The sequence below is a fragment of the Strix uralensis genome, chromosome 17, assembly GCF_047716275.1.
Source record: "Strix uralensis isolate ZFMK-TIS-50842 chromosome 17, bStrUra1, whole genome shotgun sequence".
Lineage (NCBI taxonomy): Eukaryota > Metazoa > Chordata > Aves > Strigiformes > Strigidae > Strix > Strix uralensis.
This window is the reverse complement of record NC_133988.1, coordinates 9,280,063-10,315,072: the sequence shown is the minus strand read 5'-3', so window position 1 is coordinate 10,315,072 and position 1,035,010 is coordinate 9,280,063. Positions and strand designations below refer to the sequence as shown.

Genomic DNA, 1,035,010 nt, shown 5'->3' with positions numbered 1-1,035,010 from the left:
TCTAGCATACAATGACTCATGTCCTTGGGGTGCCCATTTCTTTCCTATAAACAAGAGTCTAGACAAGTAACTCAGATGTAGACATCCACAATTAGATGTCTACATTTGGACAGATGAATTCTGCCTCTAATGTTCAACCAGAAATCAACCTACAAGCTATGCCAAAGACAGCTCTGGTTGATAGCCACGATAGGGAAGAGAAACAGGGTCATTCATTCTTTTTGATGGTGCATAGCTCCCTGCACAAAACGCTTAAAGCGCTAGCTAAAAGATTAACCATCCTGTGAATGGCTGCGATAGTACTACTGGAACAGCAGCAGGGACCAGTAAAAGGAGATTCATTATTGCAACTATTTTTCTAACCTGCACCTGTGTCTAATTAACTGGTGTCAGATTCCTTTTCAATCAAAGGCATTTGGCAAAAGGAAGCAAAAGTCAAACGAGTTTGTCATGCGATCTCCTCTCAGGGTGGGTTGTTAACGGCACAGATGGGCATCTGGCCATGGGCTTCCACTCCCCCAGACTTGAGAGGCCACAAGAAATGCTGGTGCCAAGTCTCTTGCTAATCCCAAGGGTCCCTTCTACTGTCAGCAGAGCTGGTGCTGTGCTTTCCAGTATGGGGCTCTTGGGAGTCCCTGGGAGCTGGGGTAGCTGGGAGGATCTTGTGATGCTTTATGAACCAATAATCTGGACAAAAAGTCAGGTCAGACCACTGGGAAGGCTTTTTTGGCAATTTAAAAGTGTTTCTCGTTTCAGCCTGTCAGTCTGATTTCCTACAGCTCATACATTCACACTGTCTGTGTCTCCCTCAACAACTTTGAACTCATTGAGCAATTTCAGCCAAATTTGACAGAGAGATAACAGCCTCAGAGACGATTCAGTTCCTCAAAGGTTTGCAAAAATAGACATCCACGTAAAGGAGAGAGATGTTATGAGTAACCTCAACTGAACAAAAGGCTGCAACCTGTGCTCAGCCCTGATAAAACACTGGAGAATCCATGAGGGAAAGAGCTATTGCAGGTCCCTCAGACCCCAACCTTGGGGACAGTTTTCCTAAACTCCTCAGCAACCCAGACACACAGCCCCAGAGCAAACCAGGCTCAGTTCAACCTGGCAGCCATAGAGCCTCAGGGTTTTTCTCCAAGTGCTTTTGGTAACAATCAGCTGAAGTTTCAAGGCAGAGTCATCTAAAATTAAGAAAAACAGTTTCAAATGTGTAAATTCAGGACATTTATCTCACTGAGCTGAGTTTTGGAAGGGAAAGGTAAGTATTTTCTGATTTAAAGCACTTGATGGCAAGGTTCCCCAGCAGGTCCTGCCATTGCACCCCTCAGGGCAGTGGCTGCCTGGACAGCATCTCCCAGGGAAGCACCATCCCTGGCCAAGCCTGGTCAGGGAGCACCTGCAGCCCTCACTGCTGGCACTGCCAAGTCAATGTCCCTGCCCTGGGTGGAGATCCAGGAGCTGCTGGCTGTCCTTTCCACACCCTGCTGAGCAGGGAAAGTTGGGGGGCTGTCACCAGGCTCCCAGTGCCACTGAGCTTCAGCTGTGCTTTGGGTCCCTCAAAGATCTCTGTGTCCTCTGCCAACAATTTGCAGTGACTGCAGGAGGTGCCTCGCAGCTCAGCAGAGGCCCTGGGGAAGCTCTCTTGCTTCCCACTTGTAAGGGGTGAGCAGACAGGAGGCTGCCGGCACCACAGCCACAAACTCAGGCAGGGGTCAGGGAGCCCTGCAGAGAGGAGAAGCTGGAAGGGGAATGCAGCTCTCAGTCAGGTTGGCACCATGGGAGTCAGGCTAATCAGGCTCATAGGTTTGCCACGGTTGTGGATGAAAAGGAAAAGCTCCATGTCAGCAGGGAACTTTGCATGCTGTTGGCCATATTCTCCATGGCTCGCTCCCCAGCGAGAGACAGGTGTCTGGCTGTAAAAGCAGAGCTGCTCCGGGAGCCGAGGGATGGAGGGAGTCAGTGCTAAGTTACAGCTGGATGCTCCTCATGTAGGGTGGTGGGGTGCCATTCCCTGTGCATGCCAAAGGAACTTGCCTGCAGGAAAAGGGCAGCTAAAGAGTGAAAAATAATTCCCTTTCCCAGCATCAGAACCATGGACACTCCCAAGTCAAGGCTAGGAGACAACAAAAAACACAGCTCTGTGTCTTCCCCTCCTGGCCCAAGTGCTGGGAGTGACACCAACTCCGTCAGGCCAGCATCAGGGTTTCGTTCTGGGGAAACATGATTTTATCAGCCTGTACAAAACCTTGCAACGTCTGGGCACAGGAGAGGCAAGAGCTGTGAGAATGAGGACTGAGAGGGAAGAAATCTGCAGCATCGTCTGATTTACGTTGACACCTCTCAACCCTCCCCTTTCTCTTCCCACACCACCCAAAGCTGTAGCACCTGCAAAAGCCCCCAAACAGCTCTGTTGTCCTGAAGGAAGCAGTCACTATAAAATGACAAGCACAGGGCTCCACTTCCTCAGTTGCTGCCCCTTGAAAGACCACAGCCGTCCAGCTGGTCTGTGTCTGGGAAATTCCTCTGGTCTGCCCCTCTGGTGACCCCCAAGCAATCCATTTTTATTCCCTGTCTGACCTTATCACTCCCACAGGTAGCAGAAGCCGGAAAAAGCCAGAAACATGTGCTTGCAGTGGCTGCCACAGTTTTGGCAAAACACAAAATGGCATCAGAAGTGGGGGGCTGACTCTGAGGGAAGAAGCACATAAAAAGCTCCAGACATCCTGAAGTGCTCAGACAACGTGAAGGCAGACTGTCGGCCACCCTGAGAAAACACAGATAAGCCAGAAACCCACATCTCCTGCTTGCCAGGGCTCTGTGAGCTGGAGGAGAGCTCAGCCACTCTACAGCCAGAGCTGCCTGCTTGCCAGACACTCCTAACCAGCAGCCAGCGGAGCAGTGGGTGGAGGGGCGATGCTCTTTCTGGGCGCCACCTCTGTCATTTAGATACACACCACACAGACATCAAATTATTTTCAATACATCATTTTCCCCCCAGCACAGCTTCTCCTGCAGTTCAAGTAGCACAAGTGGTGCATCCTGCTACTTCATTTGTTTTAAATGAGGTCTGCATTGTCATTACAGAAACAAGCCTCTCTCCCCTTCACAGCCATAACGTTAATGGACAGGACCAAAACCCCAAAGAATACGAGACCCTCACTCCAGCTCTGCAGCAATGCCATTCCATTCAAAACGACAGGGTACCAAAGATCACACCGCGTTCAGCTGTGATCTTTCAGATCTCTTTCAGATGGCCACCCTGGGCCCAGAGCTCCCTGCTACCCTCTGTTCCTAGGCGGCATCACCATCTTTGATGACACATCAGAGCTACAAAGTATCCTCTAAAAACCATATGAGAGGTGGGTTGCACTCAACCAGGGGAGCAGCGATGGGAGAACCTGCTGGTAGGGTGCAGAGCGTGCACGCATGTGCGTGTGGGAGACTGGGTTTACAACAGTGGCTTTTAATGGTTTCTTGCACACTGTTCTGCTGATTGATAGCTTACCACGGAGCTGTTAACACAGCAATATCCCAGCCCTATTTACAGACATCTCTGCACATTTACTTTGTCACAAGTAAACTCTGCACACGGCAATAAAGCTTAAGGTAATGACTTCTTCAGCACAAAGCCAGCAATTTCCTGTCAGCTTGGTTTACAAATGGCTAACTCCGGGGTTAATTTTCAACTGTGGCTCCAAAGATGGCTATGCAAAGTGGGGATGAGGGAAGGAAGAAACTCCAGGCTGGGCCACTTGGAGCTGTAGCATCCCTGCTCTGAAGGATGAACAGGATGGGGCAAATCTACCCCGTGCTCCTGTGTCCTTGCCCACAGGCACACCATTTTGTTCTTTTTCCATCAGCAGGAAAGCAAGTGAAAGCCAACTCCAAGTCTCAGGCTAACTTCCACAGGTTAATGTTTTCATGCATCCTTCTCAAAGCCAACTTTGCTGCTACACAACTGAGAAGACAGTGCCATGACATGAGGGGAGACAACAGTGGGTTTCTCCTCCAGAGGTCTTTCTGAGGGAGAGGCATGGAGCCAGGCATCTCAGCACGCTTCCTGCAGCGTCATGCAGCAGTACCAGTGTGACTGGGACAGGCACTGTAACCCACACTACCACTAGCACTCCCGCTAGCAGCAGTTCCACCAGCCCTGACAGCTATGCGTGGGGGTTATGGCACTACCAGCAGCAGAGCAGACCAGCAGCCTGAACAAATCTGTGAGTACCTGTGTGGGCTTCAACGCCCTTCTCTGGAGCCTGCGGAAACAGGGCAGTGAAGCCCTAAACCAGCGAGCTGGGATGCAGATAACCTGCACACACTCACTCCAGCCATCTCATTCCTGGCATGAAAGAAAACAAAGCAGGTATTATTCTCTCTCCTGCCTGCATCAACCTTCACGTGCTGAAACTAGGAGCTTAACATCTCCAGTCTCCTTCTATAATTAGTGCAGAGAGAGGATCTCTGAGAACAGGAGTCTATTTTAGGTGTTGTGAGTCACCTTCCAGAGACGCGTATCTTTTTTTGCACTGACCATATAGAAAGATCTGAAAGTAGATACCTAAAATAGATTGTATAAATATGCATTGAAAGCTTGGAGTACACTGCCCTTTAACTGGGTTATGATGTTCTTCCTTAACAAGGGTGTGAAAACACTTTGTCACATTGAAATATAAACCACTGCACCTAGGAAGGCTGTCAACAGTCAACGCAGGCACAGAGGGGACAAGATGATGCTGGAGGAGTTTTTGCAAACCATCTTGGTCCAGCATCCTAGTCCCACTGGAAAACACCAAACTGCTCTGCCCTTGCCTTGGTGTGTCTTGCTTTCCTGCACAGACACTGAACTGTGAGAAAATGGCTTTGCTATCATTGAAAAGGAGGGAAAAATTAATTCCATCTGTGAAAAAAGGCCCAAAGGATCAAGAGCTCCTCTTGGCTCTGTCTCCAAAAGGTAGGTCTGTATGTAATGTTTTCATTTTTGGCCATGGCTAAAAGGAGAAGAAACTGAAGATGGGAAAAGGCACCCTCTTGATACAGTCCTGCTTATTTGTGGAGGACGTGGCATTAGGGGAAAAGCTGCAGTGGAGCTTCAGAGGTTTTCCATACTACAACCCAGGGACTGGAGGCTTCTCCTTTCCCCCTCATCTTCCAAGTTTTTTTTATTTTTTCCACTGAATGTCCCTCTGCCGTTTCACAACATTTTCAGAACCAAAATTTGCATTGTTTAGAGGAATCCTGTCTGTTTGCAAAAGCCCAGTCCTTAACCTTTTTTGCTTATTCTTATCGAGATCTTGCTTCCCATTGTTTCATTTCTATCTAGAAACCACTCAGTCTCCTGTTTCCCTTATGAGCTATTGTATTTGTTTCCTTTTTCTGCCCTTCCTGATTTATCATACAGCAAGATACTCCTTTACCATCCCAGTTTCCATGAAGGTTCCCTCAGCGCCTTCTATAAACACTTCAAAGCTTTAGAGAATGAACCACGCTTTGGCTCTGCATCCTCTTAAACAGCTCACTGAATATGCTTCTTGTTATTTTTAAGAATCTGTTATAATTAAACCCCAGTAAGAAATCTGCCACCATTGTGGGGGATAGCACATTAATCAAAGACACAGGCCTCTCCCCAGCTGCCTGGGCAGGGCCCAGCCTGGGATTGATAAATTGCACCTGGAGGTAACTAATAAATCTGAGAAGTCATTTGCTTTTTATGAACAGGAATGGTGGGGGATCCAGCTGCTGAAGGAATTTGGGTGGAAGAAGAGCAGTGCCTGGAGCTCCTGACACCTTTCCTGTCCTATTCCCCTGCTCCCTGGTGCACCTGATGTCTGCCCGCAGACCCGCCACCAAGCAGAGCAAGTCCTGCCATGCTGGGATGGGAAATACTTAAATTAGGCTCTGGGCTTTTTTTTGGAGGCACGTAGTAGGAGCACAGCTAACACATCCTCTGCAGGCACAGAGCCCGCAGTGGTGGTGGCGTGGCCGAGCACTGCATTAGTCACCCTGGAGGGAAGGATGTGCTGGGGCTACAGCACTGCCCCAGGACACCACGACGCTGCAGTCCTACCCGGGGCTTAGCAAACTGGAGACACTTTCTCCAATTGTGCCTGCCTGTGCTAGAGGAGGAATTTCACTGTTCTCGGTGCAGCAGGGAAGCTCCTCGCAAGGGGTGAGGCTGGACTCGGACGTGGTGTCCTAGGACTCCCCAGACATTGCTGCCTTCCTCCTCACCATGGCCCTGAGCAACAGTCCCTGTTCCCATGCTCTATTTGAGTATTATCTCAGAAGCTTGGGAAATATATTCCTCACTCTCCTTGGATGGAAATACTTTTATGATGCCCACATCATAAAAATTTGCAAAAAAATAGGATAAATCATTAATTACGTATCTGGTCCTAGACAATACTGCAACGGATTCCTTTTAAAAGCATAGGGGTCAAGAAAAACCCATCTGCTGTAGTACTGCCCAAAATATCATTTCCTGTTTTCTCCAGATCACAAACTCCCCGTGGTAAGCAGCCCTTCATACCTATGCATCTCACAAAGCTGAACACATGGTCACTAGCAAACACACACCCACAACCTACACTTCAGAGATTTGGAAGGGAGGATCAGAGTCAGGACATGATCACAGGAGAGATCAGGCAAGACATCGGTTAAAATATTTCCTCCCTCTCCCTTCCTTCTCTTTTCATGTGAACATCATTAGGGCAGCCTGGAAGAGCTTTCCTGACACAAGCAGCAGTTTCTCCAGAAAACCAGGAACACGCGTGGGCAGCGTGGTTCAGCTCCTGGGTGCAGAAGGAGCAGGCTCCTGGCATCCACTTGACCCATCGTGGGAAACAAATGTTCTTCCCTGATATGGGGGTGTATAAGACATTAGAGCACAATTTAGACGTTGAACCTCAAATCACAAAGCTGCATTAAAGCCTGTATTTCCCCACTCACCTCGCTGCAACAGGGGATTGGGAAACTCGTTTTGAAATTCAGAAGTGGTTGGGGTTAAGTGCTTCACGCCGAGAAAGAGGCAATCGTTATTCTGCTCCCCTTATTCTGTTCCTGGCTTTGTTGGCCTCTCCTGGGGCTCTGATTCATTGGATACCAAAAAGGATCTCTGCTCTCTAAATGTCCCTTTTTCAAAACCAATCTCTCTCTGGGCAGGGAGGATGAAAGAAGAGTCTCTTCTGCGCCTGTCAGTGCCACGCCTGGAGGATAAATCTGTCCCCTCCCCTGGGACATCAAGTACAGAGCTGGTTTATGTGGTGTGACCCCACCATGCCTACCATTAGGTGCAGAGCATCCGGGCTAAAGCACCCACAGGGAACATGCTCTTACTGTGATGGTTATGCTGGTAGACACCAGTGAGACAGAGCATTTTGATCCCACTGTGGCCCAGCTCAGGGCAGCGGTGGCAGGAGAAGTCCCAGGAGAGCTGCCAAAACAGGGTCTCTTGCCCTGACCGATGTGGAAATACACCCCTCACCCTGGGGGAAGCACTGCATGGCCAGAACATCCCTGTCCTCTCCCCTGCACAAGAAACCCACAGCAGTGCTATGCTGCTGATCCCCCCAGCCTCCTGCTCTAAGGAGAACCACAGCACCGAGCAATACATCCCGCTCATCCAGAGCTGCGCAGAGGCACAGCAGATTGGGATGCCATATCCAGAGAGAGGTCTCATAGCACTCCTGGTCCATCTCTGGTGTCCACAGCACATTTGTCATCATGGAACATCAACCCAAAATCCACCCCCTTGGCCACAATCAGCAGCTGTGACTTTTTTTCCCCTTTCCTAGACAGGGCTGCTCTGATATTTGTTCATAAAATGTGCTGTGTATAGCATCAGAGGGGGATTGCTTACTGCCAATTACTACGTTAAAGTTCAAGTGGAACGATGTACTAATTGCCTTGTTATAGCTATTAAAGTTACATTATGCAAGCAAGGCACTCTTAAGAGTATCTACATGCTGTATGGTGATACATGAGGTATAACATGATCTGCTAAGAAGTGATTGCTGATACTGTCATAGCCTCTTTAATAATGTATAAATTATATTTTATATATTATCTAGGACTATAATAATAGTTATATATATAAAAAAAGAATAGAAACTTTCAAGCTCAAGGTTTGCCAGGGGGATCTGCAAGCTACTGAAAGCAACTGGTCTCTCACTGCCTAGCCACAAAAGCACTAACACTGTTCTGAGCAAATCCACACTCCTGGAAAGCACCAAATACAGCAAGAAGTACCACTCCCACAAAGAAGGGGAGAGGAGACATCTCATCTCTTCCCAGCAACATGACAACTGAGGGCTGCCTTACTGGCTGGCAACAGGCCAGCCCAGGCATTCCAGTGATCCCTGCCTTCCCAGGGTCCGACCCTCACTGGAGGGTTTCAGACATACGTGTGTAAGGGAAGCCTGGTGAGATTTAATGCAAGTCTAAGCTCTCTCTTGCATCTTTGCGGGGAGCTAATTCACTGCCTCTTAGAGGGCTTACAGGCAGACAAATGTGAGAGCTGCTGAGGGGATTTGCAGCTGTTGGGGACCGAGGTGATGTGAATGGCACCATGGCTTTTTGCAGCCAGGGGAAGAAAAGAGCCTGCTGTCTCCCCACTTCCCACTATCATGGCCAAAACAACCTCCTGGATCACGGCCAGATGCTTAGCTGGAGTCATCTCTGCTGTTCAGACACTGCATGAAGGTGCTGAACTATTAATAGGAGTTAACTAACTATTCCCTCACAGCAATGTTTATGAAAGGCAGGATGAAAGGAGATAAAATCAACTTTAAAAGGCAGCTGTAGGGTTTTATCCTCAGTTAGGTTCACTTACAAGCTCTCTTATAACTGCTTATAACATTTTTCTGCAGCTCCAGCTATACTCCTTGCACAATTCTTATAGACTATCTTTGTGGTAAGGCCGTTCCTTGGTCAGATACATACAGAAGTGCTTAACAGCTGAAACAGGAGTCCAGCTTCCAAAACCAGTTCAAACTAGAATGGGTTCTGTGTCTATAAAATGCCTCCCCAAGCTGGAGGCCATTTTGACCCAGAAACCTAAAGACCTGGAGCAAGATGGAGATGAAGAGCATAACATGCCCATGCTGAAGAAGTGGGTTCCTCTGTCTCCCGCACTGTTCAGCAGGTACCTCTGTCCCTTGCACAGCTCCCAGCTGGCAGGAGGCAGCTCTACCTCTCCCAGTCCTCCTGTGGGGTCCAGATGTGCTAAATAACCACAAGCCCTGGTTGCTGCCACCCCGCTGGTCTCCAGAGGATGCTATATGGCCAGAGAGGTTTCAGGCCCCTCCATGTATCAGCAGATATCTCACTTGCTGTTACAGGACCAGTGTAAGGACAAAGATCTCGGTCTCTCCTCCTTGAAAGGCTCCTTTCTCAGGTTGAGTAGACCAGCAGAGCAAACACTGTGGCCAGCAACTTCCATTGCAGCTGGCTGAAAGTTTTTAGAGATTAAGGGAAATAATATGGAGAAAAAAATCTCCTTTCTGTGCCAGAAAAGCACACAGCCAAAAGCTTTTCACCATGCAGCAGAGGATGAGGATTTGGGGCACCTATTCTAACACCCAGTAAAATCAGTGGAAATATTTGCTAATTATTTCAGTGGGCCCAACTAAGGGAAGACTAGTGCTTATGGAGTCCTTTAACCCTAAACTCAACTCTCCAAGAGCCAATCTGATCAGATTTCTACTTCTGTGTTTTTCTGAGGGATTGATTGGGAAGAAGAGGCAGATAAGAGCTGGGTTTCAAAAAATGATCATTGTTTTCTTTCTATTTGAAACTGTAGCTTAATTTTATTAGTAACTCAGGCCTGGTACAGCATTGGTACCAGATAGCACTGTGCAGGCTGGCTGGTCTCACCACTGAAGTGCAATCCTTTCAGTTTTTATAACATCGCATCAAAAAGAGGCCAGAGCAATGAACTCATTTTGGCTTAATCTTTAATAGGACATCTGAGAAAAAGTGTGAGAAGAAAGCAGCATTTTACAGAGAGAGTAATGAGAGATTCAATAATACTCAGGTCTAAATATGAGCTCCTCTAGACTATTCAAGTTAAGCTCCAGTCTGGATACATTTTATAGAGACTATGCATCATGCTAGACATAAATTACACTATAAATAGGCAACTTTTAGCAAGGAAATAACACTGCAAGCTAACCAAACAAACGGCTTCTGCACAGCTTCAACTCCAGTTTTGACTCTCTTGTTACCATGGCCCAAGCCTTTGCTCGGCCTCACCACAGCACATGGAGACTCCAATAGCAGCATGACTTAGTGCACAGAAGCTCACACCTGTGTGGCCGTTTGTAGGGCTGAAGCTGACTCCCCTCAAGCCCCCAATAAATCTGAGGTGATCTGGAGCAGGTGTTCCTGCGCACTCTCAGAAAGGCAACAAATCCACCCAGAGTCAGCAGGACTCATGCTGGTACCTCTGCAGTCCGAGAGATTAAAGCAATATGCCAGCAGGCCTTTTATAACGCATCAGTGTGTGCTTTAAAGCCCCGCAGGGGCACACTAACTCAATTACCACGCGATGTGGACTCCTCCACAAACCCATCCCCTAATAATGAACAGACCTGCAGGTTCCAAATCTTTAAGGGGAAGGAAAACACCACCAAATAGATTAGCTCCACAGTTGTGCTGTTAATTATGGGTCATTTAGTTCAGTTAATCAATAGGCAGAGTTCTTTAACCCGCTAATTATGCCAAACTGCTTCTACAATGAGCAGGTTTGCTGCTAGTTGTTAACCATGAAGGGATAATATTTCACTGTAAAGATAAGCAGGTCCCAGTCCTCAGACAAATGTTTTGCAGTTTGAGTTTGCATTGTCACTGGCTGCAATTTAACCCATTCCACACCAAACAGAGACTGACAGTGGAACAAAAAGGTACCAGCATCACTGGCTTCTCAGTCCTAAACCACCAGGGTAAATATCTGGTCATCTCCTTGAGTGAATCATTCAGATCATTTACTCTCCAAATCCCTCCTTGCTCAGGCTAAATAGGAGCTAAATATTATCTATGCAAACCAACCAGCTGAACTTCTTGGTGGTAGCCCAGGTAAAGCCAACCAGCCTGTGTTGCCTTTCAAGCTGAAGATATAGATCCCTCCTTTGCTTTGCCAGGCAGTTGCATGAGACTGTGTCCTGGAAGAGGCAGGAGTCTGGAGAGCCAAGCCATATCCTCCGTTCAGACCCTCAAAGAGCAGATTAGCATGCAGAGGAGAAGGTCTAGGCTCTCAGTTTGTCAAAACAGATAAAAGGTCAAGACAACCTCCTGTTACTTGTATTTGTTTAGAAAAAATAATAGATTTTGTTTCACACTTGAAGAACTGATTACTGGATTCAAGGCCCCTGTTGAGGTCATTAAATAGTTATTGCAATAGAGCAAGATAAGAGCTGAGCAATAGCAAAAGTTTGTAGCTGAATTTCCTGGATTTTTTTTTTTAACAGAACAACACAATCCATGCTTGGGCTTTGCTAGCAAATTGCTTTAGCTGAAGAATAACAGCTTGCTGAGTTAGCATCCTCAACAGAGCATGCTCAGAGATGCTTCCCTCTGGCAAGTCGGGGTCTCTCTCTGCTCACAATGTTGGGGTTTCAGACTTCCCTCACCTGAAGGTCTTCACTCCCAGTCCCAGAGGATAACAACAACATCCCATCAGCTCAGTGACTGTCCTCAGTGCTGCCACTGACTTCTGTATGACTGTAATATAAGCCACAGTTCCTGTCCTGCTTGTATCCCCTATTTTTATTTCCCCATCTTATTTCCCCTTTTGGATCCCCATCTACTGGCAAATCAGACTGGCTTTTGCTGCTTGAGAAAGTCCATTAATAGAGCATTATTGTAATAAAGAAATGCAAATGCAAGCTTTGGCAGTAAGCATTTGCTAAAAATTTATCTCCACGGGAAAGTCATACTGTTATAACTACACCAGGATGACTAATACAGTTTGATGTTGTTGTAAAAACACAACTAAAGACAACAAATAAGCTATACCAGTAGTATTAGCCATCTTTAACTAAGAGAGAGTTGAGTGCATCGATATGACCATTCAGAACAACTTCAGATTAAATCACTGCATGTTTAATTCAGCCCATTACACCAGTGCAAAACTTGCATGTTCTCCATATCTTAATAACAGAGAAAGTTTGAAGTTTGCTGCCTGGGATGATGCAACAGCAGGTGGCCACAAGCTGTCTTGTCACCTCTGTTCACATCTCTGATGACCTTTTTGGGACCAATTCACTGCATTCTCAACCACAACAGACCTCAATAGCTACAAGCAAGCAAAAGTTTGTTGCAGATAGAAGTTTTATCTTTGCTCCCCATCACCTTCTTTTGGGCACATGGGAGCTGTATTGTTTTAAAAAGAAACAAGGCTTAACTTCAACTTTTGTCTGCAACCAGCTTTCTAAAATATATTGTTGGAGTGCAAACTTTATGTAAGCTTTTCAGTTTTAGATTATATTTTCTAACCTACTCACATGTAAACATTAAAAAGATTGCAGTGTTGACTGGAAAAAAATGAAACACAAACTTACAGAAAAAAAGGGCTTTGCCGAATCATAAAAATCTTAGAGAACTGATAAGGTTTGTATCCTGAAATTGCTTGTAACCAGCTGCAGCAATTTGTTGTTGAAAAACAAGGTGCTATGAGAAAGGTCTGCAGTCAGATTCCAGGGAAGTTGGGCACAACTGCAGGATCAGATTCCAATCTAATTCTGGGTTTACTCTGGAAAAAGTGCTATTGAGATTTAAAATCACTACTTGGTAGTACTATAAAACACCATACATTCCCACATGCAACTGATTTACTAAACCTTCAATGCATCTGCCAGGAGCTGGAATTTCAACCTAGAAATTTGGAAGCAGAAGCTTAATAGTTTGTGTTAAAAAAAAAAAAAAAAGGACTGTTTTTACTCAGATCACTAGAAAACAATGGGATAAGGAGTATTCCTTTGGGACATGTGGTGCTAGATTGCAGATGTGATTCACAGAGACATTCAATCAGATGGCACATCAAAAGCAATGGTAAATTACACGTCTTCAATAAAAAAAACCCATTAAGTCATAGATACTTGGCCATAGAGGAAGGCAATTAGACTTCAGCATTATTTGTTAAACTACCGGCACAAGATGATACAGAGTGAATTTTTTGCAATAATAGCCATTCCTGGTCATTCATTTTGGAGAGAATAAATCTGTCACTTGAGTGAAAACAATTGACAGCACCATTTATTACCTTGCATGCTTCAGAATAACAGCACAATTTACATGTTGCCCTTTGGCACTGGGACTCTCAGCTTGCTTAGAAACAAAGCAAAAATATCTATAGACCTGGTAGCAAGGATTTAAGCAGCAGCTGACCTTATGTGGTTTATTTAAACTTCTATAACGGTGCAGTCCTGTTCAGCCCCTGGTTATAAGAGAAATAGTTTCTTCTGGAGAATCCACAGCCTTGAGACTCTGAAACACAGAGGGTCATGCAGAGGTCTCTGTATCTGATAGTTCAGAGAGTAACATTTTAGCTCTGATCCTCTGAGACGTCTCCTGGGAATTAAAGATATTTGGTTTCCTTTCAGAAGCTTTAAAGGACTGGGTCCATCAGAAAGAAGGAAATTTTCCCCTAGCTCATGAAAATAGCTCTTTGTGCTACATCTTAGCTTTCTTTTTCATACAAAGGCGGCCAGATCCTTGGTACATCCAAGCCATTTAGCCCACTGAAAAACAAGCCAACAAAACCTATGGGGAATGTTGTGTTACTGGAATAGAAAATACTCAGCTAAAAAATTCTCTGAAAGTCCTAAAATGCTGCCCTTTATAGTAACATCTTTGCAGTATTAGCTGTTGCCTGGTGTTTCTTTTTAAGAAGGTTAATAGGTTTCCTATGACACCTGTTACAAATGCATGAGACACACTCAAATTTGGGATTAATTATAATGAAGTCTGCAGAAAATTTTGAAATGCCATTTTAAAGAGATATTTGGCTTCTTGAATCCAACAGAAATATTTAGGTTGAGAGCTATTATAAACCTCTGTCAAGCACTTCTGTATACTTCAGCAGCAAAATGCCATCCAGAATGGATCAACTGGAAAATATTTTACATTCACCCTTATGGGATTAAACCGGGATTTCAGGTCGATGAACGGATGTTCATCACAGCCAGGTGCTGGCGAGGCTTGCTCTCTGTTCAGGAAGGTCTCCACAACTCCAGAACACTGATGCAAGAGCCAAGACATACAGCTTTTCCCAACACAAAACTGCTCAATTTAGCGATGTCCATTCCAGCTCCCAAAGGTTCACACTGCTCTTCCCTTTGGTGACAGTCCCGAGTCCACAGAAAGGGCAGGCCAACACCTTGTAACTCTCTCTCTCATTACACTTCAGAGTGGGCTATTATATTTATTTTAATTTTCCCCCACTGTTTGAGTGTGCACAGCAAGGTCAAGAGACTGACCATTTATTAGGGAGCTATATTATTCCCAAGCACTATTTTGCACATTGTAAAATCCCAGGGAGATTAATACAGCTGGTTGCAGCATTTATATTCTTAACAAAAACCTTGTGCCTTTGTACCTTATCCTGCAGCACCCTGGTCTTTGTAGAGCTATGAAGAAACTGTCACACTGAAGTGTCCTATGCTTGGCATTGGGACATAGTTATAAGAAAGAAAATGAGATCTTGGATTTCAGGTATCTTAACAGACGGCTTCAGCCCTTTGCTGTTACAGAACATTTGCAAAGATCCACTCTATATTGGGTTTCTTAGACTTTTTTTTCCTATTTTAATTCCTGGAGACGCTAACATATAATCAAAATGTCTTTTTTTCCTTTTTCTTTCTTTTATAGTTGTCATCAATCTGTAGTTATGTTGTCAAATAAACTGCTGATACAGGTATATCATTTACTGTAATTTCTAGCAATGTTGAGAGTGGAGTTTCATTTTTTTTCCCTTTAAACACTGCAGCATAAAATTTCACCTGACTCACATGTCGGTTCAGAGCTCAAAAATACCCTAATCTAAAACCTCCATTTGAATGAATTGAATGACCAAGAAACACATCAGAGGGACCTGGACAAACCAGAGCCATGAAACCCGCTGTCCATAGCAGCAGAACAGAAACCACAGATGAACCACAACCCCTTGTTACAAACAGCAAACATCTGGAGGTTTAAACCTCTCCCACTCCAGTAAAGTCAAGAAGACTTTAGCTAGGAGTTATTTAACCATTTGTTCCAATATTCAGAAGATACTGCTTCTCTTCATAAGAGCCAGGGTAAGACAGTGTAGATGGTTCTTGTTTTTACATTGCTCTTTTTGCACAGCCAAAGGTGCAAATGTTTGGGGACCCCATGTAATGGGAGCTTTGGTTTTGTTTTCTCCAGGCCAAAAGTGTTTGTTCACTTCCTCAGATCTGACACAGGGATTCTGAAGAGGAATTATACCTAGTCTGGACATAACTTTACAAGGTGGAAGCTAGATCTCCTCACATTTAGTATTCTCTTAACCAGGCCTAAAATTCTTTATCCTGTTCCCTTCCTTGTCTCTTGCTCCATATCTGCTGCCTTCTTAAAACAGAATTTGGCAATGGATAAAACAGTACAATACCAGGCTTGTGGGGCAAACAGAGGTCACATACCCTATCACTGTCTATGGAGTCTAAAAGCAGAGTACTTAGTGTTATTAGCTTTTCTGCATGAGTGATCAGTTCCAAATTGGACATATGAGTGCCATGGACAGACGGATAAAAGTAGCATTTATTTTTTCTGAATAGGCTGTTTACTACTTACTTGTGACTGCAGTAGCAGACTGCAAGCTATACTTCAACGATATGCTGCTATCATATTTTGTGATAAGGCTGAAACCATTAGGCAGACAATAAATAAAAAACAGGAGAAGTGCTCATGTAAATGCTAGGGGAATAGTTTAAGGCAAGCTGGACATCTGTTTAGAGAGATGACGACCCTAAATCATATCCTTGTTCCCAGGGCTATTCCTGCTACATCCCTGCAGGGATATGTAAAGATATAAAATAGATTCCTACCTATTTTAGGTAAGTATTGTAGGGTCCAGCTCCACCCACAAAGACTTCACCCAAAAGGCTTTGCAACAGAGGGATCAAACACACTCAGAAATAACAAAATGTCCAGTTCTTACACAGATTTCCTTGACAGCCCTCAGTGAAGGATGATATCCTTTGTTTTACAAATGGGGAAACCAAGTTACAGTCATGCTCTACCCAGCAGCACAGCCAGAGTTTCCCTATGTACTGCCCATCAGCAGAATTAAAAAAAAAAAAAAAACAACAAAAAAACCAAACTAACTCTGACACTAACACCCACACACCCTGTAAAGCGACAGGAAATTATGGCCTGGCTTTGACATAGAGTCTTCTCAGGGCCTTTTGCTGTTCAGATTACCTTTCTTTGAATCTGAAAAGTTTCTGTTTCCTGGGGAGAGGGGCAGGTGCATACAACAGGGGGACTTCTTACCAGTTTAGGACTAAACAATTGCTCCTGGATGTTACTATGAGGCCTATCGCAGCCCTTATTCAGTCCTCCCTATTCTCAAGTGTCTAGAAGGAACTGAAAGAAGTTGTGTCCTGGGATCAGGGAAATCAGAGCAGAGCACTGCCTTGAGTCCGGTCATGGCTTCTTGCAGCATGAGAGAGACACCCGTTTCTTTAAAATACTCCCTCAGCTTCTTTTTTTTCTTGTTTCACTTCTCTTCTCTGCCCTACTCTTTGACACTGAAGACCTCACGTCAGGACTTTAAAACCCAGAAGCCAGCAGCCAGACAAGCTCAGGTCACTTCTCCTACACACAGCCCAGCACTGGGGCACACTTGGGTGGCTGCCTGGCCCAAGGGGTTTAGCAGGAGCATCTGCTTCACCACAGCAGGTGAAGCATGAAACATCCAAAGTGGTCTGAAATTCACTGCTTTGCTGCGCCTCAGATAATTCTTTTTATAAGCAGTGTCCTTTTCATGTGGCAAGCATGTTGACGTACACTAACATGTCTAAGTTACTTTGCTTCAGAAAGGTCTTTCCCCCACCTCTACGCCCACTAGGAAACCATCCCACAGAGTCTGAGGGTCAGTGTTCCACATCTGAGCACAGTGGACACCAAAGGAGCAGCACAAGAGCCAGACTCTGTATAAAAGAGGGCACAGAATTTCCTTTCACCAGGAGCTTCCACTTAAATCATCCTAAATCCACTGAAATCACACCCAAAGCCAAACAACACCCCCTTTTAACACCAGGATTTTTTTTTTTCATTTTTAGATTAACTTGAAAAAAATCACTATTCAAAATGAGGAAAAATATTTCCATTTCAGATGACTTTACAAGTTGCTCCAAGTCATTTGCAGCTCAGCAATTTGAAATGTCTGCTCTTGCAAAGCTGTCTGCATTTTTTGGCACAGCTTAGTTTTCCGCTGCAAATCCCATGCGATTAATCTATTCTTCAGAAAGTGAAAGGCAAATGAGGAAGTCCAGTTGCAACAGAAACCTATGGGAATCTTTTTGTGAGTTTTAATAGGAACTTCCCTGTAAGAGGCTGTGCTGGTCAGCCTTTTGTATCCCCAGATAGCAAAATTCCCAGCTCTGGCTCACCAGCACAGCCTCTTACAGGGCACATATAAACGAGAACCATACCCAACAGACCTGAGTCTGAGCGGTGATGGTTAATTATCATGGCTGCCCCTCAAGGCTGATCAATAAATGAATACAAACAGGACACGCATTGCACCGACCATATGTGCGATGCATCTTTTATGGGAGCCACAACTAACGGTGTGCCGGGGTCTGGCGGTTTGCTTAACGCACCCCACGTGCAGACCACCCACACGCTGCAGCCTATTAGACTCGCGCATGCCAGTGAGGGTCAGGTCTGCTCCGGGGAGATTAGAAAATCTCCTCAGGAGCACGTGTTCCTCTCAGCTTCATCCCCAACTGCAGAGACAGCATAAACCATAGGAGACAACGTCAAGGGAGAAAGTCTACCCGGGTCTCAGATAAATCACAGGAACAAGACACTTCACGGGTCACCTTGCTCAGTTCCCTGGACAACCGCAGCCGTTGCTACCACAAGGCTTTCACCTCGACTGAGCGACTGCCTCCAGCACTCATCCTGGAAGAGCTTGTTAACAAAACAAGCCCATCAGCGCCGCTGTTCTCCAAGCCAGACACTTGAATCATACAATCATAAATAGGGCTGATTGAATCATAACTAACGTGCTCGATAGTTTTTGCTGCTCACTCTCCTTTTGTCTCACAAAATGGGGAAAAAAGGGGTCTTGGAGGTAAACCAAGAAGCCCATGACATGTCGTCACAGCCTCAGAGGTATTAGTGGGATGTGCTGGCCAGCAAATATGCTTCTTGTAGCGCAGTGTAAAACAAGTTGGTTGTATCATGTCCTGTGTGCCTGCATGCTGTGGTGAGGGCCCCAATGCAGGCAAACTCTGAGGTCAGCAGGCAGGGGCCCAGGTGGGAAACATGCAAGGGAGGGAGGGGGGCAGGATGGTGCAGGACAACCCATACTGGGCTGTTCAACTAGGGCTATATGAGAATCATGGTGAAAGCATACTTTCTGGCTATAACCAGAAAGCCAGAACCATAGTAAGTCATAAAAATGAAGGCAACTGCTAAAAATCAGCAACAGCTAGGATAACAAGCTTCATTTCTTCATCCATAAAACAAGGACAATAATATTTCCTTACCTGACAGGTAAAACATTTCCATGGCTCTTCAGTTATTGGGTCAAGAGCATCTTCTGGGACCCAAGCACCATCAATACTCAGAGAAACAAAGGCTCTTGCCCTGAAGAGTAACAGGCAGGGCAGCTGCAGGCACAGCTGCAGGCACAGCCCCAGCCCTGGGCATCAGGCACCTTTGTGGAGATGGTTCAAGACCGAGACAGATCATCATCCCATGGGTACTGCCTGTCTCAACAGGGCCCATAGCCAGGCAGGGCTGTGGTAGGGCTGGAGACACCCTACAACACCAGTGGGGAGGGAGAGTGGCCCCAGGCAGAGCTGAAATAGGCTCCTGGAGCCCCAGGTGGGGCCCATCAGGGCCATCAAGGCTTATTAATGCCCATCAATCAGATGCAGGAGAAGCTCTTACACAGTTATCTAAAAGCAACTACAGTGAAACCAACATGATATGCAAGAGCCACCCCAACCACAGCAGTCCCCATACAAGACATAAGCCACCATACCATAGGGCCACTTCTCCCATTTAGCATGTCCTATTGCACCCAGCCCAGGCTTCGGTGCAAGGGGGAATCCAAAAATGCAAGTGGGTTTCTAATCCCATAAGCAGCCTAACTGAAAGGAGGAGATGAACAGCCCTACTACATCAGGTTTTGAGAAACAGACCCAAAACTGCTGATGAGGTTGTTTTCATGAATAGCAAATTAATGATAGGTTTTTGGAAGTCAAATTGGTATGGGAAGAGATGGATTTTCCAAAATGTCAGAACATTTTGTTTCAACATTTTTCAAAATGAAAATGTTGACATTTTGCAAGAAAAAAACTAATTTAGAATTTAGTTTAATGTTAAATGTAGATTCATCAATAGGAAAACTCAAGAAAATAATCCATTTTATGTCAAGCATTTTAGAACTTAGCTCAAAATTAATTTGAGGTTGAGATTTATTTAATTAATTGAAACCTTCTGTAAAGTACAGGTTTCAGCTGGCCTGAAGCAATACAACCCAGTCTACACATTCAGGCATGAGATAGAAATTCTACATTCAAATTAATGGAAGGAGGGAGAAGATAAAGCAGCCTGAAAGAGTGGCACTTACTGAGACACAAGGAACAGGTTGGGAGAGGGAATGAGATGTACATAACTGAACAGTGCAGATCACAGGAGAGAATATTCTAAGCAAAGAAAATGATGTAGAAGTGCATAGACCCCACTGGAAGGGGATAGAGGATTTGGCATTATAGGGGAAAAAATGGGGTGCAGAAGACGACAAGGTGCTTTGCAAACATGTCTTAAACCCCACGCATCCTCAGGCTAAGCCCAGCTTCAGAAGATATAAATGTTTAAATAAACATGAGTCAATTTATTATTCCTCTGTGTTTCAGATCTTCCTCACCTTCTGCCTGGCTCATTTACTGCAATTAAATGCTTGTAAACAGATTATACCCTGAAAGCTACATTTTCCTGGTAAGTGGTCACCTTAGCCTCTTCTGCTTTGACTGTGGCTAATATTCCCCAGGTCACACTATAATCACTAAGCAATGGGACCAAAGTGAATTACTAGGTCACCTGGTTGAACAAAACTATCTCCAGTATCCAAACCACACATGTCGCTGTGCTTTGCTGGTTCCTGTGACAAGCACTGCTTATGCAGTCAGAAAAAAATTTAGTAATGTCATAATTCCTAAAAATCTTAACAAAACTTGCCCTGAACACAGAACACACGCTGCTGTATTAAACTAGTAAGTGCAATAATGAACTCTACACTCATCTAGTTTTACTTTCTTGTTGATTATGGCGTTGTGCACGTTGTGAAACCAGCAAAGTGGAGCCTACTGTGAAATGATGTAATTTACTGGAAACCTAGATAAGGTTCTCCAAGCCATTCTAAGAACTGGGGTTTGATTGCCTTGTTTTTAACTCAGTCTGAAATAAGCTTCATCACAACTTATACAGGCAGGGGGGAACTGCATGAGCAGCTAGAGGAACCGTTAACAAGACTGACTTTTTTAATGCTTTGTTTGGTTTTAGTGTCAAGGTCTGATCTGAAATACTACTGACAGGGACAAAGTTTATTATGGCTTCTCAAATGGGAAGCAAGTTTTGAGGTGGTGTAGATGAGTGTAACTCCACTGAATCAAGTGGAGTTACCAGTTTATAGTAATTGGTAGTCTTAGTCTGTATTTTCTGTCCTCTCTAACACTGACTCTGCCAAACTGCATTGATTGTCTCTACTAGAAAATACAATAAAAAAATTAAAAAAAAAAAAAACAACGTAGGGGAGAATAAAATTCATTCTACATTTATGTTAGGAGATCCTGCTCTCTCCTGAACATGATTAAGCAGGCCATTTCTCTCCTTATTTATGTAGTCCTCCTCTCCCTCCCAAAATCCACAAAATATCTCTGCAGAAATGAGTAAGAAAAGGAGTTGCCATGAAAAAGAATACCTTGCCTGAACTGAGCTTGCAACATGAGTTTCATAGCTAAGTAGTGTGCCCTCATGGGTTGACCTGCCTACATCCCTTTGGAGAAGCAATCTGAAAATAAAGACCTGTGAACTCCCCCAGACCATGCTTTCCTTGACCATCAAAACCTAGCAGCAGAGAGGGAAAAGGAGGTTATTGCATGCAAGCCACTACAGGAAGCCAGATCTTTGTTTTTACATAATCATCTCTATTCTGAGCTTTATGAAAAGTTTGTAAAAGGGAAGGAACAGAAAGTCACAGTGACAATGCAACGAAAACAAAGAGATAGAGTGCGGTACTTAGTGGTGTTTACCTGCTCCAATAATTCTGATCCCAGGGCAGAGCGCTGAAGATTAGCTCCAGACCTCATTAGGCAGGATAGAATTATGTGGGTTAACAAAGTAATACTCTTGGCTTTCTTTTGCATTTTAAAAGTGGCTTGAGACCTATAAAATCCCTTTGAATTTTATTAAAAGTCTTCCACAATAATTTTTCATCCTGCAGCCCAGTTGAGCTGAACTAATAAATTAACATGTTATCTGTGTGGATATCCATTAGAGCTTCAAATGAAGATTGTTAGAACCAAAAAACCTAACAATGCTGGTTACAACTAGGGAGGAAGTTGGTCCACCAAGTAATGGGCACCAAGGATAATGAACGAGGGACACATCTACCCCATGAACCCACAGGAGATGGGCAGCATGAAGAGTAGCATCTCTAGCTGCCAAAATGTCAGGCTTTGGATGCCCTGAGCAGGCAGCTGGAGGCAGGGAGAGCTAGGCAGAAACCCACCTGAATTGAGTATGTTTGAAAGTCTCAGTGAAGGCTCATTAGGTTTATTCTTACTGCACAGTCCAGGTGAGTTTTCGCTCATACTGAACCAGTACTCGTTGCCCACATGCATGTCCTGGCCACAAATGAACTCTGCTTTTCAATTGAGTTGTCTGCCTCAAACCTTGCTAAGTGCAAAAAGGCCACAACATGAACATAAATCACACAAGTTTCTAGTTGGTACAGCTCCAGGCAGTGCAGTGGCAGACATGGTTTGGAGTGGTGTATTCATACTTGGCATCAGCTTCTCCTGAGTCTTTTGATTTCTTCCTCACACACTTCAGGATTTCTGACCAAAATATCAGTGCAAGTAGAGTGTAATGCTTTTTTTGCTGTTTTGCAAAGCTCACAAACAAGCAAACTTAAAAAAATGAAGCCAGGATGTAAAAAACAGGTGTGACATGGAAAGCAGATGCTGGGAGATCGTCTTTTTAATAAGCTTCATCAGCCCAAGTGCTATTTGCTCAGTGAAAGCTGGTAGGATGCTGGTTACACCTCTCGCTGTCCTGATCAGTGAGCAGAGAAGGGTGATGCGTGGCTGGATCTGAAACTCATGGGGGTAACTGAAGCACACTGCAAGGGCAGAGCTGCCACAGCCCCCAAGCTCCCCACGCCGGTCCTGAGCAGAGACCCAGGACTGTGCACCAGCCACGAGGCTCTGGCTGCTGGGAAGCTGCACGCTGCTTCCCACTTCCAGAGGTTTCTCCTGCAAACCAAAGGACCTGGAGGGGCCGCAATGAAGAGGGGGTTAAAAAGGCTTTATACAAACACAAATTGAGCCTTCAACAGTCCTGACCACCAAACAGAACCAAACACCTTCTTTGAAGGGAAAACCACCATGCAGACATGCTTCCATCTTCTTGTCCATGCTTCTTTACCCTGCCCTATCACTGCAGGATGCATCTTTCTCCCCACATCCCTGCCTTTCCAACCTCCTCCTTTTTCCTTCTCCCTGATTTGTGTCCCCTCTTGAAGGAGTATTTGGGTCACCAATTGCCTAAGCGAGCAGGAGCCTGAGGGCTAATTAAGCACCAAAATTGACCAAGTATGTGCAGGCAGGAGAGTGCAAAGGTAGGCTAATTTACTTTCTCTTCAAAATGTTTTCCAAGGATTATTTTAAACCTCCCAACTGCTCTGATTCCCACAACCCTGTCTCTGAAAGGACGGGCAGCCGGGCAGCCCAGCAGCCAAGGTGCATCCCACAGGGTGCTGTGCAGCCAGACACTGCTCTGCTGCGAGCTGCCAGTGTTTCGGCTTCCCTCGGAGCAAACTACTCACAAGGCAGGGATTTAAAGAAAATGTCATCACACACTGCCTGGTTCACTGAGCCACAGCAGCTTGGTTGTGCTTCCCTGGACTCTTTACCTTAGACAAGACCCAGCTCCCTCTTCCAGGGCTCTAACCACACATTCGTTCCTGCAGCCCCCACCCACGTCAACACCACCCCGACATTAATGCAGACATGGGTTGTTCTTCCCCAGAAGAAAAAAAGCTCCTGCCTGAGCTGAGCCTCGTGATGTGCTACCCAAAGTGAATTTCAAGATACATCTCCAAGCTGCTACTCTTACCCTGGGGTCATACAGACACCATTTTAGTATGTCTTTATTTCCAGCCTTCCTCCTCTTCATCTAATTCCCTTTCACCTCCCACTCCTATCCTTTATTACTCCTTTTCTTTTCTAAGAGTAAAAATGTTTCTTTTACTCTCAATCTCTGTTCCTTTCCTCCTGTCATTCCCTTCATGTCTCATCCACGATGATATTTTTGTTCGTGCAATAACTAGTTTGCTCTTTCTCCTCTTCCCGCTGGGCTACTTTGATCTACTGTTCCTATGTCTGTTTTACACATTCCTTTTCCTCCCTCCAAAGACACATCAGTCTATTTCCCGTCCCCTCCTCCTTACTCATGTCTCTTTTCCTGCTCTGATCTATTCTTGCTGTACCAAACTTGTTTCATGTGTAGACAGTTTTAAAACCTGCTCTGCTGCCCTGATAAGCATTGCAGTAAGTGCTGGAGGATACAGTCTGTCAGTCCAGTCACCCTAAACCAACACAGGATGCCACTTTAACACCCTGCCTTAGCCATGCTTTATTAAGAAGAACACCTGACTCCCAAAGGAAAACCTAACCCAGGGAGCAGTTAGGACGATAATCCCTCGGTCACTTCAAGTTCAACAGATCACATTGCAGCACAAACGTGGAAGGGTCTCTGGGGACCCGTCCCAGTCACTGCCCAGATCTTCGGCAGGAAGGGTGCCAACCAAGAGGAATGTCCTTTTCATTGTCCATAATCAAGAAAATTCCCTGAAAAGGAATAAAATTCACTTGCAGCTTCATAGGACCGTGAAGAGAGGAACTTTTAGAGCTGTGTACTCTTAGTTACAATAAATCACAGCAAGATTTTGTGTCAAGCAGCAGGGAGCCTGCTGGCCTCCCGCTACGGGAAACCTGAGGGTGGAAATTACTCTTCCCCTCTACATGACAGCCATTTACTAATCTGTCCCTTGCCCTGAGAATCTGTAAGTAAGGAGAAACAAGAAAAGTCTAAAAATCATGCTTCTGTGCCAAACAAGACATTAGCACTTTCTACAACGTCTCCTGATGAAAATTCACTTCTACCTGACCTGTCCACTGTGGGGAGAAAGGAGGTAAACAGCAGGAGCAAACGGCATGGGAACTGCTGTAGCATCCCCTCCCGAGACTGAATAATGTTTCCTCAGGGGCAGGCACTGCGAAACAGGGCCTTTTTCAGCCCGAGCATTTGGACGCAGAGCACAAATGCCATTTGGTGCCCAGCAAGTGCCCCCTGGGCATTAGAGCTAGCTGCTAGGGTGTTTGCCCAGCTGCCTTACCTCCAGGGTTTGATGAGCAGCACTTAAACTGAAGGTTACAACAGAGCATTTTGGCCACTTTAATTCATACAGCATCATCCAGGGATTTCATTAATGCTGCAGAGCTGTGGGACTGGCACAATGTTGGCATTCAGGCCTGCAAAAGAGAAAAGAGGCTTCCTTCATTTTCACTTGTTCCCAAGTGGAGAATATGGGAATGAAGGGACGTGCTTGTTGTGATAGGACTGGTTTATCAGCGAAGTGAGTCCAAGTTTAAAGACCCAGTTGATAACAAATGAAACATACTGTCAATTTGCTAGAGCTTTTGCAGCGTCAGTCTCAGAAACCTGGCATTGTTTCTTATACCTTCCACAACTATGTGAGAATCAGCCTTTCCCAAGATAACTGCAATGAGAGCCATGATGAGGCCAAGTTTTCCTCCCTGATCTCCAGCCCTGAATCCTTCAGGCTCGCCAATGACAGCAACCTGCAAGCAAGCTCTGTGTGCTCTCAAGCACCCATGAAATAATAAAGTGGCCACAGCAATTTTTATGTCATTGCAAAGGTTAGGTGCAGGCTGCCCTTTGCATGCCCCAAATCCAAACCTGGTTTGTGTCTGAGTGTGGGGAAAAAAAAATAAAAAATGAGATGAAGCAAGTCTCAGCAATTGCTTCACACACACACACAGTGCGTTGTTCAATAGTAATGGTCTGAAATGTTGTATTTCCACAATGCTGTAACAGCATCACTTAGAGTCATTACATGAGCATAATGCAGTTCAATTTGGCAGCATGAGGTCTGCCTTGGCTTTTTTAGTATAGAAAGGAAGAACTAGAAGCCTTGTGAACTTTTGTAAGCCCATCCTAAATAATTTCACTGAAATATAAATTACTATGCCTAAAGTCAGCTCAATCTCCAGGAAATTAAATTAGCCCACTTATAGAACAAATATAGTTATTTCTACATACAGGGGAACAGTTCAAGTACCTGACAAACATCTATTGCCACTTTGACATCCAACTGCGCCTGCTGCAAGTGGGCACAGGTCTCCTGTGTCATAGATGCCATCTCTATGGCCATGTCTCAAATGTTCTAAGGAATCTAAAATGTCACAAGACACCTACATTTTGGCACCTGATTCACTCCCACATCACACTGCAATAGCAGGTGATGTAACATGATAAACCTCAGCATGGAAAATCTCTCCTCTGCATGATTCCCAGCTTGCCTCTGACAGGGAGCTCATCTCAGAAAATTACCTCCTGGTACCTAGCCAGTTGATTTAACCAAAAAGGCATAATAAATATTAAACAGTCTATGTATGTATGGCATAGATATAGCATATATTTGTGCCTCCCCTTTGAGGTTCTACTTACCAATAGTGAGCAAATTCTGTCCTTGGACGTATAGTGAAAACCTGTGGACTGAGATCAGACTATAGTCAAGGGCAGCATTTGTTCATAAATTGAAGTGACACAGGTTAATGGAGAAGAAAGATAATTTCTTTATCTGAATCTGAACAGATCTTGTAATATAAGAAAAAAACCTTAACGTGGTGCTGATGGCAAATATAAGTAGATACCTTAATAGCTATCATCACTGACTGAACCATATGAATACGTAACACAATTGCTGTGTTAGAAAACAGTTTTTGACCTGTCAGTAGGATTTCATTTTGAACTCAGCACTAGCCACAAAAACCAAGTCTTTTGAACTTGTAAAGATGTATACACTGCACATGCAGTGAACTTCTAGCCTTGAGGCTGAATGTTGCCTTATTTGGTGAAAATTGATTAGATTTGTCAGGTGAATAAAATTCTTTATTAAATTTGCCTGGTTGAAAGTATGCCTGTGTATTTTACTTTTTCATTAGAGCGTCACTGAATTTGTCTGAAGTAGTTAAGAAAATCTTAAGTGATACATCAGTAACAATTGGACCAAACCACAGCAGAAACCCCCCAGGAGAACATGCTTTGCCTATGAAACTGAAGTCTAAATGCTGCTGGTTTATATTTCTCCCCACCAGAGGGGAGCAGAAAAGAAATTAGGCTAGAAAAATGGGGTTTTTTTAAAAAGAACGGGAAAAAAAAAACCTCAAAACCACCTCTCCTCACTCATGCACACAGACACAAACACTGGCAGGAGGGACAGCACAAACATTTCAGAATTAGCTGTGAAGTTCAGCAACAAATGTTGGACCAGGGCGCTCAGCAGAGCTGCCTGTTTGCCCACCCCTCTCCTGCTCCCACCACCCTCTCTGCGCAGAATGCATCCAATGTCCTACTCCTGGGAAGTTAATTTCAGTTGCCCTGGTCTGATTTCTAATTATGATGCCAGGATGCATGGTCATAAATTTCCTATGGGATACTCATTATATAAAACATATGAATGTGCTGTAATCAGGCGTATTTGTTGCTATGGAAAAACACAGCAAGCATGCAGAGCCTTCTGTGTGGCATCTTTAGTGTCCCTGCACTCGGAGTACTCGGATTCCTTGGCAGCACATGGCATAGCAACATGTTATGTGACACAAAACCCGAGGACATTACAAGTTTCACCTGAAAAACTTGCAGGCCTCGTTAGCCTGTTGCATCTTCAAGGGGTGTTAGACTTCATGATTCTGTTTTATTTATTCCCTTTTAAAACAAAGGGACCAAAGAAAAGTATCACAGGCAGCACAAGGTTGAAAGTGTGAAATTTCTCTCCTCCTTCCTAAAACCTGTTGTCTTCCTCACATAGATAGATATATATACACACACACTGGCTACATCCATTTTAGGATGTGAAACAGGATTGCTGGACCATCTAGTCACACCTTTACATGCCATGGTTATGCAGGGCTCAGCATGGCTTTCCCTGTGCCCAGGTAAGTGAGTATTAGCCTGAATGCCACATAGGGCAATGCCCAGGTAGGACATGCTGTGCTAAGGAGAAAAAGAAAAAAAAAAGGAAAAAAGGAAAGAAAGTCACCATGCTTATTAATTAAATCCACTGCTAGCCCCTTCTGCAAGAGGCTGGTGGATGTAGGGAGGGTGCCAAAGTGCAGTCCTCTCTATGCTACCAAATTAAATGGATCTTGGTGGTGCATGGAAACGCTCAGCCCATTTGTTTTATGCCTCCCTTATTTTAAAACACTTAACCCGCCACCCAAGCCTGCAGTGCCGGAGCACATTCCTCAGGGGTTTGCACAGTCTCCATAGAGAGGCAGGGACAGCAGCGAAGCCATCTCACTCCATAGCCTGCTCCACCTGCTCCTCCAAAGAGATGGGGAGGCAACACTCACTTCCATCATCTTTAAAAAACACTCAGGTCTGTATTTCTGGAGGCTTTGACCCAGAGACAGCTTTTTCTGACACTGTGCTTGAGGCGAGAAGGGAGATGGTGTACCTGCAAAGAACTGCCAGTTGTCTACTGATAGCTGGAGCGTTGGCCATGTGAAAAGCCATGGGAGGTGCTGAGCATCGCAGCTGCCACCATCTCGGTGGCGAAACAGGCATCCTTAGCAGTGCACTCCTTATTCCTGCAAGAAAATTAGTTGCAATTCTGGGAAATTCCTATACCTCCTTTTGCAGCAGGTGAATTAGAATATATTGTCTGGAAATAAAGAGAGTCAAGAAGGCTTAAGCTGCCATAATAACCACTTCTGCTTAAATATTTAAATGTTAAATGCAGGTGTAATGAAGAGTGGAGTGTTTTTTCCTCCAAAACATGAGTTTACTCATATCACAGCAGCACCCACATTTCTGTCCACCTCAGGCTGGAGGAGAGTGTCACTAAGCCGGGCTGCCACCAACTATTTCAGTGATTTCTATCAAGACTAACAACTCCTACTTCAGTAGAAGGATTTTGGAACAGTAGAAGTGTGTGTGTGTGCATTGAGAGGTGTTGAAGCCACCAGGCTCAGAGAGATACTCTGCCTTCCCCTTCCTCTGCTCCCATTTCCTAGCCTGAGCTCCCCAGCAGTAACACCATGCTATGAAACCCAAGGATGGGGCTGCCCAAGCTGTGACAGCCTCTTCTGCAAACAGCCAAAGCAGGACCCCACCAGACTGTTACAGATTTTCACTCACTCTTCCTCAAAATGAATCAATCCTTGTCCAATCCCCCTGTATATAGGAGTGAGGATCCCTTCAGAGGGATCAGGAACATGGAAGTGGCACCAGGAGCTGCAGCAAGGCAGGGAATGAAGGAAACAAGTTCTATACACACACTGAAGATGCACCAGCCATGCAGCTCTTGCCCTCACTGCTGGATTTGGCTGACTGAGCTGAGAAACCCTGTCAGGTAGAAAATCCAAGCAAGTAACAAATGGAGACCTCCACATCTGTGTGGCCCACACACAAGTTAACAGAAAGGGACAGTCTTTCCATCAGTCCTCTGTTGGCATGGCCAACAACCCACCAGAGAGATGTGGGTCCTCCCAGATCCAGCAGGGTCAGCCCAAACTGGTGCTGCTGGTTGACTTTTGCTAGCCTGCATGCAATAAGTTGGGAGAGTTGGGAGCAGGCCAGTTCTTATGGATAATACTAAACAGGTTTCTCACAGTGCAAACCTCATCAGAGAGAGAGGCTTGGCTTTGCTCAAAGTCTGGCTGCCCAGAGGGGAACACACAGCCGATGAGGGACACAGCCATTCGGGGAACCCTGTAGCATTGCTGCCTTTCTTCTGCTTATTCTCCTCTGAGCATCTCAGGTACTCCACAAAATCAGATTAATACCACCAGTCCTATTGCTTTTGGAGACTGGCAGATGGTGAGGGGGAAGACTAACAGGGTTCCTCTGAGTCACAAATGAAGTAGTGAAAAAGGCGGAGCTTAGTTCAGGCTTGCCACCCCGCTGGGAGAGGTGGCGTTTCCTCCAGCCCATACACTCCTAACCACAGCCTCCCAACCATCTTCTCCAACACATGGGCAGAACCACTGCGATACTGTGCATGCAGAGAGCAAACTGAAGGTAAGCAGGAGCTTCGGCTTGATTGACACTTCCCATTAATTCTGAAGAAATTTTCTCTCACCCAAAGAAGTTGCGTTTCATTTACCTGCTAGCTCCTCCAGTCTACAATGCATATTGAGCAGGCGCCATTACCATATATTTGTACAGCACCTCACACAATGCCATCCCAACATCCTAGGTGGTATAAAACATAAGCCTACTAACTTCATAAAAATTTATCAGCATCTCAAGCTCGTCTCTCCAGAACAAGTGCACTGATGAAAGCTAATGTCTCTACAAAGAGGCTGTGATATAAAACCAAGCTGACAACAGACCAGCGACTGCCACGCTCCCAAGCCCCTGGCAAGTGGGCAGGTTAATGGTGAAGTGTTATTCATCATACTTGAAGGAAAACTGTTCAAAACATTCTTGGTTTTGTTAGTGTAGCTTTTCATGATGCTTATAAATGAGGAAATTGACAAGAAATGTGAATACATAATTTCTCAAACAAAACACACATAAAAGAGTGAAATTCCCCTCCTACTTCAAGGGAAAAGTGTCTCATTCGCTGATGCCAAATACTGATTTAAAACACTGACAGATACAGACCACTAAAACTTCCCGTAATGAACTGTGGTTTTCAGTGTTGGTAAGAAACCTCAAAACACAACAGGAAATGAGGCAAAGGTTTTGTTTTGTTTCCCCTACTGTTGCTTTTATAAAGGGGAAATTGTTATCGTTTATTTCTAAATCCGTAACTCAGAAAAAAAGATCTGATCTTCCCATCCCTCCCTCCCCAACACAAGCCCCTCCATGCTCCCATGCACACACGTGTCTGCAGGATCAGCAGCAAAACTGGTACAGGTCTAGGTCATGCCAGGTGTAAATGAAAGCAGAAGCTCGAGTGCTGATTTACGGTCTTTCAACTACTGCTTTTTTGGGAAAAAAATTTGCAAAAACATTTTTCCTCTGTGTCAGTTGTATCTTGTCAGCAGCGCTGCCATTGTTCCTGTTGGGGGCTTTGGTTTTAATAGTTTTGGGGGGCTTTTTTACTCTCTGATGAATGTTTTTAATATTTCTGCTACAATGTTTGATAATTCTACAGAGCTTTTCTTTCCTCAAGCAGAGGAAACTCTGACCTAAAACGTTTTGAAGAAGTGATTTTTGTCTTGCCTTTTTCTGCACGTGCAGCCTCCTCACACTTCTCAGTGCCTCCTTCCCAACCCAATGGCTTGATAATGAAATTGCAGCATAAAGCAAATGTGATGAAGCATAGAGAGGTAAGAGCTTTTAAACCCATGCAGTCACCGGAGAGAGCTGGAGAGCGCAGCAGGTTGCTGTACTACTGCACCCGTTTCACACGCTGGATAACTGAGCATCAACTCATAGAAGAAGTGAAAGGAGCTATCGCGAGTTCTCTTATTTCTTGCCCGAGGGTGTCCATGGTGGCAGCTATTGAGACAGTACCAGTAAATACATACTGAAAAAAATACCCAAAAAGATAACACTCATGTCTGCTTTTAATTTCTGGACCATGCATCAAATCTTCCCTGACTTCAACGCTTAAAATTGGTCACAATTTCATGATTCTTATAGACTTCTTCAATGCTGAATCGAGGGTGAATACACATATTTGAGGTCTTGGAGGCTGATCAGACTTCTGGGCTATCCAAGTTTGCAAAAGTTGAAGTATAAAATCTACTTTCTGCAATAGTTTGTGCCTAGATAATTTTGAAAATCCATAGAAATATTGCAGACAGTGTTTCCCCAACTGCATTCAAATCAGCTATGAATCTGAACTATTAACTAAGGCAATATTAGCACACACATAGCAGAGCAACTATTGGCAGTAGTAGTCTGCCTGTGTCACACAGCACATATTCTCAAAGGACAGCAAATACACAGCACCAGTGCTCTGAAGCAAGTGGGAGTGTTGCTATCCCGTGAACAGGATTAAGCATAAGCAGTTGTAGTCAGGGAAGGGGGAAAAAAAATTAGCTTGGTTTTGAGGACAGAGTCAAATGAAAGAGCCGTAAAGATCCCAGGGCTGCGTCACTGTGGTAATTCAGCCAGAAGGTGCCATAAATAAGGTCTGGAGGCCAGGATACATTAAGGAAGCATGAAGACAGTTTTCCCAGGGATAGAGATGGTAATCTCCGCTCAGCTGCAAAGGGCTGCAGCTGCTGAATAATTGCTTCAATACCAGTGGTTTGAGAGAGCTTATCAGCCTGCCCTGTTCTGTCCTTGGAGTGGGAGGTTAAGATCCAGGCACAGAGACAAATTTAGAGGGACAAAGAAATGATAAGTAGAAGGAAGAGGAAGGCCCCCGTTTGCTTCCATTACACTTTTAGTTTAGAGAGATAAGGATCCTCCTCTTTTTGTCGGAAGAATAAAAGGGAAGTGGATTAGCTGTGTTGGCCAAGATTTTCCTCTTGGACCCAGAGGGAGCAGCAAGCAGCAAGCTCTCTCTCCTGATGACCAACTACTGCTGTGGCATTAATGATACCAACTGTCCTAGAGGTGAGCAAAGCCTCTTCCAAATAGGGACTCACCCCAATGTAGCTTCTTCCTATTTAAGGTGAAACAATCATTGGTTTCTACCACTTTTGCCAGATCAGATGGGAATTTTTTTAGCAAGAAATAGCATAGATTTATTAGCTGGGGCACAGCAGTGAGCTGATACCACTCTACAGCTTCCAGATAACAATAAAGCAATGCCCAGCAGTTCAGCACACAGTTCAACTGCATCTGTTCCAGCCTGAAAGAAAACATCTAAGAGCATTAAAAATAAAAAAATATACACCTTTTAAAACTGCACCCATCTGCAGTGAGACAGAAGGCAGGTAGGTGGGAAGAGGGAACCCAAAAGATCCAATGAAGATAACCTCTCCTTTTGTTTCCAGGAGGAAAATATACAACAGTGTATTGTGCTAATGCAGCACTATTGTGCTTAGAAAGTACCTTTTCAGTGGATTCTCCTCTTTTGGCAGCAGGACTGCACCCTGCTTCTGGGCTAAAAAGTTTTGGAGTGATGGGAGCCTCTTACCTGCAGGGCACAGGGAGCAGGCAGCAGGCAGCCCCAGTGCCCTCGCCCTGGGACCTCCCACTTAGCTTCACCCCTGGGAAGAGTCCTGTGGATGGGCACAGCAGATATCTTAGAACAACATTTTTTAGTGGTTATCCATGGTTACACTCGATTTTGTCAGACAGTACAGCACAGCGATGATGTCACTTCCTAAACCACACTTTAGCATAATTCTTAGGTGTCTTGGTAAATCTCATTGAACTCACAGGAAATTAAGCAGATGATTATCTAATCAAGAACACAAACAGCAATAATTTTCCCTTATCTGCCCATCAGCCTAGGATCTCAAAGCAATTTAAAGAATGAGTCAAGACATGTAGCTAATCTCCAAGAGATGGTACTGTGCCCATTTTACAGGTAGGGAAACCAAGGCACACAGTTTCCAGGCAGAGATAAGCATGCTTTCCCATTACACTGTCAACAGACTCGTTGCAACCAACAGGATTACTGTTGAAAAGGGAGGATTTGTCTCATGACTGAAGGGAATAGAGATGGCCCTGAAAGTCTGCATCGTTACACACGAAAGCACGGATCAGACAGGAAAAAACCTAAAGAGCACCAGCTTCTCAGTGCGACAACAGGTCTGCCTCTTACAACCACATACAGAAAGTCTTTCTCTCTTGATGAATAAGTACATATATATGTTCCTCTTTGAAATTCATTCTTACATTGCACTGTTGACTTACCGGCCCTCTGCGGCAAGGAGGGGGTGATGGATTCACATTAATGTGCATCCTGGGAAGCAAGCACATCCCCAGGGGAACAGCATGATTCATTTTTAATGATACTTCCCCGAGTCTGTAGGCCCCATAAGCCAAGAATTACAAGCCTTGAAAGTCATCATCACTGACTGAGCTGTTGTTGGTGAAGGAGGGTTTCCAGCCCAAGTGGGAGTCGTTACAGCAGAGGGATCATTTTAAACTAAGTGACAAGAATATATTAGGGGAAGGAAAATTACACTTTTCAACAACTGAGGAAAATAAAAAACCACTTCCTGCCAGAAATTCTGATTCAGAAACAAGACAAGAAGGCAAATTGCTTCCCCCTGTCTATACTGCATGGAGCAAACCTACACACTAGGTCAGAGGCCTAGCAAGAGCCTGAGGCTAAACTAATTATTGTGATTTGCTCGTCTTTTGTAATTAATCTAGGAAAGGCTTAAGGCTGTTAGCAGCTTTAAAGAAGTAAATCTGAAGGACCAATTAATTAAAAACAGCAGTGCTTAATGAGGACCTTTTGGTTCTCTCATGTTGATTGTTATATTTGTTGAAAGTTAGGTTTCCGCTGTCTGTCAGATCTTGTCTGGTCTTGTAAAATAGATCTTCTTACTTGGTGCTTAACCACTTGACACTGGAACAAAAGCTTTCGATTACAAAGCAATTTGTGGGGATTATAATGGAATGAGCTACACCCACGCTCCCTGATTTAACAATCAATTTGAAGCAATGTTCAGTTCAACCAAGAAGCCTTAACAACCCTGAAACTACAATTTGGATCTTCTGGTTCCTCTCCTCCAGGCTGGACCCCACAGGTGTTAACCATAGAGGTAGGTTGAAGCATGCACCTGAAATCTTCTTTTGAAAACAAAAATATGGATGTGCTTTTCCTTACTCAGTCTTGTCTTAAATTGGCAATTAAGCACCCATCTCTCTCCACATGTTCTGTGTAAGTGTAAACCTAGTGCTGACCAGGAGAATCATGGCTTGCTTTAACGCCGAAGTGAATTTCAGCTGAGCACCACAGAGATACAGTCATGGCTTTGTCTCCTTACACCTGACATCACATAGCCAACAGTCAAACCATGAAAGTGAGCTTGCACCCCTGGGTCTGCTGTTACTACCAGAGTCCTCCCTCTGATGTAAATGCAGTTGGGTGCCAGAGAAACAAGAGAGATGTTATGGAGGTCACAGTGAGCAGTTAAGAGAACTGTTCAGTTCTGTTTCTGCTACTCTTTTGGGCCTGGTACGTTTAGGACATCTTATGCAATTTTCTTATACATGTAGAAAGATGTTGATGTTTTAGTTTGTTTAATCAGGGGAACAAGTAATTCACCCCAAGAACATCTATTTTTCGTTTCTATTTCTGTGGATCTATGAACCAAGTCCTAACAGCAGAGCTCTGTCATGGGAGAAAACCTGGACCAATGTGCTGCCTGAGCATCTTACAGAGAAAAATGATATTATTCACCAAGTGAATGAGGCACCTGTCATTGGCAGAGACCAGGACCCTCTGACTATTTGCTGTCCTTATGTAAGAGATGCAAAAATGCTTTGTGCTGGTAAAGAGAAACTAGGAAAAGGAGTATACAAGTTTGAAAGCAGTAAAGATCAGGTTATCAACTTAGCCCAGTAACAGCCCTTTGTGAACAAAATTGGACTATTTTGCTTGGCAAGATAGAGGAAACATATCCACGCTATTCTCCTTCAGACACCTTCTCTGTCATCTGTCCCCACAGCTAGCGTTTTTCACATGCAGCAAATTAATTTTACATTCTCAGCAGGCATCCCTTTTAGAGACCAGCCAACTTCCTGATATTTTGTGTTCAGTTTTATATCAGCAGATCTATTTTAAATAAAAAGCTATGTGTTTTACAAAACATGAGTGCCAGTAACACAGAGGAAGAATGTGACATTTTTCTCCCCAGGATATTTTGACTGACACATGAAAAAGTCTATAATCTTACATAGGCTCAAGCTGCTCATGTTGACATCCAAATGTTTGGTGAAAAAGAGCTTGATTGCCTTCCCTGAAAGGTGTAGGCTTCTGATTTAGTCTCTCCATCCCAGAAAAAAAAACACAACTGACCTCAAGCTCTTTCTCAAGGTATTTTATTTTATTCACCTGTCACAAATGCAGCAGGTGAACTGTCTTTCTGCTGCTTAACCAAGTCTCTGCACAATATCTTGTTTATTTTCATCACATTCTCACACTACCAGCTGCACATCAGAGCCAGCTGAGCCCATCCCAAAAGCCATGTCAACTCATTGTTCAGCTTGGTGGAAATGCTCTAGCTTTTACAATTACTTGATCCTTAGCTCAATAGGCTCCATAAAAGCTATACAGCTGTGATCCCTCACCATGCATGGAGATCCACCATCCTGCTGGAGAATCAGTCACCCCCTGTAGAAAGGAAGCACCTAACTTGTCCATGGAAGTGAGAAGGCCTTCCCCATCCCACATAACCACTGTCCTGCCTCATCTCAACATGATTCAACTTCAAAGTCCTCCCAGACAACAGCATGCACTCTCCTTGGAGCCTTCTGTAAAATTATCCAAGCTCTAAACAAGAGCCATATTAAAACTTTATTAATTTCTGGTATCCTTATGGCTCTGCACTTAAGTGAAAGCACTCCAACACCAAGACAAAAAAAACATCCCCCAAGGGTTTTTCCCCAAACACCACAGTGGAAACTCCATGAGCTTTGAGTCATTGTTTCAAACTGATTGTTTCACAGGTGATTGGGAGAAACAGAGGCTGAATTCACCCCCCAGCACCTGCAGGGCATGGAAAATCTGCTGGAACTGGATTTCACTGTGCAGAGAACCCCAAAATCAACTCTGTCTCCCACCAATGTGCAGGTAGATGTGTTACCAGTGTGAATAAGATTACCTTCTCTCCAGGATTATGAATGAACACAGATTTCAAACTGACCCTTGTGTACACGTCAGCATTTATGAGTTAAGTTTATGGCTGAGCCATATCAGCACATAAGACAGGAACTAATATATGAAAGTGAAAGGGCTTATTTTTCAGTGCAGAGAGAGGTCTTCTGTTCATGCTTCAGACTAGGTTCATGTGGATATGTTTTCTGAGGGAACTGATAGGAAAAAAAATTGCACCTCTTCTGATCCATTGGAGTGCAGGTACCCATCATCAGCTGTGACTTAGATCCTGGGTTTGGACATGGGTAAGACAATTTTGAAAAATTGGAAAACTGCAGAGCTAGAAGAGGTTGCTAGAGTCACAGCAGGGTTACTGCTTGAAAGGACCAGGGCTCTAGGATTAAACTTTGAGCCTCTCGTGGTCACTTAGCTGTGGTTAACCCTGGATTTTGGTTTAGTTTATTGTAAGGAAAAAAAAAAGGGGGGGGGGACAGGGGGAAAGGACAGTTCGCTGGTGAGAAACAGGGCTAGCCTGAATGATGAGTCTGGCAAAACCATAATGCCTACATTTAATGTTAGTATAAGCACAGTGGGCATCACTGGACACGAACAGCCTGAGAGCTGCCAGGGGTTGGTGCTGGGAAGGACTGGATGTTTATACGTGCTCTGGGACCTGCTTCTTGCAGAGTTCCTGGTTTGGGAAAGAAAATATTTACACACAAGCTTTCCCCTGTTTAACTCCATGTCCCCCGGCCCTGCAAGTCTTGGCTCTAATCCATCTCGGCACCCATGGAGCCGTCCCCATGCCATGATCAGGCTCAGACAGGGCCCTCAGAGCTGCCTTACTCCAGACCCCATGTCTTTTTCAGCCCTCCCAGACAACAGGAGCAAGTACAACCTGCCACAGAGCAGATAAACGGACAGAGGTGGAGTCAACAATTTTCATCTGTTGATATTAAATAACAAAGCAGACTGAATGCCTCCACCACAATGCAAACAGAAGCCTTGCCCTGCATTTTACCTTCACTTTCCGAGGGATACTGGGTTTTTTCAGCTCAGAGGCATGAGAGGGAGTATGAGCTATTTAGCTGAGTGTTAAAAATTAAAGTCACTTTAAGATATTTCTCCTCTTGGCATAGGTTTCCAGCAGATCTCAGCTTGCTGCTCTCAGCAGCTTTACATACACAGACACCAGCCTCAAAAGCCTGGGGAGAAGCATTTTAGACACCCATGCCTGGTGAAGCCTGTGATGAGGGTAAAAATGACCGCCTACAGTGTGCAACATTGACCTTGGCATTACATCCCATGTGGGTGCCCATGGCTGTGACCACCACCAGCCCAGACATGGCTGCAGACCTCCAAGGAGCATTTGAAGAGGAATGGGCTGAATAATGATCATGACAGCCTCTCCCTCATTAAAAAATATGAGATCAGGAAGATCTCTGAAGACAACCAATAGCTAACACACCTTCTCTCTTTCAACAGTTCAAGCTGAATGTCCCAAACAAGGAAGTTCAACCACTGCGGCACTTCATACTGCTACCCTTCCATTTTCTTGTAGCATAGGGAAAAAACATTTCTAGGCATGCATGGATCCACAAAAATGTTTGGATAACTTGTCCCCATTTATTTCACCCATATAAACAAGAACATTTAGGATTACAGTCACATGAACTTCTGGCAGTAGCCATAACTGCCCTAGTTACTTCCTAAGAGATGGTCCCCCCCTTTCAAGAAGAACCTGGGGAACCTCCTTGCCAGCCAGGGTGAGCCTGTACTTGATGCTGTGGATTCTGCCTTTATTAACCTTTATAGCACCACAGGCCATCACATTGCCTGGAAATAAGATGAGGTTTTCTTCACGTCAGAGGCCTGAAGCTCAGGTCATTAGTAGCAGGCAGAGAAGGGGGAGAGGTTAGCCCTATGGAGAAATCCCTCCTCCCCTCAAAACTCAGCCTGGCCACACACCAGTTTTTCTCCCCAGTTGTGGTTTTTTATCTCGTGGCCATGTAGTGAACTGGGTTATCAAACTGATCCATTATAAACTGTGTATATACAAATTTTCAACTTCCCAAGCATGAATGCAAGACAGGCAGAAGGCTGGCAGGTTGATAATCACTCCAGCTAGAGGGCTTAACAGCCCCTGTCCACAGTGACTGGGAAAGGAACAAAAGATCCTGGTCCAGCAACATTAATTTCTTGTTTGTTTAGTTCAACTTAATAAAGACCGTGACAGCATCTAGCTGCTTCTAAACAGAGGGGTCAGAAGTGCATGAATATCTGATTAGTTGAGTATTATCCCTCTAGATCTGGACCTCAGCAGCTCTCTAGGATTGGGATTTTTCCATATTCACTTCAGAGTAGGACCCTGCTGGGAATGAGGGAATCCAGTGCTTGCTAGAAATGTTGATCTCAGACTCCCTGCAAATCAAAGCAGAGAAAAAAAAAAAAGTGTGTAATGTTTGTTCTTCCCATAACTCAAAGTATATAAAAATCTAGTAAGATATTCAGGAAAGGAATATCTAAATGCTGTCTGTCTTATGCAGGACAAGAACACTTGCTTGGAAGCAATCAGAAGATGCTTGATAACATGTTCGCAGCTATGTCACTAGTGACCTATCAGTCTCCTTACATATGAAGATAGATGTCAAGGCTGAGCCACTGTGTATTCTTGAGATACAAAGGAGAATACTTTGAAAAGTAGTCCCAGAGCACTCCAGTCGTCACCATGAGATGAAGCACAATAAGACATCTGAAAAGCTGTGGCAGTTGTTTTATGTCTGATATGTGTTTTTGTGAATAGCAGCTTCGGTAATTTATGTTCCCTGTTGAAAAGCTTTTTGTAGCCTTAATACACACAGTGGTTAACCCTTCTACTTCTCAGTTCAGGAATCTGTATAAGTCACTGAAGACAAATAGCACTATCCTTGGCTCTGTCTCCAGCGTCCTTTTCACATCTACACACTAACATCCCTTATTTTCCATGTGTGTAGACTAGCTGTGTCCCTGAAGCATGGAAGATACCCCAAAAGAAGTATCAACACCTGACTTTCTCTACTCTTCTGCAGCCTAGCCCTCCCTCAACATCCTTCATTTCACTCCTTTGGGGCTCCCTCCTCTCCTTCCCGAGGAATCCATCTTTTACCTTTGCTGTTTGTACAAACACTGCCATCCAACCCTTCCTGCAAACACTTTGCAGGGGATCAATTCTCTAAAGATCAATTCAACACAGTTTCCAGTCTTTCTTGGGAAATACAGGTTTTGCAGCATGACCTCTACAAATCATTCCCAGGTACAAAGAAACTTAAGTTGTACCCAGCAGCAACTTTTTAGTTGGTGGGATCTCAACAGAAATATTTACAGTAGTTTTGCATGCGTGTGCACATGAATAAAATGCAGGAGATGATTAAAAGAACAATATCATACAAAACAAGAACAGAGTGGATAATTCCTTATCACAATAATACCAGTAGGACAAGAATATTTAGTCTTATATGCTGGAAAACAAGAAAAACATCCTTGCCTTGTAAAGGATACTATCTCTTGCCTATGCACCTCTCTCCACCCTCAGCCTGCATTGGTCTGTGCCCGACTTTGCGGGCTTGAGACAGTCAGTGAAGCCCTCACAGATGGCTCATGCAGGGACACAAGATGCACAGAGATCCTCTAAGGTGTTTGCATGTCAATGGAAAAAAGGGATATAATAACAAGTTTGTATGATGTCTGCAGCTGCCTCTGTTGCATCGTGCTGCCACTGCATGTCACTGTTAAGACAGAATGGCAATGAATGACAGGGATTTTAGGGAAAGCTATAAAATTCTGGTGGAGATGGACCCCACAGTCCTCAAGAGTTGTCCCTGGTTGTACCTTAATCAGCCCCACTCTCCTAATGCAAGAGTAAGATTGAAGACTTGAGGCCTCACACATTTGGGCTAAGCTGAAAGCAGCCACAGAATAAAAACACATGCTTGGAAGAGAGAAAAGGTGGGAAAATAGATATGAGAAGAATGCCAGAGGGAAGGACAAAGAGCAATGGTTAAAGATCACTTGCAAGCAGAGCTGAAGTTAAATCGTTACCTCTGCCAGTGTCTATCAGCAATGAGGTCCTTCTGAATTTCATAGCAATATAACAACAACATCTGTTTCTCTGCTAACAAAAATATATCTCAGTCTGCTCAAAATTAATAGGAACTAAATAGGGACCAGTCCTAGCTACACCTTGCTGGTGTGTTGGCAGCCCACCAGAACAATGACTCAAGTGCATTGTAGTAACACAACCTAAAAAAGGCATTATCAGAATTGTCCCTCTCTACTCCTGTCCCTGCAGCCACAGGAGACCTTTGCTCGAGTGCAGGTACTAGATCATCTTGTGATTGGCCTTCTGCATTGTCCTCATTTCTAGTTTATGAGATCTGGGAGACTCATTTGAGATTAAACAAAGGACTAAAGATTAGGTGTTCTGTAATTTAGTACTTCCTTTGCCTGCTTTATGTTTAGCAGGTTTTGGCAGAGAAAAGGAACAGCAGAAGCCAAGATGGGCTCTTTCTGTGAATCCACATGACCTAACCAGAAACCAGAGCATGTCACTTGTCTCTAGTTAGCAAGCCGAACTTTTATCCAGGCTCCCCTTCTAAACACTACACTTGTATTCATTTTGCCATTGAGCCATGTGGTTGTTTAACTAGACTCATGGAAAACACATTAAAAAATAAACCATAGAGCAGATCCAGATGTTTTGAAATGCTAAACTTAGTGCCTCACACTCTTCCCTCCTCATCCAGCTTAAAAAAATTCCTAAAAAACTCAAAAGCATTCCTGAGCTGGCTTGTAATGAGCCATTACTTCATACTAAAAAGTATATTCCAACACAGACTTAAATAATCAATCTTTTAGCCATAAACACAATTACCAAAACACTTTGAAGGTTTGGATCAACTTCATGAAAGGATAAAAATTCTTCTCTCTCTTTCTTAAGACTCTTGTTTCCAATAAAAATTAGTTTTCACATTGAAAATATACACACAGAGGCAAGATAATACCTTGAGATTGGTACTCATGCAGATGCAGCAGGCAAGGAAGGCTTGCAGGAAAGGAGGCAAAGGCACTTTGCACCTGATTTTCAAGGTGTTATGGACAAGGCAGGAGAAACCAAGCTCAGCAGCACTGCCTTGCTCAAACCATGCAGTAAGCACAAACACACTTGTCCTTAACCAACTTAATTAGCACTCATAATCCATTTTACAGGCACAGATTGGAGCTAGAGGGCCATAGGGCACCCCTACCACTGCTCTTATTTGAAATCCCTGAAGACTTTTACCTCCCATGTAAGTCTGCATTTCTTAAAACCCTTCTGTTTTTGAGAACCTCCGTTTCAAAAAGTTAGTGCACAGTGCCTCCATTACTAGATCAGTATCCACTACATCAGACAGCCCTCACTCACTTTTAATCAAACAAAATTCAATGGCCCAAAAAAGAAGAGCAAAGAAGCTGCTGACAGAGCCATCTGCCCTGCCAGGCAGCCAGGAGCCTACATCCACCACAAACGTGCATGGCTTCCTCATGACTTCTGGAGAAATATTCACATGCTTCAGTTCCTTGAAAGAGAAGATACAAAGATCTTAACTACTGGCAGGATCAAGCCCTGCTTAATACCGTGAAAATGGGAAGGAAGAAAGTAAACCTTTGCTAATTCTGCTCAGTTATGGAGTCAGCTTCCATTTACACATTACTCCTTCCTTCCACTTCTATTTCCAATGCAAAGATTTTTAACGTGATCTTGTTCCCTTGCGCTGGCCAGGAACCACCTCAATTCCCTCCTTATACCACAAGTCAGACTCATAGTTAAATAACTTCTAGGCCAGAATCAGTTACATCATTTTTCCCTCTTCTTTTCCACATATTCTCTAACAGTTCCCAAGCTCTACCCCTATAATATCGCTTCCTATAGTTTTCAGGCAGTCTGAGAAACAATGGAGATCATGATTTATTTTTTATAATCCTAGACACAGTAATTGAAGCCTTACATCCCTGAAAAGTAGTTGAGGGTTATTCACTGGATTAATATGTCAAGTGCATTAATATATCCAGCCTTACATTCAGCTATGAGAAGCTTTACTGGGAAAGACATTAAGACTAGGTCACCAGGATAAGACAGTTGAGGTGATGGCCATCCTCTGTGTCCCTCAGGCCCAGTTTTCAGGCTTATTTATGCACAAATACCAAGAATGAGCTAGTGAGTCAGCATGCTCGGGTGCTTTTGAGAATTCCCTTAAGGTACTCATCACCAGCTATAAGCACTTCACTATCTTTGAAACCTTGACTCACAAGATCTTCTTTACATATGGAGGACAGGAGCCCATAAGCCATCTAAACTTCCTAGACAAGAAGGTGTTTCTAATCCACAAAATGACCTCGCTTCAGAATCATTCACTGAGATACATTAAGATCTAGACTGACAATAGGTTTTATGCTTTAAAAAGAAAGGGGAAAATTGTGTTTTTCTAATAACGCTTGCATCAAATTTGTCTTTAAAATGTTCCTAATATCACAAATTTGGTCATGTCTGTGTATCCTCTTCTGCACCTCCTCTCCCTCTTGCCCCCCAACCCATTTAGAGGTGTTGCTTTATCCAGACCAATTTGTGACTGGTGTAAATTTTATATGCATCAGTGAAGATTTCCCCAATAGGTTTTACTTAACAAAAAAGAAGTGTCCCAGCCCACCTGCCAAAGCATTTCTTCGGGATCTGGGCCTTTGAGACTTATCTTAACTACATGTTGCAGATCAGCTTTAAAATCAGCTCCAAAACATTTGGAAATTATTACAGTCCACTAGCTCTGTAATTATAAAAAGCTGAAATTACTTTGAAGCTTCAGTTAGAGAAGAGTAATGCTGCAATTACTCGGAGCCATTTGCAACCTGATTATCAATGAGGGTCATATGTTCATATCTGTGCATAAACCTGAACCACTGAAGGGCTGGACACTATGAACCACATACCTCCAGGCATCCCTTGTTAATATGCTGCCCCATAAAGCAATCTTCTATAAACTAAGAAAATAATATATTATATGCTGGTTTAATTGTTAGTTACAGTTTCCTTGTAAAGCAGCATATATAAGAGGGCACTGTGAAAAGCTGGTATGTTTTATAGAGGAGGCCAGCAAATTATGGCTCAGCTGTATGGAAATGATTAGCACCTGCGTATCTGTACAAAGCAGCAAAGTTTAGAAACCATGATCTCAGCTTTTGGCAGAATGAAGAGCCTGAAAGGTCTTAAGTTTTCCTGGGCAATAAATCCAGTGATTACTGAGATTAACTTAACTGCTATCATTTTTTTGTAGCAGCATACTCGGATCTTGCCCAGTCAGGCACAAGTCTTAAAGGTATTGCTTGTTGTGGACAGGAAAGATAAGTCACATAGGAAGACTATGACACATACTCACAGGAGTAGACCTTAAGTCTGATATACATGCTGAGTAATCAAAAACTGACAGATTTTAGAAGTGTTTATGATGAGAGTAATTTCTTCAGTAAAAATCTATTTTTCATTAAAAATGGAAACTGTTCTCTCCAAATGTTTTTTTAAAAATATATATACACACACAGAAGTAAATTCACACTGCCAGTATAGAAAAACCTTTCAGCAATTTACTGACAAGCAAATACTTTTGGCAGATATTCTAACAAATGCAAAAATACAATTCAAAATAGTTCCTATGTAAAAACAGCAGTTTGTTTTGGGGAGGGGGGTTGTTTTGTTCATTGCTTGGTTTGTTGGTTTTGTTTGTTTGTTTTTTTTTTTTTACTCTGTTGGATTCATTTTGATTACTATTATTCGTGTGATGGAAAGTAAAAACCTAACTATGAAAGTAAAGATTGCAGAATTAAGGTCCCTTGAGTTATTTGGTCCCTTTCAGCAGAACACTACAATCAAGGGGGTATTTTTCCCAAGAGGAAGGTATTGCGCAAGGGCCACCGCAAGGCCTGTTTGTGAGGGCTGGTGCACGGCCACTTGGGTTGCACCCACCCCACGTGGCATGCAGGAAGACTAACTCAACAGGAAATCTGCTAGGTCATAATATTCATTTATTCTCCGTTCATATATGCTGTAATTTAGAAAAAAAACAGCTGCTGCTGTGGTAACAGTGCTGGCTAGAAGCAGACAGGACCATGAGCTGTAAAAACTAGGCAGAACCACCTGTCTTCTCTCACATAACACACATGCAGTGAGGAAGGAGGCAGCTTTCCCATCCAGTCACTTCTTGCAAGTTTGGTTCCAATTCTTACTGATGTGCAGCCCTTCTTCACCAGTAGGGCTGCATGGGCATCGCAGGAAGGTCCTAAACTCTTGTGTATTATTAATACTGACCATCTTGGAGAGTGGAAAATGTCATTCTTCTGCCTATAAGTGCCAGGGAGATGATGAGCTTAGTAGGAAGCAGAAGAAAACAGCAGGATAAAGACATCTCCAGCTCTCACCGCCTGCAGGGAGCTGGAGTAAGACCTGGCATCAGCCTTGGTGCTGCTCATAGGGGCTGTTGGTGCTCTTTGAACAGCTGAGCCCTTCACAGCAGCGGCTGTTTGACTCCAGCTCACAGCCTCACCCAGCTCACACAGCACATACAGGGTTCAGCACCCAACCAGTCCCCCCAGCCTAACACACTTCTGCAGCATTAAGCAACACACCATGGCCCCAACACCATTGCAAACATCCCTTAACTAACACCTACAAACTCCTTCAGCTCAGAGGAGAGCTCAGGCAGACGGGGCGTTACTCGTGCCTTCAACTAGACATCTCTTAAGAAAGAATAAAAGACAGTACTTTCTCCCTGGGTAATACTGCCACTTTCACTTAATTAAAATCTTTTAATAGGCATCTCCCTCCCTCACACCTCCCTGTTAGCAGACATCTTATTCAGAGTAGGAAGATTAACAACATTTTCGTTACTTTGATGTTATCCAGAACAAATTAAAAATTAAATTAATCTAGTTAGTCACTTCTATAGTACAATGCCTTTTGTGTTATGTTACTAGTTGGTAAATTTTTTTTGTAGCCTGACACCCAAGCTAGAAAGTAATTGGATATGTTTTATAGCATTCAGATCTTCTGCATTAATGTAACACTGTCTTAAAGCTTTGAATCAAAATCATGAAATCACAGGTATTTAGAAGCAGGAATAAAGTCTCCCTATTCCACATTGTTATGCAAAATTATTGAGATCACTGTTTTGCAGATCTGTTTATCCCAGGGGCTTATTTCAATGCCATGTCCTGTTGTTTGGTAGCTTGACTTTGAACCAGATCTGATATGGCATCACAGCAAACGAAAACTCAGCCTGTCAGCAGTAGGAGAACCACTCGGATGTGTCACTAAGACTGCCAGATTAATAGGGGCTTGAAAAATTAACATTTTTTAGAAGATCTTGTGTGTGGAAAGTACAGAAAAGGACGGGAACAAGAGAGGGTATGAAAATAAGCCAAAACCAAACAAATCTTGTTTGCTTACCTTTAAAAAAAAAACCCACACACAAATTGGGATAGGATCTTTTTGTTTTCTAGTAATGCTGCAGAGGTGTTCGTGATTTTACCCCACCTTTTTATACTGTCTGTGCATTCCACCATCAGCCACAAAACAACTGCACACTAAAAAGTTCATTTCACCTCATTTTACACTTAAAAAAAGGACTCTATGGACTTGGTCCATTTTAAGTTCATAGTCATCAAAAGGTTAGTACCTACAACCAGACCTTACCCTTGTTCTGACTTGCCCTGGCTCAGAGGAACTTATTTACTGTCAGGTTAAATCAGATCCCCACATCCATCTAATTGCAGATCCTGTTCCTGACCTTGCGTGGCAGGATGTGTCTCAGAGGAAGAGTCAAGGACTCTGTTGCAGCAGACGGAAAGGCAGCTGCCCTTGCCAAGGCTCCTCTAGCAGCAAGACTACAGATCCAAAATCATTCAAGCTGTTCCAAATCTGAACAGCCTAAATTGCAAAGCCAGGGCGTGACACGGTAAGGAAGTGACCAGCTGGAGGTCCGTGGTCCAACACTCTTGTTCAGAGCAGCTCCGATTAGATCAGGCTGCTCAGGTCTGTGTCCAGGTAAATCCTGAGCATCCCCAAGGGTGGAGAACCCAAATCCTCTCTGGGCCCCAGTTTCAGTGTTTGACCACCCTCATGGGGTAAAAATAATAAAATAGCAGCAGCTCTAATATTGGGAGGTCAGTAAAGGGATTTAACTGTTGATTTTTTATCAAATGTGCAATCTGAAGAAGTGATGGTGTAATTGCGTTACTGCCTGAACTCCCTGACCTCTGCTGAGCAGGGCTGCCGAGAACATGTGCACAAGAGGGGAAGAGAAACTATTTGGAGAACATCTTTGCTTGCTGCCCATTTGGTTGCTGAGGGGTAGGTTGTGCCTCTCCCTTCCCGTAGAAACAAGCTGTTGTTTCACTCCTCCGATAAAGCTGTTGGTTTGGTAAATCCAGCATCGAGATACAGAGAGTTCAACAGTGCAACAGTTCACGGGGCGAGCTGTGAAGCATGCCCATCAGCAGAGACAGCTCCTGCAGAAGTGACTGCTCAACCCGTTTCTATTAAAAATATTCACAAGAGCTGCTCCCTCTCCATGCGGGTATTTAGATGCTACTTTCTTCCCCTGACAGAAGTGTTTTCCTCCCCATAGCTCAGAGCAGAGGATAAGACTCGTGAGGTGGGAACTGCACCTATTCCTGTTAACAGACTTCTTACTGTAAGTTGAACCACACTTTTCATCTTCAAATACTTTATCTGGTCCTAGCAGTGGGGGAAACTGGCTCCTTCTTTTTGTTCTCCCATTTTGAATAGAAAAATGAAGTAATGGGGAAGTACCTCCCCAGCAGCAGCACAGCCACATCAGCTTGAAGCAAGCTACCAGGTTTAAGCCCAGTTTTTTAGAGAAATCAGATTTGTGGGCTTAACAGGCATTTCTGTGCCCATGTCTGTCTCTCTCTGCCCCTGTCTGAGCGCCCAGACATCAACCCCCAGCTCTGACAGGCCCCCCCAACAGTGCAAGTCATCCCCCAGCCCTCCTCTCATCCACCACCTCCTGTGGTTTTCCTCATCTCTCTGCAGAGCAGCTGTCCCTCACCGGGGCCACGAAGCTGCACCTCTGCCACCACATTTTCTCATCTTTATATAAAGGCACGATCTCTTCCTCCCAAAGGTAACCATGAGACTACAGTAACACTTGAAAATGAAAAAGCCTGTAAAAGTTACAGTAATTAGAATTCCATTTTAATTCTTCTGCACAGGGGAGGGAGAAGAGGTCTCTGGCACATGTTTTCCCACTGCCACAACAGTTCATGCATTGTGTTATAAAATTTTTCAGTGCCATTTATTTTTATTTGGCCTGTGAAATACTTTGGGGAAGGCCTTCTCGTAAATGGCCCATAAAGTTTGACAGGAACTAAACCTCCCACTGTTTTTGTGACTGATATAAAAAAGAACCAACTTAGTTGGCACCCTTAATGCATGTTTTATGGGAAAAGGAAGACTGTCCCTCTGTACAAGCAGCCAATTCCTGAGCAGACCAAGTTCAGTCCTGTAAGCATCTTTTGTGGCCTTTTATGAGGTAAGGCTTTCCCTATAAAGTTCTGGCCTCACCACAAATCCACTTCCCTCTGGGCTCATCCATTAATAAGCACTTTCATTAAAATTCCACCTTTCTTAGAGAAACAGCCAAGCTAATTTAACAGGAAATTGACTTTCTCCGTGACCCTCGCATCTTGGACTGCAGCGACACAAGCCAGTGTTGGCCAGAGACATCCTGCCCATTAACATTTCTCCTCCGTGCATCTATTTGCAAAAGCCACATGTTTCCTTACACTGTTTGGGTGAAGAGGAAACAGGAAGGTCTCGGGACAGTCACTCTGAAGATGCAGTTGCTTTCAGAGAAACACCTAGAACTGATTAACCCATTGCATCTTCTGCTATCACCAACCTCCAAGGGAGCATGACATAGCCCTGAAAACACACAGGAATAATGATGGAGCTCAAAAGGACCAGGAGCAAATAACGGTGGCACTGGTCTGAGGGTTACTGTTCCAGTCAAACACGCAGAAGATGGACAGCAAAAAGAGAGATTAAGCAAGGGACAGAGTCACACAGAGTGTTAGCAGACATCTAGCTCTCAGTCCACTGCACACAGTCATCATCCTCCTGGAGGTGTTAATATATCACTAGCAAAAGATCAATCCTATAGAAATAAAGAAAAACCCCAACCTATGACACAGACTATATTCCAGAAAATAAATTTCATCAGCATGCCAATACTTTATGAGCAGAGAAGGAGGCTGAGTTCATCAAATACATTATCTGCATCCTGCATATTGGCAAACTTATAAGAATTAAGAACTTTTTTGGCTTTATTGTAAAAATCCATTTTATTCTCTCTTGGCTTCCAAGACAAGCTTTCAGGTGGAAGGCTGTACATAACACCACTGTATTTAGAAATGAGAAACCAGAAATGACACTGACTCCATCTGTCCATAAAAAAAACATAGCATAAAAAATTCCATTTGAATTTATTTTGCATTCTAGTGACGTATCTGTCTGCATTTCACAAGAAAATGTCCAGGGAAAATGACAGGTTTATTTTTAGCCTTTCTTTAATCTTTGCAGAGCATGGAGCAGATTGCAACCCATCATGAGTGTCCCAAACTAGGCTGAGATATGCTGCTGAAAAAGAATGGGTTTGGATTGACTGTCATACTGCAAAGATATGGAGATGTTCTTAACAACCAGCCCCACTCCAGCTATAAGAAATTTGATCATATGCATTTCATTCTCAGTGTCACATATAAGTGGGAGATACATTTGTCACTGGATAATACATTCAGAATTAACAAGAAGAACTTGTCAGGTTTTGGCTGCAACCACTGAAGCTAAAGCCTAGAGCGAAATAAACTGTCAGATCAGGGCTTTGTTAAAAGGATTAAACCCATTCTTAAGGGTGGAGCTGTGGAAAAGCTTTTAAGCTTTATATTTACACCTGAAAGGTTTTAAACTGGGATTCTAACAAAGACTGACACGAAACAAATATTTTAAAAAACAACAGCTAATCTGACCTGGCGAGCAGGACCATCTCCAGAATCAGCTGCGTTGGGAACGTGCGCTGAGCAAACACCGCCGAGAAACCCTGGATCTGTCAAGCGGTCACTAATTATCGGCCACATTTTTTGGCATCTGCTCAAGTTGCTGTAGAATCAGTAACTGTTTTGTAAGTTAGCCTCATTACAGACCTACTACAGTAATTGATTTGCACAGTGGCCATGTGGTAACTCATAAAACTTTGCACAGGGGTCCCAATTCTGCAAATATTTCCTCCTGCACTTACAGGGAACAAAGCACCCTCTGGAAGTCAATGAGTTCAGCCATGCCCCCAGCCTGCAAGCAAGCATTAGGAGGGTCAGATCATTGCATTGCAGCCTTTATACCACAGAAAAAAAGGTTTTCCTACATTCAATTAATTACAAAATTGCACCACATGATACCCTTGTGAATGAAGTAGGTGTTACTGTAGCACTCATTTTGCAGTTAGGGAAGCAGAGCTATGACTCAGGGGTGCAGTGAGCAGCTCAAGGTCACACAGTAGCTCAGTCATAAATAGCCCCCAGGTGCCCCACTTGCCCAACTCTGAGCTTTCTCACACTGCTTCAACAGTATCTTGGGAGCTCGACTTCAGCTTCAGAGAGGTTTTGAACCCACTCAGTATCCACCCTGTCCTGCATCTTCTTCACCCAGCCTGCTCCAAACCGTGATGCCCTGTGGATCATCACCCTCCTGCCACCTCTTGGTCCTCAGCTGGTCGAGCCAGGCACAGGCATCTCCTTACGGGCATTGGGGTAAGGAAACGAGTAATAACGGGCACTGGGTGAGATGCAACAAGCAGGATAACAACGCAAATGTGGCAATGCATAGCAAATAACACAAACTGTGCAGCAGGGAGGCTGACAGACACCAGAGCAGCCCACACTCATGGCTGGCTGCTGCTTGCTGGGAAGAGACTGTCAGGGTTCCCCTACCTGGGTCCAAAAAAGGCACATCAAGAGAGCAATCTGGAAGCAAACAAACTGAGGAGGTACCTGCAAGTCAAAACATCCTTCTACAGCTCTAATAAAAAAAGCTCCTACTAAAGAGACCACAAATCCAGTTGTCAGATGAAAGACTCCACTATCACATGTAACCTGGAGGCAAAAGCTTCATAGCACTTCAGTAATCTATGAGCCTCTTACATCTATATCATCCATCAACTAAGGCCAGGCTGGGTGGGGCTTTGAGCAGCCTGGGCTACTGGAAGGTGTCCCTGCCCATGGCAGGGGGTTGGAACTAGATGATCTTTAAGGTCCCTTCCAACTCAACCATTCTATGGTTCTATGATCAGTAAAACAGGAAGGTGGGTCATTCAAACGTCTTGCAAATCCCAGGCACTCAGTTAAAGATTTTCAGCTAGCTGAGAGTCAGCTTTTCCTCATCTATTTGGGCTCAAGGCAAGATTTCTGGGCTCTGCAGTTCTGGGAGCTTATGGGAGTTGAGCTGTACAGGACTGGACCCCAAGGAAGAAGAAAGTACCAGCTGCAGACCCTCTGACTTTGCAGAGGCTACAATCCAAGGACAAAGAGCTGGAACAAGTCTGCATCACACAAGTCAAATGTTTTTCTAAACGTGCCATAAAATGAATCCTGATAAGACTGAGGTTTAGTGATTCTGAGAGACACCAGATAGTATAGCATCAATGATCTGGGATCACAAGAACTGAAGTCTAATCTCATTATGATATTGCTATAGTCATCTAGAAATATGAACAAGTCTCTTAAATTCTCTGTGTGTCTCTCCAACATGATAGGATATGTCTCTACTGATGTCATCTGTCCAGATTATTGACTCATCAGAGCACAGCCTGTTGTTCCTCAGCAGTGCAACACTACGTAATGACCAGTATTAGATATGAGATTGCTGTCAGAGGCTATCTACTACGGGCTCCACGTTAGGTAGTGTAGACATTACTAAATCATCTTAAGAAATATATTTGTTTTTTTAAAGCAAATCTGAAGCCAATTTTGGTCCAAAGAGGCTCATTTGCCCCACCTGGGAGGAAAGGCACTGTGTCATCACACATCTTCTGGTCATCAGACAGGCTATGAAGCATCAAACCTCCCAACAACTTTAATCATTATGTACCACAACTGTGCACTATCACTCCTTGTGTAAAGCTCTGCTGTTACCTCTCCTGCTTTTTACACCAACCTGCTTGAGGGCTGGGGGATGGGGTGCTTTTTTTAATATTTGAACTCAATTGCGATAAGTACTATACACTCACTGAAATATCAATATACCCCTGGTGACCATCCCTGCCAGGTAATTAGGTTTGTTGCTTTCACAAAAATGAAAGCAAATAAAATAAAAAAAGTGTAATTATGGTTTGGAGAGCACTGATCTCAATTTTTCTGTTCTCAAAAGTCCTCTAGGGAAACAAAGAATGAGAGCTACATATTGATTTCATCCTCCTGACACTCACACACAAGACTTGCTGGAAAACAGGACCCCTTGCTAGAAACCACCACTGTCCTCAGCTCCCCCAGGGAAACAGGGAGGGGGAAGCAGAAGTGAAGGCACTTGAGTTTAAAAGGGAAAAAATAGAGAAGGGAAAAAAAAAAAAAGAAAAAGGGCAACAGTTTCAGCTTTCATTATAAGCACTGTTATATCAACAATGGCTGGGGAACAAAGGAAGCCATTTCCACTAGTTCCTGCTTCAATTAGTTATTTGAACTAGTGAAGATTGTGCCACTTTATCTCCCCCTTGTAACATAATCATTGTATTTTACATCTCATGAGAAAAAAGGCCTGCCAGAGGACGTTATCTGGCTCTGGGTCATACATCACAGGAGATAACATCGTTATTCATGTCAAAAGGGATGATCAAGGTCTTCCTGTTTTATCAGCGATTAGCCAGGAAAGAAAAGCTGCTGCTGCTGCTCTTGGCAGGTAGCCAGGCGCTGTATGAGTATTACCATAGCAGTGCAGCCGGCATCACTCACCGTGCAACTGTGCTGGGCTTTAGAGCCACACAGAAACGGCTCTTTCAAAACCATTAAAATCCTGGCTAATAGGGAAGGCACTGAGCTTTCATTAGCCAGCAGCAGCAGGAGATGGCCTCCTTGAAGAGAGGGTCTGATCCTGCTCTTACCTGCAAGACTTGTGCTCTGGCACACGCTACCATCTACCTCACTAGAGTTAAGACAGAGGGAAGGTGGCAGCCAAGACAGGCTTTTAGCAACTTAGGATGGTCTGGGAGGCACCTAAGTCCCTCAGGCTTGAGTCAGACTGCTCTCTTCACCCCCTTGGCTGTTGCCATCTCCTTTCTTTCCATCTGCTGTTTGTACCATTCTTTCTCATTCTCCCCCCACATGATATTGCATTAAAGCTGGGGCAGAGCTCAGCCTCTGGCTTTGCCGTTCACTGAATTATTCCACTTCCCAAGCACCTTCCCTTGAGCTTGGAGCTCTTCACTCCTGAATGCTTAGCGTTTTCCCTATTTAAACATCTCAAGCAGTTTACCTACTGTCTAAGAGTAACAGTAAAACCTACCCACCTTATCCCAGCTACAAGCCCAAAGGGACTTAGAATTTAGTGCCTTATGCCTCATATGCTAACAAAAAGAAGAAAAATGCTGCTATTTGAAAAATATACCATGTTGAACTACAGAGGTACATTCCACAGTGGCTTCCTGAAGTGACTTAGCTTTACGAGCCTGATGTAGGGTTCATTGAACCAAGAAAGTCTTTCCACTTACTGGCTGAGTTCCACACTGTATCCTTTGGCAGTAACACAGCATCATGGAAATTCAGTGCCCCAGATCACCAGGCAAGATTCATCTGAACAGGCTTTTATTGTCTTCTCCCACCCAATTGACAATAGAGAAGTCCATTCACCATTAGTACTGTCATAAGTCAAAGCACACAGAAGATCGTGTGCCTGAGCCAAATAATTCACTGAAGACCAAATCTGTACAAGATTCAAATGTTGCTAAAATGCAAAAATCAGCAGTGTGATTAACAATCAGAAAAGCATGCAAGGGATACACAGCATCCTACTTTGGGGAAAAAAACTACCTTTGAGTGCACATTTTGGATAGATCCATTGTGTGGGTTTTATACCTCTCCCCAGATCATCTATCATTGGCCGGAGATGAGAAAAGACAGACAGGAATTACTGTATCAAAACACTCCGATAGTTATTCCAACTATTTCAACAACAGTTACTCCAGCTCAGAGCCTAACACACAATTATGTTGTTGCAGCAGCCACCCTGAAACTGGAAGAGTGTTAATAGCAAAACAAAGTGTGAAACAAAACTTATTAAACCTTGCAATACGTTAAAAATAATAACAAAAGAAATCTGAGACCAAATACCATTTCCCTTCAAAGGGAGATAAAATTAAAAATGACTCAGCAACTATGAGTCAGGACAGGAAACTTGTCATGGAGCCAATGATTGTAGCTCCAGTGGAAATGGGCATGAGGGTTCCAAATTGCTGTCGCTTGCATGCTCATCGTTACCAACGCTGCCAAACATGATGCATGACCTGTCTGCAGAGCCGCATTGGACAAACTCACCATGAAAGACTTGAGAAAGTCAGACATTCCTCCAGATGAGTTATGAAAAGGAAACGTAACCGCTCAAACAGACCACAAAAATAAGCCAGGTTAAGCCAACACAGCCGGGGCACTTGCAGGTCACACAGTTAAACAGAAAAACAGCAAGAGTTTGGGGGCAGAGTTTTTTTAGAAGACTGGGCAATGACCTGTTCCTGTCTCAGACGCTGATCTCAGAGCAGTGCTTTCCTCCTGCCCACCCACAAGGCTAAGGTTATAATATAAAGAAACTGTCCCCAGGTGGTAGGCAAAGGGTACCCTGAGCCTTCCAGTGCTCTTGAGTCTGGACACAAAAGGACTTTAACTGCAGGACATCTTGTCTGACAGCCGAGTCATCAGAGCCATGGCTTGAGACTGCTACAAAACTCATGAAACCAGGGTTGGGAGCAGCACCCTGACACCCACTGGAGGTTGGGGTACCCCAGCGCAGCTCAGACCCAGGCCCTCTTCCAGTGCCCCCTCCTGCTCCCCACAGCACAAGAGCAGGACGTCCTTACTGCCTCTGCATCTTGGGGGCACATCATGCCCAGGACCAGGGGAAGTCTCCACTGGAATTTTGCTCTGTAACCCTTTGCTGATGTTCAAGCTGCTCATTAGGTAAATCACGGGAAACTGAGCTGTACAGAGGGAAGCTACCGCCAGTGTCAATCATCAGGACTAAGTCAAGCTGATAGTTGGGCTTCCACCCACAGACATCCTGGGCAAAATATTCAGTCTTCATGAACTCCATTTACTAGAAATCATGGGATCCAAACTGGGAAAGGCTGGCAAGTAAACTCATGAGTGGTTAGCAAACCCTGCACTGTTCTTTTGGAGAAAGAGCCAGGAGATCACTGTCTAGATAGAAGAATTCATAAAGTTTTACTACAGAGATCATATAAGCCCTGCAGCCTTTAATAAAGCAATTGTAATTACAGAGAATTATTATTTTTTTCAATCAAACGTTTCAAGTAGCAGATATATAAAAACACAGTTGCACAAGCTGCCAAAAAGAAATCAAGCAAAATATGTAACTCTCCCAGTAATTAACATTCATTAGGGGTAATTTGCATGTGATCCCTCATCAGATCTAGAAATGCCAACCCTGAAGAACTGCCCAGTTTGTCCTTTGGGCATACTACCCTTGCTTATATCCTGTCAAACCTTATATCTAAAGACCTCAAAACACCAGCAGAAAGGCAAGGTACTTGCCGCCACAGGAGGATTCTTATCAAGTGTGTAGCAAACTCCTTACAGAGCACAGCAGCAGAAGCTACAAAGCAAAACCCATATCTGAACTCTATTAATTAGTTGATATATCATGAGCGTATTCTAATCTTCATTTTCTCTCCAAAGGTGGTCCAGATCATCCCTCTGGTAGAGTCCTCCCAGGAAGCAAAGCCTCTCGAAGGATTTCCCCACCGCCCCTCGAGCAGTTTCCCACGGCCCTCAGCCCTGCACGTCCCACCAGGAACGCCACCGCCCGCAGAGCTCCAGCCCTGCAGATGGGGCCCACAGCCCCCGCTTAACTGGTTCAGCATGACTGCTGGGGTCTCTCCGGGAGTGAAGCCAGAAGCACTGGGGCTGGATCCAACCTGGCAGGGCCAACCTGAGTGCAGACCAGCCCCTGATCTGAGCTGGAAAGGTCTGTCACAGATAACTGCTTCTACAACCGCCCTAGAAAAGATTTTTGGGGTTGTGTAATGGATATTCAAATACCAGGGAGATGAAATCCATCTGCAAGGGTTTCTTGTGGAAGAATTGTGCACTATAGAAACTGTACATACTGCTCCTAGCCAAAAGTGTTATTTTGCATGGGCTGCACCACACATGGATATTTTTATTGCTACACTTCATAAAATAATACTGAAGTTTCCTGGAAGATACTGTTTCACATGCCACCAACAAACACAAAGCTTGCTCCAAGCAACTCCTGACACATATGCAGAGGAGGAGAAAAAATTAAAAATCATCTAGAGCCTTTTCAAAAGCCGGATCTTCCATGCATTGCAGAGATAAGAGCCATGACTTGCAATGGATGAGACCATCACTGGAGTCCTGCTCAGGCAGAGTTTTCCCAGAAAACCACAGCCTCACTCCATCAGGGGTTTTTCTTGGATCTCACAAAGAGTGTAGGACAGTTTCCCTCATAATGTTCCAGATACACCATGCCAACAACATGGTTCCCATTGCTACCCGACAGCTCCCACCTATAGTCATTCTGTGACTGTTATAGCCAAAGGGGAACAGGAGGGACTCTCCAGGTGGAAAAAACATTCCTCAGTGTGCCAAAGTCCTCATGGGTAATCAACCCCCTCTACTCACACTCCTCACCCTGTGATTTTCACTTCTAGTCCTGTGATAGTCATAAATCAACAGCGCAGAAGAGGTCCCCATCATCTGAGCCCACACCCACGTTTCAGCCCAGCCTGCTTGCAGGGACATTGTTCACCAACACGGTTTCATATCCTGAATCTGCTCCACAGCAGCCCCAGCAATTGATGTTTCTGTCCCAACTCCAGACCTGGAACACCATCCCCCAACCAACTTCACCAGCACTGTGAGGGTCAGCATCAGTAGAGTTAGCCCAGCAGCTTCAGCTGGTAGCAGAGGAAATGCACTTTAAAAAAAAGCAGTATTTTAAATAAATGCAGAGCGATGGCTGTTCAGAAGTGCTGCTATTAGGCAGCAGCCTGAAGAAAAACAATGTCTGGTGAAAAAGCATTTTAAAGTGGTGCTTGTTTATTCACTGATTTCTTAGGTGATTATCAGCTTGGCATGGGTTAGCAAGGCATATCAGGGCTCTAAAAAATTACTTTCAAGTCTCATACTGTGACAAAACAATAGCTGGCTAATAATGCAATGACTTTTAAACCACACTTAACAGGGGATATTAATGAAAATATTCCCTAACTTCTAAATTACTGATATTGATTATATCTGTGTAATGAGGATAGATAGGATTTCAGCTTGAGAGTTAACCCAATTGCTGAAATAATTGATTGGAGATGAAAACACTTCCCTAAATCAGTTACCTTTTGGTTCTTTAGAAATGTTGACTTTGAAACACATTAACAGATTACCAAGATCTTAAAGAACATCCCAAATTCCTCCTTCATGTTTCAGCATAGTGGGTATTTCCTCAAAGATTTCTTTGTAATTTTATTACAAGTGTTTCACACATAAGAGTATGGATCAAATAACTAAGTCTGAGAAGCTGTTAATTTTGTGACCTTTAATTGAAATTTTTACGACTGAAAATCTGAGGATCTAACTACGGAAAAAAAATAATCTACAATTAATGTGTTTCCTTAGGAGCCAGAGGAAGACTAGAAGAGACTAGTGCAAAAAGAAATAATCATCATAAGCATAGGCGTGCAAGATTTCTTTAACCTGTTATTAAATGATTATTACATTTGAATCCTTATAATGTCATAGAACAAATTACTAGGACGACAGGGTCATTGTCCCATTGTTGCTGGATAGTGCTGCCAGCACAGTTAATAACTCCCTCACAGATCCAAATGCAGATACTGGAAAAGAGGAGACTTATCTTTGCAAGTGTACAAATGGGGGGAAACTAAAATAGTGCTTATCCATGTCTCTGAAATAGAAGCACAGATTTATCAAGCCTTTCTTCTAAGAATGCATTTGCCAGAGAGCCATAATGCCTTGAGATTAATTATTCCGAATAAAAATTATGGAGTGTGACACTAAGTAGTATTGATTCCCTGCTCAGTTGCTGTCCTAGCCTTATTTGTTGCTCCTGCCTCAGATCCCCTTGGCTTTTCCTTTGCTCTACTTTCACCTAGAGTTCATCCACAAAATAAAAGAGTCTACAAATACTTAATTTCTAAGTACCTATTTTATCCGAGTTGCCTATAATAAAGAACTTGAAAATAGCATGCTCCAAAAATTAAGCTCACTTCCTCCACTCCCTTTACTGATCTGACATGGGTAGTACAAACCTCTAAAACTTTAACATTTGGGAAAGCAGGGCCAGGAGTGATGGGAACCACAACGGCGGCCGCAGGCAGCCCCAAAGTCTGCAGGGTCTCCTGCCCTTGGGGTGCCATGCACAGCTCCCTGACATGGAGCAGCTGTGCAAAGCACTGCCCCAGCCCAACTTCCCATGGGACAGGGGCTGTGCTGCCTTGCCAGGGCAGCCCCCTCCCCAGAGAGAGCATCCCTCAGTCCGTGGGAGGTGTGGGGCAGCGGAGGAGCAGGCAGCTTTGGGCAGGAGGCATCACAGCCTCAAATGGCCTCAGCACACAGCTGCTGGATGGAGAAATTCAGAGCAACCACACAGCCCCATTCAAATCTGGCCATAGTTTTCCACAATTACATTCCTACAAACCACCAGTTTTAGGACTATGACCAAGACCAGAAGCTCCGTGACTTTCCCTTCAGCACTAACCAATTTGGATTTTAAAGATTTATTTTTTTAAGTAGCCCCCCAAAAGCTCTGCCAATATTTAGGGGAGGAGGGGACGCATCATGGGGAGGGAGGTGTTTAAGATAACAGTGAAGATCTGTGCAGCTTTTTTTGCTCAAGACTTAGCATACACGATCAGTAGCCAGGGAATAATTTATTGACAAAATTTGTGGCAGATCAGACAAGGTGTTTGTGAGATATAGGACTTTGAAAAATGAGGTGCAATTCAGCCTTTGAAATATTCCTCTAACAATTTATCGTAGAGCCATATCTCAAAACCTACTTGGCCTAGAAACTTCAAGTTTGTTTTATTCAAGAGTCCTTGGCTAGATTCAGTGCACAAGAATACTTCAGATAAGGTCAAAGTCTTATTTACTATAGGATTCCCCCCCCCCTATTTTTTTTTTCCCCTTAGGCCATCAAACATTCCTTCAGTTTGGAAAAAGACTGTAAGACAGGCTTTGCCAGGATTTTGGCAGGGGTTAGTTTTTGCATGGGGCATGGACACAGACGTACTAGCAGTGTTCAATTAGCTCAACTTCCAGAAGATTAATACTTGCTCCCCAACTAGTCACCGGAATCTGCACATGCTGGCACTTGATTCACTCTTGCTGGAGCAGAGACCAATTTTGTAAACTACATAAGCCAAAAATCACTCACGTTCAGAGATTGCACACATCAGCCCAATCATCGGCCTTTCCGCACTCCGACTGCGGAGGGGTTCTCCAGGACCAGAACAAGAGATTTCCAGAGAAGTATCACACTATTTTAAGAGAAAGAAGAAAACCCTTGGGTGCAACATTTGCTATCAAGGTTTTCTACATGCATCATGTCTTAAATGCTTAACTCCAGCTTCATCTTCAAAGTGTCACAGATCTGCACAGCAATCAGTCCACTGGAGCCAGATCTTTGTCAGCTCAGATATTCTGGTTACACTCAGGATGTGTCTAGGTAGGAAAATTTATCAGCATAAGCAGAGAGCATCAGTTCAGCTTCATGATTACATGGGACAGGTTTTACCCAGAACAGGAAAGGAAGTTGGAAGTAGAGTTTCCAGAATTTTATTCCATTGCAGCTATTTTTAGAAAGACAAAAATACAAAGCCTGCAACTGCTGAAAGCATAACTTCATCACAGGTTTGTGGAAGTTAATTTAGTTCATTACAGACTTTTGAAAAAAATAGCAAACTCAAAAGTTCTACAAGTTTTCCTCACAGCATGACATCTCCACTTAGTTTCAAACATTTAGAGAGATGCCTTAGCTCAGCTCACCTCTCTGATATCAGCACTAGCTTCTGGCTGATAAAAGGCACTCAAGCTCCTGGAGTCAGGGTAGCAAAAGGAGAGGGACAACAGCCAGCCCCTTCTCAGTGCATCAGAGGACATCACCCAGCTTTCCCAGTCAATGCTTTGGCTGAGAGCCCAGGCTTCAGGCTCCTCTCCTCCACCACAAGCTCAAGGAACAGAGACTAGGACTAAGATCAGAACATCTTCTCTGAACCTTTTAATCACTCCCATAAGTAGTCCCCTGCCTGCTTCACCTGTCCCTCATCTGTATTTGCCCTGGACCAACATTGGCTGTAAATTGCCATCAGTAGCAGATGGATTCAATTTCTTTTGACCTTACAATTTCAATAATCAGGTAGGCTTTTCACCTGTCAGCTACCTTGACAAGCAAATTGATGTTGTAAATAGAAAAAAAACAGCAAGGAGGAGGGGAAGATAGTAGAAGGGGTGAGGAATGAAAAGCCTTTTCCTATCTTGGCCCAGGTGAGTGTTTCAAATTGGCAGCAGCAGTAAGGGAGTTACCCAGGGTTACCATGCGATGACTTGAGTATTAACAAGCATCCTTGCATTGTTTTCATCCATAATGTATAATTAACCCCTTGGAGCCAATGAGTCTGGCAGTGTCATTGTTAGGGCTGATGTAAAAGGCGGTGTGGCATGTTGCACTGGGAATTCCTAGCAGCCCACCATCAAAGGTTTAATCATATGCAATTTATGCCTTTGCAGTTTATTATATATTGGAGCTTGCTGGAACCTCTCCTGTTATCGTGTACCAACATGCAACAAATCTGTGTAATCTCCAGTTGAGTGCATTGTCTCACAAGTGCCCTTTTTTCCATAGAAAAAAAGCAGTAACAAGATATTTTTAAACAGTCTAGACTGTAAATTGAATAGGAGGAGGCGGAGGCTGAGAATGAAAGATATGAATGTAGCTCCTTTAATATAGGACAGCACATACACATAACTTTAACTCTTGCAGCTGTTTTGGAGCACCCAGAGGGAAATCTGAACACAGAGGTTTAACTTTTCTGAGCTCTAAAATGCTTCTCTTAAATATTACTTTTCCCAGATGCTATTTCTTAATACCCAATATATGCATTGTGCCAGCAGGTAAACAGATTAGGTAACAACAGAGAAACATTTATTAAGATACATACTCCATAGCAGCAGGAAACTGCTGGGACTCAGTTTTTATAGTGATGGTGTTAGCTCGAAGAAACTCTGAGCTCTGAGTCCCTCAGTGCTGATTGCTGCACATCTGCCCTGAGCACATCCCCCAGCGCTTCCTCCCAGACTTCGGTGTTTGGTGGTTTTGACACGACTTTACTTTTGTTGGTTGGTTCATTGATGACTTTTTTTGCCTCCACTGTATGTTGAATGGGTACATATAAATTTCAGCTGATCTACAGACAGAGAAAAGTAGCTTCTCTCTTGGCTCCAACACTGGTTCTGCACTCGTCCATCCCCATGCACAAGACTGATGAATTGAGCCTGGGGAAAGTCATGAGATTAGCCCAAACTTTGCTTTTGAAAAAATAACAGATTCCAGCCATATGGGGACATCACCCTCTGGCTCTTTTTTCACACTGGTGTTAGTGATGTACCTATAAAAGACAAGACAAAGACCAAAAAAAACCAAAACAGGAGCCAAGATTTTCACATAATCAGTTAAGTCAAGAAGTTGGGATTTAAATATTGCAGAAAATCTCACGAAGCTCGCACTCTGGTTAGCAGCAAACTGGGGAAACTGAAATATCTTTAGTTCCAAATCCAAAAGTTAATCATTCAAAGTACTTTATTGGTTTAAAACAGTCTGCTGTGACACCTGCACCCAAGACAGCCCTGCCTGGACCACCATCTGATCCACAGAAAGCAGGCAGATGACAGGGAGGAAAAATGCAATATTATGTTACAGATGAAGAACAAGAAAATTAAGTGACTTGTTTTAAATCACAGGCAATATATAACAGAAATGGGGACTGAATTTAGACATCGTAAACTGTCATTCAAGATTATTGGCATAAAGCTGACGCTCGGTGCCAGAGAAAAGCACAGGAAAGTCACCCTGAAGTCACAGTGTTAGAAATGACAGGACGGCTCCCAGATAACATATGCAAATAGGTCTTTATTGCAAAATGTAGCAGGATGTTTTTCACATTATCACCTTTCAAAGGTAAGGTCTCAGTACAGACAGGGATGCTTCCAAATAGAGAGGGTTTACTGATACTTGTTCTCAGCAAACACTGAGCGAGGAGTTTATCTTCACTGTAGCGATGTGACTGAAGGACTGGGATCGCATTATCTTCATTCAGGACTTGGAGTGACACAGTAGCTCCTCCAGCAATGACTAGATAGCAGAATCACATGGCGTAACATCTGCTGTGGGAAATGCCTTCTCGGGGGATGACTCGGCTCTTCTGCTTTCCAATCTGCAGAGGGAAAGGGAAGACATTTCAGATTAGACCTGTTAAGGTTAATATGTGGAGAAACCATTGATACACCATGGACTACTTCCTATGACATGCTTGTCCTGAGCAGGTTAAGGTGAATGCTCCTCTCTGGGTGCCCTTTAGTGTGGATTGGACAAATGCCCATCAGGAAAGGTCTGGGTAAAAAATTACTCCTGTGTCAGAAGAGGGGGACAGGTTAAAGGACCTCCCCAGGCTTTCTCCAACCACACTGTTCAGCAAAGGGACCTTTACACAAAGATGAGAGAACAAGTCCATCGCAACAATTACAAAAACTACACTGAAAAAGGCAGTAAGTGACAAGAGACTACCCCATGGAACTGGGTACAAGCCCTGATGATGGCTCATTCATGATGGATGTTTTCTTCTTGAAGTCTGTTCTTATTTAAAAATAGAAGATCAGATCTGGGCTAAACCTGAGCATCCCAAAGGTGAAGATTTGCAAAATACTTCTCCAACCTCTGTCTCATCCCATTTACAGGGCGGACAGTGGCTGCCCCAGTGTGGGGAGTACCGAAGGGAACATCCCTCAGACAAATGCTGAGAAGAGAGAGCTGCTGGGCCCTGCAGCCCCACTGGATTTTTGGCAGCAGGAGTAAAGGTGTCTTGAAATTATGGAAAACAGTCAATACTGTTGAATGCTTGTGGTAAAAAAAAAGTTGCAAAGAATCCAGCCAAGCAGGCATATTGCTCAGTTCCCACTCAAAATCCATCTCACACATCCCTCCTATAGGGCTGTGCATCGTATCTTTAAATCTTGTATAACCACCTCCTTTCTTCCTGCAATATTGTGCTGCGGATGTCTGTGCCGTGCTACCAGGGCATTTTCCCTGGTGGGTGGGAATGAATTATGTATTCATTGCTCCACAATGCAAACTCTCACGGCAGAGGAAGCAGAGGTCACGAAGACATCGTTTGCCACCGCTAACCCTCAACTAGGCTTTCACACTGGAAGGTGGGGTTTGAGCAAATATCCTCGATTCCCACCCCAACACGCCCTCCCGGCTGGATTTACATCAAAAAGCAAACGCAAGAGGCTAAACCGCTTGATGTAATCAGGCAACAGCTGTAAAAGGAGAAGCAGCAGTGGGCTGCTGGGGAGCGCTGGAATGCCATTCATCTCAGCTGGGGCTGTAAGCGAAGCCAGCTGCTGCTTAGAGGTGGTCTGGAGGGTTTTGTGGGGACCAGCCCACCTCTCCAGCATTTTATCCGCTGCAAGTTGGATTCCAGTCACAGCTCTTGTCTTCTGCTCCACAGCCAAGTGTGAAGTCCTTTGTATCCCTCCTAGGATGGTCAGAAAATGAGGGAAGATGCTGAGAGGTGGTAAATTGCTCAGCAATGTAGCCATGCCCCCTCCTCCTGCACCCTCATCTGCAGAGCAACAATGTCCCATTCGCTGCAGGGGTGACCTCCCCACCCCACGGTGGCTCGTCCCCAGGGCGGTGGGAAACACCAGGGTCTAGAAAACCCAGGTTCAGTACCAGAAGAACTGTTCGGCAAGTTTTTCAATGATGGGTGAGTTTTCACCATAGCGTTATCGCTATGAATAAAGACAATTTAAGAACATGGCAATTGCTTCAGACAACAAGAAGTTATTTCTCAGTGGGATGTTCACTTGCTTTCTCCCTGATGTTAGGAATAGTCTAAACTTCTGGCCCAATGTCTCCCTCACATTTTGCACTTCAATTCTCTTTCTAAACCTGGCAATTTAGGCTATTCCAGCAAGAGATGCAAACAAGAAACCTCAGCTCATCCCTGTCCTAGATGTAGTTAATTGCCTCTGAGCAGAGATGACTCCACCAAGAGAGAAAAAAACAGTCTATAAGCTAAAAGCCCTTATTCTGATTTTTGCAGACTTCTCACACATCTTTTTTCCACTCCTTTGAACAGCTACTGTCACATCAAAGTTCATAACATCAAAGTTCATAACAGAGCTATCCACCCAGGAGCTAATAATTCACATATCTCACAACCAGGAAGTAATTTGGGCTTTAACCTCTCCTTTCTGGGATCCACGTTAACAAACCACTCTTCCCGAATCATTCCTTGCATATCCAAGCAGTCTCCCTTTGCTGTGAGAAAGGCCATGGTTAGTTGAAGAAACACTAAGAGGAAGTAAGTCATTAAACTCGAAACATTAAAAAAATCCAACCCATATTCAGTTTAGGATAAGCAGAACTGTTGTAATCTCGATTGCTTTGGTTTCCGTTGCCAACCCTGCAGACACACACACCCAGAAATCAAACATTCCTCTGCACTTCAGAGGAGGGATTGTGACAGAGCAAAAGTGGGGTTTGTGGGTGTGTTTCACTATCTCTCCTTAAGCCTATTCTGTTGGCATCTATTAAGAAATCACCACACATTATTAAGATATCTCTTAATTAGCATTAGCTACATTACACTCCAATTTTTTCATAGGCAAAACAGATTTCTTTGCAGCTGTGTAATATCAATAAGTGCTCTGTGAGATGAACCTCAACCTCATGTATGTTCAGCTTAGAAAGAATTGCAGCTTAAATTTGAAGTGTCCGTCATGCAGAAGGAGACCTGATACAGAAACTGTACTTTTCCATTATGTTCTGGCTGCTCCCTAAAGGCGAGTGCAATGTACAGACCTTCAGCTGAGCAGAGCACCTCCTAGGAAAGGGTATGGAAGCTATTAAAGTTTAAAATGCAATCATGTGCATGAAAGAGAGGTCATTCCTTCACAACACTTTGAGTTCATGCAAAAGAAGAAAAAGGGAAAGTATCTCAGCTGATTAGAATAGGTCAATGGAAAAGGAATAGAAAACTGGAGAGGTGGGGGAGAGATCCCAAAATAACTTGGGCTGCAGTGAATGTCACTTGGTGTCCACACGATGCTCAGCCAGCACAAGGAGCCAGCAACCCGGTCATGACACAGTGACCACTGGCACATCACTTACCCTCTCCCGGCCTCAGCTTCCCCAGAAAAGATGGGTGAGAGCAGGGCAGGGTTACACACCAGCTTTGCACAGGGGTAGGATTTTCTTCATGACCGTTAGCATTTCAAGGTGAAAAATGCAAGATAAGAAGCAGCTCACATGCAAATAGCCATCCACCCATCAGGGGCCAACCTCTGTCTTGCCCCTGTGCCAAGCTGCTTTCCCACCTCCCACCCTTCCCACAGCTCGTCCCTGCTGCCCACTCCCCCTGAGCACACCCGTCCCATGCATGGCCCAGCGGGAGGAAAGACTAAAACATGAGAGGGATAGAGGCTTCACTTGGGGGATATTTTTTTTTTTTTTTAATTCTACAATGCCCTCAGCTGAATTTTGTGTGTCCCTCACCAAAGGTGATGAAAGACAGGGGAGTGGAAGGATGCAATCAAACTCTCAGCTATTCCACATGTGCAGCTCAGATGGAGCAGGTCACAAGAGGCAACCTGCTATATTAATACAAGCAGAACACACAGTGACAGAGATGAGGGATAGCCTCACACACGTTCCATCACTCCCTTCCTCACCCTCCACCTCTACAAAACTTTTCCACAGAGATATGCATGTTATTTTTTAACAGCCAAGCCCCAGAGAAATGGAGGGAAATGGTGAACTGTGACTCTCCAGCAGCATAAATATCTACATGTATTTTTCATAAAATAATTCATTCTTAACCCAGGTCTCTGTCAAGCTCCAATGTTGGTTGAAACTTGGAGAAGCAATAATTTATAATTATGAACAATAGCAAACAAACAGCTTCTTCAGCATCTGCCATTGCTTTTGAAAAAAATATATGCAAAACCCCAGGAACCTCGAGATGTCAACTGAAGAAACTTGCTAGTATGAGTTTCCCCATCAATCAGAGTGACCAGTGCATCTAACCACAGCTCAGAGCAGCAGAAAACAAATGCCTCCAAGAAGCTGCTCTGTAGTTGCTCTGGTGACTAACAGCTCAAGGGAAAAAAAAAATTTGCAAGCAATTTATGAGTGGAAAAAAAAGGTAACACTTGAATATTATTCATTGGAAATTATTCATGCTCTTTTTCATGCAAGTAGTCTGTCCATTCATCAAAATTTTTGCTCCATCCAGGGCTGGGAAACAAGCTGTTACTCATTTTTATTTTCTTGTATTGCACTCAAGGTATAATATATAAGGAAAGTCATATTCTGCTGGTACACAAGCAAGGGACAGAATTACAGAGAAGCAAAGCTGCAGGCAGCAGAGCCATGGGGCTGCAGGAGCTCTCCCGGGGAAAGGGACGGCATTGGTGGGGGGTAAATTCACCAAGGAAGGGCTATTGCCTATGTAAGGGGAAAAAGTGAGGCTTCAGATTGCACCCCTCCTTCAAAAACTGTGACTTCTGAAATGTGGTCAGTGGAAAGCAGGGTGCAGCAGTGGGACCCTGCCATCGCCCGCAGCCCTCCAGCACCCCACACCAGCACAGAGGGTCCCAGCACCCTGGGAAGCCTCCTTGCACCCAGCACATGGCTCAGAGTTTAAGGGCATGATGCCTCCCCTCCTCTGCAAACCCTGGACACTCAGCCCTGTCTTTGGGGAGACAAGAGAGTGACATGGTGAAAGAGTTCAGTTTTCCCCTGGGTGGTCAGAAGCACCTTGGCCCCGCTGTGTCAGGGCAGCGGTCGGCGGTGTGTGCACAAGGCAGACACATGCACCTGCACACAGATTGAGTCATTGCATGTGGCAGGTACAGACGGGTCTGCGCATGCATAATTATTCAATCTACATTTGTGATAATTGCCTGGGCGAATCCGGCACGCAGGCGGCTGTTATCCTGGGCTTGTTAGACTGCTGGTATTTAAAAAAAAAAAAAAAGTCAGACTTGCTTATGCATTCCTGTTTTGTTGTTTTTCCATTTCATTGATTAAAATGTGAGAGTGAATTTAGCCTTAATGAATGTCAAGGACTCTCTTGCTGGAAGTAAAACTAGCTCAGGCAGTGTTCTGCAAACTTTCCACGCTGGGCTCTGCCAAGGCAGAGCATCCCCACTTGCCGAGCTCCCTGCCCCAGCCCAGGCTGCCGGCGGGTCAGGACACCCTGTGACAAGGATGCTGGCTCCCCAGCACTGCCGCATCCCAGCCTGGTTCATCCCCATGTGCTTGGGCTGCTCACCACCGGGGAGAAGCCAGGCAACCCAACGGGACAACAAGCCAACCCAGGCTTGCACGGAGGCGTCACGTAGAGAAGCCGTGACCATCACTCTGCTCCCGGAGCACTGACCCAGCACAGCCCCGGCCTGGCCAGAGACAGGCAGCTCCCGTTCTGCTCTTACAGAGTGAAATGTTTACCTATAGCCCTGCCTTTCTGCAGCAGCTGGAAAGTAGACTGAAATACAGGAAACATGACATCATTTGCCTTCTCCCAGCACAAGATAGATTAGCTGCTTTGTAAGGGGAAGCAGTGGTGAGAAATACACACCCCCAGCAGTAAATTCCACTATTACAGAGACACATTTATTGGGAGATAACAAAAGAAAGCTGCTTCTGCAGTGACTTTTTGGATAGAAAAAAGGAGACATCTATTTTATTCTTTTGAAGTAGATACTGTGTAGGAAATGGCTAGCTTTTTACAGCTGGCTGTGTTTTCAGCTATAGCTTTCCCCAAACCTGCTCCTGAAGCTATGTGCTATATGAGTCACTCCATCAAATAAAGAGCAATAATAAGTTATTGTGAGCACCAGGCTTTTAGATTTCTCAGTCTCCTCATCTGAAGAATAAAAATTACCCCCCTCCTGACTTCTTAACTTTGTTGGCCAAACTTTAAAGCTGTGGCTGAAAACCAAGCAAAAGTACCGAGCATGCTACTGTAGTGCAACTGGTTTCATGTAGTTCAAAGTCAACATTCCTGGGTTCATTTCCCAGCCCTACCATGGCCTTTTCTTTTCCTTTTTTTTTTATTAAGCCTTCAGCGAGTCATTTGATGAGTTTCTCCTCTGTAAAACAAGCCTGTCCTGAAGGACACCAGAAGGTGCAGAAATTCATATGACCAAATTGCTTTAAATGGTTCTTTGCTTGTATATAAAACCAAACAAATGGATAATGAAATCAGTTACTTCTTTCTGAAGAGATTAAAATTTAAACTAAATGTAACCCCTCCATGGACCTCACATCCAGCAATTTTTTTAAGATAGAGTGGGAAGATCGTCCGATCAGGGTCTTTGAAAGGTCAGGTTGGCCCCACCAAGGTGCTTCTGGTCAGCCTGGGTTAGTTAGGTTGAGTTCACCATAGGAAGATTTAACAGATTTTCTTCATTCAGGCTCTTTCTATGCTGGTTTCTGCATTTTCCTGTTCCTCATACCAAAATCTCCCTCGTATTACCCAGCTCAATCCCTGCACCTCTGCTCCTCACTTGGCTTGGATGGCTGTGGACAGGATGAAATGTCCCATCAGTGCCTCTGCAGAGAGGACAGGCAATTTTGGTGCTGCTTTGGGTGGTGAAGGCAACTGTGTTTGTCTGCAGCAGCTGATATAGCCCCAAGCCTTGTGCTTCACACCCACAGAGAGAAAGGAAACCACCTCTCCTGATGCCTCTGCACAAACCACTAATTCCCACAGAGCCGGGGAGCCTGCCAGGAAGGAGTTTTTTCAAGAGAGCAGATCCTAGCGAGGTCTGATTTCTAGCTGGGAAATGCATTATGCATCTGGTACCTTGGGGAATCTGTGGAGAAGGCTGAGAGAGGCTGGCAGTGGGTAGCTATTAAATATATTGCAGCTATTATTATTATTACTTTTGAGAAGGCAGGCACCAGGATATCATTGAGGAAGGAATATAAGCAAAATATAAGCAGCACATAGGAAATTAAACCATCTTCAGAAAGCAACCCAGGGAAATGCAAAACCAAAGTAAAACTACCTGGAACAGGCAATTTTTCTGCAAATGTTTCCACATTCACCCCATCGCCTGCTCCTCAGCCACAATCAGACCCCCATTTTGCACTAGAGTGGAGTGTTTAAACCTAGCAGAAATCCAGCAAAAGTGAAGGTTATGTGCACAGTGTGAGATTTTGTAGCCAAAAGAGCTCGTTGACTCCAGGCATCCCTGGGTCAGAGATACGTTTGTACAGATTTGGTTGGAGTTATTTTGGGAAGGATGCTGGCTTGTTCTCAGTGGCTGTGCTCATGGGAATATGCAGGACCACGATACCCTGAACCGTGAATGTTGGTTCATGCAGATCAAAGTTGCCATATCCCTGTAGGGCTGCCGTTTAGCAGAGGGAGGAGGTGGTCCAGGGGCAGGAGCAAGCAAACTGCAGAACAGGCATTCATTCCCTGGTTTTGGCAGGAATACTTCCTTAAATGCAGTATTTCCTTAGAAATAAGAATTAAGGCTATTTAATAATACCCATTTTAGAGTCAAAGGCTCCATCCAAAGCCCTCTGAGGAGGAGAGAGAGATACCCAGTGTGCCTGAGACTCAGCCCACAGTGCATGTTGCTCTCCTGATTTATTGAAGACTGAAGTTCACAATCCCAGGGGATCCCCAACAAAGAACAAACCAAATTAAGGCTGCTACCTTTGGAAATCAGATTTCAAGACAATTAACTACTGCAAAAAGATTGCTGTTTGCATCACAGTCCCTAAAACTGCAAAATTCTGCCTATTATTATTCCTCAGGGATGCTGCGGTAGTGCACATTTCTGTTAATACAAATAACCCTTTCCACCCATAAATATCCTTCTGGCTTTCAGAGATCCCTCAACTTTTTCCGATAATGTCCTATTCTACTGCTCTAAGAAAAACATACACCAAAAGAGCATCCTTATTACTCCTACTTGTAAAAATTGTCATAGGAAAGTAGATACCACATGATCTAAACGCTGTACTTGATGGAAGTCAATCACTACATTGTCACTTAAAATATGATGGCATTCAGGGACTCATGTCAAAATCTGGATCTCCCTGTGCATAGGGCGATGTGGACTTCCAGCAGATAACCCCTATACAAAAAGAAGAAGGAAATGGAATAAAGGTGTGTTGAAAGCACACCTTTATTCCATTATGTTGAAAGAAGAACTTTAGACATGTTCCCTCTCCTTTCTTCTAAGGAAATCAATGGAACTATTGTCACCCTTTTCAAAAGCAGGAAGATCAGGCCTTTCACTGAACGCAACAAAACAGAAAGAAACACACTTTCCCTTCCCTGGAATACTGCGTTCTGCTCGGCCAGCCTAGCCACTCTGCAAAAGGCAGGCAAAACAGCTGCCAGCTGCGGCATGTTGGGACCACACCACAAAGGCCAGTTCAATGAGAAAATTCAATATACGTGACTTTACAGCAGCCAGGCCCAGCTCAGGTGGTCAAACTTTTCTGGATACTTGACAAAGCCCTCCCCCTCTTGCCATGGCAGAGCTGAGGACAGATGTTTGCCACCCACCTCCCTCTTGTACTCCTAGGGACAAGAAAGTATATGGAGGTAAAGCTCTTCCTATGTTTCTTTTCTTTTTCAAAACTCTATTTCCCAAGGAATTCCAAAACAAAGTTGCTTTTATTCCAAGTTAGATTGGAAGTTTTCAAATGGAAATGACGATGATGGTGAAACACACGCCGGGCTCCAGTGCAGACGGGCCCTTGGCAGCTGGAAATCTGGTGCTTCCTTCGCTGGAGCAGCACAGGGCATCTTTTGTTTCACACAGCACATCACACTGGCAATCTTATATCTGCCACCTGCTATTATTTTTATGGGCTTTTGATGAATGAACCATTGCCTACTTTATCAGATATTTGCTTCCACAAGATGGTAATGTGTGCTTCTACTGAAGCTACTCAGGGAGGTTAATGCACCGCATCCTGCTGCAGAGAAAGGCAAAATCCCAGACGCAGCTTCCAGCGTGCAGGAGATGCAGTAGTTCTCCATCTCCAAACTGCAAGTACTCCTGTCCAGTGAAGTGTGCAGTGAGCAGGCAGCTGTAGCCTCTCCCCCAAAGGTGGCCCTGCTGAGTAGGTGTCCACAGCAGGAGGGTCCCACTGGGAGCTCTCACACAGCTCTCCTCTACCCGCTCCATCACAATATTCATGTGCCTTTGGTCATCAAGGTGTTATCAAAGTGAAGGGGGCTGTGAGCTCCACCATGGAGCAGCTCCATCCCCTGCTAATGGCGCAAGCTGGCAGCAGAGCCTGTCCCAGGGAGAGCACAGCTCAAACCAGCCCTGCGCCGATGCCTGCACCAACGGCCAGCTCCATCCTGGCCACCCTGCAGCTCCCCAGCGCTCCCACCAGCAGCTTTGCCAGCACATCCCTTCATCAGCACTTCATGTGTTCAGCAACAGAAATTAAACTTTCTTTCATGAGGCTTGTCTGGCCCCGGGCTTGGTTTGTGGGCAGGTCAAGGCTTGTGAAAGACGGCCTAATTGACTGCAGGGTATTTGGTGCTGGCGTGTGGCTTGTTAAACCAGGCAGGGATTTCGTCTTCCTTCCAACTTCCTTTGAAAAACCCAGCCCCAAGGTTTCTCTTTCCCTAGCTCACACAAAGGGAAATTTGGGAGAGGATCTGAGGCAGTCAGATCTGCCTGCGTGGGGTTTTAGAGATCTGCCTAGTCCGTACAGCATCCTTCTCTCTATGGCATGGGCTGGAGTGACGTTGCACTTGGTCAAATGCTATTCCCCTTTTATCTTTTAATTTCCAGCCCTGCAAACAAGTACATCTGCCAGGCTGCATGTAAGCAGAATAATGGGTTCTCTGGCCAGCAGGAAGGTATGACTCATTAATTGCTTTACACCACAGTATAAAAAGCCATCAGTGTCTGCTACAGTCAATCTCCTTGTAGAAAAGACATATTTGGATTGTATTTTTCAAAAGAAGCTGCTGTGTGCCCTGCCACTGTTTGCTATGCAAATTTTGGTGTTAATTGCACCAAAATGAGAAACATATTACTTAAATCAGTGCACTCTTCAGATGGGCATCGGTGCGTGTGTGTGATATTCTGCCAGATGTTATTTTATTACTGCAGTTTAATACCTAACCATCTGCTTCCTTCTTATTTTGTCATGGTTTGTATTCTCCCTGGGACCTCTTTTCTGTTACACTGGCTTTTATCATCTGCATTATGTATTAGTATGGCCAAGGCTAAAGGCTGGCAGTATCCCGAGCACAGTATTTGTGCAGAGAAGCAAATGAGCAGCAGATCATTAGACCCTGGAACTGATACTCCAATTGGACCAAAGAATGAAGTTGATAACAAAAAAGAGATAAAATCAGAGTTGAATGTTTGGGGATTAGCTATCGTGATCCCAACTGATATAGAGCACACCACACTCTTGCAAACACCTTTCAACTTGCAGCACCCTGTAGTTTAAAAAAACATAATATTTTGAAGCCTATGAGGGATTGACTGGACAAAATATTCATTTATTTGAAATTAGGTTTGTTGCTCCTTTCTCTTTCCAGACTTCTCAGTGCTGCAAATGCCCAAACACAGACAAAAAGAAGAGACAGGAACAGGGATTTTAGCTCGACTTCCCTGTTGCTCAGCACCATGTTACTGATTTGAGCCTGGGCAACTTGAGGGCTCTGAAGTGCATCGAAGCAGCAGCACAGCTGCTAACGCTGTGGTTGCATAAGGGCAAGTGAGAACACAAGGCAGTGGAAAATGGAAGAGAATCTATGAAGATGAACGCTTCCACATTTCAGGAGGATAATACTGTTAACAACAGCTAGGAGAATGCAAAACCCATTTGAACATAAATGTTCCCAGGCGTTCGCCCAAACACAGTGAACAACAATTAGAATTACAGGACATTTACCTCGGATGTACATACTCATATCTGAACTGCTTCAATCCCACCTCATAAACTAAATTCTTCACTCACTGAAAATAACATATACAATGTCACATAGCTACTCTGCAGAGGTCTTTATCAAATCTCATTTTTGTCAGATAGGGCCATATTTCACTGCTTACAATGGTGGTTCTGAATATCTTCTTGATATACTTTAGAAGTAGCTTCAGTAATTTTCCCACGTAGGGCCAGGGAAAGGAAGATACTGAGCCAAGTAGTCACAGGGACACAGAAATGAAAGCAGCAGTCAGAAGGAAAATCTCTTTCCTATTTCTCTTTCATTTTTTAAGACAACTACAGAATGCTTTAATTTTTTCAGATCAATTTTACTGGGACATTTTCAAGGGTTTTCATGACTTACCAAAAGCCAGGAGCCCTAATTAGCAGTACAGGGGCTGGCCACCTTTCCCTCACTCAGTCTAGGTCTTGGAGGCATTTCAACATTTCTGCTCCCATGAAGGAGTGAGATTGTTCAGATAATTCATTTTACCAACACATAAAGCAATATTTTCAATAATTCTGTCTAGTTTCTTGCCATTTTATTGTCTAGTAAGAGAAAATGAATAAAAATGACCTGACCTTTTGTTAGTAAAATTCTACTAGGCTACACATAATATTATCTAGCACTTCATATCTTCAAAGCATCATACAAATACAAAGTAATGGATCCACATGGTAACTGTCCATTACAATAAAGAGCAAAGAGCACAGCATTTCCAGCAAGTATCAGAAGCACAAGGTTTAGGCCTATCCACGGTATAAATCTCATTGGTTTGGGGGATTGTGTCACACCAGAACTGTGCCCCTGCCATGTTATACCAGTTTGCCCAGTGGTGTTATAGTTGTGCTGTGAACACAGTCCTGTGAAGGCCATAAAGCAAAACTAGCTGCATAACAGTAACCCGTTTCTGGCTCCCTTTCAGTTAAGAACAAAATTAACTTTCAATTGATTAGGAATTAAAAGCATGACAGGGAATATAACCCAAATGCACTGCTAAACAGAGAACGGACCTGAGCAGCAGAAGCTCCTGCCTCCAACCTTTATAGCTATTAACCCTGGCATGAATTTTTATTTAGTGTTAATTAGGGGACTGGCAGCAAAAATCAATTAATTAATTAATTACATCTCAGATCTACTGGAAAGCATAATGGAAATCAAAGGCAGCTAGATTATCCTGCATCCATGGAGGAAAGTCTGCTGCAACAGCTCTGGATAATGGCACTCCCTTTTTCTTTAAGTGTAAAGAAATAAGTGTTTAGACAAAAAAAAAAAAAAAAAAAAATTCTGAACAAGATCATTTCTCCTAGCTGGAAACACCAAACCCTTCCTTGTCTTGGCCCATCCATCAGGACAATATCTATCCCTGGCTCCTGCTTTCATTTTTGCCTCTGGAGCTCTCGAATCCTGGGCATTTCTTGCACCAGTCCTGCAAAGTTCACCCTCCTCCTGCCTGCTTACAAAACACTGTCCACAAACTACCCCACAAGTTCAGGTTACAAGACCTCTGGAGAAGGTCCAGAAGGTCCCCGAGGGCAATGTTTCTGCAGGACTCAAAAGGAGATAACAGCACATGTTGCCATCGCCCTGGCCACATCCCTCTGGAGAACACACACATTTTGCTATTTCATCTATTTCAACAAAATTATGTACTGAGTTTGGGTTTGCTTTGGTTTTTAATGCCCAAGGTACAATTAGCTAACTAACATTACTGACAGTGATTAGTGGGTGTTAATTACAATAGAATTTCTGTCAAATTACATGGTGCATAAACATGGCCTGACAAACTAGTGCAATTTTTAGAAAAGAGGGAGCGAGCAGAGGGGCTGGTAGAGCCTGTGCTGCTGGCAGGCATCTCGCAGGCAAAGGCAGGGCAAAATGCAGCCATCAATTAACACATCACCCATCTTGTGCCATATTTCAGACAAGTAGCTTCCACAGAGGGATTTTTATTTGGGCAGGACAATAACATTTGGCCTTTATGGTTTCAAGATATGAAAATGAAGATGTGAGAAAGTGCACGTGTTTGTGGTGAGTGTCAAGAGCCGCCCAGCTTGAAAACATCCTGCTGCTACAGCTTTTGTGCCATGGAAAACATCAAATCTCATTGCCCAGGATGTTTGAGAACAGCTGGTTAACAAGGTCTTGCATGTCCTAATTCAAAGTATTTTGATGGAGTTAATCAAGAGATACCGTCGCCCTAATTGCTCTCCCAGCTTGCCCAGGCGCGTGCTGGGGCCAGACCAGCTCGCTCGGGGAGGACGAGGCGAAGGGGAGCATTGCCGCAAGCCTCCGCCAGTGGCCCTATTGCTCAGCCCATTTATCAGTGCCACCGCAGAGAATAAATATTTATAAATGGTGTGTCAGCTCTAATGTGATAAATTATCTCCAGTCATCACATAGATGGTTCAAGATGTGTTAAGCCGGTTTTAAACATTTGGTTAAGAAAACGTCTGAGAGAGGAGTTGAAGGGGGAGAAAGAAGAAAAAAAAACAACACGTGTGTGCCAAAAAGAGAAGGACAAAACATTTACCCGTTTGACACTGTACCATATTTCTTGCCCCAGGTTTGTGAAGTGCAAGTAACCTGCCGAAGTACATTAAAACTCTCTTGACTAACCCCAGTTTATTGTAAATATTACAGCAAATCCATTGTAAACAGCAGCAAGAGGCTTTTGGGAACCCATTAATCAAAATAAACTGCTCTGGAAAATGCCTCTGCTCAGCTTGTTTAACTAGTGCTGCAGCTCTATACTGCATAGCTGATTTCAAAATATACAATTTATTGCCTTGGATGTCTTTGCTCAGAGCTAGATCTAAATTCCTCTGGGTGCTTTAACATACAGTTAATCAAAGCACAATGCCACCCCTATCATATTTACAATCTGGCAGGCAATTAGTCAATAATAAATAAAATGCATTGGAAAGACAAATGATATTACTGTGTATGTATCAATGGGCTTATAGGCTCAAAAGATTTATCAGTACCACTGGAGAGAATAAATATTTATAAATGGATGTGTCACTCATAAAGTGATAAACTATCTTCAGTCATCACATGAAGAATGCATATTTTCAAGTTGACATACTTTATTATCTACCTAATCACTTTTCAAAAGGTGTTTTTCAACTTTATTAGCCGTACTTAACAACTGGAGGAACTTATTGTCATCATCACTGAATTGAGCCTGTACAGCAAAGCCCCACTCAGGATTTCCACTGCAGGTTGTAGAGAGAATAAAAAATTTTCTTTGTTGTTGTCCTTTGGCCCCAAATGAGTACTTAATGTCCTGCAGACCCTCTTTCTGTGAGTAGAACCAGTCAAAAATATTAAAAAACATAACCTTCCCCCAAATGAAAATTTTAACATTCAGAATGTTTAAATTTCAAATGCCATTGATGTGCAGATATTGGAAACCCATCGGGAGTCAAAACATGTCTATTAGTTCTACCATGGTTCCCTACTGACAGGGAGCAGGATTTAAAACATTGGTACAAAGAAGTATCTTTCCCTCCGATTCTTTTCTCACCATCTCCAAAACCAGGAGCCCTGCTTATACCTAGTCCTGCTAATTTAAATGAGTGACATAGTGTCAGAACTAAGTATGTGTTTTAAAACCCACCATTTTTTTGTATGAATATTTAAATAGGAGTGCTTTTTAGGAAAGTAGCTTGTGTTAGCAAAAGTGTGAATGAAGTTATATTTGTATAAAATGTTTACACTATAGCTATATTTGTGGAGAAGATTTAAACCAATATAACTGCATCCACACTTAGAAATGTTCACAGCAATAACACAGGAAAGAGTAACTCTTTTCTGCTTATATCCTCACAAACAGATCATTAGTTAATGATTAACTCAGCCTTATTTATTTATAGAACTTTGATTTTCATTTTATGTTATTATATTTTATTTATTGACTGAAAAGCTAAAGGAGTATATTCTATAATATCTATACAACTGTTCTAAGACCATTAATAACACAATAACTAAGCTTTAGCTTAGAAGAAAAAACAAAAAAACAAAAAAACAGCACAAGGGCTAGGTGCTTGAGTTAGTCCAGCCAGGCACTGCAATCCTGCAAAGACAGATGTTTCCACGTTTGCCTGTGCGCTCGGCTGCTGTACCTCTGGGTTTCCCTGCCTCAGGGGATGGAGCTGTACTTGGCTTGCACATTGAAGCTTGTGAGTAAGCAAAGGAAACTGGATATTCTCCACATTTGCAAATCTACCATGCCAGTTAGACCTGATAAAATTTTAAATGCTCCCTTGAATAAAGTTTTTTAAATGCTGCTGTTGTTATCCCACTCATTTTACATTTGTGTTTGGCAGTGAATGCCATTAGTGAACATTCAGTGTCAACAGTGTCATGATGTTGCTCTTAGAGATGTGTCAAGTACTGTAGCGTGATCTTGTTGCATTTAAAATTAACCACAGTAGTAAGACTGTGCCAATTTCTTGCATTAGATCCAGAATGAAGCCAGCAAATGTGTCAGGTGCACAGAGCATGTTTTAAGAATAAACAAGCAACAAAAGAAACTCCTTTCTTCTGCTGCTTTTTTCTTTGCACCACGTCTTGTCACACAAATTAATTGTTAGGTAAAAAGCCTTTCTTCTGCTCTGCTGTACTGAACAGTTTGCTTCTGCAAGGAGAAAGCAGAGATGGTAGCTAGTTAAATGGCCCTAGACCCCTGGGAATCCTGTAAGACAGCCACTTAAAACCCAGTTTTAACTTGTTTCTCATTCGTTATCCTTCAAAGAACCTAACTTTGGAGGCAGACAAAGAATTTAGATAAACCAATGCAGATTTGGTTACGTAGGAAAAGAAGTGTATTTTAGAAGTGTGTTGCCCAGGCCATGTTAGTTAACAGATTTCATTTTAAATGTGCTTTTTGTCCTGATGTAGTCACAGAGTTTTTCTCTGCAAATCATTTCTCAGACTAAATCTTCAGTTTCTTGGAAACCACATGACTGATGGTCCTCAATGCTCAAGCTCGAGATAATCTATTGCACTTTAGCTGCAGAGTTGCCCACTCAGCATTATACATGACTCTAGTTTACGCCACTTGTTTTACAAGGTATAATACCAGCTTTACATCTTTTGTAGCTGAAGCTCTGACAATTTTTTCCCTCTATGATTCAGACTGGGGGAAAGAAATGCATTTGTTGAATTGAGAAACACTCATGTTAAACTATTTTCATCTTGCTTGTTCACATGAAAATACTTAAGATAGAAACCCTGAAACATGTGTGCAGAACTAGGGTTGTGGCAGAGACCTGGCACATCAAAAAATCAAAAGCAGTTTGCCCAGGGTCGCCCAGGGCTGGTGGCAGGACTGGTATAAGACCCAGAGCCACACCAGCCCCACCCATGGCACCACTCACGTTTTGATGGAGCACTGGTTAGCTGCAGTTTCCATTGCAGCAGTTAAAAGGTCCCAAGCAATCATCACAGACTTTTTTTTCAGTTTGCCTGTGTGTTTCTATCAAAACACCTTTATCAAAATCTGGGTCATGTGAATATTCTTACACCCCACTGGCTTCTCAGCAAGCAAACGATCTCCAGGCACCACCCTTTCCAGCTGTGTGGCAGTGGCAAGGTCCTCCATGGGACATTGTATGTGTGTTCTGCTGGGGAATATCTGCTTCTGCCTCGCTTCTCATCCAGCTTTGGGTCTCCACTGGTGTTAGTGCACCCACGAATGCCTGCCCTGTCCTGGGAATTGCTCTTCAGCAACAGCCTTGACAAACACCAGACTCGGCTCTTCTCCAATACCACTCCCTATGCGCTCTTCTTTGCATTGCTGCTGGCTGAGACAACCCAGCTGTGTGTCTGGGGGTACAGCTGAACCTGTGAATAACTGCCTAACCCCACACTCACTGTTGTCTGCTGAGACGTCCCAAGCCATCAGACCCACAGTGACAAACGTCCCTGTGATCCTCAACAACCATGTGCTTTGATATTCTCTTACAAGCAGCAGCCCCAGCTCACAGCGGTGCTCCTCAAGTCAGCAAAGGTTTTTAACGGGATGAATATTGCTAAAACACCATCACGTCGAACAAAACTCCTCCAGTCGGTGGAGTGAAGCGACCAAGCAAAGAGAAGGGTCCCACAAACAGCATCACTGTCCACAGCATGGTCTTCCCCAAAAGACTTTGAGTTGTAAGAAGGAGGCTTTGGCAAGTCCAGCCACCTTAAAAACTTTTGGAAAAAAATCCAACTCTGCTCTTGTTTCATAACAGAGTGCTGGAGACCAGCTCTTCCTAATAATGCTTCTTACTCAATCAGGGTATCATTACATCATCAACTGGAAAAACTGCTAGAGCGGGGTCACCCCGGTCCTAGGGCCCTGCCCAAAGCCCTGCCCAGCTCCCGCAGAACCTGTCTGAGTGCAATGGAGGAGCTCACCCGGAGTTAAACCCCGCTGCTTTCACCTGCGGCACACAGCCGGGCTCTGGCAGGCTGCCCGTGTAGGACAGGCACCGCCACGCGTGCCAGGGCCTGCCAGAGCGGGGCGGGGGGCTCCAGGGGCCAGGTCAGCCCCACCCCACCTGCGAGCACAGCCTTGTTTAATACAGCTGGGATGAGGCTTGGTCATTGTCTAATCCAATGGAGCTGTTTCCTAGAGATGAGAATGTTTTTGAGGGCTTGCAATAAAACAAACCGCTTGAGGCAAAATAACAAAACGGGGAGTATGAGCTCTTCCATTGGGTTATCTGAAGTTAATTCTTTGAAAATAGCAGGCTTTCATCTAACTGCATCTCACCAAAATATTTCCAAGACAGATATCAAGCAACCTACAACAAATGACCCGGGAACTTAGGTTAGAGCCAAAATTCCAGGAAAAATCTGAGCACAGGGAATAGTGGCTCAGCTCATCCATGGAAGAGGAGACTACTTATGCTGTGAAAGGTTATTTGGGTATTTAGTAACACCAAAATGTTCTTTCAAGTTCAAGATTTCTTGGCCAAAGATGTCTGTTGGATAAGGCAATGTCAAGACTCAGAAGGACATTTGAAGGAGCTTACAGCAGCATGCTATGCAACCAGTATTTTACTTCTAGTAGTTGAGCAAAATTGCAAACAGCTGGTGGATTGTTGGAACATTTTAAAACATTTCTTTCAAGGTACTTTATTGCTTTCTGAAAAATAAATACACATGCCACACATTCCCCCTTTTGCAGACACATTGAACGTGTATCCCAAGGACCATTTTTTAGTTAGTGAGTTTCAAAGCAAAATCTCTGTTCTGATTTCTCTACAGCAGTGGGACTCAATTTTATTTCTTTTTTTCCCTGCAGCCTGGTAGTCCCTCTTTACCAGGTGAACAAGTGCCTTCCTATATCACAAAGGAGGAGAGAGTGATCACAATGCAGTTGTGTTATCGTTGTGCTCACACCCCCTCCTGGGCCATAGCCCCACCGCAGAGCAACCCAGCTCAGCAGGAACTGACAAGGGTTTTCTAAAAGGTGAGTGAAAAAAACTGATTACTTTATGCATGAGGGATTTGTTTCAACTGCTGCTGTGACGACTCCCCAGAGGTCCTAAAAGCTAAGGATAGATTTTGAAAACTGCTTTCTTGCATGTGGAGGGATGAAGTGATGACTGCACTGTTCAATTCCCTATAGCAAAGGTCAGGAATAGAAAGGCAAAAATAAAAATCTCAGCTCACAAATTGTCTCCCCTTGTGAATGTCTTGCCAAAGCCTGCCCCAAATCCTTCCTGTCCCTCCCTTCATTTGTCATTGCTGAGAACATAAACATCCTCTCCATCCCACAAGGCCATCTCCATCCTCCAAGCAAGCCTGGATCCACACTCTGCTCATCCTCCTGTAGATCTGCACTGGTACCAGGTAGCATCTTTTACCTCTCAGTCTACAACACTTTAACTGCGGTGAACCAGTAGGTACCAGATGGAGACAACCAAAGACAAGGTGAAGCGACCCTCCAAGGCAAAGGGCACAGAGTCAATGGCAGACAGCTGCTGGAAACACTGCGACCAGTGGGGGATACGGTGCTGCACACCATGCATTTTAACACACAGTTTAATTGAATTCATTATGAGAACCACATCCCCACATTATGAATACCATACGGTATTTTGCAGCTGTGGTCGTAACTCAGCTTCATCAAAAACCTGCAGTGGCTAGGAACGAGCAATAGCAATGGCATGTAACTTTTTCAGAGAATATAGTACAGTATATGGCTACAGGCAAGTACATGCAAAGTCAAGAATAAAGTTGGGGGCTTCAATTTTCTTAATTTTAATGGCAGTTTTGACCTATCAGAAGCAGTGACTCTCTTGATTATGGGTAAAAAAAAACATATATATGTAATAATTAGCAAATACAAACACTGAAAGTACAAGGTCAGTGTTATTAATTTACCTATAGGTGTGTTACCTCAATGACAGTTCCCAGATTGAACAGTTCCAAGATCTGATATTGCCACAGGGCCATTCCACACTCAGTCCCTCTTGTCTTCTCTCCTCTCCATCCTTTTCTCTATTCTCAGAAAACGGCTATATGCAGCATCAGAGACATGTTGGAAACAAGGAGCAAGTCCTCACAGTCCAAGTGCTTTAGCACAGGGGCAGCTGTTACCTTGGGATAACGGGGTCAATCCTTTATAAAGTGAACTTCATAAAATCATCATTCTGTCTGGAGTGACACGTAAAGACATTGCGACAGACCTCATGCAGACTTGCCACAACATGTGACATATTTCCATAGATTTCAGTTAATAAGGCTTTACTGAGTTCTCCTGCCTCCACATGCTCAGTCAGGGGCCTTCTGAGGATGTGGGGGGCTGTCCCCCTGCTCACAGGGATGAGCACTCGGCAAGTCCGGCTGAGTGCTAGAAAGGGCTGGTAGGTGAATGTTACATGATCTTTTACAGGGCAATGGTAATGCTTTCTCTTTTCCATCATACAGCAACTAAATGTTTGTATTAACATGGTAATGAATATCTTGTGTTTCCCCTCTATTCTATGATATCAGTCTCTAGAGCCCTCCCCAGCACATGCACATTCTCATCTACTTAAAAAAAACCTCCTGTTTGATCCACAGCAGTTAAAAAACATTACAGGCAGTGACCAGAAATCCTTTCTCTATCTTTGTCCTATGATAAAACTTTGTTCAGCAAGCCAAAGGCCAAAACCCTGAAATTTCAACTTGTTCTGATTATCCTTCTTTCTTTACAGCCTTTTTCTTTTCCCTGTTTCAGAAGTGCAGTTGTTTCCAGCAGCTCTCTGCTGCCTTGCATTAGGTGAGGGGCTCTTCAGGAGGTAACCACAGTTCCCTTAAATTGAGAGGGGCCGGAACTGAAAAAATTCAGAGGTTTAACAGGACTTAGATCTGAAGATTTAGTACAAGACTCTCTGAAGACTGAGAAAAGGAAATTTCACAGAATGGGTGTTACAAAAAAGAAAAAAATCTGTCATCAGTCTAATTTGATAACCAATTTGTCTCAGCCATGCTCTCACCCTTGGCTTTTGAAATGAATGTTCTTTGGAGACAAATGTCAGCAAGCCAGCCTGGAGTGTGAAATCCATCCCAAGCACAGCCACCAGATGTGTTTGCTTTATGAACCTCTGATTTCCTGAACCTCTTGGTTAAAAAGCATGTGTCTCTATTACTCAAGATCAGGAGCAGCAAATTCAGTGGCTAACGATCAAGCCATAGTTATTTCCTGCGAAGTTTCATCAGATGAGGTTATTCATCTTGGATTACATGCTCAATTCAAACAGTTTGAAATTTTCCAACAATTATTTGGTTCACAGACTCACTACCTGGATGCAAAATAATCTAATATGGTTATCATTTTCAGGTGTAAATGTTCAGTAATGAACTCAAACTTGTCTTCTATTAAAGTCTCACAGCCAAGCCTATGAGACTCATTAATCTCTAGAAACACAGACTTCCAACGCAAACTATAAAATTATCCATTTGAGGCAAATCCTAAATCCCTAAGCCACACATGTGCATCAGAAAAGGCTTGATTTATATGGTTGTAAAACTCTTGCAGGAAGCATACACTCTTTGACTTATAAAGAAAGCTAGAAAGAGGAAGCCCGCTTCATTTGCAAATTCAGCATGCAAGATCGCGAGCAACATTCTCATCTTCCCTGCAAAACAATTTTTAACATCATTGCACCAACCAACATTGCATATGTGCCTGTATTTATAGAACTTGCTGGTATTTCTATCATACCAAGGTTTACATTTAGTATTTTAGCTCATGCCACCTCTTGCTCACACAGCACATGGGGGAGATGTCCCCTCTCCTGGGGGCTCACAGCCCCAGACAAAAAGCTCTGGGGTGAGCAGCTCCCCGCAAAGAAACACTGACAAATCCAGGGTGACCACAGATGCCCCAAATCCAAGTTCAGTACCATGTTTTTAAACTTCATCTGTCTAGTTATTTGTTACAAGCACCCATTTTTACAGAAAGCAGGTTGGATCCATATAGGGTAGGAATCTATAATTTTTTACACACCTCACTCCAGACAAAAGAGCTGAACTGCTCATCCATACCTCCCTCATTTAGTTCCTTACATCTGGGAGTGAGGGTTGTGCAAGGCCCCCATTCATTTCATATCCTCACATTTTGGGACTGGATGCATTTCTCCCGGCGAAGGACACGCTGCGGGGAGGAACCTGTTCAGCAGCACAAACACCACTGAACCAGACCTAGACAGGGCACTGCAACTGGTACCGTGACAGTTTCCCCATCCAGCTCCCCCCTTGACAAAGCCCTGCCTTTCCACTTATTTCTTACCTCCTTTCCACCGTTGAGAACCATTCCCGCTCCAAAAGGCAAGAGAAGCACGGGGGATGCTACTCTTTTTACAGCTTATCTGAGAGCACAGCACAAAGGCAGGCCGAGGCAACCTCAGTGCAAATTGATGACCAGGCAATAAACCTGTCTTTAGATAAGTAGAACAGTTTGCATATGCTTCTGTGCGTGCACCTGCCTGTTCAGCGAGTCATCACTCATTTCACAGCTCATTTCGCTGACTGTGGTCTAAAGGTTTTATCTTTTTAATTGGGCAAACAATACACACCTTGTCTTTGCACATAAAGTCCAGTACTAACGTGCATGACTCCTACAAGTTGGTGGTTTGGTTTTTTTCAATCAGCTCTTAGTAATGCTGTACATTTAAGGTGGACATGTTCTCTTTTTTGATGGTTCCCTATCTGTAATGCAAATACTCAGATTTCTGCAAAGATTTTGATTCTGCCTGAGGCGAATCTTCAAAAGCCCGTGTCAGTGTCCATTAAAGCCCAGGGGGAGAGTCCCTTTGATTTCAAATGATTTTGGGATGGGGCCAACAGCATTAAAAAGCAAAGACAAAAACTGTGAGTCCCCCCTCACTCCCAAGCAAGGAGTCCAAAGCAGATGAAGAGCAGCAGAAATTTAGCAGTTATCCTACATCATGTGGTTTCTCTGGGAAACGATTGGGGTTTTTTATAATACACAGGCAGCGCATTACACAGAGACAAGGTTTAACATCTCCCGCAGAGGCCAGCAGAGTTAATGTAGTTTATACCAGCCACAGTCTTGGCCTGAGGGAAAAGCTAACGCAAAGAGCAGATGAAACTGGTCAAGCAGAGCACAGTCCTCCGGCAGTTGTGTTCCCCTATCTTCTTCTACACTTTGCATTGCTCACTGCTCTTAGGGGTTTAAATCCCATCCCACAGGGTTGGGTGGCAGGGCCCTGACACGGGGACGCACACCGGTCCCGCTCAACCAGCCTGTGGCTGCAGAGCAATGCCGACAGCCACACCACGGCCTGCCAACTGGCTCTGCACAACCAAACTCTGATCTGGGGCTCCTGCTTGAGCTACCAAGGTTCTGGCATCAGCACAAACGCAACCAGACCTCAACCGAGGCCACCACGGAGAGGATGAGCACCCATCCCTGCTGCAGCTTGGGCCAACGCGGCAGGAGAGTACTGCTCAACCCCCCCGCTTCCCTACACACACACACTTTGCAGCATGATTAGTTTTTGGCGAAGACACGCTGAATGTAGGGGGCGAAAAGTGCTGTCTTTGTTCTAGGATGCAAATGAGCATCTTTTTTAGAAGCTGAGAAAGAGCCCCAACTAACAAAAATTGCGCATTGACTGAAATAAGCCAGGCTGCCTTTCAGATGTAGACTTCAGACAGAAAATGAAACGTATCAAAGTGTCTGATTTGACGTGGCTTGCAGCTGCAAGGCAAAGCGACTGTCCCATTTTTTTCCCCCGAGGCGAACACTCAAGATTTTCTTGATCTTATCTTTGTCTTTCTATAAGTCTTTGAAAACCATCTGTAGAGATTCATAAAGGGTATTTGTGTTTTAAGTAAACTGCAGAAGTGATCTATACCGAACAGATGGAAACAAATCAAAAAGCTTAACGGGATGCAGAAAAACAGCAACACTTAGAAAAATACTAGATATGAATGAGTAGGCAGGTTGTCTCCCGTTTGTATTACATTTGGTATAGCATCTCTTTCCCCTAGCTCTCCCTGCAACCCACATGGTCCACTCTCACCCCTCTTCTCCTGTCCTCGTTCATGGGCTGCAAAATACTTCCCGGCTGCGTTTGCTCTTCTGGACGAGCATCCCTTCAATGGGAATTGTTCAGCTCCTCGGCAGAGCCCAAACACCCACCAGGAGCCCTTAACGCAGCTCCCTCGGAAATAGATTGCATTTGACAGCAAAGGGCTCTGATTTTTCACGGCTTGCCAAAACATTGCTGAACAGATAAGGTGGGGGAGAAGAGTGCTACAAATCAATCCCTGGCATGCTCGGGGATTGTGCGCTTGTTTGTTTGTTCAGGGTGATGTTTTTTTCTGACAGCGGATTTCAAAGAAGCCCAAAACTGCTTCCTCAGTACCAGCTTTTCATAGAAGACACAATAAGGTGCAAAATGATGTGTGTTACTGGAGTGAGTGGGCGTTAATGGGACTTCCTGAGCGTACTAACAAAACCCACAGAGAAAAAGAGAAAAAAAATACAAATTTTCCCCAGTGTTTCAGCTGCAGCCCTGCATATTTTCTCCTCTCCCCATTACTCAGAGCCCTACATGCCCATTTTGAGGAGGCTGCCATGATACTGCTGGAGAGGATCTGCCCTAGTTCAGCTCAGTTGTTGTAACCCCGAGCAAAAACCCTGCTTAGCCACATATTCACTGCAAAGTTTGTGTATCAGTGTAGCTCTCACTTTGCAAAATTCCCAGCAGCAGATCTGCAGAGGCTGGTCCCTGCTAACACGAAGTCTGGGCCATATAATCCCCCCCATAAATTTATCAGCCTCCATCATAAAACCTCACAGGCTCCACACGTACATTCAGACACACCATCACTGCACAGCTGTTTCATAACCTCAGCCCTCCAGTGGTAGCAATATCTGTTTTATTTCCAGCTTACATTTATTAATGGCCAGTTTGTACCTTCCACCCCCACCTCATTTCTTTTCTCACCCGTCCCTAACAAGCCTAAGGCAAAGGTTAAGGTAAATCCCAGATGGGAGACCTGGGGATGGAGAAGACGAATGGGAGTTACATCAAAGCACTCCTCCTGCTTTGTTTCTGTAGGATGTTACATGACAGAAGTTCAAGATAAATGTGTGTTTCTGTTGAGCTACTTAATTTATTATGAAGCCAAGACACAGGTTCTGCCTTAAGCATCTCGAGAGGAGGGTGATCTTACCCTGCAGTCCCATCTAGTTCCCAGGATGGACACTAAGGACAGCCCTGTCCCTTTAGAGTCTGGGAACACACTTTGGTTGGTGTCTGCAGACACAAAAAAAGGGCACAAGGACCCACTTCAAATGAAGAAATGACAGGGTATGCTCCAACCCCACATCATCCTTCCCCCACTGAGATGAAGCTCTAGTGCTTATAAACTATGGGCTAAGCTCAGTGCAGACCCAGATGCGCTCCTGCTGCTGTCAAGGGGAATTCACCTTTGACTTTGCAAGAGCTGAGCTAATGCCGAAAGCATCTGAAAACTCAGTTCCCCTCTCAATGACAGGAGGCAGAGCTGGAGCAAATCCTTGACATCCCTCCTCTCCCTCAGCATGGTGCTGGGGCCACAGGGCTCCAGCATGAGCAGATGTGGGGACAGAGTGATGCATGGGCAGCTGTGGTGGGAAAGGCCCTTCAGCTGACCATGTCTACCCACCAGCCTCTGGGGAAATCACCATGCTGTGTACACACTATTTCTCATCAGCTCTCTTAGACATCACCCAAGGGAATGAAACATTCCTACATATTTCTCTGCTCCTCCCAGAGGGGGCTCGCTGCCCTCCACTCAGCCACACTGCCTGCTCCAGAAGGGAACAGGCAAAGACCAACTTTCACCCTTGTCCATCAGGCCACACTCATGAGACCATGTGTGAATGACGTCTAGGACATTGTCAGGCTGAATATATCTTTTTTCCCCTGACCTGGAGTTTAGCCATCTCAAAGCTCTGCCTCCTGAGCAAAGCATGAGGCATCCCATGCTGCGGCCCTGATGGACCTTTGGTATTTGGATCTGTGTAAGTGCAGATTCCCAGTTCTATCCACCTACCAGCCTAGAGAGCCTTGCACACAAAAATAGAGGCAATACTGTGACTGATATTTTTAGAAAGGGAATGCATATGTAAATTATTCCCCTGAAAATGTCTCTGTGCGTCAGACTCTCCCCTGATTCAGAGAACATCCCTTCTATCTTTTCCTCAAGTACACACTGCGTACAGCAAAGCTTAACATCTCAGGGAATCTGGTGGCGGAGAAGGTTGCTGCAAAAGTGATTCATCTATCACATCTTTCACAGCTTCGGTAAACTGGAACAGTGCGAATTTCTCTGCCCCCGGTCTTGGCTGCTCGAGAGCTCACCAACTTCTCTTCCATTCACAGCTTCATGCGCGCGCAGCGAAAAGCTAGGAGCGCTGCTGGTTTCCTCACCTCCGCATCCCCAGCCTCCTGCCGTATGCTTCCTGCTGAGGATGCCGTCAGAATCCAGACAGGCCCATCTGGTGGGAACGCTTCCCCGGTCGGCGGCTCAGAGGCTGCAGGATGATATGACTCTTTGCTGGCGCAGTGGCAGGGCGGTGAGGAGCACCAGCAGCCCTCTGCGTGCACAAGCTGGAGCAGCTCATGGGAGATTCCAGCGCTGAGACTATCCCACCAGCAAGAGCTGAGCTTGCACTAGGGCTGCTCAGCCCCAGGCAGACCAGACATCCCACCCATGCTGCGCGCTGGGGAAACAGAACCTCCCAAGAGGAGGAGGCACTCGCAGCCACCAAAACACGCCGCCGTGTTCTTCCACCCCCTCACACACATGATCTCCATCAGTGTCATCTGCCCAAAACTCTTCCGGTCCTGGAGGCCACTCAGCAGCTAAGGCAGGGCAGGAACGCATGCACCAGCAGGCATCTTGCCAGTGCCCTGCGCCTTGGGAAGTAAACAGCACAGTCCCCGACGTTATGTTCGATCACTGTCCAGAAGCTATTAGGAAGCTAATTAAAATGAATAGATCACTTAAGTATTCAGAGTTCATATCCCATTAATTCAGCAGCGCAAGATACAGAGAGAAAGACAAAGGCTGAAGAGAAGGCCAAGGACTGTACAGCAATATTCCTTGGTGTGGATTTTTTCCCCCCTTTCTTGTAATACAAAAGATAAGTCTGTCTCCTGGCTTATCTAGATACATTTGTAAAGATTAAAAACACACTTCTTTGCCTTTGCATTCTGCTGTAAATGATTAGCCCGTGGTATCGTTAAGCAGGGCACTCTGCCAGCCTTAAGGTTCTTATTTAAGACACAAAGACAGGGAAATTCAGAGCAAAACCTGCTGCTGCCTGCGCGGGACCAGCCAGCCAGGCAGGACCCTCCCATTCCCCTGCCCTCGTAGGCAGATGGGGAGGTGGTGCTGCACATGAGCAGCAACGTGGCCCCAGCTCTAGAGGAAAGGCTGGCCCCAATTCCTGCACCAGGAGGGGGGAAATAAAAGCATTTTCCAGCTTGCTATTTGGGAATAGGGACATCAGTAGGCAGGCAAGGAGGTGGCTCAATGATCTTACCTCCAAGAGCCTGCTCATGCAAGGCTGGCTACAAGGCAGGAGCAGCAGTCTCAAAGCCTTGGGCAGGACTGAGGGAGGTGCCCCATGGAGAAATGCCTGTCCCCAAGCATGTCCCAAAAACCCAGCTCAGCAGGAACGAGTAGACTGCAAAAGGGGGTCAGATAGCTCAGAGGGTGGGAAATAGGATCACAATGCTCTAGAACACACACTGAAAAATAGCTGTTGGGTACCCTCAGGACAGTCCTGCATTGTAAGACTTCGATATTTCTCTCTTGGAAAGATCTGTTTGCAATGGTTCAACATGGCACCCAAAAGAGAAAAAAATTCAAGAGCGGGTATGGTCCAGATCCCCACCTCTCACTGAAGGTTTAATCCTGCTTTATCACTCCAAAGTTCACTCCTCACGTCTCTTTTTAAAACTGACATTGCAGACACCTCTAAGTCTTCTGTATCTCCCTGAAACTCTGAGTCAGAAAAACTCAGCTACAGGCAATCTGTTGAACAACATGTCTGTTTGTACCCCAAAAGCCTGCGGTCATAGTCATATGTTTTGGAGCTCTTCAGCTTAAGAAAACCTAACCCAAGGAAATGCATTTCTCTGTCACATTCCAGACCAACACAAATTAATGTATTGGCATTAAAAGACCATGAAAAATGGGGTTAATTATGGAAACGATGACCTTTATATAGAGAAGCTCAGCCATGGGCTGCTATCATACATCATAATGTTAGGAAGAGCCACTTACTGACTCACAACAGCAAATAATAAATAATAAATAATAAATCCATCAACCTAAATTGAACCTTGTATAATGTACGCCTGACAAACCATAGATTAATTTGACTAATCCATCATTTGTTAATCCTTCATCCCCAAGAAATGCATGTAAGTGCTACAACTGCGACATCTGAGTCTATTCTTACGGGCACAGTGACATACGGGTACAGTCATCCAGAAGCCCATCAGCTGAGTTTCCCACCTTTAACAAATACTGCCAAAGCGTTGCAGATTCCACATTTCAAAGGTAAGTAACTGGAGCATCAAAAGATCTGGATTTATGAAGCCACAAAAATAATCAAGTTTTTATATCATCAGTAACGAAGACAATTATACTAAACTTAGCACATTGTTTGCACTATATAAATAATAAATGCTAATATTCAATGTTAAAGGAAACTGGAGCTGTAATCCATACTATTAGTTTGATACAATGAAGCTCATTGTACAAAAGCTTTCGTGTTAGGGTGATGTCCTTGACAAAAGGAGAAAATTAAGAGGATTTTTAGCTTTTAAATCTATTTTATCCTGAGGCTGTTTAGGGTTTTACAGCTGTAGGATAGGTTACACAGGAGACCTGGGGAGCTGTAGGTGGAGAAGATACAGCAGAGGTGGATGTGATCACTTTACTAGAAGTATTGGAAACTGGTAATGTATTTCTGTAGCCACTAAGTGCAAAATGGTCCCAGAAAAGAATAACCGCTAGAGATTAAGAGAAATTAAAATCTCCCAAACTTTCTGTGGGAACGAGCAGCGGCTGCATCAAACTCAGTCATGTCCAGTTCTGCCCCAAGACCCAGGAGGCGAAGGTGTAAACCAGCACCTGGTACTGAGCTCTGCAGCCGGAGAGCATCAGGGGAGTGGGCAGGAAGGAAAGCGCTCCCCAGGCACCCTTGCAACTCAGATCCACCCAACTTGTCAGGTTAGGGGGAAAATTTTACACAGAATTTTCCAGTACTAGAGAAATCCAGCAACTTTTCCACTGTTCATACTGAATGACAAGTTCCACGGAGGTGGTACCTAAAATACTCACTTATTAAAACTGTTATTAGACAGAAGAAGTATGTCTGGAAATCTGTGCCTAGTTTTAAAGAGAGAGCCAAGAAGCAAACAATGGAAATAATATTTTCCCTCCCCAAACAGATTACTCTAATGTTAAGTTGTTTCGCAGTGCTCCTGTCAAATCTAATTAATCTGTTCTTTTCAACAGCACTTGTATGTGCTTTAACTGTCGAGTGACACCATGAAGTGACAGTGCCAAACTTGCCCGAGAGCTGCAGTGGGACCCTGCAGCTCTTTTCCATTCAAAATTAATCCCTCTCACATTTACACTCAGCCAGTGCATCGCTACTACTTGATCTTCACCGAGCAGATTGGTGCGAGTGTGCAGGGCTGCAGGGGCTGGTCCTTTCCTGACACAGGGATGAGGGGTGTTGCACCACGAGGATGCCTGTTCTGGCATTAGCCCAACAAAAAAAACTTGAAAAACATTCCAGAGATGGCAGGAGCAGCGAGGACAGCAGGAGGGTCATGTTTTGCTGCTGTCCTTGGCAGCCAAGAACAGCAAGTTGCATTGATTCTGCCCCACCACAGAAGTCTCCATCCCCAAGTGCTGAATATAGTTTGAAAGAAAAAGCTTTCCAATAAGCAAGGCAGGAGAGATGGGTGGAGGATGGACACCACAGGCAACATAAATCCAACCAAGACAAGACCTTTGCTACATCTCAGCAAGAGGGCAATGCACTCCTAACGGAGTCTTTAGGGTAGAATTGCAAAGTATTGACATGCATAATACGTGGAGTAATGGCTGAAAGCTGGAAACCATGGGTTAATGGAAGAAAGCACCAGAGTCACCTGTGTCAAATGCATATTTAATGTTCTCAGAGGACAGCTATGCCAACTGCTCAGCAGCCAGGAACTCATTCTTAAGTACTGTCATAAGCTTGTGAACTAGTTCATAAATAATCATCAAATGAAATGATTTATGGATTTGCTGAACTAAAGCTTTCCTACCTCTGCTCTTCCTCCAGCTCCCCCTGGATGGCTGGGAGAGGAGGGCAGCAGGGACAGGGACGCAGCTAAGCTGCAAGAGTTGGGCTGAGGTGGTTGCGTGCAGGTTTAAAGGTACGTTGTGCTTTGTGAAGGTGAAGGCCAGTGTGGACAGCTGGGCCTGACACATGGATACCCAGGGGACTGGGCTCGTGGGGGACCACAGGACCCTCCTTGGCTCCTGGTGGCCATGGTCTCACCTGACACCCACCCCAGGCCAGGCTGCTCCTGCCCCGCACAGCATCCTTCAGGTTCCAGCTTGTGCCAGGCTGGGAAAACATATCCTGAGGTGGTGATGGTTGAATTATTATCTGGGCGCCAATCTCAAAAATCCCAATCTCTTTTCCTCAGTTATCCCTTTACTCAGAACAGCCAGATCAAATATAAACTGACACACTCAGGTGTTATATGATTATCACTATATAAATAAATGTCATCACATTTAAATCACAATCTGATCTAACTTTGAGGTCAATCCAGCTTTAAGCAGGAGGTTGGACTTCATGACCTGGAGAGGTCCCTTGCAACCTAAATTATTCTGTGATCCAGTGATTTTTCCTTGACAGAAATTTTCTGTCTCTTTTAACAGTATTAACTTATTGCAAGTCACAAGAAAAAGGTTTAATAACGGGTACCTCCTCCTTTGAAGCTGCTTTGGATTCAAAGCTTTAGGGGAGGTAAATACATTTAAAAGGGATTGCAGCCTTTAAAGGAGGGCACAGGCTGCCATGCTGTAACACTCTGCACAAGGCAGGCGCCTGGTTCCATACGCATTACTATTTGATTTTATAATGGCATCCAATCACTTTTCATAGCATGGAAGTCACAGACTTACAAAATGTGCTATATTTTTTTCTAGCTGCTAACACCCAAATTACTTCCAGTGATGTGCAGGGTACCCTCCTCTTCCGAGGGAGCACCAGTCTGTTCCCAGCAGCATATTTATATTATATTTATAAAAACTTTGGGCCACGTCATTACTGTGGTGCAGAGGATCCCTTGTTAAGGGACCCCAAGAACAGCCTTTCTCTTACCAAAATCAGGGGTGTCCCCACAGCCCCATCTGCACCACGGCACGAAGCCACCCCAGCTGCTGCAAGGATCAAGCCAAGCTTGTGTCAGGCTTTGATGTTCCCAGGTGGAAGAAGCTTTAACGGTGTGGTAGAGTGTTGTTTTTACACAAGATTTATCAGTACAGTTAACATACCGCCACAGAGCTGCTATTTGAGCATGCCCTGAATGTTAATAAGCACACATAAGACAGGCTGCTGCTGCAGGTACATGCTAACATTCACCTTCAAAGAGCTTTATAAACATTAGCTCGGCGGGTCTCACCTCCGTCTCCTGAAGGAGAGCTCAGCTCCGTTTTGCAGGGAAGGAAGGGAGTGCAGAGGTCATGGACAGGCTTTGCGATGGGCATGGGAGAGCAAGGATTCAAAAGAGATTTAAGTATCTTATTTTCACACAGACATTTATATAGGGCTTATACATTGTACTGCCTGGAGGAACCTTGTACTTCAGCATATGAGAGTTTTGGTGGGTTAGGATATATTTTATTCCAAGCTGTGTAATTTCTCAATATCCGACAGGATGAGCTGTTCTGTAAAATACAGTTCTCAAACAGAAGCTTTGTCAAATTTTAAGGGAGAGACATCAATGAATCCCCACTGATATCCCAGGGAGATCAAACAGGAGGCTAGAAAAAATAAAGCAGAAGTCATCTGGGGTCCTTTGGGGGGAAAACTATCAAAGTATCATAGGAAAATATAAAGCTTGATTGGGTATCAAGAGGTCATCCGGTCCAGTGTTTCTCAACGTTTAAAAATCACTTAACTCCTTCATTTAGAAGTCACAGACTACTTTGTGCACTGCCTGCTCAACTGTCTTACTTGCAAACCTAACCAATATTTGAATCAATGCTGAAACATGGTTTTTTTAATTCTCCCATTTTCTTTTTTCAATTCCTGTATGATTTATCCTTTCCTGGTTGTCTTATGAGCTGCCCTGTGATGTCCTGGGGACACTCCTGGCCTGACCTTCCCAAATCATGTGTCCCATCAAAGCCACCCACACCAGCCCAAGACACAATGGGGCTCCCTCCAGTGACCTCCCTGTTGCCTCCCCCCCTCCATCTGACAGCTCAGCTGGCCACCAGAGTTCAGGGCTCCTGTGGTTTGCCTGACTCACCTTTGTAGTCACTGCACACAGACATCCTCTGATGTTGCCCCATTATATGTTTTTAAAATTAGAGCATCCCTTAATATACCTCTTGTCAAAATATTTCCAGCTTCTTCTGAGCAGAGCTGGGATGAATAAGTCTAACAAAAGCAAATAGGTCTTACTAGGTTTTCAAAGAAAGATTGCTCCGAGATACAGGAGTCATCCCCAAACCTCTCTGGACAGCATATTTTACAGATCCAGCCATGCCCAGAAATAGAAAAGCCCAGCAATTCAAATAAATACTATGCCTCTAATCCTTTGTAGCTTACTATCCTACCCAAATTTGACTGTCTCCTGAGCTATAGGCAAGATTTATCACTACCAGACACAGAGAGAAGATATTTTGTGCAGCCTCTGTACAAGATCCTCCTGATCTCCCCCAGAGCCAACACCACTTGTTCTAAATCTCAGTCTGGGACTATGAGCACAAACCATCCACCCATCAGGACGCACATCCTTTGGGATGACACAAAGCAGCTATTTTTCATATTCAGGCACAAAAACATCCACCCATCAGGCTGTATGACCCTTTGGGATGACACCAAGTGGGTATTTTTTCATATTCAGACAAATGGAAGCGAGCATTTCACACACCTTTCCCACACCTCCTCCCCGGAGCAAACCCAGCTCATCCAACTTCTCTCAACCACAGGAACAACGATTCTGTGTGGCTTGTGTATGTAACTAATGCACTGAGGTCTGTTTTTTGTTTAAATAGCTGTGAAAAGCACTGTGTGTGTTTTACCCAGAGATATATTACACTTGATTAGGCGGTGCGCTGGAGCGCGAATGGTACAACAGGAGACGGACGTGCTTAACTAGCGGTTTCAGCCTGCGCTCTGGTATGGGGAGGTCAAGGGAAAGATTAACTATATCTGACTGCCGTGTCAAAACACTCAATTGGAGCATTTATAAACCCACAGAACTAGTTGCCTCAGTCGGCAGAGCAGATTTATTTCCCTCCCTGTAGCTCCCGCAAAGCAAATCAGGGCACTTGCCAAGGCCAGGTTTGCTTTCGGCTCCTTCCAAAAGGCAGAGAGATCTGAAAGGTTCAGATAGAGGTGTGCAGGTTTCAAAGCCTGGCTCTTGTCTTCAGCCAGAAAGTAAATCTGTGGGGAAAGATGGTGATTTTCAATTGCCTGTGGTGGGTGACCCACAGCCAGGTAGACTTCAGTTCTGGAAGTAGTCTGTCTAAACACTATTTTAACAGAAAAATAAAAATTCCTGTTTCCCTGCTTTTCAACAGGTGTAACACACACATAGTAATTTCTGTTTTACACTCAAAACTCTTGTGAAAAGAGTCTTACTTTTCACATGTTAGGGAAGTTTCGTTTTATTGTTCTATAGAATTTTAGAAATGTCATTCTGTGCAAAACAAGTTGAAGGCAACCCCTGAAGAGATGTCCCCAAAGGAGCCCTCCCACTACCAAAATCAGCATCCTTTCAGGATACAATGTCTTAAATTCACGGTTAGATTAGGAACTGTATGTACAGCTCTTGGGGTGCAAGTCTAGCCCTTTTCATCTCATTATACATCTCCACTGAAACAGGTTGAGCCGTGCACAGTGTGAGCGTACGACCGCAGCGTGTGGCCGCTGTAATCAGGATTTGGACAACTGGGATCACTTTTTTTTTTTTTTTTAAACATAGCTTCAGCTTTACAACACACATTTGACCAAGGAAAAAGGCTTTGCTTCTCTTCTACTCCCAAATTCAATAATACTTTCTCAGCACACAGACTGAATTCTGTCCAAGTTGTTGTCACCTCAAATTGCTCCCCTTTTCCATGTCAAACTCAGTGGCCACTAACTATTATGCAATGACAGCTCATTCCTCCCTATTTCATCTGTGGTGTCAGCATCAAGGTCAGAGCTGGAGATGTCACTAGCGTTTGAAGAAAAATGTGTTAAACATCCAGAGTCAGCTACTGGAGAGCACGTGTGTTCTGCATCAAACACATTGCAAGTACTTTAAGGAGCCACTGTTTCCCATGCTCTGCAAAAGCAAGTTTTTATGTATTTCAAGCCTGTAAAGATCAAATTTGGGTCCAGGGATAGGACCAGTGCGTCCAAGAGGTACCAAGACTAGAAGAACTCCTCCTGCAAACCTTCCTATGTGTTTCTTAGCCTACTCCAGGCCACGTGGACTCCTCAGCTCAAACCAGCCACTGTTCAAGGGTTCCTGCTCTACATCCTGCTGCACAATGCAGATGTACCTGTGTTACCCTGGCAGAAGACAGAACTTCTCCACTCCAGTCACAGGAATGTTTCTGGGTTGAGACCGTCTGGATAAACCAGATGCTTCAGCACCCTGAGCTATGCTGCAGGGGTGCAATTTTGTTTTTAAACTGCACTTAGCAGCGTTCTGACTTGCAGGTTTCACTTTTTAATAGTAAACACATTTTGTAGGTGCCAGAGAACATTTCAAAGCATTTCAGTGGAGTCCTTTTACCTTCACAGCCTGGGGGCACATACACTAAAACAACAGCTGAAATCCAATTACTGAGGAATATTCTCAAGTGCATTTCCATAGGTAATTTGTTAGTCTGTTGGAACATGTAAAGTGATTTTTCTCCACTTCTTGATGCTGTACCTCGGGCGTCTCAGTTGAAGATTTCTATCCAAATTGCATAGTAACTACCACTGAAAAGGAATCCACATGACCGCCGCCTTCTCTGGTGGAGCAACCTGCCAGCATCTTCCAAGACCCAGCCCTTACCTATGATTTGACAAAAAAAGTCATCAGCCAGCCACACTGTAATGCCTGCTACCATCTGAGCTCCTCATTGCCTAATCAGTTTGATGCATAAAGACATAAGAAGCCTAAAAGTATTTTTCCGTCAGCATCCTGTTTATTGATTTAGCAAAGAGCTGACACAGATGTACAGTTCTAGAGACAAGCCGTAATGCAATCCCTTCATCTGCTGTCACTCAAAATCACACAAGCTGGCTGCTGCCATAAGGGGAGGAGTGGCCATCCAGCTCATTTTGGTACTGTCAAACAACCCAGCCATGAGCTTTGCCCTCATTAGGGAGATATTCCCAGATTGACACCATATCTGCACTGTACACGCCATCACGGTACATCTAACGTTGTGCCCAGAAATCTCCCACTCTGTGGGTACACACAGCACCAGCCATGACGTCCTTCCCTCCTCCTAGCAACTGAAGAAAAGGAACCATGGCATGAACCAACCCAGGTGCTACCACCACGATGGCCCCGCTTGGGTTGGCCTCACACCCCATTGGCAACCCCAAGTTTACCTCCCAGCCAAGTCAGTAATATAGGACAGGTTCAAAGCATGGGCTGGTCTCCAAGGGAGACAGCTTGAGAGCATCATCCAGTCCATTCACAAGTCAGAATTATTACCACTGGTGAGATATCATAGAAAAAGGGTCTATTTTCAGAAAGAGAGAAAAATTAAATAGAGAAAGTTTGGGTCAAAGTGACAAGGAACATAATCAGAAAAGAGCATAGATGAACTGCCTGTGAGTTCTACAGATAATTCAGGGCAAATTAAAGCATCTGAAATCCTGCTGAGAGTCACTGATTTAGAATTATGAAGTTAACTTACAGCAATCATTTTCTATATGAAAGCAATTACGGATGGGTTAAAAGCTTCTGTTATTATGGTTTGTGTATGGCTGCCACACAGGGTTCAATCTCCTAGGATGAAATTTTAGCCATCGTGAAAAGCTACTACATCTGGTACACCAAATCTTGTTCACCCATCAGAAAGTCATTGAACATTATCCATTTTATTAACCAATGCAAATGCAGACAGCCAGGGAGAGGTAGATAGAGAACATCCTGCTCGCCAATAAAACACATACACACAAATCACCATGGTTCACTTCCCAAAATAATCACACAGGCTCAAATGCGCAGCTGTGATGAATGGCAAATTTCCAAGTCTTAATGCATCAGAAAGCAGAACCGTTTGAAGTGGTCATCTCTTGAAGGGAAGGGAAAAGTCAAGGCAAAGCTTGTGAGAAACCTGCAAGCGCAGGGCCGTCCCCAGGAATAGCCTGGTAGTGCTTGCAGGAAGGCCACCAGCCATGGTGGCAGTGACCTCCTCCATCTGCTGTCTTGCTGCTATCGGGGCAGAGCCTCAAAAGCACATCCAACAGCAGTTCACAGTGAGGCTGCTCCTGTGAAACAAGGTGATGGCAGAAAGAAACAGGCTGGGACCTGGCTCACAGCCACTGGCAGGAGGAAAGGGGTCACTTGGGATCTGGTGGCACAGCCCCTCCTGGGAGAGATGATCCACATCTCCATTGCCTCCAGAGTGAGGAGCCAGCAACCCATCAGCAACACTGCCTGCCCTGCTGGCACCTAAGCCAGCCCCAGTCCTGCAGCAGTTTTGCATAGCAACAGCTTGCAAATGGAGCTGACGAAACCACTTACCAAAACAATCTATTATACTGAGCCTCTTCCTTCTTTTTTTTCTTAATTGGGCTTTATTTCTTGTTTGGTGTTTTCTGTGCAGTTAAATGAGTTGACAGACCTTTTGTTTCTGGAATGAAAATGAGATTTTGACTGCGACATGCATGGCAATGAGCCAAGGGTGTAAGGGTACCTCCATCACGCATCTTGAAGGATAAGATTTGGAAGAGAAGAAGAAGAAAAACCTGCCCGAGACCTGGTAGAAACCAAACAGTCAGGTGATCTGTCAGTAGGTGTAACAGTGTAGATATTTGGATTTCTCCTGCTGCAAAGTCTATGGGAGCAGGAGAGGTGTGAAGTGGCATCCAGCCTGGCCCCTGTGCCAACCCCTCCAGAGGCAGGGAGCAGCCTTGGGGCACTGCAGCTTCATTAGGTTAACAGGGCAGGGAGGCACTTGCTCCACAGGGGCCAGGAGGGACTCAATACAAGGCTCTGATGGCCAGCATGGATCCATAATTGATGTTAGCTGTTATAATAAATGAAATTTAGTAGCTAAACTCAGAGGGTTATAATAACAACACTGAACTCAGCAGCGTTGGAGAGGCAATGAGAAAGCAAGGCTTGCTGCATAATGCATGAGGGGGGAACCCACAGTATTGACAGTAAGAGCTCAATGCTGGTTACAAAGAGGTTGGAGTCAAAGATCCTCATTGGATTCAATGGAGCCTGAGTCCTAATGAGGAGATAGGGCAGCTCATTCTCATTACAGCAATCTTCCACTCCATCTTTCCTGATGGGAACCCAGATTCTGATCCTCTTGCTCACCCTAAGGGTGAGTGCAGCAATCTTTTGGCAGGAGGACTATAAGCCTGCACACAGGGATCCCTCAAAAGTATTTCTGTGCCCTCCTCCTAATTTCATTAGTGCAAGAAAATCTCTAAATGTGCTACACACAGCCACTTCCTGCAGCCCTTGGACAACTTTAGGTGTTGGTTCCCTCCATAGGTTCCCATCTCAAAGGTAAAGGTGGTAAATAAGTGAAACACAAAGCTTTGCATTCCTAGAAATCCTGTTAAGGTGCATTTGGACTCAGGATTTCTCTATTCCCACCTCAGAAGCTCCATTCAAAGAGATATATTTTGGGGAAAAACCCCAAAGCTGGCCATAAAAATTGATAAACGATCACTGGGAAGCAACAGGAGAACAAACTCAATCTTTTTCCCTTTCTGCTCATCTTTTCTATGGAAGTTTTCAATGGCATAGTCAACACAAGAAATTGCACCTATTTAGCACTATTGATCCAGCTTACTTCAGTAACAAACCACATTAAGTTAAAATCAATACCAGCCACTCTTAAACTGATTTAAGAGTGTCCACACAAAGGGGCTCACACCAATTTAGTCAGATCTGTTTTGTAACTAATTTAGTCAAAACATGCGATCTAGGGGCTGAGCTGCACTCTGAACAGCTTGGAGGCATTAATTCCCAGGGTTCAAAGGCAATAATTCCCAAGTCTCATCAATGGCTCTCAAGGGACAAGACATGAAAGGTTAAGTGTCACTGACCAATGTCCATCTTTCTTGGCGAAGCATACAGGTCTCCCTGCCTCCAAAAGCCAAAGAGCTGGGGAGGAACCCAAGGACCTCAGGGTTAATTTATTTCTACAGCTCAAACTTTGCTTTAAAAAAGAAAAAAAAAACAACCCACCAAACTGAAGATACTGGAGACAAACAGATCAGAAAGCTACATTTTATTTCTCCCCCTGGAATATTTACTCCACAAGATATGTGCATTGTAGATAGCTTTGCCTACTATAAATCCACGAGTGCTGTGCTTTGCAGTTCATTTTGCAGCAATATCCAAGTGACCAAGGTTAGGAAACATAACACAGGAAAGAGTTTGAGAGTGCTGTATATCACAATAGCTTGGCTGTGTTTTGACACCTTTTGCTGGTTTAATATCTAAGGGTCTGTATGTGTGCAGAAGAGGCTTGAGGTGAGCACTGAGGAGTGGAGCACAAATTTCATCATACGCCATGACATCACAGGCAACTCTTTGAGCCAGTCTATAAATCTCCTTAACAAGAAGGAGGGGAAAAGGATTCTTACTTCAAAGGACATGAGGTTTTAATGTTTGATCAAGTGTAAGCTTGGGGGTCTCCACCAGACACAAGCCCTGGCTGCCAGGGAAAGGCCACAAGAAGATATTTGGTGTTACCCTTCCTGGCTATGGGAAGGCAGCCTAGGCCCTGCAAGGTCCTTCCACTCCTGTGCCTCAGCCTCCAAGAAGTTGACACGCTGTGAGGAAATCAGTAAAAATTAGCTTAGACCTGAGTTTCAGAGTGAAACTTTATCAAAAGTTTGTTCAGGACTTGTGGATTTTTGGGGCAAACATTGTTGGGCTGGAGCAATGCTGGTTCATCTATGGCAGTGGAGAGAGGAGGAAAGCAGATTCCCCTTCCCATGCCTATTTGACATGAGAGAAAAATAAGAGGCTTATTTGGAAAGGTCCAATGGTGACCAAGTTAGTGATTTTAAGACAGCATGAGGAAATAAAAAAAAAATCTCTCCCTGAAGTTTTACTTAAAACACCACAATTTGCCTCTTCCAAGACACAGCAGGTAAAGCTCAAAGCTCATGTGTTGCACTATTAGCTGGCACAGAAGGAGCAAAGCCCCTCTGTCTCCAAAGAGCAGGGAAGATTGAACCAAGTGCGTGATCTCCCAGCACACAAGAACTTCAAGAAATCCTTCAGGAAATAAAGATCAAGTTCCAACTTTATCTTCTTGCAATGAAGATGAACAAAAGGCCTAGGTACAAAAAGAAAAGCATAAAGTCCAAAAATATTGCCTTCCGGGTTCTTTTATACTTTGGAGAATAATGTGGAAGTACAGGGCCAGTATTTTTTGTTTGATTTAAAATGAGAATCTAAGTTTTAGTTGTCCCTGGGTTCATGGTGGTAATGGATGTGGGATGGTCTCTAGAGTGCCTGCACAATGCTGTCAGCCCCACAGAGGTAACCTCCTACCAAGTCCTTCGACCAGGAGAGCCACACATCTCTAGTCTCTAATCCATGTTAATTTATTTCTCCTTCTGCCTCCTTTCTCCCCACTCTTGCCCTGGAGCTGCAGGCATTGTCTCCCATCCTTATTCGTTACCTTGGGAGATCAGGATCAGCCAACCCACTAAAAAACCTCTGAAAAATCAGGAAATGCCACACTTAGCTGCTGCTCATCCACCTACAAAATATGCATGTTCAGACATCTTCTCACCTAAACTGCTTTTAAACCTGCCATTCAGAAGTGGTTTGGGGTTTAAATTTCAGGCTGTAATTCTGCTTTGTGATATTCTGGATACCTGGAAAGATTTTGAAGCAATTTTCCTTTCTCTTACCAGGTAATAATTTGTTTCACAGAAAGGCTCAAGCGTCCTACTTATGTCATTGAATTAAACACAGAGATGTTTTGGAAACAGAATTAAACCTTTTTCCTTTTTTAAAAAAAAAATATTTATTTTAAAGCCTCAGGCACTTAGACTTAGCCTTCATTGTTCCATAAAAATATAAGGAATGGATTTTTTCCCAGAGTAAATAAATAAGGTAAAGAAAACATCACGTTCCACACTTTGTTGCTACGTATAGAGCATCCCCAACGAGGGACAAATCTTGCTGAGATATCCTGCCCAGGGTCTCCAATGGCAACAGGCACTCGGGCCCCAGGAGCTGAGCAGGGTTTGGTACTTGCAGCCCAGGCTCCAGGGCAAAGGAGTCCCCCCCCATACACCATCATATCTCCACATTAACTGCTCCAACCACCATTACTAAGTGCCGAAGCCCATCCTCACGCTGGAAGCACACATTTGGGCAGAGTAGCCTTTGCCTTTCCCCAATGATGCACTGAAGCCCTTATTTAGCCGGCAAAACGTTCACGATCCTGCTCACTGCAGAGACCACAATGGAGCTGGAAGAGCTGGCATCTGTCATCAGGTTTAATACTCCAGCTGGAAGACCGAGCCAAGGCTTTGCAAGCCGTAACGCACGATGACAAATTTCAGATCAAGGACACTGACCACGTGGCCATGACTGCCATCAGAGGTTTATTGGCAGGGAAAGCCAGCGCGTGGCTCGCACAGCCATTTAAGGCCTTCTCTGATGCAGAGAAGGAAAGAAAATCCCATCTGGTAGGTGCTCTGATGCAGGGAAACACAGATTAAGAGGCTTCCTCTGGTGAAGGAAATCTTTCCAAATATAAGCAAAAAAACCCTCACGCCCTTATCAACACAAAGCCCACATTTGTTAAAGGTTCTGCCACTCTGAAGAGCATCCTCACTGCCAAATGCTAAGGCCAACTGCATTGATGGTGGTGAGAGGGTGACATTTAGTCCAGTATCTTCCACTGAAGTATATAAATACATTTTTGCAGTGCCAAGTGCACTTTGAAACAGGAAGACTTAAAACCCAATTGCAAAATATGCTGTGTGCAGTGATAAGAAATTAATCTATTTTCACTATCTAATCTAATGCATGTGGCAAGGCTCCTGCTGCCCTGCTGGACCCACTCTGGGCTAATCTGGAATAGCCCAGTACACTCCATACAGGTCACTCTGTTTCTGCTTTCCCCAGAGCCACAGGAGCAGCTGGAATGGGAGAAACCTGCAAACACTCCAAAACAATCCCTCCAAGTCCAGTATCTGAACCCCCCAACAGTCTTCGTGGTGTTCACCACCAGCCCTTAATTCAGTTTGATTCTCAGAAAATGCCACAAGACAAGTCGTTTTTGCATTGTCCCAGCAAAAGTAACAACAACATCAAAAAAAAGAGATTGGGGTTTGTGGTTTCAAAAGAAGTGCTTAAGTGCCTATCAACCACATCCTCATGATCCTTTCTGCTCTCCGTTTCCGATTGAGCTAAATACATTTAAACTTTCCTGAAGTCTCCTTGCAGCAAAGTCTCACCCAAGGGCTCAGACTCACTCAGGACATTGCAGGGGTTGGTGTCTCCCATTATTTTCTTTTCCTTCCCCTGCTGTGAAGGTCTAATATTATCAGCTCTCTTCAAGGCATCCCTTACACACAGCCTGTGAAAGTGCACTTGCTGCTGGTCAGCCAGCCAGGAAGGAGTTTATAAGTCAAAGACCTAGAGAAGAGACACTGTCAGGTTGAGGTGGAAGGAGGGAGAAATAATCCTTTCTGCGATGATTTTGCTGTAGTTCAGGATGACAGTGCACAAGAGGCCACAGGAGAGGCAGAGGCTGTGCTTGAGGTCACAAGTCCCTCTGCCCACCATCCCTGCTTACTCCCCCAACCTGCTGAGCATCCTCAAAGACATAAAAGCTCACATCTGCCTTTAAATTCACACTGCACAAGGAACCACCAGCCTTGATCCTGCTCCTGACATGTGTGTACCATGCAAAGGAGTTTCTGGTACCTGGGAGGAGGCCCCATTAGCTGCCAGCATCCACAGGACTGAACCCAAGCAGGCTGCAGTGGTGGACTCCTGCCTCTCTCCTGCACTGTGGTCATTTGTCAGCCCAGAGAATAGGGACAAGCCCAGACCACTGCTCTTCCACCTCAGCACCCCACTGTGGGCAGCTCAGGCCAAGCCCTGGGAGAAAGGGACAGAAACTGACCCAGACCTCATGTTGCGGCCCTGAGTCAGCAGCTGAGGAGGACAGCGATCAGCTCGAGGGCACCTGCTTCTATTTGCAGCGCTACGATTGATTCAGCATAAGAGGTTAAGAAAGTGGTTTTACCACATCCTGGCAATACAGGGATTTAAGAAATTTTTAAAAAGCCTTTAACTAAGATTTGTTTAATTAGGATTTGCAAAGCACTGAGAGATACTCAGGCACCACTGAGTGCAGACTAACATCATCACACGCTAGTCACCAAGTGTCAAGATGTAGAGAGTTGCCTATGAAGAGGCACTTGGTTCAACAAAAGCACATGCCTACACCCTACCCTCAGCAGGCTAAGCACCTCCTTGCTGTTTCACTGATCCTGGGGGTACTCCTGGGAGCATGAGGGTTGGATTTACTAAGAGATGTGATGCCTCCAAATGAAAGGCCCAGTTTGGTTGGGGTCTGAATGCACCCTGGATGGGGGCTTTGGATGGGTGATAGCTGACCAGATCAGGCCTCCATGGTCCAGGGGCATCTTTGGTTTCTCAAGCTGCTTCAGCTGATGAAACAAAGTAACTTGCCTTTGAGACGAAACACCAGGGGAAGAGGAGTTTCTCCAGCCATCCTGCCTCAAGACTAAATGGTGTCTTCTCTTTTCCTTACCTTCGAAGCAATAAATGCAAGAGAGGATTTATTGCTTTTTAACAAGTACCACAGAACATCCATTTCATTAATTTACACGGAGGTGGGGGGAGGAGATGCCAGTTCAATAAATTCTCCCAGACTATTGCTTTGAAACAAACAACTCTGCAGATCCGGGCTGTGGATGTCACAGCAGAGGCTTTTATCCAAATGAGCTATGCATTCAACAGAATGACTAAAATGCTTCAAGAAAATAAAAAAAAAGAAAAAAAAAAGAAGAGGGTGGAGACAAAGAAGCCGCTCTCTACAAAAGGCAACGTATCACTGACACGTTGTTTGAACTCCCAGTGGTGTATTAAAAAAATAAAAATAAAACCCCTCTGAACCACAGCTGCATCCTTAGCTTGCACTGCTGTGTTATTTTAGCTTGAAGGGAAAAACGACATTTGCTAATGCCTTTTTCTTCTCTCTTCCCCCCACCCGGAGAGGAAAAAGCGTTTGTTTTTCTTACGCCCAGTGTTTACTGTGCGGATGGTGTGGCTTCACTCCCTTGGGACTGGAGAGAAAGGGAAGAGTGTTTGGAGAGGGGTGGCTTCAGGGAGGGATCCTTCCCCTCTGATTTACTGGCAAAGCTGGAGCAAATAAAAGGGATAGTCTTTCCCCCACCCGGAGCACAGCAGGGCTGCAGATGTGAACAGTGAATACAAAATCCCGCCTGAGCCCACAGCATTTCTATGACAATAGAAAATAAATAGCTCCATATTTGTTTATTTAGTTAACTTCTGAAGGATTCATTTTGTGCTACTGAAGAAAAGGAAATTAGGATGAGATGAGGGTGACTGGGCGGCCCTGCAGACCCCACTGCTGCTGACACCAATCCTTACCACAAAGCTCAATGCTCTCCTGACTGTGTCACCCCGAGGAAACCTGCAGGGACATGGTGCTGGCCCTTTGCAGAGCTGCCTCAAGGCAATCAAACACATCCCAGGCATGATGTCAGAGTGTGAAGTGCCCCAGGCCGAGGGGCAGGTGTTTCTCCTTGGCCACCCAGGCACTCATCCCAGCTTTGCCATTTTGTGACCTGCAATCACCACACCCATCATCACACCTGCACAGCTATACAGGGTCAGCAATACATAACCAAATTGTCAGTGTACAACAGGGTGGCTGGGGGGTACCTAACATCAACTATTTGGTGTCCAGGGGCACCCCAACACTCATGCTGCTCCCTACAGACCACCACTGTAGAGAGGTTACAGGAGCACCTTCACCCCAGGGAAGGGTGGGCTGAGGATGGGATGCAGCTGGAATGGGGATGCAGGGTGGGACAGGGAGTGTGATGGGTGCCTCTGTGCATCATGAGGGGAACCCCCCTTCCCTGCACAAATGGCTGTACAATGTCAGAAACTAGGGCACAAAGACACTAAAGGAGCAGAGGCAAAAGGATGGAACAGTGAAACATCAATCAAGGTTACCCAGTCAGTTTGGAGTAAAGTCAGGACAAGAAATTTTATCTACTGGCACCTACTGTAATGCTGGTTTCCATTAGATTATGGCCTAATGACTTGCACTTTAATTATACAAGCTTTGAGCTTCCTGGTTTCCATTTTGCCTTTCCATTTCATATCACTTCTCTCTTACAGAAAGAAAACTAGAGGCAGACAAATACCAACATGTGCAAACACATCCTTACCTTTGCCATCCAGAAGAACACATCAGACAAATCCGACATCAGTAGCTCAAACACATACTGCTCTCTCCCCATGTTATTCTCAATGCATTTTATCAGGAGCAAGCCTTTCATTTACACACCTATTTCTAACATCCAAATCAAAGACTTCATCTTTATAATAAATAAATAAACCAAGAAAACAAACAAAAAAATTACAGTGAAGGTAGCTGCCCCTACACTGGAGATGAGCAGTCAGTCTCACCAGTGCTCCAGATCCATCTGAGGCTTTTCAGGATTAGGACTCAAGTCTCAGAAAAATCACTGTCAGATTTATTGAAGGTACCTAAGTATCAGGAGAAGCAGCAGGGCACTGGGGGACTGTCCCAAATAACCCCCAGGGCAGGGAGACGCCGACCTGCTGGGTTCCTGCAAAGCCTTATGAAACACCCATTGGCATTTCAAACACGCCCTGTCCTCCACAGGCCTCTTGGAAATTAGTTGTGTTTCCTCCAACCCAATATACTGCATTTCATGGGTTTTTTATATCATTACCAGAAAATTAACTCCATTTAGACCCATACCCGAGGGATTTTCCATTCCCGTTCAGGCCCCTTGCCTCTTACCCCAGGTCTGCACGGCTTGCGGGCACAGGCAGCCACTGTCCTCAGCAACCTCTAAAGGCAAATATTGAAGGTAAGGCTTGCAGGCATTTGTTTAAACAATTGGCAAATACACGACTCTTATCAGAAAGTGTTCTGTTTGATCTGTTTTACCATCAGATGAGAGTAAAACCAGAGGGTTTTGCTAAAAAGTGTACAAAAATATTATTTTTCCCCCAATAATCACTTTTTAAATTTTCTAGTTATAAAAAGAAGAATTATTCTTTTTATTTTTGAAGGGAGATTTTCTGATGTGTTCCAGACTTGGTTTTTAAAATCTTCCCACAAATACCGACATTTCTGCTGCTTCCAATTTCTACCGTGTTCATCACTGCAGTATCTAAGCACCTCACAAATCTCAATTAACCTCCGTCATCCTGGGAGGTAAAAACATATTAATAATCCTGTCTCAGATATGGATAGACCAAAGCAGTGAGTGAACGGGGCCAACATTTCACAGCGAGTGCCGAGGGACAGTCCCTTGCTGACACAGCCTGGTTTGGGGAGGTAAATGGGAGTTTCAGGGATCTGCACCTTCCCAGCGGCGTGTCAGGAGCACACAACACAGCAAAGCAGCTCCAGGAGCTGGTGGCAAAGCCAGTTCAACTGGAATATGGAGGCTAATTACATCTTAGTATCCTCATGGAAATATTTCTGCTCAACCAGATGCAACACCTAAACCACCAGATCAGTTTTTCCAGAAGTCTTACAAGTTTTGAAACCAAAATTGCTGCATTTTAACCCTAAATTCAATCCTATTGATTTCTTTGCCCCCCCAACTTTTCATATGCTCTAATATGAATCCCAACACCACTCCCTCATGAATTTTACTGGGCTGATCTACACAGGATCTGTACGATAACAAGTTGCTGCTATTCTAATTTCACAAGCAAGGACTGGAGCACAGACAAATTAATCCTGTTAGCTGTTAGCATGCACATCTTGGGCACAATGAGGAGGGGGACACCCCAAGTCAGAGACTCAACTTAACATCCATTCAGCTGTTCTACAATTCCTGAGGTATCAGCTGGGATTTGACCATGTAACTACTTGAGCAAAGATAGGGGGCTCTAATACAACCTTCAAAGAGACAATATTACATGGCTGCTTCCTATATCACGCAAAGATAGTACTAACAGGTTTTTAAATTATGCATTATAAAAGAAGGCAACGTGAGATTAAGGCTACTTGTATTTTCTCAACAGAAACTTTCAGTCTTTTTACAGCAGCTTTGACACAGAGTTTAAGGCTCACAGAATTACAGTTACTCTGGTTTATTACCCCTCTGACCCTCTCAAAAGGCAATTTCTGAGGTTATAAAGCCACCTAAAATGTAACGCGTGTTACCTTACTCTTGTCTTCCTAGGAGCGTTAGCCCATGAAACACAACAGCAGGCAATCTCCAAAGCCTTGTCCACAATCAGCAGAGTCTGATCAGAGATAACTTGGAGACAACATGTTCCACTTTTTGGGGTCACACACCTGGATAAGACATCACCATACAGCAACACAGAAAGTCCACCCATTCACCTCCCACAGACCAGGCTGATAACTTCTTCTGCCACCTTAAATAGGAGATTACCAGCTTCTCTTCTACTGACCACAGCCTCCCATACTTCCTCTCCTCATTTGTTATAAATGAGGTACATCCCAGCCAATTAGCTAATTATTAAACCTAACTTCCAGGGCTCAGAAGCTTTTAGGACACTGGTTTCCAAGCTAAGATTAAACCTGCTTCCAGCCAGCTTCCCATATGTTTCAGCATAGCATATGTTTTTGTCTCTGAGTGGCTCTGCTGCCCTTCTCGCAGTTCTGGGGTAATGCATGACCAGGGGCTGTAATTTCCCCAGCCCGGTGCCCACCGCAGTTACTGCTCTCCCTTTATCTCTCCTTGCTGCAATAGATAAACACCAACACAAGGAACCAGAGTTCTTGGTCCCCTGCCAAAGTCCCTTCCTCTCTGCAAATTGCCTGGAAGGAGGTTTGTCACACCAGCCTTTGCACTGCCTTTTTTCTTTCATTATTTTTTTTTCAAATCCTGCTCTGACTCCTAGAGTCCTTTCCCCCCTCCCCAGCCCAACCTCTTTGCAGCTCCATGATCCATACTCTATCGCATCTGCTGCCTTTGCAGGCGCTCCCCTCTCACAGGGTGTGCGGTTTCCCTCACCTGCTCGTTTGACACGCTGTAAGCCTTCCGTTTGCTAAGCTTAGAGATTATTCTGCCAGCCAGGAAACCATGTGAGATGATTGGTGGCGAGACCCAAACTGAAAACAAAACTCGAGACAAAAGCATTCAAAGAGACTGCAAAACTGCTCAGATTAACATCAGGCGACAAAGAGGCTTTTACAGGCAGGCCAGCAGCACACAGGCTGCCTTCCCTTAGTTGTCACTGCAAAATGAATTTGCTGATCTCAGGTGCCAAGGAAAAAAAAAAAAGAGCTTGATCCAAAGAGAAAATCCTACTAAAACTGGCCTTCAGCTGGGGCAGGAAGGGGTGGGCTGGCAAAGCCAGAGCTACTCTCCCCAGCAGCAGCCAGCTGAGAAGCTGAGCCCCGTTCCCCATCCTCCCCCTGCCCCAGGGATGCTCATTTTTATTTCTCTGTCTGGAGCAACATCATGACTTACATTATTTGCCTGTGGAAGAAAATAAGTATTTCGCTTCTCTTTTTCCTCCAGCACTCGGGTGGGACGGCAGCGAGGGCCACTGGGCTGATGTCCCCTTGGCAGCATCAGGCGCCCAGGGAGGAGATGGGAGCTCAGCCCAGCACATGCTGTGTGGGGTGGGAAGGGTAATTCACTGTGGATGTTGGTCAGCAAGATGTGACTGCCTCGAGTTAAAAGCAGAAACATTTTAATAGAAAATGTGCCTCTGAGTCATGATGCTCCAGGGACCAGTGGTGTACTCCCTTATCCACCAGCCTTGCTCAGGGACTTTCTTAAGGTCAGGATCTGGGCTTAAAATTACCCAGCTGTGAACAGAATAAACACTTGGTCATGTTTGCTCGCTCGAGCTAAAGGTGAGTCACTCGTAATAACTTTCAGAGGGAAAATTATGTGAGTAATACTTTGAGAAAAAAGGTATGAAAAATACGGAGAGAGAGATTTGTGATGTATTTAATAATCACGAGCCCTTGCAGAATCATGATCCTCTCAGAGAACTGTTCCTAATGCTCACCATCATTTGATTGCACTGCTCTGGAGCGTGCTAACCCTAAAATGGTCTGCAAATACATTTGTGTCGCTCAGCCCTATCTGTGTTTAGAGAGCGTCTTGGAGAACACATTAAACACTTCAGCTGCTAAAGCGAGTGTCAGTGCCATCCCAAGAGCCTCTGAAGTAAATGATGTCGTTAACCTCATCATGGGAATACTCCTATTCATCTCCTGGCTCTGTGCAAACCTGCTTTGCTGCACCAGAGCCACAGGTGTCAAAGTCTGTGTGTTGGCACATTTTCAGCAGCTCACAGCAGCCGGGGGAGAGCTGTGAGGCCGGACCCTGCTGCTGGCTTCTGCTGAGCTGTAAATGGAGGAGCAGGCGGGAGATCCCGGCCAGAGCTCCCTGCTGCCAGCGCTTGCCTCTCCGCCTGCCAGGATCTCCCCAGCACCACCGGGCTCCTGCGGCCACCGCGCTTGCAGCCCGGCAGAGCAAAGCCAGGCCAGCACATCATCCCGGGTGGCTGAGCCCGGGCCCTGTGTGATAACCTCAGAGCAGGCAGAGAAATGCCTGCTGCTGGCTTATTCCCCTAAGGCTTTGTACAGGGATAGCACATGGAAAACCTGCATCTTTTCCAAGGAAAATACCTCAAAAAAACTGTTTTTCTGCAGAGAAAACGTGAAAGTTGTGGCACAGGGGTCAGAGGACCCACAACACATGCGGGTGGGTGTCTGTGTCTCCAGGGTGAGGTGTACTCTGATGGCAGTGCCCCAGAAAGACAGGGGACGATGGCACACAGCATCGACTGGGCCAGTGCCCTGGTGAAACACAAACACCCGCAGCACTCGCTGAGAGCCCAGCTCAGGGCACGGGCAGCATCTCCCTGCACAGAGCTAGGCACTGCTCCCCACCACAGCGCTGCCTTCGCCTCCCTGGCACCCAGGTTCACCCCCTGCATCTGCTGGTGGTGCCTGTACGCACACCCAGGCAGTGCCAAGGCGTGACTGTGCCAGGCGGGCTCTGCAGTGCTGGTGCGGCAGAGACGGGCACAGGTGAAGTGGTGACATGCCTACAGCTATGGCTGGCAGCTTGGGGTCACATCCACACTGCACAGCTCCCCAGGGGCTAAGCTCAGCTCTGTGGGAAGCAACATCCCAGCGCTAACAACTATTTTGATATGCAGCACTGTACTAAGCCCAGTGAGGCAATGCTATTGCTGCCAAGAAGCAAAAAAAAAAAAAAAAAAAGGTTTCCATGGCTATTGTATCCCATCGGCTCTTCTAATCTCTTCAAATATAACTGTTCCTTAGAAGGTTTATTGTTATTATTAATGTACATAAAATGCATCCTTCTGTGCCATACCTTGTTTCATACATCAGACTGTGTTTTGTGCTTTTTCTGCACAGATAAGAAGGGATGTGCTGTACTTCCAGCCGGCACTCTGGAAAGTTTGACAGGGGCAGCAAGCTCTTGGTTTCCCTGGCCACCATCCCCAGGTTAATGTGTTTGTAAGACAAACTGTGGTTAGAAGCTTAAGGGCAGGCCCTAGGGATAACACTTTGGAAGTGAAGGCGTTCACTTCTGGATGGACGAATAGAAAACAGGCTATAGGTAACCTCAAGAGCAAGCGGAGATCTGCAACATTTCTAAGACCAAAACCGGGACTTGGAGCCATGAGAAGACTGAGGGCAGGTGGAGCATTTGTCTCAGTGAGTGGTGAAGCGGGGGCATCCTGGGTGCTCCTCTCCTACAGCTCTTGTGGTGTGCCATGATCTGGTCTTGAAGGCTGGCCAAATCCCTGGAGAAGCTCAAGTGTCAGCTCTGCACATCAAGCCTTGAGCTTACTAACATGTTTTAAGTTTGGATTTACAGCATGTTAAAGCCTCGTGGGGGGCTGAGAGAAGGCTGAGCCGTGGGCACACGTGTACCAGAGCATCTCTCCAGCCCCGGGTGCAGAGCTGCAGGGGCCCCAGCCGTGGCACGGGCAGATCCTGGTGCACAGCCCTGCCCTGCTGTTGCGGGTATGGGCTGTGCACGGCACAGGGAGCTGGTCCGCTCGAAGCCATCAGCTTTTCATCGCTGCCCGCCCTTGTTACTTTGCGCCAGGAGGCCTTGCTAACGCTGCTGGGCAGCAGGACTCCTGACACGGCTGTAATGTAATTTTGCATGTGTTAATTTCATTTCTTGTCTTTGCTTAATATCAGTTATTATTCTGCTGAGATCGTAACCAGGAACGGGTGAAGCTAGTTCAGAGAAAATAGCCAAGCCCATGCCTTTCATTTCCCCTCTCCTCCCAGCTGCTGTGACCTTTGCCCATTATTAGAACCAAAATTGAAATAAGCCTTTTCTTTCTGAAGCTGTGAAATACTCAGCTCTGAGTCAAATTCATGGAACAAGGGAACTGATTCAGACAGCCACAAGCTATTGTTTCAGTTCCACCTTAAAGCAGTTCCAGCTCTGTCAGCTCTTTTCTTTTCTCCTTTTAAAATGCAGCTGGGAGCAGCCCAGTAAGAGGCCACTTGACACCAGGGATGGAGGCACTGGGCTGCCCCTGGCTCCTTCCAAAGCCCCCATGTGCCCAGAGAGCACTGTGGCAAGCAGCAGCACACACCTCCCACACCATCCTGCCCAGGCAGCCCCTCCCCATCACTCAGGGGACAGATCCTGTCCGTTGCCACCTTGCTAGGAAACCAGCACTGTCCTATGGCAAATATTGGGTGGGTGGTTCCCAAGGCATGAGCTGGTCCTTTGGAGCAGGGGGAAATCACTTCATGGTTTTAAAAGCTCCCAAAAATGCCAGCAGCTGGTACGTTATCCCTTGGAGAAGTGAAGAAGCCCTACTCAAAGGACTGCTCTGTACAGTCTCACTCCACTGTGGCACACATACTACTAGTCACCACTATGACAAACTCTGCTTGGACATCAGTGCAACCTGCGCAATTCCTGGATGAGGGCTAATTGCATCAGCATAAGCATTTTTTTCCAATCTCACCATATTTCTGAACCACAGGTTTGTACTGGTACGGAGATCTTAGTATAGCTACACCCATACTCAATTCTCCAGAGTAGGTAAGCCAAGCCCCTAGGAAGAAGGCTATTATGGGTTCTCTGAGTCACTGTGTGCTTTCTCCAGTTGTACTTAAACCTGATACTGATCCACACTTTTGTTGAAAGCAGAAATTAAGCAGATGAACAAGTAGCTAGGAAGGCACTTTAAAGGCTTTTTCAAAGGTGATTTCAAAATATTTTCCAACTCGGCATTCTTTACTGTAAATACACCAGCCAGGTCTCCAGGGGCCTTTGGGTAAGAAGATCAGTGTTGTAAAGAAGCATCTCCTCTGCCAAAGTCTGATATTTGAGGCACTCCTACTTGCAAAATAACACAGGCACCTGTTGTTTGTTTTGGCAATTCTGAAATCACAGTGTTCCCATAGACTCCACACACGCACCGGGTCTGGGAGAGCCCTTGCTTTCAGTACTGGAAGAAATAGTGTTATTGAAATAAAATAATCCTCAAGGTTTCTGAGTGGTTTAGTAAAGATTGCATGGAAAAATTACAGTGCAACTGTCAAATAGTTGAGATTCAGGCCTAAAGGCCAAGAAAGTTGTCTGTTCTTGTCTTCATTGGAAGGAAAGCATGCTAGCCATGACGACATCTGAGCACAGCTGCTGGTACGCTCAGCAGTTCTTGACAAGGAAAGGTGGGATTTGCTTTTGGAGAACCCTTTGCTACCCAGCCCCATGGAATTCTCCCAAGTAACATGGGACCTACCCATCCCACAGGTGTTTTATGGCCATCTACACACAGGACGTGATTCATCTCCAGGCCACAGTGGGCTCAAGTCAGTATGATGGTCCAGATTTGGACATTCAACGGTGAATTCAGGAAGCTGAGCGGTCCTGCCCAGCTCTGGCAATGCTGTGGGTGCCAGTGGGTACAAGGGCTCAGGGAGGCAGAGCATCCTGCAAAGCCAAGCAGAAAACCTTAATGCAGAGAACACTTATGCTGACTCTGGGGCATGGGTGTAAGATTTCTCTTCTTAGCATCTCCTGTGGGTCATAGTTTGAAGCCAGTAGGAGATGCACCCACACAACCTGCTGGCAAAACAGACAAAACCCAGATACAAACCCAGCTTTAAAACCACTAAGAGCTAGTGCTGGTACACATGCGTGCAGACTTGAAGACGTGTGGGTGCAGAACTGTGGATTTGGGGTAGGCAGGGGGACTCTCAGCACCACACTAGGGAGGATGAAACAATGTCTGCAACGAGGGTTTTTTATCCTCTTCCAGAAAAAAAAGCAAGACACATGGGTGTTAACTGCAGAGTCATTTCTGAAATAACCTGTTACTTTAACACCCAGCTTCTTGCCTGAAACATGTTTGTTTTGTACAGTGTTTATGCAGAAAAAATTTTCAGACACCCAAGACAGTTGTGATTACTCACCTTAATGTTCAGCATTTATCCATATCTATCTCACGGTAGTTAACATACGCAAGTCAGCCAGGCTTAGCAAATCTTTGCCCTTTTCTGCATTATTGATCTGACATTTCCTCTGGAGTATTTCAACTGAGAATTAAATTAACGCCGTATCTATGGACATTACCTAGTTAAAACAGACCAGCTGCATGGACTGGCACACCCTTTGTTTAGTCAATCACAATCTCCCTTTTATTAATTCATGAAACCTTGTTGTTATTTCTTAAAAGTGGAAGATGCCATTAGCAATGCTAATGAAAACTACCAGACTCATTACGCCCAGTGCTCTCCAGACAACCCCGAAAGAGTTCTCTCCATCCTATGGAGGCCCTGTTCTGTAATTCCCAGGCAATAATAACAACATGTTGTTTGTTTTTCATCAGACATATTCTTGGGAGAAGATAAGCCTAGACATTAACCGTGTCAAGACCAGTACCAGCCCACTGCTAAGTTTGGGGCATCTCCAGGGGTACCCAGGAACAGCCCCACATTAGTCCTGGCACCATGGAGAAGACAGCATGGGTGTGAAAGGCATCATCTCAGCTCTTTCCCTCACTTCCCACGTTCTCTTTTCAAGCTTAAACTATCCAGTTATTTCCATGGTTAAATATTCATTTTCCCTTTTGCTTTTATGTCACAGAAATGCCATCGAAGGATCAGCAGGAAAAACAAATTACTTAGAAAAGACTGTTTGGCCTGAGGAAGAGGTGTCCTCAGCGTAGACTCAACCGCCTTCCCGGATTTACAGGGCTTTCTTTGGTATTTAATAAAGATTGCTGTTCTGACAATAAAGAGAAACATCTGCTGTCTGGCCTGCTTTAACAGCCTTTATTTTTTCTTCTTAAAAGAGCAGTTTGGATTGATTAAGACTTAAGCAAGTATTTTATACTTTGATACATCCCCAGCTTGTTGAAATCTTACCTGAAATCTTAAAAAAAAACCAACCAACTACCAAAACAAACCACTACAGTAAATGAATGTCTGGAGGACACGTGAAAGCCCAGAGACTTCAAAGAAGCACTTTCAAGGCTGAAGACTGGATCTAAAGACCTTTATATTGCTCCAGCCACAAATGAGGCCTTCAGATGGGGTCTGGGCAACATGCTGGAGCTTCACTCTCACAAAGCTCTGTTGCAGCCAAGGGAAGTCACAGTTTATACACACACACACCTCATGAAGACCAAACTGGGGTACGATCTCCAGGCTTTGACTCTGGCTGATCTTCTACCGGGCTGAAAAGCAAAGCATCCAAGAGCTACATGTTGCTGGATGACTTAGAGACGTCATAGGAGAAGCCAATGCTCTAACCCCTGCAGAACTGAGGCTTAAGATTGGAACAAGATGAATTTTAAGTTTGAGGAATGATAGTAAACATATAATAAAGAAAACAAATGATGCTTTTTATCACATATAAAGCTCTGAACAGGAATCAGTCCAGACTTGTTGGCTCCAAGCATAAAATACCTGTAGGTAAATAAAAATCCTTATGCCACATGTATTGCCTTGGGTTATTCCTCCAAGGAATACCTAAAAAGGCGTTTCTGCTGTAAGATTTCACTTGCTTCTTTTAAACTCTTTTACTTTTCATTTGCAAAAAGGAAAGCTACAACGGAAGATAAATGTTAATGTTGGTAAATGCACTGTGCTGTGTAAAGTCATGTAGTATTCAGGCAGATGATGGCTCTCTGTAAAAGTGCTCCAGAGGAGAGAAGATCAGGCTTAGGGCTGATTTGATGCTCATACACGCTCCAGGTTGCTGCTCTGCAACCCCATCGGGACTAGTCATGGGGCAAGGGATCAAGCACACGCAAGTGTGTGCAGCCTCTGAGCTATAGTGAGAGACAGTCCTCATGCTTAAAACTCAGCACCTGAATAGCCCTGCTCAGCAAAAAAAATCTTCTCCATTTCAGAGATAGGGAAATGATGTGCTACACTTCCTCGCACAGCTTAGCTGATGCAGTTTAGGAATAATCCGCCTTGCTTCTGCTATCAAATAAAAAAAAATTCATTGCCTCTACACACCCGAAGCTTCCAGTTATGTCAAAGCAGGTGGTACATTTTGCAAATATGCACTGGGGATTAGGCTGGGACCACTAAACTTTCACTTGTAAGATAAGAGATAGTTAAAGCTCAGGTCTCCAGAGGTACAAGGCAGATGCATTCCCCTGACGCTGCCCAGCTACAGCCCCTCTAGCCCTCCATGCTGTGAAACCCCCAGGCAGACCCACTGCCTGGCATATCGCCTCCCACCCACCACGGGCACCACCCTCACCCAAGCCCTCTACATTCTGCTTCCCCCAATGATTGTCCCTGTGTTAGCACAGATGTTTAATTCATTCTCATCCTATAGTTTAATTGCTGAAATCATGTTATAGGACTGAAGGACACAAAACATACAAACCAAATCCCTGGAAACATCAAAACACCCAACCACAATCCACTTCTTTTTGCACTTACTGTCATTTTCTTGCTCTGAACAGATTTGCTGAAGATTTAAACCCTAATCTGTGCAACATAACATTATCTACAGTGTTTGTATTTGTATGATTCTGTGGTTAGAAGTAGACTTTGGCTCCCAGGGGAATTCCCTAACACAATTTGATTGTGTCTGTTCCAAATAACTGCACACTAGTTTTTTTACACAGAGAAAAGATTTTGGGTTTTTTTAAAAAAAAAAAAAAAATAAACCAACTGATTTTTGGTGCTTGACCCTGATGCTTACCCTGGATTTCAGAACTGCAAAGCAGCAAAGGCATCTGTCAACTTTGCCAAAGGGCCTCATCCAGGTGCCCAAAACAAAGTGCACAAAGTCTCTGGTCACTGCTGTAAAAGCTACTCAATGGTGTATGTCCCACAAGCCTTCTCCAGCACAGCCAGGCTCCAGGCTGGGGGAAGCTACCATGGCACCATGTGAAGTGCGGGCTGTGCTCTGTGACCTGGCTGGCAGCGCCTGCTCACATGAGCAGACTTCATGATCAGGCCATAATTCACACACGATTACAGAGACAGTCAAATTATGCCAAATTATGCCAAGCACAGAGCAGATCCTCAGCTGGTATAAATCAGTGAGAGTCCACAGACCCCATTCATACACCAGCCCAAGATGAGACGTCTCTGAATCACTTTGCACCAAAAATGCAAGTAGTAAAGCGCAGACCCTAAACTGTTACCAATTAATGTCTTTTTTATAATATGCTCAAAATGAAATGGTCCACGTCAGGAGTGTTATCCTGAAATGGAAGAGCACATGCCACTCCTATGGTCACAGTCTCCCTTTTTCTTTATCTTGGGCTTCTGACTCCTTAATCTGTTGTGGAATGTCATTTAATTAAGCATTTTCAGGGTTCACTCTAGGCCGTGGGATTATGCTGTAAGCAGGCAATGCTGGCCTGAAGTTGTGATAATTAAGGCCACAAAGGACAGCTTGGCACATTGTCTAATCAGGGAGCCAACATAAATATGCCAGAGCTGGTACTAAATATTTCCAGGGTAGAAGAATTCCGACTTACTAGATGGGATTTCCCCTAATAACACAAGGAATAGAGAAATTAAAAAAAAAAAGGTGCATTTTTCAGTTAAAATAAATTAAAAAGGAAATAAAAGACATTAGAAACATTCTGGACACTACAGTACCTGCCCAAGTTTATAGCCTTTAACAAGGGATTACTGAACACTAGAAATAGGAAGAGCTGGCCGGCGTATGGCACTGCTGTCTTCTGCGCCCCAGCTCCAAACCAGACCTCAACCTTTGGACTGGTAAGCAGCTCCTCAAGGCCAAACCCTCCCGCTAACAGGACTTAGTGCAGTTGGGCTGGTCCGAGGGAGCTGCCAGCATGCCACCAGGGCCGGCTGCTCCCGGCCCCACAGGTTCCGCGACACCTCCCCTTCACATCTGCTCAGCTGAAGCGGAGTGTGGCCCAGGGCTGCAGCTGGTGAGCACTGGTGCCTTTCCACCAGCCCCACAAAGCAGTCACTTCCTTCCAGATCAGGGCATCAGGGAGAGCAGGGCAGCAGGCAGCTGTGTCCTTGTCACACATGTTGGGTGACCTGGGGGAAGTAAAAGAACAAACAGCCTCCCAGGGTCCAGGGTGTTCACTTACCAGGTACCTCTGTACAGTCATTTACTGCCCATCAATGTCTCTGGAAGGCCCAAGTACACTCATGGTTCACACAAAGCCAAAGAACCTCTTCTTCCAACACTGCAGATGCAGAGGTGTTTTTTGTATTCCTGCCTTCACTTCCTACCTTCAGCTCCAGCTGAGCTGCCCAGACTGCTCCCTAGGCATCACCTCTTCTCCTATCTGTTCTCCATTCTCTCCTTCCCACTCCAGGCCTGTACTCCACACCGTTAGACTGTGCAGATTCAGGCAAATGCCTGGGAAAAAAAGACAGAAAACCTCAGCACAAGAGACCACTGCCCACCTGGCAAGGTTCCATGTTGGTGATACCCATCCACTCCCAGCCTAGAGTTGGTACCTGGGCACCACCTCCAGGCATTTTCCCCTGCTCCCTACTCCTCCCTCGGGATGGGAATTTACACAACATGGTGTTTCTCTTACTGATAATCCTGTCTGCTTTCCCACTTTGCTTGGGCTTCTTGTGTGCTGACAGATTTGCTTTATCCTTCAACATGCTTAAACACAGCAGATAGGTGCAACCAGCTCTGCTACCTGCTTGGAAGTCTGTGTTATGGGTATACTATGAACCCTTACAGAAATGTCTTTGAAAATTAACAAGTGTGACACTGCAGTTTTGGTTTCAAGGGCTTCTATTGTTCCCAGTATTGCCAGACATGAAAAGTTCATATAATACAACAACACAGTTCAGGGCATTACAGAGGAAAAAGGGGAATGATGCATTCAATTTAACCAATGTGAATATGAAAGGAAGACAAAAAGGCTGGTTTAAAAAAAAAAAAAAGAACAGACAAATAGGAGAGCACCGTATAATCTAGGCATAATTTCATGTAATAGTCTACCCTGGTTGCTAAACTGCAAATTTTACAGGACAGGGAGAAACTTGTATGTCCCCTGATTGTACAGCACCTAGCACAGACAGGGCTGTGGTCTGTCTGATCAGATGCATCAGCAGATCGCACAGCTGCAACCCAAATGAAGACTTACAGGAGCCAGGTCATTCTCCTCCTTTTATGTGCACCTGAGCAAAACATAAACCAGACTTGAAATAAGCAATATTCTCCCTTTTTGTTTTCTGCCAAGCAGGCCATGGAGCCAATAGCTTCAGGGCTGCGAAAGCAGCGTTACTTCCCCCAGCGTCTCCTCATTAGAAAGGTCTCCTGAAACACGCTTGGTGTCATATCCATTTAGCATCAGGTGACAGCCATTTTCTTCTGTAACATTCATTTTAACAGTGGTATTATTACTTTTACTTGAGTGCTTTGATTTAAGCCACAGGAGATGTCACAAATTAGTGTTTACAAAACTTAACACGAGGGGGCTGTCAGTACTTGCTTGAAGACGAGGATTTAGACAGTTGAGACCCCATTGCGGAGGTAGCAGACTAATTACAGGAGCCAGGATAGAGAAGGATTCCAGACCTAAGTGCCACCTCAAGCAGAAGTGGAATTAATGATGCTCAGAGTGCAGCTTAGAAGCACACTGGACTGAACCGTCCCTTTTATTTTTTTTCTTTGTTTTTTGGGGGTTTTTTTGTTTGTTTTTTGGTTGGGTTTGGTTTTTTTTTACATGCAGTGCAAAAAAGAATTAAAAGAACAGAGTAAAAGACTCCAGTGAAACGTTCCATCTGCTTACAGCAACGTACATCCTGACACTGCCTGTTACATACATGAACACACTTAAATCATAAGCATCTCTCAGCTAACCTTACTCAAAAAAACAGCACAAGAGTTACGTGTTGCAAGGGAACAGATTCCAAGAGGGTTTGAATAAATAAATTGTGTGGTGATTCAAGGAGAAGATACAAATTCACTGATACTACCTGTTAGTCAGGAGATTTTGTTTTCTAGCAGTTAGCTATCCAAGTGGAAGAAATCTATTTTGCATTTGGGAAAGTCTGAAAAATATATATAGCTGCTATGACTAATAAACAGTCAGGAGAAATGCAAATTTTATAAAAGTATGATATTCAAAATCCTTCAAAGTAGAAGTACAGAAGACATCAGTGTGCAGAGGAATGCAGAGTATCCCTTAGAAACACCGCGCTCCTAAGAGGCACTTCAGCAAAGCAAGGTATTCCCATTTTCACCATTAATGAACAAAACCATGCCACTAAAACCACACTAGTTTTAATTCCCAGCAATGAGAAGTTTTATACAGTGCAGACTTATTTGTGAAATGAACACTCCATCTCAGAGCCACCGATGCAGTGGAAGGTCCCATCAGAAATCTCCTCTTCAGCCTTTCATCATGATTCATTGCACCATTCAGTGCAAATCACAAGCTACAAAACTGCATTATCAGTACAGCTCATTTTAATCAATTCAAGGTACTGATGTTTAAATATCTCCTGCACTAAAAAGCAATTGCTGTTTAGACCCAAGTGTTTTATTTTTTTTTAAGAAATCATTATAACATTCTCATAATTGCTTATCTCTCAGAGGAAGATAACACAGACACAGCTGCTATTTCATAGGACATTTTGTACATGTAGCTTGAACAGTTACATCTGAAATACAGCAGAGATTCTCTCTAATTCAGGAACCTATTTATTGCTGACTGTTGTGTGACAGTGCCGCGGCCTTAGTTACACTCACAGCAGAGGTATTTATACACTGTGATTTGCCTAAGGACTGCTTCCTCTGCTGGGTCCCCGTTCAGCAAAACATTGCAATAGATGCTCAAGATCACGCTCAAGTGATTTGCTGAAGAGGGCTGAGAATCTCTGTGGTGCCTTTGGGGAGCTGTTTTCCTCTAGCTGTGCCTCCCCTGATTTCTCCCAGCCAGCCACACAGAGCACCTCGTACCTGCCCCTCCAGCCACCTCTGCTCAGCGTGGGTGGGTTCAGCCCTCGTCATTGCCCCCACGCTCACCCTTCAGGCCGCAGACCCGCCTCTCTAATAGAAAACCTCAGGAAAATATCTGTGTGGTAGATAAGGTCACATAATGCTGCTGGGGTCAACAGCAATCTCTGTCTGGATTTTAAAGAGGAAATATGACCTTGCCTTGAAATTGAATATAACCCTTGTCCATAGGTAAGTCAGCGCTTCCTTCTGCCTATAAAAGGGGATGTTACTTCCATACTTGACAAAGCCACACCAGCAAGGGTACTTCTCTCCAGGAGTGCTCAAATATGAGTGGCTGGGACCAGGACAGCACCCACAAATAAATACACTAAGTCGTCTTATCAGTGGAATATTGACTCCCACAGGGTCCCCTGAGGGCTTCTCTCCCATATTTGCATCCCCTTTTTTTTCTGGGTGCCTGGCCCTGTCCTGCCTCTCAGCTGAGCAGGGAGGGGATGCTCTTCCAGGATACTGTACCCCTGCAGATAGCAGCACCCCCAAGGAGGGTCCCCAGAGTGTCTTTGCCTTTCCCACCTCCCCAGGGAGCAGGCAAATTCCATATCAGCAGCTTTTGATGCAGTGTCTGCTCTAGTGAATACATTCAGAGACTCTGGGAGATTGCAATTCACATTTCAATCAGTGATTAGAGACCCCAGGAGCCTTCCAGGAGCCAAGATTACCCACCTTCTCACAAGTAATTAAATGCCTTTAGTCTGATGTGACCCAAGATACAGATGTCCAGCTCCATAGTACACACTTCTCAAGGCACAGACCTTGCCCATGTGACCAAACCCTGCCTCCCATCCTTTACCACAAGCAGGCACAGAGCTAAACACAGTGCCCAAGCACCAGGTTTGGGAACAACCAAGACATGATGGACCATCAAGATCATCCATCTTCCATGTAGTACAGGCCATAGGGCTTCCAAAAATTAATGCCAGTGGAAAACCAGAAATATCTCTTAGGAAAACATACCTGATGACATTACTATTGCTAGTACTGGAGAATCCACTGGTTCTGACGTTCTTCCAGTGGTTAATTATCTTAACTTTTAAAAATGTGCACCATTTTTCCCCTGACAGAAAGCTATGCTGACAAATCAGTCAAGCTAATCAGTGCCCTGACTCACTAACATCTAAGAACAGGAGAAAGAGATGAGATAAAATACATGGGTAATACAGGTTCTAGAAAACTACAGATAAAAATACCCTGAAAACTAGGTTAAATTACCAGGAAGATAAAGCACATTAGGAAACAGGAGGGTATGAATCAATAATTTACATTTCAGAACAGTTACTCAGACATTTACAAGAGCTTTCAAATGCCTGTCTCCCTCATCCCTCTCCAAAACTTGACCCTGACAGTGATCCCCAGCAATTTCCTCAGAACTGAAGTAATTCTTTCAGCCACTTGAAATTTGCTATACAGGAACATGGTAGGTGAAGGGAAAGAGAGAAAATATTGGGGGGAGGAGAGGATCCAGGATCTCACCTGATTGCAATTGTTGCCACCAACACAGTATAGTGATTTCCCACCACTTATAATTTAAATAAACTGCTAATGCAGTTCTACTGCTAAACATTGTACTTAATAACACAAAGGCTCCCTAATGTCGTTAACACAGCTGGACTGCCAGCTCCGAAATGTCAGCTTTCTTCCCTACACTGCGAAAGCTCTACTGTTAATTTTGACATCTGGTTTTTAGTGAGATGCATTTCTTGAAGAACAAATGCACACTGACAAATCTGGGCCCCTCTGTGTATTTTGGTAAATTGCAATCCATTATGAATATATATCTTCCTATAATGAAATGTTAGCTTTGCAGTTGTAATGCAAGCTGTCCAAGTATCTGGTGGGAACATTTAATAACAATAATATTTTGCTGAGGGTAACACAGCTACCTCATTTAGGTATTCTTAATACACTCTCCTGGATGAGTTTTTTCCCCAATATATTAACAGTTTAATAGTACACAGGTGAAAGCAACTAGGTGATATTGAGATAAGAAACTGCTCCGGCAGCTTAGAGCCTCTCTGCAGAGGAAGCAGAACATTGACATGTCTGCAGTGGTTCCCACCGGGACCTTGCTGACAGCAAATATCATGGATCAAGACAGTCCTAAGAGGATGCACAGCTCAATTACTGTACACTGCTCGCCCCTGAGTGTGGTTTGAGAGCCTGGCCACATGTCCCAAGGATCTGGGGGCCATGATGGGTGCATTGAGCATGTCCTTCCCTTAGGGAAATAACCTGCTTTCTAACACTGCAGAGAAAAAGAGTCCTCACTCTTAGATTATAAACTTTTTTTTTTTCTCCTTCATTTAGCCCAAAAGATTCTGAACACAAAATTAGCAGATCCTGATCTGTCACAGAGGGGATTGACAGAATGTGTGGGGTATGCTTGAGACAGGGATACCACAGTCACTGTATGCCCAATGCAGCACTGGTGAGCCTGGGTGCTCGCTGTGCCTCAGGACCGTATCTTCAAACACTGCTTCCAAGCAACTCTGCACCAGCAGCTGAAGCATTGCTTGCAGTCAAGACAAAATACTCTGAGCTGCATTTAGGCCTGACCTAAACTGAGATCCACTTGCATCAGTTGGCTCAGTTTGACTTGGCCCTGGATATATATCCCAGTACATCATCTCTTGTTAACAGAATAATCTTCCAAAGGACTTAGTGGCAGTCTGGTGGCACACTCACTCCCTCCCATTTCAGTGGGGCTGGCTGCATTCTGCTGACCTAGATGAATATCTGGTGACAGGAAAGATCAGCAATGCTTTGTCTTACAAGATCACATTGCTTAAGCACAAGTCTCCAACAAACAGCAAGTCAGCACAGAGCTGCCCTCCCCAGCTGGAAACGCTGCTCCAGTCCTTGCCCGAAGGCAGCCTGCAAAGGCAGCAGGTGCTAGAAGTCCAGGGTGAGCATCTGACCTGCACCTACAGCCAGCATGCATGCAGGGGCTAGTCAAGAGCATGAAGTTGCAGTGGTGAGCTTCAGACCCAGAGGAGAGATGATAAAAAACAGAATCGGGATCTGTATAGTGCACAGACCCAGATACCTAAAATACCACGCTCAGAGAGCGCTAGCCTCAGATGCACACATACACCAGATTGGGGCCAAGGAGAGGAGAGCAGACCAGGAGAGCACTCCGGAAAGTCCAGCTGACTCAGCTGTTCAGCAAAGTTAGTCAGAAGCTTTCTGAGCACAAGCAAGTTTGCAAAGCAAAAAGCAAGCACCAGCATGGCAGATCCAGCTCTTAGCAGCAGGCTGGAAACCTGGCTGCCCCCTCTATTTAACATCATGTTCTGCTGTATTGCAAGGTTATTTAACTTAGCCCAAAACTTCAGGAATATCTGACTCTACCTGGTATCAAGGATTCTGATGGAAAAAAATGAAAAAGAGACAGCTGTTGAGTAAATCATGGCAAGTTATGACAAAAAAAAAATCCACAGTGAGGCCTAGACAGGAGATAAACAGACCAAAGAGATACTTAGACACAAGCATAATTTGTAATCCCATTCATTTCACAAGAATTGCTCTCTATTTTAAATTATATAAAATAAAAATAAATTATAGCATCTAGAAGGAGAACCTCAGGAAGTCATTAAAACGTTTGATGCTGTTTATAATCAAAAAAGACACACATGTAGCTGGGAGAAGGCAACTCAGCAACATGGGTGCTACAATGCCTGAGATTTATGAGCAGGCTTGGTATGGGGCAGAGGGGAGTTTCCCCAAAAACTCTACATGCAGACTGTATACAGCAGCCATGCAGAGTTTTGCATGACAGCTCAATGCAAATATAAATCCCAGGTTCTCATTTCTTCTAAATTACTCACCATGTTTTGCTCTAGCACATAAAATTTGGAGTGCTAACCAATACGTATCAAGACTCCAGATATTTAAATCTAGAAGGAATCAGGACCTGGGCTTTTTCATGTCAAACTGGGACCTCATCCAGCTACTGGAACAGTCCTGATCCTAGTTCAAAAGCAGTTTGCACCGTCTGTTATTACTGTCAAATTTATTATTAGAGTATTGGCTTGTGTTGTATCTTAAAGGGCTACTTCATAGAAGAGATGCAAAGCTCACAGTGGAAAGACTTAACTGACATTAGGGAACTGGATGAGGGCCCTAGTGAGTGGAAGAGAATTAATATTAATTCGTAACTTTCCTATTTGAGCATGACATGCCCCCAGGCTTGCTGCTTGTCTTAGCAGAATCACTATCTCCTGTTTAGGCATGACAATATTTGTCAAGTGTAATGCTCATTAGTCTGCTGTGTGGTCAGGCTAGCAGTGTATAAACACTCTGAAAGATCAGGTAGGGACTAAAGGTCTGCTCTTTGTGGTCAATTATAGCCATCAACATTAATGATGCCACCATGGAGAGCTATACAGGGAGAAGAGCGAGAAGTGCTTTTCCAAGGTTAGTTTTGACAATGTACCTTGGCTACAAGGAGCTGGCAATGAAAAATGTAGTGTGCACCTCCAGCCTCTGTCTAAGCCTCTCAGTGATTTATATCAAGAATAGTCTAGTGGCTTTTTTTTTTTAAATACCCGAATAAAAGACAAGCTTTCTAACCTGAAGTGCATTCTCTTGTATTCTTCAGGATTCACACTGTTGATGATACTTAAACCTGATGTTTAATCAAAGAGAGAAAAAGCAGCACAGGTGCTGATGAAAGTTTCCCACTCTGCCTTCGTTTTTGACTCTACATTTTCCCCCCAAACCCTAGGATTTCCCAAATCTGAGATTTTAACTTTATTTGCTTGGAGAGAGTTCTTGTCCCAGTTCCTACATGAACTGGGAAAAACAATAAGGTTTATTTTCCCCCTTGAAAAATTACATGCAGTGTTTTTTTCTTTTTATTTATTATTAAAATGGGGCTATAGGTTTGCAGATCTCTTTTTAAAAGAGAAAAATAAAAAAATCACTTAATTCTTGCAAAAGCAGAAAGCCTTGGCAATATTTAAAAATATTCAAAGAAAAAAAAAAGTCACTGGTGCAAAACCAATTATATGGATAATCATCCTCCACTGGCAATATCCCGTTTACTACCAAAGAAAAAGGACCACTCGTCAGCCCTCTGCTGCCAGCCCATTGAAGGGTAGAGCTTCAGTGAAAGCATCATCAATGAAAGCAGAAATAGCATGAGCTTTTGAAATCTGTATATAGTTCCCCAAGCCTGCTGGAGCACTATAAATACAAATGAGTGAGAGACAGCAATAGCATGTCCTGAAACCCCGGTGAAATTTGGCATATGCCTAACTGTCTCAATGAAACCTATCCATAGAGAACTAGGTAAGCATGGATAATCCCAATTAAAAAAGTAAACCTAGAAATATATAGTCCAGCCCTTCCTTAAGCAGGAAATGACTTAAGCACATGCTCAATTTTAAGCAGGACTTAAACAGTAACTAAGTTTAGGACAGGTTTAATGCTTTGCTGAAGTGCTTTGATCAGAGTCATCATTTGTTTAACCTGTGACCATTGATTTCAATTTAATTGGCATCCATCATCTTTGTCAGTGCAGTGTAATAGAGCACTAATATTGGGGTCCTGGCTATATTCCATCCATTTAATTGCATTTGTCTGCCTAAACAGAGCCCTACCTGTAAGGTTATTTATGTACTTGTCCACGGAGCAGACTGCACAGCAAACAGTAGCATTCAATATTTGATGCATTCTCTAAAAAAGAAAACCACATTTTCTGTAAGTGAGGTGTAGCTCAGTCAGTAATTCAAACTCTCAGCATCCATGAAATCCTGCAATCCATTTATGCCTGCTTTGTAGAACTGACGTTTGCTTGGTGGTCTAAAGCCTTTTATTTTTCTCTTTTCCTTTCCAGCATGTGCTCTTGTACTTACCAGGGCACTTACAGTATTATTTAGGTTGCTGCCTGCGATATTTTCAAGCTACTAGAAGACAGTTTCTTAGACATTTTCATAATGTTTTGAAATGCTGATGAGGATTTAGCATTAAAATTAATGGCAGCCAGCCGTGGTCTTTCAGATGTGAAAGACTGTGCAGTATTTTCCGGGAAAAAAGGGGGGGCCAGGGGGGAGAAGAATGGAGATATAAATAGCCAGTCTTGCTTTTCTCCAGGCAGGATCCTTTTAATCATGTAAAATAGATTTTAAAGATTAAAGACTCTAGGCTCTGTTCTGCCTTTGCTCATGTCTCGTATCACCAATTTTTTGTATGTAATTTGAATGAAAAAGGACACACATGGTGTTTTCATTTGCATTACCCCAAACTGGAATTTCCCCTTGAAGAACATGGCCCCTGCCTCCTCTGCAGTGAGGAGAAAACCACCATACCTGGGTGGAACAACACGAAACAAGAGAAAAACCAATTCCAGATCATTACCCTACTTCTTGGACCTGGAACCTCGTTTTGTTGAGATTCAGTTTAGAGCTATGTCTTATAAACTGAAAATTAGACAGAAGAATTACTGGTCCAACAGCTATATCTGTATATGTATGAGCTGCAGTCCCAGATTTCATCCAGACATCATCACAATGCACATGGAAAAACCTGCACTAATTGAAACAGGAGCATCAGCACTGGGAAAACTGGCTGCACCGGGGAGCGAGATCTCTCTCTGCACTGGTCAGAAACTTCAATGATACCAGAGGGGATCTGCAAGATCTGCCAAAGGTGGAGGGTGGAGGGGAAAAGCCCAGCTCCACAGAGAAAAGGTGAATCAAAGTTCTCCTGCAGGAAAAACGTGGCCTGGCAAAAAGCCAGAGGGGATGCTGGGAGGACAGAGTAGGCCAAAGAACTGGAAATCTGGGGCAGAATAGACTGTCCGTGCCCATCAACAGTCCGTTGACAGAGCTGGAACCAAGAGTCTTCCTTCATCTGTCACTGGCATGATAAACCCTGTTTTGCCACATCACTCCCTCTCACCAAGGTACACAATGCAACAGGATTTGCATCTCAACACAGGTCAGACTTCATTCTTAAATTTACTTTTCTAATGCAAGTTGCAATCAATTCCTCTTGCACATTGACTAAAGAGTCCTTTCTCCAACTTACACTCCTCAGACTTGCAGCTATAGTCCCACCTGATTTCCGGTTGTGACTCTCTCCTGGAGCAGGAAGTCCCTCATCTCCTCCAAGATTCTGATGCCAACAAAAATCAATGCTGGGATGTATTGATTTTATAATTTGTACTTGTACTTCTCAAGTTAAGTACAGGACATCTGGATAATTCTCTTGGATTACATTTATAAATACCCAAAACATCCTAACTTTGTTCCATATGCTAAAATACCAATGGCCTCATCAGCAAAGAGCATGAAGCATTCCTTAAGGGACCACCAAAAGCCATCAGCTGAGAACAAATATTCTTTCCACCAGCTATGCTTTAATATTCATAAGCCAATGAATAGAAAGGAAACAAAGGACAGTGTTCATCAGATACAAACCAATAAATCTTCCTAATGGCATCTGGAATTCAACTGGAAATCCTGGCCAAACCTGAGACAGTTTTCTGGTGGGCTTCATCTCCATGGGTTTGAAGAGTAGAGTCCTGTATTCCATACAATTACTCTGCCATGCACACGGCCTATGGAAAGAGAGAGAGATACCCAAGAGCAGAAAAGCAGCATTTGAATCATCATTCTAAGCAGTGCCTTCTTGTTGGGACAGTATGGTTAGAGTGCAAATAAATGAATGCAACTATTACAAGAAAATAATACATGCTTGTAATTGCAATGAAAGACTTTGTCTTGACAGCCCTGAAAATGAAAGTTCACAAAGCACATATAGTGTGGGAAGTGCCAGCATAAACCTCCCACACATGCCTCCACCAGTGTAACCAGGGGATAAGGGCAGTGTGTTCCTGGTCTCTTGGCCTCCTTCTACCTCTCTGCTGAAAGTGGCCACCAGTGTTTTCAATTAATTCCAGGTGGTTTTGTACCACAGGCACTGATCCACTTGGAGCTGAACCAAAACCACTCCCCTCACTGCACAGATAGCACACATACTCCACTCACTCCCAGCCTGCAGATCTGTTTCAAGGTCCTGACCCTAGTTTTTAAAGCCCTTAATAGGCAAGGGCCTAATGAACCTTGGATACTGCTTCTTATTCCACAATCCAAAGAAACAGCCATGCAACACTCGGCTTGGGGAAGAGTGGCTGGAAATCTGCCTGGAGAAAAAGAACCTGGGGTGCTGGTCAACAGCCACCTGAATAGGAGCCAGCAGTGTGCCCAGGTGGCCAACACCATCCTGGCTTGTATCAGAAATAGCGTGGCCAGCAGGACTAGGGAAGTGATCGTCCCCCTGTACTTGGCATTGGTGAGGCTGAACCTCGAACACTGTGTTCAGTTTTGAGCCCCTCACTACAAAACAGACACTGAGGTGCTGGCACATGTCCAAAGAGCAGCAATGAAGCTGGTGAAGGGTCTGGAGCACAAGTCTTATGAGGAGCAGCTGAGGGAACTGGGGTTGTTCACCCTGGAGAAAAGGAGGTTCAGGGGAGATCTTATTGCTCTCTACAACTGCCTGAAAGGAGGCTGTAGTGAGGTGGGTGTCAGTCTCTTCTCCCAGGTAACAAGCGATAGAACAAGAGGAAATGGCCTCACGGTGTGCCAGGGGGGGTTTAGACTGGATATTAGGAAAAATTTCTTCACTGACAGGGTTGTCAAGTATTGGAACAGGCTGCCCAGGGACGTGGTTGAGTCACCATCCCTGGAGGTATTTAAAAGACATGTAGATGTGATGCTTAGGGACATGGTTTAGTGGTGGAATTGGCAGTGCTAGGTTAATGGTTGGACTTAATGATCTTAAAGGTCTTTTCCAACCTAAATGATTCTGTGATTCCATGATTGCTCTGCCTAAGCGAGCTCAGCGTGAAACCCTCCTAGTTTTCTGCATCCAAGCCTCCTGCCACCAAAGTCACAGCCATGTCTTCTAGCAAGACACTCATCTGCAGTCCTGCTGCAGCCTTCTTCACTATTGCTGCTGCAGTATTCATTAAAAATTAGTACAAGATAAAGAAAAGCTAGATTTTAGAAAAAGACATTTCTTCATGTCTTTGCAGAAAACAGTCATGGTGAGACCATGTCCCCAGGAGCAAAAGGAGAGGGACACTTTTTCTTAAGTTGTAAGAAAAATAGGGTTGGGAGAGAACTTGAGAGGTCAGTGCCTCATCCCTGTTGGGCTAGAGCAAGAGCAGCTCAGGTACAGAGCCCTGACGAGCAGCTCTGCAGTTAAGAGGACTTTGTGTCCAGAGCAGCACAGCCAGAGTCCTCACAACATGGCCCATCCTAGCAAGTTTTGGCAGATGAAAGCAAAGGCAGCACTGTTTGTGGGGAATCTTTATGCTTGGTTAGGACCAAGACAACATGCAGCTGAAAGAAGAAATTCCCTATTACTGATGTATTAATGCTCCCTGGTTTGCTTATCAGCCTCTTCTCACTCTTCCACATGCAGCCTGAGCTTTTTCTGCTATACAACTATGAATAAAAAGGTAGAATTAGCCTGCATCTCAACACTGATTTGAAAGCTTGTCTGTATCTCCATCCTCCTTGCCACACACTATTTCATACTTTAATATCAACTTTAAAATAGATTAGAGGCTGATGAGCTGAAACAAATCCAGCTCATTACTCCTACAGCACTAGCACCACTCTCCCCATAGTCTTCCTTCTCCTTCATATCCATCCTCCGTTTGCCTCTATCTTCACCACCTGCACCATCCCTTCGGCATCAGTGTAAAGCACTTGCTCAGCCAGTGTGATGACCCACAGCAGGGTGCTTTGGGCAGGCACCCACACCTTCCAGTAACCCACCAAGCACATCGTATGCTGAAGCCCTTGTCTTGCCAAGTAACTCATCCTGCTGCTCCTAACCTTTGAACTTCGGCTGGTCACATTGGGTCATTCTAGACAGCATGTTCATCTGCTTTCATATCCTGCTCTGTTTTGTAAGTTCAGGTTCCTTCAAAAGAATAAGCAGTAATTATTGCAGCCACACCTATACTGGAAATGCCTGTGCAATGATCTGTAGTTCACGCTCACAAAGAAAACAAAAGCTGTAGAGAAATAAGCATCTATTCACTTTGAACTTCGGTATCTGGTCCTTTTCTGCAGCAGGGACCTGATTCTTTGAAACACTGAGCTGCCATAGCCCCTGAGGGACTTGAGTTTCTTCTCACACATGCAAATATAAATCAGAAGTCACTCTGTTGAAGCCAAGTGAATTACACAGGTGTAACCTCAGTGTGACAGAGAGGGCTCATGGATGTCAACAGAGACTGGAACAGGTGCCCTTTCATTTTTCACATGGTGATTTTTCATTTTCAGCCACTTGGTTTTGCACAGCTACAATAGTACATATACAGCTGTGATGCAATAGGACAGGATGGCTGATATTTAGGAGCAATCACACACTTAGATCAATGCACACTGCAGGTATTCAGCTGGAACCAAATGTGTTGGAAGCAACGTAAACCCCAGGGGACTTGTTCTCTAATCAATAAACACAAGGAACATGTGCCACTGAGTTATTGCTGCAGTGTTAATTGTAGCTATACAGGATATTTTTTTTTTTGCATTGTTAAAGAAACAGACATCTTCAAGAACTATGGCTTTTACAAAACAGACGTGAAATACATTTCTATTCACTTCTCTGATGTTTTCAACTTTAGGAAAACATATAACCTCATTAGAAGCTCTCAGTGCTGCCTCATGAAGGAGAAAGTGAAGTTCATAGTGCTTCCAATCCCCTGGTTTACCACAAGTGACATTTAAGCGGTCACCTGGGGAAAAATCCCAATGGGAACACTGACAAAGCTTACCATTTGAAAAAGGTCAGACCTTCTCTTCTAGTTCTGTATAGATGGTGTTGACCTTAAAAACCTCCCAGTCTTAGTCCCCCTCCTCATAAGCATATGATGGAGCAGCCAGTTAGGGCAATTCTGCCCAGGTGGAGATGCAGGACATCATTGCTTCCCAGAATTTTCTTGCTCCTTGTTTTCCTTTTGACAAATTATAGATAAATCCACTCATCTGCAAGCAAGTGCTCAGGAGTATCAGCAGCACAGGCACCAGCATAGGAGCACCAAGCAGGGCACAGACTGCGGTGGGAAGAGAGTTGCCTCTCTCCAAGGTGACTGTCTTGAAAACAGATGACAAAAACGCAATAGCATTCAAAACCCTAGTGGGCAGGGCATTCTGTATAAGTGTAATAGAAAAAGGAGGATTTGCAAAGACTAGCTTTAACCAAGGCAATTCAGAGCAGAAATTGCCATTTAGCACCTCTGATTCAGCCTCTGGAAGAGCCTATTAGATACAGACACTACAAAAACTAGTCTTATTCAGCTGAAGTTAGCTTTGAGAGACCCCTCATTTCACTGATTCAAGACCCCTCCTCACTCATCATTTATGTAGAGAAACAAAGGGTAGGCAGATGGAGAAATAAGATTTCCACCCTGCAGATGGAAATTAAACCTCTGGTATCACCTTGAGCACAAGGTCACATAAGGATCTCCTAGCAGAAGTCAAACCCAGATTCATGAAGTTCTAGCTCAGGACCTTAATTATGAGTTATTAATTATATCCTTCTTCCTAACGTGATCCTCTTCATCTGAACCTGTAAGTATTCAGTGCTATCTAACTCCTCAACTTTTCTGAGAATTGTCACCCTAGCACCAGGTTGCCAAAGTAAAGCTAGCACCACACCAGGTAGCTGGATGTGAATATAGCTCCCTCCTCCTTATCAGTACAACTATCAGAGGCTGATCCTCCACACAAGGCTTCAGAAGAGTAGACTTCCAACTGAGTCATCCCGTGGGATGAAACAGGACAGCCCACAGTGGTAATCCCAAATGCTGCAGTATGCTAGAAAATCAGTCCCTAGCTGCTGCAGTCATGAAAATACAATAAACATGCCCTATGATTCCATTTTTAGTCGCTTTTCAATGCAGTGCTGCAGTTTGTCAGTGTTTCTTGTCCCAGCTGGAACAGATGAATTGCTGATGCTTTTTAGGACCATTGGCAGATGAGCACAATAGAAACATCGCTCAGATATTGATGACTAATGCACACAGAACGTTTCCAAAAACTGTGTTGCCATCGCAGCTAAACAAAGTGTACTAAATTAACATTCACATGGAAGGAGAGGAGCTCATTTCCACATATTCAGCATTTAAATGAACCTATGGCACCACTGCGAAACTCAGCTGAAACCAAAAACTGGCCATGGTTCTCTTGAAAGTTTCATAGACCTCCATAACCCTAACTCAGGTTTCAGGTTGGCAGCAGAGCCCGGAATACCTCACAGAGTTTGGGATTTCATTATAGAAATTTCTAGCAGCTACTAGGAGAGCTGCTCTTGGGTCACAGACCTCCAGACCTCCAGATATCATTCTCACTTTAAATTATTGTTGCCTTGCTATAAAAAGTGACATGTATTACTTGTAAGGCAGTCTAGCACATTTCAAATCTCACAGAAGTCTTTTACCAGCTCAAACAGATTATATCATCTTCATGGGAAACCTCCTAGGACTAGAAGTAACCTGCTGGAGTATGGTACAAGCCAGGGCTAACCTGCAAAAATAGAAAATCCTTGCAATGGCTGAAAATGCCACCACCACAAGAATTAAAAGCACAGAAAAAAAGAACCTAATGTAGACTGAAAAAACCCCAACCAAACAACAACCAACACATCTAACAGCAAGACAATGGAGCTAACAGACTGACTAATAAAGCTAAAGGAAGAGCCCTCTGTCTGGAACAGGATTAAGTAGATGACTCATGAAGGAGTTCTATTGCTGTCATGTCTGACTAAACCTTATACCAAAGTCCAGATACAAAATGATCTGACTTGATGGACAGTTAGAGCAGTCAGAGGGAACCAGCACCCCCAACTTCAGTTCCCAGCTCTTGCAGTCAGTTCAGCATTCCTACACAAGTGATCCATCCACTTAAAAAATTATAAGCAAAAATGATTGGTTTTCCTGCCCTGTGTGCTCTTAAACTTCCTATTATAACAATAACAAAACTTAGAAATGCAAAAGCAGAACATAGACCATTTCAAGTCTCCGAGATACAGCGCTGCTTGCTTTGTGGCTGAAGTGTCTAAACATCTGCTGCTTCTTAGACATTTTGAAGATTGATATTTTAATGCACTAAAAAATTGTCTTGAATACTTTTTTCTAAACCCCTATTCAGGTTATAGTTTGTTCTTCAGATACAAACTGACAAACAGCAGATCTCAGTATCTCTGGCCGTGTATTTAATGGTACTAAACATGATCACCCTTAGAGCAGTTTTTTGTAAGGATTTCTATTATCTTTATTCAAGTAAAACTTTTATTGACTCAGTGTGATTTTTGCAATGCCATCAAGAAATTAAGAGCCCTAGATACTGACTCGTACTTCATCGATAAATACCTATCATTCTTCTTCAAACAGGAATATCACCTCTGTACTCCTGGTTATCACAACTGCTGAAATCCAAACAGGGTGGATATATTTTAACAACCTAGCCTGACACACACTGTTTGAAAGCTCCCTTCCAACAGACTGAACCCATATTCATGAAATTAGTGAGGGGGAAGAGAAGAGAACAGGAAATGCTCTTGAAAATAGGAGAATAATTGAATGTTTTTATACATCTCATGGATTTCTGCTTCATTAGCTTAGGGAACAGTGCCTTTAATGTAACTAACATGTGGCAACCACAGGGTAACCACAGTGAGTAAATCTGTCCTGCAGGAGGAAGCTAAAATGCAGCAGGGTTTGCTTCAACTGCTAGGAAAGAATCAAAAAACCTTTTTAGTACTGGTTGCAACTGGGGGTGGAGGGGAGGAGAACTGACAATACACTAATAGTGACAGCTGAAAACAGAAATTTCTCAGCATTTGTGGGTGGGGGAATCAAACAGGTCCCAGCATCCTGTCAATGTTCCTGCTCATGCTCCAGATATGTTCATGTTGAAAAAAAAAAGCAAAGCAATAGATCTGAAAGGGAAAGGCTTGACTTGGTCTTAAACAACATAAATATATTTAATAACAGCAGTTAATTATAACATGTTCAGAGATGCAGGCATTTATGTGCAAAAACCATACAAGCTAGAGGAATTGCAGAAAGGCTGTGTGGCTCAAATTACCTTATTGCTGGGAGATCACAGTCGGTTTCACTGCTCTCCTTCAATATTCCCATCAGGACTGCAGCTCCCTTGCTTTGTTCCCCAGACAGCCCATCATTTAACAGATGTCCAAAGTAAATCATGATCATTTGGTAGGTTTTGGGAATAGAAGCTAGATGGAAAAATCACAGTCTAATAAAACAATCAAAAAAGTACCAGCACATTACAGGCCATTTTAAAATAAATTAGGGTATCTTTTAAATCTCTACACAACAGTTTGTATTTTAAATCAAAAGACTATGTCATTGACTTTCCCCTGAGTAATCTAAGTGATAGGGCTCTCTGAGGTGCAGTAATAGGATGTAAGCGAAGAAGTGGGTATTATTTTACCCGTGCTGTGATAATCTGAATGCATCACTGCCCAGCATCATAAACAGTGAAGTGAGAAGTACGAACAGCACTTTCAAAACCCCCATGCATTTGGGGACTGTAGGAGGGGGTGGGGGACCAGGTCTCCAGTGAGAGAGAATGTAAACATTTAAAACTAAAGCAGAAACATAATATTGTTTAACATCTAAAGGACAGGAAAACTATAAAAGCTTGCTTGTCACCTCTCCAAGAAGGAAAAAAAGCAAGGCAGAAGTAATGTCAAGAAATAACATTGCAAGCAGAGAGTGCAGTTCTTAATAATGAGCAGTATTTTAAAGATCTTGAAGTTTTGCACTGAGACACTATAATTAAGGAAAGAAATGAAGGCTTACCAGTTACCGTCTGTCTGGAGCAGGGAGGGAGCCAATACTATAGGATCTCTTCTATGGAGTAATACACACTGCAGAAGTATCAAGAAGAAAAAAAAGTAAAAAAAACATTACAAACAACAGCCACCCCAGAGGTCACACACTGTTTTCCTTCTCTTTTCCAGACAACCAGAAGGATTTCCTCCTTCACCCCCCAGAGCAAGCCCTGGGCACAGCCCCCTTCCTGCAGCCAGCTGCCTTGGAGAACAGCCACTCCCGGGATGGAGCCTGGCCACCTCTGCCCAGCATCCCACCACCTGCATGGGGAGAGGGCTGCTCGAGGCTTCATTTGAATTCTATCAGGAAAGGGAAACCAAGCCTTTAAACTGCCACTCACACACAGACGGGGGTGAACAATGCAACCAGCTGAGACCAGGATTATTTAAAGGAAGACTCAGCTCAGATCTGCGTTGAACTAATAAGGACAAAAATTATTTTTAAAGCAAGAAGACAGAGAAAAGGATCATTATATGTAATTATTTTAAAGAACCATTTTAACATCCTTTTCAGTGTGAACTGTGCAATTTAACGCCACAAAAACTGAGGAACCCACAGAGGTTTCTCTTCCTGGAAAAGGATTCTTCCACAGAGATTTCTTTCCCAGGAGATAGGTGTATCTGCTCACCTACCTGCATCCTCCACAGCCCTCTTAGAACTGTGCAGACACTGCCCAAACAAGGCACACAGCTCCCTCCTCCTTCTCTTGGTTTGCAAAAATATTTTGTGTGTTGGCCCACAGACAACGGGGATCAAGGAGAATAGTCACCGTGCAGGGAAGATACGCCTGTTCCTCTGCACCAGCTCTGGAAAACAAAAAGGTGGCAACTGATAATCACATGCAACAGTTTTTTCATTTTTAAGTTCCCCACCATGACAACTGGAAGTGCTTTCACAAAAGCTGCACCAACAGCATGTTGCCCTATGCAAAGCTCCTGCTTTTCTCCAGAACACCCCTTCACTCCTCCTCACTTTAATCCACAGTACAATGATCCAGTGTTGCAGGCCTGCATTTATTTGCAGGTCATTCCAAATTTATTTTTCTTATGCCTTCCACGGAGAGGGTGGATAACACTACATAGAACTTATGTGTCAGCAGGATCCAAAGAAAAATCCAGGTACAGCTTCAACAGGATATATAGCTGCACTGAAAAAACCCCTTATAGCCTGATCTGTGAATTGCTCCCAAATTACTAAGGGTGATTGGATCTGAGAAACATAATAGCTTTGTACACCAAGCCAGTCCTCCTTTGACTCCAGATGCAAAATTACCATTTTTCTGCTGAAAGGATGATTTCATGCCATAACTTGCATGACTAAGGTTTTCAGAGAAGACTTTTGTTTAGATGAGGACAAGAGATGCCCTGAGGCTTGTATTGTAATGTTATATGGATATATAGATAGGGAAAGAAATTTTTTGTTGAGCTGAGGGAGTGGTGTGATTTTTATCTGCATGATTACTTACTGACAGACGCTGGGAACAGCGAGATTCTTCTTGACCTTTTTTCACCCCTGCCTGGTTTCAAACTTAACAGCCATTCTGCCTTTGCAACACCTGGGTATCACGGGCAGCCTGATCTGCAGCTGGTTTCTCTGTGTGCCCACCGCCATTCGGCTGGCCACTGTGCTATCTTTAAAATAGAGCTGTTGTCCACTTGAAATCCAATCTACAGCTCTAGGAAAAAGAAAAAAAATCATCTGGGGCTGACAATGGTCCCAAAGGAAAGTGGTCAACAGAAAAGCTTCTTCTGTGCTGGTATTTTTAAAAGCTCCTGGGATTTGCCCTCCACTTGCATTATTAAATAAGCTTGCACTTGCATTGCTTTCAATATACTTTCAACCTCCAGCTAGAGTAATCTGCATTACAAAGCAACCTGCACAGCTCTGGGTACAACAGTGGTTGGATGGTCACCAGGAAAGCACTGTGCATGCTGATGCTCTCCCCCATTCACCACGTCTATGGTGGGTGTAGTCCCTTCATTAATGCATGACAAACAGTCATTCGATAGCAAGTGGTGCTGCAGGGATATGATTAACTCTCCCAAGGCACTTCAGGAACATTGTAGGAAACTTCATTGTGTGTCTTGTCTGAGGCTATTCACTGTTCTTCTTGTCTTCTACTTGAGACAGTAGATCTTAGTTCAGATTACTAGATAGCTGTAAAACTCTATCTCAGCCTAAAAATTAATTTCTCAGCAATTTCTGAACTCAAGAGCAAGCAAGAGATTGGATGGTTTTGATTCAGTACTGTCTCAAATAGACTCACTAAAAGGATAGCTAATCATGATAACTATAAAGCCTTTTCATCCACAGATCTCAAACCAATTCAGAAAATGAGAAGTTGTTGCCATTTTACAGACAAGAAAGGACAAATGTAACTGGCTTTCAAGGTATGACATGTAACCTTCAACTTCTGGTTGAGGAAAGCTGCAGTAAGGCAGAAGACTGTTGTGTAAAGACCCTTATCTGCTTCCTCTTCTATAACCCACTCCTGTCACCACTGGAGCCAGCATACTGATCCAGGACTGCAGTAGTTTGGTTACACAGACAAAAAGAAAATGCCTGTTCTCCAAGTCTGCAGCTCCACACATTATTCCTCCCCTCTGATATCCCAGATCAGAAACCTTGAGCTTGTCTTTAAATATAAGCATCATCTCAGGGTCAACCAACTGATTCTCCAGCAGCAATATAAAGACAGACAACAGTCAGCTATGCCAGTGAACCTGAGCCATAAACAAGGTGTGTAAGTGGCATGGTATTTCACAATATTGACTGTCATTTTTTTGTGATATATCATTTCATGGAATACTTTGTTTTGTCCATCCATTTAAGCTTCAAAAGATTCTAGCCAGAAATATATGAGTGAGCACACTTAAGTGCAACAGCTATAGTTTAAGTGACATAATTCAACAGTACCATTACAAAAAACACCTGATAGCTGGCCAAAAAAACCCAGCCTATTAATTCAAGTAAATGGGGTAAAGAAATAGAAAAAAAAAAATGAAAGTAAGTATGCACCTAAAATTTATTCTAGCTCTAGAAGCTTCTAAATATTAAAGAAATATTTTCCATCGAGTTTCATTGCTAGCAACATTTGAAGAACCCTCTTTCATCATAGGTTGACAATTTGAAAGGTTTCAATTTTTTTTCTCCTACTTATGCTTTTAAACTGTCCATGATACAGCACAGTGTCACAGTGGCGCTGTGTTGAGGTGATAGAACCCTCTGTTAGTTTAAGCTTAAGGATTGTTCACACTTTCAGCCTTGTCTTTATTCAGGTACAGGAAGGGAAATAAACTTCTTGGATTTTACTCCACATTTCAAAATACCAAAGCCATCCAAACAAGAGCTCCTTGTGTACAGGGCAAAGTCTTTGTTTTGACTGGCACCCAGGAGGAATTATGACATACTATCATCAAAGCAAACTCTGCAGATTATAGGGTAAGCAAAACAAGTTTTCTCAGTTTTCCAAGTTTTCTCATCATACAAGTATCTTCGTAATTAAACAGGTAAAATATATAGGAGTTACAACTTTGGAACCAATGTAGCAAACTGGCTTAAAAAAAAGTAACTACCATCCACACAGAAGATGTTTCCTGAGCATATGAAAAGCATATGCAATTTATTATATATATACTTTTAAATAAAATTCTATCTGATTTTGTAGACATGTATACACATAATAGAACTATTTAACACTTACACCCACATCACAGTCACATATGTGCACAAATGCACTGTTCTGCGGTGGAAGAATGCATTTTTCTTTGCATAGTTCTGTATAGGAGCTACTAATCTGTCATAAATTTCATCTTAGCATTAAGTTTAGTATTTGTGCCTTGGAAAGAGGTGCAGTTCTGAAGCTTCAAAAACTTTGAGAACCAAGGTAAAACTATTAAAGTTTCATTTAACCCTAACACTGCATGGAAACCTTTGGGTTGATTTTCGGAGAGATGTTTCTTTGGGAAAAAAAAAAATGTCATGGCTCTGTAGTTATTAATCACAGATATTAAAAGAGTATGAATTTGAAATATTCATGTAAGCTTCCTTAAACCTTACAAAAACTTGGAAGATGCAACAAACCAATCTGAATCAGATATCACAAAATAAATATTGGGCACACACCAAAACTGAGGTCTTTGCGAATGTCATTGTCTCTTTCCCCAGCATATCATCATCGTGACAAGATGACTAGGGCAGCCAGATACTGTCACTATATCTCCAAATGAATAACGTAACAGGTAAGGACAAAGAGTGAAGATTTTTAGTCAAAATGCAAACAAGAAATTCCATATTTTCAAAAGTCTGGTTTTCATCAACTTTGACTTCCATTGGTTTCTTACCTCTCAAACATTTGCTTTTCATAATTCCGCTGTTCTAACAAAGATCTTTTAAAGTGTATTTGTAAAGATATACAGGTTCTTCGTCAAAGCTTCTATTCTAATCTGGGAACTTTAATTTTCGGAAAAGCCGGTGCCTTAGTGGTGCGGAAGCATCAAGATGAAGGTTCAGTGAACTCAAGGTCAATAAGTCATGCATTTCTTTTGACTAGTATTTGTTCTTGACAAGCAAGCTGCTCACAAATCCCTTTTGCAAGTTTAAGGCTCTGTGTAGCCTGCAGAGACAAAATTAGAATATAAACATCTACTCACTAGAGAAAACAAGGGAGTTATTGTCACTGTAAAGAAGGAGACATCTAAACCATACCCCTCTGCATTAATTCCATTATTGTGCACAGGCAAGCTGACAGTTATACCACCGAGTAAACTGCAGTTATCTAGTCAAACGATCATTTAATGTGCTTTATTTTACTTTTTCTAAAGAAAATTGATTTCTTGCTATTTATGTTCAGCGTATTTCATTGTGCTGTGATTATAAACTAGACTGAATGCATTTCCACTGGCTCCCTGCAAAGTGTATTTTACAATCCTTCCTGTTTGTACAATGCAAGATGTCTTTTTTAATTGCCAGTCTTTTTTTTTTTTAAGTAGGATGCATGCTTGTTTGTTTACTCAGAAGCTCTGAAACAGCTAGGCTGGACTCCAGTCTTCAGACAAGTTGCTATGAGATATGGAAGGAAATATCCCCAATAATGATGTTTGCTATGTAAATGACAAAACTGCCTACAGCCCATTAAACTTCATCAAGGCTTTGCAGATATTTGAAGTTTAACTTGTAAGGACAATTCCTAGGGCAGGTTCTGGGTCATAATTGTCACTTGTGTCACATCAGGTGTTCTGTTGTATTCTGTTGTACGATACAGCACCTGGAGGCCCGCAGTCAGGCACGGGACACGAGGACAGCTGGGTGGGCTGCCTGCCTAAGGGGACAGTGACCAACAGCACTGCTGGAGTTGGCCAAGGCTGCACAGCAGGAGCCCTGGGACTGAAACCCGTATTTCCAGATCCTTTCTCCCACACATCCAATTATCCCCCTATCTCTGCACTACTCTTCCAGTGCACAAAAGTGACATGAGATGACAAGAGAGGGAGTGCTACAGCAAACAGTGTTTGTGCTGAAGAAAAAGCAAGGCATGGCCCAATGCTACAGCCAGACAGCACAGCCCTGTGTGTGACAGACCCCGGACTGAGTGGGGTCCTGGCCACCACAGCCCCACCACCGACACCTGGACCTGCAGCACCAGGAGAAACATCTATATTGCAGGAGGCAGCATGCAGCTTAGCAGGGGATTTTCAGGGGGATTGTGCAAATTACTTCATCTCTGAGGGAAAGAAGTGATCCCCTACTTGAGAAAGGGCAAACTTTCCAGCTCTCCTCAAGTACTGCTAATGTAATTAGTTTAACCACCCCCAGGTTGAGAGCCTTTTAAGGACAGGCATTTAGGCACAGGTTTTGAAACACGTTCAACATCCTGTGAGTTTTTTTTTTCTTTCCTTCCCACATCTCAGTATGTAAAACCTTATTGCTGTGGAAATAAATGTGTGAAAAATCAATCAGAGACCTTTGCAAGCTATTAAAAACCTAACATAGCATTACAGGTTTACCACCAGCAGTTAAAAAGAGGCTCTCTATGAAACTGTGTGGGAAATATTCCACATGACACAAGGATTTTGACAGACATACAGAGTATTTTGAATAATCCATCAACTATTTACCTAGAAAACCACAGTCACTTTCACAAATACATAACTCTATAAATATTATTTCACTGCTGATGTTTTACTATCCTTTCTTGGTAAAACCATCTCATGTAAAAACATTTGCTTGAAGGGAGGGGTTGGACTTCATTGTAAATATCAATTGTTAAAAAACAAACAAAGGAAAATGTAGGGGGTTTATTCCCACCTACTCTTAACTGCCTGTTTGCCTTGTCTGTGATACTAGTCATTGCTTCTCAGATATGAAAAAATACCTTTCTTCTGCTGCCTGCTTCTATTCCACCCATGCTGTGGAGGAGCAGAAGAGGAGCCCTGGGGTCTGCGTGGCGCAGGCAGGAGCACATCCCTGTCCTGGGCAACTTCGCCACCCAACACAGCATTGCAAGTGCTGGTGAGTAGCCCCACAGCACACGGCAGGTAAGGATAACATGATGTGCTTTCAGTGGAAGTTCAGATTTCTGCCTCCTCCTTAAACACCTGAACACCTTACCCAGCTGTGATCCCTGCTCTCCAAACACTGCCCTGACCACTGTAACCTGCTGTCCCTTCTCCATGCTTTCTGCAGATATGGGGCATTTGACACAGAGCAATTCCTATGCCAGCATCTTACCCTAGTTTCAAAGAACAAGGGAGTAAGTTTGGATTTCAGTATTACCCCTGTAATACTGTGAAGACTAAAAGACCTTTTCTACCTGACTCCACTGAAGATCTGCAGGAGGCATCCTGTCCACCTTGCAGCTGGATGCACAGCAGATCCTGTATCAGAGATGCTACTGTCCTGATCACCTCTAGCATCTCCCAGACAACCCTGAAACTCTCAGGAAAAGAAGGATCTTGGCAGCTGAAAAGTTGACAGAGCTGCCCCCCTGCTGCCCCCAGTTACAAGGAATTTTCTTGGCTGCTCATACAGAAAATTCATGAAATCTGTAGTGAATAGCAGGGAACAGAGGTCAGCAAAAATACGAGAGTCACTTCATCAGCACGAGTGTCAGCCCTTTGCCTACAGTAAAAAGTAAGTTTATCACAGCTTAACTCAACAGGGACAAATCTACATTTGAAAGAATGAAAAAGGAATAAACTCACCTTAATCCAGTCTTGCAAAACCCTGCTCTCATACATCCCAGCTGCCCAGACTGGAGAGTGTTACAACACCTTTGCAGGACGCATTTAATCAGCAGCGTGACCTGACCTGTTCTGCAGGGAGAGCCCTTTATGTACACTTTCCAGCTCTGACCTGTGCTGCAGCATTGCTGGAGCTTACTCTACCGTTACAGCACACTTTTCCATCACAGAAGCAGCGTATCCTGTGTGGCATGGGCCATTAGCTCTCTCTGAGCTCAAAGCAGCACTAGCTAACTCCAACCACCTCAGCCACGTTCCTCTTTTGGTTAGACAGAAGAACACTAGCACTCTAAATAATGCCTTTCAAATTCCCAGATAAGCCTTTTTAACGGATCCTCCCTAAAACAACTGCTTCTAGAAACAGACTCTTTGCTGGTTAGATGCATTTCCCAGAATTCTCAAAGGCAAATAGCTGAAGAGGGGGTACGCCAGACGAGCACATTAAGCTCGGCATGAATTTGTGTGTGTACTTTATTTTGCAGACAAGTCATTAACAGAGCTGTTTTCCAGTCAGATTAAGAGAAAAATCCAAGAGCTGTAAAGTTGAACTTGCAGGCCCTGATTCTCTGTAGAATTCTAGTGAAAATTTCTACTAAAGCAAGGGTATGTGAGAGCCAACCTCACCAAAATCACCAGGACCTTGTCCATCAGCCTCAAAAGACCTAAAGGACATAACATACCATCTCATTTAGTGACCATGATAGTGGAGCTATTCCCAGGAGAGGTCCAATTGCAAGTGAGAACTATGGGGAGTTGTGAGAAAATGGTTCTCCCAGGCTCTGGGTTGTTTTAAGAAGAAACCCTCCCATCTCTTGGCCACAGCTCCACTTCTTCCAGGTCTGTGAGGAAGCTTACATTGCTGATGGCACTGAGCTCATGTAAGTGTCAGTTATTTTGGAGTCTCTCCAGAGAGAAATATTTTGACAGTCATATTCTGTTCATTATTCTTCCAAGAGAGGAAATATGCACATCGTTATCTAAAGGAATACAGTCAGCCCACCATGCTCTTGCCTGACTGGCTTACTTATCTTGATAAATGCCGGCTAAGATCAGGACTTAGTGCCATTAGATGTGTCTAAAACATGAAGTTGTCATTACCATGTCAGCACCAAGGATTGTTTCCAACTGTGATAATGGTGGGGCCACATTTTGAACAAAGACAGATTTTACTCTGAAATGGCCTACCACACCAGCTGGTTTCCATTACAGCACAGGGACCTTTTGCTCATGATTATGAGCTTCACCGTTATGGTGGGGTTTTTAATTGGAAACCAGAAATATCCTCCCAATCTATGACTCATATTGGACCTAGCAAAGAGTTACCTCATGGTTAGGGGCTTGGCGAAGTTGAAGTCTGCGACAGCTCAAAGATCTTTGATCCAAAGCCTGAGAAGCACTGGGTTAAGTAAGGAGCTCCAGACTGCAACCAACCCTGCCACACAGATCCCGCGTTCTGGTCCCCCCATGCTGTCACACACCATCGGCAGCAGCATGTGCACCACGTACATAGAGTTAATGAAACACAATGTTGATGCAAGAACACATCTTATCCATACCACTTTTTTGACGCTGATCTTCAAAGCACAGGTTAGCTCTAAGGTAAGTAGTTTCATACCAACGGTGAGACAAGAACAACTCGAATTCATGCTGACCTGACTCAGCCCAACATTTAAGCAAAACACTTAAGTACTTCCCTGTCCAGCAAAACACTTAAATATGTGGTTTAATTTATAAAAGGTAAGCAAATGTTTATGTGCTTTGGACTGTTGAACTGACAACTATTATACCAACTGCTATATATGTACATATAATTATGTATAGACAACTGTTGTTAAAAATATATCTATAGCTGTTTTTAATCTCAGTTTTTAAGGATTCTCAGTGGGTTTGTAGAAACTACATACCCCTGCAAACAAGCATAATTACATACATCATTCAAGTTGCTTTCCATTTTTCCTAGCAGAGATCTGTCCCTGCAAGGCAGCAAACTGTGCTTTATTCCCCTAAACCAGCACCAGAAGCTGTGTCATGTTTCTGTTCCCATCAGACTGAGTGCAGAAGATTTCACATGAATATAGATTTATGACTTGCTGCTTGAAAATGTGCAATGTCAAGTGTCCCACTGAGGTTTATTGAGTTGGCTGTGGCAGCATCTACTACCCAGTGCAGTATGACCATTTCAGACTTTAATCCTGCCTAATCCTGTTCCACAGGGTTTCATATTTCCCCCCCATCCTCTTTGCCTGACAATTTTGGCATCTATACCACACACATTTTGTTACTTATATTGAAAGTTAAGATCAGGACTTTTGCAACCACAGGGTTTGTCTGAGATGCAAGACAGCACCTTGTATTCTCACCTCTGAGTTCCGTCCAATCCCACCTCAAACCACTTTGATTCAGTTGTACTGAAAGCTCCCCACATTTTGCTCAGTTTACACTTCAGTTGGTGGCATCTCTTATTTATGCTACATTGTAATGCAAATTGTTTGCAGCTCTTCAGCATAACAATACAAAGATTTCAGAGGAAGTAGAAATCATGTGCCTTTTCTTTTGATATTTTTTTTCCTTATAGCAAAGCAACAAGAGTTAACTTACTGTCACTAGAATAAAAGCAGGTTTTTTTTAAAAAAAAGTAATTCATTTCCTAGTAAATACATGCAGCTTTAGATGTAATTTGTTGAATTGCCTCACTACCTCTACAGGGTTAACATCAGGTGGAAGCTTGCCTTTTGCTTGAATAGGAACTGCCAGTTTTGGAGCAGGCGCTGGCATCCTCCCCGCTCTGTGGAGGGGAAGTGCTTTTGAGGTCCCCAGGCCCACAGAGGCCACAGGCTTGCTGCAATTCTTTAATTGCCAAGTGTAACATTTAAAAATGTTTTGTTTGCATAAAGGAGGCAATTATGCCTGTATTTCTTCTAAAATGGGGAGAACCCACAAAGAGCACAAGACTTAAAGGGGAGACAGTGAAACGGTCTTGTAAACAACTTCCAGTGGAGACAGTGTATTGCACACTACCAATACTCCAATCCCTAGAAAAACGACACGGTTCCTGAAAACACTTACAGGCACTGCAAGGTGATAATGAACTTCAGAGACTGCAACAGCATCATTTGAAAAGCTAGATATGTATCTTAAAGCTGGCTTCAGGGCAAGTATAATTAAGCAAACCAAAGAGAAAGACAAATAACCACAGAGAAACAGCTCCTTGTTTGGAATATGGCAATTTATGTTCCCAAGTGTGCAGCAGTAAGAAAGGAAGTTGTTCCTATCCCAACAATGTCCGATAGCCCCTTGGTTAAGGCAAAACATGCAAAGGTATCTTAAGGACCAACTAGAAAGTTTCAAATGGAAAATACCTGTGTCTGCATTTGGTAAGAGCTTCCCAAGCCACAAGGCTATCAGTCCATGATTTTAGACTAAAGCTTTCAAGGAGCCTGTAAGACAACTGGAATCCAACCTCCCCAACTGAATGACATTGAATCTGGTACTTCTTTTGGCTCTGAGAACAGTAGTGTTTCAGACCCTTCCCATTAAACTCAAAGGGTTCAGGAGATTCACTGATAGTGATTTTGGAGCACCTAGATAAGAATCTATTCAGTAGGTAACGCAAAGTTGTTCTCACACCTTTCAAGACATATTTGGAGCAAACCACAGGAGAGAGGAAGGATGGCCCACCACCATGGCTGCTAGCTGGGACAGGGAAGTCAGAGTTCATTTCCCCGGTCTGCTACCAGCTACGAGTCACGCTTCCTCTTTCTGCTTGGGTAAGTCATCTGTGCAGTTAGAGGGACTGTGCTAATAGTAATCCTTTGCCTTCCAGACTACTTGTGATTAGCTACTGCAAGCTTCCCAGTCCCATAGAGGCCTTGAACTAGAAGTGTTCATGATAGATCAGATATCATCAGATAGATAGAAGTATACATGATAGATCAGAACAGAACGGATTTTACCATGAAAGCAGCTGTGGATATTACACAGGAATAGAGTGCAGTTAATATGCTCCAAAATCATTCCACAATCATATGCTGTCACTATTGAACAACTGGAAAATATAGATAGATACATATTTTTATGTCTTGAACTTTCTTCTTTTGACAAAGCACTTTTGCTGAGAATTTTGGAAGGTTGCTACACTACTCTTACTTTGTTCAAGTGTCCCCTGTGACAACCATATCCTGGAGTGTATTAGAGTTTAAAAATACAGCAGCAAGATAAGCAGTGGCAGGAAGATAGAGGAATTCAGAACTTTGAGACTCAGAAGAAAAGATATTTCTAATCTCTGCTGAAAACATAAGACAAAGTGGATAAGGCAGACAAGCACAAGGAGGCTGTTACAAACAGGAGGAGAGGCTGGAAAGAGGGAAAGGAGGAAGGGAGGGGGAGCTTCTCGCACCAGCAAGTGAGCTTGATAGCAAGATGAGAGAGAGGTCACAGCAAGACAAGTATAGCAAGCAAGTAGAGCTCCAGAGAGATACAGTCTAGAAGACAGGTCAGGGCAAGTCTGTGTCTATGCTTTGCTTTGTTCTTATTTTTGGCTTTCCACATACCTTCAAAAGGCAAGATTATCAGATAAGAATTGATGGGACACCATTAAGACAGAAGGTTTTTCCAGCTCTATTGTGTGCATGACATTCCTTCCCCTATGGTCTCCAGAGATCTCATACATCTGGATATGTAATTTGCAAAGCACGCACACAGAACTACACAACGATGCTGCCTTTGGTTAGGAATTTGATCAAAGGTGCAATTTCAAGTGGATGTTTAATAGCCTCATAGTGTTTCTTTACCATGGGATCGTACAGCCCAGCCTGTAACACACACTTCTGTGCTATCAACAGGTGCTGGGAAGCATGCCAATGTCCCTCGTCTCACAAAAAGCTTCTGCCTTTCCTGATGGTGTTCATGCACTGTGGGGTAAAGGAAATTCTAGACCTTCACTGCTGCAAGGCAGGAGATTCAGCCATCTCAGCTAAAGAATAATAATTGGTACCAGATGCTGATTTCCTGAGGGCTAGTTCTACAAGAACATAATATATTGGAAGAAAAAAAAATGCCTATGTCACAGCAATGTCCTGGGAATTAAGGAGAGATGTAAATGGAAAGGCTGGTTTCCACTGCAGCATTCAGGAGTGCCATATTTCTAAAGGTCAGAAAAACCTGCATAATCAACATGGGAAAAAATATTGGTGTATAACTGTTGGAAAAAAGAATCAGCAACCATGCAACTGTATAATAGTATCACCAGTAATGCTACCAAGATGAAAGAGGACCTGATGTTGTTAACTTGCTGAATACATATTAAGACACTAGCAGAAGAGATGGGAGGGAACTATTGTTCTAAGATTTCAGCTGGTCTTTTACAGGAACGTACCAATTTCTCCCTTCTCTGTACTTTCTTCCCATTCACCTTCACAGTGAATGATCTCCAACAGTTTCATTCCAAGTTGTCCATCATATTCACTAAATTTTGACCATTTATGCCTTGCATTAAAATTAGTTTAGACTGCTTAATTGTAAAGAAACTCAAACTCTGACATTGCCATATGGGCTCAGGAGGACAGTACTGGAAAATTGCTCAGCACCCCGTTTCTTGAAGAACTTCTCCAATTAACACACGCATGATACCCAAACGCTTAGCACAAACACATACCATGAGCTGCTTCTCCCCCAGCAGTAGGCCAAACAGAGGACACAGGAGACAGCAGAAGCTATGACACGGCTAAACCTAAGGGGCATAGGAAGAAGCCAGGAACATGGCAGAGATATGCATAACGATGTCAGAGATAGAGGCAAGTGACAGCAGGGATATAGGGAAGATGGCAGAGCTGAGGATACGCCAAAGGAAAAATCATAGGGAATATGAAAAGGCTGCTGAGACTGCTGCAGTGGAGAAGCACACAGAAGATTGGTCAAAACCCCATTGCTCGTGCAACAGCTCCTCTCTTATCGTTTAATATTCAGTGCTATTTTATAGCAGCAGGATATCCCTGACTCTTCCTCTGCTTTGGAATGTAAATAGCAGCTGTCTCTGTATTTTGTTGGTGCAGAGGCATGCTGTAGGCATGCTCTGTCTGTGCTATCAGCAGGGCCTCTCAGGAGGCAGTCAGGAGAAAGCCTGGTTTGTTAATCTTGACAGGGCTTAGGAGAGAGATCAGATTTGAACAGTTCAGCATCAACAAGACTCGGATAATTCCAGACATACAGAGAAGAGCTTTAAGTACCTAAGGAACCCTCTTGGTGGTGATACTCAGCTGCTTATGGAGGTAGGCAGGAGCAGTGAGGATTATCCTTTTGGATTTAGGTGCCTAAATTCTTCCTCAAGTTCCTCCTTAGGCACCTATTCCTTTCTGTAAATCCAGTGCTCAAGAAAATCACTGCCCCTTCTTTTCCCTGTCCATGGAGCAATGGTTAAAAATACCTGACTATCCGAATAAATCCAGGCATCCTGAAGCCTCATTTGCTCTTTGTAGTCTCACAGCTGACCTTAGTACAGTAGGGTGATATCCTACAGAAACAGGCAATTGTGCAAGGAACAAACAACTACAGCAGGAGAACTAAAAAACAGAAATTTTAAAAAATAACAAGGACTGATCTACTTCTGTCCTAGTGAAGTGTATCACATCATTGCTGCTGACCCTGGGATTACCTCTGAATTCCCATCAGATTGGCTTCAATCACAAAATTGAGGTTTAGAGGGCTACTCATCATTTTTCCCTTTTTACTGAAATTTGGGCCCAAGAAGCCCCCACAGGAACATTTTCTAATATCTTCTCTCCTTTACTAATTATAAAGGAGTAGAAATATTAAGATCCCCTTGCTAGGAACCTGAGGATTCCTGCAGAGCTTGTTTCAATGTAAATCTCCTTAGTAACAAAGGAAATGGAGGGGAAAAGAGAAAGAGAGGAGTCTGCACAGAATCCGCAGCCTGCCTCTCTAGGGGTGTTTGCTGCCATGCTGCTCCAGAGACGATTTAGCCTCTCCCCAGTCAGCACCCCTCACAGCTCCTAACTTCTGGCAAGGATCATCCAAGGGGAGTGTTTGGTTTTGTTTTGTTTTCCAAAGTTCTCAATGAGGTATCAGCTGTTCTTTAAAGAGATTATGGTGGGAGCATTCCTAGCACATTGACTCCACTGTGCAGCCAGCATTGCAATTAAATGGCTCAGAGGTGCTTTCCAAGGATAAACTGTGCCAGAGATGACAACATTTCCTCACCAAAGAGGGGAGAATCTAATAAAAAATAAGGATAGAGAAAAACTGCTCTAGCTCTACAGCTATTATTAGTGTCTCAGAGCATTGTCACTGCTTTGCCTGTGCTGTCAGATGTCACTTTGCATCAGTTCTGGGCAATGCTCGGAAGAAAAATGGTGGCACTCATTTAATTCTGCAATGCATGACTGGGTTCTGCAACAGGGCCACACAGAGGGTTAAGTGACCTCTGAATACTGGGGGGAGCACTGCTCAACAAGTTCAGCTGGGCTCTCCAATAATTTATGCAAGCACCTTTTTGCATAGGCTGGCAATTTATAGTAATTTATACCTTCCTACAGCTGCTCTTGCAAAGCATAAAACAAGTACTTACAAACAAGTTCCAGCACTCAGTCCTACCATCTCCTAAATCAGCTCACTACTGAGCTGGCAATCCAAATGGGGAAAAAAAAGACAACCGAGGCAAGTCAATGACTGACATATAATGGACACTCACACCTTGGGGCACAAGCTGTGCAGTGCTTGCAACCCAAGCCTGGGCCCACGAGCGCCGTGCATAACGCAGCAGCAAACTCAGCCAGCAACAGCACAGCTAAATCCCCACACCTACCTTCTCTGGCAATACACTTTTCCATATTCCTTCTGCTTATTGCAGGATCACCCTTATCATCAGCACTTTTTTCCCCATTTTTTTTCAGGGACAGCTTCTTCGGATAAAGCTGAGCAACTTTGCCTCAATGAGGAATTCAGCACCCAGCAGACACTGACTATACTTTTTTCTGCTTTGAGGAAACATGTTACGAACATCCTTTGCACTCTCTCACAAGAAATCCAGATTGCTACATGCTCTTTTTCACTGCTCAGGATGACTGAATAGTTAAGTTCATTTTGCTGACCATGTGGCAGTTTACTTTGAACTATATATATGAGCAAAGTTAATCAGAGTTGACTCAGGACCTACACTCATCCTATAGCATTCTCATTACATACTTCTAAATGTCTGCCTTCACTCTGAACTGAAAGCCACATCCACCAAGAAAAAAAACCTAGTTTTTCTTCTCATCTTAGTCATCTGCCAACATGCTTTGTTTGCTGTAGAAGAACACAGTATTGTTTAACACCTAGCTAAATGCAAGTTAAAATGGCAGCTTCAGGGAAAAAAAAAAAAAAGAAAAAAAACCCGAGGTGTTAGTGATTTATTAAAGTGGACTGAAATCACAACTTAACATCCAAGCTGTAGACAGATCCTGTATTCTTGGGGTGAATTTTGGGAAGTTAATTTAACTCCTTCTTTCAAAATATCTATTAGCTATTCAACACACTTGATGTGACTGAGAGCAGTGTCATGCTGACAGCTGCAAGATTTTAGCCAGATTTGTAGATCAGAGTACCTGATGGATTACACTTCTAAGTACCTGCATAGCTCTGAAGCTCAAATTGACTGTCTGATAGTATTCTTTCTGTCCTACTGCATTGGAAAGCTTGGCTTTGAGGAAAACCTTTCATTGTTTTGACCAGTGTCTAAGTCTCAGAACATAAAGAACTCTTCATTGAGGAGAATGATATTTGCTTTTTTTTTTCAGAAGACAACAAAGACAGCTATGCATACACACATGCTGTGATGTAACATTAGGAAAATCAGGGATTGACTGAAGTCATCTTTGTACACAGACAACACCTGATTCACTGGGAGAAGTTAATGCACTGGGATGAGTTCTCTGTGGTCATCCTAGAGGAGGAAGACAGCTGTGACAGTTGCTTGATGAGACAGATCCCACAGCTCCCATTTCATCAAGGGTGCAGTCCTCTCCATCTGTTGGGCACTGCATTACAAGTTTATTACTGGCCTTGTCCAGTTATTTTGAGAGTCAAAAGCTCCACTAAGCATCTTTTTTTCCACTAGACCAAAGAAATGAAAAACCCCAGAACTATGGGAGAAGGAAATAAAAAAAAAAAATCTCAGGCACAAGTCTTTGAGCTGTTAAGTACCACTGGGGAAATCTTAGGTTACAAAGCACAAGCAAAATTTAATGATCATCCAAAGATACAAGTGTGGAAGCATCTGAAGTCCAACATCAGGACTAAATTCTTTGAGAGGCAGGCTGCTTTGTTTCCAAGGTCTGAATTTGTATATCTTTTTTAGCAGCAATACTACCAGTAATGCTTTTCCCTTCCCCCAAGAAAAAGCAGTAATGCCTTCTTTAATTTGTTTTCTCTTAGCTGTTGCCTTTGGGCTTTTCAGAGTGACACAGAACTCTAAGCAAAGTTACACCAACTTCAAATCCCCTTCCTTCAGTTTAATCACAGCTAAGGAAGCTTGAGCAACAAGCTCACAAAAGCAACCTCAATCCCAAGTGTAAAAACAAACAAAAAAAAAAAAGAAGGGTGAAGTATCAAGTGCATCAGAAGTCTGCCAGACAGAAAGCAAATGGCTAAATTCATAGAGGTGGTTCCTGCTTACAGAATAGCTGCTCAGCTCCAGCTATTTCATTAGCATCGCTCTAAAGGGTCCTAGGGACTTTCTTTTTGAGGTGTACACAATTCAGAGAGCTGAAAGATCACTGTAATTTGGCCTATGAAAAATGAGTAGGTGTTCATAGTTCATTTCCCAATAGAGAAAGTCATGCTCATCACAGAAACCATCATCATGCACAGAACTAATAGCCACCCAGCTTGGCAGACACACCCATGCACATTAAGGAAGCCTTGCAGTGCACTGGATTTTACCACATATGAACAAGAGACTTTGGTTACCAAAGCTGTCAGTAAGGCATGGGGTTTCTTTCAGATCTACAATCAGGTGAAAAAAAATAATGATGTTACAAGTACAAACAACCAAAACCAGACTCCTGGAACCACATAACAAATTAAAAACTACCAAGTATTCCCAAAGAACCCCCCTGCTCCCAGATGAGCTGGAATAAAAAACATACTGGAAGAGTCATAAACACAAAGAGGAAAAACTCAAGGATATGGGGAGAGGATGCAAAGCTAACAAAATGTTGAATAAATAGAATAAAACATGCTGCTGCTTATCTGACTGAGTAACATCAGCTGCTGTCAAAGGGCAAAGGCTGGATAGGACTTGATATTTTCCCATTCCTGCTGTAGGCAAAGGAGAGCACAAGGCTTGGGAACGGCACAGCATCAGCTCTTGGGTTTCCAACTCTTAGTTGTGAGCCTATGCAGGGACTCTGCCTTAAACCCATGCAAAGTCTTAGAAAACCTCAGGGCCCCTCTAGAAGACCATTTAGCAACTGACTTCTGCTTGGATATTGCCAAAATAAACTGAAGTCAAAATTAGACATGGCTGAGTCCAATTTCACCTTGATTAGTATTTACATAACGCACAGGGAAATGTGAGAAGAGCGCATAAATAATGTACTGTTTGTTGCAGACGTCTCAGGAGGAGACTTCTCAGCTGTAGTACTGATCCTCATGCACACACCATCTCACTCTGCAGAGACCCCAAATTTTCTTCTCTTTATGCACAGAAGTAAACTTCCAGAAGCTGAGCCACACAGGTTGGGTTGCAAACTGGTGCTTTAGTACACCAGTGGGTCTAGCAGTCAGAGAGCCGCATTCTGGGTAAGAGCCTCATAGGGAAAAAAACTAATGATGGAGAGTTTCCAGATCTGGTTAATTTAGAAGACATCCTCCATTTCCTTAACGTCTTTACTCTTAGTGGACTTGATGTTTCTGACTACACTCCCAGGAAATGTAAACATGGGAGAGGCTGGCTGTTGGATTTTTTGTCCTGTTACACTACCACTGCTCATCCACCCAGTCTTAATACAAGTTGGGGGGGGACTCCAAAACAAAACTGGTACCTGGGATGACTCAGCACTTTCTGAGGCGGGCGCACAATACGATATTATTCAACAGCTACAAGGAGTCTGTGCCACCTGTGAGAATAAAGTGCAAATAGTTTCTCTTCCCTGTTCTCATTCTTTTCTTGTTGGAGGAAGGGTTTTAACTTCATGCCCAGTCCATGTGGGTAAAGGCAGAGGGCATCTGGTCATGTCTTCTTTTCTACCCCTTGGTGAACATTGTTAGGAAAATAATTCCAATACTTACTTTGATTTGAAAAGACATTTCCACTTAGCCTATTTTGACCTTACTGAACCTTTTTTTTTTTAAACACACTGCACTGCTCCCCAAAACACCTCAGTCAAGCAACAGCTATATCTGATCCTAGTTTGCAGCTTGCTAGGTCCTGGTAAGCCACCAGCAGACCTTCAACCCACTTCATGAAAAATGGTTGGGTGGCAAAACTAACGGGTGGTTGGAACCTATGGTGTACCTCCGCTTGTTTACAGCCATAAAGCAAAGTACCTGAGGAGATTGCTATTGTAAAAAAGACATCTAAACATGCAACACAGCAAATATCCTCTGATAAGAGACTGATACTGAGCCAGCAAGAGAAGTAGCTCAAAGATTCACCACTGTTTTCCTGATGCATCCATGTCTCATAAGTTTGCAGCAAACAAATGTCATTCTCAAGCATACTGTTAGGAAAGATTGCTTAAAATTAATTAGCTTAGTAACAATGACCTGTCATTATGCTACTAAGTCACCAGCATGAGCACATAAGTTACAGTGACAGCTCAGGGTATAAAATAAGTGCCTTTATATTGAAATTTGCAAAGTGCCTAGCAGTCAAATGCCAATCTATTCACTTCTGGTAATATCGCGTAGTTTCTTCTTTATAGACTGTTCCAAACTCCCCCACAAAGATATGACTTATTTTACTACAGAGAAGTCTTTCTACTTCATACACTGACCGTGCCCGAATTTAGAAAGCTTTTTAAAGTGTATTTTAAAAAGTGTACAGCATTGATTCAGTCAATATCAAGTTGAACATGAGATTTAGAACATGACATTAGAAAAAGCTGAAGGTAATAAAAACCAAAAATTCTCTCTTGGGTGACTTACCTAGGGATGCACAATAAACCAAAGGTAAGGACCGAATTCTGAGGGGCAAGAACATCAGCAGTTCCCACATTCAGCACTTTACAAGATTTCCCCAGTAGAGAAGGAAATAGTTATTGCTATAATTATTTCATAGTTCCAGTCAGCTGCATTCAGTTGTACTATTATATTCCAATGGCAGGAAAATGGAATACAGTAAACTATAAATATCTGTCAGAATTCCTTTGAAAGGACAACAGTTAATTGCATAGCTTGATCTCCTGCCGTGCAGAGCTTGCATTTCAGGTTAGAAAGGTACAGATTGTTATTGATTTAATTCTCTTGAAACATGTGTGGTATAAAACTGTTCAAAAGACTTATGGGGGAGAAATATATGCTTCCAAAGGAAGTTCTATAGCACAAGATTGTGGCGGGCTACCTTCTTGTAAAATGCTTTCTGAAATTCAATACACCCCCTTCCAAAGGCCCTCAGTCCCCTCATAAATTGAGGCTCCTTGCTTCCTTTGCAGAAGTGAAATTAAATCAGTGAATCAGATGAAGAACAACAAAAGATTAGCAATAGTATGAGGCGCATGCAAAAAATAGTCCTCTGTGTTAAGACTAATTCAGTCCTTATTACACACTCACTCTAACAGTGAGTGATCCATTTCAATCTTTATTGTTTTCCTTTTATTTAGCTTCCAGTTCTACCTTTCTCTTTGCAAAACTATTCCAGGCAGTCAGGCCAACATTTTAACTATTATATTCTCCCAAATATCTTTGAGCCCACTTCTGATTTAGCTCGTGTGAAGTTGGTCTGACCACCCAAAGACATTAGGACATACAACTGTACAATAATTTGTTAAGCCTTGCCCATTCTGGGAATAAATTCCCCATTATAGCCGTTGACAACAGTGAGGGTGAAGCCCTGTTTAACACTTCTCCAGCTCACCTACTTTCTACGAAGGGTAACCTGACCCAGTATAAATTATATATCATTGTGATTTTGCCAGTCTACATTTGTGTTTAGCCTGCTGCTGGTACACAGGGAGCCAAGATCCCCAGTGCAGAGAAGCCTTTATTAGCAAGTTCCATAGACACTAGTAAACTCCTTGCTCCCAGATACTGTAATTAAGGTGACACATCTTCCTGATGGTTGCTTTAAAGAGACAAAGTATTAACAGAGGAAATACTGCAGAAACATTTTAGCACCTGTTTATCATAAGTATCTGACCACGTGTTAAGTTACATTTGCACACCCTGCCAGCCTTTATTAGGAGAGGTCTGGAATTGTAGATTGTCAGATATATCTTCTCCAAGTTAGTTTTTACTAGCTTTCCCCCCCATTTCCAGGCTTAGAACAGAAAAGCATATTCACAGTCTTAATTGTCAGGTTTTCCAAGGTGGGTGGCTGGATGTTTTTTTGTTTGGTTGTTTTTTTAAGAGTTTTTTCTTTCAGCTATTAGCTGATTGATAATAGACACAGAGATTAAAATGAAATGTATTACTTGAACAAATTTAAGAGTAAAATGAGTGCAACCTACAACACACTTGGAAAGAGAAGCAACTTCTAGCCAAAGAAAATTACCAACAGTTGCAATGGTTGCACCTAATAAATGCAATTGAGAAGATTTTCACTTAGTCACCCCTAAATACCATGTACCGCACAACACGTTGAGCACTGAAGAAGATGGCTATACACTAGTAACGTTCTAAAAGCAAATAAAAGAATCATTACATAGATCACTGAACCAACAGGATTTAGGCATACCTAGTCAAGCAAGACATAGTATTAGCTACCGATCACTACGCTGCAGGGCCTGACAACAGACATGGCAGTTTTCAGACTTTACACATATGAAGCAAGAGGCAACGCATACTCTGCAAGGCTTACAGCCTCCTGAAATCTGACCCACGCGTATGCAAATCCCCGGGTAGAGAGCATCAAACTTCATAAGGCTGCAGGCAGGAGTCAGAGCCTGCCCACATGGAACGAGTTCGACTGCTAGAACCTGAGGGAGATCAGACAGGCAAAAAAATACAGGCAACAACCTAGGTAGGAGAAGGGTGGGGAAAGTTTTACCAAGATGAAGTAGGCAAGAAAGAATCTCTGGAGAAGAAAAAAAAAATATAGAGATTTAAGATAACAGACAGTAACAGTAGACAGGATGCAAATGGGGAATTCTTCCAACAGATTTTTACCACACAGGATCTCAGGAAGCACTTGTGTTCACCACTGCATAGGTGAGGAAGACAGACTACTGAGAAGTTATGGGAGAGGAATACTGGGGTTTTGGCTCTGTATCTCCATTTTCCCAGTCTAAAATAAAGATAATAACATCCTGTCCTGAAACAATTTCAACAGCTAAATAAAGTATATATGGTCAAGTAAAATTAAGTTATCATTATTAACTATTACTTTCTCTCACCCATGATATCAGATGAAAATTTGGTTTCTCTGAAGAAAAAAAGAGCATCATAAGAACTACCATTCATACTACTATTACTCATGAAAACATAAAGCATCAATATCTAACTACTACAGATAGACCTGAACTTTCTTTTCTTAATAAAATTCCCTCCCCTCTTCTTTGCCCCCTCTGAACAGAAACAGGTAATTCCTTTCTCATACACTGGCTGCACCATAGCTGAGGCTGGAAGCCCAGACCCACAAAACCCCCGACCACGCTGTTCTCACCACATCCCTGCCTGGCAGGGAGACTGAGTACCCCAGAGCTGCCCCCTCTGGGCTAGGGGGTTGTAACCCTACCCCCTCCTTTATGCCTTCTCAGGCCAGGAAAATCACCCCCATGTCAGCACATGGAAGCAGTTAGTAAACGAGGGGAGGGTCAGATCCAGCCCTTTACACATTGATTGCAAGGGCACACTTTCTCCCAAAGGGGAAAAAAAAAAAAAAGCATATTTGAACCCTTAAAGAAATTACGATGAAGCTGATTTATTGGGGTGATTTAGATCTGTTAAAACAAATTTAATTTTGAATACAATTTTATATCAATTAACAGAGTCTCACAAGTGTAGCCATTAAGGAACCTCTTTCCAAAACCAAAGCCAAATATTCAAGATTTATGAGACTGACTTGCCATATTGGAAGTAACTAATTATTCGTAATGAGTCTTTGTACTCTGACAGTGATTATGTATTTTCAGTGCAAATGACCATGATGAAGCAAGTGATAAAGGCAGCCCATGTTTGTGGAAGGGATACCAAGCAGTTAAGGCCTGATCATTTCAGCAAAGTATTGGGGCAGCAGTGGGAGAAACAACAGAAAAGAGCTAAGCCCAGCAACGCAAAAAACCAGCTCATTTAACGTCTTGAAGTACATTCTGGTGCATGTCAGAACTGCAATGAAAGCCTGTGGTCTCTTTTTATTGCCTTAAGCAATTTTGTATTCAGTTTATTTATTCTGACCTCTTGGTTGTCCTTCCACCTTGGATGTGATAGCCTTTAACAGAGCAAGGCCTCACAGATTCATCTTGCAGTGTTTGCAACAGACTGTGGAGTACGTTTGGGGTGAGAAGAACAACACAGATTTGGGGCCTGATTCTCATCGGCACTGAAGTTTCTTCACCTTGCTGTCGGCACGAGGCATATTGCAGCCCTGCTTCCAGTTCCACAGGATGAAGGAAACGTCTCTGGATTACTATGCTTGGATTAAACTCCCTGGGATTCCCAAAATGATAGACAGGGACTAGGTAGATTTTCACATCGCCTCAGGCTACAGAGAATACAAAAGCACCGCCTTTCTCCTCTTTTCATAACTTCCAGTCCTGCCCCAGACACGGGAATAGAGTAATTGAGAACAAAGTCCCTGTTCCAGTGCAGTGTTCCGGCGCCAGCGAGGTTAATGTCCAGGGGCAGGCTCGTGGCGAGAGCAATGCCATGTTTACTGCTATGGTAGCTGCTGTTCCGATGCTGTACTCACTCAAGCTACGAACAAGGGTCTAATTTCTGATGCTCAAAAAGCAAAGGCATAGCAAGTTGGTCATTAAAATCTGCAGCAGCATGCATGTGATTAAAATGTTAATGTCAATATTGTAATCAAGGTCTGACTCACAGGACAGCTGGTAAGAGACTTGATCTGTATTGCTTAGCACCAGTCACCTGATGCAGACCAGGGTTACAAAAAGGTTGTGCCCCATCACATGGCAGGGATTGGCATTCACTGGCTCATGTGGCTAGCTGTGGGCTGGGTGCTGAAAAGGGAAAATCAGATCAAACACAGACACAATATCAATAAGTTCAGCTACGCCCGCACTCCAGCAAGAAGAAAGCTTTTCTATAAATTTTCTTGGCATCATCTAAGCTGCAGCTCTGTTGCAAAGGTCCTCGAGTGTCTCCTGCCCACCCGCAGTGCTGCTGCTAGGTTGTCCTCCTTCCTTGTCTCACTGGCCCATGTCTCTTGCTTCTTTTGGAATTTTCTGTGCTAGTTTCTATCTAGCTGAGTTTTATCCATTTAAGCCCATGGTAAATTTTGCCTGGTGTTGTCTAAGCACCGAAAGAGCTATAGTCTGCAAAGCTTCTTTTCAGTAAATTCAGGATTAATGAAGAAGGCCTCTCTATTGTTGGAATGTCTAATACAATTATGAACTGAATGAACGGACTAGGCAGCAGTGGAGGGCTCCCAGGTTCGTGGCAGGGAATTGTCTGTTTTAACATCCATCTGTTTTCATTCCCTCTGATCCATTATCATTCACCTAGAGTTATAACATGATGAATATCATTGTGCAGAAAGCCATTTGATGCTGGGGGGAAAAAAAAAAATCACCGTAGGTCTGCCTTCTATTGAAAATGTGAAATTGCCTTGGTGGAAGGAAAGGCACGACTGATTCAGAGATGCAGTTTCAAATAGAGGCATCTTTTCACATGTGGGTTGTTTGATTTTGTGAATTCCTTTGGATGACCCTTCTGCTGCGCCTTTCAACAAAAATATACATATATACAAAATTGAGGATAACTATGGATAATCATAGTGCTGCTGAATTTGTGGAATTAACTGAAAAAGCCCAACTGCATTCACAACTTTCCCCAGAAGGCACCTTCGGTTTACGTTCACAGTGACATTATACTCCTGTATGCAAACACGTAAGAGGGATGAGAATCTTGATGACCCTGCTGCCAGGAAATAAAGAAAAGAACTTTACAGGCAATTTCCACTGTCCTTGTTGGTCAGCAAATTTGGAAGTGAATGAAAAAAAGAGAACTAGAAATGCATGTTAATGATGGAGGACCTAAAGCACGATGGGACTAAAATGAGTGCTACCAAGAGAAACTGTTAAAAATTCCCCAGTTTATCTTTTTTAATGACTTACCCTTATGATGCATTTGTAAGCAACATAGAAATTACCTTGTAAATTAAAGGACAGGCTCACAAATGTAAAAATAGCTTATTGAACTCAGCGTAAGTGCTCGTTTCTAGAAAGTGACTCTTAAAATATTGGTAAAGCAAATACAGTTGTTAAGTTCAATCCATTGTTTAACTGGGTGTATCTAAACTCCAGATCTTTCGTTAACACCATCCCCTGGATCTTGGTTGTAGCTTTAAAATACCATACATCTAAAAAAATTGTAGTACTGTCCCTTAAAGAAACAGGAGGAGAGAACACACCCCACTGGAAACCCACAGTCCAGCAAAACCCACAGCAGATAACTGCCTGACTCCCCACTAGCCTGTAATTACCCGAGGAAGCAGCTAGACTTAGCTATCTTCCTTGTTTAATTGGCACGCAAAAGATTATAGGATTTTATTAGGGCACAAATGACACCGATACAAATGTGATTGAGGCATGCAATGCATGACTGACTATTTGCATTAAGAGGCTTTGTACTACACATGGGATTTCTACCTTTGGTTTTAAATTGCTTAAATTTAAATGATGTTCCTATGCTACTTTTTAAAAGGATGGTATTTATTTTAGCTCTTGTTTAAGTAAGGTAGGGCAAAGCCAGACACCAGAAACCCTTCTAAAAGGGCCTGTTGGGGCTAGGTGGAAGGAGGCTAATTTTCGACTGCTCTGTTATTACAGTTAGTTCAGGAATATAAGAAAACCAAGGAAGAGCAGGCATTGCGGTCCCCACGGCAAAGGCTTTGATGGGTGTGTTAAGACACCCAGCTACCGGCCCGCCGCTGCTGGGGCCACTGGCCTGAGGAAGCCACCAACCCTGGCGATGACTGAACTGGAACACAAGTGGGAGCAGGTGGCAGGAGACTTTTTTGGCTTCCCTTCCTTCCACAGCTCCCGCTAACACTGAATCTTCTTCACAGAATTTTCCCTGCTTATTTATGAAGCTCGGTGGACTTCTTGAGGTTTTATTTCACAGAATCCTTCTAACTTCTCTCATCCAGAACTGGAGACTACCCCCCAGGAAGGCGAACGCAGCTGAAGACATAAAGAATTAAGCCAAGTCAGTCAAATGGAGCAAAGCCAGGCACACACAAGGAAGGGAGTACCCCGGAGTGATGGCAACGTGCAGTACTATCTGACTGTGTGCAATAAAAGACGATAACAGGAGGATTAGGTCCTGCTACCACTGCGATACGTGGGACAGGCCGTGCTCTGCGCTGGGGCCCTGATCCAGGGACACCTCCCTCGGCGCTGGCCCTGGGGCTGGGCACTGCACAGCTGCTCCGTCGGGCACAAAGCCGGTCCCTGTCCCAGGGAAGTGCCCTGGGACCAAGCCCTGGCCGAGGGGATCCTGGAGAGAGGGCCCGAAGCAGCAGGGAATCGAGAAGGGAACTGCAGCCTCCTCCTGTGTTGCAGAGCTTGAACGAGACCTCAGCAAGATGGATGGGTGGGGAGCAGGGGCGAATGAGCGGGAAGGGTCCCCTGCCTCCATGACCCTGGCCTTCACCCTGGGGCCCCTTGTGCTGCTCCATGTCCCACCTACAGCTCTGGCTGCGCTGCTCCTCTGCCCCTTCACCTTTATCACCAGCTTGTCCCCTAACGTGTCCCTTGAACGCCAGGTTGTTCCCCGGCTCATCCCTCAGCTCTTCCCATGTACCTCAGCTCCTCCTGTGTCCCTCAGGTTGTCCTCAACCCCCAACTCATCCCTCAGCCTGTCCCTCGTCCCTCAGCTCGTCCTTTAACCCCCAACTCATCCCTCAGCTCATTCCACGTCCCCGGCTCAACCTTTGACCCCCAACCTGTCCCTCAGCCCACCTTCGCCTCTCGCCTCATGTTTTAACCCCCAACCCCCTCCCGCAGCGAGCCCCTGGTCCTACTGCTTGTCCCCAGATCGTCCCTTGTCCCCAGCTCGCCCCCCCCCCCCCCCCCCCCGTCCCCTCCACTCGGCCCTCGGCCCGGCCAGCCCCTCTCGCCGCCCCGCTGATCTGCCGGAGGTGCCCCCTTCCATTTCCCGGCGGCTCAACCGGCCCCGTGAGGCGAGAGCGGGGCAGGGGGGGTCGCCGGGCCCGCGGCAGGGAGGAGCTGCGGGAGCCGGGCCGGGGGGGCGGAAACTTTTCTCGGCGGCGGGGGCGAGGGCGGGCGGCGGCGCCCCCCCCTACCCCCGCTTCCCGCTGAGGCGAGGCGAGGCGAGGCGGGGGGGGAACACGGTGGCGCGGCGGCGGCGGGGCGGGAAGGAGGAGGAGGAGGAGGAGGAGGAAGGGGGGGGGCCGGGGGCACGGCCGGGCCTGCGCCGGGGAATGACGCGCAGCTGGCAGCCCTGCTCATGCGCGGCCGGCCGGGCGGTGCTAGCGCCGCGTCCCAGCTCGGGGAGAATGGGGCGGCATCCGGGCAGCGCCGACTGAGCGGCTTCTGGGGGCCGGGGCTGCGCCGCGCCGCGGGCGGCCGGGCTGGGGCTGGGGCGGGCGAGCGCCATCCGGCAGCGGGCGGCGGCGGGGGCGCCGCGCCGCGCCGGCGGGGGGCTGCGAGCCGCCGGCGGCGCCCGGCGAGGAGGGGTCGGCGGCGGCGGCGGCGGGCGGCGGCGGCGGCGGGCGGCGGCGGGGGCTGCCCAGGGATTGTCTCGCTCGCTCCGCGGCAAGAAAGTTGGGCGGCGAGCGCGGCGGCGGCGGCGGCCCCCCCGGCGCGGTGCGCGGCGGCCGGAGCGGGGCCCCGGAGCGGCGCTGCCCCCGGGGAGGGGGCGCCGCGCCTGGATTATCCCGAGCTGGGTCGAGCCTCCTGGATCTGCCTCTCTCCTCCGCGCCGAGTGAATCCGAGGTGTCCTCGTCCTGATCCAGATAGATTCCCCCCCCACACTCTTTTTTTTTTTTTTTTTTTCCTCCCCTCCTCTTCCCGTCTCTGCTTTTTTGGGGGGTGGGGGGGGCGGGGGGTGGAAATTTGTCAAGGTCATTCCGTGGATTTAATATTTTTTTGTGTGTGTGTGCCGCTCGCCCCACCGCCACCGCCACCCAGCCTTGCTCTGTGGATTATCATCGCCCTGGATCCGAGGGTCTGAACAGCAGGATTTTTTGTTGTTGTTGTTGTTGATGATTATTTTTTTTAATTATTATTATTATTATTTTTAAGGGCTCCGGGGTCTGGAGAGGGGAAGCGGTGAGTTGGAGGGGGGCGACTTTTCTCTCCCCTCGCGCCCCCCCCGCCCCCACCCCCCCCCGCGCCCGGCCTTCGCCTTTTTTTATTTTTAATTATTATTATTATTATTTTTAAATATTTTTTTAAAAAAAATTCGCTTCTTCTTCGGCAATGGATGGGAAAATCCGGCAGAGCCGGAGGTCGAGGTCGCAGCGGGACCGCGTGCGGCGGCGGGAGGCGGCGGCCCGCGACCCGCGGAACCAGAGCCCTTCCTCGGGCTCCGAGAAGGAGCCGAGCCCCGGCAAGGAGAACGGCGGCCAGAACTGCACCGCCCCGCGGGGCCCGCCGCCCGCCGCCCGCGCCGCCCGGCCCCCGCGCCGCCGCCGCCGCGAGTCCAGCTCCCAGGAGGAGGATCTGATCGATGGCTTCGCCATAGCCAGCTTCAACACCCTGGAAGCCCTGGAGGTAAGAGCGGAGGGGGCCGGCGGTGGGGGGGGCTCTTCCCGCCCGTGGAGCCGGGGGGGGGGGGAATGGAAAGGGGGGGGGGGGGGGGAATTAAAAAAAAAAAAAATGAAAAAGGAAGCGCGGCGCTTTCAGGCTGCTGAATTTTGCAAATAGCAATTAATGTGCATTAATCCTGGTGTCAGCCCGGAGGGATCGCGGGGCTGCGGTCGGGAGGGTGACGAGCCAGCCCGGGTGCTCGCAGCCCCGCTGGCAACTTGCTGCCCCCCGCTCCCCCCCTTTCCCTTCCCCAGCCCCCCCCCCCGTCTCCCTCCAGCTCCGGCTGGTGTTAACTATCACTTAGGGCAAGTCAAATGTTTGTTTGGGGTTTTAATTGGCTGGCGGAGGTCTGCAAAATATTCCTGGCGTGTTGGGATGGTCCGGTATTGTTGTGAATGGTGGAGCTTCCCCCTCCCACCCTCCTTCCTTCCCCCCCCGCCCCCCCCCGGCTCGAGGAGTTTGTGTTTGCATTGCCAAAATGTTACTTTATCTGTCTCCAGAGATTGTTAGCAAATGGCTAGTGTTTGACATTTTGTGGAAAAGAGATGTTTAAATGGATAATAATCCCTTGGTTGTAATTCCCATTTTTGAAGTAATTGAACAAATTCTTCATCTCTTGTTGACTGTACATATTTTTCTGGTGTTAATAGGCTGGCAAAAAATATTGCTTGTCTAACTTATTACAAACAATATTTGCTGAGCAAATACTGCCTGCCTTGTCTGAGCTAAGTTAAGCAGAGCAGGAAATTTAATATTTTCAGAGGGGCATTGACAAACTGAGACTTTGGCTTTTGATTTTTGTTTTGTTTGTGTACGAGGGGAAGAAGTGAGTTGTTGAGAGAAAGCACCTAACAAGTTGCTTGATGGATGTAATAACTTGAATTCCCAGTAAATATGAGCAATCCTGGTGCTTTTACCCGCTTTCTTTGACACACCGTGGTAAAAACGTGGGCAAAGTTTTGGGTGCTCTCCCTGCTTCACGTTTCCTGTCAGTTGTGTATCTATTAACCTGTGTTACAGTGATGAAGGGTTCTGTGCAGGCTAATGAATAATCTCAGATTTGCCCTGGGATCTCTGACATCTTTGGCTCAGACTTTGAGATCCCATTTTGTTCGCGGGCTTTGCTTCTCCCCAGCCCACTCCTCCTGCCACACAGGCCTCTGGGCTCTCGTGGCATCGTGGCTATCGGGAGTGTTTTGCTCGTAGAACCAAGTTCTCAAAGTCCCGGAGATGGTCCCTGCGCTCCCACGGAGGTGTCAACCCTGGCCTTGGCCATCTACCCTGGCGTCAGGGCGATGAAACCTTTGCTTGGGGAGGCTGAGCTTCTGCTCAGGAGGGACGTTTATTTAGCCCAGCAGCCCCTGAGCAGTGCTAGGTGTGTAGGTGCCTGAGTGGGAAGATGATTTGTGTTAGCTTGGAGATGGCTATTCTTTGGCCTTTCGCGGCATCATTTGTGGGGTGTTGTCCGAAAAGGAAAGCCAACTACTTTGTCTACACAGAACTGATAATAAGTGAGCAATCTGCTTTCGTGTGCTTCTAAAACAAGCCATAGAGCTGTCTATATCTTCTTTTTTTTCTTGGGCATGCTCTTAGTCAAATATGCATCAGCAGATAGGTCCAATTAAACCTCTGAGTCTCTACTGAGCTGTCAGTGAAGAAAGTAAAATTCATCTTCCTGCAGAAATTTTCTACCATGATGAGCACATTATCAGGAAATAGAATTCAAATGATAGTGCAGTCCCTCCAGGGCTGACGGGGAAAACTCCGGGCTTTTCAAATGGGATAAGCCTTGTTATCAAATCAACCAAGCTGTAACCTTGATAATAGGGTGCACAAGGGTAGAAGGTGACCTTAAACTTCTGCTGCCCCCAAGAACATCTGTCTGTGGAAACACTTCTGTTTTTTCTTTAAAAAAACCCTAAATATATGTCTTTATGAAACTGTCCCCTTTCAGACTCCTGCAAAATACTTCAGTACCACATGAAATGAATTGATTTCTACTGTATTTACCAGCATGCAAGAGAATGGGTACACCTCAGCATCTCGGGTGGTAGTTGGCACCTCGGAGGGAATACTGCGAGCAGAATTCACCCGTGTCTCAGGTGCTGAACTGGGAGGTGTGTTGTGTTCGAGGTCATCGGAGAGCCCTGAGGATCGTGTGCGTTTCCTAAATCCCACTAACACTAAAAAGGAGAAAATACTCTACTTTGTGTAGATTTTTCCATGCAGCGCCGCCTTTGACCATGGGTGATGTCTGGCAGATTTGATGAAGCAGCAAGGGAAGGGGATTATTAAGGCAAAACTACTTTTAAAGCAGTATACGCCCATGTAAATGACTGCAACGGCAAGGTCATTTTGCGTGGTGTGGAGCTGTGTTCTCTTGTGAACTTGAATGCGACAGGTGGTTTTCTTCTGCTTTGGAGGAGATTTGTATTTCAGCATGTATTTGTTTAAGAGTACTTAAAATCTGCTGTGATGATATTTTGAAAATAAATAAGAATTGAAACCTTCTATGTTCATGAGGGGGGAGAAAGAGTAAAAGTGAGTACACAGCCTAGGGACAATACTGAACTGAGAAGTCTGTTTTATTTAATTTCTAATCTTAAAAGGAGCTTTTGTTGCATATGTGGTAGGTCGTTGTGATCCTTTCTTGTGTTGTTCTTCTAGGTTGGTTTGTCACTTGATGTTACATTGATCTGTGATTATGTTTAATAGGCTAGCTAAGCTTTGGGCTTCCCCTTGGAAATTAAATTTCTCAATGGTTAGGCAGAACTTAATGGTAGAAGCATTTGGGAGAGGTAAGGTGGTTTTTTGTTTGTTTTTCTTTTTATCTCAAAATACTGTGATTTCCCCTTCCCTGCTGAAGAAAATTCTCACCACTGGTGTTCTGGTAAATAAAGGGCACTTTATAGAATAGTGATATATATATTCTTCCTTTGTGCTAATGTGGGGGTATAAGCAGTTAAGGTTAATACTGAGGGGTGGCTTTATGAAGTATCCTTTAGCTTTTTGGTGTGAATTTTAAGCATTCTGGGTTTTGATTTAACTCATGTGGCAATATTTCCTTTGGCAATTGTCATCTGAAAATAGTGTGTCTTGTTTCTGTGATACTTGTGACCTGACTTATGGATCCCTTATCCTACCATCTTTCACATAAAGACAGAGTTGATATATAGATTTATATTTTAAATTAAGGAAACTAAAAAAAAAAAAAAAAGCCCACAGACCAAACCAGCAGCAGCCTCTTTCTGTGCATAAGAAGTTAAAACTTCCCCCTTCCCTTCCTTCCCCTGAATCTTCTTGTATAAATCCGGCTCCAACTCAGGTTATGTGCAGCTGATGGGTGTGTAGTGGTGTTCCGTTTTGTTTAATACCCAGCCACTGAACATGACTTTGGAGTTAATAACCTGGAAAGTTAGTTTGCCCTGACCTGCTGGCTTGAGGTGGTCAGCAAGATGGGCAGCTACTGGAAAACCATCAGGTGCTGCCCAGGAGATGGTTCCAGTGCTGGGCTCAGAAAAGCTGGCGGGCTGAGAAATGGGGGATTTCTCACCGCCTTCCAAAATGAATGGTATGTATGTGAGCATGTGTGTATATTCATTACGTTCAGACGAAGCTGCTAATTATTCTTGAAGGTGATTGGTGAATCAGAGCGAGAGAATCTAAATGAGTGAGTCGGTAGTTGAGGGCTCTCTCTGATCATAGCTGTTCCTTTCAAGTATGAAAAACAGCGCTAAAAGGGAACTTCATCAGAATGTTAATGAATGCGATCTTTGAGAGCAATTGTTCTCCCAAAGTAGTTGGAAAGACAAGGGGTTGTGTTTTCTTTTTGACTGTTGTTTATCGTTTTTACAGATTCCAGCAAAGGTTTGGAACGCTGTATGGAAATTTTAACTTTCCTGGTGTGTGTGTGTGTGTATGGGTTTTTTAGGAGTGCTTAATCTATTTATAGAATCTCAGGGAGAATCCACTCGTCAATGTGTGTGGAGCGACGCATTGTACAGAAGTAGATCCCTGAGCTGAAAAGAGGCAGACCTTGACTTCGTGTTGAAGTGCTGATGCTGCCCTTACAAGCTGCGTTAGGGCCCAGCTGCATCTGGTCGCAGACCCTAAGGAGATTAATACTTTGCCCACTCTTAACTTTTGTTTGTATCCGGAGGTCTGGCAGTGCTAAATCGCAGTCCCTTCTCTGCTGTTTGCACTTGAGTGGAGCAGAGTTTAGAAAGCCTGATGGTGATAGTAGACTTCTGGACAGAATCCATAAGTTCTTCAGCTGTTATCTTGATAAGGCTGTTTTCACATGTGTGTTGTACACTGTGCTGTTACTGTTGCTCTGATCTCTCATTGATAAGAAAACCAGTGTATTTAACTGCAGCTTCCTGTTCCAAAGGTTTTGTTCTAGTTCCACTGACCTAGCTATGTAACTTCTCATTTATCATCATATCTCTGTATATGTATTTTACAGCTTAGTTTTTTCCATAGCTAGTCTTGTGTTTTAAAACAAGTTTCTAGATATTTAAGTATTTTTCCCTTCTACTTAATTGTCAAATGATGGTGTATCAAGTTGGTGTTTCTGATGGCTGCTTATTCCTTTAAAAAAGTGCTTTTAACCTCAGGAAAGCTAATGATTTTCTGGATGGTGCTCTAAAAGCTCTAAATGCCTTTTGGTTTTCCTGGAGGCTTGTTACTCTCCATTGATTTGTTCTCCTAGCTGTTGATTTTTTACATCTTGTCCGAAGCGGGTACTTAAGGTATTTTTGTTGTTGTTAAGGAGTAAGAGGTGGTTAAGGCAGAGCTAAAACAGAGGGGCGACCTCTGGAAAGCCTGAAGTATCTGCTCATTCGGGGCAGGAACTGAGGGGAGCTCAGGGCCCTGCAAACCAGAGCCGGGTGGCGGGCAGTGGTGAGGAAGGATCCAGCTCGTTTGTCGGAGCTGGAGTTCTCTACCTCATCAGTAAAACAAACCTGCCGGGATCAACGGGCGTATTGCACACAGGAGAGCGAGCTGCACAACAGGAGTGACTGGGTGTGCGCCGGTACAGCCCCCGACTGGGGCGATGCCTGCAGCCTGGGTCAGGGCACCATTAGGGCATTTAACGTGGCTCCGTGGCATCGGAGGAAGCAAGCAGCTTGCTTACCTGAGACCTGGCTGTGAAAATCCCAGCCAAGCTCAGGGGTCACCCTCATCACGACCTGAGGTCTCACTTTTAGCTCAGACTGCACTTGACCCTGTCTGTCTGGGTTTTTTTGAAAGACCTCTTGATATCTTAACAATTTTTCCAAAATAGTTTCCTGTAGCGTAACTGCTCAGCTTTCTTCAGCAGTCTGAAACCTGGGGTAAAACGTGAGATGAAGCTTGCTGAAATGGCAAGTGGACCATCCACCACAGAGAAATTAAGGAGATATAATTAATTAAAAAAATTGAATAGATCATATTTAATAAATATGATGTACTCTGTATTGCACAGATAAGATCTTTTTTAATAAAAGGGATATAATAAAATTAGTGTTCCACTTCATCCAAATAATAGATAATATTGGATCCAAATTAATGTTTACTTGCAGTAGTGCATTTGACTTCTTGTCTGGTAAGAACTGAAAACTTTACTGTCCTCTCGGTATGCTAACAAGCTGCACTTTTCAGTGTTTATCTCCATTATTTCACAGAATGAGACTGACTATCACAACGTTACTTTCTGGGAAAATAACAGTGAACAAGGACACCGGGTAGGATGAGATCAGCCTGGCATATTTCACTTTGTTTCTTTGATAGATTCCTGCTTGCTCTGCAGAAGGGCTGATGTATAGCACAACTGTACCTCTTTAAAAATTCATATAGGTACAGAGTTACAATACCCTGGCTGGAGACAGTTCCACTGTTGTGAAGGTTTTGGGGTGTGTTGTTTTTTTTTTCTCTCACTTGCTGTTTCTTGGCGCAAGGTGTTGCGTTCTCCAGGCACAGCCACTGCAGGCTGCTCCCCCTGCTTCAGGCTTAACTAGACCTGGTGGGCTTTGGTCCTAAACCTGTGTGCACCTTGGCTGGGGAAGGTGCTACTGGGATGTGCTTATTGCTTCAGCTTCTCTAGCTTCTGGTCTTTGTCTTGGTGATCCAGGTTGTGGGGAGCTCAGTGTCGTTTGTCTGCAGCGCTACAGCAAGTACTCGAGAGCGGACGGTATCAACAGAACCGAAACACTGTGTCCTGCTTGATGCAGTATTTTTTTTTTAAAATAAAGATTTGAAATACAGTATGTAGGACGTGCATCTTGGTATCAGTTGGGAACATCCAGCTGTAAGTGAGAACAATTTCCAATTCACTGCACTTTAATGCCTCCAGTTTATCACGGTAAAGGTATAAAAGAGTTTTATGTAGGTGAAGTGGCTCTTGCTGTTTAAATATCTTCTGGCTCTGCCGTGTTCAGCACAACAGGGGCTGTGACCGCTCCAGCCATGCTCCTCACATAGAGAAGAGTTGGAGCGCTATTTTACCGGCCCTGTTCCATCTCCTTGAAAAACAGTCTCTTTTCCAAAACTAACAAACTATTAAGAATACTGATTCTCCTTTCAGCATCTGAACAGTCCTTATGTTATTAATCCAAAATGTTTAAAATGGAGGAGAGGGTTAAACAGCTTCCGAGCTGCCTAGGCAAAACACAGCCTGTGTTAGTTGTTGGTCCAGTTCCTCTGGTGCGAGCAATTGGGAAAGCTGGGCAGGTACCAACTGCGCAGGCTGCAGGGCTCTCCCACCCTGTGCCCAGCCAGGCCAGCAGATGTGTCAAGCCCTAATGACAGGCAAATAGGTGCATGTCAATTTTTGTAGCTTAATTATTTTGTGCTGAGTGATTGGATCCGAAGTTCAGAAATACCTGGTGAAAAGGAGTGCAGGGGCAGCTATGTGCATAGCGCTTGCATGATCCAAGATGAATGGAGAGCATTTCCTTTGTAGCTCTGTCTTGCTTCAAGCCAAAAAGGGACTAAACTTGAACAAAAGTTGCATCTGCAAGGTCAGTGGTTGGCATGGATAAGGGGATTGAAGGGATCAGAATGATTTCCCTGCACTACTGGCTGCAAAACATGGGCTTATGGCACCATTCCTGTCTCTCCCTTTGTGCTCAGAGCAAAGCTTTTTTAATCTTGTACTGGCTATCTATAGTTGTGCCACACAAACATGGCAATTTGAAGTCAAATGTTCTATTTTGGGGACTGCCAGGCACTGTTGACAGGGCAAGGGAGCTGCGCTTGGGCTCCTCCATGCAAAGCCTGCCTTTGCTCTCTTCTGAACAGGTTGCGATAGAGAGGCATTCAGAAAAAAAATAAAATATATATAGTGCACTATTAGCTTAGTCTAAACATGAAGTTTAGAGTGTTTGTAGTGGGATGTCATCACATTATCTTCCTCTCCAACAGATGTTCTTTCTAGCTTCATAAAAATATGACTGTAATTGTTTGGTGGGGTGTTTTTCCAATTTTAAATATAGATTGATTTATTCTGATGCTAGCGTATCCCTGATCTAGCCTGTACTTAGTGAGGAGATGCTTAGGTTAGGAGGAAGCGTGCAGCCCAAGTTGGGAAACAAATGGTAATTTTAGGGCTTCTGGCTATTCAGCAGGCTGCTGGACACCAGGCTCATTTCTTTAACCCCTCCTGTTGTTAGTGAGGCTGCAGTTTCTTTCCTGGTAGCTCATATTTGTACAGAGGAGCTAAAACCCCACAGAGTTTTAAGGGAAGAAACATCTCGAACCTTAGCTGATGCACTTGATGTCATTGTAATGAATGTATTATTGCTGTTGATTTTTTGGTAGCTCATAAATGTCTCTTGCGCTGCTGTCGAAGAGGATGCGCAGCCTCTTTATTCCACTTAGCCTGAGCACATACTTGCACTCAGGGGGAGCGAGGCTCAAGATAGTATGCGGCTAAGAGATGTTTATGGAATCAGTCAAACTTGATATAAAATAATTATGGTGTTTTGACAGCTTGTTAATAACTTGCAACCATTGGAAGAAATGGAATTACAGCATTCTTGGTCCTTGATGGAACCTTGGCATTTCTTTCAGATTGTAAAATTAAAGAAAAAATGTGAAAGCCATTAAAATAGTTGGATGTGGTGCCTGGGAAAAATGATGGCTGCTTAATTGAAAAAATGCTTCATTCTGGTTGAAGTTCATTGCAGTTCAGTTCTGCCCACTTGCCTGTATCTGTAATGGAGAAGGAAGAGGGCTGATTCCCCCAAAATCTGTCTGGGAGGGGGTTTTTGATGTCACTCAGTTCTTCATCTTATCTGTGAATGAAGTGGAAGGAAATCCTAGCGAGCATTAGACATGAGAGAAAAGTCTTGTCACCTGTAATGACTAAAATCCCCTGAAGTGTTGCCAGCGTGTACTTTAGGAATCATATAATTATATGATTATTGAAAGAGACATAAAAGACCTCATGGCAAAAACCTTAGAAAGGGAGAGGGAGGGAATCCGTATGCAAATGAAGATACACAGAATTTGCTGTCTCTCCCTTTTTTTTTTTTCCCTAGTTATTTTTCAGTCCAAAGCTCAGTAATTGCTTTTATGGGGATTACTTAATAAAACTGGGGCATGCAAAGGAAGGAGAAATTGTTTATGCCGCGTCACAGGGCTGGCATGCAATCCTATGGAGTTCGAGTAAAAATGGATTTTTAAAAGTAAAGCTGCAAAGTGCGTTTTCTGCTAACAGAAAATAGCTATTTGTTGTAATGTTAGCCTACAATAAAAGTGTTTTTGTGGTCTGGCGGTTAGCAGAGGGGTCCGGAAGTTGAGATAACGGGGTTTTCTTTCTGACTCTGCCACAAGTTTCCTCTCTGAGCTCTGGGCAAGTCCTTTCATTGCTGCCTGTGTCACTTCGGCCGCCAGTGGCATTGCTTGGGTACCTGATGAGAGGCTGGGTTTGCTGCTCAGGGAGACTCAAGTCACCTCTCTGACTTGAGGGAACCGTCTCTTGTCTTTCAACTCTGGTATGTGTAACTTGAAATGCTGGCTGTGTTTGTGCAGGAGCTGATGGGAGAACCTTGGATGAAAGAGCTGCTCATGCCGTTGGTGCTTAGGAGCCACGGTGGTATTCCCTGCTTTGCTGTGTTACGGAGTGGGGAAGTGCTTCTCTGTGGTGGGATGCTCCCAGGGAGGGGTTTTGCGTGGGTGCAAGCACAGCACACTGCGATGCTGCTCGTGGCCATGTGCTGGATGTTATAATGGGGAGCGAGTACCTGCATTGGTGTCTTCTGGCCTCGTTTGTCACTGTGGTAGCTTGCAGCCAAAGTCAAAATCTTCCTGTGTGAACTGCTAGTGAAATGTTTCCCCTCTGCCCCATCTCAGGTTCATGTGTGGTGTGCAGGTGTCTTTCACGTGGGATGTACTGACCAGCGCAGTGCCCCTCTGAGTGTGCTATGCTCTGGGTACCACTGTAAGTGTAAACTTAGTATGAGATTTTCCCAAGCTTTGGTTTTCTACCTCCTCTTAGAGTTAAAATACAGACCCTGACTTACAGGTTCTTAAGTTCTCCTAGGCCTCATCAGTCCTTACCGATGCTCTGAATTTATAATCTTGCTTCTCACAGAAACACTCATTCATGCACTTACTAGGAAACTCTCCTGATGCAGAACTGACCCATATCTCAAGAGAGGTTTTGTTGCAAGATAGGCAAAAACCTCCTTCCTTTTTTCTCAGACTTTACTAAAGCACTCGCTGCATTTGAAAGAAAAAAAAAAAAAAAAAAGAAGAAAAAAAACCCCCCACCATACTGCTATTAGTGTCAAGTTACTGAATATTTTGCAAGATCTCTCCAGGAAAAAAGAGCACCATTTACTCTGGTATTCTAAATAGTACCAAGTTGTGATACAAGTTTGCTAGTGTGATTTTTAGCTGAAAATGACAATGGTTTTTCAACCAGATGGATTCTATAACTTGCCTGCTATCAGCTCATCCATCAAACTCCACAGATGTCTGTATGTTCATTATAACGTACACATGATAATGTTGATTACACCAAACAAACTGATAACCCTATTAAAGCCCTATTAAATGCTCCCTGGGCAGCCCCCCCCCCGGTGTGTGTTTGGCAGTGAGGGGAGTGGGTGGGGGTTCTGTTTGCAGGCTGTCCCTGCAGGTACTAGATGGGAGTTTGGAGTTGAGCTACCTTCTCAGACCTTTCCATTGCTGTTGAGGTGGTTGCATCTGTGGGATCGACATAACTTTTGTAGAGAGAACCATTTTGAGATGACTTTGGTACAGGCACTGACGTTTCAGATGCTGTTTGTATCGGGAAGAGGGTTAATGAAACAGAAATGAGAGGCTCTGGGCTGCACATGGTCTGTAACTTGATTTCATACAGTTCATGACTTTACTTCCACATCACTGGATGACACGAAGTCACATAGGGTATGTGACTTGGAAATTCAGATTTTATCTGCATCTAGGCAAAAGTGCTTGCAGGGCTTGATCAGGTTCCCATGCCTGTTACAAAGTCTCTATGAGTTTTAGGCTTTTTGCAAGAAAAGATGATCTTTTTAGCAGCTGTTGGATAGGAGGTTGTCTAGAGCCTCGTGGTAACATCAAACCCAATTGCCTCAGAAAATGAGCTTGTGTTTTGGCAGATGGAGGACATGCCTTTTCCAAAACAGGTTATGAACTGCTATAACAGGGGCCTGTGTAAACTAATGTAAACTCCCAGGTGATACCTCAGATAAACAACTATATGTAGTTTGTTTTCTTCATAGGTTCCCAAGAATTATTTCTGAAGTTGGTCTTTTTAAAAAACCCAAAATGTTTACACAAGCTGTTTCCAGACAGAGTACGTTTGGTTTCTTAGCTTCAGCCGTGTTGTGTCCTGAGAAATGCATTAATGGGTTGTGAAATCTCTGAGCGTATTGCCTGGTTTTCCTCCACCCAGGCGGAGCTCAGGGTTGTCATTGCTGGGCTTATGAAGTTCCTGGTCTCTAGGCACGTATTGCTCTTGTGCTACAGCTTCAAGGTAAGTCATGCTACTGGATTTTAAGACCTTGAAATTATTTCTCTTGATTATTGCAATCTGTTGCATTGCTCAGATGAAGCAGGCATGTCTGGGTTTCCAGGACAGGAGTGAGGTCTCTGCTGGTTTCCTGATCAGTGCTTCCTGGTCAAAAGAGATCAGTGGATTTTCTTCACCACTGCCAAAATGCTGCAGACATTCCAGGGCCAGGAATGTCATCATCATCGGGTTACTGAGTTTCTGCCTGAAGGTCAGCTAGCTGTCACTGTTACTAAATAGCTGTTTGCTGATATATGTTTGTGGTCTGCACTCATACACCATGTCTGGTTACATGTCTTCAGTGTAGTTTTGGCATAAAGATATGTGGCCCGAACAGGGGCATGTTTTATGATACTTCTCTGTAACTGTGTTTGTAAGGTTGGTACAACCTGTAAGGGTATTAATTTGACCTCGGAAAGGACAGGATGTAAACTGCTGGTGTTTCTGTGTTAGGTACAATGTACTGGTCATATAAAATCAAGTTATATGGTTTACTCAATGGTTCAGGTGTGTTGCCAGAAAGATGGGGTCTTTCTTTTTAACCCTTACATAGCAATTGGCAGGTTTTACTGCCACCGCTTTACTGTGGTTGCCTGGAGATGGGAGGTCTGCGCACTGTACCAGGAATACCAAAAGACGACCCATTTGAACATGGTGGCATTGGGAAACAAGCAAGTCATGTGGAGTTATTGCATTAAAACGGGTAAGCTCACGTGCTGGTCTCAAACTTCAACCGAGTTTAGTTTTCAGGAAATGCCAGGTCTGAGTTGAGTGGAAACAGGCAGCAAAAACTATCAGGAAGCTGTTGGTGGGCTGTGCTGCCGTGGGGCTGGGAGCCAGAGGGGCCAGGCTGTCCCCACCGGCTGTGTCACCTGGGGCTGGGTGGGTGTCTGCTTCCCCGGTGTGCCCGTCCTCCGCAGCGGGGGTGATGTGGCCAGCACCTGGGCACGGTCTGGTGAAGCGTGGCAAGATGCTGTAATGCGGAGCATGCTTCAGCATTAGGGCTAGTAAATGGGCGGCTTCTGGCAGTGTGCTTCCAGGAGGTAATAAAGCTTGCCTTCATTTGGAGTATTTTTTGGTTTGATTTTTATGTAATTCTGATTTTCCGCTAATTACCAGTAGGTGAATTTTCACTGTTTCAGTGCGCTTACCTGGGCAAAAAGGAGCAAGTACTGAGGAAGGGGAATAGATTTTTGTCTCAAGCAATAGATGAATTCTTTTTGTTCTTTTACATCTCTTTCCTTTTGTGCATGTGTGTGTTAAAATTCCCATTCCTTGTTTGTAAATGTTTAGCAGATGAAGTCACTGGTGTTTTTCCTAGTATTACGTTTGTGATGTTCATAACATAAGCAAAATGGGATTCTTCACTCAGTCTCTGTTGAACACTATAGGAATAATGAGTCTGTGCCTAAAGGGTAAACCCAGACACAAAAAGCATGCCAATAAGAACACAGACCTGGGGGGGGAAAAATACAAAGAGTAGCTTATTTTACCAATTTTACTACAGCATGCTTGTACATATTTAGGGATTGGGAGGGGATTAATCATGGTGTAAGACTGGTCTTTCTGATGGTAGGGAGCAGAAAGTGGTGTGTGTGTGGGGGGGTCTCCCTCCCCCATGGTGGAGAGATGCTCTGGGGAGAGTGGCAGCTTGCGGCAGTGCAGTGGAACCAGTGTGTTGCTGGGAGCAGGGCTGAAAGTGAAAAAGCATGGGGGAAAAAAAATCAGCTGGCTTTGTGTCTTCATGGTGAACAAGCCTTTTAGAAAAGAGTAAATGCTGGTGTCTTGCAACGTATTCCTGATGCTGGTGAAAGGAACAGAAATAGGCTGGAGATTTTCCTGACTGGTGAATCGACATCCCGTTGCTTGTGCTTCCCGGGCAGCTGCCAAACTAGAAACATTCAAATGGCTTTTTCTGAGGGCTGCAGGTTCCTTTTAAGAAGACCAGAATTTGGGTTGCAGCTGAATCATAAGGTAAAACCTTTTCAGTGACATACAGAAGTCTTTTTTTTTTTTAGACTTTCTAGTTCTTCTAATAATACATTGTCAAGCTTTAAAGCTGAATGAACTTTAAATATCATCTGTGTTTAACAGCATTTAATCTTTCTGTTTTCTGTTTTGTTCAGCCTGAACAAAGAAATAGTGTCATAGTCTCTTTAGACTATGGTCATTGAAATGGTTTGTCTCTATTTTTAAAGAAAGAATGAAAATTTGGCTGCCTAGTTACTTAGTGCTACTCCTTTTAATGTTGAAAGTTCATCCTTTGCCCCCACTCATCTTAATGTAGATTTTTCTAAACATCACCTAAACATGTGTGTCTAAAAGACCTAATTAGTGTTGGTATTTCAGTATCTGGGCTTACAATTTAGCTTTTTTAATAGGGCACCTGGGTATCAGCACTAAATGTGAAGAAAATTGAACCTATACCCAAAGTAAATGCATGTAAATTTAATTGGGGATGGTGAAAAAACAACCCTAAAACTTCAGACTGAATTATTTGTGGAGCAGTGCTTGTCCTGTGTTCAGTGTGCCCCGTGGAGGGAAGGGGGAAAATGGTATTTAATTAGTGCTTAAGTAATACCATACTCACGTAGCTTTATGATTTTTAGAAAAACCTGCCTAGACAAACACATCCTGGCTGGGGCAGATATCTGTTTGGTCGATATTATTTTAAGTCTGATAAAGCATTGTTCACACTTTTCCTGGAATGTAATATGGGAATAAACGGGAAACCCAATCTCTTTAGTACTGCGTGTTGCACAGACAGGCTGTGCTCTGATACAGGGATTTATTTCATGTGTGGTGGCCTAGACATGAAGCAAATGTGTAGAAAAGGGAATTATGTAAAATTGAAAGTGACAATTATGCAAACATTCCAGTTGAGGAAGAAGTAAATTCTTCTTTTTCCATGTGCTCAGCTTCAGAGCTAATGAGCAGCCTGTTGGGGTTTTTGGTCTGTGTGCTTGTATCTGTCATATCTCTCTCATCTCAGCTTCTTCTAGTTTCGTTTTCTTTTTTTTTTTTTTTTACTTTGACCTTATTTTCCCTTTTGTTTCATGGAGTCGTTCAATCTTTGTACCGCAGGGTTTGTTTACCTTGCCAGAGAAAACGTTAGCACCCTTCCATTTAGGAGCCCAGGGCTGCCATCCTCAGCCCCTCACAGCACAGTGCCATGTCCTTCACTCTGTACCTGGGTACAAGAACATGGTGACTGACAGGGTCCAAATCCCTTTATTGAGATCTTCTTTTTTTTTTTTTTTTTTTTTGTAAGGGAGGGGAAACTAGTGAGAGAAGAAACAAGCTGTGAAAATAGCTCTGTATTTAGAGAGACACCCTTTTGCAAAGCTAAATGACTTGATCTTCCACACTGCTGGGTAATTCCCACGCTTGCAGAAATAGGGACAGGGAGCTGGGGCTGTGACCACTTTAATTTGACATAAGTATGTGTTTCTGCTGAAGGGGATGGTCCTTTTCTGCCCTGGCTACATGTCCCAATTACCTCCCTTGTGCCAGCACTAGCATTTGTGGTGCCAGGAAAACTAGTTCCCTGGTTCCTTGATCTGGCTCACTGCATAGCCGCACAAATGCCCTTCTGGCACAGGGGAGGCAGGACGCAGGGCAGAGGGGGATGCGGATTGGTTGAAGAAACCCTGCAAATATGGCCTGAGCTTTTGTAGCAGGATTACAGCTACATGTTCTTTCCATGTTCCAGGTCATCTTCTAAGTCGAGGGTCCGCTGGAATGGGTGGTGTAAGATGATGATGGTCCTTGAATGACTCTGGTCTCAGTTAAGTTTGTGAAGTTGGGATGATGTGGTCATATATGGGGTAATGGGGAGTGGCTGAAGGTAGAAAGGATTACTTGGAAAGATAAAACCTTACTTGTGAGTTAATTGCTCTGAAAACCCAGTTTCTACCTTGTTTTCACTGATTAGTTTCAATGTGACAGGGAGAAAGAAGAGAGAAGCTTTTGTTTGTGCTTGGTCGGGTGCTTGGAGTGGATGAGGTATCTAACCCTCTTGATGGCAGAAGGTTTAAAAGTAGTTCAGTCTGTAAATCGCATTTGTAGCTCAGTTCACACAAGAATTCCTTTTTTTTTTTTTAGCCTTCTGTTCTTTTTTTCTCCTCCTATCTTTCTGTAGTGTATCCTGTGCATGTGTTGTATAAAGGAGAAGCCTGTATTGGATATTAAATCCAAAGAGTGGGGGAAGAAGCAGCTCCTCTCATCAGTGTCATTTTCCCTGCTGTAATCCCACTGAGAGATTGAAGAAAGTGTCAGGAGGATAAGATCAGTGTTTGAGCCCAGCTAAATGCTGGCTCTGCTGTAGAAAATGCTTTTAATGGAGGCTGGTTGTGTGGGGAGGGTGAGAAAATTGCATGTAAATTGTGCAAATTTCTAAATAAAAAGCATTTAATTGCATTAAAAGAGGGGGAGGGACACTCTTGTGTGCACATCGGAGACTTCAGTGAGCATAAGTAACCTCTGTGGCACAGTAGTCATTGACCTTGTCAAATCATGCCATTGGAGGTCATGTGTGGTGAAGTGGGTTGCCACAGGGGATTAGCACATCTGGGCAGAGGGTTTTTATATCTGAGCGTGCATGCCAAATCCCATCTCCAGCAGCGCATATGGATTCATCAGAAAACGCAAGGAGAGAGAAGATGGGAAAGCACCTGCCAGAAATGCATGGGAGAAACCTGTCTGGAGCCAGGGCTTTCCTGACCCCAGTTGCAGAAGAGGCAGTTGGTTATGCCCTGGACTCCCAGCTCCAGTGGGAAGATGGACTTGAAATTGAACTATAGGAAAGCCACAAGCTTCCCTCAGTAATCTCATAATTAGGTAGTGTCGGACACAGGACTGTCTTTTTGCTTTGGTTTCCCCTATAGCTTCATGTGTGCAAACATTCTTTTACATCCTGCCTAGAGCTGTTGGTTTGGTATGAGCAAGTACAGCTTTGTGCAGCTGGGAGGCTGATTTGCCTGTGTACTTTTTAAGGTCAAGCACTTACATTTTGGGCTGAAAATATGAATAGAATATGGTGTTTGGTTATAAATCTCAAGATAAGAAATGATGGTGGTATATCAACTCCTATGTAGGACTTAACAGTTACTGTCTAGATTAATGAAGATATTAGGCCCATTTCACAGATGGGAATGCCTGAAGCACAGGGAAAGCAAATAATTACTAGCAACTGATCCATTTGCTCTGTGCCTAGAAGGGAGAATATTCAAGGCTTTAACTTTCCTGCTTTATTGAAGTGTTTAATAGAAAGCTTGCTGGCATGGCATCATTGAAGTCTAAACATTTGAGTGTGAGGTTTTATACAGAGCTGTTCTGCTTTGCCTCCTATATTCTTCTACAGTTCTGCCTGAGTTGATTTAATTTCATATCCCACGAAGAAGGCATTAGAATAAAATTATCAATACTTCCAGCAGGAAAATAATTGGTATCTTAGTAGGTAAAAGTGGCATTGAAGTTGAGTTGTGTTTGCCAATAACGGAAATCATTTGTCACTGATTTCCATTGCCTCCTGGATGAGGGGAGAAATGACTAATGCTTTGCTCCTGCCTTAGTTGTGAGAACCTGGAATGAAGCTGGCTGTAGTTAATAAAAGACTAAATGGTGATGTTTTTTTATATTTGTGCTAAATTTTTGCTAGGTGGGAAAACCTGGGAGTTCTGTAAAGTTATGATTTTTTCAGAAGGTACTGTTCGCATAACATCAGGAAAATGATGATGAAGGTTGGTTGTTGAAGTTATTCTGTTTGGGAGAGAATACCTGTCCTGATGGATGGTCAGGCTCGCAAGTGGCATTGGTGACACACAGCAGAGATGTAACCCATGCTGGGGTTTTCGGCGTTGGCTTCTAAAGCTTCTTCAGAGGATACACGGTTCCCTACACAGATGTGTTTAAGGCTGCCGGGAATGGGTGTGGTTTTTGTAGTCACCTTTAGAAGTTGTCCCTTGACTTCCTGCCAGGGACTGTGGGGCACACATGAAAGTCTGGATTTGTGTCGCAGCAGTGGTAGAGCCCTGGATGGAGCCTGGGTTCTCCTGCTTCCCGCTTTGTTACAGTACTTACTGTACCATATTGCATCTGAAATACTAGGTTGGACTTGGAGAATTAAGTGGAGCAATTATGAAGCGGAGGAAAAAAATACTTATGTGGTGGCTGTGATAGATTAGTCATTTTGTACCTCCAAATAGCCAATTATTCCTCTGACTGGCTTTTATCTGACCAATTTGCATGTGCAGTCATGGTAACTGGTTTGCAGATTAGGCGCAGAATTTCACGTGGATCTGATGTCGTGTTTTGGTCTTGTATGCTTGGTGCTCCCTGGAAGCAAAATGCACGGATGAGGGTTTCTGTGTAACTGATTACCATTAGCTGCTTTGTATTTTTTCACTCTCAAAGCCTTTTCACACTTGAAGGAAACAAGATGGCTCACTTTTATTGTAGTCTTTTTTTCTTTTTTTTTCTTTATTTCTTTTTTTTTTTGTATGTGACTGGACGATGTAAAATGGTCCCAGCTCTGTAGAAGCTGCAGCACAGATTTCATTTATATTGGCATTCTCGGCTGCGTAGTTTGAGAACGCATTGTTTGAGGGCTGAGAGCTCACTGGAGCTGCACTGTATTTCAGAAGATATATGAAAGGGAAAAAAAAAACAAACTGGAGGAAAGAAGGAAAAATAAACTGAAGCAGCATGGAGTGACCAAGGGTGAAATCCTGCCTTGCTGAAGCCGGTGTCAAAACTCTCAGTCTTCACTGCCACCAAGTTTCCATGTCTGCAATCTGATTTTGATCTCAACTCCACTGGTGTGCTAAAAATTAACAAACGGTGATAGATTTAATATTGCACACCTAGAGAGCTAAGTGAAATCTTAATTTGAAGAATAATAATTATTCAGGTAGCTGAATTTTTGCTAGTAGGTTAAATATAAGCTCTGTTTCTGTTGGGAATTTGTGACAATTTAGCGTGCTGTGGACTTTGTAGAATCTCTGATATGAACCATCTTTGAAGTGGAGCAGTGGTCTAAAATATTTGCCAACAGCCACCTAGCTTCTTAAAAGCTTTATTTGCTTCAAATAAGCAAGCCTTTTTTAAAAACAAACACACAAAAACCAGTTTGCAAGTGCAAGAATAAGAAGATACTTTTTCAAAAGCGATTTTTGATTTTTTTTTTTTTCTTTTCTCATATGGGCTCCAGCAACTCAGCTGTAGTTACCTTGGTCTCTGGTGCTGCGAAAGACAAATTAAGCTAATAAAACAGTATCTTCCAACGTCATACAAATAAATTAGCTAATCTGTATGCAAGTTTCTTGCTATGCCAAATTTAAACTGCTCAAGCATTTCCTCTTTTCATGAGAGGTAGAGGTTTTTATAAATGTAACCTTTTCAAGGGTCTGTGAAACAATGCCTTGTCAAGCATTCAGCAGTCTTCTGCTGGATTCACAGAATAAAGATTGTAGGTTGGGAAGTATTTTAAGGAAATTATATATTTATTTTGTCATGAAAACTTCATATGAAACTCATAATAAATTTGTGCCTTAGAAGGTGGGTTCCAGAGAGATAGTTGTATCCACCTCCTTCTGCATGGTGTTACCCAACTTCATTGGCAGCTGAAGGAGTTTCTTGTTTTGCATTATATACTAATCATATACTAGTTATTATAAAGTGTATGTGTATACACATCCATGCACAAGCATATGTGTTTTCTCTCTTCCACGTGCTTAAAATAGTTGGACCTATTGTAGGTTTCTTGTAAACTCCTGTTTGTTCCTCTGCCTGTTGTTTTGGGACTGACCTCTGATGGCATAGCTCTTTTTTTTTTTTTTTTTTTCCAACAGAGGAGCACCTGTGAAGTCTCCTGGTCTTGCATAAAACCTACTGTTCAAATAATTACAGGTGCACAAGCACCTAGTTGAAGTTCTCTGAGCTGTTTAAACTTGTGAGGCTTTTCATGTCCTGCTTATTCAACATCAGTGTGTAAGATTTTAATAAAACTGGGTGTGAAATTTAATTTTTGCAAGTATTTTCTCTTCATTGGCTTCTCAAGAGCCCCTCCAAAGTACTTTCAGCACAGCTTGGCAGGGGGGCTGGAAAAAATCAGAGTTGAAAACTGGGGCATGTCACTTTTTCCCTCGTCTAGATAAGTTATTTAATCTCTGTTCCTCTGTTTCTTCTGTAAAACAAGGATAACTTATCTCACGGTACTTCTACTGCTTAGTAGTTGTAAAACCCGCATGCAGGATCTTTTTGATAGGAAGTACATTAAGATTAAAGTACACAGTGTTTTGTTCTGAAGAGTTTGAGGATGAAATTTATAGGCAACCGTAAGCTGTGTGTTTGTTTATGATAAAATTGGGAGATGAAGTATAAAGGAACAGACAGTGGTACTGGTCGTGTAACTTGCAGCTTTACATTACAAATAGGCTCTTGTTTGTGGTGATAAAGGCAAGAAATCCAGTGTATTTTACTAGCTGCAAACAGCTACATGGGGTAGAGCTTTTCACTCCGTAAAAATGAGCTTTTTCTCATTCTCAGATCAATCTCTCAGCTGTTCCTGTTAAAAGGGTCTTCTCTCCACCTGTTTAGTAACTGTGAATTTTTGTTACTGTAACAGTAAAAAGCATATTTTGCTGCTGAACATTCTTCGGCTGTTGATGTTCTCTCCTCCCCCACCACCTTCTCTATTCTCAGGATTTAGTTTGCGAAATTCCCCCCTGCCAATTCTTTGGCTTAATCAGTTGGAAAGTGCAGACAGCAGCATAGCAAGGCAATAGGTTGCTCTCGATGATCATATTTTCCCCACTAACTGTTCTCTGCCTCTCCTTGGTTCTGTAAAATGCTTTTGAATTCATCCTTTCTCCCAAGCGTATGCAGCTCTGGCATCGCTCGCCGATGCAGCCGGGGCTGCTGAAGCCCATGAGAGCGCCTTGCAGAGCTTCCCCGAGCAGAGTCCTTCCCGTGCGTGCTGCCCTCCGGATCTCTGCGTCTCATCTTCCGGAGGTCTGCCAAGTGAAGTAGAAACCTTGCTGTATGCGCACAGGGATTTAATTTCTTTTTTTTCCACCCCCAGCTCTTCTGGATATTGTGTAAATATTGTGGGGGGACGAGGTTTGTGTGGATGCTGAAGAATTTTGGAGGGGGAAGTTGGCTTGGTGGCCTTAGGGTATGATTTTATAACCGATAGCTGCAGATGTCTCTTCACTTCTCTCTAATGGATCCACTGTCTTAAAGCAGTTTGGTGACAAGACTCAAAATTGATTTTTAATCTTCCATGAGGGAAAGATGAAAAACTGAAAGACAGTTTCTCCTTCAGACTCTACACTTGGATATTTCTGGATGTGTATCTGTGGGTTGTTCTTCATTCCCAGCCCCTTCCACAAACACAACTCATCATCTTGTGCCATGGATTGTTCCCTTGTGGTTTTCAGCCAGAAAATCTCAAAGGCTTTTCATACCTGCTTAGGGGACTTGTTAATAGTACTGGGCTGCCGGGGCAGGTGTCCTGGAAGGCTTTTCAATGGTGGATCAAAAGTAAAAACAAACCAAGACAGAATTAAGAAAAAAAAAAACCCACCCAAGTTGCATAATGCATATAATCAAGATTATGAGCAGTTTACTTCCTGAGAACTCAAACTGGTGCACTGTTTAATCCATGATGTGGGTTAAATGTGCATAAGAGAGATTGTGCTAGTACAAGCCTTGGATCTTGGGAAACAAGCAAATTATAGTTTAGGCAGCTGTGTGAATGGCTACTATAAAAAGAGCAGAGGGCCATGTTACTGGGGTTGTGGCTGGAATAACCAGGAGAGTTATGCATGGAGGTACTATAATAATTACTGCCAGGGCTGGTCTGCAGCCATGTAAGTCCTTGTATTTAAAAAAAAAAAAAATTACATCCATAGCATGGTATTAACATGTTTGCATCAAACCAGTGTGTCTGGGCTAGGGCGCTGTCTCTAGGCCCTGCTAGAGCTCTAGATCACTGCCTAAAGAGGGAATCTTCCAACGGCAGAGGAGCAGCAGAGGGAAATACTCCTTTGGGACTTGATTCCTATTATTTTGCTGATACCTTTTTAATAAATCCCGACAAAGAGCAGCAGAGTGCCCAGCTGTAGAGAAGCAGGCAGTGGTGGTTGGTCTGTAGGTCAGTGTGTGGGGGGTGTACACATGCAGTATATTGTTGCTGGTCATTTTGTTCATTCTCTGTGTTGTTGAATTCTCCATCTCTCTCTGCTTTCCATGTACATCATAGATGGGGAAATTGCAGGGAGAGTTGCACAAAGCTGCCTTTCTTGTCATTTCTGCTTAAATCTCACGTGACAGTTGGACAGAAGCTGTTTTCACTGCTTGAAGTGAGGGGGAGGTGAAATGGGTGGTGGATTTTTAAAGAAAACTATATATACTTATTTTTCTGCATGCAGGCGGCTTGTGTTTGTGGTGATGTGGGCAAGGAAGCACCTCATTACGCAATCTATATCGGATCTATAGCGAAGAGAGCTCGATTTCCTCCTGCGTACAGATTTATCCCCCTTGTCAAGTGAGTTTGGATGCCCCAGTGAGTTATAAGCCCCTTCTGACAAAGGGAATTGATTCTGCCTTTCCTTCCCGACTGGGGGAGCTGGCTGCAGTGGGAACACAGGGTGTATTTTGCCTTTTTACTACTTTTTTTTTTTTTTATTTCTCTTTTTCCATCCCTTTAGTGGGACGTTAGGCACAGGGCGGAGGAGTTTCTGAATCACATTAATTGCTTGTGACACCACTCCGGGCTCTCTCCAGAGCTGACCAGCCAGGGCCAGTCATCTCCCCTTCTGGGCTTGCATTGCAGCCTGAACTGTTCACTCTCATGAGAATTGGAAAAAAGCACAGTTTAACTGTGACTGGGATTTCCTGGCTTGAATGCAGGAGCCACAGTCCTGCCTTCCCTGACGGGGACCAGCCAGGCAAAGCCTCGCCATCGCGGCGGGTCGGTGATGCCATCGCGCCGTGCCCTGGCCTGGGCTTTGCAGCTGCACGGTGCAGATTAGCAAACTGCAGGAAATGGCAGGGCTGGCTTCCTCCATCTGCTGCTGCCTCGCCCCTGTCACCCTCCCCACGGTGGGAGGTGTGTGCTGCGCTGCCGGGGGGGTCGGGGCCGCCTCAGAGGTGGCGTGGGCATGCTGGGGCGTGTGTGGACCTGCCACGGCCAAAACCGAAGGGCAGCGAGCTGAATTACAGTAAATATTGAAAGAATAGAGAACTAGCCATGCTTGTCCCCCCAGTCCATCACCTCCTTCACCGTGAGGTTGGTGGTTTGCAGGAGGGGGGCTGGCTCAGGGTCGGGCATTGCTCCCACTGCCAGGGAGCAGGATGGAGATGAAGGAGCCTGAATAAAATGTGCAGGCTGCAGGCTAAAAGCAGAAGTGGAGCTGACCCCCAGGTGCTCGAGCTCCAAGGAAGTTCCTGGTCAGCCCTCCCGGCAGTAGCATGGTGTCTGCCTTGCGCTTGGCATCGCGCAAGGTCCAGCAAGCCAAGGCAAGGGCTGGTTGCCCGGTGGTCCTCCAGCCACTGTCTCTTGGGCTGGACTGCAGACAACAGGTCTGTCTTCAACGTGTTGCTTAGTGCTAGGTTTAAGTCAGTCAGCCCTCTGGCTATATGTCCTGATTTCCTGGCATTGTGGCCACAAAAGTTTGAGCATGAGAGGTTGGGTGCGGACAGGCACAGCGGGGGCAAGCTGGGGGCATGGCTGTGCTGCTGGACCTGGGTGGCAGGGACCACATCGGTCTGGCCCTCCTCTTGCTGTTGCAGCAGCTGTAAAGGAACTAAACCTCAGATTTGTGGTTGTGTTTTAAAGTCACACACTCTTCAGAGTAGCAGGTAGGGCTGATATACTGTACTGTATGGGGGAAAGAGAGGAGCAGTTGACACAGGTGTTTCACATCCAGTTGTCTGCAGTGTGATAGTCCTAGAGATGCACCATCTCTTAACTGTAAATAATTAAAAATAAATTTACTTCCTTGTTGATTTAGATCTCCGCATCCCTGGACTTTGGGCAAGTTCAGGTCTAAAACTGAGCATTTATAATGTTGCAGAATCTTCTTTTCTCTCATGTTTCTGGCACTTCTTGATTGTTGCCACCCCTGCCCTGTCTCTCCCCCTGGCTGGTGAACTTGTTCCACCACTTCGCTCCCTCCGAAGGGTGTGGAGACACACGGGCTGGGCTGCAGCTCGCTTAACGGGCTTTGGCTGAGCCAGGAACCAGGCTTTGTGCAAAGGCTGCGAGCGGGTAATGTTATACCAGGCTGGCATTTGTGTTCCCTGGGTTCAGAAAGACACACGGTGTACTGCTGGCTGTTGGGAACAGGCGGGAGAATGAGGGCCATTGTTTGCCAGGGGATAATGTCTGCACAGTGTGAAAGTCAGCTGGAGACTTGACACAAGAGAGTTGCAGTGTGCACATGCACGTGGTGCGTGAAGCCCTCGGGACAGCCAGTGCTTCTGTCTGTGTGCGTATCTTCTGGTGTGGTCCTCTTCCTCCTGGGTGGGGGTCAGACACGCTTCGGCAAGTCCAGGTCTGTTCAGTTGAGTTGGCAAGTCTGACTACATATGTGGTATCTAATACGATATTTAATGGGAAGGATGGATGATCAATTTTAGTTTGGTTTATTTTAAGTTGCTTTCATGCATGCGCAGGGAAACCAACTTAGAAGAGGAGAGGGAACAAAGGTTATCTTGCACACACACCAAAAAAGCATGGCAAAAATACATCGAAATCGCACTGATTTTCTTTACTGCTATGGCTTCATTGGACTAGAGAGGAGATGGGAACCTGAGAGAGGTATATTGAAGAGATGACCTTGTGGAGTCCAAGGGAAAAATAATTTCTCGAAAAGCTTACAGTTACTTATTAAAAGTTGTCACCTTTTCCCACACCTCTCTTCAAATCTTTCTCCTGTTGTTTTTGGGGTTTTGTTTGGTTGTTTGTTTTTTAAAATCAATCTTGTAGGTTTGTTTTTGGTGTTTGGTGTTTGGTTTTCTTTTTTTTTTTTTTGCTGGCTTATTTGCTGGCTGTAGGTATGTGTCACTTGTCTGTTCTCTCTCAGTCCTGTTCTCCCTGGTCATCTAAAACCTCCTTTGGCAGGAAGGAGCATTAAGCAGTAGAGACACAGGCACGTGTGAGTGAACAGCAGGAAGGGATTTGAACATTGTTGCATGGTTTGAAAAATGGTGATCTTTCCCCCAAAGGATTGAGCTCTCAAACCTGAATCTGGCAATCCCCCTAAATTGGACTCAGCTTTATCTGGGAACAATAAAACCAGCAAATTTTCAAAACCTTTTGCTAATGGCTTACTGAGTGAAGATCAATAGAGATGCCGAGAGGAGCCAGGCCTGGAGAAAGAACGTATAATGCAAGCTGCCTGATTAATTTGCTCTAGAGAATAAAAGCCTTCGGAGACGAGAACAGGGTATAAAAATAAGCAGTTATAGACTTCCTATCCACTGAGTAGAAAATGTTAACTTCTTCAGTCTGGTAAAAGGTTTCCAGCATTAGTTTTGTAACGACATAGTATATTTAGTGTAAGAGGGAATAGTCAGAGTATGGCTGAGGCCCGTGCCTATTCCTCTGCCACCCAAAGCCATCTGTGTGTCAGGCACGCACTGGAAAGGAGATGTGTTGGCTTCAAAACTGGAGTATATATCTGCTTCTGATCCTCAGGTTAGGCTTATGATTTCAATTGTCAGTGCAGGAGTTCAGATAGTCCTGACTAAACGATAAGCTGTTTTCTTCTGGTTTTGGTCGTTTCAGTCTGTATTTAAAAATACTGTTTTTTGAGGAGAACTAAGTAGTCATCTCTGTTCTCTGAGTCACTTTTAACCATCTTTGTTGGGCAACCACATCTGGGATGGAGCATGTCATTGGGTGAGTGGCCTGAAGTTGAAGATGTCTGGTGAACAAAGAAGCCATTAGGAGTGTGTGTGCGCTTGCTTCTCAAACGCCTCTAATTCAGAGGACTGCATCCTTCCCAAGCCAAGTAACTTGCGTGCTCGTGGTGTTATTGGATTTTCTTCTTGATGGCTCAGGTTAGAGAAAAGACAGTTTTCCAAAAGAAAAGAACTTCACAGAGGCTGCTTTCTTGCATTCTCCTTTCTTGCCGTGATGCCCGTGCTCAGGCCATTGCTGGTGAGGAAGGGAAATCAGGAATTTTCCCACAGGTATTTTGGCCAAGAGACTGAAGTTAATGTCTTCCTTCTGCTTAGAAAGGTTTCTTAATCACAGGTGCCCAGAACTTCCAATTTATGTCCTGGTGGTACTTCTCCAGCAGCAAAGGTGTATGTATGGTGGTGGTTGAGTAAATCCTGGAGTGAATACGTGGGCTTCCTGCAGGACTCTGTTTCCACTGAGAAGAAAAATGTTATCCTAAAATCTTGTGTTCGTGTTTGTTCTCAAGCTACTTAACATGCATGGTTTATTTTTAGAGAAAACAATGTCAGCCAGATTTGTGCTAATTGTTGGCAACAGTATGTTAGCCCCTCAAATGCTGACAGGGAGACAATGTTTGGTGATTGCAGCCATGCAAAGCTAAAAATGACTTTAATTAAACAATCATGAAGTATACTATGCAATGTAGGAGTTGAACAGTGGGGTTTTTGGTTTGGAGTTTTATTTATGTAGTTGTTTCACTCAGCTGATTGCAGGTGTTGTGTGACAAATTGGATCTTGTTGTGTTTTGCCTTTAATTATTATTCCTGAATATATGAAAAAAAACCCGAAACCCTATCGTCTCTGAATTGGTGACCTGTTTCTCTCCTCATCCCTCCTCCCCCTTTGCTAGCATTGTAGTTACTTCACGCTTTAATTCTTTTATTTTTGGCCTTTTTTTTTATTTTTTTATTTTTAAATTTGCTGTAGTAGGGTTTTTGGTAGCGTTTCTTTGGTTGCATTTTGACAGATCAGTTTTTTCTTCTTTGAATGTTTGAAGACTTCAGCTCACTTTGTAGTGCTGAGATCAGCTGAGTGCCAAACACTGTGTGTTGTTTTGTTTTTTTCTTGCTTTGTGTGTGAAAGCAGAGCAGGTTGGGTTGCAGCTTTCCTGAGGGCCAGATTGTGGTGTGCAGCACGGATAGGTCCCTCACCTTCCTCATAAGCTTCCCTTCCTCCGTTGGGTCTGGGGCGGGCCTACAGGTATGTTGCCTCCCACTGCTCAGGCTTCAGTGAGTCCTGAGAAGGCACTTAATTTTTTTTTTTTCTTGTGGGAAGGAGGAAACAAAACCTATTATTTGGACTTGTCACTTGCTCATGGTGGAAACTTTAGGGGCAAAGAAGTGGTTGATGCCCATTGCTTTTTGTGTGTCACTAGTACCCTGGTGAAGCTCGTGGGCAGCTGGCTGGTTGTCTCGCTCCGTTTTGTGTAAGCAGCTAGTGCTGCTGGCTTGCAAAAGTGACTCAAGTCATTAGGATGCTTTGAAGATGCTGCGCTATGTGGTAGCAGTGAGAGTGGGAACTGAGCTGCAAACCAGCAAACCTGTGAAATCAGCCTCTCTTCAGGCTGTGCTTGTAATGGCCTCGGGCTCCCAGCTCCTTTCAAGATAGAAATCGGCCTCTTCTATCTTTTGCTACAACTGCGAAGATGTTAGTGGTGTGTCAGACATGCTGCAAAGAGAAAAGGTTTCTGGCTGCTGCCAGCCTGCCCGTGGCTCTGAGTGCCACCAGCTCTTTGCTCTTTTTGTCCAGAATTGAACACCACAGTGTTCAAAAGTCTTTATTTTCCTATATTTGCCTTACTGGCAAAGGACAACAAAGCTGGCTAATTTCCAGTAGCATCTATTTCCTGTAGCCTTTTGCTTTTGGACAAGTCGCCTGTAATTCACTGCACCATCACCCAGCTTTGACTTCCCTGTAGTGGTTTGTGGTCATGGCTTTTCAGCTGCTGTGCGATATATGCAGCGTGGCTCTTTTGCTGATTTCCTTGGCTCTTTTTACAAATGAGATGGCTGCTCAGATATAAAATAGTGTATATATCCTATATATAAATTGAGTGGCAGCCCCTCAAGAAAAAGATATTCAGTGAGCATTGGATGGATGGATGTTTTGGCAAAGAAGGGGTTTTAAAACTTCTGTGGGATGCCTAGCTTCAGCAAAGGGTGTTTGTGTGTGTGATCAGTGGCCTTTTGATGGAGAGAATCAGAGCAGCTTGTCCTTTTTGGGCTGCAAAGGCAAGAAGCAGCACAGCTTTTGTCACCCTCACTTAAAGTGTTTAAGATGATGTTAACACTCCTGGCTGAAAATTCAGTTTAAAGTAGCTCTGAAAGGGTAAATCTGTATGGAGGGCTGGGCTCTGTGAGTGATACATGTAAGAGTGTCTTACAAAACTTGAAGGAGAATAAATTGGTATTACTGGAGGCCAACAAACTAGAGGATAATCGTGATGTTACTGATCATCGTGTCTGGCTAGTCTTGCATATGTACAATGGATTTGTGCTGTCGTATTTTGAAATGTATTTTCTGTGTCTCTACTTTTTTTTTTCCTCCAATCAAACTATTTTCTGTGCTGCTTTTTTTTTGTTTTAACCTAATATGTGACCCAATGAACATCTTGAGTATTGTTTCCCTGGCTCACAAGGAGTGTAAAAAATGCTCCTCTGAGTGATGGGGTGGTGTGGAGGAGCTCCACAGTGTTTCCCACTGCTGAAACCCCCGAGAGCCTGGCTTGGCCTTTGCAGGAAGAGGAGCATTTGTTGTCTGAGGACATACAAATAGTTGCTGTGCAGCCAGTGGAATTACCAACTGACTAATTTGGAAGTGTGCATAGGCACCATGTGGTTTATTGTCAAGTTTCATTATAATTTCGCAAAATCTTAATAAGGAAGTTTGGAAAGGGGAAAAAAAAAAAGCACACTCAGGAATGATAAATGTTCTCCAAAGTAATATTATTAAATTTATTTTTAATTTAATTTTTCTTTAAATCTGTATATGCTTGTAGAAGTTGATGCTTCTGACTCTAGGGAGGTTCTTGTTAACAGCCCTGTGGTCCTGTTGATGGCAATTGTAGTAAATGAATTTTAATAAATACAAAATTATGATTCTGTTGCACTTCCCCATCCCTATGGAAATACAACTGTGATTTGGCCTGAAACACACCTTTTTACTTTTGTTCTATAGAATAATGAGGCTTATGGGGCTGTTTTTTTCTCTTTTTCTTTTCCTTGAGAAATCAATTATGTATTTTATGTGATGCCAGAGTAAACAGTGCATTCCAGAGCAGAGCAAAGAGCACAGCAGCTTGACTCTGATTCCAATGTTGCGTCTTGTCTACCTTAAATCTCTAGCCATTTTAAAACCACTTAGAATTAATTATCTAGGCTTTAAAGCTCCCCTTCTCTGGCTCCTGCCTACAGTAGCCAGCCACAGAAAAGAGAACTTGGATATAAATAAATGGTGTTGCATTGCATTCTCTGGTTTGAAGACATCTTTTTTTCCCCTTCATTTATAGCCTTTCAAGTGGAATTGCCTATTGAAATGTGACTATTGGTGTTGAATCAAGTGGCAGGGCTCCACGAGGCTTCAGAGTGCTGTGCAGTGACAGTGCAGAGGAAATTAGGTGTTTCAAAGAACTGAACAAATTAGAAGGCAGAGAGCGCTTCTTATGGCATATTAAAATAGCACAGTTTTAAAGGGCCTTTGAACTTATTTTTCAGCGGCTGGGTCAGAAACACGCTGTTTAGCTTGACAAAACTACTCTTTCCCCTTTTGTTTCCTTGCATTTCTGGATTGAGGGGAAGCAAGAAAGGAGACTTCATATAAAAGCAAGCTGGCCCAAAACCTTAAATCAGTTGGGTTTGTTGGGGTTTCTTAAATATTCTTTCAACACCATTAGCATTGGTCATATATTTCTTAATTCTTGCTTTGCTGTGGTGATTATTAAACCCTTTTGCTGGCCACAACTCCAAACACTTCAGTGCCTGCTATTGGCTACTGGAGTTTCTTCCTGAAGGGAACTGTATTTGCATAATGCCTTTAGAGCATCTTCAGAGCAGTTTGCAGTTCAGTTCATTATTGGTATAAGCTGGTTTTATTCATGAATGATGGCTAAGTTACCCCATTCTACCTCTGTCCACCAGTATCTATTTTTAATTTAAAAAGTGTAAAACAAGCGCTCAGTAAGGAAGAGGAGTTAGTTCCCTGTTTTGTTTGTGCATGAATATGTGCTAGAGAAAATACAACGCAGGAGAAGGGCTTGTTTGTAGTCAGAGGAGCTGGATGTGCTGGCTCCTCATGCAGTGGATTGTGTAATAAAAACCCAACACCCCAAAGAAACCTACCAGTGCCTGATGAAGATGGGCAGTATGAATATTTTGGCCCATATTAATATTAGCTGGCACCAGTATTGTTTGTAAATAGATGATTCCTTGATAAAGAGGGGAGAGCATGGAAGGGAGAGTAACAGTGCCCACAGCAGGGTAAATGCTTACAGGGGGATGTTGCTGTGAACCTGTTTTAACCTCTCTTATCCCTCCTCCCATCTTTCCACTAAAATGCCAAGCCTGCTGTGGCCATCTTTGATCAAACAGCTTTTATTTTCATTCTTTACTGTGAGAAACTGCTCCAATTTTAGTAAGGCGGTGGGTAGAAACAAACTAAGAAACTACTTGGTTGGAGGAAACATAGCATATCCCAATTAGCCAGAAGAGGCAAGAAGAAAAACATTGAGAGCAAACCCAAGCAAGCAGCCAGGAAAGCCGGCACTGTTTATTTTTGGCAGGAGCTGCTGAATGGAAGCTGCTTGTAGTTAATGCTGTCGGTGGCAAGACGCAGCCAGGGTCAGGTTACAGCTCTGATTCAGTGACCAGTAAATGGTTTTCCTCTTTCTCTCCCCTTGTTTTCTCCCGTTCTCCTTTTGCATAGACCGTTGGAGGACTTCTCTGTGCCTTCCTGGCCCTGGGTGCCCTAGGAGGAAGGTGCTGGGGTGGTGAAATAATTGCCAGCAAACCCAGCAGCTTAGTAGCTGTTGCACATTGAAGAGGGGTGCAGGTATGCCCATTGTACTGATCCTGACACCGAGAGAGCTGCTTGTATTTCAAAGCATTGCAGCTGCAAGCTTTACAGGGAGAGCCAACTGGGCCAGTGCTGCTTTGACAAACGGGGCAGGAGCTGCTGAAATGGCTTCTAGCAGCAGCTTTATGGTGTTGGATGGCCACTGAGATCCAGAGTCTGTACACAGATCCAAGCTGGGCAGGTATAAAATCAGCATGCGTACAGTGTATTAAATAGATCATGTCTTGTAATGACAGAGTTTGATCACAGCAATGTGTAGAAATGAAGGCTTTTCATGAGTGAAATACCCTGTTGAAAGATAAATAGAGGAATTGCTTAACAAAACAATTGGGAGATGTGCTGGAAGACAGAAAATGCATTTTCAAGTGGGTGGAAAAAGAGCCCTTTTCTTTGCCTATGTGTGTCCTCCATTCCCTGTGTGTCTCGCCTCTGTTATCCATGCAGCTGGGTGGTTGTTGCTTTCCGTGGGGCAAAGTTAAACCAGGAAATATTTCATTGCACACTGGAGCTGATGAGAGGGGTCTGGGAAGCTCAGACTTCCTTCCTCACATCAGTAAGCAAGGGTTGGGATACCTTTTGCACCATGTGTGACCTCTCCCATTTCTGCACCTGGCCTGAGTGCACTGTTTTCATGTTGTGGTATTAAGCTCTTTCCCACCAATGTTTGCAGTTGTCTGACCATTTTTAAAGCATGCTGGTGCAGAAGGAAGGTATGGTGGGGTGTGTAGGGCAGCATTACACCAGGAAAGGCTCTCAGTAGCTGTTACTGTTGCCATTACAATTGGCCAAATCTTGGGTAGCCTTTTAAGAAGTACAGCCAGAAGCATGTGCAAGTATAAATCCTAAAATAAGTAGTGAAGCTGTTGCATCTCATCACATGGAGAACAGCTATTTTCCTGTGCAGCCATCTGAAGATGGCTTTATTCTTGGTGGAAAGTTTCGCTTCCCAGCATGTTGAGTTTGGGGTTGTGTGTGGGGCGCGTCCCTTACCCCAGTTGCATGGGGGGATCACGTGCAGCTGGCCTGGGTGTGCAGTGGGGCCAGGTGAGCTGGTGGACGCTGCGGGCCTGGCAGGGTGAGGACTTGACACCACGGTGCGTTTCTGTCACACCTGAAGGACTTGACCTCCAGGACAAGGTCTCTAAAATTGCCACAGGGTGCAGCAATTTCAGAGTTGCTTTTTGTTTGCTCCTGTCTGGAATCTTGAAAGGAGATAAAAGTCAACCTAAAAAAACAACTCAAGAACAAACAACAACTAACCCCCCTCCCCAAACCCAAGCAAACAAAAGCCCCTACCACCCACAAACAACAAAAAAACACCCCAAACAATTTAAAAACTAAGTTTCATTATTGTCTCCCTCCCTCAGCTGCTCTATTGCTTGTTTTCTTTCAAGGAGGAAAAACCCAAAGCATAATTTGTCTACATTTGTAGATTACAAGAGACTCCTCTCAAAACACAATATGGAGTAGTTTAAATATAATTTTGCAAGGTAAATAGTTTCCCTTAGTCTTCCAGTGCAACCACTTTAAATACTTGTATTCCCCCTTCTGCAGTTCCTGGATTGAAGCGGCAAAGAAAAATCCCCCAGCAGCTTCCACTGAAATGTGAGCAGAGATCTATTACCCAGCCCAGGGTCTGGTGTTTTTGTTAATACCTTTTGCTACAGTGTTACAGTTCATTAACACCAAGTTGGGAAGTTTTAAATCCAGACAGCAAATACTTGCTAATTAGAGTTAATGGATAGCTTGTTGCAGCTATAATCTTCTGTTTTGTTTTAATGACTTTAAACCCCCCCCCCCACATTTTAAGAAGTCACTTTTTGTGTGGCAGAACTATTGGAAAATTGGTCATCTCCTGGCAGGGAATGTCTGTGTTATTTTTCTTTCTACTCTCTACAAATCAATGATTATAACTAGTTTTCTCCTTATGGTTCCCTTTTTGGCAACTGTGCAAAAGTTCAGATATGAAATACAGCATTTACATTTCTGTGTGAAAGTGCAAAATTGAGATGCATTGGCTGTAGCGCTGGAGAGCCCTGCTGCATTTTTCATATTCCCATTTAGTGAGAAGCAAAGATTAGCTGCAGCTCAGTCATCCTGCAACATTTCTGGAAGTAACTGAAAATCCATCTAATTGCTAAGCCAAAAACTAATAAAAAGCACATATGTGCAACTCTCACAAAGGAGAGCAGCTAAAGATTGGAAGGCTATTGTAATCTTATCTCAGTGGGGAAAAAATTAAGGATTTATTTGGCTCAAGTTATTCTCTTTGTCTGCTTAGCTGTGTCTGATGAGAATCAATAATGACCATCTTGGTACAGAAATGGTGTTTGATTAAATTCTCTCCTTTTCTCTTTGGGCACTCACTCGCGTTGCTGGGATGGACTCTTGGTAGCGGGGACGGGTGAACTCCATTAGCCCGGCTGGCTGACAAAACCCTGGTACGTGGCACTGAAGCTGAAATTTGAGAACCGCTGTTCTTGGGTTTTAGCAACCTGGAGGAAGCCGAGGTTTGGGTGGAAGGTGGCCGTGTGCTCCCCGCGTGTGGTGCTGCTAGAAGCAATCCTTGTAAACCTGGGGGCTCACACCAGCAGACCGAGCTTTTGCTGCCATGGGTTACTTTCAACCCACCTTCTGTCATGGCTGCTGAGAGGTTTAAGTTTTACATAAAGGGACTGAGTTTTCCTAAATGCTTCTCATTAGTGCTGGCACAATAATGTGCCTTTTTCCTAAGATTAGGAACTCCAGCCTTTTGAATGATACCCTTTAAATACTGGAGGCTCTTTCATTTTGAGATCCGGTCACATTGATGTGAATGGAGTTACACCTGTTTAACACATACATTGCTGACTTAAACTTGTAAATTAAGGGAAGGAAGGTTAGAGAGTAAATAAATATATTGATATGTTCCCTTCAATACACATACCTGAGCCAGAAGTGAGTTTCCACTGGTGGCAGCTCATTGAGTTGATCGACTTCATTCGAACACATTGGCAGTGCCCCCCATAAGTGGGGGGACTAAACAATAACTCGACAATTTAAATATTGAAACAATTGCTCTTTACTACTGGAAAAAATATTGAATTACTTGCTTTTTAAAGGAAATATGTCGAAGCTCTGGATGGAAATGGCTGGTGGTGTCTGTTTCTGGAAAAACCAATGTGCTGAGCAGTAACCAGCAGCTACATTTGTTCCTTTCAAAGCATCTTCTGGAAGAGCTGGTTGGGAAGAAGTGTGTCAGACACACTTGTGTGAGGGAATCTGATGCTCCTAACTGGGCACGCGAATATTCACGTACTTAAGAACTGAGTTTAAAGTTTAAAAGGCAAGTGTAACTGTTGAGAAAGCAGATGTATTACTTTTAGTTCAGTTGTGCAGAGACTTCTGTCATGTTTACAGTTAAGGAAATGGGAAGTCCTGTGGGAAGTTGGGGGTAGTACTTGGAAACATGTCGTGGCTCTCTGCTGGATCAAGGCTAATGCCACATTCCTTTTTTTTTTCCTACTAATATTTTGTTGGCCAAAAAACTAAAAATTGCATGAAAATTGTACAGCAGTGCTTCTAGTTGATTTCTTATTCACAAAGTGCTGGAGTGATTCCTAGATTTTCTGGTAAGCTGTTGAAATGACTCTCATTTCACTGCTGCTACTGTAAACCTTGCTAGTGAGACAAAACAAGAATTTACTTTACCCAGAGCTTGGATAAACCACCATGGTGTCCCTGCAACACCTGACCCCAAACTCTCACGGTGTAGCCCAGTTGCCTGTTCTCCCCATGCACGTGTTGTACTGGGTCTCATCTCTGTGCTTGTTTGCAACTTCCAGCTGAGTCAGGAGTTACCCCATCCTACTGCCTAAAGCCCATAGTGCAGCCCTCAGGAGGTGCCAGCTTTGAATGTCGTTTGCCTTTTTTTTTAAAAAAAAAAAGTCAATTTGCCATATATTGCATTCATTCTATGAAGAGGAATAAACCGTGCTACAATATCATGTCCTATAAATGAGCCTGTGTAATCTTTTCATTCCCTTTAGTGAGCTTCACCCGTTCTTTGGAGCAGATGGGAGATTGCCTGGCAAGGCTCAGGGAGGGTTTGTGCTGGCCACTGCTCAAAGCACTTTTGGGCCTTTTGAAAGTGGAATTAAGACTTAAAGAAATGGTGTAGTTTGTTGGCAGAAAACACAATGACGTACTGCGTTTTCTGCGAGCACCTTACCTCATTTCTTTAGCAGAGATTCCAGTTCTAGAGCAGTGAACCCTAATAAACTTGAGCTTTCTCTGGTTTCTTGGTTTTAGGGTTGCATGCTGTAACTGTAGAGACAGAGATGTCAGAGCTACTCTAGGAGCAAAACGCTAGCTTCATCGGGCATTAAATTCAAAACAGCATGTGTTGCGCTGAAATATTCCTTTGTCTGGGCACTGCTCAGAGTCAAAAGTAGATGGGAAATGAGCTATTAGAGCTAAAATAAGTAGGAACAGTTATTTTTTAATTTGCAGCAGGTAAAATAGAGCTTCAACAACTCTTACTTAGTTTCTTGGGGTTTTTTGTTTTGGTTTTTGTGAGGGTTTTCTTCTGGTGCCAGTGGCACACATTCTGGAGAAGCAATAGGGAGCATTAATAATTGAGGAGCTTCCCTAGCTTTGCTTTCAACCAAGCTGTTTATGAAAGGCATAGTACTACACACAGCCAATACAACGTGTTTGGGAAGACAGAGGGTGTTGAACTAAGGCAGAAAAGTGCGGTTTGTATCTGAACTAGTCGAGCGGTGCCTTGCAGCTGTGACCAATTCCAGGGCCTTGCTGTGCTTGCTTTGCTGTTGAAGGCAGGGGACAGCTTCTCCCCCAAGGAGCTTGCAGTCCATGTGGGTAAGGTGGCATTCCTGCCTTTGCTTCCAGAAGCAGAACAAAGGCATGGACTCGTGAAAGTAACTTGTCTGCCATTGCAGGTTGAACTTGGTGTTGTGATTTCCCTGTCCAGCTACTCCTTGGAGACTTCCCTGCACAGCTAGAGGCAGCTCAGACTTTTGAATATATTTTTTACTAATTGCATTACTTTTGCAGCAAAATATTATGGCAGAGGTTTAGTCGATGAGGATTGCCGTGTATGTGACTCCTTCAGACTTGCTTTTGGAAGTCTGTCTGAGGTGGAAGGCAGTGAAATGTGTGTCTCAGAGAGGATTATTTCCCTCCCGCCTGCCTTTGAACAGGTTGGGTTTGATGGCTGAGGAAATGACAGTCTGACTTGTCTGTAAGGTCAGTGGGATCCAAGCGCTTTCTGTTAAATCTCTGTTTCTAATATTTTCAGAAGTTCTTGAATTTGGTCCAACTCTCATTTCCTAGTTTGTCAGGAAATTGTTTTGCTGCTTTATTGAATGAACTGCAAAATAATCCCGAGGACGGGAAAATGTCTTAAGGAGAGTCTCAGCAATGCTTTAGCTGCTGGTGCCTGGTAAAACTGTGTGTATATCAAAGGTATGCATCTAGCTTTTTTATCCTTATTGCTTTCAGCAATGATATTAAATTGATTCTCAGGCAACTGGAAAATGCTAGGTGGAAGTTCGTCAATAGATGCACAGCAATATCTCTCCATCCATACCAGCAGGACCCTGGTTGATGGAGGAGCCGCTTTAGGTCCATCGAACTCTGAGTGCAGCAGAGGAAAAACTGCTGTGAAGTTGTTCTTCCTCAGAGATTTAGTGGAAGGTTTATGAGCTGTGTTGATGATCTTTTTCTTAATCCTCCTGGGCTGCTGTTTTGAAGTTGGATTATGGCTGGTTTTGGTGTTGGCCTTTTGGAGCGTGTGTTCTTCTGAATGTGAGTCTGGCCTTCCACCTCTATGGCCAAGGAATGAAAAACAGCCCATAAGGAATTTCACATTTTACATCAGTGTAAATGACTTTTAATTTACACTATTATGGAAACAAGATCTCTTAGTTTTCCTCCCCTTTCATGGGTCATACTTGGTATTTGCTTTATTATGTGTTCTCCGATAGTGTCCCACCCTCTTGCTGCATAACTTGTTTTCCTGGAGGCTGGACCTGCCTCTAGTTGAAAATATTGCCAAGCCAAAACTAAATAGCTGGCTCAGATTAACTGCTAGAAAATGCTTCTACTAAATCTGTGTAGGAGGATAGAAAGGGAGAGGCTGTATCCTGGCTGCAGAATAATGCAGAAATCATAAGATAAGTAACTTCCAGTAAGTAGTAAACTTTTTCACTAAGTTGGTATTAAAAAATGTGAAAAAGTGACAAAATAATAGTGCACTTTCAGTATTGTCCTCCTTCTCTGCACTGGCCAGGCTTCTGCTGTGCCTGCCAAAGCCCAAGCTTCATAGAATAGATGCTTTCTTAAAATAAAGCTGTATTGAAAACCAGTGAGAGGCTTTAGTGATACTAAACCCCCACCCAGATATGAAATGCTCAAAGGGGTTTTTGTTTTTGTTTTTTTTTTCCTGTTGTGGTAAAACTGTTAATGTGATTGGGGAAATTAGGGAAGGGGTTGGAACTTGAACGTTTATTTTTAGAAACACTCAGCCTTTTGATGTTTTATTGCTGAGGTGAAAGTGGTACTTCTGAAGTGCTGCTGAGGAGCCGGGTCTGTCCCCTCCTGTGCTGTGTACGAGTCCAGAACAATACGCAAGGCCGGTGCCAGCAGCCTTTTAAGGGAGACGGTGGCTGAGGACAGCCCAGACATCCTGCAGCAAAGCTCTTCCAAAGGGTTAAGTAGTCTCCAAAGAAATGTCCCCTTTGAGATGCCACTGTCTGATCCCAGCCACAAGCAGCTGTGTAAAAACCCACTGTCATTTACCCAGTTCTTGCTGCAGGGAGGCTTTTGTTTTTGGTGTACGACTTGGTGGACGCCTTAGGAAGGGTGTGAAATTCCCTCCCAGTACCAGTTTTGGAGCATGAGGGAATGAACTTTGCATCGGGGCTTGCAGCCCATGCAGTGAAGCAAAGCCACATTACTTCCCTGGAGCCAGATGCAGTAGAAACAAACCTGAAATAGAAACTCTAGGTGATCAGATAATGTATTATAAGAGTTTTTGCCACAAATGTTGCTCATCCTGGGCTTCTTGGTGTTTAGCATCGCCCTCCTCTCTGCGCCTCCTGCTTTCCCCTCTCGATTTGCAGCTCGTTGAAGCTCCGGATGGAAGCTGATACAGCATGTCAGCTTGGAGAGTCAGCAAAGCTGGACTCCATCACCGGTGCGCTACCACGGGTGACGTTTGGAAGGAACATTTATGTGACAGTTAGATAGCCCCTGGTTTCATCCTGCTGTCAGCCTGAACGATGCAAGTCTGGGCAAATCCATGGGGAGCGAGGTGTGGCTCAGCAGGAGAGCTCTGCTCTGTGTCCATACCAGGCAGTCCTGCTTATGTTGAATATTCCTGTTTCTAAAGCACTACAGCAATCTAAAAGTGTGTGCCGTAGCTTTGCCTATTGGTATTGCTCTAGGTAAGAGTTCTCTCTAGGCTTATCTCTATCCCTTCTAAGCAGGGACGTGTCAGACCTTAATTCCCTTCGGTCCGTGTCATTGAACCGCAGCATCTCATTTTATCCCGTTATACAGAGACTTAAGAAAGATGGAGCCATCTGAGTGCTGCAAGAGTGCTGGGGCTGGACAGGAGGGGTGCTCCGGGAGGATCTGCCTGAGCTTCTGATGTGGGTTTCTGGTATTTCTTTTCAGTCAAAGGGGTTCCTGCTCCATCTGTACGTAGGCTTCTCTCTGAGCTGAGCCTTGGTGCTTGTGCTCCATGAATAAAGAGCTGCTGTGTTGCTTCTGGGATCCTTAATATAATGCTAGGAGCTGTCTGATTTATCTTTTGCCTTTCAGATAATTCCTCAAACTTTAAGAAGTCTCAGCATAAATTTAATGGTGAAGGAACCTCATGTTACACAGAGCCAAAGCTGTTTTGCAGGAAGAGTTCATGCTTTAGCTTCTGCAAGATTTTGCAAAGTAGAGGGAAGAGAGGGGGGTGTGTGTGTACATCTGTCTATCTGAGATGTGGATGCCCCAGATGCCTCCCAGGTGCCCCAAGATGGTGTGGATTTCGCCATGGTCTGGTGCTGGTGAAGGTGCAGGAAGAGGTTTGGTAAGCTCTGGCCTGAGCTGGCGTGCAAAGTGTTTCAGATAAGTGCGTCTGTGGACTGTGATCAAAAGAAAAAAAGGTGAGGAAAAAAAATGTTTAACTTTAGAATCAGGTGAGCTGGGTTTCACAGAGAGCTCTGGATTTCAGAGCTGACTTGGATATCTCTTTAATTGTGCAGGGTTTTATATTCCTCTTGCTGAAAAGGGAAGGAAACCACCATTATAAGGGTTAATTGTTTGATAGGGTTAATGGCTCTGTCAGCTCACCTGACCTGGTGGTCCTAGTGGCTGCCAGTCATGGTGTAAATGAACAACTCACCTGCAAAGAGTCATCACATGAACTCTCACAGAAAATGAGTGGATCCTGCCTCATTCTGCCCAGAATACTTGCTATTAGCTGATGAGGAAGGAGCTGTGCTGTTTCAATATTTTGCCCTTTCATCAGCCCAGGCATCACAAATTTTAGTTCAACCTCCAAGGAATGCTGGAGGAATTCAGAAATCCTTCGTCACTGATACAAACCCCAGAAAAATGTCAGTGAGAAGACATGCTTGGTTGTCCTCCAACAATGAGACATACATTAGGTCCTGCTGTTGCTGCTTGTGCTCTGTAAACATCTACAGAAGGCAAGTTGAATTGTAATAAGAAGGAACTAGGATTTTTCTAAATATATTCAGTAAATAGAAAATATGATTTCCTTCTCCTTTTTCTGTTTGGTGGCTTGGATATCCAGCTCATACATATTTGATGAAATTAAGTATATTTATTCTGAATAAGTATATCAGATTTTTTTGTCTTTGCTTGAACTCTGTAGTAGGAAAGATGGGCGCACATCCTACTCTTCTTTTTTTTTTCCTGATGGGGAAAACAGTATGCTAATGAACCAAAGACAAAAATACTCTTTTATCAGTCTGAGAAGCTAGATCAGTGCAGATAAAAATAATAATTAATTTTTTTTTTTTTTAAAAAGCCTTACCATTAGAATTACCCTGGCAGAGTCCAAATTACAGCTTGCTTAATAAAGGGCATTGCAGTGGAAGAGGCTTTAAAGATCAAGTCCAGTTCCATGTGAGAGATTTACCTTCTGGGTTTCCTTTGACCCTTGGAGCAGTTTGTAGTAGTGGATTTCCTTCATCTGGCTTGCCCTCACTGTCCATGTGCTGTACAGTATGCTGCCGGATTGTAATTCTCTCAGTAATAAAATACTTTGTCGTAGAAATCTTCACACAAGCACTGGTGCAACGCTGCTGTGGAGCTGGCAGACATGGGCTGTGATGACTGTTGACTTTTTTTAAAGCGTTATTAGAAGGCTGAAAGAGAAAAGAACCACTAATATCTCTTCAAGCAGTGGCCAAAACCCAAGGGAGGAAGACTAGAGGTACACACAAAGGTCATAGTTAAACACTTAATAGGATTTGGTGGATTTTTTTTTTTTCTCTCCAGATTGATTCTCTTAATTTTTCTGGGGTCTCTAAAGAGCTGTGCCATTCTTCAGTGAAGTTAAAACCAATTAGGGCAGAAGTTCTGACTTAGACTTTGAATTTTCAAGTTAAAACTAAGTTACAGATAGCTTTCAAGGTCAATATGTGGTTGCATGCTATGAAATTTAATTGATATTTTTCTTCCCTAAAGCATTGACATATTAGCAGGCAGCTCATCACTTGAATAGAACTCCCCTGGACATCATTAGATTTAACCTGGGACGCTTTATCTCTGAAGGACTTGTATTCAGATTTTAAATGCTTGCTTTTTCCAGAAGTAAGTGATAAATTCTACTTGATGTTTCCAAAGTAAAGTATGCACAATGAGAAATAGAGGAGGAAGAGGGATTTAAGTGTGGGAGTGCACACACGTAATACGGAGCAGAAATGTTTTAGAAGGAAAAAGATCGGGGAGCTGCCATTAAAGCTTGTAAGAGAAAAACAAAGCAGAGAGTTTAAATGCATAAATATCGCCAAGTTAGAAGTAATTTTATGTTAAAATGTTTTAATGTAAAATAACAGCATTGTCATTACTGTGCTTTATAAATGGACAAAATGCTTAGAGATCAGTCCCAAGAGTATTAATGTATGTATAGAGAACAAGCACTGTTTGTCCTCAAAAGAGCACATTTTGGGGACCATTTAAATACCGTAAAGGTAATATGCAAAAAGCGCTTGCCCTCTTCAGAGATTTGGACTCTTTTCAAGTTTTGCTCTGAGCATCTAAGCAAAACATTCCAGATCATTAATCAATTTATGCTTAAGTCCAAGTTTTTCATAGCTAATAAGATTTTTCCAGAGTGGACAGTACCTGAACAGTGCATTTAGTATAATAACATACAATAACAGAAAAATGATGTGCGAGCCAAATGTTATGTGATTCCTATGCTGGACTCTGTCCTATTTATTCCTGGCAAGAGATCACGTACCATAAGGGAGCGGTGATGCTTCCAGAAATCTGTGGCACGTGATGTGTTTTTCTCCACTGAGGCACGAGGCGATGTGCCATGAAATGTCAGCTCCCTCTCTGTTTCACAAGCGAGTTTGTTCGTTCAAGGGAGACAGCAGCATTTGTAATTAGGCAGGTGAAATCACTGGGAGGAGCATCCTGTGCCCTTTCCAAAGGGGGTCAAGGTTTTGTGTGCGTAATCAAAAATATAACGTAATTTGTATTTATGTTGCAAGTTAGAGTGAGCAAAACCCTGGCCTGTGAGCAGCCAGAGAGCAGAGGGGTTTTATTTTCTTACATAGTCAAGCGAAAGGAACAATACCTCTTTTATGTTGATAGCCAGGATTAAATTATTCTTGGTCTCATTATTAAATGAAGCATATGATTAAATATTGAAATGAAGACTATTATTTTTCATATCTGCATTGGAATGAGGAAAAGAAAAAAAGCCCATACGGATGAGTCAGTTCCTGTATCCAAAGCAGTGGGGGAGATGGGAGCTGTTTCCATACAGACATCCTAGGTTTGGAGCCCGGGGGGGAGGAGATGTTTACATGTGATTGGGAGGAACGTGCATTAGTTACTCCATATCACAGCTGTGCAGGTGGAACAGTGCACCTTAAGTAGGTGCATCACCAAGACCATCAGTGCTTGGCATTATGCTCTAGGAGCTGGTGCTTTTTCTCAAAGGGATCCTGTCCCTGGGAGCCTGAGAGATAATGATCTCCCAGAAGACCCAATTTTCTACTGCTGACTTATATACTCTCATACCTCTTACAGTAGATGCTGGCTCAAAATGTACATGTAAGTGGATAAATAAATACAGTAATATTTTGTTGCTGCTGTGGTAGGTTGTAGAGATCCCAGTGAGGTTAGTGCTGTGCTAAATCCTCCTCTACAGGGTTGTGTTTCACTCAGCTGCCCCAAGAGCTGTGTCCCAAGGGTCTGCAGAGCAAAAGTGGTGGACAAAAAGGAAAGATTATTAACCCTGAACTGCAGGAGTTGTGCTTCTGGTCCTCGGTTTGCAGGTACAGTTTTCTGAAGCCATGTGAAAGGCTTCCCAGAGGTTTGAACCCATTCTCTTGTTTATGGTATGGCTATGGGTGTGTGCACATAAACAAACAAACAAAAAAACCCAACAAAACACCACCAACCCAAAACAAACCCCACCAAATCTTGCAGTGTATTTCTGCTTTTGGGTGGTAGTAAATGTACTTCTTGACCATAAACTGCAAGCAAAGAAGTGAATTTGGTAGAAGTATGCCTGAGGGAGATGTGGTATTTCTAGAGAATTAAGAATATCATAAGGGATAGAGATTGGGAGGGCAAGTAAAATTGTCAGGCATGATTCTTGATCTGTTTAGATTTACATATATGAATCAGTCTGGGGAAACTTGGGAACCTGGGCTGACATACAAACAAACAAAAAATTCTTATAGACACAGACAGTGATGTTTCGGCAATTTGTGTGCTACCAAACCTCTTCATAGAATTTGCTTGTTTCCGAGATAGTATTTATACAAGTAAACAAAATGCACTTAGGAGTGCTTTGGATGGCAGCTGAATTACATTAACAGCACTTCCTAATGGCAGTGGTCTGTCTTGCTTGGTTTAGTCTGGTCTCTGTATTCGTTCCTATGTTAAGGTGGTTAAAGCAGAATGACGCTTTTCCCCTAAATGTAACTAGAAATTTTTAATAGATTTCCCTGATGTGCCCACAGTTCTTGAGGAGTTTCCCTTGTGCAATTACTGGCCTTTTTCACATGACTAAAAAAATAAGAATTCGAAATGACAGAGGAAATCTGTGGATCAGATTTGAAATTCATGCCGTTTTATGTTATGCATGACAGCTTGCAATGTAAGCTGAGTGAACAGAAAAACTTCATCTTGTTGCAATGTACCATTATCAACCTCCATCTCTGAAGGTGCATCTCTGCCTTGCATTGCTCCCAATTCCCAACAGCTGGGGTTAGAGGGGAGAACATGTGAGAATCTTGGTCTTTTTTTCAAATGTTAGAAAAGTCAAGCTCTCTTGACTCCAGCCATAGTAAAGTGCATGAAAGTTTGCTTCTTACAACAGCTTCAGTGTTTCTATTTCTGCCAGATCTCAGAGGTGTGATTTTGGCTGCTGCTGCTGCAACCCCGCATGGCCTGATGGCTCAGAGCTTTTGATTTCACTCAGCCCATCACTGTCCCCTCCCAAGCCTTAGTCCACTCTGTCTTTCTGCAGCCTCCATATTTGTGGTCTTCCCTGAAATGGGGAGGAGGAGCTTTCCAAATCATCACAAGGATTATTTCAGTAATGAATGAAGCTGTACTAATTGCCAGAAAAACACAAGAGTTAGTAGCACAGAAATATCTGTATTGTATAAGGCTTCTTTTTGCAGCAATGGTGTATTGAAGTGTACTGCTGCTCTTTGCACAGTTCACTGCTTGTTTGGTAAACTTACAGCTATTATAAGTATTTAGTTTATGGCTGCATTGATGGTGCTATTAATAGTCTAACTTGGTCGGAATGAGTGGAAGTTGATGCAGAAGTACAGATAGGCCTTACCCAGGCTCCATTTTGTTATTTTTATTAGTGACAGATGTATTTTGTTGGCATGCTGTCCCACACAGCTGAATTGCATCAAATTCCTCATGCTCTTGGAACTATACTTCAAAAAAAAATAAAAATTGTTCTGACTCTAGAGCTGAATTTTAGATTGAGTCTACTGGGTTGTTTGTGTAATCACTTAAAAGTTTATCCCTAACTTGCTGAGCAGTGTTTATAAATCAGATTTCAGTAAAGTTTGCAGTGTCAATAAACCTCACAAATGACTTGGCAGTCGGCTTTTGAACTCTCAGTGGGCAAAGTAACAGACGCAGTCGTTCTTGCGTCACGCGTGTTACTGAAATGTCCTGTTAGACAAGTGTGTAGAGTTGCAGTTTTTTGTGTGTTTTCCTGTGATTGGGACCTCGTGAGTTTTTGTAGCTGTCCAAGGACCATCCACTGCTGTGTTTGTTCACATCTTTAAGGAAACCTGCCATGGGCTGATAGCATTGATTCCAAACTGGCAAGTAATGGAGCAGATCAAATACACCAGGGATGCTCTGGTCTTCCAGAAATTAAAGTTTTCATTATAGAAATGTGGACATGGGAGACTATTAATTTTGTTCTCTTGACAGTTGTTACTAAACCCTACTTATTTCATGTGGTCTCAATTATTTTCAATTTTGTCACTTAGTGCACTGGAGGTCTGTGGAAAAAAAAAAAAAAAAGCCCAGTCACTCTAGAAGCTACTGACAGATTTGAAATCGTTTTAAGAGGGGAGACTTGGGTTTGTTTCTGCTACATCTGATGATAAAATGTCCATAATGAAACTACCATTCACAGTGTTGAAACATGCACCTTTGCAGCTTGCCTGCAGACTTGGGCAGACGGCATTGCGGTGTTTATATCGGAGCTTCCTCTTCTGAGGTTTTCATAACTGTAAGTAGAAGCAGAATGTTTTTGCTTATGTGCTAGCACCATTTCTAGGTGGAAAACGGTGTGAAAAGGAGACCTTTTTTCCAAGTCTGCAGTGGGGATTTCCTAAGCACGTGTAAGTCTGAGTTAGGAAACCATAAAGGGGAAGGTCTGGAAGATAAGATCCTTTTGTTTCTATTAATGCTTGGGAGGAGGCTTCCCAAGATGCTTGCAGCGAAGAGCATGATGGATTTTATTTTAAAGCTATGTCGCATTTAACTTTATTGCTCAGCTGAAAATATCCCAGTGCTAAAGCAAACGAAACTCAATTTTTTTTTCCCCTCCTGTTTCTGCATTGCTGGTTTGATCCCTAGATATAGAAGATCAGCAGAAATCCCCCACCATTTAAAAGGATTAGAACTGGCTGGTGAGATTTCGGCTGTAGAATTAACTGGTGGGAGCAGTTTTACGGTAATAAGGGACAGGTCAAATGCATGGACGAGTTGTGTGTTTCTGCAAGTTGCAGTGGTTCTTCAGCACATTTCTGTAGTCTTGCCTGGTCAAGATGTGCTTTTATACTTTTTGTTGAGCTTCACATTTTTGTTTTTGTTAAACTTTCCTCCTTAGGTGGCACTTGTACTTCAATTACTCATATTGCCTTGTACCTCCTTACTTACCTATCTTAGGCTGAGTAGTCCCTTCCCTTCCAAGAGCGATTCCCCATCTGCTTTGCTGGTTGTCCCTCTGCTGTGGAACCTGTTCAGCTGGTGATAGTGATTAATGACGGCACCAAGCGTGGTTGTCTTGATTCTTATTTTTTCTGGCACACACGCACAAACTGAAAGGCTGAGGGGTCTGGCAGGACTCACAACGGCAGCTTTTCAATTTGCTACGTTGCCTGCCACCACTCTCATACTTGCAAAACTTCTCTGTATTTCTTGGAGCAGTAACACAATGCTTATCTAAAATGGTATGGTAATGCGGAAGGGAAGAGTTTGAGCTGTTCAGGATGTGGGTGGCTCTGGTTAGCCAGGAAAGCAGAGGTGCCTGGCATGGGGGAAGGATCCTCACTGCTTATTTTTTCTTCCAAAACTGTTTTCTGTGTGTCATTGCAGTTTTCCCCTTTCCCAGACAGTCAGTGGAAGGAGAGGCTCAAAATCTCATGCTGCTAGATCCTGCTTTCAAAACTGGCTGAATCTGATTCCTTAGTCTTTGCTTGTAGGTTTGGGAAGTCAATGGGACTTGACTGTACCCGAGTACTCCTCATCTTGTTAAGTCTGGAACTTAAATTATTTTGTTAGAAATGGAAGTGAAACCTTATGGGTTTGAGTTATTTCCTAGAACTTTATCTTTTTATTCTCAGCTCATGTTCTAGGTAACCTTTTGGTGCCATCAGTAGACCTAACCAAACAGTTCCGTTATATTAATTCAAGCTATTTTTGACATCAGTATTAAGCCAGGATGTTTAAGGAGAATGTCAATCAAACTAACTTCGGACAACCTTTGTCCTCATATGACTGACTAACTCTAATCTAAAGAGGCCTGTGACCACTTCAGTGGGTGATCTGTGAGTCAGTCCTGTGGTGGCATTATCTGGATCTGTGTGTGGCTGCCCATGACGGTAATTAACCATGCACAGCATCCCTAATTTTGAAGGGCTACAAAGATACGTTTTCTGTAACACAGCTCTAGATGTCAGAGAAACTGTTGGGAACTGTCTTGAGGGAAGCAAGAGAACTGAAATGGGTTTACTAAATTAAGTGTGGGCTTATGTCTCTGTGCAAGGGGTTGGAGACCACCTTCTACAAGGATGAAGGCACCCATCTTGCCGTCCTTGCAGTTAGCATGTGAGCTCTTTGGAAAAAATTCAAGTTGAGAAGCCATCCAAATTTCCACCTTTCAGAAAGTATCCTGCAAAATTGGCTCCAGTTACTGCATTCTGGGGTTGGCTTCTGGTTACTATTGGGGAAGGGGGATTCATTTAGTTTTTAGTTTGGGTTTTATTTGCTAGTCATCTGAAATAGGGATCCAAACCTTCTCTGGCTTGGGTTAAAAAAGACCTGTCCTCAAAACCGAATAATTTTTTGGCTGTACTTTGCTTACTATATGTATGAGCCAGAAAAAGCTCTTCACTCTCAGAATTCCACCAAGCCATCTGAAGAGTGAAGTTTCTGGTGATTTGAGTGTCTGTCTCTTGATGTGTATATTGAGCCAAATCTAGTAGTGCAGTTTTTTCTGTATAATGGCAGATTGATGTACGCTGGTTTTGTCATAGATGCTGCTGTATTTAGGGATTGGCGAAAGTACATGCACTTTTTATGCAATATTAAATATAACTTATGAGATAAGATATTAATTTGGGTTAATGTGTCCAGTTTTGTAATTAATTTTAGGGAGAAAATCCTTATAATAAAAGACTGTTGTACACTTCAAGAACTATCCTGAAATGACTAGGTCAGCGGAGATTTACATATCCAAAAATATGAATTAACTATTCATCTTAATTGACTGCAACATAATTTTTCATTTTTAGAAATGGAGTATTGGCTAAGGCATAGAGCTTGGGAGCTCTGAATGCAGTTAGTATTATCAGTTAGATTTTTACAGATATGAAACTGAGGCAAAAAGTAAGCAATTTGCCTGAGGTCAAATAAGAAATATGTGACAGTTACTGGTGTCTCCTTATTCTTTGCTTGCCTTGTCTGCTATTTTTTTTTTCTTTCAACCTTTTCATAGCACCTAGCACTCAGATTTTGATTTAAGCCTTTAGCCTTTGATTTAAGAGTACAGGAGCTACTGTAACATGGTAATGCAGAGCCCTTGGAGTCTCTTGGCGTGTAATAATCATCATTTGGACGAAAGTAGCAAGAGGATTGCAAACACTCTAATTCCTTTTCTCATGCTGTCTGCTGTCTTGCTAATAAATTCACAAAGCTTATATGATTAAAAACTTGAGAACCTGGTGCACTCCATGTGCTCTAATTAAAAGTGGTGGAAAACTTGAAGCTTTCTTTGAAGGGCCATAAATATCTGAAGGTGGCTTTGAAAGTTGGTTGTTGGCAGCAGAGGACAGGCCCGCGGCACCATCATGGGGTTTGCTGCAGGAGCAGGATGTGGTTCCGTGCTGATTGTACCTGGCCGCCGCCTCTGCAGCTCCAACTGTCGCATTCATCTTGGTGCAGCAAATGGCTTACTGAGTCAGAAGCATCTCAGTTTGACCATGTATTTTTGTACAGTACTGCAGTGGGTCACTGACTGTGATGTGGTTGAGTTACTGAAGTGAATAAAAGAGGCGTTAGTAAAAATCAAGTGGTTTTCGCTAGCATCTAGTCCATGTAAGTGGTATGGTTGCATGGTGAGAGTCCGTTCTGGTGGTTCCAGATTTAAAAACACTTTATCCTTTGCCACCTGATCCAAGGATGGGACTTCCATCTTCCCTCTGTGAAGTGATGCGCTGCAGGAGTTGCACTCCTCCTGTTTGCTCTAACCACTGGCTGGTGCCTCAGGGCTGTCTGTGCTGTAGTGCAGGCTCAGTGGCACTGAGGGAAAGGGGGGGGAAACCCCAACATACTAAGTTTTAATGAAATGGGAGCAGTGTTCAGTTAGGAGCAATGGGTAGCTGGAGTCTTTGCTGTGGTTGGGCAGCCTGATCTCTGTCCAGAAGCTGGGTGATGCTGTAGCTGTGGGTGAGGTGATGGTGAAGGCTGGAGTCCACTGTAGTGTTCAGTGCTGGCCATCACCCCTCAGTCAGTGAAAGCCATCACTGCCCTCCTTGTATAAGGAGATTGAAGTAAATCAATGTCAGGCTGTCCCCAGCCCTCCAAATTTCACTGCTTGGCTTTAACCACAGCACTGTTGTCCCTCTCAATTGGGTCTACTCTTGATTTACTAAAAGAAATAAACAGAATTTCAGCTTCGCGTTGGTGCACAGCCTGCTGTCTGGGAAGAACTGTGTTGAGGAAATTGCCTGATAAACTCTGGCTTCTTGGCTGTTAACCTGAGCTGACTAATGCTGAATGAATTGCCTCTGTACAGCAGAAGCCTTCCAGGCTCTCCTTCCAGGATCGATCCTTCAGCTTGTTTAGTAGCACAAAGTGCGGTGGCTATGGCACGTGCGTGGCTCAGGGTGACTCTCCGTTAGGATGCAACACGCTGTACTTAAAGGAGCATGAAAGTCCAACTGTGAGTGCTGGTACTTAGCCCTGCCCTGAATCCCAGGGAACCAGAAGACAAGTACCCTGATCTGCTGGAAGCTTGATTTTATTAAACAGTAATCAGCAGCGGATATGTGAGCATAATTTACGGAGTATCAGAAGGTCTTTTTAAACATTTTACTGAATTAAAAAAGAAAAACTGCCATGCACGGTTTTATTGTTTCTTTATGAAATACAGCTGTTGAATTTGTATTTTCTCTTATTATAATCACTGTCCCCCAGCCATCCATCATTACATCTCTCTAGAGTCATGATTGCTCCCCAGTCTCCAGTATTAAAAACGCATCAGAAGAGTCCAGTTGGAATTTTCCAAGCATGCGTGGCATCTTGGCATCACAGTTCTCATTAATTTTTGTGACATTAAGGGTTGGGATCCCACAGGCAGTCTTTTGGAAATATTTACTTTCCATGAAGAAAAAAGCAGTGAGGGAATTTCTGCCTCCCAACTCTTTTTAATTTTTTTTTTTTTTATTTTTACTTTTTAAAGCAAATAGAAGCAAGCACTTCTGTTCTGTTAAACCATTTGTGGAAGCTCCCCTCCAGCAGTAAATGGGAGCTGGTGTTGTGGTTGGGAGCCTGTAGCTGGCACGCTGAATGCTCGAGTTAAAGCAGCATCTCTGCAGGTACATATTTAAAACTAAAATATTACAGCAAGTTAAAACAACTTTGGCAGCATGTGCAAATTACTTGGCAAAAGTGTTAATTTCCTTGTTAAACGTCGTAGCAGAAAGGGCCTTTGATCCCAGCAGCCTGTTGGGAGTCCTTCCTAATTGTTATCAAACTATCCTGTAGCTTTAAACAGATAAGACCTAATTAGCTAAAGTGGTGTTGCGTTTTTCAAAATAAAGAGTGCCCTCTCAATGTTAGGCACCTGTGTTTCTGCTCTTTCAGCTAGAATTACATATTTGGCTCTCTGCCCAACATATGACTTTAAGTGAGGGCTGGTATCCTGTGGCAGTCGGTGGCTTCCAGCAGTGGAGGAGAGGGGACTGTGGCTCACATTTCCCATGTGGCCCAAGCACAGCGTACGAATGACCTCCTTCATATGCGAGTCATGAATTTAAACATTTTTAATGACAGAAATATGAAGGGCTGATATAAAAGTATCTCTTTGCGTGTGTGCTGTCCTTTGCACTTGTGAAAAGGAAAAGGGGAAAATTACGTTGATGGAGTAAGGTCTGACTTCCTTGCCTTAATGTAAAGAGTCTTCTCCACTTCAAAAGATGACTTCAATGAATAATTCGAAATCTCCTGTACTACTTTTAACCTTACGCTATTAGTGAGGCCACCACAGAGGAGGAGGAAGGAGAGAGAGAGGTTAGAAATGCAGTATTCTTTGGTCTCCTTCACCCATCTGCTTCCAATGGGAAAACTGAAGCATTAAGGATTTGGTTCAACACCTGTTAGGTTACTCAAGTAAATAGAAAGACTTTACCAGATGTTTAAGAAGAAACATATGGCAGGCAGGGAAGGAGAAACTGTGCCAATTTGTCTGTTTAATCAATCAAACTTGTAACAATCAATGCTATTGTCCATACCCTTAATAAATAATTGTTCCCATGAAATTCTGTTTAATGCAATGTAGAACTTCATTGATTGCCCATGGCAGTGGGCAGAATGAAGGATGCAGTAGGTTCCCTTGCTGATGGTACAGAGCTTTTGGATTTTTCTTGCCCCATGTTTTTAAGTCCCAAACAAAAAAAAAAAATCAATTCTGGGAATAGATCGAAACAGGATTCATAACCACCTGCACGGTTTTGAGAGGTCACCTGTAATTTAGTTACAAAGAGTATCAGGGAAAGGAAAGAATATAGGTTTAGTTTTGCAAGGTATTTTGTGAAGGTGGATGCTGATTCCTTTAAGTTCTGAAGCTTAGGTTCCTTCTTGATTTATTTTTTTCTTAAATATATAAACCAGATATTAAAAAAAATGTTTTGTTTTCATCACAGGCTACCACCAATTTATCTAGAAAAATGCTGTGTGAATCTAGGGGAGCTCCTCTAGTGATGTGATTTGGGTGTAAAAGACTATGGTTTTCAGTGGTTTCCTGGAGAAACACTTTACACCAGCTCCCATCAAAGATGGTTTTAATCTAGGCACCTTCCAGGATCAAACCCTGAGTGTCTCACCTGGCCAGCAGTGCTCTGGCTGTGTCCTTCAGACTTTGGCCATCGGTTGAAGAAAACGAGCAAGTTCAGGATGCTTTCTTAGTCATACAAATGTGGATCATGTTAGGATAAGCAACTTGTCATTAGAGGCAGGGCACAGTTCAGCTCCTGACGTTATCTCACAGTAGTACACCTTCTGTCGCATCGTAATGATTAATCACAGCCTTGTTCCATGTGTTACCAGGCAGCCAGCATTTGCTTAACAGTCAGTAACTACTACACATACTCTGCTGGCTTAATCCCTAGTGACTGTTTTCTAATGCTAACCGTGCTGAACAATAGGATATCATGACAGTTTGTGATTGATCCTCTTCCCCCCGCCCCCCCCCCCCCCCCCCGCCTTTGCAAATAATTGGGAATTTCCCTATTTGAGATGCTTACTTAGCTGTCTTTTACTATGGGTGGTTAAGCACTGCACTGGTTGCTGCCATTATCGAATAACTTTTAACTCTTCTCTAATTCAGTATTTGGCCAAGTTGAAAATTAGGGTATTTCCTTTCTGTAAGGTCACTGCGTGCATGTGAATTGGTTGGTAGCTAACTACTAGGTCAACCAGAGGGGAGTATTTGGAGCTCAGGCTGCTCAAGTTTGCTTCAACTTCCCTGTATAGCTCATCAGCTCAGCCCTTTTCAGGCACTGGAGAGGGTGAGGGAGGCTGAAGGACCTTGTGTCTCTAAAAAGTCTCCATGAACGTCTTTGGATAACAGCTCTGCAGTCTTTTCTTCATTAAAATGCAGATCGAACTAGTTTTACTCTGTTTAGGAAACAAAAGAACAGTGAATATGCAGTTTGTAAAAGGGGAGTCAGGGTTTGTCTTGGTCTCCACCACCTGAGATGAATAGGAGAGCTCTTCTCCATAGGATGTAGGAACAGAATGATTTTAAAAGGCACTAAAGTCACCTAATGACAATATTTTTCTTAACATACCTTTTTGCTGATGTCATGCAGAGCATTATAGGAAAAAAACTTGTTTAGACCCAGATCAGTGTATACTTTAGCTGTCAAGCTCTTTGTGAACATGGCGATTATTAAGTGAAGCATATGCTGATCCGGGTCTAAATATGCTTTTCCTCTGTTGTCTGACACTGTGTTAATTAAAACATCTCTTTGCTGTAGAGGCTGATAGTGGCAAGTGGCATCTCATTTCCTTAGCGAAGCTCTGCTCAGGTTGGGCACTGCTGCCCCAAAGGGGTGTGGAGGGCGTGCGGAGCCTGGCTCTCCTTCAGCTGAACTGTCTTCACACTTCATGCCTTTGACCAAAATGTAATTATTAGTGGAGAAATTGGTTAAAAAACAGCTTTTGAGAAAAGCTGAAGTTTGTGGTGGAGTGCTCCAATCTAAATGATTTAGGGCCATTTCTTCCCTGTCCTCTGCTCTGCTGTGGCTTGATTTTCTAGGAACAAAAGATGCCAGGAGGTGGAAGGAGAGAGGACTGCGTGCCGCCTTCTTTTTTCCCAACGTCATATAATCTCCTTAATTTTCTTTGGATAAACCGATTCTCATTTCCTGGTATTTCAAGACACCTCTTTTCAAACTGCTGGAGGCAATATGTCCACAGAATTCCATTTTGGAATAATGAAATTTTATGTTTTGCACTAGGAGCAAAATTATGCCCCTGTAGAACTTTTAATTTTTCTTTTTTCTTCTGACTTTCGGAATGTCTGAAGTAGGCTTTCCTGCTTTAATCCAGATTATTGGGATTTGCTTATATATCAGATGCAAATCTCTTTGCATCCATAATCCTTCTTTATAAACTGTTGTTGACTTTTCTGTTGACTTTTTTTAAATTTTATGCACTATCTCAGTGGGTACATATATCCTGAGGCTTAAATTTTTGAAAAGTGCGTCCTGAGTGAGTTGAGACAAATCTGTGCTAATATGGCTTGACAGTCTGTTGTGAGGTTTGGAGGAGGGTTGTACTAAAATACAGTATCTACCCTGTCTAAGTTTTGCATTTTCTCAGAGATAGAAGGATGAAAAGTTTGTCCCTGCTTTAAAGATCTTTTTTTGTTTGTTCACTAGACTTTATTTGACACCCAGAAGGTGCTGTGGTCTGAGATAATAAATACTTGCTTCTGTATTCACTTGTTGAAGAAAGTACAAGGTGTCTACAGTGCTTGAGAAGATGTTGAGGATGGGGGTAAGGAGGGGCTCAGTGCTGGAGCTGTTGTGGTTACTCCAGTAGCTTGTGTATCACTTCCCTTGCTGGCTGGTCCCGTGTGTTTGAGACTTGACTGCAGGTCCAGGGGCAGGAGGTAAAGTTGAGCCTGTGGCTTATCCAGTGTAAATGGGATCCGAGGGTGCTACAGCTCAGTGTTTTCAAGGAGAGTACAATGTGATTCAAATCTATAAGGGTCATAACAGAGTTCTGTAACTGAAATCATTCTGAAGAAAGCTGGATTTAGAATGTGTATTAAATAATTTGTGAGACAGTGGAAAATATCGCTTCTGTGGTTGAAAGAAGAAAAGCAAAGATGAAGATGTTGCAGAGTCTGATTAATTTGTGATCTGATGCCTTGCTGCCCTTTGCTACGGAGGAAAAAAATCCCTGGGATGACTTATTAAATGATTAGTTTTATCTTTGTGTAGTTGGCTGATTGCAGTACAATAAGTAATTTTGTTGCTATTGCTGTTTAAAATTACAGCATGATCTGGAGTAGAACACAAGTAGAACAGAAACAGGGTAAAACTTAATAGCACTAAATGCTATGATTAGAGAATGAAAACAAAAACAAACAGGAATTATGATACATGCAGAGACAGAAGATGATTGTGGCATTTGATCAAGGATGGCTAGTCCTCTGGGATGGTATGGATATGGGAAAGACAGCAAATACTGCCAGGCAGGATCTCTATTGTGACTGGGAGATCTCAGCTGGAACATTGTGTTCATCTCTGTCATATGTGTTTAAAAAAAAAAAAAAAAAGCATATAAGTAAGAATAGGCCCCCTGAAGTGTATGTAGGTATTGGGTGGTGAAGGCAGTAGAAAAGCCAAGCATGGTAATTCCAGAGCGTGGGGCAGAGAGGAGACACCATTGATGGAGGGGATCTCCTGGAGCCAGAGGTGAGCCTGAAGAACAGGCTGGAATTACAGTCCATGATTAAAATTTGGGTTGGAAATTGGATGTTGGGCAACAGCAGCATGATAGGAGTGATGGCAGCAAGAAGCAGCTGATTGAGCTGTGGAGGTGGATGTGGGTAAGGTGGTGTTGGGAGCCAGCTGGACCTGCTGATAAGTATGGCCTGGTATGTGCTCCGAGGGTGGGTGCGAGCCCCCCCTGACTCATGGATAAGGTCACGCTGAGGCATTGTGTTTGACTCTTGGCGCAGGAGTGTGTTAGGTGGCAAGAGGAGGGCTCTTTAAATTCTTTAAAATTTAGTGAAATGCTTATTGCCCTCAGGTGCCTTCTGTCTTTCCATGAAAGGCTTCTTTCAGGGCACTTCAATCCTTTTTTCTTCTCTTTTCATTAGGGTGTGTAAAAAATATTTTTTAATAATAAAAAGATCATCTGCTGCTCTAAGAGAATTTTGCCTTCTACTTCAGTGCATCTCCACCTTTGACCATTCCTTTGTGTTCTGGTGCAAATAGTGTAGTTCATCTCAGTCTTTTAGAAGAGGTGACTTAATACCTTTGGTTTAAGAAAGCAAGTCATGGCTTTAGTGTCTTTCATGTGTAAAAATCTGTCTTGCAGACTGATCTGTTAGGACTAAGGAGGGACATAGCTAGCATTCGATGTAAAACATGTGGGCAAAAGTGGTTTGAAGCTGTTGTTCTTGCTGTGGTAACTGTGGTTGTGTAGATCGTACAGCATTAAATAATCCCTGGATTTGGGAAACTGAGGGGTCCCAGTTTCCCTAGCAACTGATCTGGAAAAGGTGGTGGAAAATAAATCTGCCCCCAAACCCCTTTAGTTCCCTTTCTGCCAGGAGCTGGGGATTAGGGGCAGAGTCATGTAGCCCTGCAGAGGTGAAGCCTGTGGAGGTTGGTTGTTTCTCAGCTCGTGCTGCCAGAGACCTGCTGCAGCCTGGCAGAGGTGACGGGATAGAAGTCACCCCTCTTTCTCTGTGGCCGGTGGCCTCCAAGTCAGGATTTGGGGTGTAACCAGACCTCTCTGCCAAAACCAGCTGACTCTGTGCAAAGAGCCTCGCTTCACATCCAGGGTGAGCTTCTGCAAGATGAACTTTTGTTAATCGAACAGTACTTGGGATTGAATGCAGGGTGGGACAGTCCCTCCTGCTCCTCTGTTTATGGAGGTGAAGTTTGATTACTTTAATAATCTGCATTTAGTTACTCCTAAGGGAAAAAAAGCTCATCTAACCCCAAGTATCGGTGATCCTCATGACTGATTCTGTTTCTTGAAGTAGGTAGAGCAATATGGAACAGATCTATCAACAACTGCGCTTAACAGCATCTTCTGTGTTTGGTGCTTTTATAATAGGAAAAAAAAAACAACAAAACAACCCATATTTTTATCTTAACTAGAGTGCATCTAATTAAAAACAAAAAAAAAGACATCCAGATTGTAATAGCAAAATATGCTTTAATCACAGTGTGACCCTTTTATAATGGTTTTCCTGTCATAAGTGTAATTGCTGATGCTTTGATACTTCCACCAGTGTGGCTTACAAAAGTTGCAACATGAATATAGAAAGGATGTGTACTAAGTTTTGCAGTTTTAAAAACATCAAAGCAAATCTATGACACTGATTTTTATTCTTTTGTTGTTCATCTGCATAGTCTTGCATCTATAGGAAAAGCAGATAGTGACTAACAGCTTGTGAATACTTAGGAGAGTGGTTTGGGGGTTAGTACAAGGTGAAAACACTAAGCAGTTTCCCAAGATCTATTATGTTTTTACATGCAGCTCCTTACCTTTTAAGGCAGCTGTTATAATATTTAAAAGCTAACTTTTGCTGTTCACGTTGTTGTAGGACAATTCCCTTGTGTTGTGACAACAGCAGAAATGCTGACGTGTTGTCAGCAGAATTTCATTGCGTGAGATCCTTAAACAAAGTTAGGGACTTCTGTGCCATTTCCCTCTGACACGTAGTTTTATCTCCTACCTTGCAGTGGTCCAGCCTTCCTTCCTTTATGTCCATCTTGCAAGATGCTGTGTGAATTGAAGGAGATTTGGTAGTAATAAGCTTGCTAGGGTTTTTTTCCTGGATGGTAGGAATTTATCATAAGTGTAATGAAAATCTGCTCCTGATGGCACTGTCCAAAAGCAACCTCAAACATTAAGCATTGTAGCCCATTAATGTGCTTGGGGCGAGACAGCAGTATTTCTCCCATCTCCTTGATGAAGAGCTTAAATGACGTTGTTACTAATTCCTTTTCTAGAAAGTGTGACTCTTCCCGCATATTTATCCCTGTCTGTGTGAGGGAGCAGCTTCCTACCGCCAGGGAGTTGCAGCACGCAGGCTGTCAGTTTGTGAGGCAGACAATTGAATCAAGGCACTAAAACATGCCACTCCAAAGCTGTTTAAATCATTGTAATGCGAATTATGAATTTATTACAATACATATTACCTCAGGGGACAGAGAGGGAAGGGAGATCTGAAGGGGCTGTTTGTAAACATGTAAAACAATAAGTGTTTCCTGCGTTGTCACCGCGACAGGGAGCTCGCCTGCTGAAATAAAACCTCAATAGATGTGTACACAGGCAGCAGCTCACCTGAGGCCACATGGCTCTTGGTGGGTCAGGTAACAGACTGCTTAACCAAAAAAATAAAAAACCAAAACCAAACCCCAAACAACAACAAAAAACCCTCTGTAGATTTGAAGGTCATTGATTTTTATTTTTATATCCTACTCCCAATTTGTTCCTCAACAGTGACCATCTTTATCTCCCCCTTCCCATCTTTGCCCCCCACCCCAGCATTTCTTCTCCCCTGCAAACAGCCCTGCAGCTGCTCACCTCTGGCTGTGCCCGATCCCCACGGAGCTTTTGCAGCTGGGTATTGTCAAGTGAGCAGCAGGAGCGTGCCCAGGAAAGCGCTGAAACGGTCACACTGAAGGCATGAGGTTGTGGGGTACACACACGTGAGAGCGGTGCTTGCTCCGTGCCTGCAAACCAAGTAGTGCTGAATTCAAAGTCCTGGTTCATTTTTTCCCCAGCTACACTGGGGATGTTGGCAGCCCGTGGCACCATACATCTGCTTCTGCTGTTGTTTGAGCTGGTGCGCCATCAATTTAATGCTGGTTTGGGTAAGGTTTGGAAGCACTGGTGAGCTCAAGCCCCTCGCTGTGCCGCCAGACTTGGCTGCAAGCGTGTGAGGGGCAGCTCAAGCTGCAGGTCTGTTGTGAGAGCCCGGTTAGCCTGAACAGTGAATCTTTCTTGCGTTGTTTGGCTTTCCTCCTGCTGAGGGTATCACGTCACGTAGCCCGTGCAGCAGTGAATGTATAAAGTGGAGTGAGTTTTGATAAGAGATTTCCTGAAAAACATTGATAGGGCTTTCACTGGCCCAAATTGCTTCCCTACGAAAGGGGTTTTTGGTGCCAGGAGAGCCAGTTACGACCATGTGCTATGATGTTCTCCACTGCACAGCTGGTGGAGCCCAAATCCCAGTTCCTGCAGTGAGCCCTGTGTCCTGCCAAGGGGACCAGATCTCCGAATGTCACAGTATGCCGTTTGTGGAGCAGAAGTGCCATGCTGTTGGAAGGCCTAACGTGTCCTGTGCTTTGGACAAGCTGCCACAAACAGAAGAGGTAGCTGAGGCTGGAAGCACACACCTTTTGGGGAGCATCACAAAAAGTACATGAACACTCATAATTTCTCTAAACAACGTTTTTGAGTGTAAGTGGTGGTTGGTTTAGGTTTTTTGTTAGGTTTTTAGCAGCAGTGCTGATCCTTGGTGTCTAACAGTGGGAGCCTCAGCTGTGACTTTTTTCAGATCTTTGAAAGGTGAAAACACAAGCAGCTGCCTTCCCCACCTTCAGGTCTTCACTCCATCAGCGGGCTATCTGCTCAAAAGAAGATGGGCATCCCCCAGTGGTGTAGCGTCCTACTAGCCACTCCATACAATTTATTGATGAACAGTGGTGGGATAATAAATTTTAGTCATTACTGGCCAGGACAACATAACAAAGGAACCAGAAGCTTACAAAGGGATGGCACCATATCCCATTACTTTTGCAGTTTGAGAAGCAGCGTGCTTCAAGTGAGCTCTGAAGGGGACGGTGCTGATTGATGTGGAGGTAATGATTTATAAAGTGGAGAATCTAAACTTAGTGCAAGCTGCATTGCCAGCATGTTGGCTGTCCTTAAAGGACTCCTGAATATGCTGCATTGCAAGACTGCAGCAATTTGGCTGCAAGCTATATTTAGCCTATTTATTCTTTGTTGGTGTATAATGTGCAGTTCAGTGGAAAACTTGGTCTCTCCAGAAAGGAGATTTGAACTGGAGTCAAGACAGGGAAAACACCATCTGTCTAGAAAACATTTTTCTTAAGTGATTTGAAGGGAAAGGCTATATATGTAAGATATATGTGCATGTTGCTTGGTTTGCTGCTTGGGTCTTCTTGTTTAAAGTTTTTTCTTTTTTTTTTCTTCAGTGATCTTCTATGCTTCATTTATTAAATCCTTTTAAAAATACAAATGGAAAAAATCACTTTGTAGTTCAGCTCTTTAGACCAACTCTTTAGTAAGAAAATGTAATTTTTTTTCTACTTAGTGAACCACTCCAGTGTTAGGGTAAAAATCAACTGTGTTTTGAGGACGAGATTATTCATGTTGGAAGCACCCTTAAACGTTGAACAAGGATTAGCCCCCTTGTGTTAAGGAACAGAAAAGAGCAACAAATACTGTCTCTGTTTTAAAGTGCTTACAGTCTGGATTAAAGGTTTGCAAACTCAATTGGTCATCGTGATCAGTACCAGGCTCTCCGGTGGCTCCCAGCAGTTCATGCATGCAGGAAATATTTGTGCTCTGCCTTGCCAAGGAATGTGTGCCATCACTTGGAAATTAGTTCAGGCATTACCTCTGGGAAGTGTCTGTAGGCCAAGATGTACTCCCCTGGGATTTCCTGCTTTTAAGAGACATAATCTGGCCGAATTGATCAGACCCCAGCCTGTGGACTTGCTCTTTGGCTGAACGGGGCTCTGTGCTGACCTTTAGGGCACAACGTGAGGCTTTGTTGTGGAAGTTTTGGTCCGGAAGGGGCTAAATCCATGATTTCTCAGGTGAAGAAAGTTGGGTGGGAGGGTGTTTTTTTGGAGGGCTTTTGGTTGATGAACTGTTGATCTCGTTTGGGGAAAACGGATTGAAGAAACGACACTGTGTGAATGAAATAGGGATAGAGAGAAGATGGCATCTTTTCATGCATTAGCTCTAGAAATAAAAAGACTTTAAATGCCACTTGATCTTAAAAATCATTTCTTAATTATTAAATTCTTGAGCATTATTTGACTAATTGGGAAACGCAGTTGTGTGTAACTTGAATGACCCATCACGCTGTTAACCCTCCTGGAGATGGTCCTGAGCAGCCTGCTCTGGCTGACCCTGCTGTGAGCAGGGCTTGGGCTAGATGGTTCTGTCCAACCTCCACTCTTTGGTGATTAAAGCAGATACTCAGTGTTGGAAATTAGAGCCTGATCACCTTTTCAAATAGGTAATACAACAGATGTTCTGATGTTGGCTAGTGGGGAAAAGATAAATTCTGATAGCTCTATTATATACTGTATTTTCTAAGTTCATACAGTGTGCCTAGATAATGATACAGGTATCTTGAAATACTGATGTAAACTGACTGTACAAATAAGTTCTGGGTAGACCATACACGGAACAAAATTCCACCTCTTCCTTATGAGTTTAAATAGGCAGAGTCTTTATGCTGATAACATTTTCTTAGATAACATTTTCTTAGTTTTAATAATGTTATATATGAAATATTGCTTTTATGACTGTGCAGTATCTTTTTATTCTGTTTCTTGGGTGTCTGTTCATCTGTCTCCATAATTATATTTTACTTCCTGGAATTATGCAATCCATCAATGTCAGGAAGGGCAGGGTGGCTAAGGGTTGCTCTAAGACTCATCAGACAAATGCAATGCATTTCTGGCAGTTAAAATTGTATCCTTATTAAAATTGAGAAATTTCTTCTCCCTACCCCTCCCCAACTTACATGATGAAAAAAACCCTTCATAAAATAGAAATCTCAATTTCTTATCGTGGTTTTATAAGTTTAAAATTTAATTTAAAATAGCCCGTGCTGAATATTTTTAAATGACTTGTTCTTTGGCTTTGATACAACATGCAAATATCAAAGAGTCTGGCCATAATGATGCTTGATTGCTGCCTGGCTTTTCTTGCTCTGGAGTCTTGCTGTGGGAGAACTGAAGTTGTGCTTGGGGAACGTTACAGCAGCGCTGACTGCAGTGAGCTGGGGAAGTAATCGGCCCCTGAAATGCATGTGTGGATAAGTGCTGTAGGAAATGCCTCTGTGCTTAAAGAGGTGAAAAGCAGAAACTGGAGCATGGTACACTTCTTGAACAGCCTAAGTTGTACATGGTGGCTGTTAATGGCCAGCTTAAAAAAAAAAAATTAAAAAAAACATAATCCAAAAAGATTTCTGAAGTTTTCTTTTTTTAAAAAATGAGTATAGTTTGTACCTTACTTCACATATGCTAGGAAAGACTGAATATCTTGGGAATTTAAATGTCTTAGGAATTTAGATGGAAAATATCTTGGGAATTTAAAATGGAAAATGCAAGGGGCTGGAGTTCAGGAATGTACTTTGACATATCATAGTCTGTGTTCACCTCTGTCTTCTACCGAAGTGAATCTGTATCCATATTGGCCTGGCAGGTATTGGGAAAAAATGATGTGAGTTGGTTTTGATGCAAAAGATGCTTTTTGGAAGTCAGTCTTAATTTAATGCTGCTACAGAACCAGGTTCATTCAGGCAATCTTACAAATACGTTATTGTGATATTAGTCCACCGCTGGAGAGCCAGGTGCCTCTTGCCATGGAACAGGCTACTAAGTCTTAGGAAACCAAACCAGCAAGGTCTTGACCTCACTTGGCACTTTAAGAAAGTTGTGGTGATAAAGATGAACAGCAGGAATGCTACAATGCTGGTTTTGGTATAAATCTGCCTCTATGAGCTGTAGTGCTTTTGAAGCCCATTTCAAGATATGTAATCTAGATGAGGCAGTGTTTTGCCCCAGAGGTCAGTGTTTTTTGAGTCTGATGCACTTTATTCTACTGGGGAAAAAAAAACCTGAATTTTTAATTTGTGATGAAATGGTGGATTTTTTTCCCCACCTTTTATTTTCACAGGGTGGTGAATATTGAGCAAGCAGGTGCTGTTCTCTGACTCTCCTTCAGCCTTTGCTATGCACAGATACTCGCACATCAGACTGGATATCAGCATAAAGTGCAAATCTATAAATTATAGAGGCGTGGTGATAAATGGGAGAGGCTGCAGGTGCACTTCAGTGCTGAAGTCTATTAAATACTTGTAGCTGAGGGTTTTCTCCTCTTCCCTTTTCTTCCCCAACAGTTAAGCATAAAGGCCTTGGGCTTTGCTTCCACCTCCTTGAATTCTTCAGAGTGCACATCACAGTGTCTTTAAACAGTGCGAGATGTGTTGGGGAACTGAAGGCATTAGGGGAGCTCTGGGATTTATTGGCAGATTGACAACCTGATAGACATGCTCCCTTTCTTTGTTTGTCCCTCTTTGATACTTTCCTTTTCACTCTCCAAGGGGAGGGAGGCAGTCCCACCGTAACGCTAAATGTCTTCAGCATTTCTGCTCTGCAAAATGCTTTATCTTGGTTTAAGATTTTTTTTTTTAAAGTCTGAAGTTCACCTTATCCTTAAAGGTGCATAATTTACCAGGCCTCTTGTGATAGCTTTGTGTCTTGCAGAGAAACTGAAATGGGAACTGAGCTCATTAAAACTAAATTAGTTTAAAAAAGAAAAAAACTTTCTCCTTCGTGTGAATGCTTGCAGCTAATATGAAAGCCTAAGATGCTGCTGCTTTGTTGGTGTGAGGATAGAAAATGAGGTGATATCTCAGGAAACTGAATATCTCTCACGATCTGTGTTGAGTGGTGCTTAGTTTCAGGCCAGATAGACTACAGAGAGGTTGGTTATATGGGTAAGATGGGGATTTAAATCCAGTTCTCACCTCTGATGTTTCACAGGTTATCTTAATCTCCCTGTGCTTCCCTTCCCAAGGTTTTTAACAGGAGTAACAAAAAGTTTCTCTGTCACTTGCATCTGTTCTGCCTTTTCATTTAAAAGATACTTAAATCCGGGAGTGCTGCATGTATGCTTGTATGTCCTGATCGCATCTACACACTACTGCTGTGCGAAGAGCCTGATAGCTGTGTCAAAGTTTTCACCCCTAAAATTGGGGCACATACCAATCATAGCAATTTATTTTAACCTATATAAGATGACACAAAACGCTGACCCTCAGTATTAGTTTACTCTTTTGCCAGCCTTGACCTACCCCCACGCTGCAGCACAGAGCTGAGCAGTGCCAGCCGATATTGCTTACCCTGGATCCTCTGTCTGCAGCAGATAATGCCTCAAAGCTCCTTCCTCCTGTGCATTTAAAGTACACAGCCATATTAGAAGATTAAGTTACTTTGAACACGAACAGCTCCCCGTATTGTAACTCGGGCTGTTTTTCACTTTGTTCCACTTAAGATATTGCCAAGACTCGCTGTGACTTTTTTTCCCCATGAAGTAGATTAAGAGCATGAAATTGTTTGGTGCTGGATAATACAGTAACCATGGGGCTACGTTGTTATGTATTAGGCAGACGTAATTTTTTCTTGACATTTTGGACTTCAGGTGAGTTGGTTACTGTGGGTTGGTTGGTTTGTTTTGGGGGGTGTGGGTGTTATTTCTGCTACTTATTTCTTTTTTTGTAGAGCTTCTTTCCTGCCTGGCTTTATACCTCACCAAACTGTCAGATGAGGGATTAATACATTTGGTAGAGAAGTTAGACCATTAATTCCACAAGACGTTTTTAGTGGTACTTCAAGATCTCAATTTGATAGGAAGGACTGGTTAGAGAAGGAAACCATCTGATCACTTCAGATTGAGCAATTAACTACTTAACAGCTGGAAAAAAGGTTGCGAGTGATGTGATTCTTCACACCAGCAGCACTTAGCTATTCCATCCACAGTTTTAAAATGCTTTGAACAGGAGATTAGTATCTTGCTCATTTTGCAGATGAGCAAACAGAAGTACAGAGGGGAGATGAATAGGCTCAAGCAGCAGGTCAACAGCAGAGCCAGAAGAATGAATCCCGGCTGCCTAAATCCGATCTGTTAGAGCTGAGGCAATAATGTTTCCCTTAGGATTGTTTCCTCTGCCAGTACTGACAGGGCCAAAATTTTCAAGGTGGTTCTATTTTTCTCATTTTTGAAATTTTTTTTTTTCCGCTCTTTTATAGGCGGGTGTTTGTGAATGAGATCCTTGGAGAGAGAGTGTATGTCCCATAGTTTCCAAAAACATGAGGCCCCCTGGTTCAGGCTAGAATGCAGCATGTGTCATCTTTGCCATACCTATTGCATTGTTTACAGTAATAAAGAGCAAAGACAAAATGCTTCTTTACATGCTTCGGAGAACTAGTTTGTTTGAGCCTTGGACGGTTACTGAACCCCAGTTCAGTATGCCAGTTGCCTTTTCCACATCCTTGGTGACATTTTGCAGCAGATCTGGAAAGGGGAGCAATGGGAGTGGGGCTCTACTGCTTTATAAATTGTGGAGGCAGCCAGTTGTGCATCCTGCACGGTGGTGGGAGCCAGGAAACTTCCCGTTCTCCTCCTGGCTCTTATGCTGCCTGCGCTTGGGCAGATCAGCTCAGTTTCCCCTGCCTCTGTACTCCTGGGGCTCTGGTCTGATGTAGCTGTTCCATGGCACTGATTCACCGTTAATCATGAACCTGCAGCTAATTTGGAGTTTGAGTTTGGCTATGGGAGTTCATCCAGGCTCTGCTTCTCACTCGAAGTCTTGCTGTTCCCCTTGCTCTGTTGTTCTTTAGCTAGGTTTAAAATATATATTGTTGCTGGCATTTGAATCCATATCTGCTCCCAACATATGCTATTGGCACAATACCAACAGATGCTGTTAAGCAGTATCAAATCTGAAAGTGCAGCTATGTTCTGAAGTGTGACTCTGTGAAAATGGCACCGTAGGGTTCCTCCTGTGTGTCTCGGTGATTTACACGTTAAGTTCTCTCTTAAACAATCAACATCTTTTACTTTTTGTTTTTAACAGTCAATCCTGACAAACTAAACTTGTAATTGGAGTTCATTTTAAGGGAAGTATCAGCGGGGCTGGTGTATGGTTCCTACTCCTGTCCTGGCTCACAGCTCCTGTCCTCCCCCCTCTTGCTGTCTCAGCTGTGCAGTGTGGGAGCTCTCAGGGCTGGGAAAGGGGTGTTTATCAGTGCTATAGGATTCAGGCTTCTCTTGCAGGTTATAAATATTTCCATTTTGCTATTTAGTAACAAGTTGGTCATGCATCATTTGAAACTCTCTTAAAAATGCAAAATCCATTTGGGGGGAAGAGAAATTTTAGAAATGTTAACAATCAGCATTGTCAAAAGTAGGGTTTTACTTAAAAGACAAAATAAAAGTAAATGAACACTGAGTTAATATTCTTCTTCTCCTCTTTCCATCCTTATTCTCCTTTTGTTTGTTTGAGATTAAATGATTATAAGCAAACTTACTGCACAACTGACTCTTTGCTTATTGTTCCTCCTCCTATGAAGTGCAGTGCCATCTGGCACATGGACAAGTGGGGAAGATTGATGGCTAACAAAGAGCACCATTCATTTTCTCCTACCAGATTTGGACAGAAAGCAAACGTTTTTAATCAAATCTATATGTTTCCAAGGAATATTGGCTGCTGAAAATTTGCCAACAGCTGAATTTCCCCCCTTCCCTGCCCTGTGAGAATTATATCCTGCCAGGCTGATTCATGGATGGGACAGTATGGATGCTTTTCCTTTTGTGCATCGTTTCCTTTTGTATTATTGAGAGAGCAGTAAGGTAAAGGGCTGTTGGTGCTGAGAAGGGAGAAAAGTGGGAACGGTTATGTGCTGTAGTGCAAATAATCTTAAAATGTAAGAGTATAGTTCTTTTAATGGCCTTGCAATGAATCATGCAAGACAACTGTCTGAACAAAACACACAGTTGCTTTCAATGAAGCAACCAAAACATCAGTGGAAAGTTTGCCTGCAGTGGTTTTTCATTTTTCAGAGAAAAATGAATGATTTATGGATTCCCTCTACCATCCCATCTTCTCTCAATAATTATGCAGTCATGGGATAATAAAGGAATTTAGGATCCATGGGTCAGAGGGAATTCAGCCGTGGTGCTCAGCTGGGAGAGGGAGATTCAGCTTTTCCTGGAAGGAAGGGCGGGCTGACTCGTAGTACGGAGCAGCTGAGCTGCAGTGTGCCGTGGAAACCTGGACCTCTTGGGTTAGGGAGCTTGGGGGACGTTCTGGGAAGTAGTTTGGCTTCACCGGAGGGGAAGGTCATCAGCTGTACAACTCGAGAAAGGACGTGGTTAAGGAAGAGATGATGTATTTTTCTAGGGTTCAAGGAGTATTGTCTCTGTTTAAATATTACTGCAGCTGCTGGATGGACGCTGGCCTTGCTTAGCTGTGTTTCTTCGCTAGGCACACATAATGAGAGGGTCTTTTGCTTTATGCTAAGATACAAAAAGGAAAAAAAGGACTTGGATGTTTGAATATTAAATTCAGATGCCTTTAATAATACCTATAAATTAATAGGATTTCATGCACAGCATTCAAAAGTATTGTAAAGAGAATGTGGGATATGTAAAGATAAAATGGATTTTGCAGTGCTTTATAGCTGTGGAAAAAAATTATTTTCGTTTTGATTTTTTTAATATATTTTTTCCCTTTGAAGTCTAATAATGGAGTTAATTAGCTCTAAGCACGTGGATTTGAAGCTTTGAAAATGATCCTTTCATTTCAGTGTTACTGAATCTTCTGGAAAGTTGCATCCACAGGTACACCACCTTGCCATGGCATATGCAGCCTTGTACAACGTACACGTGTGTGCATGTGGAGGCAGTGACTGTAGCTCAGACAGCTGGACTTGAAGAAGGACCTCTCCTTTTTTAATATTGGAAAAGTTCATGCTGTTATAAAACAAAGTCTCTTGATAAGTATCTGATGTCCTAGTTCCCTAGTTGGGAAGTCTTGGCAGTGCTTTCCCCTGCTAGTTCTTATCTGTGACTTGAGTAAATAGATGATGATGATGATGAGGCACTGTGGAAGCACTGGCCCTGAAACTGCTGAATCAATGATCAGACCCTCTGGGCAGCAGGAACCTTTCCTTGGTGTTTACCCTGCAGCAGGAGCCCTGCTGCCTTCCTGCCGGAGGAGGACACTGATGTAACCTCACTTCAGACAGTGCTAATTTCAAGAAGAGTTTACGATGTTTTGCATGGTTACGTTTTCCTTGGATGTCATCACTCCTTCGCTCCTTCGGATTGAACACAGAGTTGCGGATACTTGGCTGTAGTGTGCCCAAGGGTTAATCACAGCTTGTTGAAGACAGTGCTAAAATTGCCTGTCCCTTCTGCTTTGCTGCAGTGCTGGTAGGAGGCACAGCTTGAAACTGTGCTGCAGGTCTGAGCCTGGGGTGTCCTGGGCCAGCGCTGGGGCTCAGAGCTGGGGTCCCCTGGCCGGGTGAGAGCATCTGCAGGGGCTCTGGCAACTGTGACGGAGGGGAGGAGAGAGGGCTCTGCTGCATGGTGTTTGAAGGAGAAATAAAACCAACTGAGAGAAGGGAGTGACTCTGTTGACACAGAAAGTTTCCAACTGTTATATTTATATAACAGTTCAGAGCTTAAATTGCTCTTGAAGCAGGCAGATTTATATCCCTTCCAAGCCTTGCTGCGTACTGTTCCCCTCTTCTTTTCTTCCTGCCGCTATAAATTTGGATCCTCTTGTTGATATAAATATTCTGTCTTTTAAAGAATTTTACTAAACTTTGTGGGCACTGAATCAAGCCTCATGGGCTTTGCTCTGCAGTGGGTGATTAAGTTTTTCCTTTATCACTCTTTAATTTGCTGCCTCTTGAATATTTCCTTGCTCCTTTTTTACATAATAGGAAAGTGTCTAAAGAAAATGTATTTCAGATATAAGGACATCTGGCATTTGTGTTTGAAAGAGAAAGCTTGTGTTTCTCTGCTTTAAGATGGTTGGTAGAACGAGAGTGGCTCTGAAGAGAGCAACATGACCAGGAAAGGGTTTGGGGTGGAAATGTGCATATTCCCTTCTCTCTTAAAACGTGCTAATGCAGCCCCTTAGCAGGACAAAGGTGAGAAGCAGTGGCAAAACTTGAAAGGTTTTATTTTTGCTCTTCTATGAATCTCCACAAAGGCTTTAATAAATGAATCCAGTGATGCTGCTAAATGCTCCTCTGGGGATGCCTCAAGCCTTTCAGTCCCCAGGAGAACGCAGAGTCCCTGCTCCTGGGGTCCGGCAGTGCTGTGCCAGGCTGGGGACAGCTTTGACAAGTGCTCCTTGGGGTAACCCACAGGACTTCAGTTTGTTGAGGGGCTTGGTTTGATGGGTGGGAGCTGAAAACGTTCTAGCACTGTGAAAAGAGGGCTCTCATAATCTTCATGTCTGACAAACCCATGGGTGGGCTGGGCAACCCACATGAAGCTGCACTTGGGGTTGGGTGCTGGGGTGTCTATCCACCCTCTCCTGACTGGCATTAGTGATGGTTTTCATGTCTTAAATGTGTATTTAACTGGCAGCGTGGCTAAGCAAGCTGATGTGCAAGCCTGTAGAAGTGAAGGGGAGGCTTTCCATTGTCTTCAGTGGGTTGTGGATTAAGTCTCGGGAGAATAATAATATCATGGTTTACTTGGCAGTAACAACGCTAGCAGTGCTGTCTGACTGCAGACAATAAACTGAGCAAGTTATGGAAAACATGATAGCCCTCTCCTGAACAGGAGGAGAGTCACTCAGACGTGAAAGCAATCCATTTTGCATACTGTTTCTGTGGGAACTTTCAACAGGGTATCCTGACATATGGCTTCTATGTAGATGAAGTGCCAGACCTTAACTAGATAAAGATATAATGAAACTTTAAGTGAAATCACTCAGAGCAAAGTATGGAACCTTTTTTGAAAGTTCCCAGATAGGTACCTGTCTGCACGTTTGAGGTGCAGAGCTCTGGCACAGAGATGCTTGTTGCATGTGAGTTGCGTTAGCTGGGAATCATGAGTTTGCTGAAGTATGCAGGGCTGGGCACCAGAAACCTTCTTGCTGTAAGATTCTCCCTTTAACAGTCTTGCTCTGAACCTGGTGGTGTGGTTTGTCAAGTCTGGGGAGGGATGTTCTTCTTATTTTAAGTTGTTTCATACAAACATACTGCATCTTTTCACCATTATGGGTGTGCTCTTGCTGATTAAACCTGCTGTCATCAGACATCTCTAACGATCGATTGAGGAAATGCTCTGGTTTTGATGCTGAGTTAATGAAGTGGACTCTCAAGCATCAGCATGCTTCCTGCAGAGGGATGGAAGCAGAGCAGCGTTTGAATATTCATACAGGTTTAGTTTCCAGCGTAGCTCCTCCTTCCCCATATGATGGGGGAGGTCTCCTTCCTCTGTTTGCTGAATCTTGTTTTCCTGTATAAATCTTGGATAGCTTCATGCAGGAATCAGAGAAGTGAGGGGCATAGGGGAAAGAAGCAGCATTTAAATAATACCTGTCTTGGTTAAGCAGGACAGCTACATGTGAATAGCATGAATAACAACTGCTTTTATTGCACACCACAATGTAGTCTCTCTGGCACCTTGTTTTAATATCACTGATCAAAGCTGTTCGATATAGGGGAGGTCGAGTTTCTGGTTGCTGACCTTTCCAGCACAACCCAGCTGGCAGGGGAGACCTTAGGCTGGCACAGGTATGACAGGGTTGCTGAAGGAGCAATGCACAGCAGAGAGGTTTTGGTGGCATGGAGGAGAAGGCAGGGAGTCAAGTCTTGTTTGCTTCATATCCTTTGACAGAATTGCATATTTATTCTTTAAAAGAAAAAAGGAAATAAAGAAAAAAAAAACCACCAACAGAAAACAAAAGAAAATATTACTTGCTGCAGCGGGTTACTGATAGCCTGTGTTTTCCTGGATATTAGTGCAGCTCCCAAGGCAAATGACTGGGGAAGAGCGAGCATGGCTGAGCAAAAGGCTGATTCTGTGCCACGGATGCAGGCCTTGATGTCACCTCTTGTTCACTGTAATTCGGTGTTAGTTAAACAGTTTGAGGCAGGAGCAGAAATTCCCAAGTTGTCTGTTCTCTAACGGTCCATTGACCACCAGCCTTCAGAAGAGCCCCTCATGAGCAGGCTGGGCTTGGTCTCCATTTGTGGCAAAGCCCATCTAGTCAGCAATTGCGTGGAGCAGATGCCTGCAGCATGGGAATGGGACTCGGGAGGCAACTGGTGGCAGGAAGATGAATGCAAATCCCCATCACCCAAGCCCTCAGATCACCTTTCTTCATGGGAGCAAGTCTCATACCCAATAACACAAGTTTTTTGGGGAGGGCTCAAAACAGTGGATGAATCTCATTAAGCCTATAAAATTTTGGAAAGGGCATAATTTTTGTTATTTGAGCAGAAGTGCTTGATGTATTCATCAAGAAGAGTTCTTGTGAGGCAGCAATCTTGGGACTTCGATGTAACTTAGATTGGTCTCTGCATGAGACATCAGCATGCATGTGGTTGTTGCTGACTTACTGACTTGGTGTTTGTCCAACTAGTGTGAGTATTTGTGGCCCTGTTGGTTGGTTTCTGTCTTTTGTGGATGGCAATCTGAAATATAGAGCTGCTTCAAAAAAAAAAGGCAAGAAAAGACCATTATGTTGCATGCTTATTTGAAATCGGGTGTGGAAGACTGAACAGAGATTAAGCCAGTGTTTTTTAAACTGGAAGAGTGCAAATCCTCAAGGAACCCAGTAGTCTGATCCTCAGAGGTAATTAGTAGGTAGCCCTATTAATTTTAATGGCAGCTCTGAGCCGTTAAAGCCTGGCTATTGCCTCTATATTTTAAATATTATTAAATGCTACATACTTTAAGTACTTCATTGCTCTCATTTAAGAAAAAAGTCAGCTTGTTCATTGGGTGCCTCATTTAAAAATATTTTTAGCGCCTGTTGGAAAACGGGTATGCTCTTCTGGGAGGAAAGTTGCTATTAGGGTAATTGTACTCCTGTGCTGCTCACAGCTTCAGGGAAATCCCTTCAGTCTGTACTTGGTGAGAGGCACCAGGTGATGATGATGTATGTTGATAATCCTTGGCTTTGAACATCTCTCCAGAAACAAAGCTGTACCACAACACAGCATTTGAGTGACGGATGCTGGAAGTGTCATGCGGTGCCACAAGAAGTCATTTGATACTGGAGCAGGGATAAGTGGTCCTGCCAAGTTTTAACAGCCTTTTATTTCTTTGGCTGGTAGGTCCAATTCTTGGGTGGCAGAGGGTGCTTTGAAAGGATCCCCCTCGGCATTTCCAAAAGTTCTCATGTGTTTGCGTGTCTTATGTCTGCTCTTACTCCCTTGCTGCTCCCAAGCAGGATCCTGGAATTCAAATTGAGCTTGTGACACATGTTTAAAAATACCCTGGGAAATACAGTTGTTTTGAAGACCTCATTCTGCGTGGGGTTGTACCAGCAGCTGAGGAGGTTTGTGTGCAAGGACGATGATGACCTGTTGAGGGGAGGACACTGTGGCTCGCTGTCCTTGGGCTGGCAGTGCACTGCACGGGGATGTGACCTCCGTGTGGGTTTGGGAGTGGAAGTGAGGAGTATTTAATCTTCCCCTGGTGCTCTGTGGCATGTGAGGTGAGATGAGTTAGAAACCCTTAGTCATTCCTTAGTGATTTCTTTGAGGAAGCCGTGGCAGCCTGTCAGATCCCAAGGCTGTTTGACATCCACAGTGCAACATTAATTGCTTTTCAAGTGGAATAGATTAGAGCATTTCCTAGGCTTTTATTTATTTTATTCCTATTTTATTCTGGGTCACGTTGTGAATGGAGCCACCTGGGGCCATGCCCCAGAAATGCCCGGCTGCCTTCCAGCTCGCCCCTGCGTGCAGCAGGGTTGGCATTGCCATGGGACCCTCTGTGAGGAGCTGGTCAGTATTTGCCAGGTATTTTTAGGGCACAGGGTAGTCCCAAGCACTCCCGGTGTGATGTGAGTAAGAGATGTTTGAGAGCGTTGCTGTGTTGAAGACAGATGGGCATGGTGTGAGCAAATGTCCTTGTGGGAGGGAGGAAGAATGAATTGCGGTGGCAGCCTGCATGGTGCCCAGAAATCTCTTGCAGAGGGAAACTGCTCAAGTGCTGATCTTTTTGTACTTGCTTCAGGTGTAAAATATGTGCTGCAGCTTCTCCCCCTAGTACCAGTGTCCTTCCACGTCTCCCTTTTACTTGAATGTGTGTAAAGTGTTTCAAAACCAGCCTATTCTTTCTGTGTTGAAGGGTTGGAAGAGAGGGTAGTAAAAACAAGCCACTGCCATTTCCAAGCAACCTTATTTGTCTGGTGCTGAAACTTACTGCTGCCTGCAGCTTCCTGCCTTTACAAATGGCTGTTAAAGCAAAAAGTGAGCCATCTTGTATGCAGCTTTGGATGAATGTCTCCCTTTGCCTTCCACCCTTAGGAAGCAGGCTCCCAGTGTAGTTTACATGTATTATGCCAGCTGATTTTGTATTAACATAAAACCCCACCCATGCTGTTATCTTCCGAGGGATGCATTTTGAAGGTAGCTAATACTGGAACATCTTCACAGGCTCACGACGGGATGCTGAGTTACTCCAAGACGTTGCACTCGGCGTTTAGCTGGCACTCCACCGAACACGTTGATTTTAGTTGAGCAGATGTCTGTTAATCTTTGTGAGAAGCTACCTTGCCATTCTATCAAGCACAGTGCAGAGGACAGATGTTTGATGAAAGCGCTGAAATATTTAACTAGGATATTTTTCCCCCTGCAGCCGAGATTGCTTGTTGTGCCTATTAATCTTTTACGAGACTTGCATCTGCTCAGAGGTAGGTTGTCTCAGGCTTTGGATGAACTTTGTGTGTATGTGCATGGTTTGAAACAGTGGTATAATGAACAAACATGATGTGTATATGAATAAATTGAATGCATAAAGCAGATGAATTAATCCCTCAGTTGTAGAAAGTCTCTTCCAATAACAATAATAAAAAAATACTATAGTGCTCTTTCTCCTATGGGTGTTTACTCCTCTCTTTCAGGGGTGTCTTTACCCTCTGGTCTGTGTAATTAAGATTTCAATTGGCATGTCCTTAAAGAGAGCTTGTCCTTTCACATGCACAGTCTTGTGAAGCCTGGATGCAGTATTGCTAGGTAATGCAGAGCTTGCCTGTCCAGCAGTCCCTTTCCTCCTAGTCTCATTATTAGCACGCTTGGTTAGATCATCTGGTGGGTGAAGCCCTTGCTGGGTTAACAGAAGGGAAAAGGAAAGGCTAATTAACCACTCATCCCAAGTTAGCAGCTCTCTTGTTTATGAAGAATTTATTTTCAGCGAAGACAGTACCTTTCTGTAATGCTTAATTCTTCTGCATGAGCTTCTAATCAGAGCCACTTGTGTTTTCGTTTCCTCTTGTTATAACAGTTACACTTTTGCCATAGCTGGTGACTGAAACACCATAAATGTCGTGGATAACATGGCAGATTGAAAAAGTAAAGAAACCACATGCATGCAAAACTCCCCCCCCACCCCCGGAATAGCCTTGTTGGACATTATTTTATACACTATTTCACTTCAGAAGAAAAACCCTCCCTAATTAATACTTAATAAGGATTAATACTTGTAATTAAAAAGCTCTCTGAAACACATTTTTTCCTTTGCTGCTGCTGACTTAATGGCCCATAGTTTTTTTTCTGGTCTGTTCTAGCCTGCTTTTCTTTAAATGTTGCAATTCTGAGCTTAAAGTCCAGTATTGTCTTTTAAATACCTCATGGATGTAATCCAGTTTTTGTTTTCTTTAAAATTAGTTGGCTTATGCATTCCCCCCCTTTCTTTTCTCCATGTGTTAACTGAATCAAAGTAAAATGGAAAATTCTCACATAGACCCATCTAACTTCCTCCTTCTCCAAATAAATGATAAGTTATTCACTCTGTATTTTTAGAAGAGTAACACCAGTTTGAAAATAATTTAGCACAGTCAGAGCTTTACTAACCACTTCGAGAACATTTTGGGGCAATCCCATAAGATGATGGTGTATGATGATAATTATGCTTTGGCAGTATAGGCCTATTAGATGAGCAGCTCAAGCTGAGACACTTATATCCAGTCTGTGCTTTAAGGTCTGGGATTAATTCCGTTTTAAGGTCTGGGATTAATTCAGTTTTAAGAAATAAGTTTTCTTCTCTGCATATATTGTATTTTATATGCAAGATTAGTTTGCTTAGTCTGTAAAATTTGCTAGATATTTTCTGTTTGTGTGAACCTGCCTAGTTTGAATGATCTTGTTCATGTCACATAAAGTGACTAAAGTCCCAGCGATGTCTTGTGAGTAAATCTTCTCAGAAAATGTCCTCACTTAATTGTAATCAAAAATTAATTGTTCAGCTGTCTGTCATCTTTTTTCATGCCTCACGTATTCTGCCCAGTAACATTCTTCTTCCATATGATTCATTAGTCTTCAGATTGCTTAAAAATATCCTGGACAAGGAAGACATGTTAGCAAAGTCGTAACTATATTGGCGGATGAAAATAATCTCTTCTCAAGTGTCTGTGTACGTGCCAAGATCACATCATGCATACAGAGAATAAATGAGTGGGCTTGTGAATGAACAGGCTTTTGAAGGGCTTCTTTTGTTAATCACTAGCAAAATTGGTCAGAGAGCTTACAGAGTTTAAGGAAAAATCCAATGGACGTTGTTCAGAATTTTTATCAGCTTTTACTCATCATCGCGATGCTTTTTTTAATGTAAGAACTACTTGTCACTCCTGTGAAACCTCTTGTTCTGGACCTCAAATCAGCTGTCACAATGCACATAATAGCTTGATAGTCCTAAGTCTTGAAGGCTGTTCAGGTTAAGTAAAAGCTAGTAAACTCTTTGGAGTTATTAACAGAATTGCTTTATTAATCTTGTCAGATAATTACAAATTTATTGTGGCCTGCTTAGCTGACATGCACATCTCCCTCATGACAGTGCTGTGGGGCAGCCCCTGAATGTTTGCTATGTAAAAATAAGTAGGATTTTCTAAACCATTGGTATTGCCTGGGAGGAAAAAATCCGCAGTAGGGAAATCGTGATTCTTACTTGAAGCATAATTGTTTCATTGTGACTTGCCATGATTTTCTTGTTTTGCAAATCAGGCCCAGTTGAGGAAGAGGGATGGGAAGAGAATCCCAGCAGAGCTGCCACCGGGAGCTGGAGGGCTTGGGAGGCTGGCTTGACAGCTCTCTTATATCTGCTTGGGAATGACTGCTCTGCTGGTGGTGTTTACCTGTTTTTATGATGGGTGAGCAAAACGTGGGGTCTTGGCTTTAGCTTAGGAATAGAGGAAATGACAGAATTGACAGAATTTGTCTTAAATGGTGAATGCGGTTGTGTGTACCATTCATGCAGAATACCATGCAGCTTTAAATACAGTCATTTTGTTACATCAAGGAAAGGGAAGAGATGGAAAAAGTCTTGGGGACCTGAAGTGTGACCTCAGACCTATTTATATGCATTAGGTCTCCATCTGTTCTACAAACATTTAGGAGCGGGCGTGAGTCACAGTGTTGCAGTCAGCGGGACCGGCTGTGCCTCAGGTGTGTGTGTGTGTCTGTGTTTGCAGGATTAGTCTTCAGTTGACGTGACTGGTTAATGGATCTCACTTTGGCAAAATAATAGTGTGTGTCAGGCTTTCCTTTTGGTTACCTTCATAGGTTATTATGTAGGACAGCCAAACTGTCTTTCTAAATATGGTGAGATTTAGTACAAGGAGTACTAAAGGAGTACAAGGAAATTAAAATGGAAAGCATAAGCAAGGCAGGCATTTATAAATGATTGAACTAAATTATACTCACTAGAATGAGCTGCAGCTGTGACAGCGATGTTTCTTTCTTCAGGTAAATAACATTACCCATCATTACTGGTTATGCTAAAAGGCCATAATTCCATGTTAACATGCCTTATTGCAGCCTGATAAGTCATAGCCTAATCTCCATTACCAGACTGCCCATAAATATTAGAGATATGTGGTACGCGGAAGGTAAGCAATGAAACCTGGGTTTGATGTAGCAGTATCAGTGTTGGCTGGCCTCTGACAGGACAAAGCTGAGTCATTTTAGATTAAGCAATTTCTGTAATGTATAAGATGACTTTTCATTTTTATTTAATTAGGTATAAAGCTGTATTGTCACCTATTCACCTTTTTTAAAGAAAACACCAATTTTGTTCCAAAACGTCTTGATGACTTTTGCGCATGAGGAAATACAAACAAGTTTCAGCTTTAAGGTTGTGAGTGTGTTGTGGTGTTGTACCACAAATGCAATACCACTGTTGTTTTCAATTCAGTCAGTTACTGCTTTTTGTGGACAATAAAACCACAGGCTGTTGAAATTATATGGTATAATAATGGAGTCAAATCCACATGCTCAACTGATCCTGTGTGGTTTTGACATTTTATTAAATTGATGAGTAGGTAAAAGGTTGGAAATGATTTTTTTTTCCCCTTGCTGCTAGAGATTGAGAGAAAACAGAGCAGCACAAACCCTGCCAGCTAACTAGTTCTAGAAAACATAACTGGCATTTTTCCTTCTTATTGCCAAAGCAGTTGAGGATGAACTTCCTTGTGGATGGTGTGGAAGTAAATGACAGTGTAGTCCCTTCAGTTTGAACTTCTTAGCTTTTGAATTCATGGTGAATTTCAACCACTCTTTGTTTATTACAGAAACATTTAGACTGAAGTTGAAATCAATGGATTAGCTTTGTTTTGTGACCCTTTCAAAAACATTGCATGTCAAATCCGCTGAAACAATTTCCATTGAAAAGCTCAGTGCCTTTTTTTCCTCTCCCTATTCTACATGGCAGAATGTGCAAGAGCAGCATTTTTAATATTTTGAAGTAACAGGAATGGCAAAAAGAAGTTTGATACTGTTACGTGACTAACCACAGGTGACTGTCTTCCCAACTCTGCTGTCTGTTCCTTAAAGTTATAATAGAAAGAGCAGCACACAGATGTCTTGCAGAACCTCATCCCTGGGATGGGGTGGGAAAGGGAGTGCTCCATGATATATCTAAAAGGTAAGTAATTATGGGTTCTAATGGAGCAAAAGCTGACCAGTAATCAGAAAAATCCTGTCTGGGAGAAGGGGAAGAAGAAACTTGAGACACAGGCGTGTGAATATATCAGCACGGAACAAGTTAGGGCTTGAACTCAGAAAAGACCTGTGGTAACTAGCTGTGTGCAGTGAACACAGGGAAGCCTGTCCATCTCCCCCAGCTGCGGAGGTCACTCTGGATTTGGGGACGACATTCACAGCAATGTCATGATGGATATACATGTGGTATTTTCCCTGGGAAAGAAGTAGTGTGCACAGCATCGTTTTGAAGACAACCGTGGTTTTGCAGAGAGAAAAGTGAAATTTATTCCCATCACTGTTGCGTGTTTTCCTCTGATTCAGATGTGAATTTTGCTGTTTTTTCATTGTTCCCTGTTACCATTCTGTGCTTTCAAAGTTTGCTTTCCCTATCTCAGATTTATTGAGGGAGCATGAGGGAAAAATGAAATGAAGCAATACATTTTGCTTGTTGTCGTTTTGCTGTCAGTTGAGTCGTAGTGGTACCATTAGTCATTTTATGGCACATTACCTTACCTGGGTGAGTTTTGCTCCCCTCTCAGTGTGTTTGACTGAATTTTTAAACATGTATTTGTGGGTTGCCGTACATCCTGAGGCTGGAAAGTGTGCTTTTTATAAGTTCAGCTACTTTTTGAGCTTTCAGAGCTTTCTTCCTCTCACCCCCCTTCCTATCAGTCTGTATTTGTGAGAGTTCTCTGGGGCTGGAAGTGAGCTTTATCTTTGTTGACACAATTAGTTGGTTCACAGTGTGAGCGTGACAGCAACTGTGCACAGGTCTGGTGGAATGCAATTACAGAGCAACCACAGATCCCCGAAGAAAACTGTAATAGTGAAGATGACCAGGGAATCTTTATTTCTGCAGAGCTCTGCACCATAGGGGTGTATGTGACAATCCCAAAGCTTATTTTACTTGCATGAACATTCAGAACAGTTGACTTTGCCACATTTATCTTGGTAGCATCCAGTTCTGTTCCTAACCAAGGTGATCACTGTCATAGATGCTCAGTGAAGCTACTGGTGAAGTCCAGGAGACTTTGCTTCAGGTGGCTAGAGATGATGCTGAGCACAGTATGCTATGTGCTTTCCTACTCCTTCCTTGCAAACTCCAAATACAGCAGAAATTTTGCATGAACTTTATATAGCTTCTTAAAAGAAACTAAAATTTTTTTTCTGTGTGTGGAGCTGTGGAGTCTTTTGTGTGTCTGCATGCAGCTTATGATTCCTATTAATAATAATTGGTTTATAAAATGCGGTTACTGGAATTGGCAAGCATGTATTGGCAACAAGGCAACACGATAGTCAAGGAGTTGAATGCAAGCAGCAGGCTGTTAATGCACCCCTACAGTATCCTTATTTGTGCACTTTCAAATTATTATCTTTGGACTATACTTGCATTAATTGCCTGTTGGGTTCAATTGCTAGAAGCATGAAGATCCCGATAGCAAATAACTGGCTGATTTGGTAGTTGTATTGGTTAAAACAGAAGTGTTAAAAATTTTTTCACTGAGAACTTTTGGCTGAAGACTACAATTACAGATCATAGACTGGTTCTAAAACCTGACTCTGCTGGTTAGGGGAGTGTTAAGTATGTCTCTAATCATAAGTTTGATTTTGAGCATTTCTTATTGTGTTCATTCATCTGCAGCTGAAGACTGAGCAATACCTGTGTAAAGCTTTTAGTAAATCACAACTAAAGGGCAGGCAGTGAAGAACTTAAAAGCGGAGAAGGAGAGCATATAGGTCAAATGAACTGTCTTTTTGCCCAAAGTGAAGTTGCAGGCCAGGGTTTCTGTCTCCTCCACCAACCGCCAGGCTTCTCTAGATCCACCTTTCTTGAAAGTAAAACTTAATTTGTTTCCCTCCTCTCCCCCCTCGACCATGAATCATACTGCTGTCTCCCTTGGCGTGAACCCACAAACTGTGTCTCCACAAAGTGCAAGATCAGACCAGTCCGGAAACTTAGGCTGTCAAGTTCAATTTAAAGAAAGAGGATTTTTATTTAGTTTGGTTTCTTCAAATGTGAACATCAGGAAGACAAGCCAATGGCATCTACCACATTATTGCTATGTTGTGTTTAGGGTTATAAAGCTTACTGTAATACTAACACAGACTGGCATCTGTTTTGTTTTAGCTTTAGTGATTGAAAATTACCAAAAAGCATCATGCTTTTGAGACAAGAGTCAGATAATATGGGGGAAGGGTCAGCCGAGAAGCCCATTCAACATGGGACTGCTACCCCTACTAAAACGTCTCTGTGGGTGACTTGGATGCTAGTAAGGAACTGGCATGTTGGTTTGGAGGAAAATTCTTTTGAACATAGACAGTAATTTCATAATTAGCCCTTAAAATTACATGGTAGTGAAAACTCGGGAAACATTAAAGATCGCAAACATTAAAGCATCTGGTTTATATTTTAGCTATTTTCATCTTGATCCCTCTTGCTGCCCTCAAAAAAGGAAGTGAAAAAGATTTGTGTGCTTTGAGTTAGTGTGAGGACTAGTTAGAAGGGTAAATATGATTAAAAGCAGCTACTGAACTAGCCATAAGCACAGGCCATGGGGATGCTCTTAAAGGACAGTGAATTATTTTTGCACAGTTAGAAGCGTGTGTGCACTGAATAGGCAGATTTCATCTTCACTGTGTTTAATACTCACTGATGTAAAGTTTAGTCCAGGTAACATCATTTTCAAACATCCATTGATAGAACAGTAATACTTGTACAGAGTACAGGACTTCCTGTCTCTTAGGATGAGCTTTGTGAATTCACAATTAAAAAAAAAGTCTGGAGGCTTGCTAAAAGGGATGTAAAACTCCCTTGTATGTAATCCTCTCCACTTAGAATTTTTTTTTTTCTACTTTTCCTTGTGGTAAAAGCCTGTTGCTGAATGAAGAGGCAGAGAATGATGACACTGGACTAAACTGTTGTACCAAATTACCAACATTTAATCTTGCTTCCCCCTGCCACCACCTTGTTTTCCTTACTTGGAAGCTGGAAGTTGTTTAAGGGTAGATCCCTATTTTTTGGCAGTCCACTTGCCTGAGTTGCACGTACACAGCTAGTTTAGGAACATGTAGAAATCCTTCTTTTCAGACATGGGCATTCTAAACCAGCTCAGTTCCTAATTATAAGGCCACTTAAGCTTAAACTGTTTGAAGTGTTTTTAGAGCTTGTCCACAGGAGACTGCACCTATTTACTATGTTATTCTAAAATTGCACCTTTCTGTTTAAGTAGGTGGAACCACATGGCTGGATCAAGCCTTATAATTATCCTCCACCTGCCAAGAATGTCTGTGTCCAAACGAAGTTACAGCCTGAAGCTCTGTAGGCTGGAGCTGTTTGGGACTTCGTTTCTGTCTCTGGTACTTGAGAAGAGGCTTCTTGTCATGTAGACTTACGAATAGTTTTTAGCATCCGCATTGATAATTGACTAGACTGATGAGTCACAGATCAAAAAAAATCAGGAAAATCAATTTAGCAGTCTTTACCTTTGTATTATAGAGAAGGAAGAAACAACTTAATTGCTTTTCTATAATAGTAGTGGTGTTTTTAAAATTATGTTGAAAAACATTTGCATTAATGTTTAGTCTAAACAGTGTTTAAGGTATTTTCTAATTTCTTCTGCCTGTATAGATTTTATTTTTAAATGTCAGTTTGCTTTTCTGTAAAATTAAGTGTAAGGTGATGACTAACATCACAGCTTTACCCAACAACTTACACATTTGCATATTTGTAGTGCCTTCAATCAAACAAAAAAAAAAAGACTAGGTAGGAAAAATCCTTTTGGGGAATGCATGAAATTCAGCAAACATGTTATCTGCCGAATTGTAATGTTCCCATCAAATCCATGTGGATTTCTTGCCTTTGTTTAGTTTTTTTGCCTCTTGGGAGTGTCTGCGTGAGACTTGGAAGCCCAGCTCTGCCTCAGCTCTAAAGGAAAGAACGGAGTTGCGTCCTTCCTTCTGGAATAGATACTACTCGTGAAGAACCCAGGGCCATTAAGTCCTTAGTCTGGAATACCTAATGGAGTAGGCAGTTTCTGGCACTGAAGAGAAAAATGCAAAATAGCACTTTTCCTTGGATCTGTAATTGCACGCACATGGTGATTATTCATGTGACAAACAGAAGTGTAGAAAGTTAGCAGTGGAAGCTGAACCTCTGGCATGCAGATCCCGCCTGGGGTTTGTAGTGCCAGCAATGGGCATGTCCTGAGCTGTGTAACACAGCAGAAAGCCACCTGCTTGGTTGTGAATCCATTTTCTTTTTGGCTTTGACACAGGCGTGTGTAACTTACTGAATGTGCACTCAGGTGCTCTGGGTTTTGCCATTCTGCCACAAAGCTGCTGGTCAGTAATTGCGAGGTGTAGCCAAGACAGCCGAAACGTGATGAAGGTACGTCAAGGTGCTGTGACTTGACTGTGTTTAACACCTTGTTGAAAGAGCAGTGAGATGCTAAAATTATTGATCTTGTCATCACGGTACTTTCCTGCCCCTTGTCATGTTTATGACCATTCTACTTACAGGAGTATTTTAAAGCTCTGAAACATGAACACTTAGTTCATGTATTGCTTGAAAACATCATAGCAAGATCACGTATTTGTGCATGACAGTTGAGCAAAACTAGGCTAGTGACATCTCCAGCCCAAATTTTTGTTCTTACTGTCTCCTCTCAGTTCAGACAGCACTTAAACCCCATGCTTTGCAGGAAGCCCTTTTATTTACTGGAATCTGCACCATGCTACCTGCTGAACTGGTTACTGGCCGCTGGGATGTTAACCTGTTGAGTTTAGATAAAGTGGGGTATTTTCTGACGGCTGACACTGTTCAAATGTCTCAAATCCACAAATTCCTCTTCCAGGGAAGAAAGTGTGTAATAGATGTACCTCATCTTTTACAGCGTGATCTAGGCTGTCATGGTGGTTTAGAAATAAAATGTATTAATTACTGTTCATAACACTACCATTATTATTTGCGTTATTTATTCACAGCTGCTTTGGTCTGCCTTTTTTCATCTCAGCGGTAGTGCAAGGGGCACCATAAAACTCGTGATTTGAAGTGCTGGTGGGGAGGGGTGAGCTGGGGCAAAGGGAAGTTCCTCCATGTGGAACAAACACAGCACGTGAGGGTGATTTCTGCTGGGAAAAGGGCAAGGGAAGGGAGTGGAAAAAAAAGATGAAATGCGTTTGAGGCCAGGAGGGCCTCTTTGTTTAAACAAACTTTTGTAGTTTAAAAAAAAACCCCAAACCCACCAAGAAAACTAGGTTAAAAGAGGGGAGGGTACAATGAAGGGAGTTGGAGGGTAAAAATGTGAATTCAGCAGCGCAGGCGTGAAGATCTGGCAGTCTAAAATGGGGTGGAATTGCTGTGCATCCAGCCCAGGCAGTAAGGTGGGGGTTTCAAACTTAACCAGAGCCATTCAGCTGCTGTGGCAAATCTGGTGCCTGCCTGGGAGAAAGCCTGGGATTTTTGGTGCATGCCTTGCTTGCTGGGTGCTGCAAAGATCCCAGCTTGAATGTGTGCCAGGCAGGGAATGTTTTTAAATGAGTGTGCAGATAGAGACTGTACCCCAGTTTCAAAGGGGCAGTAAGTGGAAAAAAAATCTGCCTGACCTGCTGCTATGAGAGGGAGCTTTATTCCAGGCAGACTTTTAAAATACATATTTCCAATACATATTCCCAGCATTTATCAGAGAGCATGCCTTGAGCCAAGTTATGATGCTTCTCAGGTTTTTGTTCCCAGGGCCAACCCACCCTCAATGTTCATTACCAAATAAAAGCGCCGCATGACCCACACACTTGGCTAGCGGTACCCCAGCCATCTTGTTAGAATTTGAGGTAATAGTACAACTTGCATAGATTTCCTAAGCAAGCTCAGTAATTTTATGTTTGGAGAGTTTGAGCCAACTGGTCCTACTTCCAAGAGAAACACTGTGTGTTCACCCACTTTACCTTTAAAACAAAAGAGAAGAGGAAAAGGGTTTGTATGGCTTGTGTTTTGTAGTCTCTCCCATGGGCCTGCGTAACTGCCCTCCTGAAATTTCTTTTACGATAGAATAGTGGCTTTCAACTTTTTTCTTCTTGAGTTCCCTTAAAGTAAAGTAAAAAGAAATCACTGAGGTGCTAGTCCCAGTGGAGGGAATTTAACCTTACTTGGTGATTGGCTTGTGTTGTTTGTAGTTATCTTTTGCAGACTCTTCCGGAATTACTCAAACTACTGCAAACTGGAAATCAGTGCTGTAGAAACTTAGATGACTGCTCCAATGACATGGCTTCTGTACCCTCTGAAAGGGATAGGTTGACTCTACCATCTTCTCATCCATCCCAGCTTTAGGTTTGTGAAAAGGCTGGGAGGAATCTGAGGGTTGCTGGTAGACTTTACCAATTTGAAAAGGCTAAGGGGGAAGCGAATGTGCCTGAAGCAGCCTCTGGGGATATCAATGAATGAACATCTGGTAAAAATTAAGTATTACTTACTGCAATAAAAAAGCAAAATGCAAGGTGGCTAACAGCCAGTAGATGGCTGATGATACAGAGTGGATTGCATTCTGCAAACTGTGCGGCGGTCTCTCCTGCTGCCTTTACCTTGAGCCTTACAAGCCTATATATAGCACAGATACTACCTCCTGTCATTTCTTGGGCTTTCCCAGCCCCATTTAAATAGCTCTTCTCTAGCAGTCAGGCATCTGCTTTCTGAAGTCCTAACTAGTACTGTGAAGTGACTTGTGACCATGACAGATGATTGATAAAAACATGTATTTTATTTAGGTGGTCAAATTTGGATGCCTTTTAGGAAGCTGATCTTCATAGGAGGAATTTTCAGAAAGTCGGGTCCCTGATTGTAAAAAGGGCCAAAGATGAGTTTTAAGACTGGTAAAAATAGTCATCTGGTATTAAAATAGCTTTCTTAAACACTGCATCCTCAGCTGATGGGTCCATTCAGTTTCTGGCTTTCAGTCTGTATGTATGAACTTTCTTGATGCTTTCTTTTGTACCTTGGCCAAAATTGTTTCAAATCATGGTGAGTCTTTATCAGTTTTACTGGATTAAGATAACAATTCTGTTTACAATGTAGCAAAGTTAATTGTTAAGGAACCAGAAGGTCTGGGTTTCTAAGGAACTTCAGAATTTTCTAAAGAGCTTAATAAAATAATTTTGGTAAATTGACAGTATTCTCTATTAAAACAAATTAGACAAATCATGTGTTCACTGCTGTCAAGTGTCAACAGTGGCTTGATTAATGCAAAGTAATGTTGTCTGGCTGATTGTCTGTAGCTGTCCATAAAATCTTGAATTTGAATTTGGGTTTGTACATTAATGAGCTAGGGAGCATTTTTCACTCTTGAACGATGGTCCAGCTCCAGATTTTGACCGCTAATCAGAATTTGGAAAAATGAACGCTAAATGATTTGATTTGGATGTGCTGTCTCTGCCGAGGGAGAGAACACTCTGTTCTTGCAAGTGCTTTTCAGCAAGGGGTTTTGCTTTGCCCAGTGTCTTTAGAGATGGCATGTCATGCTTCAGGCCAGGGCACTTTGCCTAACCAGTGCCCCACACTTCTAGCTCTGTCCCACCAGCCCATCCCACCACCAGTCCGGAAGACTGGTATCTCAAGAAAGGTTCATATAAGCCTCTGTTTCATGATTATTCTTTTAACATATAATGGTGTAAAGCCATTTTGATGGCAAAAGCAAGCCACAGAAATGCAGCTTATGGGCCATACTTGAAGTGTTTAGCAGCAGCTTTTGATGTCTCTTTCATGCACTTTTCTTTTTAGATTAAACTGCAGAGAATTGTGCTTACTTTTAAGCAAGTATAGGGGATGACAGAACACGATGAAATGTCGTCTTTGCATATAGTTATACAGTTGCATGACTGTAGTCATATTTTGCACATGTAATTTCTGTAGTTGATGAGAATTATTTTGCTGGAAGCTATTTCTACTGAATGTTGGCCTTGGGTATTTGGTATATCATTCTGTGCTTATCAGAAGGACGTTCTGGTTCCCACACAAGATGAGAGTTCTGTTTCATGTGATCAATTTTATATGCTGTCGCAGAGCAAGCAAGGTTCATTTACAGTACTTGGTCACTGATGCACCTGAGCTGACTTCTACAAACCTGCCTGGGTAATTATTTGAAAGAGTATTTAGTGCCCCAAACGTATGATGTACTTGCCAAATACAGGAAAAAATATTTACTCTGAAAAGCATCTTTCAGGTGCACTGTGTGTCAATCCCTATTAATTTCTAGTCTTTCTCACTTTCCAGCTGATCCTTCACCAATTTAAATAAATTGACCTTTGGTGTTTTTGAGATAGGAATAAAGATGCGACTAAAATGTCATGAAAACTGTTGGGTTGACTCTAGGGATCTCTGCACCATGTTATCTTTCCTTTTATCTAAAACTCTGTTCTGATGTGCTTTGATCTTTGAGGATTTTTAAAACATGCTTTTTTTTATGTGCAAATGGCCACTAAAAAGTTTACAGATTCACAGCATGTGTGCTGTGTAAGGCTCTCTCAAGACTGCTTTTGATATGTGACTATATCCACAAAAAAATCCTTGAGCCCCTAAGCAAGCTTACTTTGTGTGATAATACCTGGGTCTTACACAGTGTGTTTTGTCTCTGGGTATTGAGGCTTTTTAAGGATTTGGTTTAATTTTCTTCATTTTACAGATAGGGGGAGGGAATGGGAACTGGGAAATAGTTGTTTAGGCATGGGAGTGGGGAGAGAAGAAGAAGGAATAATTTCCATTTCCAGAAGGGCTGGGAAATGGATGCATGAAGAGCTTCTGCCATGCCTGAAAACCCAGTCTTGTACTCTATAGTATTGCATATGTTTTTTCTCCTGGGCATGCAGGCCTACAGCTGATGAGATATATGATGTCTGGTGTTTGGTTTACATGAACATTTATTTTTATTTTGCAAAGGTTTTTAGTATCTCATGAAGACATGTTTATTGTGCCTTAAAATCCAATTTTCCCTTGCATGATTTTCAGCCTCTGGAGGACTTTTAATATCTCAGTCGAAACCAAAGCCTGGTCTTTCTGTTTGGTTCTGGCAGACATTACAGAGGCTAAACAAAGAAAAAAAATCTGTGGAGCTTTTCTGTTTATTTGTAGTGTAGCCTTATTTGGGTTCTGGTGAAACAGGAATATGGTGTAAGACTGCAGCGTTTGCAGTACAAGTGGTGGTGGAGGAGAAATAGGAGGAAGGTTATTACCTCTTTCTGATTGCTCATTTAGACTACGCATCCTAGTAGCTGAACAGTCATGTGCTTAACTAATTTGTTGTAAAACAAGGCTAGCTGACAGCAATATTCTAAGGAATCTTAGCTGGAAACAGTCATGCAAATTACTTGGCACCTTTCAGTGACCAACAAAGCCATTAGTTTCCTTGGAGAATATGGAGAGGAGCATTAATTAAATCAACAGGAATGGACAAAGAAAGGAGTGGTAGATAAGCAGCTGTTCAGAGAGAAGGAAAAAAAAAAATCATCAAGCAGGACCCATGATTTGGGAGGAAAAGGGAGATCCTTTAAATACTTGGATAGTGGCATCCAGTAGTGAGACCCCCTTCTGCCCAAATCTTTCCAGCACACTCTTTTCTAGAGACTGAGATCAGGGAAGCAAGCACTGATCTTGGTGACCCTTCTCTGCTGATGCCTTCCCTCCCTGGCACCTCCTGAGAACTGGCACAGCTTTCCTGCACCAGCCGGCATGTCTATCCTGCCATCTGTACTGCATGCAAAGAGGCCAAGGTGCCAAATTTCAGCCAGGGTCTGGAGAGAGACTTGTTCTGTTTGGGGTGGGAGACTGAGCAGAAATGGAGCTCCTCCCCACACACCTTCCAGCCTGCTTTTCTGTGCAGGGTGCTGCCTGCTTTTCTGGAGCGTGTCTGGGTGACGTGGGGTGAAGATGGTGCACGTAGCCTGGAGCTGCTGCCCAATTAGTGTGTGGGTCCCTCAGTTAATCTCTTGAGTCAGGCAGAGCAAGGAACTCGAATAGTGAGGAGGCAGAGAAAAATCGTGATATAGTGAGGAGAGTTACAGCCCTGATACGTTCTTCTTTTGCTCCTCTTCACCTGCTAGCTGTTGGCTCTGTTTTTTCCCAGTGCACTGCTCAGAGCTGCTATAAACTGCAATCAAACTTGATCTTGCCAAATGCAAGTTAAAATGTCGGAACATTTCTCAAATCCTTTTTTAAAACTACAAACTTCTAAGGCACTTTCCCTCCAGTATTTTCTCCTCTTTATTCTTTCTTCTGTGATTCATGAAGTGACCCAGTGCTCCTGTGCATAAAAAAAAAATGCAAGCATTATGTTCATAATGCGTAAGATCACACAGAGCTACTTTTTGCTGGCACATATGTACAAGCTCCTATTCTGCATATTGGAATATTTTCATGCTAGCTTCCAAAATTCATGAGCAAGGGCAAGCTAGGTTTTTGTGTTGGACAGAAATCAAAGGATCTGGAAACGGAGCCAGTGACTGTAGAATAAAAGCAATTATCACATGCAACAGTATGTAAATGTGTTTATTAAGAATGTGTATGTCCCTTGTTAGTGTGTATCTTACTGCCACGGTATCTTTGATTCTGACAATGGTCTTGTGAAACATGATAGTGCTGTTTTTCCCGTTTTGCAAAGTTTCATCCTAAATAACTTCCCCTTCAAATTAATTCTCTTGGCCCCCCTTCAGACATACTATTATTTTCTTTTCTTACCAGCCATCTAGTGATGTGGTTGACCTTGGTTTTCATATCCTGCAGGCCAGATCAACTACTTCCTGAAAAATATTTGACCAAGGGGAAATGCAAGGCAGGGCAGATATTTCTAACATGTTCTGCTTTCTGCGCCCAAGCTGGATGGTGATGAGGCAGAAGCAGGTTGTGGAATAGCCTCAGAGGCAGTGGCAGCAGTGGGGATGAGGAGGAAATTCTCTTTTGGAAATATTTCAGTGCTGCCTCTATGTTTAAAAGCAAACACCCCACACCCCCACAATAAACAGAAACAGGGTGGTGTGTATGTAGTGGGCAAGGGAGGTTTGCTATACCTAGGTAACAAACAAAATCTGACTGACAGCTGGTTAAAGACACACGTGGTGCAGTGCAGGGGTGCTCCCTAGAAACATTTTCTGAAGCACTGGGAGAGGTTTTGTTGTTGTCTTTACCTTGAACCGCAGCTGTGCAACATCTGTTGTTTTAAAAGCACATACCTGTCATTAAGTATACATAATTAAACTTAATTTCATTTGAAACTCTGTTTAATTTCTTATAATGACTGCACAGGCCGGTTTTTTCTTCTATGGGGAAACTTTGTTTAGGAATATGCTTACAGCAAGCAAGTCTGTCCTAAAATGTAAGAGCAGCAGAGCTTTTGGCCTTGAAAAGAGGGTGAAGATTTCTCAAGAAAACACCTTCCACTTGATAACATGTTTCTGGCAGGAAAGATTTCTCCATGTCACAAAGTCTGGCTGATCCAACCAAACATCCCATTCACGTAGCAATACTTTAAAGGGAGTTAAATAGATCATCTGTCTCGGGTTTGCTGCCAGAGCCTGTGCTTTAAAGCGAGGGGTCAGCCTCTCTGTGCCTGTCTCCTGTGGCCACCATACCGGCACTGCTGAAATGCAAACGCGTGGCGTCTGCGGAATTCATCTCCATTCCAACTTGTGAAAGCTGTCCTGAAGGCTGGAAACAGGATAGCAGTGAGCTCGAGCCAGGGTGGCTTTGGGAGAAGGGGGAAAGTAAATAAAAAGCACAGACTGCAGCTCAGGATATAAAAATCCCTTCCTTCCTGTAAGCAGTGGTGCAGGGACTGCGATCGGCGCAGGGACTGGTGTTCACCCACTGGTGACTTTCCCAGCAGCTGTCATAATGTTATTCTTTTCAGCAGCCTCTTTTGTTTTTGTTAAGAAATTATTTCAAACATTTCAGCCTTGATCCTGTGAGAAGGAATTAAAAGTTTTGGCAGCTGGGCTTCATCCACCCCTCCCTTCCCTCCCCCCAAAAACACCCCTTATGGAGCTTTGGCCTTAATTACTGTCTGCAGCGTCCCGGGCACTGGATGGACGCAGGGCGGCCGAGGGGCTGAGCGATGCCTGGGTGAGTGGAAATGGCAATGCCCTGCGGTGAAACAGCTGTAATAGACTTTCCTGCTGTGAGTGAGGGAGCTCTTAATAAGAATTGAAGGCTTATTCTTGCTGTGGGATACAGTTCAAAAGCCAGTGCAGATTGTCATGGGGTCTTGTGCTGGGGATGTGCTGGCACCATGGTGGGTGCTGGGAAAGCTCTGCTCTGGAGGATGGCTCACAGGTCCCCATCCCCAGCAAACGGGGCCTTGCTTCTGCAGTGCTCCCTCCCTTCAGGAGTCCTGCTGTCAGCCTGTCTCTGGGCCACTTTGTCCATCCTGGAAATGCTGTGAATCTGGGGTCTTCATGTGCCAGGGGACTGTGGCAAGCGTGTGGGGAGGAGAGCAGTGAGAGGTGAGTTGCTGTGGTGGCTGGGATGAAATACAAAGTTTGTGAGGGAAAACTGCCAGGGTTGTATTTGAGGATGAAACTTGGAGCGTGTACGTGCGTGCAGGAGGGGAGAAGAAGGGAGCAGTGCTGAGAAATAAAGACTTGACGTAGTGGGGTGCATGTGGAAATGGGCGGGTGGAGACAGGAGCGTGAGGTAAAGCCCTTGAGCCAGCCGGGCAGGCAAACACCGCCCCAGAGCTGCTGAAAACGCGGAGCCAGGCAGCTTCTGCAGGGAGGTTTGTCTCGGAGCTGGTAGGGTCCTGTGTGGGTTTGGGAGGCCATGCTGCTCTGCAAAATGGAGCAGGTTTCGAACCATCTCTGTGATACCTGCAGCAGCTGTCTGCAGGTATCAACTGCAGACCGAGGGCGCTAAGAAACTGTCAGTGAAAGCACAATAAGGACGCTCAGGTCAGCTGGTATGAAATGGAAAAAATAGAAGAGGGAAAACAAATGCAACCGGGAGAGGAAGGGTGTGTTGTTTCTGTTGGAGTGGTGCTGCTTCCGCAGCATGTACGGGGAGTGGATGCGCTTCTGTGGCACTTGGGGATCATCAGTCTCTGGAGATCTTTCTTCCTTTTCTTTTTTCCCTCCAGTTAATTTCACGCAAAAGGTCATGGCCTAATGTGGTCATGGCTGATTTGCAAATCCCTGCCCAGCCTTTCCCTGGTCAGGAGGATTGTGGATTGTTGTGCTTTCAGGCCTGTTTGCTCAGGGCCTCGGTTTGACTCCAGTCCACCTGCTTGTTATTCATACTGGCAAAAACTGTTCTCTGCACTTTTGCCTGAAGTTAGGTTGTGATTTTTCTTGTTTTTGGAGTGGTTTGCCTCTTTGCTGATATAAGTTAGACAGGGAAATGTAATCAATCAGCATAGTAATTGCCTGTTTAGCATTGATGACAGTTGAGAGATTGCCGCCTTGCATTTCACAGGTCCTCTCTGGTGGAGGCAGAGCTCAGAGGTCAACACCCTCTGACTCCAGGGATCCACTCCCTGGGGAACATGTGGCTTTTTTGGGGGGAATACAGGGGGAGTTTAACTTGTATTGCTTATTGTCCCAGTGTGGTGTCCTTGAGAAGAATGGCAGTAGTGGGACTTTGTGGGATCGTGGCTGGCTGCTTGGCTAGCACATCATCATAGGAAGTGCTTCCAGGACAAATTGTAGTGGGATCATGGTCAATTGATGTCTCAAGTTACTTGGAGATTGAAAGGTGGTATTTTCTTCTCTTTGGAAAGGTAGCATGGGGGATGTCATGCAGAATTTCAGCTGACAGGGAACGTATGTTGTAAACTCTCTCTTGAATATGTCTCTGAAGAGGAGGACCAGTGCCTTGAAACAAAGGGAAAGGACAGCTTGCCTATAGGACATGTAAAAGTCAAGTAGTAACATCAGCTGGTAAGCAGACTATTAAGAATGTTTCAGGTACATATGCTTCCTGTGATACTATTTTCAAAGTCATTGACTTTGTCAGGTAGGAAGACTCTAGAGAGTTTTGGTGAACCTACTCGTCTTGTCCATCTGCATACCATCTCTCTGTCTGGCAGATGTTTACAGCATTGTCCCGAAGTCCCTTTTCAAAAAGCCATCCAAATAAATGGCAGTTCCTGCGGAGAAGCCATTTCCAATCATTGATCAGTGAACCACATAGTTCTGCTTCTATAAAAGCACTACTTCTGCTAGTTGCAATGCTAGAAACATGTTAAAAATGTACGGTTTTGTCCCTTCCCCCCTTTTTCCTTGACAGCTGCTAAGTGGTGATCCCGGACAGTTAACTTACACTGCCATTATCAGCAGGAGCTGCCTGGTTGTGTTGAGCAACCACCAAAACCTCATACATTCTTCCAACAATTCGGTTTCAGAAGTTCTCCAGACAACAATGTAATAATAAAATACGAAATCAACAAACACTGCTTGAGATCATGACAGAAAAATAAAATAATGAAAAGGTCAGTAAGTGGCATTAAAATGTAAAATCTGAGAGTATATAAAAACAAACAAGTTTTTGGACGGAAAACATTGAGTGGATTTGAGCACACCAGAAACCTGAGCTCCAGTCCAGATGCCTGCAGTTGACTGTGTCCAATTAAATCGGGGGCATGTCTCGTTGGTAAGCAGTTCTCAGTAATACCGGTATGAGCGGTTTTGTGTTTCTCATTCCCACACACGTGATGTGCTCTACTAGTGTAAGGTTTCTAAGATGGCTGAGCTCTTCCACACCGGTGGAAGCTGTCTGGTTCCCTTCCCCTACACCAGTTCAGGCAACTGGTTGATCCTTGGGTGGCTGTGAGCTGTTTTGTGAAACCTCAGTGTCAGTTGTGCCAGTCCAAGATAGTCTCCTCCCCCTCGATATTTTTTTTTTTTTAAATGTGAAATGAGGGTGTTAATTCCTTCTGCTATTCTTCATTTCCTGATCTGAATGGATGTTGAAATAGTTGCGCTGCCACAACTTGCAGCAGGGAGCATACAGTGGCATGAGACCGGGCATGGGGTGGGCAGCAGAGGAAAGGGAGAGAGCGTGACAGGAACTGCTGTAAGCCACTGTTACTGCCAAACACATCACATCACCGAACCACAGCCTAAGTGCTACTGAAAGATTCAATAAATATTCAACAGCAGAAATATGTCCATTGTGAATTAAATCAAAAAGAAAATAGTTAATGCAGATTTGGACATCCGGTAGGAGGGTGTCTGTAGCTTGCTGCAGAATTGTTCTTAACAATTGAATGTTTTTCTGCTTATTGTTCACATTTCCAGTGGAAGTTTGCCTTTAAACAGGTTTCAGAAACGAAATTTCAGTCTTTTGACTATTTAACACTTTAAAAAAAAAAAAAAAGACATTTCCATTGCAGTCTAAACAGAGCAGATAAGCACATCTTAAACTACTGAGTGTCATTAAAAAGCAGCTGATGAGGATTTTACTGTGGGTCTTTGCATGTTGTCATGGTCATTGTAGAGTCTTTTTTTGGGGATATAGGAGTATACATCATTAGGTAGTATACAGAAACTAAGACAAGATATGGCTCTAGAAATTACATTGAAATGCTGCATCTAAACTAGCCAAGCCTAAAGGATAAAACTTGTCAGGTCCCTTTTTTGAAGACTCCTTAGACCCGTGGGTTACATAAGAAATGAGTCGCCAGGTTTCCTACCTTGCTGACTCCTGGTCTGATCAACGAGGATGCTTGCTCCCTCCTGCCCAGCTCCAAAGGCCCTTGGTGAACACCAGATTGCAGAGCAGGTGCTATGTGACTCTTGCTCTCTAGCGAGGTGATGGAGTGCATTTGCTTGTGTTTTGCAGCAGTAGTTCATTTGTCTTATAATTTAAGTAGGTTCCTTGTTCTCTGAGAAGGTTTATTCCCCCCCCAATCAAAACCCCATCCTGTGTCTTTATCCATCCAATTTTCACTACTGTGAAGTAGTTGGCACGACGCTGCATGGCAGTAGGAAGCCATGCATTGCCAGAAGGCTGGCAGGTATTTTTAGCATAGCCTGTTTGGCAAGGAAAGAGAAGAGTGTCCCTCTTTCACCCCTGAAAGGAACAAGGACTGCAGGCTATGGTGTAGTTGGATGGTGCTCGGCTGTTGCTTTTTAAAGTCTTATTGGGGTAACTGGTTGCCTTCACCTATTGTTTGTAAAGAAATGTTTAATGCATGGATGCTCCAATTGCCACAGCTGTCTTAGCTTTTGCCTTTCCCTGTCTGTCTCTCCCTATTTTTTCCTCTCTTTGTCTCAAATTAGCACCACAATTAAAGTGTGAAGCCTGCTGGCAGCTAACTAGTAATTACTGTACAATGAAAGAGAGGAACATCTGTCAAAGCTAGGAGAAGATAACAGCTGTAATTGATTGCCACATCATGGAGGTTGACCACCAGCAGATGGCTGGGGCCAGTTTTTAATAACCGATCACAGCAGTGGTCCCAGGGATTCGGTGTGACTCTTCTGAGGTGACTGTCTGTGAATTACACCTGTTCAGAGGCAACCACGCAAGGCTCCATCCTTTTGCTTCCTTTATTTGATTTTACTTATTTATTTTTAAATCTACACTCACCTCTGAAGCCATACCACAGAGCAGCATATGCCACTGCTCTCGCTAGGCAGGGAGTAGCAGGGAAGAGCGAGTGAGGCACTGGAGCTGCAAGCGATGGCTCCATGGGAATTGGCAACACTTGGCGCTCTGCGGCACAGGAAGTGCCTCCAGTCACTGAAGCACTTGCGAAGCACAGAAGCAAGTTCAAATTCACTGCAAAATAGAGGGATCCCTTCAGAGGCAAGCTTTTAAAAAGCAAATGAAGGGGGGAACCATTTGCTGCAGAACATGGGGCTAAATCGCTTCAAGTAATTGCCCTGTGGTGTGTGTCCCCCAATTCACAGCTCCTGCTTTCAGCTCCTGTATTGTGTCTCGATGGCAGAGCTGACAGGAAAAGGTCTGAGTTTATTACGGCATTGCAATTCATAAAACCTGCAGACTAAGACTAACCGAGGAACTGTCATTGTTTCCACTACAATGTTGGCCCTCTATCTGGCTGCATTGTTAGAGCATGTTTGTGGGACATTCTCTCCTACACTAGAAATGTTGCTAAAGAGAATGAATAATCTGGAGAGAAGGTTATAACTTTTACTACACATAATGACACTTGCTTTGTGGTAGCAACGAGATAAGGCTTGAGGAATCACATCTGTCCTTATTCTGCAGTGTTCCTTTTCTAGTCACATACATACAGAAAGCACATGGGATTTTTCTTTTCCGATGTTTTCAGACCCAAAGGAGTAAGTGTGTATGGCAGGGGGTTTGGAAGAATCTTCTGTTGTTTTCCAAGAGAAAGCAGTATGTCTCAATGTAAATGAATTGCAGAGACTGGATGTGCATCCCAAACTCTGCAGAGAACCTGAATAGCTGCTGCCATTCAGCTCTCCTGGTGTTCAGTCATAGGGTTAATTGTTAAACAATTAGTGCTGCATTTCAAAGGCAATAAGACAAATTAGCTCAGGTATCATGAGCAGTTTCACCTTGCACACTACCCTCCTCCCATCCTTGCAGTGACTCAGTTGGACAGAGCTTCCTGGGTTATTGTGTAAAACAGCAGCTTGTTTTAAACAGTGCAATCTGTCATTAATTCAGATAATAAATCACAGCATAAGAACAAGAGTCTTGCAAGATTAACATCTACAATCAATTGGGAATTACAACATTGGCTTTCATAGGCAAAGCTGATCGTTAAGTCATGGAAAATTTATTACCTTACAAATCTGCTTATAAAAAGTGTTGACTTGAAACCTTTATAGATTGTACTTACTATTATCAGATATTCACAGTTTTTTGATGAGAGGTTAAATAACTTCAGTTGTGCTTTGCATTTTCATTGAATTACAAAAAGCGATGGGCAATTTTCTAGGGTAGACTGAAATTTTTATGGAATGATCCTATTCAAGTATGCAGTTCTTGTGAATCACAATCCTGTTAGCATGACAATACCCATGTTAAATGTCAGAGGAGGCCAAAAACATATTGTTAAGTGTGCAAACAAATCTTCAAACCATTTTTGCTGGTGCAAACTGAACTGAGATGTATTGTTTTTCCTTTGTCTGCAATGGGAGAAATCTGTTGGAGCTGTAAGTCAAGGCTTTCATATCCTGTAGTAAGAAAAGAAAGTCTGTGGAAGTTTTGTGTTAAGAAAAACATTAGATCTCTATGCAAAATAAAACACAGTCCAAAGAACATATAGTACAGTGAGTCCTGGATCTGTTGTGTTAGTTTGGAGCTTTCTTCATCCTTAAAATTAAGTACCTGCTTAAGTGAGAACACGGATTCTGCACCTTAAGTATCAGTGTAATTTCTGTTCAAAAGAACTAGAAGGTAACAGGACAGCGTGTACGTGATGTTAGATTTTTCTGATGTGGAGAACATGTAGTCTTAAATTTAATTGGAAGTGTTACTGGATATTGCAGTGCCAGCTCGCCCTGAATGAGATTGAACAGCTGAAAGCTGGAGATAACTAAGTTTCTGTGTTGTTGGGGTTTTTTTTAAGATGGATTTTTTAAATAGTTGCAGCATTTTTTAAAAAAATGTGTTGATGTACAGATATGATCCTGGTTAACTGGTCACTTAGCACCTGTTTAGGTGTGTAGGAGCCGTTTCCTACCTTGTAGACAGGGTGCTTTTCTGGGCTGGAGTGTTTGTGACCCCCAGGAGAGATATCTAGAGGATCCTAACCCAAGTGTTGGTGTCTGTCCTAACCTGATTTGGGAAATGCCCCCCCCCCCTTTTTTTTTTTTTTAATATATCTTGTCTCTTGCTGTATAACCACACAATTTTTTAGTAACAGGAGAGCTACAGATTAAGGTGGAAGCTGGCGCGAAGGCTGCAGTCGGTGACTTAGAGGCTCAGCGTTTAGGCGCAGGCTCTGGAGCCCAGCTTGGCAGCGGCTGAGGGCAGGAGAGGAGGTGATGTCAGCATCTGGGGCGCGTGCCAGTTCGGTGCCATTCCCGCTGCACGCCGGCCTCGCAGCCGTGCTGGCAGCGGTCTCCACAGAGAGTGCAAGAAAGTGAAGAAATGGAGGGGGAGGGCGGAGGATGCAGGGAAAATAGCTTTGAAAAAAGAGAAGAAGAGAGAGCAAAGCAGGAATCAATAAGTGAAGAAGAGCCTTTATGCTGTGTGGACAGGGTACGGTACCAGCTGGGACTACCTGAAGCCCTTGCGCAGCGTCAGAAATCAATTCCCCATCCATTCACCCCTGTGCCTTGTTGGTGGCACCTCGGGGTTAGTGTCCTTTGCATTTATATGCATTCCAGAGTGGTGGAGACAGCAGCAGCCAGCACACTTGACATGGAGAGCCCCTTTGTGCTCCTGACTCCCGCGTGAGCAGCAGGTCAGCGAGTGAGCAGAGTTTGAATAAGCAGCCCTTGTGTCTTCATATGTCTCTCTGATCCCTTGAACAAAACCAGCATACGAAAGGCAGTAAGGCAATGTGAAGGCCTCCTAAATGTCACCGTAATGTCAGCAGCACTGGGAGCAGAGCAGCCTCCAAAGAGCAGAAAGCTTTGTAATATTTATAGAAACAGAATATGTTAAAAATACATTTGCCTGTTACACTTCAACCTTTTGGAGTCCTCACTCCTTTCAACTCTGGGAGTGGGTGGTGAGTTGAGAGTCTCTGCATGTGTTTCAGGTTGGGTTTAAGTTGTCGCAGCCAGTCTGGGATCCTAGCAAATGCTAGAAATCTGAGAGTTTGGTAATTTTGTAAACCAGGGAACAGGCATGATCCTTCTACCGAAAGAGCTCAAAGTCTTTTAGAATAAGCCTTTGCTATCTTTCTCCATGCAAACATGAAGGCCCATGGCACCCACTTTTTGTTTGCAAAACGAGGGTAAATGTGGTGCAAAGCAGATATTGACTTCTCTCCTACCATATAATACATGGGATACCTGGCACCCAGGCCTCTGTCCCTGGAAAACCCTGTTTTGTCTCTCTGTAGCTTGGACTCTGGAACTGACTGCCGAGAACAAAGCAGACCTGTCTGCTTGTTTTTGCAGAGCCTGCTGCCTTTAGCTGCACTATCATCATGGTACGTCTTGTCACCATGATCACAGGCACCTAATGCTTTTACAGCATAACAAAATGGACCTGGAAAACAACCAGGAAATGGAGTGAGAGAATGCTGTGAAATTATCGTAGATAAACCTATCTCTTGCCCCATGTGGTGCAGGAATCCTAGCGATGGCTCTGCTCTTCCACGCTGCCTGTCAAACAACAGTGGTGGCTGTGAGCAGGCAGTGTCCCTGACCCAAACGGTCCGCGGTGTTTCCTGGCACAGCCCCAGCCCGTTCGAACAACTGGCAGATCAGGTCCACGTGTTGCGGGGAGCAACTTTTGCTGTTGGCACTGTTGAAAGCCCTGACACTTAAGGACATCAGACCAGACCCTCACCCAGACTGATCACCTTAAGTCATGGGCGCCTGTGCAACAAAATAAATATTTCCTTTAGCAAGGAACAATTGCTGTTTCTCCCCTTGGTTTGTTTGTTCTTTCCTTGCTTTTGATTTCTTGCTCTATTCCTAAGGGTCAGTGCTTCTCCAGCTTAGGGGAGCACCCTTTCAACATGGTCAGTCAGCAGCACATCCAGGAATGCTAAAAGACACATTACTGCCTAACAAATGCTGTGAATCGCTCTCCTTTTCCTCCCCCCTCCCCCATTCCAGCTCTTAGTTGTTTAAATACCTGATGCTTCTGGCCAGGGGAGGCTGGAAGATGCATTGATTTCTGATTTCCAGCTTGATGCTACAGAAACCTGGGCTAGCTGTTCCCATTTACCTGAGCTTTGTTTCAGTGAGGTGGGAAGAATATCTCCAATCCTACTAGGTCTATGTTGTTTGGGTTAATGAGGCAGCCTCTGTGTTTTAGAGTGCAGTGTTAAGGCTAGATATGACATATTCCATTGGGGGAGTAGGAAATCGTTCTTTTGTTCTGTGTGTTTGACATTACACAACATTTCCTGGTACCACATTTGCTGCTGTGCTGCCCGCCTCTCACTGATGTCGTCTTGTGTGTAGCAGCATGCTGGTACAGCAAAGCACTTACTGCCCCTACTTGCTCAAACCATATGTTTTGCAAAGGCATTTTCTCTCTCCCTCCCCACTGTTCTGATCAGGAAGGGTCCAACAGAACATGTAACAGCTCTTGCTGGTTTCCCAGCATAATAAAGTCATTGAAAGAGACACCACTTTAATATAGTGGACTGAAAACTGCCAGAGCTCAGACCGAAACCCTGTTCGTGCATTGCCGTCACAGCAGGCAAGCCCAGAATCTGGGGCAAGGCAGCTGGCCAAAGGTGGTAACCACATGAGCCATCCTGAATCCCGGTTAAATCTGCCGTTGTTCGTGGGTTAACACAGTAATGTTTTTACATTCCTTGCTCCCTCTCACCATCACTGCTCACACAGGAGCTGAAAATCCAACCCAGTGAGCGTGGCTTTGTTTTACTTGCTTGGGGTGGCTGCAGTGAATGGATGGAGCAGTGCTGCTTTAGTGGATTAATAGTGTTTCTCAGCAGTTAGTGGGCACTTTGATTACAGTGCTTTTTTTTTTTTTTTAATGACCACTTGACTGCAGGTGGTGAAGGATGGCTTTAAAATGTCCTTTTAAAATTACTTTCAGACTCCACAGAGAAATATAAAATTGTACTTTCCCCCCTTCCAACAGAGCTCTAGCAGTGCTGTGTTACCTGCTTGTGGCATATAGAAACACATGCACCTTTTTGATATGTCTTTTTTATCAGTCTCCTCTTGTGTGTTTTTTTCCCTGTGGGCAACTAAATTACTCTGGAGGGAGGAGGAGGAGGAAGATTAGCGAAACGAGTGTTTATCCGTCTTAATTAGTGCTCTGTTGACAGAAATTATTTTGAGTATTTGCTGCACAGTAGTTACTGTTCATGTAAATATTTTTTTTTTACTTTAATTGACGTGTTTATTTCTTGCACTAAGTTATTGGTGTGACTGGCTACTGATTTCTTTTTGCAACCAGACACTTGGTGGTTTTTTTGGTCAATCACTTGCCCACCATTTACCTGCAGGGTTCCCAGAGGCAGTACAGATTGTGGCTGTTCAAAGCAGGGGAGCTGAGCTCTGGGAAGAAGCTGAGTTCACCTGTTTGTTTTTGGAGTACCACTGACAGCGGTTTGGAGCTGCATTGCAGCCCTTGATCATGAACATAGTGTGACTGTACCCAGGGTGGCTGCAGGACGCTTCAAAGAAAAAAGGTGGCAGATATTTTGTCTGCAGAATTAAACCATTTTGTGTCAGGGCCTCAACTCTGTATGTTGTCAGACGGTAGAAAATGATGGTCAGAAGGGCTTGAATGCTGAGCAAAGCCACTCCTTGTTTTCACTGGGTTTTTTTGGAAGATTCCACTAGCTTGATTCATTAATCCTCTGATGCATGTGAGAAGTTTTGTAGCGAAAGCTCAGCTATTCTGCAGCTTGGAGGGGAAGTAAAGTACCTAATGGAGTTGAAAGGGATTTGTGGATTTGCTTGGATCTTGTACTGTGTAAAAACAATCGAGCTCTTCTAGCTCATAACTTTCTGGAATAGGTGCTCAAAAACTGCTGTGGAGTTCGGCAGGGGACTGACAACATGCTTCTTCAAGAGCAGTATGCGTTAAGGAATGGTATACATTGATGTCCATCGATGAGCCTGCTGGTGCTCATAAGTATCTCCTCCTCACAAGCTAGAGGTAGTGTTCAGTGTAAAATTCTCTGCAAAAGCTCTTTTGTAGCATTGTGGTGGTGTAGAAGTGGTGCACCAAAGAAAATGGAAATTGATAATACGATGCAATGTTAATGTGTGAAGAGGCAATTTTCTCCACACACTTAAGAGAAAAGGTGTCCATGTAGTGTCAGACTGGGTTTAAGTTGTTCTTGTCACTAGTGGTTGGTTTAATCTCAGGGCTTTATTTTTCTGACTCTGAAGTGAAAATAGTACATGGCCATGGAGGTGGAAGGTTGCCATCACTAATGCTTGCAGAAGTCCTTACGTGGAGGATACTATAATAGATGGTAGGTGGTATTATACTAACAACTTCCGACCACAATCTCTGCCTGTCCTGTAGTCCCCTATCTCCCCACTCTCTGCTTTGGGTTTTTAAAGAAATGTGGCAGGACCATTTCAATTTTGAACAGAACTTCTCAAATCTGGTGGGGAAAAAAAAGCCTGCCTCCGTGGTTTGCTGACTCCTTGGGTAATGTCCCTTTAAAGCAGCAGCTGCTGCCAAGGTCTGGACGCCGTGGTCACTAAATCATTTAGAGCTGTGCTGTAGCTGAGGGCTTCCAGCTTCGCCTTTTGTTACTGTCACACAGTGGGACCTGGAAGAGAGCCAGGGCTGCGGGCGCCTATTGTGCAGGAAAGCCGCACATCTGCAGTAGAAGACGAAAACTGGATGTCAGCTGCCTGAGCAAAACTTCTCAAAAGTGGTGTCGTAAGGCCCTGAAAAGGGGGCCGGCAGGTTGTTTTTTTTTCTTCTTGGTGCAGCCGGGCTGTTCCGGCGTGTTTTGAATCCTGATCTGTTTCTGGGTTTTTAAGCTGTACCTTTCATTTTGGTGGAGGGGATGATGGTGGTAACAGAAGCGTGGCCAGAATCTTTATAACTGTAATAGACTGCAACAAAAGGTCTATTCACTTCTTGATGAACCAGGGATTTACGTGCATTAGTCCCCACTCTCTGCGGAGAGGGGAAGACTGCCCGATGAATGGAGAAAATTCCTCTATTCTGTGCACCCCTCCTATCGCCCCCCCACACCAAGTCAGTCCGTGCTGTCTGACAGGGCTGTTTACTAATTGGGAAGCAGCAAACTCTGTGCTTGGGTTATGGGGGAATGGAGTGTTTCTGCTCTTTGCTTTCTTGAATGTTCACACACAGCATCAGGAGCTCTTTTATTTATTTTCGCTTTCTATTAATTTTAATTTTCCGTCCAAATGTGTGCGAACATAAATTAAGTAGGGGTGGGTTTACATCACAGCCAAGATACTTGTTAAATGAAATTTGTGTATAATGTGTGTATACATAGTACAGAAACAGCATGCTTGTCTCATTAGTGCAGTCAGAAGTAATTGCTCTGAGTCTGAACATCTATGTTGTAGCAATGCCCGCAAGATTTTAAAAAAGGTCCATGCTGCTGGATGCTGTATGAACGTGTGCAGCCTGTCTCAAGGACAACATTTGCAGTGGTAAAACAGCGAATAATAACAGGGTGGAGTAAGCAAAAGTGAATGGGTTTAAGAGCTTACTCAAAAGTTCGAAAGAACTGGGTTTTTTTCCTTGAGTCAAGAGAGTAACTATTTCTTACAATGTATTTCTCAACTCATCTCACCTCTCAGTACTTCCTCAAAGAATCTTTTCCTAAGAGATCCTGAGGTTTGACGTAATCCACGGAGTCAGTTTTCATGTAGTGAGTGGGCTGAACCCACACGTTGCATTTCAGGGGGTGGCTGGGCTCCTGCTGGCCACGGCATGTCCAAAGCCGTGGCAGGGCAGCGTGGTTATGGGGGAGACTGAGCGTGGAGCTTGGCCTGTCACAGAGCTGCTTGTGGATCTCTGCCTTGAGCTCCTGATTCAACATTTGAAATAGCCGAAGCTACTGATGCAAAACGTCTTGTGAATAGTGTGGAGGCCAAATTTGCTTTATTGCAGAGTTTTTCTGAGAGCATGTGTTGACTGGGGAGGATTGTTCAAAATAGCAACGTATCTGTATGATATGTGGTGTAATACAGAGGAAGACACCAACTTCTGTGGCATCCAGCCTCTTCCTGTCAACTAGAGCTGAAGAGGGTCTGACCCTTGGCGTGTGCTGCAGTCCTTTTGTACTTGTAGAAGTCTGGTGGGGGAGGATAGGAAGGAGAAGTGCGGCTTTCCTTTAAAAACAAAGTGGAGGACAGGAAGGAACAGCTGGTCTGTAAGCAGCCTTCTACTGATGCAAATATATTTTCCATTAAGACACTATTGGGAACCATGTACCCACACTAAGGGAAGAGCTGTAGTGTACTTGCTTTGGGGCTGGAAGAGTGTCTTTATCCTATTTCCATAGCACTCGGCTTTGGGAGCTCCTCCTTCATTTGGCCTCCTGCATGCTGCCAAAATACGAATATATTTCTAGGGACATGGGAAAGACTCAAGTTCTTCATTCCTACCAAAAGCAAGTTCTCTGAACCGTCTCCTTGGGCAGGCATAGAATGATTCACATTTTTGTTTCTTCTTTTAACGTTTGAGTATGACCCTGTGCTACAGTTCATGAAGTCAAAGCTGTGAATCCCCACTCCCCTGAGGTTTTGTACTAGCTGTCTTCATCTCTGGGATAATATGCCAAGAAAACTCTCTGGATTTATGAAACCACAGCCTGACTGGATTATGCTAGCAGTATATTTGGAAATGCAATTGGTCTCTTGAAACCAAAAATAACAGTGCGCTATCTTTCATATGGCTCTCATACTGCTGATACAGCTAATGATTAGAGAAGATTTGGAAAGATTTATAGCAAATCATAAAAATAAATCTGAACTGAAGTAATAATTCAAGAGCAACCTTCGGTAAGTCTAGGCACGTCATGTTTTCTTGATTAGAGGTCACTCAGCCTTCATACTTTCTCGCTATAGTCAGTTAATTCTGTACAGCCTGCATGTTAGTGTTCTCCATCCAGTCTAACCAAACTGAAGCTTTATCTTTGAAGGGATTATGTTTTGCAGCACTCAGACAGTCTACTTTTATAGTTACTGACAGCTGTAGTTGAATTTTGGAAGGTGGATTAGTCCGCTTCCCTTCCTTCTACCTTGCCTCAGCATAGCTCACCTGCAGTACAGATGAATATAGCTGTGTTGGGTATTGGCAGAGACATTGCAGAGGCACCAGGGAATCCAGCACAACAGGCTGATCACTTGAGCTCTAGTTAGTATGATAGTATTTTGGTTGCAAACATGCTGCCATGATGCCTAAAACACCAGACAGAAATCTGCTAGGGGAACGAGAAGTTTGATGCTAAAATTGAGGATAGTGTAGTCTACAGTGGGCTTTCATTTCTGAAAGAAACAGCCATGTTTTGGTCTTGAGGATCATCCTACTACTAACAACGCTTAAATGGGTCTTAATAAGCAGTAGTTGAAACAGGAGCCCCCCTGAATTACTGTTGTGTTCATCTTCCTAATTGCTGGCCGTGGGAGGGGGTGCGGGATGTGCGTGTTGGTGGTTAACGATGTGATGGTCCATAGCTGATACTGGCAGCCAGGGTCTTTAGATTATGCAAACGACCAATGCATTATTAGTGAGGCACTGTTCAATTTTTAATGCAGTACATGGAAGCATAGTGATATTACTGCCATTATTTAATTAGAAAGTTGTCTGGGTAACCATTTCAATCCTACTTTGAATTTTTGCATGTTAATAACTGCTTTATACAAAGTTGGGAGTGCCCGGTTTTAATAACATCACATGTGTAAATACTGTTGTCTTCAGATTGCTGAGACCTTTTAGCAATACTGAGGGGAGCGAAGCAGTCTGTATACAAATGTTTAAACTTCATTCTGACCTTGTAAATCCTGTTTTCTCCCCAAGTGCAAATCTGGTGCAATGCAAACAGCAGTGCTTCGAAAATAACCCTAATTAGCAATTAGCTGCAATAAATCAAGCTTGGATGGTGTGCTCAGTGCTGTTGAATTTGATACTATATTATGGCACAAGTTGTGTAATAGACATTTAACTGCTTTAGCTTGTAGTGCTGCTTTTCTCACATTAAGTAAAATATCTAAATGTCATGTGAGTTTCAGCAGCAATTTAGTTGATCATATATACACTTCTCGTTTAGTGGAGACATGCTTTCTGCATAAAGATAACAGATAATCTTAGATAACTGTGTGCTTCTGAGGTACCAATGTCTTTATTCAGTATTAATAAATACAAAAATTCAGCCATTCTGGTTTCCTTCTGAAACGCATCAGGTTTTAAATACAATGACTCCCGATACCAACCAGAAAAAGCGAGAGTCATTAGAGGGATCTGAGGGCTAATTGGGCTTATAAAAAGGGAAATGGTATTTTGATGATGTTCTAACCAGAATGATAAGTGCATTTTTATAGCCCTGGATACATGAGTTTTCTAAGGTCCCTTAGAAGTAACTGGAAAGCTATTCAGCATTTTATAACATGTCCTATGCTCTTCGTAAGTATTGGAGATTCGATTCTTTTCTGAAAACAAGAATCTGTGTTTTTTGAATCAAACCTTTAGTGGTTCTGGGTCTGCTGGTGGTCTCAGGTGTGGAAAGATGGCAGCAGTCACCACAGCAGCAGTGAAATGACTCCTTAGCATGTGATTAAAAAAATGATTTAAAATTTAATGTTCTTATAAATCGCTTTTAATTTTCCATAGCGATGAAGGATTAACTCACTTTTTGTACAGCTGTAGGGCTCTGGCTGTGTGACTCCAGTGGTGTGTGGGGTCTGCAAGGAACAGCAAAACTACTGCTGTCCCCTGAGCCCCTTGGGTAGAGAATTGCCCTACAGCTGTCAACTTCAAGGAGGTGACTGTGAGTCAGTCGGCAATGGTACCCTGGAAGCTGAGTAACTAATGGATACTACACCAGCAGATTTTCATTCCTGTGATAGTAATTTAAGGGTGGAGTGTTTTGCTTTCAGTGTTTTTTTGTTTTGTTTTCTTCTGGCTAGTTTGGACATTTATTGCACAAGCAAGTTCTTATTTACTCACTCTGAATATGTCTTTGAAACTTCACGTCACTGTTTGATCAGTGGTTTGATAACACAAATTCGGATTTTTGGGGAGTTTGCCATAGATTTTGCAAATTAAAATGTCAGTATAATATCTAAATAGTAAATACTAATGAATCAATGTCTTTAAAAGCAGTAATAGTAATAGAACTTTACACTTTACATACATAGTATTTTACACAACAGTTGTTTTGTTCAGCACTTCTGTAAGCTAGATAAATATTGCTATTAGGCATCTGGGTCAGGTGCTGAGACTAGGACCCTTTTCCATCGATTTCCAATCTCATACCTCCGTTAAAAGATTACATTGACTGGATTTATCTTTATTTAAATTTCCCACAATGTGAGCAGTGTGGCCTGATATTACATTCAGGGCCTCTAAAATGGCCATAATTCATCTTCTGACTTGGTGAGACACTGTGCTTTCTTTTGTTTAAAAAAAGTCAATATTATATTATTGTGCAGGAAAAGATGACATTAGTGTCTCTTACACCTTAGTTTCTTTGAAAGGGAATGTAATTATTGGTAGTAATTAAGATGCTGGATCCCTAATTTATCACTAGCTATGCTCTCAGTGTAGTTTACCTAATTCCTTTTTTGATTTTTATCTATGCCTTACAGAATAATAATGCTATTCTTATCGGTCACTGTTCAGTTTATGGATGGATTGTGCATTGCTGCAGTTGTATCAAGGCAAGAATGGTACTGTTGTGTCATGAAGGGGCAGTGAAAAGCAGGTGACCTGAGGTCTGATTTTGATTGCAGTTGCAAGAACTCTTGGTGACTCTGTGCTAGTGGGTAAGGAAAAGCATTGCGTATTGCATGATCAAGTAGCAAAACTGATGGTTTCTTTTTGTGACTTAATGAACTTTGGGGAGTCGGAGAAGAGTCAAGGTGCACTTGCAAGGAAGTCCAATAAAAAATTTAATTCCAGATGGACAGGTGGGAAGGCTCTTTTATGGGGTGAAATCTGTGAATTGGAAAAGCAGAACAAATTAGGGTGATGATTTAATCAACGTGCAGTGGCTTTTAATTTGAAGTAAGTGTTTCCTCTGGGACTGTTCTAAAATCTTTTGCTCTTATCATTCCTTATTGTTTCTGCTGAGTTTTCCTGTATGTCATCACTCTGAGGAGGCCTGTTGTAACTTTAAGGGTGAGCAGCTGCTTTTAGGACAAGCTGCTGTTGTGCTGGTCCAGGAGGTGTCTGTGGTACTGACTCCAACAGAGCTGCCTGCTTGGAAGGGCACCAAGGTTTCCTGTGTGGCTTCCTACCCCCTGTTGTACTCTTCCATATACTATAAGGTAGGTTTGACTGAGTTCATTAGTCAAATTATATTCTCTGCAATAACCGAGTGTTAGGATTTACACCAAGCTAACAGGAGCGTCATCTTTCTCTTCATGTTTTCGGTGCTCTGTTAGTGTGCTTTGTATTTGTATGCAAAGACCTTCTCAGTGTACTTAGAAGACAGGTAGTTTCATTTTGAACACTACTTTAAAAGACGCTGGCTCTTATTCAAGTAATAAGTGAAATCCCTTAACAACTCCAAGCTTAACCTGGAATTTGTGTTGTCTTCTCCATAATCTTACTCCACCCATAACTGATTGTATGTCATGTAGTAGCAAAGATGCTGATAGCATTGTCAGCACCAGCTGTCTCTCTTTGCAGCCGTTTCTTGTACTGAATTATTTACTACTGGGATTTATGCTATGTATATAGTGTAAAAGTTTTATCACAGCAATTGTGCATGTAAACTAATACTGGCCACAGAGATGGTCTCCAAAGTGTTGGAAGAATGCTGAAGGAAAGGAGTTTGATTTAATTGGTTTTATCTGTGGCTACAGATTCATTAATTCTTCTCTTTATCTGTAGTTTAACAAATAATCATTCTCCATAATTTGACACATTATATGTCTGAGTAATTATGTTCTAATTCTGGAATCTCTTAACTGCAAGGTATAGTTTCACAAAAGGTTTGGGTTTTTTATTGACTGTAGGCACACTTCTATGGGATCTTTTTTTCAATTGAATGTAAGGGTTCCCAGTACTGTAAAACTTCAGAGTCATATGTGTTTCTTGTTCAGGCAGTGAAACAGGAATGAGCAATGAAGAGAAGAATGAAAGGATTGAAGGGCAGCTGTTAGCCAAAAATCTTAGGTTAGTGCTTTCGATGCAGCCAGCAAGGATCACACTACTTAAACTTTAGCTGAACTGAAAGGGAGGAGGGTATCTGACTCATAAAATTCCAGCGTGTTATATTGAAACATAAGTAGGAGATTTAAGTAGTTGAATGTACCTGTGATTAGCATCGGTTTTTTTGATGACTCTTTTCTGGATATCTTTCTTTAATTGAAGAAAGCGCTTAAGTGCGTCCATTAGGTGGCTGTTACAATAGTTCAGTACTTCTCCAACGCGAAAGTCAGCAGATATTTTAAAAATAAAAAAATCCAATTTATTAATGGCTTAAAATGTAGTGAGTGCAACCCTAGCCAGGAGTGTCACTGAAAGCATGGTCACCATGCCTCTTGGGTGGAGGATCTGAAGTGCTTTTGTTGTAGGTTTAAGGCCCATTGTTCACTGATGCTTTCCTGGGTAAAGGACTCATATTGTCTTACTAAATGTGCTCAATTACAGTTGCCTCCCTTATATTTGTACAGATTATTTCCAGTAATCCTGTTGTTTGAATGTTCATTTAGGTGACAAATCTCATTGTTTTTCCACTGGGCAGTTATCTGGCAAGACTGAGAGTGCTTGAAGAAAACACTGATGTGACAGTAAAGCCAAAGGTGCCTGGTGCATTAGGTCATTTTTAAGGAGTTTGAAAATATTAGCAAATGCACAAACCAGCAGCTTTATATGCTTTGCCAAAGCAAGCATTTGTTAGTTGCCAGATATATTGGAAATCTTCAGAGGAGAAATGCCTGCTCTTCTGTCCTCCTCAAAAAGGCTGGTGTAAGGGCTGTGTTAGCTGATATTATCAAAGATAATACATTGCAGAGCTTAATATTCGTCTAAAATGTATTTCCTAAAGATGATGTGCTCTGATTTTATTGTGATGTTAACATCTTGCATCTATTAAGACCTGGACTTGTTATGAGATGCTGGACACATTCCCAACCATGTAATTTGATACTGTTTTATTTGACAAACCAAGGGTATGTAGCTCGCAGTTGCCACGGTGCAAGTGGTAAGTGATAAATCACAGGTGTGGTGCTTAGCTGGGAACTGCTGAAATTGTTTCCAGTAATCTTCAGAGTATGTGGAGGTGGTGGTGGAAAGCAGACTTTCAAGCCTATTTGTTGGGGGTGGGAGGGAAACAACTGAGGAGAAACCTCAGTGCCATTCCTGTGTGTGTGCATAGGGGCTGGAAAGCCAGTTGCATCTTTTCACCTTTATGGGAGTTGGACTTTTTTATTACGTGGGATAATACCACTTTTAATTTAGCTATCTGGATAAATTTCTAAGAATTGCACTGCCTTCAGTTTTAGAGAGATGAAGGAGATTTATTTTCTTGTACTTGAACCATGCTAAATGGACATTAAAAAATACAGCTTCTGTCAGTGCTTGGGACAAGGCGAGGGCAGGTATGTACACAGCCTTGCGTGTGTACCCGCGCAAACTCGGGATTTTTTTCTAAGTATGTTTGCCAGGGTAATCTTTTTTTAAAAGTAGTGCGTGAGGACTTATTTATCCAGTAGTCTTCAGGCAGGAGTACTCGGAGATTAGTGTCACATCCTCCTACAGAGTCCATAAAGAAATAGCAGATCATAGGTAATAAATGTTCTTCTCTGCCAGAGGAGTTCAGAGAGGGAAATGCGTGATGTGATCCAGAGGTGGACTGTCCTTTAGTTATTAAAACTGACGTAGAGAGCCCTTTATGCAATGAAGTTGTCCAGTGTGGATTTGAATGGTAGTATTATTTCTGTTTAAAATTCTGTGGGAGGGCTGTCCTGAGGAAGAATCTGTTATTGCCTTGCTTGTTAACAGGAAATGTGCTTCACTACCAATGGGAAGAATTTGGTTCTTTGGAGACGTCCTATTAAATGCTTTAGGGAAAAGGTCATACACGATGTGTTCATTTCCTTGGTATAATTCCCTATCACCAGTGCCATTAAATGCACCATTACCAGCTATCTTATGTAAATGATTTTTCCAGTCTTTTCTCTTAGTTCAAAATACCCTTTTGGAGGGCTCTTGATTAGTTGAACTCAATTTGCTCAAAGGTTAGCATGTTAAATTGGTATTTGGTTTTCATTAACCTGTGCAGTAATATCTTGTCATTAGGAAAGGCCTTTTGCAGGGTCTCCATCATCATTCATTCCTTGCAGCTAGGTGCTTTGCTTTTTCTTCTTTTCTATCTGATTCATGCTGTCAAGGATGCTGCCTTAAAAAACAGCTTGTCCTTTGTATCACGTAAGAAAAAACTCTATGGCAGCATGTTAACCCAGGAGTGTACTGTGTAGTGGGTTCAGTTAGCAACATCTGTTCCATTCTGGAATTTTTTTTAGTTAGTATTGAATTAAGTTTTGGCGAGGTGTTATCATCCTTACAGTTCCTTAAGATAAGAGTATTTATTGCTTTGCTGACCAAGGCACAGCTGAGTGATCAAAAACAACACTATAAAGAAAGAAATCTGGGGAAACTGGTCATTTTTTCTTAGTGGCAGACTTTCAAGAGACACGGACTAGAAAATCCAAAATATACTGCTAAGAAAAGAATTTTTTTCTCCTCTTAAATGTGACAGCTTGCATGTATGTCTGCAGTAAGGAACGTAAAGGCACAGTTCTAAACGTATGGTTGCAGTAGACTTTTGAATAATGCTTGGGCTATCTATTACCCTGTAATTGCTACCTATCAAAAATGCATTGTATTAATATGACTGATCATCTTAGGTGGTTCAGGCATCTCCTGCTCCTGTTCTGCCCAATGCCTCATTTTGAAGTACAATCATGTTTCTTCCTCCCGGTGCATCTCTCTCCCTCATACCAAATGATAAAAGCAACATATTTGAACATAAATAAAATTAATGGAGCAATAAAACAAAAGAAATTGTATTCTACTAAATCCTCTCTGTTTGCTTTGCTTAAAAAACCAATACGTTACTCTAGGGATAAAGAAAAGCAGCACAAGACAAGTGTTGAATCAAGTGAGTTTCTTATGTGCTTTCCATCTCAAAAGAGGGAAGCATTCATTTGAAACGCTTGCTGTAAGAAAGCAAAACCAGCAAGTTAGGTTTTGGTGCCCAAGACTGACTGTAGGATATGGAGGGAGGCTTTTTCCAATTCTGAACAAAAGTCAAAGTTGTTGGAGAGGAAAGATGGCGAATTCCTGTCTTCATGGAAAATATGAATAATAGCATTTTTCTCTTGTAGACTGGAAATTCAGCCTATTCATGATTTATTAATTGTATCAACTCACCAGTTCTGGCTGCAGATACTGTCTTGAGCTTTGCATAACAAAAGTATATAATATTTAAATTATAATTCTTTAAATTATGTTTAAAATAATAGTGCTTGTAGAAAGATGTGTGACGGTAGGCAACTTCCTCCCACCCCCTCCTTTATTAGTAATTTAACAATTAGAATATGTGCCTCTAGAGTTGCAGCAGGAATCATGTTTTAGCTGAAGTGCTGCAGGTTGGCGTCGTTTCTTAATGAAAGCTGGTGACCAAACCAACTTCAGGAGTGGCAGTATGGCATTCTCTAAGGTCTTTTGGCTATGAGATTGTTGTTCCCTCTGACAGAATTTCTCTGATACACTTGATGTCTTTAGATTAACTCTGTTCTTCTGATCTGCCTGCAAAGACATTAATTGAAGGACTGTACTAAGGTAGAGGGAAGGAATAAGGTTTTTTCAGGGCTGCTTCTTAAGAAGAAACAGCAGCTGCCCTCCAAGAGAGGGCTCAGGAGAGGGGGTCATCCTGCTGTCCTCACCCACCTCTTGGGGGGCTACAGGCGAGGCAGACCCAGACTTGTCCTGGAGGCGCACAGAGAGAGGAATTGAAGCACATGCGCTTCAAGTTTGAATCAGGTTAAGATGTAATTTGAATGCTGTAGGAGTCTGAATTTTCTGTGCAAAGCTCTGTTGGATTAAAAATCATAGAAAAAATAGAAAAAGTATAAAAAACAAAACTTGCTCTTACCTTACAATAAATACAAGAACAGAAACAAGCCAATCTATTATGCTTCATTAAACAGGGATTTAGAAATCCCCTTAATGATTTTTTTCAGTTCATTTACCAAATTTTTGTTGTCTTTCTTTTTTTTCGGTTAAATTACACAAGTTTGTTATTACACTTGAATAATAGCAAAAGAAAGAAAACAGAACCTGATTAAAATGTGAATTTCCTGGGGAATGTCATTTCACCAAAAGAATCAACTTTTGTATTTTGAGGTGTCACAGTATTAGATGCACATGTGTTAGTGTCTATGATATGAATAACGTATATTAGAATTTTGTTTATATATAAAGTTAGGTTGGTTTGAAATGGAAAAAATATTGCTGAAGCTCGTGACCTTACATAGGTGAAGGTTTAAGGCATCTTTTTTTCCTTTTACTTCTTAATCTCATTTCTGATTGTTTGTTCTGCATTTGCCCTTTCACTCCTAAGAAAGGTTTCACTTTTTCCGTGCTACTACTGGCACTGACAGAAAGTGCAAAATTTGTCTTCTGTGTTGCAGAGGCCCTGTGCTGTATTCATTTAGCAGTTTTAGCCTTTCTGCTTAGGCTAGGTAAGCAGCTTGTTCCCAAAACACCAGCAGAAACACCAAGGATGATGAGGATGCTCTCCCTGCCCCCCAGAAAACTTGTGCTATAAAGAACTTGGGAAGTGGATCTAAACCAAAGCCCGGAAAAATACTGTCCAAAAACTGACTGTCCTCTGTCGAATGAGCACTGAGTGAAGCTCGGAGTTTCAACCTTAATTAGTTTGAAGCAAGATGTCATAAAGTAATTGGGCTCGGCTTAGAAGAATTGCCTGGGATTGTTTCAGGCCAAACTATCAAGAGCAAAGAGTGAAGCAATAGCTTATTGAATCTAAAACCCGAGATCAGTGTTGATACATCTACATTCCAGTTTAAAGAGCTCTTAAAATCACTTTCTTGTGTGCCTCTCAGCAGCACTGTGTGGGCAAATATATTATTTTAAAGAGTTTGCTTAGGGATGTAAATATGTGCTTTTTATGAATAAAGTATTTTTCTAAGTTGCGTGGCTCTGTCCCATGTCGGAGGGCTGGTTGCAGAAGCCCAGACGGCTTCGTCATCCTGGCCGCATGGCAGAGAGCATGGCAGGGACCGGGTCCTTGAACGGGGCTCCTGGCTTCTCCAGTAACCCAAATAGCAGCCGACTGAATGGGAGTCTTCAGGGAGGGGCAGGGGGGAAATGTCATGTGGAAAATAATTTGCAGAGCAGACACTATGCATCAATTTTTCCTATTGCCACGCTCCAAATTCACTGGGTCTTTGGGTGTGTTTTTTGTTGTTTTTTTCTTTTTAACATTGCCTTTTGAGAACACAAGGCTTCCTCTGGTGGAGGGCTGAAGCTAGGTCAACTTAAAGAAAAATAAATCCATTGCTAAATATTAGGCCAAAATATATTAGTATGTGGTTTAGATTAATCTGTCTCGCCTGTGCAGCATGCAAGGCATCCTTGGTTAGCCATGTAAATAGGGCCTTTATTAGTGGCCTGAGTTCTGCTGTCTCCCCACCCAGCTCTCAGGTGCTGAAGCCCTTCGGGGAGAACTTGGCAATTAATGCTGACTCTGAGTCGGGTATGGCTCCCCTGTTCCACCCTAAGCCCATGGGGCATGGGAGTAACTTCTGGGAGAGCTGGAGTGGGACATGGGGGTGTTGACAGCAAGCGGAGGGTGCAGGGCATAGGCTGGAGTTACACTGCGTAAGCAAGACTTGGCATGTGTCTTAAAAATTTTAGAGTGCAGATTGTGATAGGGATTACTTTGTTTGTGCCTCACTCTTCAGCTGCACTTGGAGGAAGGTAGATCAGCTCTTCTGTGCTTTTATTGGTTTTATTCTCCTTTAAACCACTTTTGGAAAGGCAGAATCAAAGCCTAACTTGAGAGCAGCCAGGAAACTGAAGCAAAACAGTTGCAGGCTTAAGCTTTCAGCAGGAACAGCTGGCATAGGCACGTGTCCAGGCAAGTGACATCTTGACTTGGAAAGGCACATGCCACTTCTGGTTGGGGTTGTGTCGGGATCCTGGGGCCAGTCCTAAAGTTTTGAACCCTGCAGAAGTTCCTCTTATGCCAAGAGCTGGGCTGGGCAGGATCGTGTTGAAACAGCTCCATCTATTTCTTTCCCCCAGGGTGCTGTTTTCATCCATCTCCTGTCCCTGGAAGGGAGAAACTTGATTTTTTTTTTTTTTTTTTTTTTTTTTTTGCCTGTTTGGAAGAGGAGGGGAGGACTGGGCTGTGTTGGGAGAAGGCCAGGTCAGGAGAGAAGGGCTTGGTATGTGTTGTGATACAAAACAACAAAAGGGGAACATATTCCCATATCAGCGGCAGCAGAGCTGTTTGTAACTGTACTCCTGTGTCTGTCACCCCTGGTGATCAGAATGATTTCAGCCACTCGCTGCAGAGTGAATGAAAGTGGATTTTCTCTTTCCTGCATGTATTCAGTGCAGAGCTCTGATTTTGTCATATTGGTGTACTTGATGGCATATCATTGTTCTTGATATGTGTGTAGGAATTGGCATATGAAGGTATGCCTTCAAAGACAAACGTGTTGGAGATAGTTAACACTATGTTTGCTTTTCCCTAATGAAATGTGATAAGCAATAATTTAGATCTGAGGTTTTCAGAACAGTTAGTACAGATAAGGCATATGAATGTTTCTGAGAAGGAAATTAGGTGCCTGATTCCCTTGGGCCTTTGCTGTGGATTAGTTATACAGCTTTAAGTATGTTGGTGAATTTAGTGGTGAAAACTCTGTGGGATTTATGTGTGAATTTGGTTGTGTGTAGTGTACCTTGTTACTCAGTGCTCAGTAATGCAAGTTTTACTAGTGAATTCTACTATATTATATCAAACCTAGGCTTGCCAAAACTGTGGATGCCAGACTTTATTGAAGAATCGGAGTTTAAAAAATTGTAAAACCTGATCATTCATGTTTAAGACTTTCCTGTTTTGCAAAGCTGTTTCATCCTCCTAAAACTGGTCTCTCAACCATCACACTTTCCCAAGCCTTCTGGATCAAAGCTTGCTTCCTCCAAAGCACTGGTTTGTGTATTACCAGGGAGCAGTGGGGATTCTGTTTCTTCCATGCAGTGCTATCTCAGCATCTGGAAGGAACACTTAACCTTTTTGGGCTAGAATCTGTGGATAATTGAAAGTTCATTAAGAAAAGCAAGTTTGTGTGTGCTCTAGAGCAGTGGATGTGTAGGAAAATTCTTAAGGTGTCCTCTGGAAAATTGGCAGGAGGTCTTTATTAATCCGGCAGGCCATTTATTTGTTGCAAGATTTCTGGACAAAAGTAAAGGAATATGAAATAGGTTGTGTTAGGAACTAAAAAAATCCCCTCCCCTCACATGTCCTCTGTTACGAATTTAAACTGAACCCAAAATACCATTTGTATTTTATATGTGTTCATTTCTTTTGTTCTTCTTATGTTGACCAGAAAAGAACCTTTCATGGGAGTTCAGAGAATTTATTTTAAACGATGTATTATTTACACAGTGGTAATGGCTCCTTTGTAAAGATGTCTTTTGAAACTTTTTAGCATGCATATTATCATTCAAATTCACACACAGAGACTATTTAAAATTTGTATTACAGTGTACATATGTATTTAGGGGCTTGTGTATATTACTTTATCCTAATGGGTAATCCATCTTTTCACTGTGTATTTAGGGACACTTAAATCCATGGATTATTCAGCAGTTGAGCATGCACATTAGCTTTGCAAGCTGAAATTCAGGTGAAATGTTACTGTGTTTAAAAAGAAAAACACACCCCAAAAATGAGGAATAAATTAGCTTGCTTTGCACTGATGTTGGGGAGGTGGACTCTTTAAGAATCAGTCCATATATATTTTGCACCTAGAGCTATTTCCTTTATGTCAGGAAAAAAAAAAAATTAAAGAAAAAACCCTCTCAGTAAGAAGTAGTGCTCTTACTCCTCGCCCATGTTCTCTTTGCATTTCCTTCAGGTTCCAGACAAACGACGAGGAACCTAAACAGTTTTAATTTAAGAAAGGAGGTTTCTCTTAATTCTTGGCAGTAGCTCTGCCTACTAGGAAAGCAGAATAGCATTTTCTTTGTCAAAGCTGCTGTCATTTGAAGTAGTGGGAATTGGCAGATTTGGAAAATGCTACTTTACGTAGACTTATTTTTCAGGCTTCAGTCTGGTCACCTTTTGGATGGAGTAATACCAATGACAATCTTAGTTCTGATCTCATTTTGCACACGTGTTTTCACTGAGACCAAGAAGAAACATGTTAAGGCTTGCTTGCTTTTTTTTTTTTTTTTTAAAAAAAACAGCCTACAAAAGCAGAACTGCTTGACACTTCATGGAAAGCTTTGCTGTCTAGAAGTAATACAAATTCTGCGTTTCTCTCTGTTAGCTTGTTTACTTCCACGAGTGCTAACATGAAACCAGAATCTTTCTCTCTGGAGAATTTGTCTGCTTCTGGGGCAGTCTTGAAATTTAGATAACGATCAATGCTGCTTGTTCTTCAAGGAACACAAAGCAGCAGCTACCAGGTAATAGTGGGCTGGTATCTTGTTTGTATTTAACAAAGCATATCTTCATATTTGTGGTGGGTCAGGCTTATGCAATAGAAAGGTACAGGCAGGGAAGCAGACTCCCGGCAGCTTGCGAGGCAGCTCTTTCCCCTGCTAAATCATCCTTCGCACAGAGGAGCAGTGTGTTCTCCTCGGGACACTGCCTCCCACCTGAGTAGCTGCTTGTTCTAGGCTTTCAGTGTTTTTTTTAAAGGGTGCTAATCCATGACAGCTGCAACTGAATTCAGGACTGGAGTGGTGGCTGTAGTCCACTAATTTTTCTTAAAAGAACTGTGACTATTTTTGCTCTGAAGTCGCTTCAAGTATTGGGTGAATGCAGGAATGGTACAAAAGCTGGTGAGCAGCTAAAAGAACTGGAATATAGCAATTGCTTCAGTTGTGGTAGCAGAACTGAAGTTTACAAGCAGTGCGCAGGTGCAAAGGAGTGTCTTGCAAGCCTTGGACAGCAGCCTCTGTGCCTTGCCTGCAATCCGCCTAAAATCAACTCTTTGATATGCAAAAAGAAAATGGATTGGATTCAACCATCCGAGACAAGGCAGTTCAGGCAATGAACACTCAAGCAGAGAAAGCAAGCATGTCCTGAAGAATGAGCCACTTGTACCTACTGAAGTCAAGCAAGCAGATGTCTTTCTGCTCACTTATACTCCACAGAACGGTATTTGCTGCTGTATAAGCAGCTATGCAAGCCAGTTTCTAGAGTATCTTTTCATCAAATGGCACAAACCTTCTAATCAGCACAATCTATTTCAAGGAGGAGGAAGACATACAGCAGAAAAAAAGCAAAGCAGTAGCTTGTACTAAGTCTACAGACTTGGGACATGGCCTCAGCCAAAGCTTGTGCTGGCCCTCTGTAGATGGGGAATTGCAGTTGCTGCCATCTGAAACATTGGAACTTGCATCTGTGTCTTCCTGGGTTTTGGGGGGTTGTTTTTTGCCTGGGATATCTTTTGATTATCCTTCTGACTATGTAGTTTTCTAGTACTTGTGTGCACCCAGAATTTCTACTGGTGGTAACAGAGAGACTGCTATCATAGCAATATTTTTCAGCTCCAGGCTGTTACTTAGTCCGCTATGAACCATGGATAGAACAGAACAGACCATCAGTCCTGCTGATAAGAGCAAATGCTATTCCCCTGGAGTCTCTCTTGCTGGAAGTAGCTGAGCTTAGTGAACACCCAAACTAAAAGTCACCGTTCTGGTCTTTTGATTTTTGACATAAACACTGTAATTAACTTTTGATCACCATCAATTTTCACATGCCTAATTCCACAGAAATATTAATGTAAGGTAGCAAAGGTACAGACATTTATCACTTCTCAACCAAGTAATGTATGGATGTATATCCTGCAAAGTGCTTTAGCTTTTTGACACCAATGTGTTATTTAACATTTTCCCAAAATCTCATAAAGCAGTGCTGAGTGGAGAGGCAGTGATACCAAGGCATAAAGTGTCAAGCTTTTGACTGTCTTTAAAGGGTCATTTTGATGGCTGTCTCCAAACCCCAGCTGTTCTGAATTAAATACTGTTAGGTAGATGTTACAGAATTTGTCTTCTGCATGAGCAGAGAGAAGTTTTCCACCCCCACTTTTCAGCCTGCTATTACCACTACAAGCGGCTTGTCATCCTACACTTCTTAAGGAAGCCAGATTTTTGGCTTGGGTTCAAACATATGTTTCTCTGCTGCTGCCTGTGTGCTCTCTGATCTGCCATTAGAAACCAGTTTCAACTGATGCTCTTCCCTGAATTTCCTTCCCCCACTCCTGAAATGTTACAAGCATGTATGAAGTGTGACCAGTGAATTGACAAGAAAATTCACGTCTCTTCAGACCACTGAGCTTTTGTATTTTATGGCCACTGAATAGATTTGTCAATCTGTTAAAAAAAAATCTATAGCAAAGTTATCCTAGACATCAGGAACCAGTACTAAAGAAGAAAGGCACTCTATTTATTAATAGCAGTATTATTATTATTTAAAGATTTAATGGAGAAATGATAGACTGTCCATTGGCTGCAGTGTGTGAGTTTCAAGAGCTTGAATTCCCATGTTAGCAATTTGTACGGGTTTGTGATGCTTTCTAGTCTGTGTGAATGTGACCTGCATCTAAATGAAAGCAGCTGGTGAAGGCATGAAGTGGAAAGCACGGTGTTTAAACGCATAAAGACTGGCTGCTCCAGTGGGCAGACAGTGTCCTGGGACCTTTGTGTTCTCAGCTTTTGAAAGTTTTAATAACCAGTTTGGGGGAGTAGTTAAAGCAGCAGAGGCTTTGTCCTGTAAATTTGTAACTGTGCTGTGCTCAGATTGTTTCAGCTTGTAATGCAGTGTCAACGAGAGGATGCTCAGTGGGGTTACTGGAGATGTGTTTTAAGAAAAGACCTCTACCTGGGGGGAAAAAAAATGAGTAAAAGAAAAAAAGAGAAAAATCCCAACAAAAAACCTAAACCCCAGACTTCTGCCACGGCTATGTGAGAGGAGGCTTAAACTTGGTGAGGTCCCAAGTCAGCTAGCTGAGGCATGAGGGACAGAGAGTAGTTAGTACTTTATTTACCCAGTTAGGAAATACTAGAGGATTTAGCAGCTGCTTAATTGTGTGAAGTCGAGGTTTATTATAAGGTTTGGGTAGTCCTCCTTTTTTTTGATTTTGTTATAGGTAACTTCAAAAGTTTCATTAAAGAAGAAAAAAGGCCACTTCCAAAGTCCCAGTGCTCTGTGGGAATTTCCCAAATTACCAACTTTTAGAATCTCTCTCCATGGAGGTCCTGCCTCTGTAAATAAACCTGCTGCTTCTCCCCACTGATCAATGATTGCAACTTGCAGTGAGTGCTGCTGGGGTTCTTACACTGCCCATCAATCTCAAATTTGAGGCCGGGCTTTGCCCTGGCACTTAGCTGTCAGCTCTGGGAACCTGGCCCTTCAGGGCCACTGCAGGAAGGCTTTGTTCCTTGTGTTCCTTGTGTTCCTTGGTGGTGATAAACTCCTCCACAGTGGACACTGTGTTACAGTAATTGTGGAGGACTTGATTCATTGACTAGGCTCACAGTGACTTCACTGAGCCATTTCTCACCCTAATTTCTCTAGTCCTGAATCTGCACCTTTCAACAGAAAGCAGCTATCAAATGAACAAAAACAGAAATTCAAGGAAGAGTAAGTTAAAACTTTGCAGTTTTAAATCTAGATCTTCTCCCAAATTTGGGGAGTACAGGGTCACCTCTAGCAGTTTTTAGTGGATTTGTTCCAGCAATCAGAAGAACATACCCCCTCCTGCTGCAGCATGCATTTGCCAGACTGCGGAGTTCCCTGGAGCCCTCGCCTTACCTGGTCTGGGCATCACCTCTCTGTTCCTACCTGCTAGCTGCTAGCAGGTGGATCACAGCTTAATCTTCCTGTAACACTGAAACAGCAGGAAGCATTTCTGCCAAAATGAGGCATTTTCAAGAATTTATTTATTCAGGACTAAGATTTCCAAGACGCCATGTAAATACACAATAGTGGATGTGGGTACATTGATATGTTTTCATAAGGCTTTGAAAAGACTTTTAAGTAGATGTTGAACAAAGGTTGTAAGCTTTGTTGAAAGTATTTGAGAAATATTGGAAGAAAACAATTAGATCAGGTTTGGTTTTCAGGGAGGGTGGGTTATTTTTTTTTTTAAGAGATATGCTTTGTATGTGTCGATTAGCAAGGTTTGTTCATAAACCGATACGCTACCACAGTATTTGAAATTTTTGCAACAGAAAAAAGCTTCAGTTAGCTCTATAGCCTTTCATTCAAGTAAACAATAGTGTGCATAGCCAAAAATTTTGCTAGCAGGCAAAAGCCTGTTTTTACTGATGCTGCGACAAACAATGTTAATTATATCAATGAATCAACAGTGTACGTTTACTCCAGATCTCTGAGAGCTCTCAGACTGACCGGGGGGGCATTGTTTGCAAATACGGCACTGTTGTCCAGGGGTTCCTGCAGTTTAAGGGGTTTCATTACTCTCTTTTGATCACCCCTTCTCCCTCTTTTGTTCTTGTTTTGTTGCTGTTGATGTTCTCTGTGGTTGAAGGGGGTGTTGTTGATTTAGGGGAGGATTTTTGAAAGAAATAAGGATAAATATTTTCCAGATTATGTCAAAATCTGATACGTTTTTCAGCAATCTGATGTTTCAGGATAGAAGCAGGGTGGAAACATTGTGCTTCAACAGGCTCATCACAGTGATTTATGTAATGTTATTCTTGCAGTTAAATGCCTAATCTGCCAGATGATGCAGTTGCATGCTTAGATACATTTTCCAAAATCTTAAATTTTTTTGTTCTGAAGGAACAGTAGTAGCAAGTTGATTGGAAAGAACAACAGAAGGAAACAACCATTTGAAAAATCCATGCTCTCTTAAGTCCCAGGAGTGAGTGTGAGCAGGGCCTTGGCAACTTTTCTTTTGGCAGCATCATCCCACCGCGTTGCCTTGGGCAGTGGTCTATCAGATTTCCAGACAGCAGCAGCAGCTCTAGCTGGCAGACTTCAATGTGTTGCCTGAAGTGAAGGGAAGACTTTTCAGGAAGCGAAGGTGGATAGTCTTGAAGTCCTTAGCAGTAATAAGAGATGTTTATTACTGAAGAAAACTCTGTTGGGATTTCTTTCATTTGTGCCTTTGGTCTAAAATTAATTTAAGTGTAGCTCTGAAAAGGTGGAAGGCTTTGTGGTTGGAAATGCCAGTCAGGAGGAAAATGGAAAGGACTTGTTCAGGAACCAGAGCTCTTGACTCTGACAAACCCTTGTCTTTTTGTTCCACTGACCCTCTCCAAGCTTACATACGAATGTTTATTTCTTCCAAGTGTTCCTCCTGACTTGACCTTTTGCCTGTACTGGTAAAACACTGTCCAGGTCCTTCTCATCTCTTGATGGCTTCAAGCCTCTCATTGCTGACCTCTTTGGCATAGATATTATACCTTCCCTTTGCACAGTTGCTCAAGACACAATTTAGACATGATCTCTCTAGTTTATCTCTGGCTGTGCCATCCCTAGAGTTGCTGCATTTGATTAAAAAGAGGAAGGGGACCACCTTCAGAATTACTATGTGTGAGTAGCAGACAAGGTTTGTCCTAGAAAAGTCCATGTATTTGCTGAGTGTGGAGATCTCCACTGAATCACTTATTCATTCTTCCATTACCCGGCCTGCCTTGGCTGCAGGTGTTCTGATATCAAAAAGGCTGGTTACTCTACTGGTGGCAGTACATGTTTGCTTTATCTTTAACCTGACAAGCCATTTGTGCTCCAGGGCATGTGTAAGAAGAATTAAATGCAAACAGCCAGAGTCCTCTGCAGGTTAGAGACAAGAAAGATAGTGCAAAGGGATTAAGGATTAAAGGGACAACAGCCATAAGCGGGATGGAAGGTTCATTTATGCACTTGGCTCCAACTAGATAAATATTTATGAGCAAAGGGAATGGATGGTTGTAAGAATGTCTGCGGTTTGTATAAACAGAGCAAATATAAAATTCTTGAAGATTTTGGCACTATTGACGTTCAGAGGTTGTTTTTCTTCTTAAGCAGTTTGAAGGAGTTAGGAGCGCAGATCCCATTAAAGCCCTCATTAACTAGATATTTATGGCCCTTCCAATTATCTTCTAAAGTTTGAAAACATTGTATTTCTTGGTTGAGCTGTACTTGATATTTGATACTCATTTCACTTGCTTCTCTTCAGAGTAAGTTTTCTATTCATGGATTTTCCCCACAGTATGTATATAATGTGCCACCCTTACTGCACAGTGTATTTGCCATTTATTGTGTAGATACTAGCAGAATAAGTAGTAGAATAAGTGAGAGGGCTCTTTGACCTGGAATTTTTTTTTTTTTTAAACAAACAAAAAGAAGGCATTGAGGGGAGCGGGAAATCTGCTGGTAATGGAGGCGAAAGGAAGATTCTTTGAAAATGAGATGGTGACACTAGTCCAAATTCCAGTGACTTCAGGGAGATACTTGGGTAAAGGCTGTGGAGAAGTGAGGCGCATTTATTGTTTGCCTTGAAGTATTAAATGATTATGAAAGCATATGCCTGCACTTAATGATTTGCTGCTTTGGCTTCCTGACTGGCAGCAGTCACTTGTGCAGTCTCGAGTGTCTAGGTTGGATTTCACTTGCCAACTTTTGCTAGACAAGATAAAGGATTTTCAATGACGTGGCTGAAAACATTGGCAAGCATCAAGAAAGCTCATTTATATAATTTTTGTGATAAGTTGTCTTATGAATATATTCAAAACCTCATTTTGCAGAGAGAGTCAAATCATCACTGCAGGAGTGTTTAAACAAAAACTTTACATGGGACAGACATGCAGTTGTAGCACTTTCAGAGCTATTACTGGAGCTAAAAGGAAAATGAGGAGCTTTGCCTGGCCTGTATCGCAGACTTGCTTCAAGAAGTCCTCATGGCTGTTCCTGTCAGGCAGGATAAGGGGCTTGTCAGTTCCAGTGACACAAAAGCCACTGAAAAATGACACAGCCAAATTTGCCAAGTACTTTCTTTGGTGTTCCGACAGTAGTGGTGGAGAAAATGTAAGGAAGAAAAATCCCCAGTGAGCATGCAAACTCCTTGCAGAGTTGTGTGGGCCTGACATGAGAGAACTGTTGGCTTCCCCTGGGCTGGATGTTGTAGCAAAGCTCCCAGTCTCTGCTGTGGGACCTGCATGTCCAGGCTCACTGCCTGCTCCTTGGCAGGAATAGCCTGGCGTAAGCCAGGTACAAAGAAAAGCAACACCCTGCTTCGTCCTCGGGATGTGTTTGGTGGTGGGGTTAAGGTGCTATTCAGGCTCTTCTACTGTGTGATACGCAGTGTTGCCTTTAAAAATGCCATTTTATATTGATTTCCTACACCCTTGCATGAATTTATCATTAACAGCTTTATCATGTTGTATGTGTGAGAAATTCTAGGTTGTCACCCCTGGGAAGTTTATCCAGGGCTATCTTTATAGAGCTTTGGGAAGTGGGAAAGGAAATCTAAGCAGGGATTTAATTTCTCTACATGTGGAGGAATTAGAGACACCTATTCTGCAGCTAATCTTAGGTTTTCTTTCTGCTTAAATTTGATGGCATGCCTTTTATTTCCAGCCTCAGAACAGAATCTTAGCACTGGCAGGGACTGGTCAGACATAACCTCACTATTTTGTAGATGAAGTTGCTTTTGTTTTCATTGGTGTCATTGATCCATTAATGTTACCTGGGTGCTGTAATTCTTCATGCTTCAAAGGCACAACATTTATTCGGCTGGATTCTGTATCAGATGGGTTTTTGTGTGGTGGTATAAACTTGTTGAGGAATTGGGTTGCTAACCATAACTGTCCAGGGACCCTAGCTTGGATCATCAGTCATCATAAGGAAGGACAAACCCCTCTGAGACAAAGAAGGATGTGCCTTGCTCCTGAGTCATCCCCCCTGTCTTTGTGTGCAGGTAAAACAGCAGACCAGAAATCTTTCTAAAAATGTCTCACTAGTGCAGAGAATAGGCATCTTTCTTCATATTATGCACAGGCAGCAAAAATATATTTCACTTTATTCCTTGCACTGGCTGTTTAGACCCCTGAGTAGCGTTTGAAGTATGTGGTTTCCAGGTCTTCGGTTTGGAGTGCCTCAAGATCAAAGTTATTTTAAAGGTTAAGCTACATGTGATATTATGCTATCAGGAGCACTTCCTAAAGAATAAAATTCGCTTTGATTTGAGAACGAGTAGCAATTTAAGAGACAAATGGTAGAAATTTTCATTGACTTCTGCACTGTGCCAGTGTGGCAGCGCTGCCGGGAGGAAGAGCAGTGCAGTGGCAGGCACTGGAGTCAGGAGGATGAATTCTGAGTTTTAGAAACAGAGTTCAGCTGTGTCTGTTGAGATATTATGCTGTTTCTTTAGAGCGTTCCTTGCGTCCCTTTTTGTGTGTCCATCAGGGACTTACCTATAACAGGGCTTGTGGAAACAATGTTGGCTGTAGCTGTGGCTTTTTGAAGAGGCTATGGAGCAGCAGAAAGAGTTGGCAATTATGATATTTTGATATAGAGAAATGTAATGTAAGCACAGAATGAGGAGTGTGAGGTCTAGTCCATGGCAAGTGGAGGTACTGGCTGGTCTCCTGATGCATCATTTTGTGGAGATGTAGGAGGGGTCTATTTCAGCACTGCACCTCACCATCTTGTCTGGATGCTCTCCTGCCCCTTCTCCATCAGAGCAGCAAGCCCTCATTTACAGTGTACAGTTCTCTAGGATTTAGAAGAAACTATGGAATAACCTCAGAAAATAACTTGTAATATTACAGATCAGCAAGCATACTCTTAAACCACCTAATTTTCTTTAAGTAGGGCTGCAAAGCATGGTTGCCCTGTGCAGCTGGGTGGTGGGGGTGTGAAGTTTACAGCTGCACGGTGGAGCTGACTGAGCTCATGCTGGGGCTGCTCGACTCTGTGTAAGCAACGGGCCACGTCTTGCACGGTCTTGTAGCTCTGCTGTCGTGCTCATTTGGAGAGCGTTGTTCTCGCTGCACTTAAATCTCCTTGCATTACAGATAATCTAATTCTATCATGTTAGGATTAGGGGACCCCACTGAGAAGAGTTAAGAGGACCAGCTGCTTTATGCTTCAAAGGCACAACCCTGGTTTGTCTAATCTGGAGAAGGCCACCCTACATAACCCTGAGGAGTTTCTTCTGGGAGCAGGAGCTTTCCCTTCCTCTGCTGGATGTGCTGCCAGTGCTCCTCCCAGGCACACTCCTGTGGCAGCTTTGTGACAGAGCCTCCAGTAACAACCACCACACGTGCAGCTCTGCTCTCTGGAGGGACCGTGGCAAAGCAGGCAGCTGGATGTGCTGGAAGTGTTTAAGGCCAGGTTGGATGGGGCTTCGAACCTGGTCTAGTGGAAGGTGTCCCTGCCCATGGCGGGGGGGGTTGGAACTAGATGATCTTTAAGGTCCTTTCCAACCCAAACCAGTCTATGAGTCTATGTGGACCCTTAGACAATTAAAATAAACTTTATCTGCATGGTAATTGGTAGCTCTATTTTTCTCTGAGATCTGTTGCACTCTATTCTGTAAACCCCACGTATTTCATTCAATATAGTTTGAAGTTGAGTGGTTTCGTCACAGCGTTATTATTTTGTTAATGCAGATATTTAATAGAAGCAGCATGAGAACTGGTTTCAAAATTGTCTAACTGGAAGGTTTCAAAATAGGGCAGGCAAAAAAGAAGCAGCTTTCAGAAGGTATGTTTGTAGTAGGTCCTTAGCATAGCACTATTTAACTTATTTTAATCAGTGACCTGGAGGGAAAAAGAAATAAAGCCATTACTCATAAAGTCCTCAGATAACACACAGTTTAGGTGGAGTGCAAGATAAGGAACAGGACCTGAGTGACTGGGATTGCTTTGTGAACAGTGTGTTCTGATGCAATGAAATGCCATATTCTAGAGGCAAAATGAGGGCCCTTCTTGTATAATGAGGGAGATGGAGGAGGGATAGCTGTCTCCTGAGAAATGGCTATCCTGAAAGAGGCTTGGGTGTCAAGACAGATAAACATCTGAACTTGAGTTTTCACAGCCTGGCTGTGCCCAAGTTTGAAATCCTTGAATATATAGACAGGGAAGTACTGAGCTGAGTAGGTCTAAGGTGGTTTTGTAGCCCTGTATTTGGCACTGGCACAAGTGTAACCTGAATACTGTGTCCTGTCCTGGCGCTTGCAGTTCGAGAAGGATGTTTAGAAATTGGAGGGACTTCAGAAAAGTGTCATGAGAACTGTTAAAGAATCAGAAAATCTGTCTCACAGGGAAGGGCTCCAGGAGCTCTGTCTGTTTTATTGTAGGAGGGTAAGGGGTGACACGATTACAATTTATAACAGCCTGTATAAGGAAGAGAAATTTGATAATAGAGAGCTCTTCAGTCTGGCAGTCAAAACCGTAATGAGATCCAGTGGCTGGAAGGCTGTAACATTGATACATTTAGACTAGAGATAAGCTGCAAAATTTTACCAGGTTGAATAATTAATGACTGTAGCAGTTTATCAAGGGCTGTGATGACTCCTTCATCTCTGGATATCTCTGAACTGAACCTTTTTAAACAAGAGGCTGTGTTTCAGTCTGGGATTCAGACAAGTCCGGTGGCCTGTGTTGTGATAGTGTACCTGCAATGAGGAGTCTTGAGGCATTAGATTTTTATGTTAAAACAGTCTGGGGATGAACTCTGTCCTTATTTACACCCAAAGAGTCAATACTGCTGCCAGGGTATGTGAATTTTAAGAGTGCTTTGTGCCCTTGCCATTTTTCTGTGTTGTTCTCAAAGGTCCTGAACTGTTACAGCTTGCAGGTGCTGCTACAGCTCTGGCTAGGAAAAGTGCATTTTTGTGGTTAGTTATATACCAGAGGGAAGTGGACCTCTCTTTCCCTGTCATGCTGCTACTTCTCAAGATTCAAAACCGCTGGAGAAGCAGCGTTTGCTGTTTTTTCCAGGATGTTGCAGTTATATTCTGTAAGCTGATGGATGCTCAGTAGGAACTTCTGAAATGGGAGAGATGGGGACACTTAGGACCTTTGATGCATTGGTCCCTTTTGTTTGCAGTGAGGAGGGTTTGTATTGAACTACACTGATATATGTTTGTGCTGAAGAGTTATCTGAGCCTTCACTTTTTACCTAGCTGTAGAGGATCCTGCCTGCTTGCCTCCGTCTCCAGCATTTCAGGGGAATATATTAGCAACTGACATTAATGTTGTTGAGGAAACATTGTAATATAGGTGCATTAAAATTGCTAGAGCTCTAAGCACTCTAATCTCTTACTGCTTTATGAGGTTTGTGCTTGTTTTGCTTATATGTCACCAAGTGGGTCATGACTCAAATTTAGCCAGTGCTGTTATTAATGCCGGAGCAAGTCTTCAGCAGGCTATTTTTAGCAATCAGGGCTGTTGTTAAGAGCTTGCAATTGCTAAAAATGCCTTGGAATGATTTCACAAGCGATACTGTCTGTGGTGGAATTTGCGCACCAGCTGTCTGTCTTCAGGCCAGTTGATTGTGTTGACACGTATTCCCTGTGATTTGTCATCTCTGACTCCCGCTTTGCGATGGCTGTGACAGGCATGCTATCAGTGTCTGATGGGAGAGAGTGAATGAGGGGGGAAGTGACAGCAGCAGCCTCATTACTGACAGCTTGGGAAACACTGAGATCGCAGAGAGGACTTTGGCCTTTGCTGATACTTGATTTTTCATTTACCACCACGTCTTGTGAAGCGCACCTCGTTGCTGCCATCATCCCCGAGAAGTATCCGTTCCACAGCTGAGGCCTTTTCTTGGATCCCCTCAGCGATATTTTAAACATTTTCCGGAATTATGTGGCTTCTTCCAGGCAGAACAGTTGCTGAGCTTTATTTTGTTGAGAGTGATCTTCTATCCTAAAGTAGTGGTTCTCATGTAAGCCAAATTTTTGGAGAAAGAATGCCCCAGAGAACAAGACTTAAAAGTGGGATCACTGAAAACTGCAGTTCTGTGTTTGACTTGGCTACTAACTTCTTGTGTAGTCTGACCATGTTTGATTCAGTTTTGCTAGGAGAATGACAGGATAAAGGAAAGGTATGAGGTTGGTACATGAAGTGATTAAATTATTAAAATTGATTACCTACTGTATATCCTGGGTAGCTTTTAACCTGCAAAATAAAAAAAGACTTGCTAATAGTTTTAAGTGCCCTCACTCCCATAAACATAATACAAGTAGGCGTGAAACTACACCTGTGACTGTTTTCTTAGTGAAATTACTAGTTCAGTTAGTGAAATAAAAGGGTGTTAACTCTTATCCAGGGATTTCAAGGTGTTGAAGTCCTGGAAATACAGAATCATGGCTTGCCTTTGTGTTTTGCGGCTGAGAGGTGAATCAAGGCTGCTGTGACTATGAATTAATTTCAGCTTTTCTGTTTTATAACAAAACCACTGATGAATGCAGTCAGTACAAAAGTTTGAATTCGAAGACCTTCAAAGCAACCATTTGCCTATTGTCTCTAGAGTTATAATCTGAAATACCCCACCAATTTTTTTAATGTTACACATACGTGGATTTCAAGTAAGTGTAAAAATATGCGAGGGAGGCAAATAGGCAGCCAGTAATGATTTATAATGCTGTAGTCTTTTTGCCTCCAGAGACCTTCATTCAAATCTTGGCCTGAGCCTGAAGAGGAAATGGGTTTGGTTTTAGACTAATTCTTAGTGGATTTTTGTCCACGTTACAAATGATGTGCGGCTTATCTGGCAGTCAGAAACCTTCCTTGAGTAAAGGCTGACTTAGAGAATGTGTTTCAGTAAGGCTTAATGGGGAAATGTGTCTGTCTGGATGAAGCTCTGACCAGTTTTGCATCACTTGTCTTTATAAGCACTAAGTTTGGCAGGTATTTAAAAAAAAAAAAAAAGCGGGGAGACACACAAACTGTTAATAGGGGTGTATTTATAATTTGCTATAGAAGAAAGTACAGTCTCTCATCAGAAGTCTGTAACGGTGTTTGTACCATCTTGTTTTTTATATGTAGTATTGTATTTCTGTTCTTCAGCTCGTGAGTTTTGCCACATGAGAGAGCCTCTGTTCTAGCACAAAGGGATCTTTTTCTTTCTGTGTCAATCAGAGCTAGACACAGAGTTGTCTGTCCTGAAGGTGAAGGGACTACACCAGCAGCAATAAGTAATGCTTGAAAGTCCTGTGCACATGGCTCCTAAATAATTCAGTTGGCAGGTAGCTTGCAATTCCACTCGCTCTTCAAAATGAGTGCATTATCTGAGAGCCTGCTTGAGGCTCTTTGCTTCTGAAGTCATGAAAGTGTTTTCAGAGGAAGGTATGTGAGTTGTGCCTAAAATAATTTATGCCAAAAAGAGCTTTTGGGACAAGAAATGTTTGAAACCTTAAGCCACAGGGAGGGTGCTGCCTCACATTGTGAAGGTGATGCAGAGGGCTCTCAGCCCCAGTCCCTGCACAGGGCCACTGGGGACCTGCACAGGGTCTTTGTTTCTGGCTGCTCAACAGCTGGATTTCTTTGTGGGCAAACTTGCTGGAGAGCTCAGATCTGTTTTCTTTAGTGTGCATGCAAACAGGGTGGGAGGCGGTGGGGTGGAAATGCATCAAATTCCTGCACTACCCTCAGAAGAAAGACATCCTTCTTAGCCCAGCTGTTTGAAAAATGATCTTTATTTCCTTTACTATTCCCTTTCCAATATCTATATTCTCTCCTTCTCAGCACTTCCCTTGCAGTGATTTATCCATTTTTACCTTGGCTGAAGGCTGAGATTAACTCTGTGTGTGTGTGGACTGCACAGACAGCCTCAAATTATGTATTTCAATATTAGGGAAGGGTCCCAAATGAAATATTCTGGGAAGCAAGCAGCAAGGGGAGAGAAAGCAGGCAGGAAAGGTATGTTGGACTGACTGACTGAGCAACTTGTCAAAAATTCTGTGATACAACCACCCCTGCTGCCAGGGAGGTGAGCACGGACCTATTTTCAGGATTCCCCTCAATTTCTTTGTCACTTGGTAAATTAACCTTCTAGTATGAATCCAGACACTCAGTGCTGGGGAATGAAGAAAAGCAGATTTATGAAGTTGTTAATTGGCAACTTCAAGTGGCAGTTTTGCAACTGGTTGTCTCTGTGTACTGGGATCAGGGTGGTCTGAAGCTGTACAGATAGTTGGACATCTTTAATTTTCAACATGTTAATATGACTAATTTATGAACTAATTATTTGTGAGTGCTGCCTTTCATTTTTGCAAATCTTTGTGGCCCAAAGGTTCGCTTCAGATATGAGTTGGTGATCTCTAGGAACTGAGCTACCTGGATTTTTCCTTGAGTTGATGTTGGATATGTAATGGTTCATTTATTTAACAGATTATTTATACCCTGTGGGTTTGTCTGTTAGGAGTGGTGTCTGTGATGAAAAAAGAAAAGTCAGTAGTATACCTTGATGGATTAATGTGAAGTCAAGTGCATCAGGCATGCTAAAGCAGGTGCATCTATTGCTTCTAAAAGTGTTTGCTGTTTAGTTATCACTATGCAACTCTTGAGTTTGTGCTAATTTATGAGTTTATCCATTTAATCTGTTATAAAGAGATTCAGACCCAGATTTTTGTGTATTGTTCTTTTATACCCCCTTAAAATTAACATTTTTCCATTCACTCAAGTCATAAGTCACCATGGCATATTCAGAGCATCAGGAATTGCTTTTGATAGAAGGAACTTATAAAAAGGTGCAGTGATAGGAATTTCTTATTCAGATTTCTAGCCACTTAATATAAGCTCTGACTGATAAGAGTGACTGGAAATAAGTATATACATTTTACTGCAGTGTCCTTAAATATCCTTAACACTTGAGCAAAGGCCTATAAGTTTATTTAAAGAATATGAGAGCACTTGGATTTGGTGACCTTTTTCAGTCAAACTCTGATGGAGCTTCATCATGTTTTCTGAATGAGATGATTTGACCTTTTTCAGGAATTTAAAACCTCTGGGCCCAGAAGAAGAATTCAAAAAATCTACTTTTTTCAGAGTAATTATAATTATGTAGGTAGATGTAGCAGTGCCATTTCTTTTTTAATTGGAGTAATTTGATCTACACAAATACGTGCAGATTCTCAGCATTATTAAAGCAGGCTCAAGTGAAAGAAAATTCCTGGGGTGGTTCTTGTTGAAAGCAATTGCAGAAAATGCGTTTTTTCACAATATACCAGTTTTTGTCTTTATTTTTGTCACAGTTAAAATGCTTCCCTATGGAAACCAGATGGGGGTAACCAGCATGGTTATTTACACAAGTAACTTAAAACACATCAGAAGAAAAGATAGTCTGTGGCACATGCATTACTGTGCAGGATCAAGCTTTGCAGGCAAACATCCATTTTTTTTCCCCATGAGGAGGTTACAGGGGTCTTAATGAAATCCTGTTTCCTCACTGTTTAGGCCAAACACAAGGTGTTTTACAGCTACTTCTGTAAAAGTATTCTTTGGGGGGAGAATGAAATCCACACTGCTGAGTGAGTGAATTCAGCTGGACTAGAAGATAGCCTCTTCCTCAGCTGCACACCAGTACTTTGCTTGCTTGTTTTAAGTCTATAACCATTAATAAACCCCCTAACTTTTGTGTGGTTAGCTTTAATTCAGAGTTCTCCTTTGTAAAATTTTGTTTTTACTTTCTTCATCTCTGTAACCAACAAGCTGCACTGATCCTTTCTGTATACCCAGATTCATAATCTATTGTTGAAAGTGTTATCCTTTGCTTCTAGGGATCAGATGTCAAAAGCAGAGAGTTTGGGATTCTCTCTTTTTCTTCAGACTGCTGTAGTGCTGGTTGATACTGTGGTTTTTTTCTTCAATGGATGTAGGATAAATCACTCTCTTCCTTAAGTACTTATATAGCCTGTCTGAAAATTCTGTAGCCAACATAATGGTTTTAACTTTGTAATGAAGGGTTACTCTTCTTGTATCAGATAAGAAACAAAGGCAGAGAGACTAGGGATGCAGATTCATTATCCCTGTGGGATTTTGCTGCAGCAGCTGAAGGTGATTTAACTGTGATCAATTTATAGTTTACAGTAATCCATCAGGTTATGAACCGCAGGGGCTGTGGGCTGGGTAAACTCTCTTCTGTCAGCTGACTTGTGGAGTGGTAAATTCCAGTAGAAGGGCAGGGAGGAGTCAGCTGATAGCTCTTTTGGCCACTGTAATTAAATCTAGCAGAGATCACAGATCCAGAGCATTAAGGATGCACCTGTGCATCATTCAGTGCTGAGACTCACATAGCTGAAGGGATAACCCAGCTAGCTCGGCGTGGTGATCAGTAGCTTGCTCTTGGGAGTAGTACCCAGTTCAGGACACCTGCACTGCTGCGGCAGTGCCACAGATGGGTACATTTTCTGTGTCAGTTTTGCACCTTCCATTCACAGGCTGTTGTGGTGGTGTCCTATGGCTGTGGATGGAGTGGCCAGCTTGAAAGGAGGCCACTGCACATCGCAGTCCTGTGGTGCCTGCCAGCATAACCAGCATCACTTGAACCAGTCATGAAATTGTCCCAACCAAGCCCAAAACTTTGTGACTTTCAGATGTTGGTATTCCAGAAGCCTTGTACCTGCCTTTCTGCCAGGTGCTTTTTCTGCCTGGAGCCTTGGGAGGAGCTTTGGTAATCATTTTCCTGCAATGGCCCTGAAATTTCAATCTCAATTACTTTCAGCTGCACTTCTCTGAGAACCGTGCTTCCACAGTACATGCTAAATTGTTTGGAAGGACTACATATGCCTCAGGATCAAAATGCAACAGGAAACGTCAGCAGCATGTCTAAATAAACATCTCTGTCTCTCTTACAAGAGTGTTTAGCAGCTCTGTTGGTAGATGTTTCTATAAAATGTTAAATATTGTGCTTTCCAGACCTCCAAAATGTTTGTGATCTGGTAAATAGAAAAGGACAGGGAAACAAGCTAAGGAAGGTATGTTCAAAGAACAGGAGAGCCCTAAAGAATTAGTGGTTCTTCAGAAACAAAGAGTGAAATTGGGGCCTGGGAATGAGTATTTCATTGATAACACTGGGTTTTTAAATTAGTTATTACTCAGCTGCATTGTTTTACGTGTGTAAAAATACAGAAGGCAGTAGTGGTTGGTTTAATGCAAGTAACGAGCTTTGTGACTGTTCTGCAAGTTTCTATATGCATTTTTGTGTCAGTAGCCTGATGTGTTTATCTACCAAGTATTAGAAGTGCAAAACCTGAAGAGAATGTAGTGGGTTTTTTTTTTCTCCTTGTCATCCCTTGCCTTCTCTTAAAATGCTAATTTATTTTTCCTAATTATTTTTGTTTAGGTGTGCTAAGGGGTGAAGGGCTTACTCTTTCTTTTTACAGTTCCCCTTTGTGTTTTCTGTCTCTTCATTCCTTCATCACACAGTGTGTTTCAACTCGACCTCAGGGTATCATTTGTTGAAAAACTTTTCAGTGACTTTGCTGACTGAGGCAGTCATGGACACCTCGTCCTCTGCTTCTCAAGTTCTGCTGTCTGCTGCAGGGTGTCAGTACTGTCTCTGTGGCTACCTGGTGAACTGGGTCAGCAAACTGGTCCAGTTCACTGTGCTGCTGCCCAAATGTTTGTGCTGGTGCTGCGTCAGGGACTGCTAAAGCCATTTAGAGTTGTCCCACGGGTGACTGCATTGCCCCTTCAGCTGGGAAGGAAGGAGAAAGGCTTCCCCAAGGTCATCCCCAGCAGGTCAGGGCACAATTGGGATGGTAGCAGGGGTGACGCTTCAGAGCCCTTGCACCAGCACCTCCTCGCTGGCCGGCAAAGACAATTAGGGCCTTAATTCTAATCTCCTTGGGTGCTTCTGCAGCCTGTTTTTCTTTCAAATGCTTTAAATGCCAGACCTGTGATACCTTGAAGTACCATAAAGTAAGATTAGATAAGGGGAAGTAGCAAGTGTGGGGTGAGGGCAAAGCTAGTGGAAGTTCCTGAACGAAACCTTTGCATGGGGCCGGTGGGGCGGCGCAGGCTTGGCGCCGTGCGGGGAGCAGCGGGGCCATTTCTCCACACCTTTGTCCCCTGTTTCTTGGCTCTGGAAGGAAGCACCACACCACTTGTCGTGGTTCATGCTTGAGGCAGGCGCTGGGATGCTGAAGCCAGAGATCAGGCTAACAGTTAGGGGCTAGAGCTGGGAGGAGGTATGTCACTGGGGTTTTTATCACCTGCAAATTTGAGGAAGGGATAATTGGCTCATTTTGTAAAGCCAGCTAATCTCTGTGAATGAAAAGCAGGTCAGACTCAGAACAAAGTTTGACTGCTTTGTGTAAAATACTAGGTTTTTAGAAGTGTTTAAATATTTATTTTCCCATCTGTTTTACAGTTGCCAAACAGATTTGCTAATGGCTTAAAATTTCAAGACTGGAACAAGGGGTTAACTCCAAAACTCATGACTCCTTTTGGGTTTGGCCTGTAAACTTTAAGATCCTTTTTACAAGAACTTATTATTTGTTTGTTGCCAAATGTACTTATTTATTTGTTCACCTGAATTGTTGGAATAATAAGAAAAAAATCAAGGTTAATTCTTTGTTGTTTGTAACAGATGTAATTGGGATTGCTAGCTAATGAACTTCCAGTATTTTAACATGTACATGAAATTTTCACAATGAGCTCATGAGGGAATTTAAAACAAGGATGAAGGATTTTCCCTGTGGCATCTTTGGAGAAGGTGCTATAAGCATGCAGTCTGTCAGGATAGTGGAGGATAGTTAATTCAGAAGAAAAATGATGTAGAAAAATGATATTTTTGTCTTCAGAGTTCCCAAAGACTTTGTTCTTACTCAAAAGTTTCCCATTCACTTGAAACTTCTGCGTGAAATACCCTTTTTTGTGCAGAGGAAGTGACTTTCTGCTGTGCTAGGTTAAAAACTTAAGGATTGAAAACCGCATATGGTTTATATGCAGTGTTTTGAACTGTACTGACAGATAGGAAACAATCATAAGGACTTGTGTGATCCTGTCAAGTATTGCAGCAAAGAGGAAAGACGCAAAACCAACTCTTAGGTGCCTTCAGTCTTTAAATGAAAGAATTGTGAATGATATGTGGGAGTTTGGTGGGCTTCAGTATTTAAAAATGACCATCTTGCCTTGGACCATCGCTCTGAGTCACCCCTACTTGGTGTGTTTGCATTTGTTAAAAGATACGTTCTGGTCTCTGTGGCTTTGAAATTTTGGATATCTAGAAAAGAGGAGTTGTGTTTCTCTTAATTTGTGTTTATGACAGCGCTTTCCATTTTGCTCTGTTTCTGAAGCAACGATGACAGCTACAGTTTTAAAGTTGTTTTTAATCCCCCAACCTTGACGGAGCTGGGTTTTTGGTGTGTCAGAGGATTGCTGATTTGAATGGACTCTCCTGTTGGATCCACAGTGTGATCATATCAGGCTAGCCTATGCTCACTTGCGTCTCCTGGTTTTGGGACAGTAACCTTCGGGAAGATGACAAGGTGGGTAGGTGGGTCTGTGTTTTCTTAAACTGTAATAGCCATTTTGTCAGATTCTTCAGTGATTCCTGGGGTTTTTTTGTGTTGGCATAAACTGAGTTCATCATTGTTTTCTCTTCTCCACAACTGTGATTCTCCTTAGCTCAGTGGAGCTAACAGCTGTGTAAAACCATGTAGGTGAATGTTAGATGTGATATGAGACATCCCACTTGGTCTCTTGGACAGATTTCTGTTTGTGCTGTTATCTGAATATTCTCATTTCCTTACTGCCAAATCATCCCTTAATGCTAGAAACTGAATCTAGGAGAATCTGTACATTTTGTACTGGTAGGGGGGAGAAAGAAAGAGTGGCCTGTGTCGTAGCTGGGAAGCCAAGCTTTAAGGAGTTCTAAGTTGTGGAATAACACGTTGGTTTTGACTGCAGTGTGATGCCAAGAGAGCGTCATGCAAGAGTGAATGTAAAAACAGAGGTGGAAAAATCAGGCTTTTGAATTTAGGGATTAGCTTTGGGTCAGGAGAGGGAATTTGATACCCTCTGCTTCAAATCTACACCAGGAAAAGCATTTTGCATTTGGTTTGGTGGTTTGGTGGTTTTTTTTTTTTTTTTTTTTGTACCATTGGCAATGGTTTCTACAAACAAAGCAAATGTTTACTTGGATCTCACGTGTACAAGAAATTCTCAGCCCTCATATTGCCCTAAAGTCACTTAACTGGCCTCGTGTTTCCAGTGTGCTTAGCCGGCTTTGCAAACTCTGAAGAGATTTAAAGTCCGAGTTGCTGCACTGATCTGTCAGCCAGGAGTCTCTTCTGTCCTCTTTGTATACATATGCCCATGCTAGCCAGATGGTGCTGGATTTGGGTGCCGTCCAAAGCAGCGCATTAGAAAGGCCAGGTTATGTGTCATATTTCAGAAGCCAAGAAGAGCTGCCAGTTCTACTCTTTTGGTAACAAGCAGCTTGACTTAATATATTGATCATGTTGGGCTTGCTATTCTCAAGCTGATTTTATCAGAGACACTCAAAAGGATATAAGGTAGAAGCTGTACAAAGCCCACCTGTTGCCTCTAATATCTGCTAATATCTGCATTTGCATTTACTGTGTGTCCTAGAAAAATCTGCTCTCTACCAGCAACATGAGATCCTTTCTAGTGTCAGAAGGGGATTTTGATGCTGTTTGACTGTCGGTTCTCCTGGAGCACAGTATAATGGAGGAGCTGGGAGATGCAGATTCTTCTCCTAGTTTTGCCAAAGGAATGATGGTTGATTTTCGGGCAAATTGCTTTGTATTTGCTGATTTCTTATTCTGTAAAATAGAGGTCAGAATGCTGATTCCCTTTGTGTCGTGCTTTAAGAATTGCTAATGAAAAAGGCCTGATTAAAGCCAAATGGTGATGTTATTTATAAATTATGAAAGAACTTTACCTCACCTTCTTGGCATGCTTTTTTATTTATTTTGCTAGAGGAAGGCTTTCCCTAATAGGATGTGAAAGCCACAAACCTCATCTGTATCAATAACAGTAATGTGTGGAGAGTGAGATGTGGTGTGGAAAGAGAGATGAGGGATGAACTGCCATTGAGCGCATGTTAATGAACATGGCCTTGCGCTCCCCAGGCTGCTGCTTTCTGTGGGATGGGTGGATGTTTAAGCTGGTTTTTCTGGATTTTAAAGTCTTTATACTGTCAGTCTGTAAGGTTTGAGAAGACATTTACTTCTGGCATCATTGCAAAAAGGGTGCTGGTCTCCTGGTCACCTGCTTTTACAGATCCTGCTGAAACCTGAGAAGTAACGCTTATAATTTTGCTCTGTCACTGTAGGGACCTTGGGAAATCCATATCTTTCACTGGAAACAAATACCTGGAAACTCCTGTGTTTTAAAGCCCTTTCTGCTTTAGTGTGAGCACGACTGGTCTGATGTGTGAAATTTCCTCTTCTGCCCTTTTATCTGCTTTTTGAAATGTAGTATTCTTGATATTATCTTTTTGTCTGCAGTTTTACTATCATAGGGTCCCTGAATTCCTTGACAAGAGCTGCTTTACACATGAAAGTGACATTATCAATGGCTACAAGAGAGACATTGTGGCTTGTTGGGTGCCAGGTTTGGGAATAGGGTGCGGGGTTTGTGAGTAGGGCCGAGGCGCTCGGGGTGGGCAGAGCCGTCGGATTTTGCAGATATCAGCGGCACTCTGTCGCTTAGCAACAGCCTCCCGAGATGGAGGTGGCAGTGAGGATGCTTGCCCTGCCGCTGAGCATCGCCGCGCTCCACCTGGCCACGGGCTTCACACTCGTGCGTGGGGTCACGCTGCTCGGGTGCGATGTGCCACGGGAATGGGTGGGCACCAAGAGCCTCCTGGGTTACCACTGTGAGGGGGATTAGAGCTTTATTAATAAACAGTAGTTGTGAAATGCTTTTACAGCTCTTTTTCATCTTGAAAGTTCTTTTTATCGTAACACCTTTGAGAGAGATGTGCTGCAATTCTTACCTGGTTTTATGAGCACTTTTAAAACCCATTTTTAAACCAGGTATCTTGCATATGGTTGCACTGAGAGTTGGTGTCAGAGCCTGGATGAGAATTCAGGATGTGCTTGTTCTTCATTGCTCGTGCTGTTGTAGCAGTGAGAGTTGTTAGGTAGTGTGTGTGTGTGTGATATAATTGCCATGTCAGCTTTTCTGTTTCTGGTTATCTACATAAGGAAGCAGATAGCTGGTGGAGATGTCAGCTGTGATGTGGCTTATTAAGAGCTACAAGACAGAAGTAATCACAAGAAGCCCTGCTTCCATGCAGGCTGTTCTCTAGTGTCTCTGGTTGCATCTGTTCTGTCTTAACCCTTCTCACATTGACTGGATTTTTTTTCGTTCTTGCCAAAGAATTATGCCTGTTTGAACAAATAAATACTGTGTGCATGGTGCTGGATTTGGGTGCTGTCTGTGTTTCTCGCTCTGTGATGTTTACCTTTGACAAGGTGCTGTGATCAGTAAATGGGAAGCAAAGTGAAGCCCTCAGAGACATGAACCATGAGATGTACAAGAGCCCTTAACTAATTTGAGTGGGTTAGCAGTGATGAAAGTTTCTGCTCTGTACCACGTTTGAATTCCCTATTGCGTTTCAAAATGGAGGGCTAGCAGCAAATGGAAAATCTTGCATGAATGCCCCTTTCTCTAGGCTCTGACTGGGAAAGCCTTGCTCCAGACAGGAGGAAAACCGGTCCTACAAACGAGCCAGCCTTTGGTTTCAGGTCTGTGAAGTGCAGATAGAGGTTTCTGGATCTGAAAACTAAACGTGAAGAGAAACTTGAAATTTAGCATGGGTTGAGGAAATGGTTGCAAAGAGGCCCAGCTTAGCACTGCTTGGATGGGGGAAAACCCCAATCCTCTAAACATCATGGAAAGAGAGTAGCAAAGCCGATGAAAACTTGTTCCACTTGCTCTGGATTTGGTGAGGAGGAGTGATTGACGGCACCTGCTCTGCTGAGGTCTTTCTCTGCAGTGGGTTATTGTCCTGTCAGCTCTGCCTGCCTGAGGCCTTATTTGACATGCTTGGATAAGTGGATCACATCATTTTGATTCTGCACATGTTCTCCTCTCCACAGCTTGCTGGTTTTTTTCGCTCTTGAGCTTTAATTGTCTCCTGTTCTGGTAGTGTTTGCTTGGTTACTTCTTCCTTAGCGGCAAGTGAGACTAACCAGACAAAAGTACCGATCCTCCTTTTTTCTCAGGAACCTTAATGAATGTGCTGATTTATCTGTTCCTTATTGTATCACATGTTGCAAACTGATGTACCCGAGAATTGGTGGTATCGTTTGTCAGTCTCATAAAAGGTCTGTCTTCCCATTAGCACTGCTCTTGCCCTCTCTTTCTTGCTTTCAATTTCATCTCCCAGAGGAAACTGGGATGGAAATGCGAATGAAATATGGGTTTCCTTTTTAAAAAGAAAATAAACCAAACCTTAAGGGCTTCCTATTGGAATGTGATGGGATTGGAGTCCTATCTCTTATCCTTTGAAAATCCCAGCTGGAATTATTTAATGTCAAAGCATGGAATTTCCCAGTGTGAAATTCATTGCTGGCTAAGGATGCACTGGGGATTAGAGAGACATCACTCTGCCAGGGTAGCGTTGCTGTCACCGCAGGAGACCTCACTCGCACAAAGGGACGTTGCTGGTCTGTCCTGCTTCAAAGCTGAATCTTGGGGATGAGATTCTTCAATTCCCATTGAGGTTACATGCTGTGTGACTGACAGCTGGATTTGGGCAGAATAAACCAGAGTGGGTAAGACTTTGCACTGCCTGGGAATAGAGAGAAAAAAAATGAGAGACAAGAGCAAAACATAATTTGCTGATTTTTGTTATTTGGTAATGGTGTAGTTTGCTGGTGCACTTCCAAAACTTCCCTAAGACCGCTTCAGAGCTGAGTGATTTTGCTCGTTTGACTGCATGATAAAAGGGTCAGATTGGATGATTACAGTGATTTCTTCTAGTAATAAATTAAAAATCTATGGCACGGAAGCCTGATGTCTTGCAAAGCTTTAGGTTAGATAACACTCTCCTTAGGAGGAAACTCTAACTTTTGGAGGGTGTCTTCTCAGTTTCAAAGTAGTTACATAAAGGAAAAACAGGAGCATATTCAGACAGTACACTGGGTAACCACTAAATGCTTTGATCAAAGATGATTATTTTAAGTAGGCATCAATGTCTGTATGTTAGGGATCTATAAAGCACTTAAGCAAAATATGAGCTGATAGCTGCACCAAATAGTGCAGCCAGTTAACAAGGTGCAGCTTTGTTTCTGAGACTCATAAATCAACAGTGGTTTAGGTGATGGAGGGAGAGAGAGGAGCAACTCACTGTCACATTAAAAGAATAGCCTTTCTGGCCTCTTTTTCTAAACTGTTGATCTCCTCATAAAAGAGGATTTGCCCTGCTGTTCTAATAAGAGTTGTAAAATAATATATGTGTAATTAGAATTTAATAATGATTTGTGTGACTGGATCTACAGCATAAGCTGGTTCAACTGATTGTGTAACCTTTGCATTGTGTTCATTATCTAATGTTGAAATAACAGCTGGAAGTTGAGAGACTGACATGCAGTTTTAAAATTACAGAGCTTGAAATTGCTGCTGTCTGTAAACATATGAAAATCTATTAATGACCTTTGAGCTCTCTGATTGAAAAATGTTTTGTAACATGGAACACATCAAAATTGCCTGCTACTATGGTGTATATTTCCCCTTTCTCAGTGATTGCCTAGGATATAAATGAATGTTTCGTTCCTGACACAGATATCGGAATATTTTGAACTATTCTAGGAAGCCCTAAGGATATATGGAAACATTTGGTTGCTTGTTGTTTGTTCTAGCAAACCAGTTATAGATGAGCTGCTCATGAGCACATGGTGTGCTAAGCCACTCGACATGGGAGAACATAGCTGCTGGCGAGACTGACAGCTGTGGGCCTCTGTTGTGCAATACATTTCTCCAGCAGCATGTTTGAGGAGGATCAAGGGTGACGAGGGTGGCACAGATGCACCGTCCTGGACTTTTCATTAGTGCATGTGACATTTAGATATTTAGAAACGCATTTTCATCCTGCTAGAAGTCACCTCACTCACAGATTTTCCCCTTAGGTTGAAGTAATATGCTATGGGCAGCTGTTTCTGCCGATGACTGACTTCTACATATTTCTTGTTGTTGGATCAATTATATTTCTTCTCATTTGCTTCCTAGCCAAAGAAACTACCAGAGGACTAATTAATTACTACACATTCTAGACCTGAACTGAAAATTGTTGCCTACCACTGAGGGCAACTGTGGAGTTGGTAAAAAATGCCTCTAGTGTCATAGTGTTTAAACATAAATTAATTTATCATGCATCACCAGGGATCAGGATATGGCTGTTTTTTCTTCTGGAGACTCTCACCCCTGCAGTAGAGTTGGCACAAGTGAATTTGAAAGCGTTCATCTCCTTCAGCACAGTGTTCATTTGCTTTGTGCAAGCTGTGTCAAACTGCAGTTGAAGCTAAGCTTGCAGTCTGCTGTGCTGTGGCTGAAGAACATTCATACCTCGGTTCTGCAGCGTCTTTGGGAACGACACCCTTCCTAGGATCGTGGTAATAAAGAGTGTAGTCGGGAGGCAGAGTCTCAAAACGTCCGCAGCTACTTGCGGAGCGAACGTGTTTGAGGCTGTCACCACAGGGGAGATTCATCTGGAGCTTTCATTCTGTAGGTGCTACTGCCTTAAGAGCAGTACATTTTTCATGGCTATGTTTTAAAAGTATGTATCATAAAATGAGTGGAGACAACACATGTGATTGAATCAGGGATCCTAGAAAATAAATTAAAACTTTGTATTTGTATTTAGCGGGTAGAAGCTTTGAATTAATTAAGCAATTAGACCTGAGATTATTGAATTCATAACCAAGCTACATAAGGTTATAGCTATATCTTTTAAGTCTCAAATATGAAGCTATTCACATGGTAGTCAGTACAATCATAACGTGGTTGCTATATGCTTTGCACTATGAAGATCAAAACTTTCAGTGCAGAAGTATAGATGGAGGAGACCCATTTAGGTTTCTGCTTTTGGTAAATGAGCCATATGCCCAGTCCATCTGCCCAGCCTCAGGTTGGCTCAACTCCGTTTCCAGAGTCCAGCTCATGGAAGCATGACATCTCCCTCAGCAGAGGTTGAAGTAGTGGTGTCTTCTCCTTTTGTTATCAAGTTTGAAGATAGAGCCAGTATTTAAGCATTCCTGTCCATAGTGGCAAATAGGCTGGAGGCATATGTACTCAACAGTACCTTGCTGTTTTTTCTGACTAGTTTAGCTGAAAATTGGTAATGGTGAAAGCATCCAGCTGCCATACCAGTTTGTGCAGGTAGAATCCCCATGCCTTTTCCTTTGGCAGCCTGAGGCCAGCTGGTGCAGCTGGAGGCTGGGGGTTGTATTACCTTCCTGGCAAGATTGGAAATGAGTGATGAAATGGCACATCTGGCTTCAAGCAAGGAGCAGCTTCTTCAGGTCCTAATTCACTCAATGGGAGCTGTTTGAATTCAATATGAGTGCCTGTTTAAATAATCTGGGGAGAAGGGGAATTAGTCCAGATTAAGTGTCTAAAGGCTGCTCTGTAAACAAGCTTGTGATTGCTGCTTATCAGCAGCATGGGCCCAGCAGTGTCATTGAATGTTGGCACACTCGAGGAATGTCTTCCCAAAACACTGTACCGTGCCGCTTACTGACTGGATACTTTCGGAAGTCAATTGAGATTGATGTCCCCCAGATCACATTCTTTAAAATGGAGGTGTTATTCATAGTCTCACTTGTGAAACGTTGGGCAGTGCGAGGGCAGTGTGTGGTGGTGCTGCCATCCTGATTGTTCCTTGTCGGCAGGGCACTCCCCCAGACGATGGGAGTTTGCAGGAGGCATGCACTCTGTGCTCAGCATTCGTACCCAGCCGTGTGGCGATGCCGCTCAAATAAGTTGAAGTAGGTGCTGTCAGATTAAGCACAAGCTCTTTTCGAACTCCTTCATGCACTACATGAACTGGGCAGGCTGAGCTCCCAGTCCTGGCTGAAAGCAGCTTCAGCCGAAACATACTTTTATCTGCTGTGAAAGCTGGGCAGGTTGGCCTTGTGGTGCATGAACAGCAGCGCTTTTCAGCGCTCCTGCAGCCTGTAAAAGCTGGGCAGGCTGGGCTTGCAATATGCCTCATTTCATCTACCTGAAAATGGTGCCCCAGCTTCTCTTCAATCATTTAAGCTCCCCTGCTCTCTGACACACTTTCCGCTGACAGTAATTCTGCGAGCACTCGTCGGGCATTTACTGCCATCACTAGAGGAAATACTGATGGCTTAAAATGGGATCATTTCCTTTCTGATGGACAGCAAGCACCTGTGGGAGTTTTAATAGCTGTACAGTATGTCTGTTAGTAGGTAGCGAGGAAGACGGGTACAGTTCTCTGCAGTGAGGCACCCGCAGGCTCTGAAGAGGAAATTGGAGGAGAGGGAGAAAGCCACGGCTGGCTTCCTGTTGAGCTGGCAAAGTGCGGCTTAAAACGGTAGATTTTGTGTATCCGTTTCCCCAGTGGGTGATGGTGGAGAAGGTTTATACCAAAAACATGGACAACCATATGCTCACATTCATGGAGATTTCCTTGACCTCTTACTAAAGAGAAGGTATTTGCTTTATACATTCTTACTTGTATTGTCCCTAAGTTACTTTTAAATACTGTTTCTAGGTTCTTGGTACTACCAGGAGGGTGTGGGCTGTTTTATATCTTGAGTAATTGAGAACGAAGAGCACAGTACCAACTCCCTTCTCCCCAACTTTTTAAAACAATTACTGCTTAGCACTTTATTCAGGTTTCATGCAAGTAAAAAGACCGTTCAAAACCTTGTAAAATCATTGTGGATTGAAATGCATTTAAAAGCAGAGTGATACTGACCTTCCCTTATGTAATTTTTGGCTACATTGTGTTGAGGTAACATTTGTCCAAGGTGTCTCTACTTGGTATGGTGTCTTCAAGGTCCTAGCAGCAAAGGTCTTAATTCTTGGGAGACAGAACAAGTGGGCATTAAGTGGAGTACCGGCAGCTTGCTCTTCACAGGTGACAGGAACGCAGCCTCTGGTAATAAATTTGACTGTTTCAATTACAGTGAGTTTCTTGGTTCATCCGCTTTTATTTTTAAGTTAAATCATGTATCATAAACCTGCAAACCAGTGGCAGCTTCAAATGTCGTAACATTTCCAAAGCTGTCTTGTCAAAAAGTCATCTTATTCTTGAGCTAACCATGTGACAGGGTCAGAGCAAACGTGATGCATTTTAAAAAGCAAGACCCAAGCTCATCTGGAATATGTCAGCTACAAAAGGAGAATTGCAGTCTAAGGTTAAACAAGCAAGGATTTCATTTGCAATCATTTTAATTGATATTGATTGCATTGCTTGAATGTAGGGTCAAAGCAGGAGAGTGACTTCAAATCTAGACTGTTTTTTGCCTTTTAAAGAAGCTTTAGTGGGTTTGGCTGAAAGGCTAGGGGCTTGAGTTACAGTTTTAGTGAAGTTCGCAGAGGGGGAGGAGAGAGGGCAGGAAAGTAAAACAAACAGGTGTGTGTCGTATTACAGGAAAAGTGAGAACTTCCCCATCTGTGAGAACTACAGCCTGCCGACTGGAGATGCCACCAGAGTGTCTCCCAAAGTGCCCTGAGCTCTGGGGAGGGCGCAGCCAGGCTGGCCTGCTGCCAACGAGGAGCTGCTGTGCTGAGCTGCCGGCCAGTCCTACCTCCGTGGCTTCTTCCCCTTCACTGCCCTCGCTGCATGCTCCTAGCCCGTAGCTCTGCAGAGCTGAGCTCCCAAAGTTCTCCTCCCATCACTGAAGTGTGCTCCTGCTCATTTTTAAGATGTCCACATGGATTTGCTGCCTGTTCACCACGTAGAGTTCAAATTCAGTCACCTTGGTGTGGTCCTACTTGATAGCCTCTAGTAGAGTTACTTTCTATCCCATTCCTTTTTTCTTCCTTTTTTCTCTCCTTATTATTCACCTCTTGTCATTTGCCTATTGGCTACTCATTTTTTCCTGTGCTGGCTCCTGTTCTCACACTGGTGTTTCTCTCTATGGACCCATCTTCAAATCTGTGCCTTAAAGCTAATTTCTTTCATGTATGTTTCTCATGTATATCTCCAATATTATCTTTCCAACTGAATTACTGTCTCCTGTGTCACCTTTATGCAACTAAATGGACAGCAGATTTCCCTTAGTAGTGATCCCGTCTGTATTTGTAACGTGCTTTGTCTACTTAGAAACCACAAGACTATTAAGTCAGCATTTGTTTCTATGTTGGTTCTATAAACTGGGTATCAGGTCAATAGAAATAATTTAAAAGTAACCTAATTAAAAATAAATCTGTTTCAGTTCTTCTCTGAGCCAGGATCTCTCCCTGAACTATTAAACAAACACGTTTGACAGCCCTACTGCTAATTGCGTTATAAAGTTGATATAAGAAGAGATGGTGCTTAGATCCTCAGGGGCTTTTCCATTGCAATTTTGCCAAGAGAAGCTGGAGGCAGAAACAAGGACAAGCAGGGTCAGTTTTAGATACAGCAGTGGGTTTTTTATTTCCTTTGCGTGGATCCTTCTCCTGTTTGATGTTCAGTGGGATATTTCGTGTTCCCCAACTTAAGGAGTAAGTGCTGCAGTGAAGAGTTGTGGAGAGAGAAGCTGGAGGCTGTTTCCCTTCTGGGAAATCAGCCCATATAATCTTGTAAAGTCGGCAGAGGCAGTCTGGCAGGAGCAGAGTGTAACCAGTCCTTGGCTGCGTGTCTGAGCCTTGCAGTGTCCGATGGGCCCTGGGGATGGGGGATTGTAATGGACTTGATTTTGCACTAGGGCTGCATTTCAAACGGATGCTTGAGGGCTGAGGGTAGTTATTTTATTAACTGTAGGTGTTATTTTTGTCCTCTGCACCCCAGCAGCACTCTTGAGGTTTTTCATCTAGCTGTGTGGGTTTTGCACTTTTTTTCAGGTTCTTTTAAGTGTTCCCTGTGTATGAAAGGTATTTACAACCCCAGCCTCCCCCTACATGCTTTCTGAGATCTCAAAGAGCTGTGTAAACTCAGAGGATTAAGGCAGAGTTTGAGCTGGGCTGAGCAAACAGGCAGTGATAACTCCAGCCAGCGGATGGCTGTGGATGTGAGCTTGTGCCAGGGTCCTCCAGGGCTGATCGTTATTTCCTGATCAAACAGACAGCGTGGAGTCTGCTGTGCAGAAGTGTCTTGCTGTGGCATTTTAGGGGTAAGAAGGGTCTCATTCCAGAGCCGAGGGCTGTGCACCTGTATTATTCACAGTTTTATAAACTGAGCAGTGTGCACCTTGAGTGTCTTTGGAGGTTGCAGCTGTGCCTCAGTGACAGAAAAATGTCTTTTCGGGAAGGAGTATTCCCAGAGATTACGGGTGTCACCAGCTATGCTGCAAGCAGAGTTGCAGTTGCATAACTTTAAGTAGCTTGGGCCAAATAGCGATGAAAATAATTCAGAGATTTTTATTGTGGACTCCTGAAATCTGTTGCAGAGTCTAGGTTGCATACTTGGGTTGTAAGTCTGTGCTGAGGTCTTTCCCAGTGGATCTTCACAGCTACTGGTGTGCAGGGTATTTCAGGTAGAGCTGGAGGGGGTACCACAATTACATTTTCAACTGAAGTGTTCTTTGTATCTGTATATCCAAATAATCAAATGGAGAGATAAAATCTGTATGTATCATGGAGTAACTGCCAGGAAAGAGGCTCTAAAGAAAGGTCTAATTCTTCCTTATCTGTAACCATGCAGCCAATTAGAACCATCTGCTCTCCGTCTGCAGCCCAGACAGACGAGGGGCTGCAGATGGAGAGGCTGTAGCCTGCCCTGGAAGGTGTGAGAGAGATTCCTAAGTGAGGACAGGTAGGAGACAGCCCTGAGAGCAGTGAGTAGTAAGGAACAAAATAGTTTTGTACATTCTGGAACAAGATTTGGCAATCTCTTTCCTGGAACCAAGAAGAGAGAATGGGCCTGGATCCACCAGCGTTCCCTGGAGAAGGGGATTTACTGGCCCTGACAGCAAAGGTAGCCAGGTCTGCTGACTCCTGGGTTGGGCAGAAACCCCAAGGCCTTTGGGGTTTGGAGACCTTTTGACTTCAAGGCCTGACTTCAGACATTGTTTCTGTGTGAACCCCTAGGCCCTAGGCTTTACATGACGTGCAAAGGGCAAAAATAACTGCTGGTCTGGGCTTGTCTGGGGGGAAGGCTCCAGTGCAGCAGTTTGTCAGAAGACCAGTCTCACCTTCCAGCTGGGACTTCTGGATTAAAGTTAAGGTGCATCAATAAATGTTGTTCACTGCAGTGATGTCCTGTACATTCTGTATGTGGTTAAATTTTCCAGCAATTGCCTGTGCATAAGCACAGATGCACATCCAAAAATAGCAAGCTCTTGTGCTAAGTGAGGTCCCCAACTTGGAGGTCATAAACTCTAGTAAAAGAGCAATCGCTGGAAGGCCCTTTTAGCAGAGTAAATAGAAAGGAAACAAAGGAGGCAAGAACAGAAACCCCATTAGCCCCCTCCTGTTCTCTTCCTGAGGCTGCAAAGAGGTCTGCATTTAGCAGCATAGAAAACAGCCCCACTGTCACCCTCTGTCAGTAAGGAGAAGCTGAGTTCAGTGTCCTGCGTTCCCAGAAAAAGCAAAGTCCTGTGAGCTGCATCCTCTGCTGAAGTGGGGAGGAACGGGACTGTGGAATTGGTTTTCTTGTCATGCGGCTGAGAAACTTGGCTCCTTCCCCATGGCTGCCCCAGACATGCTGTGAGGCTGAGGATGCCTCCCTCTGCCTTCCTCCTGCCGGAGGCAAGCAGCAGCCTTGGCTGCCAGGCTTGGGTCTTAATTCACGGCTGTTTGGAAAGTGCTTGAGATTCTTGGATGCAAGTGGCACTACAGGTGAATGCATTATTTGCTTGGCTTTGATCCAGCTATGACTGTATTCCCTGAATTAATTTTGCTAGTAGCTCAGTGATGAGACAAACCTTAAACCTCCAAACAAAATGGGGATAAAAAGCTAAATTTCTAAGTAGGGAATTTTGTAGGTTTCAGTAAGGGGAAAACCAGAAATTTCCAGACTAGTTACGTGGTGAAGTGAATCATCTAAAACCTGCAGTGAATGTGCTGTGGGTACTGAGGGAAGCCTCTCCCTAAGGCATTAATGGAGGCCCAATCCCCATGTGAAGCCAGCTAGAATTTAAACCAAAATGGCCATTTACTGCCTTTGAAAGCATTTTAAAAGCGAGTATTACACGCTGAGCCAGGAGTGCATTATTTGCTGGTGCTCTCAGGTGGTGTCATTCCCCTGCCACAGCTTCCCTTCTCCCTTATTGGGGGCCCATGTCACCTCATGCAGCATCGTGCATGTGTCTGCTGTCACGTTGCAGCTGCATCTGGCTTTATGAAGAAGTGCACATTCTTGGTGACTTCTGTTTCTAATGTTTTGCTGAGTATCAGTTAACAGATGTCATTTCCATTGCACTAGTTTCTGATTAGTTACTAAAGCTTAGCATTTTGATTTCTGTTTCAGCAACCTCCCAGTAAATAGGACAATGTGACCTTCTTTAAGTGGCATCTCGAACTGCTGCTTTAGAGTGTTATCTTAAATCTAAAACCCAAAGTGAGCATCTAAACACTAATTTGTATTCCTTGTTTTATCATTCATGGAGAATAATGCCAGACAATCATTTTCCTTGCTCTTTCACTAGTTAAGGACTTGGCAAGCTGAGCTGTATTTTGTTGTGTTCTGCGCCTCTGAAACAGTGTTGTTTATTTTAATTTTGGGGTAGGGGTTGTATCTTTGAGAGTTCTGCAACTTGCTGTATATCTGTGTGCTTTAAGAGGAGCTTGCCAGCCACACGGGACCCCTGTACAATGTGTACAGAGATTGGGTGCTGGCTAATTGAGCCTGGGTTGGAATAGGAAACAGCTGTATGTATTTTATTGTCGTGATTCAAATTTCAGTGTCTCTGTGACCCTGAAGTGTCAGTGCATCATCTTGCTTCACAGGGAAGGGTAACTTTAAGCAGTGAGTGATTTGGAGTGGAATCAGCATGTTGCACACTGAGGCAGTCAATTCACTAATTAAACGAGAGCTGGGGGAAGTAATCTAGAGCAATCAGCAGGGCATTTCATCCCAATTCCTAATTTTCTTTTTTGTTGGGCTTTAGTTTTTGAGAGACTAGAGAGCTAATGATTTTCATGAGCTCTTTTGCAGTACTGAAGGTGTGTGCGTCGACGTGAGCAAGTTGTATTGCGAGCTTCATTCACGTAGGATACAAATATCCATGATGTAATTGCTTGAGTCAGAAGGAAGGCATTTAGAAAAAGTGGGATGAGGCATTTCAGAACATTTCTGTGGCTGAAGTTGACAAATTTTGCCATGGTAAACAGTGCTTTTAAGGTATCTCCTAATCTAATGTATTTACCTCACATAAAAAAATAATTCGGATAGAGATTCTGCAAAACATTCTAAGAACAGTTTTTACCCTTGAGCGGTTAATAAAAAGCATTGGGGAAAAAATTTATCTAACTGTAGTGAACTAATGTCATAGTGATTTGGCATATTATTTCTTAAACTCTTTTTCTGTGTGGTGTGTGTAGGGGTAGAGGTTGATACATTGTCACCACGAGTGCAGCTTTCAGTCCTCAAAGATGCCAGGGATAGCAGTAGTAATTCCCTTCTCTGATCTCACTTCCTATGTTAATCATTATGACATGACATACCCGCTTTTAAACTGTGCTTAGATTGTATGTTATAGTCCTGATTCAGGGCAGACACTTAACACTTAGAAGTGTTCAACCTCTGTTATGTGTTGAGATCCCATTGATCTCGGCTTGCTTATTGAATGCATGGTAGGCTTTAGAAGTGCATTCCTCCATATGAATGCTGCTGTGAATCAGAGACTGTCAGGCCCAAGGGGGGTCTGATGTGCTGCTTTCTGAGATCAGAAACAAAAAAAAATAAAACCCACCTCTGTTTCAGCTGAACAGTTAAAGGTTTTCCTTCAGGATGATGATTTGTTCATGTGCTGTTGACGTATGGTTCCTGAATTAATATGAAGCAAACTCATTTTCATAACCAGTTCCAGCATCTCTGAAATTAATCAAACACATAGCCTGGAGAGTATTCATCCTAATCTAATCTAAAATTACTGTTTGCATTGTGCGTGCCTAATTATTCATCTTAAGTCATCTCTGGAAAGAACATGCTGTCTTGTTTGTGTTTTTATTCAATATTTATACTGCTTAATTCTTAAAAGTAGTCTCAAAGAACTTAAAGACCTTACTATTTTTTTTTCCTCCTTTACAGAAGGACATGTCGCTAAAGCCTCAGGAGCGAAAGGAGAAATGGGAGAGGCATCCAGGAAAGAAACCTAGAGAATCTGAAAACTGTGTGTCTGCTGAGCCGAGTGAAAATGGCCATAACAATGATGCTGGGAGCTCTGAGAGAGAGGCAGAAAGAGGCAAAGAACGGATGAAGAAGAAACTTCCTTTGAAGCTATCCAAACAGGTAGGGACATTATTTCTCATCTGAAGTGACTGTATCGTGACATTGGCCACTGTGAAGTGTTGTCCTGCTGGTAGGTTGGGGTTGTTAATGTAACTGGCTTCTCTGGTAACTTGTGCTGGTGAACACAATGTCTCTTGCTAGACTTCTGGCCAAGTGCACAATTCCTGTGTTGTGGGCAGGTTTCATAAACTAAAATGGAAGACCAGGTGTACGGGGTGATGCAGGAAGGAAGGTGCTGAATTCCCTCTTACTCTGCAACAGTGAGGCAGTGTGGTAATTCACCCCATTGGTTTGTGGCTCTTACACATAGAAATCATCGATCGGATCATAGGCTTCTTGGGTGAAGACGTGCTTGTTAGTGTGCACCTAGGGGTTGCAGACGTGAATATGTCCATCTCATGAATCAAATTCATGTGCCTCCAAAACAGTATGTTGAGAAGGAGAATAGTCAAGTATTTTAGAAGTGGAAAGTCAGTTTGGAGGAAGTTGTGCTGTGGGGAGTCTTTTCCCTGTGCCCTTCTAAAATGTGGTAGAGCATTAATGAATTAAGAGTTGTCATGCTGCAGGGGACGATTGTGGAGACTCCCATCTGAACCACAGTGTGTACAGAGCCCGGGAGGTGACAAAGAAGAGGTACTGTGGCTGGCAGGCTATTTATCACTTAGCTGCTGCTCAGCAGGGAGATTTGTTGGTGACCCAGTGCGCATTCATCGGTTTGAAATCCACATGGCCCAGCAGCCTGTATCTATGAGCAAACACTTTCCCAGTTGTCCGTTAGCATGGTGCCAAATGGCAGCGAGCGCGAAGACCAGTGTACTTGAACCTTTAGTATTTGTTCTGAGCTAAGATGTACAGTATGATGAAAAACTATAGTTCTCTGTGATGCAGAAAAAGATCTATTTAACCCAAGCACACCTTCTGTTCTGTGAAACTAGTTCTGTATGTGTGCCAGACAACAAAAGATTGAATTGTCCAGTTCCTGGAAGTGTTTTTTCAGACTTTCAGTATTTTAGGGTTTGAAAGGATGGTGAAGGTTATCTAATGTAACACTCTGCATAACTCCACCACACACATTCTTTCGTGATTGTCTTGTAGCATCTTCATTCAGAAGGGCTCATCACATTTTATGTTAGAAATTCTAATGGTCTGGTGGTGGCCCCACTCTTCTGATGGCTAATTGTTCTCATTAACAAATTAGCAGACTTCTGTTTTCTTCCTTTTGATTTAAAAAAAATAGTTGGAATAATTCCGTACAAATAACTTATGTAAAGATGTTAGTACTCTTACGCTTGCAAACATTTAGGTAGAAAATCATGTGGCCATGTGCTCCTAGCAAAATATTTGCTAGGTTTGTTTTCTTTTTATTCCCCAAAGTGATACCAAATATTTTGGTTTTAGACTCCTCGGTGTAGATGTAGTTAAAATATATCAAGTTTCATGTTTGTTTTTGCTAGTAGTTGAGTTGATAGGGTTTCAATTCCCCTCTGGTTACAGGTGCAATGAGTTTTTGCACAAATATTCACTCTGTGCAGATGAAAATTACTTTTTATTATGGGTGAATAGATGCACATTTTAGTTTCGATTAAAGTTTGAGTAACTGCGATCCTTGTCTTGGCATCCAAACCCACAAAATGCTATGCATGTATTTCACCAGAAGTCCTTGGCTTTGATTTAAAATGTTTAGAAGCAATAGTGCTGGATAGTAAGTATTCCTGCCTGGTGTTTACACCAGGATTCTGGCATTGTGCTTTGTCAGCTCCTCTGCCTTTGTAAAGCTGCTGTTGTGTCAGGTTTTTTTATTTACCTGAAAGGGACCCAAACACCAATCTAGTGATCCTTGCAAAGTGTACATAAAGCTGGCTCACTTCCCGTTCTGGTCCCCGGAGTAACCTTACAAATGCTCATGTTGATGCAACCGAGAGTGGTGCAGTTTGAGTATGGAAACAAGTTGCACCGCAGGAGGTCATTAGGTCTCAGTCGCCACCAAAAACTCTCTAACGTGTAAGGCTGGCTTGGGTAAATACTGCCTTTCTACGGGTTAGAGAGTTGTTCCTTCGGGTCTAAAGTTACACTGCAGGGAGTTCAGTGCGTTTCTGGTATTTGCGCCGTTGTGGATGTGTGGGGCCACGCTCTGCTGGGCAGCGGGGAGGTCCACTCTTCCTGGAGCTGGGGTGAGCCAGTTCCTTACCTGCTGCAGGGGAGGAAAGGTTGTTAATAATGACATCTTCTACATGAAATTTAAAATTAAGTTTCAAGTAGTTGTGGTCTCTAGGGATTTCTTGACACTTCCTTAGAAACCTTTGGGGTAAGAGGTTTTGTTACACTGGCCAAACTCCAGTTTCTGTAATTATATGCTGCTGCCTTAGTTTACCAAAAATTTAGATTACTTGTATTTCAGCTCTGAAAAATGAGGACATTGCTACCTGTTTCTTCTGGCTAGTAGTTGGCTGCCATCAATGATTAAATAGGGTCTTTGCTGCCACATTCATGAAAACCTGAATTCATATTTCATTGTTTAATCTTTTTTTTTTCCTGTAAGTAACAAACTCCAAAAAGAGCAAGGAGCTTGCACAAAGAGTATAAAATAAAACCTGTGATGAGTGACTCATTAATACATGGTGCCTCTTTAAACAAGTCACACTTAGAATTAATCTTTTATTGAAAAGGGAGTTTTTTTAAATGCCTTTTATTATTCTAGCTGATGTAGTTGTGAAAACCAGACAAATTTTCAGGTCTGTAAGGTTGATGAAAGTAGCAGCAAAATCTAAGCTAGATAAACTAGGCTATTCTTAGTTCAAACTAATTATGCAAATAATATAGACAAGTTCAATAATTTTTCTTTAATAACCACAAAGTTCACACCTAGAATTCTGGCATTTCCTGCCAAGCTGTCTAGACAAATTGGCTGTAATATTAAGTTTCCTGGAATTTGGGGGTGATTTTTGCGTCTCAGGGTTATTAAACATAGATTTATACCTAATTTGGAAAGCTTACTGTAATTAATGCTAATTATATTGAGATGTTGCTTAGAAATAACTGTTCAATTTGAAGCTTTCCTTATACTCTCATCCCTTCTCTTCACAATGCTACTGAATTGTCATCTTTTCTATGCAGCCTCCTCTAACAAATCAAATTGGGCATTATAATTATGGCATTCTGCTAATCCTTGTAGAGAGGTGCGAAGTGGTAAGCTGATTTGAGTGCCAGGTTGTCTGCTTTGTTTAGAAAATTAGATTAATATTTCACTCCTTTTGACAAAGCAGTCAGATTCCTATTTGCTCCTGAATATTTGGTTCTTCTGTACCTTAGGGTATGGGGAGAGGGTTGTGAGAGCCAATCTGTCCTTTCCAGCCTATTACTCTGTGTATAAAAGTCATTCAAACACATTTATTTCCTGCTGTAACCAAGCAGAGGGAAAATAGGGCATTTCAAATAGTCATAGGTCCTTTGGCCAGAAATTTGTCAGGATTTGGGGCTGTTCTCAATGCATGTGCACAGGGAAAGGTGATGGCTTGAAACTGCTACTCTACGCTGGGAATCAGCAAAACCTCTCACAGTCATCAGGAGTATGTCAAGGAATGAGAAAGTGATTAAAGTTCTGACACTTTAGTGTAGCCAGAGTGGCCTGTAGTAAAGCTTGCACCTTTGTAAGCGTGTAGTTGCCTCCAGCATGGGAACATTTGTTGGAAATTGAGTCATTGCCTGTTTTAAAAGCCATGTCCAAGACTAATGCAGGTTTGTGGAAGGGAATCCCCAGCGCAGCTGAGACAGTACACGTCGGGGAGGAGCCCATCACCTCTTTAAAGAATTCCTCTATGGTTGGATGTATAGTTCACTATAAGAGGAACATAGAAATAAGAGGTACGTAGAAGGTGAAAACTCTTACTTCCAGTTACACTTCCTTGTGTTGTCCTAAGTCATTCTTCTAGTTTTCGGAGAGTCACCCTTTGAACTTTGAATCTGTCTTTCATTAGCCTTAGCTGAGCTGGTTTTCTCTTTTCTGGATTCAGTTTTGGAGTTGTTTATTCCTATGAGTGTCTGAGCTGCCTGGGGTCACCCTGCATGTAGAACAGTGCGGTTTTTTCTGAGCTTCAGGACCCATTGTCATCTCTGTATGTAGACTAAAAATGGGCTGACCTCCTGAAAAGAGTTGGGGCTAACAGGAAAGAGTTGCCGATATTTCAAGTTGACTTAACCTCAAGCTCTGTGGTTAGTCAGCTCGGAGCATCACGGTGTATTGAATATGTTTAGATGTTAAATGCGGCTGTAATAACACTCTGTTCTGCAAATAGTCATTTGTCACGAAGATGAGTGTCTTACACCTCCTCCTTCCTTTTCTCACCCACTGTTTAAATCACCCAAGATGGGGAAGAGTCTCAAAGAAGCTGAGGAGAACAGGGTGGTGTAGCACGTATTTAGTGCTCATAAATAGCGTGCTGGGTTTGGAGCATGGGAGGAAAGGGCAAGAAAGCTAACGCTGTCATGTTGCTCTGGAGGTGTGACATCTCTGTGACTTCAGCAGAGCTCCCTGGAGGGAGGGAAAGCAGAGTTAATTCCTGTGTCTCATTCACCCCCAGCCTTTGTCAAACTGCTGAGTGTTATTGATGATTAATGTATATTATTGCTGTGGCTCTTGCTGGACTGGAACTGCTAAATTACATTAACATGTTTGATTACCTATTCATGTGATTTTTCTGTGATGCTCATCAGCTCGTTATCCAACATTCATTGATGAATATAACACCCTCCCTGCGCCACCCCCCCACCCCCCACCCACACCAGAAGAACACTGCTCTGTGTTACTGCTGATCTGAGCTAAAGGTGATACACTAAGTAATTTTCCATCCTGGATGCACATTGGATCTTCTGATGTCTAGGTGAAAATTGATAGCTTGTCTTCAAACCAGTTACATACCCTTGGCCCCATTTGGTGTGTGGTGGTGGTACTGAAAGGCTATGGGGCTTTTCCCAAGGTAGAAAGAAACAGTTCCTACTCGTCTCACTGATGAAATACCTTGTGTGCAAAACTTCCTTTGGCATCATACTCCTTGTGCTGATGGTTGAGCAGCAGAAGTACATAGCTGCTTGATTTTCATTTGTATTTTTCCAGATAATGATAAACGGTAAATTGAAAACTTGGATGTGCTTTTGAAGCCACTAGTGAGCTGAAGGCAGAGCGTTTGCTCAGTGATGCAGAGATTGGAGACTGAAACATACCTTTCTTAGCTGAGGTTCAGCAGCCATGTAGGATAGCGAGTCCAAAAAATAACCTTTGGAGTCTTTGTCTATGGGCCAGAGAACAGGTATGGATATGCCTGTCCTTCCATGTCTTAATAATGTAGCTCTTGGAAGCTCAGTTGTGTCTAAGAGGGTCTAAATACAACAGTAACTTACTCTATTACTTTCAGCATCTCAGGCTATTAAAAGCAAATGAATTCTAGGCAGCCAACTTAAAAAAACAAAAAACAAAAAAAAAAAAGGAAAGGTTGTCTTTAATGTGGGTTTTGGGGATTGGTTTGGTTTGGTGTGTGCTGCTTTGGTGTTTGCATTTCACTGCTTTTGAACACTGAAATTATACAAACCGGTTTCATTTAGTTTCTAATTCATGTTACCCTTTTCCTTAGCAGATATTGTTATTTAAATGTTCTTTGAAACTAAACAACAAAGCAAAAGGAAAAAAAAAGGCCATTTTCTTTTAATCAGGAAAATGTTGCTTCATGTATTGCTTAAAGCCAGGATCCATTTCTACCTTTGTAAGTACAAGAATCTGGACATGAAAGCTCTGTACCAATTAGTTTTGAGCATGCATTTATGATTGCTAGGAGAGTTGGGCTGTTAACACAGAGCATGTTATCTGCGTGAAGCTTCTCTACCACTGACTCCAGCCAGGCTGTCTGGAAATGCGGGGAGGTGGCTTCGGTTGGTGCTTTGGTTCCCTTCGGCTCAAGCCAAGGACGGCGGCGGAGGCCGGTTCCGGCGAGGCGTGGTGCTCTGATTCAGCAAGGCCTTCTCAAGCACGTGCTCGCTTTTGAACATGTGAACGGTCTTTCTGGCTTCAAAGCTCTTAATGAGGTTGTAGTGCCGGGGCCTGGTCCCGGGGGGGATTTTGGAGGAGGTCCTTATTTCCAGCTGAGTAGGGCCGTACGGCACAGACACAGATGGCCTTGCCTTGCTCTCTCACGCTAATCTGCAAGTGCAGAGACTTCACAGCTGCCTGGGAAACCACTGGGGAGTAACGGTGCAAAGTACTGAAATGGGCAATACAGTATTTAGTCATTAGGTTTGCTAATCCAAGGCCTAAAATCAGCCTCATTTCAATCAATAGCAATCTGTTTGCACTGTCAGGAACTAATTTAAAAATCTGCTTTAAGTCCTGGTTAGGTACTTGGTATTCTGTTTTCTGCATCAAAGTAGAGGGGAAGCAGTGGGCATAACACAGCAGTGGCAGGAGGAGGAAAAATCCTTTGTAAATAAATACTGGATGTTTATTTCCCAAATGAAACCCTGCTATTACAAAGAAGTTTTTGCTAAATTTATCCAAGAATTCATCAAGTTTCTTGGAAGTGGCTGCAGAGCCCACTCTGCAACAGAGGGGGAATTTTGCAGTGTGTTTGGTTTCTTTTCTTTAAAGTGCTGTCCAAACATTAGACAATTAAGGTTTGCATTCTAGATGTGGCACAAGTAACTTCATCGTGGGATTGCAGCCATCTTTTGAGAACTGCAGCACAGCTTCCATAACTGATCTCTGTAGCATCCTGTGCTTCAGGAGGAGTAGTGCGAAATAGTGCCATAAAACCACTGGGAACTATGGCAGGAGAAAGTTGTTGTTTAAGCTGGAAAAATGATTCTCAAAACCCTCTGCAGTTCTGGTAGGAAAACGTAAATTGAGGAGACCATATTTTTTAGAATTGGGGTGGGGGAATCCAAATGTTTTTAGACAATCCTGAAGCATGAAACAGAAGCGTATGCTGGATTTTACTACACTGCAAATACTATTTTCTGAACAGAGTCACGTAAAGTGTGTTTTGGCGGCTGGAAGTGTTGTATGTAGGAGAATGTGGTTTTGTGTTTTTCACTGATGTAGTGAAATACTTATTCACTTGTCTGGACAGGTGGGTTTCCCTTTTGTAGCTGACCCTCACTTGCCAGTATTGCTGCTCCTTGTGCCCTACTTGTCCCTGCTCTTGTAGGACTCCCCTGATCCTCCCAGAGAGGCTCAGCCGCCTCTGAGCGCAGCTCCTTGCCGTGCCCCAGTCCAGGAGTGCAGCTGGGGGATGCTGGCTCCATGCGGGGTTGAGCAGGCCTTGCTCACCTGGACCAGCACCCTACTGCCAGGGGCTTTGCTCCTGCTTGGGTGGGGACTGCTCGGGGGTGGCAGAGCCAAGCAGAGTTTGGGTGGCAGTGGGGATGGCGATGCAGTGTCTTGCCATGTGCTCTCTGCTCCCTGCTTTGTATTTAAGGATCATAATGCTGTTACGATGGTATCGACCCTCAGAACAGGACCCTGAGGCTTTGCCTGCAGCATTGGCTTCTACCTCCTTTGTCTCTGCTTTTCTACTTCTCCAAAATTACCGTCTGTCCCCACTCACCTCTCCCACTTAACAGCACTTGGGCAACAGCAATCTGTTCAGGCCTCCAGATGGCTGCTGGCATTTCTAACGTGTTAGAGAAGGTCTGGGGAGCACTGTGATTAAAGTACTAGGTGCTACCAGTGCTTTCTCTGTGTTGGGACTTCTTACGCTACCTCTAGTGGAGCTGAACCACAACGTCTTCAGGGGTCTTATGTCTCCATCTCAGTTCCCCATCTGAGAAGATGTGATAGCTGCAAACCCAGTAAAGTGTGGCCAAACAGACCTCGGTAACTCGAGACGTGCACAGACATTTCGTAAACGGAGCAATCCGGAGGAAGCTGCTCAAAGCAGCTCTCATCTCGCAAGATTTGTCCCTAGCAAACAGGGAAGACTTGACCTGATATTCCTGGCATTTTCAAAGTTTAAAAAGGTCAGAAAATTTAAGTGATAGGAAGATAGTTAGTTCACACTGCTACAGCGTAAGAAAGTTATGTTGTATGCATGTGAAGAATCAAACCAGTTATAAAACCATGTTTTAAAACTCCTGCAGGTCATCTTTAACTTCTCCATCTGCAGTTAGATGGCTGATAAGGACCTTAGGTCACATTTGCTTAAATATAGCCTTATACAAGAGCAGGAAAAAGAAACAAAGCGATCCTCTCTTCTCACTGATGTTCACTAAGTAGCTGTGAATGAATCTCATTACAATGGCTTCTTTTGAAAGGGAGAAATAAAAAGGAAATTTCATTGCTAACAACTTATGTGGCATCAGACGCTATAAAAAAGGTTGTTGTTGGTCATTGGTTACATTGTTATGAAAGAAGAGCTAAATGGTTTGTAATTTAGAGAAGGGGATTTAATTACACGAAGTAATTTACAGGAAGCTATAACCACTTGTATCTTTTTCTCTGTTGAATTTAATTGGTGGACACAATGCACAAAGTCTTCTTTCTTTTCCTTCTTCCCTCCTCTCTCTTTTTTTTTTTTTTTTTATTTGTATATTTGCTTTTGGAGAAGAGAAGGCACCAAGATAGAGCACTTGTGTTGTGTCTCGTGATTTTAGCAAATTGAAGAATGGAGAAAGACAGTACTGTTTGAATGGTGCTCTGTCTCCGGCTAGTCCTGGTAGTGTGTGCTGTTTGAAGAGATTTAGAGCCTTGTCTGGAGGTTTTTTTGTACATCTCTTCGTGATGGTGACATAGGGCACGTTCTGGGTGTCCTATGAGCTGTGTAGAGCCCTTTTCCTGGGTGTAATGCAGATGCTGCAGAAGAGGCTAGGACCTAGAAGCAGCTGAAGCAGCCATGGTCTTTTTGCATGTTTTTCTGGTTTGTACAACAAGTTTCTGAAGGGTTATTCCATCTTGATTTAAGCACTAGCTGCCTAATATTTTCGTTAGCTTTGCACAAGGGTTTGGGATCTGTTACCTAATTGTAGCCCCCATTCTTAAGCTTACACCAAATGTCTGCGGTAAAATGCAAAGCCTTTGAATGGCAGCAGGTAGAGCGTGGTTCCTTATGATCATCCCTGTAATTTTTGGGATGATCACAGGTATTTTTCTGGGGTGTGTGAAACAAGCGTAGTAGATGTAAATGGACAATATTCTTCCTCTAGTATGCTTATCACTATAATAACTAAACCATCTGTGCAGCTCCAGTCTAAATCTGAGCTGATTTAAAACAAACATAAGAATGACATCCCAATGTCACTTGTGGTTGAGGCAGAATAAATATCTTTTTCATGAGGTACTGTCACTTTCAACATGCAGAACTGCTCCTTGCCTACTGCTGGCCATGGATTTCCATTTCTGCAAGAGTCTGCTGGGATCAGTGCACCAGGAGCTGTAGCAGAATTGCTTTGGCAGTTGCCAGTCTTTGCCTGAAGTCATTTAATGGCACTGGTCCAGCTCACTTGGCTTTCCTCGTGGAAGTGTATCAAAGATGATGCTGTTTTCCACCTCTCAGTTGCTCTCGCCTCACAAACTGCAGCCTCGGGCAGTGTTACCCACATCCCTCGACCTCTTCTCAGTGTGGATTCTGAAGGGAGCTAATTTTCATACTTCTGCCTGATGGATGGTTTACACGAGCTGTTGAGAATATACACAGCTTGAGTAAGCGTGTCTTTGGTTTGAAGACAACTCTTAGGTAAAATAAGCACTTATTTTTTTCCCTTTAGTCCTTCAAGCAAAGTTATTAGTAGTTCTTCAGGTGAATGCCATTGCACTATTTATTTGGCAATGTCAGTCCATGAAACCCATGCTATTTTCTCTAACGTTTTGTCTAAAAGAAACTGAAGAATTAAATAGAGCCAGTAGGGGTTTGTGATAGATTTAAAGCTCTTCCAAGCTTATTGTTTCAGGGAGTCCTAAGGCATAGTCAGGTATGTATGTATCTTTTAACTGAAGACTTGAAATATGCCCTGTCTTTATGTAGGTTTTTTTCAGCTGTTAGCACTGTAAATGGATTCTAAAATTTTTCTGAAGTTGAGCCCTGAACTTAATTTTTTCTTTTTTAAAGCCTAGCAAGGAGGATATTCTGAATGTTAAGTTTAGGAATTATCATATAAACTCTTATTATCATTATATGCAAAAGGGTGGTGGGTTTTTTTGGTTTTTTTTTGTTTTTTTGTTTTTTTTTTTTTTTCTGGTAGCTTCCTCAATTTTGTTTCTTTGCAGTTGGAGTTGTTGAGATTACAAAGCAAAGAATTATTTTGGTAGCTGCTGGATTCTGAAAGTTAGCATCTAAAGTCAATTATGTAAATATTTGCAGGTTTTTTAATTTAAAAACAAATCTTTTGTCTCCACCCTTCCTTCCACATTCCATTTTCTTCTCGTTAAAGGCTTTGATTTTGGCACTAGGGAAAGGAGCAGAGGCTCAATTCTTCCTTCAGCTGCAGATCCAATGCAAGTTAAAGTTGAAGACTAGTAATAGGTTTCATTTTGCACTCTCTAATGTTTCCTCTTATAGCCCTGCTTGACTCATTGACACTGAATAGTAAAAACAAGGAAAAAAACCTTCTCCAGGGGAAACCTTATCCACTGGAATAGTATTGCTAAAAGAATCCAAGGACGAGGTAATGGATCAAGTAGTGGATGCTGTCCAGGGCAGCTAGAATAACAGTGCCGTGATGAATAGCCCTCTGATGCTGTAATATTGCAGCCTCCTGAAAGGTGGTGCTGGATCTCATAAAGTTGTCTTTCTGTTGGTTCTCAAAACTTCCAAGTGACCGTAGGGCAATATTTTGTAATTTAACATGACATCTATTGGCTGTAGTGTGAGCCATAGGTATCTTTTTGGAGTTAGTGCTTCAGTTCTTTAGGATGGAAGATGGAAATACTTCAGCTGGTCAGATAGGTCTGCCGTGGAGTAAATCTGCATCCTTAACATGAAAAAAATAGATGTGCTTTCCGGTTATTTTTCAGATCGTATGTAGCAATATCAGTGTATAAAGGTGTAAACAGGGATGACACAAAGGAAAAAAGTCATATTACAAGTGTTGCCTGAATTGAAATTTTCGAACTTGCTCCCCGTTTGTACGTGTGCTCTTTTTTTCCAGGTGCATACTGCCAAAACCAATAATATAAAAGTAAAAAAGTTATTCTTTGCTTACCACATAGGAAATAATTCCTACGGAGAACAAAAGTCTAGATCCACAAAACCTGAAACCCATTCTGAAGAGCTGAATTCAGTGTTTTCCCAGCACGCGTGCGTGCTCCCCTGTAAGAGGGGCTGGCAGTACGGCCCTGAGCGTTACTGGACGTGGTGGAGTAATGGCTGCATGCCATTTTAGATTGCTTCCCCCTTTTCGTCTCTTGCTTTCCTTGCGACTGGCTCATTTTGTTCATAAAGCAGCTTGTAATTGAGTGTTTGACAAAGAAGTGTTTACAAGCAGTGTTTCTTGTGCATAACTGCCTAGCTGAGGGGAATAACAATTTGGGTCTGAATTTCAGCCCTCCTTTGTCACTGTCGTATCATCATCGGTGGTGGTGCTGTCTCTGCTTAAAGCGAAAGATGGATTAAAATTGTTTTAGGGTATGGCACCAGAGTGGGAATCCATGCTCTTTGTAGAAGCTTGTGACTGTTCCTTGCGGCACATGCTCGTTCTTTGTTAGTGTCTTGGTTTTGAACCACACCAAGGTGTGTGCTAATTACCATGTGTGGTGACTTCTGGGTTTTTAGAGGTGGAGTCTGCTAATTTAGGGGGAATTTTATTCCAGTCGTATAAAATGTAAAGGTTGGAGTATTGCCAGTTTTTAAGCCTTTTCTCTAGCCATCGTGTGGGGTGAGATGCTGTAGACTGTCGCTGTCCTAATCTGGGAACATGATTGGAGTTCAGTCTTCACATGTTGAAACCTACAGTGCAGATGGGACCTGTGTTAGCAAAATAAAAGTCTCATTTAGCTATCGCTCAGAAAGAAAAGGACTCTAGGATCAAGCTTTTTAGTTGAGGCAGCATGTGGGTGTTTCAATTGTCCATGCCAAAACCCTTCTGCAAATTATGCCAACTGGGCAGGGTGTGGAGAGAACAGAAGCAATGAAGTTATGCATGAGTAAGGAACAGCTCAGGCTTTATTTAGACCCATTATATGTCATTTGCAAAGGGTACTCTTTCTTTTTTTGGGGTGGGGGTGGCGGGGGCATGTCTTTTAAAGGGGCTGCTCATTCTGTGGTTGCAGGAATTACCATGTTTAATCAGAAGTGATGGGAATCGATGCATAGCAAATAAGCAAAGACAGTCCCAAGAATCATCAACTAATAGCTGGAGGCACCCGGAGCTCCCATTCGACTCCAAGTTGTGGGGCTGAATAGGGCAGTTCCCATTAACGTCAGTGCCAGTCTGTGACTAAAACCCGCACGTAGAGATGAAAAGAAATCACAACATATGAAGCAGAAGTCATGCAGTCAGGCATGAGTAAGAGTGGTACTCAGCCATTTTGGCCAGTGATATTAACTCCTTCCCTGCTGCTGCTTGAGTGCAAGCAAGAAGTGATTTCTGTAGCAAGTCTACTAATACCAGGTTTGCTTTTCTGGGTGTAGTCGTTACTTAATGGTTGATACTGCTCTGTTGACCAAAAATAGGTAAAACAGTGGCAACTTCACTGACAAACCAGGAGTAGGTGAACGCAATGTCTGCACTGCTAGGGGCATCTCTGAATTAGTGTTATTGCTCATTAAGGTGCTCTGGCCATAGCAATGTACTGAATTGTTAAATTCTTGTATAAAGAAGACCACACGACACTCACATCCAGACTGCCTTTTATTTGTCCTCACGCAAAATAGCTTTGGAGGTATTTTGCTAACACATCTTCCCAATCCCTTTAGCCTTGTTCTGAATCATCCTCATGCATTGAGTAGCTTGGTAAATAAGCAGTATGTTTTTATATGCCTGTACAAATGCTGGTCTCTTACAGTCCTTTGCAGCTAGATATTCCCTCCCTGTTTACCTGACTTGTCAAGAGCAGAGGGAGAAGAAAAATGTCTTTGTGACAGCTTTTTTTTTTTTTCCTTACAGTGAAGCAAAGGAATAAAGGGATTATTTTTTTTCCCCAGACAGTCTACCCACAGCAGCAGCACCAGGGACCTCTAGTAAATTGATCAAGGGACACATTTGACCTTAGGGCTGCTTGTTAGAGAACATTGTTATAGGCACGTTGTAATAGCAGATGTAATAAAGTCTACATTGTCCCAGAGAAAAAAAATAAGTGGGTTTTGTGGGGCTTTTTTTTTGTGTGTGTGTGTGCGTGTTATTTAGTAGAAACTGAATTGTTGTCTGGCAACCTTGGGTCACCTCAAATAGGCATAAGCCTAAGGCAAAGCCAAAGGCAGATGAGTTACAGAGTAAGTTGTATGGGAGCTTGACAAATACCTGGTTGTTATTATTTATTGAAACTGAGAGCACAGGGAAGAACTGGGTTTATGAAAAATTATTTCAATTACAAAATGAAAAAGAAAGTGTGAGTTGTGTCAAGAAGTTCACAGTGATGTAGACCCTGGAGGCTTGCACTTCGGTAGCTGTGCCAAATAGGAGTATTAACCCGTTAACTGGAAGAGAAGCATTCATGCATACTAGGCTTCTGGTCCTGAAGAGCTTGGAACAGCAGCTGTTGGATATTCCTCAGAACCACCCCGCAGATCAGGGTTGGATTAAGAGCATTCAGAAGTGTGAGCTCTTACAGACTTGTGAAGTCTTTTGGTAAGAGCCAGCTTTGTTTAAAAAAGAGAGTAAACTCTCCGCTGCTCAAATTTTGTAAACACAAATAAAAAAAGATGCTCTTAGAAGAAATTACCACCACAAGGATTCAATTAGTTGAGAGCCTCAATCCCAGTGACTTGTTGATGATACAATGTGCTCCTCACTCACTTAAGCATTTACATAAATCCCATTTGCCAGTTTACTCTTAATTCCATTTTTGTATTCTGATACCTCTTATTAGAATAAATGCGTTTCTTCTATTTTGATAGATCCAGGCAAATAAAATGTGCAAGCTGTTGTAAGATGCATGTTGTGCTCCGTTAATGGGACTCAAAAATAGGATTTCTGATCATTTCAGAGGCTTCCTTCTGTGGCATGATGTGCTTATTTTCCTAATGGTTATTATTTATTTATTTTGGCAGAATGTCTTTAACTCACATTGATAATGACAGGAATTTCTACTGCTTCAGCTGTATTCATTTGCAGAATGTTAAAAACTGAGACTTTTTTTCAATATTCAGCACCACGTGACTTAGATTGATCATGTATATCCTGCCATTCGAAGACCTGTTGAGATGTACTATAATTGCTTAAGGTGTATCTGCTAAAACAGCTTAATCTGAAAGGCTTTTTTAGTTGTTTTATGCAACAAAGGCTATTAATACAACTACACGAATGAGAGCCCTCAGTTAGTTCCTAGTTAAGTATTGACATACTTGTTGACTGGAAGCTTGTTCTGACAGATTAGAATTTAATCAGTAAAAGACAATCTTTTCCTTCTACCTATCCAAAAAATTAGCTGTTTCCAATGCTGAACTGCGTACGTTAAAATAAAAACTAAACAAGTGATATGATCTTTTTCATTATCAGATACTAGCTTTCATCTGGTAGTCACTCCGTAAGGAATTAAGATCTGTGTGATATTTATATTTCTGAATTGAATAGGAATCTTGATCTCGATGGAGGAATTGAATAGGAATCTTGATCTAGCGCGATGGTAGTTAGTATCTGAGGGTTTTTTTTCTCTGTTTCCAGACACTGCAGACACGTAATTTTAAAACCCTTTTCCTCCTCCTCCTCAAAAAATAACTCTGTCTGGGAGAGGAGGAGAGGCTGTATTCCTGCCAGTAGCGCTAATTGGTGAAGTTGTTGAGGTTAAAGGATTTATGCTACCGAGTTCTGCCACTAGATTTTTGGGTAACAGGGTAAATTACTTATCCATCCTTTGTCTGCTTGTTTATCTATAATGTGCAGATAATAATTTTTACTTCCTTTTTAAAATGCTTGCAATATACAGAAGAAAAGTAGTAGGGGACATGATGATTATTTTATTACCATACAGGAAAATACAAGGCTGTTTTTTCAACCTAAAGAAGGAAGGGAGGAGGTCACTGCTGTAGGAGTCTTGGTCTTGCTAGCAAGATTTAAGGGACAGGTCTTAAGCTGTGAAACATCATACAGAGACTTGACTAGATTTGGAAACAGCACTGCCACATCAGCTCAGAGCTGACCCAGAGTCCAACAAACCAGTTGAGATGGAGGACATCAGAGAAGTCACTCCATCCAAGCTAGTATTTCTGCATCATGCCATGTGAATGTGCCACATGAGGTGCCCAGGATGGATGCCAGCTTCAGTTTCCAAGAGCTTGCTAGAGGTGCTGAGCACTGTTCAATAATTCAATCCACGAAGAACCTTGCAGAAAGCTCCAGCAATTGCTGAGGATGATCTAATGCTGGTATTAATCATCGTCTCATGATTGAGAACTAGGTGTGAATACTGAGGGTGTTTCCACAGTACAAACCCAGGGAAGGATCTTGATAGCAAACTTGCTGGGCCAGTTTTCTAGCCTAAGCGTTTTCTTTTTCTTAATTATAAACCCTCCAAAGGTCTTCTAGGGTGAAGAGCTGGTTAGAAATACCAAGTGTATAATTTTGTGGTTTTCTGTCTTTAGTAACTGGCTTCTTGGGAAGCTTTAGGAAGGAATAGATCTACTTATGTATGCTTGAGAAAGGGCTCAGGTATCTATTACTCTGAAATAGCCCCACTTGATTATGCAGCTTAGAGTATGAGACGTACATAAAGCTGATTGCAGTGGGCTAAAAAGGGATGTCAAAGCCCTGGCTTGCCAAGAAAAACATTTTCTGCAATTCAGTATGAATTCATCCCTTTTATTTTTCCCAGCAGTGGGATTTGTTTACATACTGCTTTTAGCTCAGAGACCGAGACCCAGACCTTCACCTCCAGTGTGGTCTTCTGATCCTCCCTGGAGTGACTGCCTAGGAGACCTTTGCCTTTCCCTCACTGACCTCAGGTGGGAAGAGGCAAGAGGAGTTGCTAAGGTCCAGCTAGGTGTAAGGGTGGTAGATTGGTGCTTCCAGGGGGTTTGACATCCAAAAGATTTTCCTTAACAGAAGACAGGGGAATAGCAGCTGCCAGTGAGTTCTGTTGACACCTCCAGTGTTGGTGGGTTACATTCTGTTTTCTGAAACTAACTGGAGAATATTCCAAATTCCTAAAATTCTGCCTGCCTGGCAAAATCAGGGGGGAGTGTGGCATTACTAGCCATGTGAATGATTGCTTAATTTAGCAACAAGTTATGAATATTCAGTGGCATAGGCTTCAGCAGAGAGGAGGAACAGGGATGCAAGCCCACAGGGATCCAAGCTTGTTAACCTTTGCTGCCTTGGGCTCTACTACCCTGTCTGTGTGCTACCTGGAAGGAAGTCGTTGCAGGTGCATTCATCCATGCCACAACTGAACCTTCATTTTGCTTTATAGATGTTCCCTTGGAGCTGCTCATGTGGAAGTGGGACAGTTGGGCTTTGTGTGAATGCGAATGCATGTGCATGTCTGTCAAGTTTACTCTCGCAGCTTAACCATAAATTCATTACATAAAGCTTGTTTGTCACACATGACTTTAAAGATCCACAGGCCAGTCTCATGTAATAATTCCAATGTCCATTTCAACTACACTGAGGTAGGGGCTGCAGTTTACTGAAGACCTAAGCACAGAGGGTGAATGTGGCATATGATGGGAATCTTGCTTCTAACCCGGTGCTGTAGCTGCCTTGATTGAAGCACCAGGAGGTCAAGTGACTTGTCAAAGGTTGCACAGTGAGGGAGCAACTCCGCTGACATTTGATACCAGGAGCCTTCTGTTTCCCAGTCTGCTGCTGATTTACACTTTCATCCTCCAGTACACATAACTGCTGCTTGAATTAAGCTGTGACACATCTTCACATCAGTGTAAAATTATTTCAAGTTAGACCTTGCAAAGAGATGTCATTCCTTCCACAAACGCTGCGTAGGTTTAGTCCGTTCCCACCTGGTTCGTATGCTAGTTCAGCACCACTGACTAATAAATTACAATTATTGAGGTATCAATTCATCATGTCTCAGCGATGGTGTTGCCTGTTCCACTGCATTGACCGAAGCCCTTTGCTGGCTGGCTAATGTACTGCAGTTTTACTCTTTCTCGTCCCATAATGATGGGATCCCTTGTACCAATTTGAATCTTATTAGATTGCAATTAATTTCTCCCTACTCCAAACTGAGGCTGAGTCAAGTGCTGTTCAGTGTTGAACTTACCACACAGATATATCAAAAGGGTGAAGTGCTTAGGAAGAACCCAGCCTGAGCAATTTTTTAATCTGTGCCTCCTGTTCCCCATCTCCCCTGATTGCAGTAATTAGCAAACCAAATTCATAGCTCTGGGAGCACCAGTGTGAGCAAGTGAGGGGAAGAAGAATATAACTGGATGCTTTAAGAATGAATATCAGAAAGGGGAACAGAAAGTTGGACTTGTGGGGGAGGGATATGTCCTTTTAGATATAAAAGGTTTTAATTTGTGCTTCAGTGGGATATTCTACTGTAAGACTTGGTGAGCTGGCTTTGTTTTGCAGTGAGTTATTTAATGCTTGGACAGTCCTGCTACAGGATACATGGAGGAGCCCGTTCAAGCTTTGCTTCGATGTTCAGGGTACAAGAGCGTCTGTGCAAGGTTAGTGCTATGATAGGATCGTTCTTTCACCGGCAGCGCAGGTGCAGGGGTAGCCTCATGGGTGCAGTCATCACTGGACCGGGTGCATTGCAAACTCCTCTCCAATAGGGAAGTACTCGGGGCCTTGGGAGCTAGTGAGAAATCTGTAAATGTTCTTCCTAAGCTCTGACTCTATAAGCATCCTGAGAACACCAACGCATGGTGCAGTCACCTGGAGTATAGAAAAAAGTAAAGTTGCTCCACTGAGGAAAACTGAAAAAAAACAGCTTGGGGCAAGAGCCCACATCTGCCCTTCTTGCTTGTCAGTGCAGTGCTTGAGCTATGCTTTCAATGCTACAGAAATATTTAAATGTCAGCGTGCAGCCATAAAACAATAGTTTTGTTTTATGATTTAAGCTCAGATTTCAGAGAAGGAACTTGACTGCACTATCACAATGCGGTTTCTACTGGATAAATTGATCCTTGGAGGCAAACTAGATTAATACTAGGAGGAGACAGATTTAGAATTTGCCCTTCTCTGTGGTTTCTATAAACTGAGGAATACTTCTGGGCTCTTTGTTGCTCTAGCAATTTTCTCTCTGTTGGATGATGACCCTTTCAATAAGTGGTCATCCACATTGAATTTTTCTGACTCAGAGCTTAAAATACAGGGAGTTTTATTGACTATGAATTCCCATACTGTAGCTTGACCTCGCTGTCAGCTTTCTTTGGAGACTATACAGAGATTTCAGCTAATGCCAAAGGAAGCCATTCACCTTTTAAGCTTGCTTTTCCCTGGCTCGTAATCTACATCTGAGTGAAATATAAAGTATTGGTTATCTCTTATCTGCAAAGCTTCAGTAAGCTCTGGGCTACGTGTGCGCTACCCAACAGCTGTAATGCTGCTCTGCCAGGCACTCGAACCGCCACGCCGCTTCCTGGAGAGAGGCAGTTTTGGGGGTAGGCAGTTTTTGGGGTGGGCAGTTTTGAAGACAAAGTGGACATAGTGCTTTAGTTTTACTTCCAGCATATTATGGCCCATAGGGATCTATTTCTTGCAGTAGGTAGTAAAAGAGATTTAATCAGATTTGCTTGTTGTTATACATTTAGATACATGTTGCACATGTATGATTAAAAAACCCTAAATAATCAGTTACAGTCTTTCTGTTCATGCAGATTTCTGAAGTAGCTGAGACTATTTTGAAATGAAGGTGATACTAGCTGTCCATACATGTCAGATAGATACATTTAGAAGTGGTATTTTATATTAGGGAGAAGCTAATTGGTGTTTGTAGGGTGTTTGGCAGTGTGTTTTTGTTTGCTTACCCTTACAGATTGCTTCTCGTGAGCTGTACTTGAGTATTAAAATGGGTTCAAGCCACTAAAACCAGTACATGGTGGGTTCTTGAGAGCCAAGCTGGGATATGCTTTCAGATTCTATTTTGAAAAAGCATTCTGCTTGAGGAAAGAAGCCCATGTTAGTTAACCTTGCAGAATATTTTGTATTTACATGTAAGCTTTGAAAAGTTACTGTCTTTCATTAACGTACGCTTGCCGTCACATATTACATTATGAGTCTCCTCGGTGCAGTAAAACCTTCAGAAAAGAGAATGGATAGAAACTCAAATGTAAATCTAAACAAGGAAAAAAAGTGTTACATATTATTATTTACCATTTGCATTTGAAATCTCACGTTACATTTGTTCCAATTTTTGTTGGGCTTTCATTGAGAATTTACAGTGCTCTGGGGATATTAGCACAAAAAAGTGACTTGAGGTTGTGTATAAAGGAGAAGGAGGGAAGGAAGGGGGGAGACAATTTTGGCTGATGCAAAGAAATTGAGAAAGCTTCTACTGAACTATAATTCTAGCATTTAGTTTGAGAGGTTGAAATGGGTTTATCTCTAATTTTGAGGCAGGCACTTTGAACACCCTGTGCTGATTTGCTCCTTAATCAAAGTAATTTTGTTCTACTGCGTAGATTTACCATGTCTTACTATTGTAAGTGGATAAAATAATACCTCTAAACAAGGCTTCTTGAAGTCACTAAAAGTTGATGTCTGTGTGTAGTTGTGGTTTTGGGGTCTTTCCACTGGCTATAAATGTTTCACCCTAATTTATACTACATAAAAATCCCCTTTAGGTACTGACACAATCATACATGGAAGAAGGATGGCTTCTTGATTATACTGCTTGAGTGGGGTACAAAAGGCATGTGGGTCATCTGTAGATCCACATGTGACCGTCAGCAGGTTATTTAAGGTACTCTGCTCCTTACTATTTCCTGTCTGAAAACAGGCATAATATCTTCCTATTACACACAGAAGTTGCAAGCTGACATTTTGTGACCATTAGGTACTCTTGTATTGATGAGAGGCTTGGACAGCATATAAAGGAAACCATTCTAACCTTCCATGTGCCAGTGGCAGGAATTTGACTTTCAAAGACTCCCATCAGAACAGACCTAATATAAAGCTATTAAATCTACATCTCAGATTAAAAAAAGAGTAAATGCTCTTGATGGTTGGTCAAGGGTACAAATGGCAGTCTCTGGACCCCATCAAAAAAGTTATAAAATCAAGCTTGAAAAAAATGACGGTTTTCAAAGCATCTTGCTAGATATGTTTGTGTGGGGATTTCATGCTGGGCTTCTGTTTTGAACTTACTCGCTGCTGGAACAGGGCTGGTTAGCAAAGGAGAGGTTGTGACTTTACAACTGCGTACATGGGCTGAATGCAGCCTGCAAGAAGCATAGGGATTTTTGTCTGTACTTGAAAGATATCTCTTGATGATGGATCCTCTGATTTAATCTTAAAAAAAACCAAAACCAAAACCAAACAAAAAAACAAAACGCAGGGGGATTAGGTCCATCAGCCTCACACGCACTGAACTGTGCCCTCTTCAGCAAGTGGAGGTACTTGAGAAGGGAAGAGCAGCGCAGCACAGATAAGCACATTGAGATGAAGCTCCAGGGAAGCAGTGCACGGCCAGGTCTCTGTTTTCATTCTGGGCTTTGAATGATACATTTCCCTGCCTTGGCTCCGTATCTGCCACCTTCTCCTCCTCCTGAGCATTGCTTTGTCTTATGAGCTGCCCCAGTGACTTCACTGAGCATTTGAGTCTGGCTCTGTGAGCCAGCTTGCAGTCAGAGGACTTATTTTTACAGTTTACATCACTGGAGAATCTGGCCTGTGTCCCCCTCTTTGCAGTTCTGCCTTCCCATGTTTTACCAGGGATGTGAAATGCAGAACGTTTCCTAACATGCCCTTGATGGTTTCTGCCTGTATTTGTCTGGTTGGATAGGGTGTAGGGGTTGTGTGCATTGATTGCTGACCATTTGAAATGTTCAGCTCTTCCAATTGCTTGAATTTTTTATAAATACTAAATCTCTGCATAAATGATCTTGTACAACTTCTACAAAGCATAAAAGAGGAGAGGTTAAATTGAAAATGAGGTATATTGGACTTCAGAGCACAAAGATAAATACGTATTTAAGTCGAAGTTTAAATGAATAGTTCCTGTGGATATGTACTAGTGAGTTCAGAGGGTAATTTTTTTTTAGCCTTAATGTATTCCATTCTGGCTGTGCAGATCTAATTAGTGCTAGCAGCACTGAAAGGACTGTGGCTCTATCGGTTGGGTAGGCAAACTGTGGAAGGCAGAAGGAAACCAGATTCGATGTTCTGGTCTTTTTCCCCATTTGTCATTAAGCTTCATTCATCTAAGTCCTGTCAACTTGCTGATGTTTTCTGTCAGTGGCCTGGCCAAGGAGGCTATTCTGTATGCTCCATAAAACCAGGACATCAGTGTGAAAGGTGGGTTCTCTAATATACTACACAGTAGTAAAACTTGAATTTTTATTTGGGTTGGTGTTTTTTTTTTTTTTTTTTTTTCTTTTTGTTTATGACTTCTCCTGAGCTACTGACTCTTTGGGTAAGTGATGCATGAAGAAAGTAAGTGATAGACAAACTTGTTTTGTCTTTGGGGTTTTTTTGTTAATGTGTCTTCAAAAGGATGTGACATCTTTTGTTCCTCTGCAACTTGACATGTCCAGTTTGGTTTCTTACAGAAGTAATAGACTTTGTATAGGTTCATTTGTGCTCTTCTAAGGGGCTGTGTTTGGAAAACACATCTTCCAGAGAGGAAATTTTTCAAGAATACTGCTGGGTACTTTTACAGTAACACACAGCTTGTGAATATCCTCAAAATGCAGAGGTATTTTCAGGTCAAAGATGGCTTAAAAAAGTAAAAAAGACCATTACATCGTATAAGAATCAATTGATTATGATTACTGCATTGTTCTATCATCAATTGCAACCATTTGCAAGTCAGCATAGTTGTGTAGCTATAACAAAAATGGAAATTAGGCCCATGGCTTTTGAGAGTTCCAGTGTCCTTGTTTTGCAAGCAATCATAAATTGTCTTTAAAAGATAAACCAATGAATGATTTAGGTTTTGATATAGAGATAAGGAAAAGAAGTCCTGTATGTTGGTTGTTCAGAGGTACCAAACGTGATGCTCAGAATCGTAATACTGCCCTGAAAATAGATGATACTTCAACATAAAATGTTTAAATCTTTATACTTGCCCTTTAGGTAAGTAGCTTTCAACTCCTGCAGTTATGAGGGCTGCTAAAAATGCTTTATTAAAGGAAGAAAATTTAGATTTTTCAGATCACATGACTCCAGGGGGTTGAATTTGAGAAAAATCTACTAAATATCAGAAGACTGCCAACTCTCTTGAGTTAATGAATGTGTTCTCCCATCACAATGGTTGTGCTTCATTTTGCATTATAATGTTGTCTAACAGCAAGTGGCACTTCTGATTCTTTTGTAATTTCCAAGCAAAATGCTGTTTGCAAAATAAACATGCTGAGAGTTTCCTAAAGCTAATGTCATCAGCAAAAGTGAACTGTGTAGCTAGGTCAGTTCTTTGGTGGAATAGAGAAGGGTGGGTTCTCTTAATAGATGCTGCACAGATGTGAGCCCCAAATTGTTTTCTTCCTTCCTTAAGCTTGAGCAGACTGCAGCTGTGCTATGTCAATTTATTGCTGTGCGGTGGAGAATGAAGCAAAACCTCTTCCTACTTTGCTGCTTTTCAACACAGTTGACAGCAAGATAAAGCAGAATTGCTGTGCTGCTGTTGCTAGAGCACTTCTGTGGTGGAATGGCCTGAGGAGGGCTGCTACCACACAGAAAGGTTTGAGCACCGGCTCAGGACAGATCCTGTAAATGGAATTGAACATTTTTCCTTTGTATCAACCCTCCTTAGGGTGAACTAATATATTATATAATTGTATTAATAATATATTAATATAATAATATGATTAGTAATATAATACAAATACATTATATATTATAAGATATAATAAACTGGGGGGCAGTAATGCAGTGACCTGGCATCTCTTCTTTTAATGCTAGACCAATTCAGGCCAGAAATTCATGTAGTAGTGAAGCTTGTGTAGCAATGGGCCAACTTAATTGGGATGTGATCACAGTTCTCTTCAGCCAAGATTGAGTTTCGTGTTCAGGGAAGCCTTCAAGATTTAAGGGGAAGTGTCATTAATGAGCATTCTTGCTTTCACCTCTTCACACATGCTGTGAAGTTTAGCTGCCTTGTGTTCATGAAATGCTTCCCTGTATTAGATGAAAAGCTTGAAGCTTGAGTACAGCACGGAATTGCTGGTAATAATCAACTAGCTACAAAATTTACCTTTTGTCATTGATTTCTTAGTCTTCTGCAGAAAAGTTCATAATTATTATTGTAGTGTTGCAGGTGGGAAAAATGAAGGCAGGCTCGTGATGGGTGCTGGATTAGTTGTGGGTATCCAGCAAGCAAACAGGGCAATTAGAAACGGAGTGCCGGTCTCCTATATTCTGTTACTCTGATGGACTGCATTTCCTCACTGTTAGTAAGCCTGCATTACAAATGGAGATAACTTTCAAGAGGGAAACCACAGGAGAGCAGTCAGCCATATAGTGGTATTTGAGTTTGTTCCTACACATGGGCGATAACTGCTGGTAGTTAGATAGCACTGTAGGAAAACTGCGGGTAAACGTTGATTCATGTTTTTAAGGGTATCCGCTGTGTGAGCGGGGGAGGTACTGAAGTTGTCTCTGTGCATGTGTGTAGGAGGGATATTAAAGATCCAACTTGTCAGGGTGTAAATTCATGCCATAATGAAGAAAAGAGAACACTCAAATTGGAGGCTTGCTTTATGGTTAAATTCCCGTGGTGCATCGGTGAGACAACGAAGATGATGCAAACCTAATACTGAGGTGGTGTGATGCAGAGAAACTAGAAAGGAAACCACAAAACCCTGCTTTCAGTTCAAATTAGAGCAGTAGTGGCAGTGAAGATTCATGTCTTTTGAGAAGGCTTCAGTCGTAGGCAGGTTAGAGGGACTTGTCTACAGGTCAGGATGCTGGACCTGGCAGACTGTTGGTAAAATTGATCTAAAACACGGAATGAACTGTCTTAAACGTTTGCATGTAATCTGCTGAACTTTCTTGGAACAGAAGTTGTAGAAAGAAAAGGGAACTAGGACAAAAACTAGTTAGCAGCTGTCAACAAACCGTGACAGAGTGGTGCTTATATTTTAGGCTTCTGCTGTTCTTATAGAGCACATGCCCGTGCACATCACCAGCACACCCTGCTTGGAAAGAGCAAATGGCCCAGGCAGTCCTGTATGCAATGTCTGCCATTGGCACGCAACTGCTCCATGATATCTTTTGGTGACTTAACTAAATATTTATGGCACGAACCACAAGCCATCCAAGCCAGTCAGACCCAGTCTGGAAGAGCTGAAAATATGACAGCATGAGTAAGTACCGTTTGAGAGTATCAAAGAGCTATAATAATGTGGATAGCATTACATTAGAAAACCAAGGTGGGAGGATTACATGAAAGCAAAACACACAGACAGGCCCCAAGGGGAGACCATCCACCACAAAGGATAATTTCCTGCGGGATTCAGACCCAAGAGCACATTCCTCTGAGGCTGCTTTAAAGCATCCAGGCAAGACATCTAAAGAGAGAGAAAAATTTATAATGCTTAAACAACTGTGTATAGCTGGAGCAGATGCAGCAATGCCTGGTCTACAGCTCTATCCTTTCGTCTGGACTCCTACATGTTTTCCTCCCTGTGATCTCCTTCTCAACCTAAGAAGGATGGGGTTTTTTGGTTTGGGTTTTGGTTTGATTCCCCCCTCCCCCCCCGCCCCCTTCAGGGAGAAAAGAGGGAAACATCTTTCATTTGTGTTTTGCTTTTGCTATGTAGGCAGTGCTGCAGTCAGATCCAGGCTGTTTCCTGGGAATTGCTTTGACTTTGCAGGACAGCATGTGGTGTTACTGCAGCTTTTGCCGCAAAACTGGAAGGCTTTTCAAAGTGTGTTCAGCACTTGTTCCTGGTGGTTGTCAGACCCAAATTCAATAACTAGTATTTTTCATCTTCCCCCCACGCACCCATCCCCAAGTTAGCGGTCTTGAGTAGATGATGTTTACAGCCCTTTCCCCCAGACATTCCTTGGAGTAACCTAATCCCACACAAGCTTGTATATGTGCCTGTACATGTAGCGTCTGTATACATTAACAAAAAGGGTAATGTACAGTCTTGGACATGGCAGGTTTAGACTCTTTGCAAAGCTGTTACCCTGCTTTGCCCTTTAGTGTTTGTGTGAAGGGGCAGGAGGAGAACGCTAGCTGTATTTTCTCCTTTTTTCTCCCTGTAGCCCATGATGAAAACACAGCAGGACTGTGAAGTTCAGAGGTGCTGCTGTTACAGACACAGTGCCCTGGCAGGAGTGGAAGGAGAGCTGGGGGGGTGTGTGTGGGGCACAGGTTTTTCACGTGTTTGCAGAAGACAGCAGGATCTGAGTGTGTGGGTTTCTGCATGGACAAAAGCTGTAGTGCAGTTTGTCATTTCAGCTTCAGGCCTCTGGGAACAGAGAGACTTTTATTATGGGGAATGTGCTGGGGAAGGAGCAACAGCATTTAAAAAAAAAGTCCAGTCCCTCTGTGTGACAGTAAAATATTCAGAGAAATATGTGCTCTTTATGCAGTAGGCATCCTGAAACAAGGCATTGGCACCTCTATAATACAGAAACTGAAGCAAGATGTTTGGAAAAGACAGATAGACAGCTGGTTTGTGCCCAACTTGTGGTTGTACGTAATCCATCACTGCCAGGCCTGAAAACAAGCAGGAGCTCACAGGCACTGACTTCCTGGCACCGTGTCTATTCAGCAAAAGCTCAGTGGTGGCACGAAGCTTTTCAGGGCTGTAGAGAGATGCAAACAATCACTTCATTCTCCCTTCACTGGGGAAACTGCTGGTAGGTGGAAGCAGCTGAAGTCTTTGGGCTGCTGCAATTCTTCAGAAGCCAGGAGTCGGATGTATTTTTCCTTGTGATAAATCAGCACCGACACACGGGCCGGCTGGTGGGATAACTAATGTTTTAAGGGAAAAGGTGAATGAAGAAGGAGGATGGGGCATAGGGGCAGGAGGTTGTGTTAAAAAGTTTGCTCAAAACTTTTTCAACCATTCTTGCACAAAATTTGTTCGCTAGCTTTTTTTTGTTATTGTTGTTCCAGAAGCCTGTAATGTGATAAAAATTCCTTCTGGCCGTAGTGCCCATATTGATAGTTCCTGCTGCACTCTCAGTGGTGATGACAGAGCAGTTTATGGGACCATGCAGTCAAGAGCTATGTCTGCTTTAAAATATCTGTCTTTTTGCCATGAATCTTGGGACCAGTTTGCTCCTTGTTATGTCATTTGTCTGGATTACAGAATTCAGGCATGGCCACCAGGCTTTCTCGTAGCTTATGTGAAGGCTATAGCTTGGATACGCATAGTCATGTGTTGTGTTTGTGTGTGTGAACTGAAATTGGTGACTGTGACGTTTTTCTGGGTGGTTTTTGTTTTTATAAGGACCGTAATACAGCCCGTAGTGCCATGTGCTTCAGAGCATGTTGAAGGCCCTAGAAAGGTGCCTGTAGGCTATGGAGGATTTGGAACATGGCCAAATGTCTTTTAATTGCAGATTTCATGTATTTGTCTTAAAATCATTGCTACTGATTGTATGTTCAGGCCTGCTAGTGATCTAACAGACAACAGGGAAATATCCTCTTTTCCCAATATTGTGAATGATGATGTGAGGAGGCGTTTTTGTGCTGGGTACAGCACAGAATAGGACTGGTGTGTGGTGCTAACTTCAGGTGTCTGATATGGACAGTTACAGCTTTTGTAAAATAATAGCAAAGATTTTACAAAATCATGTCATTAAATATCCTATTACAAGCCCTAAAGGCAAAGTATAGAACCATAGAAAGGGCTTAATTCGATATTTTTTTGCTTCTGAGTCCAAACTTCAACATTTAGCACTGTACCTGTGCTGCCTCGTACAGTTCCTCTCACTGTGTTACGTAAGCTGAATAATGTGCCCCTTCCCTACAACGGATGAATACAGTATTTGGGTAATTATTGCATAAACTCCTTAGCTCCGTGGACTTCAGTGTAACTATTGATGTATGTGGGGTTCACTCTTTGTTGTTTCAAAAACAGTGGTCTCTGGGAATTGGGGTTTGATTTTCCCATAACCCTCCTCCCCAACATACTATACACAAATACTGCACAATCCCAGTGATCTTCAATGACTTTCTTGCATTTTATTTAAGCATGTTTATGACAGCTTCTCCTGGTTTGGAAGGATGGTTGATAATAACGTTCGTTCCAGTAAAACTTGACACAAACAAACAAGCAATTCTGCAAGAAATCCTGCTCAGAAAAACATGGTAAAAAATACAAAGCCTATGATACAGTGTCTTTTCCTTTGGCAGTAATTGTTCTGCTCTTTGTATTATCTTACACAACATGACCACACCACCCGCTGCTCTAACTTTTGAAAAAACAAAACTGTTCATCCATGAGCCAAGAGGAAGCAGAGTGATTCTAAACTTGTAGAGGAAATTACTTTTTCAGTAGGGCTACTTACGACTGAATGAACTTCTCTTCATCTGCAGTGTGACATTGATCAACCTCTGCAAAATTTCTATTACCCACAGGTGTCCTCAGGGCTCTTGATAGAAGCTGAAATGCTAGATGTGGATGCTGGTGGGTCCAAGTGCGTGCTGGTGGACTCTGCTGAGTTGTTAGTCTCCAGAATGGTGCTCTGGTAGGCACAGGCATAGGATTTCATAGCAGGAAACCCGGGGACAGGACTCCTGGCATCTTTACTGCCCTAAAATAGGCTGCCTGGCCTTCAGTCAGCTACATGGTGCTGCCAACCTAAAAACCACATCCCAGCTGTATGCAAACGAAGCAGAATTATGGCAAAACTGTAGTGCTTGGTCTTCCTAATGCTTTAACTTGGGACAGATGTGTGTGTTAGTTGATTAAGACATCCCTTTTTTTTTGTTAACTGCTTTTTATTTTAGCAGTTAAAAACATCTCAATTCCCAGGGCTTTTGCTGGAAAATTCTCCCACACACAGTCTTATCACACATCCTCCCTCATTCTCACTTTGCATCCACCATGAAACGACAGTTTCCCAAAGGGGAATTCACCTTAACGGTTGCTAAGTTGTTTATTTCACTGGGTCCCTAACACCCTGCAATTTCCCCGCAGACAACTGGAGGGTTTAATTTGTGATATGTCTCTGGTGGGCTGTGTCCTGCCTTTGTAGGGGACAGAGCATGTAATCTAATAGGTGGTTTGTTTGCTTTTCTCTCAAAGTGCTATAGTCATGTATCTGTTGGAATACGTTTTCAGATTTTGAGGATAATGAATGTTAACAAATCACTGGAAGTGAAAATAAAAATAGAGAAGGAAAGTAGGTGAGATACCACTGCAAGCTTGTCTTGTGCTTTGTGGATCTTTTTTTAATAGCAAAAAGAAGTGACATCAGCTCTGCTGCAGGCATGAATTAAAGATGAGAACTTAATAAAACTTGTTGGAGGGGAGAGGGAGGAAGGAAAGTGGAGCTAAAGCAACGATGTCTTTATTTTTAAGCAGACAGCACCACCTCTGCTTCAGCTCTTTGAGATGGTGATGGAGAATAACAAAAAGCAGCATCCGAAGTAGTCTGTGAATCAAAAGTGCCCTCTGCTGGGAAAATCCTGCATGAAGGAGCATTTCCAGACAGCGTTTCCAGTTGATACCCAAACGCTTAATTACCCTTTTTGCTCGGGAAGAGGCTGGATATAATCCAGGACGCTCTCAGCAGTTGCCTTTGCCATTACATGCCCGGTAGGGATTGCAGTCTGAACATGTCACTGGGTATTGGTGGAGTCTGTGATTTCATTAGGGTTTGACATCATGTGTGTGTGGTTGCTCAGTCACTGGTCTGTTCGTTATGAACAGAAAACACGAATTTGCATTTGCAATATTGCCACATGAAAGATAAGAATCTGGGTGCGAATACTGTGCAGATAACATCACTCTTGGCAAAGAAACAAGTGATAAAAAGGGGATGGAGTTAGGAAGGAGCCTTCAGTTGCCCTGATTTAAGTCTTGTTTGTTTTACGTGAGCAGCATTGCTGAAACATGCAGCGTCAATGCCAAGCTACATGCTCCTCCAGCAAGCCCTTTTTCTTCCAAGGCTCCCGACCTCGAGCACAGGCACTACCTGAGTCTGAACCTGGAGGCGAGTTGGTTGCCACAGCAGGAATATTCATGTGATCTCTGTCAGTCAACCCAGTGGTTCTTGTTTCTATATCTTCTTTCATCTCTTACATGGGACTGTGTAGAGCAGGCTTCAGTGGTGGAGAATGAAGGGCTGTGGGGAATATATTGGTGTGAGTGACCATAAAGCATATCAGGAGGTAAGTGCTCAGATGTTTCCCGTAGGATCATGGGGTTCTGTGGGTGTCCAGCCTTCCTGCAGCATGGCTCTTCGAAAGTTGCTTGCAACCTGGACCTCCTTCAAATTTAGAAAAGGTCCAGGCTCCATCTGCATGCAGGTCCCATGGCACAAACCTGTTACTTTGAGAAATAAACTACTTGCATGCAGAAATATGGCACTTACCAGTTAGATCCTTGCTGTAAGTTGAACTGCTGGCCTTCTCCAGCTAGATGTTACTGTTCTGATCCCTCAGTCCAGTGCCTTTGAGGAACATGTAGAAGCGCTATCGAGAAAAATCAACAAAGAACAATAAAAATCCTACTAAAAACATCAACTTGAGTGCACAAGGTTTTAGCTGTTTAGTACTCTGTTCTGAGCATCTTTAGCGATTTCAGTGACAAGGGCTGTTTCTTATCCAATTAAAATAATTTATCTTCACATCTGGAGCAAAAAGGAATTGATCTATCTTGTTATTTGTCATCACAAAAGACTGTTTTAGAAAATGAATAGTCAGAGATATAAAAACAGCAAAAATCAGAGTGAAAGATAAACTGAACTTAAAAATACAGTTAGCACTAGTATGCTATTCCTGCCCCTTGGGAAGAGAAGCTGCTGTATGATGCATCATGTTGGTGTTATATAGCAGCAAGGAGTGATATTGATGAATTCTGAAGGAAGAGCTGGCCAGGAAAGGAGGGAAATAATCCTTGTGGCTATGAAACAAGCTTGAAATCCTCAGGGATTTGTAGCGGAAGCCTTTTTCCTCAAAGGAGCTGTAGCGCTAGTGTCCCAGGTTTCAGTGTGCTGGCAATGGTTGACTTTGGCAGTCAGGAGTTTTTCCTCTAATTGTCTGTGAGAAGCCTTTGATTGTTCTGCCTGCGCTCGTGGGTGGGAAGGCAGCTTTATTTAAGGAGGAATAAATATTTATTCTCTTAGAGCGCTTGCCACAGCTGCTGCTTTGCAAGAAGATGGTGGTTTCAGTTAGAAGCGAGTCATGCAAACTCTCGGCTTTTATGAATTTGCACCTGCTGAGCTGTGGTTTGGGTCTGAATGAATCTAAAATCTCAGAGGCAAAGTTCACCAAAGTGGTAAGTTTTGACTGTCTAAACCCGGTGAATTGTTCATTCCTTTCTCCCAGTACCATGAAATTACCACCTAAATCGCCTGCCTGCACTCTGAGTGGATTTCTTAGTAAATTTGGCAGACTTGTCAGGTGCGCAGCAATTATTTGACCTGTTTTCAGATTTGATTTCAGAGGAATTGTAGAGCTAAGTCTTGTTATCTGTAATATCTGTTAATTTAGACACAGGGGGTTTTGGTGCCTAATTCAAATAATTTATTGTATTGACAGGGTGATTTCTGTTTCTTTCTATTTACAGCTAGAAATAGTAGTTTTGAACTACATGAAATGCCTCTGTTTGGTGTAGAGAGCTGTTATCTGTGAAACCTACTTATCATTAAATGTCATATTAAGCGTTAGAGTGCATGCAGTGCTTGGTAAAATGGTGGACTTGAGTCAAATGAGGATTGTGCAGGAAGTATTTACATTATACATATGCTCTTAATGGCATTTGGTTTCTTAGTTACTGGGTATTTGTTGGCTGTGATTGCTGCCTGTATTGGCACTTAATGCTGTTGATGACTTCTGGATCCAGAAATTCATGAAGTGTCATTTTAGGAGTTGTAGGAATAGAGAAATGTACTGTAGACAAAGTATGAGTTCAAATGCCATGAATGAAGGATTTCTGTAATTGGTTTGCTTCAGAAGAGGGGAATTTAAGTGTCTTTTTAATAGCTACTTTTTAATCCACTGCAGTTTCTTTCTGCCTCTCCGTGCATGCTTCCCAGAGGGTTTTTTGATTCTAACATAGAAATTAAAGATTCGTTACCTCTTCCAGGTAGTGAATGTGAATCAAAAAAGTGAGATTAAAAAAAGGTGATTAAAAAAAGGGAAAAGCCCCATATCATAATAATATCATGCTTATTTCTAAGTAATATTTGGTGCGTTCAGAAGGAAGAGTGACAATAATGTTTTCAGAGAGATTTGGTACTCAGTTCAGAGCCAGGATACAGTTGTAATGGAGAGGCTTACACGGGGCTGCTGGAAAAAGGCACCTGCTGATGAAAGCCTCTCCAGCATGGTGTCCTGGGACCACACGTGCCTCTTCCTCTTCCCTTGTGGGAACTTTCTGAATAGTCCATGTTGGTGCATGCAAGATAGATGAGTCATGTCCGCCTTGAAAAGGGAAAAACACAGCAGCTGGCAGTGCCCAAGGGGCAATCCCAGCCTCATGTTCCATTTCTTGTCTCTCCCAGCAAAGAGCAGAGCTTTAGCAGCTTAGTGCCCGCAATTGTGGGTTAATTGGGTGTGTGCTTGGGTGGGTGGCCTTGCATCAGCGGAGAGGAAAGCAGAGGTGATGGAGAGGAATGGCTTTGTACAAACTGCATCAAAGGCTGCTGGTGTTTCTATACTGTAACAGAATTTGGTTTCTTAATGCACACTGGAGTTTCCTGGAAAAGGTACAGGGAGTGCTTTTAGTCGCAACACAGGCATCAAAGTGGAGATCTGCACCTGGTGATGGGAACATGCACAATTGAAAGGTTTTTTAAAAAAATGGATTTGTTTCCTGTGGTCTTCTCATCTGGAAAAGAAGCATATTGCTTTCTTAACACCTTAGTGAAAGGGGATATATTTCAAGGGTTTGATCCATTCGTTCAGAGTACCTGTTTAGTTGACAAATCAAAGGAAACCCAGCTGAGAGAACTGCCTTGCAATCTCAGCATGGATCTGACGTGTGAAGCGAGATCTGTAAAATGACTCTTCTTGTTAATCTGTCTCATTAGCAAGATGGGGGGCTGTACGTGATGCATAGTGTTCCCTTTCTGTTGTTCCCCATGTCGGTGATCTCTAAATATGAGAAACAAAATATCCTCTGCATAAAGAGTCCCTGAAGGCAGTTGTTCCACTTGTGTTTCTCATCTTTGGACCTTACTCCCACATTTCTGCACGGAAAAACAATTGTTTGTCTGTTTGTCTCTGTAGAAAGTAACAGATCACAAAGCCACACTTTTTGTTCTTTTGTCAGTATTTCAGCATGGGATTCCTCCACAGAGTAAGTTTAATGTTTTAAAAATCCTAAAAGCTGAAGCAGGACACAGTGCTGTCTCTGCCCCTTGCCAGGAAAGTGAGGGCAGCCTGCCCCTTCGGGCTGTGCACTGGCTGAGGTCAAACTCGCTTGTCTCTTCCAGTGCTTTTCTTCTTTCCAGTTTCTGGTTAAATGAGGCCATCCTGATAAAGGAATGCCATGTACTCTTGGTGTATCTGGTTGGTTTGTTTTTTAAAAAGTCTGTTGAATTTTTTCATATTTCACTAGTACTTTTAAAAGGAAAAGAAAAATACCTACAGTGGTCTTCATTATTTTGGTCCTGATTCTTTTCAAAGAGGTTTTTCTAGTAAGAAGTCCTGCTGTGTACAGAGAGTTTAATAGTGTTTGGTCATTAAAAATAAACTTTAAGAGGAAGTTAAATTTTAGGAATTTCCTCTTATGGTGAAATAACAGGTTTTGCTTGTGATAGAGCGTTACAATTACCAGTGCTTTCCCGCTCCTCCTCAGGACATGTACATTGGTCTGCAGCAAAACGTGCAGATGGGGAGGCAGAGGAAAGGGAGACTGAAATGTTTGGTTACTTTGTTTGATGTTGAGACAGTGAGATAGATCTGGAAGTCTATGATGAAGATCTTTTTGGTTTGGACATTCAAAAATGAGCAGAACAGAGGTGTTGCAAAATGCACCGCAGGTCTCTGACTAACCTGCACTACTTTTATTTGCAGACACAATGCTCTGTCTCTGTCCACACTTCTGACACCCTTTCTCCCTCATGTCCTCCCATTGCCCTAAGTTAATTCCTGCTGGTCTGGTCCTAGCTCTGCTCCCTGGCTTCTTCTTTCTCAAACATCCTGCCCTTTGAGAAATGAAGTGTCTGATGAACATTATGAACACATCGATGTGCCATCAACTAATCTGGATGAAGCCGTGTCATCCAAACAGTGTCAGTAGAACGGGAATTTGTGAGAGTGCCCTGGAGTTGTCACATGCGTAGGAAGCCTCATGTTTTGGAGGAATGGTGGTCATTTACCAGAAGAATCCTGGAAAGTAAAATGAAGAAAGCAGCAAATATAACACTTAAGTTTAAGCATGGTTGAGTGTGAAACCAATTAAACTTAAGTTGGTTTCTAAGCATAACCTGAGCCACAAAGTGTTTCTGGAGCACCGTTTTATCTATTGATATCTATATTGGTGAGCATCCCCTGCTTAGTGACCTTGCCTGGCTGTAGGGCCTTGTTTGCTGTTGAATGTGAAGTGCTGATTGAGAACCAGTCCAGCTGGTGACTTGGTCTCTTTCTGGTTGAACTGGTATTTGCAAACATTCAAGGATTAGCAGGGTTGTGATTTCCAGAGTGTTTCCCTCCAGAGGGGAAAGCTGCAGCCTTGGATCTATAGCACATTCGTGGAGTGCTTAAGCACACCTTCTGGGGCAGGATCCTTGCTGTCAGGGCACATTTAAAACAAGATGCTTAAACGTTTCTGAAGCTGCTGATTATTGAACAGAAACCTGAGCTCAAGAAAGCTATTAGTATGCTATACTAGACTTGTTCTCTCGCTTAATGTGAATAACTTTATTTAAAATTGATGCTGGTAAGAACTGGGAAAAGCTTTCTGAGAGAGGTTTTTTCTTGCTGTTAGAATAACCTCATTTCAGGCTCCACCGTGAGACTTTGTGGCAGCTCCTCTTCGTTGGAAGGTTGCCCCAGGTGACTTACGGTTCATGCACTCTTGTAAGTGCTGTTAATTTGTGAGGTTTCAGTGGTTAGACTGAGCTGCTAAGTGGGCTCTGAGCAGATAATGAGGTCAAGCAGGGAAGAGACAGAAGAGTCCTGCAGGTTCCCACTTGGCATTTGCACCCAGGTTGCACGTTTTATGGAGATTTTGTCCTAAAAGCAAAGTTCCTGTAAAGTCGTCATTTTGCAGAGGTGATTTGCAATACTTGTTCAAACCTGAAAACAAACCTAGTTGTCATGCTCAGTGCAATACCGCTGTTGAGATCACTGCTGTCATGCTGAAATGCAAATTTGCTGGTGTTGGTTTTGGATCATTTTGTGCTGCATTAGAATGAAGAAGCCTCTCAAATGCTGATCCTTCTTCTCTGAGGGGTTTTACAAGATAAGTTGCACCATTAGTAAATTGAAATAGCATTGTGGAATAGCACTGCTTAGAACGTTTTATAAAGAAAGGAGATTAATGAAGCATAGGAGGGTGCAAAACTAGATGTAGAAGAAACATTATTGTCATTTATTTGGTCTCAAATACAATACTTGGAGCAGTTTGCAAACAATTGTCTCCTATATTTTACCCTAACCAGCTCCCTGACTTTGATTTTATAATAATCTTCATATTATAATTATACCACAGAAGTCCTAGGTTACACAAGGAATTTTATATCATTTCTGGGATTTCCTATATCCATTATATTCACTCTGAAAGTTTCAAATACAGTCATTCAGCATATTGTAAGAAAGGAGGTAGCTATGAGTATCTCCTGAGAGGCCCTCTATTTGCGTCTTGATATGGGTGCATGACCCTACGCTCTTCAGAGTTGACAGGAGCGGAGCCTTCAGTGGATGTTAAGTCAAACCAAGAGTTTAAGGAAAGTCCCTCTGTTTCTGGCAGCACGCCAGCACTCCTATTGATTGAAGCTTTTCATGTAATGCTGAATTCTTGCAGAAGTTACTCTACTGTTTAACTTTCAGGTGGTAATTTTAGTGTGACTGCTGATAGAGTATAAAGTTAAACGCTAATGGAGGATCAAGATCATCTTTAAATCTGCTCCCTGCAGGTCCGGATACAAACAGAGTATCCTGCAAGAGGGAACTTGCAGCACTGGCTCTGGTGTACAGGCAGCTGCTCATTCATAGATGAATAGACGTTACTTGAAGAAACTAGGTCTTGAAAGAATCTCTATTTCTGAAGGCATGATATGATTTTAAACAGCTGTCTTATTGACCCAAGTGAGTAAAACTTCTGTCTTTTTTTAATAGACCGATGAGAACATGCCTATTCAGTAATACTGCAGATGGCAAATGTTTCTGTACTATGCAAAGGCTGTTGGGCGAAGGTGACCGTGGTAGTCATAAGATGTTTTCTGTAATAGCATTCTGTGGTTTCAAAATACACTTTTACGCTCCCTTGACACTTACTTTTTCAGTGCTTAGGGTTTCATTAACATTGTAGTGATATCTTCGGTTAGATTTAATTTGCATACAGCATACTTGCTTAAAAAGGGGTACGTGGCCGAGTCTTTTGTTGCTTTTTGGCTGATGGGTCTTTCCTCCTGAGTTACACAGAACAACGCTACCCTCAGCTGCAGCTCAGTAAAGAGAGTAATTCAACTTTGTGCTGTTTCACTTTCCATTAACTTCTTTCAGAGGGAGGGATTTGCATTGTGTCAACCTCCTGTTCTGTAAGTGCAAATACACACATAATAAATGGATCACATTGTGACTGTGGGTCTTGCCCAAGAATATGCTGGATGATGGTATAATTTGGATTTTTAATACATGAATGAGTCCATACTGGGAGACAGGGCATGGTAGTTAGCATGCCTGCATGTGAGAGCTGAGTGGGGTACAGGGAGGCTGTGGATGTTTTGAAAGTGAAAAGAAGTTGCTCAGGTTTGGTGTGATTAAAAACAGTTGACTGTTGGAGCAATTGAAGGGAAGGATGCTTGAGGTAGCAGGGAGCTTTGTAGCAGCCTTGCAATGGCAGGGGAGGTAAATGACATTGACGTTGCTATAGCGAAGGATGCGCAGCGCAGTCCTGGACAAGTGCTTCACCTGTGTGGAAAGAAAAGAGAGAAAATTAGTACAGTGAAGCAGAAAATGTTCTAAAAACAGTGGTTATGGGAACACGATGGCAGTCTTAAGTTGAAAACAGTACTCTGCTTGTGGCCTGGTGCCAGAGTTCAGTGGCAAGGTGGGATGCAGAAAATAGGAAAAACATTATTTTAGCAGTGGTGAGCTTGAAACAGTTGCAAGGGACAAAGATTGAGGCATCCATCTGTGCATGGTCTCCGTTGAAACATTAGCTGAATTTTGCATGCAGGTGAAGTTACCCAGAAACTCAGGTGAAGAATACTAAAGGGGTTAAAGAACAGCTTTGGGCTGTTAGCAGTGTCTCAGCAGTGCGTGGTACTCTGAGCTAGCTCTGGAGTCATCCTTTTGGGTTTACAGGGCACACAGGTTTGCAGAGGCACAACTCTGCTCTCTTGCGTACCCAGCCAAGGCATGAATGTGTTTCTTCTACCACAAGTGGTGGTTCAAGTGCCCCACTGAGTTCTGCGAGGAATGCAGCTCTCTTCACCCTCTCTGGGCTGAGCTTGGAGAGCAGCTCATCACATGAACCACTGTCCTTAGGTCTGGGGAGCTGGGCATGTAAGAAAGTTTGTACTCTGCTTTGCTCAGGAGCTTGCTTAAATAAAGTGGGAAAAGTTGTTTAAAAAAAAGTTATAAATAAAGAAATATCTATATAAAAAATAATTCATCCACCCTGCAAAACCCTTTACTGTCAGTGTTATTTATAGGTAGCGTATCAGAATCCCCCTTAAGAGGTGGGAACTGATGACACTAAGCAAATTGCAGCCCATTGCAGAGGTTTTTTTTATTTACATTGAACTACTGATGCCTAGAAAATAGAGGAGGAAGCTTAACTATTGCCAGCTGAAGTCATAGTGCTTGTTAATACCAGGTTTTGGATGTTAAAGCATATATTGCCAAAGTAAAAATGTGGCAACCTTGTTCTGTTTGCCTTGTTTGTTGGCTGTTGCCAAATGTTAGTCATAGGCTACTACAGCAGTAAACTCATTTTCTGAGTTCCTTCTTTCTGAAAGTATAACCACTTTCTACAACCTTCATAAGTTTTAATTAAAAGGAGCATGTAATGATTTTGGGATTGAATCCAATTTCATATGCTGTTTAAATCAAGAAATAAAATTATTTCCATCAGGCTTTTAGTTCAAGGTTTGTAACTGCTGGATCATTTCCTTTTTCATCAGTTTTTGAGTTTTAAAATGGCTTATGAACTTTAGTGAAATCATTTAGAAATGGATTTCATGCAGAATAGTTAATAAATGAATAGCACAGCCATGTAGTGAAATGAGTCTTGTTTGCATCTCAAGCAGCACAAATTTAAATAAAATGCAGGGCTTTGCATAACAGCATTTGTTTTTAATGTCAGCAGTGTTTTTCAAGCCACCTCCAATATCCTTCATTTTTCACAGGGATATCTTTGGCAGCAAGGAGGATTTTCAGGGGCTGATTTGAGGTACATAATTGGAGCCGTAAGACTACACACACAAAGTGTCACTTAATGGATGAGGCTCATTTAATTGTAGGCTGCTCAGAAATAACCTGAGAAACACTTCACTGGTAGCTAATGCAGAGGTGTAATTAGACTTCTACATAAGTGTAATTAGGCTGATTGCATAGAAAGAAAGAGAGTTCATAAGGTTTTTTAAATGTGTGCAGAGTAATTTTGTCTCAACTGTCTTCTACCTAAGCTTCTGCTGTATTTGTGTTGGACTTAAATAAATAAGTACATTGCTCTTTAGCTAGCAGTTACCTATAATCTTCTGTCCTTCCACAGTGGGGTTTTTTTGTTGTTTGTTTTTAAGTAAAGCTGGATCACAGCTGTGCCCAAGCCAGGTTTTTCTATGGGAATTTGCCTGGTGCAGGCATGTGTGTGATTTTTTTTTTTTTTTTTTCCTTTCTTTCCCTACTGTTCAATAACTTTTAAGTTGGCTGACTTAAACCAGGTGGGAAAAGTCCGATAGACCTCTTAAAAATGAAAGGTAAATAAGTGTCTGAGGAATGGAGAGAGATCCTATATTTGCTCCCCATAAGAAACCCTACACGTAGGAAAGAGACTGCAGCAGAGGTTCACTGACGTGTTCAAGGGGGGAGAGACATCTGAGCTGCAGCTTCAGCTTTCCCAACGAAGAGCAGCTTCAGCTGGAGCTCATGCCACCAGGGTAAGTTACTCTGCAACAGATGATTAAGAAGCAGGACACTGGTCCATATGGAAGTCAGCTTGGTTAGATCTGGGGCTCAGCGCAAAACCTGAATATAGGTGAAGGAGGAGTTCCTGTCAGCTTCTCTTATATCCACGTATGTTGCAAATTCCAGCTCGGTTACCCTGTAGCTATTTCCTAACCTGAAACCAGTCACTGCGGGCACTGAAACTGCAGCTGAATGTGATTCCACTCAGGCCTACACACAAACCAGGAGGAATTCTTAGATCAGAATAAAGGGGTGTGTGATGCCACCAAGCTCCCCGCCGTGGCTGCCTCACTGAGGACAAATCATTTGCCTCAGTGCATCACCACTAGTCTTTGATTTTGCTTTTGTGGGGAATACAAAGAAAATGAGTGAAAAATTAGTACTTCCAGATCTTTTTTTGAGACTTTTTCGTAGTACTATTTTGCCTTCTATATTTATTGAAGAACGTGCTGTCCAGCTAAATTGAGTAGATCATTCCCTTACTAGTTATTTATCCAGTATGCCTCATGGAAGCCTAAACTAATGCAGTCCCTAACTGGCTAATAGTATAGATTCAGAGAATGTGAATTTGTTCCTTATTTTCTTCTCGTAACACTTAAATACATTTGTAACAATATTTTATTCTAATATCCTCCAAATAGCAAATACAGGATGTAGAAAAAAACTATTTCCTTTGGTTTTTCTTTCAAATTGTTGAAATAACCATAAATACTGCTTGTGTGTGTATATATATGTGTATGTGTATATACAGACATGTCTGACTTTTAAAATATGTATTTAAATGTTCTTGGAACTATCCGTGTGTTTTCATCTTGTATGGTCCTGGTATAGAAGTGCATCAGTATAGGGAGGCAAATGTAAAATATCAATCCAGTTACCCCTGCAATGCTGACAGTTCATTCTTTGCTGTCAGAAGATCACCTTTTGGCAAGCTGTAGAATGGGAGAGCAGTTTTTTAAAAGATTAGCACTTGTATGGAAATCTCTGTATTTGCTTTGAAATGCTTCCTACATTAATAATTTTCTTGCAGTTATCATCTTTAGACAGAGTTGTTCCCTGGGAGTAGATTGCTGTACATATTCCATACAGCACTGAGATAAGATAGCTTCTGGTTTTACCAGCCTTTTTTTTGAGAAATGCTGTCTAGGATTTTTCTACATTTGTCTAAGTGCTGGTAAAGAAAAGGAGAATGTTTGCAGTAATCAATAGTTGTTGCAAGTTGTGAGCATATAGAAACCCAGAGGAAATGTAGCTCTGAATTAGGAGCATAAAATACAGGACTATTTCAATCAGTATCTAACAAGGGAAACGATTGCTACTAAAACAAGCGAATGTGCTGCACAGGTGAGAGTCACTGAGGGGATGCTGTGGGTTTCTTTATATCAGTATGAATCAAAAAGTGAAAAGCCTTTTGACTGTATTGCAAGTTCTCTGGATTCAGCATAACTGATGAACAGAGATAAACTGGCAATGTTGAGTGCTTATGAGCTGATGTTTTAATGCAAGAAACCCACATTCTAATCAAACATGCAGGCTGTGTTCCTGCTTCTGCTCCCAGTGTCCCAGTGCCTGGCTGGCCCAGATCCCCTCTTTGGACTAAGGGGCACAACTCTTCTTAATCTTCACTTTGGAGAGGATGAACTAGAGACAGATGAATTAGTAGCTTTCTATGTCCACTGTGGATCAGTTCATCCATACTTCCAAGTTATTTACTTTCCTACTGTGAACAAAGTTAAGGGAAGTTCCAGCATCGTTTTGCCGGGTGCATTCTTACATAGGTAAACAACTTACGTGAAAAATTAGTCTTCCAAAGAAGTACCTTAAGTTTGCTAATTTATATTTCCACACTAGAGTATCTCTGAATGCTTTTGTGGAGTAAAGCCCAACATATGGCTTATAGTTGATTATAAAATACAGACACTTCTGTGTAGGTATCTGGCTCCATTCTTTTGCTTGCTTGGTAATGACCATAACTGTTCTGTCTGACAGCTGTGCAGTGACTGTACAAAATGAGATGGTGGATCCGGTCCAGCTCCCAGAGTGCCAGCATCTGTACTCATTGGCTCCATTTTTCTTTTGGCAGTCCTAACTGAGAAACCGGTGATTAATTCAGCAGAGAGAATGAAGCTGAAGCCTGACCCTTAGAAGAGCTGCTGCTAGGTCAGCAGAGAGGCACACTGGTGTGTTGGGAAAGTTCGCGCCTTCACATCTCATACTGTATTTTTCTGTGTGTAAATATGACTTCAACATCCTAGAACATCTGTGCAAGAGCAGGGGCAGTTTCTCTCTGAAACCTTTGGATGCAGTGGTGCCTTGTGTCACAACAGAATGGCCCACAAGCTTGGGCATCTCTGTGATGGGCTTTGTCTTTGCTGCAAAAACAGAAAGAGAGGGAAGAGTTCCCATAACTAAAGTTAGAGCACAAGGAAACCAGATTGGAAGAAGTCATGTGCAGCTTGGGGAGGGATCTGATGAAGCAGCTGGGGAGGTAGTAACAGGAGGTGTGTGGTATGGAAAGGAGGGAAGAGGAGAAGCATATCTCCTATACCCTCATCTTGTTTGTGTTGGATTATGTGCCTGTTGCTGTCTCCTGCTAGTCCAGCTTGCTCCTATATGACCCTTAATTCCCAGATTTCCCTTCTCCACTTCCATTTTTATTTACTTTCCTGGTTACCATGGGTTGTACTGAGCGATGAAAAAGCAGGACTTCGTACATGCTTTGATACTGGATAGTATTTATGCCATGTGGGCTTAAAAACCAGAGCTAGGTGTTTGTTTCACAGGCATTTGGTAAATATTTATTTTCGGTCCTGAATTGGTCACATGTCTTAAGGATTTGGTCAGGAATCTTCTGCTTAACTTTGGTGGTTTTCAGAGGACTTTTGGCTCCCAGTTGTTTCTTCATCAAAGATAATGGGAAGGAACGTAGAAAAGTGCTGTCCTGAGCTGCTCTAACAGGCTGGTACTTATGGCTGTTCAGCTACCTTTAGCTGAGGCTCTTAGGCTAAATGTAGCTTGTTCTGTAGGTTTCTTAAGTGGTAGCATTTATTATCTGCCAGGTGCTAGTAAGTTGTGTGATTACAACTGCTTGTTTGTCTTTGCCCTCTAGCTCAGATAGCTCTTCTAGGCCTTGGTAAGTGAAGAAACACCATCTGGCTGCTGCTGCAGGATGCTGGGAGATTTCTGTCTTTCAAATCTTTCGAGCTGGAGTCTTTTTTTTTTTTTTACTTTTTAGAAAGCCTAAGGACTCTTCCAGCTCCGTTTTCCCCTTATTTCTTTCTGAGCTGGAGAATGTCTCTTACCCTCTTACTTACAGCCACTTGCTCCAGGCATGCGTTGTCAGAGAGTGTTAAGAGCAGACATAGCTTTTCAGGGTTACTGCCTCCCTGGTCTCCTGGTAATTCAGAGATTATCCTGGTGGTAGCACATTGAAATGTCTGACAGAGAATTGTTTTTCTGAAACAGATGCAGATGTTACGAGGCTGATCAAAGGTGAGGGGGGTTCTGTATTTCCCCAACGTACAGAGCACATAGGTCTGTTTTCAAGAGGAAAAGCCCCTCTTCAATGAGGTGTGTGTGTCAAATGAAAAGTTGCGTAATAGCAACTCAAACCTGACCAGGTTTTTGGGTTTAAATTAATATTTATACCAAGAGGGAGAGAGAGAAATAGATATAATTGCTATTACTATGCAGAGCTAAAGGTAGCAAGCAGTGAATGAGCTGGGGGAGCAGCAATATTTGAGCAGGTCGATTCGCATCTCTCTGCCTGCTCTGCAGCTGCATTAAAGATGTTTTTTATAAAATATCTATTCTCAGTCTAACGAGGTAATGTATCCATCCCTCCATATATCTAAAGCTGCCGTAATGATAGGCAGTGTAACTTCATGAAGCAGATGTAATAACATAAACGGAAAAATTGCTCAGGACATAGGGGTTAAGGGTGAGCTCTGTGGGTGGGAAATGTTTGTGCTCTTCGCTGTGCCTTTGTATAATGGTGGCTGCAAACCGCCTTCATGAGTTGTTTTTCCCCATCCATCCTCCAGTGGGGAAAACAGGATATTATTTTCCCTTGAGAAATACCAAGTGTTTGAAGCCTCACCCATCTCCTTGTGTTAGAGGCTTTTGGTGGCACAGTTTGTGGAGGAACTTGATGATGAGCTTCCAAGAACATGCTTGAAATACAGCTCGTGCAGTCCTGAGCGGAAAGTATCTCTGGCTCTGCTTTCAGGCTCCTGTGGTGTGAGGATTAAAGCTGGCTTGGAGAATGACAAATCTGTTTTGTTGCAGCTTCTGAGATTTCAAAGTTTGTTTTGGTTCAATGTTGCAACAAAAGAAAAAGCTTTTGAATGTTGTTTGCAACATAAGCTTGTGTTGAAACACCTCATTTTGGACAGCATCAGTGAGGATCAGCCAAGTAGCTATCAGTACGTAACATGGCTGAGGACAGCTCTGTGTTAGAAGCGAAGAGAATGTGCAAGTGTTCATTGTATTTTATTTGCCTGGCCTTTTCCTTTAATGTAGCAGTTTTGTTGTCAGGGAAAATAACATTCTTGCTTTGTTGGCCAAAAATAGCCACTTAACAGCCACCTCCAGAAAAGTTTGCTCCTTAATGCTATATGGGGTGTATTTATTGCATATACTTTTGGAGCAAGGTTTTATATAGGCTGAGCTGGCACTGCTGCAAAGCAGCACTCCTGCCTCTTTCCAGCTGGATTTCTTCCTAATGCCTGTTGCTCCCTGGTGGCAGAACAACTGGGGATTAGGTTCATAGTGAACTGGGGATTTTGTTCTTTTGGTTTGGGATTTTTGTGGGGGTGTGTGTGTGTGCGTTTTTGGGGCCGTTTGGTTTTAGCCACACCAGTTTCCTGATGTGCACCATCACTTTTGCTGGGGTGCAGGAGCAGCAGTGACCTGGAGGAGTAAGGTTCTGCATTTCTGGCCACTGTGTTGGCTTGTGTGACATTGAAATATATGTGAAATTATGTCCCTAAGGTTGCAGCACACACCAATATTTTATACTTATTAACCTCTTGAAGTTGAGAGATTATTGGTATGAATAAATCTTGGCAGGATAGAGGATTTGGAGGAGAGGAGGATAAATTATATTTAATTAAAAAAAAAAAAATATATGTATCTCCAACCAGCAAGCCCCCAGTATGCTGCTTGGAGCTGCCTTACCCATCCGCAACAGTTTACAAGAGCTAAAACAATCACAGGCTGTGGTGTGTGATTGCAGGTTTGTGATATGAGGATTTAAGCAATACTATTCCACTCTTTGTGGACAAAACCACCTGCAATTTTAACAGCACCTTAAAGAGTTTTTAGTTTTTGGGCAGTACAAGCTATGACAAGTCATGACTTCTTCAATTAAAATCAATAATGATGCAAGATAAATAAAAGATTTAGCAGGTGGGTGGTCTAGCTGGTAAATTGATTTTCTTTGGGTACAGGTGAACGTGCATGACAGTACCTCCATCATTAAATAATTTCTGTGATGAGACACACAATCAGCTTTATTAATGTGACTATTCTTGTAGACTTCTAACATAAATCAATGCCTGCTGGAAAGCGTCGCGTAATTGGTTAGAGATGTCAAAGCAATATATTAGAAAGCAGTTTACTAATCTTTGCCAAGTGGATTAAAAAGTGTGTTGACTGTAGAGAAGTAGTAAGAGTTTGTACTCTCCATTTCAGAGTAAAATCAAAGTTAAGTTTACACAGGTTTAACAAAAAAAAAATAAATCTACAGGATTAACATCTTTCCTGCGTTGGTGCTACTGTAGCTTGAATGTGTGATCAAAAGCAAGATTGTATTGTTTTAGTGGCACAACTGAACAAAGTTCTGGATACTTCACGTTTGCTAATTGTTTTCAACTGTGGAAAGATCACAAAGGGACTGGGATATTGTGAATCAAGCTGGTTAATATTACACTAGAAACGATAAGATATGAGACTGAAAAGTCCCTGAGTCTTTACCTTCCTTATCTCTTATCACTCTCCTTAATAGTTATAGTTTTAGATTAAATAACCTCTCATATAATAAAATAATTTACAGTTTATTGGTGCATGATAGAATTTTGCTTCCTATTGTCATTTATTGAGCTTTCAAAAACGTCAAAGGTCAGTCTTTTTTTTGTCCTTTGTGGCAAGCGCTTTTCAGTTCACAAATAAGAATGTTGCTACTTTAAAGATACTGATTTCCACTTTCCTGATCAAGGTTTATAAGAGAATAAACCAGAGGAAAGGACTTTGAATCTAACAGGTAGGATTAGAAGCCAAACACACTTTATTCAGGTTGCTGTGCCTTTCTCTGTGGCTTTAAGAGCTCATTTCTCACCTCAGTTTACTCCTCTGCAAAATGTAAAGACTCAACCATGTACTTTCCTTACTATGGCTCTAACTGCTGGTTAAACATTTTTAAAGATTTAGGGGATGGTAAGTCCTCAGTGTTAATAATTAACCTGTCTCTATAACTGTCCTGTATTGTAGCTTTCACTTCTCCAATTTTTACCTTTTTCTTTCATTGTTAATCTTTGTGACTTTCATTACTTCTTGTTCTCTCTAGTGGACAGTGCAGGGTTGTGTTAGCACAAATAATCATGGACTCTGGCGGTGTGGGAACTTCAGCCACACTATGTCTGGGCAAAATGGACTTTCTGTGGCAGTCAGTGAAAACGAACCTGGTGAATTGTGGCTGTGTGTAGCTGAACATGGGAGATATGAGGGAAATGGTTCTGGTCCTGCCCTCCTCTTTAGTTTCTCTGTTGTGTGGGTGCAGCCAGCATGTTTTGACTGCTTGATTTCGGTTTGGTGGGGTGGTGAAAGGCAGAAGTGCTTTGATTTATTATTTTTTTTCTTTTCTTATTCTTTCCCTTATTTTCCAACTTTCTTTTAGTGGGGGTGCTAGTTTTTGTTTACAAGACTGTGCTGTACTTTGGAGATCCCAAATCTGTTTTCAATCCTTGTATTACTCACAAACCACTCTCTAGTTATCTTACTGGAAAATGAAAATATACTGTGAACTCCTAATTGCTTAAAGCCTGATTCTTGCATATGGCAGATCTTCATCTGAAGGAGAAGCCCGAAGTGCTCAGTGACAATAGACTCATCCTCTGCTGGGAGATTCTGCACTGTAACACTATACATTGAAAAAGAGCCCTTCATTTTGTAACAGCATTGATTAAGTCTATCTTTCTTATCTGGCATCTACTGAGTGCAAACATCAACCCTGTTTTTCCTTCACAAGGGTCCTAGCCATTACTGAGCATCAAACCATGTTGTATCTCATGTTTTATCTGACTGCTTCTTAATGTGTAGGGAAGCCTTCCTCCTCAAATCAAACAGATGCTGCTTTAGTTTCCTTTGCAGGTTTCCGAATTCCCTCTCTGCCTGTGGAAGCCATGCCACCAGCTCAGCAGGGATTATTCTGCCTTCCCTTTTCCCCTCCTCCTCCTGTACCTTCAGCTTAAAAACCAAGAAAAGCCAAGCCCCATGAAGGCAACAAAATGACACAATTCTTTACTGTACAGGTTTGCCAGTGTTACATTGCATCTTTAAATTGTAGGTGTAGGTCTTTTAGGGAAGCATGTTCTCTGCTGAGATGTGTACACCATCTGGTGAGTCTCTGTCCCGATACCGGCCATTGTATGCTGCCATGCTGCACACATTAATAACGATAACAAATGAGGCTGTTCCTCCCTCTCCCTGTGCTCATGGGCTCTTGATGGGTTATTCTCTGCTTGACCTCCTGATGCAACCGTCAGGAAGTACTGATGGTGGTGGTAGGGCTTTTGACATGGGACATCTGTCTGCTACGAACTGGAGAGCAACTCATTTCATGTAAACTGCCTCACAGCTGTGCAATACCTTCCTGGAGTGGAAAGGTTTTAGGTTGCGTTGGCTGTAGCTCACGTTGAGCTGCTTCATCTGTATTCCAGTCTCCTGTTGAAGCATAGTAAACCTGTGGTACTGAAATAGCAGTTACATTACATTGACTAGTAAATAGAAATGAACTAGTTAATATTCTCCTCTTTGGGGGGGAAAAAAAAAAAAAAAAAAAGATTAGTCTCTCTGTAATTAAGGTCTTCGAGACTTCCAAAGGAATAAAATACAAATTGTATTTCCAAATCCTCTACCAATTTGTGAATCATATTAGTATTGATCAAGACATGTCGTATGGTACAAAGCATTGAGTGGGTGCTTAGGGTGACGATTGTGGTGTGCGATTCTCTGAATACAAAATTTGTGTTAATGAAAACATTACTGGAGCCTGCGGAGTTAAGATCACGAATGAGAACAAGAGTTCTGATTCTCAGCTGTTCCAACATACAGCAGATGGTTAACTTGCCTTCTAAATCTTTGCACAAATTGGATAAATTCTCAGGACTACCCGTGATCTTTCAACCCATTTCCAGTTTTTTGAGTGCTAGTAAAAGAAATTTGCAAATCAGTTCCAGGCTGTGGAAAGGGAAGCATTTTGCGATAGTGAGAACACGTGAGTCAGAAATAAGACCTCAGATTCTGACCTGCAGCATTTTGCCTACTGCAGGTTTGTTTGCTAGAAGCTGGGAATCTTGTCCTTGAGGTGGCTGTGAAGTGAGCTGTTTAATGCTTATTCTCTTATAGTTTTGGATGAAGTGCAGTATAGAAATGCTTAGTCTTGACATTCTTCAAATTATCCCAGCAACACTATGAGAAATAATGTTATTCTAAGTTATCCTTTCTTGTAATATCAGTACTAATTTCAGTTGCTCTGAAATTTTTTGTTCCTAGTCTCTCACAGAATCTGAGTTTTGCTTCAGCATTTCTCATGCATTTTCTTTTCTTTTATTTCCTTCACAAGGAATTCAATTTGCTGCAGTAAAATAATCTTAGTACTGAAATAATAGATATATTCAAGTATGAATTACCTTGGTGGCAATAAAGGACAGGTTTTTATTGCTTGCTTATCAAGAAGGGTTTGTGTTTATGAGTTCTCTGAGTTGTAAGTGCATTACATTAGCACTAAATTTAACCTGACTTGGTAACAACAGCATACATAGGTAATCCATGAAGACAGTACAGATTTATGTGGCAAAGATTAAAAAAAAAAAAAAAAGGAAGAAATTGATGGTTTTTCTTAGCAAAGAAGCTGTCAGTAGTATTGAAGGAATAGATGAGTAGCTCTTTTTAAAGATTTTAATGAAAAAAAAACACCCAGCTAATCAGTAGGAAAGTTCTTTTCGATTGAGACCATTCCTAGTTATCTGAGGAGGACATCAGGCTGCAGCACGGGAAGGCGGTGTGGTACCAGGAGCTGAGGTGGCAGGATTCTCCTCAGAGCACAGCTGATACCTCATGCAGCATTTTCAGCAGCCCCCAGATTTTTAGGGCTTGTTTACAAGGAGAAATGACCCGAAAGAAGTTCCTCTCTTAGCAGTTTACGTATATACAGTGTAGTAAAGTGAACTTGAAAAGGCTCCTATATCTGAAAGGAATATCACACATATAAATTCATATCCTGCCTCAATTTGGAGTCATTTCTGTCTGTAGTCAAGCTGTAAGAATTGTGAGCAGCAGTGGCCAAGCTGCGCTTAACAAAACTCTGAGGAAGAGTGTGTGCTTGGCAGCAGAATAGTAAGAAGATGTCTTTTCAGCTTGTAAGAAAAATCTTACATTGATTACCTTTGGTGATGGCACAGAGAGAAGCAAGGTTTATGCTCTCAAAACCTAGCGAATTCCATTTTTCAGGTTATTTTATAATATCTGATGAGATAAATGTGTTAGAAGGAACTTTCGTATGTCGAGATTAGGAGCATGGATTGACCAGGACTGTGTAGTTTAAAGTGGTGAGTGAGTAGTTTGACTGCTTCTGTTGAATTTTTTAAAAGTCATCATTCATCTAGTCCTGTGATAGTACTGACAGCTGCTTTGTAATCTGAAAAACCTGATTTGAATAAAAAAATCAAGAGGGTCTCTTGCTTGTGTTAAGTAACTCTTCACCAGCCTGTCCCTGGAAACAGAGGAGACTGGGTAACGTAAAGTACAGCTTGCCAACTGTCAGCAGCTCAACACCTGAAATTCTTCTGATCCTTTTTGATTTAGGAATTTACTTGTATGAATGTAAATACAAACAGTTGCATTTAATTTCATGACAGTTATTCCAGAAAAAAGCATGAATAATCTCAGAAGAAACCTGCTTCTCTGTATCCATCTGGCTACCATTTATGTGGTTACTTTCCAGTGCCACTGCTGTAAACTTACGGATGGAAGGTGATCTAATAATGATATCAACTGTTAAGCAACAGTTAATTAGATGATTGTTAATTAAGTTCATTTAAGTTACAGGCAGTAAGTTGGATCCAACCTGTTCTGTTTGAAGGGGCTTTTGTTACTTTGCCAGTAAGAAGGCAAGGGGCTGTGGTGTGGTACGTAACAACCGCAGAAGGAGGAATAACTCGTTTTGTGTGGACAAATGTGCCTTTTGAAGGGAGCTTTAATAACTGTATTAGTCAAACAAAAATACTTACATTTGTGTGCTTCAGAAGTGCCCTTGTTCACGCAATCCTTTATACAAGCAACGTGAGCTAATATTTTTAGACAACTGCTGATAAAAGGTACATGTAAGGAAATCTGAATTCTTCCTAATTTATTACTCTTTTTTTGTTTTCATTTGTTAATTTGGTTAACTAAATCATCGTCTGGCAGTAACAGCAGAAATTGTCTCTGTTGATAGAATTTAAATGTGATTCCAGTGACTGTGCAAATATCCCCTGTGCAGAAGCCCGCCGTGCTCACTTGCAAAGCCTCTTGACCTTCATTTTGTTGCTGAAGTGCAGGAAGCTGCATGTGAGCAGATGCACTGGGGGGGGCTCACGCAAGGTAAACGCTGCTGTGTCAGGCTATTGATTCGTGCAGGTGGGCACGAGTGAGGGCCTCTGATGGCAAAAGCTGGGTCGATGGGATATTTGTCGGGTTCAGCAGGGTTTTGTAGGGGATTTTTTCCACATGCCTTGCTCTTGAGGTAGGATTTTGCTTCCAAGGGCAGACAAGGAGGAAGCAAGTCGACAAAGTCTGAGCAATGTAGCTTTAATTGAAGTCATACGTCTCGATGGAGCAGAGGTAAAAAGGAGGAGACCATATGGTGTAACCTTTATTTTTGTTAGGTTCTCTGATAAGCTGTTGATTTGATAAGAAATGCTACTCCATTGGCTGAGCTCACAGGGTGCAGTTGTTCTCTGATAAGCATGTGTTTACTGTCTGCCATAAATGCCTGAAGTGACAGTTTATGGCAGGTTGGATTGGATGTTTTAAATGCTGAGTGGATGTATCATAACTGTGCTTTCACAGGCGAGTTTGCTGTGCACTCAGGTTGCTTGAAGAAACGGGTTGAACTGTAACATTCATTTGTTCTTGAAGCAAACCAGTTGGACCCAGGGGTAATGCACAGTCTTTGCTAATATTATACAATAGAGACCCATTTGAATACAATATCCAGGCCCAATAACCCCTCCAAAGAAGCATGGAGGAGAAACACAAAGATGATGTGTATCTTGGTACAAACTACATGTCTTTTCAGAACTAGATGACTGTTTTCTCCTTTGTGTTAGATCTTCATGCTATCTGGATCTTGATGTGGCCTCCTTTAGATCGATATTCAAACACATCACACATCAAGATTTTCAAAGCTAGTAAATCAGTTAACTTCTGGTGCGGTTCCCTGATGCCAGAGGCCCAGTACTGTCCTAGTTGGAGGTATTCAGGAATGAAAAAATGAAATGATTAGTCTTCACACTGTAAGAGAAAGGAAGGAACTCATCACTCTTTGGCCTAGTGAAGGATAAGGGTTGCATGTTATATTTATATGTTCTGTTCCTACTTGAGCTGGGTAATTTTTCTGAAACTCAAGATATATTTTTTCTGATTAAAATCTGAAGACACTCTATTATTTCTATAACCACATTTAAGTCTTGTAATTTAAACAAATTAGTTTGCATTTCACATGTCAGACACAATGATTTATAGAGGAAAATGGGTTTTTGCATCTGTTTTGTCTCTTGATTCATTAAGTTTTGATTGAAGAAAGTTTTTGAAATAGGGTGTAAAGGAATTTTCCATCCTTAGTGAAAAGATTTCTTGGTTTTTGCAGCATCTGGTTGGGGTTTTTCTCTCCCTGTGTGCATATGCCAAGAAATCTTCAATTCCCTTTCCTGATTTTGAAAGTTCAACCTGAGGGAATTGAGCAATTTCTCTAGTTTACACCATTCACTTTCTGTTCATATGAAGACAACAGCTCTGACAAAGTCAGTTATGGCACCACAGAAGGGACGCAGTTGCAGTTTACTCCAGGAACTTTCCTCTGGTTACTCGAGTAACTTTAGTAGCTCTGGCTGCTGTTTCTGATGCACTTGTAGATGCTGGGTGTGCCCAGGGCAGTTGCACAAGAGCCGTACTCGGCTCCCCGGCCTTGTGGGAGCTGTGGAAAGCTGAGAGTAAACTCGGATGGTTCTAAAGCTTCTCTGTCCTGTCTTATGTACATAAACATTATGTGATATAGGCAAGTTGCTGCTTGGTTTTGGAGACACAGGAATGTGTTAGTAGCTTAATATCATTTTGCTGCTCCAGCATAGGAGAGAAATAATGAGGAATTGTATCAAGGCAGTGTCTAGTGTCCAAAAGAAATTGCATCAGATCAACTGATGCTTCTGTCCAGTTGAGGTAGCTGGTTTTGTTTTGGTTTTGGATGTCACTTGCCAGCTACATTTAATATGCATAAGTGTTTTCAGATGTCACATCAATCAAAGTCTGGCCTGATATAAGAAGTCTGTTGCAGGCAAAAATGGAGAAAAAGATACTGGATTTTCTGGCCAGTGAATGATTTTGGAAGAAGAGACATTGAGCTAAAAGGCTCCTGAGCTAATCCTGCCTCGTGGTATGTGGGTGAGATTTTCAAGGTGAAAATCCCAGAGGGCTACAAATAAAATATTTCTGTTGTGTTACACCCAATTACACCAGGGCCAAGGCCTCATGTTTGCTGCCTTTGATTTCCCTCTCTTTTCCCACGCAGCAGCTTGTGACAGATGTAGCCACCACTTTTAATGATGGACCTTTGTCAAACCAGGGAAAACGGCCACTTGAATTCACAGAGAAAATAATGAACCTTTTGATTAAGCAAGCCGGCATTGGTGGATGGGCTGCACACGCCAAAGGGGAGAGCTCAAAGGGCACCTGCCCGTAACAGAGGCGATGGCAGGAAGTGCACCCGGCTGTAAGAGAGAAAAATTGGCCCTGTGTTTGGAAAGAACAGAGGAAGCGAGATTAGAGGTTAAACTGGAAAGAGTGTTAAAATATTCTCAGTGTATGATGGCTGTAGCTGTGGATTTAAATTGCTGAAATTACCTTGTCAGGATGCCTTATCAGCTGCTGTTCTAGTGATTGTTTGGTTTAGATAAGAACTCGAGTGTGATAAAACCTTGATAACAGTTTAGAGATTACAGCTCTTTTGAAACTGCTGGCACTTGCTAGGGGCTCACTAAGCTGCCGAGAAGCTACGGTTGGATTTATTCCACTGCGTTTGTTTTTCCCCTCTGCCCCCCTTTTCTTCTTTTTGTTTAAGTGCTTAAGCTCTTGTTTTGGATCTTTGTTATTTTGAGACACGCAGCCTCTTCTGCGCACTTTCTGGAAACTGTGCATGTGTGTAGAGGAGGTCACCCGTGCTGAGGAGTGGAAGTGAATGCTGAGGGGAAGAAGAAAAACAAGGTACTCTTGCTATCTGATCCTATTTAAGTGCACTGAGCTGCGCACAGAGTTTCAGAAGCTATGAAGTGGATGCAAAAGGCTCGGTTGTTCAGTGTCCTTGGTAACATTCTCCTGGTACTTCCCAAAATACAAAGTTCCTATAAAAGCCTCTAAGTATATGACAGTTCATGTAATGGGGATGTTTGTGGCAGTATATTTGTGTTGCTTATACTAGTTTTGATTGTTATGTTTTGGGTTTTGTGATTTTGTGGGTTTTTTAGATAGAGGCTAGTAGCAAACCTCCAGTTGAACTCATCCCATATGTACATACTGAATGGGACAGAAGCAGGGTTATGGAAACCAATGGGGTATTTTTGTCTGATTCTTATTGAAAGTGATTTTATATGGTATGGTAGCATGGCCTTATTTTGATTCTGCCTTTCTTCTAATACATCGCGCACTCAGCAGCTTTTGCACATTTGAAAGTGCATGCTGCTTAGTTTTTCAAAATAATGGATTTGTTTTTCATGTGAATATAATTTGAAATGAGGAAGCAGAGAAACTGTGGAACTCTGATGAGCAATAGAGAAAATACTGAAGTTGTAGGGCTATGGTTAGAAAATGGGAATTCAGAATGAATCTTCATGGTGAAAACCCTTTGTAGTGTTCTTTGCTTAGCCTTTATAGTAAAGCAGTGCATCCAGGCATTCCTTGTTTACAGATGTGTTTTTAGCCTGTCTAGCCAAAGGATAAGCTTAAAATATTATGAAATAAGCATGGGGAAGAAGTGTCTGCTGAGATAATTACATGTCTTGTGTGTTAATTGTATTTACAAAATTCTGAAATAATCTGTGAGTGGTCACAGTTAAACGTTTCTTGGTTTGGTAGGCACTAGAGCTGTTGGCATTACACCAGTTTGGTTCTCCTGCCTAAAAGCATGGCCTTTTTAAACAGTGTACAGATGACTACATGGTATTGCCAGCACAGCAGGACAGTTGTAATTCTCATACCAAGCAGCATTTGTAACATACTGATGTGTAACAAATACTACTGTTCTTATATGAGTATTAAGAGGAGTGTCTTGTTGGTAAGACTGGATCTTCACCTTGCCTTTTACAATGCTGTGCTGCTGCGTTTACCAGACGACATATTTTTGTCCTGTGGTTTATAAGGGTGCGGCTCTGCCGGGAGCTGTGGCAAGCAGGGCATGGGGATTGCAACTGTTGAGCCTGGTGGGGATCTAACTGGTGAGTATTTACAAGTTGTATGTTTTTATATTGCATCTGCAAGAGTGGAGAAAAGATTATTTGGGACAATATGTGAGGAAGCCTTAACTGAGCTTTATGGTCCGGGCTAAAATATGTGCTAATATATTCATCGTTGAGCCCCCACATTGAAGGTGTTGAGAAGCTGGATGGTGCAGAGCTGGAAGGTGTTGGCTGCTAGTGCTGTTCATCAAACCAAAGAGTCTTGAGATGTCAAGGTGTTTGCAACTCTTACCTACTTCCTGTAGTGTGCTTGAATTTGTTTTTGTATTTTGTTGTGGTTTTTTGACTTGGTGTTTGTGATGAGCAGATTTTGTGTAGCTTACTGATTTTTCTTTAGTAGCAAATCCAGTGTATCCTCTGTTCCACTGTTCAGCCTGATAACATGCTAAGTGTGCTCTGTTTGGCGCAGGCACAACATGTTCTATAAATTCCACAACAAAACTTTGGACCACATCAGTTTGACTGTCTGGGAATATGTAAATAATTGCAACACAAAAGTACCGGGGAAAACTGTACTCTGGATTAACCAGATTTTGCTTTGTTGTTGGTTTTGTTTTTGGTTTTGTTGGGGTTTTTTTTCCCCTTGTTTTTAACCTGGAATGCTTCATTTTTTTCCTGTAATATGGGAGGAACCTTTTTGGCAGTTGATTTACTGAATGTACACCCATGTATACTTGCAATTGCTGAAACATGTAATCTAAAAGCACCGGTAAGAGAAATTAGCAGTTAAGAGGCTGATCATTCTGTGCATATCTCAAAACATTAGTTTTAGGAGATGATTGAGCTAAAACTTTTTTGTTTATAAGTGGATGATAGCATACACTTGGCAAGTTTTTAATAGGGCAGCATTTGTGTTGGAGCTCTGGTTCCTGTCCAGGAACAGATTAATTTTTGAGATAGTGAAGACTGGGTTTCTGATGTGATGATAGTTTGTTGATTTTTGTATTACTTAGAATGTTTCCCATATGAGTACCTGAGAGGCATGGTGTAAACCATCTCTAGCCCTAGAAGAGATGACACTAGGTAAATAGGGCAGTTAAGGTTGGAAGAAAGAAAATCATCAGACTATTTTTAGAAATACTGGACTCAGGTGTAGGGTGACTACATGATTTCCTTAGGGTTGTGCAGGAGGCCTGTGAAAGAGTGATGAAGCAAAAGATGAACCATAGCAGAAGTACAGCTCCAAACTATTCGAGTCATCATATCTAATCAAATAATAGGAATGAACAAATAAGCTACCCAGCAACTGAGATACGTAGTAGTGGGTTAGATTCTTCTTGATTGTGTTCAGGTGCTCATGGGATATATTTTCAAGTCTGTTTTTATGACCTGAGACTGTACACTTTGTTTTTTGACATTTCTTTTGTTCCAGCAAATTTCAGACCTTAGAGGATGCCTCACAACAAAACAAAGAGCTGGCAGCATTGCCTTTCTTTGGGAAACTGTGGAAATATCCCAGGCTTGTTCCAGCAATACTCTTAGTTTGAGGTTTAATACTGTCAGTATCAGCCCACACTTGCATCACTTGAGTAGATGTGGGCTGGGACTGGTAAGAGCAAGGAGCTGCTGGCCACTGCATGGTGTGGGGATGGTCAGAGCCTGGAGCTTGCAAGAGAACATGCAAAGAGAAAGTTGGATGGCTTTTACCACCTGGATCAAACTGTGTGTGAGAATTGCAAATGAAGCCTAAGTGAGCTGCCATGGCCATTTGGTCTGTTTTGGAGTAATTGACAGCTGGTTAATCTTCCATCAGAAGATTGCAGTCAATGGCTTGGGTGAAAGTAGTTCTTGTGGCTGTCCTCCCTTCAAGATACAGTTTCACAGAGCTCCTGTGGATAGTGTCTCACTGATTCCTGTGCAAGAAGAGGTTATCAAAGCTCTGGCAGGGCGTTTCAAAGAATTCTTTGCAAAACACAGAGGTTTCGCTTTTTACCCTGCAGTTTCATTTTAAACCTCAGCTCCATTTCAGGTGATGCTGAAAGTGAAACTCACCTAGTTCGTCTGGGCTGGAACAGCTACCAAAGAAAATTGCCCAAATCGCGTATAGCTTGCATGCAGAGACCTAGGATAAGGAAGACAGATGATGGATCATTCTCCCAGTTCTTGAGAAGCAGCTTATGGAGCGTTACAGTTCTGCAGCTGCAAGACCTAGACATCCCTGCTACATTCTGCTGTTGCTAGCTGGATGTTTCAACTCAGGACTATTACAGAAGGGGACATCAGCTTACTGTTTCCTTCCTGACGTTCTGCTTTGGCAGTTAGGAGGTAAACTCTACATTACCTCTTGTGATTTGGTGCTGATAGTGACAGGACAGTGCCATCCCTTCATCTAGAGCCTGCCTTTGGATTACTACTATACTATTCTTTAAAATATTTACATTTCCTAGGTGCAAGTAATTCCATTATTGTTCTCTACCACCACAAATGCAGTAATTTAAGTTACACAGACAAAGCAAACATAAAGGTGTTAATGCCAACCTCTGTTGTTACTCTGGACCCTAGCACCACACCTGTCTGAAGGAAAGGGTGGTGACAGAACTACATCCCCTCGGGTTTATTCATCGTCCTTTGTATGTGTGTGAAAACAGATCATATATACGAAGACAGTCTCACTAGTGAAACCACAGTGCTCATCCTAAATGCATAGAGGCACAGAAGTTATGACTCTAAAGATCTGTTTTGTGACCTGCTGGTCACCTTTCTTATGTCTCTTAAGAAGTGAACAGTCTTACAGTAAAAATTAAATGCAGTGACAGTGCTCAGAACAGCTTCAAAGTGGCCTAGCTAATTTTGGGTTTGAGTTTGACCCCAGAAGCAGTTCAGTTGCATGGGATGTCAGGCTTACATCTTGAAGATCATGACTAAACCACATCAATTTATTTAGCCACAGTGAAGAATTTGAATTATTCTGGGTTGGGTGGGGATTTTTTTTTCCTTATAACCTCTCAAGAAAGGCAAACTTTAAGCTACCACACACAGCTGGTGTTTCTAATAAGACACAGATGTGTTTTGGGATCTCTCCCATCTCCTGCAACATTTAAATGTAGATAAATAGAACTTAATCAGCTATAAATAACAGCATGTCATGCCTGTGGATCACTAACCTTCTCTGGGACTCCCATAGGACTAGGGTTAAGCTTAATTACTTCAGTCTACTACAAACAAGAGAATAATCAGCTGTTGGATATTGCATAGGGGAAGGTGGAGGGAGCATAAAGAAGCAAGTCAACATCCATAGCCAGTGACGTGATGCCCCGGCGTTCAGTGTGGGATATTTGTAATGTTTTGAGGCCAATGGGATTCTTTTATTCCCTGTTTTGGATTCAGTGCACTGGAGGTTTAACGTCAGTACTGCATGTGTGAGTGTTGTTTTAAAAACAAACAAACTCAGGAGGCACCTATGAACTCTTTTTTCCTCCCTTTAAGGGATATTTTCTTCCCCCTTAGGGATGACTGCTCAGATTTGCTGGAATAAAAAGGTGGTGATTGTGGCTCTTTAACTCTCTTGTAGATTAAGGAAAGTTATTCCTCTGTGGCCATTGCATACTGCTAATTTAGGAGGGCAGGCTGGTATGTCTGGTCTGGAGTATGGTGACCATCAGCCACAGGCAGTTCTCCTAGGTTGGGGGGGTCAATGTCTGTCAGCTCCCAGCACCAGGAACCGGGTGTCTGGCCAGGCTGGCCTGCAGAGGAATGTGTTGTGGGGCTGCTCTCTTCCAGCAGCTTTCTGCTGAAGCAAATGTGAGAAGATGCAGGTGAAACCAGAGAGACCCATCTTCCATCACTGCCAGGTTCTGCTCTTCCTGTCCAGGCGTTACTCAGCACAGCACTCTGGTATCCCCTGTGCTTTTACCAGCTGCTCTGTGTCCCATGGAATATAAATACCATAGGTTACCATGGATCAATAATGAAAACAGCTGCTGTAGAGGCAATGCCATGTTTATATATGGAGTTGTTTTTAATCCTCTAGCACTCAGTGCAGACTACTATCATCTTTTGACCCTTTTTGAAATGTAGGCTTTCAGCCTCTTGTCTGCCTCTGTGTGATTGTCACACCTCTTGATGTTGCACTTGAGCTGAAATATCTACAATATGCAGTCACTAATAAGTTGTCTTGAAGTATTTTATATGTTAATATGGACATGATGTGCCAGTTTGAACAAGACGATGTCCTTTGACCTTCACTCAACACAGCCTGGTTTCCCCAGTTAGCAGTGACCATTGCCATCGCTCTTCCAAATGGCAAGCCATGACAAGGGAATCTGTCATGTCCCAAACTGCTCAGTGTTCCCATTTGTATTGATATAAGTGAAGTACATTTTTGCTTAGTAATTTATTTGTTCTTTGATACGTTTTTGGTTAATTGTCACTTCTCTCAAAGAGCACTGGTGAGAAGATATTTCCTAGACATTTTTCCATGTTAGCTTCTTGCATGATAGTAAACAGGTTCTGTGATTTGCATAACCTTTTCCCAGCTACAGTCAGTTTGAGCTATAGATTTGGTTTTTTACAGTAGATCTGATTTATAGCAGAGTTATCCCCACCCCATGTATCCGCTCTAGGGTGCGGCAAGTGTCTGGCAGGTGAAGCTGGGGAAGCCTTGGGCAATTCAGCCAGGAACTGAGGGCAGTCTTTACCAGCTCTCCTCAACAAAAAGGCCTCGCAAGGGCTGTCTGAAAGAAAAACGGCAGTGCTTTGGCATTCATGGTTTGATTTGTGGTCTAGATTACATGCAGTTCAGCTGCACTGGAGTCTGGGTTGGGCTTGCCTCAACGCTGCATGGGTTTCAATGTTTGCTGCTGACCCTGCACCCCTTTTTCTTTTCAAAGCAAGGGCAGGTATTGGGGTGTACAGTTAACAAAAGATTGCCTGTTTGCCTTTTTCTCTTTTCTTGTGTCCCTGTAAGTTGCATTTCCTTCATGGAAATGTAATTAAAACATTTATCAGGGGGGAGAGCCAGCGCTGAAGGGCCGCCGCTGTGGCATGGAGGCCGCCTTGCTGGGGGAGAGCTGCCCGCGGCCCCTTCCCGCACGCACTCCTCGCTTGTTTGATTTCCCCTGCTGCGAACCAGGCTCAGGAAGACAGGGGAATATTTATTTATAAGCTGTCTGTACAGATGTTTTCATTGTGGTTTGCGGTGCATTGGTGCCACTTAGTGGGGGGAGAATTGAATTGACAGCTTTAACAGTTCAGGGGAAAACAAGGAGAGCTGGGTTTCATATTCCAGCCCCACATTCCACCCCCCCAGCAGTATCTTTGCAGTGTAAAGACAAATTCAAGTCTTCTGCTAGCCACAGAGCTGTTATGGGTACTGGAGTTGGCTGCTGGCGGAGTAGTGCTGGCAGGCTGGACATGCACTGACCCTAGTCCCAACAGAGGAAAGCTGCACTGAAAGCACTGCTGAATATTAGGCTAAATAGTCTGGCTTTGCTGATAGAAAAATTTAATCCAGCCATGCCTTGTGTTATGCAAGGTTTTGGCAGGCTTAAAAATCATTCTCTCTCTGTGTTATGATTTCCACTATTTTAGGTGTAATGGGAAGAATGATGGAATGGGATGGTGCTAGCTCTGATTCCAGTTTTGGAGGAGCCAATCTATACAAAATGTTACCAGTGTTTATTCAAAATAATTTAGCTAGATTTTCTATTGACTTTCCCACAGAAAGGCCTGTGGGAAAAAAGAAAATCCTGTGCTGTGATATTTGTAAGCAACCTATTCTGCTCCCCCAAATAAATGGTTATGGTTAACTAATGGTACCTGGAAAGAGTCACGGATGTCTGCTGTTCGCAGTTATAGAAATGGCCATCAGCCACAGACCTCTGCATGAGCCTGGAGTTTCACTGCAAGGTTGCAATGGAGCATGTTGCACTCACAGTGCTTTGCAGAATCCTCGTTTTGTACGGGGGGTGTACAGTCGTGGAAAAGGTTCTGCGTTGTCAAGATGCTTAAGAACATCTTGTGTTTGATAGATATCTATGTATTTTTGTCTCATGTAGGAAAGGACACTCTAGGGTGTTTTTACCTTGAGTTGAATTGAATTACTGAATTGCTTTTTTGTTTTTTTCCACATGGGCTCCTTACCTTGTTGAGTTGTTTCTCTGTGTTCCTCTGCTGGGTGTGCAGCATGAGGTGCCCCAGGGCTCCAGGCAATCTGAGCCTGGTTTGCAATTCTTCCACGTGGGGAACTGCTGCTAATTTTAGTGAAATTTCTGGGCATGGAACAGTTACACTTTCAGTCCTTAAGAAAACATACCATGACCAAGGACAGTGCTTACTGTCCTTAATCATAGCCACTGCAGCTTTCATCTTAGCTAGTCGCATTACCTTCCGCAGGAAAAGCAGCACTTTGCAGAGGTCGGCAGGTCCCACCTCCTGAAGCCTTTCCAGGAGGCCTTGGTAACCTCCTTCGTGTGCCACGGTGCTCTTGGCTGCTACAGGAGGGCGATGAACGCCGGCTTGGGTGGGTGTCCAGCCGTACCCCCCACACGCTGCCCGTCGCGCATGCCCGTTCCTTCCAGTCTGTGCAGCTGCCAGGCTGACAGCTCCCGGGTGATATGCGTGGGGCACCAATATTTGCATCTTCTACCTCAGTTTTGAACCTGTTTGTCTCTCTTGCGCTTTCACCAGAGGGCACTGCACAACATGTTGCAGCCTAATAAATAACCTCTTAACCTGCTTAGCTGCTTTATGCTCAGTGGCATGTTTTACAACGTTACCTGGAGTCCTTGAATGCTGGTTCCCATGGCAACCTGATATAGCATTTTTATTCTTTATTACTATCACTGTTTTATTGCTGCCTTGTTCAAATGTGCTGTCATCTTTATTTTGCCTTGGTGTGCGTGCGCGTGTGTGCGAGCCACAAATCTGTTTCTAAAAATTATATTATTAAGCCATTTAGTGAACTTGGAAAAAGGGTGATGATCTGTCACTGTTGATTTAATATTAAATGGAGAAGCACGCCATAAATGGAAACAAACTAGAAACAAAAAATAAACCAGCAACCCAGATATTAGTGCAGACAGGTTAGGATGTTTGATTGAAGTGCAAATAGTTGGGTAAAATCAAATTTGTAGGGGAACATTACAGCCTTAATTTCTGTGGGAGGGCATGCTGAGAGTGTCCCGATGTTCTTAAGAGCGTGTCCTGATGTTCTTAAGAGCGTGTTTTGGCCAAAGGTGGTCGTGGGAGCAAGGACCTGAATTGTTTTAAGGTGAAGCTTGAAACGTTTACTGAAGGAACTGTACAGCCCAATAGGGAACAGCCAGAAACTAAGCTGCATCAGGTGGTGGATAACTCATTGTTTGCACCATATTTATGCTATATTAATTCTGTGGCTGACGTGTCCTGCTTCTCTTCAGGGGCCAAGAACAATTCTTTCATCTGGACTTGGTGATAACTGGGCTTTAGGAGTGGGGGCAGGAGAATCACCTTTGCTGAAGGAGTGGAGCTGTGGAGCTAGAGATGGGTGTGCTAGTCCTCCCAGTGCCTAGTTGCTAAAATCAACTGTTGACAGATTTGATGTTGGGAAGGAAGGTGGGATTAACAGGGGCCCTGGGGAGAGGGTTTCCTTTCCTTCTTAGTGCAGGGCACAGTCCTTTCACTAGGATTGTTTGGGGATTTTACCTAAAACATGTTTTTTTGCTGTTGCAGGAGATAATGGGTGATGGGGGTTCAGGGGAGCTGAAATGCATTTCTTTCAGGAGAGCTGCCAGGACTTAGCTGGGGTGCTAGCAGCTCCCTTTGGGAGGAGCAGTGGGTAGTCTGGCTCCCTGCAGGACATGCCCCGCTGAAGCCTGGGTGGTGGGGGCTGTTTGGGGCCAGCTAATCACAGCCGACGGCAGGATGGGATTTTTCTTCAGGGCAAAGCCTGCATTTCTGGGAATGGCAAAGCAAACAGAGTTAAAGGCAGTGTGATCTTGTGCATACAGGAGCCAGCTGGCAAGCCCCAGATAACAGATATCTTTCTAAGCACATGTTAGGAGCAGTGCTGTTTTCAATGGCTCCCTTGTACATGCTGTCGTCTTCCTTCCCTACTCTAAGTATTAGGGGGCTGCTATAAAAATATTTGTTCTTTCTTAGCTCCTCTAAGTCACTCTTTCCTATCGACTGCTACTGTGCAGCTAAGCCTGGCAGTAGGATATAAGTATCCCCTGTGCAGAGAGAGGATGTTGAAAGGACTGGGGTCAGAGCTGGCTCCTCGAGGGTGATCTCCCCTGTTTAAGGAATTGAGAGGCATCATTTGGAAAGGTATAAATTATCTAGGACAGCACATAGAATTTTACAACCTGTACTTAAATCCTTCATTATATCTTGTGCCAGCAGCAAGGCGGATTCTGCAGCCTTTTTTAAGGACACTAACCTAGAGATTCAGATGCTTTGGAGGATGTGTCTGTCCTTCCAGAAGAGTCTGAGATTCCCCCCCTCCTGCCCCTTCATTCTTTGCAAATTCCTCTATTTTGTGGTGATGCTTTGTAGCAGGACAGGTTTGGTTGTGAGACTTGACAGGGAAATCTCTTCAAAGTGCTTGAAGTAAGCCCTCGTTCATCTCCAGAACAGATATAAACTGATCTGTAACTGGAATTCCATCCTGGGTTGGGAAATTTAAGGAATGAGTCTACCTGGGCAGAACAGCTTTTCTAAAGTAACACTTCTAGATTGGCAGAGTGCTGATTATTAAGAAGAAATGTAGGGAGAGTAGCATGGGGAAGATAATGGGTTTCCAGGAAGCAGATTTCAGACAGCTCAGAGCTACGGTCTTGGCAAGCTGCTCGGAGTGAAAGGGAAGTTTAGGAGAGTTGAAAGTTTCTTAGAGAAGCAAATTTAATGGTGCAAGTATGAACTCCCTTAATGGAGAGGACAGATGGGAAACGCAGTAAGAGATTACTTTAGCTAAATCACAGGCTTTTTAACGACCTGAAACTCAAAAGCAACATGAAAAAATTGGAGAGTAGGTCGAACTATTGAGAACAATTTTAGCGTGAACATGCAAAGAAAAATGAGAGGGCCAAAGTCCAAATGAGCTACAATTGGCAAAAGACATAAAGGGCAGCCAGAGGGGTTTCTATAAATGCATTTGTAGCAAGAGCTGGGCCTAGCAATGAGTCCACTGCTCAGTGGAAAGGAAAAGCTCTCAAAAGATGGACTTGAGAAAGCAGAAGTGTTGAATGACTTTTTTATCCTTTCTTGTTCTTCCTGAGAGGGTCAGCTGCAGCCACGCAGCCAGCATGCTATCAGGAAAGAGGGAAAGAATAGGTTTGAATACTTAAGTTAGCAGAGCCTGGAGGAATTCAGCTCCGGGTAGTTAGAAGACTGGCTGAAGCGATTTCAGTGCCATTAGTAATAATCTTTGAAAATCTGTGGAGGACAAATGAGGCTTGAGAAGATTGGAGAAAAGAAAACTTAATGGGATATCTTTCAAAAGGGGAGAAAGGGGGAGGAGCAGTAGGCTGGGAAAGCTGTAATGCTGAGAGAATTTTTTTCAGAACAGTATGATAAAGATGATCAAGTTTTTTCTAAGCACATGGAAGGCAGCAGTCCCTGGAGGAGCTGGAGACCTCCAGCTCCAGCCGTAGGCATTACTTCCATTAATACTTGGATGACACACTAGAGAGCAGGGATATTCACTTTGCAGATCATGCTAAGCTGAGACAGGTACAAGCACAGCTAAGTTCAGGACTAGGATTCAGGGGGATCTGAAATAATAGAAACGGTCTGAAAAAAATAGGTTACAGCTTAGCAGTGCTAAGCAAAGAAGGAATGAATGGCCGTAAAAGACCAGAACTGGTCAGGTACCTGTTCTGCCAGAAGTTGTAACAGAAAGTGTGCATAGAGGGTTTCAGGATTACAGCAGATCACTAAATATGTCTGGATCTGCAATGCCATCTTGTTAATAGGGGAAAAAAAATAATCATTGGGACATAGAAATATGGTTTGCTATAAAATATTCAAGGTATTCTGTTCATTTAATTCAGTTCTGGTGATGGGTGCAATATGTTTAGTTCTGAATGTCACTGTTCAAGGAGGATACTAGCTGTCAGAAGAGACATTAGGAAAAATTTGCAACAAGAAGGCTAGTTAAGCATGGGGACCAGTTTCCCTGGAGAGGCTGCAGCTGAAATGAAGCAAGAGTACCCTCAGGTGATTTTTCAGCCCAAGATAAGATTTTTTTTTTTTTTTTTAAAAAAAACCCATTCTTTTACCTCATAGCAGAAAAGCTGAGAGATTTATTCATGCCCAGGGAGTAGTAGTGATAAGTAAATGAAAATACAGAATTCTAACTTAACTGGAAAAAAGAGAAGCTTTTTTTTGAACGTGCAAGTAACCAGGTAAGACACAAGCTTTTGGGCATTTAATGAAAAGACTGTGTACCTGGGAGCTGCTTTTTCTTCTTTTTTTGACCCCCAGTAGCCCAGCTGGGTAATAATAGTAAAGGTCCAAAGTCTCCCTGTAACTTTCAGTTGCCTGGGATCCTTAGATTGTTACAGTTGAAGCATCATCAAAACTGTAAAATATTTGTCTTCTTTGTGTACTTGAAAATGAATTTTTTTAATTTTATACTGTTGTTTGAATGTTAGTGAGACAGATCCCTAATTTAAATACTGCAGTTTTGCATGAAATGCGAAAGTATGGTGTGTGGAAATTCTTTGGTCTGTTGTTGATTTTTCATATCTCCTGTCTAGCTCTAAGGGTGCCTGAAGACCTATGAAAACATAAAAACCCAAATAGACAGAAATTAATACCAAGTTCTTCAAAAGGGAAATGGAGAATATAAGTGGTGTCTGGGGTGACATCAACATTTGGATCCCTGTCTTTCAGTCTGAAATCAGGCTTAGGATGGAGATGAAATAGCATCCAAGAGTTTTCATGACAGGAAGAGTCTTCAGACATCAGAAGACTCTTTAATTATGGGCAGAGTGATTCATTCAGTGGTCAGCATCTGTATCTCATTAAAATATGAAATCCTTTACTGTTTCTCCTTTAAATATGAAGGTATCCCTGCTTTATCTTTTTTGGCTTAGCAGAGCTATATTTTATGTCAGATCATTGCAGCGTACCTTTCGAGTGAGCCTGAGTTATGTGCAGATTATTTAATGCTGAAAATGTTGAGCAAATGTAATTCACCTGTGTCGCTTTCTCCAGAATCTTTTCTCCTTCAGCAACCAAGCACAGCAGAAAAGCAGCTTGAAATGAAATTGGAGGATTAATTTCAAATTATTTGGGGAATGGGTGTAATCAATAAAAATAAGCTATTGTTTGTGGTTTTCCCTGCTGAGCCCTAATCAACAAGTGAGGATTTTCCTGAAGCAAACTATCTCAATGGGCCCAACCCAACTCCTGCTAAAATTGATCAGGGAAAAAAAAAATCTCCCATAGACTTCAATCAGAGCAGCTGGCTTTGAACTGACTTTTATTGTGGTAGGGAAATATGCATTTTGTCTGCAAGAGACTGGCCATAAATACCTGTGCAGATGAATACATCTGCAGCTTGGTACAACAGTATGAAGCTGCATGAGGGTCAGGCAAGATAATCAGGAGGTGAAAGCCTTTCGTTAGGCCTTCCTTTCCCCCCACCTCACCAGAAATAAACTGCCAGGTATATTTTGCATCAATAAGGAGGATTTTCAGGCTAAAAGGGTCATCATAACTTGCCAGGATTTCGCCCTTTTTTCCGCCATTTTGCTGTGACTTTTTAGATTTTTGAAAGGGAGGGTGAGCAAACACACAGAATTTTACAAGAAGTTAGAACCAATTAAGTATTTTCAGTTTTCTTACATCAGTTGTGATTAGTGCAGGAGTGTTCTACTCTACTGCCTCTTTCCAAAATGCATTAAGGCTGTCAGATGTAAATTGGGGGCATCAAAGCACTTTCTGCATAGGGTTATGAGCTGGTCTGTAGTGCAGATTGCTCTGAGTTCTCCCCATGTGTTCAGTGCCAAGCACAAATTGCATTTTAAAAGCAATATTTTGTTTGGCCAGCGTGTATTAATCTAACTGTATTCAGCAGCTGTGAGGTTAAATTCTGGTTTGCCAGTTGGCTTTAGGGTTTGAAAGAGAAACAGCAGCAACAGGTTTCTCAGCCTTGCCTGTGATAAAGTGATGCTGGAAGGAGTGGGAGAGGAGAGAGTGTAGAGATGCCTTAATTTATCAAGGGCAAGCACTTAGCCACACAGCCATTTGTCGCTGTTCGGTGGGTGTTATGATCGGCCCAGAAATACCAAAAAGAGGGAGAGCTAGGTGGAAAGTTGGGTCAAAAATATATAAGGAGCTGGAAAGAGGGCTGGCTGCCAAAATCTGTGGTGTTACAGTTGGCCCCCAGCTTTGCTCCTTGCTTGTCTTGGCGCTCTAGTTGCAAGACAAATATATTTGTTTTACTGTTGTTCGTGAAATCTGGCTGGCTGCATAGCGAATGGTGCAAAGCAGTAGGGAGACTTCATCTCATGAGTCATCTGTGAATGGGGAGTGGGACAGGAGGGTAATGATTTAGGTCATGCAGGCTGGGCCGTGAGGTTTTTGATGCTCTTTTTCATAAGCACTTCAGCAGTAAGAAATAGCCGCAGGATGAAGCCTTCTATTATGCAGACTGGGGCAGCAATACTCTGCTGGTGTGGGTCTGGCTGATAAAGCAGAGAATTTGGGATGAACCTCAAGTAGTTTCCTGTTCTCACAAGGGGAAGCAGGTGTGGGGAGTAGGAGGAAGAATGGTTGGTGGTTACAGCATCCTGATTCAGGAGATTAAGTCTCCTTGAAGCAGCAAAGAGCTGAATTTAGTCTCTGAGTCTTGTTCTTTATCTGTGTAACAGAAATAATGCCAATGCCCAGCTCGCCAGAGCACTGTGAGGATAAATCCATTGAGGACTCTGAAGTGCTCAGATAAATACCTGCGAGAGCACAGGGAGGCATTTGTGCTTGTATGAGGGATAAGTGCTTTATTAGTAATGACCCGGAAAGGACAGAACTACTTGCAGGTATAGTAAGCACAAGCAAGTACCTCCTGTAGTTGACAGGCTCTTGGTATAAATCATTTGTGGAATAAATGACACAAGAGAATTCATGCTTCCTAGAGGAGAAGGAAAGAAGTCTCTGCTGAGCTTAATAAAAATGAAAATTTGGTAATGGATAATACAAGTCTAGAGGGGGTCACAGTCTGCTTGACAGGAGCTGTAAGGTCACAGATTAAATAGGTGCCCAAGTCGGTTGCAGCAATATACAGGAGATTATTGAAGGAAGATGCATCCTGGGAATCCTTCCCGCAGAACAGCAAGATCTGGGATAGCTGTAACTGTGGGTTTGCACAGCAGAACTCCAAGGAATAATTGCAGAAGAAAACTTAACAGCATATTTGACATCGTGTCTTTAAAACAGCCAGGGTGACTTCCAGGATCATCTTCTTTTGAACTTTTTGAAGGTCCCTGTAAAATAGGGCAGGAGGAGCTTGCTCTGTGCTCTGCCAGCCCCACAGAGTCTCATGAGCCCGAGGCCGTGCTTCCAGCATGATCCCAGCTTACAGGGAGAGGGTCCCCGCTCCCTCTCTTGTGCTTCTAGCCACATGTTCCCTTTCCTCCCAGCCACTAGCATATGTGCTCATAACTGCTGCAGAGAGCTCAACCAGCCAAAAGCTAACATGATAAAAAAAAGAAATTAGTTTCTTTTGGGCTAATTTCCTGAATTGTCTCACCACTTAGTCATAAAGGTACTGGTGCAAGAGAGAAGGTGGGAACATATGGCTGGCGGCAAAGGGAAGAGTGGGAATTGGTTGGCTTGTAACTTCCATCAGCTAAAGCTGCCGTGGGACTGTCACGTCTGGGCTGTTACGGCTCTGTCTCCTTGAAATGGAAGAAATGCATCAAACCGAAGTCAGGAGTTCCTTTCGCGTGTGGCAGCACACAGACCGCTGCTGCACCGTGGTGCTGCTCTGTCTAATCTTTCCCCATGCGTCAGAGCTATCAGCATGCTTTTTGCGTGCCATATTTCAGTAAGGGAGCATTGGAGGCAGCATCCTTCCCATGTTCTTCTAAAAAGTGGGTCAGCTGGGGAGCAACAAGCAACTGCTGCTGCATTGCAGTGACCACAACCTAGAAGAGATAGAGGAACGTACCTGGACAGGTTCTGTTTGCGAAAAGCCATTAATTTTAGCTCATTAAACCACCAAGCCTCCAAATGCTGTGAAGTTGAGGTCAGGAAGTAGCTGTAAATTGAGTGACTGGAAAGGAAACCCAATTAGCTGCTTGCTGTTTTTCCGGAGTTCCCGCATGGAGGTCATGCAGATGTTCGTCATAGCAAAAGGCCTCCAAGTTGGTGCACTTTATCTCAATCGATACAGACTTTCACTCTCCTGCAGTGATGTTCCCTGGCACTTACCTTTAACTGTAAAAAGAAATTATTTGAGAAAAGGCCTCTTTTCTATATAGCTATTTTTTTCCCATTATAATAGTTCAGCCTTCTTCTGCTAGTCTAATTCCTCCTACTCTCCAGGATTCGCATTCTTCAGGCATATAACAACTGCTACCAGTTATTTTCCCCACTGTGATCACTGCAGAGCCAAGTTATACATCTCATGTTTTAGAAATTTTCTTTTAAAAACATGTTACTTCAACTCCAGTAATAGGGGTTGGTTTTTTTCTTCCAACAGCTTTATTAGTGTCTAAAAAACAGGCCAATGTACAGAATTAAGATCACTCATACCAGAGAGGTGCTGTTCTCTCCCTTCTCCACACGATGATGGCTTGTCCGTATTCAGCCACAATTTTGCTTGCCCAGGCACTCCACCATGTCATGCTGCGTACCCCTGCCTAGACTGGTTTTTTTCCCCTCACCATCTGGGAGGACTGTATGTGCAGGATGCACTCACAGTTGTTGAGACACAAAGCCACAACCGGCTACTTCTTGCATTACGTCGCTGTGTAACTGTGTTGGTAAGATGCTTGCTGGCCTGGTAATCTCACAGCTAAGCCCAGGGGTTTTCAATTCAAGAATGAAAGTTTTGCTATTACCCTGAAAACAGAAGCATAGATGGAATTAATTTGGAAAGAGCTTCGTGTAAAATTTTTATATGCCATCCTGCTGCCAAGATATCTTGCCAATTGGGTGGCAGTAGCATGGTTTTAAACTTCTCTCTCTGTATACAAACATGATGACTTAACCTCTTCCTCTTTATCCCTGAACAAAAGAAAAAGCTGATGATCTGAACAGATGTTTTGCAAATAGCTGGCTAGTGGTGCAGTAGGGAAGCAATGTGGTCTTTGAACAAAGCTTTGTCATTTGCCCTGGGTGTTTCCTGTCTGTATGCTACCTCATCTTATGCCTAGACGGGTCCCTTTTCCAAAGGGCAGAGATCGCAGAGAGAATCCAAAACAAGAGAAGTTCACAACAGGAAAAGCTGGCAGCTCGTGCCTGATTGTCAACAGCCTTGTTGAGCCCTCAGGAGGATGGGAGAAAAACCATCTCAAGCCAAGCTCTTGGGGATGGCAGTGGGAGAAGATGACTTGGGTACTAATGGTGGGAAGGCAGCAACAGAGAGGAGAAAGGGGTGGAGACCTGGAATTGCACCGTGTGCCCTGGACAGAGGGGCAAAAGGTTTTGCATATGCACCAGTGAGTGAGAATCAGTCTGCCAGGTTGGTTATGGTGGCTTGAATGGCTCCTTCCTCGTGTGGCGTGAGGAGGAAGCCAGGGCTCTCCTAGACTTCCTTAATCCAGAGAAATTGCAGCAATTTAGCGACATCATTTTCTGAGTACACATAGTTAAACTGGTGCAGTCCGTTAGCATGAACGCTCAAATTGGTTTAAGAGTGGCTGATACAGATCAAATGTATTGGAACTAGCTAATTTGAGAGTGTCCGCGCAAGGGGGTTACGCCAATTTAACATCATCAATTTAGACGCCAGTAGTTGCATTAGTGCAGTGTTTGAATGCAGACTGACAGGGAGAGCAACTAGGAAACGGCTTGAAGAGGCATTTTTCACTGAAACAGTGTGTAAAGCTACTAAAATTAATAAAATATTTGAGTTTTTATTTATAGCATAAAATTGTGGTATCATCTCACAGGGACTTGATCTTTCTGGGGAAAGAAGGGATCTTAATTTTTGTTTTTTAAAGAAAGAGTAGGGGAAGTGCATAATTTATGTATTTCATGCTTGTATATCCAAAAACCTTTCAGAAAAATTCTCCCAAAAATTCAAATCTTAAGACTCTGATAGATTCGGGTCTGGATGACAGTCAGGCGTCCAAGCATGTGGGATTATAGTCTAAATGAAGAATTAAGTATAACATTTCTGCACACACGTGTGGTTGACATCCCTCAAGGTTGCTATCATGCCTAACTAAAGTTGTTTTTTTATGCAATATATTTTTTTCTTCCTACACTTGAGCTATCTCTTCCCTTCCTCCCCCTGCGCTTCCCTAACTACAATTAAAATGTTGACACCTGGCTTGGCTCTGCAGATTAGGATTTGATTTTCTGTAATTATATGTTATCGCTCACATTCAGTAGCAATTTTACCTTCTGTACAGTATGATAACACTTATTAATTCAATAAAAGAAATCAATTCACAGGCAATTTCAAAATGTAACACCTTGGTAACTGAGTACTAACCAATCAGATTATGCATCTGACATTGTGCCTTGTCATTTAATCAGTAATGGGTGATTGCAAAAGCAGATATATGTCAGATGTTAATTAAGAATAACACAGTTTGGGACCAGAATGTTAGCAGTGCCTGTTTTGTTATGATGCTGTGCTGAATATAGCTAATATTTGACTTGCACTTAAGTATTATTTACAGTAAATGGAACGATAAGGATATTTATTCTGTCTCTGTGTTCCGACAGATGTATTAAATTTTCTTTTTAATCAGTGGAACATACTGAGTGTTAATGGACCGCCGCACAGTACGTGTCTGTGTATGTGGGATGTGGAGGTGGTTTTGTTTATAGTGAACATGCTCTGTCTTATCTTCTAGAAAGTTATATAGTCTTGTTTTCCCATGGCTTTTTTTTATCTTCTTAAAGTGTTTTACTTGGCATCTGCCAATCAACTCTTTCCATCAGGTTATTGTTATAGTGTTGAAAAATAAATGTGAAAGCCGTGGGTATGCAACGCCTCTGAATGTGCTGAAACCCTTCCCGCCTCTCCCTCCTTGTCCCTTGCGGCAGATACCAAGTGAAATGCCATCCCCTTCACCAGTGACCCTGGCCCTGTCTGGAGTCTACTTAACTCTGGACAGGTAACTGGTGTCACCTTTCACTCCATTTACACTTGCCATTTTCTCCCCTTCAGGATGTCTTAAGCTCCAACCTCATGGTTGTTCACAGGGCTTAAACTAGAACTTGTTCCCCTCCTTGCTTTGGACCTTCCCGGATCCGTTTGGTTGGGATTGACCACGTTGTCTATCCTAATCTTCAGCCACAGTTCAGGGCTGCTTGACGGGCACTTGGTGCCAGATTCCCAGCGCTTTCACTGGCAATGAAGGATAGGCAGGACCTGGCCCTTAATTTTATATCTTTACTTTAAAGACCCATTTGTTCTGTGTGATTAGGATGTATTAGTCCAGTTAAATTAGGATGAGAACAGGTGAAATATGCCTGAAATTGGCATTTTAGCTTAGTCAAATGTTATCATGCTGACACAACCTTCCTTTCCGATTTGTAATTAAGTTAGAGCCAAGGCCACCAGCTATTAAACTCTACAAAGGAAATGTATAAGATGCAAGGAATCTACGATAAAGTTGTAAGCTTCAATTAGATGGCACCAGCCCAGGGTCCTGAGCTTTCATTGGACACTTACCTAATTTTATTATAACAGCAGAATTCTAAATGAGCAGCTCTGGGGCATAGTCTATTCATTTAACAGTCTGAATATTCATTAAATCTTAGAAATTGGCGTTAAAGTTTTGTTTTTAGCAACTTATTCATTGAAAGAGGGAGGCACATTCAGCATTAGATCACTTATATTTTCTGTTTGGTAAACCATTTTCTTTCAAAGCTTGCCTAAAAGGTGGCAATTCCTACAAGCTGTGGTAAATTTAAGTGATTCACTAATGACTGATAAAGCAACACAGAGCTTTTAAAATCATTTGCTGTGAAATTTCAGCAAGGAAAGAGCTGTCCCTTCTGCCCCAAGATATCGTTGATTTCAGGATTAAAGGTGGAGATGTCAATGGTGGAGGTTTTTTACATTTTTTTAACAGTAGTTTGTCTTCCCCTTACTCCATTTTACCAACAGACAAATGCAATGTTAGTTTATCTAATTTATTTTAAAAAACTCATAGTTGCATATTACCATCTTTTCTTCTCCTGTGGTTTTGCAGAAGTTGTTGTTGCTTCAAAATAATATTCTTTTGTGTCATTCTCTGTATCATGATTTCATACTCGGTATTACAGGATGGGTACTTGTTTGGGTTTCTCCTTTCATTATTACCCCTCTATATAATTGAACCAGTCTGAACTTCAGTGATTTAAGCAGAGCTCTGTGACAACTCATATCCTGATGTGTGAATTTTGGCTTATTACTTGAGTATGGCTTTCTTGAACTTCTAAGGAAGCAGAGTGTTTATTTTCAAATGTGCATGCCAGTAATGAAGCAATCCTATATTTTGCCATAACTAATGAGTATATCTGGAGACTGCCCAACCCTTGGAAACTGTCAGTTTTTAAACTGTGTTGTTACACTAAAGTTTAGGAAATACCCTGTCCCTTCAAGAGGTCTTACTGGGCTGTATTATGTATTTCTATAATGAAGAGATAATTATGACCATAATTCTAGCTTGAAAAAGTGTAATTTAAGCTTTTTTATTGTTAGAATTTTCACCTCTAATTTGGATTTTACTGCAAGTTTTCTCAATGCCCTTAAGAAGGTGGAAAAAGGTTTCTCTTGAAGAGTCGTTTTCATTAGTTTACATTCTGCTGCTTCTCCTGTGCGCAGGGAAATCTGACTAGCAAAGGTTCCCAAATTGTCCTTCTGCAGAAGGAAGGTGGTGCTCAAAATTTTGATGGATCAATCCATTTATTAAAATACCCACAGACTCCACACCCGGAATGGTGAAATGATAATACATCTTAGAATCTTAGAATCATCTAGGTTGGAAAAGACCTTGAAGATCATCTAGTCCAACCATTAACCTCACACTGACTGTTCTCAACTCCACCAGATCCCTCAGCGCTGGGTGAACCCGACTCTTAAACCCCTCCAGGGATGGGGACTCCACCACCTCCCTGGGCAGCCCACTCCAATGCCTAACAACCCCTTCTGGAAAGGAATACTTCCTAATATCCAGTCTAAACCTTCCCTGATGCAACTTGAGGCCATTACCTCTTGTCCTATCACTTGTTACTTGGTTAAAGAGACTCGTCCCCAGCTCTCTGCAACCTCCTTTCAGGTAGTTGTAGAGGGCGATGAGGTCTCCCCTCAGCCTCCTCTTCTCCAGACTAAACAACCCCAGTTCCCTCAGCCGCTCCTCGTACGACATGTGCTCCAGACCCTTCACCAGCTTCGTTGCCCTTCTCTGGACACGCTCGAGTAATTCAATGTCCTTTTTGTAGCGAGGGGCCCAAAACTGAACCCAGTCATCGAGGTGTGACCTCACTAGTGCCGAGTACAGGGGTAAGATCCCTTCCCTGTCCCTGCCGGCCACGCTATTTCTGATACAAGCCAGGATACCATTGGCCTTCTTGGCCACTTGGGCACACTGCTGGCTCCTGTTCAGCCGGCTGTCAATCAACACCCCCGGGTCCCTCTCTGACTGGCAGGTCTCCAGCCACTCCTCCCCAAGCCTGTAGCGCTGCTGGGGGTTGTTGTGGCCGAAGTGCAGCACCCGGCATTTGGCCTTATTGAAACTCCTCCAGTTGGCCTCAGCCCATCGCTCCAGCCTGTCCAGGTCACTTTGCAGAGCCTCCCTACCCTTGAGCAGATCAACACTCCCACCCAACTTGGTGTCATCTGCAAATTTACTGAGGGTGCACTCAATCCCCTTGTCTAGATCATCAATAAAGATGTTAAACAGGAGTGGCTCCAAAACCAAGCCCTGGGGGACACCACTTGTGACCAACCACCAACCAGATTTAACTCTGTTCATCAGAACTCTTTGAGCCTGGCCATCCAGCCAGTTTTTTACCCAGTTTTTTGCCCATCCAAGCCTCGAGCAGCCAGTTTTGCCAGGAGAATGCTGTGGGAAACGGTGTCAAAGGCCATGTCAAGCTAAGAATGTGAAATTATCCCCCAGTAAATGTTTTTAATAAGTTACTGTATATTAAGAGCTTTGGTTTTGCTGTATGAATTTTCTTAAGGGGAAGAAAACAGTAACAAAATATTGAGTTGGTTCGAGCTGGATTCTTTGACATAGAATCAGATCATTATTTCTTTTCTTCACTAGCTTCTTATTTTCACAAGTTAATGAAGAGCTAGCTATCTGGTTTTTGGCAACTTGTAACAGTGCTTTTTTTTAACAGGGTCTGCTACTTGTGATGTACTTCCTAATCTGTATTTTCTTCAAAGGGAACCGATAAAAAGAAGGGACCTATTACAATAACATGTTCTTAACCTTTCCATAGTGTTGAATTACTGCTTCTACTGAATAGGAAACCAATCTATAACTTGAGGGGAGCAGGACCAAACACCCAATAAACATGTGTAAAATAAAGCGTTCTACAGATTTAGTGGGCAGGGGCAGGGTAAATGACTGACCCAGCAGCCTCACTGGCGAGGCACCAAGACTGGTAGGGCTTTGCTTCCCATAGTTCCTCCTCTGAAACAGAGCCTGGGTGCAAAGCATGACCCTGGTGTTTTCATGGCAGGGTGTAATTGATAGTTAAGTTGATCTGGAAATAATATGCAACTACTGAAATTAGGTCAAGCTGCTGGTTTGGCTGTGATAGAGGAGACTTGTATTTATTCTTTAAAAAGGGATTTATAATGGGATTCTCTGCATGTTTGTGCATATTGAAGGAGAAGCAAATCATGGGCTGCAGGGTTTGATCAAGCTGGGACAGAACAGTGATTTTTAAAAGGCAGTGCTGGCAGAAGCGGTGAAAATTTTATGAAGGCACAAGTAACCTCATGTCACACAGGGATTATTCCTTTAATGTGTTTATGCCTTTATCAAGGATGGAATGGCTTTGTTGCCTAGCTATATAGCATTAACTTGCTACTATCTGAGAAATAATACCCATTAGTAAGTTCTGACTTATGTATTTATTTCCCATGTTCCTTATCTGGTGTAAGTTGATATAAATCCTTCTCCCGCCAAATCACAACATGGATGAGTTTCCTCTGGCAAAAACTGATACTGCAGCTTGTCCTTTAGCTCTCGGGCCTCACGGGTGTAACATCAGTGGTTTGACCTCTTTCCGTTCAAAGAATAACGTAAGCATTGCTATCTGTAGAGATGCATGATGACAGAGTAATCATACTTGTACTGAAGATTACCGTGCTTTTGGCAGTCACAGATAAATTCATCCTCACAAACTGAGCATAATAACATTATGTATAGCTGGTTTCTATTTAAGAAAAAAAAAAAGGGGGGAGGGGGCAACAGCAGAGATAAATGTGCCTAAGGTCAGAGCTAGAGGTAGAACTTGGCTCTGTGTCGTGTATGCTAACCCCAGTGCTGTCTTGTCTGCTCAACGACCGTCTTGTGTTATGCTGGATAAGCAGATGTCCTGGAGAATTAGGGATCGCTGTTGTGGGCCTGATGGCAGGAGTCCAATCTGCGCTTTGACATGGAGGTTTCGCCTCTATTACAACTCCGTATGTGTGTTTTCCTGCCAGGGGATTTCATAGAAATGACTGCTAGACGTTGAGATGAGTGAACCTCCTCAAGGTCACTTTCTTCTGTGTGTAGGTAGCATTACACTGCTACTCTTGCAACCGGTCACTAGTCGAGTTTTCCTAAAGCTGCATGGTGAAGAACATAAGGATTACAGAGCTGAGAGTCTTCACCCAGCAGGACCTATACGTGCCAGTGGAACTGGAACTCAACATAAAGACATTTAGAAAACACTTTTAAGTACATATATTCCTTTCTTATATTTAAATTTGACTATCACACATCACAAGTTTTATCTCAGTAGTTTCATGACCACTAAGAAGGTTCACTAAGTTTGGGGAGCTGTCTGTCCTGTATTGGTTGAACTGACTTAAGTAACACACATATAATCCGTTAGAAGGCAAGTAAAATTTTGACCTGTAATAAGCCCTGCGCTTCAACAAATAGCGTTTCAAGACCTCAGCATTCTGAAATATATTTGGAAGGATGCAATGTAGATCTTAAAATGCATGGTTGATTTAGTTTAAGCTGTGATATTAAAGATGGATAAAGCCAGAAATAAGCTCTCACTTTCAAGGTCATTATTTCTCAGTTCTAGGTCATTTGATATATTTGCCAGCATACTGCAGGCTCTGAGAGCTGAGTAGCTGCTTAGCCATGGTAACAGTTTTACTTTACCCCACCCAGTATTGCTGCTGATTGGTAGAGTAAAACCTGGCTTTCAGCCACGACGTAGGGGCACAGAGACATTTAATGGCAAAACTGGAATCTCTCCTTTCTATTGAAGCATGAGATTTGTCAAAGAATACTGTGAATTTTTACCACACTAGTTCAAACAGGCTCTTTTTCACCTGGTTTCTCTATGGGAAATCAGAAATCCATCATAGCACCAAAGCACTTCATTTTAAGGCAGTCTCTAGGACTCCTGAGGAGATGGAATAAACTTGGATTGAATTAAAACCATATTGTGAAAGGTGGTCATTGTCCTACTCCATGTGTTTCCTGAATTCACTTGGGAAGATGTCTAGGAGAAGAAGGAAAGGACTTGATACTGTAAGTTGTCATCTGGGGAACATAATTACTGGGGTACTTCTTTCTTTAAGGGAGCTGTACTCCAGAGTTCATCAAATAATTAAAATTAGTGCTTAAAATGCTGACCATTGCATAACTATTCCTGTCTCAGCTACGCAAGGAATCTGTCTCCTGCCTTTCTGCCAGCACCCCTTCTTCCCTTTCACTTACCCTTCCTATCTGTCATGCTCTGCAGCAGTGGGTCATTACTGAGATCTCAGTGTGTTGCTGAGAAGATAAAGGGGTTCTGGAAGACCCAGGGAAAAATGCCCGGGATGAGAAATGGTATGGCACTTAGTAGGTGACAGCAGTAAGTAGATTACATGATGGGTCATTTGCTGTGAAGTACCTATTGCAGAATCTGTCCCCTACATAGGTCCCACTTAAGTCTTTACAGTGAGGCTTTCAGAGGTCTTAACTGGTGTGTAAACCTTGTGGTGGTCCTCTGCATGCAGCTGTAGTTAATCCTGAAACTGTGTTCCAGGTTGTTCTTCTCATCAGAGAAGTAGGGAGAAAGCAATTTTGTGGGAGGATGGGAGAAGGCTCTGCCTTCCCACGCGTGACAGCCACCCTGTGGTTTCCGGGCTGTCTGGGGAAGGAAGAAGGGTGGTGGCTGCAGGGAGGTTTAGGAGAGCAGCAGCAAAGTTGAATCACTGCAGCTCTTCTTAGGGCTGTAGCTAAAACTTTCAGAGATTTGAAGTTCGTATGACCAATCTGAGAGACTCCCCTGCCAAACTGTGTGATGAAAACCAGAGCAGATGATGTCAAGGCTCTCTTACAGATGTCCCCTGCGCAACCACCACCGCTCTTGGATTGATCATAAGGAATTAAAGAGCTTTCACAGCAGCTAAGCAGGGGTGTGCGTCTTTCATAGTACCACGAGCTGCTTACGTGATTTATGTTTCCATGGTATATCAGGAACAAAGAAGCCTGGGTACAAAGCCTGTTTGAAAATTGATCCTCAGTGAAATGGGAATTTACAAATGTGGCGTGTTCTTCTCAAAAATAAAATTGAGCTTTACCCATATTACTATTAAAGTATAAAGCTTTAATTATGCCCTAAATCCACTCTTTTAGCTGGGGGGCTCACATGATTAGCAGCAAGAAAAAAAAAAAAAGGCATCTGGAGAGGCTGTATGGTGCCGTGTTTTCCCATATGTGAAATTTTATACAGTACAAATTATTAAACACCAAACCTCCGGAGAAAGATTGTAATGAAAAATTTAGCACTCCCCCATCAGACTGCGACTAATTTGCCTTCTGACTAGATCTGAAAGAACAGGGGGCTGTGCTGGGGGTATTCCTTGATGAGTAGCTGGCAAGAGGAAACAAGTAGTATTATAATATGGTGCAACAGGAGCAGCAGTGTGACACTTCTGTGGATAGCCTCACCGAGAGACAGTTAAGGTAAAAATAAAGAAAAAACAAAGCACCATTTTCAATCAAGGCCTGTGGGAGCGTATCCCATTCTCTCTATTTTGATTTTGGCCTGAAGCTCCCAATTTTCATCTTGCAACACTTCTTTCTAATAAAGATGTACAGTAGAGAGGAGAGAGGCGACCTGGAACGGATGCTGTCTGGCTCGTACGTTGGGCGGTCCTGTCTCACTGTCGCATGCGGGCATATGTGCACCTTCCCCCTACCCTTCTGCCGCTCACACCTATTCCCCTGCTCAGGGGATTCTGCCCGCAGCACACCACAGTCAGACCCTGAAATGTGCAATTCTGCACACTCTGGGGCTTCAGATCTGAGAGCACGAGCAGCTGCTCAGGAACCTGCACTGCACCGAACACTGGCAGGGCTGGGCTGGGGATCCCCCCTTCTCAGCCCCCTGCACTGAGCACAGAAACATGGGAGATGGGGCAGTTTCTGGCGTGTGAGCGCTGCATTTTAAGTATTTGCACAGATGGAGTGCTCTTCTGAAATACACCATCAAGCCATGACTGAGAGGCACGTCAGATCCATGCCACTGCTTGTCCAGACTACAGATGCCAGTGGCCTCTAAGTAGTGGCAGGGACTGTTCCCCAGGAAATTGTGATGGGGTTTATAGAAATATGCAGCAAATAGTTGAATGTCCCTCTGCCTGTTTTACATTTTTGTTTGTAGAAGAACATTAGTTAGCATTTTCTTTAAAATTGTTTATGAAGAGTTTTCCCTTTTTTCCTCCTTTTTTTTTCTTCTTTTCTTCCCCTCTTTTTCTTTAAGTTCAGACCTGAAGAATTTTGAAGGCATGTTATCAGCTTGATAGGTCAAGTAAAAGGATGGTAAAGCTAGCCTGATGTGACCAGAGGCACCCACTGTGTGATTCTCTGTGATTAAGCATTGTTACATTGTGCTAGGTGCTTATTACAATTAAATTCTTCCTTGCCAGACCAGCCTGCGTCATCGTGATTGTCACTGTGGGAGAACTGAGGCTGTGCAGCAATAGGCTGGGTACTCCAAGGGCACTCGCCTTTTTCTGGCCTTTTTTCCCCCCCATGCTTCTTGCTAACAAAAGAAAGGCCTCATGTGACCCTATGTGCAGTTTATAATGTCTTGTTATAGCTGAAACATGTTTTTAACAACAGAGTAGTAACCTTGTTACATGCAGTGTGTCCCATGGCTCCGAAAGCCCCTGAGTCCCCAGTTTCCTGGAAGAACTTCCCTCACCATCCCTAAGTTCATATTTGCCCCTAAAAGCCAGGGATCGGTTTTGCCTGGATGCTTCAGAAGGAAAGGGCTGTAGGCACAAAACCCCCTCTCCCCACCGAGTCAATCTAAAATCCAGATTTTACAGTTTAAATCCAAGAAAACTCAGCACCGGCAGATTGCTCTTGGCCCCTGCCTGGCAGGGTGTTGATTAATAATTTGAACCTGCAAATCCTCTTTCAACTTCTGTGAAATCTAAATTGTCCATCTGAGGCTTGCTTCTTTCAAAACAATTCTACTGTGATTTTCACTGCTAGCATAATTCTTTGTAAAATAGATAACCCTGTCAGTGGCAAAGCTGCGCTGCACACCTGGAAGGCAGCACAGCTGCCTGAGTGCTGGTGTACAAATGTGGAGAGCAGGAGATAACTGGAGGAGATCAGAATTTAAACTTAGTTCAGTTCAGATGTATCCAGCTGTATTCCACTTCCTTTGTGCTATATCATATATATTTGTTTCAAGAGATTTTTTTTTTTTTTAATGCTGAAATTTTGAGAGAACATGAGAGATTGGAATCTCAATGCCTTTAGGAGTCAAGGTACCTGAGGCACTTGAGAAAATCTCAGCTTTAGGGCTCACCAGAAGATAATAGTGCAGCCACTTACTCAAGCAAGGCACTGTTTGATCCTGCTCCTGCATTCTCTTTGTGGGCAGAAGGAGCTGGGCTTTTTGGGATGAAACAACAGAAGTTTCTGTGAGATGAGTTATGGGCTTTTCCACAGGTGGGCTGTGAGGTGGGAGTGTGCTGGTCCTGCTAGGTGGATGGTGTTTAGAAAGGACAATACCAAGTGTTGACGAACGTGGCATAGTTTGTGAGCTTACTCTGTTATGAAATACTTTCATGTTTTATGCTTACCTATTCTGTCTCCTTTTTATGGTTTCAGGAAAAGGATATAATTTTACTCTTGCATGAGTGTAAATCCACAGCAATTCTATTAATGAAAGAAAAAAACCAAAACACCTGGTTATAGAAACCGTGAGAAAAAGAATCACCTCTGGTGTTTTTTAAAAAGGACCTTGTTTGCCCAGCAATTCAATATTGCTCTATCATCTCAATAATGAGAGTTCAGCTAGTAATGGCAGCACATTACAAAAAAGGCTGTACAATTTAAGCATGTTGTAAATCCAACTAATAAGTATAAATTGATTTTTAAGGGGAAGAAATGTGCATGAAACTAGTCTTTTACCATATGTTTCAACTCTACCAGAAACCTTACTTGAATGGTATTTCAATGTGCTTTACCTATTGTGTTGCAAACTTTTTCAGACTCTGTCAAGTTGTACTAAAGCTTTTAAAATACAGATGGTGGTAAAATCCCCAGTGGAAAACAGACTTCTATTTCAAACTTCAGTTCTGTTTTTTTCTCTTCTAGTTCATAGCAGATTTTGACAGATCAGAAGAAATATTCACAGCTTGATGCAGCTGGATTCTTCTTTGGCATGAGCAGAAACATCTGGCCCCAAAACAGTGCATTTTACCAAAGAGCCAAAATACATGCACATGCATCTGTTGTGTTAATATATTTTCCTGTGAACTCAGATGTTAATTGCTTTGTTTTGCCGAGACAACAGTGTTGGTTCAGTGAATAAGATTGTTTCCTTTAGTCCTCTGTTAATGGTTTCCTTTAGTGGTAATGTTGTTTTAAATAGGAAACTGTCAGGTACATTGTGAATAGCTATAAGGTAAAGTGTTTTCAGCAAAGATATTTATAGTGCAATGGTATCTAGACATGTACTGTTATATAGAATTTGCATATCGACCAAGACAATTATTAGCAGAAAAGCTCCACGTGAGACAAGTTTTATATCTCTAGGAGACATGTTCAATTTTTGCATCATCATTTTAGAGGCTTTTGCCATTTCCACTTTCTACTTCTAGTGTCCTCTTGCTGCTCATCCACAGGCAGCAACAAGGGAATATTAAAGATCTGAATAATTACCTGGTTATCTAGCTCTACCCATAGTTCCGCATTGGTGAATTTTGTTATTTTGGGCTTTGTTCCTTCTCCCACGCTTGCTCTTACAGGAAGGGCTAGGGTTCAGAGAAGTCCTTTTGCTGACTTTTGGTCTCTGGATTGAGCTTTCAGTTTTGTTCCCCTTGATTATAGCAGTTGTGGGCCCCACTGTTGCTTGTAAAGATCTCATGGTGTGACAGATCTTGGTCATTTCCCAAATCTGTATCCAAGGTACTTCAAAGCCTCCTGCCTTCAGTCAGTATTCAGACACAGGTCTTTCTGCCCAGAATAAAACCTCATTGTCCCCTGTGTCAAGAGCAGTCCTGAATCCCGTTGTATCTTCCCAGTAGCAAAGGCATGCTCCTTTACCCCTTTTCCACAAAACCTTCCTGCTGATGGCTTCATTTTTTCACACTTTAACTCTGTGCCTCTTTTTACTAAAATATTTCCTGTGGAGGTGCGGGGTTTCCGTGCAGTATCCAAAAAAGCATCAATTCTGGGGTTTTTGTTTTGCTTTCTCAGCAAGCTTTGCTCTGTTAACATTATATTTTCTTTTTAAGAAATAATTCCTTACGCATCATCCAGGGAGAATGATCCTGTGATTAAGTTACACGATGGTTGCTGTTAGAAGCTATAGTGCGGTTTTCTCTATAGATGTAGTCCTAGCCTTATCCCAGGTCCATTGCTTGATGTTCCCAAAGTTACCTGATCTTTTCATTCCTTCTGAGAAACTGGGACGATAATACTACCCACTGCGCATCCTTGCTGTTTAAACTTCATGGGTATTTGCAGAGTATTTAGAGATGCTCTCAGGAAATATTAGTAGGATCATTAATAAATGCATCTTGCTATTGCTACGTTATCCTCTAAGGTGCTGTTTGTGTAACTCTAGACTTTCCCACTGAACAAGTAGAGTAAACAGGTGCTTATTACTGTTTAAAATACCTTCCTGAACCAAATGTGACAAGAAAGATAAGCATTTCCTGCAGCTAAGACCATTCTTATGGGAAGGACTGCAGCAATCTAAGTTAACTGGGCTGTTACTTTATTTTGCTTTAAAAGCTGCTAGTTCCAGTTCAAGTTAAACTGATTTGTGACTTATCGAACCTGAACAAAACTAAGGTTTGCTTTAAAGCTTGATAAGCATGCTGTACACCATTCACAGTGGTTTCAATCAGCTTCAAATCAGGCTTTTAATTAAACAAGTGGACTTGTTTATTGTGATGCTTGACAAGCCTTTGTGCCCTCTGTGAAATGATGCAGGCGCAATGGCTTGAGTTTCTCTGGGCCTGCCTTAGGCGAGTTTTCTGCTCTGAATGCAGCTCGGCCACAAGCACAGCCCGACTCCTTTCTGAAAGGCACCAGCGCAGCTTTGCTCTCCAGAATCAGTGAGGAGAGGATGTCTCACTTCACAGGGAGCAATTCAGACCAGCTGGGTAACCTTCAGTAGATGGTATATCTGCCTGGTAGTTACTCTGCAGTTTGCCCTTTCAGCCCTATCAGGATGCAGTTTACACATTTGGAGGATCATGGCCTTCCAGCTGCAGGGAGAGGATTACTCTTCAGCAGGGCGTGCTAGTGTGATCTGTTTTTTTTTCTTTTTTTGTCTGTAACCATCACAAGAAGAACGATCTAAGCCAAACAGTTTGGGGTTGTATTTTGGAGGCATACAAGTCAGGAAGAGCACTCAGAACAAGGACACTTGAGTTAGCTTCTCTGTCATGACAGAAAACACAGTATGAAATCCAGATCCTGTTTTTCGCTCTGAGCTACATATTGCTTCAGCCAGTCCTTTTGTGTCTGAGAATTTTAAAAACTACAGTTGTAGGGAAAATATAGTTAGTGCCAAGCCACTCTTGTGTTGCACATCGTGAGAATACAGTATAGGCCAACAAGAAGCATTTTCCTCCATCATAAATTGATGCAGTCTGTGTTATGTAGGAAGAAGGTAGGGCAGGCTCTCAGTCTATCTTTACTGAGTTTTCTGTGTGTTCTTTACTTCTTTGGATCTTTGGGTAATGCCCTGTGTCCCTTGATGATAGCAAGCGTCAACCAGCTATTTCACAGAGCTCTGGGCTTAGCCTAACAGCAGTGCTGCCTTTTAAAGGACTGCTTCCTGTTCCTCAGCTGCAAATGTTAATCTCGAAGTTCAGTGATCATTAGCTAAAATAATTGTCACCCCTTTGTAGTTATTTAGGGCTGAAAATCACCAAAGGGTTTCACTGTAGCTGCTTCAGCTGTCATTATTCTTAGATTTTTGTTTTCTTCAGGATGTCAAACAGCAAACAGGATGTCCCATGGGCATTTAGAGGAAATTGCTTCTGTGTTTCTTTGTGGAGCTGGCTGTGCTTGCTCTGGTAGTTTATAACACTGTTTTTTCAAATCAAAAAACTTGCAGTGGTGGTGTAGGATCTTATGGTCTTACTGAAAGTTTCCTTGACAACACTAATGTCTTGACTGATCACAATGGGTGATCACAACCAGACAGCAATGATGTTTCAGATTGCCTCTGCTTCAAGTGTGCAGCTTTCCAGGCCTCTAGAGGTGTAAGGTTTGCTCTGATTTTTGCCAGAGTGGCTTGGTTCACCTGCTGGTGCGGGGAGCCTGAAGAAAATGGCTCTGGTTCTTGTTGGGACTTAACTGAAGCAGCTGTGGATAGCTTGGCACTGCGGGTGACAAGGGACAGTTGACTGGGGATCAGAGACCTCTGCAAGGGAGAGGACAGGTCCCAGGACATCTAGACAGAGTGCAGGTAGGGACTTGGTAGAGTTTGGGTTAGCAATAAAAGCAAATTAGAAAAAGGTAGAAATTGGAGTAAAAATATTCATGGTGCTGTGGGGAGGATTGTCTCCGCTTTGCTAAATTCACATCATACCACAGCTCGTGACAACCATCCATCAGTTCCCTCTGCATTGAAGTGGTGGTTCTCTTGCCTTTAACGCCAGCTTTTCCCCCAGCTGCTGCTATGCTGGAGCCTTGCTTCTAAGTTTTACGGGATCTTCAGATATAACAGGGACGTGATTGTGGGCTGGTTTGTGGAATGGCTGAAAACACGTGATATTAGGTCTAATCCCGTGTATGTGAAAGACTGTAGCTGTGTCCTGTGATTTAAACTATGCCTCTCTAGCTTAACCTTATGCCAGTGCTGGGCAAAAAATAGTGGTTGGGTCTCTGTTTGGCGTCCGTTTCTGCTACATGCGAGTTCCCTGTTCAGATGAGCTGAGGCCAGGGTGTGACTGTACTGCTGAGGGTAGGGTATGAGCTTGCGGCTCTGTCTGCTCAGTGCTGTGATCTTTGACAGCAGTTTCTGTAAAATTCATCATTCCCTGGGCAGCCTTTGTATTTATTTATTTACTTTGTTTCTTTTCTTTTTTGCACTTTATTAATTGCATGTGTGGCTTTATCTGGAAAAAATTGTATGCAATTTATGCATGCCTACAGTAGCATATGTTTTATATATTGGGTTTATAGGGATGGTACTGATTCCTGAATTAATTTGAACAGCAAATTGTTGTTGTATCTGCACACAGTATGTCTTTTCTTTTTTTAACATGTATTATATGACACACATCTGGTGGTGTTTTAATTGTGTTATTGTGGTGCCTCAGAGTCCTAGTAATGAATTTGAAACCCTACTGTACTAAGCATGGGGTTTTCACATGGGATGCTTGAAGGGTTTGAGTGAATTGTTGAGCGAGATTGTGGATGCTTTTGTCCCTGCCTTGAACTACGGACTAGAACCCACAGGGTTTGTAGGATGCCATTATAAATCCTCCTTCGCCATCAAGTAGCATCAGGATGGTAACTTTTGTTCCCAGCTCTAAGTAAGGAGATATCTGCAGTGCATCACACCTGGATAAATTGCTGGCAATTTTTGCTTTTTCTCATGGCAGTTTGATTGATCTCTGTGATCCACATAAGAAGGACTTGGAGCAATTCAGGACAACTATCCAAGTTTGTACTACAGATTAGACTGTAGCTGCTGTGGGTTGTCAGTTGGGAAGAGCTTTGCCTTGCTGTCTTACTGGGGAGGCTGTAGACCAAGCCAGCCTTCCAAAATCATTCCTGTCAATGCTGTATCCAAGAGAAAGTGGCCTCTCTTCCCTTACTCAGGGGTTGCATTAGTTCCCTTTGGTTGTAGCGTTATGCTGGAAGATCATATGGAGGTGCTTGTCCACTGTGACCCTCCCAGCTTTTCCTGAGCACCTCTGTTCGGCAGTGTAGTCTCTCTTCATTCCTCATAATCATAGTGCAGCTCTGCCTTGGGGTATGTTTTTTCTAATGAGGTGTGTTTTTCAAGGAATCCAAGCTGCTGCCTAAAACTGCTTTCCCCTCCTCTCATTTATTTCTAAACAGGTATTGTTGGCATCTATGAATTTTATCTGCAGTGGCTTTGATAATATTTTTCTAAGATATTGATGGAACTATTGAATAACTGCAAGCCTTGTTTAAATCTTTTCACCTTCTGTAGCAAACACTAATGATTATTTATTGACACTACTTTTTGAGAACTTAGCTGATATGTTCCCTGATTAAAATATGCTTTATTGATATTTATATAGCACTAATTTTTATCATAATGTCTTGCATCAAAGCATCAGAAAGAGTGCATCAAGAATCCTAAATGTATCACATTTATCCAGTTTCCTTTTCAACCAGACTTATCAAAGAAAGGAAACCAGGCTTAGTCAAGAACGTTAATTTTCCAGAAAACCTTGTTGACTGAAATAGTTTAGTTCAGTCAATTGAATCTAGTATTGGGTTTTTTTCTTCTGTTTAAGCCTGGTATCATGGCAATGTGCCTATAGCTGCCCAGCCAGTCCTGGTTGTTCCTTTGAATATTTCTCCGATACTTGACTTTCTTCAGCTTTCTCAGTGGCTATTCCAAGATCTATTTAAATATCTGTGTGCACATGATCTCCCATTCTAGGGTTTGTGCAGTAGGTCTGGATTTTGTTCTTAGCAAATGCTGTTCAATATCCTCCTTTTGTTATCAGAAGACTGAGAAATGAGTCTGTTTTCTTCCCAAGGACAAAGCAGAACTGCATTGGGTGTTTTGCCTGACATCATTAGTAATGTGTTTACCTTGCTTTTTGGGATCTTCTCCTACTAAAACACCTTTTGTCTTCAATTCCAAACCTTTGCTTTTGGTGGGTAGTGTAGTATTACTCGAAGAGAAATACTGTAGTATACAGAGAGATTTTTCTTGGTTGAATTTCCTAATATATTTTGAAACATCTCCTGCAGCTTTGGACAATTTAATATGTATATTAAATCTACTTTTGCTGTGAACATCACAGCTGTTGATATTAGCCTTTAATAGATGGTATCTGTATGCATAGATGGCAGCAGTGTTAAAGCTGTCAATTCTGATTGCCTCCTACATGGTGTTTAAAAGCATTGTGTAAACTCAGTCTGATTTAGTCCGTTGGCTCCAGCTGAACACAGCTCTCTCCTTGCTAAATGGATGCTTAGTCAATCACACCTCTGTCCTTCTCGGAGTTACTTCCCTTGCAGTGATCCTTTCGATATGGTCAGCTGCACTGCTGTTGGTAACACTTGATGCATCTGTTGTAAGAGTCCTGAGCTGATCTTTAGCATATCCATTTCTTTCCCATCGCAAAAAAAATGTGCAAAATCAACTTCTCTTTTGATGCATATTGGGTGGCATTTTATAGCTGAGAACCACAGGTCTGAATCACCTTAATGTGAAACTTGAAGCTACAAATCTTATTTTGTAACTTGCTCAGAGGCTTTCAGCTCTCTTGTGGAGTATTTATTGGATGCTATTCCTTTAGACCTGTCACTAAATTAAAGTCTAGTTAGGGCATCCGATTCTGGTTGAGCATTACAGCTGGTGCAGTGATTATTAGGTGCTGCCTTTTTGTTGATGGTGATTGTGTCTGTCCCTTGTCCAGCTGTGGTTTCATTGTCATCCCCCAGCTTTACAGGCTGCTCCTCTTCAGTCACCAAGTAGTGTGTGTCTTTTTTTTTTTTGTGCTTACAGGTGCCTTCATTTATTTATAAACACAGACTAAGATGCCCCAATATGTTTATTTTATTTCTCAGGGTTTTCTTCACTGAGGGAGTGTGGGGAGTCCTGATGTTTTTTCTCAGGCAGTTGCTTATAGTTTACCTTCACAACAGGACCTGATAAATCATCATGGGTGGTGGGCACTGTTTCATTATGTGTTGTGCTGGTTTTGTGCTGTAGCCCATGAATCTTAAAATTGCATGTTACCCCTTTATCGCCTTGCCTGCCTCTCCAGACTGCCTCTCCAGACAGCCCCGAGGACCCTGTTGTGGAAGGCAGCATTTAGCTAAATTGGTTAGGAATGCTATTTACCCTTCACCAGTCAAAGTCTCACTCCTGCACACACGCTAGCTAGCTGTAACCTAAGCAGGTCTACACTGACACAGTTTATCACTGACGTATGTCAAACCCAGATTTTCCCAGCTGTCTACTACCATCTGCCAAGTACGGCTGGGGGCATGCAGAGTGCAGTTTGCTATGCAGGCCTGATGGCAGCTGTAAAATCGAGCAGTTTTGCCTGCTTAAGCACCAGCTCTTTTCCAAAATAAGCATTAGCTCTCGTATCACAGTGAGTCTCCCGATCCTGAGAGCGCAGGCCGTCGCAGGGAAGCGGTGCCGGCTCTGCTCCCCAGCCGCGGCCACCTGCCAGCCAAGAAGCTGTGAAAAATCTTTGCGGCAGTTCCAGTGCATCAGTTGAGCTGCAGAAATGCCAACCCAGATGCTCCTTATGGCCTCTCTGTGCTGGGCACTAATGAAAAAGGCTTCTCCAGTCTCCAAAGGGCACTGGCCCACTCTTTTGGCTGCACCACTCAAAAACTGTGAGATCAAATGTAGTTTCTCTCTAGTTAGGTATTTAGAAAAGCAAAACAAGTCCACCAGTGTTCAGCAGAGTCTGCGTGAGCACTGCAGAAAGCTTGGGGCTGCCATGCACCACTGCAGTCATAGCGTGAGAAGTGCTTTTTATCACTAGCAGTACGTACGGCAGGGTAGACAGAGATATAAGACCAGACCTGGAGAAGTGTCTTTCAGAAGGCTAGAGCTGAGCTCATCGTAGTATGGTACCCTGGCTTATCAGAGCGCCATACAGGAACTCTTCCAAGAACTGCACCAAATGAGTGGGTTTCATTTGGTTTTAAAAATGTAAGATGACCTTTATGATTAGTTGCAAGATTTAATATGAAAAGTTAGGTTATTAATGAGTAGTTCATGTTGCTCAGGTAGCTGAGAAACTGGCAATAGCTTTTAAGTATTTTGATTTTGCACTAACACCCCTTTTTATTACAGTAAGTTGTTGTACTTGCCTTCCTGTAGCAGCCAACTCTGACAGCTTCTAAGCAGAGAAATCCTCTGCTAACATCAGTTCAATTTCTCTGCATCCCAGAGAGAGGTGAAAATTAACCAACATGTTACAGACTGCTGCACTGCAATACAGGTTATTTAAGTAACTTATCCAGAGGAAACAGGTAAGCCAGGATTAGAAACCAGAAGTCTGCATACCAGTCAAATTTATAAACTCATACAACTTTCTGAACGAATGTGGTTGGTTTTGGGTTTTTTTAAAAGGACTAATTTCCTTCTGTATCATAACTTAACAATGCTGCTCTTTTCCTCTTCATCACAGTAAGTAAAAACGGACATGTCATATTTAAAATGAGTTATAGCTGAAATAGCCGATCACAACATCCACAGCAGCACCACCCAATTAGAAAAACTACCCTAATCTAACCTGATGCTAGTGTCATTTTTTAAAATGAATCCTACTTCAATCATAAAATCCTCGGTCCATAACATTGCTTTCTATGCCATATGCCCTTATTTAGAGGAAAAAAAATGATTGCACCCTTAATTCAAAGGGAACGTTTCCCTCTGAGCCAGAACTCAATAAAATGTATCAAAAAAATTGTGGAAAAGGGCAAGCAAAGAAAATCAAATTGCAGCGTGTGAAACGATTTAAGGAGGGACCTGGGGAATACATAATCTCCAAACTGCCAAGTTAGAGCAAGTATAAAATATACAAACAAGCCTGATATTTTTCCCAGTTGATCTCATTATGAGGTATGCTTGGGATAGATAAATTTTGTTAGCATGCATTAAGGCTGGATTTTCAAGGAAACAAGTCAGAAGTAATGTGTTTAGCTGATTCCACCTTGTTTTGATACATGGGTCTTTTCAGGTTTAAAGAAGTACATTTTTAAAGCCAAATGGTTTGTTTTGTTTCAAGCATTAAAACCAAAGGCAACTGGGTGACTTTTTTTTTCCCCCCTTCTGGAAAACAGACGTTTATAATTTCAGCGTGCTCTTTAATCACTGGGGTAGAGCTCTGTGCAGTATGTTTCACTGCCACTTATTGTTGCCTGCTTAAAATACACTGAACTAGCCTTGAGTGCAATCCCTTAACAGACTGCTTCGTCCACAAATAGTACTTTTTCCAAGTCTCCAATATATTTTAATTAAATTGTCCATTTGTATTTATTAAGGCAGTTTACTGTCTCCTGCTGCAGAAAGCTGCTACTGTTGATAGTCTAACCAAGAGAAACATGAGCTTATCTGGGAGTTGATAATAAAATGCAAGCATATGTTAGCAAAAAAGTCTTCCCAAAATATTGTTTAAGCATCATTTTCATGTTTGTTGGGAAGGGAACAGGCCATACAATTAGTTTTGGTAAGTTTTTGGAACAGTTGCTCTTAACAATTCTTGTAGCCATGGGGAATCATAATCTTTGTTAGTATGAAATGTTATCTGCAGAAAATTTTTCTTCCTTACATTGACCCTATAGAAAGTTGAAAAAGGGTCCTTTGGCAGACCAGATGATAAAGTCATTACACGCTGACGAGATGTAAATGGTGTTCAGCAGCATTAGTTTAGATAGATGAGCATGATAAGGTGGATTCATCTCTATCTCTGGCAATCTGAAAGCTTGGACCTAAATTCTGGGACTTGGACGCCTCTCAGCTGTACCTACTTATCTTCAAGTAGCTTCTGCCAAAATAGATTTGCTATGAAGTCAGTAAACTCCTAAATCTGAAGGTTGTGTTTGGTCTGTCCTTTCTCTCAGGACAAATGAAAGTTGATCTTCCAGAGCTCTAAAAGGAATTAAACTTTTTCTTGAGAAGTTCATGTGTTCCTGAAATGAGGCAGCTTGGCTCAGTGCTGTGTGGAGCTCTTTGCCCCTTCAGATCTGGAAGGGCTTCTTTGGTTTTTTGGGACCATTCCCTGCTTCCCAAGTGTAGCACAAAGTAGGTGGGTGCCATTCCTGCCGGCATTTGTCATCTGGCAGAGGTGAGAGGATTAGTGGATTAATAGATGCATCTGAGCCACCAGAACAGGCATCTCCGAGATGAATATTTGAATTATGTCTCTCCCGGAGGGCGCTGCTTTCTGTCTTGCCTTCAGAAGAGCACGGAGGGAGGTTGTTGGGAGTTTCTTTTCCCGCAATGTGTGTATGCAGGACCCATTTTGTAAAAAGTAGACACAAACCCAAGCAATGGCAAGAGGTTTAAAATCAGACTGCTGTGACTTTAAGAGCGAGAAAAAAAACTGTTAAGGAAGGAAAATAAAAATCCCACAGCCTGTTGTAGCAGCTGTAGCTTCAGATCGTGTGGAAAATGAAGGCAGATGATTCAATTTGGCCTGTGCCCCGAGTACATTTCCAAATGCTTCTGTGTGTGCGCAAGATAATGAACAAATATATTGAGATGGCACAAGATCAGTCCGAGTTTGCCGCTGCGCAAGCCGTGGAGCTCCCAGTAGGAGCGCACTAGCTGTGCTGGGTTAATGGGGGTGAGGGTCGGGAAGCCCAGCACCTTTCAGAACAACTTAAGAAAAGAATTTGTCTCCTTTTGCCCCAGGCTCCCCGTGGCACTCAAACGGAGCTTGTGATAAATCGAAGTGTATTTATTAATAATGAGCAGGGGCGGCGTGCCCGTGATTTGAAAATAGGTGCGCCAAATAAAAATGTGCTTTCTTCTGACATCAGAAAAGCTTAAGTAAATGGAGAGCAGGCTGATCTATTATGATTAAAAAGCAGGGGCTGAGAGCCAGCATAGTGGTAATGAAAAAGCCTTTTTAGGGAAGCAAGACCTGTTCTGCCCATTCATATATTCTTCCGCCCTTGCCCCATAAGAAGAAATAGGGAGGGGGGAGTTGGATGGGAGAGATGAAAAGGCAGCAGCAGTCCAGGATAGCTGAACTGGACTTTAATGAGAGCTGGAGTTATTACCGGAATGAGTTATGATATTTAATCATGCTACATGATGTCCAACAGCGCAAGGTTCATAATTCTTGGCTCCGAACGTGGCTTGGGACTGTCCTCAAGCACCTGCAGCATGCAAATTGATCATGGCCTTACAAACCCTCTGTACCTTGCCCCCTGTCGTTCCTTGCCAAGCCAGCCCGCTCTGCAGTGCTGGCCCGCTCCCACAGAGCTGGAAATGGTGTCTTTCATGTTCTCAAACACAAATCTGTAGTTTGTGGTAAAAACTGAACCGTAGCTATTGCAGATAGTCGGGATTGCCTACCACCAGCTTTTCTCTGCGGTATGTGGTGTTGTCAGGTGTGTTATTTATCTTGTGGGAGGCTGCGTTGGTCTGGGTTTTAAGCAGCCTTGGGTTTAATTAATGCTTTTGGAGAATTCTGTTAACTTCAGTGATGAAATAGTCTCTGCTTGAGCAAAACTCTGGCATCAATTTAATGTTTCAGTGAATACATACTGACATGAATGTCTTGCTGACTTAGGATTTGGGTGAGAGCAGGATTTGGCCTTTGGAAGAGATAAATTACCAAATAACTTCAGTTGTTCCCTTGTGCCTTTTTCTTTGTTCCAGCTCAGCTGTCCTGAAGTGACACAGTAGTCAACCTACATTTAAGAAAAGATTCCCTCCCCCGCCCCCCTCCCCAGACCTCAGGAGATGAGGCTGAGCAGCACCTTTCAAGACTCTCTCTTGCTAACCTTTGGGCATTGGGGTTATTTTGAGACTTTTTGCCTCTCCGATGACTCCTAAAATATTTTGAGCAGACCTAAAGGCAACGCAATCAAACATACTCAAATTTGGCCCACATATGCTTCTACCTGCTGTTTCCTGAGCTTCTGTTTCAGCTCTGTTACGCTGACTGGAAAATGCCGTCTGGCAGGGCCTGGAGCGGGGCCTTCTCTGCTGTCAAAGCAGAAAATAGCAGCGGGCTGTGTGGGTACTTCCAGACAGGCAAAGTCAAAAAACTGGAGAGAGGGTTCCTTCCTAAATGCTGCTTGCTAGCGATTTTAATGTTTTCCTGTAACAGTAGTAGGGCAGCTTTATCCACGTGGAAAAGCAGCTTCTCTGACAGTCCTCCTCTTCTTAAGCCTACGTTTAGATGGGTTATTTGGCTCCTCTACCTGAGGTATTTAATAATGGTGATTGGTGTTGCTCTAATGTCTGTGTAAGTCTCTGGCAGTGTGTTGTACAAGAGGATAATGGTGTGTTTTGTGTATGAATTTGAGGAGTTGCTTGTTTGGGTCTATTCCATGCCGGGACAACCATGACATCCCCAGGCTGGGGCTGGGAGCCTACCTCGCCTCTGGCCCACAGACCCTTTGTGGACTCTAAAAAAAATAATAATCTTTTCAAAGGGAGAGGAAACTATTTTTTATGGTAAAGCTCAATCGGGGAACATGGTCAGGAGGAATTTCTGCAACTCAAGCAAAAACACCTAGAGAAAATCACTAGAAATCAAGCAGCCAAACCAGAAGCAACTTTGAGAAAGAAGCTTTTGACCAGTTTGCTAATACCCAGGTCTGCAGAGAGTGCCCGTGAAACCAATGCATCCATTTAGCAGAACAACTTGTCCTCCTAGTTGGGTCCTGCATGTGGCTCATTAGGGTAATTACTGATGAATTAAGGCAGCTTGGCTCAGCACTCCGGCCGCGGGTGTGCGGGCTCCCCTGCTGGCAGGCAGCAGGTGTAAATGAACAAGATCTGTCAAAAAGGCTGATGACCCTCTTAATTCACAGCAGCAAACTGGGGACAGAGGTAGTGCAGCAAGTTTAATAATTGATATTTACTTGGAAAGGTTAATGGCAGCAGTGATGCTTCTAATTTGCTTGCCGGTGCAAGACCTTGTCAGGTCAAATTGTCTCAATTTGTTACCGTGGGTGTAGGTGTAGTTTTCCTTTAATGAAATTTGGAGAAAAGAAACAGGTGGTGTTGGGAGCGGACTGTAACTCAAGAAAAACAACAAAAGGTTGGAGTCTGGTTGGGTGAGCCTGTGCTAACTTTAAACAGCTGGCAGTTTAGTCCTTTTGAATAATATTGGCGAACATTTGCGCTTGGGAAGGTGAAAGGATTTGGAATGGTGTAATTTATTTTTCCTTTAATTTGCAGCTGTCTAGGAGTTGTTTAGGTCAAAAGTGTAATAATTTTGACAGGCTTTGATGTGTTACTAGGTGGGAGTGCTAGGGTTATGGATCAGAAATCAGAAAGCTGCAAAATTCAATGGGTATTTCTGTATTGTATTTAGGGAACTTGTAATTTTGTCCTGCAGTAGTTAAGTGGTTCCTATTTCAGGGAGAAACAAAGCACCTGCTGGGTCTGGAAGCTTTAAAATTGGCAGGTTGGATACTTTACATCCAAGAGTTTTGGAAGAGCTGGCTGATGACTGGGAACCAGTAGAGTTGGGTTTTGGGTAAGGGTAGGAAGATGCAGATGACAGAAGAAAGCTGGAGTGCCAGTGTTTTCGAAAGGCTGTAATTAATGGCGTATTACCATTTGTCCTATTGGCTTGGCATCGATCCTAGGCGAGATAATGGGATAGCTGAAATCACAATTGGTTAATAAAGACCTAAAAAAAGAGTAAAATAAGTGAATGACAATCATTTTATGTATTTGGAAAAAAAACTTATCAAATTTACTTAATTATATGTGGGACTAAAAATTTGATGGATAATGGCCACAGTATTCATGTACTATAGTTAGATTTCTGTGCTTGATGCTATTGGCCTTTTTATTAAGGAAACAGACAGTGTGGATTCAACATGATGGATTGCAAGTGGATTATTTCTTGCCTTTATGCCTGATGCTGGTAGTTGCGAATGCAGGCTCACTGCTGGTTGGAAATGCTTCTAGCAGATCCCAGCAGGGATTACCTCTTGTTGCTGTGTTGTTTGAACATTTTGACATAGGAATAAAGATGAAAAATTGGTCCTGATAAAAGTTTGCAGGTGAGCAACATATTGGAAAGGTGGTTTACAATGAATGAGACAGGACACTGATGCAGAGAGCGGTGGTGGTGTGATGAGATGTCTGTGAGCAAATTTGTATTTCTAACACTTCGATGTGGTTGAGCCTAAGAGTCTTATCCTGAGGAAGAAGGTGTCTTGATGAGGTGTAAGGTGGCAGAAAGGCATGCAGAGTAAGGACTTCAATCAGAAATGTACCGTTGTTTGAACATAAGCATGATATTTTCCCTGTCTTCTTCTATGTAAGCCTATACAGGGCTGTGCACTCCAGACTGGATGAGTACTGGAGCTCGTTCTCCATATAGTATCCCGAGTGTTGTGTTAAAATATTAATAGACTGTGGGGCACTTAGCTGGCAGCGATATGAAGCATCCATGGGAGTGTAGTGATCAGTGTGCTCCTGGGACTCAGGTAGTGCCTGTGTTGATTGTGCTGCAGTGGAAAGGCCGCTTGAACGTGCTGGGGTTAGAGCACCATGAGCAAACCCTGCTACCTATTGAGACTGCAGTGAGACAGGACAGAAAGAAACAAGGGGATTTTATTGCCATTAAAAGTACCAATTTGTACAAGCCGACATTTTAAATAGTATAATTTAAATGGAACCAAACTGATATGAATAGAACCTATTAATAAATTAAACACTTCTTTCTACCCAATATTTCACAAGGGAATTAGCAGAATAATTTGTTAGTAAATGAGCCCAGGAATGAAGCTGTGAATGACATATCTGTCCTATCCTTCTCCCCCTGTAACACACTTTGCAGATGTAAGCGGAAAGTTGCTGTGGTTTCTAACATTGGTGCCTCTCACTTATGTACAAACACAAGCACAACTTCAAGTGAAGAAAGAAGGATGATTTAGTGGTTGGAGAACCAGTGTTGGCTGTAAGAGTTAATCATGCTCTACTTCAGATTTTGTGTGTTATCTCAAGCAAGTTGTTTCAGGCCAGTATCCCTCACGGTATTTAGGCACTTGGCCGTAATGCTGGTACTGACCTCTCAGTGCAGTTACTGGGGGTAGCCCCGAGGCACATCTCTGGACTAGGAACTGGAGACCAGGTCATTGGGTCAGCGGTGGCCCGGCAGCAAGTGGCAGTGCTTGAACACCAGCATCACAGTTGAGGTTTGCTAGTAGCAAAGAGTGAAGGAGGTTTATCTGTCCACTTCCCTCTCGCGTTGGGCCCTAGGACTCTGGCACAGCTTGCCTGCTTCCAGGATTGCTAAAAGCACCCCTTCCCTCACATGTTAGCAAAAGGGAGTATGGACACACGTGGTCAAGCACAACTTCAGAGAAGCCCCATGCATTCAGAAGCATTCTCTCCACAGTGCCGTGGGCATAGGAGTGAAACATTGACTAAATCGCTGTCGGCAACCTCGGGAACAGGTGGCAGAGCAGTGCTTGAAAATCTCCTTTTTCCCCCCTCCTTCTTCTCCCTCTAGATGAAGGTCCCTACAAGCAGAAGTGGCAGAAATAGCGAGGAAGACAGCATCAGGGAGGCCACAAGCTCTCAGCGGAGCAGCTCAAGGGACCGTCTCAGTGATGTAAGTACCATTCAGGAGAAAGCCTCGCTTCATTGCAGCAATTCCCGCTGCTGACATGGCTTTTCATAAATCTTGCTGAACAAATGTTGGCATCCAGAGGTCACTGTGTAATAACTTTTTTTTATGTCATGATTGAGTGTTATGGCATAAGTGGTTGAGCTGCCTTGCAAACACTATAATCATGGTGCAAATAATATGATAAGCGAAAGATCAGAGATGGGAAAACAAAATGGAATTGTTATTCCTCGGGGAAGAATGGCTTGATGTTTTGTTTTGTTTTCTCAAAGAAGTTGTGTTAAAAAGCTTTTTACAGTATCTTTGGGTTTAGCTACTGCACATAATCACGTAGTTTGGGTGCAAAGTCAGTTCATCTAATTTTATGCTTCCTGCCTCCAAGTTATGAAAGGTTTTTGGGGGAAAGCTGTCTTTCTCTCAGGAAATTCGATGGTACGTTGAGTGAAATGTTATGATAAAACAAAAGCAAACGGTGCCTTAGTGTGTAAACACACAAATGGGCTTTTGAGTCACCAAGAAATCAATGGCAGTGCTGGGATAATTTTATATGAAGGCTTTTTGTGTTAGCAATTAGCATTTCGCCTTCATTAAAACATGATTTTTTACTAATTAGGACCTTTCCCGTTAGGAGAGATTTAAATGAAGAACAATAATCAAACGCTGGCACAAGCATGTCTGAAATATTAAATTTGCCATTTCAATGGCAAGCCACAGAAATCCCAGAGCGAGTGGTTTTCATGTTGAGTTCTATTAATGTAAAATATGCTTCATAACTAAAACCTGTCACAGAAAACGGCTCACACCAGCTAAATTCAATTGGACAGTTAATTTAGCTTTAAAATTGAAAACACTACCTCCGCTTCAGGATGCAAAATGAAGAGGGGGGGAAAGCCTTTGATAAGTGTAATGTATTTGCTATTAAGGCTTTCAGAGCCCATTCTACAGGAGGAGAAGGGAGAAAAAGGGGAAAAAATGGCTCCCACAAATGTGTTTAAAAGCTGAAAGTATTTATTAAAAATGTCAGCAGAAAAGTGCTTTTGGCAGATTAAAGCGGGATTCAGCTTGACAGCTCTGACAGGGAAATGTGACGGGGGAAAATTCTCTCTACATGTTTGGAGTGTGAATGGGGCGCTGTAAACAGCCGACGCGGTGGGAGGAAGAGAAAAATAACGTGTCCTGTGATCTGCTTCCAGGATTGCGAACCCACGCGCCGCAGTGGGGAAAGTCAGCAAGGGGGGGGGCCCTTTGGACAAACTCCCTTGCTGTGGGGCATCTTTGACTGTGTTATTAGTCAATAATGATCGTAATTTTATATATACATATATTTATGTAATTCTCTCCTCCTCCCCTTGGCCACTCTTGACAGGTATGTGAGCAGGGGCACCTGGTAGCATTGCTGTACCATAATGTGGGGCCGTGGAGGAGGAATAACATATTCAGACCTAGTGATTAGCTTAGGTCAAAGCCTTAAGTGGTCTTGGAAACTTCTTGTTAAGCTGATGCACTTCCAGTTTTTTCTTCTTCTTTGCCTTTGCCCCCAAATTTGCAGGCTGAGCCTGCAGGAATTGAGTCTGAGTGCCTAATTCCTGAAAAATCTTCAAAGCTAGTTCAGCAGCCAGTGAAATTCAGTAGGAAATAAGCACTCTGCTCTTTTTTAGTCAGTGGGGACATTGGACAGTGCCTGAAGGCCGGGTCGCACTTCAGAGCTTTGCTGAAGCTGCTCTTGTGACCTGGCGACCCAGTGCAAATGAGAATTTTTCAAATTAGTAATTAAACTGTTTGAAAAGTAAGGTTCATGAATCACAGAATGCTCTTCGTTCATTATTTGACGAGTGCAATTTAGCTTTAATTACGTATAACGCTTCCTCGCGTACTAGTAAATGTTCTTTAGTCTATTTAGTGACTGTCAGAAAGTCTTAGGTAGTCCCACGGGTGCAATTGGATGTTTTTCCCCATTTGCGTGCAAAGGAATAAGGTGGCAGACTTTTTCTTTTTGAAGAGGGGGAGCAGGGAAGGGGACAAAAGACAACGACATGCTACTGAGTGTCAGTGCCTGCAGGATTTTCTGTCCAGCCGTGCCTGGTCCCTGTATGGCTCTGAAGCTGTACTTCCCAGCATGCTGTTTAAATAGATGGTGTGCAGCTGAACTTACACAACCCCTGATGTGTGGCACTGAGGATTAAAAAGCCACAGGGCAGTAAGGACGTAAAGGGAAGATGGGGACGTTTTTTCCTTGTGGTTAGCGGTTACAAATCGAGGCTGTAGCACAGGGCTGTGCTGGGATGGCCACCTGTCCTTGCAGACGGATGCTCTGCGACAGGAGGCACCTGGGCTGTTTCTTGCTCTCCCCTGAGTAGCTCTCCTGCTGTTTCTTGGTGCATTTGGCCTTCGGGACTGTTTTTCATGCTGCCTTTCCCTCCCATCTCTTTCCCCATTAACTTGGGTGAACAATGGAGTAAATGAGGCAGGAGGTGGCAGGTTTGGCTGCTGTACGGCAGCACACAGCAGGTGTGGTGGGAAATATGTGTATGAAAGTGTCGACTATAGCGTTCAGCGTTGCCACCTTAGGAGCACTGGAGTCTTCCCTCCAGCTTCATTGTCGGTCTCCATTTAGAAGGCGCTATTATGAACAGCTTAGCTCCTCTGTGTGATTTGTTTCTTGAGGTGACTTGTTCAATGGGATGCCAGCAAGTTGTTCTTTATTTACATTAATGCATGTCATTAGTCTCTAATGGACCATGAAGTCAAGAGGTGGCCTGGTCTGTCGTGAAATAATTGCACTCTAAAGAAAACTGAAGCAAATGATTGATTATGTCTCGCACACACACAGAGCCATCGGTCTGTCCACAACAAAACCCAGAGCGTTTTGCTGCTTCTTTGTCACAATGAAACTTCTGTGGGGAGAGAGTGCTACAACTTCATAGTAAGACAGCAATTGTCTGTCTTGTATAGTACGTCTTTCCAGACATTACACTGAGTGCCATTTATTATGGGTCATTGGGGAAAAAAGTGCTTATTATGATCTAGTGAAATCATCTCTGGCTGCAGAGTTTTGATTTGTTGAGGCTGGTCTCTTCTTTGGAATGATGAAATTTAGGAGCAGAAAAACAGAGAAGTTTTAGCCCAGGTTTGCACAGCAGATGGTGTGATGTGGGGGAGAGGGGATGGGAATTTGCCACTTGTTTATGTTCCCAGTGTTGATGTAAAATTCCCTTAAAATCTACTACAAAGCTGACATCCCTATTACACATGTACTCTCAGGTCTTCTACAACCAACACAGAGTCAACAGCCTTTTTCCAAAATGGGATTTTCCTCTGCTGTCTTTCATAGCGAGGTAATTGGAAGTTGCCAGAGAATTAAGAGCCAGATAAGCCATATTGCTGTTTTGTTGTGTTGACCCAAGTAAAGTGGAAGGCTTGGGCATTTTGTTTTGGTTTTTCCCCATGTTCCATAATTGTCCTAATCTTTTCTGATGTCCTGAACAGTCCAAAAATCCACACAGAGCCTTGTATAATGGCTTGAAAAAAAGGTTTTTATCTTTTTCTTGACCCATCAGCTTAAGAACTGCCTGCTTTTTAATGGATTTTCTCCCTCACTAAATTGAATGGATCGTCCCTCATTATCATTTAAATAGAAGCCTCACTCCCTGTGAACATGGAAAATTTGAATGTGGTAGTAGAGCTGTGATAATTTGAAATATTCGGAAGGTGGGGGCAAGGAGGGGGCGCAGGCGGCAGAGTGCAGAATTGCTGAATGTAATTGTCATGGATTCTCAATTTTGTTGCCACAAGATGGGAAAATAGACTAATAATTGTCTTCCAACCCTAGTAGAATAGTTGCCCTAGTTAGCTGAAGCTAACACTCTAATTGTCATGGGGGCACAGAGATGAATGAGGATGTATGCAGGGCACAGCCAGGGCTAAATTGAGTGATATACTAAGGCAAAGAGCAAATTGGCAATTATTGGCCCAGCTGAAAAGGTTGGCAGGTGTGCTGCTTTCTCACGAGCCCTTAGGGGGAAATTGGAAATATAAAATATCGACCATAAATACTCACTGATTAGGAAATATGTTGCAAGAGGTGCTGGCCACTTACGAGTCAAAAGTCTCCTTTTCAAGGGATTGGCTTCAGCTGTGCATAAAACCAGCAAGCGCTGCTACCAAGTTGTTCAGAGCTTTTCCTTCTCCTCCCCATCCCCCAGGCTATCTTTTCTAATTTTCCATCATCCTATCCTCATATGTTTGTTTGTTTTTCTTTAAGCATAATAAACGAAAAGCAGTCTTTTAGGAAATGCAGAGATTTTCCTCTCTCTAAATGTTCTTTGATAAGTGTTTAGCATATTGTATAGACTAGATATAAAATTCTCTCTCTGGTAGATGAATACAAAATAACTTCTGTGATTTCTAATTCAAACAGTTCACTGTGATCTGCTTTTCTTTGTGTGCCATCACAGGCAGTATCTCCCCCTTCCTTCCTACTTTCTGTACCACACTTCCCCTCCTGGGGCAAAGGGATTAAAGCAGCAGCTGGATACAAAGCAGCAGGTCTGTTACGTGTGCCTCAGGCTGAAGTACCTTGCCAGAAGCATGATCAAATGAGCCTCTGAAGTGAGAATTGGCCCACAGTCGCACCACAGGTCCATGTTTATCTGCTTTGCAAACTTTGGAGCATGTGGGATGCCTGGTCTTGGCTCTGGGCAGGGTGGCGGTGGGACAGCAGAGCTGGGCATGTCTCAGGCCAGGAGCACCCTCAGTGCAATAGTCAGGGATGTTACTGAGTGCGTTGAAGGAGTTTTTTGAAAAGCCTGGGATGGCAACATGTGGACTGCAAACTCTTTGTGGCACATGCTGTCCATTGTTCCCCGCGTATAACACACTAGAATCTGATCCCCAGTTTGAAGAGTGGAATAAGAGCATTGTAGAGCTTAGCAAAATAAAGGTAGCAACAGGATAGTTTCAAAACCTCCTCCTCAAACCATGAGTTTTGGGAAACTAGTTTGAATATACATACTAGGGTTATGAAACTTTTCAAGTCACATTCTTCTGAAAGCAAAAATCCATGTCCCTTCAGCATGCTATCTACTTTTATCTTTGTGTCCTTCAAAATACCAAATGCTTGCATGAAAACCGCTGCAGCAGAAGTCGTGAGCAAAGTGGTAATGACTTGCATGAAATTTCAGGTAGTAAAGCATAACTAGGAAGAAAGAAAATCTGGAGAAGTTTTTGTGAAGTTGATCAAGGGGTGATGGTTTGAATGGGAGCAGCATTTGTGCATGTTCCATGCACTTTGGAAATTTGAGGTCTTTTCATACTGTTCCTGGCTTACTATATGCAGTTCGTTCATTCCTGGTCAGTCTTTCCTTCTGCTGTCTATGGCCATTGGCTGTCCTGTACCTTATCAAGCCATTTAGAGATGTTTAGAACTTGTGTATTTTGATACCTTACTGAATTGGTTTTGCAGTATTTCCAAGCGTAACCCCCTTTGTTTATCCAACATCATAAAATAAGTGAATTAAAGAAGGAACACATTCAAGTTCTTCATGACATCCAAAATCATTCATCATGTATTGTGGTTATCTTGTCAGGTTCTGGTTTCTAAGCTAAGTGAACATCAGATGCACTCTGTGACCTTTGCCAAGTCAATTGAACTCATTGTATTAACAGACAGGAGTGTGACTATGGAAATTAATTGCGTTAAGAGACTCTGTGTTAAGGTCTGGGATATTTTCTGCCCTTGGCCCTTTTTGCCCTCCTCCCCACTTACTCCTCTCATTCCAAGACATTTGAGTTTTTTAAGGGACTTGCTTGGAAAGAAATCACTAGATTTCTCCAATATTCAAAGCTGAACCAATATTCTGTTGTTGAATGTTCTATAAATGACAAAGTGAATGGGTAAAAGTGCATGCTTCTTTGTGCCTCGGTCCTGTCTGACTGCAGATTTGGGGTAACTGAGAAATAGCGGAAGGCAGGTAAAGCTGAGGAGAGTTTTCATCCTGAACAAATGCTCTAAGGCATAATTAAAAAATAGTTCTCTCCGTATTATTGATTAACTCTGCTGAGTGCTAACAACCAAATCAGGCTTGCGGCATTGGGCTCTGTGATAAGTTTTGGCCTGTGACTTGGCAAGGCAAGATTAGGCACTAAATAGGAGCTGGGAAGTCTGCCTCAGTTCCCTCCTCTGCTGGGGACTCCTCAGGTGACACTGGGCATGGCTCAGTTTCCACGCTAGCATGGGGGTGGCATTAATGGTAGTGCTAGGAGGCACTTCTGAGGTACTGTCCTGTGCCCACACAGGAATAGCTGTTTGCCCCATAATGGATATTTCAGCACCTTACTTGGAGGTACTTCATATACTTTTGGTTTCAGCCAACAAAAATGGCACCTATCAGAAAAGCTGGAATGAACTCTTGACATTTCTGGAATATGTTAATTTAGGTCCTTTAGCCAAAAAGGAGGGAAGTGAAATCTAAAAACAAGAGCTGATTTTGAGGTTGTGCTGCCATCACCTGCTTTTATCTAATCCCCTTATAGTTAGCTCATATATCAAGGATACAAAAGATCCAAGCTGAAACTTGCCCGACCCATTGAGAGTGGCGAATTGGCTTGAGGTGTCCTATTACCTTGGTTATTACTGGATTTTAAAGCCCTTCTTACTGTCTGCTTAGTTCAGTACATAACCCAATGACTTTAAGAAACTGAACAGAGGGTGTCTTGATTTCTTTTGCATTGTGAGAGCAGTGGAAGGCCATGCTTTTATTTATACAAGGGCAATAACTTTTCCTATCAATTTAATAGACGATCTTGGAAAACCTGCTGAAGGTTATTGGTGAGATTTTGTCATGATTTTCTTTTCTAAATTGCAATCACAGTATTTATCAGGAATAAAGGAAGAAATCTTTTAAATACAGTTGCAGATTGCAGTCTAACTCAAACTCTCAAGGACATCGGTGGGTGGATAGTAGAGTCTTTCAACAGTAAGATCTTGTCTTTGCTGCCAGAAAGGTGTATTTTTTTATATCCAGTGTAATTAACGTGAGAGCTATCCCAAGGTAGAAATAATTCACTCTGTGACATAACTGAAATGTCTTGTCTGTGCTGTCTGGTTTTGTTTTTAACCTTGGGCTTGAAAGGAACCAAAAATCTTTAGTTGTAAAAGAGCACATCATCTGCAAAATATTATAAGCCATTTATCTTTATGCACCAATGCCATCTAGCACTGTAGTTCCACTTATGTGTCATTAAATGCACAGACCACACTCATTTTGCCCCTAACTAGTAACAGTCTCCCTTAGAAACCCAGGGTATTCCAGACAGTGCTGAAGGAGGCGTGAGAGGCACAAAAGCCTGTGCTCAAGCCAGGCAGAAAGGGTCTCTGCCCTCCCTGAGGGTCTGCTCAGGATTGCTTCACATGGCAGCGGCAGGCAATGGGAGCAGCAGCTGCAGGCTCGGCGTGGATGCGTGTGCCGCGGTGGCTGGTCCGGAGGGCTGGCAGAGCGCGCCCGCTGGCCCCCGCCTGCTCTGAGCGGGCAGCACTCGGGTCGTGTGGGCTTTTGGAAAGGCACGACATAGCAGCTGTTTCTGCATCTGGCTGCAGAGAGTTGGCCAGGTAGGGTCACGATCCTATTTGAATTGCATGTTTGGCTGCATCTTTCCTGCCTGCGATGCTTTTTTCAGATGGTGTTTGAAGGCCAGAACTGGGCCTGCTTGGGGGCCTGGGTTGAAGCAGTAAGAGCTGGTTTGGGTTTTGGTCTCGGGTGAACCGATGCTACCAGGCAGGTGCTGTGCTGGACAGTGCAGCACTAACATGAATCTGTTTAGCTGTGTACCACGGTGACCATCGTACCCTGCTGCCTGAGGATTCAGACAAGGAGAAAATTGACCAAAATAGCAAATAGACTATTTTGAGAATAAGAATTTTATGACAGCCCTCCATGTAAGTGCTCCTATCCTGTAGGTAAGAGCCTCTGTAAGTCATTCCAGCTGAAGATTTGCCCCAGTAACTGCTCTTGCCAGACAAGCACTCATTCATAGTCAAAGGAGGTTTCTTCAACTTTGGGTAGATGCCAAGTTAAACTTCCACTAAGATTTCTTATATTTGCAGCCACAATTGATTACTTTTCTCATTATTTGATCTTGATATAGAGACATATGGATTGAGCTGTGTTTATATCAACTCCCAAAGATTTTTTTTTTGCTTTAGGAACATCCATCACAGTTGCACGCAAACTGTTCTGCTCTGGCATTCATAGCTGATATTAGCTGGGGCTTTCAAAGTTTCTACATGTGGTAGTTGGTATGGATCCCCCTAAAGAGCCCGCAGTGTTCCCAGCTAACCAAGAAAGCAATAGCGGTTTGTTAGATGTGCAGAAAAATGCATGCAAACTGCTCTGGAGAGTGTGGGACATGGCTGTGCATAACTGTTGGAAAGGATTTTACGAGTTGAATCCAAAGTATTCACCAGTTACTAACTTTATACATGCAATAAAAATCCGGGGGGGGGGGTGGGGGGGGACGACGACACGACGACAACTCTTCCCCCCCCCCCCCCCCCCGATTTCCAGGAAATTTAATGTTAAAACTTGTAAGGAAGGAAGAAGTTCTTAGATGTGAGAAATGCCAAAGTAAATTGCCATTTAGTTTTAATTATTTCTCTTGAAGACTTTATTCAGCAACTGTTTTTATTGTTCTCTACTCAGTGGTTTTAAATCAGTGGTCTGCAGATTCCTGGGGCTCTTGGACAGCTTGGGATGCCTGAAAGTTATCTAAGAAAAGCAGGTCTGTTGTTAGCATGTTTGAGTTTGGTGTCCAAGGGTCTGCTCCATCCCGGGAAAATATTTTGGGTGTGCACAAGACTCAAAGATTGAAAATAACTGTTAAAGTGAAAATGCTCAGAGAGGCTGTTTCCCTAGAGAGAAGCTTCTAATGAAACCTCTTGTTTCTGTTTTTGGTTGTTATTTCCAATTTGTTAGACCTTGTCAATCTTTGTTAAATCTGAGTTGATTGTGGGGGTGGAGAGAGTGAGAACTGCCACCCTTTCTCCTTTCCTTCTCCTGCCTCTCGAAGCAGGTAATTTGCCCTCTCCTCATTTCTATGTGTACTCTGGGTGAACTGCCTGATCAAGCTATGCAAAGTGTCAGAACAGGTAATTATGTTCAGCTGTTCAACATACTTATGTAGATAGCAGGATACTGTTACTAACCTTTTTTCTATACAAGGCTGAATCCCATGACTCGTTTGGATGTTTTTGTAAAAGTATTAGAGGGACAGATAGGTTTGTCTTAGTTTCTCAAAAACAAAGATAAATGCTACTGCCCTTCATTTCAGCAGTCAACATCTTTATTTCTGGGCAGTTTACATTAAAGAGATTTATAAATAACTCTCTAGTTATTTTGTAGTGTTTGAAAGCAGAGGCCAAATCAATGTGCAGTATGCAAAAGGCGGAAAGTTAAACACTGTTAGCGTTATTGCTATCTTGGACTCCCCTGTGAGAGCTGTCCTTCTCCTGCAGAACAGAGGTCTCCTGAGCTACAGCAGGACAGAGGTGCAGGCGTTACATGCCAGGGATGGGGGCTGGCACCCAGCCGCACACTGGCTGCAGACCTGTGTGTAAGACCTGTGAAGAGCTGTGCCACAGCTTTTCTTCCATCTGGCACCCTGGTTCCTGTGCCAGCTGGTGAGGTGGTTAATGGGGAGCCCTCCTCCCTCCAGCAGCACACTTGCTTAATTGTAGGGCTTTGCTGTTCTCTCTTCTTCGCTTTGGAAACTTTCTTCCACAGGCACTTGGCTGGCAAATTGCTTTTCTGGTGTCTAGGGCAGTTGTAAGACGGTGACCCAGAGCATGCATGGACAGACCAGCGAGACAGACAAGTCTTCCATTCAGTGCAGAGGTCTGGAAAGGTTTCTGCATGTATCTAGGTATCTTCTGATCAAAAGGTTTGCAAACTGGAGTACAAAGGAACTGTTATCTTACTGGTGGAAAATTACAAGTATTTGCAGTAGCCTGCAATCAGTTTGCATCAATCTCTTTGGGGGTATTGTGCTATTGTGGTGATTTAGTAACACGATAACTTCTGGCGCTGCTGCAAAAAGACAAACCATCCTCAAGATCAACCTGCAACAATTCGGTGTTTTTGTTCAAGCTTTGGTACCCACTAGAACATCAGTCTTGGAAACGGGACTGCTAACACTCCCTGAATCTTGTTTAATAAAATCACGTAGCGAGGTCATCATGATTATAAATCACACTTGGAAATTGGCCTGCGGAGTACTTGCTGGGTCATGTGGTGTCATGTGCCACCACTGTTCCCGGCTTCTTTTTAATTTCCGAAAAGAAGGCATATAGCAGCAGCTGTAGATAGAGGTGGAATTCATTTAGCTGCTTCGAGAAAGCCACTGCCAGTGAAAAACAGCAGCTTGACAGTCTTAGGTCGTAGAGAAGGGAAAGAGATCCAAGTGACTGGAGATGGTGTAATGAAAAGGAAAAGAACCAAATGATTTGGCAGTGTGTGAAAGAGGTAAGGATGTGGTAGAGAAAGGAACAGGAGGAGCTGAAATGAAGAGCAGGAGTAAACAATGTAATTTAACTTATTCAAAAGGGACAGAATGCTTATTAAAGCTCTGAGAGATGATAAATTAGTGCTTTGCTGCTATTGTTGTTTCAGATAGAGTTGTCATACGGTAATACTGCAGCAGGGAAGGCTTGGAGGCTCATGAATTCAGAGAGGGGAATGGAAAGTGGGATATATGGTTACATGATCGAAAGTTGGAGTTGATGAGGCAAAATGTGCAGCCCTGATTCAGGAGACCATCCTTACGCACACGTGCTGTTCCTTGGAAGCTGCCATTACACCCTGAGAGGGATGGTTCGAAATGTGTGCTCTGCTGCTGTGGAGACATATCCCATGCTGAGAGCTTGTACCTTAGTTGGGAGGTGCTGTCAAAGCCCTGCTCTAGCTTATGAAACCCTTGGCTGAAATAGCCCCGGAGCCCTCACCTGGAAATGCTCTTTTGCTGTTACTCCTGTGGCAGCACACAGAATGTCAGAAGATCATTTGAGGCACTCTGGTTGTGAAGTTTTCCCCTAAGGAATACTGGGCTGGGGGAGGGAATCGCAAAATGATTCTTATCTTACATTACGCAGAATCGCTTGCATTACTTACTGTGGCATATTGTTTCCTCCCACAGAGTTCTGCTCAATCGCTTTCAGGAAGAGGCTACTCCGTAAGTCATTTTACAGCTAATTCTTTCACTTCTGTTGATGTTGATTGCAGAGGTTTACACTACCTATTGCATATCCACTGACATGAAAGAAATGCAGAACATAAAAATAGGGTTAGAGTACAGCACTATCGTGCACCTGGCAGGGGACAGCCCTGACATGTGAGAGCGCATTAAGAGTCTGGGGGCTTCTTCAATTTAATTTTATACTTATAGGGAGGGTTTTGTTGTTGTTGTATAATGGATTTCAGCTAGATAGTCACCTCCTGAAAATTAAGACATGAGTGGGGAGAGTTTTCAACACCAGTGGCAGATACTTCCCTCCTCTTCTCCCTCCTCTATACAGGTTTTCATTTGTGCATTAAATGCAAGAATCAAAGACAAAATTACTCCGTTTTAAGAAGAACTGTGACCCTCACCAGTGTGAACAAAAAAAGTCAATATTCTCTTATTGACAAGCTCTGATTTAAAAAACAAGCTCCCTTGTTTTCAGAGGAGGGTGTTGCTGGTGTTTTCTTCGCAGGAGTGCCATAGGTACCAGTGTTCTAGGGCTGGTGTTACAGGGCCAGGACGTGTCTGCATGTGTATGCAATGTAACAGTGATGTTTAATTGACCATTTCTGTTCACATGTACCTTACTTGTATGTGCAATAATGACATTTCTTCATGTAGAGGTGATACAATTATTCATTTATTTTGGGTATCTTTGTTGCTCAGCTGTCCAAAAAGGCAGGCACATAGACCTTATTGTATATATTAATAAGGACATAGGAGAGGTGGTGAGTGGCTTAGCAACGTCAACATGAAAATTCGTGAAACTGCATTGTATCTGACTCTCCTAACAAATGTATGGTGTATAGATATCTGTTATGATACCCTGGTTGTTCAGTCAGTAAGTCAAGTATTATCCTCGTTGCTAGTGCAAAGGTTGTAGATGAAGGAGTATGGTAATCTCATATGCAAAACTGAACAAGAATCTCTCAGTCCAGCTAACAATTCCTGCCTACACTTATTGACAGTAATTGCTTTTTTTCATGACCTCTGCCATGATAAAGTTTGCCTTCTAGGTGAATGGTCCCAAACTCTGTTTCTTACCAAGAGCTGTAACTGCTCATTTTTCATAGACCAGAAAAAGGGTGGATTTTATATACTTCAGGAAGTTGATGTGGAGATCTGGTATGCATTTTTTTTAGCAATAATCACATGAATTATTTTCTTTCAATAATTTATGTTGTATGTTTAGAGTTGTATGATGGAACCTGTGAGCTCCTACCCTGTGCTGTGCGCACAGAGAAGTTGCTAGGCAGTGCAGAATTTATGGTCTGATTTCATAGCGACACTGTCGCATGCAATCATACATATTATCAGAAATTCATAATACAAGACTAAGTACATTTTAATCATAAAGCCATTACAAAACAATACATGACTTGAAAAGTCTTATGGTTTTAATGAAATAATGTCACAAATTTTTAGACAGTAATGACCCATGTCTCCCAAGTATCCTCCTGTCTAAATCTTTCCAGCATTCCAGGTGAGTATCATTATTTAATTCATTGAGTGATGAGGAATGTTTGCTCTAGGACCAGTTGAGTGCTGCTTCCCATACACATGAACAGTTGGATTCACCTAAGCTTCTAAAGGCAGATGCTGTATCTTCTATTTGTCTGTAAAATGCCATGCATGCCTGTGGCACCACATAAATAATAATGAATCATCTTCACAGATTTTATGACTGAGGGCATGGTTTGGGAATTAAACAATTTCCCACTGGCTATAACATAGGTTGCGAAATCTTAATGGGAAAAGGCCAAAGAATTCTTTTTAGAGTCTCAAGGCCAATAAATCACAGGACTGTTTTCCTCCATTGCTGGCTGTTAAGAAATTTACTTTTGTCTCTCAGAGAAATTATTTTGAGAAAATTTCTAGCTCCTTCTCTGTGCATGTGTGGGGATTAGGTTCTTTTATTTAGCCAACCTATAACTTCTCAAGGGAGGTAAGAGCTTTCTGCATGCCAAGGCAGTATTTTGAGATCATGAGGAGTGTGAGCTAGGGTTGCTTTTCCTTATGGGTTGTCATTTTCCCTATTAAACTGCCTTCTGCCTCACTATGTACCAGCTGTTGAGGCTGACCATTTCCCTTAAGACTCCGATGCTGCTCTAAATTGATTTAGCATAAGGCAGAGACTATCACTTCCAGCACTGCCAGACCTCACTGGCCCAAACCTGCATTGGAAGCTGACTCTCCCAGGTGGTAGAGAGATGTTCAAACCACCAGTTCAAGACAACTGGCCCCAGACCAAGGGTTGTCCATAATGTCTTGTAACAGTTTTCATTTTCTTATGAAAGCAGCTGTATATGAAACACTAAGTCAGTGTTTTGGCTCTGCCCCTGTTTACATCAAATAGGTTGTTTGCCAGACATGATGAAAGCAAGATAAAAATTAGTGCTAGCAGGAGGCATGATGGAGACACCGTTCTTGTACTGAGTGCTCCTCCTGATATCTGTGCACGGCTTGTGTTGTGGAAGACTGTCACTTGTGGAATGATGATATATATTGTTACTCGGTGAAGTTCTTGTACTGGGTTTCATAAGCAGCTGTTCTAATACCACAAAATATTTTGTGCGTGTTCATTTTTAATTAGCTCGTTTCAAATCTGCACGCTTCACCATTCACTTGCTTCAGCCATCCTTGCAGAGATGTTTGCTTTCAGAAACGTTTGTAGACAATGCGTATTTGCAGAAAGAGGACCTAAAACCTGTGGTAGTAATCTTGTATGAAAAATCTCAATCCAAGGTTCAGCTCATCCAGCTGGGCTGCAGAGAAGGCAAGCAAGGCCTGTCTGTGCAGCCAGAGCAGGCTAGTATTGAAAACCTCGGCAAACGATTTGTATATAAAGTACAGACTCTAGAACTAAAGTTAAGAAGAGAACTAAATGCAAGTGTCTAAATAATAACTCCTGAGTGTCGAATATTCCAACAACTTCATTGACTTCAGGCTTCCCATGGAACATTAAGTGCCTAAATAAGGACCATGCTTGAAATAACTCTGTGAAATTTCAGTCTCCATTGAAGTTACCACATAACCTCTGGTTAACTTCAGCTGCACATAGATTTAAACTGTAGCCTCAAAAATAGTGTTAACAGTGACTTGGCACATAGTTTCACGGTATCTGTAGATATTGCAGAAAAAATTTCATATAAATCTATTTCCCAAAATAAAGTTTTGAATGGCATTTACTTTTACTTGGATAACATGAGACATATCTATGTCTGTACTGCTTCTGCAAGCTCCTTATCTCATCAGTAGCATGTGTTTCATATCCTTATCTTGTTAAATGTATACTTCCGCTGTGCTGAGAAATAGAATGCTAGTTTGTTTATGGAGGTTAATATCTTACTCCCTTTATGACTTGATGGTTACATATGTGTGATAAACTACTCTAGTCATTTGTCACACTTCCTGCACGTACAAATGAGATTAGTGGTTTTAGTCAGAAAGGTCTGTCTGTCCTCTGAGCAGACAAAACAGATTTTCTTCCAGGTGACAGGGTGTGAGGCCTGTCTACCTGGAAATGCACTGATTTGTTAAAAAATAAGCAGAGAATTAGAAATTAGCTCTATGTTGAGGTTTCTATATATCACTGATATATATCCACCCTGAGGACCATGTTTCAAATTTATTTCTGATAGTTTAGTCAATTTAGGACCTAACACAGAAAACAGTTACAATGAACATAAAATCTGTAGGTAGTTTGTTATTAATGGCTAAAAAGTCGCAATTGTTTATAAGGTTGAGCACATGCTATAGACAAACCCAAGCTGCAGTTGAACTTGACTCAGTTTTGTAGAGAGCATGGAAAAGGCTAGAACTGGGAATATGTGGTAGCTTAAAAAAATAAACAAAAAACCTCTTCCAGTAAATTATGTAGTTTATTTATAGAGCATCTGTGCAGCTGTTCCTGTTCTGAAATGGAGGGGGCTAAAATGTGGGAGTGAATAAAAGAGTCAACTTGAAAGCATATGGTAAATGGATAGTCAGTGAACCAACCTGTCTGAATGTACCTTGGAACAAAAGTACAGGAGGATGAGATGTCTTTGTTTGGTTTTATTTGTTCTTGGAAGATTTTTTTTTTTTTTTAAATAAAACCAGTAACATAGACTTGGCAACAACAGCAGCTGAATTTTATTCTGAGCTTCTGTAAAATATCAAAGTCTTTGCAGCCTAGTCAAATCCCTGGCAGCTCATCAAATTCTGTTGATTTTACATCTTCCTTGTTGAGCGCCGGAAACCAGTGTCTCAGATAACTTAGACTGCAGCTCATGGATAGAAAGAAACATGCAAAATTCCATAAGGCTTGCAGAGACACTTGGGTCATCCAGAATCAACTCCGTGCTATCTGCAACCTTCTTTCCTTCTTGGTGACGTAGCCTGAGAGTGATTGTCTTGTTACTTGGATGAAGCTGGAACCTGAGGTGGTACAGGCAAGCACTGGTTAGGCTTTGAGCACCCTGAGCCCAGCTGCACTGTCTGCCTGGACCTCAGTCTGCTCCTTCCTGACTGTTTCTCTCCAGTTGTATTGTTGATTCTTTGAACTGGCTTTCCAGTTGCTGGTGATGATCTTTACAGCCTTCCAGGACTCCTCTCCTGTGCTGTGTGCTTGATGTTGCTGTGCAGTGGGCTGTCACCCAACACAGCTGCCCGTAACCACCTTACCCCTGCCAGATCTTTTTAGCTTGTACCAATGAGCCCACTTGCCGGGACAGCGAGTACTGAGCTGTAATTCCCCTGATTTACAGCACAGAGATAGTGTCCAGTGCAACGAGCTCCATGGGAAGGAGGACCGATATGAATGACTGCGAAGTGCTAGGTAATCATCTGCCTAGGAACTGTTGACTCTTTGCAGGTTTATATACACCCTGTAAAGCTCTTTTCACGGCCTGTTTTAGTTTTGTGCCAGCTCAATGCAGTTCTGTGAAACCCTGAAACAGATGGTCCCCGCTAAGGAGGCTGTTCCCACGCCAGAAATCCTCGGTGCATGCACAGGCAGGTTCACTGGTTCAGTGTAATGGTTACAGAAGCTTGCTGAAGATCATGCCAGCAGCATTCCCCTGATCCGCTCTGTGCTTCAAGGATGCACTTGTGCTCTTAGGCTGGGGACCAAATTGTCAGACTTGGAAAAGCACCTTCAACACCATCTTTTCTGTACAGAGCTGAAGTCAGTACCACCTCCTACATGGAGGCTGGTCCAAGACCCCAGGTGATGATTATATGCCTTGCCATCTTTGAGACTGCCATGGAGAAACTGGTGTCCTGAGAAGGATAAATTTCTATGTAAAGATCAACAAAATTATTACTGTGAAACATATAACACTTCTGTTTGGGAATTCTTTAGTGTGCTTCAGCTCATGGGTATGGAAGCATGCTCAGTGACCAGAGGCAAACTTGGATTGTAACTGATGGGGTTTTTCCACCTGCCGATTTGTCATACACTAATGAAAAATCTCTTCTCTGTAGGTAGGTAACATTTCTTAGCTGGGCTGGAAAATTCATTGTATTTTAGGACCCCTGATAAATTAGCATTTTTTCCTTGCCAAAAATCAATATTGGAAACAAGGCTCTTGTTATGAATCTAAAACTGCTTGAGCTGGAGCCAAAGTTAAATGATAAAAGTGAATTTAATATGTATTTCCTACAATAATGTGCCTGTGGGCTGGCAACATGAGCAAGACTTTCTGGACAAGATTTATGAATAGCAGAGTAATAATTCCAAAATAAGTATCAATCTCATTTTGCCATAATGCCAAGTATAAAAGAGGGACTCTAATTGTCTTTTTCTTTTGGACAAGAAAAAGAATGGCTGATAGGTCCCCTTCAGGTGGAGCAATACTCTGTCTTCTTTGAAGACAGATACTCAGTTAGAAAAAGAAAAGAAAAAGGGACTATAATCAAGTGTGTGGCTTGAAAAAGCAATGACAGTACAAAGGATTAAAAAAAAAAAAAGAAATAATAATATGTAATAGAAATAGAAATAATTTTGAAAGGAGTTCTCCCTCTAAGATATCAGAAATTTTAGAGTGCCAGGGATATAATGGTGGGTGTCAATCCAAAGCGTTTAACTTCTGCTGCTTTTCTTTTCAATTGTTCCTAAATAGCCCCACTTTACAAGAAGTATCCCCATCTTTGAATTCACCTGGTCAAGCTGAGCTCACTGAGTAAAGAGTTTGTTTGCCCTGAGTGCTGTGTGGGATGGAGCCAGGTTGCTGTAAGCCAGCCAAGGAGCTATCCCATAACCCATGAACTCAAATGCTGTTGAGTAATTAGTGCATATATTATTCCAGATCTGTGGGAGCTCTTGGGGGTTTTTGAAATGTCCCATGAAAAGTGTAAGCAGAAGTACAAACATAAGTAAATTACATACTTCAGCTTTACAAATACTGAAGTCCGTGAACTTCCTTACAACACATTTTCCTTTAGAAGTTCCCTTTTCTGAAAGTCTGTTTCTTCTTAGTTGACCTCTGCTTTTAATTAGGATGAAAAGTCACATAAATTTTCACTCATCTCCACAGCCATAAGTAAGTACAAAGGGCCCTCTCTGGCTGAATTTCAGTCTGCCTGAACCAGTGGTCTTGGCAGAGGGGGCTGCCTAGGAGGCTTCTGGCGCAGCTGTGCCACCAGTGGTCCCCCTTTGTCCCGGCGGCCGGAGCAGGGTGGGATGATGCTGATTTCCATAAACCCCCCAGCTGCAGAAGTGCAGCCAGCCAACACCGCAAGCCCTTGTGAACCCCTTGAGAGATGGAGCATATGACTTCTGTGTGATTTTTGCCCACATTTTTAATCTCCCCTGCCATTGCCCTCAGCTCGGCTCGAGGCAGTGGGGGGGAAACAGATCTCTAATCTGACTAGAAAGACACTATTGTTATACAGACACATCCCCCAAAATTCCCAGGGCTCCTTGGCTTTTGGGGTAGGATAACCTCACTGTCACTGGCCTTGCACGCTAAAATGAAGAGTTGTCCTAAATCCATCTTGAATTCACCAGCCTGGAAAGGATTACATCCTGCTGAAGAGGAAAAGCAAAGGATTTTGAGAATATCTGATCTTTATTTCTGGACCTTTTTGATTAAGACTGTCCTGAGGCAGTTGTGTCATATATATGCTGTAGCTTTCTTTGTGTAATAGGGCAAGGTATTTGCTTGTCTGTCTCGGCTGTTTTCACATTGTTATTTGCTCTCATGGCTCTCTTTCCTTACAATCCATTGCCTTGTTTTAACTTTCTTTCCTTTCCTTTTACCGAAACAGACAAAAAGATGATTAAAACAGACAGTTGATTAGAACCAGGGCTTCTTACCTGATGAGGACAGTGAACAGGGGTTAAGTGTGGGGCCTCTTGGGGGTTTTGCTTTTGATTTTTCTTTAATTCTCTTATAAGACTAAATAGTCTTATGCAGTGAGAATTGGCAGTGCTAGGGTTTTATAACTAGAAAAGGGGTTAAAATAACCCATTTCTGAGGACTGCCAGAGCATGCTGGTGTTTGTTGTGCTGGGTGCTGCGGTAGGTTCCTCAGAGGAAATTCATGGGGTGAGGGAACAGGGGTTCACGCTCTTTTGTTTCATCTCATATCTCAATATGCCCTTGCAGAAACCTGCACCCAAAACCACGGAGTCTAAGGGGAGCAGCAGAGGAAATAACAGCGCTGCAAACTCAGAATGCTATTGTAGAAATAAAAGACAAACAACATGTTTTGTTGGCCTTACTAGTAGGTGAGCAAGTGAGAACAAGGAAAAGGGGTCAAGTGCATGAACTTTTTGGGTGTTACTGGCGTTAGAGAACACCATCCATCATCTTAAAGCAGTATGTAATTTAAAAAATGTAATTGTGCAGCTTGGTGGAATACCCTGTTGTATTTATGCTCAGGGACTAACTGCTTATCAATCCCAAAATGGTTTTCCCTGTGTTAAACTGCAATGAAATAAACTAGACTAGAGAGGATAAGTTGTTTGAGTTGGTGATAAAGCTAGTCACTGCATATCCAGAGTGTAAGAAGAGCTTCCTGTAGGTTGGCGGTCTTTACTCAATTTCATCACTTGCATTTTTTCCTTGTCTCTTTTATTTATTTATTTATTTATTTTAACTGGGGTATGTTATTAAAGGCTACAGAGATATCTTTAATTTCTTCCCTGTCCTAACAGAAGACAAAGATGCAACTTTAATTTAACAAAACAGCAGATGCAATCCTAAGTCAGATCTCACACCAAAGAAAGCTTTTGGTAACATGCTGAAGGTGTGGTGGCTCTGCTGCGAAAGCTGCAAATGGTGGGGAAATCTGCTGTAGGCTGAGGTTTCTCTCATTCTCGCTTCATGTTTCAGCCTGGCTGCAATATAGCTGGCTGCTAAAATGTAAATATATTGGGGCATGTAGATGTGTCTGAAGTGGAAAGGCAGCACTCCTCCATTCCCAAGGGGTGAGAAAACAGAAGTGGCAACATGCTTGCTTCTGTAAGAAGGTGGTTTAGGGAGGAGCCCAGGGCTCCTGGGCTGCCTTTCCAGGAATGGTTACACTACTGCTGCAAGAGTGAAAATCGTTGCTGAAGAGACTGGATTTTTCATCTGCAGCACTTGCTTTGCTGGAAGAGGAGCATTCAGATGGAAACCCTGGTCAGCAATGTGAAATGTTTCTTACACAAGGTCAGTGTTTTCACTTCCCGCTGCCTTGGTGTTTCAGCATCGCAGTTCCTTGTGGTCAGCTCCAGCCCCACTCACCACGGCATGCCGATAACATTTCAGAAAAGTGTCCTTTCTCCTTCTTTTAGCAAATAAATAAAGTGTAAGAGACTCCTTACATAATGTAAAAGGACCAAATGCAACTCTAGAAAGCCAGGGAATGCAGGGTAAAAGCAGAAATGTAAATGAATCCATACAAATCACACAGGGGTGGGAGACCTTTGCAATACCATTTTGCAACTGATAAGGCCAAGTACCCTCTGCTTTTTCCTCAGCTCTTTGTTGTATTAAATGGCGTTAGGGAGGCGGTGGTGCAATTCTGAAATTCAGGCATTGCCATACCCAAAAGTTGGTCATTGTAAGTCTTGTTTTAAAACCTGTTGATCAATGAGACTAATTTCATGGAGAAATTTTTAACTTCCAGTTCAGAATACCCAGTGTTTCAGCTTAGTTTTCAAGTGATTGTAGCTGTTTTCTCATTTTTCAGCTCATCACAGGTCAGGAACTCAAAGGCATTGAGGTTGAGTAAAACAGTTGTTCATCACTCTGAGCTCTGCTTTGTTTTTGTGGGAATTGTCTGCTTCTGTAGCACCTTGGTTTCATTACTTTTTTTAAAGTTTGGTTTACTAACCTGCTCTTGGAACAGATAAAACCACCAAAGCAGCTTTTTAATTAGCCCTGTGGTCCATCCGGTGTGTATGTGCTAACATCTTGGCTGTACAATGTACTTCCAATGAAAGGGAACTGTCTGCCATAGAGTCTTGTAACCTTGAGGTCAGTTTTGAGCTCAAAATTGCTTTTGATTATGGCGTTAGTATATGTCTCAAAAAATAATAAAAAACCCAGCAAGCACTGGTGGTCCTTACATGGTGCAGCAGTGTTATACACTCAAATGGTATCACATCTAGATATTGGAATTAATGGTTTTATTTATAGGTTCTTTCCAGATGCATCACTGCGCTACTGGTTGTGAATATTCAGAGTTTTGCAACCAGTACAATGGAAAATTAACATACAGTTAGATCATTGTGGACACATCTGCAGTGGTTTCTACAGGAATGTAGCCTGATTCATACCTTTACTGTCTGCATTTCATCTCTGTGCTGTATGATGGATAAGACTTTGTGTGCCTGAACACTTATGCCCTAGATCTGTAGTATAGTGAGGAATTTTCTTGTCTGATTAAGTCACCACATGTGTTCTCCAGAAAGCCTCATGACATTGGCAGTCATGTTAGGACTGTGTAGATGCTAGGTGTTTGCAAACCTCATTTCAGTTTTTCAGAGTGGCACTTTGCTATCTGTAAGCAGGAGGAAGTTTTGGGTTTGATTCAGTAGCTATCAGGTGTGGTTCTCAGGTTTTCTGGGCGTGGTCATACTAGATGTTGGAATGGTTTGTGCTACCCGTGAAATCAGCTAATCAAAGAGGGACAATTTTTGGACATACTGTAGCAATTAGAGTGCTGTAGATGAAGGATGGCATAGCCTGCATAGTGTGTGCTTTTAACTCATGCAGCATCATACTCAGACCAGTTGGTAATTACCAAAGGAAAAAATTGTTACATTGAGGTGGGTAAAACATACACCACTTTTAATAGATTGACAAAACACTGCAATGGTTAACTGCTTTATTTTGCCTTGTATCCCATACACTCTACAAATAGTTAGAGCTGAGCAAGTAAAAACGTAACTGTTGTCTGTGGGGTTTTACCCTACCTTCACTTGCGGAATATGGTTTAATACTACTTTTCTTCAAAATTGTTTGCGGTGAACTGATTTCCATGTATCATCAGATAATTGGGACAACTGTTAGAACTCCAAAAGCGATGTCCCGTTACGTGACCAAAGCTGCCACATGCCCTTCTTTCTGCCACCTAGTTAAGGACACCAAGTGGTGTCAGTGAGAGGTTTCTTACTGACTTCACTAGGATCTTCAGGCTCAGGGCAGCAGCAGCATGAACAGCTGAGAAGCTCAACTTAATGGGATACTTTTAATGAATCAAAGAGTCAAAATTTTTTTCTCAAAATCACTCATTTAAAAGTCTTTTCTCTGTAAGTTTTCTTCGTACCAAAACACAAACAGGTGTTGACACAAGCGTGATTGTAAGGCTCGTGATCAAAGTTAGATCAGACCTCCTCTTCCAGATTGTGAAACACATTTTCCCCACTGTATTCGTGTTGCTCTTCCAAAGCTGCTTAGTAGCATTTAGGCCAAGTAGCACACTGGTTTAAGAGAAAAAGAGCTTGAAGCATGAAGATTAGGATATCACAGTGAAGATGCCCAAGGCCACTAAGCACTGTGTAACTGGCAGGCATCAAGTTGTAACAGCTGGAGGGTGGTCACAGACTTCTTCTAAGCATCTTTCCCTCCCCCTAAGGACTTGCTGTTCTCTGGAGAGCCCTAATTCGGTTCATTTCTAGAGAGCTGGGGAAGAGAGTGGTAGAGAGTAATAAATGGTCCCTTGAAAACAGGAGTCAGTAATACAGGCCACATGACGACCTAGACAGCCTATTTAACTGCAGCCAGTTTCCTGCTGAAGATTCATTTCTAAGAGATTGTGAGAGCACTCGAACAGGAAGCTGCAACTTCACCATACGGTTTCGGTATCAGTGTGTTATCTGTGGTCATTCCCCTCTACAGCTTGCGGCTAGCTGCTGGTTAGCAGAGAAAGACACTTTGAGCTGAGCTGGCATCAGTTCCCACCTACTTAATCAGTTAAGTTGTGAGCCGTGTGGTTAGCTCGAATCCCCTGGTTGTTTTGTGGATTGCCAGTGACAGGAAGGTGGAGATGCATTGAGTGGTTTAGACAGGAATAGCTTGGTTATCTGATGGTCACCCCAGAGACTGATAAAATTATGTGAGCTCTTTTCTGAGAAGACATCAAAAAAGCAGAAACTGTTGTCTCTAACCACCTGAAGAGTTTACAACGTCAAGGGAAATTTTGCTTATCTTAAAAGCCTCAAAACTGTTAATCCATCTTCACCGCTGCAGACCGCAGCAGTACCTTAGACTCTCGGTGCACAGAATGAAGCTAACAGACCATCGCGTGCAAAGCTGTAAAATCTTACTGGGGAAATGTTATAGTTCAGATCTTCCAAAATTACTTTGGCACCTCAAATTTGGAGGTGAACAACTTGAAAAATACATGAGAGGAACCAGTCTTTTCCAAGGGTGTATGCTCCATATTTTTAGAAAAGTTGGCCTTTTGAGGCCATCACATTGTCAGGAGTTTGGGCATGCAAACTGGTGAGTCAGTGTAGCCTGTCTGGTGAGCCAGGACTAATCTGAAGCCAAAATGGTGCTGGCTGTGACATGAGCTTGCAAAGGTTAAAACAGGGAAGGTGGTCATATCCTTAGGACCGCTTAGGGTACTTGGTTTGGTTTTGTCATATATTTGCTGAGCAAACCTCAAGATTAGAGTGGACAAGCTCCAGAGAGAGACCTTGAGCAAATGTGAGGTTTTAAATTAGTACTTTCAAAGAAGCCTTGGGCAGGTTCAAGTGCCTGAGTTTCTTTAACCTTAAAATGGGATAATGGTACTCGCCTCCTTCGTACATTGAGATGTACAGATGAAGAGTGTTTTACTGAGTATTTACTAAAATAAGTAAGGTAGTTCTGAACAGAAGGTCCACCTAATTTTTGTGTCTTGTGCCTGGAGTATAAGGAGCTCTGTGCTGCTTGTCCCATCTCCCTATCTGACCATTCCTCTCCTCAAGCCAGGCCTCTCAGCTTCTGTCCCACCGCCCCAGCTCCCTTGCTGCAGGTGCCCGTCCTGGCAGTGGCTGATGTTCTGCAGATGCTGCAGAGCAAGTGTGGGGCAGGCAGTGCCTCCCATTGGCACAAGGGGCTGGAATGTCTTACACCCATGGGGGAGAGGCTCCCATGGCCCATCCAGAGCCCTTGCACCCATCGGGGCCATCACACTAGCATGGGGGGCTCTAGCCCCTTCCTTGCTGCTGACCTTGAAATAAAAGCAAAGGTGGGCTCTGCAGCAGGGCTCCAGCAGCACAGCCTCACCCTGTACCTGCACGTCGTCAAAAATTCATACTGAATTTGCGCAATCTAATGTGTGATTTGTAGCTGTAACGATCATCGTAACGAAATCTTGTTTGTCTGTTGGTTTTGTTCAGGTTTTGAAATAAAGCCTACGTGTTTGTAAGGGCATGTGTCTGTACAGGAGGCATGTAAGATGCTTTTGTCTGCTTAGGTTGCTTGGCTCAGCCTCTGTCAATGACAACCATAACAATCAGTGCATTTTTGACTCAAAGCTATTTCCTTTCCTGGTGCAGATTATGTCTGGTATGCATAACGTGTTAATTTAACAAAGCAGTTCTTTTGATACAGCTTTAATTTTTTAACAACAGCTCGGAGGCAATGATGTACAGATTATATAGTGTCAGTTTCCCAATTAAAGTTTTACAGGAAAATACTCTGGTTTTGCTTTAAGCCTGTGTTGAATTCTTCCTTCTGGCACTTGTGCAAATGGAAACTGTGCTATTGCAAAGCATCCATTTGAAAACTTGAAATATTTATTGAGGCTGCATTGAATACTGAAGCAGGAATCTTCCTGTAGGCTTGTTGATGTCTGTCATAGGCATATATTTTGTAATTAAATGTCTGGAAGCTTGTGTGTGTGTGGTTGGTTTCTTGTGTTTTTTTTTTTTTTGCAGGTTTTGTTGTTGTTACGCTGTTTTTCCTGAGAAATGTATTTAATGCATCCCTTTTAAGAGTTCCTATGAAATCTTATCCAAGGCAAGACCGCATCTTTGATGTACAGCAATGAAGCTCCTACTAATTGTTCTGCAGAACACTGAGGAGGTGGCCAAACTGCTGCCCTTCCTAGAATGTCAGACCTTATGATGACCATTCCTGCAGCATAACGTGACTGTTTGGAGGATATGGGATGGAGAGCACCTGAAGCAACTAGAAGAAAATATTTCATTCTTAAAACATTATACACAAAATATATTTTCTTTTTCTTTCCCTCTCTCTCCCCTTCTTCTTCCAAACTCTTTGTCTTGGATAATATCAGGTCAGGTCAGGACTTTTCCCATCTGTATCAACTGGAAACATCAGGGACTGACTATATCCAAAATTGTCTGCTGGTCTAGGAAGGCCTGTGACCCAGAGTGTGCTCCAAGGGATGAGGTTGTGTGGAGCATAAGCTGAAACTCAAAGGGCAAAGCAACATAGCACTGGCATTAGACCAGGAGTCGTCAGCTCCAGTGACAACAGGACATGCCACTGTGTGGCTGCAGAACCAAATGCCTGATGGCATCTCCCTTGCGCCCTGGTCTCTGGTGTCCTGGTGACACTCTCGGGAGTACTAGCCACTGCTCAGTCTGACCAGAGCCACATCCCAGCTCGGAAGAGTCTCACCCACCTGGAAGTTGTGTGATGACTAGAAGAACTGGAGTATCAGATATCTAATTTAGATTAACCTGCAGCCTGCAATAGCTTTAGTTATTGCCCAGATTTGCAAAGAAGCATGGTAGTATGATCTCCACAATTGCATCTAAATCTAGCCATTAGTGGGGAAAGTACAGCTGCTTTTACTGAATAGCAAGCATGATCTCTGAACCTACGACGACCCAGCAGGCTGTGGCTGGGGCAGGCAGCTTCTCTGCCTTCAGAATGTGCTGAGAGTCTGAAATATTCTCTGCTGCCAAAGTGCCAAGGAAGCCACCTGGCCCACTTTGAAACCAAATGCTGCAGTCTCATGTGTTTATCACTTTCCTTGTTTTCCTTCTTTTTCTATTTCCAACCAATCTCTTTGGATTAGTCCTACTGCTAGATAATTATGACTTTCATATCTTCATCTTTTTCTCAAGCTTGGCTGCATTATTTTTGGGCAGCTATTTAAGACTTTCATTATTTTTTTAAAACATATTGTGTCCTTATTTGCATATTTGCATTTCAGAACAAACAAACAATGATATTTCTCACAGTACATCATTCTTCAATTATTTTTCTTAACAAATAGAACTTTTTCAGGCATGCCAGAATCAGCTCCATTATATGAATCCTATTTATGGATCCTATTTAGAGCATTGGAAGGGAGGGAATTAAAGGGGCTGTTTCCACAAACACTGTATCTGGTGCCATGTGAGAAGGTAGGGTAAGAATTGGTTAATACTTCAAGGAAATTACAGTAGCACTCTAGAAGAAGGGCCTTTCTCTCTCTCTTTCTCTCTCTCTCTTTCTCTCTCTCTCTTTCTCTCTCTCTCTTTCTCTCTCTCTCTTTCTCTCTCTCTCTTTCTCTCTCTCTCTCTTTCTCTCTCTCTCTCTTTCTCTCTCTCTCTCTTTCTCTCTCTCTCTCTTTCTCTCTCTCTCTCTCTTTCTCTCTCTCTCTCTTTCTCTCTCTCTCTCTTTCTCTCTCTCTCTCTCTCTTCTCAAATTTGCTATGTTATTTCCTTCATCAGACACTGGAACAGAGATCGAGGACCTAAGCAGAAGGGCAGAAGGCCTGGGGAGCTGGGCTGGGTCTGAAGGATGAGTGGCACCATATAGAAATCCTTAGTCAGCACTAAAGAGGATGAACACACAAATCTGTTGTGTTGCTGCGGTATGATGATTTTTTCATATACTTGATATGTATATGAAAAAAAAATAGGCATTTAGGTGGGAAATAAAAGCCAAGGCATTCATTATCAAAACCAAAAGAAATTGATTCTGCAGCAGTGTTTTATTTCAGTGACTTTATTTGTATAATGGCAAATGATCGATGTAAAGTTAATGGTTTTATCTGAAGGATGTTAGCACAAGCTGACAATTAGTCTCTGCATTGCTGATGGGCTTCACTGTGGTTTGTGCAGAGAGCACAAGTATTGTGGGCAGCGTAGCCTGTCAGGCCCCACTTCATCCATAAATTTGGTAGGTTTTAAAGCATCTTGAGGGAAGGGAGGAACAGCAAAGCAACCCAGGGATTTTGGAAGGTGTTTCTGCTGAGTTCCTCAGTTGAATGGTCGCCACTGAGCTGTTGGGTTGGCAGGATTGATGTGATAGTTGCCTTTTGGAACTGAATGCTGAAATTTGAATAGTCTTGCAAATATAAAGGAAATCAGTTCCTCTAAAGCTTCCAGTACTACTGCAGCGTTGAATGAGAAAAATAGTGGAAGTTGTTTTAGGCAATGTAGTTTAAATGAAGTGTGGGTGTTCAAACATGCATGAAGAGCAATGCAAATGAACTTTAGATTAATGTGGTGTTTAGGAAGAAGGAGTTTGGCATGTTTTTAGCTAAAGTGTCCACATGCTACGCATCTTGTTGGCCCAAAGTGCTATGACACAACTGTGCATCAGTGACTGGCGGTTTACAGTTTCTGTTCGGGTGGTTGGGTCAGCAGTCAAAACCGGCTCACTGGGAAGATCAAAGAGGAGGGCAGGTTCTCAAAAGAGAAAGAAAAATTAGAAGGGCAGTTTGCAGTTTCACATTAATTTTCTTCATTGCTATACTGGACAGCCGGGGAAAGTGAGTAGAGGATGATTGCGTGAAAGGGTTGAGTAATGTTGAAATGTGCAGAAACAAAGCTGCTGTGGAGGCTGCCTGCCAGCTCTTGGGTGCGGGGCCAGTGGGATGGATCGTAATTTGTGAGGTGTGCAAATGGTTCGGTGTCTGAACAGCACATTTGGCACCTACCAGTTTTATCGAGAGTTTTTTAGGGGCAAGGAAAGGGGGCTTTGGAGGTTTTTTGCTTTGTTTTACTTGAAGAACGGAGTGAGAAAAAGAGATCCTCAATAAGACTAGTTTGTGCTTCACCTCATGGATGTTTTACACCTGATCTGATCAAAACCTTATCTCTGATCTGTCTTTGCCTTGGGCAAACATCCTTGTGCGTATTCTGTTCAGGTAGCTCTTTACCTCACTGGCCTTGGACAATGAGCGGGAGAACTGTAGGATTTTTTTTTTTTTTTAATCTTTGTCAATGAGAGCAGTAGGAAGTTGCAGGAATCCCAAGAAAGCCCAGTATATAGAGGGAGTGGGTCTTTGCCGGCTAAGCAGGACCACAGCGTGGCTGTGGCTTGCGGCTTTACTGAGCGTGGTGTTTTTCTCTCACCAGTACCCTCTCAAGTTGATTGATTTTGTCAGAATTTGCTTTAAAAGAAATAAATTCTTATCAGTGGTTGTGAAACCTAAGGCAAACATGTCATTGAAAATAAGCTTACAGGGTTTTGATCAAGATCTCATGAATTGAGGTTTTCAGACATTTAAATGTGTTTGATTGCTGTAAAGCTGGAAGCGCAGGTAGGAAGGACTCGTAATTAAAGTTGCATTGTGAGAAGCCAGATTCAGAACTTCATGGAGCCTTGCTGTTGGCATTTTTTGATTTCAGACTTGTAGTAATGTGCTTTTAATATTTTTGGAGTTTCAGTTTGATCAAAGTCTGTTGCCCTTTTACACAAACCTCCTTTATAATGGTAGGCTTCTCTCACCTCACTTAGTCTTGCTGGTGGTTTTCAACCTCTTACAATTTGCAAACACCTTAAGAGAAACACCACTAAAGTTGCAGAGCCCTATATTTTAAATTTAAGGCCATCTTGACCACAGGCTTGCTTTTCTTAGCTACCATTTTACAGCTCATTTCAGAAGTACTCAGCAAAGCCGGAGCTCTGATGTCCCAGGGCTGAAAACCAGCAGCTTGATGCGGTGGGGCCATTTCTGACTCCTGTCTCTGAGCACTGCTGTAGCATGAATACAGACTGTGCAAACCACGTTTTACAGAAGTTTTTTTCGATAGCAGTGTATCTTCAACGTCAGTGCAGGCTCTGTCTACCGCAGCAGGCTTTCTTCCTTCTGACTGGAGTTGAGGTCGGATTTCTTTGGATATTGTGGTAGTCTCTGACGCCTGTTTAATTTTGTTGGAGAGGTATTTTTGTGACACCATGGTGCCGTGAGAGTTGTAAATGATTCCGTTACTCAAGTAGACTTTATAATTTGTTTGGAAAAATTGCTTTCTAGTGAAACTCAGCCTGAAAGTTAACATGTTCATTAGTCACTGAAGTGGCCTACAGTAGCACAACTTGCAGATTATTTTACAATATATACTTTTCTGGTTGCTTGCACAAATGTAATACAAAAGTTGCTTTTATATTAATCTTTAAAGTTGCAGCCTTGAATGCTTATAATTTCGGCATCCTGAATGTTAACCAACAAAGGAAGTATGGTTTTGTGTTCAAAGCCAGGAGGAGGAGACAGGAGGTCTGTGTTGTATTCCCAGCACTCCTATAATCTTGCTCTGCGATCTCGGGCATGCTGTTTGCTGTGCCTCAGTTAACTCACGTATGGGGCGGGGAGACCTTCGGGGTGCATTGACAGGTCCAGTTGTGTGAAGGCTTTAATGGTCTGTGGCATCTGTCTGTGGAAAAATGTAATATTGTTCAGAGTGCAGGAATCCGTGGGTTTAATAAGTTATCCCAACGGTTAAAAATGGCATTTCTTCCACTTCTGTCCAGGGCCAGCATCTGCCGTGAACTTCTTAATCTTCAATGTTATTTTCCCCCTTTTATATTTTTATATTTTGCACACTGGAGCTCGAGGAGACAGGAATTTCAGAATTGGTGTAAGTACAGGTGATGGTTTGCCCTTGAATCCCGCCTGTTCCTCTTGGGTATCCCAATGTGTAAGGTTACCTCTCCTCAAAAAGTTCCTGCAGAAGCCTGGCACATTGTGTTACAGATGGCCCCTTATTAACTCTGAATTTCCCCAGTTTCTTTGCTTTTCCAGGTTTGAGTTAGACGGCTTGATGTTACTTCAGAGCCGTCCTTTTGATGGCTGGAAACGATAATAGCCTGTGTCATCTGCCCTTTAGATGGAAGGGTTATGCCTCGTCCTTTATTCCTCAGCTCTCCCTACAAAACCCGTCCCACAATGCACCCGAGCCGCTCGCAGGTGTTCCCGTGGATCTGCCCTCTCACATGCACCGCAAATTAGTAACAGAAGCTAATGGCCCAGCATGCGGCCATCAAAGGGCTGACAATTCCAGCCTTTCCAAAGGGCCCTTTATGTCAAAGCCCCCCACGAGACCTGTCCGGCTGAAAAGACTATTTGTCTGTCCCTGTGTGCGGGCCTGCTGCAGCGCCGCGGCCGGCTGCTGGCCTCACGCTGCGCCCCTGACTGTTGCTGCTAGCAACAGATAAAAATCACTGTTAACCACAGCGGGGCCCACAGCACATCAATCATCTGGCCCAGATAAAGGCCCCGGGCCTTTGGCCCTATCCTTCGGTTGTTTCTAAATAATTTCCAGTGGCTGAGCATGCTATGGTGTAGGCTGGGTAATTCAGTCCAGAAAACTTCATTTCACTAAAAATGCTTTGATTCTTTTTTTTTTTTTTTTAAAGACTGTTTTTGTTCAAATAGATGTTTGTTTCGAAAGGGGGAATTTAACTGATGAAAGGGATGCTGTGAAAGTTCAGAGTGAGAATAATAAATAAAACTGTGTGGTTAAATGTAAAGTACAACCAAACGGGGAGCAAAAAGAATTAGCATTTACCAGGAGTAACAAAGCAACTTCGCACTTTAGAAGTCGCCTCTCTCTGCTACAGCATCGTTCAGCTTCCTGAATTTATATATATTTAAATAGAGATTAATCTTTATATATGGATAACATCATTTCCACCACACCTTTATTAAAGAGATTTATAGCCGGGGATCAAATTACACTTTTAATACAGCCTACTTGATTTTTTGGTAGCAGCAAATCATATTTGTAACTCCAAATAACTAAACAAATTTGACAGTAGCAAATTTTCTCCTTGACACAGCTAATTCTTCATCCTGTCTTAATGTTCTGCTGTAAAGCCATAAGAAATTGTGATGCTTAGAGCCTGACAGTCATAGGTTTTGTTCTTGCCACTTAGCAATCCTTCAAAGAAGAAACCATTGCAATTTAAATTGAGGGACATCACAGGCTCGATAGCAGGGAAACGCTCTCTGTAGATAAGCCCTGTTTTGCAATCTTGCTGGCTTGTGCTGTAAGAATAGGGAGGTAGGATATGGTGGAGTATTGAAGGTAAAATTGAGTGTTAGGTAGCAAATAAAATCTCTGTGGAAACCCTAAAAATTAAATCTCAGTCAGCCTGCCTTCTGCACAAGCATCTTTGCATACTAATTGCATGGGCCTTTGTATTATTGTAGATACTAATTACCACTAGTTCTCAGTGGGAATTGGACACCTAATTCTCTAATGCTGCTTTTAACCTCCCAGCTTACAAGCCTTGCATTTCAAGGTACCTCGATCCTCCGGGTATCTTCCAAGTACAGGCTTGATCCAGCACATGTGCACTGCTGCTGTTTAGGTGACGAAGAATCTTGCAAAAATGTGCAGCGTAGGCAAACATCTCTTGGATGGATATGATCATAGACTTCAGCAACAGCTGGAAAGGTTGGCTGAACAGCAATTCCTCTCTGAGTCTGCTGGAGTCATAACACAGAAGCTGGTTTACTTTATTGCTTCTTATTGCTCGTATGGCTATGTTTAGGCTAAAAGGGACAGTTAAAAAGAGTTAAATTCTCACCTGACTGGTATTAATGGGAGCTGAGCCTGTGCTTTAAGCTGGACAGGACTTCATCCAGAGTGCAGTAACAAAGCGCTGAGCTTCTGAAATATGACTTGTTGCTTTGTGGAACAAAGGTGGTATGTATTTCATACTTCACTGGATGAATATGATATATGTGAAGAATTTGAGAAGTTTTCTGTAGGAACAGAAAAGACATTAGCCTGACAAAATATACTTGTGCAGTATGTCCTTCAGTATCTTCTCTGAAAACAAAACAAATTTTAAGATTGATCCTGATGGATTTTGAAATAGGTAACAGTAAAATATTTTTCAGCCAGCAAGGTCACTGTAAACACTGGCATCAGATCTGAATGATGTGCCACTACCCTGTTTCCCCTTCTGCTTTTTTGCTTTTTAACTCCTATGTAATGCTGCCTAGAGAAATAATGCAGAGAATGACAGAGAAGGGTAGGCTTAAATAACCCTGAGGGTGCTTATCTTCCTTGGCATTAACTTCATATCCACATTCATTATGTGAATGGGCCAGAGAAACTGTTTCTGTGACAAATTGGAGTGCAGGGTAGGTTGAACAGACTCAGTTCAATTTTAGGTAATGGTATACAATCATCTATATGGCGATGCGCAATGCATGGTGTAGTCCCTCATTTAGAGAAGTTTGAATGCATAAAGCCCTATAAGAAACACTGTGATAACTCAGTTTCTTATTTTTAGGAAGAGTTGCAGTGCATACAATTAGCTCCTCCATTCCTTCCCCTCCCTTCTTTTAATAACACCAGTAGAGCTTTCCTCCATCTCTAATACTGCCTTGTCAGGGTTGAACTTTCAACGTAGTTGCCGTTGCAAGGAGGATGGGGAGTACGTGAGAGATCCTGAGGCGGGAGATCGACAGGCACATTGACATAGCCATTATTATTCCATGGCAGACAGAATGGGTTACTCTTCCATTGCACTGCTGCATGCATATATCAGACAAAAGACAGTTTCAATTTGAATGGAAAGATGAGTGGAGTTGGTACATTGCTGCGAGCCGCATGATACTTGGGCAGAGTGGCCTCCAGAATCTTAACTAACATGGCTGATACTTGCTATATAGCATGGCTAGTGTTTTGCTGAAAGGTTGCTTGTGGAAAATGTAACAGCACTTGTTGATAAATGTTCTTCATGCTAATTGACCACCGTGTTTGCAGACAGATGCGCTGACCTAGAGCTTCCCACATGCTCGTGCAGATCCCTAAGATGGGCTAATTAACTTCTCCATCTTCATTTCCATGGCAAAACCTGCTAAACAGAGTTATGCAGAGAAAGAAAACATTGGTCTGCAAGGAGGAGGAGACCCAGGTTGCATATAATTTGTGTGTTAAGAAACAGCCAACACTGGGTATCTTCCTTCAATGGGAAGACACAAAATTTCCTCTTTAATGAGTAGATGAGAGTACAATAAACAATAAGGAATGGTCAGAAAGTCAAGACGTTTCCCCTACCAATTTTTAGATTATGTAATTTTATAGAATTGAGGCTCTCAATTCTTTAGTAGTAACAGCATTTTTAAAATTTATTTGCCCTCAGTAAGCTGATAGCAGTAGTCCTACCCTAGACTTAGCTTGGGGTCTTGTTTGGGCCAGATCTAGCAGATGGTAATCTCGGAGATAGTTCCTCTGAAGCGAAACAAATTACTCAGGTGAGCAAATGGAGTAAATGCTCACCCAAACTCAGGAAGCTGTCATGCCTTGCTATCTAAAGGCACCCTCCAGTCGCTCATTGCAGGCCATGCAGGCCCTGCACTTCACAGGATTTTGGATCACATCTGAGGTCTGCAACTGTAAACAGTCATGAGGTGTTGAACAAATGGCATTTCCTGTTCAAGTCTAAGCTAATATGTAAGACAAATACTCTGTGATAGTGGAAAAAAGCATGTTATCCTTGTGCCTTAATAGGATGCCATTCCTTGGAATGGAATAAGTGCTCTTTTTGTAGAACTTAGAAGATATAAGAGAGCTTCTTGGTTTTCTATGCAAACTAGGCCATGACTTTTGAACAGCATTATGAGTTCTAAACAGCAGCTAATATGTGCTGACATAATCTATTACTCACAGATGTGTTGTAGGTGTCTCTCAAAAGTGTGCTCTGACACCCACCCCATATTGGTTCTATTTATTTTTCATATATGGTGGAATGTCGAAAGGGAATCCAGAGCCAGTTCCCTTCAAGGATCCCTCTGAACTTCTAGACATCAGCAAAACCAGGAAGCTTCATCCTGCTTTTTAAGGCTTGTCTGATAGGTGCACTATGAGAATAATTTTAATCACAGTGGCCACTGCTGGGCATGGGAAGGTTTACTTTAATTTTTTTAATTAGATACAGATCTGCTGGCAAGATTTTCTTCAATTCGTGTTAGATTGATGCCTGACTTGACCTAAACAGTTCATAACTGTCATAACTTTCCAGTGTTACTGCCTTAGTTTAATGGTGTCCACTGGTTATTGTATGCTGTGCATTACCCTATCGATCGCCATCCTGCTCAGGGTTTCTAATTATATGAGAAGATGAGACGATGTTGTTGTACCTGGCGTCTTTCCAATCTGGGTGTGCTAACGTTGCAGCCTGTCTCATCATTTCTTTGAACGTGGTGTTGATTCCACCACCTTGTGTGTTTAAATTATTGCTAAATTGCAGTGTTTTGAAGCCACAGGAATATTGCTTAAAGAACTCTTCTCATAAAACAGCTCATTAATATGTGTGCTATTCAGGGTTTGCCAAAAGTTTTGTGGTCTGTCTTGCCTCCTCCACTCTTCACTCCTCTCTGCCATCAAAATGTCTGCAGGAAAGTGTGGGCAAAATTCATTCCCCTGTGGCTGTTTCAAGCTACACAGTTCGGGCTCATCCTTTGATCCCTCCTCATGACTTTATTTCATTATCCCTTAAGTATAAGGAGGAAAGTTAATGACATCATAAAAACTAGAACTCTATAAAAGATGTTTCTGCTGATTTACTGCCAATGTACTAGCAGCATGTCATATAACTGCCCATTAAAGATGGTGAGTTGCTCTCCTGCCTGCAGCTTTCCTTATCACCAGCCCTTTTATTTATGACCAGATTATAGGGATTGGGTGTGCACAGTAAAACATAAAACTTATTTTTATCATGCATATAATTAACCCTTTAATTATGGAATTAAGTTGCATCCATCCTCCTTTTTTATTTAAAAAAGTATTATTAAATATCCCTGTTTGTCTTCAAAGACCTTAATTTGTTGCTGAGAGAATGCAGTTCCTGGTTTCTGGTTATACAATATCTGTCTTTCCTTTTCCAAGCATTACCTAAACAATTCTGATCAGTGAAGAGGCTGAGAGAGATAGTAGAAGCTTTCTTACTTAGATGAACAAAATCAAAATTTTCCTGTTCAAGGAAGCTGAATTTGGTCTATGGAAACTCTGATCTTCTTGCTTGCCTACTTCTTAAACTTCCATCTCTTTATGCATCCTTTCTCCAGCCCCTTAGAATCATAGTCAGCTTGGTAAGTAATTATGTGAGACCACATTTCCCGTCACAGATTCCATCACCACACTCACTGTAACAGTCGATTTGGCTGGTCCTGCAACTTTAGGCTTGCTCTTTATGCAGCGCAGCGTGTGTGCTTCTGTAATACCCTTCCCATTGGACTCAGTGCCTGCTGTTTTCAAAGAAAGCTTGTAATTTTGGCTACCAGTAATGATTTTGAATGCCAAACACCCCCTCCTTCCCACCTACAACTCTAGATACTTGAAGGTAAACTTCATATTCTGAAAGCAAGGCTTCTCTTAAAGTATCTCAAGTTGTAGACAGGGCTGGGGGAAAGGTTGGGTGTTCAAAGTGATTCATTGCTCCTGAGAACCTTGGCCAGTGAAGTCCCTTGTTTAAAATTAATCACGTTCCTTGTGCACCAGGCATCTTCTATTAATGCAATTGTAATGGTTTGTTTGCTAGATACTGGTATTGGAGTCTCGGGAATGCACTGTGATCAACTTTATACATTATTAAAAGCTGTTTGTCTTTTTGTCTTTTACTCAGTTAGTTGTTCTGATTTCATTTTGCTGATCATAAATTGCTGACAAAGAATAGGCATTCCTCAAGTGAAAAACAAGAACAAAGCTTTCTGTTCATACCATCTCTATTACCCAGGCTTTATATTAATACCTACATAGTTCTTGAGAACATCTAAGAACAAATGTTCTTTAATGGCTGTTTTCCTGGGGCTTTCCTTGGCTGTAGTATGAATTTAGGATTTCCATGTGCAGTGCTGATAGGCTGTTGTGGGGCTACAGATTTGTCACTTGTCTCAACTGGGGAAATCTCTCTGATGGTTTCAATTGTTTTGAGCTGGTTTCCTCCTCCTTCCAGGAAAGAGAGGGAAATGTGATGTATGATTGCATAAGCTTGTTTTTACTCGTGTGAGTGATGGAGTAGGAGAAGTTCCAAATGAGGAAGTCATAAAGAAAAGTAATAAAGGAAGGAAGCAATGAATTAAGCTCCCAGTGCTTTGTTGTATGGCTGTGATTTATAAAGACATATTTATTTATTTATTACAGAAGGAATTCCATCTCTGCATAGAGTAAGACGAATAATAATGTTTAAAAATAAAGTATTACTGTGTCCATACTGGACCTTGGCTGCCTGTGATCAGCTCACATTCATTTTATTTAAGATACAGTAGATGTCTCTAATCTGGCAATAGCACTGATGCTGAAAGCCTAGGCAATAACAGTTTTATTTTTGGTATATCCCCATTTTATGAGAAGTAAAGAATAGCAAGTACCACGCTGTTCTGAGGAAAAGGTATTGAGCATGAAATATATTCTTAATTACAAAACTGTTTTAGTTGATCTGATGGCTTTAAATGATGCAGTACAACGCTGTTGCCTTCGAGGCAAACCTTGGTACTTGTATAGCTCCATAATAGGTGGGCGTTCAAATTGAATGGAGACTTCCCAGGTCCCTGGATGTCTAAGCCTGAGATTCAGAACCTGTCGAACAGGCAAGGGAAGCCTTTTGCATGAACCTGTCTTTACATACTGGTTTTAAGGGTGATGATAGCTCAGTTCATTGGTTTAATGAGAAAAGGCCTTCTAAATCATAAAGGTTCGGTATTCCATGTATGCCGTGGACCAGGTATTCCAGGAGCTCCCCCCCCCACCCCTCCTTGTCTGGGCTTCCAAAGATCTTGTACTCATTGAAAGCTTAATTAATTAATGAGTAATCAGTTCTCAGCTCTAGGGTATCAATTTGAAGGAAAAATTGATTTTCAAACCCAAATGTCTTAGACTATTTATATTCTGAAACTACTGTGCATGTCATAGTCCTATTTAGAAAAGTGTCCAACTCCACTCAAGGGTAGGCAGCCTGAGGAATAAATTAATTCTTACCCATCAGAGGAGGAGTATTACTGAGAAGCTTTGAATATCAGTGTGCTAGTGAGAAGGAAGCTTGTGATTCTTATACCTGAATCAAAATTGGCCAAGTATTTAAAATGCACATTTCATTGCTGCCAGACATTTACCGAGCATGAACATTAATAGGATGAGAGGGAAAAAAATTAGAGGTTCAACAATAATTCGAAGTTCTCTGTTTATAATGTGAGAAATCATCAATTAATTCCATACCTGGAATAAAACATGCCCTAAGGCTTACCATCTGCCCACATTTAAACTTGAAGATAATAGATTTGGAAGAGAAATTTGTAATTATTTGCTAGGTGGTTCTGATTAATTTACAAGGAAAATTGCTAATACCGATAGTGTATTACCCTGGGGCCAAGTGGAAATCACAATATTGCAGAAAGGGATAACATGTAAATGATGGCTTGTGCGTTATCTGTTAGGCTGATTGGAGAGTCTGATTATTTTTCTTAAGCCACTAATGGATGCATATAAGATTAGAGTGTGCTTTGGACAACATGACTATAATTCTCACCTAACAGGCTGTAGAAAATAGGAAGTAAATATAGCCCAGTGGTATTCTTAGAAATTAAAAATGCTAAAGGCTAGATTATGAAATTATAATAGATTTACACCAGTGTGACTGAGATCAGAATCTTGCCTTGTAGCACTGAAAAATACATCTATGGAGTGATCTATAATAGAAGCCTTGGAAATTATCATATAGGGAATGCATGCAAGCAGTCTACTCTGGCAACCACCTGTGTGCTTTAAAGACATGCTGAAAAAGCCATTGTAGAGTTTTGCATTAAGTTCAAGTTGAAACAGGCTTTGCTGGACTATAGCCCCGTGGCTATGGAAGAAGATAATTTACCTGGAACTCTAAAATATTTATTTTTGGCTGCTATTTACTCGCTTTAGAGAACACTGTGGACCTTCTGTGCACCATTACAATTACAGCTGCACGATTCAAGACTGACCTTTAAAAAGAGTGTGAATTCTGTGTTGCCAAGGTACAACTGGTAGAGCAAAAGGCATGTGTGATGTACGTAGTGCTACAATAACAGAAGAAAATGGTAAGGTAAGGCAGAAAACCCCTCTCTCCACGGCTGCTGGCCAGAGTTACTGCCATCAGTTTTGCTGCTTCTCCAGTTCTCTTCTGCTCCTATGTGGTTTACTCAGTGCTAGCAAAAAGTGAATGGAAAATGATTCCTAAAGGATTATAGGCGGGTCTTTAAATTTGGGTAAAACTGCCTCATCCCTTTAAAACAGCAACAACCACCCAAGCAGTATCTCCTTCCCTATGATAGAGTTCTCTGCCTGTGTGGATTTACCAAGAACATGTCTCCCTGCAATTCTTCATTCCCTATTGTCTGTCCCCTCCACCACCCCCCTAAATAAAATTTCAGTACAGCACTCCATATGAAAAAAATGAAGAAACTGAAGCAAATCATTACCAGTAAGGTATTCTCTGGCTGGGGGTGGGGGTTGTAAGCAGTAGTATTGCTATTTCTTTTCTATGATCTTTGTGCTGGCTCATACTTAAATGCTGTAGGGATCATTAGCCATAGATGTTATCAGTTGATGCCTAACAACTGTGTCTTATATTGTTTCAGAGACTGTAAATTTTCACTTAATGGAAAAAAATGTTGCATGTATGCGTAACAGAAGGTTTGAGGCTTTATGCTGATATCAAGTAAATAGGTCTGAGGTTCACCTTCATGTGATAGTTGAACCATTCACTTTTCCTCTCCCTCCCTAAAAAGTGGTGTAATTCAATGCAGCCGGTGAGACACCCACATTCAGAGGGCAGGATGGCTGGACATTGGTCATGGAAACGGTTGCAAGCCAATTTCCCATTAAATGCAATCATGAGACCTCTGCACCATGGTAGGGTGAAATCACAGCTGCCAGATGAGGTGTGCATTAGATTTTGAAATTCCCCTGTTTTGCTTTAATTTACACAGAATATTCTTGTATTCTGAAGTGCAACACCTTTGTGATCTGCTTTCAGTAAATAACAGCTCTTGTGCAGCAGCTCTTGGCGTATTCAAGAAAAATAATATTACCATGAGCAACGTTTCTGCTGGATACAGAAATTATAAGCTTTAAAGGAACACAGTAAAAATTTAAGGCCTTGGTGCTCATTTTCAAATTGATATCTTGTCCCATACCATCAAGATCATATGACATTCAAATAAAATAATAAACGTGCCCAGTGTGTTTAGTTAATACAAAATAAATGTTTCTTCAGCAATGGACCACCTTGCTAATTTTTTATTGTAAGTGATAATTGAAATTCTCACGTTATCCTGGAGGATTCAAGTGATTATTGTCTTAATATAAAATACAGGTCCTTGGTACATCACTGAGACAATCTCATGTAGCTGGGCTCAAGCCAGGAAGCAGAGCATGTTGGAGCCGTATGCTCAGCAGCTCATATGCATACCCTTGTGCCTGGTGACTGTACACAGCATCTCCCTCAATTTCATCAGACCAAATAAGTTATGAGTCTTAAGCCTCTGACAGCCTGCTGCATTTTTAGAGGGAAGAGGTATCAGTCGTAACAGAGGAAACAACAGATTGGAATAGGTTCTTGTTTTCCTTTTCTGTTTCCCCATCTTGTGTTTTCTCTCTCATTGTCGAACTTTCCCTTACCTCATCCCTTCTGCTGTGAGCTCTCCTAGCTGCCACTCATCTTTAAATAGTCTTGATAACTTGCAATATCAGTTTTGTGCTGGTGGAGTGTTGCCATACGCCAATGTAAGTTGTCAGTGAGCATCTGAAGCCGTCAGTGGATCCACGCTTCCCAAGTCCTGCCGCTGTGTGAGCCAGAAAGCCTTCCCTGATGCCCCTGCCTTCCCCCGGGACAAGGCACTGTGTGTGCTCTCGGGATGTAGCTGGTGGGCAGGGACAACCGTGCTGGCATCAGACCTTGCAGTGATCCTGGCAGGGATCGGGGCAAGAATTTATTTCCATGGTCAAGTCCCTAATTTAGAGGAGAGCTGGTGGACCAGAGGCCATGACAGCACGCAGAGACAGGCTCCAGGGTGTGGGGTTGTCCCCGTGCTGTGGTTTAAGTCCATCAGCTGTCCGGGCTCCTCCTCGCTCTGCTCTCTGCCATGGCTGCGGTGCAGGGGAATTGCGTCCGCCTGGCAAAATGCTTGGGAGATGAGTGCTGCGAGAGGGCGTCGCGTCTGTCTCATTCTGCACAAACTTTGGCAGTGGGTTCGGTAATGATTTCCCCTGATTTAATTGTTCAGACAACTGTCTATTTACCATCAGTATTTACAGAGCTTTCACTGAAGCTAAACAGACATATGCTCTTTTCACTGTCACGGTGTCAGGAAAGTTGCAGACATTTCATTTCTAACACTTCCTTTTATTGTCCAAAAACTGTTCTGGAGAAACTGGAAAGGGCTACCTGCCAGTTGCATTGTCTTGCCTGGATCCTCTTAGTTACGCTTCAGCCTTTCATTTTCATAGAGTTTTATCTGAGCATAATGTAAATTTTTTTTTTTTCCTCTGGTTACTTTTTAATTAATATCCTGTAACTGCTTCAAACTTCGGAGGAAAGTGTTTTTTGATTTCTCTTTTATCGGGTAATTTTAATTATTCACACCATTGACTTCATTAAGTTAAAACACCGTAATATTATGTGTGAAACAATGATCTTTGGAACAAGAGAAAAATTATTCCTACATTTTTTGGAAGCAAAATGGCTGAAGTGCCACTGAAGCCAAGCGTCCCTGCTGCAGACAGACAGATGCTAGGTGACCCGTGCTCTGCAGTGTCCTGATGGGTGATGCCCACAGTTTTCCCTCCTCTGCACTGACCTGGGGGATTAAATACAGATTGACATTGCATGAGTTCCTGCTTCTGTTTGTACTTTTTCATTTCTGCTCCATAGCTATGAACCTAAACCAAAGTGTTGATAGGCGCAAAGGGGGACACTGGAAGCAGAGTGGTGAGTTTGCTGTGTGATTACTGATGTTCATCATCCTGTAGCATCCTGAAATGTCGGTCAGTGGAAGATCTTTGCTTTAGCAAAACACTTTTAGCTTTCAAACTTGGGCATCTCAATACAGGAAGCTCATGTCTCAATTATGTCTCACAGCATCAAAAATTAAAATCTTCTAACTAGCCAAATCATAACCTCCTATTGTTGTGAAATACACATTCTTGACAGTATTGCAAATGAAAACAGGAAAATATGGTATGAAGAAGCATTGTTCCAGCAACTTCAGTGCTCCTTCAGTTGGATTTATTTAGGTGTTGCCTGTGGATTTGGTCATTTTAAAGTTCCTGTTGTTTTTAGTAATTATGTTTATTGTGGCAACGTGTAAGGATCACGCTTGCATTAAATGCTGAGTCCTGCGATGTTCAGGACTGTGTTGTCCTGTTCAATTCTGCTTAACTTCAGCCACTTGTCATCCTGTCATTTTTGAAACTGGCTGCCAAAGTCATTAGCACCTTTTAATAATTGTTTGTATAGGTGCTTATCATTATAGAAGTACCAGTGTCTAGTCTTCTTGTGCCAGTGCAGCTCGGGTACAGATGAGATGTTAAAATTAGCGTCATCTAGGAACCAAATAACCTCTGGTCCATGCCAAATCCAGTTCAGAAGCGATGGGGCAGAGCAGTTCTTACAGCCCTCCCAGGTGGATGTGCAGCAAGTGGGCAGCTTCATTTCTGCCAGCAGAGGAAGAGCTGAAGCTAACGATTGTGGTCCTGACTGGCTGCAGGCAAGGTGCATGGTGGTGGCAAGGCTCTCCTGCTAACACAGCCGTGCACTCACGGGCACAGGGTTACTGTCCTGCGTCTGCCAGGCGAGCCGCCCTTCTCCCTCAGTCGTGCAGGGGCCCTCTCTGAGCCATGTGTGCTATTTCGGAAACAAGCGGCTTAGTTCAGCTGTATTAGCACTGTATCAGTAGATATCTGTTCCAAGTAGATTAAAATGTTTTTTAAAAAGTCGTGGTGAGAGCTCCTGTCTTCCGTAGATGGGTTTTGTCTTTTGAAGTAAAATTAAGCACTGCAAATTGCCCATTAGTCATATAACAAGTCAGGTCTGAAGAGCCGCTGGGTCCTGTGCCCTGAAATCCTTTATCAAGCAAACAAGAAAATTAGACTTCCAAGCTAATTTGACATTTAAATATATATATAAACAGGCAAGTAAGTATGTCCAAATCAGTCCTTGAAAAATGTGTTTTGAACTACAGAACATTTCTATCCTAGCAGAATGACAGTTAAAACATTGCTGTTAAAGCAGTAAACGGAAATTTCAGTTGCTTGTCAAAACAAGCAGCACTTTCCTTCTGTGGAGTGTAAGATGCTGAACAATAGGCAGCACCTTTCAAAACGGCATCTTCATTATACAGTCAGGTTTCTAATGTAATTTTTTTCATCCACGAATAGTGTATTATTTCTCCATAACACTTTATAATAAGTGGACATTAAATTAATGCTACATGACAATGGAATTCTTGCAGAATTATGTACTACCCCAAGATGAGTGCTAAAGGAATTTGGTATGATTAAAAGGAGACAGTGGAAATGGAAGAAGGGGGATACCGATGGCTTATTGCAGGCGCCTCAGCTGAGCTGAGAATAACAGGACTGTTCAAGGGTTGCAAGCCTGAGGGAGGGCTAAGGAAATCCACAAGCCCAAACCTGAATCAAACCATAAATGTTAGGACTTATTTTCTGACTCAGGTTTTTGGAAAAATGATTAATATTCTTTGTTACATTCTTGCGACTTTAATCATTAAAATAACTTTGTCTTCATTGTGAGCAGGATGCTCATGTCAATTTGGCTCCATGGATCAGTGGCTGTAAGAAGCCGTAGCCAAGGGGAGAGTTTGGTCCCATGTGTCACGCGAGGATCCCCCAGCTGTTCCCACCAAACCTGCCTGTCAGTTTGCTCCCAGACCCTGATCTGTGGGGACATGGCTGGCTCCTTTCCTGAGGTCACCTGGGCACAGTTGACACGACAGGCGACTTCAGTGCCCACTCTAGCCCAATAACACTGGGCCTTGTTCCTCCAGGTTTGCTTCCCACACTATCCCAGTGCGCCCCGTCCTGCCCAGCAATCCCTCCCGCAGCCCAGCGTGGGCAGCGCGCAGCCTTGGCTGTGTGTTTCAGGAATACCACCTTGGTAGGCTGCAACATAGCGCTCTGGTTTTCATGCACTTGAAACCAAAACAGACAGGAGAAAACCATAGTTGTCTGATGTCGGTGGGGAGATCATTTCAATTCCTGAGGAGATCAGTGATCAGGCTATGCCATGTGTAAAACCTTCACTGCCAAGAGACCTGCTTTCTTCCCCTTCCTCCTATCCAGGGTATTGAGTTGCAGCATCCTGATGAAGTGTATTTTTAAGAGGAAATAAGAACCAGACATGAAGAAGAAACAGCAGAAGCATTTGCTGTCATCTTTAACATGATGGAGTCACTTGGGCTTTATGGCTGGAGAGGACAGGAGGAAAATCTTGTGTTCATCTCTTCCATACAAAGCTGAATTACAAGTAATGGAGAGTCCTGTCTCTCTCCATTCCCATTGCCCATCCCATTGTAATGCCTCTGAAAGTACCAATTTTAATCCAAGTGAGGACTCAAGAGCAGCATATTCATGGAAAAAAATAATAGATGTCTTTCTCATGAGTATTATTAACAGCCAGTGGCAGTCAATAGGCGATTTTCTTGTATGCTACAAAGCAGTAGCAGATAGTTAGCAGAGCAAGCACGCTGTATCATCATCCCTGCAGAGAACAGAAGTAGCAGACAGTTTTCTTCCTTCATGGCAAACAGCCTGTAAATGAAATCTTCTCTCTGAAGACATAGCAGAGGCCAGATGGGAGAGGAAACCTAACCTGGAGTGTAAAAGCGACATCCTGCTGCTGACTTCTTGGAGGACAACAAACAGACAGAGGCAGCCTTTGACCAGCTCAGCTGGTGGTAGGTGCTGATGAATATTTGGGCAAAAGGCAGTGAGTGCCACTGTTTCATGCCACCAAGACATATTTCAGTCTGCTGCAGGAACCATTTCCTCACTGGTGCTGCAGTGAGCATCCCTTTCTCTCCTGGGGCTGCAGTGACACTGGCCTTGGGGGAACCTGCAAGGCTCATCCTTTCCACTAAAGAAAGGAAGATTTGAATAGTTCAGTCCAGGGAACAGAGCCCTATTTGTCTAAAGGGGTGGTGCTTTCTGTTCCCAGATCTGATTTATCCCCAACCCTTACAAGAAGAAACTGGCACCATACTTCTGTGTAGCCTGAGTGCAGGCTGTGGGAGCAGGTGTATAATTGGTTCCCTGTTTTGCCGAGCTGTGGCCTTCCAGAAAGAGTCCCTGCATTTGTGCAGCACTTGGTAATAGTTCTCAAACTCAATCCCAAAAATCTCACTTTGGTTTGGAGTAATCATAAAAATGAGCTTCTTTAAAAATAAATAAATAAAGCTCATCCTTGTTAGCAAGTGCTACCTGAGGCTGTCAAATAGCCACACTGACAGGATGTTCTGTTTCCACAAAGCTGTCTGTATTCAGAAGGGTATAATGTGCAATTCACAGGCTTGGCTGCTGCTTTCCACCTTTTCCTGAAAGAGATGTAGTCTCCTTGTGAGCAGATGTTACTAAATCAGTCTACCCTGAACCCTTTATGAAGTCTTTCAGGTAACTCATCCTTCTCTCTCCTGTTTGATGCTCTGAAATAGATTTTTTTTAAACACCCACATTCAACCAAGAAATACTACAAATAATTTAGATAGTATAGAGCTCTTTCTTCTTGGTGCCTTAAAGTTAACAATGCCTGCCAATGGTGTACTCATGGCAAATAAATATCAAAAATAGGATAGTCTGAAAGGATGTCTCAGAAAAGGAAACAGAGATAGACAGAGATACAAAGATAAGCAGGTACAAAGAAACATCACGAGCTAATTATTTTCAGTGTATTATCAGGGATGAATTGCATATACATCATGTGCAGTTACCTTCCTGTGAACCAGAAAGTATAGATTAGTAGCAGACATATCTGGTAGGTCTTGACGGTCCATTGGGCTGATCAATAACATCAAGTCCTATCTTCCTTTTCTCTAGATTAAAATAAAAATGCCTTGCAGTTTGGTGGGCACCTGAGCTGGTGTGAGAGCAGAGGCAGGGCTCTGGGCCAGCCTCCGTGAGGACTGTTAAACACTTTCCGTGACAGGTTTGCCTAACTTGTGTAGCAAGTATTACTGGACAAATAGTAACAGCAGGAAACATAATAAACATTACTTGAAAGGGTTTGGATCAGCAGGGTTTTTGTTTTTAACCGCATGGCAGTAAATGCAACATATTGTGAAGGAAAAACTAACAGTATTTAATACATACCTGCTAACAGATATTTGCTGTATAATCTCATAAAAGGACAGTATGGTTCAGTTTAGGGTTGCGAGAAAAGAAGTTCCTTCTTCCCAATGTTTTTCTTAGGAAGTACCTTTGCCTTTCATGCTAAATTGTAATATTTTTGTTTCGTGGTGAAGTCTGAGCTATGTCCGTGGAATTTTCCAAGCTTTCCTCCTTCACCGTGCATCTCAGCCCCGAGCCCGGGTCGGCTTAGGGCTGTGTGTGAAGCAAAGCCTGGGGCCATGTGCTTGGCCTGCCCCTTCTCTGCCCACTGTCTGTGTTACCGTTGGTGAAGAAGGTGCCATTCACAGATTACGTTGTCTTTTCCATCAAAATGCAGATGCTTCTCATGCTGGTAGTTGATTTTCTTTCCCTGTACCCAGTCTTTCATTTTCTGGCATTCCCAGGTCCTGGCCTACATCTTCCCAACTGAGGCTATCTAGAAGGATGCTTTTATAACTTATGATGCTGAACTGGAGTTGACAATGCATGGGTTCAGTTTCTGGCTGTTCAGTGAAATCTTTTGTTTAATTGTAGACAAGTCAATTAACTTTTCTGGTCTAGATCCACAAGACACTGAGCTGATAAATCCCTATTGGTTATACCTACTTGTCCACCCATAAAATGAGTTGAACTTCTCTACTTGAACAGGTGACTTTGGGATAAATTGTTTGTAGATGCTAAAGACTTTTGAGAAAGGGAACTGTGAAAGGGGAGATAAAGGTGAGCTAGGAAATAGGGTGGGCCTGGGAATCTCAGCTGTACGTTGTGTTTCTAGCGCTGCTGCTACTTGTTAAGATGACTTGGTAACCAGGTTTTGTAAAACTTAGATTCTGAGCTTCACACAGTGAGATCTTTGAATTAGACTGAGTGATGAACTTTCTATCAGTTGCCAGTATCATTAATGCTGAAGTGATACAGGACATTTCACCTATATAGCTTCTCATTTGTTTTACAAACTGCATTACTACATAGCAAATCTGATCCTGGTTTGCTAATTCTTCTTCCACCCCTATTAGGAGATACAGGTGAAGTAAATGAAAAGCACAGTTTCTTCCCCATTGCCTTATTCTGGGCTGTGTTCTCTGGTCTGTGACTTGGGAAGTAAAGGTCAGGATGGTTCATTGCCTCTCTCAATCTTTTTTGCTTGTAAGTTTACGCTTTCTTCCTCCAATTCTCCTTGAATTTCAAAAACCAATGGGCCAGGCCTTTAGCTGGAGTAAATTGTCATAGCTCCATTGATTTCAACTGAGTATGTCAGCTTTCACCAGTGAAAAATCTGTCCTGTAAGCTGAAATGATTAACTTACAAAAACATTTGATTATCACATTTGTAGTTTTCTATTGTTTTAATGTACTGTGACAGTCTTCAGAAGGATGATAGCTCACGATTGAATTATCTTTTTGTCTGTTTTTAAAATTTTATTATTTTTTGTTCTCTTGTCATGGGAGATCTTTCTCTGTGTTCAAAAGATTTGTTTCATAGTGATGATGCTTTGCAAATGCTGGTGAAATCCTGGCTGCGGGGGAGTCAAATAGGACCTTCTCCTTTATAGTTATCACTTTAAACCTCTATCCATAAATGACTGGGTTATGATTTGTACTGTACCTGCCCTTTATCTGCAAGTAATGCACAGTGATGTGGGAATGCTTGTGAGTTTTGGTTTTTGCACAACAGACCAGGTCAGCAGCAGAGATAAATGGGCTACGTTGTCTTTATTTCACACCAGTTAAGAATCTGGATCAACCTATAGAAATGACTGTGGAAAAATTTTGATGTAACGTAATCCTACTTCCGTGTCAAAAGCAATTGGGCTGATTTGATGAAGACTGTTTACAAAGTACTGTGTAATGGTAGTGAATGTGTTGTTAAAGGAGACTGTGTCTCCTGTCATACTGCGCCATGTTCGGCTCCAGCTATTTCCCTACAGAGCTGAGTTTGAGTCAGGAATGACAAAGAAAAATATGGTAATTTTATGCTTGGATTTCTTGTACACAAGGAAAAAAAAAATAGTTTTACCTGTGCTTAGTACTTGGAGGAAGTAATTATTCTGGTTTTATGCAATACCTTTCCCCACACCGAGCACCGAGTGACACAGGGCATTCGTCATTTGCCGTTTGACCTGGTTTTTATAGAACATACTTAAATGCAGTTTAATTTCATCAAGATTTATTCACAGTAAATTTCCAATTATTACTCATGTCTTAACGGCTTCATCCAGAAAGCTTGAAGCTTTTCCCCAGCATATCATCAGATGTTCTTTAGCACTATAAAATTAGTTAGAAAGTAATTTTCTTAATTTGGTTTCTTGCAACCAAATAAATGAAAATCCATCTCCAGCTGAAGCTGCGGGATTTAGGGTTTTCCTTTATTAAAGAGAAATGATAATCTATAAAGTAGGAATGTGGCTAGGGACGAATATTAACTACTAAAAGGCTTATCTGCCATAATATCTTAGAGATGCTTCGGCAACTAGCGATTCCCCATTGACATTTTTTTATATATTTTGCTTGCAGCAGAAAATAGGACAACTCTTATGTATCCTAAGGAAAAAATGGAGGATTTGGTTAAACACCATCTCTTCTGCGTGTCTCGTGATATGCTGGAATAAAAACAGCAAGGACCCTGATTTAATATAAGTTTGACACCAATTCATGGAAGCATTTAAGCATTTCCTTAAGTACATTCTTGTTCAACAAAACACTTAAAATGTGTTTAGCTCCAGGCACTTTCTTTAGGTCCTCTTAATTTTAATGAAATTTAAGCATGTGCCTAACTTTAAATAGATGCTTAACAGCTTGGCTGAGTGGAGTGCTGCATTTTAGATATGTGACACTGGTGTTCTTTTTTTCCTGGTGAAAAGAGAAACAATAATTCCCCATGGATACAATTACTAAAAGACATTGAGACATGCTGTGATTGACTGCAGATAGAGGGAGCAAAATGACATACTGCAGGTGTTGCTGACAGAAGTTGAAGTGAAATTAGACTCCACCTTTCAATCTGCTTATGAAGATTTCTTGCTGTTTCCATCCTAAGGCAGATAAAATTGTGATAGGTAGATATGATACTAAACGTACACCAAACACAGAGCTGTGTTGGAAGTGTTTTATCTAAAAATCAGTCAGTGGTCCATCATTTGATGACTAGTCCAAGCCAAGACTTTGGGAAGCCTCTAGCCATGACAGTAAGCAGTCTAATCTTCTAGACAAGAAACTAGAGAAACCCCTAGGGTTTCTCCTTATTTTAGACATGTGACTTCTGTTTTTACTGGAGGGGGCTTGCTGGTCACTAGGGTTACTGCAGCAACAAATGTATGAGCTTGCTGAAGCTTGACCCCAGGTCTGAAATCCCATACTCCTCCAAAGCCTTGGGTGCCTTCGATCCTGTCTGAGTGAGGCTCAATTTTGAAGTCTCAGGCTCCCTCCCAGTGTCAGTATTCACAGTGTGAACCCTATTCCTATGGAATAAGGCCCTGTCACTTTACTCTGTCATCTCTTTGTCAAATTTTCCATGTTTTGTTGATTGACAACATTATGTAAACTGACCTCAAGCCATTTCCATAAGCACAGACTATAATCAGGGCACTCAGCAGCCAACGTTAACCATGCCAGCTCCCTGTCTTCTGCAAAGAAATACATAAAATGTGATAATGAGTAAATGAAGTGTGAAGGCTTTCCTTCCTCTGATTTATGTGCAGAAGTGTTTCTAATTTTCCTGATGTTATCTCCCTTTACAGGATATAATTACCTGATTTACTTGATTGCCTTCTGGGAATATTTTTTATAAATTGACTTAAAATTGTTTATACTGTTGCAAACTGATAATTTCATAAAGTACCTGCTAATCTGCTTGAGTTGTTTGTTGTATTTTATTTTGTATTTTTCCTCTTTACCCTTCATTACTCCATTTGTAGTTATTATGGGAAGTTGATACCATGCTTTGGACTAAGCTGAAAGTAGAATAGATTGTCAAGAAAGTAGAATAGATTGTCAAGACTTTTCATGTCGTTGTCTCAACATGTTACTGAGAATAAACTCCCTTACTTCACTTTACCAAACAAAACCAGGGCTTTAACTTTTAGTATACATCACAGCACCTCAGGAGGTCTTAAGAAAAGGTGTCCATGTGAAATGTGGTGTATAAGATCCCTTGTATCATTAGTTCAGTTCTATTCAAACAGATGTTGGTGAGAAGTCCTCTGGCTTCACCTCTCTTAAGTTCCTAAAATCTGAAGGCTGCGACTGAGCAAGAAAACACATTTCCACTGTCCTTGCAGACACTGAGGAAGGGAACTTCAGGAGCAACTCTCATACTTCCTTGAAGTTCATGACTAGACAATAATCCCGGGCTTTTTTATTTCCAATCATTACATGGACACAGGGTAGTGCTTTATCCTGTGAAATACATAAAGCCATATTTGGGAACAAACAAACTAGCAGGTTGAAAAGCATCAAGTATTGGGTTTGTATTTTACATTTCTAAATGGCTTGTAGATGTAATCCTTGTGGTTACCTCAAAGATCTTTGTATTTTCAGAGAGGAAAGCGATTTCTGGAGGTATTTTACGTGCACTTTATTCCACTGCTGAGAACTCTGTGTTTCTCCTCGGTGGTAGTGATGCCTCCCTGGTACTGTGGCAAATTGGTCGTTTGGCCCAGTCCTGGCTAGCATCTGTTCTGGTGGTTTCACCTCTCACGCTAAGTCTCTGGCTCTCATTTTCATATTTCATCCTATTCTACACTGTGCCCATTACCCTGGCGTGAAAGCACCTGCGCTACAGAGGTGCCAGATATAGAGATGCTTTCAGCTATCTCAGGGCCAAGTTTATGTGAAGATCCCCATGGTGAAGGGGTAAATGGACACACCGCAAATCAAATGTTATTGATTGTGGTGGTGTTTCAGTAGCTTTTAGTACTTTTATATTGCGTTTGTGACTTCAGATGTGTTACAGTTAGAGAAGAGCTAGCAACTGTTTGGTGGTGTTAAAGAGAGGGATAATTATGATTTTATTTAATAGCTCTTCTAACATGCTGTTCTATCTTATTACCATAAACTGAGCACTAAGCAAAGTGAAGAAGCCTCTTCGTTATTCCACTCGCTGTGTTTATTGTTATTGTGCACATACCCCCCTGCCAGAGATGCCTTTCGGTTGATAGCTTGCATTTGTTCAATGATACTTTACCTCCAGCACTCCCAAAATGGCATCTGTTGCCCGGAGGCCACATGCTCCTCCCATACAGGCAATTGTGCGATCTGTAAATAGCTATTAGACTGGCATGGCCTAAATTAACTGCAAATTGACAACTCAATTGTAAAACAAAAAATGACCTAGTAATTAACAGGATATTTCCATAAAGGCATAATTACCATTTAGCAGGGCGCTATTTGTACTTCCCTTTATTCTAATAAACCCTTAGTCCTTTTTTCACTCTTCTGCAACAGAAAATATTATTGTTCCCATCTTTATCAATTTTGCAACTTGACTTTAGAAGAATAAATGAGGATGAGTGAGTAGTCAGTCTCTGTCCTCCCCTTCCCTCTCCTGTAGGAAAGAGACAAGTTTGTACTGAACAACCTTTCCTTAGCAGGGGTTTGGTTTCTTTGTTTTAACTTGGCGATAGCATCTTAACTCTGCTGTCAAAGTTAAAGGCTTCCCTCCTTTTGTCACTTACAATCAATGGTGTGTTTGGCTCTCCCGGCAGCTCTTCCCCACCCCCTCGTCCCTTCTCCTCCTCCAGCCCAGGGAAATAATGGCACTGATGAGCTCTTATCTTTTTGTCACACTCCTGCCAGCAGAGGAGACAAATTGATTTATGTATGTGGCATCCTACTCCTGATAGTGCCATAATTTACCACTAAATATTGCTTTGACACAATAGTTTTGTAACAAATACATAATGCATATTGCTCTACTTTCCCTCCACCTCAATCGGTTTTTGAATTAATGGAGTGAGACTCCCTCAATTCAGAGGAATCTCATGTCCAACGCCAGCGTGGAGCCTCACAGAATACCAATCTGCTGCCTCTCCTCTTTCTCTGCTTAGTGTCACCTTGAAATGAAGCTGGCTCCCCCATTAGGTTTTTTTCCCCTTCCTTGCACTGTCAAATGAGGCGGTTCTTCACTCCTTCACAAGGAGCAATGCTTTACTCAAAAAGGCCTGACTTGATTTATTAGATAAAGAAAGAAATTGTGTAAAAGGCTGAAAGGCTTTGCATGTCCTTGCACAGAGCTGAAGTGTTACACTGGAGCTTGCAATCGCTGGTTTCATTAAACTGGAGCAACGCACTTGGAAATGCAAAATCCTTTTTGAATAAAAAGGACAGGCTCTTTCTGTCTGGCTTGATTGATATACTGTTTCTGCCTCCCGTCCTCACTGCCACAGAAGAACATATCCCACAAAGGGGATTCTGCATCCTCAGTAATTATTCGGGCAAGTGAACAGTTCAGCGCTGATGTTCAGCGCTGATTTTTTTTTTTTTTTTTAACAATACCATCCATAGTGGTTATATCACTAAAATCATCCTCGTGTTTTCTCATCACTTGCTTTAAGAACAAAAAACAGAAGCAAAGGTGAAATTGGGAAGTGCAGGGGTTGGAGGCTGTTCAGAATATGTGGTGTGAAATGCAGGCTTAAGCTGGAAGCGAGACAAACTGGGCCTGGTTGACAAGCAGGAGGAGTATGATGGCTTTGTCTCCCCCCTTTTTTTTTTTTTTTCCTTTTGCTGGTGTACGTCAGACCTAACTAGTTTTCCCCAGTTAACTTTATGGATACTTTAAAAAAAAAAAAGAGGAGAGAGATATTTCTTTATCTGTATTACTCTGTAAATATTTTGAAGTGCAAAAGAGTCTGTGCCCCCATAACAACATTTGAAATTATTCTGCATTTATATGATGAGCAGTCTGCTGAGGCTAGCAGAAACCATTTTGCCCTCCAGATTGGTCTGTAAGTTGCCATGATTCCCAAAGCCTGCAGACATGATGAAAGCCGTGGCATTTTTATTTTTGCCTGTTTTCTGCGTTGCCCCCTTTCTCTCCTACTGACTTGCCATTTCTTCTTTACCAGCCAGGGGATGGAAAACCTTGAGGTGTGGAGGAGAAGTGGGAGCAGCAGCTGCTTACCAAATCCATTGGTAACACAGGGCAAGCCTGGCAGGGGCTGAGATGTCATATTTAAAGCTAAGCATTTTTGTGTTGGTTAGAGAATTCAGGTGTCCTACCCCACCTCCCTCATCCCTTCTTGCAGTTCAAAGCAACCATGCACCTGCTTTGTGGCAATTACCCTACACATGTGCTGCTAATAATGGCTGTTTGCTCCCTGCAGGTCTCATATTAATTTTCAGTCAAACTACGCTATTGAAAGAGAGGAACTTCTGAAATGATTATGGGTTGTAAACTCTATCTGGCAAATTACTACATATTTCTAGCACAGTTTCAGTTGTCAGAGATACTTCTCAGCCTGTATGCTTCCAAACAGTCCTATCAATTATGTTTCTTTTGACGTCTGAGTGGAGCTACTGTCAGCTTGCTTTGCAGCAGTTTCTCTTTGCTTTTGCAGCTTGCTTGTGTAACCAAGTACGAGAATCCCAGGGGAGTCTGAATCCTAAAACAGTCATAAATGAAAAGTTCTGTTTTGTATGATATTTTATTTTCTAGCTGTGTGAGAGGTTATTTACAGGCAGGTCAGATTTGAATTTCATATGATCGTGGAAAATAGAGATGGAAAAGAGAGTCTGTCTAAGTTTGTGCACTTGCAGATAATCACACTGTGCCCCACTGTGCATGTGCAGCCTGGCTGCCGATGGCCAAAGCAGCAGCAGCCATTCTGTGTGTCACTGGGAAGGTTGCTGAACTCTTGCAGTCACTCTAAACTGTCTTTTATTTAATGAACCTGCTTATTTTTCCATTATACACAAGACAAAATAACAACCTTAGTATTTCCCCTTTTTAGGTGTCTACATTATTCAGTATATTGTTAGTTGTAGTTTTTCTCAGCATTGTTATAGTGACAACATACTTCCACTCCAGTGCTGCATTCTTGCGTGGCTATTGCTGTCAAGGCCTTCTCGTTCAATCCATTTTGTCATAAGTCATGAGCAGATTGCTTCAGTTCCCTAATTATTTTTGCTGTTTGATTCTCTCCAGTTGAGTAACATCATTGTAATTCAGGAAGGTCTGTTGCTGACCGTGGTCTTCAAGCAGTGTCAAAGCTGTTAGACACAGAATGATGGATTCTCGTCTTCTCTGTCATGTAGTGCCTGGTCATACGTCACAGTGATACATCATTGCTGTAAGTTTTTTAAATCAGAGTATTGACCTGAAAATGTATGACCCAACCAGGTAGTCTTAACTAAGACTGATATTAATGCTTGTGATTTGGAAACAGAAGACAGCAATATTGCAGCATTGCATGTATATGTCAAACAGGTTATTTGTTCTGGATGAGTGAAGGAACAGAATTCTGCGAGGCTACTGTAGGTGTATGCTGAGAATGTGGTACTGAACACAAACCTTTTGATGTTTTAACCAGCCTTTACTGCTGCACATTTCGTGCTTTTATTGTCTTTTCTCTTTTGGGGGAAGGTCTATTGCAGCATCTTTGGTTTGTACCGTTTTATTACTTGACCCCAGGAATTGTCATGTTGTCAGATTCTCATGCATTTCAGGAGGGATGCTATTAGATGTGATTCCTTTAACAAACTCAAGAGCTAGCAATGTGTCATTACACACAGCCAAGAAAATTTGTTACCTGAGCCCAATAGCATTTATAGATGTGGGATATTAGTATTTCTTTCAATTTCCTCATTTATGAAATGCAGAAAGCAGCGCTGATGAGAATTATGTGCAGTATTTAACAAAGACAAGACTGTCAAATACTGGATTACTGCAGTTTTCTTAAATCTCTTTTCTCCTTGAAAATCATAGCATCAATTTACTATAAACATTGCCTAAGTAACCAACACTGAGCCAACTCCTTCCATTCCTCTCGTCTGAGAAATCCCTTCTTAAATTGCTCACTAAAATTATAGCATTTAGGGAAAGGGAAATAGCTCACAGTCATCAACATTATCTCTTCAATCTTAAGAATACCAGTGTCTTATCACTCAGGCAGTTGTTGAGCAATTCATTTCTCTGCCTCTATGCAAGAGGAAACAAAACAGCTGGGTGCCTATGAGAAACATTCATTATAATGCCAGAGTAATTAAGAGGTTCTCTTAAATGATAACTTTGCTGAGCTTTCAGATGTTCCTAAAGTAGGATGTCTGCTAAGGTTACAATGCACAGGCTACATTATTGTCAGAGTTGGTTAATTACTGTCCTACAAATCATTAAAGTTTAAAAGAGGAGCAGTGCTGGTTGCTACTAGTTTTGTGTGTGTTTAGAAGTACAACATCACAGAAGAGAGCAACGATGAAGGCAGTGAGCATCTCGTACATTTGAGAGGTTTGATAGGATCTACACTACTCACAAAAAACCCAATAGACCTCTTGCTTTAAACCATGTATTAGTCTGTATCTCCTCCTCCAGTTCTCTTTCATGCATTTCATGTCCAGCAACTATGATCAAGATTTGATTTTGCCACAAGGAAAAGAGGCGAAGTTGGAAACTGTTGTTTATTAAGCGAGTGATTCTAATTCCCAGGATTACTCTGTGTGACTGCAGGTAATCCCCAGTGAAGGTTTTAGTTGAGATTGTCAACTAGATCCTTAGTTGTTCCCAGAAGAGTAATGCGGATGACATTTACCTTTGGCTTTAGAGTTAAGGATACATGCATATGCTAGTCTCCCTGCTTTCTCCAGTTTTATCACTTCTTGCTGCTGAAGGGAAGTCTAGAAGATGTTTTCCTACCCACATGGTTATACTAATTTTGTGCAAAATTGTAATCCAGATCACAAGAATCTGAATTCTAATCGACATCTTTTAAAATTAATAGCTTTCTGAAAGCAGCCTTTCCCACTTCTCACAGTAAAGGTCTCCCTCCTTTGGTATGGGTGAGGTAAATCAGCTTGCTCCTCACAAAATTGTCCAGAATTTGGCACATGTCAGGAAGCTACCAAGCCTTTGAAGTACAAACAACAGCAAAGTTATTTGTGCTGTGGTTCATGGCCACCTTAATATTTCCAATCAGGGGTACTGACAGTTCAAGTACAATGCAGCCAAGTGCACTGTCTAATAAGGTTGTATAATTTTGATATAACAGCCTAGCTCTGTTGTACTATTAAAGCTTTAAAATATTAATGCTCGTTAATGGTGTCACTCAGCCATTTTATATGATTAGTTTTAAGTCTCTCTTGGGTAGGCAAGAAGGGGAATTTTTAATGAAATGTTCCCTGCTCATCTGACCTGCTGTATTACTGCATGAATGCCATTTTTATGAGGCAGGTTTATGACGTTCATTACTCTGCTCCTTGAGCCACTTCATGGCTGCTGTAATTTTTAAAGAAGAGATAAAAATAAGTCAGTTCTTTCTTTGCAGTCAAGAAGCTCTGCATTCTAGCTTTGACCTTTAAGCTGTCATGCATGGATTAATCACATTTCAGCTGGAGATTGTTTTAGACTTAATACTAGCGGTGGACTGATTAGCTTACTTGCCTTACTGGCTACCTCTTAAGGAGGTTTGTCAATGATTTAGACAAAAAAGACATATTCCAAATAGTTCTGTTTCTAACCTGCCATCTTTGTGTATGTATGTACATTCACATAGGTATACTTGCACATGTCAAATCTACGTGATAATGCATACATTTTGTACATAGATATCCTTAGTACTGCAACCACGGGTTGTTAGGACAGAAAACAGTGAGTTGAGCAGCACTGGAACAGGAACCAAAATTCCTGAGTCCCACTTCAGAGCTGTAACTAAAGAAGTTTTTTCTTTGGGAAAGGGAAAGAAACTAAAAAGAAAAAAAAGCCCAAAACATCAGCACTTGCACAGCTGTTTCCAGGTGAAATGGTATCATGTTGTTATCTACTCTAAATGGGATCAGAAGTTTAACTGCAGCCAGCAGTTGCGTACAGAAATTTGGCAGAACAATAGCATGGAGCTGCTGCCGTTATTAGCAGCAGCATAAGGTTTATGACCTTTGATAAGCAAATCTGGTGGGAACACTACAGTGAAGTACCCAGGACTGGCAAAAATAGGGTATTTTATGTTTCAGTGATCATTTAAAGGAAGTTCTTGAAGCAGAAAGAGAAAAAAAGAGATACCTCCTTCAGAATCACAGGGTGGAAGAGGGAACTCTGCCGTCGGAAGGTGCAAAGACATAAGGAAAGCCTTGAACATGCTAAGTGAGAAATTAAAAAATCTGAGGAGTCCTTAACTTTTATAACAGAACAGTTGTTTTCCTTTTGGTGTCAGAACATTCCTGTAAGCACGGGAAAGTACACTTGCTTCCTAAACCAGATGTTTTGAGGATGTAAGTGAGAAATCGCATTGTAAAATCTTCACTTACATAGTGAGAGCTGTAGTGTTAAGTTACAGTAAGTAAAGTTTTTAACCAATATATAAAGTTTGCATGTGTTTTCTTGTTAAAAAGATCTTTCACTTCAGTGTAACATAGCTCTTTATTAGCCAAATGGGTAAAGACTATGGCTCAGATCATCAGGAGCTGTTGGGAAAAGACGAGAAGGGTGAAGTCGCTTGGTGACCTTCCTGCTGCCACTGTGAAAAGTGTCAAAGACCAGCCAGCATGACCATGGCAAGTGTTCAGGTGGAGAAATACAGAAATGAGAATGACAGAAGAGACTAGAGAGTCACAAAGCTCAGTCTGGGTCTCCTGCACAGAGGAGCAACGCAACATCCTTGTGATGTGTTGTAGTGTGAAATAAATAGAGACCATAGCTTGTCAAACTGCAGATAAAAGGCTTCCTTTTACTGGGGGTTTCGGGGTGATAAAATAAATCATGACAGCAAGTCAAATGGTTTGTGCATTCAGCTAGAAGAACGCTGTGATAAAAATAAAGCTGCATAATACATGTTATGTAGATGTACTTTACTGTTTTATACCTGTATATCAATGGAAGGTGAAGATATTTTATTCCAGCTTCTAAAATTTCTATTTGCAAATGGCTGGATGAGCTTTCTCCGTGATGCCATTGCATTCGTGTGGCCTTCTGAAAGCTCCTTTCTCTCCCTCAGTGCCCTGCTGCCTCCCTGATATTGCACTGATTTGGGGTGGGGGTTTGAAGAAATACTACTGCAATATAGTAGCTGAATTTTTCTTAAATATTTAAGAACCCTAGTTTTCATTTGTGATGGCAATTTGAGTAACGGTACAGTGTATCACTGCAGTACATGGTATTACGTAGCGAAATACAAGGCTCTAAAATACACTAGAGTCCTGGTTGAGAAACAAACGTATTATGCATGCATACATCTGCTTTTACTAAAGTGACAGGTACTAACTGTGCTGCTCTCCTCTTCCATTCACCTTTTTAATATGATTATCTGACTGTTTCAACAGAGCATAATTTGAAGAATGGATTATATACTGAGCATTCTTAATAAGACATGATAAAAGAGCAATTCATTTACTCCTCCCCTAAGTTTCACATGAGCTGACTGAAATTTCTGCTGGTGCTTCTTTTGTGGAAAAAACAAATATCATCAGTGCTGGGAATTAGTCTCAAGCATCCTGGTTTCTTACCTTTACAGGTAATGAGACAGAGCATCACATCAATTAGATTCAAAGGAGGGATGGTAAGATTAATCCTGTGTTATGGACAAATTGAGTTGTTCATATATGGGGCCCATTATTATGGAAGCGGGTTAAAATAAGAAACCTGAAATTCCCTTATGTTGGTCCCTTTCCCGTAAGGAAGATGTTCAGTGCGACAGGGATGGCCTTGGTACAGCTGAGGATGAGGTCAGGAATATGATACTTCTCCACTCAGAGCACAGACCATCTTACCTGTCATTGTCCCTTGATGATAATGTTTAACCACATCAACTCTTGCATTTGAAGCCCTGGTAGCTTAATCCTGACCTTTTTTTTTTTTTTGCTGAAAATGATGGTGCAATGATTTCCTCTAAAAGTCAGCAGCTGTAGCTTTATCCTTTTCTCACTTTACCTACCATTGAGATCTCTGTAAAAAGCTTTCTCAGGAAAGGTTATGAAAGAGGTGAGGTACCTAGACAATCTTTTATTGGACAAACTGCTGTAGCTGGAGAAAACAGACAAGCCCTCCTTTAGGTCTGGAGCAGAAGTGTCAGACTGCATGCTGAGTGCAGCTTGGGAACAGGTAAATGGGATGAGCTTATTGTATTCTACAAGCCTCTAGTCTTATTTAAAAAAAAAAAAAAAAAAAAAAACCACAAAAAGTAAAAGAGTATGGGGAAGCAAAAAGAAATCCAGCTTAATTCATCATGTGGAGGCTCACAATATGGCATGTTTTTGTCTTACTAGGTTCTCGGAAGGCATTAGGTGTTTCATGCAAACACTAGGCAAAACATGTGCCACATTGTTCAAAGCACTCCACTCATCCTCAATCTGTGAGGGATCAGCTCTTCATGAAAACAGAATAATTATCTTAGCATGGACAGGGAAGTGGCTTAGTGTTAAGTGACGCAGAAAGTAACGGCTTTGCATGCTGAAATACCTATTTTCCTCACAAAAATGCCACGCTCCTCCCTGACCATGATAGTTTCTTCCTCCCCTTATTAGCGGTGGGGGATCTATAGTGGAGTGCTAAACCTGATGCAGGTAGCGCTGCATTACAGCGCACTTAAAAGTATATAGTCAGATACATAACAGAATATCAATCTAATGGAATTATGAAATCAAGAAAATTGGACGTGCAAACTAGTCAAACACCCAGTCCTGCATACATAGTCTTTATCTAAACATTCACTTCTGTGTTTTCCCTGTTGCAAACATTGTAAAATCTTCACAGTGTGACCTTAGACAGGGTACTTGCTGTCTGTGCCTGGTTACCTCCTATACAAATGCAAATACTGCCAGTATTTGCAAAATGCTTTTTGATTCTTGTTGGGAGCTTTGCAAGGGCAACTTTCTAACAATTAATTATTTTACGTGATATACATGCTTTTATTTGTACATTGTACTCTTATCATGGTATGAAGGCTCCTAAATACATTGCGGCACACTGTGTTCCCTCTGCAGGCACCAGAAAAGAAATGTGTGTCTGTTCTGTGTCGTGTATGACCCTCCCAAGAGAGTGAGGCAGTGCGGGTTTCTGCTATACCATGGACAACATGAGAAAAGAGTGCTAATACTGCAGCAGCAAAATACATTTTTAGAAAGACAAGTGCTGTATTGCAGTCCCTCCCTTGTCTGGATCCTGGAGTCATGCTCTCCAAGGGACCCTCCCTCCACAATGAGTTGCCTGTATGTGTACCTTACACTTACATATGCTCATAAAATGATTCTAAAGGCAGACTTTGTTCTCTGTTACTTCCCACTTTCTAAACAGTGCCTATCACCCCCTTCCTCCAATAAAATAATCCTGGAAGCCAGGCTAATTGTGGTGGCCTTCCCCTTGAACTGTATATCATACAGCTGTCTCTGAGACAGCCATAAATTCCAGCATTTATGTACCCTGAGCTTCCAAGTATCTTTAACTTTTATTGGAAAAGACAACATTAAATTACAGAGTCTGAGTAGATCTCCTCCTCTCCTCCCATCTGGCAAGAAGCTGCCCTGCATTTTCATGTTGTATCCTGTGGGCGAAGCTTGCACGGACCTTTGATGAGTTCAGTCAGTCTCCTGAGGTTACATTTTCTTCCATGATATTGAGCATTTATCAACATGTGGGACCTTCATTTACATCTACCCTGTTGTTGCTCTCATAAATACACCCCGTATCAGTACCTTAGTTTGAAGGACTGGTAGGAAGCATAGTTCTCTGTTGCAGTAGATGAGCTCTATTGCTAAGGCACAGAATGCAGAAGTGTTGTCTTTGTGGTGCCGGCACCTATCAGCACACTGCTAATTAACTCGACGTTATTTATACCTCACTTCTTGAAGTCTGGAACACAACCCTTCCATTTTAATTTGAAGCCTAATCTTGAAGCTGAAAGATAAAACCAAAACATTACATTTTCATGTAGATATCTGTTAGGAAACAATTTGGGCAACAATTAAGATACAGTAAGAGGGGGAAAAATTCCTCATGAGGCATGTCTTTAAGGAAGCACCAGAAGATACTTTTTTCAAACTTACAGTAATTTTTTGGGCACACTGAAGCTGAAACACCAAAGAGATGTGGCAAGCAGCTAGGGCTCATTTCATCAGTGTTTTACTGAAGTTTGTACCGGTTGTCTTTCATGGCTTCCCTGCTCTGGCCAAGCATTGTGTATTTTGGATTTAAAAGGAATTAAATGTCTATTTGGCATTGTCTAGAAAGAAATTACCCTCTGTGGACCAAATGTCTGGAAAATTCTGTTTATGCTGCCACCAGTTATCATTCATTGAGGGCTCCTCATAGCCAGGGCCTCTGTGTACTAGAAATCTTTACACCAGTTATTGCCAGTGGGCCGTTCTCTACCATATTAATGTCAAGAGAGACCTTGGAGACATCCGTGTGTGCCTCATAGGACTGTATCTTGTCTAGCACAGTGTTTGGGGACTCTCTCTCTGTCTTTTGCCCAGTGACTGCCCTTGGTGGAGAAAACCTGCATGGAGTGGTGGGGGAAATGGGCTTGACCTGTCCCTGGCTTGGTGGTGGTTTTTCTGCCTGTGATGGTTTTTCTACCTGTTACTCTGTGTCACTGGAGTTTTCATTTGCATTTGATTTGGAATTTTAAATTGTAGACATTTTGAAATATGGAAAGTGCTTTAGAAGAGAGTTCTCCTTGTCTACTTCTTTTTCTGAGTTTTGTTAACGTTATTCTTAGGATTAGTCTTGAGTCTAATTAACTAAAATTTAAATCAGGTTGTTTTTACAAGGAAGTAGCATTAATTTGCTTAACTAGCTAGTGGGCAATATTGTTTGTTATACAAGGTGAGCTTTTTTTAGTTACTAAAGAGGCAGAGTTTGTGCATAATGGCAGCTTAATAAAAGGTGCACTTGGACAAATGGTGAAGCTTTTGGGAGGACAGGCAGTTCAAGTCACTTGTGTTGTAATTGCTGAGAATATGTGCAGATCTGTCATGTAAACAAAGGAATAAGGTGTTGCACTGAGTAAGGCAGTGAACTACGCCAACATGCTGGAAATGTAGAGGTGTTTTAATATATAGAAAAAAGTTTTGCCCACACTGGTAACAATGTATATGACCTCTCAGGAGAAGGTTGAAACAAGGGGACATACCTAGTTTGCACTAATGATAAGATTCTTGAGGAAAATGTTATTGAACAGCGTCCTCACAAAAGTGATTACCTGCCTGGGATTTCCATCCTGTCAGGGTCAGCTGAGTGTGTCTGCAAATGCCAATTCATACACCCAAAGAGGGATACGGTGTACCCTTGTTTGGTTTCCGTAAGCTATGATCATTGTTCACGACGTGAGTGTTGATCTGGTGTGTTACAGGTGCCCCATAGCTAGAGTCTGCAAAGGGCATGGTGCTTTCCACCCCTACCCTACAGACCCTTGGCTTTGCTCGTGCTGCAGCAATCCATGCTGTTCGTTGCAAAGGTTTCTGCTTTCATTCCTGGGATGTTGGCAAAAATGGCAGCAGGACATTCACAAACAAGACTTTGAACTAAAATGGAGGTGGGCGTCAGTCCTGCCTGGGGATCTAGCCTGGTGCATGCCTGTAGAGTGACTTCTTCCTCCCACAGCCATGGGCTCCCGATATTTCAGGAACTGTCTGCTAGAGCCACTTCCGTTTCCACGATGTTAAATTGTTCTGCATTTCAATTGTATTGCCTAATAATTAGCATCCTGTTGAGCTACATGTTTGTAGGTCAGCTGCACTTATTAGTAGAGAGTACCAATCATAAATGTGTCTTATTTTGTAATGGGAAATTCTGCGCTGCACATGCAAGTAAAGTATTCACTGTAGCTGCTTATTAGTAATTATCATCACTCCATATCCTATGTTCTCTCTAAGCGTTATATTGTTGCTTCATAATTCTATTTCACCACTCAGAAAAGTGGATGGGCAGAGGAGTCAGAAAATCCTCCTTATCTTCTTTACCAAATTATATTTTAAAAGTAAAAATCGCAAGTTAAACTTCATCTTTAGCTTACAATACTGTTCTCCTATCATGTATGCTGAAGATGGATATTTTACTTAAAGGGGTTGTAGACAGGTTAACTGACTTCTGACAGTAAAAATGTATGTTTTTCTTGGAAGTCCTAGATTCTAAAACTGATTCAATTGTTCTAAATTTGGAGGAAGCTGCGCTCTGTTTTCCCTTTAGAGCTCTCCCATATGCTAATGCTTATTTTATATCATAAATATGCAGCGACAGCACTCGTGGGTTTTCTCTTTTTTCACACCATACATTATGTTACATGTTTCAGAGCAGAATTCATCATTTATACTCTTGAGTGACTGAAAGGATGCTCAGTGCCATGCACAAGTTGTTTGGGTTGTCCCTGTCAGATACTGGTGGCAAATGCCTGCACAGGATAGAGGCAAAGGCTGGCTGTGTGGCTCTTGGAGGATCTACTTATTTCTAGTTTATGTCTTTTGACTAGATTTTAAATTTACTGCAGTGATTACATATTCTCCATTAAAAAAGCAGGGGAAAAAACCAAACAAAACAATAAACACAGCAATGTGAAATGAGAACTTGGTCTAGAAAGTCACACCAGGAGGCAGGGCGAAGGAGAAACAGGAATAGCCAATCTGAGCAATTTGCTGGAGCTTCCCTTTTATTTCCAGTATAACAAGCTGTAGGTCTTGCTTCCAAAGTACTTGTTTAATTACAGCTTCAAGAACATAAAGACTGTTATTATTTTAATGGAAGGAGCTGAGACTGAAATAAAACTGAGCTGGGCCCATGTCTTTTCCTGGCAACTTGTAATTTCATGGATGGAAAAAACACCTGTTCAGTGGGGAATCCTTATCATTATGTTTTAGATTTCCCCATTAATTTATTTTACAGTCTTTAAGCACATATACAGATGGAAAGCAATCACGTTTAAGGCCTCTCATCACTCTCGCCCTAGGAATTATGGTGGGGATGTCACTTCTTCATTAATTTACCACAGGCAGGCTCAGGATTTACCTGTGCAGCGAGTGCTCGCTCGGGAGCAGGGGGACACAGGAGCGTGGGCTCGAGGGCACTGGGCACAAGTGATCTCCATCCATGGCAGGAGGTCACCTGCAGCTCCAGCTCTGCACCCTCGTCAAGATTAAAATCTTGATCTTCAGCTAGAACCACCTATCCAGAAGTTATAAAAGCTGGACTTTTCGCTGAAATAGTTCCAAAAAATTAAATTCAGAACAGGACCTTTGTGTCCTTGTAGGCTGAATTAAGCAGCATTTGATTTTATAGGTGGCTGCCTTTAGAGCCAAACCCCAGGGCAGGGTTTCAGGACACGATGTTCCCCGGTTTCTGGCAATAGCAGGGAGGCAATGTCAGCCACAGCACAAAGGTGAGCTCTGCCCCTGCGGCTGCACAAAGTGTGAGACTTGGAGCATAAACAAGAGAATTTCCTGGAGCTAGTGGTTGGAGTCGCAGCCATTAGGCTGGATTTGAATGAAAGCAGCAAATCTATGAAGAGCTGAAAAAGGTGGTTTGGTTCTTTGGTCTTTTTTCTATAGAGGAATATATGGTTATATGTTTTATGCTGTAGAAGTAGAATAAGGTGTGAACATTGAACTGGAGTGACTCTTTGCAGGACCAAAGACATCTGGAGATGAAGGCTGAACCCAGTTTGGCTTGGAGTGATTAGCTTGTATTACAAATCACATAATGAGATAAGGTGATCATGGGGTCTCCCCAGCTCGGGGAGCTCCTAATGTGATACAGAGATTTCCACTTTCACTGGCCAACTCAGATGAGTATCAGTTAAAAATTGTAGCTACCCGATGGCTGTTGAACATTCAAAACGCAATGCGCTGGGGGTAGCACGCTGTGTCCCAGCAGCTGGGTCGTTGTTGTTACCCAGAAACTTCATCAGTGGGGCTGGCCCCATGGCAGCTGGGCTCTGCTCTTGCCCTGAAGCATGTCTCTTCACTTCGGCCAGAGTCAGGAGAGCTTTGTCAAGGAGCAGCTGCCGTAGTTCCGAGCTAGCTGGCACGGACATGACCACATGGCAGCAAGGGAGCAAGAACCTCCCATGTGTGTGGTGAATTTTGTGCCACTTCTCCAAGTTCAGGCACTAACAACCTCAAAGGTACCGTGTGGGCAACAGGTCATGGTGCGGTTGCACTGGTGGTACCCTTCCTTGAGCAGGGCTTGGTAAGGCAGAGGATGGTGCTTGTTGTAGGATAAACTGACGTGCTGCTATTCTAGCAATTTGCTGTTAATAAATTTGCATAAAAATTAAAACAAAGAGTATCTATGCTACCTGATGATCATTTGACTCCACGTAAAATCCCTGACAAGGAGGAAAGTCATTTGTTGTGGGGGGAGAGCAGGGAGGCTTCTCTTATTTCACCCTCCACTCCTTCATTCCTCTTCTAATAAAGAAAATCACTTTTCTTTGTCACCATTTTAATGATTCCCAGGGTGCTTCACAGCACAGACATAAATCTGGAAATCAGCTCTCAGAAAGAATGAGAGATTTCTCTTCTCTAAATCACAAAAGTATGCTGAGCTCTTTGTAAATCCCCACAACAATGTAATTGCGGTTCTCCCATCATTATGTGGAATGTTTTTGGTGGCTTGTTTACAAGCTAAATAAATAGCTGCACAAAACATCTGGAACCACAGTATGTCTTAAAAGGCTGCTTTTAGCAGAGCTTAGAATCTCGGTTATTACTGGTCTTGAGTCTTTCTGATCTGATTGGGATATATTAATAGACTGTATGGAAATATTTGCCTGAAATATGATTAATGCTCTTAATTATTCATAGTTAGAATGATTAGTGCTTTATGGAAAAACTGCATTGATCTTTCTGTATATTAAAAAACCTCACGCAAAACCGAGGCATAACTTCCTTGTTCCTGGATGGTTCCACTGTCCAGTTGATATCAACTACCTACAAGTACAGGGGGTTAGGGCGGAACCAGGAGTATGAGATATGTAAGAACATTTGTTAAAATCTTAGGAGGTGCCTGCAACCAGTAAACTCTTGGGATCCCAGTGGTTTTGCCTGGTAGGCTTTGTACTGCAGAGCAGTGGGTTGGTTTTTTTTAGCCCTGGAAAGACATTTATAAAGAAGAGAAGCTAAAATTTTTAAAATTCAAGCTAATCCATTGAAGCTTAGCAGATCAGTTTTTGTAATAGTAAATAGTAATAATAGGCTATGGCAGGCAGCTTAGTCTCTCATGAAGTCTTGGCTGAAGCATCATGACTAACCCTCCACTGCATCCATCAGCTCACAGTAATTGTATGTTTCTCGGCTACAGAATCTTCGGTGCTGATTTTGAACTTTGCACATTTATGGTTTTGAACCCAGTGTTTTACATCCCCTTACGTTTCTGCAAGCGTAGCGGAGCAATCCCATTTCAGCAAACTTTTTAAGCTAGGTGGGAAAGCATGTAACTAGGTAAACATCTTCCTTTGTTGCAGGAGGAACATGCTGATTTTTCTCAGCCTGTGATTCATTCAGTTACCTTTGTATGGTCCTATGTGTTACATGATGTTGGGTGGGCATTTTGGCTCTGTAGGAGATAGGGTCTGGAGTGGCTTCTACAGCCGTGCCTGTGGTCCAGCTCAGCTGGAGACCTGGCCCTGCCCTGGGGATGCCCCTGCGCTCTGAGTAGATCAAAACAATTACCATTTGAGTTCTGCAACATCCAATATAAGTTTTAGTTCCAGCGCTCATGTAAGGACTTAGTAAATCAATGTGAAATGTATGATAGTTACTGTACTGGTAAATCATGTTGCCTGGGTCATTGCCCACATTAGCCTAACACAGTAGCTCTTGTGATTTGTATGGGGTTGTCAGTGCAATGCTGTGTCTGGTACAGGTCTGTGCATTGTTTTCAGACCCAAAAAGAAATCGTGAGTAGACTGTCACAGAGCAAAAATTCTCCCCTGTGTTTTGGGAATGGTTGTATTCATCAAAAATGACTGTTCAAACCCAGAGGCAAACCAGAGCACAGAACTACATGAGAACACTGTGAAAAACTTTCAAAGGTAAGGGCAGAGAGTTGCTGGGGTAGATCACCATTGTTCCAGCAAAGAGCAGGTGGTAGAGGAAGGAGGGACTACATGGTCCCATCCAGAGTTGTGATTCTGTGAACACTGCAGGGTGATGAAGTTCTTCCCAAAAATCCCAGTTTAACTAGTCAAAAGCCAAAGTTGGGTAGCAGGGCCTGGAGGCTGCTACTTCTCACTGAGTGTGTGCTTCATTTTACTAATTTACTGGGGCTTCAGGAAACATCTTAGATTCTCATCAAAGGTTGGACAGTTCTCTACTGTACTCTTTTTTGGTAAAAAGTTTGTTGTCATTGCAGTTGTTTGAGGGTTTCTCTTTCCCCTAATACAGAAGGGGATGATGGCCTCCGAGAGTAAGTTCTAGAACAGCCAGGAAGCTTTCAGATGATAGACCAATCTTCAGAAGACTTTGTATAACTGTGAACCATTTGCTGGAGTTACCAAATGTTGAGAGAGGGGAAAATTGGCAGATTCCTGTCCTTGTCACATGCAGTGAAAAAGGTTTGACCCAGAAACCTTAAATACTTTTCCCTATCAGGTATTTGGGAACTGTTGTGGCCCGCTTGTGGCCCTGTGAAAAAAAATTAATAAACTGAATAAAAACAAAACAACTGAGATTAATATGTGATTAAAACAAGCTTTTCTAGGCTTAGCGCTAGTTCTTGTGCTGGTTTTTGAATACAATGGAAATTGCACCGTAAATTTTACATGCAACATTGAGAGAATAATACTAACAGTATGTTTGATGGTCTTTTACACTGCAATTAACAGAGAAAGATTGCTTTGGGGAAGGGTTTTCCCTTTTAAATACAACATTTCAGGATGGAATAAGACTTTGTTTACTAGTCTGGTATTGAAATGATTACTTTTAAAGCGTGACTTGAGCAATCATGATTGCCTCCTGCGATGAAGGGGGAGAGAATGAAATTCCCATTTCTAGCAGAGGAAAGTCTCTTTCCTTGTGTCGCTTGAAGGATCTGTTGTGCTTGGCCGCATTAATTGAGTCCTACTGATTTTGAAAGTTTTGCTTTTCAAACTTGAGAAGAGCTGCACCAGTTGTGAATTTTACGAGGAAAAATCTGTTACAGAATAGGCCTAAAAGGGAAAAAAAACCCATGTCTGTCCGGGCTGACCAACTGGCACAGGCTTTCGTAGTAGTAAAAAGGGTAATTTTCAGCCACATGGGCCAGGGAAGATCCAGAGCTGGACTTTTTTCTTCCTTCTTTCAGAAGACTTTGGAGACATCTAAAATAAGCCACGGTTCAGTCCAAAAAAATAGCCACTCAAAAATCATTTCCATCCGTGGCCAGGGGTATGTCATATTCAAGTTTACTGGAGCTCTGTGGAAAGCCTATGGACTTGTCAAAAAAAAAAAAAAAAAAAAAAAAAAGGGGGGGGGGGGGAAATTTACCTCATCTCCTCTTTCTTCAAACCACCCCTTCTTTCATGCGCCTTCCCAAATCTGTCATAAAAGGTATCCCAAGGTGGTTGTTAGTGAGCTCCCCTCATGAGAGATGATTAAAGCCAGATGAGACAGAGCCCCGAAACACAGTCCCTTTGTTAGAGAAAACAAAGGCCTTGGTAATTGGATTCACATTGAGTGAGGCACTTAAAACAGCAAAGTAACAAGAAAAATCTGCCGGGTTATGTCATAACTGCCAGGGTGGGTGTTTTGTTATTTTAAAAGAGCATGACCGTCTCATTTTTTTACTAGCTTAGTCTGGTATATTGAAGTGGAAGATTAAAAAAAAAATAATATCCCCAATTGTAACATATTTTATACAACCGACAGAGAGAGTTTGGGACACAGAAAGCAATGGAATACGAAACAGGTCACTGCGCCAGTGCAATAGCTATAAAGCAAGGAGCTATTTTTATCTGTTTGCCAACGTTGCAACATGTTGCGTAGGATATGCCCTCCGTGAGCCTTCGGCGGGGGCAAAGAGTCAACCCCAGCGTATCAGTCATCCTTAAACCTCATTTGTTGGCTCATGTATAAACTATTCAGCTTCCAGTTGGCCTATAGAGTCATTTTCCATAGCTCAGGAGCAGGCATGTACAGATGGGAACTAGTTGTCACCATCTTCTGCTGTGTTTGGGGAAAAAACTAATAAATACCAAATTGAAGGGAGACCTGAGCTGTCTTACGGATTTACTGCAGACGTGCGTGTCTTCCAGACCTTTTATCATCGATTTTGCTCTGAGCACTAATGGTACAAGGAACAGCTGAATGTGCCAGGTTATTGGGTCTCCAAAAAAACAGGTTGGTGTTACTTACGGAGGTGCTAGTGAGATCTTGCAGGAAGGATGTGAAGTGGCTTTCAAGAATTGCTTTTCACTGTGTCATGGCAAACAATTTTAGATTTAATATGCAAATGTCTGCCAAAGAAAAGTATCTGGTTTGGCAAAGACTGATTTATTCCATCATAGGCTCCAGAGTAAAAATAAAAACAACTACAGAAAAAAATCTGCTCTGAAGATCCCAGCGCCTATAAAAGATTAGTCTTAAGAAGAGTTAGCAGAGTGTTGAAAAATGTCGTGTCTTGTTTTCCATTGAAACTTGGCTGGCAATCTTGGACAGAAAACCCAGAATCACATAGTCTAACACCCGCAAAGCTCAGCACTTTTCAGCTCAGATTAAAACACTTGTAGTCATCTGCTTGCTTGTAGCAAAGGTGTGATACACACAGCTCCTGGGAAGAGTGACCAGGAAGATTACCAGGTCAGTCATTAGCGAAGGGGTAATACTCATTCCTCACTTCAGAGATGGTGGAGATCCTTTTTTATTAAAATTTTTCAATGCCTCCTGGGGATTAAGGCACCCAGTTTCCATTCATTTAAATTAAGCATCCAGATCCCACTGGTAGCTTTGGAAAAACACAGCTTTCCTGCCTCACAGTTAATGTACCTGTAGTTCAGAGGTTTTGATCTGGATCCCAAAATCCCCAGCAGGAGTTGTAGCTCACGAACTGGGCAGGAGAGGTTCAGCATGAGGCCACAACAGGTTTTGCAAATGTAGTCAAATTCATTCCCTTTATCAGGCCACTGAGATGATGGATAGCTGGAGGATAGGGTTTTCTTCTCTTTTTTTTTTTTTTTTTTTTTGCATAGGGTTTACTCTCCCTTGAAGTAGCTGAATGAGCTGCAGCTTTTGTGCTCCACAGTGTGTCTGTCTTTCCTCAGCAGCATGGTCACTTGTCTGAGCTCTCAGTGCTTCTTCACCATCTCTTTCCAGACCTGAGTTCTTCTGGAGGTCTATCAGCAGCAGCCTTTCCCTGTGCTGGGCTCTCTTGGTTCTCATTCAACCCCTGGGTTTAAGCTCCCAGGAAAAGAAAGAGAAGATATCTTTGTAAGACTAAAGAGTTCCCACTTCTTTCTTCACTTAGATGGGAAAAGACCAAAGGGATTTTAATTCTTCTCTTCTCGCCCTTGCTGACTCTGAGAATGGAAGGAGAAAACTACCAAAGCTGCTGTTTGGCTGAGTTGTTCCAGGATTTAGAGCCTAAAGCCATGTCTCATTTCTGTAAGGCCCTCATGCTCTGTTGATAATCTCTGAACTGTTTCTTCAGGGATGAACAAACCTCAGTCACTGAGTGTGAACTGAAAAAAAAAGTGCTAGGCTGGTGCTGATTTTGCTGGAGCTGTGAATGGAGGCTGGTGTATTCCACCAGGGTATAGAGGTATTTCCCTCCTACATGTGTTGTTACGTCTCTGCTCTTGGTCCAGCACAAGCATAATTTCCCAAGACTCTTCTGAAGGAACAATTGTGAATACAACCCTTAAATTCTAACCGAGCCCTTGTATCTTAGGTCTTCATAGGGTTAGTATGATACAAATTAAACCTAACCTGTAAATCAATTTGACAATTGCTCAAAATTGGCTGGGGGTAGTAGTTGAAACCCACCTCTACAACGGCTGCAAATGAAGGAGTTGCAGAAGCTCATGCATTTGGGGAGCATCCAAGGGAGAGCAGGGTGATCAATGGACTCTCATCTGAGAGAGAAAATGGGAGAGCAGAAACGAGTGCCACAGCCTTTGGACAGTCTTCCCAGCCTTGTCCCCTGTGATTCAGGTGTATCAGGCAACCCCTCGGTATGTTGAAAGCAGAGAAGGCATAACACATTTCCATACCAGCCCCAATTAGAAATACCAATAGCAGGATAATAAACAGTTCAGCATCTAGAATCGTTCTGGGGAGGAGGGAGCCACAGCGCTTCTCATTGCTGCAAACCCATTCTACATTTGTCTCCAGTCGGGCTTATTGCTCACAGAAACCTGAACTGCCTGTAATGCACCAGATGTGCAAAAAGAGCAGCCGTTCCTCTTGCTATCATAGGCAGCCACACTTACAACAACAGCGACTTGTGCTTTGATTGCTTGTCTAAAACTAAAATTCAATTATGCAGTGCAGGCAGGCTTTGCTGTGACACAGAGGGTTAGAAATTAATGTTAACACTGTTTCTGGTTAAGACTTTTTGTGTTGATAAATAATTCATAAGGCAGTTAGCTCTTTGAGTCTGACAACACAAGAATATATTAATACAGTAGACTCAGCTAAAGGTCAGCCCTGAACAGTGAAGCATCTGAGCCATCTTTTATTCATTTTCTGACACAGACTCATTAATTATTACCGCATTTGAAGGTCTGCACGGGAAAAGTGCTAATGAGAAAAAGGATATTGGGTTTGATATCTGACGCTCACTCTTTGAAATGACTTTAGATTAAAAAAAAAAGGAGAGTGGAGAGAACAATACAAAACAGGCCAGGTAAGACCTTTTCTTTAATAAAAACTAAAATAAAAAAATGAAAGACTAAAGATAGAGTTGGGAGACATTATTCAATCAAAAACAGACGCTACTGGGTTGCAAGTTGGAGTGGCTGATGGATGATGAAGTTTCTAAGAAAGCATTAATATAGATGTGATTAAAAGATGTCCCTTTTTAGGTGAGATGTAGTTGTTTTGAATCTTGTTTGTTGCCTTCAGGTTTGTTTTCCACATTTTTCATCTTGGCTGACCATTTACCTTCCTACACTGTTTACGATCTCCAAATGAGGTTGGCTCTGGCTTTGTGCTGTTGTTGCCTGATGTTTTTCCATGCCATGCTGTTTTTAAATACCTTACAAAACCTACCTTGGTACACTCATCCGTGCAGCCATCTACCCCAAAAGATTGTTACTTTTCTCCTTTAGACCAGTTTCCGATCTGTGCAATCATGTGTCCTTGTGTGTCTGTCTCTACTTCCCCCATTTTAATAATTTTTTTAAGCCCATCAGTGAGTTGGTCCATCAAATTGGAGGAACAATAAACATCTCAAAACCGGTAAAGTCTTGCAGTGTTTGTGAGGGAAAAAATAAAAGAACTCATCTTCAGTATTCCTACTAGGGGAAATGTTGAAGCTTAAGTTTATGCCTTATTTAGATATCAGAGAATTTGCACAAGAAGAAACTCTAAGCACAGGCCAAAGGCAACAGGGCCTCATTAGGAATTCTGCTTGGGGAAGTGTCCATAAGGTGCGGGGTGTGAGCAGAACTCTGTTTATCCATAAGACAAATGAGATAGCCTCATGCTTTCAAATTCATTAACACAGGTGTGTCTTTATATTTATTAACAATGTGCAGGAACCAGATCTTTAGTGACTGCTATAAATCAGTGCAGTTTATGGAATTCAGTGGGACTGTGATGGTGCTAGCTTGATGTGTGTATACAACTTGAAAAAATATATACTTCCATCTCCTGGACTTCCAAATAATGGCTTATCTTTAACATCAGGTTAAAGTCAGGCCACCAATATAACCGATAATCTTTACTGCTTACTGCGTGTTTCCATGGAGTTACTCAGGAAATACAGCAGGCTTGCAGAACTGCACTGCTTACATTATTTTGGTCTATGAAACATTTCTTATTTACATAGTGCAGCCTGTGTTTTGAGGTGATACTATGCCTGTGAAAGAGGTAATCTAAGGTTTTATGTGTGCTAGTAGAGAAATAGAAACCTGTCTTGTATGGGCAGAAATAAATGATCTATCTATTTTGAGTTTCAATTAATCTTGCTCAGAAAAAATACATTTTCTTTAACTAGGATGAAGTGGATGCTTTAAAAATAAAGCTTTTCTCCATGCAATCAAAATTGTACTAAAAGATACACCCATTATTGATGTGAAAATTGAACCACACTGAAATACAGTTATAATACTGTGGGTTTGACGTAATCATTGAAGAGAGCACAGCAGTTGAGACCAAAACTCTGCCTTTAGCTTTCATGCTACTGTGCCTTGGTACTGCTCGGTGTGTAGGAGGGGAGAGCCCAGTTCTAATACTGGAGCATAATTCAGGGATGTCATACTTCATCACAGGTAATCCCATCTGCCCAGGGGAGTTTACAAAAACATCTTGTCTTTTCACACAGTGAAACATCCTCACCTTCTCAACCTCATTGCAAACCTAAAACTTCCAGTACAGGGTCACCTGCTGCAGAAGAGCATTTTAGACTCCTGAAAATAAGTACATTTATTTGTTGAAAATGACAGGACTGTGTTTTCTTCCTAAATTAAGGTAAAATTTAAAAGTTTTAAGGTAAATGTTACTCACCTTAAGTCACCTAATTTTTCAAGAAGGCTTTGAAACAGAGTCCCACTTCTCTTCTACTGATGGATAATAGCTGCTGGTAAAATGTTAGAGACCTTCCCTTTGTCAGACCTCGGCTGAGTAAACTGGCAAACTATTCACTAAACCAGTGAATGATGTTTCAAGGCTGTGAAAATATTAGCATGTAATGTAACATCTCTGGAAATGTAATGTTTGCTACAGCTGTGTATAAATTTGTTTAATGGGTCTCTAACTCACCATCAGACTCATAAAGGCAGCCACTGTACAGGCTATTAGGCTGCAGTAACTTAATTGCTCGTTAATTGGGTAATTAGTGCTTTGTTTTGCTTTAAAGCCTAAACACTCATAAAAAGTGAATTAGCTGAGTAAACAAGAATGGAATTTTCATGATATGCTGTCCCAGTTATTGCACATAATTAATCAACCTTTTATTATCATTCCTTTTTCTTTTTTTTTTTTTTCCTCCTGGTGCCTGCCTCAGGTAGGTTGGGTAAACATCCCACTTCAAGCCCCAAGGAAAGCGCCCCAAGTATATCTCATTAAGCTGAGGCTGGTACCAACATTCCATGGTAACAGGCAGTTTGTGTACAGCCCCAGCCTGCTGAGCTGGTGTGCTGACCCCAGCGCCGCTCTCACCTCTCTTCCCCCAGAAGTAGAGAGGTTCATGGGCAACTCAAGTGGCTGGGACCTGGTGGAGCCAGGTGGCTCTTAGGTGGGAAGTTGTACGAGAAAGGACTAATTTACATCTTCCCATTTCCCAGCATACGTAGTGTTCAGTTGCTTAGCTCAGACTAATCTACCAGAAATGTAAATGAAAACCTAGCAGCCTGGAAAACTGGTTTATTTAACCAAAATGTGCATTAACATGAAACTGTTGCTGTACTACTTTAGGTATTTGGGCAAGAGATGGGCTTGCAAATGAATGCAGTTAGCAGAAAATGTTCCTCCCATCTTTAACACAGGTAGTTAAACTAAATATTGAACGAGGAAAAAGTTAATGGAAAGCCTGTTTGCACCCAACTATTAGAGGCTTAATTTGCACTCCCAAACAGGATTGCAGCCCCCTCATCCCTGCCAGGGGCACACAGAGTCTTGAACACCAGAAGGATTGCAATTGCTTGCACTGCTTAAACAGTGAGCATCCTTAATTGGGAGTGCGGCCTTTGCTCTAACGAGTGGTTGCATTAGTGCTGTAGGTGCTCCATGGTGCTCTTTCTTACATTTCTGGGCCTGACTGTTTAATGATGTCTTAATTGGCTTTGAGAACTCCTCAAGAAGAGGAGAGCAGGAGAGAAGGAGAGAAAGGAATTGGTGCATGTTTTTTTATATTAATTCTTGCTTTAGAGAAAATTTTGAAAGGAGGAAAACTGACATAGAATATTACTCTTGTAGAGCAATATTACATGTAGAATTTTACATATGAAGGACATTTAGGTTCCAATTTAAAGTGATGGAAATTAATGCTGGATTTCCACGTTGAAGGGAAGTTAAATATTTACTGGTAGAAGCTAATGTCATAGTTGCCTGAGCGTGCATTGAGTAAGGCTAAAGGATTTGGCTCACAAAGAGAGCCCAAAGCGCAATTAAAGTGTGAGTCCCAGTAACTTTTATATTTGGCACTTGTGGTCAGATGTTGATACTAAATATAAGCAGAACTTTACTGTAAAAATTAGACCTCTTTTATTGCAGAGCAATTGAGGTTTTATGAAGAATGGCACCAATCCATGGAGACTTTTTCTTAGTGAGATGATAAAGGGAACAGCTGCAAAGTTTGACACGTAGAAAGTTTAAGTTAGAAATCTTTGATCTGGTTGGATCTATGAAGTTAACCGCTTCTTTCATGCAGCACGTTTTCCAGATTCAACACTGTCTATGGTTGCTTTCTTGGCTGTGCTCTGTATGGTCCTCAGTTAACGAAGGGCTAAATGGTCTGTGAATGAGAGCACCAGGCTGTTCCCTCCAACGTTGTAGGTCGGCTGTGGATGGCCTCCTGGGAGCAGAGTTTCTTAGAGATCTGGTTTGGTGTGTGCTTTCATTTAAAACCCATCTGCCAATAACGTAAAGAAGTTTGCGACGTAGATATTGCTGTACTAGAAGAGATTAGAGCATGGTTGTGGTTAGCTGGTGGTGTGACTGTGGTTTTTTAGCATTCAAAATGCCGGTGGAATACGGCATTTCATTGATTGTGAGTATGGCTGAAGCAAAAGGGAGGACTGGCCAAATTTAGGAACTTGGTGTCTGGGGTTTCAACAACCGAATGAAACCTATGTTGGTTGTCTCTTACAGACCTGGCATTTCTTGAAGTCACTAATTAAGGAATAAAAACTCTCTTTTTTGTTGACTGCAGTAAGTCCACTAGACCATCACTTTTGCTTCTTGAGACATTTGACCATACAAAACCTATAAAAACTCAGGAAAGAGACTGACTGCTGTTATGAAAAGAATTAGAGGAAAACTGAATGAGTGACCTTAATGAAAAAATTGAGGCTATTTGAAATACCTTGTCTCTCTGCTACACTTTTATTATGTATGCTGCAAAATTCTCTACAAAAATGCTGACTTTTAAAAAACATGTGTGAAAGGTGTGTAATTTTTTCCACGTAATCCTATACCCTTACCATTATTTTTTTTAAGTAGCATTCCAGATAAGTTTTGGAGAATTGCAGAAAATGTATTCTATAATTTGTTCTATTCATGTACTTTGAGGGTTATTTTTCCCTTTTGCAGGGATTTTTCCAGTCTACAATGAAATACTGGCTCCGCCAAAACTGTACTGGAATTTTTGAAATTGGCTGAAGGTGTAAATGCCTGGAATTAACAAGTTTCAGCCTTTTTTTTATGAACATATATTAAGCTATGTGTAAAATATATATTTCTACCAAATAACGATTTATCATGCAGGCTGCAGTGTCTGGCACACGCTGCAATGAGTAGACGGCAGGTTTCCCGTTAACCACTGCTTGCCTCTGCACGTGAAAGACGTACATCCACGTTCATCCCAAACAGAGTGCAAATTTGTAAAGCAGACTACTGCCGAAGTGAGGCAAACTTGATTTATTGTTTCACAGCTGCATAAGTTCTTCTTGTGTTTTGGAAACTTCACTTGCTCGGTAGCTATTGAGAAGGAGACAGGGAAAGGAGACACCGGTGCTCAGCGAGTTGTGCACTTTCTGTCTCTCTTGATGTGACAGTCTATTAGTAGCAGTCAACATCCAAATTGGAACCTCTCTGGTGAAGACAGTCTTTAAACCTGAAGCTTCTTGTGTTTTTTGCCTTTGATGAGCACACAAATACACACGCTCACACACATAACTAACCAAGTGAAAGGTAGGTGTCAGGTTTAACCTGTAGTCCGTTGGCCAAATGAAAAATTCTCTCGCTTTCACTCAGGAACTTAGTTGTTACTCCACTTTCTCTGTTTTTCAGGATTGTATTTTCCCTTTTTCATTTGTGAATTACCTTTCTTGAAAGCACAGTTCATCATGGAAAAACTTTGTAGCAGGATGCCTTGTGTTCCTTACCAAAATTGAGCTTGAGAAAAAAAGTGAGCATTGATAGAGCTGGGGTGGGAGGGTGTTTGTGACCTGGAAAATGGCACTAACTTTTTTGTCGACTAAGTGCTCTAACAGGGATCAGTGAGGTTACTGGCAGGCTTGTTATTAGATGGGGCCACCTAGTAACGAAACCAGAGAAATCGCAGTGGGGCACAGCATTGCCATAGAAGAGTTATTGTCAGTGATTCACCCAGATGTCAGGCAAATGATGGGGTGGGATTCTTGTTTTTCAAACATCCTCCCCTCAACCCTGTAGACCAAACTGAGGAAGCCAAAAAAGACAAGCATGCAGACATTTCCTTTCCCTCCCAGCTCTTCTGGTGTGATAGAGTGGTTCAGCTTGATGTTATCATCTTTATTATTGCTAGTATAATAATAAGGGTGGCATGGTGGGGATACAGCCCTCTGCAGACAGTCCCACCCTTGGAAGGCTGTGACATTGTTTGGCAGCTGCCTCGATCTCTCTGTTTCAGGGAGTTTTCAGAAGGACTGTAAGAGATGATAAAGGCTGACAGAGAAGATGAAGCTGATAAATAGTTGGAAAATTTTCACATACAAAACCCAGCAAATCTGAAAACAGAGCCACGGCAACAGAAAGATTTATGTATTATGTATTGAAAAATACAAGCATAGCATGCTTTGTAAATGCTGGATCTCCAGCTCTCCTGAGCTGGGGTTTACAGTCTATTAAATTACTCTGGGCCACAATCTGTTAGAATAAATCGTTTGCATAGCACCTTTGGAGCTCACTGCCAAGCAGAAAAAAAAAAAGAGACTACTTTTCCTCTGAAAAGCTTGCAGCCTGACCAGTGACGATTCACAAATGGGGCAGTGGTTCAGGAGAGAGGAGGCAGAAAAATTATTAGGAAGGGGGACAGCAAAGGAAGCTTGCCTGGGAAGGTTGGTTTGTATAGTGGCTGTGGTAAAGGACAAGAGTTGGGGCTGTTGGGGTAACTGAAAGATGAGGAGAGAAGATGCTGCTGGAACCTATTTAAAAAAAAAAAAAAAAAAAAAAGAAGAGAACAGGAGGGGATTTCTATCTTTTAGACTACACGGGATCAAATGCACTACTACTCTGAATAATGCCCTCGTTTAGCTCAGTTGTGTGATGGATTTGAAGCTTCAAAACATAAATGAAACTAAGGGCCTAGATAGCCTAATGCTGTTATAAATTTTGAAGACCTAGTTTCAAATATGATTCAGGAGCCTTAGTGAAATGCGTTTGGGGATCTCGGCTCCATCCCTGTCGGGTAATTGCGCACATCACAGAAACATCACATCCTGGCATGACGCTGGTGCTCTGCCAAATGGAGGCTCCAAGGCTACAATAGCAAGGGCAGCTGCAAATTGTGATTTAGGAATGTTGGCTGGGAGATGTGGAGGCAGAGTCTACAAAGTTTCTGCCTAGAAAGCATTTGAAAAAAGGAAAGAAAAAAAATCTCCAAGTTAATTCTCTCTTATGGAAAAAAGCATGTTGGAAAAGAGGCGAGTACTTTGTGAAATTGCCAGTGCCCTATTTTCCTGCCTTATAAAACTTCTGGCAAATACATCACCTGTATTTCCCTCCCCTTTCAGATTACGTGTAGTGTGTTTGAAATATTTTTAAAACATTTTCCAAATCACAAAATTAAAAAGGAAGAAAAAAGGTTGAATAAAATCTACTAGGTTGAAGATGAAATACTGGCCTAATGCATAGCAAAAGTAGCTGCATCCATTAATTTTGCTATTCTGAAACTCATGGTCACTCTCTGATTGTGTCCACCACTTGGGATTACTGACATTTTTCTCTGTCATCCAAAAATACAGAAAAACTTGGGCTGCAAACATCCTCAACTCTGTTTGAGTAGCTCTAATTTACATGACTTAGGTAGGCGTAAAAGATGAGAAATGACCTTTTCAACATGACTTCAGATATTAAAACGATCTTACAATCTTATTATCATGAGAACATTTCGCAGAGTATTAAGCTCAATAAATTACCTTTTCCCCAAGCTGCTAACCCTCGATCCCTCAGGGGCAGCTGCAGCAACGATGTTGGTTCACGGCCTTCTTATTTTAGCTGAATTGCTTAATTGGTATGTGTTCTACATCCCCGATTGAGTATTTGGAGCACAAATGAAGGTTAGAACCTTTGCGCTAGTTATCGACTGGAAGAAAATTGATTCACGCTCAGGAGTGCAGTTGGGAGACGATTCACAATCCTCCTTAGGAAGGAAAGATCCTGCTCTTTTCTTTTTCCCTAGATCTCTTGCAAAGGTCACTCCAACTGAACACAGTCATATTTTTGGTTTGGTGGTTGCTTTTTTTTGACACAGCAAATCACCGTTGTAGAACCTGAGTCTTAGTTTCCCAGATGTATTTGTTGCTGAACTTGAAATTGTGGTACTGTGGGTGCTGTCCTTCCCTCCCTTTGCATCCCCCTGGTCTTTGCACCTGCATTTGTTCTCCAGGAGACCCTGCTGTGTGGGACATCTATGGAAAAACAACTTATAATTCCCCAAGTGTTCTCCACCTCTTTTGGATTCAAGAGAGGTGAGGAAAGGGTTATGGAAGCACATCACTGTTTCAGCTCCAACCTCAAGAAAGTCACCTATAAGGTTCCAAGGACATGTTTCCATTGTGCTGAACATCTTTAGTTCAGTGAGTGAAAATAAATCCTTAAGTAAAGGTCTTTCAAGAGCAAGTTCAGGAATGCCAGAGAGTGACAGCAAAATTTACCAAATTGCCGTTCTGAACAAATTTAAACTAAATTCACGTATCTTGTGTTGCCTAATAATTGCTCTTGTCTTTGCAATATGATCAAGTCCTTCTGTACATCAACTGCTACAAATGCCTTTGTTTTTCTGTGATCTTTGCCGCAAGAACCTGAGCTTTCTTGTGGCTTGTATTAATAGAAACATCAAAATGGCATAGATTCTGCTTTCTTTTTAATGTTCATTAAAGGGCAAACATGTGACTTAGCCAGCTTCAGCAAGATTCCCTCCGGCTCCCTGAGCATGCCAAAAAGAGAGACAAGGCAGCCAAAGCAAGAGGCATTCCTGGACTACAGTGCATGTTACACATAATCCAGAAGGGAAATGGAAAGAAAAAGCTTAAAAGTCAGACAGACACGGAGGGGGCAGCAGGATGTCAGCTCAGCATGTTGACATGCCACAATCTGTTAGCTCAGTCTCATTAATGTGGAGGCCAGTGAGAAAGGAGATAGACAGGATTGGAGGAAGAAATTTGGCAGCATCAAATAAACCCAGATACAGGCACTGAGATACCGTGAGATGCTTCATCTGAGGAATGTAGTAAAATTGGAATAGAGCTCAACTCTTCAATTCATCCGTCAGGAGTGTGCAACCTTGAGTGTTTTGTTCAGTGGGTGGTAACTAATCTAAGAATTGTTTGGTTTTCCCCATTGCACCAAGGGACAAAAATACAGTAGAAATTGTGATTTTTGTATAATACATGACCCAGTGCTATGTGAGAGTCCATTTGCCGTGCCAGCTCTTGCCTCCATAATCTGTTCAACCCGTGGGCTCTGTAGGGTTTGCATGGGCTTTTGGATACCATCCAAGAGTTGGTAGCTTTCCCAGGCACTGTATAGGTTGAATGTTTGTAGAGGCTTGAGCAAGTGAGACTGCTGATACCATAAAGGTGACTTCAGTGTGGCCATTGTCTGAAGATACATAATTGCCATAGTCTGAAGGAGCATATGGGAAGGCTGGAAGTTTTTTTGTTTGGCCACTTGCCTTTATTTCTCGCATTTTGTAGCACCCTTTGCTTTGATTGAAAGCCTTTTGATGTCATTGAGAGTCTTAAAACTTGTGATAAGCATCACGATAGTTTAAATATATACAGAAATATAAATATAGAAATTCAGATTTTTTTCTTCTTCTGGTAAAAGAATAAGTGTTTTAGGTACTTGCATACAAATTCCTGTGGAAACCTAATAGAAAATGATCCACCGTGTAGAATGTAATACAGAAAGATATTACTGTCCTAGAAATCTGTAAGGTAAAAATATAAAAAATTAACTACAAATCTCTGTCAGCATTTAGAGATGTCAACAGTCTGTAGTTCTGTTCAAGTCCTGTGGACGTCTCAGTTTGTCTGTAGATTTACCCTGAGCAAGTTGTGTATTATCTTTATTTTAACACAGCTAAGATTTCAGAGCCAAAGTCAAATATCAGCATGATCAGTGACTGACCACAAAAATAAGTAAATGGAGCACTCCCCTGATTTTTGGCACTTCTGAAATGTTTTTCTTGGTATTGTTTGGAAGAGTCTCTTGGGAGCTTCAGAATGAAAACGTTTCCTTATATTTTTCTCTTCCATTAAGTCTGGCGCTGAACTGGAGGGTTACTCTAGACTGTCAAACTGTTAGTGTTTGAGGTTTTTTTGTTTCAGGGGTTTTTTTTGAGAAAAGAAAAAAGCTTTAAATACTGTCTTTAAAATTCTCTTACATCCCACACACATACAGTTAAAACAAGATTGGAGACAGATCATGGCTTAAGCAGAAAAAACAGTATTTGCTTCGTATGTTGCAATACTTATCCAACCTTGGCTTGTAGTACCATGCTGAGCTGATAGAAACAGCACATAGTTAAGCAAATGCTTTCTTTCTAATATCACCACATGTGGGGATATGAAGTGCCCACATGTCTGTTGTAGGTTGGTCCAGATCTCCTGTGCTTGCAGGAGGTGGAAATTTCACCTTTTCCTATGGAGACACCCCTCCCAGGGAGAAGTAGGCACAAGGGCCAGTCATGCTTCCCCAGGGTTTTCCCCAAGGAATCCTTCAAACGTGAGTATGTTAGGAAGCACGGGAGAGATGCACTTGTCTCATGCTGGAAGCAAACACGATGACCTGTCCCGTCCCCAGCACAAGGCCCTCCTGATCGACCACGCACTCTTCTGTGTTGGCTTGGCGACAGGAAAGAAAATTCAGCTCTGATCTTGGGCCTTGGAAACTTATTGTCAGGTTTCTCTCCTTCCCGAAGAAAAAATACACACACACATGGATTTTCTGTGGTCTAAACATATTTATAACTCTTCTAATAACCGGTAGGGTTATCCTGCCTGGGTCTGTGCTACGACATGGCTGCGGTTCATTTTGCCATTCTGACAAAAGCAGTATAGTCCTTAAACCACTTGAGATCTCTCTTCCCAGAAAAGAAATATGTTTGTTATTAGGCTGTGTAGGGGAACATAAATAATTGTATTGGGAGTGAGATAATATTTGTAGCTTTTATTTATATTGTGAATGCTTGCAGCGAAAGGTCTAAGGAGCAAACGAGCAAATACCTTCTTTTTCCAGTGTCTGTATCATGCACATTGTCTGAGGATACCAGACATCGATTCTATAACTTACAAGTTATAGAAAAGCTAACTGTAAATATGTCAACATTTTCTCTGTCATCCCAGAACACTCAATAATCTCTTAGATAACTTGGATATAAGCCAGGGAGTGCCGTAGCAATAAGGTCCAAGGCTTTGAACTTGATTCAAAATTGTATGGAAACTTAGTGTCAAACGTGAAGATTTTGATGTTCTTGCAGTAAGTTCTCTTGCCAAAGGGACAAATTCCAATATTTTATATTACCTAGGATTTTTTGAGTGCTGTACACCTCATGTCTAATATGCCATCAATTCTGTGACCTACACAACAGCATTGCAACTGCAGTCCACTTTACCTTCCCTCCTGACTGTGTCCTTGGGCACTGCCTCAGTTTCACCCCAGATTTTTACCTTTTATACATAGATCTTTAATATGAAGAGAAAGCCGTTCATGTATGAAGTTTCCAAGCTTTCTGCATCAGTGAAAACACCAAAGTGGTGGCAACTTGAAGGTCAAGTGATGGAGGCATGTGACACTTTGGGGACCTTTTGGGTTTATTTCCACCATCTTGAAACTTAGCCCATTCAATGGTGATGAGTCTTCAACTGCCTCTTCAAGGCAAGAGGCATCGTTGTTAACTTAAGCGTATTAGTGCAGGGATGAGAACGGGTCCCATCTTTCTTGAACACGTTTTTCCCTTGTGCCTCACAGTTTGTGTGCTGCAGTCCTTGAAAGGAATAGCCAAGTTCCTAAAAGACAGGAGTCCTGGTTTTTCCCCAAGGGCAGTGGGGAAACAAAAACACCACAGATTCTCAGCATCTTTGCAGCAGTGCCCAGGCTGAGCTGAGGGCATGAACTCCAAGGGGAGATGGGAGCGGAAGCGTCCAATTTTCACCCCGCCAGCTCCAGACTGGCAAACCTCCCTGCTGGCAGCCAAGCCGCTGGGGGCAGCCTCAGATTGAATTTCCCAGCCTGGAAAATCTTCTAAGAAAGGAAAAAGAGTTAACAAAAATAGGGAAAACATGCCAAATGGTAGCCAGGAAACAGAGTGCAGCTTCCAGGCCAGAGGCCAGATGAGTCTGAGCACAGCAGAGTCTGACACACAGTAATTAGTCATTATGGGGGAAAGAGCCCGCTACCTTGCAGAGGAGCAGCAGACATCGACCAGTGTTGGTGGCAGTGGGGTTTTTCAAAAGGAAAGCCCTCCAAGTCTACTTCTAGGAAAAGCATGCTCTCAGGGCAGAAGGGACGACTTTTTAGGAAAAACAGGGCAAGTCAACACAGAATTGGCAAGCGTGTAATCCTGGTTCCTCAAGCCATTTTGTCCTTTCTAATTATTTCTTTTTATCATTCTTTCATGTCCTGATTTCTCAAAATATTGTTTAAATTCCATGATGCAAGTGGTCGCTGTGACACAGAGAGCAGCCATGGAGGGGTGAAATGGGAAGTGTGTGGGTGTGAGAGCAGGCTGAGCACAGTGAGGGTGTTTGGATGAGTGATGCCGAGCAGCCACGTCAGTCTGGAGGTGATCACAAATGTGGCTAAAAGCTTCAGGGAGTTTTAAGCCATCACAGCAAAGTACAGAATATTCTTTTAAAAAAAGTAGGTTTTAGGGCCGGGTAGAACCAGTTCCTTCTGTCACACCTTATGTATAACACAAGCCAGGTAATTTTATTCTTTCAGTCTTGTAGTGGGCCCAGTAGCTTGTGTTTCACCAGTTCACATCATCCATCAGGTCACCTAGTCCAGATCAGAAGACTGAACAGTCTTGTACCGTAGCAGCTAGGCCAGTGGCTGGGGCAGGGAGTGCTCGGGGTGACACCTTTGGGGGAAGAGCTGGGCAGATATCTCTTGGCCTCCTTTCCCACACATACTGCGTATTACAGCTGCATCCAGCCTTGCTTCAAGATGGTGCAAATCCACCATTTTTCTTTCTCCTTTTTTTGTATTTCGTCCGCAGCATTGACTCAATAACATCTTGCACGAGATTTCTGAATTTGTTGAGCTTTACCATCCCACCATTTCTTCTTGTTAAGTTCTCTGTTCATGACTAGGAATAAAAAGAATTATATTGCCAATAAATCCCTTCAAACCCAGTGAAGGAAACTTTGAAGCAACAGAGACTAGCTTATAATTGTTGTAGCCCCAGCTTTGGCTTAAAGCAAAGAAGCCTTTGGGTCCAGCATATGAAAAGATACATAATTCTAGTTTCTATCTTCTGAAGCTCCTGAATCATCAGTAGGGATTCCACCCAAATTTGGAGGGCAAGTATGAACTCAAAAGCTGTGGGATTCTTGGTTCTCTCTTTCCCTGGGAAGGATGGGAGCAAAAAGAAGTCACAGAATGTTCTCGTAAGCTTTCCCAGGGAATATGATACAGTAACATTGAGAAAATACACATGTGGAGGGAATGTAGTCTAACGATCAAGGCACTAGAGAGGGAATTCTTAGGTACAAGATGTGTTTTTCCCAAAGATTTTCATGTGGTGCACTTGTGAGTATGAGCAAGGCATGCTTAGGTCTTCTCTGCTGTACTCACCCTGTGCACCATTTTTGTTGGGTTCCTCAGCTCAGATCTTCTCTCCAGCATTAGGAGTGTTGTGCTTTGAAACTGCCTGGTTTACGTCATCACTCAGGCTTCTGCAGGGTGATTGTGTCACATTTTTCTCATGAAGTTACAGTTATGCAAATGCCATTTCTTTTCAGTGAGTTGAGCAAGCTTCCTCCTCCTGTTTCTTAGAAGGATAACAAGAAGCAGACAATCAGGTTGAAGCAGAAACCGAGAAATGTTTATTAACACTTGCTTTGAATGTGTTTTACTGCAAAGAAGCTAAAGAATCAATATATATTTTAATTGCTACTAAGGAGGAAAGGGTGACTCACTGACAAAACTCCACTGTCTGTGTTGGGTGTTTTTTTGGGGGTTTATGTTTGTTGACATTAATATCTTTCAAATTGCCAGTTTTAATTAAACAATCTGATGCTAGTCAGAAATTTTCTTTCTTTAATGCAAAAGACAACAAATTTTGCAAACTTGTCTTACCCATTAAGATCAGGATGTAAGTTTATCAGATTAGAAGAAAAGCACACTTTTCTTTGTTCTTAAATGGAGGGTTGGTTGTTTTGAGCACGTAGCCATCCCAGGTCACTCAACCGCAGAATTCTGTTCAAAGGTATTTAAATTGACAACACAGCCTAATGCAAAGAGCTTGCTTTTGTTTCTGTTTTCATGACAAAGAATTACATTAAATGGGGGAAGTTATCAGGCTGAATCTTTGTTATCCTAAACTTCTGTTTGGAATAGAATAAATTACGGGATCAGGTTCTTCTCTAGTCATTGCTGAACTTGGTGATTGTGTAACTGAATGTGAAATTATGACCTAGTTTTTTGGAGGTGGTGGAATACACAAATACAACCAAAGATTTCTTTGATGTGGTCTTCTTCTGCAGTCATTGTTTTTAAACATGCAACCAAGCTTTTGCTAAAAACCTGTGAGACAAATGTGAGGATTAGGAACCAAAATACTTGCCCTTGAAAGAATATGAAAGACACAAATATGCTTTTGTTGAGGAGATTTGGAAAAAGGGGAATATTTGGTGATAGCCTTTGTTTCTTGTGAAGCACATACCTGAATGGCAAAAGTTGCCACATTCATATAGTGTAAATTAGATGTAAAGAGGGGTCTGTAGCCTTTATTACAGCTGTGGTCTCATTCCTCTCTCAGACCCCATTTTTTAAATAGTCGCATTCATTTCTCGTGTTTAGGATGTTATTTGATACCTGAATGATAAGATTTTTCAGGTGTGAGGACTGTTTTTACTCTAGAGGAGCTTAAAGTGGCCAAGAAAGAGAAGAAGAGAGTAAACAGTTAACACGTTCAGGAAACAGACTTCAAAGTTTGTTGTGAGAGTAACATTCTTCCTCCCTAAAAGTTCAAAATGCCAGAGTCTAAAAGCCACTCAGTACTTCAAAAGCAAATGTATCACAGTAATGCATAACCTTCTAGATAAGGTGTCTCCTGCCAGCAGGAAAAAAGAAGGAGCAAATGTGTGTGTGTGTGTGTGAGAAAGACAGACAGACAGAGATGCAGGGTGCGGTGGGCAGGATCTGGGTTACAGCTGCAGAGATGGTTTTCCTCAGTGAAATCCTGAAGCAGGGCTGGAGGGGAGCCGAGAGCTCCCAGGCGGCACTTGACTTCATCCCATCTCTCTGTATTCCTCATGGCGGGAGGTGTGACAGAGTGGGAAGCTGTTACACCCCACTATGCGACTGCTCCTGGTCAGCCCAGCAGCATGAAAATTGTTCTTAGCTACATCGGAGGCCATACGTGCCCTGTGTCCTCCACATTCCTCAGTATTTCCAGTCCTGTTTCACAAAACTGTGTCTGCAGCAGTTTCAGGATGCTCACCAAGAGCAAACAAGGAGCATTTGGCAAGTGTATTGCTGCATGCAGATTTTTTTGGAAAACAAGTCAAAGTGGGAGTAATCACGTTCATGAATCATTGTGGTAATAGAGAAATTCTCTTCTTTATTGACCTGTGTAGCATGGCACTGATATCAATCAGTACTCTTTGCAGCTATGGGAAGCCTTATGAACATCATTCATTCAAGCAATAAACACCAAAAAAATAATCTGTGCTGCATTTTGTTCTAGTTGCAGCCTTCTTGGCAAAGGGCTGTCTCTAATCCATTGCGGCTGTTTAAAAGTTTCATACATATATTCATTATTATTATTCCCCAATCACTGCAAAGACATTTTAACTGTTATTTTCCCTATTGTTCTCCTACAAAGAGTGTAAAGCGTGTTACCAACAACTGGCTGATGGTCAAGCAGTAGCTGTGTGACAGCAAACCCTATACATTGGTGGGTATACATTTCAGAGCGACCTTTGCTGTGAGAACGAAGGCAGTTTTGCCCTCGGAGGCTGCTTTCCATCCAGATGCTTAGTACACTATAGGGTTAAGCTTCCTTCCACCCCTCTGTAGTTGGTTGCATGGTCCCATAGAGAATAAACAGCTGTCTCCAACGCGCCCAGCATGAGCCTTAGTCACGAAGTGGTGGTGGTGAGTCTGTTAGAAGAGCAGGACTCTGCCTTCGGCTCCACTTCCAAAGCTGCTGCAACCCTGGGCAGGGGCATTCCCTGCTGCAGCTTTAGCTATGGAGCAGCAAAAGTATTTTGTGATATCTTGGTACTGCACCTAGCCCAAGCTTGGGGAAGGGCAAATGATGGAGAACTTTTTTTTCCTACTGTATCACCAAATAGATAGATAGGTGCTTAAGGATGCAGCTAAAAATATTTCCTCTGTTTCAAGCTGTAGCAATTAAACTGCCCTTCCCCACTGATGTGTATCAGATAGATGCATAAAACCATACAGCTGCTTTTTTCCTCAAAGGCCCCTCTACGCTTGAATATTTTGTGCTGTTTTCAATAGCAGTACAGCTGCACCAGGGCTAGCAAAAATCAAATGCTCATGTAGACAAGACCTATTTTATCAGTGCACTCGCAGGTTTTTTTCATGACATTGTAGTAAAAACACCTGAGCCCTGTCTATTTTCAGATACATGGCTGTTGAAAAATGAGTATGTTTTGTAGTGTACCAGAGACCTCAGAGACTGAGCTTCTTGGTCTATAACAAATACCGCTGGAGAACATTAAGCAGCAATTTGCTGTTTCATTGGCAGGAAATAGGATGTTTTTGAAGTGTGACAACATGTCTGTTTAAATTTTTATGAGACACAGGTTCACAAAAGGTAATAAGGGTTTGTTAACTGTCCTGGAGTGCTTGCTGCAAAAGTAGGTGTAAAAGTAGGTGTCTGTTTTCAGTGTCAGCTGATGGGGAAGGACATTGGTCAGCCAGTGCCATCCCAGGTTGCTCATTCATTGTATCTGTGCCCCACATATTAAGTAGAGGGACAGAAAAGTGTCACTGGCCACTGAGCACCTCTCATGGCTGACCATTACCTCAGAAATAACCTATTCAAATCTGCTTGAGGTTATGTGCTGGAAAGAGCCCTTAATTAAAACTCAGTTGGAATTAGAGCCTAATATGGGCCAGGTAGCTGAACAGCACTGCAGGGAGGAGAGACTTCGGGTATTTTATATGTTAATTTGTTATAAATGCTATGGGGCAAGCCCTGTCCTTTTCTCATTGCCAGGGCTGATGCTGTTACAATCCAGCATGGGCTTTCCGTGCACTAATTTCTACCTCTCTCTGTAAGGCTGCTGTCCTGGTGGTCAGATGGTCCCTTTGGAGCACATCTGTGCTTCAGGAGCACTATGGGATTGTTGGAGTCTTGCTGGGTCATCTCGTGCTCTTATTTTCACAAGGTAGAAAGTGAGTTAATAAGGTAACGTCATTTCAAAGCCTAGGTGTCTTTATTTGCTTCTTGTCTTCTGCTTGGAACTGTTAGCAACATTTACTACCTTCTTTCTCAGATGTCTGAGATGTACTTTGGACTGTTTCACATTTTTTGTTTGTGTAAAGTACAGTAAAAACTGCAAACAGGAAGGATGTATGTGATTGCCTGCTGGTTATGAAAGCTCCCGTAAGCGCCAGCTTGGAACAAAGGAAGCACTGAAAAAGGCAACTGTAAAGAAGCAAAGGATTAATTTTAATGCAGTTTAGAAATTCCAGCAACTTTTTTCTGAGTGTAGAATAAACATTTTAGTGAATCGAGTGAAACAATCTGGAGGAAACAGGGATTTGTGTTCTTCTTGATGGAGTTGATCCAATTTTTAGTGGAAATTATCCTTCAAAGCTTTACTGAGGCCCAGATTTGAAAAAAGCAGCCCTTCATATCAAGCCTGTTCAGATGACTCATTGTTCATTATTTGTGTTATACATTAATGCCTAGTTGCTTCAGTCGAGATAGATGTTCTGCCATATGCAAGTACATAGTAGAGACAGTCTTTGCCAAGAGCCTTCTAGATAGCTGGTGGGGAAGGAGTATGGGAGAGGAGGAGGAAGGGAGGTTGGATGACAAACCAAGCACCAACAGAGAATCTGATTTCCAAAAATACCTCCACTGAAAGTCTGCAGCAGAGCCAGTGTAAAACCAGGGTTGCCTCCCCACACATCTTCCTCTAATAGCCCATCATCCATGGACTCCCAAGAGATTTGATTGCACCTACCTCTTCCTTTTATGCATTTCCTTAGTGGGGAAATCACACTGTCTCTGAGTGTGATTTATTAAGGCTCAAATTGAAGTGTCATAAATAATGGGATCTGACTTGGTAGAGCTGTGCTGCTGTCCAAAGCGCCAGCATAACGAAGGTCACAGGACATGCAGAAGAGTGTCACCCTCACAGCTCGGTTTCTTAGCCATTATTCCTGGACTTAGCAGTAGCCTTAGCAGAAGAACTAATAAACCCATCATGGCAGTAGTGGATATACAGCACCCCAAATGCACCACGTCTTCATTTGATTCAGCATCAAATACAGTCTACAATTTTTATCTCCATCTCCTCCAAGCAAAAAAAATAAAATACAGATTTTCCCACCTGTTATGGATTACTATACTTATCCTGTGCAATTGAATCAAAAAGAGATGAAAAGAGGGTTAATTACCGTATGTCAGTGTTTCAGATTCCACAGATTCTGGGAATTATGACACTATTCAAAAATTGCCAAAGACTCAGAGATAAATATTTTGCTTCTCATCAACGAGAAGGTTCACTGTCTGGAAACGTCCCATCCCTCCAGCACATGAGATCCTGTGCTGAAACAGTGGCTGTATGTTGCACCATATTCTTGGGTGGGAAAGAAAGTGTTTGAGAGCGGAGTCATTCCTGTAGGCATATTCCATTACATAGATTCAGTGGGCCAAGCTCATCACTGGATGTTTTGCAATTAAGGAAAGAAGACAGCAGAGGTTTTGGCCCATCTCTTCAGAAGTAATCATTTATCATGAGTCCATTGCCTGGTTCCTAATGTGCCCCAGGTGGGGTCTGCACTCAGCCAAATGTGAAGGTGTGTTGGAGCACTAGAGACAGTTTATCTTTCACTAAGACATCCGATCTTGATTTTCAAGTGTTTCAAGGTATTATGGTGTTAGTGATGGACTTCTACATTCAGACACTTGCCTTCTGAGTTTGGCATGAGGATACATCTGCTGCATCATCTACTCTTTACTTCTTTTAACTCATATATTAATAGTTTAATTTATTCCCTGATTTCTGTAGGTAGTCATAAATAAGCACGTAGTTTTTCTTTCCATTTTTGCTAGTTATGATTAGATGTTACAGTGACTTTATGCTACTGTTCTTATAACTTTAGAAAGACAAAAACCACTGAAATAGTAGCTTTTATTTCTGTAATATTTTCATTCCAATTTTGGAAAACACAACAGTGGTGAATGAACTGAAACTTCCTAACTCCACCGACAGGGAAACTGAGTCATGGCTGAACAAGGTGATTTGCTCAAGACCCAAGTGGTCTGTGGCTCGGTTAGGAGCAGAGTTCTCACCTCTGGACCTCAGGATCTCTCAGGCAAACAGAGAAACTGTCAGGTACTGTGGGCTCCCTCAGAGGTTTTCAGATCTTGTTTTTACCTTTCTTTCATCTGAAGAAAGGTGTAAAATAGGGTTGCTTTCACAAGATGTGCATAAAGAAGACAGCTGTTACCAAGCTCTGAATAGACCTGATTAATCAGATGTATCCACACCGGGATGTTGTGTGTCTTGTGTGTAATTTGGAGTTGTATGTTTTTAACTCTAGCACACCTTAAAAACCTCTCTGGATAATTCTCCATAAGTCTTCTCCATCGATCATATGGAATTTTTCAGCTGAAATCTGCTTTCCATTTACTTTTCACCTTCAAATTGCAGTTCCCCAAGGTCCTTTATAGAGAACTATAAATTGTAGATAGACGTTTTTGATTCTTTTTATTCAAGCTTAATATCTTGCTCAGTTAGTGAACCCTTAGGAATTGCCGTGTGGCCCCTTATAACCGGGGTGGTAATAAAGTGGCGGATTTGCAGAAACCCTATAAAAATGTGTGCAACGGTAAATTGTATTTAGGCTACTACTGGGGAGAGAGGCATGAATGTACAATTATGAGAAGGATGTCCCTGAAGAGAGATTTCAATCCGTTGCCATAGTCTAAATCCTCTATCTTGTGGTGCACAAGGTAATTCAGGCATAGAGCAGAGGATTTTTTTTCTAAAGAGATTATATTACCCATCTCCTCTGTTGATGGATTTTATTGCACAGGTTCACTGAGAGTTTTATTATTGCATTACTTAATCTGTTTTTGAGGTTCCTGAAACATTTTAAATATAATAATGAGTTGAGCTGTATGCCTGCGCTTGGCTCCTCTCAATCTGTTACCAAGGCAGAGCCTGCGACCCCGGGTGAGCCGGCCAGCCTGGGACCCTGCGACCGGCAGCGCTGAGCAAAGCCAACTGCTGCGGCGGATCCCTCAGCGCTAATTCCCTGCGGAACGACGTGAATGTTAAACAGACTTGTCGGATATCATCTAAATAACAGATTCCAGTCCTTTGCCTTCTTCCAAAACAGGGCAAAGGCGAGTTATGACAAAGATGGAGAGATGGCTGCGGGACGTACCCGTGATTGGCAGCCTACTTCTGCCTCTGAAGTTTCTTGTGCCACATCTCGTTTTAAAAGCCAGCTGCTCAGATAACAAAGTGTCATTAAGAGGCATGACACTTGTCATACCATTTTAAAGAAGTGTTGTGGTGTTATAAAAAAAAAGAAAAAGCATTCCCATGTGGAAATCATGGCATAACGTCCTTCTTAATAGTGTGATAATGTGGAGGACAGTCTTATTTCTCTTCAAATAGATAAGAAGTAAGTGATATTTTCCTAATTGACAAGAGTTTTTACAGTGTGTTGGTAGGCCTGATTTTTAAATAGGACTTAATCCAGACTCTTTAAAATTAAATGTTTTGTCATGACAGGTTTTTTTTTCATATAGAAAACATAGGGTTTTGCCTGCCCAACTGCATTTTTGTTGTTGTTGTTGTTCTCAGAAGAGCAGGAGTGGTAGATATATCTGTTGTAATAGTTCAGCACTCGCACATTCTGTTTGCTAAACCAATCTGAAAGCAGCGTGGGAATATAGATCACTATTACAGTGAATTCCCACACTGCTAACGTCAGAAATGATACAATGTTTTAGTGAAAGAGCTACTTCCATTACTAGCAGTTGAGGGTTTGTGATGCCAATTATAACAAGACAAAAATGAACAAAAAAGCCCTTCATTTTGAATTGCAGTTCATAGTTCAGACATGGCTGCTTTTCCCAGCGAACTTTCCTCTTCACAAGATCAAGGCAGATCGCATTTATTTGATAGATATATATGTGTGCATATATATATAAACATATTTAATAGAAGCTGAATAGGAAGATTTTGGTTTTGAAATATGCCAGAAAGTTTGAAAATTGCATGAGTACAGTGAGCTCCCAAGGCTCTGTTGTGTGGCAGCGTTAGGTGGTCACAAAGACTTCCGCACAGGAGAACTCTTTGTTACTCCCAGGCTCTGCCGGTGCTTTAGGTTCATGCCTGGCGATGACACCCAGCATTGGTGCCTCTGGCCATCCATTGACAATACCCATTTATCTCTGTGGGGAATGTCCCTCTTAACTGCGACCTCCGAACTGCACCTCACTTGGATCCTTACACTGACAGCGCGATGTCTACTCTGATAGGAGCATGGTGACATGCTGGTCTTCATCAGGTCTCTGCTTGTCACTGTTATCTGCTGGAAACAATAAATATCGCAGTGTGAGACCAGCTGCAGGCTAGTGTGAGGAGGAAGAGGATGTTACGAGAGTGAGAGGAGGCAGTTGTAGCTTGGTGTCTTCTGCTGGGGATAATACTTCAGTGTGGTGGTTTGAGAACTTAACTGAAATGCCTAAAGAGAAGCCTAGACGAGTACATTTTTACTTTGAGCTCCAGAAGATAATCTTTTTTTAATCAAGAGCTTGTGAAAGTTACCAAATGAAAACCTGATGGCAAAGACCCATCCAAGACAGCACAGGCAGCAGTGGACCCCAGTGCTTTACCAGTGGGTCTCAGTTAATCAGTTAATCTAGAAAAGAGGTGGTAACTCCTCAGGCTTTTACCTGCTTCTTAGTTTTCACTGAAACTGATATACAAAACACCAGTTTTGAAGATGTTTATTAACTCCTAACATCTGTGCATTAGGAAGCAATTGAGAGCCTCGATTCATTGCAGGTAGGCAGGTTACCCATCAAATTATAAAAACATACCCTGAGTTGATGCTTGGACCAGCACAGTAGGAGTTATTGAACCATACCAGCTGTACTCTCACAGGGTTTTCCTTGGGCAGTGCCAGGCTGTGGATGGCAGGATGGATCCTGCAGAGTACTGCCATGGCTGAGACAGGCATCTGAGCAATCCTGTTTGATTTCTTCTTTGGCTTAATTTTGTTTTCCCAAGTGGATACATGGTTATCTGCAGCAGCATGAAGTTCTCTCAACAAGAAGAGTTTTTCTGCACACTACAGGACTTAATGAATCCAATTTGCAACCTTTTTTTCATTAATGGAAGCCTGTAGTAAGTAGAATGCATGCAAGTGCAGACTTTCAACAACTTGCTTTATTTTGAAGTAAACCATCAAATGAGTTTGCTTGAAAGTTTGTATTCATGGCTTACAAAGTAATGCTTAACATGAGTAAGGCAGTAATACTGGATAGTGTCTCCAATTTAAGTCTGTCTTGCCATCTTTTCCTGTGTTCTTAACGCAGTGAATGACCTGGATCTGGGATTTAGGATCTAACTTCTGAGTGTGGGGGTGAACTGAAACCATTTATCCTACTATGAAGATGATCTAGCAGCTGGATTTTAAAGGAACTGTGTCTCTAAACTCTAAAGTTGCTTTTTTTTGCAGTACACTGAAAACAAATCTACTTTGTTCTTCATCTTTTTTCTTTTCTCTTACCACCAAGATACAGCTTCCTTTTTGTGTTACCTGTGCCTTGCAATGTTTCTGATGCCACTGAAATAGCAAGTATCAGACTTATATGTTTGAAAATTCCTTAGGGATTACATTCAGTACAGTCAAGGCAGTCTGCCTGTGTCTAATAATCTCTGTGCTATAAGCCACATCCATGAATGAAAAAAAACCCTGGATAGCCAGCTGGAGACAAGGAAAACGTTCTACTGTTGCATGGCTGAGGACAGTTAATCTGGCAGCCTTCGTTAGTCGATGCTTAGCTGATAATGAGTCTCAGCAAATGGCCTGCATTCAATATAAACTCCTCTGTGTGTTTGAATGTTTCACTAGTCCACAATATAGTTTAAACTTTATGCTTCTAATTTTACTCAATGGAAACCAGATGAAATGAAAACAGGAATAGTCAAAAGAAAACACTGTGTTTGAAATATAGGCCTGTGAGCAAGGAAAAACCCTGAATTTTTTCTAAACCCAGATGAGTCACTAACCCACTGTAAGACATGCCTAAATCACTTGAGTACTCTCCATCTTTCATTAAGCTCCACAGGAAAAGAGCTTAAGCCATGATAAAATTGACCCTGCAGCTGCATTATTTTCTTGGGTAAATAAGCATCGGATGGAGAACACTGTGGTTTCAGGATCAAAATGGCGGCGATTTGCCGTGGGACCGTTTCGCACAGCAGGTTAGTCGCTGTTCTGGTGGCTTTGCCTGGGTTATATTCCCCTCTGCTTAACCATCAGCCACGATCAATTCAGCTGTATCTATATAGAGTTTCCTCTTTGTGGTAGACGTGTAGGAGGCTGAATTTTGGTTCTCATGAAAGCGAGAGAGTGAACGGCAGCCAAGCATGGTGCATGCAGGTGCTGCGCGAGCCGTCCAGTCATAACTCCGCTCTGGGCCTCAATTCAGACCTGAAACTGCCCCTGCTATTTAAGGTCTAACTGCACCCACCGTGGCTTCAGCAGTACCGAATGGTCTCGTGTTTTAGGGATATTGACACAATTCCACAGAGGTGAATCTGTGATTATGAATATTATTTGCATTACAAGTGGAGACAGATCATTTTTAAAACCTAGATCTTTAAAATGTCAGGATTAGGTATTAGCGCAGTTTAAACATATTAGCAATTAATAAACAGAAATAAACCTCCTAAATGGGTGAATTCTATGAACAGACATGCTTTAGCTCTTCTCTTCTTTGGTGAAGGATTTTTCCTTCCTAAGTCCTAGCTCTTCATTCAGACTTTATCTTGTAGATTGGACACAAACCTGAAGAATAAATACACTGGGTAATAATTAAAAAACATACAAGCAAAAGGAGATGTTTCAAGGTATAACAGGAGAGGGAGTCTCTGCAGTTCGATACCATGTAAGTTTTCCCCTTATACCTAAGATAAATGTCCCTTTTAAGTGGCCAATGATATACCAGCTTTAAGTTCCCTGTTTACTTTTTGATACTGGGAGTTTTTATTTTTTTGCAAAGCCATTTCCAGCAGTGCTTCAGCCCAAACTCTCCAATTCCATGAGTATCTGGGAAAAACAGGAGAGCGCCACTGTCTGAACACGTAAGTTATGCACACTCATCAGGCTTGTCTTCCCCTTAGAGGTTTAGTTACAGGATTTCTGGTAAAGTGGAAACCAAACTGGTCATGCTGGTAGTACTGGTGACTCAAATACAGACACTCTTATACTTAGAACTGGAGCAAAGTAGTACAGTTTGCTGCGTCTGCAGCTCCAGCATGATAAATGTTTTGGACCAGGAACAATGGACAAAACCACCCCTGATTTACCCCATAATGTTCTCAGTGAGGAGCTCCAGGGCACAAACCAAGCTACAAATTGGTCAACCTGAGATACTGATGTGGAAATCTACAGGGCACTTTTCTTTAGTCAAAACTTCTCCTTTGTTGCATTAGCTGCTCTGTGGTCTAACAGATTTCACCTGCAACTTTACAGCAGTCTGTAATGAAAGACAGTGCTTCCTACCATGGCAGGAACAAAAAGGATTGCAAGGGAAGAGCAGGCAGGGGAAGAGACAGCTTTGTTTGATTTAAAACAAACAAAGAAAGAAGGCACTTGGCAGGAGTGAAAACTTTGAAAAAAATGGTTTGCAAAGGATTCATGCTCGCTGATACTGAAAGCGAGTGGTGGAGCCCAGACACTCATTTCAGAAGGAAGCTGGTCAGATCTCAGTAACCCCGGAGGGAGTCTGTACCATCGAGAGGAGACTCACCATCACTGTAGGATTGACTCTTGAACTCTGCTCTGTTGTTCCCAAATGCAGAGTCAGAAATTATTACAGAGGTATATTTGTTTTTTCTTTTTCATATTGGGGTCACCACAGTGTTGAATCATGAAGAGGTGCAAGCTAAGGTCACAGGAGCAGCAAATGGCTCTTGAACTCTTGTTTTTTTTATCAGGCCAGGTATTTTCTTAGAAATCACAAGGTATTGTTCTGCTTGGGTCATGCTGGAAATAAGCTCAGACTGGGACTAGAAATCTGACTTCCAAAATGCTCCACACCCAGTGCTAAATTATCTGATGGGTCTACCAAGCACTGAAACAGCCATATGTGGATGTGGTTTGCCAGTGTAGTCTGTCCAAAAGATATGGTGAGCACAGTGTCGGCCTTAGGAAAGTAAAAGTAGTAATTTTACATCAGCTATCTAGCCCCACTCACTTCTCCCAGCAGATTTAGAGTGCAGCTGAGAATCCATCCTCACAATTTTTCTGGTAAGGCAACTCTGAAAGATATTTCCTGCAACAAAAATGTGTCCGAAGTAGGAGAAGATTGTTTGCTCAGAGAAGTGCAGCCAGGGAGCAAAGTGTGGAAAAGAACAGCTGGGAAGAGCAATATTGTGCCTTGTTGCACCCAGAAGAGCTGAGAGGGGCTGGCTGAGACAGCGGCATTGGAAGGCTGCATGCCTTCTAGCTGTGATGTGAGAGCTGAGTGTGGTTAGCTAAGAGCGAACGGCGGTCACAAGCACATAGAATAGTGTGGGTACTTAGGAGAAGCATGTTGAGGTTAAATGCACTACATCTTTCTTTATCACCAGTCTTAAGATACAGAGTTGATGAAACCAGTGTGCTTATTTACTTCTCCTTTGACTTTTCATCTCTTGTTTACCATGTTTCCTCTAAACATCAGCAGATATCTCTCAAAGACCAGGATGGCATTCATCAGCAACAGCTTATAAAAGAAGAGAAAGAAGCTGCTAGCATTCTTTCCTGTCACTTGATTGTAAAACAAAGACTTAATATTCTTAATAACTTTTTGCTTTTAGAGTAGAAGTTGAATCCCATTACACTTCTAGGCAGGGAAGTGGTGACAACAGTTGAGTGAAATCTCAGCAGACGTGAAGGAGAAAGTATTTTGACTGGAGATTTTGCTGCTTGTAAGGGTTTGTAGTTGTTGGGAACTTAGAACTTTGTGATTTTGGTGGCAAACACTTTGGGGAAAAAGAGCCCTAGTTACAAATTTGTCTGTATCGCTCATCTGAAAGTGATGTGAGTGTTCAGAGTCTCCTGCTTTAACTGATGGGCTGCATCTTTGCTCCTAAAGGCTTAGTACTGGGAAACGTAATCAAAAGCCTTCCAATTCCAGTGTCCTTATTAGAAAATACTGGTAAGTACCTCTGTGACTGCCAAACCCCTTTGGGTTTGGCGGTACCAACACTAGCAAGACAAATGCTTCCCAGGTTCTTGAGTCACAAGCAGCAATGTGGTGTTACATATGAAACTAAGCTATATGAGCCAAACACAGGTATAGGAAACACCTGCAAACCATTCAGACTAGGAAATTTTGGTTCTAAAGAAGAGTCTAATTTCAAAACAGTACTTTGGGAGAGAAACTGTGTACCAGTGTGAACTTTTGGCTCCACTGAGGTCTTAAACACTGACATGATCATGAGAAGTTCGTCCTTGTTTGTTAATATTTTTAGCTGAATGTTCTTGCCTAACTTCAGAGACTTAAGCATATGTTATTTCTGCCTACTTGCCAAAAAGGCTTTCTGGGAAGGAAGATTAATTCAAAAATTGCCTCAAATTCACAATTCAGACTTCTGATCTTGCAAGCATGTTCTGTGCTGCTGAGTTGTGTTTGTGTGAAGATCGGTGCAGAGAGAGCACACAGACTATGCATGCGACTATTATCCCGTCTTTGTCCAATAGTCTGTATTCTAGAAGAGGTGGTACGCTGAGAATTTTGATGCAGAATAATTTTTAAAAGCATGGGGCCATGGATTAGGGAAGTTTTCGATTTGAAGAATGATTCTTAGTGACTCACCTGAGGGATTTCTCTTTATTAAACTAACAAGGAGAGAAAACATTGAGCAGTTCAGACTTCGAAGACCTCATCAAATTCCTGCTTCTGCTATGGTGAATTTGATTAGGTAAGGGAAGGAGTTGTGCGTGATCCCAAAATCTTTTGTGTTATACTTGTTTCTTGTTAGTCCACTAAACGGCCTTATTCTCCTCACACTTGATCTATGCCTGACCTACATGTCAGCAAACAGCAACTCCTCTTTGTAACCTTTCAAAAAAAAACCTCAGCTGAGTTTTAATAAAGGTACAGCTGGCTTGCAAAACATCCGCATGTCTAAAGCCAGTTACTTGAAAAGATATTTCAGATCTTCTCAGAAGCCATGCCAAACATAGCGGGATCTTTCTTCCCAGTTAAGGGGTGACATTTTGGACTGCACAGAGTCCTGATAAAATTTCTGTGACCAGCAAAGTTTCCCTGTAGCCCAGTGTCTGTCAGCACAGAGGTACATTTGGACCTTTTTTGGAATGATGTGCACACATCAGCATTTCTTGACATCGGATGAAGCATCTTAGTTCCTATGATATGGACAGATTGGTGTTGTGAGTGCTCTGTCCTTAGGAGGACAGGCATTTTAGTGTTCAGGTTTTATTGTAAACTGGGTGAATGATGCTGGAAGACACTGTTGGCCAGTGAAAATATGTTGACAAGGTCACATGTAGCCTATAAAATTCCTGTTGCTTTTAGATCCAGCTGACAGGCATCCTTTAGACTTGAATATTGCTGTGTAACCTTCCCAAGGACCTCCAGAGCTGAAATATTTGACAAGAAAACTGAAGCTCAACACCAAGGTCTTCCCTGCTCATGAATTTTTCATGTCTTTGTTTGAAAAATGCTAGGCAGTAAAACCCTCTCGTTATCTCTGCTGTAAGGCACAGTAATTAACATTCACACTGGAAAAAAACCCCAAAACAAAACAAAAATAACTGTCTTGTTTCTGTTGAAGCTTAACTGCTTTGTTGAAAGTATCTTTTGGGTTTGGGTGTGTTAATGAATTGCCCCCACTCACATGCTCTCCTTTCTCTTCCTTCTTCCTCACTCACCCTTTCTGTTACAGATCCCAACATCAGTCTTGTGAAAGTCAACAAAATGTAGACGATTGGCTATGGCCAGGTCGGGATTCAGCCTTGAATCCTATGTCTTCCCATGAAACAGGATCGGTCAACTAACCCTGTAGGTAGTTGACCTTATTAATGTGCTCCTTTGCACTTAGGTGCTGCTAAACTATTTTGTCATGGTCGGTTTAATAAAAGCGATGATATCTTACCCTTGGCAGCCAAAGCTGAAACAATCCTGTGCAGCAATGACTCCATCCTGCTGTGCTCTCCCGTCCTGAGTTTGTATCAAATTGATACCCTGTGTCACAGTTCTGTTAAAATCTTCATATTCGATGTTACAGTCAGAACAAATCTTGTCTCAGAGAAGGGTAGAATAGATTGATACACACTGGCATGTATCCAGACATGCCTAGATCTCACACTGGTATCCCAGTAAAATATTGCCAGCCTGAAAATATATCTTGGGGAATTGTCTAAAGTTTATCTAAAAGCCCTTAAAATATGCAGGAGTATTCCCTGTTCTTAAAGGGAATCACCATTATCTGATGTGAATCTTGGTGTGTTCCAGGTGTTGCTTTTCTCGGGAAACGAGACCTGATGCCTCCCAAGGCTGCACTTTCCAGTTTCTTCTCTGATCTGTACTCATTAATAAATATGACCAGAATAAAGGCAAGTGAGATCTGAATTCCTCAGTCTTGCTACAGTAGCTGAAATGAAATTTTCATTTTGTTAACGTTCCTCATAGCCTGTGACAGTGGCTTTGAGTCACTATTACAAGTTTTGGTAGAGGATTATGAAGATCAAAACCTCTGTGCAACTGTTGTTCACTCCTGCCAAACACACCATCTCTTCGTACTGAGCAAGAGAGCGATCACAGTCTGAAACCAAGTAACAGATGAATAAGCTTCTTTGCATTGTTTATTATTACATAGTTACTATGACTCTTATTGAAGAGAGGGATGTGCGAATCAGCACAGAACAGTAGTTCTTGACTGTTACCCAAAAGTCAAGCACAGTTTCCCTGCTTACTGATGGGGCTTCATTGCTTGGGGAGTGAAGAAATGTGCATGAAACAACTCTTCAGAGTCCTAAAGCTGGCAGAGACCAGGAACCCACCCTGCCATCCTCCTCTCCACTGACCCAGAACCATTCTTATGCCACACTCATTTCATTGCCCACACTAGACCTCAGTTTCCCAACAAGTTTTTAAACTTCTCAGTGCTGGGAGTTGCTTTTCAAATGCACCATAAAAATTGCAGTCACTCAGGTGAATTGGGCCCTGAGACACCATCTCTTCCCTAATGAATGGAGGTGGTGCATGCTGTACAGATACGCTCATGCTGATCTCCAAGTGTGTTGGCGGTACCCATTTTATGCACTGTAGGCGAATGTGTGATTACAAGTGTTAATGGAAAGATAACTGTATAGCTTGGCTTGGGTTTTTTGGTGCAAAAAGCTATGTATTGTGCACAAATGACAAATTATTGTGCATTGTAAAGTAATCCAGTGGCTTTAACACACTCATCGATATGATAGCAGGGGTGTAGGAACAGGTTAGCCACTATTCAGTTCGCTGGCAAACTTTCCTAACCCCTAATTATTACCTGCTTTATCAATGAATATCTGAGCAATCCTTTTTGTTTTTTTTTTTAAATGGAAAATCCTGAATCTAGTCCATATTGCTGCTGAAAGGGAAATGAGTATGATGATTACCTACATACCAGTTGCTCCATCAGTTCAATATAGGAAAATAATTATGGTTTGGAAAATTTGCAGTTCATTTGCATTAAGAGAAAAAAAAAATCTTTATTCAAAGATAATTATTGCTTAAGAACTTGCTACAAAAATACCAATGGATTTTTCTTTTAAAATATTGTTTAATATTCATAATATGTTACACTGAAGAAAAGTACATATACCTACCTATCTGTCAAAGGTAGGACTCACGAACAATAGATTCTACATGGGAAGTGCAAAAAGCTTTAGCTAGGATAAGGGTCATTATCATCATTAGTATTATCATTTTATTCCTCCTTAAACTCTGAAATAAATTGAACTAAGACTTTTCAACAGTTAAGAACCTGAGGGAGTTTAATTAACCCGTTAAAGAAAATTCCACTACAGAGTTTAAGACTGATGAGTAAAAATTTAACTTAATGTATTTTAGTTGATCAAAGCACAATCCATGGAACAAAAGCTTCTGAACATAATTTTTTTAGCCTCCCCTAGATGTTGAAGAGCATTAAGCCTTTAAAAATTATCATTAATGTATGTCAACTCCCCCAGTTTCATTTTCTAGTGACTTTGAGCAGATGTAGTTCACATTTATAACCAGCATGATCTTCACCATCTGAACATTCATGATTTTATGAAATAAGACCCTTGAGACATAATGTTTTATTCCCTCAGGGTGAGATGTACCCATGAAGTGACTCAGATGGAAAGCTTGTATCTGTTACACTGACTAAACTTTCTCTCTGTGGTGGCACCAAGACTGTCAAATCAGTGGGCGGCGTGGTTTGATTGGCAGTACCGTTTTGAAGGTCGTTTTGCTCAATGTATTCAAAGTGAGACAGATGTGGCTTTTTTTTTTTCAGTTCTTACTCTGATTAATTGCCTCATTCAATTTCAACTCTATTGCAGTTAAACATTAATTCAGTAGGACTTAATAATGTATTCATTTATGATCTTGCTTGTGCATTAATGACAATGATTTGCTGTTTTTTTAATTATAGGGATCCATGCAATGCGTATTTTACATCCACTTACAGGAAAATGCTATACACTCTTGTTCTTTTATGTCAGATAAATTAAACACTCAAAGAAGTGCTGAAGTACTTTATGAAATATTTCATTCTAAATATTTGCTGCAAAATATGTATTGCTACAGACACTAGCTTTAAAAACACTTGGAAAAGATTTGTATATACCTAGGGATTACATCTTTTCATACATTATGTGAGTGATAGTCCTAGACCTCCACAAGAGCACACTACAGAAAAATGTGCATCCTGCTTAATAAGAAAGTGCCTTTGTTTCATTTTAACACTAATTAGGAGGCTTGCTTTGTTTTGGCTTTCTTCTGTTCCACTTCTTTCCAGTAATTCAGGCACTGGAGGATGAGGGTTTTCGTGTGGTTTCAGCATCATGACAGTATGCCTTCTAACCACGGGACGTCTCCAATGGACCCCTCTTTCCCTGTCCCCCAAATACTGTTTTTGAAGTCAACTCACAAAGAATTTGCTGTGTGAAGTGCAACTGCTTTGCATCTGTAGCGGCTTTAAGTCTACATGCTTTTTGTATTACTGGGACTTTCCTTGGTCACATTTCTTATTCCATAAAACATACTGCAGTACAAACCCCATTTTTGTTCTCTAGACCGTGTCTATTTCTGCATCGTAATGGAAATCACAAGTAAACATTCATGCGCAGAGTATTTCATTGTTTTGTGTCTACTCTTTTGGTACATTTCAGCTTTATTTCAAACCGAAGGGTAAATAACCGTTATATGCAGTCTCTGCTCCCACAGATATGGTTATCCAATCTCATTAGTACTTATACAGAATTAGAGCCACACGTCTTCTCTGTGTGGCACTGGGCACAGCTACCTACTGGGACTTTTGTCTCTATTCAGACTGGAGCTGAAAGTACTAGTTTTCCTGGTAATCCTTAGCTGGTTACCAGATTGTGCATTAACAGTTTTCCTATGGTCGCATTAATACTACACATGGTTCCTGCTAGCATAATTACTTAGTGTAGCTTGAAAGGTCTGATCACCTACTGCTAAAATGACACTTTAATGGGGATTACAGTTTTCCAGCTCAAGTGTTCAGTAGCTTTAATTAAGCAGGAAAAGGCCAGATCAGTAGCAGAGTCAACATCTCTCTGTTGGATGGCATTCTGTTTTGATCCCGAGCTCTATATTGGTCCCATGCGAGTGATGGGTTGGGATGGCCTTTTTGCTGTAAATGATTTTACATATTCTGCTAATAAAAAAAAAAAATTGGATGCTGTGAGCCACATATTGTTCATCTGCTGCAAGTTTCATTCTTTCCTCCCATCCTGAAGTCCAGTTTCAAAATTTCTGATGAAAGCTAGAGAGGAATTTCCTCTTTTTTTTTCTTTTTTTCCACTCTCCAGTCTGAGGCTGCATCTTTTTTTACCCTTGCACATGTCAAGCTAAACATTTTTTTTTCATTCTCATTACTGCAGAATGACTCTTGGGAAGATACTTGTTTCTGTTGCACTAAGGTCATTAGAATTTAAAGTTTTGGTTCAGCAAATATTTACGAGTTCCTGAGCTGAGATACCTCTATATCTCATGAGCCGATGGGAGTATTTCTGGTGATGGTAGAGGGAGGTGAACCAGTGTTTTTCAAATAATTACCAGCTATATCTTTCTGTCTTAAATATCTTCATCCATCTGTCTTAAATATCTTCACTGGGACATTGAATTCTCTCTCTTATACATTTGTTTATCCACTTGAAATTTAAAGCATTTCTTAGTGTCCCATGAGTTCTTCAATCTTTGGGCAGTTAGTTTAAACTTCTGCACAGTTTTTTATTTACTGATCTGGATTGCATTGGGGCATCAACCAGCCTAATCCAGAAATTCTAATTAGCAATTCACATCTTCAAAGCATCGTACAAACATGAACTAATCATATATTAATCATACTGAATTTTATGTTGGCTTATGTATTCTCTCTCATGTGCTGGGCATTACAACCTGTTATATTATGAGTCATATAGTATTTGAGAGATGAATCCAAGCAATTCAGCTTTGTGTTCTTCAGAAGAAAGGCAATTGTCTAAAAATAGCTCCTACTCCTTTTCTTCATTGTCTTTAACATTGGGTACTACCATTAGTCATTTGAAAAATGGCTATCCTTATTTCTATGGATTGTCCAATGATGATTGCCCTAATCTATTTACTCTGATTTCAGCTTATTCTGATTGTTGATTCACTTAGCTGTTTTCTGTCATTATGTGGATTCTGGAGTTGCCAAATAGCATGTAGTATTGGTTTAATTTAAAATAATGTGTAGTGTTCATGCCAAAATTGATTCTTCTTCACTAAGCCCATTTAATTAATTTGAAATCTCCCTCTCTCTCCTTGCTATTTGTTTCTAAATAAAATAGTAAGAAGTTGTTAGGATACCAATAGCAGGTCATTTACTGAGTGCATTAGCGTTGTGCTGGGGCTGTCTGGTACAAATGCAACCCTGTTGCTAGTGTAGGGGTTCTGATTTGCATCTTGTCAGGCGTGACTTAACCACAGGATCTACTAAAAATAAGACCACAGTAGGTTTATTTTTAATAGTCCTTCCTTGAGGAAAATAAGCAAATTTAATTGTGAGGAAAATTAGCAAGAGAGCATCTAATAAAGTGTCCTACTCCGCACTGCGGGTAAAGATTTAGAACCCGTTCCTACGGGATGTGAGTTCCATCATTTCCCACCATCTACAGCTCATTGCAAGAGCTGTGCCCGAGTGATTTCCAAATGTCAGACAGATCCTTATGAGTTAAACACCACAGGTCGGTAACGAGCAGTAGAGCGTCTGAGGTGCCAGGGTGTTTGGTAGGTGCTTCAGGATCCTGTAGGTTTTCAGGTTACTGAGCATTATAGAAACTTGTAATTCATGCTGGCTGTGCTCAGAGGATTATTTCTGATCTGAACCTCTGTTAACTCTAGCATGATGTAATTTGCTTAGACATTACCATGCTAATTACATGTTAACTTTCCATAGTTACCACATACTATATCTCCCAGAGGAAAATACTGTATTCAGAACAAAAAAAGATTTAGAGTTCACACACTCGAAAGAATGTATAAAACTTTGGCAGGAACAGAATATTAAAGTGATATATCTTCCTAATAACCAAAATAAGCAGTATTGTGTTGTTGCTGTAGGAATTTTTCAGTCAACCTTGGTTAGTTATTTGAAATATGTTAGGATGATGGTTCCCACTCAGATATTTCATTTGTTTGTCATCTTTTTTAGAATGGAAAAGTTCTGAGAACAGATTGTGCTGAAAACTTTCGTGAAATAATTGCAGAAAGTACAATAACTTGTGTGTGGACTAAAGTTACAGATATACTTACACTTTAGAGCAAAATATACTTTTTGTTGGCATTTAATGGCTTAGTACTGCATTTCTTGACATTACATTAAATCTGATCAATACAATAAATGAGGAAATACACCACACTGTGCATTTATCATGCACATCATTGTCCTTAGAGGTCATCAGATAAGCAAATAAGAAAGTGATTTCTCATTTCTTATTTTCAATGAGCAATTACTAGTAATGTTGAAGTATATTATGCATCATTACTTGTTCAGTGTCCTTTATTAAAAAAGGAGAAATGTAAAGGTTTAATGAAAGCTGTAGCAAGAGAGGGAACTCACTTCAAGCAAATGTTTAATAAAAAGTGGATATTATTACACATTTTCTTCATCAGTTCTTAGCAGTGTGCTCTCAAAACAGGTCTGTGTGATGGAAGATGCATCATTGCTGTCCTTCAAGAGGACAGCAACGATAGTCAAGAAAATTGAGGCACGGAATCACATAGCAAATTGTTGTTCAAGTTAGGAAGTAAACTCAGTCCTTGCTTGCGCTCTTGTCTTCCAACCACTTCACTGCTTTCAAGACCTCCAGTGTATGAGCAGCATAGAGAAAGAAAAAGTGGATGTTACCAGTAACATTTGCAAGAAAATTAATAGGAACTATTTTATTAACTTCTGGTGCAGTACAGGAGTGCCTTTATACTGTCATTGGTGGAGGAACACTCAGGGTAAAGAAGCAAACACCTAGCAAAGGTGGCTTATGTGCAGAGCAATGTCTTTCGTTCTGCTTTACTAATGGTAGCTATGGCAACCTCAGGACATTAACTTATGCAGTGATTGCAAGCCGTGAGCATCAAAGCAAGTAATTAGGGAGACAAATGGGAAGTCTTGATGGATTCTTCCATCAAGATCAAAGCTTTATATAAGTTTTTCATTAATTTGGGAACAAGCACTGAGATGATTTGTATGTTCTACTAGGCTATCAATGAAAACTGGGACCAAAGCTAGATTGTTTCTTAATTTTTTGAGGAAGAGCCACTCAACCCAGTCAAAAACCTTTTTAGTAGCAGTGATAGTAAATCAGGAATGCAGTAGTTGAATCAGGCCGTTGGAGTATTCAGCACACTCCTAGATGTTTTCAGCAGAAATATAATTGTGCTGAACTTGGGTTGTCCTCATCATTACCAGGAACATTAACTGTAACTCGGAAATTTTAAGAATGCAATATTTAATCCATGACGTGCGCTTTTAAGGATTCATAGGATTAGAGGGTTCACTCTCAGTATCTTCAAATCAAGAATGAAGGAGAATTACTGGTTGAAATTTATTGAATTGTGCTATATAGATGCTCTGAACTTGTGGTCTGTGGTCCTTTCTGGCTTTATACTCTAATCTGTCTTTGTTAATGAAAGAGACTGGGCAGCGTAAACCCTGTGGACAGCATGAAGTCCTCAGATAATAAGGGAGATGATAAATTGTCTGGAGCAACAATGAGTAATTGTAAATGTAGATCTTTACGCAAACGCTTGGATGGGCAAGTTGTCTCTATATAGGGGGTTTAGAATGAATTTTCAAATATCATATTTCATATTTTCCCCCAACTGCAAGCATTTCAATAACCATAGGCTATATTTCCTTATTTCCAAGATTTGCTTTTCTGAAAGCTAACTTATCTAAATTGGGCAAGAGTTTTCCAAATCAGTGAAACTTCTACAGTACTTCATTGAGTATAGAGCTTCATGTAGGATGTAGCAATAGTCCCTAGAGCATCAATAACTTCATTTTGTTTGGATTTTGAGGCAGGCATTAATATTTGGGTTGGGCTTTCATTTTTAATTGATGAGGGAAAAGACTATCTGCCTTTCTTTCCTTCTTGATAACGCAAGCTTCTCTTTAGTAACTTCAAACACCCCAATTCTTCAGTTAAAGGCGAATTAAGTTTTCCTGTATTTCAAATTAGCTCTCTGAGGGTGGCATCAGCTCTGTTTCTTTTATGTTTAAGTCCCAGTTCTTTAATCTGTTTCTAATACATTCTGTTCAGCAATTTTGCATTTCTGTTTTAGTGGAAGCAATGCTGATTAATTCCTTCTTATGACATCTGTGGCTGCATCCTAGATTAAACCTACTCTAATACAGAGCCTATCATTAAGTGTTAAATATTCTTGCAAGGCTACTTAAATTAGATTCAACATCAGTGGATCATTTAGTAGAGAGTCGTTAATTCTCCATCTTACGGCAAGGCCACATTCTGGTGATGCTTTTAATCACAAGATTATTGAGGTATGATTTGAAAGGGATATGCTGCCCATATTTTGCCTTTGGGCAAATTATGAAAGGTCAAGTTGCCAAGGAAACAAAACTAAGATAACATTACTAATTCCTGAGTCCAAGAGTTGTCTTTCCTGATCATATCATTTGCTCAACTACATGCTTAGAAAAGATACCAGCTAACAATATCTCTGCCATTTAGTTCAACAGAAAATGGCTTTATAATTCTTGCTCTTCTAGATAGTGTTCATAGTGATGACAAGTCTCACCAGAATACTTTGCCTCTATAGAACTCACAGATTTGTTGGTTTGATGGTTTATGGATACGGAAAACATTATTCCTGATTTATAGAAGAGAAAAAAAAGGAAGGGAATGGTTAGGATTTAAATATTCAAAGGTAGCTGCAACCTTAAGATTTTACCAGTTTTGACAGTCTAATTTACAGCTCTTTAGGCAATCCTGATGTTCATAAAGTGAAGAGCACTTGATAACAGAACTTCATTAAGGCACCTCAAGTTAAACACTCAGAATTGCAAAGCCCTGAAATTTTTCTTCTGGTCACAAATCAGGCCTGTGGCAGAGCCAGAAAAAGCTCTCCAGTATTTGCTGCTATCCAGATTGTCATGCTTCGTCTTCTGTTATTTTCAATTCTCATTTCCTATTCCAGGTGGGAAGCAGTAGTATAGGATTGGCTCCAGTGCAGGCAAACCTGTATGGAGTAGTAGCATGCTATGATGAACCTCTTCCTGCCCCTTTCTCCCTTCCATCCATATACGTGTGTGTATAATATGCGTGTGTGTGTTTGTGTTCAATTCCTTGTCCTTCCTTTGGACAACTCATGAAAAAGGAATCATTTTATTCTCTGAAGTATCAGCATGTGAGATTGTGGTAGATTCTGTCCTTAAATTTCCATTCTGAACTGAGCTGTGTCGTAGGGCACTGCATAATGAATACGACCCTGCCAATCAAGACACTCTGTTTTATATCACTTATTACTAAATTGAAAATGGTGTTTTACTACAGCAATAAAGGGCTGGTACAGCATGAGGTACATTTTTATACAACTCTATGAACTTTGTCATTGAAAACATTATAGCCTTGAATTTGAGAGCACAGTGGAAGGCAATATAATTTGATTACCTATATTAATCAAGTAGAGTACAACATATAAAACCAGTAATGCATAAGTCTGACTGGAGCCAGATAACCCTCTTGTGCATCTTAGAAAGATTTATTTTCAGTAATATAATTCATTTGACATGAAAGTATCATAATTGCAGTTGCTAGGAAGGATTTCTTTCTTTCTTTCCTTTTTTAGGGAAAAAAACTATCATGCTTTCAAGAGCAACTTGTTCTTTTAAAGCTCTGCTTACTGAAAATTGAAAACAAAGGTTTGTTTTTGTAATTGTGGCAATTTTTCATTAGCTAGCTGAGTGGTTTGTTTTGAATGCTATTTCTGCTTCATAAACAAATGTGTTAGGTGTGAATTTAAAAGAACTTTTTGTTTTAAAGTACATTGATTAGCATGAGACCCTGTCATTCTTGACCTGTGCTGCTAAAAGCTGGCCAGAAGCTCTTGAGCTTTCAGTTATCTGTGCAAGTACTTTGCATAAATGCTGAGGAGAACCTTCCCACACTCCAGCTTCATGAAGAGGCTTTAAAGCATATTTAAAGACACCTAATTACTCTGCAGTCCCTGAAAACCCGTTGTTATTATATGTGCAGTAGTGACACATACTAATAATAACATTATCATGAGTTGCTATTTATGCATTTTATTGCTACATGTGGCTGCAAACCACACGTGAGTTGGTTGGTGTATCACAGCTGATACAACAAAAATCACAAGTGAAAAAAGAACTACTGGCTGTGTCGCACCTTCCGTTGGAGCAGGAGGACCTGTCTACTTCATAGTGCCAGTGCACACAAACTGAGAGGGGTTAAAACATCGTGGTCAAGGTATTTGCCAGTTTTTCAAACAGATTTCACATTCACCTTTGTTCATAACCTATTGGAAAATGAAAAGTTTCTATAATTCAATGCATTCTCACTCCGTGACAAATACATAATAGTTGTTCCATCTAATTATTAGCAGTTTTATCATCGTGCTAAGAATAATGCTTACTGATTAAAGGTGACAGAGTTCATTCCCAAACAATGTTTATAGTCCCATGTCATTACTGGTCCACAGTGCAGCAAGTTGTGTTTTCCATTCTTGCTATTCAGTCTTCTATTCTTTTTCTCTTATTTCCCCTCCCGTTGAGATGTTTCCTCTTTCTTTTATCCTCTAATCTCTCCAGTCTGGATTAGCCGTATAAGGGGCTGTCATTACTGAGGAAAGACTTTGACGTGTTGGAGCTCCTATTCATAAATGACATCTATCCACACAACTGAGCATTTCCACACCAGTCCTGGAATAAAATACGAATAAAAAAAAATCTGTAGTGACAACAGAAAGGATAAATGTCCTTGAGCCTGTTCAGAAAGTTTCAAGATAGTTTAGCTAAGGATACTTGCATTCCCATCTTTCAACATGTGCTACCAGCCCTTGTCTTGATCTTTGAGGTCAGTGCTGGTCAAACTACCTCTGCAGTCTGAAAGCAGAACAGTGAGGTAGGAGGCTCCATCTTGTAAATCATTACATTTACATCAATCATTGAGATTTTGGGGGCTGACAAGAACAAATGAGTGTCTAGGGGTGTCAGAAGAGAGGAGCAGATATACTAAGGTAGTGGGGAGCCTTTACCATTTCACCTGAAATAGAAAATATATTTTTTGAGAATTGCTTAATGTTTAAAGCTTTGTCATTTAATGGGCCAAAGAAGTATTTTCTAGGTAATGGCATAGGCCTTGAAGCTTTTATATGTAGCCCTGTCAAGGTGTAATTCTGTAAGAGTGAATAACCAACTACGTTATTTTCTTATCAGATTAGCTTGCAGCCTCTGCTATATTCCTTAGATTATATTGAAGACACCCAAACGTATGCCCTAGGCAGTGCTTGTCCTTCACTTCCAAGACTTACCGACTTTAATATTTTTAAGATCTAAATGGAACAAAAGGGAAAAAAAGATTTAATTTGCATTGTATTACTGTTAATGACTGCTGGTGGAGATTTTCAGATGGGAGGAGGTGTGTTTTTACTTCTTGTATTTTAAATCTTTTTTTGTTTCTATCTTGGTGAATTTCTTTGTTCCAGAGTAGCTTGCCTGTGGCAAGTGGGACATCTATCCCTCAAGGTTTATTTTAAAAGAAGTGGTTGAAATCTGCAAGCACATGCTCTGAGAGTTTCCTTGGAGGAATAAGTCTTCTGTAGATGTCTCAATTCTTGTGCTAAATCTTTTACCAGATTTGAATGTTGATGTTCAATATTGCAAACATTAATGGTAGCTATTGTAAGCTTTATGTTTTCTAGCCACAACAACATAAACCTCACTATGAGTTAAATAGCAGTGGAATTAAATAATATTAATTATTATATTAATTATATATTCAAGTATTGTAAATCTTGTTCCTGACAGCGATAGACACTTCCCTTCATACTGGCTAAAGGCATTCAACAAAATAAATCAGCTGCTTCACATAACTTTCTTATATTCATTAAGAATGAACTGTACTTCATTTTACTGAATTAATGTATGTTGAGAACACGGTAGGTGCTTTAAATTGTTTTTCAAGTCCAAAGTTCCCAATTGAATAGTGTGCTCAATATTACATATAGCATCATAGTGGTATGTTTCAAGGTGTGTAGCCTGTCACCCCAGCTTCACCTCAGCTGAATTCAAATTGGCTTCACGCATCCTGCCAGGTCCAGAATAAATGGTCACAAGGCACAGCAGAGATTTGCCTTCATACCTCAATGCTGCCAGCTCTGATTCTGAAATTAATCCCCACTTCTGAGTGTTCATGTTAGAAAGTTTTGGGTGTCCAGCTTGCATTTGAATTGAAAAATCTGTGATATACTTTGCTGCGAACTTTAGAGTCATCAGGTGGATGTCTTCATGCGTGGCCTGGTACGTTCTTTTGTAGCTGCACCACTTGGATTTACAGGGAGGAAGGAAGTTGTCAGCATGAGAAAAAGTGTGTGTGTGATATATATATAAAAATGAAATGTATAAATGAAATAAAATAAACATCCATGTGAATCAGCTGTAACAAACTACAGCAAGTTTCATAACCTGAAATCCATCACCCTCATTCTGGAGGGTGACTGTTACTAAGCAGGATGCTAAGGTATTAAGAAATGCCTTTCCTCCTGAGTTCCATGCTGAAATCCCCTCTAACAGCTTCCTGCAGCTAATAATGGTTCTGCACAAGGGAAGACAGCCATGCATGTTCTCCACTAAATAAGTATGCAAATGAAACTTCCAAACAGAGTCACATACCATGGAGTCAGAGAGCTGAGAATAAGTAAATGCTTTCCATTAGAGTGGGGGTACTTTAACAAATCCTGTTATTTTGTAGTGGCTGAGTATTTTTTGGTGACTCCATAATGATGTAGATGGGTCATAGTAATGGACTAGATTTGCAGTCCCAAGTAGAAGAAGAAAACTGATGTTTATAGTAAGTGGGGAGTTACTAGACAGATCATTATGGTTAAAGTGGCTTTTGGCTGTACCCATATTAAGTCCTAAACCCCTTAATTTCAAAGAAAGCTTATACACCCACCCCCCCCACCACCCCCCCCCCGCAAACTGCAGCAGTCTCTCATTGTTGTAAATAGTGGCTTTAAGCCACTTTTCTTCTGTTGGACGTATCCTGTCTAGGCATCCTTGCATTAAACAAAATTAGAGTTGCTCTGTGCAGTGAGTCACTGCAAATCCTCTCTTGGTTTCTGCTTCTCCCTGGAGAGCATGCGGGACCAAAGCGGCTGGGGCAGGGGTATCCGGGTAACTCCAAGTCAGGAGGTTCGTGGTAAAGGGGAGACAGCAAGGCAAGATGTCTCTTGCAAGCAAATGGTATTAGCCTAGCTTAAAGCTGTAGAACAGTAGTAATGGATGTTTCTCTGGTTCCTTAGTGAAAACCTATATACAACACTGAAGCTGTAATGTCTCCAAGAGTGTGTGTCTAATGAAGAGAAAACGAGTGACAGGTGACACAATGCCCAAGCAAGGGGAGAATGAAAAGAACTTGTGAGCACTTCAGAAGAGAAGAAAACTGCATCTCTTTTCTTGTTAGAGTCTCCTCCCTTTCGTAAATTGGTGAAATGCAGTGTCAGCCATTCAACTTTGCATGCACTGTCCTTTCAATTACCCAAGCATGGCTGTAGGATCGCACCACTGGAGCCCTGTGGAATTGAGTGGAAATAGGAAAGAGGTGAAAAAGCTTCAGTTTATTATTTGTGTGGTCTTTGCAAATACTGGGCTAAATTTGGGCTGTAATTCACATTACCCCTTGGTATAATCATAGGCGTTACAAGTGAAAGTGACCTCCTGCATTGACCAATCTCTCTCTTTTATGGCAAATATGAGTTGAAATTAAGCATAAGATTGTATGTATCCAGCTGGCTGTCTTTGGGTTTCCCAAAATATCTGTCCCAAGGGTACCAAGATTCTGCAACCATGGATATGATGATTCAATCACAATCAGTAAATTTACTTCAAGGCAGCTATATCAACCTACCATTAAATACTTAGGATGTGTCCAAATAGTGAGGGAGAGAGAGATTGTATATTGAAACAAATACATTATATGGAGAGAGAGAGAGAGAGAGAGATCTATTGATCTGCTTTTTTCTAACCATAGAATAGATTGATTCTGGAAAAGACATCATTAAATCATCCAAAAATTATGGAAAAGCATTATACTGGTACATTAAGACCTGAAGTAGGAGGTGTAATATGGTACAACCAGCCAGAAAGCCTCTCTTGAATGTGGTACAAACATTGCTGTGTAGATGGCATTGGATGCTGACTTTTTTATTTTTAATGTGTCTTTATTAAACGCTTACGTAGCAACATTCATCTGTATAGGCTCCAGTAAAAGTCTGCATTATGAAAAGATATTTCTACCTTTCAGGGCAGGGGGGGAAGCGCAGGAATGTGGGAAACCAAGAGAAATCTGGTGGCCTCTTACAGCTTTTTCAAGATGGGTTGGTCACTCTCTCCTGTGAGCTAGGTCATCTTTAGACTTGGCTTGAAAGTAGGCAGCTGTAGATCTTACTTTGTAGATCTCAAGGAGTAATTTGTGATTATCCCTTTTTTCCTGAAATGCTTTCCTGTATATAGGTGTAATAATAAAGAAACCATTTTCAGCATAAAAGATGTGCTTGTCAAACCACAGCAATGATTTTCCAGTTGCTGGCTTTTTTAGTTGTGCAGCCTTCTAATATTTCTGCTTGAATTCTTTCACGACAGAAGCAAATGAAAATTACACCGTGGTTTTTAGGTCTCTGTTCCCTGATTTTTGCTTGTCATGTCATGAACTTCTTCGAAGCAGTGAAATGGCAGCCCATCTCCCTGAGAGCTCCAGACAGATTTCTAAAGTTGTCTTGTTAACAGCTTGTCAGAAACCTACATTTCAGTCTCGCTGAGTTTATATCATGAAAAAAAAAAAAAAAGTTGCTGGAAATTATGATTTTTACAGGTTCTGACATTTTTCTAAAGAACTGAAATGCTCAAGGCTGCTGTCTCCCTTAACAGGCTGTGCTGTTTTGGGTAATATTCTGCGTTGCATCAACTGAACATCAGAGCAACATTCAGTTTCTTCCCTTTAACATGTTCTTTGAATTATTTAAGGTGTTTTGATGTTGGCTAGAATTTGTAACAAAGTCCTCCAGCTTTTATCCTAAAATATCAAAAAGGTTGAGATTTTTTCCTCCTCCCCCCTCCCTTTTCTCCCTCTTCCTTAACCCTTCCTCCCTCCCTCCTCCCGCTTTTAATAGATCCTTGCATGGATCATCAGGGGACTTTCTTTTATGTTGTACAGCATGAAATGACTTAGTCAGGGTCTTCCTGATTAATTTATGAGTGCTAAGGAAAAGGGAAGGGGGGAAAAAAACAGTCCTTGAGGGATTGACCCTAAGCTGCAGCAGATCAACTCAATTTTATGGAATGAAAAGAGACTTAAACAGTATTTTTAGCGTCGGTTCCTCGACCCGCAGAGGTAGGGAAGCTCCCTGCGTCTGGCAGACTGAAGCAGGGCCAGAGGTACCCATCTCTCCGGGTGGCTGATGGAGTGGTGTTCGGCTCTTCGGCGGCACTGAGCACTTTTAGAGTTAAAGCTGTGGCAGATTGGTGGATTAATGTGCTCTGCCTCCAAGGGACAAATGCTCTTTTTTTTTTTTTCTTTCCCTTTTTCCCTTCCCCTTGCTCCCTCCTTCCCTACTCTGGGCTTGCAGATGACAGCTGTTGGTCACTTAACAAAATGTCCTCTTGATTGCTGCTTCACAACAGGGGCCCCCTCAGACCAAACAGCACATAGCCCGGTACAATGCATCACTGCCCCTCAAAATTAGTTATAGTGCTCAGGGCTATTCTCGGCTGCCATAGCTAATACTCTCTTGCTGTTCTTCTCTCTCCCCCTCGCCCTCCCCCTCCGCAGACAAAGGCTCAGCCTATACATCTGTAGTGCTCATAACCTCCCCCTTCCCCCAGCCAAATGCTGAGGAGAGAAAGGGGAAAAAAAAAAAAAAAAAAATTGCTGCCCTGAGGCTCAATCTGTTTCTTACAGCTCTACCCCGGCACTTGGAAGCCTGAGCTGGTCTAGCCATAGGGAGGCCCTGACTCATTTCATCAAACTGTCAGAGAGGCAGTGGAGCTAAGAGGACTCTGCTGCCTGGGGCAAGTTCAAGTCAACATTCGATTTCCGTCCTCCCCCCGGCCCCCGCCTTTCGCTTGGACACTTTCTGTGCTCTGGATCTAAACTTCTCCCCGAGCTGCAGCAGCTCACAGCTTCTTGCCAGGAGGAAGGACTTGTGGGACCTTATAAAGGACACAGTGGCAAAATTGCTGCAATAAATCAGTGGCCCTCTGACACTTGGCGGTAGCTTAATGTTTTGGCACTTTCTTTCCTGTGTATGCCTCAAGTCCCATTAGCAGGCTTTTCTGTCAGTCTGGCTCATGATAAAACTCTCTCTTCCTATCATCTTAAGCAAGCCCCTGCAGACAAGAATCCGATGCCAGACTTAATAGGAAACAACACCCTCCCCCTGCACACACAAGCGCGCATCCATACGCGCTGCTGCGAGCTGCTCCCGGGAAGCTAGCTCAGAGGACAGGGAGAGGGGGAGGGCTCTTAAAAATAGGCTTGATTTTACTTCTGCCTTTAAAAGAAACATTAACAAACTGAGATTTAAGCCTAATGCTTCCCTGAGCCTCACTATTAAGAGAAAATTCAGTAACTAAATATGGTTGAAAATTATAAGGTAGCAGTAACATGGCCATCCTCTAGGACTGTGTGAGTGGTTGTGCAAGCTCTGTAGGTATCTACACTGTTCATATATTCTGTGCAACTTTTTACATATATATTCTACCCTGCCAGCTTGCATTGTAATATTATAGACTATATATTTAATATTTTTGCTTCCTCTTCTCAGCCATACACTTCCCTAGACAATTTTAGTTGCAGGTAGACTGGTTAGATTACATGTCCCTCTGGGCTGGCATCTGTTTTTTCACATGGCTAGTTTAGATGTCTATCACCCTCTGCTTAATCATAATATAAGTATCTATCTATAGGTATGTGTGTTTGTATGCAAAGAAAAACAAGCCTTTCTGTCAGCTCTTTGGGCAGGAACATGTAACTTCTGTGCTGTATAGTGCCTGGCACAACAGGGCCCTATAACCTTGTGGCTGTGTAGACACAACCTAGATCACAAACCTCTGGTTTTGGGTGGAATAGGAGAAACCATGTGAATGTGAAGAAGCTGAGGTGACTTCTGTGCAATTCTGAAAAGCTTGGAGGATGTGGCCCCGTTTCAGATAACAAGAGTGTTTCTCTGCATGCCCCTAACCAATGACATAACACCCAAGTGTTGCCACAGTCTTGTGAGACTTGGGTTGTTTTTGTTTTCACTTCTTGGAGCTCTCATTCCTGGCATGAGGCAGTTTCTGATACCATGTTAATCAACGCAGTGCTTTTATTATGTGAAGAAAAACTGGGTGATCTAGAAGTTAAAACGTTGGGGGTAGGAAAAGAGTCAAAGGATGTTTTTAAGGGTCTTAAACTCACCAGAAAACATCCAGAATCACAGTACAAACAATTCTAATATAGATTGCAAGAAGCCCGGTGCCAGTGGAGGTGTCCCAGAAGCAGCCTGCATGCTTCTTCTGTGGGTGCTGGTTTTTTGCTACTGATGGCATCTACGTCTCCGTGGTAAGAGAAGGCCCTTCTCCAAATATGCCGTTGCCTGTGTTTTACAGTAGCCACAACTCCATCTTTCTCCACCATTGAGATGATTTGTACAAGCAAGTGATGGAACACATCATAACTCCTTGCCTGCTAGGAAAGGCATGATAGAGGCAGGTCTTGAAATGTGCATTTCCACCTCAGCTCTCAAAAAAAAAAAAAAAAAAAAAGCCACAGGGCCAGGTCTACACATACGAGAGCTCTGTCTGATTCCTCAGGTCTTTTGAGTGCAACTGGGGAACAGGTGGGATGGAGGGGATGGTGAAGTTGCTGCAGTTGCTTCGGTGGAGATCAGGAAAGCACCAGCTTTTCTTACTGCTTCACTCCCTGCTTCATCCGGAGCGTGAACCTTCATCTGGAGCACAGTCCATTGGCAGCAGCCGCCAGACTGTGCCCTGTCCTGGGGAACCCACGGCCGGTTTAGCAGCGTCTTTTTGGCGCTGGGTCATCGTGGGTGGAGGGCCCATGTCTGCAGAATTTGCATCATCCTCCTCTGTGGGGCAGAAGCAGGGAGGGGCAAGACCTTTTTACAGCGCACTGAACCAATTCTACCTGAATTATGTGTTGTTTCTGCTTAACTTCATGGGAAGCTTTTTTCTGACTGGAATCTGTCACTGCGAGAAATTGTTTCCAAAAAGCAGCACAATTAGGGATCGGCTTTGCAAACATTCTTCTTGGAATTTAGAGGCAATTGGCACAACCCAGTGAATAATCCTTTTAGGAGCCTTTATGAACCCTGCACAATGGCTGTTTACAGTTTCGCTTATAGACCAGGAGTGTTAACAGGCCTTTAGAAAAATCCAGGTAATTGAAGCTTTTGTCTTTCAATGAGCCCCTGTAGCTGTCAACAGTTGCCATTCTCCACATTTTCTTTAACTTTTTTGTTTTGACAAGGGCTTTTGTTCCTCTGACAACAGCTGCGTGGGAGGTGAGGGCCGGCCGGGTGGCGAGGAGCCTGCGGCCTTGGCCTGCTCGGCCCTCAGGAGGGAGCGCCACCGGTCTCCTCGCCAGGCCAGAATAAGTTGTCTTTAAAGACACAGAAAATCTTCTGGGTCAAACCAAAGTTCCTCCTATGACTTCATTATTCATTTAAACATCCCAGCGATGCAGCGCACCAGCCTCAGTCTCTCTTTGTTGACCCAGGGCTTTGGAGGGGCAGGCGTGAGGAGGCTGGAGAAGAGCGGGTGTGCAGAGGCTGAGGACTGTTACCACAGAAACTGAACCAGCCCATTGAAATCGTGTGTTTTAACACCCCCCCTCCCCAAGGGAAGGGGTCAAGAGCGGTTCTGTTTTTCACAGGTCTGTCCAGGCGGGTTTGGTTTTGCTGTCGTTGGTTTTTTCGGTGCCGTTGTGTGTTCAGCAGCCTGTGGGTTCCTGTTTCTCAATGCGAATGTGGGAGCCTGTTTCTTTAAAATAAAAAGAAGAAAACCTAAGTGAATTCTGAAGCTTGGGGTTTTGTCCCACCAAAGCTGGTTGTATTTTCTTCAGGAGTCGGTGGGAAATTCGCATGGGTTGCTAGCCATGAGTCTTGAGCTCTCCATTTTCCAGGATGCTGTATGTTAAGCAGAAGTCCAAGTTTTATAAATGATGATGTGTTAATTCTTCCCCACAACCTCTCATCATGTGGACTGCTTAGTAGCTGTGGGTCGGTTTGGGACTTCATTCTCACATGGATTAAGATGTGGTATTTTGGTGGTTTAAAAACCACGCAGTAGGAATCGATATGGAGATAGTTTGTGTACCTGAGTGAGTCCTGCGTGGCTGGGAGAGGTGGGAGAGGACAGTTATTTCATAAGGCAAACAAGAGATTATGCAACTTGCTGTCAGAAATACAGTTTTTAAAGCACCCATCTTGCAGTCACAGCTGCATGGCGGGCTCCACGTACGCACAGAGCCACATTCGTGTGTGGGTCTGCATCCACAGCCCCCCTGGCTTCTTCAGTTGCAAGACTGATGCAGTCACATTTAAAGTAAGGAAGATGTAAGCTAAAATGAAACTAAATTCTTTGCTGTCCTTTTCATTTAAAAACAATTAATTATGGAGTATTTACAGATCCTGAATGGGGAAAAATGTATCCTCAGCACATGTTTACTTCATTCGTATGTCTGTTTATAAAATTTAACATGTGGATTTGATGGTTCACTGGCTTTTTGCAACTTTCACTTATCTGCATGAGACAAAGTTGCATGTTGGTACAAAGCAAAATTGCGCATCTAAATAAAGCAATTCTGCACCTTTTAGTAATGCAAGCCATCTGTAATAGGTTTTTACACTCATTATAGGCATACAAATTTTTGAGGTCAAATCTGCTTTCGACAAGAGCAAGCCTGGCCTCTTTTTGTAAAATATCCTAATGTGGTAAGAAATAGGAAGACAAGTTTTGTTACAAAAACAGAGGGCAAGACTAAAATATTATATTGTATTTGAATAATAATGGTTCCTAAAGTTCCCCAAAATTGGTTACATCTGCTCTCAAATATTTTTAAGCTACGTTTATTAAGTTTTACGGTATTACGGTTTTATTAAACCAGGGCTCATAGACAAAAGTATCTGAGTTTTGATGATAATTTTGAATGTTTTCTAGTCAGTATTTTCTGAGTTTAATTTCTTTGATTTTTTTATTACTTCAGTGTATCATTCTTTAACTCCTTGTTAGAGTTAAAATTTGTATTGGTGTTGCTTAAGCATACAGTTTTAAGCAACACAGGGCTGAGTATACTACCTAATTTTTATGCCATTTTTGTGATAGGTGTAATTCCATTGTAACATGCTTTAGTCTGAACTGTACAGGTTGAATCACATCATCAAAATAGTCTGCCTCTAAAATATGAGTGTGCAAGTTGAATGAGCACAATGATTAAAATGGTAACTTAGGATACCTCAGCGTAGACCAGGTTTAAAGTGTAAAATAACATGGTCTTTGTGACCCACTCAATTATGCTAGTAATTTGGGGGAATTCACACTCCCTGTAGCATTCTGACTTGATTTGAGCCCCCCGGGTGGAGGTGAAAGGCTTCCCTTGAGTCAGGTGGCATTTCTCAGGAGCCTGTAAATAATAACAAGTGTAGTGCTGTGACTGCATCTTCCCCCACCCCCCCACCTTGTTTTTGATGAATGTGTTGCTTTGTCAGCATGAATTAGCGCTGTCTTGAGCAAGCCCAAATGCAGCAGGTACTGGGGCAGCCTTTGCCCAGCAAACCTGTTTCAGCGTGTCTCAGTGGTGATGGACAATTAGTCCCATTCCAGGCCCAGAGCAGAGACTTCTAACTGTTCGTGGGTAGGTGGCATGGGTTTGGGAGAGTCAGCAAATGGCTACCGATGATTATTTATCAGGACTGATTCTACTTTTGATCTAAATGTCTAGTTTGTGAAAAAACAGAAACTGTCTTTCCTATAATAATTTTCATAAAGCTCAGTGGTGGAATAAAAGCCCCCCAAAAAGACACAAACAGCTTACAGGAAGGTATTTGCTAAAGACATGGCTCTCTGATGTTCTTGCCTTCCATGCACAAAGTAATTGGCTAGGGCTTACTGCAGTCTGCTGGCATTAACACTGATTACTCCCATACGACTTGCCCCCCACCCAGCGCTCCCCAGGCCCTGCAGAGCAGTGTCCTGCCTTTCTGTAATCTCTTCCATTTTGCTTCAGGTTCTTTTTTTCCCAGAATGGTTACAGATACAATTAGATCTGTGCACATCCTTCTGAACAGTTGGATTTCTCAGTGAAAAACGTGATGTGGATCAGGTAGGGCAGTGTAAAACGGTTTCATTTTGAAAGAAAGAGTCAAGACTATAGAAAAACAGGTTCCTTAAACCAGTCATTTCTACTGCAGTTAAATGGAAATAAGGAGTCAGTTGGGAAGCTGATCAGTCTTCACTGCAGAATCACCATGGGAGACCCCTCTGCTTTATCGTGGTTCTTCGTGTGCTCGGTGTGTTTCAGAGAATTTAGAGGTTCCTCAAGTGTTTGGGGTCAATCATTTCACATGCCAAATAGAAGAAGAGGAGATTAAATAGTCTCTCCAAAATCTGCAGAAAACTAAGAATGTAACAGCTGAAATTTCTGCTTTGTAACTTTAGGATAAAAGGATGTGGCAGGAAAGATCCACTCTCCCCACTGCGTGAGGAGCAGGAGTTGGACAAAAACACCAAACAGATCTATTCCTTCTTTTACATTCATGACACCGAAGCATGTGCATTCTCATGGACCATCTCCACATTTGTAGCTTGTCTTTACTGGCTGTCAGAGTCCCCTCCCGTTGAACCAGTGAACTTGATAGGGTGCTTCCAGTTACGGAAGCCGACCTGGACCATCCCCATCAGCAACTGGCTAAAGGAGAAAATTCCTGTTTGGAACAAAAGCTACAAAATGCACTGGCCACTTTCTGCCAGTATAACAGACACCAAGAAATTTATTTTTGTTCCTGATTGTAAATCTTTCTCAGTTCCAGCCAACAAGATGTGCATGTCCTGAAATGTTCAGTGCTCAAGTTATCTTCCCATTATTTGTGCTGTGAAAACAGAACATTTCATTTTCAGAGGCTGTAAGAGATTACACTCTCAAACTCTTTAAGTAAACACTTCCTCCTGGGATCTTGATCTCATTCAAACTAAAAAATGTACCAGAATTTATGATGTATTTTAATTACTATTCTTGGTACCACTCATTAAATTAGAAATTGATTGCCAGTTTCACAGTTTCCTTGTTAGATGACAAAGTGCTTATCAAGGTGAAGCAATGCAAAACTGTTACTATATATTCCACAATTTGGGATGATAAAAAGGCATGCTTTTTTGTTGTGGTATTCATGTTACAGTTGTTATTATAATGCATCACTGATTGTCTTTTTTGTTTAAAGTTCGCTTTCCCCCATCCAAGTACGAGTATACCATATTTTTTGTATAAGAAGAGAGAAATTGGCTTTGTCTGGTTTATGCTAGCAATCTAAAAGGCATTACAGCAAACATCAAAAGTGTGTTTCATTGAACTGAGAACATCATAAACAGCTATCCTAAAGATTTAAGAGGATGATACAAAAGATCCCTATACATAAAGGTGTTTCTCAAAATCTTTTTTTCTCTCTCTAATCCACAGTGTGACAGCGAGAGTGATATTGACGATAAGGTAAGACTGAATTTTTTTCTTTCATGTGCTTTACTAGCTTGGAAATTCCCTCATAGTCAAAATAAGAATGAATTTGAAAATAATATTTTTCCTCCAGTCTTCCTGTCAAATTTAAAAATATCTATAATTGAATGAAAAAACATTGGATCGGGTACTCTGTGATCTTCATTAGTTTTTGTTTACAGAAAAGAAACTCCCATTAACATAATAGTCTTTCTTGATTATTATGTGAGCATTTGGTGAGATCCGAGTCATAGCGTTAGTGCGGTTTCAGAGGTAGTCTCCTCCGATAACTTGTCAGGAGCCCATATTTTATTTATAGTAACCTTTGAAGATGTCAATTTTGTAATCAGTTTAGAAGATGGGACAACTGGTACCTACCCTCAAAGGCAGTGTGGTAACTGTCAAGGAGTGTTTTGTCATGTTGCATGCATATTTATCACAGAGCAATGATTTTTCTGACCTTCTTTTAGATACAGAGGTTGGTCGTTGAAAGGTTGTAGTTGTGTGTTTTTGTATAGGGATTTCTTGTTTCACCTTTGCAAGGAAAACAGAGAAGTCCCACTGCGTAGCGACAGTTGCACCATGCTTTTAAGCATCAGATGTATAAAAGGCTTGAGTATCCCTTGCTGACTTCTCTTCTGGCAGATCAAACTTGGCAGTCTCAGGTTAGATCTTCATCAAACTTTTATTATATTTTGGCTGTCCAGTCTCTTGCATTCATTCATGAGAAGCTGTGGCACGGAGGTTTCAACTGGATCAGCATTACAAAAGTAAAGGCTGACTTCAGATAGCCCTGTCTCCTTGGCAGCACGCTTGGCTGCAGCCATACATCGGAGGTTGCCATGAGTTCAAGAGACTACACTAAAAGCTTCTTCTGATTAAGTCTTTTTCTTTTTTTTAACATTGTTAGAGCTTGGGAAGCATTAAGGTTTCTTCAACTTCTTTTAAAAATCCCATCAGATACCAAATATCCCTGGAGTATGGCAAAAGCTGTGTTTTGAGATGAAAGCTTGATTGAAGAGAAACATTTAAATCATATATGTTGAATGAAGGATGCTGTACATATTTTATTTTAGTATAAAGTCACTCCCTGAAACCACCACTACCCCCCAAGTTCTATTTCTTACAAGGTTACACAGCAGCAGAGCTGATGGCAGGGGTGGTGAGGGTGAAAAATCATTCCCTAAAAGCTTAGATAGCATGGGGTTAAAACATTTCTTAGACTGCCCAATCAAAAAAAGTAAAAGCAATCACTTAGAAAACTGTTTAAAGATCTGCCAGTCAAACCTCAGATGAAGTTGTAAGTGACATGTAGTTTTATTATACAGCTATGCTATTAATGATTATCTAAATTACACTGGTAGACCCAGCTAGCGGCATTACATCTGAGACTGACGTTTGTTAGATTAGGTTTGACTTCACCTTGTAGAGAAGAAATTGAAATCTGAACAACATTGATTAGCTTTCAGAATGTGGGATCTGAGGTTACCTTCAGAGGAAGCTGCATTGTGTTTGGCTGGTAACTTACTGTCCTTTACAGCAAATGAAAGGCTATTATAGTCTTCCTTACCATTAATATGGCATTTCTTTACATATCTATAACTGTAATTTGACCTTCTAGGCTCACATATTTCCCAGCTACCTTCTCCTTAAGGTGACTCCACCTTAATAATAACATTTCTTTTCTTCATAAGAGAGCAACACAAGATCATCATCTTTCTATCTCTTGCCTGATCTGTAGAGACATGAGACATGACATCGGTTCTATTAAATAGGTCCCTGGAATTAAGTAGGGTTGCTTTTCTTGTCAGCAAGGATGTGTGCACATGCATGTAGATTCACCAGGGTTGAAGTGAAGAGGCTTCAAACCTTTCATGGGGGTAATGTGAATGCAACATTGCCTTCCAGTTGGGGAGCACAAGGGCAGCCAGACTCTCTGTTGATACCTGACATACTAGACTCCCCTGGAAACACGTTCAGTATTTGTCTAAAACTTAACCTGGCTGATGCAACAAGGAGCTATAAAAATATTGGCGTGAATGTCCTGAGGGACTACACTGAAGAGTGTTTTTTCCCCCATCCATGCGTTGGAAAAATGTATCTTCTAATGCTCTCTGGCTCTTGCAGCCAGATGGAGTATTCGACATACCGTCTAGCCCAGCGTCAGGCTTCCCAAATTACATGACGGGTCGGCTTCATCTCACAGCACTACAGAACAATCCTGCTTTCCTGCTTGGTCAGCAAGAAGCAGCTTTCTCTAGGTACACCTACGCGCGCTGGCACTAATGAAGGGCAGGGCAGGAATTACTAATGTACTTTTGATTTGCATAACACTTTTTGTTAGTCATAAACAGCGGATCACTGTCATCTGTATATAACTCGTGAAGAAAGCAGACAAAAAAAGTTCACGTACAAGTACAAACTGAGTCAGTGATAGAGCTAGAAGCAAAACTGAAATTTTCCACCCCCTACTTGTCTCTCTACACCATGCTACTAATTATCCACTATTTGTTTAGTTCATAGGTATATGAGCTATTGAGCTCTTAATGTTTTAAAACATAGACGTTAGAGTGAAATTAAGGCTTTACCCTCACTGCATTGAAAAATATAAACACACTCCTGATGGTTTTGGTTTTTTCCTTGTGCAGTGTTGTGCAGGACTCCAGGGGAGAAAAGTAATTGAGCATAGTCAGTCATACGTACGGTACATCAGAATCGAGGAGCCATTACTTCAGTGCAAGGTACAGTTTCACAGCAGATTGTGAGAGTCTTTCCAAACAGTGTGCTGCTTTTTTTAATAATCAGAGAAGAGGAGCTCAAGGCTGGGGACTTGTCCATCCCATCTATTTTCTGAGAACTGTCGCTGGCCAGGTATAGCCTTTCACTTCTGCATCACTGCTGAAATCTCAAAGGAAGTAAGTGGGATGATACTTTCTCACACCTATCATTCTGTCACCACACGCTTCTCGAAGAACTGTTTGAGATACCCAAACCAATAAAGTGAGCTGTGCAGCCATTTAACCAAGTGAGAAACTTAGCAAATCATGCGTTTCCAGAGATGGAAATGCAAATACTCTTACTGTATATTAATTGAAGGACATTGGTTTGGACTCTGCAACTGTTAGGAGAACTGCAGGGTAGTTTGTCGAAGCTGTGGAAATGATACTGTGCTTTTTGTGAGGGAGGAGGGAGAGAAAGGGAGTTAGTCTGATAATTGCATTACACTATCTCTGCACTGTGCAGTAGCTGCGATGTGAGGCTCACGGTCCATAAACATTGTTACTGAAAATATATACTTCCTTTAATAGCAACAACAGCATTAACAGATAGCAATTACCCTTCATTTTCAGGAACTATAAAGTCTCCATTAATTCAAGATTTATGTAGTTATAGCATTTAGCACAGGAATAACACCACAGAGAATTGGTTTATACACATGTAATGAGAGAGCTTATGGCATACTTTAGTGAACATTAACATAATAGAGTAATATAAACCATCAACAGTTCCACTTATTGTCTCTTACCTGCTTTAGCATCACTGTGAAAAGTGGCTAGCAGCTTGGTAATGTGCTCTGTTAAATGGTGTTCTGCAGAAAGCCAAAAGTCAACTTGTGTAGAACAAGGGAATGAGTAATCTCTGCTCGTTACTCCAAAATGTTGCTCTCATTTTTAATAACAGTGTTCAAGATTGCATTTAAAAAAGCCTGTTTCTTTCCTTAAAAGTAATTCAGTGTTCATGTTCTTTCAGTCTTGGACTTCTGTATGCTGTGTGCGAAATTGTGGGTTGTCAGCTTAATTACATGGCCCTGCAGTGTAAGCGAGCTCTCCAAATCAGGGGTTAGATATCAGGCATTCCTTCATTTAATGCGGTGCTAAGTAAGATGTACAAAAAATGACACTGTATTTCTAAGTTGAATCAGTATTTACCATATATTTGTTCTGTAGTTTGTGTTTGTGTTTTAGGTATGGCAAGCAACCTTTGAGACAGGTAAAGCTATATCCAAGATGGAAGCAAAAAGTTTTGAGTCAGGTTTCTAAAACTGTTTTCACACTGCTTCCTGCAACAGCACAGTGAGTTTATTAGGCCCTGGTTACGACAATGTGAATTCAGCCTTGCCATGCTGCTGTTTCCTGTGCTAATTTCTGAGTCCCAGTAGGTCCTGGAAGCGTGGAGCAGCACATGGGCAGGTGTGATTTAGCGCTTGATACATGGGAGAAGAGCGACATGGTAGTGCCATGATCGCTCCACCACAGGCTGGGTTCCCATCCCGCTACATACTGTATAGATGCAGACTGGCTTGTGGCTTAAGGATGAGATTAGAGTGAAGGGACTCAGATAAATGGGGGGGACACTGTTAGCAGCAGCCCTGTTCTAGTATGTCAGCAGCCTCATTATTGTCCATTTGTTTTTGTAGGTATTAAGGTAAAGGGGAGGGTTTTAGGAAGCATTTGAGAGGGAAAATCAGTTAGCTTTATGGCCGTGAATGGGAAGTTATTCTCTGTAGCAAAAGGCACAGTGGTAAGTAGTAGGGAGGTGCTTATTTGAAAGTTGAACAAGGGGGTGATCAAGTCAGACCAGTGAGAGATGAGAGTTCACATCAATATGGAGCGTCAGGGTTGGGAAGAAGCGGTAAACTGTGAAAGAGTCAAAACATGAAGAGTGATAGTTTGCAGTTCGGGAAGTGGGAAACTGTGTAGGCAGCAAAGCCATGTACTAGGAAAATGGTCTTGCAGCAGCTTTTTCCTTGGTGCAAGAACACAGTTACATCTGCTATCATCACAGGAAAGGATAAAATGGGAAATGAAAGGTGAGGTGGTGAGAGCTTGACCAAGAACTTAGTTGTGTAGATGAACAGAGGATGGTCATTATGTTATAGAGAAAAAGGATATACAGAACTTAAACATAGGTTGGATGTCTAGGTGAGGGGAGTGGTGTGAGTCAAAGAGAGTGCTGAGAACTATGGGCTTGAGTGAGAGGTGGAAGTGATAAGAGTGGAAGCATTGAGGAGAGTAAACTGTGTGGAAGATCTAGAGAATGAAATGATCGCTTCTGTTTCAGTTGTGTTGACCTTGAAAAGGTGTCTACAAGCCCACAGGAAAAATCATAGTTTAGACAGCAGGAGAAATGGTATAATAATGAAGAGAGATCTAGGAGTCACTCCAGTAGAAGTGATCACTCTGTGTATGTGTGTTTGTGTATGAGATTACCCAGAAATTAGATAAAGCCCCGTGACACCAAATGAAGAAGGTGGTCTTCTTCAGGGAAGAAGGTCTTAATGCTCAGAATTACAGCAGTGGTTAAAGAGGCAGGAGCAGAGCAGGCAGGAGCTGTTGAAGCCCAGGGAGGGAAAAGCTGCATCAGGTAGCTGGTGGTCAAGGAAGATGAGATCTAGGGAATGGGGTTTCGAAAGACTTTGGAAGTCAAGGTGCAATTCAGTGGGGGAGAGGAAGCCAAACTGTGCAGTGTCTGTTCCCAAAGATCCCACACTGATCCAAACTTTTGTATGTTTTGTTGCATCTTTACACTCCTGCTCTCATGGCCTCATTTGTCAATGCACCAGTGCATCGGTGTGTTGTCTCGTGGGGTTGGAATAAGCCTCAGTCCCTGGACCCCTCAGTGCCACTCATTTGAAGTCCATGGGGGCTATTAATGGTAGCACTATTGCTGGAGGCTTCTTTCCGCCTGCTCCTCATATTTTATCTAGTAATGGAAAAAGGGGGTTCCATCTGACTAAGTCTGTTGTTTCCATGAGGCTGGAAGTTTAGTTCCCACTTCAAGTAATCTGTTATTTGCTATTTTTGAAGCCTATCTAGGCCAAGGTCCCCAAATTGGTTTTGTCCATCATTAGATTTTCCTTTTCTCTGAGAAATTAAATTTGGAACTTTTCCAGCAATCCCAGTTCTTACTGGTTGCAGCAGAAGGGAGAGATCAAACACGGAATTGAACTAAGGGCTTTCAAATGACAGTATTTGCACTTCTGTTAGCATTACACTTCAGTCTATGACAGTTTTCAGCTGTGACTAATAATGAGGAATCTTCATTTGCCAGTTACTTCCCAGCTGGGTTTTCAGACGGTATTTAAGCGGTCCTTTCACCATACTATGCTCTTGCTTATGGATAGCAACACTGAATGCAATTGCAGAAGTGTGTGCCTGGGCTATGTTGCAGGCTTAGCAGCATGCAGTAGCATAGTATATACACATGTGCATGCACATGTGTGCACAGAATCAGTGTTTCTTCTAAGGTTTCATTCTTACAGACTGAAAACCCAGTGATGCAGAGGGAAAACCAGTGAGAAACCTGACTCCCATATAATAATAACTGGGTAAAGGTGGTTAGTTCTGTCAATGGAAGAAAGTATCTGTTTGGCAGATGATCTGCATGTTGTTATTAAAAACATACCTGCTTTTTAAACAATATGAAAATATTGAATTTAAAATAACCTTGTAGCCCTTGAAAGATTCAGGTGCTATAAACAGGCAAATATGATGTTGCTGCCAGCGGAGGAAAACAAAAATTCACCACTCAGTGAATTTATTTTATTTCATCATTCTCTGTGAACAGATTTACCAGCAAAATAGCACCCTGCAAGCCCACTGCATACCCAGTTCACTCAGTTGCTCTTTGGCAAATGCCGGATGGGGGAGAGACTTGGCACGCACTTGGCTTCTGTCGTTCTGCCCACCATGTGCACGGAGCAGACACAAAGGTTCCCTCTGAGACTTGGGGCAGTTGAGTTAGGCCCTGCAAGCCCTTCCAGAGGGAAAGGAGCCCTCCAGGTTGTCCCTTCCAACAAAATGGTGTGCAACTCCAGTGAAGGTATTAGTAATAATGGCCCTCCTTGACCTTTCTATTTAAGTAAAGCAAGAATGCAATTGAAAATATTAAACAGACTCAAAGCTTCAGCAGCAATGTTCTCCCCTCCTACTGAGATTTTGTTTTTCTTTCATCCAGACAAAAAATCAGATTTTAAGTACATTAGTCAGTATATAACAAGCTGAGTCATCACAGTCTGTGTTGTCCATATTCATTCTTGAAAATGTAGAAAAAAAATTTCAGAGCAAACAATGAGAAGAGCCTTCTGGTTTGCTGACAAAAATCCGTCATTAACTGACATAAAAGGACTGAAAAGATCTTATGGAGAGCTCTTGGGCAAGACAGGATAATACCAGTTCTGTTGTTGGCCGTCGGCATGTCCCTAGCTCTCTGCTTTCTCTATTGTTTAACATCTCCCTGTTCCAGTTCCCCATCTATGAGTATTTTCTTATCTTACCAGGGACCTTGTGAATAAAGTTCTAAGATCTGAGGCAATAGGCAAGAGAGCAATCTTGTACAGCTGTCTGCCCACATCAAGAAACACCATTATAACGTAGCCATAAATCCAAAGGGCTACCTGTGCAATGGCAGCAACTCCTTGGAAGGTGATCAGATAGAACATAACATAGCAGGCAGGTGATAGGAACTGGCAATTGAGTTAGGCAATTCAATTAATTAAATTGAATGATTTAATTAACCATAAAGATGCCAAGAAGCTGATAATTTTGGAGGATGCATACTCCAATAGCTGTAATTGCAGGCCCTCATTTGGCTGGCAAAGTTTCTCATTACTATATTCCAAAATTGGTTTATCAGGTTAAATAATAGAGAAGAGCGTAGTATGCAGCACTGCGTGTCCTATGCAGGCATAAAGGATGCAACTCAAGGATGGCCCTAGAGTCAGCTTTGGGTTTTGTAGCTTTCTAATGGTTCTTGCTTCTGGGTCCAATTTGCAATAAAATCCAAACTAGGTTTCACTACAGGAGTTTTCCAGGTATGTAAGAGGCAGCAACAACGTTTGGATTGGTAGTAAAGACTAGAAGTAATGTCTGCCCGACCTTGCTTGGGAATTCACCCTTACCTAAAGCATCATGATTGAAATGTGTATTCTTTTGCCTAGGTGAGTCTCCTAACACTTATCAGCTGCTGTTTTCATTTATCAGCTGCTTATCAACTGCTGCTTTTCTCTGCAAAATCAGTAAGGGGCTTGCCATGGCACCCTGAGTCAGGGGAGGGGTTTCAGCTGGTGCTGCTCAGCCTTTGCTGTACACCCTCAGGGGCAGGAGTCCCTAAGAGCTACAGTCCCAGCTTTCCACAAACATTTTTCAAACAGAGAAAACTCAAAGTGAGAGAGATTAAAATAAGTGTTTGTAATAAGCCTCCCTCTGCTCCCTGCAGGGTCACCCCTTAGTCCTAGTGCTGGCTGTGGTACAGACACCCCGGCTCCACGCAGTTCTTCCCAGGCAGCAGGGAAAAGTCTGTCTTTCATTCACCTGTGAATCTTCAGCTCTGGGTCTACCCAGGGATGAGCCAGTCATTTTACACGATGTAGGCTGGCCTCCTCCTACCTCTCCCACTCCCTCCTAATCCCTGCAGTGCTGAGGAAGCATCTGCTAGTGCAGTGGGCTCTGGTCCTCCCCTCGCTGCACCTGCAATGGGAATATGAACCTTCCCCTGCTCTGCCTACCCATGATGCTCAAAGCAGTACATAGCACATGTTACCTGCAAACACAGTAGTTTCCCCTCATCATGAAGCTCCAGCTAAAATATCACTCCTGATTCCATATTAGTGACTATTAATTTCTCTGTACGTGCTGTAAAGATTGTATAATTCCGGTTAGTATTTTATACATTTAACATTTCTTGATGGTCTTCAATACCAGCTGCATTTTGCTGGAGAAGTAAGGTGTTCTTCTTAGCAAATGGGTCACATTTGATTTTGTAGTGCCTGGAAATTCAATCTGAAAGCTTCACCTGATTTCTTTCTTGGCTTTTAAATAGTCTTCCATAGTTTCTGCATTTTGATGGGTTTCCTCTAATATTGTATGATATCTGTATGATTATCTGAGGAATGTGATCTTACATTTTAGTCAAAGCTGCGCAGAAGTTCAAAACAGAGCAGTTACTTGAATGAAGCTTTCACGAGTTCTTGTCTGCATAAGACAAGACGATGAGTCCCAGCAGGATGAGCACAGGTTAAAGCAAAGGTAAACTCTGCAGTTTGGGCTCTGCAGTGCGCACTGTTGCACGGCTCCCGTCAACGCTGTGTCTGGAGCGTCAGAACCATCAGTAGATGCCAATCAGAAGCAGTTCTGCTTGATTGTATCCACTGATGCCCAGTCTCCCACTCTTTGATGAATAGATTGAAATATCTCAAACACACACAAAAGCCTGGGATTCCAAAGTGTACAGACTGACTTACGGCCTCTATTACCTTGGCCTTTCCCACACCTGTGTCAAAATTAGTTGAAGATCTTCGCCTAAATCTTTGGCAGCAGCTGACTTAATTTGTGGTTTACTACTCCTGACAGTTTATTGGGGAAGCAAAGCGCACCTTCTTCTCCAATAATAAACAGCCCACCCGCGGACACTTTGACAGACTTAATGGTTTTTTTATACAAAAATGGACAGACTTAATGTTTCGACTGTAGCGATCATCTGTCCTGATCTCCTTAATGAAATTAGATTAAGTGCACCTGGGAAAATGCTGAGACGGCACATTGCCTTCATCACCTTCCTTAATTTAAAACCAATTTGCGGGGAAAATATCCTCTGAAGCTGAGGGAGGCAGAGAGAAGGGGGAGGGAAGGGGATTTTAAAATCTATCTGGATAGCTACTGGCAGTTTTAATTCCTTTCCCTGCTGGCAATGTGAAATATTAACAGCCTTAAGAACTGAGAGTTTAAAGACTTGCTAACCTTTTTGCCTTTCTTAGGGGAAAAAGAAGCAAAACAAAATCTTTATCATCAAAATCACATATAGGGACGAAGTCCCGGCACATGCTGGGGCTCGGAGGTGGGGCTGGGGAGAGAAGAGAGATCTGACTGAAATATGAAAGTTTCTTCCTCCAAGAGCTAGACCGTGTTTTTCTAAAATGCATTGTAACCGCTAGATGTTGGTGATGCTTACTGTCTGCTGTTCCTTGATAATGATGTAGTTGTGCAGAAGAATAGTAATTTGCCCACATGGCTGTGAAATCAGCTGCAATATGTACAATATAATTTGACCTGGAAATGATTACAAATGTTCCTTGGGCTCATTCTGAAAAGAGAAGGAAACATGTCTTTTTAATTAAAAATAAAATGTTGCAAAGAATAACCGTAACTTTTTTTTTCCATGAAAGGTGATTCCTATTCTCTCACTCTGACTCCACTGATTGAAAACATGCTAACAGTTAGCTCAAGATCTTCCGCTGGTGGGGTGGTTGGAGAGCAGACTAATCTGTGATAGGCTGAAAAGTCTCTCTATAGCAGAGTTTTAAATGTTTACAGCCTTTGTCATTTGGACTATTACAGTCCAAGCTCAACAGTGCAGTTGATTTATCCATCTCCTGTCTCTGATTTCAGTGTAGCTGGAATAGAAGTATTCATACTAGAGATGGGTGGTGTCTGCTGCTTGGAGATGTTTTTCTTCATTTGCATAGAGTCAGCCTTGTTCTTCATGAAAGCTTTCATAGCCCAGGTTCTGCAGAGATGGCCACTGTCAGGAACACCCTGAACCCGCACCAAAAAGGGAAGTCCCAGCTCTAGAAATGCCTTGCAGCAGGCTTGGGTTTTGTTATGGTAATCAGTGCACAATCACTCATATTCCTTCAGCTACTGGTGATCACCACTCAGAACCTCAGTCGTGGTAACCCTTGAAGAAAATGTGATTCAGAATAACCATGTTGAAAGTTCCAGTTAAATTGTATGTGTTAGTGAAAACGGGGCCCAATTTTCAAAAGTATTCCTCACCCTAATCAAAGTTAGCAGTATCTGTGGATGCTCAGTGCCTCCCAAAATCTGTTCAGCCATCTTCATCCACTTGACTGGTCCTGTCACTGGGACTCCTTATGTAAGTGGGAGTTTGCATGAGTAGCCCAATTGCTGTCAATGAATAATTGAAATGATTTAAGCCTCAGACATGCTGCTTAATAATGAGAGAAATCAGCCCCATATGTCCTTGTCCATAAATACTAGAAGATGGGGATAAGTCACTTTTAAATGGGATTCATTTATTTTTAAATGGAATCGTGATAAGTGTTTTAAAGGTAATCAGGCATGTGTAGCGATCCTGAATATTATAAATATAAAAGAACATTAGCCTAAAATTGAAAGGGATCCTATTCATAAATAAACTGAGTTAAGGGTATCAAGTGAGGATAAAAGTGCAGAGTAACCTTTAATAACCAACAAAGATTTTAAAATGTCTGGTTCTTTTTATTAATTGCCACAAAGGTGTCTGAAGTGACCAATGTGTGTTATACATGTAACTATATATTATGGGCACTCAGATCCTGGTTACTGAGTGAGTGCAGTCACTTTTCCCCTCTTTAAATCTTTAGATAACCTCACCCTACCAGCAGATGGTGAAGGTGAAGAAAGTAGAATTTCTTGTATCATGGTTATTGAGCTTGTCTCCATAAAAAGCTATTGTATATCCCACCAAAAAGGTCTCACTCCCATCCTTGTATTTTTAGTCCCCCTTTTTTGTGAAATACGAGTTTCTTGTCCCACTTCTCAAGATCCTACACCACACTACCTTTTCCCATCTCTATGTTTTTGTCTGACGGCATCACTTGCACCTTCTCTGCTTTGGCAGTGCTGCTGACCTCTGGGCTGTAAGCTGGCAGTCTCTCACTGGTGATTTTCTCCACAGAATAGGCTGCCTACAAGGACTAATCTGTGGATCTTCCCCACAAAGCCTACCAAATGTTATACATAGGATGGTGTGCATTTGGTGGTAGTTTGTATTTACTGCAAATGTTACATTTTAGGATCCATAAGACAGAGAACATGTCCTCCATGGAGGAGATTACCTACCATTTCATGGTCACTCCTGGAATACAAATAACACAGAAATTATTTGTGACCGTGTTTTATCCAAAATCTGTCAGGAAATTGAATAAACATCATTATTAGCATGTTCCACTGAAGAAACTGAGGCTCAGAGAAAATGCAACTTACCTGCAGTCCCGCAGTGAATCAATCAGAAGTGTTGTAGGACACAAATTCCTGGTCTTGTTCAGCTCTGTGCTCTAACCCCTCTCCGTGCAAGTCTGATGGCAGACTGTGCTGTTTCCGCCAAAACTAACCCTTGGATGTTTGCCTTCTACACCCAAACTGTCTGTGCTGATGATAGATGATTCTTGAAAAAATAATTACCTTTAGCTGAACTGAAATATGTTTTGGTTTTGCTTTGTTAAGAAGTCATAAAGCTTTATGTATTACACTGAAAGTCCTATTCTTTCTGAGGCATTAGAGCCTGTTTTCATAACTTCATTGGAGAAGTGTTTTTTAAGCTGGTGGAGTATCAAGATGTTTTTTGGATGGCTCTTTCCTTTGAACTCTTAACACACAGATCATTTGTGCAACTGCAACAAATTAAAAGGTGGCTCTGGAGGGGGAGAGCAAAGCTGGAAGAAGTGACGGCTTCTTGGTGTATATGTCTGTGTTTAATCAAAACAATCATAGAATCATAGAATCATTTAGGTTAGAAAAGACCTTTAAGATCATTAAGTCCAACCATTAACCTAGCACTGCCAATTCCACCACTAAACCATGTCCCTAAGTACCACATCCACATGTCTTTTAAATACCTCCAGGGATGGTGACTTAACCACTTCCCTAGGCAGCCTGTTCCAATACTTGACAACCCTGTCAGTGAAGAAATTTTTCCTAATATCCAGTCTAAACCTCCCCTGGCACACCGTGAGGCCATTTCCTCTTGTTCTATCGCTTGTTACCTGGGAGAAGAGACTGACACCCACCTCACTACAGCCTCCTTTCAAGCAGTTGTAGAGAGCAATAAGGTCTCCCTGAGCCTCCTTTTCTCCAGGCTGAAAAACCCCAGTTCTCTCAGCTGCTCCTCATAAGACTTGTGCTCCAGACCCTTCACCAGCTTCATTGCTGCTCTTTGGACATGCGCCATCACCTCAGTGTCTGTTTTGTAGTGAGGGGCTCAAAACTGAACACAGTGTTCGAGGTTCAGCCTCACCAATGCCAAGTACAGGGGGACAATCACTTCCCTAGTCCTGCTGGCCACGCTATTTCTGATACAAGCCAGGATGGTGTTGGCCACCTGGGCACACTGCTGGCTCCTGTTCAGGTGGCTGTTGACCAGCACCCCAGGTTCTTTTTCACCAGGCAGATTTCCAACCACTCTTCCCCAAGCCTGGAGTTTTGGATGGGGTGGTTGTGACTCAGGTGCAGGACACAGCACTGATCCTTGTTGAACCTCATACAATTGGCCTCGGCCCATGGATCCAGCCTGTCCAGATCCCTCTGTAAAGCTTTCCTACCCTCAAGCAGATCAACACTCCTGCCCAACTGGTGTCATCTGCAAACTTACTGAGGGTGCACTCGATCCCCTCATCCAAATCATTGATAAAGATCTTAAAGAGAACTGGCCCCAGTACTGAGCCCTGGGAACACCACTTGTGACTGGCCACCAACTAGATTTAACTGTGTTCACCACGACTCTTTGGGTCCGGTCATCCAGCCAGTTTTTACCCAGCAAAGAGTACGCCTGTCAAAGCCATAAGCAGCCAATTTCTCCAGGAGAATGCTGTGGGAAATGGTGTCAAAGGCTTTACTAAAGCCTAGGTAAGCAACATCCCCCACCTTACCCTCATCCACTAAGCAGGTCCCCTTGTCACAGAAGATCAGGTTAGTCAAACAGGACCTGTCTTTCATAAACCCATGCTGACTGGGCCTGATCACCTGGTTGTGCTGTATGTGCTGTGTGATGGCACTCAGGATGATCTGCTCCATAACCTTCACCCACACAGAGGTCAGGCTGACAGACCTGTAGTTCCCAGGATCCTCCTTCTAGCCCTTCTTATAGACAGCTGTCACATTTGCTAACTTTCAGTCAACTGGGGCCTCCCTGATTATCCAGGACTGCTGATAAACGGTTGGAAGTGACTTGGTGAGCACTTCGCCAGCTCCCTCAGTACCCTTGTTCTTGGTTATCCTCAGCCTTTTGAAGTCTTTGCAACTCTGGCTTTGTTTCTGCTTCATACATCATCGCCAACAGCCATCAACAGCTCAAACATTCAGAAACTGGCTCAAGGCAGGACAATAGGTGATGATGTACCGTATAAACCAGATGGAAGCCTTAAACAGATGAGTAAAAACTTGGTTTCAGTTAAAAATCAAAATATATCTAACATATGGAAGGAAGGAAATGGGAAATAGGCTGCATATGAGAGGAGGATAGCAGTTGTCCTTCACAAGGCCTGTCCATAGAGTGGGGTGCGGGCACACACTCATCCCAGCATGAATAGTAGCAGCAGGGACCTGCCCAGCAGAGGTTGAAGGAGAAGGCTTCCTGCATCTCGGCCCGTGTGCCATGGCGGGGCTGCTGCTGGTAGTCGTACAGGCTGCCCTGTGCCTACCGCAGCCCTCCTCCTCATGGAGGTCAGCCCGTCATGCAGTGGGATGAGAAACAAGGAGCACTTCCAGCATTCCCTCTCCAAGCCAGCTACTCCTTCGAGGAGCGGGTTACGTGGTGCTTGTGGCAGTGCAAGAGCAGGGACGCAGGCTGCGGTTTGGGAGCAGCTGAATTTACTTTATGGCAGCGTGTTGGTTTCAGGCATGCGTGTGGGAATGGCAACATAGGCTACAGCTAGCTAAATTTATGGGGGTGGGTTTTGCACCAAATAAATTACTTCTAGGAGACAAATCCCAGTGATCAGCAATTCTGCTACCAGCTGTGGACAGTTGGGACCATTGGCCCCATGGAGGAAAAAGTGGCACAGGAAGTAGAAAACTGCTCTGGGTGAGAAAAAATCTGATGCCACTTGCAGTGAGGTGCTTGTAGTGTTCCCTGTCCATATTGAGACATAGGGAAGGGGAGAAGCATGCCTGCCAACTAGATGAATAGTTATTTTTAGTAGCACTGTAAAGTCAATCAGAACTAAAGCAGATCTGTATTAAAAGTTAATTCCTATTAAGAATAGTACTGCACTAGCTACCACTTTCATCTGGAAGCAGGTGCAAGTCCATCTGTGCTGCTTGCTTTTAATGTGGTCCAGTGCAAAAAAGGGATGGTTTTAAGCCATTTTATTAGCTTCAAAAGTTATTATACCCCATCTTCTTAGCAAGTCTGTAACATCACTGGTGTTGAATTGATTTGTCAGTGCTACCAGTTTGCATCGCCATGGATGTAAAGGAGGCTGAAGTAAGTACAGTTCTTGCCTGGGCACTCTTACAGTTTCCAACTACGATTCTTGGCTGTTCAGCTGGTGAATATATCCTGCATAATAAACGTGCTTGAAAACATTTCAAACAGGACTTTAAGCCCCAGTGTTCACTAGACCCATTTTGGATGTTAATTTAAAACTTTCCTCCTCCCTCCCTGCCCTATCTCTTTTTTACCTTCCTTCTGCCCTGTGGTTGCCTTTCAAATCAATACTGTTCGATGCAGATAAACAACACAAAATGGATTGAATGGAGGTGCAAAAGGTGATGTTGTTACTTACCTCTCGAGGCAGCACTCTTCTTCTCTCTATTCAGCAGAACGACTGAGTGATGCTAAAGTCAATTACCCACCTAAGTCTCCTCTGCATCAGTTTAAACACATGCTGAAGTGCTGTGGGGCAGCGGATTAAATGTGCCCCAGTGCCCTGCTAAAACACGACCTCAGTTTTCACTCGTTCCCAAACATACAAAGCCTACCGGCATTAGGAGCGTGTTTGGAGTCTGGGGTGTAGCAGCACAAGCGACCATTTCATGTGGCTGATTGCTGAAACTCGCTGTTCTGTGACCTTCAGTTGTGGCCGTGTCTCAGGATTGTACCTTAGGCAAAATTCCCATTCATCATGCCACTGTAAAGAGCAAACATTTTGGGGGCAGAGTAACTCTGTGGCAAGAATCGGATAATGTAGTTCAAGTCCGTGGCCTAATTCCTCTGATGATGTTGTTTAAAACATTATTTTCTCATTACCCTTTGTGAGCTGAGCTTCAGAGCTCTCCATTAAAAATAACAGCAGTGACTTGAATTAATTGGTTAGAAAACATTTCTTCTCTCAGCCATGTTCCACAACAAAACCTGGGGAAGCCAAGAAAAATGCTGGCCCAAATTTGGAATAAGTTTTGTTTAGAGGCCTGAAGCCTACACGTTGCTCTGCAGACAAACACACACATACGTGGGTCTGTTGTAACTGCCTTGGTTTTACAGGAAAAGAAGCCAGCCAGGCTGCTGCAGGGCTCAGAAACAGTTGCTGGCCAGATTCTGATTTATTTGACAGCCTCTGTAATAAAGTAACTATTTGTCTAACTCTTCCTGATTAGTCTGAAGAGGTCTGCCAATCTGAAGAGGATTGACTAGTCAGGAAACCACTGGTATTTTGGCTTTTTTTTTTTTCCTTAAGGGTTGTGATATTATTTGCAATAATTTCTCCTTTATTAAGTTTGGCATTTCAAAATAATTCACTGCTGCAATGTGAACATTTTCCACATCAACAATAAGTCTATTACGGAGAAATTTACAAAAACAAAATGACTTCATATTGCTCGCAGATGTATTCTGTAAAAATAATTGTTTTTCACTAGATTTTAATGTTTCTAGGCCTTTGTAAACATAATGCCTAAATACTTTTATTCAATAAATGAGACCCATTCAGTAATTGCTTGCACATTTGAAGTCCAGTAAATAAGGAGCAGATTTCGACCAAAATCTGTGTATCATTTAAGCTGCTTAGGTCACAGCCCTAGGGCGGAAAAGAACTGGTGAGAAACTTGTGTTTTCAGAAGTGGAGAACTGCGACTTCAGAAACCAAGACAAATAAGCCCCATTTCTCTTTAATTAGTGGATTCCTGCTTATGGGCCAGGCTTTCTTTATTCTTGATTCAGTAAGGCTGGGAATTCAAAGGAGGCTGAAGATGTTAAGCATTCTGTTCTCTGGACTTTCTTTATAGTCTGGGGATACCAAAGTCCTTCAGGCTCCATTGGAAATCCCATCACACAAACCCATATTTTTTTCCTTGAATGCATTGTTTTCAGGTTGGAAACACCATTGTGCATAGATAGAGAAAATGCACGCATGCATGTGGACGGGGGACTGTGGCTGATGTCACTAACTGCGTGCCTTCTTTTCATGTGTGTTAGGTTTAGTATGTACCAATTTTTAAAAGCCAGCAGTACGGGAGACCTCATTGAAGCTAGGAGAACAGCTCTAGTAAGCATCTTGTGGTCTTAAGCTTGGGCAAAATGTCAACTTAAAACAAAACAAAAAAGGCAGTGCATGAATAATTGGGTATTGCTTGTCATGCAAGAAAAATAACTTACAAAGCAAAGTAGAATCCAGAAATAAAATTGAAATAAAAACAAAAACAAACAAATACCACATGTATTGTAATTCTTGTGTGAGACATGTTTGTTGGAGTCCTTAAATCAACCAGCTTACAGACTGCATTGATGAGCTCTCATCGTGCCTTATGAAAGTTAATACCAAGTGAAGTATTCTCTGTGGTGGTTTGTTTTCTTCTGCAGATACTTTGCAAGGCACGGAGACCTTTTGATAGAATCAAGGAGGGCAAAATATCTCAGACAAAGTGGTTTAAAAGATACTGTGTAGTTTTTCCTTGGACTTTGTTACCTTCTGTTCTCCAGGCAGTGTGTTCTCATAGATGAAACTCTGACCTGTTTGAAGGCAGTAATAAAACTCTCTTTAACTTAAACATGACCAAGATTTCAACTAGTATCAGCAAGAATACACCTCACTTCCCCTTAGGCCACCATGGTCTTTTAAGTCGGAAGTATAGATAAATAATGGCAAAGTAGCCTTTCCGTTTGATAAAGAAGGTGGGTGCAGGTAATGAGCGGTCATCTCTCATGGCACTAGGAGCGTGGGAAACGCAGCGGGTCACACACTGACCCTGTTCCAGGTGACAAGTCATGAAAAGCAAACCCTTTGAGAAAACATGGCTTTGTATATATCAGTCCTTAATCTTTTGCTCATGTGTATGACAGTGTGCTTCCCTGCCATCACAGGCCATCCCCAGCCAGCTCTCTCCATGTCTAATTCCTTCTGTTTCCCCCCCTCCTATCCAAAGAACAACAATCCTAAAACCCCATAAAGCTTTGCAGCTGTTTTCACACATAATTAAATTGTCCTAGGTAATCCTTGTCCGGTGGCCTTTCGTATAGTGGTGGGGGAATAGCACTGAAGCCACCACTGGGATTCATGTGCAGATCAGCTGCTCCACAAAAGCAGCTGTGATGTTTCCAGGGCTCAGTAAAGCTTCACACAGGGAAGAGCCGTTCCGCATTCCTTGTAGCACTTGCCTCTGCCTGCACAGTGTGAGGGAGACACGCAGCAGGGAGAATAGCTTTGGACTCTGTACCTGGCTGGTGCCTGTGGCTTGGATGATGTCCAGCTTGTAGCAGACCCTACATCTAGTGGCATCACCAGGCATGGAGAAGGTAGACAGTAGTTTCTGCTTCTGTATAAGCTACTGGGGATGGGCTTCCTCATGGGCAGAGGTTTATACACATCTTTGACCAGGGCTAAGGTTTGAAGAGAGACATTAAGACACAGCAAGGTGAAAGGTGTAAAGTTATACAACTAGAAACAATCCCAAGCCCAAAGGTGTAATCTTATTTGTGTTTATTTAGAAGAAAGGCGTATAAAACCAAGTAGACTTGGTCAGAAGCATGACAAAAATTCTGAGTGAGTTATTACAAGCACTATGGCATTTCCTCTACCTGTAGCTGATCAAAAGCTTTAGCTAATGAAATAAGCCTGTTACATTTTACACAGCTTTGTATTTTGCATAGGGAATAGAGTCTATTTGGAGTGAACCCTACCTTGGATACCTATTTTTCACTAATACAGCACAGTTTCCTGGTTTGCAAGCTTCGCTGGGGTATTAAGCTGCAATGATTACTGAGTTACTTATATTGCACCAGAAAGGCCCAAAGTATTTTGGGAAGTACAGGCTGTCAAAGTGTCTGTCCCTCAAAATTTGGGCTCCTGCACAAATTTTATGGACTGTGCCACATAACAGTGCCAAAAAAATAAGAAAAGCCAATTGTTTTAATGAGAAATCTTGCCTGTGAACCCTTGCCTGATGAACCACTAGACACGCTACTGAGATCCTTTGCATTTAGAAACTCTCTTGCTGGTTTTGGTTTTATTTGTCATTTTCACATGGCTATAGATGTGCCTGCTCTTACACCTGCATGCCTTCCTCTCCTGTGCCCTGGTTTTTGGGTCTCATTTTATCAGACACTTTGTGTCAAAGAATAATGTGAAAAGCATTGAAGAGAAGGAAATAAAGGATGTTTAGAAGTGACCCTTGACCATCGAGAACTGCAAGTTTCTTCAGGAGTCTGCAGAGGCTGTAGCATTTTTCAGAGCAGGAGAGAGCTGGAGAGTGTTCTTTACTCCAGGAAAGTCAGGAAAATCAGTGTAACGGACAGGGGCATACCAAAGCCTTTTTTTCTCACTGGGTAATCTCTCCAGGGAATTTTATATGCTGAGTATTGCCATGATACATGCTCTTTATTATGTTTCTCAGCACACAACACCACTGCTGAAAGCACTTCCATTCACTTGTTATCTAATCTCTGTTATCAGAGGTCAATGGATACAGGCCAAGGTCCTCCCTCGGCATATTTCCAAGCAAAAGCCCTGCACCCCTTGAAAGAGCCTGTTTCAAATGGTGTATAAACTAGGATTAACCTCACACATTGGTTCGGAATCCAAGTTCTTCAAAGTTTCTTTCATGGGTCTATTTGCAAGAGATTTCTGAACTCTTGTTGCAGAAGAGGCTGTGGCTTAGATGCTTTGATAGTCAGCCTTGCAATTTTGTCATTGATTTCCAAAGAAAGCTTTGTTGGGTGACGCTGGAAATCACCCTTGTATTATTTGCTGCATCAAAGCCCTCAGGAGCTCCAGCGAAGGACCATATCCACACTAGGCCATGTACTTCAAGAAAAGGCTGTCCCCACTCCAGGGAGCTCATGTTCCAGGGAGCTCATGTTCCAGGGAAAAAGCAGGAGAGAGGATGTGTGTGCTCTAAAGAGGTCCCATAAGCCAGCATGGTAAGCAGTGGCCTCGTCATACTCGAGAGGCCTAACTGCCATCAGCGTCGTTGCTGTAAAGGAAAATTTTGAGGAGAATAATGAGGCAGCGGTGTAGATGTTAGTGGGGAGCTCCTCCCAGGTGTGAGGGGAGGCCTGGAAGAAAGCACAGTCCAAGAACTGGGTGTGAGAGACTGGTCTCAACCTGTTCTCCTTTGCGGTTGGGCATGTAATTGCTCTCCAAACAACTGGAAAACGATGAGAGAAAGGGAGATGCAAAGGAGATGCAATGTTTTGTGCAGTAGCTGTGTTTTGTAATAACCTCTGTTATTAGAGGAACAGAGGTTTGCATCGTAAGAAAAACAACCGGGTTGATAGGCCATCCTGTAGTCTGGCTAGACATAAATGCATGGAGTAAGGTCACATCAGAGTAATTGGATTACCTAATAAATAGCTGGATGTGGCTCTGTTACAGACAGGGAAGGCTTGCAGAGCACTCCCACTTCTTTAATTGCTGCCTTAGCCTGCTGGTAGGAATGGGGAGGTGTTGGGAAATGACATTTACAATAGCAGGTTCAGAGGTATTGCTCATGAATCAGAGTTTCAGTGCATCCTCTGCTCCAGCCTGTGTCATGCAGCGAGGGTTTTTTATGAGTATTTTGTTTGTCCCTATGATTTATTCCTAGCGTTCTTCTGAAGCTGCGAAGGCAAGGTAAAAGATGCTTGTCTCTCAGTGTGTTTTTATAAGTCTAAAGTTCAGGGTTATTTTCTAAAGGCGAGATGAGTATGGAAAATCTTGTCCAATCTCAGCACAATTTTTTTCATTGAAATGGCATTTGTCTCTGTCATGTGCAGCTGACTTCATTCTCTGCTAGAAGCTTCTCACTGACAAGCTTTACTGTCATCCTAGATACACAAATTGTCCTTGTTTAGTTGGGGGGAGCTTGAGAAACATGTTCTCTTCATTCTTCTCAAAGTCACAAAACATAGAGGTCTTTCCTACCCTCCTGTAAACAGGACAGGAAGGAAAGACAGATGTTAAGGTTGTTTTACAATTTATACCACGAGGCTCTGCTTTCATGTGCTTACGGTCCGCCCAGTCTTCGTCATCGTGAATTCTTTGTTGAGAATCTTCTTCAGACTGAATTATTTGGGTGAATTTCAGCTGAAACACTTCAGCACAGGGTGCTTTTCCACTTACTTCTCCTCCTTGCTGCCAGCAAAGTTCTGGAGCAGAGAAGATGGTAGATGGCAAAAGCGTGTCCCATTTACGCTTATAGCTTTTCCTGTTGGCACCCAGCAGTGTGGAGGAAGGTGGCAGAAGCTGCCGGGTGGAGGTGTGGGCCTGATGTGGTGATAGGGGAACCAGAGCCTGTGATGGGATTGCTGAGGAAACAAGGGAGACAGACTTTGAAAACAAAGAGGGTTTTACTACACAACTAAAGCATGCATGCAAAAGAGAGCTAAATTAAGGTTGTGTGGACAACCCTAAGTACTTTTTTCCCCCTTTTTTGAAAATGCTTTACTTTGCATCTTTAAGCGTTTATTTTTTTCATGCCTGGTTGTATGGCACTTGAAATGGGTGAGACTATATAAAAAGTAGTGTTAAATTTTGTGTGAGCCAAAGAGCCATCCTAAAGTGAGAATAAAGTGTTTATCAAATGTCTATGTATGTTTTAGGGTGCAAACAGATGTTCTCTATGTGAAACTTGGATAGAAACACAGTTTAGCAAAGCCTTCCCTCCCCTTTTGTTGCTGCTTTTATGGATGTATCAGCCTTTCAGATACCAGGTTCTGCAGATCATGCAAACCATTGTTTTTTCTTAACAAGGTTTGCCAAGCTCATCCCTGGTTGTAAACCTTTATTTCCTGTAATTTAAACAAATGATGCATTTCAGAAGTGACTCAGTTCCTTAAAATAAAGATGTATTTCTGCTAGATGGTTTATCTATACTGCTGCCTTTCCCAAAGCCTACTGCATGGTCCATAATGCTGCATTCAGTTCTCTCAACTTTTCTCTGGATACTTTAATCTCTTTCAAGCACGACTTGAATCTGAAAAAAGTGTTTGGTTAAATTTTCAAACCACTGATATTTGAGTGGGTTGGAAAAAAGGAAAGCGGTTTTCTCTAGGACTGATGCTGCTTTCCAGAAGAGTGGGCACGTGTTTAAGATGATCTCTGGCTTTCTGTCTATATCAGGGTACTTAGAAAAATTAATGCAAGTTAACTAAAATTATAAAGCCAAAAGCCAAATGAAGGCACATCCACATGGAGGTTGCCTTTGAGCATAAGTGGCATTTCATTGCTGAACTGGACTGTAAAAAGGCCTAAAGTTGTTTTGTGTCTTAGAACTATTTTAACTGATCTGCCTTCTCTTTGAACCTTTACTTGCCTTGTCTTACCTTTCTTTACTGTTCCTGTATTTTGGGTATCATAATATTAGTCTGAAGTTCAGAAAGCTCTGACTGTTGCCTCTAGTTAACGTTCATTCTTCTGTCTAACCTGCCTAACTTGCTGTCTGATGAGCCATTAAGCAATTGTTTTTAATTAGCAAACTAACTACTAGTTTGCAATGCAAGGATTAAAAAAACCAAAACAAAATGCTTCATTCAGCTTCTGGAAAGTGTAGGTTAAATTATTTACAATACTACTTGTAAACTTCTTGAGTATATTTATTAAAAGCAACAAAGTTTTATAACTGGCAGCCTCCTTGTTTTGTACTGTAGTGTCTTTGGTAAGCAGTGAGAAAGAAGATGATGTTTGCTTTTGTTTGAAAAATGGGCAAATTATTGGCTAGAACAGAGAGTTCATCAGATACTTGTGGTCAGCCAGAGAGATTTGCACAGGCCTCAGACACCTGCATAAGAAGAGTTGCAAAACCTGTTGTTGGAATGAATGACATGCAGGGACTCTACCAAAACTCTCCTTAGATTTCAGCATAAGTGAAAACAAATGTTCTGCTGTAAATATCCCCCAGGTGAATACGTTTATTCTCTTCACAGCTTTGAAACATGCTTCAGGCTAGAGAGGCTCCCTGGAGAGGGAATTTAGCACTCTGAGCCAAAGGTCAGGGTCAGGTCACTCTGCTCCATTTGAAATTTGGCACCTAGGTACATATGGCAACTGCATCATCCCAGGGGCTAATTTGCCAAATCAGATTGCATCCTCTTTCATTGCTGTGTGCCAAGCTCTTATGTCAGTCTTCTCCCTGCTAAGCTGAATGCTGAACATCCAAGACCTGCTTCTAATACCAGCCACTTTCAGCAGTTGAGCTCTCCTGGAAGAAAACCAGAGCACACCTACCTGATAATAAGAACAACATTTACATAGTGCTTTTGATTTCAAAACTTTATTAAGCATCAAAGGCAAAGTTGTGCTTGACCCTTGGAGGCATTTACAGGAAACTCTCTTCCTTGCTAATACACAAGCGCAGTGGGGTGAGTGGATGGAAATCATAGCCTCTGCAGAGGCTAGTGCAGACCCTGACTCACAGCCTTTCCGGGGAAGCCAGCACCTCCCAGGAGTTCCCTCAGAGCTTGTAACCAAAGCACAGATGCATGAGAGAAGGAAGCAGAGATGCTGCAGAAGGTAAATGGTAAGAAAAGACGTATCCAAGTACGCTTGTTTAGTTGAGTGCAGAATCCACGATGCTCTCAGCATTATCGCGCTTGAGTCAGAGTCAGGTTATTACAAAGCCCCACGTGGGATGCCAGGGTTATCTTTGCACTACAGGTTCTAGCAGCTTAATTAGGTTGGTCTGGGGTAGAAGGAGATTGGCAAAAACCCTTGCTGCACATACAGTTATGCTGAGAAACTAGTTTTTCCCAGTACAGCTTTACTTTGATAGGTTTTGTTACTGGGATGAGTTGCATGCGGTGTTTCACTGATACTGATATTGATACACATATGTTGTTAACGGCTCCTAAACCTCAATGCTCTTTGATGTCCTTTCTTAAAGATGGAAAAAATGAGGCACGGAAATTAAACAATGAAAGAACTGCAGCGAGTTTCTGCCAGTGATTGTACTGAGATTTGGGATGTTTTTATTCCTGCTGCTGTACCCGAGCAGCTATAAAAGGCATCTCTGTTGTGTCAGTCATCTGGATGCACTCGCTTTTGCAAGGGCTAGGGCAGGGAGGCCGCAGGGGAGGGCAGAGGAAATGCTGAGATAGAGAGGGAAACTTCGGAGAACCCAGAAGGTGCTGGAGGCTTCAGCTTGCTTCAATTAGTGGAAGTCAGTGTGTACCTCCTTCCCTCGCTGCCTACCTTTGATCTTTCTTAAAGGTGTAATGCTAGAAACAGATTTAATCATGATACAAAATACCTGGGAAATGCACTCTGTAGCTTTTATGATTCTTCTCCGAAAAGGACCTTGGAGATTTTTAGCTTTTCTTCTGGCCTTGGAGATAGACATGTTCGTATAACCCTGCTGTTTTATCATTCGTATCAGTAACACACTTGCTGCCAAGATCCGGCATTTCTTGATACAAAATCCATGCCTAAAAATTGCTAGCTCTGAGAGTTTTTTGATTACGACGATTGTTTTCTCTGTAGACGCCGGGTGTGAACAGTGGTTCTGGGTAGCATGTTCCCGGCCGGATAATGCTACACACTGCCCTCTGTTTCTGCTGAGCAGTCAGTTGGCCTGATTTGTAGTGCTCCCCTCTGCCTGTGCTCTTTTTTCCTCCCCTTTTTCTCATTTTTTAACATGACAAAAGGTTCATCTGTTTAACCTTTAGAGGCATTCCTGTTGGTCTCTGTTCCCCTTGCCAAGAGGATGGGGATGTTTCTGAGTAATAAAGTCTGGGAGAGGGGTGGGACTTTAGACCAGACGGTTGTGTTTATCTGCTGCGGCATCCTCACCACAGTCATGCAGTCAGGAGGAAAGATCATCTTGTATTTCGAGTGACTGAAGCCTCCTCGCAGCAGATAGAAGTACATCTCAGAATAGCCAACTAAATACCCGTTGGTATTCTGCTGTGTTCAAAAGTCAGTGAAGAATTTTTAGCCCATCAAGCTACTGAGAGCAAATGTGGGCCATGTTTTACCCTAATTCAGTAAAATAAAAATCAAGCCAAAATGTTTTGTAAAAATTAGTCTTTGATCTTTCCTAATGCGCAGCCTGTGTTAGTGGTCACAGCTGTCCAATTCTCTCAGCCTGTTTCTGTTCTCGCTGATGCCATTTTCACATTGGTGCAGTTTCAGTGATGTCAGTGGAGCAGTTCCAGATTTATACCAGCAGTTTGGCAAACCTCTAATGTTTAAAAATCATGAGTCAGGCTCCAGAAAATAATGCTATTTTTCTTAAAAATCATTATTCAGAACAACGCATTGAATTAAGGGAAATTTTTTTTAATTTGCCTTTTAATGTTTCTGCTGACAGGAGCTTTTCAGGTTTTTTTGAACGTATCTGTGAGGTTTGAAAGATTAGTTTGCAGTTGTCAGTGAAAGCTGCGACTCCTGCTCAAACACACGACTCCTTCAAAACTTTTAAACTTGGAACCTGGAACTTTTAAAGCAGAATTTTTATCAGATATTCTTGCTGTCTGTCTGGGTAGCAGTTGGAGGGAAGTCTCTCTTTTGGCCCAGGCTCTGAGCACTTACATGTATACAAAATGCAGTAATTATCAACACAATCAATAACCACAATTTTAATCAGCACAGTCATCAATATAACAGTCATCAATATCTCGTATTAAAATCCTGAGTGTTGTCAGCATTGCATCCTGGTAAGAACAAAGTGCCATTGATTCACCTCTTTGTTGACTTTCACCAAGTCTATAGGCAGAACACCAAACTTGTTACCCTAAGTGAGTTTGGGTTTAGCTTGAAACCGCAATACCGAGAAGGTAGCCAAGTGTTCAAGCTCACAGTGAGCTAATATTTTATACTGATGGTTGGATTAGTTAAACTGCTCAGCAGGAAAGCCTGTATGTATGCACTTGCATAGATCTAAACAATGCTTCTTCATATACATATAGGAAGCCAGCCAGCTACTCCAGTGATTTCGGTTTTGTCTTTCTGTTGCCCATGCCTGTGCCTTTTATCATTTATTTGGAAAGTTAATGAAAACAAGCTTAGTACAAGGAAAAGCACCCAGCAGAGCAGCCATCAATGCTGCAGAAGTTTCTTCTTGCCTGCTTATAATTAATGCCTCTTCCAGCAGAGAGAGACTTCATGTGGCAAAGCCAGCCAGCATATGCATCAGACTGCTGGAACAGTGATTATTGATAATGGCTGGGAGGGAAGGCTGCCTTAGGTGGAGAAAAGCCAGCATGTCTTACCTTGTATCAAGGAAAGTGTGAAAGCCATCATTTTTTAAAAAATAATTCCAAAAAATGAGTATTTCTACCTCACCTTCCTCTGCCACATCTGCACTAGCAGCTCTGGCTGGTGTCAGCTGTGCTGTACGGCTGTTTTGAAAGACTTTGGATGGATTAAAAGTCCGGTCTGGCATGCTTGTGCGCAAAGGCCACCTGTGTTGTAAATATATTTTGGAAATAAAAGGTGAACTGAGTATGGTGTTTCTGCTCAATGTAAAGCATGGACTGCATGAACTGGAATTAGATATGCGTTGAGCTTAATGAGGAAAGTTGTAAGCAAAGTAGAGGAATGACGGATGGTGATCTCCACTGAGGTGGTCATGCGGATCTCCTGGAGCAAACATGGTACAATTCATACTGGTTCATGGCACCAGGCTCACTGCAAACTCCTGCAGGTCTTGTCCTTGGGCTTTGGAGATGCTGCCCTGCACATAAGTGCCTTCAGCCGAGCTCAGACCAGGGCTTTTCTGCTGTGAGACTTCTGTGTAGGTGGTGAATTAATGACCCAGCAAATTAATTGCTTCATGAGGTTGCATTAATAATAGACATTCTCTTACCCCATTTCAGATTATATACAAACTCACCACTCAGCATCCGAAACTAAAACGGGCAAAATTATAAAATTGAGCACATTCCCTCACTGAACATGCTGCTCTGACATTATGGGACAAGTACTCAGTTATTTTTAGTGCTGTACTGAGAACATAAATTCTGTCAACAGCACTGAAGTTGCTGGAAAACTTTTTGCCCAATGACTGAGAACACTAGTTGGTAATAGTGAAGTCAAGGGCTAATGTGTTTTTTAAAACAAGAGGTCACTTTTTCAGATAAGGGGTTATGCTCTTCTTACAGAAAGCCACATTTTAGTTGACACCTACCTGGTGTCTGGAGCAAAGAGCAGTAAAAGCTCTGACTTAAATCCACATCAACAAGAGGAGAACACATTTGACTGAGTGGCCTTATCTACACAGAGTATTGTTGGCTGTGTGACTTTGTTTTCTCAATACACGTTTCTTATTCTTGCAGCCCTACCTTTGGGATGCCCTGATAACAAATCACTATGTCAGTTAATTGTCTGGGCCTTTTTCCTTTTTGCAGATTATTAAATGAGGTGGTTAAAATATTAAGTGTAGGATACCACTGATGGACCTCTGTTAAGCTACTGCACTACTGGGAGAGATATCTAGAGATATAGGTATATCTGTTTTCAAGGAAAAAAAAAAAAAAAAGCATTTCTAGAGGAGTTAGATTTAATAGTGACTGGTGTTTAACCTGGCGTCAGGTTCAATGGCAACTGAGGCTGATCTAAGCTGGTGCTGCTGTGGCCCCTCAGTCTTAGCCACACATTGCGCCTGGCACCACCACCACTCTGTGTTTGTGCAGTGAGCTTGTCCCCTAAACTCATCTAGCTGAAAGGTTTGGGGGTACTTTTGTATGGCTTCTCTTCAGCTGGCTCAGCTCTGGATTTCTGTGTTATTTCATGAACACTAGTTCTGGCACTGAGGAGGAGATAGGAATGTGCAACCAGGGAACCCACGCTGTTTTAAGCCTCTGTGGCAGAGGAGCTAGGTATCAAAGATGGAGGGAGTTTATTTCTAATCAACCAGTCTTACATTTCAATCAAAGAGTTTAAATTTATACACATAAATAATTCATGCACTTATTATGCTACACATTCAGAATGCGGAACGCACATTAACTTGTCCTTGTCCCACTCTAACAGATCTGCAAGTGTGATCATCCCTGTTTTATTAGGGGAAAATGATACCAAAGGTGAAATCCTGCTGCATTAAAATAGACAGCAGAATTCTTACAGACCCCAGTGCAACTAGAATTTCATTTGAAATAACTGAGATCACTGGCTGTTGCTCTTAAAGTAGTAATGGCACTCTCTCTAGCTCCAGTGCAATGATTGTGTCATGGAAAGGGTATTAAAGTAGCTATGCAGCAGAAATGAATGTGTGTGGCATTCCCTCAGTGCTCCCAGGAATTAATAATCCCACGGGGATTTGAATGCAGCGTACCTGCAATGCCATTATTAGTCCACAGGGCAATGCCACCTCTCATCTGAAAAACAGAGATCATTGTGATCACTAATGCTTTTTGCTAACAAATATATCCTTGCCACTTACAGAAGGATAAAATTTAATAATAAGCTTGATTGTGTTCAATTTAAAAAAAAATTGGCTAGTTTCTGAAAGAATATTCTATACAATGTACATGAGTAAGGCTTTGGCTTGGGGGAAAGTGTTGTGCCTTTCCAGTTGCTGCTCAGTTTTGTGCTGTTCTAAATCCTTTCCTTTGTTTGATTTTTATCTTGGTGAGGTCTTGACTTGCTATTTTGCAGTTTAAGAAATTTCCATTTCCTTTTGATTGAAGGTATAATTTAACATTATATGTAAAAATAGTATTGCAGCAAGTATCACCTGAAGTGTCCAAACCAGACTCCAAATCTATATGAATAATGGGTAAATCTTTCAAGTCTTGTAGCATAGCTGTGGTTGATCCATCTTCCCCTACTCTCAAGCTCCCCAGTTGTATGGCTGTGCCTTCCTACACTTCAGCCTCCACGTTGTTAGCAATCCACTCACAACACACACCACAAATCACTTCTGCCTCCTTAAAAGTAGCTGCCTGGGAGAGGGCATGGACCTGGCACAATGTCCACGCCTTCCTGGCTAGGCTGCAGGTGGAGCTGGAAGCCCTGCCCGGGCTGGGATTGTCTGGCACTTCCCCTTGCAGGGCTGTTGTCAATCGCTTGTAGCTTTGCCAAACTTAAGCTGTTGGAGCTGAAATTTTCCATGTCGTGTGTCTGCCTGCAGCTGATTTCCTTTTCTTTGAAAGTTCAAATAAGAAGATTTGTCTCCCTCAAAAAATAAGATGGGAGGGAAATAAATTGGTTTGGTCATGTTATAAGCACTTGCAAGTAATTTGCTAAGAAACTTGCACACTTCCATACTTTGGAGCAAGGATGTGAAATTTGGCAGGGGGTTAGCCTTGTGTAAAACAGATGCCTTTTGCTATCTCTACAAAAGTTGCATCAGATCCAGCCAAGGCAGAATACTCCTAGAAGTATCAGTTTGCACATTCTAAGGGTTTCAGAAAAACAAAGTCCTCATGGTTGCACAGGTAGGCTTGTGAAAGGAAAATACTATTTCTTAAGTAGTTTGCTGGATATTCTATATGAGGAATTTCCCAAAAGGCAACCCCATAAAGACATGTCTTCTGTCAGGAAAAAAACGAATGCTCAGAGTTGCTTAGCAGTCAAGATCACAAGAAACCCCAAGTGTACTTAAAGGGCACCCGATAAGATCAGTGAAAAAATACCCATTGCCGACGCTTGCCTCTGGAATGTCATGTAAATCTGTCTGCACTTGCCTTTCACACTTTTAATTGAAAACATAAAGGGGTGGGGGGAACGTTTGAGCAGATTAGCTAATTGATTGATTGATTATTTACAAGGAATCAAAATTAGAGGGACAATGATGTCTTTTTAGAGAGGCGTCAAGGCAAATTATATGATTATCAGGTTACCCATATGCACAGTTTGATATGCACAACACCACTGCATCCATTTTGTACGCAAATCATGCATCAGGGTTTTTCCTAACACATTTTAAGAGAATTTAATGTGCCTTTCTTAAAACCACAAAAGCAAAGCCATAGTGACATGCGTAACTCTGGCAGCAAGCACTTGTCTACGTCATGGATGCCAGTAGAGGTTTCAGTGCAGTGTGACCATGATTTTGCTGAATGTACTGGGGCCACATCCCTCTCCTGCTTATTTCTGGGCCAGAGACAGGCACATGAAGAATGTGTGTTAATGTGCACCATATTCTCAGCCATCTGTTGACCCCATCTGACTTGCTCTTGCCTGTGGGGCTGCTCTCTGGGGAGAGCCGGCAAAGGTCAGGAGGGCACCCAAGCCTTGTTGTAAGCTGCCGAGTGGCAGTACCATCTGTAAGACTTTCTTCTGCTTCTGTTCCAAATCTGCCTTATTTAGGACGGTGGGCAAGTATGTTGATATAATTAGTTTATCCTGAAATAGCCAATCCCCACCCTCAACAGTCAGCAGTCCCATCCCGGCTGGAGCAGACCCACCAAAGGGAGGGACCTGCAAGTTCATTCTGGTTGTGTTGTTTGCTGACAGCCGTCTAAGCCCATGGGGATAGGTTGGCCAGAAGTGATTTCTTGCAATGAATGGTGTGATTTGTGCCAAGTCTTATGAGACCATCTTTTTTGTTGGGGTTTGTGGTTTTGGTGGTTTTTTTTTTTTTCCAAATATTCACATCTTTAAGTCCTGAAAGGATGATTGCCAGTACTTTTGTCTGGGGATGGGTATCTTATCTTTTGGGTATTTTGAAATTTAAGCACCTTTCTTAGTAGCAAAGGCAAGTTCTCAAATGCTTCCCCTGGTAACACTCACTCTTGGATGACTGTTCAATCTTGGCAAGCAAAGATGAAGGATCAAGCACAGAATCTGTCCTCCTCTCCAAATTGCCTTGATTTCTTATCTCCGGAGCAGAATTATTTTGCACAGATCTTGCTGTTTCATGTGTTTCGCTTTGCTTTCATGGTACTATTTCAATTAATGCCATCCTGGGGACACATGAGCCCGGTGTAAAACGTCATCACAATGTTTGAGAGTGGTTTTGAGAGTCTGTTCAGCACATATAAAAAACTGTGTCAATACATAGCCAGGCCTTTAAAAGTGGTGTTTATAGCACCATAATGACTCTGTATCTAGGTCTTGAATCAGAACAGGGTGTGGGCCCTTTACAATGTGAATACAATAACGTGTATTAAATAACATTAAGAAGTTACTGCCAATACACAGTAGCCAATTTTCCAGTGTTAATACCTGAGAACAACAAATAGCGAGTGAGGCTGGCCGGACTGGTGGCCTCGGGCCAGCTTTTCCCAAAGCAGGTCTCTGAAGTCAGCCTGGCTCACGGCGAGCGTGCTGCTCAGTGGGGCTGAGCTTTTGCAGCAACCAGCACCCGTTTCCTCCCTCTTTAAAAGCAGGAACTGTGGCTGGGCTGTGTCTGTGCAGCACCCAGGGGAGCCTGACCTGCTTCCCCATGGCTGCCCTTGGGTGGCTGGATGGACAGCCAGAGTTTAGAGACCCTGATGTGAAAGTGTTGATCTAGATCCCCAGGAAATCCTGTTAAGCAACAACAGAAGTGCCTGGGGCAGGGGAAAAAATCTGTCTGCTCTAAGCTGTGGCCCTCTCATTTACATGCAACATATGTCCTCTTCGTTTGCATGTCAAAATAACCCTGCCCCGATTGCCTCAAGCAAAAAGATTAGATCTGGGGAGGAGGCTTACACCAGGACAACTTCTAGCACAACAAGGAAATTCTAAAAGAGTAAAGATAATTAAAAACAAGAGATGAAAGCTAGCTCAGTCAGCTTGCTTGACATAGCCAAGTATCTCCCAATAATTCAAGAAACCTCTCAGTATCCAGAACTGTCCATCATCCACCCTGTTTTCCCCTGCCAGCACGATTTGGCATTTTAAAATTAAAATTGTTGTGCTTGTCCTGCTGACTCATATGTTGTGCATCTCTCTTCTGTCCAGATTTGGGATGAAATCTTGGCCCTGTGCTATAAGCCTGTGTTATGCAGGAGGTCAGAGCAGTTAATCAAAATGGATCATTCTAGCTTTATAGCATAAAAGTCAGTTAAGTCATTGGCAAAATTCCTGCTGATGCCTATAAATGCAGAATTCAAACTATATAACCCCAAGACGTCCATATGGCTGGCTGTATGATTCTCTCTCTGAGTCCAGTTCTTCTGTTTGGAAGTCCAGAACAGCTCTGCTTATTTACTTCCCTTTTTTCTGCAAGCATCCCATGGATTTGAAGTGCTGAGCTTTTTTAATGACAAGAGCAAAGCCTTATTTCTTGGAAAGAAAATGTGGTTTAAATTTATTATTTTTTCGAGTGAAAATGAATGACTTGAAAATACCCCTAATCCATTTGTTACCTTTTTTGCTGTGAATTTTTTTACCTTTGCAATAAAGGGAATTTATTTTTAATAGGATCGAGGGGAAAAATTCTAGGATCAGTTTGCACCATATTTCTGCCTACAGCTAAAATCTCAAATCTAAACCATAAACCCTTAAAAATAGTGAGGAGGAAAGGATCATTAATAACCCTAAAACTAGTTTTGAAACTCACCATAAGAACATTATCTGTAAAGGCAATGTGTCAGTTACACTGACTTAGCAATAATAAGCAATAAAAATAAAACATACTGCAGGGCTGAAACAAGCATGAAAGCCTAAAATGTGAATTTTAGGATGTTCTGTAATGATGTGGCTGTCCAGGGCACAGAAGGCTGCTGTATTCGGGGTTTCGGCATGAAGATACACCTGCTGCTTAGCTCCTCACCCCAGTACTTTGTTCGGAAGCTCTTGCTCCTCCTCTTCATTAGTCCCATCGCTAGAAGATGCAGTTGGGCTGCAGAGCTCCTTGCAGCACTGAGGACGTAGCTGTTGGTGGATCTGTAAAGCAAAGGGTGGTTTGCCATATGCAGGTAACCTACAGGACCTTCGATTTAGATGAGTCCTAAATACAATGAAAACTAACCTTGGATCAAATGCCCAATTATCTTTGTGTCTTCTCTGTGGGCTGGGAACTCTCCATGGGACAGACGGAGAGAGAGCTCAAGTAAGTTATGCAAACGCTATTGTGTTAGACTTGTGTAAGGGCTAAATCATTTTAGCCTCTGGGCTAAATCATTTGATTGGATGGAAACCATTTAAGATGAAACTATTTTTTTTCTTGAAATAGTTTATTCCCTGACCACATTTAAGTAGCTAGAATGTTTTGCTTGGTGAAGTGTGTGACTGTGGGGGGTGGAGAGCAAGGGAAAGGGAATTGGGACTCATTTTTGTGGATATCCCAAAATAACCCAAATGAAGACAACCCAACCTGAAATGTAAGAATTCCCAGAGGCTGCTTGGTCACAGGATATATTTTCACATTGTATTAGAGCAATTCCCTGAACTGGAGAAGACAGAGGCAGTACTGGCTGACTTGTAGTTTTACTGCCCGGTTGTTTATTAGCAATCCTGCTGTGCAAAAGCATTGGAGAAATGGAAGTTATTCAGAGGCAACTCTAAGCCAGACTTGATTGTTAGCAGCTTTAGGGATTTGGCTATTAGCTGGTGCGTTCTGTGGTAATGGAATATTGTAAAAATGTTTATATAAAAAAGTGCAAATGTCAAGGCAGTGTGTGTGTATGTGAATACCTCTTCATACAGTAATGGTTCTTAGAAGCAAAATTTACCAGAAGTGCAATAGGACAAAAAGTTGCTCTGGCAGACTTGCTTGGTTTTTAATTTACTTTGCTATAAAACAAGGTCCTTTACCCTACACTGCACACCAGGCCCAAATTATAGAGTTTGGAACCCCAGAACTGTCTGACCTGACTACTGATGCTCAAGTCAATTCTTTTTATTATTGCCATGAGGTTTGCAGCGGGCTGCAGGATTGTGCATTGAAAGTACATCAGTGCTTTTAGGGTAAACTGGTGTTTTAGGTCGATCGGTAGGAGATAAATTGGAGCTTTCAGCACCCACTAAAGAGATGGAGGTAATTTTTTTTCTCTTTTTCGTCAGCAATTTGCACAGCCATTTCCAGTAATGGGGATAGGACACATCACAGTTTGGAGGCCAAGGGTGACTTCAACAGCAGAGCATGAACATGGAACCCTTTATCTCCATCACACCAACTCTCAGCTTCACCTGACTGCTCTGCCGCTCCCGTCCCCCAAAACTGCCACCTCTTTTGGACAGTAATAGAAGCATACATTAATTAAAGCTATCATTACACAGCCTGCCAGTTGTATTCATCTCCAGCCTGCACTTGGTAGGTTTCTGAATAAATGCCCACTCGTGCTGTCTCAGGGTCACTGTTTCTGCCTGTTTCCAGGCTTGGATAGCTGTGGTTGCGTCAGCTTGCACCCTGGCGGTTATCTACCCAACCAGTAGGATTACAAGGACAATATATTTCTTAATGAAAATGTTGATTCTGGAGTACAGTTATAGGGTCATTTACATTATTATGCACATAATCTCCACCATAATCTCTTTCAGAGCAGGGGGTCTAGAATGACCTTTTAAGGTCCCTTTCTGTACTGCATTTCTATGATTCTATGACATCCTTGCTGAAAACAAATAAATGTTATCAACATTCCTATAAATTATTCATTTTTTAAATCCACTGGTCATTATAAGATGATTGGCATAAGTAATAATCTGTGTTAGGGATGCGAAGGAAAGCAAAATGATAAAAAGCCTCCTTGATGTTCTACTGCTGTTTGTCATCTTTTTGGAGAGAAAGAGGGGTCTGACAGACCTCTAGCCCTGCCCTCTGAGGACCTGGGCTCCAGTCTCTTCACTTTCACTGCTTCTTTTGTGGTCTTGACAAGTCATTAGGGAAAGACTGAAACACTGGTTTTGGAGCATCTTAACTGCACTTCAGCTGGCTGTCCTGCTCCCATCCCCCATACTTCCCAGACTTGCAGACTACATTAATCAAAACTGTCCATACACATTCAGCCAATTGTATCCATCTCCAGCCTATCCTGCTTCTGTTTGGCCCATAAATAGTTTTTAAATGTGTTCTTAGCTATATTTTGATTTTTCTAGGTTTTTAAAGGACCTTTACTGTGCATTCCTGGTTTCAAAAATTGACTGTAAAAAAACTAGTTATTCTGTGCATAAATACTGTGCTCAATCAACTTTCTTCTCCCTCTGCTCACTACCATCTTCCAGTGACAAAAAAGGTGAGTTGAGCTGCTTTCAAGTAAGCTGCTCGAACACGTCTAACCAGATACTCGGGCCTGCAGCTTCATTCCGCTGTGCTCGGGTCAGTGGAGTAACCACAAATACGGGGCTCCGTTACTCCCCGGCTAACCAAACTGCTGTGTGGGGACAACAGTAAAAGCAAAGAATAAGAAATAAAGCTGCTCATATTCGTTTGGCTGCAATAAATGGGTTTAAACCATAATTCTTTGGTTTCCTCTGTAGACACTTTCAAAAGCTATCCTTATAGTTATTATTTTTAATCCCTGTGAACTCACAGCGTGGGCCGGACGTTGGTGACCATGGTGGCGTGGGTTACACAGCTCCTCGAAATGTTGAGTTTGAATCTCACATCAACTTAACCAAATGTTGCTGGTGGGCTCAGATACGTACAATTAGCTCACTTAAAATGATGCCTCCGGTGTGCTAAGACACTTAAAATTAGGACCAGAAGTTAGGCAGTTAATCTGTAAAGCTCAATAAAGCCCCCTGTTTCATCCAAGGGTTGTCAGAAAATTCGTTCCACATCTGTACAGAAAAAAGCGAGGTGTAAACTGCCAAGAACCATTTTAATGATGGCTGGAGAAAAAAGCAGCCAGATGGCAGGCTCTGCTGTGGCTGCGGTTGGTATTTAACTGCTTTTTTATTGGAAAAATATGGGGTGAAAAATTGTGTGGGACTCATTAGGCAGCCTGCTGCGATTCTGATCAGCTTGCCAATCTGTTCAGTGTGGCAAAGATCCAAACAGCCATAAATTTTTAGCAGCGGCTTATAATCTATGACTTGGAGCTTGTTAAACCTTCTTTACTCCCCCCACTTTTGTACACTGCTTGGTTTGGGGGTTTTTTCCCTTTTTTATTTTTTTAATAAAAGCTTCAGGGCTCAAGCTGTGCTGAAAAAAGGAGGGGGGGGATAAAGTCTCTCACAAAAAGCTCTAGTGAATAGCATGTCTCTTTGCTCCTTCTCAAAGTAAGACTCCATAACACAAGTTTAATTTTCCTGATCCTGCATATTAACTAAAAAATTGGGTGTGCAGAAACATCTGAAGCAGGAAAGTGAGTGGTGTTATCTTTTCATTGGCGTAGAAGAGCAGTAGAAATCCTCCTCCTCCTCTTTTGTCATCTTCAGAGGGAGGAAGGTTGTCCAAGGAGAGGGGTGTTTTTGCAGGCAGGCAGCACCACAGTGTTTTACCTTTTTGCCGAAACAATCCCAAAGTGAAGAATATGCAAATTTCAGAATTTCATAGCTTGGAGCAAAGTGTTAGGATCACAGCGCAACTGGCGCTCAGGGGAGACGGTAAACTGCTGGCAGGATTTTAATTTTCCGTCGTAGTGGTGTCTGGATTCTGAAGGATTCACAAAGGATCCTAAGAGGAAACTTAAAGCTTCCTTTTTCTTAATATTTGCATATTACAGAAATCGATTTCAGACAAAGGAAAAAGAGGTTTTAGAGGCTGCTGTGACATGTTTCCAAGTAACATACACAGAACTATTGATCTGACCACTTTTACGGAGATGGAAAATAAGCAGCCAGCACTCCTTCATGGGAGTATAAATATTGGTTTTGAAAGATTTATGGAAACCAGCGGCCAGCAGCAGTATATATGGTCTCTCGTATACGTGCTGTTAAAAATACTAAAGTATTTCTCAGAAATTGCCCCAAGTAGTGAAGTAAAATTATAAGCTATGGAGTTTGATGCCTTACTGAAGCATTACTATACTGTAATATTTTTATAATGGTAATGCTGAACTCCCACATGCGTTTATATCTGGGCATGTACACTGCATATGTGCTGCAGGTTCAAGGTTATTTCAAGATGCTTTAAGCAGAGCAGTGAGACAGTTAAAAAAATGTGTATGCAAATAGATCGGTGTGCACAATTGCTGTAGAGCAAGTTAGATTGCTGTCACAAACAGATAAACAAAAATCTTTCTTGCTTGGCTAAGGCAAAGGTGTTAACTTGACTCCTGCAGAAAGTGAGTGATTTTATGTGCAATTTTGAATATGGCAGGTATGTTAAAAAGAGCCTCTGTATAACCAAGTGTCAGTGATTTAGGTTTCTGTTTATTTGAACTAACATTTCCAATAGCATGTCCCTTCTCATTATATTTTGGAACAAGAGTGCAACAGAAATAGAGAAGAGTTAGCAGACATCCTTGCAAATGCCATTCAGTTTGTTTTAATGCTGGCCAAGCCTTCTTTAGCTAATTATCTGCACCAAAACTAGAGGCCACATGGATGATATTCTTCTGGTTATGTCCAAGCCTTCTCTTTATACGTGTACTTATTTCCCTCACCTACTAAGCACTATGGCATTTCTAGCTACTAGCTGATTTCTTCTAGCTGTTATCTTTGTCTAGAGCACACATGTAAATAGGGAAGATAAAAGGTTACTTCTTTCCTTTCACAGAATTTATTGTAAAGAACAGAAAAGAACAGTATGAAAAAGCCTAGGGAGGTTGTCTCGTATTTGCTATAAATATAATACAATCAGAAAGTCTTTATGTTGTGAAAAGAGGATAAATGCGCAGATAGCAGTAACAAAATCCAAGGGTGCAGTGATCTACTTGCAGTCTTCCTCCCTGTTTTTGTTCTGCCAGTGGGAATATTTGTATATTACTGTTCAAAGAAAAACTGCATGTTTTCTTCCTAAAGTAATAATTTATGATATATGAAGGACACCTTTTTATTCACATTGACTCGTCTGTGTTTAGAGAAAGTTAGGTTTTTCCTTCTCCCAGTACAGGACTTAGGCGTTTGGGGTTGGGGCTGGTTGTGGTTTTTTTTGGACATTTCTGCCACTTCGAGTGGGTTTTCTTTAAACAAAAAGTTGAATCGCGCCTCTGTCTTCCCAGCTGGCCTCAGACTTTGCGAAGACAGCCAATTTTTCTTCACTTCCAGGAAACTGGTTTATTTCTTCCCCTCCCCACCTTGAAATATATACATTCATAACACAGCTCCTCCCCATGAAAAGGCTCCTCTCGCCCTCCCACACATGGCATCTCCTTAAAGGCGTTGAGCGGACTCTACTCTCCATTGCCGCCTTCTTTCTTGTTTCTCTTTCTGCCTGTCTGTGGGGTGTGTAGCCATGCAAACAGCCTTATCACAGCCTGTCTAGCAATAGGATCCATGAATACTTTGGCTGTTCCCCAGGATGGTGTGAGCACAGCACGCCTGTCACTCACAGCAGAGCTGGGAGGAGAGCGGCACGATGGCAGCCGAGTCGCTGAATTTTATTTGATGTGGGAGGAGGCTGAAGAGGGACTACTGTAGTGTCACCGAATCAGTAATTTTACTGCAAAATGTTTCCTTAAAGGCGTAGCTCCTGGAATTCTGCAATGAGATAAGAAATTTTGATTTTCATGTGAAAGAAAAATTAACCCATGCAGTCACTAAGGAGCATTGGCAAGAGGAATCACCCCACTGCAAAGTCAGCAAGCAAATTAAAGGAATGCACACTGTATTTATTTAATTAGGTTTTCATCTTACTATTTTGAAGCCAATTTTCTGATTTCGTGGGGAGAGAGGGAGGAAGACAAATGGGCAAAGCTTGATTTGGGTTTTCTACCCTTTGGTGGTTTGTTGGAAACAAGAATTGCCAATGCCTGTGACTCCAGTAGTTTCCACTGGGAAGAGCTTTTCCTCCTCGTTTTGAAAAAGTAATAAAATAGGATAAGATCTTCCCAGACACCACTAATCTTGCCTCTGCTTCCAGAGGCTTCCAGAAAAGGCCAGCTGTGATTTTGTAAGGTGAATGCTAGATGTGGGGCAGATTCAGCCTCTTCCTCTCTTGACCACCAAGTAAGCATCGAATAGGCCATAGAGGCTGAACTCAATTTGAGTCAGTAACCTGGAAAGGAACAACCAAGTCCACTACTAGTTCTCCAAATGGTGGTTTTTCTTATTGCACTGTAAAAAGCAAAGCATCCTCCTAGCTAGCCTCTTCAGTGCAGGACAGTGTCTGGAAGGTGATGCCCCTCAGAGCCGTGCCTCTCGCTGTGATCAGAGCGGCAAGCTGCCGAGCCCCACGTTGGGAAGGGGAGCCTATGCCAGCTCAGCACACGTCCCAGCTTGGCGTAGCCATGCTCTGGTCCAGGTACTCACCAGGATCATCATCTGCTGCACAGGCTGTGGGTGAGCAGTGCTGCTCTCAAGCAGCATCTCCAGGACTGTCTTTGGGTTAACAGATGGACAGGAAGGATTTGTCTGTAGTTGCTATTATTTAAAGTGCAGCGTGGATACCAGCTGGCTGTATTTAGTCGATATCATTTTTTCTATGCATCATCAATGTACAGAAAATGTGTTTGGCTTATTTTAAATGCCTTGTTTCTATACACAGCAGCTTTGTGGGGGCTACAGTGCCCTCACCAATACTGGGGTCGGCAGCCCCTTCCCTGTACCACCTGCATGAACAGACTGCTGTAACAGCCTCACTTTATAAGATGCTCTTTTAAATAAATAAAGACAACTCCCAGCTGATACTAGCCCTTTACTTGCTAATAACACTCAAGTCCTGTTGTCTCTCCAAAACATCCCTTAAGAGAGGGGATTCTGCATTAAGCAACTTGTTCTGTCAGGAGCGATTCACTCTGCGACAGGTCTGGCCCGTGGAAGAGACGGTCGTCGTCTGTGCAGCCTCTGCTTGGGGAGGAGGAGACACAATAAATGAAACAGATTAGTCATCTACAGGAGGACTTGATTGTCTGTCTTCCCAGATATCTAAGCTTCCAGTGGAAGATCTAATTTTTCAATAAAGATAATTCAATTAGGAGGTTTTAATTAGGGAGTTGAAGCTGATTGCCCCCACCCCTTCCTGTAGCTGTCAACCTCTGCACAGAAGCATCCGTGCCCCTCCATCTCTGCTTCTCTTTTATTTATTTTTTTTTAATTCCTAATCATCCTGGTGGAAGAAAACAGGGAAGGGGGAAAGATGACGAAGGGAGAACAGGGACATAAAAAAATAAAATTAAAAAAAACCCACAGCATGTTGTGTCATTAAAAAGTGCCTTGTATTACCCAGGAGCTTCTCCATCTGCTTTCGGTGGGCATCCCAGGAGGACTTGGCGATTATGAAGGAATTCTCGGAGGCCATTACTGGGAAGAGGAAAAAAGGCTTGCTGCAGACAGCTTAATGGACTAATTTGTAACTGTGAGAGCAGGAGAAATGAGTTGTTGGCCACGTTTTAATTTGACAGCGAGTGGCAGAACGAATGCAAAATGTGATGAGTGAGCAGGCGCGTTCATTTTCACGGTGCACTTTGCAAGGGCCTCTTGGCTTTCCCGTGGGGGCTGTCACTATTATTTTTTGCCTTCCCCACCCGAGTGAGGACAGTGGGAGCAAAGTGGTGGGGAGGTGCAGGGGGTGAGGACAGGTGGAGGAGGGGAAGCGTGATCAAGCAAACAAGGCTCAGGATCCAATTTTATGCCAGCGCTAGGAAGACAGGAGAGGACAGGCTAAAGAAATTAGCAGTGTGTCTTAACTCTTTGTGTGATGAATGGGAGGAAAGTGCCTTATGAAGAGCATTTTTTCTGTACGTAGTGACTTTGTTGTCATCTGACGTACCTGCGGCCCCATCTTTTGTGATCCACTTGACCAAAGGTCATGGGTGATAGATCGCCAGCCAAAGCAAAATTTGGCAGTTTTTCCAGGAGAAACTGGAGCTCCTAAATAGGCTCATAAAGCTGACATGCAGTTGTTGACCCTTATCCAAAACTTGGGTCCTTGGTACAGCCACTCAGAGTCTGTTGCCTTCCAGTGTCAGTGCTTCTACAGACATGCCACATTCCAGAGACCTCCTTGCCACTTTGATGCTCTCTGGTCCTACTCGTGCTCATTGGGTCATGACATTAATTCAGGTGGTATCCAACATGGAGCCAGGCAAGCGTAGAAATTGCTGCCCCCATGTTTAAACCCTGATAGCAATCCGATGGGGGGCTTCGGCACCCGGCAGCCTCCCCTTGCCCTCAGGTGCCTCTGGGCACATCTCTCACCCTTTGGACTGAGGCTCCTGCCCGAGGGCAAGGGTAGCACGTTGCCTTCCCTGCATTAGGAGGGCTCTGTTCCACACTGACATTTTGTCAGATCGGTTGTTCTTTAGCTTGTGATGTTTAAAAATCAATGCTTCCCCACCCAGAGGCTATAGTAGAGCAGCTTGTATGAACTGAAAGACAGATAAATAAGTGTGGTTCTGTAGATGCTATCTTCTTGGCAGCCAGTGCTCACCATAGTTACCCATCATACACTGTATTTTTTTTCCATTACATGTTCTTTGTTGAAGTTCACATAGGGGGAAGAAAATCCAATTGGCTGCTATGTTTTCCAGTGGGTTTTCTTCAATGGCCTGTTGTTAAGTTGTGTGATTAAAAAGAGAAAAGATGAATTCTGCCAGAAAACACACATGGATTGGTAATAGAATAAATTGATATATATGAGCTGAGATGATTATTTATGGCTGTCTTCCCAGGCTGCAGTACCAAGGTAGGATCATGCCATAAATTGCATGACAGTTTCTTGCAAGACAGCAGACCAGATATCATCTCACACCCGTGATCAGTTATAGGGGTGGTCTCAGGAGTCTGTATAAAAACCGGACAAAATTCCAGTTCCCTTGCTTGGACTGCAGTTTCTCACGGCTACACACTGTATCGAGGGCTCCCGTATGGGGTGGAGGATTAACTGCATGGCCCCTCTGTTTCATGTCCTGACATAGGGACCACCTTTCAGTGCCTGTGTAGCCTAATAGCTACAGTTCAGACGCACCATAAACCTTCTACGCAGGTTTTACAAAGCATCTAGAAGGAAAATGTTCTGTTTCCTGGATTATGGGAATAGCAGATGAGGAGAAAGAAGGTGGAAGGACCTGTCCTGTTTTCTGCAAGTACGTTAGCAGGGAAGACAACGTGCAGTATGAAGAGGTGCATATAGGCAGTGGTTTTGCTGTTCAAACACTTGAGTGTTTTGGTCTGTCAGGGGGTGGGTTGTCTTCTTGGAGGGCGTTGGCTGGAGCAAACTGATGTCAGCGATTCGTCTCCCAAAACTGTGGTTGAGGACAAGGGATGCTGCTGGATCCCAGTTCCAAGCATTGCAAGGTCAGGCTGGGAACAGCTGCCCATTGTTGCTTCAGTCCAGGGAAGGATATGCTGAGCCTAGTCCAGACTCGACACGTCAGCAGGAAGAGTCCCACTGGCTTCAGTAGGTGTTCCTTCAAAATTTGTATTAGATCTGAAGATTTCAGTGGAAAGCAACATGGATAGGGCACTGAACTGAGACTCTTGTGCTGTTGACTTGTATGGAAATCCTTGTGTGAGTCTCTCTTCATTTTTTCCTAGTCTTTGTTCTTAGATTTATTTGGGGTTTGTCCTTTTGAAACCTACACTCTACTACTTACGGGAGAGGAGAATGGGGAACAACATTGCCATGTGTCTTCTTTGCATTAGTGTTCCTGGTTATCTCGTTCAGGCACTGCCTTATTATTATCAGTAAGTGGCCTGAGCACAGGAAGGAGGAAGAGCTCTGAGTTCCCATCTCCTTTCCTCCTGTTGACTCCCTCTATAGCTTCAGACAAATTGCTCATGTGCCCTTCTTATCTTTCTCATCAGTAAAATAGGACTGAGATATAGCTTGAACGGGTGTTGTGCAGTAAGTGGCAAGTAGCACCCTTTCAAAATATGAAGTACAGCACTTACACTGCCTGTGACAAGCACAGAGCTTTCACTCGAGTACAGGCATCATGTACAGGCTCTGCCACCCCCAGCGCGGGGTGGAGGTGCACTCATACCCCAGGCTCTGCCATATGGGCTCTGGACATTGCAAATGGGCAACGGCTGGTAGCTGAGAGATGCTACTTCGAACAATTTTATCAACGTACTGAAATAGGATATTTTCATTTAAGTATGGGTAGATACAATGTGTTTAGTGTGCATACTTCACAAATTAGGTAGGTATGTATGAGCACGCACGCCCAATGTGAATTCTGATTTCATGGATGCTGATTTTGTGAACTATGAGACTTGAAGAGGAAGGTGAAGTTGAATTTCATTGTGATAGTTGTATATCATTTCTGAAAGTGAATATCCAGCAATTAACTCATGAGCATATAACTGGGGCTAATACTTGTTTTCTTTTTCGTTTTAACAAAAATACAAGATACATTAAAACTCTTCTCCTTATGGTTTTCTCTTTTCCCCTTTGATGTTTCTCACTATAACAAATATTCTTTGAAAAAGCTTTCTGGCTTTTTTTAAATGTAAAATATTGCATGTGACTTTAGAAATTTATACCTACTGTATTGGACTGTTTCTCTGTTTGTTAGCTTTTTTTTTTTTTTTTTAAGAACAACTACAAATGGTACATACAGTCCTCATTCATAGAAATCTTACCAGCAGGTTTAATAGTATTGGTTTGTCCTGCAAGATACAAAGGTTTGTCATCCTCCAGTCTGGGCATCTGCTTTGAGAGACACTTGAGTGAGTCTGACACTTCTTGAGTTGGATTACAAGAATGTATTTTTATTACTGGTGATAGCAGGTACACAATATCCAACTCTCCTTCATTTTCTAAGTGTTTCTTTAAAGATAGATCAATCTTGTTTGAAATCTTCACATTATTCACCTTAATTATATGTAGCACTGGGCTTTTAAAATGGGGTGGGAGAAGACGCAAGAACACAGAAGTGTAAGCTTGGTCATGGCATGGAGAGAGGATTGACAAAGAGGAGGGAGACGATTTTCCCAATGAGAATAAAATCTTGGCCTTGTGCCTCCTTAACTCATTAAGCCTTGGCTCTTGCTTTGGTGTTTTGATAGAGGGTGATGGGCAAAGGACCATTTCAGTGCTTATTTTCATCTCGTCTACTTGCCCGTTTCATCTCTATCTCTGAACACTGATCTCCAGAAGAGAAAGCATTGGGATTTCTCCAAGCTGTCACCCAGCCCCAGGATGTGATCAGTCTAGGGCAGCAAGGAAACTAAATATAAGGGAGACAGAGTGTCTATGGCTGAGTTTATCAAGAAGACTAAGTGAATGAAATCCATGTTGCCTCCAGGACTTCTGCTCACACCTCGACCTGTCTCTTTTGAATCTAGAAACACAGCCCTCTGGTTTCAATCCTGAATGCACAGACATATGAATGGAAACTGAAATTCCTAGATAGCAGCAGGCAAGACTGTTCATTTACCCCAGACGTGGTCTTACATTGGGGGGTTCCACTCACTCTGGGCTGTGAAGTCCACTGTAAAGAGGTTTGCAGGGCTGAAGAGTTTGATTAAGGAAGCTTCAGGCTGTTTCATTCCCAAGTAAAATCTTTCTTTTAAGGCTTATGTAGACTTTGGGGGGTCCTGTGCCCTGGGTCTGTGGTACCTCAAAAAGCAGAGACAAAGTTCAGTGGTTGTCTAAATTCCTGCCTTAATGCAGCTTCCCTTCTCAAGACAGCAAGGCTCCCGCTGCTGCCACTGCTGCTCGCCCCCCCTTTTACCTTCCAGCTCACTGCGTCTGTTCCTGGAGGCCCCGGGAGGCTTTAACAACCACTAGATTGTTAGTGACAGTCAGACACTTTAACACTTAAAGTAGAAGGTTTGATTTAATCGCAAGGCTGTCATTTATTATTTGTCTGCTGTGTTCCGCTGGGGCGCCCGCTGATCAACTGCCTGCTCCCAGGAGGGCATTTTTTTTTTTTTTTTGTTATGTCTAAATCCTCAATACAAATTGCAGCGCTCCTAGATCTCCCAGCGGGACCCATTACCGCCTGTGGGGCATTAAGGATCATTAATAGTGCTGTCAGCAAGCTAGCCAGTTGGTTAGCTTCTCATAAATAGGAAATTAATCCATCTACTTCATTAATAATGCCGAGTGTAGCTATTTTGTTGCACTTGATGTAAGGGGCCTTGTGTTTGTCTGTAATGCGATAAGACAGGACTCCAAATTAGCATTGAATGTCTGATACAAGAGTGCAGACTCAATTACTTAGTGGAAAGGTTTTTGTTTTGGTTGGGGTTTTTTGTTTTTTTCCCCAAATGTCTTTAAAGTTCTTGAGCAGCAAGAAAAAAACCAACACTGATTTGCTTCATTATTTGTATTTTATAGGTTCTGTTTCCATCCTTTGCATCTGCTTTTGAAGAATAAATTGTTAGGGAGGGAAACCAGTGAGTGAGAAATGGGGACCACACCTGGCAGGAAAAGCAAAATGTGTTAATTAGAGACAGGGCTAACTAGCTGTGCTCATCTTGCCTTCTGTGCTCAGGATTTGGGGGGGGCTGTTTTGCTTTTTACTTGCACGTATAGTTAAGGAATCATTACAACACTGACGGGTGTTATATTTCACTTTGTAGGAGGAGGAGCAGTAATAGTATAGGTTAAAGGAGAAAATGAGCCATGATAAGAGTCGTCCAGCTTTTTATGAGATAATCATTTGCCTACCCAGCAAATGCAGAGTCCCTGATGGGTGGTATTGGAACCAGTCAGAGGATGTGAAGAATTCTGAGTACATTTATCTATTGCATTTCTAATTAGTTTTACTCAATAATATCTAGGCACCAGAAACAAAATAGAGAGTTACATGGCAATTATCCATAAAAGTACTTCATCCTATGCTTCTGTGCTGTTCAGATCTTCCTGTGTTTCCTTCCTTCCTATAACTTTCTCATCAGTGTGTGGGAAAATACAAGTAATTTTTCAGCCTTAATTATTAAAGAAAAGCTTTTCAAGAAAGGAACGGTTTCCCTCTTGCCCTTGAAACACTGTACATTTGCCTTTTTGTACTTCAGCCTTGTGAGTTTGCTTTCAGCCAGACAAGCCAAAAATTCAACTAGGATGACCGATTCTTGCTACAGCTAGAGTTTGCAGTGTGGGGAACCACTCAACTTCTTGGGATTTTTATCCAAAGCTTTGGGGAAACTTTGCTGGCAGTCGCCTTCGTGATACTTGAAGAATTTGCTTTTACTGGCTCTCGAGCAATATGCTGTTAAGTAGCATGTAGAGAAGGGATTATAAACATATAACCATATCAGGTCCCAGCCTATGTCTGGGGCTCCAAGGCACTGCCACAACATAAATAATAATCATTATAACTAATTACTGTTTGGGCATTGGGGAGGGAGAGCACTTGTATTTATTTTTATAATGGGAGGCAAATAGATTTCTGAAATATCAAGAGGAGGGAGGAAAGAGCTTCTATAAAGTGATGAGATAAATAGATTTGGAAACAGTCCAGTTCTCAGAAGCCTGTAGTTTGGAATGGATATTTTCTGTTGACAAACTCTTCAAACCAAGTGAGCTGTGCTATACTTATTTACATCATTCCTGCAGTAGAAATGCATTTTCCAAAAGTGGTGTGTGACCAAAGTAGTACAGTGCAGCAGCAGGGATCATCCCAATATTCAGAGGAGCTGCAGGAAAGGATTTTGGGGGGGTTCCATCCCAAACAGTGGAGACGCTTGCACTGTTTGTGTTAGATGCATCTTGCGCTACAGTGCCATCTGGGAAATGGCCCTGAAGGGCAAAATATACAAAGAAACACGGGAGGCATAGACCCTATCTCTAAAAATCTCACTATGGGCACCCTCAAACTTTGAAAATATTCATTGTCCGAATTCCAGTGATGGTTCGGAATTTCACAATTGCCCTCTAGGATAAGCAAGAACAAAAGGATAAAACCAAACAACTTTGAATGTAGAATTGTACTGGAGGGGGAAGGAGGGCTCAGTGTTGGAAATTCATATATACGAATTGTACAGATTGGCTGTTTTTGCAGATTTTTTTTTTTTAAACTGCTGCCTTTTCCTGTTTGGAACTGTTTTGCAGTGTACAGTGAGTAGCAATCGCAGCAAACTGTCTGTCTCCATGCCCCCTCACCTATGTATTATTAGCGGCAGTGGTGCCGAGAATCCAGTGGCCGTAAAAAGCCCAGCTGCAGCCAGAATCCTAATGCACTTCCAATTCCCAGTGCATTAAGCTTGGAGGAGTCTGCTGTGTATTATCCCAGGCTCTGTCCAGTTTCTCTAGAGGTTTTCTGGTGCTAAAATCTTTGCAAGCATTTTTGTCAAATGCTTAATGCTTTAAAACTTAACCTCATTACACTCCAGTCTATTTCTGTATTGAAGGAGAAGGGAGCATGGGAAGGATCTTTTCCCTGAAAATAAAAAGTCCAGCCAACATAAGTTAGATGCTTTGGAAGTTCTTTTATTGTAAACTACAGGAAAGGACTTTGGCAATGTGTTGAAATTGTTAGATTAAAGCTTTCCCCTCCATCACCCCCCATTCTGCCATTAAAGACCAATGCTGCTGTAAACAATTTATGGCTTTCTTAAAGGAAGTCAGATAATCCTGGCTGATTTGTGGCCATTCCTTTATTGCCTTGCCAAACTCTGCTTTGTCATTTCTGGTTGGAGGAGAAAGCACACACAGCCACATATGTTCAAGTTTCTGACCTCATTTTGACTGTTATGAGAGAGTGAGCACATGTGTCTTCGGGAAAAAAAAATAAAAGAAAAAATCCTGGAGTAAAAGAAGAATAATTTCCCTAGTAATTATGTTTTTTAAGAAATATGGGGTGTAAAATACACCATTAATGATTTTACAATCACTTGGCCAGTCAGGCAGGAGAGCTGGCTGACCCAACCTAGTAGAGAGCACTACTCCGCATTAGTGTCAAAATGGATGTTTAGTCGTGTGCAGCCATGGTGAAATTGGAAGTGGAAAGGAGCCAATGCCTCTTTCAGAGAGAGGGGAATAAAAAACCCTCTCTCTTGTTTTACAAATCTCTCCAGGGATGATAAAAATGGCTCTTTTCAGCATCCATCTCCTCCTTAGTTCTAGATCAGCACATGTGGTAGGGAAATGTGTTCTGCATAGGTATGTCATGGCTTCAGAGAAACTGTGAAAATAAAAGGGGCACATTTCTCCCCTCTGCAGCCCTCCTCCTCCTAACATTTTGAGTAATCATGTTACCTATTAGTGAATATTTATTGTTATATGCAGAGCTTGTAGTTCTGCATATAATGACAGTGAACTGGAAAATTTCATGATTAGATCTGGTTTGCAGTAGTGTGTGTGCTTTGCCCATGTCTATTGATCTGGTGTGTAGATACAGCCTAGTTGGAGATTAAACTATGCAAGTTTTAGGGTGGCATAGTTGTGTCAACAAAGAACGTAGGGAGAGACAGGGATTTGAAACAAATAAAAATGAAAGACCAAACATCGGCATAGATACAATTTTATCAACAAGAAATCCTGTCATTGGTTCAACTTGTTCAGTTTTTAGGAAATTAGTGTTCTCTGGTCAGCAGAAGCTGCCTTGGTAGACCCTTTTCAGCATACATGAAGTATAAACTGCAGGTATTCATAGAAACTAGAGTTGGAGAACATGTGTTAGGTCACTTCATCCATCCTACTGACAAGATAGTATTTTCTATTCAAATATATTTTCCAGTTCTTGTCCAATTCAGCCTTAAATGTACCAAATGACAGCTTCGTCAGCCCCCCTTAGGAAACCATTCCAGAGCCTAATAGTTCTCATGGTCAAACAGACAGCTCTTTTGCATGCAAAGCCTGGTTCTCACTTAAACTAAAGGTCATTCATACCTACTGTGGCCCAGTGAGATAACATATAACAGGAACTGTATTTGTACTCATGTTACATTCTCCTGTGCAGCCAGAACAGCATTGGGTGGCCTGAAAATAAATACGGATAAGACCAACAGAGCCTAAACTGTCCTGTTCTTCATTTCACCTGTGGACTTCAAGTAAACATCCCACCTTAGTTGTCACTTCCCCAAACTGTACTTACAGCCACAGGGTTAGAGAGGGATTTATGACTGTAGAGTAGATCATAATCTGTGGGGATGATTTTGCTTCTGCTGGAAGCAGTGAAAGCATGACAATATTCACCAGTTGAAGATTTTGAAAGCATAGAGCTTCTTCCAACCTGCAATTGCAAACTGTTTCTTAGGTATTAATAACGTAGTAATCCTTGTATCTCTGATGTGACCTGTGTGAGCATTGCCATGAAACAGATGACAGAAATGAGGTACAGAGACTGATTTTCAGGAACTGTCCTCTGAAGTACCCAGTGCAAAAGTTTGCAAGTGCTCAGCTGTTCTGAAGGCTGGGCCAGAGAGGTTTCAAGAAGCATATCAAGAAATTGAGGGACAGGGAATTACTTTGCCTTTTTTTTTTCTTAGAAATTGCGATTCTGAGATTTGTGTCCAGAGCCACATGGCAAGTCTTTGATGAAACCAGACTTTCCACTTCCAAGAATCTGCATTCTTGGTACTTTCTAAAAAGAAAGAATGTTGAGTCATATACCTTAATGGTGAATTTCTTCAGGAAAATACTGTCTCTCAATTCCAAATCTGGAGGTATTTTGAAAAGCTGGTAGTGAGGAGATTCTGATTTCTGTTGTTCAGAAATGGCTGCAATGGAGAAGCCCTGCACTGGTTTTAGTGCCACTGTGCTGTTGCGTACTGTTTACATACCAGCTTCATTTTTCTTTCTTCCTCTTTCCTTCTGTCCAACCCAACAGTGCATGAAACAGCAGACTAGACTGGAGGTAACTCAGTTGTAAAACATCATTTGACAAACTGTTAAAAGCTCTCCTGAATGAAGCATCATCCATGTTTGTGGTGGGGTTGAGATGATTATGTTATGAAATGGCATTCGATGCAGAACAAAGTGTTGCCACAGCAATAATTTCCAACATCCAGCTCTAACAATAAGTCATTCCCAGATCCTTACCACAGAGGGCCAGGCTCTTTGTTTACAGTCAAAATGAGAATTGTGAGACTGCAACCCCACTTGGCTTAAGCAAGAGCTGTGGCATCTCACCAGTGTTGTATTAATAAGAAAACTAGTAAGAGCCTACATGGCTGAGTCATGTCTCCAGCATGCTGCGACCGCTCTCCTGAAAGACATTGTCTGAGCAGGGCTTCTTCTTGGACGGTGTCAGCAATTCTCAGCACAGCCAGAAGGGGATCTGCCTCTGGGGAAGAAAGACTTGGGGAGGGAGAGCTGTTCTGAGCTCTGCCACATCACAGCACTCGCTATGAACACCTCAAATCGTTTCTGTGAACACACACTTAGCGGTGGGTCCTTTCTCCAATTTCACCATTGAATTGGAGTTGTACAAGCCCGGGGAAATATAGCTGTAGTAATGCCTCCAATTTTTTCAGAAAGTCATTAGTACATGATCTAATCCTTTCAAAATACATGTACCATCTGCAGGTTCTTACAACTGTCCTTATTAATGCAACGCTGATGAATAGGCAGGAGTTGTTACGATGCACTCTGCCAGGTGAAGAATGCAGCCACATGAACGTGAGGCTTGGACCTCAGGATTCCCTGGTTCCGGGCTCTGTGGTCAGCCTCCTTGGCATCACCTACACTTCCATGAGACATCTTTCCCCTATGGCAAAAGAATTTTCTTTTCTTTTGATAAGTATTGCATAATAAAGGGACAGTGTTGTTATAGATATTAGTAATAAACATGTCACCCCTTGAAGTATATATACTTTATTAGCCTCTTCCTAGCACAGCCTATTTTTCAGCTAGTTACAATTTCTCCCACTTATTCTTTCCTTCATAAATTTTAGAAGACTTAATAGGTGCGTAGCCTTTGGAGATATATGTGTACCTTTTTTCAGCCCATTTTTTTATAAGGGCTTTATTTTGTGTTTAGAACAAGTGATTTTTTTATAGTTAGCAAGGAGGACTTTTTTGGTTTTAAAGTCATAATCAGTAGCAATAGCAGAAGAGTCCAGAGGACTCTCTGGATCTGTAATGCCAGGGAAGCCTAGACAGGCTTTTGAGATATGATTCATTGATATCTGATGATGGTTTAACTTAAATTATAAAGGGATTTGCCCTATCATTCTGTGTTTTGGTGATGATGTTTCTCTTCTTCACTGGCTTATATCTGCCACTTTCCTCTACCCACAGAAAAGAGAAAGAGAAACCGTAAATGAAACACCAACAAATAGGTTTTTTCCAACAATTTCTGTCAACTGCCAGCTTCAGCAGTGGTCGTTAGATCTCTTTAAACTGTGAAATCTCAAGTGGGAGCACATAGAAATAAGCATTTGGCACCTTCTCCAACCTCTTAGAGCAAAGCTGTTGCACCACTGCTTGCTCTCTACTGGTGTCTGTATCCAGAGGTTGTTACTGAACCCGTTTCCCCTCATTTTAGTTTGCAATCATTGAACAATCCCACACTGCCACTTCTTTATTGACACTCTGGATTAATCAAGCTCGTAAAATTCAACTGGATGTGAAATGCTGCAATTAGGCTTCAGTGATATATATCGTTTTAACATGAAATCATCTCTGGTTTTAATCCTCTCCCTTCCTACTTTTTTCATATCATAGTGTTCCTAATCTTTGAAAATGTAGTTAGTTCCCTCTGCATGGAGTGGGAGCCCTGGGTTCCCCTCCAGACCCAACCCACTGCAGCTCGGTCAAGGCAAACCCCATCTGGCTAATTTATGAGCGGCACTAATGGATCCTCAAGGGACCCCATAAGCAGTTTCATCCAGGACGCGATGGCCCCAACACAAACCTCCAGGGGAGACAGAGGCAGGTTCTAGGAGGAAGCTGGGGATGAGTGGGGGCATGGGGAACAGGAGAGTGTGGGATATCTCTAGGGGATGGAAAAATTATAACCCCCACAGCTACTGTTGTTCTGTCTCTCATGAACTCCGAACAAATGTCCCTGCATCGTCAGGTCAGAAATCTGCACAAATAAATCTGTGTGACATGTTTTTCCTCTCCTGTGTTTAATGTCTACCCAGTCGATAAATAATTATTAAGCAATGATATAAGAGCTGCACTCTCAGAAAATTCAAACTTTAGTTTCAGGAAAATGAATTCATCCAGGAAAAACACCTTTGTGCAATAAAGACTTGAGAAAGTAAAATGAGATTGTGGGCTTTCTTTCCCCAGGCTTGGATATTGCTTTATCAATACAGTTCTGTCAATAAGCTGTGAACAAACGCAGGCCTTGTCAGATTTACTAACTAATCACAGAAAAGTGTTGGCAGGGCTTAAAAGATTGAGTGACCAGACATAGTAACTCATTTTAAGTGTTGCTGCTTGCTTCATTTTTTTTCTTATTTTTTTTTCTTTCCTGCTCCCTACTTTTGCTCTCTTAAGTGGATAGGACAGCAAATATCTTCATCTGGCACCTTCTGTCATGCAGAAAGGAAAGATGTGCAAATTCCACAGATTTTGCTTGTCTTCAGCCTACTTCTTGATCCACAGCCACAAAAATATGTATGTGCATAAATAATGTTGCTCATTTAGTGCACCCAAATCTTTACAAGCCAATATGCATATTATGCGTGCGTGTACTGTCTGTGCAAGCACAGTGCACGGTAGATTTTTAATTGAACGAGCTCCACTGGCTCTGATGACCCTACAGTGATTTCCATACTGGGCTTTAGTGGAGCTGTTCATTTGGGCTCTTGATAACAGGTTTTCCTTTAACTGAAAAGATGAAACGAGTATATTGGAAATGCTTTTTTCTCTTTCTCTCCATAATTTCTGTCATGAATTCCTCTGTTTTTGCTGTTCGTTCCCTGCTGGCAGTTGCCATCTGTAGCAATTTTGCTGCTGCCAGAAGGATTGGCAAGCAACTCCTTCCAGTGCCCACATCAGCGATGCCTGGGCGACAGCCCGGGTGCCAGAGAGCTGCACTACCTCCACCTCTCCCCTATTCTCCCCCACCCACACATTCATATGCACACAGGCTCAATATGTCGCTTTTTGAACAAAGCTTTGCTGCCGGTGGCCTGAGATATCCATCAGCCTGCCTCGGGACTCCTCAGGTCCAGCCATGGTGTGCATCTCCTGTGGCCTGAGCACGCCCCAAAGAGGTAGGGCTGCATTTTTCCTTCACCTATCTGCAGGTGTGGGAGGATTATACTTCAGTATCGCTTGCTTGAAAGACACTGCTTCGCTGAAGCAGTACATAGCTACAGCTCAAATTTGCATTCCATTGGGAGACTCAGACCTAAAGTTATAGTTAATTAAGTCGATAGCCCCTGTTAGAAATGCCGCAAAGCAATGATCATGTGAGGAGAATCCTCCTTCTGAAAGACTGTCCTTAGCTTCAAGGCAAGAGTGAGGGAAAGAAAGAAAAAGAAAGAAAGCAAGAAAGAAAGCAAGAAAGAAAGAAAGAAGGAAAGAAGGAAAGAAAGAAGGAAAGAAGGAAAGAAAGAAAGAAAACATGATTCAAGTATGAAAATTTTTAGATCACAAATAAAAGACAGTGTGTAGTCATGAGAGGGAGCAGATCCTCCATTTTCTGAAAAATGAGAAAAAAAGGTCTTTATTGCAAATTAAAAACATTTCCATATGTGTGAAGGCTGTAATGCTTATTAACCTGCTGTTTTGCTGACGTGATTTGAAGGATGGTGCCGGTGTTCTTTGTTTGGAAGCAAACTTTAGATTAATTTGTTGTAAAGGAACAGATATATCTGTGTACACGTATATGCACAAGATAAATGTTTGCACGTAGACTTTTGCTTCATTTAAAGCACCCATTCTGTATTCCTAATGTCTGAGACTCTGCAGCATCTTGAAAGAAGTTCAAACAAAGACAGCTCGTAACTCAGTGCAGCAGTGGAAGTGATCTGGCAGCTGGAAGATGCGTTGGGGTTATCACAGCTGCCATAAATATTGCTGAGACCTGTGAAGGAGCTTGGTGCAATGGCTTGGCATACACAGGAGCAGGAGGGGCAGGCAGGAGCCATCTCTTGTTGTATTTGTCTGAGTTGGAGTGAGCAGGAGGGATATGAAATGTCCTGCTGTGAGGTACGTCCCTGCAGCTGAAGGCAGTGCAGGACCCGCTTGGTGCTTGCCCCAGCTTTCCCCTGCAGGTCCCGCTGGCAGAACGTTGCCATCACAATGCAGTTTTGGTGATGGGCAGTGGCCAGGGCTGGTATTAATTTCTCTGCATGTAAGCACTTGTGTATCTACCTTAGTTAGTGCAATGATAGTGAAAACAAAGTGGTCTGTTATTTCCGAAGTTGGAAGAATAAGCCAGGGCTTGTTATTTGTGGTTGTGGGTGAATTTGGCCTCAGGACAAGTGGTTGTAGATCTCACAGGACCTGTGTGTGTCAGGCCTGGATGTGGTCCTCTGTGTTCAGTTAAGCCCTGTACCTTTGCGTGATTTGAAGGGTGGATGCGGCATCGCTAACCCCATCTCTCCCTCAGCACTTTTCTTCCTGTCCAAAAACCCCTAAGTCCTGGCTCCGGCCATGTTTCACAGTCAGGCTTTTCACCTCGTTTCCCTTGTGGCAGCCCAGAAGGAGCTGAACTCAGCTACCTAACAGCACCTAATGGAGAGAGCGTGGCTTGTATTTCACTCAGCAGTCAGAGCTGAGTGGCTTTCCCCCAACGTCTCTGCTGGCGCAAGAACGGTTTCGGTGGCTCAAGCTCCAGTGGAAAGACTAAGAGGCTCTCTTTCCCCCAGCTGTCAAGGAAACTCGAGGAGGCATTCAAATGAGAGACACATGGATGTTTATAATTCACAGTTTTGCCATTGTTGTCACCAGAGATTTGTTCTTCCTGCTTGGTGAGGGGAAAAAAGGAAGGATAAAATTGGTACCATAACATGGCCAGACATAACTTGTTTGAAAGATGGGCCTCCAATTATTTACTTAAGGAAATAGTGGGAGATTTATTAATAACCTCTGGCGACTTAAATAGCTCTAGTGATTTCCATGTGTGACCTGAGGCCTCAGCCTTCCTGGCTGATTAGACATGAAACTCAACTAAAGAGCTGACCTGGTTGGTTTCAAGTGCTCTGCTGGTTAACTCCCAGATGTGAGGCCGAGGAAAAACAACGTCTGTCAGAGCCATTACGGAGCGCTCCACTACAACAGATTTAATCTTGCCCCTGATTTCAGAGGAAACAGTGCAGTAGGAGGGCTGAAGCTGTAATGAACTCTTAACACAAAAAACTATTCTCTTCCATGCATCTGAGAGTGAACAAAAGTCCTCATCTATCACTGCGTGCGCCAGCGAGTCTCTACTGCTGTTTGTGGATATGTCACTTTTTTCTTCTTGACAAAAAAGGACTCTTTTAAAAAATAAAACCCAGAACACTGTATTTTTTTTCTGGCTATGTGTACCAGTATTTCCTGGGACTGGTATCCATATTGCTGCTGGATAGTTTTGCCAGATGTTGTCTGTATAAGATAGCTGGTGACCCTGAAATATCTCTTAGGCGTTACGTCACTACAACAGGATCTGCTCATTCTCTTTGTTTCCCTCCTAATAGAAGTTGCCATAGGTTAGAAACAAAACCTTTCCCAAAAAATCACCAAAGAACCTCTTCCTGCCTTCCCATCACCTCCAAATAAATAGGAGAAACGTATGCCATGAAGGGATAAGTAAAAAGAGTAGACCAGAGGGAAAAGTTGGGAAGTGGGGACTATTGCCACTTCTTGGATTTTTCTGGGGTCACCACACTGATTTCAGATGCTTTTGAGCTCAGGGTGGGTAACTTATCACAGTTTCCAGTATGTTGCTGACTGACAAGGATGAGAAGAAATGTTAATGCCGTCACTTACAGACTTTTCGTGGGACTAAAGACAAAAAGCAAATTAGGGAAAGACAACGGAAATTAAAAGGGCTAGAATTGCATTGGCATAGCATAGCTCTTACTGAAATTAAGGAGGTGTTCAGTTACCAAATGGCTGCCAATATCTGACCTGAAAATAACTAAGTCTGATGCAACAAATTGAATAAAACGTCACTGAAAAATAATTTAGATCTACTTAAAGAATATGCTGATGGCGTGAAACTCAGTGCTGTGTTAGCATTCATCTTGACGCCTATCTTCAAAATGGCTTCAATACTCAGGTCCTACTCATGCCTTTTCTTTAATTTTGCAAAATTTATGACTAATAGAAACTGAAAGAAACAAATGTTTGTGCTGTCTATAGGTGGTAGCTTTAAAAAGGAAAAAAGAGGCTTACATACTTTTGTGTGATGTATAAAGAAAGCTAAAGGCTGGCTGGGGAAGTTAGGGAGTTGGTCTGTTCTGTAAATCTTGGTGATTTTCTGCTAGACATCTAGTCATGCGTTGTCCAGCAGACTCTTCAGGACTTATAGAATCCATGAGATTACATGTCCATGAAGGATCATCAGATGGAAAGCTTGAAAGAAGAAAATATTTTTACTCAAGCTGTTTAGGCTTTCTACTGCTGAAGTTTCTTGTGTTAGAAATACAATGGATAAAATCTCAGTAGGTATATACACATATTGTTAAAAAAATATTTTGGAATGTCTTTGTTCAGCACAAGGTTACAAGAAATGCACAAACATTTTTTTAAAAATGTCTTTTCTAAGAATTACTTTTACAAGTGCTAAGAAGTAAAAAAAATCCTGACCTAGGCCTTGTTTGTATTCACAGTTGTACTAGTCAGTAACTAAGAACATGATTTAAATCATTGAGCTTGAACTATGCAAAACTCAGCATGGACATTCTTCTTTCTTTTTAAACCAGGATTAAATAGATTTATCTTGATCTTAATTTAAATTTGGCTAGGCTTAAATCAAATTGAATTTGAAACAACTGATGTAAATTTTGCCAGGCATTAGCAAAACTGGTTTTTAAACCAGTGGAAATTTGTACGTAGACAGGATGTTACTGTGAATTAGGCTATTTAATTAATTGGATGTCTCTGGCTAATGGTTAACCAAGGATTTTGGTTCATGACGTTTTCATTATGTCTTGCTACAAACTCATACAGGTTAATTCCAAATCTGTGTCATGCTCTATAATTGAGATACAAGACTAAAGAATGTGATTGAGAACTTGTGCTATTTTGGGGCTCACAGAATATGAAATTTAAGCTACATCTGGGTGCTTGCAATTTGGGACTCAGTAGTGTCTAATAAATAGATTTGAGCCACGTCATCAAATATCATGAGTCTCAGAAAATGTTTTGGTTTTAAGGGGGAGATCTTGGTTTTTAAACTAGGTCTTTTTCTCTGCCTTACCCCAGCCTTTGGGGAATGAGGGAATGCATTTAGATCACATTTTTAAGCTTCACAGTGCTAGAAGTTTATTATTTTCTGTTTCATCGAACACCAAAATTCTCACAGAATTACACTTAGAGATGACTTCAAGAAAAGCACCAACAATCATAAGACTTAAGAATTGCTGTGTAAATAAGTCTGAGAAGGAGCTCTAGACCTCAGAGTTATGTCCCTGTATGTCTACACCCCATTGAAGCAAACTCCTCCTGCATAAAATGCCACAATAATTCTACTTTTGCAAGACATTTGGACACAGCATTGTTTAAATTACTTAAAGGAATATGAGTCAAGAAACCCTGCTGAATATGTTCAGCTGTTTCTCCAGTATTTGATTAAAAGAATAAAATAAAATAGTACAGATGCATGATACCAATAGGAATAAACAATTTATTCTATTATGTTTAGTATCTTCTTTGGATCTCCATTTTAAAGGGGGGTGCAAGATACTTTGTCACTGAAACGATTAGTAAAGCTTGCTTTTTATTGAGAATCGTGGAAAACTTTGCAAGACGTGAAAAAAATAGCAGTGTTCTGCTTGTTATCAAATTCCCTGCTTTGCAACAAATTTTAGAGCTTTGTTCAGATCCAAATGTTGTGAAGATCAGAGGAATTACCATATGGGGACAGTTTGTTTACCACAGAAATCCCTGCTCCGTCAGTGGTCAACAGGAGATGCTTAGGAAGGAATATAAGAAACAGGATTGTACAGGGTGAACGTTTCCCCGGTCTTATCCTCCCCGCGTCTGGCAATCAGCACTTTAGGAACTTCCTGAGCCAGAGGTCGTATCCAGACCGTTGTGTTTAATTGCCACTGGTGGACTCATCCCCCGTGAATTTGTCTAATCTTTTTTTGAACTCATTTATATTTTTGGCCTCTGCAACATCCTGTGGTAGTGAATTCCACAATTTAATGACAAGTCATGTGGAAAAACTGCTTCCTTGTGTTTGCTGTAAAAAAAAGTTTACAGGTTTCATTCAGCAAAACTGATTTCAGTTCAAGTTAAACATCAAAATTAAGCACTTTTCCAAAGTGAGGTCTTGATTCAAAGCTCTCTGAAGTCAAGAAGAAGCTCTGCATTATTTTTTTGCAGAATTCAATGCATTTTAAGTCTCCAGACTTGTTTTACACTAGCAACATATTTTTCTGTCACTCAGGCAAATTATGTGAAAGAATTTGGTCATACCACTCAGAGGATGGATTTGTGACTCGTACAGCTAATTCAGTTGCTGATATTGATGGTGTTAGTAGTAAAAACCCACTAATACCCAGCCTAGGAGTAGAGTGATAGCCAACATATGGCGCTAACTGAAGTCCCTGAGTTTTCTCAAAATTTCATTGATAGCAAAAAGCATTTGTGCTGGAAGGAGGCAAGCGTTATTTGTAGCAGAATATGTTTTACTTCATTTTGACCACTTCAAACAAGCACATTGGATTGGCTTGTTCCAGTTCTTGGTGACATTTCAAGATTTCAGTCAACCAAGAATTGGCCCAAGAAGTACTTTGGGGCTGGAGAGGGAGCAGATTTGGAGCCTTTCAAGAGAAAGGAACACACTTCTGTTTCCTACTGTGTCATCCTCCCAGCTCAGCTTCCCTCCCCTCCTGCAAAAACAGAAAAGAAGCACGCCTGGGAGTCCTCAGCAAGTTGCTGGCTGCATCCAGAAGCCTGGAGCTGGCAGGCTGAGCTCTCGCTTGGAAGCGGTGGGTCCCTGACAGCAGGCATCCTTTCAGAAAGGAAAAGACAGGGAAAACACAATGAATAACCAAAATAACACAGTGATCCCAAGTGTGAAATGGAACATCAGCCTCCTCCTTCATTGACGGGATGCAGCAAGGCAGGATGTGGAGGGGGAAGAGGGTGCCCGGTGTTTGGCCAGCAGGTGGAACTGGGGCAAAACGACAAGCTTTCTGGCACACAGCCCTTCCAAAAAGGCCACTGCAGAGGCTTCTTCAGGAAGGTTCAGTGCACTTGGCATTTGTGTGTTTTATCCAACTATTTAGTGTAATAAAAAAAATTACCCCTGCCTGTAAACCTCACCCTGTTCTTATGGTGGTGTGGAGGGGTTAACTGGGCAACCCTGGTAAAAGTGATAAGGAGTTGTCATTCATCCAGCAGCTCTCCCTTCATATTGCCAGGTAGCTGGTATCTCCACATGGTCTCTTTGGGCTTTTTCTAAAACAGAAGTGTGAAAACCCATGCATTTTTCCATATTTTTTCCCTAAATATTCCATCTCATAGTCTCTTATTCTTAATGGTGGAAGTTTTTTCTGCAGCTTCAGGGACTACTTGAAGATGAGTGGAGTTGCAGAGGGCAGAGCTGTCCCCCAGCTGGTCATCTCACTGCCTGTGTGTCCTGGGAGAGATGGAAAGAGAGTGGGTGTTTCCCAAGGAGGAATTTCATTTTAGGTGTTAATATCAAGAGGTTCAGATAAATCTTTGCCTATACTGTAAATTTGTTAATGTAGGTGCCAAAAGCTAAGAACCAAAATCCATTTTTGAGTTTTCAATTTGTCTTTATTTCCAGAGCTCCTTATCTCGTATTGACTTAGGTATCTAATGACCCAATTCATCAAGTAGTTTAAGCATGACGCTAATTTTAATCAAGTGCGTAATCCCACATTTAGTTAGGCACACGTATAAGTATCTTGCTGAATGAAAAATGGGTACAAATTCTAATTTAAGGTAAATCCCTGCTTGAATATGTTACCTTTGTTCTTCGTGAGGAAAATGAAAAAAGGAGTATTTTCGTAAGGAGATGTTTTCGGGGCAGCCAACAGATCTTCAGTGTGGAGCCAGAAATCTGCAGGCGAGCTCTTCCCCTCCAAGTGCCGTCTGTAGTGTACAGTAGCTGAGTCTCCTCCGAGCTCCTCCTCATCTGCTGACCCTCGCCTCCCTGACATCCATTCCCCTCGCCTAACAATGACAAATGGAGTTATAATATTGGTTGTTGAACCATAAGCTGTAGATAAATGTGCTTCTGAGAACCACCATTAAGTCCCTAAATGGATTATATATATTTGGTTTAGAAACCTAATATTTAATATTAGTGTACTCTCCAGCGGTTGGCTTTATTTCTCTAGATAATCTATTCCCACTCCATTTCCTTTTAGATTTCTAACCTCATTAAACCTTTCATATCGCAGTTATTTTCTGTTCTAAACAAAATTAAAGACACACCATCCCCAGGTTTTAAGAGTCTAATTTTACTCCCAAACTGGAGAAAACACAGAGATAAACATTCTTTTCAGTGATGAATTTTAAAACCGCTTTACGAGTCAGCTGGAATTGCTAACCATATTGAGGATTGTAAAAGTCTGTGAAAGGCAGCATAATAAATGATGCTTGAAATGGCATTTGTTGTATGGGAGTTCGGATGCTTACATGGTATCTTTCCCTTCTTGGTTTTGTATAAAATGTAAGGATGTATCTCACGTCGTACAGTACCTTAAGAATTTATAACATTTTGCTTCTGGTCTGATTGTCTGCAAAGAATCTGAGTTACCAGCAGGGGTTCCTTAAATTCACATGGCCAGGAGAAAGCGGTATCTGTAATACTCTGTTCCCAGTGTGCGCATTAAACTGGTTTTTCTTGATCGAGGACACATTTCTTCCTTATCATCAGGCACTTTGGCACATTGCTTGTTCTGATGTATGTAAGTATTGCACTCTGCCTTACTAGACACATTAAAATTGTGTTTGACCATTCTTCTTGTTATACAATGCCCTGGCCCTTGCAGTGGCTGCTTTAAGAAAAAATGCAATATATGTGGTGTTGACAAAAAATCTGCAGGCTGGAGGAATCTCTAAAATATATTTGTCCAAATCCATTTCTCTTTCCCTTTTTTCCCTGTAAGGCCTATAACACCTCTGCTAATTATCAAATAGCATTAATGACATTAAGTCAGGGCTGTACACTTCATAGCCCATATATGGGTGAACAAACCACATACATCGATGTGTGACATTCCCATCGCAGCTGATGGTGATCTCATAAGTACAGGATCATGGCTTCACTGCAGGCTCGAAGAGGGCTGCAGGCAGAGTAGGTTTCCATTCAAGGAGAAAACTTGTCGGCAGTGGCGCAGTTGCTGTTTTGCAGGTGAAGTGAAACTTTTCTATGAAACAGATGAAAAAAATCCCACCCTCCTTTTTCATAATGGTGAAGTCTCTGTTGCAAGCCTGTTATATTTGGTGACTGCAACAGTAGCTTGCATAGTTTTGCTACTTCTAATTCCAGTGCCAAGACCTGCAGTCTGAATACTAGCAATTAGCACTTTGCATCTTAAAAAAACCTTGGGTTCCCTTTGCCTCATGGTAGGGGAGATACTGTTATTTTCCATTCCTATTCTGCAGGCAGGGAAGGTTGAGGCAGGGGCAGGGTACCCAGGATACTTACGCTGCACATCAATAGCCAGAATTACCACCAGCGGCTCCTGGCTCCCTGTCCTTTGCTCATCTGTTAGTCTATAAGGTGAGAGCTAACATTTTAGGGATTTAAAATCAGAGACAGGGGTCTCTGCAATTTGCAGAAGCTCTCAACATGCCAGAGGAGCAGGCCCGGTGACAATAGGCATTTGTTTGACATAGAAAAAATGATAGTGAAAATTGGCTGAGCAGTTTCTGATCACTGAAGTCCCTGCTGATAGCTTTGTGCTACTCTTGTTCAAATTCACAGTAAGAAACAGCATGGTGCTAATCGCTGAGAAGTTCTGGGAGAAGGCTGGTCAGCAGGGTGCTTATATGAAGAGTGATGTGATGAAATGATAGGGAAATAGGTCTTTATCCTGACCCTTTTCCTCTCCCTTCCAATTGCGTGGAGCAGTTAACGATGACCAGAAGCTTTCCTGGCAAACTCTGACTAGCAGTTTTGCTAATTTACATTTGTTTTCAAGGGTTCAGCACCATTGTCTTTAATAGGATGCTCTTGTCCAGGACTTGGTCGTGGCTGTTTATGAGGTCCCTGCGTTTATGCTCTCATTCTGTTTTCTTCCACCATACATAATTTTGATGAGGACAGTGTCCTTGAGTGCACTGTATTGCAAGAGGATGCATTATTACCACGAGTCTATTTTCAGCGAGTTTCCACTGGGTTTATTACACCCCATGAATTCATTACGCCCCTGCTCACCTGTTAGATGCATGTGACAGTGTTACCATCCTCCTTTCAGAGGGCAGGAGCAGGCGGCTGAGCTGCTCAGTTTTAAGTTCTAATGGCTGCTTATTTAATACAGTTTTATCTTCACCCACCCGTAGCAATCACCTTAAAAATCACCTCCATTATATCCATTCTGTTCTCCACTGCCGAACAAATCAATGCACCTCTGACAGTCTGAGATTGTGTGAGTGTGCGGGAATCCTGAGGAATCAATCGCACCCAGGTGCATCAGAGGGGATTAGTGGTTTTCCCCAGGGAGAAACGGCTGACGTTACTGGCCGCTGTTCTCATGACTCAGCAGCTCCACTCCAATTTCCCATCTCAAACACAGAGCAGCAAGCTCTAAATCTTCCATGCCTGAGTGCAGAGTGGAGAGCCCAATACAAAGTTACATTTCACTTTGTACTGACAGATGGAAAGCCATAATAACGTCCCCTTCTTCATGATGAGTGATGGGTTCCCACAACACAGGATAGATTCGGAGTGCCGCTGCAGAGGCACAGGCGGAGCCAGGAGCTGGATGCTCATGTGAGAATCCAGCAAATGCTGTTTGGTGTCTCACCCTAGGTGGGATAGTTGCTCTCTGTTCTATAGTGGTGGTGTCTCAGACTGTTTGCAAATCCTCTCCAGTACCTCAAAAATGCTGGGGACTGAAGCAGGCAAGGGGAGTGAAAGCCTTTAAGGTAATCGGTCTAGGATAGATTTCAGGTTAATAGGAGGTCAGGGTGAGAAAACATGCTTCTACTCCACTGCACAAGGAAAGGAGGCAAAAGATTTTACACGTGGGGTTGGTACTTCTCACAATATTAAGTTTACTCTTAGGCATTAATATGGGGCACCTGAATCAACCAACACTAAGCAGCCATCAGACAGATCCTTATGACCGTAAAATAGTGATAATGCTATGCTATAATGTTAATGAGCCTCAGTTTTTCAGGCTTGCCATGTGCAACCCCCTTGTTGTCTTTAGTAGACACTACCACGTGTATCAGAGGTCCAGAATCAGGCCTTTTTTTCCATTTGCTATGTTGGAAGAGACTCCTTTCTGCCGATAAAATCTGCAAGTTTGCCTGTAGGTCAAAATAAAAAGTTTTTCATCAAAGGAGCAAGTTTCCTTCCCGTTGAGCTCACTGGTGCTTTCAGAAGCTCTTCTCATTTATGTCCAACATGCCAAGTCAACTCTTGGTGTTCCTGTGTCTGAGTGTGTAGTAGACGCTCAGCATGCCTCGGACTGACTCTGCTAGTTGGAGCAGATGTTGGCTCCATGACAGGTCTGTGTCAGCGACGTGTTTTGATAAGAACAGACTATTCCCAGCTGGTTTCTGAAGAGTTTTTCTCTTTTTCTCTGCTTTCCTCGTCTCTTGCTTTGAGCCTGTCTTCATCAGGCTCAGAGCATGCATTCTGTAGAGATGTGCCCAGCTCTTTTCTTGACGTTCTTTTATTTTCTGCATCATGCATGTTTTGAGGCTTTTTAAAAACATTGTTCTTCACATAGTTGGGAATCCCCCAAATTCAGCTTTTTCCTCACTAACTAATTTCCCCAGAAGAAAAGGCTGCACTTCTTTCAGTCTGGCAAGAGCATGGAGAGATGCAATCCCTGCTTAATGTAGCTCTGCCACCAGCAACCCAATAAAAATCCATATTTAACACAGTTAGCTACATCCATTCTGGGAGCTCTTGGTCTGCAGCCCAGGGCTGAGCTTTGGTATCACTAATCTGAGCGTGCTGTGGGAGATGGGCACAGCTGAGCCCAGGGAGTGTCAGTGGTGGAGAATCACGTCCAAACGGGAATGCGTTCCCTGCCTGCAGCCCAGCAGTGCTGCCAGCCAAACCATGGTTTTCTGTCAATGTGTTCCTGGCCTCCAAATTAAGACTTGAAGAGGCGGAAGCTTGTGATGTCTCTCTAGATTAAATGTGGGAACCGAAGTTCACCCACTGCTCTTATCTTCGATCAGATTCAGTGTTAGATTAATGTTAGAAGACTGTTGAATGACTTGGGATAATTCTTTATTCCACCCCCACCTTCATACATCTGCTTACCTGGTTAGTTGTGGTTGAAAAATCCTATAATTCCTTATTTTAAATATATATGACATTTCTGCTGCCTTGGCAGGGCAGGAGCTCTTCACTGGGCCCACGCTCTTAGAGGATGCTTCAGAAATAGATCAATTCAGAGAGCCAATAGCCAACTTCCAGGTGCGTTTTTGAAGCAGTCTGTGATTGTGAACTAGTTACTTGACCTCTTTATACTGTAAATCTAGAAAACTGGGGAAAAAATAGAACCTCTTGGAGCTCCAGACAATTCACGTCTTCTGTATTCTCTTGGGTTACAATGTAACTGCACGAGCCACGCTGGCACAAGTAAATACCACTCATTCTTTACCAGGAGTCTGTAAGACCTGGTTGCTTGTTCACCTACTTTCTCCTCAAGTCTCAAACACTCCACAGCAGTTTCTAGGCAAACAGCAGGTTTGGGGACTGTGTTGTAATGGGAAACCTCCGTTTCCCTTTTAACCAGGACTTCAACCCTGCAAGACAATCAGCTCTTCCCTTTCCATTGAGAGGCAGCAGCATCTAATCAGGTTTCACTCCTTTGTTGTATCTATTGATCCTCAGCACTGTAAGATGCAAATTGCCATGCCTGACAGGATTCAGGGTGTTTTATCATCAATGGAGAGTAATTATCCTTGGCTGCACCAATATTGGATTGTTAAGCCCCAGGATAATGCACAAGGTAAAGACATTTAGAAGGCAGTCCACCTTGGGGATTTGTGTAAATGTGATGGATAGAGTGAGAGGAGGATAGCTGAATTACAGCCCCAGGGACTGACAGCTGCATGGGGGTGTAGCCTTGATAATCCTTACAGAGAAGCTAGTGCTGCAGTTGGTATTGAGACACAAAGTGTGTCTAAAGCTGTAAGTTTCCCTTTCTGTTTAATCCTTGTAATGTGTATATGCTGAAGAAGAAAACATATGCAAGATTTTGAGTGGATTCTGTGAACTTGCAAGACTGGCCAAGTAACTTCTTCTGTTCATTTATTTATCTAACCATAATTTAAGCTTTTCATGTGAGCATATTTTAGAGGCACAAGGGTTTTGCGTGCTTATTTCTTTGTCTGTCAATACTAAAAGCAGAATTATAAATGAATAAGTAGGAGATACTTTTCTTTTTTTGAAAGTATCTGGTTAACCATAGCCTATTCTGGTGTATAAAGTAGTTAAGCTGTCTTAGCTGTGGGGAGAAAATGCATGTCAACAGAGATGCCATGTTAGCTGACTAATCCTGAACTGATAGCAGCAAACCTGAAAGTAGACTCAGGGAAGAAAATCTCTTTTTCCAGAGTTATCCATATGAGATGAGTCTTATACCTGTCACTTTTTTTTTAAACCAGACCCTTTCTGCAGTTGCAAAATAAATAAGAACAGAGCTATAAAGAGGAGAAAGAGTGTTGGTGCCTGAAAACTCCTACTGAGATGAATGTTGAGGGTAGTTCCCAAAGACCGTCAGGCTTCAGATACAACACTAAACTTGTAAGCTGCAAGTTCTGTTGACATTTTTTAATGTTTTTAGTTGCAGTTCTTTCTTGTCAAGCAACTCGTTGTGTTTGACCAAGGCCGTGACTAAGATCAGCCAACTTGCTTGGCATGCAAAGCGTGCTTTATTCTTGTTGAAGCTAGGGACACTGAGGAGTAAATGCCAGAAACTTAAGCAAATAGTCCATGCGTTACCAGAACTGTGCCAGATTTTGCAGCTATGTGCAGCTTTGTGCTGGCAGCGCCTGCCCTGTGCTGCCACAGGGGCGTTGAGATTACTGTACTCTGGTGGGATTTTTCTGACATCCCTCACAAGCGCCCCTGGCTGCTTCATTTCACATGTTATCATCAAAGTGTGCAACAAGCTCCTTACATTGCTCCATACCTTCAAACAAGCAGGAAAGGGTTTTGCTCCACTGTCAATTTTAACTGCAGTTTTGAAATAGGAGAAAATTGAGAAAGATTAAGAAAATTGTCACACGTACCTACGCTGTTTGTCGTGTTTTTTAAAAGGGAGCAAGTCTCACAGATGGTTTGATTGCCAAGTCAGAAACACACTGCTTGGGAAGGTGGAGTCCAGGGGAAGTTGTATCAGGGGCAATCAGCACCACTGTTCCCTTTCTTCTGCCTGTCAGAATAGCCCCCCAAGCCAGGAGAGTGTTCTGTGAATGAAGAAAAATGATGCAATAGTAGCTGATGCTGGTTTGGGCTTCTCCCCCCTGCCCTTGGCTGCAGAGGCAGCCCACAGCATTAGGGATGCCCTCTAGGGCTGTACATGCTGCTGGGGGAAAGTGGCTCCTGCGGCCGTGAGCCCCATCTGCCCTGTGCCCTGCCACGCTGCTGAGCTCCGCTGGCGTGGTCCACCGCCCTGCAGGTAGTCTTGCTGCCGGCTGCGAGCGCAGGAGCCCCGCAGCCACTCGGGCAGATGCTGCGAGCGAGCAGCCTGGAGCCTCAAATCCATAATTGGCTCCCTGCAGCGCCGCGGCTCCCACTTCACCCCACATTTTCCCTGGGAAACCACAGCACTGTTCCTCCTGTGGCGCCCTGCAAGCCCACGGGCAGCCTGGGCTTGGGACAGGCGTGCATTAAATCACCCGAGTGTGTTAAGACACAGACAGCCTCGAGTAGAAGCATTTACAGATTTCAATATGCCTCTGCTGCTTTTCTGCCCATGTTCCTCCCGCACTGCAAGGGAACAGTGGGGCTGCTCCAAGCTGTCAAATTTGTGGGCAATTTCTGGAAATGTCAGTGTATGTAGGGCATTATCTTTGGGGAATTATTGTTGCGTGCTCTCTCTTCCCCACAACTCCTCATTTTTTCCTAGAAGCGACTTAAAACTGTGCAGTTCTGCAACTGAAATTTGCCATGGCTCTTAGAATTCCTTGGGATGCAGAGAAGCAGATTTCTGACCAGCTGACAGGCTTTCTCTGCAATGCTAACCATTGCTCTCAGCAGGGGACACAGAAGTAAATCCATATTGTAGCTTCTAAAGATAAACCAATGACAAAATTCCAAACACAACAATCCTGGAGTTTGGGGAACTTGAGATCTAGACCCCCATTTTGTTGCAGGGCCAGAATCTTAATTACACCAAGCCAAAAAACACGTGAGTTGAGAGGTTTGGCCCTCAGATGGGGGGAGATGCCAGTTCAGAGCCCAAGTTCATGGCTGAGACCTCTCATGCCCCATGGCATTGTACCGTAACGCAAAGCTTGCAGAATCCTGTTGTCGGTATATATGTGAGTATATAAGTATATATGAGTGGAGGATCAATACCGTATGGCATGCGTGTTAAAATAAAAACATGCGTGCACTCATGGCTGTATTTGCTATATTCCACACGAAAGTAGTTATTTTTTTTTTATTGGGAAAATTGTTAGATTTGATGGCGGTATGTAATTAGTAGTTTGCCAGCAATAATTACAGGGCTGTGCTCCAGAATAAATGATGTAGCATTCCTGTGCATATAATACGGTATACCACAAAATAGGAGTTGGAAAATTGCAACATTGCTGGATCATCATATATCTGACATGTTGAAGGGGTTTTTTTGCTCTGATAGTTTATGAAAAATAGTAAGTATGGTGCACTGTGAACCAAAAGGCTTTCTTTGTTAAATTAACCACAATTGCAACCACAAATTATGGCTTCACAAACTATAGATTTAAGACTGGCTTTTCATAAATAGAGCTTCTTTGTGTTTTAACAAAACATACATAAAAGAATGGAGCTGTACAATGATGCCAAAGTAGCACTTTCAAAATCATCAGCCCATTCAAGCCTTTGGAATACAATCATAATATTTGTTTAAAGTTTAATATCCAGAAAGGGAATTCACAGAAATCCCATAAGCTTAACACAGTTCTGATATAATTTCTGTGTGCTTTAATGAAATAATACCAAGATAGCAACCTTAAAAAGGTAGGTTTGTGTACATTTGCGAGTTTCACTTATATAAGTGAATAATTGGTCACTAAGTGACTAAGCAAAGGTTCTGCAAAATGAAACATGACAGAAAAATCCTTATGTAGATTTTTTTTTTACACCTAACATGTCCATATATGCAAAGGACCCAAATCTTTCAAAGTAGAAGGAGTTATGCCAGTTTCTACCAAAGGTAAATTTGCCCGCAAAGAGTTTTCTCCAGTACTGGATGGTTGCTGTAGATTTCTCCAGGTTTTAAAATATCCTACAGATTATTGGCATGCTCATCCCAATTTTGAAAGGCATACTTTTGGCACCAGCAAACCGAGGAGGGCCATGTGTTAACATCCTGGTTTAGCAATATGTATTCCCACATGCTAAGCTCTCGTACAAATGCAGTTTTTATTGCTGTTGACTTCAAACAAAGATGCTTTGACATCTAAAGTTGTATATGTTACAGATGCAATGCCTAACCATACTCATGCTGTATATTTTAGGATGAGCTGGCTGTGGTCCCAATTATACAATCAAGTATAAACACTCCTAGGATACAGGGCCCCATACGGAGAGTCACTTATCTTTGTTCTGCTGTGTAGTACTGCACTGTAACATCTTGCCGTGTCTGATATTTTGTACTCCAGCTCATTTGCACATTGTTGCTTAACACAATATATAAATAACATATAGGAGCAGGCAACATCGCTTGTCTTCTGACTTTGAATGTGGAACAAGTATCGTTAAACGTACTGCTTAGTCGCTCCCAAATCCACAGCCTGAGCGTCGCCTGTCCGGGGTAGCAGGCTCTCTGTTACATTCCCATTCCGTATTTTCTCAGCCTTACACTAACAGTGAGAAGTAGGGTAATAAGCCGGTTAGGAAGCATTTCTAAGGAGGAGGAAAAAAAAAAAAAGTGTGTTTATTGGACAAAATCTTTTGTGCTAAGCAGAGAAACTGCAGTTTAAGACTTGGTATTTTGAAATGGTGGTTGGTGTTTGGCTGTTCAGCTTTGCAGCAATAGGTTGGTTTTCTGGGAAAAATCCTTAGAAAGCTCAGTAAATCAGTCTTCTCCTTCCACCACTGTCCTCAGAAGGAAACCAGAGTTCTGCTTTACTTCTGCACCCATCCTTACAAGAAACTGAGCCTGTAAGGTCCAGCTGGGGCTATCTTCTTCTGTCTTCACAAAAGCTCCAGGTTTTGTCCTGACTGCTCTAACAGCTGCGTGCTTGGGGTGGGAGGAAGTTGCACACCCACTTGAGCTTGGAATCATCCACTGCCTGTTCTGTAATAGAAATCCTGCCACTCCTTACATTTGCATCCAGGAGATAGTTCAGCAGGCACTTCTGACATGTAGAAGCACCCCCTCATCTCTCAGCAGCATCCCTTTGGGGCCTGGTTTGCAGGCTGATTGCAGCGGGGTTTGCCTGGAGGGAGGTCTGGGAGGGCTGACAGGCCCATGGGGAGATGGGGGGCCCGGGGGGCTGCACCAGACTTGGCAGGAGTCCTAAATATAACTCTCGCCTGTCTCCTTGTGTCTGCATTCTTCAAAGATAACTGGATTTATGCGTAAGGTTTTCACTCCTGTAGCTGGCAGTGTGTACAGGAGTTCTTGTAATAATAATTAGCTGTAAATATTTTGCATCTAATTCTGAAAGGTTACTTCAAAGAAACATTTCTTCATATCACTTGGGATCTTTTCTTCTGCTGAAATACACATTCATGAGTGAAGTACTGCAATTACAAGGATGTTTAGAGAATCACAAAGGTATTTATTCTTGTCCTGGCTAGTTTATAGTAGCAAAAATCGCAAGTGGAAAGGCTAAGAAAATGTATTCTAAAAACAAATGTGTAATTGTTTTGTTGAGAGTTAGAGTCAACAGTGTTTATTCATGAGGCTTAGCTGCCCCAGGCGAGAGCAATCAGACTGGAGGTACCACCTCCTGTATCCTTGTTCTCTTTAATTGGAGCCATAGCCTTGGATGCCCCGAGGCGAAGGGCCGTCTCTAACTGTATTCTGTTCAGTTTATGAACATTTGAAAGTGCAGTGGAAAAAAACATTCTTTTGTTTAGACAGTTTCAGGCTTCCCCTCCCTTTTCTGTTCAGCAAGTGAAATTGTATGTCAAAATTAAGCTCTTGAGCGGCTATAGATTTTGCATGTAATGTGATACTGCAATGGCTAAATAGTTTTGCAGTGTTGTTAGGCCTAGGAGCGGAGCTGTGCGTCACCAGCACAGGGATGGAGAGCTGCAGTCAAGCTCCCGCGCTGTCTGCAGCCGGGGCCCGCCGGGGCTCTCGGCAGCGGCACCGGCAGCTCCAGGTGCCCGGCAGGCAGCCTGGCACGCCGCGGTCCCCCGCCGCGCTGCCTCTCCCAGCGCACGCTGCTTTTGAAGCAAATCAGAGCATATTTTAACAGTTTCACTGCAAATTCCTGTGTCACTTCATTTCTATTTTTAGGCCCTGGTGAGGGTACCTAGCGCAGCTACCAGCCTAGAGACAGATTCAATAAAAGATTCAATAAAACTTCTCTCCGGCTGCCTCCCAGCAGAAGCCCAGGTGGGGGCACGCAGTGCAGGAGGCAGCTGGCGTCTCTTATTGAATCTAGCCCTGAGTTTATCCAAGCTCTTCCTGAGTGTTTTTCTACTCTCTCTACTGTAAAATCCTGATTTCCTCATGACATCTTTATGCAATGCTATGGTTAAGTGCTTCCTCCTTCTATTGTCAGCACTGCTAGTCTCAAACTGCTTGAAGCTTTTAGCTCCAAAATAAGAAGCGTGGTCTGGCTCGGGGTGTGAGGAGGCTCCTCCGCACTCCCTTCAAGCACCAGTCTAGTCTGATGGAGTCCTGTCTCGAGGGAGGGCTCTCCACTTCGGACAGATATCACAGGTAGAGCGGATGGCCATGGTCCTGCAGCCTTGAGTCAGACCTGAGTAAAAACGATAGCCACAGCCTGTCTCATCTCATCTCTGCGAGCACACACGCTGCCCCCACACCCTGACATCCCAGCACCTTCAAGAGATAAGCACAAGCTCGGTATGGAGTCCCTCATGTGGTCAGCTCATGCTGCGTGTAAGGTGTTAGTGGTCAGATAACATCTTGAAAAGCCAAGAAAACAAAAATACACTCCATCTAAGCCTTGCTTTCACATTGCACCAGCCCAGTGCCTGGCCACGCTGCTCTGAAAGGAGAGTTCAGGCAAGTAATGCCCAGTGTTGTCACCTTCCTTTGCACATTCGGGGGCTGAACCGAGAACACTAAATAAACATCTGAGATTGCACCCTGCGTGCACCGCTTACCCATCAATCCCCCACCTTTCTGGAAGGGTGTTAAGTGGTTTCTGCTGCCGTTGATACTACTTTAGGTTTCTTCTGTCTTGCTTCAAGCCAGCTCTGTCCCCCATTGTGTCTGGCTGCAGTCGGAGGTAGGCAAGAAGGTCAAGGGACAGTGTGACAGGTGATAGATGGGATGAGCCCTTGGCTTCAGGAACACTCGTCCTTCACTCACAGTGACTCGCTGCTCGTTCATCCTCCCCTGTAGGGCCACGCGAGTGGAGATTTCGAGCTCTTCAGAGCCCTTCAGGGGAACGGCCTTTCATTTGCCACAACTTCTTTAAACAAAGTTACCGTCTGGTTTACCAGATATCCCAGATTTTCTAGAATATCACTCCAGTCGTATCTTCACTACGGCAAATACCAAGGCTTTAAAAGGCACCTATTTATTTAGTTATTTCATGCAACTGGCACAGCTTAAGAGTCATCCCTGAATGATACCGATTCTAGTGAGAAGTGTGTCGTAGCTCTAGAGACTTTATCTAAATAATCAGATGCTTTCTGGAGTGCGGTTTTCAGAATCTGAGTTCTTAGATATAAACTTCTGGTCTTAGGAAAACACCTCCCCTTCCATCCCGTTTCATTGCCCCTGATCCAAGGTTGAACTGTCTAGAGGATGGCATAATATTTGCTGTGTATTTGCCTTGATGAATGGCTAATTCCCACTTGGATCCGTGGGGGTTTGCTGTGCACTGGGGACAGCAGGCTCCTTGGCTTCCTCGCCGAGAATATTTGTTTAAATGCAGCAAGTCCTTTCTCCAGTGTTGTCTTTGCAAAATGTGGAGGGGTGAGCCTTTTGATGTTTGTATTTACAGTGTTTTCACATCTGGATGTCATTTGTGACACAGGCTCTCCTCCTTTTTCTATCCCTGTGTCTTCCTGTAAAATTCATTTTGAACATATAAGCTCATGTGGCTTTAATGTGTAGTAGTCGGCCAATGTATTTAGCAGGCCTGTAGTAGGCCAATAAAGAGGTACCTTGGGTCATGCTGTGCGCTCTTGTAAATTTATCCCGAATTAACCCTGATTGGCATCCAGCTCCCCTGCTGTAAAGATACAGATGTGCGTGCTCTCCAACATCTGCTGTTTCATGAGGAGCTGTGCCATAAATCCACGAACCCCGGTGACCTGGAGTCTGGGCTGAGGGCTTGGGGATGCTTTTGCTCCTGTGCTCCACAGCCAGGAGAGCTCGCCGGGATGGGTACCTGCAGGACACAGGTGGCAGTGCTGCTGGCGGAAGGGCAGCTCCAGCCTTGCATTTTCACACGAAAATCCTGTTGGTGTTGCAAGAGGGTGTTCTTCTCCCTGAGCAACACCAAGATACGGCCTCTGGTGTAAATCCTGCTTGTGGCTTTCATGCAAGTGGTTTGAATATCCTTGTCCAACAGGTTTCTTTGGGGCTCGTATTAATTCAGCTTCATCTTTTAAAATGCAAACTTGGGCATGGCAGAGCAGGCTCTTTCAGCTGCCTTTACTTGCAGAGGAAAGCAGGGAAAGATCAGTCAGAGCAGCCAGAGCGTCGCTGCAGTCCTGCAGTCAGCCAGGATGCAAAAGGAAAAACATACCCATCAATTTCTAAATGTCAGCAGAGATCCCCTGGAAATTATTTATTGCGTCTGCTGTCGTATTTAATGATTTAACAATATACTAATAATCATAATATATTAACTTTGTGTAGTGATATACCAATCAATATAAAATAATGAACACATCTAATGGATTTAATAGTATACAGATGTTTACTGCCTTTCTCCCTGAAGATTTTCAGATAATTTCTCAAGGCCAGCTGAAAACCGTGCCCAGGCAGTTCCGTTCCCCTGCCCGTGAGGCAGCCGCAGCGCTGGGGCCCCGTGCGGACACCCCGAACGCTGCGGAGCAGCCGTGCGAGGGCCGGCGGTGCAGAACGGGGTGTTTCGGGTGCATGGTGAGCACGGGGGGGGGCTGCAGGGGCGCGCTGGCCCCGCTCCAGCCAGGGGAGAGGGCGGGCAGGGGCTCCCCATCCCCGTGAATCATGTTTACGGCGGCAGGCACTAACCAGGCGTGTCAGGCAGCTGGACCGTCGGCCCCAGTGGCCATTGATTAACCGTTTATTAAAGCACCTATGAATCACTGCAATAGTAATTATATTCTAAATGTACCTACTAACAACTGTTTTGCAATGTGAAGGTTAATCACCATTAAACATTTCCTTTGCTTCTCTCCTCTCCCTCCTCCGGGCCCAAATCTCCCAGGGGTCTGAACACACCTCAGGAACACGGGAGGCTGCAACTAACGTGGAGAATCAAGGGAAAGGAGTCACACGCACACGTGCCCACCATGCGCACACACAGACATGCCCGGGCGTTCAGAGCATCAACACACGCTGCACACAGACCGCGCACGCACGGACCACACACGCACCGTGCGCACACCGCCACTGTGAACACCCAGTCACCGGCGGCGTGCGTGCACACACACCGACCACGTACACACACACACGCACGAGCTGCACGCACGGTGTACGCGCACTGTGTGTACACCCAGGCCACACACATCGATACAGCGCACACACATAGACACCGTGCACACGCGGACCACGTGCGCTTCACGCTGACCCTTCACAGACACAGCTCCAGCCCAGACCGCACGAAGGTGTAGTCTGTGCACACACGCATACACACACACACACACACACCCCCCAGACTGTGCACACACCCCGGCACACAGGCTGCACACGCGCACCGTGCACACACAGGTCACGCGCACATGCGGCTCGTGCCCACCGCGGACACACACACAAGCATGCCCCATGCATGTGGCCCCTGTTCGCACAGCTCATGCACAACTGCGCGCACTGTGCACACCCAGACACGGGGACACGGACTGCACACACCCCCCACACACACCCCCTTAGACCCCCCCCCCCCCTCACACCCACCCCCCTCACACCCCCACACCCCCCCGCCGCCGCCGCCGATCCGGGCCCGCCTGCCCGCGCGCACCCGTGGCGCGCGCCCCGCGCCCGCTGCCCCGACGGCGGGTCCCGCGCGTGCCCCGGGGCGGGGCGGGGCGGGGCGGGGCGGGCGCGCGCGAGCCGCGCGGGGCGGCGGGTGATCCGCGTCTCGTGGCTGGATTGGTCTCGCCTGGCGGCGGGCGGGCGGGCGCGGGGCGGGAGGCGCTGGCCGCGGCCGCGCGGAGCAGTCGCGCCGCGGAGCGCCCGAGGAGCGGCACCGCCGCCGCGGAGCGGAGCGGGCTTCGGCGCGGTTCCTCCTCGTCCATGTTTGGGAATAATGGCTACCGAGGCGTGAACCACAAAAAGAAAGAAAGAAAGAAATCCGCCGCCGGGGGAAGCCCCTAGATGGGGCCGGGCTGGCGCTGCCTGCGGGGCTGATCTTTCCCCCCTTCTCTCCCTCGTCGGATGCCGGCCGGAGCCGCCTGGGTCGCTTGTTGGGGTTTTTTTTTTTGCTGGTTTTTGGCCTTTTTTTGGTGTGTCTGTGGGCTTTTTCGCCCCCTCGCGCGTTTTTCGCCCCGCCGCGGCCCCGCGGGTGATGGACCCGTAGCGCCGTCTGCGCGGCGGCTCCGGGGCTGACCGGGCGGCGGGGACGCAGCCCGCCGGGGCGAGGCGGGGGGGGGGGGGGCGCAAACTTTGAGCCCCGGGTTCGGCCAGGGGGGAGGAAAAAGGCAAAAAAAACCCCAAAAACACCAAACCCCAAGGGGGCGAAAAAAAGAGGGGGGAGGAAAAAAAGGCAAGGAGGAGAGACGCGCTGCCTGCACCCCCCGAAAGAGCAAAGGAAGAGGAGCCAGCGGCGGAGGACTGCGGCGGGAGGAGGCGGAGGCGCCGCGGCGGGGGCCGGCGGGACCCCCGGGGCACCTCCGGGCCGGGCGCCGCGTTGTGCCGCTGCGGGGGGGCCCCGAGCGGCTCCGCACCGCGCCGCGCCCGCGGGGGCCGCCCGGCCTCGCCTTGTGGATTATCCCGCGGGGGCCCGGCTCGCCGGCGGGGCTCGCCATGGTCTGCGCGCCGCGGGGTAAGTAGCGGCGGGGCGGGTGGGCGCCCTCCGGGCCAGGGACACCCCCCCACGCCCCCCACGGGGGCTTCCCCTCCCCTCCGCGACCCCCCCTGTCTCGGCGAGGGCAGTGTTTTTCGGGAGCCGGGGAGTTCAGCGGCTTTGCGGTCAGACGGGAGAAGGAAATCGCCGTGTTTTCCGCCCGGTGCGATGGTTGTGTGCGTGCGGTTTTTTCGTGTGTTTCTTTTTCTTCTTCTTTTTTTTTTTTTTTGTGTGTGTCTTTTTCGGTGCAGGCGGCGAGGTGGTTTGATTTTTCCGGCCGCGCCGTTTGCTCGCTGCCGGTCCCCCCTCCCCAGCCCCGTTTGCTCTCGGGGGGCGGTTCTCGCCCCTTCCTACCCAGCGGGTCTTGGGGTGCAGGTCTTGGCGAAGCAGAAACCGGTCGTTACCCGTTCCCGGAGGCGAACCGAGAAGCTCTCCGTAGAGAATTATGGAGAAGGGATTTTGGGGGGGGGAGTCTGGGTGTGTTTAAATAAAATGAAATTTTTTTTAAAAAAAGAGACGTAGCAGCGAGGAGCTGCCGGGCTGCGATGCGCTCCCAAGCTGCTTTTTTTTCACCCCATTTCGCACATTCCTCTAGTGCGACCGCATCCCTCTTCCCACCCCCCCCCCGCCCCCACTTCTAGGAGGTTGGGGGGGGGGGGGGGGGAGGGGAATAAATAATATTGAATCGCTGCTTTCATCGGGCCGCAGAGAGCGGGGACGGGGGGGCTGCGCTGATGAGCCCGGGCGGACCCGGGCTGCTCCCACCCACGGGTGACCGTGGCAGCCGTCCGCCGACCGGCTTTGTAGGCGCGTCAGTGGTTCCTTTCAGGAGAATATGGGGAATTGGCCCTTTCGGGGTGTTTTCTGAGCAGGCTGGGTGTTGTAGCAGGCTGCCGGATGAGGACGGTATTTGTCTGGGATTGCTGGCTATTAGAAACGGTAACAAACTTAAAAATCTGTAGCTGGCGGTTAACCCCTTCGGTGCAGGCCAGAGCCCCTCTATTCACAAAGAATAACAAGTTTTTGAATGGTCTTCGTGGATTTTTATTTTTTTTTTCCGTGTGCCTTTTGGCCTGAGAAAGAACCCGACCGCCTGCCCGAGCCTGGCAGGTTGTGGTGGCCACGCTGAACACGGGGCGCGGGCTGGCCGCCCGGGCGTTGTTCTTGTCCCCGCGTCTGCTGCCGTGCCCCTCTGCTTAGCTGGAATGAAAAATTTAATCCAATTAAGAAATTAAACCTTGTGTGTTTAAAAGTGACAAATTTGAAAGGGGGGGAGGTGGGCACGAAGTAAGATTTCCAGGTCACTGGTTAACTAAAGATGGTTTGGAGAAAGAGCTCAGGAATAAGGCGAGGGCAGAGGGAGGGAAAGAGGGACCTTTTGAAATGGCAAAGGCTTGTACGTCTCTCCGGAATTTAAACAGTTTTTTAGGCTTGTAAAAATCTTCTTGAAGTTGCGCATTTATCTCAGGAGGCTGCTTGCTAGCTAATCTTCTCAAGGCATGTCCTGATTTTTTGTAACATTACAGTATCTGAGGTCCTTTTAACCTAATTTTGTAACAAAGATAATTTCTTGTTATGTAAGTTACTGTTCTGAGTGATTGCTTTGGGTCTTGGAGATCGTCCTTAACCGGTCTCCCCTGTGCCGCAGAAACTGGAATTATTTACTTCGTTATCAATTCTTGAAAGAAAGCCTCTCTCGACTGGAAAAGGCTGCTAAGGTATTACAGGAAAATAGAATCTTTCCATTCTTTCTAGAGAGTTAAATCTCTGGTCATCCCTGATCAGAATTTACTTCAGAGGTTTATGTTTATGTATAAATCCGATTTTCCCCACATACAGACTTACAAGGGCGAGCTGCTTGATTTATACACACAGCATTAACTTCCTACAAGTGGCAGACTTCTAATGCTCTCTTCAAGAATTTTCTTCTTTGCTGACAACAGTTCCCTAAAACTGCCCTGTGCTAAAGCCAGAAGGCACTAGCTTGGGCTGCCTGATTTTCTTTTCCGGAGGAGATTAATGCTGTAAAACAAGGAAGGCACTATTTTATTTAGTTGGATACTGAGTTTTCGCTAGTACAGAGTGATTTTTTTTCTTATTTTATTTGGAAGGTGGGTTATTCTGAGTGAAACCTTAAGCCTTGTTTATCAGAGAGGGGCAGTCTGTCCTCATAAACAAACAGAGGGGCAAAATATATCACAGTGTTATTCTATCGGGACATGCAGTCAGTCATCTGTTGGACCTTGTGGCCTGTGCTGGCTAAATCGAATAGCAGTGTCACGAATAGCTCTGGTATTTTTAAGTTAAAAAAGGGATTGGAGTACGCTTCGAATTCCAGTGATAAACTAGGGATATTTAGCAGTAGTTGATACTGATTTTGCTCTGATTTTGCAAAAATGTTCCGATTTGAAGTGTTAACTTTTGGTAAGAGGTGCAAATATTAGTGTTTGCTGTTGTTGCTTTTTAAACTAAAAACTGTTACAATGTTTAATGGTCATATGTTACAAAAGTGGCAATGAAAAGGGCTGCATTCTTCAGTGAGCCAGTCTGTGCTGTACCGTACTTTTGGAAAGCACAGATGTGTATGTCATTTTCTGCCTTAAATCTTTTCTTTCTTTCTTTCTTTCTTTCTTTTTTTCTTGACTCCCAGGATCCTTGTGTTGAGTGACCCATAATAGCTAGGGATTGTGGTGTCTGGATATATTTGAATATGAAGCAGTCTTCTTAAAGCCATTATAGAAGATTCAGTCAAGTAAAATTATTTGTATCATCAGAATAGGAAATGTAAGCTGGTTAATTTTAATGACTTTATGAATTTACAAGATCTGAAGTCAGGCAGGTACAAGAATGTGTTGCTCCTCGCTTAATAGCATGTTTGAGCAAAGATTGGCATTCTGCATCAGAAATGGAAATTTTAGGGTTTCTTGCACTCTTTTATCCTTCTGAATAAAGATGGAAATTCTGAACTAGGTATAGAAACATATGGTTTCACCAGAAATTATTTCCTAGACTGATCAATTACTAGGAGATGTAATGAGAAATATACTCCTTAGGGAGAGGAAGGAGGGATTGCCATTACATAATATCCCTTGAGAGAATTTCTGTATCACATAATGAGGTTGGTGATGGAGCATTTGGGGAAAATGCCTATGGATAGGAATTTGTTCTTCAGATTTCCATAAGCAAAACATATTACTGAAAAATAGGCTTGTTAAAAGTAGTACTGAAACGTTAGTAGGTGGGTGCTTTGCCTCTATACACATTTCTTTTGTTCTCATAACTACTATGTAAGAGATTAGGTAACTGTAAGATTAAAACATCCACAAAATGAGAGATGCTAGTGAATAATTCCCTTACTTATTTAACACCAAGGGTGAACCATTAAGGGCTTATGTTCTATTCTAGGCTTCATTAAATTATTTCTGTTTATCTATTGAAAATAGCTCCTAAGGAAAAGAAAATTTCAAACCTTAATGGTGTAAATATGAATGACCTTATCCTCATGCTGGTGAGAATGAAATATATAGAAATGCGTATACGTGATGTTGTGGATTCAGTGAAACGTAGCAGCTGGAGACGTGTTTTCAGAGTCCTCGAAGTATCCTCAGGATCGCCTGGGAGCTGACTTTCAGATGGCGAAGAAAGCGCTTGTTAAAAATGACTTAAATACAGGTTTACTTTTTTAGTTGCAGTTGCATTAAACAGGAAAATAATTCATTTCCACACACCTGCCCTTCAGCATTTTTCATGCTCGGAGTCCATAGCGAGGGTTAGCCTCCAGGAACCGAACGCCGAGCTGGCCAGCAGCGCCTGCCCGCGCACCGGTGCAGAGGTGTTAAAACCAACAGAGGAAAAAGGTGAACAATCTTCACACCTCTCTCACTGCTGGGGAATTTGCCTAATTTGAGTCGCTCGTTTTAAAATCTGAGTGCTGGTGATTCTAGTAATTTTTCAAATGGCTTGTCCAGCTTTTGTCCCCTGAGTTACAAATGTGTTCCAGCTTTGCGGGTTTCTCTGAAAATCGCCTTTACGCGGATTCCAGCAGCCGAGGTGGCGCAGTGACCCCTGATGGTGGCTCTGGTAATGGAGGCAGGTTTGCACAGCTATCACTATTTTTAGGAAGTTAAAGGTGCAATGGCTGGTTTGAAGTCCAGGCCCCTATTTCAGCAGTTCATTGATAATATTTAGCAGTATTTTGTGTGCCACCTTGTGGCTGCCGGCACACATTGCAGCTGTCGAGGTGTGGCTCGGTTTCATAGGACAGTCCCAATTTTAGCGTCTTCTTGATGGTTTTATTCTGTGTCTCAGTTTAGTGTCAGTTATCTGTGCTGATTCACCTAACATTGACTCAGCTGCGAGATCCTGGTCATTGGAAATGCAAACCGGAGTGGTGACTAGTCACTCCTGACTAGTTTGTTGCTTCCAAAGTTTGTGACAGGGCATGGCTTTCCAAAAAGGTGGAAAATGGTTCTGGATTTAAGCACTGAGAGTTTGTGTAAAGGAATTAGTGATGGTTTGGCACCCTGCAGAAAAGGTTGCTCTCAGGGAAGCTGAAAATATGTGACTGATACTGGTGGAAGGACTTGACTGCAGATGGTGATGCCAGGGTGATAATCTTCCTTGCTGCCCTGCCCCATTACCCTGCCAGTTTTACAGATAGTGACCCTGCATTAACCATCCCACAGGCACAGTTTAGCATTAGGGCATCTCTCAAGGTAGCTAATGTCATTTTAAACAGTAAGAATGGCAACCTGTGATTGTTGGTTCTTGTAAACTTAAACTAGGATGATGCTGTTGACATGGATATAAAAAAATAGGTTTTCCAAAACATCCATTTGTACCTTATATGGCTGCATTGAAAGGGTTAAAGATAAGTAAAATGTGCATGCTTTAATGCTATAAAAATAAACCTTACTTTATGGTGGGTGGTAGGAGAAGAACTAGAGTTTACATGAAGACAGCATTTCAAGGTGGCTGTTTGTGTTGTTACCAAAGATATTTCTAGCTTGCTTACAAAACAAGATTTTTTAAAAAATATTTTTAATTTTAAAAGTACTCAGCTAACTTAGGTTCTTGTGGAGAAAAAGGTTACAGTTAAATTGCTGTGGAAGGTAGCTACAAGATTTTTAATATTGAGTTAAAGCAAACTCGGTACATTGTTTGCCATAATGTTTCTGTGGGGGGTAAAAAACATCTGTACGTGGATGCAGTTACTGCAGTAACTGCTATGCCAAAAGAGAATCGGGGACATAATGGGTATAAATTTTGGGTTTATTTTCCATAGAATAATTCTGGGTTTATTTTCCATGGAATAATCAACAATAAAAAGTGTTTAGGCTATTAAAACACCTGTAAGCAGATCCTTACTCCAAAGCTGTAGGTTATAGAATTACAGTATAGTCTGCCTTCAAAATGGTTGGAAATCCATCATAAATATCTCTTTACCACATACCTTCTGTCTCCCTGGATGATTGGCTCTCTAGCAAAGCCTTCCGTAGAGGGTGTACTGTAATCCTTTTATGTTACTTCTTCAGTGCAGATTACGCAGCAAGAAATAATTAGGAGATTAATTTTCACCTGTCACTGCCAATAATAGATAACCTTGATACAGTGACAGGGCTAGGAATTTGGGGAGCGGAAAAGCGTTTAACCCTGTAGTGATTGCTGCAGGGACCGGGCAGAAAATGGTTGCCAGAACATGACCTCCCTGCTCGCTGTCACGAAAAGGGAGAGACGTGTTAGTCTTTCAGCTTCCTTGTCTCCCGCGAACGCTTTGCCTTTATCCGCGAACGTGTGCTGTAAAATTCGCTCTGTGCCGCAACGGTGCCACACGTGCCTCGTGCTAATCAGCCCGGAGCAGACGTCTGAGACCTTTGTAGCCTAGTCTTTTAATTCAAATGCAGTTCTGTTGCTTTTCATGATTTCAATTCCCAATCTGACTGGTATTCCTAGTCTTCTAGGGAAAGGAGCAAACTAATGAAGATGGCTTCATTAGGCAGAGTACAATTTAGCCCTTGCTTCTCTCCAACAAATGCAGCTGAAAAAACATCCCAGAAGTAACTGTGCTTTTGGTCTTCAGAGAAAGCAGAGCTGAGGTGTTTCTGCTCCCTTTCAAAATTAATTACTAGCTCACGTCAGGTGAGCTTAAAAATGTAGTCTATGCTCTAAGACAGTGAAGGTAAATGGGAAGACAAAAAAAACCACACCCTTCCCCCTCCGCTTCTTTTTTATTTTTTTGTTTTGTGCTGAAGTTTAAATCTACAATCTGTTGAAAATGTAATGGGAAACCAGCCTACAGAAAATGCCATTATTCATATCATCCTGAGCTCATTTATTTTATCTGCAATAGTAATGATAAGACAGACTGCTTGGCAATGCTGATAAGCTGAGAAATATCTTAGAGCTATTTGTAAAAGTTAAAGCAGATCTTGGTACTGAGAGATAGGGAAACTGATGAGCCTTTGGGCAATCTGCAGAGCTGAAAGCTAATAAAGATTTTAATAGGAAGGCCTCATTAGGATTAGGGAGAAGATCTATTATCTGGGATTTACACAACACAAACAGTGGGGCAACTTTAATTTTTGCTTCTTTGTTCATTAAATACTATTGCTGAATGTGAAGCCTTTTAACTCTGATCTGGATCTCTTCGTATGTTCAAGGAGCCATCACCAGCTGTTGGTTGAGCAGAGATGGAAGGGCAGTTTGTGTGGAAACGCATTTGCCAGAAAGCCATCATATTCAGGGGCCAGTCACTTTATGGAGGTGCAGAAATACAGTTGTTTGCAGATGCCTGGGTGGTACGGTTCTCGGTAGTGTCTTTCTTCCGTTGTGAACAATGTTTCTAATCTTTTGGCCCCAAAGAGCACCTTTAGAAAGAAATCAACACATTGCTGTTGTGCTGGTTCTCTTGATGGTGAAACTGCAATACTATTACTGGACAGCTTGTCTGCTCAGTTCACCTAATGGGCTGCTAACTCCCAGCCCCACAGTGGTGGCTTTTTTGTTAGTTGTGATCACCACATGGATAAAACTATTCTAGCAGAGGACCTGTCTCCAGTGCAACTGGAGTTGGTATAGTAGGAGTATGTGCCATGGGTGACCTGATCGAATGGTTTGGTAGTTACACAACAGGACTGATTTTAGCACCACGTGTGTTCTTATGCGTGTGATGTACAAAACATTCACTTTTTGAGGACACCTATCGCATGGGCTCAGCTGCTTTATTCCTGATACTTAGCACGGTATGTAAGGTGCATGTAAGCTGCTGAAAGAGCATTAGTTTATCCAGGGTTTACAGATGTATTTAATTTTTTTTTCTCAAGGACCATCCAGACTTTTCTTGTGGCTGAACCGAATTGTAAATCAGGAGAAGCCATGCTGGAATATTCTTTGGTTTGCTTTTGAGGTCCAAGCCAGGTTGTAACCCGATTCCTGCTAACCTACAGTTTCAACCATTTTTACACCCAGCTGATGAGATCTAGTTGAACCTCTAATGCAGATGAAGAGTTTTGTTAGGTGATCTCCACGCAGGCTGTGAAATGCCACTTGTGTAACCACACCTGTGTGTGGGAGCTGTCTGAGTTCTTCCTTGTGTGGAGCACACATGAGTATAGAGTCTCAGCTTCTCCTCCATTTTCATGGCACAGACCAGCTCCTCTCCTGGTGCTGGATCAAATAACCCTGGTGGTAACTACACTAACATTGCTTCCATGGAAGAGCAATATTTGGAAAGCATCTTCTTGTATTTTCAGTTGTCTTTAATATGATGTAGCAGCCAAAAACCAGAAGGGAGTGCGGCACCGCAAGCCACAGAGAAGTCTATTCCAGACTGTAGTTTGGGATCTGCTGGTTTAAACCAGTGGTTTCAGAGGGCCAAGAGTGGATAGTGTGGGTAACTCCAATTATTCCATCTTCCGTGTGCTTAAGGAACTTATTCAGAGCAGCTGCAGCTGTAATCCCCTCTCCTGTGCCCTCACCAGCATGGAGACAGATGGGCAGGGCTGGGAGGAAAGCACCCTGCACCTACTGCCCAGGACAAAAAAAACCGTCTCATAGTGGGTTGGTTTATTGCAGTTTGTTCGTAACAAGTCACAGTTTATGTCAGCGAACCAGTGTGGCCTCCTAAAGAACTAGCGCTATTTGCACGTGACATGTTGCTCCAGCAAGGCTGCCATTTGAGAAGTTTCTAATATTTATGTTTGATATGAATGAAACTTTTTGTTTTGTCTGTAGACCGCAACGGAACTGGAGCTGACTCGTATCAGGAGTGCCTTGATAACAAGCAAGGTATGAGATCAAGTCTCTCCAACATGGGCACTTGGGACTGATTTTAGCTTGATTTCTTGCAGCTGAATTGGTTGCTGTCTCTGTCTCTGTCACTCTGTCTCCCTTTTTTTTTTTCTTTTTTTTTTTTTTTCCCCCACTGTCTCCAAGCCAATTCACTGTTAACAGTTCCATGCTAACCTGTTAGCTCAGGGTCTCATTACACATTTGCAATAAGGCTTCTTGTCTCTAGCACCCCAAACGCTCTGTTATTAAGGGAGGAAGTGGCTAGGTTGTAAAACAAAAGTAGCATGTGCACTTGCTTGCAGCTATCTTCTTCCTTGAGGTTTAGTTGCACAGTCAAGCAGAAGAATATTAAAGTTGAGTTAAGGGAAGGCATGTGCTAGCCTGGGTTACCTTAATGCCAGACATCCTGTGATAATTTGTGTGCTGATACACTGACTCAGACTTGTCCAGCCTGCTGTCTTCTCCCGTGGCAAAGTTGATAAGAGCTGGAAAAGTCTCTTCTGACTTTCAAGGGAGTGATGATGGTGAAGGAGGAACCTGTTATCCTTCTACTGTAAACACAGAAAGAAGAATCACATCAGTAGAAATTAAAATTGTAAAAGTATCTCAGAAACGGCAAGGTTATTGATTTTGTATTTAGAAAAAGAGTTGGTGTATTATGTTCTCTTCAGATGTCTTCTCTGAGAACTGCAATCAGAAGGGCTACTCCATTGCCATAGCCATGCAGTGAGTGTTGAACCTTCTGGTAATCAGGGAGAGCAAGCATCCTTCAGTCCAGAATTTCATTCATTATAAGCTACAGCAAAGAGATAAGAGGAAATGCTTATTCTAACCAGGTTATAGGTATCAGTTACATGTCAGCTTTTTACCCTGCTGTTGACCCAGATCTGTGACAGTAGCCAAATGATAATTTTCTAAAATTCTGACCCTTCTTGCATAATTTTCTACAGAAAATCCAAAAACCACACAAAAAAAGCCCCAATTTTGGTGCTTGTTGGGTTTAATTTTCTGCTGGTGTCTTTGCTTTCAGTATCCATCAATCAGTGTTATATGTGCTTCAGTTCAAAGCTGCCATGAAGTGCATCTCCCCTGCTGTTGCTGGGTTTGGGGTGGGGTTGTTTGGGGGGGTTGGGGTCTTTTTGTTTGTTTTGTTTCCCTCCTCAAAAAAAACCCAACAAGTACGTTATCTCTGTGGTGACCTTTATGCTCATCGTTCTTCACTATTCTTCTCTGCTGATTGTGGTAAATACCTAATCATTGCTGAGCTTTCATTTCAGAAGTTACAACTGGAAGACTAATGTGGAAGAACTGTAATCAATAATGGCTTTTTTTATTAGATTAGGTTTAAAAGTCTTCTAGACCAGTGTAATTCAGGATGCTCCTTTGATAGATAGTTTGTTCTTAGGGAGAACATTTTTTTTTCCAGTAACGTTTTTCTGGTTGGCTAGGGGAGGGTTGTTCCATTTGACAATTTGTAGAAAGCAACTGAGTTTCAGGTTTTAAAAAAATTGAGTATTCTCATTTTTGGAAAGCAATTGCTGTCCCTTTGATGTGCCAGTTATCCTGGTTTATCTGAGAGGTGGTATTGAATGCTGTTATATCCATCACTTTCATTTGTCTGTCAGTACCCTAGATTTTTCTTGTAGTGTAGCTTTTGGTGGGTTTCTTTGACTTTGTTGTTAACATGTGAACAAGCTGTATCATTATAAGCACTTTCAATCCAGTATGAATTGGATCTGGTTTGGGCAATTTACCATGTCCATGCTGCATAATCACGTTTAAAGCAATAACCTTTAAGAATGCAGAGGTTTAAAGGTAAAAGCATACACAGTAACTTGTAGTCAGTCCCTTACTGTCCAATCCACATTACATTTTGTGAGCATGCAGTAGAGTTGAATCCACCATTTGCAACAATTTACAGAATATAAAATATATAGCTGACAATGGACCCATAATTCTGGTTGCTTTCTGTAATGTTCAAAACAAAACAACACCAATGGCTGGAAGTAGCAGTGGCTCTTTAAAAGTATTAAATCTTCAAGCTATGTGAAATGCAATTGCCATGGCTTCTTTTTATAACAGCATGCTTGTCTCCTAGAAATTATGCTATAATGAGGTTTGGTTTATATATTTTACCCCTTTCCTCATTAAAGTGCTATCTCTCAGAAGAAGCGCTTTGTGTCTTGAAATACTGCACGGTTAAAATGAAGGCAGGTTTATAAGGATTTAATGTACTTGGGAGCCAAGGTTTTGCAGCTTTATGGCAAAGATGTTTTAACAAAGGGCTTTATGGTAAGGGTGTGCTGTATTTTAGTCAGGCAGTTGCTCAAGGGAAAATTTTCAGCGTAAGCACGTCATGGCAGCAAGGAGAAATTCAGAGGGAAACAGGCCTCTGAGATCCAGTTGCCGTCTTGGCTGATACTAAGTCTTAATTCTTTGTAATTTCAAGCCCTGATTTTTTTTTTTTTACCTCTTGGCTCAAGGAAGACAAAGTCTTGTGCCATGTCATGCAACAACACGAGCAGGTCATTTAGGTTTCTCATTTTAGTGCTCAAAGGCAGGGTGCAGGAGAGCATGCCTGGGACAGCCACAGGTGGGATTATTCACACCTTTGCAGGACGGAGCTTGTTTTTTCAGCCATTTATCTCCAATATTCATTATTAAAATCATACCCTAAAAGCAAGACCTTCTGGGTGTTTGGGGTTTGGAAGTGAAAAGGGCAGCAGTTTCGAGCAGTTGTCCATCCACCACAGCAGAAGACATGTCCTGGATCTGCCTGTTTCTCTGGGATACAGTTAATCCCCCATGGTTTCTGGAGAGCCAGGGGGTTCTGCCATGGAAAACAGGTATAAAATTACAACCAGACACAGTTGTTGCTGGAACTTCTCAGTAGGAACTCATGTTACTATAAATAAAACAATTCTGGTTTAAAGGTTAGGCAATGAAAAGCATTTAGCTAGGGCGCTGGTGGCAGCCAGGAGACACAATCTCACGTCCTTGGAACAACGCGTAGAGAGATGGTCTTGGAAACTGATTCTGAGTATTTCATGTTATCATTGGTAATGCCTTCTCTTATCCATAGAAACTTGTGTTTTACTTTGCTTCAGCGGTCTTCTCTTCATCTCCATGCCCTCAGGTAGGCTGGTAATTGGTATTTCACCCTGCTGGGCTCTGGCTTTCCAAGCAGAGCTACAGGCTCCTGCTGGAGGAACCCCATACCTTTCACTTTCCAACTTTCTCTTTCTTATGTGGTATCATGGTTCTGTGTTCCCCACAGATAAATTAGCTGATATTTTTCCAAGATGAATGTGGTTTCATCTTTCTAATGGCACTATTGACTTCCTAGGACTCTTTACATTTCTTTTCTGGTATTTTATACCACTTCCTAAATTCAGTACTGCTTATTGATTTTGTTAGCTCACCTCTAGAGGGAGGATGAATGTAATTTGGAACAAAGTTTGGGAGCAAGGATGGAGGGTAGTTAATTTTGACAGTGATCAAAATTTGGCTGCATTTGAGGCAATAGCAGTGCTTCTGCCCTGAGGTTATGGAGGACCAAGTGCTCCTACTCTGGGTTTGTGCTGTGAGTGGATCTCAGGTGGATTGCTGAGCAGTTGTTCCTGGATATCTGTAGGATCAGGCTTGATTTTTGAAAGAGTAGCCATAAACTGAAGACTTCTCATCCTGTTACCAGTCCCCTGGGCCATGCAGTCCCAGTGTGCGTGTCATCTCCTATTAGCCTTGATGCAACCAATGACCTTGTTTGTGTGAGTGCATTAAGCACAACATTAATATCTAATTTAACTACTTTGAATTCAGACAGGCTGTAATCAATCACCTGAACTCTCTTGACAGTGAATATGGCTGGATGGGATAAGGAAAACAGATAAAATGTGTGCTTGGGCCAAAACTCTAGGAAATTGGAAGACTACTTGTGACCCTGTGTAGCTGATGTAACTGTAGCTGTTGGTGGAAATGGGTTCTTCACTGGAAAGCAAAAGCAAGAAATTTGTGGTCATTGTAGAGGTCTGTTTCAGTCTTTTTCCTGCCTGTTAAATACCAGCATGGTAAATGAGACCGCCAAAATCCAGAGGTACCATTTAGATTTTACTGGGAGAAGTTCTAACCTATTCCAGTTTTTGGATCCCTTTTGATTCCCAGCAAGATTAGTTTCAGGGTGGTGAAGATGAATTATGAGGCAGATAAATAAAAATGGCAGACTGGCACGGCTGGATTGAAAAGTGCGGTCAAAACAGTTCTGTCACTGAAGATGTTCTTTCCATTAAATGCTTTGAGATTTAATATTGATTTCAGGGAAATTACCCTTGAAAACAGATTTCCTCCAAACCTTTATTTTTATGTATTTGTTTTGGAACTACTTTAGGAGGTGGAAAAATGAAACTTGTGCTTCAAAGAGTTTTTATGTTTTGAAATTGGCTATTTCACCATATGAACAGTTTGAAAAATATTATTTATTATTTGTATTCCTGTCATGGCTATGCACTCTAGTTATGGGCTAAATGTCATTTTGCTAACCACAATGCAGGCTGGGGGGGGGGGGGGGGGGATCAGTTTCTGCCTGGAAAAGCTTTGGTTTTGTATTTCTGACAGGGGCTGCAGTGATTGCCAGTGCCTATTTAAAAAAAAAAAAAAAAAGCCAACAAAACAAACCAAAAACCCAAACCAAAACAAAAAACCCCAACCTTCTCATTTTACAATATGTTGGCTGCCTTTTTGTTTAAAGAATTAAAAATACATCAGCAGATTTTCCACAAAAACACATATGCTTTCTTCCTGATGAGCATGATGACGAACTGAGAATCCTTGCAAGAGGCCTTGAGTTTCCTTTAAGTAAAGGATAGTGCTGAGGTTGAAATTGAAATTTTAAATAACTCTCTTCATTAAAAAAGATGCTGGTGGGGCCTTGTTAGCAGAATTGCCATTTTCTGACTAATTTTTTTTTTGCCAGCATGGGAACAAAGAAAGAAAGGAGAAGGCAGAATAAAAGCCTCTGTGAGTGTACGTACAGAGGCTGCGGCTCTCTAAACTCGTAATGGTATCTGGAAAGAGTCCAGGCTGTTGTAAATATGAACTTTTGTCAATATTCCCCAAGCTTCTTTGGACTCTAGGGTGGGCTTTATTAGCTGAAGGTCACACCATTGTGCTGTCTCCCTCTCCTGAGACCTCTGATACCTTCCTGAAAGGACAGCCCATTATCCCTGGGCTTAGAAGCCAGCTTTCTCTTCAGTGGCACTGAAGCTGATAAGCTTAAGAGGCATATTTCATCCCCCCACTGCTGCTTTCAGGAGACAAACAGTGTTTATCGTTTCTGATTAATTCCAGTTGAACAAAAAAATAAAATAGGAGGCATGTGTGTGTGCACACGTGTGCACACACACAGAGACAGAGTTGACTTTTTTTTTTTTAGGCTGGTCTTCTTGCGTAACATCAACTCATTGCACTGGCTGCAGCGAGCAGTGTCTGGTGCTGCCTCTTTGTTTTTCCCTAGGTGGTGTGTCCAAAGATTGATTTAGTAACATGAGAGGATCCTGGGCTGCGATCAGTGTAAGGAGAAAGGGGTGGAAAGGGGGACCCAGTAGCAGCAGCCTGAGCATCGAGGTTGGAATTGATTTGTGGCAATTAAGCATTAAGGTCTGCAAGAGCAGGACCACCCGCTGGGAGAGTGGCTTTCCATCACCTGCGAAAGATGAATGGTCCGAGGAGAGAGAAGGGCAGGGATTTTATACTCAGCTACCTGAAAAGAATCATAAGAACACATGCTATCTCGCTTCTGTATCTTGCAGCCCTGTTCATCACAGCTAAAGCCCTTTGCTGGTAATTGTATGCAAAAGAGTTGGAAGATATAAATGCTAGTTGCTTCTACTGCTGTGGTTTCTCCATTTCTCTCTTTGGACCTGGCTTGAAACCTGTCAGGAGGTGTTTTGCTGATTTTCTTATTACTATTATTTCAGTAGGAATGTCTTCCATACTTGGTTCCATTTTCTTAGGGTTACTTTTTTCCTTGTTCTGAGATTCAGAGTATAGAATGAATAACAATGAATAACATATTGTCCCTCTTAACACTCCTGCAGCTCTGTGAAATGCCCGGGTAGCATGCTGCAGCGGCTGGGGAGACCTGTGCTGTGTGCTCCTCGCTGGCACAGCCTTGCTGTGCAAGACACCTTGCCTGCCTGTGCCTGAGGTTTTTGAGTAGAAAATGAGATTATTGTCACTGTACACAGTCCTGTTTGTTTGGATGACCATGTAGCTGCAGCCCAAGTTAGGCCTTTTGCAAAGGGCTCTGTATGTCCTTCAGTTTTGTTGTGTTGTACTTGCCACGGTTGAGGAGTGAAAGAGATCGCACGTGGCTGAAAGGAGCCTGTTGATATCTGGACCATAAGAGATGATACTTCACTCCATAAAACTCTAAATTTTTCAGCCTTTTTAAAAAAAGTAAAAATAATAGAGAGCTGCAATGTGTGAACTTCTTTCTCTTCTTTGCTTTTTGTTCATACTGAACAAATGAGTCCTGACAGCAGGTGAGGGGCTTCACTGCTCTTCCCTGCCTCCATTGCAGGGCTGCTGCTTATACAGAGGTGCATCAGATGCTGCACCAGAGAAAAGCAAATCAGCTACTTCATGTATGTTGTATCAAATCTTTGTTTCACTTGCCACATGGGCCATGTTTAAACCAGATTCTTGGTGCTCAGGTTACAACTAACTTAATTTCCTTTGCCAGAACTGAGAGATGAAACAATATTAAAAATAATTTTACAAAAATATGTTTACTTCTTGCCAGTGAGGACCATGTTTAAAGATGGATTTTGCTATTATGACTCCAGCGCTAGTGTAAACAGGGCCTAATGGGAAAGGCTGTAAAGTAATAGCACTATTGGTCATCTTCGGGGGAAAAGGAATTTCCATAACACACATAAAACTGGAATAGATCTGAAGCTTCAGTCGACCAAACACAACTAGCATTTCATTTTAAAATGTATATAGTAGCCTGAAATGGGAGTGGTGGGCCTCTGATATTATTTTTGCAAAGGTAAACTGCACAAGCCTGTGTGAATTTGGGGCACTTATTTACTTTGGTGGATTGGGTTAAACTTGTCATTCTTCATGTAAAATAGAAGACAGTTAAGTTCTAGATGAGAACCTCCTTTGCTCTTTTTAAGGGCAAAGTAGATTTGAGGGAGAAAATTACGTTGAAATCTTAGCAAAAGGTTCTGCAGCTGTGTATACGACTGTTTGTCCAGATCAGTTAACATAGTGGAAAGATTTTTATTAGTCCAGTGATGCACCATATACTGCAGTAGGGTACATACTTGCTTGGACCCTGAGTTTGGTGATAAGGTTATTTCCCTTTCCTTCTCTGAATCTGGCCTGCAGTAGCTGTTAGCAAAAGAGCTTTCCACCTCCTATATCGCAGGAAGCATTTTAGCTCTTGTTGAAATATGAAGCTCCCTTCCTTTATTAAAATTAAGAACCACTTTCTCACATGGCAAAGTGATAATAAAGACTGAAATTGGATCTATAACTTCATGAAAAGAAAGAGAATTTTTTTTTAAGACAAATCATGCATGGTAATACCTCCATTGTTCTCTTGCTGTGTTCTTTGTATTGCTTAACTCCCTGCGAACAAAGAACCCATAACTGGAATTGTAAAAATAATCCAGGCATTTAAGTCAAAACTCAAAAGGCCCTTGGGAATCTCATGCAAAGGTGTGCCCTTGAAATGGTGGTTTATGAATTGTCTGAACAGGTTTGAACATCCTGGCCCTGAGGAAATCTATGGGAATTTTGCTGCCGACTGCAGTGGGGTCGGGATTTCACACTTGGTGCTTTGTACGTACTGCCGGGCATTGAGCAGAGCCCTTTCAGTCTTTGAGAAGGTCTGACTCCCTCCTCACAAGCAGATGAGAGATTTTCTAGTTGGTTGCACTTGTGAATTCTGGTTAAGGGAATTGCTTTTGGTCCCCCCATCGTTGTCACTTACTTAAACAAACATGCAGAATGGAAACATGCACTTGCTTGAGCTTCAGCAGCGAGTGCCTCCTCAAGATCTCTTGTTACCGCTCTAGAACTTAAACTGGTTGGAAAAGTGGTTTTAAGCTAAGGTTCAACCCCGCTTAAATGAAACCAGTTGGGCAGAGAGATGGGAAATTTCATTGCTAGTTGTCATTCAGATGTCTGAACCCAGCTAGTTTGAAGTATGAAGGTTCGTTCTCTGAGCTTGAATACAAATCAGTACAGAGGTTGTATTGTAAATTGAAGCAATGAGTACTTCTTCATCAATTAGTTGCAAAATAATGTGTTTTCAAAAGTACAGGTCTATCCAGGGTCAAAGTCACTGGGAAAGGAAGGTACTTCAATAAATAGTGAGGGAATTAGTCCAAAATGTGCATGCAGATTCAGCTAACCAAGGCCCTTTGAAACCCACTTGAACACAGAAAAATTAGCCCTATTTGAGCAAGAGGTTGAGCCAGATGATCTCTCAAAGTCCCTCCCACTTAAGTGATTCTATGGTTCTCTGGTTAGATGTCTCAAGCCTGCCAGAGTATTTGAGCAAATCACTGGATTTTCTGATGCTGATCGTTGTAAACATGGACATCATCTTTCTCTATCATGTCACAGTCCAGGGAGAGGAGAGTGGAGTCACCAGAGTTGTAGCAAATTCCCCTTTGTCCTCAGTCTTCAAAATTCATGGTGCGGTGGCCAGTAACGTCATCTGTTGTTTAAGGACTGCTCTTGATGAAATAAGCTCTGTAGATAATGAAAAACAAAACCCAAAGAAACCATAATCCCAAAAAACATAATCCAGGGCTTCAAGAAAATTGGAACACTTAAATTACCTAATCATAGTTCTCCATCAAGAGAAAAAGTTTAGGAAAAATTACTAGAAAAAACCCTATAACCTTTCAGCAACAGTATCCCACAGACCATTGTCAATCCAAAGTAATCCCACAAAGCCCAACAAACTATTTCTAGCGAACTTGTTTGTAATTAATACTAGTAGAACTTAGATCAAAACAGTGGGCTGTGTGCCCCTCATGTTACTATCAGTAGTTGGAAGGGAGAGTTGGAAGCTACGTGCTGTGTACAACATGAAAGTTTATTTAGGCTTCTCTGCTGCTGAGGGGATCGCAGAAATGTTGCAGTGGCTGAAAGATTGGCTATAACTTTTCCATATTTAGCAGTAATGGAATGTGCAAAAACTTAAAAAATCCTTAAAGATTCTTAGAGAGACCCAACCATGGTGTCAGGGGGAATATGTGTTGAAAGCTGCTCAAGAGAGGGTTGTTTCTCAGCATAGTTTGCAAAAAGTAACAATCACAACCCAGTATGGAATTAGAAAAAGTTATAAGTAAATGGTTAATTTTCCCCAACTTTTTCTTGCCCAAACACAGCTAACAGACACTTTTTAAAAATAAAAAAAAAAAGCTTGGTTGTTCCTCAGTGTAGCTGTGTCTTGAGGGCTTTTCTTAATGAGCTGTCTCCTTCTGTCCAGTACGGAAAGAAAACCAGAAGAGTTAGAGACCTTTCTTTGTCCCCATGTGATTTTAATCTGATTCATTCATTCCTAATCATCTTGAAGGATTATAAAAACAAAACCTGTTAAATCTTGGTTCTTAGTTCTTTTCTTTCTCTCCCAAACATCATCATTTGTTCTTTTATCATGTTGCATTTCTTTACCCGTGAATCAGCTGCTTTTTTTTTTTTTTCCTCTCTATATAACAAAAGTCAGGCGGGGACAGAGGGGGGTGATGGGAGTGCTGCTTCCTTTGATTCACTCAACACGCACAAGTGTTCCTTGGCCTTTCATACTGAGGAGTGGATGAAGCTCTTGAACAAATTGGACCTACTTGTTTGCTGGCCTAGGCCATCTTGTTATCCAGCCAGCTGTGTTTTGATCTTGGAGGGCCATTTGAAGATTAAATTGAGACATCTTTTGTTACTATTAAGTGCAGTAATTAAATCAGCTCAGTGTTATTTAAGTGTGGAAAATGTCGCTTCACTGGCCCATGGGTGCCTGAAGTTGCCATTAGACAGCTGTGTTGCTTCCAGTACTAATGATGAAGAGGTAGGAGAAAAGAGCCAAGTGCTCTCTAAATAATTTTCAACTCTTTCTGGGTTATGCCGGATTGCCTCCCCACCTTTTTATGTGACGTTTCTCCCCTGTCTCTCCTCAGTTCATTAAGAACAAGGTTTTTGAGAGGGAACTCAAGCTTTTGTGGGTGGAGAGCTGGAAGCGAGTGCCCTGTCCTGAGTGGAGGGTGTGGAATGGCATGGGTAAACGTGCCGCAGCCCGGCCGTGTTCCCCAGATCAGCAGCTGCTACTCCATCTCTGAGTTTGCAAGTTGTTGACTCTGTGAAAGACAAAGGAGGCTGAGCTAACAGGATGGATGCAATAAATGAGCAAAGTTGGCTGCTTCCCCCCCTCCCCTGCCCTCCGTAGGGGGGAGTCTGCCAGTCAAGTCGAGCATGGCGAGTACATTTGTTCCCATGAGGGTCATTGTAATACAATTTGCTGGTGAAGGCTGGCCTGACTGTGAAGTGGTGGCACCTGGGAGATGTGAACTCTGGCTTAGGCCAGGGCTGGTATCATTCAGAGGTCACCTGGGGCTTAACAGGGTGAGAGTCAGTTGCCCTTACCCAGCCCCCTTTGCCTTCTGCTTGCCGAACAGATTGCTTTGAGAGAAGTGGCTGGAGGTGATGATTGGCAGCAGGGAGTGGGGCAGAGAGACGCTGGAAGAGAAAGCGAGATCCTCAGTGGGAGAAACAGTTCTTCGGAGGTCGAGTATGTTTTAATGCCGGGTTAAGTTGCGCAGCAGTATCGGTTCATTGCTACTGGCAGCACTGATCGCTTGAGCGTTGCCTTGCTCTTTCCCATCGTGCTCTTGAGAAACCCAGTCTTACCCTCCTGTGCACAGCTGAACATACAGCTGCCGCTCTTGTGGTTCCCACAATGAAATTCAGCAGCTCTCACTTCGTGATAGGGGAGCAGCAGACAGGATCGCCCACAGCCCGTTTCGGCTACCACGCTGCCTACCGAGGCAGAGCAGTGCTCTCCCTCCCCGAGCCCGTGCTCCAGCCTTGCTTCTGAGCCATCTTGTTAGTCTGTCCTCCCGGATGCACCCGACTCACCAGCTTCCATCTCCCATAATTGCCCAGCAACATCTATTTGCATTGCTTTGTACGCTTCTGTGTTTTATAGAGGGGGAAGTATATTTGCACTTTGCGAGTGTTTTTGAGCTGTGGCAAGGGCAGAAGTATAGCAGATGGGTGGGGATGAGAGAATCAGGAGCATGATGAATCTGTTTTTCTTACCTTGTTTAAAATTGCCTGTTAAAATTCAGCAGCCGCACCTCCGATGAGCCTAATGGTGTCTGCCATGTTGCGAATACACAGTCATTAGTTGGTCCAATTCATGCATGCTGAGGTAGGAGGGTGATGTGAATGCAAAGGAGATGGAGAGAATAGGAGTGGGGGGGGGGGCAGAGGAAGGAGGGGGAGAAGCTTGGTAATACAGTGACAATGAAACATACGGTAGTCACACTGGAAAACTTTCTCCTTCATTAGCAGGGATCTGTTGAGTTTCTGCTCACATTAGGGTAATTAACACAAGTACAGATTGTTGAACATCTGTGCAGTTTAACTATATGGCCGGTTCCCAGGCTTTAAACAGGGCTGTGAGGAGCCAAATGCAAAGCAGTATGAAAAGCCCACACACTATTCATTTTACTGAAATTAGCATTTCTGGATGAAAGCTGATGTTGCACGTCGGCTATAAATTTTCTCTGGTCTGTTGCCAGGTTGGCTAATGATATGAGGTTAGTGTATGTTAATAATTTTTTAAAATTTGTTACTTTTAATATTCTGGAGGGGATGTTTCTATCTCGCTCTTCTTTTCTTAAAAGGGAAAACAAAAAGCAAGCAAAACAAAGCATATGGGTATATTATATCTAATGTGCTTCTAATCTTTTTCCAATGGAAACCCAGGAAGGAATTGCTGGTTCAGGCTCCGTTGGAGGCTGTTGGCTTCATAGAACCACCAAGGCTTTTTAATATTTCTGACCAAACTGCGGTTTTAATTTTCTACCCTTGCAAATGCCTGGGAGGCTCTGCTTACAATGTGTTGTAGATTTGAGCTGTGTAAATAAAATGCAGAGTTTTGTCTGTGGGATAGTGGTTACACAGGTATTGCTTCTCTGCACATCACCATCCCATAACTCTGCATGTGTACATAGGGTTTCCAGTATAAAGGTATAGCTGTATTTATGGAGAGCCTTCTGCGTTGATTAGCCCAGAGGACTGTTTTGCTGTGGCATCTTGAAGCTTCCTCCTTGTTCATTTTCACGTTGCCACCTGAGAGCATCTGGGCCACGAGGCTTGACAGACTCTTGAGCATAATGGCTAGCAGCAGCGAGTTCTCCGCAGAGGGCCCTTCATGCCACAATTACTTCTTATGCCTTGGTCCATCAGAGCCAGTGCTTGTTGACCTTCAGGCTATGTAGCAAGATTGCTTAATACTTTACATTTTTTCATTCTTTGTCCCTGTGCGGATAGGGACAGACCAGTTTTTCCTGAAATGGATGATTAGTGAAGCCTTCTTCATATAGATTTCCTGCTACTGATAATTCATGGTCATGTTTTTGATAGCAGATTTTAAGCATCTTTTCACTTTGCACCTAGAAATTTTCACTGGAAAGTTCAGACCAATGGTTTCAACACGTGACCATCCACAATTTTCTCTTATTGATGTGATTCCCCTTGTGACTTTTTTCTAACCATATTTTGGTGTTTTGGGGTGTTCCCAGTTGTGTATTTACTTGGGTGTTCTGGGTGTACCTATACTTAAGCCTATGAGCAATATAACTGCATACCTGAATACACAAACACACTTGGTTTTGTATACAGTTAAGTTAAACAAATTTGTATCATGCTAGAAACTTTGTGAAAGTGACTGTGCATTTGAACCAAAGCATGAAGGGTGTGCCAGGAACGGTAAAACCTTGTAATTCAAAAGTGCAGTGCACAGAGATCCTGTATCATGAAGACATTGACATTTTTTTATTAGTCGTGTTACCTTTTTCAGATACAGGTTTTAACATATGCTGAAATTAAAACAAAAACAAAAAAACAAACAAACAAAAACCCAACACCAAAACTGACCAAATTTTTTCCACAAGTGGAATTGCTGTAAGGCAGATAGTCCTTATAGCTGAGACAACAATTAGTGCACCACGTGTGTCAGGGAATTTTATTTTAATGGAGAAGACGTTCATGTGTGAAGATAAAAAGCCTACCAATGTGCATAAAAATAATAATCCTCATTAGCACTGTTTTGTCCCTGCTGTTTTCACTAAGCAAAAAAATTTTGTTCATGGTGGGGTTTTTTTAATGTAATCCCTGTGGGCTGATGTGAACAGAGCTGACCTTTGGAACCCTACTTAAATTTTAAAAGGTTTGTATTTTTTTTTTTTTGTTTAATTGGGAAAGGAAGGGCCTTGGTGGCTTGGAGGAAATGTAATTCTTGCCAAGAGCGCAGAGATTTGTTCCTTTAGTTCACCTTCAGCTCCTGCTCTGTAATGGCTTACACTCCAGCCCAGAATTTAGCTTGGCATCACTTGAAGTTGTTGGTGAAATTGTTGCCATTGCACCCACCAGCTCCTCCACAGTCTGCTGACAAACATCAGAGCTTGCAGAATTTCATATTCTTTGTGACCAAAAAACCTCGGACGAAAATGTAGTCTTCAGATTCAGTCATGCAAATGTCTAGGCTTCAGGAGCACCATCACCCACATGCCTGTAAGACAGCCCTGTAAATACTGTGCTCAGTGTTTTGTCATTGCAGGATCTCTTTCTAGGGTGAAGGTGTCCCCACAAGACAGACTTGCTGAATCATATAAAACTGTGCAAGCTTAGTTAAATATGTGGTTTATTTTTGAAGCACTAATTTAGTTAATCTAGCCCAAAGGGAAATTTGGGCTGTCCTACTTACTGCTATAAGAGTTTTGCAGATAATTATTTGTGTGTGTGCATACAGGTGGACACCAGCTTAGTGGGGAAAAGAAAAATTGAGTGAAATGTTTATCTACATTTGATTTCTTACCCTCGCCATAAAGGATGTCAGAAAGTGTCACGTTGCATGGTAACAATGAGGGACACGTATAGCTCAGAGAGCATCTGTTTACAAGAAGATGACAGAGGGCATTTGCCCTTTCAAAGAAGTGTATGCAGTGACTGGAGCATTGGGATTTCCTCTGCGGTAGTCTTGCCAAGAGGGTCCTGACCCTTTGGTTAAGAAATATTTGTTTAAGCCTAAATTAGAAAAAAAAAATTTTTTTTTTTCAAAAGAAAGTAAGGCATTTTACCTGGTTTTGTACAATCATATCTTAAACCAATGAATTAGCCCCATGTAGACAAGTCTGAGGACAGACCAAAAGAGTGAAAGAAGGAGGAAAAATTGTTGGAAGAGACTAGATTTCAGCGGGATGAGAGAAGGAGTTTCTTAGGGCCTCTTCCCTCTTCTTGAGCATGGGTTATAACATTCCAGAAGCTGTAAAACTGAAGAATGCAATGTATCGTTGGGGTAGGGGGGTGTTGACATTTTAAGTTAAGAAGATTGCTCTGGCAGTTTAGGTACTTGATGTATATAAATGTAAGTATCAAAATATTCATTGTTTGTTGTTCTCTGTGCTGATGGAAAGAGGGTGGAAGAGGGCCATGCTTCCAGGTTTTTGAGATGTGTTAGTGCTGCCTAGTCCAGCAAAGTACAACATGAGAAATTGTTTAAATTAATCACAGTGTTCCTGTGTTAAACAGTTGGGTTTTTTCCTGGACTTGGTGATAGTCAGTGTTAATTTGAGTATTGGCAGAATTGTGTCACTTAAGTTGATGAGGATGTTTAGTCTTATCAAGGTTAACATCTGTGCTCCCTAGATTTGTACCCCGTATGTCTCTGCTTGGATTTTATTTGGTCTCATTCTAGAAGAATTTAGCTCTATGCAAGAGAGTCATGCTCAGGGGAAAAAAAAATAGTATTCCTGTTAAACAGACAAACCTGCATTATTTTCAATAACTACTAGGCAGAAACCAAAGTCACCTATTTTTGGGATATGGAACAGACTATGAAATTAAAGGGCTGCTATATCTGCAGATACACTGCCAAAATTAAATAAAACTTACCTTTACTAATACTCCCACTCTGCATCAGCCCTTCTTCTTAAGAATATTTCCCACAGACTGGACTTAAAATGCTTATTCTGTTCCTGAAGAGCAGAAAATGGCAACGCATCCAGAGATGTGGTTTCAAAATTTTGTAAGATAGCAAAACTGTGGCTGGTGAATCAGAGCTATCAGCCTTCAGTTAGATGGCTGTATCTGAGACCACAAATACTGATTTTGTTTGCAGTGAGACTCCTTGTAGTGATTTTTGCAACATGTACACGGTGTATCCGTGTCTGGAAGACTGTAGGACATGCACTGAGAAACTCAAGGACATAATTTTGAAGGACTCCCAAAGTTTCCTCGGAGGTTTCATTTCACTCACCACAAAGCTAACTTACGTGAAGCAGCAAGTTCTCTTGTTCTCCTACACGATCACTTTGAACGAGTAGTTGCATTTATTTAAATACCTAAAATAAGCTCAGAGAACTTGAGGTTGTCACTTTAGCTAGGCTGCTTATCCTCAGCTGCCTGCTCAGACCTTTATCAGACCCCAAACTGAGCGCATCTTGCTAACCTTGCAGTTGCATGGTTGGAATTATCTCCATTGTGTAGATGGAAACGCTGAGGCAGATTTGAAATTACTTGCCCCAGGCCACCTAATGCTGACAATAGACCACACAGTCCCTCAGCCTCTTTCTATGCCACAACCATTCTCTTGTGTCTGCGTACGGAAAAAACAGAATAGAGCGAGCAGGGAGTGGTATTTGTTGTGATAACAATGTGCGTTCAGTCCCAAAAGACCATCGGACAGTGATGGATACATTGCTGTGAAATTAAAATTGCCGAGAGATGCACAGAAGGAAAGGCTAAAATGGTCGTTGCCGTGCACGTAGGTGGACACGGGAGCATGCAGGCGGTGAAATGAAGCCACAGCAGCGTTAGCAGGTCCGTCAGCCCCTGCGCCAGGCAGCCCATTTGCATTCTTCTGTCAGGGAGTTGGAAGCTGCCACGGAGCAGTTTATACTCCAGCCTGCTCTGGCCTTGAATTATGCATGACCAATTTCTCATGCCCCCAGCTGAAAAACTAATTGTGTCCCTGGGATATATTTACTAGAAATTGTAGTTTGCTGTGCTGGTGTCCCCAGAGTGTCCGGCAGAGCAAATGACTGGGAAGTCAGAGCGTGTTCGGAACAGGACTCCTGGCTCTGCCGGAGCCACCATGCCGTTGATAGATTTTTCACTTCGATTGCCTTTCTGAGGGTTTCCCTCCTCCTCCCTATTTTTCTTACTCTGCATTACACTTAATCGGGCTGCAGGAGTCCTTCCAGTAGTCTCCGGCATTAGAAAGCAGACTGATGTGCCTGAAAAAAAGGCAATTTATTCGGGAAATGCCAACCAGGTTGGGGGGAAGGGTTCTGGTTTCTTCTGTGTGTGGTTTTTCTTTTTTTTGTAAGCACAGTGTGGCTTCATGTAATGTCTTCAATTACCGTGAATGTCCCCTCCCTCTCCAGGTCTAGCGTGATGAGATTTCCTAATTACTGTCATTTGAACAAGAGGTTGAGGAGGAGAGGATTTCTTTTCCTCATACAGAGCTCGTGGGGTGGGCTTAAGCTTGCAAATGGTATTACCACCAGGTCTGGCAAAGGAGCTTGGGGTGCCCCAAACCGAATTTCTCAGTGATGAAATGCCAACTGTCAAATCTGTATCTGGCTGTAAACCCTCTCATAAGGTAGAGCTGAGCCATAAAGATCATAGGTGGGAGCAAGGTTTGAAAGGGAAGGAGGTAATTCGCTGATAAATTAATCACCAAGTTCTGTCTGTCCTCCCCCACTTGTCACAGGAGGAGGATGTCAAGGAGTTAATCACAATAAAGGAGTCAACAGTAACAAGACTTCAGAGGCAGAAGAGCCCTCTGGAATCTTGTGCTCCCTTTTTCTTATCCTCCTTGTCCAGTCTCGTACAGCTCCACCTAACGCAGTTTGCAGCAAGGAGCCCTCATTTCCGAGGACAGCATGAGCCGTGCCAGCTACTGTCCGCATGGCTTCACTGCTGGCAGCACAGGAGCATAAATCGAGAGGCCTGCTTTTCCGAGAGGCTGGGGGACTGCAAGCTGGGACTTGGGAGAGAGGGATCACTCCTCTTCCACGATGGGCAGGAGCCTTTCTTAACAGCCGTGCTGAAACGGGCTGTAGGCTTGATAGCCAGGCTGTGCTCTCCCACCGCTTTAATGGGATTCATTGCATGTCCTCTTGAGAGGAGAGCTGTAGGAAGTTAACTGGGCTGGAATGAAGGTGTTGGCAGAGGTGCTTTCTTAAGTAAATTCAAGATGTATGAAGTAGTTTGTAGAAACTATTTGCAGCAAGTGTGTGTAAAGTTAAAAGAAGGTGGGTTTGTGTTGTTTCTGAATGTCACAGATCTGGATCAGCTTTCGAACACTGAAAAGCTCTCTACAGCTTCCTTCCTTCTAGTTCCCCAATTTGTATTTATCATCTGTTCCCCAAAAAGATCTGGTGAAAAGATTTTGTTCAGGTGACTACATGTCTTGCTGCAGAAAAAGTAGAGCAGATCTGCTGTTTGATGAAAGCATGCTCCTTTTTGCTGAAATATGTGATACAACCAACATAAAAGTAGATCTGAAGCTTGTAAAATCATGTCAGAGAGAAGGCATGAACAGGTTTTTACCTGAATGCAGCTAGCCAGAGCAAAACCAAGACTACAGAGTTCAAGGTTGGCATGGACTACCAAATCACAGTTACCCATACTGTAGCTACTCAAACCCTGGTGAACTGGAAACAGGTATGAGTCTGGAGATAATGGCCTTGTAGGATCCAACACTGTAAGGTTGCTTTGCTCCCTTTAAGCTATCTTCACCTACTGATTTCCAGAGAACAGTGTCCTGGTCATGGTGCCCAGCGGTTCAGTGGGTCCCTGTGCAGAGGGGCAAAGGAAGATTTTAGGCTGAGTTGTACAGAGTTTGTTACAGTCTGTTTTTCTGGAGAGTGTGATAGCAGTTATGAAATTACCAAGCTTTTTGAGCAGTGGGGAGAATGCAAGAAAGACTGAGAGATAGGATGGAGACCACTTTCATGTAGCGCTAGTTGTACCTTTAAAGAAAGGGTAGGGTAGGAGACAATACAGATCTTTTGTTAGTGTTTTTAGTGTCTGGATGCTTTTGCCCTTTCGTTATTCAGAACGAAATGCATTAGTGAGTCCAGGTTATTCTCCTTTTGCTGGTGGTTCTTACTAGCTTGTTAATGATATTCCTAGGTTTTAAGTGCTTACAAATGTGAGTTCTCGGATAACTTGAGTTCAGGGCAGCCATCCTTGGCAGGGTGTCCTGATTTCTCCTATGAAAATCTCCATGTTTTGTTCTCTTCCAGCCCCTGTTAACTTGTCATTATAAACTGAGGAAAAAAACACTGGCATTGTGTTACCTTATGGATATTGCTCTTTCCTGAACTTATCTCCTATGCTCTTTTCCAAGGGAATTTGTCTGTCTGGCAATTGACAGTTTCTGAGTGGCTCTACTGGTTTTTCTTCCTCCGTTTTCTTATTCAAGTCCTTTTGGCTTTGCTGCTTTTTTTCGGTCTGTTGCTGTGCTGTGCTCAGGTTGCCTGAGCTGTTTGGTTTTCTCCCATTTGCTTTGCTGCTGCTGCGGCTAAGGTGGGACAAGAAGCTGCAGCGCTGCTGGGAAGGGTTGGATGCAAAGGAACCCGCAAACAAGCCATGGCAGCAGCCCAAAAGATGAAAATAAGGTGGTGGAATTGGGGTAAAATAGAAGTCAGCATCTGTTTTATAACAGGCTCTGTGGCACAAACTGACCCTCCCCCTCACTCTCTTAGTTTTTCTCACCTGAAGATCCTGTCCTCCATCCTTTTCTTCTTCCTACTCTCTCCCTCCTGTAGCTGGGATACACTTCAGTGTCAATTTTCATTTACTCTTGTGCTTAAAGTTATGTAAACAGAGAAAAACAAGTTCTGATCAGCAAAGAGAGAGGGGGTTTATGTGCCTTTTTAAAAGGGGGAATTTTTTAAATTCATGCTTAAGGGGTAAGGGAAATTACGCTAACATCAGCTACAACTTAAACATAGTACTTGTAACCACAGTTTCAAATCAGTGTGAGGTAGTCAGCTAAAACACCATTCTGGCTTGGGAATTTTACAGGGGTGGGTTGAGTCCCATGTCCTCAGCATGATGTATTTCGAAGTGTCGACACGTTCCTGTCAGGAACACAAACTAACAAAGATAGATGGGGGAAAGGGGGCAACACATTTTTTCTCATGATAAAACTGTGGAAGCATCCCTGGAGACGTGTGCCCGTTCACTGGCACATCCACATCCCTCCCTGGCTTAGGGAGCTGTGGAGGAATTCTGAGGGGGATGAGGGAGAATAAACCTTGCTGCTCTAAGAAATCCAGAAAATGTCCATCAGAAAATGCTGAAAGTATTCGGAGGCTGCTGGAAGCGTTCCAGTATCGGAGTCTTTGTCTCCATCCATCACAGGCACTGCAATCTTTGTGCCCCTAGCTTCAAACAAGGGCTTCACGCTGTCCTTGCAATCTGCCTTTATGCAGCGGAGTGTGGAGGCTTCTAATTACGAGGCCGAGATGCGCGGCGGGTGGGAAGGCGTGCTGTGCCCCACAGCCGCGTACCTGATTATCCGTTGCTGAGGTCGTTAGAAGGGTTACTCCTGAGTTTAAGCTTGCTCCGCAAGACCCCTAATTATATGCTGCTCTGCAAGTTGCATTAAAAAGAAATTGTTGAAAAGACAAAGGACAGAATAACATTTCCTCCCTCGTCTTCCCCTCTCCCCCCCCCCGCAACACACACAGACACACACTCCCCCACCTCTCCCTGCTGGGCCCAGAGCTACTTCTCACGCTTGAGTTGGTGCAAGCTCTGATAAAGCCATTGAAAGATGCAGCAGGGAGACAGAGCGCTCCCAGGGACAGAGCGAAGCAGAAGAGGAAGCCGAAGTAAAATGACCCCCTCCCAGGTAGATACAGCCAGGCGCTGCTTGCTGAAGGAGTTGTCCCACAGAGCAGAATTAGAGAAGAGATTAACCGTCCTTTATTGTTTTGTTTCACTTCCTAGGGAGCAATGTAATGTGGTTTCTTCCATCGTGAAAAACCTGCTTCAGCTGGAGCTCCGGGAAGCCTGAATCACTATAGATAACGCATTCAAAGTGCAGTATCCCTTGCACATGCTGCCAGTTCTCATTTTAATCTCCCCAGACATCAAAAAAATTAAAATGTAAAATTCTAAGCTATGCAGTTGAGTGACGTGAAGGCTGCACTCGCTGCAGTGCAATTTCCAAATCTGGGACATGCACACATGTGTCCATCCCTGTCAGAGATAACGGTTTTATGTGTGCTTTCCATGAGCCCATGAAGTGTACCACTAACAGAGATAGAGAATTGAATGGATTCTTCATTACCACATGTCTGGACTACTAATGAAACTAAACCCAGGTTGATAACAGTAGCACTAAATATTTTCAGTGCTTCTTGGTGCAATGGTAACATTTTCAATTTATGGTGGAGATTATTATAGGGGTATCTGTGGTACCAAGGGTAATGTTTTTTCAAGATCACTTTTTCAAGGGTGAGTTTTTAATTACTGTTTGCATTATAGTAGTACCTGAAAGCCTGAGTGGCAGACCAGGATTTCACTGCACTAGGTGCTGTACAAACATGGAGGGGGAAGAAGATTCTCTGCTGCAGTTGGGGGTTTTTTGAGACATGGCTATGGGGTTTTTGCATTGCTTTTTGTAGCTGTAGAGAAACTCATATTTGAACAGGAATTTCAAAGTCAAAATGTCAAAGTTTGAGTCACTTCTGTACTGGAGAAGCTTGCCGATTCTGTCATATTATACTTTGCTGTAATCTGTGAGCTTTAAACCTTTCTCAGTCTCTTGAATATCTCAGTTGTAGTACTCCATTGTATGCTCCTTATTTCTTACTAGTTTGCCTTCATTTTATTCTGGTGTACAACACTGGATTCGCTGCCCACCCAAGGCTCTAACAGCAGGGAAACTTCTGCTCCTCCTGTCTGATGTGATTCCCCACCCCACCCCCCCCCCCCCCATGTTTTCATGTATTCAGTTTGTCTCTTTATGTAGTGAGGAAGGTCCCTGCAGCAATTGTTGTTAGGGCTCTGGTTAGCACAGCTGAAGAGAGGTAGCAATGCAGCCGTGCTGGCAGCACGACACATTATTCCTGTGCGTTTGTTGGCACTCCCTCCAAAGCACTGGGTCGGGCACCGGGTGTGAGGTTGCATGCGCTTCTCTCTTGATCATGTTGCACTCACCATGTTGCTCCTGTCAAGGCAAGATCCAAAACCACTGATCAATCACTCTCTCCCCTTGTTTTGTGTGTTTAATGTGAACTCACAAGCCTCTCTTTGTGCATAATGTGAAATAACCCCAAACCTTGAACCCGAAACCTTCTCTGAGCATCAGCTTGATGTACCCCTTTGCTTCCTCATGTCCTGCTTTTCACTGCTGCCTGATGAAAGATATCTTAGGTGTGATTACTCTGGGACATCGTTCCTGGCTACCTACTGAAGAGCAGGTTGAAGATGGCCCTTATCTCACTTGCAGTTTTATGTGACTTTTACGTTTTGGCAAGATGACATGACAAAGATATCAGCTGCCTTGAAATTACTCCAGAGAGCAAAATCTTTGTTTCAAATGATATTTGGAGATCTTCCAGTCATCCCTCATATTTTCATGGCATCTGTGTCTAAGATAGTTCAAACTCTCTTTGATTTAAAAAATGTCACTTGAGCTGGGACTGTAATCTCTCCTTCAAGCCGGTGCAGGAGTGCTGGTACCTGTTTAGTCAGTGGTGGTACTTTTCTTGTCTTTCACACTCTTCAGTTAGCAAGAGTCTCTTGTTGGCTTTTTGTTTTTTGTTCTGTGATATCTCCCTGCTTGAAAAGGTGCAAAGAGGAATCAGGGGTTTTTCTGCATGCATGGTTTGTTGGTTTCTTCAACCCCAAAGTCCCCAGAGTCTGCAAGTTGAGTCATTTTTGTGCTGGCACAGACTTGTGCAAGAGGCATTACTCAGAGATGGCAGAGAGTCTTGAGGCTTCAGCCATGTGTTGTTGAACAGTCCCCAGAGTGACTGTCTTGATCATTTTGTCAGTTTGGAAATAAAAGAACTTGAAATCTAGAAGTAGTGAAGATAAAAGTGAGTTTCATTATAGCGCTTTTTGAACCCCTGGACGTATACAAGACGATGAAGCAGGCAGCACGTTCAACCATAGCTCGCTTAGCAGAAGTTTGACACCATAATCCATTTCATTGAGTGGATAAACACTGGGCATGAGCAACTGCTGCTTTTGAAAGACAACGCTGTGACTTCCATCTGGACGTCTGCCAAGGAGGGGTAGAAGAGACATGATGCTAACATCTTGCTTGAGCCACGACATCTTTAGTGTGATCATTTTCCCCGTCTCAGAATCAAAACTGTCTAAATTCTTACCTCTCGCCTCAGAAATCTGGCTCTCTGGTTCGGAGGCCAACTAGATACCAACTCAGACAAACCAGATGTGGCTCACAAACCTCTAGATTGGGAAAGGATGGCTTAGTATTTGTTATATTTTTACCATGCATGTCTTTCCATTGTGTGTCAGAGATGGTTTTTACGTTTCTAAACAGCTAAGCACCAGTTGAGATCAGGTACATGGTCTGTACTAACGGAGGTGAACCAAGAATGCTTTGATGGAGCTGCATTTCTTTATTAATTACTGTTATAAAGGTGAGATCTCCTGGTTGTAACCCACGTAGATCTGAAATATCCACCACAAGACGCTGCAGTAGCAATGCAAAGAAAGTTTACTTGCATTTGTATGAGGTGGTGATAAAATGTGCCCAGGAAAATGCAGGTGCTGAGCTGATGCATGCTCTGGTCCTGCAGCTGGTGTTGATACACAGTGACCTCACACACTAGAAGAATGAGCTGCCATGCATCATGACACTGATTTCCCTCCGGACTGCTTCATTTCAGCACAAATTAACTTAATACTTTACAATGGCTGCTGCAGATTTATGTTATGATGTGTTTGTGGCAGTGGTCTACATCCTCTTCAGTTCATGGTGTGGTGAAGTGTATTGGAACAGCCTGGTCTGCAAGGACCTGGCGAGATCAGGGGGCAAAGGAAAGGATACAGGTGAGACGATGAACACTGGTGGTTGTCTGAATTTAAATGGAGCCTCTTAGGTGCAGCTTCCTGAGCAGCTGTGAATTTTTCTATTTGAAAAACTCAAGGCAAATCTCTTCCACTCTTCTAAAGCTAGTGTTTGTATTTTGATTGTGCTTATATTTGAAATAAGGGATAAGCAGGTAGAAGAAAGTGATTTCTTTGTTTAGTTCAGACCCTGTGCTTTATGGAAAGAGTCAAGTCATACTGTCAGCAGTCATGACTCAGTCGAAAGGTTATGGGGTGAAAAAGAAGGGGAAAAAATAAGAGTTCCTTCTAGGTAGTTGAGCTTTCTGGCCGTCCAGCTGCCACAGCCTTAGGACTGTGACCAGACCTGTGTATGGAAGGTTTCCTTTTCTAACATTTCATCCAGTTGCTCCCCCAAGCTATCCCTTCCACTCTTTAGGATTGATACTAGGCAAGTACGTTTTAAAAATATTGTCAGTGGCCACTGCTCTGCACTTTGTCTTCACCACCACTTGTGCCGTGGCTGTGACTGGTGGAGCTGGACCAGCAGAGAGCCAGTATAGATTGGTTCCGCAGAGATTAATGCCAAACGCAATTGTCTGCCGCTAGCGTGCTACGAGAACCCCCTGCGAATGGAGCAGTATTAAATCTGAACCTTGCAAAGATGTTTGAAAACCAGCAGAGCGGGTGGCTGGAAGATTAACTCTGCACGAGGACACTTTGGAGAGCAGAGAGCCACAATAGCAGTTTCAGTGCCAGCTTTGTCCCAGCTGCCAGAAGGGACTTTGTCAGGGGAGTCCTTTACCATGGTACTGGTCCCCCAGCTGCTGGAACAATTGCTTGAGACCACTGGCAGTCAGCATGATTAAAGCAGCCTTCAGGCTGCTTTATTTTACATGGGCAGTTATCCAGGTCCAAGGATTGGCTCAGCCTGGAGAGATGTAGAAGGAAGTTTGCCATATTGTACCCTTCCGCGCTACATCTCCTCTTCGTTTGCATTTAAGAGTCAGGCCTGGCTTTGTGGTTGATCCATAGTCACCCCAGGTTGCAGTCCATGAAACACTCCCAGTACCTCTGGGTATTGATTGATGTGACAAGATAGATAATTTTTTTTCTTTCTACATAAAGGAGACATTTAATTGAATTAATTATCTAATTTATTGCCTGCCGAACTGGGATTTTAGCTGTATGAATAATACAAACCAAGAACATTCTTAAAGCTTTAACCCTTTTCCTTTCTCTTAAACCGTGTTGCAGCTGTTAGATCACATTTACAAACCGTAAGAAACGCGACCACTGATGACGGAGTTACTCGTTTTGTGTCAGGATGGCACTACAGGAACCAAACAAGGCTGCCTGCTCATTCTTTAGTTTCTTCCTTAGGCCAGGTAGAGCCTTCCCTTTCCTTTGTATCTTTAAAAAGGGGAGTTAGGAGGTATGTTTACCAAAATGGATTTTTGTCCCAGTGGGAATAGCCCTCTTCTGCTTTCCTCTGCTTTCTTTATGTGAGTATGTAAATGTATGTAAATGTATACAGGGGCTTGAATTTACCCTCTTCGTCTCCCCCTCCCATGTATAATGTATGTGTTAAACACGTAATCATTAATCAACTTTGTGGGGAGTGGAGACAAGAAGGGCTCTTTGATGATAGATGTATACTTGTGACTGTGCTTGTATGCGTGTTTATTAGGCAGCACGGTGCTATCAAAAGAAACTCCAGGTCCCCGAGGATAAGAAACGGTGTAGGGAACAAATGAAAAGGAAAAAAATCCAACCCCTCTTACTGTAAAACCCTCTGTCTTCTACCATCTGTCTCCTTTTTTGGAGTGAAATAAATTGGAGAGAGATTGTTGAATGAGGTGCTTATTTGTAATGCACAGAAACGTTAATGTAGAGCAGAAGCAAAGGTATGGTTAACGTTGCCTCTGATGGCTGGGAGTGTTGGAGGCAGGATAACATTATTTCTTTTGTCTGTACATGCTGGAAGTGGCTTAGAGGAAAAAAAGCCTTCAGGTTATTGTGCACAAGCAAAACTATTTCTTAGGTTTTACTATCATGTTTGATGTTATGGAAGGCACAAATTAAAGGTGGTCATTGCCCTGAAGTGTTCACAATAAAGACAACAAAAACCACAGTGGTTCTTTGTGAGTACCCAGCTCAGAACATGCTTCAGGCTGCTGTGTTGCTGGAAGAGGACTCAGGGAGCTGGAATTGCTTGTCTGGAATTTAAGGTAGATGTGTAGGGATTGACTTCATTGCATTTCTCTGCCCATGAGCTAGAGCAGTTAGTCTTGGGACCTGAAAGCTTGGATTGGACATTGGAAACCAAACATTTCTAGTAAAATATGTATTTTAAATGAGCTTAAAAAGTGGCTTTGGCTCATTTAGTATAGAACTGCTGCACCTTTTGCTTTGCGTTCTTGCAGAGCTAGGCAGGAGACACCAAGGTCTGATTGGAACCGCTCAAGTGCATAGGAAACAGCGGTCCCGGCTCCATCAGCCATCTGCTCCAAGTCCAGCAATCAGTCACCAGCCAGGGGAGCAGGGGAAGGAGTTGTGAGTGTGTTAGTGGGGAGCAGCAGCAATGAGACTGGGAGGCAAATGGGAAAGAAAAATTCCATTTTCTGCAGTCTGCCCAATGCAGAGAAGCAGATGGATTGGCTGCAGCATGCCAGGTTTGTCAAGGTGTATCTGGTATTGTTTTAGGAAAGGAAAAAACAATAAAATCTCGTGGAGAATATACCCAAGAAAAGATGTCTACATTTGCTTTGGTCTAATCTAGGCTATCTCTAGGATAAGATAGCAGTTTCATCCACTGTGGCTATTTCTCTTTAATTTCTATTTCTTTTCTTTTTCTCATTTGCCAAAGTCAGCACTTGCAGATTGTTTTATAGATGAGCTGAAAGCCACAGAAATTCAGAGCCTCATCAGAATTTTCAACTGTTGACTATTCCAGTCTACATTTTTAGTTTTGGAGGCCTTCCACCACCTTATTTTTCACAGAAGAAATAAACAATGCATTGATTTAGGAAAGTGCTTCAGCTACAGTGAGATTAAGCACATACATGGAGCTAAGCATTTGATCAAGTGCTTTTCTGAATACACTTTCTAGAGAATTGATGTCCCTTCTACTGCTCTTGCTAAGCTAATCAGAAGGTGCTGGGGTCTGATCAGAGCCTTTTGTGCATTTTCAAGGTAGTGTCTCTGGAGAACCATTACACACATCTCTGCAGCAAGTACAAGGAGATTGTCACCAGGAAGGTGTTAGTCACTGTGTATTAACGTGCAGGATTATTCTGCCTCTTTTTTCACTGTAGGCTTTTCATCTTCTTACTAAGCAGGCACAGTCATGTCTAGGCTAAAATCACAGAGGTTTCTTATAACACTAGATTTGTGCATCCAGTTCAAGAAATAAGCTACAGTGAAATGAGCTGTTAGCTGTTGTGTGACTTTTGGAGAGGTATGGAAAGGCTTCAGCCCTTGTCACTAAGAGGCCAAAGGGAGATCAGCCAGGACCAAGCCACAGGAGCTCAGCACTCGGCTCCTAAAGGTGCCGTTGTCTGGAGGGGTTAACGAACTGACAGCTGAATAGAGTTGTTGCTGTCTTGGCAAATGAACGCACGGTTAGCCAAGGAGAGGTCAAGTACAGCTTGCTCTCCTGTTCCTTCCAAAAGCACCTCGTGTGCAAAGCTGGTGGCTGAACACACACACCAGTGATGTTTCCCCTCCTCCAACTGGGCCAGCTTCCTTCTGCCCAGAGCTGACCTGGACCTGGCCCTTTGGCAAGCCCATGTGTATTAGTGTCCTGGAAACTCTCCAAGAGGTGGCTGAGCATGGCAAGCAATAGCCAGTGACTCAAAAAATGTCCCCCTCAGACATTACCGTGAAGGGAGAAGAGCAAAGCTGGGTCAGTGGTGCTCTGCTTATTCACAGGTCCATGAGTAAACACAGTATAATTTTTTTAGAACACAAAACCTCTGGCAGACATCTCCCATTCACTGCAGGCAAACAAATCTTTATGGGCAAAATCCTATCAGCACATATGGAAAATAAACCTAGTAATTGCCCAGCAATTATGCCTTATCATAACAACTGCTGTTAGATGGACTGTCCTGTCCTGCTAGAGTACACCACCTTCCTGGTACGAGGCATGTGTCTAGAGTTCAGCCTTCTGTCCTCCTTGAGACTCGCCAGACTCCAAATCTAGTAACGTTTAGCACGCAGAACTGTGTTTTTGTTGAAAATAGCTGGTTACTGATACAAGCCAATAACTGGGAGAAGTTTCTTATGGTTTGTGCATGAGGAAATGGGCTGGTTTTGTGGTCAGCAGTTGGCATGGTATATATTTGACTGCTTTAATGTTTTTTGTGACTCCACCCAGATAGTTGCTGTAGTACAAAAGAAATAAATTTGGAAGAGTTGCATGGGTGTAGCTGATCACATATTCACCCTATTAGCTTCAGCTGGCTTGTAGAGTTCCTGTACCCAGAACATTGAGAGCACAGGGCTTTTTGAGAGAAAACTAGCTGTTCCCTCTGTCAGATCAGTTCACGTCTGTAAAGATGGTTTCTCAACAAGAATTGCCAGCAACATCATCAGCAAAGGCTCTGAATGATGTTTTTTGTTCTTTTGGGTTTGGGGGATGTTTTGTTTTGTGTCTCTGATTGTATTAATAAAGGAAAAATTGCAAAGAAAAGAGCCAAAGGAAGGTCAAGAGGCATTGTACAAGAAGGAAAAGATTATAGCAGGGAGGCATTAATGTATTGGAAGTGAAAGACCATTCCCATCTATTGGGGATTGTCTCAAGAATGTGAATGTACACGTCTACCAGAAGAATGGGAAAAGAAGGGCTGACACTTTGTGGAGTTCAGACAAAAGAATGTAGATCCTTTTCCCTTTGCATCAAGTGGTCCATGGAAATTAAATTGTCCTCTCAATGCAGGGGGGAGTTCCTGGCCAGAATGGATCACAGCATGATGGTGACTGTAAAGAGGTTTTCTCTTCTACTACCTTGCTCCACGGGGCATTTACTTGAAGAGCATAATTAGGATATGCATCTGGAAAAACACACCACCAGGCACAGATACAGTAACACACTAGAACCCAAGTGTATTTTAGTCTACTCTGGACGATGGAAAAGAAACTGAGACGAGCATTGTCAAAACTTACTTCCCATGAACTTTCTCTCCTCATTTCTTCACGTACTTTGGCTTGTGCACGTACCAACCTCCTTGTGTAAGGGAGAAAGTTAGGCTATTTAAATGCCATGAAAGAAATTTGATTTAAGAAGAAACTTGAAAAAGAGGATGAAGACCTGGCTGGTGAGGACAGGAAAGAATTCTGTGCTTTGGACAGAGGGCACAAAGAGGCTAGGCAAATCCGTTGGCCCAGGGTTTATAGCGTGGCTGTCGGTGCCACAGCTGATTTCTCAAAGAGCTGGGAGGTGGTGAAGGAAGTTTGTTGTTGGCCGAGTTAGTCTTAGATTGGGGCGGGCGGTGAGATGCAGGAACTGAGAGTCTTTTAGGTTTTTTGGAGACAAGGATGAGAAGATTGTTTGTGAAAGCAACTGGAATGGGGCATGGAAAAATCCAGGAAGGCTGTTTTACCCACGGGGTGAAACTCTCTCTTTGGTTTGGACTGTAGCCAGTGGCACAGAGTAACAGAAACTTTCAAATTCGTCCATCTGCTGCTTGGCCAGTCCTCACTGGAGACTGTCAGAGCAAATGGAGCTGCCTGTTCTGGAACCATTTTAGCTAGAATCAGCTCCCAGAAGGCAGTTGTTAATAACTCATGTCTCACCAGCTCTCTCCTCCTTCACTCCACTCCCTAAAAACTGGGCTGAGAGACTGTGCAGGAATTTGGGCTCTCTCGGGTAGGCCAGCAACAAGGCGACGGGCTCTTGCTGAGGTAATCTGCTAAAGCTATTGCCATTTTGCAAAGCAGCCACAATTCAAAGCGCAGTCGTGTTTGAACAGTGGACTGACTTTTCTGTCTATTTTAATGCTTTAAACAGGGCTGTGCATTCAGCAGTTATTTGTATAAGCATTCTCCAGGCATTTGAAAAAGACTCCTGTTTTCCAGAAAAGAGGAGGAAAGAGGCTGGAAGGGACTATGTGGGGCAGAGTAGGGGCAAGCGATAGGGGAGCGGCCAAAAAAGAGGTTTTTGGCTGAGCTGGTGCGTGGGTGACTGTGGACGGACACAGTGCTGCACATAGACTTGCTAGGGCTCCCCCACACCTGGTATTAAATCAGAAAAAAGCCTTCCACCTTCTGTTGCTGGGAGTTATGCTCTTTAGAGCTGAGTTCGACAGTTGTTATTGCAATTTTGTGGTGCTCTTTTGATTTACAGCTGTTTTTACGACCATTGAGACAGCCACAAATCGAGGAAATCTCATAAAACAGAGAGTAAACGTCTCCTTCACAACCCAGGCAGAGTTTTGGCATCCGTGCTTATTCCATAGAGCAGGATGTGTAAACAATATTGTGTCCCCTGAGTGGCTGATATCAGTACAGTTAAGTGGTAACAGCTTGAAAAATGCATTTCTCGTATATTAGCGGTAAAACTTGAAATGGGCCCCCAGGCTAAAGTAAATTGGTGACATTTTGCAGCAGAAAGAGAAAAAAAAAAATAAGGGCAAGGATTGGAAATGCAGAGCCCCAGCTTTGAAAGCAGTGGGACTGGAGCCAAAGTTGGATTTATCTGCATTATTGCAGTACGGAAATAAATGGATCCACCACACTTGTTGCAAAGCATATCTAATTGGAGAAGACAGATTATATGTCGGCTGCAAACAGTGGACTGCCCCCTTCACCGCCGCCTTACACAGTAGATGAGGTCAGTTAATGCCATATTTAATCAAAGTATAATGATGAGAGCTTCTTTCTTGACTTTATAACACAGGAGAAATGCTTGGTGCCCCTTTTCTGTAAAAAGTAGGTGAGTACACTTCACTGCCCTTGAATGAGTGAGGGAGATGAAGCCAAATGCTTTGCAGATGTGAACCATAGTCTTTCTTCCATGTTTTTTCCTTCACAGCCTCCGTTTGTAGGGAAATGTGTATGCTGTCCTGCTTCCCTCTTTTTAGGTGTTCCTAATCCCGTCTGTTAGGACTTTAAATACTACTGCACCCTGCGGTGTGCCTTCTGTTGTGGGTGAGGGTGTCCACATGCAGGAACAGAGCTGTGGGGAACAGCTAGTCCAACAAAGACATTTTTTCCCTAAAACATAGAAAGACAAGATGTGAAAGAAGAGTTGATGGGCAGACTTGATAATGAAGTTAAAAGAGTCAATCTGATAAACACCAGAGAGACAGGCTTCTAAAATTTCACCATCTTTCGGGATTACCACATTCATATTGTTTACCTAATGAATATTTGATGTTTCCTTCATGTATAGAGTTGCTGTTATCTGACTGGGGTGACAGGAGGTATCGTCGCCTTGTAGCTTCTTCGTTTGATTACCTGTAGGTCTGCGGAATATAACACATGGTGGTCCAGCCCAGCTCAAATTAATCTGCTGTCTGTTTGCAGAGGAGAGCTATGAGAAGACCTTCTGCAGCTGTCTGCTTCGCAGAGCCTGGCAGGGAGTTTTCAAATTAAAAAGCTGTCGTTCCTTTCCTGGAATAGGATTCAGAATCTACTTGCCCATTTCTAATTAACCTAATGGATATTGTTAAAACTTGGGCATCTGCAAGGGTTCATAGGTCCAAAATCGGGGTGGTTTAGGAAATAGTTTTCTCCTTGGATCAAGAGAGGAGAAGGCAGGTGATCACTCACTTTTATTTAGTTTTGCTTTCCCATGCTGTCTGCAAAGAGCTGGCCTGAAGATGTTCAGTAAGGCTGTGGCAGCTCTTTTCTGTAATTCTGCAATTTCTGTGGGCAAAATGGGAATGGACCATTTTGATCACACACAAGCCCAACACTGTTGGTGGTAAAGCTGCAATGAATGACATTTTTATCGAGAGGTTATTTGTTGAATTGTTTACTGGTGTGTTAATAGAACTGGGCGGGAGGTGGTTGTGGTGTTTACTTATGAATGTCTTCATGTTGCTAACATTTTTCTTAAAGTTTTACCTTCTGAAGTCATGTTGCTGAATGAGAATCTCATCTTACATATGTATTACACTTTAAAGGAAAAATCCGGCTGTGTCTTGGTCGCAAGGATTAAACTTGAAAACTTAAAAATACAAGTGAATGTCGACAAAAGTAGACAGATGCCCAATTTGGTTGCCTTTAAAGATGTATTAGTTTTTAAATCTCTTTAGTGTGAGTCCCCTTGGTCTTTGTGATTATTTTGCATTGTCCTGGCACAAGCACAAAGCTGGAGACCTGCAGCAGGTGCTAGCACTGAAGTAGAGGAAGAGCAGTGCCTGAACCATAGTCCACTAGAGCAGACAAATCTCCTAAATCGCTGTGCTGTTACAATGGATGAAGCGCTTCGAGGGGGCAGGGCCAGCACTGCTCCGGTACGATGTACGCAACTGTAATATTCATCTTGTAATAAGAATCTCTCCTACGCGTAATTCTGGTGGGATTGAAAATTTCCCAGTAAACCTCTTAGCGAGGCTGCTCAATGAAAAAGAGGAGATACTTTCTAGGTGGTGAAGCCTCCCTGAGCCCACAGTTGCAGGCAGAGCTGCTCCAGACTGCTGATGCCCCCGCACCCAGGCACGTCCTTACACTGGGTATCAGATGCTGCTGGGACAGTGGACCTGTCTAGGAGCTCTCAGTCTCCTGGGATTTGCCTTCACATTCGGTGTGAATGCACCCAGCACACCGCAACTTTGGGTGAAGCCAGGGATGCATTTTGTGTCCAAACCAAGTCGTCTTCTGCATAAAAGGGAAGCCCACTTCAGAAGCCCCATCCTCCTCCTGGATTGCACAGCTGTGAAAGGAGTGGACCTGGGAAAGAACGGTGCTTTTGTGCGGCACAGTTATGTGTTTAACATAATAAATGTTTATTGTCCTCTGGAGCAAAGGAGCAATAGGCTAAATTATAGCCCGGGGAGGGAAAGCTAGAATCATGAGGTATAGGCTGTTAATTATCTTTTTTTTTAGCTGTCATAATGTACTGGCGTTTGCCTGCAGATCACCCCCTCCCACTGCTCCATTACCTCTACCACCACTATCTCTAAAATATCTGCTTCCCATACTGCTGCGCCCTCCTCCTCTCCGGCCTCCTGCTCTTTCATTTGTAAGGCATCTCCGGCCTCCTGAGAGATTTGTGACTTCTCTCCCAGCAGCCGCTTACGGTGATAAAGGCCCTCAGACTGCCTCTCTCTGATTAATCAGCCCTCGTGCAGCCTCGATAGGGTGTTAATTTGTAAACTCAGTGGACAGGCAGCCGTGATAAGCCTCCGCAGCTGCTGTGTGTCTGCCGGGGGGATGGGCAGATAAGGCTTCAGCCCTGGGATGCAGCCAAGAAATATTTTGGAGCAGTGAATTAGAAACAACAACAACAAAAGAGCCTTCTGCAGAGGCACTCCTTTGAGGTTGCTGCCGGGTAATACAGCAAGTTTCAATAGCAGCGGACAAGAGCCGCCCTCCTGGTAAGCTCCCTGACCCCCCAGCCCAGGAAAGGGCCATATCAGAATTGCATCTGTAACTGAGAACTTCTGTCGGAGGGATGTCCATGTGTCATACGTCATGGTCCAGACTAGGAGGACGATGCAATCTTCTCTGTATCTCACATATTTATTGCAGGTAGCGCAATCCTTTTCAGAGAATTTGACACCGGTTTGTTAGAGGGCTGTCTGGCAGGACGTGTCACCTGCAGAAAAGGCATGGACACACAAAGGCACCCAGAATAGCATCAGCATCAAATGATTTTTGAGTGTCTCCAAACGTTTGCTGTGTAATGTGGTTCACATGAGGTGCTATACAGGGTCCACTACACATCCAGCATATGGATTAAATATGAGAAGATAGCATTTCCCCTAAACAACAGACCGTCCTGAGTGGTCTGAGACTGCAGAGTATTGCAGTGGTCTGAGAAATACCAAAGCATGGTGTTAAGCTCTGAAATACCTAGGCAGATTGGAGCAGGCTGCAGTGACGACAGGCGTGCATTCTGCTTACTTGTTCAAGGTGGTTATGTCCAATGTTTCTAGTATGTTCAAGCAATTTTCACTTTTTTATTGAATCGATTATGTTTTCTTCAAAAATTGGAAGGAGGAGATTGTTCACTGAATTTGTATCAGCTCTTTGGTTCAGCTGAATCCTAATGATTCTGCCATTGTTGGCCTCCCTAATTGTTCTAATATTATCTGACAACACGCAACAGACCATGGAAGCGGTTCCTTCCCTGTCTGCCAATGCAGGTTGTTATTCAGTACGTTTTTGAACTGCAGCAGTTCTCAGACAGACAGTGACCTTTTTATGAAATCAAATGTCTTGCAAAACCCTCTTGGTCTCTGAACTGTGATTTATAGCCATTTGTGTTGGAGAAGGCTGCAGGTGGGATTTGGGTGACACATAATTGGTTAAAAGATAAAATAAAATGAAGGTTGCCCTGCTGGTACAGTGATGGCAGGAGCTACAGGAATGAATTGCTTGGCAGTGCAGAGCCTGGCCCTCCTCCTCCCGCCCTCCTCTGCCGGTTGCCAAGTCCTGTCTGGCAGGCCATTACAATGATAAATGCAGGTAGCTGGCAAAGACCACAGCTGAGAGTTTGTTCTAGTGTGCCAAGCCCTGCTTGGCATTCCCAGTCGGTGCCAGCATTTGCACTCTTACTCAGTTTGACGGAAACCAGGACATGAGGTGTGAATTTATGTCCGCATCCTTCCAGGAGAGAGTTGGGATAATGAAATGCCAAGGCAGCCCTGGGAGCAGCAGAGTAATTTGGTAGGTACCAAACAACAGTCTGCCACCTGTCATTTGCAGTACAGTCCCTGCTCTCCCCCATCACTCTTCCTACAATGCAGCCTTTGAATTATAAGAAGTTTTAGGTAGTTCTGCAAAGAGCACTCACCATTCCATTTGATTTAGTGCAAATAAAAAGCAGTATCCCAGCCAAATAGATAGTCTGGCTAGATAGTTTTAGGCTGTAATGACAATAATACAATCTACTGTAGTAGTATGTTACACAGTGTTCCCAACCTTTCCTACTCATAGGCAGGTTTTCCACTTCGTTTGTAGCAAAAGCTAAATCGGTAATCAAGTCTGTGGTTGCCTAAGTCAATGTCTGGTAATGGAAAAATTTTAAATGTGGAAGTCCAGGCTCAAAAGCCTGCCTGTTCAGGAGGGGGGTCAGCTCTCAGGAATACATGTGAGATCTCTGATGTTTGAGATGTTTAAAAACAGGTCACACAAAGCCCTTTTATAAGTGTGTCTTGAAGAATTGTTTTTCACTGACTGGGGCATATATCAGTTGCCCTTAACATGGACACGTTGCTGCCTCTGACCTACAGTGAGAGGTGCAGCCCAATCCAGTGACACAGGGAGAGGACTGTCCTCTGGATGCCATTCATAGACCAGACTACCCAGAAGCTATGCCAATGGTGGTGTCCATGAACACAGAAGCAAAAACAATCCACTGTGAGAAAAAGAACAGCAACATCTAACTGTAACTGGCACTTGCTTGGTGGGAAAAAGCCAGCATGTGGAGCGTACAAACATGTAGTAAAGGAGAAATCAGTGCTGGTTAGAATGGACAATAGCCAGGAGTGTAAAATCAAGGTAGGTTTTGTTAGCAGTTTGGGGGAGGAGGATACTGAGATAAGGACCAAGTGCACCTTAATTTGAATTAGGATATGCAGGCACAATAACATTAAGCAAGTATTTTGACAGGGTTTAATGAGGGACAGCTGGAAATTTTCTTTCCTTGTCAGTGTCTCTGCAAACAGCTGAGGGACCTTTTGCAGCTGTATGACCAGCCTTGGTGAGGCCCCGGAACTCCCCAGCTTCCTCCCCCTCCTTTACTAAAATTTTTTTCAGTGCATGTATTTATTTATTTATTGAAGCTGAGACGGGAAGGAGAGGGAGTTTGATCTTTTCCTTTGGGAGACAGCAACTGCTCAGAGGAAGATGAATCATAAAGCACAGCTAATGGAGGGGATAGGAAGGGGAAAACTCTGGGTTATAGCCATTCTCCAGGGGCTGAAGGGATCATTTGAGAAGAGAGGGAAGAGGAGTTAGCAAGGCTATGCCCCAAGGCTCTGATAGCAGACATGCTGTAGGTCAGGCATCCGACTGCTTTCAGAGCATTAGGTCACCCTTCGTCATGGTAAGAGGCTAGTCTGTGCAATAAGCCGACAGACCGCAGCAGCATATGTTTAAGAATTACAGTTGCTGCTTAATCTAAACTAGTTTGATCTATCCCAAAATGGTTGTGAAATGATGGGGAACATGCTCTGGATTCAAAATGGTGTTATTTGAAGCTTATCACTGTGTTGCCAGAAGAGAAGGTCCAAAACAGAACCGTAACATCAGACTTGCGGGGAAGCAATGGGCTTGGCTCCTCATTGCCCTGCGCTAACTGAATCAAATTGTCTATACAGCATTTCCTTCAGTGCCTTCCAGTCATCATCCACTTTGCCTTGCTTTCCGTTTGCCATCATGTAAATTCAATGTAATTCAGTGGTGAACTGGGACCAGTGATCTCTGCTTCTAGGCTCTCTATGGCCTAATTTAATTCTCTGTTCCCAGACTTGTGCTAGCTTCTCAAAGGGGCTGTTGCAAAAAATAGTCATGGTTATATAAACTGCTGAGAGAAATAAGCGTTCTTGGAAGAAAAAGTGATGAAGAGAGGAGCGCGTTGTGAAAGGCCCTTTCCAGGACTATAGCAGTACTGAATATGCATGTGCTAAATGAAGGAGAGGTGGGAACCTAAACAAGTATGTTGCTCTAAGTACAGTCCAAGAAGCTTTTTGTTTCTAGTGGACCTTCTGTAGAGCAAACTTTCATGCAAGATATGGAAGAACTATCGCTACCTCCCAGAGATGGCCTTGAATCAAAATTGAACTAGAGGTATCTGGAGCATTTAAGGCATCGCCATTCTAATAAGTAGTTGCCTGTTCAGAGTGTTTGTGCTGCATGTTTCACTGTGACGTGTTACGGTGTAGCTAAAGGCACAACTGAAGTTTTAGGATTGTTGCTAGAAAGCTGGCATTCATTCTTGCTTAGGGAATATTATTTATTATTAGTCCTTATTTGCAATTGGCATCAACAGATGAAATTTCATAAGTGATCCTGACCATCAGCTGGAACCAGATTTTTCAGAACAACCTTGTCACCATTCAAGTATCTAAATGGATTTTTGGAAATGCTCCGTACTCGGTAGCTGCAGTCAGGGCGGTGCCCCAAGGGCAGCTGCTGAGTGCTGACCTTTCTTGAAAGCCCAGTCTATAAATTCTGTGTGAGGGTCTCAGGAGGGAAGGGGACAGGTGAATGTCTTTGCTGTCAGGACATAATCACAGAATGCAGTGTGAATTTGTAGAAGTCCAGTGTGTATCCTGTTCCCTCTTGCTTAAACCCTTACACAGCTGGGTTGTGCTCTGTGCTAGCCAGCCATGTACCACAATGCTTGATTTTCCTAGGAGGAGTCACAAAAAGATAGTTCATGTCCTTACTCCAGATTTTTTTCCTGTGATGGTGCATTAAATGACTGACTTGCAGGTCATAAATTTCTTTTGACTTCTTAACTGAGCTGTGATTTCCCTCCAAAAGTAGTCCTGGTTTTGCGAAAATGTAGGTTCCCTTGAAACATCCCCTCACAATGCCGGCAGTGTTACCCGTGGGTTGCTTCTATATCCTGGAATGTGTTGAATACTTTCTTAGTCTTAAGGGTGAACATCAGTTTGTTTTTTGTGTGCATGTGTGTGATTTCTAGGCTCCTCTTGCACCTTTCCATATGTATCAATTTCCATTTCCTATAGAAGAATCACAACCCAAACAATACCTTCCTGTTTTAGTTATTGTTCTCATATTACTGAATGAAGGAGTTCTGGTATGAACGACTTACAGAATCAACTGGAAACTAGTAAAGCAATACTGACATGCTGAAATTCTCTGCTAGACAAGTGATCAAGTGGCATCGGAGTGGTAGGTAAAAGCAGGGAAAACAGATCAAAGGGAAGAATGAAAATGGATCCAAAATTTTCAGGTAGTGTCTGTGCTTTATGCTGAAAGTTTCTCTAAGCGTATCCAATAGTTCTAGTTTGAAAATCTTCTGGAGAAAGGTTTTCTTGAGAGCTTTTTAGTGCTTGCTAATTTCAGAAACAGTATGAAAACAGTCTCTTGAGACTGGCTTTTGGGTGTCTAGAAGATAGGTAGCCATCCAGAAATAAAATTTAAACTGTATTTTCCAGCCCCTTTTTCTTCTGCCTACTGTACTCAAGATTGGAGGGAATGCTTGGCTTTTGCCCTGTACAAAACATACATATCAGGTCTCTAATACCACAAGCTCTTGCTCCTTGTGAACCAGAACTGCAGCCTTATTAGCAATTTCACAATGTCTTGTTATTAGGTGCCTGAAGTATCAGGCCTGGATCTGGTGTTTCGTGCTCCAGGAGACTGCATGAAGATCCACAGAGCCTCTGTTGTTGGTGATAAGGAGCGGTTTTATTCCCTGTTAGCCATTTTATAGGCTACAGAGAAAGAAAAAAAAAAAAAAAAGTAATTACTGTGAGGCCTGACATAGTTTATAATGCTGTCTCTGTCAGATGATGTTGTTCTGTTATATATAATCATTAAATTATTAATCTGTAAGAGCTCTTACATCTTTCAGCTGCCTTGGGTTAGTGGGAACCAGGATGAATGAGCCATGGAGGCATGGACTTCATTATGCCTCACTGTTTGCCTTCAGAGGAGAGGGTGTGCTACATCCTTTGTGGTTACCACCTTACATTTTGAGGAAAAAGCTGCCTTTGCTAAACTTTCAGTGCTGAAAATTGAATCAGTGTTTATACGTGCTGAGTTCAAGGGGAGGAAGGATGAGGGACTGGAGCACCACTCCTCTACTTGCTCTTCGCAAAGCAGAAAAGGGTAGAAATGTTGTTCTTCTCTGCAGTGTATTCAGCCTGGTTTCAAACTGTCATGGAACTGGGTGGAGACATTTTCAACTTCAGATCTGGTGTAGAAAAGAAAGAAAATCAAAATGGGACAGAGAACTGCTAACTTTGTTGAATAAACCACAAAGGGGCACCTGCAAGGCTTGGTGCAGATCTTAGCATGTCATCAAAAGGGTACTGCATCTTAAAAAGTTTTAGCAATGTGAGGCTACCTCAGAAACTGGGCTGATCTCTGAAATGATTTGTGTGTGTTCCACTTTTGGGACAGATGTTCAATATGCTTAAAATGCAAAGGTCATTATTGGGGGTGAGGATGGGACTTTGCAAGCAGCAGCTTTTATGAAAACTTGCCTGTCTTGGGCTCTGCTGTGGTGCTCCATGGAGGAGGGAGATGAGCAGCAGATGTAAAAGGAAGGCTAGAGACATCTTTTGTCTGTGAGCTTCAGGCTGGGGCTGTCTCTCTGCCTTATGTAGCAACAAAAAGGAATTTGGGGGGCAGTGAAAGACTTGAGGGGTGCACAGAGACGCTCCAGCGAGGAGTTGGTCCTTCAGATGAAGACAGGGAGGAGGCAATGAGAGAGGGGAAAAAAAGGAAATTTCTAGTTTCATTTTGTAATAAAAAAAAAATGTGATTTCCTGGGACAGCTTGAACCCTTCCACATAAAGGACTCCAAACGCCTGGTTTTGCTCACAAGGGAAGAATTCTACTCTTTTTTTTTTTTTTTTTTTTTTAATCCCTTCTTAAACATATGCAAATGATTTGCTTGAAACAGCAGAAAATTTGGGAGGGGACTTGTTTTAGCAGATGCGTTGGTTTGCTGGATTTTTTCACTCATTAGTGGGCTCCCTCAGACACATAGGTTTTATTGTATGCTTCCTTTAAAGGGTGACTGGTGGAATTGAATGATGTATTCAGGCTCTTCCTCCCCCAGCTTCCCTCCTGCCTTTACAGCAGCTTGCAGAATATCCTATAGGACAGGCAGTCACTGTTTCAGAATGGTGCTCATGCCAAAAACTGCTCAGATCTGGAGCTAGAAATCACCAGAAGTGAGAGCAAAAGTTACTGTAAACTCTAGGTGTGAAGGTTTGTGTCTGTAAACTGTGGCTGTGATGTTGAAAAAGCTGCTCTGTAAATGTTGACTCTGATTGTTGAAGGCGGTGCCACATACTGATATCAGAAGACTGAGCAATAATCCATGTGTTTTACTTTCTCTTAAAAGTGAATTTTCTTGCTTGACTTCCCTAAACATGGGGTTTTTTATAGTCTGGACCTGTAGCACCAAGTTCTTTAGTTCATGATTAAACAGCGCCAGTCTATATTAAATCCTTGGTACTGAATTACGCAGAAGGGTGGTTGCCATAAAGCGGTGTCAGCAGCACCCAACCTTCCAGACCAGGCGAAGCACAAAGCTTCTCTCAGCTGGGGCGGCTGCTGCTGCCAGAGCGCGTCCCGCAAGCGGCGGCGTGCTCCGGACGGTGCCCCGGGAAGGGCAGCTCTCTCCTCTCGTGGGCTGCACACCCCGCACCCCCAGCTCAGAAACCGCCATGTAGGATTTGTGGCTCAGCTGCCAATTTACTGCTTGGGCTTTACGGCAAGCCACACCAAAATTTCATTGCCTATAAAATGGGGAAATCTTATTTATCCACCTGCCACGTGTCCTAGTCCTTACAGAGTGCTTTGAGGCTAGGTCCTGCCTTTGTGCAAGCTGTTAGTATGGGGGAGTTCCCAGAGCCTGCAGATGTGTTCTGCATCCGTGGTGACTTTGTGTTGATTACAAGTGAAAAATCTCTTAACAATGGGTTGTAAATTCAGAGTTGTTGTTGCTGCTGTGTGACGCTGTTACACTTTCTTTGCAAACCAGCCTAGGCAAAACCTTGTTTAATCCTGGTTCTTCCTCTCTTTAATCCATGCAGTGAAGGGATCGTGCAGGTAACTGATTTTCCCTAAGATTTTAGGATCCTTTTGCTGAGCTGTGTAACGATCATACATGCCACAGCTACACGTGCAGCTTTGTCGTGGACATGATTCAGAATTTCTTTCTTATGTGTCTCAGCCTCAACCTATTTTTCATGTTGTTTTCCCTCTCTTTTTTATGCATTTGCATTAAGTAAGACATTCAGTGCTTGCAGTGCCACTGTCCTTAGAAATAACATTAATAGATCACTTGTTCTTGCTTCTTACTATATTTCATGCAGATCTTGCATTTTACTATTTGTTTTTTTTCTTCTGAGTCGTCATTTAAAATATATAACAATGTAATACAATTCATAGTGCTCTTTATCATGCAAATCTCCCAAGGCACCTTAGAATAAAATCAATAAAATCAAAAAGAAAATCAACTTAGTTCAGCCATGTGTTGAATTAATTCATTGTTTTTAAAGCAGAGCCAGGGGAGAAAGGCTTTTTTCACTTTCAGTATCTTTTGCTCTTCAGCTTTGTACTTCACCCCATTTTATTCGTGCAGCAGTCAGTGCCAAAATGTTGGTGGTATGTTCAGCTATCTTGTAGATGGTAGCAATGTTGATCGTGCTCCCTGCTCCCAGACCAGCTTTGATTCTGTACAGGCTACTTGCTATTTTATCAGATAGCGAGGAGGAAAAGCTTATGCTGAAATAGATTGACTGTTTGATATCAGTGGGGGGAGGGAAGGAAGCCATCAAATTAACTCATAAAAGCTTTATTTACAATGAATGGACTTTTTTTTCCCTGTCTGTCATTATCATCTTGTCTGTAACCCAGTGACCCTGATTATCATGAAGCTGTTTACAAGGTTTAGGTTAATTGGATTTCTTTAACTATTTCCCAGAGCTATGAGGAGCACAAATGCACTACTGAGGAGTTCAAACAGCATAGTGCAACCCAGTTTGCAAGGAGACGGGCTTCTTCCAAGAGGAAGTCGTTTTATTTCATACTCAACTAAGTGCATAGCAGCATGTACCTGTCATTTGGCATAATATTAAGTAGCACCCTCTCATACGGATGTGTTCAGTTGCAACTTGTGTTTCTGATACACAAATTACATTTTGCATGTTCAGCAAGAAATGAGCTTATTTTCAATGAGAGAGGCTTTGAAATGTTTTGGTTTTTTTTTTCTTCAGCTTGATAGCAGTTTCACTGGTTTTGTTTTTATATGAGGAATCATGGATAAAATAGCTGTGCATTGCATGGCTGCCTAAATAAACGAGACAGGAGGATATAGTTGGGTGAGATCAGGACAGTACTTGTATACGCTTTGCTTTCATCTTCTTAGGATGCATGCTTATTCTTTAATGGCACAACATTGCACCCTCCAGGTGCAATGTGTAATTGCAGGTCTACAGATAACCGACTTGTTTTATGAGCTGTGTTTTTGTGAGCAAGCCTTCCTAAATTCTCCTTTAGTATTACTTACTCTCTTTTTCTCTTTCGTTTTCAGGCTTCTGTAGGCTCTGAGAAGCTGTTCTCCCCTGCGGCAAATAAAGGTAAGTGATCTGGAGAAATGCTTTCCTTACCTTAGAGCAAGAGATTTGGGTTGTGAATCCGTATCATGCGAATGGCAGGACATCTGCTTTGCCAGCACCTTTAATTTTGCCACACGCATTGTCAGAAAGATCAACTTTACAGGCTTGCGAGGATTAAGTTAAAATTTAGAGCTGCATTGTCTCAGTGTGGGGTGGGACTTCCTCCCTACCAGTCAGATTTGTAACAAATGTCTTGGAGGGATTACTGACAAAGGAGAAGTCAGCCTTTACTGTGGGGGATATGCTTTTCCCTCTAATACAATCAAATCCTCATTTATTTTAAGCAAATCAATATTTAAGTGTTATCTGTATTATCCTTACAAGGGCTTGCACATCCCTCTCCTGACAGGTTGCACAGGGCATTTGTGTCTGTACATCTCGGTTCTCCAAAACAAGGTGGAAGGTGCTCAGCGTGTTGCAGGGTTTCAGCTCGCAGCTCCCGCTATTACTATTAATTGAGAGTTACCTGTGATACGCACTGGGTGTTGCTAAGAGACTGCGCCGTTTCAAATTCCCCTTGGGAGGTACAGTGACATATCTCTAAATATGCCAAGCCCTCCGTTGAGGGCTTGGTACAGCTGTAAAACAGGGCGGCTCTAGTTTCTTGTGTTCCCAGGGATAATCTCACCGAAATGGATGCTGGGCAAAAATACTGAAGAAACAGCCTTGGAGAGGGCAAAATGTGGTATATGATGGGAAGTACTGCGCTGGGAGTGGTTCCACTTTACCATGCGAGGAGGTTGGTGATGTGGCTCTGAATGAATTGTCAGGTCGTGTGGCTGTTCTGCAGCGTTCCCAACGCTGAGCTGCAGAATAAAGTCAGTTCAGCAGAGCATAATGAATACTAGGGACAAGCAAATACCCCAGTGAGGGAGATGAGGCCCATTAATAAGAAGTGATGAAATAACCTTCTTGCATTATTTCAAGAGGGCAAGAAAGGAATAATTTGCAGTTGTGTAGGAGTAGGTGCTGGCCATGGAAAGGCGTTTTGGTGGTTGTGTGCTCCATCACCTGGATCCAGGCCCAGTTTATAGCTGGGCTCTTTAGCAGCAGTAAGTATTAGGAATTCTCTTTCTTTCCAAGCTTTGCAGATTTTCAATGCCAAATGTGGAAATCGATGACAAGCCCATTATGTTACTACATTTGCAGATATTTTTACGAAAGTATGCAGCTTTATCTGGGGGAAGGAGGGAAGTTTAAACAAATGGTGGGGAAGAGCATTTCTCTTCTCTCAGCCTTGGCTCGCTGATAAGGCAAACCAGATTGCCCATACGGCACTGCCTCAGCAAAACAAAAATCTTGCCATCCTGCATAAATGCATGGCACAGAGATCTGCTGGAGTGGCTTATGTTGAAGCGTTAGCAGCTTTGTTGGCTCCTCCTCGTGCTGAAGCCTGAGATCCCCCACCCCTTCATATCGCAGAGGAGCTCAGCAACATGAGTTTTCAAAATACCTCCCTATCAGGAACTTAAATGTGTGAATGCATGTGAATTTGCTGTCTTGAAGTTTGTGTTCACTGCTGTTTATATCCCTGTAACTTAAGCCTGTTCCTGTTTGGTTTACTGTGGGTGTAGACATTGCCAGCTTTGGGAAGCTTTGGGTTCAGATCATGATTTTTGTTTCGGACTTCTCTTTTATGCTGGCCCTGTACCAGTGAAGCCTGGCTGATTGTCACAGGCTGCAATCTCAGGCAGCCTCTGCTGGGGGCTACCTCAGCGTTTGGCACTTGTGTTAAGAGGTGAGAGAAATTTGCCTCGGCAAGATTTTGTGCAGAAACCCAAACAGCTCTAAATTCTGCTCCTCACCCTGTTATCACTCCTGCAACGCAAGAGCCAGATTTGTCTCTCGCACATGCAAATGAACGCCGCTCCGACACGACCAGGCTCGGTGATGCCATATGGCCGGGAGAAAGTGACTTTCAAAGCGTTGCGCTTAAATTCCTTTTGTGAGATAAGAGCGTTGATTTAAGGCCCGTGTTCTCCAGGGCTGGAGCCGTGGTGGCTGCGCGGGGAGGGAATTAGCTCAACACGGTTTCCTGATGGGCACACGCGTGGCGTGGCACGTGCTCGTCCTCTCCCGTGGGCATTTGCAGTATGCCCTTCTTTTGTAAACACTTGCGGCCTTTTTGGAGAGATATTAACTGGCACATCTTCAGCATCCATGCTACAGCTTTTATTGAAGGTAACCGGGCTTTTAAAACACAATAAAGTGGATTCATTGTCTGGTGCAACTCCCCCTGTTCCCACAAACTTTCCCGGGGGATGTATTTGGCCCTGCATATTTGTTTTATGCAGTCCTAGTTTATGAGCAGCTTAGCAATGCAATTAAGTATTAAGATAGACAGGTTTCGCTTATTTGAGGGTGGAACAGCTGTAAAACGTAACCTTTGACCATATTTCACAGCTCCACAAAAGGTCTGAGGAGCAGCATCTTTTGTCTGGGGCTCTCTGGGTAACGTTTGTCTTTGCCCCCTCCCTGCCGGGGCCGCAGTGGAGGCGGTGCTCCTCCTTCTGACACCAGTTCATCTGCAACAGCAGATGCGCAGCGTAGATGTCCACTTCGGGGACCAGTCGCTATTATGTGATGGAGAGAGGTGTCCTGACCCGGGGTGACCTCGGTAGTCACAGCTGTGAAATAGGCTGAATGGGGTACTTTGAGCTTCCAGGAAAACAGGAGATTAAATCCTCTATGTAAGGAAATAATAATTAAAAGTAAAAGCAGAGAATCTCTGATCTGCTCTGCTGACGGATCTTTGTTTTCTGACGCAGAAAAGCATTTGTTTAGCCAACTTGTCACTGCAGCACAGAGTTACAAGGGCATTTGCTGCCAGGGGCCGGGTGTTACATCCTCCTGGTGAATAAATCAATAAACAAATAATAAAGGTCTGTTTGCTCTCTCATGCAGCTCCTTTCTCACAGGAATCTCCCAGCCAGTCCTTCGCTTCTTCTGAAGGGCAAGTGCCTGGCAGGGGAGGGGAGGCGTAGGCGAAAGCTGAATCCGTCCCTCCGTCTTCAAGTGGGTGGATGAGGCAGAGGGAGTGACGGTGATTGATAGGAGGGCAGATGTGTTGTGGGTCTGAGGAGGTGAGAGGGACATTCCCCCCTGAGTCACTGGAAGGACCTCCGCCTCCCTGCTGTGTTGATATTTTTAAGTGTGTGTGGGGTAGGATAGTTTGTATTTTAAGGACATGAGTGTTGTGTTCTCACTGCTGGCTCCCTCCTGCAGTGGGCTTCCGTGATGGGGCTGGCTGGAGGCAGCTGAGCTTTCTCCCACTCCAGACCTGCTGTATGCCAGGGAAAGCAGGAGAGGTGGTGCCTTTTCTACCACAATAACCTTGCAGCTGTAGCCCAGGAGACCAACTGAGTCTCCAGCATTTGAACCCAGGGGCACTGATGGGGTTAGTGTGAAATGGGCATCTTAAAGTAGGTGTTTCCCAAAGGGCTTTAGTGTTGGTCAAGGGCCCCGGTGAGGAAAATCTCCATTGCAGAGTAAGTGGAGCCTGGGCAGCAGCTAAGGTTCATAACCCCGGGCAGGCCATGGTTGTGGAAGTGCTGCCTGTGAGATGAAAGGCGTCTCCAGGAGGCCCCAGGGCATCAGCTGAGATGCCCATGGAGGAGCCAGACCTGCACAGCCATGTCTGCCCTGCAGCCCCCGGGGACACTGGGCAGCAGCGAGGGGACGAGGGTTTTGAAGTTTGTTGAAGCTGAGTACATTGCTCCTGTCTTTGGATCAAAATGAAGCTGGACACGGAGGGAGCGGTGTAATCCATCTGTCTGGTGGCATGGAGCGGCTGGCCAGGACCCAGCTCTGCCCAGGGCTGACTGGGGGCTCGCTGAGCTCCATGCCTCGATTTCCCCCTCCTGCAAAATGAAGACTGATGCTTGTCAGCCAAGTGCGCTGAGAGACTTAATTAATGAATGTTTATCAAGCGATTTATCAAGAGATCCTTTTAATGAGAGATTCCATAAACAGTGCAAGGCTTCATTTTCATGGCAGTAATAAATGACAGTGAAAATAAGTCTTATCCTTCCCCCGCATATGCACCCCCCAGGAAAAAAAGATTGCTTATCCTCCGCTCTCACTTCTCCCTGGGTTTCTAGGCAGAGGGCTTTGAAGTGCTATCTTTCATCATGAACTGTACACATCCTCAAAGCTCGAAAGCTCACAGCCTGTGTCTATCCCTCTGACAAGAGGGAGGCAAGCTTTCTCGGTGTGCAGGTTGTAATTGTCAGCCATGGGATGTGCCGCAGCCACCCGCCCCAGCGGGCTAATGCAGCTTATGGTTCTTTGAAGTTCCCTCCCTTTATTTTCTGTCCTCTTGACCACAGAACTGTGCCTTGGGCCAGCAAGAGAGATTTCTTGTTCAGAGATGACACTGAGCTCTGACAAGCACATCTGAACCAGGGAAGAACCCTTGTTCCTCTGAGATCACTGCTCCATAATGTTGTTGCCTTAAGGGGACTGTCTCTCCTTTTTCTCTCTCTGCTTCTTCCTTTTTTTTTATTTTATTTTTTTTTTATTCGGCGCTAAACTGTCACACTAAATCATTTTAAAAGCTGGAACTACAAAACCTCCAGTGTAGGACATGCTGTTAAAAACTGATGGTTATTACTGTGAGATGGGGTGAGAGGGGAAAGGAGGGGCAGCAGGGCAGGGGCAGGACAGGAGGGCAGCAAGTCAGCTCTCCAGGAAGAACCAGTGGGTGCCTGGTGAAGCAGAAAACAACCTGAACACAGCTGAGCTCAAAATAATGTGCTTGGCACAGGTTTGCAGCAGCACAGCTTAATGGTTGCTCAGTGCTGACAGGGGAATCAAGAGCCCAGTGTCTCCTGTGCTTGCTGTGCTGCTTGCGTGCTGTGCTCTCCCTCCGGTCCTGTCCCCTGCCCTCTCTCTCCAGTTGTCAGGGTCAGAGACTCCCTGTCTGGGCTGGGACAGCATCTCCTGTAATCAAGTCCACCTCTGCTTCAGGGCCTCTACCTTACTGTGCCAGGATGTAGAGCTTTCCATCACAAGGTCTGCATAGACACAGAGCAAACAAGTCTCACAGCACCCAGTCAGGTAATTAGCTGTGTTTTACATGAATGGAGGTCAGGAGAGATATCATAAATTTTCCCAGTGTTCTTGTGTGGGGTCCACAGCAGGGTCTGAGATGCAGGAAAAGCAGAGATGCATCCTGTCTCTTGATCTGAATTTTATCCCCAGGTTCTGGCTACATTTTGATGAGGTCACCATTTTGTGTGATTACCTGCACAGCGAACTTGAGGAGGTTGATAATTTACAGCTGAATCTTTGGACAAGAGTCCACCATAATTACAAGCATGCAAAAACTTCAACAGCAGCATCTGTAATAATAAATAATGCATTTATTTAGAGAGCAACCACATTGCTATGATTTATACAGTGCTTAGGATGCTCTGCAGCTGCTCTACTCCCCATGTTGCATCTCTTGTGAGTTTACTTACAATATTCTGTGTTTTTCATGAAACCTAGGCCCTCAGAGGATTGTACAAAAATCTAAGTTTTAATTTCATTTTTTAAGCAAGACTTTAGTCTTCCTGGCTACAGAGAAGAGCCTGGAACTCTGATTCTTCTGTGCTTCAGAGCCAGCAGGCAGTCAAAAATAAGCCCAAATACTTTGTTTTTAACCTCCTTTTAAAGATGGTTTGTGATTTGTAAATGCTTTGGGAGTTGACAATACTGGGTACCCCAAACTACTGCTAAATCCAACATGTAAGCCCATCCCAGCATCCTCTTTCTGAAAAGTTCTATCTAATTTTGTCACTGCCTGGATGAGTACATTAGCCTTCTTGCATATACAGATATATATAATTATACAGTGTCCTGAGAAGGAGGGGGACTTTGCTTTTCAAACAGTGTGGGTAACTGAGATAATGACCCAAGTCACAGCCAGTTAGCCACATTTCAAAACAAAACCAAAGACAGAAAATAGTGCAATAAGTGCAGTCTTTCGGTCTTCTTGCAGTATTCTGATTTTGCAGGCTCTGGAAAGTTCTCAGCCTTCTCTTTGGGAATGGGAATGTACTCTCTGTCTCCCCTGTTAGCTATGTTATATGTATTTATTAGTAGTTCAGGGTATAACCATCCCTATCCATAGCAACTGTCTGTGAAAATACGATGGACAAGTAGGAGAGACCATTCACCTTAACCACACTGTCTGGTTAACTTCGTAAAACTGCTAGACTGCAAAAGTGGATAATTTATTAACTTCAACACAAATTGAGTGTTGTATGCCTCCCAAAGTTAGAGCTGCCTTGTGCAAGCAGGCAGGCTTTGCCTGCACCGTGTGCCGTGTGGTTTGCACAGCTATCTCCGGGTTTGTCTCCTTCAAGTGAGCCAGCATAGAGCTTTCTTTGTAGCTTCAAGCTTGCAGCCAAGAGAGTTGAAAAGTTGAATTATAAACATTTCCAGGCCTTCTGGTTGGTATCTTGTGTTTTGTTCTGTTATTTTAAGGATATGGGGTATGTTGCTGCATTCCTGTCAGTGGGATTAGAATGAATAGAAGCAATACTGTAGGAGATAAAATGTGTTTAATTATTTATTTGAGAATTACAGACTGAAATTGCTTTTTGATTTAAAGCATCCAAGTCATGGATATGTTTTTGGAGTAGAGAGAGGCACACAGAAACATATATATGCACAATTACCTAGGGTAATGTAAGAAGTCTCTTTGCTCAACTGCCCTTCCTCCGCAGAATTTGTTCATTTCCTTAAAGATTTTAAATTTCAAATGTGGCTTTGTTAAGTATCATGGAAAGCTAACTGCATGCTGTGCCTTGCCCACCAAAACGTAAATAAAATAAATAAAGTCTTCGTTGTATAAATGTTATGAAGTGGGTGGTTTATTTTCTTTAATTATACTTTTTATTTAAAATAAACTATAAAAGCAAAGTAATATATATCCTGAATGGGCCAGCACAAACTCATATTGATTGAGTAGGCACATTCTAGCTTTTCTCAGTTCATGTGAAAGTAGATAAAAGGACCATCAAACTGTAACTCAGAAAAAAAAGAAATTCCTTCCAAATGCATGTAGTAGTTTACATTGCCTAGACTTTTAAAGGATGTTTGAAAGATAGCATCTTTGTACTCCTTGTTTATAGTTTGCTTTGCTCTTTTCTTGAGTAGCAAAAGCCAAGCTGGTAGGTCTTAGAGCTGCTTCCAGCTGCTGTCCCTGATTGCAGGATGCTGGTACAGGTTGTATCTCAGCACCAGAAGGATGCTGTAGGGCGGTGATGTTAAGAGCAGCAGTTGCAACCCCCACAAAGCTATTGGGTCTTCTCGATTCTGCTTTTAAAATACCTCAGAGACATGTTTTATTCATGTAAGATTTTGTAAAGCTCCAGTTTCTTAGAAAACTCAACTCTGGGTATAAACCTGATTCCCTCTTCATACAGACTCGCACTGCAGTGCGGGGCGAGGGGAGGTGTCTGCACCTCTTAGTACAGGTCTGAGCACGCTGTGGCCACCACGTCCCCAGGCTTGCTCCTCACAAAGGAGAGTCCTCCTTCTCTGCGGCCCCCCTTGACCTGTGCAGGAGGTGGGCGCTGCGCTGGGCACAGCCTAGGCTTGTGGGGTTTTTTTAAGCTCTCCGATGCTCCTTTCTGTGCCGCTCTCCACCCTTTGCTCTGTGTTTCTGTTTCGGTGAAGCAGTTTGACAGGTTACCGATGGGCAGCTATCCTGTGCTGTGTAATAGCCCATTAGGGACTCCTGCAGACATGGTAACCCCGTGCTCGGTGCAGGTCACCGGCATAAAACAGGGCAGCCTGACAATCGACAAGTAATTTGACAAGGCGGTGGGGGGTAAGGAGGCTGGAGCAGGGGGGAGCTGGATCTGACCCCAGGTCGGCTTGTGTTTCCTTCTGGGCAATCAATGGGAGTGATCAATGAGAGCAGGGCGTGCTGTTTAATTGCAAATGGATCTGGTTACTCTTTTGTGTGTGACTATGGCGGGGTCTGTAAGTCTCAGTGAGGCCCCAGCATCCTGCAGCGGAGACTTCAGGAAAAGAGGATGCTGTCAGCATCCCACTGCCTCTCCCTCTCCTCTCCCCGCCCCCCAGAGACCGAGGCCTTCCTCCCAGGACAGGACATGGCTGATGAGCAGGTCCCTGCTGTCCCAATCAGCCTGTGTGGCAAGAAGTAGTTCATGCTATGTTTCTGATTTTGTTTGGGGGTATTTTTGTTGGGTTTTGTTGGTTTTTTTTATCTTAGCTTCATCTGAAATCACTGCTGTGATGTAGCTCTCTGGTCCTGTCTCATGGGGGAGGAGGAGAGAGGCCAGGTTCAGGGCTTGCTTTCAGCTCACAGGGTTCCTGCCATTTTCTCCTTTAATAACTGTGCAAGCCGTGCACGCCTGTGCTCGCCTCTTCTCTCACCTCCTTGCTTCGCTGACCATCCTTCCTGCTAACAAGGGCTGAACACAGTTCCCCGTGGAGCCTGTTAATGTTGCTGCCGAGCTGCCCAGGGACTCACAGCGTGCGGCTTTCCTTCCATCTCTGCTGCTCTGTGCGCTCGGCCTGGCTCCTGGGCTCGGTTCAGCCAAGTAAAGCCATACTGACTCTATTGACTTCACTGGATTTATTTGAGTTTACACCGATGTATAAGAGAGCAGGACTTGGCAGAGTGTTTGTGTTTGCGTGTCTGTGTTTCTGAAAAGGATACTTGTTCTAGTTTGTTGGATTTTTTTCCAAACAGTAAATATTTTCTTGTAAATTGCTGGGACAGAAAAGTGACTGCAGTGCTTTTAGTTCATTTATTTGCTCTAAATTGATGGCAAAGTCTTACAGGAGGTAATAGGAAATTAAAAGCTTTCTATATTTTTTTTTTAACTGTCCTGCAAAATTTATTGCAGAATTATATCCCCGCTCTGGGATTCTGTCGGACAGTTCAAAAAGCCTGTGGAAAGGTTCTTGTTCGCCATTAAATTTTAAAAGTTATTGAAGTAATTTTTATGGAACCCTATTAAGTTTCTGAAGAAACATATTGGTTTCATCACTAATAAATTCTTTAAGGCTTATCCATAAGGGAATAGTCAGACTTCCAGATCTCTCTCCAATGAAATGGACATTAACTTTTTGCCCTGTTGGAGATATATTCTTAAAAGGTATCAGCAAGGTGAGTGTCAAAGCTGGGAAAGCCAGGTTGTACCCAAGTACATCATCTAGCACTGTGAGATGGTGGGTTCTTTGCCAGTCAATCCACTAGAGTCTGCGTGGAGATTTTAGAAAGGAGGAGTTTGTTTGTTTTTAAAAGGTGAGGAGGAAGAAAATTGCAGATGGATCTATACAGATAAATCCTGGTGCAGGGTTAAACCTAGACCCCAGCATCTGTTTCTGAGCTCCATCGTGTTCAGGAGAGGTTGCAGCCTTGGAAAAGAGGGACGATGCAGCCTGGAAGTTCCTGCTTCCCAGGCACTCCTGGAGCTTTCAAAATAATATAAAATAATGTGTTCACTGTGCTTTTCTACTGCATCCAGAAAAGCACATGGACACTTCCTCCCAGTGAAAGGAAAGTATCAAGCTGGCTTTGTGCTTAACTTAGCACTCACAAGCACCTATGCGAGCACAGAGCCACCTGATGAAAAGCGAATGGGCTAGGAGGGAAATAAAATTGTGTAATTGACAGTTTCCTTCCATTCCGCTCCCTCTCCCATTTTGCATAAAGGAGTCTGTTTAAGTCTCAGCTGGAGTGAGGTTTGGTAATAAGCAGACGTCTATGAACCTGCATTTGCTGATGGCATCTGCTTAGTTTGTTCTGTATTTCCATATTTATTGATGATCCAGTTTTGAGAGAGATCTGTCTCCTGAACGCTCCCTCTCTCATGGCATGAAACCCATGGAAGAAGAGTTTGTCCCTTCAGGCCTGTGAGTCCTTGTGACATCTTGGGAAGTGTAGGACCTAGGCAGTATCACCAAAGATCACATCAGTTTGCAAACCCACCTCAAACTGCACTGACTCGTGAATGTTAAACTGCAAAAGCAAAGCCAGAACCTGCTCCCTGGGAAGCTATCCACAAAGCAGGGTGGCAGAAGAGGGCCAGCCTTGTTGGATGAAGCAGCTAACATTTTAATTTTCTCAGTACTATGTGATTTGGCTTCCAAACAGCTAAGGCGTCCCCAGCCAGTTGCTTTCCTACGTAGCTGGCCTTCTCTGGGCACAGTGAGAGGCGCTCACAGTGCAAGCTCTGCAGAGACAACCTGATTTAATGACTGACAGAAGAAATTTACAATATGAGCATTGAATGTTTATACAATAATGAACATTGTCATTATTTTTATTATTGAACTGATCTTTAAAACTGAGCTAGAAACATGAAACCAACAACTAGAATATGTCCATTACATTCTGTACTGATCAATTTAGTAACCAAAATGGAGCAGATTATTTTCTACCTTTCATTGGATCAACAAATTCTCTGAGCATAATGTACCTTTTGGCCTGAATTATTTTTGTGTTTCAGGCCAGTCTCTGGACCCTTTATATCATTCCAGCAGTACATGCTGTAAAGCAGCCTTAAGCAGATATCTGAGGACTCCCCACTGACAGTGGCAGCATAGTCAGCCAAGCTTAGTCCTGAGGCCAGGGCAGAAAAGGGCCTGACTCCAGTGGTTGTGAACAGCAGAGCACCCTTTTGCAAGCCATGGAGGCAGGAGTAATTCAGAGACACTATAAAGATACTCCAAATGGTGGTGCGAGCTGTACCAGGAGCTTAGATGCCTCTGAAGAGTCTGTGTCAGTCATCTCAAGGCTGGTCCGTTGAGAAATGCTGCCTGGGCTACACTGCTTGCAGTCTCCCCCAAGAATATAATTGTTTTAAACTAAGAATAGGCTAGCCCCAAATTTGAAAATACTGCCACAGAAGCTCTCCTTTCCTCCCATCCCTTCCCCTCTTCTCCCGACAGTTGAAGAGGACTGGGTCCAGGTTTTTGGCTCAGACCCATGCCTGCTGCATACATTTCCTCCACCAAATGGACACAACTATAAACCTCTTTCTGCATCATTTCCTGCAGGCCTCTACTAAACATGCCACCCAGGTGTCCCTGTGTAAAGCCGCTTCTTGCTGAGTCTGCTTCTGTTGCTGCTGGCAGGCTTGCCTTCGTGTGCTCACGGCAGGACTCCCATCACAATGTGTTAATTTTAAACAAACAAAGAGTGCGTTGTGATTTGGGTCTTTCCCATCAGGGGTCATATCAGAGTTTCTCTTAAAAGGGGAGGCTGGTTTTTGTTTTGTTTTATTTTCCCTTTCCCGCTCTTTTAATATGATCCCTGCAATTTTGTTTTCACTGAAATATTGACTGGCAGCATTGCAAATTGCCTGCATGCAGACAGGAGCTTGCCAGCACTTTCTTACTCAGCTAGCCGTCAAGGTTGTGGATTCCACCACAAGCAGTGCCAGGAAAGCTGTTGATCAAAAATATTCCTAACATCTGTGAGTCCTCTCCATCCAAATGAGATGTAGTTACATTCTCCTTTTCCCCATGCTTCTTCCAAAGTGTTGCTTCAGACACCTAGAAAGCCCTGGTTGCAAATCATAAGCTGATCTCTGTTTGATTTGCAGCTCCGTTTCCAACTCTGTCGAAATCCAATATAAACTCTGAAGTGCCCTTCCCCCAGTCAAAATACATGAATAATATCAGCCTCCAAACGGAGAGCAGACAGGGTGCGTTTCTTTGCCCCATAACTCATTTGATCCAGATGCTGTCCCATGCTGTCTATAGCCGCTGTGGTCACAAGCCAACAAGGAGGGTCTTGTGAGAGCGGCGGAGGGAGGACGCAACTCAGAGCAGGCTCCCAGGCGTGCCTGAAGCCTTGCACACACACACGGGTGTGCACACACACACTATTCTGCCAGCACGAAGAGGGGGCTGGAGACAGGGGGGAAAAGCCTGATTTCCCTTCCACCCTGTTCCTACCACCACCACCAATTCACAAGCCAACTATTAAATAATTAACGTGCCCAGTGGGGCAGGAGGAATCAAAAGCTGTTGTGTTCCCAAGTTTTCTCTGGCTCCGAAAGGCACGGCTCGCTGTGTATTCTGGCACCTCGGAGCGGGTTTTCCTCCCTCCTTCGCCTCCCCCTTATTATCCCGTATGTGTGCTGGAGAGGGAAGTGGCGTTCCCAGCCCAGCGGGGGATGACTGTTATTTCAGACTAGCAACAGGGGAAAAGGAACAGCCTGTTGCCTGATTGATGTTTGTTTTTTGTGGACAGACACCAAAGGTTCATTAGAGACGGAAGGTTTGGGAGGAGGGGGGTGGCGGCAGAGGAGACACTCGCTCTTAAGGAACTATTGTACCCCTGTGCACTAACCTGGCTCTGCACTTTCTTTGACTTCTGTGAATGTCTCAGCTGTACCGTTTTGGCCCTGGCAACTTTAGGAAAATATACACGCCACAGAGGTTTCAGTGAAAGCTCTGCGATGAGGGGGTCAGGGGAAAAAGGAAGGGGAGGAGAGAACAATGCAGTGAGTTTTGCTGTAATTAATTTCAAATGTGCTGCTCATCTGTTCTCCTCGGGTTTCAAAGGGAACAAGGGGAGTTTGCAGGGCTTTTCCTACCACATCTGCATCTTTCCAGAGGTGGGGATGGAAAGGCGTCTTTCCTTCCATCTGCGGGTTTGACCAGTCTGGCAACGTGGAGCACTGAGAGCAGCCCAGACCGATGCTGAAAATGATGTACTGTCCAGAAGTGGAGGAGAGGGAGAGGAGGGAAGGGTGTGGAGGAGCTTCTCTTCGTACCACGTTGGGTAGATGAAGCTAGAGAGACTGAGGAGGTTGGTACTGAGTAAAGCAGATTTCTCTGCAAAGGGCTGATAGAGCACGTTTATTTAAATAACAAATGTTGTTATTTGCTACTGTTGTTGGTCCTCAAAAGCTTCCAGATAATGATGCAGGTGAACTGGGTGGTTACAAGGCTTTTAAAGGTTTGGGTCAAACCCTCACTTAATCTCTTGCTGACTTTGCGCCTTTGAAAAATCTCCCTTCGTATAGTTACGTCAGGAACCAATAAGTTAATATTAAACCTTTGGTATTATGGTCTCTTGAGTAGAAACAGTTCCTTCTGATTGCCGTTTCTCAAATCTCATCTCTGCTGTACGACGCACAGAACACGGGCTTGGCATCTGCCGTAGGGCATTATGCTGGTGTCCTTTGCCTTCAGGTCTGAGTATCGGTGCAATCACACAATTGCGGCAGTAACGAGAAACGAAATGGGCCTGTTAGATTATTGACTTTACTCCCCTCAACAAGATATCCAGATGCTAATTTGATAGCCCTATGAATCTTAGCCAGAAAAATCAGTAAAACAGAAACTTAAACTGCTCTAAATTACTGTTAGTACTTTAACAGCTCTATTTTCAAATTGCTCTTTGCTTAGAAGCTTGCACTGAACCCTGGAGCTGGTGGATAATGACCTCTTGTTTAAACACGTGGCTACTTTACGATCCTTAGCTCTTAGAAAAACCAACCTCAATATCAGGTGGTGAATATTTCTGAAGTTTGACCATAAGGAAAACATTTCTGCAGCGTGATTGAAGAAAGTGTTCTCTTTTTCTGGTCAGAAACTAATTCAGTGCAGCCACAACATGCCGAATACCCCAACGGTACTTGAGGTGGGCGCTTGTTTGTGATACAGTCCTTCTCCAGGACGCCAGTGTTGGTATGTGACTAGTAGAGCTTGACCATATAGTGATAAATGTTTCTGTGGTTCTGTGGAAGGGATGTAAATACTGCAGCGGTGTTTCAGACTGCGTAAAGGCGTATGCCAGGTTTTGTAGACTTACAAACTAAATAGACTTTCTGGCACTGCTGTGCGACTGGCTGCTGAAAAACTGTTCAGTGATAGCATGTCACCAGACATACATGCAGACATCACCAGCTGCTGTGCATGGGGAGGGGTGGGCATGTGTGTCTTGCAAGGACTTCAGTGCAGGTTCTGCACAGGCAAAATTGATACAGAGAAACAAAGAAACAGGGAGAAGCCCAGAGGTCCAGCATGTGGCATATCTGTAGAAGACTGCAGGGACTTCAGACCTTTTATTTTGTAAATTACTTGTGGAGGAAAGGAAAGTCAATTTTGGAGAATAATCAAGCCCAATGCCACCCCCTCTTTGTGGAGAGAAACCCATATGAGAAAGGAGGGAGATCTGAGTCAAGTCCAGGTTTAATTTCCTGGTCTTCCTTCGTTGGAAGAAATATCCCTTCCCTTTAACTCTTGAACAAACAACTGCATTGGCCACATCATAGCGCAGCATCCCTTAGATCACATCCCAATCAGCCGAGATTCCAGCATTGCTCTTAGCCATGGATGTTTCTGTACTTTGTGCTTGCCAACTAATACAGAAGAGGAGCAGTACCTGAGGTCTCTGCAGAAAGCACATCTATTCCTCTGCCTCCTTTGCTTGTAGGTGGGTTGAGGACTGTATCCTAATTCCCTGCACACAAGGAGCAGCTGTAACAGCACTTTGGAGCGCAGCAGGGGTGCTTTGAGTTCTCGCTCTCAAGTCTTGGCCATGCCTTTCCAGCTTGTCACCTCTCCCTTCTTCAGTTTTGACAATAAGGGAAGAAGAAAGGCGGACAGCACAGCTGGAGAGGGGAGGTGGGGAGCGAGCTGCTGTCCCAGGGCTGCAGTTCTTTCCCTACCTTCTAGGAGAGCTGCTTGTCTCCAAGTGCCACACAGCAAACCCAGCTTTTGCCAGCTGTGCCCTTGGGGGTCCTTTCCTAGTTAGACTTCTTTACATGTCAACTACAAGGCAAGAGATTAAGCTATATCATTAGCCCTCAGTATTGTGATGTTTCTCTCCAAGGCTGAGGATCAGAAAGTTATTGTAGGGGAGGGTTTTGTTAAAGAGCAAAAGCAAAGCCCCGAGGACAGTTTTGCAGGTCTGGCTCTTCAATCTAGTACAAAACTTGGTTCAAACGTTGTATGGTTTGTGTATCTTGGAGAAGACAGAGGCTTCTGCTGGTTTTGTAAAGGTAGATATCAAAATTCAGGGCAGAAGACAGGCTCAGCCCCTAGCCTGGCCCATCAGGCTCTGGGAGTGATACAGCATTCGTAAAATCCCCCATAAAGCAGGCAGAGCCACCGCACTCCTTGGCATCCCGGGAGGCGGAGGATGCAGGTGCACAGAGGCCATTTATTCTCTTTGTCCCGCAGCTCCGGTGCTGGGGCACCGAGGGAGCCACAGAAGCACACAGAAGCAGCAGATGTGCCTGCCGTCCGAATGATTCCCGTGGGTGTTTAATAAAACCACATGAGTCAGAATTTTCTTCTCTTTTTATTAGTTACAAATGATTTTTCTCTTTTTTAAAGGATTCCCACCACCTGTTCCAGTCAGCCAGCAAGGTTTGCTTTAAAAGCCCATCTTGCTCTTAAAAAGGGAGAGGGGAGGGCTGGCATATTGCAAGAGCCTTGAACCGCTGAGAGTTTGCCTTTGGAGATTCACAAGGGAAGAACAGGAACTGGGAATGCTGTAGGGAGGTATTAAATGAGGCCCTTTTGTTTCTCTCCTTGTAGAGCATAAAAATGCCCAAGGCATGAATACTCTGTTCACATTACTCTCGAACATTTAACTGTCTGTTCTGGTAATTTATAAAACGAAGGGGTGGGAAATGCCTTACACAAGGAAGAAAAGGGAGACCTTTACCGGCATCCAGTGCTGGTAACAGGGGAGTTGTTCCCTGCTGCTGTGGGAAGAGGGGGAGATGGTGGATTTATCTTGTGGACGCAGCAAAGCTTCAGTCCCTGGGGATGTCATGTGGCATCAGAGAGGCCAACTTCTCCCTTGGTGACTTTTTCCTCCTTTCTTGATGGGGAATATTCTTGCTTCCTTCCTGCCACTCTTGGTTGTGTTTGGTCTTAGAAGAGGCCAGGATTTTTCAGAAATGTGCAGCGCCTAGCGTAAGGGAAATCTGGCTTTGGTTTTAGTGAGTTAATGGGAAGAAACATACTCATTCAGAGCAGCTACTCTGAGCCTCCAGCAGCCTGACAGCTCTGGGGAGGACAGAGTCTGTGGGAACAGCCCAGCTCTGAGCCAGCCTGCCTGCAAAACAAAGGGCTGGGGAGAAATGTTTTAAAAACACGGGAACACCTACTGTCCACAAGGGCTTATTCCATAATTTTCCTTGTTTCCTGTGTCTATATATGAAATAATGGGTGCTCTGTCCCTCCTGGCCTAATTTCTGTTTGTGGATTGATCATAAGGTAGGGTGTGATAGTCCAGTCATTTCCATTAGCCGTGAGCATAGCCTGTAACAAAAACACTATTGCTTGCGTTTTTCATGTGACGTTATCCCACTGTGAGGTCCACACTCCCAGCATGGACCAGTGGTACTGTTTCTCATCCTCTGGGATCAAGCACATGCCTCTGTGTAAGATGAAGAGATGCTTCTGCAATTTGGTTAGATACCCAAGAAAACCAAAATGGATATGGTCAGGAAAGTAAAAAGATGGCAGAGGGATGAGGATGCTGTGCGGTGTTACGTGTGCTGCAGCCCAGCGGACAGGTTTGTTCTCTTCTGCAGTGCAGTGTCCCAGTCCTGCATGGCTCTGGTGTAAGGGCTCTTGGTCCTCCAGCTTCATCTGTGGTCCTTGTCACAATTGCATCTGGGAGCTGAACAGGGCTTATCATTTTCCTTGTTGTTACAGCAGAGGTTAGTGGAAAGGCAAAATGCCAGATTTAGGATTAGTGTCCTTACTTCAAGCCAAGGGAGGAGGAAGCTAAAATGGAGACGTGTTAGAAACTGATGATCTTCAGTTTTGTCTGTAATCGTGGATACGTATCTGTGAGGGTTTACCACTAGTGACAGTACAAAGTAAATATAGGTCAGTTCACTGTTAGCGTGAGGAATAAGGAGGATGGTGTGGATTTTATTACTTTCAGATATTTGGGCTAGAGGCTCTCATGCTGTCAGAGCTGAATCAAACTCTCAGCCAGTTTGCACGCAACATATGTGATAGATTGTGCAAATGAATATGTTAATGTGGGAGGAGGTGGTTCCCTGAAACTAACCGCTGGCAGTTTGGAGTGTTGTCCTCAAAAACAAAACCACTGGTACCAGAACTTGGATTCTGCCCATTGAGAGATGAGGCATTTCATTTGTAATCATTGGATTGATTAACCCTTTGGGGTCCATTAGAACAAATGCATTTCATAAAAGAAGGAATCCCTTCCCTGCAAGGATCTGGTATGTAATCTCCAGTTAGTTTAATATGAGCAAAGGTGCCTCAAACCATTGCTGAAAGGCTGAGCTGAGGACCTACATCATCCCTGCCACTTCGTGAGCCTCTTTGGCGCAGAAGCTATAAATTGCTTCTAACTGTGCTGAGATTTCCCATCAATTGCAAATACTTACTATTTATGAGCCTTGCCTCATGTAGAGGACAGCACTCTTCCAGCCTCTGTGATACGGAGTTGATGGGAAGCAGGTGGCTTTGGGTAGAGATACAAAGGCTCAATTCTGACTTCACAGAGAACTGCTTGCAGGGAAATACAGATAAAATGAGCGAAAGATGTTGTCTGCTGTGCTAACGTGGAGTGGAAACTCTCAAGAATTAGCTTGGACCCCACTTTCCCTTCCTAATGTGCAAGAATCTGAGATTACAGGTATTTGCCAAACCTGAGTTTCTGCTTAGTGCTGGGCTTCTGCTTGTTTGTGTTTCGGCTGTTTGGAAAACCTGTGACATGGAGAGGACTTGAAGGAAAAACTTACAGTGAATTCAATAGGATCGTTGGTACACATGGCAAACATGTGAAAACAAGAGTATGAATTATGCAGCAATTACTGTCTTGGAAAAGTATCTGCAGGCTAAGCCCAGATACTTGTCTCTTTCTTTCACCCAGTAGTGAAATAAAAATGTGCAGCAGTTCTGCATGAAGTAATTCCTATGATTATCCTTACAGATGTCTGAGTCTGTACTTGTTTGGTGCCTAAGATGGAGGTTAGCACTGTGGCAGTGCCTGCTCAGTTCCAGCTCAGAGGGTAACATGGGGGTTGTGAGAGTTGCAGCTCTGCCTGGGAAGTGGGAGAGGACAGAACTGTGTGCTGCTGGGACTCCCAGCAAATCCCCTCACCAAGAAAGCCAAATACATCAGTCAGGAGGACAATGAATGCTCTACTGAATGACTCTCCCCCACGACAGTGAATAGTCCTCATGCATGTCAGAATTACAGGTGTCTCACATGGCCTTGACAACATGCAGCTGAAGGTACCGCTTCCATCCAGCAGCCTTGTAGAAATTGTTGTGCTTATGCCTAACAGCCATTGCAGAGCCACTACGCTGGATGTAAAGGGAGTCCAAGAAGCCGTCAGGAAGAGGAGTGAAGAGCAAGCATTTGGGTTTACAAGTTTTGAGTTACTGTTTCAGGCTTTTTGTACATTCAGGCTGGCATTACAGCAGCCCATGCAGCCTTGCACCATCCAGCATCCTCCAGCCTTGTGAGATTTCTTTCCACAGCCATAAACCCTTACACAAGAAGGAATTCAAGAGTACCTTTTCATTGAGTGTGATTCCATTGCAATGCACAACACAATGTTCCTCTGTTAGATCTTACTAGATGCCAGATTTTACATTATCCTCAAGCATTTCCAGCACCAAAGTATTTCCAAAATTTCTACTGCCCATTGAAGAATTTACACTTCATCAGAGGAGAAGGTTGGAAGGAGCTTTGCCGCTGCTTTTCACACACTCTGAGATCATGCTGAAGGAGTTTTCCTTCTGTGGTGCAGTGAAGTACTCTTCTTTTCCTTATTGCATACCAAGCCACTCTTCCTGTTGTGAAGGAAAAGCCAGTCATCCCTCACATTTTCCTTCTTGAGCATGCTGCGATGCTGTCCTTCACATGCTGTTGCATTCCCAAAGTTTGTCTCCTGTTGAGCCAGGTGAGGCTTCCAGAGAAGATTTTTCTGAATATTTTGATGCAACAACTTCCAATATGGGGAGTGGAAACACAATCACAATTTCTGAAGGATTGAGAAGTTAGAAACTGAAGAAGAGCTCCTCTATCATGAAACTTTTATTATCACTAGCTAATACATGTGATTCAACACCCCATGTGCAACACAGTCCAGTTTTCTTGGTCATTATAGTGGGTGTGTTTAAAGGAAGAGTGGACTTTTTCAATCTTAAAAAGCATAAGGCCATCTGTGGCTTCCTGATGCTGTTTACAAACCTTTTTTTCCTGTGCTGTGCTTGTCAGTAGCTGTATTTATTCATTGCTCACTCTGTGAATTAAAACATTGAGGCAGCTCCTGACATGCTTCTTCCAGTGCATCCTTTTGGAGTGAGTATTTGGTTGCCATAGGGACCAAATCCAAAGGGCACACACCATTCAAGTAAATGTTTCCTGATTAACAACTTGCAGCTTGTCCCTTAAATATTTTAATTATCCATGATGCAACTTGAAATGTTGTTGAATGTATTCGGTCTGTTAATTTCAGTGCCTCGATTTTTCTTAAGATGCCATTGCAGCAGCTCTAGAGATGGATTTTGACCATGCAAATAGGCATGAGGCAGGAGACCTTATTACTCCTGAACTTGCAGGAAAATTCTTCCAGTTTTTCTTCATCTTTACCCCAGATCCTCAACAAAGTTAATGAAAAGAATTGCTTCTGCAAAACTGCTAGCAAAATGGAGGCAATTTGGTAGCTGCTAAACATGTTGTTTTAGAGTAGTAATGTGCTGCTACTAAATCTAAGGGGGGATCTGCCTGGAAGGTGCCTCCTTGTGCCTGGGAATGGGGAGTGAGAGGCTGCAGGATATGGGAAGCTGCTGGTTGGAAAGCACTGACCCCACTTGACAAGCATTCAATCTCAAGCGTTGTTTTCCCAAATTATAAGCATATTAGCACTAATGTGACAGCAGTTACTGAACTGTGAGGGCTGGACTTAACAAATAAGTAAGACAGGATTTTGCTAATTTGTGCATGGTCAGTCACTCCTTTCGGTTCCTGTTTAGCAGAGACTAAGTCACCTTGCAGCTGAACTTCCATTCTTACAACTCCAGCCATAACATCAGGTATGAAGTTACTCACTTTACTGAGACTTTCTAAGCAGTTCTGTTTGCCACCCTTTTATGGGTTCTGTCAATTCTGACTTTCCTGGGCCAGAAAACCAGCTTTGGCACTTCAAATACTGATTGCACACAGGCACAATAGGTCTTTTTCTGCAGTCTTCTGACATCTAGCAAAGACCACTGCATACTTAAATCCGTTAGGAATTATTACTGCTGTCTTTGTTATCCCTGAAAGTTTAAATGGCAGAGTTTAGCACAGAGCCTCCTAAACAATGTACTCTGTGCTGTAACAGTGGGTCTGGTAGCACAAAGCATGTGGGGAATGGGCAGATTTTGTGGCTTGTTAGCTTTAGCACAGCTCTACAGGTGAGTTTCCTTCCATGGCATCTTCAGTCCTCTACAGCAGAGCCACAGGTTTACTCTGCAGCTGTATTCCTGCACATCCCTGTCACCTGGTCCTGTAGAAGATGTTCACTGGCTTCCTGGGCTGCACAGCCAGCTTGATGCCACCATATTTCCAGGAAATAGGATCTGCCTTTAGCAGAACCTGCAGTAGCCTTCAGCTGAAACGCTCTTCGTTCTTGCTGATGTTAGCTGAAGTCTGTCAGCCTTTCCTGCTTTATGCTTGGAACTGAGGAGGCCAGATCCATCACAGCTGTTTCAAGGAAATCTGGATCCCCTTGCTGTTCTGTGTTGAAGCTCAGTGGATTTGAATGGTGTCAATTAGGAGCGTAACAGAACATGTGCAGCTTGGCCTTTGAGTTCTGGGGAAAGAGGATCCCACACACTGTTACAAGCAATTCTTTCTCTGCTCTAAGTAATGCTCACTGGTTGATTTATGTGGAGAGACATGATTCTTTGTATCCTTATCTACAGACTCAGGAAGGGATGAAAATGAAAGAGAGGGTTCTTTCCCTTTAAAATGTTGGTTTATATAGGGTTCTCCTCTGTCCTGAAAAGCCAGTTGGAATCCAGATGCGTCTATCAGGTGGCTGAATCTGGATGTGTGTTTTAAAGGGTCTGTTGTGTGCCTCTGTGTTTCCAGTAAAAATGTTTGGAAAGCCAACCAGGAGCACAGAATTTGATGCATGGTGTCATCTAGAGACCAGAGATGAGCTCTCTTTCAGGAGATGTGTAGGATGTCGGATTTTGAGCTGAGGTAGTTCACATGAGTAGCGCATACCACGTTCCAGACAGGAGATCACAACACGATTTGATCTTTGTAACTCAAGTTACAATCTCTGACCTTTAGGGAGGAAGAAAACTGTTTTCTGGGTTCTTTCTGCCTCTGCTGCAGTGGGGAATAGATAATCTCTCTCCCTCCTTCCCTTTCATAAAAGTTACTTGTGTGTCTGGTGGTAGAAAGCCATGGGGAGATCCCAGCAGTAGCGCTTCCCCTCTACCTGCTTGTTTTCTGTCTTTGCCTGCTTTGGTGTCATTTCTCTGTGCATACGCTGAGCCTTGGCCAAGGCTGTTTCAACATATCCAACAGTGAGCCAGCAAGGGGAAGAAGCAGTAATGTGACACCCATCGTAGGCAGGAGCCAGTGCCTGCAGGCTGAAGGGTACGGTATGAACTCATCTTGATTACCTTCTTGGTGTGGGTCCATCACCACTTAATTGGTTGCCAATAGCTTCCCTAATGAAGGATGATGGATGGGGCTCAGGGGCCTGTTTGAAGGGGCCAGCGGATCAGAAGCAAGGATGCGTGCAGAAGTACGGCTCTCACCTGGAAAGGACATGGGAGCTAAACGGCGCGACAGCACTCGAGAGCCTGAGCACAGACGGTTCCTCTTCCTTGCATCAGGACAAGCACCAGTTGTCTTCCAAGGCAGAGATGGGAATCTCTGTGACCCTGCGTACGCTTGGCTGGTTAGGGTAATCATCTCCTGTTCCCAGCAGAGATGATCTGGTGTTTGAGAATGTTCTTTCTTGCCTTTTTCTGGTTTTGGTTAGCGAGCCTGCTTTCTCAGCCAGCCATTGACTTAACTTCTCCAGGCTGGAAGGTCTGAAAGGTCACTCACACTCCTCCAGAACAGTCTCGCTTTCTGATTTTACTTTAAATGATTCTTTGGGAGTTTGGAGTTCTCTGATGTCATTTAAGAAAAAAAATCAAAACCTTCATAAGACTGTGCAGATGAAACAAAATTGTTGTCTTAGCCCACACAGGGTATTATGCAGCCTGGCAGATCCCTTCCTTGTAGCAATAAGAAAAGGATTTGGCATTTAACCTCTTGAAATTAAACCAGAGTGTGAACTTCAATAGTTCAATCTTATCAGGGCTTTGCTAGAATAACAAATTGTGAAAAAATGTAATCATGTCTCCAATGTGACCTTGGCAGATCTGCCTCTGTGATGTGAGAGAGATTAGGTAACTCTAAGCAGATGTCTGTTTGTTTTGAAAATAATAGTTATAAAAATTTTTTTTTTCCCAGTTTTTGCACTGCCTGTGAAAGATATGACAGAGAATTGTGGTCTGTGTGGAGCTCTCTGTAACAAGCTGCTCTATTATGCTGAGCAGTAATTGCTCTTGGAGGTTTGAGTTATCGAGCTATTGGTGGGGGTTCAATTTCAGCATAAAGACCTGTGTTCATGATTTAATTGGAGTGATTAATAACTCACTCGCAGGCTAGACGGGAATCGATATGGATTTCAAACAGCAGAAGTAGTACATTTTCTCCTGTAATGTAGTAGTTGATGGTTTATTATTTGCCCTTGTTTTGACTAAATAAAATAATAAGATTCCTTGGTATATAGCAGTTTTGTCTGTTTAAAAGTTTACAACTGGAGATGAGTGTCTGTGCTTCCTTGCTTGCTTTCATGTTGGGGGTGTGCGTGTCTTTCTAATAGCTTATTTACCTTGTTGCTTGTCTGTCACTCAGATTAGGTGTACAATATGCCATCATAATATGTCACACATTAAAAAAAACAGAACCAAACACAACAAACGCACCTTTAGTAGGTAGCTACAAGAAGCTTTAGTAATATTTTGTGGCCAGGGCAATAGACTGGCTCCTACGTCACTGGTTTTTAGGCATCTAGCATCTGCTTAGGAGCAGTGCTGAAGAGATTTAACCCTGCAGTGTTTGATCCACCATTATAGCCCTAGATTAAAAGCCTGTACGAAACTTTCAATCTCATTACAACGCCAGCATCCACAGTAGGTGCTTTAGCTGCAAATCCAGTTTCAGCTTTGCATTGAAATGTTGCCAGAAGCAGCATTGCTAGGAAAATGCAGTGTGACTTACTTTGGGGGGATTTAAATGGTGATCCTTCTTCTTTATGCTCTGGCCCCAATCCTTGTGTTTGGCACCCATTTTCATTCAGCTCCTGCAGCTTTGGAAGCGTCATCATGCATGCTTACAGCTAACGTGCCTGGATAGAGCATGGAAAGCTCCCAAATCTCTAGGAATAAAACAACCCATTAAAGACCTATAAAGCAGCAAATCAGCATCAAGTCCATAGGTCTTAATGCTGTTGCTCTCAGTTTCTAGGGGAGGGGGTGAAGTCTTTCTGTGCTGCAAGCTTTCACAACAAAGGCTGTTATCTACATAGCTGGCTAAGGAAAACATTTAGCATAGTGATTTTGTATCTTCTTTTTGATTTGCAGAGTCCAATAAGCGTTCTAGTGAAAGTGCAGATTCCTATATGGCGAATTAATCCTAATGACAATAGACCTTTTCTTTTTGATTAATGTTCACAGGCATCTTGGGATATACATGAGCCACAAACTGAAAACACTGATCTGGATGAAAGTGTTTTAATTTTAAATAAATGTCTCTTTAGGAAATATCTCCTACTGGTCCTGAAAGTACAGAATTAAATGTACATTTGCCATGCTTGAGTTTTCAATTGGGTGAGAAACTGTAACAGTACTGAGAGGTGTAAGGAACTGGGCTGAAGTGGTGGGTGCAGAGCCCTGGAGGTAGTCAGGGCATCCTGAAGCCCTCGGCCACATCAGCATCGCTGGGGTGGCGGTGACCGATACATGGGCAGAGCGAGCCGGTGCTGGGGAGTGCCCACAGGACATGTCCACGCGGGTCTAAGAGGAGAGAGGTGCATTCTCTGCTCAGGTGTGCTCCTAACAGGAAAATCATGGAGCATGTCAACCCTTCACTCTGGGGAGTTGCTGGCTTCGTGTTAAAAATGTGAGATGCTTTCCTTGTCATGACATTACGAAAATGACTTCAAGATATTTTACTTCTAAACTGGGTGCTTCAGAAAGGGGAGGGGAGGGTAGGAGACACCCTTGGAAGTTAATTCTGAGGACCAAGCTGACAGCTTTTTGCCACTGTTGCTTTCTTCTAGGTTGAAAAGCTGAAGGCTTGTTACAGCCCCAGCATACAGCAATCTAGCAGGTTAAATGACTTGGGCAACACAGTTTATTAAAACTGGCAAGTGCTCGCTCCAGTTCTCCTCCTGATAGTCAAGGCTGTCTGGGAGAGTAATTGATAGTGGCAGCTGTTCGGAGGGTGTTTCAGATTGCGGCACGACAATTTGACTTGACAGACAGCTCTGTACAAATGAACTGAGTGATAGGGGCCGAATCCAGACCGGGTTGCGGAAGGAGCTTCCCGCTGAAAGCCGCAGCGGCGCTCGGTGGCAGGGACGGGCTGGGGGAGCAGCGTGGTGAACAAAGAGCTCTTCCCCTCACGCAGGCGGCTGCGCGCAGCAGTGCGGGTTCAGAGCCAGGCGTGGGGGTTTCTGCTTACGCTCAGCTTACTTTTCTCTGTGAGAAAACACTGCAATTATTTGTGGAAAATCCACCAGAGGCCGAAGATACCGTGTTGCTGTAGAACATCTTCTTGATACAACCTAACATGTGCAGCATGCTGCTGTCATGATGGAAATTTGGCCTTTGCTTCGCAATAATATGAAAACTGGTTCACGTTACACACCATGGAGCCTTCCAGACAGTGGTTTTATGTGCAAGTCCCAAGTCTTTATTTCTTATCTTTAAGCTGATTTGCATTAAAATAGGTGGAGTAACTGGGTGCCCCATATGTTGGGTAGCTTCTGTGTTATAGCTCTGCTTTGCCTTACCTTTGCAGACCAAGCTAATTGTCTAACATCTTAAATAATGCTACCCTCCTAAAATACAATGAAAAAAACATCTATATTAAAGCAAAAGACAGCTAGGGATAAAGAATTAGCACTTAAATATTGATTTTCACTTGTAAGCACTCTACCAGTGTCAGTGCTATCATTGCCAATGCAAAATGTTTTATTTTCTCTTGTGCTTACATATGTTGCATATCCACAATACATTATGCGGCACTCTAAAAGCTTAATTTTAAAAAAAAAAAGTTTACTGAAGTTCATTGAATATGCATCTTTAGTTATTTCTTTGTTTCAACCTACTGCTGTAAAATCATGCTCTTCTGTACTCATTCCCCATGCTGATGGTTCAAAACTCGTCTCCGGGACTCATCAACCATCTCTGAAATACTCAGCTTCTTGCCACATATGTCGCTGTAATTCCTGTGGTGATGCTTCTGCAGCGTTTCTTGCTGGAATTATAATATGGAGCAGGGTTCATCATAGCCAGCCTGGCCTGTGTCTGTTTTCAAGGATGTGTACAGGGTGGACAGATAGGCTGCAGATGGTGGTTGTTGTGTTTCTTGGGAAATTGCCATTGGTAAAGATGTCATTGATGGATGTAGGAGAGGAATTTCTTTCTCGCATCACCCCATCACCCTTGCTGTCTGAATACAACGAGGGAGACTGCAGAAAGACGTCTGAATGACTCCACTTTTCTTTTTTTCAAGACAAAGGAAAGGCGTGCAAGCAAGATTAGATTATTTCCAATCACATTGTACGTGTGTTGACAGTCCCCTTTCAGCAACCAGCAGCTTGCAAAGAGCAAGAGGCAGGGCTGGAACTGCTGTTGCCCTAAGTACTGTTTGTATAACACAGTAACTGCTTATTGGAGTTCTCAAAGCAGCCTTTACATGTTTAATCCCTTGCACTTGAGCTACTCTTAATCAGCTTGAAAGCAAATTCCTGTAACAGAAAGGTTTAATTTGTGTTTAGGACTTTCTGTATTGTATTTAGCCTGCAATGCTGTGTAGTTACACACTGGCAAGCAAGTCACCCTGTGCAGCCACGGGGATGAGCAGTGCATGTTTATTCCAGTCACAGATTTTGAATTCACCAAAGTTTCTTTTTGGATCCATGCTGATGGTCTTTCAGGTAGCTCCTTCTGAAACACACTTTTTGCAGCAAACTCAGCTGTGGTTAATTTTGGTGTTTCTCTTAAACTTCAACTCTTGTTTCTACAGATTTGCAGCAGCAGTAGCTAAAGCTCTCTCTGTTTTTAAAAGTTGTTAAAAGTTTTCATTTTTATCAGATTAAATCAGAATGGGGTGTAGCCCAAGACACAGGGAGGTTAAAATTTTGCAACACTCCAACTGACAAATTAGTTGATCAAGGAGGCAGGAATTACTTAATCTCAGGTTGTTGTTATTTTTCTTGTTAGAGCAGTTTCAGCCCTTTCTTCCCTGTCTCTCACACTCAGTCATCATTCATCCCTGTGAGATCAAGACATGTTTCACTGTCTGTTCATTTAAGAAAAACTTCTCAATGGAAGAAGTCCAAAGTGTTTGGTTAGAAAATAAATAAAGTTGGCATGCTGAAAAGGGGTAGTGCTCTGCATGGTGGAGAAGGGCAGATGTGATCCAGCCTTCCCATAGCATGGCTGAAACATGAATCATTGCAAATGTCAGATTTCCTGTGATGGGACGAGCTGAACTGACATGCGTTCAGGTTTAATTAAGGTTGAATTATTAGAGCTGACTGTCAAGTCTTAGGCAAATTGGCTCTGCCTGTTGTCATTAAGCATGAAAATTACTCTAGGACTTGGTAAAAATAAACACATTTTTGCCTCTAGAACATTGTGGTGTTGTCTGGTGGGTCTGTGCTTTTGTCAGGGCAGTTGTGCTGGGCTCCGTGGGTCAGTCTGCTCAGAAAGGCTGGATTAGGAGCCAAAGCACAGAAATTTCTGAAAGGATCTCAATGAAACCTGATAGAGCTTGCACAAAAGGGAATATTCGGTTTCTTTCCTTGGGATATTTTCATATGTGACCAGCAGTCAGCCTGGTCAATTGGAAGGAACTTGGGCGTGCAAGAGTGTAGTTCCCTTAGGAGGGATATTTGAGCATCCTACAGACAAACTGCAGTTTGAGGTCCTGATCAGAATGGGCAACATCTCTACTTAAAATCATTACAATTAACCTCCTGAGGGGTTTCAGGGAAGGTAAATCAGAGACTTTCATGTGAATGGAGAGAAATGTCTTGAATTGGAGATTTTTGTGGTAGGTATCATGATAAGGATCTTGGTAAGTACCTAAGAAACCAGGTAATTATAGCCTTCAAAATTCATTGTTTCTTTGGTTGCAGAGGTAAAATGGCCTCAAAATTGTCAGGTTTCTGGAGACCTTTGGAGTATGGTTAGCTACTGACTGGGTATTGGAAACAGGCACCGAACAACTGTTCAGTAAGTGTTGGTAGAAGAGTGTGAAAGGAAAGACGGAAACCAGAACATGTGTATGTTCTTCAGTGTCAGAGTGCGAGTGAGTCATGGGATGGCAACTCCATGGAGTTAGCTGAAGTGAAGGACCTTAAGTCTTTGCTTAGAAGTGCCTGTCCATTTTGTGGAAAGTCGCCCTTCCAAAAGGGCGACTGCTTTCCATTTTGTCCAAATCTATTTTACCAGACTTAAGTGAAACACCGAGATGTGAAAAAAGTTTCATTTTCAGAAAGTTTGACTTTCAAACGTCAGGCAGATCCCAGTGCCTGACGTCGCTGTCCTCCTGTCATTTCTCTCCATGGTTTGTCCTGCCTTTGTTCATGTGTGGTTCCCTTCACCCATTGCAGTTCACCCTCAAGTCAGCCACATGAAGCAGCTTCTCTCTCTTATACTGCATCACAGCCATCAGAAGGGGAAACAGCAAAGTCACCAAAACACCAGGATTGGCCCACCATCCTTCCCATGTGGTGGCTGAGGCTTGGGGATTTTGCTCTCACATGCATCTCCACATTCACCCATGAATTCACACCATATCATTCCCTTCTCAGTGCTTCTGCTCTTGCTCAACATGGCTACAAAAGGAGAGAAGATGCTCACACTCATGCCTGTAGCTTTTCCTGAGCGGAAAACAAAAAAAGCATCTGGGTATTTTCATTGTTGTCGAGAATGAAATACAAAAACATTTCAGTACCGCAATCTGAGAGATGCAAGTTGGCAGCAGAAATTAGTCATGTACCCCTACTACTAACTAATACAACCAGGCTGGTTGGTCAATTCAGTCAGCAAGGGAGTGTAAGTTTTTGCTTTGAGAAAATTGCAAATGAGAACTAATGCTCAAACCACAGGGAATCAATAGTTGTACATAAAACTGGTCAAACAGCTGCTTTTAATGTGGGACTTTATTGATTTCTTTTGGATCTAATTGACTTTTTACTCAACTAACTTTTGTGTTGCCAGTGTGTTTTGAATATACACCATTAGTCTACATTGCCTATAATTACACAATATGAAGTTTAACTCTGTAGGAGGAGGCCTGTTGGATGGAAGGAGCTAATAGGCTCTCAGGAAACCTATGGTCAGGAATGAAACCCAATTGCTTTTAATGGGTAGCTCCTGAAAAACAGTGGGATCTACAGCTGTGAATACACTTCCTCCGAAATGCACAGTGTGAGGACCCCTGGCTTGACTAGTCAATGACAATTTTTCAATTGTTAGTAATAAAATCAGGAAAATTTACAAACATAGGTGGCATTATAAAAAATAATGGTGCACAAGAGTGATGAGAAATTGATTTTAGAAATAAATTCTTTGTCACTCTAAATAACATTGGAACCAAGTCTAGTTACACCTCGAAACCATGGTACCTGTGATGCATGGTCTCATATTTGAAAAAGAAATTCACTGAAATAAGAGTTAGCCTTTTATTTGTTGTAGGGAATAATTTAGGACCTCCAGACATTGTCAAACCTGTGAAGATGTATAACATGCTGGAAAGTAGAGGGTTGACTGTACTTGCTGCCAGCCAAAACACTGGTGTTTGGAAAGGCTTCTGTTCCTGTTATTTGTGGGTTTGAGGCCACAAGTCCTCACACATCTTCAACTGATAAATATAGTTCATAGGCTTCCATTCGTTATCTTTTCACATTCTGATTTTATATATATGTGGTGACTGATTGATTGATTGATCAATTGATGAAGGAAATGGTACAATGGTGAGAGTGGAGGCAGAGCCAGAAGCAGTGTGGGAAACTGCCTTGTATCTCAAGGAAGGAGATACCATCACCACATGGGCATTTTCTGTGCAGAAAGTGACCTGGTTTGCTACAGGCTCTGATTCACCACTGTCTCTCCTCTAACACCAGCATGGTGGTGCTCAAGTCACTGAAGCAGCAGTGAGGACTCTGGCCTCGCATAGGCTGCGTTCGCAAACGCTCGCTTAGAGCGTCTGCATGGCCAGAATTAGCTCGCGGTGTGTGTTGTGTGTTATTTCCACACCTCCTACATCAGGAACTGGCTCCATCCTTTGATGAGACGGGAAAATTTCAAAGGTGGAATTTGTTCGTGAGGGTGTTGAGAGCACGTTAATGAGTGTAGGTAGCATCTCTTGCATGTCTGCAAGCCAGCTAAATGCAAACAGCCCCCAACACCTTCTGGTGGATAATAAAAGCATGTATCCTAAAAATCAGAAGTGCTGTGTGTGCACAGTGGGGTGTGTGCGTGTGAAACACAAGGACAACACTAGTTCTCATAACCCATGAACAGCTTTTCTTGTAATTGTGGGCATATGTGCACTCAAGGGTACGCAGATTATGTTGAAATGGGAGTTACAGTGGGAGTTGAATCATGTTCATGTTGATCCTTTCAGTTGTCTTCAACCTTCTGAATATCGCTTGACCTGAAATATCACTCTTCACTTTTTCCTTTCCAGCCTTTTAACCCTTTGGGCTGCTTTGTTTAGCATTATTTGGATAAAAAGAAATACTTGGCATCATAGAAGGAGTAATTCCATATGGAATTCTCACCATAGGTGCATGGTGCAAGGTCGCAGCATTCCTGATAGTTTTGGCATGCCATGCGTACAGGTGTGTGCAATACTTAGGGTGAGCAGGACTGCACTAGGGTGCTTACTGCAACTCTGTCTGAATTTTTCCAGCCTTCTCTGTTCTGTTCTTCCACACAAGTGTGTGGCCAGGGAACAGCAGTGTCACAGCTTCGCTGCAAAACTGTCCCATCCTTTGCTACACAAAGATCCCAGGTAGCCTCCTCCCTAGAAGCCACATGGGGTTATCATTAATGATTAGTGCTTGGGTCATGGTGCCTTGTAGCTGGAGTTGAGCCTAAACACAAGAGTAGATTACCTTGAAAGAACGTGGAGAAAATGAAGTGTCTTAATGATCAGGCTTGTGTTCATGAGTTCATTATCAGCCTTAAAACTTACATTGAGCAGGAAATACTGTAGCAGTAACTTGAGACACATTCATACTCCTACTGTACGTAACCTTGGCATTCTGTAGAAGTCAGAAAGCTATATGTTCTTTGTACTATGCATTCATTTAATGATAGCCAAGTCTCTTACACACATGCTAACAAGTACTGTAGACTGGCCAGTCAAGGGCAGCGGAAGGACACACGAACACACATCCATCTTGTAGCAGCAGTGCTCCCACGATGCTCCCACGAGCTGAAACATGACTTGTTTTTTCTCAGGCATATGTTCTACCAAGTAGAGGAAAAAAACGCAGACCTTTCAGCATGCGCTTTGTTCTTTTCTCATTGCTCCACAAGGTCCCACCTTGAATGACAAGCCAGAAGCGAAAGCAGCCAATGTCCCAAAGGTGTCTGGGCTAGAGCGGAGCCGGGAATTGAGCACCGACGTGCCCTTCGCCCTGCCTATCCCCAGCCCCCAGCCAGTAGCTGCCGTTGTGACTTCTACTTCCTCAGCGCCCACGTCAAGCGCCAGAGCAAGCCCACTGTTGAAGAAGGAGACAGTGATTTCAGCACCAGCACCACCAAGGCTCACGCCTCAGCCACAGCCTCGGCCACAGTCACAACCTCAACCTCGGCCACAGTCGCAGCCTCAGTTAATACCTGAGCTTCGGACCCAGCCTCCGAGTCACATCCCTCCACCTCTCAATTACCAAGTGCATCACCAGGTGGCCCACAACGGACTCAATAATATCAGGTAGGGGAAAGGGATACTGGTGTCATCTTTATGTTACTGCTGGGCTAAAGCTTGTTTCAAATGGGGTAGAAATTGCTGGGAGGTGAGATAAGAGCATTTTTACTGTCTGTGTAAGATGCTTCATGTTTTGGATATTGGAGTTTCTGTGCTGACTCCACAGGCTGGATTTTCCAGCTGTGATGGATAACTGCATTTGAAACACAGCGATAGATGTTCCCTTTGTGGGAGAAAGGCACGTGTACCTGTGGAGTAAAGGTCCTTAGGTCCGGTTTCTAGTGGAGTTTTGCACTGTCTTTTCTGACCCGGCTAGTTCTTGCCTTAGAAATGTAAGGTTGTTTGAGTTTGAGCAACTACCTTGTTTCATATTCAGAAAGGTGTCCATTGGATTAACTGGAACCTCTATAGTCTTTTTGCTAGTACAGAAAACATGCCATGCCTCCCAAACAAGAACTAGGCTGCAACAAATTGCAACGAATAGTTGGTATTGTGGGAATTACACTAAATAATAACTGCTGTGATAGTGCCTTTCACCCCACAAAACTTAGATCACTTGTAGTAGAGTAATAATAATAAAAGAAGATGATGTAAAATACAGAATTATTATGAGAAAAATTTATTGAGGTGTGTGTTTGTATGCTTGTGTGAATATAACTACACAGCATGCACAGCAGATACAACTTAGTCCCAAAGTCACTCACACTATGCAACTCTGTGCACCCAGAGCAACAGAAAAAATTATTAGAGTAATTGTGTCGTATGATCACAAGGATGCACATGGCCGCTGCAAGGCTATCGGAGGCTAAATAAAGGTGCAAAATCCAGCTGCTTCTGTGGCCTTCATCAGTATCTTGTAGAGAGCTCTGAAGATTGTAACTTGCTCAAGCACCAGAGGAGATGTCACTCCAGAGAGCCCAAGCCCCATCCTGTCCTGTTGGAGAAGTTCATTAAGATTCATTATTGTCTCCACTGCCATTAAGAATAACAAAAACATAAGCTTGGGAAGATTAGTGTTATATAGTTGTGTTGTTTCTGGTACTGTATTTCTTGCACTGTTTCAATGTTTTGTTGTAACACACTCTCTCTCTCTCTCTCTCTCCCCCTCCCCCCCCCCTTCTCTTTCTGTGTCTCTCTCCCCCTTCTTCCCCCCATCTTTTTCTCTCTGCAGCCGGAGCAGCAGTGCTAGCAGTGCAACAAGCATCAGCCTCCCGAAACACCTTCCCCTCTCTCCCCAGATTCCTCCGCACCATTCCTCCGGCCCGGCTCTGCCCCTCTCCATCTCTAATCTTGCTACCTCGCACTTCTCTCTCAGATCGCAGGCCCAACACCAGCACCATCCGGCCATGTTCGCCACCCCACCCACGCTGCCACCTCCACCAGCGTTACCTACCAACAGCCTCGTGATACCAGGTCACCCTGCGGGTAGGTTCCCTTCTTCTTCCAGGGCTGATCTGCCATGCATGCACTGGAGGGTGTTGAGAGATGGGCTGGCTGGTGGGCAGATAAAATAAAGTGACGCAGACCCCTCTGCAGGCAGTGTGTGCTGGAACTGTGAGAGTGCTCGTGAAACAGGTAGGAGACCTGGGCATGCTTTACCAGATGAGATTGTAGAGGCAGCACTGTAGCTTCCTATAAGAAGTCTTCGAAACAAATTTTAAAAAAAAAATCTCCTTTTCAGGGCATGAGTTGTCCAGTATGGCATTCCACAGTCATCAGGCATTTTTTAGATTAATAAAGGTCTGATGTACAGTTTGCCATTCTCTGCTTCTTGCTCCGCACTCTAATGAAAGCTGCTGCTGTTAAAACTGACTTGAAAAAAATGTTTGTAATCGTCCCAGAAAGTTGTTCTAACTGAACACCTATTCCCAGCTCTGATCCTTCGACAGGCAGCACATCCTGCTGGCAGAGCAGGATCCTCTGCCTGCGGCAGCACAACCTCTCTGTGTGCCTGTGACTCCTTGGCCTTTCTGTCTGAGGCAGAGACAGCTCAGCTGACAAGCTCTGCTGTTCAGCTCTCACTATCTTTGCATCCTTTTAAAAAGTTTCCTTTGTTCACCCTGGCCCCCATTTTATTGTCACTTCTGCCCTAAATGCCCTGTTTATAGCTTATTCATTAGCCTACAGCTGTCCCTGGAAGAGACCCTGGCAGCTGGATACTTCCCTGCAACTTTCACTTGCTGGGGCCTCCTTTTGATCTGGCATTTGACTCCACAACTAACTCAGCAGGGATTAAACAGGACAAGCGTTTTGCAGAAAACGCACCCTCTGTTTCCTGTGAAGCCAGTTAAAGGAATAAGAAGAGGACAGATTTGCTGTGGAAAAATCTGATGGCCTTGCATCCACTTTTTTTCTTCCAGGAGCTAAATAATGTCCCATTATTTATAACTGCTTCTTTAAAGGAAAGAAAAATGTGAACTGGTCCAAAGTGAGCTCTCAGAATGATGATAGACAAAAGTGCTGTGGGTTCCTAGCCAGAAGCAGGACCACATAGGCCAAAGCTGCTGGCTTTCACGGGCCCTGGCACCATCTAGAATTTCAACCACATGGCTGGGAAGATGTTGGCAGCACTGTGGGAGACCTATTCATTGCTTCCCCTGTTTAAGGCAAAGGACTACTGTGATGGAGACTTTGAAAGTATTGCAAAAGGAAATAGCAATGTGCTCACTAAAAGCATGATATTGCAGTCACTGAAAGCAAGTATGTTTTCACCATTAACTTCAGGAGGTGCAAGATCAAGTGACCTATTCACATTCAGCAGCTTGCCAGGAAATGGTAACAGTCTTGCTCCTACTAAAAGGATTTCTCCTGCAATTTAAGCAGGAGAAGCCTAAGTTAGTGGAGGGAAAGGTCTGGGCGTCTAACCCTGCAGACAGTGAAATGCCTCTTGTCTGCATTCTATGAAATGCCTGCAAACTGGCACATCATAAAATCAATACAGAGCGCTGCAGAGCCAGGAGCTTCTGTTGTCATTCACATAAAAGTTTCTTAAAAGCAAACAATATTGCTGAGCAGCCCTGAAGAGCTGGAATCCAACTGCCACTAGCAGCATAGTCCTTGCCGTGCCGCTCAAGTGCATGTGTGCTTTCAGTAAAAGCACCAGCTTAGAAAAGCCATCAGAGAAGGTATGGCCCTTTGAAGTCTCCTTTTTGTCATCTCCCCCATGCCCTGCCCCAGCTTTGGAGGAGAATGTGCTCTTCCTTTAAATTTACTTTGGCACACTTGTCGCTGTTACCAAGAAGAGAAGCAGAGCTCCTGCATTCACTGATGGTACAAATTCAGGTCTCCAAATAACAAGGATGCACTTCTGGTGTCATTTCTTCCGTCTGAAACCTAAAGCTTACACAAGTAACCTAGGAGCAACCCTTGTGTGGGCTGCTGCCCTCTACTCAAGGGCACTGAGGCTCGCCTAGATGTAGGATACACAGAGGGAACAGCAGTCTTCGTGTCTTCTCTTCTGAACATGAGGGTATCTAGCAACATTAGCAGGATTTACCTTTTTCTGCCATGTCCATGTAATGTGTGCACACAGAGCAGTAGTGTTTGGGCTTTCAAAGAGCCGTTCAGTTACTCTGCTTCTAATTGTGTTATTACATGGGCAGACCTGTGGGACAAGGTGTCACGATCAGGCACAAGAACTTAGTTCTGATCCTAACATTGCCCAGAGCCCCTCACAGAGCTGGGTTATTACTCGGCAGTTCCATCCTTACTGTGAAGCGGCCACACCTCCGAGTGCCACACCACTTCTCCAAACATCTTTGGGCCTTTTCTTTTCCTGACAAAGGCCAAAGTTTTCATACAGGACTATGGGCTGGAGCCAGCTGCAAATCTATCAGTCTGACTTCAAGTCTCTTAAAGAAATTGGATATCAGAGCACTTACAACTGCCAACTCGCCTTTTATCTCTCCCTCCAGAAAAGTGGATTATCTTGATGCTAACATAAGTATTCGGTTTCTTTAAGTCATGCCAGATTTAAATGCGTAAACACACACACACATATGAAATCATATTCATTCTCTAAAGAGGTTAGGTTTTGGACCTAAGTGCTTTCAGCCTAGTTTTTTTTTCTTGTTTGCTTGCTCCAAAGAGAACCCATTAGACTCTTGCTCCAGTGCTTGGGCTTCAGTATCACAAGTATATACTTTCTGCTTTTGTATTATTATAAAGATTGTAGCAGTACACAGTACCTGCTCTTATCAGGTACATTTATTACTGAAAAGTAAATGACTCAGGCACCCAAAATTTGCTTTCAGAAGTGAGTTTCACTAGGATATAGGCTTCTAAGTGGTAGCAGAGACCTTGAAGTTCCCCATCACAGTGTCTGTTTTTAAAGATCTTAACCATGTCACTTCAGAAAATTATTTAGATATTTCTGATGTTACTCTAGAAAAACTAAGTAAAAGAAATGCCTGCAGAACATGAAATAAGACTTTAAAGCACATGTATTCTTTTTCCCCTTTATATTCAGTGCTGTACTTTAAAAGGGGTGTTACAGTGAAAGAAGTGGATTCATGTAGATTCAGAAGCAAGCAGGTCAGTCAGGACTGGGTGTATATCACCCACAGCTGGTGACACAGGTTGCTCTCAGCTTAGAAAATATATAGCATGTTGGGTGCTGATTCCTGCTTGAAGTCCTTAGGCAAAATCACAGTTGAATTTCATTGATACCAGCAGACATTTTGGGGATTTGGACGTTTGTCCTTCCTGTCTTCAGTCATGTCATTTCAAAAGTGCTGGTGACTTCCACAGCCCTAAACCACTTTCAAATTCAGTGCAAGTTGTTCTTCCAGAGGAAGATGTGGAGAAGAGGCTACATGTCATATAGTGGAACATTTTGAGCCAGTTCAATGTTTCTCCTCTACCCACTGATTTCTCCATATTTTCTCATAGGAGAAATGGAGGCAAGGACAAAAAACGACAATTACAGCCTTTTAGAAATTGAGGAAAGGACTGCTTAATATTTAAGATCTCAAAAAAGCTTATTGCAAAGAAGGCCTCAGTTTGTAGGAAGGATGTTCCTGGCCACTGTGAGCATGTCCTGGGTCTGAGAAGGGGGAGGATGGCACAGGGATCTGTTGAGAAATGGCCATCTGAGCAGGTAGTTTCCAGCCATCCAAATCCATGGTTATCTCATTGCATTGTAGATCTTGTCAAAATTTTACCTCTTAAGCCCGTACATGTTAAACACACGAGTTAGGCCCACCATCCATTTTCAGTGTACGTCTATGCTTCTGAATTTCAAACCTCCAAAGGAAACAGGTCAGTATTACTCATTTTAAAGCGAGCCATTGTCCTCGAGGGTGCTCCCCAGCATCTTGCTGGTGTGGGAAGGTCCGGCCACCATGCCGCGAGAGCAGACCTCTGAGGTCCGTTCCCAGAGACCCCTCGGTGCCGTGGCCGTCAGGTGCCGGGGAGGAGGAGTAGCCCGTCGGAGCTGCGCGGGGGTAGCGGGGCCGCGGGCGGGGGGCCGGGGGCGGATGCTTGCTGACGCCCCCGATGATGTTTTCTGCTGTGATGACTCATGGTGTTCTCTCTTGTCTTTAGATACCAGCCTGTTGATATCATTCAACCAACCAATCATGTATTGCCAGCCTCATTCGGGGATTCTGATTGGTACTTTGTCACAGGCATCTCTCTTACCTCCACCAATGAGTCCTCACGTAGAAAACCACCACAGCATGACCTGCAGAAACAGGGAATGCCAGGTGAATATTGACTCTTTCTCCTCCGTCTTTGTGGTACTCACAGGCCCACGGGCCTCTGTGTCTTTTTTTTTTCTCTCTCTCTCTCCTCTAGATCACGAACTGCTCAGGCAAGAGCTGAACAACCGGTTTTTGGTTCAGAGTTCGGACCGGGCCGCTGCCTCACTTGGCCCGGTGCCGCTGCTGAGAGCGGAGTTTCACCAGCACCAACACACGCATCAGCACCAACACACCCACCAGCACACATTCACTCCTTTTCCATCCAGCTTGCCCCAGACGCCGCTCATGCCGCCCTCTGCACCTCCCATGGTGCGTACCCCAGCCCAAAATGTGAGGATAAGTAGAGCATCTCTGGTCAAAAAGCCTAACCCACTCTTGTCAAACAAAACCCAGTCCTCTTCATTTCAGCCAGGTGTGCTGTCCCTGCCCTTCCAACCTGGAGAGACAGGCCCAGCACTCCCGAAGGGACCCCCTTGCCATCCAGAGCCTCCACACCGAGCCTCCAGGTCCCCCACGCTGCTACCCATGAGCAGATACTGCACCCATGAGACAAGTCCAGAGTCCCTCAGTTTCCCTTTCCCTGTGTCCTGCTGTGTATTTCTGTTCCCCCTTTCCCAGAGCCATGTGCCATGACACACCAAAACACACCAACAAGGACGCCACAAGATCAGTGGCCTCCAGTGCAAAACGCAGTCCCCACAACTGTTTGTTGCGGGGCAGATTCCACTTGCTTACCCAGAGCTCTCACCGTAGTGCAGCATCTCATCTGATACGAGTTTTGTCCCTCTTCTTCCAAATTCCCTAATCTGTATCGATTTTGGCATTTATTATTTGATTACATCAACAAGCACTAACTTGTGTGTGGCTGGTTCTTATGGGAGAGATCCTACTGGCCATGTAATAAGTGTTAGTGTTTTGCCATTGAATTTGCTTGTAACACAATGGGGCTTTGCTGCAGCTGTTACAAAATTGTTAGAGATCTGCTACAAATGGATTTTGTCAGTACTTTAAAATGCACTCTCTCCCCATTTCTGGCAATTACTTTGTGAGATTGAAAGAGCAAGATTCAGCTTTTTTCCCCCTCTCAGTTTCACACTGTGTCCAAAATGTAGAAACAACCCTCCTCTGCTAAGGCTAGCAAAAGCTAGGAGTAACAGCAAAAGCAGCATTTGGGAAGAACTACCAAGAACTCAAGGACCATAATGTTTCTCGCTTTTCTTTCCCACTGCTGACTGCCTGATGACATTCTTGGGTTGTAATCTGCTTAGCAGCGAGACAATTAGAAGTAATATTATCCCCCCAAAATCCAGCCCCAGGTGTTTGCTCAATGTACTCGTGTGTAAACACCTTCCCTTCTTTCCTTGGTCTGTGTAAAACAATCTTGAAACTTTTCTGAGAAACCTCCTGTGTTATTTAAGAATCCTGATATCCAATCCTGCGAACAGCTCCCTCCCCTCCCACCCATGCCTGTTGATGTCAGCCTTCATAGCAAAAACAGCTTGCAAGGCTCTTTTGTTATATTTCACTCACATCTTCTTATATTCCACTAGATCAGGTCTGCTAATCCCAACACCAGAGAAGAGTGTTGAAATTTACAGCTGCATGTGTTTGGTAATTTATGGTATTTACACTGGAGGGGACATGGCTCCAGTAATAACTGTAATTAATGAAATTACAAATCTACTCTCCTGCACATAGAGGAGCATGAAACAGCAGCTGACTTGCCAAATAAGCAGCTTTTCATGGGGTCCTACAGCTCCCTTCCCTGCCTTCTTCCCCGCTCCCTCCTCCCCAGCAGAATGTACATACTGTTCAAAAATGCAATGTACGTGTGCTTTGGTTTTGCTTCCAAGGTGGTACAGGACAAATGGTCATGAAGATAAATATGGGGCACAGACTGCACACATGGAGGTGTTAAAACCCCATGCTGGAACGGAAAAGGTTAACAATCACCTTTTCTCTGGGGTGCTTTCTCTTTTTGCAGAGGAGGGGGAAATACATAGAGATTTGTGCATTTAAAGTAATTAAGCCCTTTTCCAAATTATTTTGGCACTTAGAGGAACCCAGAAAATGGGGAATTGGTCCTGGTTGCTCCACAGCAGACATTGGGGTCTAATGGAAAATGTTCCCTACCTTCTAGTCTGTGATCTAGTTCAGTGATCCTGGGGCAGATCCCAGATCTAGACCTGGAGATGAATTTTGCTGCGTTTTGCTGCGCTGCAGGTACGAGGACTGCTCTCTTCATAGTGAAGGAACCTCTTCACATAGTGCCTCCAAACAGGGTTCTGCAGTGAGACTCAGCAGCACCCAGCGCAACCCGGGGGTAGCGCCTTTCTGTCTCCGTTAGCTTTGGGAAACCAGTCAACTCCCTGATGAGCGAGTGTGGAATAACCAGTCAGTTCTGCTCTGTTAAATGCTGTACAAACGGGCCATGATTATTTGTCTGTGTTGAAATCCTGATGTGTCCGCTACTGCCAAAACCAAACTCACCTGTTTCCTTTTTTTTCTCTTTTCTTTCCAGTTTGACAAGTACGCTCCCAAATTAGACAACCCTTACTTTCGACATTCCAACGTGAGTGCTTACCTTTCTAGGTGGTGTCTTTGTTAATGGTTCTGCTTGCACTTCTTTTGCTTGTTTTTGATTGATCAGTAGTGTTTTGATCCATTCATTCCTAAAGCTCTTTTTCCATCTTGATATTTATTTTTGTTAAGGTAAAAAATTTTCTTTGGGCTTTTTTTTTTTTTTTTTAAATCTTTGTCTACTGCGGTTTTGCTGCTGCGGCTCTATATTGCTGTGCCTGGGATGGCAGGGAATGCGCAGAAATTGCTCAATCCGTGGTCATTGCAGTATCTTTGCAGCTGGTGCTTCTCACAGTGCAGCAGCCTGGAGTGCATGGCTCTTTCACAAGATTTTGCTCAGGTCACAGGAGTAAGTCAGACTAGTGGTTTCTTCCTGGTGCTCCCACTGCTCCAAAGCACAAAAACTACATGTTTTGGGACGTGTAAAACTGCTGTATGTGCTCAGGAGAGGCCTAAGCAAAACTTAACCCAACTACACAACTACAAGGTGGTGTGCATGTTGCCTATGGTTAGTGTGCAATGCAGCATCTTGTAGTTCTTTTTTTACTTTGAAAATTAAAGCAGGTCACATTTCAAAACAGGATCAATTTGTTTGCTACTGCAGAAAAATGCAAAGTTAACTGAAAGTTAACATAAAACCCAAATTATTCTGATTCCTCCAAAAATGGTGAATGCTCTGTGCTTCCTGCAAAGTCCACAAATTTCAAAGGCACACTTGTTCAGCACTATCTAGAAAATTCATGAGAAGAGCGCATTTTCCAAGTTTTGGCTTTGCTCTTAAAATTTTTGAAAGCAAATTTAGCGTGTATTTTCACTGTGGCACTTGTTCAACACAGTACTATTTTTATATGTGCCAGGCTTGGCACCTTCCTCCATTATTGTTCAAGTTGTCCTGTGACATAAGCATCTCTTTTTCTTTTGTAGTTCTTTCCAACCTATCCTCCAGCAATGCCTGGAATGCCACCCATGCTTCCACATTCAGGTCCCTTTGGGTCACTTCAGGGAGCCTTTCAACCTAAGGTACAAACTTCTTCTTATGAAGGCTTTGTTCTTTTGCTGGGAGAGAACTGTATTCAGAGTCATGTCTCTGGTGATTTTGTAGCACATGATTTAACTAGCAGAAGTGCAGCACAGGGTTGAAAGCGATCACCCCACAGATCTGTGAGCATCCTCTGCACAAAGCAGCCCACACTTCAGCAGAAATTTTCTCTTGGCACTACAGATCATTCCTTGGAAAAGGATATGTGGTTCACTTGGGAGGTCAACTGAAACTGGAGGAGAAGCATACAGTCAAATGCATTATTTGATTGAAATATTTACAGCTAATAATTGACCGATGAGTCTCAAATCATTTTATAAATTTAATGGTTTGAGATTGCAAAAGATAAACTGTGTTTATTCCCAGAAAAAAAATGAGAAATTGACTGTACAAGTGTGGGAACAATAGGGAGAGACTGCTGTAAATGCGTAGAGCAATTTGAAGGAGCTGAATTTTTATTCCCAGCTCCGACACTGTCTGACCTTGGGCAAGTCGCTTAAATCTTCTGTTCCTCAGCTTCCTCATCTATAAAGTTATCTTGCAGTGGGTTTTATAAGGAATGATTAATGCCTGCAAGCTTCTTTGAGATAGTGTGTTTGAAAGGTGCACTGCAACTGTAACATATCATTACAACTGGAACTGATTGGCATTTGGAAATGTTGCCATGATAACCACCATTTTTGACAAATTCTGTGGTGTGCATTTCTTTTTTTTTTCTCCCAGACTTGTTTTTTATTAATATTTTTAAATGTATAGAAGCTTAAATCCCTCCAAATAAGAAAGATGTATTATATCTATATATAGCATTTGTTTGAAAATGGGGCATTTACACCATTTGTAAGGTGACATGTTAAGCTTCCTTACATACTGTGATTTGAGAGATTTATCTTAAACTGCACTTCCATAGACCTCTGCTACTGTGTTAGAAGACTTGAAGGACCATCACTGTAGCCAGCCCATTTCTGTTAGCATTTGGAAGGTCATTTCCATAACCATACCAAGCAGGACTGTGGGGTGTGCTTCCCTCAGCAGTCTCACTGAGTGAGTGGAAGTCAGTAATTAGCAACTGCTGCAGATAAAGCTTCTTACAACCTTCCCACTTAATTTTTTTTAATGGAAGCTGGAGTATTTCCTCAGTGCCCATTGAATCCCTTACATTATTTTATTCTCTGGATAGATTACAAATAGCAAAGGCTCTAAAACTTTTTTTTCAAGAAGAGTTCTGTATGTAGTATCTAGTGCAGACATAGAAGAGGAGCAGTTGCATCTAAGCAGAGGGAACAAGAGGGACCGAACGTAGCTGTCCCTTGATGGAGTTTGTCTGCCAGTGTTAATTGTCGCTATTCTTGCAAGGCATGCCAGGGGGTCCCTACAGACCCCAAGTTGTCAGGGTGTGAACTTGACGTTCCAAGAAAAGGAACTGCACAAATAAGGTGGAATTGGCAAAATTTTGCTAGGGTGAAGATAGGGTTCAGTTTTGCCATAAGGCTACTGTTAATGAGGAGCTTCTGATACACCAATAGCATGCTCTTTTGGTTTTCATCTCCATTACAGAGCTTTGTAGATACCATCTCGCTGTAAAATACCATTAGACCAAAGAGAAGCAGTTACAAAGCGAGAAAGAAGAAGTGAGCACAGACCCTTTACATTTTTAAACAGTTCTTAGTGCTGTGTTATAACTAGCCTTTAATTCATTTTAATGATAGATACATAGAACATTTGCTAGCTTGAGTTTAAGCAGCACAAGGTCACACTCTGGTGCCATGGTTAATCACTAACATCACTTGATCTCTGGACAGTGCTATATTTACATGCAATCTAACATCTGAAAAAAAGAAGGATAGGTTGAAAAATGGATCTGCTGCTTTGTCACATTATTTCCCAGTGTCCTAGAGGAGACAGAGCTGAACTGCTGGGCAAAGCCACTGTAGTCGTTACTGCATCATTTTTCCATGGTCTCCCTCCCAAGCTGTTTGACTAAAGCCTTCATAATCACTACAGACCTGATGATTTGGTTTTGGCACACTGAATCCTGCACTTCTTGCTTTCCAAAGCAGAGGTCTTGGTTTTGTTTTTCCCCTTCCCGTGTCAGTTGCCTACAGCTGTGTGTGTAAATCCACTGCACATAAATCCAGGCTGACGGTAAACTTCTCAGTGGGTTTCCCAAAGGCCATTTCTCACAAGCAAAGAACTTGAAAAGGTCAGAAGTATTCAGTTTACTTTGCTGGAGGAAGCATTCACATCTTTCTCCAGGGGACAAAGGGACAGGATGACACCATGCTATTAACATGTTGTGATCTTAAAGCTCTTGCCTGTATGATAGCTGTAACTTATTTGCCACCTTATATATACCTCAGCTGTCAGACAGGCCTTGAGAGCACAGATCTGCCTGGGGAGTTCATTGACTTACCTACACACACACACATGAGAATTCTCTTTTTAGTGAGTCCGGAAGTTAGGTGGCCTTAGACAAATTAAAACCTATCTTTCCTCCCACACCCACAGTTTTACTCATTCTTCATACAGTTTGACTGTTTGAAATCTACTGTAATTTGACCTAAACTGTGAGCGCAGTAATCTCTTGGGAAATGAGGTTTAACCCCTCTGCACTCAGCTGTGCGGAGGCACCAGGTGCAGTCACTCTGGGAGTGGGAGATGGATGAACGCCAGAGTGAGAAGACGAACAAGTTCTTGGGGATCGTCTAGGACAGGGCAACAGGTGGGATCCGGAGGAGGAGTGGGGATTCATTCAATGAGGTGTTTAATTCTTGCTGTAAAATGATGGGATAAACAATGCAAAGCTATAAAAGACCCACAAGCACCTTCTAAGGTTTCCCATTTTGCCGTGTCGAAGCAAATAGATGGGCTGTTGCCATTTTGGCCATTGTGTTATCTAACTCCAGTCAGAGAGGGGCCATGGTCCAATAGGTGCAATATAGGACTAAGATGATGGAGTTGTTCTATTCCTGACTGCGATACTGGTTGCTGCCTGAAACATGGAGGGAGTCAGTCCACCTCTCTCATTCTCTCTCCTGCTGCCTGCCTGTTTTGTCTAAAGAATAAGCTTGGGGGGGCAGGGACTGTCCCTTCCCATCCACTTGCATATTGCATAGCACAATGGGGTTGTGATTTCAATGGGGCTTAGGGGTGCTGCTGTAATACTGTTACTGCTGCTAAATAATAATAGATGACATGGTGGTTAAATGCTGTTGGCTGTCAGTAAGAGATAACATTTAGCACTAATGTAGCAATATGCGTGTTCAAAGCACAGTACAAACATGGACTAATTAATGCCATCAACATCAGATAGAGATGCTAAATGTACCCCTAGTATGATACAGTATTATTCACGCTCTATTCTTGTCTTTCAGACTTCAAACCCTATTGATGTAGCAGGTAGACCAGGCACAGTCCACCATACACTGCTGCAGAAGACTCCAGGGGTAGGCAACAATATATAACCTTTCTTTCAGCTTATCTGGATTTACAGTAAACACAGGTATTGCTCATAAAAAGAAAGAGAGCAGCTGGTGAGCAAATTGGCCTTCTAGACTCTGAACGTGCAGTCAGGACAGAAGTTTCTTTTTCTGGTGAGACAACAGTAGCCTCCACCAGTTGTGAATACAAAGGGATGTATTGACTTCTTTAAACAAAGTGAGAGGGAAATGGGGCAGGAAACCCCTTCAAGGTCTTTCCCCTAAGCATTGCTTGGAGAGCAGTTTTATGCGCTCCATTTCAGAACATTATAAAGTTTGGAAAACCACTGGCACTGTTCAGTTGCTGGCACGAAGCTGCTTTGTTTATCATAAAATTCTGCTGAGTTTGGTACAAGGAATGAAAGAGAAGTTTTAAGCCTCCGTTAAGCCTTTTAGGTTTCCCATGTCACAGGGGACTTCTCTGGAACATTGCTTTCTAAATGCTTTTATTTGTTCAGAGGAAGGAAGTTCCCCACCTTTCAATATTTGGCTAGTTTAAGAAAGACTAATTGTTCTATTTCTGCTTTTTCCATAGGTGTCAGACCCTTATAGGCCTCCAGTAAGAGTAAGTAAGGTTTGTGGGGGATTTTATATACATATATATACACACACTTCAAATATTGTGCATGTGTTTTTGAAATTTAACATTTCTAGTAGAAAATTTCACACTCATCCTTTATTTAAAGTGAAATGTCTTAGTTAGCTGTTAGCTATTTCTGATTAATAACGTTTAGGTTGTATTCCAGCCTTATTTTGCATCCATTTATGTGCATTAATAGTTCACAGTATGAAATAAAGGTCACAGAAATAAATGACTGTGAGCATGGACAGACATTCACCAGTAATCAGATTCGTGGTGGCTGAGGTCAATGTGTTTTATTTGTGCTTCTGATGTTCCACAAAAACACCCTACAGTGAGTACCGCCGCTCAACTGAAAAACAGTAACTCGTTCAGCTGTGGCACTGCTCATCCCTGGTGATTGTTTGTCCATACCCTTTCCTCCTCAAATGCAAGCAGCCATAATAACCACGCATGACTTAGCTTGCAGTGCAGCAGGGATGAATGAACAGGGCTCTTTTCGGAAACAGAACTGTTAACTATTAGTTGCTTTCTCTTAAGCATGGCATACTGTTCTTTGCTGCCATTTATTTCAGTTTATAAAGGAGGGAGTGCAAGTAGGAAAGAACAAAGCAGGGGTCTCAGGTCTCCATGAGATGAGGAAGATATCCCACATACCACATTCTTCCTGTTTGTTTCCTTCTTAATTTAAACATCATCTGCTGCAATACAGAAAAAAATGTTGATCGTTTATTGTGCTGTTTTAGTAATCAGCCTTTCTCATTGCTTAGCTGCCTGTTTGACAGTAAGGGAAATGAAACGTTCTATCTGATGTAGATTGCTAACGTATAAATTAATCTAAATTCTTGTGCTTTCCATTGCAGAAACCCGGAAAGTGGTGTGCGGTTCATGTACAGATCGCCTGGCAGATCTACCATCACCAGCAAAAGATAAAGGTAATTCAGACAGCTTCTGGAACAAAGCCAAGTCTTTGGGTTTACAGATTATGTTTTAGTGAGTAATGAGCAGGAAGCAGTTACCGTTGGTGATTCTCAAGCTTGCCTGTATTGATTAACTAACATTTTCAATCCTTCAACATTTATTGTAGCAACCATAAAGTTTATCTGAGGGCAAAGGAGTTGGGTTGAAGTATAGCAAAATGAGGAGGAGATACTAAGTGCACAGCCAGAAAGAGAAGAAGGGAGGGGGGAAGGTAATTTTGTCCCAAATACATCTTTTTTACAAAGCATACATGTTTAATATCATTTCCCTTCTGTACTAGTACCTCCTGTGGAATATGGAGTATTAGCCCATTCATAATGAAATGACCAATACAGTGAAGAACATATTACAAAACATAGAGCAGGCGAGTAGATTGACAGTTACTGTGTTAGAGGTTGTTGGTCTTTCTGCACTGGGCAGAGGGAGGGGGTTTAAAACTCAAGAGGTAACAAGACGTAGATACACCGGAGTGCTGGTACAGGCTCAAAGTTCCCTGTGACAGGCAGAATAGCTGATAGTGGGACTTCTGTAGTGTTTATTTTTTCATAGCTCTGTTGTAGTTTTTTTGTCCCATTAATAAAAACTATTCAGTGCTTAAGTAGGTGCATTGTAATTAGTGCCTCTACAAGTGGTGTATGTCCATTTTTTTTATAAGCAAATATATCATCTATTGATCATCAGCTATTGAGAGACTTATATGACTTAGGTGCAGTCTGACCATGCTCACCTCTGTAGGGGAAGGATAAAAATAACCTCTGGAGGAGCCTCATAGTTTTCTTTACCCTTCACCCCTTGTCTGCATAGTAAGCTATACTAGCTGCAAGAAAGGCATAGTCTAGGAACATCTCTCTTTCCAAACTGGAGAAGCAAAACAGACGAGTCCGTCACCCAGCTCTCAAGACTTCTGTCGGCAGCTTTCCGCCTGCAGAATGTTTTTTGTCAGGCTGAGAGCGCCGACTGATCCTGGGGTGCAGCGCGCTCAGTGTATCATGTTGCATGCTCCACTGTGTGTGCTGAGGGGCTGAGAGCTCACTTCAGACCTTATTCATGTGGATGAGGCAGGCAGCTGAGAGGCTGTGGAGCGAAATGGCCTTACAGACACTGTCAGAGCATGACTGCAGTACGTGACCAGAGACACTGCTGTCACTCTCGCTAACTCTCCCTGGCAGGGCTAAGCAGGAGTGAGCCTGAACTCCCTCTCTTTTTCTCTCATAAAAAAGCAAGTGTATAATGAGATTGTTTTTATATCATTTGACAGCAAATGCAGCTGGATCCCCACAAGCTAGAGATAGGTGGTAAACTTGACCTGTTCAGCAGACCTCCCGCCCCTGGAGTGTTTCCAGGCTTCCATTATCCACAGGATCTTGCCAGGCCTCTGTTTTCTACCACAGGTAAGGGAAGATCATCATTTGTTGCAAAAAAACCCCAAATGGTCAGTATATGTAATATGTGTCTCTACAGCTACGTATGCCTCAAAAATTGAAGCAGACAAGATGGTTCATAGGGTTCTGGAGGCACTGGCAACTGTTGTGACCGGGGCTCTCAGAGCTGCTGGACTGGGCTCTGCCATTGCCTCCAGTGCAGGGTCCTCTGCACGTCACCAGGCTGCAGCAGTTGGCTCTTACATTTGTGTCTGTGCAGCTGGTTCTTATGTTTCCTGATTAATAGGCTAGAGAGTGATTTTAAAAAACAGTTTTGACAAAACACTTGAAAATGTTTCTATTGCACAGGATTGGAAGTGGCCCCTGTCTCTTTCTTGCTTTTATACTTGCCATGTTGGTTTTCTCAGCTCCTCCACTCACCACGTTTCTGTTTGTTTTCTGAAAACAAGGGGGTTTTGTAAAAGGAAGACTTCAATAACAGCATTGAAAATACCACAGAAGGTGTATTTGTGAAGTGTTTGGGTTTTAAATATAAAATCGCCCTATGTTACATGAAGTCCACCAATCTCTAAGGCTTAAAATGGCATATTGAATTTTAAAAAAAAAAAAAAAAAAAAAAGAATCACATACAGTTTACGTTGATCAATTGCTTTCCAATCTGTTGGAGAAGTAATTACAATTAATGCAATTACCAAAGTGCAGTAAGCTTCACTGTGCTTTTCTTGATGGCTCTGACCACAAGAGACTGCAACTCTGACATTCTGGTTTTGGAGGTCACTGGTACTGTTATTGTTGATTTCCATCTACAAATGTTGGTTTTGTTCTCTTCCCCGGGGCTTAACTTTCCCCCTAGACTTTTTCAGATTTTCTTTCTGTGTTTAAGATGCCAATGTCTGCCTTCTGTGTGTTATTAATTGACAACTAATGTAATTTTCTTTCCTAACGTTACTCTGGTTTTATGATGCAGTGTTGCGTTCTCACTCTAACTCAGTGCAGGCATGGCTGTATTCAGCCTTGGTTCAACCCTGTTGAAACGAATGAGGTTAGAAGTGTTACGAATTTTGTCCCAAACATGATAGAAAAGCAACAGATGAGAATGAAGCTGAAATCTCAATGAGAATTGAGTTTCAAATGCAGATGTTGGATAGCCTTCAGGAACTCTGATGGTGGTCCAGTTTGTCTTTCCGCCCTTATCTGTGGATGGAAATTGTTAACCATCAAATGCTCATTTCCACCACATACAACCAGTGCTGATACTAGCTGTACATTGTAGGATGCTACCCTGTATTTTGGACTCTGTAAAGGTACTTTGATAGCACGGCGCCAAGATATTTACTGCACCTGCTTGGATGCATAAGCACAGCTGATTTACAAACCTCTGACTGTTTTCCTGTGGCAGCTGCTTCCTTATCACTGTCATCAGTTTGTCCTGTGTTGTCATTACAAGAATCTTGTTTCATGCATGGTTTTGCTACTGAAGGCTATAGTGGGGAGAGTTTACCTGAACAGGCAGAAAAGCACTAGTTCATTTGGTATCTTGAGCTTTTTCTCTTAAAGATGCAAGCATGGCTTGCTTCTCCATTCATAAAAGCAAGAGGGGAAATAGTATGGAATAGATACATTAAAGAAGGCGAATTAATAGAAACCTTTCACTAGAGATAAACAACCTTACAGCAACTTGTCCATGAGTATATTAATCACAAGAGCCATCACATGGTAAATCTAGGTAAAGAGTGCTATCAAAGTGAACAAACATTGCAGCAGTAATATATAGATGAATAAATCTTTTAGTCTGCAATATCCGAGGCATTCTTTTCACCTTATCGAACAAGCGTGCAGTTGATGTGAATCATTGGTTCTGCTGCATTGCCTAGTTACTGTGGGAGACATAAGTTATCTTAGGGCCACCTGTCTTCAGGACGGATGTTCAGCTGCCTGGCAGACGCTATATTTAATAACTACCTGACAGCCTGCAATGCCGCTCCTGGCTTTCTCCGGAGGATTTTTTATTATCAGCCCGTGTAGTTGAGTTTGTAAGCCGTCTCCTTTGAAGAAATCTCCCATCCATTATACACCTTCTGAAATCTTAAAGGATTAGAAAGATGACAGTCTCCATCCGTCTTGAAGCATTGGAGCAGTCAGAATGTTTATAGATAACTCCAGGTCTCGTTGCCATGGTCTCTCTTAAGTTTCCTCAACTCATTTTCTGGCTGCTTAGGTTTGTGGTGCCCAAGCTGGTGAGGGACACGCAGTGCTGTCTCTCTCTCCAGTTTTATCGTCTGCTCATGTTCTGGACACGAGTGCATTTTACAACGACCGTCTGTTGTTGGGCTCTGTCACCAAGGATGACCTGGTGGACTGACCAGCACCTCCGTAAAACGCTGTTTGGGCTGTGTTTGGGATGCAGTTTCTCCTGTGCATATTAATTTCTTCCGTCCATTTCCCCCAAGTCTTGCTGTGGCCTTCCGTAGTGTTATCAGTACTGATGATACATGGTGCAAACGTGCATTTGATGTGACTTGGAGATGAGGGGCAGGAACTTAGCAGAGCAGGTCTGCCACTGGAGGGGATCATTCATACGGGCCACAGACAAGGCAGAAGTCTTTGTGGTGAAGGTGACAGGAAAGCTGGAGTGCCAGGTGGGAGGAGAAGGATCATAATCCTCTTTTCTATAATGCAAAGTTATCACTTGAGAAAGCAGTGACTGGGTAAGTGAGCTGTTAGTGAAGAGCCCATGTTCATGCCCAGTATGGCTGCTGCTGTTTGCTAGAGTTGGCCTGTTACTCTTCCCGATATTAAGGGAAGTTAACTTTTTACCAACAAAATAGACAAGACAAGAGCACTGAGGAGCTTTATATAGATGTTGGTCTATTCTGCACATGACGTAACATGTCTTTGGGAAAGTGCTGCTTCTGTCATTGTGTGGAATTACTAGTTTCTAACAAATTGAGACAGTTAACACACGGGTATGACAGGTATTGCTTTCTGCAAGGGAGGCAGAAGTTGTGTTTGCATCCGGGCAGCATCTGAAAGTTATGATAATTGCTAATTCTGCTTTGCCTGCAGTAGTGGAAGTACTGGCAGGAAGGAGGCACCAGGAGGGTGTTTGCAGTCTAAACAGTTGGAGAGCACTGCTCTTGTCAGTGTAATACTGGAGCCACAGAAACATTTTGTCACACATATCTGAAACAAATATTCAAAAGTCGATTTCAGGTGCTTCCTGAAAATCATCTGTACTAATCTTAGGGGGCAAAAGCCAGGCCCATGAGACTGCCCAAACATACTGTCATTTGCAGGGTACATGGGAGTTAATGTTCTCCCCAAGCCATGTGTCCCAGCGGCAGGTGACACCAGTGCTTTTCATGGTGTGGTTCAAGCCCATTCAGGTTCACATGTGTCTGCCTGCAAAGGAAGCAAATCTCTCATTTTCTGCTCTGAAAGGAGAGCAGAATCTTCTGCACGAGCCTGGTCCACCTTGATATACAGGGCAAACCAGCTTGTTTCAGCCCATTCTTGCCCCTTGCCTCAACTTACTCTAACCTAGCATGCTCAGCAGTGGCGTTCTTTCCCACGAGGTAGCATGGCACTGTGGCAATGAGCAGTGTCTAGGAAAGGGAAGAAATACTGCGGGGGGAGCCTGTGGATGCAGAGACAGATGTGAGAGCGTAGATGGAGCTCTCAAGGGAGAGGCATGATTGATGTTCCCTGCGTGCCTGTCATTAACTGGTGTTTCATATAGACTCTAATCAGTCACTTCCGAGCACCTTCTGTCTGGGCCCATAACCTGGGTTGACCCTTTTTAATGTAAACACAGAGTAATGACTGAAAATGCCAGACAAAGAGATTCACTTCCTCATTACTACAGGTGAGCAGCAATGCTCAGTGCAAGGTCTCCTCCTGCCTCCTAGTGCCCACAGACTCCTTTAAAGGGCACTCAGAGAAATCCTGCCTGTAGCTCGCTCAGCTGGTGTTTAGGGTCTTCCCCTGCCTTTGCTGTGTTTAAATCTGGCCTGTGCCTTTGCACCTGGTTCTTGAATGTGATGGCCAGGACCTCTGTGAATGCAAGCAGTCACTTGCCACTGAACTAAAAAGGGACCTTGTTCTCACAGGTGCGACACATCCAGCCACCACCCCTTTTGGTCCTTCACCTCACCACAGCAGTTTCCTGCCTACTAACCACTTGGCAGGTAAGTGTAAGTAAACCCTGCCTTCACCTTTAAACCTCTGACCCATTCCTGGCTCTCTGCTGTGGTCCTGCCTTGAGGCGCTGTAGCACTAGGGGAGGGAGAGGCTTAAACTGTCTCAGGAACCAGAAGCTAGCCAGCTTCTCACCCATGCCAGCTTCCCAGCACTTCCCCTCTGCTCTCCTCCAAAGGAGAGGGGCAGGATTAGCAGACCCTCTCCTGCAAGAGAAGGGGGCATGGCAGAGCAGGCAAGTCTGTCACTGATGGGACACTGCACAGGATCTGAAATGTGACCTGTAGAGCTCTTCTGTGCTGCTGAATGTGCCCAAGGAAAAAGGGAAAATTTATGCAGAGGTATCTCAAACAAGCCACAGCTTAAAATGGGCCCCTCCCGTACCATTTCCTACCTATGAAAGTTCTTGGCTAGGTTCTTTTAATAAAGTTCAGTGAACAGTTCCTGGCAAATAGCTGTTCTGCACATTTTGCCAGCCTTTCAGTTTCCTAATTGGCAGTAAGTAGAGCCTGATTTTCTCAAATTTCCTCATTTTAGAAGCTTACAAGCAGCTCATTGCCAATTAAAGTTCAAGCTCTGTTGATTAATGTTTTAGTAACACTCATCCAATCAGTAAATGTGGCATGCCACATGACCTAGTAGACTTTTTTCTGTTGCAAATACCCAGATTTACATCAATTCCTGAACATTCTGTCAAAATTAACTGTATTTCTAGAGAGTCACTCAACTACTTAATATCAAAGGGGAAGGGCAAGAACAGCTATTTAAAAATAAATAAATAAGCAAATAGCTGTTTGCTTAAAGACCCAAGCTATTTGTGCTATTTGCCTTGATATTTTAAATATAAGGATATCCATGAGGAAGTGGAGAGCAACACACCTCCTGTAACATGGCAAGTTAAAGACTTTAAAGGAACAGTCAAAAAGCCAGTGGACAGAAGGAGGAGTTGTTTAGAGATGACCAGTAGGAAAGAAAACAAGTACACTGGTACGATTTAACCCATAGCTATGTCTGAAGAAACCTGAGTCAGGCTGTATCTGCTCAGAGAGGAACCTCTTCTGATGCTGGGTGCCTTTAATGTAAAAGAAAAAAAAAAAAAAGGCAGGACTTTTTATAAAGACAAGTGCCAGTAGCCAAATAGTCAGATACTTGACTAGGAAAGGCAAGATTCGATTTTTGCCTCAAAAGAATACAAACCTCCCCTGCCTTTGTCATAGTAGCTCCTAAGACTACACTATTATTTCCACCATCACTGGGGTCAAGGAAGCTATTATGGGAGAGGATGTCAGCACAAACAGGCCAAAGTTAGTTTGTGTAAGGATGGATGTCCATAGCAATTAGCTCGGGACTGTCTCTGTGCTCTATTACAAGGAGGGTAGAAAGTTGTATACAGAAATGAGTGAAACAATACGTCCCCTCAGTATGCTGACAGAGGAGCCTCCCGAGGTTCTTCTGTCAAGGCAATTGCAATGCTTCTGCTATTAGTACTGATAAGGAAGGAGAGTTATAGCTCAGCAGCAGCCACCCTAATTTCAGCTATTAGACCTTAATTTCTAGCTCGCCTCTGACTGGCATACAAAAGTTTATTACAGCACCTGTTTGCAGAGTGAGCACTGAATCCCTTCTCCATTTTAACATGATGGGAATTTTCTGTGCAAAGAACCTTGCAATGAGAAGGATCAGCTTAAAGTCTGGCCTAATCCTACTTGGATTCAGACCGTTAAGAAGGGGAGGGGTGCGTTTCATTCTCCAACATTCTTGGCTAAATGCCTGCTAAATCCCTGTTTGCCTTTCCAGATCCATTTAGCAGGTCAAGCACCTTCAGCGGCCTTGGGAACTTAGGCAGCAATGCCTTTGGAGGATTAGGCAGTCATGCTCTGAGTAAGTACTGGCTGGGTTACTGCAGACAAACATCCCTTCCAGAAAAGCCACATGCTAATATTTACAGCAGCTGGTGGTAGTTTTTAAAGAAGTTTAATTCCTAACCTCCATTCTCCTATCTGAAAACACTGCACCTAAGATTTCCAGGTCTCTGCGGTGGGAGCTTTTCTGCATGTCACAGACATCACTAGCTGTGCTCTGTGTCTCCTCGCTGCTGAGGGTTGGTACCTTGTGTGCTCCTAGAGGTGCTAGAGCTGCAAGGCCCCCCTGAGCTCTGGGACCCTATGGGCATCTGAAGTAACACCCTTCAACAGCGAAGATGCATAGCGGAACAGCTGTTGATACTTCTCCTAATTCAGCGTGTAGACTTCCTCTGTAACCATTGCCTGAAGTTTAAATTACCTGTATAAAATGATTTTACTTCAAAAACATGTTACCTGTAGGCAAGACATGCTTGAGAGCCACACATAAGAGAGCATGCTTTTGCATCTCATGGTGCAACAGAAATCAGCTGAAGATTGATGGAGGAAAATCAAGTGACTGTTCTGAAAAGCCTACAGCCAAGCTCTATTTTTATACACACACATACATACCACCAAATAGTCTGGTTTCTTTAACAAAACAAACGTCCCTGAATCCTCAGCTGGAGGCAACTGATTGCTTGTAACTACCCACAAATTAAAGTTTCTGCCAGTGAGAGGAGCTGAGGAAAAATACTGCTTTCGTGCTGGAACCCTTGCTGGGGTGGGGGGAGAAGAGGAGCTGGGCATTTTCAGTCATCTCTGAGTTACTCAGATGTACAGTTAAAGCTTCCTCTGCCAATAGAATTAAAAGAGCTGGTGGATCTTACACCCAGTGTTGGAGGTATCTCTGTCCACCTGCTAGTAGCTCCCCCTCACCATTAGCCTCCCCATTAAAAAGTCTTGAAAGGACAGTTCTGGTTGTGATTAACATTGTGAAAAATGTATATGTAATTATTTGGTTTGAATTATTTTTAACTCTTCCTCCCCCTGTCATTATTCTAGCTCACAACAACATTTTTACTCACAAAGATGGCCCAAACCTGCAGAATTTCAATAATCCCCACGAACCATGGAATAGACTCCATCGGACCCCACCGTCCTTCCCAACACCTCCACAGTGGCCCAAGCCCACCGATTCTGAGCGAAGCTCCTCGGTGACAAACCATGACAGAGACAGAGAGCGGGAGCGAGAGCCCGAGAAGAGGGATCTTTCTCTGAGTAAAGACGACAGAGACAAAGAGAGGTAAGCAGTGGGTGCTTTTGAGCACTTTCTCATGGACCTATTTTTCCTCTACGTTTTTTCTAATTTTTCCAATTGTAAAATAATCTTCAGAGCAAAGCGTTGCTTGTCTTTGAAGCAGCTGATAGGCCTCTCCCTCAGATGAGATCAACACCAAGAAAAGACCTCATTACCTTTTAGCATTTGTCCTCTATGGAAATATGGTAAGCCAGTCCCTGCTGGTAGGTTAATAAAAACCACCAGGTTGAGGAAGTGAGCATGTCATGGTGTTTTCAGGGTATACTTGGCTGTTTTCAACGCAGTTGCTTTAGGATCGCTGTATATTCTGAAATCATGAAGGTAGGGTTGTGATGGGTTCTCATTAATGTACAGATATGCTGATGAATTCAAATGTTAGCTGGACATTAACGAGATAAAAATGCAAATGCCTATATCTGGTGCAGTGTGCATGAACCATTAGCAAAACTGATTTTAAAAAATTGCACTGTAGACAAACCCTTATTAACGATGACGGGTCTGTATCACCTGGGCTATAGATACTTCATTAGCTTCCAGTTACAGGATTTTGAAGCTGTAAAGCCCTTTATATTTCAGAGCCCGGTTGTCTCCAACAGGCTACTTCTTTGTAGGCAATAACAGCCTGCAAGGCTTAGATGTGTGCATTTGCCTAGTGATAGGGGGTTCATAGTTTTCCTGGAGTGCTTTTAATGGCATCTTCAGGCAGCGCCTGTGAACAAGATTAAATGGAAGCAATAGGCTGAAAATCATCTTGCTTTAAATGCTACGTTGTCTGACACCCTTGCGTGGATAGTCATTCAGATAGGACTTCTTGGCTTTAGTGTAATTCATTTGCAAACCAAGGTTACTTTAGTCTCAAGGGTGTTCACACAGGGGTTAACATCTCTATTACATTTTTATTAATTCAGCTTAAGCTGTCCCCACCATCCCTGTTTGGACATGGTTTAATGAACCACCTCCTTGACCAGTAATCAGGACTACCAGAGAGGAAGAAATCTGGGTTAGCAAATGTAATCATAAGGGATAAATACTTACAGAACTCCTCAAAACACCTCCAGCTTTCAGCACTTGGGTCTCACAGCTTTCAAAAGCAAACCCAGCATAAAGCTTAGGCATCAGTGAGCCTCTCAGCTGCATAATGCAGTTCTCTCAATCACACCATCATACTTTACATTTAAAGTGTCTCTTGTTCAGAGCAAAGTGGTTTTAAAAGGTGATCATTATTTATTCTCCTCTTAAAGAGGTGGGAGTAACTGTGACTAATTGGCTTGCTCAGAGATAGAGGTGCAGTTAGAAATGTAAACCCTCATGCCTCTCTTTCTAAAGCATGGACATTGTCATCAAACACCTTGTTCATCATAGCAGGTCCTCTCGAAACAGAGGTCAATCACTCAAGTTTCATGGCCTATTCAAGGATTTTTGTCCTTAAGCACCTAGCTTACCTGCCAAAACTGCCAACAACAAAAACTCTCCTGCAGCTCCATAGGAAAATAAGCATCATCTTTTGGCTGCTTCCAGTTGATGAGGCTGTCTTGTGAAGGACCTGCATATATTTCTGCAGGCTTCTGTTTTGTGTGACTGGATCCATGTTTTAGGAAAGGAACCTGCGTTAAGAGTGTTACAGCCAAGAAGATCATTGTCTGGCAGCAAGATGTATATATGAACACACAATAAGCATCTTTTTTTAAAAAATAAGCTGTCTGGAATTCTTTTTTCCCTACATTTCTCAGTGAAGTGGTCCTTCTGTTCTTTCAAATGCATCCCCAAATTAGTCCCCAAATTTGTGGACATTTTACACTTTTTTTCTACGTAGTATGTAAAGACAGGTAGTGCATATCTATTAGTGTAGCATCACACCTATAGCTGATGCTGGCAGAGCTTTTCACATTATTTTCTGAGCAATCTCAAAGTACACAACTAGACACAGCACTAAGCATGTCCAACATCACATGTATGCTTGTTCACACAAAACGAAGGATGTGTGTTCTCTCTTTTTACAGAGACCTCATGGATAAAAACAGACATTCAAACAGATCCTCACCGGCATCGGCTCCAGTGACACATCAGATAAGCAATCTCATCCGCAGCAACAGCCAAACCTCCAGTGATCCCATCAGACAGGTTAGCCTCGGGGAAAGGGAAAGGTCCAAAGAACCCGAGCGAGAGCACCCTGACCGGCTGAGAGAGCCGCCCATAGCAGAACACAAGATTAAAGAGAGCCGTTCCCCAGTGAAGGAAACTCCAAGCCATGATAAGAGACCCTCCGAGGACAACACAAAGCCAGTAATCCAGTCTGTGTCCCCATACAGCAAACCTGCACTAAGTGAGAGCTTGAAGCTTACCAATCTAATGAGCAAGGACATGGAGAGAAAGACAGAGCTTCCCAGCGACCTCCAGAAGATTAAGAATGACATCAAAGTCAAAGAGGAGAGGAAGGAAGACAGTGATGTGCTGGTGGTAGGGTCTGAGCCTTCACAGCACTCCCGATCAGTGGAGCATCCCCCACCACCCACTTTGCATGGATTATCATTGCCTCACTCGATGGCTGCCTCTATGCCCATCTCCATGGGCAGCGTGCACCAGATGAACAACATGAATGTTCTGGACCGCAGCAGAATGATGACCCCGCTCATAGGCATGAACCCTTTGTCAGGAAGAGAGAGGCTGCCGCATCCCGGATTTTCTTGGGACCCAATGAGGGACCCGTTGCGAGATGCCTACCGGAGCTTAGACCTGCACCGTCGAATGGACTTTCAGCTCCGGACGGATCCTATCCACAGGTTCCCTACCACCTCTGGATTTTACGACCATGAGCGTTCTTATAGAGACAGGGAGCCACACGACTATAACCATGAAAACCTTCTTGAAGCCCGCCGAGAGCAGGAGCGGTTGCGGCAAGTGGAGGAAAGAGAGCGCTTGCACTTACGGGAAGAACTTGAGCGTGCCAGAATGCACCACTTGCACTCGTCCCCCATCGAAAGTCACCTGGCACACGTGCCATCCTTCATGCCTCATTTAAGCGGGATGCATTACCCCAGACTGAGTCCATCCACTGCCATGCACAATGGGATTTTAAATAGGAACCCACCAACTGCAGCGCTGAGCGCCCCACCGCCTCTTGTACCAGCGAGCAGCACCAGACCTGCCTCCCCACGCAGGACTACTCCACTCACAAACTCAGAGTCCAGGGACTACTCCCCCTCTAGGAACCCCAAAGAAGTAGAGGCACGATAGTCCCCAACATCGAATTTTAAACTTGCCTGTATATAAAACAAACAAACAAAAAAAAAAACAAACAGAAAAAAAAAACAAAAAACAAACCTTTTACAAAATGCACTGCTGTAAACTTTTTTTTTTAATGTAAAATTTGTAGAAGTTAAGCACATTTCCATAAATAACGGGGTCGGGGATGCAGACTTTCCAACAAGAAGGTTGCTGAGAATGGGAATTTAATATATAGGTATTGATTTTTGTTTTTGTTTTTTGTTTCTGTGCTAAAAAAAAAAATGAGTTAAAAATATCAAGTTTGTACATTTTTTCCCAAATGTGAGAAACATTTTTAATGGATTTGTATTTTTTTTAATTTTGTGCTCTTTATTCACTTAAAAAAGAAGAAATTTTGCTTTTGTTTTTAGTTAAATTTGCATTTTAAAGGCCTCAGATCCTTAAGAAAAAAATACCCAGGGTTTCTTAAAAGTATTATTTATGGAAATACTGTAGTTTTACAGTCCACTGTGAGGTTCCCTTCTGAGGCCAATTGATCACTTACCTTGGTACTTTGGAACCGAAGTTACAGATATATATTAAAATATTAATAATAATAATAATGTACAAAACTGTTTGTTTTTTGCCTTATTATATTATGCAGAAATTTAAGAGGAATTTTTTTTGACTTCTTGTTTTAAACAAAAAAAAACAAAGAAAACAAACTGTAAATATTCTGTTAATATAAATGTACACCAATATTAAATTCTTAACATAGGTAGACTTTATAAAAATGGTTTCTAGAACCACTCTGGTTATTTGTTAACATGGTTACAACTCATACTCTTGTCACAGTCAGAAATTCACACTCAGAAAGCTAAGTACGGCATATATACTTCAACTATGCAAGAACTTGGAGGCAGGTCTTAGTGGATGTTGGGGGGAGGAAGGTTTAAAAAAAAACAACCCAAAAACAACCAACTCGCAACTATGGAGACAGAATGGAAATGGCATGTGAACAGGAAGAAGGATGCTTGTGTTTAACAAAAAAAAAAAAAAGAGAGACTGAATTTTTTTGTACAAACACAAGGGACTGTTCGTCAAGGAAAGAGAGAGACACACGCTCCTGGAAGGGAATTTTGGTTTCCTACTTTTCAAGCTGGCAAAAGCAGATGGAACTGGCACAGTACCATGCGGCAGACCCTTTCCTTATTTTTTTTTCCTTTTTTTTTCTCTTTTTTTGTGTTGTGGGCAGGATCGCTGGCAAGCAAGGACAATTTTCCGTGGACCCCTTGTGCTAATTGTGCAGTGTTCTTATTGGAATCTGTATACAAGACAAAGTAGAATTTTAGGAGTGCAAAAAAAAAAGTCTAATGGTTGATTAAAAAAAAAGAAATTCTGATATATTATCTATAGTACATGAAGACCATAAGCAAATGTTTGTTTCAGTGTGGTTCTGCCTTGAACTGCTTTTTGGCATGATTTATTTTTTATTTCCAATTTTACTTTTCATCCATATGTAAATTTTGCCATGTTTTACTTGCTGTACCATCCCCCCTCCCTTATTTTATTTTTCAGTGTCCATGTTTTATATATCCTGGGCTTTTTCTCTCTAGTTAATTCAGCCATCCGCTACTATTTTCTTGGCTCTGTAACTCTTGTTTCCCCCCCCTCCCCATCCTCCCCCCTGCACCCCCTGTAATTTTAAACATTCAGTTTCCTTGTAGATCAATGAAGATAAATACAACATTGATTTTGGATGAAAAAGGTAGTTGAGTGTTTGTGTGTCGTAGCCAGTGCTGTTGACTCGGAGGCTAATGGTTTATCGACGGTGCTTCGACGGCTGGGAGGAGGCAGCTGGTGGAAGGGGTTGGTGCTGGGAGAGGGATTTTATTTTGTTTGTGGATCTTTGCCGGCAGAAGGAACGTGGCCCGTAAAATGCTTCAGAGGGTCGGGGCGGGGGGAGGAGAGCGGCGCTCCCCCGCAGCTCTCACGCCCATGGCCCTGGCGCAGGGGCACCTTGGGCTCTGCGCCTCCTGCGCTGATCCGGCAGCCTTCTGCTGGGGGGACAGAAGGACAGAAAAGGAAGCGCAGCCTCTGTGCAGAAGCTCGTTGAAGGGCTCGTGCTGCCGGCATCACTACGGGAAGGTTATCGCCTCAAGCACTGTTCTCCACGTGCATTTTCATTTGCTTCCCCAGCTTTTCCCGTAGGCTGAGAGCAGACATCTGCAGGGGGATGGAAAAGTGCTCCAAGCCCCCTCACTCTCACTAACTGATTTAACAGTGGGCGACTGTGCTTTAACAGCATGTTACAGCTTCTGTTTTTAAGTTTGCGTGTGACTAAATTACCAAGCATAAAAAAGTAAAATGAAATAAAATAGCAGGGTCCTTAATCTGATGAAAGGAGGCTTAAAACAAAATAGGCATTAAAAATCAGCACCTGCTCTCCCAGCTGAAATCAGAGGAGCATATAACACATGGTGGAAGTGAAAAGTGTGTTGGACTCACATAAAGATATTTGTAATGCTGGCTCAGGGGGATTGTAACCCTCCTGGTGCTATTGTCCAACACGGCCTCTTGCTTGACACCACCTCTAACACAGACCTGCATAAATGAACCTCCCTAACCTCTCTTAGAGTCCGTAGCTGCATCATCCCAGTGCAGAGAAGTGCGAACAAGGGGATTATTATTGCGTACTTCAAAAAAACCCCAAAATGGACCATACCCTGTGGAAGCATTTGGTCCGTGTACAGTTTTAAAAATGAGCATTAAATCAATGCCATGCTCCCCTGGCACTCCTGAAGGATTGCTCATTGCAGCCACACCGGTGCCAGAAGAGTTCATCATGACTGATGTTGTGGCAGTCTGAATATTAAAAGAAAATCAGTGGTTTGCCACTTACTGTATTAGAAGGCATTGCTCTTACACTTTCGGAGGATGACCCATCAATAATGCTGCACTATAGTGGGATTCCTGCGGAATTACGCAGTACCAAGTATCAGCCTTCTCACGAAATGGTTCATCATGATTAATGGTATTATTACCTAAACAGAGAAATTAATTAATTCAGCCTTATTCCTTTAAGCCGCCCCAGCTGAGACACCTTCTGCTAAAAAGAACTGGTACAGAAGGACTTCCTGGGTTTTACTCATTTCTACCACTGTTGAGCTTTCATTTTGTGCAGTTTTTACCATTTTCATTCTACTTTCGGCTGTCTCCCTAGAGGCTTCCCTCAGTCACCAACAGGGTGGGATATAACAAGCAAATGACAGTGGGAAGAAGAGGATGGGATTTGTAAGGCTCCTTGCTTGCCTCAGGCAACCTATTTTTAAAAAGAAGCTCAGGAAAGCATAAGGAGGGAGACCAGCTCTTGCACTTGCATTACCTTTTGTCCGAACATGATGCCACGTGCCACCGCAGCTCGGTGGAATGAGATTTGGCATGCACCAGCTTCAGTTAATGGGGGCCAGTCTTGGACTGGTCGGTAAAACAGACAAATAACCAGAAGTTCATGGAGTGAGGGAAGAAGCCAATCTGTAAAGCTGTAATGAATCTTCAGATTACTTGGCAAAAATATTAACTTTTTTTTGACAAAAAGATCTAGTACTTCCCTAAAAAGCAAGCTTTATTGCCTAAAGCATATGGGAATTGTCCATTCCAGCCTTTATAGATACCATAAATACTTAAAGTTAGTTATTGGTGACCCCAAGTTAGACAAACAAATGGTTGATGCAGGGGAACCCACGGACTCCGTAGCAGCCTGAGCTGCCACCATCAGATCTGCAACGCCGACATCGCCCGGGTCTAGAGGAGGGAAAGCACAAGAAGCCAACTAGACAGAAATGCAATATCCTGAGAGCTTAGGCAAGAGTGAGACACACCAGCTTTGCTTCGGGCAGGCTGCCAAGTGCCAGTGCAAGAGAAGAGGCAAATCAGTGGTGCGCAGCTCAGGCTTGAGCCAAGAAGCCTTTCGCAGTGGGGAAAATGGGGTTTGTGTTTTCCTTGGCTCATACCGAGCAAAAGAAGGAAACCTTTCTTTTACATCCTTCAGGAAATTCCTTTTTTCCAAAGTCTTAGGAAAACAGTCATGTTGCAGTTTTGGGGAGGGGATTTTGGTAATAGTCTTGTGAGAGACCAAAATGGCATTGCCTGTCACTGAAACCTGGGCTTCCCCACGCCGGGGGCTGCCGGGTCTTTCCCTGCACACCCCCTCACAGAGCTTTCCCCAGTGCTTCTTGGTGTCCCTTTGCACAAGCAGTTTGCTTTGGGAAGAGTCTAACCACAGAAATAAAGAGAAATGGGGCTTTGGCAAACAAATTTAGCACTTTCGTTCAAATCCTGGGAGCTGGTAGCCCAGGGCTTAGCTCGGAAATGTGGTGCTTTGGGAAGAGTGCAGCGGGTGGTGGGCTCAGCCTTAAACAGGGCGTCACTGCGGGCGCAGCAGTGGCATCCAGGGGAGCCCCGTCATGTCCACCCATGTCCAGCACGTCAGCATCCCCCTGCTGAGGCTGCAGCTCTTTCATACCACCGAGATCAATATTTTGTCAGGAAAATGCCTTTCCCAGTAGCACACTGTATTATGTGAAACTGAATAAAAAGCAGGGAGCAGGGGAGGGCTGCAATGGGCCTAAATTACAGGCTACCATTTCTGAACATAATGGGGGAAAAGAAAAATCAAATGGTGTTTTGAAGTTTAACTTGGAAAATATTTTTCCAAGGCCTTTGAGAGATGAGTGTGTGAAGGAAAAGGGTTGTCTCCCCTCGCCCCAGCCCCTGCTGCTGCAGCACAGCTGGAGGCCTCCCTACTGCAGCGGCTGGGACCTCCTCGCAGGTGTTGGAACGGCAATTTCTTTGTCTTCTCACAAAAAACCTTCTGCTCCATTAAGCTTCCCTAATTGCTGCATTTATCATCAGCCATTTTCTGCTTGTTCTCCTCCTCATTCAGCGAGGACATGTCAAAATAGAGATATACCCAGCCGTCCCTCCCGCGATGAAGCTGTTCAGCAGGCACCGGCTGCTCAATTGGCCGTTGAGGAGAAGGTCCCTCATTACCGGCTCGACGGCCGCTTGTGTGTCACACAGATCACAGCAGCCGGGCCGCACTGGCCGGGTGTCAGGCCCTTTGCACTGAGCCTTGATAAATAGCTGAAAAGAGAAAAATAGATGACTTCTTTTTTGATTCAAAACCCAACCAGTTCCATCCTCCTCCTCCAACTCCTGATACAAACACGCAGTGAGCTGCAGCTGCCCGCAGCAGGGTGAAGCCCTTCGTCTCCCCCTCAAAAGCAGTTTGAGGAGCAGAGGATGTACCAGACACACAAAAGAGACCGGGACCCAGCTCACACCCACATCGGCCTCGGTCACCACACGTCCTTGCCCATGGCAGGAGCAACCGTGCAAGAAAACAGCTGCATCTTGGTGGGGACAGGCAGGTTTCTGCTGCTGTTTTGAGAAGAACTGTCGCGATATATGAAGTCGTAATTAGATCTTCTGCAGCATTTGCTCACTGTTTTACCAAAACACTTTTGTTAATAAATATTACTATTTCAGGAAAAGGAAAAACCCAGTTAGACACTGAAGGAAGTGACCATCTTTTCATAAATGCTCTGCTCCCTACCACAGCCTCTCCTCTCCAGCACTTCCAGCCGAGGGAGAGCCAGTGCCCAGCGACACTCCCTGGCCACGCCAGCAGTGGTAGGATCGCTCAGAGAAAATTGCAAAATGGAGAAGAACTCTGTGCATATCCAAATTCAAAGTGCTGGCCAGTGAGAAATGTGGTGGTGGGGAACTAGTTTGGGGAAGCTTTTAGGTTTCATTATTCAAAAATATTTCTTTTCATTTTGAGTGCTATAAAATAGCACTCCAACAAAAATTGACTCCAAAAACCCTGAGTGATTTTTGAGAGAAAGGCAGTTTATTGAAATAAGAAAGGAATGAATAATTTTAACTTGAGAGGGAATTGAGCCCAGCTGAGCACCACATCAGAGCCTTGTGCTGGGTGAAACCAAGCTCAGGGGCTCTTGATCTCTTCCACATTGGTTTAATAGTACCAGGAGAGTGGAGATACTGGAAATTCCTTTATTTAATTGTACCATGAGGCAAAGATCCTCTTCTGTCCCATGTCCCTCTGTGGCTTGGAAAGTGCTTTCATCCGGGTCAATGGCTCTTAAACAGCGGTGCAGGAACCATCATCACCTGTAAAATCCTTCCTGGGGACTTGCTGAATTACTGTCACAGACACAGGGCCAATGCAATGCTTTGGAAGGAGGATGAAAGGATTTAAGAGTGTCTCCTTAATGGCTTGTTGAATGAAAAATCTGGAAGAAAACTGACCTAAAGCATTTTAGGTTCCCTTATGGAATCTGTATTATTCTTTCCATTTCATCAAGACAAGCTGCAAGCTGAAAACCTCCTGCCTGCTTTTAAGGGTGCATTCAGCCACTTGTGTGTAGGTTCCCACAAAACCCATTAGGATGCAGGCAGCCATACCTTGTCTATCAGCCAACAAAGGACTAGCAGTAAGAGAGAAAATAAGTGAGCAAGTTTCCTGCCGTATCTCAGTAACAAATAGCAATACACACCACTATCAAGGCGACTGCGAAGATCAGCTGCCTTTTCACCTGGCTGATAATGTTGATGGTCACAAGCACTGAGGACTTCTACACCTACCATGGAGTGAACAAAGGAAGAGGGAGGAATTTTATGGGGTGGGGTTTTTTTCAAAACTAAGATGGCTCGGGATTTTTGGTTTGTTCGTGGACATCGTGTGTGAAAAATGTCTGACAAGGGAACCTCATCTGATTGGTGGTTTGCACTAAGCCCCTTTGGACAGGGGAGGTGATAGTACCATAAAATATACTGTTATGGCTTACAGTTAAAAAAACACACCTTAACTCTCAGCACATATGACTAGTAGCCCTGAAAAGTCTAAAAGCCATGTGCTGCTGTCATGGGGCTGTAAAGGCTAGCCATGTGTCTGCAGCTGAAAAAGCAGGGATCGAAAGCAGTCCAGCTATTCAAGGAATTAATTCAGGTGGTGGGAATGGCTCTGGAGGTCACGCACAGCCAGATTAGCCTTTCCAAGAGCTCAGCATTTTCTGCCATGTCCTATGGAGTTTCACTGATCAAACTCTGCAGAATTTAAAGGTTAAGCCTCAGGCACGACCCAGCTACCTTCCAGTCTGATACAGGATCGATACCATGTCTCCGGCCAACAAGTCAGGGCACTGGGCTGCCAATGGCACATGCCCAGGGCACGGCAGAGCAACAGGAGGAGCCAGACACCCTCCCACTTGTGTCCACAAAAGCCACACTGGCTTATTTGGACCATTACTGATAGATCCTGTGGCAAAGACACTGTACACTTTTTCTGCACCCTGCCTCCAACGTGTTCAGTGGATGACTTCACGCAGCCAGACATGGCCAAAAATATGCCTCTGTGAACTAATGAATTGGTTTAATTGTCTGCCAAACCTGAGAGCAGCCAAAAGTAACAAATTAAAGTTTACAATCCTGTGGTCTCATTTACAAGGGGATAATACAGCAACTGTTTATTTTGTGAGATGTTGGAGTGAGTCGGGAGAAAATTACAGCCCCTATATAATATTAATAATAATCATCATCATAAAAATACTTTTAATAGGAAACACCGATGGTTGTTTTGCTCCATTAACTTGCACTATTGTTTCAGCCCGTCTGGCTGCCGACTCAGCAGGGCAGGGGGTGTTGATTCCCCGGAGGCAAAACCGGCTTCACAGTCACAACAGCTCGCAGCAGCTTCATGCTGTGGGTGTAGCATGGCAGCATCCGTGGGAGGTTCTGCAGGGCCAGATGATGCTTTACGGGGCCAGGGAAAGAGCGCCAGGGGAGGAAGGAGATGCCAGGCTGCCTGGAAGCTGCTGGGAGACTTTACAGCTGATGTCCCCAGCCCAGAGGGGATGGGAGATGGGAGCAGCAGCTCTGCAGTTTTCAGAAGACGTGCAAGCTGCACCCTTCGTGAAGTCAGCGCGGTGCCAAGGGATGGAGGCGCAGGATCAGCCCGGCATGAGCCGCAGCACTGACCAGCAGCCATGCCCCCGGGGAGGAGAGAGAGCCTGGCACATGCCCCAGGAAGGCCCCGCTGACAACTCATGTCAGCTCACGGCCCGGCGGGCAGGTGGCTGTTTCTGCTCCACACTAGGACAGGGGTCCCCGTGCCATGACACTGCCAGGGCAGGAGAAGGAGTCCCCCGGGCTGGGGACAACTGAGCCCAGCGCTGCAGGTGCTGGCACGGGCTCAAACGCCACAAGCCAGTGGCTGAGCAAAGAAGGTGGTGATGCCTGTGCTGAGAGAAAATAAATGCAAAGAACTTCCAGCTTACTTCAAGCCATCGCATCAGAAGCCCTGGTTGCATCTTCCCTCGTGCCCAGCACTGGGGCTCCCCTGGGGCGCTGGCACCCCATTCCCCCAGGCACCCTATTGCCTCCAGCCACGGGCGCCAGAGAGGTGGGGGCTTGCGAGAGGGGCTTTGGGACGAGGGAGGGTCCTAAATATGGAAAAACTGCTGTAACTGACTGTTTTTCTGCAAAATAGATGAGGCCCATAGGAAGCTCAGCAGCTGGGCGAACGGCTGTGTCGCCAAAGGCAGCTGAACGGGAATGCAAGAGGGGGAAAAATAAATAAATACGTCCGTACATCCCCATGAAATGAATCTCTCCCCATTCAGCCATTTCCCTTTATTTCTTCCTTTTAGAAGCAAGGTTATCGGGTCTAACATCACATCCAAACATTTCAGCACTAGCATTATACGGGATGCTCCAAGGTCAGCGCCTGCAGCTGTAAACTCATTAGTCTTGTCTTTTGTGAGAGAAGAAAGCCTCTTCATTCCTCTCTCACCCCCTTCCCCCCTAATTAAAATTAAAGTATTTCCTGGCCAAAAGTCATTTCTGCATTCATTCATCTCAATTCTTTTCTGTTTGGATAAACCACCCTCTGGTACTCCGAGGGTGTTATGTATACAAACTATAAACTCTTAATGGTCCTGCAGTGTGTTATGACTGGCCTAAAGAGCTAAAGCAGGCTCTGAAAAAAGTCGTTCTTGGCAATGCCGTGTATGGAGTTCAGGCTCATCAGTCATATGCAATTAGAGATTAAAAGTGCTTGATGGACTATAGGGGAGACCAGCACGGAGGGAGATTAGGAATGTAGGAGAGAAAAGGCAAACAAAAGCTTTTATCTCGGCGCAGCAGTTGCTACTACAAAAGCAGCGAAGGGAGGACAGTCCTCATTTTCCGGAGGCACCCACAGCCTTTCCAGGCTCAAGGGCCCAGGCGTGCTGATCACAGTGCCCCATCTCCATCCTAGCGACCACCCACGTCTCGAGCAGGGTGATGCAAGTCCTCCGGGGCTGCTGGGGCTGCGGCTGTTGCTCAGGGAGGGCATAGGAAGGCCGGGCTCAGGAGGAGGCTCACGCTGCAGCTCAGGATTTCAGGATCCTGTTGCCAGCTGCCTGTGAACAGAGTACCTGGCAACCCCAACCCCCCCAGCTGCTGGTAAGGGCCAATCTGCCCAAACAGAGGCACCTGGGAGGCATCAGGAGTCTGAAGGGTTTATAGGGATGGGGAGGGAACAATGCTACTTTTTTTTTTAGGGCAAAGGGGTGTTTCCCAGTTGGGGTCCTGTAGCTTTGATGGGGCGTGGGTGGTTGGCATGTAAATAGTTTTGAAAGGTTTGTGGCTATTTATTTCCTATGTTCTGCTGAGTGTGGGGACCTGCTACATGCTGAAACAGGCTGTTGGGGCAAGGCAGCTCCCAGCTGACCACATCGCTGCCTGAATGCACCCAAGGGCAGGCAGGAGCAGGACACAAGAAGGTGAGATAAGGAGTTTGGATTAGCAGGGACTGTCTTCCGCTCTCCTTCTGTATCTTCAGTCTATGCAGCCTCTCCACTTTTGGGCAGGCTTAAAATGCTGGGCTATAGGAGGACATAGAAATGTTTTTTTGCCAGTGGGGAAATATTTGGATTTGCAGTCTGGGAAAGGTTACCTTTTTCAGGCTACCCAGAGAGAGCTCAGCCAGAAAGCCCAACTGATCTAATGTTGAATTCACCTTGGATGGGCCCACAAGACAATGCATTTTTCCTTGCAGTGAAACATAGTTGTTTTGTTAACAAGATTTGTTTTGAGCTAAGAAAATGGTAGGCCCTCATTGGAAGGGAAAAATGTAAATGAGTTGGGTAGGGCAGTCTTGAACCCAAAGTGAAATGTAGGATCAGTCGCTGAGGATCAAGCGCCCTCTGTGCCATCACAGTAACTGTGTGCTGGAGGCTTTTCTACTCATCATCAGGGTTCAGAGCACCCTCAGGGGTTCAGTGCTCTTTGCTGGGTCACTGACTCAGGGGCAAATTAGGGGAAGGGCTCCACCAGCTGAGCTGCCAGTATGGCCAGGCAGGTCTCCTGTGGAAGCAAGGACATAGTTTAGCCTGCAAAGTTGCATGAGGCTTCAGCCTGTCTTCTCTGTATCTTCAAACACCTTTGTGTAGGAGGAAGGTGTTGGACAGCTCTTCTGTGCACGGTGGTCACTGCAATCCAATAAACTGTTTCCTATAGTGTCAGGAGACACAGGTGAGACTTAGCCTCACAAAGACGGTTGCAAAGTGCTATCTGAGAGTGTCAGACCTTGAAAAACCAGAGGCTTCCCTCGTTTCTCCCCACAGCACAGTTGTCCTTCCATCCATTTGCTTTTCCTACCCACAGCTAATAAGAGAGACAGGGAGGCACCTGGCCTGCCCAACCTGAAGGAAGGAGCTGACTCTTTATGGAGTTTCATTATAGAAGTCTCAATCAGCCATTAGAGGTTCATTTAAATGGGTTTTCTTGAGCATTAATAGGCTATGGTATTGCATTCATAACCAGCTTTCCTCAGGTTTTGCAGAAAGTGGTATAAGTGGGTTTTTTCAAGTATACGTGATTGCTCATAGCTGCTGAAGTTGATTTGAATCGCTTGCTACCAGGCTCACCAATTTAGCCTGATAAATTGTGCATTATTAAATGGGGGAAAGGAACAAAGCTGTGTGCTCCCAGAGAAGAAAATGCAGGATTTCTCATCAGTGAAGAATGATTCTTCTCATCAGCACAGCCTGAGAAAGGCCATAATGAACCATTTGCACTTGAGAGCAAAAGCCTCCAGTCTACTACATTCCCGATCAGTCCTTGTGCTCTGAGATTCAGATGTGATAGGTTCTGCCCAAGCCAGCCATCTGACCAGCAGCACTATGTGTGTAGCTAAGAGTGTGCTCATATCAGTGCTCCTTGGCCACTCTCCCTGGACATCAGTCCTCCCCTCTGTACAGCTGATGGTGGCTCTGCCTTTCTCTTCAGGAGCACTTACAGACTGCAAACTGTATATGGAAGAGGGATCCAAACCCTTGCCCTAAGCATTAGTACTTGCTAAAGAAACAAACATATTCAGAAGGCTTTTCTCTTTGTGTTGGATAGAAAGCATCTGCCATGCAGGAAATAACCTTCTGACTCCTTGGGAAGCTGGTTTTGTTCTCACCCACACAAGCTGCTCACCAGTCAACAGGCTCACTGGTGATCATGCGTGAGGTCATGGAGTTGGTGCTTGGAAAGGACTGGTCTCCATTACTGCAGTAATGAGAGTATTGGTTTGGATTGATATTCTGAAATGCATTTTAGGCAGTTTCAATCCAGACAACTCAGCCTCTGACCCCAGCTGCAACAGTGACAGGGTATCCAAATAACCCACTCTATGGATGACACTGAAGTATAATTAGTGTTTTTAATATATTGCATAAGTACAAGGCTTGCTGGATCCCACTGCTCCATCAAGACTGGCATTCTGCTAAAGTGTCCCAGCATGCACGGGGCTGTATAATCAGGTACCACACTGAGTTTTCACGTAAGCACCGTGGTTATTAATGCATTACTATGTGACAGCCAAGCCCTGCACACAGGCTGCATGCTCGGCCCTGGGGGGCTGTGGGCGCCGTGTATCTCGTGCTCAGCCTCGTGGCCTGATGGATGGACCCGTGTTAATGAGCTCCAAAGGGAACCACATGGAGTCCTCCTTGCTGGAGGCACAAGCCTCTAAGGGAGGGAGTTAAAAGGGGGCAAAAAAGAACAGCAGAGAAAAGGGATAGACTCCAGATAGCTCCTTTGGGGATGTGAAGGTTGTGCTTGATTAAAAGCAGTGCTTTATGAAAATGTTATTTGCTATGCTTGGAAGATGACATTCAGTGCAATAAGAGTGTACAGCAAACCTAATATGCTCCCTATGGAAAGGGCTGGGGTGTGTGCCTGTGAATGCACCCTATCCTCTTATCTTTGATCCCCTCTCTTTAGTAGCTGGGTTTTTCCTCCCAGTGCTGGGAGGTTCCACTTTCTCCAAGATACGTAGGCATCCCTCCTCTGTGGCAGTGTGCATGCAGTGATGCAGAAAAGGTCTTTGATCAGAAGATTCACAAAAGCAGAGAACTGCGACTGCCTCTGTGGGACACACGAACGACTTGTATCAAAATCTCAACCCTCAAATCCCATCCTGAACTCGCAGGGTGTATTTGTTTTGGACGCCGTCAGCTTGGCTACACCAGTACAGCTGGAATGAGCCTTTCAGAAGGTGATGCACAGATCTATTTCCAAGTAGTTTGCACTAGACTTTGTCTGGACGTGTTTGGTTTTTAATGCTTTCCCAGAACACTAGTAAATTTTTATTTCTGCTGAGAGCAGGAGAAACTAGCTGCTGTGCACAGAATAAAGTTGATTGTCTACAAAGTTTAATGCTGTTTTCTTGCTCTATTATTTGGCCATTCTGTGTTTGTGCAAAACTCCGTTTTAAAGCTCACTCGGAGCTCCTGGCCTGTGCAAGGAAGAGAAGGGGGGAAAGCTATTTCTCTGCTCTGCCAAAATATACAAAAGTTTTATGTACCATGATGGAAAGTTAAGGTGAAAAGGGCTGGATCTGAGACAAGAAACATTTCTTTAATTTTCTCTACTTTTTTTAACAGGATTTGCTGTTGCTTTGAAAGCCTCCTGCTATTTTACAGGCAATAAAAAAGAGAGACTGAAAACATTTATTTCCTGAGACCTGCTCGTTTCTTGAGCTCTGTTAAACTGAGCATGCCTAGCAAAGGGAAGGGATGGCATAAGCCCAACGGACCCTTCATCCAGCTGAGAAGACCAAAATTTGCCTGCCTGGCCCCAATAATGGAAAGCTTCGTTCTGCTTTGCAGCCCTTACCCTATGCCCTGTCCCGTGCAGCCCTAGGATCCCCCAAGGATGGGACTTGCCCCCCCAAAGCCACACGAGTTCCTGGGTGCTGGGACCGCTGTGCAGGTGAGAAGGCTGCCACCTTATTTTCCACATTGGTGACTGCTCTTGGCTCACAGGTAAGCCAAAAGATTTTACACAGCCAGGTGCTGTCTGGCTGCTATAACGTCCTCCTGCTTGGCCAATAATGTCATCTAGTGCCCCTCCCGTGGGCTGATAGGGGTTACAGGTACCAGCAGAGCCTCAGGTCTGCCCCATCTCCCCAGCCCGGGGAGGCACGGGGGTTTCCTCCTGCGGCACAGTCTGTGTCCAGGGCTCCAGCACGATGGTGACCCTGCGCTTGGCTTCTCCCAGTGAGTCTCGACTGGTGGTAAATCCAGGTCATGGACGTGGAGGCCAAACCTGCAGCTGCACATTAGGGTTCACAGACCATTTCAGAAGCATGTGCTGTAAATGAGAGGATGTGTGAAATAAAAAATATTTTCACATGATTCTCATGCAGTTTAGCCTTCCTTTGACCTACAGCTTTACTTTTACTTACTGCCATTGTTTTTGGCTGAAAATTACAAAGCTGAAAAAGCATCTGTTCCAAATAATGCTGGTCAGGCTTCTGGATAACAGCTCAGCAGCTTCCTGCCAGGAGCAGTTGCTGTGGCTTCTCAATTACTCTTAAGATGTATTCAATGTTTTGGGGAGGATAAGGGAGTATTGTGAGGAAGATAGGAAATATTTATTTGTAGAAAGCCTAGATATCAAAGGCCTAAACATCTTAACTAGGGTATGTTTGAAAACTACACAGTTCAGGTGAAACTCTTAAAGCGGAAAGAACGTAATATGGCCTTTAAAGAGCATTAAACAAAGATGATTTTCTGAAGAATTGGCTACCAAATACTAAATAAATACAAAATAGGATCAATTGGGAAGCATGTATACTTAAGGAGTCCAGATCTTTTAATATCTAAAGATATCCTCTTTGAGTTGCTGGTTTTCAGACAGGAGACACCTTTTTTATTTGGTTTTGATAGGGAAATGTCTAAAAATGTGTTTTCTTCAGTTCACACCAGGGCAGATATTAAAAATTTTTGAGTTGTCTCTTCAGTTAGGAAGGTAATCTTGCTTGCCTGCCCACCTGAACCTCAGAGGTTATTTTTGAATATCCTGCAAAGCCTGGGGAAAACACCCTCCCTGCAGCAGATCCTTTCAGGCCCGCCTGTGGAGCAGTGGGGTGGCTGACCTCAGTCTGCAGAGCTGGCCGGCAGGTTTGGCTCTTCCAGGACAGGTCTGGCTTGGCTTTGGTTGCTTTGGTGCATTTGTCTCCTGCGCTGCCCTGCCCGCAGTACAGGTGGGCAGGGTTTGGCAGGCAGCGGGAGTAGTGCTGGCTGTCACAAGCTAGTTGTCCTGGTCTCTCTGGCTTGCTCACAAGGTCACTTCAATAGCAATATGTTTCTAACTTCTCTCTGTTTAGACTAGCCAACAGTGGGATCACTGGTGGCTTCGTTCTCCTGCAGCACCAGGCTCCTGCCAGCCCCTGCCCGCTCCCTCTGCAGCCCTCCTCTGCCAAATTCTGCATCCTGGCTGGGCTCCAGCAGCATGTCTTATGTTCAGCCAACCCGAATCCCCTCTGAATGCTTTGATACGATGTTTTTCTTCACTTCTCCTCCTAAAATGGTTGAAGGCTCAACCTGATTTGTACCATTCCTCATGAATCCACTGGTGTTGTGGACCTGTGCCCGAGGCACACGGCTCCATTTAGGCCTCATGTACCATCTGCTGTTCCTTTTAATGATTTTATCTTGGACAGAGGATAGGGAGGCAATCCCAATGGCTGGGCAACTGCACTACTTCAAGCAAGTGGAGGAGGCAAGCTCTGCTCCTGGGGGGTGGCCCAGACTAGCACACGCCTGCTGTCCCCACACCAACGCACATCGTGTCCCCCCAAGCTGCACCTCAGTTTTACTAGGCACAAAACCAAAGCTTCCCATCTCCTCATCTTCATATTCTTTTGACTGCTACACTGTACCAACTCAGAGCTTTAGAAATGAATGATGGACATTTTCTGTTTGAAATATTGGCCCTTAACTGACATCTTCATTTGTGGCTTTGATTTTAACAGGAACAAAAGCATGGCTTTGAGTATGCATGTGAGCAGGTGCCCTATCACACAAGCAAGGCAGTGAAGAGATGCACACTACCATGTACCTGAACCTATTTTTTTTCAGCCCCAAGTTTCAACAATTTTAGCTCCTTGAAATTTCTAAAGATACAGAACAAAGCCACAACCTGACTGGGAGAGAGGAGGGGAGCAGAATTAAATCTCATCTGCTTTTTTTTTCCCCACCATCCACTCCAAGATGTTTATTAGCAAAGATGATCAGTAAGTACAGCCGCAAGTTGTACAAAAGTTAAAATACTAACTTATAAACAGAATAAATGGGGTGTCAAAGTCTTGCCCTGCTCCTGCTAAGGTTCTTGGCTTCAGTGACACAAAATCCCAAACAGAAGTTTTCCTTTAAGTAAGAAGGGGCAATAGCAAAAGCTCCACCTTTGCCACAGTCCAGTGTCTCATTGCTGAGTTTGTGACTTGAACTCTCCAGCAACAATAGTTGGAGATTAGAGGTTACCAAGTCTGCAAGCCAGGGGGTTATTGATAGGATCTTGTGTAGACAGATCCTGTGCTGGTCCACATTGCTGCCAGATGGAACTGCACAGCAGGTTCTTCCTGATTCCTGGGATAGGGTAGGATAGGGTTTTGTCCTAATTTACTTGACTCCTGGTTTCTCTGGTATCTTGGATGACTGTTACTTGTGAGCATGTCTGCATGTTTCTGAGCATTATTTCTCTCCTTTACTTCAGTTCTGATTACTCCCTATCTCACAGGACTTTTCTATTATCTGTTCAGATGGTTAAACTGAAGATTAAATGGAGTAAAAAGTTATTACATTGGAAAAATGAAACTTCTAATTTTTTTGGCTGAATTCCCTTGACTAAATTATGTGGGTTTTTTATTTGCTATAGCAGGTCCCCAGGCTCCTGGCTGATGTTGCAAAATGTTAATAGTTTCTCTCACTTCCCTGCACTCTCCCACCCACCCCCCCAGCCAATATTATGGTCTGTCCATCCTGAGTGGGTTGGGTTTTTTAAAGGCTCTGCTTCCCCACTGTAATAATATTAGTGCTAGTACACATGGGCCCTGTGGTTACCCCCGGGCTGTCTAAATCTGCACCTTAAGCTTCACAGTATGCAGATCACCAAAGAAGTGATAAGATGGAAGTCAGCCAGATTGCCACACTTGTGTGAGAGAGGGTCACTAATTTACACCTATGTGTAAAGATGTGTAAATATTTTCTTGGAATCCCGTTGCTAAGCCTGACGGTAGACAGCTGAGTTTTTCAAGGATAAAATTGATACTACAGTGTTGGGCTACAGAACAGTGCTGCAAGAATTGGATTCCTGGGATTTTATAGGGGAGCAGGCTGAGACATGCCAAGAGGTTTTGTCCAAGGTGAATGCCTGAAGGTTACATCCTCATCTGGAGTGTCTGGAGTATGGGAATAAACAGAACTTCCTTGGCAGAGACCAGCCCTGAGTTAGGGACAGACACAGGGTGGGAGAAATGCTTCAGGAGTCACTTGCCCAAAGCACAATCCCCCATTAATTAACAGGAAGGTTTCCATGTGCTATACATTCCAAGAGGCTTTGCTTGGCAGCCCTGTCGATCATTCCCAATGCACTCTAAGACAGGAAATCTGGGCAGTTTATAATTCTTTGTTGCCTGCTGTGTATTGAGCACAGACTTTTGCATCTGCCCTGCTGCTAGTGTATCAGGCAAATGCTTTAGCAGGACTGTTTTGCTTGTGATGTGGGCATGTGAACAGCTGGCAAAGCTAAGCCGTATCCCTCCTACTCCCATGTGATGTAGAGGCTAAAACCTTGCTGAAATGTTCATTTTTCTAACATCCTGCAAGACACGGCACAGCCCTGTGTTCTGGGTTCTGTCATGCACAAGCCAGCTGCAGGTGGCGAGAGGGCAGATTACAACAGCATCAGTTCAAATCTTTGTTTTTATTCCCATACCAAAAAGCCTACAGACAATTCTTCCCTGGGTTTTCCATTAAATGGAGCTCAATATTCACAAGGCATTGAAAAGCAAAAAACTAAAAAAAAATTAAAAAAAAAAAAATAAGGGACTTGTTATTCCCCAAACCATGCATTATAAATGTAGGAAACCCACAATTAGAGTTCTACTTTCAAGACACTGCTCAGAAAAACTGAAGCAGAGCACAAAAATAAAAGGTAATTGCATGGATATGACATCAAAAGCAACCTCAACCTGACCCTGTAGTGACCTACATAATGACCACAAATTTGTGATTTAGGCCAGATTACTTCAAACTGAGCTTTAAAGAGCTAATAGAGTGGTGGGGGGATTTTTTGTTTTGTTTCCTTGTCTCTTTGTGGCCCTGCTGTGGGCAGTTTCGGTGTGAAGTGGCTGGACAAAGCAGCCTGGAGGTGCTTTGCAGTCACAGACATTTCCACAGGGAGACTGAGATTGTCAGAGCTAAAAGCAGGAGTTTGCTACCACTGTCACAGGGTCACCTTCTGCGTGCTGCACAACTCCTGCAGCGCATCTGGTACTGGGTTAAGCGGGTGCCTGATGTAACTGGGATGCATTGGTGAACATGGAGCTAAATTTGCAGTTAATTCAGTGATTTATAGCCTGTGCCAGACCCTGCACCAAAGGCTTCTGTGCTTTACAGGAGCTGCATTCCTGCCTCAGTTGCTCCCCCACTACTGCTACATTAAAGCTGAGTGAAGGGTGCAATGGCAACTTTAATGTTCAGGTTTTGGGCACAAGTGAGAACTTAAAGAAAGGGCAGCTGAGCCAGATCAGCTACTGAAGCATCTCCTGCTGCCATAGCACTGCCTCATCCCAGAGAACAGCCTTCCCCCCGTGCAGACCGTCAGTCACGGGAAGGTGGCGGGTGGCTGAGTTCTTGTGTCACAATAACTCCACTTGCATTACTTGAGCTTGTTTGTAGCCTATATAATCATAGCAATTAGATACAACCACTCTTAGCTGCATAGCTTAATTACAACTAAGGCACATCATTTCAATTATTTTTAATTATATAGAAAATGTGAAGTCTGTTACTCCATTGTTAAAATCATTTGGGACAAACAAGACTAAAGTGCTAAATTTCATAAAGGACCTAGTTATTAATTTTAACTCACTAATGAATGGATGTGTCTCTAAATTCTCCAAAGATGTAGTCTCTACTTGAAGAGTCAGTGCTGTAGATTTATGGATAGACTGGCTTGTACAGAGCGATTCAGTCCCAGCTTTAAATGCAAAATGGAAATGCCCCATACTGCTGTCTCAAGCAATACTTCTACAAAAGTTATTTCATGTTAATTAGAAGTAACCACCTTAAAATTAACATCCACTGCTGCTGAAATATCACTGTGTGGACACTCTTCTGACAAAATAAATGTAGGCATAACCACTTACTTGGAATAATTTTAGCTTCTAATTAAGCCAACAATTTTCTAAGACATTGAAATCTACCTCCTACTAGCTCATTTCTATTTAGTCTTTGAAAGAAAATGTTTAATGCTCCTTGGGCAAATTTGGAAAGTCTTATTTATGATATGTACTATTTTTATCTGCTCTTATAAATACCACTCTGTTAGAAATAAAATGTTTCTGGAGTTTGCTACATTAAAAGGAAAAGAAAACACAGCAGAAACTTTGAGTCCTGTTTTAAAGCATAAAAGGGTTTATCTTATCTAGAGCAACCGGTACAGGATAACCACTGTTATCTTATCACCACATATTGATGTCAGGGTTTAAAAGGACTTGAGGCTGTTATGCTACACGGAGCAGAACTCCTACACTGATAAACACTGATAAAGCCGCAGTGCTCTAATCTAAACTACACCTTCTTTCTGCCCCAAATACACATGAGAAGAGCCAGAAGCATTTTTCCTAGCACAGCACAATCCTCAGAGTAAGGGTGGGCTCCTTGGCCTGCTGGCGCTGCTGGGGAAGGTCCCTGACCATAGCCGAGGCTGACGGGAGCCTTGAGGAAAGGGAAAGAAACTCATCTCCAGGCCAAGCTTTGCCTGTGGACATCACTAAACTTCAGCCTTACAGGAATAACCTGAACCAAAGGCATGGGGTCTTGTCAAAGGGTGATGTTCATGTGAGAAGGCAGTGAATGGGCTTAAAACTGATTACCTTCTTTAAGTGGTAGCAGCCCACGCTTGCAGTGCTGACTGTACCAGCTTCAACTCTTCAGCAGCCTGGCTGGAATCGTGTGTAATTTCTTCAGGAAGGGATGTGCAGCCCTAAGGCCTTTGCTTCGAGAAAAAGACACCCACAAAGTGAATCAAGTCCTGTGAAGTGACAACTTGTCAGGCGTAGGATGCGGGCTGACAATCCAGGTTGCATACGTGGTTTCTTCTTGCCTGAATAACATGGATGCCAGTGACTGATGTTAATGTAATCTTAAGCCATTGAATCAGCCTTCCGGAGGAACAACGTGGATCCCAATTAACAACACACTGACGTAAGACTGCCTGTGCTCGTTAGAAGCATGCTAATGACCTCAGGGGCCCTGCTTTGCCCTGAACAGCCAGCTGCTGCACTCACCCACAAAAACACCAGGCTTTGGACATGGGCTGCAGTTGGCCTAAGTTTGCTTTAGGGTTTGCTTCAGGGAAGGTGTTTCTCTCCAGGCTGTGGTAAGGGCATGGGTGTGACACTGATAACGACGAGTATGTTGAAGCCAAGGGGAAACCAAGTCATGGGCAAGGTCCCTGCATCACTTCTGTCTGCACACAGCCTTTCAGTGGGAGTGGTGCAGTGCAATAAGGCAAAGGGCAGAAGGATGTACAACAGAAATAAGGATGTACAATACCGGTAACCAACATGAAAGCTCCTAGCAAGGACCAAAGTACAAGGCTGAGATAGTCACGCTGCAGATGTTCGAAATGTAGTACACAGGACACCCACATAATCTATTCATGAACTCAGAGCTTGACACCTCTTGCCTGCTTGCGCAATTCCAATTAAATTTGGGTGCGTTAATCTCTCCATTCTTAATAGAAACTTGCTTGCTTGCTCTCTCTCACCTCCATTTTCTGCCAGCTGCAGATAAAACACCCAGTCAGCCCTCTGCTTATATGATCCTAAGGTGAAGTGATCAAACAAGCTTGCAACCTCACTGAAGGATCACACAGAATGAGAAAGTGGGCTGCAAGGCAGATTAGCAAAATCGTTTCCATTACAGCTCCAAGCACGGACATATGCTGTCTTAGCAAGTTTATTTTACAACAAGCCTAACTTTCCTCCCTTCTCCTTCAGTTTTGCTGTGGTGTCAATGTTCCTTTCTCTAGGCGCTCAGGATAAAACCCACACTTTGGAAACATGGCAGCCTTGAAAGGCCTGATGTTGCACTCTACCATGAGGTGCATCAACTTCTTTTTATTTCAACAGAGCTGCTCCATCCAGATGTAGATGTCATGACACATATGGTTCAGCATGCATCCTCTCTGTGTTGCCTTGAGCTGACAGAGTGTGATTTCCAGCCATGTGGCAGCAGAGCCACTGCTCTACAGTCCTGGGGAACCAAGATTCTGCTCACTCTTTCTACACTTTTTTATAAACAATAGGTGGCAATTTTACCAATTAAGTGTGTGTGGAAGCAGTGAGTTTGGATCAGATGCACACAGCAGCTGCCACAGCATGACTACGCAGCACAGAGAGGCTGCAAGCACTTAAGCAAGACAGAATTATCATAGCACAAGATTAGTTCAGATATCATAAAGCACTGTTCCACTTCCAACAGCTCCACACCAGGAAATCTCCACCCGTCCCTGCAGTTAAGATGTGTATCTGTCTTGCAGTGTTAATTGTGCTGGCCTTTGCCATGGTTTATGTGAGCGGCCCAACTTAACAAACCTGGACAGCAAGGGCATTCCAGTGCTGGGGTAGATAGTCCAAAAATTAATAAATCTAAGTCATGTAGTTCTGCTGAACCTGTGGTTTAAACCTTCTAATTGCTAACTTTCATCTTTTACCAGCATAAATAATAAATGTGGCATGTTCCCCATTTTCCATCACCACCACATTATTAAAGCAATAAAACAATTTCAAAGGTGTGGTTATCATAAGCTAATGGCACCTCTAGGGGATTAGTAACACCCCAGGAGACTTCTTAGTCTTAAAAAACCCAATACCCCCTGTCAGTCTCTATTAGCTCAGTTGTGTGAGAGTGTGTGCACAGAGCTCATGCTATGCCACTCGGCACGCAGGACAAGTTAAGTGACACAACTGCAGGCATAATTAGGTCAGGAGATGCTTCCAGACAGACAATTAAATAAAAGAGAGGAACCCTGCAATCACACGCAGCTCAGATTATGTATACATGCAGGTAACCCAGCTGACTACAAGCCAGCTGCAGCTTTTTTCAGCCCAATTCAAAGGAAAGGGAGAGTCTCCCTCTTACAGGAAGAAGTGAGGAGCAAGTGCTGCCATGCAGAGCACTGTAGCGTGAATGCAAAGAGCTCTCCTTGCTGTACACCTGAGAGCATCTCCTCAAGATCAGGTTGGTCAGGAAGGAGTAGGTGACTTTGAGAGAGCCATTCACCTGCCTGGAAGCATCACTTCACGGGGTTTTGCAAACCTGTGTTGACAGCAGTGCTGTCTGTGAAGATGAGTCTGCCGCCTGCCATACCCGGTGTTTTGGGAGCACTCCCTACACACAACCTCTTTGTGGATATTCCTCTCCTGCCTCCCCACAGTCTCTGTAAACTTGGTGTGACATCACTGGGAATTACATTAGTTTTAGTATCTGCTGGGGCATTAAGACCAAGCTATTTAGCACATCAAAACAACAGTATTAGCAAACAGACCTTCATTTAAGGTAATTATGCACCAAGGAGACTGCCTTATCTTTCATCTCCTGTTTATTTTGCTAACAGTCACCCAGATTCTTTAAGTAATACCTTCCCTGCTATCAGTTATCAAAGCAATGATGGAGGTGGAAGACAGCTGAATGCACTAAGCTCTAACACAGCAAAAGCCTCACAGGTGGGAGGAGGAGGAGGAGGAGGGACAGCTGAATAAGGGTGAGAGAGGAGGGTTGTCTATGTCTGCCTTTGCCTGCCTGTCAGCAATACTAAACTGATCCTACAGGACTTTGCACAGCCTGGAGCAGGGACAGGATTTGAAGGACATGTGCTGCAGTCTGTCACACCATAGAAGCTTCAGGTGAGTACAGGTGTTTGCTAATTGCTATTGCAAATGATCACAGTGAATCTTCAACTCCCACTGCGCCCACACTTCACTATCATCCTCAGTAAAGATAAAGGGGGTAAGGGTGGGAGGATCTAGAGAAAGGGTGTAAGCTCAAGCACAATGGCCTCAAAGATCAGTATCAGGCTAAACAAGGTCTTTAGATAACATCCTCCCCCATGTGACGGGTGTATTCAAAGTCTGTGGCAGTCAGCAGAAGGCACTGGTGTGACCACTGCCTTAGCACAACATCCAAAAAGCACACCAGGAACTGAGCTGCTTGATCCCATGCTCAGCTTTAATGGATGAAGGAATGTTAGGAATATTTAAATGTCTCTTTCCACCACAGAATGGCAGGGGAGGGTGAGTCATGTCATAGTGACAGTGAAGCAATGGAGTGCTTGAGTTTGAGGAGAAGTATTGCAAACTGGATAGTCTCTGTTGTGATTGCTCTGAGGACTTGATCAGTCAACAGGCTAGTTGTAGAGGTAAAAATCCTCTTACTGTGACTCATCAGAAGGGTACTCTACCTGGGTCCTGGTTCTCAAGTGCATTCAAAAGAACAGGGCAATGAAATAAATGCCTTGAGAGAACAAGACCTTGGAGTAAATCACACTGCATTGCTCAAATTGCAAACCTACCAGCAATAAGGGCAAACATAAGATGTAGGATCTGGCTCTCTATGAAGAAAAGAGTGGAGGAAATGGAAGTAGCTCTCACTGAAAGCAGTGCTGGGACATGAAGTAGAAAATAACACAAGTGTGCTGTGTAGCTATCATAGCTTTACCAGCAGGGAGCACAGCAAGTTAGCACTGAGCCTCCTTTCCCTCCTCATTTCTTGGCCAAGTGAAGCTGTACAGAACAGAAACACGGTTTCTCCAGCAGTCACTGGGATGTACTGGCTAGGCACTCTGGGCAGTTTTTCCACCTGTATGTCCTTCAGTGTAAGCCTTCTCATGTGCTTTAAAGAAGGTGACCTCTAGGGCTGCTGGCACAGCCACAGCCTCCAGCTCTGCTATTTTTTCAAGACAGGTTGTGTAGTATTTGACCTCAGAGCATCAGGGTCAAAAAAAAAAAAAAAAAAAAAAAAGCATATCTGGCTGAAATACAGAAATGCTGACAAGGGGATGTGCGTTTTGGGGACGCAGTCTACATATGCTTTCACCCTGAATTCAATACATGGATAAAACAAAGGGCAGAAAATTAAACCCTAAATTTATTCATCATCTTATTTCATTCTGTTGTCAGACACGATTGTTGCCATTCAAAATTTTTTATTCCTTTTATGGACATATTTATAGTGTTATGGCCATGAATTGAAGGACAAGAAACATTTTCTGCCAGTTACAACTAAGCAATAGAAAGCTGATATTACACAGGCAGAAAATAGGGTAAAATTATATTTGAATTATCCAAGCAATTTGAGAATATCCAAACAATTTTCAAACAGGAATCAATATTGGTCTGGAAGTTACTGTAAGCTTCTATTTAGTAAAATAAAACAGATAATAAGAAGAAAGTCTCGTAACATTCAGAAGTTAATGTAACTATGACTGATAAGCAGAACAAACGGGGGAGTTATTTTGGTTTTTATAGCTTTTTCATATGTGTCTTATGGAAACAGTAATTTAAATCCTTTTGGATATTGGCACAATCATGCAGATGACAAAAGCATGAACTGTAAACAAAGGACTGCAAGAAGTGAATGCACTGTGTTAGAGAAGGACATCCAGGAATGTGTAATTCATTCATAGTCTAATACAAAGAGTAAATTGGGATACCAGAGCACTTTGCTGACTCCACTAAATGGGGAGATTTTGAATGCATCTGGAGGAATAATACCAAAAAAGGACCTAGATAGACTAGAAACCAACAAAATACGGACACTTAATGTGGAAAAACTGTAAGTAAATCTGTCTAGGGAAAACTAATCCAAAACACAGATGTTCTCCTGGAGAGAGAAATCTTGAAAGCAATCATGTTAAAGCAGACAAGGAATGACAACAGAGCTAATGGTAAGTCCCCGGTGCAACGGGCAGCACAGATCAGGCTGCAGAGTAGCACAGATCAGGCTGCGGAGTTTGCTTGCGTGCACTGGCAGCCACTGTTAGCCACCTCTCGCTCCTGCCGAGTGCTGCTGTAATCTCCAGCTCACGAAATGCTAATTCAAGCAGTGTGATGGGCAGAAAGATAACACAAAGTGGAGGCAGCTTTAAGAAGTACAACAGAATTATGACAAGCTTGGAGGGAAAAAAACCTCACATAACACATACCGCCACTGGGGTAAGGTGTAAGATAAGAGATAAGCCCATTAATACTGAAACTGAAATATTAAATGTTCCATCGCATGGCAGATTCGAAAACTAAACAGAAAACTAGAAAGCTAGAGGTGGATCATATGTGTTGCAAAGTTCAGGGTGTCCTCTTAAAAGTCTGCTCATGACTGACAAAAAACACCATCCAAAGGCAACAACAGAAAGGGCTCAGTCTGTGACTTTTGTTAAGAAAAACGCTCTCTTAAGAAAAAGTCACTGGATTAAGGGTAATTAATAAAAGGTCCAGATACAAACTCTCAGAAATGTTATTCTGTACTGAGAAAAGGAGATGTTAACCTTTTCTGGGCAGAAAGACTGCAGAAGACAGCAAATGTTGGCAGTTCCTGGTGGTGGGGCTGGTGCTTTCCTACCAGTACTACACACAGAGCTGCAGGGGTGTGTGGCCTGACAACAGCTTGGGCACAAATGCGACGCTGGCACACCTTGCTGTCTGCCAATGAGGTTTCCTGTCCCATATTGTCTCCCATGGATACTGTGGGTCCCAGCAATGAGCAGGTTAGGCTGGGCAGTGATGTGTTGCTCCCCATCCACAGGAATAGATGTTGTAGCCAGCACTAACCAGCCCTGCTGCTAGCTGCAGCTTATATTTCCAGAGATGGAGAAAATCCAATTTGGGAAGAGAGGCAGTTGTTGGAGGCCCAGGGCTATGACGGCCACCGAGGAGCATTTCTTTCCACACTTTGTCTAGCAGACCGCCTGAGGTGCTATGGGGGTTAGGGGGAGGGATGCAGAGGGGCGCGCAGGGATGCCGAGTGATGCTCCGGAGTGCCCAGGGGTACCCACCCCCCCCCCGCCGGGCTCCCCCAAGGCTGCCTTCCCACAGCTGCTGAAGACCCACATTGCCATCTAGTGCCAGAGGAGCACAAGGACAGCCGGGAGGCATCGCCCCCCGCCGCGGCCGCCCTGCTCCAGCGCCGTTTGCCCGGGCAGCGCCGGGCCCGGGGGCTGAGCCGGGGTCCCCCCGTGCCGGTGGCAGGGCCACTGCTCGCTCTGCAACCGGTAACTTCTTCCCCTGCGGAAGCTTAAGGCGGGGAAGTAAATTGTTACGCTGTTCTGCCAAAACTCAGAGTCGTGGGCACAGATCCTGCTTTGCTGCATGGATGCTGAAGGGCCCAAGAAACACGCAAATAGCTACTAATGATCTCATCCTAAAAACGGTGCAACTAAAGTAAGGTTCAGCAGTGACTAAAGTATCTAATATTCATCTATTTCCACAGAGGTTCCCATGCTGATATAACTCCTGCCTACTTAAGCTTCGGCCTGGCTGCCGTGGCCCCGCACTGCCCCAGAAGCTAAGCGGGGCTGGGTGGGGTGCAGGAGCAGGGCTTTGGTTAGCTAGTCATAAACTGCGACAGTTCCGGTGAGAATCAGGGTGTTAACCGTGTTGTCCCGGCCAGGACCCAGCCGGGGTGGCTCAGCTCTGCCAGCTGTGGTTTGCCTGCAGGGAGAGGGCAAGGGGAAGGAGCAAGGCTGAGCAGGTTGGGCCCTGCCCGCGTTCCCGCCACAGAGGCTGCGTGTCGGGCCTGGCAGCGTGCTGCTGTTCTGTGCGGTCTGGAACAGCTGTTGCTTCCACCCAGAGGTGATCAGTGTCTACCTCCAAAAGAATAGATTGTAATTACAGTATTTTCTGTGGCATTTTTTCATGCCAAGCACTTTTATATACACAAAGGCACGTACTAAATATTTTTCATGGGACTTCCCACCATAAGAGATTGAACTGTTAAGTGCTCTTATTATGTGTGCTACAAGAATACCTAGAAGCCTCAGGTGAGACAAGGGCTTCACTGTGCTCAGTGGAACATACATGTTTAATAAAACTCAGTCTTGTCTGTGCAGAGCTGGCAATCAGATTGGGATGGGACAGAGGAGTGAACAAGCAAAGTGATTTGCTCCACATCATAAAGCAGTTCAGTAGCTGACCCAGGTCTCCCAAGTTTCAGCTTGCCAGCCAGTCTTTTCAATTAAATGTTGTACGTGGCGGAGTTTGTTTATTTTTCAGACTGTGGTTATGCCCTTGTAACAAAGGACTCCCAGAAAAAACAGCCTCCTCATGGTTTCATGGGCTCATTGATAGAAGAGAGACCCTGCTCACTCGCCTTCCCTTCTCATGCCGTAAGTGGGAACTTTGAGCACCACTTGGCAAAGACACCGAGAGCCAGCACACTTGGCTGGCAGCATTCATTAGTGGATCCTGAAAACTATACCAAGCAACTTGATGACAGAGTGAAGTTATTAAACTTCGACAGTGAAGTGGAAATCTATGACCAGCAAGAGCTCGTGGCTTTCCAGCAGTGTAGGTACAACTGAGCTTTGCCATGACAAAGATGAGGTGCAGAGCAAGATCAGCCTGCTCTTGCCACAGGAAGGTGGCTGAAGGGGTAAAGTGTCCTCCTTGCACATCTTGGTCTTCTGTCAAGAAACCTCATAAAGAACAAGCCTCTCAGAAGCACCAACTGATTGTGACCAGCTCCTCAGCCCTCACTCAAGTGTACGTGCTCTGAAGGTCACTCATCAGGCCATGGGGAGCAAACGCGCTGCTTTCGTAGCCAAAAGTTTGCACGTGTTCAGAGGACTGGAAGAGCATTTCACCTACAGCCCCTTAAATTGCTGCTGCCTGGCAAGAGAACATCCACTGGATGAAACTGAGGCCCTGTAAGCAGAACATCCTTTTAAAGAGGCAAGCAAAATTTTAGAGACCCAGTCACTGTAAGATCTTTTCCCCCCTAATACCAATATGTCAGTGAAATTTATTTATTTTAGGCCTGATGTGTCATAACAGATCCAAGAGCTGTATTTTCCCTCAGAAAGAGGCAAGGTTTTGTTTAAAAATATTAGCTTTTCATGACATTCAGTCTCAATTTCTGTACAAGGCTTTAAATTCTGGCTCTCTGGTGCAGCTTCTTCCTCAGTGTAATTCTGCCTAAGCCCATGCATTTACACTGAGGGTGAATTTTGTCCATAAGGTTTGTGATTCTCAGGCAGAGGCTTATTGACAAGCACTGTGCTGAAGATATTTACATTCAGCAAGGCTCATAAGCCACTGAACATCTGTTCTCTCGTTAGCAGCCTCCTCAGCATTTGCCCTGTAGGCAATAATCTACAGGACAAGTTTCCCAGCACCTAAACTACTGTAGGATAATTCTTTAACTAAATGGAAAGCAAAGCCCAAGGCCCTGGGAATTCGCTTTTGTACAATAATCTTTTGTGTGCATATAGTGGAAACCAGAGGATTATGGAGTCAAATCATGAGAATTCAGGTCAAGAGAGATTGGGGGGGGAAGGAGAAGATGACAGAAGCACCAGTGGGAAGGTAGTGATCCCAGGGGAAGTAACGTGACGCTTGCAGATAAGCCTATTCTGCTGTCATGGTTTAATTTTACACATCAGTATTAAAATTTCTGAGCATTGCCGAACATCAACTCCTCCCTTTACTGCATAAGGTTCTTTTGTGTTGTGTTTTTTCTTCTCTAGCAGCTGCATTACTTTGGAGTATCCCTATGTCTCAGTTATTTTCTTGTGCCATGCCTCCATTTTCTAGCTCTTTATTATTTTTTTGCAATCTGAGAGTTTGTGTGTTTAAATCTCCTTCCTCCATTCAGCTCCATTATTTTTCTCATTCTTGCACACTTAGCCTGGATCAAGGATTTCAAAGATCCTCTAGATATACAAAGCAATTCATTTATCTCCCCTGGACATTTGCTTAATGGAAGGAAGGAAATGTCATTAAAGAAAAGCACTATGAAAAATGAGATGCTGCTTTTTTTGCTTTCTGGCAAGGGATTGATCTGGATATCCAGACTGACACCCAGAAACTGTATTCAAATGCCTGCCTGCTCTTCCTACAATGCAGAAAGACCCAGATGAATCCAATCAACTATTTAACATGATCTTGGCTGGTGTAGGCTGCTAAGCAGACAGGAGGATGTACTGTTGGGCAGCGACTGCTGAGAAAATAGTGGAATACAAGGTGTTAAATTAGACATAGCTGTAAGCAAAGCAGAAAACAGCAAAGGAAATGCACAAGTCTTCTGCAAAACTGAGCAGCTGTAGAGCTCATCTGAATGTGAGGATTTTTCTTATCTTTTTAAGATAGGCAGTATGGCAGAAAGGTTATGATCTACCTGTGGTGTAAAATCCTGCCTCAATTACCATGTATGAGACCTGGAACAAAATACCTTCTCTACTGCCTTTGTGAAATCTAACATGAGAAGCACGACAGGAGTAAGCCACTGAACAAAGCACTTTCTGCTCTGCAGTGGTGGTGGGAGCAAGAGTTTGAGTCTGTAGGTATTTGGACCATGAAAGTGATGCAGGCTGGGAAATGCAGATAATTTTTTTTTTTTTCTTTTTTTTTGTCACAGCATGTTACCACTTCCAGGAAAAGAGTATTTAAATCTACCTGGATAGGAAATCTTCATTTTATGAGTCACATGTGATTTTAATTATGAATTTATCCTACTTGGTGTACCATGCATTTACTCACTGCCATGTTACTTGCATAGGTGCTATGCCCTATCTAAGTTAGCTGTACATGCAGGCTGTGTCATTTAAGAAGAGGTAAGCACTTAGCTTCCCAGTTATCCTCTGCAAGGGAATGTAAGCTTAAAACTTTTCACAGGCAAAAGCAGAAAATACTTTGTTAGTGCTTGTTTTGGTTGAGAGCATGATCAACTCATAGTCAAATAAATAATGTATATTATTGGCCTAAACAATGACACAATCTCGTCATATATGTATCAGAAAAGTCCAAAATTAAGGTTGTCCAAGGAATCGTAATTCAGTCTTCCTCTGTGTGTGTTATGAAAGTCCTGAGCTGTGTGCCTACATACTGGTTTTCCTAATACCTCTGAGAGATTCTGTGTTCTTGCTCTTTTACCTTTGCGTCCCATTTTTAGTTGGTTAGCTCATATGTTCCAGATGAGCACAGACTGCATGATGGGCCAGGGAGGGAGGCAGGAGGGATAATATAAGTCTTTGTGGGGAGTAACCTACAGTTTGGACATCATATTTTAAAAGCCTGGTACAGACTACAGATGTTACGGGTTGTATTAGCTTGGTCTGCAGGGAACTACATCCTGTATTGGATGAAATCCTTTGACCTCTTCTATTGAAATGCTAATGTTTGACCATTTCCTCCAGCATTTGAGTCTCATTATTTCTCACTGTAGCCTACATTTACCCTTCCTCCAGTCTACGCCACCCTGACCCCAGAGTTTCTGCTTTTTAAATATGCGCTTGAAATTTGTCTGCTATGTGATCGTTTTATGAGGTGATATCATGAAGTATAAGTATGTGTTCCAGCTGTGTTAGTGACCCTGCCTATAAACCAAGGAGGTTGGCTAAGCACACTCTTGCCCTCCTGCTTAATGTGACTCAAGACAAGAGGATGCAGTGATCCAGAGTGCAAAAGTGAGAGAGTGAAACATCCAGATTAGACCCTGGAAAAAGGAAACTCTAAGTGAAACTGACTTTTTATCTCTTTGTTTCTTCATGTTGACACTACATTAGGAAGGCTGACATCAGATATCCCCAGAGGCCCAAATCCAATTTTGAATCAAATGTAAAAGACCAGCTTGTAAAGGCCAAGAATGAATTGGTTCTGCTAGAAGAAAAATTAGCACAGAAACAAGCTTATTTCCAGAGAATCTACTGAAATAACTACATGATGCCTTAATAGGGATTGTCCTTGTCTGATTTTTTTTTTTTAAACTTAGAGAAAGTTCAGGCTTTGAAATGACCAATCTGTATAAGGAACACATCCATCTCCAGATTTGTTGCATTCAGTAATCTGTAGTCAAGATTACTTTAGTTAGCATTGAGGTAGACCGCTCTTTTTATTCTCTCTTTTTAACACCAATCCCTGAACAAATACTTACAAAAGCTAAACAGACATGTGTCTGTCCTACTTGCTTCCATTTACATCTGTGAGAAGCTTCAGAGATTTTGTGCTGCTTAGCTGTCTTGATATTTCTTAGTGCCAAGTTCTCATACTGCTGCAGTTCTAGGCCATTTGTTGTTGCAGGAGAAGATTTAGGTCAGTGGTTTTTCAACCTTTTTTGATTTGTGGAACCCTAAAAAATTTTCCAGCAGTAGTGCAGACTCCTTTAGGAATTTTACATATGTGGATGTCTGGCATGTATGAATTTGCTTTTTCTCAATCACTTTTCTCAGACTCTTGAGAAGTTTTCCACGGGCTTGCCAGGGTCTGCAGACTGTAAGCTGGAAACCAGTGATTTAGGTGAGCTCTTGAACCATTACTCCTCCACATATACCCTGCTGTAAAAGATGAGAATGCCATAAAATGAGTAACATCAAGGCCAACGTTTTGGGGATATTGTGACTTCCAGTACTTTACAGTCTGTCAAACCTTAATGCAGAGTGTTTAAGCAACCAGTGTTCACATATGAAAAAATATATGGTGATGGTGTACCAACACCCATGTTGTCCCACTGTCTCAATGGCTTTGGATGCTGAGCTGTGGGTGTTCCAATACCCCATAAATCACAACCAGTTGCCTTCAGAGACCTAGCTATAAGATGATATATGCTTTTTGGTTTCTCTAAGCCTAGCCCAAATAAGAGTCTACAGTATGATTTCTTCAGATTGAGATCAGATTTAGGAGGAAATGTGGGATTAAGTCCATGCATAAATCAGCTTTCTCCCCACATTGATTTATGCACCATACCATGAGAACTGGGACTTCTTTAGAACCCACCAAACCCTCTCTCCTGGCTGAGACTGCTATTAGTAAGCAACACCATCCTTACCACAGCAGGCTACTATACAACAGCAGAGTACTGCATCTTCCCCCACTCATCACTTTGCTGTTGGCAAACAACATCCATCAGCTTAGAAGTGAGGGAAGACTGGTGTTAATTATTTGCACTGCTATAGTCCCTGCATGCTGAAAGTATTGACCAGGTCTCTACTATGTGAGGTTCAGCACATGTGTGAAACAGCAAGAGGGTCAACATGCCAAAGATCACCAAGCCAAGCATGCGACAGGAGATAACAAGTGGGTATCAGGCATAGGGAGATGGAACAGTATAAGCAAACTATAACATAGTGTATTAGCGTATGGTCTTGGCATGCCATCCAGCCACTTGGTGACAGATGCTTTTGTAGGTATCACAGGAAAAAAAAAAAGCTTTGAAGGATGATGATTAATGCATTTCTGTAGCTCTTACAGAACATTCCTATAATGGAGAAATGGCAGACTGGGGAGAAAAAGCATACAGTAGTTGTTGGAAAATGTAACAAAGAGATGATAGAGACTGGTAATGTGACTAATCAGAGAGCAGTTCTGAGTCCTAAAAGTGAATTTAAGATGAAAGGCAGGATGGACATAGGTCAAAACAGGTCTTGGAAATGAATCAAATAGTTTTTTCTTTGCCACAATAGAGAATGGTGAAACAAAGGAGGAATGTAAACAGAAAGTCATCTGGTCAAAGCAGGGCACTGGCTAGGAAAAAGAATGGGGCAAGACATCAAATGACAAAAACAGAGGAGAGTATAATACAGCAGTGAAGATGCAAAGTAAAGAGAACCTAGTTAAGAGTTCCAGCTGCATGGATGAAGAGAAAAGATCATATATCTGTTTTCTTATAGAGGAAGAAACTATAAATGTGGAAATATTTTGACCAGGAGGACCCAGAATGAGGTCCAAGTTGAAGATGATATCTGACTTGCATTTCCTCTTCCTCTCCTTTACCTGGCATCTGTTGTAAACCTACTGTTCCCTAGACTGAAACTGATCTCAAGGTCATTGTTTTGATTCTACTCTTATCCCTCCTGCCAAGAGGTTTATGGAGCTTGGTGTTCTTTATAATGAAAGTATAGTGCCCATCAGCTGATACTTCCAGATTTTCAATTTTCTTTTTGGCCTCCTAAGGCTTTAATATCACTGTCCGTCAGAACTACCGCTCCTGAATTGTGGCTGATTTCCTCTTAATACCCACAGCAGGGATTTTTAATAAATCAAATAAAAAATAAAAAATGCAGCCCCATCCCCCAGGGTTGATGGATCTGACTCCCTGCCAATAATAAGCCAGACAAGATGTTATGGGGCCTTTTGGTTTTGTACAGGACGTAGAAGACAGACTCTTCCCTTTCTCAGGAGGCAATTCAGTGTAAACCAGGTTAGTGTGCAAACCTGTATCTCCAAAGGTAATGCAAAATAAAAATAATGACGTGTCTTTAGATTATGGCATTGAGAGAAAGCAAGGAACAAGATTAAATGTTCCATTAATCCCAGTGTCTAGTGTGAAGATGATGCAATTTAGGGCATGCTATCATTTACAAAAACAATGAGTAGGCTGTCAGGTATGTACTGCAGGTGATATCTAATTCTTATCTACTTGTCTCTGGTTCACTGCCTACACCAGTCAATTTACAGATCATTACACTGTACAATATGTAAAATAAAAATAAATCTCATTAAACATCTTGACTGTGTGTTGCTTAGCCTGCTGCTCTATCAGACTGTGATTTAAAGACCTACCTCAACAGCTTGGGAGGAGGAACAGTACTCAGCCCATTGTTCCCATTTCCTTCAGTTACCTTTTCTGCCTCTACATTCCCTTTTTCCATATCCAGCTTCAAAAGGGATTTGTCCCTCTTGTACCGGGGACAGTATTTCCTGGGGTGGTTGTATAGCAAACATACAACTCATTACAAAGATGTTCAGCTGGGAGGGGATCTGCGAGGCAAAGTACCTGGATGGGTGAGCTGCTTCCTCCTGAACTCCACCAAAGTGTGCTCTCCTTCCCCCAAAAGACTGAAAACTTTCAGTGCCTACTCTCCAAGTGGCAGATTAGGAAAGCCTTCCCTCTGGAGCCCATTGCTACAGCTCCCTACATGGTCACAGAGATCACTCCCAGCTTTCAAGGTCTTGGCTCACAAATTCGTTGTGCTTCCATAGCAATTAAAAGTTTTGCCTGGTCTAGACAAATGATTGTATTTTCAGCTGACACAAAGTTGCTTATCAGTGACTGCTGAGAATTTAGTGAGGTGATTTTTTGGAATAATGAGCATCTCTTCTGTATCTCAGTATGATGTTAACTGACAGCCCTGGATCTGAGATCGCCCTAATAATGGATGAATACAATATATAGGGTTTTTTTTTGCATTCTGACAATGTTCATGCTTATATGATGTTACCAGTTAATTATGTTGGTTTTCAATGCTAGCTAGCGTTGGCTTTTGTTGCTAATCTCAAAAAAAGAAAAGTAAACTTGCATTTTGAAATGAGAGGAAAAACTAAGTATATATATTAGGAATTTTGTCTTTTACTATTGGAGTCTTATAGAAGTTTTCTACTTAAATAATTACCCAGAAGAGATTTTACTGTCAAGTAGAAGATAACCAGGCACTCTTTCAGTAATATTTCTAATGCAGTGGGTGAAGGATCCAGAATAGCTGGACTGTGTGATTATTTTAACTGCTGTGTAGATAAATGAAAAACGTGAGCAGTGAAATGTGGAAAAGGTATATACATTAATATATTACTTCTCAATAATTTTCTTTTTCTCTTGCTTCTTTGTCTGGAAACAGTGATTAGATCGATTTTTTTTTTTTTTTTTTTTTTTTTTTTCCCTCATGTAGTAAATAGACTTCCCTAAGAGTAAAGTGGTTGCTTGTTCAAATCAAGGTTTCTGTTTTAAGTGATAGATCTCTATTTTCTGAGCCAGTGAAACTTCTCTGCTATAATGACATTTACCGACATCCTACTTGGGGCTGACATTCCCTGTAGAAAACCTGATGACACTCCTCACCATTTTTTCTTCAGCTTTTCTGCCTCATTTTCGTTCTCACGTCCAGGTTTCTGCCCTTAACCATAAGCTGGTTGAAGCTACATACAGCTGTCACTGCATTTGTAACTTCTTCCCTCCCCAAGGTCTCTTTCTTTCAAAGGCTGAGATGGATGTATTTCTCCACTCAGCCACTCTTAAAGCTCTTTTCTGAGGGATGTGTCCTAGCTGAACTCAGCAGACAACATGCATGACATTAATTGTAAGACTGGTCAGCACTGTTTCTGACTTCAAGAGAGACTCACAGTGAACAGCTGAGAAATTTCACTCTAAATGCTTGGTGCCTTTGGCTCAGGCCTGAGAGGCGCATCACTCACAAGGTACAGTGAAATGTACAGTATGGACAGTTCTTATGTCCTTGATGTGGATAATTCACACATTTTTACTTTCTAGTGGTGTTAATTTGGCACCCCCTGGAGGAAATATGTTTGAAAACACTTAAAGGAAGGAAATATTTTTAAAACACCCTTTGATGCAGTCAATGCTTTAACTAGACTGTAAATTTTCCCAATTATCTGTGGAGAAGGAGTATTTGCAGAAATATTCATATAATCTTTTTCTGTAGGCAATTTTTCAACCTGAGATAATACATGCAATTTTTTTTTCTTCCTCATACTAAACATGTCAATCTAAGACTCTGACTGGGAAAGTGCTGGAGAATTTCTCTTACGTCATGAATTAAATGATCAAAAAGAGAACTTGGAATGTCACCTATAAATGACAAGAAGAACCATTAAAGAGGTCCATTTGAACCTGGTCCAAGATATGTAAGAATCAGTATACATCCTTACTCTCATGGCTAGGGTGGGCTCATGGCAGGTAAACTGGGGGAAGAGCTCACTGTAGGGTGCCTAGATTTACAAAACAGAACAAACCCATGTCTTAGAAAACCTAAGGCTATTAGAAACACTTCCAATTTGCTAATCAAGTGGAATGGCTTTCCTTGTTAGACAGAAATGATCATGTGTTGGTCTTGCAAGCTAGCTACAGAGTTTGATGCTCAGAAACTAAAAAATGCCAAAGGCAAAAACTAAAACTGCTTTGCCCCTCCAGGCTGCAAGAAAAGAAGGATGTAAATAATGCCAAAATGTGTATTTACACAGCTTTAAAATTCTATTTGAATGTAACAAAATAATTGGATGTTAGTGATTTCTAAAAAGAAATGTCAACAAAGTTTTTTGATTATTATACTTTGTTAGCTCTCTTCGGGAAATACCTGGCTGCATTTGCAAAGTGGTTTCAAAGAGCACTGGGAATGTTGTCTATCAGTGCTGCAGCCAGTGAAGCTAGCCTGTGAAGTGTGAACAATAATTGCATTATTTTTGATCTATGTTTGTCAGCTGGGCACAGAGCAGTCTCTTCATTTCTCTCTCTGCCCTAGCAACAAAGCTCAATCGTGGTCCCTGCTGAAAGGAACTTCTTCCTGGGAACTGCATTGTTTCATTAGCTCCTGCGTGCATGACTTTGGTGAGTTGGTTTTGTTTGTTTTCCCGGAAGGTCCTCTGAATTTCCCAGGGAGTCCTTCCTTTTAACATACTTAAACTCATTGCTGCTCAACCTTGTAATTCATGGGTAATTCAAAGGCTTTGCAGTGGACTAATAAGGAAAGAGAGTCACAAAGCAGGAACTGCCACGCTATTTTCCCTTAGATGAGAAGTTTCCCAAACACTAGCAGTGGTCAGTAATGGATGTCTGGATAAACAGCATAAGACAAAGGACATAAATGATTCTTTTCCTGTTCCCTTTTCATATGACATCTCCGGCTGGCTTCCTTTCTTTACCACATAATAAGGAAGAGATCTGGGGCTGACTGCCTGACTCAAAGCCCTTCATGGTAATAGTGCGTTCTCATTTACACCAAGGCAGGAACATGGATTATCTGCAGGACTTGGGCTATCAGTATTTGGAAAAATGCCTGACTGAAAGGCTGCCCTTGGTATGTTTTCTTTTGCACTACAAAGTTGTTTTTCCTTACTCACAGACAAGCAGCCAGCAGTAGGAAACCACAACTGAAGATGGCTGTATGATAACATTACTCTTGCTGGTTTAGGATGATCGTTAAATACTTTATTTTCCATGCAGAACACATAATTAATAGTCTAATCATGAAACATGTTTTCCATGTTGCATTTGCCAGATTTGATGTTAAGAATTTAATATTACATTCACCAGAGGTGAAAAAAATTGCAGAGAAAATTAAACAGCATCAGTCTCTCTGAATGTTATCTATCACAGGGTGATAGAGAGCTCCAGACATTAATGCAATACATACACATTTGAAATTTTACAGTAGGATTTGAGTAGCTGCTTTCAGATCCCTTTCAATTAGACTCATTTCTATGTTGTTTTTTTATCAGGATCTCCTAAATTTGTTTTACTAGAACTAGTAGCAGAGGTGTCACTTTCTGGCTTGTATCCATTTACGCATCGTGGAGTATTTTGAAACTGCTGGTATGTGTACTGTTATTGGTAGGGAAAAAAAGAATATGTGAAGCTTCTTTTTCTCCTGAATCTAGTATATGTATACCTACACAATTCAGAGTCTGAAAACTAATTCCATCCAGAATGAGCTGGATTCTAGAAAGAAAGAAGAGGGGGAGGTATAGTGCTAAAGAAACATTAATTGATGAAACAGATGGGAAAGACGGACTCTAGAAAAAGATCTAGTCCATTCAGCACAGCTCAGGAGGGTGACAAGTACAAAACAGGCCTGTTGAGGGATGGCTTACTTGGAATGTAGAACTACCCTGAGCTGGGAGGGCAGTGTCGTCAGTGTACATTGAAAGCAGTTACAGCAGTCTGCTGTTCAACTGCACATAGAAGCAGATCAGTACATCTCTAATTATTATTTGTCTGGCTGGCTAAGCAGCGCAGCATTTAAAACCTAATTTGTTGTATAATTTAATTTTAATTGAGTCTCCTATCCACACAGGACTCGTTAAGCTAGCTGTATGTTTCACTTGCTGTCTTTTTACATGGATACTATGGGAGAGCTGCAAGAGCTGAACCAATCGTTTGCTTGCACTGTGCTATCACTGAGGTGCAGTAATTCCTTGGTGTGATTGCAGAGGGATCTCTTGGCAGGAATATTTGGAAATAATGTTTTCTCAATGCCACAGTATAACAAAACAACTTCCTCCCTCAGCTAATGCTACAGTTTACACAAAAGATTTGGTTGTTGGGCTTTTAGTTGCATCTCCCATGTGCTGGTATTTTCCTCTGCCACTCAGAGATAACAATTACTAGTCACTGTGAGCAGTAATAAAAATGAAGCACCACGACAATGCTCTTGAGTGATTGTAACTTCCACTGATGTGCCTCTCTTCAAATGTATAAAAGGCACTAGTCATCAGTGAGGACAAAGTTAAAAGTAAGCAGGATATTTTACAGACAAATCCTTTTGGATGAATGCAAACAGTCAGGCCTCAAAGAACCATTTTTTGGTTGTATTATTACTACGGGGAGAGTTATAGACTAAGGTCAATAATGCAAAGCTCTTAAGTACATGCATCAATTTTGACCTACATGTGTCATTTTCTCCTCAGCTGGGCCCATTCAGTTGAGAACTGTGAAGCAATACTGTGCATTAGGCATCAGTTAAAACTACAGATCCAAAACACCTTTGTATTTGAATAATTTTGCTTATATTGGCAGTCCCATGCAGCTCTCTTGCACAGGCTGGTATTGCTGTGAGATTCATGTGGCCAAGGGGATCTACAGGGTTTCCAGGAAAGGTTAAGTTAAAAGTAAAATCTAAGAGCACAAGCCTGTGAACCAAGTAGGAGTATCAAAGCAAAGAATTGCAAATGACTTTGTTTTCAGTGTTTTGTTTGTTTTCATGCCTTCTGATTTAATCCAAACTTCAAAACCATTTGAGTGAAGGGAAAAATAAAGAGGTTCGCTGCCTCTGTATCTGTTATATGACTAGTTCAAGAAGCTGACTAGCAACCATCAGGGAGATCAGGATAGCTCAGCTTCTTCCTTCTCTGTTTTGATGAACATAAAACTGTTCGCGTCCTTCAGATGACTGTGATAAAGGAATTCACAACTAGAAGGTTGATACTGATGTTGTGCAAAAGGACTATAATTCGTTTGCCTAAGAAGTTACTTTATACAGGGTTCTAATTGGCCTAAAAAGATTATGGTAAAGTGCTACAAATGTCCCAGGAAAAAAAAACAAAACCAATGCAGAGAAACAAGCAGATCAACAAATGGGTAGTAGTGATAATGTTTTACACAAGGGGGGAAAGGACCACCAAATTTCAGGTACTGGCCTTCAAGGGGCCCGGTTATGTTACCTGATTTGTGTTAGGTTGTGGAATCCTTCAGTGGTCAGACCAAGGGAAGTAAGACTGATCCATAAGAAGTCTTTCAGGAGACTCTGAGGAAGAAGCTCCAAATATTTGGATGCATCTGTCGGAGGAAAGGCAGCTGCTGGCTGGAAACCTGCCAGGCCCAGCCGAGCAGGTGGGCTGAGGGGCGACTGCCTGAGGTAACCTGTCTGTGAGGCCGGGGGGTGAAGGCAGCGTGGAGCACGGGATGGGGAGAGATGGTGCCGCTCCGCAGGACTTCAGACCAGCCTAAGGCGGGAGCAAGACGTAAGCAAGCGAGAGAGTGATTTGTTTTCTGTCATTTCAGTTATCTGAGGTGGCTCCCCGTGGGATGGAGAAAGTGGGAAGATGAAGCAGGGACCTGGGGGAAACAAGGATAAGCATGATGGCCCCACAGAGGCTGGGTTAGTGTGGTGGGGCCAGGAGCACGGGCCCTGTAGGCCCCGCTGGACCAGGGTCACAGCAGACGGAGGTGCCATTGGGGAACTGATGAGACCATGCTGCTTTGCGTCTTTTTTTACCTAATTTCCAACTTCTGTAGAGGAGGACATTGAAATGAGGTGGTTGGTGGGGCAACAAAGAATGAAGTGACGATTCTTAAGGTGCAGAAAGCTCTGCTGCTTGCTCTTGTCCCCAGTCACTGCAGGTTTTGGTTTGTAAGAGCCTCCAGATTAAAACCGGCGCTGCCCCCTCCGGGCATGAACCCCCATCAACAGGTACTGATCCCGCCTCGGATCTCGTGAACTTTCTTTCTGAAGCATGTCCCTTGAACAGCAAGTATGTTTTTTATTTAACTGCGGCAAACTAGTAACTCTTAAACATCGAAGAGTTAAACTACAATTATTTTTCACTGTATGTGACCAATTAAAGGAGCTCAGCCGGCCGGCACACACAGCTCGCTGTGAGGCGCTCGACCTGCCCGCAACAAAGATGGCGGCGAGCGCCTTGTCCCGCTCGCGCGCCGGCCCAAACGCAAGATGTCCACCGAGGCGTCTCCGGTGCCCAAGCCTCGCTATCGCCCTTCTTTTCCCCGCATACGGCGGTGCGCCGCGGCCTCGCCGGAAAGTGCGACGCTCTAGCCCGTGCGGCTCGGTGGCGGGCGCCGGAAGGTCCGCCTCTGCCGCCGGTGCGTTCTCTATGGCCGCCGTGCGCCGCCTCCAATGGCAGGCCTGGCCCTGCCCAGCCCTGATCAGCTGATGGTGGCAATGTCTGTTGACAGGAGCCGCCTCGGCCGCGGGACTGGGTGTAAGGGCTGGCGCAGAGGGGAGGGGGCGCCGGGCCGGAGGGGGCGGGCGGAGGCGGCCGGCGGGGAGCGCGGCACCCCCTGCCCTCCCCTCGCCGCCCCTCTCCGCCGGGGGAGCGGGGCCCGCTGGGCGCGGAGGGCGGAAAGTTGGGGAGAGAAGTGAGCGAAGGGAGGGAGGCCGGCCGCCCCAGGCAGCTTCCCCTCCCGCCCTCCCCAGGCGGGGAGCGGCCCTGTGGGGTGGGGGCGAAGGGAAGGGGGTGGGCTGGCTGCGGGGGGCCGAGTGGCCTAGGGGGAGGGCTTTCCAACTCCGCACAAAAGGAAGCGGGCAGGGCAGGGGCTGGGGGAGCTCCCGGGGTGTGAGGGGCTGCGGGGCGGTGGCGCGCTGGGCCTGGCCCCCGGGAGGGGGAGGCGGCTGCCGGGCCCGAGCGAGCCCTCTCCCCCCCGGGTGCTGGGTGATGGTGGGGTTTGGGTTCGCTTTGTTTGTTTTTGTCAGATGTGAATCCAAATGGAGCACTCGGAAGGAGGCGAGCAGAGCCAGCAGCAGCAGCAGCCCTGGGGGAAGCTCATCCGGCTGGGTGCTGATGAGGCAGAGCCGCACGTCTTGCTGTTGAAAAGAGAATGGACAATTGGTCGGAAAAAAGGTGGGACAGGGACACACTGCGCTGGCATAGGGCGGTGTTCGGGGGACAGCAGTGATTCCCCCCTCCTGGCCTTCAAAACATTGGAAGGTGGACTGAAACTAATTGGGTTTGGTGCTTTCAACTGTTGGAGGTGCTTGCCAGGCGGTCCCTTATTCCTAATTTACCTCTTGGCTCTGTGTGAAGAGGACGTTTTACACTGACCTTTTTTACCAACTTGTGGCATGTGTACCTTTAAAAGCGAATATGCCTTTTAGGTTGTCTGTGATAGTGTGTACAAATAAGAAAAAAACAATTGTTGATTCGGAAGAGTTTATGTGTATCAGTCCTGTTTACGTTCTCATTTCATTTCTGTGTTAAAATAAGTTGGAACTGCAATGCAAAATGCTTGTGCTTCACAGAAAAGAAAACGCCCACATAAAAGCCCTTAATTGTTGTGGCCGTATGAAGATTGCCAAAAAGTACTGAAAGTTTCTGAGCGGGTTTGAAAGCTTTATTCCCAGAGTCAAGGGCTTCTACTGCTTGCCTTTATTTTAAAGGATTTCATGCTTACTGTAGTTAAAACAGTCATCACAGTGTTTTAATTTTTTTACTCTGCCCTGACAGCACTAATTTTCAGTTTCCCGTTCATCAGTTCAAGCTAGCTGACTGACCAGTCACACTGTAAATGGTCTTGAACAAACACCAGATGCTATAGCTCTATGAGAAATTCAGATAATGTATTGTAGGAACAATGATTGCCTATTTACATCACTTAGATTGATTATCATTACCTAAGCTGTAGGTAAATTATTCAAATCGAGGTCTAGTTGAGGGTTATCTTGCAGAAAAAAGATTAATTTTTGCATATTCTATTGCATCTGTAACTGTTTGCTAATGGATTAATATAATGATTGGTGCTTTGGGTCATAAGTATTGCTCAGAAGATCTCCAGGAGCATTAGACATGCTTGTTTAGAGCATTCTGTCCTTCCTGCTCCCATATGAACGGCTAACTTTCTAGAATAGAATGAAAATGCTGGCATGCTCCTGAATAAAACTTAGTCTACTCACTTTCAGTGGGCTTCCTAGCATCACAAGTTGTGTGGCAACACTTACCACTCTAGCTGTTGATTGGTCCTTGACTATTAGGAGTAGATGGTGACAAACTGTCACCAGCATGTGTAGTGGCTCCTTTCCCTCTGGATACATTGTTCTTGCAGGCTGAGATATAGCGTGAATAGGTGGAAGTGAATCATGTTTGTTAATTATAACTTTTGTGCAAGCAAGTACTTTGAGTCATTTGTGCAAGAGATTAGTAGGGAACTTTGAGCATTACCTTGAACATTCAATGTTAAAGTGAAGTAAAAATACTAGATTTGCTCAGAGCCCTGGAGCCATAGGTAGGAAGGTTTCCATCGTGTCAACCTTGTCATTGTACTTTTGCATATCCCTAAATCTTAGTCTGGATTTTTAATCTCCCTTCAGTGTTATGTATGCCTCCAGAATTTAGAATGAACGCTTCAAATTTGTGTGAATTTATCTCTGCGCCACTCTAGAACAGAGTAATTGTGATTTGATTTCCATCTGTAAGGACTAGGTTGGGGGGGGGCACAACTAAAATGCCTTGAAATGGTTGAAATAAGCTTATATCAAAACATGGGGCTATTTTACAGCTTATATTTATGTATCACATACTAGATTGTGTTGCTGCCTATGTGCCAGTAGAAGTTTTGAACTATTGCAGATGTACATGAGTCAGTTTGTTGTGCATTTATAGCTATGTAGAATGCTGATCTGTCTGTGTAATGTGTATTTTTAAGCACACTGGAAAATCTGCTTTCTTTTTAAGGCTGTGACTTATCTTTCCCTGGCAACAAGTTGGTGTCTGGAGATCACTGTAAAATCATAGTGGATGAAGAATCTGGTCAAGTGTCATTGGAAGATACAAGGTTGGTTCTTCTGTGAACTTCTACTCTTACCTTCCTTTTAGTCTGTGAAGAAAAATCTTGTGTATTGCTCGAGGCATCAATAGTAAATCATTCTCTTTTTTTTGTTTTTTTTTCCCCACTTTTACATCTAGGCTTGTTTTTATTTGTTTTTTTGGCTCTTTCTAAATATTTTCTCTACAAAGCAATTAGTAGTCTACTGGATGAAAAATACTGTTGATGTAATAGTTCTGTAGCACATTTATTTAGACTTGTGAAAAAAGTGATGCCAGCATTCTTACAATCTGTAAGCATGAGTGTGCCTCATTTCAGGCACTTGTGTAGAGAAGAAAATACCTGCAGTGATGATCTCAAAGCATAAAATAGATGTGGAGTAAAAATCTGTACTTGTTATACATCTTTCTGGTATTCAAAATATCCATAGTCTATATGGCATAAGTACTGTAGTAGTCTATCAGTTGTGGTGGGCATGTCAGATAGAGATTAGAGCCTATTCAGTCTAATAATAAGAGATGTTTGCTAGATTTCTACTATTGATATTTCAGTTTTGTTTCTTTCATTTAACCAGAATGATTATTTTCTTTTCTGGGTGTTCCTGTGTTAAGTTAGGCCTGTGAGAACTAAAGCCCTTCATGGAGAAAGATATAAGCACATACTTCACTGGAACTACTGTTAAAAAGCTAAGCTAATTTAGTGGAACTACTTTTAGTATATAAAGTTAATTACATACTACTTCGCATATTGAAGGCCAGTGGACTCGCTATACTGGTGAGACTGTTTCCTGTAGAGTTCCAAGGATACTGTGGGAGTACAAATAGCACTGTAGGGGTTGTAGGTGGTTTCCAGTGGATTTTAGTTTGTTTTCTAGTTTCCTTTTTAAAATTTGAGAGGAATTTGAATTGAAGGGTATTTCTTAGGAAGAGATTGTAACCCTCTTCAAACTTTCATCTGCTTCATTTTTGACAGGATTTTTTTTCTAAAATTGCCAAAAGCTTCTGGTTTATTACATTTCAAGAACTCCATGACATTTTAAAATGCTTCTGTAAACCACATTCTTTTTCTGCCAGGTTATTGCAGTCAGTAAAGAAACAAATAACACTTTTCTGCCAGCTCCCCTCATTTTTCATGTCTGGTAGGCGTTTTATCCAAAGACAAAGAAGACACTTCAAAATATATTGATGTACATACATAAAGAGGAAATTTCACACTTGAGGTTTTGAAGGGTATCATGCCGAATCCCTGTTCCAACATACCAGAATGCAATTAAATATATTGTTCTGGTAGCTCAGGGTTAGAATCAAATACCCGTTCAGCCATTGACAAAAATCCCTCCCAAGAATATTCTGAAAAACCTTTGAACTGTCTAATTGAATGGCATGAACAGTCTGGGGGGGCACTGGCAGAATGTATGAGCTTTAATTGACGATTTTCTTTCAGCAGAATTTTTGCACCTCTGCCCCTTTTCTGTCTCTTGAACAATTAGTAGCTATGTTGATATTAAAAGGAGTCATCTTCAGGGTGAGGAACTCTCTTCCAGATATTTACATGGGCTATGCATTTCTTTTTATTTCCTCAAGTGAAACAGAACATATAGGATTATTCAGGTTGGAGAAGACCTCAAGAAGTCACTTAGTTCAAACTCTATTAAAGATGGACTGAATTTAGGCTAGGTTGTGTAGGCTTTCTCTAGTCAGGTCTTGAAACCGCCAAGGACAGAGATTCTGTAACCTTCCAGGACCCTTATTCTACACCTTAATTATCCTCACAGTGATTTTTTTTTTTTTTTTTTTTTCTTTCCTTGCATCCATTTGAATCTTCCTTGCTTCAACTTACAACCTTTGTCACTTCAGTAAAGTACCAGTCTCTGTCTTGGTAACTTCCTCATAGCTTCTGGAAGGTTGGTTGCTCTTGGGTCCCCTGCTCACCAAGCCTTCTTCTCCCAGGCAAAACAAGCACAGTTCCCCTAGCCCCTTAGCTCATAGGTCTTGTGCTCCAGCCTTCTGGTCACGTTGGTGGCTATCTGCTGGCCTTGCTAGAGTTTATCAAGACCTTCCTTGTACTAGGTGACCCAAAACTAGATGTAATATTTTAGATGTGGACTAACAAGTTCCAAGTAAAGGGGAATAATAATCACTTCACTTGAGTTTCTGACTACACCCCTGTTAATACAGCCAAGTGTGCTGTAGGGCTTCATCACTGCCAGGGCATGCTGCTGACTTAAGCCTAGGCATAAGTCCAAGGTGTATGATCTTATTGCTTAGTCATAAGACCCACCAAGAACCCTGGTTGGTCTCTAGCCTGTACTGTTGCAGGTGGTTATTCCATCCCAGGTGCAGGATTTAGGGTTTGTCCTTGCTGAATGTCATGACATTCCTGTCAGCCCATTCCTCTAGCCTGCCTAAGTGCCTCTGAATGTCAGCCCAGCTCTGCCCCCGCTTTGGTGTCATCCACAAGCTTGTTGAGGGTGTGTTTCCTCTCCACTTCTTGGTTGTAGCTAAAGAAAGTAACTAGGATAGGTCCCTGGATAGATCCCTGGATGGCCTATTCTCCCAGAAGCTGTGGGATGGAATGCTAAATTTTAGGGAAAAATATCAGGCCTAGCTAGCATGTCTAGGAAATGGCTTATAATTGTTACTCTCCAGTATTATCCCAAATTTCAAGACATTTTAAACAGTGAATAAAACCATGTTTGCCTATTATGGCAGTCTCAGAGCATAGCTGTAAATCTAAGCTTAAGAAACCGTTCCTAGTTTCAGTTGCATGTAGCTGGTAGAATTGGTTTAGACCAATGTCATGATAATACAAGCTAAAGAAATTGTGAATGATGCAGAAACATTCCTGCCTGCCTTTTTATTTTTTTTTTCCTATACACACACACACACCCTGAGGCAGAAGGTGCAGCTGGCAGAAAACTAGCAAAGCCAAATTAACTTTAATTTTCTATATAATATATTCATGAAAAGGTGGGGCTTGTTATAGTGGTAGTGTAATAGAAAGGCTGCATCTGTGGAGTACTACAAAGTACTACCAAGTAGATGCTTATGCATGTCACATTCTATGTATTTAACAAAAAAGAATAAGATCCTTTATCTGTTCTGCTTGCCTGTGAGTTGATAGGTAGTGTGGCTACCATTTGCTGAGTCAAGAGACTAAATGGTTTGGTATGACTACTTGCAGAAGACTATCTGTTCTTCTCAGTCTTCCAATGCTTGTGCCAAATATCACATGAGCTCCAAAAAATTAAGCAGGTTAAAAGAAGAAGATTTTTGATTGTTTGAGTTGGCAACACAGATGCCCAGAGTCCCAGAAAAATACTGCAATGTCAGCTTTTTCTTCTCTCAAGTGGAAAATAGTTTGGAAATGTTGCTGTGGTCAAGCTCAGATTTTTCTGGTGAGGAGGAATGCATTGAGGGAGGCAGCTAGTGTGGTACAGTTGAACTGAGTGGACTTTGTTTCTGTATTGTAGCTAAACCAAAGAATATCAACAAATATATGCAGACAGCCAACACTGTTTTTTATCTCCCTGGTAGCATAATGAGTTCTTGGACCTACTTGCGAAAGAATTACCATAAATTTTCAGGTGAAAGAAAATGTGTAGAGAACTCAAAATTATTGAGTACATAGAAGTTTGGAAACACAAAAGCCAGGAGTTAGCAAATAGTACAATAAAATATTTACAGACTCGCCCTTTTTTGGGGTATGTTTCTGCTGTATTTTCCAAACTGTGCACTTAGTTGCTTTATATTGCTTGAAAGAAACCAGATTATACAAGCTGACCTAAGAGTGGAGGCAGTAGTTGGCTTGCCCTAAGTAACAGCAATTATAAGATTCTCCATTTTGAAAAAGAAATTTTCAAATTCTCGTCTTGTCTTCTAGGAATTTTTTTTTTTTTTGAAGGTTTCTAAGTAGTAAGTGACATTTCAGAGCAGGAAACTATTTACACAAGACTGATACTTGTGACAGGAAAGCAGATATTCCCTTTCTGTCGGTAAATCGGAGGATGATTTGGCGCTGGTGTCCTTTACGCTACTAAATTCTCCTCACCATACCAGTCAAAATTATTTCTGTGAACATTAAAAGAATGGAGAATGACACAGTGCAGAAGGGATTCTGTAACTTAATAGAATTCAAAACTCATTTCCATTTACAGTGTGTGCATTTAAATACCAGATAACTGTTAAAACTATTAATCCAGAAGCTTTACCATAAATTACATTATTTTCCTGGTTGGACACTAGTAATTACTAGAAAAGTAACACACTGGCATTTTTCTCAGAAGGATACCAAAGTATCTTACAGCACATAGGTCATTCACCTACTTCAAAAATAAGTCTGTTCTGAGTGAAATGTAGCTGTTCACATCAATTCTGCACAACAGTTGGGATCGGGAAGTAAAGGTGGTGTATGGTTCATTAATCAAACTGTAGAATCACCAACCACATTGGAATTGAGTCAAGGCCTGACTTTTTTTTCTTCCACTCTAGAAAAATGGCATTGGGACCTTTTGTGACATTGTTTCACAACATAGACAATTTATATCCAATAGTTCCGTTTTTCTTCTCTACCTCAAAAATTATACAGCCGGTTGGTATCGATTCAATCTTAAGTCCTAATGGATGGCCTTCAGATTTGGGATTCTCATTGTACTTTCTACTTATTTTATGGGGATCTTCAATTTAAAACATCAGAGGAATATCGAAATGTCATAATTTATCATGTGTATCTGGTTAAAAAATACCCACAATGTTAATCTGATATGTCCCCATATCTCTGTTAAATGCCTCATGCTAAAGCCTGAAATTGGAAATGAAACACTAATACAATTATCTGGTGTAGCTGGATATTTTTTTCCCTTTGATTATTGGCTAAGATATAAAATACAGCTACTTCAGTTTGCTAGTGTATTTAAGAAAAGCTTATGGTTTTCTCTGTAAGTGGTATCAGTTTATTTCTACTTCGTTTGGGTCCATGGGTGCCAAATAATTAGCCATCACTGAAGTTTTTATAACTGTGCAGAACTGAAAAGATTTGGCTATTTGTCGTCAATTTGACAGTTAGGGTCTTGGGTACCTATTTCTGCAAGCTTGTCTCGTGAGACCAAGCACGAGTGTTACTAGATGTGTGATGGGTTTTTCTGTTGTTTTGTTTTTTTCCCAAGAATACCTCACTTGAATTATTGTCCCTTATAACCATTTTGGAACTTGGCAATCATGACAGAACAGCTTCATAAAATACATTGTTGTGACATTTTTTCCTTATGTTTAGTGAAATACTGGGACTAGAAATTGCCTGTAGAAGCTAAACCTCAGTAAGAGACAGTTCTTGTTATTTGAATTTAGCTGTTTTATTACAAAAGAAGGTCTAAAGCATTTAGGGCAGATGGGAGAGGCATGCTTTGTTTTGCCTTCTGGAAAAATAAGGAGATCAAATTTGATGTTTCCTAGTTTTGTTAAAGGACCTCTGACAGGTTTCAGGGACTGTTGTAAGCTTTAGTGTTTCTTTGACAATTGAGGGAGGTGCAATTTTTACTTGGACATAATCTTTTTAATATATTATCACTAGCATCAATGTTAAGTTAAAAATTAGTACAGTTTCTGACAGACTGACTAAAATTCTTTTTTCCTCCTAATTGATAAACTTTGGCATTCTTTTAGTGATGTGTCTGTTCTGCTGGTTCTTTGGTGCTTATGTCTTTCAGGCTAGTCAGCATCTGTGTGCATGAGGTGAAAAGGCAAGCTTAAAATAGTTTTGTTGTTTATAGAAGCTTGCAGATTCATTAATAGAGCAAATATCAATGTGACCCAAAGATTTTTGTTTGTTTCTTGATGTTTAAAGTATAATTTTTTTATATTGTTATGTATGTTGGATTAGTTGATTCAACCATGTAGATAGTGAAAGCAGTTGCAGAGGTAAGAGCAAGAACTGATACCTTAAGGGATCAAGACTTGCTGTAGTGATTCAAAAGGGCTTGCTTTTCCTTTTGACTTTTTAATGTAATGCTTTTGACTTTGTGTCCAAAACAGTACAAAGTTCTAGTTTTCTTTCTCCGTTCATGTTACTAAATGACAAGAGATTTTTCCAGGTTGCTTTTTAAAAGAAAAATAATGAGAAGGGAAGGTGCTTATTTCTAAATAACCATTCCTCTCCTCCGCAAAACCGATCTGTTTGAGGAAGGCTGTTGTCTCCTGGGCACAAGTGGTGGCCTCCAGGAGGTGGCAGCAGAGGTTTGCTGTTATTTCATGCAGCAGCTTGCTCTGCTGAGGGGAAAAAAACAGACTTTCTGTTCGCTTATATTTAGTACTAATTGCTGAGATTTTGAATGGCAGAACTCTGAAATTCTAAAATGCTGCAGCCCTGAAAGAGGCTTATTGGAGCTGAGCTGGAATTATTCAGTACTTAAATAACTTGACTGAGTTAGAAACCACCGATAACTTCTGTATAAAACATCACCCATAGTGAAGGAGATACCTCCATTAATCAGCAATGCTCTGTGTTTTCCTCTTCCCCAATTTAATTTCTTCTATGAGTCTTGGAGTTTTTTTAAGATCAAAATAATTAATTGCAGCTCATCTTTTAATTGTGTATAACTTTTTCTACCTTACTACTCACTTTTGAGCTGCAAACACTCTTAAGTAACCTCAGAATTTTAGGTTTTCTACTATTTGAAGCAAGAGGGGAGGAAAATTAATGCCACATGGCATCCCTGACAGTACAGGAAAAGTTCCTTTGTCGCAGAATGTCTTAGGAGATTCCCAGTGTTAATTGGAAAACATAACCTAGAACTTTTTGAATAGAACTCCTATTGTCCTTTCCTGTTTTATAAAGGGTGGAGATTATTGTACTATCATCTAATTATTTTGAAACACTGGCCAAGTGTCGGGGATCTTTTGTCTGTCTGTTTGGTCAGCTACCATCTCTTTACCAGTAGCTGCAAATGAACTTTGAAGTCCTAGTAGTTCTGCACTTCTGGCTTTGGGAGAAATTTTTTGTTTCTGGACTTTTTTTTTTTTTTTTTTTTAAATCCTGGCTTACATTTTTTTTTTTGAGAGTCAATAGCTTTTCTTTCCTAAAAGTATCTTTTGTTTTCCCTTCCTTCTCCCATGTAATTATGAAAACATTTATGCTAAGTTATCTTTTCTTTCTCTTTACAGTACTAATGGGACAGTAATTAATAAACTGAAAGTGGTTAAGAAGCAGACATACCCTTTACAGACTGGGGATGTGATCTATGTTGTTTACAGAAAAAATGAGCCAGAGAATAGTAAGTAAATGATATTTTTTAAATGGCATGATTAGTCTTTTTTTTTTTTTGGAGTCATGAGAGAAAATAAATATCAGTATAAATGAAACAGAATTACTTAGTCAATTTTAAGACAAATAATTTGCTAATGTTTAAAAACAAGTCTCTGTGGAAGAGGTCATGGATGTGCCAGTTTTTACATGGACAAGTCTGAGCAACTGTCTGAAATTGAAATGTGCCTATAAGTAGTTTTGGAGGAACTAATGCATGGAATGGTAACTAATGAGAATCTGATCACATGCCCAATGCTTCTTTTAGAAGTCAAATTGCTGGGGTAGTTAGTGATACTTTATATATCACATTGAAGCAATTTTTGGCACCAGAAGGAAAGGCTGCAAAAGCTTTTTCTTTTCTTATGTGTTGGAGTTTTTTTGTTTTAAAGAGGGAAGAGGCAAAATATGGGGGAGGCAGGGAAAGCCCTGTAGTGAAAGCAGAATTAGTAAACCTGGAAAAATATTTGTGTGGCCTTAAAGAAGAATCATGACTCACATGCCTATAATTCTTTTCAGGAATTCTTTTCAGGGTGATGTAATTGAAATAACATAATTAGGTTTAAAAAAAAATAAATTAATGGGGGCCTTTCCTCAAAGGTTTTTAAATAAGCCAAGCTATTGTTGGGCAGGAAGTAATGTTCTTTTACGTGTTAACTGGGTATAAGTCAGGGACCAAGGTTTACGTGTAAATGCTCAGTTTTTGCAATGGAACGAAATTAATAAAATATTTCATGAATGATCTGTGTTGTCATCTGTCTTAAAGTTGTTCATAAATGATTTGGGAAATGATAACTATTGAGGCAGCAAAATTTTAATTTCATACCTTTTCATTTCATACAATTTCATTCAGTTATACAGGATCATTAAATTCAACACCGACTGAAAAGATTTACAGAAATAATTTAATTGCTCAATATTATGAAATAACAGATAGGGTTCAACTTTGATAAATGAGGGGGAGAGAGGGAATGCACAAGCTCTGTTTTTACACATTTATTGTTGTGCTCCAGCTGACTGCTCTGTCCATTAGAATGCAATTCTTTTAAGTGTGAAGTGTGTAATATTTAAATTTTAGTAGAGAGCACTCACTTTCTGGAAAAGGCTTTAGATGAAAGAGGCATTTTAAATGTTAATTCTCATTACTGTTTTTGATAGCTCTGAAGTGGAACTTTAAGGTGGACAGACTTTGTATGGTCATAAGCTCCCCTATTATTGTGAAGATAATTGGATATACTGGGAGATGGGAGGGTGTAGTATTAGATATGTTTACAGCATCATGTTTAATAACAACACAAGATTGTATTTATAATTTTCATATAGTAATAGACATATGAACTGTTAATCTAAAAAATTCTAGATCCATACATAGTCACTACTGAAATACTTCCTTTATGAAGTTGCTGTTAATATATATACAGATAGATCAGACAGATTTATGTTGTCTGTTAAAAATGTTAAAAGAAGGAGTGGTAAGCCATATTTGTCTGTATGGCTTGTTTATCTCGCAAAACCTTTCTAAGATGGCACTATTGCAGTTGATGTTATTTGGAAGAATTCATGTGAATTTTCCAGGTACTTTGTATGAACTGAATCACTGATTTCTGTTTGAGTTAAAAGAATTAGCAAGCCTCTAGTTTGCTTTTTCAGCTTCTCCATCTTTAAAGACGGAAAGAGAATTTAGATTTGGCATGCCTATTTGGCCGTTCTGAGTAGTTCTGAAGGAGACAATACTCTGACTTTTTATCAGAAAAAGGATTTCTACAAACTAAGGGAGTCTTATTTTCTTCTAGGTGGCTGGAGATGGAAAAAAGTAGGAAGTTGGGGGAATCTTTGGAACTGTACTAGGTTGAAGTAAGATGGAGAAGAAAGGGATATTATCCAGTTGGTTTTATTAATAGAAAATAAATTAGTTTCTGGATGAAATTTATGGCATGTCTTAATCTGTATTTTTGAGTGTTCATGTATCTCACAAAGAAATTAAATAAAATTGATTGAAGAAGTTGAGAAGTGAGCTCAGAAATAATAAGCTTCAAAGAACTTTCATTCAAGTATCAGTAAAAATACAGTTTGTTCTGACACAGAGCAGATTTTAGGTTTAAGAAATTATTGAGTCTCTGGTTCCATGACTAGCGCAAGCTAAACCACACAAAAAAGCGGCTCTGGCTAGTTTCCTGAGAAGAAAAGATCTCGCTGTGCTGTTCCTAATTGCCTCCTAAGTAGGAGTATTAGCCTGGTACTATAGAGGTGACCTCTCATTTGCCTCTTCTATTGTCAGACACTTTGGGGCAGCAGCCACTAGTGAATAGAAGATGTTTATGTGAAATTAAGGTTAGTGATTTTTTTTGTTTAAAGATTCTGGTCAATATTTTTTCATCTCTTTCAGATGTTGCTTATCTTTATGAATCCTTAAACATAAAACATGATGCAACTCAAGAACCAGTAGGTAAGGAAGTAATTCAAGATCCATGAAGAGGAGCTAAGCTCTGATGACTAATGTAACCCTCTCGAGAGAGTTTGATTCCTTGAAATTTTGAAGCCATAATGTGGTGACTGTCACATAGATCTTTTTCTTTCCTTTCTTCCCTTCCAATTGTAGAAGTTAATGTAGAAAACCAATGCCATGTGACCAAAGATACCTCAAATACAGGAAAAAGTAATGATGAGACCCAAATTACCTCATCACCATCACCTACTCAGTCTTGCTATGAGGAACCACAGCCATCTACTTCTACATCTAACCTCTTTAATGCTTCTTCTACCTCTCTTATTGAGTCTGCATCTGTTCAGCAGGATAATCCTTCTACATCTGGTAAGAATTTAAACATCTATTTATGTCAAGTATTTAAAGTTTTTGATATCCCATCAACTGTTACTCCAGTTTTGAATTTTAACAGATAATCTGTTACCCCTATCTGGGTTTTTAGCATTTGTTTTGTGACGTTCTAGTGAAAGTACCACGTGAATATGTGCATTTTAACTTTCTCTCTGTGAGTAGGCAGTGTAAATCCTGGTGGATGATTAAGGCAATTGTGAGAATTGCTTATGTACAGAGGGGCAGAAAATGCACGTAAATCCCAAACTGTTCTATCTTTACAGTACAGTTTTGTAGTGGAGCACTGGTGAAAACTTAGCAAATCTATGTGGCTCATATAACAAAGTAAGTAGATATGGGTTCTTGCGCTCATGCAGTCACTCTGAGAAACTACTCTAATTGTCACTGTTACTGCTGCCAGTTGCCAGTCCCCTTTCCCTTGCTTAGAGTTCTGAGGCCAAAATATACCACATGGATCCCTAGTCCAGTATCTTGCATTATCTTGTTAAGTGTAATACCACAGTGTCACATAACTTTTACAACAGAACTGGAGCAAGAACGGCTATCTAGAAAATGGCATTTGTTAACAGTTCATTGGGACTTTCTAAACATTCTCCTATGAAAAAGCTTTGCCCTCTGCAATGATCCTGACCTGTTCAATATTGCGTAAATCCCCTGCCTGGCACCTTTGTCAGGAAGACCTGGTGTGGATAACAGTTTTATGAATAAATACTCTATAATTTAAAGAGGAATGGGGATTTTAAGTAGGGTTACACAATTGATAGCCTGTTTCCCCTCAGGTCTTCCAATTAGTCAGGTTGGCTCAGAATGTATTTAGTATAGTCATGCAGACATTAATTTTTTTGCTCTACTTCCTGTTCAGATGTTTGGATTATGTGTGTGCATTATCAGTGTTTGAGTACTTTTTTTTTTTTTTCCCACATCCCATGCAGCTATGTTCATGTTTCTGTTTTTATTTTTCAGGATCACAATCCACAGTTTTCACTCCTGTGCCTGCTTTCCCCATCTTAGAATCTGTGTGTCTAAGAGCACTGCATGAAGAACATGAAAAGCTGGATCTGAGTTCTGAAACTTCTGCAATCACTTCAGAAATCACTGACAAAGAAAAAGCAGAATCAGATTCTCAAAGGACAGGGGAGGAGGAAGGTTTGGAACCTGCTAAGAAGAAACTAAAAGGAGGCTAGTATACTACAGTATTGTGCAACCTACCCTGCACTCTTTTATTTTGATGTTATTCTTGAAAGTTAGTTTTAAAAACTTAGAAACTTAGCTATGTCCATTTTTTATAGAAGCCCAGTGAGATTAACAGAAGCATGAGGATCTGTGCTTATTTTTCTTTATTAATATAAAATAAATTCAAAATGCATGCACATCAAACCTGGAAGATTATGAAAGTTTATGTTAGTAGGGGATAGGTAACTTTTTTCCTCCTCACAATGTTGTTTTATGTTTTAGTATGATATTAAATAAGAAAAGCAAAAGTCCCCTTTGTTCCACTCTCCTCCTCACCACCACCACCACCACCACCTCCCCCCACAGTTGAGTCAGGTCAGCCGTCATCAGTCTTTCTTCAATTTGTTTCTTTTTTCTTATTGACTTGATTTCTGGTCCAGTGAAAATAATGTCTTCAGGAGCAGAAGCTTTTATGTGTAGAGCAAGAACCTTTAGTGGGACTATTTCCAGTGAACAGTGAATCAGTGTATATCTTTCAGGTCTTTTTTAACAGTTAAATAAAAATAAATTTTAAAAAACTTAAAAAACCCCTATATACTGTGGAATTTCCTGTCTTTGTAGATGAAGATGCTCGTCCAAATCTTTCACCAGCAGCTCCAAGTGAATGTATAATTAAAATTGGCTCTGAAGATGCAAAAACATCAAATATGAAACCAGATAAGATGGAAGAAACATTAACTTGCATTATCTGCCAAGAACTGCTGCATGACTGTGTAAGGTATGTATGATTGACAAAAGCGGTAATTATGTGTTAATAATATAAGAAGTTTGGTGACAACTGTTTGAGGAAGACAGGATATTTAGGGTTTTCACAAGCGTTTCTGAGTCCTCGTTTCGCCCCCCATCTATATAATCAAATTAACGCTAAACAGTTTTTTGAGTGTTATGAATGTATCTGAAAAATGAAAAAACTGTGTTTTGACTCCATTTCTTTCATTGTTTTCATGTTTGTGTTTTCCAGTTTGCAGCCTTGTATGCATACTTTTTGTGCTGCCTGCTACTCAGGATGGATGGAAAGATCTTCTCTGTGTCCAACTTGTCGTTGTCCAGTAGAACGTATTTGTAAAAATCACATATTGAACAACTTGGTTGAAGCTTATCTGATTCAGCATCCAGGCAAGTTGAACAGTGTGTGTAACAGAATCTGATGTGTTTCACACATTGGTGCATAACTGATGTATGCACAAACTGTTGTCTATTAAATTTCTATGTATGTTTTATTACTCTGCTGTTTTCTCTGACATGGCTGTAAGAAAACAATTGTATTTAATATGACATAATAACTTGTAATATTTCAAATACTAGTGAGAATTGAAGGTGATTTCATACTATAAGTATGCTAAGAATTCTTAATTGTATTTTGCTACTTAATCATAAGAAGGATATCATTTTTATCAAATAGAGCACACTGAATGATTAGGCCACCTAAACTGAGATACTTCTAAAAAATATACTTGAATATGGATTTAATTAACTTTGATCATGGCCTCTTGAAAACAAAGCTTAAGTTGCCTGATACTACACTTCCATTAACAGAGAGGGGAATTTAACTAAGATCTTCTGGAACTCTGTTATCCAAAAATAGGTTTTATGGAAATGAAAACACAATAATCATAACTGTGTTAATAAAGTAGGGTGGGGATAAGAGATGTAAGTTGTTTTTTTTTTTTTCCTCTTGAAACTTGAATTTGGTTCTCATGCCAGATAAATGTCGTAATGAAGACGATGTACGTAGCATGGATGCTAGAAACAAAATTACTCAAGACATGTTGCAGCCTAAGGTGCGGAGATCTTTTTCAGACGAGGAAGGAAGTTCTGAAGATTTATTGGAATTGTCAGATGTAGACAGTGAATCTTCAGATATCAGGTATGTCTATTTAAGTTGTGCACTGAATTAGATTCTCCAGGGGTCTGGAGCCACCTCCCCTATGAGAACAGGCTGAGAGAGTTGGGGTTGTTCAGCCTAGAGAAGAGAAGGCTCTGGGGAGACCTTAGATTTAGATTAGATATAAGGAAGAAATTCTTTCCTGTGAGGATGGTGAGGCACTGGCACAGGTTGCCCAGAGAAGCTCAGTGTCAGTGCCTCAGAAGGCAGTGTTCAAGGCCAGGTTGGACACGGCTTTGAGCAACCTGGTCTAGTGGAAGGTGTCCCTGCCCGTGGCAGGGGTTGGAACTAGGTGATCTTTAAGGTCCCTTCCAACCCAAACCACTCCATGATATGATTCTATGATATGATATGTTTGAATGCACAAACCTACAAACTGATTTAGTTTCACAAAAGCTGTTATTGCTAATAGTGTTTTCATGATCATTGGCAGCATTAATCTTACTTTTGTTTTCAGGTAAGTTCATTCTTGCCAGTAGTTATCTTGGCAATTCTACTGGCCATCCTACTGAACCTTGAGCAGTCAACAACAAATAATTAAAATTAGAACTTCCTAAAAGTCCAGCAAGATTCAGTTTATGACCAACAGTTCTATCCTGAGTTGTTCAAGAGCCTCACATGAGATGTGTGAAATTACCTTTTCCAGTTACGAATTTTCTGTTGCTTTAGAGAAAACAGAAAACTTTCTGGCTAAGATCTTGTTAGGAGATGTAACAGTCCATGATGCTATGAGTACAGCTGCAGTGATTGTGCTTTCTTAAGTGTCTGGAATGCTGCTTTCACCAGGTGTGTGGTACTGAGGCAGCTGATGCTTGACCTAGGGATTCCCAGGCACCAAAATATTTCCTCTTTATTTCCAACAGCAAACGTTTTTTGCTGTGTGTAGAGGGGGAACAGAAGGACTCTTAATGTAGATAATTATTCCAGCTTTGTTCCTCTCTTTCTTGTTCATCTTGCTTCCAGTCAGACTGCTCTTTTTCTCTTTCTTTTTTTTTTTAAACGACCTGGGGAATACTACAAAATACAAAGTTTTAATCTGTTACAACTACAGCAGTCTTCCCACCTGTGATGTACTGAGTTACGTAAACTTCCATATGTTACTGGATGAAGAAACTCCAAATTTCAATTTTGAAAGTATGACCCACCCTGTCTACCATAGGGATATGAGTTATATTTGCGTTTGTTGGGTGTGATTTCCTATGACCTTATTTTATTCTTTCAGTCAACCATATATAGTATGCAGACAGTGCCCAGGGTATCGAAGACACTCTGTTCCAACTCTGCCTGGCACGGGCCAAGAGACAGAAGCAGGAGAAATGCAAGCACTGGGAGATGCACCATCTACATCTGCCAATTTCCCTGCAGGTCAGTGTTGTGGAATCTTCCCAGTAGTGCAATACTAAAATTCTACAACTCATACACCTGTTATGAACTAAGCAAGCTCAGTTTCATAGTACTGTGAGAGTATAACCACTGCGCATTGGTGTCTTCGCAAATATCATGAGATTTGACCATGGTTTTTCTGTGGCTGTCCAAAATACATTGCTGATGGCTGATAGTTCTTAAACAGTTCTACATATTGAAATATTTTACACACCTACATAGTTTAAAAGTCTGAATGCTATTTTTCTGCTCTTTTATAGAATCTTTGTAAAAATTATATTGCTTGCTTGTTACTTTCAGATTTTTATGTTGCTAGTATTCACTAAGATTCCTAGTCCAGATTGCAATTGTGTACATTGTTCAGTCTATCCTTTTTTTTCTGTTTTAACTCATCCAGCTGTCCAAGAATATGTGTGTCCTGCTCAAGGAAGTCATGTAATATGCACCTGCTGCTTTCAGCCAATGCCTGACCGAAGAGCAGAGCGTGAACAGAATCCTCATGTTGCTCCTCAGCAATGTGTGTATTTTCTTAAAAATTTTTTTTAATCTTGGCTATAGAACTAAATCTCTCCTTATTTTTAATTAAACTTAAGTTTACTTTGAAGACTGTTCTATATTTGAATATTCTTTATCTGGACTCTTGTAGTGATAGCATGAAAGAATCTTCCTTTATAAAATTTGTTATTCCTCTAGAGAATGTATTTTAAATTAGAAAGTTGTACTTCTTTTTAACCAAGCTTATCAGGGCTCTATTGTTGTTGATTTATAAAATTAATTGTTGAGTTTTGTTGCATGCAGTTCCTTACAGGGGTTCTCTTTTGTTATTTTATAGGTACAGTTTGTCTGCAACCCTTCTGTCACTTATACTGGGGCTGCACTCGGATGGCATGTTTTGGCTGTTTGGCACCATTCTGTGGTATTGTGGAATAATCTTTCTTATGCACCTGCTCACTTTGCAATAATGTCTGTCTGTCTTGAACTTTAGGTAATTTAAGAAATATAATAGATTAGTTCTTAGCACAGTGATGCAAAAGGAAACAAAGGCTCTGTCCTCACATCACAAATATAAAAAATTCTTGAGTGGTATGCATCTTAATTTGGAGAGAATTTAACTTCTTGTCTTCATACCATATTGGGCTTGAAAACTACACTTGTTGAGCACAGTGCTTTCATGTATAAAAAGAATTATGGTGTATTTCAGCCTAGTAAGAGAATCATACAAATCAATGCAAGAGCTCTGAACAGCTGATGTTAACTGATTAAAATAGAACCTTACCCTCTTAAACATGCAGACTTGTGAAACTCAAAGTATTAGACATTTTTAAAAACTAAATTAAAATAGTTGAAATTACATGGCTGCAGTTTGAAGCTAATGGAATATGCTTTAATAGTACTGTTAATTTGTGCAGATTAGCAGTAGTGTTTGTGCACTAAAGGTGAAATTGTAAAATCACAATGTCTTGTCGCTGATTGCCACTGGAAGTTACATATCACATGCTTTAATGTATGTTGAATGCAGTCATTCCCATGGTGCTCACATGAGTCTGTGCATGTTATTTCAGGAAACAGAAGAACCTTCAGAAAATGTGTGAGGGCCATGGGGTTGGGAAAGAAATAGTAACTTTTCTTCTTCTTGTTCTGATTAGAAATAAATCTTGGTGATAAGTGTTTAGATGGAGTCCTAAATAACAACCACTACGAGTCAGATATCCTAAAGGTATGTTTAAAAATCGTAATGTATGATGCATAATAATAAATGTACAAAGTTTAAGATGTATTCACTCGTGAAATGATAATGATGTGCTGCCTAACAGTTACAGTGGCAGCATTATGTCACTTGCAGCACCTGATTCTAAAAGGGACATTTAATGAACCCTGAATGTTCAGCTGGACCAAAATTATCGTTACTGTGTCTAGATTGGAAGTATTTTGGGGTGATAATTTGACTTTTAGTCTTTGTGTAAGAGGGAATCATATTCTGGAGATACATTCCATTTAGCATCAGCTCTTCCCATACCACCCAAATTAACAACAACAACAAAAAAATCACTTTCATGCAATCCTGATGTTTAATTTCTCCAACACGTATGTCTGACAGGTGCCAAGAAGGACAAGGTTCTAGACCTAACTTCTGAATTTGACTTTAAATGATGGATAGACACACTGTAGAATTCAGATATGTATGGTTGTTAAATCATAAAAAGATTTTACTCTCATTAAGTATTTCTTAGGGAAGCCAGTTTCTACAGCCTAAAGTATAACATCCAAAATATTAATTAAGAGAAAAATAATTAAGTAAAATATACCAGGAAAACAAGGCTTGTTAAATATTTTTTTCCCATACAAGTTAAAGGAAAATACTTTGTCCATACCATAATGGGGTTATCTACATTAGGTAAACTGTATGAAGTCTTGATTTAAGGTAAATGAGAGTGTGACTGACATGATTCTGTTTGAGTTCTTTTGGCAAAATGAGGATCTTCTGAAAAAAAGATACTGAGTGGACAGTTTTATCGATGATACAAAAGTATCATGCTAATTAAGTTAAAGATATTTAATTTTTACTTGTAATCAGCAGCAACCCATTTTGAAAACCTAGTTAGATCTAGATTTGGAAATATTTGAGTGTAAATGTCTTGGTAACTCTAATGTTGGGGATTTTTCTAGATTAAACAATTACATTACTCTTTTCAGGATTACCTGGCATCCAGGGGTTTGACATGGAAAAATATGTTAAACGAAAGTCTCTTAGCTCTTCAAAGAGGAGTTTTTATGTTGTCAGGTATGTGTTATGTTCATTTTTGTACATGTATAGCTCCTTGTCTATATATAACTCAGTAATATTATCAAGAGGTTTGAAGTTCTGTGTACATAACCAGTGCCATCATGAAATTTTTGTTAAATCTGATTTCTCAAGCCTTACACTGACATTCTGTACCAACTGGTTTTCTCCCCAGATTACAGAATTACTGGGAACACAGTGCTTTGCTACTGTTGTGGCCTTCGCAGCTTTCGAGAACTTGCCTACCAGTACAGGCAGAATATTCCTGTTGCTGAATTGCCAGGTGGGGATTGCTTTGCACAGTAAGGGGGAAAAGTCATTTAAAGAGTTAGTCAGTTTTATCCTTGTATCCTTGGGTTTTTTGGCACCTCCGTGTAGCCCAGTGCAAATTTCTTTGCAGGGCTAATATGCTGATTGCTTTACTTGTCAGCTGAAAAATTTGTGTATAGTTATTGTCAGACTCCCTAATGGAATCTTTTCTTTCAGTATGATTTCTCATTTGTGGAATAAATATATCTGCATAGTGAAAAGAGGAATTCAGTAAAATCCAGAATATAGTCAACAGGAACTCATTGCTGTAGTTTAATTTATTTTCCCATTTAAATACAGCAAATGATGCACCTCCTGAACAATTTCACATTTTACCAGCTTTCAACTAGGAACAAGAATGTTTTCATAAATTAATTCTAAATCTGTTTGCATTTACAGTTTTAGTATAAAATAGCATGCAAGCAACTGTGCCTCCTTCAATCCTAAATCTGTTGGGAACAGAAGCTCTTCCAACAGTCTACTTTTAAATGTTACTTTTGTCCATCTAGTTCCTGTTGTTAGCAACAGCTTCCCTGTCTTTAACTCTTGAGATCTCTGCTTCTGCTGCTGTGCATAATGAGAGACAGTCAGTCTACCTTGTTTCTCCTTAGTACTGCTTTTCATTTTAGTGTAATGGCCTGCTAGTCAGCTGAGTTAATATATGTAAAAGTGGGGAAAGAACAACACACTCTGCCCAAATTAATAATTTTTTCTTTCATATGGAAATGTATCTAGATATATGCCTAGTGTCTTAAACTATGAAGTCCATCTCTGTTAAATGAAATGGTAAAATTTCATTTGACAGCACTGAGAACCAAATCCCTTCATTGTAAGTCTGTGTGAGCCTGATATTCAGAATGATTTTTTTTTTTTGTCCTTTACTAAGTGTTTGCTTTGTTTCTAGAAAGGTGAACCAATATAGTTTACAAGCATTCTTGCCAATCGTGTCTTGTTTCTCTACAAAGCCTGTTCTGATGAGTAACCACCATGAGCAGTGGCTTAATAATCTACATCGCCTTATTTAATGACTTCTGTAATGAATGTAGAATTTCATTTTCTCTTTTTGTAGTGACTGTCACATCACGTCCTGATTGCTACTGGGGGCGCAACTGTCGAACTCAGGTCAAAGCACATCATGCCATGTAAGTTATACAATTCAGAAAGTGGTTTGGGGTTTTGTTTCTTTAAAAAAACAAACAAACAACAAACTACAAAAAAACAACCTTTGAAGTGCCAGAAATTGCGTGAGTAACACTGTTGCAGCATAAGGAAAATTGGGTGAGCTTTGGGGGTTTTTTTTGTCGTTTTGTTTTTTGAAACGAGCCCTTCGTGCATGTCAGAAGGGCACCGCTAGCACTTGTAAGTTGATGCAACCCATTGCTGACACTTCTTGCATGTTGTTTTCCACCCACAGCTCTCCTTCGTTCCTTACGCTGAAGCAGCTTCTCATTTGCTCCTGTCTGGGTGCTTCTTAAAAACACTGTATATATGATAATTAACCCTGTGCAATTTCCACTTGAAACTATGAGAGACCTTTCTAGTGAAGTGCAACATACTTTGAAGGGGGAAAACTTGGTGGGAATAATTTGCAACAAGAGAAGCAAGAGAAGTTTGGAACATGTAACATTAGGAACCTGGTGTGGCTTAAAAGTTCCTGGTTTTGGAGGAGTTTCTAGGTCTTATGCCTCTGACCCAAGCAATTTGGCTTATGGTGAAAATGAAATACTGAGCCTGTAAAGAGATTAACCCTCTACTTCTTAAGTGTTTTAATACATCTAGGGGACATGGACTCCTGGTATCTGGTCATTCATGAGAAATGTCCATCCAAAATAAATTAAGGTCCTTGATTAAAAAAAAAAATCGAGGCCACTGATAACCAATGCAATTTCATTCATTCATGCACGTGTGGTAAGACAAATATTAAAGATTTGTAAAACAAAACAAAAATAATCTACTGAAGAGCTAACTGATTCCAGGGACAGTAAAAATATCCTTCTTGCTTTATGAATAATTCTCTAAATTCTCAGTGCATTTTAGGATAGAGGAGCTGTTACCCTTTATTGAGAAATTGCTTTAATGAATAGTAGATTCTGCAGTATCGTTCTAATACTGCAATGAACATACACACTTAGCATAATTCCTTTAATATTTAAGGTACTATGGGTTGCAAATAACCAGACTGTACAGCTCAAGCAAGCAGATCATAAGAAAGATTTGTAAAATATTCATCCCCTGTGTCTTACAAATTCAGAGGGCTTTGTCAAATAACTTAAAAAAAAATAATTTGGGATTTAAGTTGCAAATGTAATTCAAAGTACCACTGCTATCTGTAACTTCACGTTACAGGACTGTCTATGTTCCCAGAGGAGATTTTGTTCTGAAATGTTAGAGAGTTAATTCAGTATCAAACTACTCACCAGTCGTCTTTGTTCATATTGTGGTGCATAATTCCATCTAGAATAGAAATAACTCGGGGTTCTTCTCCTTTTTTCTTCTCCTTTTTTCTTTCATGCATTAGCTGTTCCTAGAACTTTACTGGATGCTGCTCTTAGTTCCTAAAATCCATAAAAGTATAATCCATAAAACCTCCTAGATAACCAGTTACGGGTTTCTTTTGTTGAGCTAAACTGTTTTGCGAAGTAGTTTGGTTATGTAAGCAAGGTTTCTTATTCATGGTCTCTTCTGCATCATCTCTTCCACATATGTACATATATACACACTCAACACACCAACTCCTGTTTCAGTTATGTATCAGGGGATGCATAACCCAAGTAAGAGAAAAACAAAGAATAAATAGTGAGATGTTTTTGAGAATTGGAAAGAAGCGCCTCATACAAAATTGTGTTGTCTATTTAAGTCATGAAGACAGGATTGCCATTCCCATAAAACCTAAATAATGCAGAATGAGAAAAGCTTCTTTTCAGAAGATTCTAAGCCAGTGAAAGAACATGTTTATGTTGAAATGTATCATTAGCTTGGTTAATTCTAGTTCCTAGTGACTTGTGTAATGCTGTCTACTAAAAATTACTAGTGTCTCGCAGGGCAAAATTAACTTACTGGTTCCTGTTTTAATTGCCTTCTGGGTTTGAAGTATATGCAGAAGTATAGAGGAATGCATTTAATAACAGGTTTTCTGCATGCATAATAAAACTAACAAGGGTTAGGCAGGAGAGATGTTGAAAATCCTGTTACAGATAACATGGTAGTAGAGTACAATCTAAACAGGTTTTGAAAAACAGCTATGTTAGTGTGTAAATGTTCTGCTTTAAACTGTTTAACATTTAAATTATCCTGTGAAAGATGCTGACTCTTTTTTGTTGCCTGACTTCTGAGAACTTTGTTATATTTTAATACTTTTTGGTTTTTTTATTTCAGGAAATTCAATCACATTTGTGAACAAACACGATTCAAGAACTGAATACTTGTAGTCTGTAGAGAGGGGACAAAAACCTGTTAACACTGCTTGTACAGTTTAAGGTTTCAGGGGATCTTCTCAGTTGCCCCATAGCAGGGAATCAATAACTTTTGCATCAGGTAATCTGGTGCGAACTTTTTAATTTGTAGAATTTTACAGCTGTACACAAATAAGGTAGATTTTTTTTTCCAACAAAGTCCAGCAAGCATTGCATTCCATCCTCACGACTACAGTGTCCCTGTATCACTTCAGTGAAGAACAGAAACAGAAATCACACACGCAAAAACCAGCCATATCTTGGGAAGACCTAAGAATAAGGAGTGTATTTGCACTACTTGTGAAGAAACTAAGAAAAATCCTTAGACTTAAAATAGAAATGTTTTGTAAAAGTATCTGATGGATATTTCAAGAGCCATTAATATTTAAGAAGGAAATTGTCAGTGTATATTTGTAACTGCATTTTGCGGTAGTCTGATGTTTTGTCACTACCCATTGCATTTGGGCTAGAAACTATGTTAATATTCACTTTTTAAAAAAATAATTCCGTCCATTAAACAGCTGTTTCAACTTAAAGCTTCTACCATATGTGCAGTGTTATAGTGGAAGTAGTACAGTTTCTTTTCTTAGTTTAGTCGTGTTGATGTTTTTATTCACATTAAATTACAAAAGTAATTGCACAAAAGTTTGAAAATAACATTTAAAGTTGGGGTAATACTTGAAGCAGAACAGACTTCTGCTAATATTACTTCTGTAGTGTTTTATATCAGAAGACCAAACAGTGCTTTTGACATAGAGCAGCCAGTAGGATACACTGGTTTGTTTTTTGTATTTCTTTTTTTTGGTTTGATACCATATGCTAAATATGTACCTCTGCCATGCAGCTGTTCTCTAGCATGCATACACTGGTGAAAATGTAGAAAAAGCTATAATTTAAAACAGAATATAGCAGCTTTACTGGAAGGAACAATCTTACAGAAAATAATTCCGTTTGGACAAATTGTAGCAATATGGAGGCATTTCTGTGTAGGGATAGGGATGACGAAGGGGAACACTGGTGTCACTGACATAAAAAGTGTAGATTTTATTTTCATGCCTTCTGCAGAGCTCATTCAGGAAACGTCCTGAGCATCATTTGAAGAAAAAAAAAAAATCCTAACACAGCCCCTCCCCCAAATTGATATGATCTAATCTGTTTCATCATAGTCTGATAGCTAATGCTGACAAACCTCAACTGGGACCAATTTTTCTTTCATCATTACCTAGAAGAGTGAAACAGAATGAGAAGAAAGCATACAAAGTTACCTCTGTAGATATCATGTTGTTTTTAATTATGCCTTATTTTATGAACAGGATTTATACTTCAATGTTAAAAAGTGTACACACAAAAATCTTGTGGTATAATGGAGCACAAATGATGCAGCACATCGTGTCTACTGGTGTCAGCGAATTAAACAACTATTTCCAGTAATGCACATCTTAATATGAATGCTAATTAGAATGATGCATTTCTGTTTAGTTTTTTATTTTTGAAAATAGCTGTCGCAAGGATGGGTCTGTAGACCATGCCCGTATGCTATTAAAAATACACCTTGGTGTGGACTTCTCTTCCTAATCTCTGGGCATTTTCTCCTGTGAGTAGGACTGAAATTGGATCTGGAATAATACTTGAAACTTCTTTTAACAACAATAGTGTGTTTCTGTCTTTTAGTATTATTAACAATGTTCTGTTGCTTCTGTATTTGTATTTTATGTTTAGATTTTTTTTTTTAATCGTTATTGTATCTTCTCAGGACAACCATTCCCAGCTGTTTTTGATCTCATTTTCATCTCTGGCTGTGCATGTAGCAAATTGAGTGCAGTTGTGGAGATCAAGCACATTATATGCAGAAATGTGCTTTGCGTTCTCATTCACCACTTCCCACACCCCAGATGGGCTTTCAGCATAGACTTGTCACTGTGCTAGTGTTCAAGCCTCTTGTGCTGAATTTTTTTTGTTGGTCAAGAATAATGTGTCTACAGTACTATGTACAACCTCGCTTGCACTTACTCAAGTTATGTTTATATAGGGATATATTATGTGACTTTAAGAAAAGAAAATGAGGGGAAAAAACCAAACAACAAAACTCATGTACTTAACATCTAAACTACCTGTGCAGTAGAGGTCCTTCAGATTCCTTTTATAAACCCCTCTTCCTTTTCCCTGTTACAGATAATTAATCTGCCTTTCTATGCATATAGGGTTGCGGTAGTGCAATGGAATGAAGGGATTTTTTGTCATTTATTATTGTACCAGGAAGAGATGAGAAATTAACTTGCAGATGGGGAGGGTGAATAAATCCTGATCTTTATATGCTCTTAAGTAAATAAGAGTATCTGTCATGGGTATTACATACTCTATACATTAGACCTTTTTAAATGTATGGTTACCAGGTGATAGTTAATGTGATAAATGTATGAACTATGCTTGGTGTAATTGTTTAAATACTGTAAAGGTGCAGCATATTTTTAACCTGTCTAAAGCACACCCCCACCTCCTTTATAAGAGATATTTGAAAGCTGAGCATGAAATGTGGTAGAATAGATGTTGTGAAAACCAAGGTGATTATGATAGGGTTTGACATAGTGGTGAACAAGGTATATAGTCTCTCTCTTTGAGAAGGTTCTTTTATAAAGAAGGTGGAGAGTAGTTCTTCCAGTTCTCTTTTGTGATTTATTTTTTTCCTGAACTAAGAAGTTATTAATTAAAAAACAAAACAAACCTCATGGAAGTTGTCTGTTTCTGTTTCTTCTGTGGCACGTTCACTCACCACAGAAATGGATGTATGCAACACTTGCTAATGTTTGGTCAAGCTCTTAGTTATTTGAATGTTGAGATTTTACAACTAAATATTATTCTTGAACTTGTAACTGCAAATGACATGAGTTTTTGTGTCATTCCAAGAAATTCTCTCAAACTTTCTTAAAAGTGTCAGATGATATCACAAAGGATCATCAGTATTTATAGGATTTATAACAAGTGATATAAGCAAAAAACCTATTAACTAGAGTTCATTTTTGTCAAGGTGACTTCAAGATGCTAGTAAATAAAAGTTTGCTGCTTCTAAAGAAGTGGATACTATTTCAATTTTTTGCAACACCATAAACACTGAAGTGACAAGCATTATACCACTAATTGATCTAACAGCAGGGTAGAGAAAATGTCACATTGTGCTCATCTTTACAATGATCTATTTTGTATAAGTTATAAGATTTCAAATGGCTACTATTAATAGAACTTTTTCTGAATAGAACTTTTCCCTTGCTGAGCAAATAGGAGGACTTGCCTGTGCCACGTTCTGTCTGAGGTAGAAGACAGTAATGCCAAAGCTTCAAATTGTGGTTTAGCATCCTAGGATTTTGCGCTGCTGCCATTCCCATGCTTGAAGCTGGATATCCTTTAATGTTGTAGCTAATCTATATTGCTGTTCTAAACCAGCTGTCATTTGTTCTTCAGATTAAGTTAAAGAGAAATTCAAACTTGGCTTAAGTAATGTAAAAGTGAAAATGCTGTGTTGTTCTGTACACCATAAAGACAAGCTGATAGACCTTAAACTTGTAATTGTGTTGGCTTGCCCTGTGCTTACATTAGTGGATTTAAGTGTTTTATACTCCATTGTGTCAACAAATGACTTGTAACTAATTTAGTTTGAGGAAGCTGCTGATTTTTGGATTTATACCCTATCAAGTGATCAGTTCTAGCACAGCATAAGCTCTTCCAAGCACTCCCTCCATAAAGAATAAAGAAAGATGATAGCATGACTGTGAGAAAGAGAATACAATATATGGCAGCTGGAATAGCTGACAACATACTATTCTCAACAGTCAGTGTTAATCTGAGAGCACGCAGTGTGTCTGAAGTATTTGAATCAGCAACTGTAGGATAATTTGTGTTTAAGCTCTGAACTGTTTTCCTTGAATTTAATAGAAAAATCTTGGTATTTGACACTCAGGTCAATCATTAGCTCATCGATTCTGCAAACAAAATACATCCATTTTGTATCAATTTCTAGTCTTCAGTAGAACTGTGTAGTGCAGATGGTTTAGCCTACAGCAAGAGCTTAGGGAAATAACTTGATTCAAGTAAAAGGATTTAGGCATTTAAGAAGAGAATGCTCAATTCTAAATTATGCTCTGAAAATATGGTTTCTTATGGCCTCTTGGAAATTTCTGCTGGAAGGGGGCCTTATTTTGTACAGTCTGCCCTCTAAAAATAAACCAACACTGTGTTACTGGAAGTTAGGAAAAGGATCTCTTGATTTTTAAAAAGAATGTGTGGGGATTTTGCATTTTTTCCACCTATTTTATCTAACGTTCTTTCTGCATGATGTTTGGGAGCTGAAATACCACTTACACAGTTCCAAGAAATAACTTCTGAAGAAAACTAATTATACTATTTCCCACAGCAATGCTTAATATGCAAAGATTGCTTCTAAATCTGCTTTTCAGGTCATCCTTCTTTTCTTCACACTTCACCATTTTGACTTTCAATGAGGTAATTTCACCCTTAAGCTCATTAGTTTCCATAGGAAATGAATTCTAAAAAATGCTAAGTGTGCCATATGAGGTTTAACATCAAAGACATTTCTAGACAGACCACGAATATATGTTGAAGCTATATTTGGTCTCTGTTGGGTATTCTTTTCAGGGCTGCTGAGTTTCAGTTGCTTGCTTTCGTTAGGTAAGTGTTGGCTTAGGACTTTTTTCCTTGCAATCCAAATTAATCTTCAATTGTTTAGAATAAAATCTAATAACTGACTGGACGATTTGGGTCAAAGGTATTTTGTTATGGGTCATGTGGTCTTCTCATGGAAAAAAAACCAAAAAAACCCCAAACAGTTATGAGTAGGACGCTTTGTTAACCAACTGCTCTTAAAGGTTAGATTTCTGAGAGGAAACCTCAGTTCGTGTTTCCACTAAGAAGTTATAAATGTTTTTTTCTTGCTGAATGCTATTCTGAATCCTCAAAGTTAGAATGCATAAGCTGCATGTGAAATCTTTTGGATTGTTTTCCCACTGAGTCTCCATTCTCAACCATTTTAACCACCTGACAGTAAGAAACCTAGCACACAGGATTCTTGTCAGCTTGCATAGCTTCAAGCTTTTATTTTGAAGCTCTGTTTCTACAAAGAAAAAAATAGGGAATGCCCGCATATTTTTGTCCTTTTCAACCTAACACATTGGCTAGAGGGATTGTCTAGTATATTCCAGAATAATTAATTTTAAAAAAAGCTGATATTATTCAAATCCAACTTTACTGAAAAGAATACTCCTTCTGTTTGTTAGCTCCATAACATTTTTTGACATTTTTTCCCATGCAATTGTGATTGAAATTATTTTCCTCCTCTTCAGCAAGTGTTTAGCATGCTTATCCCATTTGCTGCTTAGTTACAGTATGCAAAATAGCACAGTAAACTGACTACATTACCACAGAGGTAAAATTGAAGGCCAAGCCCATGCATGAGTTGTGATGTTTTCTGTCATTAGAGAGTGGCACCATAGCTCTCAGAAGTAATATAGCCGTTAGCAACAAAATAAATGCCATAAGTAATACTATTTAAAAACTAATCCTAGTCAATATTTACAGCTGAGAGTATTAGAGCACTTTATTCTGCCTGGAGCTTTCAGAATTTCTTAAATTTGAGCCATGAATTTTTGAAGAGTATGGGTGGAAACTGTTTCTGTTCCTGGGAGGAAAAAAAAAGAGCAGAATTTCAAAATGGCTCCTTTAGCTGTAAGAGGAAGAAAATATTTTATAAGTTCTTTGAAGCTACAAAATAAAACACAAATGCCTCTTTAGCAGTTAATTTTAGTGATCTGCCTAAAAAACCCATGAACTTCAAAAGTCAAGTCAAGAACTTAAGCTTATGTCTCCTGTGTGTTGTACTCTGGGCTCTTCAGGGCAGACCAAGAGCGAGGGGCTGGTCTTTGTGTACCTGCAGCATGCACCAGTTAGGCATCAGGCTTCAGTGTCTTCTGGTGGCAGAAGACATTGCCTTTGAATAGTTTGGTATATCAGCCACATCTGTTCTAAGAATAAGCAGCATCATTCAATATTGCATGTTCTTCAAGAGGAGAGCCTCTCTCTTGAGACATATATATGTATATAGTCCGTGCTGAACATAGGATACCTGATTTAGTGTCCCGTGTAGAATTGGCTATATACCACTACAGCAGGCAATAGTGGAAGAGGTACACAGTGTTAAGTCTTCACAGGTTTAGAAAAATCTGTTTGGTTACACAGAGAGGTAGTAGAGGCAGCTGGTGTAAGCAACCACCTCATTATCTACTAGGTTACTGAGGAGAAGTCAAACAGGATCTAATCCTCACGTTTGCTGACTGAATGGAGCAGCTTGCTTTTGTGCTCTTTCCATTGCAGCAACTGCTAGGGAGGTCGCTGTGCTGGTGTACACCACGCGATGGACTGGTGCTCTGAGGCAATGCCTGTACAACTTAGTCTTCCAGCAAAATAAGCAAAATAAATGTCACTACATTGTAGAAATGAAGAGTTAAACACGCTTTTATTGAAAAAGCCACTTTTTCCAGCCCTTCAAATATAGCTATTGTCAATAACTGAACACAAGTACTTTTCAAAAGTCGATTTTTAGTACTTCAATCTTTAGAAATGTACTAACAGAACACTGACTGAATTACAATGTATATGAATTTAATGCAGTGGAAGTTATTATTAGAGTACTAAAGACTTCTAAATATTTTCTTAAATCATAAATATATTAACTCTTCCCTTTGAATCATGTAGCATTAATTTAAAAACAACAGCAAAAACAACAACAAAAAAACCCCAACTTGGAGCCAGACTTTTGTGCTTCAAAACTACTCAACCCAGTCTGGTAATAACAAATGTGGAGACTTGTTTGATGCTCGTGTTTGAGTCAACTGCTAAAGGGCATATATGTTTTTGCTTCCACCACTACCAGATGCGAGGCTTCTATGTCTACGTAGACACGTAAACATACACACAAAATATAAGGCAAACCCTACAATCTTGTGTTGCCTATCTTAGACATTAATAGGTGGCAAATGGAAGTGTAATAGCAGGTGAAATCATAAATAATTCAGCTAAATATTTCAGGAATCAGACTGAAATGCCTTCACATAGAAGGATTAAGATAACTCGATGCACGCTGTAGCTAATATAGGGGAAGACTTGTATGGAAGATTTCCTTCTGACACCTGTTTTATGATATAACATTGCTTTAAAACAATGTGCTGTGTCAGCTGCAAAATACAGCTTCTTAGGGAATTTATTTCATTTAAGAAAGCAAAAAAAAAATCTAAGTTGGGGGCTGAACATGCAGGAGTCTCTTGCAAAGATAGGAAAATATCACTGGGAGGCAATTAAAATACTGATGGGGTTATTAAAGGCAATAGGACTAGCAGGCTTCCCTTTGGTTCAGTACTCCATTGAATGCCCTGGATCTGTAATCAGGGAGGCACAGCCACTTAGTAGTTCATTTCTAAAGAAAGTGAGCACTCAAAGTTTGCCCCACTTAATTTTATCTTTTAAGTCTTGCCTGCTAAAGGAAGGGAAATAGTTCTCTAGTCAATGTGCGTTACCAGCAATAAATAGCTGGTGGATATAGGATAAGAGCAGCTGCAAGTATCCAAGTGTTGGATGCTGAAGACTATTCCTAGTATTTCAATGTTTTTGTACACATGCTCCTGTTGCCATGAGGAACCACTTAAAGATGTGGTGGACTGAGGTGTTTTAAGCCTATGTAGCTCTAATAAAGACAAAGCTACATCAGACTTTTATAGAACTAGCATCCAGTATTGGGTTGCTCAGCTTGTCTGTACACTTCTCTAAAGAGTTAGGATATGAGATAATCATGGTCTTTAATATTAGAGATGCTAATGCTCGGTAAACCTTGTGCTAGAGTGCAGAAGTTATGAAATGCTTAAAATTAAGTTTACAAAACTGTACGCAAACATGCATGATTGAATTCTTACCCTTGGCTTGGCAAGGCTTGGATTGTACAGGCGTAGCTATAAACAGAATTTAACTCATAGCTCCCAACAGAAAGACTCAAGTGATACCACAGTAACAGAGGACTGATTTACATTTCAGATATAAACCACGATGTAACCATCTCAGATGACTTTCATTTCTCATTCCAGAAAAGGTTTTCTGCAGTCTGAAGTACCTTTTCAGAGGATGCTTTCTTGTATAAACCACATCAAAATTTCATGCAGAAGAATAGAGATGAGGTTAATGAGCATAGGGGGAAGATGGCATTTGTGCTGCTATGGTACGTATCCTTGTCATCTCAATCCCAATGGGTGGGAAGCAAAGACCGCTCTTAACAGAGTTGCATCCATCTATGACTGCCATGCTCATCTACTTGGCACAGTTTCCACTCTGGTCATGTCCCTGTTGCCTCTGTTTTTGTGAACTGATGTTTCAGTCTTTCTGAGGGCATCACTGGACTGAAGCTTGGCATAGCGTAGGAGCAGCTAGGGTATCACAGTTCTGTGGGGTCTCAGTAGTAGTAGCATCTACAGCTGATGAGCTCTGCTGGTCCCTAGAAGAGCTAGGGGCCTTCACGTGACCTTTGTATAAACTAGGGGATTTTGCCCAAAGGGGAAGATTTGACGTGAAGCTGGCAGAATTCTTCCCCTCAACAGTCAGAACCACTGGCTGTTTATCTGGCACAGCTGGAACATACACAGCATTTTGCTCTGGCAGATGATCTCCACATTGACTAAGATGTTCTGCTAGGACCAGAGGCTGCTGATCGTCCCCTTCTTCAGAAATAACAAAAACCGGTTTGTTTTTATCTGTTTCTACCATGAGCTCTTTTGTTTTCGAACCATTGACCAAGTTGATTTTCAGTGGATTGGAGCTCTCTAGAAGATTTTTGGGGCTTTGGCTGTTAACTGAAGATGCTGCCCCTAGATGTCTTGAGGGATCCAAGGATCTCACATGTTTGCTGTCAGGGGAACTGGCTAAAAATCCAAAATAAGGATTCCCAAACCTGGATTTCTTCAAATTGCAGGAGCTTAGCTTCCTCTGCCTTTGTGCAGACAGAGTGAGGGGATATGAGGCATTACTGGCAGATGAATCAGAGTAAATGGTCTCTGATGCTCCCTCTATCTCAGTGGCTGAGATTACCTTTCTAGTTGGGACACCTTGGGATCTTGCAGCTGTAGGAAAACCCTGTGCAAAATAATAATAAATTAGTAGACATGCCATGAAAAGCAGCTTTCTTGAGAAACTTTGATCTCAAAGGAACTACAAGTAAAAATTCCTGGTTATGTCAGAGGTGAGATGCATTCTTTAGCAAAAACCTATGTTATTACCTTAAAAAAGAAGAAACATTCTCTATTAGCTTTGTAACAAGCTGTTGGTTTGGTGATTACAGTCAGTAAGAACTAGATATCCCTCCCACACCTATGGATTCCTCACAATGCAATAGTAATAACTCAATTAAAATGAATTTAAGGCATAACCAGGGGAAAAAAGGTACATGTCAGAACATTCAATGAGATAATGTAGTCTGAAGGCATTTTTTCATGTTTTTCTGGTCTGGGGATCATTTCTTAACCAGGTGCTAACTGCTGGGAAATACATCTTCTTAGCACTTCAGGAAAGCCTGAATAAATTACAATATAGTTAGGCAGAAGAGTTTCCCATACACCAAGCAAGATGGACTGAAATGTGTATCGCATTGCAGGTTGGAGAGGCAAAGCAGTAGACCAAGGGGAAAACGTGTCCCATCAACAAGCAACTGGGGGTACTGAGGCACAGACCCTGACCATCATGTCCTCCCCTCCTTGCAAGACTTACACTGTTGTCAACCAGCTTTGTGAAGGGACTGTTGGTGGTCCAGCTACACCATTTTTTCTGTAGCTGTGGTATTGGAGCCAGGAAGTCATGGAAAGTGCGGGCACTCCATGTGCGTTGTCTGGGACACTGATTTTCCAGCTGGACATTCCCCTTCTCAACAGCATCTGCTCCTGCAGCTGTGTGATTAGAAGTCAGCCAGTCAGACACAGAGGCTGGGCTTGTGACACTTCTTTTTAGGTTTTTGTCCTGAAAAGAGTAAATAAAAGTCATTTACAGCATCTTTCATCAAAAGGTTTTAAAACCACTTTAAAAATATGCAGTTAGTGCAAGAGACTGATTTCTTCAGTGGTTCTCTTCTCAGGACAAGACACGGGAATGCAACTTCTCATTGCTCATCCAGCATGCTGCCTGAAGTTCGCTGGCTTCCATGGATGAAAGTTTTACTTTGCTTCCCCAGTTTCAGATTTAACAATGAATTGGGAAATTTCAGTTACATAAGAAACAAAATTGTACCATTCTCACTAACCAAATACATCAAAGATCTACAGCTTTAGTTTGCTGGAGATATCTGACAGATCAGAGTAGTAAACTTCACTGGATAAAACATAAGTCTTCCACTCTGCTTGGCTCTTGGAAGGCTCCAGATGTGTCTGTCTAGGGAAACAAAGCTTCAAGGGGAACGGGGCCCGCTGAAAGAAATCCAGAAGCAAGTAATGAGAGAACCAGAAGTCTCAAAAATGCATGATTCCAGAAGTAATTCACTTACTGAAGTAAATGGTTCGTTTTATTCTGTGTTAGGGAAGAATTAAGAAAATAGAAATAATTAAAAATAAAGAGAAAGGGAATAATCTTTTCTAGGTGTCTGTGGTGAATAGAACAAGAAGCACAAGACCCAGACTGGAGCCGAGGAGATTTTCAGTTCACATAAAAAATGCTTTGCAGGTGGAAAACATGCTTTACCAGTAGAACAAGACGTCCAAACAGGTGTAAAATTGCCATCATTGGAAGGTGAGACCACATTAAACCATTGTTACCAGCTCTCTGTATAAGCAGAATTGATCTGACATGGGAATGAATTAGAGACAGCTTCTAAAGATCTCTTCCATACTTACTTTATATGTTTCGATGTTGCATTTAAAATCATAATTTTTGTCCTTAATATTTATGTGGGTTTAGAGCCAGAAAAGTTGAAGAATCCCTGACTGTCCTATGAATCTCCTTTCGTTCTTACTAATACTTCACCTGTTATTTATACAAGCCTCCTGTTCCACAACTCTATATGTATTTTTAATTTTCAGCTGTGCAAATATTGTTGTCATGAGAAGAATGCAAAATCCACATTCCCAAAGTTTACATAGTCCTTAAAGAGAGTCTGAAATAAATCCCACAGTGTCCTGGATTTAACAGTCACGAGAAATCAGAAACTTGTAATTTGTTATTTCTGAGAAACTGAAACTCTCAAGTTTCTTCAAATCAAAGAAACTATTTAGTTAAAATGTCATATTGGAAATGGATGGGCAGAGAAGCAAGAAATCAGCTACTACAGCAGAAGAAAAATCTCAGTAGGAATCTGGGAGAGGTTTCAGGCTCTGGATAAGGTTTTTTTTCAGTATTAAGCTGTTAGTCTCAGATTTCATTAAAGTAACAATCTTTATTTATAAATTTATAAGCCAGCTGTCTTCTCCTCAGAAGCCTCTTCAGGCTGTCTTGGGATTTACTATTCCAATATTATAAGTACCTCCAAAGTGGTGTAAAAGTTAGCCACTGGTTTTGAGATAGATACACTGGAAGTGACTACAAAGATGAATAATGTATTTTCTAGATTTTGAAAATGTTTTAGCAAAAAATGTTTCTTAAACCTCCATGATAATACTCTTTACTCAAACCTTTGCATCTGAAACTTGTAATGTCTGAATAGAAGTCAGAGGTCATAGTTATAAGTTAGACAAAGGCTCAATGATGACCTAAACCAAACGGGCCTTAGAAAGCCATGACCCTCCTGGAGGATAGCTCAGAAGTCATCTGAAAGCCATCCTGCTCTCCTCTTCCTTACACTAGTCCATGTACAGAGACATGTGTTTGCTCTCCCAGCTCTTGCCTGATGGGATTGATTTCTTCAAATGGATTTTAAAAGTTAAAAAGCAAAAGCCGTTTTATTACTGGCTCCCGCCCAGCAGAGCTGAGGCTCACACTTACTGGGGGGCATAAGTCCAAGTGGCCAGCCACCATTTCTCAGTAAAAAGATCTGGATAACTTTTTAAATGAAAGCTCCTTATAGCTTGCTTTCTCTAGTTGAGCATTTGGGGTGACCCGAGTCTGATGGTGTTATTTACTGTACCATAAAGGCTCAGGATTTCACACATCTTTTCACATGAGGATAACTTCTTAGCTCCTGCTAAGAAAGTGGCTACGGACCCATGGATAACTCATCCTACTTGCCTCATGCTGGTCCACAAAACTATGCACCATACCCACTGCAGGACTCAGAGGCTAAAGTCAGGAGCTGGCTGGCCACCTGCATTTTACATCCTAAAAATACACATTTAGAAATTAAACCATTAACATGTTTATTTCTAACATCCAGTAACCCCCCGTAACTCAAGCAGCCTGAAGAGATCCCATGTGAGTGCAGGTTTGTAATTAGCCTGCTGTGCTCAATTTCCACCCTCCTTGGAGAGGATAGTCTTCAGCTGTGCGGAAAGACCCCATGCTTTTAAACAGGCCCTTTCACCCTTCTTGGGTAGGTTTTCTGCTTGTTAAGAGATTTGGTTGAGAGAATCGATTCACTTGTTTGCAGCATGGACATTGCTGAGAAGGAGGTGCCTCCTGAGTGAATAATGTGGTAAATCACTTTAATTTTTTGGGCTACTTTCACTTAGAACTCTTTTAACACTAAGTATTTTATTTATATATACTTATATATATATAAATCTTCTCTCACAGACTGCTTGCAGAAGGGATGGCAGAATAGAAATGTTTTTCTTTAAGTGTATTTGTTCATTCTGACTAGAGTGGGGAAAAGAAGGAAAAGGGGTTTTCCCTCTGTCTAGAAGCTGTATTTGTGTGTGACTGCCACCAGGTGAAGCTCTCTCCACTGGTAAGAAGTCCAGGGAGTGCAGGTGTTCAAGGGTGTCCAGCTTGGGCACCGAAACAGCTCCCAGTGTCCTGCTCTGCAGAAGGTAAGGTGTTTGGGCAAGGAAAGGCACCAGAGCTGTTTTCCCTTCTTTCTCTCTTTCTGTTAATCAGCATGGTCAACTGGATGAAAAGCTTAGCACATGTCTTACACTAGCATAGGAAAATCCTGACTAGCCTGGCCTCCTAGCTAATTTCCTAATCAAGTGCAGGGATACAGAATGCTTTTGTTTTGTGAACTGTGACAAAAATATTATATGGACTGTCCTGGGGCATGTGAGCTTCTTGTGCTGGTTGTTTCTTCTCATGGGGGGGGGGGGGGCCTCCACAGAGAGGGTAGTGGAGAAGAAAGTATTGACCTGGGAAAGGCTTTAGTATGCATAGACTTGTAATGCATGTGCTCTGTCAGGCACTACGCTCAAGGTTGAAGAGGTGGCAGCCAGACCTGAGACTTCTGAGCTATCATCTGTTTCTAAACAAATAATTGACCAGGAGCGCAGGGGAAAGAGCTAAAATAAGAGAGAACCTACTGAACTGACTCAGGTTTCTCTGTGTGTGTTTGAAAGGACCCCAGTGCTTCCACTTAAAGTGCTTGATTTCTTTGGAGCATACACTGTTAATTTTCACATCAGCCTGGTGAGACAGTTAAATAACTTTCTGACGAGCTGAGGAGCCAAGTAACTTCCCTGACCACTTGGTACTGGTGGTCAGGAGCAGGTCTTTCAGTTGCTACAAGTGATGTTTTTAATGGAACATCATCTTTGCCAATTAACATATTTCTGAGGGCTGGTCCTACTGCTCTGCACTATCACCTATTCTGGCCTTGCTCTTCTCAAAGCTGGGAAAATAGTGGCTTGAAGGATCACAGCCCACATCATTTGATGGCAGCTCAGCTCGAGGGCTAGAAGAACTGCCTGTTTCAGTCACTCCCTTCCTTGCAAAGTGGGCAGTAAGCATAAATGGATAGATATGACAAGTGCTGTCCAAGAGGGGCATCCAGTGGCTTGCTAGAGATGCCGAAGAGCATTCCTACCTGTATTCTGTAGGTGGTAAAGCTCAGGCCGCTGGCCCCAGGTCCAGCAGAAATAATAAACACTTCATCACTCCCAGTCTCGGTGGTCACTGCGGATACGGAGGAGGGCACATCTGGGTCAGTGTCCTGAGGAGACCGTTCTGTGCTGCCTCCGCAGGAAGTGACTGAGTAAAGAAGAAAATCAATAAAGACTGCTTACAAGAGTCCAAAACATCTGTTCCCGACTCCTCCATGACAAACCCTCCTCCTTCTCTCCCCAGACAATCTAGAATAGGCTTTGGCTGTCTGTCAGTCACACCAGTCAGAACAAAATTCAAGCCAACAGTTTTCTCCTCTGAAACTGCAAGCTTTTAAAAACAAAAGGGAAGGGGAGGAACACCCCTGGGTCTGCTTTCTAATAAAGACAGACCCACACTGAAATCCCTGATACTAAACACACAAGATTGTGCTGCAGATCAGAAACTTGCAGATTTGCTCAACTCATTCTTTATTTGTATTTACCCATCCCTGTTAATATTGGGAGCTGTGCTTTTGCTTGAACCCTAGCAATGCTGCTCCTACAGGCAGCATTATGCTCCAGGACTGCCACAGGGGTGCGTGTGTGCATGTGTCCCCAAAGCTTGTCCATCTGGTCCACACCAGGAGAGCTCTGGCCACAACCTTCTCGATGACTTTTCCAAAGCAGGAGATGGAAAGCTGACGTGGTTGGGAGCACAGAGTTAGCTTTTTAGGAAGATCCCTGTGGGAGACCTGTGTGTAATGGCTGATGGTTTAGTGGGAAACCAATGGTGTGTAGCAACACAACATGAAGCAGCTCCCTGTTGGACTTCACCAGCCAAAAGGGGCACTGATACAATTCGTGTGTTTTGACTCAAAATTGCAGTAAGTGACATTATCTGCAGCTCAGCTGGGGGTCTCTTTTGCTTGAAACATACTGTGAGGTAAATGTCATGTAAAGCAGTCTCATCCATGAAGTTCTTCAGAAAAAGTTAGCTCCAAGAGTCAAAGTTGTCCAAAGCCAATGTAAGCACTGTAAAACTCATCCTTTCCAGACAAGGTTAGGCACATGGCAGGTGAAACTCTTCCATGGTTTATGGATCTTTGTAAGTTGTTTGTAGCAGCCTGAACCCAACACATTTGCTCTGCTAACCCAGTGTCTCTGCAATGCCATGTGCTATGACAGCTTTTGTTGGCAGCATCCTGGAACTGTACTTGTGTGTGCTCCTTGCCAGGGGAATTACCCTACCAGCCAGGCGGGAGAGCAGCAAGGAATAGTTCCCACAACAAAGGCTTTCTGCTGTGAAGTGGCTCTCCAGCTGTGCATGGGCGAGACAGCGAGGAGGACTGCAAGGAAGAAACGATCTGATTAACTGGCCGGGGGCTACGGGGTGCCCTGACCTGCTCCCGCCACTGCCCCGTGCTTACCCGCCTGCTCCCGGCTGACAGAGTGGTTGTTGTTTTCATTCTCCCGACTTGGCACCACCAGCTGGAGCTCATTGATATCGACGGCGGAGTTCTGGATCCCATTCTACAACTCAGAACATGCCCCAGTAAACATCGTCAGATAAACAGTGCAACAGCCAATATGAAAGAGAGAAAGAGAAATTGCTGAAGCCATTAGCACTAACCTCCTGGTCACTGCATGCGTTGGATGAGCTCCTTTTGGGGCACGTTCTCTGCCTGAAAAGGAGAGACAGCAACAGCAACAACAAACCCACGAGTGAGTTAAAGATCCACAGAAGGGAAGGTCTCAGTCTCAGCTGTGCTCATCCTGCGAGGTGGACCCAGCAGGTTATGAGCTCTCCTGCCCACAGGAGCACCCAGAATACTTGCCAAGACTCAGGGCAACAAGGCCTGTTAAGCCGGGGGAGAAAATAATATGCTCATGTGGTGGAAAGTCAGCTAAAGAAGAGAAGGACTTGTCGTCTTCTTCCCATGATCACTGCAAAAGCAGGAACAGAGTTCAAACCTCTACCAAGTCCCACCAAGATCCCACCCCACCAGCTGCTCTTTCACGTCAGTAACTAAATAGTGGGACTGAAATCCTGACTTTGGTCTAGGCAGTAACATCGTTCTTACCCTGTTAGAGTATTTCATCTGTGTAGCCAATATTGCATGCTGGATTATATTTAGCAACAGAGACCATTAGATGTTGTTCATTTGTATGAACGTTTTATTAAAAGACGGCGCTATGGCAGATGATTACTGGGTAAACATGCCTTGGCTAAAGGGAGACAAAAGCATGTTCTTACCCATTTTTTCCACATTTTTACTAAAACTGAGATTATGAAACAACTAGTGTTATTTACTTTTGGATGAATAAGACTTAAAGATGTCACAAAGAAAGGCTGGCAGTAATTAATGCAAAAATGATGGAAGGAAGTGTATTTTGTCTTTGTGCACAGCAGCTCTCCCTGGGACAGTACAGAGATACGTGGGAGCATTAAGGCACTGACCAGATAGGATGTAACCTGTGTTACTGTTTTCCCTATCTCTGCTGTTGGCTGGCATTTATCCTCTTCCTGTTAGAGGGGTTGGCACTTATTCACCTCCATGCAAGTTTTTTTTTTTTGGTAGTGATGTGTTGAAGCCAAGATTTCAAGTTTCCAGTCCCCATTTTATCACTGTTTGTTTTTGAGAATGGGGGCTCAGAGGCCACCTGATGAGCCTGGCCGGGAGCCAGCGTCTGCTCCATCTCGGGCATGGCGGGTTTCATTCCTTCACCGTATCATTGGATCTCTTAAAAAATGTTTATTGACTGACAAGTGAATTGAGGGAGAAAAAAAACCATGATGTGCCCCTAGCGCTATTCCTAGTGAATACAGAGAAGACTACAGAAAAAGAGGAGAGCGAGCTGGCACTTGAGAATTTAATCCAGAAGAGGTCTGGATGGATAGCTGTTACTCCAGGAGGTACAATGGCATCAGCCACCACTTCATCTTCTAAGGGGAGCACAGGACTAAAGCAGGGAAGGCTCTTCCTCAATGCACTGATTTAGGAAGGGAGAGCAGGGAAAGGCTTCCGAGTAAGAGTGATGTTGCCTTATCAAGCAAGATCAAACCAAGTAGGAAATACTTCAGAGTGGAAAATGTGTATGTAAATATTCCACACATACACACACCAGAAGCTCTTATTGGGCACCAGAACCATTTCAGCAGGAGTGACCTGACAAAACATGCCCCCAGATAATGAATTAGCGTAGTGGTCAATGCATTCAGGTAGGTGGTGGGAGAACTATGTGTAATTCCCTGCTTTCTCCACATTGCATTCATTTTTTTAAATCTCTCTGCCTTGTCCCAACTCTTTCTTGACAAAACCCATGACAAAAGTTTAATCAAATCTGATATATTCCTATGAAACTTTCTTGTTTCAAATAACTGGCATGTTACAAGCAAATTTGTTAAAATATTCCCGCCCAGGGATTAAAGAGCACAAAGGAAATGTTCTCCTCTAAGAAAACATAACTTAGCACATATTTCTTCCACACTGAACACCAAGTATTGGCAACCCAGACTTTTTAGTTATCTAGATGGTCTCACTTTTGGGTTTGTTATTTGAACTTTTAGCATGACTTAACAAACAAAATGTTCGAGTTCTCAGAAACACAAATAAAAATGTGTTCCTTGGATGCTTGTATACAGCTGTCCCATTTATAAGATATTCATATTCTCTGGGACAAAGCTGGAAAGATGGAATACTCATTTTAAAAGTCTCAGCAACTGACAGCTATGATAAACTATGGATAGACAGGGCAAGTTCTGCCTTAAGAAACTGAAATACCTTACATCCATTTGGCTCCTTTCCTTGCCATTTTTTATAAATGTTGTGCTTTAGAATAGTTAGCAGACACTGTAACTACCTTGAAATCAACACTGCAGTTTGGCAGCACAAACCAAAGGGAGAGAAAGGTGGCCCCGTCAAGGATGTTTTCTGTGTGAGTATGGTAGAATAAGTGAGAACAAGAGAAGGAAGAGTCCTGTTCTTCCCAAAGTTTAAATAAGGATTAAAAAATGGTAACAGGTTTAAATGTCCCCATTTTAACTTTTTCTTCCTTCATCACACTTTGGGTATTGAGTGAGTGATTTCCACGGAACAATTTGATTTGCTGTTAAAAACCAACACACACAAAGGATAAGAGTTTCTAGATTCAGTCAACAATTTTGGTGGAAACTTGAGATTCTTTTTTTTCTTCTATTCAGAGCTATTCCCACAGTGTCTGGAGAGATGCGCTAGTTAGGAGAACTGGGGATCTTAGTCTGTCTTTAGCGCATTCTCTAGCTACATCTCCCGTGGCACACTGCAGTACCTCACCACCAAAGAGACCAAAGATTCAGATCGGTGCACAGCTCATGGATATAAAACAGCCAACGTGCAAATATATCAGTTTCCATCATTTAAAAGAAGTTGTAATTTTTTTAAAACAAAAATTGCTTCAAACTTCTCAAATAAACCAAAAAATTCAAGTCTGTTGGCAGCTTTGTGAAGATTGTCTTGTACTCCCCAGCAGGCAGCTCCAGCTAGGTCTAGCTGTCTTAGGGCTCTAACTAAACCAGCCTGATGTGTAGAGGGACAGAAATGGAGAACACAGCTACAATAGGCAGGGAGGGGTTTCTGGGTTGCGCCTAACATGAGGATGGCAGAGGAAAGGTCTGGCTTTGGTCCAGAAGTGATGAGGATTCTCTAGGAGGGCATTATATGACAAAGGAAAAAGTTTCACTCCCAGGTGACAGTCAGGCTGCAGGCAGTGACTGGCAGGGCGGCTTGCATGGAGAGAGATGGCAGCACATGATGACTTGATGGAATAGCTGTACACGTAGGGGGTTGTAATTGGAAACAGGTTGTTGGCAGGCTATGCAGATGTAAAATGCAGTTGCAATCCATGGGTTGCAACCATCGAGCAAAAGTCTGACTGCATTGGACAGGATTAAAATTAAATAAGGTGGACATGTCTGTTGTTCTTGGGGCTTGGGAAAGAAAATAAAAAATACCCCACTACTTGAGCCAGGCCTCATGGCCAAAAGTAATTAGAATTATTGGCCAACTAACAACTGAAGCTTTCATTCCCTCTCCAAACAGCAAACAAAAGCTGCAGTGTGGCAGAGACTTGGAGTTTCCCCAGAGAGCTTTGCCCTGGCTGAATGCAATGAGCCCAAGCAGACACTGCTGACGACTTGGTGCATTGGAGTGGCAGTAGTTGCCAAGCCCATCCCTGGCCATTTCTACCCCTGGCAAAGGCAGAACTTGCTACTTCTAGCTGAGCAAGAGCAGCAGATAGAAATGGGAAAAAAAATACAGCTAAACCTGGTACCAGAGGAACAAGTAAAGTACGAAGAAAAAAGATAGTGGAAGGCAAGTTTACAAGGCCAAGAGCTTGAAGGATACTACTGGAATCCTTTACAATGGCACACTCCAGCCAGGATGAGTATTACCATGCCTCAGAGAGCTGGTCCCATTTCTGAGCATGCTGCATTGTTAAAGCATCTTCATTTCTCCCCTCAGCCCAGCCCTTGCCATCCTGACATTTTCTGCAGTGTGGACAGACTGGCTAATACACATTTGACACCTGATTTCAAGCCCCTATTTAGGGCAAGAAACATAAAATAGAGCTTGGTGGGCTCAAACTAAAAGAAGTTTAGAGATGCTTAATGGCCTCTGCAGTCTTATTCTGAGCTGCATTAAAAACTCACAGCTGGGAAGTGTAGGCGAGCTCCAACCAGCTCCAGCAGGTCCTTCCCCAGAGACCAATATCCTCGAAGCAGTTAGCCCAGTAAAGAGGAAAAAAAAAAAAGACTTCCAGTGCAATACAAGAGAGATTGCTCAGCACAGGTCATGGCATCACTTCTACATGTGTCAGATCTCACTTAAACTCTTTAAGTCTGACAAGAAATAAAGTATTGTAGTCAAGGCCTCCCTGGGATAGCATGTAGGGAATATAGGCAGCTGGGATAGTAAACGGCCTTTCAAGAGGTTAAAGGACTAGGGATACTCTCTATTTATATATAGTCAATAGCTGACTGAGGTGTATCTTTCTTTAGAAAAAGTTGTAGAGCAATAAAAAGGCATAAACACCAGTGTTAAAAGAAGTGAGTCTAATCCTGGTCCTGTGCCATAGGACCCCTGGTAGGATGTATTCACAGTGACCAGAACATACAAACATTTGTGGGGGAAAAAAATGCGTTCAGGTTTTTTTCTGTTGATTGGCAAGAGCAGAATGTTACTTTATTTTGTAAACATCCAACAAGCAAAAAGCCAAATTGTGCAAATGAGCAGCATGGCCTAACTTTCTAAACAGGCTAGACAGAGTAAACTTCAGCCAGTGAAATCTCAGATTGCCGGTGTACTTTTTGGTTTGAATAATACTCTGCTTCATGGATAGTTACAGTGAAATTAAATAGGGGTAATGGAGAAAGAGCAGCCTACTCAACATGTGTATCAGCCCAGACTGCTGCCATAGCAAAGGGAGCGTGTTTCTACCTCTTTTGAAGATTGGCAAGGATATAAAAATAAAGTATTTGGTATCTGGAAGACATTTTCCACCAGACGTTTTCCTTTAGAGCTAGCAAAAAATTGTGGTCTAAATTAGTGTTCTGCAAGCTTTTTAAAAAGGAAAAAGGTTAGTTAGATGTAACACATGCAAGTTTAACTCTTACAACTATGAAAAGCTCAGGCCCTGAAAGCAGGAATTTCTAGATACAGCAAGAGAGATCATATTTAAGTTTCACCACTTTGCCCATGTTCTCTTATACCCAGTATCATGGCCTGTATTTTGTATTTATTCAGCAAAAGTTAGAAATGCAGCCTCCAAAGGTACAAGGAAAACAAAGCTGCTCTATCAAACCAACTTCAATGACTAAGAGTGGCTGGGTAATCCTGAGACCTTTTGGGTTGGAGGATGCACAATAGATGAGGCAGGGGATGCAGGAAGAGAGAAGACAGACTGGTTGTATGCTGCCACTGGGAAATGAATGCTATTACTGATACCCAGTCACCACAGTGGAGCTCGGCAAGGGACAGTATTTGTTTCAGTTTACCTGATGTTTTCATTGAAGTCAAAAGATTTGAAAAATACTGTTTGTTTTGACAAACACCTGGGGAGCTTGGGCTCTGTCTTGAATTTGTTGGAAGGAAAAAAAATAAATCACTGTTTCTACAAAAATCTTTTCACTAGGAAGTTAGTAAGAAAAATGCAAACATATGCTGGGGGATGGAGAAGCTTTTTCCTGATAGAGATAGAGAAAAGAAATATATAAAATAAAAGCAATTGACTGGAAAGATATGCTTTTCTCACTGGCTGGTTTGAACCATTTAACTAATTAGCATCAGGACCTGGAAATCAGCAACCCAGTCTGACCATCAGCTCACTTGACCATGTCATTCTGGATTACATTTTGGGATAATCACAGGTACTGCAGCATGGCTCTCGGCCCTTCCCTCACTGTCAGAGGGATGTGTAGATGACTGCTTAACGCATGAAGTGCATTGGAATGAAAATGGAATGCACAGTATCTTGGATAAAACATGCTACAGGCTGGAAAATATTATTTAATCTTAATTCTAAATTAATTCTAAATTAATACTTTTGTTATTATTTACTTTCCTGCAGAGCATTAGTGACAGTTAGAGTCAAAGTGTGGAATCACTGTGAAAAGATGCAGTGGCTGTCAGCTTAGCTTGCTCAGCAGACTCAGGGAAGGATGATCTTTCTGTTCTGCATTTATCTGTTGGCCAGCTAGGTTCCCAAAACTGAGGTTCAAAGGCACCACCGCCATAGAAACAAGATAATTTCCACGAAAGTCCTCACCTTTCAGGCATTTCTGCAGGAAAAGGGAAAAAAAGGGAGGCACAGGAGCTGTAGAAGTAGGAAAGAAAACCGAGGAGCCTAGGGCTGGAGTAGTGACTGGCATTGATCTCTGTATCCACACACTTTACTACATTTAAAGGACAGCAAGCATTAGCAGAGCAAAGGAAACATAACTCTGTTTTCTGGTCTTTTTCCTGTATGGATAATATCACATACTTCAAAGGCTCAGATATGCATCATCTTACCTCCAAGCTATGCAGAGGGCAGAGAGCAAAGCAAGTGCAAAGAAGATGGTCCCTGTTATAATTGCCAGCATCATCATGCTTTCCTTTCTCTCCTGCCTCACAGCATCTACAGTGTCAGGTTCAGTGATGTTCTTGTATTCAAAGAGCATTGCAAAGCCTCGGCCCCGGTCTGTAGTAGTGATCAGTTCCATGATAACCTCAACCATTTCCAGAGATGAACCAAAGACCATGGTCTTGTTTAAAGGTGAATTTGGTCCACAGAAGCGAGAGGAAAATGTGATGAGATCAGAAACGTATAGTACATCATGGGGACAGACATCCGCTGCTGACTGAGGGCTGGAGGAGATTTCCACAGGCAATACTGTTGTGGGAAGAGTCCAGGTCTCTACTGTAACTTCATCTCTCTCACTAGCAGCGAGGTGGGCAAGCAAGATTTTCCCTTTCAAATCTTCTTCTCTTTCCAGGCCACTGGTATTTTGCCTCCTCATTGTGGCACTACCAGCCACAGGGAGTGGCAGTTCTGGTTGAGCCTTGGTAATTGCTTTGGGTTGCTTCATCTGCTTTGACTGGTTTTCTTCAGATGCTTGTTTGGCTTCATCTTTTTTTGAGGCTGATCCTGGAAGTTCATCCACATGACTAGCAAGGTCCTTTGACTGATCTCCTGTGCTCAGATTCTGAGCCACCTTCGACATCCAGGTCTGGAGAGAGGGTTTTGTAGTATGGAGAGCAAAGTCCAGGTTTTCCTCAAGAGAAGGTATGTCCTTATTTCCTGTTTTAGTGGGGGCTGAAAAGCCATCCCAGGGGGTTTGAGTTTCACTAGAGCTCTCAAAGATGTCAAAGTCAAAAATTTCCAAGATAAGATGGGTTCTCATGGGAATGAAAAATTGCCAAACGCAGTGTGTCCCTGGGTAGTAGTTGTTTGGAAAACCTGGTGATAAAATCAGGCCTCTTTCCATTGACTCCACCACTGCACCACAGGAGTAATACACCTGGGAAGTAAAAGAAATAAGCTTAGATCTTGCCAAAGATTATATACAGGATGCAGTCTGCTAGACCTACTGAAGGTCCTACTCTTTTCTTTCCCTTCAGGGACTGGTATAAAATAGCCTCGAGAAAGGAGAATTTGTTAAGCTTGTACAAGTCTATCTTCTGCTTTCCCATTTGGAGCATTAATCTAATATTTCTAAGATGGAAAAACACTATTGGAGACTACAGAAGTGGATACTGAATGATCAGCCTCCACAGAAATATAATCCAGATGAGTAATTCACATAATTCTCACTTTCTACTACTGATCATAGTACCATCCATTTCTACTGTTGGCTGACATACAGCTTTTTGACCACACAAATATGTTGTCCTAAACAGCTGGTTACGTGATAAAAATCTTAAGAAGCTAAAAAAAACCTGTGTCACCACAGCATCTTGAACTCTGTGTTATTTTCATTATAAAAACCTTTTTTAAATGTAAAAAAAATACCCTGCATTTATCATTACCCATGATTCATCCATCCAACTCATCTTCTGTTTCAAAGACATTCAGCCCTATTTACTTCAATACGTAGTAAAATCTAGGTGATTTTAATTGGGTAAATTGTCTCTTCTTCAAATGCAAAGCCTCTCAAAATAGTTATAGCAGATACCAGCTCTCACTAGTAAACTAGCAATCAACATTTTACATAACGCAGCGATAGTCCCATGTGAAATTTGCTATTTCTTCTTTCTCCATAAATAGCCTTCAGGCTCCAAAGAGGAAGGAAGTCCATAAATGGCAGCACTAACTACCATGCTGCTTCTTCTCGAAAGGTACATGAGGTTGCTTTCACACATATTTACAACTACCTTCTCCCAAAGACTCTCTTGGAGCCTTTTTTCAAGATTCTTTCATAAATTTGGAGAGCACAGAGCCCTCTCTGTGCCTTGGGCAATTGTTTTCAAAAAGGGGAAAAAATAAGTCAGAAGTACTTAGGTACAAGCCCTGTCTAGGAGCATGGGTTTACAAGTATTAATTGGAAAAGAAAGGGAATGCCTTGGGTTTGGTGGTTGGTTGGGGTTTTTTTTATTGGAAATGATTAGTCATCTTGGTCTGTTATCTATTTAAACACAAAGCAAGCTTGGCAGTAGAACAAACAAAGCTTATGAAGTCCATATAAAGCCACAAAGATCAAAATACTCCTGATTTTTTTTCACTTAGTCCCTCCCCTTGGCTCATATTGAAATGGAAAGAAAAAAAATGCAACACCAAATGTTAAAAGCCCTTAAATAAAAACAAAAAGCTAGATCTGTTCTGCAAGGCATGACCTTTGTTTTCCAGCAGGTGCTGTTCATATTCTGAGTGATTTCAGAGTGGGTGGCAGGGTGGCAATAGAAAAGGACCAAAACAGCACCTTGGGTGGAAATTGTATTCTGTATTCAACTTGAAATCCAATCTTTGACTTTTAAAAGTGTCATTTAAATCAAAGCTTATGTTAATTATAGTGAAATAAACTACAGGCTTCTCATTTAAGGCTGGACTATGGCTTGAAGTCTCAAGTGGAAAAGAAACCACATCCATGTGCCAAATACATACCATTTTCTGCCTAGTGCCTTAGGAGCCCCACAGCATGTAATACCAAAGTAAATTAATAGAAATGTATTGATCTTTTCTCTAAGAGGTAAAATTTTGGGGGTTAGTCTGAATTAGCTAGCTCATGGTAAAAATCCAGGTGAAAAAACTAAAACTTTATGTGAATTTAAGAGGCTACAGACCCTAACATTTAGATGCATTTGATAATTCACATCAGAATTACAGATAAATTTGTTGTCATCTGGATTTTACTGAAAACTAGCTGGTTTCCAGTGAATATGTTACTCTTCCCTCAGGGAGAGGATTGCTCCTACACTTGGAAGAAAGAAAGAGGGCTTTTCTGTGACTTCTCTTGTATTCCTTCCTTCTATCTCAGAATAGCAGTGCAGACTTGCCTTTGTCCCATGCTAGTCTTCTGAGTTCACTTTTAACTAAGATATCTGCATATCAAGAAACAGTAAATAATGCCTAATTTTTCAGCTAAAATATGTATCCAGTTTTGGAGCCAGAATGTGCACCAGAACTGCTGCTATTGCAGGGTGGTACTCCTGGATGTGGGAGGATTACAGAATGGCCCAAAACTCCTTAAATTAGCAATGATTGAGGGTTGAGATTTTATTTTGAGGAATATGTGAACTGATCTAGTTGCCTTTTTTCAGACACTGAGAAGGCGCTTGGAGGCGTTCACAGCCCCACCTCTACTACCAGAAGACTTTGTTAACACCCCAAAGCAGCAGCCATCAGTTCAGTGGATCTTGTGGGATTAATCACCAAAGTGCTGAATGGGTAAGTGCATCCCCCCATAAATCCCTCGCCCCCGCTGTCAGGATAGGCTCCCTTTCCTGCCTTCATTTTCACTTGAATCTGTCATCATTTGGAGAGAAATATCTTGCACACTCTGTGTACATCCAGTGAGTCTCGGATTCAAACTCAGATGCCTCTTGTTCCCCTATGAACCACGTAGTCACCAGTTGGCTGCAATATCTAGTTGAATCCCAACAGGTACCCTGCGTCCCCGAACCTCGCCAGAAGGGATTTGTGCAACACGTACATTCCAGAAATATGGCTCAAAGGTCACGGCAGTGGGGGAATTGTTCATTTATTATAGCTTGGGAGACTGAAAAAGTTCAAGACTTGCTCTGAGACCAGGAAAAAAAAACATAAGGGACAGGAAATGCAAGACAGATCCAAGGCAGGGGGAGAAGGATTTCTGATTAATTTATAATCCACAACTGAATGACTGACAAAACTGACAAAACAAACTCATTTGAATCATCCATTAGGAAGGCTGAGTTTCATCAATTAGATACAGATGTTCCCTTCTGTAGCAAGTTGTAGACTTGTGGGCTTTTGACAGAGGCATGCAAAAAAATTAGCACATTTTTAATCTTTGCAAATGATAGGTGGTTGTTTTTTTAAAAACAACACTTGATATATGCCCACACCAATTAGGTCAATTATGAGCAGGGAGAACCAGATTAGCAGTCCTGTTCATCTGCTTTTCAGTACTTCTCACTCTGGCTAGGAGTTCCAAATGTTTAAAATAGTTGTGTTGAGCTGAACCTCCAGCCTGCTGTGGTCAGACATACCCTATCTGCCTTCTGAACTAGGATAACTGGGGAACAGCATTTAATAGGTTGCAGAGAAGAAGTAACTCAAATCTCAGCTATTGCTTCTTCACCAGAAACATAATGGTTGGATATTTCAGAAGATGACAAAATGTTGCATTTCCCTTTTGCACACTACACAGCCCACTCAGAAGCTTAAATCTATGCCCATTATGAAAAAATACCCCATTGTCACACATTTACCCCCTCCTGTGCTGACATTTGGACTTTCTAGAAATGAGTAGTTAATATTGGCATCAGCTTTGAGCTACTTAGTTAAGATATACATATGTAAGGAGTTATAAGGCCTCTGCACCAGGAAACACAGGGCTAAGGAGTACGAGGAGGACCTTGTGCTAGTCTCTCATAAGTGATTCTGGCAGTGGTGCCCTGATGGTGGGATGAATGCTCTGCTGCCCTCTGAAGTGGAGGTTTGCAACAAACCCATGGGCGATGCAGTTGCAGAGAGCCTGGGAGTTTTCCTTAATCATAAAGCTATGCTGGGTTGGAACAGATGTGGCCACAAGTGACAGCAAGACATTGCTCAGAAATCTCACCGCAGACACTAGCGTCTGGTTCCTGAGGAGCACCACCTCTCAAAGAAAGAGCAAGCCCTTGACATGTAGAGGTGCAGCCAGTATGTGATTTCTTCAAACTGGATGCTATACACCAAGGAACTCTTGAGAAGCAGGTGGCACTGATGAAAAGCATAATTCCCATGCAGAAAAGGGGGAAAATAATTGTTTTGGCCAGATGGGAGTTTATTATAAGGCCCAACTAAGTATATGCACAGGAAAGAGTAGCTATCATCATCTGAGTAATATAACCCTCAACTCTGCTCTCCACTCACAGAACACTTACAAATGTAGCCTCTGCATTGTTCCAGTAGGAACATTGTCAGAGAATCAACACGTTCTAAGAGAATCCTGCTCACTATGAGAATAATTTAATTAGCAGCACCCTTTCTTTAATCACAATTACTGCCAAAGAAAGCACCAGATGAGCTAGATCAGAGGCACACACAGAGGCAAGCTCTTAATTTTGCCAGGACAGGATAAGTTCTTGTGGCACTTTACATCAAAGCCAGGAGACCCTCCTGGCTGCTTCCACCAGACCAAAGCCACACTCAAAACCTGCAGGAAGGTCTTGCAAAAAGCCATGAATGGCAAGTTGTGGCAGCCCCTAGCTGGCCCACGAGTGCCCTTCAGTGATGGGTACCAGCCTTTGCCTGAATCATTAGAAGCAGGCAGCACTCAGTTTCTAAAGCTTCTCTGTCCTGCCTCCAAGAGACAAATGCTTCTGGCATGAGGTGATGCTGGGAGCCCAGAGGGAATGCGGGGAGGGTGCTGTGACATGTAGGTGGTAAGAGAAGGTGATAATGGCCACCTGTTTTAGTTTGCAAGCACATAAGCCCTGCTGAAGAGAAGTGAAAACAAAGTGATGCAAGGTCCTGACTAGGGAAACCCTCAACCCGTTTGTGCTCATAGTTTTTGCTGAAGCTCAAAAAGGTGAAGTAGTGATAAATTTTCTTCATTCATGTTAATGCTGGTTACAAGGAGCTGCTGTTTGCAGCATCCTGGAGGGCACCGTCTTGCTTGCATCCCAAAGACTGTTTATTTTTAAAGTGCATTTATTTCAAAGAAGAGGGAGGAGGACATCCTGTCTTGATGTTTGTCATTACTCTGTGAGCACAATCTCAGATTCTCTGGCTTGGCACCTGTCCGATGTAGTTTGTTTTCTTTTATAACATACTCACCCAAGAAACAGCAAGTTCTTTTGGTGCATACCCAGAGTCAGAGTGAAAGCCTCAGCAGAGGAAACTGGAGACACATAGTTGAGCCACTAAATTTCCAAGACATCCTCGGGGGCCAAGCCACACACTTAATAGAGATACCCAGTTGCAGGCTTGTAAGGAAATGATGTGCAAAGATCATAACCCACTTTGCCCTCATTAATGCCTTATGCACATCTCAGCTTCTGTGCATTTCTCACGTGTATTTCCAGTTTCAGGCAGACTTAAAAATGTCACTTCCACCTTTTTAGAAATGACAGAGAAGGAATAATCCACTATAATTCAAACTGACTGAACATTTAAGAGGTGCTGCATTTATTAGTCTTTTCAGGAAGAGATGTGTATCATCTCCTTATCCAAGTTAAAGGGCTTTTTGGTCTTTGCTTGAAGACTGTACTAGAAAGATTTAATACAAGAGTAATGAGAGAAGGTGAGGATAGAAGCTATTTATGCAGACCTTATGCCCTTAAAAAAATTTATTGTGAAGTCAAAATACTTGATTATGATCCTGCACTCTTGACCGAAAAATTCTTTTATGTTCTATCTCTTCCTGTAAAATAGCCCCACTACATAAATGATCCTTTACTGATTTTTTTTTTTTTTTTTTTAGACTAGGAAAGAGAGAACCCTTCCCCAAGTGGATTTTTTTGCTTCATTTAAAAAACAAAATCTACTGCAGCTGCCTGGTGCCAGAGCAGGACTGCAGGCAGTATATGGCAGTTCTATAGTAGCCTTATCTTGTCAGCCTACAGCTGATTCAACAGCAGCCACAGAGATATGCAATTAGTTTCTGGACAGAGATGGATGCTGTCTTAGAATCCAAGATTGTTCAGTCTGGATGACTAAATTTAGCCATCTGAGCTCACTGTAGTATCAGTGGGCTGAAAATCCAGCAAGTTTTATTTAGGATCCCTCACCCTTCCAAAATTAAAAGCATATTATGTGCACACATGCACACACATGTGTGTTTCTTTCAAAGAGCTGGCAAAGCTTTGAGACTACCTCACCAGCTCCTTCACTTTTTATTCTGCCCCAGGGACCTCTTTAAAACTCTGGCTCCACCAACATCTTTGCAGTTGCTCAAAACATGTATGGTATCTCAGTTACTTCCCCCTTCTCCCCTCCAAACATAGGAGATTCATTCTGAGTTAAAGATCACTCAGACTCACAAGGACATTTGAACAGAGCCAACCACCTGGGATGAAATATGAAGTGGCCCAAACTTTCAGCCAGAGCAGAAAGAAAATGCTAAACCTAGGGTTTTAAAAAGAAAATGAGAAGGAAAAAGGGAAAGTGGTCATTCCACAATCCCAACTTAAGGGGAAAAAACAAAATAGACAAGTCTTTACTTGCTGACGTGGCTGAAACTAGCTGCAAAGCTACCAGAAATACAATTCTTGTGGTTCCCAGCAAAAGCCCCAAGTTCTCCTCTCACAGTATTTCCAAGTTAGGGAAGTCTGAGCTTTTTGGATGCTCATCAAATACAGGATCTGAGGAAAGACTATCCCAAGAGTAAGATGTAAAACTCCAGTCTGTTAGTTTAAGAAGTGACCACATTTACTTCACTAGCTGACTGATCTAGAGATCAAAGCTGGTAGGACTTTTTCCAAGTGGAAGACAAAGTAAATCGGAGACTTTATAAAATTAGCACTCTACTTAATTTTGCATTTTCAGCTCATCTTTGCATGCAAGGTTTATTTTCTTTCATTAACATGAACTAGATACAGCAGCAGTGCTTCTAACTTATTTTTCCACCTGGCAGCACAAGAATTCCTGGAAGTGCCTTGAAATCCCCATTTCCCCCTCTGCCAAATTGCCTTCGCTGTTTAAAGCATGAGGCAACAGCAAAAGAAGAGTCTCTTGTCCCATATTAGGGCAACTCTTCAACTATCTCTGGATGGTTGAAAGTAGCAGATCTGCCAGAACTAGATCAGGACATGGGATTGACAGAGTATAACAAAAATTGTCGACAGTTCGCATAGTTATTAGGAGAGAGTTTCCCTGTCTCCTTTTTCCAGTCCTTAACTGTGATTTTTTTTTTTCCAATTGATCTCTAGAAGAGTTCTCAACAATTATGAAAGTATCCTGTTTGCTAAGGTGTCTCCCTTGCCCTCCCAGTAACCCTGTCCCAACACAAACCCTTATACCTGTACACACACTTCGTATTGTCTCCTTGTTCTCTGAGAAAATTCACACAAACAAGCACTGAACAGGGTTCAGTTGTGGGACTCTGAAACTAGGCTGAGCATACAGTTACTTTTAATACATCTATGGTATCAGAGCAGTTGCACTTATGTTTTTAAACAAGGGTCTAATATTTCTTGAAGTGAGTGCAACCTGCTGGATTTAAGCAAAACCAAAACTGCATTTTTTAACAGATGCTCTGTTATTTCAGTAGTGGGTAGCAGCCGTTCCACCACATGAAAGTGATTATGGATATGACATTTCCACTCTGCAAATCCCATTTTCAGGAAAGAACCCGACTTGTCTTATATTCCTTCTTGGCACACATCAGACAGCTTCACAGGGCCCTGTTTTCATACCTATCACCAAGTTTTCTATTGTTTTTAACAGTTTACAGGACATTTGAAGAGAATAAATATTCAGGTAGGAAGAGAAGGGGACTTTGAGAGCCTGTTGCGGCAGGAGACAAGGGAAATAAAAATATCGTTAGAAGAGTAGAGGAGGGAAGCAGGAATGCAGTGCAGCAATTAGAGGAAAGAATGCAAAGTCTGAACGAGACTTCAGGACTCAGAGGCCCAAATATGCCTCAGACTGTAGGCATGCTATTTTCTCTTATTCTTCCCATATGTGACTGCTGCAGCTAAGCCCTGAGCTCAAGCGACACAACAAGATTGCTTGGAAGGCACTGCTTTATTTCACCAGAGAACAGACAACCTTCTCCTCGCTTTTTAGGAAAAAAAAATAATCAGGGAGGATGGTAACGTTTGTATACCCTTGGACAAAGGCATGTAGGTTCTGTCAGGATGGAAAGAGGCTGGCAGGGCTCAGGATCCCCTCACCTGCTCTGGGTCTCCAAGGCCAGCTCCTAGCACCTGCCTGTAGATGCAGCATTTCCTACGGCAACTTGCCAAATTGTTAGGCAGGCCATTGCCACAACAAATCTCTGTGAATCAAAGCAGCTGCAGAAGAAGTGGCAGGAGAAGGTCAGCGATCTCATTAGAGCCAGGAGGCCCAGGCCCCCCAGCCACGGCAAGGTCCCAGCTTCACAGCTGCAATGTATTTTGATACCTGGCCTCAAGCAGATTGCATAATTGCACCATGAGGTCACCATCCCTCCTCCTTGATCCTTTCTCAGGACAGGAGGTAGGGAAAAGAAAAATCACAAAAAAGCAAACACAGGCACTCCAACAACCACCAGGCACAGCAACACACTCCAGTTTCTGTGGAGAACAACAGACCTCCTCATTTAACTCCAGAGATGTAATGCCTTTTTCTCCTTACAAAAAAATGCTTGTTCCCAGAGACACAAATAGAGGCTGTTTTCCGAACAATCACCCTTGGAACAGTACAGCTTTCCATAGCATGATCAGCAGTATATGCAGTCTTGGCATACATTAGAACTTGACATTTTGTACTTGCCTTCAGAGCAACCAGAGGAAAGGCAGCCTAATGCTCTGCTGCTTTTGGGAGCTTCAGGTGAGAAGCAAAACCAGTTTATCCTTATTAGGCCAGAGATGCCAACCTACACTGTAGTTAGGAGCAACAGGCAGAATTTTCTGCAGTAACCACAGATATTTTGAGTACCTGATGCAAGATTCCTATGTAAGGTCACCCAGCTCTGGGTGCAGGGCTTTGCTGGCTAATTTGGCTTGCCTCCCTCTGCAGACAAAAGCCAGAGTTGTTTACTGCAGAGGGAAATTCAGAGCAGGAGTTAGAGATGGTCTTAACATCCCTCTGAAAGAATATCTCCCCATCTCAGTGGAGGTGGGACTTTAGAAGGCTTACTGGCTAACTCAGCTACCTAAAGGTTCAGGGTGAAATCTCAGGATATTGAAAAGACAATAAAACCATTCTTGCTCTTTTTCCCCATATCATAAATAGAGAGAAGTTTCAATTCTCTCCTTTCAGTTCTTTAATTAAAATTGAGTTGGATTCACCTACAAGATGTCTTGCAAGTTACAGCTATGTAAGTCTGGCTAAGCGGAGTTGTCTCTCCTTATCCAGTTCTTTCTTTGATTTAGCTTTTTAAGGCTAGAAATTCTTATGATGAATACTTATTCTCTGGGCTTGGCAGCAGCCTGGCAGTTTATGGCTATATTTGCTACCTGACAGTTTGCCAGGTTGAAGTTACTGCCACAGGAGTAACCCTGGTATTCATTAATTACTCGGTAATTGTTGTACGCCAAGGTGTAGACATGCTTGTGAAGTGGATAAAATATTGGTAGAAGTGCAAAATACAGATAAAAATGCTCTGGAAGAGACCTAGTCCAAGGCATAGGACATTTTCAAATTTTTTGTTTAATTTCATTGATACACTTACATCCAGGTGCTTTTACTAGAAACTAAGTGTCAGGTCTTATTCTGAACTCTTCTTCATCCTTCACTGCAACCCCACACTGCAATATTAATTTCCTTCTTCTCATCTTGGTCTGAAAGGGACAAAAGCCAGATTGTTTTTCTATTAAATGATTTGAAAAATCTGTGTAAAATATGCAAATCCAGTGCTTCGAAAGACCCACTTGACTAGGCAGTGTTCCCTTGGGGACTATAACTATTACACTCGTAAAGTAGAACTATTTTAAGCAGAAACCTGTCATTAGTATCTCACAAATTTATTGTGTTATGTTCATGCAACAAATGCAAGTGAGGCATGTCGTTATGAGAGCAGTCTGAACACTGGTTTTCCCCTTTCATCCAGCCATTAGCTTTTATGGCTAAGGAAGCATACAACATATCTAAGATAACATCCACCAGGGAGTGCTAGAATTCACATCAACAACCAGCTTTTTCTTGTGGACTTTTCAGACTAATCCTTGCAGGAGAAAAAACAAAAAGCTAACTCTTGTGACTGGACACTCAACAGAAAAATAGAGATTCTCCAACAAAGATGCAAGATGCCATATCAAATAAGATCCTACATCTATACAAAGCTGCTGTCCCTGTTCTAGTTTTTTTTTTTTTTTCCAGAAAATACCCTCATTCAAACATACAAAAAAATGTAAAGCTTTAGAAAGAGAAACAAAGGCATCATTTAGAGTGTCTCCTCAGGCAAATAATCATGAATATGATGGGACCATCGTAAATAAAAGTAAGGCAGTGTAATGAAGAGTTCAAGATGCCATGGCCATTTGCTTCAGGGTTTTAATAGGTCAGCACAGGTCTTTTTTCTACTAGAGCAAGTTCTCATTAACAAAGTGTGCACAACACACCATAGAAAAAATTAACAGTAAACTATAGGGTTGGTGGGAACTAACAGGGGTGATGAGGAAGTTTCCAGAAGATCAATCTGGTTTTCATTTTCTATAAATTGAACAGGCCCAAAGCAGCTCAAATTAAAGAGTAGAAAACATGGTCAGATTGTTTGAACTGCTTGGTAACCAGATGATATGTTTAACAAAACAAAAGCTATAGCGCTGCAGTAAAAGTTTCCTTGTAGAGTTCGGTATAAAAGTCCATTGAGCAAGTTATGTCTGTTCATAGGAATCTGTAAAACGAGTGTTCCCAAATTCATTTTATATATATGACCTCCAAAATACGTGGGGGAGATTTAAATAACGAAATCCATATGCAGTTTAGGTGCGCAAAAATGCTTTGTTTTGTTTTGAAAATACCAGAAACAGGAGAAAGGGAAACTGAAAGCAATTCCATGCAAATTTTGCTGGCCACTTCTCAGGAAATAAATTTGGATCTTTAAAAGTAAACAAAACACACATATATGTGTAAACTCGCCTTGCAAAAAAGCGAGCTGTTTGTGCTTGGATTTCCAGCTGCATGACCCTATTGTTTCATCCAGACACTTCAGACGTTTCACATGTTGGAAGTCTATTGTACAAACATATGGAGAAGGAAACATTCCACATGTGAAAGCCAAAACCTGCAAATACTCTGTGTTGCCACTACCATGCTGCAGAGTTGTTACTGCAACTCTTTGGGAACCGGATCGTTGTTTCACTAAATGTCACTAGCAGGTGAGAGGGACTTATGCAGAAGACATGGACAGTGATCCTTAAAAAGCAATGAAGAAATACCCTCTCCCTTTCACACAATATTTTTAACCAGGCTTCTAAATGAGCCATTGCTACAGCTGAGGCTGGCCATTCAGAGGTCTGTTACGGTCTGAAGGCACATCCTTAGTTTTGGATGGTATACAAACAGCAGCACTTTTCCCCACCTCGTTGTTCCAGAATTAGTCTCCTCTTGTGCACTCTGCAAAGGGAAATTTCCAAGACTCCACCTTTGCCAGGATTTCAGAGAGCAGGATGCTTGTAAATTTTACTTTACTGCCTACACATAAGGAGAGACCATGAGGGCACAGCAGGGAGGGTGTGGGAGAAAGCAGAAAAAAGTATTACAGATACTGTAGCCAGAGGAAAAACTAAGCACTGGGTTTGTTGTTACAGGGTCCCAACCAGTGAGCAGTTTATTTTTCCAAATAAATCTGGTTTGCAGACATCCTTTCTTCTTCCCCATTCAAGTTTCAACCAGGAAACCTGGAATAAGTTACTGTTGATTTTAGAGGCAAATCAAAGTGTTCAGCCTGCTAAGCTTGCATTTAAAGTTAGTCTTGATGAGCAACTCCTTGAGGCCCTTGTATTCAAATAGTGAGGTCTTGGATTCACCTGAACTGCCCACCCATGCAGATCTATAGTACAGGCAGGAAGACAAGGGGATGAGCAGCCTGGGCTTCAAGCCTCAATTCTAACAGTAAAGGCTCCACATTTTAAGTCAAATCCAAAAAAAAAAAAAAAAAATCCCTTTAATAAAAACTTAAACAGTCATTCAAAACAGTGGAATATTTACTAACCAAGACCAGGAGAGGGCTGGATTTAGGTAGAACAAGTGGATTAGACCTCCCATTGCTAATCCCAAATTAAGTACAGTACAGAGCAGGCACACCCTCCTTGGAAAGGCTGAGCAACCAACTTTCTGGGACTTGGATCAGGTGGGGATTTCAGAGGCACTTCATCCCAGATCTCTTGTGTTAAGGAAGCTGTCCTTACTGGCATCCTTGGCACCTGACCCTTCCTACAGTCCTGCTATTCCTTAACAGAAGAATGAAACACAAACACTAAGAAACAGATCAGTAAGAGATCAGTGAACTTCCAAAAGTCCCTTCTTTAGAGCTGACAGTAGTTCTGAATGGAGGCTTGTACCAGCCCATTTTGTTTAGCTGGTTTGATGTTGCAACCTGGCTGCTAATATAAAGAAATGAGAAGAATAAAATACTGGATGAAAATGAGATAGCACAGCAGGTTATGGCTTGCATGTGAAAAATTGGCTTTTGTTTTGCCACTTTGAACACCACCCACCCCTGCTTTATATTGAAGTGTAATGGTGCTGCCTGTACTCCCCCAGGACCAAGGTTTTCACATAATTTAATAGTTTCTGTAATTAGGTATTTGTGAAACTCTGAAATCCTCTGATGAAAGGTGCTGTAAAGGTATTACCAACTCTTCTACCATGAAAGGACTCCACCCAATTCCAAATACAGATGTTGTCCTCAGTGTACATCATTACTAATCCAAGCTAGCACTACTTGTGGCCTGATTTAAATCCTCCTGAAGTCCCGGATGACTTCTGTGAGCTCCAGTAGGGCCCCAAGAATTCTAGAAAGGAAATATAGGCAAATTAGCCTTTTCTCCTCTCAAAATTGCAACCTTCTTTTCATCGGCAATGACATGAGTAAGGATATTCAAAATTAACCATAAGGCCATTTACTGCTGAGAGCTTGTAAGAGAAGTTATAATGTTCTTCCACTGAGCTCAAGAACTAAGGCTGCCAGTAGGGCTTTTCCCTACTGCTGTGTTGTTCCAGACATTAATTCAAGACCCTGTAGTGCCCTATCCCTACTCTACCCTCCTTCTCCCATGAATTTGTACAAGAGGATTATTCTTCTGTTTAGTACTTCCCATAGTCAGAGAAGTATCTGAACACCAAGTTGAATATTTAATATTTATTATTTATAGATCTGAGATATCAATGCATAGACTGACCTTGTAATAATAATAGTGTGTAATGGGAAGAGTTGTTATATCAGACCTGGTCTAGCTGCACTAGAGCTGGGTAGCCACTCTAGTACCAAACATGCCACAAGTTTGGTTTTTTTAAGAAGAAAGGGAGGCAGGAAGAAAGAGACTTGAACATTTTACCACCATTCCCGGTCTGTCATGCAAAGAAGCAGATGGGGAGAATAGTAATTGTTTGTTGGTTACCACAGGAAAGTTTGTTTGCTGGGTCTTTTTAAACCAGTGCAACAGGATTGTTTGCTTCAACCTACTTAGATAATAAACAAAAATGACTTCAGTGTTTTCATCCCAAGGATGGTTGGCATCTCTAGTGGTACTGCACTCTTTTAGCTCCTACCGCATAAAGATTACCTGCATCATTCCAGAAATCTGCCACTGGTTTACTTCTCTTACCTTGGCTGCTGCTTCCATTGCTGGCTTTGGCAAATGACAGAATTATGGTTCAGCTCTACAAAGAGAGAGTCCCATGTGCTGTGCAGGACTTGAGGCCAGCCTCGTCCATCTTCTCAGCTTTCAGTTTCTTCAGTGCTTCAGTAATTAGAATTATCAGGACTAAAACACTGTGGACATTATTGCTGCTTAGTGTGAAGCTAACAAGAGAGCGCCAGATTTACAACATTCTGGCCAGACAGAAAATTAAAAAAAAGTTACAAATCATTGCCCAGTTCCAGGGATATGTATTCCAGGATCTTATTTCACCAGAGACTCCACATGAACTTTAGCCTCTAGAAGAAATCCGCCTGCATTTTTCTAATTGAAATACCAGTCAGACCAGTGGTGGGATGCAAACTAACATGCATGAAAAATAAAGGTTCAATGACCCAAATCAATTATGTTTTAAGGGCACTGCTCTGGACTCAGTAGGAAATATTTTAAACAGGAAAAAGAACTAAATAGGATCATTCATTGAACTGACCTGGAAATGAGACAGAAATTTGGTAAATAAGAAGTTCAGTGCAAGCTAGTTTTATGTACCAACTGTAGTGGATTAAAAAAAAGAAAAAACAAAAACCAAAAAACCAAGCCCAGATATTTCTTAGACTCAAATAATGTTTCAGACTTCTGGGACCTAAAGTGAAAAGTGCAATAAAACAAAGCAATTCTCATGCCTTCCTTGAGCACAGGCAGTGTAACACAGTTTACTTCCAGACATAAAAAAAAAAAAAAAGGCAGTTTATAGAAATCCTGAAACTGCACCTTTATTAAAATAGGACAACCTACAGGTCTTTTGTATAAAACAAAAATAATAATTTAAAGCAAAAACAACTTCTGAAGATCAGAACCAGCTACTGTGGCTGGATTTTTGAAGCACATACACACAGGCTAGGGAGAAATAGCTCTACTGCTTCAGAATATATGAATATAGCTGTTCCCCAAACTGGCCAAACATTCAAACTCTTCATACAGTAAATATCTGCCAAGCAATGTACATTGTAAACACAATAGGATGCAGCTGTGGCAATTAATCAAGATACAAAGAAAATAGGAAAGACCTATAATTTCTCCACTCCTAAAGCACAGACTACTTTCCAAACAGTGAAAAGTTTTTTATTAAGCTCATTGCCAACAAAGTTTTCAGATTCTTTGAAGGTGCCTTATTTGTCTTGACTGCCTTCAATTCTTGAGACAGAAAGACAGCCTGGTGTGCATATACAGTGTTTTACAGTGATCTATAAAGCCAGAGCTACCTGGACCTAAAAATCCCATTAAAGTGTTACTAAAATAACCCCCACACCTGACAGCAGCTGGGATTGGAACCAGATGTGCAGTACATCTGGTAAAGAATGGGGCTGCTGCTAGCAGACACCAAGCCATTTGAGTGATGTACTTTTCCAGTCCAGCAATTGTCTGGAAAGACTTGATAAAAGTTATATATTTTGCCTCCACTTTTCTTAAGGCAGAGGTTGACCACTAACAGATCTATTGTGTGTCAATTTAAAACATTTGAGAATTTCCATATCCTTCCCCCCTCAATCAGAAGTGCATATTTTGCTGCTCCAGTTGCATAATTTACTGATTTAGCTGCATGCTTGGTTGGTCTGGCAGGAGACAAGTACAGTAGTTGAGATTCTGGATACATTGCCAATTGTGCAGCGTGCTTTGTTGATCAGGGCCGTAGAATTTAATAGCTGAAATTTCATACACTTTACTAATCAGGCCACATTCTTTGCTAATTGAGGTGCATATTTTAGAAGTTGATTTTTTTTTAATCCTTCACTGATCTTGGGAAGGATCCTGCTTCCTCTGAAACCAGCAGGAATTTTACCATAGTCCTCGCTGGGAGCAGGACTAAGACTTTCACTAGAGGGTCTAGGATCGCTAAGATTTCTTCTCTTAAAAGCAACAAGAAAGGCTTGATTTTTTTCTTTAAGCCAGCAAGTGAACAGAAGAATACCAGATGAAGGATGGCACTGGCATAGAGACCTCCTCCATAGGGATTTGATTAAACAGATAATATTTTACGGACATACAGAGGCATAATTTTGACTATGTTATCTTTCATCAGGCTTACATTCTTCCTTCAGGATAAACAAGCCACTTATCTGCACATCTTGTTCCATCTGATACAGACATGCAAGAGGAAACATCATACACCTTATCTTCAAATTTTCTTTCATTTGATCTAACTCCTATTTTTATATTGCTGTAGTACTCAGTGAAGGGTTCCAGAGAGAGCTCTACTTTGCCACAAAACATGTTTCAAACATCCACACTACCTCACAGCATCCCAAAGTTCCTCAACTCTGAGCAGCAGAGACCACCTTCCCGGATGAAAAGAACAATTCAGTTTCCTATACCTCATGCAGACTTTGCCCTTGCCAAGGGAGTTTCTGCTATGGTTTTATATTGTTAATTCTAAGCCAGAAAACAATTCATTTCTCATAAGTCTCTGAATACCCTTTTTAACTGCTAAATTGAACTACATTTGAACCACCAACTTAGAGTGGGATGTGTATTTTTTTTTACTAGCATAGCAACACTATCAGAATGTAGCCAAAAAAGATAAAAATAATGAAGCCTACACAGCATAGTGCAGTCCTTGATGAGTGAAGAGCAAGTGCAACTTACTCAAAAAAATAACAAAAACAGGGAGCAAGAGATGTACACACACATCTGTTTGCACACACAGATTCCACTGTCACATTTAGGAAGATAAGCAATAGAAAATGCCTAAGTTCCATTCTGTAAAAGAAATTGTCCAGTATGTCAAGAGACTATAGACAACATGTGATCAAAAGAATAATTGACACAGCAAGAAGTCAAGTCTGGGAAAGTATGCGGGAGGCTGTTGCTTCTTCATTAAGGAGGCAGTTTCTTTTCTATGGTGCTGTTGGTCAATACTTTAGTTCAGGTACTGCCTGATGGGAAATCGAACAGTCCTGATTTCAGAGAAAAACAGGAGTTGACTAGGAAACATAGAAAAAAGAAAAATCAAGCAAAAATTATACAGCTTGCTGATGCATTCAATGTCCCACCATTGCCACTCACACTGAAAGGCACACCACACAGCTAATACCTGGTCCATCTCATGACTGTACAGGCAAAGTTCGAACAAAATTAGCACAGGAAGGATGTAATTTGGGCAGCAAGCAAGTTATGTAGTTTAATAAGAGAAGTATGCAGCTGGATGAGGGTAAACTTGCAGGTTCCGCAATGCAATTCTGAGTTAAAAGAGAAACAAAAGACAGAACCCCACAACCGTACAATTCAATAGATTCAAGTATGCACCTTTGTAAAGTTAATATTTAGTACTTTAGTGCCAGAAATGTGGCTTAATTAAGAAGTTCTCACTGTAGCTATCTTCACTAGGATACCAGAGTGAGATAAAACATCTTCGTTTCAACCACGAAGTCATTGCTGTGTTCATATGTGCTGTGGCAGGGAGTTGATGTATCAGGCAGAATTACAATGCTGTTTTCCACCAGGGAAAGCAACCCCCCACCTTTTTCTTTATATATATATACATGTAATAAAAGGCATAAATGTATGGAATATTACTTTCTTATACTGTAGCGGCTCATGTTTTATAGATCTGAGTATCTCTACCAGAAGTGTCAAATCTTGCTCCTATCAGAGGTCCACAGGAAAAGTCCCACTCGCTTCAGCAGGACCAGGACCGCTTACTCTTCCCAAAGCACAGAGCAACTCCGCTCTGCGGCTGCTCCTGGTTGTGGGGTACTCTGTGCTTCCTCGTCTGCCTTCCCATCACCACCCTGGTTCCCCCAGTGCTCACCCAGTGGCTCCAGCCTATGCCAAGATCCCTGCCCTGAGAGTTGTAGCTGTCATTTGCACTGTTCACCTGCTCTCCGTACTACAGCGGAGCGCACAAGACCGGAGAGCATGGGAACAGGAATATATCACAGGGTGGTTTGTTTGGGCTCTTTATGTCAGGCTCTCCCTTGTTAGGGACGCCTGTCGAGGTTTAACCCCAGCCTTTGGGCCAGTGCTCTGATTTCTGCTGGAAATGCTGGTCTATCGGTTTCCACGGGGCTTGCACCGGATCTCGGGTCCGGCTGTCTCGAAGCGGAGGGGGCGATCCCCACAGGCTCCCGCAGCATCGTGCCTCCCGGTGCCTTTCGGACTCCGAGGCGGGTCACTCGCCAGCCCTCAAGAGGCGCACCCAGCCCCCGCCGCCGGGTGGGCAGGGGCCGAGGGCAGCCCCATCCCTCCTCCCGGGAGCACCGCCGCACCCCTCGGCCCGGGACTCCCGGCAGCTCCGCTGCATCCCGCGTCCCGGGACTCCCGGCGCATCTCCCTCCCCGGTGCACGCCGAGCCCCGGGGCACCCCCTCCCCGTCGGGTTTGCCGCTGTCCGCGCCGCGCCGGGCGCCCGGTGCCGGTGGGGGCGGGCGGGGGCCGCCCGGTGCCGCAGGGGGTTACCTTGCCTCCCGCCCCGCCGAGGCAGAGCGCCGCGGCCGCCGCCAGGACGAGCCCCGGGCCGGGGAAGCTCCGGACCATGGCGCGGGGCTGCGCCGTGCCGAGCCGTGCTGCGCCGAGCCTAGCCGAGCTTTTGCGCTGCCGAGCTGAGCCGAGCTGAGCCGTGCCGTGCCGAGCCGTGCCGTGCCGAGCCAAGCCGAGCCGAGCCGTGCCGTGCCCCGAGCCGAGCCGTGCCCCGAGCGGGCGCCGCTGACAGCGACCCCCCGAGTCCGGCCTCCCCGCCCCTCGCCCCCTCCCCCGGCCGCTCCCGGCCCCTGCCCTCCCCCGGGGGGTCACCTGCGGCGCGGAGCTCGGCGGGGAGCAGAGGGGGGGGTCGGGCGGCCGCGGGGCTGCCCGGGCTGCAGCGTGGCGGAGGTGCCTGGTCCGAACCCCCGCCGCTGCAGGCAGGGTCAGAGCGGGGTGCTCCGGGCTGTAGCCTCTCCGGGCTTGGGAGCCGCCGCGGAGGGAGGCAGCCCAGCCCCTCCGAGCAGCCCGCTTGAGCGGAAAAAGTTTCTCCTGCTGTGCGGCGGGGAGATGGGGGGGCTTTGTCCTGGCACTACCGAGGGCAGCTGTCCCGGGCAGCGGACCGGCCGGTGCTCCGGTCTCCTGCCAGACCCGGGAGCCCAGTCAGGGATGTGAATTATTAGAGGAATGGGAAATAGGAAAAGGGCTCAGGTCTTTCCAAGGAGGAAAAACCACCCGGTTTCATCTGAGCACAAAGCAAAGGACAGGGAAGGAATATTCCCGGCCATCCTGGGGAGCCCAAAGAGAAGGAGCTGCACAAAAACGAGCGGTCAGGGAACAGCAGCCACTCAACCTTTCTGGAGATCGCGGGAGGGCAGGGGACCCTCCCTGTTTCTGAGGCAGCTTTCTGGTTTTCCAGATGAGACCCTCTCCTGTACCCCAGCCAGTCACACCACATGCTGCAATGAGTGTCGGGCAGCCCCACAGTCCCCAGCAACACAAAATTACTATCTCCTTGCAGGTGGCAGCGAACATACACTGTTAGCTGCAGTTAATTCTTCTATTCTGCAGGAAGACTTGCAATAATCTATTTTAAAAGGAAAAGTATTTGACAAAATACCATCGTTCTATATTTGAATCTGCTTTTTTGTAGCTCAGTTATCCCCTCACAGTAAGCAGCAAAAGGAGCCCTCACAGATCCAGCTCTATCTGGCATGGGAGGGGAATCTGCCAAGTGGCAGGTTGTTATGGGGTTTCTTACACCTGTCCCAAAAAATTCTTGTGCTGGCCCCTACTGGAAAGGGGACAATAGACTAACCAGGCTGTTGGGCTGCACTGGCATCCCAGTTCCTGAATTCCTCTCTTCCAAAGAGCAGAGATTAACCTGATTTTCAGAGAACAACGTAATCAATGGAAAAAAATCTGGGTAATACCTTCAGTTGGTGTCCAAGTGGGTGCATATAATAAGTGTGAAGTTGGAGGACCGATGTCAAAGAAAACTTTTTTTTCATAAATGCATGAATGTACTTTGTATTTGACTTTCCATATTGTCATTTCATTGTGTAAATCAGAGGTAATATCTTGAATTTACATTTTGTAATGGAAGTGGGAGAGGCTGGGCACAAGCACTAAGGCAGCAGTCTCACGTTGAATGCACGCTGACACTGAGCTCGTGTAATCCAGGGCTATTCACCTACTCGGTGGGTTTGATGTCCCGTCTATAGAAGATAGTGCTTGACTCCCAAAGAGGTGAAACAGATATCCACGTAATCCTTGAAGTGCTTGTGAGATGAAGCTGTCTGTAAGTCTCTATTGTACAAACCGGGGACACTAGGAAAAGTAACAACATGATTAGCCCAAGGCTGAGAGGCAATCGGGGACAGGACTGTCCTCTGGGACCACGCTGCCTCCCTGGGAAATCCAGACTTGAAAGGGCACGTAAGGAATATCTTGATAGCTTCACTGGGTTGTTTATACTTCTTGCACTGAAAGCAGAAGATGCAAATAATTCTTTGTGTGACCAATTCTTATTTCACCCTTGTCTTTTCAGGGCAAATTCTGTGTAAATGGTGTCGGTAGGCTATGACCTTGTCACTTATTCACTGTGATTGCTCATGTTCAGATTTACATTTTGCTCCTCCTGGGTAATATTTCTGAGTTACCTGTCAACTGAGAAAGCATATATAACTACATTATATCTATTCTGAATAAACATATAACCCAGGACACTTGGCATCTCTGGCAGGAGGGGTTTTTGAGAGGGAAGGGATTTTTCCAAGCAGAACACTTCTGCCTGAAGGACAGTCAGGTCTCTGTAGCATAGCGCTGTGGTGCATTGCTTTTCTTAACATTCACAGTTAAATCTCAGGGCGATGTCACCATAAATGTATGTTAAGCTTTGAAAAATCCCTGAAACGAGAAATCTACTTTTTTTCCACACAAGGCTCAGTGTGACAGAAGTAAATACAGAGATTCCATCTGCTGTTTCCTTATGTTAATGCACAGTTGTTGAGGACCTAAGTCAAGGACTAGCTGGCAGAAAAGGGTATTCAAAAAGTGATTTTTTTCTTCATTTGGACAGGGCTGGATTAATAATATAAAAATATCTAAATGAAAGAGAGCATGCCCAAGTCCAGCAATGCAGCTCTCTTTTTAAGGATCTTACATCCCTGTTATTTGGATTCCTTTCCAGGGGTCATCTGAGTGCAGGCACCCATAATCCTTTTGAGGCAAAGAGGCTGCTGTGCGGGCTATGCTGCTGTTCCACAGCACCTGAGCTGTGTACAGACCCTGAGCGTGTAGCACAGACACAAATGTATGCAGATTTCTCACGTTTGTGTTTGCTCCGTTCCTGGCCTAGCAAATTCTGTCAATATGTCGTTGTTCCCGTATCTCAGCATCCCTCTGCTAGCAGGACCTGTCCACACAACACTTCATCACTATGGCTTAGCAATGACTTAGCATCTAGAATTAAGGATCAAACTTATAGTAGTCTGCTCATAAGTATTTTCAGCTCAGATTGGTGACCCTTTCAAACCGCAGGTTTTATGAAGATTATGTTTTATATTTATGAGCTCCCTCTATGAGCGGGCAGTGGGACGTTGTACAGGCACAGACAACTTCCCACGCCAGGCAGCATGGAAGGCGAGGTCCAAAAGGTGTCTGACTGCCCAGTGAAGGTAACAGCCATGAAGGAGGCTTGCAAGTGGTGCACTGAGCCTGCAAGCAGGGCTTCTAATGCCCCTTCCAGGGAACATCTAGCTGGTGAGCTGGCTTCCCACAGTGTCTGGCCCAGCTGCCCATTAAGACAGTCATGCAAGGCAGCTGGAGGTAGACCAGTGAGAGATTTACTGGAAGGATCAAGAAAGGACAGAAGGGTAAAAGAGACTTTGCTTCCTGACTACGCTTAATTCCCTATCTGACACCCTCTACAGCTCCACCTCTCACATAGTTGTCACACAGCCCAGATCAGAGTTGTACCCCATTCCCACTGTGCATCGGGAAGGGGAGATGCAGGTGCAACTGTGCATATCCCTGAGCAGACAAGGCCAAGCCTCTTCCACAGCCTCTTTCTCTTTAAGAAAGTAAATGTGCTGTTCTCTGCACTGGGCTCCCTGTTGAAAAATTCAAGGTTTCCTTGTTCTTTTAGCAAGTGCTTCCAAGGACTGGCCCACGTTACCTACTGTACTGTGCCATTTCGAGGGCTGTTGAAATGCTGAAGCAAGCACTACATTTCAGTGGAACAGTGACCTTTATGAAGTTAGTGGATAGGACTTGTGTGTGTAATGGCAGCACGTTCTTAACCAGTAGCCCCAGGCTGGGAAAGTCATTTCCAGGAAAAAAAGAAGTAGAAACTTACTGCTTCCAGGCTGGCGGCAAAAATCATTTATTGTGGGAAAGCTAAGCTTAAACCCACTAAAAACCAGTAATTTCCATCTGCTTTCATACACACACTGATACATGGAAAGAGTACTTTCTGAATTAATTTCCTTAAATATGTAAGGCATCTTGATACTAAAACTAACTCCTCGCCCAGGGAGACTATAGTGGAATGTCCCACAGAAATGAATTTGGCTCTCCGCAGTTTCTGTTTTTCAAAAAAGCTGGTGTGACCAAACTGAATCCAGCTTTAAACAGGAGGAGGGCATTGGCAAGATACTTTCAGTAACAAGGCCTTAAATCTTAGTTTATTCTCTGTACGCAAGAGTTCTCATCTGCAAACCTTCTGGTTACACAACATGGCTTTTTATGCTTTCCCAGACTTTGCTTATGTAGAGTAGAGGTTGATTAAATCCATTCTGAGCTACGCTGTTATATCAGACATGCCACAGTTACATCTGAGTGTCTCCCCTGTTTATAGAAATAAGTCAGGAAAGTAACCCTTTAAATACTTATCTATGTTAAAACTGAAATACTAAAAATTGCTTACATAGAATGCTGTATAAATGTTTCACATATATAAATAAAATTTATAAGTAAATAAAATATATAAATAAAATATTAAGGCAATCTTTAATGAACCACATTTCTGAAGACCTGAATTCTAGTTCCATAGACTGTATTTAATACAGTATTATTTTTTTCCTCAGTGGCTGTGAGGGAAAAGCTGGATGCCTGAGCCTGATTGCAGTCTACCAGTAATAATAGCTATTTATATGTGGTTAGCACAGGTTTCTTTTTTAATGAAGCTTTTGCAGACTGAGTGACACCAAATAATAGAAATATGTAAGCAGAAAAACATGCAATAAGCACAGGGAATTGGAACATGGTGTTGTCAGCGGTTAGAGAACAAGATCTTTGCTAAGGAAATATTTAGAAAAACATGTTTGTAGCTCTAATAGCTGTAACTGGAAAGCACCACGCATGGGCTTTGTGCTGTGCAGAGAGTGCCACCCTCTGTTTCTGCAGAGTATGGAGCCTTTCTCTCCCTTGACTCTCCCTCTTCCACTAGTGCAATTCTCACACACACAGGACAGTTACAAAAATCCCCTGATGGATAGGTAACTCTGCAAGTGGTCTGTCATTCCCTGCTAATTTTAATTGTTAGCTCAGCTCTTTAAGTTGGCATTATATGCATTTTTATTTAGGTCAGAGCAAAGATGAATAAATTTGCCTTCCCCTTTTAGGGGCAAGGCCCTGTGGGTTTCCGAAAAAGACAATTCTTATTAAGGCCTGAGAGAGCTAACTTGGAGAGAAGGCAGCAGGACAACTCCTGCCATGCAGCCTAGTTGCAGTGTGAAAGAATGCTGCGGCTGACTGTGGTTAAGGGACTTGTGGTACCTTCTGACTTTTATATTTGAAGAATAAAAGAGTGCTCTGCAAGAGGAACTTGAATAGACTTTGGGATAAGCCATGGGCTCTTTCTCTGCTGGAGGCAGACTGCAGTTTACACAAACAGATCTCCTGCAAATTTACAGGAATCCCTGCACTTAAAGGCCTCATTTGCGTCAGTGCTTAACAATTTTTCTGACTTTTTAAACAAGTACCACCACATTCCCCTGTTGTGCTAAAACTTATGCTATTGATGATAGATATCTTTCAGTATGAAGGGATTCTCTTTCTCTTCAGGCAGCCTGTTTAATCCTGCTGCAGCTTTGTGCCATGCTCGGGCGGTAGTCTCTAAACGAGTGGTTATTCCTGTAGCTAAGGGGCTTGGTGCCATGTGGCAGACTAATATGTAAAAAAGAGATGCTTTGGAGCTTTATCCAAGCAATAAATTGTCCTAGAGAGATGGGATCAAAGTCAAGAAGCAAACATAGACAAATAGTCCAACTGAACAGCTACATTAGTGACTCAACAGTTCCTGAGTTCTCTGCAGGAGGCAAAACTCAAACTTCTCACATTCTTAAAAGAAAATCAAAGCAATAGATTGAACGAATATTAGGCATTCAAGTCTTCCTCACCATATTGTCTTTGACATCCTCTGTGGAAGAGTATCCAGTGAAGGTCACTACTAAGAATTTGAAACACTCATACACATGAGTTCTGCGGGATTCCTCTCCAATCTCAGCGAAGGCTCATTCTGTTAACATCCCTGTCACTCAGCAATCCTTCACCAATACAAACCCCACATACGGTTTACAAGCTCAATGCCAAACACGTGCATCCAGCCAAGAAGGTCAAACTCCACATTGGTACTGAGCCACAGCCTGGGACTGCCGGCTTGTACAGGCAGCTGGCCCAGGCAGCAGAGCAGCAGGAGGCTGCTGTTCTCTGCATCAAATATTCTTTCTTCAGATACTTGTGCAAATCCTTTACTGAGACTGTGTTTGTGAATTTGTGAGCAGTAAAAGGCGTTTCATTCAGTAGAGTCTCTAAGAAGATTGCGCTGAAACACACACTATGCACTCCTTCTTGATCAAGCTCATTTAGTCCCTATCACTGATCACAGGGTTTACTTGCCTCTCTCAGATCTGTGCATGCCTGCATTTCCACTTGCAAATAGTCCTCTTCCCGAATCAGTTTGTAAAATAAAGTTCTCTTCCAAATCACGCCTCGAGGGCTACCTCTTCACACAGGAAAACACCCAGTTACTGTCATTAGCAATCTCTCAGGAGCTTGGTTAACAGGTTTGCAATTTAAACAATTTAGACTAGATGATGGTTTGGGTTTAAATATCTTCCCGAGTTGTTGAACAGCCTCGCATCTTCCCAGAGAAACAGCAATAGTGGGTTAATGTTCGTATTAAAGACAATTTGGACAGGTTGATCAAAGAAAAGAAGAACACCTGGAAAAGCTGACTAAGTATGTCTACCTGGCAATTATATTTAGGGTGACAAGATGATGTTAGAAGGCGTTTTCATTATGAAAATAAAAATGTTCAGAGTTTTCTGAACTGGTGGGTGGGCAGTGACATGACCTTTCACAGAGATGTCTGATTTCCCATTTCCATTTACTAAACAACATTCTGCTCCATATGGAGACTCTAGCAAGGTTAGGAGTAAAATCTACCCAACCAATAAACTATCCAGCAACCCGCAAATAGTCCCAGTGTAGTGAGGTAAGGTACTGTACTAATGAAAAAAATCTAGAAAAGCAAAACCCACCAATGTAAGTGTAGGAGGAATCAGCTGTGTGAAACACCGCTCTGATGCACCGGTTTCCAGTGCCCCGGAGGACTTCTGGGATGCCCAACGCCAGAAATATGCTGAAAACTTTAGGACCGATTGATGAGGAAAGGGCCATCAGGACTGCTGGGAACACGGCACGAACGGGACAGGTCGTTGAACTCCCCTGACTCTAATCCAGTAAATGGTAACACTAACGCAGGAACGTGAATGATCCAGATAAGGAAGGCTGCGAGGGGCGCGTCGCTTTTATACACAGATTTAATTTTAATTTATGCAAGTCGGCTGCCGGCCTCGGGGCCCTGCACGGAGGCCGGGGGGAGCCGGTAAGTGCCCCTCGGCCGGTCTGGCCCCGCTCTCGCCGCGGGGTCCCCTCAGAGCAGACAAGGCCTCGCCGCTCCTGCCGGCCTCCGCGGCGGGGTCTCGGGCCGGCGCTGAGGGAAGACCGGGCCGGGCAGCGGCGGCCCCGGCGAGTAAAGCCGCTCCCCCTTCCTCCGCTCCCGGAAGGGTCCGTCTGGAAAAGCCGCCGCCTCTCCAGCGGGCCTGGCGGCATCGGCCGCCTCCTCGGCTGCGCCAGGCTGCCGCGGCGGCCCGCCAAGGGGCGTGGGGCCCGGCTGCGCCGGGGGGGCGGTGCGGCCGCGGGGCGGAGGGGGCCGCGCTGGGCCCGGCCCTCAGCGGCGGCGGCGCCCGGCTGGCGGGGGAGGGCGAACGGCGTTGCACCGCCGCGCCCGCCCCTTCCCGGCGGAGGCAGCGCCACGTCTCGGGCAGGAGCCGGGCGCCAGGCGGGCGGTCCCAGGTCTGTGGGGGTCTCGGCGGGGAGGGGGGCGGCGGGGCGCGGGGGCGACTGAGGCGCGGCTCCCGCCGCGGGGGGAGCGGCTGGGGGCGGCCGGGCGCTGCTTCAGGCCGGGGGGGCGCGCCGGGGGCTGCCTTCCCTCCCGCGGCCTGCCGGGGTGCGGGGAGCCGCCCGGCCCGGCTCCGTGGGCTGAGGGCCCCGGGCCTCCGGGTGCCTCTGGTGGCGGCCCAGAGCGGTGCCCCCGCCCCTGCCCAGGGACCCCTCGGCCGTGTCTCGCAGGGCGGTGCCCCCAGCCTGGGACCGGGCTCCGTTGCCTTCCTGGTTATTGATGTTTTAAGCCAAACCGGTTGTTTTGGTACAGCTCCTTTCCCTGTGAGGTTACTGCTGCGTTCCCGTGGCGTGCGTACATCTGCGGGTCTGTGTTCGCCTGTGCTCAACGCAGAGATACAAAAGGACTTTGAAGCCAAAATACTCTAATGTTTGGGAATGGGTAGTACAGGAGAAAGCCGTTCTTCGTGACCTTGATTATTAAAAGCTGTTTTATGATCAGGATAACAAGCCGTCTAGTGTTGGCTGGATTTTGCCAAGGTGTAAGCAGTCTAAATTGTGCTTGCCTTTTGTCTGCAATTCCTCTTTGTGACTTGTTAGGTAGTGTCTATTTGCCATACGATGGCTGTTCTTCCAGAATTTTTATTGTTTTAAAAGCTTTATTATATAGAAAAGCTTTTAAAATCAATAACAAATCACAGTGAAGGTACTAATCTTTCTGTTTGGTGGAGGTTTCTCTTTTAGAAATGTGCTCCAGGTTTCTGGCTCCTTCACAGCTCACCTACATAAGGGTCACCTACATAACTGCCTAGTGCCGCGTACCCTGAGCTGTTAGCAGCTTCAGTAACCTTTTGGAGATGACTGGTGGTGTTGCTGGGTGACCAGGGCAGTTTGGTACAGTAGCAGTTACACAAGTACTCTGGAGATACGGAAGGAATGTTGCTCAAAATGCTTGTGTTCATGTAAAAATGCAATTAAAATATTCCCTACTTGACATTCTCCCCATAACCTCCCGTTTTTGTAACTAGGAGTTTCTTATGTTTCTTTAGTAAATAGGAACCATAACATTTTGTAATCTGAATTCATCTGTCAGTAACTATTTCAACAGAATTTAAATACTTGAAGTGACATTGTACAACAGCTTCTGTCAGATTGTAATAGTTGGCTGGGTCTGTACCCAAAGGTAAGATCCGAATGCCTGGAGAATCATTTGCAAATTCTTAAACTGTGTTTGGAAATCCTCCTCTTGACTCTCCACAGGAGAAGGCAGCATTGAACTGCAGCCCAGGCCACGTTCTGACTGCCAGCGCATGCTGTAATTAGTAGTTCAGGCTCTGTACGGTGATACATACTTGTTACTCTGCAGACAAGGAAACAGTAATGATGTAATTTAATTTAAAAAAAATAAATCTGAATTCCGTACTGCTTTCTAACTAAAGTTGTTGAAACTTAAATGGGAGTAGGTCCTTGAAATGGAACGTATGGTATGAAAGTTCAGACTATAACTTACAGAGCAAAATGCTCCTCTGAATACTGGCTTCCTTATTACAGCAGAGGCCAAAGAGGCATTTCCATTAAAAGGGACAGTGATCTTAAGTCAGTTGTCTTGCTGAATATTATCATGTTGCATCGTTATGCTGGTGTATCCATGCTACTAAAAAAAAAAAGTGATTATAAAGAAGCTGTTAAACAGATCACTTCTTATTCACGAAAGCTGGATAGTTGGCTGTATTTCATTGTCTCTGTTATTACCCCATGTCCTGGTTCTGTGTGTTGAAGTTGGGCTGGTGGGTAATCTGTGAGAACTACTTTGGTTTTAACTCATATTTTCAAAGCACTAAGAAATGTTTGTAAATTTACCACATTTTGTTTCTAGAGGATGCAGCTCCTTGGTGATTACAACTTCGGCTGTGAGCTGTTTTCATGATCTCCTAGAATTATCAGCTGCCCGCTGCACACCAGCAGCTGTAAAGCTGAGAACTGTGCTTCTGTGTAACATCTTGATGCTGTTGTTGCTGATGGAGAGAAACAGGACTTGGTAGTTCACTTGGCGGCAGATTATTCAGAAGAAAAACTTTCCAGAGATCTGGATCGTTTTTACCATGGACTCCTCATCAGTCCAGCAGGATGTTCACTTGGAGGACAGAAGCAGTAATGGGGCCCCTAGCAGCTCTGAAGAACTTTTGGATTGTCAAGCCAAGTCAGATTTGCCAGTTACAACAGATGAAATTAACAGTAAGTTACTTCATATGCAGCAAAGTATTTCCTAGTCTTACCCAGGCTTCTCTACTACTATCTATTTTGTTGTTCAGGTGATGATGAAGAACTTTTTTCCTTGAGGTCAGGAATTTCTTGTACAGCAGTTTTAAGGGAGTTTGGTGAAGGCTATGGCTCTGTGTACGGGAAAACTGTCTTTTGTTTTAAAACTTATTCTTTCAGAACAAAACCAAACTATTAACTATTTGCTGTCAGTTGAATATGTGTTGTTCAGGGTGTTACTCTGTCTTCTGATAGTGTTTCCAACAGTGTATATCAGAAATTCTCTAGAACTAACAGTTCTGAAATAATTATTATGAAGTAAGTTTGTGACTGGAGTACTTTATTCTGGCAAAAGAAATTTTCCTAATAAATTAAATTGATCAGCCAAATACCAAAATGTACTTAAAACGTCTCTCTAAACTTCTGTTTATGGAAGAGAGATGCTGGCATGTACTCTTCAAATTATCTCAAAAAATTTTTATATGTAGACAAGCTCTACAATAAAATAGTCATGCAGCTGTTTACAAGAAACTTAAGAGAGTGCTGACCCAAGTACATTATAGAATCAAACTTAGGTTGGAAAGGACCTCTGTGGGTCATCTAGTCCAACCTCATGCACTGAGCAGACCTAGTTTTGAGGCCAGATCAGGTTTCTCAAGGCCTTGTCTTGTTGAATTCTGAAAATCTCCAGAGGGAGGTTCAACAGCCTCTCTACCTGTTCCAGTATTTAACTGCTTTCATTGTGAAAACCTTTTCCTTGTATTGAATTGGAATCTCCATGTTTCCACTACAGGTATCTGAGGATATGTTGGTAGATGGGTATATACCTGGTAGACGGGTATATAAGGATACAGCGGTAGATGGGTGGAGGGAGTGTATATGTTGCGACTGCGTAGATACACAAAAGCACAGAGGTTCCTTATGTAAAAGGAGGTGATTGTGTGATGAAGTTGTTAGCCTTCCACCCTGCTCTTATACCACAGATTTGTCATCTTGTCATGGGCAGGAAGGTGAAGGCCTGAGACTTTATTTGCATTTCTTATACTGCCCGTTAGCAGAGTGGCAGAGTGTAGTTATATGATGATTCATTCATCTTTTATGAAGTTGGAGATCACATGTTCCTGTCTTCTGTGTTGGACGTTGTCCAAACTATCAAATTGTGGCTTACAAATAGGTAGTGTGTCTTTCTACTGTTTGCAATCTAATTGCATCTCCTCCTCTACTGTTCTAAAAAGACCGCAGTCGTATTGACACTATTGCAATTAAATTACTTTAGTTCCAGGCAGTGTTTAGATTCTGAGTGTCTCATGACCTCGGGAAGTTGCCAGGAAACCATTCCTTCAGAATTTGCTTCAGCATCTCTTTTGTATATATATACTACTCATTGTTGTGAAGATAAAAATGTAAATATAAACCTGATGCAGTGTTAGCTGCAGTTTCTGAAAGATGGGCATGGAAACAATATTTCTGAATGTGCAAAGTATCTTCTTATGACTTCTTGTGGCTATTCTTAGCACTGACATCTATTTTAAATTTGGTTTTGACAATCTTTTAGTTTTAAAATGCCTTAAACTCTGACTTTGGTTAGTCATTAAAAAGGCTGTCCTGTTTGTCCTCCTTTGCATCCTTGTTAACACCCGTCCCTTCCATTGTGCCTGCAAGTGTTTTTGTGATCGAATGGTGAACTAAATCAGAAGAACTGGTTCAGACTAAAATGGCCTGAAAATGGCCTCTGTGTGACATATAAGATACTCAAAAGTGTTTTAGTTCAAATCTTAGAGAGCCGATGCATTTTGACAACCTAAGGCTGAAAACTTTATTTTTCCTCACATTCATTTTCGTCTGAGCTGGTTCACTGTACAAACATCTGTGCTGGATTAAGGGGGAGTGCACTGCAGAGGTGGGAACAAATGGTTAGGGGTGGAAATTTACATTTTCCTCTTTAAATTACTCTTAAGTGAAATTTGACTGCACTTAAAAGGAAACCTTTTCTTTCTTCAGTAACAGAAAGGAAAACAATTTAAAAGCCCTACCTTCCTACCTGTAACGCTTTTCCTTATGGTTTATTTAATTTCAGAGTGCACTTTAATGTTCTCCATGTACATGAATGATAATAGCTTTATTTTTTAATTATTTTGCTTTCAGAAGTTTGTAGTGATTCATTATATGGGGGGAAGGGTTTAATGCAGTATGTTAATGGGCTGATCTAAACCAATAATTAAAGTTTTATTGAATCATTGTAATCTACTTCCTGGCTACAGAATATTTCTGCATATGAATCTTAGGAACACTTAGTTTTAGGAGGATCTGTTTCTCAGTTCTGATTTGTTTGGTTTTTTCTCCTCCCCCCCCCCCCATCTTTGAGCAGACTTTAAAAAAAACCAACTCCTTATTCAAGTCTGTAGCTCTGAGAAGAGGCAAAAATAGAAAGAGGAAACCTGATTTTTCTACTTGCAAATACTCTATGATCATAAATGTTAAATATTTTCAAACATCTTTATGAAAAAATAATTAAATCTTCCATATTATTCCAATGAGTTCCATTTACTCCATGATACATGGTGTGGGAATGAACAGAAAGACAGTGGCTATTTCAGTACCCTGTTCATTTGAGATCTATAATAATGCATTTAAAGTTAGATACACAGTTTTATTGCAACAGCAGTTTCATAAATGTAAGTAGTCTCCAGCTGAGTGAAGTAGAAATGTGTGAGAAATCCTGTGAAGTGTTGAACTACTTTTGAAGATGCATTTTTCCTGATGGAGGATAAAATCCAATAATAGTAAGTGGGAATAAAATTGGTATTAAAGAGGTTCTTGAATTGCCTTTTAATTGATATATTTATTATTTTTATATATGTGAGCTTTGCTTCTGTATTTTTGATGAAGACGTCCCATTTGAAAAAATTCAAACTCAATTTAAAATTGAGAAACTCTGCTTGGCCCAGGCTGGAAGCTGGGATGGTGGATGCTTTCTCGCCAGTGCCCAGCAGCATACCAAATAGGTGAATCATTCAGCACTTGCTGAGTCTTATTTGTAGTAGGTTGCCACTCTGTGTGACACAGATCACATTACTTACTTGGTGTTTCATGCTTTTAAATCTAACAAGATTTTAAAAACCCATGTGAGGTTTTGAAGATACTTTATGATCACTTTTGAGGTCCTGCTTGAAGGCAGTGTAGTAAAGCAAATGAAAAGTACTTGTTTCTGGTCTTTTTAAATGAAGGATCAAAAATCCTTTACAAAATTCCTCCTGCCAGTTGCTGTCATTAGCAATTTCCACCTTCTTACAGTCTAAAGGCAATAGTGGTAGTATTGTATTTGTATGGAGGTGTGAAGATAAATGGGGTGGCTTAAAGTGTAGCTCAGTGAAACTTTCTTTTCCAGCTACCAGTATTAACATCAACGAAGTGCCAAATGAAGAGGGAAGTCTGGAGATAAACAGCAAAGCGGACGTCTGCCAGAATGGGCCAGCGTCACTCTTCTCCGACTCTCCTGTATCTTTTGACCCCACCAGCAGTGTGCAGAGTCAAGAGTCGTCCCCAGGTGTGACTGGTTTCCATGACAGCCTAAGGAAGTCTCAGGGAACTAGTGCTGAGGGCATAGTTCTTAGAAAAGAAGCTTTGCAGTCTCTCAAACTAAGTCTTCCCATGCAAGAAACTGAATTGTGTAAGCATCTGTTTATGGTGACGCCCCTGCTTTCTCTTGCTGCATAAAGCTTTTTACTCTGAGCCTGGCTCTAGAATCCTATAACATCATTTAAGCTTGGACTAAACTTCATTTTTGCAGTAAGCTTTTACTTTGAACTACAATTCATTTTCTTTTAGTAAACCACCCTCTGCTGCAGCTAAGGCACGTGCCTTACCATTTAAAAATTGTTCTTATGCTGGAGCGGAATTTGTGCTTTCTGGGGCTGAAGCTATTCTAATCTTCTTGATTATTAGGAGTAACAAGTGACATTTAAAAAAAAAAAAAAAAAGAACAGCAGAACCAGGGGATATTAAGCTAAGTAATAAAGGGGGGAAGAGAAGAGCAATAGATGGGAGAGAAAGCCTTTATATTAAGGTGTCTAATGCTGCAGGAGTTTTCTGAAATAATGTTTTTAAAAAGCCTTACTATGGGAAAGATTTCATGTGAAAATGTGGAAAAAAAAAGAAAGAAAATGTGTCTAGGGAACATCTTTCTGTGACCTGTAGGGAATGAGTGGACTGCATAGGTCTGGCTTAGTTTTATAATTTTAGTACTGTCGGAAGTGCTGGACAGCCGAGATTAAATGACAGCAATAGTTTTGTTCTTGCTGTATAATCTCTTGTCATACATACTTGGAGGAACTACAGCATTTGCAAACTGAGCAACGGAAATACACAGGCTTTATCAACGCTTACACAAGGATATATTAGAAGAAGGTATTCCAGGGTGCATGCCAATGGGCTTTCCTTGCGTTCCTTGCTTAAGCATGAAGCATGTTGCTGATGGTAGAAGGGGCGTTTTCCTTTTGCATCAAATTTGCCTGTGTTGGCATTTTCTGTTTGACTGTAAAGATACCTTTCACTTACAGGCTCAGCAGAGTCTTCACTCCCACTGGAGAAAGAGGAACAAATAAGACTTCAAGCAAGAAGACGGCTAGAAGAACAGCTCAAACAATACAGAGTGAAGAGACATCAGGAAAGAGTGAGTACCACACAACAGATCTAGATTCACTGTGTTGAGAGGAGCTTGAAAACTTTATCCTTTCTGTGCTCTAAATTACTCTTTTCTCTGCTTTAAATGTTCAGTAGTTCTCTCAAATGTGAGAAAGCATTTTTTTCTTCTGGACATGCAAACTTCGGTTCTCTGTTACCTCATTAGTGATGTACCATTTTGTGCTAGTTGAAGTAGGGGGGGAAAAAACCCAAAGCCAAAACTTAAGTAACCTAAATGTTTGTTTTTTCCTGTATTTTTCAGTTAGTTTTTGGAGTTTACCTTGATCATTTTCTACATGCATATACATGCATGATAGGGTTGATTGCTGATGTAATTTACCTTGTTTATGAAATTATGCATGTATTTAAATATTAATGTGAAAGTGCAGAGCTTTATGTATTAAGTTCTACAGCAAAATAGGTCTTTGATGCTAGTTCAAAGGTAACATTCTGGAATTTATTGTTGACTCTTTGCTTCTTTTAGTCGAATCAGTCTACATCCAAAAACCGGCCCTCCAGCACCCTAGATCCTGAGCTGATGTTAAATCCAGAAATCTTGCCAAGAGCTAGCACTGTAGCAATGACAAAAGAATACTCCTTTTTGCGGACCAGTGTCCCCAGGGGGCCAAAACTGGGTAGCTTGGGACTTCCATCGTCCTCAAAAGAGAGAAGAAGTTCAAAAGCTAAGCCCAGTAAGATCCGGTCCTTGGCTGACTACAGAACTGAAGATTCAGACGCCAGAAACGCTGCTGGGAATTTTGTGGCTACTGATTTATCTGGTGGGACTCTGAAGGAAAGCAGAAGCGGTCCAACGTCAGTTGTTTCTGAGATTAGTCTACCCTCTGACACAGATGATCGAATAGAGAATTCCTCCTTGGCGGGAGATAGCGTTTCAGAGATTGATGGGAGTGAAGTGGGAATGAGGCTGGATGGAAATGAGAGTGACAGCTCTACCTACAGCAGCGTGTCAGGGAAAGGGCTCTATAACAGTTTACAGAATGCAGAAGGCAAACAGGGTATTCCATATACAATAAATGGTCAGAAGATACATCCTGATGCAATGGGACAATTTCCTTCCATCAGTGAGGTGCTACAGGCTGCGGCAGTGGAGCATCAAGCCCAAGAGCAAGAAGTTAATGGGGAGGTACGGAGTAGAAGAGACAGTATTTCTAGCAGGTAAGAAAGATCACTGTACAGTGAGGCATTGTTAGGCATTACACTTTCTTAGAATAGGCAGCCTATTACTCTTACCTTCTACCAACTTTGGATGCAGTTTTAACTTTGTGATCAAATCTGTTATTGACTCACAGATTCTAAAAGAAACTGAAAGGTCACCTCACTTGGGTACCTATTTACTAAGTATATCTTTAAAGAAAGATATTTTTGCCACTGACAGTGTGTTTTAAACGTACTGCTAGCAGTTGCTTTTAACTGTACTTACTTGTGAAGCGGGCGTTTGTTCACTGAATCACTGATAGGACATTGGTCTTTAAAGTCTGAAAGTGTAGACTTAAGTGACTCAGTGATATTTATTATCGTCCTTTTCCTGATCTATGCACGTACCTTTCAGACCTCAAATAGTTACGAAATGCCAAGACTCTTGTCCTAGATACTCTTATCCTCCTCAGCCCTTTAGAATGAGATTTACTTAGTCTCACAAGCTTCTGTGTGTATGGTAGGTATTAAACTGTGATTCAGCAAACAGCTGGATGCCTGGTGAAGCCCTTAACAATGCAGTTGTGTTTTTTATCAGTTGTCTGCAGATGCATGTTCTATACATGCTAATTTTGAAATTGCTTTTTTTTTTAAGTCTTCGTTGGAATAAAGTGTAATACCCCAAGATGTTAAGGTAAAATCAGTTGTTGACAATTAGTCCAGCTTAGACTTAATTCTTACAGTAATGAGAGAAGAGCTTTTTCTCTAGACTCCTTGTCTGTACATCAGGGAAGGAGCATAAGGGAATCCCTTATACCAAATACTTATTCTTCCTTGTTTTGCAGCAGCTGTTGGTATTTCTCAAGGCACTTTCACATTAAAGCAGACAATCGCGTACAATAGTTGTGGAGATTTTGTGCTCCCGTTACGTCCATTTGTCTTCTTATAACGGGCTGTGCAGGTACAGAATATAATGAAGTTAACCATTGCACTTCTGTAAAATAACAAATATATGGGTGCCACACTAGATTCTAGTTGCTGAAAATATAGGAAACTAATATATAAAACCTTAGCATGAATATGATTTCTTTATCTCTTTGGATGGTAACAAAGGTTGTTTCATTGTGTTCTGGTTCCATCATAAAGCCAGAAAAAATGTCCTTATTTCTAGGTCACTCATGGAGTCTGAGTAACTTAATTTCAGCTTCCTTCAACTATGTGAGTGTTGTATTCTAACCCTTTAACTGTGTATGTGCTGTCTTTGTCTCCAGTGTTTCTATGGAAAGCTCTATCGCAGGAACTCATGACGAAATGTTGCAGGTTCTGAAGGAGAAGATGAGACTAGAAGGGCAACTAGAAGCACTCTCACTAGAAGCTAATCAGGTAGGAAATGAATTTCAATATCTGTATTTAGCAAATTATATTAATATGTTAATTTTCAAGAGCCTCCTACTCATTACTCATGGGAACTGTGTTTTGTAAAAACATTGTTGAATAAGGTACTTTATAGGGATGCTGTGTTTGGTTGACCCTGGCTGGATGCCAGCCACCAAAGCTGCTCTATCACTCCCCTCCTCAGCTGGACAGGGGAGAGAAAATACAATGAAAGGCTCATGGGTCGAGAGAAGGACAGGGAGGTCACTCACCAGTTACCATCATGGGCAAAACAGACTCGACTTGGGGAAATTAGTTTAATTTATTACCAATCAAATCAGAGTAGGATAAAGAGAAATAAAACCAAATTTTAAAACACTTCCCCCCCCACCCCCTTCTTCCAGGATTTAGCTTTACTCCTGATTTTCCTCTATGTCCTTCCTGCCAGCGGTGCAGGGGGACAGGGAATGGGGGTTGTGGTCTGTTCATCACCCATTGTCTCTGCTGCTCCTTCCTCCTCAGAGCGAGGACACCACACACTCTTCCCCTGCTCCGGTGTGGGGTCCCTCCCATGGTAGACAGTCCTCCACAAACTTCTCCAACGTGAGTCCTTCCGATGGGCTGCAGCTCTTCATGAACTGCTCCAGCATGGGTCCCTCCCACGGGGTGCAATCCTTCAGGAACAGACTGCTCCAGCGTGGGTCCCCCACGGGGTCACAAGTCCTGCCAGCAAGCCTGCTCCAGTGTGGGCTCCTCTCTCCATGGGTCCACAGGTCCTGCCAGGAGCCTGCTCCAGTGTGGGCTTCCCACGGGGTCACAGCCTCCTTCAGGCATCCCCCTCCTCTAGCATGGGGTCCTCCCTGGGCGGCAGGTGGAGATCTGCTCCCCCATGGGCCTCCCTGCGTGCATGGCACAGCTGCCTCACCATGGGCTGCACCATGGGAATCTCTGCTCCAGCACCTGGGCACCTCCTCCCCTCCTTCCTCACTGACCTTGATGTCTGCAGAGTTGTTTCCCTCACATATTCGCACTCCTCTCTCCAGCTGCAATTGCTGTTGCACAGGTTATTTTTCCCCTTCTTAAATATGTTTTCCCAAAGGTGCTACCACCACAGCTGATGGGCTCGGCCTTGGCCAGCAGCGGGTCTATCTTGAAGCCGGCTGGCATTGGCTTCATCAGACATGGGGGAGGCTTCTAGCAGCTTCTCACCCTGTAGCTTTCCCACTACCAAAAGCTTGCCACGCAAACCCAGTACAGATACTTAAGAGGATAAATATAAAGTTCGTAAAGTCTTCAAAGGTTTTTTAAAAAAAAAAAAGTTTTGTTTTTAAAAAGTCAAAATAAAGGGGAGGTGATAAATCCAAAGTAATGCTAACAATACCTGTATAGCTGTATTTTCTCTTTTTATTGATTGATGGTATAACACATATAATAGAAAGCATTCTTCCTTCAAGTGTGGAAACGTGTCTTATTAAAAATCTTGAGATGATTACTGACATATAAAGCTATATGTCTTGTCTGTGCTTTCCTCTGTATTTTCTTTGATTATTTTAAATACATGCTAAGTGAGATGTCACTTCAAAAAATATTTTTTTACAAGGAAGTGGTCTTTGCCTTAGCAAAGCCATTTTGCTGGGCATCTTCTTTAGTCAGCCATTAATGTGTTTTCCGTTAAAACTTCGGCATTTTGATTTTTCTGGACACACTCAGGCTCTCAAAGAGAAGACTGAGCTACAAGCCCAACTTGCAGCTTTGAACATGAAGCTTCAGGCACAGGTGGAGCACAGCCAAAACAGCCAGCAGAAGCAGGAATCTTTGAGCTCAGAAGTGGCCACATTAAAGCAGTCTTGCTGGGATCTGGAACGAGCGATGGCTGACCTGCAAAATGCCTTGGAAGCAAAGAACGCTAGTTTGGCTTCTTCAAATAATGATTTGCAGTTAGCAGAGGAGCAGTACCAAAGACTCCTGATGAAGGTTGAAGATATGCAAAAAAATGTTCTCACCAGAGACAGCACAGGTGGGATGATGTAAATGTCAATCTTTAAAATTTGTTATTCCATAAATCATTTTATTTCAACATAATTCTGAAGTCCAGGAGGAAGAGGAATTTTAATTTCTGTTTCATTGATGTCATGCTAATAAAATGGTCTGAATTTTAAGATGATTGTTTTTTATTTTATGTCGTCGCAGTTTGCAAGTTGCCACTGCCAGCTTTGAGAGGGAGGCATAAATATTTAGTCTAGTAAACTGTTTGACAGTGGACTCATGGTTTCTAGAAAATTGTACAAATGTTGGTTTGTACTGATGATTCTATATGTCAGGATACCTGCTTCCTGATTTTTTAACTAGTTCATATTTTCTGCCTCTAAGGAACTATGAATGCTTATAGAAGTGATTCATTTATTTTAATTTTATTCTGTTATGACCTGATACTTTGGATTCTAGCACTTCCCCTCACTTTTTCAGGAAAAGCCAATCTTTATGTAATTAGGCATATATGTTTTTTTCAAAAAGAAAGAAAAGCTATGAATATAGCAATAATCCTTGAAAGTATGTGCATAAAAATAGAACAATGGAGTGCTCTAGTCCATGTTCTTTATTTTTCTTTTTCTAGTTCATGATCTGCGACAGCAGTTGGCTTCCTTACAGAACCAGCTTCAGAAGGTGCAGTTGGAACGGACCACACTGACCAATAAGCTAAAGGCATCTGAAACAGAAATCACATCGCTCCAAAATGTGCGGCAGTGGTACCAGCAGCAGCTTGTACTAGCACAGGAGGCCCGTGTCAGGCTGCAGAGTGAGATGGCCAATATACAGGTATTATGATTTACTTGCATATAGGAGGACTGAGAATCGGTTCTTTTTCATTGTTTATGAGCTCAGACGAGGGAGCTGGTCTCACTTGTGTTCCTCAGGTGGAGAACGGGGTGGGGGGGTGTTTTGTTTTTAGTCATGAGGTATTAGTTCCTATTAATGCTGAGGCATAAATTTAACCAAAGTACTTGCCTTCTGTGGATGAAGATCTGCAGTGCCATGAAAGTAGTGGCTGAGTTAAGGCAGAGGGAGATTCAATGTGATTTTTTTTTTTTTTTTCCCCCCTGAAACTTTTAAATTTGTTGACCAAATTTTGACTGTTGGTATTGATCTGTGATTTTTTTTTTTTTCCTGCCTTCAGGCCGGGCAAATGACTCAAGCAGGTATGTTGGAACATCTCAAACTAGAGAATGTGGCACTGTCTCAGCAGCTGACTGAAACCCAGCACAGATCCATTAAAGAAAAGGAACGTATTGCAGCACAGCTGCAAAATATTGAGGTACGGTTGTAGGTGGTCTTCATGAATTATGTTCTGCCTAAGTTGTATATTTAGATTTTTGTAAACTCAAGGTTATTCTGGCAAAGTAAGATAGAATTATTATGAATTGATTCAAATGCTGCATTATAAAAACAGTAAATATTTCAGAGCAAATAAATTTGCATGACATTACGAACAGTAAGAGGGAGCAAGGCCATATGTTTTGCATTCCAAGGTACTTGCATTTTCAGCTCTGGTGTTTGTTTTTATTTTGATTTCAAAGGTGGATATACATGTTCTTCTTCACCCATTCATGAACTTTTTCAAGAGAAAACTTAATTGGAAGTTAAACTAAGTCAGTAAAGTTCGTCTTAAGTATGTGAAATTGCTCAGTACTCAGGTTTGTTCTTCCTGCCCTCCAGAAGTGCAGTATGTAACTTTCAGAGTACTTAAAACATTAAATACCGTTGAATTTCAATGACATTCCTGCTTCTGAGTGTCAAAGGGCAGTAAAGGAGCAGGTTAGTGGAAGCACACCATGTCTGGTGTTACTAATAGCAGTTGTGTAAATGACAGGAATAGCTATTTCATGGAATAGCTACAGCATCCAAGGAATCTTTTGTTTCAGACTTTTCCAAACACCTTCAATTTAATAAAGGTTCTTTTTCTTTACGTCTTGCTTCATCAATTTAGAAAGGATATGGTGTTACTTAAGAGGAATTCAGATTGTGACAAGACATTCACCATTATTCTAAATTGTCTTAAGTATATGCATGGGTGACTTCAGTAAGGACATATGGGTGCGTAAGGCAGACATCAGAATTATTTTTGTTTGTTTCTTTTCTCTAGAAACTTTCTTGATAATTTACCTTTTTTTTTCTCTTTTTTTTTTTTTTTTTTGTCTTTTTACCACCTCTCCCCTTCTGTGGAAATTGTTGAAGTTGATTCCTTGTTTTTTCTGTGCAGGCTGACATGTTAGATCAAGAAGCTGCCTTCATGCAGATCCAGGAGGCTAAAACCATGGTGGAAGAAGACTTGCAGAGAAAACTAGAGGAGTTTGAGGATGAGAAAGAACAGCTTCAGAAAATGGCTGATTCTGCGGTAACACTGGAGCAAGAATTGGAACAGGTAGACTGTTGTTAGGAAACTTCCCAAGGGTTTCAAAGGAAATACTTATTTGGCTGAAAAAGCAATAGTAAATAGATCCTGAGCTCTGAAGTTTTTTCAAAACCTGAAAGATTGCTGCAAAAATGAAGGCCCTATCAAAGTCACTGTCCCAGGTGAAAAGGCTCCCTTTTTTTTAACCATCTCAGTACTTTTTTGAAGTTTCAGAACTACTGTCTTGTAGACGTTGGGGTTTTATAGTGAATTCAGTATGTGATTATTCTAAGTAGAGACAAGAAGCATAGATCCATGTTCAAAGCTGTTAGGCAGTCACGATATTATTATATACACTTAGAGCATAATAAATGTGCACTTAGCTACAGAGTCCTGCTTTAACCATCTAACATTACAAAGGCAGCATGTCTAGGGTTGGAATGTGATAGCTCAGTATTATATTCCATGTAACTATATGGCATTATCATTAATAACACTGAATTTATCCAGTATATCTACTGTGGACACATTTTTCAAATAAGAATGTAGAATACTGTGAATCTTACTTAAGAATATTTTAGGTTTGTCATTCTGGTCATTGCTTAGCCTGTAAGATTACAGATGCTGCAGAATGCAATCAATGCAATTAATAGAGCAAATAGGAGTAGTCTATGAAAGTTAAAAAAATATTTTCACCTTCTGCTATTTTCTCTTAGAAGCTAAAATACCAGTTAAAATATTTTATTTTGATTGGAGGGCATTTGCAAAGATAACATTCATTTTGTATGAATTTAATCTTAAAATACTTCTTCTCAGGTCAAGTTGACTTTGCATCAGCGAGATCTGCAGCTTGAATCTTTACAGCAAGAACACCTAGACTTAATGAAGCAATTCACTCTGACCCAAGAGACGTTGCACACCAAAGAGCAGTCCCTGGATGACCTGCAAACACAGTATGATGAACTGAAGGCCAGATTAGAAGAGTTCCAAAGTGATGCTACTTCTAAAGATGACACAATCCAGTATTTGCAGAATGAGAAGATTGTCTTGGAAGTAGCTCTGCAGGCGGCAAAAGCAAGCAAGGAGCAACTTGACGAAGGAGCAATGCGCCTTGGAGAAGATACAGAAGTAGCATCAGAAATGTTGGAACAACTGAGGCAAGAAATGGCAATCAAGTCAAGCCAGGTAACAAATCCCTAGAAGTATCTTATTTAAAGTAGCTGTTGCAGGAAGTATTGCCACCGGCACATGATAGAGCCAATTACGTAAGTGGAGATTGGTATATGTGAGTTTGTATACGTGTGTAGTTGCAAGATTCAGCTAGTGGGAATATTGTAATCAATTCTGTCATTTTTCCCTGTTGGTAGACTGACACTTTACATCCTGTTATATCATCAGTGAGCTTAGCTTAATATCCCTTGGTATCTCTATGTGTTTATGCATTTGTGTGGTATGGGATGGGAAGCTGAGGTTAATTGATCTTGTTCTGTCTGTTTCCAAGAGCCACCATCTTTCCCAAATCTACCAGTTTTAAAACGCAATAATTTTGAGTACAGATCACAGTTTTGGAAGTAAGTTTTTAGTGTGCTCCTTTTCTATGGCACCGTGGGCCAGACATCTTCCTTATGCAGTAATTTGGTCATATTTAATTGTGCCCTTTTTCTTGAAGCAATATACCAGGGTTTGCTTTTGCATAGTGCTGTATACCAACTGAGGCTTTTTTCTAGTTACTGAACTATTTTACAAGATCAAGCCTAATGCATATCCTTATTCTTTTTGTGGCTGCTTTAAATGATGGCGACTCTTCCTTTCACACCTCAATTTGATAGTCATGTATGCTCTGTATTTTTTAGAGCATCCAAGCTCAATAGCAAGTATTCTTATTGAATACTGGTAATGCTGAATTCCTGGTAATCTTCAGAGATTTCTTTTGAAGATAATAATCGGACTTGATAGTATTACCTATAGAAGTATTGAGGAACTATGGAAATATTTTTAACGTAAAGATTGGGTTTTTTCTTCAAAGAACCAGCTGGTTTCTTCATTTGATCATCATATATGTGTGAACAAGTGCCATCCGGATACAACATAATGTACACTAACAATACTTTAATGGCAGAATAAAGGGGACTTCATGCATTCCTGAGAGTTCACAAGGCTCACTATGTGGTGACCTGTGTGAATGTATTTCTGTATAAAATGTTGTGTTATCTAACAGATGCCTAGTCAGAAACAGGATCCTCATTAGATTAGACAGTTGGTACAAGCATAGCAAAAGATACTGTCGCTGCTTGAAATAACATAGAATATGACATTTGGCATGTAAAGCAATGTGTTTGCTTTTTTTTCCCTCTGGCAGGTAGAAAATCTGCAACAAGAAAATGCCAGCCTTAAAAAACAGGTTCAAAAAGTGAAGGAACAGTTCTTGCAGCAGAAGGTAAGCAAAAGCAAACTATTTCAAAGAAATAGACCCAAGGAATATACTTTCTGGTTTTTTACAGTGAAGGCATGTACTTCTGAGGGATCTGTGAGGACACTTGAATCAATTTTCTGTATCAAAGAACTTTGTGACATAACTATACAGTTTCTGTATTTCATACAGTTGAATTTTGATCTGTAACTAACAAAGCAGATCCACCAATTCATGCTTTCATTGGACTTCAGGGAGTTTGCCAAATGATCCACCGTATAAAAGCTCTCTCTGGTTGATACTACATTTGCTTTTGCAAAAGCACTCAGGAAAATCTTCAAGTGTTGTCTTTTTCCTGCAGCTTTGGTAATCAGATTGAAAATAAGGGCTATATTGCAAATTTTATTCTGAATTTACACAGCTTTGAAACATTAATTCAAAATTTAGATGCCATTAATGTTGCAGATATATGCGTCTTATGTATAGGATGGCATATAAGCCCTCTTGTCATGTCAAAAGTTACTAATTGTGTGCATGGGATGGTTCATTTTTTACAATTAGTTTAGTTTAAAATGTCATGTAATTCTTGCAGTTCAATAAAGAATGTGAAGAAGAGTATACCGTACTGCTATAAACACTCTTAGTCAGAATTTTTTTATGAACTACTAATACATGGTGGTATTTGGTATCTGAGCTTGCATAAAAGGCTTTGAACCAGAGTAAATATGTTGCAGAAGATGATGCTGGTTTGTATTCTTTGACACAAACCCCCTCTTCCCCCAGACTAAAATAATATCAGTAAATACTTTATAGTAAATTACTCTTAAGTTTAGAAATTTGGAACAGAGGTGACATTGTCCTCTTGAAACTCTTGTGTCCAAGGTAATGGTGGAAGCTTATCGAAGAGATGCAAGTTCTAAGGACCAGCTGATTAGCGAACTAAAAGCTACAAAGAAGCGGCTGGACTCAGAAGTGAAAGAGTTAAAACGAGAGCTACTGAAAATTCAAGTTGAAAAACAGTCACTCGAATCTGAACATTCAAAATTACAGAAGGAAGTATCTCAGGTTCACCAGCAAATGGTGGAAATAGAAAATCATCTTCAGTCAGTGCAGAAAGAACGAGATGATATGGAAACACGCCTACAGGTATGGAAGGTGTTAAGCTTTGGACTTTGAGAGTGTTACATCTAGGATACCGTACTGTTTCTACTGCCTCTGGAAATAAACAGAATGACCACCTGCAAGTTAAGATTCTTGTTTACATATTTAATATTGTCTATATATTTGAGCATACACCTACCAAGATTCTGCTTATTAGCATCTCATGTAAGTCAGTGGGGGGAAGCACTCTACAGGAGTGGTAGAGGTGTGATGTGGAAGCAGTTTCCTTGGTCCCAAAGTGAACTCCATCTGAGAACAAAGGCCAAACTAGAACTCTGTTCGTACATGTTAAGGTGGTGGCCAAAAAGGGAGAACTGAAGAAGAAATAAAAGGGAAAGAGAAAGGAGATGGAGAACCTTGTAACAGTTTATATTTAGAGATGGAAGTAATTTTGAAATTTCATGCTTATTCTTTTATAATCCACCATGTAGCAAACGTGCTTTTGTTCTTACTCTCAATGGGTGCTTTTTTCCTTCCTATTAAGTCTTTGCAGTTCGATAAGGAACAAATGGCATCTCTTGCTGAGGCAAATCAGTCATTAAAACAACAAGTAGAACAAATGCAAGAAGAAGCAAAAAAGTAAGTGTTTTTGTAGCACAGACAAAAGAACTACAGCATCTGTTTTTCATATTCACCTTTTTAGCAATCACACTTTCCCTATTCCCTAGTCTTTGGGAAATTTAAATAGAGAATTGTAGAGGGTCATAGAGTCATATCCATGGTAAAGTATTGGTTGCATGCTACACAGGAGTTACAGCTTCGCCTCTGATTCACTTATGGTTTTAACCAACAGCATATGCCATACAACATACATACTGGAGCTAATCCTAGTTACCGTTCACTGAATTTTTAACCTTGACTAGAATATTGATTGGCACTGGTGAGGAACCTTCCCCCCCCCCAACTGGTGATCACAAGGTTTTTATGATACCTGACATATCCAACAAGGATCTCAGATTAGATTGGAGTCTTACTCTAAATTCTGTGTTATTTTTAGAGAGTAGTATACATTCTTTCATATTGGAGTTTTAATAATTCTGACCTCTTAATTACCGTAAGTATTTTCTTAGAATGTTATCAAGAGTCTTCAAAGTATTGTCTTGCAGAGGGCCAAATTGTACCTTGCCAGGCTGATGGCTTTCTCTGATGAGAAGTGGGTGACTCTGGGACAAGGGGAGAGAACTTTTTTGTTGGGCCATGTGAAAAATTAATCTTTTAGCACTGTTTTCAGGCAGTTTCTGGTTTTACCTGATGTTTTATTTTTCCTTTCGCTCCAGGGCTATTACTGAGCAGAAACAGAAAATGAAGCGTCTAGGGTCAGATCTGACAAGCGCTCAGAAAGAGATGAAAGCAAAACATAAAGCCTATGAGAATGCAGTCAGCATTCTTAGTCGTCGGCTACAGGAATCTCTTGCTGCAAAGGAATCTGCTGAAGCAGACTTGAGCAAACTAAAAGCGCAAATCACCGATGGTGGAAACAACCAGATTGCTCAAGTATGCAGATGTCTTTTAACATTGTTAGTACAAAGATAGAGCTATCATGGTATTAAATACAAGTCTTGAAATATTGTTTTACAGTGAAGCGGTGAAAATATTTGGAATATAAAGCTAGATGAGAACATGGTATCAGTTTCTGAGTACTGAGAATTTCCTTAGCTACATTTGAGAGAGGTGATTTGACAGGCTTTGGTTTGGTTGGTGTTTGGTTTTGTTTTTTTAATTTTACTTGTATGTTTCAGGTTACCAATTGTAATCTAAGCTCAAGAGGATGATCAGCCTTAGTGCTAAATTTCCTGATTAATTTTCATTGTTGGGGATTTTTTTGAGTTGTTTTTTGTTTGTTTGTTTATTTTGAAAGACTCAGCATCTGAAGATTTGCCAAAATTCTAACTCTTACTTCTTTTTTTGTCACTGACAGCTAAAAGTTCTTCAGGGTAGCCATACCTTACTCATATATGTTATGCCTGTGATAACAAAATTAATTTACTGGGGAAAGCTCAAATTCCTTGGACCAGTGGAGCAAGATATCAAATACACTAATAACAGTAGCAGGATGCAAGGGTGGAAAGCTCTGAGCAAGACCTTTACATTAAGCATTAGCACCTCATTTAATATTTGCTAGAGAAGTAGGCTTTTTAACAAAAGCAAAATTACTTCTGTAGATGGGTGATATATTAACCACGCTTGTGATCCCTTTGTCTTTAGGAAAGGATTCAAGCTCTGGAGACAGAATTGCAAGCTGTTAGCAGCAGTAAGTTGATGCTGGAAAAAGAGTTGCAAGAAGTGATTTCACTTACCAGCCAGGAGCTTGAAGAATACAGAGAGAAAGTGCTGGAACTTGAGGATGAGGTGATTGCTTGAATTTGCATGGTAGATGGGAAGGTGACAGTAAAAAGTGCCTGAGAGGCAGGGAGAAATTTTAGTACCATAATTTTACGGCAGCAGTGCAGGAAATCAGAATCTTACATAGGAAACATTGTGTCAGTGGCACTTGCTAATTTTGCTGCCCTGCGTTCTTCACGGTTTCATGAATCATGGTCATATAGGGGAAAAGAAGACGAGAGAAAAGTAGTTCCTGTATTAGATACCAGCTGTGTCTGGTCATGGGATGGTGAGGATGCATGAATCATTGCCTTTTGAAACTATTTGGAGTCATGGATGCTCAGTGATTTTGAGGGCAGGGTGTTGATGTTCGGTTGTAGAGTTGCACAAAAACATTATATATATTAACTACTCTTGATGTGCACCTTAACAGTACTCCTGGATTCTGCTTTCTAGCGAGCATTTTAGTCTTCCAAAAGGAAAAAATACCTAACTGAACTTACTTTGAAGTGTTTATTTAAAAAAGAAAAGAAAAAAAAAATCCCACTATGGGAAAGCAAGATGTTTATGAGTTTAGCTCACAATTTTTTTGTGGTAGTAATCTGGAGTTGTTTGTTTGATTTGGGTTTTTTCTTTGGCTATAGCTTCAGGAATCTAGAGGCTTCAGGAGGAAGATAAAACGTTTAGAAGAAATTAATAAGAAGTTGGCCTTAGAACTGGAGCATGAACGTGGAAAACTTACAGGTCTGAGTCAGTCCAATGCTGCTTTGCGGGAGCATAACAATATCCTTGAAACAGCATTAGCGAAAAGAGAGGCAGACTTGGTACAACTGAATCTACAGGTATTTGACCTTTTGATATAATATCTTAAGAAAGGAGTTAGCTCATATTTCTGATAACAGGATGTAGACATCTTCACTCATATGGTACAAAGTTGGTGCATTTTCTCCAGATCTGGGTCTTCTGTGTGTTGTGTAACAGCAGCAATATAGGGGGCTAAACAAGAGATCAGAAATGAGACTTTGCACTAAACAGAGCTGTTTCTTTTGAAAAAAAAATCACACTAAAATATTTGCAATAGTGAAAGTGTGGCTCACTTAAGTTATTTGGAACATGCAAACTGTGTTACATATCGATTCATTGAGATGAATGATTTTTATGCCAATAGTAATATATTCATGGGGTAGAAGCAAATGGGAATACAGGCAATGAGCTATCATTTAACCATAGCTACTTCTAAGGTTGAAGGGTACCGTGAGGAAAGACTTACCGGTGAACTGCAGAAAGAAGTTTTACAATCCCTGCATTGGCTTGTGTTTGTATTTACTGGCATTTCTGGTCTTCCAATGAGCCTGCACAAAATGTGTGTTTGTTTTTGTGATGTGATACAGGTTCAGGCAGTCCTAAAGCGGAAAGAGGAAGAGGATCAGCAAATGCAGCAGCTTATTCAAGCTTTAAAGGCTTCCTTAGAGAAAGAAAAGTCAAAAGTTAAAGACCTTAAGAAGCAGGTAATGGCTCATCTTTTGTTTTATTTACTTAAAAGGTGATTTAAATGTAAAATATTTGAAAAGTAGCTTGAAACAAAATCTGTGCTTTACAACATAGTGCTTCCTGCAGGGTCTCTGTCATGATGGCCAGTGGCTGCAAGATCACTTGATGTCTTTTCTGTTGTGCCCTGTGTTAAACATACTCATTGACTACCAGGAAAGTTCCATCATGACTTGTAAAGCATGGGACATATCCTGAAGTGATGATACTTCGTTGAAAAATTCACAATGAAGAAGCAGTCTGGGAAATGGGCTTCTTCCATTACATATAGTTATTAACTGCCATAAGGATAGCAACACTAATAATAACTTTTTTAGACAAAAAGAGAAGTGTTAACAGCTGCACAACTTCCTTCTTGATTTGTTTTGTACTCCTTTAGTCTCGCTCCCTTTATGATTCACCTACAGTGATAAAACAAAGAAAAATTGCATCTCTTTTTTTTTTTCTTGTAGGAAGCAGCAGCCAAAGCAGATGCAGCACATAACCGCCGTCATTACAGAGCTGCTGTGCTTGAGCTTAGTGAAATCAAGAAAGAGCTACATGCCAAAGAACTGCTTGTCCAAGCCCTTCAGGTTGAAGTGGACAAGCTACAGTAAGTAAACGTCCAAGTTCTTAGAGAGTAGTAAATAAAACAAATCCTCTGAAAAAGCCGTACATTAGTGAATTTTTGGTTTTGCCACTCTGGAGTGGATTAAGTTGAAATGTACCCCAGCTGAGCCTGACCATAAGATGTATGTTTGGACTCTAGGCGAATACTTGCATTTTTCTGTCTCTTCATAGTTCAGTTATACCTGAAATGCAGTGTATTTAGGCTTCCATCTGCTTTTTTTTACAGTTTCAACATAGATTTCTACCATTTCATGTTACTAGTAAGGATTAACACTTCATATATATCCTATTATTCTTCTCTCTTTCACATGCCTGAGGAACTATATAGAGGATGAATTTGATCGTTGAATTTATTCCACAATATATTCAAATTAAATTTGTTTTCTTGTATAGAAGATATTTTCTTAAACTTTAAGAAGGTATCAGACCTACATGAGAATGGATATAAGGTCAACTCTGTTCCTCCTAAAACAAAAACAAAACTGCTGGCAGGTTTTTGGGGCTTCTTTTTCCTGCATAATCTATTGTTTGTAACTGGACTATTACCAGTGCTCAAGGAATTTTTTTTTTGCAATATTTAATGGTATATTCATTCATCTGTCTCATACAAAATCTTTTTGTGATTTAATTCTCGCTGTGAATGTGTAGGCAAAGTCTTCAGTCAAAGCTTATAACTAACCAGGTTCCATGCACTGTCATGTCATTTATGGTTACATAGCTAACCCAGTGAAGTACTTGTTTTAAAGGACAGATGGAATAACTGCTGTGTCTGTTAATCCTGCTGTGCAGGGTAGAAGATGAAAAACATTCCCAGGAGGTATCACAGTTTCAGCAAGAGCTGGCAGAAGCCAGGTCTCAACTCCAACTTCTGCAGAAAAAGCTGGATGACAAGCTTAGTGAACAGCCTGTAGTAAGCCAAGAGGTAAAAACTGCACATTTACTGTGTTTATCCTTATTTTTGATGCATTGTACAACTTGATTTGTCTTTAATTCAGCATTTTTTAATGAAATTTTGCTAGGTTTTGTTAGAACCAAGAAGGGTTCTTGAGACATAATAAAGTATTTCAGATTTTGTGGTTGATTGTACCTATAGATAATTCTAAAGATTCTTTTTTTTTTTCCCCCTTGGTAGGTGGAAGACCTCAAGTGGGAAGTAGAACAAAAAGAAAGAGAAATTGAAACACTTAAGCAGCAGTTGGATATGAGCGAACAGCGCAGCCACAAGGAGTTAGAAGGGGTACAAGTTGTCTTGCAGGTATTTAATCTAGCCAGTGGAGATTCTGATGGGTAACTAGTATTGCTGTAGGGGAATAAAAATATTGTTTTAATTATTGTTTAAAAGCATGCTTACACTGGTACTTTTCTGATACTTGTTTTTCATAAATTTTTATTTATACAAACTTATTCACTGTATGTTTTGCAGTGTCTTTAATTTTCTGTTTTACTTTGACTGTGCTGTTAGCTTCTTATTTCCTTGACTGTACGCCATTAAAATAGGCTACTGACTTTTTTAAATCTAATTTCTGGTTTTCTGCTAGAGCAAATTGGTTTCAAGTAGCAGTGTTATGTGTTGTTTCTTTTTTAGTTTCCTCTGGAGACTGAAAAAAATTATAAAAACATTAGTTGGCTGGAATTTTTATATCATTTCACTATATCATACTGATTCTCCTCTTTTCCCATTTAGAATATCAAGACTGAGTTGGAAATGGTGAGGGAAGACCTGTCAATGACTCAGAAGGATAAGTTTATGCTCCAGGCTAAAGTAACTGAACTGAAGAACAGCATGAAGTCACTCCTGCAGCAGAACCAGCAACTGAAGCTGGACCTGAAGCATGGCAAGATGAAGAAGGTATTTAAACAGGGAAGACTACATATTGTAGGGTACTGGAAAATACTCCACTAGTGCTCTTCAATTAAAGTACAGGAAAATACTCTGCTGCCAGAAACCTGGTGAAAACTCTGAACTGAAACGCCTGCCTGTGATACAGACTTACTGATGTTCTGATATTGAAATGATAAGTACAGGAAGATTTGCAGGCAAAAGTAATTACTGATCTTGACTTCCCGCCTTTTACTTCAGAAATCTTTGTGTTTAGTGTATTACCATACATTTACATTTTTACATAAAGCAAAAAAGGTAGCACTTAGATAATGAATCATAGGCAAATATGGAGTTAATACCTTCTTATAGTTAATATCTTCTTAATGTTTATGTGTCTGACCTCTCCATACTGTCTAGTTTTTCATCCTTGCACAATTTCAGAAGGTGAATTGAGTTTTCTCATTTGCTACTAATACAGAAAAATGCAGTAATAGTAGATCTCTTGCTCTTTCCCTCACTGAAGTAATTCTCTCACTTAGCAAGACAGAATTTCATATGGAAGCCTCCATTTCACTCTTTTAGACATTGGTCCCGATACCTCAGCCTGCAGGTTCCAGAGTTTCCAAAAGGATTTCTTTAATTGTACTTAAATGATTTTTTTTTTTTTTCTGAATTGTTCTCTTAACTATACTGAAAGAATGTTACAAAAATTTGTTGTGAAGATCCAAGTAATTTGCTTTAAATCCTTCCTGGTTTCTTTCTTTAGTAGGGTGAGGTCTTGAGTAGGTCCTTCGAGATGCTGTTTGTTTACCTACAAGCGTGGCTAGCAGGTGACATTAGGTTAGGAACTTTAGCTTGTGACCCATGAGATTTAACGTGAATGTGCTTCTGATTCCTGCTCTGTAATGCAGATATATATTAGTAGTGTGATGTGAGACTCTTTCTATGTGGTAAAAATAACATTGATGAAATAATTGTATTCCTGCCCCTTCTTTTTTGCCTTTATCCAGAGGAAGGAACTGAAAGGAGAGAATAACTCTTCAAATCCTGTGACTCCAGTCAAGATTCCTGATTGTCCAGTGCCTGCTGCCTTGCTGGAGGAACTGTTGAAACCATCAACAGCTGTGAGCAAGGAGCCTTTAAAAAATCTGAACAGCTGTCTCCGGCAATTAAAGTATGACCTGTTGTTTTCAAGCATATTAAATAATCTTAAAAATGTTTCCAAGAAACCAGCTGCCAGCCTAAGGAAAAAAGGATTTGTAAAATGAATTCTTTTCCTCTTATTGGGACTATATTTAGGACAGTAGGATGTTCTGTCATTAAGTGCTTGCTTATATGGTAATGAAATAGGGAAAGAAGCCTTTACAGTAAACTAGACAGAATGTCCATCCTAAATTGTACACAGCCAAACAAACCAGAAACAGCTATTTCTAGTTGTTCTTGTTGGTGGAAAAGCTGGTGTTTCTCTGCAGTATCAGAGAGGCTGCTCATGATAGGAGCCCAGGCAGTGTGTTAATAAGAAATCTTTACAGAGGAAGTCCATTCTGACAAAAATATGTTTTCAGATCTTCCCTTACAAGGCTGCATATGAGATTCTGAGCAAGAAAGCTACAACTTCAGGAAGACAGAGAGTTCAGATTATTAGGAGAACTGAGCTGCTATTATCACCTCAGTTGATATTTGAGGGAAGTGAGCCTGTGATGATGTTCTGTGATCCTGTAATACCAGACCAGTCACTTTGCTAAATTGGTGTGTAACTAAAGTCATAATGTGTTTATCTAGTTATTTCTTTGTGCTGCTTTCCTCACCTCTACCTCCCATGTTGTCTTTTATACCTTCAAGAGTACCATGTTTATCAGGTTGCAGTCACTAAGTGCCTTTACTGAGGAAACAGTGCTGCATCATCCCTGGTAATGAGTATGTGCAGCAAAGAAGCTGCTGCATTGTTGGCCCTTATTTTTTAATTAAGCATATTGTATTTGTTTTGCTTATAAATTAAAGACAATTCCTAAGCTTCCTGTAGACTTCTTTCTCTTGTATACAGCTATAGCTTAGAGTCTTGGATCTTGCATTTAGCAGTTAGCTTTCTGCTCGTTAACTTTTGCTTTTTGTTCTCAATACTTTCAAAAGGCAAGAAATGGACAGCCTTCAGCGTCAGATGGAGGAACACACCATTACAGTACATGAATCAATGTCTTCGTGGACTCAGATTGAGGGGCAGCTAATGGACCTTAACCCTACCAGCCCTGCAACTGCATCAGACCAGCAGGAGATTGCTACTGTAGATGAAAAGAAGCAGAATTGTAGTGTTAGTGACAAGGAAGCTTTGACACTATAACCTCCTTATCAGTTGTCTTTCTTCCTATTGCTTTACGTATGTAAACAAATCTTTATCAAAATTATTTATTTCATTTTTTAAATGGTGTTCAGAGTTGTGCTTTTGCCTGTAGAAGCAAAGGGCATGATTTTGAGAAACTGGTGTAATCTTAAATGCAGAACATGCTATTCCAGGGGTTTGTTTGAAACCTTACCGTAATAATTCTGTCATATTGGGGACTGCCAAGTGGTAAATGCTCATTTAGGGGTTTAGTAAGAGTTCAGATGAAGGTTTAAAATGAGGTCAGGAGGAGCATCTGATTCCAGGTCTGTATTTATTCAATCTGAGTGAGTTTGTTAACTCACTGTTAATGACTGTTAGTTATGTAACATCTGGGGTTTGGTGGTTTTTTTTAAATTTGGGAGGGGACGGGCAGTGTGGTGTTTTCCCCCATCTTTGGTTGTATCCAAATCACAGGGAAAAATAAGTTCTGTTCATGTTCAGCCATTAGCAGTGGTTGAGAACTGGATGTTCTGAGCATCCTCTCTCCTCCCTCCTATAATCTCTTATTCTTGAAATTGAGATTACAATTTAATTCCTGTATTTAAAGGAAAAAATTTCATTTGAAGCCATTTCTAGTTATGAAGATGACCTCTAACCTATAGCAAAAGGAACAAGACTGTAAAGACAAGCAATGCAGACCAGATTTGCCTGGGATGTTTTCTGAGTATCAGTTTTTCTCTTACAGTCGCAGGCCAGTAGGGAGCTTTGCTTCACTGCACAAACACTTCTTGCACCTTTTTAGTTCAACTTTTGAAGTAGACACCCTTGAAAAAGGTATGCGTGTAATATATATATATATATAAGAAAAAAATCATAACTTTCTGACTTTGAATATCTGTTTTAATATGCTTATATACTGTAAGTTAAGGCTGACACAAGGGTTTTTGTTACTGTCATTGTTTTAATGTTACATTTAAGTTTGCTGGTTTTTGACATACTGTACAAATGGCTTAGGGAAATTAGCCCCTAAAGCCAGAGCTTTTAGAAATGTAATTATTTTTACTTTAAAAGACAAAATGATAATGCCTATAAAATTATTATTTTTATTAGCTTTATCTTCTCCCACACACTTCCCCTACTTTATGCACCCTCTATTACCAGGTGTCCACCATGAATAGAAATGTTGGTACTGTGGCAGCCCCTCTGCAGAGCACCTTGACTAGATTATTATTAAAGCAGCCCACTTTAGACTCCTTCACCTCTGGTCCCGTTGCTCCATGTGGCTCATAGTGCAGCAATAAGCCCGCCTTCTCCTCATTCAAAAATTCAGTGTGGAGGTACTGCTTTGCCTAACGTGCTGAGTGCTAAAGCACAGATCAACATATATGTGACAGATTATTTGGAAGATTTAGTGGCAACTCATGTACTAGAATGTTCTTGTTTTTAAAACATAGAGGAAGCAGGTCATTTATATCCACTATAGTTTGGTGTTTAAAAAAAAAAAAAAAAAAATTAGTAAGTACCAGTAGATTAAGTGGCTGGGGAAAAAAATGAAAATTCTAGTTCATGTATTTTTCCAAAAATACTGCTGCTGCTTTTGGATGGGTTTGCTTGTTTAGGGGGGAAAATGATTGCAGTTTGCTTAGCAGTAAGGCAAAAAATAAGCAAACAAAAAACCCAAACCCACCCATACTTATCCAAAGTCTGATTTCTTATAATTACTGGTTCAAGCTCTAGTCCAGTTGAATATTTTGCACTTAAAGTGTCTATACTGACTGATTTCATGCCCCTCAGCTACTGGATTTTCACTTACATGTTATTAGGATCAAATGATGCTAAAAGTCAAGGGTTTGGAATTGGTGAAGGAAGCAGTGCATTAGCAAGGCATGAGGTGCCCATCATACAGAATTACCAAACAATTCAAAGAAAAGTCAAAAGCTTTACAGACTAGCTTAGACATGTTAATGTCTGCATACTGCTGCAGTCTACTTTGCAGAGTAAATGGTACTGATTATCTTGCTGCTGTCATGTTCTTGAAGTTGCCTGTATATATCAAATGTTCAGGATTTTAAAAAATACTTGTGCAGCATTAAACAGTGTTGCTGTTAATTTTAGTAAATACATTGACTACAGTTAAGAATCCATTATGTTTTAATCTCTTAAGTTTGGCGACAGTTGTACACATAAAGGTTTTATCTGGTATCAAAGAAGCCAGCATTGTTAGAAACCTTCATAGTTCTTCAGAATGTCTGCTCTCCTTTTTGTGTCAATAATCATACTGCATTCTGTTTCCAGTGCAGTGCTGCCTTTTCTCACTAGCTCCTTATAAAGACATCTGAGCTTATACAGTCCAGTAGTCTTAGATGCATGTTTTTCCATTTAAAGATGAGGGAGCTGTTGTGAAGTGCTCAGATAAGATTTTCCACCTTGACCCACCTGTGTCTCTGAAAGTACCTGGACACTACGTATTTTCATTATATATTCACCATGTGTTTCTTGTATAAACAGAAGCACCATGCCATTTACTTAAATGAAGGACAGACAGTGAGACTTGAAGGGTCTAAATCTGGTGAGGTACTAAGTCAATTACAGAAGTCACTGGGAAGCCTTCTAGAAGGAGCATGCACATGTGATAAAAGCAAGGCCTTTTCTTTGAAGCTCATCCGCTATCTTTCTTAATTATCCAGAGAAGTAGTTCCTGTTATATTAAAAAGCCTCACCCTGAGGCTGAGCATGCTCGCTCTACAAAGCTTCAGGTCTCTTCTGGCTAGGCGATAAAAACAAACTAGTTGTAGGAATGAAAACTGCTTCCCCTCTGCCTGTCGCAGCACTGCCAAATACATCAGAGGAAAATCTGAAGAATAATCTCTTCAAGATTTTTTTTCCTTTTCCTTTTTAAAGCACTGCAATAGAATGTATTTTCAGTGTCTGTTTCTTCAGTGGTTGCTACCTACTAAACCAAGTCTTGTTGATGGAAGGAGAAGTGTCACTGTAATGTGAGAATGTTTCCTAAGTGGTGAAAGGTGGTAAATGCTGCAGCATTACTTTTTCAAAGTTGGGGTTTTGAGGACTCTTGACTAATTGTGCATTTAAAAAAACCAAACAAAAACCCACAACAGAAAACCAGCAAACCCTGCAATGGAAAAAAGTTTTAGTTACTGAGTCTCTGGTGTTGCTGAATATTGCATAATGCTCCATTCTATTGTCTTCCAGATTTCTTGGAAATATTTGTGCGCTGTATTGGGATCAGCTGAGCCCCTTATTATCCACTCATGCAATGGGAGGATCTGATCCCATGCTGTTAGGGCTATATCCTAGCCAAAATCTATGAGAATTTCCCATATGTAGAATAATATACAGAATGAAAATTCTAGTGCTCATATTTTCATGGATTACTTATTCCTCCTTAGGGGAGTGAACTGCAGTGGCATACGTGTTTTAATGTTAGCTATGACAACATTAAAGGTGTACTGGGGACAGATGGTGTTGACAGTGTAGATGTAACTTAAAGATGACAAGTTCACTACTGGTGATGCAAAAGCTTGTGACGTATGTTTTATTAACTTTGCCGGGGAAGTGTGAATAGTTGCATGTGACTTGCTGTGACCAGAGCCTTTAAATATTTTCATGTGAAAGCAATTACAGTCCAAAGTAATTACTAATGCTTATCAGCTGTCATCTGATCTATCTTGTCTCCTACTAATGTGTAACACTTCAGTCTTGGGCAGTAGGGCAACCTAATTTCCAATACAGATGCACAGATTTCTAGGGGAAGGAAAGATGTTCTGGATATTGTAAATGAAATACTGTTATGTTTTATACATGACATTCAGTAATGTCTGCTTAGGCTGTATTTGTAAAGATAGTTAATTATTTCATGTTCTTGAGTGGATAACCCAGGGGATGGAGGAGTTACACTATGTACAATTAATGTTTATGATCATACAAAGCATGTTGATTATAAAAATAATGTGCATAGGAATTCCTTTAAAAGTTTTGTGCAATAAACTATTTTTGGTAAAGGGCTCCATGTTGTTTCTACTTTTAAAGAGAAATTGATATCCTCTTTGGTTTTGGACAGTAATTTTTATGTTTAGGATTCTGAACGTGCTCTATAGTCACCTTTAAGGAAAAAAACCCACCTTATTTTAAAAGACTATGCTATCATGTATTGATTTTTCACACATCTATAACTGGTTGTGCTTGTATTGCCATTACATTTCCTTTTTTTCAGTTTGCTGAACATGTCAGGAAATAAATGCAGTGTCTTTCCCTTGGCCTGAATTTTCCAACATCTGAAGTTTGAGTGTGCAAAATGGAACAACGCAGAAAGGTCATCTTGATTCTAAATTAGCCAAGTGCAATGGTGAGGCGAGAAATTACTGTATCTTGCTTGTTGTATTAAACAGTGTGAGTTAAAGGGGTGTTGTCAACTTCTTGAAGGCCTACCATTTTGTTTTGTCATTTAAACCAGCAACTGATAGGTTTTGTTATAGTACAGGTAGCTGTACCTGTAAGGTAGCGATGTTGTAACTAAGGTGAGGGCTGGCTTACATCTGTGGACAGACTGCTTTCCTTTTCATGCGCTGGGCCCTGCCTTCGTCATGGTTTGCCATCTCTGCAGCGTTTCACTTTGAGCTTTCTGAAGTATTTATACCTATTTTATACCCTGTGCATATAACTTTGAATCTCGAGAACCCCTGTAAGTTGTGAGGGGGGTGGTGGTGCAGCGAGATGGTCGAGTCCTGCGTTCTCTAACGCCTGTCTGTGCAGTACCCGTCGAGGCTCAACCCGCCGCTCCTCGGTCCCGCCGCGGACGCCCTTCGGCAGTGGCCGCCCTCGCTGAGGGAGGCGGAGCCGCTCCGCCCTCACCGGGCCCCGGGGTGGAGGCCAGGCGCGAGGGGCGGGGCCGCCGCGCTTTTCTGTCAGGCAGCGGGGCGGGCAGGCCCGGTGTCTCGCGGGAAGGGGGCCTGCCGGGGCGGGGCGGGGGGAGGCGGAGAGGCGGAAGCCCGGAGGCCGCTGAGGTACCGTCCCCGAAGGGCGTGCGGGGAGTGTCTGCGTGCGGCGGGCGGGCCGCGGGCCGGGGCCGGGGCATGGAGCGGTGGGTCGGGGCCGCCGGGGGCTGGGGCTCCCTGTGGGGAGCCGGCTGGGGCCGCTGGCTGGGCTGGGAGCTCTTGGCCGCCTGCGCGGTCATCGGCGCCGTGGGCTGGCTGCTGCGGCTGCTGGAGAGGAGGCCGGGCGGCCGCGGGGCGCCGGCGGCGGCGGCCATCTCGTCGCCCGCACCCCTCTCCTCCCCGGCGCCGCTCTTCGCGCGGAGCCGGCGCTGCAGCGGGAGCCGCCCAGGTGAGAGACTCGAGGGAGGTCGGCGGGGGGTGGCGCGGCCTCTGGCTCTGCGGGAGAGCCGGCTGGGCAGCGGGCCCCGCCCGGGGAGGCCTGCGGCCTCTCGCCTTTCCCGCCGCCGCGGCCCTGCTGCGCCCGCCGCCCCGTTCCCTCGTTGTCGCCTACGGCGACGGGGTCGGCTGCTGCCTGCTCCACCCTTCTCAGGCGTCCCTGCTCCTGCTCTCTGCGGTCTCAGCCCTCTCGCACACCGAGCCTGCCTTCCCTTCCTAGCTCTAGAAACACGGTCATTTCTCGTTCCTGAGAAGTCATCCTTCCGCCCCCCACCCCCCCCAACCCGCTTTCTTTCAGTTCTCCCTTTCCCGTACCTTATTCCAAGTTTGTTTTGCAGTTCTCTTTCTGCCACGTAGTTCGTAACTGTTAGCTAATTTGGCAACAGGCAGTATAGACTAAATACCCGATTGCATAGCCACAGTTATTCTGCCATGTGCAAATCCTCGCAGCCGAAATACAGCCAAAGACGGGATATGTGTCTTATTTAATTCCTGCCTCGAAAAGAAAATAAAAAGTCTGTCTTCTTACATTGCTTATTTACTGAAGCATTTAATGAGTAGTGGGCTAAAATGGTACTGCTATCCTTAAAAGTTAGTCATTCATTCATTCTCTCTTGGTACTAGTCTTAATTTTTTTGGAAACAGATTCTGCTGTTTCATACTGATGCAGTAAGACAAGGTAAAATACAACTTATTCTTCCAGATTTTGGTTGATTTGGAAGAAGCCTTGAACAGACGTTTGTTGTTACAGTAGTTATTCACCTTTGTAAAGTCACTAAAGGTAACTTGCAAGACCTTATGTGCCGAGACAGAAAAAGTAGCTGCATCAGTGCTGGCTATACTCTGGATCATTTGAAGTTACATAAAATGCATTTTAAGGTTCAAGTAATAGCCTTTTGCACCTACATGTAGTGAATGATCGAAGGATTCTCTTAAAACAGGCAGTTGCTATTTCTGAGGTTTGCAAGTCACACCTTTTGTTTTGGACAGATCAGGTGATGCGGTTAAAAATTAATAAATGCTTATCCGTGTTAGCTGAAAGCTTAATGTCAGAACACAAACATATTTCGTGAAAGTTCTACATTGTCATTCCAACAATGTTTTTCCTGTTTCCACAGCAAGCTTATTGTAGAAAACTCTTTGTGCTAGCAGTAGATCTTAAACCAAAGATTAGTTTCTTTACTGTTGGTCTGCTTTGTCATTTCACTCTCTGATTTAGTTGTGTCTGAGTTGTAATGGACGCATGAAATAAATACTTACATAGATGAGGAAGCAAATTTTAGGCGCTAAGTTCTATCAAAACATAAGATACCAGAGAAATGACTCCTTCATGACATTTTTTTACTTAACCACAAGCCAAGAAGAAAGACTTTTGTGTGCCTGCATACTACATGTACATGAATTGTACATATGTAAGGGTCTGCTCTTCCGCAGAATGATTGTGCTGGTTCCAAATTCTAAAAATAGGATCATTTCCTGAGTTAATTCTTTAAGGCATTATGCTATGTTGACTCTTTTAAAGTGTTTTCATTGAGTTTTTCTGCGATAAACTTTCATACCTCTGAGTTTTCATTTTTATTGTATTTTTTCAGTTATGCAATCTCAAAAAGAAAATCTTCAGCAAGTTTTGATATTCTTATAATTGACCTCAGGGCCACATTTTATCCCTTGATTAAAACAAAATGGCACCAAATTTATTTTTAAAAAATAGAGGATTAAGAATCAAAATTAAGTGAGAATATCTTTTACCTCTGTCTGCTGGCTTGTGGGCAAGTCAGATAATTGTAACAAGGTTGCTGGGAGGTTCAGGAGTTGTAACTAGAATACTTTGGGGAGGTCGCTCAGCAGCATCGGCTGTGGCTTTGCCACAGTTTGGTGGGGGTTTTTTTAAGCTGAAATATTCTTACTTCCCATCATTTCAGTGAGGTTCCAGTTAATATTTGTGAAATACTTGGAGACTGAGGTATGTTCTCTAACCACAAGATGTTTACAATTGGACATTCTAAAAAAACCCCAACCAACTCTCAAAGGAAATGGCCCTCCAGAAAACAACCCTCAAATTCACATAACTTTCAAATTGTAATAGTGCTTGAAAACCTGCTTAAAGTTTGGCATTAACATGTTTGGCCATTATATTTCCTAGTATTAGAAACGTAATAGTTCTGAAGTCAGATTCCAGTGAAAATTTTACTTGGCTATGTTGACTGTTGCTGAAAGTTTCAAAAACTGCTGCATGCGTTTGGGTTTTTTTAATATATGAAAAGTTTGATTCTTTACCAGCTTAATCCTTGGGTAATTTTAGAAGCAAGATTGTTGTGTCTATGTTGTTGATGTATTTTGTGATGCTACTATTGGCAATACACATGGGAAAATAAGGGTGTTTGACTATGCTGCAAGTCTATGATGAAGATGCAATTTTGGAATTACTTCTGAGTTTGTACACCCTGAAAAAATGAGTCAGTATTTAGAGTGTTGTATCCCTGCTATGTTAGGGTGCAGCCATTCACCATTCAAGCCTCACAGTACCTTCCCAGACAAAGGTTCTTGCCCATCAGAGTGGATGTTCTGACTCATGTTAAGGACTGCTTGTGCACCCTGTTCATAAAGCAGGAGAGCTCATAAATCATGGACATTTCTTTACTGCTAGGTGTGTCCACAAATGCGCTTTTGGGGAGACTTACCTTAAAATTACAGATGATACTGATTTCATACCTGGCAGATTGCATTGTCTCTAATGGAGATTAGAGTTGTGTTATTAAAGTTGTGTTATTCCAAATATAGTGTGATTAAAAAAGTACAAATCTATTCATGTGGAAAAGCTGCAAATGTGTGTTCTGGTAGTCTTAAGTTTCATAAACTGAGGATGAAAGCTGGAATTGAAAATAAAGTACAAAAAATGCCACACACGCCTATCCAAACCAGTATAACCCATAAAATGGCTACGTGATGAAGGAAGGGTCAATTTAAGGGGGGGGTGAAAGCAAGGTGAAGGAGTAGGACACCTGATTGTTTCTGTCCTAAAGCTGTCCTATCTAACTAGGGTACAGCAGGAAAAAATCACAGTCTTTGTGAAGACACATGGATGCAGTATGTGATGAAATAATTTTAAAGCTGCTTCCATTCTTGAGCTCCCCAAATCCTGTATTTTTCAGCTGTATTTTTCACAGCAAGAAATTTGTATTGGCATGATGTTGGTTTTAGTATTTGACCAGTGCAGGAGCTTTAAATGTGTGGATTACATGGAGGAAAGTCATCTGGGGGACTTGCAGTATCATACCAGAGAGAAGGATTTTCTTTTGGAAATGGAGAAATTCTTCCAGTTCCCGCTCTTTGTCAGAGAGGGAAATCTGAAAACATCAGCTGTTCTTGTCTCCTGGCTGTTTGCTCTCAAAACGGGGGCTGGGAAACAACATGTTGTGTAAATAGTTCCAGCCTTGCATCGTGGCCAGAGATAGCCTCCCCCAGTTGCTGCATCATACTTGATGCCTTGTGCTTTTGTCAGCTAGAAATTCTTATGGAAATAATAGAAATAATGCTGTGCTGTGCTTTCTGCTGTAGGTGCTGCCTAACCAGAAACTCTTACTGGGGGTAACTAGTCATCACGTTCTTGTATTCCATTACATACACCGATTGTGCATTGGCAGGGATCTAAGCCTGTCATAAATTTTCATGCATAAATATTCTGGATTGAATTTTCACTCCAAAAGAAATTTGAAAAGATCAAATAAAATGTAAGCTGTAAATACTCTTTCAAGTAGTTGTGAGAGGACAGGAAATAAACCCTTGGTATAAGTCTGATAGCTTAAAAATGTTTTAAATGTGTTTAGTTGAAAAATATTTTGTCTTCTCTGCAACTGCAATAATCTCTTCAGAATCTGAAAGATTGTTATGAGACACTTTTTTTTCCCTTGGCTTTAATACAGCATTTATATAGCAGAAGAAAAGTGGTGTTCTTTACAGTTTACCTCCTCTCTTTTTTGCCTTTCCTATAGGTGAAATAACAATGGATGCAATATTATCCCGATTGAAGCAGCTCACCCCTGATGAGCTTAGAGAAGAAATTGTAAGAGCAGGACTGAAATGTGGGCCCATTACATCAACTACTAGGTTTATTTTTGAAAAAAAATTGGCTCAGGCGTTGTTGGAGCAGCAAGGAGCACTGGAGGAAAAAGGATCTGCTCTCTCAGAGGCCGCCGCTGGAAATCTCCCATCTGATAGCAGCCGGGCAGAAGCACAAAAGGCTTTGAAAACTACGGCAGTGAATCACAACGGTCATGGAAGTGTTTCTGAAGAGGTGGACTTTGGGTACTGTGTGGGTCTGAACCCTCCAGAAGAAGATGTTGTGATGCACATGAACTGTTCAGCTCCAGTCTGTGGAGCAGGATGTGTTGATTCACAAATTAGTACTCAGACGCCGTCCAGAGATCCCCCGTTATTCTATGGTGTTTGTCCAGTTTATGATGACATATTGGCAAGGAATGGTAAATATTCATTTCCTTTATTTCCAGTGCTAAGCATTTTACAATCATGTCTAAATAGACCTTTTTCTGTATAGCAGGTGATACAAACATCACTGTATCTTAAGCACTATTTAAAGTACTTTTGTTTCTGTAAATAGTATTTATTGGATCTTCAGAGGCATGGAAACAGGTGACATCCCAGGTGTTCTGCCATGACAGTTGGTACACATGAGGATCCTCTACTCTGTGTAGCTCAGAGGAAGAAAACAATTTCCTACTGCTACTCTTACACCATCCTGTGCCTTTAATCCCTCAAGAATAAAAAGCAATCGTATAAATAAGCAATCAAAAAACTATTTATACTATCATCAGGTGAAGCTTAAACAATCTCTTCTAACGGATTTTGTATTTTCCTTTCTGTCTTAATGCCAAATGGTATCTAGAAGCATCAGTCATTCTTAATGTTTTATTGATGAATACTGCAATAAGGAATGATTAAATTACCTAGTGACAGGATTATAGTAGTGCATAAAGGATTGTTTACTCTGAGACAGTAGTAAGTATTCTTTCTCATAAGAAGAGTATTCAGATATCTTAATTTGAACAAATTAACATTAATACAAAAGGAGAAGGATGTGATTAGTATCCAAGGTTCTGTGTAGAGGTCCTAAAGTTGTCACAGTGTATCAATTACATAGTGCATCTTTCTGAACAAGAGAACATGGAAAGTAATGGAGGCTGAATAAGCTCCGAGTATCCTGTTCAATCTGGATGTGAAATACTCGCTTGTTGAAGCTGGCCCATCTATTAAAAGAGATGTTCAGATATTGATTGATAGGAATGGCCAAACGCTGTACCCATACTGCCTGATGTTAGCTGGAGTGTGTAAAATCCTTCTACTCAAGTTTCCAGGAGAGAAAATTGAAAAGATCTTTTGACTCTTACGCCATGTTTGGAAGAGAAACAGTTTGAAACCAAAGCTGGAAGGATAGTGTGAGGATTTTGCAGTCTGTTTCTAGGAACAAATCTGAGATTATGGAAATAACTTTGATTGTACTTTGTTGCAGAGAGAATACATGTTTATGAAGATAAAAAGGAAGCTCTCCAAGCTGTTAAAATGATTAAGGGTTCCCGTTTTAAAGCTTTTTCAAACAGAGAGGATGCTGAGAAATTTGCTAAAGGAATCTGTGATTATTTCCCGTCTCCAAGCAAGTCCTCTTTATGTTTGTCTCCTGTGAAAATGGGATCATTTAACAGAGGTAAGTAAGGGTGTTCATCTGTGTACAGTGGATGCAATATACACTGTTAATTTTTTGAGAGAAGAAGCAACAACTTCATAACCAATATACTAATAACAGAAAAAATTTCGAAGGGTGAATCATCTCAATAAACTGAAGTCCCTTTAGAGTGGTGGTGTTTAAGATAATCTGTAAACAAATGTTCGATCAGAACTCCAGTATTTAAGTACATTTTTTCTGTGAAATAAATTAGAAAGAGGCAATAAAAAGCATATTTGAATTTTTTAATTCAGATCTGGTTTTACTTCTGTATAAAGTGATACTGCCACTGAAGAAGTCATCCTTTATTGATGCTTTTCCAAGAAAGGAATGCCAAAATTTATGTACAGAAATAAAAAAAGAAGTAGAGTATGTTGGAATCCTGCCATTTCTTTTGTAAAGAACTACTACAGACGTAAATTAGAGCCCTAGGAATCTATGGAAAGACTGCTTTTTGTGTTTTAAAGCGTAAGGTTTGGCCTTCAATGTATGGTTTCTGTGGTCTATGTTATGATAAAGTAAACTGGTTACTTCTAAAAGCAATTATCGTTGTTCTGGTTTGCTTGAATTTTACACTGAAAAATGTTGCTATGCTTCTAAAGCTGAAATGTTGGTAATGACCTGCAGAGATATGTTGCTTAGTAGTTTATGGTTCTATTTCATAGGATTTGATTTTACTCATGGATTTCAGGATTTTTAGGTTTAATAAGACGCTGATAAAATTGTACAGTATATTAAAACTGTACTTAATTGTTAAGTAAGTTTGTAAGTTCAGAAATAAAATAGTAAACACTTGATCATATTTCACAGTGTTCCCAGTTGCTAGATTAAAGGGACTCAGTAGTCACAGAATTGCAAAAGCAATTTTAAGTGTTCAGAAAATTCTTACTTTGTGTTGAATTTTACTTTAAGTTTGAATGGAAGCAGATTGGTGATTATAAAATTTACCAGTCCCTATTAAAGTCTCAAACAGTTTTACAACATGATTACGTCATATTCTCCTCCCTCCCTATTACTAACTACTAGTATTTTTAAATGTCTTGTCATTGACCTCAGTTTTTTTACTGCTGTACATTAAAGATGCAAGGTTAATACATATTTTAGGTTAAAAGCTTATTTTCACGGTCTGGGTATGAAAATAGTGATCACTGAAAGGAATGTATCTAGAAAGATGTTACCTGTGTTTGACAGATGGCTTATGCTCCCCTGAGACCGAAACTGCTAATAAGGAGAGAGCCAACAGTTATAAAAGTCCACGTACTCAAGATCTTACTGCTAAACTTCGGAAAGCTGTTGAGAAAGGAGATATAGCAACATTTTCAGAACTTATTTGGAGTAACCCTCGCTATCTGATTGGGTCGGGAGACAATCCAACAGTTGTACAGGTAAAAGAAATAAAACAGAAAAATCCAAGTTCTGGTTTCGTGATTTAGTGTTGAGGCCTGATAAGCAGAACTGGAAGGAATGGTGTTTCCTACTCTTCCTTCAAGATGTCTTCTTTCCACCAGTGCAAAGTTTCTCAGTGTTTATTGATACTAGCTGAAAGTGAAGAGAAACATGGCAGTTGCCTGTCTTGTGTAAGTCACCCATCATAACTGAGAGCTGCCTTTGCTCCAGAAGAGCTAGAGTAAAGAAACTGAGTATGCAGCTCTTCAGGGGAAGAATAGTTTTATCCAGTAGTGCAAGAATAGTCTTGTCTTCATACAGTATTGATCTCCTCCGGGTAATTCCAGTCTTTTTTAAATGGAATCATTTTAAGGAACGGGGTAGTGCCTAGGCTGTGACTAGGTGATCCTACAGCACTGCTTACCTAGCAGCACTGCTTACCATTAAATTCCAAAATGTGATCTGCATCTAAAATCCATGTATAACGTACCATTTAGTAGACGCTGACAATCCTACTTCAACAAATTACTTCTACCAGTCCAGCTTTGTGAAGTTGTTGAAATTTTGTATGTAATATATTATGGCAAGCTGATTTTCCTGCTGCTTTTATACACTGAACTTCCTATCTCCTTTTATTACGTGATATCTTGATATACCTCCTTTGCCACATTTTTGACTTATATGTAAAAAAAGACTGTAGCTGAGTATAGCAATAACATTGTTAATTGTAAAAATAATGTGGGTATAAAAATGCATAGGTCTTTATGATATATAATTTACTGCAGTTCTGAATGCTTATGTACTGTTTTGTAAACATATTTTCCTAATAAAGTATTTCGAAACAGATATCTAAATGTAAGACTCAGTGTGAGAATCTTTGTATTTTCACAGTTAAATCAGTTAAGTGTATGTGGGTGTAAGAAAGCTGTTTAGATTTCAGTTCATTCTAATGTTTTTTTTTTTTCAGGAAGGGTGCAGGTATAATGTTATGCATGTTGCTGCCAAGGAGAATCAACCTGGTATTTGTCAATTATTACTGGACACTTTGGAAAATCCTGAATTTATGCGTCTTATGTATCCAGATGATAATGATACAATGTTGAAGAATCGCATCCAATATATTGTTGACCTTTACCTTAATACACCAGATAAAGCGGTAAGATTTGAATGTTTGCCAGCTGCTTATTATTATGGAAACAACTGGAAGGTGTTAAGGATGTGTAAGGGAGAAGAAAAGAGAATAGAAGGGGACACTTCTAGCAATTCATGAGTTCTGTGGGTTTTAATAATCATTATTATACAGTATCATGGGAAAAGATCTATGAAGAGCCCTGGTAATTAGTAAATGACATTTATTTACTTTTCCCGGTCTCAAAATACATGCAATTGATTTTATCATGTTTCCAAATGCATGTGAATTTTCCATTTTTCCCACTGCAGGGATTTGATACTCCATTGCATTTTGCCTGCAAGTTTGGGAATTTGGACGTTGTTAATGTGCTTACCTCACACCCAGCTATTGTAAAAAATCCAAGAAACAAATATGATCAAACTCCAGCAGAAGTAAGTCTCTCCACATCCACAACCAAAACCAAAAATGTTATGCCTAATCGCTGTTTTTCAAGGTGAAACATTTACTAACTACTGTAGATAGAAGGCTTGTGGTAAGATGCTAATGTCAAGATTAGAGTGTAAATCTTTGATAACATTAAAAATATTTTATGTTGATTGTATCTGGGGAAAAGTTCTAGACTTTATAATTAACTGCCTTTTCTTTACAGTATCCATTTTATGGATGTGGATGTATTTTAGTGGTTTGTTCTGCTATGAATTAAAAATACTGAATGAGCTGTGTAGAGGCAAATAATGTGACTCTTCAAAAAGAGCACATGTTGCAATTGATTTGAGATTGATGTCTTATGCTTTACTAACAAATAAAATTATATTAACAGGTAGTTTGTGAAAGAAGCAAGAATAAATCTGCAGAATTGAAAGAAAAACTAAGAGAGTACTTGAAAGGTATGTATTCAGTTTTATAGTATATTAGGCATATATTTTGGTTCTTTGCTGTCTTCTATTCTGTAGCATTCCTATTCATAAATGATGCTGAGGTACAGTGCTGTGAAAACCAAAGAAACTCTAAAACTGGCAAGGAACAGAAAACTTTTTGTCTTTTATATCCTCAGAACTCTTACTGTATGGATCACAAGGTTATCCTTATAGCTCTCTAATGTAGGCATGGCCCTTACTTTATTCAGCGAGCCTGAAGCAGAAAGTTTAATCTAAAAGCAAACAAAAGATCTTTACAGAGCAAGAGATTTATTTGTCACGCTGGGCAGTCACGCAGTTTCTTTGATAGAGAACTTTTCAGTGTTTTGTCACATGTGGGTTTAGGCATTTGCAAAAGGAGGTTTAGAAATTTGTTGAAGACCCTTAGGGAAGGGATATATGTATCAATGCAGGTGTTCTTGTATTTGAGAGTGAAGGGAGCCTGTACTAAAACACAATCTGTAAGCAGGCAATAAACAGTTTGAATTACAAGTAGTTTTACTAATGAAATAAAGTCAGATGGTTAAGTATACGGGTGTATTGATATTCTAGGAAGAAGCAGCAGGCTAATGTAACATAAACTTCATAAGAAAGCTTTGTATTACTTATTTTAGGTCGATACTATGTACCACTCTTGAGAGCAGAAGACAATTCCTCAGCTCCTGTAATTGGTGCACCATGGTCACCTGATCAAACAGACGATAACCCCCAAAGAACTTTCTCTAAATACCCTGGCAGCCCCAAAGATCCAGTGTTGTCGATAAGAGCTTTTGCAGGCCCCATGAGCCCCTCAAAGGTAAGGGGAGAACTTCAGATGACTCTAATGCCTTTTTTTTCCTTTTTCTAAATAAAGAACCATTGGAAGATCCACCCACAGTTCATTGTGTGGTGTAACTTGCTCCTGTTACAGATTGTGGCTCTCTCTTTATTGAAGAGATGGATCCTCTGCCATAGAGAAGGAGAAGCACAGAAACTTGTAAATATTTTTGCTGCTGAAAACATAGAAATGTGTGGTGTAAACAAGAGTGGAAGTTCAGTCAAAAGAAAATCGTTCATTTCTTTTTCCTATTGAAATCTATTTAAAGACCACTGACAAACCTTTCATGGCGTTACAGATAATTGCTCTAACTTTCTAATCTGAAACAAAGCCTTTCAGTGTGGCTATGAATTGGTTTAAAAAAAAATCTTACCTATATCTTTACCTCATTTCTAGAAATTGACACTAGATGTTTATCACTTTTGCTTGTTGAATTAACAATATTTTTTTCTCAATGGAAAAACTGACGACCAAGTAGTAGGTGTTGAGATAGTTTTGGAAAAGTATTGATTGTATAGTAGAACAGCAAAGTCTTTAGTTTTCAGGAGGAATACTTAGATATTAGGTAAATATAAGTTTATAGGCATTTCTTCTACTTATTTTTTTAATAGGAACATGCTGGAAGTATGACCGCTTTAGAAATAGTGAATACATACAGTTGACAGTTCTGTCATCTAATGCTTGAATTCTTCCAGGACTGAGCGTTACCAAAATGCGTAATGCTCTTTCTCCTAAATATGCTTGTTGATTAATTTTCTGCTCACCTGACAGAAATGCAAATTTATTTTATACACTGAAGAATTTTACCTAGGGTGTAAACAACATGTTGTTTTGATTGCTAACAGATACTTTTAATGTCTGAATGTAATTCTTAGCTTGGGATTTTACAAAAATCCATTAGTTTATAACCTTTAGGAGTTCAAATTCAAGCTTCAAAATAAACAGCAAGAATATATTCTAGTAATTGTAGCAAGTCTGTGGAATTAAATATATATATATTAAAAAATATACATACAAAAATATCACCTAGAATAAAAATATTCTAGAAACCAGTGACCAAAATAGCATTTGTCATTAAGTAAAATTATCACATGGCAAAATTACAAGACATACCTGTTTCCTGCTGCACACAATTTTAAACCAGTCAGACTTAGTATCTATAGTTCAAGGTGGTCATATGTTATGGTCCTTACTCTTTTAATAAGCACTTATGAGATCAAAGTAAAGTAATAAACCAGTAGTACTGGGAGGAGTAACTTAAGATCCAATACAAGATTCTTTATAGCTGGAGTTGAGCAATACTTGTGGCAGAACTTGCATTGTTTACACGTAGACAGCAAATGGCTAAATGTCTTCTAGACCTATAGGTAGACATTTAGCCAGCACTGAGTTAGCTTCATATTGTGGAGGGTAGGTTTTTTTTTAACGATTTCTATTTTTCAAAGGCTGAAGAATTTCGCAAGCTTTGGAAGACTCCACCTCGTGAGAGAGCTGGCTTTTTTCACAATGTCAGGAAATCTGATCTGGAGAGAGGTGTTGAAAGAGTTGGAAGGTATCTAAAAGAGAATCAGTATAAAAAATTAGTAATAGACAGAGCAATTAAAAGCAAAAGACTTGTGCTGAGAGTACAGTTACTACTTACTGAACAATATCTTAGAGCAAAAGTTATTGGCGGAAATATTTATGAAGTATATTGTGGTTGGATTTTTGCTGTATTTTTGTGTAAACCAAATAGCTAAAAATGTGAGACCTAGCTTACTTAGCTTTGGAAATACAAAAAAAGGTATTTTAACTATTATTGATGGTATGTGTAGAATGCTTTTCTCAAACATTTACTTGCCTAATTTGTCAGAAGATCTAAAATTAAGTGTAGCCTGTATGCATGTTTCTGTAAAATTGAGGGATTGTTAAAAAGATAGCAGAATGAAAAGATTCTAACACAAATGTTCTGCTTTATAGAAGCTGTGTGCTGTGGTATGTGTCTCTGCTGTTAAAATACCTTCTATCAGCAATATAGGGAAAAAACATACTTTGTTAAAAGCTGATCGGATTTCTTTCCTTGAAATCTTCGCTTCCTCCTACCTTCTCCCATTCCCAAATAGAAAAAGCTGTTAAATGGAGTATCATTCAAATTATGCCTGCATCAGTCTCTGTCTGGTGTCTAGATACAGTCAGCTTAAAAATAGCAATATTTATGCTGCTAACTGTAAGAATAGTAGATTAAATTTGAAAAATATTCTAGAAAAAATTAGATGATAATATGTTTTCTAAGGGTGTGTATTTTGTGTGTATATTGCTTTGCAGACTGTTGATTGTTGTGGAATTGTGTTGCCTAGTTGCACGTTTATACTCCTATTAATAGCTGATAAAATGTGTTTAGAAAGTTATTGTCAAACTAATATTTATGTCTTCACAAATGATTCGTTTTATTTTATTTATTGCAGGGAGTTAGCTCATGAACTGGGGTTCCCGTGGGTTGAATACTGGGAATTTCTGGGCTGTTTTGTTGATCTGTCTTCCCAGGAGGGGTTGCGAAAATTAGAAGAGTACCTGAGTCATCGGGAAATGAGCGAAAAGGCTCAGCAAGAAACAGGGGAAAATGAAACCTGCAATAGATATAAAACTCTGCATCCTTCTGGTAAGAAAAAGGCAAATGCTACAAACAACAGGTTGTACCTAGGGAGAAGAGGGAGAGAAGAAGCTTGGTGCCCAGGGGAAGTAGTATTCACCTGTTGTGGTTGCTATTATTGATCTGTTATCCAAGCAGTCTGATTATAGTATTGAAAAAGTAGCTAACAACACTGTGAACGTAGGAGAATTAGAACATACCTCATTAACCGTTCATTATCTTTCATATGAAGTACTTTATCTGCTTGTAGCCCCCAAATGAAGCTCCTGTAAGAAAACCTCTATCTTCAGTATGGTTTTACTCAGAGCATTTGGGAATTTGTCTTAGAGTATAGAATTTTGTAATCCAAATACAGAATAAATCACTTGTTAAAATAAAGGAATAATTCTTTACAGTTGAGGATGAAAGGCACACTGAACGAAACCCAGGAGAACTTTTATACCTTCTTAGACCTCTGCTTGCCATGAGTTTATGGAAGGCACGCACTAGTCCCAAATCTTTGTGCTCCTTCCTCCTTCTTCCTGTGTGATTATAGATCTGAAAGGGCTCTGGTACTGGGATAAACCTGGGCTGACAAAGCCCTGAAGGATAGTCATTGGACTAGTCATAAGCCTTTGTCCTTTGGAAGAGATAAAACTAAAGCTATTCTATATTAGTAACATTTTCTTACCCTATTCCACTTTATCCTGACTTTATCCTTTGTTGCTGGTTAATGATTGAAGCGAGGAGTGTAGGAAATGCAGTTCTCAGATGACTAGGGTATAAAAGGATATTTGCAAAAAAGATACAGCCGTAATGTTGTCATTTTGCATTTGTAGCTTTAGTTAGGTTAGTTCATGCTGTTGCATAAATAAAATTAGAGAGGGCTTCAATAAATAGAATAAGGCATAAAGATTGTGTATATGTTTCTAGTTTGATTGATGTTCTGTTGAAAGTCTTTTTGTGTGTTGCTCTTACTAAAATTGTTTACAGGCAAGAGTAAAAAGTGCTGCAATTCTATTTCTGTTGGAGCATTTTTGGATGAGGATGATGATGACATGAGCTTAGAAGAAATTAAAAATAGACAAAATGCAGCACGGAATATTGGCCAACCTATCGTGTCCAAAGAGCCGAGCATTGATGCTATTGGAGATGTGGAGTGTGATATCTTGTCGATGGAGCGTACGGTGAACATTATAGAGACATCAGATCACCCCAGGCACTACGAAAAGGCGGCTTCTTCCAGCAAAAATGGATTTTGTAATCCTGTGTCCAGTGAAAGGATAATCAGTGACAGGAAGCATTTGCATGATGGAGAAGAATGCCTTGTATCGCCCGTTTCCAGTCTAATGTCAGAATTTGAAAGCCTGTCATTCCAAGAACAAGAGGCTGCTGGAGAATCAAATAAAATCACTGAAAAAACTGAGAATGAGAGAATTCTGGCTGAAGGAATGAGTCAGGCAAGAATATCCATGGACCATCTGGATGAGTCCTGCTATGCAGTTTCACTGGCAAGTTCTTCTGAGCCAATTGTTACAGGTAAACCCGGAGAGACCAAGTTAAGGACAGAGCACAGAATACCATCGGAAAAGGAGAGAGTGTCCAGGGAATCTAGGATTCAGGCTAATGAGGCACAACGTCAAGAATTTTTTTCCCAGAAATTTCTTTCGAAGGCTTCACCCACAAATGACAATTCTAAGATGTTATTCCTGCTTGGGTAAGAACTGTCTTTTTTAACACTCACTTGTCCTTTGGTTTATGTATGCAAAACAAGATGCTTTTTATAAGATCACTAACATCAAGGTTGAGATTCTGTGATACTAAGCAACACTAGGTGCAGTCAGCCTTGAATGATCATCTTAAAGTGCTTCACTGCACAGAGATGTCTTTGTTTCCAAATCAGTTGCAGTTAACTTTGCTATTCATCTGACAGGCTTGTGACTTCATAATGAGCATGACTTAGATGAACACTTTCGGGATGTCCTCAGGTTAAAATTCAAAACTTTTATTTGATGAGACTACTGTGTAATAATGGGCAGTCATTTATGTGTGGGCCTGCTGGAAAAAGATCATAGAGAAACTATGTTTATAGAGGACCATAGGCAATTTGTTTGCTTATATGAAAAATAAATGTTTTGGAATTGGGTTGGTTTATTGCCTGACAAATACGTATTCTTCATCTAGTTCTGTTTATATTCTAGGGAGCAGCCCTCGAAACTGGATAGCGATGTCTTAGCAGCTATAGAAGCAGTAGAGATTGATCCCCAGAAATACCCGATTATTTACAAATGGAAACATGCGGTGCAGTCGTACTCTTCATCTGACAGGCAAAGGTATTTCTGCAAATTCAATCAGATGACTTGAAATAAAATGTTTAGCGGGTCAGCTGCAGAACAGCTGGAATAGCTAGAATTTCAGGCCTTGTTGCTCACAAAAACCTTGTTTTAAATATTCAACTCTATTAACTATTAGTGCATTTCTGAAGTTAATCACTAAGCCTTTTTGGCTGGTCTTTATAAATAAGGAAATTTTACCAGTGCTGCAGTCAAATTCCTTCCATGACACCACAGTTCCCTATAACTTCAGCTTATCTATACAGACAAATCAGGCAGCACATGAAGGTCTTGAGAGCGTTGAGTGTTTCCCAGTTGGCAAATGTCTCAGTTTGCTGATGTACAACTTAGTACTTGGATCCTTCATTGGTCTTAATGGTAGTTGTGATGCCAGTTGGTAACGGATCCCTGTGGTGGATGCAGTGCAGGAACGTTGCATTGCTTTGAGGTGGTGCAGAGGGATGTTCAAGTGCATTTAGTATCTTCAGGCATCTTTTTATTGTGATTTTTATTTTTACCCTCTATTACCCCAGTCCAAAGGGATTGTTAGTGTGGATGATGGTGTGTGTTACATTTTTAGACTGTCATGTTTTGCTACACAGATAATGGAAGCAGACTGCATTTGTTGGCACACCTGAGTACGTGTTACGCTGTTTGTATGTTTTATTTTGAATGCTGCTGCTTTTGGGGACCCAAAGTGACAGTTTTCATACAAGTGGCTGCTTCTGGTAATTGTATTAACGTGAAGGTTTATTTCCATTGTGACAGACATTGGTCAGAACACTGAAGAGTCCCTTGCTTAGACAGCCTACAATTTATATATTGTCATGATAAAGTTCTCAGAAAAGAAAGAGATGACCCAGTGCCATGCAACACATTGGCAAGGGGACAGGATCAGAAAGCCATCAAATGAGCTGCACTGACTTCTATTTTTCTCTTGTTTCTTCTAGCTGTAAGTGTGAGAAATTCCACTTATTATGAGAACTATTTCCCCTAAGAAGTTCTCAATACAGGCGTTAAACATTAATTTTCCAAAACGTGCTTTAAAGACAGAACCTTTAAAACTCTGTCAGAGCCTGTGAGAATTTTAAAAATATAAGTGGCTGGCTTTATTGGCCACAGAATTCAGAACAGGAGTTGGGAACCAGCAGCTGAGAAGTGCAACTGTGTTAAATTAGCAGAGATTGGAGCAGGAGGAATGTTGTGGAGAGTTGAAACATGTGACAGGGCTGGAGGAAGTGTAGATGGGAAGTGGAAGGAGAGATGCTGCCTGGTGCTAAGCACTGGGAAAGAAAGAAGCTTTCTTTTCCAAGTAGTGCACTGAAATAGGGCCATCGAGTGTAGCTTTAGAAAAAACATGAAGCTCAGTAAGATTTTTCTGTGATCTAAAACGGAGTAGAAACAGGGAAATATTTTTGTATACCTGGTTGATACGGTGTCCTCGTACCACTTCACTTTTCAAAGTCAAATTCTCTCATCCCCTGATTTTTCTGATTCATTTTTGAAAGAAATAGGCTAATTGTCAGGCTTTTTTCATGCTTACTCCACTGTCTGAAAGGTCCAAGGCTCCTAAGTGATAAAATTTAACACAAGATTTTTAGGAGTAATCACTGTTCCATCACATAAGTAAAAATGATTACTGTAATTATTTGACAATGCCAAGGCTTGCTCTGTTGGCCTCCTTAAGTTTGTAGCGCTACCTCTGCCAAAAGCAAAGAAACAACACGCTCGCTCACTTTGTGTTGAGGTACGTAGGATTTTGACTGCAAAAACCAAACCTAACAACACAGATACCACTAGATCTGTCAGAAGAAAATTATTTTCAGAAGGTTTTAAATAAGCCATGTGGATGCATCTCTTTTATCATTGGGGGAGTGGGTGGGTTGCTTTTTATTTATTTATTAAAACCTTATAAAAATCTTTAGCTTATAGCATGTTTTCTGTAGTGGCTTATCTTAAGAAATTGTCTCCCAGAGAGAGAAGATAGAACAGATGCTAGAATCAACCTTTGGTCATTCTGCCTTGCTTAAGATAAAACCTAGAGAAAAAGGAAAAGTTTTTACAGAAAAGAGTTTTTTATTTAACAGAGGAATTATTTTCTTCCGTGGCATCTGAACACAAAGATTATTTTTAAAAAGGAGGGGGGAAGTCTTGCTCAGCCACAGCAGTAGCTGCATCAGTAACCAAGATCAGGTCAGCTTTGATCTTGATGGCCTTTTCTAATGGGAGCATTGCATGAAGATTGCCCAGGTGCTCCACAAGCACCCGTTTCTGTTCTTCGTGGCCATTTTGGAGCAACTGACGCTCTTGCTGATGAGGCCGCATGTCTACATGTAACACAGTGGGCTGTCGCTGTTTCTGCTCAGACCTGTCTCTCCACAATTACAATTTTTCTCTGCTGGTGCATTATTTCTAAAATCTGCAGGTGATACTGAGTGAAAGAACTGCTCTCCTTATTGCAGTTTTCTTAACAAAATGCAAAATTACTTTTTCTTTCAGTTGGCCAAGTCCAGGACTGAAGGCAAGATTCAAGTCCCAGACCATCGCTGCTGGCCTTCCAAATGCTTCAGTGTATTCTAATTCAGGAAGAAAGAGTCCCGTAACAGGAAGTCCAGGAAAATATGGCAATGCTGCCTCATTCTCTCCAGACCCTGGGAGTCCTGGGCGCTACAGTCCAGCGTGTGTCAACCATGCTCTGTTAAAACTGCGTTATTTTTCAGATCCTCCTGCCCACTAAAATCTGATCCATCTTCATGGGACTTCGATTATATTTTCATTGTTAGAGTGGAGGAAAAAACTAAAATGTTACTTAAGTGACATGAGGTTTGTACTTGGCTATTTATTTTTCCTCAATTGAGGACAACTGTATGTTAAAAAAAAAAAAGGAATATATGTCTTTATGCCACATATGAGATAGATTACTGGTGATATGCAAGAAGTTAGTGACAGTCAGTGCAGTTGTCCAGTAGCTATGAATTAACCCTTGTTGCCAGTAAAGCAGTGAGCTGAACCTTTCCTTAGAAATGGTGGTATTTTACTACCACTGGTTGTCATTATTGTAATGAACCCATTAGCCCTCAACTGCATTTCTTCCGCTTGGGTAGTCTGGAGGAAGCACATCATCAGTAAACTAAAACCTTACCAGAGGAAATTGATGGCAAGAAGTAAAATGTTCTTCCCCTGGCAGGGGAAATGCTCGAAGTGAAGAGCCTAAAACAAAGCCTGGGAAGCGGCAGCTTTCCGGTACTGAGTATGAATGTGAAGCCCTGTGCGTAGGCAGAACAGGAGTGTTTATAGCCAGCAGTTTGGTCTAGACAGTTGAATATACACACACACTCTTACATATATGTGTGTAGGTGTGCACGTATTTACACAGAAAACCTTGAGTCTTTGCTTGTTCTGAGGCCGTTCTAACCACCATGATACACTGAGTGCTTTAGCAAAGGGGCTCTGTAGAAATTACTGGTATTCCTTTAAATGTTAGTTTGAAGATGCAAAAAAAAAATCTAAAAATTAGCTGTTTTTTTCCCACAGAAGCTTTTAACATTAGCAGATTTTAATAATTATTACACAAAAGCACATCAGCAATAATTTCATCAAATTTACCAGCAACACACCTTAACGGTCTAGTTTGTAATATATTAGAGTGGTAGCCAGTGACCCATCATGTGGCTCCTTATTTCCCAACTGTAAAGAGAGAGGAATAAGGACTAAAAATATTTTTATTGAAATCTAAGCTTTTACTATGTCTTTAGTCTTGATGTGGTAACGAGTTTTTGTTACAGCAGTCAATAATTTTATTCTTTAGCCTTCTGTAAGAATGACTTGTTTCGACAGTACGATGCCGAGATTGAAGAATGCTTTTCAAAACTCAAGACAGTTTTCTGTATCAAGCTTAATGGTTGTAATGTTGTTTGAAAGGCTTCCAGAAACAGTTCTCTAGTTAAAAGGAAAAAAACCCTAAAACCTATCTATCATTGCAAGGTAAATCTGATCAGAAAGTGAAAATCTGCCCAGGCTGTGCTGGTAAAAAGGGCTGGACTGGGATTCCCTGGTGCCGCACAGTAAGGGAGGAGGTGAGGGAGCGGCAGCTGCAGTGACTGTTCCGCAGGCACACCGGGCACCCTCCAGCAGGGGCAGGATTTGGTACAGACCTAAAAAACTGCACTTAATGCTTTTGCAGGTTTAATAGTGCCTTTTGTAACATATTTTTTTTTAAATTAAATTCTTGTTCTTTTAGAAGTTTAAAAAAAAGTGGCATCCACTTACTACGGGCACGTAAAATACAGTTTTTCTTCTGGGCTTTCTGAACAGAACGTATTTTAATGTCTCTCTAGTTTATTTGGTGCGATAGCTCTCCACTGTGGGAGAACATTCCTCTTTTAGAAATTATTCTTAAAAAAATGCTTATTTAGCTCTTTCTTTATAATTAAGCCTATTTTCAAGGAGCTGGACATTAGGAAGAGCTACTTTACACAAATGACCGTCATTCAGCGATATTCCAGACAACTGGGGCTTGGGGGGGGGGGGTGTGTCATTAAGAAAGAGACATTTTAAAAAAAAACAAACATAACCTGCTATGTTACCCTGTTATACTAACTTTTTCATGAGGTTTTTGATGCAGCAGTCTCTGGGGTCTGAAACAACTTTTTTAGGTCCCCAATTCCTACAGTTTTACTTTAAAGGGCTTGGCATTTTTTTGGTTTGGTTTTTTTTTTTTGGTGTGGCTTTTTTTTACAGGTTTGGAGTTTTTTAATAATTTAATGTCAATGATGTCTTTGTCATTCTGGAGAAATTATTCAGGTGATGAGTAATTGCCTAATACCATGCCAAGGCCAGATTCACGTGGTAAGTTGCTGCTGTTCTCCAGCCTGGTCTGTCGGGGCTGTCATAGGGCAGCGATGCCCTTTTACGTGTTAAGAGCTTGTTCTAGAGCTGGGAGACCAATACTAACACTCTGGTACTTTGTCCTTTTTACCTTTGTTATGCTTTTTTTAATATTTAAATGTGTATTACTGGTATGCACATGTAGACACACACATGCCCCTCCACCTCTACCACCACCCAACCCTTGCCTTTCACTTTGTAATTTGGTTTTGGTTCAGTCAGACTTTTTTTTTTTTTAAACTGTGTTATATAATGTGCATTAGTCCAGCCGTACCACATCTTAAGAGATCATTTTTCTAACACTATATTTACTTCAGCTATTAAAAAAAATAGCAATTTATGTAACTATTTGATCATTCATGATTGTGAAGAAAGCTCTTCCACACTGAGCCTGTGGAGACACTTTAAATCGGATTGATACTGCTTGAATTGTGTTTTCTTGGCCAAAAGTTCACTTTTAAAGGTGCAAAAGATTAGTTGTGGCTGTTTTTTTAATTAGCCAAGTGTCTCATAAAAAATACAGAGTTACCCTGCTTTCTATTAAAAAATAAATGAGTAGCTGAAAGTGTCATGCTGTGTTTAGTGTATGGGCATGGTGAGAAGCAGCTGCATTGATACTGTGACATGGCAAATCCCTACTCCAACTGTGTGCATGCACAACACCAGGGGATTAGGAAACTGAAGACTTGAAGAATAGTTTCAAAATGTTTGAGAGGAGTCAGAATGCTCTAAAAATTACATACTTGAGTTTTAAATTTCATCCTTTCCTCTCCACAACTTCAGTGCCACTGAAAATGTTTGTTTCTGTACATGTGCAGGAGGTGTGGTGTGGCCTCCCAGAACCTGGGGGTGCAGAAGGGTGTGTAGGTGAGTGCATACACCACAGAGAAATGCACAGAATGTTCATCTCACTGGCTTTGGTGCTCCTGTTCCACAGGGTGAGAAGTGAACTCTGAAGCCCCAGGAGCGCCCAGGGCTCTGCCTGGAGTGCACAGCCCCCTGCTCGGGTTTACATTTCAGCTCCTTGGGGGTAAAAGGACAAAGGTGGTAACAGTGCTGTTACCCCAGGCACCACAGGACACAGAGGCTGCTCACCAAGTCACTGTGCAGCACTTCAGCCACCCCTCCTACAGCTACTCCACTGAAGAGACAAGAAAGACAGACAGACCAGTCATTTTATTCAAAACTTTTAAAAAGTTAATAGACAAAAACTGATAAATTATTCTCATTGCATCAATGAGAGATACATCATGATGGTTTCCTCTTGCCCCCACAACTTGCACTACACAACAAGGATGTTTTGTTCCCTACTAACCCCAGCTTCCTTGCAGTCATGCTGCCAGAGCAGTCCTGTACCAAACAAGCCCTTAAACCTCATCTTGCTCAGCTCTGTGCTGTGATTATACTGCACACAGCCCTGACAGGAGTCAGGGGCTCGTTCTTGGTTATACAAGAACATGTGAGACAAGTTTAGTTGTATCTGCTGTCCTACAGTATGTGCTCTGGCACCAAGGCAGACTCTGCCCACGGTGATGTTTTTCAACATTGCAGGTATTAGGTGAGGCAAGTTACTAGACCGGTTCTGGTGCCCAGCAAACATCCTTAGGAGGAAACGCTTCTGAGCTCTCCCCAGTTCTCAGCCACCTGGATTTTTCCCATGACAAGCTCAGCAGTGTCAGCACGGTACTGAGGAGCCCCCTACACATTCTGCCCCACACCCACACTACACAGTTGGCCTAGAGCCACCATCCCACAGAGACTCAGTCACCTCTCGGGCCACAGGAGTTTTAAGCACCAGTTTGCTCCAATACTGCAGCACCTCTGACCTGAAGCATCTCTACCTTGAACTCGGTGGTGGTATTTCTCTACTCAGAAAGCAAGGTATCAACAAATACAAATCAGTGGGCAAAAGCTCTCAAAAATGTAAGAGTAACTGGAAGCACTTTCAGAAGAGCCCTGCTTTCCCTCCTTCCATCTCACTGCTACAAACTCATCCCTACATCCTTCTACAGACCAAGTTTTAGTTAAAGGCTTTACAAGACTGAAAAACATTGTTCAGAATAGCTTGAAGTACTTCCTGAGGATGGAGGAACACTTAGTATAAGCAGCAGTTAATTCTAGCACCACAGCTCTGAGGCAAATGGTTTTGTTTTTTACCCTTTTTGCTTTATGCTTGCAACCTCCAGGCACAGTTTACAGGAGCTTTGAGGGGCAGAGGGAAACAATGACACAACATAAACACACATCCTCAACAGCGTACACAAACTGAAGTCTGAACAGCAGAACACCCCCTTTGTCACGCCTGCAGGAGCTGAAACAAGGTGGGTCATCTTCAGTTTTAGCTGCAGTGTGACACAAGGCTGTTCCCTCCAGTTCCCACACCACTTGCTGTCCTGCACAAGAGAAATATCCACAGGCGCAAGCTTTGGTTACAGAAATTCATGGCAGGGTGGGAAAAAGTCTTGCTCTTGCAAGTGCTGAGCACATGGACATTCAATGTCTGTATTCCACAGCTCAGCTTTGCGTTTTGGGGAATACTTGAGGACTGGACAGCTTCAGGCTTACAAAGATTTCTTCTTTTCTGGACTGAAAGGCAGATACGAGTATGTATGAAGGAGGCAAGGGGCCGTAGGACATTTTTAAGACAGCATCACACCCCAACGTAACAGATAAAAATCTAGCAGTACCATAGCTGAATGTACTAGTGCAAAGAGACTAGAGGCAGCTGCTGGCCAGCCGTCAGTTTTGCTCATTCAGGTGCGTGTGATTTTATCTGGAGGCATGAAACCCGTGTCACCCAGCGTTCGAAGTGCCACTCTTCCATTCGGACGTATCACCAAGTGAGTTATACTGCCATTGTTAAGAGACATTCGCAGCCAGCCTTCTGGGGGGAACTGCAAGGCTCTATTAAAAAAAATAAATACATTATTTATTCATAAACAGTTATATTAACATGCCCTCATAGCATCACTTTCTGCTCCAGAGTAAAAAAAAAATAAAAATCATTGGCCATTCTGCAGCTTGCATGCAAATGCTTCCAGTCAGTCAGCCTTGGAAAAACATTCTTGTGCAATCGATACGAGATTGCAGCATTGATAACTGGACCAGTGCCAGCACTGCACTTGCACAAGCAGAGTCCAGCAGATGGGTATGATTACTGTAGACAGGATTGCTTCGCATGGGCGGAAGGCAGCAGCTCTAACAGAGTCAGGTTGCTGGGAGCACTCTGAGCAACCTCGTACCAACCCGGAGGACAGACAGCACAGGTTCGAGCTGGTCACTGAGCCAAGGGCAGCACCGCACAGCCCTACGCAGTTCAGGACAGCCACAGAGGACGGCTCACACCCCTGTGGCCTCCTCCACTGAGCAAAGGTGTAAGTGGCAGACAGCACACTCCTCTGCCACGCTATTTTAGCCTTACCAGCATGGGCAGGCACGTAACGACAGCAGAGGAGAGGTACTGAGATGGGATTCGTTCTACTTGCCTGGATGTCCCTATGGAAGAAATCTACCACAACTACTTTCCCTCAGCTGTACTGTTCCCCAGAAGTGGCAAGAGAAAGTACCTTGTGCTTTTTGTAGAAACACAGTGTCACAGGCAGTCTCCAGCTGTTCTAAAATTCCTAACTGAACAGCCTCAGGACTTCAATCAATTGTAGTAAACAGCTGGAGGAAACACGAAGTTGTCTCAAACATCTTTTGTCTCAGATACTGAGGGATAACTTGGTTTTGGCTCTTATACAGTCTTTTAGAAAGGCTAAGAAATTAAGTAAAGCTACAGTCAAGCTAAATTCAAAGGGAACGTTATATGGATTGTGTTCAGTTGTGATAGCAGGTAGCCTGGAATGGAAGACACACAAGCACTTAAAAAGAAGAGAGAAGAAACAGCAAAGAGAAAAAGTATACAAGTATTTCAGAAAAAGCCTAGGTAGCAGCAAGACAATCTTTTTTGGCACAGGAAAGAATATTCTGTTTACCTGATCAATAATTTTAAGTATAGCAATTTTGAAGAGCTCTAAAGCAGCCCACAGAGCAGACAGGCTAGCATTTAACTAGCTCAGCTAAATCAAGCTAACTGAAATTGCTGTAGGTATTGATCTGATTGAAGTTTAATCACATCGGTCCTGCTCAAGACAAATTATCTTAGAGACAGTGCTTTGGTGATAAGGAAAAGGAATAAAACAGACACAACTGACAGACAGACAGGCAAAGATCCAGAATTGTTTTCTCCTTCACAAGCAACCTTGATGTTAGTGGAGTGGATCTTTCCACTACATCCACTTATAGATGCTACTGCAAAAACACACTAATACAACTTGAACATAATACAAAACTTTCCATTAGTAAAGAATTCCCAAAACCAGATCTTTGATTATGTAAGATCAAATTCACGTCACCTCAAAAAGATGCATCCAGTCAGATGCTCTTATTTGTTGTCTTTTCCAACAGTCCCCACAGCCATTGTCCTCAGGAGGTTTATGGGAAGCAGAAGCTTATGGTATTAAAGAGGCTGTTCAGACGTACAAAAAGGTTTTGAGTCTCACCAATTTAGCCATTTTCACTTTAGAATTAGAATGGAAGTGTTCTAATTTTCAAATTTGTCCTCCCTCTGCAAATTAATCCTGTGATGAAGTTGCAGAAGCAGCTGCTCACAATGCAGGCACCGATGTCCAACCACTTCAAACCAGCCAAACGACGACGTCTCCTAGCTGAGCGGTGCCATACACCACACTACTTCAGTAAAACCACGACCTTTTAAAGAACACGGATAAACACATGATCCAACACGTACCTGCACACAATATAGCGGATCACGTTGGCATGGCAGACAAAGATCTCATAGCTGTCTTCTTCCTGCTTTGCATCAGCTCTATGAATGAAGTTTCGAAAAGCAGCCTCAATTCGAGCTCCATCTTCGTAATACTGCTGATGGCACAGAGTTCAGAATTAAACACAGCTCCGAGCAGCACGTGCCATTGCCTGCATTTGCAGATGGGCTGTGTCTTCTAAACAGTTCTTTACAGGGATGCACGCTTGAGGTTGAACTAATGCTTAAGGATTGTAAGTTATTTTAACTGTTCTATACACTTACTGGGGAGGAGAAAAGTAGGCAATTATCTCAGGTCTGTGATGAAAAGCAACACCTCAGACACTGCACGTTATCACTACAGTCAACTTAAAGGATATTAGAAAAACCCACAAAAAACCCAAACAACACAAATACAGAAAAAAAACCCCAAACAACTTTAAATAAAAAGTTACCACAGCTTCTGGTTTCCAGTGAGAGACTGGAGGGTCTGGCTCTATAGGTGCTCCCTCTCTCAGCAGATCAGTACTAATTTTTTTGACTCCTGAAATATTAAATACACATTCAGAAAGGAGTTGTTACTTCACATGCTACTGCAAAGAGGCCCACAACTCTACAGTCAATACATTTTTCATATTCTTTCTTCAAGGAAGTCTTCCTCTCCATCCTAAAGACCATTTTAGTCTATGCACTTGCTGTCAAGGTGTGTGAATCTCTCCAACACAACTATTTCATCAGCAGCAAGATGAAGTTTACTCCAACTGAGAACAGCCAGACCAGCCTGGCACAGCAAGTTGAGTCTTCCCAGTCTGCTGCACTTTGAAGAAATGCATTTGCAAGGATGTTAATCTAAAGCTGTATGTCAGTTAATGCTTACTGCTAATTAATGCAATATAATGCACAGATTTGGTTAAGAGAACTGACTTTCAGCTTGTCATACCTGGTATTCTGCTAAAATACCAGACAATTATCTATGGTCAAACAGTTTAGATACTGGTATGTCTGAACAGCAGGAAAATAAAAAAAAAAAAAACACCACATAAACCAAACCAAACACCAGCACCACCCCAAACACCCATATAAACAAAGTAGCCACCCACCCACATTAAAAAATCCCTACGCCTTTGTGAGTGTGCCACATCTTCCCCCGCACACAGGACAGACAGCACACGAGGTGGGCCTCATAACTACCCCAGCAAGCATCGCTACAAAAACTGGAGTTTATGATCCTCTCTCCTGTGCTATTGCCCTGAGACTATGGACTGAGCCAATCCTGATGACCTGTGACAGTCTTTGCTTTACAAAACATGTAAGTGAAGAGCAACCAGCAGAGTTCTACAAAGCAGTACACGCAGGTAGCAGCTAGTCACTCAGAGGGACAGATCCCTCTTGTATTTTTAAAGATGAACTGGAAAAAAAGCAGAATTAGAGTTGTTAGTTTCTTTATAAATATAGACATACTCATACAAGGCTAGAAGTTGGCTAAATAACATCTCAACCTTACGGACAAGCTTAGAGTTCTACTGGAAGCGGTTCTACAGATCAGAGGACAATGAAAAATTAAGGGAAATCACTTACCTGGGAGATGTTTGCTTATAATTTCAGTTGTTTCAGTTGCTCTAGTCATGGAGGAGTGGATAATCTGATCAAATTTTAATCCCAAACTTGCCAGCCTGTGTCCAGTCAGTTCAGCCTGCTCTCGACCTTAAAAATTATATTATATAAATTGGTGACATTCATGTAAGCGCCTCACACAAACTACCAAAAAGTTACTCAGTAGTCATAAAAGGTCTCCATCAATGTCAGGTTTTTTTCCTTTCAAAAAGTAATTGGAAAATATTTTTACCAGAGTCACTACTTATTCAGATCAAGCGTATTAGCTGGACAATTTCAAGTTGTATTTCCATCAGCAGGAAAAATTAGTTGTTGGGTTTTTTTCATGAAAATAAAAAATGTTTAAAAACCCAAACTTATTCAGAGACTTTCACTAAAGTATTTAATATCCCTGCTAGCCCCATCCCAAAGGAGCCATTTCCAGTGAAGGACAGTGCTGCCCCAAGCCATGTGCCATCTCTGTGTTCGGGGAGCACAGACGAGGAAGCTGTGTCAAACAGACCCACTCAGACCTGACAGTGCATTTTTCATAAAGGCAACATCATCTCGGAACAGTTAAGAACCACAGAGGTTGCCAGGGAAGGCTTCATTCCATCTTTCAGGTAGGTAGGTGAAAAGCCAACAGACAGTGTAAGTAACTTACCGAAGGCACAGGATGAGACAGGATTAAGATTATACTTTGCTACCAGTTTAAGATAGCACCTTAGTCCTGAAATTAGCAGTTCACTCCTGTTTGCACACTGGTGATTAAGACTTGGGAGGAAAAAAGGTGTTTATACTAAACATTTGGAATTAGACTTCCAAAATCTCAAGCAGCACTGCACAATAATAATTCTTCCCCCCTCGAAACAGTCTTGTCATACATATATCAAGAAAGTGTCCACTGCCTTTAAAGTACACTATTAAAAATAATACTAATTAACATTTGAGACCTAGTCACAGGATCAATGAATTAACACTGACAGAGGTTATCCTCATTTCATGTAACTGACTACCAGTATTCCCAGAAACAGTGCTTAGCAGCAAAAGTGAAGTGTATTTAATTATAAACACTCCAACTGAAAGTTAGGGGTAATTTTTTTTTATAAATCAGCAAATTAACTAACAGAAACAAGCCACCTTTTAAGAGAAATCTATCCCAAAGTTAGTCATGGAGCTAAGCTTAAAAGCCTTAGCCCTGGGGAATTATGTCAGCTAACATGAAAATTCGCTCAAGCAACCTTAAGATAACTGGAAGTTTCTTTTGTGAAATTTCTTTATAACTGAGTGTGTTTAGAACTCCATAAAGCATGTTTTAATTTTGGATTTAGAGGATCAAAAAATGAAAAACAAACTTACTCATGACATCTTTCTGCCACAAAGAATCCAGAAAGCGGATTAAGGTTTGGCAGTGAGGCCCAGAACAGAGTTGAGTTACTGACCTGTACTCATCAGGACAGCAGCACATGAAAAACCATTTTCTCAAAAGGCAAAGTACGATGCTTCTAGTAATACATACCAAGCGGGGTCAGAGTTCTGTCTTTATCAGCACGGCCATCCAAATTATATTGAGAGTGACGGATAAGGAATATGTGCCTGGTGGCTTTTGCTTTGCAGTGATCTAAGCGTGAGGCAAGTTCTTCTTCCCCAGTCTCTTCATTTTTCTTTTTGAGGTTGATAAGAGCCAGTGGTTCACGTCTAAACAAACACATTTAAAACATCATTTTTACATAGGGGAGACTAAAAGGCAGAGGAATTTTACATTTGGATAGTCTTGCCTTGTTTCTAGATATAGCTGAAGTACTAAAATTGACTGTTTAGCCATTTATATTGTAAAACTGATTCAAACCATGGTGCAAGAGCTATAAATAAAAGCCTGCATTAAAAAAAAAGTTAATGCCATAGGTTAAAAGGTGTGACTGACACAGATAAATTTGCTGTTAGCAGCAACAGCGACCTCTCAACTAAATCTTGGGGGGAAAAAAAAAAGCAACAAATGCAATAGAAAAAGTTAAATCCTAATGCAAACAGATGGTGTACACTAAAACATATGAAAGCTACAGTCTATCTGGACAAGAAGATTATAAACACTAGCAGAGATTTCATATTTGAATTCCTGTCGATTCAATAGTTGTTCTTGGGATTTTCACTGATTTTCAGTCACAGGTATAATGGTAGGTTTTTTGACAAGAAAAACTAACCATGAATGATACCCAGGAAAAGAGGAAGAGGTGTTGACTGATCATAAAGGAAAGAAAACATTCTGTATCTAAAAGGCCCTGTGACAACACCTACAAAACTTGCACTTCATCAATCACATTTACATTCAATGACTAAACACCCCCCCCCAACAGTTTCCTAGAAAGACTCCAACTTCCAGCAGCGCACACTGAGAATTATTTTGTGCTTTAGGTCACATCAGGTCTCTCTGGTAACACTTTTTTATTTTTCAGCCTGGAGTGTTTATTTATCCTTTCATCTTTTTCATCACTCTCTCCCTTCATGCCACTTTAACCTTTCTTCCATTTTGTCACACCGCATGCTAGTCTCCCTTTCAGCATACCAGAACCTTCTCTCCTGCACACCTCCCAGGCAGTGCATCCGGTTCCTCAAGAGGACACCAGTCACAGAGGATCCTCTCCTCCCTCCCCCAGTATCACAGATTAGTGACACAGATTTCCCACTGCTGACACCAATGTTACGCTACCATCATCAACCCTGTCCAAATCTTTCACAGATTAGTCTTCTGGTCCTGTCTCTGCACTGATCCTCTACCCCATTAATACAAATCCTTTTGCTATGTCTCTCCACCTCAGAGCGTAAATCCTTTCCCTTGATCTCATACCTAAAGAAGTTAATTTATTTAATTCATACCAGACCTCACTACTTCCATTATTATAATTAAACTTGTTTCTTTATTTGTCTACAGATTTTTTTAATCCAGAATATAATTTTTATTCAGTTTGAGACAAAGTAATAGTCACAGAAAACTGCTGCTTCACATACCTATTTCTACAGTTCACAGCCAGATTGGCTTTAAAAAGCCCTGCATCCATTTTGCTGGTGAAGACTTGATTTCTATTAAACAATGAGGCTCAACACATTCCTTAAGCTGTTAAAGTTCAGCAAGGCATCAGAAATGAAACAACAGTCCAATAACAAGAAGTTCCATTCCAATTTCATAGGATACCTCCTTTGATTCAGTAAAAACTATATTGCTGAAAAAATACATTAGGAAAACAGAAAAATGTCTGAAAAATTCAAGCACATTTGTAAACATAGGGATTATTTCATCCTACTGCAGAAACACGTAACAAGAAATGCCTGGGTGAAACTCCCATCCTCTGCCCCCCAGCACCTCTGAAGTTACTTGATAGCTACATGTGCTTTCAAAAGCAACAGATGCTTTAACAAGTCATGAGTAGATAACCAAACTTAATAATATCTTCTCATAAGATAGTTTTAGAAAGTTTATGACCAGGAAAATTTTTAATACTGCTAAGACTTGTCAGTCTCACCTCTGTGCCCAGCAAGATCATGGAGCTGATCCTCCAGGAAACTGTGCTGGGGCACATGGAAAATAAGGAGGTGGTTGGTGACAGCCAACATGGCTTCACTACGGGGAAATCATGCCTGACAAATGTGGTGGCCTTCTATGACGGGGTTACAGTGCTGGTAAGGGAAGAGCAACTGACGTCATCTACCTGGACTTGTGCAAAGCTTCTGACACTGTCCCACATGACATCCTTGTCTCTAAATTGGAGAGACGCGGATGTGACGGATGGACCACTCGGTGGATGAGGAATTGGCTGGATGGTCACACTCAAAGAGTTGGGGTCAGTGGCTCGATGTCCAAGTGGAGAGCAGTGACGAGTGGCGTCCTCAGGGGTTGGTGTTGGGACTGGTGCTGTTTAACATCTTTGTTGGTGACACGGACAGTGAGACTGAGTGCACCCTCAGCAAGTTCCCCAATGACACCGAGCTGTGTGGTACAGTTGACAACACTGGAGGGAAGGGATGTGCCATCCAGAGGGACCTGGACAGGCTGGAGAGGTGGCCTGTGCCAACCTCATGAAGTTCAACAAGGTCAAGTACAAGGTCCTGTCCATGGACTGGGGCAATCCCAAGCACAAACACAGGCTGGGTGAGGAGTGGATGGAGAGCAGCCCTGCAGTGGGGGTACCAGTGCACTTGGGGGTACCAGTGGATGGAAAACTATCTGTGAGCCAGCAATGTGCGCTCGCAGCCCAGAAAGCCAACCGTGTCCTGGGCTGCATCAAGAGAAGTGTGGCCAGCAGGTCAAGGGAGGGGATTCTCCCCCTCTACTCCACTCTCGTGAGACCCCACCTGGAGTCCTGTGTCCAGCTCTGGGGGCACCAACATCAGAAGGACATGGACCTGCTCGAGCGGGTCCAGAGGAGGCCACAAAGATGATCAGGGGGCTGGAGCAGCTCCCTTATGAGGACAGGCTGAGAGAGTTGGGGGTGTTCAGCCTGGAGAAGAGAAGGCTCTGGGGAGACCTTCTAGTGGCCTTCCAGGACTTAAAGGGGGCTACAGGAAAGGTGGGGAGGGACTCTTTATCAGGGGGTGTAGAGATAGGATGAGGGGTTGTTAGGTATTGGAAATTAGGTATTGGAAAATTGGGTATTGGAAGCGTGAGGAAGGCAAAAGAGCAAAACAGTGAGAAATCTGCAAAGCATACATTTTCCTTGACACAGAGTGCCCAAAATAAACACGGGACCGGACGGAGGTCCAGTGATTTGTGTCTGATGTGGCACGAAGGAGGAATGCGAAGCAGGGTGCAGCCCGCACAGTCCCATTCTTTCACTTCAAGGACAGATTTATCTCCTGTTCTGCTCGGTTCCCTCGAAATATGATTTTTTGTAGCAACCCGCCAACTCTGTGCCTCATCCTCCCTTCTTTCCCACACAACCCAGCTGCACCCATCGTAACAAGTCGACTTTGCTTCCCGTCCTCCCTCTTTTTCCCATAAAAACCAGCCGTACCCCTTGGCACCATGAAACTATGTATTAATGATAGAATAATGATTTGACTACAGTCCCACCCACTCACCATACCTACTACAATAAACAGTACCCCAAGTTTGTACCTAGCTTGGAGGGACGATAATCCGACGCCAAATCGGAGGGACAGATCGACGGGTTTGTGATCTCACCCCCCTCCCAGAAGGGACACCTTTTGGTAAGATTCCCTCAGCTACGCCAAGTGTATCCCCGGGAACTTAGCGTGTGTGATTGCAATCGTTTTTGTTTTGGTTTTCTTTGTGTAGTGCTATATAGCCAACCTGGAGTTTGTGCGTTTATGACAGACAATCTTAAAGAATCTGTAAATGTTGCATGAAAATAAACCGTACTATTCGTGAATCTGACGGTTTCTCCTGAGTGCCTGCTTGGGCTGGGTCAGACTTATAGTCATGGTCCCAACTGGTTTACCTATTAAGGGATAAGTCCAGACGCCCCTAGCCCCTCTGATCTCTGAGGACCAGCTAGAACGCAAGGGGATTTATCTCTTACCTTAAATGCAACAGGGGTAACAGTTTTAAACTGGAAGAGGGGAGATTTAGATTAGATATAAGGAAGAAATTCTTTCCTGTGAGGGTGGTGAGACACTGGCACAGGTTGCCCAGGGAAGCTGTGGCTGCCCCCTCCCTGGCAGTGTTCAAGGCCAGGTTGGACAGGGCTTTGGGCAACCTGGTCTCCTGGAAGGTGTCCCTGCCCATAGCAGGGGGTTGGAACTAGGTGATCTTTAAGGTCCCTTCCAGCCCAAACCATCCTCTATGATTCTATGACTTGACTTAATTAGGTTTTTTTAAGCTACTGAAACATACTAGCTGACAAATGCAGTTTTCTGCATTCCTTTATAAAAAAAAAGTCATCCAAGTTCGTAGCTGGACAGAACTTTGCTAAAAAAAGCAACAGCAAGGCCAAAGACCGTATTCAAACCTAATTACAGCAAAAGTATCCATGACAGTGCCCTTTTCACCATTCTTCCGGGAAGCCTTCCACGTCAGTGAAACGTATCAGTCAGCCTGACAAATGTTTTAATTCTTGTAACATACTTTGAAATCCAAGTATTTCTACTTTTATGTCTAATAAAACTATTTGCAAGAACCCACTCAGAAAACATAGGAAGGTACCTGAAGCCCAGAAATTTAGACAGTCATTCAAAGCTTCCCCCCACACACCAAGCTTTCCAGTTAACAGAAGCTTAATAAGAACAGCTTTCAGATAAAGCATTTTACATGAATGAAACAATGTCTAGTCTTATCCAAGAACTGAACTGTACAATTCATGTGCAAGTGGCACAGACCAATGCAACATCCTAGGGGTAGCATCCTACCAGACCAATGGGAAGTTTGAAAACATACTTGCATTCTTTTGTTTTAAACTTGAAAAGCCATTAGTTGTTAAAAATATTGTAATATCTGGTTATTTGCTCATGACTCGACTTTGTAAATCATTCCCCACTCCCCTCAAAAAGAAGTGGTCAGATGCTTTGTGTATTTATAAGCCATTTAACAACTTTACATGACTTCAACCAGGTATAGCCAAAGCCATACCACACCAACTGGTGACACCAAGCAGCAGAAAACTAAAATGGATCTGTGATAATGTATTTACATAATACACTTCCACTGTCTGTACACTACGATGAATGGCAATATAGTAGACTATCCTTAACTGCTATTAAGTGTTATCTAGGTATATTTGTCCAGGCAATTGTGACTGCTGCAACAGTTATTGCACAATATCTCCTTCCTGAATTGGTTAAAAAAAAAAAGTTACGAGTCTGAAAGTACTTTAGAACCCCTAAAGAAAATCAACCACTTTGCAGAACCAGGAAGGCTAGGATCTGCAGTTAAGCAAGTAGCTTCAGTACCTCCTTCAATGTATCTGTGTAACCAGGTATAACCTTATTTAATTAAATTTTATTTTTATAACTAGTGTATGTAGCCCTATTTATATGAACATTTGATTCTGCAGCATCTCAAAAATCAAACCAGGATGCATTACACAATAAAAATCTGTTAGTGCTTAGTTTGGATTTACTATGATTAAACTGGAGCCTGACATAAGTCTCCCCGGGGAGATAATTCTACCAGACGGAAGCTAAATGAGCCAAAGCTCAATACAGATATTTGCACATTCTAATTAAAGAATCAGAAAAAATGCAGTTAACCCTTGGATAAACGTATTTCAACACTATGAAGAACACAACTAAGTTAGGTTCAAAGCAGCATTGCCTGTACAAGGATTTAAGAACACTAACTTGCAGTTTCACGGTCAGTGTAAGCCGCGGGCCTAATACACACCTAGCACGTGCAAACGTTTTTCAACCACAAGGGTCCTGTTGTTAAACAGAAAAGTCTCGGTGTAGACATAAAGCGATATTGAGGTATGGTTAATACCGTGTTAAAAAAAAACTTGCACGTCTTCGACAGAGTGCTCACACTTAGCACAAACCTAAGGTTTGCAATCTCACTGGACAAAGGCATTAGAAAAACGGGATCTGTGCACCTTTGCCGTGGGGAAAGTCTCTGAACTAGAACAAGACCCGGGGAAGGCGTCCAGAGTACTCAGGTCCTCCAGAACGTCAAGAATATTCAAGAATTTAAACTATATTTTGCTCCGAACAGTTTACCACCTAAAATTTCACCTGGAAATGAGTCCTGCGGACTCCTGACTGGACTCTAGAGGGCTGGGGTGCTCCGTCGCCCAGGGCTCTGCACTCGCCGCGGGCGAAGCGGCCGGCGGTCCACAGGGGCTCCCAGGGCCGCGCTGAGGCAGCTCCCGGGGGGAGCCCAGAGCCTCCCCTTCGCCCCTTCCCCTCCGAGGGGCGCTCACCCCCTGCCCAGAGCCCGCAGACACCCGTTCCTCCACATACGGCTCCGACGGGGGGGCTGAAGGGCAGCTCCCGCCGCCTGCCCCGCGGCTGGGGTCCCTCCGGGCCCCTCACCGCAGCCACCGCCCGGGAGCGCGATCCCCCGCCCAGGCCGGGGAGGGCGACCCCGCCGCTCCTACCTGTCCCAGTTGCTGTCCCAGTAGCCGCCGGTACCGGCGGGTCTCTCGATCCAGCCGGGGGCCGGCGGGCAGGAGGCGGCGGCGGCGGCGGGCGGCAGCAGCAGCAAACCCGGCGGCGCCGCGGAGGCGGCAGGAACGGCGGCAGCGGCGGCGGCGGCAGAGCCCCCGGGCCGCGGCTCGGCAGCGTCGCCGCCGCGGGCCGGCTGCTTGCCCACGGCAACGGCGGAGAAGAGGACGGAGCCGCCGGCCAGCCCGCAGGCGGCCAGCGCCAAGGCACGGCGGAACGACATGGCGCGGGCGGCGGGCCGCGTGCCCCCTCAGCCCCGGCGCCGCGCGCAGCGCACGACGCGCCGCCCCGCCCCGGACGGAGCGCGGCGTGGGGCAAGATTCCTCCGCGAAGGCGAGGCGGAAGGAGCGGGCGCCCGGCGCTGCACAAGCTCCGACCCGGCCCCTCCCTGCCGCGGAGGGCGCGTCCCGCTCGGCCAGGCCAGGGGCTGAGGCGCTGGGGGCGGCGTGAGCCCGCCTGACGACGGCCTGGGCCTAAGGCCTGGCCTTGGCGCAGCCCGAGCTCAGCTTCCCGCAGCCGGGCTGCTCCGGGGTCAGGCTGGAGGGCTGGGCTGCAGGCTGAAGTGGCTGATCCTGCCCGGCCGGTCGAAAACCGGTTTCTGCCCCAGTCAGGTCACTGGGAGCCAGGGGAGGGGCTGGGCAGGGAGGTGACCGCAAGCCCTGTTCGGTTTAATTAACTGCTCAATGCAGGTGCCAGCGTGAGCGCTCCCGGCAGGAACGGGAGGTTGCCGCTGTCATGGGCAAAGCGTGCATCGTGTGCAGGGACGAGCTCTGAGCTGACTTACACAGGAATCAACCTTACAGCCAGCCCTGGAAACCGGGAATTTACAGCCAGCATTGGGTTCCTGGGGTTGGAAACCGGGAGCCTGGGTTTTAGCTCGGCTGGGCTGAGCAGAGCTGAGCTGGCTTAGCCAGGGCTGGGCGTTCCCGGCCCGGCCTCACACCAAGGAGCCCTCTCTTTTTTGCGCTCTCTTGCCTAAACGCTGCTCCTCGCTTCACAAGGAGAAAGATCTCGGTTGAGCTCCACCATCATTGTGCTGTGCAGAAGAAACTATGTGGTCAAACTGGAACGTTAATTATCTGTAGATGAGCAATGGTACTGTCTTAATAACCTCGCAACAGAAGCCCTGGGGAAGGAGAAGCAGACAGACCACCTTTTTTTCTGAGCACCAATTTCTACCTGTTAAATTCAGCAGTTTGCAAATGGTGACAAATGCTACAGAGTGTGGATCTCAGGATGCTGGCAGATTTTACAGGTTCCATTATTCAGCCTTTGCATATTTAACTATGCGTTCTTATCATTCCCATCCACCTGTTCAAGCTTTGTTTCCATACCCACATTCCCCACACTACAAATTGCACTATTCGTGTTATTCCACTAATATGCCAGCTGGGTAGACAGATCTCAACAGCCAGACTTCTATCAGTGTGAATGACTCCAGAACAACTGAAAAAAACCCCTGTTCCCTTCCTCCAAGCACGCAAAGATCTGTTCTGCTTCGTCGTGGAGCTAACAGGCTCCATCGTTCTGCGGGACTTGTGGCACAACTACAAGGATGCTGTGGCTGCCCCAAAGAAAATGGTCTTTCTGCTAAAGAAGTTAAACCACTTTTCAGCTTTCCCAGCTGAGTGCCTTTCCCCTGTCCACCACTTTGTGTCTCTGTCTCACACGTATATGGTGCAGACAGAGAAAGAGACCTCGCTGTAGTACAGGTCCTTCGGCTCTTGGACATTTTACAGATCAACAGTGGCCCTCGGGTCGGACAAGTGAATCAGAGACCCTGATGAAAATTTGCTACAGACTAGATGTTTTTTCCTCTCCTTTATCTTTCTTGACTGCCTCATTCTCTACATTTAAGGTACTCAGCTTTCTGTTTCTTCTTATATATCTCTAAAATTTTAATTTGATTATTTTTCCTTAGTTTATCTTGGAAGTATTAGCCCTTATCATAGAGGCAAGCGTGCATATTTACACTGTGTATATTCTTTCTTATCAAGAGCCCAGAGTTTATTTTCAAAACTTCACATCCAGTTCCTCATAAATAGCACACTTCTTCCCCAGTTCTCAGTCTCCTAGCTTCCTGCAAGTGACTTCTAAATCTTTTCCCCCCATAATGCCTTTTGTCTTTTATCCCGCATAACACTCATTCTCCACTAGCTCTCCCACTTCTATCCTACCTCTTCCCCTGCAGACTGCCCTCTAACCTGACTCCCAGCTGCCATATTTGGCCTCAAACAACTCACAAAAGAAGGAAAAAACTGCACCAGATACCATCATCCACTTGGGGACAGGCTGAAGCTGGATGGTACAAATAGTGCAATTCCTGGTAAACCTCTCAACTGCTTAAACTGAATTCTGAAATCATATGGTTCAGTGCTATTAAAGGTGCAACAGCTGCACAAATATCCTACACTTGAGGTCAAAATCCCGGTATAGACAGAGGCAAGTTTGCTGAGTGCACAACAGTGGCACCAACTTTAAACAGAGCCGAACTCAGTCCACTGCCAGAAAAGTTTGAGACTGTTGTTAGGCAATAATAAAAATTGTTTCCTCAGCAAAAATGTATTGCTGAACATCTGGGCAATCTCATTGTGCTCGAAAATCAAAATGGATAATATTGATTGTTTGCCTCAGTGCCGCATTTTGGATGTCATTCTTCCGCGATAACGCTTCACCATTAGAAATCTCCTGTGCATATGCTCACATTCTGCAGTTTATTTTTGTTTGCTTTAGGTACTATCATCCTTACACACTTTATGTGCAAAAGTCTTTTGAGATTATCTTTGATTTTGCTCAATAAGTCCAGTTAAAGTTATTTTTTAATTATATTATGTTTACCATTTTGTAAAACTTGCAATTCAATTAGGTTAAAAAAACCCCTAAAAATAATTTGAAGTGTTACCACTAGCTTGAATATACAGAGCTGCATTACAACTACTTAAATTCTTGCTCTTTGTTTTTTGTATATATTCATATTGCTACTATTCTAATCCACTTTTATTGTGTCGTATTTCATCTGTGAGCAGAAAATCCATCTAAGAGGATAACAACCTACTGATGGTACCCACTAATGGAATTATTCTGTTAGCTAAAACAGTAAATGCTCGTGTTATGATGTCATAGGTTGAATACTGAGGGATGATTCCCAGGGGGATATCCCATTTCTGTGGCTAGACACAGAGATACCTTCAAGCAAGTTGCCCAAGGTTAGGGTGGCCTCTTAACTATGTTGTGACCAGAACAAAGCAAAACACAAGTCAGAAAACCAGTACGGTTGACAGAAAAGTCAGTACAGATGTGGCCTGATAAACGGTGTTGCTTTACCCTGGCAGGCAGAAAAACCTTGTGGCAACAGCAGGAGCAACAGCAGCCCTTGGGGTTAACTCCACTACAGGAGGAATATGAAGAACTTCTGGTTTCTGTATGGGACCTGGATCACTACAGGGATGAGTCAGTGTTTGGATGAGAGCAAGGGCAGGTCTCTAGCCTGCAATTGGCAAGCAAAATTTATGAACTTTCAGGCATTTTTTTAAAACAAAACAATTGGAATAGTAAAAGGTAATTTGAAACAAGGAAAATGTGGTTTTGAAAAGCCTTTTCCATCACCCCAAGCGCGTTTACTCACCATGTATCACCTTCCCAATGTAAAAAAAAAACAACTGTAAAGTTATTCTCAAAAGAGACAGAGAAAGAGAAAGGAAACATTATGTCATTTGATCCAAATGTATTCAGACATATACTGTGGACTTACTGCTGGCTTTCTTAAAGGAAATATTGATGTCATCCTGGCCTGCTTCAGACCCAGCAAAATTTAAATGATACACTAGTTTAAACATTTGGGTTATAAAATGATGCTACTTAAGCTCACTTAATACATATTTTTTTATAGAGCAAGAGAGAATACTGCTTTTAAGCAACTTTGGTTTGTATGACTTGACCAGTTAAAAAAAAATAATTTTGAAGCAGGTAGTGGCTTCCTGACCATATCTGACCACATCACTGAAGGGTAAGCACAACCACGCAAGTACTGTGCTGGTTAAATACAGCACAAAATTTAGGGAGATTTTGACATGAAAGAAAGTGTGTATATATATGTTAGCAGTGATTCAGATCTTGAATTTAATCTAGGTGTTGTGAGTCACTCACTAGGATCCTTCAGAGGATCCTTTCTTTTGACCAGAAAAAAATGAGAGAGAAGCTCATTTAGGATGAAAGCCTTGTTCTCTTCCCTAGACACACTCTCTGTAAGCATATTTAACACGAGGCTTCACCTTATCTAGAGCATAAAAAGTCTTTATATCATGAAAGATTAATCCATTTTTTAATTTTACACTCACAATCACCATCTTTCTAACTGAAGTAGTGAAATAAATTTCTTTAGTAACACTGGGTATCACTGGTAAACTGAAGTACCTCAAATACAGCTGTAAGGAACTGCTCTTCTTTCCTGTGACTGAATCTCTTTCCTCTTCAGTACACTGTGACTAAAGTCCCATTAACACTGAGAATTAAAAAATCTCCGTGCAAGGTCTTGTACTTCTTACATTGTCCCAAAATGGTTGAGACTGCAATGACAGGATAGCTCTAGGATAAAAGTCTGTCTTCTGCGTATTGGTGTTACGAAGCCTTGCCTGTGATGAAAAGCATAAGAAAAGAGTTGCTACAGAGGGCAAGACTAAAAACTTTTAGAAAACTCCTTCAGGGGTGGGGGGGTGTTACCTGCCAGATCTTCACTTGCTCTCAAATCACATGGGTGCGTGCCTTGAATGCTACAGGGCATTGCAGATTTATGAAAATGGATGTCACCCCATCATGTATAGGGCACTGTGTTTTCAGCTTTAGGTGTCTAACAGTTCGTTATCAATGAGTCCTTCTCAGTATCCTAGCTTTCAGTTATTTAAAACCAGAAGGTTTCACTCCACCAAACACATTCAGAGTTACAAATCAAAAGATACACAAAAAATAAATTTGTGAAAGGAAAGACCTAAAAAAAAAGTAATTTCTGAACTGGTAAACTAGTTTTATTAACACAGTGCCTAGCCCTTTCATTAAGTAAACACATCTAGTTCTACCCCTGAAGTCATACTCATGAAACTAAGGGTTTATAACAGCAATACTAACACTACATTATCTAATGTAACGCTCTAATAAATAATGATGTATCACGCCAGAAGGGTTTAATTTGAAACAGATGGTCTAAGGAATGGAAACATAAGCAAAGTATTTTACTGTAATCACTAGCCAGGAAACAAAAGGGGATTTGATATTATTGTCTCAAGGACCACACTCCCCCCTTCCTATTCCCTCCAACGTTTTGTCTTAGATAACAGTAAACTTTTATTTTGCTAACGAATCACAGGTGCTGCTGATAGCTCACAACACTGAAACAGAACTCAGGCATTTTTCCTAATCCTGATTAGCAAGTGAGGATTTGCTTTTGCAACAGCATTTGCTGCTTTTACAAGGTTCAATTGATTTCTCTTTACATAATTTTCTTTATGTTTTTTTTTTTTTCTGTTTTAGAAAGGGAAATAAATTTGTAGTTGTTATGGAATTGACAGTGTTGGCTTCTGTTGCATTTGATAGTAACAGTCACTACTAAATGCTTAATATTTAGGCACCACAGTCTATGCCCTAAACCCAGCTCTGCTTTTAGGTGGCAAACCATTAGAAGACCTATTCTGCAAAATTCACTTAGCAGGACAGAGAGCATTCTGCTTGCAAATTCCTTTGAGGTACTGTGACATACATAATTACACAGTTTAGGCGATTTCTAGTTTTAATGATCCATTTAATGCTTTACAAGAAATATAAAAGCAAAATTCTAGCTCCCCAAAACTGGATATCCTTTCCCATCTCTCTGTCAGGAGCTGTTTCAGATACTCCCTGCTTCTGAAAAAATCACTCTAGGGATGAGCTTGGCACAGGTTGTCTAAACACCGCTGTTCCTTTTTTTGGAAAGAGGATTTAAATGCAGTGTTTTCACATTCAAGCTGCATTGAGGCTGTGTAGGCAAAACCCTGGGATGAAATAGTTTTTGGGGAAGTGACACTAACTACAGGTCTGCAGAACCTGTGAGATAGTCAGCCACATACGTGACATTCTCTGCTGGTGACACAGCAGAAATAGCAGCTGCAGCTCAGATTTAGCTAGACGAGCTTTCTGCACACCACCCACGTTTCAGAGAGACTAAGGCCCAGACCAAGCAAAGCACTTGCTTAGACTGCACCGACCTTTAAGGACATGAATAATCTTTATGAAGTCAGTGGACCTTGTCAGTATTGTGCCAGTGTTTGAAAACCCTACCCTTTTCAGGAGAAATAATGAGCTTGACAGTTATTTTTCTCAGATTTGGGGGGTTTTGGAGAGGTAGCATTTTTGTATTTCAAGCTTTTCTCTGCAATGCTGAAGACATTTTTTTTCCCCTACCTCTAGTGAAAAACTCAGAAACCCCCATAAGCAAGTGTTTACTTGAGACTTCAGGAGCTTGGGGCCTTAAAAATGCCAAGCATTGTGAGATCAGTCCAAGTAGCTTGAGAAGTAAGAAAAGTTAATGGGATATTCAACTGTTTAAACACAGAAGTGTGCTTAAGTGTCTTACTACACATTAGTCACACTGTCTAGTAAGCTTGGTATAAAGCCAGGAGCTAAGAATTCTTTATTATTAATTGCTATTCTCTTGACTTCCTGTGTGACAAACACTTCGGTAAGAAATGGCCTGAGAGCATTGTCCTGGGTGCTCTACAGAGACTGTGTGAGCACAGGCTCCTCTCAGTCCCTGTGTGGATGAATTTCACACTGTGTTCTCTGGGTTTGTACCTCTAAGGAGAATACCTGTGGAAAGATGAATTTGTCCCAGTGACAGTATTTCTCAAGAAAAAAGGGATGTAACGTACATCTACATGACTGATGAGACACAGAAATAGCCTTGCCTCTGCCGACAGATGATGAGCAGAGCATCAGACTAGCAGTACTGTCTCCTGACAGCGTGGTCAAGAGCCATTGCTTCCAAGTAAGAGGAGTTCGTACAGTTCCTATGTCTGTTCAGGGTTTATTTCTGCCTGAACACAAAATGCAAAGTTCAGGACTGAGGAAACAGAGTCTAATCTCAGTTACAACAATCAGCACCTGGATCCTGTGGAGGTATTCCAAACTTCCATTAGTATAACTGAGACCTGTCCTACAGCGTAACACACACACACTCCCACAGTCTGAATCTCCTAGCTGGGAGCAGCACATAATGATGTTATTTCACCTGAGAATACTTTTTTTTTCCATCAGCAAGTAGAAAATCATGGAGAGCACCTTCTCATATTACAATACTCATTACCACACATGTAGTCTTTCTGTCTCATTCCCAACACTAATAAGCATAGTACCTAATTATCCCCATTTATAAATAACATTCTCGATCCTATCTCTGTCCAACAACGTTCTGGCAGGCATCCTCCAGCAGAAGATTTGAAATTATGTCCCTGCCAAAAACTATTGCTGCTGATGAATCACAGCACACACAATTGAAAGGCTGTGGTTGATTTTATAAATATCTGCGCACATACATATATATGTAAATGTATGTATATGTGAGTGTGTGTGTGCAACTTGGAGACTGCTATACATATAGATCAGGCAGAATGGCATGGTGGCTTTTTCTCTCTTCCAAATGATGTTACTGAGCTCATTCAATCAAATTTCTGCTAATGTATTTGTGCATATCATAGGGAAGTTTTAAGGACCCTCAGGTGAGAATCAGCCCTCTGCATTGAGCTAGTCTGACCACCACATTAGTTTAAGTTATCGGAGTCACCAGTTGTAAGACTCAAGTGATGAATTTATTATTGAGCATAGAATTAGGCACTCATGGAACATCCAATGCACTAGGCTCCAAAAATCAACCGATGTCAACCCTGACTAGAGGGCATTGCTTTCACATCCCCATGCAGGGGATTGCTAACAACAGTAGCAGAGTTAATGCTGTGCTGAAGGATACCTTTGTTGCTTTTCTCTTGGTCCCGTGATACAGTTTTCACAACACTCTGTGACAATTTAATCTGCTTTCTTGAAAAAGTTCTGCCTTGTGTTTTCATTCTGCTTTTTGGTAATTTCATTTACTGCTCACTGTTTCTTGTACTGTGGAAAACAGAGATACTCATTCCTTGTTTGCTTCCCCCATGGCATTAATTATGTAATTTGTCAACTTTAAAACCAACTGGGTTCAAGAGAGAGTTCTTGATGGGAGATGCTCCACAGAGAAACTCTGTTTTTCTGTCCTAAGTGATTTGCCACTAGCACTTATTGTTATAACCTGGTGTGATTTACCACTGACTTTGCTTCAGAAAGGAGGAACGCATGAAAATTACTTAGCTGAAATGAACTACAAGTTCATTAGCTAAAATAATTGTTGCTATCAGTAGGAATTTGTGCAGAATTCTTTTTAAAATATTAGCAAAATCTACTTTCAGCAGCCACTGCTGTGGCAATAGCCGAAATACGCAGTATACATTTTATGCAATTTTTTTGAATCTGTTTCAGATCTTCTGTAACATTTTATAACTGCAAAATGAAGACTAATAAGCAATTATTGCTTATTTATATATAGTTGCTCCAGATTGAATTTACGTTTTGTAATTGATTTAATATGTCATATAAAACATAACTTTGAACTGTAAACTGGCCTGGAAAAAAAATTACAAATGTTTTCTTCTTGCCAACTTCAACAATTTGGACAGGGGAATTACTTTTACAGTTCTTCACTCTGGCTTTTTTACAGTGCATTTGACAGACACATGGCATTGAAAGACTGGTTGCTGCTTAAAATTAAAAAATAAATTTTATACTTATGTTCATCCAAGATAAGTGCAGAGCAATGTGGAATTACCAAAACCTAATGGCTATCCTGTGAGGACAGAGATCCACTGGAACTTCCCTGCTAACCTGCTTTCAGTCTCCAGCCTTATTTACATAAGGCTCTGAAGATTTATGTTATTACTCTGCCTTATACCCCTGCCCTCATCAAGGCCCTGCCTACATTATAACCTTCTGTCTTTCTGCAAAATAGTGATGGAAATCCATCTGGAGCAGGAAGAAGAGATCTTCTATGTACTTAACAGCATGCTGCCTGACCAAGCCAATCAATCCTTCATGCTGATAGAAACAGGAGGAAATTTTTCTTGCTAGCAATAAATGAAACTGCCCTTTGCTCTCTTTTGACATTGCCTATTCCCTTTCATGTCAGCTGAAGACACTTCTTTTCTCTTTTTCATTACCTCTGTTTTCTCTTTGACCTGAGCTAGGGACTGTAAGAATGCCCTCTGAAGTGTCACACCTCTGTCACAAGGCATAGTGTCCATATGGTCATCATATAGCCTCTACCAAACAATGCCCTATTGCCAACAGATTTCAGATCTGTCCCCAAGGAACAGCCACGTGACCCAACACTGCAAGTCACTTAGCAATTTAAATCCAAAGGATCTCAACTTCTGTGTCATACTGGAATAACAGCTGCCAAGTATGATGTGACTTTCCCAAGGTCACAAAGTAAGTCAGTGACAGAGCTGCAAACATAAACTGTGTCACCGTTTCCCAAGTCTGTGCCTCACCTGCACTGGGTGGCAGGTAACACATCCTGATCGCGAAAGAGAAAGACCCCAGAAGAGCTCACTGCTTAAAACTGCCCAGTGTTTGAGCTAGGAGGGAGCACAGACACACTGTACCTAGAACGACACTTCACAGCTCTGCTTCAGGCAGGCAAAACATTTCTGGGTGCAGGGGTTGTGTAATGACTCCATCCAACAGCAGGATGCTCAGATTCCTTCTGGTGATCAATCTCTGTATATCTATAAAAAAACCCAAAAACAAGGATAGCACAAGTCTCTTGTACCCAAAAAGGACTACTCCATCATTTGTGACACAGTGCTGAGATGCAATTTTGCAGCATCCAGGGCTTTAGATATATATGAAGAGAGTCTGTATAGATATCTCTAGAATTTGTGTAGATATAAATCAGGAAAAAAATTATTTTCAAAAAGAAATTAAACTACTCATAAAGAATTATATAAATTCTGTAAAAATGAGGCAGAAATACATAAATTACTACAGTATATTTTCTTATGAAGGTTTTAGGGGTTTTGAAAAATGTAGCTATTCTGTGCTTCAGCATAAGTGGAAATAAATATATTTATTTTGCCTTTACAGTAAAACTCATGCAACTTCTGTTTACACATGCACACACCTAATCTTTCTATCCCTTAAAGCAGGATATGCTTTCCCACATTCAAAATCCCAGTGATTAATAATTTCTAACTCTTTTCTGCCTCTTTATTAGAAAGGGAGTATTGAGTAAAAGACCATATTAGAAAAAGAATTATTTTGTGCACTAATAGGCAACGTTATTCCTTCTTCGATAATCTTCATGTGCTATGAATACAGTACTGTAGATAAATAGATATGTATTTCTGTACAACATTAAAACAGACACAAAAAAGACAGGAATTAGTAACAGTTTTCTCATAGCAACATAGCAGCTTAGTCCTTGCTCTCAAGAAAAAATGTAAAAGGCTGTATTTCCTCAGCAGCCCACAACATGTCAATGGCTGCAAAACTCAGCTCTCACTGTGTTCTGTGCCGCAAAAGCACATTGCAATGTCCCCCCTTTTGAGGTCATTCCCAACCTATAGCTATTTCTTTTACTGTATTTCTGCTCAGTAATCTTAGTTGTTATTATTATATATATGTACAACTATTCCAATAAACAGGCAGGGAAGAGCAGAACTGCTTAAGGCAATGAAGCATATGGTCTCTTGGAATGAGGAATTGTGCTGTGTGGGTATTAAGCAGAGGGTTTGGATTGTAAGAAAATATGCAGGAGGTCAAGGGAAGGATCTAGGCAGAAATGTCTTTCACATTATTTACTAAGCTTTCCAAAGTCAGTGTGAAAGACCAAGACTACTGTCAGCAACACCCATCACACAAACACCAAAAAGTTTCCTCCCCAGGAACATGACCTGGAGTGATGCTTTCATCTGAGGTTAAATATGCCCCAAATCTGCCCTGCTGCTCCTGGATACCTATGGAATGCATCTGCTTGGCTCGAGCTACACAGCTGATCGCAGAATGATAGAGTTTGAGCCTCTCACAAACACATCACATTTGTGAGGTCAGGAAGTCGCAACCCCATCTGGCATGGAGCAAAGAGGCATGGAAAGATGTACGAGTCAGCAGTAATTTGTAGTGGAGCCAGGAACTGGTGCCAGAATGCCTGAAGCCCATTCCTGCGCCTTAAGTGCAGACCAGCTTTCCAGCTGAACATCTAACTGGTACATCTCTTACTGCGAATTGCAGCTTAACACTGGGAAACTGCCAACAAGATAGCAGTGCAAAGCACGTGCCTTTTGATATGGAAGATTGTGGCCAACAACAGAGAAGTTTGTCTGCATTATGTCATAGTATGTCTGAAAAATTAGTCATAACCAAGTGCCACCTATTTATAACTACTTACTTCTCTGGTTTAAAGTCTGATATTTTAGACATCTGTCAATGAGACAATAAGGGCTGATCCCAAGGGCAGAGGGATTCATAATATTCAGGCTGCAAAAAGAGGATCATGCTGTTACTAAATTTACTCAAGACACTGCAGTTTCTACAAGGTGAGTTTTTCCTAAGAAAAAGTAGCATTGGTTTGTATTTATAAAAAAAACCCAAACAACAAAACCCCTTTCACCATCTGTTCAAATGACTGTACAAGAGAAAAAGCTGACAGTAAAGCTGTATTCCGCTAAACCACCTGTGCCCAGGACTAGAATCACATTATAATGCCATTTCATGAGCTTCCAACGTTATCTTTGATCCAAAGATCCCCATGTGCTCTGCACCTACATAACTGAAAGAGGCTTTCAACAACATATGGTCCATGGCAGGGAGGTGTGCTTTGCAACTGGCACACACTGGAGCCATCCACCACATATCCACCGAAGCAGTGAAAGCAGAAAGAAACCACTGCCCTGGACCCACTTACCTGCACGTTGCATGAAAGGACAAGCCAGAAGGCAGAAGAGCATCACGTTGTTGCTTCACTAGTAAACCCAAATACCCCTGTGCTGCCTGCCACTCAAAAAGACCTACATGAAGACTATTTATCCAAGTTCTCTGTAGCAGGGACAGAAGCTCCACTAAAAATAAGAGTTGACCCAAAAATGGGATGTGTTTATGGAATTCCACTTTCCCCTTTGTTCCCTGTTATGGGAAAAAAGATGACAAGTATTTGATTTGCTCCAAGTTAGAGGCTTGAAGAAGTCCTAATGTCAATGAACAACAGCAGTGAGCTATTTCCTGTGGCTGCCACTCTCAGTGGAGTATAATGAGGCCCCGTTCATTTGTACGGAAGGCTACTTTTTCCCTTAAAGGCATTGCCCTTTCTCCAGCTAATCAGACATATCCTCCCCATCATTTCTTTCAGTTACTTTCAGTGGGATGGTTTCACACACACTGACAACGCTCAAATGCATCCTTGAAGATCCTGTTCTTACCCCATATTGAAGAAATAGCCTCCACACATGGAGGCTAGCAGTTTAAAGGTGTGAAATAAACTTTAGGAGGTACTATATGGCCCTCATGGTTTTTACGTGGCAGACAGATACTTCACAATGTCTGTTGAAAGGAAGGTTTTTGAATTACTTGTATTTGTAAAATTGTTTTATTTCAGAAAGGGGATATTTTTTAAAAAACAAGACTTACCTATGATACCCCTATTATTCTAAAATGCAACTAAACTCCCAGAAAAGCTCATGAACTGGCAGAATCTGCTGCGTAAGTTACGTAGTGCATTTCTGTCATATAGTCTGATCAAACTGGCCTATGCCCACAAATGCAGAAATTACTTTGATTAATGAGGAGTGGATAGACAGAAATAGAAACATTGGTAAACCTCAGCATTGCCCACAGTGCTCACACAGCCTCATATGGTGTCCATCTCAGACCAGATATATTGTAGATCTAATACCATATGGATAGGTTATGTCAGTGCTTTATATTCCTTGCAAATAAATGGCAAAATTACTGCATGAAAAATCCACACAAGGAATCCATGTGTTAAAGGTGAATAGGATGGCAACACAGCATGAAATAATTTGTAAGGGAACGGAAACATGAATAATCTTCCTTACAGTCAGGAGATGGGAATCTCTTCCACAGAAGCCACTTCTCTCTCTCTAGATAAGATCCACTGTCTGAAGTTTTGCACAAGTCCCTCCTCCATATCTAGCTAGAGTCATGAGTATTGCATCCCTGTTGGCAGACAAAAAAAAAAAAAACACTTGGGGGGAAGGAATCAGTTTGCCTGTTTGAAAGAATTGGTGAAATACTGTCAGTGACAGTGGGGCTGAAGGATTCTTGTTGTCATGGCCAAGAGCCAGTTTTTTCAAGGCTACTTGTTCGAGATTTCTGATGGTTCATCTAAGGTCTAAGCTTCCCCTGAAAGACAGCCCGTCCCCTCCTCCTGCACCTCTCCTTTAAAGAAGTCTGAGGATTGGGGTGCTCTCAGGCATCCCTCACGCTCTTACATATTCTCCACTTTCTCCAAGCTTCCATCACTGCTTTCCCTTCTCTCTGAACATCCCTTAAAATGGTGGGTCTACCTACCAGTCTTCCATGGCCTGGAATACAACCACTGGCAGAAACAGTGTTTCCAGTCTATTTTATTTGCTTACATTTTAGTAAGTATTTTTGGTTTTGTATTTTGCTGCTGATACAACCATTTTTTTTTTTTTCTACCAACACAGATCAGTTCCATTTAAAATACATCAGATAGGGACACCTGTAACTAGTTTTACTTGAATATATGTACACAGTTATGTATACATTATATACATATAGGCATTATATATACATATATATACACATATATATAAGGCACTGTAAAATGTACCATTACTTCTCTAGAATTGTTTTAAATCTGTAGAAGTAGATCATGTTTCTTCATATAATCTGAAATGTCTAACCAAGACATTTTTAAAATGTTTCAGGGTTACAGAGATATCAACTGTGAAATAACCCTTACTTTAAAATTCAAGTTATCGTGACAAGGTGAACAAAACCTATTTTGACAGTAATTCTAATCTATTTATTATATAACTGCTCCTCTCTTACAGATTCACCTGTACAAATAGTTTCCTTTGTCTCTCTTATTATGTTCCAAAATGTGAACTGAAACTTGTCCTGCAGAATAAAAAATAACAATAATGGAGAAATTAATACAGTAAACTTGGATAATTTATCCATTACTTACAGAGAATAAAGCCAAGATCGCGGTAAGCTGAGATGTCTTTAAATAAAATGTACTAAAACAGATCATGAGCTTATATAATTCTCTTTGATGTAGTCAACATCAATGGAGCCTCGTGATTACATTTTTGGCCATTTTATATAGAAGGTAATCTCTGCCATGTGAAGGCACAACAGCACACAAATATGACTGGCATTTATAATGAACATGCTTGAATGGATCCTTGCTTAATGTAATTAGCCTATATATGCAAATTACAGCATCAGAAATCCTGCAGCAGCTGCTGTTAAGAGGGCTTGGCAACTGTGTGTGTTATAAGCCAGCCTTACAGATCAAACGGACATATACTCAAAGACTAGAAACAGACAGATGAAGATAGATTAAAAATTTTACACGTCTGGGATGTATAAACCCTGATACCCTGGATAGAATATTTCAACAAATACCAATATAACATTTTTTCTACAGTTACTCTGTATCAATGATTCACAATTGTGCCAGACCACAGGATCCCAATTAACCTCACAATTTTAATAAAAAACAGTATAGAAAACTTCATTTAGCGTTGTTTCATGGCCCACTTACTGTGGCCTCACAAACATGATCCATGTTGGTCACAACTAGGAGACACTCTTTTAAAGACTCAGCATATTTTCTACTCTACCATAAGCACCTTGAAAATATGACTTAACCTGCAATCACTTCTTTTAATACTTTGTCTCCTACAGATTTTGCACTGTAACTGGCCTTTCCAGTTCTACTGTTTCAGTTCACGTTTTGCACAAGTGGAAGTGAAAAAAGGCAGCATAGCATGAACCATCTCAGCAAACAAATGCATCTGAGGCATAACTCATAGGGGAAAACCCGACACTTGAAAATACTGAAGTGACTCAAAGGTTTAAAAAATATATATGTATTACGAGAGCCACAAAAAAGGTTACAGACAGAGCTCCACAAAGCCTGCACAGATACATTCCAACAATTCAAGGTGGCAGAACAGGTGAAATACAGACCATAAAAACAGTTCGACATGAACTTTCCAGACTGTCAGAGACAGCAACCTTGACCCCATCTTTCCCACACACAAAAAAATATTGAATATATATATATATATCTATATCTCTCTATATCTCTAGTTTGGACCACAGATACAGTCCAAAGAAACCACATTGCAATTTCCACATTAGGCTTATAGGAGAATAGGCATCATCTGAGGAACGTCCATTATAACGCCCATGAGGTGATTATCTTAGGCCAAGTTGACATAACATTATGCTTGGTTAGCAATTTAGAACAGCAACACAACACAGTTCATTTGCTGCACGGGGCTACTAACACATAGCTCTGTGCAACCCTTAGAGTTGACTTTAACCAAACTAAGTAGTTACATTTGTTTTGTTTAATTTAAAAAGAAAATGCAAATGTAAGATATTAGGGCAGTTCCTGCTATCACCCTTCTTAAAAATTCAAGACTTGAAGACTTCTTTAATGTACTTGCTTACAGACACGTTTTGAGACTGTATTAATGATCTTCAGGAGAATATGCCACCCTGAGGCTTCTTCCCTTGTTCACTTCAGGTTATGTCTGCATCCAGTTTTGAGATAGGGGGCCAAATGCTGGTTGTATATCAGTGCAGTATTTGGCCCAGAGTTTCAAAGTCTTTGCTATTCAGACTTTCCTATGAGGTCAACAAATAAAGTAGTAAAAAAAGAAAATATTAAGGCTTCAAGTAAAAATATTTCCTCTCTCTCCCACCCATGTAGTAAGGTACATTTAATTTCATAATACTCAATATATTACACAATTAAAGATACAGAGATCCAACTTTTCAAGGCAGATTGTACTACAATGAAAACCTGGAGGCTAAATGGGAGTGTATGAACAGGGAACAAATGGCTAATAAAATGCAATATGCAATGAAAACTGATGCACGAACTAAACAAAAACTATTGCTGTTTTTTAAATAAGTAATACAATCCACAGCTAAAAATAAAAACATGTTGAAAAGATTTAAGACTTCTGAAACATGAAATAAACATGACAAAAGTAAAGAAGCTACTTTACAAGATGTATTAACTTGTGCTGGATTTTCATGGCTGATCCCCACCCACTGTAAATTAGCATCACTTAGATGAGCTTTGATGGAGCCACACCAATTTACACCAGCTGAAGATTTGGCCTGAAGTGTCTGTAAAAACTGAGACTATTTGGGCAGAAGAACCTTACTGCTAATCTGTAAACTGCTTGAAGAACTATACTTTTAACATCAGCTGGATTCTGCTCCAAAATTAGACTTAATAAATATGTCCCCAGTCCCGCAACAGGAGCTATGGAAACAGACACTTACATTTATGAGAAAATAGCTGCAGGTTCAGTGCCTGGGATGGAAATGAGGCTGGATTTGCTGCATGCAATCTTCTGTTAACTGTTCTGTTTAGATTATTCTTTCAGAAGATTTGAATAATTTACTCCAGGCTATGTGCACTGAATTATATGCAAACCTCAAAAGGAAAAAAAAAATACTTTGGTACCATTGTAAACCTATTAAAAAGTTGAATGTCTCTCAACTGTGGGCAAAACTACTCACAAAATATATAATCCTTACATCTGAACCTGTAATGACACAGTGCATTCATTCCTTCCTCCCTTACCCCTTGTGAAATATGTCAAAATAACCCTGGATATTAGTGCTTTATACACACAATACTGTGTTTAGTCTTACTGAGAAATTCTCTCAAGAACTAATGTAGTTAACTTCAAAGGCTCTTTGGCCCTTCAAGTTCCTCAGTAGCTTTTTTGTTTATAAATGCAGGAGAAAGAACGATCAAAATGGAGCATCACTGGGATGCAAATCTCAAATATTACACTGGTGCAAATTTTCAGCCTTGCTTGCATGAATTTCATGTACGTATTCAAAGATACATGGTAAAATGTGCCCTTGTTTAGCTTCCTAGCCCAAATCCATTGTGTCACACATGCCCTCTTTTTCAGGGCTTACATATGGCATACATGATACTTTAAAAACAAGTAAGTCTTGTGATACTCTATGCACCAGAGTGAATTCCAGTCCTTAAGGAAGTACTGCATCTTCCTGAGGAGTTAACATCACGGTAGAGTTGCAGATTAATAACAGTTAAAGATGGAAGAAATCTATAAGGCCATCTGGTCTAGCCCCTTGCCCCTGCAGGCTCACCTCTCACAGAAATGTTTTTAATGACTTGTCCAAATATAGTTTGACTGTCCTAAATAGTTAGTCTCCAATAATCTGCCTTGGAAGACTATTCCACTGCCCCTTCCCCTCCATCTTTTCTGCCCCCTTCTAAATGTAGACCATTGGTTACCAGTAACAACCCTTTGATTTACCTTTGGTTTTACATCTTTTAACTAAAGTATTTGTAAAATTATGATATTCCATTTCTACTTCATTGCTTAGTCAGTGACATTTTTTAGCCCTTAAATCTTCTCATCAGCCAGCCCATCCAGTCTTTTAATATATATTGCTCCACCTCTACCTGGTCCAGTTTGCCAGCATCTTTCTGGTACTGTGGTGCCTCCAACTAAAGACAATATTCTACATACCAGTGAGCAAATCTGCATAGAAAGACTATTGCTTCTCTGCTCTGTAATGTCCCTACAGTAGGCATTTAAAATACCACCAAGGCAATAAAATGCACACTGATTTCTAGCTCACTCTCTCATAACTTTGGCCTGTATCACAGATGCATTGCTTTCCAGGTATCTACCTTCAAGCAACATAGAGCGTTACATAGAGAGATGATTAACTTTCTTCTGTTCTCTTCAACCTTCCTCTCCAAAAAAGTATTTGATATACAAGGGACATAATAAGCAAGTATTGCAGCAGATGTCAAGATTTATCAAATCAAAAGATAAATTTTAACCAGGCAAAATGGAGGTCAATATTTGCCTTCTGGAATAATTAATCTCAACATACATGAAAACAAATAAGATGTTATCAGCACATTCTGAATTGCTACCAAATACCTAGAGAGCTGTCCATTATAGTCAAGGACTGAAAAGGATTCAATCCCTTGAAACAAATATCTTGAAAAATGATTAATTTAGCTCTCTGGTCATAACTATTCAGGAGAACCAGGTGGGAAGTCAAGGCTTCATATGCTGACTGGCTCAGTGATAAATAATCATTTTTAGTGACTTTGGCAACAGTCGCTCAGGATATTCTTAATTGCACACATGATCTGGCTAGTCAGCACTGGTCCAGATCTCAGTACTTTTGACTTCTGAGGTGGTAACTGAATGGGAAGGAAAAGGAAGTAAGGAATGGAGAAAATAAAAAAAATTTTCCATTTGTCCCAAAATTAGCTTTGCCAGAGTCCTCATATTTGTGACAAAAGTAATGTACCCCTTTCTTGTTTTTTATAGTAAAGTTGTCTTTAAATCCAACAAAGTAAATGCAGTTTTCTGGAGACAGGAAAAGGAAACCTCAGAATGTTAAATAGATTTGATTGACGTTATTTTAAAAAGTTGTTCCCCAGGGGAAAAAAACCCAAATGGAAAATCCTTTGTCTAAGAGTATTGAAGAACAGAGGGAATGTGCTAGTAATTAGGCAGACCGAAAATTTATATCCTTTAGATGTACGCTTGGCTCAGTTACACACACTGTAAATTCAACAGATCATGATAACCTTGCTGCAGGATTACACAGACGGCACCAGGGCAAGGCAGTAAACTGTGTTATTGCCTAAATCCAACAGGTAATAAGGAGGGTGCAGGGAAAGCAGCTGATGGCTGTTTAAAATATGTTCCCATCCAAACACTGCCTTTCTTATCTGTTTGGTTTTGTTTCCAAGTCAGAGAAGCCTTTAAAAACCAGAGGGAGCAAGAGGTCAGAGTGGAAGATCCTTACTGGTGTTGCAGTCCTTTTCCACGAGAGACGAACACACGCGCACACACACACACAATTTCACACACAGGGAGGCGAATGGCAGACAGTGAGAAGCTGTTGCTATCCTTTCTCCTGCTCCCATCCGGGACCCGGGAGCAGGGAGGCTTTTAAAGACGACACGGCGTTCATGGCCCAAGTGCCCTTGCCTTGATCCTTCTCAGGAGGAGGAACCCGACCTGCAATGCCTTGGGGACGCAGAGCAGTTCTCGCACAGGCAGACTGCCCAGCACAGGAAGCCTGCTTTCCATATCGGTAGGAAAACAGCAGTCGGGCCTCTGACTCCTTGGACACATCGTTGGCCAGAAGAACTGGGAAGGGGCATGGGAAAAACTGCATGATCCTGGACCGACCGTACTTTTTCACAGCACAACTGGTACACAACAGGTTTGTTGGACAGACACACTCACAATGGCTTTAGCGCTCTCTTGCATTAAAGAAATCCGCTCTGTAGTTGTTGTGTTAGGTCATAGCCAGTTCCTGCCTGTCGGTTCAGGAAGAGTCTGATGGGCTGTACAATTTTATTCCCTCAAGAATAAGGCTGCAGCTGGTTTTTGGCCGAAAGAGAAAGATGAAAACAGAACAAACCCAAAACAAGAAAAGGAGAGTGGCCAGCTGCTGCTGCTCCTTCTTTGTTGTTATTTGAGTCTTCACAGTGCTCCTAGCTTCATGGCTGGCTGAGTGGATGGCTCTTTATTTTTAATTAATTTTATTTTACACCGAAATTTCATAGGTTGTTCCACCAACTCCAGACACCTTCTTAACGTTTGAGTGTCTAGCAGGGCTGACAGGTGTCCCCTGGGAACTTGATGTTGAACCCAACCTGGATATTCCTTTTGGCTGTCCATTTATTTTACTGTGAGGTGTCTTCAACTGCATGTCATCCCTGCATCAAAAGAAATATCAAAAGACCCAAAGTTAGTGACCAAAGTGTGATAGCAGAATGGCTTCATTCAGGATAAACAATCATCCCTGTTATCCTGAGTCCCAGTGTGGCAAAATATTCAAGCATGGGAGCAACCTGGTTGAAGCCAATATACTTGATGAAAAGCCACTGAAAAGAGAGAATTCATTTGGCCATTAGGCTAGTGGATCAGACCCCAGTAATATTTGTTCATTTAATTACTTGCTTAAATGCTTTGCTGAACCAAACTAATTGCATGAGCATTTGTAGGACGCAGGAGGGTTTAACTGTCACTGCCAAACTGTGTCTTACAACCAGAAATAAAATACTCAGAAAAAACACTTTCCAGTTAAATATCCAGTTGCTCATCTCTGAAAGACATAAGAGAGGTGAAGCATAAGACTTCTTTATGACAGAAGACACAAACTGAATCAAGTCAGGAAGCACTCTAGGATGCCTGTAGTTAAATACGATATTCTGGATGGACTCTTTAAAATAATTTCCCTTCTTATGACCTACCGCCAGGGAGCATGGACAACAGGCTTTCCTCAAAAGATCTTTTAAATCTAGGCCACTACACACTAAAGCTTAATGTGTCTCGTCCCCAAGACTCACAAATTAATTAGATAAAAGCCTACCAAAGAACTTGTGTACGTTCTGGAAGTTCCAGCACAACCGGGGTGTGCTGTATTCTCACATCATACTCCTGCACAGTGGCTGTCTCCTTGGGTTTGGCTCAGTCCGAAGCCAGCAGCAGTGACATGGGGCTGAAATACCTTCCACTAGGGAACACTTTCTGTCTGCCTGCAAACAGAGGCAGCCTGAGCTATTTCAGACCACCCTGACTTTCTGGAGGCCAGAGGGTTTGATGGATTAACTGTATTCAAAAGGCAATTTCTTTCCTTACATGTAGCAGGTCAAGGGAGGTGATTCTCCCCCTCTACTCCACTCTCGTGAGACCCCCCCTGCAGTGCTGTGTCCAGCTTTGGGGCCCCCAACATCAGAAGGACACAGATCTGCTCGAGTGGGTCCAGAGGAGGCCACAAAGATGATCAGGGGGCTGGAGCAGCTCCCTTATGAGGACAGGCTGAGAGAGTTGGGGGTGTTCAGCCTGGAGAACAGAAAGCTCCGGGGAGATTTTTGGGCGGCCTCCCAGTACTTAAAGGGGCGACAGGAAAGCTGGGGAGGGACTCTTTATCAGGGAGTGTAGGGATAGGACAAGGGGTATGGTTTTAAACTGGAAGATGGGAGGTTTAGATTAGATCTAAGGAAGAAATTCTTTCCTGTAACGGTGGTGAGGCACTGGCACAGGTTGCCCAGAGAAGCTGTGGCTGCCCCCTCCCTGGCAGTGTTCAAGGCCAGGTTGGATGGGGCTTTGAGCAACCTGGGCTAGTGGAAGGTGTTCCTGCCCATGGCAGGGGGTTGGAACTAGGTGATCTTTAAGGTCCCTTCCAGACCAAACTGTCCTGTGATTCTGTGTTCTATGTGTCTGCAAAATAAAACAAACTACCCCAGACACAGCTCTTGATAGGCTCAGAATAGCTCCAAAACTAAAAGCACTTTTTCTGTGGCAACCTGGTCTGACAGCTGTACCCTGGAGCTGGAGCAGCATGTCCATCACCTCACACCAGCCCGGCTTCTGCTACGTGTTTAAGCTGTGTTTGAACTCCAGAATGGAGTTGTGGGTATCTGAACCAGCAAAACACATATACATAAATATAAAAAAAATATTGTGTGGTTTTGTAAAATGCTGCTGTGTCCCCAAACAGCAGAAATATGCAGGGACCAAATTCTACAGTTGCCTCACTGAAGTACTATAAATGCCCTAATTCAGTGCTGAAATTCTCCTGAAGAACACAGTCTGCTTCCTGAAACAAGGAGAAATGAGCAGGGGAGTGTTAGGGGAAAGGAGAGAAGGGAAAATAATTTGTGCTGTTACTGACAGAAAACGTGCTAGGTTTACAGAGCACAGAGTGCCTGTGGGAGGTTTATTTCACTAGGTAAAAATCTTCAAGTTCATTAAGCTATTTATTTATTAATCTAGGTACTTGACTTGATTTTAGGAACTTCAGTAAAAAAGATCCTCTGCAATGGTATCATATGTCTGCAACTTTCTTTAACATCTGATAGGATCTGCAGCTATTTTAATAGTTAGACCACTTTTGTCAGACACTGTATTTTTCATTACTTCAAAGAGCTGAAGTGAATTCACAGGCTCTACGTTTTAAGCAAGGACAGTGTAAAAGCAGTGGGACCAACAGGCTGGCTGCATAATCAAGAACCGGAGACTAAGAAAAGGCAAACAGCTTTTCATATATTAGCATCCTTCCTAACAGCAGCAGCTGACACATCCAGGTCTCAGACAGAGGGCAAAAAGGCAAAAGAAAGCCCACAGGTCTTCTTTCACTGAAACACACTCATTTCTTTAATACATATGAAGAGGAAAAAATGGCTGTCCATCTCCCAAAAGTTAGATCTTTGACCAGTAGACAAATTATCTTAACAACCACAAATCACTTGAAAACACTGAGGAAAAACTTGCTGGCACTAAACTTCAGGAGACCTACAATAATGGTTCTCCCACATTTCAATAACTTTCCCCAAAATGTTGGTTAATACTGGAGTGAGAAACCTGGGACCTTAACCAGAGGACAGCATAGTGCAGTAAGTGCCAGATGCAAAGAAAACCTAGATATTTCTGATGAGCCCTCCAGGCCCCAACTTGGCTGAAAAACTGCACCTGTGGTGGGATCATGTAGCTCTTTTCAGACTTTCCAAGCCCTATAGTCTCCAGAAGGAAGAGAAAGAAAGATAAGTGCATGCAGAAGCTGCAGCTGAGGATCTTGCTCAGATAAAACTTACTCAGGCTCTCAGCACAGGAAATCCTTTCTCACCCCACACTTTCTCACAGAAAGGAAAGAGGTAGCTAGGCCCTAAGGTAATGCCAAGATGGTCTGTGCTTTTATTACCAGTTCTGTACTATGGGACACTCAACACAGCTAAATACACAGCTCTCTATGCCAAGCACAATTTCCAGGACTGGTCTCAGCCCCTGTTTCCCTTAGTGCAGGGTATGCTTGCATGTGCTGTGATCCCAGTTTTGCCTCCGTTGTCCAAGCAACGGCTGGGTCCAGCCTCCCTTTAGGCTGCAAACTAAAAAAAAAGCTCCGCCCTTTTGTGCATAAAGGGAGGGATAATCTGCCTCTTATCTTGCAAATAATTATCCAATACAGTTACAACACTAAATCACTATGACTTTTACAGCTTAATTGACCACCTGCAGTTCAAGTTACAGCAAATGTGCAAATATTTTGTCATGATGAGGTTGCTACAAGGGTGTCGCAGAATTAGAGAGCACCCACAAACCTCCCACCCTGGCTGGCCTACAGCAAACACATAATCTGGGTCATGCCTCCTGCGAAGTGCTCTGTACTTGCTTGCACACAGAATCAAATTGCTAAGCAGCACGTAAAGCAGTACATACCTTTGTGCTCCCACTGATTGCACCTCTGTAATTTCCACAGTGTTTACAAACGAGACAGCCTTCGGGCCTCCATAAGAGGGTGACCTAGGCATCCCTGTGGGGGATGATGGGACCTGGTGGCCTGGGGATTTGTAGGAGCCATTGCTCACCCTGCCCTGTAGTGCTTGATGGGACTGGACATTATTATTGGCTAAATCAGCTTGCAGAGAGGTTGTGGAAGTCCTTGGTGCTCTTGTCATTGCACTTGAGAGTGAAGACACTGAGGACTGCAGTATAGGGTTCCTTGTGCTAAAACTGGTAGCAGCCATCAGATTGTCTCTAGATCCGTATCTCATTGCCATGCTGCGTGGGTCTTCAGAGAGTGTGCTGACTTGCTGAAGGCTGTAAGAGCTAGGGGTGTCATAGACACCTGAGTCTGCAAACACTGAATCAGGGTGCGAGTGGAGGAGCTTCTCCCTCTCTTCCATCTCTTTTCTCTCCTGGATGGATGCCATAATGGTTTTGGAAAGGTTATCATAGCGGACTGGGGAGGGGTCTCGCTGGTGTGGAGCTGGACTCCCCAGCACTGGGCTGAAGCTCTGCGGTGGTTGGCGTTGCAGCTCACTCCCCCGTAGATGGCACATTTTGGCTGATAAATACGGGGAGTGGTACCCAACAGAGCTGATGGCAGAATGGGCGATGCACTTCCTCCCCGAGGGTGACATGGGGTTTAGCAAACTGTCATATGAAAGACTCCCATTTCTGTTTGACAGGGAATTGGGAGAAAAGATGCTTTTGTAAGGGGTGGAAGCCGCCCCTTCAGACTTTATTGGATGAAGGGGCACTTTGTCTGTCCCTCTCCTGCCAGCAGATTTCAGGCTCAAGGATCGTGAATTGATGGCAAAGGAATCTATCTGGAGTGGGGAAGACTGATAGGTCTTGTGGAGGGAGCTCTTGCGGTAGCTGGGGATGTCCAAGCTGGGTTCGGACTGGTAATCAAGGCTCCTGCCATCCTCTTCTATCAGAGCCCCTTGACTGTGTCCCTCCTGCATGGTGATCTAAACCAGAGGTGAATATGAGAAACAGAAGTCAGTGATATGTAAGTACAGGCTTGCTCTTCACGGTGAGTGCACGGGAAGAAATGAGCTGAAGGTCTTCTCTCAGACTCTCAGGCCAGCTATGACACAGGTTCATTATAAAGAATCTCCTAACTCCTGTTCAGCATATGGATACACATGTTAGAAGCAAGGAGGAGTTATTCATAAGAAGTGTTAAATAATATTGGCAGCAATAGATATGTCAATACATGGACACTGAAAACACAGAATGAGAGACCTTCTAAAACGAGACTCAAGTCTCAGTCAAGGTAAATCAGATTGTAATCTGATAATACTGCCCTTGGAAAAAGCACTTCAGGTTTTCTACAAATAGCTCTGGAGTTGAGAGATGTCTGGTTTTGCGTGCTGAGTCAGAAATACTCCAGGCTTCATTTAAACACACTGGGGACCAGCACACTCTTATTCACTTTACTCAGAGCTACGAATATTCAGCAATTCTGAATTTCTGGTCATAGGTCTTCAAAATTAAGCACCTAAGCTTAATTAAAGCAGAGAGGCTCCTTCCCACCATTTAGACAACAAAATGAAACAATTTTCTCTTTTTTATTGCCTCTGTAGGAGAGAGTGGCCACATCAGAGAAGGAAACATAGGCCATAATTTATTTATGTGCATTGAAAACAGATAGGACTTCACTTTGGTTTACTCTATGAAAGACTGCTTACAGTTCTTTCACTTAAAATACCCTTTTGTGCTAAGCTAATAATTTTTGCTGTTATTTTGCCTATGCACAATAAATTGGCTACACTGGCTCTGCAAACAAAGAATTATTGTCAGTCACATATTTCATCAGAAACACAGTCAATGCAGTTTGTTCTGTATCTAATTTCTTTTAAAGGAAAATGATCCAAAAAAGCCTAACTGGCAGAAATCTATTTTATAATGAATTTTTCTTGAAGTTTTTTTCTTTGAACTAGAAGATAGGAAAATATGCAAAACAGCTCACTGTCTTCTAGAGCATGGTGCTAAATATGGCCTTCTCTGGAAAAAGGAGACCAAGTGACAGCCTGTAAAGGAGGAGGAAAGAGCAATGATGTAGCTTATATTTGTGCCACTTATCCTTGTGTCCTGATCCCTCTCTCCTAACAGCTTTCACTGCTCAAAAGCAGAATTACATTGACAGGCTGAAGAACTGATACAGAAGAGACAACATGATATTCCTCACACCAGCTAGTCTCTTTCCCCTGTACCTTATACTTAGATATGGCTTGGCAGACAACTACATGCTATCCTATCAGCTTGCCAAGTGAACTCATTTTTATATTCCCACTTGACTACTAGAAAGTTGTGACTACTATAAAATTGAACAAGTCCACAAAGCTGATTGTATGCATACCAGTCAGCCTATAGTAACAACATCCTTCTTTTTAGGTTAGGACTGAAACAGCAACTCTCAGAGTGAAGATGCTGTACACTGTTATCATTTCATAGCACTGCCCAGTCTCCTGGCCTAACCAGAACCTATCTGGTATCTATACTGCATCTATGGCTATGTACTGAATGAATAAAACAAGATTTTTTTTGATGCCTGTAAATAGAATATTTTGAATTGGATGTCAAGCCATTTTTCATGTAATAAAGTGAAGGTGATTAAACTTTTTGGGTGCAGCAAACACACTGCTGTTCTTACGTTCCCTTTCATAAGCCAATCTTTTCTTCACCAAGTGGACAAATCGAGAGAATAACATTTACAATTATTGCAGTAAGACTAAAACCTGAACTTGGTGGTAGCTGGAATTCTACCATCCATTGCCATCTTTCTTTTCAAAACGAGAAGGATACTAGAAAAGTTTTCTTCACCATTTAAGGAACATTCTGTCTTAATCCAGTGTTGCTGCAGTCCATTATATATCTCTACTGTGTTTTCCTTTCTTTACTTATATCATCCCCTTCTTGTTATTGCAGGGGTGACATTGGAGGACCTGATGAAATTAATTGTAAGAAAACTGCACTGTGTGTAGTATGTGTGTTTTAAGGGTATGTCCACTGGTATGTGAAGACTTGCAAATATACAAGTTAGACCAGTGATTTTCAAACTGCTGTTCTCAGGTCCTGGGGGGACCAAGGAATATTTGCAACAAGTCCATGAGAAATAAGTGAGAAAAACAAGCCTATTAGCAGCGGGCTTAGTTTTGCACTCTGCTTCCAAAGGAAACACTGTAAACTCTTTCAAAACTCCTAAGCAAAAGAGAAAGCAGTCAAAATTCCAGAGCAAGTCTCTTTTATTGTTTGGACCTCAGTTTTCGTGATAGAAGGAAATGATGCCAGGTGTTAGGAAGGTTTTTTTTTTTTCCATATAACCCAAATGAGCTGAGAAGGTGCTAAGGAAGGTCAAACGTGAGGAATCTTCCACTAGTTTTAACTAAAATATCTCTTGGGATGCTTTAAAAGTTCTTTCTGTTTTCTAAGCTGACATCTTAAGGAATCACTGAGCATGTTGTCTGTTGGCTAAAGGGTCTGATCCAGAAAAGCACTAAGCATGCCCAGCTCTCTCTGAAGTGAATGTGAGTTGGCACCTATGTCAGGAGAAGCCAATGGGAGGTGACACTTCTCAGCATCTCAGGATCAGGCCAAGACACTGGTAAAGCAGCAGCGCACACCTGTCAGCAGGACAGACATGTCAACCTCAACTGAGGAAAGCTGCAAAAGCAGACATGTTTTCATAAGCAGCACAGTGAAAATATACACTATCGCACAACGGTGCCAAGTGTTGTTATTTACTTTTACACTCTGACATTCACTACAGCCCTGTGGTGAATTTATCCTCAGGTCCATCCTGGCCGGTGTTAGCTGGGATCAGATTCTCCTAGGCCCGCTCACCTGCTCTGCTGTAGCATGGTAGTGGACTTTGGGATTGTTGCTGAAAGCCGGTCGATACTTGTACATGGCAGGTGTAGGAGGGCTGATAAGTTTGGGTGAAAGGCCACCTTCTGTAAAAGAAAAAAAAAAGGATTTTCTATTAAAATGTGTGGACAGAAGGCTATCATTCCTAATTCCTTGCTATCCATGGTCCTCTGCAAACAGATCTGTTCTGGAAAGAATACAACTTGCAGTACTTTTGTGCAGAATTCCATCAAAATCAGTGGGGCCCCTGTGGAAATAACAGTATAATATTACTGCCAGATCAGCAATCTAAAGAGAAGAAGAAACAAGGTATAATATATTAAGTGGGGTGACATATTTTGGTGAGTAGTAATTTTGCCATATTTTGAAATACTAGATATTTGGGTTGAATTCACCTACTAGTTTTGTCTGAAAAAAAAAGAGGGTTTTTTTAATACTATGAAAGCTTTAATTTCACATTTTCATAAATGAAATAATTCAGTTTGTAATGCCTAAGCATTTCATGCTAGTATTTCTGATTCCTTAGTTCAAAATGACATTTTTAATTTAAAAATTGATCAAAACTTTAAGGCAGGGTTTAAAACTCTGTGAAACTGATATGATGTATCTATCCTAGGCTTGGATGAACCACCTCCAGATGACTTTTCTTTCCCTTTCCTGCTGTTTATTCCACGAGCTCAGAACTCCTATAAATAGAAAAAAACCCTTCACCCAGATCCCATTACTGTTTTGAAAGAATACCAGAAACCTTTTAAAGAGGCTGAAATATTTTCTTATTAATAAAAATAAACCGCTGATCATGCAACTATACCTTCACTGGTCCCCAGCTGCCCTTTTAGCTCGGAGTACTTGCTTGGATCTCCTTTGGGTGGGAGAGGTGGTTGCACATCCATATTTTTATCCTCCAGACCTTCCAGGCTAATTTTAGACTGAAAATGACCAAAGAATCAATCATTACCCACAACTTGGTTAAATAACAGCATGTGTCAGAGTGCTGGATGTACCACAGAACAAGAACTACCTATACCTATAATGACAAACATGATTTAGCATACACAGCAGACAAGGACTGTCATGTGTAAAATTAACATTATGATAACAATCCAGCATAATTTTAAATGCACTATCCTAGTCTACTTGGCATGCTAAATAACATTATCATCATGCTGGTTAATATGTGGTAGAAGACAATGGTGTTTTCTAACATTTTTCAGCAGCTTTCCAGGCAGCTCTCAGCAAGTAACTATCCAAAGAGTGTAACAAGTAACTGTCCTCAAAAGTCTTGCAAGGTGGCTTCTTTTGAATCCACTGCTTTTTATATGACTAAACAAATCCTTCTCTCTATTTCATGCCAGGAGAAACTGAAAAAAGAAGAGGAGAGAAGAGAACTCAACTTCTGAGCCAATATTCCTTTCACCGGACCACAAGCCTTCCTGCAGTCTGGAAGCTAAAATCCTTCTTTGAAGTAGAACAGCTGACCTGGTGCTACAAGGGTTCCCGCACAGTGTTAGGTTTGTTAAAATTAATCTGAACACCAAGAGGTGGCATCTCTTGGGACAGAAAGTAACTATTGCAAAGAACAGCCACCTCTTCCAAAAGATGCCCAAAGGAATTCTATTCTAGAGCTGCAAAAAAGGGCTGTTACTGGATCAAGAGATGCTGTAACTGAACCTGGGTCATTTTCAGAGGATGAAGTATACAACAAAGACTCAACCTCTATAATTTTCTCAAAAAAATGCATCGTCTCAAGGAGATTTTCAATAACAAACTCACTCCCAGGTTTGATAATGCTCAATCCATGCTCTTTAAAAGCAGCGCTTGAAGGCTGCCTTACCTTGCTCCGGTTGAGGTTGGCCTGGATTCCGTTGTCACTGATCTTCACTGTGATCTGTCGCTCAGATAAATCAGGTCTGAGGAAAGGAGGCTTCACACTCACAGCTTGCTTTTTCTTGGGCTCAACTATGTACCTGATTAATCGTTCAACAGTCATAATTAAAATAAACAACAACCTAAGAAAAAGGCATAGAGACAAGAAAATCTTCCTGCTTCCAGAGTATGATTTAAGGATGTGTCAGAATCTATGTAAGCAAACTCCATTTATTTCAATGGATGTAACAATTAAAAAGCAATAAAAAGATCAATGGTTTTTTTAGTGAGCAAAAGGAGAGGATGCATTAAAAAAACCAAGCAATTCTGAAGCACTGATGGACAAGAGCACAATTCACATGAAGAGAGAAAGAGAGGCCTACCACCAATGGAAGCGATTTACTAGATCTTACCTAGTTAACATGAAACAGCTTCCCTGCGGTGGAAGACGGTGACTGGGGGAATAAGACCCAGTACATGGGGAGTTAACATGGAGAAGATGATATGCTGTCAGTTCTAGCTTACCACACAGTGACTTGTTTCTGTAGCATGCTTAGGGTGTTCAAATAAATGGAGGTAAAAGAAACAGACAGGTCTATAGGAAGCAACAAACCTAAAGGGAAATGGCTGACTTTAGATATCTAATTTCTTTCCAGTGGACTAGAATTCTGTAAGTGCCATTGGGCAGTGGCTGTACAATGCATAAATATCAATACACATACAAGCTTTCTCTGATTTATCTAGTGAGTAGGACATTCTAGTAGTGATGGCTCAGTGACTTTCAATATACAGGACAATTTGAACAGGTCTTCACAAAACACAAACATTCTGCTTGCTGGAAATCTGAGAATAGCCATGATGACAGTAATCACACTCCCCTCTTAACTGGAGTGTCTCCCAATTGCTAATATCTGGCTCTTTTAAAGTACCTTGACCTGATTTTCACATTTTGGTAAGTTTGAGAAGCAGCTATTCCAGTGTCTTCACTTTAACACACGTAACAGTCTTTTAGGACTTATTTGTTGCAGAGTGAAGAAAAAAAAAAAAAAAAGCAGGTAACAGTGTCAGGGTCTGGAATTGCTCAACACCCTGAAAAGGCTCAAGTAAGTCTTCTTGTAGTACAATTATTAACATGTTTGCAGGCTGGAGAGCTCAGCACCTAGGATATTTATACCCCATCTGATCTATTGCATTAAAATCCTGATTTCAAAATGTGAAACGATAAATCCATTTCCCCGAAAATAGAAAGCCATAAATAAAATCCCAAGTTCCATGATGTAGACCTCATTGAAAATCTGTTTTATGATAATGAAAGTGCCAGTGAGATTGAAAACCACAGCAGCCTTAAATTAGATTTAAGTCTTAAGGAGAAAGGCTGATTTTTTCCTTCCTTTTCTCCACAGACTTGAATACCTGGACATTGACTGTACAGTGCAAAAAGTCATGTTGGGATGATGATAATTTACAGAACCTTACCTTGTTACTGAAATCCACTGGATAAACAAGTTGGTGAAGACAAGGGTATCAAATCTTGATATAATTTGACATGCTCGTTCCAAATAAACATTTCTGGGATAGGGTTATGAATTACATGAAGAAAGCAACTGCTTGGACAGGTTACAGCCATGCACAGTGAAGCAGCTATCACAGAGCTCTGCCTTCAGGAGTGTTTTGCTTTACTTCCCTGTTATTTCATCAATGGTCTTTCACTTACGAGCCCAACCAAGCACATTTTCTTTCTCTGTTCCAACAACTACACGACATCCCTCATTCCCAATCGAGAGCATTTCTCTTACCTGGGAGCCAAGGGGCTGCAGAGCACATGTTCCACATTTCCGCAACATCCTCGGGTAAAAGGATTCACTCCCCCACGGAATTTACCAGTCACCTGGAAACATATTCAGGACAGTGCTCAAACCTCTGGTTATATAAAAGTCATCATCCAACCCTGAGAAAGCCAAGAACAAGTATGCCTTGCTCTGACCCTACTGTCCTTCCCAAACAGATCGTTTTTCCTTGAATGTTGTACTTCCTCTCTCCTGCTCTAACTCACCACCTCCATCAGCTACTTCTAGCTAGGAGGCACACCAACTAAAGATCCCTTCTCAACAGGGCAGTGAGTTCAGTGTGACTGGGCTTCAAAGTGGGCAGGTTCACCTCATCATGCTGCTCCGGCATTAGATTCGTGCCTGCTGTCAGCCAGACATCCTGTTTTGGGCCCTTTCATTTTGCTGTCCCTTCTACCCCTCTGCCTGGGCAAATCCCCTTCAAACAAACAGGAATGTCAATTCAACATTTGTAATGTTGCATGAGAGCAATGTTTCCTCTCTATCAGAGAGGTTCATCTAGAACCACTGCCTTGTGCAAGAGGGTGCCAGGAACTCCCTGGTGATTACGATGTTTGCTTGGAAATGAGCTAGTTTATTAAAAGCCAAGCCTCATTAGACTGGCGGGATCCATTCAAAGCTTCATAAGCATTATAAAGGGTTTGTACTCTACAGGCAGATACTTGAAAGTAACCATATGGGGATAAATACCAATAAAGCCAGAGAGATTAATAGTGGTTGCCATTAAAAGCATTACTGTTGCTGCTTGCAAGTAATGCTTTTTAATCAACTCATAGTTCTGATCTAGCAACAAGTTTACAGAGTACCAGAAATACTTTAATTACTTGCACATAAAATAACAATGATTAAATGATTTTGCAATATATTTTGCTGGCCTCTTTGATACAACATGAAACTCTTTAAAAGGCCAAGAGAGAAATGTTGGAAGTTCTGAGTGTTGGAAGATTAGTCTGATGACTAAAACAAGGGCCTGGGACATTTGGCACATCTGCATTCAATCCTGGGTTTAAGCCGACTTGTGCCAGATGCTGGCAAAGCACTTCATATCTCTGTGCCCATTTTCTCAAACACAATATGAAAACAAAGTTTCTCTAACTCACAGATCACATTACTAATTATATCAATTTGGTTTCTAAAGTAGTTTGAAATCCACTGATAGAAAGCAGTCTCAGAAGGAAGGATATTTATTTACTTTATTCAGAAACTAAAAATACCAGTATATGAGCAGATGGTTATGGGGTTATGGGTTATTTTGATTCCATAAAAGACTTTCAGAAGCATTCGGAAAGCTCACAAACATCTAAACTCAGCCACTACAAACTCCTAAATCACAGTCTGCCTACTATGAATGCTGAAAACCTACAAACTGCAGAATGAACAAATATCAAAAATTTACAGTAAAACACAAAAAATGTCTGTACCACTGGCCTATAAAATATCCTGGGAAAAGAGGACAAGTGTAGCTGATCATACTGTAACTGGAAAGCTGACAGCAGGTAACTAACAGTGTGAGAGAAGAGAATCAATACTGGGACTGCAGGAGAAAAGTGAATGTTTTAAAACAGTGGAAAGCCAAGAGCAGATCTCATATCCATCACTCCTGGTCTGATGCCCTAATTACTGAGATATGCTTCCTTTGAAAGGGATCTGAAGGCTGGGAACGTCCATCCTCCACTTACAGATAGGCAGTACATATAACTAAAAAAGAAATATAACTAAAAGAAATATACATATAACTAAAAGAAATTAAGACCAGATTATATTTAATTTTCAGAAAATGACATGGGAAAATGAATTAATCTCAAATGGTTTGGTAGCTCAGGAAACCAAACCAAGCTAGGATGCATTTTTCAATAAAATTAAATCCAAATTTCTCAACCTTTCTAAACATTAGTTTATACAAGAAGTTAAATTTTACTTTTAATTTAAATTTTTCCTTTCTCCTCAGCCTAAAATTTTTATGGACAATTTTCATCACTGCACCAGACAAGCCTAAGGCAGACCATGATTTGGGCTATGAGACCAAAACACCTTGGATTCCATGCTACTATTGTTAGCACTATCAAACCTAATACTTGGCCAAAATCATTTTTAAAATGAAGAGCAGCTGATTCCAAGCAGGACAGAGAAAAGCATTTAAAGATCTACAGCTATGGTAAGCTTGCTTTGTTTAAAGACTATGTTAGGCAACAATTCATGATGACTTCAGATTCTTTGCTTATGTAAACCTCCCACATTATTCTGGATAGAAGTTTTTATTGTCTCTTGTGGGACAGGAGACAATCTCATCCCAGATTACCAAGGCCTGGCCTCAGACAGATGTCTTCAACTCTTACAGTCTGCACAGTAGCCATACATAAGCATGAAGCCATCAGCCTGCAGGACAGCCAGAACAGCACACTGCTCAGCCTGAGCTAGAGAGTACCCATAGATGCAAGAGCAGTAAAAATTCATTTGAAAAAAAAAAAAAGTGAAAAAGAAGTGTGATGTGGGAAAAAAAAGTGAAAAAACCCCAGATGTGAGGGGCGCTTTGGAGCTGGAGTTGTGAAAAGGTAAAGCACTGGAATGCACATGATTAATTAGCCTTGGGAAGAAAGCTGAAAATGGTGTGTGCAGCTGACTGGCACCAGCATCAAGCTTCCTAACCGAGCTACCCCTTACAAATGGCAGGGGTATGCTAGTGATCCCATGACTAGATCTCTATCACCTGTATCATGCTATTGATATGCACATGCATATAGGTCTGGATCACCCACAGAGAGGCTGTGGATTATATACATTCGAGTAACTGCAGGGGAACTAAAGTTTTACAGGCTTTTTGGCACAAGATGTCATGCTGGCACTTGGTTTAGAGAAGGAAAACAAGTTAGGTCCAATAGCCTCTGTATGTGTGTGTGCACATGTGCATGAGAACAAGAGAGAGACAAAGAAAGCGAGACAAAGAGCTAGCTCAGACCTTATTATGTGTAGTGTTGGTTAGCTGGGGGAGTTCAAAATATCAGGAGACAGGGCAAAAGCATGATTTTATCTTTTCCTTTCTTTCTTTCAATCTCATGGTTTGTTCAGTCTTACCCAAAGTTTGAACTTCTGGGGTTAATGGTACTCACCACCATAAAACCTATTTCAAGGCCACAAGTAGATTTTCAACGGTAAATAAGCCTGAGATGATCCTTTGTGGTTAAAAGGGGGAAATCTTTGCTTATAGTGCATTCAAGAAAAAAATTTGAAAATAAAAAACTAGGCAATCTTCCTAGATCTTCACAAAAGCTCCAGTAAGAGGGTTACTGCTAAGATTTGGATCATTTTTTGCTTTATCCAAGCTGACTTGCTGAATTCCCTTCCCAACTCAACATCTGAGCCACAAACACAGAGAAAAGATCACTTCTTACCTGTTCATTCGTTGTGCGGCCTCGGGCCACTAGAACAATATGGAAGCCAGTGAGACCAATGACTGGAATAAAGAATAACCCAGCCACACACATGACAGCCATTCTGTACCCAGGAGTTAAAGAAACTGGGGTGAGTGAAGGGAGAAAGAGGCTATGAAGGAGAGGGAGAGGAAAAAGAGGAAAAAAAGTATCTTGGAAATAGGCAGGGTGTCCCCCACCTTTACTTAGGTCTAACTAAATTTTATCTCAAAGTTAAGTGCATCTGCTCCTAGTCTGGGTCCTTATCCTTGAGATGGTTAAAAAGTAATGCGAACACATTCATTCTGGCTCTAACCATCTTGTAAAGACTGTTCTGCACTAATCTATCAATAGGGGTAGCACCCCTCAGAGCCAGAGCTTTGTGTATTACACTAGCATGCAGGGGGACTGCTCCCAGGGCAAACTCTGCTTTAAAATACAGTAGTAGAGTTTTAAATACAAGAAATAGTACCCAGCAGTTTAGAGTCACACCCAATTGGAATTAAAATTCAGGGAGGCAGCATATCCTTCTGCTGGGTTGTCATAGCAAAGACTGAGATAGACAAAAGCTATAGTTTTGGGGGTAATGGACAGTTACACAGGTAAGATGGGTACAAAGGAAAACCTGCACTAAGCATTTACAGGGGGAAGAACAATGGAGGATCAGGAGAGGAGTAGATCTCCACCAGTTCCAGAAAGACAAATCTTCAGATTCAGTCTTTCACATTTTTCTCAAGGTCACCTTGAGTCTCAAAAGACCAAAAAGAAGGATACGTAATAGCAGTATGAGCTGCTCCCAGCTTTTCCATATGGTTTAATACGAAGATGAGCCCAAAGGTGAATACTCCAACCATGTGCGTACTTAAGGACAGCAAGAAGAGAAAAAAATAGCGGTAGTTCCTCCGTCCTATGCAATTGTTGACCCATGGGCAGTGATGGTCAAAATCCTTGTAAAGAAAGGGACAGACAGGGAATAACCATATGGTGAAAGGAAATACATTTTCTTAGAGATAAATTTGAACCATCATCATGTAAAATTTTATCAGGCTAGTTCTGCAGCTTTACAACATGCTACACTCTCTTTAGAGGGCTCTTCTTAGGACCAAGTGGTTTCTGTATCTATGGATGGAGAGGTACTTGAGTGTTTATAAGGTCTGACAAGAGGATATAAACAAATAAAAGACAGGCTATTTATCTGCTAGCAGCAGAAGCACTTATTTTTTATCATCCTTAGCAAGAAGAGTCAATTATAATGACGTTCTCATAATCTATAATGTTTTGAAGATGCAATACTGCTGCAAAATTCTCTGCCCCACATTTCTGTATTACACAAAGCTGAATGAATCTACTTTAAACAACAGACATCACAAAAGATACTTTTTACCAAGCAGGTCCCCAGCAAAAAACAACATCTGGATAAGACACAAGCAAAGCTCTGCGCAAGTTCATTAACAGTTATGAACCCAAACCTAACTATTTGTCTCAGCCAAAAGTTCAAAGTCCCTCATAAAGTCAGATCCCTTTTAACAGGAGATTTAATAATGAGGGCAAGCCACAGGCACCTTTCAAGTGTCTTTACACAGTTTTGTAAGCATGTAAATCCATTGTCTTCAATGGGATTATTCTAGATGTGAAAACAAGATCAGGTGCAAGAAATAAACCCTTCTTATTTCTGTGTTTTTCAGAAGAGATATTACACACTCATGACATCAACAAATGAATTCTTTATTCTTTGTTTTGTGGTAATGTTATTTTTAAATATTCCTCAGTGATGACAAAGGAGTTTTTGTATTCTTAAGTTTTGCACAATGTATTTACCAAAAATTTACAAAAAACAAGAAAATGCATTACAGCTTTCTCAAAGCACATTAGAAAATGACAGGGGTAATTTAATAAAGATAATTTCAGGCTATATCTGAAATGCTGACACAGCATATGTCTATCATGCAAACCTGGTTGTATGCAGCCCAAAATATCTATCCATTGTGAAACTATATAAGAATCCACTGCAAACACTTCAGTAAAGAAAACAAAAATCTGACTACTTTTGTCATAGATTCATTTTTGGGTCCATCTGGTCACAGCAGGCTTTAGGTTTTAACTGATTTTACTTCTGCAAGTGTTGTTGGCTTTTGTTGTTTGTTCATTTTTATCAGTTTATCTGATATATTTGGGAAAAGAATTTTTATTGCACATTCTAGACTGAAAGTGAAAAGATGTGAATTACAAGTCTGAATAGGTTCTACATGGAGAAGCCAGTAGAGTCACTCCTATCACTGCCTCCAAGCTCTTCTAGAATAGACAGGTGAGCGGGAAATAAGCATCACAAGAATCAGTAAAGCATGCTGTTTAAGACCATGATTTATTGATTCAGAAGTCATTAATGCTTTTTGCCTATATTCCTCCACAGCAGTCATAATTTAATTATACAAGCAGAGCTTCTTACTTGCCCACCAGAATAGCAAGGAACGTTCAACTGATCTGACCATCAATAAAACTTCTGGAGAGCTAGGCAGAGTCACCTTGTGTTCTGCTGTTTTATTTAGGTTACTTTTGGATGCTCTCCCATTTTCATTTCTGCTGCAGAACTGACTCCCATGGAGGCCTTATGGCAGCATGAAATTGCAAGTGTTTATATCAGTGAGGTTTGAGCAATCTTTTTCTGAGAAAACTTCACTTGCTGAAAATGAATTCTCATGCTGAGCCACTGGGGAGGGCAGAAGAAGGAAATTCTATGGGACAACTGAGAATTTACCATCATCTAAACAATCCTCAGGACCTAGAATTAGTGAAAACATTTATGTTTCAGAACTAGGAATATATACAACTCAGGTTTTCTACAAAAAATCCAGCTCTATTCAACAATTCACAGAGTCTAAAGAAATTGTGTGACACAACTTACGAACAGCTGTGCCTATTCCCCTCCACTCAGGGACCTTGGCAGCTCCTTACTCTCCATCCTCTCAAAACCCACATCCTACTAAGGCCTTCCACAACAGGATAGCCTTGTCCTATTTATCGATGGTTACTAGGCACAGCACTGCTTCCAGATAATTATAACTTAGATATATATTGCCCTGAAGGAGAAAATGACTGACACAAGATAAACCCAGACAGCTTTTCTCTCACATGTAACTGTGCTGCTTTCTTTGGAACTCTTCCCTTGCTTATGGCAAAGAGGATTAGGACAAAGATGGTGTATACAGCATTCCAGCTGACTCTGGTATTTTTTCCCTTTCTGATTAGTAATTCCTTTCATTTTAATGGCACAGCTGAATATATTTTAGACATATTAAAGATTTCATCTTTCTATTGGGAAAAAATAGACCTTGCAGCAGAAATGATCCTTAAGAAGTAGATTTTTTAGCTCAGCAATAAAAAATTCCCCCCAGCAGTACACTGCTGTGGATATAGAACTCTGTACTTACAAGTTTTGGAGATGTTTATAGCCCAAAAGCACATCTTACTGTCTGGGGGGTATTTTTAAAAAATCCTGTGTGCCTCACCAAGACCCTAGGGCTATCAAGAAACATTAAAGTCTCATAATTCAGAGCAACCAACATCAGAAACATGAATGAGTTCATGGTCTGAGCTGCGGTGTTGAAACAAACATGGGGTCCTTCTATTGACTGGAGAACCACTCACTGAAATATGAGCTTTGTTTTCCCAAAGCTCACACACCATTCTAGCTTCTCTGCTCATCCACTAATGTAAGCACCAGTTTGTTCCAAATGAAGTGATGAGACCTAAGCTCATGCACAACAAGCTACAATGGTTCACCCTGAGATTCCTGCTCTCCTGCACTCTGCCTCTGCATCAACTCTTCCATTCAGCCCTTTTTTACATTGATGATCTCTTAGCTACTTCAAGGAAGACATAGGCAGCATTATAAATTTTTATTCTAATTATCAGTGGCAACAAAGTTGACATCAAACATTAATGCATATGTAACATACACCATAACTGAGGGCTGTTTCAAATGGTACTAATTAGTAGGAGTCCATCAACAAGACTACAGTTGGGAACTTCCAAGAACTGAAATACTGGGGGAAGCACTGAGCTGCATGTTTCCAGTAGTATGTGCAACCTCAGCACTGAAGCAAAGCCAACAGGTCACATAATCAACAGAACGGTTACCTCAACACAGTTGTCACAGACGCTGCAGTGAGAGCAGCGTGGAGGACGGTAGAAGTGACAGGTGGCACACCATTTCATCCGTACTTGGATTCCTTTAATCTCCACATTCTTGTAGAGTGGAGCTCGGAAGTCATCATCTTTATCTTCATCTTCATCTGCTGCTCAATGCAAAACTAAAAGTTAGTGGAAATAACAGAGGGTAAAGATAAAAGCTAATCCAGCCAGTGCCTTGGATACTGGGGCACTGCACGTGCTCTCGGACTTGTCAGAGAAATAACAGAGTGGTGGAAGTGATGGACTTTCAGAACAGGTTGTCCAGGCTGCAGAACACTTCAGTGATAAGGGCTTGTTTTAGCACCTCCCGTAGGAGTGCTGTGCAGCCTTACTCACCAGGCTCTGGACAAAGAGAGGTGTTGGAGTCCTAGCCAGCATTTACAACCAGAATGAATAAGATGAGCTGCAAACTAGAGTCAAAGAGTAATGGAAATCACCCAAGCCCTTTTTGTGATCATTTCTGCTGCATGCATTTGGGATTAATTCAGTGCTAGCCTACCAGCACATAAAGAAAGAAATTACAGTGATAGATAAGAGAAAAAGTTTGTGCTAGTTCAAACCCCAAAATCAATCCAGATGACCCTGAGTGACAATTTGTTCAGCACTCTAGTGTCAGCTCACAATCATCCCAAAGACCTCTTGCCCCAGGGAGTGTGATGCCACAGTGAGATACACCATTCTGAAGCAGTCTGTGTGCTTGCGACAAGCCCTTGTACCAGTGCTCACTTCTTTAGAATATATCCCATGCTCACCTCTTCATAGCGTACCCAGAACGCTCTTGCTCTAGTAACAGTACATAACTGGGAAGATCTCACCTCTCTCAAAGGCAGCATGGTCTACTGATCTGAGCACAGGACTGGGAGTCAGGAAGTCCTGTATTCTAATTTTCTCACTCTGTGGCCTTGAGCTAGTCATTTAGCCTCTCTTTGCCATTAGTAAGATGAGGATGACAATATCGCAGTCATCTTATTAGGGACAACACGGAGGGCAGATGGTTTATCATCTCAGCTAAGCGCTTCCCTGTTTAAGAAAAGAGGCCATTTAAGAATAAATGCACAAAATAAAAGCCAGTCTGTAATAGACAAGTATATGTTGGGAAGAAAAGGAAAAAAATGAGAATGGGGTTCGTGAAAGTTCATCTTTTATTCTAGATTCCTGTGATCTTTATTTGTTTCCTTTTGACAGAGAAAATCGAAGATGTTCACATCCATTTAACACTTGGTTAAACATTATAGTGCAGCTGGCACTGGTTGACTGGCTCCAAATTAGGTGGAATTTGATAATATTGTCCCAGAGGGGCATCAATCACTGTCATTTAGTTCTATATTAAATCTTCTCTAGATGCGTTATCATGATCCAATTTCCATTGACTTCAGAGGGAGTTTCTCCCTTCACTTAGATGAGCTTGGGATCTGGCTCAGCTACAGTATTTACTTTGCAAGAGTATTCTCTGGATTAATGTTTCTGCGTGGAAGCAGAGTGCTGTACTGGCACCATTCTCTATAATTTTCCTTCATAACTAGTCAGTGGGACTCTTAGTGAAAGCTAGACTCTAAATCCCTTAGACACTTCTATAAATACAATCTGTAGGTTCTTCAATACTATTATAAACTAGCTCATGCTGTATAATACTTGTGGGCATATGAAAACAAGACACTGGGACAGTCAAACCATTTAAGCTCTTGTAAAAAAACCTGCCTATGCAGACAAAACGTCTGTACATTGCATATACCTACATGCATATAAACACACTAATCTTGCAGAATTGACACACACTTGAAGAGTTCGTATAAAATATTCACATCAAAAACATTGGAAGCCAGTTTGTAGTTGGTATCTATAAATAGCCAGCAACAAACATTGCCAGTCTCAACCCAGATCTCTAAATCAGATTTGCAAGGTAGTCCCAATTTCAGTGACTTAATACTTGCTTTCTTTTTTGTTCATTTAGTCATATTACTGGCAACTGGCTCGTACAGCACCAATACTGATTCATACCAGAAACATTCAGAGAGCCAATAAATTAAGGAATTATTAAAAAATGAGTAATGGATCTGGGAGTTTGATTCAGGCCCTCTTCAACAATCCACAAGTGAGCTGGGTTTACTTCCCCCCATAGTCCAAGTTCTATCTGCCAGAGAACCTGTAAGCTCATACGATATAGCTAGAAATGTGATTATTTCCAGCTTTCACTGATCTGAGCAGAATACATTGGCAGATGAATGTATCTTACTACACAGATTCTCATACTCTTATCCACTGACACAGGGCAGCCAAGTCTTGTGTTTTTGTATCATATCTTATGATTTTTGGTGGCTTCCTTAAATGAATCATGTGATTTCATTAGAATCTCAGCTTTTGTATTGCTTATTTGTTGTTTTTGTTTTGAAGTAAACTCGTAACTATGAGAAATGTGCTAAGAAGCTTGAAAATCAAGAAGATTAAACCTAATTTCAATAACAGAAAGCAGATAGATCTATTGTATATTCATTTTAAATCACTCCTACAATTTTTGAACTCCCTGCGCTGGCAGCTCTGCAGGCAGCGTGGGGTGGTGATAGCTTTTTTCACATGCACACTTGTGAGCTGAAATAACATCTGCTCCTCTTTCCTCCCAGCACTGGTATTTATAGTCTTTTCCATCTTTTCTTTTCCTTATCATTTGCTTCCTTCACACATCTAAACTCCTACTCCATCACTTTCTTCCAGGATGGCTTCCACCCCTTTTCTCATCCTTTCCCCACTCCCCTTGCTCCCAGACTCTTCCAGACCAAGCACATGCACAGCATAGAGATATAAGGCCACAAATGAATAGAAGGAGACAGAAGAAAGGCGAGCTGTAGGAACTCCTCTTCTTCCTGCTTTGCTCCTGACTCCCTTGTGTTAAGGGAGACGGGAAGGGAGAGAAGGTGATGAGAAAGTTTCAAAGTTTCTATTTGACTTCCTTGTGTGTTTCTCATTTAAATGCAAAGTCCAAAATAAAGAACTTGTTTGCAAAAGGAAGTTAGAGAAGTGCAAAGGAAGGTATGAATTTACAATACACTCAGTACTGATCACTCATAGGGCATGGTGAGTGCCCAGCTGCAGGCTCCAGTCTGAGGGAATGATGTTGCACAAAGATATTGCATTCCAGACTGAGATTTTCAAAACTGAACAACTTTATTCCAGCTCTCCTCCTACCAAAGGCAAAGAGCATGGATGCTTTCAAGAACCTCACACCCAACACATGTTTAACCGCTGCTATGTCTGGTGAGATGGAGGAACTAAAAAGTCCAGGAAAGCTCTTTGGAAAATCTCACTAGCATCTATCTGTACCTTTAAGCACCTAAACACTGCATCACATAATCTTGCACAAATGACTGAATCTTGCCTTTGTCTTAATTTGCCTTTACACACAATTATTTCCTTAAGTGCTGCAACACTTAATCAGTGGTTCAAAAGCTTCAGCTGAAAGGAATGGCAGACAGATGCTCATCATTAGACACTGCTACCTGGCACTTTCTATTCAAGGAAGCCAGCAGGACAGGAACATCGTTCTTGTCAGGTAGCAATTCAAAATAGATATTGAATTCAATGAATAGAGGTGAGAAAGCACAGCTTGTGGAGAGTACTGATCCCATGGCTTAGTAAGACTGCCTAGAGCAGTCTCTGCTGCAAACTGCATGTGAATAATTATTGGAAGATGGATAAAATGAGGTGATAATTCTCTCATTAGGATGTGTTAAGAGAGATAGCTGCACTGTGGTTCCCATTATAAAAGCTGAGCGATCTTTATCCTATTTAATCAGCTGTGAATCAGTACTAATTTAAACAGGCATGTCTTTCTAAATGTATACATTTTTAGACACGCTTAATTCAAGCTTTAATTATTATCTTTTTTAGTGTTCAATCCTTTTGCATTCATTTTAAGGCTTTTTGGAAGGTCTGCTTTGATGAAGCTGTTTCAGAAAGTGTAGCCTCTCCCCTCCACCATGCTCTACTACCTATTGTGAAGACAGTGACTTAAATCCAATGTGCCAGCATGACACAGGGGATGGCAATCACAATCACATCAGCCAGAAGAGCTACTCAAGGAGAACCATTCTAGGCAACCCTGTGCCCTCAACTGCCAGTCTGAGCAAGTGCAAGGACAACTGACACCTAGTTCAGAAGAGATATGGAGGGTATCCAGCATTTCACTACCATCCCTCCTCTACTGTCAGCTGAGTATTATAAATAAATAAAGTTTACAAGAAAGAATACCAGAAAAAAGAGGATTAGTCAACAAACAGTGCATTTGGATACCTGACACCTCCTTTGGTTTGGGTTTTCACATCCCACTCCCCCCAGTCCCATTCTCTGTTACCTCGTGGGAAAACTCCGGGGTCCATGAAAGTTGCCATGCTGAAGTTTGCCAGTACAAACAAAAACACGAGCCCATTGTACACTGGGATGGCTGGGGAGATGGCTTTTGTCAACCAGGGGCACCTGTGGAGAAGAGAAGTTATAGATAAGGGCTCTTCCGGCTGTAACACGTAGTCTCTTTCCATTCACCATCATCACATAGAGAAGCAGTCTCGCCCCCTCCCAACCAGCCATGCAGCAAGGCTGAATTTGCAATTTAACAACAGAAATTTCCATAAAGCCAGTTTCAGTGATCTAAAGTACATTACAGACATCCTCTGTAAAGCTGCTTTGTTCCACAGCACAGAAAGCACGAATTGTTCACATGGCTCATAGGGCTTTGCAACCCTACTGCCTTATTTGCAACCTGGCATTTTGCTTCTCTGTGTAAAAGCTTCATCCCATTGTTGCATTTCTGTTTACCTTCTATATAGCCTTGTTACAGTTGGTGTTACTTTCAATTTTCACTGGTGTAAAGCAGAATAGGATTCTTAAACCACTGATCTCCACAGCAGGTACAAAGAGAAGCACACCCACTTCTCACTACACTTCCCTGAGTGGTTTTCAATTCCAAATGATACTCAGAACCAACACTACAAAATCTCTCCTTGAGGGAAAGTTTAGTCAGACCGAGCATGTGCTCTGCAAGTGTCAGCAGAATCTAAGAATGCAATATCGAAAAGAAAGTGGATGGCTCCTGCCATGTGAACACCAGAAAAGCTTGCTGCCCACCTGGCGAATGCAACCAAGAGGAACTGAAGACAAAGGATAAAGGAGAAAAAGTAGGAGACTTTGGAAAGAGGATGGTGAAATGCCTGTTATAGGAAAACTGTTCTAATTGCAAAGAAGAATACTTCCTACCAGCAGAGAAGGGCAGGACCAAGGCAGAAAACAGCCTATCTTACAGGCAATTTTACCCAATAAAAAGCAGTTATTCACTCAGCCATTTCAGCCTCTCTAAAGCTTATCACTAAACACTAGACCAAATCTACTTCTCTGTTCTACATAAAGAGGTTCGGTGTTAAAGGGTTGCTGAGGGGAAAAATCTGATCAATCTCATGAATCTTGCAAATAAATAATGAAAAATGTGGGACAAAGAATCTCTTTAAAAAAACTAAGACCCCTGACTGAGTGGCTCCTTAGATTTCCACCTGCCTTGACAGTCAGGGACTCCTCCAAAGCTGCTAAGCAGACAGCCATTCAGCAGCAATACCTTGCTGCCATTAGCATAAATCATATATTGGCCCACATTTTCTGGATTGTATTTTGCCTGAATTACATCTACGGTTGAATCTGGTTGTCTGCCAGGCTGAAGCCTGTGGAGAGAAAGTAAAAACAACAAACAAACAGCCTTCTCCCAAATCTAATTCTCACTGGTTTTGCTACTGATATGCTGTTTTGAACAGCTGAGAATGGCATTATTGATCTCAAAAGGACACTGTTAAACATGCTCTTGTGGCCAGCATTAGAAGGGCACCACGTTTTCTCCTCCCATTTCTTTGTGAGCAGGCAGCAAGAGATTGTTTTGCACTCCCCTTCTCTTCACAGCCTGGCTTTTAACATTGCACTGCTGCAAACTGCTTTTAAAAGGGACGGTTCCTTGTGTGTGCTTCAATCAGGCTGGCCTGAAGCAAGTGAAAGATGGACAAATCCTACCCAGGTGAATGAACTGTAAAGCCGAGAGCAAGATATGTCTGTGGCCGGGGCCAAACCTCCCAACTGACTAGGGAAGAAGGAAAAAATAAATCTCACTTGAGTAAGCACGCTTTGCTATAGCCCACAGAGTGGGAGCAGAAGCACGAGGTTTCCCTTGGGACTGGTCTTAGTAGGGAGAGGCTCAGGAAATTAACACCTATTAAGAGAATAGGAAAGGGCTGAGAGTTCAGGGGAGGAGAGCTGCATTTCTCTGTGTTTCTCTTACATTTGGGATCTTATCCAGGTGGTCATGGAGCTTGGGTAAAGAGCAGATCTTGTAGAAGAGAAAGCTCATGGAGATGAACTAGCTCAGACAGACCCAGCTGAAGACAGCTTGACTCCATGAGATACCCTAAGACCCTTATGTTTCCCAGGAACTGGAATTTCAAGATGCAGCAAGGCCACACTGACTTGCTGTCATGCTCAGTTTTCCTCAAAGCAGCTGCCGATGACTGAAAACCAAAGCAAGGCAGAAGTTTCTCACTTGCCATGAAATGTGCCGCAGTGACCTTGCCAAGCAAGCTGCAGGTCTGTCACTAACAACAGTTTCTGCCAGATCCTTTGGCGGAAAGCAAAAGAAATCCTGAAATAAGCAGTTATAGAATGAATTCTACCCAGGGAAGGGTTCTTCCCTCTAAATTATAGTAAAATTAGATTCAGTAATGGGCATGACTGACTTAATTTCTTCCCATGAAGAAATTGCCTACACAGAAAGATTATGAAGTTACCCACTGCTTGTCAAGCATGGAGGAGAGATTTCCTTGGCAGTAAAGTCAAGTAAGTTGGCAAATCAAGGGACAGGAAACCCTTTCTTACAGACAACTAGTTACTCAGAACAAGATTATAATGAGAGAGACTGTCTCAGATAATTAATGTAAGCATTTGTTAATGTTCTCATTTGTGATTTACTTTGTCATGTTCCCAACAAATACATCAAATTACTAGGAAAAACTTTAGCCATAAGCTAGCTAAACTGAACAGCTCATTTAATGGGTAAATAGTGTATCTGAAAATACATCACGGAAGTTGAAATAAAGGATAGAGTGAGTCATTGTGCATATTAGCCAGAAGGTCTGTTCACAATCCTTCCATTTTTTCCTCTCAGAATCTTTATGCAGAATCACAGATTACATAAAATTAGATGGGACAAAAGGGGCCTCATTTGTAAACTAGACTGACCGATAGAAACAGATGGGGAGATCAAGTCCTGGCTCATAACTGTAAATAGGTCTGAAAAAGAGAGTAAAATTGCTACTAGGATTCCCAAAAATGATGCATCCTCCCTATCCCTCTCCCCTAATGCACACATAGTTTTAGGCAAAGTAACAGAAATTCTAATCCAAGTCTGGCAGGTGGTTTTATCACTAATCCATCATGCAAAAGTCTGGCTTCTGACCCTCTGCGCTCTCTGCCTCAAGAAGGAAGCTGCAGAAATATCTGAGCACAACCTGTAGTGAGTTTCTTTTTACTTTGTGCATATCTTCTCTCCAGGAGATCTGCTTCCAGCAGCAGTAACACTGATCTATGGGACAAATCTAGCTGAACTTTTCAGTTGCTTTTTCTAATAGAAGTTGTTATGTATCTAGATAAACCACACATGGATTCAAAGCCTTCTTTGTTCAGTGAACCCAAAATTTCAAGACGCTACAGTCTCGTGTCTTCAACTCATCTCACAGAGGAATTACATAGCATGAAGGGTACCACAAATTTTATTGTGCCATATAAATTAAGTAGAGACAACAGCAGCGTATAGTCCCCTAATGGAGCACCACCACCAGATTCTTCTGAGAGAAAAACTAAACCCCAGATTTCTGATGTGCACTGAGATCTAGGAGCAAAACCACCAAATCCTAACCCAGAGCTTTTCTATTACAGCTTAATTATTGTCAAAGAAAGCTGCACCTGTTGTGTTTGCTGGAGCACCTGCAGAATCACTGTCACTGCAGAAATCCAAGGCAATATTCTTGGACAACCAAAAAGTTAAGTGATGGAACACAGCACCAGATGTGCTATGACTTGCTTTTTGCATAAGCAGCTAGACATGCCTCACTTGGCATATCTACAGTTCAGAAGACTCTCCATTCCCCATGGCCATTATTCCTCACTCCACAATCAATGTTTAAATTCAAGGTATTTATGAAAATAAATGTACGACGGGTGCTCTATTCCAAGTTAGTTTGGATTCCTCACTTGAACCAGGAGACCTGAAGGATAATATTGCTACTGTTCCGGGTATCAGCCATGCTACATCAAGAACTGCTCAGGAGAGAAAGCTTCAATGGTTTTGTTTACTGTAGAAATTAAGAGCCAGCACACGCCACCATGGCATACTAGAGATAATTATGGATCTCAAATTCTTCTGAACGAAGCACACAATTACACAGGCAGCATTTTCCTGATAATTATACTTCTCCGACACAGAGTGATTCTGCTCATAACTCAGAGGAGAGTAATTCAGGATGACAGATTTAATCTCTTTTATCCTATTTACTCTTGAAACCCTATCCTAATAAAATGGAGAGTTAAAAAGATTAACAAATAGGATGACACAACTTGCTAGGTGTCAGATAGACTTATGCATCATCAGCTGCCTTCCTCTGCTAAACTAAACAACAAATAATCCTTTCTGCTTTTTTGCTTGGTACTTTGTAGCAAGACATGTTTGCATCTTATAATTATAGTTCACCTATAATTAAGTAATTGAATAGGACATTTTTTCTTGAATCCTGCACTAAATTAAGATTTGATGGTTTTCATTAAAACCTTACACATGCTTGAAGAGGCAGTAGGCCATAGAGAATGAAGCCTGGGATTTCAAGAAGTGAGTTTTAGTCTTGGCTCTGACATTGGTTTGCAGAATGAAAGCCATCTGCTTCCCTCCTCCGCCCCAGTGAGGCCTTTTGCCAATGAGACGCGAACCACAGAGGGGAAGGGATCACCTGTCATTTTGCAAATCTCAAACCACCTCTGTTAGGGCCAGGCTGGTGGCCCTGGTGTTCGCTTGCCTGGAACCCAGCTCCAGACACCCACCACCCTCTCCTGAACTGGGCAGGGGTGAGGCATACAACTTCTGCTCACAGGCTGCTGTGGGAGGATGTGTCTGTGATTTACCTAGGAAACAAGGTCAGTGGTTCATTTTACACTCTGCTTGGAGCACAACAAGCACGTGTGTGCACAGACTCCCTCGGGGTGCTGGGTGCCTGGAGGCCAGAGATGAGGAGCACAACATGGAGCAGGAGGCTATAACCCTTCTCTTTCTAACAGAAAGACAGTGAAATCTGCTTGTGTAGCACACAGAGATGTGTGAACCTCAGGAGTACAGACAGGCACCCAAACTTTGGATATTTACCCACACCAAATAAGAAGACCCTGAGGATTGTCTATTTGGCTGCTCAGCTGCACCTAATATTTGATCTGAGATTACCACACATCCTTCCCCTCAGTCTCAAACAGATGGCTGATATGCAACAAAACAATTTATTTCTGCACAAATCACAAGGCATGGGTTTATAACACGTGAAAGAAAGCATCTCTTAACTTGAATCAACTTCGTCTGCCATTAGAGTGGTAAAACAGTAACATGAAATAGCTGATTCAGTGCATGCAAGTAGAAGAAGCTCAGTGAAGTAGGGACTAATTAGATAAGAGGGGTCAACAAGCAAACATAATTTGACTAAGCACTGGTACTAATTTCACTGAAAACTTTCAAACTGTGTCCATAAGTTTACAGCAGCCTGTCCTGATTTGATTCCTCTCCACCAGTTTCTAGCCAAACCCTGACTGTTAAGAACATGTACCAGTTTGGGTACTGTAAAATCCATGTAAACAATTTCTAATCAGCACCAGATCTGACCAAAGACTTAACATTTCTAACAGTACCCTGATACGCAGCAACCCTGGGAGCTGGACGCAGCATCCTGCGCTGCCCAAAAGCTGCCCTACCCTGAAAGGCACAACAGTCTGGATGGCTGAGATGGTATGTCAGAGAAGAGACAGGTACACAGAGGTGAAAGTCCTCCAAATCCAGCACTGTACCAGCTGGACTATAAATGAAAGGGCTATCAACTGACTGATTCTGAACACCCACATTTTAGAAGAATTTGGAAAGAGATGTAAACATTGTACCTTAAAGCCCATTCCACCAGTGTGTATGTAGGACAGAGAAAGTGCAAGACAGCACCCTGAACGCTGTACATCGCCCAGTGTGCATGACAGAGCAGAAAAGGGCAGAGATCTCTTAGGCTTTAGAAGTGAAAATCTAACACTTTTCTCACATATCCCAGTCTGGGTGAGATTTTTCCATTTATATGCTCTTTCCTACCCTGAAATCACAGAAAAGTACCTTTCTGGAATAGTAACAGAAGAAAAAAGAGAAAGCTCATTTGCCATTTTTTGTCACTACCAAAGATAGCTTGGAGATTATTGTACATCTAAAAATATTTTCTGAGGTGCTAAGACATCTGCAGGTTTAACAAGGCATCACTAGAAACAGTCAGGAGAGAATGTATCTGAGTGTCATAACCAACATGAAACAAAACGGCAGGTCTTGTGAAAATAGCAGGAGGTTCAGGATAAGCCACATCCTTTGCTCAGCTCTGCCACATCAGATTTTGATAAATGAACTAATTTCTGCACCATATCTTACTCACTGGCAAGACTGCAGATAATATATTGTTGCCATAGCACTACACCCTCACTGTGAGTACAGCAGTTGTACTGATAGAAAGTGATATCAAAGTAAAGGATAACAAATCCGAGTGTTACATAAAAATGGGAAAAGGAGAAGTAAATACTGGAGAATTTACTACTGAAAAACAGAAACTGATGAGAGCAGAGTGCCACATGGAACAGCTCATGCTGGTGGTAAGTGGGAGATACCAAAACATCTACCCTGGGTTTCCAGGTGCAGTTATCCATCACAAGAGACAAAAAATCCCCCCAACTCCTCCCACCAAAACCCTCATGAATTGCATGAGCCCCTTCCTAATTTGAAGTATAGCTGAACACTAGAGGCAGAGGTTCAAATCCATCACCTGCATAACTGTGTTTAATTATTCACAAGAAATGTGCTGGGCTGAAATTCACTCAGGTTTAACAAGAGCTGATGGGGTTTCAGTGAACTTTCCATTACACTCTGGACTCTGTCCAAAGGGTAGTGGTTCATGTCTGGCAATGTACAGATCAGAGGAGCTAAATCAATTAATAAGTCAACTTGAGACATAATGGTCCTTGGTGAAAAGTCTTATCTAGGCTATACATCACCGCCAAAGTAAAATACACTCTACCCTTTTCACAAAGCTTCTTGAAAGCTCTGGAGCATGTTCCCTTCGTCCCTCTTTAAACAGTCTCCAAGTATGTGAGAGAAGACGCTATTGTCATGTGAATTGATGTGGGAGAAATATAGAGAAGGAACAAGAATATCAATAACCAATTATGAGTGAGACAACAACAAGGGTAAACATATCCATCATCATCATCCTCAAGTTCAGAAGCCATCCAGCCATCCCAGACCTATTGCACAGGCAGAGATTGACCCTGCAGCCAGGACATACGCTTACGAGCTACACAAACAACATGGCTTTCCATCACCTGCGTGGTGAGCAGACAGGACTGGATCATGCTGGAGTCAATGCACATGCTTGCAGAATGCTCTTGGCATGCTCAGTAGCTGCGGGGAGCCCAGAAACCTGGTAGAGCACCAGTACATTCACCATACAAGTAGCAAAGACATCGGTTACTGCTGGGAGCTGCATTCAGTTGCTCACAACAGCAGGGCTTGGGCAGGCAGGGGCTGGGCTCATTTGCACATACAGATCAAACCTGCAAAATCCTTCTTTACACAGTGCTTTGAAATTTGCATTGTCCTGCAGTGAATTAAGGACCTACACAGAGCCGGTTAGCACTTACTGACATACAAGAAAGCCCAGGACAGAGTTTTTGTTTTGATATACTTGTAAAAGACTATGCTGTAACAGTGTAGCATCACTTGAAATGCCCAGGTTTTCATTTGCACCTCAAATTGAAGGCATTCATTGCACATTGATTCTAGGGTATATATAGGCTGGATTTCAGAGTACACAATAACATTTTTCTATTACGAGAAGGTTAATGCTCACATCAAAGCAAGACAGTAGGTCTTCACGGCACTTCAAGTATCTAATGGGCTGCAAGCAGAGTCACCCTGAGCAGCAATAAACCCTCTGGCGCCTCATGGAAAGGAGCTGATTGCCAGTGCACGGGCAAATCAGAGCGGACTCTGAGTGCAGGCTACAGAGTGCACAGATCCAGAGACAAAACCCCTTATGTGAAGCTCCTGGGTTTGCTTTCTCAGCCCTGGACTTTGCAAAGCCTAAAATGCCACACAAGCTGGGAGAGGCAAGTGTAATCCAGGGCTTCTCAAATATGCACCAACCTTCTATCAGTACCATGCTGAGCAGCTGGAACCAAACCTCACTTTTTCCAAGAGCTAATAAGAAAGCCGAGTGTATTGGTCATGACAGAAGAGGACAGTAAGAAGCCACTGCAAAATAACCACAGCAGGAGAGACACTAGTTGCCCTGTCACATTGAAAGTTTTAAATCCATTTGGTTAGAAAAAGAAGGAACTGCTGCCCAGTAACATTCCTTTGCAGTTCTGTCTGCATATGGCTGGCCACCAGCATCTCTGTACTGCAACAGCTGAATGGCTTCCAGCCCGTTCCAAAACTCACATAAGGGAATTATCAAGCCACAGAAACCTTGCTAAATGGGAAATCAGAGAATTACCTCCAAAAGATGCTGTATGAACCAGTAACTCATAACACAGTTGAGTTCTCAATGCACGTGGCTGCACTGCCCTCAGTCTGTGCTCCCATGTGCACCACTTCCAGCAACAGAGTTCAGCTGCCCAGCACAGTGTCCAGGGAGGTCAAAAGATACTTCTCAGTGTCTGAAAGGGATACACATGCTACACAAGCTGAGTTCTTCCGTGCATTTTTGAAGACGCCACGTGAAATGCAAACTTGTGCTTCTAAACATCAGGATTATTCAATTAATACCACATCTACTATAGAAGTGCTAAAAAGAGACAGCCCCTCATCTTGAGTCCACCAGAGTCCCATTGCCCTGAGTAATGAAGAACACAGTTTATTTGGGTTTTATACCACTAGTGATCCTCATGACCTTTCCAGACCTCTCAGCAATCTGTAACCCAAGTTTTTGTTGGATAGATGGAATTGCACTTGCCAGATCCCATGCCTCTCTGATGGAAAAAATGCACAGGATAGGTGAAGGCTGTTCTCCAGGGATTTTCCTATTGTCCTCACCACTCATGAATCCAACAGCAATGCAGAAAGGTGAGATGAGCTGCTCCTACAGAAATGCTTTTTAAAATAAATTCAAATTATCAGCTGCCTAATTCAGACACACCTGAGGTGATCCCAGCTACTGGCACAGAATGATTTGTACAGACTTTTCTCACTGTATTTCCCAACCACATACTGGCAGAACACATCTAGTACACATTCAGTGTGATATTCATGAGATAGTGGTGTAGTGGAAGCAAAGTAGCTCATTATAAGTATGGTGTGATGAGAGAGAGAAACAGGTAAAGAAATATGAGATAAGGAGGGAGGTGGTGACATCAGTGAAAAGATATAGTATATATCACCCTTATTGAAAAGTTAATTTGACTTTTTAGATACTCCTTTTCCACATGAGCTCAGTAGAAAGAAATTAAATTTCACAAGATACCATCCCTTTACAGATACTAGGGAAATTACTTAACTAAAAGACAGCATCTATTAGATTAAAGTATGTGCCACTTAAATTAACAATGAGCCAATATGCATAAGAAACGTTCAATATGAGTTCTGAACTCTGCGATTATGTCCTCAGTGGATTAGCAGAGAATGGGGTACCATAATGTGCTTTCCAAAATGCAGAAAAGGGAGAAAGATGAAAAGCAGAGGACACCAGCAGAGACAGCCCAGGTGTCTGAGCTTAATCCTGGACACCCTGGGTGTCAGGGTGCCCGTCACGGGTCTGCATCAGAGAGCAAGCTGCCTTGTTAACACTCTGCATTGAAAAGAGCTGCAGGGGCTCCTTGGGGTAGTGGACACTAGTAGGGAATATTTTATTGCAGGACCTTCTCTCTCTACCACACGTACCACTTGCTTCATGAACTGGCAATGAGATGCCAGCAGGCCCTGTCAGGGATGTTGCATGGCCTGAGCTGGAAGGACATGAAGGACCATCCAGCTGCAGGCGAGGTCTGACACTGCCGCCACAATTCAGGTGTTTGGGGAGGGCATGTACCCCAATATCCAGCAGGCTCTGACAAATCTGCCAGCTGCTCTTTGCAGTGCTGGGGCTGAGACTTTGCAATGCTGAGACTTGTACAAAGAAGGAAAAGGAAAATCCTGTGAGGCTGGTAATAGCAGTTAAATTTCTTCCATGACTTGAGAGAACTGTTCAGGAAATTTACAACTAATTTAGACCAGAGGTTCTTGCAGACTTGTCTGGATCATGTACTGACTTTGAAATCCGGAAACAGTACCTGTCCATGGCCTGAATAACACGCTTCAGAGCTGCTAGGCAAGTTCTTTTATCTATGCACTAGCTTGCTTATGCAGGGAAAGGAAGCCAGTCCTAATTTGAACTCTCTTGTTTGAAGATTTCTAGACACATATGCAGCAAAATTACTGCAGCTATTGCAAGGTTTCCCTGTATGAACTGGAAAGATTAGGGATTTCATATTTTACAGAAGAGATGAACAAAACAAAGAGATAGAGGTACCTCTATTGCAAATAGATACAGAAGATAGGGTAGAAAGTATAAACATTCTCATATATCAAGTATTGGGCAAATATATAATAATAAAACAAAAACCTCTCTTAGAATCCCATCTTTAATTTCCCTCTGGAATATTCTCCCAAAGGGGTTTTATGGAAACCTGACCTGGGAGCGTGACATTTACATACCTTATTCTCACTACACTGAAAAAGCACATTTGCATAGCTGGTATAAGGGGGCCCTAATATATTAAGATTTTAAGCGGGGGGAGAAAAAATAAAAATTACTTTAGCTGAGATTTAAGAAAAGAAAAATGCAAGAGACCTTCATGCTTCAACCTATAAAACAAACTTTGCATTTGGGAAGAACATGCCCCTGTTGCCACCTGCTTTGGGACTTTTCACCCCTTCTCAAGCCACCAGCTGGTACCAGCCACCTCTTGAGACAGGACATCAGAGGAGAATCATCAGTGATTCAGTCTATTTTGGCAACACCTTTACTTATAAACTGGAACAGACCTAACAACTGTGGCCAAGGTAATAAAACAGAACAGGACATATTCTCCAATTCAGCACCCTGCTATCACAGACACCATGGGTACCACCTCGCCTAACCATGCACTGTTCTGAAACCAAGCAACGTTTTATACATGAGGTCTTTTCTCTGCAGGATGGATGCCAGCAACAGCAGGGCAGAATTGGGGTCCTCCCAAACCAGTTCACAGCCCCTTTCTGCTGGAGGAATGTGACTATTTCAGGGCACAAGGACACAGCCGAAAAATCCTCATTTCTTCCAGCAGAGGGTAGTGGGACACACCAGCCAGCAAGCAAACGTGTAAGATTATATTGCAAGCAAGAGATGTATGCAGCTCAAAACAAAACCAAGGGTGCAATAACAATAATAAAACAAAATGACACTGCTTAGCCCAGTGGAAATGTTACAGAACTAAATGCATTCATCAAATGCAGAAACGCATCAAACTTCAGCTTGTTCTCATTATCTCCACCCTTCCCCAGTAACATCATCACCTTCATTCCCCTTTCTAGTTTTGGGAAGGAACACCCCCAGGCAGCAGCAGGGTCAGAACAGCCTTTTCTTGAACGTCTCTACTAGAAATTTGTCTTATCTTTCCCTCTATGAAGCTATTCTCCTTTCCTTGAGTCTCCCAAAGAAATCACTGAATAACTTTCAGGCTCCATTTCCTCTTTTCTCCCTCCCATCATCCTGTTGCTAAATTAAATGACTGAGCAGCAACATACATGTCCTCATGCAGCAGAGGAACACGGTGATATTGCAGCTTTAATGTGGGTCTGTGGCAACGCAAAGGCATTCTCAGGCGCCTCCATGGGTCTTGCAGCCCACGGGCAGATCTGCAGACAGATGTCCCAGGCTCAGAGGCAAAGGTGACACATCCAGGAGATTCACAGCTGTTCCCATGCACTCTCTCAACAGATACCACAAAGAGCCACTAAGGTAGAAGCACAACCACAGTCTTCTCAAACTACTAAATGACTGTGACCCCTTGGTTTAGATTAAGCATTTCCAATTTTCACAGCACAAACCAAACCCTAGTCCCAAGCCTCCCCTGCCCGCACATCAACAACTGCAACATCTCTGCTCACCATCTAACAGGATTAGGGCAGGCTTCTGGAGGGAGCTTCTCCTGCAGGTGAAATCTTATTACAGGACTTATCAAAGAACAAAAATGCTTTTGGGGAGCAATAAAAACCCAAAACAATCCACAGTGACTGTCACATTAACAGTCATCTTTTTCTTTAAATGATGAAACCTAGCATCACCATCTCAGGTCTAAATGTTTCTGTCAGCTTGGACAAAATATAAAGGAAGTCTTCCAATATTTGTTTTGGTGCATAGGTATTCAATTCAGGTTGACACAAAACAAAATTACTTTGCTTAGAAAACATCCTAAGAGACCACAGCATCTTAATTACAGAGACAGGGAAATGGGATTCGGCCTGGCATATAGATTTGTTTCTTGCTAATTCCACTCTAAAGTACAACAAGGGGGGGATCTCATCAGCAGCCCTGATGGCAGGGGGAAGTGTCATTGCTTTACTTGTGTATTATTTGCTCTATCCCAAACCCCATAATTTTTAAAGACAGCAGAGTCGTTGCTCACATCCTGCAGTGGACATAGGGTAGCTGTTTTCCCTACTAATACCTCAGTATTCACTAAAAGCCTACAGGTTTTGTGATTTTGGGGTGTGTTTTTTTGAAAGAACCACAAAGTTATCAGAAAAGGTACAATTATGCTTTGGGCCTGATGAACTAAAAATCTTTCCAACTCTGTTGCCTTAATTTAGGAACATAAACCAGGATTACAACTACCAAAGATGCATTAACAAAGCTTAATACACTCCTGAGTCAAAATGGGACAATTAGCAGCTCCTGTACCAAAATAGAAGACTATGAAAATGGCATATGTGTCACCATCTGCTAACGATATGCAACAGGCAAACCAATTCAGGAAAAGAAAAAAGAAAAAAAAAAAAAAACAGTTTCTTGATGAAACTTGTTCCCATTTCCAAGAATCAAAGCGAATATTCAGTTTAAGCATTACACTTTCCAGATTCCCAGCTGGGACCAGAATGAGAAGCGTCAAGCATCTTATGATTTAACTGTTGAGAAATTTCCAGGCCAAACTTTCAAGCAAGAGGTTTGGCTACAGATCTGAACTGTGGGTTGTTTTGTCTGTGGAGTTCTACCATTGCTTCCAATAGCAATAGTCAGCATTAGTATGCGTACTCTTTAAATACCCACTTGCTCCTGAACTTTGCTGAAGTTCATAATTCATGCTTTTTTCCCCTTGATTTAACTTAAAGAGTAGGGACCATCATTTTGCTTTTCAGAAAAATATGAACATTTACTTCTTGCTGAACAGTTGTCACAGTGTAATGAAAATACTGTTCAGTTTTTCTGAATGAGCCTCTTATCCCTCTTGCCCTTCCTCCTTCAAATATTTCCTGAAAATCATATGCCACAAGCAAACTAGTTTTGGCTTACACTAGAAAATGTCTTAAACTCTGGGATACCTTACTTCCCTTTACATTCCTCTTCAACAGCAGTCTACCACAATGGTTAGGGGAAGTGTGGAGCTGCACATCACCGAAGAATAGCCACAGAGACATAAGCAAAACTTGCAAAGTTAGAACTGTGCTTTCGCCTCCTTTGATTTGAGGAGGGAAAAATAAATAATAAAAACAAAATCAGAGTATCTTAGTCACTACAGTCCTTTTCTGAAGTGGTTTTATAAATTTGTTACATGACACAAACAGCTCCAATCTTCCTGGTCTCTGTCACTGTCAAAATTTTTGGTAGTGGTTTTGGGTTTTTTTTTAACATGACTACTGGAAAATCTAAGCACAGAGGTACAATTCATATTCTGAAGAAAACTTTGAAGAAAACTTATAACTTCTCAAAATGTAGCACACCGTACCTGACTCCAAAGGGCAATAATATGGTAAAAATGAACCATGTTCTGGGAAGTTAAATCCCTGAAGTACCCTTTGGTGAATATGAAAAGCAATTTCTTTTTCAGAGCCAAAAAAGTCCCTTTTTCATGTCTTAATTCCAGGATGCACATTTGAATCCTACCACTGGACTCAAAAAAGGCTCTTTTAAATTTACCTGAAGATGTACAGTCAGGTAGCTAGTGTAAGTCGAGGGTTATTTTTTTCACCAGTTTGCCTATATATTCCACAATTCAGCAAATCTTTTACTCTGGGAACACCTCACCTTTAACATTAGCTGTCCTCCCTCAGCAGTGTTGGGAAGTTTTCCTTTTAAAAGAATGCAAAGATATGTCAATAAAAATTAATTGGAAAGTGTTATAGCCAGTCTCAAGAGAAGTTCACCAACTAGCGGTAGACACGGAATTACTGAAAGAATGGATGAAATCAGTGATTATCAGCAACAGACTAGTAAATCCTTAAATGAAGAGATTTACACTGCTGCAGGTTGGGCATGAAGATGCAGATGTGGAGTGGGGCTCATCCTCTTCCTCATCTTCTATCACAGCAGCCCTTCCCAAAGCTTCTCACTTGCAATATTTATACCTAATTTTCTGACATGCTTACAGGCCTGTTTCCATACATTACAGTTAGGAAAAGAGCCTTCTACATTGCTTGTTCCTCAGGCATGAGTGACACTCATTTTATCAGCTCTTCAACATTTGCTGTTCAACATTAACCACACTAACCATGGATATCAACAGGTTTGGGTTTTTTTTTACAATATGAGATCAATCAAGTAATTGACAAGTTAACAAATCTGTTTGCTTTTCATGGTGCTTTGCTTTGATTTTTTGTAATTAAACAAAAGACTATTTGGATCCTGCCTTTTCCCTCAAAATGGAGTGTTGCCCATACAGGCACTTTAACTCTGTATTTACTTTCTAAAGCGTCGTATTCTCTCTTCTCCCTCCCCATGACAGCTCAAGGCAAACCACAGTGCCTGGGACATCTGGAGGTTGTGGTCTGAATTAATCCCTTCCAGCCACGAACAAAAGCAATCATCTTTGCTGAATTAATAAATACTTAAGACTTGTTAGTATTTGTGAATTGCAAAACTCTGTGCTTGCAAATGCTATACAGAAAATAGCATTTCCTCCTTCAAAACGTTATTAAAAAGAAAAGCAAAAGCTCCATGTTAGTTGTCTTAACTGTGCAAGATGAGAAAATGCATCTGCCTTGTGTCTTTAGTAATTGATACATAGCAGCTCCTTTAGTATTCCTTAGTTCTCTTGAATTCACATAACTATGGCTTTAGTTTCCCAGGGACTTTTTGTGAATGTTGGGGGAAAAAAAGTCTAGATAGAATGCTATGGTTATGCTAAAGATACAGGGAACACAGCCTACAAGAAAATGCAAGTATCCTCATTCTGAATAATAACAGATGCCAAGACAGCAGAACCCAGCCTTGAACTGGAAATGTTTTAAAGTATTCACAGTTTGTGCCAGCAAGACAAGGAAGGGGTTAAAGTGAATCCAGAACATCTTAACAGACCTAGAAAAAGCGCGAGTCTGCCAGAGAGTGTGCTCCCACCGGAGCCTCTATACCAGCCCTCCTTACTGGGTGAGGGACAGCACGGCATCGGTGTAGTTAAACCATTTCAACAAAGCTGTGCCCGTCTTAAAAGTCAATCTGGGTGTGCACGTCTGGCAGAAAGGCTGCCTGGGCAGAAGAGGGGAGAAGACAAGGAGAAACAGAGTCACTTTCTACCAGGATTTTGTTTCCTACATGCTTGACTCAACTCTGAATGCTTGCCTTCACAAACACACAGGCGTTGAATTGTTCAAATTACATATAATCTTGTGTTGCTCATTTACGACAGCGCAACCAGCGACAAAGAAAATAACTTCAAGTGCTCAGCTCCCTTCAAACAGGAAGAAAGCCCGTGGTGACAGGCTAGAGAATGTGTGACTTGTTTTTCCACCACCCCATGATGCACACATACCACACTGAGTTCAGGAAACTGCGTACAGGCTCCGAGCAGTTGTCTGCAAGAGAGTTAAATATCCAGCTCCCCCTCCACAAGTTAGGAGTACAAATCACAAAAAGCAGAACCTGTCTGGAACATCTCTCTTGCAAATTGTTGTAATTTCCCATCCGTCTTCAGCTTGGATGACTTCGCTGGGTCCACAGGGGACGATTTACAGCATTCGTTTTGGATTAAGGGTTCCTAAACTGTGACTCAGGAGACAGAGTAAATGATCTGCAGCTGCCTCACAGAGTCATGTTAGATGGTGAAAGTGCCAATCCCATGTGGTTGTGCTAGTGGGTCCCAAACAAGTTTGAGCCCAACAGTTACCATCTGATCTAAAATTTTAGGAATCAATAGCTGCATCAAGATGATTTGCAGACTGATAAAACCGTGAAAGATTTGTTGGATAACCCCTATTGAAAAGGACATGGTTTGTTCAGGCTTTTTTATTTTTTAAACTAGTAAAGTTGTTGGCTGAACAAACCAATACAACATTTCTTTGTATTAGTGAAATCTATATTTTGTCATTTGCTTTTGTGTTGAAAGCTACTTCTAACACCACACCTTGCTTTGTCTGCAAACAATAGTACAAACAGTTGTGTTTGGCTTGACATCTAGTCTTAACTGCAGTGTGACTCCACAGAAGTTAGTGAAGGCAAATAAGCAAAATAAGAACTGCATCCGCTGGATCAAAAAAGATTTTCAGAAAGGACACATTCATTTGCTCATTATTCTCTGGCAACTTCTGAATGTTGGAAATTTCTGGATTTTTCAGTAGGCACCAAGTCCTTTTTCTAGTAATAGGAAAGACATGTTTTACGTTTGTCTTTTATGATAGCATTTTCTGTATATTCAGTGAAAGGCAACCATACAGCATGATAATAATGTGTTACTTTACTTTTCCCTTAATATTCAGTTTCCATACTGCCACAGTTTAGTCAATCAGTTGTTGCCAAGTTGTCTCCAGTGCTATATGAATTTTCCTGTATAATACTGCTCACAAATAGAGGCTAGACTGTGAGAGTGACCTTTGAAATGTTTTGCTCCTTAAGTATCCCCTTTCTGCAGAGTGGATACAACCTTACAGGTGGATGCTTCTGGCGAGTATTGGGTAGTTAACTGCAGTCCGATAGAAAAACTGCATTAGCATAGCCAAGTCTAACATTGATCTACTAGATCAGTGCAAATCTGCAATGCAGATGCAGAAGTCTATTTACCCAGTTCACTTAAGTATTTTAAGTTCAATACCTGAAGCAACTTTACCAGTTAGCTGCTCAGCACCTTCCACACTGTGGAAGAGTCTTCATAATCTACTGCAGTTCTTGGTCACCAAGTGGTCTGCGTGTTGAAACACCGTTGTTTGAAACAATAAAAGTGGTTGTGTCTGCAGTTTGCAGGCTGCTGAGGTACTCACAACACAAGAACTAAGTAAGCATAAAGTAACACAGCACTGTCGGTATTATAATCATTTAGTATGACCTCATCTCCTACCATCACAGCTGTGTGAGAAGAAAATGGCTCAAGCGAAGATATGTGCTCAGCTTCCAGATACTCCCAGTTATGCTCTGTCTTAATGGGCTATGAATTCCAGCCCTTCAAAGCTTTTGCAACCAATAGTTGCAACTCCACTGTGTCAGGCTCCAGGTCCATTTCGTATTTACATTTAAGCCAAATCACAACATTTACAATGTGAGCTTTGAAATTCATTGATGATATAAAGCAGACTAAGAGATCAACACTTCTACCTAAGCACATAGGAAGACAGTTTTTCCTCTGTCTTAGTGCATTCCTTCCTTCTGGACAAAGATCTGATATGAACAGGATTGTAGTACCAAGTGCAGGGAATCAAAAAACTACCTGGCAGCAGAGCTGGAATTGAGCACCAGCTGGAACCAGCCCTGGTCAAAAGGGAAGACAGCAGCCTCAAATCTTTGCCTTCTAGAGAAGATGGCCAGCAACACTGCCAGCAACATCTTGCTGTACCAGATGTCCCTTTCTACAAAGCAGCACATGGAAAGGAAAGCAGGACTTTTACAGCTTTTCCTACAATGTCCAAGTGCACCAAGGACCGAACTAGTTAAATCAGTGCTCCATGGCAGCTGATAAATTCTGTTCAGAAACCAAGTAAGCATTTTGAAAAAGGTTTGATTAGAGCTGCCTGGGGGCCTGGCAAGATGCAGGAAACTTATGTGACCCACTTATATTGCTGATCAGAAGCCTCTTCCCAGCAGACCGTGGGATGGTGCATGAGTAGAGCCACTGAAATTTCAGGGGAAAGCTCTCCACAGAAGTATTCTGTAGTTCATTTTCTCCAACTTTCATTACCATCACCATGTAGCATCACAAATTTTTTTGGCTTTTGTCTACCAAGAATACTAAAGCTTCCTCATGCAATTCCTCTAACTTTTGCTTTGAACTTGTTTCCTTCAATGGAGCTTTTTTGCAACTCTGAAAGACTTTGCATACTATTAACGTGTCAGGAACACTCTCTGTGCATAAAGAATTTGCACGCTATGCAGCAGGAATCTTTAAAAATTGTTCACTTTTGACCAGAAAGAAAGCTCAGAGAGAACTCCCTGATGGAGCATAAATGACAGTGATGGTGAAGCAGGAGTAAAGTGCTGTATCCATGAAAGTGAAAAATAATTTAGTTGGATCGTGAAGTAGATGCTTGGAACATATGTCAAGGCCAGATCAAAACAGCCAATTGTTGCTGTTATCTACTTAATCTTCTGTTGTGTGGAAAAGGGAGTTAGGAAATTCTTTTCAGCCAACCAGACTGTCTAAGCCAATGCCCAAGGCAAATAATGCTCTAAACAATAAGGCATTTGTTTAACTCTGCAATAAATACTAAGTTTGCAAAGACAGCTGTTTGGTTGCAGTCTCCTCCTGCAATTTACCGTCAATACTTCATATGTTTACATAAATGCATAACCATACCTAATCCACCCACCATCAAGTCTCAGCTCCTTGACAGAGCAGGTATGAGGTTGGAAACAGGGGCTTAAAAATTTAATCCCTGAAACAAAAAATTAGGCCACTTCCTTGAGAGCTGCCACATGGTGTCTATTTGAAAAAGTGATATTCAACAGGGGCACCGTAGCACATGAGATCCATTTGTGGATTTTTACTTTTGAGTTATTGAAATCTTTTCAGAAGATTATCAATCATAGAACAGTTTCATAGCAGAAGAAAGAACTGACAGGAGCAGCCCCTGTAAAATGGGCATTAAGAACAACCGCGAGTCAAGGCAGCAATTTGAAACCTTTGCTTTCACGGGAACCCAGCCTTGACAAACCAGCACCAGCGTGTGACTGTACCATGCAGTGGTCCTTGATCTTTTAGCAGCTATATTATTCATACAGTAGATTCACTGATTATGTTTGCTCTACCTATTGATTGTGAAAAGCTAATAAAATGCAACTTTTGTTGAAAATGGTACATGCAAATCTGTGCCTTTATGCTGAAGCTATCAGTAAAATGAGTCAAACCCACAAACAGAAATCTTAATTCAAAGGGACATTACCCTGAAGGTACACTTATCTTCCTGTACACACAGTACAGTTCTATTATCTGTCTTTGGCAGCACAGATCTTTAGGAGCATAATATCCATAGGTTACAATATAGACTGTAGAAAGAGGGGAGTATCTTCATTTAAGTTTTAAAATATTTAATAACCCTCAAAATGCAGGATTTGGGAAGCTCACATATCCTAGTTTGCCAAGCAGAGAGTCATCCATTCTTGCACTCACACCAAACTCTGCTAAACTTTCCATCCCAAGACCACAGAAGTCCCTTGAATGAAGATGAATGAACATGGTTGTTTGCAGATATAGGAGCAGACGACTAAGCCTGCCTTTTTCTCCACCACAAGCACTCCTACCTATGACCAGACTTCTGCATGATGGAATAGCACACGAGAGGCGCTCAGCCAGACACTGCTGAAGACTCTTCAGGATAAAAAGTTTTGAATCTAGCATCATCCCTCTGAAAAAAAAAAGTTGGTTTTCTCTATACCATTCAATGCAAGGCACAACCTCTTTCAGTGACTGTGTTCAGTAGGATGAGTACAAATCTTTAACTTGATCTGGATCTACTACCATCTCCTTTTAAAAACTAACTTGCATATGGCCAGTCTAAGGCTAAAATAAATACATCCTAATGTAACCACATTACATTGGATTGGATCTATAGCTTGACAACTCAGGTATTTGACATGCTATTGAAACTGCAGATGCTTGAAATGTGTAAGAAAAAAAAGAATGTGAGCTCCAGTATAGCTCTTATTTCCAGGTGCATCTTACTTCCCCTTTTCTAATTCTTCACCAGGCACATGGCCCATTCATTGACAAGTGTGTTTTCCCAGTTTGGTTTCCTGGGAGTCTATTGGCTGCACATCAAGCCAAATGTTCATTTTGCTATCAACATAGCCAGGGGGCTTAGAGATGCTAGCCAACCCTTGTTCAACTAGTGTTACTGTTTTACAACATGTCATGCTTGGTGATATTGAAAGGAAAAGCCAATAAAAGGAAAAATTAATCTTGTGATTAAACACAACACTTTGGATTGCTGGCTGCTGACACTGGCACTGTGCCACCCTCTCCGAGGACAGAATAGAACCTGTCTGCTGTCTTCACCAACGAAAGGATTTTTACAAAATAAAGGTCTCTTGCTATGAATGATCAAAATGAGCAGCTTGGCAAAGAGACCTGGCCAATCATCAATTACAGCTTTGTTCTATCCCAACTTAAAGCTGATATTGTCCAGTTCAAGACTGAGATGATCAGAGTCCTGCTCTTATAGAATTTCTGCATGCCATGTAAGTTACAGCAAAATTCACAATCTATAGAATTGATAGAAAATTTCTAAGCAAGTAAGAGTTTGAAAATTTGTTTTTAAGATATTTGCATGTGTCAATGAAGAGTACAAATTGTTTTGAAATCTGAATCCTCAGGGCTTGCTAAGCACCTGCTCCCTCAAAAGCAGGCTTATGTGCCATTGAAAGATTTGTGCTGGTTCTTTGGAAAGGGATTAAATCCTTTTCAACTAAGAATATTTGCATAGGATACTGCGTTAGTTATGCCAAAGTCCTCTTTGATTCTTGCACTCGAGCATAAACTGTAGTTTTTGTGATCAGTTATACAATGTTCATTTTTATTCTGGCAAATGTTAAAGTTTAATTTAAACTCTGCTTAGAAGGTCACCCTTAGGGAAATTCAGATATGCAAATATACTTAGTGAAAATGAGAAAGCTCATAAGCATGGTCAAATCAGAATGAACTTCCGAATGACTTCGCACCATCATTGTGCTAGAGGAATATAAGAGAAACTCCATACTGTAAACAGCAGGGTCTGGCCTCTATGTTATTTGCAAATGGCATCCCACCTCTTCCAGTCCTGATCTCCCTCTTTCCACACTTTCTTTAGTTGACCACAAAATCTCATCACTTTATACATGAAGTATTTTCTTTAACAGCAGAAACACTGAACAGTCCTTCCTGGTCCAAAAAGCTATCATGTATGGCAAACGATGTGAATGACCAGTATAACTACCATCACCACCAAAACCATCAACAATATCCTCACGCAAAAACATTTTAGTTATGAAGAAATCCAAACCCAAAAGACTCTAATGCCTTTAATTTCTTATTTCAATATGGTTGCTGTTGTTAGAGTATACTCATCAGTTTTGGCAGCATCAAGGCCTCTCAGTGTGATGAATGATGCTTCTTATAAAATAGCTTTCTAAAAATCAGTTCCATCCAGGAGCTGTATAGGGCTGTGTCCCAAGAAGTGTAATGACATAGCTGCTTCCCAGTAATAAATGGTAAAGATACCCCTGCTTTCCAAAACAAATGCTATCTTTATGAAAACCTCTCCATTTGTATGTTTTAGTACTTTCAGCCATTCCTAAACTGCATGAGTGGACGCTGGGAAGTCTCACTAAGAGGGTTGTGAAGGCCCTCTTTGTTGATCAGAAGAAACCTTTGACCAAACCTTTGATGATTAATAGTAATATAACAGTTTCTGGAATCAATGTCTCAAGCTTCAAATCGCTGTGGCAGACAAAAATGGTTCTGAGACATAATCACATAATCTGGAGTACAACCCGCTTGTTTCTGTGCTTCCCCCACTGAAGTAACCATAAGAAGCTGTTCTTCAGCTCACCAGGGAGGAAAAACCATGTGTTGATAGGAAAGTTGTGTTACCTAATGCTATGAATCTATAAAAGTGATGAATACCCCTAATGTTGATGCAGCTGGTGAGAAGATGCTGTCAGATCATTAAGCATAGCCAGGTGATTTGTCAGTGTTCAAAGACGCTGAATTTTCTATCTTCCACTTCCTCCCTCAGGCTCCTTGCACATGCACATGTCCTCCAAAGCCATCTTTCATTACAGCCTGAAAATCGTATTTTTCTTCCTCTTCTCCCTATTCACCTTATAAATCCTTCAGGTTTCCAGGGATGATTTTCAGCTCAATCTCTCCTTTCTCAGAAAGATCAGGTTTGTGCACAAACATTTATTAGCAGGTTTAAGCTAACATACTGCACTGTGATTATCACATTCAGTGTTCTTAGGAAATCCTTGCTGCTGCAGTAGGTGAAGGCAGCTATCTTACATGTGGGCTTTTTTTCCCCCTCTTGTGGCTACAGACAATAAATACTGCTATGTATGCTTTTTACAGAGCAGCAGATTGGTGTTAGATTAATTCTAAAATCTATTTTATCAGATTAGTCTGATCAGCTCAGATTTCAGATCTGTTCTGCAAGACACACTAAAAATATCTCTCCAGTTTAAATTCTGAGAGAAAAAGCAGTGAATTCTCAAATGTATCATAACAGAGAAACAAAGCTCCTACTAAAAAAAACCCCAGAAGTGAGAGGCACCAAGGCCATGACAAATGTAAACAGTAAAAGCACAAAGAAGCATCAGGAGAGCTCCTCCAGTAATACTCTACCATGACCAATGTGCCTGTGACTTTGCTAAGTAGCATTGCAAGATCACATTGAGTTTTTTTACTTATATAAGCAACTCTGCTTGGGCCAGAATGACTGTGCATATGAGCAACCTGCCAGGGATGTTGTCAGCTAGAGCTCACGGTCCAATCCCACAGATACAGGTAAGAAGGTAATTGAAGCGTTCTTCATATTGTTCACAGGATGAATGCTCTTCTGACTTAATCATAATGCTTGAACTGAAACATCTCACAGGAGACAAGAGGAAGAGACACAAAGATTACAGTGTGAGAAAGGATCTTCAAAAACGCAATACAGAGAAAGCATTTTTCACACTTGTGCAACTAAAATAATTTCTGCTGGAAAAATCTACTCCTGCTGTAGACTAATATTTTGCATACAGTGAACATAATCCTGAACAAGGAGATCTCAACTATGACACACAGAAAAGCAGATAACGTTTAAGTTCTCAAAGACCTAGCTTTTGACCTGCTAGGGGAGGGGTGGAGACACAGCAACCTTATTTTTGTCACAAGGGACTGCTTTCCTGTAATTCATCAGCAGCTCTGCACTGCAATTAATCTTAATTTGCAAATGCTCCACAACAACATGGATTGGCTGAGCTTCAGGACAGCCAAAAAAACACAAGTGGAAACTGCCTATGTTTGCTTGACACCTCATTTTCAGGCCACTTGTCATTAACAATGCAATGGCAGTTCTACTGTGGAACAAATTCCTTATAAATATGGATTTATAAAACTGAAATGCCTAGGTAATAAAGACAGCTGAGAGACACAAACCCACAAGTAGGATCCTATTTAAGACTGGTTGCAAAATGTGACCAGATTGACAGCATACAACTCTTAATATCTTTACAAATCATAAATATGAGGAATACGTATTTAAACAACATAGCAAAGGACAAAAGTAGCATTAGAAGACTCAAATGCAAGTTGCAGATACGTAAATACAGTATTTTATTATTGCACTACTTTTTCAGGCTGCATAAATAATTGTATGTATATTCTGTGGCTGTATTAAGCCACTGTGACAACTGTGACTTACTGTGGCAACAAAATGCCAAGAAATCCCCTGAGATTTAGCAATATTTTCTGACACCACAATCCTGCAGCTATCTCCACAAGCAATTAAATGAAAATGCTGCACTGCCTCCTGATACATTCCAGAGAGCTGTATCAGGCAATTCAGCCTGCCTAAGAAAAACACTGAAGATGTATAACCAGTGACTGACAACTGCCAATCAGCTCTAACATACTCACTGCAACTTCTTGAAGTGATTCAGATAGGCTTGCAAGAGAAATACTACACTGTATTCCCCTGAAGATGTGAAAAACATCTTCCAAACAGGTTAATCTTCCTGAAAAGGAAAGCTATATTCATCATGGGGAAAAAAATTGCAGTTGTGGAAGATGCCAGATTGCTCTGCACTATCTATGCCAACTCTTCCTGCCACCCCCACCACATAAAGAGAAACTGGGCCATGCTGCATAGAGCATGGCAGCAGCCACCAAGAATATCCCAAAGGGGAGATACCCAGCTGAGGCCAGTCAGGCACCAAGCCTGTTGCTATCAACTACTGGCTTGGTGGGAGGAGCAGGGAGGCTTGCAGCTGGCTAAGACATGGCAGTGCTGGCATACAGAAAAGTCCGGGAAGGGAACAGAAAGGATGTGGGTGCTTCCCAGGCACTAAAGGCAAATAAACTCAGTTAGAACTGACTGCCTTGGATTAAGTGTGTAAAGACATAAGTGAAAACAGAAGGAGATACTGAATGTAGAAGAGAGACCAGCAAGGAAAAAGTACAGAGGACAGAAAGGAAAACAAGAGTAAAGGAGGTGGCAGAAAGTGCTGCAAGAAAACAGTAAGTCTGTTTTCCCTGGTGCTACAGTAGTGACATACTGAAGACAGCAGGGGTATTTTTTGTTCCAGCAATGGCTTCAAGGGAGACAATTCTTCCACCTTCATTCCCTCTAGTGTTATTCCCACTCAATCAGTCCACAGTAAAAATCCCTACCTCAGAAGGACCACTGACAACCAACTAAGCTTGTCCTTAGAATAAAGCAGGGTGCTGAACATGGAAAGGCTTGGCATCACACAAGATTGGTCACCAAATGCTGCTAGGAAGATATCTAGTACATCCTCGAGCTCAAAGTTACCAAGGGTGCTTCCACAGTAAACTTACCATCATTTCAGTGCTCAAGGTCAGGATCACAGACGAGTCTCTGAATCATCAATATAGTCTTTAGCTCTTATAGGTTATTCACACAAAAAAAGATAACGAGTAGTTGCAAATTTTGGTGCGGGGGGGGGGGGGGGGGGGGGTGTTCTTGCCTGGTTTTGGCTCTTTGTCCACCATGAGCTGAGCTAAGCTTAAACAGCCAGTAGCTATGCTTTGTCATTCCTAAGCTGGAACACACAGAGATGCAGCCTGTATGCAGCATCTGTGTGACAGCCTCTTCCTCAGGTTGTTCAGACAACTACGGTGTCCGCCAAAAGACATGCTATGCAGGAATCTGACACACAGGAATTGATTTTAACACATTATTCAGGATTTTGGCTGTTTTCATCACGCTTTTCTATCACAAGCAAAACTGCTTTCTGAAACTATTAAAAGACCTGGCATCAAATAAAGCAGAGCCTCAAATACCTGCCTGGAGGGTCTATGCTACAGAATTTGTAGACTCAATCAAAAGGCAAAGTTTGCTGATAGACAGCCAGACATTTAAACTTCATTTACTCAGGCTGTACCAGAAGCATCCAGCACTAATACAATTCTAGCAAACATAGCAATCATTTGTTCTGCTTGACAAAGGTCACCGGACATCAGCTTGAATCTCCCACTGAAGTCTGTTTACCGAATTCTGCTTTCAGTGGCACAACCAAAGACTTCACAATGAACTCAGCCTCGTTTTTTATAATGAGCACTCATGAACGTTATACCTTTCTTATACTCTGCAATTTTAAATTTGCAGGGCATAATCCTGAAAACTAGGATTAAATTTAATATGTTTCGAATTCACATGATCTCATTACAGGACGAGATGACTCTAGACAGACTGTGCACAACTGTATGCTAAATGTACTCAGAGGCCCAGTATGTGACAACTATGCACATAACTTAACAATTCTGCCAGGAAAGAAGGATTTGTACAATTTTACCTTTTGATTTTAGTCTTAGTCAAAATCCAAACCAAGCAGCAAATTCTGAACACTGAAGTAGCTTGCCACTTAATGGTAACTCCCCTTAAAACCAATAGATTTTATTCTGGGGCACAAAAAAGGTACACAGTTTTAAAGAACCTTAAACTGGTCTCTTTTACTATAGCAAGGTATCAACTTGCTCTTACCTTGCAGTTAGGATTTGCAAGGTAACAGAAAGTCGATACCTTGTCTAATTCCACAAGTGCAGAGGTATGTGGTTTGTGTGTCTAACTTATACATGGACATTTCCAGCTTGCAAAGGGGAAAATGTGATTTAAGTACAAGATGGTCTGCCAAATTCCTCAAACAATTACAGATGTTTCTTACATGTCTGACCTAAGACGGCTGACTGCTGAAACCTAGACTTAGCCAAACCACTACAATTTCCTCTACAACCCATTTGTCTAGAGTAAAAGGACAAGAGGAGATCTAGATTTATGGATCATGACACAAACTTATAAATCTTTGCTCTTAGTTTACGATTTAAAAAACATTTAAGTATGGAGTTTGTCAGCTGAAGTAGCCTTTGGTCCTTTAATCATGTGTTCCAGTTTAATGGAGCAGAAGCAGCACTTGTGTTTCCCGGCCTTAATGTATGCTTACTGATTTTGTTCAATGCCAGTATCCGCAGCAAGAAAGCATGTAACCAAACTTGCAGAATACTGGAAATGCAGCTGCTAACTCCACAGTGGGGAGTAGCCCAGATGAGGTACCTTCTCTTCCCTGCCTTTTCAAGCCTGTAGGGTACCCTGCACACCAGAGGCATTGCTGCTGGCACACCAACTATTGCTTCTCCAACCTCATGAAGAGATTCCCTGGTGTGGCAGGAACAGAACGGCCATTTACAACCCGCCTGGCCAACACACAGGCTCTGTAGTGTGTATCCGTGTCAGTCCAAATGGAGGATGGGTTCTGGTTTTTCAAACAGCTTGTCTTGGTAGGTGTGAAGCAACCCCAGAACTGCTCTAATGTTCAGTTTCTTATTCTGGATCAAGTTGCCCCCAAATTACTGTTGTACAGTAATTCCAAGATAAAGAACCTGTCCTCAGTTTCATATAATTTACCAAACTTTAACCATTTGGGGTGACTACTCTGAACATATAATTTTCAATCTCTGTCAAATGATTTTTTCAGCTATTTTTTTAAACAAGCAAAATTAAAACAGTTCTTGCCCAATTAAATTACAGTAACTCAATCTTTGTGATACTAATGGTGATGATGTTTTGGGCATAAAATTTGGCAGGGTGTTGCCACTGACATTTCTTCAAACCAAAACTTTTAATCATATATTATCCCAATTTTTTAAATAGCTTTAGCTGGTTCAAAACACCATTTTTTCAGTGAATGAGCTATTCAAAAATCCTAATCAGGGATCCATTTTACTAGGAGCTGTATAAACACAGCTGCTAGGAAGGGTCTGGTACAGATTGTAACATAATGGCTTGAATTCTCTTTGGAGAAGAACCTCACAGTGGCAACTTAAACATGCCAAACATGCTTCTGTGACCCCAAAAAGAAATGTGATGTGGTTTGATTAAAAATAAAGTGAAATTTAATACTCAAATACAAAGAGCAAAAGGTGGATCCAGAGCAACTGTGATTTCAGTTATGTGTATTTGCACAGAAGAGCAACACCACATGAGTAAGAGAGGAAGAAGAGTAGCTGAGGAGGAAAGACAGCTCAGAGGACAGAGGAGTGGAAATAACCTGAGGTGGACAAGGAGGCCACCTGAGACCTCCTCTGTCTGTCAGAGCGCTGCTAGCCCTGGCCATCAAAGCAACCAAGGAACCACTAATCCTGAAGGGAGGTTTCCAGGATTTAGCAATAATATGTGGAGGGCTCTTCAAATTGTATTCTGCTTCAGTCGGGTCATTTTCCTTCAAAACTCTTCACCGCTTTCAGGGTCCAGGAGCAATCCAGTGTGGAGCCAAAAACAGATGGGAAAATGTTTAACAACAAGCAGACTGACTCAGTGCCAGAAGAATGCCCAAACGCCGTGATTCAGAGATAAGCCACATGAAGCTACAGGCAGAAAGCACTGAGAGGACTGTTTCAGGTGGTTGCTTCCGCAGGCTCCTCTGGATGCTGCAGAAAAAGATCAAATACTGGTTATACACACTTTCCAGTGGTTTTAGTGAGGGGGGGTGGGGAACAGGAAAGCTGGTTGGTTTATTTGCTCAAAGCTGAAATAGCTCCGAGTTCCAGCTACAGAAAAGTTATAATCCTAGCAATCATTTTATTGTGTCACAGAAACATATATTTGAGATAGTTTGGCTTCAATTGCTTCAGTATATATAACAGTGGCAAGGAGTTTTCAAAAGCATTTGCAATTGGATTGATGGACATGTAATCATTTTGGAAGACAAGCTGAATCACTCAAACTAGTGGGATAAAGCAAAAATACACACTGAATTCTCCTTAGCCAAGGAAACAAAAGAATAAATTATCACATTCTACGTGTACTTTAAGGTATTACAGAAGAAAAAAAAGGACTAGAAAATTTTGCCAGAGAATATTTGAATTTCAGATTTAAAGGATTTCTAGGAAAAACCTTTTTAGATGGATGTGGAATTTGTTATAACTAACTATGTAGCTTACCTTCTTACTGGATCTTGAATTCTCATTCCTAGGAGAGAAGAGGAACATATCAGTGTTGTATTGTCAGGCTGAAGCTGGGGGGTGTTTTTGAGAGAATTTGCAAAAATATCTACTTACCTAACTCTGTGCCTCTCAGGTGAAGAAGGTCCCTATAATTTTGATTCTTTTGATAATCTTCAAAAACAAAACAAAACAAAAAAAAAGAAAAAAAAAGAAAAAAGGGGGCTGCATCTCAGATCGCAAATGCTGGTGCCACCCAACTTGAACAATCAGTGTTGGCTGCTGCAGCTGAAATAGGCTATGGCAAAGCAAATCACATTGCACAGCAGATGACTTAAATCTATTGTCAGTCCCACCTATACCATACAAAAAGAGGGCAACATTCATTCAATATCCAGGTTAAGTTGCTTGAGTTTTTCTTTGGATATTTCTGCTTGTTGCTTAAACTACCAGTTTTGAGATGGGACAATTGCATACAGAATAAATAGTTCCTTTCAGAAATCCCATTACAGACTATGGATTTTCCCCCCAAAATTCTACCCCCACTAAAATTTGCAGTCTTCTCTTGGACTTTCCCTACTGGCAAGGCAAGACATCATTGCCTATTCTTTGGATAGTTCTTGCTTGCTTGTTTATAAGCAGCGGTCTGGCCTTCCTAATAGATTGCACCTGTGAGAGATTTGCCCAAGCAGCAAAATCACTCCCAGGGAAATAGTTTTTAACCACACTTCTTAATAATGATCTCTGGGATGTAGTGCCTGGACTGTGAATTTTAGCATGTTGCTGACTGACAAAAATCTTTCCATGAAATGGAGCCTTTAGTCTCATTATGAAGATTCTTCTTGCTGGGATTGATCTTGATGCTCGTTTTCTTTATGCAGAGATTGCTAGTTTGGAGAGCGAGATCAGGAGAGCCGAGGAGAACACCATGGGTCAAATCAAGGACAGGAGACAGGCCACTTGGTAGGGTAATTACAGACCCCTGTATTTTGTTGCAGTATATGATTTGTACATCATGCATTGCATTAAGAAATAAGACACAAAAGCCACAAACTGTGTATCGTGTTCAATTCTGGCGATCTAAGTGGGCTACAAAGTCCAAGCCCATTAGGAGGACTTGTTTGACATATGTTTATTCTTATACAGCCTCTCCTTGTAATTATACCCATACACTCCAGTGTTTGACTGTATGGCCCACTTTTTGAGTTCAGTTTTGGAAGGTATTAACAATCCTAACAGAGGATACCTTATTTCTACCAAAACAGTTACCCACATTCTCTGAAAGGACACAGGACAAGTTCATTCCAGGCATAAACTGACAAATGGAAAGTTCAAAGAGTTTATCTTGCAGCTTTACTACAAAACTATTGATGGATTTCTGATGCCTTATCACATCTCTTCCACTGCTATGTGGCTGACATTACTTTGGACCTTTAAGCAAAAAACTTTCAACTGCATTAATAAGTATGAACCAAGATTTTTTTTTGTGACCTTAGAGGATTGCTTGTATGTCAACTAGATTTCTATAATTACTGATAAATTCTTATCAGAGGTTGAACTTAATTAAGATTTCTGGTGATTATCCAAAGCCTTGGAGATGTCTTAACTTTGCACAATGTGTTTATTACAACTACTGACATAAATCAGTTTTCTTGAGCCTATAAGGAAATTCTTCCAGGGTAGGTGTTGAGTTGGTCAGAAGTGTTTACTTCACAGTTGTGGAAGTGGAGGACTTCTGCCTTCCTTAGTGCAGTAAAATACAAATCTTAAGTTCAAGTTTCTATACTTGCTGTGACCATGGATGTTTGTCCTTTCTATGTAATTTTTCATACTAGAAGAGTGCATGCATTCTCTGTCTGCTGAGATTAAGCTGCTACCTAGTTTAACAGACAACAATACAAGCAAAATTCAAGGCAGTAGCTTAGATATGATGAGACTGCTTTGGTAACAGGATTTTTCAGGAGGATAATGAAGATGTTTGTTCCAGTCTCCACCAGTTAAGAGAAAGTTAAGAGCTTGGAAGCTTCCCTCTCAGCACACCCAAAAGTATTAGGGGTGTACGGGCCTTTACAATACAATACCATAAGTGGAAGAGATAAGACTGTGGCCACAGTCAAAAGCCTTTCCCTTTCGTAAACTGGATGGAATCTAGTTTGATTCTTTAAAGAATTGACCTAAGGAATTAGCTAAAAGACGAAGTTATATTATCTTCCGAAGTACAAGAATGACATTACTGTTGTAACACAGACTGTGTCAAGTTTTGATTTTTCCTTCATTTAAATTCTCTTGCCAAATTTTAATGAAAATATGGTTTAAGTTGCACTAACCTTTTCTTCATAGTAGCAGAAAACAAAAATAAATGTAAATCACCTCATAGTTCTTGAAATTATGTTAGTTGGAGCTTAAAGACTTCTTTCTAATGTACACCATGTGACTGATCTTATATTTTGATTATTAACAGGAAAGTTATTTTGGTGGAAGTAAATGTTCATTTCCAAATTAAGGAGAAGAGAAAGGCTGCTACTGAATAAGCCCCTCTTCTCAATAATCAAATTTTCCCCATCAAACTAAAGAATGACTCTCAAATGAATGACCTTTTACATCCAGACTCCAGCAATAACCAGAGATAAACCGACCATTATCACCACACATAAAGTGGCAAGTCTCAAGACTTGTCAGATCTCAGTTCTGTAAAGTGCCTCTGCTGCCCCCGTTTCCCACAAACAACTTACTTACCACCCTCCTTCACAAAAAGAGGAGGGATGCACTGACGATTTACTATTAAAATACTTATCAAGTATGAAGGTAATAGGAATAAATCTACCTTAAAATGGTTGTAGGCTAGCTCCCACAGCTGTGATTTATGCTTTTATGCCAAAAGACCTTGGTTCAAAACCACAATCTCTTTTGGGGTCACTGCATAAGTGCTTTAAGTTTTCAAAGAGAAAGATAAGTAGAAGATTAGGTTCAATGGTCTGGTCTCCTTAATAAATAACAATAATAAAAATCTATGAAACATTCTCCCCTTCCTGAGTCAAAGCTTCCCAGAATCATTCCAAATTTCCCTCCCTCCAGCCTTAATCTACAAGAAATCCCTGGTAAAGTAAAATGAGGAAACTCAGTGCTTGATTGTAAGAAGTATTCCCTCCCACACAGCAAGTGTTTTTCCAAGGGTGGAAAAACACCACTTTACTTCCCTAAATGGGGCACTGCATTAATAGATATCCCTCTACCTGAATAGGCAGAGGCATGAATTCCTCCTGTTTCTGGGGAGGAGGGCAGCCTCCTACAGTGATAACAGAGCCTGACACAGCAGGTGGAGAACGCTGCCTATTCACAACTAATGATTACCCCAGGTATTTAGTGACAAGTGCTGGAGCTGTGCTGCACTTGCAAGGTATTGTGCAGACCAATTCCCCACCAAGTCTGTTCCGGGCAAGCACGTACAGTCGATTGCCTGGGAAACCTTTTTCTGCTTCAGTTCCGATAGCATCTGAAATTCTTAATGAAGTATTTGACCCAGGCTTAACATAATCAGATAAAATAGGTGAAAATGTAGAAAATGGTTACCAGGAAATTATTAATTTCAGCCTTTTCTCTGGCAGAAGACTAGGCAGAAACAAAAGTAAGTCTTAATAAGACTGAAGATGTCAGGGAAAAACATCCCCAAAGGATGAGAGAGGAACTGGAGTCATAAAGGCAAACACATGGTAGAGAATCAGAAAGTCCCCCGTCGGGTTCCAACTCCTAAATTAACAGTATATTCTGACACACGCTGGGGAGAAACAGCATTGAGACAATCTGGTTGTTCCCTTTATGAGATGGAAACAATCTCTTACCCTTGCTCAACCTTTTACAATAATCACATGAGGAATCACTCCAGTCTGTCACACAAGGAGTCAGGACACCCACCCAGCTAGGTTGCATGTGGCAGGTTTTCCCCACCACTGGTCTCCCTCTACTCTGCTCAAAAGGGTCAGTCCATAACGGTACAGCTCACTACCAAGCTCTTCTAGGGACTGCAGTGGATTTATAAGGCATGTACTGTCGTACCTCCAAAACCACCTGCAGGACTCTGTGACTTGTGGGAAGAGGAGGGGAGAAAGGTTATCTTTTGACAGTGGAGAAGAAATGCAAACTTTAATTACCATATAGCTAGTGCCTAGCACATGTGAGCAGTGAAGATAAGGAAAATACCTATAGCATTTCAAATTGGGATTTAAAGAGAAAGAGCTTAATCCATTTCTAATTAAGTCACCAGATGTAGTGAATTGACACTCTGGCTACACGTATGTATTCAGAAACAGCTGAGAAGAGAAGCAGGGTAACTCATCTCAGCACAGGTTAGATTACTTCTGCAATCTATAACTAATCTTTGGGCAACACTAACAGTGCCAAAACTCCACGTGGCCACTTTGAACTGGAAAAGAAGCCAAAAACGGAGGACAGCCGTCCAAAGGGAACACAAAAGCAGATTCCAGCCGCTTTGCTTACGGGCTCTATTCACACTGCTTAACTCCACACAATGCAGCCTGGCAGCGCTTGCCTGACCAAATTAACAGCATGTCCCTAATGAGCCTGCCTGACAGTTCAGTATGTTACCATTAACCAAGCAGTCGATGAGACTTCACAGTCCTCTCCCCACTGCCTGCCCAGCTGACAGACTTGCCCCTCTCGCTCACTGCCGTTTCCTTAAGGACAGATTAGTGACCTCTCACAGAGGCTTGTGATTTTCTTTTTTTTTAAATGTCATTTCCAGTTTTCAGATAACTACAGCCTTTAGCCAAGGGGCAGGGAAGGGGAAAGTTCCCAAATCCTCCTAGATTTGCTAAAATTACTTCTGTCCAAAGAATTGTGCTTAATAAAAAAGGTACAGAAGGGGAATACCACAGCATTGATCTTGACTCAGACACTGCTCATCCAGCAGCTGTACAGGACTCTGTGGCAGCTATATACCATTGTGTCCTGACTCAGGGGTGGAAAAAATATCAGACCACTGTCACCTGGTCTGATATTTTTTGCAAGGACCTCCACCCTTCCATCCACTCCAGTTCCCATCTCAAATGTCTGATGCTAAAAATAAGAGCCATCTTATAAGCATTCCCAACAGAAGAAGAAGTGCTTGGTAGTTTTGGGCACTCTTGACCTTGACTTTTTTGATGGACACATGATTCAAGATGAGCTAGCACCACAATACTGAACTTCAAATTTGAACTGTGAAGAGGCTTGGAGAGAGTCCTTCAGTATATTTAATTACAAAGTTTAGTCTTTTGATATATGGTACAATGTGGATTCAGAATTCTGTGATCTACTTTGATTTACCTCTTCCCTCATTAGTGCGTGTTCAAGAGGTCTTACAGGCAAAATTTTCATGAAAACAGAATGATCAGCCTAAATGACACTTCAAGATCAACTCTTCCAGATCTCCCTAAATGTGCAGAGTGCAAATGCAGCATGAGAATCTTTCTTCCATAAATTAGAATTCAGTTGAGTTGATCTCTAAAGCAGTTCAGAGTGTGACCCTTAGGCTTTTACTAGGCTTCATCTTAAAGTTGGCTCTTCCAGTGAAAGATGAAGTGTTATGATATTGCACTGCAAGTTCAAAAGCAGGATGCAGGGTATAAGATATGCATTCAAAGTGCCTGCAAGAGTCAAACATAAAAGATACTTGAGCACATTGCTGCTTTCAGAGATATGAAAGATGATGATGGTATTTGTTCTATGTTAGACTAAAATCTTGCAGTATCAGGTCAGCAATCTCAAGACTTGTGAATACCGTAATGACACTTTACTCAGCCTCTACAACTGGGTAGACAATTGCCATAGTAAGGAGACCCTCAGCTATCCCAAACTGCAGCCTCTCTAATTTGGATTAGTTTAGCTGCTTTCCAGCCTGTGGTTCTTTCATGATTTTTCAAGCCCAGACAGAAGGAAGGTGCACGCTGTCAAGTAGAATGGTAACTGAAATAGCTCAGTGAAATACATAGTGATTCTTGATCATCAAAATCCTTCAAAACAGGGCCTGCACATCTTCCTGAAACATAGGCTTCAATACTTCAAAGTTACCAGCTCTGTGGTATTAGTTTTTCAAGAAACAAACTTCACTGATAACAATTGCTCCTCCAAACTACAACTGTCTTTCATTTTGAAAACTTTGTTTCATCTCACTAACAAAGCAAACATTAGTTAAGGAGCCTAGAGGATGTCATGTATAGATAGTTTAAGTAGTCTCATGGCGCTATTTTACATTTTAAAAGGCAGTTATAGTTTTACACGTCTAAATGTTATGACTTTCATTAAAACAATGAGTCACTCAACATTTTTATCTGTTAACACTATAAAAAAAATTAATTTTCACTTTGGATATTTTTTGTTAACTTCCCTTCAGCAGCAAGTTTCAAAATTAATTTGCAGTGCAATTCTGGGTAGATAAAATTCTGAACAGAAGACAATTCCCAGTTTGCCCCAACACCGACAAAACTGTGACAGCAGCAAAGCATGCTACTTGCTTTGTTCAAATGATCCTTCTTTTCAACTTTTTTGCACACTTATTTAAGATGCCGTGAGGAAACCTGTATAGGAAAAAAAAATCTCCTAATACATAAGTTGTAAGTAATACCAGAAACAAGGAAATATTCCTTCAAGGTATAGTGCTTTAAAAAACCCCAAACAAACCCTTTCCATTTCACTCATACAGAAGCTTTCTAAAAAGGAAGTATTACTAATGAATCTTGTCCCTTATAAATTTATCTGCAATTAAAGCAGAACAATTAAAAAAAAACAACAAAAAAGCTTCCTAAAACACTTTTGTGACCCTCTTGCACTGCTGGTTCTCCACAGGTAGGAAGGTAGGACAGCAAACTAAGGAATTCCATGAAGACAGCAGTACACATTGATTTCAACTGGTTTTGAAGTCTTAACTGCTTTTCTATCAAACAAAAAAGCACCCTTTTTTGCTTAAGTTAACTAAACAATAGTTAATTTTCACACAAGCTCAGATAGCTTACAATAATGTTCATTTGAGTTTTATTTTTAAAAGTTAATTTCTCATCCCTATTGTTTGGAAAAAATAAAGACAAACCTTCAAAACATAGTATTAGTAACAAAGATATTTGGATTCAGACTTCTCTAAGACTGGCAAAAGTGTATGTGAGGCAGCAACCTAATCTCACTCTTGCTGGTTTAACTACATTGCTCAGACTTATTTTCTCTATCTTGCAGAGCAAGATGATATGAGACAAGATGCAGGTTTTTATCCCAGAGTCTGCTACTGTAGACTTCAGACCAGAAAGAAGTTCTGTGGCGGAGAGAGAGAGAATATATACCCAACACCACACAAAATGAAACCTTACTTAAGTGGGAAATTCAGATAGAAGGAAGATTTGTTTAGCTCATCTGGTTTGTGTTCAGAGCAAAGCTTGCTTAATTCCTGTCCATTTTACTAATTATTCCAAAGTGTATGTCTGTGCTCAGTGTTGCTAATCAGAGTGTGCAAAAAACAATACCTTCTCCACAGTTAAAGCCAAATTTAGAGGTCTGCTGTCCAGTTCATAAAGTTTAGTGTTTCTATGAATAAGCACAATTAAGCCCTGGAGAATATCCAGGCTTCAGGACATAATTCCCACACAGAGACTTTGAAGCAAGACTTTCAGCACCTTTCCTCCAGGAGACAAACGAATTCCAGGGTTTTTTTTTCCCTTTAACCTGAGACAGCTTAAAATGGAACATTGTTATTGAGCAGGAACTGGCTCTTCCTCTAGGTATTTTGTGTATAATATCCTGGAGTTTATCCAGATCCAACATATGAACGCATCCAGAAATAAAACTAGCAAAAGAGAATACGAGTGGCCCCATGCAAAAATGAATAGTACCTTATCCTTGTTTTTTAAAATTCATCCCATGTACCACCAAACTGCTGGAAAACCTCTTCCTTCCCAAGCCCTGACTTCTCCCTGTCTCATCACAGGTTCCCATTCAAGGCCAGTGACTCAACACCTCAACAGGGAAAACAGTCCAGGCTGAAATTTATATCCAACAGGATGGGAGAATGTTAAGCTCATTGCAAGGAGGAAGGAAGGAAAATCCATTAGTAGTCAGAAAGGAAGCACATTTCAATAAGGTTCTTTTGTCTTTAGAAAAGGGAAAGCAAGCAGAGAAACACGTTCTCCCCGCTACACAGTTGTGTTTACACAGGCTTCTTGCTTGGAAAATATTTAATTTCTGCAAAAATTACATGAGTGAAGAAAAATTACTAAACTGCTTAGGAAAAGAAACCTCCTAAATAACAATAACACATCTGTTCTGGAAGAGATCTAAATATTTGCACCCTTCTAGTAAATAGGAGTAGTCAAGGACTGTAGATGCCAGATAAACAATACACACTGACCAATTTTTAAAGCGTAGCACTTGAGCAATGACTGAACATCAGACTTGCTCTGCATGAGTGGCTGGACACAGACCTGGGACACTGCTTGGCTGCTGGACCCACTTTTCTATCTCAAGAAGAACGTAAGAAACACCACCCCAGGGCATCCCAGAGGTTTCTCTGGCTGCCTCTGAGACCCCCACCAAGATACGAGACCTCTTCATCGTGCAACTGTCCAGTCTGAAATGGAGAATTCAGCAAGGAGACAGAGTAATGAAGTGCTTCTGGAAAGGATAGAAGTGTAAGCTCACCAGGACAGGGCCCACAGCATACTTCAGAAATGTAAGACTTAAGAACATCCTGAGTCTTTGATGCATTTTTCTTCTATTACAGTGAGCAGATCCTGGGAACAGGCAAGTGTACATCACTGAGAGCTGGGAGACAGGTTCCTCTCCAAAATGGCATCTTCATGAGCAGCATGGGCTGTGAGATCATCCATCCATTGGCACAAGCAGCAGCCCTGTGCAGAACAGCAGCGCTGTGCTGACGTCCCTGCTTGCAGCACACGCCTGGGTAGTTTTTCCAGAGAAGTTGCAGCACCTTCTGCAGCTGTGCCCGTCCATCTGTTTCCTGCTTTTGATGAAAACTCAGCAGCTTGGCTAGACTGGATTTGAGCCTTAACAGTAATTTTTTTTTTTTTTCCTTCAACCCTCTCCACTGGAAATTAGATGCTTAAGCACAGCTATCTCTCAAGATCACAGAAGACAAAGTATTATAGGTTATCATATTAACTCCCTTCCATCTGACAACTCCAAGAATAGGAGCATTATGTACCTATCACTTGCCTGTCCCCACTGAACAAAAGCCGCAGTACTTTTATGCTTTCATTCACAATTTTAAGCTGAGAAGAACAAGTCCAAAGCACCCCTGACTCAGGCAGTCCTGCATCACCCAAAGGTGGGTGGCACCCGCTCAAGACCAGAGCACCTTTGCGTGCACTGCAGATACAGCTTGGCCACCGTTCATGCCACCACACATAATGTGCTCTTCAGAAAAGGGCCAAACAATAGAAGATTTGTGAGATAATGTAGTGGGGCAGAGCTGAATACTTAACATTTTGAAAAATGCAAGGGCCCAATGAGTCGAGCACAGGCATACACTGAACAAAACCTTTTCAGAGGCAGGCTGAAGCCTGCCCACACGTTACCAGCTACCGGCCTCCATGACAAGCGTGAACTGAGGCTCGATTGTGTAACACAGATCAGAGGCTTTCACCAGAAGTCTGGCAAAATGAAAAGCTCTTTAAGTTTCCAGCAGTGGGGCTGTTAGCGGGAAGCACAGTTCATATGACCCCCCGCACCCTCCTCAGAAACAATGATCTTCAGGAAGAAAAGCAACAGCTTAAAGATGCAATGGAGAGATCAGCACTCCCATGACAGCAAAACAGCTCCTAATAACGTCTGGTGTTCCTTTGCTTTTCTGGAGGAGGCTTCTCCTCTGCATGTTTCAACTCCCCACTTTAGCTGAATAGTTTTTGGCTACAGAAGGTGATGTTAACTTATTTAGCTTTATTACAAAAATAATTTACATTACAGTCCATTCTACTTCAATTATGCCCAAACCATATTATTGCTTGAGCTCAGAAAAGCAAATTCTCTTCCCAGACGTGCTTTAAGTAGCTGGCTCTAGTGTGGGACCGTTGCCCAGGACCTGATGATGATGAAGGATCCACACGCTCGTCTGAGCAGACTATCCCTCCCAACCTGGTAACCAGCACAGCTTCTCCATGGAAACATCTGGGGCTGGATCTCCTGGCTCCTCCTCACAAGAAGCCAAACACAGGCAGACCTAGTCCTGGCACCAGCCATACTGCCGGGGCACTCTCTGCAACGTGCTCTGTGATCCTTGCTTGACACTGCAAAAAAAGACACCACCGCTGATTTAAGAGCACTCTGGACTGCAGATGTAGGAAGCAGGGACAAGCATTTTGGCCAAGCATTTCATCTGGCTTGTTCCAATACTCCTCTTCAGGCAACTGCTACTGGCTACAGTCAATGACAGGACATTGGGCTAGATGGACCCAGTACAGCTGAAGTAATAGTTGCAAGAAAAGCACTGTAAGAGGAAGTACAAATCAACACAGATTAATTTTTTAAGGTGTCATATTGGGAATAATTTGGCCTGCAGAACTTTGGCAGCAAGGGTAGAGGCTGAGCATGCTGCGACTCTCAGATCTGCATTCCTAACAGAGCTGCTCAGTTGAAAAGCAATTCTCATCAAGAGCTTCATGAGGCTACAGGCTTCTCTCTCGTCATTCAGTATGAAATATTCTGTTCAGAAATAAAACTATTTTCGAGATAAAGAAGGGTTTTTTAATTGAAAATTATTTTTAAACTTAATGCTTTTTGGCTTGAAGTCATAAGTAGACAAAGTTCCACTTTTATAGATCAGATTACCACCTCACCATTCACACATCCATCTGTTTAAAAGGTGCACTTTTCATTTATACCTTCTTAGAAAAAAAACCAACAAAACAAACCCCAAACCTTTTAATTTCTCCAAAGCCTTACAATGACTATAACTGAAATTAACAGCACCCACTTGCATATGACTTCATTTCATTGCTATTCGGCATATAAGCCTCCATTCTGTGAACACATTAACTTAGATGACAGCAACAAGTAAGGAATTAAACAGAAACCTGAAGAAGTATGACTAAACCTGGGATGGGTTTGGGCCATCTGATTCTGAATGGATTGGAAACTGAGCTCATGCCTGCAGCCACTGCCTGCCAACACGCTGTCTGTCTGCACGCTTCCCATGCTCCCACAGCCCCCCTTCTGCCATGGGTTAATACCACATCATAGGTTGTAAAATCCAAACTAGAAAACAAGGAACAGCTTTACGACAAACAGTCCCTTTTAACAAACATTAGCTTGGATGTAGCTATATAGGTGAGTTTTAAGTTTGGGGTTTTTTAAGTAAAACCTTGTCATCTAGATACAACAGCCTCAGAGACAGATAAGTAACACAAAAAATGTTTGGCTAGTTCTCTATTCAGGTGCACTCACAAACAAGAATAGTCTATCAGCATCTCTTCAAACAATCCTTCCCCTTTGCAGTTATCTCAAGCTAGTTGAATCTGGAAAAATTCACCCTTTAATATCTGCTGCTATAATAAGTAAGAGGGAACCACGTCTGAAATGGAAATGTTGATATTCAAAACTATTCGTGTTCTGGCTCACATTTTGGAAGTGGCAGTATAAATGCTGGCCCCAATGTCCCCCCGCTGCCCTCGTTTCAGCCCTGCAGTGTAAGCCCTGGTACACCCACACTGAGCAGAATGGCTGCGTGCCGAATACAGAAGAGAAAGTTCTCTACTAAAGCTCCTCCTAGAGCTACTGTTGTTCCCCCTTACCCAGTCAAATTAAAAAATAATAACACTGATATAAAGAAAGATATTTACTTAACGATGTAATCTTTTCAACAATGATTGTTCTGGAAAGACATGTAATAACAATGCATTGATCACTGCAAGCAAATTACTGTCTTCCAAAGACAGCCGTGGAAACCACACCTGCAGCTCTCAGCACACCTGCCAGCAGGTTGCAGATGCTTAGTCACCTCCTCAACAGAACAAACAAACCAGCAGCCACCTCTATGCCTGCAAGTGATTTCATTTGCAAAGTTACAGATGTGCCTACTCAAAAGCATGCTATATAGAACATTAAGCCCCTTTACACCTTCTAAGTAATTCCAGCTGCCTGTACTGCAGGGGTGTTATTTGTTATCCCATCCTTAGGGATTACAGTTGAATTGCTTTGCTGTGTATTATCCTCCACCCAAATACACAAAAATCACACTGACTGCTTGTCTGTGCAGGAAGTAAGAGTTTCAGCTGTATCAAAGGGGAGGAAAAATCCAAGCTGTGTCTACAGTGAACCTCCTCTAACATCCCTCCCCCCACATCATGCTGTGTGATTTCAATGTCAGCACTATTATAGTTCAGCCAGACTGCCAAAGCCTACTTAAAAACTGAGCAATGGAGATTAGAGACGGAGTGGCTCAAAAATGAAGTTAAGCAAAACCTTTATGCATTTATCATAGAAGGATAGGCTTCATAGTCCATGAGGATATTACTTGGAAAACAATCTGCAACTGTGATGAATTTCCTTAAGCTTCTGCAAGCACAGGTCTGTACAAAATGGGATTAATTCAAAACCTTATCAGCAAAAATTCATATGGCCCAATTCATGGATCCTGCTTTACAGGGTTAAAATTTAAGCTGTCTGGCATACCATGGAGGAAAAAATTGTTTTTATAACCACACTTATGATTCTCAGAGCACAATTCTGCCCTTGAGCAAGTTTGCTATTTCATTGTTAATAATGAAACCCTAAAGGAAAACCTCAAAGGAACTAAAAGGAAGAAAAAGAAATCTCAAACTATTTTTTGTATTTATCTGTTCTGCTGACATTCCCATTTCCCCAAAATAAATATTTATTATACTCCTTAAGCAAAAGGGGATTTAATCCATGGTTCAATTTTGAGATAATACTGAACATACCATGGATTTTAGTTCCATCCTCCCTTTCTAGCAGTACAAGCTGTAGGTGAAAACACCCTGAACAAGTGTTTCTTTTGTTGCTGGTGTAGAAAATAAAAGCTTGGGAATCCTGGGGAAATTTTTTCAAGTGCGGTGGGTCACAAACCTATCTCTACAGTCATATGATGGCAACTGCCTCTCCCATCACTCACAGAGGCAGATACATGAAGCAGCAGCATGCTCATGGGCCATCAATTGGATTAATCCTGCTGTGAGCAGATGGCTCTTCCTCACCCTTACAGCGTGGCTACTTTGATAAAGACATCAGTAATGGGTAATTCAAGTTACCAGAAGCTCCATCAGAAGCATCTAAAGGGTGTTGACTGCATACCAGCTGGCTGCAGGAAGTGATTTTCAACATGAGTTTGCACTATTTTGATTTCAGAACAGACTTTTCCAATTCTGCTGAAGGCTAGCAAGATTAGTAAACCACATTAAGATTAGTAAGGATGGATTTATGCAAAACTGAAATAGACCTGATTTTAAACTCCAAGCAATTCTTCCCTCAGTGTAATGGATTTTTTTTGTGAAATTACAATTTAGTCATATAAATTTGCAAAGAGGCAAGTCCTTGAATATTCAGGGGCTTCTTCAGTGTTATCTTCCAAGCAGAAAAAGCCATCTAATTTAATCACTTCTGTTTCTCCTCCCAAAACCTCAAATTGTGTGATGTTAATAGTGAGGTCCTCCTCCCAAGATACTGGGTCCTGGGCAGCTGCTGCAACAGGTGCTAAACTTGAGAATCTAAAGCAAGAGATCAAGCTGAAATTAGCAGAAGTCCCAGTTTAATTTTTGACTAGGAGGCCAGGCCAGTTTCTCCACTTGTCAGGGAGTTCAAAGATTTAAGAAATGCATGTTAACTTTAGTTAAGCTGTGATGAGCATTCCTCTCAGGAAACATTTATTAACACCTCTTTCCACTGAAGAAAACATAAGAAGAGACTAGACTTGTGAATCAAAGTATAAACAATGACATCAAGTACAAACACTGTCTTTACCAGAGATGCTGACCTCTGACCAGCACTTGGAAGAGAGAAGCACATTACAACAGTTACTGATGACTTGATGGAAGCCAGCAGTCTGCGATCTATTTGAAACATTTTCCTCACACAACACGTATTGTATCGTTTCCATATTTTCCAGTCTGATAACATTTTCTAACAGCATCAACAGATACTCAGCCTGTAATGAGTTCATTTTTAAACATAAATCTCACAGCACAGGATAAACTGGATGCAATTCTCTATGGTACCCCAAAGAAATGACTGATAACCTCATGCTAACACTGGAAGTAGAACAGCCTTGGCAACTGTAGCCTTGTTTGTCCAAGATCAACGCCAGACTGAAACTGAAAAATTTGCATAGGTTTCTATTAAAGGACAGGAATGCAACTAATGGCAATTTCAAGGGGTTTATGATACTGATATTCAAACAAACCTTACTTCAGAATTTGAAATCACTGGTTTGGGTGGTAGAGTTAGCTGAATAGTTAAGATTTTCAAGGCATATGACTTATACCACAAGATATTCTGACAACAAATTTGGCTCATGTGTCAATAAAGCACATGTTAAATGAATTAAGGGTTGGCCAACTGACAGATCTCCAAGTAGTTGACAGCATAAAGTCACTAGGGAATGGAATTGCTTTAGTTTGGTTTTGCATTAATCAGAGCTAGCCAGATGCTCATCCAGATCCATAAAAATGCTGAAATCTAGATATAACAAATTCCTTGAAAAATAATGTTTGGTTAACACATGAATTGGCAGAATGATATAAAAAATAAAAATGTGTGCATACTCTCAGTTGACATCAATTAAAGTAGGCAAAGCCAGAGGCAGAGTTACACCTCTGATAACACAGAGCACATGCAATAGCTACAGAATAGAGGATGAGTCTTGAAGAACTTCAGCATCCTGGCAGGTAAGTGACTCAAGAATAGCTTGCGTTGTCACTGTCACAACAAAATGAATAAATGACTAACAGAGCCTTCAGCTATCTGAAACAAGGGTGCAGGAGGTCAGCAAGTGATTCCGTGGCACCACTGCTGCATTAAATTCAAAACTGGGTATCTAACTTTTTTAATTTGTGTTGGAAAATTGAAGGTGGCAAAAAAGAAGTCACCATGAAAAGAATTTGAAGGTTAAAAAAAAAGTTTCTGTAAGAGATCTGACACACTTTATCTGTTGAGACAATTATAAACACCAAAAAGTAATCCCTACAGAGATCCTAAAGGACTCTCTGCCTAGTAGGGAAGGCAAAATGGGGCTCAATCCCAGAAGCCATTGCACAGCTCAAGCAAGACAAAATAGAAATATGGTACAAGTTTAGTGGTGAGGCCTACTAGTTACTGGAATAAAACCGAAGAAGTGAGACAGCAAATCCTTCACTTGGTGTCATTAGATCAAAACTACAAGCTTTTCAGAAAAATGTACTTTAATCAACAAGATACTGAGTTCCTTGCAAGGACAAGGCTAATGCCCATGGTGAAACAAGATGATTACAGGTTCCTTCTAGCTGTAACTTTTTTGCATACGACCCTCATCCTACAAATACTTTAAGGTATACCTATGAGCATGCAGGCCTCTATCATTCTACTAAGGGTATGGAAACGAGGTAAACATTAAGTTGAGTTACTTTAATATTAAAGTTGAGAGTGGAGAGAAAAAAAAAAGTCAGTCAAGGCTAAAATGATGAGATGGACAGGAGAAACATTAAGTTATTAAAGTAATATTGACATTTTCTAGCCAAAATTACCACTTGGGAATCACTGAATCAATATCACAATCTCCCCTGAACATTACAGGAAAAAAAAGGGATAAAAGCTTGTTTGGTATTATGTACGTATTTACATAATCTTGCAGTCATTCCCTTAAACCCTTATCACACTTAACATTTAAACATTAAGTTAAATAGCTACATGTTTTCCAAATTTTACATGCATTTGGAAGGCTTCCTGTACCATAGCCTCTTAATTATGATTTTGCTCTATTCATTGTATGCCTACAATTAAGTACTAAAACAAGTAAGAATGAAACAGGAAGGGAAGCAAAAGTCACACAGAAGAAAAACAGCAGAACTACCTGCACTCAGTCAAAAAACACAGCCCGGCAACTTTTATGTTTAGACTACTTGGCCTCAAATTTCCATTACGAAGTTTCAATTCATAATTCAGGAGCCAACACAAGTAGTCAGATTTTGTTTGTGGATAATTCCTAGCTTTTTCTTGGATTAGATCCAAACTCTGAAAAAGGCAAAAAGGCCATCTCTAGGAAGGGCAAAAAGACATTTATTCTACTCAGGAGCTTTCAAGACCTGTCAATATCAGAGATTATTGTATGTTCCTTGTGCAAGGCCCATCCAATATGATCCCTTAAGACGTAATGGAAAAGTTTAAGGCTCAAGCCTACTGAATTGAAATATTTACAAAGGAAAAAAAATTAAAAGTTTAATTGAGAGATTATTCCACCCATATCTGCCCTGGATATTCAGATGCAGAATGCTTCCCTCCATTTCCTTGTTAAATCAAAAGGGGACTCATCATGCAGCTAAAGACAGATGCACTAAGATTATTTCAATTTTTTTACTGCTCATGAAGCTTTAATGTCAAAAGCTGAAGTGACCCTGTATGTATGTCTGTGCAAGCACTTGCAGGATCAGGTTTTTTAAATTCATAGACGTTAAAGTCAGGAAACTTTAGAAATTCAAACTAATCAAGGAGGGAGGGGGGGCAGTAAACCAATAAAACACCAAACTAAGAAACAATTTACTGGTGAAAACATTATTATTCATAGCACCAAACTTAACATCTGTAGTTGCAATTTTAGATATTCAAAATGGTCACATTTGCACAAGTGAAATCTAGAGACCCCCTTAGATATTAGATAGATGGTAGATTTAATCGTTTACAGTCCTAAAGTGATCCAGCCTTTTCCACATACAGTCATGCCTTTCAAATAAAAAACAGAATCTCTGGCTAAGACACAGATTGTTTTGCAAAGTTAAGAACAAACATTTTGTTGCAAAGGTGGTGTGTTATGAACCTCTGATCCATTTCTCTGCACAGTTCTCATACAAAATACAAGTGTGATTGATTAGCCTCTCATTTCCACAGATAGTCTTTGATACGCGACCATGATAGAGGAAGAAAACATATGCCAAAGCTGCTTGCCTGAACAAGGACAAAGGTAAGTGGTGTGTAGCAGACAAGAACAATGTGCAACCATCAGTCCTTTGGTAAAGGGAGGCAACACGAATGCTTTGCTTAGAAATTGCAGTTCTTCTCCTTGGCCCATGTAGGATGCATTACAGCAGTCCAGTCATGCAGGACTCCCCTTCTTCCTCTCCTCTGCTTCAAAGGGAGAGGATTTTCAAAATTCTTAAGAAAACAGCATTTGTATCATGTAAGAGCACAAGTTCAGCAGGCTCAGCCTCCTGTCTCTGACAGTGGCCAACAGCAGATGCTTAGGGAAAAAAAACCCTAAGAGCTACTCATTCATCACATCTTATCTATTCTAGCATTCTTGCGTCACTGATGGTAAAGCTCAGCGCAGACGGAGCTAGCAAGATCATAATTTAGCACCAACAATAAAATCTTCCATTCACGTTCAAAGCAAGACATCTAAACTATCAGAAATTTGAAGCAGTTCAAGACACAAGATGAAGGGCAGGTACATCAATCAGCTGTGCTTTTGGTTGAATGCGCTTTTCTCATAGGGCTGGATTTGATGACCCATGACGTTCCTCCCTGCAATAATATCAAAACACACAGCACTTCGTTTCCTTCAACTTCAAGCAATCAGATGAGCCCCAAAGAAAAACAACCCAAGGATCATAGCTATTATTTCAGAGGAAATATGTTTCAGGTTTGAGGTAGTCTCTTCTCCCTGCCATTTTGTCCCATTTGACATTCTCAGGTATTTCTTACAGCTCTTCCCATACATTGTTTTTGAATATATTTGTATATAGTTCATATATAAAGATAAAATATAAGTGAAGGCCAAGCATTAAAGGGAAAAGATACTGTATGCCCTATAGTGCGCTAAGGCTGCATGAACTAGAAAAAGATACTGCTAATGAACCAATAATCAATCATGCTTGTAGAGATTAGTCTATTCATGGGTGGACAGAAGCAAGTTTCCTAAAAGCTGGTGTTGAAAGAAATGTGAAACTTCTGACTCAAAAATTACGTGTAGATGAAAAAATGAAAAGTCTTTCCACATGCATGAGAAGAGAAAATAAGCGGGTTCTGTTAGCAACCTCATTTCGTAATCACGCTCGATTAGATCGCACAGAACAAAACTGAATTATTTGCTCAGGTAATTGGGAAAACAAAACCAAACCCACAAATTACTTCACAGGCACAGAAGTGAAGAAGCTTAATTTCTTATTTGCATCCTTTATTCTCTCACCAATTCACCCCTTCCTTCCAATAACCCCACACATCTCTGCAGTAATTCCAGCAGGCAGAAGACAGGATATGCCATAAGCAGTCAGGAGCCCTGGGGATGTGGACAGACCCCCAGTCCATGCTGGCCAATTCACTGGTCAGCTGCTGTCAAATGATGTGCAACAGCTGAATGCTGCCTGCATGCTGCTTTCTCCTGAGCAGAAACATTAATTTGTGTCACCCTTCTATTTCAGAGAGCAAATGTTTTTCCAGGCTTCTAGCTCTCTTTTCAAATGTGGTTAAAGCTGACCAATGAATTCAGAAGTTATTCAGCTGACAGGGCAATCGCAGTAGCCTGGCATTTCCTTAGGAAGCAGTCTAAAAAGAGTAAATAGCCTTATATAGTATTCACATTCAATCTGGGCATCTTTGGTTTGAATACCGAAAATAGTAAAGACAGATAAGAAGTTGCCCAATCTAAGTGTATTTTAAAAAGCAACAACTAGGAGTTTAACCTTTGCAGATATCTGGGAAGTTGGGAAATACTAACATCTGAATCATTCAAGCAGCATCCAAGCTCTAACCATAACATTTAGTGGTTTTTACTGTTAGACCTCTGGCAGGCTAGTCCTTATCATCAAATGGTATCTAACTGGACACAGCTTGCCCTAACTCAGTAAGCTATTTCAAACCCAGTCTAATATAATACCAGTTTCATTCCGCTTTTAAGGTGAACTTTGGGTCAATCTCTTCTGCAGAGCCAGATGATTAGAACTTCCTCAAGAAACATTTTGAAGGTTTCTTAGGCTTATTGACATTATACAGAAAGCACATGAAAAAATATAAACCAAACCTAGACTTTCTAAAATAACACCACACAGCATGGCCAGGTATTCACATCTGTAGTTTTCAATTCTTATGCAATTATATAATCTGATTTGTATGTTACTAACTAGGCAACTTTATCATTCTGTTGCATTTTATGTAAGGGCCATTTATATAAGGTTTAATCTCACTAAGCGTCAGAACTAAAAGCTCATTATTCTCAGGCAGGAAGTCAATAAAAAGATCGTAGCAGACAAGGCAAAGCCCTCCAGTGTCAATTGCTAGAGGCCACTAATCAAGCACCTCCGCTGCTCTCCACACACCTGAAACAATGCACAGCATGCTCCAGGAATGGCTCTCCTCATGAAGGAAACTGTGCAAGGAGTTCACAAACTGATGGCTGCTGCAGGACCTCAGTTGATCACTTCAGCAGATGATATTTCTATTCTTTTCACTCAGATGAAAGCGATTGATGGAGTCACTGATTAAGCCTAGAAACATTTTGTACTGCACAGTTACTATTACAGGTTGTTGTTCTAAGATTTATGGCACATAAACAATAATACAGATACACTGACAAGCTGTATCAGAGAAACAAAAATCACTCGTAGTGAAGTCTATGATGAAGCAGCACCAATCAGTTGTCTAGGAATACCAATTTAAAAAATAAAGCTTGTTTTTTGCCATGAATTAGGATATTGTTTAACAATAACTAATATTTCTACCTTTTTATTTCATGAAGATGCATGCTCAGAAGAGAAGTAATGTAGGAAGGTATTAGGCACTCCGATCCTACTTTGGCTTACAGCTCAGCAAGCTGGGTATAGGTATGGAGGGAAGTTTGAACCCAGATCTTTATTTATTTAGATACTCACTGTAATCTTCATTTTGGCATTCTTAAAGAATTCTCAGAGGTCTGAAATACCCACAGACACTGAACACTCAATCTTGCCTTTCACTGCCTTCCTGACAACAGACAAGGTGCACCAGATGTGACCTTCAGAGCTGCTGTTTATCATATCAGTTTTGCATAGTGGAAGTGAGAAGCAGGTGTAAATAGTTCCATATTTTGACTCCCATTATCAAAAGTGGAGGCACACCCTCCACCCCCTTTGAGCACCTCTTCTTTCAAACAATGGCCTTGGCGGACAATGTCATTTTGTAGAGTCAACTAGGAAATAAAATAATCACCATGTGGTTAAACTTTGCATTAAGAATCTTTCCCACCTCCAAATCTACATCTCAAGCACCAACACCAAACATATTTCAGAACACACATCAGCTGTTGTACAGAGAATTCAGGCTCAGTCTCCTAGCAGCATCACTATTAATAGAATCCGTTTAGAATAATCTTCAGTTTCAACCTCACTGAACTCTACGGACTGAACTTCAAAAGCCAGTACTATATAGCTATCCATAACAGATTTTTCCTCCTTAGTGTTCTGTGCTATATATGTAATGTCAGAATTAGTCCAAAGAACAACATCTTCATCACGTAGCTGATCAGTCCAAAAGACGGGAATAAGAATATTTTACCTTGATTACAAATTAAGTGGCCAAAAGGAGCTTGTGTTTTTGCCAATGTGCTTATGCTATGGTAGAGATGTTGAGCGACTGTCTAGTTCTACAGATCTGCTTCTAGAATTAAAGCAACTCTCTAACGCTAGCGTGATGCCTTTGAAATTAAAAATATACACATGCTGACATGTTTTCAAACTTGTCAGTTCCCATCTGTAGCAGCATTCACTCATCTCTGCCTTCAGCTTTAAAAAGAGTGCTGTTCCTGGAATCACAAATGGAGAAGCACTGTGTGCACAACCCTGGGCCACACAGTCCAGGGATGGGGTCCATTTGAAAAGTGCAGCTGAGACAGCAACTGCATCTGTACCACATTGAGAGGGACTAACAGAAGTCTGACCTCCGCCTCCTTATGCCCAGGCTTCCATACAAAACTCTCTTCCAACTTCTCTCTGATGCTCTCAACTTCCAGAAGGACACGTGCTCCAAGGTACACGTTTTAGGTCTTTGGGAGGTAGAGTACAATTGAGGGGTACTACTAATTACAAACAGCCAGTTTTTACTTGAACAATTACAACAGATATACACAGCTGCTTCTTCCCCCTCTAGAGCACTCAAGCCACTACAAAATCTTTGTTCCTTACAGCCTGTCTTTCCCACAGTCTTAACTGTCTACATATTGCTCAAAATCGTCTGTAACATCCCTTCATTTCAGCTCCTTCCCCTTCAGTTCTATCACACTTGAAGACCATTTATGGCAGCTAAAAATATACAAAGATCTTACTGTTCTCTGAAGCAATCTCTGAGCTGCCTTCTACCTGCAGTCAAGCATGCAGGAGACAATCATGAATCTTGTTTTGGCAGCTGTTCTGCTTATTAAGCTACTTTTACTCTTCCTACAAAGAAGGGGTTTCTTTTTCTCTTGCATCCTTGAAATATTGGTAGCCTCAGTGTCAGTGTCACCACTACTCTGGAGTCTCTAAACTAGCGTTTTCAGGGAGAGGCAGATTCTGACCATCAATATCTTATGGTGCAATCTGCTTTCATTGCATTGCTTCTTATGCAGATGGATTTTTCATGATATCTACAGTGCTTTAAACATCTTCAAAACTCACCTATTCCACATACTATATCAATAATGACATTCTCATGGCCTTCTCCGGTGCTTTACATCCATTAAGCGTTGGACAATTCTTCAGGGCAAGGATTATGTATTGCTTAGCACATTTTACCTGTTGTAAAGCATGGGATAAATAATGCTTATATTTAAAAAGGGACATTGTCAATTTCAGGCCTCCAAAAGTTTAGTCCATTTTTAAATTTTCATGGGCTACTGATATTTCTTTTGCATTCTTTCACTGTTCTACCCTCTCAATATCCAACTGCAGCAAGCATACACTCACACATTAAAGCTCCTCTCCTGTAAACCATCCACTGGGATGTCTAAGTCCTCTGATGCAGCAAGTCAAGTTCTATGAAAATCTGACATTCTTTTAGCTGGCCACTGGATCATAAATCTAGAAATCTGTTTATTAGTTATTTTATAGTCATCCTTTAATGTAAAAGACAAGCGTTTCTATAAGTCATTATTTATGTGAGTCATTAAACAACCTCCCTGAAGACTTTGGACAGGTCCTTTTAGCCTTTTTGGTCGACTTATATAGCCAATATATGGCAAATAGAAGTCATTAATTCGAATATAAGTTGATATCTATTGCACCTGCATTTTAGGGAGGAAAATGCTTAGTTCTATGAGACTGAAACTGTAACTTGACACTAAAATGTGTTTCTGATCACCCTCCAGCTAAAAGGTTTGACACTGAGAATTTCAGTTTAAGTGAGGCCACAAATCACTGGTAGGTTTAAACACTATTTACTTGGCTGCCCTATGCCCTATGGAATCTAAGAAGTTACATGCTATGAACCACTCACATGCCTGGTTGGATTGCACAGGCATAAAGGAAAGATTAGAGAGCAGAAAAACACCCCATTACAATCAATTCACCATGCACTTCCTATCCATTTAAATTTGCAGGGCACCACTTTGCTCTAAAGAGGAGGTAAAATAAATCACCAGCCACCTATACAGAATCCTTCTGCTGCTGAGTTCAGTCTGAAGCCCAAGAAATCCAGAGGAGAGGAACAGTAGTATTTAAGCTGAAGAGTGAATCTCACCCTAGATAAAGCTAATCCACCCCGGCAACTCTGACTTTTATCCATAGTTGAAAAGCTACTTTGAAGAGAGAATGTTCTGTATTTCAAATGCATCTGTTTTGTGTTTCAAATGCATCTCAATTCTTATGAAGGATGCAAGGCAGGACGTCTCCCAAACCTCTCCATGAGGGACTACTTTTCTTTACAAATCAAAATGAGGACTGAACTGAACCCTGGGATCTGGGTAAATCTTCTGTCCAGACAGTTTTGGGTTTTTTTGCTCTTGAGTAAATCACCTCCTGGAAAACCCGGGTAATGGTGCCTCCTATTTGCTATACTTTCACCAATAAGGGGTTGGGTTTTTTTCTGTAGTGGAGGGCGGAAGGGAAGGAAAAAACCTAAACCAGGTGGCAAGTAGTAAGAACTGTTCTTACTATTTATCTGTGCTTAGCAGGACAATTTACTAGAACGTACTAGACCCACGTAAATCATCTGAAGAGCTTCCAGGTGTTTGCCTCTCACATTTGCTTCAATTTACAGTATCTATCCTGTAAATTCTGTCCACCTGACTGAACACTGCCTTCCTTTCCAGACCTTTCACCCCTGTGCTTTAAGAGGGGTAAAAGCAGAAGAATGCTTCAGAACATCAACAGTAAATTACCAGAAGCATTTCCTTCAAAAGCGGCATGCTTGGAAACAGCTAATTTTATGTTGAGCATAACCTACTTTATTAATAGAACTACAAACTTTAGCTTTCAGCTAGTAAGCAAAGGAATTAATATTTTAAGAAACTTGTTTTCTAAAGACTCCCTAAATGTCCAGTATTGACCTTTACATTTAGACATTGCTGTTATGGAAAAAGACTTGGTACAAATCACCTAAGGCTGAAAGTTTTGTACTTTGCAGGTATACTTCTTGAAAATGAGGAATTAGGTCCACCGCTGTCCTTACCACGCTGTCCCTGAAAGGGAACAGCTGGGGTAAGCGGAAGCTAGGCAGACTGCATCTGATCACAGCTTAAAGTGGACGTTCTTTAAAAACCCACATTATTGCATTATTTTGTGATTAGGGAAATAAGGCCTGCAGTTTCAAAATGTAGGCCAAGTTTTCAATACTTGAATGCTAAATTAAGGCACTCTGTTCTATATTGGTTCAGGTATAAACTCCCAAAGTAGAATATTCAATTATGTGTATGATCGATATCTAGTGTCAGAGAAAGCCCACTGGGTATTTTGTGGGTTTTAGAAACAGATTTACAGTCTTTTAGGAATGAAGTACAGAGGTACAGATCCTCTCTGGAGAAACTGATGAATGCTCTGAGTACTCCACAAGACTGAAGCACAGTGTTTGGGACTAAGTTTCAGAGCATCTGAGATGTTAAAGAGGATTTATTTAGCCCTTTTCCAGATTTCAAGTCCAGTGAATAGGGAAAGAAGGACAGAAAGTAAGAAAACACAAGTTTTTCATTTGTCATCTTCACCCAAATGCACATGCAATATTCTGTAGAATCTTGCCCAGCCATACTGGTAAGTATCACTGGAAAATGGCCTAAAAATTCACTCTGATCTGCTTTCAAAGTTTAAATCTCTTTATTTACATATACAGCTAGCTAAATAAGTGATAATTTTGGAGTTATGACTCCAAATGTGCCACCCATTCAGCTCTGCAATATCTGGGATCTCCTACCCTATGGTCTATGTCTCTGCAGTCAAACAGCAAAGTCAGAGCCTTCGATCTGAACACAATGGCTGTGGCTGATAGCAATTTACTATCTGATCAGCTTTTCCCAGATCTAAATTGGTAACTTCCATTCAAGGAAAAGGTTTAAGTCTGTACTGTTTGAGATGGTTTACAAAAAGACAAAATAATAGCTGAGCTCTCAAGGAAGCAGAATTACTACAGAGACTCAGAAATCTATGCAAGATCTTATTTTGTTCAACTGCATTGTAAATCCACCCACCATCCCACAAAAATAACAGATTGCACTATTCTGTTTCTTGGATGAGATTTTCAAATGTTTTCTAGTTGGCCAAAACATGCTCCAAGAGTTTTACTAGCAACTTTAACAGCAGAAAAACTGACACGCCTCTGGTAGCATTGAGACCAATCCCAGTATGAGATGTATAATAAAGCACTCGGCTTTTCAGCCATCCAGGCAGTTAAAACTAAGCATTGCCAAATAACCATCTTGAACATGTTAGCTAAAAAACCCCTGGCCAGCAAGTAATCTACATAGTAAAACTGGATGTTAGCATGAAGCTTGCGGATTTAAAAAAGTATCCACAGGTATGTTTCAAAGTACTAAATGTCACTAAAAGCCCTCATTTTAAGTATATCACTCCCTGTAGATAAAACCTCCCATTCCTCTATTGCATGGTATATTATAAAATGAAGATACAACTTCTATTGTGCTAAATCATAAAGCATACATGCGATTTCCTGAACACTAAGGTCTGAAACATTGGAAAGCTGGCCAGCAGTCCTAAACCAAACCCTTCCCAGTAATACACCTTCCTGTGCTCTTCTGCAGAACTTTGTCACCAGAACGAAGACACACTTTCAAAACATCTCCTTTTTAAACATATCATCTGGAGTGCTACCCTCCCCTGGATAGAGCTGTCTGAAAAGACAGGGGTCTATCTCTCCCTTGAGCTAGTCCTTCAGTACTATGTCGTCTAAACTGCAAACTTCTACAGAAATCTGCTGAAGAAATAACATTACTTGGTACCTAATCAGAACATGTATTTCCTGCTACTGAGTCAATTAAGTCGTGTTTCTCCTGATCAAAAGGCAGCAGCTGGTTATGATGATCTATTGACTGAGATTTGTTTCAAGCTTTGCACACTGCAGTCTCCACAGCCTAACACCTTCCTCTGTTTCATTCCACAATCAGAAGACTAATACAGCATGCAGGGTGTCTGCTAGGTTAGGTTGCTAGTCATTTACTGCTAATGGCTGTACAAACTCTCTGAGTACTTTGCACACTGTCAGGAAAGGCATTAATTCAACTCCTGCTTTTTTTGCTAACCAAAGGCTGCCCCTTTACAGCGAAGAGCCTGCTTAAATCCCACTAAAATGAATAGGTCTAATGCAGGCCAAAGAGTTAAGCAAACTGAAGCCAGAGTTTACAAGAAGCAGAAGTATTGCTGAGGTCTTCCTTTAATGCAGTTTTTTTCTCAGGATGTCATCAGTCTTCCAGGGCAATCTAAAAAGCTGACTACAGAACAAGACCTCTAGAACAACTCCCACCTCTAGAAATCAGGACTTCAGTTCAAAGCCTTGGTTGTATCAGGGATATACAGGAAAGAATACATGAAGTTTTTGAGCCATTTCCCAGTCTATCTGCCTTTTCTCCCAAACAGATCCTGAGAAGTTCAAATTTGTTCAATACTGTTTCAGATATTGCTTGAATAAAAACACTCTCGACAAGCAGAAAAGATAAATCAATCTTGCAGATTATTTTTCTCTAGCTATAACTTTGTCTAGTATAACCATTTTCATTGCAGCCCTACCCTAAAATTACCAGTTGTGAGGCAATACCCGTTTGAGAAAGGCACTGTACAAGTATATACAGTCTGAAATGTTTTAGGACTCATTGCAAACAATCTGAATCATAGCCAACAGTGACTCTTTTAAAAATTCCATTGCTTACTTGTCCTGTAGGATCTTGCATGCATGGGCTCTCCTTACAACCATCAGGGGAATTTTATCACCAATAGAATATTGACTGTAAGCACAAAGCTAACTACACCCTGTGAAATAGCCTGAAAGCAACAGCGAACTATCCACTGGAAAGTGTTAAGGCTAGTTAGCCAGAGAAGGGGAAGAAGAGAAGCCTTTTTGTACTGCACACAAAATGCAGTTCATCTGGGTCTACTTTGCTGCCAAGATTTTATCATGGCTGAGTCTGAGTTTTGTTTTTCTCTTCAAAAGATTAGTGTCCAAGCATATGAATACAGAGTATTTGTTTTGCTGTCAAAACATAAATACCATGTGTTTCATCAGCAACACAGTACACTTCAAAGATTCATCAGAAATGGAAGACATACCATAGGCTAAGCCATTTGTCAAGTAGGCAGCAGTCTGGGGCAAAATTTCTGTCTTCCAGCTCAATCTCTAAAGACTAGACATTCTATACTCCACAAGAAAGTACTGCTACATTCTTTGCTCTTCTGTTGTTTGAAATCCACTCAAAGTCTCCCAATGCATGTGTTTTCTTTAACGTTTCATCCCCATCCTCATCCCTAACTACTTTCTCAAAGGGAAATGTCAATGTGAAGAGGCCCTTATATTTGCTCGATTTATAGCCTTTTATTAGCTCCTCGTGCATGCGATGCCAAAGGCTGTTTTTTTGGCCAAGTCTCTTCAGTCCCTGCTTAAAGCAGAAGCAGATGCCGTACACTGTCAGCACAGAAATACATGTTCTGATTTAAGCCACCCTAACGCATTATTTATAGGTAATTTCAATTCTTGCAGAAGCTTGAATATCACTTTCTCATGGATAGGGCATGAATTGCTTAGGAGCTGAAACTGTCTTGTTCCCAGGCCCCCATCTCACTATGAAGTATTCCCTCCACACCTACTAGCAGCCCAAAAAGAAGCCCTCCCATTTCAGAGCAGAGCTGGGCAAATTCTTCATTGCAGCAGGAGAGGATTTCCCCCAGCAGCACAGCCCAGACCATTGCCTCTTCCTGTGCTTCTGCTGAGTGCATGTCTTTTCATGAAGTACTGCACAATTAAATCACAAGGCCACTGCACATGCTGAGAGATTAGAAAGTATTAAGAGTTACCTGACAAAGAATACCACTCAGATCTGTTCCAGGTGCACGCTTTCCTCTACTCTTTCTTTTACACTTGCAGTAAATGTTCACGTCTGCTAAAATTTCTTTCTCTTCCTTCAAAAGTGATTTCTCAGTCTTTGTACAGCACAGCCATGATAAACAGCATGTGTCACTCCTCAAGGACACTAGAGCAAGTCCCATTCTTTTCCAGATGCTTCAAAATCCTGTTGCCAAGTAAAGCCTGCAGCTTCAGAGACAGCAGCGTGCACCTCCTGGATTAGCAGTTAACCAGCTCCCAGCCACTGGTAGATAGCTTTGTGCCCATGCATCCCTTGATCCTTTCCTCAGCCAGATAGCAAGTTCACAGAACATGCCTACTTGTGTATTGTTAATTATTCCTCCTTCCTCCCTATATCCTTCTCATTCTATGACCCAATTATCTCTGCTCTTAAAGAATGAGTAATTTGCAGCATGATCCAAAATAAAAATATTAAAACCGATTACTGGCTATGTCCAGTAACATGACCCTGTTAGAGCTGTCTTAGCTGAGTTTCCTATCCTGCATATTGTTCAGACATCCTCATCTTCTTGCAGTCCTCTGGACCAAATCAAATGGTACAGTACAAAGCATGAGCCCCTGAACACACACCTGTAACACTCTGGCATGGCCTCACTCAAAGATTTTCCACAGCATCAGTCACAGTAGTTCCAGCTCCCTTGGCATAAATTTCAGGTATGCATGCTTGATGCTTAAATTCAGAAAAACAGACCTCAGCCATCAAAATTCACCCTAGAGGTTTTATTACTAAGAGAAAAAAAATAGCGTTTGCTTCCCAAATCAAACAAAATTCTGGAGTAGTTTCAGTATTTTAGTCAAACACCTGAAAAGTTCAAAACACTATCTCCTGTTTGGACATGGCTTTCACTCACACATCCCTCATAACGCAAATTATTTAAAAGACCATTTAGGTGCAGCAGGAGGAAGGAACAATAAGCTGTTCTGGGTCAACTACAGTAATAGAGAAACAGAAAGTAGAGAGGAATGAAGACCCCTGCTTGATGGGTTTATAACTGCACATGAGATGAGGAAAAAAATTAAACCGTTGACTTTTCTGAACAAAGTAGAATTGTCCTACTTCTGCTATGGGTTTCCTGGGTGTCTGTATATATACATACATATATATATATGTGTATGTTTATGGTGTGTGTGTATATATATATGTATGAGTGCTGCAGAAACCATTGAAAACACTACAGAGAAGTTGATTTTCCTGCTTCCCTACCCAGTCACCTTAAACCCTTACTGAAGTGTCTCACATACCCCAGGAAACCAAGGGGCACCCAAAATGATATTTTCTTAAGTCTTCTGATTCCAGAAGTGTTAATGCAAGGAACTGGGTCCTACACATAGCCCATGTAAACCTCATTCAGTGGATGTTAGCAATCTTTCCAAGTGACAAGTGCCACAACGAGAGACAGGATCAGTCCTCATTTCTTAGTAATATTGAGGCTGTCTGGAATTGAGCTCTGCAGCAATGTATTTCAACTGATGTTTTACTGGAACAGCAAGCTATTTATAGGTTTTGACAGTTAGGACTTTTGCAGTAATTTTTCCCTGCAGTATTTTCTGATATTTTCTGCATTCCTTCCCCTTCCTTCCCACCTGCCTCCTCCGAACATGCCAGCAACTGAACAGCAAGCATATCACAAAGCCATGTTCATCTTAAACCTACCTAACAGGCTCAGGTTCAAGTTACTAAGAGCAACCAGTGGCTCAAAAGCCGTAACCTTCAGCAATGTAAAGTAGTGGGGTTTATGCAACAGTTTTCCCCTCTAAGAGCGTTATATAAACACAGTGTTCACAAGCCGTCTGCATTCAGTGCCTGTCAGAGGAGTGAGGCATCAGTGGCTCTTGACTCCCCAATCCAACACATCTATAAGCTAATTTTACACCCGAGACTGTTTAAATCAAGAGTTATGACACGTGTGACAACACACACTAGAGTTCCAGCACCGCCTCAAACCTTATGAAATTCTAATTTTCGTATGCACTTTGAAGACATGCACTAATTCAGAGTCAAACCTCTACTTGATTGCAAAGAAACTATTAGGAGTATGAAATTGGCTTGGTTAATCAGGCCTACACAGACAAGAAAAATTTTCCTAAAATGTGTCCTAAAAACATACTCCCATTTACAACATACTTGCAAAACAATCTGATATGAAGGAAGAGGATAGATCATTCTCTTAATGTCCTAACTGGGCAGACTGTTGCGTAGCTTTTTTTTCAGCAAGGGAGTAAATTGCCAGTTTTGTAGCTACATGTGTAGTGTTCTTTGTTAGAAACGCTCCTCCAGTATCTCAGAAAAACAATAAGCATGTGAGAGACACAGGAGGCAGATGTTGGCAAAAACAAATTTAAGAAAAACACACAAAGAAATCCAAAACATGCAAAGTCTGGCAGATCTTATGTTTTATACACCGGTACTTCATCATGCTTGCTTAATGATGGTTGTTCAAGAAGAGGGGAAGGATGGGAGTATGAAAAACAATAGAAGCCTGGCCCACAGGGAACAGGACTGAAGTAAAAAATAAAGGAGAAGCAAGCTACAAAAGAATCCAGATGTGGCCTTGCTAGAAAGAACTGACAGATGCTTAACTAGCGCCCTTCATCATCTATTTGCTAAAAATATGGGCCAGATCCAGAACTCTTAAAATGACTGGAATCACTCCAATTAAATTCAATAGGCTTTGGATCAGATCTTTAATTGGGCCAAAAGCAAACTCACCATTTGTTGATCAAAACCAAAGCTCGACAAGAGCTTTCAAAATACATACTTTTCTTGGTAAGGACAGACAATTTCTAAATCTCTTTCAAGTTCCTACTGAAAAAGCAACAACCAAAGCATATTGTTGGCTGATTCACAGCTGTCCCCTAACTATAGCTTGAGAACACACAAAAAAATCCTTGTGTATCTTTTACTTAAGGATATTTATTGTACCATTGTCATTAAATTGAACCAATAAATAAGAATTTATTAATACAAATAAAATTTCTGAAAACGTAAAATTGTAAAAATCCTTTAAAATTGGTAACATTATGGGTTATAATGAAACATAATGTTTCATTATCCCAATGAAACATTTCTCCAAGTAGTAACTTGGGACAAAAGGCTCCACATATATAGTGATTTTGTTTTTATTTGTTTAGAAAGCTTTACAACCATGGTCTGCTAGAGATCTTGAAAAAACAGCCTCCACACAATGCACCTATTCAATTTACAGTCCTACTAAAGCAGGACATTTTTCCGCAAACACATTCTTTGTGCTCCCATATCTAAATAATAGGGTACTACTGTAAATCATGCATGTCCTGGGAAGCAACTGTTATATTTCCAACACAAAGTGAAGGGCCAAACACTAGACAAAATATCCTCCCAAAAAAGAAAACACTGTTTAACTTCCATAAGAACACACCGTGAACTTTGCACAGTGGACTGGCTGGTGCAGAGGTGTATGGTCTCAGGGATACTAACGCAACGTCTTTTGCATGAAAGTAAAGCTATTTCTTCCTCTGGAAATTAAACAGCAAAGTACTGCACCACCTCTAGTCCTTCCCCTAGAGGAAGATAAATAAATGTTGATGAGAAGTTTCCCTCCAGAAAATGTTTTTTTAAAGTATACTTATTGAAAAAATGTGCTGTTAAGCTGTCTTATTTCCACAGCTCTGCAAAAGAAACAGCTCTTGCTATAGAGCTCTTGTTCTCATGGATAAAATATTCAGACTTAGCCTCAAAAAGAGGGAGAGCTTCTTACCTGCACAATTTGTGCAGCTGTTAAAACCAGTTCAAAGCTCTCCCATAGACAGATGTAAGGTGAAACAGACTGGCAACTTGATTTGTCATCTATATGAAACATGTCCAGTAGAAGAAAGTATCTTCAAAAGCATCCTTAAGCCCAAATGGGAGATTGTGCCAGCCTATTGTTGCCAACTTCTGCGGGGGACCATTTCACTAAAACCAGAATCAAACCCTTTCCACACTTACACTGTTGAACAGCAATGCAAAATAAGACAGATCATTCCCTGGCCTTTGATCAAGCCCTTTATTAGGGATACACTGGAAAGATGTAAAGAAAACAGCATGACATTCTTGGGTTTTTATGACTAAGGAATTCTTTTGTTGTTTCTCTAGACAAAAGGGTTACAAAAATGGCTCCAAAGTTAGTCATGCACTTGTATAAAATTGTCTGATTGCCTCCTAATAAGGCAAATTCACAAGTGGAGAGAAAAGATGAACTCTCTTTGGTTCACAACGTTTTCAGTAACTTAAGGGGGAGAAAAGTTGCATCAGGTAACCTACAGAGCACAAACAAGCTAGAGAAGGGGCAGGGGATTGTAGGGTCTGTAAAGCATAACCCTGCCAAGTTTAGCTTTTTCTTGGTTCCAAAATATTCCAGTACTCCATGGTTTTCACTAGAATAACTAATTTCAAATGAAGAATAGCATTCTAGCATTTTTATGGTCACACCTGCATACACATTTTGGAGGTCCATTTCCTGCCTTACTGTATACAAGCACAGTGAGGCTCCTGATTTTTATATTGCTCTCCAGACAATATTTTTACACTGATGGAGAAATAAGATGTACAAAATGATTAAAAAAGAAAAAGGAGAACTGAAAGTTATAAATTATCCTAAATGCCAGTAGTTCAGGAAATGTCTATGATTTACAGTTAGGTAGCACAAACACTTAATGTGAAGAGAGCCATCTTTGCCAAGAGTTAATTTTATAATCAAACTGCCTGCAGCTTAGGCATTACAGGACCTGCAGCATTAAAAAAGTGGCAGTCATCCAAAATATTACACAGCACCCAACAGATCTTATCTTCCAGATGTATGCAAGCATCTTTTGCTTAATTCCTCCAGCCACTCGAGATTCCTGAAAAGAAAACTGGCCGGGGGGAACACTGGTTGGGATCCTCTGCTGCGCTCCACCGCAGACTCTGCCTGGCAGCCTCACACACGGAGAAAGAGCCTGCCTTCTTCTGATGGAAGAAGTGCAGCTGAGGAGCTGCACATCGCCTTATGGCTGGAAGAAAGGGGAGGAGATCTTGGCTTCCTTTACATTCTCTTCATAGGAAAAGGGATTTCCCATGGATAGGGACGCATGAAACAGCTTGGCAGCTGGGAACAACTGACTGCAAGGAAAAGAGAGACTTTACAGTGGTGGAAACCACTCCCTCGATCATGATGTAGATGTACTTTAAATGCAGAGAAATCAACACCATATAAATGCTACTACTTAGTCTCAAAGCAGTTCCACTGTTGCTGCCTCTCTACGTTTTCAACCGTGATTTCTTAATGCTCCTCCACTGCTAACAAAAATAGCCTTTTAAATATGCCAAATGCGCATGGCAAACATATTTGGCTTCTACATTTCATTTTATATGCCAAAAATGAGGAAATGGGACTGATCTGCGACAAACAGCAAGACAGTCCATGTTAGCATGCTCTCCCTCCTGTGTAAATTTTTTCAGGAAAGGACACTATAGGTATAAAGACTTGGGAAAGGATATTCAGCATAGTGTCAACAGAAGGAGATTTTTGACAACAGCAGTAAATGAAATGAAAGATGTCCTCATCATCAAAGCTGTCAGCCCCTTCTGAAACAGAAAATCCTTACAAAGATACAGCGAATTTCACAGGAAGACCATCACAGCTCAGCTTTGTGACACATTATTCCCTCCTCATTCCTCTTCTACAAACACAGGACTATCAAGTTGAATTAATTCTATTAAATGTGCCTCTATCCCCAACTACCTGACTACCACACTTTAAACTTAGTTAAAGTAGAGATCTAGTAGGTTTTCTTTATGGAGGTTCAATCTCTTGCTCCCCAGCTACCCTGCACCTCTTCTGGAATCTCAGTATTGGCTTACCAGCAAGATGGGATGAAGCCCAGAGTAAAAGATAGAGGAAAATATTCTTTGTGGGTGGCTGCACGATTGACATGAACATCTCTTCACTTCTTGAAATTCTATGATTTGTCTCATCTTGTTTTCCGCAAGTTCACAAGCCAGCTTTAAACTGAATTTTATGTCTTTTCCTACTTATACAGGAAATACACACCTCCAGCTGGTTAGTATTAACCAATTTCCCTAGTTTAACCAAAGGAAATAATTTCAGTAGTGTAGCTGCATTCACAAGAAACTAGCAGGTCTTAATACGGTTCATCCCCTAATACTATTCCCAAAAGGTCTTTCCTCCTAGCTTAATTACTTGGAAGTGACTCGTAAGTCCAGCTCCCTCCAGCAAGCCTGAATTTAAAAATACCTCAGTCTGGTCATTCATCAGCTGCATTTCTGGTGCTCTGCAAGGCACAACAGCTTTTTTTATCATTTCTGATTAAGTTAAAGGCTTCTTTTAACAGCAGGCAAAAAAAGTTTTGTAAATTGGACTGATGTTCAAGATCCAATTAACATCGACATTCAGCAGAAATACACATGAACTCTATTTATTCTTACCCTCCAATGTTGCTCTGTGCCATGGACAACCTCCCAGCCAAAAAGTAAAATATTTCCACTTCCAAAGCTCAGCAGTTTCCCTTCTGGATTGCCCACAAAGAAGTTCACACAATAAAATGAGCCTTTCTGTATGCCAGAGGAAGAGAAATGTGAGCCCTCCCTTCAGCTATTCTACACAAGATTTGATGAAAATTCAGAACCATACAAACCAAGATAATTATTTTAAAATATTGAGGTACACTGTTACTCAATGGAAAAAGCCATGCAATTCTCTGCATATTTGGTATAAGCTCAATGATTATTCCAGGCCATGAAATTTTTACGCTACACATTCCTGGAATGAGTTAGAAGTAGAAAGTTACCATTTTTTCCTCTAGAAAAATTATGTTTCCTTTAGCTGAACCACTTTATGATTGCAATAAAACACTCCAGGGCGCGGTGACAAACTGTCTAATAATCACCACACCTACAAATGAATGAAGTCAGTGTGTCCCAGCACAGATTAGGTGTGGCCAGATTGGACAACATCATATCCTGTTGTGAATTATAACTTATTAAAAAAAAAGCATAAAAGGGGGCGGGGAGGGTTAAGCAGTGCTGAACTTTAAAACAACTCTACATGTACAGTATACAACATGGAAAGACAAGGAAGCAGACAGAAGAACCTATCTGCATGCTTGCATTTGCTTGAGAATGTAAAAAAAGTTTCTCAAAAAATCCTAAGTGTAGACTATGCAGACTTTTTCTTCCCTTTTCCTCCTCTTCCCCTGTCAAAAGAGTATAACTTTTCTTTGATGAGATGATTGAACACTTACTGGGCTTTTACATTTCAACAAATAAATTACATTAGAGGGAGAAGAACAAGAAATAAACATAAACTATTATAAACCCTCCTAAAGTCAAGGCAATGATTCATTTAGTTCAGTTTGGTATTGGAGATCATCATGACATTGATCAAATCTAGTTCTGCTTTTTTTGCTGAAGCAAAAACAGGTTTTAAGTTTGTATGAAATTTATATTAAGACCAAGCTCCAGACGTGCAGGAGTCTAACTGAAAAATCCCACGACTACTGAAGGTGTGGCTTGCATTTTACAGAATATTGTGCTTCATTCTTAAAGTTTTCTTTCCAAGAAAACATAAGCAAATTCTGAAACCTTCAGAGTTATCCCATAGTAGAACTATCCTTCCCTGACTGTTCAGCGTGCTAAGAGTTCAATCCGTCAAAATCTGAACTCTTTACCCATATTTATATAGAGAAAAGAAACAGGACTCCTTTGAGAGCAAGCATGATTTAAAACTTGTGATTGTTTCACAACAGACATTCTTAGTCTAAATACTCTTTTTCAGTATCATAACATTTTTCATATGTTTACACTCAAATCAATGTAATAGTGTCAATTTTAAGTGTCATCTTTGAGGGGTTGCTTAGAGCAATAACTATCTTTAGAAATAAATGGTTCAAACATTTCCTTCTGTCCTTTGAGGAATTAACAAGCTTTAAGCACATGGGCTGTTGCTCATGCCACTAGGAGACAGAGAGGCCAGGAGACAGCTGTCAATACAGACAGAAACCCACAATTCTTGTAATGAAAACCAACAAACATTGGGATATACAGAAGTCTAAATATCAAACAATTCAGTTTCGTGTCTTCCCAAGCTCTTTCTTGCAATAGAATAAAGAAATCCTGATTTCTTTCTCAGCAGCATATCCCCCCATTCTACTCCTGTTCACCCTTCTCAATGCTGCCACCAACCCCCATTTGGTTCCTGCAGGAAGAAAGTATCTATTCTAGTAATTTTTAAAAATCACAATTTCATAATTAATTTTATCAAATTTTTAACCCATTTAGCCTTCTCACACACACTACATTTTTTATTCTAAAAACCTTTCTGAAGTTCTTTATAAAACATGGGGAATTACATTTAAGGCAAGAAATTATTTATCCTTATCTCACAACCTGAGAGACATACAGTTTGACCTTTTTTCTTTTTTTCTAATACTTAGTTTATAGATACCAGAGGAAAAAAAGATACCTTAAATCTGTGCAGTAGGACATTTAGGACACAATATCCTCCTTGTTTTATTGTGCCACAAAAGCATGGTGATTACTCCTTTCCCCCCTTCCATCAGGGACTGATTTATTTAGTTGATGAATAGCTTTGCATGCAGGAATTTGAAATCCCAGCTATTTCTGTCCCAAATAGCTGCTATGCTTGTAATTATTTCAAAGAATAATAATTACTTTCACCCGACCTATTTTAAGTTATTAAAAAAAATCAATTTTTGAACTCAAATCCATAAACCCACAACTTATAAAGTCATAAAGGACTGCAAAAGAGTCAAACTTGTGAAATATTAAACATTCATTGAGAATGCAAGGAGGCCTAAGGTTTTGTTCTTAAAATATAAGACTTAAATTTATGATACTGCTTACTGCTTAATACATCATACAATCCCCTTTTTTAGAAGTGAGAGTTGGAACCATTCAGCTTAGTCTTGCAGAAATGTGACCACAACAAACTGAAACCCATAATTCTATTGGTAAAAATAGCTTGTGTGCTAAGATTAATAGACTTTACTGTAATTTCTGGGGAAGCAAGCATTTTTCCTAATATTTCTGCATGCAGTAACATCTCTTACTTGCTCTGAGATCAGCTGTGATGATTTTGACAACAAAGAGGAAAAATGCACCGAAACAACCCAGATCAATCCAAGGCAATGAAAATTGCCTAATAATCTTTAAGTTCTTCCACTTTATAGATACAATATTGGATTTCTCACCTTCCTCAAACTAATAATTGGGAAAAAAACAGCTCCAAGACCAGCTCTTGTTTTTGCAACTTGACACTGAAAGTTCATATTCATCATCATATTTTTAAAATATATCAAAGTGACAACCCTGGCATAAAGGCAAGTGCTCATAAACTTGGACTACTGGAATAAAACTGTCCCTGAATCTTTAAAGTCACTTGCATGTAACAAAAGGACCAAATTTAATCTCTTTATTGCCTGTATTCCCTAAAGGGCCGCTGCTACTTTCAGCATGCTCGCTGAGCAGGTAGCTGTTAAGTACTTCTTTTCATTGCACCCAGTCAACGTGTGGCCTCAGGCCATATTTGCTGCATGCTATGCACATTCTGTACTCAATATAGAATTGTTCTCCTTCTGGGATGTTCTGTTATAATTAACTTCATATGAACGTTTTGCTAACATTAGCATTTATCATTATAACACCCTAGGAGTTGTTATAATGACTCCATTTTAGTCTGATTTTGCAGATGGGAATCCAAAATGTCATGTGTCCCTCAGAACCTAAATTTGCAGGGACTCTGGCATTTTGCAGTCAGTGAAAGCTGCAATGCAAACATAACATGAAGCTGATCACGCTTAGAATTAAAAGTCCCAAGTATATTACCTCGCTCTTCAAAAAACCAAGACTGCAATCACTACCAGTTGATCTGAAAGCAGCTTACCCAGCTACTTTCAGGCTCTTTGCCCCCACCCCGCCTTGCTCCCTGACTGCCCACCACAGAAGCATCGAGAAAGCACACGAAGAAATATTTCTGCTCTCATTTCTGATGGCAGCAAGACCCAAAGCCTGGGTGAAGAGTCACCTAAGAGAAATGGCCTCCCTGCCCCATGTCTCCTCCACAGTGTGCAGAGCTGCCTCCTCGGGACAGGGCAGCAGACCATGCTCCATGAAGGCAAAGCCACTGAACACAAACCCCACTGCTCTTTGTAGAGATTTAAAAACCTGGCCAAGTTTAGGAAGATCTTCATGAGGACAGAAAAAAGCCTAGCACAAAAGCCAACCTGTAGTCCCATTTCAAGTCTCTAAGGTTTACTCTCCCTGAAATTTTCAATAGGCAAAACATTTTTTCTTAACATTATTCCGGTTTAGCCTAAGCACACACAAAACCCCTCAGCATTAAGCATATTTCTTGGCACAAATGGCTAGTTTCACAGAATTAAAAACTAAGGTCTTATAATGGAAGTGTTGGGGATAATTACTATTAAGGTAGCTTGTCAACCTGTAATTTAAATAACAAACCAGTGATTTCATACAGAAGGGAGGCTCAGGACATAGTTTCACAAAAACTTTATGCCAACACCAGTGGCAACTGCAGAGAGAGCCGTCCAACCCTCTTTGCTACTGGTTACATAGCAAACTGAATCAGGGAAATCCATCTGGGTGAAAACCAGCACCACTTTGCCACAGGAAGACTAGTGCTGGCACACAAAAGGCGTAAAGGGCCACACCAAGGGAGAAGTTATGGTACCTTTTTCAGAAGCAGCACAGGATGAGCCAGCTTCTTCCAATCATTAAACAACGTCCAACAACTGTTACAGTTTTCAGTAATTTCAGTCCTCGCTTTTGTCTTCAACATGCTCAGGTTGGTATCCATTTGACTGCTTCAAGTCTTGCTTTGCCATGTTCTTCCTCGTATTCACACAGTATCCAAAGTGGCCAGGAAAGATTAGAAGAATAGTCTATACTTTGTTCAATTTCCCTACTTTTGGAAGCTTTTCACACGGAAGCAAGGAAAGCAAGTTTAAGAGACAGGAAAGACTGACTGAGGGCTTGAAAAGCATCTGACAGTACTTGCTTTTAACAGGACTACATTACAACTATTTTTTTTATTCCAGCAGTCCAAAGTTGGGCAGCTTTCTCCTTCTAATGGAAGCCTTGGTGTCAACATAGAAAGCTACAATTTGGACAGGTGATCTGCTCTACTTTGACAGAGCAAAGTAAATAGAGACGCTAAAAACAGTAGACATTAAATCATACCTTGGAGCTCCTCTCCCAGGCTTCTCATGAGTTATGAATGTCAGAGGGAAGGGTTCCCCCTCTGAAAGTATCTATTTAAAAAGTAGTATGCAGAACAAACAGTGGCTTCCTACAGCTTTAGTCATCTGATTTCCAGACAAGCTTGCTACTCAAATGGAGGAATGAACAGCAGAAAATTAAAGTGTCACTTCATGCCATTGTTGTTGTCTGAGCCCCAGCTGGAGCTCTGTATTCTGCTCCCCTGTGCCTGTGGACCAGCCCCAGGCATTGCAGTTTGAGGACCTGCCAAACGAAGCTGCTTTGTAGGACACTCAGGCAATTGGTGAAGTCCTACTTCACCAAGTCCTACTCAGTGAGGTGGAGACAAGGTTTTACAAAAATTGCAAGCTCTTTATTTTAATTAAAAACATGCAGATCAATAGTCACTTTTCTAGATATACATGGCATTGGCTTAATTAAACCAGTTGGTTCTTTTTTTTTGTTCCACAGCAACCAATGAAAACCATTTTCATTGATTAATGCAACAGCATCCTGGCTCTTAAGATTTTAGTATAACACCGAAGCACTGAGCAAGCAAGGCAGTATACATGGGAGAAGAAAAAAACACATGTTTTCCATCCATGGAGAGCAATTATTTAATTTGAAGTCCTGTTTGCTTTCCAAACAAGGCCCTGCTGAAAATCACTATGGGCCATAATATATTTTTTTTTGTTTTCAGAAGAACACTTGGCACAAGAACTTATCAAGGCCAAGTACTTACTCCCTTTCACCACAAAGCAGATATAAGAACAGACAAACTTCCAGCCAAGTAAATTGAATTTTTCATTAAGAACATAACTTTTTGAGGATGTGCATTTTAAAATTTTGTTACTAGACTATAAAAATCATGCAGTACACACTAGTGATTGAAGAAGCTGCAAATTACAACACAGAAATCCCCATTCCTGGTCTCCATCCATACTAGCACCCACTTAAGATGATTAGTTGTTGACACAGCCAGAGGAATGAGACTGGTAATCACTGTAGTGCAGTTTATCACTTAAGTTTTCCTTGCTGTTCAGTGACAGACTGGGTATGCAAAAAACCCATATTGTAACTAGTTCTTTATATTAAATATCATGACACTTCCGTCCTTTGCAATATTTGCTTATTCAAGACTTCATAATTCTTTCAGGATGACACAAAGAAACACATCAGTACCACTAAAATTCCAAATACTCCTTTGCACTACCTTAAATCAATAAAATTGCTTGTATAGAGAACTGAAGTCAGCAACTGATGCATGAGAGTCACTTAATTTTTCTAATGTGTTTTAAAATAGCTAATACAGGACAGGCTTTTTATACAGCTTGGCACATGTGTAAAAAATGTTTAAGCCTTAGGATCTGAATTTTGATTAGCCTCTTCTTTTGGACCTCTGACACAGTCCACCTGTCTCTGGTCACTCTGGATCATATTTCTTCACAAAAACAAAACAGAATGCAACAGGATAGCTTCTCTCTCTTGCAAAGACTTCAAAGAAAGGTCTCTCAGGCATCATTCTTCGGGAGAAAATTCTCCCTGCCAGCCCCCTGAGCACCTTTCTGAAATTGCCAATGCCAAATGAAGACCCTGAACAGTGACCAAAGCACTCGGATTCACCTTACCTCTCACTCCTCCTCCCTCCTATGCAGGTTTATCCTATATGCCAGGAAAAACAGCTGGTGTGAGGAATAGCACTGCTTGTTAGCTTATTAAAAGAGCACAGATTAAATACGCAGTGGTTCCCAGTCACTTTTCCCCAAAAAAGTGTTCATTTGGTCTCACCTGCTTAAGCAAAAACCACTTAAGTGAACATCAGGGATAGTCCAGTGCACCCCAGAATGAGACAATAGCCTTGTACACTGCCAGGTGCTCAGAAAAGGCCAGAAGCCTGAAGTGGAACTTGGTGCACAAGGGTCACGTTTGGCTGCTTCAGGAAGCTGCAATTTCTCCTCATAACAGAATAAATTTAAGATGCCTGTGAGTCATCTCTGTGCAATACTACCCTGCTATCCACCCTAGCAGGTGATGCAGGGTGCCCAGCCATCTGGCTGTGCCTTGGAGAAGCTGCTGCTGTCTAAGTAATTTCATCATGTAAAAAGGGAAGTAAGGAGTATAGTGAGGAAGACAAGCCCTTTGCACCATACAGCTAATCACTGTAAAGCCCCAACTAGACAGTGGTCTATTAAAGGCAGCTAGCATGCACATACAAGGACATTCCCTCCCCAAAACCCAAAACTGGTTAAACAATCTCCAACCTGTTAATGAAGGAATGTTCTTCGAAAGCAAGGGATGAGTTTGCTCCGATAAGATTTTTATGCTTTGCTAACAAGTTATTGAATGAGCCAACTAGACTCACTATGTCCAATTTGGGCTTCAAATATTCAATATATTCCTGGCAACAACTCTCCTATGTACTGAAAGAGCTACTACTCCAGCAGATATTAGTTCCAGTTGTAATTCAAAAAAGCAGTTCATTAAAATGCTGTCATGGTATGATAATAGTTTTTTCAAAAACCTGTAAATCATTTAAAATGCCTACATTCTACTGAAATTCTGAAGGATTTAACTACCACTCCTATTACGCGGGGCTGGCCAATACACTGACAGAAAAGTTATTCTATACCCCAAATCAATTCTCTTCTCCAGCCAGCCTTGAGAGTTCATTACTAATATTAGCTTTTTGACTGTGTGAGATTTAAAAGTGAATATAATATAAGCACTTTTCAGAAGCATACTGGAAAACATTGCTGTTTGGCAACATGCACATCCTTCCAACAAGCACTGAAGCAAAATTCTCCATACTCTGTCTATGCTAGCTGCACCACCAGCAAACCATCAATTGCAATAACGTTTTTGCAGTGGGTTTTTAGATTTGGGAGAGAAAGGGAAGAGAATGCCAACTTTTCAGTATCATCTGATTTCAGGGAGAAAGCTCTGACAAGTCCAATGGTCTGAGCCTGGAGAGAAAACGGAGAGTGAGCACCAACCCCTTGTGAGCCATGAATAATGGACAAGGGGATGTTCACAAGGGCTGGGAGAGCAGATGCAGCAAACTGTCTTTTTAAACCATTTGGGAACCAACTGTGACTTCAAGCACCAAGTTTGACCCAAACAACTTCAGTCTTGGACTATCAAGATTATATGTTCAGGATTTAGCATAATTTTTGTGTTTCAAAACGTCTATTTTATTTTAGGCTTCAATATCTTTCTCCCTGCTGTAGAAGGTATTCCTATCATAAAGTGTAGTTTCCAAAATTGTCTTCCAGTTAAGGAAGTCATTGTGCACCAGGCAAAATGCACTTCCTTTTGGAAAAGGAGAAGTGTGAAGAATAAGAGATTAAAACCACTGCATGAAAGTGGATGGAAGGCCTGTCAGCATGCTAAAGGGCAGCTTATACCTCACTTAAATTTGCTCCAGGCTTTCACAGCAGAGTTATAACTCCAATCCAATGTAAATAACACTATTTTCATATACTTGGGTTTCTTGTATCTAAAACATTAACCAGATTTCAAAGCTGACCTGGAATTAGTGCTTGACAGGTAGACAGCAAATTAAAATGGTTTCCCATGAAGTCATCAAGCTTAAATACAGATGACCTAATATAATTGGTGATGTTCATAACACAGACTAGGTGTTGATAAATCTGACTACCGCAGAGGTAAATGAAAGCCCCAGTAACTAGGATCACTCTGTTCCTCATATGCTGAGGAACAGTTGCTGCTCGAGCTTAGCTTAGGTGGCATTAAATAGGCAGTTTCTCATGGCATTAACTGTGTAGTGCAAGCCAGAGCCTGACATAAATACATATTTAGAGAGCATCAGCTTTTTCTATCCAGCCATGAGGCACTGGAATCTTAGAAAGGAGCCTTAGCTCATTAGACTGTGCTATAAACATATTTCCAGCAGTCTGGATACTGTACCAAAATAAACAGAAGCATTAAAAGCAGTTCTGTATTTTTAAAGGGGCCCAGGAAGGACAGTCAATTGAGTTTGCACCCAATGTGTTTTTTCTAATTATACAAGAAGATGATCTGAGAACTCCTCTATATTAAGACAAAACAGATTTCATGAGCAGATGAACAAATGCCTCCCATGGATATGCATCCTGCGTCCTTGTGTAACATCAACCCCACCCTAGCAACTGCTGCTCACACTTTACGACTTTTTCCTTTGTATCTCGCCTCTGTATACATATATATCAGTCTCCTCTACACCTTCTGTCAGAATATAATCCTGAAGAAACACCTCTTCCACTTCCCTTCATGTTGCCCTAGCATGCAAACAAGGGAAATCATACCTGAGATCTGGCTGAACAGTTTTCCGGTGAGGATGGCAAACCTGGAGATCTGTCCAGATGTAACTGTTGAGTTCACATGAAATCTATTGCCTCAACAAGGTAATAATTCATGGTTTCTTTCCCATGCTCAGGGACCAAATTTCTTTCATCATCTTAAAGGTTTCAGTGCCCTTCTTGAACTTGATAGAAACGGGTAATGGATTTAAAAGTTCGGAATGGAAAGAATGGACAGATGAACGAACATAATAAAGTCTCATTTCTTTGGGAAGCCCGGCTAAAAAAAGCAAAAGTATTACAAAAAATCCAAAATGCCATAACAGACTTCCTCTGGTTTCCTGAATGATACAGTGTTTGTGAAGAAGTAAGTATTTTCAGCAGGTATTTATGCGCACAAGGTGAATCTGGCTATAGGCAGTAGTCAGGTTTAAAAAGCGAGTGAAGGCAAATCCTGCAGGGTTTAGGAGTGATAGGTGATATCTACTTACCTCTGCATACCTTTGGCACTGAAAATCAGCTGAATAATTATTACTAAACAGATGTTCAGAACAAGCCTGGCAACTCCTTCCTCTGTCCAATGCTTGGTCTTTCTTGATATCACAGTGAGCTCATCACAAGCAAGGATCAGCTGTTCACAGTGAACGCTCAGCCTGTGCCTACACACATACCATAGGTTTTACAGCCAAGTGTCTCTACTGATATCTAACCCTACCCAGGGCACTCAGATCAGATGGCTCCAGGGAGTCCCACCAGATCTCTCAGCATCAGGCAGAAACAGTGCCAAGAAGACATGCTTGTACATCTGTACAAGGAACACAGACATCCTTTACAACTATGTTACTGGGAAGATTAGCCAAAGGGGAAACAGATAAAATATTACTGTTTGGCATTATCTCTAGATTAGGAACAGAAAAAAGCTAGCAGATCAGGGGAAGTACTAGAAGATGGACGCATGCCACCTCCATTCCGGCATGGTGAAACACATTGCTGTCACACCTACTGAGTTTAGGGCATAACAGTGTCATCTCTTGACAGGTGTAGTATGAGTGTATTGGGTTTGTGTGGCAAGGTTTTGGTAGCGGGTGGGGGGGCTAAAGGGGTGGCTTCTGTGAGAAGCTGCTAGAAGCCTCCCCCATGTCTGATGGAGCCAATGCCAGCCGGCTTCAAGATGGACCTGCCGCTGGCCAAGGCCTAGCCCATCAGCCGTGGTGGTAGTGCTTCTGGGAAAACATATTTAAGAAGGGGGGAAAAAAAACCTGTGAAGCAGCAATTGTAGGTGGAGAGAGGAGTGTGAATATGTGAGGGAAACCACGCTGCAGACATCAAGGTCAGTGAGGAAGGACGGGCAGGAGGTGCTCCAGGTGCTGGAGCAGATTCCCATGGTGCAGCCCATGGTGAGGCAGCTGTGCCATGCACGCAGGGAGGCCCACGGGGGAGCAGATCTCCACCTGCAGCCCCGGGGAGGACCCCACGCTGGAGGAGAGGGATGCCTGAAGGAGGCTGTGACCCCGTGGGAAGCCCACACTGGAGCAGGCTCCTGGCAGGACCTGTGGACCCATGGAGAGAGGAGCCCACGCTGGAGGAGGTTTGCTGGCAGGACTTGTGACCCCGTGAGGGACCCACGCTGGAGCAGTCTGTTCCTGAAGGACTGCACCCCGTGGGAGGGACCCATGCTGGAGCAGTTCATGAAGAGCTGCAGCCCATCGGAAGGACTCACATTGAAGAAGTTTGTGGAGGACTGTCTACCATGGGAGGGACCCCACACTGGAGCAGGTGAAGAGTGTGGGGAGTCCTCCCTCTGAGGAGGAAGAAACGGCAGAGACAATGGGTGATGAACTGACTGCAACCCCTGTTTCCATCCCCCCAGGAAGGGTAGAGGAAAACTGTGAGTAAAGTTAAGCCCGGGAAGAATGGGGGGGTGGGGGGAAGGTGCTTTAAAATTTTATTTCTCATTATCCTATTTGATTGGTAATAAATTAAACTAATTTCCGCAAGTCAAGTCTGTTTTGCCCATGATGGTAACTGGTGAGTGACCTCCCTGTCCTTCTCTCGACCCATGAGCCTTTCATTGTATTTTCTCTCCCCTGTCCAGCTGAGGAGGGGAGTGATAGAGCAGCTTTGGTGGGCACCTGGCATCCAGCCAGGGTCAGCCCACCACAATGAGCAAAGGTAATTATGATGGAGTGCTTCAGGGTAAGAAAAGAAAAAACTGTGAACTAGGCTGAAACTTTAGTATTTCTGCTCTGGAAACTCCATTTTTTCACAGAGCTTTTAACCTAGTCACTTTTACTGACATTGACAGAAGATTATTATTCCTGCTTGTCCCTTCCTGTGTACTCTCCTCTCCAGCAATAGGGTGCAGCTGCCAAAGTTACCCAAACATATCCCTGGAAAACTGTGGTGAATGGTTCATATTTTGTTCCTCTACTACATTGATGATAGTATATGCAATCTCCACATCTTTAAACCTTTTCTTGCCCCCAGAGAAGAGGGGGATATTCTGTGGAAAGTTTGTTCAAAAAAATCTCAGCCCTGTAACCAAAACCCAGCATTCAACAGGCATTAAAACCAAAAGAAAACATTGTGTTTTCTATGAGGTTAGCAAGAGTGACAAGGCTTTTAAACAGCCAGTCAGAATTAATGCAGTTGACTTTTGAGGTTTAGTAGTAAACCCTGCAGCCAGCCCTTACGGGGGGGGGCAGTTTACAGCCAGTGCACCAGCAGCCTTTCCACCAGCAAGCTCGTCTTCAGCAGCAGCTTGTAGACACGCAAGAACTGATGTATGTTTGTGTCTGGCACTTGAATGAAACTCAGACTCCAACAACCCCAAGACCATGACAGAGAAGCTATTAAGGAAACCATGCAAATGGAAGATACTTGAGTCACATCTGAAGAAGCCACATCAACATGACTCTCAGAATCACAACGGAAATTCTGAGGAATTTCATAAATCAGAATGAGCCATCACTGCACTCAGATAATTTTCCTGAAGAGTGTTTGTTAAGAGCTACTAAGAAACAAGTAGTTCATATGCAGAAAAAAATTAAGAAAATTCATTTTCTTGTCAACTGGTTTGACTGACCTTGGTGGTGCAGCTGGAGATGATGGTCAAAAGGGCTTTTTTTGCCGTTGTCACTATCATTGCTTTGTCACAGTCTCCTCCTCCTGCGTGTAAAGACTCACAGAAATGTAGAAGTGCTCGAACACCTATGTAGAAATTTTTATTTTTGAGGGGTTTGGGTTTACATGCGCAGGCGCTGGCTCCTGAGGGGGCTGCAGGGGCCTCTGTGAGGTGAGGGCGGGGCTGCCTCACACCAGACACAGCCGGTTCCTGCGGCCCCACCACAGGGCTCTTGGAAAGCACATGTATGAGGAAAAAAGTGTGAGAAACAGCCCTGCGAGTGCAGAGATTCCCTTGTAACGTGTGGAGAGGGCAATGCTGGAGCAGATATCCACACTGCAGCCTGTGGAGGACTCCATGTTGGAGCAGGTGGGTATTTCCTGAAGGAATTGTGGCCGGTGGCGAGGAGCCCACACAGAGCAGGTCTCCCGCCAGGAACGGGAGCCTGTGGAGAGCCCACACTGGAGCAAACGTTACGGGACTGACAACGACCCCCGATTCCCCATCCCCTCTGCGCCACTCAGGGGGACAGGAAGAGGTAGAGAAGTTGGGAATAAAGGAATGAAGCTGAGCGTGCAAAAAAAGAGAGTTTTGCGAAGAAGGTGTTTAGTTTTTGCCTTTATTTCTCACTATCCAAATCTATTTTAATAAGCAATAAATTAAATTAATTTTCCCCAAGTTGAGTCTGTTTTGTCCATGATGGTAACTGGTAAACGATCTCCATCTTTATCTCAACCCACAAGCTTTTTCACCTTATTTTCTCCCCAGTCCTGTTGAGGGGGAGGAGTGTGAGAGTGGCTGGGTGGGAGTCAGGCAGCCAACCAAGGTCAACCCAGTAAGGTCAGGTAAAGGGAGAGTCTTGAGTGGGAATTTGCCCAACCCGCTCTATGCAGGGCTGTAAACAGTATGAGGTCCTAGCACAGCAAGCTGGCTCTATATTGATGGCTCCAGCACCTGGCACAATCTAGCTGCACAGAGTATTTCCAAAATCTGAGGCCATAAACTGGCAACTCTATAGGAAATGTTACAACATGACACAAACATGGGTGCAGTTAAAACTGTTGTCATCACTAGCTCTCATCTTTCAAGCTTTCCTCCTGTCATTTACTACCCTTGCAATGCAACACTGAAGGAAGGGATGAAGTAGTGACAGGTCTCACACAAAGCACTGAGGAAGCAGCAGGGGTTTTTTTAAAAAAAGATGATGCTTGAAAACAAAGAAAAGGAGAAAGACAATTTTACCAAAAATCAGCCAGCTAGATTTCATTAATCCTGACTGTACTTGCAGGACCTACACAAAGGACTACAGACTATTGTACTTCCTTACATAGTTGTTGCCAATCACCACACAGAAAGTGGTCTTACAGAAAAACACTTTTTTTTAAAAAAGGGAAAAAAAATTTAACTTGTTGGCTTGAAATTCATTAAGATACTGTACTTAAAGGGAATTCACGGAAAAGAGATAAGGATTTGAGGAGGGGGGAAAAAAAGAAAAAAAGAAAAAAGGGCAAAACCCCAGAATTTGTTTTGAAGACTATTTAGAGTATTTTAAATAGGTGTTTACCACAAAATGAACAAAAGTAACAGAAAAAAGTATTGCCATATCCAAGTGCCATGTTCCCATGATAATGTGGAACAGTATCATATGCTGCAATAAAATGTTTAGGCTGATCATTTCTTGTCTTTTTGGCACTCTGCTGACACACTTTTTAAAGTGTTAATTAAAAAAAGAATCAAATCAACACTGCAAATTGGATAGACTTGTGCCCTACAGTCTCTTCTGACCACTAATTTGTGGAGCTGGGGCTCCGCCAACTTCCAATGAATCTGTGGAGAGTTTCCAGCAAACTGTCATCGCAGCAGGATGCAGTTTTGATAGGGTGATCATACATGGCAAGTGAAGTGATGCTGAACTGTCACTAAACAATCCTGTTTTATTGTGCCTGAATCTTCCTTTAAGGATCATTCAAAAATGGAGATTGGCAGTTTATTTCCAGATACACATTTATAATATAATGCACCTAAAACCTCGTAGTATCCACATGGAAGCATGCTTTTTGGATTATTGTCACACTGCAGGAGAATGACAAAGAACACTGGACTAGTCATAGCTCTAGAACACAAATAGCTTTAACATTTTTTATATTTATAAACAAAATAGACCATAACAAGAGACCTGAACATGCAGTACTTTCCTCTTCGGGATTCTGATTTTTTTTTTTTCTTTCTATTCTCTTTAGTTTGAAATAAAGAATTTTAGATTTCAAATACGTGACTGCATTTTAAGTGCGCCTAGTGCAGCAGCCATCCTGTGTTCATTTATTAATTATATTTTTAACTGTGTCTTGGAAAGAGCCTCCTAAATAAGCACAAAAAGAAAGCTAACCTGCATGTAGAATACTAATAATAATTTGGAAATTCAGTGTAGATCTATTGACTTTTGACAGGTTTGTGCCTTCTGAACATGGACACAGACAAGGCGACTACAGCACAGAGTGAAAATCAGCAGTGAGCAGTGAGTTAGTCTAGGCCTCCCTTGATGTACCTTCCCTCCAACAGCCTTCAAAATATCACAGGTAAAGTCAGGCATGTGATAGTCAAGTGTTTTTGTATTCTTGGAAAAAACATAAAATCCCTTCTGTGTTACTGCCATGGGAAATCAGAACATCCCCTTACCACTCTGTGACTTCTTCCTTACATACACTTCCTTTGCCTAAATATTAAGGGGGGGATGAAAGAAATCTCTGCCTATTGCAAGATTAATTCCAAATAGCAGTATCTTATACTCTGCTGTCTTTCCATCCTGCCCCCTACCAATTAAATGAAGGCAGACTGGTAAATTGTCTGAAGTGTCTTCTAGAAGAGATAATTTAGTTTGAATCACTGTTTTCTGAACTCAAAAAATCAAAGAGCAAACAAGACCTTTTTAAGACTGTCACCCTATGGAAGAAGCAGATTTAAGAGGACTGACTTTCAGAGAGGGCAGGCTCAGTACTTCTTGAAAATTAGACAGTCCAACCTGAAAACTGAGGGAAGAGAAGCATCTAAAGACTAGCAGCCACTGGAAAAGTGATGGGAGTGTGTTCAGATATCTGTTGATGGCACTGAAAGTGCACAGGTATATAGCAATGTTGCATGATATTTTCCATCCTAAATCACTTTGCCACATCAACTGTTACACTGCAGTCTTTCTGCTAACCCTCCCCTTCAAGCAAAATATTTGTCCCACTTTAAGGCTTTTAACTAAAATGATTCGGTCATCTCCAAGGGGAGGTTGAAGAATTACTCTTTTTTCTGTTGAAAAGCTCATCACTTCTAAGTTATGGAACAGGATCCTGTCCCTGGGCAGCAGACAGTCCTCTTTCAGAAGGATACGAACCAGGACATGCAGGATGATAGAGGCAGCTGAAGTAACACAATCAGCCAGGAGGACCAACAGCCCTCCAAGGGATTTAAACCAAGCATGCACGCACTTGAATTATCTAGGAATAATCAGACTGCAGTGAGATTTTAATTGGCATGTCAGGAGATCAGAATCATCAATTTATTTAAGCAGGCATGGTAAGAAAGTGTGAGAAAGGAATTAAGGGGAGAAGTTGGAATTAGATGCAGACTGTTTAATTAACCATCTCAATATTAAGTGTCAACTTTTTGGTTTAAAAAAAATAACATAGTACATTATTCCTTGCTCCAAAGAAATGTCTTCCAAAATAAGAGGCCAAACTGAGACTAAGAGACAGAATGTATATTAAAACCTTAAGTTTTCTAACTGAAGAGTTGGCAGGACTTGCATGCCCAGGGGACTCAATCCCTCATCAGACATGCAGGCATCCACCCATCATGCATGCATAGTATGCTGTTTTGGAGACATATCACAACATACACAATGGCAGAAGCAGCCCAACAGAAAATTATTTCTAGGGGAACCAAGAAGAAAACTGGCAAGAAAAGACAGTTGTTTAATGCCAAGTGGATATTACACTCAAAATAGCTTTTCTTCATTTCCAAAGCAGTTGAAGCAACAAAAATAAATAACGCCACTCTGAAAGATGCAAACAAAAGCATAAAGCATATTCATCACAAAAAAGCAAGATCCACTGCATCACTACACTAAACAGGACTCTCTTGTGTTCAGAAGAGGACAACATAACTGGCAAATTGATAGTCATCTCTGGTTGACCAGACCCAACTCTGCTTACTTTTCTGGATCATGTAAATTCACAGACTAAGAATACAGAACTTCTTCGTGGGTCAGCCTCTTTGGAGAGGATACCAAACGTGTGTAAGTCACAATAAAGACAGTGACCCACTGAGTGCTTACAGTCCCCATACAGAAAAATTGTTGCATCAACCCATAAAAGCCACCCCAGCTCAATAGATGGGATTAGATTTTTAATTGCACCTCATAACCCTAAATCCCTTTTCTCTACTCTGGCATTTCAGAAGAAGGTGGACAAGCAGCTGATCACCCTATGTGCGTCTATTGGGCAAAAAGCCTTATCCACCTGAACAGACCAGTCTGGAGGTCACCTGTCAAGAGAGAGACTGAGAACAGCAAAAAAACCCAGCATAAGAGCCAGACAAGAGGGAGCCAGACAGCCCAGGAAGACCCAGAGTGACTGTAAAGACCACTCAGAAGTTACATAGGAAGTGAGGGATGTACCCTGTAAAGGGGTTAGTGCTTAGTCCTTGAGATGGAGAGTAGCTGTAAGAAGTTGCTTATGACACTTTAAAAACCCTGTACTTCTCCATTTCCTTCTGCTGTCAAGAGCTTCTGAAAGGGTAAACCAGGCACTCAGATTATGCTAAAAGTCAAGGGTCATGGCAGCGGTCTGCCACAGCAGCTATGGAGTTTGGGGTCAACGGAAGTCCTGGGGCCAGATACTACCAAGGATAAAGAGTCCAAAGGAAATGATAGGTGAAGAAAATGTGGGTCTGGCAACCACCTTCTTCAGGAGCACCCTAGGGCCCAAAATTCACAAACCCCCAACACCCACCCAGGGAAGAATTAAAAAAAAAAAACCCACCTAGATAGTAAATGGAGAGACAATAGCTGGCTCAGAAGTGCATTTCTATTTTATCAGATATGAATTATAAATCAAACACAGCATACCAGAGAAGGAATCATTAATTATTCAGTTCTCGAACCACAAATATCATGTTTAGCTCTATCCCACTAGCCTTTGTAATAGAATGCAAGAAAAACTATTTGGCAAAAGTAGCCATTGTGAAATGACATACAAATGAAAGTTTAAAGACTACAATGTTACCATTAATCTTTTAAAGACAGACAACAAGGCTTTAGTACATGTATCTCCATATTCATACAGATTTAAGTGTTAAAGAAACAGTCTTGCTGTATGACATTCCCTTGCATTTGAGGAAGGCCCAAACTGACATTAGATGGAGAAGAAACTCTAGAATAAACCGTATCTTCAGAAGCCCTCTCTGAAAGAATGATCTTCATTGGGTCTTGGGCTCACAGGACATTAGCTTGGAGTTGGCACATATGTGCAAAACTTCCTAAACACCAATAGCCAGTTGTACTGTGCCTCTCTGCCTCAGTTTCCCTCTTTGAGGAACTGGGATGATAGCACCAACAACCTAATTCACCAGTTATGCTGCTGGAGACCAGAAGGGACAGAGACTTCAACACAGGGAGTAGTACAGTTTTGCCCCAGCTAACTACCCATATAAGAAACAGACGCAGATAAAATCTTGCACTTAATGCAGAAGAAGGATTAAGCGACCTGCCAGAGAGAGTACAAAATGCTTTTTGCAGGATTAACACCTGAACCCAGGCACTAGGCAGCCCTAATAATAGTCCTAACCACAAAATCATTTTTAAATACATATACACACCTGAGCATTTTCCCAGGTGTGTGTCTTTTATGGCCTTGCCCTCTCTCCAAGTAATGGTGTCTCCTGGGCAACTCCCAAATGGGTATCACACATCATCCTACATAAGTTAGGAAAGGGCCCGTGAAGGCTTATGACCATGCTCAAAGCTTCCTACCAGAAAGGGCCCAAATGTGAAATGGAAGATCACTATCCTGTGTTCTACCTAACCTTCTTCAGCTCAGGCACTAGAGAAGGAAAGCAGAAGTTTCCCAACCTGTTGAAAACACTGTTTATTATCATCAGCAGGGCCAAATTCAATGTCAACATGTAAGACCTTGTATCTTATTATCATTGCAACCTATCTGTCAAATGCCATTTTCTGAAAATACACAAAGATGACACGACCAGAACCATGCCATTTCAAGGAACCAACCCTTTCACTAGTATAAACAAAACTGTGTCCGCCTCCCCTCCTCTGCTATCCCCCAGCTTCTTGAGAGCATCGCTCATATAAGCAGGCTTTTATTTCAAAATTTAACTTTCAATATGGATATATTACATAAAATGAGGGTATGTTCTCTGCAGAGCTCTGCCAAGAGGGGCTGACAGGGGTCCTTGCAGTTTATTTTCTGATACAGTTCTGCATCTGGACATGGACTAGAACTTTTGTTCCACCGTTTTAAAAAAAAAAAAAAAAAAAAAAATCACATTGATTTAATGGCCACACCCAGCAAGTGCTGTAATTTTAATTTTGCCATGTCTTTGCACTTTGAAGTTTTTGTGGCAAATATTAATCCCCTTTGCTGCTGTAGATGCCTCATGTTCCGTACATGAATTAGAAGTTACCTCATCAGATTCAGTGGTTTCATATCTCCTTCTGTTTGACTCATACTATGTATCAGGAAGCAGCCATTTTATATACCTCTTCCTACGGAATTATCAAAACATGGTCATTTGAAAAAAATGCCAGCGCCTGTTGATGCTTTTATTGTTTCTGCCACAAAGACTTGTTAGTCATTTACACAAAATATGGTATGTGCAAAGCCAGCCTACTTGTGCACTGATCAAGTTAAAAACTATAGACAGAGGCTGTCACTTTGTACAATGTTATTTTAAAATGTGCATAGTATGAAATCTCTCTTTAGAGCTGCATTACTACACAAGCTTGTACTTGGTTCTTCACAGAGTAATTAGCATGCAGTGTAAATAGAATTAAAGAATATGAAAAGTAACGACCCTGTGAATTAGGATACTAAATTATAACTGTATTATATAACTGATATATAACTATAAGAGGGTTAGCATGCATGTCCTGTTCACTGTTATGGCTCTATGTGTAGCAGTTTTTGCTAGCTTCTGCACACTTCTCACACAGTTTTAAGCATTTAGCTGGTTCAAGGCCAGCTGAACAAGTTACAACTCAAGGCAGGCAAGAAACAGAATTGATTTAGAGGTAGGGACCTCCAATAACAATTCTCATCCAATATGAGAACATTTCTCATCCAATAAATTTGTGAGAATGAGGAATTCCAGTTGTCACCTAGATAGCACAATTCTTTAATCAGAAAATGCCCATATACAGGAAAGAGTTCATACCTTTAGGGTCTTGCTAATAATTTTTAACCAAGGCAACATCAGGGCCATATGCCATGTAATACCCAAAGAAAATGAGTCCTGCCAGGCCAAATCCCAACTCCATCCTAGTGACCTTTGTGAGCCACAGATGTAAAGCACAAGGACAGAGCTAATGTCTGTATAAAGCCTAAAAAGGAACCTAGATTGCCAGTTCGAACCACAGACCTCAACTCAATAAAAGTAATTTGCTTCCATGTGGCCAAGTGATAAGGCAAGGATTGCAGCAAGATCTTCAAACAGAAAAGACAGATGTGAGACTTACCATACAAGGGAGAAATGAGAAGATAATTGGAAACACAAGAGGAAACACAACCTAGAGTTACTGGTCAGATTCACACGTTTGACCACCTGAAGATGATCATACAGACATCCCCAAGTCCCTGTTCCACCATTGTGCCTTGGGATGTTGGAGGAGAAGCCAAGTCAACAGTGTGGTTCCAGGGGGAAGTCTCTGGGCAACAGTTTCCAAGCCCAATGCCAAACACAAGCTCCATGGAGGCAGAGCACGCCCACCTACACAGCTAATAGCTCCTGCTACTTGGAGCCAAGAAACAACGCAATCAAATGCTGGGAGGTGGTTCAGCAAGCTGCTGACAGCAGACCAGGGTTAACCACTGATGCTCAGCGTTATTAGATCATAACACATCTGGAGAGTCTTATTGCTAGGGCAAACATCAATCTTCAGAGAAAGCTAAACATGCAAAATGAGATCTCACTCATGAGAAAAAAACTGAAAGGGAGGTTATACACAATTAAAATAATCCCAAATAACTTTTGAAAACTGAACTGGCTGAAAAGGGGGAAGAGGAAGTGTTTTTCTGTAAGGAAATACCTGCTTCTCCCAGCCGACTGAGATCAGAGTAGGCAGAAAAGTTTTAAGCTGAACCTTTCCATTTTGAAGCATTGCTGTGATTGACCCAAGTTTAAATTAAAATGATGCTTGTTTATAGAAATGTCCAAACTTTCCTTATTCCCAGCACTGTACTTAAATTGTGTTAATATAGATATTACATTGGATTATTTCCCTGAAGACATGAAAGAGAGCTAATGCAAATGCCAGTTCAGTTTTAAGAATCCTGGGAGAATAAGGCTTTGTCTGACTTTATTTATGAAAGCCCTTATATATTTAAGCAGTTTCAAGTTTGCTTTGTTAGGCTTCAACTTAAAAAGTAATTTGTTAATTTAAGAATATTCCGTGATTAGTTTAGTCTGAGTGCACATAGGGGTTTTCTGGAGAGTAGTCACTTCAAAGCAGCACACACAATCCTTATTTCCATGGGAATTACTGAGTAGTCAGCCTCTATGAACGCCTCCCTCCATCAAGAAATAATGACATCATTTTATACGTGGCTTGACAACAATCTGTATTTCATGTATTCCCATCTTCCTATTGCCTGCTTTGCTCCATAGAGCTTGCTGTCCTCTTGCACAAAGGGCAGCATTTCCTAATTATGTGACTGCACACAATATTAAAGTACGTAACAAAATGGTGCACACATACACTGGAAACAGCTGCTTCAGTGTTTAGAGCTAAAATTCAAGAGGTCTTTTTTCTGCACCTGGCTCCAGTGTCCTTTGTTACTGGATGATCTCAACACACAGCAGTAGAGTACAGATATTTTATAAGGATTTCACATTGGAAGTCCACAAATCCTGCGTTTACACTTTCACAAACAGAAAACCATGGTAACCACTGCAATATCTAAGTATGGGTTACTGTACAGTTTATTCCATAATAGCCATCCTGAGAAAAACAAAGAGTCAAGTCCCCACTAATGTCTGCATAATAGGTTTAGAGCTCAGAATTTTAGGCACTTCGGACAGCTTTGGAGCAAGCCTAGCTAAATTGCATTAGTAATTGCAGAAGAACAAACAGGGACTAATTAAATCCTCTTTCTAGATACAGATTACTGGCTGAAGATTTATGTAGTATACACTATGCTGTGGTGTACTCATTTGAATTAATTATTGCAATCACCAAGCAAGGATCCCCAAAACTCCCTCTCCTATGGTAAAATAAGATCTAGGCTGACTATGGTTTTCCAATCTATGGTATTTCTTGCAAAAGAATAATACAGAATTTCTATTAAAAACTGAAGTATTACTGTTTCAACCCCCATGCCTCTTCGTTTCAATTTTATTAGCAGCTCCCACTGACAAATGATCAACAGTGCAGCCAAACTGAACATTACTCTTGGATTAGTAAGAAAAGTCTACTATCTACCGGCTCAAATCAAAGGACAGTAAATCAATGTTCCACTTTTGCACTGGTTAGATGTGTAGCACTGATTCAGTTTTTAAGATACTTCTCCCCACTCTAGCATGCATTTCTTTCATGTTCTAAACTGGCTGATACCACCTTATTACTGTATTCCAGACACTTTCCAATGCAAGCTAAACAAAACTCATGGTTTTCCTTTGTAGGCTTTGAAAAGTTTCCTTGTAGCTTATACACTAAGTACGAACAGAAGACCTGTTCCAGGTCATATTTCACAGGTCCCACATAGATCCTCACACCACAGGGTCCTACAGCTGATTTAAGCTAAGAAGCATCTAGTGAGAGACTAAGTTGTTTACACAAAAATGTTAAGTGTGTAGTTAGCAACCATCCCAGGTAATGAACCTTAAAAATCAGACCTCCAAGGTCACCACATGTATCTGTCTCTCAACTGAAGTTCTATTTGTGCTTTGAACAGTAGCATCCCTTAGTTTACATTACTAACAAACCGAGTTCCCATGTCGTCTGAACAATTTTGTAGAGATTGCTTCTATTTATAAAAGGATACACATGTGGCATACTTGAACAAACATGGACAGTATTTAAATTAGCATCTTGAAAAGGACTTTACACAAAAATAGAAAAATTGCTTGTATATTCATGTTCAAAGGCTGAGAGGCCCACCCTGATCTAATTGAGACAGTCTCTCATTCCTATTTCCATACATCCTTAATCTCTGCTCATTAGGAAAAATAGAAAGGAGGTTGGTACTGGCATAAATCACACGCTGACTACAGCTGTGGATGGCCCATGTACAGGAATAACTCTCACTGCATTGGCTCTTCTGCCTTGAAAACTAGATCTAAAGGGAGCATTGAAATGCCACCGGGGTGGCCACATGCAGATAGCTGTGCATCCCACAGCTGAAGATGTCTAGCTATTTACTACCATCAACAAAGATGATTCTCCTTTTCCCTCTCCCAAACTACAGGAAGAAAAAATATTTCTGTTGATAATAAACACTGGGGTTTTTTTCTAAAGGAATTAATTTTAATAGCTTTCAGAAGTGTCCTGTATTGCCAACTTTGCTGATCCCATTGAAGGCAAAGATAGAATCAACTAGTTAAAAGCAGTAAAATGAGCTCTCTTGCAGCATAAAAAAAAAAAAACCCAAAACTTTTCACACTTAGTTAAATGGATTTTCCCGTTGAGATTGCCTGTCTTTTTATCTTGCATGACAAGTTAGTCTAGATTCTCTTTACAAAAATTATATATCAAGATGAAATTGCCACAGCTTAAAAGGACATTTCTCTGTCATAACAAGAATAAATATTTTTCAGAAGCTGACAGACATGACAACTGAGATGACTCAGGTCAACCTGGCAAGCCTTACCTTTTCTGGATCACAAGTAGAATGGACAGGGAAAACCTGCCATTAAAGATGCATTTCAGATGGAAAATGTTGAGATATCTCAGGAGGCTAAACTGCAATACTTGAAATCAGTGTTTGTTTGTTTTGAAATTCACCTGAGATTAAACTGATGGACACGTTTTTGCATACCCTTTTTCCTCTATATAGTGTCCTCTGCATGGCTGTCAGTGAATGTATACTTTGTGAAGCTGCTCCCTACCTGTTCCAACAATTTCTTGATTTGGCACATGGGAAAAAAAAATTTAAAAAATCAGAAATAAGTTAATACTCCAAGTAGTGAAGTATGGTTTGGAAAGAAAGTTCAAGAAGGGACAATTTGTTCTTTTTCACAATTAGCATTACCAATATCAAATGAACCCCTAGAATTGGCTAGCAAGAGACAAGGAAGATGAGCTTTGTGTTGCGAACGTTTCAGAATTACAAGGATATCTCGTATGACTGTTCAGTTAGTATGAGGGAGAAGTGGATAAGCAGAGTGGCAATGTTTCCATGTGCTTTCAAACACACCACAGTAAACCTTGAACTTCTGGCATCATACATCACAAGCAATTGCCACCAGAGCTACACCAAATCCACAGGCAGCTTTCAGCAAGCTACTAGGCAGAGGCCAAACCATAAGAGGGATGTAAGATCATGCTCCAAGGCACAATTCATACTGACCAGCAGCATATCAAGATTAAACAATCTGAGCTACAATTTACCTTTATTTCCTTTTTTGTGCATCTATTTATCAGCAGCCAGTTCTGTTTCCTCTGGGTTGGTATAAAATGCACCTGCGTTACAGATGAAGCTACATTTTAAATCACATTTAATCATTTGTTCTAACTAAAATCAGAACACTGAACTGGCAGAAGTAGACATCTGAACATCTGGAACTGGAGTTCACTGAAGCCCTTAAAATACTTTGGGTAAGAAAAACATCTTTGGATACAAATCAAATTCACTAAAGTAAAGATGATCTTCTATTAGCTTGATCTTTGCTGGTGACTAAACAAACCTAAGTCAAAAAAGCAGATGATGCTTCCCCTTTTTTTGATCTATGAACATACACAAGTCATGGGAAGATGAGATCTAATACATAGTTCAAGAATTTTAGGTACACATATATTTGTATTTCCATTAACTATCATCCAGAATGGTTACTATAGTTTTGAACTTTAAAATTCTATTACATACTTATTTTAGGGCTATTCCAGTGCAGGATCAGATAATTGCCGGGGGGAGGGAGGAGAAGAGAAGAGCTTATGGTTTAAGTGCATTTATCATAATATAAGTGTATTTGAAGTCATATACAGCTACCCTGTATGTTTAAGCCATTGCAGAAATACTGAGTCTTTCCAGTTTATGAAATACTGTAACATGATACATAAATGTGGGGGGAATACCAAAGAATTTTTTTAAACATTCATGAATGAAGACGAGCTTTCCTTCTTGCTAAGGTAAATCCACCAGCCCAGCTATTGAGTACAGTCTACCAGCCATTCTTCCTCCTTCTACCATCTGAATAGCAAGGGTGTAGACTATTTCTCTATTTTCTTTCCATCCCTACTGTGACTTCAACTTCAGTTGCTCTTCTACACCAATTTATCACTCCTCAGTTGTTTCCTGAAGGTTATTGATATTAAATTTCCCTGTGTCACAGACTGCATTAGAGTGTCAATTGCATGTCTGTGGCATATACCTATGATTACCTCCCATTACTACTTCTAAGAACAAAGTTGAAGTCTCATTTTCAGTATTGACTGAATGAGTTTTTACCTTACTTGTGCTTTCAGTTCACCCAGAAAATTACCCATTTTATTATCCCATTTCAAGGAATAATATACAGCAGCGTTACTACCGTTATATCAAAGAAGTAGTGGCACCTGGACCTTGGTTATGAATTATGTGTTTCTCCCGTACTTCAAATATGCTCAAGTGACTGCATGCTACAGAAAACAGTCTGAAAATGGGTATTTTATCAGAAATTTCTAGTCTACAATATTCAGTGAGAGAATTAAGAGCTTTTTTTCTCCTTACTAAAATAATCCACAGTTTTTCCTTAAAGCCTTATGCTTTTAGTTTGCTGTGTAATCTATCGATACGTGCATTGCAGCTGCTAAACTAACTTGGGAGGTTCTCAGCACTAAAAACTAAGTAGCACAATTTAAACAGGCAAAGGGAACTATTAGCTCCAGAATAATCATAGAATCATTTAGGTTGGAAAAGGCCTTTAAGGTCATTAAGTCCAACCATAATAGTTCATTGGGTGACGTTATGACAGCACTATGCTTACTGACAATTAAGCTGCATTCTCTACTAATACTGAAGTTACGCAACATAAAATAAGGTGGGAAGTTCTCAAAACCCGGGCTCTTTGAATGAACACACTAAGGTTTATGTCATAGCAGTCAGTAGTCCAACGCATAAGAGCCCAGACTTCACTGAAATAGGTTAAATTGTTATCTCCAATGAAAAGCCTTATGAGAAATATGAAGAAAAAAGGTTTTGGTAGAAATAGGTTCAGGTCTGCTACAACTGAATCACTCTGAATTCTTGCAACATTAAGAAGAAACGGTTCTTCCTTCATTATGCCATTTGGTTTGTTCATATAAGTAAATTAACCTAATCATTATATATAACATTATTGATACGTTGCTTCATAATCCTTAAAGTTAACGCTTGTTTACTCTCCTATTGTGATAAATTAGACCACCTATCACAAGCTTCTATTTATTATTAAAGGAACACACATAGAGAGCTAAAAGCCTTGCGATAATACAACTGCAATATTTAGTTGCCTTTCCAGGCAATAATCTTGATAGCTAAATAGTTTCGTTCCTCCTCATAAAACCAGAAGGAATATAACAGCGATACAGTGGATCCTAAATAGTTAGCTGAGGAAAAAGAATAAAGGACAATCTATAATGGAATTCTCCCAAATTAAAGTATGAATACCAGTGATCAACACCACCATGAACTAATAGTGGATACTGTGTATTTCAAACACTCTATGTGCTGCCATTTAGCAAAGGTGTTTGGACAAAAGCTAAAAATAAAGACTACATTGCTAAAAAGCTAACCCTGGCCTTCAAGTTCAAAGAGCTTTTCATCTACCAGAAGACACTCGTAACACGTGGCTTGAGCCCATAAACACGTCTAGGAAGAAAGCCGAGTCAGAGCATGTTTTTCATACATGTTACTCAGAAATGTTTGCAGTGCCCTAAAAGGATTTTTTTTTTTCTATTCAGTAAGTGGTTTAAAAAAAAAAAATTATTCACTTTTTCCACATATATTAACCTCCATTATTCAGTAGCACCACACTGAAGTTGCTCAAGTCTCTGATACCCCACTGAGCTGATCTGCACCCAAAATTTGATATCCCAGTCCTATCTATCACTTTCATTTATTTATGCACAGGTAAGTTCACTGGCAGACACAGCAGCCTTAGCGCTTAATGACACAAATAAGGAATTAATAAACACACATGTAAATCTTCATCTGATAAAGTTCTATGACAAGCAAGCATGGATTGTATCAGTAACACTGCTTAAAGCAATTTTAGGCCAGTGCCTCAACTGCTGCATATCAGAGATCTACCTAACATCACAAGAGCTGTGCAAATCAACACCCCTGAAAATTCAGGTCTATCTCAACCTTTAACAACATATCACAACAAAAAGATCTTCAGGACACAAGACATTGCCTGTGGAAAAAGATAAAAAAATGGAGATGCTCAGGAAAGGGGAAAAAACCCACCACCACACAAAAGACACTAATCTCATGCATACTACTTGCTTTGATTCCAAGACAAAGATAGATTTTACTAAAACTGCTCAGGACAAAAAACAACAGCAGTTCCACACAAATTTATCTGCGTATTTTTGAATGGACAGGACTTCAGATACTGCCTGACAACAGTTGCTCAATTATGTGTTACTTTTATTACATGCAAGACTTGGCAGCAGCAGAGACGTATGTTTGGGACAGTCCTCAAAAAATTTACTAACACTTCAAGATGCGCAGGCCAAGTTACAATATGGAGAGATCCTAAAAATACTTCATTTTGCATGTAATTATTCACTGATAACAGAGGGAGCAGAGTTAAGTTTGAGATTTGGTAATAGACTAAAGCAAATTGCTTCTTTCGTACAGTAACATATTCTAAAACGAACATCTCGGTTGATGTCCTGCTGCCAAAGGATGCTTCAACTCTGCTACCAGGAAGATCTTAGATCACTAAGCAATTTGTAGCTCTAAATTACAAGTATCATGTGAAAACTAACATACAGCTTCCAGAACAACCTTAGCATATATCCATTTTTCGATGCAGGAAGAATAAATGTCAGCATTAAGACCCCTTTTTTTGACTATGAAACCATTAAAAAAATATTCATAACACCAGTGTCAACCAAGTTCACCACAGAAGCCAACTTCTGTCTTGTGTTTGTCCGCAAGCACCAAACTGTAATTAGATGCCCAAATGATAAGTGATAGGCTTATACTTGTACCAGTTCCTGGGGCTTGTACCAGTTCTTGAAACAGTGTAATATCCTGAAAGGATTTACCAGTACTTCATATCAAATGCATTAAAAACAAGCAGCATGAAATCAAGTCACATTAAGTCAAGAGCATAACTCAGTGTCAAAACCTGTTTCGATCTGAGAAACTGTTAGACGAAACAACATTTGCATTCTATTCTGAAATCCTACATTAAATTACTATATCAGTAACGAGCATTTTGAAACATCAAGAATATCACAGCCAAACCAAGAAGGATAAAGACATAGACACGTATTCCAACTGTTATATAGCCTTCTGCTTCTAACAGCTTCACTGAGCTCAGTTCAAGATTAGCAATGGCGAAACAAGGAAAACAGTTCCAAAATAAGTGAAACAAATCTGAACATTCAAGAGCAATCTTTTCACCTTCCCAAAAAGCAGCTTAGTCAAAGCTCGTTTCAGAGCACAGTTTTGTGGCATGTCTCTCGAAATACCAACAACGCCTCTGCAGGAAAGCTGCCGTCACCCCAGCATAAGAAGGGTTAGCGATCTACATAACTCAAGTTTATATAAAGGGAGAGGAAACAGAAAGCTAAAGCACTACACCACTCACATATTAATATAACTACAGGAGACCTCCAAGCTGACCGCCAGAGCTCAATTTGGCATTTAAGGGATGAAGGGAATCAGAGAAGAGGAAACAAGGAGGGGAAGAAAAAAAGTTTCCCCCTCCCTCCTTCAAGCAAATCTAAATTTGTTCATTAGATTCTCTGGCTTTTAGGGACAGTTACATAAAAATATGTAGAACCCGTAATGCTTAGAATAGGATTCCTTCCACTTCAAAAGGCTCTGCCGGACAAACCCTGACACACCAGCGATTCGTGGAACAGGCCAGCTCTCCCTGCTGAAGCAGGGGAGACTCTGGCCAGGTGAAACACGGGCTGGATTCACGCCTGTGGGCGCCAGGGCGGCGGTGGCCGAAGGTGCATGTCTCTCCATACACCAGCCCTGCTTGCAGAGCCGGGGGAGCGGCGGTTCTCCGGCATCGCTGATGCACCCAGCCGGCAGCTGCAGGAGTCCGAGAGCGTTTACGTGCCACGAAATGGTGGATCTGACTGTCAGACACGTTTTATGATACGGAGAGATGATAAGCCTCTGCAAACCAACGCCAGGAAGGGATAGCAGGGAGCGGGACCAGCAGCGGCAGGGCCTGGAGGAGCTGTCAAGCCCAGCCGCCTCCCCCCGCCGGGCCGAGCGGCCCCCGCCCGAGCCCCCCTCCGCCAGAGCGGTACTTACGTGAAAACAAAAAATAAAGTAGTCGAACCCACTAATAAGGCAGCTGCTGTGGAGACAGGGATGTATTTAGTAGGTTTAAACCTCTTTCCAGTGCTGCTGGGCATCCTGTAGTTTACACATCACTATATAAATCCAACCCGAGAGGAGGGAGCCGGGAGGATGCGGGGACCCTCCGGCGCGGGGAGAGCGGGACCCGGGCGGCAGGGAGGGACGGGCGAGGGACGGGGAGCAGCTGACCTCCAGCACAGGAAATCCCACCCACACCGCCCGGCCCACTCGGCTGATGTCAACCAGCCCCTTAAGGTAGCGCTGCGGGGAGACAGGGGCGCGCAGGCAGCGCGGCCCCGCGGCGCCCCGCGGAGCTGCCGGCGGCCGGGCCGGGCCGGGCCGGGGCGGGGCGGGGGGGGGGGGGGGGCGGGCAGCACCGGCTCCGCGGGCAGCCGGAGCCCCCGGGGCGTAGCCGGGAGGGTTCCTCCTGCACCAGCGAGGGATCCGCCGCAGCAAGCGCCTGCCGCAGGGTGGGTCTCCCTCTCGCCCTCTTACGTGAGGAAAAAAAAAAAAAAAAAAAGGAAAAAGACAAATTATGGGGCTCTACAAGGCTCTTTGTGGGACATTAAAGCTATTCGAGCAGCCCGCTCCACAGCGGTGCTCTCGAGCTCGGTTGCAAACCGCCTCGGTGCTGCAGGTTGCTGCACTGCTGCAGGACCCGCGGAACCCGGCGCGGCCGGGCGCGGAGGAGGCTCCGTTCCGGAGGGGCGGATTGCAGGATCAGGGCCTGCGGTAAATTCGGAACTAGGCAAGTTGGACACAAATTGTGCACTGCTAGCTCAGTGAATAAACCCCTCCGTTTTATTCAGCTAAGCCCAGTTTCACAGTATTAAGAGAACTGCTACACTCTGCCAAATTTAACTAATTCTAAAACGAATAAATGAGATTATGCTATACTCTGTTCCTTATAAATCTGTCCATTAGCATCAGGAGGCAGAAATAGGAGGTAATTTAAGGTAACATCAGAAATTCACCAAATCCGTGTTCTAAAGAGCACTGTGTGAATAGCTCTTCTGTTCACACTTGGGGGCACCACCCAGAAGGTCTCCTTAGTCTGAAGTAAACCCTCAGATGGGAGGAAGGGTTCAAGGCCACTTGGAAGTTTAGAAACCAAGACCAAGAGCTGCAGCTTGCTCCCTCCCTCCTGCTTTCTTCCTCAGTTAATCCCCCATTTGCAGCTACCAACATGCAGATAAAGTAACCACTGCATAAAATGACAAAAGCCACATTTGCAGCTTCTGTTGGGTGTTCTTAAAATAAGCATGTCCTAGAAGGTACATATTCCAGTTATTCTGAAAAGACATTATTATTTCCCATTTTAAGAGACTAGATAAGCTCCACAATCCTAGAGGTATTAAAAACAGAACAAGTAAAACCCAACAAAAAAGTAAGGGCCAACTTTGCAGTTTGCAAAAAAATTGTGAGCGTCAGCTTTAATATAAGCAAATCCAGCAAGTTCCACCCTGAAGGCATATGGTTATATGAAATTTCAGCTTTTGCTAACAACCACACCCCCTCAAAAAAAAAGTATTCTCTAGCCCTCTGAGAACAACTTCTAAAATGTCAAGTTTTACCCAAAAGGCACTAAAGCCAGAAGGCAACTTAAAATGAACTCCAGACTTAGGTTTTTGAGGAGGGAGAAGGACAACATCTACTTAAGCTATTTTTGAATGCTTGGGGGACACTGAATGTATCCTGTGCCTCACCACTCCTTGTCATGCCAGTTTACTGAAATAAATGATTCTTAAAGTCCTTGTAACTAATCAAAAGGTCAACAACTTTACACAGAACCAAACTCTGTGTACTAATCTGGAAGCCTTCAGGTGCATTACACCAGCATATTCAACTGGATCAAAAGTGTACTTGTGAAGCAAATCACTCAGTCACTGTCCCTTACCACAGTTTGATGCATATTTCTGAGTGGTCTCCAAGTAGATAACTAGATTCCTTTTCAACAAGACTAAGCCAGCAGCCACATTTCAGGAGCACACCTAATACGTTCGGGTCATGAGTTAGTTTAGCACCACTTGCACGACATAAACAGACACTTTATCCCTGTCAGCAGTGCAAGCTCTTTCCTCCTCCCCACTCAAGCCATTCTTGGTGAAGAACTTCAGCTGCAAACAGCACCCTGGTTATTGTTCCACTGATATTTTTATTTTAAACTGGAAACTGTTATCATAAGCAGCATTATAGACCATTTATGAAGTCTGGTTAGCATCCTGTAATGGACAGCAAGAGACTTACTCAAATGCATTTCTTAGGGTTTGAAAGGTAAAGAAGTTCTCTCCCTAGTGACAGTCAGATTGCATTTTTACCATGGACATGCAAGTGTCCTTTCTAGGTGAGCAACAGAAGCATTGTGTCAAGTTTCTAGCAGGAGTTAGGGAGCAATAAGCACAAGTTCATTTTAAGGTACATTATTTGGAGGTTGGTGATTTACTTAAACTTAATCCTTTTTAAGGACAAAGCCTTTCTGGAATAGTAACATTCCTTGATGTGAATACAGGAGTTATTCTTAAGGAAACTATTCCTACTCTGTTCTCTGCACCTCATTACTGTCAGTTGTATTTTCTTATAAGGATTCTCACCTCTCTAGAACGTCTGCTTGTCAAAGGCAGTTCTGCAAGTGGGGAAGATTCAGTGCTCCTGCTCCTTCCACCCTTCTGGTTTTATCACTCTGACACACTAATGCTTCTCCACACTCTCACTGCAACAGTCCCAATTTAGAGGGCCAACCTTTCAAGCCACTCCTGTTCTGAAGGGAGGTACTCAGCTGCAAGCAACTTTTTTTTTTTTTTTTTTAAAAAATCTCCCAGTCATACAACACTTTTATAGAGAGGGACACTAAAGATAACAGTGTGAATAAGTGGTATCAGGGCACAAAGAATTGTAGCTTTCATAGCAACAAAAAAGGCACATCTCCAGACCTTAACTGATCTTAAAGATCGCTGTGCAAGCCTGGGCTGGGCTGCACAGTCATCCTGTGGATCAAGACACTTTTGCTGTGCAACAGTGCAGTCATGCAGAACCAGCATTTCTAAAAGAGGGCTGTAACATTCCATGTTACAAGGCTACAGTGTTATGCTGAATTGTGTTTTGAGATTTTTTTTTCTGCTACACATTGTAGATTACCTATCAGAAAGCAATACATTTCTGTAATTTGGTGTCAAACAATTCCCACAGTTCACCACACTTCCTTCCTACTAACGTTCCAGTTCTTGAGAATGATTTATTTTCAAAACAGCATAAAGCACTGCTGAGCAACATTCAATCTCACTATTATAAGGCAAGTATATTTAAAGCCATGGGATGACTTTACCATTCAAACAGTAAGGATGTCTGAGGAAGAGTTGACTAAAGCATGACAAGCATGTCTCAGAGTTGCTCTCCTGGAACACCTTTATTTCAGACTGTAGTTTCTGGATTCACACTACCTTATTAGTGTGCCAGAAGATTTTGGCAGCACTGAGGTAAACAGCAATGGCAGCATGAGTTAGGAAAAGATTTAATGACCACCCAAAGAACTAAAATACAGCTGCAAAGAACAATCTAAAAATAATCTGGGAGAGTATGGCTAGTAATTGCATGTCTTTTTGCGAGATTTTACTGAGATTTTACCCCAAAAGAGAAAGGGCCAACCACAGGAGCAGTGTTGGAGCTGCATGCCAGGGTACCATCCTCAAAACTGCAAGATGAAAGGAAGCTCATGACAGAGCAAGCATCAAGAAACCTTGATTGCTATGCAATTTTCATATCAAATCATGGCACTAATGTTAGCTGGAAACCTTAGCTAAATGGTTAAGAAAATTCTTTTATTTTGCACACTTGGAAGTACTGAAAAATCCCTGGAATCTTTTATTGGTCACTGGCAATTTAGCTCCTAGCTCATATTAGCTATTGCCATTAAACAATGATCAGAATAAATAATTCTACTTTTCTTACTAGATTTGCTTACTACACTAAATGCATTTGCCAACCCACGTAGTACCAGTGAATTAGGTGTTAAGTAAAAGCTGTTTTTCCCTCAAACTTGCAGCGCTCAGTACAGAGGACAACTGGATCATCATGTGCAGCATGGTGCTAGCAAGAAGTCCAAGCAAGTCTAGACAGTTCTGGGTACAAGCCAGGCCTACTGACTTACCCATTGGAACTTTAATATGACAATTTTAATTTAGTTGTTCATTTCTTACTAGATGTATCAAGAAATTATTGCCTAATAGTGACTTTTCAGTAGCCTAAACTGATATCCCACATGATTTTCTAGGTTCTTCCAGTAGATGTTTTCCATGGAATAGAATTGCTTAGAACAGAACTCGCATAACATGTGTTTCCCAGCTGCAGGGATGGGGCAGGTCAAGTTGCATTTATTATGAGACTTTGATTACTTTATTTACAGACTGATTCCTAAACCATCCCCACAAGGAACCACTTACATTAGAATAACGTAGGCCTCTGAACAGTTTTGAAGATTCACCAACCATCCTGTTTAAAACCATTAATAAAGTATAATTCTCCACTAGGATGGAACATGACTTTAAATGATGCTGCTGAAATTCAGAAAGCCAACAGTGGTTCATGTACCAGCAAGCAAATTAAGATATTAAAACTTGATAAACACTATTTATATGAAGCCATGTAACTTTAATTATACCTAGTAGAATAGTCTTGAGACATATTCTCCAAATAAGGCAAAATATTCAGTCATTTTAACGACCAATCCATCTTTGTTGATGTTTACATAGCTATAATTGCTGTTATGGAAAAACAGCAAGAGAAAACTATAGACTTTTAGCTACTTGAAATGAGGACAGCCAGCACAACATGAATAGACAAAAACCTGCGACACCATTAGCTTCTCTGTTAACTCGTAAGTAAATTGCGCGTCTTGATAGAACAGTTAGTATCTACAATACAGTGAATAAGTAAACTTGTAGTCAAGACTGATAACAACAACAAAAATCTGGACTTCTCCAGCTTGAAAGTTGAAAATAAATGTAAGACTATAAAGTTTGTTAAATACTTGCAGTAATGAGACACCTTCCACAACATAAAAAGTTTGCTGTATGTAACATCTAATCCAGAATTGTGCCAGCACCTTACTTATACTTAAAACATTTGTCATTATATTGGTCAAAAGCATAACAGACAAACTATACCCCACAAACCCTAGCTTCACTGTTAATACTTAAAAAAAGTATTTCTACTAATGTTATTTATTTATGGATCTAACATAGGTTGCATTTTCACTAGGAGACTATAGCAAACTAGCTACACAAACCAGTCTGCAAATATGACCAGGTCTTAAGTCAGTGGTTAATGTCTAATGTGATACAAGTGGACAAAGACATTCTATACTTAAAATTTGCATACTAGAAAAATACACCAGTGGTCATAAATCTGATGCATAGCTGTAGATACTAGTAACTATTCAACTCTTAAATGTAAGGTTTTTTTGCTTCTGTGCTTGTCAGTTTTTACAACTTCAAGAATTATTTCCTTATTCCGTAATTGCACAAGCTGCTTACTTGAGAGCACCTTGTTTTCACATAAACTAGAGTCTGAGAAATCACTTACATGTACAGTCCACTCTACAGCTGATTACTTCAAACTTTTCTTCATCAAGCAAAATAATTCTGATCTGTTGCAGTTAGTTTTTGTTATCTCCTGACTCTGAAAATGATACATTGTTAAAGATTTAGTTAAGGTTAGTGAAAGACTGGTAATTACTCTTACTTCTATTTTAAAAGAGTATTTCTAGCTAAGTCTAATAAGGAAGACCTTTAAAGTAAATCCTAAATAAACCATCATAAGATTAAAAGTTTTTAAAAATCCTTTATACACATCTCACTTCACTAAACTAGTGCAAGTTTACACATAGACAAGACTTCAGCAGTTTAAGAACACTTTGAAATTAGTTTGGCTAATCAAAATTAAGACAGTAGCTTGCCATAGACACCTTAGAAAAGACAGCTTGCTAGAAACAAGCTGGACCAGCCAGGACAGGTGTACTGGGAACAGAAGGGCATAAATGAAGACAGCTACAGAGACTTAATTGGAAAGAGGTGTGGTTTGTTTTAAATAACCACATCACTGTAACTACTCAGCATTGAAAGCTGATGGCAACCTGTACAGGACATCAAAAACCAGGAAGGCAGTTTATAATGTTATTTCCCCTCAATCTCTGTTTCTACACAAGTAATTACAATTCAGTATTAAGAAAGTATCAAGCCTAGTTTTCTGAA

The 1,035,010-nt window shown here is 42.3% G+C and overlaps 7 protein-coding genes across 33 annotated transcripts; 4 read left to right on the top strand and 3 right to left on the bottom strand.

The window, feature by feature from the left end:
• The first annotated feature begins 164,075 nt into the window (after positions 1-164,075).
• FBRSL1 (fibrosin like 1) lies at positions 164,076-716,455 on the top strand. Of its 13 annotated transcripts, none has more exons than XM_074886833.1 (21): positions 164,077-165,006; positions 313,126-313,326; positions 409,157-409,258; positions 420,458-420,493; positions 531,292-531,321; positions 533,973-534,065; positions 615,243-615,296; positions 657,070-657,115; positions 687,995-688,391; positions 689,557-689,810; positions 694,182-694,417; positions 696,609-696,659; positions 697,592-697,687; positions 701,078-701,149; positions 701,718-701,747; positions 702,626-702,697; positions 704,002-704,134; positions 708,235-708,312; positions 710,120-710,203; positions 711,229-711,469; positions 713,461-716,455. In XM_074886833.1, the coding sequence occupies exons 1-21, from the start codon at positions 164,713-164,715 to the stop codon at positions 714,716-714,718; spliced, it is 3,858 nt and encodes a 1,285-aa protein (XP_074742934.1). In that variant the 5' UTR covers positions 164,077-164,712; the 3' UTR covers positions 714,719-716,455. The 13 variants fall into 13 exon arrangements, with proteins under 13 accessions (XP_074742939.1, XP_074742937.1, XP_074742934.1 ...); XM_074886832.1 differs by having other exon boundaries at positions 701,718-701,756; XM_074886834.1 differs by lacking the exon at positions 694,182-694,417 and adding an exon at positions 693,930-694,090 and having other exon boundaries at positions 701,718-701,756.
• A 38,346-nt stretch (positions 716,456-754,801) lies between these two features.
• Positions 754,802-781,432, top strand: CHFR (checkpoint with forkhead and ring finger domains). 4 transcript variants are annotated; one of them, XM_074886989.1, is made up of 18 exons: positions 754,802-754,854; positions 755,465-755,612; positions 757,440-757,539; positions 764,688-764,797; positions 767,213-767,272; positions 767,426-767,638; positions 768,626-768,841; positions 769,457-769,613; positions 769,857-770,011; positions 770,600-770,762; positions 772,003-772,145; positions 772,561-772,680; positions 772,996-773,079; positions 773,810-773,880; positions 774,858-774,945; positions 775,121-775,228; positions 776,324-776,396; positions 778,630-781,432. In XM_074886989.1, the coding sequence occupies exons 2-18, from the start codon at positions 755,477-755,479 to the stop codon at positions 778,670-778,672; spliced, it is 2,040 nt and encodes a 679-aa protein (XP_074743090.1). In that variant the 5' UTR covers positions 754,802-754,854; positions 755,465-755,476; the 3' UTR covers positions 778,673-781,432. The 4 variants fall into 4 exon arrangements, 3 of the variants coding, with proteins under 3 accessions (XP_074743090.1, XP_074743087.1, XP_074743088.1); XM_074886986.1 differs by lacking the exon at positions 754,802-754,854 and adding an exon at positions 754,867-754,973; XM_074886987.1 differs by lacking the exon at positions 754,802-754,854 and having other exon boundaries at positions 755,307-755,612.
• A 3,777-nt stretch (positions 781,433-785,209) lies between these two features.
• LOC141951373 (uncharacterized) lies at positions 785,210-820,018 on the bottom strand. The gene is made up of 7 exons (XM_074887493.1): positions 819,780-820,018; positions 800,725-801,713; positions 794,307-794,358; positions 794,104-794,206; positions 792,679-792,842; positions 788,514-788,759; positions 785,210-787,883 (listed from the first exon to the last, which is right to left on the bottom strand). Exons 1-7 carry the CDS (start codon positions 819,855-819,857, stop codon positions 787,146-787,148), a joined length of 2,370 nt encoding a protein of 789 aa, XP_074743594.1. The 5' UTR covers positions 819,858-820,018; the 3' UTR covers positions 785,210-787,145.
• A 7,529-nt stretch (positions 820,019-827,547) lies between these two features.
• GOLGA3 (golgin A3) lies at positions 827,548-858,160 on the top strand. Of its 8 annotated transcripts, none has more exons than XR_012631329.1 (26): positions 827,548-827,642; positions 829,564-829,922; positions 833,335-833,616; positions 834,506-834,618; positions 835,114-835,805; positions 837,056-837,167; positions 838,869-839,175; positions 839,773-839,975; positions 840,334-840,471; positions 841,417-841,578; positions 842,365-842,733; positions 843,908-843,985; positions 844,841-845,104; positions 845,604-845,698; positions 846,397-846,613; positions 847,325-847,468; positions 848,086-848,283; positions 848,833-848,949; positions 849,442-849,581; positions 850,388-850,520; positions 850,731-850,853; positions 851,283-851,447; positions 852,431-852,594; positions 853,551-853,794; positions 854,486-854,574; positions 857,975-858,160. XR_012631329.1 is itself a non-coding variant. In XM_074887402.1 (25 exons), the coding sequence occupies exons 2-24, from the start codon at positions 829,790-829,792 to the stop codon at positions 853,756-853,758; spliced, it is 4,557 nt and encodes a 1,518-aa protein (XP_074743503.1). In that variant the 5' UTR covers positions 827,548-827,642; positions 829,564-829,789; the 3' UTR covers positions 853,759-853,794; positions 854,486-857,765. The 8 variants fall into 8 exon arrangements, 4 of the variants coding, with proteins under 4 accessions (XP_074743503.1, XP_074743504.1, XP_074743502.1 ...); XR_012631328.1 differs by lacking the exon at positions 857,975-858,160 and adding an exon at positions 854,902-857,765; XR_012631327.1 differs by having other exon boundaries at positions 853,551-855,077.
• Positions 858,161-858,725: 565 nt separating this feature from the next.
• On the top strand, positions 858,726-879,516 carry ANKLE2 (ankyrin repeat and LEM domain containing 2). 2 transcript variants are annotated; one of them, XM_074887406.1, is made up of 13 exons: positions 858,726-858,764; positions 863,123-863,611; positions 864,658-864,849; positions 866,059-866,252; positions 867,221-867,409; positions 867,694-867,816; positions 868,206-868,272; positions 868,917-869,098; positions 870,565-870,671; positions 871,564-871,757; positions 872,721-873,444; positions 873,929-874,060; positions 876,560-879,516. In XM_074887406.1, the coding sequence occupies exons 2-13, from the start codon at positions 863,134-863,136 to the stop codon at positions 876,795-876,797; spliced, it is 2,820 nt and encodes a 939-aa protein (XP_074743507.1). In that variant the 5' UTR covers positions 858,726-858,764; positions 863,123-863,133; the 3' UTR covers positions 876,798-879,516. The 2 variants fall into 2 exon arrangements, with proteins under 2 accessions (XP_074743507.1, XP_074743508.1); XM_074887407.1 differs by lacking the exon at positions 858,726-858,764 and adding an exon at positions 858,831-859,083.
• Positions 879,517-880,104: 588 nt separating this feature from the next.
• Positions 880,105-893,867, bottom strand: PGAM5 (PGAM family member 5, mitochondrial serine/threonine protein phosphatase). 2 transcript variants are annotated; one of them, XM_074887409.1, is made up of 6 exons: positions 893,390-893,867; positions 886,867-887,045; positions 885,333-885,458; positions 884,210-884,298; positions 883,740-883,870; positions 880,105-881,851 (listed from the first exon to the last, which is right to left on the bottom strand). In XM_074887409.1, the coding sequence occupies exons 1-6, from the start codon at positions 893,677-893,679 to the stop codon at positions 881,701-881,703; spliced, it is 966 nt and encodes a 321-aa protein (XP_074743510.1). In that variant the 5' UTR covers positions 893,680-893,867; the 3' UTR covers positions 880,105-881,700. The 2 variants fall into 2 exon arrangements, with proteins under 2 accessions (XP_074743510.1, XP_074743509.1); XM_074887408.1 differs by having other exon boundaries at positions 883,740-883,873; positions 893,390-893,862.
• Positions 893,868-907,129: 13,262 nt separating this feature from the next.
• Positions 907,130-1,028,885, bottom strand: ZDHHC8 (zDHHC palmitoyltransferase 8). Of its 3 annotated transcripts, XR_012631318.1 has the most exons (12): positions 1,028,718-1,028,885; positions 936,640-936,761; positions 932,241-932,398; positions 928,878-929,050; positions 928,086-928,188; positions 924,646-924,737; positions 922,818-922,950; positions 921,795-921,912; positions 920,960-921,069; positions 917,045-918,081; positions 910,083-913,542; positions 907,130-909,413 (listed from the first exon to the last, which is right to left on the bottom strand). XR_012631318.1 is itself a non-coding variant. In XM_074887355.1 (11 exons), the coding sequence occupies exons 1-11, from the start codon at positions 1,028,819-1,028,821 to the stop codon at positions 913,371-913,373; spliced, it is 2,322 nt and encodes a 773-aa protein (XP_074743456.1). In that variant the 5' UTR covers positions 1,028,822-1,028,885; the 3' UTR covers positions 907,130-913,370. The 3 variants fall into 3 exon arrangements, 2 of the variants coding, with proteins under 2 accessions (XP_074743456.1, XP_074743458.1); XM_074887355.1 differs by having other exon boundaries at positions 907,130-913,542; XM_074887357.1 differs by having other exon boundaries at positions 907,130-913,542; positions 932,241-932,395.
• Between the last annotated feature and the right edge of the window lie 6,125 nt (positions 1,028,886-1,035,010).

Excerpts from the sequence above, each read along its gene's own strand:
- ANKLE2 (XM_074887407.1), top strand. The coding sequence starts at position 858,834 with ATGGAGCGGTGGGTCGGGGCCGCCGGGGGCTGGGGCTCCCTGTGGGGA. Across the intron at positions 859,084-863,122 it reads CTGCAGCGGGAGCCGCCCAG|GTGAAATAACAATGGATGCA; the intron begins GTGAGAGACTCG and ends CCTTTCCTATAG. Across the intron at positions 874,061-876,559 it reads TCTTCATCTGACAGGCAAAG|TTGGCCAAGTCCAGGACTGA; the intron begins GTATTTCTGCAA and ends TTTTTCTTTCAG.
- FBRSL1 (XM_074886830.1), top strand. The coding sequence starts at position 164,713 with ATGGATGGGAAAATCCGGCAGAGCCGGAGGTCGAGGTCGCAGCGGGAC. Across the intron at positions 696,660-697,591 it reads CTTACTTTCGACATTCCAAC|TTCTTTCCAACCTATCCTCC; the intron begins GTGAGTGCTTAC and ends TTTCTTTTGTAG. Across the intron at positions 702,698-704,001 it reads ATCACCAGCAAAAGATAAAG|CAAATGCAGCTGGATCCCCA; the intron begins GTAATTCAGACA and ends ATCATTTGACAG.
- PGAM5 (XM_074887408.1), bottom strand. The coding sequence starts at position 893,679 with ATGTCGTTCCGCCGTGCCTTGGCGCTGGCCGCCTGCGGGCTGGCCGGC. Across the intron at positions 885,459-886,866 it reads CAGAACTCTGACCCCGCTTG|GTCGAGAGCAGGCTGAACTG; the intron begins GTATGTATTACT and ends ATAATTTTTAAG. Across the intron at positions 884,299-885,332 it reads TATAAGCAAACATCTCCCAG|GAGTCAAAAAAATTAGTACT; the intron begins GTAAGTGATTTC and ends TTAATATTTCAG.
- LOC141951373 (XM_074887493.1), bottom strand. The coding sequence starts at position 819,857 with ATGGTCCGGAGCTTCCCCGGCCCGGGGCTCGTCCTGGCGGCGGCCGCG. Across the intron at positions 801,714-819,779 it reads TCGGCGGGGCGGGAGGCAAG|GTGTATTACTCCTGTGGTGC; the intron begins GTAACCCCCTGC and ends TTTACTTCCCAG. Across the intron at positions 788,760-792,678 it reads TTACCACCTACAGAATACAG|GACAAAAACCTAAAAAGAAG; the intron begins GTAGGAATGCTC and ends TACTCTTTTCAG.
- CHFR (XM_074886989.1), top strand. The coding sequence starts at position 755,477 with ATGGAGCACTCGGAAGGAGGCGAGCAGAGCCAGCAGCAGCAGCAGCCC. Across the intron at positions 767,639-768,625 it reads GGATAATCCTTCTACATCTG|GATCACAATCCACAGTTTTC; the intron begins GTAAGAATTTAA and ends TTTATTTTTCAG. Across the intron at positions 772,146-772,560 it reads ATCTGCCAATTTCCCTGCAG|CTGTCCAAGAATATGTGTGT; the intron begins GTCAGTGTTGTG and ends TAACTCATCCAG.
- GOLGA3 (XM_074887402.1), top strand. The coding sequence starts at position 829,790 with ATGGACTCCTCATCAGTCCAGCAGGATGTTCACTTGGAGGACAGAAGC. Across the intron at positions 839,976-840,333 it reads GTGAGATGGCCAATATACAG|GCCGGGCAAATGACTCAAGC; the intron begins GTATTATGATTT and ends TCCTGCCTTCAG. Across the intron at positions 848,950-849,441 it reads TTAAAGACCTTAAGAAGCAG|GAAGCAGCAGCCAAAGCAGA; the intron begins GTAATGGCTCAT and ends TTTTTCTTGTAG.
- ZDHHC8 (XM_074887355.1), bottom strand. The coding sequence starts at position 1,028,821 with ATGCCCAGCAGCACTGGAAAGAGGTTTAAACCTACTAAATACATCCCT. Across the intron at positions 932,399-936,639 it reads CCCCGGAGTTTTCCCACGAG|CAGATGAAGATGAAGATAAA; the intron begins GTAACAGAGAAT and ends TGCATTGAGCAG. Across the intron at positions 922,951-924,645 it reads TGCAGCCCCTTGGCTCCCAG|GTACATAGTTGAGCCCAAGA; the intron begins GTAAGAGAAATG and ends ACGATTAATCAG.